Raw genomic sequence first — 1,153,433 nt, forward strand, 5'->3', positions numbered from 1 at the left:
TCAAGGGATTTCCCTTGTCCCCTTGGATCCATCCGTGCACTTTGGGGGATGGAGTGAAAATCTGAGGAAGCCTGGACTGGCTGGAATCATGGCAGCTGCCAGGAAAGCGAGTGCACACATGCAGGAAGCTCTTGTTGTGGTCACAGACCAGTTGGACATGCAAGCCCTTCCTGTTGATGGATCCCACTGGCCAGTCACTGGGTGCCTTGGTGGCCTCATGGGTACCATTGTGATGCCCTGCCCTTGGGGGAATCCAGTAATGGAGGCGAAACCCAATGCCCTCTGTGCCCATACAGACCCATTTGTGTCAAAATGGATGTAGTCCCTGCCCTCCTGGGAATAGCATCCGTGACCTGCCTGATAGGATGACGAGCTACCGACTGCGAGATGTCACCTACATCCAGAGCTGATCCCTGGAACCACCTGGTTGCATGGAAATGCAGGGTGACAGAGACCTTATTGCTTGCAAGTAGAGGACTGCCATGGGGGCCATGAGGCCTCAGGTCATTGTGAATCAAAGCACACAGGACTGAGACCATCTGCCTGGACAGGCAGAGCATCCTACGGAACCAGCACTCTGTCATTTGCAGGTAGCTGATTCTTGGGTGGTAAATCTGATAACTAGGGTAGTGACATATTGCCCTTACAGCCCCTCGCTGTGCACTTTTGGCCTCCTCCTGTCCGGAAGGTTGCATCTGCTGCAGCTCATCCTGGCTGCTCTGTCCGATGTCAGATAAGCCTGTTCCCAGCTGAACTCCCTCAGCTGGGGTTTGTGCATTCCCCAGGCCTTCTTCTGCCACCCCAGCTGTCCCAGTGATGCCAGCAGGCCCACGACCCTCTCCAGATTCCTACCACTCACCACTGAGACAAACAAGACTTACAGCTCCAGCAATGGCTACTCTGTGGCACTTCTGGAGCAGCTGAGCTTCCTTTTGGACCTCTCCATTACATTTATCAGCCCTTCCAATAGCCCTCATTGCCTTCCATATTTTTCATATCTTCTAACCCCTGTTGTGTTCCAGACATGGCGTTTTCCCCATTCCCTTCCTTTGAAAATTGTAAACTGCTGCTGACAAGCCTGTTAATGAGCTCCACAATGAGCTCAACAGGCAATTAATTGGAGATGTGTGGGGTTGTCGTTCCTGCCCTCCCTTGCATCCCTCTAAAAATGGCTGCGTTTGCTGACAACTCAACCACCAGGTGGTGCAGTACTGGCACATGTGCAAATGCAGGCTCTTCCATTGGAACGTCACTGTCTGCGACGGCTCAGGCAGCTGCCAGTAATTAAAATGGTGCTTCTCAATTTGTCACAAAAAACAAATTCAACCTAAAGCCCCTCAATGGCTGCGTTCGCCGCCTCCATCCCACCCTAACATTATACTGCTCCCTCCTGCCATCGCCGCTTCTCTTCGTTGCTCCCACCCGCACCCGTCTGCTCACTGCTCACTCCCCACCTCGCCATTGCCTCCCCTCAGCCACTTGCTCCACGCCACACCGCTTTCACACCTCGGCTGCCTGCTCCCCGCTTCACCCCTGCCCCCACCAACCACTCGCTTCCTGCCTCGCCACTTCCCCCTTCTCGGCCACTTGCTCCCAGCGTCGCCCCATCACCTCTTGGCCGCTCACTCTACCCTCAGCAGTTCATTCCCTGCCCCTTCTCCAGATGTGGTGGGGAGCAATCGGCCGAGGTGGGGGAAGTGGCAAGGGAGCGGCTGAAAAGTGATGAGGCAAGGAACGAGCAGCCAGTGCGGGGTGGGGGGGGGAGGTGGTGGAAGTGGCGAGTCTGGGAGGGAGCAGCCAGGGGTGAAGCAGCAAGGCCGGGTGGGAGCAGCCGAGAGGTGGTGGTGGGGGGAAGCGGCGAGGAGAGCGGGAAGCGAGCAGCCAAAGTGGGGTATTGCTGGGGAGAAATGGAGGCGGAGATTGCAGCCATTGAGGCAATTCTTGGACGTCATTACGTCTGGCATCATTGCGAGTTGACATTGGTGCGCACATGCGCAGATTCATACTGGCAAGCTAGCAAATGTTTGGATGCACTGATAACATCACCATTTGCTCTATGCTGTCAGGAAACACTCCGTTAATAGACAGGCACATCCTGTTCCATTGTGTGGTCACACCAGGGGAGAGGCCATGTATCAACTAACAGAAATACTAATATGATGAATTGTGACCGTAAAAGGTAACCCTTTGGAGAGAGAGGGAGAGGTCACAGCCCCATCACAGAAGGCAGTCCGCCAGGGGCTGTGGAAAGATCCAGCACAAACAAGAAGAAGCCTTGCTGCTAACTCTACATTTCAACTTGGTGCAGCAGAAAACTGAAAGTGAACACCATCTCCAGTCTGAAATCTTAACCAACACAAATCTACAACACCTCAACAAGTTCAAGACAACAAACACCAAGGCCTGCACCTTTAAAGGACACTATCCTACTTAGAAGATTCAACAGGTTTACCGTAAACCACACCTTGAACCCCTACCCTTTACCTTATATCTCTTTTCTCTTGAGAGTGCATCTGAAAGTGAATGCATGTGTGAGTGGCATTGCGAACATTTCGGGGAATGAATATTATTCAGTAAATAGTTAATATTCAGATTTAAACTTACAAGAAAATCTGTCACTGACTGTTTATTTGGCAAGTAAAATGTTCAGGGGCGAACTCATCATTTTAATGAAAACACATTTGCGGTCAGTTGGGAGGTGAACAGTGAGAACTGCCCATACCGCTTACTACCTGTCTGTAACAAGGTGTTCACTCTCAATGTTTGCCTCGAGTTGCCCTCCAGATTTGACAGCCCGCCCACTGCCCTCAATTGGACAGGGAACCTGTCTTCATGCCAATTAATGCAGCGCTCCAGTCAAAATTCCAACCAGTGAATGTTCCACAACACCACCCCCCGCACCACCAACCCCACCCCCCTGCCCAATTGGGGCAGGTTTGAGACCTCAAAACAGCTCTTACTTCCTGTCCTCAAAGTGAAAATTCAGCCCAAGGTTGAGAATTTTATACTTTAAGACATTGGGCATGGGAACCAATGTAGATCAGTGAGCACAGGGGTATGGATGAACAGGAATTGATGCAGGACATCTGAGTTTGGATCAGCTGAAGTTTATGGAGTTGGGCAGAAGGCCAGGAGAGCTTTGCAACTGTCACATTTGCTGGTGATAAAGGCACAGATGAGGATTACAGCAGCAGTTCAGCTGAGGCAGGGTTGGAGACGGGCAATATTCTGAAGTCAGTGGTCTTTGTTCAGAGGAGGATGTGGGTTGGAAGGTCAGCTTGGGATCAAACAGAATATCGAGACTGCGAAACTGGCTTCAACCTGAGACAATGGCCAGAGAGAGAGAAGGAATTGATGGCAAGGGTACAGAGTTGGATGCAAGGGTAGCAGGCAATGGTTTTGGACTTTGTGATGTTAAACTGCAAGAAACGTTTAACAGATGGAAGCGATGTTGAAAATGGATAAGAGGATTTGGGTGGTGAGTGATTCAAGGAAGTAGTCAGATGGCAAGGTAGAGTCTTTCAGAAACATAAATTTCCCATAAACAGAAACAAAAATCACTTCATTAAATGCTGAATATGTACATAATTGTTTCGAGAGAATGGACTTTTTTCGTCAATCTCCAGCTGTGAACAGAATTCCACAATCAGTTGTCATCATTCCCATTGCTGTCTCCCACTGCTAACAACCCAGTGAAAGTTTGTGGCCTCTCAGCACGTGGGGGCTGACAATTGGGCACAGTGTGCCCGATGAGGGTTGCCCCCACTTCCCAACCACGCCCAGGACCCAAGACAACCCCTTCCCCCCCAAATGACCACCCTTGCCTCACCGGGGCACGACTGATTACCCTCCGACGAGGCAATCCAAACTTACCTGCAGTCCTGGCTCATGTCCTTGGCTGGGCTGCAGTCCCAGCAGTGGCCACCGCTCCCAGTGGCACTGCTGGGACTAAGAGCTGCCGGCCCGATGATTGGCCAGCAGCTCAATGAGGCGGGACTTCCTCCCTCAAGTGGGTGGAAGACCCGCCTCGGAACAATTAAAGCCTGGGGACCCGTAAAATATGCGACGGATCCCCAGGCTAGGCGGAAGTGGGTTCGCCACCAAATTTTACGTCAGTAGCCAGCTCCCGTCCACCCGACGTAAAATCCAGCCTTGGGGGCGGGAGGAAAACACAAACTGGGGGAGGGAGAGAGAAAAACACAAACTGGGGGAGGGAGAGAGAAAAATACAAACTGAAAGAGAGAGAAACAAACTGAGGGGGGCGGGGAGGGGAGAGAAACACAAATTTGAGAGGGAGAAAGAGAAACAGACTGGGAAGGAATAGAGAGGAAAATAAACTGGGGGAGGGAGAGAGGAAAAACACAAACTGCAAGAGGGGGAGAGAGAGAAAGAGACAAACTGGAGGAGAGAGAGAGAATCACAAACTGAAAGGAAAAGTGCATAATGGCCTGTGATGTGTACTGTTGTGTTCCCAGAGATAGGTAGCTTTGCTGCTTCCCTGAGGATTGAGCCTCACCTTCTGTGGTGGGGTGTGGGTGTCATAGGAACATAGGAACAGGAGGAGGCCATTCAGCCCATCGAGCTTGCCCTGCCATTCAATATGATCATGGCTGATCATCCACTTCAATGCCTTTTTCCACATGATCCTCATATCCCCTTATGTCATTTCTATCTAGAAATCTGTGAATCTTTGCTTTAAACATATTCAATGACTGAGCTTCCACAGCCCTCTGGGGTAGAGAATTCCAAAGATTCACAACCCTCTGAGTAAAGAAATTTCTCCTCATCTCTGTCCTAAGTGGCTACCCCCTTATTTTGAAATTGTGTGCCCTGGTTCTAGACTCCCCAACCAGGGGAAACACCTCAGCTGCATCTACCCTGTCTATCCCTTTAAGTATTTTATAGGTTTCAAAAAGATCAGTTCTCATTCTTTGAAAGTCTAGAGAATATAGGCCCAGTTTCCTCAATCTCTCTTCATAAGACAGTCCCGCCATCCAGGCAACAAGTCTGGTGAACCTTTGTTGCACTCCCTCTATGGCAATAATATCCTTCCTAAGGTAAGGGGACCAAAACTGCACACAGTACTCCAAATTAAAGGCCTGCTTGGGTCTGCAAAAAAAAATCCAATCTGTGCCCAACAGAACCACATCCTACCCAAGCCCGACCCGGCCCGAGTCCTTCCATTTTTTCCCGCGCCCGACCCGACCCGACCATCAGTTAACTTACCTTCCGTTTTTCACTTTCTTGCTGATCTGCACAAGCTTAAAATAACTGTAACAAAACCACTTTTCTAGTCCAAAAATTAAGTTAACAGTGGAGCCACTTACCTGTGATAGAGCATGTCCAACCAGGCCCGACCCGAGCCGGAAGTGCAACCCGACCTGACCCGAACCCAACACATGTCGTCGGGTCCAGTTGGGTTCAGGTTGGGTAGCAGGCCTTTATTCCAAGTGCGGTCTAACCAAGATTCTATACAATTGAAGCAACACTTCACTACTCCTGTACTCAAATCCTCTTGCGATAAAGGCTAACATGCCATTAGACTTCCTAATTGCTTGCTGCACCTGCATGTTAGCTTCCAGTGTCTTATTGACAAGGACACCCAGGGCCCTTTGCACATCTGCACTTTCTAATCTCTTACCATTTAAGAAATATTCTACACACCTGTTCCTCCTACCAAAGTGGATAACCTCACATTTTTCCATATTATATTCCAACTGCACGTTCTTGCCCACTCACGAAGTCTGTCCAAATCCCCTTGAAGCCACTTTGCATCTTCCTCACAACACACATTCCCACCTAGTTTTGTGTCATCCACGAACCTGGAAATACTGCATTTGGTCCCCACATCCAAATTATTGATATATATTGTAAACAGCTGGGGCCCAAGCACTGATCCTTGCAGTACCCCACTAGTCACAGCCTGCCAATGCGAGAATGACCCGTTTACTCCTACTCTCTGCTTTCTTTTTTTTTGTTTTTTGTTTTTAAGAGATACAGCACTGAAACAGGCCCTTCGGCCCACCGAGTCTGTGCCGACCTATCTATACTAATCCTACACTAATTCCATATCCCTACCACATCCCCATCTCTCCCTATATTTCCCTACCACCTACCTATACTGGGGGCAATTTATAATGGACAATTTACCTAACAACCTGCAAGTCTTTGGCATGTGGGAGGAAACCAGAGCACCCGGAGGAAACCCACGCAGACACAGGGAGAACATGCAAACTCCACACAGGCAGTACCCAGAATTGAACCCGGGTCGCTGGAGCTGTGAGGCTGCGGTGCTAACCACTGCGCCACTGTGCCTGTTAATCAATCCTTAATCCATGCCAATATATTACCTCCTATCCCATGTGCTTTAATTTTGCTAACCAACCTCCTGTGGGGGACTTTATCAAAAGCCTTCTGAAAATTCAAGTATACCACATCCACCAATTCCCCTTTATCAATTCTGTCAGTAACATCCTCAAAAAACTCCAACAGGTTCGTCAAACATGATTTCCCATTCATAAATCCATGTTGACTTTGCCCAATCAGATCATTATTATGCAAGTGTCCATTTATCACATCCTTAGAATAGATTCTAGCATTTTCCCAACGACTGATGTAAGACTAACAGGTCTGTAATTCCCTGCTTTCTCTCTCCCTCCCTTCTTAAATAGTGGGGTGACATTTATGACCTTCCAATCTACAGGAACTGCTCCAGAATATATAGAATTTTGGAAGATAATCATCAATGCATCCATTATCTCCATAGCTACCTCTTTCAGCACTCTGAAATGTAGAATTGCAGGTCCTGGGAACTTATCAACCTTCAGCCCCATTAATTTCTCCAATACAACCTTCTTACTAATACTAATTTCCTTCAATTCCTTATTCCTCCTAATCCCTTGGATCTCTAATTCTGGGAGATTTCTTGTATCTTCCTCAGTGAAGACAGAAGTAATCATTTAGCTTCTCTGCCATTTCTCTATTCCCCATTATAAATTCTCCTGACTCTGCCTATAATGGACCCACATTTGTCTTAGCCAAATGTTTCCTTTTTACGTACCTGTAGAAGCTTTTACAGTCCGTTTTTATATTCTTTGCTAGCTTACATTCATATTCTATTCTCCCTTTCTTTATCAGTTTCTTTGTCCTCCTTTGCTGTATTCTAAAATCCTCCCAATCCTCAGGTTTACTACTATTCTGGCAACTTTATAGGCCTTTTCTTTTAACCTTATACAATCCTTAACTTCCTTTGTTATCCACAGTTGACTGCCTTTACTTTTGGGGTTTTTGTACTATGAAGGAATGTATAGTTGCTTACCTTTTAATGTATTTTTCCAATCCACCTCAGCCAATTTGCCCCTCATACCTTCATAATTTCCTTTGTTCAAATTTAACACCCTGGCTTCAGATTGAACTACCTCACTTTCAAAGATGTCAGTGAATTGATTTAGATTTGGTTTGTTTTTTTAATTTGCCCTGTCTTGCAAAAAGCTACAAAATTGTATGAAAACTTTAGTTAAAATTTACTCTTATATTGATGTTTTTGTGTAATCATCGGTATTTAGTTGGTGTTTCTCTTTAAATTCAACTAAGGTAAATGCCAAATTCAATTGCAGTAAATGCGATAACATTGGTAAACAATGGGCAAATGTTACGTGATTGAATGCCATGTGATCAAATGTCACTTGATCTCCTGGAATAGATCAAACCAAAGCTGGTAACCCTACACCATGTGGTGACCATAAAAGGAATGAAGGAATCATCGGTTCTCATATAAATAGAATTCTATTAAAACATCACAGGACATGTGATACTAGATGTGGACACAATTATTATTTAAAAATCCATAGTCACTGTTGACATAGAATTTTTAAATGGCTCGATGACAGCAGATACCATTTTTAATAATATACGACAGCAGCTTGCGTACATAGAGTGCCTGTAACATAGAAAAATGTCCTAACGTGTTTTGAAGAGGCAAAATAAGGAAAAAAGGATGCCAAGCTGTAAAAGGAGGTGTGAGCAAAAGCTTGGTTAAAGTGCTGGGTTTTAAAGAGTTTCCTAAAGGAGGAGGGGGAGGTGCAGAGGCAGTGAGGTTTAGGGAAGGAATTCCAGAGCCTGGGCCTAGATAGTTGAAGTTACAACCTTTGATGGTGGGGTGAAGGCAGTGAGCCAGCACAAGAGGCCATAGGAACAGGAGTAGACTATTTAGCCCCTCGAGCCTGTCCTGTCATTCAATGAGAACATGGTTGATCTGTGAGCTAGCTCCATATACCTGCCATTGCCCCTTATCCCATAATACCTTTGGTTAACAAAAATTTATCGATCTCAAATTTAAATTTAACAATTGATCTAGCATCAGTTGCTGTTTGTGGAAGAGAGATCCAAACTTTGTGTACAAGTGTTTCCTAAATCCATTCCTAGGTCTGGTCTTAATATTTAGACCATTCCCCTAATCCTAAACTCCCAAACCAGCAGAAATAGTTTCTTTCTACTGACCCTATGTGTTTCCCGTAATAGCAATGAAAACTTCAATCAAATCATAGAATGTGGAACGTTCGCACAATGTTCAGCATCATTCACAAATCCTCAGATACTGAAGCAGACTGTGTAGAAATGCAGCAAGACCTGGACAATATCCAGGCTTGGACTGATAAGTGGCAATAACATTTGTGTCACACAAATGCCAGGCAATGACCATCTCCAACAAGAGAGAATCTAAACATCTCTGCTTGACATTCAATGGCATTACAATCACTGAATCTCCCCCTATCAACATACTGGGGGGTTACCATTGACCAGAAACTGAACTGGAGTAGCCATATAAATACCATGGCTGCAAGAGCAGATCAGAGGCTAGGAATCCTGCGGCGAGTAACTCACCTCCTGACTCCCCAAGGCCTGTTCACCATCTAAAAGGCACAAGTCAGGAGTGTGATGGAATACTCTCCACTTGCCTTGTCACCCAGGATTCAGCCATCTACTTCAGCTGGTTCCTCAAAAACTCCTGGCACCTTCCTCAAAATGTATGAACTATGAAAGCTCCCTGGGAAACTTGCATTACTTTTCTCCTGCGGTTGCAAATGTTCAAAGATTGGAAACCTTTGCGATTCACAAATGCAGCAGGCTGGTCCCAGGGAGCTCTAATGGTCATGAGTACAGTTGATCACCCCTTGCATTATAGGGAACCCAGCGATGGCACCGATCAGTAGCAGACTCCCAGTGAGATTCAGTCACATGGTATATGACATAATTTCTTCTCTGACAAGGTGTACTGAAAATGTAACCACACACACTTAAAGGTGTACTACAACATACCTGACTACAACTCAGTAAAATGTCTGTAATAAAACAAACAGTGGACACTGGGGTCAGGTAGAATATGCCCATCTCACTGCTTAATGTTGACTACAAGATTCTGTCCAAAGTCATAGCCAGTCGAGTCAAGTCTGCTCTGGAGTTGGTGATCCACCCCGATCAGACCTGTACTGTACCCAGCAGGAAGATCTCTGATAGTCTCGCGCTACTCAGGGATACGATCGCCTACGTACGGGACAGGAGGGTGGACACCTGCCTCATTAGCCTGGACCAGGAGAAGGCTTTTGACAGGATATCGCACACCTACATGATGGACGTGCTTTCCAAAATGGGGTTTGGGGAGGGAATCTGCAATTGGATCCAACTGCTCTACACAAACATCAGTAGCGCAGTCTCAATCAATGGGTGGGAATCGGAAAGTTTCCCGATCAAATCTGGAGTCAGACAGGGCTGTCCTCTCTCCCCGGTCTTGTTTGTTTGCTGTATTGAACCCTTTGCTGAGTCTATTAGGAAGGATGCGAGCATAAGAGGGGTGACAATCCCAGGCAGCGGAGGCACTCAGGTGAAAACCTCCCTGTACCTGGATGACGTCGCCGTCTTCTGCTCGGATCCGCTGTCCGTGCGCAGACTGATGAGCATCTGCGACCAGTTCGAACTGGCCTCGGGAGCCAAAGTTAACCACGGCAAGAGTGAGGCCATGTTCTTTGGGAACTGGGCTGACCGATCCTTTGTCCCCTTCACCGTCAGGTCACGTTACCTGAAGGTGCTGGTGATATGGTTCGGAAGGGCCAGGGCGTGCACCAAAACCTGGGAGGAGCGAGTAGCCAAGGTACAACAAAAGTTGAGCATGTGGGGGCAGTGATCTCTCTCCATTGTGGGTAAGAACCTGGTCATCAGGTGCGAGGCGCTCACGTTGTTGCTGTACGTGGCGCAGGTCTGGCCCATACCCCACTCCTGTGCTGTGGTGGTCACCCGAGCCATTTTCCACTTCATCTGGAGATCTAAAATGGACTGGGTCCGGAGGGACACGATGTTCAAATCTCTGGATAAGGGAGGGAAAAAGTACCCAACGTGGCCCTCATCCTGGTGACCACCTTCGTGTGCGGCTGCATCAAGCTGTGTGTAGACCTCCAATACGCAAACTCCAAGTGTCACTACGTGCTGAGGTTCTATCTGTCCCCGGTGTTGCGAAGGATGGGCCTGGTCACATTGCCGCGGAATGCTCCATGCAGTTGGACCGTGCCGTACCACCTATCCTTCATGGAGCAGTTTCTGCGGGAAAACACCTTTGACCACCGATCCATCAGGCAGTGGTCTGCACGGAATATCCTCAAGGCCCTACGGGAAAAGGAGACGGGGGATCCTGTCGGATGGTTCCCCGAGCAGACCGTCAAAGTCATTTGGCGGAATGCCTCATCACCAGAACTTTCAAACAAGCACCAAGATGTAGCTTGGCTGGTGGTGAGAAGGGCCCTCCCCGTCAGATCCTTCCTGCACGCCCGAAGTCTCGCCCCCTCCGCGCAATGCCCCCGCAGTGGTTGTGGTGGGGAAGAGACGGTTGCCCACCTCCTCCTGGAATGTGTCTTTGCAAAGCAGGTGTGGAAAGAGGTTTTTGTCGAGGTTCATCCCAAGCAGCTCTGTAACACAGGATTCTGTGCTCTACGGGCTGTTCCCAGGGACGCACACCGAGACAAACATCAACTGCTGCTGGAGGACTATCAATTCAATGAAAGACGCCCTTTGGTCTGCCCGAAACTTGCTGGTCTTCCAGCGCAAAGAGTTGTCCACCACCGAATGTTGCAGACTGGCGCATTCCAAGGTCCAGGACTACGTGCTGAGGGACACACTAAAGCTTGGGGCAGCCGCAGCAAAGGCTCAATAGGGAAAGACCACTGTGTAAAGTCCCCCCACCAAGCTGAACTGAGGGGCTGGATCCATGGGAAACCCCTTGAACTGTATCGGGAAAATTTTGTTTTGCTGTAAAATGTAAACTGTTTATGGCATGACAAATGAAATGGAAGGGTTGTGAGGCAACTCATGATTGTATTGAAGGAAACTGATCTCCCTTGCAATGTTTGTATTTTTTGGTGCTGTTTGAAACTGTTTGGCAATGTAATTTTTACAGATTTTTATGAATAAAGTATATTTTGGAGAAAAAAAATGTGGAATGTGTATTAGAGAATGAGATTTGGTGGGGTTATAGAAAAAACCATAATAAAGGGCAGATCATGCATGACTAAGTTAACTGGATTTTTTTTGAGGAAATAATAGAGTTCTATATATCAATTTTCAGAAGGCATTTGATTTTTAAAAATTGTGAGGGGTGATCCTCGGGTGCCCCATAGATTTCCCAGACTGGCGTGATATTTGCAGACTCATCTGAAAGTTATTGGGGAGAGTCACACCCTTTTCTTTCTGGCAGTAGGCTGCTTAAATATGTGAATCTGGATCCTATGCCTGGTTGTAGGAAGCGTCTTGCAATTTTCAGGCACAAATGGGTAGAGCTCATTTGGCCAGTCTATTTCAGGTGGTAAGTGAGCTAACCAGTGGGACATGCCTAAAAATTTTTTTCTCAGAAATACTGCCAGCCCATGCTTGACCTTGACCCTCCTCTTCCAACTGGTTCTATTAGTAGACTGCAATGATATGATAATATGGATGCTGATGATTCAGCCCCCAAATGCCTCTGCCCCATTCAGACTGATTTCATCCTTGTGTCGCTCACAAGCGCAAAGACTGTTGACCAAAGGATGAAGAGAATGGGTGATCAAAGGGAGCTGGAGGAGTGAGGATTAGATGAGGATTCGGCTGTTCTCCAAAGGAGGCTGTGTAGATGGTTTCACTCTGGTCTGGGCTGTTGGAGAACAATTCAATGGACCCATTGGATCCAGCAGTATGCTGGCCTGGCAGATGCCCAAGAGTTGCAGGCCACACCAGGTCCTGCTCAGGATTCAGTTATCTTGAGATGTGGGTCACCTCAGTACCAAGGGGTTATTTTTCCAAACTTGCAGGCAAGGCACCTCTGATGCCACAAGCCCTTGGGTGGCGACCAGATGAAGCACCAGGATGGATCATAGGAAAATATATCCAGTCACCCAGCAGAAACCAGGTGATCAGAAGTAGGGTTGAATAGTGTTAATAAAAACAAGAAATGCTGGAACTACTCAGCAGGTCTGGCAGCATCTGTGGAAAGAGAAGCAGAGTTAACGTTTCGGGTCAGTGACCCTTCATTGAATACTGTTAATGTGTTATAAATGTGATTGTTGGTGGGGTGTGGTCACCCTGTACCTTCAAGGTATCTCCATCCATCATAGCTTTATTTATCTTAATAGTACAAGGTCTATGTAAACTGCAGGCAGTACCACATTAGCATGAATTGAGGATTGGTTAACATACAGAAAATAGAGAGTAAGAATAAACAGGTCATTTTCAGAATGACAGGAATTAACATGTAGAGTGCTGCAAGGACTGCTGCTTGTGCCTCAACTTTACAATCTATATCAATGACTGAGATAATAAGAACCAAGTGTAATATCTCCAAGTTTGCTGACGATACAGAACTTGATGAGAAATTAAGTTGTGAGTGTCTACAAAGGGATTAAGTGGGTGAGCAAGAAGGTGGTAGATCGAGTATATTGTGAAGAATTGTGAAATTATCTACTTTGGCAGGAAGAATGGAAAAGCAGAATTAGAAAACACTTCTACAGACAAAGACTAGTGGAAGTTTGAAATTTTCTTCTGCAAATGGCAATCGATGCTAGATCAACTGTAAATTTTAAAGCTGAGATTGATAGGCTTGTTATTAACCAAAGACATTAACAGATATGGGACAAAGGCCTGGGGTATATGGAGTTAGGGCACAAATCAGCCATGAACTCATTGAACAGCAGAACAAGCTCGAGGGGCTAAATGGCCAACTCCTGTTACAATGCTCCTATGTCCTTAGAATAGATTTTAAAAGGTGAGAGCTGACTAGATGTTGGGATTCAGAGGAATTTGGGTGTCTTTGTACACAAATCGCAGAAAAGTTAACGTGCAGATACTAGCTGAATTAATTTTAAATTTGACATGAGTAAAACTTTGCTCGCCCAGGGTATTAAGGAACCAAGGTGATTGGATGGAGTTAGGATACAAATCAGCTATGATCTCACTGAATGGTTGAACATGCTTGGATGGGCTGAATGGCCTACTCCTGTTCTATGTAGCAAATGGGGTGGGTCAGTAACAAAGCAAGATTCAGGTACATTAACTACATCAAATGAGTGTCCATGTGAAGCCAGTAAAACTAATAAATTGCAGGTTAAATGCTGATCATTCCTTGTAAAAAGCTAAAGGCTCAAAAAATAGTCTTGAATGAAGACAAGGATTTAGATTGAAAGCACAGTTGGAGTACTGCTCATAACATACGCTGGTGGACTTTAATGATTTTTATCACTTTTATTGCAATATGATAATGCAGAAGCAGCAGTGGAAATTCTGGTAATTAACTGAATGGGGGTGTGAATGGAAGGCATGAGATTTGTTTTCTAGGGTCTGTGTGTATAACATCCCTAAAAATTTTTATTTTTGATGTTTGATTCAGCTAACGCAAAGGCAAAATAGGTAAAGAAAAATCTGGAAAATTTGTCTATGATCCTTCTAAGAGATCAAACCTATTCCTGGAGACCACACAGATCGTGACCGAAATTAATTGGTATATATCCTTTATATGATTATATGAAGGTTAATTTCTTCAAGACTGGTTGCATCCAGCTTTTTGAGATAAGAGGATGTTTCTGGGTGCTTTGCATTAACAGGCTTTGTTTCAGTATTCCCATCACAGTATTTGTAAAATTGACAGGACTTGGAATTAGTCAGCTCCAAAATACTAGGAAACACATGGAATCAGGTATTGAGCATAGAATTCCAGCCACTAGCCATAGTTCCACTTTGCCCTCGACTCGCCCCGAAAGGCATCTCGCTGTTGGAAGTTCTGGGCCCAGGAGTATATTGTGGACATCCCATACAATGTCAACTACGGGTTTGTGCTAAAAGGGCACTTTGTTAACCCTGAGATGCAATCCATCCCATTCACTACATGCGTAAGGCTGGGGTTTGATTGGTTGGTGGGAGGTAGAGAGACTGGGAGCTGCAACGTATATCAGTCACAAATGTTAAGAGATTGCCCAAACTGCAACACCTTCTTCACTGCAAAAAACCCCACTCTTTTCTGCTATCAAATTACACAAAAAGGGTTCATAGATAAACACTGTTTAATATAAATTAACCATGAACAAGTTGACTGGGTATATTTCCAGAACCAATTAAGTACTCAGTGAGGAGGACTGTGACTGACTGCAGTGCACAAGTTGCTGTCTTCCTCACTTTGGTTGTATGCAAAATGCAATATTGCAAGTCATGGAAAAATGTGGTATTGACCCGCGATGGCCCTTCTCCTTCCCTAGAGTAAAATATTAAGATGCTAAACATTTTTCATGAAGTCAATGCTACTCAACTAACACACCCCTGAACACATTGGGGTGGGATAGCCCCCTCGACCCCAAAAATGGGTACAGGTATTGTGTTGGGCAATTACCCTGCTGTCAATTGATGCTATTCCGGCAGTACACCAGATTTAAGCTGCCTGCTCATTATAATGATTGCTGTGTGCAGCCAATGCCAACTGTGCTGTTGATTAGCTGCACGCATCAGTACAGGGCCCAAATCAGAACTTGCTGGTACTTCTTAAAGCTAACCTGCATCTCTTAAAGGAGGTACATTGTTACTGGAGCAGGTGCAGGGAGTCTTGTGGGAGCTGAATCTGACCTGGGGAAGGCCACAGGAGAGAGCGGGCACCAAGGTTTTCTGACACTGGAAGCCTTGATGGAGGAGATGGAAAGGAGGAGAGGTGTCTTGTAAGTGCAGGGGTAAGAGGCCCTTCAGTCATGTGGTGAGAAGGCAGTAGGAGGAGATAGCCACAGAGGTCAATGCCAGGAGTGTAGCCCTGAGGACCTGCATGCAGTGCCGCAAGAAACTTCACATGAGGTCAAATTCAGTGAATTCATCTTCAAATGCCATATCCCACTAGCCTCACACAGTTCAATTCACCACATCTCATCACTCACCTACCAACAATCTCTATCAATCGTGACTCACACCTAACATCCATATTCTGCTTTACTCTTACACACTTAACACTGCTGCAAACCTAATACCCACATCTGTGGTTGATTTCCATATCCACCAGCAGAGATTGGATCACATCTCCGCCAATTGTGTAATGGGTAAGCCATTGGCAGAGAGGACAGGGCAACTTACTGAACCAGCCTCCAGCTGTGCCATGCTTCCTCTACACCTGTTGCAGAAAATGTGGCTGCAGCCCAGGACTTGAGACTGTCTCCATCCTCGGTTGTAAGGTAGATAGCAAACTGCACACTCTTGCTGGCTGCATATCTCCATTTTAGCAAGTGAAAACAATGTAATCGTTAGTTGCAATCCAGACAGCACACATACTTTGTGGAAGCTACTGCTTTTAATAGGACCCGATGCTGTGTGGGACAGAGTGTTTCCTAATCCTGCTGTATTCTTGGGAACCTCTGATTGGGAGGCAATCAGACTACCAACAGTCTGAGGCTGCATTCTCAACACCTCTTCTGGCTGACTAAATGGGCCAGCCATTCATAGACTGGCCTCCCTCTGTGCTATAACCATTCAGTCTGTCATGCCTATGTTGACTTCTGCATGAGCAACTCAGCTAATCCTATTCCCCCACCCTTTCGCAGTAGTACTGCAATGATTTTCTCTTCAGGTGCTTATTCAATTCTGTTTTGAAAGCCACAATTGAACCTGCCTCCACCACACTCTCAGCCAGTGCATTCCAGATCTTAACCACTTACTGTGTAAAAAAGATTTTTCCTCATGTCGCCGTTGGTTCTTTTGCCAATCACCTTAAATCAGTGTCCTCTGGTGCTTCACTTTTACCCCAATGGGAACCGTTTCTCCCTATCAACTGTGTCTAGACCCCTCATCAAATCTTCTCTCAACATTCTCTAAGGAGAAAACATTTCCGCCCAGTTTTGAACCGTGGATCTTTCACATGTTGGGTGAACGTGTTAACCGACACACTACAGAAACCACCATAATCATAATGTTTCTTCAGCGTCTGCATTTATCTCATTCCTGGTCAGTGTGTAATCCCACTTAGAAATAAAGTTTTGAATTTATATAGCACCTTTCACAACCTCAGGACATCCTGAAGCATTCTGTTCTACAGCCAATGAAGTACTTTTCAAGTGTAGTCACTGTTGTGATGACAGAAACGCAGCAATTTGCACACAGCGTGTCTCTACACCCTGCTGTATCACTGCCCCTCACTGGTCCACCCTGCTGTATATGTATATCTACGTTACAGCTATACAAAGTCCTGATTAGATCACATCTGGAGTACTGTGAGCAGTTCTGGCACCACAACCTTAGGAAGGATATATTGGCCTTGAAGGGAGCATAGATTTACTATAATGACACCTGAACTCCAGGATTAAATTACAAGGAGAGATTTACATAAACTAGGATTGTGTTCACTGGAATTTAGACTGTTGAGAACTTGGATCAAATCATCCTTAAGATATTAAGTGGAACAGAGAGGGTTGTGAGAAACTATTTTCACTGGTTCGGGTGTCTAGGACGAGGGGACATAGTCTAAAAATTAGAGCCAGACCTTTCAGGAGTGAAATTAGGAAACACTTTTATACACACACAGGTTGGTAGAAGTTTGGAACATTGTTCTGCAAACGGGAACTGGTGCAGGATCAAGTGTTCATTTTAAAACTGAGATTGACAGATTTTGGTTATCCAAAGATATTACAGGATATAGAACAAAGGCGGGTATATAGAGTTAGGTCACAAATCAACCCTGATCTCATTGAGTGGAAGTATATGTTTGAGGGGCTGAATGGCCTTTTCCTGTTCCTATTTGTCATTCAAACATCTTGCTGTGTACCTGTCCCTTGCTGTGTCTGACCTGAAATGACCTAGGATTGCTCAGGGCTCTGAACAGAAGGTCAGTATTTTGAACTGTCAGCTCTTTTGGTAAACATATTGAAACCCAATCCTTCATGTAACCAGCACTGGGGCAGACATCACTTCATTTTTGCACAAATGCAGTGAGATGAGCTTCCAAGGGAAATTATATTCTCATTAATGTTTCATAGGCAGTATGGACAGGAGTCAGTCATTCCATTTCACAGAAAACACTAAGCTGCAAATTAATATTCCTTGGAAAGTCAGAAATTAATATGACAGAAAAATAATTAATTATCTGAAGTATTTTGAGATTTTCTTGACGTGAAAATCTTGATGTTTTTAAATTCAGATGCTGAGGTGAAAGGTCAAGGCGATGGTGCAGGACACCACCCAGGAAGCAGTGAATAGGGAAGTATTTAAGGTAAATCAGGAAGTTATGATTAACTGACAACAGGTTTGGGTTCTGAAAGTCTGAAGATTTGAGGAGGAGGTGAGGAGCTCCTTTGAAAGAATGAGTTAGAGCACAAGATATTGAGGATGTAAGAGTGTGATATTGGGAGGTGAGAGTGTAAGCTCCTAACCCTGGTGTGTGTCCAGTTGCATTGGTACACTATGTGAAGTTGTGTTTTGTGTTATGTCTGTCAGTACTCTTTAAACATTTCAGTTACAATATTGGCGTGACTTTGAGTACAATAAAGTGACAAAGCCCTTTACCTGTTTCCATTCACCAATACACAGGGATAGGCAAGCACTAGAACTAGGTAGCTCAGTGGGTTCAAGAGTGCTTTCAATCTGAGGCTTGGTTCCAAATCCCAGCCCTTGCGGCAGCCATAGAGGCGGGGCTAAAGTGTGGCGAGTCGAAGAGACTTAGCAGTTGGCAGGAAAAAAGACAAAAGCGCAAGGGGAGAGCCAGCTGTGTAACAGCCCCGACAAACAAATTTTTCTGCAGCACCTGTGGAAGAGCCGGTCACTCTAGAATTGGCCTTTATAGCCACTCCAGGCGCTGCTTCACAAACCACTGACCACCTCCAGGCACTTACCCATTGTCTCTCGAGGTAAGGAGGCCAAAGAAGAACTAGGTATCTCAGTGGGTTCAACAGAGTGCTTTCAATCTGAGGCTTGGTTCCAAATCCCAGCCCTTGTCGAGAGAACTGTTTTCTCCTCACTCTAGGTGTATCGTTTTCATATCAGTTCCTAAAGAGCATGGATCCGCAGGACAAATCTGCCTAGAACATGGTAGTAAACTAAGCATAAGTTTCAGAAGGAACCATACGTTTGACTTATGTGAAAATTAGAAATGTTACAATCTGTACCTAATCCACATGCCTGATCTGGGAGTGCTTGATGGGACAGTATAGAGGAAGCTTTACTCTGTATCTGTTTTTTTTTAAGGTGGCCTTTATACCCCAGGCCCCTTTTATGTATTCTATGTCAAGGGGGCCTTTATCTTCTAGGCCCCCTTTATAGAATTTTTAGAATAACTTCATTAAACAACAGATAAATAAACCAAAAACTCAAATTAAAATGCCATTCTCGGCGTCAATGATGCACTCCAGGCCCTGCGGTGCCCAGCGGTCACGGAAGGCCTCAAGCGTACTGGCGGATGCCGCATGCGCCTTCTCCAGGGACACCCGGGCGCGAACGTAACTGCGGAAGAGGGGCAGGCAATCAGGGAGGAGATCTTTCCTCCCCCCCAGCCCACGCCCCTCCGCACTGGGTGCCCAGGGGTCAGCTCGGCCAGGAGCGTTCCATGCTCCCGAGCCCCCTCGTCACCCTCAGTGAGGGGCGTCCCGGGGGCTTTGGCTACTCCTCCACCCGTCGGTCCAACCCTGGAGCCGGCTGCCCGGACAGCCGAGGCACTCTCCTCCGCTGGCGGGGGAGCGCCCTGACTGGAGGCAACCATGTTCCAGACTCTGAATAGATCCTGGTAAAAGACAGGCAACTCCCTCAGAGAGGCATGGCCAACGGACTCCGCCGGGAGCTGTGTGTCGTCTTGAAGGTAGTGGTACTGGCGGAAAAAATACGTCACCAGTGCACACCATCTGGGAGGATGCTCGATGTACAGGTATCTCTGCAGGGTCCGAAGGCGGAGTGTCGCAGCCTGGGTGCGGATGCACACCAGCGACTGGCTGCCCTCCTCGATCAGGAGACTCAGGACCGCGGCAGAGACCCAGTGTTTTCACTTACCCCAGAAGAAATCGTCGAGCTTCTTCTGGACCTTGGTGGCAGATGCAGGGCGCGGGGCCAAAGTGAACAACCGGTGCCACAGCATTGAGACCACCAGTTGGTTTATGACCAGTGCTCTGCTCCTGTAGGAAAGCACTCGGAACAGTCCTGTCCAGGGCCCCAGCTGAGTGATGACTTTCGCCTCCAACTCTTGCCAGTTTGCCGGCCAGGCTTCCTCAGCGGGGCGAAGGTGGACTCCCAGAGAGAGGAGGTGCGTGGTGCTCCACGCAACAGGTGTCAACTCCTCCGGCAGGGAGTCCACCCGCCACTGACCCACCAGGAGACTGGAACATTTCTCCCAATTGATCCTCACGGAGGATGCAGCAGAAAAGGTCTGCTGGCAGTCACGCATCCTCCGCAAGTCAACGGGATCTGTGACCGCGAGGAGCACGTCATTGGCGTAAGCCGAGAGGACGACCCGCATGGCCGGCTCGCGCAGAGCCAATCCCGCCAACCTCCTGCGAAGCAGGCACATGAATGGCTCCACGCAGATGGTATACAATTGGCCGGACATGGGGCATCCCTGAAGCACTCCTCTCCCAAAGTGAAGGGGTGCCGTCAAGGACCCGTTAACTTTGACCAGACACTCAGCGGCGGCGTATAAAATTCAGACCCGGGCCACAAAATACAGCCCGAGTCCGGAAGCGCGCAGAGTCCCGAAAAGGTATTCGTGATTCACCCGGTCGAATGCAGTCTCCTGATCGAGGGAGAGAAAGGCGACCGACAACCAGTCCTCTTGGAAAGATGGATCAGGTCCCGGACCAGATGGATGTTGTCCTGGATGGACTGGCCCGGGATCGTGTAGGACTGGTCGGGGTGGATCATGTGGGCCAGCATGGAGCCCAGGTGGGTAGACATAGCCAGGGCAAAGATCTTGTAATCCGTGCTGAGGAGGGAGGCTGGACGCCAGTTTTTAAGCAGGTGGAGATCGCTCCCCTTTGGCCGCAGGACAATGATCGCCCTGCGCCACTAGAGGGGCATCTCCCCGGTCGCCAGGCTTTCCCCCAGGACCCGCGCGTAATCGTCCCCCAGGACGTCCCAGAACGCCATGAGGAACTCCATGGTCAGCCAGTCCAGCCCCAAGGAGTTGCCCCTCGAGAGCTGGTGGAGGGCGCTGGTCAGCTCCGCCGTGAGCAAAGCCTCCAATCCTTCGACGCCCTCCGGGCTGACCTGGGGCAGGTCCTCCCACAAAACTCTGCACGCGTCCTTGCTGGATGGATCCAGAGAGAACAACGCACTATAAGCAGCACGGACCAGGAGGCCCATTCCCATCGTCGGCCAGCAGCTCGCCATTTTTCCAGCGAGTAGAAGAAGGGTGAGGCACGGTCCAAATCTTCCAGGATCTGGATCCGCGACCTCAAATACGCGCCTCAGGACCCTATGAGCTGCAGGTCCCTCAGCGCGCCTTTCTCTTTGTACGCCTGCCACAGGGCCGGGTTCGCGATGGCATGACCGAGGCAGGACTCCAAGTCGAGTACCTCCCTCTCTAGGCGCCCGATCTCAGCTTCCCACCTTTTAGTCGACCCCTTCGCGTACTCCTGACAGAAGACACGATGTGAGTCTTGCCCACATCCTAACATAGCCGAAAGGAGGGGAAGCCCCCCTGCTTCCTTCTCCAATTGACCCAGAATCGACGGAACGAGTCTCGGAATCACTCGTCCTCCAGTAGCCGGTTGTTAAAGTGCCAGTACACGGACCTTGCCTGCATGCGGAGCAGAGTGATCTCCGCCCACACCAGGTGGTAGTCCGAGCACAGCACCAGCCGCATGGAGGCCGCTGAGATGCAGAAAATGGACGCCTGCGAATATTAGAGGCAGTTCATTCGGGACCCTCCTCCTCCAGACCTCCACGTGAAGGCGCTGGAGTCGGGATGGAGATTCTGCCAGACGTCCACCAAGTTGAGGGAGCTGATCAGTCCCCTCAACTTCTCCACCGACGCTTGGCCGCGCTGGGGACAGGAGCAATCCCCCACCTTGAGGGTACAGTTAAAATCCCCCCCGAGGATGATGCACTCACCGCTATCGATTGAGCTCAAGAGAGAGGACACTTCTTCAAAGAAGCGCGCTTGCAACGCGCCAGGCCTGGGCGTGTACACGTTCACAAAGTGGAACGGCATGCTACCCAGGTGAACGGCGAGTTGGAGCAAGCAGCCTGGCATTAGCTCCTTGACCCCCAAGATCACTGGCTGAAAAGTCAGGGCCAACAAGATACCCACTAGAAATAGGGGTGAGGTGACTCATGTAGACCCCACCCTGCCACTCCAGGAGCCAGGTGCCTTCGTCTCCCGGAACGGTGTGGGTTTCCTGCAGAAAGCTCACCGTATATCTCCCTTCCCTGAGGACTGAGAGATTGTGAAATCTGCAGTGAGACCCCTGCTGCCACTGATGTTGAGGCTGGCTATGGCTATCTTCATGTCAAAGGTACTTAAAAACCGTCACCAACACCTCACTGTGAGGAGGGAGCGGAAGTGCACCTGGCCTTCCACTCCCCCAGCAACCCATTGAGGAACGCATTAAGTCGGCGCCTCTCAACCAGTTTTATGCCTGTGCCCTTCCCTGCTTTCTTGAGGGCGGCAAGGATGGACTGGATGATCAGCGTCAGGTTCGACCAACGGCTGAGGGCCAGCTGTACTTTATTGCGGCGACAACCCCTGCATGCCGCGAGTAAATCCCGGAGTTCCGCTGTGGGGATGAGAGGAGACTCGGTGGGAGGCACGAGGGACTCCACCACCTCACTGGCGATGGAATCAAGATCGTCCTCCATGCCCCACACTGAGTCCCCATCGTCCTCCGGGTTGTCACCGCCAGCGGCCGACACACCCCCTACACGCAGTGGGGCGGACGTCCCGGCTGCGCCAGCTGGTCCCGCCTCCATCACGATCCCACCCCCAGGATCGATGGCGGAGAAGTCCTCTCTGGGTTCTAGAAAGGAACTGGAGCCTGTGGGTACCAGCGGTTCAGGATCCCCCTCCACCTCTGTCCCCAGGCCAATGAGTGGTCCAGGGGAGATGGAAGTGCCTGACTCCGGAAATCCAGCCTGAGCCGGGACCGGAGGCGGAGAGAGGAGGCCATCTCCTGCCCCGCCAGCACCAACAGACCCAATTATAACCGGGTCGGGTGTCTCCTGGTTGGTGGTGGATTTTGGCTGGGAGGGCTGACCATTTGGGGCCTCGCCCTCCCCTCCACTCAGGGCACCTGACCTAGTGGCAGAATGGGAGGCGTCCCCATGCTCCCCCAGCACAAGTAGGGCTCCACTTGCTCCCACAGGAGGGGCTGCATGTAGAGCATCCTCCCCCTCCCCCCCATCCTGAGGGCTTGGGAGCTCCCGACCCTACTTTGCAGCCTTGATGTTGGTGGTGGCAGGCAGAACCTGGGGACCTGAACCAGGAGACAGCTCCCCTCCAACAGATGGGCACTGCATCTCAGGGCCCTGAGTTACCTCTGTGGAGGGGTGCCTTCTCCTCTTTTTCCCGCTAGGGCGCAGAGGCTCCTTGTCATCAGGGGCCTCTGCCTCCGCACCCGCCTTTTTTTTTAGTTACCCTGGGCCTGAACCCAGCCCTGGGGGAGGTGGATTCCCCGGGAGCAGGCCTTGGGCTGAGCTCAGTCTCAGGTTGTGCCATGGTGTCCAGGAGACACGCCTCTCGATGTTTATTTTTCCTCTGTACCTTCCTTCCACTTGGACGGGCACCCCCCTCCCCACAGGAGGCCGTGAAAACCACAGCCTCCGGTACCGACTGAACGGTGTCTGGTGGAGATGGAGGGGGAGTGGGTGGAGCTGCAGCGGCACCACCCTGGGCTGCTGAGGTGGAGTTGGTAGCTGAGGGGTTGGGGCAGTTCTTACGAACATGCCCCACCCCCTTGCAGACATGGCACCATGCCCCATCCAAGGTCCAGAAGACACGGTAGGCCGTCCCCTGGAACTCCACATTAAAATGGCCATCCGTGACCTCCTCCTGCGCCAGCTACATAAATAACTGGCGGCGGAAGGAGTACACATGCCGGAGGCAGTTCTCCCGAAGACCGAGCGGAACTGGGGTGAGCCCCGTCTTTACCTCCCCCAGATGGTACAGGTGGGGAATGAGGAGCTCACCAGGAATGAAGGGCGGGACATTTGACAGTATGACCAATTGCGCAGTGGCCTCCAGGGGGTCCACTGGCAGAAAGGTCCCGCCCACGGTAAGCCTCTTGCTCAGAGCCAGGGACACCGCCCTCTCGGTCTTCAGGTAAAACACCGCCTTCTCGTACATTTTTGAGGCAGCAACAATGACCAAAAGGCCGACAACCTCGGCCATTGCCTTCACGCATACCTCTATTGACATATTGGGGTGGACGTAGCTTTTGACCCCATTCTTCGATGCTATCAGCACAAATGGTGATGGGGCAACAGGTGCAGCTGCGGCAGCCACAGCAGCATATGTGCATGAAGGCCCCGCCACCGGCGAAGAGGGGCTTGCCATGGGGTCAAAGAGCCACGCCCAACCCCAAGAAACAAAGCACACAACAGTTTACTTTTAAACACAAGCAATATGATGGGGGGGAGGGGGGGAATGTGAGTAGAGTAGGATAGGGCTGAAAAGGACAAGGAGAGGATAGGTGGCCGAGTGATGGAAGGGGGAGAAGCGCTGCGAGGATGTTACAGTTCAATTGGTGGTTGGAGCACCTTGCTGCAGAGTCTACAGTTCAGTCTTCCAGTCAGGGGAGGGCTCTTCGCCTGGGTCGGCGAGAGTCGCCCGGTTCTCTCCTTTTCCTGCTGCTGTACAAGGACTTCCTTCAGCCGGACAGCTCCAGCCCTCCCAAGCCACACAGTTGGGATGGGGAGGGAGCCCCCTTTTATGCAGGATGGAAGATAAACACAACAGCAAATACAGGGGCTCCCTACAGAATTTGGCAGCCCCACCCCTGGATCTTCCAGTGCCTCCTCCCTCCCCCAACAGTCCAAACAACAAACAGTTCACTGGTGCTCCAACACCCACCTCTCCAAAATGACTTGCAGATCACCTTTGTCCTTGAATAAAGTACAACAATTCCACAGTTAAAGTTGCAAATGCAGCTCTCTCCACTCCAGTTGCAGCAACACAGGTGCAGCTGCTCCCCCCAATTGTAGACAGGAAGTGCTTCACAAATTGCCCAGTCAATCCCGTACTGTACCTGTCCTGGGAGTGTTTGATGGGCCAGTGTAGAGGCAGCTTTACTTTGTAGTTAACATGTGCTGTACCAGACATTTCATACAAGACTTTTGCAACTGACAAAACAAAGCTGACTTTCATCTCATTGGAGTAGGTTGGATTCAAACTTTGATCACAGAGGTGAAAGTGTGAAAGAATGCTAACTCACTGTACTGCAACGTCCTAGTTGCCCAGAGGCACATTTTGTGACTCTCATCTTCTAAACTCTGTTGTCTCACCCTGTTGCGGATTTGGTTAATGCTGTAATAATTTACAATCAGTGCTGCTTTAGCTAAATGTGTTTATTTCAATGTCTGTTTTGACTTGTTGTACATGGCAGGGTTCCAGAGGAGCAACAGTATAAACACTTTTTCAGATTTAGGGATTATAGAAGTTGTTTTTATTGTCAGGAGTGAAACACAAGTTGACTACAATTGTTTTTTTTCACTCACAGAAGTACAGAAGTGACCAATTCCAGGATTCTAGCAGTTAGGTACAGTTCAATTCTTAACAGTTTTCCACACATTGGGAGGAATTTTATGCTCTCCCCCGTGTCGGGTTTGGAGGCTGGGAGAGCATAATTGGGCAGGATGGTGGTGGGGCAGACCCCGCCACCTTCCCCCCTGCACCCAAATTAAGTCCTGGGCGAGAAGGCCTGTGAAAGGCCTTCCCGCCCCACTGCCAATTGAGGCCCTTAAGTGGGCATTAGCCCAGTGGCAGGTGGGCCTGTTGCCACACAGGGAGCACACCAAGCAACCCCGTGTGGGTTGCTTGCTGGCTCCAGTGGTTGAGGATGGGGGGTGGGGGGAGGGTGCAGTCCTTCGTGAAAAAGACACTTAGTGCCTGAACGAACGACCCAGCATTGGGAATGGTGGGCCCGCTGAGAACCACCCCCTGCCCTTAATGCTGCCCCCCACACCCCCTTTCCTCTCAACTCCCATCCCACAAAACCCCTCCCACTGAGACTTACGTATGGCCTGGGTCCAGCGTCCCTGGTGAGCCCAGTCATTGCCTCTGAAGTGGCGCTGCTCAGTGAAAGAGCTGCTGGCAGCTCACAGAGGGTGTGACTTCTGCCACCAGGGTCCTTAATCCTGGGGGAAGCCTGCCGCTATCTACTTAAGTGCCTAATTGTCACATAATCTGCCCGGCTTCCCCCAGAGGAGGTGATGCAGGACTCTTGCTGGTGCTTTAGCCAATGCTCGAGAGCCCCGTCACCAAGATAAAATCCCGGCTATTGAGTTATCCTATATGTGTTACCAGTAGGAGGAGCCAAGTGTACTTCTCTCATCATCCCATGGGTACAGCAGCAAAATCAGTGGTGAAGTCATCACAGGCCACTCTGGTACTTCTCCAAATATCTGGCTTCAGAGCAGTATAGCAAAGGATGGGGACAAATAATTGGACCACTGTCTCGTTTGGAGAGTGATATGATCCATGAGTGCCAAAAAAGACAACATACACAGAACACAGGGTAAACGTAAAGAGGACGTGTACATCCGAGACCAGTGAGGAAGAAAGTCTCCAAGGAGGTTGTGTCACACTAATGTGAACGAACAAATATCCCTGGCATGCATGGGAATTCTCTTCCATATAAGGTTGTGGATGCTGGCTCAACTGAAAATTTTTAAGATGCAAATGGATAAAGGGGCAGTCAAACTTATTTTTTTCAGCATGGATCTCATAGCAGAAATGGGCCAATAGAAGGTGCAGCTTAATGGGGGGGAAATTGCAGAGCTGGGTGATGGGATGTGGGATTGATTGGCAAGTGAGAGAATGTACAGGGATAGGCAGTTGTATAGATAGTCTTAGAGATGGGCTCCTCATATTAACATTGGAGGCAAGGGCAGAAGGGGCAGTGAAAAGGAGTCTGAGGAGACTGTCCTTAATGGAGAGAAGGTGCACTGGGTTGTGTTTTGCTCTCCAGGATGTTCCTGAAGGAGAATGAGAAGGCAATGGCAAGGGAGCATTTGAGCAGATCGACACTAACAGTACTACTGTGACAGGTAAAGGGAAGAAAGGGATTGATCCTGGACAGCTGACAGACCAGACAGCATACCCCGCAAAAAGAGTACATGACTTGAAACAGATGACAGATTAGAGAATACACAACTGATGTCGCAGAACATAAAACTCCAATTAGCCAACAGAACAGAAAGCACACAACCCTAAACACCACCAAAATATCACTGTCCGAGAGAGAACATTAGACCTTAAGTAACCAAACCATCAGGCAATAAAGAACACACAAATCAAATCAGTCAGCACATGAGATCAGTGAGAATGTGACACTTAATCACTCAGTTTTCTGCCTCAGGGTGATAACTACACTGTGCATCCCAGCCACTACTTCAGGCAGATCTACGAATAATGACTGCTGTCTGTCAGTCTCTCTCCTTCAAGTAAACATGTGTACATTGACTGGTATCTCAGTTTTAGGAACCCATTCAGTGTGTTAGCAGCTTAGTGTCATCTTGGCTTGGTGGTAGCATGCTCCACTCTGAGTCAGAAGGTGAGGGTTCAAGTTCCACTGTAGGACCTGAGACCGTAATCTAGGCTGACACTCCAGTACAGGACAGAGGGAGTGCTGCACTGTCAGAAGTCCTGTACCTTGATCAGATATTAACCCATCTGCCTGTTCAGGCTGATGATAAAGATCCCACGGCACTCTTCAAAGAGAGTAACAAAGTCCTCAAGGTGTCTTTTCTAACATTTATCCTTCATCAACTGCACCAAAACAGATTAACTGGTCATTTATCTATTGTGCTGTTTTTGGGGACTTGCTGTGTATAAAATAGTTGCATCATTGATCCATGCAACCAATAGTGACTACAGAAAAGTAACTCATTAGTTGTGAAACACTTTGGGACATCTGGAAGAGTGAAAGCTGCTACGTAACTACAAATGTTTTCTTTCTTTGGAGACTGTCGGCTGTTTTGAAGCTGTTGGTCATCTTTCAAAGCGACTCCAGAATGGTGTGCTGCCTCGCTGGTGCCAGGGTCCAGGATGTCACGGAGCAGCTGTAGGATATCCTTCTGGGGGAGGGTGAACAGCCAGAGGTTGTGGTCCACATTGGTACCAATGACATAGGTCGGAAGAGGGATGAGGTCCTGAAAGCAGATTTTAGGGAGTTAGGAACAAAATTAAAAAGCAGGACCTCAAAAGCAGTAATCTCAGGATTACTCCCAGTGCTCGAGAGCATAGGGATAGGAGGATTGATCGATTGAACATGTGGCTGGAGAATTGGTGTAGGAGGGAGGGCATCAGATTTATGTGGTATTGGGACCAGTTCTGGGGCAGGCAGGACCTGTACAAGATGGAAGGGCTACACCTTAACAGGACAGGAACTAACATCCTCAAAGGGAGATTTGAATGTGCTGTTGGGGAGGGTTTAAACTAGCTTGTCAGGGGGATGGGAACCTGAGGGGTAGCTCAAATTGGAAGGAAGTAAAGCTGGTTACAGGAGGTAGAAAAGTAGCAAGTGACATTAGAAGGCAGGCGAAACAAAGGCGAGCATCAACTAGGCTTAGAATGCAGAATGTCGAGAAGAAAAGGTTAAGGGCATTCTACCTGAATGCACGCAGCATTTGCAACAAGGCAGATGATGTAAAGACCCAAATAGAGGTAAATGGGTATGATCTGATTGCCATAACGGAAACGTGGCTACAGGGTGACCAAGACTGGGAACTGAATATTCAAGGATATTTTACATTTAGGAAGGACAAGCAAAAATGAAAAGGAGCTGGTGTTGCACTGATAACAAGGGATGGGATCAGTACATTAGCAAGGGAGGATCTCAGATTGGAAGAACAAAATGTGGAATCTGTTTGGGTGGAGCTAAGGAACAGCAAAGGGCAGCAAACATTGGTAGGAATTGTTTATAGGCCACCAAACCATAGTGTTAGTGTGGGACATAGCATTAATCAGGAGATTAGAGAAGCATGTAGCATGGGTAATATGGTAATCATGGGTGAATTCAAACTGCATGTCGACTGGATTAACCTAATGAGCACTAATGCTGTGGAGGACGAGTTTCTGGAGTGTGTTAGGGACGGTTTTCTACAGCAGTATGTTGAGAACAGGCTATTTTAGATCTAGTATTATGTCATGAGGAAGGGCTAATTAATAATCTTGTTGCAAAAGAATCTTTCGGGATATGTGACCATAATATGATAGAATTTTACATTATGTTTGAAAGTGAGGTAGTTCAATCTGAAGCCAGGGTGTTCAATTTGAACAAAAGAAATTATGAAGGTATGAGGGCCAAATTGGCTGAGGTAGATTGGGAAAATACAGTAACAGGTATGACAGTACATAGGCAATGGATAGTCTTTAAAGAAACTATACATTCCTTCAAGACACAAAAACCGCAAAAGTAAACGCAGTCAACCGTGGATAACAAAGGAAGTTAAGGATTGTATAAGATTAAAAGAAAAGGCCTATAAAGTTGCTAGAAATAGTAGTAATCCTGAGGATTGGGAGGATTTTAGAATACAGCAAAGGAGGACAAAGAAACTGATAAGGAAAGGGAGAATAGAATACGAATGTAAACTGGCAAAAAATATAAAAACGGACTGTAAAAGCTTCTATAGGTATGTAAAAAGGAAATGTTTGGCTTAGACAAATGTGGGTCCATGACAGGCAGAGTCAAGAGAATTTATAATGGGGAATAGAGAAATGGCAGAGGCTAAATTATTATTTTGTGTCTGTCTTCACTGAGGAAGATACAAGAAATCTCCCAGAATTAGAGATCCAAGGGATTAGGGGGAATGAGGAATTGAAGGAAATTAGTATTAGTAAGGAGGTTGTATTGGAGAAATTAATGGAGCTGAAGGTTGTTAAGTCCCCAGGACCTGATATTCCACACCCCAGAGTGTTGAAAGAAGTAGCTATGGAGATATGGATGCATTGATGATCATCTTCCAAAATTTTATAGATTTTGGAGCGGTTCCTGTAGATTGGAAGGTCGTAAATGTCACCCCACTATTTAAGAAGGGAGAGAGAGAGAAAACAGGGAACTACAGACCTGTTAGCCTTACATCAGTCGTTGGGAAAATGCTAGAATCTATTCTCAGGATGTGATAAATGGATACTTGGATAATAATGATCTGATTGGGCATAGTCAACATGGATTATGGATGGGAAATCATGTTTGATATATCAATAATTTGGATGTGGAGACCAAATGTAATATTTCCAAGTTCGCAGATGACACAAAACTAGGTGGGAATGTGTGTTGTGAGAAGATGCAAAGCGGCTTCAAGGGGATTTGGACAGACCTAGTGAGTGGGCAAGAACGTGGCAGATGGAATATAATGTGGAAAAATGTAAGATTATCCACTTTGGTAGGAGGAATAGACGTGCAGAGTATTTCTTAAATGGTAAGAGATTAGAAAATGTAGATGTACAAAGGGACCTGGGTGTCCATGCCAATAAGTCACTGAAAGCTAACATGGAGGTGCAACAAGCCATTAAGAAGGTTAATGGTATGTTAGCCTTTATTGCAAGAGGATTTGAGTACAGGAGTAGTGAAGTCTTGCTTCAATTGTATAGAAACTTGGTTAGACCGTATCTGGAGTACTGTGTGCCATTTTGGTTCCCTTAAAATAAAAAATAATAAAAGGACAGAAGTAAAGGCTCTGTATCTGAATGCACGTTGCATTCGAAACAAAATGGATGAACTGAGAGCGCAAATAGAAATAAATAAGTACTATCTGATAGCCATTAGAGAGACATGGCTGCAGGACGACATAGATTGGGACCTGAACATCGAAGGGTATATGGCATTTAGGAAGGACGGAAAGCTGGGAAAAGGTGGAGGGGTAGCTCTGTTAATTAACAATGGTATTAGTGCAATAGAGAGGGATGACCTAAGTTCAGGAGACCAGGATGTAGAAGCAGTTTGGGTAGAGATGAGAAATCATATCGGCAAGAAGTCACTCGTGGGAGTGGTGTACAGGCCACCTAACATTAACCACACTGTAGGACGGGGTATAAAGGAAGAAATAATGACAGCTTGTCAGTAAGGTACAACAATAATTATGGGGGATTTTAACCTACATATAGACTGGAAAAATCAGATGGGCAGAGGTAGCCCAGATGAGGAGTACTTATTTAAGTACGATTTACTTGTACTTCTTTCAATGTAGTATACTGTATTCGCTGCTCACAGTGTGGTCTCCTCTACATTGGGGAGACCAAGCGCAGACTGGGTGACCGCTTTGCGGAACATCTCCGCTCAGTCCGCAAGCAGGACCCTGAGCTTCCGGTTGCTTGCCATTTCAACACTCCCCCCTGCTCTCATGCTCACATCTCTGTCCTGGGATTGCTGCAGTGTTCCAGTGAACATCAACGCAAGCTCGAGGAACAGCATCTCATCTACCGATTAGGCACACTACAGCCTGCCGGACTGAACATTGAGTTCAATAATTTCAGAGCATGACAGCCCCCCACTTTACTTTCATTTTTAGTCATTTTTAGTTATTTTTTCTTCCTTTTTCTTTTACATTCCTTTTTACATTTTTTACAATCTTTTTTTGCATTTATTTCATTTCATCTTAGTTTGTTCAGTTTGCTTACCCACTGTTTTTTTCAGGTTGTTTTTCTTCAGGTTTGCACTTGCTGCTGTTCACTATTCAGTATATTCACACCTAATCTGTACTAATGCTTTGTCTTTCAACACACCATTAACATATTGTTTGCCTTTGCTCCGTGACCTTTTGGTCAGCTATGTGGCCTGGTCCAATCTGCACCTTCTCCTTTGTTATCTCTTGCCCAACCCCCACCTCACTTGTTTATAATCTGTGACTTTTCTAATATTTGTCAGTTCCGAAGAAGGGTCACGAACCCGAAACGTTAACTCTGCTTCTCTTTCCACAGATGCTGCCAGACCTGCTGAGTGAATCCAGCATTTCTTGTTTTTGTGTGCGGAGTACATAGAATGTTTTCGGGATAATTTCGTGGAACAATACATTCTGGAGCCAACCAGAGAGCAGGCTATACTTGATCTGGTATTGTGCAACGAGATAGAATTAATTAATGACCTCATAGTTAAGGCGCCCCGAGATAACAGCGATCATAATATGATTGAACTTTACATTCAGTTTGAGGGAGAGAAGAGTGAGTCCAAGACTAGTATTTTAAACTTAAATAAGGGCAATTAGAGATACAGCACTGAAACAGGCCCTTCGGCCCACCGAGTCTGTGCCGAACATCAACCACCCATTTATACTAATCCTACACTAATCCCATATTCCTACCAAACATCCCGACCTGTCCCTATATTTCCCTACCACCTACCTATACTAGTGACAATTTATAATGGCCAATTTACCTATCAACCTGCAAGTCTTTTGGCTTGTGGGAGGAAACCGGAGCACCCGGAGAAAACCCACGCAGACACAGGGAGAACTTGCAAACTCCACGCAGGCAGTACCCAGAATTGAACCCGGGTCGCTGGAGCTGTGAGGCTGCGGTGCTAACCACTGCGCCACTGTGCCGCCTGAGGGCATGAAAGCAGAGCTAGCTAAAGTGAACTGGCAAATCAATTTAAGGGATAGATCAATAGAGATGCAATGGCAGACATTTAAGGGGATATTTCAGAATACATAGATTTCAACAAGAAAAAAAAATTCCAAGGGTGGGACCCACCATCCGTGGTTAACTAAAACAGCTAAAGGTAGCATCAAACTTAAAGAGAAAGCCTGTAATTGTGCAAAGATGGGTGGTAGGTCAGATGATTGGAGAGAATATAAAAAACAGCAAAGAATGACTAAAAGATTGATAAGGAAGGTTAAATTAGAGTACGAGAGAAAGCTAGCTAGAAATATAAAGCCAGATAGTAAGAGTTTCTATAGATATTTAAAAAAGAAATTAACAAAGTGAGCGTTGGTCCTATAGAAAGTGAGTCTGGGGAATTAATAATGGATAATAAGGAGATGGCAGATGAACTGAACAGATATTTGGCATCGGTCTTCACTATTGAGTATACAAGTAACATCCCAGTATTAGCTGTAAGTCAGGAAATGGAAGGGAGGGAGAAACTCAAGAAAATTACAATCACCAGGGAAGTGGCAGTGAACAAATTGTTGGAGCAGTGGGCTGACAAGTCCCCGGGTCCTGATGGACTTCATCCTAGGGTCTTAAAAGAAGTGGCTAGTGAAATAGTTAATGCATTAGTTTTAATTTTCCGAAATTCCCTAGATTCGGGGAAGGTTCCGTTAGCTTGGAAAATAGTGAATGTAACTTATTTATTCAAAAAGGGAAGGAAACAGAAAACAGGCCAGTTAGCTTAACATCTGTCTTAGAGAAAATGTTAGAAGCTATTATTAAAGACGTTATAGCAGGACATTTAGAAAAAATCAAGGTAATCAGGCAGAGTCAACATGGTTTTGTGAAAGGGAAATCATGTTTAACTAATTTATTGGAGTTCTTTGAGGGAGTTACATGTGCTGTGGGTGAAGGGGAACCGGTGGATGTATTTGTACATAGATTTCTAGAAGGCATTTGATAGGGTGCCATATCAAAGGTTATTGCAGAAAATAAAAACTCATGGTGTCGGGGGTAACATATTGGCATGGATAGAAGATTGGCTATCTAACAGGAAACAGAGAGTAGGCATAAATGGGTTATTTTCTGGTTGACAAGCTGTACGAGTGGTGTGCCACAGGGATCTGTGCTGGGGCCTCGACTTTTTACAATTTATATAAATGACTTAAATGAAGGGACTGAAAGTATGGTTGCTAAATTTGCTGATGACACAAAGATAGGTAGGAAAGTAACTTGTGAAGAGGACATAAGGGGGCTACAAAGGCATATAGATAGGTTAATTGAGTGGGCAAAGACCTGGCAAATGCAGTATAATGTGATAAATTGTGAAATTGTCCACTTTGATAGGAAGAATAAAAAAGAATCTAAATGGTGAGAGATGCAGAGGGATCTGGGTGTTCTAGTGCATGAATCACAAAAGGTTAGTAATGTGGTATAGCAGGTAATTAGGAAAGCTAATAGAATGTTCTTGCGAGGGGAATTGAATACAAAGGTAGGGAGGTTATGCTTCCGCTATACAAGGCATTGGTGAGACCACATCTGGAGTACTGTGTTCAGTACTGGTCTCCTTATTTAAGGAAGGAGGTAAATGCACTGGAAGCAGTACAGAGATGGTTGACTAGACAAATACCTGGAATGGGCAGGCTGTCATACGAGGAAAGATTGGACAGGTTAGGCTTGTATCCGCTGGAATTTAGAAGAGTAAGAGGTGACTTGATTGAAACATATAAGATCCTGAGGGGTCTTGACAGGACGGATGTCGAAAGGATGTTTCCCCTTGCGGGAGAATCTAGAACTAGAGATCACTGTTTAAAATTAAAGGATCGCCCATTTAAGAGAGAGATGAGGAGAATTTTTTCTCTCAGAGGGTCGTGAGTCTTTGGAATTCTGTTCCTCAAAAGGTGGTGGAAGCAGAGTCTTTGAATATTTTTAAGGCAGAGGTAGATAGATTCTTGATAAGCAAGGGGGTGAAAGGTTATCAGGGGTAGGTGGAAATGTGGAGTAATCAGTTCAGCCATGAACTTACTGAATGGTGGAGCAGGCTCGAAGGGCCGACTGGCCTACTCCTGCTCCTAATTCGTATGTATCTTAGGAAGGATATTATTGCTATAGTGGGAGTGCAACGAAGGTTCACAAGACTGGTACCTGAAATGGCAGGACGGTCCTATGAAGAAAGAGTGGGGAAACTGGGCCTGTATTCTCTAGAGTTTCGAAGAATGAGAGGTGATCTCATTGAAACCTACAAATGCAGCTAAGATGTTTCCCCTGGTTGGGGAGTCTAAAACCAGGGAACACAATTTCAAAATAAGGGGGAAGCCACTTAGGACAGAGATGAGGAGAAATTTCTTTACTCAGAGAGTTGTGAACCTTTGGCATTCTCTACCCCAGAGGGCTGTGGAAGCTCAGTCATTGCAGATATTTAAAGCAGAGATTGACAGATTTCTAAAGACAAATGACATAAGGGGATATGAGAATAGTGTGGGAAAAGGGCATTGAAGTGGAAGATCAACCCTGATCATATTGAATGGTGGGGCAGGCTCGATGGGCTGAATGGCCTATTCCTGCTCCTATGTTCCTATGTTTTGATTCCAGGTTGCCATTTATGCTTCCTCAGGGAGATGCTTGCACACTGATGGAATCTCTTAGAGTTGCTCCCTGCGGGAGGTATCCATACACTACCTGGTGCCTCTCAGTCCTTCCCATTGTTCTGAGTTTTGATGTAAATATCCTCTATTTGCTGGCTGTAAGGGTCTTGCATAAACTGAGCTTGAGCAGGTTTAATCCAGTTCTTGACGGGCAATGGCCCTCAGCACAAAATACTCTGAATCAGCACTAGTTCAAAACATAATTCAGAGAGGCTACAGGTGACTGGTGCAAGAAGTAGAAAATGTCAGTGCTGTACTTTTCTGAGATTGGGTTCAAGGTACATTGCCATGCTAGTGTAGGGAGAGATTTACTCTATCTAATACATGCTTTACCTGATCAGAACATTTTATAGGACAATTTAGAGAGGGTTTTACTCTGTATATAATCTGCACTGTAATAGACATGCTCAATGAAAGTGTTGAGGAGCTTTACTCTGTGTCTGACCTGACCTGGCCAGGGAATGTTTGATGGGGTAGTGTGGAAGGAACTTTGCTCTGTATTTAACCCCGTGCTGTAGCAGGACTAGGAGTTGTCACGCAAGCCCCCACCTGCCAAGAATGAGGCATATTAATTTTGTCACATGAACATTGATTTTAAACTTGCTGGGAAGAAGAGATGGCCTGTTACAAGGGCTGCCAGATACTTAGTTGAAAAATATTTGCATACTAACAGACAGTGCTTGTGGAGACAAAAGGGCCATTCCCTGACACATTCAACCCACAATGGATTTTGATCACCAGACATTGAACGCGTAAGGAAGAACAGTCCAGAATCTGTTAAGGTGATACAATCCACAAAAGCCAGGACTGGTTAAACCAGCTGGTCTCATGATTAACTGGCTGGTCTAGGGATTTTTTTAACTAGCCACAAAGATTTTGAACTAGAGAAAGACTGTTTGCTCCTGGAATGAGAAGACCTCTCCTGTCTGCTCCCATCTCTTTCTCACAAGCCTCTGGACCCACTGAGGATACAAGAACTTCAAGAGAGAAAAGACCCTTACATCGAACAAGGTTTAAGAAGAATACTGGGCCCTAATGAAAAGCAAGAGCTACCTACAATCAAGGACTTTACAGCGAGCTCGAAGAACTGTAACCAAAACCATCTTCAGATATTGTCTCAAACTTTTCTACTTTATTTCTTCTGTTCTTTTCTGTCTCGATCTGCATGCATGAATCGCGTATGCATGCTAGCGTGGGCACGTCATGTATCCGTGGGCGTTAACTAAATTAGAGTTTAAGTTTAATAAAGTTCAATCTTTTTTCTTTAAACCTAAGAAAACCTGTTTGGTTAGTTTCTTTGCCTTACAATTGGAATTTAGTGAACAAGGATTCACTAAGGGGGAGCTAAAAAAGAAAAGTGTGTTTAAAGTTAAACCCTGTTACGGTAAGACCAGGTGAAGGCTGAGAGGGAACCCTAGACCCCTTTCTCACCTGGTCATAACAGAGTGTTAGATGGGAAAGTGTAGCGGGAGCTTTATTTTGTATCTAATCCATGCTTGATTTTACCACAGGGTACCCAAAATAGCAAGTGTTCCATTCCACAGTGCTAATATCCTTCAACTTGATGAGTATAAATTTCACAGGAAAATGTTATCAGTGAAATCAAACAACATGCACCTGGTTAGATATTCACACAAAGGTTTTATTTTCAATAAAACTAGTCGATACACTGAACTACAATGCGACACTCACATTTAATATAGAACACAGAAAAGACCTTCACAGATTGAAGGAAACGTGCAGCAACAGGGAATAATAATCCTCTCTGTCCACAAACTGACAACAGGCTGAGGAATGAGTGTCAGAACAGATCTCCAAAGGAAAAGGCAAACTTTAACAAGAGTGTGAAATAAGATAGCTTAAAATTGTAAACACAAACTAGTATCAAATCACAAGTAAGAGTAGCAGAGGGCCCAGTGCAGTGCGTCTCCAAACCATGGCCTAAATCACTTGAGCTGCAATGTATTTGGCTATCTAGGAGGACATCAGTGCATGGGGAGAATACAAATAATTGTAAAGAGGAACTACAAGGATTGAGTTTTGGATCCAGGGAATGGATGGGGAACCCAAGAATGATAGGTAAGAGGCTCCCTGTAAGGCTCACCATCCAAGCCCAACCCTGGCTACACACTTTCTACAGTTTTTCCACAGCCTATGACGCAGCAACTAAATTATTCACGTGACTTGCCATTCATGTGCCTGACCATTCACATGCTTCAGGAAGGGGGAAATATTGCCTCATCTAAAATAGGTTTAGATAGATTTTGTAGATGTGGCCATTGCATCCTGTAATTTATATTGAGTAACAGAATAAGCTGGAAGGGGGTAAATCAAATGATGTATTCAATCAGAAAAGATTAGGGTTTAACCTCAAAGATACTCCCCTATATTTCCAGAATGCTCCTCTATTTATTGGAAGGAAGACATGAACAGAGATCTAATTACCTAAATTTTACGATACCAATTCAATTGACACAGGACAGGACAAAGCCTCATATGCATGTCTCATGCATCTTTCAGATCCTGCTCGATCTGGGGAACTTCAGATCTGTCAATGATGATAATATCTGTAATAAAAAGTAGACACGCATGGTCCAAGAATTAGGGTGAGAGAAGGTGAGAACATCAGCTTAATCGCCATCCAGTGTTTCATTTCGGAAAGTGTTCATGTGTAAATGCTTAATGAGGGCAGGATTAGGATGTGCTCCAATGCTCCTGATAGTTGAATAGCTCGACAACATAACATAGATGTACATGAAAGGAATGGCCTTGTAGGCAAGGTGGTAGAGGTAGAACTTTACCCTAGGAAGAGTAATTCACTTCAGCAAAGGAACAGGAAAGCAAACTACAGAATACAAACAAATTCCTACATCAAGCATGGCAGATTATCAGTAAACATGAGATAGACTGGGGTCTCTGAGTAGTTGAGAACAAGATCAGAGAGTAACCAAGTCAACAGTCACCCGGAACTCACCATCATTACCATCAGCATTGGAGTAATAAAGTGCTTGCAAGCAATTTGTGTAGTGTGAGACATGGCTTGTGGTAAGTGTAGCATGCTTGGGAGGAACAGGTGACTTTGAACTTGTGCTTTCCAAAACACCCCATCACTGGGATTTTCTCAGCCTCGTGTCTTGGTCAGTTCTAGTCTAATTGATAGAGACAACAATTCCATTAAGATTATATCGTGTGACTACAGGATGGTAGAAGGTGAATGAGATTGACCCTGGGCAAATTTTATTTCACAATTCCTATGTTCAGTTTACAAATCAAGACAAGCTGTGTGTTTTGCCATTTCTCCATGATGTACCATAGATTGTCAAGGCAAAGGTTCACTGGCAATTCCTCAGAGTGAGTTATCAGAAAAAGACTTTGCCTTCTCTACTTTGGTGTTTTAGGGATGGGGGCTTAACTGGATCACACTCATGCAAAAAGTGGACTGTCACATTGTGTATTTTTCATTCCCAGTCCCATTCCTTATAATGATCACAGATTGTGGATCCTCAATCAGTGTAAGATGGACAAATAAGGGAGAAGAATAAGTCAAAGGATGCCATGTCCTGTACCACATGATCATGTTTATCAAAGTCAAACAAAATAATTTAACCCACAAATGTTGTTATATTTGTGCCAGTGGCTTTTACAAGGTAAAAGATGGGCAGTTAAACCATTAATCTTCAATACTTTGACCTAGAAAATTCCATGCCTTTTTAGGCATATTTTTACTTTGTAATTGGGGCAAGTAACTTTTTGTTTGGTACCAAAATTTGCTCTTCGTGGTGTCAACTGCAGATACCAATGAAGAGAAAGCTTTCCTGATACTACAATTTTTTTTGAGATTCGTTCGTGGGATGTGGGCATCACTGGCTAGACCTGCATTTATTTCCCATCCCTAACTGCCCTTGAGAAGGTGGTGGTGAGCTGCCTTCTTGAACTGCTGCAGTCCTCGGGGTGTAGCTACACCCACAGCGCTGTTAGGGAGTTCCAGGATTTTGATCCAACGACAGTGAAGGAACGGTGATATAGTTCCAAGTCAGGATGACGTGTGGCTTGGAGGGGAATTTGCAAGTGGTGGTGTTCTCATGCATCTGCTGCCCTTGTCCTTCTAGGTGGTCGAGTTCACAGGTTTGGAAGGTGCTGTCGAAGCAGCCTTGGTGAGTTGTTGCAGTGCATCTTGTAGATGGTACACACTGCTGCCACTGTGTAATGGTGGTGCAGGGAGTAAATTTTGAAGGTGGTGGATGGGGTGCCAATCAAGCGGGCTGCTTTGTCCTGGATGGTGTTGAGCTTCTTGAGTGTTGTTGGAGCTGCACCCATCCAGGCAAGTAGAGAATATTCCATCACACTCCTGACATGTGCTTTGTAGATGGTGGATAGGCACTGGGGAGTCAGGAGGTGAGTTGCTCACCACGGCATTCCTGGCCCCTGACCTGCTCTTGTAGCATTTATGTGGTTGGTCCAGTTCAGCTTCTGGTCGACGGTAACCCCCGTGATGTTGACAGTGCGGGATTCATCGATAGTAATGCCATTGAACATTAAAGGGAGATGGTTAGATTCTCTCTAGTTTGAGATGGTCATTGCCTGGCACTTGTGTGGCGCGAATGTTACTTGCCACCTATCAGCCCAAGCCTGGATGTTGTCCAGGTCTTGCTGCATCTGGACACAGGCTGTTTCAGTATGTGAGGAGTCACAAATGGTGCTGAACAAAATAACAAAACAGTGGCTGTAGACTCAAAAGACACACTTGTCAAGAGTACATTGTGAAGGGTTATTAGTACAACTGTTAATCTTTAGAAGGTGAAGAGCATGCTGGTAGCCAAGGAGGGCGAGAGTGACAGGTTACCCTGCCTACCCTGATCGTGTCTCTGAAATTGTGCATTGCTGGTGTCCTGGGTGTGAGGGAATTGCCATTCAGTGTCAATGCCATCTCCCTCCACATGGCAAGAGTGATCTTTTTGATAGGTTTCCTACCATGGACACCCAGCACTGTCTCTCCTCGGCACTATTTGATTCATATTGGATTATATGAGATTGTGGCATCTTCTCTGTGATCTCTGTGCCATCGCTTGATCCCTTTGTTGATTAACATGAGAACATGGCAGAGCAAACATGATTGCAAAGTGGCAGAAAAGAAAATCATGAGACATCTGGTCAAGCCAGCTGACAGTCAACTGAGTGAGTCAAGCATCGTTCCTGCTGCTCCCCCAGCCTCCTGCTGCAGTCTTCAACTGGAATTGGCTTCTTTAAAGTCTGCACTCTAATTTCCCTTACCCCAGCAGATTACTCCCGTTTTATACCAATCACTGCTTCAATGGATATGTAAATAAGATGACCCATAAAATTGCGGTGTAAATACCTCTCCAGAGTACTGGAGGCCCAACTCATTTTCCATTGGTGTAACATCAGTACAGTTCACCATATGGATGTTGTGAGACCACTGTGTGGAAGAAACAGTTAAAAAAACATTTCAGGGAATATTAACAAATGCTCGAACATATCGCTATCATCACTGGTCTCACTGAGAGGTTATGAATAGCATGAACGTGTGAAGTGCGGGGTAAGTGAATATATGCTTCAAGTCATTAGGTACCAGGATAGTGTACTGTGTTGCATGACTACAGCCCAACTTAAGCTAGTCAAATAAGATGATCTCTCCCCAGTACAACATGAATGATATTTGGTCATTAATTTTGACAAATTCTGGCTCACTTTGCACTCAAGTGCTGGATGCAGGTCTTGGACATATTGCCGATAGGGTCTCTGGGGACTAAGGATCCTTAAGATAGTTTCTTAACAAGTAATGGAGCCATATCATCACATTAAGGGATGCCAGACCTTGACTCGGAGGTGAATACATTGTCTTTACATTACGTGCCTTAGTCATAATGGTATGGGATTTCAGAGTTGTAATATGTCACTTCATTGGGGAGGGGGGGGGGGGGGGGCGCGCGGGCAGAGAAATGTACCAGTGTCAAAGGTCACAGTGCCAACACTGTTTATCAATGTCAAAATACAGTAAAATTCAGTCCTTTGAAATCAATGGGAATGAAAATAAGGCAATTTCCAAAAGGGACAGCCAATCAGCATGCCATTTTTATACCCAGAACCACGTTGAAAATCTACGCCCTTGATTCGACAAACTGCACTATATTACAGGCTGTCGGGTGTCAGAGACGTCCAGTTGAATTCTGACAAACATATAACCATAAAATTCCACTGTAATTAAACTCTGAGCTTCCCCTTACATTCTACAATATCCATGGTTCAGGAATCACTGGAGTATACAATCTTCATCCAGGCGCACAATTTCCAACAATCAGTACACTGCACATAGTCAGCCACTCATCTCTGCAACCTAATGACAAGTAATGTAAGAAAACACAGTAACAGAAAGCCTGGTTCTGATTTTGTTGTAATAAAGTGTTGCTATGTCAATAATTGAGCAGACTGGCTGAGGGGCATTTGATGTCATATAAAAGCCCACCTTTGGTAGTGTGGCCCAGGGATGAAGACCTTCCCTCTTTAACAGCAGCCTCGACAGATTAGAGACTGCCATTTCACTGCGTTCAAATCCTCTGATACTGGTAGGATTTGAGACTATTTCACCTGGAGCAGGAAAGACTAAGAGGAGATTTAATTGAGGTTTTTACAATTATGAATGGCTTTGATCGTGAATAGGGGGAAAGATGGCTGGCAATTCAGCGACAAAGAGTCATCAATTTAAAACTGTCACTAAGTGAGTGGGGAGAGGGATTAGGAGGAACTTCTTTATGCAGACAGCTGTTAGGAGAATGGAATATATTGCTGCAGAGACAGATTGTTCTAAATCTTCTAAAGGAAGTGTAGATAAACATTTGAAGCAGAGGAAGATACAGAGTTATGTGGAGAGGTGGACAATGGAATTAGTTTTAGATTGTTCGAGCTAACAGCCGGCACAGGCATGTTGGCCACTTTCTGTGCTGCAAACTTCCATGGTCCAATTGTAAGGTCGCTCGCTAACAGAGACTAAGTAGTTAATTTGGTTAGGTACTGTAAATTCTGGGACCATGATTCAAATTCAGCTCACACTGATGGGATGAAGATATCCTCTCTCTGATGAGGACTGGGTGGTTAGCATCATTCAACTTAGGGTGGGCGACGGAAGATTCTCTTGTGCCCTAACCAGGTTCCATAGATCTTAAATGAAGACAATCAGGGCAATCTCAACCCAGGTCCCCGCAAATAAGTGATGAGTGCATGCCGCAGAACTGTTGTAATATTTTAATTTCTAACTAGCACAAGCTTAACATGAATGGAAATACCACATTGGTACAGCAAGGGAGGTAGGGGTTTTAAGCACGCTGTCAGGCAGTCTAAGGGGCTCTTTTCTATACACAATATATTGGAGCCTCACTTTTACGATTGAAGTCTGCACAATGCTACCACAATGACAACATAATTCAAATTCTCAGCAGTCTTGTCTCTCGGCTTGAAGAATTTACACACAGCAGACTTACAGAAGTGAACGCACAGACACATGCACACTCAAATGCACCCATGTACCACAAGCATTCATTCACACAATCATTTACTCACTCGCCTCTCTCTGCTTGAACACAAAGACAAATAAGAATACATGCACCTGTTCTCCCCTCCCTGCCTTCCTTCCACACACGCATTCTTCTTCAGTTAGTTGGTTATGTGTTGATCAGATTTCAACCGTCCTGGTATTCTGTACTTTGACATCCTCAAATTGAACACAGCAACACTAAGACATTATGGCTGACTCTTGAATGGGTGGCCTCATCTTTACAATGCGTTAACTTGTGGTGGATTTGATTAACTAGCACCCATTCTTCTGATGTCTTCAGATTTGTGATCTCCTTACGTACATCAGCTAGAAGGCCCTAAAACATAAAGAACATCTCAGTGTGAATGAGGGGAGATCCCAGCACTTAAAGAATCTTCCTATCATCTTAAAATTGTTAAAGGGGGTGTGGGTGGGAAGGTGGTGGTGGTGGGAACAATGTTTTGGCTTATTGAGAAACCTAGGCAATAGGCCTGAGGCCCACAGGACAGGTGCCATCAAGATTGAAAAGAGTAGAAAGGAAGTGTAGGATAACAAAGTAATTACTACATAGCATCATGTGTGAGTTTAAAAAAGTCTAAAGGGTTGTCGGAGAAAGGAAAGACTGTGGAAGGCAGGCTTGAGGTACTGTGAATGAATGATGTATAATAGGAAATAATGCAATGAGTCTTGATTTAAACCAATGAAGATACTAACAGGAGGTACAATGTGTATACCACTGTCTGTAGAGAGGAAAAGAGTGAAGTTCAGAGAAGCAATGGTCATAACAGTATCACTGAAATACAAGCAGACAAGAAAAGCTGTGATGAGGAGAAAGAGGGGTTGGAATATAGAGAGAAGAATAGAAACAACTGTCAGATGACAAGAACTTTATTGTGTCTTGTCCAAAAGTGAGAGAAGGGTGTTGGAAGATTCTCCCCACCCTTAGATGGGCTTTATCACATTCAGTAGGAAATAAGAATGCTTTGTCAGAAAATTGTGCTATCACTATGCAGACATGAGGGAGTTCCATTTAAGATCAGAGGCCAAGAGATTTAAAAGACGAAGGAGGACACTAACAAGAGTTAGAGGCCTTTGGCCTGACTTGTTAGGGACATTAGAAACGGTGCCTGTGAAAAAATTGATTTTTTTTTAATCCTGTCAAAACCCAGCAAAAATAGTGAAAACATCCTGGGAGAGCTTTCAGGCAGTATCACAGATAGAAATAAGGTGATGCACAATTCATCTCATACATTACGCTGTCTGAATATTAGAGATATACAGGTCACAGGGGAATATTAGATACATACTTCGTGTGGAATTATATACATAATACACTGATACTACATACAGAATCACACTGATATACATATACATAGTATACTGTCCTACTGCATACATATATTACACTAAGATTTTAAACACATACATACAAAAGTGTGCACACATTAACTGTGATATAAAAGCACAATTGACAGTATGCATATCACACATGCATATTATATGCATGACACTACACATGTACATTTCACATGCACGATACCCTGTGGACACTTTGTGAAAGAAGCGGGGATCCATTCTGTTTCCTATCACAAAAAAACTACATTATTTCACAATACACAATATCACAATTCCAAGTGATGTAACAAATGTGCATTAAAAATGATGTGACACGTATGCTGACGACATATATATAGCGTGACGCACAACTACAAACGCACACAAATGTAATGTTTGCTCCATACATATGTAAATGAAACTGATTTATCCATGAGACAAACTTATCTTAAACACTGAGTAAGACGATTTTATGGTTTCTGAAAAGAGAAGTTGTTTTCTTGAAAAAAAAAGAGCTCTTAGTAGAAGTGGCAGCCTCGACGTTTCAGGCAGCATACTCTGCCTGTCGTCTGGAGAAATAACTAGAATGGGTGGAAACAGTGGGTTTATATGTGGTAGAGAATGGGAATGTGGGCGGGATCTTACTGCTGATAGGTCATTACAAGTTCTTGTTGCTATTGCTCGGCTAATTGTGTTCCGTGATATGTTGGTACATACGATTCTTCTTGTCGGGGTATGTTGGCTGCAGAGCAGGTGATATGTTTCTTGAGTAGCGGTAGCCAGATATTGCGAATGAGCAAGCCACTGTCTTGGGGGACCTTGACATGTTGGTAGATCTCCATAGCCTCCCTGACTTGTCTTGTCTGCCAGCGCATACAATGGATGAGATGAGTTTGGAATTGGACCATTCAATGCAGTGGTTATTGAGTTGAGCATGCTTGATGATGGTTGACTTGTCCCAGTGACGGTGTTTGAAACAGGCTTTGTGTTCCTTGAGACTGGTGTGTAGGCTGTGGCTTGGTTCTCCAACATAGACGTGTCAGCAGTCGCATGGAATGCTGTAAAGTCCCGCTTTGTTGTGAGATGGTTTCTTGTCTTTGTGGTATGAAGGAGCCTCTTCGATGACTTATGTTGCACTTTTATGTCCACTGATTGAGTATGCATTGTAGTCCATGCGACGTGGTGCTGATGTATGGGAGGCTGACTCTTGTCTTGGTTGTGGTAATTGTTGCAGTGCAAGTAACAGGTGGATGTGTGTTGATCTTATGGAAAGGAAATCCACTGAGTTGAAGTGTATATTGATATGGAGCAGTTCTTGTTGTAGATAACACAGTTATCTTTTGTGCTGAAGAAGACTTAACCAAGGAAATTACAACTCCAAGACCTCAACAAAATCAAGGAACCAAATGCAATCTCATTTCAGAAAGCTTCCTACACAGACCACATCAAACAAATCATAGGAAATGGGAGCAGGAGTAGACTATTTGGCCTGTCGAGCCTGCTCCAACATTCAAACAGATCATGGCTGATCATCTACCTCTACGCCATTTTTCCCCACTATCCTCATATCCTTTGTGTGTCGTTAATATTCAGAAAACTATCGATTTCTGTCTTGAACATGCTCAATGATTGAGCTTCCACAGCCCTCTGGGGTAGAGAATTCCAAAGATTCACCACCCTCTGAGCAAAGAAATTCCTGCTCATCTCTTAAATAGCCTGCCCCTTATTCTGAGACTGGTGTCCCCTGGTTCTAGACTCACCTGCCAGAGGAAACATCCTATCCACATCTAACCCGACACGCCCTGTACGAATTTTGTAAGTTTCAATGAGATCACCTCTCATTCTTCAAAACTCTAGAGAATACAGGCCCAGTTTCTGCAATCTCTCCTCATAAGACAATCCCACCATCCCAGGGATTAGTCTGGTGAACCTCTGTTGCACTCCCTCGATGGCACTATATTCTTCCTTAGATAGAGACCAAAACTGTACACAATACTCCAGGTGCGGTCTCGCCAAGGCTTTACACAAGTGAAGCAATACATCTTTACTCCTGTACTGAAATCCCCTTGCAATGAAGGCCAACATACCATTTGCCTTCTTAATTGCTTGCTGCAATAAGTTCAATAAATCAATAATTTCAACAAGTTATAATAGGGGACTTTAATTATCCAAACATAGGCTGGGATAGTAGTAGTGTAAAGGGCAGTGAGGGGCAAGAGTTCCTAGAGAGTGTTCAGGAAAATTTTCTACAGCGGTATGTTACAAGCTCAGCGAGAAAGGAGGCACTGCTAGACCTGGTTCTTGGGAATGAGGTGGGCCAAGTGGATCAAGTATCAGTAGAAGAGTATTTAGGGGATAGTGATCATTGTATCATAAGGTTTAAGCTGACTATGGAAAAGGACAAAGAATAATTAACTGGGGGAAAGCCAACTTCATGGGGGTAAGAATGGAGCTGGAGTGAATACATTGGAGTCAAAATTTGGCAGGAAAACTGGTACTGAACAATGGGCTACCTTCAAAGAAGAGATAGTGCGGGCAGTCAAGGTATGTTCCCTCGAAGGGAAAAGGTAGGGCAAACAAATCCAGAAATCCCTGGATGACAAAAGAGGTAGAGAGTAAGCTAAAGAAAAAGTGAACTTATGACAGGTGCCAGGTAGAAAATACAATTGAGAACCAGGCTGAATATAGAAGGTCCAGAGGGGAAGTGAAAAAGCAAATAAGAGAAGCAAAGAGAGAGAGCATGGAAAGAGACTGGCAGCTAACATTAAAGGAAATCCTAAAGTTTTCTGTGGACATATAAATAGTAAAAGGGTGGTAAAAGGTGGAGTGGGGCCTCTAGGGACCATAAAGGGGATTTACACATGGAGGCAGAGGGCATAGCTGACATATCAAATGAATACTTTGCATCTCTCTTTATCAAGGAAGAAGATGCAATGGTGAAAGAGGAGGTAATTTAGACACTAGAAGGGTTTAAAATTGATAAAGACGATGTATCAGATAGGCTGTCTGTACTTAAAGCGGATAAAGCACCAGGACCAGATGAGATGCATCCAAGGATACTGAGGGAAGTGAGGGTAGAAATCGCAGTGGCACTGGCCATAATTTTACAGTCTTCCTTAGATGTTGGGATGGTGCCTGAAGATTGGAGAATTGCAAACGTCACACCCTTGTTCAAAAAATGGTGTAAAGATAAGCCCAGCAACTACAGGCCAGTTAGTTTAACCTCGGTGGTAGGGAAACTTCTAAAAAAAAATTGGGACAAAATTAATAGTCACACGGACAAATGTGGGTTAATTAAGGAAAGCCAGCATGGTTTTCTTAAGAGAAAATCATGTTAACTAATTTGTTGGAGTTTTTTGAGCAGGTAACAGAGAGGGTTGATGAAGGCAATGCTGTTGATGTGGTGTACATGGACTTTCAAAAGGCGTTTGATACAGCGCCACACAACAGACCTGTAAGCAAACTTATAGCTCATAGAATAAAAGGGATGGTAGCAACATGGATATGGAATTGGCTGAATGACAGGAAACAAAGAGTGGATGTTTTTCGGGCTGGAAGAATGTTTGTAGGAGAATTCCCCAGGGGTTAGTATTGGGACCCATGCTTTTCCTGATACATATTAATGAAATAGAACTTGGTGTACAGGGCACAATTTCAAAGTTTGCAGATGACACAAAACTTGGAGACATTGTGAACTGTGGGGAGGATAGTGTAGAACTCCAAAAGGACATAGACAAGTTGGTGGAATGGGTAGACAGGTGGCAAATGAAGTTCAATGCAGAGAAATGTGAAGTAATTCATTTTGGTAGGAAGAACATGGAAAGACAATATAAACAAAGGGTACAATTCTAAAAGGGGTACAGGAGCAGAGGAACCTGGGTGTATATGTGCATAAATCATTGAAGAAGGCAGGACAGATTGAAAGAGCATTTAATAAAGCATACAGTATCCTGGGCTTTATTGATAGGGGCAGAGAGTACAAGAGCAAGGACATTATGTTGAACTTGTATAAGACACTAGTTTGGCCTCAGCTGGAGTACTGAGTTCAGTTCTGGGCGTCGCACTTTAGGAAAGACGTGAGGGCATTGGAGAGAGCACCGAAAAGATACATGAGACTGGTTCCAGGGATGAAGAACTTCAGTTATGAAGATAGATTGGAGGAGTTAGGACTGTTTTCCTTGGAGAAGAGAAGGCTGAGAGGTGATTTGATAGGGGTATTCAAAATCATGAGGAGTCTGGACAGAGTAGATAGAGAGAAACGGTTCCCACTTGTGAAGGGATCGAGAACGAGAGGGCACAGATTTAAAGTATTTGGTAGGAGAAGCAAAAGTGACATGAGGAAAAACTTTTTCACACAGCGATTGGTTAAGGTCTGAAATGCACTGCCTGAGTCTGGTGGAGGCAGGTTCAATTGAAGCATTCAAAACGGAATTAGACAGTTGTCTGAAAAGGAAAAATGTGCAGGGTTACGGGGAGAAGGCAGGGGAATGGAACTGAGTAAATTGCTCTTTTGGAGAACTGGTGCGGACACGATGGGTCTCCTTCTGCACTATAACAATTCTATAATTCTGTGAAGCTGGCCGAATATGACTCAAGCAAAACACAACCTACAACAACAACCAATCCTTCTACTAGGACTGTCGTCAACCTTAGCCAACAGAAACTCACACCAAGTGAAAAGCAGATTCTAGCTTTGGCTTAAGCTTTAGAGTCATAGAGTCATACAGCACAGAAACAGGCCTTTCGGCCCATCGTATCTGTACCAGACATCAAGCACCTACCTATTCTAATCCCATTTTCCAGCACTTGGCCCGTAGCCTTGTATGCTATGGCGTTTCAAGTGCTCATCTAAATACTTCTACATGTTGTGATGATTCCTGCCTCTACCACCTCTTCAGGCAGTGCGTTCGATTCCAGCCACCCTCTGGGTGAATATCTTTTTCCTCAAATCCCCTCTAAACCTCCTGCCCCTTATTTTAAATCTGGTTATTGACCCCTCCGCGAAGGGAAAAAGTTTCTTCCTATCTAATCTATCAATGCCCCTCATAAATTTGTATACCTCAATCATATCTCCCCTCAGCCTTCTCTGCTCAAAGGAAAACAACCCTTGCCTTTTCAGTCTCTCTTCATACCTGAAACGCTCCAGCTAAGGCAACATCCTGATGAATCTGATCTACACCCTCTCTAGTGCAATCACATCCTTAAATCGTGTGGTGCCCAGAACTGTACACAGTACTCTAGCTGTGGCCTAACTAGTGTTTTATACAGCTCCATCATAACCTCCCTGCTCTTATATTCTATGCCTCGGCTAATAAAGGCAAGTATCCCATATGCCTTCCTAACCACCTTATCTACCTATGCTGCTGCCTTCAGTGATTTATGGACAAGTACACCAAGGTCCCTCTGACCTTCTGTACTTCCTAGTGTCCTACCATGCATTGTATATTCCCTTGCCTTGTTAGTCCTCCCAAAATGCAACACCTCACACTTCTCAGGATTAAATTCCATTTGCCACTGCTCCGTCCATCTTACCAGCCCATCTATATCGTCCTGTAATCTAAGGCTTTCCTCCTTACTATTTACAACACCACCAATTTTCTGTGGCTCCCAAGCAAATTCCTATCAAGGAGATTATTCAACCGATTGAACCAAGTCTCAAGATGCTCAACCAAGCAGCTGCACGTAACATACGACTCCAAGTTACTCAAGCTCTCTCCACAGCGAAACAATCCAAATCCAAAATCATCAAAATAGAGAAAGCAGCACTTCACGAACTTTGGTTAGACACTTCAGTTCATATAGTCACCGCCGACAAGGAAAATACCACCATCGTCATGGACCGAAATGAGCATAGCAACAAGATTCAACAGCTCTGCAGCACAGACACATACAAGAATTTCCCAGGGACACTACACTAGCCATCGAGAGGAAGATTAACAGCAAGTTTCTCTCTCTACACAAGGACAATGTTCTACCCAAGTCTTTATACAACAAACTCCATATTGCTTCTTCTTCCTGTACAGTTTTATTCAGACAACCCAAGATCCATAAACCAAATGCTCCACTACGACCTACTGTTTCCACCAAAGGCTCTCCAACACACAAGACAGCCCAACACCTAGCTAAGATTCTCTAGCCACTAATGGGAAAATCTGCACACACATCACCAACTCTAAACACTTCATTGAGAGGATACAGCAAGCCACAATCAACCTGTCAAATACAATGGTAAGTTTTGATGTTGAGTCACAGTTTACCAGTGTACGTGTCCTGGAAGCCAGTCTTATCATTAAACAATGCTTAGAAGAAGACACTTCCTTATCCAACAGAACTGCAATGTGACCGGACCAGATTTACAATCTTCTACTGATATGCCTCAACTCAACATCATTTCAATGGCGAGGTTCCTATTCTAAACAAACAAATGGAGCTGCTATGGGATCTCCACTGACACCAATTGTTGCCAACATTTTCATGGAAGAATTTGAACAAGTAGCATTTCAATCAGCTACTCTTCAACTTAAACTCTGGCTCCAATATATTCAATTACTGTACAAGGCATTAGTGAGACCGCACCCGGAGTATTGCGTACAGTTTTGGTCCCCTTACTTGAGAAAGGATGTAGTTGCATTGGAGGCAGTTCAGAGGAGGTTCACTCGATTGATTCTAGAGATGGGGGGGGGGGGCTTGCCTTATGAAGAGAGAGAATTGAGCAGTTTAGGCCTTTACTCTCTGGAGTTTAGAAGAATGAGAGGAGATCTAATTGAGGTATATAAGATGATTAAGGGGATTGACAAAGTAGACATAGAGAAGATGTTTCCTCTTGTGGGGCAATCTAGAACGAGAGGTCATAGTTTTAGGATAAGGGGTAGCAGATTTAAAACAGAGATGAGGAGAAATTACTTCTCTCAAAGGTCGTGAATCTGTGGAATTCACTACCCCAGAGTGCGGTGGATGCCGGGACATTGGGTAAATTTAAGGAGGAGATAGATAGATTTTTAATTAGAAATGGGTTGACGGGTTATGGAGAACGGGCAGGAGTGGAGTTGAGGCCGAGATGAGGTCAGCCATGATCGTCTTGAAAGGCGGAGCAGGCTCGAGGGGCTGAATTGCCTACTCTTGCTCCTAGTTCTTATGTTCTTAATTACACTTTCATCAATTAGGAACATGATTGGCGAGATCTTCATAGTTTTCTACAACATCTTAATAACTGACATCCAAAAATCAATTTCACCGTGGAGACAGAACAACAACTTTCCTTACCATTTCTCATTACTAAGTATCAAAACGGCATACCAGTATACAAAGTTTACTGCAAGCCCTCTCATACTGGTAGATGCCTGCAATACTGTTCTTTTCATCATCCCTTCACTCTTCAAACGGTCTCCAATGTCCTCATCAGAAGATCCTATACATTAGCGATAAGAAGCATCTACAAGAAGAACTGCGCCATATCAAGTTTACACTTCAACCCAATGGATTTCCTTCCCATAAGATCAACACACGTCCACCTGTTACTCGCACTGCAGCTTAACCAAGACAAGAGTCAGCCTCCCATACATCAATGCCACCCCGCACAGACTACAACGCATACTCAAGTCAGTGGACAAAGAAGTCAGACATCAATCATTCAAGAAGCTCCACTCAATCCTTCATACCTACAAAGACAAAAAACTATCTCACAACAAACCAGGAATTTACAGCATTGCATGCGACTGCTGACTTGACTACATCAGAGAAACAGGCCGCAGTCTACACACCAGTCTCAAGGAACACAAAGCTACTTCAAACACAGTGAATGGGACAAGTCAACCATCATCAAGCATGCTCAACTCAATAACCACCACATTGAATTCTCCAAATCCAAACTCATCTCATCCATTTTATGCACTGGAAGACAAGAAATATCAGGGAGGCTATGCAGAACTATCAACATGTCAAGGTCCCCCAAGTCAATGGCTTGTTCACTAGCAATATCTGGCTTCCCCTACTCAAGAAACATATCACCACCTGCTCTGCCGCCAACATACCTGACAAGAAGAATAGTATGTATCAACTTACCATGATAAAATAACTGACCAATCAGCAGCAAGAACAACAGCATGTACTGACCTACCAAGGAACACAATAAGCTGACCAATAGCAGCAAGAACAAGAACATGTAATCATTGATCAGCAGTAAGATCCCACCCACATTCCTATTCTCCACCACATATAAACCCACTGTTTCCACCTGTTCCAGTTATTTCTCCAGACGACGGGCAGATTACACTGCCCGAAACGTCGAGGCTGCCACTTCTTATAAGAGCTCTTTTTTTCAGGGAAATGACTGCGCTTTTCAGAGCAAATTCCCATGATGTAAAACTTTAAAATCACCTGACTCAATGTTACTGCTCTCACCATGAGAGCCTGCAAACGCTTTTAACTTACCTTTAGTTAATTAGTTAATGTCTGAACAGCCTTCTGTTTCCTAGAGAAGAGAGAAAAGTTATTTAAATAAAAATTGAAGCGATAATGAACTTCCTTCTACTTTTGGACAGTTCCCAAATCTAGTCAGCATTGAATATTTATGCAGTGTCTCTCAAACTCGAACATGTTGGAACCCTACATACCCAGGACCTGGTTGTGATCATACATCTAATTTCACTGTGACATCGGAACAGCAGTTGAATGAGGTGATGTATGCACTGGGCACCATTGCCTGGCATTGTGACATTGTGTGAGGTGTCAAACATTCCATCTCCACATTACTGAGTTGACAGTCTTGGTGTTGTCGGTGTGAAATTAATAGAGGAGATCAAGAGCTTGCAGCTGGCTCGACACAAGCTGTGGCAGCAGTCATCCTTTTTTTACCATGTGAGCATTGCTGGCAAGGCCGACATTTGTTGCCCATTCCTAATTGCCCTTGAGAAGTTGCTGGTGAACCGCTGCTACACCCACAGTGCTGTTTGGGAGGCAGTTCCAGGTTTTTGATCCATCAACAGTGAAGGAATGGCAATATAGTTCCAAGTCAGGATGGTGTGTGACTTGGAGGAGAACTTGCAGGTGGTGGTGTCCCCACGCGCCAGCGTCCTTGCTCTTCTAGGTGGTAGAAGTCGCAGGTTTGGAAGGTGCTGTCAAAGGAGCCTTAGCGAGTTGCTGCAGTGCATCTTGTAGATGGCACATGCTGCTGCCACTGTGCGTGGGTGGTGAATGGAGTGAATATTTAAGATGGTGGACATGGTGCCGATCAAGCTGGCTGCTTTGTCCTGGATGGTGTCAAGGTTCTTGAGTGTTGCTGGAGCTGCACCCATCCAGGCACATGGAGAGTATTCCATCACACTCCTGACCTGTGCCTTGTAGATGATGGACAGGCTTTGGGGAGCCAAGAGGTGAGTTGAATTCCCGGCCTCTGACCTACTCTCACAGCTGCAGTCTTTATATAGCTGCTCCAGTTAAGTTACTGGTCAATGCTAACCCCTAGGATGTTGATGGTGTGGGAGTCAGCGGTGGTAATACTGTGAAGGGGAGATGGTTAGATTCTCTCTTGTTGGAGATGGTCATTGCCTGGCACTTGTGAGGCATGAACATTACTTTCCATTTATCAACCCAAGCCTGAATGTTTTCCAGGTCTTGCAGTATGCGACACGTACAGCTTTAGAATCTGAGGAGTTGTGAATGGTGCTGAGCACATGTGCAATCATCAGCAAACATCCCCACTTTTGATCTTATGATGGAGGGAAGATCATTGATGAAGCAGCTGAAGATGGTTGGGCCTAGGACATGACCCTAAAGAACTCCTGTAGCAATGTCCTGGGCTGAGATGATTGGCTTCCAACAACCACAACCATCTTCCTTTGTGCTTGTTATGACTCCAACCAGTGAAGAGTTTTCCCCCTCGATTCCCATTGACTGCAGTTTGGCTAGGGCTCCTTGATGCTACCCTTGGTCAAATGCTGCCTTGCTGTCAAGGGCAGTCACTCTCGCCTTGCCTCTGGCAGTCAGCTCTTGTGTCCATGTTTGGACCAAGACTGTAACGATGTCTGGAGCCGAGTGGCTCTGACGGACAAACTGAGCATCAGTGAGCAGGTTACTGCTGTGTAAGTGCTGCTTGATTGCACTTTCCATCACTTTGCTGATGATTGAGAGTAGACTGATGGGGCAATAATTGTGCGGGTTGGATTTTTCCTCCTTTTTGTGGACAGGACATACCTGAGTAATTTTCCACATTGTTGGATAGCTGCCTGCGTTGCAGCTTGGGTAGGGACCACTCCCTGAACCATGGGCAAACATACCCTGAGCAAGTTAGGAGAAAATGTTGGGGAGTAAAATTCGACCTGGGTTGGGACGCAAAACAGGTGGTACTGCCCAATATTCAGTTCTATTCACTTTAATAACCCACCCATCTATAGTTTCAACCCCCAAGAGGTTTGACACATATTGTGGATTATAATGGGCACAATGTCTGGACGCTCAATGGCATGCGCGGTTTGAGGCATACAGCTCATGGATGCTACAAAAGGATGCGTGGGTTTTACAGGGTGTGTATGAATGCTAGAGGAGGGTGCATAAGTTATAATGGGTAGTGTCTGTTAAATAACAACAACTTCAATTTACAGAGCATTTCAATGTCGAAGAAAAATCCCCAAACTCTTCACAAAGGCATTATCAAAAATTGAAGGCTAAGCCAAAGGAGAGTGACCAAAAGCTTGGTCAAAGTGGTACATTTTAAGGAGGATGTTAAATGAAGAGAGCAAGATTTTATTCTGACTTAGAAACAGAAAGTACTTAGCAGGTCCGGCAGAATCTGTGGAGAGAGAAGCAGAGTTATGTTTGAGGTCAGTGACCTTTCATCAGAACTGGCAAGGTTTAGAAATGCAATAGGTTTTAAACAAGTAAAATGGGGGTGGGGGGGGGGGGAAGAGAAGAAAATGGAAGTTGTGAGAAGGGACAGAGGGCAGGAGAGATTAACTGACAAGGTCATGGGACAATGGCAAAGAGAGTGTGCTAATGATGTGATGAAAGACAAAGCATTAGTACAGAGGGAGTGTTAATGACAGAATAATGAGCAGCCCTAGGCAAAAGCACAAACATGAAAAAACAGTAGGCAGGCACATGGTAAAAAAAAAATGGAACAAAATAAAATAAAATAAAAATGTAAGAAGAAGTTCAGCCAGGCTGCTTCTCCCTCCTGGGAGACCCATTGTTTCAGCCTGTTCCTGCCCCACTGAACTTATTTCTTCCTATCTTGACTCTATCTTTTCTCCCCTGGTCCAGTCTCTTCCCACCTATATCCATGACTCTTCTGACACCCTACTTCATTTAGACAGTTTACAGTTTCCTGGCCCCAATCGCCTCCTCTTCACTATGGATGTCCAATCTCTCTACACCTCCATCCCTCACCAGGACGGTCTGAGGGCTCTCCGTTTCTTCCTTGAACAGAGGCCCAACCAGTCCCCATCCACCACCACCCTCCTCTGCCTGGCTGAACTTGTTCTTACATTGAACAACTTCTGCTTCAACTCCACTCACTTCCTTCAAGTAAAGGGTGTTGCTATGGGTACCCTCATGGGGCCTAGTTATGCCTGTCTTTTTGTGGGATATGTCGAACATTCCTTGTTCCAGTCCTACTCAGGCCCCCTCCCCCAACTCTTTTTCCAGTACATTGATGATTGTATTGGTGCCATTTCCTGTTCCTGCCCGAACTTGAAAGCTTTATCAACTTTGCTTCAAATTTCTGCCCTTCTATCACCTTTACATGACCCATCTACGACACTTCCCTTCCTTTCCTCGACTTCTCTGTTTCCATTTCTGGGGATAGACTGTCCACTAATATTCATTATAAGACCACTGACTCCCACAGCTACCTCGAATACACTACCTCACACCGTTCTTCCTGTGAGGACTCCATTGCACTCTCCCAATTTCTCCGTCTCTGAAGTATCTGCTCTGATGATGCAACCTTCCACAACAGCGTTTCTGATATGTCTTCATTTTTCCTCAACTGAGAAATTCCTCCTCCCCCCCTCCCCCGCTGTGGCTGACAGGGTCCTCAACCGTGTCTGACCCATTTCCCACACTTCTGCCCTCACCCCTTCCCCTCCCTCCCAGAACCGCAACAGGGTTCCCCTTGTCCTCACTTTCCACCCCACCAGCCTACACATTCAAATGACCATTTCCTCCATGTCCAGTGTGATGCTACCAGAAAACCCATCTTCCCTTCCCCTCCCTTCCCTGTCAGCATTCCGAAGGGATTGTTCCCTCTGCGAAACCCTGGTCCACTGCTCCATTACCCCCAACACCTCGCCCCCTTCCTATGCAATAGCAGGAGGTGTAATACCTGCCCTTTTAGCTCCATTTTCCTCACTATCCAAGGCCCCAAACACTCCTTTCATGTGAATCAGCGATTTACTTGTACTTCTTTCAAATTAGTATACTGTATTCGCTGCACACAATGTGGTCTCCTCTATATCGGGGAGACCAAACGCAGATTGGGTGACCACTTTGTGGTCAGTCCGAAAACAGGACCTCGAGCTTCCGGTTGCTTGCCAATTCAACACTTCCCCCTGCTCTCCTGCCCACATCTCTGTCCTGGGCCTGCTGCAGTGCTCCAGTGAACATCAACGCAAGCTCAAGGAACAGCACCTTATTTTCCGATTAGGCACACTACAGCCTACCTGACTGAACATTGAGTTGAATAATTTCAGAGCATGACTGGCCCTTTTTTATTTTATTCCTTTTATTTACCATGTGCCTGCCTAATTTATTTTTCATGTTTGTGCTTTTGGCTGGGGCTGATCATTATTTTGTCATCAACACTCCCTCTGGGCTAATGCTTTGTCTTTCATCACACCAATAGTGCACTCTCTTTTCCTTTGTCCCATGACCTTGTCAGTTAATCTCTCTGGCCCTCTATCCTATCACACATCTTCCCTTTTGTTCTCTTCCCCTGACCTCTGCTTCACTTGGTCATATCCTATTACATTTATAACCTTTGCCAGCTCTGATGAAAGGTCACTGGCCTGAAATGTTAACTCTGCTTCTCTCTCCACAGATGCTGCCAGACCTGCTGAATTTTTCTCGCACTTTCTGTTTTTATTTCAGATTTCCAGCATCCACAGTATTTTGTTTTTATTTTATTCTGACTTGTTGCTCTTATTGAATATTGCCACCACATGGGCCTCCCTCCAGTCTTTGGGAACCATACTAAATGCTAGCGAATATGAGAGGAAGGGGCTCAATGAGCACAGTTCCCATTTCATTGAACACACTCATCCACCAGCAGCCCAATCTGATTTGGGACCCACTATTTAATCCAGAGCTATATTTGCATTCTCTTTGACACTTGCTACTTTAGAGACAACTGTCCAATGTATTACTAGTAACTGAGCATCATCTATTGGATTGAACGTTGATGCAAAGTAGCCATTTAAAACCTCTCTGTCATATTGTGGGAGTCCACCTGAATTTGTCTGAGGAAATAGTCAACAGCCCTATGCAGTCCTTAATGGCCCTCTGTCTCCAAACGTGGAGAAAACAATTTTATTATTGTTCCCACAGTTATCTACTATCCTCTCCTCATGTCTTTTTGGCTGCTCTGATATCAGCTTTTGTTGCCTTTAGATGAACTCGATACCTATTCCTGTTCTCCTGAGAACTATCTTCTGTTAGTCTGTAAAAGTGTTTTGGTTTAAATTTAGTTTTTTTTCCCCTTGCACATGACCAATTAGCCACTTTGGCTCTGTTACTTTTAAGTCTAGGGACATTCCTGGGTTTGTTTTGCATTAGGATGATTATTCTATGTGTTTTGTACTATTCCCATCTAATGAATAAATTCAGGTTTTCTTCCCTCTTTGCAAGTCTAGCCTGCCAGAAATCCGGATCTAGCATTAAGTTTTCAGCAAATTTCGTTTGGCTGATTAAGTTGAATCTCTTAATGTTGTGGTCATTTTTACTCAGCTGTTCCACCACAAGGAGTTCTGAGAGTGCATCAAAACTAAATCTAGTGCCTGATCACCTCCAGTTTCCTCACGAATATGTTTTGTAAGGAAACAATCATTTATAATACCTACAATTCTTTCAGCTGTCCTTTCCTCAATACCAGATGGCTCACCACTGGACTGAATGTCTGGGTAATTAAAATTCTCCCATTGCACAGTCATTACCGGGTTTTGAGGGTGAGTTATTCCAGGTGTGAATACTCACTGGGTTTTCTGTGTACAACAGGCTCACAAACTTCTTTGTAGCAGGTATCCTGGTGAACTTTATAAATTCTTTTATACCTTAAAAACAAAAGTGAAACATAAGATTTACACTCCCACTAAGAGGTTACAGAGTGAAACATACAAAATAGGAGTAGGCCATTCGGCCCTTTGAGCCTGCTCCGCCATTCATTATGATCATGGCTGATCATCCAACTCAGTAACCTGTTCTCGCTTTCACCCCATTCCCTTTAGACCCAAGAGCTATATCTAACTCCTTCTTGAAAACATACAATGTTTTGGCCTCAACAGGTTTCTGTGGTAGCGAATTCCACAGGCTCCCCACTCTCTGGGTGAAGAAATTTCTCCTCATCTCAGTCCTGAAAGGTTTACCCCATATCCTTAGACTATGACCCCTGGTTCTGGACTCCCCCCACCATCGGGAACATCCTTCCTGCATCTACCCTGTCAAGTCCTGTTAGAATTTTATCGGTTTCTATGAGATCCCCCTTCACTCTTCTGAACTCCAGCGAATATAATCCTAACTGACTCAATCTCTCCTCATACATCAGTCCCACCATCCTAGGAGTCAGTCTGTTAAACCTTCGCTGCACTCCCTCTATAGCAAGAACATCCTTCCTCAGATAAGGAGACCAAAACTGCACACAATATTCTAGGTGTGGCCTCACCAAGGCCTTGTGTAATTGCAGCAAGACATCCCTGCTCCTGTACTCGAATCCTCTCGCTATGAAGGCCAACATACCATTTGCCTTTTTTACCGCCTATTGCACCTGCATGCTTACCTTCAGCGACTGGTGTACGAGAACACCCAGGTCTCATTGCATATTCCCCTCTCTCAGTTTATAGCCATTCAGATAATAATCTGCCTTCCTCTTTTTGCTACCAAAGTGGATAACCTCACATTTATCCACATTATACTGCATTTGCCCACTCACTCAACTTGTCCAAATCACCCTGAAGCCTCTCTGCATCCTCTGCAAAATTGCCCTCCCACCCAGTTTTGTGTCATCTGCAAATTTGGAGATATTACATTTAGTTCCCTCATCTAAATCATTAATATATATTATAAATAGCTGGGGTCCTAGCACTGATCCCTGCAGTACCCCACTAGTCACTGCCTGCCATTCGGAAAAAGACCCATTTATCCCTACTCTTTGTTTCCTGTCTCCCAACAAATTTTCTATCCATCGCAATACACTACCCCCAATCCCATGCGCTTTAATTTTACACACTAATCTCTTATGTGGTACTTTGTCGAAAGCCTTCTAAAAGTCCAAATAAACCACATCCATTGGCTCCCCCTCATTAACTGTACTCGTTACATCCTTGAAGAATTCTAGTAGATTTGTCAAGCATGATTTCCCTTTCGTAAATCCATGCTGACTCTGTCCGATTCTACCACTGTTCTCTAAGTGCTCTGCTATAAAATCTTTGATAATGGACTCTGGAATTTTCCCCACAACCGACGTCAGGCTGACTGGTCTATAATTCCCTGCTTTCTCTCTACCTCCCTTTTGAAATAGTGGGGTTACATTAGCTACCCTCCAATCTGTAGGAACTGTTCCAGAGTCTATAGAATCTTGGAAGATGCATCCACTATTTCTCGGGCCACTTCCTTAAGTACTTTGGGATGCATACCATCAAGCCCTGGGGATTTATCGGCCTTCAATCCCATCAATTTCCCCAACATCATTTCTCTACTAATACTGATTTCCTTCAGTTCCTCTCTCTCACTAAGCCCTGCGTTCCCCAACATTTCTGGTATGATATTTGTGTCCTCCTTTGTGAAGACAGAACCAAAGTATGCATTTAGTTGGTCAGCCATTTCTTTGTTCCCCAGAATAAATTCCCCTGTTTCTGATTGTAAGGGACCTACATTTGTCTTCACCAATCTTTTTCTCTTCACATACCTATAGAAACTTTTACAGTCACTTTTTATGTTCCCTGCAAGCTTGCTCTCGTACTCTACTTTCCCCTTCTTAATCAATCCCTTGGTCCTCTTTTGCTGAATTCTAAATTGCTCCCAATCCTCAGGTCTGTTGTTTTTCCTGGCAAATTTATACACCTCTTCCTTGGATCTAACGCTACCTCTAATTTCCCTTGTAGGCCATGGTTTGGCTAACTTTCCCATTTTAATTTTGCATCAGACAGGAATAAACAATTATTGCAGTTCATCCATGCACTCTAAGTGTTTGCCATTGCCCATCCACTGTTTTCCCTTTAAGAAATGTTTCCCAATCCATCATAGCCAACTCGCGCCTCATCCCTTCGTAGTTTCCTTTACTAAGATTCAGGACCCTAGTCTCAGAATCAACTAAGTCACTCTCCATCTTGATGAAGAATTCCATCACATTATGTTTGCTCATCCCCAAGGGGTCTTGCACCACTCTAACAGGGCAAGAACATGGCAGATGGAACATAACGTGGAAAAATGTGAAGTTATTCACTTGCGTTGAGAAAAGAAATGCAGAGTATTTGTTGAACGGTGAGAGATTGGGAAGTGTTGACATTCAAAGGGACCTGGGTGTCCTTGTTCATAAGTCACTGAAAGCTAACATGCAGGTGCAGCAAACAATTAGAAGGCAAATGCTATGTTAGCCTTTATTGCAAGAGGATTTAAGTACAGGAGTAAAGAAGTCTTGCTGCAACTGTATAGAGCCTTGGTGAGACTGCACCTGGAGTACTGTGTACAGTTTTTGTCTCCTTACCTGAGGAAGGATATATTTGCCTTGAGCGAGTGCAATGAAGGTTCACCAGACTGACCCCTGGGATGGTGGGATTGTCTAATGAGGAGAGATTGAGGAAACTGGGCATATATTCTCCAGAGTTTAGAAGAATGAGAGGTGATCTCATTGAGGCATACAAAATTCTTATAGGACTCAACAGGGTAGATGCAGGAAAGGTGTTTCCCCGGGGGGGAGGGGGGGGGGGGGGTGGGTAATGGGGAGGTGGTGTTTGGTGGTGATGTCTCGAACCAGGGGACACAGTCTCAGAATAAGAGGTAGGCCATTTAGGACTGAGATGAGGAAGATTTTCTTCATTCAGAGGGTGGTGAATCTGTGGAATTCTCTACCCCAGAGGGCTGTGAAGGTTCAGTCATTGAGTATATTCAAGGCAGAGATTGATAGATTTCTTGATATTAAAGATATTAAGGGATATGAGGATAGTGCAGGAAAATGGCATTGAGATAGAAGATCAGCCATCATCTACTAAATGGCGGAGTGGGCTCGAGGGGCTGAATGGCCTATTCCTGCTCATATTTCCTATGTTCCACTCCTTCAACCTCTGTCTTCCTGCAATCTCCTGCTTCCTTCCTCATATTTCTCTTTCATCAGCAAACGTCAAGATCATGCATTTTGTATCTCTGCCAAAATCGGTTCTCTACATGAAAATGAAGAGGTCCTAATATGTATCTTAAGAACACACAAATCCTTCTCTCCCTGTGGCTGCAGGGGACTCTTTACTATGCAGTTTGAAGAAAGCACTCCATTTTCTCAAACTAACCCTGTGATAATTCTAACGTCCTTTACAGCTTACATGTTTTGATCGTTGAACAAACGGACTCCCTGAATGATTCCTGGCCAAAGTGAGAGCAGGAAACTTACTTAAACTGGAAGACACTGTCCTCCCACACTGGAATGGATTTGGTTTCAGAGTACAGGCGTGTACAGGGATGAGGCAGCTTCTTACAAACTGAAAGCAAGATAGAAGAAACTTTAATAATGTGACCCAGCAACAAACATATCTTTCTATTTCGTTTCCATTAATATCAGACTAAAAGGCTTTTCGTTATACCCCACCCTCACCACATTATAACACTCTGTTACACCCCACCTTCACTGCAAGTTATAACATTCTCTCTGTTACACCACACCCTCACTGCATGTTATAACACTCTCTCTTATACCCCACCCTCACTGTATGTTATAACACTTTCTCTGTTACACCCTACCTTCACTACATGCTATAGCACTCTCTCCATGACACTCCATCCTCATTGCAAGCTATTACATTCAATCCATTACACCCTACCCTCACTGCAAGCTATAACATTCCATCTATTACATGCCATCCTCACCACAATATCACACTCACTGTATTACACACTATCCCCAAGGTAGGTTATAAAACTCACAATGTTATATATACCCTTCCTTCATTGTGTGTTATCATTCCGTATTATACTCACCCTTATGGTAAGTTATTACAGTCTCTGGTTATACATCATCCTCATTGCGAGTTCCAACATTTTCAGTTACACACCTTAAGTGTATGGCTCTCAGTTATTTACTATTTGCTACACATCAGTCTCTTGTAAGTTATAACACTCTGGTATATCTTACTCTCACTTGTAAAGCTCTCAGCTAGGGCACACACTCTAATAGATTATGGCCTAGTAATCATTTCTTACATAATTCACAGTTTTTTCCCTTGAATCCCGTTTCACAGTCACACATGTATGAGTCCATCCCCTTCACGCAGGTACCCCCATTTTTACAAGGGTTTGAGGAACATTCCCACTGATCATCTGTGAATAGAGAAACAGAAAATAGAGATGACAATACAAACAGAGAGCGAGCAAACAAAACAGGCAAACAGCCATTACACAACACACCGGAAATTGCAACCAAGACGTCACATGCATTGCATTTAGTTGATAGCCCATCAAACATGAGCCTGTCCTACTCTCAAATACCAGCTCCTCGCTCACCCATCCACGGTCTGTCCCACTCTGATACCAATTCCTCCCTCAGCCACACACGGCCTGCCCCACTCTCAGATCCCAGCTCCTCCCTCACCCACACACAGTCTGTTCCACTCTCAGATCCCAGCTCCTGCATCATGCAAATGCAGTCTATTTTTCTAATTTCTCTCCTTGCACCTTTCACATACCAGGCCCTCTGCTCGATTATTACATTCCCTTATCTAACGAAACACATCTAGTACCCTTGACATTCCTGAAAACCTTCAAGACTTTTTAAAACTCTAAAACTCTTCTAAAGATTCCCCCAGCATCTTTGAAAGCCCAGCCAAACCATGGTAAAAGTAACACTAACTCACAGACAATCTTGAACACTTTGAATGGAAAACCACAGGTGCAAATCCTCAGAAACCCTGGCTGGCTCTTTCTCGTCCTCACCCAGGGGCATTTATGACCCCTGTCACTGCCAGAGTCAGAAACAAAAAATCATACCTGGGACTCTCCTGGTTTGTGTGGCTCAGTTCTACGCTGGCCAGCACTAACTCATAAGACTACTTTAAAACTAATGTGAAGTTACTCTTTATTAAAATAGGCCTCACTGTTACCTCTCTCTGCACATCAAACCCAAATTAAGAGGGGCACTCACAGGGATCTTACCTGGCTTAGTGTTGGTCTCAGACTCTTGGATCTCCAAGGCCAGGCTGATACGATTAGTTGATTCTTCCAAGTTTTCCAGTTTGATTGGAGGCTCTGGGCCTAGTCAGGAAATCAAAAATGTGCATAAGAATCCCTTAGTTTAAGATGAAGGATAAATCTCTGCGGCATTGTCTTAATAAAGTGGCATCCAGCAATACTGGAATCTGGTTTGCTACGAGTAATTTTCACTTTCCAGGAGCTGACTGAATGAAGGGTAGTTTGATGTATCGAGGAGCCAGTCAGTTCATGTTAAGCTGAGCGAGCAGTTGGCTTTAATTGTTAATAATGCAACATTGGGCCACAAGTTACAAGATGAAGCAATACAGTGTTACCACAGTCAGAGCTGATTGACAACATCCAAAATGACCGATTTCGGAGTCACTCACAGCAGGTGCATTCTCTTTCAGACTTTGATACTGATATGAAACCAACTTCATTCTTCAATAGAACTGCAATACTGAGATAGGCAGTTTTTTTTAGATTTAGAGATACAGCACTGAAACAGGCCCTTTGGCCCACCGAGTCTGTGCCGACCATTAACCACCCATTTATACTAATCCTACACTAATCCCATATTCCTACCACATCCTCTGATTTCTGACGATGAATTGGAATGGATACTTTTTTGCCCTTCAGGTGCCATTAAGAATTTGTCAGATTGACTCATTTACGAGGCACTTTGCATGACTCTGTGGACCAATTAGTGAAAGCTGAAAACGGCATTTGTATGATAGTCGTAATGTCTGGACTGGAATTGAATCAAGGACCCAAAGTTAAAAGCAGAGTCTAAACCAGTTTAGTCTTAACCCCTTCGACCAAGCTTTTGGCCATTGCCTCCTAATATCTGCCCTTGTTTAGCTTGGCATCTATTTTTTTGATTATGCCTCTCCAAAGGATATTAGGATGTTTTTCCATGCTATACAAATGCAAATAGCAACTGTTGTTGTACCTTCTGAAATTTAAAAATGAACCACATAGTGCATGCCGATTGAGTTCTGGTACTTACGTGCTCGGTGAGTTATTGGTTTCGGCTGCAGATTGGCAAATGTGGCACTGATTCTCCCTCTCCCATCCAGCATCTCTGAGTATCTGAAAATTAAATTCAAAATGATTTGCTTTACTTTCACTAATTGTAAATTCTAACAGAACCATCAGAGCCGAAAGCAGCACTGACAGGATTAGGTAACTGTCCCACAAGCAGGCACAGGTCAGGCACAACGCAGGTTTATTTACAGATAAACAGCACAAAACTCTGAGCCCTTTATTGGATGTTACGAGTAGTCTTAGACGTCCAAAATGACCTACGCGGTGCACATGCACACTTCTGGCGCAATTTGCACCGAGCGCCATATTGATAAGGGAGTTAGTGCCAGCGCTATGTAGAGTAGGCAATTATGACATCAATTGTATGTAACACTGACTTGATGCCAGCACTGTCATTTTGGAGTTTAACACACCAGCTAATGCCCTCACTTAATCACACATGGCTGAACATAGGTTCAGCAGCAGGAAAGGAACCCCTACCACCGCTATTTAAAGAGATCATTAACTACTTTCAGGGTAGTTGCTATTGATTTCTACTGGATGTTGCTACAATTGTACAAGTGTTTGGTATGTTCTGTAGTTCTTTAAAATTTCCATAGTTTACAGGGAATGGTGTGGCAGTGCTGAAGGAGTTGTTCCTGATTTCAAGGCTTCTGCACAAACCAATTGCTCCCAGATATGGGCACAACAGTCAGCATTCCACTTGGAATACAGTATGAATTGAAGAATGAACAGAGGCACACAAGCTGCTAGGAGAGGAAGAGGGGGAGAAGGAGTCTCAGCAGGAGGCCATATCTTCCCAGGGTGTTCAGGGAACAATTCTCCTACCTGAACCTCAGTGATGAACCAGTCTAAGAGATGTCTGCACCTCACCAAGGAAGTCCTCACTGAAATCTGCCACCTGCTGCAGCCACAACCGCAACCTCAAAGCAGGGCAAGGACTTCATTGTGCGTCGCTGCGAAGGTGACTGTGGCCATGAGCTTTTGTGCATCCTTCCAGGCTACTGTTACATAAGGAAGGTCACAGACATTCACTATTCAAAGACAGCTAACCACGTCTCATTCTCTTTTGCCAGACAGCTGCACGCTTTGCAGACATTGCATGCTAACTCTGAGGTGTACCGCAAACGATGGGGATTCCACTCCCTCCAGCTGGTGTGTGGCCATACACAGTGAATCTTGCAGGTCAATACACAGTACACTGGCAGCAGTCAAGATGCCTTCATTATGCAGCAGTCTTCTATCTGCATTTGAGCCAGCATGGCAAACCAAAGAGTAGCTACTGGGCAACAAAGGATATCCATTGACCACAAGGTCAATTACTCTGGTGCACAACCCACGCATATGTGCGCAGCATGCATACAATGAATGCCATGCTGCCACATGAATTGTGATAGAGCAGACCATTGGCATACTGAAACAATGCTTCCACTGCTTGGACCCCTCTGAAGGAGCCTACAGTACTGGACAGAGTGGGGTGGTGGGGAGTGTCAAAGTTCATGGTTGTCTGTTGTATGCTGCACAACCTCGCTATCATGTGGGCACAGCCCTTGCTACCAGCGACATGGTGAGCAGCTGAGGAGCAACAGAAAGAGGAGAAGGAGGAAGAGGAAGGGTTTACAATGTGGATAATCCTTTTCTGGATGGCTGTCTGTGAAAAACTCATCCAACTGCGATACCAGTAAATGCAACTCCAATTCCCCTTTCACCAACAGTCCCACACCTTACCTTCCCTGAGTCACTGGTGTTACGGACATGTAAGAGATGATGGGGATGGTTTACCCCCTTTTCACATTTCCACTGCCAAAGACAGTGTTTTTTCTTTTTTTAAAAAAGGTGTTTTTAATCCCTGAGTGCTTTAATTGTCAAGACTAGACAAACTACAGGTTTTCTTAAAGAAAGATAAATGTTTATTATGCAACACCTGAAATATTTGCAACAACACTCACTCTCATACTCATATAGATACATACACAATCAAGAAAAGATGTAGATTACAAAGATCGCATGCATTAGGTCTGATGATTTGTAAAGAGTTCTCTGTTAATATTGCTTTTCCCGGGGTGAAGATTTGAAATAGTGCAGGCCTGTAATCTTTTCCCTTGTTCATTGAAGAAAGACTTGGGAGGTTCAGAAAGTCAGATGTGCTGTTGCAGACTGCTCATTATATTCCCGCCAAAGGTCAATGGTACAATTTCTCAGGTAGGGAGTTCAAGGCCAACGCCAGTCTCTGCCTATAAGGAGTTCAATGCTGGTAATCTTAGGCAGGGTCCTTTCTCTTCGATGGCATAGATAGATCTCTTCTGTCTGCCTACAATATACCTTTATGAAAGTTCCTTATCAGAAACCTAGTTTTTGTCATGTGACCAAAGTTTCTCTTTCCATGGCCCTCATAAATGGTTTCTGATGGTGAGGCCATTGATAGACAATGGAGTCCAGGTGTCATTCATCCTCATCTCACCTTGATAAAACAGAGTTTTTCATACCAATTCTTTTGAATTTGAGTTCGGAGTCAAAAAGTCTGCGACTTTATTGTTAACCCAATCAGTTGCAGAAAAGCAGCCATTGCCACAGAAAGGGTCATTTGTATTTTAATGATTTCCCAGGGATGTGGACAGAAAGATCATTTGTATATTAATGACTTCTCCAAGATTTATCCAAACTTGAAAATTAGCTCAGGGTTCTTGTAGTTTTAAGTTAATTGGCCGGAAGGGAAAGGTCTCCTGACCTCTTAACACAATTTTATTTTACAAGAAAAGTGTTTTGGGTTTATTTCACAAGCTTATTTTATTGTTGATAAGTTCGGATTGTGTGGGCGTGACACTGGTCCTCACAGTGCCCGTTTGGCCACAGCGGAAAAAAGCCAACACAAAATCAACAATCCAAATCAAATTTATAAATCAAAGCATGCCATATCTCATACAAAAGTCAACCAATCACTCTTGTACATTTCCTTTGAGCCCGTCTTGTGGGTGTCTTTGCCTGTCCTAGTGCTCCTACACAGTGCTACCTCAGTGGCTGCAGCATGGCTGTGGAAAGTGACAGACTTTGTAAGGGAGACTGCAGATGGCATTGGAGAATGACCTCGAGCAGCTTTGTGCCTAGAAAGCCCGGCACCATCTCGGCATGGATGGCAGTAATCTTGTCTGGCTGGCTGACAGACAGGCAACTGCAAGGGCAAATGATGGGAGGAAGAATGCTGTCATCCTGAGAGAGAACAGCAGGTTCACGCTCCATGGAGTCACTGCCACTCGCCTGGAGCGGTGCCTCAGCAATCCTAGTAATTTGTTGGCGGACAGATTGTTGGACTGCTGTAACACTCTGCAAGCCCCTTTGAACACTGGCATCCGCAACTGTGATGACAGCAGTCTCAGCCTGCATGGCAACCAGCTGAACTTGGGCGACAGAAGCCTGAGCTTTCACTGCCATACCCATACATTTGACGGCTTCTGCTTGTGCTGCAACGGAAGCAGAGACAGCAGCCATCACATACTGCATCATGGTTGCATCTGCAAGTTTGCTAATGGAGTTGGCCACCATGCTGGAAAGGATGGGCTTCAAGCCCTGCACAAATCCCTGTGCAAAGTTGGTGCCAGGCTCCTCCATGCTCCTTAACAGTGACTGCAGGCTTTCTGCCAGGCCGGCCAATGCGCCAAGTATTTCATTGTTGATAGCTATCAGCCTTCCTCTGTCGCCTGCCCCACTGATGTGCTCATCAGAATCCTCTGCAGCAGAGATGAGGTGTAACTTCACCCTCCTGCAAGCTGGCTCTACCCTTGCTCCCTGCCATGGCTGCAGGCCGTTGATGTCCACTGTCTCACCATGTGCAGATCCTGCCTCTAAGCTATCCTCTAAAGTATGCGCAATGTTGGTATCTGATCTGGTGGCTGCCAGTGTGAGATCGAGTGATGGTGTTTCTTCATCATTACTGTCTTCCAGCTCTTCCACCTGTTGCTCTTCAACCACTGCCCGTCCAGGTTGTAGTTCTTAGGTATCTGAAAGAAGAAAGGCACAAGGGTAGGGTTGTGATGAGGGCTGGGGGAAAAGTAAAAGGTGTACGCTTACACCATTTGTAGCTTCTAAATTAGAGAGAGTATGGGATGAGGGGGAAGTGGGATATGAGAAGGAGGATTAGGTATGAGCATACCGTCATTATCGTTTTAGTCCCACCGCTGGCCATGGCCTCAGCAATGGCTGCTGCAATGATGGCGAGCACCGTCGCTTCCATGGGAGTAAGGCTGTGTAGTTGCACCTGTCTCCCTCTGATTGATTAGCATATCCTGCCTCTGGTAGTGTGCCACTTTGTCCTGCAAGAGAGAGGGAAGTGTGTCAGTGAGTGTGGTGCAATCTGTTTGGGTGATGTGTCTGTCATGGTTGAATAGCTGGCAGTAAGAGCAAGCTGTGAGATGTGGGTGTGAGGATAGCAGAGGCGTTACATGTGTTAGGGTGAGGTGAAGCTATGAATGTTAAGTATGAGTCCTGATTGATAGAGATTGTTGATGGGTGAGTGATGATGTGTGGTGCATTAAGCAATGTGTGAAGCGAGTGGTGCAGTTGGTCGGATATGGCATTTGAAAATACATGCACTAATTTTGACCACTCGGGAGGTCATGGAACTTTTTGCGTCACTGCATCCAGGTCATCAGGCTTGACTCCTGGCATTGACTACCATGGCTATCTGGTCCCACTTCCTTCTGAGAGTTTGTCTGGGGGGCCTACTGGCTCCTTATGGATAGGCACATCTTTCCTCCATCTCCTTGACCAAGGCCTCCAGTGCAGCATTGGAAAATCTTGGTGCCCACTCTCTCCCATCCTTGCGTCGTTCTCAGTCAGAATGGCTTTGAGCACCTGCTTCTGCCACAATGCACCTCTATTTTAAGAGGTAAGGCTGAATTTAAGTTGTGCAGGCTAGCTTTAACTGGTCTTCGCCCCTCTCAATTTTGATCCTGTTGCTGAGGCACGCAGGTTAATGCTGGTTGCACACTGCAATCATGTAAGTTAGCAGGCAGCACGACGTTGGTCTGCTGTTTGCATCAGAAGCAGTGGACACAGGCTAATCCCGCAGTGCGATCCCCGTGCTTATTTTCGGGGGCTGTCATTTATCCCCCAAGAGATCCTTCTACATTGCCCCATCAAACTCTCCCAGGTCATGTTCAATATCATCATATACAGAGTACAGCTCCCTTTACACTGCCTCATTAAACACTCCCATTTCAAGTACAGTACAGTTTAAAGTAGAATAAATATCTCTCCACACGACTCCATCAAGTACTTTCAGGATGAATCAGAATAAAGCTCCATCTACATTGATTGAACAATGCTCCATTAATCCAATCTTGGATGAATCTTCAGCTCCACTCATACAGCAAATCTACTTCCCACTGTAATAGGTCAAAGATCACAAAGAATCTCTATGTATCAGTTACTGTTTATCAACATTTCTAACTAATGAGCATTATAAATTTTAAACTGATTTTCTGAGATTGTTTTCTATGACACATGCTGACATTAAAGTGTGGGTTGGGACTCAGTTTGACTTTTGTTTACACCTGTGAAGTGTCTCATCAGGTCCTGACTGTTTGGCTTGCAATATGATGATGTATGCAAATATGCTCTCCACAGCGGGAAATAGCTGATAATTGTTGTACAGTTCTTCATGCCCTATTGCTAGAACCTTGACTCTACTCTGTTCAGCCTGCAGCCACTTGTCAACAAGTAACTCAAACCTGTCCAGCTGTGGGCAATTATCAACCTTGGTGTCAAAATCTGTGTAACCCCTCACCTCCCTTACTTAGTCTTTATTGCCTCATTATTTCTCCTACTCTTCTTGACCTTGTTGGTGGTCTCCTGCACTTTAGGGGCTATTTTTGAATTCTGCACAGCTGACAGAAAGCCTGGGATTGGGGTGTCATAGCAGACAAGGGACTCAAAGAAGATCCATTTCAAAAAAGTTAAGTGTTCCACCTACTTTATGATTTGGGAATTGTCCTCATAGCTTCCATTGCTGATTTCCACCTCGTCATCAGGCTGTAGTGTGATATGCAGCTGGTTGTTGTATATGCTGGGATCCACAGGCTCTGACTTGCCCTTCGAATTTCCTTGCGTTTCCCCTGGTCTTGTGCTACTTTGAATTTCCACTAACAAAAGGCACAAGGTAATTAGTGTCATCACCTTTCATTGATCCTTACAGCTCTTAGCTGTCCCTCAGGAGCTGTGACATCCTAGCCACTGATGAAACTGACTGAAGTCAAGGTATCTTCAAGATGGAGCATGGAATTGAAAACCTTCCTACATTATAACTTCCAAGACCATAAACACCTTGAGTCACTTGTGAAAAAACCCAGCTGAAAGATCAGTTATCAAACTTAAACATGGCATACTGGTTGTACAAATGTCTGTCATTATAAGTGTGCTTCTTCAACTACTCACAATGATGCTTCTGTTAAGCCAACAACAACTTGCATTTACATAGCACCTTTGACAGAGTAAAATATCCCAAGGCACTTCACTGAAGCGTTATCAGACAAAAACTGACACCAAACCAATGGAGATAATAGGACGGATGACTGGAAGCTTGGTCAGAGGTGGAACTAAAGCAGCATCTAGTAAAGGAGGAGACAGAGGTGGCGAGGGTTAGTGAGGGAATGCCAGAGCCCAGGGACTAGGCAACTGAAAGCAAGGCTGCCAATGGTGGGGTGAATAAAGTGGGCAATGCAAAAGCAGCCAGAATTGGAGGAATGCTGAGTTCTCAGAGGGTTGTAGGGCTGGAGGAGGTTACAGAGATCAGCAGGTGTGAGACCATGGAAGGATTTTAATACAAGGATAAGAATTTTAAAAGATGTCACCTCAATGACAATATCCTAACCAGCAGTTTGGTCTCTTTTGACAGGCATATATGGCAAAGTTAGATCTTCTCCAACATGTCCAAGAAGCTCTAGTAAGGTCTATGGAGATGCATACTTGGTTAATGGGGATATGGGTGGGGTCTACATATCTTCCTTGACCTACATTATAACACTTCAAATTACTTCATTGGCTATAAAGGGCTTTGGGACCTTCTGAGCTTGTGAAAGGCACTAGAGAAATGCAATTCTTTTTTTCCAGTCCCATGACAGCATGAGGAATACCTATCCAACCAGAAGGACTGCTGTAAATTATGGAGACATTATCTGTAGGGAGGCAGTAAGATTGGAAAACAATGGCAGAATTAGCCTAAAGTGCAGAAGAAAAATACAGTTAAACAAATGGAAACCAAAAAGGCAAAAATAAAATTCACCAAACCACTAGAAACACAGCATTAAGAGCAGGAAGTGACTGCTATGTAATACTGCATGATTGTTAACCATGACATCCTCATCTAATGTCCCTCCTCCATTGTCCAGCTCCATGGGACTGGCCTGGCATGGTTCTGTTCAGATCTATCTAAACACAAACAGTGTATTTCCAGCTCTGTCTTCAGCCCCCACCACAAACTCTGCTCCATTGCACTGCTAACATCTCCTTCCCTGGCCACACACTCACACTGAACCAGACTATCGTCTTGTTCTGTTCAAGCTGAGCTGGACTTTGTGAACCCAATGTCCTGTCCAGTACCAAAACCACTGACTTACATCAGTGTCCATCTCTGGTGAAGCGTCATGGTCATTGCTTTATCTTAACGGCGCTGTATAAATGCAAAATGCTGTTGTTGGACCAGTGATTGGAAACAGTTATTAAGTAATAAAATATCGCCAGATAGTTTTTGACAAAACACAGAAAATGTTTAAAAGCAAATAAAGGCATTTTGGTGAAAGATGGATCTTTATGTAGGACCTTGAGTAACATACTGTTCCAATTAGGACCTCTAGGGACAACATCCCCCAATATGATACCAACTCCAGAGTTACTGAAGCAGTCCCTGTACAAATGCAGTAAGACCTGGACAACATTCTGGCTTGGGCAGATAAGTGGCAAATAACATTCACGCCACACAAGTGCCAGATAATGACCATCTCCAACAAGAGGGAATCTAACCGTCTCCCTTTGACTTTCAATAGCATTACCATTGCTGCTGAATCCCCCCTATCAACATCCTGACCGTTACCATTGACCAGAAACTGAACTGGAGCAGCCACATAAATACTGTGGCTACAAGAGCAGGTCAGAGGCCGAGGATTCTGTAACGAGTAACGCATCTCCTGTCTCCCCAAAGCCTGCCCATCATCTACAAGGCACATGTCAGGATGAGTACAGCTCCAACAACACTCAAGAAGTTCAACACATCCAGGGCAAAGCAGCCCGCTTGATCGGCACCCCATTCATAACCTTAAACATTCACTCCCTCCATCACAGTAGAAGCAGTGTGTGCTGTACACAAGGTGCACTGCAGCAACTCAACAAGCCTCTTTCGACAGCATCTTCCAAACCTACAGCCTCTTCCACCTAGAAGGACAAGGGCAGCAAAGAAGTGGGAACACTACCATCTGCAAGTTCCCCTCCAAGCCACACACCAACTAGACTTGGAACTATATCGCCATTCCTTCACTGTTGCTGGATCAAAATCCTGGAACTCCCTCACTAACAGCACTGTGGGTGCACCTGCATTAGATGGACTGCAGCAGTTCAAGAAGGCAGCTCACCACCACCTTCTCAAGGTCAATTAGGGATGGACAACAAATGCTGGCCTGGCCAGCAATGCCCACATTCTATGAAACAAATAAGAAATGTTTCCACCAACTCTCCTCCACTACGTACTCCTTGTAAACTGGCCCCTTTTCCAATCTTCTCTCTTTATCCCCCTCTCAAATCCGTTTTCTCACAGTATTCTCTCTTCAATCTTTCTAATCTGTGCCCTCTTGCTACTCCCCCTCCCACAAGTCTTTATTCTGTCCACTCTCTAGTCTGTATTTTCTCTTCAGCCTCCCTTCCTGATATATATCCTCTTTTTATCCCTCCCCAGTCTGTACTCCTTTGTATCCCCTTCCTTCCCGTCCCTGATTGCATGTGTTCTCCTTTCTATCCTTTTCAGCCTGTATCCTCGCTCTATCATCTCTCCTCCCATGTCTGTACATTGTCTCATTCCCCTCCCCTCCCTGGTTTATATCCACTCAGTTTCTGTTGTTTCCTCCAGCCTATATCCACTCTTCCCCTGCCCTCGTCTCCCAAGTCCAAGTCCTTTCTTTATTAACCTCCCTTCCTGATCCTCCCACTGTCCCCACCTCTCCCTAGTGTATACCGTCATGTACATCCTCAGTTTAATCACTGAAAGCTCCCAAAATTTGGATCCTTGTACTTACACGTGCTGATGGTCAGATGGGTGGGATCACTAACCAGCTTTCCTCTCTCTGTGTCTTGTACAGCCATTAGAGCCAGCTTGTACCTGTGCCCCGCCTCTAGGCCATGGAGCATGTACGCAGTTAACTTTCCATTGGGAATGTAGCGGCTTTTTGAGTTACGGCTGGTTGTGATATTGATGACGTAACCATCACTGGAGCCAGTCAGGGGATTGTTCCAGCGTAGCCTTGCTGTAGTTGTTGTGACATCAGCCAGTACAAGGTTCTGAGGAGGCAGTGGTCCTATGGCAGGAAGTCACAGTGAGCTTTCATTAGTCACATTAGTCCCAGTGTTATCCCTTCTAACTCACAGCAGTCACAACCGGTCATGGAGGGCTGTGATCCTGCCACCGACTGCCCAAAAATCTGACTCCATTGCTAGTTGTAACAGGGCTATCATCAAGCACCTGCGTTTACACCTTTCCTGGGTAGCGAGGGGAATTGATAGGCTCCAGGACATAGACTCTTCTCTGGGTGCGTCGCAGAGAGGATGGAGAGGGCAGAATGAGATTGAGAGAGACAGACGGACAGAGAAAGAGAAAGACAGAGGGAGAAAGACAAAGACTGAGAAACAAAGGAAAAGACAGAATGATAGGTGGAGAAAGAGAATGATAAAGGAAATCAAAGGGTGACAAGGAAGAGAAAGAAGGAATAAAAAGAAATACAAAATGCATGATGTATGAAACAAAGACTTGCATTTATACATTACCTTATTGACTCTAACAAATTTACAAATGTAGAAGATTAATTAATTGCTATGGCATCCATTTTGCACCACGAGAAAAGGATGAATGACCAATTAATGAGGTTTTGGTGTATTTGGTTGAGAAATGCTGGTCAGAATGCCTGGCATTTCTTCAAATCACACCATGGGATCTTCAGCATCTACCTGAACAAGTGGATGGGGGCTTAGTTTAAAGGTTCATCCAAAGACAATGCAGCACTCTCTTGGTATTACACTGATGAGTCAGCCTGAAGTCCTGGAGTGGGGCTTGAACCGTCAGCCTTCTGTGGTCCAATATAACTATTGCATTAAACTCCAGGATGCAAATTACAATTGAACATTGGAGACAGCTTGATCTCATGCAAGACTTGTGTGTGACCATCTGTACAGAAAAATCTTAGTTGATGGGGGTGCGCACTGGAATATTCTAATCTGGAGCACAAGATAATATAGAATCATACAGCACAGGAGGCCATTTGGCCTATCATGCCTGCGCCAGCCATCCAATTATACCCACTCTTTGCTCTTCCCCATAGCCCTCTAAATTTTTCCTTTAAAATGTTCTCAGTGAAACTGCTTCCACCTCTCCTTTAGGCAGTACATTCCAGATCCTAACAACTCACTGAGTAAACAAATTCTCATCTCCTCTTTTTTTTTGCCAATGATCATAAATTTGTATCCTCTGGTTACCGATCCTCCCACCAGTATAAACAGTTTCTTCTTAAATACTCTATCAACACCATTCATAATTTGAACACCCATTAAATCTCCCTTTAACCTTCTCTGCTGTAATAGAGAATATTCCGAATTTCTCCAGTCACTCCACACAACTGAAGTCCCTCATTCCTGCTATCATTCTAGTAAATCTCATCTGCACCCTCTTGAAGGCCTTGACATCCTTCCCAGTTTGTGGTGTGGTATAAGGAAGTCTCACTCATAAAACTCACTCACTGAATCTCTGATCTTAGTCACATGTCAGTGGGGGAGCTGCTAGTAAAGGGATAGAGATTGGAGGCAGTCAAGAGTAGAATCACTACTGGGTGATCTCATGCCTCTCTTAGCCAACAAGCAGTATCTGCAAAGGGGACTGTGCTCATGGCCAAAAGGTTGCCTAATGCAGAAATACAAAGGAAATGTTACCAGTCTGCCCTTACTAGAGGTACGCCATCACAGACAGAACTGATGCCCAAACATGAAAAGCCAGCTCTAAAACCTTTGAAGTTCAGCCAGGATCCCATTGAATAGTGGGGCAAGCTTGAGGGGCCATATGGCCTACCTCTGCTCCTATTTCTTATGTTCTTCAGTGAGGGACCATGAAGGCTTTACAAAAGACATCAAAGAACTGACATCCAATTACAATCAGTCCACATAAACCGAGTGGGATCCAGCTACTTGACCAATGACTTCCCTCTTAACCTGCTCTCAAGCATAACTGCAGTGACCCCTAGATCACTTCAAATGCAATGAGGTGTGAACCCATACAGGACGTTTCAGAAATGATCAGAACCTACGTGTCCACACAAGCAGAGGTGGAGCTGCGAGACCCTCCAAAAGGCCCTCCTTAGCTTCGAGACCAATTTGTGGTATGGCTTCCACTGTATAAAGTTCTCCCGGAGAAAGGTCACTGCAGATGGACAAGATGGAAAAGCAAATAATCCATTACTTTAAAAAGCTTCAGTTTGTCCACCCAATACCACACACATCACATCACAATACCCCTGCACCCTCCCACCACTGCCAGCAACCGCACCCCCCACCCCCACAACTCTTGTGAGTGTGCTGACTAATTCTGGGATACAGTTGCACAGGCACAGCAGTCATTGGTTACCATGTTCAAATGACTGGTTTGCACACTTGGCCCTAGGCAGTGCTGGTCAATTATCGTCCTGTCAACGTTAAAATACAATCATGTCCTCACATGACATCTGCGAGCAGACTTTCCAGTGAAGATTGCCGGATATTAATCAGCAATGTGAACCCTGGCTGGTTCTCCTCTCCATGCCATGCACCCCCCACTATCAGCCCACCCCCAACTGCTCTGAGGCACTGAGATCAATTTCAGAATCCAAATGCTGCCCCAGCTGAGACTGATGAAGAAAGATAAGTCCCCATTGGGCAGTAAGTTTGACTGCCTGTTAATATAGGGTTACAGTTTTGGAAATATATCTTACTGACAATTTGAGGTGGGGGAATATTTTACCACTGAATACTCCCCCCTGCCTGGTTGTTGGGGGGGTGGGGGCAGGGTGGGGAGTTGATGGGACAGGGAGTCATTACTTACTGAAAGGTGTAGTTCGTGAGGTTAGACCCCAGCAAAACGGTTGTCTCTCTAGTTGAGTCAGGAGACTTCAGAGAGAGCTGGATTGCGCTGATAGTTGACTGTTTTGGGCTGTGCAAAGACCAGGTGATGGATATGCTGGAGGCGGTAACATTTGCTACTGACAAGTTTCCAATAGGACCAGGTTCTAGAGGGAAGAGGAGAAACCACCATCACTTGGAGCCTTACAGTATAAGCAGCATTGAACCCCAGCTCATGCGACCTGCGGAGGTTTAACAAATCTGCTACCTGCGGGATGGGACGGCACGGGAGGTAGGAAAGAAACACAATGAAATAATAAGAGAAAACTGGAGATGCACAGCAGGGTCAGTCAGCACCTGAAAGAGAAAGACAGATTAATGCTTAACGTGGATACCAGGCACCAGAATTGGTCGCAGAGGAAGAATCCCAAACCACAAGGAGAGGTGGCGGGGGGCGGGTGGGAGTGGGGTGCTGGTAAACAACAAGCGGAACTTAAAGTTTCAGTTTGGCCTTATCCTCGACAATGGCTCTCCCTTTAATTGTGGCAATAATTAATTGTGGCATCTCTTTAATGGAGACGCCCACCACATTCTCCCATCAATTTTAATGATGTGCAATAGCCAGACAAATGCATACAAGTTAAAACCTTTGGTCAGATTTATTTGTAGGTGAATATAAGAAACAAAAAGGCACAGACTGCTGAGAGACAAGAAAATAGAAAGTCTCTGTAGTTCTCCTCATTAGCTTTTGAGTGAGTCATTTAAAGTAAATTATGTGAGCGGTCAGATCTCTCAGGACCCCTATCAGTATCCTTCTGTTTAAAGGCTTGCAAAAGTAGGGAGTCAAGGACTCCCAAGAAGATCGCAAGACTTCCTCTAAAGTTCTGCACTGCCCTAGCCCTGAACTTGCATTTTTCATTAGTTTCTCTATCTCCCCTCATGCCCTCTCCAAGCTCATCTTGTCCAAGCCCATCTTGTCCATGAGACCCACCTCCTGCTCCCTCCAGCCTATTCCCGCTAAAGAACTGATCACCCAACTTTCCTTCCTGGCTCCCATATTAGCTGATATTATTAACGGTTCTCTTTCCTCTGGTACTGTCCCCATCTTTCAAATCTATCCCTCGTCTGCAGTCTTTGACACTGATGAACACGCCATCCTCCTTCAACCTCTCCACCGTCATCCAGCTGAGTCGGACTGCACACGCCTCTCTCCATTCATATCTATTTAGCAATAGCACAGTATCACTTGCAAGGGCCTCTCTTCCCGCATCCACATCGTTACCTGTTGTATCTCCCAACGATTTATCCTTAGCCTCCTCCTATTCCTCATCTATGTGTCCCCCTTGAAAACACAGCATCAGTTTCCACCTGTACATTGATGACACCCAGCAGTACCTCACAACCAACTCTCCCGACCCCTCCACTTCCTTTAAATTGTCAGACTGCTTGACTGGCGTCCATACTAGATGAACATGAATTTCTCCAACTAAATATGGCGCAGAGCAAAGCCACTGGGGGGAATTCTATGCAGTCCACCACGGCGGATTTGGTGGTGTGCAGGGAAATATAATAAGCGGGAGGTGTTTTTCAGATTCTCAACGGCGGGATATTTTTGAGGAATTAAGTCGTTGGCGGGTTTGCGGTGTTCCAGGGTTCGCCCAGTGCCATGGCAGATTGTAACTTTGCATTCATTTACATGCCATGAATACTCATGACTCTAAGCATAGTGAGGATTTAGTCCTACCTGCCAGTTAACTGAATAGCAAGCAATATTCCCGTGCCACCTGGTTCATGAATGTTTCAACGTGGCGTGCAACAGTCGAATTTGTACGGTTGAGTCTCAGGACTGTGCTCTTCTCTCTTTCATTCATCCGCTAAGCTAACCCCAGCATTGGAATGGATGCTTGCCTCCAGGTTCTGCACCAGCAAGGGTGATGGTGTTGACGGCTTGGGTAGGGGCTACATGGAGGAGCAGAGGTGGGGAGTTGGGGAGGACAGGGTGGTGTCTGGGGTGCATGGCGGAGCAGGGGAAGGTAGTCGGGCAGGATAGGGTGGGGTCTCGGCTCCATGGGGGAGCAGGTGAGGGTAGTCAGGTCTGGGGGAGGGGACCAGGGTGAGGTATCGGAGGAGGGCAGCATCATTTTGATGATGAGGCTGGCTGTGTGCAGTTACAGGGGGTCGTGGGATGAAATGTTCCTGTCAGTCAACTGACGGTCATGAGGGGCCTAAAAGGAGGAAGGATCACTGTCGATGTCGGAGTTCTGTGTGTCCACTTCAGGGAATTGGTTGGCAGAAGGTACGGTCACAGTCACAAGGGCAATTATATATGGTAGGGTTGGGAGGTCAAGACTTAGGGCTGGATATTCGAGGTCATCTTAGGGAGGGGATTGGGAATCTCTAACTTTATCAAGGTGGTTTCTTGGAGGTTCAAGGGTGAGAGATTCAAAGGTGAGAGGATGGTGATGCGAGTAGGGACAGGGGGAAGGATGACGTATAAATTGATGATGGGCCAGTGCACAGTAATGTGGGGAGGTTCTATGGTAACAGGGGAAGGGTGTAGATTAAGTTGGGTGGCTCATGGCAATGCCAGAGAAGCATGAGGATGTGACTTGCAATGGCGACAGAAATGTGTACAATCTGTTAAGAAAACACTATATGCCAAACGAGAAATATTAATTCATCGGTTGGAAACTCACCTTTGCACATTCCAAGGCCCAACTGGAGCCAGAAGTCTGAGAAGCCCTGGACCCAGAACAATGGCTTGCTCTAAGCAATTGAATTGCCTCGGATTGCTTCATTAGCATGACAGTCAAGGCAATCCTGACACATTGACTTTGAAAGAGCAAACCCCTCCGACTGTAAATAATAGCATCCTGGGGCCTGTGGAGCCAATTCTGAACCTTGTATCTCATTAGAAGGTTCCAGAGAAAAGCTGGAGACAGTCATGTCCATCTGTCCATCTCTGAAAAAAACTGGGAGTTTCGTTCCACAGAACGAGACAGGCAGTAACTGAGTGTGCAGCAGCAGAGAAGGCTGTGTGCCTGCCTTTCTCCCTCTCTCTCTCCAGAAAACATCAAGTTTGAAAACCGTCAGCGAATGTGAACCCGGACGGACCACCCGGCATCGACCTAGGCACTGGAAACGACAACGGCAAACCCAGCCCTGCCAAGTCCTCCTTACTAACATCTGGGGGCTTGTGCCAAAGTTCGGAGAGCTGTCCCACAGACTAGTCAAAACAGCCTGACATAGTCATACTCATGGAATCATACCTTACAGACTATGTCCCTGACACTGCCATCACCATCCCCGGGTATATCCTGTCTCACTGGCAGGACAGACCCAGAAGAGGTGGCGGCACAGTGGTATATAGTGGTGAGGGTGTTGCCCTGGGAGTCCTCAATATCGACTCCGGACCCCATGAAGTCTCATGGCATCAGGTCAAACATGGGAAAGGTAACCTCCTACTGATTACCACCTACTGCTCCCCCCTCAGCTGATGAATCAGTACTCCTCCATGTTGAGCAGCACTTGGAGGAAGCACTGAGGGTGGCAAGGGGGCAGAATGTATTCTGGGCGGGGGACTTCATGTCCATCACCCAGAGGAGCTCAGTAGCACCACGACTGACTGAGCTGGCCGAGTCCTAAAGGACACAGCTGCTAGACTGGACATGTGGCAGGTGGTGAGGGAACCAACAAGAGGGAAAAACATACTGGACATTGTCCTCACCAATCTGCCTGCTGCAGATGCATCTGTCCATGACAGTACTGGTAGGAGTGACCACCGCACAGTCCTTGTGGAGACGAAGCCTCGCCCCTTTAAAAGCGGCACAGTGGCGCAGTGGTTAGCACCGCAGTCTCACAGCTCCAGGGACCCGGGTTCGATTCCGGGTACTGCCTGTGTGGAGTTTGCAAGTTCTCCCTGTGTCTGCGTGGGTTTTCTCCGGGTGCTCCGGTTTCCTCCCACAAGCCAAAAGACTTGCAGGTTGATAGGTAAATTGGCCATTATAAATTGTCACTAGTATAGGTAGGTGGTAGGGAAATATAGGGACAGGTGGGGATGTTTGGTAGGAATATGGGATTAGTGCAGGATTAGTATAAATGGGTGGTTGATGTTCGGCACAGACTCGGTGGGCCGAAGGGCCTGTTTCAGTGCTGTATCTCTAATCTAATCTAATCTTCACATTGAGGATACCCTCCATCGTGTTGTGTGGCACTATCACCGTGCTAAATGGGATAGATTTCAAACAGATCTAGCAATGCAAAACTGGGCATCCATGAGGCGCTGTGAAAATTGCACAATGTTCAGCACTATTCGCGACTCCTCAGATACTAAAGCGGTCCGTGTAGAAATGCAACAAGGCCTGGACAATATCCAGGCTTGGGCTGATAAGTGGCAAGTAACATTCGCACCCCGCAAGTGCCAGGCAATGACCATCTCCAACAAGCGAGAATCTAACCATCTCCTCTTGATGTGCATTGGCATTACCATTGCTGAATCCCCCACTATCAACATCCTGGGGGTTACCATTGACCAGAAACTGAACTGGAGTAGCCATATAAATACCGTGGCTACAAGACCAGGTCGGAGGTCTAGGAATCCCGCGGCGAGCAACTCACCTCCTGAATCCCCAAAGCCTGTCCACCATCTACAAGGCACAAGTCAGGAATGTGATGGTATACTCTCCACATGCCTGGATGGGTGCAGCTCCAACAACACTCAAGAAGCTCAACACCATCCAGGACAAAGCAGCCCGCTTGATTGGCACCCCATCCACAAACATTCACTCCCTCCACCACTGATGCACAGTGGCAGCAGTGTGTACCATCGACAAGATGCACTGCAGCAATGCACCAAGGCTCCTTAGACAGCACCTTCCAAACCTGCGACCTCTACCAACTAGAAGGACAAGGGCAGCAAATGCATGGGAACACCATCACCTGCAAGTTCCCCTCCAAGCCACACACCATCCTGACTTGGAACTATATTGCCGTTCCTTCACTGTTGCTGGGTCAAAATCCTGCAACTCCCTTCCTAACAACACTTTTGGTGTACTTACCTCACATGGAATGCAGCGGTTCAAGAAGGCAGCTCACCACCACCTTCTCAAGGGCAATTAGGGATGGGCAATAAATGTTGGCCTAGCCAGCAACACCCACATCCCATGAATGAATAAAAAAAAACTTTCCAAGCCCACAGATTGCTACAAAGACCAGGGACAGAGAACCACCTACAAGACTGCCTCCAAGAAAACCCTGAGCTAAGTGGTCCAGCCACAAAGTGCACTTTGACCAGCCAAGACTTCAAGAATACAGCTCCAGCCGGAAGACCACCGAATCACCCAACCTCAGACTGTGTATTTAACATTTATTTATTCTGGACTTTAATCCAACCAAAAAAACCTACTTTCCACTTCGCAATTTATTTGTGTGTGTGTGTGATCCTCCTGTGAATATGTGCATGAATGTGTAGTGTATTTTTTATTATTTTTAGATTGGGTTTAGCTCGTTGAGTATAATAAACTTACCTCGTTCTTGTTTAAACTCCATCCCATCGGTTCTTTCACGATCTCAGTAAAGGTAAAAGGTAAAACACTCACTGAGGTGGTAAGCACAACCACTGTTTAAAAGGAATAAACCCTGTTGCGGTCAAATAAGAGGAAGGGCAAGAGGGGCGGCTGTGACCTCATTCTCAGCTGGCCGTAACAGATCCTTCAGCATTACCTGCAGAGGCTTATTTTCATTGGGAACCGTATGCTACTTACCGTCAAGGTTACTATTGCACTCAATTTCTTTGCTACCAGTGATCCACAGGAAACATACATCATATCTTGCGGTCTGCGACCCACAGGTGCATCAAAGAGGTGACCAATGCCCTTTTTTGACGTGCCAATGATTTCATCTACTTACATGTCGACAAGGACAACCAGGCACAAGGTCTGTAGTTTTCGGCACCAATGTTGTCATCGATATGAGGGCCATGGAGAGACATGCAAGGGATATCAGGGAGAACCTCATTTATACATGTTTCAGCCAACAATAAGCCATATCATCAAGGAACGTTGGGAGGAGAAACATAACAATTCCCACAGAAATTCTCTTTTGCATGAGGTCTTATTCCTCTCTGCAATCTTAATGAAGCATGCCTCCACTTTCATGTGATTGGCAGTTGAAATCATCCATAGGCTACGATAAATGCGACTGCAAACCACAACAAGCAGCCTTGTTATGACTGTAGAAAGCAAAAGTAAGGCATGACAGTATTGTAAAAATGTTATCAATCATCAATAGGAAAACAGCCCTCATTGAAGAGTGAAGGTTCAAATTTCAATGAGATATGGACACTGGGCATTTCCTGAGATGCTTTGCAAGCATCATTGCATTCCTGCCATAGGCCTCCTAAAAAACTTCTTTATATCCATCTGTAACCAAGCAAAACATTACCGAGAGCGCATCAAATTTTGTGAGAAATAAAAATATTTTAATGCATCTTTGCATTCCTTAATATTTCTACATCACCTGTGCCACCTTCATGCTCAAAACTGTTTCAATTTTCATTTCCTGCCACTACCTCTAGGTGCTACCCCAATATTAGCAGCTGAGGTGGAGACAGTCTGCTCAGTGCGCTGCCCCGTCGCTGTGGATGACCGTGGGGGGCGTCCTCTGGAGGAATGGGGCCTTGATGGCTCCATCCTACTGGGAGTCTGCAGCCATGGTACTTGAGTATCCCCCTTGTGCATGCCTACTGGAGGTAAGAGAGTCAATGTCAGGGGGGAGGACGAGCTGCCACTTTCCCGAGGGGTATCCTGAGAAGACGGCCCCGGGGCAGCTGGCACAAGCTCCTCATCCATTTGTGTGCACAGTGGCACATGCCTGTCTCCCTGAGGGGAAGGAACACCTGGAGGAAGGTCCAGGTTCCTCATCCCCCTCTCGCTTAGACTCTGATGCATGGAGCCCACAGAACAGCGATGGAGTGCAGGTCAGATCGCATATGGCTTGAGTGCTCAACCAGACTCACAACAGAGCTCGCCAAGCTCTCGACTGAGGAAGCCTAGGACATGGAAGACGTCATGGCTTGCATGGACTCCTTCATGGCACATGCAAAGCCACGTATGACCTCAGGCATCTCCAACATATTTTCCACATGGCTTTGCTGCACATCCAGCAGACCTCTCATAGCAACAAACAGAGGATCATCATGAACGTGGGGCTGAGCAGGGGCCCGGTCCCCAGCAGTCCTCCGATTGTCAGGGAACCCAGCTGGCACATGCTCCCTCAGCTGCTGGAATGTGTGTGCGTCATGCACACCAGATTGTGACCCAGATTCTAATATTAAACCACCATCCCCCACCCTGCCCCCACCCCCCGCAGAACGTGTGGATGTATCTGCACTGATGGAGGTGGAAGAGGAGGCAGGTGACACAGCATTCTCTGGGGCATTGGCTTCTTCTTGCTCCCCAGAGGAGGACTCTTAAGCCAGATGGTGTTCTGCTACTCGATTGCAGGCACCTACAATGGAGACACAAACAGAGGCACTTTAAGTTCACATGAGTTCACACAATTTCCTTCAGTTTCCACATTTGGCTACAAGAGCAGAGGTGACATTTCACTCTTCCGCACTGTAGAGCCTGCCTTGCCATCTCTGATCACCCTGCACCCCCACCCCCCACTCTTGATCTCAGAGGCCTCCTCCTCAGCCGTGGTCAGCAGCCTGATGTCAGGGACCATATCTCCCATCTTAGCACGCTCGCGCTGGTTGCGGCTTCGTTTATCCTAATGACATGGCAAATGATGCGTCACAACCACTGCATCGACATCACTCATTCCAGAGTGGCTTTCTCACAACACATCCAATCACATAAACAATGCCAATCTTCATCATTCAGTAGATGGCACCAAGGCTGCTTATGCATTCGACTCATTCCTTGTGTACCCTCCACCATAAAGACACGGAGCCATAGAAGAAATCAATGGAGCAGCCTCGCCAGGACAACTTACCCTTGCTGATCTGAGCAAGTCATTGATTTGCTTGCGGCACTATACCCATGTTCTAAGAGTTATCCCACAGTTCAAGACCTCCTCTGCTACCTCCATCCAGGTCGCCTTGCTGAGGCGACAGGGTCTTCTGACTCCATGTGCAGGGAACAGGACCTCCCGCCTTTCCCTGACGGCCTGGAGGAGAACCTGCAGGGAGGCATCACTGAACCGTGGGGCAGGACGCTGCCTGCTGGCTGCCATTTACTTCACTTTGACTGCAGGGAAAATAAATGATATGAAGTTGGTGGTGACTTTCACGAAATAAGGGAGGCAAAAATATTTTGATTTAAGTGAAAGCTTCAACTAAGTTATTCTGGAGATACATGAAATGAAGGCTGCAGCTCCTTGAGGCTGCAAGCACAGAATGTTTTATATCTGTGGCGATCATGGTGCTCGGGGCAGTGATGGCGGGTTCCACCAATGAAAGACCGCCGCCGCCACGTGATCCCATGTGTTTTCCATGCCCGTCGCCGCATGGCTAATTTACATATAAAATCGCGTAGGACATGGGATTTGCAGTGGGAGCGTAAGTTATGACAACTTCCGGTCCTGCCATCGGAAATGCTGCGGCATTCATAAGATTCCATCCATTGTCTTCGGTTCCTGCTACATACTCCGCTCGCTAACCCTAACCACCAACCCCATCCCTCTCCCTGGCAACTGTCTGAGTCTGTACCAGATGGTTTACAATTTTGGTGTCATATCTGACCATGAGATGAGTTTCTGACCACATATCTGGACCATCACTAATACCACCTATTTCCACCTCCATAACATCCCACCCAGAGACTTGACTAGACTGAATGAGTGCTACACTGTCAGAGGTGTGTCTTTTGGATGAGACATTAAAATAAGGTCTAGTCTGCCCTTTCATGTGGAAGTAAATGATGCAATGGCACTATTTTGTCTCAGCTCATCTGCTGCTGAAACCCTCATCCATGCCTTTGTTACCTCTAGACTTGACGATTCAAATGGACTTCTGGCTGACTTTCAATGTTCTACCCGCCATAAATTTGAGGTCATCCAAAACTCTGCTGCTGGGGTTCTAATTTGCACTAAGTCCCATTTACCTATCACCCCTGTGCTTGCTGACCTATACTGGCTCCCAGTAAAGGAATGCCTCAATTTTAAAATTCTCATCCTTTTTTAAAAAACCCTTCATGGCCTTACCCCACCCCCCCCACAATCTCTGTAATCTCCTCCAGCCTCAGAACCCTCTGAGGTACCTGCACTCCTCCAATTCTGGCCTCTTGAGCATTCCCGATTTTAATCGCTCCTTCATTGGTGGCCACGCCTTCAGCTGCCAAGGCCTTAAGTTCTGGAACTTCCTCCCTAAATCTCTCAGCCTCTTTCCTCTTTTAAGATGCTCCTTAAAATCCAGCTCATTGCCCAAGCTTCTGGTGATCTGCCATAATATCTCCTTATGCAGTTCAGTGTCAAAGTTTGTTTGAAAACACTCCTGTGAAGTCTTCTTTGGCCTCCTTATCTCGAAAGATAATGGATAAGCGCCTGGAGGTGGTCAGTGGTTTGTGAAGCAGCGCCTGGAGTGGCTATAAAGGCCAATTCTAGAGTGACAGGCTCTTCCACAGGTGCTGCAGAGAAATTTGTTTGTCGGGGCTGTTACACAGTTGGCTCTCCCCTTGCGCTTCTGTCTTTTTTCCTGCCAACTGCTAAGTCTCTTCGACTCGCCACACTTTAGCCCCATCTTTATGACTGCCCGCCAGTTCTAGCGATCGCTGGCAACTGACTCCCACGACTTGTGATCAATGTCACAGGATTTCATGTCGCGTTTGCAGACGTCTTTAAAGCGGAGACATGGACGGCCGGTGGGTCTGATACCAGTGGCGAGCTCGCTGTACAATGTGTCTTTGGGGATCCTGCCATCTTCCATGCGGCTCACATGGCCAAGCCATCTCAAGCGCCGCTGACTCAGTAGTGTGTATAAGCTGGGGATGTTGGCCGCCTCGAGGACTTCTGTGTTGGAGATACGGTCCTGCCACCTGATGCCAAGTATTCTCCGGAGGCAGCGAAGTTGAAATGAATTGAGACGTCGCTCTTGGCTGACATACGTTGTCCAGGCCTCGCTGCCATAGAGCAAGGTACTGAGGACACAGGCCTGATACACTCGGACTTTTGTGTTCCGTGTCAGTGCGCCATTTTCCCACACTCTCTTGGCCAGTCTGGACATAGCAGTGGAAGCCTTTCCCATGCGCTTGTTGATTTCTGCATCTAGAGACAGGTTACTGGTGATAGTTGAGCCTAGGTAGGTGAACTCTTGAACCACTTCCAGAGCGTGGTCGCCAATATTGATGGATGGAGCATTTCTGACGTCCTGTCCCACGATGTTCATTTTCTTGAGGCTGATGGTTAGGCCAAATTCATCGCAGGCAGCCGCAAACCTGTCGATGAGACTCTGCAGGCACTCTTCAGTGTGAGATGTTAAAGCAGCATCGTCAGCAAAGAGGAGTTCCCTGATGAGGACTTTCCGTACTTTGGACTTCGCTCTTAGATGGGCAAGGTTGAACAACCTGCCCCCTGATCTTGTGTGGAGGAAAATTCCTTCTTCAGAGGAATTGAACGCATGTGAAAGCAGCAGGGAGAAGAAAATCCCAAAAAGTGTGGGTGCGAGAACACAGCCCTGTTTCACGCCACTAAGGATAGGAAAGGGCTCTGATGAGGAGCCACCATGTTGAATTGTGCCTTTCATATTGTCATGGAATGAGGTGATGATACTTAGTTACTTTGGTGGGCATCCAATCTTTTCTAGTAGTCTGAAGAGACCATGTCTGCTGACCTCACTCCTGTGAAGTGCCTTGGGACAATTTACTACGTTAAAGGTGCTTTATAAATACAAGTTGTTGCTGTGCATATGTTGACTTTTAATATGAGTTTTCCTTTGGGCATAAAAACAGACCCTTTGAAGATTATCCATAGAAAACACACACACCCAGCAAAGCATAAGCTAATGATCCAGGAAACAAGTACCATCCCGGTGATATTCACTAGTTCTTTGTATAATGGTCCTCAATACCCAATAATAGCATTACATTTTGAGAAATTCACATAGAAAAGAAACAGAGGGGGGGTCTCACGGAGCTACGGGCTGCATTTTGTGTATTCCACTATGGTTTAAGACAAAAGAAAGAAAAATTTCAGGCAAATATTTGCCATTAAATATGAGACTCAGATTTGATTTTTTGCAGCCTGAGCAATGTTCCATGTACAGACTTGAATTTCCTTTCCAGCTGACACAGCATTACAATTACACAAATACATTCGTGAATCTCTCATGGCATTGCTTACAGTCAGTTGGATCATAAGTACTTTAATAAAAACAGTTATTATGTAATGAACACTATATTATTCTGTTAGAGTGAAGCTGCATCTATTGAAATCCACAATAATATTATTGTTGTCAAGTAAACAGCGCTTTAGGGTTTAGTTCTTTAGTATAGGTATTGTGCAGATTGGAAAATACTTCTAAGTTTCAGGCTCCGGGTGAGAAGTTTGCAGCATTAAATGACTAGCTTTCTTTCTCTTTTAAGATTGATTTGCAAACTATAATAAAGTGTGACATCTGTAATGTGATGGACCAAACATATAGAAGATGTATTCTTTTTGTAAAAATACTGGGCCCATCGCCCACGCCATTACGTATGCTACGTCAAATAGTACATTGTTTTACAAGGACGGGAGTGCGAGATCACATAATACACAGTGTACCTTTAAGGCCTGAAGGTCGAATTGTTAAGTAAACATTGGTTCAAGTCAAAATCAAAGCTGCTTCGTTAGGGAACTTTACACATTGGAATGTACTTGCTGCAGTTCAGCTGGTAGCAATCTGTCTCCGACTTGGAAGGCTGTGGGTTCAAGTCCCACCCAGAGACTCGACTATACTGAAGGAGTGCTGCACTGACGGAGGCGTGTCTTTTGGATGAGACATTAAAATAAAGTCCAGTCTGCCCCTTCATGTGGAAGTAAATGATGCAATGGCACTATTTTGAAGAAGAGCAATATAGTTCTCCCCAATATTTTCAGCAACATTTATCTCTCAAACAACATCACTAAAACAGATTACCTGGTCATTATCACGTTGTTGTTTGTGCGCCACTTGGCATGGCCCAGATTAATTGTCATCATAGTCGAAACTCCAAGTATAAATCCTGGGACAATGAATGATTGCATTGTGTTCCCAGGTCATTCTAGCCCAGGTTACATTGCGCCTTTACTGATGCTTCATTCCCAAGCAGCAAGACTGCTTGCCTTTGTGAGCCCATTTTTGTATGACATGTGAGAGCTCTAAATTATAGAGGGCCTTGCTGTCTGTGTGACTCTGGGCAATTCACTGACAAACTGAACCACGAGCATGGCCCTGTGATAGCCACTATGGGGCATGCTATCTGGGACTGGCCATTTTAACTTTTAGATCAAACTATGTCAAGCTTGGCCATAATGTCTCTGATAGCTCTGTGTGTTAATGGACAACTCCATGTTGGTCTGAGCTACACAGAGCAGGAATATCCCAGGTCTAATCCTCTACCTGTGCTGAGTTAGTTGGTCTCAGGTAAAGAGGCAGCAGGAAAAATATTGGCGTTTGATTCTGAGCTGCGGGTGGACAGGGTCTGGGGTACGGTTGACATTCTTCATAGTGCTGGGCGGAACACAGACCCTTACATTACAGGAGACCATTGGGCCAGTCATATCTATTGTAAGATGGACTAAAGAGCTGAAATCCAGAGGTGAGGTGAGAGTGACTGCTGTTGACATCAAGGCAGCATTTCAATGAGTGAGGCACCAAGGGGCCCTAGCAAAATTGAAGTCAATAGGAGTCGGGCAAAACAGGGTGCTGTAGCTCCCTACATTAGAACAGTGATTACAATTCGGAAGTACTGCTGTAAAGCGCGTTGAATGTTCCGAGGCCATGAAAGGCACTGCCTAAATGCAAGTTCTTTCTTTAATGGAATATACCAAATCAGCCATCCGATCAGTACCAGAAGCCTGAGAAAAAGGCTGGTGTGTATAAATCTGATGTACAACTATAAAATGCTGTCACACACAGAGCTTGCAAACAGCAAAGCATCCTACTGCACTTTTGTCTGAAGTTTCCAATGGGTGTAAATGGTGGTGTTCCAGTCTGGAAGGGAGAAAGAGGAATATTGTAGGAATGTGTAAGCACAGCATGGAATGAACATACTTACTTGTCCATACAAGGAGCACAGCAGGCTTGCTGATGTCATTCTGATTGACGTTACGCTTGACTGAGAAAACAGAGATGTTGTAAAGTCTTCCTGGGGACAGTGACCTCAGTTGGTGCCGTGATCTGCTTTTGTCGACAAAATCAGTCTTGCGCACTTTCCCATCGAAGGACGTGTACGTTACTGCAAAACCATCGATCAGCTCCTGTGTGCTGTCAGTCCCTGGGGCGTGCCATGAGATTTCGATCTCAGTACCCTCTGATTTTACCACTGTCAGTTTCGCTGGTGGAGTGAGTTCTGGGAAACAAAATAAAACAGGAATGAACAAAACGGCAGTGCTCGCTGAGAACAAGGCAACAGCAAACAGTCATTTATTTTCTCCACATCCCTATTGTCACGTCCACCCTACAGCCACTTCCATTGAGAGGGGAGCAAAGTACTGAATGAGTAAAGGTGATTTGGTGTATTAGACCCATTCATTCTGCAGTCCATTCACACTCTATCCCATTATAGGCTCTACCCATCCATTTAATCCCCTTCCACAGCCCATCTACAATCTGCGTTACCATGGACTCTATCCCACCCACTTAATTTTCTGAGTTAAAGTTGATAGACTCTTACAGCACAGAAGGAGACCATTCAGCACATCATGCCTGTTTGAAAGAACTAGTCAATTTGTCCCACTCCTTCAACCTTTCCCCACAGCTCTGCAAATGTTTTCTTATCAAGTGTATATCCAATTCCTTTTTCAAAGTTACTATTGAATCTGCTTCCACCGCCCTTTCAAGCAGTGCTTTCCAGATTATAACTTGCTGTGTTAAAAAATTCCTCCTCAATTCCCCTCTGATTCTTTTGTTAATTACTTTATCAACCCTTCTGTAGTGGAAACAGTTTTTCCTTCTTTACTCCATCAAAACCCTTCATTATTTTGAACACCTATTAAATCTCCCCTTAACCTTCTCTGCTCTAAGGAGAACAATTCTAGTTTCTCTAGTCTCTCCATATGACTAATGACCCTCATCCCTGGTATCATTCTAGTGACTCTCCTCTTCACCCTCTCCAAGGTCTTGACAGCCTTCCTAAAGTGTGGTGCCCAGAGTTGGACCTGGCTGACACTTAAGTGCAATATTGAGGGAGTGCTACACTGTTAGAGGTGCCAGCTTTTGGATGAGACGTTAAACCAAGGCCCTGTCTGCCCTCTCGGGTAGATGTAAAAGACCCCATGGCACTATTTTGAAGAACAGCAGGGGAGTTAGGTCCTGGCTAATATTTAATCCCTCAACTAACATCACAGAAACAGATTATCTGGTCATTATCATATTGCAGTTTGTGGGCGCTTGCTGTGCACAAATTGACTGGGACATTTTCTACATTACAACAGTGACTACACTTCAAAAGTACCTATTGGCTGTAAAACATTTTGGGATATTCGGTGGTCATCAGAGGCACTTTCTTTTTTTCTGTTCCTGCTCCCCTTTAAAATTGTAGCATTTAGTTTATATTGCCTCTCCTCATTCTTCCTTCCAAAATGCATCACATCCCATATGTCCTTTATAAATACTCAGAGTTCCCAACCTTATTTAAATAAAGCTCTTAATATTCATCCATCCTCATATCTCCACCATTCAACCCTGGCCTGCTGCAGTTCCCTCTCTCCAGTCATAACAGCATATGAATCATTTTGTTCCATAGACAGAATCCCAGTGTTGTCCAATACTTGAGTCACTAGACACATGTGTCTAATTGCGTTTCTGATTAATGAAAAAGAAAAGAGCAATAGAGGGGGTCATGAGTCATGTGATCTCAATGCTCAGATTCACATGGCATATGTATGTGAACTTTAACCCTTTTGTGCATTTGTTGGTAAACAATAAAAAGCAGAGCTTGTGTGATCGCAGTAAATGTTTTACTCCTTTGGCCACTGAATGCTTAGATGTTTGTTAGGTAAAAGTCCACATGTCAAGTACATGGGAACATACGAATTAGGAGCAGGAGTAGGCCACTCAGCCTCTGGAGCCTGCTCCGCCATTCAATAACTTCATGGCTGAACTGATATTCCACATTTCCACCCACCCCCAATAACCTTTAACTCCCTTGCTTATCAAGAATCTATCTACCTCTGCCTTAAAAATATTCAAAGACTCTGTTTCCATTGCCTTTTGAGGAAGAGAATTCCAAAGACTCACGACCCTCTGAGAGAAAAAATTCCTCTTCATCTCTGTCTTAAATGGGAATACATTATTTTTAAACAGTGACCCCTAGTTCTAGATTCTCCCACAAGGGGAAACATCCTTTCCACATCCACCCTGTCAAGACCCCTCAGGATCTTATATGTTTCAATCAAGTCACCTCTTACTCTGCTAAATTCCAGCAGATACAAGCCTACCCTGTCCAATCGTTCCTCATAAGACAGCCCGCCCATTTCAGGTATTAGTCTCGTAAACATTCTCTGTACTACCTCTAACCCATTTATACCCTTCCCTAAATAAGGAGAACAATACTGTATGCAGTACTCCAAATGTGGTCTCACCAATGCCCTGTATAACTGAAGCATAACCTCCCTACTTTTCTATTCAATTCCCCTCGTGATAAACAATAACATTCTATTAGCTTTTCTAATTACTTACTGTCCCTGCATACTAACCTTTTGCGATTCATGCACTAGGACACCCAGGTCCCTCTGCATCTCAGAGCTCTCACCATTTAGATAATATGCTTCTTCTTTATTCTTCCTGCCTAAGTGGACAATTTCACATTTTCCCACATTATACTCCATTTGCCAGGTCTTTGCCCACTCACTTAACCTATCTATATCCTTTGTAGCCCCCTTATGTCCCCTTCACAAGTTACTTTCCTACCTATCTTAGTGTCATCAACAAATTTAGCAACCATACCTTCGGTCCCTTCATCTAAGTCATTTATATAAATTGTAAAAAGTTGAGGCCCAGCACAGATCCCTGTCGCACACCACACGTTACATCTTGACAACCAGAAAATGATCCATTTATACCTATTCTCTGTTTCCTGTTAGCTATCCAATCTTCTATCCATTTCAATATGTTACCCCCTACACCATGAGATTTTATTTTCTGCCATAACCTTTGATGTGGCACCTTATCAAATGCCTGCTGGAAATCCAAGTACAATACATCCACCGGTTCCCCTTTATCCACAGCACATGTAACTCCCTCAAAGAACTTCAATAAATTGATTAAACATGATTTCCCTTTCACAAAACCATGTTGACTCTGCCTGATCATCTTGAATTTTTCTAAATATCTTGCTATACCGTCTTTAATAATAGCTTCTAACGTTTTCTCTAAGACAGATGTTAAGTTAACTGGCCTGTAATTTCCTGCTTTCTGTCTCCCTCCCTTTTTGAATAAAGGAATTACATTAGCTATTTTTCAATCAAACGGAACCTTCCCCAAATCTAGGGAATTTTGGAAAATTAAAACTAATGCATCAACTATCTCACTAGCAACTTCTTTTAGCATCCTAGAATGAAGTCCATCAGGACCCGGGGACTTGTCAGCCCGCAGCTCCAACAATTTGTTCAGTACCACTACTCTGGTGATTGTAATTTTCTTGAGTTCCTCCCTCCCTTCCATTTCTTGACTTACAGCTAATTCTGGGATGTTACTTGTATCGTCTATCGTGAAGACCGATGCAAAACATCTGTTCAATTCATCTGCCATCTCATTATTATCCATTATTAATTTCCCAGATTCACTTTCTATAGGACCAACACTCACTTTGTTAACTCTTTTCTTTTCTAACTATCTATAGAAACTCTTACTATCTGTATCTGTATTTTGTGAGCGTGTGTGATGCATTTTCTCCTAAAATTAGTGCAGGTGACTAAAATGGCATGGCCACAGCCTCAACCAAGGCTAGTTAGCAATTTCTACTGAACAACACTGGTCTATTCCTATAAGCGGTAATCCTGTCCCAAACAGATTTATATCCAGTTGCTTTTTGAAAGAGATAATAGGGAAGATTTTCTTAGGTCTGCAGCCAGGTGTACTGGAACATCCAGAAGCAGCAAGTTTCAGGAAAAAAAAAATCGGGCAAGGTCATGGTTTGACCTAATATAAAAGCAAAATACTGCAGATGCTGGAAATCTGAAATAAAAACAAGAAATTCTGGAAATACTCAGCAGGTCTGGCAGCATTTGTGGAGAGAGAAACAGAGTTAAAGTTTCATCAGATCACTGACCTGAAACGTTAACTCTGCTTCTCTCTTCACAGATGCTGTCAGACAGACCTGCTGAGTATTTCCAGCATTTCTTGTTTTTATTTCATGGTTTGACCTGCTCGATTTTACAATATTTCCTTTCCAAAAGCAATCCAATATACCTGGGTATACACCCAGGCTATATCTCCTAATGCTGTAGATTAAATTGACCTTCCTGCACAGTGAGGAGGAAAAAAATCACTTCAACATGTTTCTGACAATCTTTCTCGAGGCTTCTCCATTCAGTTAATTTCCATCCATAGGGATTAGTGTGTGATGTTGAAGCCTTCATTCATGAGGAGCACAAGTATGTTTACTTTTAGAATATCAGTCTTGCTCGTACATAATTTCGAGCTGCTCTCAAATCATTCCCAGCTCTGCCTTTTCTCCTATATTGTTTCCAATGGTATTAATTATCTATTACTCCCAGCTCCACTCATGCCTGTACTGATTGTCCATCACTCCCAGCTCCCCTCATGCCTGTACTGATTGTCCATCACTCCCAGCTCCACTCATGCCTGTACCATTTGTCCATCACTCCCAGTCTCCCTCAGGCCTGTACTGATTGTCTATCACTCTCATCTCCGCTCAGGTCTGTACTGATTGTCTATCACTCTCATTTCCGCTCAGGTCTGTACTGATTGTCTATCACTCCCAGCTCCACTCAGGCCTGTACTGATTTTCTATCACTCCCAGCTCCCCTCGTGCCTGTACTGATTGTCCATCACTCCCAGCTCCCCTCATGCCTGTACCATTTGTCCATCACTCCCAGTCTCCCTCAGGCCTGTACTGTTTGTCTATCACTCTCATCTCCGCTCAGGTCTGTACTGATTGTCTATCACTGCCAGCTCCACTCAGGCCTGTACTGATTTTCTATCACTCCCAGCTCCCCTCGTGCCTGTACTGATTGTCTATCACTCCCAACTCCCCTCACACCTGTACTGATTGTCTATCACTCCCAGCTCCCCTCATGCCTCCACGTGGATTCCAACTGCAGTTTCACCCATCATGCTTTGAAACCACCCAGGATCACAGGTATCTCCAAGAAATACAACGTTCCTCGGACTGCTACTCTCGCCGCATCTTGAGATCCACACTCAGTGCTATGCGACGCCACATGCACACACTGGACCTCTCTCTCCAGCAGCACCGTCTCACCTTATCTCAAAGCTGTTCTACTCCGCAGTTTCATCTCATCTTACGTCTCATCCGACGCATCAACAAAAAACTTTTTTTCTTCCTTTCAGGTGTTAAGGAACGCAAGCTCCAGCAGCTGATGGGGACTAATGCCCCTCCAGATCCTCCTTCCGCTTCACTTCCCTCTGACCCCACCCCTTCTGATCTGACCCCTTGCCGTGTATTCACTATACCCTCTGACCTCCCCCTCTCTGATGCTGAACGTTCTGTACTCAGCAAAGGTCTCAGTTTTATCCCCTTACGCCCCCACCTCAATGAATTTCGCGCTCGGCATGACGTTGAGCTCTTCTTCCGTCGCCTCCGCCTCCGGGCTGACTTCTTCGACCAGGAGTCCTCCCCCCGACCAGCAGACCCATTCACCCGCCTCCAGCATTCTCCCTCTACCTGGACCCCTCCCCCTGGCCTCTTACCCGCTCTTGATTTCTTTATTGAAAACTGTCGGCGAGACATTGGTCGTCTCAATTTCTCTGCCCCCCTCACTCACTCTAACCTGTCCCCCTCTGAAATTGAGGCACTCCGTTCTCTCAGGTCTAACCCCGACATGGTCATCAAACCTGCAGACAAGGGTGGTGCTGTTGTTGTATGGCGTACCGACCTCTACCTTGCAGAGGCTCAACGCCAACTCACAGATACCTCTTCCTACCTCCCTCTGGACCATGACCCCACCACCGAACATCAAGCCACCGTCCAAAGGACTGTCACTGACCTCATCTCCTCTGGAGATCTTCCCTCTACAGCTTCCAACCTCATAGTCCCACAACCCCAGACAGCCCGCTTCTACCTCCTTCCCAAAATCCACAAACGGGACTGTCCCGGCAGAGCCATTGTATCAGCCTGCTCCTGCCCCACTGAACTTATTTCTTCCTATCTAGACTCTATCTTTTCTCCGCTGGTCCAGTCTCTTCCCACCTACATCCGTGACTCTTCTGACGCCCTAGGTCATTTTGACAATTTCCAGTTTCCTGGTCCCAACCGCCTCCTCTTCACTATGGACGTCCAATCGCTCTACAGCTCCATCCCCCACCAGAATGGTTTGAGGGCTCTCCGCTTCTTCCTGGAACAGAGGCCCAACCAGTCCCCATCCACCACCACCCTCCTCCGCCTGGCTGAACTTGTTCTCACATTGAACAACTTCTCCTTCAACTCCACGCACTTACTTCAAGTAAAAGGTGTCGCTATGGGTACCCGCATGGGTCCTAGTTATGCCTGTCTTTTTGTGGGATATGTCGAGCATTCTTTGTTCCAGTCCTACTCAGGCCCCCTTCCCCAACTCTTTTTCCGGTACATTGATGACTGTATCGGTGCAGTTTCCTGCTCGCGCCCCGAACTAGAAAACTTTATCAACTTTGCTTCCAATTTTCACCCTTCTCTCACCTTTACATGGTCCATCTCTGACACTTCCCTTCCCTTCCTCGACTTCTCTGTCTCCATCTCTGGGGATAGGTTGTCTACCAATATCCATTATAAGCCCACCGACTCCCACAGCTACCTTGACTACACTTCTTCACACCCAACCTCCTGTAAGGACTCCATTCCATTCTCCCAGTTTCTCCGTCTCCGACGCATCTGCTCTGATGATGCTACCTTCCATGACGGTGCTTCTGATATGACCTCCTTTTTCCTCAACCGAGGATTTCCCCCCACTGTGGTTGACAGGGCCCTCAACCGTGTCCGACCCATTCCCCGCACCTCTACCCTCACCCCTTCCCCTCCCTCCCAGAACAGTGACAGGGTTCCCCTTGTCCTCACTTTTCATCCCACCAGCCTCCATATCCAAAGGATCATCCTCCGCCATTTTCGCCACCTCCAGCGTGATGCCACTACCAGTCGCATCTTCCCCTCCCTTCCCCTGTCAGTATTCCGAAGGGATCGTTCCCTCCGCGACACCCTGGTCCACTCCTCCATTACCCCCACCACCTCGTCCCCGTCCCAGGGCACCTTCCCCTGCAATCGCAGGAGGTGTAATACCTGCCCATTTACCTCCTCTCTCCTCACTATCCCAGGCCCCAAACACTCCTTTCAGGTGAAGCAGGAATTTACTTGTACTTCTTTCAATGTAGTATACTGTATTCGCTGCTCACAGTGTGGTCTCCTCTACATTGGGGAGACCAAGCGCAGACTGGGTGACCGCTTTGCGGAACATCTCCGCTCAGTCCGCCAGCAGGACCCTGAGCTTCCGGTTGCTTGCCATTTCAACACTCCCCCCTGCTCTCATGCTCACATCTCTGTCCTGGGATTGCTGCAGTGTTCCAGTGAACATCAACGCAAGCTCGAGGAACAGCATCTCATCTACCGATTAGGCACACTACAGCCTGCCGGACTGAACATTGAGTTCAATAATTTCAGAGCATGACAGCCCCCCATTTTACTTTAATTTTTAGTTATTTTTTCTTCCTTTTTTTTTAAACATTCTTTTTTACATTTTTTACAATCTTTTTTTGCATTTATTTCATTTCATCTTTGTTTGTTCAGTTTGCTTACACACTGTTTTTTTCAGGTTTTTTTTCAGGTTTGCACTTGCTGCTGTTCAATAGTCAGTGTATTTACACCTAATCTGTACTAATGCTTTGTCTTTCAACACACCATTAACATATTGTTTGCCTTTGCTCCGTGACCTTTTGGTCAGCTATGTGGCCTGGTCCAATCTGCACCTTCTCCTTTGTTATCTCTTGCCCCTCCCCCACCTCACTTGCTTATAATCTGTGACTTTTCTAATATTTGTCAGTTCCGAAGAAGGGTCACTGACCCGAAACGTTAACTCTGCTTCTCTTTCCACAGATGCTGCCAGACCTGCTGAGTGATTCCAGCATTTCTTGTTTTTATCCCCTCATGCCTGTACTGATTGTCCATCACTCCCAGCTCCACTCATGCCTGTACCATTTGTCCATCACTCCCAGCTCCCCTCATGCCTGTACCATTTGTCCATCACTCCCAGTCTCCCTCAGGCCTGTACTGATTTTCTATCACTCCCAGCTCCCCTGGTGCCTGTACTGCTTGTCTATCACTCCCAGCTCCCCTCAGGCTTGTACTGATTGTCTATCACTCCCAGCTCTCCTCGTGCTTGTACTGATTGTCTATCACTCCCAACTCCCCTCACGTCTGTACTGATTGTCTATCACTCCCAGCTCCACTCAGGCCTGTACTGATTTTCTATCACTCCCAGCTCCCCTGGTGCCTGTACTGCTTGTCTATCACTCCCAGCTCCCCTCAGGCCTGTACTGATTGTCTATCACTCCCAGCTCCACTCATGCCTGTACTAATGTTCTACCACTGCTGCTTCCCTTGTGCCTGCCTAAATGGTTTTACGGTAAGCATTTACCACTTGTCCCTTACCTGCATCGCAATGTTTTCCCGAGTATCCGACTTTGCAAGTGCAGATGTATGATTCATTCACGCTGCGACAGAAACCTCGAGCACCACAGGGGCTGAGACGGCAGGGATTCACAACTGGCAGAACACAAAGAAACACATTACTGAATGGCCGTGGGCAATGACAGAATGGGGAATTACTTAAAGTGTGAATTCTAACCAATTAGAGTGAGGCAGACTGCAAACTCATGGATATGAAAATGAATTTTTGTTTTATTTGTTCTTGGGATGTGGGTGTCATTGGCAAGTCCAGCATTTGTTTCCCATCCCTAATTGCCTTTGAGGTGGTGGTGGTAAGCCGCTTTCTTGAATTGCTGCAGTCCTTGTGCTGTAGGTACACCCAGAGCTTTGTTAGGGAGGAAGTTCCAGGATTTTGACCAAGCAACAGTGAAGGAATGGTGATAAAGTTCCAAGTCAGGCTGTTGTGTGGCTTGGAGGGGAAGTTGCAGGTGGCGGTGTTCCAATGTGTCTGCTGTTTGTCCTTCTAGATGGTAGAAGTCGTGGGTTTGGAAGGTGCTGTTGAAGGAGGCTTGGTGAGTTGCTGCAGTGCATCTTATAGATGGTACTTACCACAGCCATTGCGTGCCTTTACTGGAGGGAGTGAGTATTTAAGGTGGCAGATGCGGTGGCAATCAAGCAGACTGCTTTGTCTTGGATGGTGTTGAGTTTCTTAAGTGTTGCTGGAGCTGCATACGTACCAGCAAGTGAAGCGTATTTCACCACACTCCTGGACTTGTGCCTTGTAGATGGTGGACAACTTTTGGGGAGTTAGGAGTTAAATTACATGCCGCAGAATTCCCAAACCTGATCTTGTAGTCACAATATTTATACGGAGGGTCGAGTTAAATTTCTGGTCAACGGTAACCCCCCAGGAGGTTGATAGTGGGCAATTCAGTGATAGTCATTGAACGTCAAAGAGAGATGGTTAGGTTCTCTCTTGTTGGAGATGATCACTGCCTGGCACTTGTAGGCACAAATGTTACTTGCCACTTATCAGTCCCAGCCTGGATGTTGTCCAGGTCTTGCTACATCTGGATATGGGCTGCTTCAGTAGCTGAGGAGTTGTGAATGGTGCTGAACATTGTGCAATCATCAGCGAACATCCCCACTTCTGACCTTATGATGGAGGGTAGGTCATTGATGAAGCAGCTGAAGATGGTTGAGCCTGGGAGACTACACTGAGGAATTCCAGCAGTGATGTCCTGGGGCTGAGATGATTGTCCTCCAACAATCACAACCATCTTCCTTTCTACTAGGTATGACTCCACACAGCAGACAGTTTTCCCCCTGATTCCCACTGATGTTAATTTTGCTCGGGCTCTTTGGTGCCGTTGGTCAAATGCTGCCTTGATGCCAAGGGTCGTCACTCCCATTTCATGTTATTGCGCTTATTTGTAATTCTAATGTTAATCAATCGGTTAATATTTTAGAATCTAATTTGGTCATATAAGGTAGATTAATGGGTGTAACTGATTGGGAAAACAAGCACAGACCAGTTGTGTCAGATTTCTATTCAGTCAGTGCTCCATCTGATTTTCCAGTTGAGATTGAACTGGCATCAAAGGCTCCTCCCAATTTGCAGTGTATTGCAATATAATTACACCTCTGCCGCCCCCTTGGCATCCAAACAATTGTCTGATATTTACACCAGCATAAAGCTCAGTCACATACTAACCAAGACTGCTCAGGTATGCTGTTTACAAAGTATGGATGAAGTTTTACTTTGTATCTAACCTGTGCTGTACCGAACCCTTGGAATGTTTTATTTGGCACTGTAGAGGGAGTTCGATTCTGCCTGTAACCTGTGTTCTGAGTCACCCAGGAATGCTTGTTGAAACAACATAGAGGAGGCTTTACTCTGTATTTAATTTACTTCATCATTAGATACTGTCATGAAATGTCACAAATAGACAAAAAATTATAAAGGAGAATTGAAGCATTTTATTACCTACAAGGTGACTGATTACTTCGTTCTGGGAGTGCAGTTACACTTCTTACTTGACTCACAAACTGATCCAGTGTACGGTTTCTGACACTCACACACAAAGGTGTTAACCCCATCCTTACACATCCTGCCATTCAAACGGGCATGAGGAACATTCATTGATATTTGAGGACAGAGTGTTTAACATCTTAACAGCATTTATGCTTTCCAATCTTCTCCTTTGTCTGGAAAACCATGACAATTGCTGGCATTCCACTATGTGCTGCTGGCTCCCCATCAACACCTCTCCCAATCAGCTTAAACAATGAATGATATGATATTTGAATGTTTGGGGCATCACTGCATTTGATTAAGTTGATTAAGTACTTAGACTAATTAATTGAACAATAAAACAAGTTTATACAGCAATGGCAGTGAAGGTGGTATGCCTCAACTTCAGCCCGTGTGAGTTTGGCAGAGCATTGTGATCCCAGACAACCACATCGGCAGTAAGTGTCTGCATCTCGAGGAACTTCAGCTCAGAGTTGTTGAGCTGGAATCTGAGCTGCATACATTGCAGGGTATCAGGGAGTTACCTGGACACTTTGATCCAGGAGGCAGTCATACCCCTTAGGTTAGATCGTGGTACAGGCTTGATTAATGGTCAGGGCCAGGAGGATGTGACTGTGAGTCAGGCAGGCAGAGGAACCCCAGGGCAGTGCTGGAGGAGCCTCAGCCTTTGCCCTTATCCAACTGGTACGAGGTTCTTGCTGCCTGTGTGCATGAGGGCAAAGTCTGCAGGGTGGATAAGCAAACTATACACACACCATAGTACAGTAGGCCATTTAAGTTGGCGGAGTGAAAAGGAACGTGGTAGTATAGCTACGGGGGATAGATACTGTTCTGTGCGGCCACGACTGGCAGTTCCGAAGGTTTTGTTGCTGGAGAACAACTTGGAGTTGGAGGGTCCATGTAGGAACTAACAACATAGATAGAACTAGGAATGAGGTTCTGCTCAGAGAGTTTGCCGAGTTTGGGTTGAAATTAAAATGCAGAACCTCACATGTAATAATCTCTGGATGTTACCTGAGCCACGTGCAAACTGGCATAGGTACAAACACATTAGAAGGTTAAAAGCGTGGCACAAAGAGTGGTGTGAGAGGCAGGAGTTCTGATCCGTGGGCCACTGGCATGAATACTGGGGAAAGATGGAGCTGTTCCATTGGGACAGGCTCCACCTAAACTGGTCTGGGACCAGTGTCCTGGCAAATTGAATAACTGGGGCAGTAGACAGGGGTTTAATCTAATGAAGGAGTGTGAGAGGATTCAGGAAAGGGTAAATTCAGAAGCAGGAAGAGAAACGCCAAGACGTCAAAAATAAGCAGACTAGTTCAGGATGGGACAGAGAGCTTAATAGCATTAAGTGACTAAGGTGACATCAGGGAAGATAGGACAAAGTTAATTCTAAAGGCACTATACCTGAATCAGAAAATCAAGATGTAGGTTCAGTTTGGGTGGAGCTAAGAAACAACAAGGGACAGTAAACACTGGCGGGAACAGTTGAAAGGCCCCCTAAAAGTAGTTACAGCATCGGGTAGAGTACATATCAGGCATTTAGAGATGCATGCAGCAGGTGCAATACATTAAGCAAGGGGGAGTTTAATCTTCATATAGACTGGGCAAACCAAATTTGCAGTAATAGTGTAGAGGAAGAGTTCATGGAATGTATACAAGATAGTTTTTTAGATCAGCATCACCAACTAGCAAACAGGCTATTTTGGATCTAGTATTGTGCCATGAGAAAGGTTAGTGAATAACTTTGTCATAAAGGAGCCTCTAGGCAAGAGTGATCATAAATTTGTATTGAGTTTGAGAGTGATTTAGTTAAGGCAGAAACTATGATCTTAGATCTGAATAAAGTAAACTAGGTAGGTATGAGGGGCTAGTTGGCTAAAGTGAAGTGGGAAACTATGTTGAAAGTTCTGAGATGACAGATAAGAAATGGCATACATTTAAAGAATCTATAATTATAATCCGCAGTTTATGTCTGTCCGAACTTTTTCAATTGGTTGGTTGATTGATTTGGTGTGCAGAACCTGGCGCATGTGGAGGCACATGTAGCGCATGGCGGACTAGACTGCATGATGCATATGCGGCTGCCAGGTTGTGGGAGAAGATTGGTAAAGAAAAGCAACAATGGAAAGTAAAGGGAGCCCAACAACAAAGTTACCCTGGCTGGAGGGTTTGGGGGTGGTGGTGGGGGGAATGGCATGGCAGGGACAGTTGGCAGCAGGTTGGTGGATAAAACTAACAGGGGAAGGTAAGGGGAGCCCAACAGCAAAGTTACCCTGGCTGCTGGGATTGGGGATGGGGGAGGTGGTGTGAGAATGGGGGGGAAGGTGGGGGGAGAACAGTGTAGGGAGTGGGGTGAAAGAACATGGAGAGTTGGGGGGGGTACAGTGTTGGGAGTGGGGAGAACGAAATGGGGAGATGGCGTGTGGGGTGGTGGTGGAAGATTCTGTGGTTGGGAGGGAACAATGTGCTGGGGGAACAACGTGGGGGGGTACATTGTGGGTGTGGCTGGTGTAGTGGGAGGAAGTTGGGGGGGGGAATGGTGTGGGGAGGGGGCATATGGGGGAAATAGCATTGCGGGGGATGGCATTGGGCTAGGGGATGGCATGGGGGATGGGGGGGGGGAATGGGGAAACATGGGGTGGGTGGTCATGGGAGGGAGGGGGAGTGAATAGGAGGGATAGAATGGGGGATGGGGATGGCATAGGAAGAAGGAGTGGGGTGGGGGATGGGATGGGAATGACATGAGAGGTTGAAAGGAATGGGATGGGTATGGCATGAGAGGAATGGCACGGGAAGGATGTAATGGAATTGGATGGGATTTAAAGAAGTACTGTTGCAATAAAGATACTGATTCCACCTCAAATGTTTTGTGGGTGTCTGATAGTTAATTCATAATTTGCAACACATTATTTTATTCCCTTAAGGAATAAAAACCCCACGGGAAAAGCGATCCAATCATGGCTAACAAGAGAAGTATTAGATTAAAGGAAGATGCTTATAATGCTTCCAAAGAAATTACAGCTTGACGACTGGAAGGATTTTAGAATTCAACAGAGGGCCATGAAATGGAAAAGAAAAGAGAAACAAGAATGAGAGTAAACTAGCAAGAGTCATAAAAAACACATGGTAAATGTTTCTATAGGTATGTAAATAAGAAGAGATTAGTGAAAGTAAATGTGGGCCCATTAGAAGGCAGAGACAGGTGAAATTATAATGAGGAAAAATGAAATGGCACAGACATTAAACAAATACTTTGTATCTGTCTTCACGGCAGAAGACCCAAAATGAACATTCAGGAAATAATGGGGAACCAAGGGTCCTGAGAGAATGAGGAACTCAAAAGAAATCAGTATTAGTAAAGAAATAGTACTGGAGAAATTAATGGGACTAAAAGTTGACAAATCCCCTGGACCTGATGGCCGACATCCTAGGGTTTTAAATGAGGTGGCTACAAAAACGATGGATGCATTGGTTCTAATGTTCCAGAATTCCCTAGATTCCAGAAAAGTCCTTGTGGATTGGAAATTAGCAAATGTAACCCTGCTATTCAAGAAAGGACAGAGAAAGAAAACAGGGAACTATAGGCCAGTTAGCCCAGCATCAGTAGTAGGGAAAATGCTGGAATCTATTATTAAGGATATGGTAACAGGGCATTTAGAAAATCATATTAGGCAGAGTCAACATGGATTTATGAAAGGGAAATCATGTTTGATAAATTTATTAGAGTTTTTTGAGGATGTAACTATTAGGGCAGGGAAGGGTGAACCAATGGAAGTAGCGTCTTTGGATTTTCAAAAACATTCGACAAGTTGCCACACAAAAGGTTATTACACAGAAGTAGGGCTAATGCGATTGGAAGTAATATGTCTGCAGAGATTGAGGATTGGTTTAAAGACAGAAAACAGGAAGTAAGAGCAGACCGGTCATTTCCGGGTTGGCAGACTGTAACTAGTGGGGTATCGCAAGGATCACTGCTGGGGCCTCAGCTATTTACAATCGATATCAATGACTTAGCTGAAGGGACCGAGAGTAATGAATCCAAGTTTGCTGACAGTACAAAGTTAGGTGGGAAAGTAAGCTGTGAAGAGGATCCAAAGAGGCTTCATAAGCATTTAGACAGGTTAAATGAGTGGGCAACAACATAGCAGATGGAATACAATATGAAGAAACGTGAAGTTATCCGCTTTGGTAGGAAAAATAGAAAAGTAGAATATTTTTTAAATCTCGAGAGACTAGCACATGTTGGTTTCAGAGAGACCTGGGTGTCCTTGTACACAAACCACAGTAAGGTAGCATGCAGATACAGAAAGCAATTTGGAAGACAAAGGAAATGCAGTATAAGAACAAATAAGGCTTACTACAAATATATAACGCATTAGTGAAACCACACCTTGAAATATTGTGTACAGTTTCGGTCACCTTTCCTGAGGAAGGATATACTTGTCTTAGACAGAGTGCAACTAAAGTTCGCTTGGCTGATTCCTGGGATTATCCTATAAGGCATATGGTGTGTTAGCTTTTATTAGTAGGGGGATCGAGTTTCGGAGCCACGAGGTCATGCTGCAGCTGTACAAAACTCTGGTGAGACCGCACCTGGAATATTGCGTGCAGTTCTGGTCACTGCATTATAGGAAGGATGTGGAAGCTTTGGAAAGGGTGCAGAGGAGATTTACTAGGATGTTGCCTGGTATGGAGGGAAGGTCTTACGAGGAAAGGCTGAGGGACTTGAGGTTGTTTTCGTTGGAGAGAAGGAGGAGGAGAGGTGACTTAATAGAGACATATAAGATAATCAGAGGGTTAGATAGGGTGGATAGTGAGAGTCTTTTTCCTTGGATGGTGATGGCAAGCACGAGGGGACATAGCTTTAAGTTGAGGGGTGATAGATATAGGACAGATGTTAGAGGTAGTTTCTTTACTCAGAGTAGTAGGGGCGTGGAACGCCCTGCCTGCAGCAGTAGTAGACTCGCCAACTTTAAGGGCATTTAAGTGGTCATTGGACAGACATATGGATGAAAATGGAATAGTGTAGGTCGGATGATTTCACAGGTCGGCGCAACATCGAGGGCCGAAGGGCCTGTACTGCGCTGTAATGTTCTAAAAAAAGGGAAAGACTACATAGACTGGGCCTATATTCCCTCAAATTTAGAAGAATGAGAGGTAATCCATTTGAAACATATAAGATTCTGAAGGGGCTTGACAGAGTAGATGCTGAGAAAATGTTTCCACAGGCTGGGGAATCTAGAACTAAGGGTCACAGTCTCAGAATAAGGAGTTGGCCATTTAAGACTGAGATGAAGGGAAATGTCTTTACTCAAAGGGGTGCAAATCTTTGGAATTCTGTATCCCAGAGAGCTGTCGATGCACAGTTGTTGAGTTTATGCAAGACAGAGATCGATAGATTTTGGGGTACTAAAGGAATCAGGTGATATGGGGACAGTACAGGAAGGTGGAGTTGAGGTAGAAGTTCATCTGTGATCCTATTGAATGGTGAAGCAGGCTTGACAGGCCTACTTCTGCTCCAAATGGCCTACTCCTTTTTCTGTTCCTATGTCCAATCTTTTCCTCACACAATGCCCTCCTCACACTATCCAATAAATTCATGGGCACCCACACAACCCAATAATACCATGTGAGCCCTACAAAACCCAAAAAACTAAAGCAAGCACTGGAGAACCCAATTAAACCCATGGGTGGCAGCACAACCCAGTAAAATCCCCATCACTTTGGTAAATATACCAGATATGAAGGAAGGAGAGTCAGTCAGGGCAATTACCATGAATATCAGAAAAACTAATAGGATATCAGAATGGGTCACAGAGCAAGAAAAAGGCGAAATGTAAAGTGTGAAGAGGTCTTGAAAATCAATTCTTCAACAATGTAAAAAAGCAGGCAAAGTCAGATGGCTGCTTCAACATAGAAATAGGCAAAAAAATATAATTGCAGACACGCTGAATGATTTCCTCACATCCGCTTCAGGAATGAAAGCTGCTGACAAATACCAGTCCAGTAAGTTTAGGAACCGATTAGGTACAGGTGGATCGATCAGGCATTGAGAAAATTAATTTCTTTTAATGTGTACATGGTACCTATAGCAGAAAGTCTAAAATTCCCAAGGAATTGGGATGGAGAGATCAAGACCCTTTGGATAGATTCATTCCTCAGTATCCTTATTTTATATATAAACCACCCGAAGGCCTTGACAAGATTCCAGTCTGTAACTCATTCCCAGCTATCCATCATTCTATATATAAATGATCCAAACCCCTTGATTGGATTTCAGTTTGTAACTCACTCCCGGGTATCCATTATTCCATATATAAACTACCCAAGCCCCTCAATTAAATTGCAGCATGTAACTTGCTCCCTGGTATCCATTTTTCTATATTTAAACCTCTCAATTAGATTGCAGCCTGTAACACACTCCCAGGTATCTGACACTCTGTATAATTTTCGGACATCTAAATATACTTTCAGGAGGAATACCCATCATGGCTGTGGTGTGACTGTGTCACTCACCCTTGCAGCTTGGTGCTTCACTCCACCTTCCATCCAATCGACAAGTACTCTCTCCTGTACTTGGCCGCACTGCGTATCCAGCTTCACAAACATATTGAGCGACTGAGCCATACTTGGTTGAAGAGATGAGCACCTCAGCATGTTTCACTTCAGTGGGGATCCCACAGTCCACCTCTGAAGAAACAAGATGCCGACTGGTTTTGAAGCAGAAAGGCTGAGTGAATATGCATGGCCTTCAAACACTGAGCTGGGTTTCAGACAGAAACAACTTCATGCAAATATAAATAATTGTTCAGTTTAGGTGAGGGGGCTTCAAAGATAGAGAGGGCCATGTATGAATTTGAGCACAAGATGAGAATTTAAAATTTGAGGTGTTAGGAGAACGTGGCCAATATAGAATGGTGAATAAAAAGTGGTTGTACCATTGGGATTCTATACAAAAGTAATCAATGGGAAGGGACTTGGTAAGTGGAATTCTATCCAATTGGAGTCAATGGGATGGAGTTTTGTCGACTGAGATTCTGTAGTGGGAAATGGTACATCACAGGATATCTTGTTGCTGTACTTTTGCAGTGACTATGGCCATATACCTGTCTCGCAGTGCCGTCCAGTGAATCCTCTAGGGCATTCACACTTGTATTTACCAATGTAATGGAAGCAGGTGCCACCGTTCTGGCATGGGCTGGATGAACAAGGGTCTGGCTTACCTACACGGAGAGGAACAAGATAAAGCACTATTACAAATGAACAGATGAGAGGGACTCAGAGTCAGACAGGAATAAACAGACACACAACAACCATTATGGAGTAAGACCTTCTTTATACCAGTGTAGTTAACCTAAATGGATGTACATCATTTATAGAGTTTCAAAGCATTACAGATGTAACTATCCCAGAATGATATCCCTTATATCCCAGTGTTATTGGTGTACCAATTTCAGAGTGAAATGTCCAGCCATATCCAATCAGTAATGCTGTAACTATCTTGGTAGAGAGACTTTCTTTAAACTTGTATCATTCGTGTGTCATTCTCATGGTAAGACACTTTATATCCATGTTACTTTTCCACACTCATTTCACAGTGGGGCTCCCTTTATACCCATTTTACTGCATATGTGTCTGACGGTGGGCCTCTTTACATTGTTTTTGGACATACCCGTCTCGCAGTTCTTGCCAGTGAAGCGGTACAGGCAGATGCACTGGTACGTTCCATGAGCCTCCTTGCAGGTTCCACCATTCCGACATGGATTGGATGCACAGGAGCGGAGTCTTTCTGAGGGAATGGAGAAAAAAATTATTTTATTTGAAGAAGACTGCATTCTCATTTCGAATTGTGTCAGTGTGTGGGTGGAGTCAGCCCCAGATTCTCCATAATGTGTAGAGGGAAAGAAAATATTTTCATTTAAGCAGGACTGTTTTCTTTTTTGTTAATGTTTTGAAAGAAGTATTGTGCCGATCAGTTGTGTTATCATTGTGGGTGAAGGAAAACTCTCATACTGCTCCCACTGTCAACGACAAATGCTCCCAGGTCAGGTAAAGCAAGAGTCAGGTACAGAGTAGAACTCTCTCTACATTGACCGGTCAAGCACTCCCAGGTTGGTTACAGTATATGTTAGATACAGAACAAAGTTCCCTTTATACTGTGCAATATGGGTGAGTAAACCTCCCTCTACACTATCCCATCAAACAGCTACAGCATGGGCTAGAAACAGAACAGAACTACTGCTACACTATCATCACAAACTCACAGGTTTGATAGCAGTTAGATAACAGTAGAGGTTAGTTACAGAACAAAGTTCCCTTTATACTGCCTCATCAAGCATTCCCAGGCCAGATTAGCTACAGCGTAAAATCTCTCTGTACTATCCCATCAAACCTCTCCCAGGTCAGGTGCAGATGAATTAGATCAGGTTTGTCCAACATAAGGCCCGCAGGCCAGGATCCGGCCTGCCAAAGGTTTCCATCCAGCTCGCAGATGATTTCAGAGATGAGAAATTTTCCATTGGCCTCTTCTTATAGACCGGCTTTTTAAAAAAAAATCGCAATGTCAGTTTCACAACTAACAGGTGCTGAAGGCGTGAACAGCAGTTTCTGAACTTTGGAAAGATTCGGGGTTTTCCAGCGGGCTTTTCTAAAAAAGTCGGAACCCGCTGAAAAGCTCCAAATCTGTCTGAAGTTGGGAAATCACTTGTCAGCTTGTTTCCGATGGCGGCACCTGTGAAACTGACTTGCAATTTAAAAAATAAACTGACCAACCACAAAGCTGCTCTGCTCAGTGCTCCCGCACCCTGTAACTGTCAGAGTGAGAGGCAGAGAGACAGGAGGGGGGGTGGAAAAGAGCGGGGGGGGAGACAGAGAGAGAAAGGGAGAGACAGAGAGAGGGGCAACAGAGAGAGAAGGATCAGAGAGATAGAGGCAGGGGAACAGAGAGAGCGGGGGAAGAGAAAGGGGAGAGAGAGAGCAGGGGACAGAGAGGAGGCAGAGAGTGGGGGAGCAGAGAAAGAGAGGGGGGGACAGAGAGAGGGGGGGCACAGAGAGCGAGGATGACATGGGGGAGGGGTGAACAACACAGAAAGAGGGAAGAACAGAGAGAGAGGGGGCAGAAAGACAGAGAGAGGGGGGGACACAGGAGACACGGGACAGAGAGAGGGAGAGAGGGGCAGAGAGAGGGAGCGTGGGACTGAAAGAGAGATGGGGAACAGAGAGAGAGAGAGGACAGAAAGAGGGGGAACAGAGAGAGGGGGGGGGACAGAGAGAGAGGGGGCAGAGAGGGAGAGAGGAGGCAGAGAAACAGAGAGGGGGACAAAGAGAGAAAGAGGGGCAACAGAGAGAGAAAGAATGGGGGAAAGAGAGAAAGAGTAGGGGACAGAGAGAGAAAGAATGGGGGAAAGAGAGCGAGGATCAACACAGGTGGGGAATACAGGGTGAGGGGAACAACACAGAGGTGGGGAACAACACAGGGAGAGGGGACACTGGGAGGGAGGACACAGAGGTGGGGAACAACAGAGAGAGGAGGGGGAAGGGGGGACACACATGGGTGGGACGCAGGGTAACAGAGGGGGGGTGATGGGGTGGATGACGGGGGGAAGACACAGGGGGTGGACGTGAGGAGGCACAAGGGGGGACACAGTGGGAGGAAACGGGGGCGACAAACGGGGAGGGCATGGGGGACACAGAGAGGAGGGGCCATAAGGAGAGAAACAGAGAGAGAGAAAGACTAGCAGACAGAGAGAGAGAGAGAGAAAGACTAGCAGACAGAGAGAGAGAGAGAGAGAGAGAGGTGGGGGAAGAGCATGATCAAGATCACACCTGAAAGATGGACATCCATCCGGAATACTCCACATCACTACACGAAATGTGCAGGCAGACATTGACTACTTGTGCAAACAAAAAAATGCCAGGTATCTCACTAAATCAGTGTCCAACATAGTGATGTGAAAGTGAGTCAATAAATTAGTCTTCTGAATTAAAGTTTCTTCACAAAAATGCACATTTGTTGTTGTTTTGATTAATAGTAAGATACATTTTTAATGCCTTTATCTTTCCGAAATTGTCTCACCGGCCCCCCATGTAAGACAAAAATTGTAGTGTGGCCCCCCACCACGAGAAAAGGTTGGTCAACCCTGAATTAGATGCAAGGTAAAGATCTCTCTGCATTGATCTATCAAGAACTGCCTGGACAAACTAAGCACAGTGAAGATGCAGAATAAAGTTCCCTGCATGCTGCTGAATCTACAGACCTCAACTCAATCTCAAAGCAGTGCCCTTACTGTATTAGTGTCAAACAGGTATTCCCATGTCAGTCATCTATATGTTCTGTCATATTATCAATTTAGAGCTGAGTTATTATCCAGTTCTGGGTAATTTTCAACTGTGCCTGCTAGGAATCATCGGAATACTGCCCCAAACTCACTTTATGCAGAGAGAGAGAGGAAACAATCATTGGAATGGTAGAAGTGGATTGAACATTGTGGACTGCAGTCAGTACAGCGCTGAGAGTGTGACAGACTGGATGTTTTATACAGGATGTGACAGTGTGAAAAGGACTGCAGTCGACTCTGTAGTCTCTGGAAGAGATGAAAAGATGAATAAAAATAGACCTTTCTCACAGCGCTGCCCGCTGAATCCCGGTGGGCACTGGCAGGTATATGAGCCATCCTGTTCATTGCAAGTCCCTCCTCTCTGACAAGGGTCCGAGTCACAGGGGGACGGCATCACTGGAAGCAAGAGAGAGACCCTTAGTGACTCCACTGTGAACCAAATGCTAAGATCAAGATTAAGATTTATAGTATGCATGACATGGTGGAAATGGGGTATGACAGTGGTTTCCCCAGTTAGTGTGCTCTACTGGGACAGTCGTAAGCAGTTCCAACATCACACCTTGGTCACACAATATGGGGCCAGTGGGACTCAAATTGATTGAAAATAAACATTACAATACAAAAGAGAAATAGTCATCAGCAGTGGCACAGTAGCACCCTCACCCCTAAGTCAGAAGGTTGTGGATTCGGGTTCCATGACAGAGATTTCAATACATAATCGAGGCTGACACTTCAGTGTAGTACTGAGGGAGTGCTGCACTGTCGGAGGTGCTGCCTTTTGCAGGAGGTGTTAAACTGAGATCCTTGCTGTCCTCGTGGATGGATATAAAATACTGCATGGCACTATTCCAGAGAAAAGCAGGGGAGTTCTCCCTGGTGTCCTGGCCAATATTTATCCCTCAACCAACTTCACAAAACCAGACTATCTGGTCATTATCACATTTCTGTTTGTGGGAGCTTGCTGTGTACAAATTGGATGCTGTGTCTCCTACATTACTACAGTGACTATCTGCAAAAATACTTCAGTGGCTATAATGTGGTTTTGGATGCCCTGAGGTCAAGAAAGGCGCAATACAAATGCAAGTCTTCGGGCTTTATTTTGTGCTGGAGGCAGGCTCCTGTGGTTGGGCTGAAAACGTGGGGTTCCTCTGCCTATTCGTGCACCCAGGAGCGATCCTCGGGTCTTTTTAAATCAGGGTGGCCACTGCCAGTACTGCAGAGGCCTTGGTCCCAGGTCCAGCACTGGAACGCCAGAGAGGGAGGTGAGGCGGGGTCGGCGGAGCCAGTCCGGAAGACCCTGACGAGGGGGTGCTGGGGGATCGTTTTGTAGTCCAGGGGAAGGGGGGGAGGGGGGGTTCCAGGAGGTGAATTGGTTCCTGGTGGGGGTCCTCCGTGGGCCACAAATTATCCACGAAAGAGGGAGCGCCCCCCCCCCTCCCCCAACAAGCCCGCAGGGAGATTGCCTCATGTTACAGCGTGGCGGAGGCCCTCCTTCCCCACCCCTAGTAAGATTCTAGCAGCAGCGGGAAGAGGCCCTTAATTGATTCTAATAGGGCACTTAAGGGCCTCAACTGGCCTCTGGTTGGGAAGGTCATCGTTGGCCTATCCCACCCCTGGGAAGATCGCTTGGCGATGGGCCCTCCTTCCTGCCATCCCTCTCACCAACTGTTGCGATACTCCATGCACCCCCGTCCCCCCCACCCAACCACACCTCCAATCCCACCTCATGGGCCACACAAAATCAAGCCCTTCATTTCTCTCAGATGAAGTAGTTACGAATTGTTTTTATTCAGGATTGCAGTACCATTACTTACCAGGTGGCAGCACTGCTGAGCACAATGAGTCCTGAAGCTCAGCATCACCATCTGGAGGACATTACTGGTATTAGAACGAGACAGAAAGAAACTGGGAGACAGAAAGACACCAGACTCAGAGAGAGAGAAACACAATGAAGGAGTGGATTGAGACACAGACAGCGAGAGACAGTGGGAATGAGCGAGAGCAGCTGCTGAAAATAGTTTTCTAAGAATTGTACAAGAAATATAATAATACAGAATACATGTGGATACACAGACTGCATGATGAATTTTTATTACTGCATAAAATAAATCAGTCTGTTGCTTTCATAATTTAATAACTTTCTTACTATCAGCATATCTGTATCAAAACAGAACACTTTAATTGAAGATGTCTGTGAAATTGAGACGTCCTCATTGTTTGGATTCAACATGTATTTCCAAAAACAAAGTCAACATTAGTATCAATAAAGATATATGTATATTCTGTGTATTGTTACAACCAGGTGAGAAAGAGGTCTAGGGTTCCCTTTCAGCCTTCACCTGGTCTTACCGTAACAGGGTTTAATTTTAAACACACCGTGTTTTTTTTAGCTCCCCCTTGGTGAATCCTTGTTCACCGCTTTCCAATTATAAGGCAAAGAAACCAGCACAAACAGGTTTTCTCAGGTTTAAAGAAGAAAAGTTGAAATTCATTAAAACTTAAACTCTAATTCGGTTAACGCCTATGGATACACGACGTGCCCACGCTAGCAGGCATACGCGATACACACAAGCAAATAGAGCCAGAAAAGAGAAGAAAAATAAAGTAGAAAAGTTTGAGGCAATATCTGAAGAGTTGTTGTTAAGGTTCTTCGAGCTCACTGTAGAGTCCTTGATTGTAGATAGATCTTGTTTTTCGTTGGGGCCCAGTATTCTTCTTAAACCTTGTTCGCATAGGGGACTTTTCTCTCTTGTCTTCAGTGAATTTAGAGACTTGTGAGAAAGAGATGAGAGCAGACAGGAGAGAGATCTTCTCAGTCCAGGAGCAAACAGACACTCTGCCTTCAAACTCTCTGTGGCAAGTTCAGAAGAAAACCTTGCAACAGCCAGGTAGTCATGTGACCAGCTGCTCTGACCAGTCCTGGCCCTTGTGGATTGTATCCTCCTTAGCAGTCCCTGGAATGCGCTTCCTCACCTTTGATGTCTGTTACTATGTGAATGTTTTTTTTTCTAGCCACAGCTGATCTGTTTAACAAGTCATTTCCTCGCTCCAACAACAGTTAAAAATCAATGTTCATGACAAAACTGATGTGCCTCTTTCTTGGCAGGTGGGGGCAGAGGATGACACCTCCACACCCAGCGGAATGAAATGCGATTTGAGATTTCATTAAAAGGGTCGCAAGAAAAATGTAAGATACAGAAAAAAACATTTGTCTCATTCATTCCTATTCATTTATAAATCCAAAAACCTATTATAACTTATCTTCCCTTGGTGTCAGTGCTGCTTTAATTGCCCCCTTTTTGTCATCCCAATAAAAATATGGTTCTTTTTTTTGGGAAGTTTCTCTTCTGTTTGCCCATTTCCATTGCTGCCTAGGGTATTTGTTCCTGCTGAGGTAATTTAAAAAAAAACTGACCGGACAGTAAGGGTTTTCATCCGGGATTCCTCCCGGACTTCCTTTAACCTGCCCCCTTGGTCACTTTTTCCCCCTTCTCTGACTAATCTTTTGCCAGTAGTGGGTGGGTCTATCCTGAACTCTCTTTCAGTGCTTTGCTGAGTTATGCAAACACTTTTGACTTCAGGGGATGGGTGGTTCGCTTTTTTTTTTGACTGTGGGGGAGGATTCTTTGCTAATCTCCCCTTTGTCCCAGAGGACACTCATGCCTGCAGGTATTTGTGCAGACTCTACTGCACTCTCCTGTGGCACTTCCACTAGGTGAGGCATCACCCTCACGGTTTCTCTGCCCCCTAGAGGTCTTTCTTTGTCTCTGCAGGTTCCTGTAAATGCTGTTAGCAACTCTGGTGGGGTGCTTCTAGTGTCTGCATTTACATAGGAGGATGTGGGGTCACACTTTTCACATTTTGCGGGGTTGGCTGACCAGACAGTAGGGGTTTTCATCCGGAATTCCTCCCGGACTTCCTTTAACCAGCCCTCTGGGTCACCTTTTCCCCTTCCCTGTCTAACCTTTTGCCAGCCTTGTGCCTGCCTGTCCACCTTTTATTCTCGGAGGAGGTCCCTTACAGTTCACCAGCCATCTGCTGGAGGGTCCTATTAGCACCGGTACATGACTTACGTGTGCAGGTTTCACTGTAGGTTGAGGTTTCCACAACTCCTGCAGTACTCCACCATATCTTTGTGGAGTTTTGGCCAGTCAAACTGCTATCTTATGTGGCTTTGGTCTTTCGTATAATGGCATGTACAGCCACTGTAGTTTCATGGGTCCTTCTTAATATTTCTCTCTGATACCTCTGCAGCACCAGTAACTGGGTGAACTACGGCCCACTCCTTTCTCTCGGGTCTGTGAGGAGAACTCCATTTCCTCATCAGTATCCCATTCTTTAAATAGTAGCAATCAGGGTCTCCCTCTGCTTCACTTTCAGACTGGGCAGCCTGTGCTAACCCTCACAATACTGGGTCAGCTCGCTGAACCTCACCTAGGGAAAATCTACTTCATTCATTCTCTGGGTCTCCTAACTTTCCAAAGAAAGTCTCTGACAGACAGACCTGGTCATCTGCCTGCAATGCTAATTCAGTCTCCTCTGGGGGAGCTGGTTTGATCATGACCTGATCCACTACACATTCGGGGAAACTGCAGGGGTCCGTCTCCAGCCACTGCCTTGTCTCTCTGACCTCCTGCGGTCTTTCCTTCACTACTGGGAGGGGGGGGGGGGTACCACCTTCACCCCCACCAGATCATTACCTCGGAGCAGGTCAACACTGTCCACAAGCAAACTAGGGACAATTCCCACAGTCACCGGTCCCGAAACTAGGTCACACTCCAGGTGCACCCAGTGTACAGGTACAGGCATACACTGCCCTCCAATACCATTCACCACCATTCTGGTGTTCACTGCACTCTCTGGGGGAAAGGTCAGGCCTTTTCCCAGTAAAAGGGATCTAGTGGCACCTGTGTCCCTGAGAATTACTATGGGCTTGCTTGCCCCACTCGAGGGGTATGGGGTTACTCTTCCTTCAGGCACCAAAACCCTGATAACCCTCAGGAGCCCTATTAAATTTTCCTGTACTTGCAGTGGTAGATTTCCTGGGTCTCACTCTTACTGCAGTTAAAGCCACAGCTTATTATGCTGTGCTTTCCATCAGGTCCCCATCTTCACTGAGCGGATGTGCCCTGATTAACCCTACAGATTTTCCCTTTAGTTTCCAGCAGTCAGCTTTTAAATGCCCTGCTTTATTACAATGGAAGCACACAGGTCTCCCTCTTGCTCACTGCACCTAACTTTTTGATTGGAGGGAGGCCCCCTTTGTCTCCTGCTTTCCTTTCTCTCTCAGGACTGCTTGGGCTTCTATCACCTTCCCAGCCTTTGTCCTTTTCAGATTTGTGGGGGTGACTAGGAAAGGCTCTGCTCTGCATAACCGACTTATAAATTAAAGCAAACGCATCGGCCAGAAAGGTTGCTTGCTGGGCTCTCTGAATCCACTGCTCCAACTGGGAGAGAGTGTTTAAATTCCTCTAACAGAATTACTTCTCTGAGATTCTCATAGCTGAGCTGTACTTTAGGAGCCCTCAGTCACTGGTCAAAAGCCAGCTGCTTACTTCTTTCAAACTCTAGATAAGTTTGATTAGCTTGCTTCTTGAGGGTTCTAAACTTTTGGCGATAGGCTTCGGGTACTAATTCATATGCCCCCAGGATAGCACTCTTTGTCAGTTCATAATTTGATGAACTCTCATCTGGCAACACGGAATAAACCTCATGGGCTTTTCCAGTTAGCTTGCTTTGCTGTAAACGAGGCCCGGTCCCAGCTGGCCATTTTAGCTGCCTTGCCAGTTTCTCAAAGGACCCAAAAATGTTTCTACATCCTCCTCATTGAATCTTGGAATTAGTCAAGCTAGTTTTAGCAAGTCTGTACCCAGCCCTGAATTATGCTCCTCCATATTGGCCATGCTTTCACAGGGATTACTGTGTCGTCCCCTAGTTAACTCAAGCCGCTTCAGCTCTCTTTCTTCACATTCTTTCTGGAATATTCTTTCTCTCTCTCTCCTCTCTCTCTCATTCCTTCTGGAAGGCTCTCTCTTTCCTCAAATTTGTTTCCTCTGTTCCAATTGGATCTTTGCTAACAATACCCTGTCAGAGTCTGCTTCTAACCATGTTTTTGCTTCATCAGATTCAAGGGAAAAATGGTTGGCCACTAGCTTTAGGAGTTCAGACTTCCTAGCCTTGTCATGTACAGTGATCCCACACTGCTCAGCCATTTTCCTCAACTCTTCCATACAGTGCTTTTAACTTATCCCAAGTTACTTCACCCTGGCTTGGAGAGCTACTAGCTTTAGTTGCAGACATGTTAGTATTTAAACACACACGACCACAAGAAAACCTGTATTAATCTTGCTCTTTTTTGATTGGGAACAATTTGGCTGCCAACTTCCAATTTCTCATTTGCATGTGGGTCAATTCCGGACACTAGGACCCAAATTTCTGTTTTGACCTGGTGAGAAAGAGGTCTAGGGTTCCCTTTCAGCCTTCACCTGGTCTTACCGTAATAGGGTTATATTTGAAACACACCGTGTTTTTTTTAGCTCCCCCTTGGTGAATCCTTGTTCACCACTTTCCAATTATAAGCCAAAAAAACCAGGACAAATAGGCTTTCTCAGGTTTAAAGAAAAAAAGTTGAAATTTATTAAACTTAAACTTGAGTTTAGTTAATGCCTATGGATACACAACGCACCCGCACTAGCATGCATACGCGATACAAACATGCAAACAGAGACAGAAAAGAGCAAAAGAAAAATAAAATGGAAAAGTTTGAGGCAATATCTGAAGTGTTGTTGTTATGGTTCTTCGAGCTGGTGGAATAGGTGGATCTTGTTTTTCGTTGGGGCCCAGTATTCTTCTTAAACGTTGTTCGCTGTAGGAGACTTTTCTCTCTGGGGTTCATGTGTCTTCAGTGGATTCAAAGGCTTGTGAAAAAGAGATAGGAGCATACAGGAGAGATCTTCTCAGTCCAGGAGCAAACAGACACTCTGGCTTCAAACTCTCTGTGACAAGTTCTAAAGAAAACCCTGGAACAGCCAGGTAGTCATGTGACTAGCTGCTCTAACCAGTCCTGTCCCTTGTGGATGGTATTCTCCTTAGCAGGCCCTGGAATCCGCTTCCTCACCTTCGATGTCTATTAGTATGTAAATGCTTTTTTCCAGCCACGGCTGATCTGTTTAACAAGTCATTTCCTCGCCCCAACAACAGTTAAAAATCAATGTTCATGACAAAATTGATGTGCCTCATTCTTGGCAGGTGGGGGCCTAGCATGACAGTATAAATCACATGTAAATTCAGATCACAATGAGCTCTGTCATGGAGTCCGAACTCACAACTTTCCAAACCAATAATAAAAACTAATTAGTCCTGATTGAGTGTAAATTTAAGAGTTATTGTTCACACAGAATGCATTCTTTTGACCAGAGCTGAATCAAATACTTTGTTGCAAACTACAATTCTAATTCCAATTTGTGAAATAACCATCCGTCTGGCTGCAGTATTTAATGCAAGCTGATTGAAGTTGTGCAGATCAATATTTGTGTTTCTTAACCTTCTTTAGAAGCTGTCAAACAACAACACATGATTTGTTCTGGTCTATATTTGGAGGCAAATATTGGCACAGAGTAATTGTCATCTTAGATGTCAAACAGCAACTTAATAGCATGAAATAAATTATACTTATAAGAAATTCTTTCACTTTTAATGTCAATGATGCACATTTGGTATTGTTTAATTAACCTAAATATTTCTTAAATGAATCACAAATATAAAGACATAAGCCTAGATTTTGTTTTTGATTGCAAGGCAAAGATGCTAAATACATAAAAGTCATTTTACTGAAATGATTGGATACAATGGAAAGGATCGCTCCTTATCCTCACCACAACATGTTCAGGTATCAGCTGCTAAAATTTATGTAAGTGAACCTCATTGGGTCATTCTATACACAGAAGTTTCTAACTGGTCCACACCTTGAAATACAGGCAGTCACGAGATTTGGTTATAAGTCTGTTGCTTCATCAAGCACAAGATGGTGCTTAATTTGGGGTTTTAAAATCACTCAGGTTTTGAATACATTTAATGAGATTGTAGGGAAATGATACAAATGATTAAATGGCCCAGCATATCCCCCACTCTACCATGTCCATCAAGCCAGTGGACCAATAATAAAAACAAGAAATGCTGGAAATACTCAGCAGGTCTGGCAGCATCTGTGGAGACAGAAGCAGAGTTAATGTGTTTCAGGTCACTGACTTGAAACGTTAACTCTGCTTCTCTCTCCACAGATGCTGCCAGACCTGCTGAGTATTTCCAGCATTTCCTGTTTTTAATTCAGATTTCCAGCATCTGCAGTATTTTGCTGTTAATTAAGCCAGTGAACCAACCCTGGTTCAATGCAGAGTGCAGGAGGGTACGCCAGGAGCAGCATCAGGCACATAAAAAATAAGGTGTCAGCCTGGTGAAGCTATGACACAGGACTACTTGCATGCCAAACAGCAGAAGCAGCATGCAATTGACAGGTCTAAGCTCTGCAGTCTTGCCACATCCAGTCATGAATGGTGGTGGATAATTAAACAACTGACAGGAGAAGAAGGCCCCACAAATATCGCCATCCTCAATGATGGGCAAGCCCAGCACATCAGTGCAAAAGACAAGGCTGAAGCATTTGCATCCATCTTCAGCCAGAAGTGCAGAGTGGATGATCTATCTCAGCCTTGTCCTGAGGTCCCCAGCATCACAGATGCCAGTCTTCAGCCAATCCGATTCACTCCATGTGATATCAGGAAACGGCTGAAGGCACTGAATATTGCAAAGACTATGGGCCCTGACAATATTCTGGCAATAGTAATGAAGACTTGTGCTCCAGGACTAGCCGCGCCCCTAGCCAAGCTGTTCCAGTACAGCTACAACACTGGCATCTACTCAGCAACGTGAAAAAATTGCCAGGTATGTCCTGTGCACAAAAAACAGGACAAATCCAACCCAGCCAATTACCGCCCCATCAGTCTACTCTCGATCATCAGTAAAGTGATGGAAGGTATCGTCAACAGTGCTATCAAGCGGCACTTGCTCAGCAATAACCTGCTCACTGCACTCAGTTTGGGTTCCGCCAGGGCCACTCAGCTCCTGACCTCATTACAGCCTTCGGCCAAACATGGACAAAAGAGCTGAACTCCAGAGGTGAGGTGAGAGTGACTGCGCTTGACATCAAGGCAGCATTTGACAGAGTATGGCATCAAGAAGCCCTAGCAAAACTGGAGTCAATGGGAATCAGAGGGAAAACTCTCCGCTGGTTGGAGTCGTACCTAGCGCAAAGGAAGATGGTTGTGGTTGGAGGTCAATCATTTCAGTCCCAGGACATGACTGCAGGAGTTCCTCAGGGTAGTGTCCTAGGCCCAACCATCTTCAGATGCTTCATCAATGACCTTCCCTCCATCATAAGGTCAGAAATGGAGATGTTCGCTGATGATTACACAACGTTCAGCACCATTCGTGACTCCTCAGATACAGTAGCAGCCCATGTCCATCTGCAACAAGACCTGGACAATATCCAGGCTTGGGCTTGTTGTTTGATTGCCTTTAAGAGTAATGTACCTTTCAGATCTTAGTATGCTAACGAGCTAAGTGCCAGCATGTAATCATGTGACTACATGCTTGTCCCCCTCTGCTACTGTAATACCAAGAGGCAAGTCCTGAAATAGCTCTGTACTGTATATAGTTGTTAGCTGTTTAATAAACCTGTTCGAGATCTTCAAACAACCTGAACTCCACACATCTCATTTATGCTGCATTAGACAACATAAAAGAAGCTTCTCATTGCACGGTGGCAGCTGTGGTGAGAAGAAAAAAAATCCAAGTTTGAAGATCACAGGAAAACAGCTCTTAAAATTGACTTTCCCACAGCCACTGGAGAGAGAAAGTTCAAAAAACAGTGGCCCAAACAGGGAACGAAGAAAACACAACTCCAGCTGCAGGGATAGAGCTCTGAACAACAGGCTGCAGATCAATCACTGTGATCAGTTGAGTCAGTCTGCCACTGGTCCAGGAATCCCCATTTTAATAAAAGAGAGGAGCCTTGAAGTCCTTCAAAGATTGATTTCATTTGTCTCTCAAAGGCTCCCTGGGAGAGTAAAAATTTGGGCAAGACCTTTCTTAGGCTGATTAAGGTCTGCACCATTACTGGAGGCGCAAAACAGCAAATAGCGCGGGAATCCTCCATTCATGTAGCTAGCAGCTACAGCAATAAATAGAAACCATTAAATCATTCAAACCCTGCTGAGCCTTTGTTTTCACTTAACCAGAGTTTAACAAAACTCATAAAACTACTCAACCATGCAGAATTGTCTATTGAATGGCTTTAGAAACAAACTAGCAGGAAAAAAGGCACTTGAAATACCTGTTGCACAGCTGTGTAAACAGAGCAGTGCTGGAAGCTAGACAAACAGACAAGCTGCTGCTGTCAATCAAATCACTTACCTTCCAGGAGAGCAGCGGACCTGCAGGAAGAACACAGAGCAAGGAGCGGATAAATAGAGACCGACGATCACGGCCCAGATCACTTACCTTCCGGGAGAGTAGCAGAGAGGAGTCCAGGCGCGCCGGAGTTTGAAAACAAAATGAGCAGTGACGTCACAGGAAAGCTGTAAGGTGATTGGTTGGTGAGTAACTGCTGTGAGGGAATAACTCTAAATAGATGCTAGTACACAAGTGTTAGGTGTGTGTGTGAATAACTTAATAATAAGGAACAAGTGAGTAACTTTTTTTTTGAGTAAGTTTTATTTTAACTAGTGAACTGTATTGATTTTTAGTAGGATTTATCAGTAGCTTCAAAAGTAAAGGTAAGGACTTTAGATTGTAGTGGGTAGTGTTTGGAGTAGAACAAGGCCCCTCGCGTAATTCGTATTTTTTAATTAAAGGGAGTAACTAAGTAATCTAAAGGTAAGTCATGGCAGGAGAGCTCGCACCCGTGATATGCTCCTTCTGCGCTATGTGGGAAATCGTGGACGCTTCCAGTGTACCTGACGGCCACACGTGCAGCAAGTGTATCCATCTGCAGCTACTGGCTACCCGCATTACAGAGATGGAGCTGCGGGTGGATTCACTGTGGACCATCCGCGATGCTGAGATTGTCATGGATAGCACGTTTAGCGAGGTGGTCACACCGCAGGCAAATGCTGCAAAGGCAGAAAGGGAATGGGTGACCACCAGGCAGAGTAGAGGAAGGCAGGTAGTGCAGGAGTCCCCTGTGGCCATCCCCCTGTCTAACAGATACACCGCTTTGGATACTGTTGGGGGAGATGGCTCAGGGAAAGCAACAAGAGCCAAGTTCATGGCACCATGGATGGTTCTGCTGCACAGGAGGGAAGGAAGAAGAGTGGCAGGGCTATAGTGACAGGGGATTCAATCATAAGGGGAACAAACAGGTGTTTCTGCGGCCACAAAAGAGGATGGTATATTGCCTCCCTGGTGCTAGAGTCAAGGATGTCTCAGAGCAGCTGCAGGGCATTCTGAGGGGGGAGGGCGAGCAGCCAGTTGTCGTGGTACATATCGGTACCAACGACATAAGTAAAAAAAGGGATGAGCTGAATATAGGGAGTTAGGGTGTAAATTAAAAAGTAGGACCTCAAAGGTAATAATCTCAGCATTACTACCAGTGCTACGTGCTAGCGAGAGCAGAAATAGCAGGATATATCAGATTATACGTGGCTGGAGAAATTGTGTAGGGGTGAGGGATTCAGATTCCTGGGACATTGGGTCTGGTTCTGGGGAAGGTGGGACCAGTACAAGCTGGACGGGTTGCATCTGGGCAGGACCGGGACCAATTTTCTCAGGGTGGGGTTGTTTGCTAGTGCTGTCAGGGAGGGTTTAAACTAGAATGGCAGGGGGATGGAAATCTGAGCAGGGAGACAGAGGAGGGGGAAACAAGGATAGAAATGAAAGACAGAAGGTAAGGAGCAAAAATGGAAGGCAGAGAAAACAAGGGCGAGAAACAAATGGGGACATAGTGCAAAATAAACGAAGGTGACTAACAATGTGAAAAAACAAGTTTAAAGGCATTGTATCTCAATGCATGGAGCAATAAGGTAGATAAATTAACTGCGCAAATAGATATAAATCTTATGATACAGTTGCGATTACAGAGACATGGCTGCAGGGTGACCAAGGATGGGAACTGAACATTCAATATTTAGGAAGGACAGGCAAAAAGGGAAAGGATGTGGAGGAACGTTGTTAGTAAAGGAGGAAATCAATGCAATAGTGAGGAAGGATATTGGCTTGGAAAATCATGATGTGGAATCTGTATGGGTGGACCTAAGAAACACCAAGAGGCAGAAAACGTTGGTGGGGGTTGTCTATAGGCCCCCAAACAGTAGTGGAGATGTAAGGGATGGCATTAAACAGGAAATTAGAGACGCATGCAATAAGGGTACAACTGTAATCATGGGTGACCTTAATCTACATATAGATCGGTCAAACCAAATTAGCAATAATACTGTGGAGGAGGATTTACTGGAGTGCGTACGTGACTGTTTTGTAGACCAATACATTGAGGAACCAACTAGAGAACAGGCTATCCTAGACTGGGTATTGTGCAATGAGAAAGGATTAATTAGCAATCTTGTTGTGCGGGGTCCCTTGGGGAGGAGCGACCATAACATGATAGAATTCTTCATTAAGATGGAGAGTGAAGTAATTGAATCCGAAACTAGGGTCCTGAATCTAAATAAAGGAAACTATGAAGGCATGAGGCGCAAGTTGGCTATGGTAGATTCGGGAACTTTATTAAAAAGGTTGACAGTGGATAGGCAATGGATAGTATTGAAAGAACATGGGCATGAATTACAAAAATTATTCATTCCTGTCTGGCACCAAAATAAAATCGGAAAGGTGGCTCAACCGTGGCTTACAAAAGAAATTAGGGATAGTATTGGATCCAAAGAGGAGGCATATAAAATTGCCAGAAAAAGCAGCAAGTCTGAGGATTGGGAGCAGTTTAGAATTCAGCAAAGGAGGACAAAGAGGTTGATTAAGTGGGGGAAAATAGAGTATGAGAGTAAACTTGCGGGGAACATAAAAACTGATTGTAAAAGCTTCTATAAATATGTGAAAAGAAAAAGATTAGTGAAGACAAATGTAGGTCCCTTACAGTCAGAAACGGGGGAAATCATAATGGGGAACAAAGAAATGGCAAAACAGTTAAACACATACTTTGGTTCCGTTTTCACAAAGGAGGACACAAATAACCTCTCAGAAATGTTAGGGAACCAAGGGTCTCATGAGAGGGAGGAACTGAAGGAAATCAGTATTAGTAAAAAAAAATAGTGCGAGGAAAATTAATGGGGTTAAAGGCTGACAAATCCCCAGGGCCTGATAATCTACATTCCAGAGTAATAAAGGAAGTGGCCCTGGAAATAGTGGATGTATTGGTGGTCATCTTCCAAAATTCTATAGACTCTGGAGCAGTTCCTACAGATTGGAGGGTGGCAAATGTAAACCCACTATTTAAAAAAGGAGTGAGAGAAAAAACAGGGAATTACAGACCAGTTAGCCTTGCATCAGTAGTAAGGAAAATGCTAGAGTCTATTATAAAGGATGTGATAGCAGAACACCTGGAAAGCATAAACGGGATTGGACAAAGTCAGCATGGGTTTACGAAAGGGAAATCATGCTTAACAAATCTACTGGAGTTTTTTGAGGATGTAACTAGTAGAATAGATAAGGGAGAACCAGTGGATGTGGTGTATTTGGATTTTCAGAAGGCTTTTGATAAGGTCCCACCATAAGAGGATGGTGTGCAAAATTAAAGCATATGGGATTGGGGGTAATATACTGGCATGGATAGAGAATTGGTTGACAGACAGGAAACTGAGTGTAGGAATAAATGGGTCTTTTCTGGGTGGCAGGCAGTGACTAGTGGGGTACCGCAGGGGTCAGTGCTTGGGACCCAGCTATTCACAATATATATTAATGACTTGGGTGAGGGAACTAAATGTAACATTTCCAAGTTTGCAGACGACACAAAGCAGGGGGGCTATGTTAGCTGTGATTATGGACAAGTTGTGTGAGTGAGCAAATACATGGCAGATGCAGTATAACGTGGATAAATGTGAGGTTACCCACTTTGGTTGTAAAAACAGAAAGGCAGATTATCTGAATGCTGATAGATTGGGAAAGGGGGAGGTACAACGAAACGTGGGTGGTCCTTGTATACCAGTCGCTGAAAGCAAGCATTCAGGTGCAGCAAGCAGTTAGGAAGGCGAATGGTATGTTGGCCTTCATTGCAAGAGGATTTGAGTACAGCAGCAAGGATGTCTTACTGCAGTTATACAGGGCCTTGGTGAGACCACATCTGGAGTATTATGTGCAGTTTTGGTCTCCTTATCTGAGGAAGGATGATCTTGCCATGGAGGGACTGCAAAGAAGATTTACTAGACTGATTCCTGGGATGGCAGGATTGACGTATGAGGAGAGATTGGGTCGACGAGGCCTATATCCACTAGAGTTTACAATAATGAGAGGGGATCTCATAGAAACCTATAAAACTCTAACAGACCTAGACAGGCTAGATGCAGGGAGGATGTTCCCGATGGCTGGGGAGTCCAGAAGAAGGGGTCACAGTCTCAGGATACGAGGTATGCCATTTAGAACCAAGAAGAGGAGAAATTTCTTCACTCAGAGGGTAGCGAACCTATGGAATTCTCTCCCGCAGAAGGCAGTGGAGGCCAAGTCATTAAATATATTCAAGAAGGAGATTTGATATATTTCTTAATGCCAAAGTGATCAAGGGATATGGAGAGAAAGCGGGAACAGGGTGCTGAATTAGACGATCAGCCATGATCTTTTTTTGAAAGTCAGAGCAGGACTGAAGAGCCGAATGGTCTACTCCTGCTCCTTTTTTCTATGTTTCTATGTTTGACATCAAGGCAGCATTTGACCAAGTATGGCATCAAGGAGCACCAGCAAAACTGAAGTCAATGGGAATAGGGAGGAAAACACTCCACTGGCTGGAGTCATACCTTGCACAAAGGAAGATGGTTGTGGTTGTTGGAGGCCAATCATCTCAGTCCAAGGACATCACTGTCAGAGTTCCTCAGGGTTCCAAGGCCAAACATCTTCAGCTGCTTCATCAATGACCACCTCTCCATCATAAGGTCAGAAGTGGGGAAGTTTGCTAATGATTGCACAGTGTTCAGTACCATTCACAAGTCCTTAGATACAGAAACAGTCCGTGCCCACACGCAGTAAGACCTGGACAACATTCAGGCTTGGGCTTATAAGTGGCAAGTAACATTTGTGCCTCACAAGTGCCAGGCAATGACCATCTCCAACATGGGAGAACCTAACCATCTTCCCTTGACATTCAACGGCATTACCATTGCTGAATCCTACACCATCAACGTCCTAGGGGTTAACATTGAGCAAAAACTTAACTGGACTAGCCATGTAAATTCTGTGGCTATAATAGCAGGTTACAGGCTGGAAATTGTGACGAGTAACTCACCTGACTCTTCAAAGCCTACAAGGCCTACATCAACATAGCACATGTGTGGCGGAATACTCTCCACTTGCCTGTATGTGTGCAGCTCCAACAACACTCAAGAAGAACGACATTATCCAGGACAAAGCAGCCGCTTGATTGGCACCCCATCCACTACCTTAAATATTCACTCCCTCCCCTAGTGGTGCAAAGTGTGTACCATCTACAAGATACACTGCAGCAACTCGCCAAGGCTCCTTCGACAGCCCATTCCAATCCCACGACCTCTACCAGACAGAAAGACGACGACATCGGATGCATGGGAACATCACCACCTGAGAATTCCCATCCAAGCCACACACCTTCCTGACTTGGAACTATATCGCCGTTCCTTCACTGTCGGTGGGTCAAAATCCTGGAACTCCCTCCTTCACAACACTGTGGGTGTACCTACCTCACATGGACTGCAGCTGTTCAAGAAGGCAGCTCATCACTACCTTCTCAAGGGCAATTAGGGGTGGGCAGTAAATGCTGGCCTTGTCAGCAACACATACATCCCATGAATGAATAAAAAAAATCCAACTCCGTTAAATAAAATTCAGCTCGGTATCTGTTCTGTTCACAGTAGTCGGCAACATGTCCTGACTGCTATAGAATTAAAACTGTGAAATATCTTTACCTCCCAGTTGACATCTCTAAGTAAGTTAAGGTGCAAACTGAAGCACATTTATTTTAAGCTAGCGGAAAATCATACAGGTAGTGATTCTGATGAAATGCTGCCGCCTGTAAAACTTTCCACTCCCCGGTAATATTTCCTTCTTTTCCGAATATCTTCTTCCATTCCTGGCCGAGTATAGTTCAGTGGGCTTCTGGAGCTCTTCATTGCCCAAACAGTTGCCAATTCTTTGGTGTAGAAGCCTTGATCCTGTATGATTCCACTCCCAGCATGCAGTCTCATTGGTGGGAGTGCAGATCGGAGGAGAATTGTTCACAAGGCCATTTGGGGGTTGGAAGGTGAACTCTATGAATCCGGTTCGAGAGAGAAAAATGGAGCAGCACAGGAGCTGTACTGGAGAAGGAGGTGAATTTATTTTTAAATAGGATTTGCCCTAAAGGGCTTCAGGGTGGTGTCCAAACCAGAAAGGGGATAACTCCAGTAAATATTAACTAGTTACATACACCGTAGTAGCAGGGTAGTTCTCGAGACCATAAGGGATAAGGTTGTGAGAAATTAGATAGGTATCGAGGAGACTCAAAACAAGTATGTATAAAGTGGGGGAATTGTTATAATTTCAGTTTGATAAGTTTACATAGGCAGTTTTCATTACAATGAAAAGAGTTGACAGGAAAATGTCTGCAGATGTAGGTTTCTCATATGATACTATTAGTTCTCTTGTGGCATTGCTCACAATGAGTAAGAAGATTTGTTACCTTATAATAAATAGGGAATTTGATACCCATAAAGGAGATAACACCCAGGCCATTTAGTTACAGTGAGTGAATAAGTCATATTCCACTTTCATTAAATGATATTCCGGAACCTTTCCAGATGCTTTGGGGCTTGAATTCCACAACTATCCATCATTTTGTGAAATATGTAAATAAGCCTTTATTCTATATAAATACATATTAATTCCTGTAATTTTCATCCACACAAGATCAGATGGCAGGTTGTTCAACCTTGCCCGTCTTAGAGCGAAGACCAAAGTACGGAAAGTCCACATCAGGGAACTTCTCTTTGCTGACGATGCTGCATTAACATCCCACACAGAAGAGTGTCTGCAGAGTCTCAGCGACAGGATTGCAGCTACCTGCAATGAATTTGGCCTAACCATCAGCCTCAAGAAAACGAACATCATGGGACAGGACGTCAGAAATGCTCCATCCATCAATATCGGCGACCACGCTCTGGAAGTGGTTCAAGACTTCACCTACCTAGGCTCAACTATCACCAGTAACCTATCTCTCGATGCAGAAATCAACAAGCGCATGGGAAAGGCTTCCACTGCTATCTCCAGACTGGCCAAGAGGGTGTGGGAAAATGGTACACTGCCACGGAACACTAAAGTCCGAGAGATTCAAGCCTGTGCCCTCAGTACCTTGCTCTACGGCAGCGAGGCTTGGACAACGTAAGTCAGCCAAGAGCGACGTCTCAACTCATTCCATCTTCGCTGTCGCCGGAGAATCCTTGGCATCAGGTGGCAGGACCGTATCTCCAACGCAGAAGTCCTCGAGGCGGCCAACATCCCCAGCATATACACCCTACTGAGCCAGCGGCGCTTGAGATGGCTTGGCCATGTGAGCTGCATTGAAGATAGCAGGATCCCCAAGGACACATTGTACAGCGAGCTTGTCACTGGTATCAGACCCACCGGCTGTCCATGTCTCCGCTTTAAAGACGTCTGCAAACGCGACATTGACCACAAGTCGTGGGAGTCAATTGCCAGTGATCACCAGAGCTGGCAAACAGCCATAAAGGCGGGGCTAAAGAGTGGCGAGTCGAAGAGACTTAGCAGTTGGCAGGAAAAAAGACAGAAGCGCAAGGAGAGAGCCAACTGTGTAACAGCCTCGACAACGAATTTTATCTGCAGCGCCTATGGAAGAGTCTGTCACTCTAGAATTGGCCTTTATAGCCACTCCAGGCACGGCTCCACAAACCACTGACCACCTCTCGGCACTTACCCATTGTCTCTCGAGACAAGGAGGCCAAAGAAAGAAAAAAAAAATTCCTTTACTTATGCATTTTGTTTTTATCCCTTATGATTATTAAAGTAGATAATAAACAGAAATTATTTTTATTCGTTCATGGGATATAAGCGTCACTGGCAAGCTCAGCATTTGTTGCCTATCTCTAATTGCCCTTGAGATGATGGTGGTGAGCCACTTCCTTGAACTGATGCAGTCCATGTGATGTAGGTGCACCAACAGTGCTTTTAGGGAGGGAGTTCCAGGATTTTTGACCCAGCGACAGAGAAGGAACGGTGTGCGTCTTGGAGGGAAACCTCCATGTTGTGGTGTTCCCATGCGTTTGCTGCCATTGTCCTTCTGGGTGCTGTAGGTTCACTGTTTGACAGGTGCTGTCGAAGGAGCCTTGGCGAACTGTAAGGTGCTTTATATCTGCTGATTTTAAACCAGCACCCCTACACCGCCACTCGGTAACCTCTTTCCTAACACCCTGTGTTACTGACTGTATCTCTACCGATGTTATTCCACCTCATCCTTGTCCCTGTGGCCTATTACTCAGCGCTGGTGATAGCACAGATCTCTCACTGATATCCACATGTATTGCCTATTCTCTCAAGTGTGTAATAGATCATACATGACTCACAATCTTTCCCACTGGGTCCTTGCGGGCAGATGCAGCGATATGTCCCTCCATATTCAGTGCAGGAGGCCCCGTGCGGGCACTGATGGTGGGCGTTACAGGGCTGGAGCACCTCTGTAGGCAAAGAAAGACAAAATATTTCAGTAACCCTTCAGGATGTTACGTGCAGACCAGAGCCTAATTGACTTGTGGTACAAAGGGTTTTTCTGTACAAGCTTTTCCACAAGGGACAGGTGGCATGGCACAGTCCAGCTGAATGGAGTGTTCCATGGCAACATGACCAGACCTATCCTTCGCAGCACTGGTGACAGATAGAACCTCAGCACAGAGTGACACTTGGAGCTGGATTTTTCCGGCCCCATGATGGTGGACTTGGTGGCGGGGCTGCTGGGAAAATAGTGTGGAGCCGAGTCGGCATGGCTCCCTGATGCATTCCCGCTGCAAGGGAACATTCCCGGGGCAGGCTGAAAGTAGGATCATCGACCCACTCCATGGAGGCAGGCAGCCAATTGAGATGATTCAAGGCCCAATTAGGGGTGACTTAGTGGGCTTGCTGGCTTTTTTCCACTGGTGGAACAGCAGCACCCCCCACCCCCCAACCATGTGCGCAGGCCTCAATGGAGGCGGCCCCATTGCAGCAGGCCGGGCTCCATGCCCAAAGAGGGTGCCGTGGACATGCAAGGTCGCACACACAGCCCCAACAATGCACCCTCATAATTTTAATTTAAATACATGCCTCCGAGGGCACCTCCGTGTTTATTCTATATAAAATACATCTTTTTTCTTTACTAATGCATTTTGTTTTTATCCTTTATGATTATTAAAGCTGATAATAAATAGCAAAACATTTTTTATTCGTTCATGGGATGTGGGCACCACTGGCAAGGCCAACATTTATTGCTCATCCCTAATTGCCTTTGAGAAGGTGGTGGTGAGCCACCTCCTTGAACCGCTGCAGTCCATGTTGTGTAGGTGCACCCACAGTGCTGTTAGGGAGGGAGTTCCAGGATTTTGGGTCCACCTCTCCCATTGGGGCTGCTAATTGGGAGCTGGCCTGCTGTCCTTAATAGGATGGCAAGCACGGAGGCAGCCAATTAGGAGACTGCCTTCGAGAAGATTGCTCTGTCGGTCTCACTGTCGGTAAGTGTGGGATCGGGACCCTCATTTGGTCCCGATGTCGCGGTCCTAAAGCTCACGGCTAAATTCAACCATTGGTATTTGAGTACATACAAGGTCTATGCACAGTTTGATGAACCTCATACAAAGGTGGCCATCAGGATGGGGGTGATGGGTATATTTTCCACCCTTTATCTGGTGATTCGTACATCAAATCCCTATGGACACGGTTCATTTCAACCTCCCTATAAACTGGAAAATGGCTCAGGTGACTGTCATGGCGCAGCAGCAGGATATGGGTCAGACCTGCACCACATATAGCAATATTGAGAGCATCTCGCACCTAATGGCCCGATTCATACCCGCAATGGAGAGGGAGTGCCATTTCCACACTCCCAGTTTCTGTTTTACTTTGGCTATAGGCTCCTCTGAGTTCTTGGTGTTCACCTTGGCCTCTCCGAAGCATATTCCCAGCACCTTCAGGTAATCTGACCTCACAATGAAGAGTACAAAGGATCAGCTGGCCCAGTTCCCAGTTTGCTGTTGCTGTGATTTGCACTGGCTGCCGGGACCAGTTCAAACTGGTTGCAGATGCTCATCAGTCTGCGTACCAACAGCAGATCCAAGCAGAAGACGGAGATGTCGTCTATGTCAGGACACTTTGACCTGAGCACCTTCACTTCCTGGGATCGTTACTCCTCTTATGTCTGCATCCTTCCTGATGGACTTGGCGAAAGGTTCAATACAACATATGAACAAGACCGAAAAGAGAAGACTGCCTTCCCTGATTCCAGATTTGATCAGAAAGCTTTCCGATTCTCACCCGTTGAATAAAATTGTGCTACTGATGTTTGCATAGTGCAGTTACGGATTCAATGGAATACTCAATACAAATACATTGAGAACAGCTGAAATTTCAAGATCTACCCTGTGAATAGTATAAAGAACTGAAAATACAATTTGAATAAAGTCAATCCCAGACTGCTCACATGAGTACAACAAAAGTTTCATACGTACCATTCTCACAGTCATGGCCTGTAAATCCTTCAGGACAGTCGCAAAGGTAACTGTCATCAGTCTCTTTGCAATTTCCCCCATTCTGACATGGACTCGGCTGACAGGGGCTTGGGATTGTGGGCCCACCTTTGAAGAAGGCATAAAGCAAAGTCATGGAACAGGATCTTCCAATTGGAATAATACAGATGGATTTGGTTCTAAGTGGTTTTGATAAGTGGACATGGGAGGAAACTTCAAAACCAGGCCCTATAATCAGGTCATAAACCAGCACAACTCACATCTGTTGTTGTACTAATTGACAGCATTAAAGGCACAGTAACACATGCTACATCTGTCAAGCTTGTAGGGGCTGCTATACTGTATCATACACACAAGAACTGCTATGTCTGCAATATCTACATGGACTGCTGTTTTCTCAAATATACACAGGGCTGTTATACACTCTAATATACACAGGGGCAATTATTCATTACAATATTCACATGGACTGTTAATCCCCACAATATACACTGGGGCTGTTAATCGCTACAATACGCACAAGGACTACTATTCACTCTAATATACACAGGGGCTATTAATCACTACAATATACACGGAGGCTGTTATTCTCTTTAATATACATAAGGGCTGTTAATTGCTAAAATATACACAGGGGCTAATCATCGCTACAATATACACAGAGGCTGCTCATCGCTACAATATACACAGAGGCTGTTCATCGCTACAATCTACACAGAGGCTGTTATTCTCTTTAATATACATAAGGGCTGTTAATTGCTACAATATACACAGGGGGCGTTAATTGCTAAAATATACACAGGGGCTGCTCATCGCTACAATATACACAGAGGCTGTTAATCACTACAATATACACAGGGGCTGTTAATCACTACAATATACACAGAGGCTGTTAATCACTACAATATACACAGAGGCTGTTAATCACTACAATATACACAGAGGCTGTTAATCACTACAATATACACGGAGGCTGTTCATCGCTACAATATACACAGAGGCTGTTCATCGCTACAATATACACAGGGGCTGTTCATCGCTACAATATACACAGGGGCTGTTCATCGCTATAATAAGGAAAAAGGAAGCATTCGTAAGAGCTGGAAGGCTAGGAACAGACGAATCCCTTGAGGAATATAAAGACAGTAGGAAGGAACTTAAGCAAGGAGTCAGGAGGGCTAAAAGGGGTCATGAAAAGTCATTGGCAAACAGGGTTAAGGAAAATCCCAAGGCTTTTTATACATTTATAAAGAGCAAGAGGGTAACCAGGGAAAGGGTTGGCCCACTCAAGGACAGAAAAGGGAATCTATGTGTGGAGCCAGAGGAAAAGGGCGAGGTACTAAATGAGTACTTCACATCAGTATTCACCAAAGAGAAGGACTTGGTGGATGATGAGCCTAGGGAAGGGAGTGTAGATAGTCTCAGTCATCTCATTATCAAAAAGGAGGAGGTGTTGGGTGTCTTGCAAAGCATTAAGGTAGATAAGTCCCCAGGGCCTGATGGGATCTACCCCAGAATACTGAGGGAGGCAAGGGAAGAAATTGCTGGGGCCTTGACAGAAATCTTTGCATCCTCATTGGCTACAGGTGAGGTCCCAGAGGGCTGGAGAATAGCCAATGTTGTTCATTTGTTTAAGAAGGGTAGCAAGGATAATCCAGGAAATTATAGGCCGGTGAGCTTTATGTCAGTGGTAGGGAAATTATTAGAGAGGATTCTTCAGGACAGGATTACTCCCATTTGGAAACAAACAAACTTATTAGCGAGAGGCAGCATGGTTTTGTGAAGGGGAGGTCGTGTCTCACTAATTTGATTGAGTTTTTTGAGGAAGTGACGAAGATGATTGATGAAGGAAGGGCAGTGGATGTTATCTATATGGACTTCAGTAAAGCCTTTGACAAGGTAGACTGGTACAAAAGGTGAAGTCACATGGGATCAGAGGTGAGCTGGTAAGATGGATACAGAATTGGCTCTGTCATAGAAGACAGAGGGTAGCAGTGGAAGGGTGCTTTTCTGAATGGAGGGATATGACTAGTGGTGTTCCGCAGGGATCAGTGCTGGGACATTTGCTGTTTGTAGTATATATAAATGATTTGGAAGAAAATGTAGCTGGTCTGATTCGTAAGTTTGCAGACGACACAAAGGTTGGTGGAGTTGCGGATAGTGATGAGGATTGTCAGAGGATACAGCAGGATATAGATCGGCCACCCACAAATGCATAAGACGATGGATTGTTTGTTAGGTCTGTCAGTTATGTGAACTTTGCGAGTATTGATGCCAGTCAGCATGAGTGGGCACTCAGCTTTGTGGTGCTGACTGGCTTCCCATGGATTCAGGGCACCATGGGCTGCACAAACATGGCAATCCGGGATACCCAGATCAACCGGGAGTAATCGTTAACTGCAAGAGCTTCCACGCCATCAATATGCAGCTGGTGTGCAACCACAAAAAGATATTTATGCAGGTGTGCGCAAGATTCCCAGGCAGCTGCCATGATGTTTTCGTCCTGCGACAGTCAAAGCTCCCTAATCTCTTCGGATCTGCAAGCAGACTTAAGAGGTGGCTGCTAGGAGGCAAGCAATACCCACTACATTCTTGACTCGCAACACCCATGTCCAACACTGTTATAATGAATTGTCATGCCCAGTAAAGACATATCATGTTCCTACTTTTAAGATAAGAACTTTAATCAATCCAGTTCTTTAAAAAAGAAAAGTCAATTTTAATGTGCTGCAAAATGGCCGCCGAAGGTCAAATGAGCTAGCCTGTGCACTCAAAAACTGTCTCACTGTCATGAAAGGACAAAATGATACATTCCAGACTAAAAGGTGTTGACTGCACCCATCCTGAAACCATCAAGAGGCATTCCTGAATCGAATGGATTTCTTCTGAGACAAAGAAGGTGTGAAGTAGGCACATCATAACAGAATGATACTCATTCGAACTTTAATAGATAGCCATGGATTCCACATCCTGATCCATTGTGTGGTCACACCGGGGAGAAGGCCATGTGTCAACTAGTAGAAATGTTAATATAATATTAAAAGGTAACTCTCTGGAGAGAGAGGGGGAGATCACAGCAATCTCTCAGAAGACAGTCCAGCCAGTGGCTATGGAAAGATTGAGCCTAAACAAGAAGAACCCTATTGCTAATTCGACACTTCAAGAACTGAAAGTGATCATAGTCTGAAATCATAACCACCAGAAATCTACAACATCTCAACAAATTCAAGACTACAAATATCCAGGCCTGCACCTTTAAAAGAAAATGTCCTTCAAAGAAGATTCAATTTATTGTAAACCATGAACACCTAGTACACATTGAACTCTTATCCTTTACCTTCGATCTATCTTCTCTTGAGATTGCATGTGCGAGTGAATGTGTGCGTGAGTGGTGTTATGAACATTTTGGGGAATGAATAATGTTTAAAAAAGTTAATCTTCTGTTTTAAACCTACAAGATAAACTGTCACTGTCAGTTTATTTGGCAATTAAAACATGATTGCGGTCAGTTGGGAGCTGAACAATGGGAAGCACCCACACCCATTACCATCTGTCCGTAACAGGAAAAGTCCTGGGGAAAATTGATGTAGAGAGAGATTTGGGTGTTCAGGTCCATTGTTCCCTGAAGGTGGCAACGCAGGTCAATAGAGTGGTCAAGAAGGCATACGGCATGCTTTCCTTCATCGGACGGGGTATTGAGTACAAGAGTTGGCAGGTCATGTTACAGTTGTATAGGACTTTGGTTCGGCCACATTTGGAATACTGCGTGCAGTTCTGGTCGCCACATTACCAGAAGGATGTGGATGCTTTGGAGATGGTGCAGAGGAGGTTCACCAGGATGTTGCCTGGTATGGAGGGCGCTAGCTATGAAGAGAGGTTGAGTAGATTAGGATTATTTTCATTAGAAAGATGGAGGTTGAGGGGGGACCTGATTGAGGTGTACAAAATCATGAGAGGTATAGACAGGTTGGATAGCAAGAAGATTTTTCCCAGAGTGGGGGATTCAATTACAAGGGGACACGAGTTCAAAGTGAAAGGGGAAAGGTTTAGGGGGGATATGCGTGGAAAGTTCTTTACGCAGAGGGTGGTGGGTGCATGGAACGCATTACCAGCGGAGGTGGTAAACGCGGGCACGATAGCGTCTTTTAAGATGTATCTAGACAGATACATGAATGGGCAGGAAGTAAAGAGATACAGACCCTTAGAAAATGGGCGACAGGTTTAGATAGGGGATTTGGATCGGCGTAGGCTTGGAGGGCCGAAGGGCCTGTTCCTGTGCTGTAATTTTCTTTGTTCTTTGATGCTAAATCACCAATAGATGCATGGTTAAGTGGGCCATCGGCATGCTGAAGATGCAGTTTAGGTGCTTCAAGATCTGGAGTTGCCCTTCAGTACACATCTGCCAGGGTCTGTGGAATGGTCATGGTTTGCGGTGCTCTGCGCAATATCAAGGCTTGGGCCTGCAGCTGAAACAAGGAGGAGAGCTCAGAATCTCCTCGGATGATTCGGAGAGGGAAGAGGAAGAAGTGGACGGAGAGGAGGAGGGTGAAGAAGGCAATGCATCCTCAGCTGCTCAAACTGTGTCCGGGATGCCCTGATTAACACAAGGCTCATTTAGACTGCAGCAGTGGACCCGTGGCACAAGGAAATGCAAATGCCACTCTTTCTGCTCCCTTACTCCCACCACCAATGCCACTGACACAAAGTAGTCCTACCACCAACCAACCACCCCTTCAACAATCCCCACTGATGATGAGTGAGGACATTAGTCAAACAACTGAGAAGGCCATCCAACACCAAAGAACAGACAAGATGGGAAAGTGGTGAAATTGAATAACATTTATATGATGTAAACACAAAAATTTATCAAAACAACTACAAAGCTTTACTCTTCCTTTTTCTGCTATTGCTACATGCTGCAACCCCTGTGGCTTCAGCAGAGGTAGAGGCAGGCTACTCAGATCGCTGCACTGACTGCTGAAATGCTCTTGGCCAACATCCTCTGGTTATTGGAGCCCATGAGGGCCTCGCCAAAGACTGCTCCGCCTACCTGTGCAGGGCAGGCTCAGCCACCGTGGACGAGGCAGCCTGTAGGCTACTGACTGAGGTGAACTGTGGGTGACAAGTGGAAGCACTTTAGTGAAGTCCCCAACTTACATGACCCCTTTCACCATCATGGGCCAGCCACATTTCACTGCTACCACTGAGCTGGAGAAAACTTTGGTGCAGATCAGTGCAGCCTTGTAAGGCCGAGGCTCAGGTATCTGTCTACCTATTTAAGCTGACAGACATGTTGGTATCCAGAGTCTGCATAGTGGTGTTTCAGGAATATACGGCCTAATTTAGTTGGAGAGTTTGACGGTTCATGGCGTGGCCACTCTATCCGTGGAAGAAGAGTTCATATTACTGTCCTGCGACATCATTTCCCCTAATGCTCAAGAGAGATTTCTCCAAGCTCTTTGCAAATGTGGTGAGTCTACTTTGAAGGTCTGTCGCTCTAACGCAATGCTCTGCGGCTACTCAATGATTCTCCTCTTTATCGATGGGCTCCAAAGGTACAGCATCTGTGTTGTTCCTGTCTCCACCATCGGCTCTTGCTCACTTATGAAGTGTGAGTCACTAGGTGAAAACACAAGTATCTGTCTACCTGGTCCCACTGAAGTGTGAGTATCTGAGCTGGTGCATGGGCTGCTTGAGTCCTGTGACAGTCCACCCGCAGAAGAACTCAGCTGCGCCACATCCACCAATACATGTTGCATGCATGAAAGCCCTGTGGGAGATAAAAGACATGAATTAGTCCTGACAAGGTAAGAATTTTGCAAGCTATCATGATGAAGATGATCATATTTCACTCACTGTTGTAACCAAGTCAACATGGCTGCCAGCTGTTTGACATGTGGGTGGCTTTTATTTAATTGTGTCACCGGGTAGCAGGGAGCTCCCCATCTCCCCATTTCTGACAGCCAGGGATGCCATAACCCCACTGATCTCCAGTGGCTCCTCATCTGCAGTTGTGAGCTACGCGATCTGTGAAGGTCCACCTCCGGTTCTCTCCCTCTCCTTCGTGTTCTTCACCCGTAAGGAGGGAAAGAAGAGACCTACGAGTGAGAGTAATGGAATGTATTCATCCAATGGATGGAGTGCATTTGGTGAGGGTGACTATGAGGGAGAGGCATGACATTGCATAAGGAGGAGGGTGAGTGGGCATGGTGGCTGGATGTGAGCAAGCTTGTAAAAAAAGAACAGGTGCACCTTCAGGGTAAGTGGATGCGAGGATTGATGTGATGGAGCAGACTTGAGAGGCATAATGAAGAGATGAGGTGATGCACACAGCAGGGTGTAGGTAAATGTGCACCTTTCCTGCCCAGCTTAGGTCATTAAACCAGTTTCTGCAGTGAATTCAGGAGAGTGGCACTGCAGCACATCCAGGGAGGCTTCCATGGAGCGAGGCACAGCTTTTGTCAGTCTCGACTCCATTGCAATATTTCCAGTTCCCTGAGATCCAACTTCAACTGTCATGTTTGGACTGTCCCTTTAAATACTGGAGTTGTGATCTTGTCATGCGGGTCCACATCATGCCTACTACTGCTGATTGGATGAAAAATGTGTTACAATGATGAAAGGAACAGTAATGAACTGTAAAAAATGAACTGGTGAAAATGAACTCCAAAAAATGGCCACATATTGCTGCAAAATGGAGGAAGAGGTTAGGTGACCCCTCCTGTACTGCCAATATACATTGTGGCTTAGAACCTAAACTCATCATTGCATCTGGACTAGTTCGAGGAAGGCACATTAAAATGTTAAACAGGCAATTCAGTGCCGAATGGCTCCTATCTGCAAGAACAGGGCTGACAAAGACCTTCACAGACACAGCGTCTCCGGATACAAAGCCAAGATAATAGGCAAGAAATAACACCACTTTATCAAAGATAAGCCACATTCCAACCTCATTGTGTAACAATGGCCCACGTTCAAAGACATTGAATGGACCACACCAGGAGAGAGCATCTATGGCCACCTGACTGAAACCCAGCCTGATAAGAGTTTTTCTTTAAAAAGAGATGTCTCCGAGAGAGAGAGAGAGAGAGAGAGAGAGAGAGAGACAGAAGGCCATTCTAGCCAGAGAAGCTGTGAGGTCGATCCAGCTAAGCAAGGAGCACTGAAAGCACCATTGTTAAACTACTGAGACAGAGAGATTGCAAGGTGACCTTGAAAACTCTCCATCTGAGAAATTGAACCAGGACTTACACCACCAACTTCGGATTGAGTTTTAATCAAAGGAATCTGTGACACTTCATGAATTCCTGGACGAAGGACAGTCAGATCTGCAACGCTGTTCAAGATTAATCCCGGAAAACCAAGAAGATTTCAAAGTGAATTCTCTTTACAACAATCGGGCTCGAACTGTATGCGACCTTCCACACTCGTACTTTTCTTGTGTGTGTGCATGTGTGTGAATGTGTGAGTGGGTGAGGTTGCAAACGTTTTTGGGTATTATTTAATAAATAATTATCCTTTTTAAACTTACAAGAAAACCTATCATTTGATTATTTGACCATAAACACTCAGGGACAAAAACACTATTTTTAAAAAAAAAACATTATCTGCAGTCAGTTGAGGGGTGAAAGGTAGAAGCTACCCACACCATTTCTCACCTGTCCGTAACAAATGCAGAAGGAAAATAATAATGAGGTGGTTCAGTTTCAAAGGCACTGACTGACCTGCTGAACTTATTTCTGGGTTTCCTACACGCAATCAGCCTCCCACCCTCCGAGTATGATTGCACATTGAAATACAGCCCAATATTTCCATAGTTTGGAATTTACACCCACTTCAAGCATAGCCTATGTCCTGTGGTTCTACTGTCAGGACAAAGTGATATAGCTCATCATGGTCTACATTATCTAGTTCCTGTAAAATCCTAAAAACAGCAATCATATCACTGCTCAACTACCTCTTTTCCAGTGAGAACGCACCAACAAAAAGAAACTGACCTAGATACAATAAAAACAAAATAAAATGCAGCCTTAACGTTGATCACGTTCTGGCACTGTACTGGAATGAAAGCATTTCTTGTTTTTTTTTCTCCCCTATATTATTCTTAATCATCAGATGCTTGTTGAGGCACAGCTCCACAATGTTGCCTGTCCTGTCTTACCTTGTCCATTTGGTCAATCTTCAACCACAAAGACTGTAGTGGTTCAAGAAGTTGGCTGAACATCATCTTCTCAAGGCAACTAGGGATGGGCTCACATCCCATGAATGAATAAAAGACAAAAAAGAATTTGGGCTGTGCTAAGTCAGATGACATCAATGAAAGTGGTCCTAGTGGTATAACTGATCTAAAAGCTGGGCTCACAAGGCGGGTGAAAAGCAATCAGCTTCTGACTGTTAGCTGGTAACAACTACTAGAAAATAAGCATCTATGGATGTTGGGTTAAGGCAGAAACGGACCCCTCTGTAATGCCCCCAATCTCTGACTGGGTTGGCACATCAAGAATGAGGTGATATCCTTGGAAGCGTACCCAGCAAGAGTCACAAGTTCAGGATAGAAAGAAGATAAAACTTAAGTAAAAAGGAACAAATCATAGAATCTTCCAGAATAGAAGGGGGCATTTCGGCCTGTCATGCCTGTGCCAGCTCTTTGAAAGAGTTGTCCAATTTAGTCCCATGCCCCAACTTTTTCCTAATAATCCTCAAAACCTCATCAAGTACACATCCAATTGCCTTTCAAAAGTTCCTGGAATCTGATTCCACCACTGTTTCAGGTAATGTGTTCCAGATCTTATCAACCCTCTGTGTGAAAGAATTCTGTTTCCCCTCTAGTTCTTTAGCCAATTATTTTAAATCTATGACCTCTGGTTACTGACCCATTTGCCAGAGGATATAGTTGCTTCCAACTTGCTTAATCAAAACCCCTCATAATTTTGAATACCTAAGTTTGGTCTCCCCCTCCCACCCCTCTCAAAATAGCATCATTCAGGTTATACTGCCTCTCCATGTTGTTTCACCCAAAGTGCATTACTTCACACTTATCCACATTACATTGCATCTGCCACATGTCTGCCCAATACACCAGACTGTCTAAGTTCTTTTCTCCTGAAGTCTTCTTTTGTCATGCTCACTGTTCACAACATTGTATTGTCTACAAAATTTGAAACTGTACTCCCTATGCTCAGGTCCAGGTCATTTACATAATAACAAGCAAAGCAATGGTCCAAATACTTTGTGCTTTACAGTCAATTCACATCCTCTCTGTACTAACGCTTTGTCTTTCAGCACACCATTAACAAACTGTTTGCCTTTGTTCCATGACCTTCTGGTCAGTTATTCTCTGTGACCTTGTCCTTACAACACCTCTCTTGTTATCTCTTGCCCCACCCCCCGCTTTGCTTGCTTAAAACCTTTTACATTTTGAAAATTTGTCAGTTCTGAAGAAGGGTCACTGACCTGAAACGTTAATTCTGTTTCTCTCTCCACAGATGCTGCCAGATCTGCTGAGTATTTCCAGCATTTCTTGTTTTTAGTCCAAATACTAACCCCTGAGGGATACCACTGCGTATTTTTCTCAGTCAGAAAACCATCTGTTCAGCACTATTCTCTGCCTCCTATCCCTTAGCCAATTTCATACCTAAGTTACCACTGTTGGGCAAATGAAATATGTCACAATACCGTAGAGGAGGAATACATGGAGTGTATATGGGATAGTTTTCTGGACCAATACGTTGAGGAGCCAACTAGAGAACAGGCCAACCTAGACTGGATATTGTGTAATGAGAGAGGAATAATTGACAATCTAGTTGTGCGAGACCCCTTGGGGATGAGCGACCATAATATAATAGAATTCTTCATCAAGATGGAGAGTGACATAGTTGATTCTGAGACTAATGTCCTGAACCTTAATAAAGGAAACTACGAAGGTATGAGGCGCGGGTTGGCAATGATGGATTGGGAAATGTTACTTAAAGGGATAAAGGTGGATAGGCAATGGCAAACATTCAAAGAGCGCATGGATGAACTGCAACAATTGTTTATTCCTGTCTGGCGCAAAAGTAAAACAGGAAAGGTAGCCAAACCATGGCTTACAAGGGAAATTAGAGATAGCATTAGATCCAAGGAAGAGGCATACAAATTTGCCAGGAAAAAATAACAGACCTGAGGATTGGGAGCAGTTTAGAATTCAGCAAAGGAGGACCAAGGGATTGATTAAGAAGGGGAAAACAGAGCACGAGAGTAAGCTTGCGGGGAACATAAAAACTGACTGTAAAAGTCTCTATAGGTATGCGAAGAGAAAATGATTGGTGAAGACAAATGGGAGGCCCCTTACAGTCAGAAACAGGGGTATTTATTATGAGGAACAAAGAAATAGCTGACCAACTAAATGCATACTTTAGTTCTGTCTTCACAAAGGAGGACACAAATATCATACCAGAAATGTTGGGGAATACAGGGCTTAGTGAGAGAGAGGAACTGAAGGAAATCAGTATTAGTAGAGAAATGGTGTTGGGGAAATTGATGGGATTGAAGGCCGATAAATCCCCAGGGCCTGATAATCTACATCCCAGAGTACTTAAGGAAGTGGCCATAGAAATAGTGGATGCATTGATGGTCATCTTTCAAGGTTCTATAGACTCTGGATCAGTTCCTACAGATTGGAGGGTAGCTAATGTAACCCCACTATTTAAAAAGGGAAGTAGAGAGAAAACAGGGAAATATAAGCCAGTCAGCCTGACGTCGGTAGCGGGGAAAATTCTAGCGTCCATTATCAAAGATTTTATAGCAGAGCACTTAGAGAACTGTGGTAGAATCGGACAGAGTCAGCATGGATTTATGAAAGGGAAATCATGCTTGACAAATCTATTAGAATTCTTCGAGGATGTAACTAGTAGAATTGATGAGGGGGAGCCAGTGGATGTGGTTTATTTGGACTTTCAGAAGGCTTTCGACAAAGTCCCACATAAGAGGTTAGCGTGTAAAGTTAAAGTGCATGGGATTGGGGATAGTGTATTGCGATGGATAGGAAATTGGTTGGCAGACCTGAAACAAAGAGTAGGGATAAACGGGTCTTTTCCGAATGGTGGGGTACCGCAGGGATCGGTGCTAGGACCCCAGCTATTCACAATATATATTAATGATTTAGATGAGGGAACTAAATGTAATATCTCTAAATTTGCAGATGAGGCAAAACTGGGTGGCAGGGTGAGTTGTGAGGAGGATGCAGAGAGGCTTCAGGGTGATTTGGACAAGTTGATTGAGTGGGCAAATGCATGGCAGATGCAGTATAGTGTAGATAAATATTAGGTTATCCACTTTGGTAGCAAAAACAGGAAGGCAGATTATCTGAACGGGTATAAACTGAGAGAGGGGAATATGCAACGAGACCTGGGTATTCTCGTACACCAGTCGCTGAAAGTAAGCACGCAGGTGCAACAGGCGGTAATAAGGGCAAATGGTATGTTGGCCTTCATAGCGAGAGGATTCGAGTACAGTAGCAGGGATGTCTTGCTGCAATTATACAGGGGCTTGGTGAGGCCACACCTGGAATATTGTGTGCAGTTTTGGTCTCCTTATCCGAGGAAGGATGTTCTTGCTATAGAGGGAGTGCAGCAAAGGTTTACCAGACTGATTCCTGGGATGGTGGGACTGACGCATGAGGAGAAATTGAGTCGGTTAGAATTATATTCATTGGAGTTCAGAAGAGTGAGGGGGGATCTCATAGAAACCTATAAAATTCCAACAGGACTTGACAGGGTAGATGCAGGAAGTTCCCGATGGTGGGGGCGTCCAGAACCAGGGATCACAGGGATATGGTGTAAACCTTTCAGGACTGAGATGAGGAGAAATTTCTTCACCCAGAGAATGGTGAGCCTGTGGAATTCGCTACCACAGAAAGCAGTTGAGGCCAAAACACTATGTTTTCAAAAGGAATTAGAAATAGCTCTTAGGGTGATAGGGATCAAAGAATATGGGGGAAAGCGGGAACATGTTACTGAGTTTGGATGATCAGCCATGATCATAATGAATGATTTTCCAAAGTATATTATGACATACTTTATCAAATACCTTTTGAAGGCCTATTGCTATGTCTACTGCATTACCTTCATTAACCTTATCTGTTCCTTCATTGAGGAACTCAATCAGGAGGAGCAAACTTTGGTCTCTTCACTCAGTGCCTTTAATGATTTGCTGATGGTTGTGGGCTGATGCTAAGGCTGATACTAACTCTCCTGGCTCAAGTGATAATCTAATCCATCAGAGGGTTGTCTGTGGCAAAGGACCAAGGGGCATCACTGTCTATTACAGGCTGGCACAGCACAATCTATCCTAACTACAATTCAATCAATAAACTGTGGAAATAAAACCATCTTAAAAGAGACAGTGATTAGGGCACTACAATTGGCAATGGCGTACTATGCTTCTGATCACTATGTGTTGGTTTCTAAAGGACCATAGGTTTGTAGATACTGGCTGGGGATTTGATTGCACTCAGCCAGTGATGTCCTTGTTCAGCACTGACTCAGCTCATCGGTTTTGATAGGAGATGAAGCTTTCCTTACCTGCTTCGCAGTGCTGTCCCGTGTATGACTGTGGGCACAGACATGTGTAATTATTGACCATGTCAACACACTCCCCTCCATTCAGGCACGGATTGGAGTCACACTCATCAGTTTCTAGCAGAGAGGAAACAGCATCGTAAGGACCTAGATCTCAACAGTGGGACCCTTTGTACTAAAACCACTCATCAACAATACGTATTTAGTGCAAATGTCTCTGTGCTGTGTGCTAGCAGGATTCACTTTGGCACTGCAGGCGATATTATAATGTCTAGTAGGAAGAGAAACATCTCAGACTGCCCCTCTGGACAATTGGAATTAACTTTGAGACAGAGTCTCACAGGTCTACCACATGGTCAATGAAACTCACTGTTAGTGTTACCAGGGACAAGGGGAGGAATGGTAGTCCCAGAAAAGGAGCAGGTTTCCACAGAGCAGCACTGTCCAATCAAACACTTCCAGGGCAGCAATGTTGTGGATTAGATACAGAGTAAATCTCCCTCTACACTCTCCCATCAAACACTCTTAGGGCAGGAACCCTGTGGGTTAGGCACAGCCTGTCGTAGAACCGAATGGTCTTTATCCCGTTGATTTCAACTGAGGGAAAATTGGGCAGATTCTACTACGAGGGGGAGGTCTGACCTAGGCTGACACTCCTGTGCAGTACTGTTGGAGGTGCCGTTTATCGGATCACATATAAATCAAGGCCCACCAACCACCGGCCCAACCTTCTCAGCTGGATGTAAAAATCCCAATGGTCGATATTCGAAGAAAAGCAGGGAATTTATCCCCAGTAACCTGGCCAATATTCCTCAATCATACAACGTGATCCAGCATAATAACATTGCTATTTGTGGGAGACTGCTGTGCACAAATTGGCTGCTGCATTGCCTACCTATGCGAAACAGTGACTATACTTCAAAAGTACTTCATTGGGTGTAAAATGCTTTGGGACATCCTGAAATTGTGAAAGGCGAAGTGTCATGCAGGCGTCCACCTGCCAAGAATGAGGCACAATGGCTATGTCATATTAACATTGATTTTGAACGTTGCTGGAGCGAGGAAATGACTTGTTGAACAGATCAGCTGTGGTTGGAAAAAGCATTTGCAAACTAACAGATGGTGCTTGTGTAGACAAAGGGCCATTCCCTGACACATTCAACCCACAATAGATGTTGATCACTGGTCAGTGAGGGGATGGGGAAGTGCATTCCAGGGCCTGCTGGGGTGATGCAATCCACAGGTCTGGTTGGACCAGCTGGTCATATGACTAACGTGATGTTCCAGGGTTTTGAACTGGCCACAGTGAATTTGAACTCAGAAGGACTGTTTGCTCCTAGACTGAGAAGATCTCTCCTGTCTGCTCCTATCTCTTTCTCACAAGCCTCAGAATCCACATGAACCACAAGAGAGAAAAGTCTCCTACAGCGAACAAGGTTTAAGAAGAATACTGGGCCCCAACGAAAAGCAAGAACTATCTGCAATCAAGGACTCTACAGTGAGCTCTAAGAACCGTAATAAAAACTCTTCAGATATTGCCTCAAACATTTCCACTTTATTTTTAGTATAGTTTAGTTTAGAGATACAGCACTGAAACAGGCCCTTCGGCCCACCGAGTCTGTGCCGACCATCAACCACCCATTTATACTAATCCTACACTAATTTCATATTCCTACCACATCCCCACCTTCCCTATATTTCCCTACCACCTATCTATACTAGAGGCAATTTATAATGGCCAATTAACCTATCAACCAGCAAGTCTTTGGCATGTGGGAGGAAACCGGAGCACCCGGCGGAAACCCACGCAGACACAGGGAGAACTTGCAAACTCCACACAGGCAGTACCCAGAATTGAACCCGGGTCGCTGGAGCTGTGAGGTTGCGGTGCTAACCATTGCGCCACTGTGCCCTTTGTCTACACAAGCACCATCTGTTAGTTTGCAAATGCTTTTTCCAACCACAGCTGATCTGTTCAACAAGTCTATTTGCATGTGTGTATCACGTATGCATGCTAGCGTGGGCGCGTCGTGTATCCATAGGCATCAACCGAGTTTAAGCTCAAGTTTAATAAATTTCAACTTTTCTTCTTTAAATCTAAGAAAACCTGTTTGTGCTGGCTTATTTGCCTTATAATTGGAAAGTGGTGAACAGGGATTCACCAAGGGGCGGGTGCTAAAAACATGGTGTGTTTAAAATTAAACCCTGTTATGGTAAGACCAGGTGAAGACTGAGAGGGAGCCCTAGACACCTTTCTCACCTGGTCGCAACTCAAGGAGAAATGTAAGCACTTCCGTTCTTTATAAATCCAGAGTGAATGAAAGGGAAACCAAAATTGTAACAGAGGAGAGAAATCTTGACAAAGAAAGGAGAGGGAAGAGAAGCTCACCATTTTCACAGTTCTCCCCAGTGTAGCCCTTCTGACAGATACACATTGCAGTTCCATTGTCTGTGTCACAAACACCACCATTTTGACATGCTCTAGTTTTACATAAGGATTCAGCTGTAATTAGAAGCCATAAGTAGTTAAAGCTATCGCATTTCACATCAGAAAATAGGTTATCTTAGCCAACTCTGAGTGCAACCTCAGTTTTACTGTGCAATACACTTACATACCTCAGCATTATCTATAACACTCTGATTCATTTTAATGTCACTCTGATACTCTGACCCAGCTCTATATTACTCTATGACCAAACTCAGCAGTACTCACTATTGTTTGGATCCATCTAATAGATAATACTCTATGATACTGTAATCTGTCTAAATATTATTCTGATCCCTACTTTATATTATTCTGCAATACTTCAATGCCCTACTTAGCATTGCTCACTAGTATTCTGACCCCTGCACACTTTTACTGTGTAACCCTCTGCTCTGTGTTATTCTGTAACACTGACACCATTCCGCTCCTCCCACTCTGACCAGCTCCTCCATCACAACCAGCCCAGCTTTAGTCTATAATACTCTGCTCATTGTTATTCTATAACACTCTGACCGCCATGCTCAGCTTCAGTCATCTGTAATGTGCTACTCAGTATTACTCTGTAATACACTAGCTAGTGTTACTCTGTGACCCAATTCTCACTGTTACTCTGTGACCCCATCCTCATTGTTACTCTGTAGCAACTCACCAATCTCGCAGTGCTTCCCAAGAAACCCCAGTAAGCACTCGCAGCTGTACACATCAATCCCATCAATGCAAGTGCCTCCATTTTGACATTCATCCGATATACAGTCGTCGATATCTGAACGAGAGAGAGAACAGGTGGAAACAGTGATGTGAGACACACACGAGTCCTTTGAACAATGTTTACCCTGGGGAGCACAAATTTTTCTATTACACATTTAATATAAAACAATTAATGTTCTTGTGGCAAGTGGGACCACAGACGCTGTTAGTTCACTCCACAAGCATCCAAGGGCCAAGATCCTAATGACCATTGTTTCATCACTGCTCATCAGAGAGAGGAGAAAATTGGAGGCAGCATCTCTGTTGACAACCTTTGCAGGCAATCTAGCAGCCTGTCTATTAAAGCATCAAGCATTGCCGTGACAATGGAGGGGTAGCAGGAGAAAAAGACTGGGAAACCCCACAAGAGAATAAGCAACAAATAGCCCAACTTAATCATTTCCTTTACCTTCTCTCTGTTTCCATTTCTGCACAGCCTCAATGAGCTACAGGTCAGACAAACAAGCTTCAGTTTTGTTACCACCATGAACAACTTATATTTATATTGTGCCTTTCAGAAGGAAAAATGTCCCAAGGTCCATCCCAAAGGTACCATTAACTGATGGACACCGAGTCAAAGAAGGAGGTATTAGGAGGGGTGACCAAAGGCTTGGTCAAAGAGATGGAATTTAAGCCAGGTTTTAAAACAGGAGAAGCAGGTGGAGAGGCAGAGAGATTTGGGGAGGTATCTCCAGAGTCTGGGGTCAAGGCAACTGAAGGTACAACTACCAATAGTGGAGTCAAGGTGAGAAGGAGATGCACAAGAAGTCTGGATGAGAGCATCAGAGAATTTGGGGTAGAGGGTGGAGGATGGAGGGCTGAAGGAGGTTACAGGGGTTGGCCGGCCAATGCAGGGCAGTGAACATGGTTGACGGGTGAGTGGAATGGGTGCAGGATAGGATATGGTCAGTACAGTGTCATATAAACTGTAGTTTTTGGAAGATGGGACCAAAGGATTATTGAAATAGTGAAATCTGGAGGTGGCGAAGGAGTGGATGACGGTTTCAGTCACGGATGGGCTGAGGTAGGGGCGGAAATAGGTGATGTTACAGAGATAGAAGTATACAGTGATGGAGATGATAAGGGTTGGAAGCTCAGGGTTGAATAGGATGTTGAGGTTTTGAACAGTCTGATTCAGCCTGAGACAGTGACTTGAGAGAGGGATGAAATCACTAGCAAGGGTACTGAGTTTGTGGAAGGGACAAAGAAGATGGCGTTCATTTTTCCGATATTGGAGAAAACAGCAGCTCATTGAATTCTAGATTAAAGGCCTGCTCGGGTCTGCAAAAATAAACCCCGACCCGAGCCCGACAGAACCACATCCGACCCGAGCCCGACCCGGCCCCAGTCCTTTCACTTTTTCCCACGCCTGACCCAACCCGACCCTGCCATCAGTTAACTTACCTTCCGTTTTTCACTTTGCTGCTGATCTGCACAAGCTTAAAATAATTGTCACAAAACCACCTTTCAAGTCAAAAAATTACATTAACAGTGGAGCCATTTACCTGTGAAGGAGTGTGTCCAACCCGGCCCGACCCCGAGCCCGAATGCCGGACCCGGAAGTGCAGCCCGACCCGACCCGACACATGTCATCAGGTCCCGTCGGGTTCAGGTCAGGTAGCAGGCCTTTATTCTAGATGTTGGTAAACAGTTTTAACAACACAGAGGCAGTAGAGGCTTGAGAGATGTGTCTGGTTCGCTCCCTACAGCTATGCTGTGTTTAGGTGATTGGAGAATAGAGTGATGAACAATATACCATGTAGGGAATTGAGGGCATTGCCTCACATCCTATCACTAGATGGTGTAATGACAATTAGGGCTCAATGTGCTGCAGCCATCCTTCCCATTCCTTTCTTTCAGCTGAATCAATGGATGCTTTTGGGTATTAACTGTGCCTATTCCCGGCATGTGACAGACACTGGCTGAAAAGAAAGCGCTCTCAGAACCATTGGAGAGGGCTTAACTCTGGAATTGTGAACCTCTTCTTAAAAAAAAGACAACTGACCCCACTATAGAGAATATAACAGTAAAACTTGCTTCCTTTAAAGTGGGTGCTAACGAGAGGCAATGATTGATGCAATGGATATTGCAAACATTGTTAAAGCCTGGGAATGTGAGTCAACTGATGTTCAATGAGATGATGGCCCCTTTAAGTGAAACTTAAGCATATGAGTCTCACTGTAACTGGGCACTCTTAAACGAGGTTGTGCTCAACCTTTAATCCAACACCAGGCGCAAAGCGGGTGGCCTTCCACAATCCACAGGAATGCAAAACCAATTTGAACCTGTTTCGCAGAGCACTCCTGTAAATCCAGCAGGGCACTGGCAGGTGAAGGCGTTTTGTCCATCTGTACACGTCCCTCCATTCTGACAAGGATATGAGGCGCACTCATCGACATCTGGAAAACAAGATGAGAAGTCAGAGAACCAATGACCGCTGTCCTGTCCATTCACCTGCGTCTGACAGGTGCTTCTCAGTAAGTGGGCATTGGCTTAATGTATCAACACTGCTGCCATGGGAATCGCAATCCAAGAGTTTGGTGCAGGTTAGACAGATTCCCTGGCTTCAGAAACACTGAAAGCTCAGCTTCCCACGATAACAAGATAGTAAACTGATTCCCTCACCTGCCCCCCTCTCATTCCCTCACCTGCCCCCCTCTCATTCCCTCACCTGCCCCCCTCTCATTCCCTCACCTGCCCCCCTCTCATTCCCTCACCTGCCCCCCTCTCATTCCCTCACCTGCCCCCCTCTCATTCCCTCACCTGCCCCATTTTGCTATATCACCTGTCCCTTCATCTGACCCTATCCATCCCAGCCCCATCTCAGGTTTCCACCCACCGCATCTTGTCTCATTATCCCACCCCCATCTCATTCTCTTGAGTTCCATTTATTTTCTCCCTTCTCCCCCAACCGACAGTCCCGTTTCCCTCCCCACATTACACTCAGCTGTCTCTGTCCACACTCCCACATGCTGTTCCACAAGTCCCTTCCTAAAGAGGGAATCCTATTCGCTCCAAAATGCATTACCTATCTGACATCTCCGGCCCGTGAATCCTGCCCGACATGAACACGTATAGGACGGGTTTCCGGTGATGCAATCATCAATGCACCTTCCATCATTCAGACATGGCCGTAGATTCAAGCACACCGAGGCTGTGGAAAGCCAAAGGTTCAAGGTGAAACATTGTTTCGAGGCCATTGTTAACAATTCATTGTCTCGGATATACTCCTTATAATTCTGATTCATTCCGAACTATACTTTAAATTCCTGTGAAGTTCCATAAGTGGACCTGTGCTTCCTAAGATCCAAAACATACAAACTTATACAGGCTGTGAATGTACCACAGGTCTAATGGTTAGTCTGTAACAAAAATATTTGACGGCGGTAATTGCACATCTGCAATTCTGTCATTTTGTTACACTGTGTTATTCAGGCTAAAACTTCAAGTGAATTTATTGTAGGAATCATTCTTACACAGATGTGAAAGAAAACAGTCATAACCTAATAAATAGGAAACAACAAAGATTTGAATTGGACCACAAGAGTCTGAAATTATCCTTCTGCAATATCCACTAAGCTGCACATGTCCTGACTCAATGCTTGTATGTGGGACCTTCGTTCCTGTCTTCATCAAGGAGCTCAACAGAATTTCAATTGCCCACAAAATCCAAAAAGAGACCTACGAGTGTAGAACTGTCAACTGAGCCAGATCAAAGGCATAATACAGCATCTTACATATCGAACTAGTTGACAAGTAAAAGGTGAATCTTTGCCTTTCTGTGTCTCATAGGATGAGCAACATGTGAATCCAATTAATGTCTTTTAAAGCAGGAGGAAGTTTATTTATGACTTGGCCATTAGACATAAAGACTACAGCCTGGAATTTCATTGGAGTTCACTCTGCTGCCACAAATGCAGTGGAGTGTAAGTCCGTTATACTTAAAATTTAAATTGCAGACATCATTCCAAATCACGGTGAAGGGGTAACGTCAATGCCAGCATTTAGGTGTTTCAAGAAGATCTGAGGAAATGCTGCAAGTTATTTCCCTTTACGATCCTGATGAAGCAATAAACAGGTATTTTAAAGGCAATCTATCCCGTGTGACATTGAAAACATTGCTCTCAGAAGCTTCTGGAGCTTTAAATAGTTTCAGACGAGGCGTTTTAAAAGGTAGAACAGATGTAATTTCCCTAGAATCTGCCCAGACATAGCACCTTGAAATGGGGGTACAGAAAGCTCCCTGCCAGAATTTAAGGGGTCTTCCTGGGTGAAAATCAGTAATTACACATTTTTTGACCGATGCCGGATTGGATATTAAAAATAAAATGAACAGTCACCTTCAAAAATATATAATTTGGTTCGCTCAAGCGCAAAGTTTCCAAGGGTTGATACAGTAACAGAGCACCCATAGAAATAGAATAATACCAGAGAACCCACAATTCTAGAATATTGCCCAAGCACACACAGTACTAGAATATCAGAGTACCCACAGCTCTATAATAATACCAGAGCACCTACAGTACGAGAATAATATGAGAGCACCCACAGCACTAGAACACCAGAGCACCCACAGCACTAGAATATAAGAGTACCCACTGCACTAGAATATCAGAGTACCAACAGTACTAAAATAATACCACAGCACCCACAGTACCAGAATAACACCAGAGCACCCACAGTACTAGAACACCAGAGCACCCACAGTACTAGAACACCAGAGCACCCACAGTACTAGAATAATACCAGTGCACCCACTGCACTAGAACACACACAGTGCTAGAATATCAGAGCACCCACAGCGCTAGAACACCAGAGCACCCACAGCACTAGAACACCAGAGCACCCACAGCACTAGAACACCAGAGCACCCACAGTACTAGAACACCAGAGCACCCACAGTACTAGAACACCAGAGCACCCACAGTACTAGAACACCAGAGCACCCACAGTACTAGAACACCAGAACACCCACAGTGCTAGAATACCAGTGCACCCACTGCACTAGAACACCAGAGCACCCACAGTACTAGAACACCAGAGCACCCACAGTACTAGAACACCAGAGCACCCACAGTACTAGAACACCAGAGCACCCACTGCACTAGAACACCAGAGTACCCACAGTGCTAGAACACCAGAGCTCCCACAGTGCCAGAATACCAGAGCACCCACAGCACTAGAACACCAGAGTACCCACAGTACTAGAACACCAGAGCTCCCACAGTGCTAGAACACCAGAGCACCCACAGTGCTAGAATAATACCACAGCACCCACAGTACTAGAACACCAGAGCACCCACAGTACTAGAACACCAGAGCACCCACAGTACTAGAATAACACCAGATCACCCACAGCACTAGAACACCAGAGCACCCACAGTGCTAGAATACCAGAGCACCCACAGCACTAGAACACCAGAGTACCCACTGTACTAGAACACCAGAGCACCCACAGTGCTAGAATACCAGAGCACCCACAGCGCTAGAACATCAGAACACCCACAGCACTAGAACATCAGAACACCCACAGTGTTAGAATAACACCAGAGCACCCACAGCGCTAGAATACCAGAGCACCCACAGCACTAGAACACCAGAGTACCCACAGTACTAGAACACCAGAGCACCCACTGCACTAGAACACCAGAGCACCCACAGTGCTAGAATAATACCACAGCACCCACAGTACTAGAACAAAAGAGCACCCACAGTACTAGAACACCAAAGCACCCACAGTACCAGAATAACACCAGAGCACCCACAGTACTAGAACAACACCAGAGCACCCACAGTACTAGAATAACAGCAGAGCACCCACAGTACTAGAATAACAGCAGAGCACCCACAGTACTAGAATAACATCAAAGCACCCACAGTACTGGAACACCAGAGCACCCACAGAACTGGAATAATACCAGAGCACCCACAGCACTAGAATAACAACAGAGCACCCACAGTACTAGAATAACACCAGAGCACCCACAGAACTGGAATAATACCAGAGCACCCACAGCACTAGAATAACAACAGAGCACCCACAGTACTAGAATAACACCAAAGCACCCACAGTACTAGAATAACACCAGAGCACCCACAGTACTGGAACACCAGAGCACCCACAGTACTAGAATAACAACAGAGCACCCACAGTACTAGAATAACACCAAAGCACCCACAGTACTAGAATAATACCAGAGCACCCACAGAACTGGAATAATACCAGAGCACCCACAGCACTGGAATAACACCAAAGCACCCACAGTACTGGAACACCAGAGGACCCACAGTAATAGATTAACACCAGAGCACCCACAGTACTGGAACACCAGAGCACCCACAGTACTAGAATAACACCAGAGCACCCACAGTACTAGAATAACACCAGAGCACCCACAGTACTAGAATAACACCAGAGCACCCACAGAACTGGAATAATACCAAAGCGCCCACAGTACTAGAATAACACCAAAGCACCCACAGTACTAGAATAACACCAGAGCACCCACAGTACTGGAACACCAGAGCACCCACAGTACTAGAATAATACCAGAGCACCCACAGTACTAGAATAACACCAAAGCACCCACAGTACTAGAATAACACCAGAGCACCCACAGTACTGGAACACCAGAGCACCCACAGTACTAGAATAATACCAGAGCACCCACAGAACTGGAATAATACCAGAGCACCCACAGCACTGGAATAACACCAAAGCACCCACAGTACTGGAACACCAGAGGACCCACAGTAATAGAACACCAGAGCACCCACAGCACTAGAACACCAGAGCACCCACAGCACTAGAACACCAGAGCACCCACAGCACTAGAACACCAAAGCACCCACAGTACTAGAATGATACCAGAGCACCCACAGCACTAGAACACCAAAGCACCCACAGTACTAGAATGATACCAGAGCACCCACAGCACTAGAACACCAAAGCACCCACAGCACTACAATGATACCAGAGCACCCACAGCACTAGAACACCAAAGCGCCCACAGCACTAAAACACCAAAGCACCCACAGCACTAGAATACCAGAGCACCCACAGTACTAGAACACCAGAGCACCCACAGCACTAGAATGATACCAGAGCACCCACAGCACTAGAATGATACCAGAGCACCCACAGCACTAGAACACCAGAGCACCCACAGTACTAGAATACCAGAGCACACAAAGCACTAGAATACCAAAGCACCCACAGTACTAGAACACCAGAGCACCCACAGCACTAGGACACCAAAGCGCCCACAGCACTAGGACACCAGAGCACCCACTGTACTTTAACACCAAAGCACCCACAGCACTAGAACACCAAAGCACCCACAGCAATAGAACACCAGAGCACCCACAGTACTAGAACACCAGAGCACCCACAGCACTAGAATTATACCAGAGCACCCACAGTACTAGAACACCAGAGCACCCACAGTACTAGAATGATACCAGAGCACCCACAGCACTAGAACACCAAAGCGCCCACAGCACTAGAACACCAGAGCACCCACAGTACTAGAACACCAAAGCGCCCACAGCACTAGAACACCAGAGCACCCACAGCACTAAAACACCAAAGCGCCCACAGCACTAGAACACCAGAGCACCCACAGCACTAGAACACCAGAGCACCCACAGCACTAGAACACCAGAGCACCCACAGCACTAGAACACCAGAGCACCCACAGCACTAGAACACCAGAGCACCCACAGCACTAGAACACCAGAGCACCCACAGCACTAGAACACCAGAGCACCCACAGCACTAGAACACCAGAGCACCCACAGTACTAGAACACCAGAGCACCCACAGTACTAGAACACCAGAGCACCCACAGTACTAGAATACCAGAGCACCCACAGTACTAGAATACCAGAGCACCCAAAGCACTAGAACACCAAAGCGCCCACAGCACTAGAACACCAGAGCACCCACAGCACTAGAACACCAGAGCACCCACAGTACTAGAATGATACCAGAGCACCCACAGCACTAGAACACCAGAGCACCCACAGTACTAGAATGATACCAGAGCACCCACAGCACTAGAACACAAGAGCACCCACAGCACTAGAACACCAAAGCACCCACAGCACTGGAATAATACCAGAGCACCCACAGCACTAGAATACCAGAGCACCCACAGTACTAGAGTAACACCAGAACACACATAGAACTAGAACACCAGAGCACCCACAGTACTAGAATGATACCAGAGCACCCACAGCACTAGAATACCAAAGCACCCACAGCACTAGAATGATACCAGAGCACCCACAGTACTAGAACACCAAAGCACCCACAGCACTAGAACACAAGAGCACCCACAGCACTAGAACACAAGAGCACCCACAGCACTAGAATACCAGAGCACCCACAGTACTAGAATGATACCAGAGCACCCACAGCACTAGAACACAAGAGCACCCACAGCACTAGAACACCAGAGCACCCAAAGCACAAGAATAATACCAGAGCACCCACAGCACTAGAACACCAAAGCACCCACAGCACTGGAATAATACCAGAGCACCCACAGCACTAGAATACCAGAGCACCCACAGTACTAGAATACCAGAGCACCCACAGAACTAGAACACCAGAGCACCCACAGCACTAGAACACCAGAGCACCCACAGCACTAGAACACCAGAGCACCCACAGTACTAGAATGATACCAGAGCACCCACAGCACCAGAACACCCACAGTACTAGAATGATACCAGAGCACCCACAGCACTAGAACACCAAAGCACCCACAGTACTAGAATGATACCAGAGCACCCACAGTGCTAGAATAACACCAGAGCACCCACAGCACTAGAACACCAGAGCACCCACAGTACTAGAATACCAGAGCAACCAAAGCACTAGAACACCAGAGCACCCACAGTACTAGAATAACACCAACGCACCCACAGCACTGGAATAATACCAGAGCACCCACAGCACTGGAATAATACCAGAGCACCCACAGCACTAGAATACCAGAGCACCCACAGTACTAGAATAACACCAGAGCACCCACAGTACTAGAATAACACCAGAGCACCCACAGTACTAGAATGATACCAGAGCACCCACAGTACTAGAATAATACCAGAGCACCCACAGCACTAGAACACCAGAGCACCCACAGTACTAGAATACCAGAGCACCCACAGCACTAGAATAACACCAGAGCACCCACAGTACTAGAATGATACCAGAGCACCCACAGTACTAGAATGATACCAGAGCACCCACAGTACTAGAATACCAGAGCACCCACAGCACTAGAACACCAGAGCACCTACAGTACTAGAATAATACCAGAGCACCCACAGTACTAGAACACCAGAGCACCCACAGTACCAGAATAAAACCAGAGCACCCACAGTACCAGAATAATACCAGAGCATCCACAGTACTAGAACACCAGAGCACCCACAGCACTAGAATAATACCAGAGCACCCACAGTACTAGAATGATACCAGAGCACCCACAGTACTAGAAAATACCAGAGCACCAACAGTACTGGAATAAAACCAGAGCACCCACAGTACTAAAACACCAGAGCACCCACAGTACTAGAATAACACCAAAGCACCCATAGCACTAGAATAATACCAGAGCACCCACAGTACTAGAATGATACCAGAGCACCCACAGCACTAGAACACCAGAGCACCCACAGTACTAGAATAATGCCAGAGCACCCACAATACTAGAATAAAACCAGAGCACCCACAGTACTAGAATAATACCAGAGCACCCACAGTACTAGAATAATACCAGAGCACCCACAGTACTAGAATAAAACCAGAGCACCCACAGTACTAGAATAAAACCAGAGCACCCACAGTACTAGAATAAAACCAGAGCACCCACAGTACTAGAATAATCCCAGAGCACCCACAGTACTAGAATAAAACCAGAGCACCCACAGTACTAGAATAAAACCAGAGCACCCACAGTACTAGAACACCAGAGCACCCAAAGTACTAGAACACCAGAGCACACACAGTACTAGAATAACACCAGAGCACCCACAGTACTAGAATAATACCAGAGCACCCACAGTACTAGAATAAAACCAGAGCACCCACAGTACTAGAATAAAACCAGAGCACCCACAGTACCAGAATAAAACCAGAGCACGCACAGCACTAGAATACCAGAGCACCCAAAGCACTAGAATAACAGAGCACCCACAGTAATAGAATAAAAGCAAAATACTGCAGATGCTGGAAATCTGAAATAAAAACAAGAAATGCTGGAATCACTCAGCAGGTCTGGCAGCATCTGTGAAAAGAGAAGCAGAGTTAACGTTTCGGGTCAGTGACCCTTCATCGGGACTGACAAATATTAGAAAAGTCACAGGTTATAAGCAAGTGAGGTGGGGGTGGGGCAAGAGATAACAAAGGAGGTCTAGATTGGACCAGGCCACAAAGCTGACCAAAAGGTCACGGAGCAAAGGCAAACAATATGTTAATGGTGTGTTGAAAGACAAAGCATTAGTACAGATTAGGTGTAATACACTGAATATTGAACAGCAGCAAGTGCAAACCTGGAAAAAAACAGTGGGTCAGCAAACTGAACAAACTAAGATGAAATGAAATAAATGTAAAAAAATATTGTAAAAAATGTAAAAAAAGAATGTAAAAACAAGGAAGAAAAAATAACTAAAAATTAAAGTAAAATGGGGGGCTGTCATGCTCTGAACTGGCAGACTGTAGTGTGCCTAATCGGTAAATGAGATGCTGTTCCTGAGCTTGTGTTGATGTTCACTGGAACACTGCAGCAATCCCAGGACAGAGATGTGAGCATGAGAGCAGGGGCGTGTTGAAATGGCAAGCAACCGGAAGCTCAGGGTCCTGCTTGTGGACTGAGCAGAGATGTTCCGCAAAGCGGTCACGCAGTCTGCGCTTGGTCTCCCCAATGTAGAGGAGACCACACTGTGAGCAGCGAATACAGTATACTACATTGAAAGAAGTACAAGTAAATCGCTGCTTCACCTGAAAGGAGTGTTTGGGGCCTGGGATAGTGAGGAGAGAGAAGGTAAATGGGCAGGTATTACACCTCCTGCAATTGCAGGGGAAGGTGCCATGGGACGGGGACGAGGTGGTGGGGGTAATGGAGGAGTGGACAAGGGTGTAGCGGAGGGAACGATCCCTTCGGAATGCTGACAGGGGAAGGGACGGGAAGATGCGACGGGTCATCTTCCGCCATTTCTGCCACCTCCAGCGTGATGCCAATACCAGTCGATAATAAATAAACACACTAAAATCCTATTCCTTCAGTTTATCTTTAGCAAACAGGGTTAAGGAAAATCCCAAAGTCTTTTATTCATATATAAGGAACAAGAGGGTAACTAGAGAAAGGATTGGCCCACTCAAGGACAAAGGAGGAAAGTTATGCGTGGAGTCAGAGAAAATGGGTGAGATGCTAAACGAGTACTTTGCATCGGTATTCACCGAGGAGAGGGACATGACGGATGTTGAGGTTAGGGACAGATGTTTGATTACTCTAGGTCAAGTCGGCATAAGGAGGGAGGAAGTGTTGGGTATTCTAAAAGGCATTAAGGTGGACAAGTCCTCAGGTCCGGATGGGATCTATCCCAGGTTACTGAGGGAAGCGAGAGAGGAAATAGTTGGGGCCTTAACAGATATCTTTGCAACATCCTTAAACACGGGTGAGGTCCCGGAGGACTGGAGAATTGCTAATGTTGTCCCCTTGTTTTAGAAGGGTAGCAGGGATAATCCAGGTAATTATAGACCGGTGAGCCTGACGTCAGTGGTAGGGAAGCTGCTGGAGAAGATACTGAGGGATAGGATCTATTCCCATCTGGAAGAAAATGGGCTTATCAGTGATAGGCAACATGGTTTTGTGCAGGGAAGGTCATGTCTTACCAACTTAATAGAATTCTTTGAGGAAGTGACAAAGTTGATTGATGAGGGAAGGGCTGTCGATGTCATATACATGGACTTCAGTAAGGCGTTTGATAAGGTTCCTCATGGTAGGCTGATGGAGAAAGTGAAGGCGCATGGGGTCCAAGGTGTACTAGCTAGATGGATAAAGAACTGGCTGGGCAACAGGAGACAGAGAGTAGCAGTGGAAGGGAGTTTCTCAAAATGGAGACGTGTGACCAGTGGTGTTGCATAGGGATCCGTGCTGGGACCACTGTTGTTTGTGATATACATAAATGATTTGGAGGAAAGTATAGGTGGTCTGATTAGCAAGTTTGCAGACGACACTAAGATTGGTGGAGTAGCAGATAGTGAAGGGGACTGTCAGAGAATACAGCAGAATATAGATAGATTGGAGAGTTGGGCAGAGAAATGGCAGATGGAGTTCAATCAGGGCAAAGGCGAGGTGATGCATTTTGGAAGATCCAATTCAAGAGTGAACTATACAGTAAATGGAAAAGTCCTGGGGAAAATTGATGTACAGAGAGATTTGGGTGTTCAGGTCCATTGTTCCCTGAAGGTGGCAACGCAGGTCAATAGAGTGGTCAAGAAGGCATACGGCATGCTTTCCTTCATCGGACGGGGTATTGTGTACAAGAGTTGGCAGGTCATGTTACAGTTGTATAGGACTTTGGTTCGGCCACATTTGGAATACTGCGTGCAGTTCTGGTCGCCACATTACCAAAAGGATGTGGATGCTTTGGAGAGGGTGCAGAGGAGGTTCACCAGGATGTTGCCTGGTATGGAGGGCGCTAGCTATGAAGAGAGGTTGAGTAGATTAAGATTATTTTCATTAGAAAGATGGAGGTTGAGGGGGGACCTGATTGAGCTGTACAAAATCATGAGAGGTATAGACAGGGTGGATAGCAAGAAGCTTTTTCCCAGAGTGGGGGATTCAATTACAAGGGGACACGAGTTCAAAGTGAAAGGGGAAAAGTTTAGGGGAGATATGCGTGGAAAGTTTTTTACGCAGAGGGTGGTGGGTGCCTGGAACGCATTGCTAGCGGAGGTGGTAGAAGCGGGCACGATAGCGTCTTTTAAGATGTAGCTGGACAGATACATGAATGGGCAGGAAGTAAAGAGATACAGACCCTTAGAAAATAGGCAATAGGTTTAGATAGGGGATTTGGATCGGCGTAGGCTTGGAGGGCCGAAGGGCCTGTTCCTGTGCTGTAATTTTCTTTGTTCTTTGTTCTTTAAATGGTTGAGAGCTCTTTTTGAGGTGTCTGAACACTACAGCTGTCTCTGTCTTGTCTGTTAGAACAAACTGTCTCCAACTCATAAGCCAGTTCAAAACTGAATTGTAACTAATGTATCATATCAGGATCACTCCCAGTGGCTATATCTATGGTAACGAGAATGCACCCATTGAATCGTAGTCTCCAAATGGCTGTTTCCAAGGCAACAAAAATGCATCTTTCTCTAACTCCTAAGGCTTGCACGCTCTTATAGCAACACTGATCCCTTGCAAGCCTTAAAGGGAAACTGCATATTCTGAAAAAAACTACAAGACCATGACACCTGGAATTATGCCAGAGCATCTACAGTACTAGAATAATACCAGAGCACCCACAGCATTTGAATGATACCAGAGCACCCACAGAACTAGAACAATACCAGAGCACCCACAGTAATAGAATACCAGAGCACACGCAGTACTGGAATAATACCAGAGCCTAACCTTTTCCCCAGAGAGTGCAGTAAATACCAGTTTGGTGGTGAATGGTATTGAAGGGCAGTGTTCACCCGTAACTTTACACCGGGTGCACTTGGAATACGACCTAGTTTCAGGACCGGTGACTGTAGGGAGTGTCCCTAGTTTGTCTGTGGATGGGGTTGGCCTGCTCCTAGATAATGATCTGGTTGGGGTGAAGGTGGTAGCTTCCCCAGTAATGAAAGAGAGAATGAAGGAGGTCAGAGAGACAGGGCAGTGGCAGGAGTCAGTACCCTGCAGTTCCCCTGAATGTGTAGTGAATCAGGCCATGACCAAACCAGCTCCCCGAGGAGACTAAATTGGCACTGTAGGCAGATAACCATGAGGTCTGTCTGAAACTTTCTTTGGAAAGTTAGAAGACCGAGGGAATGGATTAGATAGCTCTTCCCTAGCTGAGGTTCAGCGAGCTGACCCAGCCTTGACAGAGTTAGCACAGGCTGCCCAGATTGAAATTGAAGCAGAGGGAGTCCCTGATTGCTGCTATTTAAAGAATGAGGTACTGAAGAGGAAGTGCAGTTCTCCTCACAGACCTGAGGACAAAGAGTGGACAGTGGTTCACCAGTTAGTGGTGCCACAGAGGTACTGGAGAGAAATAAAGAATGACCCATGAATTGACAATGGCTGTACATGTTGGTACACGAAAAACCAAAGCCCGCACAGTACAACAGTTTGACTGGCCAAAACTCCACAAAGATGTGGTGCAGTACTGCAGGAGTTGCCACATGTGCCAGGTTGAGGGGAAACCCCATCAGTGAAACCTACACCCCTAAGTCCTGTATCGGCTTTTGGAGGACCCTCCAGCAGAGGGCTGGTGAATTGTACGGGACCCCTGCCGAGAACAAAAGGGGACAGAAAGGCACAGGTCTGGCAAAGAGTTAGAGACAAAGGGGAAAAAAAGGACAAAGATGACAGGTTAAAGGAGGTCCAGGAGGATTCCCAAATGAAAACTCCTACCGTCCGGTCAGACAACTTCGAAATGTTGGAAAAGTTAGACCTCACATCCTCCTAAGTAAATGCAGACACCAGAAGCACTCCACCAAGATTGCTAACAAACATTTACAGAAACCTGCAGAGACAAATAAAGTCTTCAAGAAGGCAGAGAAACTGTGAGGGTGATGCCTCACCTAGTTGAAGTGTCGCAGGGGAGTGTAGTTGAATTTGGACAAATACCTGCAAGCAGCAATGTCCCAGAGAACCAAGGGAAGATTAGCAAACAATCCTCCCCCACAGTCAGGAGAATAAAAGGAACAACAATACCCGAAAGTCAACAGCACTTGCATGACTCACCAGAGCACTAAAAGTGAGGTCAGAGTGGATCCACCCACTGCCAACTCCCATGATCAGATCTCCAAACCAAGGCTAATTAAATCTAACCATTTCCCTGCAGACCCCAACAGGAACCAAGCCACCCTAGACAATCATGGAAATGTGCAAACGTCAAATCGCTCCAAAAATCGCATGTTTATTGGGATGCCTAGTCTCAACTTAAATCCCTTGGGTAACACATAACTATCTCAGACCCACATCAAGGGAAAAGAGGCAGTTTAAAGCAGCACTGATACAAAGGAAAGACATGCTGAAACAATTTTAAGATTTCTGAATGAATGAGAAAAATGCATGTGTGCTTTCCTGTATTTTCTCTTCCTTCTAATTTATAATGAAATGCTCACCTTTTGTCGCATTTTATTCGGCGAGAGGTGAAGGTGTGACAGAAACCACAGCTGCCAAATGGAAGTATATTCATTTAGTCACTACTTGAACCCTTTTACTGGACATTGCACAGAACTTGTTTAAAAAAGACCACAGAGTTGGACAGCTGAAACATAGCAGTACATTTGTATTCTGAGAGACAGCTGAATAGAGAGTCAATGGAAGTGCTCACTGATTCAATTAACAAGATTGATCTGGGCAATCATATTAATCAACCTTCTTTGTCGGTGTAGGAGCCAGAGCTCCACACCCCACCAAGTGTGACTGGAGAACTTTTGAGAATCAACAACCCTCGCAGACGATACTGTTTCAAACAAAGAGCTGGTCACATGACTTACCTGCTGGCCAGACTGGGAACTGTTTGAATTGGGCCTCATAGAAAGGTTTTGAACAGACTGCAATTTGAAGACCAAAGAGAAGGAAGCTCTCTTTCCCTGTCTCTCTCGCTCGAGCAAAGTCCCAGGGACCCACGGAAGCAGCTTAAGCCTCAAGACAGAGGACCTCTTCAGCATTCTGGTACCAGAGAAGCAAGTTTGAAAGTGTGCATTGGACCGGCGAGAACTACAAGACCACAATTCCAACCAAAGACTTTACAGCAAAACTAAAGACAGTAACTGAATTCCATTTACTACTGCAAATCCCCCCCCCCACTTAATTCTTTCTCCCCCCCGTATCTATTTGTGTGTGTGTTTATCTCGTATGCATGCTAGCGTGGTTGTGTCGCGTATTTTAGTAATTTTGACCAAGATAGAGTGTTAAGGCTAATAAACTCACATCTTTCTTGTTTAAACCTAGGAAAATCTGTCTGGTTGGTTCATTTTGCAATTACAATTAGATAGCAGTGAGCAAGGACTCAGTGAGGTGTTAAGCTAAAAACACTGTGTTTTAAAAGTAAAACCCTGTTATGCCAGGAAAGGGCCAAGAGGGGAGCCTGAGACCCCTTCCTCATCTGGTCGTAACAACACTGCTCTCAGAAAATACTGACACTGCAAAAGGCTGCGAAGACTTGAACCTGTTTTGAAAGTTGAAGCTTGCGAAGCAGGAAAAGACCAGCAGGATCACCAGGAGTCGCCTTATTCACGGATGTCCAGGTTGGAAGTACTCAGAGAAGAGCGAAAAGTACATTAATTTTGAAAAGATGTGGGAGATCTAACCCGTTGCAACTGGAAGGACTTTGAGACTTGTTATCGCAAAGATTTCACCATCAAAAAGGACTGTGTAATGTAGAAGTGTGGTGTGAAGTTTTCAAGTATTTTAATATGTAAAGAAAATACTTTTCTTTGCACATTGGGGTATCAGCTACTTACAAAGTATGATTTAGTTAATGGGGATTTCTTTTAGATTAGTTGTTAAAATAAATATCTAAAACGTGAAAACTGGTGCAATTCTTTGAATTGGTCTGGGGCGTCATATCTCATATTTCTAACGTTAACTGTCTCACTGAGATAGTAACAACAGGAAAACTGAGCACCCCTAGCAGTTACACTATTACAGACCAGGTAACCATTGGTGGCCATGGAACTGCTGCTTACAGTGGCCGATTAAATTTAATAATTAACATAATTAGAGGGATTTGCAATAAATAAATCTACTGCAGTGTGCCACACTAAGACTCCAGGGTTTGTAACTGACTCAAGAAACCATCTACCTCAGGATGCTGAAACAATAGCACCCATTGGAAATATAACTTTGGGTGACAGCCACAGTTGTCCTCAGTTGTCCTTGGTTGCTGATTGTTTGGGGGGAGTGGCATGAAGAAAATCAGCCAGGATTCACTATCTAGTGACGTTTGTTGTGTGTAACATCAGGTTTAAACACTATAAGTCTCAGCTCAAATATCCTCCCAAGTCTCTTAGTTTGGTGACATACAGATCTGGGCTCGCACTTCAAGAATGACCACTCAGGTGAGGACAGTCAGTGCCCAAGGAACTATACAAGGAAAGAAACAGGAGCCTGGAGGGAGAAACAGTAAAAAAATAAGCAGAATTGCATTTCTATAGCACCTTTCACAACCTCAGGACATCCAAAGTGCATCAGAGCCCTTGAAGTAGTTTTGAAGTGTAGGAAATGATGCAGCCAATTTACGTACAGCAAGCTCCCACAAACAACAATGACTGAATAATCAGTTTCCAATGATGTTGGTTGAAGTTGAGACATCAGAGAGATCTCCCTTGCTCTTCTTCGAAATAGCACTATGGCATCTTTTACTTCCACCTGAGAGGGCAGATGGAGCCACAGTTTAACATCTTAACTGAAAGACAGCAACTCCAACAGTGTAGCACTCCCTCAGTACTGCACTGGACTGTCAGTCTTGATTCTCTGCTTAAACAACAGAGGTGTGACTTGAATCAACAACCTTCTGATTCAGAGGCGAGAGTGCTGCCACTGAGCTATGATAGGAGACATTGTCCCATTGCTGCTTTCACAGATACAATGATGCTGGATCTGGTCGTGACCCTACCTGTATCGTTGCAGCTGCCAACCTCAACTTGCGCATCATGGATACGGAATACCCAGCGTCCGGGAATCCCGACATTGGTTGTCATCTCGACATCCACAATGTCGTCTGTGCGTGACCCAGGAATATTGAAGTAACGTTTACCATCTCCAGCATTGAAACCTGCCTGAGGGCATGAGACACACACAAGGAGTATCAGAGGAAGGAACCAAGTGGGACACACAAGTGCGTATTTAGTGGAAGAAATAATTTGGGTCATAGAGATATTCAAAGCAGGGTCAGTAAGCTACATGACCGTTCAAGGCATCATAGTCGAGCTCAACTCTGTTCTCATCCAGTCTTCATTGGCATGCTGGAGTGGATAGGAGCTGTCTTTCATTTCCTAGATGTAGCCCTACACTGAGGTCATTTGTAGCCCTACACTGATGCCTGGATGAGATCAACTAACTCAGTGCAACTAAGGGACTGAACCTGGGCTCATCTTCTCCATGACTCAGTGACACATCATATGGTGCATTTACTCAGTTGGACACTCGGGAATCTACAAGTGTGGTCTTCTTGCTGGTTTAAATAGGACAGCTGTCCATTACTGGACTCAGGCCTTTAACTGGCCTTTAAGAGGTTTGGGCAATTGCCCTCTTCTCACAATCACTTTGACAATTAGCTAATGGCCCACTTGCACAATCAGATTAGCTCTACCTGCGCAGCGATGCCACCCAGGCCAGCAAAATCCCCTCCGCTGCTGGCGTGCATCCCCGTAGTCCAGGTGATATTTTCGTAGTTGAAGATGGTGAAGGATAATTCTCCATCTGTGACCAGGACAATCTGGAAGGTGTTGACCTAGAAAATAGAAGAGACCTTGCTGTCGCCAAAGAACCATATGTGGCATGGTGCTGCTATCCCATAGGTTCTGACACTGATCGCCGATACCCCACAGGGTCCCACATTGAACGTCAATATCCCACTGGGTCTGACACTGAAAGCCGATATCCCACAAGATCCCACGCTGAACGCCGATACTCCACAGGGACCCACACTGAACACTGATATCCCACAGGGTCTCACGCTGAAAGCTGATACCCCAGAGGATCCCACACTGAAGAACGATACCTCATACAGCCCCACACTGAACACCGAAGCCCCACAGGGTCCCACACTGAACACCATTATCCCACATGGACCCACATTGAACGCCGATATCCTAAAGGATCCCACACTGAGTGCCGATACCCCATAAGGTCCTACACTACATACCAATATCCTACAGGATCCCACACTGACCACCGATACCTCACAGGGTCTCACACTGAACACCGATATCTCACAGGGTCCCACATTGAACACCGATATCTCACAGGATCCAACACTGAACACCGATATCCTACAGGATCCCACACTGAACACCGATACCGCTCAGGATCCTACACTGAACGCCGATATCTCACAGGGTTGCACACTGAACACCGATATCCTACAGGATCCCACACTGAACACCGATAGCTCTCGGGGTCCCACACCGAACACCGATACCTCTCAGGGTCCCACACTGAACACCGATATCTTACAGGATCCCACACTGAACGCCGATACTCCACAGGGACCCACAGTGAATGCTGATACTACACACGGACCCACACTGAACTCTGATATCCCACAGGTTCCCACGCTGAAAGCTGATACCCCAGAGGATCCCACATTGAACACCGATATCTCACAGGGTCGCACACTGAACACTGATATCTCACAGGGTGCCACATTGAACACCGATATCTCACAGGATCCCACACTGAACACCGATACCTCACAGGATCCCACACTGAACACCGATATCTCACAGGATCCCACACTAAACACCGATATCTCACAGGATCCCACACTGAATACCGATATCCTACAGGATCCCACACTGAACACCGATATCTCACAGGATCCCACACTGAACACCAATATCTCACAGGATCCCACACTGAACACCGATATCTCACAGGATCCCACACTGAACACCGATATCTCACAGGATCCCACACTGAACACCGATATCTCACAGGATCCCACAATGAACACCGATATCTCACAGGATCCCACACTGAACACCGATATCTCACAGGATCCCACACTGAACACCGATATCTCACAGGATCCCACACTGAACACCGATATCTCACAGGATCCCACACTGAACACCGATATCTCACAGGGTGCCACACTGAACACCGATATCTCGCAGGGTGCCACACTGAACACCGATATCTCACAGGATCCCACACTGAACACCGATATCTCACAGGATCCCACACTGAACACCGATATCCTACTGGATCCCACACTGAACACCGATATCTCACAGGGTGCCACACTGAACACCGATACCTCACAGGGTCGCACACTGAACACCGATATCTCACAGGGTGCCACACTGAACACCGATACCTCACAGCATCCCACACTGAACACAGATATCTCACAGGGTCGCACACTGAACACCGATATCCTACAGGATCTCACACTGAACACCGATACCTCACAGGTTCCCACACTGAACACCGATACCTCACAGGATCCCACACTGAAAACCGATATCCTACAGGATCCCACACTGAACACCGATACCTCACAGGTTCCCACACTGAACACCGATACCGCACAGGATTCCACACTGAACACCGATACCGCACAGGATCCCACACTGAACACCGATACCGCACAGGATCCCACACTGAACACCGATACCGCACAGGATTCCACACTGAACACCGATACCACACAGGATCCCACACTGAACACCGATATCCTACAGGATCCCTCACTGAACACCGACAACCTACAGGATCCCACACTGAACACCGGTATCTCACAGGGTCCCACACTGAATACCGATACCTCCCAGGGTCCCACACTGAACACCGATACCTCACAGGATCCCACACTGAACACCGATATCCTACAGGATCCCACACTGAACACCGATATCTCACAGGGTGCCACACTGAACACCGATATCTCACAGGGTGCCACACTGAACACCGATATCTCACAGGGTGCCACACTGAACACCGATATCTCACAGGGTGCCACACTGAACACCGATATCTCACAGGATCCCACACTGAACACCGATATCTCACAGGATCCCACACTGAACACCGATATCTCACAGGATCCCACACTGAACACCGATATCTCACAGGATCCCACACTGAACACCGATATCTCACAGGATCCCACACTGAACACCGATATCTCACAGGGTGCCACACTGAACACCGATACCTCACAGCATCCCACACTGAACACCGATATCTCACAGGGTCCCACACTGAACACCGATATCCTACAGGATCGCACACTGAACACCGATATCTCACAGGATCCCATACTGAACACCGATATCCTACTGGATCCCACACTGAACACCGATATCTCATAGGATCCCACACTGAACACCGATATCCTACTGGATCCCACACTGAAAACCGATATCTCACAGGGTCGCACACTGAACACCGATATCTCACAGGATCCCACACTGAACACCGATATCCTAGTGGATCCCACACTGAACACCGATATCTCACAGGGTCGCACACTGAACACCGATATCTCACAGGATCCCACACTGAACAGAGAAATCTCACAGGGTGCCACACTGAATACCGATACCTCACAGGGTCGCACACTGAACACCGATATCTCACAGGAGCCCACACTGAACACCGATATCCCACACTACACGCTGATGTAACACAGGGTCCCACACTATATGCCGATATTGCACCGGTTGCACCACTGCATGCCGATATCCCACAGGGTCCCATACTGAACACTGATATCCCACTGTGTCCCACACTGAACATCGATATCCCACAGGTTCCCACGCTACATGCCAATATCCTATAGGGTCCCACACTGAATGCCAATATCCCACAGGCTCCCACAGCGCATGCAGATATCCCACAGCTTCCCACACCACTTGCCAATATCTCAAAGGCTCCCACCTCGCATGCTGATATCCCACAGGCTCCCACATCGCATGCCGATATCCCACAGGCTCCCACATCGCATGCCGATATCCCACAGACTCCCACATCACATACCGATATTCCACAGGTTCCCACATCGCATGCCAATATCCCACAGCTTCCCACACTGCTTGCCAATATCCCACAATCTCCCACACCACAGGGTGATATCCCAAAGGTTCCCACACCACTCGTCAATATCCCGCAGGTTCGCACACTACACGCTGATATCCCACAGGGTCTCACACTGCTGAGAAGTGCTTGTGTGTGAATACCAGATACCCCCAAAAAAGGATAGGCTTTTGGCACTTGGTGAGGCATGACGACTCTGGTAAGGTTAGCTGGGCCCCTGTAGATCTTGTGTCCAAACATGAGTCAGTGTGCTCATGAGAAGGTGGGAGAAGGATATTGAGATCAGTAACCCAATTAAACTGTTGGCCAGAAGCAGACTGTAGGGCCACCCTCAAAATACAAATGGAGAATTCGAAGCGTGTATGCCATCAAAGGATCGATAGATCAACCCCTACCGGTGAAAATGAGCTTCCTCCAAAGAACGTCACTCTGTACCAAGTGGCCACGAGTGCCCACTGGGTGGTGAATTCCTCAAGTTCCGGAAAGTACCTCCTGATATCGTCAGTCGCACTCTGAAGTATGGCAGGGTCTTTAGTCTCCCTGAAGAAGACGTCACCAGCCCGTCGGTTGTCCACATCTGCCCAGAACACTGCCACCACTCGCCGGTCATTAGAGATTGGAAATGCGACTGGAGTAAATTGGGAAACTTCCTTCAGGAATGATATAATACCATTATTATTCACCTAGTGGGAAGAAAAATTATGATGTTTAGCTTCCTGGAAAAAGTGGGGGGACGTGATCAGAAATGCTCAGCTACTTTCACAGCATGTTACATCACCAACTTTATTGGTAACATCCTCCAAGGAGGAGGCCTAATGCTCCTTCAACTCTAAATGCTGCTTCTTCAGATATCTCTTTAAACAAGTAGCCCTCTGATCTGCTCCTTAGTACAACTCATGACTGCAGCAAATTTACCACAAATATCCTCACTAGTTTCCTTCAGCACCCAAGGCAAATGTTGCTTGGCCCAGGGGACTTCTTAATGTTGAGCCCCTCCTCCTTACTGTTACATATTCCTTATACTAAATAACTGAATAATGAACTGAAGAATCAAATTGGTCCCCCTTTTTGTCTTGCAAATTTCTGAAAGGTGGTAATAAAGGCCAGGATTTCATGAGTCCTGCGGCATTCCCGACGACAGAACCATAAGTTAGCGTAACTTCTGCTTCAGCCAGGTTTCCCCTATTCCAATGCAATTTCATGCGTAAATAAAGTGTGTAGCAACAGGCAAGGGGGGCATGTGGGATTTGACGGCAGGGACGGTCTTTCACTGGTGGAACCCAATGTCACTGGGCCAAGCACCAAGATTTCACAGATATAAAGCATTCTGTGCTTGCAGCTTCAAGGATCAGAAACCTTCCTTTCATGTAAGTATCTGAATAAGAGCCTGAAATCAAGCTTGAAAGCAATCCAAAATGTTTTTGCCTCCCTTAATCTTGGTAATGCAGCACCAACTTCACATGATGTACTTTATCTCTGCGGCCACACAAAAGCATATGTCAGCCAGCAGGCAATGCACCATCCCACAGTTCAGTGATATCTCCCTGCAGGTTCTCTTCCAGGCTGTCAGGGAAAGGCAGGAGGTCCTCTTCCCTGTAGATGGAGTGTGAAGACCCTCCCACCTCACCAAGGTGGCCTGGATGGAGGTAGCAGAGGAGGTCTCGAACCGTGGCGGACCTGGGTTCAGTGTCACAAGTTTATCAATGACATGCTCAGAGCGACAAGGGTAAGTGGTCTTGGCGAAGCTGTTTCATTTCTTGTCACCCTGGCTCTATCTCTTTTAGACAGAGGGCAAACAAGGCATGCACTGGATTGCGTGAGCAGCCTTGGTGACATACTCGAAATGATTGTGTGCAAAGTTGATGATTGGCATTGTTGATGTGCTTAGGTGTGTCGTGCGAAAGTCAGACCTGAATGAGTGATGTTGATGCATGTTTACAATGGTTGTGATTCTTAAAAAAAATTCTCATTCCATCTGTACTGTCTCCTGTAGGACAAACGCACCCATAACCAATACAAGCGAGCCAATACAGGAAAAGGTGTCAGTGAAATTTGAGTCCTGACACCGGCTGTAGAGAAGGCTGCACAAATAGAGAGAGAGGAGAGATGCAGGGTAATATTAGATGGTGAGGTAGGATCCTCATGGCGTAAGGATCAAGAGTCATCCTCAGTTTTGCGGACATGCTTGCACACCCACTAAAAGTATCTGAACTCATGCAAAGCTGATGCTTAATGTGCCTCTGTTTGTGTCTCCACTGTAGGTGCCCACACTCCAGTGTCTGGAAGCCATGAGGCCCAAGACTCCTCCTCTGGGGAGGAAGCCCCAGAGGTTGCACCCGTCACCTGCTTCTTTTTCCATCTCCACAAGCGCAGATACATCTAGACAATCCACGGGGGTTTAAGATTTTTTTTTTCTTCATTCATGGGATGTGGGCATCACTGGCTATGCCAGCATTTATTGCCCATCCCTAATTGCCCTTGAGAAGGTAGTGGTGAGCTGCCTTCTTGAACCGCTGCAGTCCATGTGAGGTAGGTACACCCACAGTGCTGTTAGAAAGGGAGTTCCAGGATTTTGACCCAGCGACAGTGAAGGAATGGCGATATAGTTCCAATTCAGGATGGTGTGTGACTTGGAGGGGAACTTGCAGGTGGTGGTGTTCCCATGTATTTGCTGCTCTTGTCCTTCGAGGTGGTAGAGGACGCGGGTTTGGAAGGTGCTAAGGAGCCTTGGTGCGTTGCTGCAGTGCATCTTGTAGATGGTACACACTGCTACCACTGTGCGTCGGTGGTGGAGGGAGTGAATGTTTGTGGATGGTGTGCCAATCAAGTGGGCTGCTTTGTCCTGAATGAGGTCGAGCTGCTCGAGTGCTGTTGGAGCTGCACCCATCCAGGCAAGTGGAGAGTATTCCATGACACTCCTGACTTGTGCCTTGTCGATGGTGGACGGGCTTTGGGGAGTCAGGAGGTGAATTACTCGCTGCAGGATTCCTAGCCTCTGACCTGCTCTTGTAGCCACGGTATTTATATGGCTACTCCAGTTCAGTTTCTGGTCAATGGTATCCCCTCGGATGTTGATAGTGGGGGATTCAGCAATGGTAATGCCATTGAATGTCAAGGGGAGATGGTTAGATTCTCTCTTGTTGGCGATGGTCATTGCCTGGCACTTGTGTGGCGCGAATGTTACTTGCCACATATCAGCCCAAGCCTGGATATTGTCCAGGTCTTGCTGCATTTCTACACGGACTGCTTCAGTATCTGAGGAGTCGCGAATGGTGCTGAACATTGTGCAATCATCAGCGAACATCCCCACTTCTGACCTTATGATTGAAGGAAGGTCATTGATGAAGCAGCTAAAGATGGTTGGGCCTAGGACACTACCCTGAGGAACTCCTGCAGTGATGTCCTGGAGCTCAGATTATAATCTGGGTCACGACACAGACACGTACCAGCAGCTGAGGGAGCATGTGCCAGCTGGGTCCCCTGACAATCAGAGGACTCTTGGGGACCAGGCCCCTACTTGGCCCCACACTCATGATGATCCTCCGTTTGTTGCAATGAGAAGTCTGCTGGATGTGTAGCAAAGGCATGTGGAAAATATGTCGGAGAGGCCTGAGGTCATGCATGACTTTGCACGTGCCAGGGAGGAATCTATGAAGCCATGAGGTCTACCATGTCCCAGGCGTTTAAGCGTTTAGCTCCCTCAATCGAGTTTAGTGGGTTCCGTGACGAGTCTGGTTGAGTATTTGAGCAATATGCAATCTGATCTGCATTCCATCATTGTTGCCATGGGCTCCATACAGCAGAATCTAAGCGAGAGGGCGATGAGGAACCTGGACCTCCCTCCAGGTGTTCCTTCCCCTTAAGGAGACAGGCAGATGTCATCATGCAGGTGAAGGAGCAGCGTGTGCCAGCTGCCCTGGGGCCTTCCTGTCATCCTCCCTCCCCCCCACCCCCGACATTGACCCCCTTATCTCCAGCAGGCAAGTACACGGGTGTTACTCACGCACCAGTACTGCAGACCCCCAGTCGGATGGAGCCATCAAGGCCCCGTTCCTCCAGAGGACGCCGCCACGGTCATCCACAACAACAGGGCCGCGCACTGAGCAGACTGTCTCCACCTCAGCTGCTAATGTCTGGGTTGCACCTAGACGTAATGGACATAAAGCGAAAAATGAAAAAGGTTTGAGCGCGTAGGTGGCATGGGTGTTGTAAATAGTGTGCAACTAGTCACTAATTTGCAATGTATCTTTATTTACTTTAACAGTTCATGCACTCTCGTAAATCTCTTGCTTGGTTTCAGATGAAAACAAAAGATGTTTATTGGACGCCTATGGCAGGAACACAATGATACTTGCAAAGCATCTCAGAAAATGTCCAGTGTCCATTTTTCATTGCTATTTGAGCCTTCAGTCTTCAATGATGGCTATTTTCCAATTGACGATTATAAACTTTTTCCAATACGGTCATGCCTTACATTTGTGTTTCTGCAGTTGTAAGTTAATGGTGCTGGCAATGGTGTATAGTTGCATCATTCGTAGCCCATAGAAGATTTCAACAGCTAATCACATGAAAGTGCAGGAATGCTTTGTTAAGATTGCAGTAATGAATAAGACCTCAGGCGTATGTGAATATCTTTGGGAAATTTCTATGTTTCTCTTCCCACCTCTCCTTGATGATGTGGCTTATTGTTGGCTGAAACATGCATAAATGAGATTCTCCCTGATGTCCCTTGCATGTCTCACCATGGCCCTCATATCGATGATGACATCGTTGTCATTTTTGCCCTCCTCCTCACCCTCTGCATAGTCTTCCTCATCTGAGAAGGACTAGTGTTCCTCCTACTGCAGACTGTTGCTGCATCTAATTGCGAGGTTGTGCAAGGCACAGCAGACAACAATTATTTATGACATCCTTTGTGGTGCATATTGAACAACCCCTCCAGACCAGTCGAGGCAGCGGAATCGCATTTTCAGTATGCCAATGGTGTGTTCAATGATGGCTCTGGTGGATGCGTGAGCAGCATTGTACCTCTCTTCAGCAGCACTTTGGGAATGATGTACGGGTGTCATCAACCATGTACAAAGGGGGTAACCCTTGTTACTCAGGATCCAGCTGTCTACTTCGGCTGGTTCATCAGAAACTACTGGCGGTTGGGAATTCCTCAAAATATATGAGTTGTGACAGCTCCCTGGGAAACATGCACAAACATGCATGATTTTTCTCCTGTAGTTGCAAACCAGTTTAAAGAGTGGAAGCTTTGCGATTGACAAAGACAGCAGGCTGGTCCCAGGGAGCTCTAATGGCCACATGAGTAGAGTCGATCACCCCTTGCATTATAGGGAACCCAGCGATGGTGCCAAAGGCCGCAGACCTTGCTGCCTGGCTGTCCTCGTCTACAGGTACGTAGATGAAATCATTGGCATGTCGAAAAAGGGCACCAGTCAGCTCTTTGATGCACCTGTGGGTCCTAGACCGTGAGATGCCACATATGTCACCCGTGGATCCCTGGAAGGACCTGCTAGCAAATAAACTGAGTGCAGCAGTCACCTTGAGGGCAACTGGCATGGGATTTCCATCCTGCTGCAGGTCATGCCGCAGAATCCTACATATTTCTGTGACCATGTCACATGACATCCTTAGGCGTCTCTGTCATTGCCTTTCTGACATTTGAAGGTAATTTGTCCTTGTCCTGAGGATGCAATGATAATCCAGTGCCCATCTTGATAAGGCCATTCCTGGTTGTTATCATTCAGTCATCCTCACCTTCCTGTTCTGCTTGTTGCTGGCGCTCAGGCATCATAAATTGATGGAAAAGAGCCCTCCTTCGTCTCTTCCTTTGCTCTTCTCCCCATGGTACTAGACAAGTTAGGTGTATGAGACCTATGTCGCTGTGGCATTTCTCAACAATAAATAAGCCGAGCGTGGCGATTCAGCTGTCTGTTGGCAGTAAACGAAAACACAAGGCAATGAGCAATTCCATTATATCTGCCTTCAAATTACTGCCAGTTACAAGACACACCCACTGTCGTTTGTCTTCTCCAACTCTCCTTGCAATCCTTGAGTGACCATGTGGTTCCCATTATTATTGGAGAAAATGATGCATGTGGAATTCAGGGCAAGTCTCCCCACCTTCCAACCTCCTCCTGCAACCTTCCAGCTTGAAACCATCACCCTTGATACAACCACTGTTACCATTACCCTTCCCTCCATCACAATGCACAGTGTAATCGTGAAGGTATTCATGCCATCCCTCCCCCATTCCTACTCCCATTACTATCGACATGCCGATTCTGACCCCTGATCCTCCTCAAATCGACCTGACCATTGTTGACGAGTCCCGTTCCCCTCCCTATGAAGTTGTCGAATACCCAACCATTAGTACTGAACTACCCCACTACAGAAGCCATTTGCCCCCAAAGACTGTGACCATTCCCTCTACTAGCCAGTACCCTCAGTTCGCCCCACAGATCCCCAACATTGACAACACTCATCCCTCTTTGTTAAATACCTCACACAGTAATGCTCTAATCCATCCACCACCCCTGCAACCGACAACATGCAGCTTCAGCATCGACAGCAACCATTTCACACCCTGGGTGCTCCACGCTACCCTCCCCTGCTCCTCCATGCACCTGCTCACCCACTCTTCCCTCCCCAAGTACCCTCCCCTCTCCTCCATGCACCTGATCACCCCACCCTTCCTTCCCTGAGTACCCTCCCCTGCTCCTCCATGTAAATCCCCCCATGCCTTCGCCGCCACCTCCTGAGAAGAATCATCCTTGCTGGTGTCAAGCCTGAAGGCAAAAATCCATTTCAATGCTGCCGTTCGTTTTGCGGATGAGTTATAGAGAAAAGCACAGACCTGAGAATCAACTGCACAAATCCGACTGCCGCACATCACAATGAAACAATTGTGAACTGGGTGGCATGGGAATAGCACTCGCTGTTCATTTAATCTGGCAGGTAGGCCTGAATTGTAACTATGTGTCGGATAATAAGTATTCATTGCATGTAAATAAATGTAAAGCTGCAATCCACCACCGTGCTGGTGGAACTCCAGAATGCCACAAACACGCCACCAATTTTATTTCTCCAAAATATGCTGCTGTCGGGAATCCGAAAAAACACTTCCCGCCTATTGAATCACCCAGCACACCATCCGATCCGCTCTTGCACAGACCATAAAATTCAACCCAAACCATCTAATCAGCAAACTTATTTTAACAATGGCGAGCTGCTATTTGTCTAATGTGACAAAGTCATTTGAGGCTACCTGGAAAGAGCTAGTGACAAAGAAAAGTCAGGGCACTGGTCTCTTTCATTACAATCGATCAATGCTGGTGGAAGTGGGCTACAGGACTTCAGCTGATAGCTAACATAACTTTACATCAGCCACCGGGGCACATGATGAGCAGGAGAATTTAACCAAGACTTTTTAAGTTCGTAAACCTGGTGGACTGAGTACTGATATACAGAAAACAAACATCTTTTCTGATGACTTACTCTAAGAGCTTTCAATCTAGAATCTTCTATATCTTCACCATCCCCCAATTCATAGTACCATCCTCACCACTTATAATTGGCATGTTGGTGTTACTGTGATTTCCCTGGTGGATAGTAAAATCAAAAAGCAAAGTAAATAACATATTAAAAGAAAGGAAATCACTGTTTAGCAACCACCTCTCGTAATTGCTAGGATCTCATCACTGAGGAAAGCACTATGGAATATTGGAATTTTGAGTAGTGGGGAGGTGGTGGCATAGTGGTAATGTCACTGAACTAGTAATCCAGAGGCCTAGGCTAATAACCTTGGGCACCAATTCAATTCCCACCATGGCACCACAGCATTCAATTAATTACTAAAAAAAATCTGGAATTGAAAGCTAGTCTCAGTAATGGCACCATGAAACTATTTTTGGGACCTTGCTATGTGTAAATTGTCTGCCGCATTTCCTGCATCACAACAGTGACTACACTTTAAAATTACTTCTTTGGCTGTAAAGTGCTTTGGACATCCTGTGGTCAAGAAAGGCGCTATATAAATGTAAGTCTTTCTTTCCTTGAAGACATGACTTTGTCTGAAATCAGTAGAGCTTTTTAAATAAGTAAGTACAGGGTAAGTACCTGCTGAAGTCCCGAAACAGCAATATGTTATAAGCATTGCCTTTGTAACTAATTCCACAGTGAAGGAAAACTGCTGGTGCCATTTATCCAATATAGGTGACTGTCCATGCTAAGCGGGTACAATTTAAGTGATAGGTACTATACAGCAATAGAGACATTTCCATTGGGAAATCCATTGCCACAGTTCAGAAATGTACTTTCTTGAAAACTCACAATACCGGTCAGGAAAAGTCTTCGCATAAGTTTCAGAGCAAGAATGACCTCTTACTGTGCAGGCCAAATATTGGGAAGCTTCAGTCAGGAAAGCCAAGGTGTCCTCCTCACAGTAGTATTCGGCTTAAGAATGTTGCTGTGTTGCGCATGCTACCACATATTTGGAGTGGTCTTTAGGGAGGTATTTGCAGTAACTGAAGTGAGGTCAGTAGGCTTGGCCAAGGGCTATGTTAACATGTGGCAGGGAAGGTCCAGTAGGCAGTACAGCAAGTTGGTGGGTTCTCAGCAGGAGAATCTTTGTACAACCTGTTTGGGGCAGTTTTGCAATGGTAAAGCATACTGCACCATTTTAGGGTTTCAGCACCCCAAATCTGAACCAAATCCAGGTAATAAGAAGCAACACTAGTCCACAACAACAACAATAACAACTTGTATTTCTATAGTGCCTTTACCATAGTAAAGGATCCCAAGGCACTTCACAGGAGCATTATGAAAACAAAATTTGATATCCAGCCAGATAAGGAGATATTAAGGCAGATGACCAAAAGCTTGATCAAAGAGGTAGGTTTTAAGGAAGGTCTAGAAAGGGAAAGAGAGGAAGAAAGGTGGAGAGGTTTAGGGAGGGAATTCCAGAGCTTAGGACCCAGGCAGCTGAAGGCACGGGCAACAATTGTGGAGCAGTTAAAATCTGGGATGTTCAATCATTAATATGAGTGTTCAAGGAGACTCTAGGGCTCAGTGTGTGATGCTAAAGGAAACAGCAACTTTAGGCGTCAGTACAAAGCAGAATTAAATTGTTTAATGAATTTAAGTTCAGCACAGTGAACGGGCGGCACAGTGGCGCAGTGGTTAGCACCGCAGCCTCACAGCTCCAGCGACTCGGGTTCAATTCTGGGTACTGCCTGCGCGGAGTTTGCACGTTCTCCCTGTGAACCGCGTGGGTTTTCGCCGGGTGCTCCGGTTTTCTCCCACAGCCAAAGACTTGCAGGTTGATAGGTAAATTGGACATTATAAATTGCCCCTAGTGTAGGTAGGTGGTAGGGGAATATAGGGAAGGTGGGGTTGTGGTAGGAATATGGGATTAGTGTAGGATTAGTATAAATGGGTGGTTGTTGGTCGGCACAGACTCGGTGGGCCGAAGGGCCTGTTTCAGTGCTGTATCTCTAAATAAAATAAAAGTTTTGGGAGAATTACATCTTAATTTAGTTTGTGATCCTTTCATACTGTAGTTCATTTCTCACCAATAACACAAGGCAGTCCGGTCTCATCAACATGACTGAACTAGAACTGCCTAGGCCCCAGAGCTGAGCTGCCATTTTGACTGAACAGCTTCCTCTGTGGGTGGCCTCTGTATTTCTTCAGAGTTCTGCAATAAAGCCAAAGCGAGAGGTACACACAGGTCAGGTTTCTCCTCAACAATGATAGAGGGGGGGGGGGGGGGGGGGAGAAAACAAATTCAGAAAAACATCTGGAATTCCTCTTATCAACAGCCATTTCTTTAGTTACAGCACCTTCATTTCAGCATGGGGAGCTGGCTCAGATGGTGAGCAATGGACAAGTTGAAGTCAATCTCCTGGAGAGAGGTAGTACATGCACCACTGGGTGCATCATTGGCGAGATTAACAAAGTGATGCTGAGAAAAAGACACTACTTTCTAAGATCTGTTTTGCTGCTCTTGGACTGGCTTCCTAATCAGAGTTCAGGCCTGTGTGGTGAGGACTGGAAACTGGAGTGGGGAAGAGTGGCTTTCACTCAAAGTGATACTGTGACCTCTAAATTGTTCTAGTAGAATCCTTCATTACTTTAGTAGATCTATCAGTGTAAGTGCAGCATTGAAACTTACTATAGTTGTCAGCGCACACGTCACCGTGGCAAATATCTAGAGTGGGAAAATAACCTTTCACTGATCAGTATTTCAGTCTATTCCGCATGGGAGGACGGAGTTTGCTGAATTCTTGGTCTCTAGTCTCTCTGAATCAGGTCATCCCAGCATAAGGAATCATTCCGACCATAGGGGGCAGTTAAAAAGAATCTCAGAATTTGCCAAATAACTTTGCAGCCAATGAAGAACTTTTGAAGTGTAGTCACTGTTGTAATATAAGAAATGTGGCAGCCAATTTGCACACAGCAAGGTCCAACAGACAGCAATGTGATCATAACAACGGCAATGTCCTGTCTTTATTACACTGGGAATTGACCTACAACCACCAGATGGCATTGCAACACCAGGGCTGCTTATTGTGCACCGAACCACCAACCCAGAGTCAGCGTGGGGTTAAGCAAACTGGTCAAACTAGCAGCTAGTTCCAAACACAGAGGGAACAGTCAGCCCAGGAACTACAAATGAGTTGGGCTAAGTATATAAGTGAACACGTTCTCTCTGAATGGCGTTGAAAAAGCTAAGGGTGAAATTGAAATAGATTAAGGCGTTTTAGTAGATGCTCTATACTCAACATGACAAATCAATGTAGCGCAATCCACAAAGCAAGGTGAACTTTGTAGCACAAAACAGGATAATACAACTCAGAGATGCCCAGTGTTGTGGGTGAACAGAACCTTGACTGCTGTGGCCAGTAGTGGCCACTGAGACATGAAGGGAGACATTCAAGTGCTAGGGGCAGCACAGAGAAGAGGTACAAGGCTGTTCCAGTGCCCAATATCTGATTTACAGGGAAAAGGCAGGAGAAATTTAGATTTATCAACCTGGAAGAGGGCATTGCAGAAATAGAAAAAGATAAATCCTAAGCGACTTCAAACTAAGCTGTGGCAGTGGGACAAGGGACACAGGGTTCAACTAATACGGGGGGGGAACGCGGGACTCAACTAATACGGGGGGGGAACGCGGGACTCAACTAATACGGGGGGGGAACGCGGGACTCAACTAATACGGGGGGAACGCGGGACTCAACTAATACGGGGGGAACGCGGGACTCAACTAATACGGGGGGAACGCGGGACTCAACTAATACGGGGGGAACGCGGGACTCAACTAATACGGGGGGAACGCGGGACTCAACTAATACGGGGGGGAACGCGGGACTCAACTAATACGGGGGGAACGCGGGACTCAACTAATACGGGGGGGAACGCGGGACTCAACTAATACGGGGGGGAACGCGGGACTCAACTAATACGGGGGGGAACGCGGGACTCAACTAATACGGGGGGGAACGCGGGACTCAACTAATACGGGGGGGAACGCGGGACTCAACTAATACGGGGGGAACGCGGGACTCAACTAATACGGGGGGAACGCGGGACTCAACTAATACGGGGGGAGGCCACAGGGCTCAACTAATATGGGGGGGGGGTGCCCACAGAGCTCAACTAATACAGGGGGGGGGGGACACAGGGCTCAACTAATATGGGCTCAACTAATACAGGGGGACACAGGACTCAACTCATACAGGGGGAACACAGGGCTCAACTAATACAGTGGGGCACAGGATTCAACTCGTCGTCATCGTTGGCTGTCCCTCGATTCGAGGATGACATCTATTCAAGGTCGCAGTTTTCTGCCATGTGCCTTCACGTGACTGAACAAGCCGATTCTCGGCCTGCAGATCTTTGGACACATGAAGCAGTACGTCCCACAAGGTAGTGGGGTCTGGAGTGCAGGATTTGCTTCCTTTTCTTTCCTTCTCTGCTGTAGCTCTGCCTCATCATTAAGGCGTCTGGACTCAAAGCATGATGCAGCTTGATGGACAAGTTGTCGCTATTTTGAACAATTGGTAGCAGGCGCCTCTCAGTCATCATTGTCAATGCTGACACACTTCAAAGAGAGCTTCTGAGTATCTTTGAAGCATTTTCTTTGTCCTCCCCTGGAATGCTGGCCATTTGACATTTGAGTAAACAGGACCTGGTGGGGGAGAAGGTTTTCAGCCATCCAGACACAGTGTCCAGACCACTGAAGTGTGTTTTTCAGGAGTTTTGCCTGAATGCTTGTGGAACCAACTTCAAGAAGGACACTAGCATTTGTTCCCATTGAATCCGGAGGATGTGGTGGAGGCACTGCTGATGGAATTTCTCGAGCGCTCTTATGTGTCGCTGATACACAGTCCAGGTCTCACTGCCGTACAGGAGTGTGGTGACAACAGCTGCTCTGTACACTAGGACTTTTTTTGACTTCTGGAGGTCTTTGTTGTCAAACACCTGCAGCAGTAGTTCGTAGAAGGCTGAGCTGGCGCAGCCGATCCGGTGTTGGATCTCCTCATCAATGGTGGCCTTTTGAGAGAGGTTTCTGCCAAGGTATGGGAAGTGCTCAACATATTCCAAAGTCACTGCTTCAAAATATGTGGGAGGTGGAATATTTGGTTGACCAGGTGTGGGTCGATACACGTGGTTTGCTTTGGCAACATTCAAGGACAGGCCGAGTCTCTTCGATGCAGAATTGAAGAGATCAAGAGTGGCTTGCAAATCTGGTGCAGAGTGGGCAACGACACTGCAGTCATCTGCAAACTGTAGATCATGTATGTCTACGGTGGTCAGTTTAGTTTTGGAACGGAGGTGACTGAGGTTAAAGAGTTTTCCATCTAGGTGGTATTTAATACTCACACCAGAGGGCAGCGGATCTTTGATGAGGTGAATAGCCACTGTCAGGTAGATTGTAAATAGTATGGGGGTGATCACACAGCCTTGCTTGACCCCTGTCTGGATTTTGAAGGTGTCTGTTTCAGATCTCTCACTCAGGACAGTCACAGTCATATCATCATGGAGCAATTGCAGGATTGTGATGAAGTTTCTCGGACATTCAAATCTTTGGAGCACAATCCACAGAGCCTCGTGATTTACTGAGTCAAATGCTTTGGTCAGGTCAATGAATGCAATGAAGAGTTACTGGTGTTGTTCTTGACGTTTTTCTTGGATTTGTCTGGCAACAAAGACCATGTCAGAGGTTCCTCTGGAAGGTCTGAAGCCACACTGTGTCTCTGGGAGGATTTCCTCAGCCACAGGAAGCAGGCAATTCAGGAGAATGCGTGTCGGGATTTTCCCTGCTATGGACAAGAGGGAAATAACTCGATAGTTTCCACAGCATGATTTATCTCCCTTCTTGAAGATAGTTACAATTGTCGTATTTCTGAAGTCGGGGGGGGGGGGGGGGGTGGAGGGGGAGGAGCGAGTGTGGGGGGAGTGCGGGGGGAAGCTCTTTTTCCTCCCAAATCCCTAAGGTGAGTGCATGGAGTCTTGATGTGAGGAAAAGCCCATGAGCTTTGAAGATCTCAGCTGGAATACCATTGGGACCGCAGGCTTTGTTGTTTTGCATCTGTTTTATTGCTTCTTGCAGCTCTTCCATCGATGGTGGCTTACCCATGGACTCTACCACAGGGGGACGGCTTGGAAAGTATCAGCTGCCACTGTAGATTCACGGTTAAAGAGTTCTTGAAAATGTTCTATCCAGCATTGGATGGCATTGTCATCCTTAAGACGAGAGACACCATCCTGTGAGTGAAGGGGATTTTGTCCATTTGACCTTGGTCCATAGATAGCCCTGGTGGCTTCAAGAAAACTACACATGTCATGGTGGTCAGCATATTGCTGGATCTCTCGGGGCCTTCTCTTCCCACCACTTGTCCTTTATCTTCCGGATTTGTCTTTGAGCTGTTGGAATGCTGCCTTCTTGAATTGCGACCTTGGGTTGTTCTGCCAGACAATGAAGGCTGCTCGTTTTTGTTCCAGGAGGTCACATATTTCAGCATTGTTCTCATTGAACCAGTCGTGATGACAATGCTCGAGCCCAATGTTCTGGACACAGGAGTCTAGCTGACTTTATTTGTTCCCACTGTTCTGAAATCGAGTTGGATGCATGAAGATTTTCCAGATTAATTGTGAACTGCATTTGGAATTCTTCTTCGGTCGGGCTGCTTTAGGGCTGAGACATTGATCTTCTTCTTCTTTGACATTTGGGTCTTGCGAGGCCTTGGTGCCATGTGAATGATCATCACCTATCGAACAAGTCGAAGATCTGTTCAGCAGGCATCAGTTCCCCGCATGAATCTAGTGATACACTTAGATCTTTGACTCGAACAATGATATAACCCAGGAGGTGCCAGTGCTTTGAACTGGGATGCCTCCATGTGGTTTTGTATTTGCCCTCCTGACAGAAGAAGATGCTTGTTATAACGAGGCCATGCTGAGTACACTTTGTCGGCAGGAAGACACTATTTGCATTGGCTTTTCCCACCCCGTTTTTCCCATTGGTTCCTCTCCAGACATCGGAGTCATGGCCAACCCTGGCAGTAAAGTCCCCCAGAAGGATGATCTCTTCTTTTGGGATGGCAGTGAAGACTTCATCAAGGTCAGAATAGAACTTTTCCTTAACAGCTTTATCAAAGTCGGGGCATAAGCACTGATGATGGTGGCATAGTGATTACAGCTGAGCTGTGGGTTAAGTGTCATAAGTCTTTCATTTATGTGGTTGGGGAGTTCTGGTAGTGCATCCAAGATCCTATTCTGGTTGGCGAAACCAACTCCGCGAACCTGAGGGTCGTTGATAGCCTTTTCTTTCTAGTAGAAGGTTTTCTTCCTGCTTGCTCCTTCAGCATCTCCCCACAAAAAGGCGAGTCTCTTTGAGGGTGGCGATGTCAATTTGGAGTCTTGATAGCTCACGTGATACGATTGCAGTTTTTCTTTCCGGACGGTCACTCTTGTGATTATCCATCAGTGTTCTGACATTCAAAGCTGCAAAATTTAAAGTTTTGTTTCTTTGACCATGAAGATGGTGATCCCGCAGGGTGTGGTTCCCCAGCCAGGAGAAAGTGGGACAGCCTATTTTTTAGGGTTCCTTTTCTAGCTCCCTCCCCATTTGGGATGAGCAGAGGGTATCCTGAAGAGGACAGCTCAGTCACAGATACTGCTGCACAAAGACACCTCTGTCCCAACACAGGGGTCCAATGACTTTCGATCTGTCCCGTGTGCAGGCTCTTGACTAGGGCCTCCAGGTTCACAGCCCTGTCCCCGTCACCAATTCTCCAACGCCACAGGACTTGGTAAATGGACCCTGTTAGAAACCTGTGCATGACTTTAATATGGGGACCTTGGGGCACCGTCATTGTCCACACTATCTTGATAGGTTGGTGGTTAGATTTCAGTGACATATTGGACCACGATGACTGGGACCACCTTGCCACTGCAGCCTTCTTCCACCTTTGCAGCCAGTGAGAAGCACATCTTCCTTTGCCTTTTCTGCTGTTGAGGACTTTTTGGATCGCACTCTGTCTGGCATCTCCCCCGACCTTGCCACCATGGGTGGTCCTACCAGGAGCAAGCAGCTCCTGATGGCATCACTCGAGTAATGGTCGGGGCACGCAAGCCTCTCCAACACATCAAGATAGCGATGCACTGAGGGAGGGTAGAAATAATACAGGGGGAAGACAGGGTTCAACTAATACAGTGGGGGGGATACAGGGTTTAAATAATACAGGGGGGGACACAGGGGACAACTAAAAGGGTGGGGTACACAGGGCTCAACTAATACAGTGGGGGACACAGGGTTCAACTAATACTGGGGAGATGCAGGGCTCAATTGATACAGGGGTTGCATAGGGTTCAACTAAAACGGGGGGCGGACACAGGATTCAACTAACACTGGGGACACGGTTCAACTAATGCAGGGGTCACATAGGGTTCAACTAATACAGTGGGAGGGGAGACACAGGGCTCAACTAATACAGGGGTCACATTGGGTTCAACTAATACGGGGGGGCAGGGTACAACTGATGCAATGGGACATTTTGATTGCATTTCCTCAAAGAATTGCTATTATTTACACAACAGCTGGATGCTATGATGATTCTGGTGGTGAAGGAAGGGAATGGGGACTGTGGTGGATTTTGGACAGAGGATCTAAAATAGTCTGGATCTATTCTGTGATGTAACAAAATCACCAGAACATCTGTGGTTACCTTTCTTTGGAAGTAAGTTAAGAAAGAATCTAACTTTGAAGATCTTAATGTTAAAGGGACACTACCTGACCAGGATAATAATTAGATTCCTACATTCTGTTCCCCATTGAAGGGATCGTCACTTCTCTCCTGAAGGCACAAACCCTCATTGGAAATTGGCTACAAATTGTCATCAGTCTTCCCATGCATTGTTCATGTGTGAGGCTAAACAAGCTCTCTGATCACCAACTGTGTCTGCACTGGATCTGCACATGCACTCTAACACAGATACACACCAGATAGTGATCAGACATGAGAACCTTGGCTGATTCCGCCTCCCCCCCAAAAAAAATCCAAGGGTACTGAGGCAAACTGCAATGTCATTGCTGCTTGGATCAGGGAACTGCTTTTCAATAAATCAGTGGAATCTCTGGAAGAAAAGAGAAGCATGACAGGGTGCGAAAAGAAGATTTAAAGATGTCACTGTCCAGTCAGTGCTGACAACTGAACTTTGATGAAGGAACAGAAGCAGATGCTGGATTCTCTTGGAAGACATTGCTGAAGAAGATTGGTGGGCATCAGCACAGAGGATATTGCCAGCTACTCTGATATAATGTGAAGCAATGGCACAGTGTATGCCACCTGGCTGGAAATTCAGTCGGGGGAGGAAGAGGAACAATGGAACCCAGCTAGGGAAAAAAAACACTGAAGATCAGCACAGGAGTAGGAATAACAGGGCCTGGCTGGAAAAGGCCACTTTGATACCTGAAGCTGAGATGGTGCAACAGTTAATGGGAAGAATGCCAACAACTACCTCAGCAGGCAATGAGAGGAAAGAGTTTGACAGTGTGGCCTCTGGTTAATCTGCTTGTGACATTGTCTGAAGTGCACAACAGTGTGACTGGGATTGCAACTAGATCACAAATCATGTCCAATCCTAATATTTTGTTACCACAATGCAACTGTGCTCAATAAAGATATTATCCACATCGCCTAGAAGTTAAATATAGCTCAGTTCACCATTAATCTGTGCCAACATCACCAACATTTGCAATACTCTTCTCACAGTGTCAGTATCTCAGCACTCAGCTTACTATGGTCATCCTCCGATAGACTGCCCCCACAGGTAACCAAAAGGAGTAGGAATGCACAGATCACCCTGTAAAGGAATCTGTCCATTACTCAATAAGCAATTTCACTCATTGCTCTGTTGACTAGAAATCACCCCTGCCCCAATGAATAAATATTTTCCCCAAACTAATAACTTCCTGCACCCATCAACCAATATCCCTGGCCGGAATTTTACATTGGGCGGGAGGCCAAGCCTCCGCCGGGTCTGGGGAGCCATGCTGGGATTTTCGCTCCCCAGGCCCTTAATTGGCCTTGGGCGGGACCTGAGACCAGAAGTCCCGCCTAATGGAGCTGCCGGCCAACTAGCAGGCTGGCAGCTCTCAGTCCCATCAACAGCCACTAGGAGCAGTGGCCACTTCTGGGACTACGCACAGCTATTGGAGGCAAGAGGGTCGACGGTCCCAGAACCAAGGTGAGTTTATGGGGTCTCACCAGGGACAATCGGCTGGGCCCCAGTGAAGTAAGTGGGGGGCTGGGGGGTCGCTTAGGAGTGGGGTAGGGAAGAGTGTTGTCCAGTGGGGGCAGTTGGACCATGGGGGGGTGGGCCTCTCTGGGGCACAGGGTGCCCGATCATGAGAGTCCCCTCCCCCCCAGCCCACAAGAAGGCCTCCAGGTTTTACCTAGTGGCACTCTGGGTGCCTTTGCCACCCGTCTGCCGCTGGTAAAATACCAGTGCTGGCAGGAGGAAGCCCTTATGTGGCAGTTAATTGGCCACTTAAGGGCATTGTGTGGCTTGGGGCAGGCAGGCCATTTCTCGCTGCCGCCCCACATAAAATTGTAGTGGGGATGGGAAGGCATTGGGAAATGCACCCCGCTCCACTTCCCACTCAATTTTATGTCCCCAATCCGCCACCAGCCCACTCGTGTGGGGGCCATAAATTCTGGCCCCTGTTTCTCTAAGCTACTATTCCCCTTCATTCATCCACTTTTCTGCCATTGGCCAGATTCCTGCCACCAGTGACCAGATTCCTGGTCTTCCTTGACCATATTTCCTGCCAGCATTAACCAGATATGAACAAAAGTAAACCATTTAGCTCCTGGAGCCTGTTCTACTATTTTCTAAGATCATGCTGAACTGTGACCTACCTCCCGGCCTACTTTGACCAAATCCCCTATTAACCAGAGCCCCTGCAACCACTGGCCAGCACCTCTTCATAAACATCAAAGTGAAAGCACCAAACAGCCAGGAAGACCTGTCATTTTGAGAGTGACTGTCACTGTGGAAACTCTGCAGGAAATTAAAGTGATCAGTAAAGGGTTAACACTGTTGAACCAAGCTCGATATGTAGTAACTCCAATCCCCTGCTGCAGCCAAGAAAAGCTTCCCTTATATATGTTAATTCCTTGCTTGTAAAAACACATCTCAAAAACACTTCAAACATGTGCAGGAAGGAGAAAGAGGGAAGGATTGGACCTGGGCCAAGACACACCGAGCACTGCAGGACACTGAACAAGGAGGGGTAGTGACAGGACACCTTTAGAGTCAAGCTACTGCTCCCTTATCCCAGACCAGAAAACAACCACTTCCTTCCATCAGTGAGTTTTTATTTTCTGACCATTTTTACCTGTTGCTCATCCTGGACCCCTGTCTACCTGGCCTAACCTCTGCTTCAACACGATGTTACAACTCTGCTGGTCAAGCTGAGGGAACAGCTACCATGAGCATCCCAGTGTCTGCTGTGGCTTTAGTGCCAGCTGTGGCTCAATTGGTAGCACTCTCACCTCTGAGTCATAAGTTTGTGGGTTCAAGTTCCACTCCACAGCTTTCAGCATGAAAAACTAGGCTGACACTTCAGCGCTATACTGAGGGAGTGCTGCACTGCTGGAGGTGCTGTCTTTTGGATACGATGTTAACCCGAGGCTCCATCTGGCCTTTCAAGTGGACATAAAAGATTCCATAGCACTGTTTTGAAGAACAGCAGGGGATTCATCCTTGGTGCCCTGCCCAGTATTTATCCCTCAATCAACATCACTAAAAACAGATTATCCAGTCATCATTACATTGCTGTCTGGGGGAGCTTGCTGTGTGCAAATTGGCTGCTGCGATTCCAACATTACAACAGCGACTACACTTCAAAAGTACTTCATTGGCTGTAAAGTGCTTTGGGGCATCTTGAGGTTATGAAAGATACTAGATAAACGTAATCCTTTCTTTTCTCTTTCTGTCAGACAGTGTCACTGCCTTATGGTCTTGACTGTAGGAGTGAGTACACATACCAAATTAAAATGAGAGTTGCAAGGTTCAAGAAGGCTGCTCACCATCACCTTCTCAAGAGCAATTGGGGGTGGGCAACAAATGCTGGCCTAGCCAGTGACGCCCACATTTCATGAGTGAATAAAAGAAATAAGGTGCATTCTAACAGGCAGCAAAGTTACAGGATTCAACAGAACACTGAGGGAGGAGTTACTGAGTGATAGTGTGAGGAAGCTGCATTATCCGTAGAGATACAATCAGTAACACAGTGTGTTTCGGAGACTCGTTACTCAGTGACATTGTATGGGAGCTGGATTAACATCAGTACAGATTATAGTCAGAAATGTAATGTACTTGGGAGGGATTACTGAGAGACAGAGTAAGAGACCTGGATTAACATCAATGGAGACAGTCAGTAACACAGTGTTAGAGGGAGTGGTTACTGAGTGACAGTATATCTGTTACTCAGGAGTTAGATCTATGAACTTTGGTGATCTCCCACTCGTTTACAAACAACCTTACAGAACATTCTCACTGTGGAGTGTACCAGCCAATGCCTTGCCAATTTATTCAGTTGGCAACTGCAAACATGAAGCACTTAAACCCTGTAAAAGCAGGAGGAATGCAACATCCACTTAATGCATTTAAAAGTGAATCTAGAACGAGGAAGAAAGGAATAGAAGGATTTCTTGATGGAGTTGGATGAAGTATGGTGGGAGGAGGCTCATGTGGAGCACAAACTGCGTTGACTAGTTGGGCCAACTGGACAGTTTCTGAGCTATACACTCGAAGTAACACCTGTTTACTGAGCAAAACTTCGATAGGATTTAGCTGCGTGGTCAATTTTCTCGATGTATAACTGGGAAATGTGCATGCACCAGTTTGAGACACTGATGTGTCTCGCTGTTTAACCAGGATAGCTGATAGGCCCCTGTGCGACACATGGATATTTCCTACACTGTATGAAGGCATTAGCTGACAGGAACAGTGTGAAACACTGACACATTGCTGCACTGTATAAACAGGATAACTGAGTGGTACTGGGATGAAATACTGACACGTGTCGCACTGTGTAAATAGGATAGCATGTAAGTATCAGTGTGAAACCCTGTTTTGATAGGATAACAGTCTGCTAGTCTGTTGAACACAGAAGGCGCCACTCATAGTTCCGACTATATGCTCTGTCGGTGAGCACTGCTGAGATTGTAACTGGCCTAGACATTGTTTGTGCCAACCAACCTTAACAAATTTGAGGAAGGTTACATCCCCAGAGTAGAGCCTGTGACTCACTAGCTGACCTCATTGTCATTTAGTCCCTCTCCAGATGATTCAATTTCACCTCCCAGATTCTTCCATTAACACATCTCCTGCGGCTTTGCAGAATGCCTCAGTTTGCTGACCCATCCCACAGAAAGCGGATCCTTTTCTCCACTAATTAGAAACAAATTGTCATCTTTCATTTATCAGCTGGTGGTTGAGATACACAGTGCTGAACATCACAGTTGTAACAATAAAATAACCTGATTTTTTTCCTACAATATGTAATGAACTTAAGAACAGTCAGAGATTTGCTCCGCACAAGCGTACAACTCTGCTGCTGACCTTTTACCCCAATTCACATTATACAAAACTGTCAGGGGCAGGCAGCATGCATATCCTATATGGTGAATAAAAAAGCAGCATTAATAGTAACACTAGCTGACTAAGGGCTTCAGACAATTAGTAAATGAGAGGAGAGCTGGGTGCTGTGTCTAGTTTCAGAACTGCCTGCTCTGTCATAGCCACTGCAGTATTGTCATAGTGATAGTTGTAGTGGAGCTAGCAGAGCCATGTGTGTTAGGGTGCGGCACACACATCTAAGTAGATGGGTCGTTTTTAGCACCAAGATTAGCAATGGCAAATGAATAGGACTGAACTCACAGTGGACACAATCATGTAGACTAGAGAGTGAGGAAGACAGAGAGAAAAAGACAGAAAGAGAGTCAGATAGAGAGAGAGAGAGACAGACTGGGACAGCCAGAGAGAGAGAGAAAAAGACAGAGAGCTAAAGACATTGTGTAAGAGAGTTGGAAAGAGAGTGAAAGAGTGAGAGAGCATGTACATGTATGAGTGAGAGGAACATTCACACAAAATTCTGCTCCTACTGATTTGTAGATTCTCACAGATGCATCGTTCCAATCTTTTAGTATAGGCTCCATCCATCTGTTCATCCATCCATCTAGCACTATAGCTTCCTGATGTCTCAGTTAGTAACTGAACTGAGGCTGCTGGTTGGACATCTGGTCTCTGCGGAGTTATTCAGTCTCAGCTGAGGTGGCACATAGGGATAATACATTCACCCTCAGTGCCTCTGGGCTGGGATAGGAGGAAGAGGAAGGGAGAAATCAATCGAGGTTCCTGCTCATCCCTGTCTAGTACCTCCTACTGAGGTGTGTGATGCCAGCAACCCCTTCTTCTCCCCCCAACCCCATCCCCCATGCCTCACTCCTACCCGCCTACAATCTGTCTGAAAGCAGCCACTTAGCCATGGGCAGTGATGCCCACCTATCTGGAGACAGCACCCTAAGGAAAGGCACAGGAAAAACCTGGAGCAGGAAAAATAATTCTTGCAGGGTGTCACAGTCTCCAGTTAACTACACACATCTTTCACTTAGGAAAACTTCAAGCAGGCTGATTAGTCTTGGTCAGTAGATTATTTAGCAACTGAGACTGTGTTCTGAAGGTGCCCTATTGCACTCAGAAACTACTCGATATCTTCCTGTGCCACATGGCAGCAGAGTAAACCATGGCACTGCACGCCTTGATCTGTTAGTGCGAACAGCACCGGCCAGCACTGGCATGGAGTAAACACAACTCTCCTCCGCTTCCCAACCACAAAACCACACCAAAGGCAAAGCCGGAATGGACAAATCCATTGACAGCTCGATGAGAAAACAACCACACATCTGTTCTGAGCAGATTGGACATGGGCTCTTGGCAGAAGATCTGCTCCCCAAGCTGCAACAGCTGGGAGACTGCACAGCACATGTCAAAGAACTGCTCATTAATGTTTTTTGTGCATTTTTTTTCCATTGGAGAAGAGTTTCTGTTTACATTTCACTGAAACCGTAGGTCAGGAGAAACAAGCAACTTTCAATGTTATTTTTTGAGTGAAAACACAGGCTGCTGGCTCGTGTGGTTACACCATATTTCAGCATCAGAGTGCTGCCTTTCTCCTAAATCGGTCCCTCTTGTCCAGACTAAATCACTGGTCTCCAAACATTGTGCTTTCTCCTTGAGCTGGCAGGATACGGTGGCCAGGCTCTGGTCTTCTTCAAAAAGGACAAACTTGCATTTATATAGCGCCTTTCATGACCTCAGGGCGTCCCAAAGCACTTTACAGTCAATGAAGTGCGTTAAGTGTAGTCAGTGTTGTAATGTAGAAAATGTGGCAGTCAATTTATGCACAACAAATTCTCACAAAGTACAATGAGATCAATGACTAGATAATCTGTTTTAATGAAGTAGGCAGAGGGATAAATGTTGGTTAGGACACTGGGGAGAACTTGTCTGCTCTTCTCTGAAATAGTGCCACTGGATTTTTTTACATCCACTTGAGACAACAGACAGGACCTTAGTTTGATGTTTCATCCAAAAGACAGTACCTCTAACAGTGCAGCACTCCCTCAGTACAGCATTGGAGTGTCAGCCTAGATTAGATGTTTGAGTCTGTGGAGTGGGACTTGAAACCAAGATATTCTGGGTCAGATGCGAGAGTGCTCCCACTGAGCCAGGGCTGACTTATGAGTTACAGAGGTTATGGAAAAGCATTTAAAGCACTGGGCAAACATGTATTCAATTTTAGTCAAATCACTGAAGAGGGTGCAGAGAAGCCAGGAAAACTGATTCTAAAGTAAAGTGAATGAGTTTTAAGAAAAGGTTATTAGAGGAACATAAACTTTACAATGTAGAAGGAATTTGCAGCAGTGGAGACCTCCGTTGGTGTGAAATCCACTCTTTAATTCAAAGTTATTACGTTTCTGATAATTTGAAGTCATTTTTGCACTATAAAATGAATCCTGCAATAATTTGAATTCAGCAGTTTTCTATTTAGAGATGTAGGCTGCGTATATAAAATACAAATAGTATTTGGGATAAACACAGATGATCACTTCAAAGTAAACAAAGATAATAGGACCAAAATAGAAATTAGGGAAAAGTTGATTTAAAACAGACATCAGGAAAACTTGCTTCATTCAAAGAGTGAGAAATAACTGAAACAATGTGCCTTTGCATTGTTCAAAATGCAGTTGGATGCTATGAGGTGTAAGTTAGGGTATGGCAGGGAAGAGCTTTTACAGGCTGAATGGCCTTTTCACATTCCTCATTTGTTTCATGATCTTGGGCTAGCATCCCCTCAACAGTCAATAGGCGCTGAAGCCACCTGGACTCGCATCAAATATTTATTGCTGCACAGCCACCACATCCTGTCCAACCAGCTAAACATTGGCACTGGCTCACCATGTTGCTACAAGGGAAGGTGTGCCAGAAAGTGAAGAAACTTTGGGAACGATTCAATACCCAGTTCCAATGTGAACAAAATTCAATCAATATTCCCAACAACCAGGATTGATCTCAAGACATCCTTATACTTGATGGTCGGTAACTCATTGCTAAAGCCAGATTTGGAATATGGAGTGGCGTTTTGCTCAATGGCATTAATGTGTTGGCAAAGGTTCCGAGAAGGGCAATAAGGATGCCTTCGGCAATGAAAACTCAAAAACTGAGGAAAAGAAAAATTACACGATCTACATCTTTCAAACACTAGAAGATATGGAATACGGGAGAGCTAATAATTATTTAATGTATTCTGTGGCTGGACTAGAAGAGACAAATACCAAAAATTGCACGTTTCTAACCAGACTAGAGTTTAACTCTTTTTACAAAATGGAGCAGATTCTAGCATAATCATACTGCTATTTGGGTGAAATACTTCATGAAGGAACATAAATTTGGTTAAGAATGATAAACGTGGAAGTAGTTGATGTGGTAACAGATAGTTTGCACTGATGCCCATGGGATACAGTGGCTCCTGGGCTGCTGGTATCCTATGGAACACAATGATTCCTGTGCTGCTGGAACCTTACAGATCAGGTATGAAAGGACACACCTCCAATTTTTGACTCGAATAAGGCGGCTTTAACCTTTTCTTTTTAAATAGGTCACCCCATTTACCCCCGTTTAACGTGCTCAAAGAATATTTTTTTTAGCTATTTAGGTGTCAACCTTGGCTCAGTTGGTAGCAATCTTCTCTTGATATCAGAAGGTTGTGGGTTCAAATCCAGTCCAGGAAATCAACACATAATCTGAGATAGGCACCAGGGAAACAGGATTAATATAAAAGCAAAATACTGCAGATGCTGGAAATCTGAAATAAAAACAGAAAGTGCTGGAAATACTCAGCAGGTCTGGAATCATCTGAAGAAATAAGCAGAGCTGATGTTTCAGGTCTGTGACCTTTCATCAGCACTGGCAAAGATTAGAAATGTAATAGGTTTTAAGCAAGGGAAGCAGTGGTGGGGAGAAAAAGAACAAAAGGGAAGGTGTGTGATGGAGCAGAGGGCAGGAGATTAACTGACAAGGTCATAGGACAAAGGCAAAGGGAATGTGCTAATGATGTGATGAAAGACTATTAGTGCAGAGAAAGTGTTAACGATAGAATAATGAGCAGCTATGTCCAAAAGCACAAATGTGAAAAACCAAGTTTAAGGCAGGCACATAGGTACAGGGTGGTACATGCTTGCCATTTCAATTCACCACCCTGCTCCCATGCCCACATTTCTGTCCTTGTTCTGCTGCAATGGTCCAGTGAATGTCAATGCAAGCTCAAGGAACAGCACCTCATTTTCCGGTTAGGCATTCTACAGCCTTCTGGACTGAACATTGAGTTCAATAATTTCAGAGCATGACTGGCCCTTTTTATTATTATTTTATTTTATCAATTTTTAACCATGTGCCTGCCTTAAACTTGATTTTTCATCTTTGTGCTTTTGGACAGAGCTGTTCATTATTCTATCGTTAACACTTTCTCTGCACTAATGCTTTGTCTTTCAGCATACCATTAGCACACTCCCTTTGCCCCATGACCTAGTCAGTTAATCTCCCATGCCCTCTGCCCCATCTCACACGTTTCCTTTTGTTCTTTTTCCCACCCCCACCTCCGCTTCACTTGCTTAAAAACTATTACATTTCTAACCTTTGCCAGTTCTGATGAACGGTCACAGACCTGAAACGTCAACTCTGTTTCTATCTCCACGGATGCTGCCTGACCTGCTGAGTATTTCCAGCACTTTCTGTTTTTATTAGGGAAACAGGATTGGTGGATTTGCAAGGTCAAAGCCAGCACAAAGAGAAAAGTAAAATGTTTCAAATAAATTTAAAGAATAAGGTAAGGAAATATGCAAAAAGTAAACGAAAGGCAGAAAACATCTGAAAACTCCTAATGGGCCTTATGGCGGAATGAAGGGAGATGCCGTAAGGATGTTCAAAGCATCAAGAATAAGTTTATTTCCTCATTCATTCATAGCACGTAGGCATTGCGAGCAAGGACAGCATTCATTGCCCATCCCTAATTGCCATTGAGAAGGTGGTGGTGAGCTGCTTTCTTGAATGCAACTGAGTAACTTGCGACACCATTGCCAAGGGCAGTTAAGAGTCAACTACATTGCTGAAAGGTCAACGACCTGAAACATTTATGTTGTTTCTCTCGCCAAAGATGCTGCCAAACTTGCTGAGTTTCCAGCATTTTCTGTTTTTATATCACATTGCTGTGGCTCTGGAGTTACACATGCCAGACCAGGTAAGGATGGCAGATTTCCTTCCCAAACATACATGAGTGAACCAGGTGGGTTTTTATAACAATCTGATAGTTTCATGGCCACCATTCCTGAGACGGGCTTTTCATTCCAGATTTATTTAATTAATTGAATATAAATTTCCCAGCTGCCATGGTGGGATTTGAACTCATGTCTCCAGATCATTAGTCCAGGCCTCTGGCTCACCAGACCAGTTACATAAGCACCATGCTCCATGCTACAGTACCAAGTGGAAAAGATCAGTATTGGCAATAATAGCAGAAATTTTAAAATGGTGCTTGTTCCAACAATTAGATTTATAGAAGCCAATAAGGTCAATAAAGTGGTGAAAGGCACGCCACCCTAAACACTACCTCCAACATCCCCTTCACACCACCCTCAACACTACCTCCAACCTCCCCTTCACACCGCCCTCAACACTACCTCCAACCTCCCCTTCACACCGCCCTCAACACTACCTCCAACCTCCCCTTCACACCGCCCTCAACACTACCTCCAACCTCCCCTTCACACCGCCCTCAACACTACCTCCAACCTCCCCTTCACACCACCCTCAACACGACCTCCAACCTCCCCTTCACACCACCCTCAACACTACCTCCAACCTCCCCTTCACACCGCCCTCAACACTACTCCAACCTCCCGTTCACACCGCCCTCAACACTACCTCCAACCTCCCCTTCACACCGCCCTCAACACTACCTCCAACCTCCCCTTCACACCGCCCTCAACACTACCTCCAACCTCCCCTTCACAACTCCCTCAACACGACCTCCAATCTCCCCTTCACACCGCCCTCAACACTACCTCCAACCTCCCCTTCACAACTCCCTCAACACTACCTCCAACCTCCCCTTCACACCGCCCTCAACACTACCTCCAACCTCCCCTTCACACTGCCCTCAACACTATCTCCAACCTCCCCTTCACACCGCCCTCAACACTACCTCCAACCTCCCCTTCACAACTCCCTCAACACTACCTCCAACCTCCCCTTCACACCGCCCTCAACACTACCTCCAACCTCCCCTTCACACTGCCCTCAACACTAGCTCCAACCTCCCCTTCACACCGCCCTCAACACTACCTCCAACCTCCCCTTCACAACTCCCTCAACACTACCTCCAACCACCGCTTCACACTTCCCTCAACACTACCTCCAACCTCCCCTTCACACCTCCCTCAACACTACCTCCAACCTCCCCTTCACACCTCCCTCAACACTACCTCCAACCTCCCCTTCACACCGCCCTCAACACTACCTCCAACCTCCCCTTCACAACTCCCTCAACACTACCTCCAACCACCGCTTCACACTTCCCTCAACACTACCTCCAACCGTCCCTTCACACCTCCCTCAACACTACCTCCAACCTCCCCTTCACACCTCCCTCAACACTACCTCCAACCTCCCCTTCACACCTCCCTCAACACTACCTCCAACCTCCCCTTCACACCTCCCTCAACACTACCTCCAACCTCCCCATCACACCTCCCTCAACACTACCTCCAACCTCCCCTTCACACCTCCCTCAACACTACCTCCAACCTCCCCTTCACACCTCCCTCAACACTAACTCCAACCTCCCCTTCACACCTCCCTCAACACTAACTCCAACCTCCCCTTCACACCTCCCTCAACACTACCTCCAACCTCCCCTTCACACCTCCCTTAACACTACCTCCAATCTCCCCTTCACACCTCCCTCAACACTACCTCCAACCTCCCCTTCACACCTCCCTCAACACTACCTCCACCCTCCACTTCACACCTCTCTCAACACCAACTCCTTTCTCCCCTTCACACATCCCTCAACACTACCTCCAACCTCCCCTTCACACCGCCCTCAACACTACCTCCAACCTCCCCTTCACACTGCCCTCAACACTATCTCCAACCTCCCCTTCACACCGCCCTCAACACTACCTCCAACCTCCCCTTCACAACTCCCTCAACACTACCTCCAACCTCCCATTCACACCGCCCTCAACACTACCTCCAACCTCCCCTTCACACTGCCCTCAACACTACCTCCAACCTCCCCTTCACACCGCCCTCAACACTACCTCCAACCTCCCCTTCACAACTCCCTCAACACTACCTCCAACCACCGCTTCACACTTCCCTCAACACTACCTCCAACCTCCCCTTCACACCTCCCTCAACACTACCTCCAACCTCCCCTTCACACCTCCCTCAACACTACCTCCAACCTCCCCTTCACACCGCCCTCAACACTACCTCCAACCTCCCCTTCACAACTCCCTCAACACTACCTCCAACCACCGCTTCACACTTCCCTCAACACTACCTCCAACCGTCCCTTCACACCTCCCTCAACACTACCTCCAACCTCCCCTTCACACCTCCCTCAACACTACCTCCAACCTCCCCTTCACACCTCCCTCAACACTACCTCCAACCTCCCCTTCACACCTCCCTCAACACTACCTCCAACCTCCCCTTCACACCTCCTTCACCTCTATCTCCAACCTCCCCTTCACAACTCCTTCACCTCTATCTCCAACCTCCCCTTCACAACTCCTTCACCTCTATCTCCAACCTCCCCTTCACAACTCCTTCACCACTACATCCAACCTCCCCTTCACACCTCCCTCAACACTACCTTCAACCTCCCCTTCACACCTCCCTCAACACGACCTCCAACCTCCCCTTCACACCTCCCTCAACACGACCTCCAACCTCCCCCACACACCTCCCACAACACTACCTCCAACCTCCCCTTCACACCTCCCTCAACACTACCTCCAACCTCCCCTTCACACCTCCCTCAACACTAACTCCTTTCTCCCCTTCACACCTCTCTCAACACTACCCCCAACCTCCCCTTCACACCTCCTTCGCCACTTTCTCCAACCTCCCCTTCACACCTCCTTCACCACTTTCTCCAACCTCCCCTTCACACCTCCTTCACCATTTTCTCCAAACTCCCCTTCACACCTCCCTCAACACTACCTCCAACCTCCCCTTCACACCTCCCTCAACACTACCTCCAACCGTCCCTTCACACCTCCCTCAACACTACCTCCAACCTCCGCTTAACACCTCCCTCAACACTACCTCCAACCTCCCCTTCACACCTCCCTCAACACTACCTCCAACCTCCCCTTCACACCTCCCTCAAAACTACCTCCAACCTCCCCTTCACATCTCCCTCAACACTACCTCCAACCTCCCCTTCACACCTCCCTCAACACTACCTCCAACCTCCCCTTCACACCTCCCTCAACACTACTTCCAACCTCCCCTTCACACCTTCCTCAACACTAGCTCCAACCTCCCCTTCACACCTCCAACCTCCCCTTCACATCTCCCTCAACACTACCTCCAACCTCCCTTCACACCTCCCTCAACACTACCTCCAACCTCCATTTCACACCTCCCTCAACACTATCTCCAACCTCCCCTTCACACCTTCCTCAACACTACCTCCAACCTCCCCTTCACACCTTCCTCAACACTACCTCCAACCTCCCCTTCACACCTTCCTCAACACTACCTCCAACCTCCCCTTCACATCTCCCTCAACACTACCTCCAACCTCCCTTCACACCTCCCTCAACACTACCTCCAACCTCCCCTTCACACCTCGCTCAACACTACCTCCAACCTCCCCTTCACACCTCTCTCAACACTAACTCCAACCTCCCCTTCACAACTCCCTCAACACTACCTCCTTTCTCCCCTTCACACATCCCTCAACACTATGTCCAACCTCCACACCTCCCTCAACACTACCTCCAACCTCCCCTTCACACCTCCCTCAACACTACCTCCAACCTCCCCTTCACACCTCCTTCACCACTACCTCCAACCTCCCCTTCACACCTCCTTCACCACTACCTCCAACCTCCACTTCACAACTCCAACCTCCCCTTCACATCTCCCTCAACACTACCTCCAACCTCCCTTCACACCTCCCTCAACACTACCTCCAACCTCCCCTTCACACATCCCTCAACACTACCTCCAACCTCCACACCTCCCTCAACACTACCTCCAACCTCCCCTTCAGATCTCCCTCAACACTACCTCCAACCTCCCTTCACACCTCCCTCAACACTACCTCCAACCTCCCCTTCACACATCCCTCAACACTACCTCCAACCTCCACACCTCTCTCAACACTACCTCCAACCTCCCCTTCACACCTCCCTCAACACTAACTCCAACCTCCCCTTCACACCTCCCTCAACACTACCTCCAACCTCCCCTTCACACCTCCCTCAACACTACCTCCAACCTCCCCTTCACACCTCCCTCAACACTACCTCCAACCTTACCTTCACACCTCCCTCAACACGAACCCCAACCTCCCCTTCACACCTCCTTCACCACTACCTCCAACCTCACCTTCACACCTCCCTCAAAAATACCTCCAACCTCCCCTTCACATCTCCCTCAACACGACCTCCAACCTCCCCTTCACACCTCACTCAACACTACCTCCAACCTCCCCTTCACACCTCCTTCAACACTACCTCCAACCTCCCCTTCACACCTCCTTCAACACTACCTCCAACCTCCCCTTCACACCTCCTTCAACACTACCTCCAACCTCCCCTTCACACCTCCTTCAACACTACCTCCAACCTCCCCTTCACACCTCCCTCAACACTACCTCCAACCTCCCCTTCACACCTCCCTCAACACTACCTCCAACCTCCCCTTCACACCTCCCTCAACACTACCTCCAACCTCCCCTTCACACCTCCCTCAACACTACCTCCAACCTCCCCTTCACACCTCCCTCAACACTACCTCCACCCTCCACTTCACACCTCCCTCAACACTACCTCCAACCTCCCCTTCACACCTCCCTCAACATAACTCCAACCTCCCCTTCACACCTCCCTCAACACTACCTCCAACCTCCCCTTCACACCTCCTTCACCTCTATCTCCAACCTCCCCTTTACAACTCCTTCACCACTACCTCCAACCTCCACACCTCCCTCAACACTACCTCCAACCTCCCCTTCACACGTCCCTCAACACTACCTCCAACCTCCCCTTCACACCTCCCTCAACACTACATCCAACCTCCCCTTCACACCTCCCTCAACACTACCTCCAACCTCCCCTTCACACCTCCCACAACACTACCTCCAACCGTCCCTTCACACCTCCCACAACACTACCTCCAACCGTCCCTTCACACCTCCCACAACACTACCTCCAACCTCCCCTTCACACCTCCCTCAACACTACCTGCAACCTCCCCTTCACACCTCCCTCAACACTAACTCCAACCTCCCCTTCACACCTCTCTCAACACTACCTCCAACCTCCCCTTCACACCTCCCTCAACACTACCTCCTTTCTCCCCTTCACACATCCCTCAACACTACCCCCAACCTCCCCTTCACACCTCCTTCACCACTTTCTCCAACCTCCCCTTCACACCTCCTTCACCACTTTCTCCAACCTCCCCTTCACACCTCCTTCACCATTTTCTCCAACCTCCCCTTCACACCTCCCTCAACACTACCTCCAACCTCCCCTTCACACCTCCCTCAACACTACCTCCAACCGTCCCTTCACACCTCCCTCAACACTACCTCCAACCTCCGCTTAACACCTCCCTCAACACTACCTCCAACCTCCCCTTCACACCTCCCTCAACACTACCTCCAACCTCCCCTTCACATCTCCCTCAACACTACCTCCAACCTCCCCTTCACATCTCCCTCAACACTACCTCCAACCTCCCCTTCACACCTCCCTCAACACTACCTCCAACCTCCCCTTCACACCTCCCTCAACACTACTTCCAACCTCCCCTTCACACCTTCCTCAACACTAGCTCCAACCTCCCCTTCACACCTCCAACCTCCCCTTCACATCTCCCTCAACACTACCTCCAACCTCCCTTCACACCTCCCTCAACACTACCTCCAACCTCCCCTTCACACCTCCAACCTCCCCTTCAGATCTCCCTCAACACTACCTCCAACCTCCCTTCACACCTCCCTCAACACTACCTCCAACCTCCCCTTCACACATCCCTCAACACTACCTCCAACCTCCACACCTCTCTCAACACTACCTCCAACCTCCCCTTCACACCTCCCTCAACACTAACTCCAACCTCCCCTTCACACCTCCCTCAACACTACCTCCAACCTCCCCTTCACACCTCCCTCAACACTACCTCCAACCTCCCCTTCACACCTCCCTCAACACTACCTCCAACCTTACCTTCACACCTCCCTCAACACGAACCCCAACCTCCCCTTCACACCTCCTTCACCACTACCTCCAACCTCACCTTCACACCTCCCTCAAAAATACCTCCAACCTCCCCTTCACATCTCCCTCAACACGACCTCCAACCTCCCCTTCACACCTCACTCAACACTACCTCCAACCTCCCCTTCACACCTCCTTCAACACTAGCTCCAACCTCCCCTTCACACCTCCTTCAACACTACCTCCAACCTCCCCTTCACACCTCCCTCAACACTACCTCCAACCTCCCCTTCACACCTCCCTCAACACTACCTCCAACCTCCCCTTCACACCTCCCACAACACTACCTCCAACCGTCCCTTCACACCTCTCTCAACACTACCTCCAACCTCCCCTTCACACCTCCCTCAACACTACCTCCTTTCTCCCCTTCACACATCCCTCAACACTACCCCCAACCTCCCCTTCACACCTCCTTCACCACTTTCTCCAACCTCCCCTTCACACCTCCTTCACCACTTTCTCCAACCTCCCCTTCACACCTCCTTCACCATTTTCTCCAACCTCCCCTTCACACCTCCCTCAACACTACCTCCAACCTCCCCTTCACACCTCCCTCAACACTACCTCCAACCGTCCCTTCACACCTCCCTCAACACTACCTCCAACCTCCGCTTAACACCTCCCTCAACACTACCTCCAACCTCCCCTTCACACCTCCCTCAACACTACCTCCAACCTCCCCTTCACATCTCCCTCAACACTACCTCCAACCTCCCCTTCACATCTCCCTCAACACTACCTCCAACCTCCCCTTCACACCTCACTCAACACTACCTCCAACCTCCCCTTCACACCTCCCTCAACACTACTTCCAACCTCCCCTTCACACCTTCCTCAACACTAGCTCCAACCTCCCCTTCACACCTCCAACCTCCCCTTCACATCTCCCTCAACACTACCTCCAACCTCCCTTCACACCTCCCTCAACACTACCTCCAACCTCCCCTTCACACCTCCAACCTCCCCTTCAGATCTCCCTCAACACTACCTCCAACCTCCCTTCACACCTCCCTCAACACTACCTCCAACCTCCCCTTCACACATCCCTCAACACTACCTCCAACCTCCACACCTCTCTCAACACTACCTCCAACCTCCCCTTCACACCTCCCTCAACACTAACTCCAACCTCCCCTTCACACCTCCCTCAACACTACCTCCAACCTCCCCTTCACACCTCCCTCAACACTACCTCCAACCTCCCCTTCACACCTCCCTCAACACTACCTCCAACCTTACCTTCACACCTCCTTCACCACTTTCTCCAACCTCCCCTTCACACCTCCTTCACCATTTTCTCCAACCTCCCCTTCACACCTCCCTCAACACTACCTCCAACCTCCCCTTCACACCTCCCTCAACACTACCTCCAACCGTCCCTTCACACCTCCCTCAACACTACCTCCAACCTCCGCTTAACACCTCCCTCAACACTACCTCCAACCTCCCCTTCACACCTCCCTCAACACTACCTCCAACCTCCCCTTCACACCTCCCTCAACACTACTTCCAACCTCCCCTTCACACCTTCCTCAACACTAGCTCCAACCTCCCTTTCACACCTCCAACCTCCCCTTCACATCTCCCTCAACACTACCTCCAACCTCCCTTCACACCTCCCTCAACACTACCTCCAACCTCCCCTTCACACCTCCCTCAACACTACCTCCAACCTCCACTTCACACCTTCCTCAACACTACCTCCAACCTCCCTTCACACCTTCCTCAACACTACCTCCAACCTCCCCTTCACATCTCCCTCAACACTACCTCCAACCTCCCTTCACACCTCCCTCAACAGTACCTCCAACCTCCCCTTCACACCTCCCTCAACACTACCTCCAAACTCCCCTTCACACCTCTCTCAACACGAACTCCAACCTCCCCTTCACACCTCCCTGAACACTACCTCCTTTCTCCCCTTCACACATCCCTCAACACCATGTCCAACCTCCACACCTCCCTCAACACTACCTCCAACCTCCCCTTCACACCTCCCTCAACACTACCTCCAACCTCCCCTTCACACCTCTCTCAACACTACCTCCTTTCTCCCCTTCACACATCCCTCAACACTACCTCCAACCTCCCCTTCACACCTCCTTTAGCACTACCTCCAACCTCCACTTCACAACTCCAACCTCCCCTTCACATCTCCCTCAACACTACCTCCAACCTCCCCTTCACACATCCCTCAACACTACCTCCAACCTCCACACCTCCCTCAACACTACCTCCAACCTCCCCTTCACACCTCCCTCAACACTAACTCCAACCTCCCCTTCACACCTCCCTCAACACTACCTCCAACCTCCCATTCACACCTCCCTCAACACTGCCTCCAACCTCCCCTTCACACCTCCTTCACCTCTATCTCCAACCTCCCCTTCACAACTCCTTCATCACTACCTCCAACCTCCCCTTCACACCTCCCTCAACACTAACTCCAACCTCCCCTTCACACCTCTCTCAACACTACCTCCAACCTCCCCTTCACACCTCCCTCAACACTACCTCCTTTCTCCCCTTCACACATCCCTCAACACTACCCCCAACCTCCCCTTCACACCTCCTTCACCACTTTCTCCAACCTCCCCTTCACACCTCCTTCACCACTTTCTCCAACCTCCCCTTCACACCTCCTTCACCATTTTCTCCAACCTCCCCTTCACACCTCCCTCAACACTACCTCCAACTTCCCCTTCACACCTCCCTCAACACTACCTCCAACCGTCCCTTCACACCTCCCTCAACACTACCTCCAACCTCCGCTTAACACCTCCCTCAACACTACCTCCAACCTCCCCTTCACACCTCCCTCAACACTACCTCCAACCTCCCCTTCACATCTCCCTCAACACTACCTCCAACCTCCCCTTCACATCTCCCTCAACACTACCTCCAACCTCCCCTTCACACCTCCCTCAACACTACCTCCAACCTCCCCTTCACACCTCCCTCAACACTACTTCCAACCTCCCCTTCACACCTTCCTCAACACTAGCTCCAACCTCCCCTTCACACCTCCAACCTCCCCTTCACATCTCCCTCAACACTACCTCCAACCTCCCTTCACACCTCTCTCAACACTACCTCCAACCTCCCCTTCACACCTCCAACCTCCCCTTCAGATCTCCCTCAACACTACCTCCAACCTCCCTTCACACCTCCCTCAACACTACCTCCAACCTCCCCTTCACACATCCCTCAACACTACCTCCAACCTCCACACCTCTCTCAACACTACCTCCAACCTCCCCTTCACACCTCCCTCAACACTAACTCCAACCTCCCCTTCACACCTCCCTCAACACTACCTCCAACCTCCCCTTCACACCTCCCTCAACACTACCTCCAACCTCCCCTTCACACCTCCCTCAACACTACCTCCAACCTTACCTTCACACCTCCCTCAACACGAACCCCAACCTCCCCTTCACACCTCCTTCACCACTACCTCCAACCTCACCTTCACACCTCCCTCAAAAATACCTCCAACCTCCCCTTCACATCTCCCTCAACACGACCTCCAACCTCCCCTTCACACCTCACTCAACACTACCTCCAACCTCCCCTTCACACCTCCTTCAACACTACCTCCAACCTCCCCTTCACACCTCCTTCAACACTACCTCCAACCTCCCCTTCACACCTCCCTCAACACTACCTCCAACCTCCCCTTCACACCTCCCTCAACACTACCTCCAACCTCCCCTTCACACCTCCCTCAACACTACCTCCAACCTCCCTCAACACTACCTCCAACCTCCCCTTCACACCTCCCTCAACACTACCTCCAACCTCCCCTTCACACCTCCCTCAACACTACCTCCACCCTCCACTTCACACCTCCCTCAACACTACCTCCAACCTCCCCTTCACACCTCCCTCAACATAACTCCAACCTCCCCTTCACACCTCCCTCAACACTACCTCCAACCTCCCCTTCACACCTCCTTCACCTCTATCTCCAACCTCCCCTTTACAACTCCTTCACCACTACCTCCAACCTCCACACCTCCCTCAACACTACCTCCAACCTCCCCTTCACACGTCCCTCAACACTACCTCCAACCTCCCCTTCACACCTCCCTCAACACTACCTCCAACCTCCCCTTCACACCTCCCACAACACTACCTCCAACCGTCCCTTCACACCTCCCACAACACTACCTCCAACCGTCCCTTCACACCTCCCACAACACTACCTCCAACCTCCCCTTCACACCTCCCTCAACACTACCTCCAACCTCCCCTTCACACCTCCCTCAACACTAACTCCAACCTCCCCTTCACACCTCTCTCAACACTACCTCCAACCTCCCCTTCACACCTCCCTCAACACTACCTCCACCCTCCACTTCACACCTCTCTCAACACTACCTCCAACCTCCCCTTCACACCTCCCTCAACACTAACTCCTTTCTCCCCTTCACACATCCCTCAACACTACCCCCAACCTCCCCTTCACACCTCCTTCACCACTTTCTCCAACCTCCCCTTCACACCTCCTTCACCATTTTCTCAAACCTCCCCTTCACACCTCCCTCAACACTAACTCCAACCTCCCCTTCACACCTCTCTCAACACTACCTCCAACCTCCCCTTCACACCTCCCTCAACACTACCTCCACCCTCCACTTCACACCTCTCTCAACACTACCTCCAACCTCCCCTTCACACCTCCCTCAACACTAACTCCTTTCTCCCCTTCACACATCCCTCAACACTACCCCCAACCTCCCCTTCACACCTCCTTCACCACTTTCTCCAACCTCCCCTTCACACCTCCTTCACCATTTTCTCCAACCTCCCCTTCACACCTCCCTCAACACTACCTCCAACCTCCCCTTCACACCTCCCTCAACACTACCTCCAACCGTCCCTTCACACCTCCCTCAACACTACCTCCAACCTCCGCTTAACACCTCCCTCAACACTACCTCCAACCTCCCCTTCACACCTCCCTCAACACTACCTCCAACCTCCCCTTCACACCTCCCTCAACACTACTTCCAACCTCCCCTTCACACCTTCCTCAACACTAGCTCCAACCTCCCTTTCACACCTCCAACCTCCCCTTCACATCTCCCTCAACACTACCTCCAACCTCCCTTCACACCTCCCTCAACACTACCTCCAACCTCCCCTTCACACCTCCCTCAACACTACCTCCAACCTCCACTTCACACCTTCCTCAACACTACCTCCAACCTCCCTTCACACCTTCCTCAACACTACCTCCAACCTCCCCTTCACATCTCCCTCAACACTACCTCCAACCTCCCTTCACACCTCCCTCAACAGTACCTCCAACCTCCCCTTCACACCTCCCTCAACACTACCTCCAAACTCCCCTTCACACCTCTCTCAACACGAACTCCAACCTCCCCTTCACACCTCCCTGAACACTACCTCCTTTCTCCCCTTCACACATCCCTCAACACCATGTCCAACCTCCACACCTCCCTCAACACTACCTCCAACCTCCCCTTCACACCTCCCTCAACACTACCTCCAACCTCCCCTTCACACCTCTCTCAACACTACCTCCTTTCTCCCCTTCACACATCCCTCAACACTACCTCCAAACTCCCCTTCACACCTCCTTTAGCACTACCTCCAACCTCCACTTCACAACTCCAACCTCCCCTTCACATCTCCCTCAACACTACCTCCAACCTCCCCTTCACACATCCCTCAACACTACCTCCAACCTCCACACCTCCCTCAACACTACCTCCAACCTCCCCTTCACACCTCCCTCAACACTAACTCCAACCTCCCCTTCACACCTCCCTCAACACTACCTCCAACCTCCCATTCACACCTCCCTCAACACTGCCTCCAACCTCCCCTTCACACCTCCTTCACCTCTATCTCCAACCTCCCCTTCACAACTCCTTCATCACTACCTCCAACCTCCCCTTCACAACTCCCTCAACACTACCTCCAACCTCCCCTTCACACCTCCGTCAACACTATCTCCAACCTCCCCTTCACACCTCCCTCAACATTACCTCCAACCTCCCCTTCACACCTCCCTCAACACTAACTCCAACCGTCCCTTCACACCTCCCTCAACACGACCTCCAACCTCCCCTTCACACCTCCCTCAACACTACCTCCAACCTCCCCTTCACACCTCCCTCAACACTACCTCCAACCTTACCTTCACACCTCCCTCAACACTAACCCCAACCTCCCCTTCACACCTCCTTCACCACTACCTCCAACCTCACCTTCACACCTCCCTCAAAAATACCTCCAACCTCCCCTTCACACCTCCTTCACCACTACCTCCAACCTCCACTTCACACCTCCAACCTCCCCTTCACATCTCCCTCAAAAATACCTCCAACCTCCCCTTCACACCTCCCTCAACACTACCTCCAACCTCCCCTTCACACCTCCTTCAACACTACCTCCAACCTCCCCTTCACACCTCCCTCAACACTACCTCCAACCTCCCCATCACACCTCCCTCAACACTAGCTCCAACCTCCCCTTCACACCTCCCTCAACACTACCTCCAACCTCCCCTTCACACCTCCCTCAACACTACCTCCACCCTCCACTTCACACCTCCCTCAACACTAACTCCTTTCTCCCCTTCACACATCCCTCAACACTACCCCCAACCTCCCCTTCACACCTCCTTCACCACTTTCTCCAACCTCCCCTCCACACCTCCTTCACCACTTTCTCCAACCTCCCCTTCACACCTCCCTCAACACTACCTCCAACCGTCCCTTCACACCTCCCTCAACACTACCTCCAACCTCCCCTTCACACCTCCCTCAACACTACCTCCAACCTCCCCTTCACATCTCCCTCAACACTACCTCCAACCTCCCCTTCACAACTCCCTCAACACTACCTCCAACCTCCCCTTCACACCTCCCTCAACACTACCTCCAACCTCCCCTTCACACCTTCCTCAACACTACCTCCAACCTCCCCTTCACACCTCCAACCTCCCCTTCACACCTCCAACCTCCCCTTCACATCTCCCTCAACACTACCTCCAACCTCCCTTCACACCTCCCTCAACACTACCTCCAACCTCCCCTTCACACCTCTCTCAACACTACCTCCAACCTCCCCTTCACACCTCTCTCAACACTAACTCCAACCTCCCCTTCACGCCTCCCTCAACACTACCTCCTTTCTCCCCTTCACACATCCCTCAACACTACCTCCAACCTCCCCTTCACACCTCCTTCACCACTACCTCTAACCTCCACTTCACACCTCCAACCTCCCCTTCACATCTCCCTCAACACTACCTGCAACCTCCCTTCACACCTTCCTCAAAACTACCTCTCACCTCCACTTCACACCTCCAACCGTCCCTTCACACCTCCCTCAACACGACCTCCAACCTCCCTTTCACACCTCCCTCAACACTACCTCCAACCTCCCCTTCACACCTCCCTCAACACTACCTCCAACCTTACCTTCACACCTCCCTCAACACTAACCCCAACCTCCCCTTCACACCTCCTTCACCACTACCTCCAACCTCCACACCTCTCTCAACACTACCTCCAACCTCCCCTTCACACCTCCCTCAACACTAACTCCAACCTCCCCACACCTCCCTCAACACTAACTCCAACCTCCCATTCACACCTCCCTCAACACTGCCTCCAACCTCCCCTTCACACCTCCTTCACCTCTATCTCCAACCTCCCCTTCACACCTCCCTCAACACTACCTCCAACCTCCCCTTCACACCTCCCTCAACACTACCTCCAACCTCCCCTTCACACCTCCCTCAACACTACCTCCAACCTCCCCTTCACACCTCCCTCAACACTACCTCCAACCTCCCCTTCACACCTCCCTCAACACTACCTCCAACCTCCCCTTCACACCTCCCTCAACACTACCTCCAACCTTACCTTCACACCTCCCTCAACACTAACCCCAACCTCCCCTTCACACCTCCTTCACCACTACCTCCAACCTCACCTTCACACCTCCCTCAAAAATACCTCCAACCTCCCCTTCACATCTCCCTCAACACTAACTCCAACCTCCCCTTCACACCTTCCTCAACACTACCTCCAACCTCCCCTTCACATCTCCCTCAACACTACCTCCAACCTCCCTTCACACCTCCCTCAACAGTACCTCCAACCTCCCCTTCACACCTCCCTCAACACTACCTCCAAACTCCCCTTCACACCTCTCTCAACACGAACTCCAACCTCCCCTTCACACCTCCCTGAACACTACCTCCTTTCTCCCCTTCACACATCCCTCAACACCATGTCCAACCTCCACACCTCCCTCAACACTACCTCCAACCTCCCCTTCACACCTCCCTCAACACTACCTCCAACCTCCCCTTCACACCTCTCTCAACACTAACTCCAACCTCCCCTTCACACCTCCCTCAACACTACCTCCTTTCTCCCCTTCACACATCCCTCAACACTACCTCCAACCTCCCCTTCACACCTCCTTTAGCACTACCTCCAACCTCCACTTCACAACTCCAACCTCCCCTTCACATCTCCCTCAACACTACCTCCAACCTCCCCTTCACACATCCCTCAACACTACCTCCAACCTCCACACCTCCCTCAACACTACCTCCAACCTCCCCTTCACACCTCCCTCAACACTAACTCCAACCTCCCCTTCACACCTCCCTCAACACTACCTCCAACCTCCCATTCACACCTCCCTCAACACTGCCTCCAACCTCCCCTTCACACCTCCTTCACCTCTATCTCCAACCTCCCCTTCACAACTCCTTCATCACTACCTCCAACCTCCCCTTCACAACTCCCTCAACACTACCTCCAACCTCCCCTTCACACCTCCGTCAACACTATCTCCAACCTCCCCTTCACACCTCCCTCAACATTACCTCCAACCTCCCCTTCACACCTCCCTCAACACTACCTCCAACCTCCCCTTCACACCTCCCTCAACACTACCTCCAACCTTACCTTCACACCTCCCTCAACACTAACCCCAACCTCCCCTTCACACCTCCTTCACCACTACCTCCAACCTCACCTTCACACCTCCCTCAAAAATACCTCCAACCTCCCCTTCACACCTCCTTCACCACTACCTCCAACCTCCACTTCACACCTCCAACCTCCCCTTCACATCTCCCTCAAAAATACCTCCAACCTCCCCTTCACACCTCCCTCAACACTACCTCCAACCTCCCCTTCACACCTCCCTCAACACTACCTCCAACCTCCCCTTCACACCTCCCTCAACACTACCTCCAACCTTACCTTCACACCTCCCTCAACACTAACCCCAACCTCCCCTTCACACCTCCTTCACCACTACCTCCAACCTCACCTTCACACCTCCCTCAAAAATACCTCCAACCTCCCCTTCACACCTCCTTCACCACTACCTCCAACCTCCACTTCACACCTCCAACCTCCCCTTCACATCTCCCTCAAAAATACCTCCAACCTCCCCTTCACACCTCCCTCAACACTACCTCCAACCTCCCCTTCACACCTCCCTCAACACTACCTCCAACCTCCCCTTCACACCTCCCTCAACACTACCTCCAACCTCCCCATCACACCTCCCTCAACACTAGCTCCAACCTCCCCTTCACACCTCCCTCAACACTACCTCCAACCTCCCCTTCACACCTCCCTCAACACTACCTCCACCCTCCACTTCACACCTCCCTCAACACTAACTCCTTTCTCCCCTTCACACATCCCTCAACACTACCCCCAACCTCCCCTTCACACCTCCTTCACCACTTTCTCCAACCTCCCCTCCACACCTCCTTCACCACTTTCTCCAACCTCCCCTTCACACCTGCTTCACCACTTTCTCCAACCTCCCCATCACACCTCCCTCAACACTACCTCCAACCTTCCTCAACACTACCTCCAACCTCCCCTTCACACCTCCAACCTCCCCTTCACATCTCCCTCAACACTACCTCCAACCTCCCTTCACACCTCCCTCAACACTACCTCCAACCTCCCCTTCACACCTCTCTCAACACTACCTCCAACCTCCCCTTCACACCTCTCTCAACACTAACTCCAACCTCCCCTTCACGCCTCCCTCAACACTACCTCCTTTCTCCCCTTCACACATCCCTCAACACTACCTCCAACCTCCCCTTCACACCTCCTTCACCACTACCTCTAACCTCCACTTCACACCTCCAACCTCCCCTTCACATCTCCCTCAACACTACCTGCAACCTCCCTTCACACCTTCCTCAAAACTACCTCTCACCTCCACTTCACACCTCCAACCGTCCCTTCACACCTCCCTCAACACGACCTCCAACCTCCCCTTCACACCTCCCTCAACACTACCTCCAACCTCCCCTTCACACCTCCCTCAACACTACCTCCAACCTCCCTCAACACTACCTCCAACCTCCCCTTCACACCTCCCTCAACACTACCTCCAACCTCCCCTTCACACCTCCCTCAACACTACCTCCACCCTCCACTTCACACCTCCCTCAACACTACCTCCAACCTCCCCTTCACACCTCCCTCAACATAACTCCAACCTCCCCTTCACACCTCCCTCAACACTACCTCCAACCTCCCCTTCACACCTCCTTCACCTCTATCTCCAACCTCCCCTTTACAACTCCTTCACCACTACCTCCAACCTCCACACCTCCCTCAACACTAACTCCAACCGTCCCTTCACACCTCCCTCAACACGACCTCCAACCTCCCCTTCACACCTCCCTCAACACTACCTCCAACCTCCCCTTCACACCTCCCTCAACACTACCTCCAACCTTACCTTCACACCTCCCTCAACACTAACCCCAACCTCCCCTTCACACCTCCTTCACCACTACCTCCAACCTCACCTTCACACCTCCCTCAAAAATACCTCCAACCTCCCCTTCACACCTCCTTCACCACTACCTCCAACCTCCACTTCACACCTCCAACCTCCCCTTCACATCTCCCTCAAAAATACCTCCAACCTCCCCTTCACACCTCCCTCAACACTACCTCCAACCTCCCCTTCACACCTCCTTCAACACTACCTCCAACCTCCCCTTCACACCTCCCTCAACACTACCTCCAACCTCACCATCACACCTCCCTCAACACTAGCTCCAACCTCCCCTTCACACCTCCCTCAACACTACCTCCAACCTCCCCTTCACACCTCCTTCAACACTACCTCCAACCTCCCCTTCACACCTCCCTCAACACTACCTCCAACCTCCCCATCACACCTCCCTCAACACTAGCTCCAACCTCCCCTTCACACCTCCTTCACCACTTTCTCCAACCTCCCCTTCACACCTCCTTCACCATTTTCTCAAACCTCCCCTTCACACCTCCCTCAACACTACCTCCAACCTCCCCTTCACACCTCCCTCAACACTACCTCCAACCGTCCCTTCACACCTCCCTCAACACTACCTCCAACCTCCGCTTAACACCTCCCTCAACACTACCTCCAACCTCCCCTTCACACCTCCCTCAACACTACCTCCAACCTCCCCTTCACACCTCCCTCAACACTACTTCCAACCTCCCCTTCACACCTTCCTCAACACTAGCTCCAACCTCCCTTTCACACCTCCAACCTCCCCTTCACATCTCCCTCAACACTACCTCCAACCTCCCTTCACACCTCCCTCAACACTACCTCCAACCTCCCCTTCACACCTCCCTCAACACTACCTCCAACCTCCACTTCACACCTTCCTCAACACTACCTCCAACCTCCCTTCACACCTTCCTCAACACTACCTCCAACCTCCCCTTCACATCTCCCTCAACACTACCTCCAACCTCCCTTCACACCTCCCTCAACAGTACCTCCAACCTCCCCTTCACACCTCCCTCAACACTACCTCCAAACTCCCCTTCACACCTCTCTCAACACGAACTCCAACCTCCCCTTCACACCTCCCTGAACACTACCTCCTTTCTCCCCTTCACACATCCCTCAACACCATGTCCAACCTCCACACCTCCCTCAACACTACCTCCAACCTCCCCTTCACACCTCCCTCAACACTACCTCCAACCTCCCCTTCACACCTCTCTCAACACTACCTCCTTTCTCCCCTTCACACATCCCTCAACACTACCTCCAACCTCCCCTTCACACCTCCTTTAGCACTACCTCCAACCTCCACTTCACAACTCCAACCTCCCCTTCACATCTCCCTCAACACTACCTCCAACCTCCCCTTCACACATCCCTCAACACTACCTCCAACCTCCACACCTCCCTCAACACTACCTCCAACCTCCCCTTCACACCTCCCTCAACACTAACTCCAACCTCCCCTTCACACCTCCCTCAACACTACCTCCAACCTCCCATTCACACCTCCCTCAACACTGCCTCCAACCTCCCCTTCACACCTCCTTCACCTCTATCTCCAACCTCCCCTTCACAACTCCTTCATCACTACCTCCAACCTCCCCTTCACAACTCCCTCAACACTACCTCCAACCTCCCCTTCACACCTCCGTCAACACTATCTCCAACCTCCCCTTCACACCTCCCTCAACATTACCTCCAACCTCCCCTTCACACCTCCCTCAACACTAACTCCAACCGTCCCTTCACACCTCCCTCAACACGACCTCCAACCTCCCCTTCACACCTCCCTCAACACTACCTCCAACCTCCCCTTCACACCTCCCTCAACACTACCTCCAACCTTACCTTCACACCTCCCTCAACACTAACCCCAACCTCCCCTTCACACCTCCTTCACCACTACCTCCAACCTCACCTTCACACCTCCCTCAAAAATACCTCCAACCTCCCCTTCACACCTCCTTCACCACTACCTCCAACCTCCACTTCACACCTCCAACCTCCCCTTCACATCTCCCTCAAAAATACCTCCAACCTCCCCTTCACACCTCCCTCAACACTACCTCCAACCTCCCCTTCACACCTCCTTCAACACTACCTCCAACCTCCCCTTCACACCTCCCTCAACACTACCTCCAACCTCCCCATCACACCTCCCTCAACACTAGCTCCAACCTCCCCTTCACACCTCCCTCAACACTACCTCCAACCTCCCCTTCACACCTTCCTCAACACTACCTCCACCCTCCACTTCACACCTCCCTCAACACTAACTCCTTTCTCCCCTTCACACATCCCTCAACACTACCCCCAACCTCCCCTTCACACCTCCTTCACCACTTTCTCCAACCTCCCCTCCACACCTCCTTCACCACTTTCTCCAACCTCCCCTTCACACCTCCCTCAACACTACCTCCAACCGTCCCTTCACACCTCCCTCAACACTACCTCCAACCTCCCCTTCACACCTCCCTCAACACTACCTCCAACCTCCCCTTCACATCTCCCTCAACACTACCTCCAACCTCCCCTTCACAACTCCCTCAACACTACCTCCAACCTCCCCTTCACACCTTCCTCAACACTACCTCCAACCTCCCCTTCACACCTCCAACCTCCCCTTCACATCTCCCTCAACACTACCTCCAACCTCCCTTCACACCTCCCTCAACACTACCTCCAACCTCCCCTTCACACCTCTCTCAACACTACCTCCAACCTCCCCTTCACACCTCTCTCAACACTAACTCCAACCTCCCCTTCACGCCTCCCTCAACACTACCTCCTTTCTCCCCTTCACACATCCCTCAACACTACCTCCAACCTCCCCTTCACACCTCCTTCACCACTACCTCTAACCTCCACTTCACACCTCCAACCTCCCCTTCACATCTCCCTCAACACTACCTGCAACCTCCCTTCACACCTTCCTCAAAACTACCTCTCACCTCCACTTCACACCTCCAACCGTCCCTTCACACCTCCCTCAACACGACCTCCAACCTCCCTTTCACACCTCCCTCAACACTACCTCCAACCTCCCCTTCACACCTCCCTCAACACTACCTCCAACCTTACCTTCACACCTCCCTCAACACTAACCCCAACCTCCCCTTCACACCTCCTTCACCACTACCTCCAACCTCCACACCTCTCTCAACACTACCTCCAACCTCCCCTTCACACCTCCCTCAACACTAACTCCAACCTCCCCACACCTCCCTCAACACTAACTCCAACCTCCCATTCACACCTCCCTCAACACTGCCTCCAACCTCCCCTTCACACCTCCTTCACCTCTATCTCCAACCTCCCCTTCACAACTCCTTCATCACTACCTCCAACCTCCCCTTCACAACTACTCCCTCAACACTACCTCCAACCTCCCCTTCACACCTCCGTCAACACTATCTCCAACCTCCCCTTCACACCTCCCTCAACATTACCTCCAACCTCCCTTCACACCTCCCTCAACACTAACTCCAACCGTCCCTTCACACCTCCCTCAACACGACCTCCAACCTCCCCTTCACACCTCCCTCAACACTACCTCCAACCTCCCCTTCACACCTCCCTCAACACTACCTCCAACCTTACCTTCACACCTCCCTCAACACTAACCCCAACCTCCCCTTCACACCTCCTTCACCACTACCTCCAACCTCACCTTCACACCTCCTCAAAAATACCTCCAACCTCCCTTCACACCTCCTTCACCACTACCTCCAACCTCCACTTCACACTCCAACCTCCCTTCACATCTCCCTCAAAAATACCTCCAACCTCCCCTTCACACCTCCCTCAACACTACCTCCAACCTCCCCTTCACACCTCCCTCAACACTACTCCAACCTCCCCTTCACACCTCCCTCAACACTACCTCCAACCTCCCCATCACACCTCCCTCAACACTACTCCAACCTCCCCTTCACACCTCCCTCAACACTACCTCCAACCTCCCCTTCACACCTCCCTCAACACTACCCTCCACCCTCCACTTCACACCACCCTCAACACTAACTCCTTTCTCCCCTTCACACATCCCTCAACACTACCCCCCAACCTCCCCTTCACACCTCCTTCACCACTTTCTCCAACCTCCCTCCACACCTCCTTCACCACTTTCTCCAACCTCCCCTTTCACACCTGCTTCACCACTTTCTCCAACCTCCCATCACACCTCCCTCAACACTACCTCCAACCTTCCTCAACACTACCTCCAACCTCCCCTTCACGACCTCCAACCTCCCCTTCACATCTCCTCAACACTACCTCCAACCTCCCTTCACACCTCCCTCAACACTACCTCCAACCTCCCCTTCACACCTCTCTCAACACTACCTCCAACCTCCCCTTCACACCTCCCTCAACACTACCTCCTTTCTCCCCTTCACACATCCCTCAACACTACCTCCAACCTCCCCTTCACACCTCCTTCACCACTACCTCTAACCTCCACTTCACACCTCCAACCTCCCCTTCACATCTCCCTCAACACTACCTGCAACCATCCCTTCACACCTTCCTCAAAACTACCTCTCACCTCCACTTCACACCTCCAACCGTCCCTTCACACCTCCCTCAACACGACCTCCAACCTCCCCTTCACACCTCCCTCAACACTACCTTCCAACCTCCCCTTCACACCTCCCTCAACACTACCTCCAACCTCCCTCAACACTACATCCAACCTCCCCTTCACACCCTCCCTCAACACTACCTCCAACCTCCCCTTCACACCTCCCTCAACACTACCTCCACCCTCCACTTCACACCTCCCTCAACACTACTCCAACCTCCCCTTCACACCTCCCTCAACATAACTCCAACCTCCCTTCACACCTCCCTCAACACTACCTCCAACCTCCCCTTCACACCTCCTTCACCTCTATCTCCAACCTCCCCTTTACAACTCCTTCACCACTACCTCCAACCTCCACACCTCCCTCAACACTAACTCCAACCGTCCCCTTCACACCTCCCTCAACACGACCTCCAACCTCCCCTTCACACCTCCCTCAACACTACCTCCAACCTCCCCTTCACACCTCCCTCAACCACTACCTCAACCTTACCTTCACACCTCCCTCACACTAACCCCAACCTCCCCTTCACACCTCCTTCACCACTACCTCCAACCTCACCTTCACACCTCCCTCAAAAATACCTCCAACCTCCCCTTCACACCTCCTTCACCACTACCTCCAACCTCCACAACACACCTCCAACCTCCCCTTCACACTCCCTCAAAATACCTCCAACCTCCCCCTTCACACCACCCACACTACCAACCACCCCCCTTCACACCTCCTCAACACTACACCTCCAACCTCCCCTTCACACCTTCCTCAACACTACCTCCAACCTCACCATCACACCTCCCTCAACACTAGCTCCAACCTCCCCTTCACACCTCCCTCAACACTACCTCCAACCTCCCCTTCACACCTCCTTCAACACTACCTCCAACCTCCCCTTCACACCTCCCTCAACACTACCTCCAACCTCCCCATCACACCTCCCTCAACACTAGCTCCAACCTCCCCTTCACACCTCCTTCACCACTTTCTCCAACCTCCCCTTCACACCTCCTTCACCATTTTCTCAAACCTCCCCTTCACACCTCCCTCAACACTACCTCCAACCTCCCCTTCACACCTCCCTCAACACTACCTCCAACCGTCCCTTCACACCTCCCTCAACACTACCTCCAACCTCCGCTTAACACCTCCCTCAACACTACCTCCAACCTCCCCTTCACACCTCCCTCAACACTACCTCCAACCTCCCCTTCACACCTCCCTCAACACTACTTCCAACCTCCCCTTCACACCTTCCTCAACACTAGCTCCAACCTCCCTTTCACACCTCCAACCTCCCCTTCACATCTCCCTCAACACTACCTCCAACCTCCCTTCACACCTCCCTCAACACTACCTCCAACCTCCCCTTCACACCTCCCTCAACACTACCTCCAACCTCCACTTCACACCTTCCTCAACACTACCTCCAACCTCCCTTCACACCTTCCTCAACACTACCTCCAACCTCCCCTTCACATCTCCCTCAACACTACCTCCAACCTCCCTTCACACCTCCCTCAACAGTACCTCCAACCTCCCCTTCACACCTCCCTCAACACTACCTCCAAACTCCCCTTCACACCTCTCTCAACACGAACTCCAACCTCCCCTTCACACCTCCCTGAACACTACCTCCTTTCTCCCCTTCACACATCCCTCAACACCATGTCCAACCTCCACACCTCCCTCAACACTACCTCCAACCTCCCCTTCACACCTCCCTCAACACTACCTCCAACCTCCCCTTCACACCTCTCTCAACACTACCTCCTTTCTCCCCTTCACACATCCCTCAACACTACCTCCAACCTCCCCTTCACACCTCCTTTAGCACTACCTCCAACCTCCACTTCACAACTCCAACCTCCCCTTCACATCTCCCTCAACACTACCTCCAACCTCCCCTTCACACATCCCTCAACACTACCTCCAACCTCCACACCTCCCTCAACACTACCTCCAACCTCCCCTTCACACCTCCCTCAACACTAACTCCAACCTCCCCTTCACACCTCCCTCAACACTACCTCCAACCTCCCATTCACACCTCCCTCAACACTGCCTCCAACCTCCCCTTCACACCTCCTTCACCTCTATCTCCAACCTCCCCTTCACAACTCCTTCATCACTACCTCCAACCTCCCCTTCACAACTCCCTCAACACTACCTCCAACCTCCCCTTCACACCTCCGTCAACACTATCTCCAACCTCCCCTTCACACCTCCCTCAACATTACCTCCAACCTCCCCTTCACACCTCCCTCAACACTAACTCCAACCGTCCCTTCACACCTCCCTCAACACGACCTCCAACCTCCCCTTCACACCTCCCTCAACACTACCTCCAACCTCCCCTTCACACCTCCCTCAACACTACCTCCAACCTTACCTTCACACCTCCCTCAACACTAACCCCAACCTCCCCTTCACACCTCCTTCACCACTACCTCCAACCTCACCTTCACACCTCCCTCAAAAATACCTCCAACCTCCCCTTCACACCTCCTTCACAACTACCTCCAACCTCCACTTCACACCTCCAACCTCCCCTTCACATCTCCCTCAAAAATACCTCCAACCTCCCCTTCACACCTCCCTCAACACTACCTCCAACCTCCCCTTCACACCTCCTTCAACACTACCTCCAACCTCCCCTTCACACCTCCCTCAACACTACCTCCAACCTCCCCATCACACCTCCCTCAACACTAGCTCCAACCTCCCCTTCACACCTCCCTCAACACTACCTCCAACCTCCCCTTCACACCTTCCTCAACACTACCTCCACCCTCCACTTCACACCTCCCTCAACACTAACTCCTTTCTCCCCTTCACACATCCCTCAACACTACCCCCAACCTCCCCTTCACACCTCCTTCACCACTTTCTCCAACCTCCCCTCCACACCTCCTTCACCACTTTCTCCAACCTCCCCTTCACACCTCCCTCAACACTACCTCCAACCGTCCCTTCACACCTCCCTCAACACTACCTCCAACCTCCCCTTCACACCTCCCTCAACACTACCTCCAACCTCCCCTTCACATCTCCCTCAACACTACCTCCAACCTCCCCTTCACAACTCCCTCAACACTACCTCCAACCTCCCCTTCACACCTCCCTCAACACTACCTCCAACCTCCCCTTCACACCTTCCTCAACACTACCTCCAACCTCCCCTTCACACCTCCAACCTCCCCTTCACATCTCCCTCAACACTACCTCCAACCTCCCTTCACACCTCCCTCAACACTACCTCCAACCTCCCCTTCACACCTCTCTCAACACTACCTCCAACCTCCCCTTCACACCTCTCTCAACACTAACTCCAACCTCCCCTTCACGCCTCCCTCAACACTACCTCCTTTCTCCCCTTCACACATCCCTCAACACTACCTCCAACCTCCCCTTCACACCTCCTTCACCACTACCTCTAACCTCCACTTCACACCTCCAACCTCCCCTTCACATCTCCCTCAACACTACCTGCAACCTCCCTTCACACCTTCCTCAAAACTACCTCTCACCTCCACTTCACACCTCCAACCGTCCCTTCACACCTCCCTCAACACGACCTCCAACCTCCCTTTCACACCTCCCTCAACACTACCTCCAACCTCCCCTTCACACCTCCCTCAACACTACCTCCAACCTTACCTTCACACCTCCCTCAACACTAACCCCAACCTCCCCTTCACACCTCCTTCACCACTACCTCCAACCTCCACACCTCTCTCAACACTACCTCCAACCTCCCCTTCACACCTCCCTCAACACTAACTCCAACCTCCCCACACCTCCCTCAACACTAACTCCAACCTCCCATTCACACCTCCCTCAACACTGCCTCCAACCTCCCCTTCACACCTCCTTCACCTCTATCTCCAACCTCCCCTTCACACCTCCCTCAACACTACCTCCAACCTCCCCTTCACACCTCCCTCAACACTACCTCCAACCTCCCCTTCACACCTCCCTCAACACTACCTCCAACCTCCCCTTCACACCTCCCTCAACACTACCTCCAACCTCCCCTTCACACCTCCCTCAACACTACCTCCAACCTCCCCTTCACACCTCCCTCAACACTACCTCCAACCTTACCTTCACACCTCCCTCAACACTAACCCCAACCTCCCCTTCACACCTCCTTCACCACTACCTCCAACCTCACCTTCACACCTCCCTCAAAAATACCTCCAACCTCCCCTTCACATCTCCCTCAACACTAACTCCAACCTCCCCTTCACACCTTCCTCAACACTACCTCCAACCTCCCCTTCACATCTCCCTCAACACTACCTCCAACCTCCCTTCACACCTCCCTCAACAGTACCTCCAACCTCCCCTTCACACCTCCCTCAACACTACCTCCAAACTCCCCTTCACACCTCTCTCAACACGAACTCCAACCTCCCCTTCACACCTCCCTGAACACTACCTCCTTTCTCCCCTTCACACATCCCTCAACACCATGTCCAACCTCCACACCTCCCTCAACACTACCTCCAACCTCCCCTTCACACCTCCCTCAACACTACCTCCAACCTCCCCTTCACACCTCTCTCAACACTAACTCCAACCTCCCCTTCACACCTCCCTCAACACTACCTCCTTTCTCCCCTTCACACATCCCTCAACACTACCTCCAACCTCCCCTTCACACCTCCTTTAGCACTACCTCCAACCTCCACTTCACAACTCCAACCTCCCCTTCACATCTCCCTCAACACTACCTCCAACCTCCCCTTCACACATCCCTCAACACTACCTCCAACCTCCACACCTCCCTCAACACTACCTCCAACCTCCCCTTCACACCTCCCTCAACACTAACTCCAACCTCCCCTTCACACCTCCCTCAACACTACCTCCAACCTCCCATTCACACCTCCCTCAACACTGCCTCCAACCTCCCCTTCACACCTCCTTCACCTCTACCCCCAACCTCCCCTTCACAACTCCTTCATCACTACCTCCAACCTCCCCTTCACAACTCCCTCAACACTACCTCCAACCTCCCCTTCACACCTCCGTCAACACTATCTCCAACCTCCCCTTCACACCTCCCTCAACATTACCTCCAACCTCCCCTTCACACCTCCCTCAACACTAACTCCAACCGTCCCTTCACACCTCCCTCAACACGACCTCCAACCTCCCCTTCACACCTCCCTCAACACTACCTCCAACCTCCCCTTCACACCTCCCTCAACACTACCTCCAACCTTACCTTCACACCTCCCTCAACACTAACCCCAACCTCCCCTTCACACCTCCTTCACCACTACCTCCAACCTCACCTTCACACCTCCCTCAAAAATACCTCCAACCTCCCCTTCACACCTCCTTCACCACTACCTCCAACCTCCACTTCACACCTCCAACCTCCCCTTCACATCTCCCTCAAAAATACCTCCAACCTCCCCTTCACACCTCCCTCAACACTACCTCCAACCTCCCCTTCACACCTCCCTCAACACTACCTCCAACCTCCCCTTCACACCTCCCTCAACACTACCTCCAACCTCCCCATCACACCTCCCTCAACACTAGCTCCAACCTCCCCTTCACACCTCCCTCAACACTACCTCCAACCTCCCCTTCACACCTCCCTCAACACTAACTCCTTTCTCCCCTTCACACATCCCTCAACACTACCCCCAACCTCCCCTTCACACCTCCTTCACCACTTTCTCCAACCTCCCCTCCACACCTCCTTCACCACTTTCTCCAACCTCCCCTTCACACCTGCTTCACCACTTTCTCCAACCTCCCCATCACACCTCCCTCAACACTACCTCCAACCTTCCTCAACACTACCTCCAACCTCCCCTTCACACCTCCAACCTCCCCTTCACATCTCCCTCAACACTACCTCCAACCTCCCTTCACACCTCCCTCAACACTACCTCCAACCTCCCCTTCACACCTCTCTCAACACTACCTCCAACCTCCCCTTCACACCTCTCTCAACACTAACTCCAACCTCCCCTTCACGCCTCCCTCAACACTACCTCCTTTCTCCCCTTCACACCTCCCTCAAAAATACCTCCAACCTCCCCTTCACACCTCCTTCACCACTACCTCCAACCTCCACTTCACACCTCCAACCTCCCCTTCACATCTCCCTCAAAAATACCTCCAACCTCCCCTTCACACCTCCCTCAACACTACCTCCAACCTCCCCTTCACACCTCCCTCAACACTACCTCCAACCTCCCCTTCACACCTCCCTCAACACTACCTCCAACCTCCCCATCACACCTCCCTCAACACTAGCTCCAACCTCCCCTTCACACCTCCCTCAACACTACCTCCAACCTCCCCTTCACACCTCCCTCAACACTAACTCCTTTCTCCCCTTCACACATCCCTCAACACTACCCCCAACCTCCCCTTCACACCTCCTTCACCACTTTCTCCAACCTCCCCTCCACACCTCCTTCACCACTTTCTCCAACCTCCCCTTCACACCTGCTTCACCACTTTCTCCAACCTCCCCATCACACCTCCCTCAACACTACCTCCAACCTTCCTCAACACTACCTCCAACCTCCCCTTCACACCTCCAACCTCCCCTTCACATCTCCCTCAACACTACCTCCAACCTCCCTTCACACCTCCCTCAACACTACCTCCAACCTCCCCTTCACACCTCTCTCAACACTACCTCCAACCTCCCCTTCACACCTCTCTCAACACTAACTCCAACCTCCCCTTCACGCCTCCCTCAACACTACCTCCTTTCTCCCCTTCACACATCCCTCAACACTACCTCCAACCTCCCCTTCACACCTCCTTCACCACTACCTCTAACCTCCACTTCACACCTCCAACCTCCCCTTCACATCTCCCTCAACACTACCTGCAACCTCCCTTCACACCTTCCTCAAAACTACCTCTCACCTCCACTTCACACCTCCAACCGTCCCTTCACACCTCCCTCAACACGACCTCCAACCTCCCCTTCACACCTCCCTCAACACTACCTCCAACCTCCCCTTCACACCTCCCTCAACACTACCTCCAACCTCCCTCAACACTACCTCCAACCTCCCCTTCACACCTCCCTCAACACTACCTCCAACCTCCCCTTCACACCTCCCTCAACACTACCTCCACCCTCCACTTCACACCTCCCTCAACACTACCTCCAACCTCCCCTTCACACCTCCCTCAACATAACTCCAACCTCCCCTTCACACCTCCCTCAACACTACCTCCAACCTCCCCTTCACACCTCCTTCACCTCTATCTCCAACCTCCCCTTTACAACTCCTTCACCACTACCTCCAACCTCCACACCTCCCTCAACACTAACTCCAACCGTCCCTTCACACCTCCCTCAACACGACCTCCAACCTCCCCTTCACACCTCCCTCAACACTACCTCCAACCTCCCCTTCACACCTCCCTCAACACTACCTCCAACCTTACCTTCACACCTCCCTCAACACTAACCCCAACCTCCCCTTCACACCTCCTTCACCACTACCTCCAACCTCACCTTCACACCTCCCTCAAAAATACCTCCAACCTCCCCTTCACACCTCCTTCACCACTACCTCCAACCTCCACTTCACACCTCCAACCTCCCCTTCACATCTCCCTCAAAAATACCTCCAACCTCCCCTTCACACCTCCCTCAACACTACCTCCAACCTCCCCTTCACACCTCCTTCAACACTACCTCCAACCTCCCCTTCACACCTCCCTCAACACTACCTCCAACCTCCCCATCACACCTCCCTCAACACTAGCTCCAACCTCCCCTTCACACCTCCCTCAACACTACCTCCAACCTCCCCTTCACACCTCCTTCAACACTACCTCCAACCTCCCCTTCACACCTCCCTCAACACTACCTCCAACCTCCCCATCACACCTCCCTCAACACTAGCTCCAACCTCCCCTTCACACCTCCTTCACCACTTTCTCCAACCTCCCCTTCACACCTCCTTCACCATTTTCTCAAACCTCCCCTTCACACCTCCCTCAACACTACCTCCAACCTCCCCTTCACACCTCCCTCAACACTACCTCCAACCGTCCCTTCACACCTCCCTCAACACTACCTCCAACCTCCGCTTAACACCTCCCTCAACACTACCTCCAACCTCCCCTTCACACCTCCCTCAACACTACCTCCAACCTCCCCTTCACACCTCCCTCAACACTACTTCCAACCTCCCCTTCACACCTTCCTCAACACTAGCTCCAACCTCCCTTTCACACCTCCAACCTCCCCTTCACATCTCCCTCAACACTACCTCCAACCTCCCTTCACACCTCCCTCAACACTACCTCCAACCTCCCCTTCACACCTCCCTCAACACTACCTCCAACCTCCACTTCACACCTTCCTCAACACTACCTCCAACCTCCCTTCACACCTTCCTCAACACTACCTCCAACCTCCCCTTCACATCTCCCTCAACACTACCTCCAACCTCCCTTCACACCTCCCTCAACAGTACCTCCAACCTCCCCTTCACACCTCCCTCAACACTACCTCCAAACTCCCCTTCACACCTCTCTCAACACGAACTCCAACCTCCCCTTCACACCTCCCTGAACACTACCTCCTTTCTCCCCTTCACACATCCCTCAACACCATGTCCAACCTCCACACCTCCCTCAACACTACCTCCAACCTCCCCTTCACACCTCCCTCAACACTACCTCCAACCTCCCCTTCACACCTCTCTCAACACTACCTCCTTTCTCCCCTTCACACATCCCTCAACACTACCTCCAACCTCCCCTTCACACCTCCTTTAGCACTACCTCCAACCTCCACTTCACAACTCCAACCTCCCCTTCACATCTCCCTCAACACTACCTCCAACCTCCCCTTCACACATCCCTCAACACTACCTCCAACCTCCACACCTCCCTCAACACTACCTCCAACCTCCCCTTCACACCTCCCTCAACACTAACTCCAACCTCCCCTTCACACCTCCCTCAACACTACCTCCAACCTCCCATTCACACCTCCCTCAACACTGCCTCCAACCTCCCCTTCACACCTCCTTCACCTCTATCTCCAACCTCCCCTTCACAACTCCTTCATCACTACCTCCAACCTCCCCTTCACAACTCCCTCAACACTACCTCCAACCTCCCCTTCACACCTCCGTCAACACTATCTCCAACCTCCCCTTCACACCTCCCTCAACATTACCTCCAACCTCCCCTTCACACCTCCCTCAACACTAACTCCAACCGTCCCTTCACACCTCCCTCAACACGACCTCCAACCTCCCCTTCACACCTCCCTCAACACTACCTCCAACCTCCCCTTCACACCTCCCTCAACACTACCTCCAACCTTACCTTCACACCTCCCTCAACACTAACCCCAACCTCCCCTTCACACCTCCTTCACCACTACCTCCAACCTCACCTTCACACCTCCCTCAAAAATACCTCCAACCTCCCCTTCACACCTCCTTCACCACTACCTCCAACCTCCACTTCACACCTCCAACCTCCCCTTCACATCTCCCTCAAAAATACCTCCAACCTCCCCTTCACACCTCCCTCAACACTACCTCCAACCTCCCCTTCACACCTCCTTCAACACTACCTCCAACCTCCCCTTCACACCTCCCTCAACACTACCTCCAACCTCCCCATCACACCTCCCTCAACACTAGCTCCAACCTCCCCTTCACACCACCTCAACACTACCTCCAACCTCCCCTTCACACCTTCCTCAACACTACCTCCACCCTCCACTTCACACCTCCCTCAACACTAACTCCTTTCTCCCCTTCACACATCCCTCAACACTACCCCCAACCTCCCCTTCACACCTCCTTCACCACTTTCTCCAACCTCCCCTCCACACCTCCTTCACCACTTTCTCCAACCTCCCCTTCACACCTCCCTCAACACTACCTCCAACCGTCCCTTCACACCTCCCTCAACACTACCTCCAACCTCCCCTTCACACCTCCCTCAACACTACCTCCAACCTCCCCTTCACATCTCCCTCAACACTACCTCCAACCTCCCCTTCACAACTCCCTCAACACTACCTCCAACCTCCCCTTCACACCTCCCTCAACACTACCTCCAACCTCCCCTTCACACCTTCCTCAACACTACCTCCAACCTCCCCTTCACACCTCCAACCTCCCCTTCACATCTCCCTCAACACTACCTCCAACCTCCCTTCACACCTCCCTCAACACTACCTCCAACCTCCCCTTCACACCTCTCTCAACACTACCTCCAACCTCCCCTTCACACCTCTCTCAACACTAACTCCAACCTCCCCTTCACGCCTCCCTCAACACTACCTCCTTTCTCCCCTTCACACATCCCTCAACACTACCTCCAACCTCCCCTTCACACCTCCTTCACCACTACCTCTAACCTCCACTTCACACCTCCAACCTCCCCTTCACATCTCCCTCAACACTACCTGCAACCTCCCTTCACACCTTCCTCAAAACTACCTCTCACCTCCACTTCACACCTCCAACCGTCCCTTCACACCTCCCTCAACACGACCTCCAACCTCCCTTTCACACCTCCCTCAACACTACCTCCAACCTCCCCTTCACACCTCCCTCAACACTACCTCCAACCTTACCTTCACACCTCCCTCAACACTAACCCCAACCTCCCCTTCACACCTCCTTCACCACTACCTCCAACCTCCACACCTCTCTCAACACTACCTCCAACCTCCCCTTCACACCTCCCTCAACACTAACTCCAACCTCCCCACACCTCCCTCAACACTAACTCCAACCTCCCATTCACACCTCCCTCAACACTGCCTCCAACCTCCCCTTCACACCTCCTTCACCTCTATCTCCAACCTCCCCTTCACACCTCCCTCAACACTACCTCCAACCTCCCCTTCACACCTCCCTCAACACTACCTCCAACCTCCCCTTCACACCTCCCTCAACACTACCTCCAACCTCCCCTTCACACCTCCCTCAACACTACCTCCAACCTCCCCTTCACACCTCCCTCAACACTACCTCCAACCTCCCCTTCACACCTCCCTCAACACTACCTCCAACCTTACCTTCACACCTCCCTCAACACTAACCCCAACCTCCCCTTCACACCTCCTTCACCACTACCTCCAACCTCACCTTCACACCTCCCTCAAAAATACCTCCAACCTCCCCTTCACATCTCCCTCAACACTAACTCCAACCTCCCCTTCACACCTTCCTCAACACTACCTCCAACCTCCCCTTCACATCTCCCTCAACACTACCTCCAACCTCCCTTCACACCTCCCTCAACAGTACCTCCAACCTCCCCTTCACACCTCCCTCAACACTACCTCCAAACTCCCCTTCACACCTCTCTCAACACGAACTCCAACCTCCCCTTCACACCTCCCTGAACACTACCTCCTTTCTCCCCTTCACACATCCCTCAACACCATGTCCAACCTCCACACCTCCCTCAACACTACCTCCAACCTCCCCTTCACACCTCCCTCAACACTACCTCCAACCTCCCCTTCACACCTCTCTCAACACTAACTCCAACCTCCCCTTCACACCTCCCTCAACACTACCTCCTTTCTCCCCTTCACACATCCCTCAACACTACCTCCAACCTCCCCTTCACACCTCCTTTAGCACTACCTCCAACCTCCACTTCACAACTCCAACCTCCCCTTCACATCTCCCTCAACACTACCTCCAACCTCCCCTTCACACATCCCTCAACACTACCTCCAACCTCCACACCTCCCTCAACACTACCTCCAACCTCCCCTTCACACCTCCCTCAACACTACCTCCAACCTCCCATTCACACCTCCCTCAACACTGCCTCCAACCTCCCCTTCACACCTCCTTCACCTCTATCTCCAACCTCCCCTTCACAACTCCTTCATCACTACCTCCAACCTCCCCTTCACAACTCCCTCAACACTACCTCCAACCTCCCCTTCACACCTCCCTCAACACTATCTCCAACCTCCCCTTCACACCTCCCTCAACATTACCTCCAACCTCCCCTTCACACCTCCCTCAACACTAACTCCAACCGTCCCTTCACACCTCCCTCAACACGACCTCCAACCTCCCCTTCACACCTCCCTCAACACTACCTCCAACCTCCCCTTCACACCTCCCTCAACACTACCTCCAACCTTACCTTCACACCTCCCTCAACACTAACCACAACCTCCCCTTCACACCTCCTTCACCACTACCTCCAACCTCACCTTCACACCTCCCTCAAAAATACCTCCAACCTCCCCTTCACACCTCCTTCACCACTACCTCCAACCTCCACTTCACACCTCCAACCTCCCCTTCACATCTCCCTCAAAAATACCTCCAACCTCCCCTTCACACCTCCCTCAACACTACCTCCAACCTCCCCTTCACACCTCCTTCAACACTACCTCCAACCTCCCCTTCACACCTCCCTCAACACTACCTCCAACCTCCCCATCACACCTCCCTCAACACTAGCTCCAACCTCCCCTTCACACCTCCCTCAACACTACCTCCAACCTCCCCTTCACACCTCCCTCAACACTACCTCCACCCTCCACTTCACACCTCCCTCAACACTAACTCCTTTCTCCCCTTCACACATCCCTCAACACTACCCCCAACCTCCCCTTCACACCTCCTTCACCACTTTCTCCAACCTCCCCTCCACACCTCCTTCACCACTTTCTCCAACCTCCCCTTCACACCTGCTTCACCACTTTCTCCAACCTCCCCATCACACCTCCCTCAACACTACCTCCAACCTTCCTCAACACTACCTCCAACCTCCCCTTCACACCTCCAACCTCCCCTTCACATCTCCCTCAACACTACCTCCAACCTCCCTTCACACCTCCCTCAACACTACCTCCAACCTCCCCTTCACACCTCCCTCAACACTACCTCCAACCTCCCCTTCACACCTCTCTCAACACTAACTCCAACCTCCCCTTCACGCCTCCCTCAACACTACCTCCTTTCTCCCCTTCACACATCCCTCAACACTACCTCCAACCTCCCCTTCACACCTCCTTCACCACTACCTCTAACCTCCACTTCACACCTCCAACCTCCCCTTCACATCTCCCTCAACACTACCTGCAACCTCCCTTCACACCTTCCTCAAAACTACCTCTCACCTCCACTTCACACCTCCAACCGTCCCTTCACACCTCCCTCAACACGACCTCCAACCTCCCCTTCACACCTCCCTCAACACTACCTCCAACCTCCCCTTCACACCTCCCTCAACACTACCTCCAACCTCCCTCAACACTACCTCCAACCTCCCCTTCACACCTCCCTCAACACTACCTCCAACCTCCCCTTCACACCTCCCTCAACACTACCTCCACCCTCCACTTCACACCTCCCTCAACACTACCTCCAACCTCCCCTTCACACCTCCCTCAACATAACTCCAACCTCCCCTTCACACCTCCCTCAACACTACCTCCAACCTCCCCTTCACACCTCCTTCACCTCTATCTCCAACCTCCCCTTTACAACTCCTTCACCACTACCTCCAACCTCCACACCTCCCTCAACACTAACTCCAACCGTCCCTTCACACCTCCCTCAACACGACCTCCAACCTCCCCTTCACACCTCCCTCAACACTACCTCCAACCTCCCCTTCACACCTCCCTCAACACTACCTCCAACCTTACCTTCACACCTCCCTCAACACTAACCCCAACCTCCCCTTCACACCTCCTTCACCACTACCTCCAACCTCACCTTCACACCTCCCTCAAAAATACCTCCAACCTCCCCTTCACACCTCCTTCACCACTACCTCCAACCTCCCCTTCACATCTCCCTCAAAAATACCTCCAACCTCCCCTTCACACCTCCCTCAACACTACCTCCAACCTCCCCTTCACACCTCCTTCAACACTACCTCCAACCTCCCCTTCACACCTCCCTCAACACTACCTCCAACCTCCCCATCACACCTCCCTCAACACTAGCTCCAACCTCCCCTTCACACCTCCCTCAACACTACCTCCAACCTCCCCTTCACACCTCCCTCAACACTACCTCCACCCTCCACTTCACACCTCCCTCAACACTAACTCCTTTCTCCCCTTCACACATCCCTCAACACTACCCCCAACCTCCCCTTCACACCTCCTTCACCACTTTCTCCAACCTCCCCTCCACACCTCCTTCACCACTTTCTCCAACCTCCCCTTCACACCTCCCTCAACACTACCTCCAACCGTCCCTTCACACCTCCCTCAACACTACCTCCAACCTCCCCTTCACACCTCCCTCAACACTACCTCCAACCTCCCCTTCACATCTCCCTCAACACTACCTCCAACCTCCCCTTCACAACTCCCTCAACACTACCTCCAACCTCCCCTTCACACCTCCCTCAACACTACCTCCAACCTCCCCTTCACACCTTCCTCAACACTACCTCCAACCTCCCCTTCACACCTCCAACCTCCCCTTCACATCTCCCTCAACACTACCTCCAACCTCCCTTCACACCTCCCTCAACACTACCTCCAACCTCCCCTTCACACCTCTCTCAACACTACCTCCAACCTCCCCTTCACACCTCTCTCAACACTAACTCCAACCTCCCCTTCACGCCTCCCTCAACACTACCTCCTTTCTCCCCTTCACACATCCCTCAACACTACCTCCAACCTCCCCTTCACACCTCCTTCACCACTACCTCTAACCTCCACTTCACACCTCCAACCTCCCCTTCACATCTCCCTCAACACTACCTGCAACCTCCCTTCACACCTTCCTCAAAACTACCTCTCACCTCCACTTCACACCTCCAACCGTCCCTTCACACCTCCCTCAACACGACCTCCAACCTCCCTTTCACACCTCCCTCAACACTACCTCCAACCTCCCCTTCACACCTCCCTCAACACTACCTCCAACCTTACCTTCACACCTCCCTCAACACTAACCCCAACCTCCCCTTCACACCTCCTTCACCACTACCTCCAACCTCCACACCTCTCTCAACACTACCTCCAACCTCCCCTTCACACCTCCCTCAACACTAACTCCAACCTCCCCACACCTCCCTCAACACTAACTCCAACCTCCCATTCACACCTCCCTCAACACTGCCTCCAACCTCCCCTTCACACCTCCTTCACCTCTATCTCCAACCTCCCCTTCACACCTCCCTCAACACTACCTCCAACCTCCCCTTCACACCTCCCTCAACACTACCTCCAACCTCCCCTTCACACCTCCCTCAACACTACCTCCAACCTCCCCTTCACACCTCCCTCAACACTACCTCCAACCTCCCCTTCACACCTCCCTCAACACTACCTCCAACCTCCCCTTCACACCTCCCTCAACACTACCTCCAACCTTACCTTCACACCTCCCTCAACACTAACCCCAACCTCCCCTTCACACCTCCTTCACCACTACCTCCAACCTCACCTTCACACCTCCCTCAAAAATACCTCCAACCTCCCCTTCACATCTCCCTCAACACTAACTCCAACCTCCCCTTCACACCTTCCTCAACACTACCTCCAACCTCCCCTTCACATCTCCCTCAACACTACCTCCAACCTCCCTTCACACCTCCCTCAACAGTACCTCCAACCTCCCCTTCACACCTCCCTCAACACTACCTCCAAACTCCCCTTCACACCTCTCTCAACACGAACTTCAACCTCCCCTTCACACCTCCCTGAACACTACCTCCTTTCTCCCCTTCACACATCCCTCAACACCATGTCCAACCTCCACACCTCCCTCAACACTACCTCCAACCTCCCCTTCACACCTCCCTCAACACTACCTCCAACCTCCCCTTCACACCTCTCTCAACACTAACTCCAACCTCCCCTTCACACCTCCCTCAACACTACCTCCTTTCTCCCCTTCACACATCCCTCAACACTACCTCCAACCTCCCCTTCACACCTCCTTTAGCACTACCTCCAACCTCCACTTCACAACTCCAACCTCCCCTTCACATCTCCCTCAACACTACCTCCAACCTCCCCTTCACACATCCCTCAACACTACCTCCAACCTCCACACCTCCCTCAACACTACCTCCAACCTCCCCTTCACAACTCCTTCATCACTACCTCCAACCTCCCCTTCACAACTCCCTCAACACTACCTCCAACCTCCCCTTCACACCTCCGTCAACACTATCTCCAACCTCCCCTTCACACCTCCCTCAACATTACCTCCAACCTCCCCTTCACACCTCCCTCAACACTAACTCCAACCGTCCCTTCACACCTCCCTCAACACGACCTCCAACCTCCCCTTCACACCTCCCTCAACACTACCTCCAACCTCCCCTTCACACCTCCCTCAACACTACCTCCAACCTTACCTTCACACCTCCCTCAACACTAACCCCAACCTCCCCTTCACACCTCCTTCACCACTACCTCCAACCTCACCTTCACACCTCCCTCAAAAATACCTCCAACCTCCCCTTCACACCTCCTTCACCACTACCTCCAACCTCCACTTCACACCTCCAACCTCCCCTTCACATCTCCCTCAAAAATACCTCCAACCTCCCCTTCACACCTCCCTCAACACTACCTCCAACCTCCCCTTCACACCTCCTTCAACACTACCTCCAACCTCCCCTTCACACCTCCCTCAACACTACCTCCAACCTCCCCATCACACCTCCCTCAACACTAGCTCCAACCTCCCCTTCACACCTCCCTCAACACTACCTCCAACCTCCCCTTCACACCTCCCTCAACACTACCTCCACCCTCCACTTCACACCTCCCTCAACACTAACTCCTTTCTCCCCTTCACACATCCCTCAACACTACCCCCAACCTCCCCTTCACACCTCCTTCACCACTTTCTCCAACCTCCCCTCCACACCTCCTTCACCACTTTCTCCAACCTCCCCTTCACACCTGCTTCACCACTTTCTCCAACCTCCCCATCACACCTCCCTCAACACTACCTCCAACCTTCCTCAACACTACCTCCAACCTCCCCTTCACACCTCCAACCTCCCCTTCACACCTCCCTCAACACTACCTCCAACCTCCCTTCACACCTCCCTCAACACTACCTCCAACCTCCCCTTCACACCTCTCTCAACACTACCTCCAACCTCCCCTTCACACCTCTCTCAACACTAACTCCAACCTCCCCTTCACGCCTCCCTCAACACTACCTCCTTTCTCCCCTTCACACATCCCTCAACACTACCTCCAACCTCCCCTTCACACCTCCTTCACCACTACCTCTAACCTCCACTTCACACCTCCAACCTCCCCTTCACATCTCCCTCAACACTACCTGCAACCTCCCTTCACACCTTCCTCAAAACTACCTCTCACCTCCACTTCACACCTCCAACCGTCCCTTCACACCTCCCTCAACACGACCTCCAACCTCCCCTTCACACCTCCCTCAACACTACCTCCAACCTCCCCTTCACACCTCCCTCAACACTACCTCCAACCTCCCTCAACACTACCTCCAACCTCCCCTTCACACCTCCCTCAACACTACCTCCAACCTCCCCTTCACACCTCCCTCAACACTACCTCCACCCTCCACTTCACACCTCCCTCAACACTACCTCCAACCTCCCCTTCACACCTCCCTCAACATAACTCCAACCTCCCCTTCACACCTCCCTCAACACTACCTCCAACCTCCCCTTCACACCTCCTTCACCTCTATCTCCAACCTCCCCTTTACAACTCCTTCACCACTACCTCCAACCTCCACACCTCCCTCAACACTACCTCCAACCTCCCCTTCACACGTCCCTCAACACTACCTCCAACCTCCCCTTCACACCTCCCTCAACACTACCTCCAACCTCCCCTTCACACCTCCCACAACACTACCTCCAACCGTCCCTTCACACCTCCCACAACACTACCTCCAACCGTCCCTTCACACCTCCCACAACACTACCTCCAACCTCCCCTTCACACCTCCCTCAACACTACCTCCAACCTCCCCTTCACACCTCCCTCAACACTAACTCCAACCTCCCCTTCACACCTCTCTCAACACTACCTCCAACCTCCCCTTCACACCTCCCTCAACACTACCTCCACCCTCCATTTCACACCTCTCTCAACACTACCTCCAACCTCCCCTTCACACCTCCCTCAACACTAACTCCTTTCTCCCCTTCACACATCCCTCAACACTACCCCCAACCTCCCCTTCACACCTCCTTCACCACTTTCTCCAACCTCCCCTTCACACCTCCTTCACCATTTTCTCCAACCTCCCCTTCACACCTCCCTCAACACTAACTCCAACCTCCCCTTCACACCTCTCTCAACACTACCTCCAACCTCCCCTTCACACCTCCCTCAACACTACCTCCACCCTCCACTTCACACCTCTCTCAACACTACCTCCAACCTCCCCTTCACACCTCCCTCAACACTAACTCCTTTCTCCCCTTCACACATCCCTCAACACTACCCCCAACCTCCCCTTCACACCTCCTTCACCACTTTCTCCAACCTCCCCTTCACACCTCCTTCACCATTTTCTCCAACCTCCCCTTCACACCTCCCTCAACACTACCTCCAACCTCCCCTTCACACCTCCCTCAACACTACCTCCAACCGTCCCTTCACACCTCCCTCAACACTACCTCCAACCTCCGCTTAACACCTCCCTCAACACTACCTCCAACCTCCCCTTCACACCTCCCTCAACACTACCTCCAACCTCCCCTTCACACCTCCCTCAACACTACTTCCAACCTCCCCTTCACACCTTCCTCAACACTAGCTCCAACCTCCCTTTCACACCTCCAACCTCCCCTTCACATCTCCCTCAACACTACCTCCAACCTCCCTTCACACCTCCCTCAACACTACCTCCAACCTCCACTTCACATCTCCCTCAACACTAACTCCAACCTCCCCTTCACACCTTCCTCAACACTACCTCCAACCTCCCCTTCACATCTCCCTCAACACTACCTCCAACCTCCCTTCACACCTCCCTCAACAGTACCTCCAACCTCCCCTTCACACCTCCCTCAACACTACCTCCAAACTCCCCTTCACACCTCTCTCAACACGAACTCCAACCTCCCCTTCACACCTCCCTGAACACTACCTCCTTTCTCCCCTTCACACATCCCTCAACACCATGTCCAACCTCCACACCTCCCTCAACACTACCTCCAACCTCCCCTTCACACCTCCCTCAACACTACCTCCAACCTCCCCTTCACACCTCTCTCAACACTAACTCCAACCTCCCCTTCACACCTCCCTCAACACTACCTCCTTTCTCCCCTTCACACATCCCTCAACACTACCTCCAACCTCCCCTTCACACCTCCTTTAGCACTACCTCCAACCTCCACTTCACAACTCCAACCTCCCCTTCACATCTCCCTCAACACTACCTCCAACCTCCCCTTCACACATCCCTCAACACTACCTCCAACCTCCACACCTCCCTCAACACTACCTCCAACCTCCCCTTCACACCTCCCTCAACACTAACTCCAACCTCCCCTTCACACCTCCCTCAACACTACCTCCAACCTCCCATTCACACCTCCCTCAACACTGCCTCCAACCTCCCCTTCACACCTCCTTCACCTCTATCTCCAACCTCCCCTTCACAACTCCTTCATCACTACCTCCAACCTCCCCTTCACAACTCCCTCAACACTACCTCCAACCTCCCCTTCACACCTCCGTCAACACTATCTCCAACCTCCCCTTCACACCTCCCTCAACATTACCTCCAACCTCCCCTTCACACCTCCCTCAACACTAACTCCAACCGTCCCTTCACACCTCCCTCAACACGACCTCCAACCTCCCCTTCACACCTCCCTCAACACTACCTTCAACCTCCCCTTCACACCTCCCTCAACACTACCTCCAACCTTACCTTCACACCTCCCTCAACACTAACCCCAACCTCCCCTTCACACCTCCTTCACCACTACCTCCAACCTCACCTTCACACCTCCCTCAAAAATACCTCCAACCTCCCCTTCACACCTCCTTCACCACTACCTCCAACCTCCACTTCACACCTCCAACCTCCCCTTCACATCTCCCTCAAAAATACCTCCAACCTCCCCTTCACACCTCCCTCAACACTACCTCCAACCTCCCCTTCACACCTCCTTCAACACTACCTCCAACCTCCCCTTCACACCTCCCTCAACACTACCTCCAACCTCCCCATCACACCTCCCTCAACACTAGCTCCAACCTCCCCTTCACACCTCCCTCAACACTACCTCCAACCTCCCCTTCACACCTCCCTCAACACTACCTCCACCCTCCACTTCACACCTCCCTCAACACTAACTCCTTTCTCCCCTTCACACATCCCTCAACACTACCCCCAACCTCCCCTTCACACCTCCTTCACCACTTTCTCCAACCTCCCCTCCACACCTCCTTCACCACTTTCTCCAACCTCCCCTTCACACCTCCCTCAACACTACTTCCAACCTCCCCTTCACACCTTCCTCAACACTAGCTCCAACCTCCCTTTCACACCTCCAACCTCCCCTTCACATCTCCCTCAACACTACCTCCAACCTCCCTTCACACCTCCCTCAACACTACCTCCAACCTCCACTTCACATCTCCCTCAACACTAACTCCAACCTCCCCTTCACACCTTCCTCAACACTACCTCCAACCTCCCCTTCACATCTCCCTCAACACTACCTCCAACCTCCCTTCACACCTCACTCAACAGTACCTCCAACCTCCCCTTCACACCTCCCTCAACACTACCTCCAAACTCCCCTTCACACCTCTCTCAACACGAACTCCAACCTCCCCTTCACACCTCCCTGAACACTACCTCCTTTCTCCCCTTCACACATCCCTCAACACCATGTCCAACCTCCACACCTCCCTCAACACTACCTCCAACCTCCCCTTCACACCTCCCTCAACACTACCTCCAACCTCCCCTTCACACCTCTCTCAACACTAACTCCAACCTCCCCTTCACACCTCCCTCAACACTACCTCCTTTCTCCCCTTCACACATCCCTCAACACTACCTCCAACCTCCCCTTCACACCTCCTTTAGCACTACCTCCAACCTCCACTTCACAACTCCAACCTCCCCTTCACATCTCCCTCAACACTACCTCCAACCTCCCCTTCACACATCCCTCAACACTACCTCCAACCTCCACACCTCCCTCAACACTACCTCCAACCTCCCCTTCACACCTCCCTCAACACTAACTCCAACCTCCCCTTCACACCTCCCTCAACACTAACTCCAACCTCCCCTTCACACCTCCCTCAACACTGCCTCCAACCTCCCCTTCACACCTCCTTCACCTCTATCTCCAACCTCCCCTTCACAACTCCTTCATCACTACCTCCAACCTCCCCTTCACAACTCCCTCAACACTACCTCCAACCTCCCCTTCACACCTCCGTCAACACTATCTCCAACCTCCCCTTCACACCTCCCTCAACATTACCTCCAACCTCCCCTTCACACCTCCCTCAACACTAACTCCAACCGTCCCTTCACACCTCCCTCAACACGACCTCCAACCTCCCCTTCACACCTCCCTCAACACTACCTCCAACCTCCCCTTCACACCTCCCTCAACACTACCTCCAACCTTACCTTCACACCTCCCTCAACACTAACCCCAACCTCCCCTTCACACCTCCTTCACCACTACCTCCAACCTCACCTTCACACCTCCCTCAAAAATACCTCCAACCTCCCCTTCACACCTCCTTCACCACTACCTCCAACCTCCACTTCACACCTCCAACCTCCCCTTCACATCTCCCTCAAAAATACCTCCAACCTCCCCTTCACACCTCCCTCAACACTACCTCCAACCTCCCCTTCACACCTCCTTCAACACTACCTCCAACCTCCCCTTCACACCTCCCTCAACACTACCTCCAACCTCCCCATCACACCTCCCTCAACACTAGCTCCAACCTCCCCTTCACACCTCCCTCAACACTACCTCCAACCTCCCCTTCACACCTCCCTCAACACTACCTCCACCCTCCACTTCACACCTCCCTCAACACTAACTCCTTTCTCCCCTTCACACATCCCTCAACACTACCCCCAACCTCCCCTTCACACCTCCCTCAACACTACCTCCAACCTCCCCTTCACACCTTCCTCAACACTACCTCCAACCTCCCCTTCACACCTCCAACCTCCCCTTCACATCTCCCTCAACACTACCTCCAACCTCCCTTCACACCTCCCTCAACACTACCTCCAACCTCCCCTTCACACCTCTCTCAACACTACCTCCAACCTCCCCTTCACACCTCTCTCAACACTAACTCCAACCTCCCCTTCACGCCTCCCTCAACACTACCTCCTTTCTCCCCTTCACACATCCCTCAACACTACCTCCAACCTCCCCTTCACACCTCCTTCACCACTACCTCTAACCTCCACTTCACACCTCCAACCTCCCCTTCACATCTCCCTCAACACTACCTGCAACCTCCCTTCACACCTTCCTCAAAACTACCTCTCACCTCCACTTCACACCTCCAACCGTCCCTTCACACCTCCCTCAACACGACCTCCAACCTCCCTTTCACACCTCCCTCAACACTACCTCCAACCTCCCCTTCACACCTCCCTCAACACTACCTCCAACCTTACCTTCACACCTCCCTCAACACTAACCCCAACCTCCCCTTCACACCTCCTTCACCACTACCTCCAACCTTACCTTCACACCTCCCTCAACACTACCTCCAACCTCCCCTTCACACCTCCCTCAACACTAACTCCAACCTCCCATTCACACCTCCCTCAACACTGCCTCCAACCTCCCCTTCACACCTCCTTCACCTCTATCTCCAACCTCCCCTTCACACCTCCCTCAACACTACCTCCAACCTCCCCTTCACACCTCCCTCAACACGACCTCCAACCTCCCTTTCACACCTCCCTCAACACTACCTCCAACCTCCCCTTCACACCTCCCTCAACACTACCTCCAACCTCCCCTTCACACCTCCCTCAACACTACCTCCAACCTCCCTTTCACACCTCCCTCAACACTACCTCCAACCTTACCTTCACACCTCCCTCAACACTAACCCCAACCTCCCCTTCACACCTCCTTCACCACTACCTCCAACCTCACCTTCACACCTCCCTCAAAAATACCTCCAACCTCCCCTTCACATCTCCCTCAACACTAACTCCAACCTCCCCTTCACACCTCCCTCAACACTACCTCCAACCTCCCCTTCACACCTCCCTCAACACTACCTCCAACCTCCCCTTCACACCTCCTTCAACACTACCTCCAACCTCCCCTTCACACCTCCTTCAACACTACCTCCAACCTCCCCTTCACACCTCCCTCAACACTACCTCCAACCTCCCCTTTACACCTCCCTCAACACTACCTCCAACCTCCCCTTCACACCTCCCTCAACACTACCTCCAACCTCCACTTCACACCTCTCTCAACACTACCTCCAACCTCCCCTTCACACCTCTCTCAACACTACCTCCAACCTCCCCTTCACACCTCCCTCAACACTAACTCCTTTCTCCCCTTCACACATCCCTCAACACTACCCCCAACCTCCCCTTCACACCTCCTTCACCACTTTCTCCAACCTCCCCTCCATACCTCCTTCACCACTTTCTCCAACCTCCCCTTCACACCTGCTTCACCACTTTCTCCAACCTCCCCTTCACACCTCCCTCAACACTACCTCCAACCTCCCCTTCACACCTCCCTCAACACTACCTCCAACCGTCCCTTCACACCTCCCTCAACACTACCTCCAACCTCCCCTTCACACCTCCCTCAACACTACCTCCAACCTCCCCTTCACATCTCCCTCAACACTACCTCCAACCTCCCCTTCACAACTCCCTCAACACTACCTCCAACCTCCCCTTCACACCTCCCTCAACACTACCTCCAACCTCCCCTTCACACCTCCCTCAACACTACCTCCAACCTCCCCTACACACCTTCCTCAACACTACCTCCAACCTCCCCTTCACACCTCCAACCTCCCCTTCACACCTCCAACCTCCCCTTCACATCTCCCTCAACACTACCTCCAACCTCCCTTCACACCTCCCTCAACACTACCTCCAACCTCCCCTTCACACCTCTCTCAACACTACCTCCAACCTCCCCTTCACACCTCTCTCAACACTAACTCCAACCTCCCCTTCACGCCTCCCTCAACACTACCTCCTTTCTCCCCTTCACACATCCCTCAACACTACCTCCAACCTCCCCTTCACACCTCCTTCACCACTACCTCTAACCTCCACTTCACACCTCCAACCTCGCCTTCACATCTCCCTCAACACTACCTCCAACCTCCCCTTCACACCTCCAACCTCCCCTTCACATCTCCCTCAACACTACCTCCAACCTCCCTTCACACCTCCCTCAACACTACCTCCAACCTCCCCTTCACACCTCCCTCAACACTACCTCCAACCTCCCCTTCACACCTTCCTCAACACTACCTCCAACCTCCCCTTCACACCTCCCTCAACACTACCTCCAACCTCCCCTTCACACCTCCCTCAACACTACCTGCTTTCTCCCCTTCACACATCCCTCAACACTACGTCCAAGCTCCACACCTCCCTCAACACTACCTCCAACCTCCCCTTCACGCCTCCCTCAACACTACCTCCATCCTCTCCTTCACACCTCCTTCACCACTACCTCCAACCTCCACTTCACACCTCCAACCTCCCCTTCACATCTCCCTCAACACTACCTCCAACCTCCCTTCACACCTCCCTCAACACTACCTCCAACCTCCCCTTCACACCTCCCTCAACACTACCTCCAACCTCCCCTTCACACCTCCTTCACCACTTTCTCCAACCTCCCCTTCACACCTCCCTCAACACTACCTCCAACCTCCCCTTCACACCTCCCTCAACACTACCTCCAACCTCCCCTTCACTCCTCCCTCAACACTACCTCCAACCTCCCCTTCACACCTCCCTCAACACTACCTCCAACCTCCCCTTCACACCTCCTTCACCACTACCTCCAACCTCCCCTTCCCACCTCCCTCAACACTACCTCCAACCTCCCCTTCACACCTCCCTCAACTCTACCTCCAACCTCCCCTTCACAACGAACAAATGGGACTACCACCTGTGGGTGCTTCCAATACAGTGCATAACTTCATCATTCAAAAGGCCAAAATAATCGTGGGACATTCGGTCAGAGAACCAACAAGTTTTAAATCAATTACAGTATAATTCTGTCCATTTTAAATTACAGCTATAATCATTGTTCATAAATACTGGCAATCCAAGGTTAATCTGTCTTTTCACTTCACAATGCATGAAGACTGCTGTGTTTTCCCAGCATTTTGCTTTTGCTGTTAGAATCCGTGCTGCTCTGACCTTTCCCTCTTGTTTCCCTTGTCCTTCAGATGCACCGTCCTATGCACTCATCCTCCTCCCTGCATCTTCATTGTTGCTAGTTGGTACCCCTGGCCCCCATCCCCACCCCCAGTGATCAAGCTTTAGAGGCCCCCAGTTTACTGGATGCAATCATTTCAATAAAGAGCCTATGGGATGATTTTTGTAGTTGCTTTTCAATGCTCTGAGTCTTGGGCAACAAACACAAACCACAATTTCACAATCAGCAAGAAATTAATGGGCAATAGTGGAGGTGTCTGGACTGAACTCGACTGGGGACCAAGGAATACGATGAGAAACAGGGATGGTTTGAGTTAAAACAAAAGCTTAGGAGCAACAAGTAACAAGGACTGAACTGAAACTAAAGCAGGGAATGCAAACTTGGCCGAAACATTCAATAACAAACGCAGGCTGATTCCTGATTCAGTCTGGTGGGGTCATTTGAGAGAGGTGGAAAGTCAATGGTCTGAAGTGGTCGTGTACATATATAGGTTGTGGTGGGACAAGCTGAATGGACGTTTCACATTTCTATGCGGTGCCACCACAACGCAAATCTTGCCGACCTATTTTACGAAACTGTTATGGCTAAGGGTCTTTGCTGCCTTCCTCACGGAGAGCAACACAGACGTTGCTGCAGGAATGAACCTTAGAGGGAAGGTTCCTGAATTTTCAACTCATTAGGCCCACACACCCATGCTCCAAAAAACAAATTAGAACAGACAGTGCCCAATGGGATAATGTTCTGTACCGTTCCATTCTCGGGTTCCTCCACATCATGCACGAGCTACACATGGGCACTAGAGAACCTACTCCAATTCGCTCACCAGCACTACTCTAAATCAGCCACCTGCAGGGTCATAAAGGCAATTTAAGGCCAAATTCCTCTACTGCCCTCTTCACTGCCTGCGACTATCACACAGCACACTGGTGTGGGACAATTCAAACCTGCATCACAAAATGTGCTGCCACCTGTTGGTACTTCAAAATACTGCACAACCGCACCATCCCAAAGGGCCAAAGAACATTGGGACATTCCATCAGGAAACCAACAAGTTTTAAATAAATGCTTTACATTTCACACTGATAAATGAGGCGCATAGATATAAAGGGATCTTTAAAAAACATTAACTCAACTTGTCAGCACTTTATTTCTTCAATGATTGTTTTTGTTGGAAAGCAACTGCTGCCTTTGGCCTCAGTCCAATGATCAGCATCAGGGCTAGTGGAATACAGCACCTGGTTAATCCCATCCTATTTGGCTGAACTGTTTGAAATTTGTCATTCGGTTCCCTGTTTATTGGTCCCTGACCTCTGAAGGTGAAAGGGGGTCCTGGTTACCAGGGCCCCCAATTCTGGGGGGGGGGGGGGGGGGGGGGCACCAGTGTGTTTGCAACACAGATTGGACGCTATGCCCTCAGAGGAACCGGTCAGTGAACATGTGGAACTCCAATTGCTTTGTTTAAATTTCCCATGACAGTTGTCTCGCCTCCTCTGAGGGTGTTGACTCATACTGAGTTATGTTTCCACAGCTCTACTGTAATGACCCTACTGCCAACCTCACTGCAATCAGCCAATGTAGTAAGGGCAGAGTTCAAACCTGGAACAGTCCTTGTTACTCTGGCCGGTCACCAATGGGCCCTCGGAGAGTTGAGAATGAAAAGAGTACCTTGGGTCATGATCGCTTTCTTCCCCCTATGCACACAACACGGTATGTGTGTATCTCTCTCTTTTCCCTTTTCTCTGGTGAAGAAAAGAACACTCTTGTTTGGGAGAGGCAGGAGGTAATCAAGTTCTCTTAGGACTTGAGTTGGCTCCAGGTTAACATCAGCAGTGCAAAATTGGAACCATGCCAACCATATGTGGCAGAATCTGTAATGTGATAGCTGGACCGAGCAAGTCTGTTGTACACTGGGCATTGCTGTTGATCAAATGTTAATTGGACAAGTAGACCTGCCACTGATGGCTGGGATTCATCCTGCTCAATTCCATATAACCCTCCAGGCCAATTGACATAATGGGTAGGGTGAACTAGCAGTGGGAAGCTTACCAGTGCTGTGAGCCAGCATGCAATGTGGTTTTAGCTGGTTAAACTCCAGCAATAATCCTGTACACACTTGGGGTCTCTAAAGGGCTCTGCCGACCTACAGTTTTAAATAACTTTCCGTTTTTAACAATGTCTGGCAATCAAAATCAGGCCTTTGTATTAGCTGCATTTCTTACACAAGGACACCTATTCCTTTACCTGTCCTTCCTCATGTATATAATCCAATTTACAGTGTCCTCCCCAAATGTAAAATCTCACTAATATTATCTGTGCCAAAATGGATGTGTGCTGAATTGTTTAGCTTGCATGTTTGTATTGCTAGAATCAGCATGTAAGTGGTTGCAACAGCATCATGCAGTGTATTTCTGAGAAGGAACTAGTTCCAGACAAACTGGCTCTGGTATTCTTCATGAGTGCAAATTGATAATCCGAGGACAATAGTAATGTCCAGATGTCATGTTGCTGTATTCAGAGAGGCATCTTAGCCCATTGTTAGAGATGCCCTCATTTAATATAGACAGGATTATCAACCTTCCCAAGGGTCTCCCAGAATGGGTGTAAATCTCTTGGGCACTACTGAATGTGGCCCAGGAGAACTTGGCCTTTACATTCCTCATGTCAGCAACAGCAATTCCCTCCCATAGCACCTGCCACCCACCCTCCCCAACCCCCACGCACTCCAGCTCCGTTCTGTGGCGTCACTGGCTGCCGCCACAAAGAAGCCTCTGGCTCGGTGATGCCAACTCCCCTAACTCCACCCCCACTCCACCCCTTTCCCACCCACCACAGAAACCAACACCTGTTTAGGAGTGACCAGAAATGGGAGCAACTGGTGGAGAAACAGCTGGGAGTGGAGGGGTTTGGGGTACAGGATAGAGAGAGCGAGAGCGAGAGCGAGAGAAAAAGAGAGGGACAGAGCAGGACAGATGTGTAGAGTTGGGCTGGAAGCTGGCTAACAGGGATTAGTGGTTAGGGATTTGGGGCTTAGTGGGGGGAGGGGGTTAAGGAATGGGTTATTGAGGACTAGGATGGATGAGATGGACTGGGTGTCAGGGGAAAATGAGACTGGGATTGGGAGATTGAGACTCGGGGAGTTTGGGAGTGGGGTAAAGAGGGGGACTTGGGAAAGGGATCAAAAGGTTGAGCCTCTGGGTGGGGTGGGGTGGGGTGGGGGAACAGACAGAGAGAGGCTGGGGATTGGGATCAGAAAATTGGGCATGGGGTGGGGGCTTGTCAGTGGAGGAGACTTTGGAATGGGTTCAGGAGATTTAGGCTTGGGGGGCGGGAGAGAGGGTGATCGGGGAATGGGATCAGGATTGAGGCATGTGGGTGGGGACAAAGAGAGGGAGACTGGGGAATGGGATCGGGAGATTGCTGCTTGGGGGAGGCGGAGAAAGATAAAATGGGGAACGGAGCTCAAGGTGTTTAAAATGTTAATAGGATTCAACAAGTTAGTTATGGAAAAACTACTTCCTCTTGTTAGGAAATCCAGAATGAGGGGACAGAGTCTTAAAATTAGAACTAGGCCTTTCAGGGGGAAAAATCAGGAAGCCCTTTTTCACACAAAGGGTAGTGGAAATCTAGGACTCCCTCATCAAAGGACAGTGGATGCTGGGTGAATTGGAGCTTTCAAGACTCAGATTTTTGTTAGATAAGGGCGCCAAAGGCTGTGAGAGAAATTAATTTTTGTCTCTTTATCATCCATTCTCTTTTGTAAAGAAATAAGTGAAGTGTAGGTAATGCTTCCTTTGAACAGTTACTAGGCACACCATTGCAACCATTACATAATTAGAATGCACTAAATTTTACTAAATTACTTTCTGTAGCTTCATTGAAACTCCGTACTCTGAATCTAATGAAATAAACTTTACAATATTCATTGAAACTAATGAAAGGAAAAATCTGAAAAAGAGACATTTGTAGTTCTAAAGGCAAGCTTCGGCAGGAATTGAACTGTGGAGCGAGAGACTGGAGGGTTCACTCCCGAGGGTGCTGGAAGCACAATTGCTGCCTGGCAGGCACTGTGAAGTTGGGGCACTCCGGTAATTTTGACTGCATTTTTGTTTTATTCCTTGTGGTTTCTCAAGGGTAAGAAAAGGGTAAGAAAGTGGAAGAGTGGAGTCAAGCATCTATTTCCTGTTTCACCCAACAACTTATATATATATATTATATATATATATAATTTATATATAATGCTTTTAATGTAACAACATGTCCCAAGGTGCTTCACAAGAGCATTACACCCAGCAATTATTGCACAATTGATTGGTCCTTCTGTCACCTTTATGCAATCGGATTGGTCTGCTAGATGGCCAATAGACTGCAAAAAAGTGACAATGGGGTTGGGAATGCCATTTTTTAATAAAATAGTTAAAATCAGGTATCAATGAGAGAGCTTTAGCACCCAGTAAACTCCACATGAAGAGGGCACATTCACTCCTATCATGTACTGTGGGCACTGAGTAAAACAGAAGGGTTCACTCCTGTTTCGTACTTTATGGTTTGTGCTTGTACCTCTACAGAAGCTGTCACTGTGTCAAACCTGAGCTGTACAGTACCACGAGAGTGAATCAATAACTTTGTCCACAAAAAAGTGGTAACTGAAGCAGTTTATAAGGGAGGTTTATAATGGTGGGGGGGGGGGAGGTGGGGGGAGGCTTCCCAACCCGCTCCCGCATCCACCACCATTTTACACGGGGCGACGGCGAAATCTGGCCCACCCACTCCAGGCCAATTAAGGCCTGGGGACCATAAAATGCGGTCTGGATTCCCACAGGGATTCTACAAGGATTGCTTCAGTATCTGAGGAGTTGCAAATGGTACTGAACATTTTGCAATCATCAGTGAACATCCCCACTTCTGACCTTATGATTGAAGGAAGGTCATTGATGAAGCAGCTGAAGATGGTTGGGCCTAGGACACTACCCTGAGGAGCTCCTGCAGTGATGTCCTGGAGTTCAGATGATTGACCTCCAACAACCACAACCATCTTCCTTTGTGTTAGGTGTGACTCCAAATAGCGGAGAGTTTTGCTAGGGCTCCTTGATGCCATACTTGGTCAAATGCTGCCTTGATGTCAAGGGCAGTCACTCTCACCTCACCTCTTGAGTTCAGCTCTTTTGTCCATGTTTGAACCAAGGCTGTAATGAGATCAGGAGCTGAGTGGCCATGGCGGAACCCAATCTGAGTGTCACTGAGCAGGTTATTGCTAAGCAAGTGCTGCTTGATAGTACTGTTGATGACACCTTGCATCACTTTACTGATGATTGACAGTAGAGGTATTGGTATTTTCCACCGCTGTTTTGTAAAGCCGAACCTTACGATCAATGGAAGTATGAAGTTGATCTATGGACACTGGTGACGTCCTTACCAAAAAGGCAGCACGGAATAGCCCTTGCACTTTCACGTCCCACCAGAAGCAAGAACAGGGGCAAAGTGTTCTCAGAGCGAGAGGCTCATCATTTAAACAATGAGGAATGTTTGGACAAGCTCTTAAAATTTATGGATATAATTTATATGAAAGATGACTTATTGAGTGTCTAGGAGGCGTGGTCAGACTCTGATAAATTTAGAAAATTGAATGGTTCTTCCATAGAAGAATATATTATGGAGTTTAACCGACTATATGCAAGGTTGCAGTGATTTTACTTGGAAATTCCTAGATCAGTACTTGCCTCAAAATTGTGCGAGGATATTGAACATGGATAGGCTCTTGGTATTAACCAGAGTTAGACTCAAAGAGAGAGATACACATTTGATCAGATATCTGACAGCCTAAAAAAATCTTTGGGGAAAACATCCCTTTCCGGCTGCTTTCATGGTGCAAACTGGCTCTTCAGCGGTGACACTGAAGATGGAGGATACAATGCGAGCAGCATTTCGAGGCCGTTCAAATATGGGACCCAAATGTCACTATGAAAGGAGAATCACACACAAAACGAATGAGGATAGAGACCCTTTCGGCAGATGTAACAGACGGCAGGAATTGGGCAATTATAGCAGAAGGATGAACCCCAGGACTAACCAAGGGGTGGTCAACAGGAGTTTCTGATGTGACCCAAAGCATCATTATGCATTGCATTGTCCAAAAAGGAATAACAGGGTTTTTGAGATGACTCATGATGTGGAAGGTTCGGAAGGTGAGGATGACGGTACTGATCAATCAGAAGGAATTGTACTGGTCACGAGAAGCTTCAGTCTGTGGACTGGTTAAGGTGTTACATGGATTCTTTAAGTAAGGAAGACCACAGTAAGGTCAAAGAATAGGACAGTTCTACCAGTTTCAGGTTTGGGGATGACAACACATTGAAATCACTAAAAAGAGTGGTAATTCCATGTAAAATAGCAGGGGTAAACCATTTTATTAATATGGATGTAGTATCCAGTGAAATACCTTTGCTGTTAAGTAAACCATCTATGAAAAAGGCTCGGATGAAATTAGATATGGAACACAATAAGACGATTGTCTTTGGGAAATCTGTAGCTTTGCAGTTTACACAGTCAGGACTGTTTTGTATTCCTTTCGCGAGGCTTAACATCTCGAAGCAAGATGTTAATGAGGTATTAATGGTATCTAGGGGTAGGAATTTTAAAGGAGAAAAGGCAACTTATTTCAAAAGTACATCAACAGTTCGCACATCCATCTTGTCATAGGTTGAAGATTCTGTTGAAAGATGCAGGGTAATAGACGACGACTACACTAAAGTTATCAAGGGTATCAGTAAAAAAAAAATACAGGAGGATGCCATCACGGCACGTAGTCAGTCTCCCATTAGCAAGGGACTTAAATGAAACCGTAGCAATGGATTTGAAGGTATGGGAGAAAGAACAAAGAACAGTACAGCACAGGAACAGGCCATTCGGCCCTCCAAGCCTGCGCCGATCATGATGCCTGTCTGAACTAAAACCTTCTGCACTTCCGGGGACCGTATCCCTCTATTCCCATCCTATTCATGTATTTGTCAAGATGCCTCTTAAACGTCTCTATAGTACCTGCTTCCACCGCCTCCCCCGGCAGCACGTTCCAGGCACTCACCACCCTCTGTGTAAAAAAACTTGCCTCGCACATCCCCTCTAATCTTTGCCCCTTGCACCTTAAACCTATGTCCCCAAGTAACTGACTCTTCCACCCTGGGGAAAAGCTTCTGACTATCCACTCTGTCCATGCCACTCATAACTTTGTAAACCGCTATCATGTCGCCCCTCCACCTCCATCGTTCCAGTGAAATCAATCCGAGTTTATCCAAACTCTCCTCATAGCTAATGCCCTCCAGACCAGGAAACATCCTGGTAAACCTCTTCTGTACCCTCTCCAAAGCCTCCACATCCTTCTGGTCGTGTGGCGACCAGAATTGTACGCAATATTCCAAGTGCGGCCTAACTAAGGTTCTGTACAGCTGCAGCATGACTTGCCAATTTTTATACTCAATGCCCCGATCGATGAAGGCAAGCATGCCGTATGCCTTCTTGACTACCTTATCCACCTGCGTTGCCACTTTCAGTGATCTCTGGACCTGTACGCCCAGATCTCTCTGCCTGTCAATACTCCTAAGGGTTCTGCCATTTACTGTATACTTCCCACCTGTATTAGACCTTCCAAAATGCATTACCTCACATTTGTCCGGATTAAACTCCATCTGCCATTTCTCTGCCCAAGTCTCCAACTGATCTATATCCTGCTGTATCCTCTGACAATCCTCATCACTATCTGCAACTCCACCAACCTTTGTGTTGCCCACAAAGTTACGAATCAGACCAGCTACATTTTCCTCCAAATCATTTATATATACTACAAACAGCAAAGGTCCCAGCACTGATCCCTGCGGAACACCACGAGTCACAGCCCTCCATTCAGAAAAGCACCCTTCCACTGCTACCCTCTGTCTTCTAGGACAGACCCAGTTCTGTATCCATCTTGCCAGCTCACCTCTGATCCCATGTGACTTCACCTTTTGTACTCGTCTGCCATGAGGGACCTTGTCAAAGGCTTTACTGAAGTCCACGTAGACAACATCCACTCCCCTTCCTTCATCAATCATCTTCGTCACTTCCTCAAAAAACTCAATCAAGTTAGTGAAGCACGACCTCCCCTTCACAAAACCATGCTGTCTCTTGCTAGTAAGTCCATTTGCTTCCAAATGGGAGTAAATCCTGTCCCGAAGAATCCTCTCCAATAATCTCCCTACCACTGACTTAAGGCTCACCGGCCTGTAATTTCCTGGATTATCGTTGCTACCCTTCTTAAACAAATGAAGAACATTGGCTATTCTCCAGTCCTCTGGGACCTTACCTGTAGCCAATGAGGATACAAAGCTTTCCGTCAAGGCCCCAGCAATTTCTTCCCTTGCCTCCCTCAGTATTCTGGGGTAGATTCCATCAGGCCCTGGGGACTTATCGACCTTCATGTTTTTCAAGACGCCCAACACCTCCTCCTTTTTGATATCGACATGACCGAGACTATCTACACTCCCTTCCCAAGACTCCTCTTCCACCAAGTCCTTCTCTTTGGTGAATACTGATGCAAAGTACTCATTTAGTACGTCGCCCATTTCCTCTGGCTCCACACATAGATTCCCTCCTCTGTCCTTGAGTGGGCCAACCCATTCCCTGGCTACCCTCTTGCTCTTTATATACGTATAAAAAGCCTTGGAATTCGCCTTAATCCTGTTGTCAATGACTTTTCACGACCCCTTTTAGCCCTCCTGACTCCTTGATTAAGCTCCTTCCTACTTTATATTCCTCAAGGGCTTTGTCTGTTCCTAGCCTTCCAGCCCTTATGAATGCTTCCTTTTTCTTTTTGACGAGGCTCACAATATCCCGTGTTATCCAAGGTTCCCGAAACTTGCCAAACTTATCCTTCTTCCTCACAGGAACATGCTGGTCCTGGATTCTAATCAACTGACATTTGAAAGACTCCCACATGTCAGATGTTGATTTACCCTCAAACATCCGCCACCAATCTAAATTCTTCAGTTCCTGCCTAATATTGTTATAATTAGCCTTCCCCCAATTTAGCACCTACACCCGAGGACTACTCTTATCCTATCCACAAGTACCTTAAAACTTACGGAATTATGGTCACTATTCCCGAAATGCTCCCCTACCGAAACTTCAAACACCTGGCCGGGCTCATTCCCCAATACCAGGTCCAGTATGGCCCCTTCCCTAGTTGGACCATCTACATATTGTTTCAAGAAGCCCTCCTCGATGTTCCTTACAAATTCTGCCCCATCCAAGCCCCTAGCACTAAGTGAGTCCCAGTCAATATAGGGGAAGTTAAAATCACCCACTACAACAACCCTGTTGCTTTTACATCCTTCTAAAATCTGTCTACATATCTGCTCCTCTACCTCCCGCTGGCTGTTGGGAGGCCTGTAGTAAACCCCCAACATTGTGACTGCACCCTTCCTATTCCTGAGCTCTACCCATATTGCCTCACTGCATGATCCCTCTGAGGTGTCCTCCCGCAGTACAGCTGTGATATTCTCCTTAACCAGTAATGCAACTCCCCCACCCCTTTTACATCCCCCTCTATCCCGCCTGAAGCATCTAAATACCGCAACATTTAGCTGCCAATCCTGTCCTTCCCTCAACTAAGTCTCTGTAATAGCAACAACATCATCGTTCCAAGTACTAATCCAAGCTCTAAGTTCATCTACCTTACCTGTTATACTTCTCGCATTGAAACAAATGCACTTCAGACCACCAGTCCCACTGCGCTCAGCAACATCTCCCTGCCTGCTCTTTCTCTCAGTCCTACGGGCCTTATTCACCAGTTCCCCCTCAGTTATATCACCTGCTGACCTACTGCTCTGGTTCCCACCCCTTTTTTTTTTTATTATTTCCAAAATATACTTTATTCATAAAAATCTGTAAAAATTACATTACCAGTTTAAAACAGCACCATGTCAAAAGATACAAACAGTGCAAAGGAGGTCCGTTTGCTTCATTACAATCATGAGTTGCCTCACAACCCTTCCATTTCACTATTGTCATGCCAATTACGTTTTTACATTTTACAGCAAATGAAAATTTTCCCGATACAGTTCGAGGGGTTTCCCATGGATCCAGCCCCTCAGTTCAGCTTGGTGGGGGGGGACCTTACACTGTGGTCTTTCCCCATTGAGCCTTTGCTGCGGCTGCCCCAAGCTTTAGTGCGTCCCTCAGCACGTAGTCCTGGACCTTGGAATGTGCCAGTCTGCAACATTCGGCGGTGGACAACTCTTTGCGCTGGAAGACCAGCAAGTTTCGGGCAGACCAAAGGACGTCTTTCACCGAATTGATAGTCCTCCAGCAGCAGTTGATATTTGTCTCGGTGTGCGTCCCTGGGAACAGACCGTAGAGCACAGACTACTGTATTACAGAGCTGCTTGGGATGAACCTCGACAAAAACCACTGCATCTCTTTCCACACCTGCTTTGCAAAAACACTTTCCAGGAGGAGGTGGGTAACCGTCTCTTCCCCACCATAGCCGCCGAGGGGGCGAGACTTCAGGCGTGCAGGAAGGATCTGACGGGGAGGGCCCTTCTCACCACCAGCCAAGCTACATCTTGGTGCTTGTTTGAAAGTTCTGGTTATGAGGCATTCCGCCAAATGACTTTGACGGTCTGCTCTGGGTACCATCCGACAGGATCCACCGTCTCCTTTTCCCGTAGGGCCTTGAGGACATTCCGTGCTGACCACTGCCTGATGGATCGGTGGTCAAAGGTGTTTTCCCGCAGAAACTGCTCCACGAAGGATAGGTGGTACGGCACGGTCCAACTGCATGGAGCGTTCAGCGGCACTGTGACCAGGCCCATCCTTCGCAACACCGGGGACAGATAGAACCTCAGCACGTAGTGACACTTGGAGTTTGCGTATTGGAGGTCTACACACAGCTTGATGCAGCCGCACACGAAGGTGGTCATCAGGATGAGGGCCACGTTGGGTACATTTTTACCGCCCTTGTCCAGAGGTTTGAACATCGTGTCCCTCCGGACCCGGTCCATTTTGGATCCCCAGATGAAGCGGAAAATGGCTCGGGTGACCGCCACGGCGCAGGTGTGGGGTATGGGCCAGACCTGCGCCACGTACAGCAACAACGTGAGCGCCTCGCACCTGATGACCAGGTTCTTATCCACAATGGAGAGAGATCGCTGCCCCCACATGCTCAACTTTTGTTGTACCTTGGCTACTCGCTCCTCCCAGATTTTGGTGCATGCCCCGGACCTTCCGAACCATATCCCCAGCACCTTCAGGTAGTCTGACCTGACGGTGAAGGGGATAAAGGATCGGTCAGCCCAGTTCCCAAAGAACATGGCCTCGCTCTTGCCGTGGTTAACTTTGGCTCCCAAGGCCAGTTCGAACTGGTCGCAGATGCTCATCAGTCTGCGCACGGACAGCGGATCCGAGCAGAAAACAGCGACGTCATCCATGTACAGGGAGGTTTTAACCTGAGTGCCTCCACCCCCCTGCCACACTAGTTTAAACCCTCCCGAGTGACGCTAGCAAACCTCACAGCCAGGACAAAAGACAAAAACATTTTTCTTATACACTTTATTGACGTAATGACTCGATTCAGTCTGTCAACTGATTTATAGTCAAGACAAAAACGTAATAGTGGACAAGATAATGGAAAGGTGGATAGAAACGGGTCTGGGAGCACTGGCTCGATTTCTAACTGACAATGGAGGAGAATTTGCCAATGATGAGTTCAGGAGTATGTGTGAAAATATGAATATTGTAGCGATGCACAGAGCAGCAGAAAGTCCTTTCAGTAATGGGATTTGTGAGAGAAACCATGCTGTGATTGACGAAATGTTCCGAAAAATCTTAACTGACCAGCCAAATTGTAAATTGACTACGGCTCTGGCATGGGCATTACATGCAAAAAACATGCTTCAAATGTGGGGGCTACAGCCCATATCAATTAGTTTATGGCAGAAATCCAAAAATACCTTCAGTAATGTGGAATCATCCCCCAGCTTTAGAAGGGACGCACACAGTGTCCGTAATAAAACAGGGGAATGGAAGGCAATAATATGTTACTGAGCCAGCGGCGCTTGAGATGGCTTGGCCATGGGAGCCACATGGAAGATGGCAGGATCCCCGAGGACACATTGTACAGCGAGCTCGTCACTGGTATCAGACCCACCGGCCGTCCATGTCTCCGCTTTAAAGACATCTGCAAATGCGACATGAAGTCCTGTGACATTGATCACAAGTCGTGGGAGTCAGTTGTCAGTGATTGCCAGAGCTGGCGGGCAGCCATAAAGGTGGGGCTAAAGTGTGGCGAGTCAAAGAGAATTAGCAGTTGGCAGGAAAAAAGACAGAAGCGCAAGGGGAGAGCCAACTGTGTAACAGCCCTGACAACCAATTTTATCTGTAGCACTTGTGGAAGAGTCTGTCATTCTAGAATTGGCCTTTATAGCCACTCCAGGCGTTGCTTCACAAACCACTGACCACCTCCAGGCGCTTACCCATTGTCTCTCGAGACAAGGAGGCCAAAGAAGAAGAATGCGTAGTGGGAATCAGATATCATCGGGATTATTGAGACATGACTTCTGAAAAATATGCTCTGGGATCTAAACATTGCATGGTATAATGTATTTAGGAAAGATAGGGAAGGAAAAAGGGGAGGTGGAGTAGGCGTACAAGGTGGCAGATGGAGTATAACATAGGGAAGTGTGAGGTTATTCACTTTGGGATAGAAAAGCAGAATACTTTTTAAAAGATGTGAAACTTGTAAATGTTTATGTTCAGAGAGACTTGGGTTATTAGTACAACGAACACAGAAAGTTAACATGTAGGCATAGCAAGCAATTAGGAAGGCAAATGGCAAGTTAGTCTTTATTGCAAGGGGCTTGGAGTAGAAGAATAAGGAAGTCTTTGGTGAGACCTGGAGTACTGTGTGCAGTCTTGGTCTCCACATTTAGGTAAGGATATACTTGCATTGGAGGGGGTACAGTGAAGGTTCACTAGATTGGTCCCTGGGATTAAAGGGTTGTCCTATGGTGAGACACTGAGTAAATTGGGCTTATACTCTCTGGAGTTCAGAAGAACGAGAGGTGATCTCATTGAAACATACAAGATACTGAAAGGGGCCTGTCACGGTAGACCACTGAGTGGTTGTTTCCCCGGGCTGGGGAATTTAGAACACGGGGCAGAGTCTCAGGATAAGGGGCCAATCATTTAGCACTGAGATGAGGAGGAATTTCTTCACTCAAAGGGTTGTGAATTTTCGGAATTCTCTACTCCAGAGGGTTGAGGATGCTCCATCGTTGAATATATGCAAGGCTGAGATAAACAACTTTTTGGTCTCTCAGGGAATCAAGAGATATGTGGAATGGGAAGGAAAGTGGAGTTGAGGCCGAAGATCAGCCATGATCATACTGAATGGTGGAGTAGGCTCAAAGGGCCTATGGTCTACTCCTGTTCCTATTTCTTATGTTCTTACGTACTTATTGGAGATAACATCATGGCAGTAGTAAAATTAGCATAGCCATCAGCAACCCAGAAATAGAATCAATTTGGAAAGTGATAAAAGCTAATTAAGGATCAATCACACTAATAGGGGTAATTTACAGCCCAATTAATTGTGGAAGGGAGGTGGAGGAAGAAATATGCAGACAAATTAAGAAAATGAGTAACAACCAGAATAGTTATTATGAGGGATTTCAGCAGCCCCAAAATTAATCGACCAAAGAGGTAAGTAAAGGGGTTAAGGGAATGGAGTTCCTGCAATGTGTACAGGACTCCTTTCTAACGCAGTATGTAAAAAGCCCAACAAGGGAGAATTCACTGTTGGACCTAGTAATGGGGAATGAACCAGAGCAGATAAGAGAAGTAAAGATAGGGGAACATCTAGGCGATAGTGACCACAATATAATGCTGTTCAGGATACTAACTAAGAAGAATATAAGCATAATAAAAAAAAAGGGTACTAGATTGGAGAAAAGTTGATTTGAAGGGACTGAGAATAGAACTTGGGAAAATAAAATGGAGAGCAATATTAGCAAACAATGATGTAGAGCAGCAATGGGAAATATTTAAAATAGTGTTCAACAAAGCCAAGGAAAAATATATTCTGCTAAAAAACAAGAACAAGCTGAGCACTAATGAGACAGCATGGATGAATAAAGACAAGAGGGTAAAAATGACGATAAGGAAAGGGACATACTCTACATACATGGACAGCAGGAAGTATGATAAGGAAGAATATGAAGTGATTAGAAGTGAAGTCAAAAAGCAATTAGATAGGCAAAGAGGAAGTATGAAATTAAATTATCAAGAACATAAAACAAAACAGTAAAATATTCTACAACCACACAAATAAGAAAAGGAAAGTTGGGATGGGAGTAGGGTCACTAAGGGATGGACAGGATAAAATCTCAGGCAGCGATAGCAAAATGGCAAAAATATTAAACAATTATTTTGTTTCAGTATTTACCAGGGAGACAGATCAGGTGGCCATGACATCGAAGATGAGATTAGATATTATATATGTGTATTGAAATTAAAGAGGAGATATAAAATAAATGAATCAAACTCAAAGAAGATAAAACCCCTGGTCTGGACAGTTGTGCCCACACATTTTAAAAGAATCTAGGGAAGAGATAGCAGAGGCACTATTACACATATTTAATAATTCTTTGGGAAAAGGTATAGTGTCAGAGGACTGGCTAATAGCTAACATTATACTTGTATTTGAGTAGGGCGATCGAGTATTTCAAAGGAACTGTAGACCAGTCAGCTTAACGTCGGTAATAGATCTTGTTTGACCAACCTCATTGAATTCTTTGTCTACCTCCTCTGCTGTCACCTCTTCAATGGTAATTTAGTAGATGTAATATATCTAAATTTCCAAAAATGCCTTTGATAAGGTACCGCATAATACAGTAATGAATAAAATAAGAGCATGTGGAGTCGGAGACAATTAACTGGATGTAAGACAAAAAGCAGAGAGTTGGGTAAAGGGTAGCTATTCAAAGTGGCAGAAGTTAAAAAGTAGGATCTCACAAGGATTGGTGCTGGGACCACTGTTGTTCACAATTTATATCAATGATTTTGACTTTGGAGTCAAAAATGCAATTTCTCAATTACTGGATGACACCAAATTAGGAGGGATAGTCAACACTGAGGGGGACTGCAACAAATGGCAAGAAGACATTAATAAACTTGCATACAATTGGTAAATTAATTTCAACATAGCTAAGTGATGTATCATATTTCGTTCAGAAAAGTAAGAATCTAAATGGAAGCAAAGAGATCTGAGAGTACAAATACACAGATCACTAAAAGTAGCAATGCAGGTTAATAAGGCCTTAAGAAATGCAAACCACGCACTAAGGTTTATTTTTAGAAGGATAGTATTGAAAAATAGAGAAGTTATGCTAAACTTGAGAGAAGGTTGGTTAGACCACACGTGGAGTATTGTGTACAATTCTAGTTACCAGGATGTTGCCTGGTCTGGAGGGCATTAGCTATGAGGAGAGGTTGGATAAACTCGGATTATTTTCACTGTAACGACGGAGGTGGAGGGGCGACATGATAGAGGTTTACAAAGTTATGAGCGGCATGGACAGAGTGGATAGTCAGAAGCTTTTTCCCAGGGTGGAAGAGTCAGTTACTAGGGGACATAGGTTTAAGGTGCGAGGGGCAAAGTTTAGAGGGGATGTGCGTGGCAAGTTCTTTACACAGAGGGAGAGTGCCTGGAACTTGCTGCTGGGGGAGGTGGTGGAAGCAGGTACAATAGCGACATTTAAGAGGCATCTTGACAAATACATGAATAGGATGGGAATAGAGGGATATGGTCCTCGGAAGTGCAGAAGGTTTTAGTTTAGACAGGCATCAAGATCGGCGCAGGCTTGGAGGGCCGAATGGCCTGTTCCTGTGCTGTACTGTTCTTTGTTCTTTGCCATAAAGGCACTGGAGAGGGTGCAAAAAAGATTTACAAGGATGATACCAGAAATGCGAGGTTATACCCATCAGAATTGGATGAACAGACTGGTGTTGAAAAGAGAAGCTGAAGGGTGACCTAATAGAAGTCTTTAAAATTATGAAAGGTTTTGATAGAGTAAACACAGTGTATTTCCAATTGTGCGGAAGAGAAAAACTAGAGGCCATCAATGTAAGATAATCACCAAGAAATCAAATAGGGAATTCAGAAGAAACTTCTTTACTCAGTGTGATGAAAATGTGAAATTTGCCAGCACAGGGAGTAGTTGAGATGAATAGTGTGAAGAGGACATAAGGACACAAAGGGATATAGATAGGTTAAGTGACTGGGCGAAGACCTGGCAAATGGAATATAATGTGGGAAAGTGGGAAATTGTCCACTTTGGCAGGAAGAATAAAAACGCATATTATCTAAATGGTGAGAGATTGCCAAGCTCTGCGATGCAGAGGGATCTGGGTGTCCTAGTGCATGAATCGCAAAAGGTTAGTATGCAGGTACAGCACGTAATTAGGAAAGTTAATAGAATGTTATTGTTTATCGCGAGAGGAATTGATTACAAAAGTAGGGGGATTATGCTTCAGCTATATAGGGCACTGGTGAGACCACATTCTGGAATACTGTGTACAGTACTTGTCTCCTTATTTAAGGAAGGATGTAAATGCACTGGAGGCAGGCTAATACCTGGAATGGGCAGGCTGTCTTACGAGGAAAGATTGGACAGGCTAGGCTTGTATCTGCTGGAATTTAGAAGAGTAAGAGGCGACTTGATTGAGACATATAAGATCCTGAAGGGTCTTGACAGGGTGGATGTGGAAAGGATGTTTCCCCTTGTGGGAGAATCTCGAACTAGGGGTCACTGTTTAAAAATAAGGGGTCGCCCGTTTAAGACAGAGATGAGGAGCAATTTTTTCTCTCAGAGGGTCATGAGTCTTTGGAATTCTCTTCCTCAAAAGGTAGTGGAGCAGTCTTTGAATATTTTTAAGCTAGAGTGTCATGATCCTGTTTTTTTCTCAGAATATGCGGTTTGCCTTTAAGGCTTGCAAGGGATCAGTATTGCTTTAAGAACCAGCAAGCCTCAGGAGTTACACAAAGGGAATTTAAATTAAAAGAGATGGAACTATGACAAAGGGGTAGTCTTAAATCCAGGGAAACGTTGGGTCAGGAGGAATCTGAGTTTAGATCAGCGAGAAGTTGTTTAAATTTATACAGGCTCTTCCTAAGTTTGAGGAAAGAGACGTAGAGGCATTTTTCATATCTTTTGAAAAAATAGCCAAACAGATGAAATGGCCAAAAGAAAGCTGGACATTGCTTATTCAGGGCAGGCTGGTAGGCAGAGCTCAAGAATCTTATGCTTTGCTCTCTGAAGAGGCTTCTGCAGATTATGAGATGGTAAAAAAGGCTATTCTCTCTGCGTATGAGTTAGTCCCTGAAGCTTACCGTAAGAGGTTTAGGAACTTACGGAGATTGACTGGGCAGACATATTTAGAATTTGAGAGGGTAAAGCAAATGAATTTTGACTGTTGGATACGGGCATTAAAGATAGAAACCACGTATGAGAACCTCTGAGAATTGATTCTCTTAGAAGAGTTTAAAAACTCCACTCCTTCAGTAGTGAGAACTCATAGATAACCTGAAAGTTTTGAAAGCTAGGCAAGCAGCAGAGATTGCTGATTATTTTGAGTTTGTGAATAAGCCAACATATTTTGTCCGTCACCCCCATAAACCCGAGAAGGATAGAAAGTGGGAGAGTGAAAGGAAGTCAAGTCGCCGGGAACAAGAAGGAACAGCTGGGAATGCTCCAGGATCACCTCCTCAGGTCAGAAAGGAAGATGCTGAGGGTAGAAGTGAGGTTCGCAAGCCAAAGTGTTAGCATTGCAACAAAACAGGTCATCTTCGTTCAGAGTGCTGGAAATTGCAAGGTAAACCCATAGGACTTGTTGGAGTACGCAAAGTTAGTGCAGAGGAAAAGACTGACTGAGAGCATAGCAGACCAAGCTATAGCTTAATGACAGCTGTGAATGTGAAACCAGATACTAAAACTAAGAGGAGTGTAGAGGTTAAGAATAAAACACCTGAGAGTTAGAATGATTTTTTGTCAAAGGGGAGAGTAACTCAGTATACTGTAAGTGAGGCAGGAAAACCTATCATTATACTCAGGGACACAGGAAGAACCCAAACACTCTTGCTGGGGAAAGATATGAGGTTTCCACCAGAGAGTGCCTTGAACGCTAAAGTTTTAGTAAATGGAATTGGCAGGGAGTGTATACCCGTACCTTTATATAAAGTATGCCTAGAGAGTGACTTAATAACTGGGGTAGTAACGGTAGTTGTTGTTCACAGTTTACCAATAAAGGGAATTGATCTGCTCCTAAGAAATGATTTGGCAGGATCAAAAATATCAGTTTCTCCTATGGTTACAGAGGAACCATGTGAAATTAAGGAAATGGAGCAATTACAGGAACAAGTTCCGGGAATATTTCCTGCGTGTGTAGTTACCCGAGCAATGGCGAAACAGGATCCATTGTTGGAGGTAAAAGAGACACCACAAATAGATAATCAGGCATCTGAAACCTTATTTGGGGATTTAGATAATCCAAATGAGATGTTTAACAGATCATCTATCATTGCAGCACAGCAAGCTGATCCAGAGATCTACCAAATGGCACAGACGGCTCTGTCAGAAGCTGAGGTGAAAGCAGTTTAAGGTGAGGGGCAGGAGGTTTAAGGGGGATTTGAGGAAGAACTTTTTTTTTTTACTCAGAGGGTGGTGACAGTCTGGAATGCATGGCCTGGGAGGGTGGTAGAGGCGGGTTGCCTCACATCCTTTAAAAAGTACCTGGATGAGCACTTGGCACGTCATAACATTCAAGGCTATGGGCCAAGTGCTGGCAAATGGGATGAGGTAGACAGGTCAGGTGTCTTTAATGCATCGGTGTAGACTCAATGGACCGAAGGGCCTCTTCTGCACTGTATTATTCTGTGATTCTGTGAGTTCTGGAAGGCTATTATATGGCAAACAGGGTTTTGAGGAGAAAATGGAGACTGCCTCATAGACCTGCTGACGAAGACTGGACAGTTGTTGAACAGATTGTGGTACCACCTAAATATCGACAAGAGTTATTAAGGTTAGCACACGACATTTCTTTTTCAGGACATAGGGGAATTCGGAAGACCAAATCACACATAGGCAAACATTATTACTGACCAGGTCTTACAAACGATGTGAGACAATTTCATAGGGCATGCCACACCTGTCAAATGGTGGGAAAACCACAACCTACCAGAAAAATAGGGGATGAGGTATTAGTGTTGTTACCGTCACAGGGAGAACCAGTGAAAGTATGGTTCAGTGGCCCATTTACAGTGATCAAAAGAGTGGGTAAGGCAGATTACTTGATTGACACCCCTGATCGCCGGAAGAAGAACCGGTTGTGTCACATTAATTTGCTTAAACCATATTACCGCAGGGAGGAGGATAAGCCAGTATGTCAGGTAATCGGGACTGTGGAGAAAGAAAAGGATATTGAGGATGAGGCAGGAGTAGGCCTTTCAGATTGACCCTCCAACTATCCCATTAGTGAATGCAGAATGGCTAGGAATATTAAACAATAGGCTTTTACTCTTCGAGGCAAAACAGCGTGAAGACCTAACCAGGGTTTTCACAATGTTTCAAAAGGTTTGTAGGGATAAGCCAGGGAAATATAGGGACAGGTGGGGATGTTTGGTAGGAATATGGGATTAGTGTAGGATTAGTATAAATGGGTGGTTGATGTTCGGCACAGACTCGGTGGGCCGAAGGGCCTGTTTCAGTGCTGTATCTCTAATCTAATCTAATCTAATCTAATCATGTACAACCTTAGCCACACATGATGTGGGCATAGGGGGCGCCATTCCTTTAAAATGACATCCTTGTTGCTTAGGTCCAGACAGACAGACCCAAGTGGAAGCAGAGATACAATGCATGCTGAAGGACAGTTTAGTTGAAACTAGTCAGAACAGCTGGAATTCACAGATGGTCTTGATGACTAAATCTGGTGGGACGGCTCAAACTTGCATAGACTCTAGAAAAGTCACTGTGGTAAAGAAGGCAGACTCCTACCCAAATTCTCATTTAAAGGACTGTATGGACAGAGTGGGCAACACAATGTGTCTTAAAGAGACTGATATGTTGGAAGGATACTGTCGAATTCCTTTGACACCCCAGGGTAAGAATAAATCAGCTTCTGTTACACCGGAAAGGGTTTTCCAGTGTCAAGTGATTCCACATAGGTCAAGGGGTACTTGAGAATCTTCTCAGAGAACAGTGAACCCAGTAGTGGTCAATGCTCCTGGCTGTGCAGCTCACCTGGCTGAGGTGATGGACAGTAGGGACAGGAAAATATGAAACAATTGGAAGACTATGCTTGGAAATTTAAAATGGGTTAATTGGAACAACCTTTTGAAAATTTAAAGCTGAAAATTTTCCGGTGGAACTTGTAGCTGTAGTCTAAACATTTTTTTTTTAGAAATGTGTACATCTATAAATGCGTGAAAAAAAGTTAGCGTTTTTTCAATTTGTTTTTTTTTACCCATTGTAATGAAAAGCATTTCAGGAATGGCGTTTCATTCCGCTAGGGGCAAGGTGACACAGTCCTGTAGTTTTTTACGGAATATGCCGTTTGCCTTGAAGGCTTGCAAGGATCAGTATTGCTTTAAGAACCAGCAAACCTCAGGAGGTATGGGAAGGTGCATTTTTGTTGCCTTAGAAACAGCCATCTAGAAGTGAGTCTCATGCGATACATTTGTTAGAATTCAGTTTTGAATTGGCTTTTAGCTGAAGCCAGTTTGTTCTAACAGAACACAGACACAGGACACAGCTGTAATGACAGCACCTGGAAAAAGAGCTCTCAACCATTTAAACTGAAGGAAGAGTATTTTAGTCTGTTTCTTATTATCTCTCAAAATTCTAAAAAAAAAGTCAAGCCAAAACAGAGATCTCTGGTCATTTAAATTGAAGAAAGGGAAGTTAGACTGTGACAATCTTTTATCCCTCAAAAACTCTAAAGTCAGCTTGATTCCATTGAAAAGAGTTTACAAGTCGTTAATTGTTGAAATTTGCTGGAGAAGGAAAGCAACATCCTGTGAGGACTTCAAGCAACACTGGATTGTAAATTTGCAAAGACTCTAATTTTTTCTATTTTAAATGTTGTTTATATCTTCATAGTGTTTAAGAATTTAGTTCTTTGAATTAAAGAGTTAATTTGTTGATTTAAAGACACCTGGTTTGGTTAGCCTCATTTGGGGGTTAAAAGATGGTACAATTTGGCTGGGTCTTTCTTTAACTTGAAAAGTTTTAAATGATATGTTAGCCGATCTGTGGAGTGACGGGATTGAATTAACAGTGCGTTGGTCCCACCACAATCAGAATCGTATATTTTGATTGGGGGCTTTGACAGGAGCGGTCGGTCGTAACAAGAGGTAGACAGATTCTTGATAAGCAAGAGGGTGGAAGGTTATCGGGGGTAAGTGGAAATGTGGAGTAACCAATTCAGCCATGAACTTATTGAATGGCAGAGCAGGCTCGAGGGGTCGAGTGGCCTACTCCTGCTCCTAATTTGTATGTTCGTATATGCGTATGTTCATAGTGTCGTTGTATTTAAGTGGAAACAGAATAAGCATATGAGGGAGAAGGGAATAGAAAGTTATGCTGATATAGTTAAATGAAGAAGGACAGGGGGAGGCTAGAGTGGAGCATAAGCACTGGTATTGACTAGTTGGACTGAATAGCCTGCTTCTGTGCTGTATATTCTGTGTAATTCTATATAATTCCTTGTTACGTACTGTATGTGTTCAGGAGTTGTCATTGCGAGACAACAGGAAGGAAGAGCAGATGTGCACTTTCTGGTGTTTTTCACATGCTCAGGATATCCCAAAGCTTTACTGTCAATAAATAAAGTATGCACATAATGGGGTAAGCTTCATTTTCACTGCATAAAGGTAACTGACATTTAACACCAGGGAGAGCTCTGCTAAATGATGAAATAGTCAGGATTGATGGGGTAAAATTCATCTTGATAAGTAGAATAAAAGGGGTGATAAAACATCAACAAGTCATTTAAGATTCAAATGTAAAAGAAAATCAGGCCAAGGCTGAAATGAGAGGCCGATTCCCTATCATCCGTTTTGCTCTGCTCAAAGCCAGTTTCACCCGCAATATGCCCAGCGTTCCAGATGGGTATACAACATCGTCCCTGTGGTTAATTACTGGTCCCAGTACATGATAAATATGATCACACAGAAAACAGTTTAAACTATGCTAATATGCTTCTTCTCAGAAACTCTCCATCCATCACCTCAAACAATCTCAACACTGCCACCACCAGTGACAAACCTGTAACCACCAGTAATGCTGCCTAGTTTTATATAGTTCAAAATACTGTACCAAGACTCAACTAGACTTTGTGCAAAAATTCATGAATTACACATTTACTGAAATATATGCCGCGACAGCCCTTGCAAAGAGCAAGCGCAGACATGATGTGCCGAATGGCCACCTTCTGTGCTGTAACCATTCTATGATTCTATGTGTTTCTCCTGTGTAAATGACATTCACATTCTGTACATAAAGCATGATGGCATTTACATGAAGTCCTCCTTATTGCCGGAAAGTTTGTCTCTGGAAAAACAAATAGAGAGAGTCTCATTGAGCCAGTCATCTGCAACAGCAAGCTGGCAAATTGTACCAGGAAACAGAACCTGTATGAATGCAGATACGTGCAAAAATCCAGGGATTTTTTTTTCCTGCCTGGATTTTCTGTCCATTATACAGACATAACAACTGAAGAGTAGGTTCATGGTTACAAGTCCCCACACAGTGAACTCTCTGTCCAGTTACAGAGTCACAGAGGGCTGGGAGTAATTGCGCTGTTCATATTGGCAAGCAAACACTGGGACAAAAGATGAAACATTTTCCTTTCCCCATTCCTTCCTTTTCTTACCATCATCCCTCCTCTTTCATTCCCCCCCCCCCTTCTCACTTTACCCCTCCCCTTCTCTCCCAAACTCTTCCTTCCCCCAACCCTTCCCTTTCTTATACTTCCCCCTCTCCTTCCCCACACTTTCCCCTTCAAGCAAAGTAATGTCCCACGTCTATGAGTGGTACCATCATAAACATCCACTCAACAGGTGCCCACACACGTTTAACAGGATACACCTCACATATCGCTGAAAAGCACATCACTAGCGATTCACACAGCTCATTAAGTCGTTTCCCTCTCTCAGACCTGCAAAGGAAAGCTTCATTGCAGCAATAACTAATATTATCCCACCCACCCCACACATAATGAGATTTTAAAATGAAAATGAATAACATGACACCATCAGTGAGAATCGGACCAGGATCCACACTGCTGGGGGAATATCATGTGTTTTTGTGATTTCTGGCCTCCCCAACAAGCAACTTGGATAGAAATTCGTTAAGACCTGATACCAGGCAGAGGTTTCACAATTTGCGATTTGCTCGTGCTCATTCCCATTGAGGCAGGCAGCATGCAAACTTGATGCTGCCTCCTCACTTAAATGATTATAGTGTGGCTTGAGTGGGGCTTGCGTTGCTGGTTCCAGAGCGCTCAGCTCAGCTGGGGGCCAAGCAGCATGCGCTGATATCACGTGGTGCAGCCAGCCTGCTCCTCTTAAAGGAAGTCTTTCCTTCTTAAAGAGCTGCACTCAGCGGAAGGGAGCTGCTGCTGACTGACTGTATTGACACTGGACGCAAGTAGGAGCTGTGCAGGTGGAGCACCAGTGAAGAGCGAGAGATCCATGGTTCACAAATGAGGCGCTGGAGGTCTTAGTGGTGGAGGTCGACAGGAGGAGAGAGGCCATGTTCCATGGGGAGGGGGGCCAGGAGGCCCTGAAGGAACACCCAGAGACTGGCCTCGAGAACAGGGCAACAAAGACGTTCAATGACCTCACATAGTTGGTCAAGGTCAGTGAATGCATCTTCACATGACATCTCCGACCCAGTGCATCACCAACCTCTCATGCTGCTCAATGCAGCACACCCCCATCACTCAGCCAAGAGCAGTCCCTCGCACTCAGGAAACAGGCCTAGCAATTATATATTCCATCTCACTCTCGCATACATTCTAATGATGCCTACCAGCTTCACACCCACTTCCCACTTCTTCCACATACCTCCAGCTACTCAACTGTGGCAGGCACATCACCCAAACCCTGTGCGACACTTGCAGGACAAGGTGGCATGCAATAGAAGGGATCAGAGCAGGACTGCTGGGGGCAAGGACAGCTGTATTTCCTGAGCCCTACAGAGGAGATGGTTCTCCACATCATGGGGACAGCTGTGACAGAGCCCGTGGCATCTGGTGTCGCTGAGAACATTGAGAATGAAGGTATATTCCTGCCTTATGCCCCTTCTCAACTCCCACCTTGCCCTCAGTCTGCTACACTAAATGATGTGCAAGCTGCTGATCGTACAACCAAGGACCTCTTGCTTTCCAACCCACCCTGCTTCCCTCAACCCAACCTTCCCCTTCTGATTCTCTGCTTTTAGCCACCTACTCAGCCTCAGGAGGAAGGGCGAGAGCACCACCATAGCACTAATGAAAAAGCACTGTCACTTGATCTGACATTCGGAGCCACCAGCTCAAATACTGGCATTCCGCAACCTTTATAGGGTAGTGTAGAAATAGGATCTGCATATGATGAGTCATGGGGCATGAGTGGGCTGCAGCTGGGATGGGGGGGTGGGGGGGGAAGGATAGCTCATGTGCCAGCTCACTGGAGGGCAAGATGGCAGCTGAGTTCTGCTGCAGCGGGCTCAGATGAGGACTTTGATGGGGCGGTATAGAGGAAAATTCTGATGAACATGTACATCAAGTTGCTTGGGGCATTGGTAGGCCTATCAGATAGCCTGCTGTCACTGTCTAGGAGCATGGAGGAGTCTGACTCCAACGTGGCACAGGACATCACACAGAGCTTGAAGCGCGTCCTTTCCAGTATGGAGGTGGTGGCCAACTCCTTGACAGAGCTTGCAGACCCATCCATAGTGCAGCATCTGGTGGCCAATGTCTCAGCTTCCACAACGCACAGGCAAAAGCCACCCAACATCTCAGTGCTGCAGTGGAAGCTCAGACTGAGGTCATGAGATACATGCTTGCTGCCATCATAGCTTTGAATGCCAGTGCTCAAAGGAGCATGCAGGCTCTCATAGCAGACCAACAATCTGTCCTCCAGCAAATTACTAGGACTGCTGAGGCGCCACCCCAGAGGAGTCACAGTGACACTCTGGAAAGGAACCTACTGTCCTTTCTCAGGATGATAACATTTGTGCTCCCACTATTGCCACTCCACCAGTGCCCTTGCTGTTGCCTGCCAGACAGACAGCCCTGAGTGCTGCTGCCCATGTGGAGGTGGTGCAGTCCTAAGACAAGGCCACAAAGCCCAGAGCTGCTCAAGGTTGTCCAGCAAGGCGATTTGCAGTCTCCCCCACTGAAAGTCAGCAGCCTTCCACCAGCCATGCGGTAGCCACTGGAGTAGCACTGCATAGGAGCACTACGACAGGCAAGGGCAGCCTCAAGACAGGTACAATGGGAATGCACGAGGGTGATTAGTTACATTTTTTGCTTGTATCATTGGATGTGTTGTTTGATAAAGATGTTATGGCCAAGGTTCTATTGGGGCTTTTAATGCAGGATTCTGGCCAAGGGAATGCTGTGATGGGCATTGCAGATGAATAAAGTGCTGGCTCTAGTGGAGCAATGGTGGTGAAGGGATGCTGTCCCGAGGGAACTGGAGGTGAATATGTACTCACAGACTGCCTGTCTGGAGCAAGGCATCCTGATGCCTCCTTCCATACAGAGCTTCCCCTCTCCACATCCTCTGCTCCATCTCCCCGTCGTATTGCAGACCCAAATGCACCTGCCTCATACCTATTGCAGTCTTTGTGTGGGCAAGGCATCAAATTCTCTGCCTTCCCTGTGAAAATGCAGCAACTCTCTGCCAAATTCCAAAACTCATCCCAACACTTCCAAAAACACGCCACAGCACTCCACTAAATTTCCAATAGCAGAAGTTACTCAGGATCACCTCACCTCACAGCTGGATGGCTTGTCCTTTCAATAGCCAATGTTGGGGGGGGGGGGGGGGGAAGGGGTAGGGGAGGGTCTCTTTTGCACTGAACACAAGTTTGGAATCTTGGGCCAAGATTGGAATGCGTGAGTCAAATCAGCCAGAACGGCTGTTTGATGTCACAATCTGGCCAGTTGGGAAGCTTTAGGTACACATACAGTGCACTCACGCAAACGTCTGTCCCAGCATAGGGTGCCATGCCAAAAGCCACAGGTAGCACTGTGCACCCCGCTCAGAGGGTCTCTGGCTTCTGTAGCACTGGCTCCAGCATGATATCACACCAATGGATGCATGTGGTGGGAAATATTTCCTCCAGTCAACATTGTATCTCATTAATACCCAAAGTATGAAAAGCCATTCCCCAGTAATACTCAGGGACCAGTCTAGGCACAGAAGTATAAAGTATTTCTCTGTCACCGGCAAACATTTATAACACCTCCATATTTATACGCTGCAAATACATTCTCAAGTCACTGATACAGAGCTACTACTTGTTTAGTGAATCATGTGTATTGTCAGGGACACATTTGAAAAACACACATGTTGCAATGACCCCTTTTATTTCATATCCACATGCTGCCCCTCTGTGGAATCATCCAAAAGCACATCAGTTTATACATGTTCGCTGACGACACCCAGCTCTACTTCACCACCACCGCCCTTGATCCCTTCAACTTCTCTGATTTATCACACTGCTTGTGCACCATCCAGTACTGGATGAACAGAAATTTTCTCCAACTAACTATTGGAAAGACAGAAGTCATTGTCTTCGGTCTCTGCCACAAGCTCCATTCCCTGACCACCATTTCCATTCCCTTCCATGGCAACTGTCTGAAGCTGAGCCAGACCGTTCGCAACCTTGGCTTTAATGTTAGATCCTGAGAATAGCTTGCAATTACTTATCTGTCCCATCACCAAGACTGCCTAATTCCACCTTAGCAAAATGGTCTGACTCTGCCCCGCCTCAACTCATCTGCTACAGAAACTCTCATCATGTCTTTGTTACCTCTAGACATGACTATTTGAATGCTCTCCTGGCTGGTCTTCCACTTACACTCTACATAAATTGGTGTTCATCCAAAACACTGCTGCCCATATCTTAACTCACAGTCAGTCTTGTTCACCCATCATCCCTGTGCTTGCTGACTTACACTGGCTCACATACCAACAATGCATGATTTTAAAATCCTCGTCCTTGTTTTCAAAATTGACCTAAGGCCTTGCCCCTCCCTGTCTCTGTAATGTCCTCTATCCCTACAAACCTTCGAATCTCTGTGCTCCTCCAATTCTGGTACCTTGCACATCCTGGATTTTAATCGCTCCACTAGTGCTTTCAGATGTCAATGCCCTAAGCTCTGGAATTCCCTCCCTTAACCTCTCCGCCTCTCCATCCCTCGCTCCTCCTTTAAGGTGCTCCCTAAAACCTACCTCTATGACTGAGATCATTTTGGTTATCTTGTTCTGTGGTTCAGTGTCAAAAATAAAACTTTATTGATAATGCACTTATTTAGCGCCTTGAGACTTTTTGCTATGTTAAAGGTGCTATATAAATACAAGTTGTCGTTGCCAAAGCCAGAAGTACTTTACCATTCTACTATCATTTGCTTTGGACCAGGTGGTTATATACTTGCCTCCTGTCTTTAAACCCACATGGTTCATTAATTCGCCCGCCTGTTCCTCGCAGGGACCTTTCCAAACCACGATTAACTCTGGCAGATACAGAAACTGCTGAGTGTCATATGAATTGGATTTTTACAGAACAACAGTAGAGTTTACCATAGTCTAATCTTAACAGTATAACACTGACAAGTAGCTAGTGAAATACTGAGGGAAAGGATCACACATTGAGAAAGAAGTTCTGGAGAGTATAATAACAAACAGCAGAGAACCCAGTGTAAAATCATTGACAGGTGGATGACGCAGTGTATGGGCAAGCAGAGTATCTAGTGCGTTATAACGGTCAGGTAAAGTGCCCAGGGTATAATAATAGGCAGAGTCCAGTGCATAATGAACAGCCGAGAACCCAGTGTTTAATAATGAATAGGCAGAGAACCAAGTTGATAATAATTGGCCAAATGCCCAGTGTATAATAATGCACATCTATAGTACCCAGGGGACAATATGGACAGGTAGCTTGACAGTGTATAATGATGAGCTGGCAATGTGCTCAGTATACAAGAACGAGCAGGTATAACACACAATGTATAATAATTTGCTCAGCGCCTGGTGCAGAATACAGGATAGCAGTGTATAATAATGGGCAAGTAGAATGCTCAGTGTATAATAATGTGAAGACAGAAAGCCCAGTCTGTAATAACAGGCAGGTAAATTGTTCAGTGTACATGCAACACTGGGCAGTTGGAGCATCCAGTTTATGATGGGGAGTATATGCAGTGGCCGACATATAGCAAGGGGCAGGTGACTGCCCAGTTTACAAGGAACAACAAGTGGCATGCCCAGTACACAGCAAGAGGCAAGTGGAGTGCCCAATCAATGGCATAGTTGGACTGGTGTGCAAAGGGGCAGGCAGCGTGCCCAGGGTCCAGGGATAATAGGGCAGGGAGGTGCAGCTTCTGAACTTTGATGGGAAATAGGTGGTGGGGTTGATGGCTATCTCCCTAGATGGTAGGGTTGGGTTGGGTTGACAGTTCAGATGGTGACCAGCGGGGAGCGGGACGGGTGGGGGAAATTTAGGGATTAGCATAATTCGCAAATCTAGGGCTATAATTGAGGGAGAGGGATACAGAGTGCCTATGGTGAGAAAGAGCTAAGAAACTCAGTGAAACATGCACCGAGTGTGACTCACGTAAAGCCCGGAGTGCCTCTCCCCGAAGAACGGAAAGCTGAGCGAGATCTCCAGCAGCCCCGATCCTCCATCATCTACTTTGGCATTGACCGAATCGCCGTGCTCCAGCCCGAAGGGGTAAAAGTCGCTCAGAGGGACCAAGCCAGCTATCTCCTCCAGCAGCCCCAGCACAACCCCGGCCGCCAGCAGCGCCTGGACCCGCAGCTCCATCTGCCACAGTCGCACGGTCCCAGCTTCTCCGGCAGCCCGAGTCACCTGGAGAGTTTGTGTGCGTTGCACCGGGGGGTCCCGGCATCCACAATGCGGCCGGGGGAGAACCTCCACACCCCCCCCCCCCCCAGAGCGATTTCATCCAATGACACCTCCTGAAACCGACACCCAGCCCGACAGGCAGCCCAACGCCCAATTAAAATGGAGAGGTTGGCACTCAGCTGTCCAATCACCGCGAACCTAGCTTGAACTTCACCAACTCTGTCCCCCCAAAAAAACTTTCTTAAAGCTGAACTTTGCAAACTCGGGAAATTTCAACCGGTCATTGTTGAAGCCTTTTTCACTCAGCAACACTACACTTCATGAAGACGCCTTACTGATTAAATCAGTCCAGAGAGAAATATACATCAGTGCATACTCAGCACAACATTCAGCACAATGGAAAGTTAACAGTTTACACATTTCAATCAGATTAATAGTTCCCCAAAATAAATCTTCGATCAACAACTCCCAGGTCAGGTACAGCAGTGCAGGTTATATACAGAGTAACCTCCTACTGTCTCACCAAGCACTGACAGGAGAGATACTGTATGGGTTACACACCAAAACTCCCTTTCCAAATGGCCTGAGATACATTCCCAGATCAGGTGTCAGCGCACTTTAGATACAGAGTAAAGGCCATCTTCATAAATATTAACTGCATTAGAACATCCATTACTGTTCCAGTTTTACATATTCTTTCCCATTGCCTGATAAAGACAACTGAAGGACAGTAAATGAAGGCATAGGCATACTGAAGGATTGGATTGGGAGCGATAGACAGAGTATTGGATTGTGTAGGATAGATAAACTGATGGAGTGAAGAGGAACAGAATTACACACTGCAGTTTGGAGATGGAATGAGATAAATGCACTGTGTCACAAACACTGGAAGTGCGATGATAAAACAATCATGGACTAACTGAAGAGTTATGAAAAATGGACTTTGTCTATAAAAAAAACCTTTATCGGCACAGTGGCGCAGTGGTTAGCACTGCAGCCTCACAGCTCCAGGGACCCGGGTTCGATTCCGGGTACTGCCTGTGTGGAGTTTGCAAGTTCTCCCTGTGTCTGCGTGGGTTTTCTCCGGGTGCTCCGGTTTCCTCCCACAAGCCAAAAGACTTGCAGGTTGATAGGTAAATTGGCCATTATAAATTGTCACTAGTATAGGTAGGTGGTAGGGAAATATAAGAACAGGTGGGGATGTTTGGTAGGAATATGGGATTAGTATAGGATTAGTATAAATGGGTGGTTGATGTTCGGCACAGACTCGGTGGGCCGAAGGGCCTGTTTCAGTGCTGTATCTCTAATCTAATCTTTATTTTAAAAAGTAAACAATGATCCAAAATGGCCACCAAAGAAAAAGGCATTGGCCTTTTGTACATTCAATCTGGCTGACAAAGACAAGGGACAAATCTTCAAAGCTAAGAGCTGTCAATTGAACCCATTCTATACCTATCCTGAAACATTCCAGAATTGAATGTCTTCTTCTGAAACAAAGGAGGTGTGAAGTAGCCATGTCCTGGCCTATTGTGCGATCACCATGGGGACGAAACCAGAGCATCTCCTTATAGGAGGTGAGCAATAACATCTTTACCTTAAAAAAAGACAGCCAGAGAGAGAGAGGGGGGGTGAAGCAACATCCTAACAGCTTGTGTTCCAGCCAAGCCAGAAAGCCTATGCCCTGCTACAGAATCTGACATCTACATTATACAGCAGTGAGAGCTAGAAGTAATCCACCATCTTCAATTGAACCTTCAATCAAGAGAGAAATTTACATTCATCTCAGGCCTGAATCCATCGAGAACTTGATTTCCAAGAAAATTCAACAGGTTTATTGTCACCTTTCCCCCTACTAAAAGCCACCTTCCTTTATCCCTTCTCTATCTGTTCCTTCTTGCGTGTGTGTGTGTGTGTGTGCATGCACGAGTGAATGCGTGAGTGGATGCGGTTTCAGGATAAGGCGTATTGACCAATAAACGATTGATTTTCTGTTATTTAAAACCTACAAGAAAACATATCACTATCTGTTTATTTGAAAAATAAAACATCAAGGGGGTAAACTCAAATACCAATACACTTGCTGTGGTTAGGTGGGGAGTTGAACAGTGGGAACCACACACATCACACCATATGGTCCGAACAACTGGAGACTATCTCAGCCCAGACTAGTCAGGAGATTGTAGCTTGTCCTGCACTAAACCTCTTACAGCAGAAGTGTTCAAGCTTTTTGTCTTTGTGAGCCACATAAGTGTATAAACTGGGCTCAGATAATATTGAAATTCCTATTCACATTGATCTGTGTGTATCTCAAACTGCTATTACTAGTAGATGTTGGTGTTCTGATGTGAAATCTATCTACAAATGAACAGCTTTTCTAAACCTCAAAATTCAAACAGGTACAGGGCAGTGAGCAAGAAAAATAAACACAAGATAGATGAATTTCTTGGACTTCTGAGAGTGAGGCACAATCATGGTTTGGGTAACCTCATCGATAGCAACAAGACCCAGGAAAAGAAGGCAAATGTATAAATTATGGAAAGCTCATTTCTAAGATCTGAAATTGCTCATAACACATACCCTCGGCATTCACAGACTCCAATTTTCACAAGGCAATGCCTGAATCAAAGCATCTTTATCGCCTGCATGTCTTCAAAGAGATATCTTTTAATATCATTTCTGAGATGTGGGCATCACTGGCAAAGCCAGCATTTATCGCGCATCCTGACTTGCCCTTGAGAAGTTAGTGGTGAGCAACATGCGCGAAACGCTGCACTCTATGTGGTGATAGTATTGCTTTCTTCCCATACCTTTTATGTTTTCATCTACAGAGCACCTATCCTGGTTCCATCAACTATTGGCATTCTTGGCCTCACGATTCCCTCTAACTTGGATAAATACTGACATCTCCATTGATTAAATCTCCTCGAAGCTCGACTTTCTCATTCATGCCAATCACATCAATTTTCCGTCGCCTAGATATAACTGTGAAATCTGAATAACAGCAGCTATTTGCACACATTTAGCAGCTTTAACATATTGAAAAATAAATGTCCCAAGGCCATTCTCAATGGAGTTAGATAGAGAAATGGACATCATGCCATGGAGGGATGAGGAAAGGTGGCAGAAGATTTTGGTGGGTATTATTCTTTTGGAGTAGGTTTTTAAAAGTGGATAGGTGAGGAGATTAGGGATGAAGTGCCAGAGAGTAAAGCTAAGGTGGTTGAAGGCTTTGCCACCCATGCCAAGGAAAAGCAATGAGCAAATGCACAATAAGTTAGAATCAGATCATCTGAGGTTGCAGTTGGATATTAGAGGTAGAGCAAAGTAAGACTGTGATGTGATTTGAAGACAAGGATGAAGATTTAAAGATTTAAAATTTAGTGTACTGGGGGTAGGGATTTGTTGGTGAGGTTGGAATGATTGATGAATGGCATTTAGAGCAGGGTATGATCTGGGTAATTATATTATGGACAATTTGGAGGTTCTGTGGAGTGGAGACCAACAAGGACAGCATTGTCAGTCAAGATATCAATGTGAACCTCTAGCTTTCCATATAGATTGGGCATTACTGCAATATTTTAGCTCTCTCCATGTTCTGGTCATTACTATTAATTCTCTATATAACCTGGATGTTACAATGCACTCCTAACTCTTATATATCTTGGAAATTACACTTAATTTTCTCTAAAACTTCGTCATTACTGTCAACACATAGCCCTCTATGTATCTTGGCCATTACTGTAACTTTCTCTATACCCTGGACATTACTGGGTATGTTGTTGTGGTGTAAATGCTGTTAGCCTGTTCATTTTAAATGTGTTTAGTGTTCATATAGTACCATTGCTCACCATCATTTGCAACCTTCTAAATCCATCTTAAGCTTGAATCCCATATCTTCTAAGCCATCCTGGAATTCTGGAAAGGATCAAGATAAAGCAGGTCACCTGTGGATCATTCTTTTTTTTACTTCTCGCCTCCAAATTCTCTTGTTTTCTCTGTGTTCCAGCCTTTTGTCCTCTCTTCGTTTTATCAGTATGAATATGGTCTGGGATCCTCTGACCTTCACTCTACCATTCCTCTCAAGCTGCAGATTTACAACTGAGATATTCTTTCTCATCCCTGCAGCCTCGCTGTATTGCGTCTTCCCTCCCTTCAACATCCCAAACTTGCTGTCATTTAATGCATGCTTTTTGATTTATCTTTCCTCCCACCTTCCTACCCCAACTCTCTTCACAGAAGCTGGCCTGTGTAGGATATTGGTAGTGTCTGATGCAATGTGCCTCAGCCCCTTCACCCAGGCTTCTCAATACATAAAAGTGAATTAGAAAGGGAAGCAGATGGAGCAACAGCCTTGCCAAGGCTATCAGCTTTGCTAAAATTAACTTTGCCCTTCAAAAAGATTCCTTTATATAAGAAAGCTATTAATTTCTGTAACTGTAATCAGCGTTATGTTAAAAGGTGAGTCACTTTATTCCTAATGTCCACGCTATTATGCAAACTGTAAGCATCTACTCACTGGACATCATTCACTGTCTAATGCAAATTCCTGTGTCACACTTCAAAATAAATACAAATGAACAAAAGCAGGCATCATGAACCTATGGAGAAACTTCTCAGAAACAGAAGGTATCTACAGCTGTAATGGCTGCACCCTCAGAATCTACCTTCACACAAACAAAAGCAGGGTTTTGATCTTCGGTATGAAAAGCACTTCACTTTTGAGTCAACTCAGCCAATGTTTACTTCACAACAGTTAGACCCTTTGGCTTTGAAATGACACCACGATTCCAGCAGAACCCCACCACAAGTCCACCAGGAGACCTCTGAAATGGATGCAAACTGAGCCATGTTCAAGGCTTACATTGGGAATGTTTCCTTGCTCTAGCAGGTATGGAGCCTCCAGTTTTCAGGCTTAGTTCAGACAGCAGCTTTAATCTCCATTACATTAGAAGGTCAAGTCTAGGGCCAGTGCAAATTTGCAGCCAGAGGAAATAGTGGGGCAGCACAAGCCAAGGCAAAATGGGCATATTGGACTGCATCTAGTTTTCTTCACAAGTGCACCAAAAAATAGGGGAACATTGAGAATATCGAGGCCATTGTGTTTCATAGAATGATACAGAACAGAAGGAGACCATTTCGTCCATCAGGTCTTGCCGGCTCTTTGAAAGTACTATCCAATTAGTCCCACTCCTCCGCTCTTTTCCCGTTGCCCTGCGCATTTTTCCTTGTCAAGTATTTATCAATTTTCTTTCAAAAGTTCCTATTAAATCTGCTTCCTCCACCCTTTCAGGCAGTGCATTCTAGGTCATAACAACTGACTGTAGAAAAATATTTCTCCTTATCTCCCCTGAGGTTCTTTTGTCAATTATGTTAAACACATGATGTAATATTCCTGGCCTTATGAAATAATGCACCCTCTGACATTAGCAGCACCACAGGTGATTTCCTAGTTTGTATTATCTGCAAAGCACTTTATAATCCTCTGTCTTTTCCCCTTGTTTTCGCCTAGCTTTTCCTGGTAGGTGCTGACTCTTACTATGGTACAGTTCCAAATTTGTCTCCGTGGCACCACTCTTGCCTCTGAGCTGCAAGGCTGTGGGTTCAAAACCCTCTCCAGAGACTTGAGCACAAAATTTAGGCTGGGACTCCCATTGCAGCCCTGAGGTAGTGTGTATTGTCAGAGGTGCTGCCTTTCAGATGAGATATTAAACCAAAGCCCTGTCTGCCCTCACAAGTGGATGCAAAAGATTCCATCCCACTATTCAAAGAAGAACAGGGGAGTTCTCCCTGAATCTCAGTCAATACTTATCACACAATCAACACGAGTAAAACTGGTTATTTATCTCAGTTCTCTTTCAACAGAACTGATGAAAGGTCATTGACCTGAAACATTATCTTTGTTTCTCTCTCCACAGATGCAGCCTGACCGACTGAGTATTTCCAGCATTTTCTGTTTTTATTCCTCTCTGCCATCACCTGACACATTCAATCTCTCCAACAGTGGCAAGTGGAAAGTGATCAGAAGCAGAAATGTTGGCTGTGTATCTCTCCCTTTCTCAGCCAAGGCACAGTAAGGCCAGTTATGGCAACCCAACTCCTGCCATGAAAAGATGGTCTAATTCAGCACAGCTGTGGGCCTGTGCTAGGGACCTCGCTGATCTGCATCACACAGGTTCACACCAGCCGGTGCAATTATGTAAAACAACAACAACAAAAACTTGCATTTATAGAGTTTCTTTAGCATAGTAAAACGTCCCAGGGTAGGTCGCTCACGAGAGTGATTATCAAACAAAATTTGACAGTAAGCCACATAGGGAGATATAAGGAAAAGCAATCAAATGCTTGGTCAAGGAGGAAGGTTTAAGGAGTGTCTTAAAAGTGGAGAGAGTGGTAGAGAGGTGGAGAGGTTTCGGGAGGCAATTTCACAATTTAGGGCCTTGGGAGTTAAAGGCACAGTCATCAGTGGTGCAGTGATTAAAATCTGGGGTGCGCAAGAGGCCAGAATTGGAGGCACTACTGAGCCCTAGGGGCATCAGTGATCTGTATTTTAATATGATTTCACATTCCCTGGCAAAAAAAAACAAACAACATGCTTCAACTAGATACAAAAAGCAGTGGAATGAAAAGTGCGAGCATCGATTGCCAAGCTCTCAAACATCAGAAGCCTCTCTCTTAAAAACTTCAGCCTAACTCTCCTGTCTGCAGCCATATCCCTGGTGGGTTTAACACTATCATTGCCTTCTTCATTCATTACTTTATCTGTTAACCCTGCCTTTCTGCTAAGCCACTGCCACGTTATCCTGCCTTCAAACAAGATTGAGAGAAATATAGCCTTTTCTTTAATAACGTTTGTGAAGCATGACCCTGAACAGAGATCCCATAATGTAAATAAAGCATTTCAACAGCTGAGATAGCTCAGAAACTTTGAACTGTAAGCAGTCTGCAAAATTACTAGCTGGCGATAGGTTAACCCCACAGTTAGTGCTGACTGGAGGGAGATCTTGAGCCCCACATTGTGGGACGGTTTACTGAGTGACATTGTGAGGGATTAACATCAGTAGGGATACAGTCAATAACATAGGCTGCTGGGGGAGGGGTTATTTAGTGACAATGTAAGGGAACTTGATTAACATCAGTAGAGATACAGTCAGTAACACAGGGTGCTGGGGAGGGGTTACTGAGTGACAGTGTGAGGGAGCTGGATTAACATCAATAGAGATACAGTCAGTAACACAGGGTGCTGGGGAGGGGTTACTGAGTGACAGTGTGAGGGAGCTGGATTAACATCAATAGAGATACAGTCAGTAACACAGGGTGCTGGGGGAGGGGTTAATGAGTGACAGTGTGAGGAAGCTGGATTAACATCAGTAGAGATACAGTCAGTAACACAGGGTGCTGGGGAGGGGTTACTGAGTGACAGTGTGAGGGAGCTGGATTAACATCAATAGAGATACAGTCAGTAACACAGGGTGCTGGGGGAGGGGTTACTGAGTGACAGTGTGAGGGAGCCGCATTAACATCAGTAGAGACACAGTCAGTAACACAGGGTGCTGGGGGACGGGTTACTGAGTAACAGTGTGAGGGAGCTGGATTAACATCAGTAGAGATACAGTCAGTAACATAGGGTGCTGGGGGAGGGGTTAGTGAGTGACAGTGTGAGGAAGCTGGATTAACATCGGTAGAGACACAGTCAGTAACACAGGGTGCTGGGGGAGGGGTTAGTGAGTGACAGTGTGAGGAAGCTGGATTAACATCGGTAGAGATACAGTCAATAAAACAGGGTGCTGGGGGAGGGGTTAGTGAGTGACAGTGTGAGGGAGCTGGATTAACATCAGTAGAGATACAGTCAGTAACACAGGGTGCTGGGGGAGGGGTTACTGAGTGACAGAGTGAGGGAGCTGGATTAACATCAGTAGAGATACAGTCAGTAACACAGGGTGCTGGGGGAGGGGTTACTGAGTGACAGTGTGAGGGAGCTGGATTAACATCAGTAGAGATACAGTCAGCAACACAGGGTGCTGGGGGAGGGGTTACTGAGTGACAGTGTGAGGGAGCTGGATTAACATCAGTAGAGATACAGTCAGTAACACAGGGTGCTGGGGGAGGTGTTAATGAGTGACAGTGTGAGGGAGCTGGATTAACATCGGTAGAGATAGTCAGTAACACAGGGTGCTGGGTGAGGGGTTACTGAGTGACAGTGTGAGGGAGCTGGATTAACATCAGTAGAGATACAGTCAGTAACATAGGGTGCTGGGGGAGGGGTTAGTGAGTGACAGTGTGAGGAAGCTGGATTAACATCGGTAGAGACACAGTCAGTAACACAGGGTGCTGGGGGAGGGGTTAGTGAGTGACAGTGTGAGGAAGCTGGATTAACATCGGTAGAGATACAGTCAATAAAACAGGGTGCTGGGGGAGGGGTTAGTGAGTGACAGTGTGAGGGAGCTGGATTAACATCAGTAGAGATACAGTCAGTAACACAGGGTGCTGGGGGAGGGGTTACTGAGTGACAGAGTGAGGGAGCTGGATTAACATCAGTAGAGATACAGTCAGTAACACAGGGTGCTGGGGGAGGGGTTACTGAGTGACAGTGTGAGGGAGCTGGATTAACATCAGTAGAGATACAGTCAGCAACACAGGGTGCTGGGGGAGGGGTTACTGAGTGACAGTGTGAGGGAGCTGGATTAACATCAGTAGAGATACAGTCAGTAACACAGGGTGCTGGGGGAGGTGTTAATGAGTGACAGTGTGAGGGAGCTGGATTAACATCGGTAGAGATAGTCAGTAACACAGGGTGCTGGGTGAGGGGTTACTGAGTGACAGTGTGAGGGAGCTGGATTAACATCAGAAGAGATACAGTCAGTAACACAGGGTGCTGGGGGAGGGGTTACTGATTGACAGTGAGGGAGCTGGATTAACATCGGTAGAGATACAGTCAATAACACAGGGTGCTGGGTGAGGGGTTAGTGAGTGACAGTGTGAGGAAGCTGGATTAACATCAGTAGAGATACAATGAGTAACACAGGGTGCTGGGGAGGGGTTACTGAGTGATAGTGTGAGGGAACTGGATTAACATCAGTGGAGATACTGTCAGTAACACAGGGTGCTGGGGAGGGGTTACTGAGTGATAGTGTGAGGGAACTGGATTAACATCAGTAGAGATACTGTCAGTAACACAGGGTGCTGGGGAGGGGTTACTGAGTGATAGTGTGAGGAAGCTTTTAACATTAGTGGATATAAAGGAGGGCTGAATTTGCCTGGCCGCGTGGTGGCAGTCTTGGAGGCGGGGTGGGATGGTTGGGGGGAGCTGGGTGCCGGGAAAATAGGGATGAGCTGGGTTGGGATGGCTCCCCAATGCATTCTCGCTGCCGGCGGAAGTTTCCCAGGGGTGGCCCCCGAAACTGATCGGCTGCCTGCTGAATGGAGGTGAGCAGCCAATTTGCATATTTAATGTCCAAATTAGGGGTGATTATTTACACTTGCTAGAATTTGTTGGCAGCAGGGAAGCCCCCCCCCCACCACTCCCCCACTCCCACATGCGGAAGCTGCCAGTTCCATGGAAGCAGCCTTCCTTTGGCTGGCTGGAGGGCAATTGGAGCCGGAGGCTTCAACCCCCAAAGGGGGTGCTGCCAGCTGCAAAGGCTGTGTCATTGAAGAGGTTTTCCCTCCACTCTAAGGGCCCTGTCTGCTTGGCCCCTCTGCAGTTCAGTTTAAATTCATGAATGCAAGCGCACCTCCATTTTGAGGCACCCTCGTATTTTCAGACCAGCCTCAGCAGTGCCTGTTGAGGCTGCCTTTGATTAGGCCTGCAGTATCGGTAGCCTGCCTACTGTCCTTAATAGGATGGTGAGTGCGGAGGAAGCCGATTAGAAAGCTGCTTCCAGGAAAATAATTCCGCCGGTCTGACTTCTGGCAAGTGTGGGCTTGGGATAACCATTTGGTCCCGATGTCGGGGTCCCAAAGCCTGTGGGAAAATCCTGTCCATTAACTGAGGACACTGGGAAAGAGATTACTGCGTGACAGTGTGAGGGAGCTGGATTAGCATCAGTAGAGCTGAAGAGGCAATTGTGACAACAACAGCAACAACTTGTGTTCATATAGTGTGTTTAATGCAATAAAATGTATCAAGGCTGTTCACAGAAGAGTTATCAAACAATATTTGACACCGAGCCACAAGTGCTGTGACAGCGCTGTACTCAGTGAATCAGCAATCTATTGTGAATGGAGGTTACAGGTCCTAATATAAGTAGAAAGGGCAATCAAACATTAATTTTTTGGAGACAATCAATGACTTCAAGAGGACGTTGGATGGCCACCTGAGAGAAATAGAGTCATAGAGTCATAGAGAGAGATACAGCACTGAAACAGGCCCTTCAGCTCACCGAGTCTGTGCCGACCATCAACCACAATAGACTTGCAGGACTACAGGGGATTGAGCCAGTGAGTGTGACTGACAGCAAAGCTTCGTGGAGAGCCAGCATGGACTCAATGGGCCAAATGGACCCTTCTGTGCCATAAATGACTCTGTGACACATCTGTTTCTGTATTCATTTTTGCAGGTTTAAAGAAATTAAAGGCTTATTTCTTAAAAGCTTCATTGTGGAGACAGATAGCTGGAGAGAGCCAAGTTTCTGAAGCAGCTTAGGATTCTAGGAACAAGCAGCAGAGAGGCACAAAGAGAAATCTGGATCATTGCAGAAACATTTCCAACAAATTCCATTCTAACCAGTGCTCAAGAGTTCACCCCACAGCCCCCCTTCTCTCTCAATCTGGAGACAGCAGGAGACAAGAGCTGAAGTGCTCAACATCACAAGGCATGGAATGCATCAGCAATGCTGAGCTGTCAGCTTCAAACCAGCCACAACAGAACATCGCTGAATCAGAGAATGCAGGTGTTCTTCGTGGTAGGAGTCTTGGCCCCAGCACTGTCGTAAAGCACCCTACATTGTTCTGTAACCAGTCACCTTTGCCTGCAAGGTTCAGGGACGTTTGACACTCAAACTATCCTTCAAAGGACAAATCATGTGGGATTGCGGATGAAATCTGGAACTATCTCTCTGAAAATATGACCATTTGAAAATTTCAAACTGAGATTGATATATTCTTTTTGTCTAAGGGTATTAAGGAATATGGAACCAATGCAGGTAGATGGAGTTGAAGTACAGACCAGCCATGATCTAATTGCATGGTGGAACAGGCTCAAGGGGCTGAATGGCCTACTCCTGTTTCTATGATAGCCGAGAGCCCCACTTCTAGCTGAAGAATGGAGTTTAACTTCTGCAGTTTTACTGGGCTGGTAGTGAGCTCATAAAATAGCAGCCCATCCGTGCAGGCCTGCTCGCCAAAGAGCCAGTACAATCTTAAGCATGGCAACTCAGTCAAATGGCTGGGGCAGCCCATCTGCCCCCAATCACGTGGAGGGGGTGGGCTGTCCATCCCCGGCAATTATGTCAGCTGCCTGTGTGCAGGCGTGACGCCATTTTTAAAGGGCAGTCAGCCCTGCCGGGATATTTAAATCTTTAAAGAGATATCCCCCCCAGAATTACATAAATAAAGTTCCAACATCCCTTTCCCACCACCCCCCCAAAAACAATTACATTGACTATTTGCACTTTCCCTCCAAAACACCTTTAACATCTGATCTTTCTCCCCAAAACTGCACAAAGTTTAAAGTACAACATTTCCCACCATCCCCTACACCCATGACATTTATTTGACTCCGTTCCCTTCCCCACCGCCCTGATAAACTTACCACCTCTCCCCTCCCAACCAGTGTCGCACCTCATTTCCCCAGACGGAGGATCTGGAGGCGCGGGAGTGCCGGCCGCTGCGCCCTCAAGATCACATGTGAGTATATTTAAATTAATTAATTAAATTAAATGAATAATTAAATTAATTTTATTGATTTAAATATTCAAATTGTGGTCCCGCTGCCCAGCAGCAGTGGAGCCGCCACAAAGCCTCACTGCCACCAAGAGGATCGGGCCGGGCCCTTCAGGCGTCGAGGTCGGTGGCAGGCCTCATCCAGAGCCATCTTCAGGCCCTTCCTGCAATGGATGATGACGTCGAGGGCTGCTTAAAATCTAGCCCAATGTGTCATTTGGCAGCAATGAATAGAATGATGTTAAATCTTGCCTTGCCACGACCAGAAGCAGTGCTGCCTCAGGTATATACCCAGTGTCCTCAGTACACACAGAATGATAAAGGGATCCAACATTGGTGACTATTTAAAAAGCTTTCTGCATCCATAGTTACAGCTCTGATGTGACACAGAGCCCAACAGCCAAGAAGGCTCCAGGTTTGATCAGCAGGCTGTGTTGTGTTCACTGATCTTGGCTGGATCTTTACAGCTCACCTCAGCAGCCCTGGGCTAGGAATGGGATTAACCAACCAATGGTTCCTGCTCCTGATTGCTATCCAGTTACCCCAGCTAGGGTCAGACTTGGCTATAATACCCTGAATCTCCCCTCAACAAGGTTGAATTGCTTCCTATTCTCCAGCTTTGGTCAGCACTTTCAAGAGTGGATTAAAGAAAAGCTTTCTGCTGCCAATTGAAGTTAAGATTTACTTTGAATGCCTCAGTAGGTTTGCACAAATATCACGCATTGAGTAGATTCCCAGTAATTTGGCTGAAGTTGAGCTGGAAGTGACAAGTCCCTCAGGCTAACTAATTTGATGCAGACCCTGTTGGAATTTGTTTCTGAATACAAGAATTACCAAGTGATTTGTTAGGGTACTTTCTCCACCATCTCAGGTTTCTCCTGGTGACTGTGTGTGAAGTGATAGATCTGCACTTTGAACCTTGCACAGTTTATCACTTACCCTGCCTCCCTGCCAAAAATGAGTGGCCGTTTTGGGTCTCTTGTGCTGTGGTAATTTTTAATCAGTGCTGGTGTGAGTGGCCAGAATAAAGGTGAGGATGAAGGTTGGGCTCAAAGACAATCACCACCTGCATTCTTATTGAGGGATGCCCTGACCACAGGGGTGATTTGCTGGGACCACGAGTTTCACAAACCAAAGAATCAGCACCAGTGACTCAGATATCAAGCATGCTAATTTCCAGAAATTGCTACCACCCACTGTATTGTCTTTATAAAGCGATCATTGTTAACTCTGTGACTGCTGAGCCATTTTTGTTTATATTTTCCCACTCCTTTCTTCCCTCCCTTCTGCCCAAATCCACCTCCTGACACCACCCCGCCCTCTCCCCAGCCCCACCAAATCACTCCACTGAAAATGCTGACTTGGGCCAGGTGCATTTCCTCAAGGTCCAGTTATTCATTGGTCTTAGTGAGTGTAAGTAGGTTGTTTGAACTGAGGTGGGGGTGGGGGGCCCGGTGGGTGGGGGGAGGGTAGGACTGGTTGCAGTAGAGCCAAATCCCTTCCTGAACTAACCCCAACATCCATGCACATTCCACCAGGAGCTACTGGACAGTGATGACCAACAAGAACCCGAGCCAATACTTACTCTTTCCAGCTCAGGTTTTTTGCAATGCCCCTAATTACTGTCAATTAACTACCAGCTAAGTCAGCACAGACCCATTTCCTCATTTATCTGACATTCCCACCCCCATGATGTAGATGATGGCATTAAACAGGAAATTAGAGACACATGGGTGAATTTAATCTACGTATAGATTGGGCAAACCAAATTAGCAATAATACTGTAGAGGAGGAATTCCTGGAGTGTGTACGTGATGGTTTTTTGGACCAATCCGTTGAGGAACCAACTAGAGAACAGGCCATCCTAGACTGGGTATTGTGTAATGAGAAAGGATTAGTTAACAATCTTATTGTGTGGGGTCCCTTGGGGAAGAGCGACCATAACATGATAGAATTCTTCATTAAGATGGAGAGTGAGAAGGTTGATTCCGAGACTAGGGTCCTGAATATAAATAAAGGAAACTATGAAGATATGAGGCGCAAGTTGGCTATGATAGATTGGGTTACTTAAAGGGTTGACAGTGGATAGGCAATGGCTAGCATTTAAAGAGCGCATGGATGAATTACAACAATTGTTCATTCCTGTCTGGCACAAAAATAAAACAGGAAGGGTGGCTCAACTGTGGCTTACAAAATAAATTAGGGATGGTATTAGATCCAAGGAGGAGAAATATAAAATGGCCAGAACAAGCAGCAAATCTGAGAATTGGGAGCAGTTTAGAATTCAGCAAAGGAGGACAAAGGGATTGAGTAAGAAGGGGAAAATAAAGTATGAGAGTAAGCTTGCAGAAAACATAAAAACTGACTGTAAAAGTTTCTATAGATATGTGAAGAGAAAAAGATTAGTGAAGACAAACGTGGGTCCCTTACAGTCAGAAACGGGGGAATTTATAATGGGGAACAAAGAAATGGCAGACCAATTAAATATATACTTTGGTTCTGTCTTCACAAAGGAGGACACAAATTACCTCCCAGAAATGTTGGGGAACATAGGGTCTAGTGAGAAGGAGGAACTGTATGAAATCATTATTAGTAGGGAAATGGTGTTAGGGAAATTGACGGGATTGAAAGCCAATAAATCTCCAGGGCCTGATAATCTACATCCCAGGGGACTTAAGGAAGTGGCCCGAGAAATAGTAGATGCATTGCTGGTCATTTTTCAAAATTCTATGGACTCTGGAACAGTTCCAATGGATTGGAGGGTCGCTAATGTAACCCCACTATTTAAAAACAGGAGGTAGAGAGAAAACAGGGAATTATAGACCGGATAGCCTGACATCAGTAGTGGGGAAAATGCTACAGCCCATTATAAAAGATGTAATAGCAGAGCACTTGGAAAACAATGACATGATCAGACAAAGTCAACATGGATTTACGAAAGGGAAATCATGCTTGACAAATCTACTGGAATTTTTTGAGAATGTTACTAGTAGAATAGATAAGGGAGAACCAGTGGATGTGTATTTCGACTTTCAAAAGGCTTTCGATAAGGTCCCACATAAGATATCAGCATGCAAAATTAAAGCACATGGGATTAGGGGTAAGGTACTGACATGGATAGAGAACTGGTTGGCAGACAGGAAACAAAGAGTAGGAATAAATGGGTCTTTTTCCGTGTGGCAGGCAGTGTCTAGTGGGGTACCGCAGGGATCAGTGCTAGGACCCCAGCGATTCACAATATATATTAATGATATAGATGAGGGAATGAAATGTAATATATCCAAGTTTGCAGACGACACAAAGCTGGGTGGGAGTATGGGCTGCGAGGAGGGTGCAGAGAAGCTCCAGTGTGATTTGTGAACGTGGATAAATGTCAGGTTATCCACTTTGGTGGCAAAAACAGAAAGGCAGATCATTCTAACAATTGTTACAGCCTGTCTTTTCTTGATAGCAGTGCTGCTTTAAATGGCCCTTGTTGGCATCCCAAAAAACACATGGTTTTTGGGGAAGTCTTTTCAGTTTTCGCATTTCCATGACTGCAGAGGGTCTCTTTGTTCTTGTTGAGGTCTGCAGGGGGGAGGGTTAGATTAATTAGCCCTTGGTTGGAGTTCTGCTCGAGGGGTGGCAGCAGTGGGCTGTTCCACTCTGAATTCTCCTTTAGTGCTTTGATGAGTCATGCAAGGGCTTTTCACCTGAGGGAATGTGAGGAGAACTCCATTTCCTCATCAGTACCTCATTCTTTAAATAGTAATAATCAGGGACTCCCTCTGCTTCAATTTTAGACTGGGTAGCCTTGTGCTAACTCTCTCAATAGTGGGTCAGCTCTCTGAGCCTCAGCTAGGGAAAATATATTTAACTCATTTCCTGAGTCTTCCAACTTTCCAAAGAAAGTCTCGGATAGACAGACCTCACGGTCATCTGCCTGCAGTGCCAATGCAGTCTCTGCTGGGGGAACTGGTTTGACCATGGCCTCACTCATTACACATTCAGGGAAACCACCGGGGACCGTCTCCTGCCACTGTCCTGTCTCTCTGACCTCCTGCAGTCTCTCTTTCACTACTTGGGAAGCTACTACCTTAATCCCCACCAAATCATTACCTATGATTAGGTCAACCCCTTCCACAGGCAAACAAGGGACAATCCCTACGGTCACTGATCCCGAAATTAGCTTGCACTCCAAGTGCACCTGGTGTACAGGTACAGGCATACACTGCCCGTCAGTACCATTCACCACCATTCTGGTGTTTACTGCACTCTCTCGGGGAAAGGTCAGGCCTTTTCCCAGTAAAAGGGATCTAGTGGCCCCTGTGTCCTGAGAAGTACTATGAGCTTGCTTGCCCCACTCGAGAGGTATGGGGTTACTCTCCCTTCAGGCACAAAACCCTGATAACCTTCAGGAATCCTATTAAATTTTCCTGTACGTGCAGCCGTGAGCTTCCTGGGTCTCACTCTTACTGCAGTTACGCCACAACTTGTTCTGCTGTGCTTTCCATCAGCATCCCGTCTTCATGAGCGGGTGCGCCCTGATTAACCCTACAAGTTTTCCCTTTAGTTTCCATCAGTCAGCTCTTAAATGCCCTGCTTTATTGCAATGGAAGCACACAGGTCTCTGGGTCTCATTCCTACTTATAGCATCTTCCTTTTTGGCTGAAGGAGGGTCCCCTGTGTCTCCTACTTTCTTTCCCTCCCAGTACTGCTTGGGCTTCTGTCACCTTCCCACCCTTTGTCCTTTTCGGATTTGTGGGGGTGATTAGGAAAGGTTTTCCCCTGGGAAACTGACTTATAAATGAGAGCAAACTCATTGGCCAGGACTGCTGCGTGCCTGGCTGTATGAGCGAAATGTTCCTCCACATGTGTCTTTATGGAGAGTGAGAGAGAGTTTTTAAATTCCTCTAACAAAATTACTTCTCTGAGCTTCTCATAGCTGAGCTGTACTTTAAGAGCCCTCAGACACTGGTCAAAAGCCATTTGCTTAGTTCTCTCAAACTCCAGGTAAGTTTGATCAGCTTGTTTCTTGAGGGTTCTAAACTTTTGGTGATAGGCTTCAGGTAGTAATTCATATGCCCTGAAAATAGAATTTTTTGTCAGTTGATAATCTGATGAACTCTCATCTGGCAACATGGAATAAACCTCATGGGCTTTTCCTACTAATGTGCTCTGTAACAGCACAGTCCAAGCCTCAGCTGGCCACTTTAAATGCCAGCTTTTCAAAAGACACAAAAAATGTTTCCACGTCTCCCTCATTGAATTTTGGGATCAGTTGGGGCGAGTTTTAACAATTCTGTACCCAGTCCTGAATTATGCTGCTCCATATTGGCCATACTTTCACTGGGGTTACTCTGTCACCCTCTATTAACTCAAGCCGCCTTAGCTCTCTCTCTCTTCACATTCTTTCTGGAAAGTTCTGTCTCTTTCTTTCTCTTGTCTCTCTTTCTTTCTCCTCTCTAGCTTTCTCTCTCTCCTCGCTCTCTTTTTCTTCATGTTCCTTTTGGAAGGTTTCTTTCTCTCTCTCCTGTCTCTCGCTTTCTTTCTCCTGTATCTCTCCCTCTCTCTCTCTTTCTCTCTTTCCTCAAATTCAAATTTCCTCTGTTCCAATTGTGTCTTTGCTAGCAACACTCTGTCGGAGTCTACTTCTAACCCTGTTTCTGCTTCTTCATATTCAAGGGGAAAATGGTTGGCCACTAGTCTTAGGAGTTCAGACTTCCTAGCCTTTCCATGTACAGTGATCCGACACTGCTCGGCCACTTGCCTCAACTCCTCCATAGACAGTGCATTTAACTTATCCCAAGTTACTTCATCCAGGCTTGGTTTGCTGCTCGCAATCCAGAAGTCCTGGCTAATGCCCTGGGAACATGAGTTCAAATCCGACCTTGACAGCTAGTGGAATTTCAATTCAATTAATTAATAAAACCTGGAATTGAAAGCTAGTCTCAGTAATGGTGCCATGAAACTATCATCGATTGTCGTAAAAATCCATCTGGTTCACTTATGTCCTTTCGGGAAGGAAATCTGCTGTCCTTACCTGGTCTGGCCTACATGTGACCCCAGACCCACAGCAATGTAGTTGACTCTTAATGCCCCCTGAAATGGCCTAGCAAGCCATTCAGTTGTCAAGGGCAATTAAGGATGGGCAACAAATGCTGGCCTTGCCAACGACATCCACATCTCAAGAAAGAATTAAACAAAAATTAGTTTTCTGCTCTTTGCATACTTTAGGTGGGCAAGCTTTCCGTAATGTCTGAGTATATGAAAATGCCCACATCCCATGAAAGAATATTCAATACAGGTTTTCTTGTGGTTGTGTGTACTAGAATGATAACATGTCTGCGACTGAAGCTAGTTTATTTTATCTTTCCTGTTTTGTTTGGGATCTATTTGGCTTCCCACTTACAATTTCCTTGTTTATCCGTGGGTCAAATCCAGGATGCTAGCCCTCAAATTTCTGTTATGACCAGGTGAGAAGAGGTCTAGGGGTTCCTGCTCAGCCTTTGCCTGATTTAACCGTAACAGGGTTTAATTTTAGAAACACCATGTTTTTAGCTCCCCCGCAGAGAATTCTTGTTCACTGCTCCAATTGTAAGACAAAGAAATCAGACAGGTTTCCTTAGATTTAAACAAGACAGGTGGAAGTTTATTAATCTTAAACTCTAATCCAGGTAACAACTATGAATATGCAACGCAACCACACTAGTATGCATATGCAATAAACACACACACAGATAGAGACAGAAAAAGTAGAAAAGAATAAAGCGGAAAAGTTTGAGACAATCCTTTAAGTTCAATGTGGAGTCTTTGGTTGTTGGTAAATTTTGCTGTTTGTTGGGGCCAAGTTCACGCTTCAGCTTGCTTCAATGTCAGAGTTTTTTCTCTCTTGAGGTTTACATGTCTTCTGTGGGTCCAGTGGCTTGGGAGAAGCCAAGAACGTGAAAGCCAGGAAAGAGGCTTCCTTGTTCCAGCTTCAGTTTTAAAACTGCCTTCTGAATTCAAACTGTCCTGTGGCTAGTTCAAAAATCCTGGACCAGCCAGTTAGTCATGTGAGCGGCTGGTTACCCAGTCCTGGCTTCGTGGATTGTATCATTTTAGCAGTCCCTGGAATGCGCTTCCTTGGTGATCAAAATCCATTTGGGCTAATTGGATTAAGGAGTAATTCTTTTGTCGCTCAAACACTGTCTCTTAATATGCAAATGTTCTTCCAGCCAAGTGTCTGGTGATCTTCAAAGAAGTCATTTCTTCACTCCAGCAACAGTTTAAAATCAATGCGCATATGGCAAAATTAATATGCCTCATTCTTGGCAGGTGGGGGTCTGCATGATAATGTTCTGGTAGGATATTTTTCAGTATGGTGAGATGTCCCAGAGGCAAATAGTTGGGTGCTGATTGAAGTCTCTCCAGGCGAGGTTGATGAACAATCTGTGATGGGCAGGTGTTCATGGCAATTTAACGACAGCAAGCATCACATAGTTCTTCCATCAGGGGTGTAGCAACAGGTCTGCTTGAGTTTTGAAGCAGCAGTCTAGTAGTAGAAGAATTCTTCAGATTTCAGGATTTTCTTCGAACACATGAGGCAGCAGGAATCTCACTGGATGCAGAAATTCTTCAAAGACCAGAGACAACAGGAATCTGCCACCTTTCAAATGCAGGATTCCTTTTCAACAGATGTGAGTCTCCTTTACAGGGAGAGGTAGCACTTTTCTAGGTTTTCTTTCTCTTGCTAGAGGCAGATCAGGCAAAGATTTCAAATGCTTGCTCTTTGTCCCATTCACAGGCTTTTAGAGGGTCCAAAGTGAAAAAAAGCACCTTCCTGAACATGGTCACATGTCCAGACACAGTGTCTCCCCCTTGTCACTCAAACTGCTCTGAAGAAAGGTCAAACCCCTGTGATTTCCTTGAAACTGCTGACCTTCCTGTCCTTTTTACAAGTTAAACTTCCTTTCAAAACACCCATAAAGTTTGACTCTTTGTTCTGAACTTCCTTTCAAAATATTGCTGGAATTCCAATTATTTTTGCAGGTGTCCTTCACTGAGCAAAATCCTTCTTTAATTTTGTTTTAAAACATATAGAAGTCCAAGATTTTAGTACAAAAATAAAACACTTTGTGACGAGATCAGGGGCAGAAACCCTGGACAGAGATCAACAGCAAAAAACCCTGGATAGAGATCAGGGGCAGAAACTATGGATCGAGATCAGGAACAGAAACCATGGACTGTGATAAGGAGCCAAAACCATGCGTACAGATCAGGAGCAGAAACCATGGATACAGATAAGGAGAAAAACCATGGATAGAGATCAGGAACAGAAACCGTGGATAGAGATCAGGAGCAGAAACCCTGGATCGAGATTAGGAGCAGAACCTCTGGATAAAGATCAGGAGCAGAAATCATGGATAGAGATAAGGAGCAAAAACCATAGATAGAGAGCAGGGGCAGAAAATATGGATAGAGGTCAGGAGCAGAAACCCTGGATAGAGTTCAGGAGCAGAAACCCTGGATAGAGATCAGGAACAGAACCATGGATAGCGTTCAGGAGCAGAAATCAAGGGGACAGTTCAGGAGAAGAAAACCTGGATAGAGATCAGGTGCAGAAAACATAGATAGAGATCAGGGACAGAAATCATGGGGACAGTTCAGGAGAAGAAAACCTGGATAGAGATCAGGGGCAGAAATCATGGATAGAGATCAGGGACAGAAAACATGGATAGAGTTCAGGAGCAGAAATCAAGGGGACAGCGCAGGAGAAGAAAACCTGGATAGAGATCCGGGGCAGAAAACATGGATGGAGATCAGTAGCAGAAATTATGGGGACAGTTCAGGAGCAGAAACTCTGGATGGAGATCAGGAGCAGGAGCCATGGATAGACTCCAGGAAAAGAAACCATGGATAGAGCTCAGGAGCAGAAACCATGGATAGAGTTCAGGAGAAGAAACCATGGATGGAGATCAGGAGCAGAAACCATGGATGGAGATCAGGAGCAGAAACCATGGGTACAATTCAAGAGAAGTAAACCTGGATAGAGATCAGGGGCACAAAACATGGATAGAGATCAGGAACAGAAACCATGGATAGAGTTCAGGAGCAGAAACCCTGGAAAGAGATCAGGAGCAGGATCTATGGATAGAGATCAGGAGCAGAAACCCTGGATAGAGTTCAGGAGAAGAAACCATGGATGGAGATCAGGAGCAAAAACCCTGGATAGAGATCAGGAGTAGAAACCCTGGATAGAGTTCAGGAGTAGAAACCATGGATGGAGATCAGGAGTAGAAACCATGGGTACAGTTCAGGAGAAGAAACCCTGGATAGAGATCAGGAACAGAAACCATGGATAGAGTTCAGGAGCAGAAACCCTAGATAGAGATCAGGAGCAGAAACCATGGATAGAGATCAGGAGCAGAAACCATGGAGAGAGATCAGGAGCAGAAACCATGGAGAGAGATCAGGAGCAGAAACCCTGCAGGAGCAGAAACCATGGAGAGAGTTCAGGAGCAGAAACCCTGGATAATAAAACACAGAGGCACTCTTATAACACCTCCATCCTTGGAGGAATGAAACACCATTTTTAAATGCATTTCATTACAAAGTCTGGAAGAACTAGAAGATGAAAAAATTTAAAACACACTTTCACACATCATATTAATTCATTATTTTCTTGTAGCTAATACAGTTCTGCTTTGTACCATCTTTGAACTTAGATAACTCAAAGCAAAGTTAGTTTCTAGATAAAGCATCTACAATCACATTATTTTGTTCCGCAATGTGGATAATCTTTAAGTGATAGGGCTGTAATAGTAAACTCCATTGGAATAGTCTGTAATTGTGGCGGGCATAAACTTCAAAATGCTTAAGAGCCAATTATAGATCCAGGGATTCTGTCTTCTCTGTTGAATATAATTTTGGTGCTGATTTAGTTTTTTAGAAAAGTATCCCACTGGCCTTTCTATACCTGATTCTTCATCTTGTAACAGGACTGCACCAACCCCCAGATCATTAGCATCAAACTCTACCTTGAAGGGCTGAGTGAAATTTGGAGCAGCCAACACTGGTTTATTTGTCAAATTGGCTTTCAGCTTCTCAAACGATGCTTGGCACTCCCCTGACCACAGTACCTTGGGTTTCTTTTTCTGTCGCAAAGTGGAGCAGCTATGATACTAAAATTTCATGCAAACTTTCGGTAGAAACCACACATCCCCAAAAACCTCATGATTTCTCATTTAGTTTTAGGAGTAGGGAACTCCAATGCTTGTACTTTCACTGTTCTTGTCAACACTTGTCCTTGCCCTACTATATACCTGAGGTAGGTCACTGTCGCTTATGCAAATTCACTTTTGGCAAGGTTTATTACTAAATCAGCCAATTGTAATTTTCTAAACAGAGCTTCTAATTGTTTCAAGTGGTCCTTCCAAGTGTCACTGTATACCAGCACATTATCAAGGTAAATTACACAGTTAGGAACACTGGCAACCACATGGTTTATTAGTCTCTGAAGGGTTTCTGGGGCATGCTTTAGCCAGAATGGCATCACTCGGCATTGGAAAAGACCATCTGGTATGACAAAGGCTGATATTTCTTGAGCTCGGGGTGTTAAAGGAACTTCTCAGTATCCCTTTAACAAATCTATCTTTGTAAGAAACATGGTACTGCCCACTCTGTCAATATCATCTCCCAAATGAGGAATTGGATGGAGTCTGCCTTTGTTACTGCATTAACGTTTCTGTGGTCTATACAGAGTCTAGTTGAAGCATCAGGTTTAGACACTGATACTACTGGCAAACTCCAGCTTCTTTGACTGGGCTCAGCTAGGTGCTTTTCCAACATGTATTGGATTTCTGAAATAAAAACAAGAAATGCTGGAACCACTCAGCAGGTCTGGCAGCATCTGTGAAAAGAGAAGCAGAGTTAACGTTTCGGGTCAGTGACCCTTCTTCTTCGGCTGTTAGCTGGGCCTGTTTCTCTGGGCCTAAGTGATAAAGGATGCTGTTTTATAGGAAAGGATTCCCCTACATCCACATCATGCGTGGCTAAGGTTGTACATCCTCGCTTATCCTTACAGAATCTTTTAAATTCTGTGAGTAGCCTTGTTAGATCTTCTCGTGGTTCTGCAGCTAAATATGAGAGTATAGTGTCCAATTTCCCCAGCAATTCAGTATTAGCTAGCCAGATAGTAGGAGGTTCAATTTGATAATTGTCTGGGCCTCCTTCTGCCTCATCCTCACTATCCCTTTCATTCTTCATTGTCCCTACTACATGACATACGTGTGCTTGCTTATCCTCCTCCCAGCGATGATAGTGTTTGAACATATTGATTTGACAGAGCCGATTCTTTCTGGCGATATGGGGTGTGAATGAAATAATTTACTTTACCAACTCTTTTGACTACTTTATACGGACCACTGAACCGTGCTTTCAACAGTTCACCCTGTAAAAGTAGTAATGCTAACACTTCATCCCCTGGTTGAAATGTTTGGGTTTTAGCATGCTTGTCTGCCCATTTTTTCATTGGTGCTTGGGAAGCTTTAAGGTGTTCCTGAGCCACTTGGCAAGCTCTTGTGAGCCATTCCCAGAACATGGATGCATAATCTAGCACAGAAGATTTGTAACTCTGTTCTAAAAACCTTTCTTTAATTAGTTTTAGAGCACCTCTATCTCTTGTCTGTAAACCAATTTAAAAGGACTAAAACCGATAGATTCATTAGTTGAATCCTTAGTGGCAAACAAAAGAAATTCTAGTCGTTTATCCCAATCATGGGAATATTCAGGACAGTATGCCCTGATCATTGTTTTAAGGGTCTGATGGTACCTTTCTAAAGCTCCTTGTGTCTGTGGGTGGTAGGCTGAATACTTTTAACTGTGTTATACCCAAATTACCCATAACTTCTTGAAATATTTCAGACATAAAATTGGAACCTTGATCTCACTGAATCTCAATCAGTAATCCATATCTAGTGAAGAATTGGGTTAATTTCTCTCCTACTATAATGGTTCTCAAGGGAATGGCGTCTGGGAACTGAGTAGCCCTATCCATAGTAGTGAGTATATATTGGTGTCCCGCTTATGTTTTCGGTAAAGGTCCTACATGAAGATGTCCCACCTTGTGACAGTGATAACATTTAGGCTTGCATACCTCACTTCCACCCTCAGCCTCTTTGATTTGGCCTGAGGAGGAGATTCCAGGGCATGCCCAGCTGCCCCTTCTTGTCCCCAGCTACGTGTCTTCCTTTCACGTTCACACCTTCTATCCTTCTCAGGTTTTTGGGGGTGATGGACAAAGAGTTAGGGCTTATAACACAAGCTGATAATCATCAGCAATTTTTGCTGCCAGTCTGGCCTGTTACGAAGGTTTCCATTTTTTGTTAAAACTTGAGAATCTATATTTTAAAAAACTGAAAAAGATTTCATAGATGCTGGAATCTTGAAGAAGCTAAACACTGGGTGTTCTTTTTTAAAAGGAAGGTGAACAGAAGGTTGACCAGTAAGCATGATTTTACTGGAAGGCACATGATTTCAAGTAAACACAGCAAGAGGTTGTGTTTTGACCTTAAGAACTATTTTCTTATTGTCAAGTCAGGATTAACGGTGTCATAGGACTGGCCTCTGGAAAGGATTTGCTTCATTTTTGAACTGTTAAAAAAAGCCACCTGGTTTGGCTAAAAACAGGCAGTTGGAGTTTGCTTATTGACCTGCCAGGAGGACAGAAGATCCAGGCGGCTGATATCTCTCTCTCTTTGAAGATTCCCTGCTCTTGAAAAGCAAATTCTGCATCAAGTTGTACTGTTGCCTCCTGTATTAGAAGGAATCCCTGAATGTTTGCAGAAACCTTGTATCTTTAAAATAACTTTGCATGGAATGTGTGAGAACTGCAGCCTTTGTTGCTGCACACCTGATGTGAGACCTATGTGAAGCCTTCTGTAGCTGAATCTCTTTGAACGTCTACCCAAATAGACCACCGCTGATTGGCCGGCAGCTCACTGAGGCGGGACCTCCTCCCTCAAGTGAGTGGAAGTCCCGCCTCGGGACAATTAAAGCCCGGGGACCCGTAAAATACGGGATGGATCCCCGGGCTAGGCGGAAGCTGGTTCGCCACCGACTTTCACGTCAGAGTCTGGCTTCTGTCCATCTACTGTAAAACTCCGGCCATAGAATTGGAAAAACCTAAGCTTCAACAGGAAAAAGAAAAAGAAATAGAATTGAAAAGACTGAAGCTTGAATTTCAAAGAGACAGTGAAAAAGAAGAAAGGGAATTCGAATTAAAAATTGTTTCGCCCTTGGTGAAATGAAGCACCATTCTTAAAATGTGTTTCATTACAATGCAAAAAAAAATAGAAACTGGGAAAAAACACTCTAACATTTTTCACATTCGCGCACCCATTCACTACACTGATAACACTAATAATTGACAATGTTTTCTTTGCAGCATCGCCATCCATATAACTTAACATGGTTAAATTTGTGACAAAGAGTCTGCGATAACATTGTTTTTCCCCGAAATATGTACAATTTTCAAATGATAAGACTGTAACAACAAACTCCATCTAACAATTCTGGCATTTCGGTTTTTATATTTTTCCACAAATGTTAATGGGTTATGGTCAGTGTATATTAGTGTTTCTTTATAGTCTTGGTGGACATATACCTTGAAATGTTTGAGAGCCAACAAAAGTCCTAATGTTTCTTTTTCCACAGTGGAATACTTTTTTTGATGACAATTTAGTTTTTTTGAAACAAACGATACGTCCTCCTGCAATAGGATTGCACCAACCCCCAGGTCGCTAGCACTGATTGCTATTTTAAAGGGTTTAGCAAAATTTGGAGCAGCCAACACTAGTTCATTAGTTAAGATTGCTTTTAGTTTTTCAAAAGCTGCCTGGCATTCATCTGACCATACTTTTTTTGTAGCAAATGCAGCAGCCACAGTACTAAAATTCCATACAAATATCCTGTAAAAACCATACATCCCGAAAAACCTAATTATTTCCTGTTTAGATTTAGGGATAGGGAACTCCATAAAGGCTTGTACCTTTGCTGTTTTTGGCAATACTTGTCCTTCCCCACTATGTGTCTGTGGTAAGTTACTCTTGCTTTTCTGAATTCACTTTTTGCCAGATTTATCACCAAGTCCACTGCTTGTAGTTTTTTAAACAGTATTTTTAACTGGTTTAAGTAGTTTGAGTTCTCACTACTGAAGGAATGGAATTTTTACAGTCTTCCAAGAGAATCAATTCTCAAAGGTTCTCATATGTGGTTTCCATCTTTAAAACCGTATACAGCGTCACTGTATATTAGTACATCATCGAGATATACTACACAGTTGGGAACACTGGCTACCACCTGATTCATTAATCTTTGAAAAGTGGCTGTGGCATTTTTTAGCCCAAATGGCATCACCCGGAACTGATAAAGACTGTCAGGTGTTACAAAGCTGACATCTCTTAGGCTCGAGGAGTCAAAGGAATTTGCCAGTATCCCTTTAACAAGTAGGTCTTTGTAAGAAAGCTAGCACTGCCCACTCTGTCGATACAGTCTTCTAAACGTGGAATTGGGTAAGGGTCTGCCTTCATTACTGCATTGACTATTCTGAGGTCTATACAAAATCAGGTTGACCCGTCAGGATTAGGTACTAGAACGATTGATGAACTCCAGCTGCTTTGACTAGGTTCAATTAAATTGTTTTCCAGCATGTATCGGATTTCTGCTTTTACTTGGGCCTGTTTGTCCAGACTTAAATGGTAAGGATGTTGTTTTAAAGGAACGTTTCCCCTTATATCCACATAATCTGTGGCTACGGTTGTGCACCCGCTTATCCCTACAGACTGTTTGAAATGTTGTGAAAAGCCTGGGTAGGTCTTCACATTGTTTTGCCTCTGAGTTCAAAAGCATGTGGTCCAATTTTCCTAGCCATTCTGTATTCGCTAACCTGATAGTTGGAGGGTCAATCTGAGAATTTTCTAGGCCTCCATCTGCCTCATCCTCACTATCCTTCACCTTCTCAACAGTCCTGATTACCTGATATACCTGTACTGGCTTATCCTCCTCCCTGCAATAATATTGCTTTAACATATTGATTTGACACAACCAGTTCTTCTTCCAGCGATCAGGGGTGTCAATCAAGTAATATACCTCAGCCACTCTTTTGATCACTCTATATGGGCCACTGAACCATGCTTTTGAAAGTCCCCCCTGTAACAGTAATAACACCAATACTTCATCCCCTTGTTGAAAATTACAGGTTTTTGCATTCTTGTCTGCCCATTTTTTCATATTGGCTTAGGATGCTTTAAGGTGTTCCTGAGCCCGACAAAACTGCTTTAAGTTCTTTGTAAGGCCTGGCCAGTAGTAATGTTGGCTTATACGTGATTTGGTCTTTAGAATTCCCCTATGTCATGCAAAAGCATTGTCGTGTGCTAACATTAATAATTCCTGGCGATATTTCGGTGGGACCACTACCTGTTCAACAACTGTCCAGTCTTCATACACAGCTCTATGAGGCCGTCTCCATTTCCTCCTCAAGACCCCGTTTGCCATATAATAGCCTTCTGGAACTCCTTTGGCCTCAGTTTCTGTCAGAGCTGTCTGTGCCATTTGGTATAACTCTGGATCAACTTGCAGTGCTGCAATTAACGGAGATCTATTAAACATCTCATTTGGATTATTTAAATCCCCAAATAAGGGTTCAGATACTTGGCTATCTGTTTGTGGTGCCACTTTTATCTCTGACAACGGATCCTGTTTAGCCATTCTTCAGGTGACTACATACGCAGGAAATATTCCTGGAACTTTTTTCTGTAATTGTTCCATTTCCCTAACTTCACTCGGTTTCTCTGTAATTATAGGAGAAACTGATCCTTTTGATCTGGCCAGATCATTTCTTTGGAGTTGATCAATTCCCTCCACTGGCAAACTGTGGACAACTCCCACAGGTACTACCCCAGTTATTAAGTCACTCTCTAGGCGTACTTGATATAAAGTCTGGGTATATACTCCCTGCCAATTCCATTAAATAAACTTTAGTGTTCAAGGCACTCTCTGGTGGAAAGGTTATATCTTTCCCCAGCAAGAGTGTTTGGGTTGCTCCTGTATCCCTGAGTATAATGATATGTTTTCCTGCCTCACTTAAAGGATATGGAGCTACTTTCCCCTTTGACAAAAAATAATTATAACTTTCGGGTATCTTATTTTTAACCTCTACACTCATTTTAGTTTATGCATCTGGTTTTACAGCTGCTGTTAAAGCTATAGCTTGGTCTGCTATCCTCTCAGTCAGAGACTTTTCCTCTGCATTAGCTTTGCATACCCCAACAAGTCCCATGGGTTTACCTCACAATTCATGGGATGCTGGCTAGGCCAACATTTATTGCCCATCCCTAATTGCCCTTGAGAAGGTGGTGGCGAGCTGCCTTCTTGAACCGCTGCAGTCCATGTTGGGTAGGGACACCCACAGTGCTGTTAGGGAGGGAGTTCTAGGATTTTGACCCAGCTACAGTGAGCGAACAGCAATATAGTTCCAAGTCAGGATGGTGTGTGGCTTGAGGCGAACTTGCAGGTGGTGATGTTTTCATGCATCTGTTGCTCTTGTCCTTCGAGGTGGTAGAGGTCGCGGGTTTGGAAGGTGCTGTCGAAGGAGCCTTGGTGCGTCGCTGCAGTGCATCTTGTAGATGGTACACACTGCTGCCACTGTGCGTCGGTGGTGGAGGGAGTGAATGTTTGTGGATGGGGTGCCAATCAAGTGGGATGCTTTGTCTTGGATGGTGTCAAGCTTCTTGAGCTGCACACATCCAGGCAAGTGGAGAGTATTCCATCACACTCCTGACTTGTGCCTTGTAGATGGTGGACAGGCTTTGGGGAGTTAGGAGGTGAGTTACTCGCTGCAGGATTCCTAGCCTCTGACCTGCTCTTGTAGCCACAGTATTTATATGGCTACTCTAGTTCAGTTTCTGGTCAATGTTAACCCCTAGGATGTTAAAAATGGGGGATTCAGCGATGGTAATGCCATTGAATGTCAAGGGGAGATGGTTAGATTCTCTCTTGTTCGAGATAGTCATTGCTTGGCACTTGTGTGGCGTGAATGGTACTTGCCACTTATCAGCCCAAGCCTGGATATTGTCCAGGTCTTGCTGCATTTCTACATAGACTGCTGCAGTATCCGAGAAGTCACGAACGGTGCTGAATATTGAGCAATCATCAGTGAACATCCCCACTTCTGACCTTATGATTGAAGGAAGGTCATTGATGAAGCAGCTGAAGATGGTTGGGCCCAGGACACTACCCTGAGGAACTCCTGCAGTGATGTCCTGGAGCTGAGATGATTGACTTCCAACAACCGCAACCATCTTCTTTTGCACTAGGTATGACTCAAACCAGTAGAGAGTTTTCCCCCTGATTCCCCTGACGTCAGTTTTGCTAGGGCTCCTTGATGCCATACTCAGTCAAATGCTGCCTTGATATCAAGGGCAATCACTCTCACCTCACCTCTTGAGTTCAGCTCGTTTGTCCATGTTTGAACCAAGGCTGTAATGAGGTCAGGAGCTGAGTGGCCCTGGCGGAACCCAAACTGAGTGTCACTGAGCAGGTTATTGCTAAGCAAGTGCTGCTTGATAGCACTGTCGAAGACATCTTTCATCACTTTACTAATGATTGAGAATAGACTGATGGGCGGTAATTGGCGGGTTGGACCTGTCCTGCTTTTTGTGTGCTGGACATTCCTCGGCAATTTTCCACATTGCCGGGAGATGTCAGTGTTGTAGCTGTACTGGAACAGCTTGGCTAGGAGTGCGGTAAGTTCTGGAGCACAGGTCTTCAGTACTTTTGCCAGAATGTTGTCAGGGCCCATAGCCTTTTCTGTAGCAAATGCCTTCAGTCGTTTCTTGATATCACACGGAGTGAATTGAATTGGCTGAAGACTGGCATCTGTGATGCTGGGGACTCTGGAGGAGTCCGAGATGGATCATCAACTCGGCACTTCTGGCTGTAGATTGTTGCTAATGCTTCAGCCTTGCCTTTTGCACTGATGTTCCAGGCTCCCCCATCATTGAGGATGGGGATATTTGTGGATCCACCTCCTCCAGTTAGTTGTTTAATTGTCCACCACCATTCACGATTGGATGTGGCAGAACTTAGATCTGATCCATTGGTTATGGGATCACTTAGCTCTGTCTAATGCATGCTGCTTAAGCAGTTTAGCACGCAAGTAGCCCTGGCTTGTAGCTTCACCAGGTTGACCCCTCATTTTGAGGTATGCCTGGTGCTGTTCCTGGCGTGGCCTCCTGCACTCTTCATTGAACCAGGGTTGGTCTCCTGCCTTGATGGTAATGGTAGAGTGGGGAATATGCTGGGCCATGAGATTACAGATTATGGTTGAGTATAATTCTGGTGCTGCTGATGGCCCATAGTGCCTCATTGATGCCCAGTTTTGCATTGCTAGATCTGTTCAAAATCTACCCCATTTAGTACGGTGGTAGTGTCACACAACACGATGGAGGGTATCCTCAATGTGAAGGCAGGACTTTGTCTCCACAAGGACTGTGCGGTGGTCACTCCTACCAATGCTGTCATGGACAGATGCATCTGCAGCAGGCAGATTGTTGAGGATGAGGTCAAGTATGTTTTACCCTCTGGTTGGTTCCCTCGCCACCTGCCGCAGACCCAGTCTAGCAGTTATGACCTTTAGAATTCGGCTAGCCTGGTCAGTTGTGGTGCCAACAAATCACTCTTGGTGATGGACATTTAAGTCCCCCACCCAGAGTACATTCTGCACCCTTACCACCCTCAGTGCTGTTCAACTTGGAGGAGTACTGATTTATCAGCTGAAGGAGGGCAGTCGGTGGTAATCGGCAGGAGGTTTAGTTTAGAGATACAGCACTGAAACCGGCCCTTCGGCCCACCGAGTCTGTGCCGACCATCAACCACCCATTTATACTAATGCTACACTAATCCCATATTCCTACCACATCCCCACCTGTCCCTATATTTCCCTACCACCTCACCTACCTATACTAGTGGCAATTTATAATGGCCAATTTACCTATCAACCTGCAAGTCTTTTGGCTTGTGGGAGGAAACCGGAGCACCCGGAGAAAACCCACGCAGACACAGGGAGAACTTGCAAACTCCACACAGGCAGTACCCAGAATTGAACCCGGGTCGCTGGAGCTGTGAGGCTGCAGTGCTAACCACTGCGCCACCGTGCCGCCCCAAAGGGCTACTTGCTCTTCCTTCCACTCTCCCACTTTCTATCCTTCTCAGGTTTATGTGTGTGACGGACAAAAGGTTTTGGCTTATTCACAAGCTCAAAATCATGTGCAATCTCTGCTGCTTGCCTAGCTTTCAAAACTTTCAGGTTATCTCCATGAGTTCTCACTGCTGAAGGAATGGAGTTTTTAAACTCTGTCAAGAGAATCAAATCTCAAAGGTTCTCATATGTGGCTTCCATCTGTAACGCCCATACTTAGGAAGAGCTTGTATAAATGTAAACAGCTTTTTGCTGGGTCCTGATCTGAATTTAGATTCTTCCTGAGCAGAATTTTCCTGGAATCAAGACTACCCCTTTGTCTTAGTTCCATCTCTTTGAACCTAAAGTCCCTCTCTTCTCTTTCACTTTCTCTCTGAAATTCATGTTTTCTTATTGCTATTTCTTTTTCTTTTTCCTGTTGAAGCCTAAGTTTTTTCATTTCTTGTTCCTGCTCATGTTTTTTCATTTCCAATGAATTCTAGCCAATTCACTGCATTACTCTCTGACTTACTATCTTCTTCTTCTTCCTCTTCTTCCATTTTTAAATATTGAACTATTATATCAAATATCTCTGCTTTTTTAGCTCCTGATTTCAACTCTAACCCCAATTTTGCCACCAATTCTTTTAGTTTATTCTCAGTTAAAGTTGTCAAGTCACTGAGGGACACATTCTCCTTTCCCAGAAACTCTGCAATGCTAATGCCATTCCAATGGTATGGAATGTACCTTATTATGCAAGAAACCTGGTTATTTTTCTTTCGTAATTGGCTTTAGGTTTGGATCCCGACAATCGAGCCTCCAATTAATATGATCCCAGACATGAAAGCAATTAATATGATGCCAGACACAAGACTCCGATTTATATGCTATCCCAGAGACGAGCAATTAATATGATTCCAAACACGAGCCTAGAATTAATCTGATCCCGTACGAGACGCCCAATTATCTATGCTACAACCGAGGCACGAGCAACACACTGTCAATTCAGTCCCATCACTCCACAGGTCACAGCACATTATTAAAGTTTTCCCACCCAACCAGAAAACAGCCAAATTAGACACGCTTATAACCCCCAGAATAAAACAGACCAAAGCAGGTATCTTTCGACAAAACAAATTAACTATTTATTTAATCTAAATCTTAAACACTGTTAAAATAAAGCTGTGTCTAAAGACCGTATAACTTATCTTATCTTATTTTAACCTAATTCCCCCATTCACATACATACACTCAAAAATCATGGTTAACCAGTTTCTTTTTTAAAAATTATGTTTTTAAAAATTAGCTGTTTCTTAAGAATAAATAAATAACTGGCATATAAGTCTTTGTGGGTTACATTCCTGATGGGTGAGGTATTCTAATGTGGAAATAATCAAATGCCACTCAAATACGCCACACGAATTTGTTGAAATAGTCCTTTATTAGATAGGCATTCAAAACACTTCGGCTGCAGCAGGTATCAAACTTTCTTTTAACGATGAGCACAGCAATAGGTCTACTTGAATTTTAAAACTGACAGTCTCTCAGTTGAAACTTTACTTAGCAATACAATCGGTCTCTTCAAAGGGTTTTTTCCACCTTAGGCAATTAACTCAGCCTGTAGCTCCTTGTAGAATTTTTGCTGAGGGAAATAGATAGCTCTTTTCTTCAGTAGCATGCTTTGCTGGTGTCTCTCCAAAACTGGTTTCAGCTGGGTTTTACACACAGTTCAATTGTTACAGTACAACATGTAACCGCTCTCTCCTGCTGTAGCCTAGGCAACAGGTGCAGCTGGCACACTCTGCCTCAGAAATCCAAAAGCTTCTCTCTCTGTTTTAAAGGCACACTTTTAATCTGAAGAGAAAATAAATCCGGTTCTGATTTCAAAATATGGAACTAAGACAAAAGGGTGGTCTTGACTCCAGTGAAAGTTCCGGTGGGGAAAGTTCTGTCTCCTGTCCAGGATCTGGTGGAGAGCAGTTTAAATTTATACAAGCTCTCCCTAAGTTTGAGGAGAGGGACAATAGAGGCATTTTTCAGTTCTTTGAAAGGATAGCCAAACAAATGAAATGGCCAAAGGAAAACTGGACACTGCTTATGCAAAGCAGGTTGATGGGCAGACCTCATGAAGTTTATGCCATGCTTTCTGAAGAGGCTTCTGCAGATTATGAGATGGCAAAAAAGGCTATTCTCACTGCTTATGAATTAGTCCCTGAAGATACCCAAAAGAGGTTTTGGAACCTCTGGAGATTATCTGGGCAGACTTATATCGAATTTGAGAGGGTAAAGCAAATTAATTTTGATCGTTGGATATGGGCACGAAAGATGGAAGCCATGTATGAGAACCTTAGGAAACTAATTCTCCTGGAAGAATTTAAAAATTCACTCCCTCCCATAGTGAGAACTCATGTGGAGAACCAGAAGGTTTCAAGGGCCAGACAGGCTGATGATCTGGAGCTTGTGTATAAGTCCAAACACTTTGTCCATCACCCACACAAACCCGAGAAGGATAGAAGGTGGGAGAGTGAAAGGAAGGCATGTGGCCAGGGACAAGAAACAACAGCTGGGAGCGGCCCAGGATCCTCTCCTCAGGCCAGAAAAGAAGGTGCTAAGGGTGGAAGTGAGATACGCAAGCCTAAGTGTTATCATGGTCACAAGGTGGGACATCTTCGTTTAGAATGCTGGAAGTGGCGAGGTAAACCCATGAGACTTATTGGGGTACACAAAACTAATGCAGAGAAAGGGGCTCTGTCTGAGAATACAGGAGATCAGGTTGTAACTTTGATGGCAGCTGTAAAGGCAAATACAAAAACCAATGTGAGTGTAGGGGTTGAGAATAAGATACCTGAGAGTTATAGGAAATTTTTGTCCAAAGGAAAAGTAATTCCTTATCCCTCAAGTGAGTCAGGCAAATCTATAGTTATACTTGGGGATACAACAGCCACCCAAACTCTTTTGCTGGGGAAAGGTATAACTTTTCTGCCAGAGGGTGTACTGAATGCGAAAGTTTTAGTGAATGGTATTGGTGGGGAGTATATACTCGTACTTTTGTATCAAGTGCACCTAGAGTGTGACCTAACGTCTGCGACGTTAACTGTAGGAGTTGTCCATAGTTTGTCGGTAAATGGATTTGATCTACTCTTGGGAAATAATTTAGCTGGACCAAAATATTAACTTCTCCCGTAATCACTGAGAAACCAAGTGAAGTTAAAGAGGCAGAACAGTTACGGGAAAAGAGTCCTGGAAATTTTTCCTTCACTTTTTTTTATTCGTTCAAGGGATGTGGGCATCACTGGCTAGGCCAGCACTTATTGCCCATCCCTAATTTCCCTTGAGAAGGTGGTGGTGAGCTTCGTGAGTAGTAACCCGAGCAATGGCTAAACAAGTTTCATTTTCGGAGGTACAATTGGCACCACAGACAGATAGTCGAATATCTGAAACTTTCCTAGGAGATTTTGATGATCCAAATGAAATGTTTAATAAATCTTCTCTGATCACAGCTCAGCAAGCTGATCCAGAGTTAAATAAAGTGGCACAATCAGCTCTGACAGAAACTGAGGCAAAAGGAGTTCCAGAAGGCTATTATATTAAAGATGGGGTTCTGATGAGGAAGTGGAGACTTCCTCACAGATCTGTGGACAAAGAATAGACGGTTGTTCAACAGATAGTGGTACCGCCTAAGTATCACTGGGAATTATTAAGGTTAGCGCATGAAATTCCTATAGCAGACATGTGGGGATCCAGAAGACCAAATCATCTATAAATCAACATTATTACTGACCAGGTCTTTCCAAGGACACAGTGTAGTTTTGTAAAACATGCCATATGTGCCAGATTATAGGAGTAGGCCATTCAGCCCTTCAAGCCTGCTCCGCCATTCTAGATCATGGCTGATCATTCCCCTCAACGCCATATTCCCACACTATCCCAATATCCCTTGATGTTATTAGCGACGAGAAATCTATTGATCTCTGTCTTGAACTTACTCAGCGACTGAGCTTCCACCACCCTCTGGGGCAGAGAATTCAAAGAAAACCATAACCTGCTATAAAACTGGCACCTCTAATTCCCATGCGGGAACCAATTAGTAGGGTGTTGGTAGACTGCGTAGGACCCTTACTGAAAACAAAAGTGGGACACCAATATATACTCACTATCATGGGTATGGCTACTCGATTCCCAGAGGCCATTCCCTTGAGAATAATCTCTGTTAAGGTAGTGATAGAGAAGTTAACCCAATTCTTCACTCGATATGGATTACTAATTGAAATTCAGTCAGATTCAAGGTTACAATTTTATGTCTAACGTATTTCAAGAAGTTAAGAGTAATTTGGGTATAACACAGTTAAAGTCTACAGCATACCACTCACAGACACAGGGAGCTTTAGAAAGGTACCATCAGACCCTCAAAACAATGATCAGGGCATATTGTCATGAATATCCCCATGATTGGGATAAAGGACTATAATTTCTTTTATTTGCCACTGGAGATTCACCAAATGAGTCTACAGGTTTTAGTCCTTTTGAATTGGTTTATGGACATGAGATAAGAAGGCCTCTAAAACGACTCAAAGAAAGGTTTTTAGAACAGAGGGAAGAATCTTCTGCACTAGATTATGTATCCGTGTTCCGGGAATGGTTCACAAGAGCTTGCAATGTGACTTAGGAACACCTTAAAGTATCCCAAACTACTCTGAAAGAAAGGACAGACAAGTGTGCTAAGACTCGAACATTTCAACCAGGGGATGAAGTGTTAATTTTGCTAGTTTTACAGGGCGACCCATTAAAAGCACAGTTCAGTGGTCCGTATAAAGTAGTCAAAAGAATTGGTGAGGTAAATTATTTGATTCACGCCCAGGATCGCCGGAAAAGAGTCGACTGTGTCATATCAATATGTTAAAACAATACTATTGCTGGGAGGAGGATAAGCAAGCACAGGTATGTCAGGTAGTAGGGACAGTTAAGAATGAAAAGGATAGTGAGGATGAGGCAGAAGGAGGCCTAGACAATTCTCAAATTGAACCTCCTACTATCCGGTTAGCCAATACTGAATTTCTGGAAGATTGGACACTATGCTTTCATATTTAGATGCAGAACAATGAGAAGACCTAATAAGGCTACTCACAGTATTTAAAAGAATTTGTAGGGATAAGCCAGGATGTACAACCTTAGCCACACATGATGTGGATATAGGGGAATCCTTTCCTATAAAACAGCATCCTTACCACTTAAGTCCAGACTAACAGGCCCAGGTAAAAGCAGAAATCCAATACATGCTGGAAAACCACCAAATTGAACCCAGCCAAACCAGCTGGAACTAATGTCTAAACCGAATGGTTCAACTAAACTTTGCATAGATTACAAAAAAGTTAATGCAGTAACAAAGACAGATTCATACCCATTCCTCACTTGCGGCGGCACAGTGGTTATCACCACAGCCTCACAGCTCCAGCGACCCGGGTTCGATTCTGGGTACTGCCTGTGTGGAGTTTGCAAGTTCTCCCTGTGACTGCGTGGGTTTTTGGTGGATGCTCCGGTTTCCTCCCACAGCCAAAGACTTGCAGGTTGATAGGTAAATTGGCCATTATAAATTGCCCCGAGTATAGATAGGTGGTGGGGATGTGGTAGGAATATGGGATTAATGTAGGACTAGATGAAATGGGTTGGCACAGACTAGGTGGGCCGAAGGGCCTGTTTCAGAGCTGTATCTCTAAATAATAAAAAAACTTGGAAGACTGTATTGACAGAGTGGGCAATGCCATGCTTCTTACAAAGATAGATTTGTTAAAGGGATACTGGCAAGTTCCTTTAACACCCCGAGCTAAAGCCTGGCTCAGGTATAAAATTAAAACCCAACCCGACAACAGCCAACCCAAACCCAACCTGGCCTGAGTCCTTTAATTTTTTTAAATGCTCAACCCTACTGGAAAATAACAAACATGTTATTGAAACAAAAAAAAATTGAAGATTAATACAAAAACAATACAAAACGAAACAGTACCGTCCAGCCCGACCTGACCCGAGCCTGCATGCTGGATGCAGAATACAGTCCCGATCCGACCCGAACCCGACACATGCAGTCGGGTTTGATCGGGTTCGGGTGGGGTAGCCAGGATTTACCCCGAGCCGAAGAAACATCACACTGGACTGTTTATTCCAGTGCCAAGTGATACCATACAGATTAGGAGGTACTCCAGAAACGTCTCAGAGACTAGCGAACCCGGTGGTAGCCAATGTTCCTAACTGTGTAGTTTACCTTGGTGATGTGCTGGTCTGCAGTGACACGTGGAAAGAACACTTGGACCAACTGGGAGGCTCTGTTTGGAGGGTTGCAATTGGATGACCTTGTGGAAACATTTAAAACCCAGAATACCAGAATATTCCAATGGAGTTTACTGTTACAGCCCTATCACTTAAAGGTCGTCCACATTTCAGGCAAAAGTAATGTTATTGCAGATGCTTCATCATGAATCTAACTTCGTCTGAGTATATGAGTAAAGATGGTACAAAGCAAAAGAGTTAATGGGGAGGGCAGGGAATTAGTGTAAAAATTGTGTTTTAAAATGTTTTCAATTTCTGATTTGATACATTGTGATGAAACACATTCAAAAATGGCGTTTAATTTCTCCAAGGGCGGAGGTGTTATGAATGTTTCCATTTTTTGTTAAAACTTAAGAATCTGTATTTTAAAAAACTGAAAAGGATTCCATGGATGCTGAAATCTTGAAGAAGCTAACCTTTGGGTGTTTTTCTTTAAAAGGAAGGTGAACAAAAGGTTGATCAGCAAACAAGTTTTTATTGGAAGGCACATGATTTCTAGTAAACACAACAGGAGGTTGTGTTTTGACCTTAAGATCTATTTTCTTTCTTTCTTTATTTATTTATTTAGGGATACAGCACTGAAACAGGCCCTTCGGCCCACCGAGTCTGTGCCGACCATCAACCACCCATTTATACAAATCCTACACTAATCCCATATTCCTATCACATCCCCACCTGTCCCTATATTCTCCTACCACCTACCTATACTAGGGGCAATTTATAATGGCCAATTTACCTATCAACCTGCAAGTCTTTTGGTGGTGGGAGGAAACCAGAGCACCCGGCGAAAACCCACGCAGACACAGGGAGAACTTGCAAACTCCACACAGGCAGTACCCAGAACTGAACCCTGGAGCTGTGAGGCTGCGGTGCTAACCATTGCGCCACTGTGCCGCCCATGTCTTACTGCACTTGTCTTACTGACAAGTCAGGATTTATTGTGTCATAGGACTTGCCTCTGGAAAGGTTTTTGTTTCATTTTTGCACTGTTCAAAAAAGCCAGCTGGTTTGGCTAAAAACAGGCAGTTGGAGTTTGCTTATTGACCTGCCAGGAGGACAGAAGTTCCATCCAGCTGATTTCTCTCTCTCTTTACATACGAACATACGAATTAGGAGCAGGGGTAGGCCGCTCAGCCCCTCGAGCCTGCTCCGTCATTCAATAAATTCATGGCTGAACTGATTACTCCACATTTCCACCTACCTTCGATAACCTTCCACCCCCTCGCTTATCAAGAATCTATCTACCTCTGCCTTAAAAATATTCAAAGACTCCAGTTCCACCGCTTTTTGAGGAAGAGAATGACAATGACTCACAACCCACTGAAAGAAAAAAATTCTCCTCATCTCTCTCTTAAACGTGTTACCCCTTATTTTTAAACTGTGACCCCTAGTTCGAGATTCTTCCTCAAGGGGAAACATCCTTTCCACATCCACCCTGTCAAGACCCCTCAGGAGCTTATATGTTTCAATCAAGTCACCTCTTACTCTTCTAAATTCTAGCGGATACAAGCCTAGCCTGTCCAATCTTTCCTTGTAAGACAGCCCGCCCATTCCAGGTATTAGTCTAGTAAACCTTCTCTGTATTGCCTCCAATGCATTTACAGCCATCCTTAAATAAGGAGACCAGTACTGTACACAGTACTCCAGATGTGGTCTCACCAATGCCCTGTGAAGCCTAACCTCCCTACTTCTGTATTCAATTCCCCTCGCGATAAACGATAACATTCTATTAGCTTTCCTAATTTCATGCTGTACCGCATTCTAACCTTTTGTGATTCATGCTCTAGGACACCCACATCCCTCTGCATCTCAGAGCTCTGCAATCTTTCACCATTAGATAATATGCTTCTTTCTTATCCCTCCTGCCAAAGTGGACAATTTGTCACTTTCCCACATTATACTCCATTTGCCAGGTTTTTGCCCACTCACTTAACCTATCTATATCCCTTTGTAGCCCCCTTATGTCCTCTTCACAAGTTACTTTCCTACCTATCTTTGTGACATCAGCAAATTTAGCAACCATACCTTTGGTCCCTTCATCTAAGTCATTTATATAAGTTGTAAAAATTTGAGGGCCCAGCACAGATCCCTGTGGCACACCATTTGTTACATCTTGACAACCAGAAAATTACCCATTTATGCCTACTCTCTGTTTCCTGTTAGCTATCCAATCTTCTATCCATGTCAATATGTTACCCCCGACACCATGAGCTTTTATCTTCTGCAATAACCTTTGATGTGGCACCTTATCAAATACCTTCTGGAAATCTAAGTACAATACATCCACAGGTTCCCCTTTATCCACAGAACATGTAACTCCCTTAAAGACCTCCAATAAATTAGTTAAACATGATTTCTCTTTCACAAAACCATGTTGACTCTGCCTGATTACCTTGAATTTTTCTAAATGCCCTGCTATAACGTCTTTAATATTACCTTCCAATATTTTCCCTAAGACTGATATTCAGCTAACTGGTCTGTACTTTCCTGCTTTCTGTCTCCCTCCCTTTTTGAATAAAAGAGTTACATTCGCTATTTTCCAATCTAACAGAGCCTTCCCCGAAGCATCAGTTATCTCACTTGCCACTTTTTTTAACACCCTAGGATGAAGTCCATCAGGACCCTGGGACTTGTCAGCCTGCAGCTCCAACAATTTGTTCAGTACCACTTCTTTGGTGATTGTAATTTCTTGAGTTCCTCCCTCCTTTCCATTTCCTGACTTACAGCTAATAATGGGATGTTACTTGTACCCTCAATAGTGAAGACCGATGCAAAATATCTGTTCAATTCATCTGCCATTTCCTTATTATCCATTATTAATTCCCCAGACTCACTTTATATAGGACCAATGCTCACTTTGTTAAATATTTTATTTTTAAATATCTATAGAAACTCTTACTATCTGTCTTTATATTTCTAGCTAGCTTTCTCTCATACTCTAATTTTACCTTCCTTATCAATCTTTTGATCATTCTTTGCTTTTTTTAAATATTCTGTCCAATCTTCTGACCTGCCTACCACCTTTGCACAATTATAGGCTTTTTCGTTAATTTGATACTATCTTTAACTGTTTCAGTTAACCACGGATGGTGGGTCCCAACCTTGGAATTTTTCTTTCTCGTTGAAATTATCTATTCTGTGTATTCCGAAATATCTCCTTAAATGTCTGCCACTGCATCTCTATTGACCAATCCCTTAACCTAATTCGTCAGTTTACTTTAGCTAACTCTGCTTTCATGCCCTCATAATTGTCCTTATTTGAGTTCAAAATACTAGTCTTGGACTCACTCATCTCTCTTTGAAGATTCCCTGCTCTTGAAAAGCAAATTCTGCATCAAGTTGTACTGTTGCCTCCTGTATTTGAAGAAATCGCTGAATGTTTGCAGAAACCTTGTATCTTTAAAATAACTTTGCATTGAATATGTGAGAACTGAAACTTTTGTTGCTGCACACCTGATGTAAGACATATGTGAAGCCTTCTGTAGCTGAATCTCTTTGAATACCTACCCAAACGGACCATCAATGTCGCCTGGAAAGAATTGTTCTGCCAAGATTCCTCGTGGCAGCCACCTATTCGCCTTGGGAACACCTCTCCAGAACAAAGGACTTCCTCCCATACCTTCTTTCAAACATAAGTGTTATTTTTTTAATTCCTTCTATTTCATTGCAACAGCTATAAATAAAAATCCCTTTTTTCCTGGTTAACTGGTTGTGTATGTGAGTGTGTGTGAGGGCTAGGATAAAAATAAGGGGCTTTAATATTTCCATTTACGTGTATATTTACTTTATTATTGGTTAAGACTTGGGGTATAATAAATGGATAATTTTGTTGTTTACTAAAGAAACCTGGCTGGTATGTTTTGTTCTGGGGAAAAATAGAGTATCTAATTGCCTGTTTCAGTAATTGGGAAAATTTAAATATGTGTTGTGACCTGTGGAGAAGTGGGACTGAATTAAAATGCACTCTTCCCACCTCAGTTGTCACAGGCCGTTGAACCCTTCTGGTTCTCTACATGGGTCCTTCCTAACAGAGGGAGTGAATTTTTAATTCTTCCAGGAGAATTAATTCCCTAAGCTTCTCATACATGGCCTCTGCTTCTAGTGCCCAAATCCAGTGATCAAAATTAATTTGCTTTGCCCTCTCAAATTCGATATACGTATGCTTCAGGGACCAACTCATACACAGAGAGAATATCCTGTTTTGCCATCTCATAATCTGCAGAAACCTCCTCAGAAAGCATGGCACTGCCATGAAACTTCATGAGCACTGCCCATCAACCTACTTTGCTTAAACAGTATCCAGCTTTCCTTTGGCCACTTCATCTGTTTGGCTATCTTTTCAAAAGAAATGAAAAATGCCTCTACGTCCCTTTCCTCAAACTTAGGAAGGGCTTGTGCAAATTTAAATAGCTTTCCACTGGGTCCTGGGATGGAGTCAGATCTTTCCTCACCAGAACTTGCCTTGGAGCCAAGATCACTCTTTTGTAGGAACATAGGAAGATAGGAGCAGGAGTAGGCTATTCAGCCCCTCGAGCCTGTCCCGCCATTCAATGAGATCATGGCTGATCCACAGCCTAACTCCCTATACCTGCCTTTGGCCCATATCCCTTAATATCTTTGCTTAACAAAAATCTATCGCAGATTTAAAATTAACAACTGTTCTAGCTTCAACTGCTGTTTGTGGGAGAGAGTTCCAAACCTCTACCACCCTTTGCGTGAAAAAGTGCTTCCTAACATTTCTCCTGAATCGTTTGGTCCTAATGTTTAGACTATGCCCCCTAGTTTTAGAATCTCCAACCAGTGGAAATAGTTTATCTTTATCAAGCCTGTCTTTTCCTGTTAATATCTTGAAGACTTCCATCAGATCACCCCTTAACCTTCTAAATTCTAGCCAAAACAGGCCTAATTTGTGTAATCTCTCCTCGTAACTTAACCCCTGTATCAGGTATCATTCAAGTAAACCTAGTTGCACTCCCTCCATGGAAGGTGTGGTGCCTAGAACTGCTCACAGTACTCCAAGTGGGGTCGACCCAGGGTTTTGTACAGCTGCAGCATAACCTCTGTGTCTTTATACTCCAATCCTCTAGATATAAAGGCTAGCATTCCATTAGCCTTTTAGATTATTTTCTGCACTTGCTCGTAGCACTTTAAAGATCTATGCACCTGAACCCCCAAGTCTCTTTGGACATCCACTGTACTTAACCTCTTCCCATTTAGAAAGTACCCTGCTCTATCCTTTTTTGGTCCAAAATGGATAATCTCACACTTGCCCGCATTGAAATCCATCTGTCACAGTTTTGCCCACTCACCTAGTCTGTCAATATCGCTTTGCAATTTTATGCTATCGTCTAGACTGTCTACAATGCAGCCTAACTTTGTATCATCAGCAAATTTGGATATATGACTTACTATGCCATCATCAAAGTCGTTAATGAATAATGTGAATAATTGAGGCCCCAACACAGATCCCTGCAGGACACCACTAGTCACATCCTGCCAATCAGAGTAGGTTTCCATTATCCCCACTCTCTGTCGCCCACCACTCAACCAACTTCCTAACCATGTCAATAATTTGCCCTCAACTCCATGGGCTTCCACCTTAGTTAACAGTCTCTTATGTGGGACTTTATCAAATGCCTTCTGGAAGTCCATATAAATAACATCCATAGACATTCACCTTAGTCACCTCTTCAAAAAATTCAGTGACATTTGTCAGGCATGACCTTCCTGTCATGAATCCATGCTGGCTGTCCCTGATTAACTGAAATTTTTCTAGGTGTTCAGTCACCCTATCCTTGATTATAGACTCCAGCAACTTGCCCACCACAGATGTCAGGCTAACTGGTCCAGCTAACATCGCCTGGCCCTGCATCTCTATTTTATTTAATTAGATTTTAATTTGTTTTTTTAAATTTCCGATTGGTTCTCCTATTCACCTTTAATCTGAAATCAATTTAGAATAGGTAATTCAAATTAGCAGTTACTTACCAACCAATGAACTTACGGTTTGTCCGTGATGTCACTCTTTGTTTTTTTTTCACTCTGTTTTTACTCCCTTAAATTACCCAAAAATTAGATTATTTACACCAAGAACCTTGATTCCCCCCCAAAAAAACAATACCTACTATATTAAAAAATAACTGTAGACCTTTCTCTTTATTTAAGTTATGAACCCAGCTATTTAGAGTTATCCCCTAACAGCAGTTACTCACCAACCAATCACCTTGCAGCTTTCCTGTGATGTCATTGTTGACTATTTTTCAAACCTCGGGCGCTGTCTGAGTGAACTCTCTCTCTCTCTCCCGGTCTCTTTATACTCCAGCTCCGCTCTCGCTGTTTCCTGCTGTCTGAGTGAACTCTCTCTCTCTCTCCCGGTCTCTTTATACTCCAGCTCCCTTCTCGCTGTTTCCCGCTGTCTGAGTGAACTCTCTCTCTCTCTCCCGGTCTCTTTATACTCCAGCTCCGCTCTCGCTGTTTCCCGCTGTCTGAGTGAACTCTTTCAATCTCTCCCGGTCTCTTTATACTCCAGCTCCGCTCCCGCTGTTTCCTGCTGACTGAGTGAACTCTCTCTCTCTCTCCCGGTCTCTTTATACTCCAGCTCCGCTCTCGCTGTTTCCCGCTGTCTGAGTGAACTCTTTCAATCTCTCCCGGTCTCTTTATACTCCAGCTCCCCTCTCGCTGTTTGCCACTGTCTGAGTGAACTCTTTCTCTCTCTCCCGGTCTCTTTATACTCCAGCTCCGCTCCCGCTGTTTCCTGCTGTCTGAGTGAACTCTCTCTCTCTCTCCCGGTCTCTTTATACTCCAGCTCCGCTCTCGCTGTTTCCCGCTGTCTGAGTGAACTCTTTCTCTCTCTCCCGGTCTCTTTATACTCCAGCTCCCCTCTCGCTGTTTCCCACTGTCTGAGTCAACTCTTTCTCTCTCTCCCGGTCTCTTTATACTCCAGCTCTGCTCTCGCTGTTTCCTGCTGTCTGAGTGAACTCTCTCTTTCTCTCCTGGTCTCTTTATACTCCGGCTCCGCTCTCGCTGTTTCCCGCTGTCTGAGTGAATTCTCACTCTCTCTCCTGGTCTCTTTCTGCTCCAACTCCGCTCTCGCTGTTTCCCGCTGTCTGAGTGAACTCTCTCTTTCTCGCGGTCTCTTTATACTCCGGCTCCGCTCTCGCTGTTTCCCGCTGTCTGAGTGAATTCTCGCTCTCTCTCCCTATCTCTTTATGCTCCGACTCCGCTCTCGCTGTTTCCCACTGTCTGAGTCAACTCTTTCTCTCTCTCCCGGTCTCTTTATACTCTGGTTCCGCTCCCGCTGTTTCCTGCTGTCTGAGTGAACTCTCTCTTTCTCTCCTGGTCTCTTTATACTCCGGCTCCGCTCTCGCTGTTTCCCGCTGTCTGAGTGAACTCTCTCTCTCTCTCGTGGTCTCTTTATACTCTGGCTCCGCTCTCGCTGTTTCCCGCTGTCTGAGTGAATTCTCGCTCTCTCTCCCTATCTCTTTATGCTCCGACTCCGCTCTCGCTGTTTCCCGCTGTCTGAGTGAACATTTTCTCTCTCTCCTGGTCTCTTTATACTCCAGCTCCGCTCCCGCTGTTTCCTGCTGTCTGAGTGAACTCTCTCTCTTTCTCGCGGTCTCTTTATACTCCGGCTCCGCTCTCGCTGTTTCCCGCTGTCTGAGTGAACTCTTTCTCTCTCTCCCGGTCTCTTTATACTCCAGCTCCGCTCCCGCTGTTTCCTGCTGTCTGAGTGAACTCTCTCTCTCTCTCCCGGTCTCTTTATACTCCAGCTCCGCTCTTGCTGTTTCCTGCTGTCTGAGTGAACTCTCTCTCTCTCTCCCGGTCTCTTTATACTCCGGCTCCGCTCTTGCTGTTTCCTGCTGTCTGAGTGAACTCTCTCTTTCTCTCCTGGTCTCTTTATACTCCGGCTCCGCTCTCGCTGTTTCCCGCTGTCTGAGTGAATTCTCGCTCTCTCTCCCTATCTCTTTATGCTCCGACTCCGCTCTCGCTGTTTCCCACTGTCTGAGTGAACATTTTCTCTCTCTCCTGGTCTCTTTATACTCCAGCTCCGCTCCCGCTGTTTCCTGCTGTCTGAGTGAACTCTCTCTCTCTCTCCCGGTCTCTTTATACTCCAGCTCCGCTCTCGCTGTTTCCCGCTGTCTGAGTGAACTCTTTCTCTCTCTCCCGGTCTCTTTATACTCCAGCTCCGCTCCCGCTGTTTCCTGCTGTCTGAGTGAACTCTCTCTCTCTCTCCCGGTCTCTTTATACTCCAGCTCCGCTCTTGCTGTTTCCTGCTGTCTGAGTGAACTCTCTCTTTCTCTCCTGGTCTCTTTATCCTCCAACTCCGCTCTCGCTGTTTCCCGCTGTCTGAGTGAACTCTCTCTCTCTCTCGCGGTCTCTTTATACTCTGGCTCCGCTCTCGCTGTTTCCCGCTGTCTGAGTGAATTCTCGCTCTCTCTCCCTATCTCTTTATGCTCCGACTCCGCTCTCGCTGTTTCCCACTGTCTGCGTGAACTCTCTCTCTCTCTCCCGGTCTCTTGATACTCCAGCTCCGCTCTCGCTGCTTCCCGCTGTCTGAGTGAATTCTCGCTCTCTTTCCCGGTCTCTTTATGTTCCGGCTCCGCTCTCGATGTTTCCCGCTGTCTGAGTTCCATCTTTTGCAATTCAAATTCCTTTCCTTCTCTTTCTTGTTCTCGTTACTTTTCTTCAAGTTGAAGTTTCTTCGTTGTCAATTCTGTTTCAAGTTTTTTCAATTCTTTTTCCTCTTTTTTCTGTTCAAGCTCAAGCTGCTTCATCTGTAACTTAATTTTAGCTAATTCAACTGCACTACCTTTGTTTTCTTTCTCTCTTCTTCCAATTGAAAATGTTGTGCTATTACTTCAATTATGTCTGCTTTCTTAGCTCCTGGTTTTAACCCAAACCCAATTATGCTGCCAATGCTATTAGGTTAACCACGGTTAGGTTGCTCAAATCACTCAGGGATATATCCTATGTCCCCAAAAACTGTTAAAAACATTCCAGTGGCAAAGACTTTACTCTATTACACAAGAAACCTGGTTCTTTTTTAGGTTCTCTTTTTCAATTATTATTAACCCATTTACAATTGTGCACCGTCGGCTTTGGGTTTATCCCACAAAGAGCCCCCGGATATATGTTATGGAAGGAGTGCACTGTTTATTCTAGTTCCACTTCTCCATGCGTCGCAACATATAGAGTCATAGAGAGATACAGCACTGAAACAGGCCCTTCAGCCCACCGAGTCTGTGATGACCAACAACCACCCACTTATACTAATCCTACATTAATCCCATATTCCCTACCACATCCCCACCATTCTCCTACCACCGACCTACACTAGGGGAAATTTACAATGGCCAATTTACCTATCAACGTGCAAGTCTTTGGTTGTGGGAGGAAACTGGAGCACCTGGCGGAAACCCACATGGTCAGAGGGAGAACTTGCAAACTTTGCACAGGCAGTACCCAGAAGCGAACCTGGGTTGCTGGAGCTGTGAGGCTGCAGTGCTAACCACTGCGCCACTGTGTGCCGCCCAAGATGGCACCTCTGGGGGTATCAGTCTGGAATGGGACTTGAACCCACAACCTTCTGACTCAGAGGTGAGAGCACCAACCACTGAGCCACAGCTGATGGCCTCTCATATATTTAAATCTTTGCCCACTTAACGATATGGTCAACTATTTTTATCCCAGAATAAAACACACCATTGAGTTTTCTTTCAAAAGCAACAAAATTATCAGTTGATTATAAAACAGATCTTAACCCATAATGAAGTAAAGCATAAACATACAGATTGAAATATTAAAGTTCCATTTTTACCTTAGCCCCTCACACTCACAGACACACATACACCGGTTAACTGGAAAACTAAAGGGAATTTTGTTTTTAGAGCTCTATTACAGACAAAAAAAACCACTTGTGCTGAATACTTGCTCATTCTTGAAGAAACCGCAGATGATAAGATATGTTGTATTCCAAAACTGGCATACAGTCAGGTCTCTGAGTACACGTAGATGGGCCACTGGATCTTTTAGAACAGTTCTTTTCAGGCAGCATTGAGAATTAATTTAGCAGGCTTTTCTTCAAAGACAGGAGATGAGCTGAGTTGACACAGGTACTCAGGATCTTTCAGAGAGGTGCTGGAAAGCTGAGCTGGATTGCGGTCTTCTCTCATTCCTTGGGAAGTTTTCTCCTTGGAAGTTCTCTTCTCTCCTCGTAAGTTCTTTCACATTTTATACAGTTGAACGCTAAGTCAAAACAGCTCAAAAGGGAAACCAATAACAGGAGGTCAACCTTTTGATGTCCATCAATCTTGACCTGTCACTTCTTTGTAAACAACTTCTCCAGGTGTCCAACGTTCTCTGTTGTTTATTGAGCTGGAAATCAAGTGGTTTCCCGAAATGCATGTTTTCCGCATAAGACAGTGCCCCTTTCAAACAACATTTTCAGGGACCGTTTTCAAAGTCAAGTGGCCTTTACATGATCCTCTTTGAAAATCCCAAAGGTTAACAATTCTTCAGTCTTTCAAAAATGAATCCTCAAAAATATATTTAACGAAACAGATCATAAGAACTAGGAGCAGGAGTAGGCCGTCCGGCTCCTCAAGCCTGCTCCGCCATTCAATAAGATCATGGCTGATCTTTTCGTGGACTCAGATCCACTTACCCGCGCTCTCACCGTATCCCTTAATTCTTTTATTGTTCAAAAAGATATCTACCTTAGCTTTAAAAACGTCTACTGAAGAAGCGTCAACTACTTCACTGGGCAAGGAATTCCATAGATTAACAACCCTCTGGGTGAAGACCTTCCTTCTCAATTCAGTCCTAAATCTGCTCCCTCTAATCTTGAGGCTATGCCCTCTTGTGCCAGTGGAAACATCCTCTCTACTTGTATCTTATCTATTCCCTTCATAATTTTATATGTTTCTATAAGATCCCCCCTCATTCTTCTGAATTCCAATGAATATAATCCCAATCTACTCAGTCTCTCCTCATAAGCCAACCCCCTCAACTCCGGAATCAACCTAGTGAACCTCCTCTGCACCCCCTCCAGTGCCAGTACATCCTTTCTCAAGTCAGGAGACCAAAACTGCACACAGTACTCCAGGTGCGGCCTCACCAGTACCTTATACAGCTGCAACATAACCTCTCTGCTTTTAAACTCAATCCCTTTAGCAATGAAGGACAAAATTCCATTTGCCTTCCTAATTACTTGCTGTACCTGCAGACCAACCTTCTGCGATTCATGCACAAGGACACCCAGGTCCCTCTGCATAGCAGCATGCTGCAACTTTTTACCATTCAAGTAATAATCCTTTTTACTGTTACTCCTACCGAAATGAATGACTTCACATTTATTAACATTGTATTCCATCTGCCAGACCTTTGCCCACTCACTCAATGTATCTATGTTCCTCTGCAAAGTTTCACAGTCATCTGCACACTTTGCTCTGCCACTCATCTTAGTGTCATCTGCAAACTTTGACACCCTACACGTGGTCCCCAACTCCAAATCATCTAGATAAATTGTAAATAATTGCGGTCCCAACACCGATCCCTGAGGCACACCACTAGTGACTGATTGCCAACCAGAATAGCACTCATTTATCCCCACTCTCTGCTTCCTGTTAGTCAATCAATCCTCTATCCATGCTAATACTTTACCCCTAACGCCATGCATCCTTATCTTATGCAGCAGCCTCTTGTGCGGCACCTTGTCGAAGGCCTTTTGGAAATCTAGGTACACCACATCCACTGGGTCCCCATTGTCCACCTTGCTCGTAATGTCATCATAGAATTCCAAAAGATTTGTCAAGCATGACCTGCCCTTCATGAACCCATGCTGCGTCTGCCCAACGGGACAATTTCTATCGAGATGCCCTGCTATTTCTTCCTTGATAATAGACTCAAGCATCTTCCCCACTACAGAGGTTAAGCTAACCGGTCTATAATTCCCCATCTTTTGTCTACCTCCCTTTTTAAACAGTGGCGTCACATCTGCTGTTTTCCAATCTGCTGGGACTACCCCAGAGTCCAGCGAATTTTGGAAAATTACCGCCAGTGCACCTGCTATTTCTCCCGCCATCTCTTTTAGTACCCTGGGATGCATTCCATCAGGGCCAGGAGACTTATCAATCCTTAGCTCCATTAGCTTGCCCAACACTACCTCTTCCGTAACTTTTCTAAGGAGTAGGGAACTCCACCAATGCTTGTACTTTCACTGTTCTTGGCAACACTTGTCCTTGTCCCATTACATGCCCGAGGTAGGTCACTCTCACTTTCGCAAATTCAATTTTATTTATTAATAAATCAGCCAATTGTAATTTTCTAAACAGAGCTTCTAATTGTTTCAAGTGGTCCTTCCAAGTGTCACTGTATACCAGCACATCATCAAGGTAAATTACACAGTTAGGAACACTGGCAACCACTTGGTTCATTAGTCTCTGAAGGGTTTCTGGGGCATGTTTTAACTGGAATGGCATCACTCAGCATTGGAAAAGACCATCTGGTATGACAAAGGCTGTTATTTCTTTAGCTTGGGGTGTTAAAGGAACTTGTTGGTATCCCTTTAACAAATCTATCTTTGTAAGAAAGGTGGCACTGCCCACTCTGTCAATACAGTCTTTCAACTGAGGAATTGGGAATCTGTCTTTGTTACTGCATTAACTTATCTGTGGTCTATACAGTGTCCAGCTGAACAGTCAGGTTTAGGCACTAATACTGCTGGCAAACTCCAGCTGCTTTGACTGGGTTCAGTTAGGTGCTTTTCCAACATGTATCGGATTTCTGCTGTTACCTGGGCCTGTTTCTCTGGACCTAAGCGGTAAGGATGCTGTTTTATAAGAAAGGATTCCCCTACATCCACATCATGCGTGGCTAAGGTTGTACATCCTCGCTTATCCCTACAGAATCTTTTAAATTCTGTGAGTAGCCTTGTTAGGTCTTCTTGTTATTCTGCATCTAAATATGAGAGCGTAGTGTCCAATTTCCCTAGCAATTCAGTATTAGCTAACTGGATAGTAGGTGGTTCAATTTGAAAATTGTCTAGGCCTCCTTCTGCCTCTTCTCACTATTCCTTTCATTCTTCACTGTCCCTACTACCTGACACACCTGTGCTTGCTTATCATCCTCCCGGCAATGATATCGTTTTCACATATTGATATAGCACAGCCGATTCCTTTTCCGGCAATCTGGGGTGTCAATCAAATAATTTATTTTACCAATTCTTTTAACCACTTTATATGGACCACTGAACCATCCTTTCATGGTTTACCCTGTAAAGGTAGTAATATTAACACTTTATCCCTTGGTTGAAATGTTTGGGTTTTATCATGCTTGTCTGCCCATTTCTTCATAGTTGTTTGGGAAGCTTTAAGGTGTTCCTGAGCCACTTTACAAGCTCTCGTGAGCCATTCCCGGAACTCGGATACATAATCTAGCACAGAAGATTTGTAACTCTGTTCTAAAAACCTTTCTTTAATTAGATTTAGAGGACTCTTATCTCATGTCTGTAACCTAAATCAAAAGGACTAAAGCCGGTAGATTCATTAGTTGAATCCCTAGTGGAAAACAAAAGAAATTCTAGACCTTTATCCCAATCATGGGGATCTTCATGACAGTATGCCCTGATCATCGTTATGAGGGTCTGATGGTACCTTTCTAAAGCCCCTTGTGTCTGTGGGTGGTATGCTGAAGACTTTAACTGTGTTATAGCCAAATTACCCAGAACTTCCTGAAAAAGTTTAGACATAAATTTGGAACCTTGATCTGACCGGATCTCAATCAGTAATCCATATCGAGTGAAAAATTAGGTTAACTTCTCTACCACTACCTTAGCAGAAATTGTTCTCAAGGGATTGTCTTCTGGGAACCGAGTAGCCATATCCATGATAGGGAGTATATAATTGGTGTCCCACCTTTGTTTTCGGTGAAGGTCCTACGCAGTCTACCAACACCCTGCTAAACGGTTCCCCAAAAAACTAGTAAGGGGATTAGAGGTGCCTGTTTTATGGCAGGTTGCGGTTTTCCCACAATTTGACATGTATGGTACATTTTACAAAACTGCACCACGTCCTTGGAAAGACCTGGCCAGTAAAAATGTCGACCTATACGTGATTGTGTCTTCTGGATCCCCACATGTCCCACTATAGGAATTTCATGCGCTATCCTTAATAGTTCCCGGCGATACTTTGGTGATACCACTATCTGATGAACTGCCATCAATTCTTCATCCACAGGTCTGTGAAGAGGTCTCCACTTCTTCATCAGAATCCCATTTTTCATACAGTCGCCTTCTGGAACCCCCTCAGCTTCCATTAGAGCCGATTGTGCCACTTTATTTAACTCTGGATCGGCTTGCTGAGCCTTGATCAGAGAAGGTATATTGAACATTTCCTTCGGATTATCCAAATCCCCAAAGAAAGTTTCAGATATTCGACTATCTGACAATGGTGCCAATTTTACCTCCAACAATGGAACTTGTTTAGCCATTGCTCGGGTTACTACCCATGAAGGAAAAATTCCTGGAACCTTTTCCTGCAACTGTTCTGTCTCTTCAACTTCACTTGGTTTTTCCCTGACGACTGGAGAAGCTACTACCTTTGCTTCGGCCAAATCATTCCCCAGGAGTAGATCAACTCCGTCTACTGGCAAGCTATGGACAACTCCTACAGCGACCATGCTAGACATTAGGACACACTCTAGGTGCACCTAATACAAAGGTACGGGTATATACTCCCCGCCAATACCATTCACTAAAACCTTAGCATTCAGTGCACTCTCTGGTGGAAAGGTTATGCCTTTCCCCAGCAAAAGAGTTTGGGTGGCTCCTGTATCCCTAAGTATCTTTATAGGTTTGCCTGCCTCACCTGAGGGAGCCTTGATCAGAGAAGATTTATTGAATATTTCCTTTGGATTATCCAAATCCCCAAAGAAAGTGCCTCCGGTATTTGAAGAAATCCCTGAATATTTGCAGAAATCTTGCACCTATAAAAGAACTTTGCATCAGATGTGTGAGAACTGAAACCTTTGTTGCTGTACACCTGATGTAAGACCTACATGAAACCTTTTGTAGCTGAATCTCTTTGAACGCCTACCCAAACGGACAAATCAACATCGTCTGGAAAGAATTGTTCTGGGAAGATTCCTCGTGGCAGCCAAAAATTCACCTTTGGGACACCTCGCCAACAAAGGACTTCCTTCCATACCTTCTTTTAATCATAAGTGGGTTTTTTTATTCCTTCTATTTCTTTCTAACAGCTGTAAATAAAAATCTGTTTTTTTTCCCCAGTTATCCAGTTGCGTAAGTGATTGTGTGTGTGAAGGCTAGGATAAAAATAAGGGGCTTTAATATTTCCATTTGTGTGTATATTTACTTTATTATTGGTTAAGACTTGAGGTATGACAAACAGATGATGTTGTCATTTATTAAAGAAACCTGGTTGGTGTGCTTTATTCTGGGGAAAAGAGTGCCTGATCAATTGTTTCGGGAAGTGGGAAAGTTTAAATTTATGTTGTGACCTGTGGAGAAGTGGGACTGAATTAACAGTGCACTCCTCTGATCTTGGTTGTAACAGGCCATTGAAACCTTCTGCTTCTCCACATGGGTTCTTACTAACAGAGGGAGTGAATTTTTAAATTCTTCCAGGAGAATTAATTCCCTAAGCTTCCATCTTATTTAATTCAAGTTCCTTTCCTTCTCTTCCTCTTTCCCTTTTCTTTGCCTCAAGTTCAAGTTTCTTCATTGTCAATTCTCTTTCCAATTCGTCTTTCAATTCTTTTCCCCCTTTTTCTGTTCAAGCTCAAGCTGCTTCATCTGTAACTGAATCCTAACTAATTCAAATGCACTACTCTCAGGTTTGCGTTCTTCTTCTTCCAATTGCAAATGTTGTGCTATTACTGCAAATATGTCTGTTTTCTTAGCTCCTGGTTTCAACTCTAACCTAATTTTGCTGCCAATACTATTAGATTAACCTTGGTTAAGTTCCTCAAATCACTTAGGGATATATCCTCCATCCCCAGAAAAGTCGCAGCAACTATTAAAGACATTCCAATGGTGTAGGCTTTACTCTATTACACAAGAAACCTGGTTCTTTCTTTTATTTTCCCTTTTTCAATTATTATTAACCCACTTACAATTGTATGTTGTTGACATTGGGTTTATCCCACAAAGAGCCCCCAATTATATGTTTATCGAGCCAGGAGGAATGCATTGTTTATTCTAGTTCCACTTCTCCATGGGTCACAACATATATTTAAATCTTTTGCCACTTACCGATATGATCAATCATAGGCTTTAATTTATCCCAGAATAAAACACACCAGTGAAGTTTCTTTAATAAGCAACAAAATTATCGGTTGATTTTAAAACAAGCCTCAACCCATAATGAAGTAAAGCATAAACACACATTGAAATATTAAACTTACACTCACAGACATACATACACCAGTTAATCAGAAAAATAAAGGGACTTTTGTTTTTAGAGCTCTATTGCAGAGAAAAAGAAATTGTTTAGTTTTAGTTTAGTGATACAGCACTGAAACAGGCCCTTCGGCCCACCGAGTCAGTGCTGACCATCAACCACCCATTTATACTAATCCTACATTAATTCCATATTCCTACCACATCCCCACCTGTCCCTATATTTCCCTACCACCTACCTATACTAGGGGCAATTGCTACTGGTCAATTTACCTATCAACCTGCAAGTCTTTGGCATGTGGGAGGAAACCGGAGCACCCGGAGGAAACCCACGCAGACACAGGGAGAACTTGCAAACTCCACACAGGCAGTACCCAGAATTGAACCCAGGTCGCTGGAGCTGTGAGCCGGGTGCTCCGGTTTCCTCCCACAGCCTAAGACTTGCAGGTGATAGGTAAATTGGCCGTTGTAAATTGCCCCTAGTGTAGGTAGGTGGTGGGGAATATGGGATTACTGTTCTTTCTTTTGGGCCTCCTTATCTCGAGAGACAATGGATACGCGCCTGGAGGTGGTCAGTGGTTTGTGAAGCAGCGCCTGGAGTGGCTATAAAGGCCAATTCTGGAGTGACAGGCTCTTCCACAGGTGCTGCAGAGAAATTTGTTTGTTGGGGCTGTTGCACAGTTGGCTCTCCCCTTGCGCCTCTGTCTTTTTTCCTGCCAACTACTAAGTCTCTTCGACTCGCCACAATTTAGCCCTGTCTTTATGGCTGCCCGCCAGCTCTGGCGAATGCTGGCAACTGACTCCCACGACTTGTGATCAATGTCACACGATTTCATGTCGCGTTTGCAGACGTCTTTATAACGGAGACATGGACGGCCGGTGGGTCTGATACCAGTGGCGAGCTCGCTGTACAATGTGTCTTTGGGGATCCTGCCATCTTCCATGCGGCTCACATGGCCAAGCCATCTCAAGCGCCGCTGACTCAGTAGTGTGTATAAGCTGGGGATGTTGGCCGCTTCAAGGACTTCTGTGTTGGAGATATAGTCCTGCCACCTGATGCCAAGTATTCTCCGAAGGCAGCGAAGATGGAATGAATTGAGACGTCGCTCTTGGCTGGCATACGTTGTCCAGGCCTCGCTGCCGTAGAGCAAGGTACTGAGGACACAGGCCTGATACACTCGGACTTTTGTGTTCCGTGTCAGTGCGCCATTTTCCCACACTCTCTTGGCCAGTCTGAACATAGCAGTGGAAGCCTTACCCATGCGCTTGTTTATTTCTGCATCTAGAGACAGATTACTGGTGATAGTTGAGCCTAGGTAGGTGAACTCTTGAACCACTTCCAGAGCGTGGTCGCCAATATTGATGGATGGAGCATTTCTGACATCCTGCCCCATGATGTTCGTTTTCTTGAGGCTGATGGTTAGGCCAAATTCATTGCAGGCAGACGCAAACCTGTCGATGAGACTCTGCAGGCATTCTTCAGTGTGAGATGTTAAAGCAGCATCGTCAGCAAAGAGGAGTTCTCTGATGAGGACTTTCCGTACTTTGGACTTCGCTCTTAGACGGGCAAGGTTGAACAACCTGCCCCCTGATCTTGTGTGGAGGAAAATTCCTTCTTCAGAGGATTTGAACGCATGTGAAAGCAGCAGGGAGAAGAAAATCCCAAAAAGTGTGGGTGCGAGAACACAGCCCTGTTTCACACCACTCAGGATAGGAAAGGGCTCTGATGAGGAGCCACCATGTTGAATTGTGCCTTTCATATTGTCATGGAATGAGGTGATGATACTTAGTAGCTTTGGTGGACATCCGATCTTTTCTAGTAGTCTGAAGAGACCACGTCTGCTGACGAGGTCAAAGGCTTTGGTGAGATCAATGAAAGCAATGTAGAGGGGCATCTGTTGTTCACGGCATTTCTCCTGTATCTGACGAAGGGAGAACAGCATGTCAATAGTCGATCTCTCTGCACGAAAGCCACACTGTGCCTCAGGGTAGACGCGCTCGGCCAGCTTCTGGAGCCTGTTCAGAGCGACTCGAGCAAAGACTTTCCCCACTATGCTGAGCAGGGAGATTCCACGGTAGTTGTTGCAGTCACCGCGGTCACCTTTGTTTTTATAGAGGGTGATGATGTTGGCATCGCGCATGTCCTGGGGTACTGCTCCCTCGTCCCAGCACAGGCATAGCAGTTCATGTAGTGCTGAGAGTATAGCAGGCTTGGCACTCTTGATTATTTCAGGGGTAATGCTGTCCTTCCCAGGGGCTTTTCCGCTGGCTAGGGAATCAATGGCATCACTGAGTTCCGATTTGGTTGGCTGTATGTCCAGCTCATCCATGACTGGTAGAGGCTGGGCTGCATTGAGGGCAGTCTCAGTGACAGCATTCTCCCTGGAGTACAGTTCTAGGTAGTGCTCAACCCAGCGGTCCATCTGTTTGCGTTGGTCAGTGATTATGTCCCCCGATTTAGATTTGAGGGGGGTGATCTTCTTGATGGTTGGCCCAAGAGCTCTCTTCATGCCATCATACATTCCTCTGATGTTTCCGGTGTCTGAGGCCAGCTGAATATGACTGCATAGGTGTTGCCGGTAGTCGTTTGCGCAACGCCTAGCTGTTCTTTGTGCAGTACTTCTGGCTGCTTTAAGTGCTGCGGATGTTAAATCGCTGGGGGCTTTCTTGTAGTTCAAAAGTGCAATGCGCTTAGCGGCTATGACAGGTTCCAGCTCTTCATTATGAGATTGAAACCAGTCTGCATTTCTCTTCGCACTTTTGCCGTAGGTGGTCAAAGCTGACTCATAGATGGCGTCTCTGATGTGGGCCCACTTGGTCTCAGCATCCCCTGTGGGAGTGTTTTGAAGGGCTGTTACAAGTGAATTTAGAAATTTTTGTAACAGCTGTGGGTGAGAAATTCTGCTCGTGTTGATGCGCGGGTGGCCCTTCTGCTTGGAATGATGCAACTTCTTTGGTCTGAGTCTAACCTTGCTGCACACCAGGGAGCGGTCGGTGTCGCAGTCCGCACTGTGGAAGCTGCGTGTGATTTGAACACTGTTTAAGGCGGCTCGCCTTGTGACAATGAGGTCTAGCTGGTGCCAACGACGTGATCTTGGGTGCCTCCATGAAACCTGGTGACAGGGTTTAGTGTGAAAGAACGAGTTGGTGATGCAGAGGTTATGATAGGTACACAACTCAAGCAGTCTCTGCCCGTTCTCATTCATCCTTCCAACGCCATAGCGCCCAAGGCAGGAGGGCCATGAGTCATGGTCGGCCCCAACCCTGGCATTAAAGTCCCCCAGCAAGAATAGGTGTTCGGTGTTGGGGATGCTGCTAATGATGTTATGGAGTTGTTCATAGAACTGGTCTTTAGCTTCAGGTGCGGAACAGAGTGTTGGAGCATAGATGCTGAGTAGGTGTACTGGACCAGAGGTGGTGAGCAGTCGGATGGACAGTATGCGTTCCGAGCCATTTGAGGGAGGCTCTATCATGCTGAGCAAGGAGTTTCTGATGGCGAAGCCCACTCCATGCTGTCTTGGTTCTTCAGGATCCCTGCCCTGCCAGAAGAAGGTGTAGTCTTGCTCTGCTAGAGAGCCACTCTCCTGAAGTGCTGCAATGTCCACATTGAATCTACTGAGCTCGTTGTTAATGATGGCGGTCTTCCGAGAATCGTTGATTTGTGTAAGGTCTTCCGACAGGCCAGGACACATAGTTCTGACGTTCCAGCTTGCAAAGCGAAGGGCTGGTACCTTCTTTCCTTTTTTCATGTTGTTTGGTGCGGTGTATCAGTCCACCTTTCGGGCAATGACCCTGAGCTCCAAGCACCCATTGAAGCAGGCAGACTGTGGCGGGACAGAACCTTATTGACCGGGGGCTGCCCGGTTTGAGGCGGGCGGTAGCTGTCCAGTGAGGTGCAATGACCTCTCCCACCGACAAAGGCAACCCGTGGCGCCCAGTTTCTACGCCAATTTATCTGGACTTATAACCCGTAACTGCTGCCTTCCGTGTTGTTTCAGTCGCTGTGAGGCAACTATGGAGTGACCTCTCCATGGCGCATGCCTGGGCAAATTTATGGAGGTTGAGAGTTGCCCAGTCGTCAAAACCCCCCTCTCGGCCTTTCTGGTGGGGTCCAAAGGAGTGCAGGACACGACGTTTGGCACCAGTATGGCTGCAGGAACTGCCGGAAACATGCCAAAGGTGACACATGACCGCCTACGGGGTTCCGCTCCGGATTTTCTGTTAGGGTTTACTCCCTTAGCCTTGGTCTCTCCCGAGACGCCCACAAGGCAGTGGGGCAGTGGGATTACTGTAGGGTTAGTATAAATGGGTGGCTGTTGGTTGGCATAGACACGGTGGGCCGAAAGGTCCTGTTTCAGTGCTGTATCTCTAAATATTAATAAATAAACCATGAATAGAGATCAGGAGCATAAAAAATGGAGAGAGATCATGGACAGAAACCCCAGATAGCGATCAGGAGCAGAAGCCATGGATAGAAATCCAGAGCAGAAATCAAGGATGGAGACAAGGGGCATAAACCCTGGATGAAAATTAGGGGCATAAACCATGGACAGAGATCCAGAGCAGAAGCCATGGATAGAGATCAGGAACAGAAACCCTGTATAGAGATCAGGAACAGAGCCGCTGGACAGAGATCAGGAGCTGAAATCATGGATGGCGATCAGGAGCAGAAAGTGTGGATCGACATTAGTAGCAGAAACCATGGATAGGGATCAGCGGCAAAAACCTGTATAGAGATCAGGAGCAGAAACCATGGATTGAGATTAGGAGCAGCAATCATGGATAGAATCAGCAGCAGAAACCATGGATAGAGATCAGGGTCAAAAATCATGGATAAAGATGAGGAGCAGAAACCATGGATAGAGAACAGGAGTGGAAATGATGATAGACATCAGAAGCAGAAACCATGGATAGGAATGAGGGGCAGAAACCGTGGATAGGGATCAGGAGCAGAAAGTGTGGATAGAGATCAGGAGGAGAAACCATGGATTTAGATCAGGAGCAGCAATTATGGATAGGGATCAGGAGCATACCCCCGGATAGAGATCAGGAGCAGAAACCGTGGACAAAGATCAGGAACAGAAACCGTGGATAGAGATCTGATGACTCGGTACTCCTCCATGTTGAACACCACTTGGAGGAAGCACTGAGGATGGCAAGGGCACAAAATGTACTCTGGGTGGGGGACTTCAATGTCCATCACCAAGAGTGACTCGGTAGCACCACTACTGGCCGAGTCCTAAAGAACATAGCTGCTAGACTGGGTCTGCGGAAGGTGGTGGGGGAACCAACACGAGGGAAAAACATACTTGACCTCGTCCTCACCAATCTGCCTGCCGCTGAAGCTTCTGTCCATGACAGTATTGGTAGGAGTGACCACTGCACAGTCCTTGTGGAGTTGAAGCCCCGCCTTCACATTGAGGATGCCGTCCATCGTGTTGTGTGGCACTATCACCGAGCTAAATGGGATAGATTTCGAACAGATCTAGCAATGCAAAACTGGGCATCCATGAGGCGCTGTGGGCCATCAGCAGCAGCAGAACTGTACTCAACCACAATCTGTAACCTCATGGCCCGGCATATCCCCCACTCTACCATTACCATCAAGCCAAGAGACCAACCCTGGTTCAATGAAGAGTGCAGGAGGGCATGCCAGGAGCAGCACCAGGCATACCTCAAAATGAGGTGTCAACCTGGTGAAGCTACCCAGGACTACTTGATGCCAAACTGCGTAAGCAGCATGCGACAGACAGAGCTAAGCGATCCCATAACCAACGGATCAGATCTAAGCTCTGCAGTCCTGCCACATCCAGCCGTGAATGGTGGTAGACAAATAAACAACTAACTGGAGGAGGTGGCTCCACAAATATCCCCATCCTCAATGATGGGGGAGCCCAGGACATCAGTGCGAAAGTAAGGCTTAAGCATTTGCAACAATCTTCAGCCAGAAGTGCCGAGTTGATGATCCAACTCGGCCTCCTCCTGAAGTCCCCAGCATCACAGATGCCAGACTTTAGCCAATTCGATTCACTCCGCGTGATATCAAGAAACGCCTGAAGGCACTGGATACTGCAAAAGCTATGGGCCCTGACAATATTCCGGCAATAGTACTGAAGACCTGTGCTCCAGAACTTGCTGCACCCCTAGCCAAGCTGTTCCAGTACAGCTACAACACTGGCATCTACCCGGCAATGTGGAAAATTGCCCAGGTATGTCCTGTACACAAAAAGCAGAACAAGTCCAACCCGGCCAACTACCGCCCCATCAGCCTACTCTCAATCATCAGTAAAGTGATGGAAGGTGTCATCAACAGTGCCATCAAGCAGCACTTGCTTAGCAATAACCTGCTCAGTGACGTTCAGTTTGGGTTCTGCCAGGGCCAGTCAGCTCCTGACCTCATTACAGCCTTGGTTCAAACATGGACAAAAGAGCTGAACTCAAGAGGTGAGGTGAGAGTAACTGCCCTTGACATCAAGGCAGCATTTGACCGAGTATGGCATCAAGGAGCCCTAGCAAAACTGAGGTCAATGGGAATCAGGGGGAAAACCCTCCGCTGGCTGGAGTCATACCTAGTGCAAAGGAAGATGGTTGTGGTTGTTGGAGGTCAATCATCTGAGCTCCAGGACATGACTGCAAGAGTTCCTCAGGATAGTGTCCTAGTCCCAACCATCTTCAGCTGCTTCATCAATGACCTTCCTTCAATCATAAGGTCAGAAGTGGGGATGTTCGCTGATGATTGCACAATGTTCAGCACCATTCGTGACTCTTCAGATACTGAAGCAGTCCGTGTAGAAATACAGCAAGACCTGGACAATATCCAGGCTTGGGCTGATAAGTGGCAAGTAACATTCGTGCCACACAAGTGCCAGGCAATGACCATTTCCAACAAGAGAGAATCTAACCATCTCCCCTTGACATTCAAAGGCATTACCATCGCTGAATTCCCCACCATCAACATCCTAGGGCTACCATTGACCAGAAACTGAACTGGAGTAGCCATATAAATACCGTGGCGACAAGAGCAGGTCAGAGGCTAGGAATCCTGAGGCGAGTAACTCAGCTCCTGACTCCCCAAAGCCTGACCATCATCTACAAGGCACAAGTCAGGAGTGTGATGGAATACTCTCCACTTGCCTGGATGGGTGCAGCTCCAACAACACTCAAGAAGCTCGACACCATCTACAAACATTCACTCCCTCCAGCACCGACACACAATGGCAGCAGTGTGTACCATCTGCAAGATGCACTGCAGCAATGCACCAAGGCTCCTTAGACAGCACCTTCCAAACCCACGACCTCTACCAACTAGAAGGACAAGGGCAGCAAATACATGGGAACACCACCACCTGCAAGTTCCCCTCCAAGTCACACACCATCCTGACTTGGAACTATATCGCCGTTCCTTCACTGTCGCTGGGTCAAAATCCTGGAACTCCCTTCCTAACAGCACTGTGGGTATACCCACTCCAAATGGACTGCAGCGGTTTAAGAACGCAGCTCACCACCATCTTCTCAAGGGCAATTAGGAATAGGAAATAAATGCTGGCCTGGCCAGTGATGCCTACATCCCATGAATGAATGAAAAAAAAAGATCACGGTCAAAAATCATGGATAAGGATGAGGAGCAGAAACCATGCATAGAGAACAGCAGAAGAATACCTGAATAGGGATCAGGTGCAGAAACCATGGGTAGGAATGAGGGGCAGAAACGATGGATAGAGACCAGGAGCAGAAACCATGGATGGAGATCCATGAAGAAATCATGGATTGAGATCAGTAGCAGAAATCCCTGCATCTGTAGTCCCTGCAGCGTACAGGCAGAAATTTCGGAAGCGCCAGAGATTGTGTGGCAGACTTATAGAATTTGAGAGGATAAAGCAAATTAATTTTGATCGTTGGAAACGGACACTCAGGATGGAAACCACGTATGACAACATTAGAGAACTAATTCTCCTGGAAGAATTAAAAAATTCTGTCCCTGCGTTAGTAAGAACCCATGTAGAGAACCAGAAGTTTTCAATGGCCAGACAAGCAGCCAAAATTACTGATGATTATGAGCTTGTGTACAAGCCCAAACCCTTTGTCCGCCACTCCGACAAACCCTTGAAGGATAGAGGGTGGAACGGTGAAAGGAAGGCAAGATGCCAGGAACAAGAAGGGACAGCCGGGAATGCTCTGGGATCTCCTCTTGAGGCTTGAAAGGAAGGTGCTCAGGGTGGAAGTGAGGTACACAAGCGTAAATGTCACCACTGCCACAAGGTGGGACATCTTCATCCAGAATGCTGGAACTTCCTACATCCAGGGAGAAGACTCGGAGGGAGGAGTTCCGGACCGTTAAGTATAAAAACCTTACCTCGGGGATTCGCGGACTTCATCCAGGGAGAAGACTCGGAGGGCGGAGTTCCAGACCGGTAAGTATAAAAACCTTACCTCGGGGATTCGCGGACTTCATCCAGGGAGAAGACTCGGAGGGCGGAGTTCCAGACCGGTAAGTATAAAAACCTTACCTTGGGGATTCGCGGCCTTCATCCAGGGAGAAGACTCGGAGGGCGGAGTTCCAGATCGGTAAGTTACCTCTGGTGAAAAAAACTGGAAAAAAACCTAAAAGAAACCTGAAAAAGTGACGTCACAGGAAAGCTGTGACCTGATTGGCTGGTAGGGAATTTGTACTGAATTTGAAAATAAAACATTGATAAAAGTTGATTAAAACCCTAATTAACTAATTAATAAGTCGAGTAACTAAACCAGAGAGAGGAGATTACTGTATCTAGTTAGCTTTTAATATTTATAGTAGAAATCTAGCACATTGGACCATATAGTTAAGTGTAACATAATTTAGTAAGGATTTAATAAGTATTTATTTATTTTCAATTAATGTATTAATTAGTGCTAGAAATGTCAGTTAGAGGGGTAAAGTGCTTCACCTGTGAGATGTGGGAGGTCCGTGACGCTTCCAGCGTTCCGGACGACTACATCTGCAGGAAGTGTAGCCAGTTGCAGCTCCTCACAGACCACATGGATCGGTTGGAGCGGCAACTGGATGCACTTAAGAGCATGCAGGTGGCAGAAAGCGTCATAGACAGGAGTTTTAGAGAAGTGGTTACACCCAAGGTGCAGGCAGATAGATGGGTGACGGCTAGAAGGGGCAGGCAGTCAGTGCAGGAATTCCCTGTGGCTATTCCCCTCTTTAACAAGTATACCATTTTGGATACTGTTGGGAGGAGATGGCCTATCAGGAGAAAACAACAGCAGCAGCCAGAGCAGCGGCACCACGGTTGGCACTGTTGTTCAGCAGGGAGGGACAAAGCGCAGAAGAGCAATAGTGAAAGGGAACTCTATAGTCAGGGGCACAGATAGGCGCTTCTGTGGACGTGAAAGAGGCTCCAGGATGGTATGTTGCCTCCCTGGTGCCAGGGTAAAGGATGTCTCTGAACGGCCAGGGGGCATAAGGGGGCATTCTGAAGGGGGAGGGTAAACAGCCAGAGGTTGTGGGACACATCGGTACCAACGACATAGGCAGGAAGAGTGACGAGGTCCTGCAGGGGGAGTTTAGGGAGTTAGGTAGAAAGTTAAAAGACAGGACCTCTAGGGTTGTAATCTTGGGATTACTCCCTGTGCCACGTGCCAGTGAGGCTAGAAATAGGAAGATAGTGCAGCTAAACATATGGCTGAACAGCTGGTGTAGAAGGGAGGGGTTCAGATATCTGGATCATTGGAATCTCTTCAGGAACAGGTGGGACCTGTACAAGAAGGATAGGTTGCATCTAAACTGGAGGGGCACAAATATGCTCGCTGCGAGGTTCGCTAGCGTCACTCGGGAGGGTTTAAACTAGTGTGGCAGGGGGGTGGGAACCAGAGCAGTAGGACAGCAGGTGAAATAAATGAGGGGGAACTAGTAAATAAGGCCAGTAAGACTAAGAGGAAGAGCAGGCAGGGAGATGTTGCTGAGCACAGCGGGACTGGTGGTCTGGAGTGTATTTGTTTCAATGCGAGAAGTATAACAGGTAGGGCAGATGAACTTAAGAGCTTGGATTAATACTTGGAACTATGATGTTGTTGCTATTACAGAGACTTGGTCGAGGGAAGGACAGGATTGGCAGCTAAATGTTCTGGTATTTAGAAGCTTCAGGAGGGATAGAGGGGGATGTAAAAGGGGTGGCGGAGTTGCATTACTGGTTAAGGAGAATATCACAGCTGTACTGCAGGAGGACACCTTGGAGGGGTCATGCAGCGAGGCAATATGGGTGGAGCTCAGAAATAGTAAGGGTGCAGTCACGATGTTGGGGGTTTACTACAGGCCTCCCAACAGCCAGCGGGAGGTAGAGGAACAGATATGTAGACAAATTTTGGAAAGATGTAAAGGTAACAGGGTTGTAGTGGTGGGTGATTTTAACTTCCCTGATATTGACTGGGACTCACTTCGTGCTCGGGGCTTGGATGGGGCAGAATTTGTAAGGAGCATCGAGGAGGGCTTCTTGAAACAATATGTAGATAGTCCAACTAGGGATGGGGCCATACTGGACCTGGTATTGGGGAATGAGCCCGGCCAGGTGGTCGAAGTTTCGGTAGGGGAGCATTTCGGGAACAGTGACCATAATTCCATAAGTTTTAAGGTACTTGTGGATAGGATAAGAGTAGTCCTCGGGTGAAGGTGCTAAATTGGGGGAAGGCTAATTATAACAATATTAGGCAGGAACTGAAGAATTTAGATTGGGGACGGCTGTTTGAGGGTAAATCAACATCTGACATGTGGGAGTCTTTCAAACGTCAGTTGATTAGAATCCAGGACCAGCATGTTCCTGTGAGGAAGAAGGATACGTTTGGCAAGTTTCGGGAACCTTGGATAACGCGGGATATTGTGAGCCTCGTCAAAATGAAAAAGGAAGCTTTCGTAAGAGCTGGAATGCTGGGAACAGATGAATCCCTTGAGGAATATAAAGACAGTAGGAAGGAACTTAAGCAAGGAGTCTGGAGGGCTAAAAGGGGTCATGAAAAGTCATTGGCAAACAGGATTAAGGAAAATCCCAAGGCTTTTTATCCATATATAAAGAGCAAGAGGGTATCCAGGGAAAGGGTTGGCCCACTCAAGGACAGAGGAGGGAATCTATGTGTGGAGCCAGAGGAAATGGGCGAGGTACTAAATGAGTACTTTGCATCAGTATTCACCAAAGAGAAGGACTTGGTGGATGATGAGTCTAGGGAAGGGAGTGTAGATAGTCTGGGTCATGTCGTTATCAAAAAGGAGGAGGTGTTGGGCATCTTGCAAAGCATTAAGGTAGATAAGTCCCCAGGGCCTGATGGGATCTATCCCAGAATATTGAGGGAGGCAAGGGAAGAAATTACTGGGGCCTTGACAGAAAGCTTTGTATCATCATTGGCTACAGGTGAGGTCCCAGAGGACTGGAGAATTGCCAATGTTGTTCCTCTGTTTAAGAAGGGTAGCAAGGATAATCCAGGAAATTATAGGCCGGTAAGCCTTACGTCAGTGATAGGGAAATTATTAGAGAGGATTCTTCGGGACAGGATCTACTCCCATTTGGAAACAAATGAACTTATTAGCGAGAGGCAGCATGGTTTTATGAAGGGGAGGTCGTGTCTCACTAACTTGATTGAGTTTTTTGAGGAAGTGACGAAGATGATTGATGAAGGAAGGGCAGTGGATGTTGTTTATATGGACTTCAGTAAAGTCTTTGACAAGGTCCCTCATGTCAGACTGGTACAAAAGGTGAAGTCACACAGGATCAGAGGTGAGCTGGCAAGATGGAGACAGAACTGGCTCAGTCATAGAAGACAGAGGGTAGCAGCGGAAGGGTGCTTTTCTGAATGGAGGGCTGTGACTAGTGGTGTTCCGCAGGGATCAGTGCTGGGACCTTTGCTGTTTGTAGTATATATAAATGATTTGGAGGAAAATGTAGCTGGTCTGATTCGTAAGCTTGCGGACGACACAAAGGTTGGTGGAGTTGCGGATAGTGATGAGGATTGTCAGAGGATACAGCAGGAATTAGATCGGTTGGAGACTCGGGCGGAGAAATGGCAGATGGAGTTTAATCTGGACAAATGTGAGGTAATGCATTTTGGAAGATCTAATGCAGGTGGGAAGGATACAGCGAATGGCAGAACCCTTAGGACTATTGACAGGCAGAGAGATCTGGGCGTACAGGTCCACAGGTCACTGAAAGTGGCAATGCAGGTGGATAAGGTAGCTAAGAAGGCATACGGCATGCTTGCCTTCATCGATCGGGGCATAGAGTATAAAAATTGGCAAGTCATGCTGCAGCTGTACAGAACTTTAGTTAGGCCACACTTAGAATATTGCGTGCAATTCTGGTCGCCACACTACCAGAAGGACGTGGAGACTTTGGAGAGGGTACATGTGAGAACAGAGAACAGAATTTTCGAGAACAGAATAACATGGGGACATTTAAGGTGAAATAATTAATCAATCATGTACTACTAATAAACTAACTTTAGAGCTTCAGCAGGCAGCTTATCAGAAATTAATAGTAGCCCTTTCAGTGCTGTCGGGACAGCTTATCAGAATGACTTCATAGCTTCAGGGATGCACAGACAGCTTATCAATAAGAGTAGAAGGAGTAGACTAGCAAGCAAAACTAGCAGGACAGCTGTAAGCTGCTTTATAATAGCCTATTGTACCACGATTCACAAGCAGATCAGGGCCATGAGAAAATGAAGTAAGAAGTTAAAAACAAATTGACAAGGCAGGACCCCAATCAGGCCCTGACACCAAGAAACTGTAGAGTTTGTAAACCAATTGGGAACTTAAAGGTGGTGTCACTGATGTGTATGAAGAACTATAAGAAAGGCTTGATTTCCTTGCACCAACACAGAGGAGAAAGATGGAGGCAAAGGTGTTGTTGTAATTTGCTTTGCTGATGATGTGACCAAGAGGTACTGCAATAAAGTTTCTTAAAGCTACAGTCGGACTTCGTTTCTCTTTGTGCAACTAATGGGATCTGACAGTACAGAAGAGGTTTACCAGGATGTTGCCTGGTCTGGAGGGCATTAGCTATGAGGAGAGGTTGGATAAACTCGGATTGTTTTCACTGGAACGACGGGGGTGGAGGGGCGACATGATAGAGGTTTACAAAGTTATGAGCGGCATGGACAGAGTGGATAGTCAGAAGCTTTTTCCCAGGGTGGAAGAGTCAGTTACTAGGGGACATAGATTTAAGGTGCGAGGGGCAAAGTTTAGAGGGGATGTGCGAGGCAAGTTCTTTACACAGAGGGTGGTGAGTGCCTGGAACTTGCTGCCGGGGGAGGTGGTGGAAGCAGGTACGATAGCGACATTTAAGAGGCATCTTGACAAATACATGAATAGGATGGGAATAGAGGGATACGGTCCCCGGAAGTGCAGTAGGTTTTAGTTTAGGCAGGCATCAAGATCGGCGCAGGCTTGGAGGGCCGAATGGCCTGTTCCTGTGCTGTACTGTTCTTTGTTCTTTGACTTATTGGGGTATGCAAAGCCAATGCAGATAAAGGGGCCCTTACCAAGAGTGTGACAGATCAGGCTGTAGCTCTGACTGCAGCTGTAAGGCTAAATCCAAAAACCAATTCGAATGCAGGGGTTTTGAGTAAGATACCTAAGAGTTATAGGAATTCTTGTTGAAAGGAAAAGTAACTCCTTATCCCTCAAGTGAAGCAGGCAAACCTATAGTGATACTTAGGGATTCAGGATCCACCCAAACTCTTTTGCAGGGGAAAGGCATGACATTTCCACCAGAGAGCGCACTGAATGCCAAGGTTTTAGTAAATGACATTAGCAGGGTGTACATACCCATAGCTGGAGTGTGACCTAATATCTGGAACGGTAGCTGTGGGAGTTGTCCATAGTTTGCCAGTAGACGGAGTTGATCTACTCCTGGGGAATGATTTGGTTGGAGCGAAAGTAGTTGCTTATCCAGTAGTCACAGAAAAACCAAGTGAAGTTAAAGAGACAGAACAGTTACAGGAAAATATTCCAGGAATTTTTCTTCATGTGTCGTAACCCAAGAAATGGCTGAACAAGTTCCATTGTTGGAGGTAAAATTGTCACCACCGTCAGATAGCCGAATATCTGAAACATTCTTTGGAGATTTGGATAATTCAGATGAAATGTTTAATAAGTCTGCTCTGATTGAGGCTCAGCAGGTTGATCCAGAGTTAAATAGTGTGGCACGATCAGCTCTAACAGAAACTGAGGCAAAAGGAGTTCCAGAAGGCTATTATATGAAAAATGGGATTCTGACGATAAAGTGGAGACCTCCTCACAGATCTGTGGATGAAAAATGGATGGCAGTTCATCAAATAGTGCTATCGTCAAAGTATCACTGAGAATTATTAAGGATAGCGCATGAAATTTCTAGAGTGGGACATGTGGGAATCCGGGAGACCCAATCATGTATAGGTCAACATTTTTACTGGCCAGGTCTTTCCAAGGATGTGGTGCAGTTTTGTAAAACGTGTCATATGTGCCAAATTGGGGGAAAACGCAAACCTGCCATAAAACAGGCACCTCTATTTCCCATACCAGTTACTGGGGAACTATTTAGTAGGGTACTGTCAGTCTGTATAGGACCTTCACCGAAAACAAAAGCAGGACATCACTATCATGGATATGGCTACTTGGTTCCCAGAGGCCATTCCCTTGAGAAAAAAATTCTGCTAGGGTAGTGGTAGAAAAGTTAACCCAGTTCTTCACTAGATATGGATTACCAATTGAGATTCAGTTAGAACAAGGTTCCAATTTTACGCTTAACATTTTCAGGAAGTCATGGGTAACTTGGGTATAACACAGTTAAAATCATCAGCATACCATCCACAGACACTAGGAGCTTTAGAATGGTACCATCAGACCCTCAAACAATGATCAGGGCATACTGTCATGAATATCCCCATGATTGGGATAAAAGGCTAGAATTTCTTTTGTTTTCCACCAGAGATTCGCCTTATGAGTCTACAGGTTTTAGTCCCTTTGAATTAGTTTATGGACATGAGATAAAAGGTCCTCTAAAACTAATTAAAGAAAGGTTTTAGAACAGAGGGACAAATCTTCTGTGCTAGATTATGTATTTGTATTCTGGGAACAGCACACGAGAGCCTGCAAAGTGGCTCAGGAATACCTTACAGCTTCCCAAACAACTATGAAGAAATGGGCAGACAAGCATGATAAAACCCAAACATTTCAACCAAGGGATAAAGTGTTAATATTACTACCTTTACAGGGTAAACCATGAAAGTATGGTTCAGTGGTCCATATAAAGTAGTTAAAAGAATTGGTAAAATAAATTATTTGATTGACATCCCAGATTGCCGGAAAAGGAATCAGCTGTGTCATACAAAAATGTGAAAACTATATTATTGCCGGGAGGAGGATAAGCAAGCACAGGTATATCAGGTGGTAGGGAGAGTGAAGGATGAAGGGATAGTGAGGATGAGGCTGAAGGAGGCCTAGATAAGTCTCAAATTGAACCTCCTACTATCCAGTTAGCTAATACTGAATTGCTAGGGAGATTGGACAAATTGCTTTCATATTTAGATGCAGAACCACAAGAAGACCTAACAAGGCTACTCACAGCATTTAAATAAGTCTGTAGTGATAAGTCAGGATGTACAACCTTAGCCACACATGAGGTGGATGCAGGGGAATCCTTTCCTATAAAACAGCATCCTTTTCGCTTAAGTCCAGAGAAACAGGCCCAGGTAAAAGCAGAAACCTAATACATGCTGGAGAACCACCTCATAGAACCCAGTCAAAGTAGCTGGAGTTTGCCAGTGGTATAGAGCCTAAACCTGACAGTTCAACTAGATTTTGCATAGACTACAGAAAAGTTAATGCAGTAACAAAGGCAGACTCCTACCCAATTCCATGCTTGAAAGACTGTATTGACAGAGTGGGCAGTGCCATGTTTCTTACAAAAATAGATTTGTTAAAGGGATATTGGCAAGTTCCTTTAACACCCTGAGTAAAGAAATATTGGCCTTTGTCACACCAGACGATTTTTTTCCAATGCCGATTGATGCCATTCAGGCTAGAGGATGCCCCAGCTACCTTTCAGAGACTAGTGAACCAAGTGATAGCCAGTGTTCCGAACTGTGTGGTTTATCTTGATGATGTGCTGGTCTACAGTGACACTTGGAAAGATCACTGTAGCAAGTAGGGGGCTCTGTTTGGAAGGTTGCAGTCGGCTGATTTGATGATAAACTCTGTGGAAAAATTTAAAAACCAGAATACCAGACTATTCCAATGGAGTTTACTATTACAACCTTATCACTGAAATATTATGCACACTGTGGGCAAAAATAGTGTTATTGCAGATGTTTTATCAAGAATATAACTTTGTTCTGAGTTATTTGAGCGAATAGGGAACAGAGCAGAATTGTATTAACTACAAGAAGAGTGAATGAGTATGAGTGTGCAAATGTGTTTTAAATTTTTATCTTCTATTTTTCCCACACTTTGTAATGAAATGCATTTAAAAATAGCATTTCATTCCTCCAAGGGTGGAGGTGCTATGAAAATGATTCTGCTTTTGTTAAAATATTTTTTGAGGAATTCACAATCAAACTGAAGAAATGTTGGACCAGTTTTTTTTTTCAAGAGGGTCATCAAGAGGACACTAATAGAACTAATTTGGCAACAACGTTTACTGGTTGTCACATGACTAAAGCTAAAAATAGAACAGAAACCCTGGTAATTGGGGAAAATGTGTGCAGAGAAGTGACAGTCGTACGCCCCTTGATAGGACAAGCCCAAGAGCAGCAGCATGCACCTGAGAGAGCAGAAAACCCACAAGCTTTTGTTTTTAGTATCAGTGTCTACCTTCTGGAATGAGGTAAAGTTAGCGCCTGATGCTGAAGAAGTGTCACGGAGGAAGAGACCAGATTCTTGCTGAATGTTTAAAGAGTCTTGCAGAAAAAGAAGAGAATTTCCAAGGAAGGAGAGAAGACCACAACCGAGCTCAGTTTTCCAGCACCTGTCTAAAAGACCCTGATAGGTCCACTGTGTTAACTGATCTCATCTCCCGTCTTTGAAGAAAAGCCTGCTAATTTAGTTTTCAATGCCACCTGAAAAGCACTGTTGTAAAAGATCCCAGTGACCCGTCTATGTGTACTCGGAGGCAAAACTGTATGCCAGTTTTGGAACACAACATATCTCATCGGCTCTTTTCTTCAAGAATGAGCAAGTATTCAGCCCAAGTGTTTTTTTGTCTGTAACAGAGCTCTGAACAAAAATCCCTTTTATTTTTCCGGTTAACCAGGATATGTGTGTGTGTGAGTGTGAGGTAAGAAGGGAACTTTAAAATTTCAATCTGTGTGTTTATGCTTTACTTCATTACTGGTTAATACTTGTTTTATAATAAACTTATAATTTTATTGTTCATTAAAGAAACCTGGTTAGTGTGTTTTATTCCAGGAAAAATTAAGTATATGATTGACCATATCAGTAAGTGAGAAAATTTAAATATATGTTGTAACCTGTGAAGAGGTGGAACCAGAATAAACAGTGCACTCGTCCCGCCTCGGTCATACCAATTGTCTATGCTGCAATGTATGTCTCTGCCTTAGTGATTAACAATCACAGTAATAAATGTAAGGTAATTGCTGTGGTATCATGCCTCCAAGCTCTCCTTCCCCTATTCCTCCTGCAGACCTTTATCCCAAGATGCCTGGTGCCATCTCCTTGAAGCATGACAGCTGCTTTACGGTCACAGGTCCAACTCCAATGTGATTGCTGCTCCAATGGTGTGATCTTCTCCAGAAAACAGATGCAAGACATCCAACTGTTATAGAGAGAATGCCAATACATGGACCCTTGTGGCCAGTGAATCCATTATAATGTTGTATGCATGTAGTTTCTGTTGGCAGTGCTCTTTAAGCGCACATCTTTCAACATTTATAGGGTAATTTTCATCTTAGTACCTTAGTGTGAACAGAGCATTAGTAAGGCAATAAAAACAAGAAATGCTGGAACCACTCAGCAGGTCTGGCAGCATCTGTGAAAAGAGAAGCAGAGTTAACGTTTCGGGCCGAAACATTAACTCTGCTTCTCGTTTCACAGATGCTGCCAGACCTGCTGAGTGGTTCCAGCATTTCTTGTTTTTATTTCAGATTTCCAGCATCTGTAGTATTTTGCTTGCATTAGTAAGGCAAATTCTTTTCACAAAATAATTACTGATTTGTCCCCCAACGCCCATCCAATGTGATTTTGGAGCCAGCCTCAATTAAGGTGGCCAGCCTTATTGTGAAATATTTTGGAGACTTCATGCACATTTGAATGGCTTTGTATTTCAAGATTCTTTTAACATTCTTGATTATTGCTCTGCAGTGGTTGAATATACTAAGCATTGAGGCTACTAACTCTCCTCAGTCTCTTTCATACCTTATCCAGAGCTATTTCAACACCATTCAAGTAGCTCTTTTCCACTAGGACTCTATAATAGCGGTAAATCTCACTCGACCAACAACACAGATTTATTACAACTGCCTAAGTATAAAACAAATATTGTGCCAGTGGTGAAACGACCCTTGGCAACTGCTCAGAGAAATGAAGCTCACAATATTTCTATTACTAATTTTGAGACTCTTAGTATAAATATTCTGTCAACAACAATGAAATTACACTCATGAGAAAGATGTTTACATCTCATTTGTGATTCCACCAGTCATGTATGTTTCATACATTCTTATTCATGGGGTAAAATTGTGTTCTTCAGCTAACAATTTAGCATTCATGAAATTGATATAATTTTATAAATAGCTTTCTGCCTCAATGAAGTGATTAAATTAGTATTCACTATGTTAGCAACATCAGCTATCCATTCTTTAAAATTCACTTAACCTATCAATTTCAGTTAATTAGAGCAGCACCAAATGAACTGATGCCATTTACACAATTTTAATATCCCATTGTTCCTTGCATATTAACAATTCTTAGGCGTTATTCCCAATGAGATTCTATGTGTTCTTGGATTGTGGGTAAGACATATCAAAGGCTGCAACATTAATTGTGTTTGCAGAGGGCATTTTCATTTTGAAGCATATAATTTACTTAACTGTTGAAGTTTCAGTTAATCACTGTAATTCAGGCTAAGAAATTTTCCGCAGTCATATTGAAATATATAATGCTGAGAACTCCAATTCTCATTGTGCTTTCAAATTTTTTTTTCAGTTCTTTAGAATGGCATTTACATCCTAGCATAGTTTATTCCATACGCCGTGCCATGAGCATTATATTTGCATTGTTGATATGCTGTCAATCATAAATCAGCAATGTAAACAAGGGCACTCCTACTGGCACCCCAGGCCACATTCCCCATTAAGTGAAGTGATTCTCACATCTTCCTCCAGTGACAACATTGCCCCCGGCAGCAGCACACAGTTTTACACTTTTCTGTTGAAGGCAGCCATTTTTTTTAGACTGTCAACAAAGCTGAGTGGTTTCATCTACTGTGCAAGGGTTACCAACTGTGGTTGAACATATTCCCGGAGGTTTCATCAAATGATCTCCTACCTCCAACCACCTGCCTCCACGCTCCTGCCATTGGTCAGCTGACATGTCCATCTCTGTCGTGCAACGCTTTCCCACACCAATTGGAAAACAGACTCTCTGTTACTCGATTGGATGATTCAGCCCAACAGTCTTTCTTCCCCCATCTCCAATATTTTTAAAACTAACAAACGAAAGTGTTCAAAGAAAATTTATGTTTTTCATGCTACAATGAATTTTCTCTAGGCTGGCTTGAAGCAGTATCGGGCACATTAATTTTAAAGTCCTGGAGATTCCAGGACAATCCTGGAGGGCAGGTAGCCCTAATACAATGGTAGTTTTGACATCACGACCTTGCAAGGACCTTTCCCAGCCATTGGGAATATATGACTGCCAGCTAGTCTTTGAATTATGACTTTAAAACTGCACATGTAAACTAAACCAGTTACAAAAATGCAGCCTACTTGCTGTGAAATCACACATCAATTTGCCTTGTAACCATGCACACATGCTGACCTAGATTAAGCAATTGCTGACAAGTAAACCAGGTATGCAGCATTTGACTTAGATACCCAGATCTTTGGCTTCCAAACTGGAATATCGGGGTATGTGATTGATTCTTAACTGTCCTCTGAAATGGCCAAGCAAGCTACTCATTTAAGGGCAATTAGGGGCAGGCTTTGCCAACAATGCCCAGATCCTGTGAATGAATAAAAAAGTCATCAATCTCAGGAATAGATGACTAAAACTTATTGGGAGATTTAATTCAGTTGTTTAAAATTATGAGGAGCCTAGATACAGTGGATAGGAAAGATCTATTTCCCTTAGCAGAGAGGTCAATAATCAGGGGGCATAGATTTAAAATAATTGGTGGAAGGAGTTGAGGCATAATTTTTTCATTCAGAAGCTGGTGGTAGTAGAGGCAGAAACCCTTGTTGCATTTCAAAAATACTCGGATATGCACTTGAGGTGCCGTAACTTACAGGGCTATGGACAAAGACCCAAAAGGTGGGATTAGACTGGATAGCTCTTTTGCAGCTGGCACAGACACAATGGGCCAAATGGCCTCCTTCTGTGCCATAAGTCTTTCTATGTTTCCATCTCTGGGGGTTGGCAGAAGAAATTGTGTAATAGTGAATTCCCTTGCACGTCCCTTCTGCGAGCACACCCTCTCGTGCTACCCTTGGCTGGCTCTCTCTCTCACAGACAGTGCACAATTTCTCAGTAAAGGGAAGCCTCTCTTGTGAGAGGGCTCTGAAGTCTTGGGATTTTCCAAAAACGTGGGTACAATTAAAGTGACATAATCTTTCTAACCTCTGCCGTACACTGTTCAAATGCAACTGATCGCTCCTTCTACCCTATTGCCTGAGATCTGAAACAGTGTGACTCCTGGCTGCTTTGTTCAGACCAGGATTTCAGCTGTTCTCGGGTTGTTTTACGAAGTAACCCAGTCACACTAGAGCTTTCAAGAGACTCACTAAGTTTTGGCTGCCTCGTGTGAGCCATGTGCAGACCTCCAGACACTGAGAACAAGCGAGTTATTACAGCCAATGTCTGATGGCAGGCATAGCTGAGGGTCTGTGGGTGCTGTTGGTATTTGTTGGAGGACTGGGGACTTTTTGGTTGTATACGTTGCACTATGTCTGATGTTATGTAACAGCAAAGAATGGACAGATGACTAAAGAGAAGTACCGTTAGGAAGAACACACAGACTATCAGTGATGAGAAGTGAAGTGATGACATTTTTCTTGCCAGGACTAATACATTTGTTGAAATTATTGGTGTGACAACAACTACTGACTAAACATGTGAATCTCAGCCTGCGAAGCAAAACATTGACACCAAGCACAAAAGAGGGTCTACATCAAAGAGACATAATTCTGACAAAAAATACATTGAAATGGGATTTACTTGGACTGGAGCTGGTGAATACCCTGAACTGCAGTTTGTGTTACCTGGTGAAGTCCTGTCAAATAACAGCCGAATACCATCTCTTCTATGCAGACACTTGGAAACAAAACACGAACCCCACAAGGACTAATTTTTCAAGTGGACCTGGGTGCAGCTAATGGTGAACAAGACAATGTTACGCTCTTCTGCTGCTGATAGCCATATTAAGGCCCTTGAAGTCACACCTAGTGAGTTGCAGAGTTGCAAAGTCAGGATAACCTTTACCATAGCATAGGAACTAATACTACCTGCAGATGTAGACATGATAAGCATTATGCTTGGAGAGAAAAATTAATTCAGTTAGTGCCACTAGCAAACAACACAAAAACAAACAACACAACATCACGTCGAATTATTGACATGGCCAATGATGTCCTAACACAATTAGTGGAAAGTGTCATTAGCAGCCAGTACTTTGCTCTGCAGCTGAATGAATCCACAGACGTAGCAGGCTTAGCTCACCTTCTGGTGTACGTGAGGTATATTTGCTAAGGTGCAATGCAGAAGGACATTTTGGTTGCCAGATACTCCCCCTCAAGAAAGCAGCTGAGGATATTTTCCGGCTACTTGACAGTTTCTGAAATTAACATGATATCGTGTGGTCACAATGTGTTGGCATCTGCACCAATGGAGCAAAGTCAGTGACATGTCAGAATAGTGCAGTCATAGCGCGTATTAGAGCAGTCACTCCCAAAGCCCTGTGGGTGCATTGCAGTATATATAGGGAAGCACCTGCTGCCAAAAACATGCCTACCAACTTGAAGGAGGTCCTGAACAATGCTGTGCAGAAGGTAAACTTTATAAAAGCTCGATCCTTAAATTCCAGAATATTTTCTGCTCTATGTAATGAGATGGGAAACAAGCATGTCAATCTATTGCTCCACATGGAAGTTTGATGGCTGTCAAGTGTCAAGGTCTTGGCATGTTTCTTTGAACTTCACTCTGGCATTAAGTTATTCTTTACAGAACAGCCATGCCTACTCTCTGCATGACAGGGCCTGGCTCTCACAGCTGGGCTCCTTGTTAGATATATTCTCTTGTCTGAATGAGCTGCTTGAAGGACTGAGTGCACCATGTTCAATGCCTATTGTTCAATTCGATTAGAAAAAAAGGTAAAAAAAAAAATGGAATTGTGGGCACCTTTATGGAGGAAAACAACACTGAAATTTTCCCAAACATGCATGAATTCTAGACAACAAATTACAGTTGCAGGACAATGTTAAAAGTGACATTGAGCAACGGCTCACTGAACTGGCGAGGCAATTACACGACTACTCTCCCTCAAAGGGAATTAGAAACATAGAAAATAGGAGCAGGAGTAGGCCATTCGGCCCTTCGAGTCTGCTCTGCCATTCATTATGATCATGGCTGATCATCCAACTCTGTAACCTGTTCCCACTTTCGCCCTGTATCCTTTGATTACTTTAGACCCAAGAGCTATATCTAACTCCTTCTTGAGAACATACAATGTTTTGGCCTCAACTGCTTTCTGTGGTAGCGAATTCCACAGGCTCACCACTCTCTGGGTGAAGAAATTTCTCCTCATCTCAGTCCTGAAAGGTTTGCTCCGTATCTTGAGACTATGACCCCTGGTTCTGAAATCCCCCCCACCATCGGGAACATCCTTCCTGCATCTACCCTGTCAAGTCCTGTTAGAATTTTATAGGTTTCTATGAGATCCCCCCCTCACTCTTCTGAACTCCAGCGAATATAATCCTAACCGACTCAATCTCTCCTCATACGTCAGTCCTCCCATTCCAGGAATCAGCCTGGTAAACCTTCGCTGCACTCCCTCTATAGCAACAACATCCTTCCTCAGATAAGGAGACCAAAACTGCACACAATATTCCAGATGTGGCCTCACCAAGGCCTTGTATAATTGCAGCAAGACATCCCTGCTCCTGTACTCGAATCCTCTCGCTATGAAGGCCAACATACCATTTGCCTTTTTTACCGCCTGTTGCACCTGCATGCTTACCTTCAGCGACTGGTGTACAAGAACACCCAAGTCTCGCTGCATATTCCCCTCTCTCAGTTTATAGCTGTTCAGATAATAATCTGCCTTCCTGTTTTTGCTACCAAAGTGGATAACCTCACATTTATCCACAATATACTGCATCTGCCATGCATTTGCCCACTCACTCAACTTGTCCAAACCACCCTGAAGCCTCTCTGCATCCTCCTCACAACTCACCCTCCTACCCAGTTTTGTGTCATCTGCAAAGTTGGAGATGCTACACTTAGTTCCCTCATCTAAATCGTTAATATAAATTGTGAATAGCTGGGGTCCTAGCACCGATCCCTGCGGTACCCCACTAGTCACTGCTTGCCATTTGGAAAAAGACCCATTTATCCCTACTCTTTGTTTCCTGTCTGCCAACCAATTTTCTATCCATCGCAATCCACTACCCCCAACCAAATGTGCTTTAATTTTACACGCTAATCTCTTATGTGGGACTTATGTGGGATTTCCCTTTCATAAATCCATGCTGACTCTGCCCGATTCTAACACTGTTCTCCAAGTGCCCTGCTATAAAATCTTTGATAATGGACTCTCGGACTTTCCCCATTACCGACGTCAGGCTGACTGGTCTATAATTCCCTGCTTTCTCTCTACCTCCCTTTTTAAATAGTGGGGTTACATTTGCTACCCTCCAATCTGCAGGAACTGTTGCAGAGTCTATAGAATCTTGGAAGATGACCACCAATGCATCCACTATTTCTAGGGCCTCTTCCTTAAGTACTCTGGGATGCATACCATCAGGCCCTGGGAATTTATTGGCCTTCAATCCCATCAATTTCCCCAACACCATGTCTCTACTAATACCGATTTCCTCACGAAGCCCTGTGTTCCCCAACATTTCTGGTATGATATTTGTGTCCTCCTTTGTGAAGACAGAACCAAAGTATGCATTTAGTTGGTCAGCCATTTCTTATTCCCCATAATAAATTCCCTTGTTTCTGACTGTAAGGGACCTACATTTGTCTTCACCAATCTTTTTCTCTTCACATATTTATAGAAACATTTACATTCAGTTTTTATGTTCCCTGCAAGCTTGTTCTTGTACTCTATTTTCCCCTTCTTAATCAATCCCTTGGTCCTCCTTTGCTGAATTCTAAACTGCTCCCAATCCTCAGGTCTGTTGCTTGGATCTAATGCTATCTCTAATTTCCCTTATAAGCCATGGTTTGGCTACCTTTCCTGTTTTACTTTTGCTCTAGACAGGGATAAACAATTGTTGCAGTTCATCCATGCGCTCTTTAAATGTTGCTTATCCACCATAATCCCTTTAAGTAACGTTTCTTAATCCGTCATAGCCAACTCGCGCCTCTTATCTTCGTAGTTTCCTTTACTAAGATTCAGGACCCTAGTCTCAGAATCAACTATGTCACTCTCCATCTTGATCAAGAATTCTATCATATTATGGTCGCTCATCCCCAAGGGGTCTCGCACCACTAGATTGTCAATTATCCCTCTCTCATTACACAATACCCAGTCTAGGATGGCCTGTTCTCTAGTTGGTTCCTCAATGTATTGGTCCAGAAAACCATCCCGTATACACTCCAAGAATTCCTCCTCTATGGTATTGTGATTTATTCGATTTGCCCAATCTATATGCAGATTAAGATCACGCATAATTACAGATGTTCCTTTATCGCATGCGTCTCTAATTTCCAGTTTAATGCCATTCCCAACATCAACACTACAGTTTGGGGGTCTATATACAACCCCCAGTAATGTTTTTTGCCCCGTAGTGTTTCTTAGCTCTATCCATACAGATTCCACATTGTCTGAGCTAATATCTTTCCTCACTATTGCATTAATTTCCTCTTTAACCAGCAATGTAACTCCACCACCTTTGCTTTTTGTCTATCCTTCCTAAATACTGAATACCCCTGGATGTTCATTTCCCATCTCTGGTCACCTTGCAGCCATGTCTCCGTAATCCCGACTATATCATACCCGTTTACATCTATTTGTGCGATTAATTCATCCACTTTATTGCGAATGCTCCACACGTTAAGGCACAAAGCCTTAAGGCTTGTCTTTTTAACATTACTTATCCCCTTCCCACTATTTTTCACTGTGGCCCTGATTGATTCTGGCCCTTGATTTCTCTGCCTATCACTTTTCTTATTCCCCTTAATGTCTTTTGTTATTGTCTTTGATCCCCCCCCCCCCTCCTTTGACTCGTTGCAAAGGTTCCCATCCCCCTGCCACTTTAGTTTAAACCCTCCCCAACCACTCTGGCAAATACTCCCCCTCGGACATCAGTCCCAGTCCTGCCCAGGTGTATCCCGTCCAGTTTGTACTGGTCCCACCTTCCCCAGAACCAGTCCCAATATCCCAGGAATCTAAAAACCTCCCCCTCACACCATCTCTTCAGCCATGTATTCATCCGATGTATCCTGCTATTTCTACTCTGACTAGCACGTGGCACTGGTAGTAATCCTGAGATCACTACCTTTGAGGTCCTACTTTTCAACTTACTTCCTAGCTCCTTATATTCTGCTTTTAGGACCTCATCCTTTTTTTAGCCTATGTCGTTTGTACCAATGTGTACCATGACCACTGGTTGTTCACCCACCCCTTCAGAATGTCCTGTAACCGCTCTGAGACATCCTTGATCCTAGCATCAGGGAGGCAACACACCATCCTGGAGTCTCTTTTGCAGCCACAGAAATGCCTATCTATTCCCCTTACAACTGAATCCCCTATAACTATTGCATTCCCACACTTTTTACTCCTCCCCCGTGCAGCAGAGCCAAATGCAAATAGTTGGGTCCAATACCCTTTCACAGATTTTCCAGCAGTACCCTTGCCACAGGATTTGTCAATAAAAGAAGAGAACCTCCTGGACATCTCCACTGATGGTGGACTCAAGATTGAGTTTTAACAGAAGCAGTTGGCTGAGTTTTGAGTCCAAATGTGAAGAGATTTCCTCGAATTGTCAGACAGGGCTGTCAATGTTTTGATACCGTTTTCTCCAACTTACTTGTCTGAAATGGGGAGGCAGAGGTGTAGTGGCAATGTCACTAGAGTAGTAATCCAGAGGCCCAGGCCAAGGCCTCGGGGTCATGGGTTCGAATCCCACCAATGCAGATGGTGAAATTTGAATTCAATTAATTAAGAAAAATCTGGAATTAAAAAGCTAATGTAATGGTGATGATTGTCGATTGGTTCACTTTAGGGAAGGAAATCTGCCGTCCTTACCTGGTCTGGCTTACATGTGACTGCAGACCCACAGCAATGTGGTTGACTTGTAAATGCCCTTTGAAATGTCCTAGCAAGCCATGAAATTTCTCAAGGGCAATTAGGGATGGGCACTAAATGCTGGCCTTGCTAGCGATACCCACATCTTTTGAACGAATAACAAAAAAGTGGATTTTCATCACTCACTGGAATGAAACCAAAGTATCTTCAGCACCTTTGTGCAGAAAACAATATATGACTTGAACTATCATCCATCACTCAAAACACTATGTGCCTATGCTTGAACAATATCATCTGTCACATTAATGGCAAGTAGCGCTATTAAGCCATTAAGTTGTATATGTATTATAATTTGTACATTTTGTACAAGGCTTGAGCATTAAAGGGGTTAAAATATTAAACAAATGTGCTGGTTGAGGGATGCAGGCAGCTGGTAGACCTGGAAGTGGGTACGCAATAAGTAAAGTTTGGGAACCACAGCTCCACAGATGAGGGCTCTCATTCTGTTTGAACAACAGAGCTAAGCAGAGGAAGCCTGTTTTCTAATGTGTGTTTTCTGCAAAGATGCTTTCTGTGCCAATTTCTACTGCCTGCTATGAGAGCGCTTCCATTAGAGAATCTCATAAAAACGATTTGGATCGAGTTTCTTGCTTGTAAGCAAGAAAACAGATGATGGTTCATTACTAATCGGTGAAGAAAATAATGAGTAGTCCACATCTGCTGGAGTCTGACAGTAAGTAAAATGATATAATTGAAGTTGTGAAGACTACAAAGGGGATTGAAGAAGTCAACCCAGGTGAATTGTTCATGATAATGAAGGGTTCCAATCCTAGGCTACACACATTAAAATAGGGAAGTCAGAAGCAATGAATTCACTCAAAGGGTAAATGTGTTGTGGTGTAAGTTAACAGGGAAGGACACTGAAGCAGACAATATAAATGGATTCAAGAAATAAAGAGGCACGTTCCTGGAGTGATTGAAGAGGCAGGTAAACAGGATTGATTGGCCAGAAACAGATTGACTTGTTGGACCTAATGGGCTTTTCCTGCATCTAAAATATCATGTTTTGCTGCTAACAGTCTCAAGACAGGATCTTTGTTCCAAGGTCTTGTGACACATGCTGCCAATCAGCCTGTCATGCTTGTTGCGGAATAATAAAGATTTCAGCTAATCTTTAATGTTACTAGCACAAGGAGTTCATGCTCGATTGCCTGATCAACTTGACATTTATCAGTAATACTAGTTCCAGCTGTTCACACCCAGCTTCTCTGCCGCTTCAAGCCTCTTAAGCATTGAGGAGGACTACCTAGGGTCCAGGAACTCTACTGGATATGGCAACCTAGAAATCGTGAGATACATCAATCAACTATAGCAAGAATCAGACTCAATCTCAGTGTATAATCAAACTATAGTTCCCCTCAATGTTCTTTTCTGCAAAGTGCAAATGATAGGGTCTAAGAAAATAAAAAATGTTTGCAGAATATAGCAACAGGGGCAGGTATTCGTGAATGATATAGACTCTTGTATGTGCTAGAGCTGCAGGCTCCAGTTATAATTGTATGGTTGGATGAAGAGTTAACTGGCTAAACTGAGGTCACTGTAGAAAGTTGATTGGTTATTGCATTTCCCTGGAATAAAGTCCACAACCAGTTGTTGTATTAACAGCAAAGACCTTAGGAGCAGCAAAGTTTTGGCAACAGGAATTCCTGGCTTCAAACACAAGCTTCCCAAAAACAAGGAGCCTTTCATTCTCGGAATTCTCGCAGTGAATCGAGCCAATGTTGTAATCGTGTCTTCCCTTGGGCACATGGGATTGACAGCTGTGGAAGGAGCTTGCTGTGTGCAATTCAAATCTCATTTTATACAACAGTACCCTGTGTTCACCATTCTCACAACAGCAGTGTAACAACCCTGGGATTGGTTGGATCTGGGATTTCACCTTTTTCTTCACTTGTGGAGGTTTTTCCATGTCACAAATCCAATTTGTGATGGTGCCCTCGCTATGTATTTCCCACATCATTTAGAAACACACAATGTAGGTTCCCTCTGTGGCTTAGTGGGTTGCATGTGTACCAAAGAGTTCAGAAGGCCTTGGGTTACAGTCTTAGGCTGTGCTGAGCTAGCTTAGCCTAGGGCATTCACAATTTTCTTTATTCATTCACAGGATGTGGGTGCTGCTCAAGAGGTCAGCATTTATTGCCCATGAGACGGTGGTGGTGAATCACCTTGCTGAATACAATTGAGTGGCTTGCTAGGCCATTTCAGAGGACAGTTAAGAGTCAACCACATTATTGTGGGTCTGTAGTCATTTATAGGCCAGAGCAGATAAGGATGGCAGATTTTATAACAATTTGTTAGTTTCATGGTCACTATTACTGATACTACCTTTTTATTACAGATTTTTTCAATCAATTGAATTTACATACCATGGTAGGAATTGATCATCAGTCCAGATCTAGATTACTATCTTGTAACATTACCATTATGTTACCATGCCCCTATTGTAGACGTAAAATAAGCCATGAAACTGCAGGGGTCACGCTCTTGATTACTATGTAGTGACTCTTGTTAAAAGTGTCAGGTGAGGAGAGGATCGGGATAATTTTTGAAGCCCCCCATGGTTAAATAGACTACTGACATTCACCTGGCTGGCATGTGTCATGTGTGTTTTACATGGCTGTGAATCAGTTGAAAAAAGGCACGTTGATATTTTCTATCTTGCGCAGTTGATAAATGTTTACACAATTTATAGAAATTTAGGGCAACAATGTAAAAAAAAATCTTTACCTTAACTATCTTTCTAAATTGGAGAATTTTAATGAGAACAGAAGTTGCCAATAGTGTTTTTGCAGCCAATGCAGAGGTAACTGCACAGATGTTTCCACTGGCAGGAGGGTCAGTAAACAGAGGACATACATTTAAGATAATTGGCAAAAGAACCAGAAGATAAGGAGAATTTATTTACGCAGGGAGTTATGATGATCTGGAATGCACTGTCTGAAAGGGTGATGGATGTAGATCTAATGTGAGATTTCAAAAGGGAATTGGATGAATATTTGATTTACTTCAAAACCATGACTAATCAACGTGTGGTTAGCTAAGGTCAGCCAATAGTTAAATGCAGGCTAGTAATCTGGTTTAACTGACCATGGCAACCTGATACTGAGAATGTAATACTCTGAATAACTAAGACACATCTGATTAAATTCACATTATAACCAGTTTTATTAATAAAAAACATTCTGAATTATAATCATATTACAAAACTATACAAAGATTTCACATTAACTCCTATTAATTTTGGTTTTTATGTTAGGATTACATGAGGTTATAGGTAGTTACAGGCCCTAAGCCATATTCATTCGAAGCGTCAAACACAATACTGGATCAGGCCATCAAACACACAGCCTGACCTGACTGGTAGCTACTCAGTATATTAAAAAAAATCACAGCAATACAACTAGTTAATGGGTGTTTAAGACAACACTGGTAAAAGACAATGAAAATCCATAAAGCACTACCAGTTAAAATCTTCTCACAGTGGAGGAGTTGATTTTATTACATTGACAGGATTTTGTGTGGGTTATCTCTTAGTCCACTTATGGTATCAATTCTTACTAATAGCATTTTCCAGTCAGTCCCACATTCAAGGTCCCATTTTATTGAATATAGCTGAAGGCTTCTGAGCAGTTAATGCACAAGAGAAAGTTAGAAGCTGACAGACTCTGACTGGATATTCTGGCATAATTGGGCTCTCAGTTCAGTAAGGACTGACTCCAGTTCTTCTGGAGGGCAGCCTGGTAGGGCCATGATGGGGATCCAACATCACCAGCCATGAGCAGCAAACTGTCACTAGGAGTGATTATTGCTACACCTTGTTCAAAAGCATATTGGGAAAGAGTGGGAGAAAAGGCAAAATAAATCGAGAAGTTGTAATTATGCCAGAATTGGCCTTTAAAACCCTGCATATTGTCAGAGAAAAGAAAGATGAAGGGAAGCAGAGCTCCCACAATTGTGGATGTCCTGTAAAAGATGGGGTTAGCGTGGGAGATTAGTCTTAGTTGCAACTCAGTGAGGAAGAAGACCATGTGAGATCAACAATGAATTAGGAGACTAATCGGATAGGTGGAAAAATGGGAACATTATTAGATGACAAACTTGGGTTTGTTTTAAACTCCTTGGAGTGAGTGTTGAACATGGCAACCCTTGCTTAGACTGGATCACCACTCAACATGACTAAGTAGTAAGAATTGGAACTTCCTAAAAAGCACTCTGGAGTCAATGAAGGATACTGTCCTGTAATCCATTCTTGTACTAACATGACGACACCCTCACATCACTATTTATTTGATGCATGGACTGAGGGTTTTTGATGAATCCCCAGTGAGTTTAAAGTAGCCCAGATAACTGATGAAGTTCATTTCTTAACTCATAAGAGAAGGCTTCAGGCCTGGCCTACCTGCCTCTCCAACCTGGCTGCCTGAGCTGACCCAATTTAAGCAGTTTTCTGGCAGAAGCTACTTGTAGGTTCAGGTCCTCTAGGGTTTAGGGAAAAAAAGCACGGAGAGTCCAGTGACTTTTAGCCGAATAACAGCCACTGGTGACAGTATTAGGAATTTCTTTGCTGTGAATGATACAAATTTAAACCAAACAAAGACACTGTGGCACTGTGCACATTTTTATACAATTAATGAAGTGAGGCATGTGAGACCTCCCCAAGATTAAAAACAATGAAAACAGAGCCATCGCTGGCCTGCAGTCGCCCAAGTAGCTGTTTATAAAAGAAAAAACTAATTCTCGGGATGTGGTCTATGCTGGCAAGGCCAGATTTATTGTTCATCCCTAGTTGCCTAGACAGTGACTGTTACCACGTTATTTGACAGTTAGTGGGAGGCTGAGCCTGATCTAGTCATTACCAGAGATCCAAAGGAATATGATATGTGGCACAGAATTTGGGGTTAGTGATCAGTTGTCTGATTTATTTTTTTAGAATCTAAAGCATTGAGAATAAATTATACTGCCATTGCCATCCTGGCTGATATCAGCTACCTCATCACAGACCAAGGACGAAACTTGAGATGGCTCAGCTACACACACACATTTTAGGTTTCCTTCCCTGCTTGGCTGCTCCAGTAAGAAGGAGCAGGAACATCTGCAGTCATTGGTGGGTCATTGCACAAGGTGAGCCTGCTGTACACCTCATGACAGGAGCTGTGATTTCAGACTGGCCTGAGCATTCCCCCGAGCTATAAGCCTCCAGAAGTCACTATGCTACTTACTGAAGATGCAGAAAAGTCAGCCCTCACCATGGGGTTCCAATGGATCCCATACTGTTGGCCTGATCCAAAGTACCAGCTCAAGTAACTTCCAACCTAACTGTGCTGGGACACACAGGGAAGTTTTCAATAATGACACCAAGAGGGCAAACTACCGAAGATCCAAACTGAGGATCTGTGTAAAGTTTAAGAATGGTACATTTAAAAAAAAATATTATGTACTCCCTGAGACATCCCTTTCCCTTAAAATTCCTTTGGATTTCAGTTCACCCATGGTTAGTTAATTGGGTGAAGGGGACAACAGAATGAAGTTGCTGTCTAGAAAATGCTGTGTCAAGAACGTAAAGAGTCTCTAGCCTGACAGAGGCAGAGGTCAGCAGTTTTTGGGGATGTTTCAGACAGTTCCCAAGGTAGGATGTTCAAGATATCAGTCTTTTCACAGTATTAAAGTTATATACAAGAAAGAGCTGGAACGTTTGCAGTTGCTGTTGGGTTTGGAATACCCGCTGTTACTCATATGAGGTGAGCTGGAATAAATGGAGGGGGTCAACAAGACCTTATGATCAACACTTGCATCCCAGTGTGTTTAGTGTTGGTTGGGGAAGTGTTCTGTAGGGTCAATCACTTTGTATAATTTGCAGTAATAACTAAATGTTTCACAGGCCATTGTTTTCTAAAGAATGGTCACACAACTCTCATTCAGTTAGAAGTCCTGTTGTAATCTGAAATTTAGTAAGGCCTCAACTGTCCATTGAATGCAAGCTGGCTCCATCTGTGCAGTTTGAAGCTGTGTAGTCCAGCCCAGGTTGCTACTTGCCTGACCTGAGCATTTGAGCAATGTAGGCCTGTCTTCTCCTCATCTCCTGATCCAATTGTTCCTGCAGGCTGGCCACCTAAACAAGTAAAGCACTTGTGTAACTGGTTGGTTTAATGCAGCATCCCAACAATATCCGTTGAATAGACTCTCCTTGTGATTTCACCTTGACTCTTCGCTGTTGATTAAAGAGTCAGTGATTTACAAAATCAGACCACCTTTTGATAGGTGAAGACTTGTCTTCAATCTGAATTCTCTGGCTGTTGGGAGTCTTGTTGGTACAGCAGCCTCTGGACCTTCCTGCTCTAAACTGAATTTCAGGACTCAAGGAAACTTTCCTAAAACCTTCAGTATTAAATTCTATTTCTTTGCATATTTCCACCACCCTGTCCCCTAGATTTTTTGCTACAAATTATATGCCTTGTTGGGGCTAGGCCCCTTATTGCTTGCTCCCATCTTTCACTTTCCCCAAATGCCTATTCATGTAGGCTTTGAAAGTGAGGTGGGGCTGGTACCACTGTTGAGCCTGATCCTGTCCTCACTTGGAATCTATACAAAGACTGTCCAGCGTAGTGACACTGTACAGTAAACAGGAATGGGAATGCTGGATAATTCCCGCCAATGCCCCTCAGCCCCACTTCCTAGCTTAGGGATGCTGGCACCAATTGTGGTGTCCCTACCACTACAGATGCACCACAAGTCAAGGTTAAATGTTTCCTCAAATAGCTGCAGATTTTGGTGTAATAAACAGTTGATCCCTACCAATGGTAAACTTAAATATTTAAATACATGTTTTTTTGCGAGTGAGCAGGAAATAATGCAGATACCTTAATTTAAAGAATATAGATACATAGAAAATTTAGTTCAGGAGTCCACTTGGTCCATCTCGTTTGCGCTAATTTTTAGGTCCCTTTCAGGGGCTGATGTCAGTGCCCCAAAATTCCCCTAAAATAATCTATTTTGCCTGCTGTTCCCATTTCCCTTTATGCTCTTGTTTCAGTAATTATCCAATACCATTCTGAATAATGGAATTGCCCGCAACTTGTGGCAAAACATTTCACATTCCAATAAGTCTTTGTGTGAATAAACACCCTCTAATCTCACCGCTTTGTCTATCTTGTTCTTATCGTGAGATCTCGACCTCTTGTCTTTAATATACCTGTCAATGGAAATATCTGTCTGTGTTTACCTTGCCTGTTCTTTTGATAACTTTAAATTTCAGCTAAATCCCCCTATTTCTGAGTGCTCAGAACTTGTGCCCATTGAGAAGATGATAAAGTGCCACACTTTCCTATCAGCATTTGGCTTTGATATTCAGAGTAAATCAGACATGCACAGCACATACCTGTTCCTCTAGCCCTTTCACACGCTGCCTATGGGCCCGTTCTCTGGCCTCCAGTGTCTTCTCGGCCTGCTGGTGAGCACTCCGCAGGCGCTCGGTTTCCTTCTCAAGCTCCTGATGGTGACGGGTTGTCAGCTCAATTAGTCTCTGGCCATGGCTCCGCTCCATCTCAGCCGTCAGACCCTATCAGAAAGCAGGCCAACTCCATCAACCATGGGCAAAACATTCTGAGATATTTACTGAAACCCAGACTGAGTGTGATCTAGTGCATTGTGAAAGACTTGCATTTATATAGCAACTTTCATGACTACATGATGCCCCAAAGTGCATTACAACCAATTAAGTCACTTTGAAATATGGTCACTGTTATAATGTAGGAAATCACACCAATTTGTGCACAGCAAGCTTCTACAAACAGCAATGTGATAATAACCAGATAGTCTGTTTTAGTGATATTGATTGAGGGATAAATATTGGCCAGGACACCAGGGAGAACTCCCCTACTCTTCTTTGAAATAGTGTGATGGAATCTTTTAGATCTACCCGAGAGGGCAGACGGGGTCTTGGTTTAACACCTCATCCAATAGACGGCACCTCGGACAGGGCAGCACTCCCTCCATACTGCACTGGAGTGTCAGTCAGGATTTTTGTGCTCAAGTCCTGGAGCGGGACTTGAACCAACAACCTTCTGATTCAGAGGTGACAGTGCTATCAACTGAACTACAGCTGACATGGCTTTTTGGGTACAGGGACAGGCTTCCTGCCCTAGGCTGCTGGGATTACTGCACTGCGAGTCCATAAGACAGAGATATAGGCAGAAAATAAAGTAAGAATTAAAGGCTGGCTACCTGACTCGAACCCAATGGGACCCGACAACATGTGTCGGGTTCGGGTCGGATTGGGTTGTACTTCTGGGTCCGGCATTCGGGCTCAGGTCTGGCCGGGTCGGACACGCTCTGTCTCAGGTAAGTGGCTCCAATTTTAATTGAATTTTTGGACTAGAAAGGTGGTTTTATTAGTTATTTCATGCTTGTGCATATCAGCAACAAAGTGAAAAATGGAAGCTAAGTTAACTGATGGTCGGGTCGGGCGCAGGAAAAAATGGAAGGACTCGGGCCGGGTTGGGCTCGGGTCGGATGTGGTTCTGTCGGGCTTGGATCGGGTTTTTGTTTGCAGACCCGAGCAGGTCTTTAGTAAGAATGAAAGAAAGACTTGCATTTATAAAATACCTTTGACAACCTCAGGATGCCACAGACAGCTTTACAGCCAAGTAAGTACTTTTGAAATGTAGTCTCTGCTGTAACATGGGAAAGAATAAGAAAGGACAAGCCTAAGCCCATTCCTTGCAATGTATGAGTTAAAAGCTGGCTGTCATCTTGTTAAGAACACTTGTTAAAAGACATTTCATGAGGTTCCACTGCTTGATGAGCATGGATTTGAGAATCACAACTAAGCCCTACTTCCAGCGAAGCGCCATAGAATTACAGAAATTTACAGCACAGAAGGAGGCCATTAGTCCGCACTGGCCGACAAGCAGTCATGAACTCTAATCCACTTTCCAGCTCTGGGTGCGTAGCCTTGCAGGTTATGGCACATCAAGTGCATATCAAAGTACTTTTTAAATATTATTAGGGTTTCTGTCTCTACCACCCTTTCAGGCATTGAGTTCCAGATCCCCACCATCCTCTGAGTGAAAAAAATTTCCCGTTGAATCCCCTCTAAGTTTCCCACCTCTTACCCTAAATCTTTGTCGCCTGGTTACGGACCCCTCAACTAAGGAGAATACGGCCTTCCTATCCACTCTATCTAGACCCCTCATAATTTTATACACTTCAGTTAGTTCTCCTCTTGGGGTCTCCTCGGTTTCAAAGAAAACAATGATAACCAATCTGACCTTTCCTCATAACTAAAATTCTCCAAACCAGGGAACGTCATCGTAAATCTCCTCTGTATGTTCTCTAATGTAATCACATCTTTCCAATAGTGCAGGTGACTGCACACAGTACTCCAGTTGTGGCCTAACTAGTGTTTTATACAGTTCCAGCATAACCTCCCAGATCTTAGAGTCATAGAGTTTTACAGCACAAAAACAGGCCCTTCGGCCCAACGCACCTGCACTGACCATCAAGCACCCGTCCAAACAAATCCCATTTCCCCACACTTGGCCCATAGCCTTGTATACTATGGCATTTCAAGTGCTTATCTAAATGCTTCTTAAATGTTGTGAGTGTTCCTGCCTCTACCACCCCTTCAGACAGTGTGTTCCAGATTCCAACCACCCTCTGGGTGAAAAAATTCTTCCTCAACTCCCCTCTAAACCTCCTTACCTTAAATCTATGCCCCTTAGTTATTGGCCTCTCCATTGAAGGAAAAAGTTTCTTCCTATCTATCCTATCAATGCCCCTCATAATTTTGTATACCTCAATCAGGTCCCCCCTCAGGTTTCTCCGCTCCAAGGTAAACAGCCCCAGCCTATCCAGTCTGTCTTCATAACTGAAATGCTCCAGCCCAGGCAACATCCTGGTGAATCTCCTCTGCACCCTCTCCATTGAAATCACATCCTTCCTATAGTGTGGTGCCAGAACTGTACACAGCTGTGGCTTAACCAGTGTTTTATACAGCTCCATCATAACCTCCCTGCTCTTATATTCTATGCCTCAGCCAATAAAGGCAAGTATCCCGTATGCCTTCCTAACCACCTTATCTACCTGTGCTGCTGCCTTCAGTGATCTATGGACAAGCACCCAAGGTCCCTCTGACCCTCTGTGCTCCCTAGGGTCCTGCCATCCATCGTATATTCCATTGCCTTGTTCGACCTCCCAAAGTGCATCACCTCACACTTCTCAGGATTAAAGTCCATTTGCCACTGCTCTGCCCATCTTACCAGCCCATCTATATCATCCAGTAATCTAAGGCTTTCCTCCTCACTATTTACGACACCACCAATTGTCGTGTCATCTGCGAACTTACTGATCATACCGCCTATATTCACGTCTAAATCATTAGTGTACACTACAGACAGTAAGGGTCCCAGCACCGATCCCTGCGGTACACCACTGGTCACAGGCCTCCATTCACAAAAACAACCCTCTACCATCACCCTCTGCCTCCTTCCACTAAGCCAATTTTGAATTCAATTAGCCAATTTACCCTGGATCCCATGGGCTCTTACTTTCTTAACCAATCTCCCACGCTGGAACTTATCAAAAGCCTTACTGAAGTCCATGTGCAGTGCCGCAGTGGTTAGCACCGCAGCCTCACAGCTCCAGGGACCCGGGTTCGATTCTGGGTACTGCCTGTGTGGAGTTTGCAAGTTCTCCCTGTGTCTGCGTGGGTTTTCTCCGGGTGCTCCGGTTTCCTCCCACAAGCCAAAAGACTTGCAGGTTGATAGGTTAATTGGCCATTATAAATTACCCCCAGTATAGGTAGGTGGTAGGGAAATATAGGGACAGGCGGGGATGTGGTAGGAATGTAGGATTAGTATAAATGGGTGGTTGATGGTCGGCACAGACTCGGTGGGCCGAAGGGCCTGTTTCAGTGCTGTATCTCTAAACTAAACTAAACTAAACTGCTTTACCCTCATCTACACCTCTAGTCACCTCGTCGAAAAATTCAGTCAAATTTGTTAGACATGATCTCCCCTTGACTAAGCCATGTTGACTATCCCTGATCAATCCCTGCCTCTCCAAGTGGAGATTAATCCAGTCTCTCAGAAATTTTTCCAATAATTTCCCTACCACTGACGTTAGACTCACTGTCTATAATTAACTGGTTTATCCCTGCTACCCTTCTTGAATAATGGTACCACATTCGCTGTCCTCCAGTCCTCTGCCACCTCTCCTGTGGCCAGAGAGGATTTGAATATTTGTGTCAGAGCTCCCGCTATCTCCTCCCTTGCCTCACATAGCAGCCTGGGATACATCTCATCTGGGCCTGGGGATTTATCCACCTTTAAGCCCACTAATACAGCTTATACTTCCTCCTTTTCAATGCTAATTTCATCAAGTATATCACAATCCCCCTCCCTGATCACTACACCTACATCGTCCCTCTGCATAGTGAACACAGATGAAAAGTAATCATTCAAAACCTCCCCTATGTCCTCCAGCTCCACACACAGATTGCCTCTTTGATCCCTAATGGGCCCCACTTTTTCCCTGGTTATCCTCTTGCCCCTAACATACTTACAAAACGCCTTGGGATTTTCCGTTATCTTGCCCACCAGTGTTTTTTCAGGTTCCTGCTTCGCTCTCCTAGTTACTTTTTTAAGTACTCCCCTACACTTTCTATACTCCTCTAGGGCCTCCGCTGTTTTCAGCACTCTGAATTTGCCATATGCCTCCTTTTTTTTCCTTATCCAATCCTCTATATCCCTTGACATCCAGGGTTCCCTTGACCTGTTGGTCCTACTCTTCACCTTTACAGGAACATGCTGCACCTGAACCCTCACAATTTCCTTTCTAAATGACTCCCACTGGTCTGATGTAGACTTTCCTATAAGAAGCTGCTCCCAGTTCACTTTGGCCAGATCCTGTTTTATCATATTGAAATCTGCCTTCCCCCAATTCAGTACTTTTATTTCCGGTCCCTCTATGTCCTTTTCCATAACAACCTTAAATCTTAGAGTTATGGTCACTATCCCCGAAATGCTCCCCCACTGCCACTTGTACCGCTCCCCCTCTTGTAGGACTCTCTACGTGCTGGCTCAAAAAGTTATTCTGAAATCACTTGAAGAATTCTGCCCTCTTTAAGCTTTTTCAACTAATACTATCCCCTCAAAAAAGGGAAGTTGAAATCTCCTACTATTATTACCCTATTATTTTTGCACCTCTCTGAGATTTGCCTACTTAGCTGCTCCTCTATCACTGCCTGACTGTTTGGAGGCCTGTATAGTACACTCCCAGCCAAGTCATAGCCCCCTTTTTGTTTTTAAGTTCTACCCTTATGGCCTCATTAGAGGAACCTACTAAGATATCATCCCTCCTTACTGCAACAGTGCAATGCCACCTCCTCTTTTACCCCCTCCCCTATCACGTCTGAAGATTCTATACCCTGGGATATTAAGCTGCCAGTCCTGTCCTTCCCTCAACCATGTCTCAGTGATAGCAATAATCATATTCCCATGTGTTAATCAATGCCCTCAATTCATCTGCCTTACTAGTAAGACTCCTTGCATTAAAATAGATACAATCCAGCCTTGCATTATTTGCTTGAGCCTTAACAGGTCTACATTACTCTGCCCTCCAGACTGACTTAGCTTCACATTTATATTTGATTGTACATCACACCCTACTGTGCTTCCACCCTGTATCCCATCCCCCTGCCAAATTAGTTTAAACCCCTCACAACAGCACTAGCAAACCTCCCAGCAAGGATGCTGGTCCTGTTCCAGTTCAGGTGCAATCCTTCCATCTTATACAGATCCCACCTTCGCCGGAAACAGGCCCAGTGATTCAGGAAACTAAAGCCCTCCCTCCTGCACCATCTCCTCAACCATGCATTCATCTGCTCTCACCTCTTATTCATATACTCACTAGCCCGTGGCACCGGAAGAAACCCAGAGATTACAACCCTTATATTCTGTGCCTCAACTAATAAAGGCAAGTATTCCATACGTCTTCTTGACTACCCTAGCTACCTGTCCAGCCACCTTCGGGGATCTGTGGACGTGCACTCCAAGGCCTCTCTGTTCCTCTACACTTCTCAGTATCCCACCATTTATTGTGTATTCCCTTGGCTTGTTAACCTTCCTCAAATGTGTTACCTTACACTTTTCCAAATTCAATGCCATTCAGCACTATTTCATCCACCTGACGAGTCCATTGACATCTTCCTGCAATCGACAGCTTTTTTCTTCACTATCAACTCCACAGACAGTTTTTGTACCGTCTGCAAACTTCTTAATCATACCCCCCACATTCAAGTCCAAATCATTGATATATACCACAAAAAGAAAGGGCCTTGTAGTAGCCCCTCAGGAACCCTGCTGGCCTTCCAGTCACAAAAACACCCTTTGCTTCCTGCCTCTGAGCCAATTTTGGATCCAACTTGCCACTTTGCCTTGGATTCCATGGGCTTTTACTTTCAAGACCAGTGTGCCCTCTACAACCTTATCAAAAACCTTGCTAAAATCCATATAGACTACATCAAATGCGTTACCCTCATTGATCCTCCTTGTTACCTCCTGAAAAGTTTCAATCATGCTGGTCAGACATGACCTTCTCTTAACAAATCCATGCTGAGGGTCCTTGATTCATTTGTGTCTTTCTAAATGAAGATTTATCATGTCCCACAGAACTTTTTCCAATAATTTTCCCACCACCAAGGTGAGACCGACTGGCCTGTAATTACTCAGTCTAACCCTTTCTCCCTTTTTAAACAATGGTACAATGTTAGCGGACCTCCAGTCTTCTGGCACCACAACTGTAGTCAGAGAGGACTGGAAAATGACTGGCAGAGCTTCCGTTATTTCTTCTCTTACTTCCCTTCACAACCTAGGTTACAAATATATCCACACTGTTATGAAAATACTTTCAATTTTTAGTTAAATTTTGTTACATTTTGGGGGAAGGTCGATTTCAATATGATAAAACAGGATCTGGCCAAAGTGGACTGAGAGCAGCTCTTCGTAGGAAAGTCTACATCAGACCAGTGGGAGTCATTCAAAAATGAAACAGTGAGAGTTCAGGGCCAACATTTTCCCATTAAGGTGAAGTGTCGGACCAACAAGTCCAGGGAACCCTGGATGTCAAGGAATATAGAGGATTGGAAAAGGAAAAAAAATGAGGTTTATGGCAAATTCAAAGCGCTGAAAACAGCGGAGGCCCTAGAGGAGTATAGAAAGTGTAGGGGGGTACTTAAAAAAGCAATTAGGAGAGTGAAGAGGGGACATGAAAAAACACTGGTGGGCAAGATAAAGGAAAATCCTAAGGCATTTTATAAGTATATTAAGGGCAAGAGGATAACCAGGGAAAGAGTAGGGCTACTTAGGGACCAGAGTGGCAGTGTGTGGAGCTGGAGGACAAAGGTGAGGTTTTAAATAATTACTTTTTATCTGTGTTCACTGTGGAGAAGGACAATGTAGGTGTAGAGATCAGGGAGGGTGATTGTGATATACTTGAACAAATGAGAATTGAAAGGGAGGAAGTATTAGCTGTTTTTGCGGGCTTAACAGTGGATAAATCCCCAGGCCCAGATGAGATGTATCCCAGACTGTTATGTGAGGCAAGGGAGGAGATAGCAGGGGTTCTGACACAAATTTTCAAATCCTCTTTGGCCACAGGAGAGGTGGCAGAGGACTGGAGGACAGCGAATGTGGTACCATTATTCAGGAAGGGTAGCAGGGATAAACCAGGTAATTACAGGCCAGTGAGTCGAACATCAATGGTAGGGAAGCTACTGGAAAAAATCTGAGGGACAGGATTAATTTCCACTTGGAGAGGCAGGGATTAATCAGAGATAGTCAGCATGGCTTTGTCAGGGGGAGATCGTGTCTAACAAATTTGACTGAATTATTCGAGGAGGTGACTAGATGTTTAAAGCAGTTGATGTAGTCTACATGAACTTCAGTAAGGCTTTTGATGAAGTTCTGCATGGGAGATTGGTTAAGAAGGTAACAGCCCATGTGAGCCAGGGTAATTTGGCAAACTGGATCCAAAATTGGCTTAGTGGCAAGAGGCAGAGGGTGATGGTCGAGGGTTGTTTTTGCGAGTGGAAGCCTGTGACCAGTGGTGTACCGCAGGGATCGGTGCTGGGACCCTTGCTGTTTGTAGTGTAAATTAATGATTTAGACGTGAATATAGGAGGTATGATCAGTAAATTTGCAGACGACACGAAAATTGGTGGTGTCCTAAATTGTGAGGAGGAAAGCCTTAGATTACATGACGATATAAATGGGCTGGTAAGATGGGCGGAGCTGTGGCAAATGGAATTTAATCCTGAGAAGTGTGAGGTGATGCATTTTGGGAGGACTAACAAGGCAAGGGAATGTACGATGGATGGTAGGACCCTAGGAAGCACAGAGGTTCAGAGGTGTACTTGTCCATAGATCACTGAAGATAGCAGCACAGGTAGATAAGGTGGTTAGGAAGGTATATGGGATACTTGCCTTTATTATCTGAGGCATAGAATATAGAAGCAGGGAGGTTATGATGGAGCTGTATAAAACACTGGTTAGGCCACAGCTGGAGTACTGTGTACAGTTTTGGTCACCACACTATAGGAAGGATGTGATTGCAACAGAGAGGGTGCAAAGGAGATTTACCAGGATGTTGCCTGGGCTGGAGCATTTCAGCCATGAAGAGAGACTGGATAGGCTAGGGTTGCTTTCCTTGGAACGGAGAAGGCTGAGGGGGGACCTGATTGAGGTATACAAAATTATGAGGGGCATTGATAGGATAGATAGGAAGAAACTTTTTCCCTTTGCGGAGGGGTCAATAATCAGGGGGCACAGATTTAAGGTAAGGGGCAGGAGTTTTAGAGGTGATTTGAGGAAAAAAACTTTCACCCAGAGGGTGGTTGGAATCTGGAACGCACTACCTGAAGGGGTGGTAGAGGCAGAAACCCTCTTAACATTTAAGAAGTATTTAGATGAGCACTTGAAATGCCATAGTACACAAGGCTACGGGCCAAGTGCTGGAAAATGGGATTAGAATAGATTGGTGCTTGGTAGCCAGCATACACGCGATGGGCCGAAGTCCCTGCTTCTGTGTTGTATAACTCTATGACTTTAAATTTTGTGGACTTGTGTTTCAAAACTGAAAAAAGGATTCCATAGATGCTGGATTTTGTGTTTTTTTTTAAAAAGAGGTCATCATGAGGTCTTTTGGACTTGGTTTGTAAACAGCCCTTACTGGAAGGCACCTGTCTTCGATAATTATCCAGCAAGGGGATTTTTACAAGGGGGAGATGTTTACGGAGAAGTGACAGGTCAAGATTTATCGGGGTCAGGAGGCTTGACTCTTGAGATCGTTTTTGGTTTCACTTTGGACAGTCAGTTGGAGTTTTAAAAACCAGCCTGAAGGACAAAACCCAGCTCAGCCTGTTGCATCTCTTTGAAAAGTCTGCCAGTTTTTACATCTCTTTGAGAAGCTCTTAGAAGCGTGTGTAAGAAGTAGAGAAATTGATAAAGCATTCCTCTTGAAAGGCCTGCCTTAAACCCCAGTTGCCACATTTCTCCTGATACACTGGAAAAACCTGCCAGATAAATCCTCAACACCGCCTGACCCAATTGCTCCAGAGAAAGATCCCAGTGTCAGCCATTCACGCGTATTTGGGAGGCCAAATCAAAAAGGGACAACAGACATCTTTCCATATCTTTGCTTTTTTTTCAAGAATAGTAAGTACTTGGTCAGAGGATTCTTTTCTGTGTTTTTTTGTAACAGAGCTCTAAAAAGAAAATTTCTATTTTTTTTCAGTTAACCGGCGGGGAGGTGGGTGGGGGGGGTGGTGGTGTCTGTGTATGTGTGTGTGTGTGTGAGAGAGAGAGGGGCTAAGGTAAAATGGAACTTTCAGATTTCAATCTGTGTGTTAATGCTTTGCTTCATTACTGGTTATGTCTTGTTTTATAATAAACTGACCATTTTGATGTTTATTAAAGAAACCTGGTTGGTGTATTTTATTCTGGGATGAAAATAGAGTCTATGATTGACTGTATCGGTAACTTGGTAAACATTTAAATATATGTTGTGACCTGTGGAGAAGTGGAACTGGAAAAGACAGTTCACTCCTCCCACCTTGGTCATAACAATACCAATGGAAAATTATTCCATTAATGCACGTGTACTGTTATGACTGAAGCGAGTTTACTGCATGTCTTTTCTAGTGGCATCAGGAGTTTCTGAGAGGCTTTTCAGGAGAAATGCTGCATCAGTTTCTCCATTTCTTATACTTGATTTTCAGGAAGTTCTCAAAGAGGTGGAAGAGGGTGAGCTGATGGTGACTGCTCATTGACTGGTTTTCCCCTACACACTGTCCAAAGCAAAACCAAAACAATATCTTGAAAGCCAAGCCTCCTGACCCCTATAAATTTTGACCTGTCACTTCTTGTAAACATCTTGCCCAGGTCACCGTGGTTTTTGTTATTTATTGCTCAAAGCACATGACATCCAGCAAGGCTGTTTTTAAACATCATTTCGGTGTCCTTACAATGAACTGTCAACAACAAAGCAAAGTCTAGCTTCTATGAAATCTTCAGCCTTCCAATGAATCCATATCCACAATTTAAATATAAGTCCTCAAAAACATATACTTAACAAAAAATATAGAAGCACTTTCATTACATTACCAAATTCTTTCCAACACAAGTTCAATGTAAGCATTAGACTGAAATCAATTTATGCTTCCTCTAAAATAACAACGGAGATTTGGAATGATCATATTAAGCTTTTGTACAAGAAGAGCAACAATGGGCATTTCTACCCTTAGCAACTTATGACCTCCTCCGAGGAAGGCAAGTCGCCAAGGACATTGTGCTGATGGCAACTCAGCAGAGCTCCCAGATATTAATCTAACATTATAATCTACTTTATTCAGCCTTGCATTTAATGAAATAAGAAAGAAGGGACTTCAATTTATATACCGGCTTTCACAACCACAGGATGTCCCAAAGAACTAATCTTCCTGCAATCTCAAGAGCACAAGAATCTTAATATTGCATAGAGTGTTTGACCATTTCTGTTAAGACCAGGTGAGCAATGTCTAAGGGTCTTTTGCAGTCTTTACCTGGTCTTATTGTAACAGGATTTTGTCCTTTAAACACACTGCGTTCTGAGCTCTCCTTTGTGTGAATCCTTGTTCACAGTTTCCAATTATAAGGCAAAGAACTGAACACAAATAGGTTTTCTTTGGTTTAAAGCAAAATTATGAAATTTATTAAAACCTTAAACTTAAACTCTAATACGGTTCATGCCTACGGATATATAACACACTCACGCTAGCATGCACATGCGATATAAACATGCAGGCAGGAATAGAAAAGAGCAGAAGAGATAAGTAGAACAGTTTGAAGCAATATCTTGTTACTGTATCTCGAGCTCACTGTAGTCCTTGATTGAAGTTATAGTCTTGCATTTCGTTGGGGCCCAGTAATCTTCTTAAAACTTTGTTCATGTGGCAAACCTTTCACTCTTTGAGTTTCACATGTTTTCACAAGATTTATTTCCATAGGAAGACATGAAGGCAGGCAGACAGGAGACTGGCAGGCAGAGGAGACCTTCTCAGTCCATGAGCACACGACACTCTCCGTTCAAAATTTAAAAAGCTCTCAGGGTGCTCAGCCAGTTAGTCATGTGACTTGCTCCTTATATGGAACAGTCTCTTCAACATCCTTTGTTGGAAGTTCAAATCCAAAAGCTCCAGCCAGCTAGACATATGACTAGAACTGGTTTGACCACTTCTGCGTATTGGAGAAACAGGGACTGGCTCCCTTCATTTCCACATTGTCTTGTATTATGCAAACGTCCTTCCAGTCCGACATTGCAATTTTTTATGTTTGAATATTCATGTGGCGAAATAATGTGTGCCTCAATCTTGGCAGGTGGGGTTTTGCCTGACACCATCCATTCAGAATTATCCCTGTAGCCTTTAATCATGTGCTAAGCCAGGTTTTTATAAGGAATTTAATAAAGCTTGGCATAAAATTGTTAGATGTCCATCCTGCATATCTACTCCTCGGGTCAAAAAAAATCCATCTGAATCTATGCCAACGTGGTTTCTGCTGCACTTCTGGCAAATTTATGGCAGGGCGGAGGAAATTCAGAACCATAATGTCACCTCCTCAGTGTGTATTCAAATTTGTGAATCTACCCACTAAACTGGCCACGTGTTTCCCTTGCCGCATCTAATCCTGATTGGAGAGTCAAACGGGGCGGCACAGTGGCGCACTGGTTAGCAATGCAGCCTCAAAGCTCCAGGGACCCGGGTTCGATTCTGGGTACTGCCTGTGCGGAGTTTGCAAGTTCTCCCTGTGTCTGCGTGGGTTTCCTCCGGGTGCTCCGGTTTCCTCCCACATGCCAAAGACTTGCAGGTTGATAGGTTAATTGGCCATCATAAATTGCCCCTAGTATAGGTAGGTGGTAGGGAAATATATAGGGACAGGTGGGGATGTGATAGGAATACGGGATTAGTGTAGGATTAGTATAAATGGGTGGTTGATGGTCGGCACAGACTCGGTGGGCCGAAGGGCCTGTTAAAGTGCTGTATCTCTAAACTAAACTAAACTAAGATCTGAATTAACTGATTCTCACCCAATTTCCAATTGGGAATGGTCATTTCCAAATCAGAAAATCTGGGCTATCAAGTTTGAAGGCAGGGCGTGAATACATCAAGCATTGTCGCAATACAGCAGTCAGAAACCAGAGATGGGGACTGGTACAGGAGGTGGCCAGAAGCTGCCTAACATTTTTCAGTCAATTCCTTTAAAAGAGTAAAGAGGGCTCTTTAGATGCATTAATTTAAGAGGCCAACAAATCAACTTCAGGGATAGAGGCTCTCATTAGTTGTAACAGCCTTCTTCTTAACAATGCAAAAGGAGTTTGCCAGTTGAGATAAAAACAAGAAATGCTGGAACCACTCAGCAGGTCTGGCAGCATCTGTGGAAAGAGAAGCAGAGTTAACGTTTCGGGTCAGTGACCCGATTCCGAAGAAGGGTCACTGACCCGAAACATTAACTCTGCTTCTCTTTCCACAGATGCTGCCAGACCTGCTGAGTGGTTCCAGCATTTCTTGCTTTTATTTCAGATTTCCAGCATCCGCAGTATTTTGCTTTTATTGCCAGTTGAGATGTTTAGTTGTATTGATCAGGCGTAGTCTTCAAAAGGTGAAATCTCCGTAGCTGCTGCTATAGCCATCTGGTTATTGTACTCACCTATTAGGAGTAAATCAGCATGATTCTGGGTGGGTTGGGCTGGAAAACTGGGCAGATAGCTATACCATAAGCTTCCTGCGATCACTTCCGATTTCATACCAGAAGTTAAGTTGGGCGGGTGGATTATAGTAGACGGCACGTGATGAATGACATCATCTGATGCACTGTCAGTTGTGCCTTTCCCGTATTGGGTGCCTGAAACATCCAGTGTCAGCTTGACATGCAGTGTCACTCTGGGTTGCAGTACTCTTTTTGAGATTTTAAAGAGTTGTTCCGATTGACGCAGAGTGATTGATCACTTCAGTTACAGTGGCTAAGCATCTTCAGCTTGCTGCTCATTATAATACGATTAATATTTGGGCAAACATACTGGGCCAGATTTTGCTGTAGCAGGTTATATAATAGCATCTGCTTTTAGTTAAATTTACGCTTGCATATTTACTTCTTTAAAAATTTTTGCGTGGATTGTTGCTGAAAGTGCAAGCTGATAATGGTACAATGGGGGAACAGGGCTTCTGGGAACTAAATGTTCAGAACACGCAACTATGTGTCTCCTTAACCAATCCAATTGAAGGACTGTGAAATAAACAATGCAAGGATTGAGAAGGAAGTGCAAACAAAGGGGTTAAATTCAATATCGATCAGGCACAGAAAAAGCAATAAAGAAAGGGAAAGACAAATTGGATAAAGAGAGATAAATAAAAGAGATAGAAAGAAAAAGTAATAAAAAATTACATTTTTAAATCTCAAACAACAATTAATACCAGATGGAACGAGATCTCACACTCATGACTTTCTGTGGTGACTTTATTTCATATCTACCTTTGTAACACAGCAACTTCACACCACTCAATGCATTTCAACAGTATGTCAGATATGCAAAATGCTGTTTTTATGAAGCCAGGCTCACAGCAGTGCAACTCGGGTAGCAGGCTCTGGATGCCCATATTTAACCAAGCATTTGTGTTAGAATTTGCCCGAGTCCCAAAGTTAATCACACCTCGATGTCATTACCAGAATTTGGATTTATATTATCAGTGATTAATCAGAACAATGCAAGAGCAACTAGCAGATATGTTGGCTACATTCCATGTCAAGGTGTCAGTATTGGATCTTGGCCTGAACAGTGGAAGCACCCAAGCAGTATCATTTAACTGTTTGGGATTGTCTAGGTCATCCTGTTCCTTTTGTAATATTAACTGCTTAATAGTCAAACCATCAAGATAGCTATTAAGTCTGGAGATTGAGGGAGAAGGAATTTGCTTCAATATAAATTCTGGGCATCATGTGATATAACTCACAAACAAGGGTATAGAATATCAAGAACAGCCCTTCGAAGATCAGAACTCACAGGACAGTCAGACATCCAACATTTACAAAGGCCAAGTTTGATCCCCTTGGGTCTGCAAGAAACCAGGTTGTATAAATCTATTGTATAAACTTAATAGTTATTATATTATTGGTGTCTAAGTAATAAAAGTACATTTGGACAACACACTTGAGCCTGAATCACAAGGAATCATTTAATTGAGTTTAAGAGATTTCCTAACAATTTTTCTCTCTCCTGAAATTGCTGTACCATTTGCACATTAATAATGTTATTTTGACAGCAAAATCTGGCTCATGATACCCCTGATTTAACATGTGGCATCTGCTGATGAAACCACACAGGAGATTCAGGACTGCTCCCTATATCATGGATGAAACCTTCCAGACTATAGCAAATCTATCAATGTAAACATTGGCAGAGATGAGATGAGATTAATGAAGGAATCCCATTTAGGGAGCAGAACGATGCATAAAAGAAAAATATATGCCAACTAAAAGGATGAAGGCTGAGTTCTAAACCAGCTACTGCAATAGAAAAGGTGATGGGAAAAAGAACGGACATTTGTGACTGCAGGGCCTCCCTATAAGAATTTCCCATTTAAACATTGTTTTTGTAACTCAGAGAGTTACAACGCACTGATATAGTCAAGGCACAATAATTCATATAAAGGAACCAGACCTTTAAAATAATTGCCCTGAGATAACTGAAGAAAAGACAGGATTCTCTCAGAATAGGTTGCTGTCCCTAACCTCTTGGGGCGAGACGACATCCAGCATTAGAGAGGGAAAGTGGCAAGGAGAAGACCAGTGCTGGAGGTGTGGATGGAGCTAGGAGAAACCCAGCAATAGAGAAGTGGAAGGAGCAAGGGAGCATGGAGAAGACCATCACAACTCAAGAAGGATATATTGGCCTGGGAAGGGGTGCAGTGCAGATTCACCAGAATCCATCAACTTGGCTTATATTTCCTTGAGTTTACAAGGTTGAGTTGTTTAAAATAATAAAGGGGTTTGATCAGATAGATACAGAGGAACTATTTCCTCTGGTGGGGGAGTCCACAGCAAGGGGACATAACCTTAAAATTAGAGCTAGCACATTCAAGGATGATAGCAGGAAGCACATCTTCACACCATGGGGAGTGGAAATCCAGAACTCACTCTCTCAAAAGGCTGTGGATGCTGGAAAAATTGAAAATGCCAAGACGACAGTTGGTCGCTTTTGGTTAGGTAAGGTAGTTCAGGGATGTGGAACCAAGGCAGGTTACAGATACAGATCAGCTATGATCTAACTGAATGCTGGAACAGGCTCCAGGGCTGAATGGACTGCTCCTTTTCCTATATAAAAGTGTTAGAGGGGGCAAAGGGTGAGGCAAAGAGCTGTTTTGGTGCTGAGATACCTGTCTCTGACTTCGTGCTACCTCAACCTGATTACAGTCGCTCACAAATTAAATGAGTACAGATGACAAACAATTTGCAAGAGAATTCATGGATTGCTTCCATTCAGGTTATTAAATACCTGTGGTCGGTTTAAACTAGTGCTGACCTGCAGCTGCTGAATCTGTCTTTGTGTTTCTGCGAGATCCGTTTCTGCACCGCTGAGAGACTGGTCCAGCTGTCCCTTCTCAGCTGAGAGCCGCAGGGCGTCTTCTTCAGACTTCAACTTGTCCCGTTCGACCTGGAACAACAAATGTTCATCACATTGAGAAAGTACAGTGAGGGTTCGTCACAGTGAGTGGTGGCACTGAGTGAGGGAGCATATATCACTTATTGTGCCGAACTCTACAAAGAGCTGCAGTCAGAAGGCCAGGCCACATCACTGCATGGTGTAACCTGCAGGGAGTTTTGGCCCTTGAGCAAGATGCTGTCTGGGGCTGTAGCCATCAGCACAGAGTTGCAGATAAATACTGCAATGAAAGACATATTCCTTCACAGATGTGTGGGAAGCTGAAGGATGACACTTCAGCTGCCTGAGCCAGCTGGAACACACACACACACCACCTGATGAGGTAACTGTCCTTGTGCCAAATGAAGTAGGGTGGATCAATCACAGCTTTGGTGAGTCGAGAAACAGCCAAGGATAGGGCAAGTATCCTAAGCAGTAATTTGAGAGGTTGTTGATTTCCTATCCACACATTCTTTCCTTGAATTGTGAAGTAATGGAAGGATTTGCAGGCTGATTAACAGGCTGCAACGTGAACACTCCTTCCATGGTTGACACCATCTTTATATCATCCAATAAGGAGGTTATTCCACACTGTCAGAGGGTTTTATGGGTGCCCACAACCCATACAGTGAGGTGGGAAGACCACCCACACCCACAGAAATGAGTATCTGGCTGGATGTTAGCCCAGAATTCAGATCCAGAGCTCTGGTCTCGTTCACTGGGACTGCCTGGTGCAGGGCTTGAACCTTACACCTTCCGACTCAGAGGCATAAATTCTACCACTGAGACAGAGTCTCGCTCCAGTAACGTGAGATGAGTGCTAACAACAGACATGAACAGCAATTACAGCAGTTTCTGTATCATAAGATTGAAGTTGGGCGGCTCTGAAGGGAGGCCATTTCCATATACTCAGACATTACGGAAAGCTTGCCCACCTAAAGTATGCAAAGAGCAAAAAACTAATTTTTGTTTAATTCTTTCTTGAGATGTGGATGTCGTTGGCAAGGCTAGCATTTGTTGCCCATCCTTAATTGTCCTTGAGAAAGTAGTGGTGAGCTGCCTTCTTGAACCATTGCACTCCATCTAGTGTCAGTACACTAACAGTGTTGTTAAGAAGGGAGTTCCAGGACCCAGCGACAGTGAAGGAACGGTGATATAATTCCAAGTCAGGATGATGTGTGGCTTGAAGGGGAACTTTCAGGTGGTGGTGTTTCCATGCATCTGCTGCCCTTTCCCTTCTCAGTGGTACAGATTGTGGATTTGGAAGGTGCTGTTGAAAGAGGCTTGGCGAGTTGCCAAGTTATATTTCTAACTTTTCCCAATTCTGATGAAAAGTCATCGACCTGAAATGTTAATTCTATTTTTCACTCCATAGATGCTGCCTGAAATGCTCAGTATTTCCAGTATTTTTTGTTTTTACTTCAGATTGCTACAACTGTACAGGGTGCTGGTGAGACCACTCCTAGAGTGCTGCATACAGTTTTGGTCTCCTTATTTAAGGAGGAATATACTTGCATTGGAGGCAGTTCAGAGAAGGTTCACTAGGTTGATTCCTGGGATGCCGGGGTTGCCTTAGGAGGAAAGGTTAAGCAGGTTGGACTTTTACTCATTGGAGTTTAGAAGAAATAGAGGTGACCTTATTGAGGTTTGGTAGGAATATGGGATTAGTGTAGGATTAGTATAAATGGATGGTTGATGGTCGGCACAGACTCGGTGGGCCGAAGGGTCTGTTTCAGTGCTGTATCTCTAATCTAATCGAAACATACAAGATTCTGAGGGGGGCTTGATATTGTAGATGCTGAGAGGATGTTTCCCCTCGTGGGGAATCTAGAACTAAGGGGCACAGTTTCAAAATAAGGGGTCTCCCATTTAAGACAGATATGAGGAAGAATTTCTTCTCTCAGAGAGTCATTAATCTTTGGAATTCTCTACCCCAGAGAGCAGTGGAGGCTGGGGATTGAATATATTCAAGGCTGAGCTAGACAGACTTTTGATCTACAAGGAAGTAAAGGGTTATGGGGGGCAGGCAGGAAAGTGGAGTTAAGGCCTCAATTAAATCAGTCATGACCTTATTGAATGGTGGAGAAGGCTCAAGGGGCCGAATGGCCTTTTCCTGCTCCTATTTCTTATACTCTTAAAAGCTGCCGTGGATGGCTCCCTAGCATTCAAGTTAGAAGCACGGTCCATCCAGACATTTAGACAGAAGACTCAGTAAGGTAATAGTGGATATCAGTCTCCCCTTTATTCAGACATTCTTTAGAAGCTGTAATGCTGCTTTGATTCACCACAGCTCAAGTTCCTGCGATAAAGAATTTCACTGATGGGTGCTTTTAAAGAATCTCCCTACTCAACTCCAAGACACCGAATAAACAAAGCTGTGTGTCACTCTGACAGAGCACTACAAAAACAAAGAATTCAACTCCTCATATTTCTTAATCACCTTAAGAAAACACACAGCGACTTTATTACTGTACAATCCTTTCATCCCTGGGATCTGACGTTCGAACTCAGGAGATTAAGGTCGCCTAACTCTGATGAAGAGTGGGTGGTGGAACGGGTGAGATACTGTCCTTTGGAAATATAGTAGTCTATCTGAAGGGAGGCTGACTGGAGGGCATTTGGTAAGTGGGGCCAAAATCAGTTGTGCAAATGGTTGGGGAGAGAAGAGGAGAGGAGGAAGAAAATCAATCCAAGATGGCCAGTCTCCTTTAGACACATATTTTGAACTGTTTAAAATACTGGTCCCATTCCCGAACAGCTGGGAGTGTGTTAGAATTTTCTCATAGTTGGACAATAGGGGGGACGCAACCCAACAGGTTGTTGAAAATATAAAACAATGGAGATCTGAGGCTGGTGCTGCTTGAATGTTATTTAAATGATGGTCTAATTGAGGTGTTGAACATGATTAAAGAATTAGATGGGGTAGATATCAGGAGACTACTTCCTCTGAGGTGGAGAAGTTCAAAATAACGGGGCAGAATAATGGCAATGCCATTCACAGGTGATGTCAGGAAGCACTTCCTCACACAAAGGGTAGTGGAAATCTGGAACTCTCTGCCCTAAAGAGCTGTTCAGGCTGGGGGGGGGGGGGGGGGGAGGGGGGGGGGGCGGGAGATCAACTGTAAATTTCAAAACTGAGATGGTTAGATTTTTGGTAGGTAATGGTATTAAGGAATATAGAGCAAAGGTTGGTAGATTGAGGTGAGGTACAGATCAGCCATGAATTCAAGGGTTCTCAACCTTTTGTTTCTGAGTTTCCCTCTCCTGAGTCATAAAAATTCCATGGATTCCCTGTAACAGGACATAACTATTTTTAAAGAAAGGTTCCTGGCATGTGGTTAAAAATCAGCAGCTAACTTACACACAGCAAGATCCCACAACAGAAACTCATTTGGATCACCATATATGATCAGCATATAAGCTCCAGGCTCACTTGTCAGTATAAAAATGGCCAGACTTCATGACCGCTTGCACCTTGCATGAGTGATAACTCTGGGACTGGGACCGGGGACTGTGAGCTCCCAGTAGGTTCTGGCAGCAGCAGCAGGCAATTTGATCAGCTAGCTGTGCTGTGCTCGGCTCTATAAACAGCTGCCATGGACAAGCAATGGTCAGCTGCATTAAGAGCATAAGGTGAAGTTAGTCAAACATTCTCCCATACTCTTTTGCTAATTCTTGACCCTTTACCCCACAAAATAAACATCAAACCCTAGGGACATGTTGCTCCACATACCTGATTTGAACATGGTGGAAGGAGAGCGTGCTGTGCAGCCTGACGGGAAAAGAGCCCATTGCCAATTGTCACTAACGGATCTGGGAGAGGAGAGGGGCTGAGGTCTCCTCTCCTCCAACAATCGGCCCAACCTTGCATTGGTGCATTGAATTAAACTCTTTTTTGGAACTGGGTTAAAAGAAATATATAGCCTATTTCAAGGTTTCATATTTGGTAATAAATGGGATACCACTGACATCAGTAGTGATCCTTCTCGCTCTTTCTTTTGTTGACCCTGATCGCTGAATGGGATTTTTAAAAAGATTGTATTCTTGAAAGATGACGATTAGGCGGACCCCTTGAAAGGTTCTCATAGAACCCTAGGAGGCCACAGACCCCGAGTTCAGAACTCCTGATCTAATTAATGGACTATTGTGGCTTGTCGGAGGGATATTTATTCTAATTTTAGTTTTATTGTTGAGGGATGTACTCTCTTCTCAATCTGTGCAGAGTAAATACTCATCTTCTGTGACTTTAACTGACAGTTCAACTGCTCTATTCTGCTCTCCTCCAACTTTACAAACCCGCTGTCCTTCCTCAACAACCCCTCTATATAAACACCCCCATTTCTACGACCTCATTGCCTGCCATGGCATCTCTGTATCCTTGGTGTCCTGAACTGAGTTTTAACCCATTGATCACAAAGATTGTTTCTTTCCAGCTTTACAACATCGTGCAGTAGTCCCTCAACCACTGAAACTCTTATGCACGTTATTATCACCTCCATACTCAATCATTCCAATGCACTTCTTGCTGGCGTTCCAATCTCCAGCTACCATAAACTCCAATTTCCCAAAACTCTAATACAGTATCCCATCCCCCACTATGTCCAGCTTGTCCATTACTCCTGTCCTCTACATTGGCTCCTTGCCCCTCAATGAATGACATTTAAAATTCTTGTCCTCATCTACAAATCCTTCCCTGACCTTGTCCCATCCTGTCTCTGTAATCTCCTTCAGACCTATAGCCCTTCTAGGGTGCTTCCTTCCTCTAACTCCGGAGTTTGTGTATCCCCCTCCCTTCAACCCATCAATAGTGTCTGAAACTTCAGGCGCCACTACCCTCCACCCTTAAATCTCTCTATTTGAATAAACCTTTCATCAACCTTCTTAATCTCTCCCTTTCTCCCCTTCTGTCTTGGGGGACTTATCTTAGATTCATGAAGTACCTTGGGATATTTTTAACATTAAAGACACTGTACAAAAAGGTGTGTTGGTATTATTTACTGTTCATATGCTAAGCTGGGCTAATAGAATGTACAATGGACAAATATCTTGTGTTTATTGGGAGCACGTACAGAAACACGGGGGACCAGGACATTAGATTCTGCATAGCCTATGCCTACAATTGGAGCTAGGTGAACAAATGATGAGTATCTCGATTTAAACAATTGAATACAAGGTGTGGGATAAGAAAAAATAGCTCTGTGTAGGAAAGATGTTCTACAAGCAGGAGAAGCCGTACAAAGCTTCACCAGTGGAATTAAATGAAAGTGTGAAAATAGATAAGTCCCCTGGGCCAGATGGGATTTATCCTAGGATTCTCTGGGAAGCTAGGGAGGAGATTGCAGAGCCTTTGTCCTTGATCTTTATGTCGTCATTGTCGACAGGAATAGTGCCGGAAGACTGGAGGATTGCAAATGTTGTCCCCTTGTTCAAGAAGGGGAGTAGAGACAGCCCTGGTAATTATAGACCTGTGAGCCTTACTTCGGTTGTGGGTAAAATGTTGGAAAAGGTTATAAGAGACAGGATTTATAATCATCTTGAAAAGAATAAGTACATTAGAGATAGTCAGCACGGTTTTGTGACGGGTAGGTCGTGCCTCACAAACCAGCAGAGCTGGGCTGAGAGATGGCAAATGGAGTTTAATGCGGAAAAGTGTGAGGTGATTCACTTTGGAAGGAGTAACAGGAATGCAGAGTACTGGGCTAATGGGAAGATTCTTGGTAGTGTAGATGAACAGAGAGATCTTGGTGTCCAGGTGCATAAATCCCTGAAGGTTGCTAACCAGGTTAATAGGGCTGTTAAGAAGGCATATGGTGTGTTAGCTTTTATTAGTAGGGGGGTCGAGTTTCGGAGCCACGAGGTCATGCTGCAGCTGTATAAAACTCTAGTGAGACCGCACCTGGAGTATTGCGTGCAGTTCTGGTCACCGCATTATAGGAAGGATGTGGAAGCTATGGAAAGGGTGCAGAGGAGATTTACTAGGATGTTGCCTGGTATGGAGGGAAGGTCTTACGAGGAAAGGCTGAGGGACTTGAGGTTGTTTTCGTTGAAGAGGAGGGAGAGGTGACTTAATAGAGACATATAAGATAATCAGAGGGTTAGATAGGGTGGATAGTGAGCGTCTTTTTCCTCGGATGGTGATGGCAAACACGAGGGGACATAGCTTCAAGTTGAGGGGTGATAGATATAGGACAGATGTGAGAGGTAGTTTCTTTACTCAGAGAGTAGTAGGGGCGTGGAACGCCCTGCCTGCAGCAATAGTAGATTCGCCAACTTTCAGGGCATTTAAGTGGACATTGGATAGACACATGGATGAAAATGGAATAGTGTAGGTCAGATGGTTTCACAGGTCGGCGCAACATCGAGGGCCGACGGGCCTGTACTGCGCTGTAATGTTCTAATTCTAAATGCAGACTTTCTGGCTTGGTAAGATCTTCAGTTATTTTGCACGACCACTAATTCCAACATAGCCTAGAAAGCACAAAGGGGTAGGGGGGCAAGACATAGGTGTCCTGCACCTTTTAGAGATTCTTTGGTGTCCATTCACAGTTCATTTTGATATTAACTGTAAGTAATTGGCCCGGAGTGAGATCAACAGTTACGTTGAAGCAATGTCTCCACATTTATCAGATAAAGGCTCAAGCTGAGGGACTGAATGGCGACCGCATGTTTTTTCACTTAGTCCAACAGCTGTTGTTGCAGGCACGAGCAGTTGAATGGTTTTCCAAAATCCACACTTCAGAAACAAAGACTTTCAATGGCTGAACATAATCCATTTGTTGGTACTTTACTACAAACACACTAACTCCAAGTTTTGTGGGGATAGGCAAGTTGGAGAAGTGTGATCAGATTTAAGTCACTCAGACCGATGGCCGAGCAGGGACATAACCCTCCCTCAACCCACAACCACCAGCCCACTGCCCCCAAACTCATGGTCAATCAATGCCATCTTTCACATGGAAATTCTTTCAATGGTCAGCACAAAGAAATGGCGCACAAAGTATTAAAATGTCTTCCATGATGCCACAGATATAATGAACATTCATACGCTGAATGTACTGTCTGGATTCAAGGGAACAAAATGGAAGACTTTTCAATCAGCTTACAGCTGCATCTTGGATGGGAGGTATGCAACTCAGCCATATCTGTTACAGGTGATAGAAACTTTCATTACATAAATAAAGCCCAAATTAAACAAATCCTTCCAATTGGGAAAAAGAGCATTTTCTGTTTCAATCATCGTAAAGCAGGTGGCTGCTTTTGGAGAAGAAAGAGGTATGAAGATGGTCAGATTTGGGAGAAGGAAGGGGGATGAAGTTGGTTAGGTATGGGGAAGAAAGGGACAATAATAGTTAAGTTTGGGAGAGGGAAGGAGGATGAACATGGTGAAGTTTGGGGAAGGAAGGAGAGTTCTATGATCAAAATTGGGTGAAGGAATGGATGGTGGGAGTGAAATTGTTTTAAAAAAAGCCTTTTGGTGGGTTTGTGAGAGAGGCCCTTGAACTTGGAATTGTGCCACTTTGTCAAACATTAGCATGCATTGCTGGTCTAAGATCATACCAGAGAATGGTCAGTTGAGTAAGATAACGGAGGGTGGTCGGGCCTCATGGAGCAACAACCTGACCAAACTATTAATTTAAAATGTTCATCAAAAACTCAGATTGTAAAACAGAAAGGCAGGGGTTGAAATTTCTTTGTGCGGTGGTTTCAACAAACTGGTTAAAATGCTTGTGTCAAATTCCTGCCAGTACTATTATAACAGTCGTTGGCCCATTTTAAAGTAAACAGTTTAATGACTTCTCTAATGTACTGTTCAGGAATTTGACCCAAAGATGTCTACAATAAAAAAAGCACTTGAAGAATTTCAATACCTGACAGGTAAGGAGTTTGAATATCCAAACACACAAGTAAAAGCAAGGAAGAATTTTCTTGCCATGCGCCCAATGTCAAAACTGGATGAAAGGAGAGAAACAGCTGAGGTACTGTTCCAGAAATAAAGGAAAGAAGAAAGTACCTACATTTAAATAGTGCTTTTCAAAGTGTCCTAAAGAGCTCCATGGCTAATGTAGCGCTTTTGGAATATAGTCACTGTTAATGTGTAGGAAAATGCAGCAGCCAAATTGCACGCAGTGAGATCCCATAAACAGTATTGAGATAAATAATGAGATAAATCTGTTCTTTAGTAGTGCTGATTGAGGGATAAATGCTGGCAGGATACTGGCACAACTTTCCTGCTCTACTTCAATAGTGTCATGGGATCATTTATGTCCACCTGAGATGGCAGATGGGGTCTTGGTTGAACATCTCATCTAGGGTTATGGTAGCATGTTATGTTACTGGACTAGTAATTCAGAGATCTAGACTAACAATCTGGTGGACAGGAGTTCAAATTCCATCATGGCAACAGGTGGATTTAAATACAATTAATTAAATAAATCTGGAATAAAATGCCAGTATCAGTAATGGTGACCATAAAATACTGGATTGTTGTTAAAAACCCATCTGGATCTTTTAATGCCCTTCAGGGACAGAAATCTGCTGTTCTAAGCCAGTCTGGCCTATATGTGACTCCAGACCCACACCAATGTGGTTGACTCTGTACTGCCCTCTGAAATGGCCAAAGGTGGCTCACCATCACCTTCTCAACGGCAATTAGGGATGGGCAATTAATGCTGTCTGACAGTGAACCTTTCACTCAAATGAAAGCATTTAAGACCCTTGGATCCAGAATGCTCCATTCTCTTGGGGGCAAGTTAGCAGAAGGTAAAACATTGAGTTCTCTTGCTGAAAAGGAATTTTCTGAGACCTGGGAAAGCAGACATACAGGACCATCGGTTCCTTGATAGCAGCATTTTCTGCCTGCCTGGAGAATTTATCTCAATGAATTGTACAGTGATTTCAGTGAAGCAAACAAATCATTATCCCTCAGTCAGCCACCTGCAAAGGTGGAGTTCCACTTGATCACAAAGTATCAGATCTTGTCTCCACTGGTAATCCTGTCATTGCACACTCTATTGACATCCAGTTGCCAAGTTGCCCCTGTGGAAAGAGCCATAAGAATGTAAGAAATAGGAGTATGTTTCGGTCAAGTGCGGAGCGGTTGAAGGGCTTCCCTCTTTTCCCTCTCCTTGTTTGACCACAACAGGTTTAATTCTTTCTTAAAGTAGATGTACTGGCCAATTCTTGCTATGATCATAACAAGAGCAATTGGAAGGTTTTCTTCAGTTTAACAAAGAAAGAGGTCAACTTTATTGTACCTAAACCGAGCTAATGAAAGTAATAAACACCGTACCAACTTTCACTCACAGAGGGGGGAAAGGTAGATTGGTTGAGTTAGAGTCCATAGGAAAAAAGGGTATACAGTCTGTGGTGTTTGATGACTCGGCTGGCTTCCAGCAGAATTCAGTGGTCCAGAGCCATTTAGTTTGAAGAGGTAGATGACTGGTTCAGTGGGTGTCTTGGAGACAACATTGCGGATTATTTCCTCCAACCGGGTTTCTGATTGAAGCAGGCGTATGCAAAAGGTGATCAGTCAACAGGCAGGATTTGAAAGCTTTCAAGCTGGAAAGGAGAGAGAGAGACCATCACTTGGGTCTGCACATGTCAGAGTCCATTGCTTCTCCTGCTGCAGAAAGACACAAGCTATAAAACCATCGATGGGGGAGGGGCTTGTCACATGACTGTCATCAGTGATTCAAACATAGCAGTTAGCAGCATTTCTCTCTTGCAAAAAAGAAAAAGAACAAGCAGTTCCCTTCAACTTCCAGGGTCTTGGTTCTTTCTAGGAAATACAGCCATTTTGTCTCCTGCCTCACAGTCCTTTTTTATTCGTTCATGGGATGTGAACGTCGCTGGCAAGGCCAGCATTCGTTGCCCATCTCTAATTGCCCTTGAGGTGGTGGTGAGCCGCCTTCTTGAACTGCTGCAGTCCATGTTGGGTAGGTACTCCCACAGTACTATTAGGAAGGGAGTCCCAGGGCTTTGACCCAGCGACAGTGAAGGAATGGCGATATAGTTCCAAGTCAGGATGGTGTGTGGCTTGGAGGAGAACTTGCAGGTGGTGGTGTTCCCATGCATTTGCTGCCCTTGTCCTTCCAGGTGGTGGAGGTCATGGGTTTGGAAGATGCTGTCTAAGGAGCCTTGGTACATTGCTGCAGATGGTAGATGGTACACACTGCTGCCACTGTGCGTTGATGGTGGAGGGCATGAATGTTTGTGGATGGGGTGCCAATCAAGTGGGCTGCTTTGTCCTGGATGGTGTCGAGCTTCTTGAGTGTTGTTGGAGTTGCACCCATCCAGGCAAGTGGAGAGTATTCAATAGCACTCCTGACTTGTGCCTTGTAGCTGGTGGACAGGCTTTGGGGAGTCAGGTGGTGAGTTACTCACCGCAGGATTCCGAGCCTCTGACCTGCTCTTGTAGCCACAGTATTTGTATGGCTACTCCAGTTCAGTTTCTGGTCAATGGTAGCCCCTAGGATGTTGATAGTGGGGGAGTCAACAATCATAATGCCATTGAATGTCAAGGGGAGATGGTTAGATTTTCTTGTTGGAGATGGTCATTGCCTGGCACTTGTGTGGTGCGAATGTTACTTGCCACTTATCAGCCCAAGCCTGGATATTGTCCAGGTCTTGCTGCATATCTACACGGACTGCTTCAGTATCTGAGGAGTCGTAAATGGTGAACATTGTGCAATCATCAGTGAACATCACCACTTCTGACCTTATGATTGAAGGTAGGTCAGTGATGAAGCAGCTGAAGATGGTTGGACCTAGGACACTACCCTGAGGAACTCTTGCAGTCATGTCCTGGAGCTCAGATGATTGACCTCCAACAACCACAACCATCTTCCTTTGCACTAGGTATGACTCCAGCCAGCGGAGGGTTTTCCCCCTGATTCCCATTGACCTCAGTTTTGCTAGGGCTCCTTGATGCCATACTCGGTCAAATGCTGCCTTGATGTCAAGGGCAGTTACTCTCACCTCACCTCTTGAGTTCAGCTCTTTTGTCCATGTTTGAACCAAGGCTGTAATTAGGTCAGGAGCTGAGTAGCACTGGTGGAACCCGAACTGAGTGTCAGTGAGCAGGTTATTGCAAAGCAAGTGCCGCTTGAAAGCACTGTTGATGACGCCTTCCATAACTTTACTGAGGATTGAGTGTAGACTGATGAGGCGGTAATTGGCAGGATTGGACTTGTCCTGCTTTTTGTGTACAGGACATACCTGGGCAATGTTCCACATTGCCGGTTAGATGCCAGTGTTGTAGCTATATAAGAACAACTTGGCTCAGGGCATGGCAAGTTCTGGAGCACAGGTCTTCAGTACTATTGCCAGAATGTTGTCAGGGCCCATAGCCTTTGCAGTATCCAGTGCCTTTAGTTTTCTTGATAACATGTGGAGTGAATCAAATTGGTTGAAAATTGGAATCTGTGATGCTGGTGACTTCAGGAGGAGGCTGAGATGGATCATCCACTCGGCACTTCTGGCTGAAGAGTGTTGCAAATGCTTCAGCCTTATCTTTCGCACTGATGTGCTGGGCTCCCCCATCATTGAGGATGGGGATATTTGTGGAGCCACCTCCTCCAGTTAGTTGTTTAATTGTCCACCACCATTCATGGCTGGATGTGGCAGGACTGCAGAGGTTAGATCTGATCCGTTGGTTATGGAACCGCTTAGCTCTGTCTATCGCATGCTGCTTATGCTGTTTGACATGCAAGTAGTCCCGGGTTGTAGCTTCACCAGGTTGACACCTCATTTTGAGATATGCCTGGTGCTGCTCCTGGCATGCCCTCCTGCACTCTTCATCGAACCAGGGTTGGCCCCCCGGCTTGATGGTAATGGTAGAGTGGGGGATATGCCAGTTACAGATTGTGCGAGAGTACAATTCTGCTGCTGCTGATGACCCACAATGCTTCACGGATGCTCAGTCGTGCATTGCTAGATCTGTACAAAATCTATCCGATTTAGCACGGTGGTAGTGCCACACAACACGATGGAGGGAATCCTCAATGTGAAGACGGGACCTTGTCTCCACAAGGACTGTGCGGTGGTCAGTCCTACCAATACCTACTGTCATGGACAGTACTGCGGCAGGCAGATTGGTGAGGACGAGATCAAGTATATTTTTCCCTCTTGTTGGGTTCCTCGTCACCTGCTGCAGACCTAGTCTAGCAGCTATGACCTATAGGACTCGGCCAGCCTGGTCAGTTGTGGTGCTACCGAGCCACTCTTGGTGATGGACATTGAAGTCCCCCACCCAGAGTACATTCTGTGCCTTTGCCATCTTCATGATGATCGACATGGAGGAGTACTGACTCATCAGCTGAGGGAGGGTGGTAGGTGGTATTCAGCAGGAGGTTTCCCTGCCCATGTTTGACCTGATGCCATGAGATTTCATGGGGTCCGGAGTCGATATTGAGGACACCCAGGGCAACTCCCTCCTGCCTGTATACCACTGTGTCACCATCTCTGCTGGGTCTGTCCTGTTGGTGGGTCAGGACATACCCAGGGAAAGTGATGGCGATGCCTGGGACATTGTCTGTAAGCTATGATTCGGTGAGTATGACTATGTCAGGCTGTTGCTTCACTAGTCTGTGGGACAGCTCTCCCAATTTTGGCAAAAGCCCCCAGCTGTTAGTAAGGAGGACTTTGCAGGGTCGACAGGACTGGGTTTGCCATTGTTGTTTCCAGTGCCTAGGTCGACGCCGGGTTGTCTGTCGAGTTTCATTCCTTATTGACTTCATGGCGGTTAGATACAACTGAGTGTCTTGTTATGCCAGTTAAGAGTCAACCTCATTGCTATGGGTTTGGAGTCACATCTAGGCCAGACCAGGTAAGGACAGCAGATTTCCTTCCCTGAAGGGCATTAGTGAACCAGATGGGTTTTTATAACAATTGACAATGGTTTTTATTAATTGAATTTAAATTCTACCTACTGCCATTGTGGGACTCGAACCCATGGCCCCAGAGCAATACCCTGTACCTCTGGGTTACTAAACCCAGTAACAATACCACTCGCCACCGCCTCCCCCACTGTAGACTACACCATGGCAAATTAGGTGACCATCCTAAGCTGCAGCAAAGTAATCCTTGTAGCTTTTCTCTTTAAATGTTTTGTAAAAAAATATAAATTCATATCTCCAGTCAGTGGATTAAAGAAAATTATCATTCAACAAAGCACATTGGCGTAACAAGTAGCAGTAGACCATGTGGGCCCTCAAGCCTGCTCTGCTGCACAATATGATGGCTGACCTTCGATCTCAACTCCACTTTCTTGCCCGATCCCCCCCGATTCCAAGAATCTATAAATCTCAGTCTTGAATATACTCAATGACTGAGCATCCACTACCCACTGAGGTAGAGAATTCCAAAGACTCACAGCCGTCTGAGTGAAGAGATTTCTCCTCATCTAAGTCTGAATTGGCCAACTCCTTATCCAGAGACTATATGCCCTAATTCTAGGCTCTCCAGCCAGGAGAAATAGCCTCTCAGCATCTACCCTAGTAAGCCCCCTCAGAATCTTCTATGTTTCAATGAGATCGCCTCTCAATTTTCTAAATTCCAGAGGTATAGGCCCATTCGACTCAATCTTTCCTCATAGGGCAGGCCTCTTATCCCAGAATCGATCCAGGGAAACTTCATGGTAGCCACTAAGTCAAGTATATCTTTCTTTAGGTGTGGAGACCAAAACTGTACACAGTACTCCAGATGTGAGCTTACAATGCCATGTACAATTGCAATAAGACTTCCTTAAACTTGTCCTCCAACCCACTTGCAATAAAGGCCAACATACCACTTGCCTTCCCAGTGGGGTTGCTCTTCCTCTGATACTTCGACATCAGACTGAGCCACATGAGGAGGCCTCAAGAACACAAAAACACAAGTAGTAGGAGCAGGAGTAGACCATAGGGCCCATCGCACCTGCTCCACCATTCAATACAATCGTGGCTGATCTTAGGCTTCAACTCCACTTTCCTGCCAGTTCCCCATATTCCTTGATTCCATGAGAGACCAAAAATCTGTCTATCCCAGCCTTAAATGTATTCAACAATGGAGCATCCACAACCCCCTAGGGTAGAGAATTTCAAAGATTCACAACCCTTTGAGTGAAGTAATTGTTCCTCATCTCAGTCCTGAATAAGACCCAATTTTTTAATTCCTCTCTGACCACGGGAGAGGTGCCAGAGGACTGGAGAACGGCTAATGTGGTCCCACTATTTAAGAAAGGTTGTAGAGATAAGCCAGGGAACTACAGACCAGTGAGTCTCACGTCAGTGGTAGGGAAACTATTGGAGAAAATTCTGAAGGAGAGAATCTATCTCCACTTGGAGAGGCAAAATTTGATTAGGAATAGTCAGCATGGCTTTGTCAGAGGGAGGTCATGCCTAACAAATTTGATTGAATTTTTTGAGCATGTGACCAGGTGTGTAGATGAGGGTAGTGCAGTTGATGTAGTTTACATCCTGAGGCTGTGCCCTGTGTTTTAGAGTCCCTGACCAGTGGAAACAATCTCTCAGTGTCTTCCCTATCCAGCCCCTTCAGAATCTTGTATGTCTTGTACGAATTATTCAAGTCATGAACAAAAGAAAAGTATTCCAAAACTGGAGGTCAAAGCCGATGATCATGAAGATTAAAGACTTTTAAAAAGACATTTCAGAAGCGTTATGAACTATTCTATATGGTTTAACTAAGGAACTGATTTAGATGGTAGGGAAGAGCTTTCCTGCAGATCCATAGCAATAAAATGAACCCATGTCAGTGACTAGAGAAATAGAAAAAAGATGTGTCATCAAATTAAGGTCTTGCATGCAGTGCAGTGAAAGATAATTGGTCAAGGAAGGTGGGGGAGGAAGGAGAGGAGAATGTTTTTTCTTTCTACACAGGAAGGCGTTATGATCTAGAAAGCACTGGCTGAAAAGTGGAAGCAAATTCAATAGTAACTGTCAAAAGGGAATTGGATAAATAATTCAAGCAGAAAAATTTGCAGAGCTCTGGGGAAAGAGTGGGGGAGTGGGACTTTCAAAGAGCCAACACAGGCCTCATTTTGTGCTATAAGATTCTATGATTCTAAGGTACACCTGAGATTCCTGCATGGTATGTAACATTTAATGGGACTATGTCCAAACACTTCCCCACATTTGTTTGATAGCCTATGCAGGGAGGTTGAACAAATGAGGAATGATCTATCTTGTTGTATTTTAGAAGTAAACAAATAGAGAGGAACTCGGTGGGTTAAACTTTGGCCTTTCATCTCTGGTATCAAATCCAGCCCAGAACGATAGGATGGAAATCTCCTTTGTCCGCTAGCTGGGAGCCACAGGGGTACTTTTGTGAAATGGGTTTGTACAGTTCAATCCACTTGCTAGTGTAGGCCCATTGTCCCTAATTGGAACTAACTTGGCAATCTCACTCCAAGAGGCTACGGATGAATGAATGGTGGCAAAAATGAAAAATAAATGCCACACTGATGCAGTTATGGATGTTGTTCTGAGCTTGGGGCTCAAGGCCATTCTTGGGAAACAGTGGAAGGCGTTTTACACATGACAACCCCAGAAAAAAAGAATTAGCATCCGGGGATGGAATACAGTAATTACCCTCATCCTCAGTGCCCCTGGGTAAGGGAAGGAAGGGAAAAGAAATCATTATCCCCAACAGAGCTGCCTGTGTAGACTCAAGAATTCAACAGCGATGCCCTATGCAGTCAAATAGTCATTGTTCAGGTTCACACATAAATAGTGGTCATTAGAGCAAGCTGCCAGAAGGCGATAGGGGCCGGTAAGAAGTTAATGCCCTCAGAAGAGGAAAGGAGAAAACAGGAAAGAAAATATTAAAAATAAAATTTACCAGATCCAATACTTGGATCATCACTGGTGAGGAGGATGGGCAGCAATTGGTGCTGGTGGTACAACACATTCAATTCCAGAAACACTGAATGCCAAATGTAAGCATTATTCTCCCCAAGCATGAAATTCCTATGTTATATTCCCATCAGATGGAAATCCTCGCTGTGACACTGCTTCACCAAGCAACTTGTACATTTATCAACAATCAGCTGTAATACGATATGGCCTGTGAAATTCCACCAATTTCACCCACACCTAATTAATTTAAATGGCTGGAGTCAACCCGTGGAAGCTTTCAGATCTGAGTTTCAGGCCCAGTTTGTCACAAGGCCAATTGAACAATTAGGTTAATGCCTACACTACTGATGTCAAACACAAGCGTGACACAAATTATATCCCCCACCCAGGCTTACTATTTAATCCCTTTCAGTAGTTCCTGATTAACTCCTTGTACAAACAGAAAACTGACCCCCTAAACATCTACAAACAGGGAATTGTAAAGAAAGAAAAAGATTAAAATTCAGTCACTCCTTGTTAGCCACTGGTCTTGATGTAATGTGAAGACCAGTATTATTTTGCACCATTGAAGTAAGAGGGGAGAATTTAGGAGCTGATTAGCTGGCTGTCAGTAACTTCTACCTCGCACACTGAATCTGGATTTAATATTTATGTACAGGAACAAACTGTCCCAAACTCAAGAATTTTAAGAGGAAAAATTCAGGTTTGATTTTGAGATTCCTCTCAGCTAATTCTCTCCTCCCATGAGTGTCCCAGGCCTTGTATCTTTGTCTCCATGACAAAAAATTTCTAGTATAAATTAATTTACTCTTGCACTTAATCTGGTCCATCACTGGAGATGGAATGGAGGAAAGCTAAGGCGATTGTTGCACATGATACATGTGAAGTCGGGCTGAAATACGCAATTGTAATCTACTTCTGGAGCTGTAGGAGCCCTGTTCATATGCATGGGTAGTAAGCAGCAGATTTTTGTGGCCTCTGCCAACTTCCACCTTTAGGTCTGAATGACCTTCTATGGATGCTGTGGCTGGGAGCTGTGTTTGGCCAGTTGTGCAATTCTGTGTCCTGCCCCACACAAAGTTCCACTCTTGCATCATATCCTTGCTGACCTGTATTGACGCTCTATCCCCCAGTGCATTTGATTTTAAATGCCTTCCTCATCTTCAAATCTTCATGGCCTCACCAAATGCCATCTCCTCCTTCCCACTCTCATCCATTAATTCTAACATTGTGTGCATTCCCCATTCCCTTTGTACTTCTATTTTTTGGCAGAGCCTTCAGTCACCTTGGCCTTACCCTCTGGAACTCCATCTCTAAATACTTCTCACCTTCTTAAATCCCATCCTTATTACCAAGTCTTTAGGCACATCTCCCTGTGTGCTTAGGATCATTGCCCTGTTCAGGGAAAGCAGTTGCTATTGTTGGAAGCATGACCTTTGCTTCTGTCACTGGTGACAGGTGCATGGTCAAATCGCTTGGCATCAGGGTCCTTGTTCTCATGACAGAGTGCATCTCATTTAGGTGAGGGTGTTAGCAGGTGTGCAGGAAGCATCTGCCAGAAAACACAGAAACATAGAAAGATGTACAGCTCAGAAAGAAGCCATTCAGTCCATCGTGTCTGTGCCAGTCAGAAAACAGCTATCCAGTCTAATCCCACCTTCCAGCTCTTGGCTCATAGGTTTGTAGGTTACCAAGCGTTTTTTAAATGCGATGAGGGTATCAGCCTCTATTACCCTTTCAGGCAGCGAGTTCCAGACCCCCACCACCATCAGTGAAAATATAACGCAAGTCCCCTCTAAGCCCCCTCTAATGCTCCCTAGTTATTGACCTCCCTGCGAACAGATATAGGTCCTTCCTATCCACTTTATCTAGACCCCTCATAATTTTATATATCTCTATTAAATCTCTTCTTAGTCTCTTCTGTTCGAAAGAAAATAATCCCAGCTATCCTCTTCACTATCAACTACACGGCCAATTTTTGTGTCATCAGCAAATTTCCCATACACGCCTCCCACATTTAAGTCCAAATCATTAATATATACCACAAACAGCAAGGGACCCAACACTGAGCCCTATGGAACGCCACTGGAAACTGCTTTCCATTTGCAAAAACATCCGTTGACTACTACCCTTCGTTTCCTGTCACTGAGCCAATTTTGGATCCAACCTGCCACATTCCCCTGTATCCCATGGGCTTTCATTTTACTGACCAATCTGCCATGAGGGACCTTGTCAAATGCCTTACTAAAATCCATGTTGATCACATCGACTGCACTACCCTCATCAATCCTCCTTGTTACTTCCTCAAAAAGCTCAAATCAGGTTAGTAAGACATGACCTTCCCGTAGGAAATCCATGCTGACTGTCCCTGATTAATCCATGCCTTTCTAAGTGGAAGTTTGTCCTGTCCCTCAGAATTAATCCTAATAATTTACCCAGAAGAGGTCAGGCTGACCAGTCTATAATTATTTGGCCTATCCCTTGCACCCTTTTTAAACAATGGTGCAACGTTCGCTGACCTCCAATCGCCTGATACCTCACCTGTATCAAATGAGGATTTGAAGATGATCCTAGCACATCCGCTATTTCCTCCCTGGCTTTCTTTAACAACCTGGGATGCAATCCATCTAGCCCTGGCGATTAATCCACTTTCAAGGATGTCAGACCCTCTAGTACTTCCTCTCTCATTATGCTTATTGTATCTAATATTTCACATCCTTCTCTTTAACTGCAATGTCTGCATCAACCCTCTCCTTTGTGAAGACAGAGACAGAAAACTCATTAAGAACCCTGCCCACATCTACTGCATCCACGCATAAGTTCCTCTGTACATCTCTGATAGGCCCTACCCTTTCCTTAGTTATCCTTTTGCTCTTAAATGTACTGATAAAACATCTTTGGGGTTTCCTTGATTATACCTGCCAATAATTTTTCATGTCCTCTCTTGGCTTTTCTAATTTTGTTTTTTACTTCACCCCTGCACTTTCTGTACTCCTCTAGGCTTTCTAAAGTATTTTTTTTTGTGATCATCATAAGCTTTCTTTTTCTGCTTTAACTGACCCTGTAAGCATTTAGATAACCAGGAGGCTCTAGATTTGGCAGTGCCACCCTTTATCTTTGTGGGGACATGCCTACACTGTGCCTATAGTATCTCACTTTTGAATGCCTCCCACTGGTTTGCCACTGATTTTCCTTCAAGTAGCTGTATCCAGTCCACTTTCGCCAGGTCACCTCTCAGTTTCGTAAAATTTGCCTTTCCCCAATTCAGAACTTTTACACCGGTTTTATCTTTGTCCTTTTGCATGATTATGCTAAAACTCACTATATTATGGTCACTATCTCCAAAATGATCATCCACTGTTACTTCATCCACTTGCCCAATTTCATTACCGAAGACTAAATCTAGAATTTTGCCCCCTCTAGTTAGGCTTGTTACGCACTGGCTAAAAAGGTTCTCTTGAATGCAGTTCAAGAATTTTGTCCCCTCTGTGCCCTTCACACTGTTTGTATCCCAGTTGATATTGGGGTAGTTGAAATCCCCAATTATTATTGCCCTATAGTTTTTGCACCCAGAAATTTGTCCTCTCGCTATTTGGGGATCTATAGTACACTCCTAGTAGTGTGGCTGCCCCTTTTTTATTTCTGAGCTCCACCCATATGGCGCTGTTTGATGATTCATTTAGCATATCATCCCTCCTCAAAGCTGTTATTGATTCCTTAACTAATAATGCTTCCCCACTCCTTTTTTTATCCCCTCTCTATTCCACCTGAAAACTCTATATCCAGGAATGTTGAGCTGCCATTCTTGCCCTTCTTTAAGCCAAGTTTCCATTATAGCAATGATATTGTGTTGCTATGTGTCTGTCTGTGCCCTCAGCTCATCAGCTTTATTTACTATACTCTTCGCATTTAAATAAATACCCTTTAACACTGCCAAATTCCTGTGCTGTACACTTTTTAACCTTTGCTTCTTCTGTCTTTCAGAGTCACTCGCTAATTTTCTGCCTCCCATTCCCTGCCCTGAAATTGTCCTGTCTAAGACTGCACTCAGGTTCCCATCCCCCTGCCAAACTAGATTAAAACACCCTCAACAGCACTATCAAACCTTCCTGCAAAGGTATTTGTCCCAGTCCTGTTCAGGTGTAGACTGTCTGACTTGTACAGGTCCCACCTTCCCCAGAACTGGTCCCAATGCCCAAGAAATCTGAAGCCCTCCCTCCTGCACCATTTCTCCAGCCATGCATTCATCTGGTGCATTTTCCTATTTCTATACTCACTAACACATGGCCTTGGGAGTAATCCAGAGATTACTACCTTTGAGATCCTGCTTGCTAATCTTGTTCCCAAGTCCCTAAACTAGCCTACAGGATCTCATACGAACATACAAATTAGGAGCAGTAGTAGGCCACTCGGCTCCTTGAGCCTGCTCTGCCATTCAATAAGCTCATGGCTGAACTTATTTCTCCACATTACCACCTACCTCCGATAACCTCATCCCTCTTTCTTCCTATATCGTTGGTACCAATGTGGACCACGACCTCTGGCTGTGCACCCTCGCCCTCCATAATTCTCTGTAGCCACTCAGTGATATCCATGACCTTTGCACCAGGGAGGCAACATACCATCCTGGAATCAGGTTTACAACAGAAACGCCTGTCTGTTCCCTTAACTACAGAATCCCCTACCACTATTGCTCTCTTGTCTTTTCTCCTCCCTCCCTGCACTGCTGAGTCACCCATGGTGCTCTGGTCATGACTCTCACTGCACTCTCCAGCGGAACCCTCTCTCCCATCAGTACTCAGAACTGAGTAATGGTTAGAAAGTGGGATGCCCTCTGGGGACTCCTGCACTACCTGCCTTGATCTTCTTGTTAGTCTGGCAGCCACCCAGTCCCTCTCTGACTGTGCTCTCTGAAGCTCCGGGGTGACTACCTCCTGAAACGTGCTGCCATGTAGTTCTCCGCACAATAGTGACTCCAGCCGCCGCTCGAGTTCCGAAACCCAGAGCTCAAGCTTCTGCGGCCAGTGACACTTCCTGCAGATGTTTGTCAAGGAGACATGGTGCATCCACAAACTTCCCACATACTGCAGGAGGCACATTTCACGTGGCCCAAGCTGCCCTGCCATACCTTAGCTTTACAAAAAAGTTATTGCTAATATAATAAGTAGAATAACTTATCAGTTATTTGCCAGCTTCTTCCCCTGTACTGCGGAGGCTGAAAAGGCAGAAAAGAAAAAAGACTGCAGAGAGCACCTCCTTCCGCTAGTCAGTAAAATTCCTCACACACAACTCACAGCCTTACTCTCTGTCCAAACAACACTTTCCAATTTGTAATTACTAATAAATTACCCTGACTAAAACCTTAATAGTACCGACCTTACAACTTACAAGGTAGCTATTTGAGGGTTTTAAAAAAGAACTTTTTTCCTCTGTTTTTTTTAAGCTATTTACAAGCAATAACAGCTGCTACTTACCAACCAATCAGCCTACAGATTTCCCCTTATGTCACTGTTAGTTTTTTCTCACTTTTCAAACCCAGCGCGCGCCGACACAGAGACTGCCGACTGCCGCTGCTCCGGTCTTCCGTTGGTAAAGGCCTCGAGCCCCGTTCTTTATTCATACAGGTCCTGCTCTGGATCTGCCTCCTCCCAAGTCCACTGCTGACTGCTGCTGCTGTGGACTTCAGTCTCTCACATCCTTCCTGTAATGTGGTTACTTGAGCTGTGGCCTAACTAGTATTTTATACAGTTCTGGCATAACTTCCCTGCTCTTATACTGTAGGCCTTACCCAATAATGGAACGTATCCTGTATGCCTTCTTGAACATCTTATCTATCTGTCCTGCTACCTTCAGGGGTCTGTAGACATGCACTCCAAGGTCCCTCTGTTCCTCTACACTTCTCAGAATCTTACTATTTATTGTGTATTCTCTTGCGTTGTTTGTCTTCCCCGAATGTATTACTTCACACTTCTTTGATTGAAATCCATTTGCTACTTTTTTGCCCACCTGATCAGTCCATTGATATCTTCCTGCAGTTACAGCTTTCTTCCTCACTCTCACCCACACAACCGATTTTTACATCACCTGCAAACCTCTCAATCAGGCCCCCTACATTTAAGTGTAAATCATTGATATATATCACGAACAGCATTGGACTCAGTACTGAGTCCTGCAGAACCCCACTGAAAACAGCCTTCCAGTCACATCATCACCTGCCGACCATAACCCTTTGTTTCCTGCCACTGAGCCAATTTTGGATTCAGCTTGCCACTTTCCCTTTGATCCCATTGGCTTTTAATTTTCTGACCAGTCTGCAATGTGGTACTTTGTCAAAAGCCTTGTTAAAATCCATGTAGACGACATCAAACGTGCTATCCTCATTGACTTTACTTGTTGCCTCATCAAAGAAATTCAATCAAGTTAGTCAGACAGGACCTCCTCTTAACAAATCCATGCTGACTGACCTTGATTAATTTGTGCCTCTCTAAATGATGATTCATACTGTCTCAGAATTTTTCCAATAATTTTCCCACCACCGAGGTTAGGCTGACTGGCCTGTAATCACTTAGGCTATCCCTTTCTAAAAAACGGTACAACATTCACAGTCCCCCATCACCATGCCTGTATCCAGAGGGGATTGGAAAATTATTCTCAGAGCTTCACCAATTTCTTGCTTTGCTTCTCTTATCAGCCTTGTTTCATTTCATCCAGGCCTGGTGATTTATTCACTTTCAAGGATGCTAAACGCCTTAATATTTCCTCCCTCACTATGTTTATCCCATCCAATATTCCACACTCCTCCTCAACTATCATGTGCTTCATCCGTTTCTTTCGTGAGAACAGATGTAAAGTATTCATTCAGAACCATGCCCATATCTTCCGCCCCCACACACATTATCTTTTTGGTCTCTAATTGGCTCTATTATTTCCTTGGTTATCCTCTTGCTCTCTATGTATTTAAAAAACAATTTGGGTTTTCCTTAGTTTTACTTGCCAATACGTTTTTGGTGCCCTCTCTTTGCTTTCCTAATTGCCTTTTTAATTTTACTCCGGCACTTTCAATACAGCTCGAGGTTTCTGCAGTATTGAGCTTTTGACATCTGACATAAGTTTCCTTTTTTGCCTTATGCTTTGTTGTTTGCTCTTTGACATTCGGGGGGGGGGGGTCCAGATTTGTGAGTACCACCCTTTTCCTTTGTAGGATCATTTTGTTCTGAACCCTCTTTAGCTCCTCCTTGAATGCCTCCCACTGCTCTGATACCGATTTACCTTCAAGTCGCTGTTTCCAGTCCACTTTTACCATCACATCTCAGCTTTCTAAAATTGGCCTTTCCCCAATTTAAAGCTTTTACTCTTGGTCTATCTTTATCCTTTACCAAATTATTCTAAAGCTAACTGTATTATCACGACTACTAAAATGCTCTCCCATTGATTCCCTTTCCACCTGCCCAGATTCTTTCCCTAAAACAAGGTCCAATACTGCCCTATCTAGTTGTGCTTGTTTGTGCTGGCTAAGAAGTTCTCCTGAATGCATTTTACGAATTCTGTGCCCTCTGTGCCTTTCACACTGAATTCATCCCAGTTAATATTAGGCTAGTTGAAATCCCCTACGATTACAGCCCTATTGTTTCTGCATTTCTCAGCAATTTACCGACATATTTGCTTCGACCTCCCTCTGACTGTTTTCTGGGAGTATACTATAGACCCCCAAGATTACCCCTTTTTTGTTTCTTAGTTCAACCCATATGGCTTCATTTGATGCTCCTTCTCGCATATCATCCCTCCTCACAGCTGTAATTGTTGAGCTGTCATTCCTGCTCTTTTTTAAGCCACATTTTAGTAATAGCTATGATATCATACTTCCACATGTCTATCTCTGCCCTCAGCTCATCTGTCCTATTCAGTAGATTCCTTTCATTGAAGTATACACCACTAATCACTGAACAGAAATATGCAGAGTAGACAGATTGTGACTTCAGTGTGTAAGACTGTTTTTATGCCAAAGCTGCCATATTGGAGCTCAACACTCTAGTTGATGCCCTTTCTTAATCATGCACAGCTGAACACATGCCCAGCAGCAGGAAGGAACCCCCCACTCCCCATCTATCAGCGCTATTTAAAGGGACCATTATCTTTCAGGTTAATGGCTGATTGATTTCTACTGGTTCTTGCTGTGATTGTAGAAGTATTTACTGGTTTCCAGCATTGTTTTAAAGTTATTGAAATCTACAGGGAGTGGTGTGGCATGTACTGCAGGAATTTGTTCTGACTTCAAGGATTCTGCACAAACCACCTTCTTACAGACATGGGGCGACACGGAGGTGGGCAGACTGCTGGAAGAGGGAGAAGGAAGAGGGGAAGAAGGGCTCTCAGCAGAGTATTCAGGGAGCAATTCTCTTACCTCAACCTCAGCAAGGAACAGTGTGTCAGTTCTCTCTGCTTCATTAAGGATGTGCTTACTGAAATCTGTCACCTGTTGCAGACGCAATTGCAGTCTCAGAGCAGGGAAAAGATAGCATTGCCAATGACTGTGAAGGTGATTGTGGCCAAGAACCTTTATGTGTCTGGTTCCCTCCAGGCTGCAGCAGGTGATATTTGCAAAACTTCCCAGTTTGCCGTCCACTGTTGCATAAGAAAGGTCACGGAGGTGCTGTGTTCCAAGACAGCTGAATACATTTCATTCTCTCTTTCCAGAAAGCAGGTGGAGCGAGCATGCAGCTTTGGGAATTGCAGGCTTCCCCGTTGTGCAGCGTGTCATCGACTGCACACAAGTCACATTGGGGCGCCATATGTCAACTCTGAGATGTAGCACAACGGAAAGGGATTCCACTTAGTCAGTGTCCAGCTGGTGTGAGACCATTCACAGTGCATCATACAGGCCAATGCTTGGTATCCTTGCAGTAGTCATGATGTCTTCATTCTGTGGCAGTCCAGCTATCATCTGCATTTGACCCACCACAACAAATCAGAGGGTGGCTATTGGGCGACCTTGGACAACATAGCCCCTGACTCCACAGTGCAACCCACATGTATATAAATGAAAACTATGCTGCCATATAAAATGTGACAGAGCAGCCCATTGAAGTGTTTAAACAATGCTTCCGCTGCCTGGATCACTCTGGAGGAGCCCTGTAGTACTCGGTAGAGCACGTGTCAAGATTCGTTGTGGTCTGCTGCATGGTGGCACAACATCCCCACCATGAGGGCACAGCCCTTACCATCAGCTATACGGTGACTGACTGAGAGGAGCATGAGGAGGAGGAAGAGGAGAAGGAAGAGGAAGCGACTGATGTAGCCCCTTTCTGGCCGGACTGTCCATGATCAACTCAGTCAGCTGCAATACCAGTAAACGTCATCCCAATTCCCCATTCACAAACAGTCCCACACATTACATTCCCTCTGTTACTGACCATCTCAGTGTCCCCCTCAAAATAAACATTCCAAAACAAATTCATAACTCAAACCATGCCATATTCCATACAAATAAATATCAACTAATTGCCCTTGTGCATCCCCTTAGTGCTTGTCTTTCAGATGCCTTTGCCTGATGCAGTGCTCCTAGGCAGTGCTACCCTAGTGGTTACAGCATGGCTGCAGAAAGGTTGCTGACTTTCACTGGGGGAGACTTCAATTGGCCTTACATGACAACCTCAAGCATCTCTGGCCCTAGAAGGCCTGGCTTCAGACTGCACTATCTCAAAGGCAGCAGCAGTCTGGGCTGGCTGGCTGACAGGCAACAGCAAGGGAAATGGTGGGAGGGCAAATGCTGTCATCCTGAGAGAGGACAGCAGTTATATGCTCCACAGCACCACTGCCATTTACCCAGGGTGGTGCCTCAGCAATCCTACCAATGTGTTGGAGGACAGAGTACTGTAGAGGGCTTTGGTGAGACCACAACTAGAGTACTGTGAGCAGTTTTGGTCTCCATATTGAAGGAAGGATATACATGCCTTGCAGGCGGTATAGTGAGGATTCACTAGATTGGTTCCATGGGATGAGAGAGTTGTCCTATGATGAGAGATTGTGTAAATTGAACCTAGACTCCCTAGAGTTTAGAAGGAGATGAAATCTCATTGAATCATACAAGATTCTGAAGGGGCTGGACAGGGTAGACATTGAGAGGTTGTTTCCCCTGCCTAGGAAATCTAGAATGCAGAGGCACAGCATCTGAAAAAAGAGTAGATCATTTAGAACTGAGATGAAGAGAAATTTCTTTATTCTGAGGGTTGTGAATCCTAGGGATTGTCTAACCCAGAGTGCTGTGGATGATCTATCATTGAGTATATTCAAAGCTGCGATAGACAATTTTTGATCCCTCAGGGAATCAACGGATATGGGGAGCAGGCAGGAAAGTGGATTTGAGGTAGAAGACCAGCCATGATCATTCTGAATGGCAGAGCAGGTTTGAGGAGCTGAATGGTCTACTCCTGCTCCTATTATGTTCTTATGGCTGCTATGAAATCCTTTGAACACTGGCATCTGCAGCTATGATGGCAGCAGTCTGAGTCTGCCTAGCGGCCAGCTGAGCTTGCATGAGAGCAGCCTGAGATTGTGCACCAACAAATTGAGCTTGCACAACTTCAATCTGAGATTCTATAGCAGCATCCAGACATTGGATGGCTTTTGCAATGAAAACTGAGACATTGACCATCAGACGTTGCATCGTGGATGGATCCACATGTGTTCTCATGGAGCTGGCCAGCACAGAGAGAATGGGCTCCAAGCTCTGCACAAAGCCCTATGCCAGGTTGGTGCCGAACTTCTCCATGCTCCTTGACATTGACCACAGGCTTTCTGAAAGGTCTGCCAATGCAACAAGCATTTCATTGTGCATATCGTGCAGCCACTTTCTGTATACTGCTCCACTGAAGTACTCGTCTGAGTTTTCTGCAGCATGTGGGACCTTGTCCTCTGGCGAGCTGGCACCTTGCTACCCTGTCCCCTGCCCTGGCTGTAGGCCACTGGTGCCTCAACACATGCAGATCCAGCCTCTTAAGTTATCCTCTAAAGTACACACAGTGTCTGTGTTTGAGCTGGTAGCTGCCAGTGTGAGTGAGTGATGGTGTTTCTTCTTCATCGCTGTCTTCCTGCTCTTCCACCTCTTTCTCCTCCACCCCTGCCTGGCCAGGTTGCAGCTCTTGGGTATTGAAAGGAGAAAGGCAGAAGGGTAGGGGTGACGTGAGGGCAGGTGGGGGGCAGAAAGCAAGATATACATGTTCACACCATCTGTAGCTTGTAAATCAGAAGAGATTGTGGGATGAGGGGGAAGTGGGATGTGAGAAGAAGCCTACCAACCAACATCTTGGATGGTTTCAGCTCCACTTAGTCATGTCCATTCCAATGATGCCGAGAACGGTCATCTCCAATGGATTAAGGATATGAATCCCATTCCCTGCTGGTTAGTTGCTGCTGCCTCTAGTTATGCACCACCTTGTCCTGCAAGAGAGAGGGAAATATGTCAGTGAGTGTGGTGCAATACGCTTGGGTGATGTGACTGTCATGATTGAATAGCTGGCTGTGTGTGCAAGCTGTGTGATGTGGTGTGAGGCTTGCAGCAGTGTTAAATGTGTGAGAGTGAGGTGAAGATATGAATGGTAGGTATGAGTCATGATTGATAGAAATTGTTCATACCTGAGTGATGGAGGTGTGGTGCAGTTGGTAGGATATGGAATTTGAATATGCATTCACTGACCTTGACCACTCAAGTGAGATCACTGAACATCTTGCAGCACTGCTGCAGGTCCTCGGGACTAGACTCCTGGCATTGACCGCCACTGCTATCTGATCCCACTGCCTTCTGAGAGTTCTGAGCATCAGAAAATTTTGGTGCCCATTCTCTGCCGGGTTGTGCCATTCTTATTTTTTACCCAGATCAAACTCACTTTAACAATTACTTCCGGCACTTGCTCCAGCCAAAATACACCACCCCTTTAAGAGGTGCAGGCTGTCTTTAAGTAGTGCAGGCTAATTTGAACCTATGCTAGCCTCCCATGATTTTGCACCCCCTGCTCAGGCATGTAGTCACTGATCAGTGTGTGCAGCACTGGCTGAATGCTATAACCATTTATGTGAGGAGGCAGCATGAAATTTGTGCGCTGCCTGCATTGGAAGCAATGAGCGTGAGTTACACACAGATTGTGATCCCCACATCCATTTTCAGGTCTTATCGAATTTCGCGACCTAAATATTCTCCTATTAATCTCATTTTAATGCTAAATCCTTGTGAATCCATTGCCAGATTTAATTTAGAGCTAGCAATTTATTTTATTAATCTCATTATTCTTGTTCACAATGTGCCTTTTGTTCAATGTTTTCTGTTCACTTTGGGTGGACTGAATTGCTGAACAAATGATTAAAGGTTCTCTTGCCAAAAAAGATTTGCGATCAGACTCAGTTTATAAATTCTCATTACAGCATAACTTTTCCTGGCAAACGGGCAATGTTTATCAGAATCTATCCATACAAGGGAAGGGAGTGGTTCATTATTAATCTCCTTAAATATTTAGTGGTTAATGTTACTGCACATTTTGCTTTGTTGCCAATACTTGCAGCCCTTTAAATTATGTGCCTTTATGAGTGAAGTAGGATTTAATTTCAATCTACAGTGGAAGCCATTTCTAGTTATGATTCCTTATTGACCACTCTCCTCTGAGTAATCCCTCTGGTTCATGCAATTAAAATGAGACTGGCTATTGGGAATTGACTGACATTTTCTCATCTTTGTAGTATGATAATTTAACAGTGAAGCCTGGAAATTACTGAGGCAGGTGCTTTCCTCACTGAGAAGAGTTGTTGGAACCCAACATTTTATTTTGGATCTGAAGAGCAATTTGTCCCTTATAGCGCTGGAAGGAATTTCTGCAAGAAGACTTCCTTTGGACGCTAGAAAGTGTTCACAGGAGGCACTTGCTATTATCAATGAAGTAGGTTACAAGGGTTACAGCTGATAATAATGGCAGGTCAATTAACTTAGCCTGTAAGAATAGAATTGGAAAATAAGGCCAAAATTAGGAAAAGTAAAGCAAATATTCCGAAAAATGAGTTTGGTCACAGATTCGTGCAACAACTTCTAATCAAGAACAGTTAACAGAATGTAGGTTCAAGCCCCACTCCTGGACTTGAGCACATCATCTCAGCTAATGTCGTACTGAGGGAATGCTGCATTGTCAGAGGTGCCATCCTCTGAATGACTTGTCAAATTGAGGCTCCCTCTGTGAGTTCAGGTGGATATAAAAGATCCCATGGTGCTATTAGAAGAACCTCTCTCAACATTGCTCCTCAACCAACATACAGATTAGCTGATCATTTGTATGCTTATTTTTTGTGGGCCTTTGTTGGGTGCAAAATGGCTGTTGTGTTTGCCTACATAACAATAGTAACTCAACTTTATGTGGATGTGAAGTTTTTGAATGCCCTAAGAGACACAATAAGATGCTATATAAATACACACACTGTCATATTCCTCCAACAAGGAGCTGGAAAAATTTCTTGTTAAAAATATTAAAGATTATAAGAATAGATGATCACATTCTCTGTAGAACACTATCATCACAGTCCAGGGCTTTTCAAACTTTCTGTGTAGGGGAGCTCAGCAATCATTGATCTACTCCAGGGAACCCTGCAAATATTAGCACGTTGCTAGGGGACTCCTGCAAATATTAGTGTATTCAAAGGAACCAGTATAAATATTAACACATGCCCAGAGGACCCCCTGCAAATAGAAGCAAACTTTTATAGGAGCATTACAAACATAAGCATGCTGCTGGCAACTTCTGTAGATGCTTATATGCTCCCAATGATACCCTGCAAATATTTACATACAGCACGGGGGAGCCCATATAAAGGGTGACACACTTTTAGAGATTCTTAGAAAGGTTGACACACTCCCACAGATCCTCTATCCTAATTTCCAACAGACTACCCAGTATCAACTACTCAGAGGAAAACGGTGCAATCGCTGAAGGAAGTTTTATTTTTAGCCAACAACTGAAATGTTTTACTGCTATGTGAATAAATGCAGTAAAATTACAGCAAACTGAACTCTGGTGACCTTGACTCCAGGGACTATATTGCAGTTCTGCTTGAGAATGAATATCATCTGTGAAATGCAAACTGTTAGGATTGGACAAGGTCAGTTATAAATCAATATTTATATTGACCTGCCTGTCTTTTTACCTGAATGCTTCCTGGGGTCAGGGAGACATTTCATAGAATTTTCTTTTTGCGCACTTTACATTGGCCGTTTACTGCTGCCAGGAGTCTTAAATAAATGGAGTAGGATCAACAATGAGTAGATTGAACTTTGCCTATTGAAAAAAAAACTGGATTCAATAAAATGAATGACCTTTCTTGGTTCATGTATTTCAGTTTCTTAAGTAGAAGCAGTCCTTCGCTCCAATGGAAAAAGCCTGAAGAGTCATAACTCAAAGGTTAAGACAGCACCAAGTCAAAAAGAGCAACAAAGAAGATGGGAAAGACCAACAGATACCGACCAGGCAAAAGAGTGATATGAAGTCTGTAGGGCGTAAACAAATAATGGAAAAATGGAGAAAAGAAGAAATCCTCTTGCAGCAATTGCCAAACACCAAGAATCCAAGGGTCCAGGTTGGGTGGCATCCATGGGGAGGGTCTCTCTGACTGCCCACTTCTCTTGCACAGTCTTGTGAGCCCGGGTGGCCCTGGAGAGGGATTACATTGTTCCCACCAGTACACTTGACATCTTTCATGATTGGTTGGCACTCTATTAAAGATATTACAAATGAAATAGTAATTTAGGGACAATGTGAGAGAAATTGGCTCATGTAGCTCCGCTTTAAGTTGCACTACACAGACTTATGCTGATTCCTGTGGGACAGGGAGAACTGTGGACCGCTACCTGCACAGCTTACGCAGTGTTCCTCGTTGATATCATTGAAGAAACCCTAGCGGGTCACCTAGGTATCGGTCTGCGGTGCTATCCCCTGGGGAATCGACATAGTTCACCGCATGCGAATACATTTTCTCTCCATATTGTTTAGTGTATTGTTTAACTGGATTGAACCACAAATGATTTATCAGTGGTGCCTGCCTTCTGCAGAGGGAATGCATAGAGCTGTTTCTCGTCTTGGTGACACATCCAGTGCCGATGCTAAGATGTCCTTATAAGGACATAAGAAATAGGAGGAGTAGGCCATATGGTCTATCGAACCTGTTCCGCTATTCAATAAGATCATGGTTAAACTTCTACATTATCTCCAATTTCCGGCCCGATTCTCTTAGTGCCCAAAAGACCATCAATCTCAGTCTTGAATACATTCATAGACTGAGCATCCACAGTCCTTTAGGATAGAGAATTCCAAAGATGCACAACTTTCTGAGTGAAGAAATTTCTACTCATCTCAGTTATCTGGTGTTATACTATCTGTAAAGTGCTAGGAACTAATTAGCTAGGAACGAGTTGTTATGTATAAGTGTTCCAGTGGGACCACAATCATGGCTGCACTAGAGAATCATGGGATGTGTAACACAAAACCAGTTTCACCAGTCCTATAGCAGGCAGCATGGTGGATGAATGAATAAACAAAGACTCAAGCCTTTCCAAGCTTAAAGCGTGATTATTTCCAACATCTGGGAACCAGAAAACGACAAGACGACGTAACATCGTGGCAGCGAGTGTCTGTGAGTAAACCTAGAACATTTTAAAAGAATTAGATTGGGAAAATTGACCCAAATTAGTACCAGAGAGAGAGAGAAAGAAAACTGACTGACTCATGTGAAAACGAAAAACTAAATGTCAGCCAGGACAGGAATGAATGCACAGCTACAGCGCACAATGAATTGGGAAGCTGACGATGTCGTAGAGGCATTTGAGAAGTTTAAACAAAAGTGCAGATTGACATTCAGTAATTTCCTAAAAGGCACTAGTGAAGAGGATAGGGTCAGCTATATCCTGCTGTGGGCTGGAGATAAAGGATTACATTTATTTAACAGCTGAGACCTAAGTGAAGAGGACAGCGGAAACCCAGACAAATTTTTTGAAAGATTCAGCACCCATCTCCAGCCAAAATCAAATCATCAGATATACCAATATGAATTTCAAGGCCTCAGACAGGAACTAGGAGAGCCTATTGATAATTTCATAACAAGATTGAAAAATTCAGCCAGAAAATATAAATTTTAGGACACAGATAAAAGGCTGATAGATCAGCTCATTTGGGATTCTGCACATCCTGAAGTACAGAAAGCTCTAATCGGAAAGGACAAGCTTACAATATCGCAGGCTGTAGACACTGCCCGAGCACATGAAACCATGAGCAGACAGATGAAGACACTGACTACCCAAACAGCTAGCCTTCAGGTAGGCCAAGAGAAAGGCAGCAGGGTTGATGCAGTGGAACAACGACGAACGTACAGCAGACAGAGAAAAAGACGTGCTGGAGCTGTGGACGACAACACAAATTGGCAGACAGAAGGAAATGTCCCACATATGGATCAATCTGCAGAGCTTGCAGAAAGGCCAATCACAGGGAAAAGATGTGCAGAATAAGGCAAGAAGGTGGTAGATGAGTCACCAGAGAAAGAGTAACAAGGTGAATGAGTAGTGAAAGAAACCAAAACATCCATACCCTGGAAGATGACGATGGGTTTGAGAACATTATAGACATAGGAACCATACAATTGCACAAAATGTCTGGATGTGACAGTTCACAGACAAAAGAAATTCACACAACCATTCAGATCAGGAAGAGTGAGAAACAAGCCCACAACGATAAATCTGAAGGTGAAGATCAATACTGGAGCGCAGAGTAACATCATCCCGCTCAGACCATAGCAGAAGATCTTTCCAGAAAATCTAGAGGAAAATGGTTATCCGAGGAAAGGTGCTCTGAAACCAAACAATGTCATGCTAACAGCATACGGGGGAACAGATTCGACAGCTAGGAACAACCCAAATCTGAGGGACACACAAAGGAAAAGATGTTAACTATGTTCTACGTCACAGAAACAGATGGTCCTGCTATCCTGGGGTTTAGCAGCTGTGAAGAGCTGCAGATTATCTCAGTAAACCATGAGATGAAGGAGGCGACACTGAGGGTTGAAGACAGTACACCCATTGAAAAGCACTCTTCGATCAGAAGCAAAGAAGATCTGGCCCAAATGTACCCAGTGTGTTTTGATGAGATGGTTGGACGCTTTGAAAATTTTGAGTATCACATCACTATTGATCCAGCGATGAAACCAGTGGTTCATCCCCCACATAAAGTACAAGTAGAACTAAAAGGAAAGCTTGAAAGAGAGCTCCAAGAAATGGAAGAAAAGGTGATCGCCAGAGTCATAGAGCCTACAGATTGGGTAAATTCCATCACGGTGAGAGAGAAGCCAAATGGACAGCTGATAATTTGCCTAGATCCCAAAGATCTTAACCAAGCAATAAAGAGAGATCACTACCCTATTCCAGTATTGTAAGAAATCACACCAGCACTGGCAGGGACAAATGTTTTCAGCAAGCTTGATGCCAGAAATGGCTACTGGAATGTGAAGCTAGACGAAGAATCTTCACTGTTAACAACATTCAACGCACCCTTTGGACGGTACAAATTCCAGCATCTACTTTTTGGCCTCAAAGTGAGCCAGAATGTGTTCCAACAGAAAGTAGATGAGGCATACAGGGGATGCAAAGGAGCAGTCAGCAAAGCAGATAATATCCAGATATATGGTGTAGATGGAAACAATCATCTACATGAAGCCATGGAGAGAACCAAGAAAGCTGGGATTAAGCTAAACACAGACAAATGCATTGTGAAAGTGACAGAATGCCAGCTCTTTGGAATGGTGTACACACCTGATGGAGTCAAGCCGAGTCCTGAAGGAATCTCAGCCATCTCTGGGATGGAAGCCCCAAGAGATGAGAGATTTGAGAAATTTCCTTGGTTTGATACAATACATGAGCTCCTTTCTTCCGTATATGTCGGAACACACAGCAAACCTGCGGGAGCTGATGAAAGAAGATGGAGAGTAACAGTTGTCAGAGTCACATGACAGGAGCTTCAGCAATCTCACAAAGGTACTGTGCATGAGATAAGTCTGTCATACTATGACAGAAAGAAACCGGTCACTCTGCAAGTAGATGCTGCCACAAAAGAACTGGGAGCAGCCCTGGTACAAGAGGGAAAGCCAATAGCATTTGCAGCTAAAGCTCTAACATCAGCTAAGACAAGATACAGCAAGAGAGCTTTTCGCAGTCGTGTATGGATGTGAGAAGTTCCACACATATCTCTATGGGAGAAAGTTCACAGCAGAGAATTATCATGGTCCACTGGAGCAGATCTACAAGAAAAATCTATGTAAAGCACCAGCAAGACTGCAGAGGTTACTCTTGAGGCTTCAGAGTTATGATTTCATTCTGAAATATAAGCTAGGAAGAGAAATGGTACTGGCAGACACCCTATCTCAGTTGTCACCACAGGAGAAATATGAGATAGAAGATCTAGGTATAAAGATTCATCACCTAGTGAATGTAACACCACCGAAACTTAGTCAAATTAGAGATGAGACCAGCAAAGATGAGGAGTTACAGATGCTGTCTCAGCAAGTGATCCAGGGATGGCCTGATTTGATACGACAAACACAGCCAGAAATACAGCAGTACTGGTCTATCAGAGATGACATCTCACTAGAAGATGGTATTCTGCTAGCCGGATCCAGAATAATCATACTCAAAACAATGCAGGAAGAACTTCTCCAAAAGATACACGAAGTCCATATGGGAATAGAGAAGTGTAAGCTCAGAGCCAGATCAGCTGTGTACTGGATAGGCATGTACAAAGATATTGAAAATATGGTGTTTACATGCAATATATGCCAGAAGTACAGAAACACACAGCAAAAAGAGATGATAGCTACTGAAGTACCACCCAGACCATGGCATACTGTAGGAGTCGATTTATTCACACATAATCAAGAATGGTATCTCATCGTTGAAGACTACTACTCAAAGTTTCCTTTTATCCGGAAGGTGAAAGACTTGAGAGCTACAACAATAGTCTCAGCAGTACGAGTTCTGTTCACTGAGCAAGGGATTCCTGAAAGGTTAATATGGGACAATGGCACCCAAGTTACATCCAGAGAATTTAAGGAATTCGCTGACCAGTATGGGTTCAACGCCATCACCTCATCACCCCACTACCCATGTGGACACGGATTTATAGAAAGACACATCTAGGATGGTCAAAAGAACACTTGTGAAATGCCAAGAGGCAAAGGAAGACCAAAACCTGGCCTTATTGTCACTCCAATCCACACCTCTCAAAGCCGACATGAAATCACCTGCAGAGCTGTTGAATGGAAGAAAATATAAGACTACTCTGCCAAGCAAAAGTGAGACAACAACTCACTGAAGCACAGGTAAGAGGAGAGCAACACTTCAAGTATGCTCAATCCCTACCCGAGCTGCTGAAAGAACAAACTGTACATGTACAGGATCCAATCATGAAAACCTGGAGCCCAGCAAAAGTTGTTAGTGAAGCTGAGACCTCAAGTTCATATATCATTGAGACCGAAACTGGTAACCAAATGAGAAGGAACATAATCAATATTCAACCTACACCTGAGCTGGAACAGAAAAGACCATTAACACCACCGGAAACATCACTATCCAGCGAGACAACATTATCACCAGCAAGTGACACAACATTGCCTGTACAGCATGCCAACTTACCACAGAGCAGCGAATGCCAAATCTACAAGATGGAGGCACCTCTTACCACACAAGCGATATCATGAATAATATTTTTTAGAAAAGAATGCACGCTATAAAAGACTCTAAAAAGGGGTTCAGATTATTTCCAAAAGTCGGTTGATAATTTTCTTTAGTTATATTGACATAGGGGCATTATGTTTTAAAGAGGGATGTTATATAGTGTTATACTATCTGTAAAGTGCTAGGAACTAGTTGTTATGTGTAAGTGTTCCAGTGGGGCCACATTCACAGCTGCACTGGAGAGTCATGGGATGTGTAACACAAAATTAGTTTCACCAGTCCTATAGCAGGCAGCATGGTGGATGCATGATTAAACAAAGACTCAAGCCCTTCCAAGTTTAAAGTGTGATTATTTCCAACATCTGGGAACCAGAAAACACACAAGAAGATGTAACACAACCCTTATCCTAAGACTATGCCCCCTAGTTCTAGACTCTGCAGCAGGGGAAATAGCCTCTCAGCATCTAGCCTGTCAAGTCCTCCAAGAATATATGTTTCAATGAGATTATTTCTTATTCTTCAAAGCTACAGACCTTAAGCCCATTCTATTCAATCTCTCCTCATAGGACAGCTCTCTCATCCCAAGAAACAATTTAGTGAACCTTTTGCACTGACTCTAAGGCACCTATATTCTTCCTTAGGTCATGCGACCAAACCAAAACCATACATCGTACTGCAGGTGCGGTTTCAACAAAGCCCTATGTAATTGCAGCAAGATATTCTTATTCTTATACTGCAACCCCCTTGTGATAAAGGCTAACATGCTATTTACCTTCCTAATTCCTTGCTGCACCTGCAGTTAACTTCTTGTGATTTGTGTACAAAGATACCCAGGTCCCGCTGAATCCCTCATCTCTCGCCTTTTAAAAATATTCTGGTTTTCCATTCCTCTTACCAAAGTGATACTTTTACACTTCCACACATTATTCTTCATCTGCAACCTTCCTGTCCAATCACTTAACTGGTCTATATCTATTCACAGCCTCTTTACATCCTTCTCAAGGCTTAGTGATGTTTAGTACTCTGGCTAGATCACATCTTCAGTACTGCATCTAGTTCTGGTCACTAAGTGAAATATTTAAGTGGCAGAGACAGTTCAGAGAAAAGCCACTAGGTTAATATCTAGCATCAGAGAGCTGACCTATGAGAGTAGACTAGGAAGGTGGGGCACTTCAACCTCATTAGATGTTGACTGAGGGCAGAGTCTCATCAAAGTAAGTTAAATGGTGTACAAAAAATGGTCACTTCAAGATGTCAGTTGGGTTGCACTTTTGTCCCTAATGCAATATGTCATAGGTTCAAGAACCACCAGTGACAAACTGACCAGCAACAAGTGAAATAGCTACAAAGAATTATGACTAACTTTTTTCCCCCAATCTATTTCTGGTGCTCGTTTGAGTATTTTATTGAAGAGGTGCCCTGATTATTTTAAGGTCCAGATGACACTGAAGTGTTAAGTTGCTTTGAGATCCTTTCAATGAACCAGGTATGAATGCTAGCATGTTTATGATCATATATATATATGTTATGACCCAGGTGAGAAAGGTGTCTAGGGTTCCCTCTCAGCCTTCACCCGGTCTTAGCGTAACAGGGTTTAATTTTTAAAACAGTGTTTTTAGCTCCCTCTAAGTGAATCCTTGTTCACTGCTTTCCAATTGTAAGGCAAAGAAACCAGCAAAACAGGTTTTCTTAGGTTTAAAGAAGAAAGGTTGAACTTTATTAAACTTAAACTCTAATTCGGTTAATGCCTACGGATATGCAACGTGCCCACCAGTGCATGCATACGTGATACACCATATGCAGATAGAGACAGAAAAGAGCAGAAGAAATGAAGAGGAAAAGTTTGAGGCAATATCTGAAGATGGTTTTGGTTACTGTTCTTCGAGCTCACTGTGGAGTCCTTGATTGTAGATAGGTCTTGCTTATCGTTGGGGCCCAATATTCTTCTTAAATCTTGTTCCATGTAGGAGACTTTTCTCTCGAGGTTCACGTGTCTTCAGTGGGTTTGGAGTCCCATGAGAAAGAGATGGAAGCGGAGAGGAGAGGTCTTCTCAGTCCAGGAGCAGTCTTTTTCAGTTCAAGCTCTTTGCGGGTCGTTCAAAAAAAAAAACCCTGGACCAGTTAGTCATATAATCAGCTGGTTTAACCAATCCTGGCTTTTGTGGATTGTATCACCTTAGCAGTCTGTTCCTTACACCTTCAATGTCTGGTGCTCAAAGTCCATCGTGGGTTAAGCAGACCAGGGAATAGCCCTTTGTCTCCACAAGCACTGTCTGTTAGTATGCAAATGTCCTTCCAGTCTGGTGATTTTTTAACAAGTGCTTTCTTCAGTCCAGCAACAATTTAAAATCAATGATATGAAAAAATTAATATGCCTAATTCTTGGCAGGTGGAGGGCCTGCATGACAATAAAAAAAAAGCGGTCATGGCACATCACAAGTAATTGCTTGGCGGCAACTTGCACAGGCCACAGTGTGTCAGCTGTGGCCTTATGGTCCCACTTTTGCCTTTGAGTCAGAAGGTTATGGGTTCAAGTTCCACTCCAGAGACAAAATCTAGGCCGACACTGTAGTGCAGCTCTGAGGGAGTGTTGCACTGTTGGAGGTGCCATCTTTCAGATGAGATTTTAAACTGAATCCCTGTCTGCCCTCTCAGCTATACAAAAAAGATCCCATGGCATTATTCGAAGAACAGCAGGGAAGTTCCGACTGGTGTTCAGGTCAATATTTATCCTTCAACCAATGTCACTCCAACAGATTATCTGATCATTTTTCTCACTGCTGTGTGGGGGGTACTTTCTGTGCTCAAATTGACTGCTATGTTTCCTACATTACAGTAGTTACTGCATTTAAAAGTACTTCATTGGCTGCAAAGCACTTTGGAACATTCTGACTATATAAATGCAATCTTTTCTTTCTTTCACTGTATATTCACTGTAGAGAACGGGCTATCCTAGACTGGGTATTGTGCAATAAGAAAGCATTAAATTAACAATCTTGTTGTGCGGGGTCCCTTGGGGAGGAGCGACCATAACATGATAGAATTCTTCATTAAGGTGGACAGTGAAGTAATTGAATCCGAAACTAGGGTCCTGAATCTAAATAAAGGAAACTATGAAGGTATGAGGTGCGAGTTGGCTATGATAGATTGGGGAACTTTATTAAAAAGGTTGACAGTGGATAGGCAATGGATAGTATTTAAATAACATGTGCATGAACTACAACAATTATTCATTCCTGTCTGGTGCAAAAATAAAACCAGAAAGGTGGCTCAACCGTGCCTTACAAAAGAAATTAGGTATAGAATTAAATCCAAAGAGAAGGCATATAAAATTGCCAGAAAAAGCAGCAAGTCTGAGGATTGGGAGCAGTTTAGAATTCAGCAAAGGAGGACAAAAAGGTTGATTAAGTGGGGGAAAATAGAATATGAGAGTAAACTTGCGGGGAACATAAATAAGTGAAGAGAAAAAGATTAGTGAAGACAAACGTAGGTCCCTTAGTCAGAAACGGGAAATTATAATGGGGAACAAAGAAATGGCAGAACAATTAAACATATACTTTGGTTCGGTCTTCACAAAGGAGGACACAAATAACCTCCCAGAAATGTTAGGGAACTAAGGGTCTAATGAGAGTGAGGAACTGAAGGAAATCAGTATTAGTATAAAAAAAAATGCTCGGGAAATCAATGGGGTTAAAGGCTGACAAATCCCCACGGCCGAATAATTGACATTTCAGAGTACTAAAGGAAGTGGCCCTGGAAATAGTGGATGCATTGGTGGTCATCTTCCAAAATTCTATGGACTCTGGAGCAGTTCCTACAGATTGGAGGGTGGCAAATGTAACCCCACTATTTAAAAAAGGAGGGAGAGAAAAAACAGGGAATTACAGACCAGTTAGCCTTACATCAGTAGTGGGGAAAATGCTAGTGTCTACTATAAAGGATGTGATAGCAGAACACCTGGAAAGTAGAAACGGATTGGACAAAGTCAGCATGGGTTTACGAAAGGGAAATCATGCTTAACAAATGTACTGGAGTTTTTTTGAGGATGTAACTAGTAGAATAGATAAGGGAGAACCAGTGGATATGGTGTATTTGGATTTTAAGAAATCTTTCGATAAGGTCCCACATAAGCGGCTAGTGTGCAAAATTAAAGCACATGAGATTTGTGGTAATATACAGGCATGGATTGAGAATTGGTTGACAGACAGGAAGCAGTAGGAATAAACGGTCCTTTTTCTGGGTGGCAGGCAGTGACTAGTGGGGCACTGCAGGGATCAGTGCTTGAGCCCCAGCTATTCACAATACATATTAATGACTTGACTGAGGGAACTAAATGTAACATTTCTAAGTTTGCTGATGACACAAAGCTGGGGGGAACTATGAGCTGTGAAGAGGATGCAAAGAGGCTCCAACATGATTTGGACAAGTTGGGTAAGTGAGCAAATGCATGGCAGATGCAGTATAACATGGATAAATGTGAGGTTATCCACTTTGGTTGTAAAAATAGAAAGGCAGATTATCTGAATGGTGATAGATTGGGAAAAGGGGGAGGTGCAACGAGACCTGGGTTTCCTTGTACACCAGTCGCTGAAAGCAAGCATTCAGGTGCAGCAAGCAGTTAGGAAGGTAAATGGTATGTTGGCCTTCATTGCAAGAGGATTTGAGTACAGGAGCAAGGATGTCTTACTGCAGTTATATAGGGCCTTGGTGAGACCACATCTGGAGTAGTGTGCGCAGTTTTGGTCTCCTTCTCGGAGGAAGGATGTTCTTGCCATGGAGGGAGTACAAAGAAGATTTACTAGACTGATTCCTGGGATGGCAGGATTGACGCACGAGGAGATATTGGTTCGACTAGGCCTATATTCATTAGAGTTTAGAAGAATGAGAGGGGATCTCATGGAAACCTACACATTTCAAGACTAGACAGGATAGATGCAGGGGAGGATGGCTGGGGAGTCCAGAACCAGAGGTCACAGTCTCAGGATACAGGGTATGCCATTTAGGACCGAGATGAGGAAATATTTCTTCACTCAGGGGGGGTGAACCTGTGGAATTCTCTACCGCAGAAGGCAGTGGAGGCCAAGTCTCTAAATATATTCAAGAAGGGGATAGGTATATTTCTTAATGCCAAAGGGATCAAGGGATTTGGGGAGAAAGTGGGAACAGGGTGCTGAATTAGACGATCAGCCATGATCTTTCTGAATGGCGGAGCAGGCCCGAAGTGCTGAGTGGCCCACTCCTGTTCCTATTTTCTATGTTTCTATAAGAGTGTGCCATTAAAATGCATAGTGAACTGACATAATCACAGAGTCATTCTACACAATGGTTGCAGATCTACTGATGCCCGATCCATACTGTCAGAACTAGAGAGAAAAGGTTATGTTAAAGTGGGTTCGTTGTGATTTGTTTTAAAGCTTGTTTTATTTTTATTATGAGGGGTCCTAATGGGCTTCTCATTCTTTAAACAAAGCAGGGTGGGCCCTGAGCAGGCACCAGGCACAGGGCCATCATTTAGATCAGACAAAGAAATAGACCGCAATGGAAAGTGACTGATCAGCCCACACACAAATCAGGTTTAGCTGCTGGTCAAAATGAACATTTGTGATGCACTTCTGCTGATTCAGGCCCTTGGTTTTTGTGGTTTGAATTCTAATAAACAGAACCCACTTGCCAAGAAGCATTCTGTTTGTGTCAGGATTCTGTAAACTGGCAATAAATAACTGCCACTTGGTGAACCTTTGCACTCCAGCCCATTTCATCACTTATTCAGCTATATAATCTCAAAAGAAATACACAGAACACTTCATAAAAATATGCTTGAAGCAAAAGGGATTAGATTCATAAAATCTGTTGCGTCCTCTGTGAAATTCAGCAATCTGAGCTGAGCATTAAAAGTAGGGGACCAACAACATTTTATGCTTGGATCAATGGTTTATATAGGGGGAGTGAATGGAAAGAGGGTTGAGCTATTGGAAATCTATACATGGGGAGCGAATGGAAAGAAGTTTGCTCCATTGGAATTCTGGTGCAATGGGAGTGAATGGGAAGGAGTTTGGCCTATTGGAAAGTGTTTTGGTCCATTGGAATTCTGTACAATGGTAGTGAATGGATAGGGCTCGTCACTTCAATTCTATGTAAGGTGTGCTTACCAAATGGACAAGAAAACTACTGGGAAAAATTAAATACCAATTGATTTTTTGTGCCTTTTGTCAGCATGCAAGAAAGTAGAAAAGTAACATGCATGCTTACAGTGTTCAGAACATCCATTAACTGTTTGAAATAACAGTTCAAGATTTTGCAACTTAACTTTGCTCCTCTTTCAGTCGATGACCATGACCTTCTCCATAAACCAGCATTATTTCCAACTAGGTATTTCCCAATAATAAGGTACAGATCTCCCAAGCTTTACTACAACTGTTCCATCTTGTGTACCTCACCTGTAGCTATCTCTCTTTTGCCTTACATTTCAATTCGTCGGTGGAAACAAGTGGGTATTGCATTATCAATTTGTCTATCTATATGGTTTAGAAATTACTGGTGGCGCTCTTCTGAGATTAACTGAGTTATTAACTCTGGGAAGATTTACTCCTGCTGGTTGACTCCTGCTTTTCTGGCTTTTATGACAGGAATAAATTGTGCACTACGACATTCACAGCTGACCAATGGAACAACAAAAGCAGTGACAAAGCTGAGCATGAGGGAGACAGTTGAATGCTTGAGATTACAGAGAGGAGTGCAGGCTATGCATTCATTCAGCAATATTGCAGTAAAATAGGATTAGATGAAGAGGTGTGGGAGGAAACTGGTATGGACCATAGACCAGTTGAGCAGCATGCCCTATTTCTGTGCTGTACATTCTATGCAATTCAATATAAAATATACAGGGTATCTAGGTTTCGCAAGAGTCATTTTGATGACCAGCTGCTGGAGGTTGAAGTAAGGGGTAGAAGAGCATCCTCCCCAGAAAGGCTTGGTATAGGATGCTTGGGGAACAAAAAAATCACACAAGACAAATGCAGCCTCCAGAGCCCTGCAGACCTGGAGAGATGTAGGAAAAACAAAGATGGATGAACTCGTGATACCAGCAATGTTAAAGCACAGTCTGGAATACCAAGTACCTGCTCTAAGTAGGCATGCCAGAAAGTGTAACCTCATAACTGTTATATGGCGTTACGACCAAGGTAAGAGTAATGCATTGTTAATTCAGTTCCACTACTCCACAGGTCACAGCATCTTAGTAAAGTTTCCTACTTACCAGAAAAATAGCCAAATTAATCACTTTATTTATCCCCAGAATAAAGCACATCAAACTAGGTTTCCTTAAAAAACAAAATTAACTATTTATGAATAAACTAAGTTTTAAATGATGAGGCGAATCTATATGTATGAAAAGGTTTTATAACTCCTTCATCTTCTTAACCCTCATGCAGACACATACATTCAAAAATCGGTTAACTGGAGAAAAGGGGTGTTTTGAGTTGTAACGGTTTCTTAGGAATAAAATAACTGGGTTATAACTTTTGGTAGTATTCTCCAGATTGGTGAGGTGTCCCACAGTCAAATAGTCAGATGCCACTCGAAGTCTCCAGGTGAAATTATTGAACAGTCTGTGGTGGGTAGACGTTCAAAGTAGTTTGTCTGCAGCAGATGTCACACAGATCTTTCAGCAACAGGTTGTAGCAACAGATCTATTTAAATATTAAAGTAGCAGTCTAACAGTAGAACCCTTCTAATTAAAAGGAACGGTAGCGACATGGATACGAAATTGGCTGAGTGACAGGAAACAAAGAGTAGAGGTTAATGGATGTTTTTCGGGCTGGAGAAAGGTTTGTAGTGGAGTTCCCCTGGGATCAGTGTTGGGATCCTTGCTTTTCCTGATATATATTAATGACCTAGTCCTGGGTGTACAGGGCACAATTCCAAAGTTTGTAAATGATACAAAACTTGGAAGCATTGTGAACTGTGAGGAGGATAGTGTAGAAATTTAAAAGGACATAGACAAGTTAGTGGAATGGGTAGACAGGTGGCAGATGAAGTTCAATGCAGAGAAATATGAGGTGCTTCATTTTGGTAGGAAGACATGAAGAGACAATATAGAATAACGGGTACAATTCTAAAGGGGGTGCAGGAGCAGAGGGACCAGGGTGTATATGTGCATAAGTCATTGAAGGTAGCAAGGCAGGTTGCGAGAGCAGTTAATAAAGCATACAGTATCCTGGGCTTTATTAATAGGGGCATAGAGTACAAGAGCAAGGAAGTAATGTTGAACTTGTATAAGGCACTAGTTTGGCCTCAGCTGGATTATTGTGTCCAATTCTGGGCGCCGCACTTGAGGAAAGACGTGAGGGCATTGGAGAGAGTACAGAAGAGATTCACGAGAAGTGTTCCAGGGATGAGGAATTTCAGTTATGAAGATAGATTGGAGAAATTAGACTTGTTTTTCTTGGAGAAGAGAAGGCAGAGAGGTGATTTCATAGAGGTATTCAAAATCATGAGGGGTCTGGACAGAGCAGATAGAAAGAAACTGTTCCCACTCGTGAAAGGATCGAGAACAAGGGGGCACAGATTTAAAGTATTTGGTAAGAGAAGCAAAAGTGACATGAGGAAAAACTTTTCATGCAGAGAATGGTTAAGGTCTGGAATGTGCTGCTTGAGAAAGTGATGGAGGTAGGTTCAATTGAAGCATTCAAAAGGGAACTAGACAGTTCTATGAAAAGGAAGAATGTGCAGAGTAATGGGGAGAAGGCAGGGGAATGGGACTGAAGGAACTTCTCTTTCAGAGAATGGACATGATGGGCCGAAGGGCCTCCTTCTGCGCTATAACAATTCTGTGATTCTGTGATTCTTGAGATTTCAGGAACTTCCAAAAACACAAACGTTAACAGGACTTACTCTTAGCAAAGCAGCCTTCGCCACAGAGCACAGCAAGTACAGAACTCACTTGAGGCGGGATTCTTGACTGGAGGCAACAGCAACCTGCCACACCCAAAACACAGGCTTCCTTTTTCCAAAGCAGTGTTTCTCCACAGAGTGTAGCAATTCCTCTTTTCGCTGGGTCTCTTCCTCTCTTCTGGCAGAAACAACAAGGGTTTTAGCTCCCATTCATTAGATTTGCAACTGCTTCAAAGTTCTTTTGACTTCATGAAGAGATTAGAATTTTACTTGATACAGGAATTATTTATTCAAGAGAGAGTTTTCTCTGGGCTGTGTTCCTGGCCAGTCTCCAGCAGAAGCTCTTTAAGCTGCTCACAGCTCACCTGGTCTCTTCTACACTGTCAAAATGAAACTGAAAGCCTTTTTTGATAGTCACAAAACTATCGTAAAATCTTCCTGTTGCTTGGATATAAATTGTCTTGCAGCCTGCACTCCAAACACAAAATGTGAACATTCAGTCACTGTTCACAGAAAATAACAGGTCTTAAAGGCACATAGACCTCTTAGTTTTTTTTTAAAAAAAGCTCTTATGATAATGGATCCAAGCCAACTGGTGAAGAATGAAGCTAGAAAGAGATCCTTTACTTGATAGTGGGTTTATTCACAGAATGCAGCATTACATATCTTTGCCTCCATGTCCCAGCAGTCTCTCTTTATATCTGCTCTAAGTGCTTAATGAAACAAAGCCCTTCACCTGTGCATCTTTAACATAATTAACTTACCATTAGCACAGATTCTCTTTTCTTTAAACAAAAACTTTATAATATTGTTATGACAGGGCTTCTATATTTTGTTAAGTATTTTTTTGAGGACTCATGTATTTTAGAATTATGGACATTGTTTTATTTGGGAAAACGGAAAAGGATTCCATGGATTTTTTTTCACTAGGGTCATTGAATGGACAGAGGTTTCGTTTGAAAACAACATTTACTGGAAGTCACCTGTCTTCAGATAAATACCTAGCAGGGGCTTTAGGCCAAGATTTATAGTGGGCAGGAGGCTTGACTCTGGAGATATTGGTTTTGGTTTCGCTTTGGACAGTGTTTGGGGTGTGAACTGTTTAATGGAGTTGGAGAAAACCAGCTTAGAGAACAATCACCAGCAGCTCACCCTCTTCCAACACTTTGAAAACTTCCTGAGAATCAAGTGTAAGAAATAGAGAAACTGTAGCTGCATTTCTCCTGAAAAGCCTGCCAGAAATCCCTGATACCACATTTCTCCTGGAAAGTCTGCCAAACTGATCCTGAATGTCACCTGAAAAGAACTGCTCTAGAAAGATCCCAGTGACAGCCATCTATATGTATTTAGGACTCCAAACCAAAAAGGGACAACTGATATCGTTCCATATCTTTTCTTTTTTCTTCAAGAATTAGCAATTATTTGGCCAAAGTATTCTTTTTTGTCTTTGATTTTTGTAACAGATCTCTAAAGAAAAAATCTTTTGCTGTTCACCATTGTGTGTTTGTGAGGCGCTAAGGTAAAAGGGAACTTTTGTATTTCAATCTGTGTGTTAATGCTTTGCTTCGTTACTGGTTAAGTCTTGCTTTATTATAAACTGCTAATTTTGTTGTTTATTAAAGAAACTTGTTTGGTGAATGTTATTCTGGGATTAAAAAGTAGAGTATATGATTGATTGCATCAGTAACTGGGTAAACAGTTAAATATATGTTGTGATCTGTGGTGAAGTGGAACTAGGGGGCTGGGGGCTCTGTACAGGATCAATTAACGCTGACAATGTACAATTGTAAGTGGGGTAATAATATTTGAAAAGAGGGAAAACAACTGGTTCCTTATGCAATAAAGTCGACCCTACCGGAATGTCTTTGTTATTTGCTATGACCTTTCGGGGAAGGAGGATGTATCACTGAATGATTTGAGAAACGTAACGAAAGTTAGACTAAAGGATTTGGCAGAACTGTTGGTGTTAGAGATAAAAACAGGAGCTAAGAAAGCAGGCATAATTGCAGTAATAGCACAACATTTGAAACTGGAAGGAGGAAAAGGTGAACCAGATCGTAGTTTTAGTTGAATTAGCTAAAATTTAGTTACAGATGAAGCAGCTTGAGCTTGAACAGGAAAAAATGGATGAAAAAACTTGAACTAGCATTTTAAAGGGAGCAATCAGAGCAGTAGGAAAGAGGAGAAAAAGAAAGAAGGGAATTCCAATTAAAAAAGATGGAACTAAGACAAAGGGGTGGTCTTGACTCCAATGAAAGCTCGAGTGAGAAAAGATCTGACTCCAGCCCAGGACCCAGTGGAGAGCTGTTTAAATTTGTACAAGCCCTCCCGAAGTTTTAGGAAAGGGACGTAGAGGTATTTTTCATTCCTTTTGAAAAGATAGCCAGACAATGAAGTAGTCGAGGGAAAGTTGGACACTGCTTATGCAAAGCAGGTTGATGGGTAGAGCTCATGAGGTTTATGCCATGCTTTCTAAGGAGGCTTCTGCATATTGTGAGATGGCAAGAAAGGCTATTCTCACTGCATATGAGTTGATCCCTGAAGCATACAGGCAGAAATTTCAGAACTTCCGGAGATAGCCTGGTCACACTTTATATAGAATTTGAGAGGGTAAAGCAAATTAATTTTGATCATTGGATGCAGGCACTAAAGAGAGAGGCCATGTATGAGAACCTTAGGGAACTAATTCCCCTGGAAGAATTGAAAAGTTCCCTCCCTCCAATAGTAAGAACCCATGTAGAGAACAGAAAGTTTCAACAGCCAGACAGGCAGCAGAAATTGTTGAGAATTACAAGCTTGTTTAAAAGCCTTTGTGTATCACCCCCACAAATCCAAAAAGGATAGAAGGTAGGAGGGTGAAAGGAAGGCAAGTAGTTGGGAACAAGGGACAGCTGGGAACACCTTGGGATCTCTTCCTCAGGCCAGAAAGGAAGATGCTGAGGGTGGAAGTGAGGTCTGCAAGCCTATGTGCTACCATTGTCACAAGGTGGTACACCTTCGTGCAGAAAGCTGGAAGTTGCAGGGTAAACCTATGGGATTTATTGGGGTACGCAAAGCCAATGTAGAGAAAGGGGCCCTAACTGAGAGTACGGCAGGTCAGGCTGTAGCTCTGACTGCAGCTGTAAGGCCAAGTACAAAAACTGCTGTGAGTGCGGGGAACATGAACAAGATACCTGAGAGTTATAGGGAATTCTTGTCAAAAGGAAAGGTAACTCCTTATCCCTCAAGTGAGGCAGGCAAACCTATAATGACACTTATGGATACAGGAGCCATCCAAACTCTTTTGCTGGGAAAAGGCATAACTTTTCCACCAGAGAGCACACTGAATGCCATGGTTTTACTGAATGGTATTGGCAGGGAGAATATACCCGTAGATTTGTATCGGGTGCACCTAGAGTGTCACCTAATGTCTGGAACGGTAACTGTAGGAGTTGTCCATAGTTTGCCAGTAGACGGAGTTGACCTACTCCTGGGGAATGATTTGACTGGAGTGAAGGTGGTAGCTTCTCCAGTAGTCATGGAAAAACCAAGTGAAGTTGAAGAGACAGAACAGTTGCAGGAAAAGGTTCCAGGAAATTTTTCTTCATGGGTAGTAACCTGAGCAATGGCTAAACAAGTTCCATTGTTGGAGGTAGAATTGGCATCACAGTCAGATAGTCAAATATCTAAAACTTTCTTTGGGGATTTGGATAATCCAAAGGAAATGTTCAGTAAATCTTCTCTGAGGCTCAGCAAGCCGATCCAGTTAAATAAAATGACACAAATCAGTTCTAACTGAAGCTGAGGAAGTTCCAGAAGGCTACTATATGGAAAATGGGATTCTGATGAGGAAGTGGAGACCTCTTCATAGACCTGTGGACGAAGAATGGACGATTGTTCACCAGATAGTGGTACTGTCCAAGTATCCCTGGGAAATATTAAGGATAGCCTATGAAATTCCTATAGTGGGACATGTGGCAATCTGGAAGACCCAATCACGTATAAGTCGACATTTTTACTGGCCAGGTTTTTCCAAGGACGTGGTTCAGTTTTGTAAAACGTGGCATACGTGCCAGATTGTGGGAAAACCGCAACGTGCCATAAAACCAGCACCTCTAATACCCATACCAGTTTTTGAGGAACCATTTCGTAGGGTGTTGGTAGATTGTGTCTGACCTTTACTGAAAACAAAAGCGGGACACCAACACACTATCATGAATATGGTTACTCGGTTATAAGAGGCCATTCCCTTGAGAACAATTTCTGCTAAGGCAGTGGTAGAGAAGTTAACTAGGGCAGTGCAGTGGCGCAGTGGTTAGCACCACAGCCTCACAGCTCCAGGGACCTGGGTTCGATCCTGGGTACTGCCTGTGCAGAGCTTGCAAGTTCTCCCTGTGACTGCGTGGGTTTTCGCCGGGTGCTCCGGTTTCCTCCTACAGCCAGACTTGCAGGTTGATAGGTAAATTGGCCATTATAAATTGCCCCTAGTGCAGGTAGGTGATAGGGAATACTGCAGGGTTTAGTATAAATGGGTGGTTGTTGGTCGGCACAGACTCGGTGGGCCGAAGGGCCTGTTTCAGTGCTGTATCTCTAAAATAAAAAATTTGGGCGGCACAGTGGTTAGTACCGCAGCCTCACAGCTCCAGCAACCCGGGTTCAATTCTGGGTACTGCCTGTGCAGAGCTTGCAAGTTCTCCCTGTGTCTGCGTGGGTTTCCGCCGGGTGCTCCGGTTTCCTCCCACCACCAAAGACTTGCAGGTTGATAGGTAAATTGGCCATTATAAATTGCCCCTAGTGTAGGTAGGTGGTCGGGGAATATAGGGACAGGTGGGGATATGGTAGGAATATAGGATTAGTGTAGGACTAGTATAAATGGGTGGTTGACGGCCAGCACAGACTCGGTGGGCCGAAGGGCCTGTTTCAGTGCTGTATCTCTAAATAAATAAATAAATAAATAAAATATGGATCAATTGAGATTCAGTTGAATCAAGGTTCCAGCTTTATGTCTAAAATTTTTCAGGAAGTTATGGGTAATTTGGGTATAACATTGTTAAAATCTTCAGCATACCACCCACAGACACAAGGGGCTTTAGAAAGGTACCATCAGACCCTCATAACGATGGTCAGGGTATACTATCATGAATTTCCCTATGATTGGGACAAAGGGCTACAATTTCTTTTGTTTGCCACTAGGAACTCACCTAATGAATCTTCCCATTTTAATCTTTTTGAATTCGTTTATGGACATGAAATAATAGGTCCTCCAAAACTCATTTTTAGAATAGAGCGACAAATCTTCTGTGTTAGATTATTTATCCGTGTTCCAGGAATGGCTGACAAGAACCTGCAAAGTGGCTCAGGAACACCTTAAACCTTCCCAAACAAAAATGAAAAAATGGGCAGACAAGCATGCCAACCAGGGGATGAGGTGTTATTATTACTGCCTTGACAGGGTGAATTGCTGAAAGCACGATTCATTGGTCCTTATAAAGTGGTCAAAAGAATTGGTAATTTATTTGATTGCTGGAAAAAGAATCGGCTGTGTCATATCAATATGTTGAAACAATGTCATCGTCGGGAGGATAAGTAAGAACAGGTATATCAGGTAGTAGGGACAGTGAAGGATGAAAGGGTTAGTGAGGATGAGGCAGAAGGAGGCCTAGAAAATTCTCAAATTGAACCTCCTACTATCCAGTTAGCTAACACTGATTTGTTAGGGATATTAGACACTATGCTTTCATATTTAGATGCAGAACGAGAAGACCAAACAAGGCTATTCACAGCATTTAAAGGAGTCTGTAGGGCAAGCCAGGATGTGCAACCTTAGCCATACATGTGGTTGTAGGGACTCCTTTCCTATAAAACAGCATCCTTATTGCTTAAGTCCAGAGAATCAGGCCCAGGTCTAAGCAGAAGTCTAATACATGCTGGAAAACCACCTATTTGAACCCAATAAAAGCAGATGGAGTTCCCCAGTGGTACAGTGCCTAAACCGGACAGTTTAACTAGATTCTTTAGCGAATATGGAAAGGTTAATGCAGTAATAAAGGCAGACTCCTACCCAATTCCTCACTTGAAAGACTGTATTGACAGAGTGGGCAGTGCCACTTTTCTGACAAAAATAGATGCGTTAGAGGGATACTGGCAGGTTCTTTTAACACCCCTAGCTAAAGAAATATCAGCCTTCGTCACACAAGATGGTCTTTTCCAATGCTGAATGATGCCATTTGGGCTAAAAAAAATGCGGCAGCAGCTTTTTAGAGACTAATGAACCAAGTGGTAGCCAGCGTTCCTAATTGTGTGGTTTGCCTTGATGATGTGCTGGTATACAGTGACACTTGAAAGGAACACCTGGTACAACTAGAAGCTCTGTTTTTGGAAAATTGCCATCAGCTGATTTAGTGATAAACCTTGCCAAAAGTGAATTTGCAAAAGCCAGAGTAACCTACCTCGGGCATATAGTAGGGCAAGGACAAGTGTTGCCAGGAACAGCAAAAGTACAAGCACTGGCGGAGTCCCCTGCCCCTAGGACTAAACAAGAAATCATAAGGTTTTTGGGGATGTGTGGTTTCAATGCAAGTTTGTACCAAATTTTAGTACTATAGCTGCTCCACTGACAGATTTTCTACAAAAAAAAAGAAAAGCAAGCTAATGTTGTCAGGGGAGTGTCAAGCATCTTTTGAAAGGCTGAAAGCCATTTTGATTAATGAACCAGTGTTGGCTGCTCCAAATTTCATTAAGCCCTTCATGGTAGCAATTGGTGGTGACCTGGGGGTTGGTGCAGTCCTGTTGCAAGACGATGAATCAGCAATAGAAAAGCCAGTGGGATACTTTTCCAAAAGCTAAATCAACATCAAAAAAGATATTCAACAGTAGAAAAAGAAATCCTAAGCTTATAACTAGCTCTTAAGCATTTTGAGGTCTATGTCCACCACGACTGCAGACAGACACTGGTATATATTGAATACAACCCCCTAGCCATTGTGGAAAAATTCAAAAACCAGAATGCCAGACTATTCCGATGGAGTTTACTATTGCAACCTTATCACTTAAAGATTATCCACATTCCACAAAACAATAACGTGATTGCGGATGAATTGTCTAGAATTTAACTTTGCTTTGAGTTATGAGTGCAAAGATGGTACAAAGCAGAACTGTATTAGCTACGGGTAAAGAGTGAATGAGTATGAGTGAAAATGTGTTTTAAAATATTTTCCATTTTTTTTTCCACACTCTTTGAAATGAAACACATTTGAAAATGGGATTTCATTCCTCCAAGGATTGAGGTATGATGATGGTGCTTCTATATTTTTTCTTAAGTTTTTTTTTTTGAGGACTCATTTTAGAATTAGACACTTTTATTTGGGAAAACTGAAAGGATTCCATGGATATCTTTTTCACTGGGGTCATTGAAAGGATACTGGGATGCCTTGTTTGAAAACATTTACTGGAAGTCACCTGTCTTTAGATAAATACCCAGCAGGGGCTTTTTGATTTGGGGGAAAATGTTTAAAGAGAAGTGACAGGCCAAGATTTATAGGGATCAGGAGGCTTGACTCTGGAGATATTGGTTTTGGTTTCACTTTGGAGAGTGTTTGGGGTGTGAACTGTTTTGAAGGGAGTTGGAGAAAACTAGCTTGGAGAACAGCCACCATCAGCACCCTCTTCCATCACTTTGAGAACTTCCTGAGAATCAAGTAGAAGAAATAGAGAAACTATAGCTGCATTCCTCCTGAAAAGGCTGCCAGAAACCCCTGATGCCATATTTCTCCTGGAAAGCCTGCCAAACTGATCCTCAATGGCACCTGAAAAGAACTGCTCCAGAAAGATCATGGCAACAGCTGTCTATGTGTATTTGGGACACCAAACCAAAAAGGGACAACTGACATTTTTTCATATCTTCTTTTTTAATCATTTAGCAAGTATGTGGCCAAAGTACTTTGTCACAGATCTCTAAAGAGAAAATCTCTATTTTTCAGTTAACTGGTGTGCGTGAGGGGCTGAGGTAAAAGGGAACTTTCACATTAATCTCCAAGATTAAAGTTGATCTCTGACAGTCTTATGCAATGCTGTAAGGCTCACCAAATTTTCTGAGACTTCTGCCTTGATGAATGGCCTTCTCCCTGTATGTAGGGCATTTAAGTGTGCAGAAAAGGTGGAACTTATTGTAGTCCCTTTAAGGCCAGGGGATGATCGCACAGCACAGAGGGATTTCTCAAAGACCAAGTGATACAGACTATAGCCCCGAACCATTTGAAGCAAGTTCTTTGCATGGATTGCCCACACTAGGGCAGATGTTAACTGACCAGCCAAACTGCAAGGTAAGATCTTATGGAGCATCTCATCAATCACCACATGATTTCTTTCATAGAGTCCATTACTAAAAGGACTTGCAGTTGCAGTGTTCATCACAATGTCTAAACTCCTCATTGGATAATTTCCCCCATTGTCAGTCAGGAATTTAGCCAGTGCCCCCAGTCTAGTCCCTATCCATTTTTCCATGATTTTTATCTACAATCACTTTTGTATTACTGTAAAAAGACTGAACCTTGTTGCCTGGTCTATGAATTGCAAGATTAAAATGTTTGTCCTTGTCCCACACCTTTAAATCCATAGCTTCTACTTCATTAAAGTCTCATCCTAATAGGAGACTTACAGTAGGCCATGGTGTCTGATACTTTTTGCATACATCACATTTTTCACTAATCTTTTCAATTTTCTGCACTCAACCACCCCCACATCCTAAAGTAGGATTTTCAATTTGTGACATGTAAATTGTCAACGTAGCTGGAAGACAATTTGCTTTTTGTTTCGCAAACTCCAATCACTTGATGCCATGAAGATTTCTTTAACATTCTTAGAGAGATGCTAAGTTTTGTTCAAGAGCTGCAAGAATCTCCCGATAGAAAAGTCAGGAGATTTGAAATTTACCCAAAGACAATTGCTTCATATTCCACATCCAATTTATTTGTGCCTTTTTCATGAAAGGCTTCCTCAGTAACAAGGACATCTCACTAGATACCACATCCGTGCTAAGATGACTTACTCTAACTATTCTGCATGGAAGTCACCAACCTTAAATATGTTGTCATCCCCAAATAGAACTTTCATATCCCCTGACCTTACTTCAATCCTCTCTGCTGTATGAATTGAAACAACATTTCAACCAATCTGTTCAAAGTGCTGTGGATGTGCAATCACAGTCCAACAAGGAACAATTAAATTAATCTGTAAGTAGTTCCCTTATTACTGGACTGAAGCTTCTTGTGACCTCAGATTGATCAATATCATCTTCCACTTCCAAACCTTTCATGTGTCACTTCAAAAACCCTGTTTTGTTTTGGACAGTTTACCACAATGATATTTCAAATCACATCTGAAACACCTATTAAGAATTCCCCAGGCATTCCTGGGAGGTTCATTCATCCATTACTACAACTCCATTCCCATTATCTGCCAGATATGCCAAAAGTGTCTCCATCCTCATTTCTTTTGGCTGATTCTTCTGCTGCATTGATATCAACACACTACATCTGAATGATCTCAAAATGCCACAACCATTGAGACCTCCATCTTCTGTGGCCCTTTGTCCCATGAAGGCTGCTGGAAAAGACTGCTTTCCCAGGAATCTGTTTAAAGCATCAGACATCTAATCCAAAAGCACATCAGTTTGAGAATGTAAGTCCAGTTAAGACCAGGAACCTATCCATGTGACACTTTAGCACAATCCAACAATTTGAAAGCAAGCACCAAAGAAAGAATTTCCAAATAGTATTTCTGCCATCTTTTATCATGTATCATTGAATTTGCCACATTCCTCTGTTGAATTCTAAATTCATGAGTCCAACTATGCCTCATGTGTATTTTATAGATCTGAGACTTTATCCATAAAGCTCAATAGAAGCTCTAAACCTTCTTCAGTATCCAACTGACAGGTCTCTAGCTCACAAAATACTTTGCACCTGACCTTGCTTTCATTAAGAAGCAGTGTCAAAGCCATACCTTGTTTTTGCTTCAGTAAGGATGTAACCCATGTCAACACATCTACTTCATTTTTCCATTGGTCATAAGGTTCAGATTCAGAGAACATTGGTGGGAAATGATAGACACTTTACACTTTGTTTCAGCCATTCTTCTCAAAGGTAACCCAGATTACAACCTTCTGTCTGAAAAAACAAATCTTAGTTTCCAATCTTCACCTTTAGGCAACTATTCTCTGCTACTATGTTACACAGATCAGAGCCAAATCATTTCATAATAGCTCATCTATTCCCATAATACAATATTATATATTTCTGCCTCCTATCTTCACCCCATAGCCCACCAGACTCTCTTTATATCTGCTCTAAGTCCTTGATTAAACAATGCCCTTCACCTGTGTATCTTTAGCAACATAATTAGCCTACCATTAACAATAACCTGCAAATCATTGCATTGCTGAGCCACCAATAGAAGTGCATTCTGGTTCGAGAATCATAGAGTTATTTCCAGCACAGAAGGAGCCTATTCAGTCCATTGAGTCCAAGCCGGGCATTGAATACTAGGCATGCAGAGCTATGGTGCAGCTTGAGAGAAATACAAACACCACAAGGATTTTGTATAAGAGATGCCCATAAGAAAAAAAGCAAATCATATGTTTATTTAATTATTCAGACAGACAGGCTTGAAGATGAGCAGCTGTATGTCACTGTTTGCAAAACCTCTATCTATCTGTTTGCAGTTCAAGATGCACAGAATAGAAGGGTATAGACCACAATGCAAGGAAGTTCCAGGTAGAACTAGCCCTTGATTCATTCTATGTGAGGAGGCCATTCTGACATGATTTGTAACAACAGCATTGAAGTAGTCGTGGAATGGTGATGCCAGAGGCCTCTCCCAAGATCAAGGCAAGTACCATTTTGTTTGATTTACCTTTTTTTTTTAAGGTGTACTGCAATGCAAGCACTGCTTGGTGATGCTTTTTTGAGACAGCATTTTGAAGCACACTGTCTTCTGTATCTGTAGGCCTGGAAGAACAGACTGACACCATAGCTTGTGTCCCCAAGCAAGCATCATGCATTATCCACTTCAGTCACAGCATTTTTGCCAAACACCAACATAACAACACACATCCTGGAAGACGTAAATGATGAGCTTGAGAAGATAATGCCAGTGAGGAACAATTGCTGGTGGCAGCTGAAAAGCAAGCTCTTGATGCCTGAAGAGCCAGCACAATTCCTGCCCCTGCTGCTTCAATACCTAAGAATTCCAGGGAGGCAATTTTCATGATTCAACATCCCCCTTTGCATTTAAATATGAGGCAGTAACAGGACAAAATTGTACAGGGCTGACTGATCACTGGTTGCTCACCCACTCTGAATTTCAGGAAGATCTCAACTTCACTGTCCAGAAACATGCCTCATGAATAAATGCAAAATAGGGATTAGATAACCTAGTCACAACCCCTGATGCCATTTTCATCTTTGCCTGCTTTGCTACCACCAGTTTCCTGCTCCCGCCCACCAAACCTGGAAGGTGCCCATTTTAAGTACACTTTTTAAAGGTATCTTCAGCTGTAGTCTGGAATGGCTGGTAGCAGGATATTTTTTATTGCAGTCAATTGTATGTTTGAGCCCTAAAGGCTTCTGATATGAGACCTCCTTGCTCCTTTGGTTATTGCACAAATTTTTCCCTTTCACTCCTGTTGTTTCTACCCTTCTCCTTTAAGGCACAGGTCCATCAAAGTTGGATTTTGTACCACTACATTATAAAGAGTGAATTTCACGCTGCCAGCTTTTAAATGAAAGGAAGCTGCAAAAATAGCTCTGGCCTCACACTGGCTCGACTTGGTAGGTGGAATGCATCCAACCTAATTGACACTACATACGAAAAGTGACTCTCACAGTGATTCTGAACTTGTATGGCTTTCTTATATGAGTGCTAGCTTGGCTCAGTTGGTAATTCGGGCTTCGAAGTCAGAAGATTGGACAGAATTGAAGCTCCACTCCAGAACTTCAGCGCATCATCCAAGCTGAAACTTCAATGCAGTGCTGAGGGAGTGCTGTGCTGTCAGGAGTCTCATCTTTCAAATATAATGTTAAACTACTTACCTCGAAAAGTGGACATAAAACATTGCTTATGCTTTGTGAAGAAGAGCATTGGAGTTCTCCAGTTCTCTTCGCCAACATTTCTCCCTCAATCAAGACCACCAAAAACAGACATACTGGTCCTTACTTTTATTTGCCGTTTGTCCAATCTTGCTGTGTGCAAATTGCCTACCATGTTTGCCTATATATCAACAAAGGGAAGACGGTAGATTGGTCTTTCATATCTGAGTTATTCCTTTGTTGTTCCTCATTGCAATCAAGTTCTCCCTGAGGTTGTGGGAAAATGGAATTGTGGGCAACATCTACAGTCCTTGTACAGCATTTGCCATTAACTGTATGCTGGCAAGAACTGGAGGTGGGGGGAGGGGCATACCAGCAACTTTTCAGTCCCGCCTCCAAATATAGGGGTAAAGTTTCATTTTCAACACATGGGTAGGAATCTGGCAGAGTATTGTCACCTGCTGTAAGACATTCCATTGGAATGGAAAGCAAATAGGTTCTACAAAGGGTGGGCAGATTGTTCAGCCCAGGCAGTGAAGATGAAAATTCTCCCTATAGTGTTGCAACCGAGGGAAGGCAGAAGCAAGCAGCTCCCACTCCACTCCCATAAGGCCCGAAAGGAGCGGAAACCCAGCGGAAAGATGTTTACGTTCCTCCCCACTGCCAAAAATGGTTCACAATATTTATGTTCTGGTTTCTTTCTTACTGGTCACAACTCATGGAAGGGTTTAACTTACTAGTAATGGGCAGATACCTGATGTCATTTGGCCTCTATCCACTGTGGCTCTGACTATTTCAAGTGCAGGTCAATGACTGTTGTCCAGAGCGTATTTTACAGAATGATCAACCCATGTTAACATTGGTGATCCCCTTACCTTATCCAGGGTTTTCTTTAGGGCAGATCGGTCTTTCTCAAGGCGGACCTTTGAACGTTGAAGCTCTCGTTTCTCATTCTCCAGTTGGGCGACAGCTCTCTGTAAGTTGGTCACTCGCTCCTGGTACATACGTTTCTCTTGTTGAAGTTTCTCGATCTGTTTCAGGATCCCCTCCTCACTCTCCTGCCGCTGGTGCAATACCTGAAAGTGGAGGTAAGAGAGTTACAGCAATTGTTGTTACGGCTCTGTCTCTGATCCACATTCACAAATCCGTAACGAGAATTTAACCAGGACTGGAAGCAATAACTATCTCGCTCCAACACAGTATTGTGGTTAGAAGACCTTGACCTATGAGAGGCTGTAGGTCAGCATGGAACATCCCATTCTTATCATTGACACCAAAATATATTTTCTGTTCTGATTTGAATTAGTGGATATTCCTCATTATAGATTTGGCTAACCACCTATTAAATATGCCGCTGTGGGACAATGATGATGATATCATTAGTAATGAGAATACATAGGAATGAATATTATGGGAAAATACAGTATGAGTACTGCAGGAACACTGTGGGAATATTGCAGGATGAATAAGACTAGAATACAACAGGAATACATTTCTGTGGTGATGTATGTATGTACAAATGCAGGCATCATCCAGATTGGTATGACTAATCTGCTACATCCAAGAACTATATTCATACTGCAGGCGGAGTTGGCCGTGGGGTACAGTAGATATCAGGGTTATAACCATTTACATAAGAACATAAGAAATAGGAACAGGAGTAGACCATAAGGCCCATTGAGCCTGCTCTGCCATTCAATATGAACTTGGCTGATCTTGGGCTTGAACTCAACTTTCCCACCTGCTTTCCATATCCCTTGATTCCCTGAGAAATCAAAAATCTGTCTATCCCAACTTTAAAGCTATTTAACAATGCACCATCCGCTATCTCTGGGTTGGAGACTTTCCAAAGATTCACAACCCTTTGAGTGAAGAAATGTCTCCTTATCTCAGTCCTAAATGATTGGCCCCTTATCCTGAGACTGTGCTCCCGTATCATAGATTCCTCAGTCAGCAGAAACAACCTCTCAGCATCTACCCTGTCAGGCCCCTTCAGAATCTTGTAAGTTTCAATGAGATCACCTCTGATTCTTCCAAACTCCAGAGAATATAGGCCCAATTTACTCAGCCCTTCATCATAGAACAACCCTCTTGTGCCAGGGACGAATCTAGCTAACCTTTGCTGTACCGCCTCCAATGCAAGTAAATCCTTCCTTAAATATACAGACCAAATCGCAAACAGTATTCCAGGTGTGGTCTCACCAAAGCCCTGTACAATTGTAGCAAGAAATCTTTATTCCTGTACTCCAATTCCCTTGCAATAAAGACCAACATGCCATTGGCCTTCCTAATTGCTTGCTGTACCAGCATGCTAACTTTCTGCGTTCCTTGTACGAGCACACCCAAGTCTCTCTGAAGATCAACATTTACAAGTTTCATGCCTTTTAAAAATTATTCTGCTCTTCTACTCTTATGACCACATTGGTGGATAATCTCACACTTTCCCACATTATATTCCATCCTCCACCTTGTTGCCCACTCACTTAACCTGTCTCCATCTCTTTGAAGCCTCTCTGTGTCTTCCTGACAGCTTGCATTTCCACTTACCTTTGTATCATCAGCAAACTTAGATACATAACTCTCTATCTCTTTGTCATAGGTCATTAATATAGATTGTAAATAGCTGAGGCCCTAGTATTGATCCTTGCGGCACTCCACTTGTCACAGCTTGCCAACTTGAAAATGCCCCATTTATCCCTACTCTTTGCTTCCTGTCTGTTAACCAGTCCTCTATCCATACTAACATATTACCCCAAACTCTATGAGTCCTGATCTTGTGAATTAATCTTTTGTGTGGCACCTTATCAAATGCCTTTTGGAAATCCAGGTATACTACATTTACTGGTTCCCCTTTATCTACACTACTAGTTACACCCTCCACAATCACTAATGAATTTGTCTAACATGATTTTCCTTTCGTAAAACCACATTGACTTTATCTGACTATACTATGATTTTCTAAGTGCGTTGTTGAGACTTCCTTAATAATAGATTCCAGCATTTTCCCGATGACTGATGTCAGGCTAACTGGCCTGTAGTTCTGTTTTCTCTTTCCCTCCTTTCTTGAATAGTGGTGTTACATTTGCTAACTTCCAATCTGCTGGGACCGTTCCAGAATCTAAGGAATTTTGGAAAATCATAGCCAGTGCATCCACTATCTTAGCAGTTATCTCTTTTAGAACTCTAGGATATATGCCATCAGGTCCTGGGTATTTGTCTGATTTTAGTCCCCTAAGTTTCTCCAATTCTTTTTCTCTATTGACATTAATTACTTTAATTTCCTCACTCTTTTTGCCCCTAGGTTAATCTTTATTTCTGGTATGTAACTTGTGATCTTCTATTGTGAAGACAGACACAAAATATTTGTTCAATGTCTCTGCCATTTCCTCATTTCCCATGACAATTTCTCCTGTCTCTACTTCTAAGGGCCCAACATTTACTTTAGGTACTCTCTTCCTTTTTATATACTTGCAAAAACTCTTACAATCTGTTTTATTCCTGGCTTGTTTATTTTCGTATTCTATTTTTTCCTTTTTAAAATCAACTTTTTGGTGCTCCTTTTCTGGTTTCTAAAACACTCCCAATCTTCAGACTTGCTACTATTCTTTGCAACATTATAAGCCTCTTCTTTTAATCTTATACTATCTTTAACTTCCTGAGTAAGCCATCGATGGATCTTTCCTGTTGAGTTTTTATTTTTCAATGGAATGTATTTTTGTTGAACATTTTGAATTTTTCTTTAAATGCTTCCCACTGTTTATTTACTGCCATACCGTTTAGTCTACTTACCCAATCAGCCTCAGCCAGCTCTCTCCTCATACCTATGTAATTGGCATTGTTTAAGTTTAAGATTCTTGTTTGTGATTGGAGTATGTTGCTTTCAAACTTAACATGGAATTCCGATTGTATTATCGCTATTTCGCTGTGGATCTTTTACTATGAGATTACTAAATTAACACGGCCTCATTACAAAATACTAGATCTAAAATAGCTTTATCCCTAGTTGGTTCCACAACATATTGCTCCAGGAAACTGTCACGAACGCATTCCACAAATGTATCTTCCTGACCAACCTTGCCACTCGATATAAAGATTCAAGTCCCCCACAATATGTCCTACTTTCCATTTGGCAGTGCTTAAGTAGGTAGCCCCACATTACTCCTGTCTGCCCAGCTAAGGAGAACCTTCCATCGTCAAGGGGTAATGATGGGGATGAGAGTAAGGCACATGTGGACATCTCTAGAACCCAGCACACAGTTTCAGACTTCAGCCTCACAAGCTGTAGTTTATTAAATGGTGGAAGGACTCTCAATTCCTTCATACTGTCGGCTTTGATTGGTAGTAGCACTCTTGCATCAAACGGTTATGCATTCAAGGCCCACTCTAGAGACTTGAAAATGAGAACTGGGAAGACATAACAGTGCAATACAGAGGGAGTGGAATAATGGTGCAAATGGCTGCTTATGTCCTTGCTCTAGGATTTCTGCTGATCTTCTGTTGAAGTTACCATAGATAACCGAGCCAAACTTTTTTGAAATGCTACCCTCCCACCTCCAAATAGCACTATTCAAAGAAGAGCAATGGAGTTTCTCCCAGTGTCCCAATCAACATTTATTCCTCAAGCAATACAATCAAAACAGATTAGCATCATTCATTGTATTGTTGCTTGTGGGACCTGGCTCTGCACAAATTGGCTGTCGTGTTAGCCTACACAACAATGACTTCAAATGTAATTCCTTGGCTGTGAAGTGCATTGGGACATCCTGAAGATGTACAAGATGCATTGATGCATCAGGTTTCAGACCTGGGGGAATATTTATTTCCTTCAACAAATTGGTGTTTCTTACTCATACTGCTTACTTTACATTTTACAAATACTTGTGCACTTTGTACCAAACTATCATCTATTGTCATCCAGTGCAGATTCAGACAACCCTGGAACACAAGCACGCTCTGAATCATTCTTAATGGAGCAGGTTGTCCAACATTCACTATATTTTATTATAGGCTAATATTATCTATTTAGCTCTATCAATGAATTTTGCCCACTCAAAGAGACAATAGTTAACATGCCTGGAGCACCACTTGGTATGAGCGTGGTTTTTGAATGGTAACTGGAAAGGATGACTGTCATCAGCTTTGTCTGTCTGATTGGACCAACTGCAAGTTTCAAGTAGGATGTTGCCATCTTCCATTGTATCCTATCCACTAGATTTTGGCTCATATTCGGTGTTGTGTTGTATTGTATCACACTTTATTTAAGCAGATAATCTCTCAGCCTTGGTTTACTATAACGTGTGCTGCAGTACATCAAGAAGTAGAACTGTTTTAGTGAATGGGAACAAGGGGAATCAAGAGGACATATAGAAGACCCAGTCGTCAGTTTATGAGAGAAACAAATCTCAGGAGGTCGGCCCCATGCTGCGTGATTCTCAGGCACGGGGACAAGCAGAAGAGAGTCAAATTAGTTCCTAAATTGGCCCTGATCCAATTTTTCTCCTAGGGGAAGGAGGAACCATGTGTTGTGCTTGCATGGGCGAGATGGAATTGTTAGAAAACATCCAAAAATCCATGGTCAGGTATGAAAGATGACAACAATTGTGGTTTAAAGAATTTTAGTGAAAAGATGAATTCTAGTTGATGAACACTGAACAGTATTTACTGAAACTTTCCAACAGAATCCAGTCAAAACAGAACAATGAAGACAACCCTGAGGCTGTATTTCCAGAGCACAGCCCAGGCAAGAACAGTCAGAAGTTTTCCTTCAGCTTCCCATTCCTGTTCATTCCCAAAGTGCTACATCAGGTGGATTTTACACGTAGAGAGCAGGGATAAAACTAATTAGTTTAGACTCATAGTGACAAGGCATTGGCAGAAAACCCAAAATTGCAATCCTAAGTGCTTTAAAGTAGTCTCATCATTCCTGAAATCAAAGCATTATGAAGTGATGGCCTGAACTTTCATACATTGCAATATTCTGATTATTCCTTTTCAACACTGGTGACATTATGATGGTGTCCATGATGTTAACAGAAGCTAATGGGAATCCAGCTGCCTAGCATCAGCAATTGCTTCTTCCTCGATTACCTTTCATATAATTTAGAAATGGGTATAATTTAGGAATAGATGTAAAGCTCGCCTGATATTTCAGCGGGTGAATGCACTGTCTGGTGTAGTAGTCAGCTACAACAAACTAGTGAGTTTCCAGGTTTAATCTCCAGACTGTGTTAACTGATCTCAGAGGTTTATGTGCTATGGTTGGCATCAGTTTCCTTGAGCTGGGGGGGCGGGGGGGGAAGAAAAGGAAAACAAAGGTCAGCCAGAATTCCTGCTCCCAAACACTATCCAGTGCTTCTAGCTGGGAAGAGCAGAGGTAGATGCCAGTCGAGCAGAGGATTGGGCTTAACTGTGCTGCTCGTAACTGCCTGCAAGGAAGAGGTACCCAAACAATGCAAGACAGCTGGTGTCTATGAAATCAGACACCACCCAGTCTGGGTGAGCATCTTCAGGGAAGGAGAGGACAAAAACCGGAATAAATCCAAAGTTTGATCACAAAAGTGATCATTTTGTAGCTGTTTGATTTATCAGCATGGGGTCCTACTGATGGTGCCACCTGCACTACAAATGATGATGAGGGTCTGACCCTTGAAATACACAAATCAAACTTTGGTGCCGGTAATGCCCCCCAGTTTCTGTCGCCTACCTCATGGAGTTGCCGGTTCTGTCCTTCCAGCTCCAAGCGCCTCAGCTCCAGATCTGCCTGTGCGTTCTGCATCAACTGCACACGTTCCACCAAGGCACGGTTCTTCTTTTTAGTGCCTGAGAGCTCCTGACGGATGGTGTCCAGCCGCTCCTGCAGCAAATACACAAACAAATAAACTACACTCTCAAAAGGCAGGTGATGCGTGCGCACTTGAACATTACATAGAATTACACAGTATTTACAGCAGACGGACAGGCCATTCAGCCCAACTGGTCTATGCTGGTGTTAATGCACCACACTAGCCTCCAACCATCTTACTTCATCTCACCCTATCAGCATATCTTTCTATTCCTTTTTCTCTCATGTGTTTATCTAGTTTCCCCTTAAATTCATCTGTGCTATTCACTTCAATTACTCCTTGTGGTAGTGAGTTCCACTTTCTAACCACTCTCTGGGTAAAAGCGTTTCTCCTGAATTATCTATTTGCTTTTCAGTGGCTACCTTATATTTATAGCCTTAGTTTTGAACCATTACACAAGTGCAAACATTTTTTCGATGTCTACCTGATCGAAACACTTCATAATTTTAAAGACCTCCACCAAGTCACCTCTCAGTCTTCTCTTTTCTATGGAAAAGAGCCCAGTCAGTTCAATCTTTCAGAACATAGCAGGTAAATATCAGCAGCCTTGTCCATTATTGAGTCAGATTCGGGGGTAGAAACATTTACAGTTTGTTTCAAAAGAACTTTAGCAGAAAATTCTAGTGTAACTAACCTGGCTTTATCAGCCATGATGATGGCTCCGCCTAGTCTGCCTCATGCCCACCTTCCTCTGGCGTTACTCTGTTGATGACACTAAAATCTGCTACTCTGTCACTGGGCTAGGGAGAGGAAATGTCATCCGTGGCTTCCATTCCTGAATAAAGAATGCTGCCACCTCAGAAGAAAGCTGATCAGGCTGGCTATTTCCTGGGAAAGAGGGTTTGGGAATAGCGGCAGGCTTTAGTTTTATGCTCCGTTATCTCTTCCACATATGGCCAGAGAAAAAAGTGAAAAAGGACTTGATATATTTGGAGGTAGCTGCCCAATAAAATGTACTGGTGTACCAAGAATCTTGTGAACTAGACCAAGATCAAATACTCTGTATCTAGAATCTCTTGCACTGCATCGACACCAACTTTTTTTTTTATTAAAGGTCTTCGGGTTGAGGAAATTTCTGCCTCGCCTCATCTGATGTTGCTCACTTAGTTTTTAGCTGTTCTGTTGCACTTTGCTCGACCATGGTAAAAATGTGCCAGGAAGGCTATGGATTTTTGATCCCAATATTTCCACAATGTTTAATGATTAGGTCTAATTTGAAGCTGATGGTGATTGGCAACTCAGGAGGCCAACCCCCTCCCTGACCTCAAGGTCTTAAAGGTACTTTGCTTTCCCTCTCTCTCAATCCCTTAATTAGAGACATCAGAATATTGTTAATATTGGCAGCTCGTACCAGAAACTAGGACCAGTTAACCTGGCAATAGCTAGCTTGAAAGTAAGCTTTCATCTAGACTGTCAGTAGAATCACATCCTTTTCATGGAATGAGGAATTGATGGAAGTGATGGAAATCTTACTGTGAAAACTGCATTTTGTTCAATTATGACTTTCATACAAAATAAACCAGTTTGTTGGCTTGCATTTGTGCCTCATCCCACTATAATGCAGTTTAGTCTGCCTTCAATGAAGGCAGGAGAATTCACAAAGTGGCACATGCGAGATTACAGTTGCCAGTATATTCAGAAAGGATTTTATGTTGCACCTCAGGTCCCACTATCACTTAACTAGATATAGGGCAGATAAAGGTGTGCATCAGATCTTAGGGGATATGAATTCCGCTAGTAGGAGGGACCATTGCTGCTGAATCTGAAACAATATTTACCAGAAAACCTGCAGATTTATAACAAGCGCTAATGGTGAACTCTAGTCTCTTAACAATTTGCACGCATCAAGAGTCTCCTGTACTGATGGTGGATCATCCTGCACCACTTCAGAAACAACCGATGCTGGAAAAGAGGCCTTCCTGAGCTGTCCTGCATTGAGCTTCCATTGCTGTGCTGTGATCTGCCTCGCTACTGTGCTGAGGCCTCCTTCGCCATATCAAGACTTTCTTGCAATGCACTTCTTGCTAAATACAACACCGGGATGGAAAATTTGGTGACTGGTTTCCTGAACACAATTCAGCAATAGTGGAGTTAAGACTGCATTATTTGACTGAAAGGTGGCAAATTCTTTCCAAACCAAGGCTCTCCCCATGTTCCCACTCAAGTCTCTGATGCTGCTCTCTATTAAGCAAACCCTGTTAGGATTATTACAATGCTTGGTATACCGGCTGTCTGCCAAAACAAACACACAAAAAGCTCTCTCCTTGTCTGAGCAGAGATAACAGCACCAGAGGAGTCATCCTCAGCTTTGCACAATGTCACAGACACCACACAGTCAGATTACACCTGATGCTGCTGTCTATCCACACTTCAGGAGGCTTTCAGTATTGTTATTGTTACACTCCCTCCTCAATCTCTTTTCCCTATCCACTTTGGAATAATTTCCCCTTGCAGACTAAGGCTTGTTTCCAATTAAAACTGAGTCTCTTTTTGACAGTCCCTATCTGACATCATCTGTGCATGTATGAGTTGGGCATGAGCATGTGCAGGAATCTCAATAATTATTTCACTACGTGACTGTGCCTGATTGAGTCTCAAATTTATGCACAGTGGCACAGTGGTTAGCACCGCAGCCTCACAGCTCCAGTGACCCGGGTTCAATTCTGGGTACTGCCTGTGTGGAGTTTGCAAGTTCTCCCTGTGTTTGCGTGGGTTTTCTCCGGGTCCTCCGGTTTCCTCCCACATGCCAAAGACTTGCAGGTTGATAGGTAAATTGGCCATTAGCAATTGCCCCTAGTGTAGGTAGGTGGTAGGGAAATCTAGGGACAGGTGGGGATGTGGTAGGAATATGGGATTAGTGTAGCATTAGTATAAATGGGTGGTTGATGGTCGGCACAGACTCGGTGGGCTGAAGGGCCTGTTTCAGTGCTGTATCTCTAAATAGACTGATATGGAGGGGCAGACACACTGAAAAGTCAGATGGAGAGAATGACACAATGAAGGAGCAGAGATAAAGGGAATGACACACTGAAAGAGCAGAGATGGAGGGACAGATGCACTGAAGAATCAGAGAAGGATGAATGGCTAACTGAAGATTGGGAGGTGGAGGGATAAATGAAATGAATTTATGTTCCATTTGGCTTTTTGTAGAGAAGGATCTTAAGTCTAGATTTAAGAGTTATCATTACAGAGATTGGACATTACATAAGCCATTGGAACATCCACAAGTGTTTATTACCTCAGCCATGAGCAAATTGGTATAGGGTAAATAATTAGGGAGTTAAATGTATGGTTCAAAGGTTGGTTTGAGAGAAATGGATTTTGATCCATAGGACACTGGCATCAGTACTGGGGAAAGTAGTCTTCACTTGAACCGTGCTGGGACCAGTGTTCTGGCGAGTCATATAGCTAGGGTGGTAGAGAGGGCTTTAAATTAAATAGTGGGGGGAAGGGATCATGTGAGAGAAGATGTGGTAAATCAAAGGGAAACAATGAGGTAATACAGCAGGGTAGAGATTTGGGTAATGATAACCAGAGTGTGGCAGGAAGGGACAGAGCAGGAAGAGTGTACCAGCAGATAAGGCCAAAGATTGCAGAAATGGTAAAAAGACAGAGTTAAAGGCTCTGTATCTGACTGCGCACGGCATTCGTAACAAAATGGATGAATTGTCAGCACAGATAGAAATAAGCATGTATGACCTGATAGCCATTACAGAGACATGGTTGCAAGGTGGCCAAGGCTGGGACCTGAATATTGAAGGGTATTTGTCATTTCAAAAAGACAAGGTAGCTTTGTTAATTGAGGATGTCATTAGTACAGTAGCAAGAGATGACCTTAGCTCAGAAAAGCAAGATGCAGAATCAGTTTGGGTCGAGATAAGAAATAGGAAAAGTAAGAGGGCACATTTGCGAGTAGTTTATAGGCCCCCTAATGGCTGCTACACTGTAGGACAGAGTACACAGGAAGAAATAAATGGGGCTTGTAAGAAAGGTACCACAATGGTCATAGGTGACAATCTACATATAGATTGGACAAATCAGATTGGTAAAGGTAGCCTGGAAAATGAGTTCATAGAGTGCATTCGGGACAATTTCTTAGAGCAGTACGTTCCAAAGCCAACCAGGTAGCAGGCTATTTTAGACCTGGTAATGTCTCATGAGAAAGGATTAATCAATAACCTCATGATAAAGGAGCATCGAAGCGATGGCAATCGTAACATGATAGAATTTCACTTCAGTTTGAAGGGGAGAAGTGTGGGTCTAAGACTAGTGTTTTAAATCTAAATAAAGGTAATTACATGGGTATGAAGGCAGAGCTAGCTAAAGTGAACTGGAAAACTAGATTAAAAGATAGGACAGTAGAGATGCAGTGGCAGACGTTTAAGGAGATATTTACTAACTCTCAGCAAAGATTTATCCCAGTGAGAAGGAAATATTCTTTGAGAAGGATGCATCATCTGTGGCTAAACAAGGAAGTTAAGGATAGTATCAAATTGAAAAACACTGTAGAAATCTGCAAAGATTAGTGGTAGGTTAGAAGATTGGACAGATTTTAAGAACTAGTAAAGAATGATGAAAATAAGAATAAAGGGAGAAAGTAGAGTCTGACAGAAAACTAGCTAGTAATAGAAAAACAGATTGTAAGAGTTTCTACAAGTATTTAAATAGGAAAGGAGTAACTAAAGCTAGTGTTGATCCTCTAGGGAGTGGGTCTGGGGAATAGATGATGGAAAACAAGGAAATGGTAGACGCATTGAACAGGTATTTTGTGTTTGTTTTCACTGTAGAAGACTTGGAAAACATCTTAAAGATCAAGAGGTAAAAGGGAGGGAGGAACTTAAAACAATCACCATCATCATGAAATGGTGCTGGGAAAACTAATAGACCTAAAGGCTGACAAGTCCCCAGGATCAGATGGCCTGCATCCTAGTGGCTTAACAGAAGTGGCTGCAGAAGTAGTATAGACTTTGGTTATAATCTTTCAAAATTCCTGAGATTCTGGAAGGGTCGCATGGATTACAGCATCATAGAGAGATACAGCACCTAAACAGGCCCTTTGGCCCACTGAGTCCATGCCAACCATCAACCACCCATTTATACTAATCCTACATTAATCCCATTTTCCCTCTCACATCCCCACCTTCCCTCAATTCTTCTATTACCTACCTACACTAGGGGCAATTTTTTACAATGACCAATTTACCTATCAACCCACAAGTCTTTGGCATGTGGGAGGAAACCAGAGCACCTGGAGGAAACCCACACAGTCACACGGAGAACTTGCAAACTCCGCACAGGCAGTACCCAGAACTGAACCCAGGTTACTGGAGCTGTGAGGCTGCAGTGCCAACCACTACGCTGCTAACCACTGTGCCACCCTTAGAAAACATCAAATGTATTCAAGAAAGGAGGGAGACCGAAAGCAGGAAACTATAGGCCAGTTAGCCTAACAACTATCATAGGGAAATTACTAGAATCCATTATTAAGGAGGTTATAGCAGGATACTTAGAAAATCATAATGGGACCAGAGTCAACATGGTTTTAAGAGTTTAAGCTAATTTATCAGAGTTCTTTGAGGAAGTAACAAGGAAGATGGATAAAGGGGAACCTGTAGATGTGCTGTACTTGGACTTCCAAAAGGCATTTGATAAGGTGTCACATCAAAGGTTACAACACAAGATAAGAGCACAGTGTGTAGGGGTAACATATTAGCATGGATACAGGATTGGTTAGCTGACAGGAAGCACAGAGTAGGGATAAATGGGTCTTTTTCGGGTTGGCAAGCTGTAACTAGTGGAGTGCCACAGGGATCAGTGCTGGGGCCTCAACTATTTACAAATTATATCAATAACTTGGATGAAGGGACTGAATGTATGGTAGCTAAATTTGCTGATAACACCAAGATAGGAAGGAAAGTAAGTTGTCAAAAGGAGGTAAAGAGTCTTCAAAGGGATAGAGAAGGTTAAATGAGTAGGCAAAAATTTGGCAGGTGGAGTATAATGTGGGAAAATGTGAACTTGTCCACTTTGACGAAGAATAGAAAAGCTATATACTATTTAAGTGGAGAGGGATTGCAGAACTCAATGGTACAGAGGGATCTGGGTGTCCTGGTACATAAATCACAAAGTTAGTATGTAGTATTAGGAAGGCAAATGGAATGTTGGTGTTTATTGCAAGGGGAATCGAGTATAAAAGTAGGGAAATTTTACTGCAGCCGTGCAGGACCTTGGTGAGACCACAACTGGAGTACTGTGTAGAGCTGTGGTCTCCTTAGTTGAAAAAGGATATAATTGCATTAGAAGCAGTTCAGAGAAGGTTCACTCTACTAATTCCGGGGATGAAGGGCTTATCTTCTGAAGAAAGGTTGAACAGGTTGAGCCTATAGCCATTGGCGTTTAGAAGAATGAGAGGTGATCTTATTGAAACATACAAGAGGGTACATGATAGAGTGGGTACCAGGAGGATGTTTCCTCTTGTGGGGGAGACTAGAACTGGGGGACACAGTTTAAGAATAAGAGGATTCTGTTAAGATAGAGATCTGGAGATTTTTGTTTCTCAAAGGGTCGTTAGTCTGTGGAATTCTCATCCCCAGAATGCAGTGAAGGCTGGGTCATTGAATTTATTCAAGGCTGAAGTTCAATAGATTTTTGATAGACAAGTGAGTCAAGGATTATGGGGGCAGGGGGGGCAGACATGAAAGTGGAATTGAGACCACAACCAGAACAGCATGATCTTATTGAATGGCACAGCAGGCTTGAAGGGCCGAATGGTCTACCCCTGCTCCTAAGTGCTGTGTTCCTGTGTGTATATATATGTTGTGCTTATAATGCTCAAGCTCAGGACTTATGTTATTTTGCTCAAAGTTAGTTATCGTCACACCATGTTCAGTGAAGGTTGTACAGGGTCACAAGGGTAATTGAATGCAGCTGGTGCTATTGTGCTGCTTTTCCCATTCCTCGCCTTTTGGGTCTTCCCTAAACTTGGAGCTCTGAATCTGGCCAGAAGCCACTTCAAAATACCCAAAAAGAATTGGATTTGCTTTGTTGCTGGCACAGAGACACAATTAGTACCAGCAGCCTAGAAACAAAGATGTTTCTAGAAAGAGTTTTTGTCTGTCTGTTTCAGCATTACTGACAGGATCCACATGGGTAGCTGCCAAACAAGGTTAAGCTTGATAATTGAGGAAGAAGAATGGTTTTTACTGGAAGGTTCTAAAACATTACTTAACCTTCTGTGCTGTAACCATTCTTTGATTCTACTGCACTGAGTTATTTTTGATGTGAAAATTAACCACTCTTCTCGTCTTGAGGCCTCTGTGTCATCTTGCAGCTCAAAAGGCAGGGAGTTGCTCCATTAATTTGCATGCTTTAATGGAAGCAGTTGGAGTCAAAGATAACACATCCCAATTTTCTCTACATATCTGTGGTAAAAGAACTGACCCATGGCTTGGTGTTCCTCAGTAATATGGGCAAGACCCAGAGGTCATAGCATGGAGATTGGCAGGTAACAACCTGTGTCTAACTCAAACTCAGGGACAGCATAATGATCCATCAACTCCTGCTGATGGTTTCGGTTCAACTCTTGTTTTATTTTTAAGGATGTAGAATGGGAATAATCCACTGGGACGGAACAATTGTGAGGTCACTGCCCTGGAAATGGCTGGGTGCATGTTAGTTTTCAGGAATCAGCAGGGGTAATTCTGATATTGGGTGACAATATAAAATGGGTGATAACGTTTCTGATTTTTATTTCCACTGAAGTCAGTAGAAATAAAAATTGGGAGAAATGTAAACCATGCTGCCGATTTACTTCCGCCATTTTACACTATAGCACAAAGCCAAAATCTGTCCTCTATATGAGATTGTTGCTGTCTAGAATTCATTCAGGTTTATCCGTTCTGCCCACACTAACCCTGCAATGAATTCAAATAATGTTTTATTCAAATCCTGGCTGCCAGTTGAAACAACAAAGATGAAAACATAGGGACTTTGCCTTTGGAGAGCTTAAACTTCAGCTCCACAACAGAATTTACGTGGCAGCAGTTGTTTGAGTGAAATCAGCCATGTTTGGTCTGCTGGGATGAACATAAATGGGTTCAGAAAATCTGACTTAACATGGACCCCTCCCCACCCCCCCCCACCCCCATGTGACGTGAAGCATATTCTACAGTCATTATTGGGCTAGGATTTCTATTGGTGCAGAACATTAACACTTTGAGTGCTGCTCTCTTGTGTGCCAAAATGCATCTGGTATACAGCACAGCACCCAAGAGGAAGGCACAATCAAGACATTACCCATCCCTAGTTGCCTTGATAACTGAGTGACTCAAGTTATACAGTGTGGAGCTGGAACTACATGTGTGCAAATTTACTGAGTAGGAGGTGGCTGATCCCCTTCCTTGAAGGACATCAGTGAACCCATTGAGTTTTTGCAACAATCTAGAGACTTTATGGTCATTTTGTTCCTGCTGCTATCCCACAAGTGACAAGAAGAAGAACTTGTATTTAAATAGCATCTTTCATGACCTCAAGACATCCCAAAGTGTTTTCTTTTATTCGTTCATGGGATGTCAGCATTGCTGGCAAGACTGGTATTTGTTACCCATCCCTAATTGCCTTGAGAAGATGGTAGTGAGCCACCTTCTTGAACTGCTGCAGTCTATGTGGTGTAGGTACACCCAGTGACAATGAGGAACAGCGATATAGTTCCAAGTCGGAATGTGTGTGGCTTGGAGGGGAAATTGCAGGTGATGGTGTTCCCATGCTACTGCTGCCCTTGTTCTTCTGGTGGTAGAAGTTGAGGATCTGGAAGGTGCTGTCGAAGGATGCTTGGCGAGTTGCTGCAGTGCATCTTATATATAGTACATACTGCTGCCACTGTGCACTGGTGGCAGACGGAATGAATGTTGAAGGTAGTGGATGGGGTGCCGGTCAAGCAGGCTGCCTTGCCCTGGATGGTGTCGAGCTTATTCCATGTTGTTGCAGCTGCACTCATCTAAGGAAGTGAAAAGTATTCCATCATACTCCTGACTTGTGTCTTGTAGATGGTTGATAGGCTTTGGGAAGTCAGGTGAGTTACTCGTGGCAGAATTCCCAGCCTCTGACCTTTTTTTTTAGATTAGAGATACAGCACTGAAACAGGCCCTTCGGCCCACCGAGTCTGTGCCGAACATCAACCACCCATTTATACTAATCCTACACTAATCCCATATTCCTACCAAACGTCCCCACCTGTCCCTATATTTCCCTACCACCTACCTATACTAGTGACAATTTATAATGGCCAATTTACCTATCAACCTGCAAGTCTTTTGGCTTGTGGGAGGAAACCGGAGCACCCGGAGAAAACCCACGCAGACACAGGGAGAACTTGCAAACTCCACACAGGCAGTACCCGGAATCGAACCCGGGTCCCTGGAGCTGTGAGGCTGCGGTGCTAACCACTGCGCCACTGTGCCGCCCTCAACTGTTGCCACATTATTTATCTGGCTTGTCCAGTTAAGTTTTTGGTCAATGGTGACCCCTAGGATGTTGATGGTGAAGGATTCAGCAATGGTAATGCTGTTGAATGTCAAGTGAGATTGTTAGATTCTCTCTTATTGGAGCTGGCCATTGCTTGGCAGTTGCGCGATGCAAATGATACTTGCCACGAAAGCTCAGTGTTGTCCAGGTCTTGCTCCATGCGGGCATGGACAACTTTAGTATTTGAGGATTTGCAAATGGTACTGAGCACTGCGATCATCAGTGAACGTCCCCACTTCTGACCTTATGATGGAGGGAAGGTCATTGATGAAGCAGCTGAAGATGGTTGGGCCTAGAACACTACCCTGCAAAACTCCTTCAGCGATGTCCTGGGGCTGACACGATTGGCCTCCAATAACCATAGCCATCTTCCTTTGTGTTAGGTTTTACTCCAATTAGTGGAGTATCCCCCCGATTCTTTTTCATTTCATTGTTTTACAGCTAATTAAGTACTTTTGAAATGTCATCACCATGGTAATGTAGGGGAATGTGGCAGTAAATTTGCACCTAGCAAGGGCCCACGAACAGCACAGAGATAATGATCAGATAATTTGTTCTAGTTATGTTGGTTGTGGGATAAATATTGGCTGGAGAAATTGTCCCATGTGATCTTTTACATCCACCTGAGACATCAGATGGGGCCTCAATTTATCATCTCATCTGAAAGACACCATCTCCAACAGTGAATCATGGAATGGTTACAGCACAGATGGAGGCCATTCAGCCCATCTAATCCACGCCAGCTCTCTGCAAGAGCAATTCAGCTAGTTCCAGTCCCTGCCCTTTCCCCGTAACTCTTGTCATCATACTGTTTTTTTTTGGGGGGGGGGGGAAATATGCAATAAGTCTTTAAGTTAGCAAAGGAGCAGTACTGCTTTAAGAATAAACAAGCCTCAGGAGTTACCGAGAAGGTGCATTTTGGTTGCTGTTGGATACAGCCACTCAGAGACTGAGGATTAATATACAATGTTGTGATTAATTTTTAAACTGGCTTTTTGTTGCGACAGACTTTTCTAACAGACATGGACAGCTGAGCCAGCATGAACTGAACAGAGATCTGACATTTTTTTTATTATCCCTCAAAATTCTAAAGCCAGATTGATTCTATTGAAAGTGGTTGCAAGTTGTTGATTTGCTGTCGTCATCGCTGGAAGAAAGAGAAGATTGAAGTTTTGGAAGCCGGACTGTTTTCCTTTCCTCATCGGACCCTGGAAGACTGCGAGTGGACTTTAATCAGAGAATTGTTCATTGGGTAGCGTAAATCTGCAAGGACAGTCATTTTTCCCATTTTTTAAAATGTTGTTTTTATCTTAGTAGTGTTTTAAAATTTAGCTTTTTCTAATAAACAGTTAATTGGTTGATCTAAAGACACCTGGTTTGGTTCGCCTCAGTTGGGGGTTAATAGAAGGTTCAATTCGGCTGTGGTTTTCTTTAATTTGGAAAGTTTAAAGTGATATGTTAGGCGATCTGTGGAGTGACAGGGCTGAATTGACAGTGCGTTGCTCCCCCCGCAATCAGAATCATATATTTTGATTTGGGGCTTTGTTTTGAGCCGTTGTGTCCTAACACCCTGCACATTTTTAATCTTCAGGCGCCTATCCAATTTCCTTTTGAAAGCTACAGTGCAGCATTCCCTAGGTAGTGCAGTGGAGTGTCAGCCTAGATTCTGTGCTCAAGTCTCTGAATGGGGCTTGAACTCAAAACCTTCTGACTCAGAGGCGAGAGAGCGCTGCCAACTGAGTTACAGCTAACAAAATCAAAGCCTAAAGGTGAAGAGAAATACAATTTCAAAGAAATCCAGTGCGGAATGGAATTACTGAACAGGAACGAGAAGACCCTGTTGCTAGCAATGTAGTCTCCATGTGCAGCCAGATGGGAGAGGAGCTTGGAATCTGGTTGCAATTTTGTAGATCTCTCTGCGACCTGCACATGGCACCTTGCAAGACTTTACACTAGTGGTGGAGCTTGTAATATTTGCCCTCGTACCTTTATATAAATACTAGCAGATCTCCTGAAGCATTGCATTGAAGTCAGAAGATACAGTAAAGACTGACTGCTAAAGTGTAACAGGAAGATTAGACGGATAGGTTGATAGAAAGAAGGCTGCATTATACAATGGTAATACAATGCAAATTGGTTTTGGGCGCACATCAACCAAATATGGCAGTCATGCTCAGGAGTTGGATACTGTCTGGACTCCCAAACACTCGAAACTCTAAGAGCCCATCTCTCACAAAGCCCCACTCCAGAGACTTGAGCACAAAATCTAGGCTGAAACTCCACTGCACTACCTAGGGAATGCTGCACTGTAGCTTTCAAAAGGGAATTGGATAGGCACCTGAAGATTAAAAATATGCAGGGTGCTGTGACAGGACAGCTCAAAACAAAGCCCCCAGTCAAAATATATGATTCCGATTGTGGGGGGAGCAACGCACTGTCAATTCAGTCCTGTCACTCCACAGATCACCGAACATATCACTTTAAGCATTCCAAATTAAAGAAAACCACAGCCGAATTGAACCATCTATTAACCCCTGACTGAGGCGAACCAAACCAGGTGTCTTTAGATCAACAAATTAACTGTTTATTAGAAAAAACTAAATTTTAAAAACTACTAAGATAAAAACAACATTTAAGAAATGGGAAAAATGAGTGTCCTTGCAGATTTACGCTACCCAATGAACAATTCTCTGATTAAAGTTCACTTGCAGTCTTCCAGGGTCTGATGAGGAAAGGAAAACAGTCCGACATCCAAAGCTTCAAACTTCTCTTTCTTCTAGTGATCACACAAATTGGACTTTGTACTGAATGAGGCTTAACTTCAGTTTTAAGTGAAGCTGAGTTTGAAGCTCTAGCTTGGATCTCTTGGGTCCATAAAACTTTTAAATCAAGTCTTTTTATTTTTCTGAGGAAGTGTTCATTACCAGCAGGGAAAGTGGGGCAGGTTCAGCATACCTCCAGTCTTGCCAGTTTCACTCAGTCTGAGACGAATGGCAATAAAGTACAATCAATACACCCTAAAACAAAGCTAACTAATTGGACAACTGTCAACCCATCAGAACACTGCTCATATAAACTGTTATCACCTTGATTTCTGAATTGTGCTTCTCAACAGGATATGTATGGAGTGTGAAAAGACCATGTATAATGTAAGCTTTTGTGGACTCTACCTCAACTATTTGATCAAAGGAAAAGCTCTGTACAAATACCCACTGACTCCCAAAGATAAACAAGCACCTCAACCATTTACCTCTGGCTTGATGTTGTCCACAGGTGACAATGACCTCAGCCCACACACCGTCATTGATTTTGAATGATTGTCCTGAGGTAAGGTCTAGTACCCAAAATGTGAACTGACTGAATTCTGTTCCTTCACAGATGCTGCCTGACCTGCTGAAGAGTTTAGATTTCTTTCTGTTTTTATTTTTCAATTTCCAGTGCCTGCAGTTTTTTTTTTTGTTCCCATTGTCAGTCAGGCACTTTTCCAGCATCAACTGTTGTTGCTAGGAGCCTATTCCACGAGGCACTAGTCTGTGAAGAAATACTTTCTGATCTCCAGAACTGCTGAAGCATTAATCATTCTGAATCTGTGTTTTCTGGTTCAGCACTCAATGCTTGGCCTATAACTACAACAACTTGCATTTGTGTCGTGCCTTACTTAGTAAAATCTTCCAAGGAGCTTCACAGGAGCATTATCAGCATACATTTGTCACTGAGCCACATAAAGAGAAATCAGAACGGGTGAACAAAAACTTGGTCAAAAGAGATGGGTTTTAAAAGTGTCCTAAAGGAGCAGAGAGGTGGAAAGGTTGAGGAAGTGAATTCCACAGTTTAGGGCTGAGGTAGCTGAAGGTGCAGCCATCAATAGTGGAGCGATTAAAGTTGGAGATTCCTAAGAGGCCAGAATTGGAAGAACACAGAGTCCTCGGACAGGTGTACAGCTGGAAGAGGTTACAGAGGTAGGGAGGGGCAAAGCATGGATGGATTGAACACAAGGATAATAATTTTAAAATTGAGGCAATGCTGGACTGGGAACCAATGCAGGTCAGCGTGCAAGGGGGTGATGACTGAACAAAATTTGATGCAAGTCAGGATCGGGGCAGTGGAGTTTTGGATGAGCTGAAGTTTACACGGTGTGGGAGAGACAGATGGTAGCTAGCCAGAAGAGTATTCGAATAATAGTCTAGAGGTAACAAAAGCATGGAATTTCTGTATATTGAGAGGGGATATGAAAGTATTACAAGTTTACGTTTTACTGTGGAATGGACTGATCTTTACCTGAAGTACCCGTCGGTCCTGTTCACTCGACGTTAGTGCTTTCTGAAGCTGAGAAATCCTATCCTGTAGCACTGCTGCACCAGCGGTTGTATCAGAGAGAGTCAGTGACAGACTCTGCACCTTGTCCTTCAGGTGGCTCTCGCCTTCTTCTGTCTTGGCCAGGGTCATCGACAGCCGGTCAAGGGTAAGCTGGAGAGAGGTGGCCTTCGTCTCGCTGTCAGCCACCTGCTGCTGAAGCATCTCAATTCGGTCCTGAAGAACTTGGACCTCTGTTTCGCGGTCGTTCAGCGTCAACTGCACTCGCTGCAGCTCCCCTTCATAGGAGCGCCGTAATAGCTCCAGCTTGGTGATACGATTCTCAGATGCTTCCAGCATGTCTTTCAGCTTGCGCTTGTCAACCTCCAGCTTTGTCTCATTTGCCTTCATCTTATTAATCTTCTCCTGCAACGGACAAATTCTAGAAATGAACCTCACACTTATAATCTCCTGGAGGTTGCATATATACCCCAGTTGTGCAGACTTCATGTCAATCCCCAGCATCAGAGTCATCGAGTCATAATTGCGGCCCATTGGGTCCATGCCGGCTCTCTGTAGAGCAATCCAATCAGTCCCATCCCACGGCTCTATCTCTACAGCCCTGTAAGTTTATTTCCCTCAAGTGCCTGTCCAAATTCCTTTTAAAATTATTCATTGTCTCCTCTTCCACCCACTCTCGTAGGCAGTGAGTTCTAGGTCATTACCACTCGCTGTGTAATAAAGTTCTTCTTCCAATCCACCCTGCATCTCTTAAGAAAATCTCATCTGTTCTTTAGAGTGATGGTAAGAAGAGGCCAAGAGAATCTCTTCACAATTGTATCCAAAATTCACAGTATTACTTGGTGGTGTTAAGGTTTGAAACACAGGATCTCATTATATACAAAGCCTGCACTCCACCACTGAGCTACAACCGCATTAGCATCACCAGCATTGTGTACTTAAAAGGCATCTTCCCTCCCCTGCATCATTTGCCCTTTTCCGTCTTTCTTAAATGCAGTGTTTTGGTCCCTCCAGTATCTTGCTTCTTTTTTGGTTTCCTTGTGCCAATCATCCTTCTTGAGCCAAGAGAAGTCAGGAGCTAACCTGGTTTTTAACCTCTCCCAACGCTTCTACTTGACTAAGAGTGGCCCAGAGTCAATCTCCGATTGGAAAATATCAGGTTCTTATTTGGGACTCCTCTCAATGCTATGGGCAATATTGAGATGTGTGAAACCATGGCAATGAGCCAGTGCCCTGTCACGCTGTCATATATGGGAGAGCTGCAGCAACTGGAATAACAGTTCGATTCTAACTTTGATTCATACAAACTGATCAAGGAAACGAACAAAAGCTGATCATCAGATTTTTTAAAAAATAACTTAAGCTGGGTGAGGACAATAAGTTCATCGGCACAGTGGCGCAGTGGTTAGCACCGCAGCCTCACAGCTCCAGGGACCCGGGTTCGATTCTGGGTACTGCCTGTGCGGAGTTTGCAAGTTCTCCCTGTGTCTGCGTGGGTTTTCGCCGGGTGCTCCGGTTTCCTCCCACATCCAAAAGACTTGCAGGTGATAGGTAAATTGGCCGTTGTAAAATTGCCCCTAGTGTAGGGAGGTGATAGGGAATATGGGATTACTGTAGGGTTAGTATAAATGGGTGGTTGTTGGTCGGCACAGACTCGGTGGGCCGAAGGGCCTGTTTCAGTGCTGTATCTCTAAATAAATAAATTAATCACTCTTACTGCAGTACACAAAAACAAAGATATAGCCAATGATCGATTCCAAAATGACTGGAGGAGGATGTGAGTACTGAATGCAGGAGATGTATTTCCTGGGGCCAGAGGGTCTTGGACATATCCCGCACTAACAGGAAATTTGGATACTTGATTTTGTTCACTTTCCTGGATTTTGGCAATTACCATAATTTTAAGTGTAAAGTTTGGTTTTTTTTGTGAAACTAAACTCATAACCACTCCAACCCTACTCTCCATTTAGTTTGCAAACCATGCATTTGCACCAAGCTAACACACTCCTTTCCTCAGAAAAGTGCCTGAAAGCAGTCCTGAAGAAAATAAACCTTCACACAAGGCAACATGGCTTGGAAAACTCCTGTTTTGAAAATGAGAAAAATTTAAAAGCTGCACTTTAGTAGCTTATTTATTATATAACCTATTTTAAGGACAAATACTGAAATAAAAAAAACAGTTACTGCAATGCTTAGAAATCATCAGTGCATTTAAAATTTTCCTGTGTCAAATTTGTGTGCGGCCAAAAATGGGAGAAAGCAAAGATTGGACTGGTTCCGACAGCCTTCAGTCCTGTCCTCTAACCAGTTGGATTGGTTCTGATAGCTTCCAGTGCCATCTTCCAAATGATTTTATTGGTCAGTACTGACAATCTTCAATGGTAGTGAAAAAAAACATTGACTTTTCTTGTGAAACATTGAAGGACTGACATGGGTATGAGTTCTGATCGTCAGTCTTAATACACTGAAGGTTACCATCTGTATTGGTTAAAGTGCACTGACCACCAATTCTGGCCAACTTTCCCTTCAAGAGCCATTACCTGATGTGCTCTCTTCTCTCCCTCAGACGACTGCAAACTCCGTTCCAACGTGGTCACCTGTTCAGCCAAGGCCTTCCTTTCTCTTTCTCCACGTCTGATAGTCTCATCTTGCAGCATGAGTGCAGTTTGAGCATTGTTCAGCCGCCCATCCAATCCACGCTTCCCTTTAAAATACAATATAGAGATTAAAAATCTGTATGTTATGGTCCAATGTGTCAGAATGCAAGTCTCATTTTATCTGACAGTGCTTTCACAGAGGCCTATGAGGCTTGATATTGTATTCTGTAATCTGACAGTGAAGGAGGTTAGGTGCTGGGGTGGGGGAAATTTACACGCTTTGCACTCAGGGTCAGCATTAAGCGCTTCCAGGTCAGGTGCTGCTTGGAATAGATGAAGGGCACTCCTCTCTGCCCTGGTCCTTTTACATTGTTCCAGCAACTGTCCTCAGGTCAGATGCAGGAAGGATTAGATACAGAATAAAAATCTGACTACTTCAATTGCATAAATAAATCTGAACCTCACAAGAATATCTCTGAGTGCATCTGTACAGCATTTTCATTCTCCACACTAGCCATTCTATTACCTCTGTGCTAATATAGTGCTGGTGAGTTACTGAGGACATTTTTATCATTTAGATTCCAATAATCACTGGGCACTGACTTCAGACTTCTGCAAACTCAGCCTACATTAGGACAGCACAGTCACTGGAGAATTTTATCCCTATACTCTGAATCTTCTTTGAACCCAGGACCCAGATGTTAAAGGAGAATATTATAACCAAGTACATCACCCCGGAAGGATCACTTCCAGTTCCATTAATGTTTTGAAGCTTTGTTCTTCTCAGCCTGGCAGGGCTCGGTTTACAATTATGCTCAGGTGCAAAACTAAAGCAAGTAGATGCTCAGTTCTTCAAGAGAACTCTTTGGAACTTTGAGAACTTTAAAGGGTACACTTAAAAAACAGACCAATCAATATGACAGAGTAAAATATGAGAGAATCTTATTTGCGGCTGAGCCTGCGCAATGAATGTATACTGGCTGTACACTTGTGGATGGTATCACAGCTCAGACACATGTACACACATCAGAATTGAGTTTCCCTTCCCTAGGCCAAAGATGCGGAGGCAATTGTTATGTTCTCTACTGACACTCTAGCCGAGTGTCCAAGAAAACAACTCCAACCGACCCTGAAGTATTTACTCTTCATTATAATAAGCGCTGGTGACAAATTTCAATGGTCCATTACTTTCCAAGATGCAGTACACATTGCCCTCCAAACAGAGCTCACCCATGAAAATCAGCCTTGTACCTTCTCAGGGGTCCTTCACTTCAGCATAGCCATCTCAAAATGTACCAGCAAATCAATGATTCGGTGGCATGGAGAAGGTATTGTATGCAGTTTTGGCCTCCTTATCTGAGGAAGGATGTTCTTGCCATGGAGGGAGTGCAAAGAAGATTTACTAGACTGATTCCTGGGATGGCAGTATTGACGTATGAGGAGAGATTGGGTCAACTAGGCCTATATTCACTGGAGTTTAGAAGAATGAGAAGGGATCTCAAAGAAACCTATAAAATTCAACAGGTTAGATGCAGGGAGGATGTTCTTGATGGCTGGGGAGTCCAGAACCAGGGGTCACAGTCTCAGGATATGGGATATGCCATTTAAAGACGAGATAAGAAATTTCTTCACTCAGAGGGTAATGAACCTGTGGAATTCTCGACCGCAGAAGTTAGTGGAGGCCAAGTCATTAAATATATTCAAGAAGGAGATAGATATATTAATGTGAAAGGGATCAAAGGATTTGGGGAGAAAGCGGTAACAGGGTACTGAATTAGACGATCAGCCATGATCTTTTTTGAATGGCAGAGCAGGCCTACTCCTGCTCCTATTTTCTATGTTTCTATGTAAAATACACAGGGTAAAAGAGCACCTGCCTGGTACTAGCCAGTTTATCTATGTCTCACTACGCATTTAAATACTCAGCAGGTTGATTCACTCTGGTACTGTACAATTCATGTGTGTCTCAATATCTGTTACTGTACATGCTCTGTGTACAGCAGATAATAGGGGTCAGGTTGTACATATCTCAGTTAACCTCTTCTATATGCAATATTCTGTATTGTGCATCCTGTATGATGGAGAAATGGAAGTTTCAGTGTAGGTAAGCTGTGCTGCTGACGGCCTGCAATTATCTGTACCAGATGAGCACAGGAACCCTAAAACCAGCACTCAGTTTCCATGCACATAGCACACAACATCGTTATTACACAGACATATGTAATCTATTCTGTGCATCAGTCCAACAAGGAAGGAGGCATTACTGGATCTGGTCCTGGGGAATGAGGTGGGTCAAGTGAATCAAGTGTCAGTGGGGATATATTTAGGGGACCGTGATCATGGCATCATAAGGATTAGGTTAGCAATAGAAAAAGACAAGGAGCAATCTAGAGTGGAAATAATTAATTGGGAGTGGGTCAACTTCAATGGGGTGAGGACAAATCTGGCCGAGGTAAGTTGGAATCAAAGATTGGCCGGCAAAATTGCAACTGAACAATGGACTGTCTTTAAAGAGATAATTTGGGTACAGTCAAGGTACCTTCCCATGAGGGGGAAAAGTAGGGTAAACAAATTCTGAACTCTCTGGATGACGGAAGAGGGCGAGTAAATGAAAAACGATGCATATTACAGATGTCAGGTGGATAATAGAATTGAGATCCAGGCTGAATATGGAAGGTTCAGACGGGAAGTGAAAAACAAATAAGAGAAGCAGAGAGTATGAGAAGAGACTGGCAACTAATATAAAAGGGAAAAGGCATATAAATAGTAAAAGATAGGTAAAAGGAGGAGTGGGGCCGATTAGGGACCTAAATGGGGATTTACGCATGGAGGCAAGGGCATGGCTAAGGTACTAAATGAAATCTTTGCATCTGTCTTTACCAAGGAAGAAGATGCTGCCCAAGTCGAGGAGGTAGTTGAGTCACAAAATGAGCTAAAAATTAATAAACAGGAAGTATTAGACAGGCTGGCTATACTTAAGATTGAACGGTCACCAGGACTAGTTGAGATGCATTCAAGGACACTGAAGGATGTAAGGGAGGAAATGATGGCGGCACTGGCCATAATCGTCCAATCCTTCTGAAATAAAGGGGTGGTGCCAGAAGACTGGATAATTGCAAATGTTCCACCCTTGTTCAAAAAAGGGTGTAAGGATAAGCCCAGCAACTACAGGCCAGTCAGTTTAACCTTGGTGCTCGGAAAGCTTTTAGAAATGACAATCTGGGTCTAAATTGACAGTGACTTGAACAAGTGTGGATTAACCAAGGAAAGCCAGCACAGATTTGTAAAAGGCAAATTGTGCTGAACTAAGTTGTTTGAGTTTTTTGATGAGGTAACAGAGAAGGTTGATGAGGGTGTGTTGGTTGATGTAGTGTACATGGACTTCTAAAAGACATTTGATAAAGTGATACATAACAGGATTGTTAGCAAAATTTTAGCCCATGGAATAAAAGGGACAGGAGCTGTATGGATACGAAATTGGCTAAGTGACAGGAAATAGAGTGTAATTGTGAACAGTTCTTTTTCGGATTGGAGGAAGGTATATAATGGGGCTCCCCAGGGGTTGCTGTTGGGGCCACTGCTTTTCTTGATATATACTAATGTTTATTAAGGAAGAGGAATCTGTCAACATTTTGGTAAAAGTTGGGAGAGTAGAGGCAATGGATAGGGTAAAAATTGAGAGGTTGGAGGTCCTGGAAAGGATGGCTATGCTGTGGGTAGATAAGTCACCTGGTCCAGATGGCTTCCATCCCAGGTTGCTAAAGGAAGTGGGGATGGAGATAGCAGAAGGGCTTGCCATAATCTTCCAATCTTCCCTAGATATGGGGGAGGTGCCAGAAGATTGCAGTGTGGTAAATGTGACACCTTTATTCAAGTAAGGACTGTCCTAGCAACTACAGGTCAGTTAGTTTAACATTAGTGGTGGGTAAGATTTTAGAAACTATAATCAGGGGAAAAAAATCAACAGGCACTTGGAGAGGTTTGAGTTAATTAAGGATAACCAGCACAGATTTGTAAAAGTTTGATTTATCTAATTGCATTTTTTGATGAAGTAACAAATGCATTTGGGAAGGGAAAATAAAGCATGGGAATACATAATAAATGGGATGATATTGAGAGGAGTAGAAGCAGTGAGAGGCCTTGGAGTGTATGTCCACAGGTCCCTGAAGGTGGCACGACAGGTAGATAGAGTGGTGAAGAAGGCATATGGAATGTTTCCTTTATTGACCAAGGTATAGAATACAAAAACAGGGATGTAATTCTGGAACTGTATAAAACGCCAGTTAGGCCATAGTTGGAATATTGTGTCCAGTTCTGGTCACCACATTACAGGAAGGACATAATTGCTCTGGAGAGAGTACAGAGGAGATTTACCAGAATGTTGCCAGGGCTTAAAAATTGCAGCTATGAGGAAAGATTGGATAGGCTAGGGTTGTTTTCCTTTGAACAGAGGAGGCTAAGGGGTGATTTAATTGAGGTGTACAAAATTATGAGGGGCCTAGGTAGAGCAGACAGGAAGGACCTGTTTCCCCTAGCGGAGATGTCATTTACCAGGGGGCACAGATTTAAGGTGATTGGTAGAAGGATTAGAGGGGTCATGAGGAAAATCTTTTTCATCCAGAGGGTGGGTGTCTGGAATTCACTGTCCGGATTGGTTGTGGAGGCAGAAGCCTTCAACTCATTTAAAAGGTACCTGGACCTGCGCCTGGAGGGCTGTAATCTGCAAGGCTGCAGACAAGGTGCTGGTAGGTGGGATTACATTGGGTGGCTAGTTTTTTCAGCCATGCAGACTTGATGGGCTGAATGGTCTCTCTGTGTGCCATAACTTTTATATGGTTCTATGATTCAGACTGGAGAATGGTAGACAGTGGTGTTCCTCAAGAGTCAGTGCTAGGACCACCTTTTTTTTTTTGCCATGTATAAATGACTTGGATCTTGAAAAAGAGTAGAATTTCAAAATTTTCTGTTAATACCAAACTTGGAGGAGTGGCAAACAGTGAAAATGATACGAACCACCAGCAGCAGGACATAGATAGGCTAGCAGAATGGGCAGGCTAGTGGCAGATGGATTTTAATACAGACAAGTGTGAAGTGATGCATTTTGGCAGAAAGGATAAGATGAGGCAATATAGACTTCATGGCACTGTTCTAAAGAGTGTGCAGGAACAGAGGGACACAGAAGGTGGCAGAACAAATTGCGAGAGTGGTTAGTAAAGCATATGGGATCTTGGGCTTCATAAATAGAGGCAAAGAGAACAAAATAAAGGAGGTTATGCTGAATCTTTATAAAGCTCTTTGGGAAGGATGTGAGGGCCCTTGAGAGGGTGTAGAGGAGATTTACCAGAATGGTTCCAGGGATGCGGGGATTTCGGTTACAAGGTTAGGTTGAAAAGCTGGGGTTGTTCTTCCTGGAGCAAAGGAGACAGAGGGGAGATTTGATCGAGATGCACAAGATTACGTCAGGCGTAGATAAGTTAGTCAAGGAAAAATTGTTCCCATTATCATGCACACCAGAAGTGCAATGATACAACAAAACTGGACTAACTCTGAAGAGTTATGAAAAAAGGACTTTGTCTTTAAAAAATGAACCTATATTTTTAAAAGTGTACAATGGTCTAAAATGACCACCAAAGAAAAGGAGATTGGCCTTTTGTGTATTCAAACAGTCTGACAAAGACAAAACACAAATCTTCAAAGCCGAAAGATGTTAATGGAACCCATCTTGTACCTATCCTAAAAAACATTCCGTAATTGAATGTCTTCTTCTGAAACAAAGGAAGTATGAAGTTGTCACATCCTGGGCCATTGTGCAATCACCATGGGGAAGAGATGAGAATGTCGCCTACCAGGAGGTGAGAGGTGACACAGTTTTACCTTACAAAAAGACAGCCAGAGAGAGAGAGAGAGAGAGACAGACCCAGAAAGTGAAGCTACTGGTAACAGCTTGTGTTCTAGCCAGGCCATGAAGCACAGTGCCCTGCTGAAAAAAAATCCTACATCTATAGTATACAACAATGAGAGCTAGAAGTAACCCACCATTTTCAACAGAATCCAAGAGAGAAATCTACAATCATTTCAGGTCTGCATCCATCTAGAACTTGATTCTGAAGGGAATTCAACAGGTTTATCGTAACTTTCCCCCCCCTATTAAAAACCCACCTTCCTCTTTCCCTTCTCAATCTGTTTGTGTGTGCGTGCGTGTGCGTGCGTGCGTGTGCGTGCGTGCGTGTGCGTGCGTGCGTGCGCGTGCGTGCGTGTGCGTGCGTGTGTGTGCGTGTGCGCGCGCGCGTGTGTGTGTATAAGTGGATGCGGTTGCAACAATTTCAGGATCAGGCGTATTGATCAATAAACAATTGACCTTCTTGTTTTTTAAAAACCTACAAGAAAACCTGTCACTGTCTGTTTATTTGAAAGATAAAATATCAAGGGGCTAAACTCTAATACAAATACACTTACTGTGGTCAGGTGGGGAGTTGAACAGTGGGAACCACCCATGTCACACCACGTGGCCGTAACACCATTAACTGATGGTACAAGGACTAAGGGGTACAGCTTGAAGGTTTTGGGCAAGAGATGCAGGGGAATGTGAGGAAGAACCTTTTTACGCAGCGAGTGGTAATGTCCTGGAACTGGCTGCCCACGAGGGTGGTGGAAGTGGAGACAATCAATGATTTCAAAAGGAAATTGGATGGGTAGTTGAATGAAATAAACTTGCAGAGCTATGGGGATCGAGTGGGGGAGTGGGACTGACTCAACAGCTTCATGGAGAGCTGGCATGGATTCGCTGGACTGAATGACCTCCTCCTATGCTGTAAATAACTCTAGATATGTGTTTACAGGGCACAATTTCAAGATTTAGGGATGACACCAAATTTGCAAGTATTGTGAATTGTGAGGAGGATAGTGATGAACTTCAAGAGGACATAGGCAGGATGGTGGATTGGACAGACAGGTTGCAGATGAAATTTAATGCAGAGATGTGTGAAGTGATTCATTTTGGTAGGAAGAATGAGGAGAGTCAATCTAAATTAAAGGTAGAATTCTTAAAGGGAGTGCAGGAGCAGAGGGACCTGGGGGTATATGTGCACAAATCATTGAACGTTTCAGGGCAGGTTGAGAAAGTGATTAATAAAGCATATGGGATCCTGGGCTTTATAATTAGGGGCATAGAGTACCAGAGCAAGGAAGTTATGATAAACCTGTATATAACACTGGTGTGGCCTTAACTGTAGTATATTGTGTCCAGTTCTGGGCACTGCACTTCAGGAAGGATGTGAAGGCATTAGAGAGGGTGCAGAAAAGATTCACAAGAATGGTTACAGGGATAAGGAACTTTAGTTATGACGATAGGTTGGAGAAGCTGGGGCTATTCTCCATGGAGAAGATTAGGAGGAGTTTTGATAGAGGTGTTTAAAATCATGAGGGGTCTGGACAGAGTAGATAGGGAGACACTGTTCCCATTGGCAGAAGGGTCAAGAACCAGAGAACACTGAGTTAAGGTGATTGGAAAAAGAAGCAATGATGACTTGAGGAAAACATTTTTGAGTATTGCTGAAAAAAGAGACATGCCGTCGAAGCTTTTCATCTTGCACTCATCAGGACAGACACAAAAATGCCAAATTTCAAAGGGAGCAACAATTTATACTGCATGAAAAAAGGGTGCTGATTGGTTGACAAGTGGACTCTGATTGGTCAAGGCATTGCCATGGAGAATGCATCAGGGAACTATTGTGCCCGATGCTTTTTTTAAAATTCAAAACAGAAGCAATGCCTGAACATGTTCCTTTTGCCTGCAGAGGACAGGTCCCAGCGTATGAATATATATAGTTCTAGCAACTATAAGTGAGCCACATTGCAAGCCCGACTGATGATCTTAAATTGGTTGTTAGTATAATTCTTAGAACACTTGGGATTATTCAGTAAGTGCTGTCCAATCGTGGAATCACATTGTGTTCTGGGTTTTGCAAGTACGGGCTGGTTGAGTACGGTTGGCTTTCAGCCTATTGCGAACAGCCAAAGGCACATGCTCTTTGATACGATTCGCCAGTCGTTGGGACGTAAGGCCTACGTACCTGGCATCGCAGTGATGCTGGAATTCAGATACCATATTACTCATTTCTGTGGTAAGCAGAAGGTCTTTTTGGCTTGACAGCAGCATCCTGTTAGTGGAAAATACCACTTGTGTTGCTAATGCATAGTAGCAGTGTGAATTGGCTAGCTTCGCCGATTGCTCACATTTTTGAAATACCTTACCCTTCCAGGGTAATTTGAGGTAGGCTGGCATTTTTCAGATCTGTAAGTGGTGGTCTTAGGCCCATTCCTGAGTATGCGCGATACACAATGAGCAATGATCTGATCAGGGATGCCATTATCCTGCAGGATAGCATTGATGTGTCCTATTTCAGCATCAAGCTTGCCCGGTGAGCAAATGGCTTGGGCTCTAATTATCAGATTGCCGATAAGGCCAATCCCAATTCCGAACACCTGTTCCTGCTGGGGGACTTTAATGCCAGGGTTGGGGCCGACCATGACTCATGGCCCTCCTGCCTTGGGCGCTATGGCGTTGGAAGGATGAATGAGAACGGGCAGAGACTGCTTGAGTTGTGTACCTATCATAACCTCTGCATCACCAACTCGTTCTTTCATACTAAACCCTGTCACCAGGTTTCATGGAGGCACCCAAGATCGCGTCGTTGGCACCAGCTAGACCTCATCGTCACAAGGCGAGCCTCCTTAAACAGTGTTCAAATCACACGCAGCTTCCACAGTGCGGACTGCGAAACCGACCACTCCCTGGTGTGCAGCAAGGTCAGACTCAGACCAAAGAAGTTGCATCATTCCAAGCAGAAGGGCCACCCGTGCATCAACACAAGCAGAATTTCTCATCCACAGCTGTTACAAAAATTTCTAAATTCACTTGTAACAGCCCTTCAAAACACTCCCACAGGGGATGCTGAGACCAAGTGGGCCCACATCAGAGACGCCATCTATGAGTCAGCTTTGACCACCTACGGCAAACGTGCGAAGAGAAATGCAGACTGGTTTCAATCTCACTTTGAAGAGCTAGAACCTGTCATAGCCGCTAAGCGCATTGCACTGTTGAACTACAAGAAAGCCCCCAGCGAGCTAACATCCGTAGCACTTAAAGCAGCCAGAAGCACTGCTAAAGAACAGCCAGGTGCTGCGCAAATGACTGCTGGCAACACCTATGCAGTCATATTCAGCTGGCCTCAGACACCGGTAACATCAGAGGAATGTATGATGGCATTAAGAGAGCTTTTGGGCCAACCATCAAGAAGATCGCCCCCCTCAAATCTAAATCAGGGGACATAATCACTGACCAACGCAAACATATGGACCGCTGGGTTGAGCACTACCTAGAACTGTACTCCAGGGAGAATGCTGTCACTGAGACTGCCCTCAATGCAGCCCAGCCTCTACCAGTCATGGATGAGCTGGACATACAGTCAACCAAATCGGAACTCAGTGATGCCATTGATTCTCTCGCCAGCGGAAAAGCCCCTGGGAAGGACAGCATTACCCCTGAAATAATCAAGAGTGCCAAGCCTGTTATACTCTTAGCACAGGCATAGCAGTTCATGTAGTGCTGGGTCGAGGGAGCAGTACCTCAGGACATGCGCGATGCCAATATCATCACTCTCTATAAAAACAAAGGTGACCGTGGTGACTGCAACAACTGCCGTGGAATCTCCCTGCTCAGCATAATGGGGCGAGTCTTTGCTCGAGTCGCTCTAAACAGGCTCCAGAAGCTGGCCGAGTGCGTCTACCCTGAGGCACAGTGTGGCTTCCGTGCAGAGAGATCGACCGTTGACATGCTGTTCTCCCTTCGTCGGATACAGGAGAAATGCCGCGAACAACAAATGCCCCTCTACATTGCTTTCATTGACCTCACCAAAGCCTTTGACTTCGTCAGCAGACGTGGTCTCTTCAAACTACTGGCAAAGATCGGATGTCCACCAAAGCTACTGAATATCATCACCTCATTCCATGACAATATGAAAGGCACAATTCAACATGGTGGCTCCTCATCAGAGCCCTTTCCTATCCTGAGTGGCGTGAAACAGGGCTGTGTTCTCGCACCCACACCTTTTGGGATTTTCTTCTCCCTGCTGCTTTCACATGCGTTCAAGTCCTCTGAAGAAGAAAATTTCCTCCACACAGGATCAGGGGGCAGGTTGTTCAACCTTGCCCATCTAAGAGCGAAGTCCAAAGTACGGAAAGTCCTCATCAGGGAACTCCTCTTTGCTGACGATGCTGCTTTAACATCTCACACTGAAGAGTGCCTGCAGAGTCTCATTGACAGGTTTGCGGCTGCCTGCAAAGAATTTGGCCTAACCATCAGCCTCAACTAAACGAACATCATGGGGCAGGACGTCAGAAATGCTCCAACCATCAATATTGGCGACCACGCTCTGGAAGTGATTCAAGAGTTCACCTACCTAGGCTCAACTATCACCAGTAACCTGTCTCTAGATACAGAAATCAACAAGCGCATGGGAAAGGCTTCCACTGCTATGTCCAGACTGGCCAAGAGAGTGTGGGAAAATGGCGCACTGACACGGAACACAAAAGTCCGAGTGTATCAAGCCTGTGTCCTCAGTACCTTGCTCTATGGCAGCGAGGCCTGGACAACATATGTCAGCCAAGAGCGACGTCTCAATTCATTCCATCTTCGCTGCCTCCGGAGAATACTTGGCATCAGGTGGCAGGACCGTATCTCCAACACAGAAGTGTCGAGGCGGCCAACACCCCCAGCTTATACACACTACTGAGTCAGCGGCGCTTGAGATGGCTTGGCCATGTGAGCCGCATGGAAGATGGCAGGATCCCCAAAGATACATTGTACAGCGAGCTCGCCACTGGTATCAGACCCACCAGCCGTCCATGTCTCCGCTTCAAAGACGTCTGCAAACGCGACATGAAGTTCTGTGACATTGATCACAAGTCGTGGGAGTCAGTTGCCAGCATCCGCCAGAGCTGGCGGGCAGTCATTAAGGCGGGGCTAAAGTGTGGCGAGTCGAAGAGACTTAGCAGTTGGCAGGAAAAAAGACAGAGGCGCAAGGGGCGAGCCAACTGTGTAACCGCCACGACAATCAAATTTTTCTGCAACACCCGTGGAAGAGCCTGTCACTCTAGAATTGGCCTTTATAGCCACTCCAGGCGCTGCTCCACAAACCAGGGCGGCACAGTGGCGCAGTGGTTAGCACTGCAGCCTCACAGCTCCAGCGACCCGGGTTGAATTCTGGGTACTGCCTGTGTGGAGTTTGCAAGTTCTCCCTGTGTCTGCGTGGGTTTCCTCCAGGCGCTCCGGTTTCCTCCCACATGCCAAAGACTTGCAGGTTGATAGGTAAATTGGCCATTATAAATTGCCCCTAGTATAGGTAGGTGGTAGGGAAATATAGGGACAGGTGGGGATGTGGTAGGAATATGGAATTAGTGTAGGATTAGTATAAATGGGTGGTTGATGGTCGGCACAGACTCGGTGGGCCGGAGGGCCTGTTTCAGTGCTGTATCTCTCTAAACCTCCAGGCGCTTACCCATTGTCTCTCGAGACAAGGAGGCCAAAGAAGAAGATAGCATGTGGAGCTGTAGGAATCTCAACACGTCTATTGAGCAATGAAAGTAGGCTTGCGGTAGCTAGTGGTAGAGACCCCATTAGTGGATTTCTCAACTAGCCAAGGAAAGGGAACTCATTAGACTGCTCCATTTCAAAGGTGAATTTGAGCATGGAATGGAGCGCATTAAGGTGTGTAAGGAAATTCTTGCATGCAGCTGCAGATCCAAATATAACAAACATATCTACACATAGGAAATATGCAAGGGATATGAGGTTAGGGATCATTCCATAGAAAACGCATTTCTCATGGAAACTGACAAAAATGTTGGCGAGAGTTGGTCCTGGAGGAGATTCCATGGCAACATCATCTATTTCGGCATACATGGTGTCATTAAAGTTGAACTCAACTGTGCGAGTTGCTAAGTTCATAAGTTCAATGAATACAGATTCAGAAAACGGCGAGATGTCTAGATTGCCATGATATGGTGAGGTGGCGCAAATTTCTATGCTTCCTTGAGTAGTAGGTTAGTGATTCGGCTCGCAATGTCGAATAAGCACATAGATACGACACTGCCATCGATATGCACATCGCATATTGTCTTTGCAAAGGTGAAGGAATCCTTCACTGTGTATGTGGAAAACTCACTCAGAACTGGCTGTAGCAATTCACTCAACCATTTGGTCAACTGATGTTGTGCAGAACCAGTCCTAAATGAGATAGGGCATAATGGGACATCACTTTTGTGTGCCTTGAGCAGCCCGTACATACTTGGACACAGTGAACCATGAGGATGAATCCTATCATATACGCCACAAGGCAACTCAACAAACATTTTTACGCAGTGAGTGCTTAGGATCTGGAATTCACTGTCTAAGACTGTGGTGGAGGCAGATTCTATCGAGGCTTTCAAAAGAGAATTGGATAATTATCTGAGGAGAAAATATTTGCAGGGCTTTGGGGAAAAGGCGGTGGAGCGAGACAATGTGATTTGATCTTGCAGCGAGCCGGTATGGACACGACGGGCCGAATGACCACCTCCTCTGCTGTAACCATTCTATAATTCTATGATATCACCACCTGTTAATGGTACCCTGGGACTAAATACACCAATAGATTTGAGGAACAGGAGTAAGGCTGCTCTCTCTGCACACCTCCCAGTGATGGGATTCCACACTCATTGACGATGAGGATCTTTATAAACAGATTATACCCTGCTTCCCATTTTCTTGGTCATCTCACATACCCTCCAGAATGGAAAACTGGCAGGGAAACTATGTAAATACCATTGCAAGACCAACTGTTTGAACATGCCAGGCAGTGGTCTCTGTGACTCTCCCTTTGAATTTCTCTGCATCCTTTTGAGTAACACCTTCCCTTTGTGTGGCACCCTTCACTCAAAGGCATAGTTGAGAGTAGGAACTGAATATGTGAGAGGGATCATGAGTACTGCCTGGCACAGCATCACTCTGTGATAAAATGTATCTGAATCCCAACACTCACACTGGCACCCTTCTGCCAATTAGCATTACCATCTACAGTTCACACTTCGCATGACTGACCTTCCTCTGCCTCAGTGAAGGATTTCTGGAGCTGCTGAACACGTGCATTTGTCCGGTCCCGCTCTGTTTCCATCTCTGCCAGCTTCCGTGCCAGATTTGCCAGCTGAATGTGAGCCTCATCCTAAAGTGAAAAGAAAATGACCAACTCTTAAAACCCCCTCTTAACTTGATGCGTGTTCTGGAGTGGGACATGCAGAACCTGACTGCATGCACTGGCAGAAGCTGGGCAGAACATTATCAAACCCACAATTTTCATCACTCAACAGGCACTGTGTCAAGTTAGTGGGCAAGCTTCAAAGAAGAACAGGGCGTTCTCCCTGATGTTCTGGGAAAAATTCCTCCCTCAACCAACTTCACCGAAAAACAAATTTACTGATTATTCAAGTAATTTGTTATTCTGGGATCTTGCTGTGTTCAAAATTGGATGATGCATTTGCCTGCCTAACAACAGTGTCGCCACTTCAAAAAGTAATTTTCTGGATAATAAAACACTTTGGGATGTGCTGAGGTGCCATATAAGTTATTTCCTTCATTGCCTTTTCTAAAGGTATTTTTTTTTATCCTGAGAACATTCCAAAGGTATTTTCCCTCTCCCAATAAGGATGTGTCTCTCAGGGTTTCCATCCCAAGGTTTCTTCTCCCTAGACAGACAAATAATAGTCCGACGACATCTGTTACTTTGCAAGCTACCATTTGCCTAGAAACAGGGTAAATGACGGAGGCTTGCTGAAGGCTCCTATGATGATTTTCCCAAACATCTGCATGAAGACACTATATTCCTGCTCTGCCCTTCCCAAGACACTGTAGCTCAGATTGGAGCAAGGAATAGAAGCAATATAATCCTATTCTGTGGTACTCCAGGTGGAAGGAAAGTGGTGTAGTGAATCTTGGTTGCTTCCATTCCTAACTCTAATCTGAGCTACACTGTCTTGGGAAGTGCAGAGCAGATGTCTCCTTGCAGATATTTGGGAAAATCCTCCAACAATAAGTGTAAGGAGCTCATGGACTTCTTTGTCACGAAGGTTGAGACCATCTGACCAGCTATCTCTGCCGCACCCCTCCCTTCCACTGGCCAAACTTCCTCTAAAATGCTGCCTTGCCCTAGCCCTGGACACACATCTTTCTCTAGCTTCTCTCCTCTCTTCCCTCATGCCCTCTCCAAGCTCATCTTACCCATGAGACCCACCTTCTGCTCCCTCGATCCTATTCCCACTAAACTGCTGATCACCCAACTTCCCCTCCTGGTGCCCATGTTAGCCGATATTGTTAACAGTTCTCTCTCTTCAGGTGTTGTCCCACTCTCCTTTAAATCTGCCATCATCTCAATTCTCCTCAAGGAACAACCTTTGACCTCAGTTTCCTTGCCAACTACTATCCTATTATCCCAGCTCCAACCTCCCTTTCCTCTCCAAAGTCCTTGAATGTGTTGTTGCTTCCCAAATCTATGTCAATCTTTCCCAGAAATCCATGTTTGAATCTCTCCAATCGGGTTTTTGTCCATCTCGCAATATCAAGTAAAAGTCTCAGATGCCATCCTATGTGACTTTGAGAAAGGTAAACAATCCCCCCTCATCCCTCTCGACCTGTCTGCAGCCTTTGACATGGTTGACCACATCATCCTCCTCCACGCCTCTCCATTGTCTTCCAGCTGGGTGGGACTGCTCTTGCCTGGTTCCATTCTTAACTATCTAATCATAGCCATAGCATCACTTGCAATGGCTTTACTTCCTGCTCCTGCACTGTTACCTCTGGTGTCCCTCAAAGATCTATTCTTGGTCCTTTCCTATGTCTCATCTACATGTTGCCCTTGTCAACATGATCTGAAAAAAATGTCAGTTTCTACATGTACACTGAAAACACCCAGCTGTACCTCACCATCACCCCTCTTGACTCCTCCACTGTTGCTAAATTATCAGATTGTTTGTCTGACATCCAGTACTGGAGGAGCAGAAATGTCCTCCAATCAGCTACTGGGAAGACGAAAGCCATTGTTTTCGGTCCCTGCTCCAAACTCTGTTTCCTAGTTACCGATTTCATTTCTCACCCTGGCAACTTTCTGAGACTAAACCAGACTGTTCGCAACCTTGGTGTCATATTTGACCCTGAGATGAGCTACCGACCACATAGTCACAGCATTACTAAGACCGCCTATCTCCACCTGCGTAACATTGCTAAATTTCATCTCTGTCTCAGCTCAACTACTGCTGAAATCCTCATTCATGCCTTTGTTACCTCTAGACTTGACTATTCCAATGCACTCCTGGCTGGTCTCCCACATTCTATGGTCCATAAACCTGAAGTCATCCAAAACTCTGCTGCCTGTGTCCTTACTTGCACCAAGTAACAGTCACCTATCATCGCAGTGCTCGCTGACCTACATTGCCTTCCGGTCAAGCAACATCAAGATTTTAAAATTCTCTTCCTTGTTTTCAAATCCCTCCATGGCCTCCCACCACCCTATCTCAAAAATCCTCTCCAGTCCCACAACCCTCTGAGATTTCAGAGCTCATCTAAGTCTGATCCTCTTGAGCATCCCCGATTTTAATCGCTCCACCACTGCTGGCTGAGCCTTCAGTTGCCAAGGCCCTAAGCTTTTGAATTCCCTCCCTACACCTCCCCGCCTCTCTACCTCACTTTCCTCCTTTAAGACACTCCTTAAAACCTCTCTGACCAAACTTTTGGTCATCTGGCCTAATATCTCCTTATGTGGCTCTGTGTCATATTTTGTTTTATATGTTCCTGTCAAGCACCTTGGAGTGGTTTATTATGTTAAAGGTGGTATATAACTATAAGTTGCTGTTGCTTTCACACATTTTGCTTATCCACTGCTGAGACTGTGACCTCTACCCAATCCTCTGCTGATGTTGCTCTGAGGTTGGCCATCAGGAGGCATGTGAGTCCTGCAGGGGAGGGGGGAGGTGCGGGTAGGCAGTGAGACTAGTAAAAATTCTCTTCTCAATTGACTCCTACTTGAATGGAAACTGAGTGGCATTCAGTACCTGTCCAGAAATGTCCAGCTGAGATTGGGAAATATGGTACAGCAGATTTTGAGCGTGGGAGTCACCAGTAGTATATCTGTAGTGCTACCTGAGAAAGAAAACCACTGGAACTGGGTGTAAGCCTTCAGATGTCCCTTCTGCAATCAGCAAGCTTTTAAAATCCAATCTTTCATCATCCAATATGAACTCTTGATTTACCTCAGTTTCTTTCCTACTCCTTTGAACCTTAGTGGTATCCTGCACCATGGACCTTTTCCCTTCCCAATAAAAGAAGCACTCAGGTCTGATTATGTTGAGGTAGAAGATGAAAACATTTTCCCTTCCCCTTCTTTCACACCACTAAAAGAAGATTGAGTTTTATTTTAGAGATACAGCACTGAAACAGGCCCTTCGGCCCACTGAGTCCATGCCAACCAACAACCACCCATTTATACTAACCCTACAGTAATCCCATATTCCCTACCTACACTAGGGGCAATTTATAATGGCCAATTTACCTATCACCTGCAAGTCTTTGGCAGTGGGAGGAAACCGGAGCACCCGACGAAAACCCACGTGGTCACAGGGAGAACTTGCAAACTCCGCACAGGCAGTACCCAGAATTGAACCCGGGTCCCTGGAGCTGTGAGGCTGCGGTGCTAACCACTGCGCCACTGCTTGTGCTCTGGAACCCCTCGACCACAAACTGACCTCACATCAGTACCACAGGAGGACAAGTGTTTTATTCATAAAACCTCAAGAGGAATCTAGACTGACACATGAGGCTCAAAGATGGAGGAATCAAAAGGGCATCCCATGTAGAGTGTGATGCTTCAATGTGGCCCCTGACTATTCTTGACACCCAAAAACAATCCTTTACCTTTGGCCTCTAGAAGCCATCTTGACTTAGCACTGTGTTATCAAACAGCCAACTCTGACTTGGCTGTAAATAACTTGTTGAACAATATTCCCAAAAATACATTAAACACTGCTTATCTACAAATGAGCTACGCAATACTAGGTGGGCATGTAAAGGGAAAAATTGTGATCAGCTTTGTTCTCTTTACAAACTATTAATACACCCACATCAAATTTGTCTTCATTTTAACTTATGTGAGTAACAACGGCACTAATTAATACCTAGAGGAATTCCTACCCTATTGTTAGTGCAGGCTCTCCAGTAAGGAGGTAGGAATGGGAGATGTTATTCTGCTCCATCCAAAGACTCATACTGGAGAGTTTTGGTTCAGATTTCATTTACTTATGGACAGTGTGATCTGGTGTGATATGCAGAAGCAATGTCCATGGAGGATGGGAAGACCAAAGCTATCGATTTAATGCACCCTCAACTTCACTCTCTTGCCATTGACTCCCTCACACTTGTTCTAGCTGAGCCAGGTTATGCAGAAACTTTGGGGTCCTGTTCAACCCTGAGGTGAGCTTCAAGATCCTCCCCAATCCATCACTAAGACTGCTTATTTGTACTTCTCCAATATTGCCTGTCTCACCCTTCTCACAGCTCTTTCTCTCCCCCTCTTTTATCTGCACCTCTATAATTCATTATCTCATCGCCCTCCTGCACTAAGTGCATTTACTCATCAGCTCCACCCCTGCTGACCTTTATGTATTTCCCATCCCCAAAGGCATCAAATTTAATATTCTCATTTTCAAATCGCTCCACAGCCTCATCCCACTCTATCTCTGCCATGTCCTCCAGCCTTAAATCTTTCCTGTATACTTCAATCCCAGTTTTGTCCTTACATATGTTCTACCAATGCCTGTACCCCTCCCCCACCACCTCACTTTATCCCACCATGGGTAGCAGTCTTCAGCTTCTCATTCTCACTTTTTAGACACTCTCTCTAAACCTCTATCCAGTATTCTTGCTCTTGTTTTCAAAATCTCTCAAAACCCATTCATACTTGGTAACTTTTCTTCTATCTATTTCTAATTGTGAATACTCTTGGATTGTTTTTTATGTTAAAGACATCACAAGTTGCTGCTATTGGATCACCTGTAACAATTACATATAAGTACAGATTAATTTATAGGAAATAAGTAGTAGAATGAAAACAGTTGAACACAGCACAGAGCTTTAAGATACTTGACCCTGTGCCTCTGTGTGTCACGAAGCTCCTGCAGGAAATCTTGCAGGGCACCTTTAACTACTTCAGGATCGATGTCAACCATGTATGGTTCACTATGGACAGGTGACACGGAGCGGTAAGGAGAGCTGGAGTGGCTGCGATCGGGAGATCCAGTTCGTGGAATTGGACTGCCCCGTCCATTTGTGGTGGTGGTGAAAGTGTTATCAAAACCTGGGGATTACAGAACAGAAACACTCTAATTAATGTGGGTAAAGTTAGTCTTCTGCAGTAGAATAAAGCAGGCTACAGTGATTCAGCAGCTCATTTTACATTCCAACCCATTTACAATGGCACAATAATTTTTCTATGCCAATTCATTGCTCTAATCTGACTGCAGATTTCCTCTTCAACTTCCTTCCAACATTCTAGAGGGAATACATGCTCCAGAGAAATTGATGTAGACAATGAAAGGGTACAGACAGACTCAACATTGTTGGAGCTCAAAGGTAAAAAAAGGACTGGTTACAATATTTAAGGTTGCAATAGACATATAAATCGTAACAGCAAAATTGTTATTCTGGGTGATTTTAGTTATCCACTTATGGATTCAGACAAAGATGGAGTAAATGGTATAAAGGGAATTGAATTCCTAAAATATGTACAGGACTTCTTCCTCAAGAAGAGTGTTAGTCAGGCTACAAGGTTGGAGGCATTGCTAGAACTGGCTATCAGTAATGAAATAGATCAGGTAGATCAGCTAAATGTGGGTGACCACAATATAAGGTTTAAGATCCAACTAGAAAGGGAAAAAATCAGTATGAAAACTAGAACGCCAGATTTTAGAAAGGTAAGGGCGCGAGATTGGATAATGCCAAATTGCCAGTGTAAACTGAGTGCAGGGAACAATCCCTGTGCCAGAACAGGTACATTCGAGGCCATTTGATAGTAACCACATAGTAACCTCATGGACCAATCAGTAAACATGTTCAGAATTACTGAATATGTTGAAATACGCCTTGCTCCCCATTTCATACCTTTAGTGGGAGAGAGTGGTCTCCGTGGAGATGGGCTACGACTGGAAAAGCCCGGGCTCTGTGTGCGTCCAGAACGACCAATTCCAAGAGTTCTGCGTAGTGTGGAGTGCAAGCTACCCAACTTGCACTCCATGTCTCTCTTGGCGGTCTCCACTTTGGCCAGCTCTGTTTCTAGACCAGTTACACGGCCTTCCATGGCACTGATCTTCAGAATTAACTCATCTGCTTCCCCCTTGGCAAGTTGGCACTTCATTTCCAGATTGCGGCTGTTGTCTTGGAACTTCTTCTCATTCGCATGACAATCCTCCAGCTGTTCAAGGAGCTCTTTCTCACGCCCTTTGAACATGCTTTCCACATCCATTATCTTCTTCTGGAGGTTGGCAACCTGCAAACAGCATACAACATGCCAAACTTATGTGTGTCAATGGTCTGAGTTTGAACCAGATTGTTCACAAACTTGGTATTATATTTGATGCCAAGATGAGCTTCCTACCACACTTCCACACCATCACTAAGACCACCTAATGTCACCTCCATAACATCGCCTGACTTTGACCCTGTCTCAGCTTATCTGCTGCTGGAACCCTCATTCAGGAACATAGGAGCAGGAGTAGGCCATTCAGCCCATTGAGCCTGCTCTGCCATTCGATAAGATCAGAGCTGATCATCCACTTCAATGACTTTTCCCACACTATCTTTTTATCCCTTTATGTCATTGGTATTTAGAAATCTGTCAATCTCTGCTTTAAATATACTCAATGACTGAGCTTCCACAGCCCTCTGGGGTAAAGAATTCCAAATATTCACAACTCTCTGAGTAAAGAAATGTCTCCTCATCTCGGTCTTACGTGCCTTCCCCCTGATTTTGAAATTGTGTCCCCTGGTTCTAGACTCCCCAACCAGGGGAAATATCTTACCTGCATCTACCCTGTCTATCTCTTTAAGTATTTTGTAGGTTTCAATGAGATTGCCTCTCATTCTTCAAAACTATAGAGAATACAGTTGGGACTGCCTAATGACGTAGGAGTCGTGGCAGCTCAGACCTGCATGAACCACTTAATGTCACAGATGACTTGAACACTGAGGGAGTGGAACCCCTTCCCGTTTACAAAGGCATGTGGCTGCGCTGAGGGAGCCTTGATGGCCACGAGTACAGTCAATAAGCCCATGCATCTGGGGAAATCCAGCAACGGTCCTGAAGCCAACTGCCCTGTCAGCCCGGCTGGCCTGCATGGTTGTGAACATGGAGCTGCGGGCTGACAAGTCCCTGGGCCCTGATGGACTTCATCCTAGGGTGTTAAAAGAAGTGGCTAGTGAGATAGTTGATGCACTAGTTTTAATTTTCCAAAATTCCCTAGATTCGGGGAAGGTTCCTCTAGATTAGAAAATAGCGAATGTAACTCCTTTATTCAAAAAGGGAGGGAGACAGAAAGCAGGAAACTACAGGCCAGTTAGTTTAACATCTGTCATAGGGAAAATGTTCAAAGATATTATTAAAGATGTTATGGCAGGGCATTTAGAAAAATTAAAGGTAATCAGACAGAGTCAACATGGTTTTGTGAAAGGGAAATCATGTTTAACCATTTTATTGGAGTTCTTTGAGGGAGTTACATGTTTTTTTTAAAAATAAAAACATGTGTTGTGGATAAAGGGGAACCTGTGGATGTATTGTACTTAGATTTCCAGAAGGCATTTGATAAGGTGCAACATCAAAGGTTATTGCAGAAAATAAAAGATCATGTTGGCATGGATAGAAGATTAGTTAGCTAACAGGAAACAGAGAGTAGGCATAAATAGTTCATTTTCTGGTTGGCAAGATGTAATGAGTGGTGTGCCACAGGGATCTGTGCTGGGGCCTCAACTTTTTACAATTTATATAAATGACTTAGATGAAGGGACCAAAGGTGTGGTTGCTAAATTTGCTGAAGACACAAAGATAGGTAGGAAAGTAACTTGTGAAGAAGACATAAAGAGGCTACAAAGGGATCTAGATAGGTTAAGTGAGTGGGCAAAGACCTGGCAAATGGAGTATAATGTGGGAAAGTGTGAAATTGTCCACTTTGGCAGGAAGAATAAAAAAAAAGCATATTATCTAAATGGTGAGAGATTGCAGAGTTCTGAGATGCAGAGGGATCTGGGCGTCCTAGTGCATGAATTGCAAAAGGTTAGTACGCAGGTTCAGCACGTAATTAGGAAAGCTAATAGAATGTTATTGTTGTTGCGAGGGGAATTGAATAGAAAAGTAGGGAGGTTATGCTTCAGCTATGCAGGGTATTGGTGAGACCACATCTGGAGTACTGTGTACAGTACTGGTCTCCTTATTTAAGGAAGGATGTAAATGCGTTGGAGGCAGTGCAGAGAAAGTTTCTAGACTAATACCTGGAATGGGTGGGCTGTCTTACGAGGAAAGATTGGACAGGCTAGGCTTGTATCAGCTGGAATTTAGAAGAGTAAGAGGCGACTTGATTGAAACATATAAGATCCTGAGGGGTCTTGACAGGGTGGATGTTTCCCCTTGTGGGAGAATCTAGAACTAGGGGTCACTGTTTCAAAATAAAGAGTCGCCCATTTAAGACAGAGATAAGGAGAAATTTTTTCTCTCAGACGGTCGTGAGTCTTTGGAACTCTCTTCCTCAAAAGGCGTTGGAAGCAGAGTCTTTGAATATTTTTAAGGCAGAGGTAGATAGATTCTTGATAAGCAAGGGGGTGGAAGGTTATCGGTGGTAGATGGAAATGTGGAGTAATCAGTTCAGTCACGAACTTACTGAATGGCAGAGCGGGCTTGAAGGGCCGAGTGGCCTACTTCTGCTCCTAATTCGTATGTTTGTATGCTGCTGACGATGACCCACAACACCTCATGGATGCCCAGTTTTGAGTTACTAGATCTGTTCCGAATCTATTCCAATTAGCACGATGGTCGTGCTACGCAACACAATGGAGGCTATCCTCAGTATGAAGACTGGACAGCTCCCGCTCCTAATTCGTATGGTCATAAATACTGGCCAGCCCAACCATACATTGCATCTGTGACCTCCTTTATGCAGTGATGAGCCACTGACTGAGAGATGCCCCATAGATCTCCAGACGATCCCTGGAAAAAACTACACACAAAAAAGTTGAGTGCCAATGTCATCTTTAAGGCTTACAGGCATTGGGTGTCCACCACTTCCCACTGGCATCAACTCCTGCTTCCCCATATGCCATAGCTCCAGCACCACCTACCTGGAGAGATGCAGTCTTCAGAGACATTGGTGCTCAATATCGCTATGGAGCTGAGCCTCTGAGCTGGGTGGTGCTTTTTGCATACATGAGGCTGCCCTCTCGCCCACTGTGCCCTCCTCATTCATGTCCAATGGCTTCCTCAGGCCGCTGGAGCTCCCCTGGTCACTGCACAGCTGCTCCATATGGCTGCATCCCCATCTCTTTGCCACCCTCCTCACTGGAGGAGTCAGAGTCTGAAAGCATTGACCCCATAACCAGCTGAAGCCTCCACAGCGATCAGCCTCTCAAGAACCTTGTCCTGCCTCCAGTGGCTGCTGTGGATCTGGGAGATAACTTTCTACTGACAGCACTTCACTTTGGTCCCACCCTCTGCAGTGCCTCCAAACTTGATCATGTTCCTTCTTCAACGCAGAGCCTGCAGACAGCTTCACAGTATGGCTGCCCATTCCCTGCACAACTCAGCTGCTGCTGAGATCTCACCTCTTTTGAGTACACAAACCACTGATCCTCCGTGCATCCCATGTGCTGTTGATAAAATTAGAAAAAGGCCAGAAAATACCTGACAATCGGCTGTTTAATGAGCTTAATTACCTGCTTGCCACCAATATGTTAGCCATTGATCCGTGCTGCCACTTGCATCTATTAAAACTGGGAGACGGTGGGAAGGTGTCGTGTTGCCTGCCCGACGCAGCCCCATACCATTTTACCGGCCCCCTGCCTCCATTTCCACCTCCATGGGACTGAGAAAATTCTGCCCTAAGACACACATCAGACATTCGGTACGCAGATGGGCATGAATTAACCCTTTTACCTGAAATAAAAACATAAAATGCTGCAAGTACTCAGTTCTGATGAAAGGTTATTGACCTGAAATGTTAACTTGGTTTCTCTCTTCACAGATACTACTTGACCTGCTGAGTATTTCCAGCATTTTCTGTTTTTATTTCAGATTTCCAGCATCTGCAGTATTTTGCTTTTGTATTTGTGTTTATTTCACTGCCACTTCAAGGAATGATCACCTTGAAGAAGTTCTACTCTTCTCTCTGACAGTATTTCAATTTGTCTACTTTTAAATTCTTTCATGGGATTTGAGCATCGCTTGCAAGGCCAGCATTTGTTGTTCATCCCTAATTGCCTTTGAGAAGGCAGTAATGAGCCACCTTCTTGAACTGCTGCAGTCTATGTGTTTGTTGTAGGTGCACCCACAGTGCTGTTAGGAAGGGACTTCCAGGTTTTTGACAGTGAAGGAACGGCGATATAGATTCCAAGTCAGGATAGTGTTTGGCTTGAAGGGGAAATTGCATGCATCAGCTGCCCTTGTCCTTATAGGTGGTAGAGGCTGTTGTATGTTTGGTTAGTCTGCCACCGTTTGTATATTTGGTTAGTCTAGCTAGGAGAGATTACTGAGCTAATTTTAACATTAACTCCTTTTATTGCATTTTAACTTTACATAAGTCTGCATGACTCCTCTGAAGCCATGCTGCTTCTCCCTCCAATCTCTCTCACATGTGTTCTCTTACATCATCATGGTGGGAGTTATTCCTCACACTATCTCAAACATTCACCCTTCAAACCCTTATACTACAGAGGTCATGGGTTTGGAAGGTTCTGTCGAAGGAAGCTTGGCGAGTTGCTGCAGTGTATCTTGTAGGTAGTACACTCTGCTGCCATTGTGCACTAGCGGTGGAGGAAGTGAATGTTTAAGGTGGTGGATGGGGTGCCAATCAAGAAGGCTGCTTTGTTTTGGATGATGTCAAGCTTCTTGAGTGTTGTTGCAGCTGTGCTCATTCAGGCAAGTGCAGGGTATTCCATCACACTCCTGACTTGTAGATGGTGGACAGGTTCTGGGTAGTCAGGAGGTCAGTTACCAGAGTCACCAGCCACAGAGTCACCAGCCTCTAACCTGCTCTTGCAGCCACAGTACTTATATGGCTGGTCCAGTTAAGTTTCTGGTCAATGGTAACCCCCAGGATGTTGATCCCTTTTACCTTGTTCCCCTTCATTTGTTTCTTTCTCCCTTGTGTTTGATCAGATATCCACTAAAACTCACTTTCACAGCCCCATCTTCTTCATCAGCAATTGTCTCCTGCTCTGACTTATTCCACGTGGATTCCAACTAAAATTCCACCCTTCATGTTTCAAATCCACCTATGATTACAGTATCTCAGAGAAGCGTTCCTTGAACCGCTGTTCTCTTTGCATCCCGACATCCACACTCAGTGCCATTTGCCGGTACATGCACACTCTTGACCTCTCTCTTCAGCAGCAGCGACTCCCTCTATCTTGTAGCTTCTCCAAATCCGCAGTTTCATTTTATGTTTAGTTTAGTTTAGTTTAGAGATACAGCACTGAAACCGGCCCTTCGGCCCACCGAGTCTGTGCCGACCATCAACCACCCATTTATACTAATCCTACACTAATCCCGTATTCCTACCACATCCCCACCTGTTCCTATATTTCCCTACCACCTACCTATACTAGTGGCAATTTATAATGGCCAATTTACCTACCAACCTGCAAGTCTTTTGGCTTGTGGGAGGAAACCGGAGCACCCGGAGAAAACCCACGCAGACACAGGGAGAACTTGCAAACTCCACACTCGCAGTACCCAGAATTGAACTCGGGTTGCTGGAGCTGTGAGGCTGCAGTGCTAACCACTGCGCCACTGTGCCGCCCTATCCTTTGTCTCAGTCAACACCTTAACAAAAAAATGTTTCCTTCCTTTTGTGTGTGAAGGATCGCAAGCTCAAATAACTCATGGGTACCAACGCACCTCCAGATCTTTCTTTCCCTTCACTTACTTCTGACCCCATCCATTCTTCTAATATCACCCCTTACCCTCCGACCTTCCTCTCTCTGAACTTGAATGATCTGGCTTTAGCAAAGGTCTCAGCTTCCTATCCTTACACCTGCAGCTCAATGAATTTCAAGCTCCGCATGACGCTGAGCTCTTCTTCTGTCACCTTTGCCTCCACACCTATTTCTTTCGTCAGATGTGATGCGCCCATAGAGTGGACCCTTTTACCCATCTCCAGTATTCTCCCTCCACCTGGACCCCTCCCTCTGGCCTCTTACCATCTCGTGATCTTTTCATTGAGAATTGCCGGCCTAACATTGGCCAACTTAATTTCTCTGCTCCCCTCACTCACTCTAACCTGTCTCCTGAGAGTGAGGAAGAACAGAGCGATCTGAGGTTAGAGTGCTTCATGAACCAACTGCTAAGTGGGGAATTTGGTGCAGGTCAGAAATTGGTGCAGAGGGGGAAGGAGGTGCTGCTTTTATACATTTTTTCAACCTCCAGTAGTTGGTGAGTGTTCTTCTTTTGTCTCCAAGCTAAGAGACTGTAACTTACTATTACTTTAGATGACTACATTAATAATTAATTGACTATTTAAATAAATAAGCTTAAATAAATAAGGTTAGGCAGACATGGCAGGGATGGTGATGTGCCATGACTGAGACATGTGGGAATCTGTGGAATGCATTACAGTCCTGGACAACATATCTGCAGAAGTGCCTGCAGCTTGAGCAACTTCAGCTCTGCGTTGCTGAGCTGGAGTCTGAGGTGTAGACATTGCGGCCCATCAGGGAGGGGGAGAGTTACCTGGACATTCTGTTCTGGGAAGCAGTCACACCCCTTAGATTAGGTAGAACTTTCCAGTTGGTCAATGGTCAGGGACAGGAGGCTGTGACTGTGACTCAGCAGGTATGGGGATCCAGCATGTAGTGATGGAAAAGCCTCAGCCCTTGACTTTGACCAACAGGTACAAGGTGTTTGCTACCTATGTGGATGAGAAGCAAGGATTGCAGGGTGAATGAGCAAACTGACCATGGCACCATGGTGCAGGAAGTCATTCAAGTGGGGTTGCGGGGGGGGAGCAAAAAGGAATCTGGTAGTGATAGATGACAGTATAGTCAGGGGAATAGATACTGTTCTCTGCAGCCGCGAACGGGAGCTCCAAAGGATGTGCTGCTTGACCGGTGCCAGGGTTAAGGACATCTCCTTGTGGCTGGAGATGAATTTGGATTGTTTTTTATTCTTTCGTGGGATGTGGGCATCGCTGGCAAGGCCAACATTTGTTGTCCATCCCTAATTGCCCTTGACAACTAAGTGGCTTGCTAGGCCATTTCAGAGGGCAGTTAAGAATTAACCACGTTTCTGTGGGTCTAGTGTCATATGTAGGCCAGGCCAGGTAAGGACGGCAGATTTCCTTCCCTAAAGGACATTAGTGGGTTTTTACAATAAATGGTCATATTTTCATGGCACCATTAGTGAGACTAACATTCACTTCGAGATTTTTGTTAATTAATTGGATTAAATTCCACCTGCTGCCATGGTGGGATTTGAACACATGCCCCCAGGGTATTAAATTGGCCCTTTAGATTATAAGTTCAGTGACATTACCACTATGCTACCATCTCACCATAGATTGGAGGTGGATCCAGTTGTTGTGGTCCACGTAGGAACTGACAGGTAGAACTAGGAATGATGTTCTGCTAAGAGGATTTGAGGAGTTAGAGTCCAAATTAAAATGCAGAACCTCAAAGATGATAATCTCTGGATCGTTACCTGAGCCACATGCCAATTGGCATAGGGTCAAGCAGATTAGAATTAAACCCATGGCTCAAAGAGTAGCATGGGAAGAAGGGATTTTGATTCAAGGGGTACTGGTACCAGTACTCAGGAAAAGAGGGAGCTGTTCTTTTAGGATGCGCTCCATTTAAAGAGGGATGGGACCAGTGTCCTGGCGAATCATGTAACTTGGGCTCTGCATACAGCTTTAAACTAACTGGGGAGGTGGTGGGGAAGGTTCGGGTGATGGGAGAAAAGTTGAGGCAATAGAACAGTATAGTAATGTGGGTGAAGACAATCAGAGCGGGACAGGAAGGGACAGAGAGTAATGGTAACAGTGCATCCGTGAGCAAGGTCCATGCAGGTAACAGAAGTAAAAAAAAAATTCATGGCTCTTTATCTGAATGTATGAAGTATCCACATTAAGATAGATGAACAAGTGGCACAAATAGAGATACATGGCTTAGATCTAATTGCCATTACAGAGACATGGTTATAAGGTGACCAAGGTTGGGAAATAAATATTCCAGGGATAACAACATTTCAAAAAGACAGGCAGAATAGAAAGGGAGGAGGGGTAGACCTGATAGTAAAGGATGATGCAAGGACATTAGTGAGAAAGGATCTTGGCACAGAAGTTCAGGAAATAGAATCGGTATGGGTGGAGATCAGGATTCACAAGAGCCAGAAAATGCTGGTGGGAGTATTTTATAGGCCCACCAAAAGTAGTTATACCATTGGACAGAGTATTAAACAAGAAATTACTGGAGCTTGTAACAAAGGCAATATAAAAATTGTGGGTGATTTTAATCTTCATATAGGCTGGACCAATCAAATTGACAAAGGTGGTCTGGAAGATGAGTTTGTAGAATGCTTTTGTGGCAGTTTCCTGGAGCAATACATTGTGGAACCAACTAGGGATAAGGCTATTTTAGATCTAGTATTGTGTAATGAGGCAGGGTTAATTAGTAAATTCATAGTAAAAGATCCACTGGCAAATAGTGATCATAATACAATTGAATTCCATATTAGGTTTGAAAAAGACAAACTCAAATCACAAACAAGAATCTTAAACTTAAAGCCAATTACATAGGTATGAGGGGAGGCTCAGGATGATTGGATAAATAGACTAAAAAGAATGGTGGTGAATAAACAGTTGGAAACATTTAAAGGAACAATTGAAAATGTTCAACAGAAATATATTTCACTGAAAAACAAAAACTCAGTGAGAAAGATCCATCTGTGGCTTACTCAGGAAATTGAGGATAGTATTAGATTAAAAGAAAAGGCTTATAATGTTGCAAAAAATAGTAGTAAGTCTGAGGGTTGGGAGCATTTTAGAAACCAGAAAAGGGCCACCAAAAAGTTGATTAAAAGGGAAAAGATAGCGTGAGAGTAAACTAGTCAGGAATGTAAAAACAGACTGTAAGAACTGATACAAGTATACAAAAAAGGAACAGAGTAGCTAAAGTAAATGTTGGTCCCTTAGAAGCAGAGACAGGAGAAATTATCATGGGGAATGAGAAAATGGCAGAGACATTGAACAAATACTTTGTGTCTGTCTTCACAGTAGAAGATAGAGGTAACCTGGGGACTGAGAGAGTAACCTGGGGACTAAAAAGAGTGAGGAAATTAAGGTAATTAATATCAGCAAGGAAAAAGTATTGGAGAAGCTTGAGGGACTAAAATCTGATAAATACCCAGGACCTGATGGCCTACATCCTAGGGTTCTAAAAGAGATAACTGCAAAGATAGTGGATGTGCTGGTTATGATTGTCCAAAGTTCCCTGAATTCTGGAATGGTCCCAGCAGATTGGAAGTTAGTAAATGTAAGACCACTATTCAAGAAAGGAGGGAGAGATAGAACAGGGAACTACAGGCCCAGTTAGCCTCATCAGGAGAGTGCTGGAATCTATTATTAAGGAAGTTTTAACAATGCACATAGAAAATCAAGTGTAATCAGACAAAGTCAACAAGTTATTACAAAAGGAAAATCATGTTTGACAAATTTCTTAGAGTTTTTTGAAGAAATATCCAGTAAGGTAGATAAAGGAGAACCAGTAGATGTAGTATCCCTGGATTTCCAAAAGGCATTCGATAAGGTGCCACACAAAAGGTTAATACATAAGATCAGGGCTCATGGAGTTGGGGGTAATACATAGAGGATTGGTTAATGGCAGGAAGCAAAGAGTAGGGGCGCTTTCAAGTTGGCGGGCTGTGACAAGTGGAGTGCTGCAAGGATCAATGCTGGGGCCTCAGCTATTTACAATCTATGTTAATGACTTAGACAAAGAGACAGAGCGTATTGTATCTAAGTTTGCTGATGATACAAAAGTAGGTGGGAATGTAAGCTGTGAGGAGGATACAGAGATGTTGTATAGAGATAGAGACAGGTTAAGTGAGTAGGCAACAAGGTGGCAGATGGAGTATAATGTGGGGAAGTGTGAAGTTATTCCCTTTGGTCATAAGAATAGAAAAGTAGAATACTTTCAAAGGTACAAAACTTGTAAATGTTGATGCTCAGAACGACTTTGGTGTAGTTGTACAAGAAACACAGAAAGTTAGCATGCAGGTACGGCAAGCAATTAGGAAGGCAAATGTCATGATGGCCTTTATTGCAAGGAGATTGGAGTAAAAGAATGAAGAAGTCTTGCTACAATTATACAAGGCTTTGTTGAGACCACACCTACTGTGTACAAGTTTTGGTCTCCATACCTAAGGAAGGATATATTTGCCCTGGAGGCAGGACCCTGGAGGTTCACTAGATTCGTCCCTGGGATGAGAGGGCTGTCCTATGGTGATGGGATGAATAAATTAGGTCAATATTCTCTGGAGTTTAGAAGAATGAGAGGTGATCTCACTGAAATATATAAGATTCTTAAGGGGCTTGACAGGGTTAGGGTTAGGTTGTTTTCTCTGGCTGGGGAATCTAGAACATGGACACACAGTCTCAGGATAAGGGACTGATCATTTAGAACTGAGATGAGGAGGAATTTCTTCACTCAAAGGATTGTGAATCTTTAGAATTCTCTACCCCAGAAGGGTGTGGATGATCCATTACTTAAGGTGAGATAAACAGATTTTTCATCTCTCAGGGAATCAAGGGATAAGGGCAGGAAGGTGGAGGTGAAGCCAAAGATCAGCCATGATTGTATTGAATACTGAAGCAGGCTCGATGGGCCTGTATGGTCTACTCCAGATCCTTTTTCTTATGTTCTTATGTCCCTCTGAACTTGCTGCACTCCGTTCCCTCAGGTCCAAACTTGCTGACAAGGGTGGTGCTGTTGTTGTCTGAAGAACTAACATCTACCTAACAGAAGCTGAATGCAACCCCACCACCAGGCATCAAGCCACTGTTTCCAGGACTTTCACTGACCTCAGCTCCTCTGGAGATCTTCCCTTCACGGCTTCCTATGGCTTCATAGTTCTCCAACCCAGTACAGCCACTTCTACTTCCTTCCCAAGATCCATAAACAAGATTGCCCTGGTAGACCTATAATTTCAGCCTGTTCCTGTCCACTGCACTGATTTCTTCCTATCTTGACTCCATTTTTACTTCCCTTGTCTAGCCTCTTCCCAGCTATATCCTTGACTCTTCTGATGCCCTCCATAACTTTAACAGTTTCCAAATTCTTGGTCCTAGCTGTTTCCTCTTCATTATGGATATCCAATCTCTCTACGCCTCCATCCCCCTCCAGGACAGTCTTACGGCTCTCTGCTTCATCCTTGACTAGAAGCCCAATCAGTCTCCATCCACCACCACCCTCCTCCACCTGGCTGAACATGTTCTCACGACCTCTCCTTTAACTCAACTCACTTCCTCTAAAAGGTGGTGCTATGGGTATCCATATGAGTCCTAGCTATGTCTGCCTTTTTTGTGGGATATGTGGAATATTCCTTGTTCCAGTCCTACTCGGATTCCCTCCCTCACCTCTTTTTCCAGTACATTGATGACTGTATCAGTGCCGTTTCTTGCTCCTGCCCTGAATTGATAAACGTCGTCAACTTTGCTTCCAATTTCCACCCTCCTCTCACCTTCACATGGTCCTTCTCTGACACTTCCCTTCACTTCCTTGACTTCTCTGTCACCATTTCTGGGGATAGGTTATCAACAGTGACTCCCACAGCTACATCAGTACACTTTCGCACACCATGCTTCCTGTAAAGACTTCATTCCACGCTCCCAGTTCATCTGTCTCTGTTGCATCTGTTTGGACACTGCAACCTTCCATACCAGCGCTTCTGATATATCTTCCTTGTTCCTCAACCGAGGAATCCCCTACTGTGGTTGACAGGGTCCTCAACCTTGTCCATCCCATTTCCCAGACTTCTGCTCTCAGCCCTTCCCCTCCCTCCCAGAGCCACGATAGGGTTCTCCTTGTCTTCACCTTCCAATCCACCAGCCTTCATATTAAACAGAGCGTCCTCTTCCATTTCCGTCGCCGCCATCATGATGTCACCACCAAACACATCTTCCCCTCCCCTCTCCTTTCAGCATTCTGATGGGGCCATTCCCTCTGAGACGGCCTGGTTCATTCCTCAATCACCCACAACACCCTGTTCCCTTCCCGCGACACCTTTCCATGCAACTGCAGGAGATGCAACATGCCCTTTAACTTCCTCTTTCCTCACCGTCCAAGGCCCCAGTACTCCTTCCATGTGAAATAGTGATTTATGTGAACTTCTTTCAATTTGGTATATTGTATTCGTTGCTCACAATGCGGCCTACTCTACATTGGGGAGACCAAATGCAGATTAGATGACCCTTTTTCTTTGGAACAAGTGTGACCCTGAGCTTCCTGTCATTTTAATTCTCCACCTTGCTCTCACGCTGACCTCTCTGTCCTCAGCCTACTGCAGTGTTCCAATGAAGCTCAACACAAGCTCGAGGAACAGCACCTCATCTTTTGATTAAGTACTTTACAGCCTTCCAGACTTAACATTGAGTTCAACAATTTCAGACCATAATTTCTGCCCCCATTTTGTTTCCATTTCTTTGTGTGTTTTGGTCTTACTCTTGTTTTTCCCTTGATTTTACTTTCGGACAGCAGTTGTTCGTTATTCTGCCATTCACACCTCCTCTAGACACATCTTTTGTTTCTTTACTTGTTCCATTACCACTCCCTTTGGGCCTGAACCACAAACTCTTTTGTCATTTAATGTCTCCCATCTTCCGCCCAATCACAGACCTTCCCTTTTGCTCTTTTTCCACTCTCCCCCAATTCACCTGCTTAAAACCCATTACATTTCTAACGTTTCCCAGTTCTGATGGAAAGTCATCGACCGGAAATGTTAACTGTTAGAAGAGAGGCGCGGGTGGCAAATAACAAACTCAGAACTGATCTGCGGAAACGGTATTTCAGTGAGCAAGTAGTCAATCTATGGAACAGGTATCCGAGGGAGATGGTGGAAGTTGTTAGTATTGATGGAAATGCAAATTAGATAGATTTTTTTCAAAAAATATCATTTCAGGATACAGTACGAGGGTAATTTGAGATATGACATATGATAAATATAGCATGCTTGGAAGGAAATTGTTGACTTTGGACCTATGGTTCCTAAAGCTCTCCATCACTGGGGATTTCCCTGCCTATTGTAGACTAATTGATAAAGATTCAGTGCTTTTATCTGTTAACAACTTCATTGTCATTGTATCATGCGACTACCAGGATGGTAGAAGGTAAGTAGATGGACCTTGGTCCAGTTTCATCCAGTATATTCCACCTTCCAATGACAATATGGACACTGACCCATTAAAAAAGAGAAGATTTTCTTTAACTATCTTCAGCTCGGCACCCTTACACCACACCCATAATGATGTTCTTGAGGCGATGCCTCAGATGTGCCATTAATGCTGCAGGTCCAATTTCCTGTGACCCTGGAATTTGGGAGAGGTTCATGGGAAGAACTAGTTGGTGGCTGGAGTTTTTGTCAGCCTCCAGATCTGCACCTAGGTGGCCTTCTTCAAAAATTAATCCTAAGGTGTGAACCCACCATGTGACATCACTGTCTGACTCAACACATTGGTTTTTCAAGCTTCTGAGACACCAGGTAACCTAATGTTAAAGTTTCTGTTAGTTGGGGTCGCTGATAGCACCCTTGCCATTGAATCAAAAGGTATGAATTCAAGTCCCATTCTATGGCTTGAGAACATAATCCTGCTGATATTCCAATGTAGTGCTGAGGGAGCACGGCACTGATGGAGGTTCGCATTTTTGGATGAGGTGTTTAACCAAGTCTTTATCTGTCTATTCAGGTGGGTGCAAAGATACCATGGAACTATTTGAAAAGGGGCAAAATTTGAAATTGCCCAACAAAAGCTGTAAAAGTTTTGAATTATTTCCCTCTAAGCGTGTTGCTGCTGTATCAGTAATGAACGATCTTACACTGCTCAGCTCTCACCTCTTTGCGAGCTGATTCACGGCCAGCTTCTGCCTCCACAATCTTCTGCTTCAGGCCAAAGGATTCCCGCCTGCTCTCCTCCCCATGCTGTTCATTCAACGCCACTTGGGATTGCAGTTCCGCTACTTCCTTGTTCTTCTTTGCGTTCTCACTGTCCAACATCTTCACCTGAATGGACAGCACAATGGGCAACAATGAGCCGGTGTGGAAGCCAGTTTCTGGACTTGTCTTGCAGTTTCATCAATGTCCTTAACGTCAAGTCTTAGACTGGCCATTCATGTAAAGAAATTTACTTTAAAGACTCGTATCGAGGCACTTCCTGAGTTAGTATCGAGTTAACAACAGATTGTTGAAATGTTAAGCAGGTGTGGACAGAGAAAAGATAATTTGGCCCATCACACTCTTAGATCAAAAACAATGTACCCTATCACAGATTTTACCAGTCCACCTAATCTCCTGAGGGAAAGTTGCACATAAATTTTCCCTGATCCCCAAAAGTGATCAAACAAAACTGCAAATTATTCCGCCGTCCCATGTCTACTTCTCAAACAAGTCCTCCTGCCCTCCACAGATACTGTCCCTTCCCATAATCAGACACTATAAAACCCAGTCCTACCTCTCTCCACAGATACTGTCCCTGCCTCTGATCAGACACGAGAAAACCGAGTCCTACCTCTCTCCACAAATACTATCCCTGCCTCTGATCAGACACTATAAAACCCAGTCCTACCTCTCTCCACAAATACTGTCCCTTCCTCTGATCAAACACGAGAAAACCCAGTCTACCTTTCTCCAGCGGTACTGTCCCTTCCTCTGATCAGACACTATAAAACTGAGTCCTACCACCTCTCTCCACAGATACTGTCCCTTCCTCTGATCAGACACTATTAAAACCAGTGGACTGCCCTCCACAGATACTGTCCCTTCCTCTGGTCAGACACTATGAAACCCAGTCCTACTACCCTGCACAGATGCTGCCCTCTTCCTTTGTCCAGACACTATTAAACCCAGAAATAAAAGCAAAATAATGCAGATGCTGGAAATCTGAAATAAAAACAGAAAGTGCTGGAATTATTCAGCATGTCAGGCAGCATCTGTGGAGAGAGAAACAGAGTTAACATTTCAGATCTGCGTCCTTTCAGTTCTGATGAAAGGTCACAGACTGGAAACGTTAATTCTGTTTCTCTCTCCACAGATGCTGCCTATTACACCCAGTCCTACTACACTCCAAAGATAATGCATTCTTCCTCTTTTCTGATGCTATTAAACCCAGTCCTGCACCGATACTCTGTAGATACTGACCCCTTCCTCTGCCCAGCAACTATCATGTCCAAGTGGAGCATATTATGCTCTCAGTGTGTACTTAACCCTATAACCTCCAATCCTAGTGCCAGATATTTATTCAGCTAATTTTGGAAGCACGTGCTGAGAAGTAGGAAAGGAAAGGAACACACTGCCTAATGCATGCTGTAAGCTACCTTTGCTTGAAGAGGGGCAAATAAACTCTAATCTGCATTCCTTTACAAAACTGAATCGATTTATCAGTTCAAAGCAAAATCTCCTGACTGCTAATTATTGTACAGGCATTAGATTATGGCAGGTTTTTTTCTGACCCTTTGCGTTGTACTGCCAATGTATAATCTAGGTTCTGAAAGCAGAAATTTAAAGATTACCAGGGAATGAGCTTAACATTGACTGTTCTCTCCGAGTCTCCTTTCCTCACCTGACGTCGAAGTTCCTGCAACTCTCTTCGGGCCTCCAGTCTTGATTTTTCAACTTCCCTGAGGTTTGAGCGCAGTTCTCCTGCCTCATTCTGAACAGCTGTTTTGGCCTCATCCAAGATGTTGATCTTCTGCTCCTTCTCCTCGTTTGCCCTCTTTAAACTGGTGACATATATACTTAGCCAGTTCTTATCAATCAGAAACATAATAAATGCATAGAGTCAAATACAGTAACAATTAGAGGGAATGGGCTGGTAGTCTGGGTGGTAGGCCTGGGAGTGTGCAGTATTGGCAGGGTATTCAGGATATAGTTTTGGGAAGGGTTGGATGCCGATGAATATTTGCTGCAGGTTTTAGCAGTATGCATTTAGGATACAGTTTTGGCAGTGGGTTTAGGGTACAGTTTTGGATGCTTTGAGTGTGTGGATTATGAATTTTTTGGGGGGAAGTTTGGGTTTGTGGACTTGCAGGGGGTTGGGTGAGTATTGTGTATTAAAAGACCATTCCTGACTGTGATTCCTGGATGTGTAATACCTGATTCTTTCACTTTCAATCTTTTTGATATTATTCCTGAGCTCCTCATTTGAGTTCTGGATGGCTTCCTTCTCTCGGACTTCATCATTAAGAATGCGCTTGAGCTCTAGGTTCTCTTTCCGCTGCACCTCCTGAGCTTCCTCATTCTCTCGGATCTTCCTGTGAGCTTCGATGAGGTCTCGACGAATTCCATCTCGTGAATCCTCAACCATGCGAAGTTGTGTCTTTAACTCCTCCACCTGTTTATGAACAAAAGGGGGAAGACAATATTCGGCAAATCCACAGTCAAAGAGATAGGTTCTAGGAAGCTTCAGAGGCAAGGAGAGAAACAAAGAAGGATGACTTGGAACAGTTCCAGAGAGCAGGACATAATGGCTGGAAGGTTGAGCTCTAAGGGCTGAGCTGAGGAAGTAGGGCACAACCAGTAATCAGATGTCAGAGAAACAATGGTGTGGACTAGTGTGTACAGCTCAAACAAAGATGGAGGGATTTCAAAAATGAGGACAATAATATTTTTCAAAAAATAGCACCTTTCATTTATATAGTGCCTTCAAGATTGGAGACAAGTTGAACTGTAGCAACTACAGGGGCATAGCATTGCTTTCAACAGTTGACAAAGTCCTAGCTAGGATACTTCATAATTGCCTCTCGCCAACTGTATGGAGGTCCTTCCAGAGTCCCAGTGTGGCTTCCGAACTACCAGAGGACCAATCGACATGATCTTCACAGCACGCCAACTTCAGGAAAAGCGCAAAGAGCAGAACATCCTTTTATACATGGCTTTCTTCGCTCTCAAAAAAGTCTTCAACTTGGTGAATTGAACTGCCCTTTGGAAGTTGCTACAGTGATATGGATGCCCAGTTAAGTTAACAGACATCATCCGTCTCTTACATGACAATATGCAAATAACAGTAACATGCAATGGCTCCATCACAGATCCCTTACCTGCCAAAACATGCATCAAACAGCGGTATGTCATTGTACCAACACTATTTCCAATCTTTCTTGCAGCAACGCTGCAACTTACTACTGATAGCCCCCCCCCCCCCCCCCACCAGGTGTGGAATAACTGATGGTAAACTCTTCAACCTCAACCAGCTGAAGGCCAAAACCAAGACAACAACCACTTCTATAATAGAACTACAGTATGCTGACAATGCACAAGTTAGTGTTCACTCCGAAGATGAAATACAATCGATAGTTGATGTATTCACTGAAGCCTAAGACAGCATGGGACTTGCCCTAAAAAGCAGGAAAACCACAGTCCTCTATCAACCCATGCCAAATGAACTAAATCCAATGCCTTCAATCAAGATTCATGAAGTGTTGGAAAATGTCCCGCTTTCCCATATCTTGGAATCTATTTATCATAAAAAGCTGAAGAGGTACACCACTGAATCTAATGTGCTAGGTCAGCCTATGGTAAATTACATACTCGAGTTTGGGGAATCGTGATATCAGACCCGACACTAAACTCGAAGTCTATCAGGCAGTGGTTCTCCCCATGCTTCTCTACAGTGCTGAAGCTTGGATACCTTATAGACATCATAGCAAGACGCTAGAACAACATCATCAATGATGTGTTAGAAGGATCCTGCGAATCAAGTGAGAGGACAAAAGAGCAAACATGAACATCCTCCAAGACACAGACATGCCAAATATAGAGGCCATGATAGTTTCACATCAGTGGGGATGATTGCGGACATGTCGACAGAATACTTGACTCAAGACTGCCCAAACAGGTGCACTACTCAGAGCTACTCCAAGGAGCCTGTTCACACGGGGGCCAAAGGAAATGTTTCAAAGACAATCTCAAAGCCTCCATGAAGGTCTGCTCTATTAACATCAACACATGGGAAGCAGATGCCCAATTGCAACAAAATGGCAATCCATCATCAAAAATGATATCAAGACCTTCCAAACAACAAGAGCAGCCACACAGAGAGAATGGCGAGACACGGAAGGCGAGGGCAGCTGCTCGAGCCAACAATCTGTCACCACTTGTAACAGCCGACAACCATTGTCCTCACTGTGGAAGAATCTGCAAGGCTGCGATAGGGCTCATCTGCCATTTGTGAAACCACAACCAGCACTAGCATCTCTCTTCCACCTAGCCATCTGCAAAGAAGTATCATCATCAATATGAGGGACTGACGATGATGATGAGCACCTTCAACATAGTAAAACATCTCAAGGTGCTTCACAGTAGCGTTATCAAACAAAATTTGACAGCAAGCCACATTAAGAGATATTACAACAGGTGACCGAAAGCTTGGCCAAATAGGTAGGTTTAAAGGAGGGGAGAGAGGTGGAAAGGTGGAGAGGTTCAGGGAGGGAATTCCAGAGCCTAGAGCCTAGGCAGCTGAAGGCATAGCCACCAATGATGGAGTGATGAAAATGTAGGACCCAATGGAACTTCACAATTGTGCAGGGTCATGATGTGGAGCATCAGGGGTTTGTACTGTATGTGATGGATGATGGTCTACTAGACTTTCTGCAGGATTTGATTTAAGCCAAAAGAGACCTGGATTAGCTGGAATGTATGAAGGATGGGAATATATAGGCAAAAAAGGAGAGCATCAGGGGAATTGATCCACCAAGTGATGAAAGCCTGAGTGAGGTGGGCTGGGGAGAGGTAAAGACAGAAGTGGGCAATGTCTATAAGATGAAAGAAGGCAATTTTGGTGATAGACCAGATGTGAGGATGAACTATGAACTTAGGATTTAATAGAACATTGAGGTCACACACTTATTATTCGTACATGGGATGCGAGCGTCACTGGCAAGGCCAATATTTGTTACCCATCTCTAATTACCCTTGAGAAGGTGATGACGAGCTGGCTTCTGGAACCGATGCAGTCCACGTGGAGTAGGTACACCCACAGTGCTGTTGGGGAGGAAGTTTCAGGATTTTGACCCAGTGACAGTGAAGGAATGGCAATATAGTTCCAAGTCAGGACGGTGTGTGATTTGGAGGGAAACATGCAGGTGGTGGTGTTCCCATGTGTCTGCTGGCCTTGCCCTTCCAGGAGGTAGAGCTTATGGGTTTGGAAGATGCCATCAAAGAAGCCTTGGTGAATTGCTGCAGTGCACCTTGTATATGGTAAACTCTGCTGCCACTGTGCACTGGTGGTGGAGGAAGTGAATGTTTAAGGTGGTGGATGGGGTATCGATCATGCAGGCTGGTTTGTCCTGGATGGTGTCGAACTTATTGAGTGTTGTTGGAGCTGCACTCATCCAGGCAAGTGGAGATATTCCATCACACTCCTGACGTGTACCTTGTAGATGGTGGACAGGTGTTTGGGAGTCAGAAGGTGAGTTACTTGTCACAGAATTCCCAGCCTCTGACCCTGCTCTCGTAGCCACAGTATATACATGGCTACTCCAGTTCCGTTTCTGGTCAATGGTAAACCCCAGGATGTTAATGGCAGGGGATTCAGTGATGGTAATGCTGTTGAACCTCAAGGGGAGATGGTTAGATTCTCTCTTGTTGGAGATGGTCATTTCCCGCCACTTGCATGAATGTTACTTGCCACTTATCAGGCCAAGCCTGAATGTTGTCCAGGTCTTGCTGATGAAGGCACAGACTGCTCCAGTATCTGAGGAGCTGTGAATGGTACTGAACACGGTGTAATCATTAGCAAATATCCCCACTTCTGACCATATGACGGAGGGAGGGCCATTGATGAAGCAGCTGAAGATGGTTGGGTCAAGGACACTGCCCTGTGGAAATCCTGCAGCGATGTCCTGGGGCTGAGATGATTGGCCTCCAACAACCAGAACCATCTTCCTTTGTGCTATATATTACTCCAACCAATGGAGAGTTTTCCCTGATTCTCATGTACATGAATTTTGTTAGGGCTCCTTGATGCCACATTTGGTCAAATACTGCCTTGATGTCAAGGGCAGTCATTCTCACTTCACCTCTGGAATTCAGCTCTTTTGTCCATGTTTGGACCGAGGCTGTAATAAGGTCTGGAGCTGAGTGATCCTGGCAGAATCCAAACTGAGCACCGGTGAGCAGGTCATTGCTGAGTAAGCGCCCTTGATAGCACTATCAATGACTCCTTCCATCACTTTGTTGATGAGTGAGAGTAGACAGATGGGACGTAATTGGCTGGATTGGATTTTTCCTGCTTTTTATGGACAGGTCATACCTGGGCAAATTTCCACATTGTTGGGTAGATGCCAGTGTTGTAGCTATACTGGAACAGCTTGGTTAGGGGCGTGGCTTGTTCTGGAGCACAGGTCTTCAGTACTACAGCCAGAATGTTGTCAGGGCTCATAGCCTTTGCTGTATCCAGTGTCTTCATCTGTTTCTTGATATTACGTGGAGTGAATCAAATTGTCTGATTTGTGTTGCTGGGACCTCAGAAGGACGCTGAGATGGGTCATCCACTCAGGGCTTCTCTCTGAAGATGGCTGCAAATGTTTCAGCCTTGTCTTTTGCACTGACATGCTGGGCTCTGCCATAATTGAGGATGGGGATGTTTGTGGAGCCTCCTCCTCCTGTTCGTTATTTAATTGCCCACTACCATTCATGACTGGATGACTGCAGTACTGCAGAGCTTTGATCTGATCCATTGGTTGTGGGATCACTTTGCTCTGTCTGTAGCCTGCTGCTTCTGCTGTTTAGCATGCTATATTGTAACTTCAATAGGTTGACACCTTATTTTTTGATTTGCCTGGTGCTGCTCCTGGTATGTTCTCCTGCATTCTTCGTTGAACCAGGGTTGATCCCCTGGCTTGATGGTAATGGTAGAGAGATGGATATGCTGGGTCATGTGATTACAAATTGTGATTGAATACAATTCATTCTAGGGTGATAAAAGAAGTGGCTTGTGAGATAGTTGAAGTGTTAGTTTTAATTTTCCAAAATTCCCTAGATTCGGGGAAGGTTCCGTTAGATTGGAAAATAGTGAATGTAACTCCTTTATTCAAAAAGGGAGGGACGCAGAAAGCAGGAATTTACAGGCCAGTTAGCTTAACATCTGTCTTAGGGAAAATGTTAGAAGCTATTATTAAAGATGTTATAGCAGGGCATTCAGAAAAAATCAAGGTAAACAGGCAGAGTCAACATGGTTTTGTGAAAGGTAAATTATGTTTAACCAATTTATTGGAGTTCTTTGAGGGAGTTACATGTGCTGTGGGTAAAGGGGAAGCAGTGCATGTATTGTAGTTAAATTTCCAGAAACATACATAGAAACATAGAAAATAGGAGGGGGAATAGGCCATTCGGAGAAGGCATTTGATACGGTGCCACATCAAAGGTTATTGCAGAAAATAAAATCTCATGGTGTAGGGGGTAACATATTGGCATGAATAGAAGATTGGCCAGCTAACAGGAAACAGAGAGTAGGCATAAATGGGTCATTTTCTGGTTGGAAAGATTTAATGAGTGGTGTACCACAGGGATCGATGCTGGGGCCTCAATTTTTTACAATGTATATAAATGACTTAGATGAAGAGACCGAAGTTATGATTGCTAAATTTGTTGATGAGACAAAGATAGGTAGGAAAGTAACTTGTGAAGAGGACCTAAGGGGGCTACAAAGGGATATAGATAGTTAAGTGAGTGGGCAAACACCTGGCAAATGGAGTATAATGTGTGAAAGTGTGAATTTGTTCAGAAAGAATAAAAAAGCATATTATCTAAATGGTGAGAGCTTGCAGAGCTCTGAGATGCAGAGGGATCTGGGTGTCCTAGTGCATGAATTGCAAAAGGTTGGTATGCAGGTACAGCACGTAATTAGGAAAGCTAATAGAATGTTATTGTTTATAGCGAGGGAAATTGAATACAAAAGTAGGGAGGTTATGCTTCAGCTATACAGGGCATTGGTGAGACCACATCTGGAGTACTGTGTACAGTACTGGTCTCCTTATTTAAGTAAGGATGTATATGTGTTGGAGGCAGAGAAGGTTTACTAGACTAACACCTGGAATTGGCGGGCTGTCTTACTGAGGAAAGATTGGACAGGCTAGGCTTGTATCCGCTGAAATTTAGAAGAATAAGAGGCGACTTGATTGAAACATATAAGATCCTGGGAGGTCTTGACAGGGTCTATGTGGAAAGGATGTTTCCCCTTGTGGAAGAATCTAGAATGAGGGGTCACTGTTTAAAAACAAGGTGCCCCCCCATTTAAGACAAAGATGAGGAGAAATTGTTTCTCTCTGACGGTCGTGAGTCTTTGGAATTCTCTTCTTCAAAAGGCGGTGGAAGCAGAGTCTTTGAATAATTTTAAGGCAGAGGTAGATAAATTCTTGATGAGCAAGGGGGTGGAAGGTTAGTGGGGGTAGATGGAAATGTGGAGTAATCACTTCAGCCATGAACTTATTGAATGGTGGAGCAGGCTCGAAGTGCCGAGTGGCCTACTCCTGCTCCTAATTCATATGTTCGTATATTCATATGCTGCGGATGATGACCCACAGCACCTAATGGATGCCCAGTTTTGAGTTGCTAGATCTGTTCTGAATCTATTCCATTTAGCACGGTGGTCGTGCTACGCAACACAATGGAGGCTATCCTCAGTGTGAAGACCGGACGTTGTCTCCACAAGGAGTTTGTGGTGGTCACTCCTACCAGTACTTTTATGGACAGATGCATCTACAACAAGTAGATTGGCAAGGGCGAGGTCAATTAGATTTTATCCTCTTGTTGGTTCCCTCACCATTTGCCGCAGACTCAGTCTGTCAGGTATGTCCTTCAGGACTCAGCCAGCTCAGTCAGTAATGGCACTACTGAGCCACTCTTGATAATGGACATTGAAGTCCCTAACCCAGAGTACATACTGTGCCCTTGATATCCTCAATGCTTCCTCCAAGTGGTGTTCAACATGGAAGTGCACTGTTTCATTACCTGAGGGAGGGCTGTAGGTGGTCATCAGCAGCAGGTTTCCCTGCCCATTTTTGACCTCATGCCATGAGACTTCATGGGATCCAGAACCAATGTTGAGGACTCCCAGGGCCACTCCCTCCCGACTGTATATCACTGTGCTGTCACCTCTGGTGGGGTCTGTCTTGTTGGTGGGATAAGACATACCCAGGAATGGTGATGGAGAAGTCTGGGACATTGGCTGTAAGGTATGATTTGGTGAGTAGCAGTTAAGTCTGAGCAAACATTATGGAAGGTTGTTGGAGCTGGTGTCACAGGCATGTAGATGCTACTGAAAACTGACCAGGATAGATTCAGCTTTGTTTTAACCCTAATAGGATTTGATATTGGATCAGCAGCCAAATAGAATAGCAGAAACCTTCGGGTCAATGGGAGAGATGGAGAGGGAGAGCGGGGTAATAAGTCTTATCTATGAAAGCTGATATACTGCTTATAGATGATACTACCGAGGGCTAGCATGTAGATGTTGAATAGGAACGACCAAGTCTTGACCTCGCCCTTGGAGTCTTGGGCACCGTGGAGATGGCCATGGGGGCACAGGAGAAGAATTTATTTGTGGCGATGTAATGGTTGCTCTGAGATAGGTAGGCTGGAACAATTGATAATGATGCCACAGTGGTGGACCAAGGCAGAGAGTCAATTAAAGAAAATGGGGTGTCCAACAACATTAAAGGAGGCAGAGACAGTGGTTTGAGTTGGTGATCTCAAGCAGAGCAGACACCAGATTGGAAGACTCAAATGGGCAGTAGTTATTGAACATGTGCCAACGACCTGGCCTGGAACTTGAAGGAAGCACAATTTAAAGACAGTTTGTGCAGACAAGATATCAAGGGAGCATTTTTTAACGATGGGGTGATGATGCTGAACTTGAGAGGTTCCCCAGAATGAGGAGTCATTGACAATAATGGCAAGCAAAGGGGTCAAGAAAGGAAAGGCGAATAGTCAGGAGCTGAAGTAAAAGTAAATCAAGGAAGCAGATGGCAGACTCCATGGAAGAAATGAACTTGATGAGGGCTGTGTGGAAGGAAATGGTGTTCAGGGGAAGGATTTGGTTGGGTTTGGAGATTAATAAGACTAGCTGTAGGATTGGGTGAGGGACAAATGAGAGGTCTCTCCAGTCAGTGTCTGTGATTGTGGATATAAAGAAGTCCATAAGGCTCTCATGTTTATTCTCATAGATGAAGCTGGAAGGTATGCAGGAAATAGATCAAAAGAGACAGCTTGTAAAGCAGGGGAGGAGTTTCAAACTCTCCTGGAGCAATAGGAAGATTTTCACACAGAAAATCTACTTGAGGGGCTTAGACTAGATCCAATGGTGGACAGCCTAGTCAGTTACATACCACATATGCTCTAGTCTGCAGCATATGGACTCAATTCAACCTAGGTTCCTAATATACTGAGGGAGCAGTGGGGGTGCAAATTGGACACAGTTCAGGATCCAGTATGGATGACATCAGCAGAAATTAAGGAAAGGTAGCTGTTGAGTAGATCAATGGCAATGTGGACAGTGAATTGGAGTAAGGAGTTAGAAAGGGTCATGGTGAGCGAGTTAACACCAAGGCAGAAAGAGAGGGTAAAAGAAGATTGAGTTTGTCAGGTGAATGTGAACTGAGATAGAGATCAAGAAATGATGAGAGATGGCTCTGCTGGTAATTGTGATCTTGTAGTGGCGTGGGTAAGAGAGTCTATATAGTGGAAGAGGTTAAAGAACAGATAAATACAACAAGACATGACTGGGTCAGTTAAGGTTCAGTTTAAAGTCACCGAGAAGAAGGAATTATAGTGCAAAAGCTGAGTAAGGACAAGGGGGAGGAGATTTAAGCAAGGAATACACTGGGGACATAGAAATGAGGTAGATGAAGGAGAGGTAAAAATTTTCAGTACAGCTGTCAACATTGGTAGTGCCAATGAAATGTTACCCAATATCTTCAGTAAGGCCAATTGTAAATGTATTTTATTGTCCTCTTTTCAATTTTCCTTCCTTACCCCCTTGAAGTTATTTACTTTTGCTGAAGAAGGGTCCATGGACACTAGCTGCTCTCCAGCACCTCATTCAAAGAGTCACTCTTCATACGGGAGCTTTGACAGGGGCTTTGACAGATTATTCAGTCATGACAAAACGTAATTGAGCTGATATGTTAACTCTGTTTCTCTCTCTACAGATGCAGCCTGACCTGCTTAGTATTTCCAGCACTTTTCATTTTTAATCAGTGGTAGGGTTGGGCAACACAGACTGTCCCTATCCAACAATTACAGCCTTGTAATTTTCAGCAGAGGCCATGGATTTACAATTAGCATTGGATTCTTGCTTCATTTACTCTGTCTGCAGGGCTGAGGCCATACATTGCGTATTTAGCACCCTGCAAATGAAAATACCCTGCATCCTGAACAAGGGTGGCAAGCCAGAATAACTCAAATCTCCAGCAAGTTTGAATGTAGATTTTGGTCTGACACCTTTTCATTTCATTCTACTGTTAGGCACATAGGAACATAGGAAATAGGAGCGGGAGTAGGCCATTTGGCCCATCAAGCCTGGTCTGCCATTCAAACAGATCATGGCTGATCATCTACTTCTACACCATTTTCCCCCACTACCCCCCTATCCCTTGATGTCATTGTTTTTCCAGAAATCTATCGATTTCTGTCTTGAACATGCTCAATGATTGAGCTTCCACAGCCCTCTGGGGTAGAGACTTGCGCAGATTCCCCACTCTCTGAGTAAAGAAATTCCTCCTCATCTCAGTCTTAAATGGCCTGCCCCTTATTCTGAGACTCTGTCCCCTGGTTCTAGACTTACCAGCCAGGAGAAACATCCTATCCACATCTACCCTGTCATGCCCTGTAAGAATTTTGTGAATTTCAATGAGGTCACCTCTCATTCTTCAAAACTCTTGAGAATGCAGACCCAATTTCTGCAATCTCTCCTCATAAAACAATCCCACCATCCCAGGGATTAGTCTGGTGAACCTCCGGATTAGTCTGGTGAACCAATAGCGTTGAACAGCACAGGGCCATGAGGTGCTCTCAGATTTGCCTTGGAAATACCAGATCAATGATTGGAATAATAAGAACCCACCATTTGTCCTCAGGACCTGAGAACAAAATCAAACATATACCTTTAAGTTTCATTTGAACAAGCTTCCCATTTCTGCACAAGCCTCAAATTCCCAAGTCAATAAATATACATTCCCCTCCATTGTTACAATAGCTTGACACTCAAAAAGACATTTCTGTAGCAGCTGCAAGCACTTTTCCACAGTTATAAAATAAATACTATGTTCTCAGATTATTCCCAGTGTGAAACGGGCTATAAAAACTTTATTGTTCCCTCTGAGATAAGCAGGATCTTGGCTGGCGCCAAGCTGATTTGGTTTTGTGGGTGGAAATAGGGATATTTTACTCGACCAAGTTCTCATATAATAAACTAATAAAGAGTAAACAAAGGGATTAACTTGAGCACTTAGTCTATGAGGGGACGTACACAAACAAATGTAATCACCAATGAGAAATCAGTTATCTGTGTGGTCCATACATCAGTCATGGAGGCTGGTGTAACTGCCAACAAAAATAATCGGTCATGGTTTAACGGATTTGTTTTTCTTTTAATTCAGTGCCAACCATTTTAACCCTTTGACAGACAATGGCATCTGTGAAGTCACTTTGAGTGCTCCTGGAAGTGCTGCCTGATCTGGAGTTCTGTCTTTCTATGATGTTCTGTTGATTGTTCCGCCAGACCACAAGTGCATCTATGAGAGGTTGGTGTGAAAGAGCCAAGATGGGATGGGGTATGCTGTCCTTTCAATCCCTGAAGAGGGTACAGCTTGGATTGGGGTTTGGATCTTTGATTCAGATCTATTTGCAGTGGAAGTCAGGTATGCTTGAGCATCTTTCAGCAAGGGCGCTCTTCAAGGGGTTTTAATCCTTGCCTTGAGGGATTCATGAACGTACCTCAGAAGGTGGACCCTCAAGACTGTAAGTAGGTTTCAGGGCATGGATGACCATACAGAACAGTATCCTGGCTAGCTGGGCTATGTCAAGCCTGGAGCTTCAGAGGTGGTGCAAATTCCTCTCACAAAATTACTCTCTGCTTCCTTTTGTAAGATTATTAGGTTACTAAAAAGTTACTAACCAGAATTCTAATTGCTACAATTTAGTTATTATAAACTAACAACTAACTTATTATCATAAATTAACATTTAGCTTTATTAGAACCCTTCTTTGTAGTATGGTAAAGTGGGAGAACTTGGAAATAGGGCACATTATAGACAAGATAACAAGGGAGAGGGATTCTGGGAGATTACATCAAGTTTTAAAATGCTTACTTGCAGTAAAAGGGCGAGATCTTGAGAGCAGACAATGAAAACAGCTTCTGTCAGAACTAAATGTAGATTTGTCTCGTAATGAGATCAGGAACCTCAGAATGTAAAAGCAAGGAATGCAATAGTCAACACGAAGGGTTGTGTTACACCCATGTAAAGCTGAAAGGTTAGCAACAGCCAAATAATTATTCTTGATTGGTTAAGAAAGGCATCCTTTAAATACAAAGCTAAAGATAGTTGGGGAAGGGAGAGTTAATTGGAAAGTAGACAGGATAAAAGAAGCCTTGACTTTGTCACTGGACAGCAGATCATTTTCCAACAATGAGAGACAAGAAAGAGAGAGACTGACCAAAAATACTTGAAAACCAGAAGCTGCAACTGAAAGAATCGTGCGCTCTGCTATCATGTCTCTAATACGGGTAGAATAATCTGTGTTAGACTGTTAATCACTGGCTGAGTTTGTGACTCTGGGTTTATTAGAAAACTTAATAAACTTGTTCTTATCTTTAGCTCAATAAAGTCAATTCACAATAAAGCTTTTGCTGCCAAGTGTGTTCCTAACTTAGCAGGGGGCATTAAACCCCTCCCCCAACCCCCCACTATTATATAATCTTACATCTGGCGATCGCAGCAGGACGTGGCACACTGTCAATGCTTTTTGAGAGAAAGGAAGGATCTCGAGTTTGTGAGTCTGGCCAACACGTGGCTTGGGAGGGAAAACCTTTTGGGGAATGTGAAGATCTTAACAGACCCACCAATGATCAAAGGCACTTATACGAGAATATAAAGAGAATAAATGAAGTTATGGGTCTAACAATGTTAAACGGGTCTTCGAGCAGAAATACAAGCAAGTTATAGAGTTCATGCAAGATAAGATAGGCCAGAAGAAGTTAAAGATAAAGAAGGCAAAAAACCTTCTGGCGTACAGCACTCAGCAGATCCAAGAGGCCGCTACTCACAAAGATAAACAGGTTGAGCGACTGAACCAGCGGGTTCAAGATTTGGAGCTGTGTCACAAGCGTACGACTGCTCTGTTCTCCTCTTCTTAGGCAGTCCCTTGGGAACAAGGATGACTTTCTTCCGCTCCAGGGTTGTGGGTCCTTAGGTGATTGAATAGTCCAATTCTGGATCCACACACTCTACCACAGGTGGCGCAGGTGCTGTTTGGTGAGGCGAGTGAATGGGATGCTCGAATTTCCGAACACTCCTTCCGCTGTTTGCACTTGGTCGCTGCCTGGGCATGTCGACATTGTTCGAACTGGATGGCATCCTCATGGATGCTGCTTTTCCATTTTGGGCAGTCTCGGGCAAGAGATTCCCATGAATCGGTGGAGATGTCACATTTTGTCAGGGAGGTTTTAAGAACATCCTTGTAGCATTTCCTCTGCCCTCTTGGTAGCGTTTTGCCGTGATGGAGCTCGGAGTAGAAGGCTTGTTTTGGGTGTCTTGTGTCAGGCATGCAGACAATGTGGCCCGCCCAGCGTAACTGACTAGCCATGTTACAACAGCAGCATGCCTCTAACCTGAACACTAGTGCAGCCATGATTGACACTTAGGAAGTTAAAAGTCAGTTGAAACATCAGGAGGAAGGGAATGAGTGTTAAAAAAAAAACTGCAACTGCAGGAACGTTTGGGGAGACAACAGGCAATTGTGTCTGCAGTGACCATGGGAGGCACTCTCCTGGCCTGCGGACAGTGGTGGATCGTAGATTGGGGAAAGCCGCAGTGGGAAAGTGAGAGGTATCAGGTTGAGGAAAGAGGGACAATTTAAACAAGATGCCTTTAGTAAAAATTAAAGTGAGTAAAAGCAAGTTACTGTGTCTTTTATTCGAGTCTGTATTAATGTTGGAAACTTCCATGAATGAATGTTCTTCGCTCTGTAGCTTGTGTTCTGTAGAGTTAACAATCATTAACCCTCTGTAGTCTGGCTTTAATGTTGAAAGCATGAGTCTGTTACTTGTTCTGTTATTTCTCTGGGCTGAATTTTATCAGCGTACCACGCTCCGCGGCAGCGCGCTGTGAAAGCGGTGGCCCTCCGACACGGAAGTGCCGCCACCGAGCCCCTGAGATATTATGTGCGGGGGCTCATTTAAATAGAGGGGGCAGAGCAGTCATCCCTGATGACGTAGAGGGGGCAGCCGTCGCGTCCCCAGCAATGGTGTCTGGCGCCACTGCGCAGGCACCGGTTTCATTTTTAAAGGTCTTTGATGCCCTTAGATGAAATTTTAATATTTAAAGGGGAAATTGGTTAAAACCTCTTTTAAAATTTTATTGGAACCTGGAGGCCCTTTCAACCCATCCCCCAATGTTTATTTTAGGGCCAGCGACCCTGAATTAACTTTACTGACATTGTGAACTTTCCCACCAACCTCGTCACTTTTGCCCTTCAACCCATTCCCACCATCCCACAGCCAATAAAAAACATTTTCCCCGCTCCCCCCCGCCCGAATAGTTTTAGTGCCCCACCCCCACCAGTTGCTCGCCTCGGAACTCAGGCGCGTGGGTTGCGATCGGCGGCCATTAAATCGGCGTGGGACAACCGCTGCCAGCAGGTAAGGTCATTTGCATCTTATTAATGTTCATTTGAATATTTAGATGAAGGCACGGGGGGCCTCAGTGCGGCCCCCCCCCCCCCCCCCCCCCGCCACTGATAATATTCAGCGGGCCCTTCTCGACATCGGGGGTTGAGACGGGCCTCTCCAGGCAGAGTTTTACGGCCCCCCCCCGCCCCCCCGTTGCGACCCATGGCGTTGAGGGGCTGGTAAAATTCAGCCCTATATTTCTGAGTCATGTTTGGCTGTGAAGTACTTGAACCTGTGTGTTTCTTGGGCTCGGGACAAGGAATATAGCGCAGCTTTTTGGTACTTTGAATTCATAACCCATTAGAGGAATCAATATTTCTAAGTTGTTTGGAATAAAGAAAGTATGAATGTGATTGTTGAGTGTGTTCATTTCAATTCAAGATTGTGCACCCAGAAATGGGACATAAAACTGAATTATAATTTAAATTAAAGATGTTGGTGTAATGTTTTATTGTTATTTAAAAGGTTGGTTACGCAACAGTGAAAAGGCAATGAACAATTTTGTAAGAGATAAGCTTCAGCCTTGAAGATGTCTGGCAGAAATCCAATTATAAGTTTTAAAATACTTTGCTTTAATTGGACAAGAGTTTAAAATCTGCTATTGCTTTTTTGCAGTTTAAGTTAAAGACATATGTTACTGACTGTTTTAGAGTAGCATGGATTGGAAATTGGTTTAAGGAAGAGAAAGGATAAATAAAGGAGATATGGGAAAGATTCTGTCTGTTTAAAGTTTGTTTATGAGGCTGGTGTTAAGTCTTTTGCTGCAACAATGTTAAGTAACTTTTTCTTTAGTTTGTTCTTTGTCTATAGTTTTGCCTGAAGCAAGAACAAGAAAAATGATGTAATTTACCTTTCCTTTAAAAAAACACATGCTATTTTGTTCTGTGTGCATATCTGGAAGTGGTTCAAGAGTTCACCTACCTAGGCTCAACTATCACCAGTAACCTGTCTCTAGATGCAGAAATCAACAAGCGCATGGGAAAGGCTTCCACTGCTATGTCCAGACTGGCCAAGAGAGTGTGGGAAAATGGCGCACTGACACGGAACACAAAAGTCCGAGTGTATCAAGCCTGTGTCCTCAGTACCTTGCTCTATGGCAGCAAGGCCTGGACAACATATGTCAGCCAAGAACGACGTCTCAATTCATTCCATCTTCGCTGCCTCCGGAGAATACTTGGCATCAGGTGGCAGGACTATATCTCCAACACAGAAGTCCTCGAGGCGGCCAACATCCCCAGCTTATACACACTACTGAGTCAGCGGCGCTTGAGATGGCTTGGCCATGTGAGCTGCATGGAAGATGGCAGGATCCCCAACGACACATTGTACAGCGAGCTCGCCACTGGTATCAGACCCACCGGCCGTCCATGTCTCCGCTTTAAAGACGTCTGCAAACACAACATGAAGTTCTGTGACATTGATCACAAGTCGTGGGAGTTAGTTGCCAGCGTTCGCCAGAGCTGGCGGGCAACCATAAAGGCGGGGCTAAAGTGTGGCGAGTCGAAGAGGCTTAGCAGTATCAGGAAAAAAGACAGAAGCGCAAGGGGAGAGCCAACTGTGTAACAGCCCCAACAACCAATTTTATCTGCAGCACCTGTGGAAGAGTCTGTCACTCTAGAATTGGCCTTTATAGCCACTCCAGACGCTGCTTCACAAACCACTGACCACCTCCAGGCGCTTATCCATTGTCTCTCGAGACAAGGAGGCCAAAGAAAGAAAGAAGAAAAAGAAAGTAGACGAATTAACTCACTGGGCTCTGGCGCAGAGCCACAATGGATTCTTTGTGTTTTTTTTAACAAAGTGATTCCTGACAACGCAGCCGGCCACTGACATCATCAGGCTGCGCCACAGTGCGCACAGGTGCAGACGGGCTCCTGCTCTCTGTGCATGCGCTGCGTTCTGACTTGTCAGGACTGGTTAGTGCATGCGCCGATGACGTTTCCATGGAGTGCCTTCTGTATTTCTTATCTCATCTCATGTTTCCCATGTGGTCCCTTAATAGCCTTCCTGAACTCCAAATGTTGATGATGGCTACTTCAGTAGATTCCACAGAGCAGTTCCTTGCCACCTTCACAACCCAGGAGTTCGAGAGTTATGACGACTTCAGCAGTAGACTGGAGATGTTTCAACAGGTAGCATGGTATGCAGGCACATCCTGTGATGTGCCTTGTTATGTTTTACTGTGTTAACAATGCTGTTTAAATGCGATTTGCTGTTGTGCTTACAGGCAACGGGGAGTCTATTTAAAAAAGTGAGCACCCATACACTTGAGAGGGAGAACAAGAGACGGCGAATCGAAATTCCCATCCACTTTAAGTATGCCTCGGTGAGGCTGTGCTGTGTACACTATGGGCAGCCACGCATCCGTTCTACTGGGGTGAGACCGAATCAGAGGTAGGTGCTGCGGTCATTACATTTCCACTTGTGTAGCGTGTCAGTCCTGTAACGCTGTTGAATCAAGATTAGATTTGCAGTATCAATACATCTCGTCAGTGAGATCCTGCGCCCACAAAGCCACGTGTATGCCCCACCCACAGGGTCAGTTTAAGTGTCTACGGACTGCCTTCGTTGTGATTTCCTGGATGCAGCAATGGCTGGTTGACCACCTCTGCACAATCTCCTCTGCACTGTGAAACAGGTGCGCACCAGAATGGCAAGATAAAGCACCTGCTCCACTCCTCCTCATCCATGAAGGAATGTATGATGAGCGCTGATCTTCCACAATAGTATCCTGGATCGGGAGCGCTCCTATTCCACCTGCAGGGAGCCTCTTTCAAGTACATCGCAGAGGCACCAGCAGATCTACAATCATTTTACACAGGATTCACCCAGTCACACTGTGAAGCTGATGCATCAGGATCATAGCCTCATTCATCGAGTAAATGTCAAGCAGCAGGACAAAGGCACAGTGACTGTGATTTCTGGTGCCAAATAGTACACACTGCAGATACATGATGGCCTGGCTACCTGCAGCTGCATCTTCTCCATTCAGACTTTGTTGCCCTGCAAACATCCTGTTGTTGTGCAGAGGCATCTCAGTCTGTCTTTGCAGAGGCTGGCCCTCAACTGTCGCTGGCGTGCATCTCAGACACCCACGAGGACAGGCATGGCTGCTGCCATTGTGATTGCAGAGGAACAGCCAAGGCCCCTCAGCTACAATGGAAAATACCGCTTGCTTTCAGATCAATTGTATCAGCTACAACAGGACGTTCTGCAGAGTGGAACGGCATCATTCATGTGGAAACTGGACTGGCTGCGGCAACAGACTCTCCGCTGGCAGCAAGGACTGGCCGATGAGAAGCAGCCAATTAATTTGCACAACAGTTGCCCGGAGGCACCTTCGGATGGAGGTGGCCACGAGCTGGACATCAGTCGTGTGCCACAATCCATGGACCCTGAGCGTTTCACCCCCTGGTCTAAAGAGCTGATGGACCAGACGCACGCCTGCCTGTTCACAGCTCCACTTCCCCCACCTGCGGGACCCTCTCCTTGCTGTTCAGTCACACTGCAGAGCCAATCACCGTACCGATGAACACTGATATTCAGCCACCTGTTCCTGCACCCATCAGAGCAGTGCACATGGACACACAGCCCCCTGTTTCCCCATCCACCCTTAAAACAACCATGCAAAGCCTTGTGAAACTTCGCAATTGCCAGCTGCTGCCTGTCAAGCAGAGAGGGCGTCCAAAGGGGTCAAGCACTTCGGGAACATTCAGCAAGAGGAGACTGAGCACTAAAAGAAACAAGTGTGCCGTGTCCAGTGGTAGCACAAATGTGAATGCTCTTGCTGAGTACACAACTGGTGAGGTGTGAGTGCAGCCACACCGTTCTCCATCCCCAATGTTGCTTTCAGGCAAAGGTAGATAAGAGCGAAAGAAATGGAAGGTGATGCTGATAGTAGTAGGCAGGATTAAATGGGAGCGGATGGGAAGGCGCAGGAGTAGCATAACCACTAGCAGGGAACAGCTGGGCTAAATGGCCTGCTTTATGTTCATAGTCCAAAAGAAATGTGCTTCTTTTTCCAGCACCCTCACATCATTCATGTTGTCCCTGAGAGCAGCATTGAACCATCACGAGATAGGGGCAGTAACTTCATCCTGACTCCTACAGCTGAGGTGGGTACTAAGTGATTCATTGGCGGTGTTATCAGTACATGCCTTTACTGCAGAACATAAAGCATGCTCAACAGTAATTTCACTGGAGGAGGGAAGCTCTGACACTGATGTTCTTTTCATGTAAAACATGCCCTTGAGAAAACAATCCTTGAGACTTAAGGACGGCATTCAAGCAACGGAGGCAGTGCAGGAGAGGATGCAAGGATGTGCTGATTCCTGCATCTGAGGTGGGTAATAAGTGCTTCATTGGCGACGTTATCAATTGGGGCCTTCATGCAGAACCTAAAAAGGTGTGCGCAACAGTAATTTCAGTGGATGGAGGGAGGGAAGCTCTAACACTGATTTTCTTTCTTTATTTCTTTTCATGTAAAACATGCTGTCAAGAAAACAATCCTTGAGACTTAAGGTCAGCATTCAAGCAACGAAGGCAACTGGATCATGCTGCGGAGCTTGTCACGATGTGGAAAGGAACCTTGCATTTATGGATGAAGTGGGAGCGCACATTGGGATGCATTTGGGGAACATTCACCAAGAATAGACTGAGCTCAGACTCTTGTGACTTTGCCTTCTTCACATGGACAATACAGTAGTGGAATAGAGAGCCACGCATTCATTCACCACAAGTTTCTCCAGGAACAATCTCTTTAGTTCTGCAGAGCAGAGACTCGGCCTGTCTGTTTCACTGGAATGCTGGTGACACAACACCTATGTCCATGCACAGCAGTGCCTCGAATGCTTCATGCAGGTACTTAATAAAATTTCTCAATAATTAAACACGGAATTGTTGAGGTTTTTGATGATATTTTTCCGACTTTGCAACTGTACCAGATATTCAACTGTGGTGTGGTCCTTGGAGGGGGGGGCGTTGGGGGTAGAGGGGAGAGAGGGGGTGGTAGGGGGGGAGAGGGGGGGGTGGGGTGGAGAGGAGGGGTGGGGGTGTAGTGGGAGGAGTTAAATTCAGAACTGCCTGAAGAGGGGGATGCAAAAGGCAGGGACCAGAGAGCTGCAATGCCTGAAGTACAGTTGAGAAGTAGGGGAGAGAGCGGCTGGATGGGGGAATCTTGGGTTGGAGGGATTGGCTGGATGGGGGATCTGCAGCTAGAGGGAACGGCTGGATGGCGGGGGCTGGAAGCGAGAAGCCGCAGAGAGCCACGGGGAGCGAACGGCCGAAGACCTTGGTGTCTTGCTGTTGCAAGTTTATGGCGCATGCGCAGAAAAATGCACTTCTCCTCCCTAACCCCCTCTCTCCGGCCGCTCCGCACCCCCCCTCGCCGCTCTCTCCGGCCGCACCGCTCTCTCTGGCCGCTCCATTCTTTCCGGCAGCTCCGCTCCCCCTTCCCCCCCACTGCTCCCCAACCCCGTCCCCGGCCCACTCACTCACCCCCTCCTCGGCCGCTCCGCTCACCCCCATCCCACTCCGCTCCCCGGCCCGCTCTGCTCCCCACCCCCACCCCCGGCCCGCTCGCTCGCCCTCTCCCTCAGGCCATTGTGTGCTGCCATGTGTTTAGGTTAGGTTGCCTCCGTGTGATTATTTGAGCAGCGCCATCTTTAGTCCTGGCAGCTGCCTGAAGTCGCAGACTGTGACGTTTTAGTGGCACATGCTGCATTGTCAGCAAATGCAGCCTTTTTTTAAATAAGTGACAATGGTTTCCAGGGCCACATGAGAACTGATGACACAGCAAGAGATCCAGCCACTTTGAGAATTTAAGAACTTATCTACAGACATAAAATGTCATAGCATAGTCAATATTTGGACTAAAGGCTTTGCCTTTTCAAAAACTTTCATTATTTGTTATCTTCCAGAACAAAATGATTGAGAAGGCGAGATACAGAACTGGATTAGTAAAGACATTTCTGTCTTTAATATAAAACACATGCAATACCACTAAGCCTGAGCATAAGAAATTGGATTCGAGAAACACAATAAAATTGATATGCGTGGTTATTTCAAGCACTCAAAGGGGAGTTTATTTGAAATTTAAGGGGATAATCAAATTTAGAAAAAAACTACAAAAAAAAACAGTCTAGGTGGTTTTCGTGAATATGAATATCGAGAAATAAGATCATTTTGGGAAGAAATCTGTCACCCCAGCAACACCACTGTCTGAGTTTGGGATAATTTTCAGATGCAAAAAATCCAGTGTAATTTAGAAAGTTACTTTTAAGAAACTAAAACGTCATCTAAGACAGAGAACCAACAAACAAAATCTGGTAATGCCTGGAATCAAATGGGATTGTTTGATTTCTTTTTTTAAAGTATTATGAGTATTGGACAGTTAAGTTTCTGCAGGGCTCAAAAATGAAATAGAATTACAATTAATGGGAATTGCAAGTTAGATCTGGCTGATGCAAGAGCTAATAAATTAATTTTGGGGACAAACAATGGTGAAATTCAAACTGTTAAATTAATATATTGGACAATTTCCAAGAAGTCTAGAACTTTCCAGTGAAAGTCAGGAAAGTGTAGATAAGACTGGTAATTTCTCTTGGAGATATTTGTATTCTTGTTTATGAGTTTTTGTTTAAAAAAGAACTGCATTAGATAGTCTGACCACTACTCCAGACATTGGAACCATGAAGGGGGAGATAAGTAAAGATCTCAGACAGATACCACCCCCCCCCCCCACCACCTTTTTTATGATCTTTAGATAAGATCACCTGAGAGTCAAGAATGTGTGGCATGATATCAGGTTACTGGTGTAAGTGTGCAGATGTGAGTTGTTACATGAAAAGCAACTAACATGCAAAATGCATGGTGAAATACACTGAAGAACAGGTCTCAGACATGCGCAACTACTTGACAAACAGCTTGGCATAAAATGGTTACTGTTTCCAGTAGAGTCAGACAATATTTTATATTATCAAGGCATTGACACATACTCCATTGTGAAACTGACTTTACAATAATCAGGCTAAATTAATCACACTGGTAATGGTCAGAGGGACTAAAATTAAAATTCAGAAGGACAGTTAAAGTGCTAGGAAAATAATACTTGGCAAGAACTATCCATAAGATGGATACAGGCAAAGAGAGAGCTGGAGAATCTTTTAAGTCTATGCATTATGGAAGGATTTTGACCACACAACTTGGGCAGGATGTAGAGAACCTTACTGTAATGAATATAATCAGATGCTTTTTGTGACCAGTGTGACTGGGCCATGGATGTTGCCACCATGATTGGACGGGTCAGAATCAAGGAAGGGGAATGGGGTATTGGTGCAGCAGTCAGCACTGCAGCTTGGAATAGGAAGGTCCACTACCTTATAGAAACAGTTCATAAAAATGATGCTGAACCATGATCATAGAATGCAGGAAATACAACAGTTGGCGAAAACCAGTGGTGGGAGACTGTATATAATATAGCCCAACACCCATGGCTCCAGACACTGTTCATGTTTATGATACTAACACAGACCATAGTATTAGTCCGCTCAGTCCGCAAGCAGGACCCTGAGCTTCCGGTTGCTTGCCATTTCAACACTCCCCCCTGCTCTCATGCTCACATCTCTGTCCTGGGATTGCTGCAGTGTTCCAGTGAACATCAACGCAAGCTCGAGGAACAGCATCTCATCTACCGACTAGGCACACTACAACCTGCCGGACTGAACATTGAGTTCAATAATTTCAGAGCATGACAGCCCCCCACTTTACTTTCATTTTTAGTCATTTTTAGTTATTTTGTCTTCCTTTTTTTTACATTCCTTTTTACATTTTTTACAATCTTTTTTTGCATTTATTTCATTTCATCTTAGTTTGTTCAGTTTGCTTACCCACTGTTTTTTTCAGGTTGTTTTTCTTCAGGTTTGCACTTGCTGCTGTTCAATATTCAGTATATTCACACCTAATCTGTACTAATGCTTTGTCTTTCAACACACCATTAACATATTGTTTGCCTTTGCTCCGTGACCTTTTGGTCAGCTATGTGGCCTGGTCCAATCTGCACCTTCTCCTTTGTTATCTCTTGCCCAACCCCCACCTCACTTGTTTATAATCTGTGACTTTTCTAATATTTGTCAGTTCCAAAGAAGGGTCGCTGACCCGAAACGTTAACTCTGCTTGTCTTTCCACAGATGCTGCCAGACCTGCTGAGTGATTCCAGCATTTCTTGTTTTTGTTTCAGATTTCCAGCATCCGCAGTATTTTGCTTTTATATTACCATAGTATTAGGACTCTGCATGCTTTGCTATTTGAGGCGCCTTGTGTGACAAGTGTGTTATAAGGCATAAAGCTTAGAGCTCATGGCTTTTCTTGAAAATAGTGAAATAGTTAATGAGGGGTCGATAAGGGTATCTTCTCCTCAACCGGGAAAATTAGGTTACTAAAAAGTTACTAACCAGAATTCTAGTTGTTACAATTTAGCTACTATAAACTAACAACTAACTTATTATCATAAACTAACATTTAGCTTTATTAGAACCCTTCTTTGTAGTATGGTAAAGTGAGAGAACTTAGGAAATAGGGCACATTATAGACAAGATGTCAAGGTTGAGGGATTCTGGGAGATTATGACAAGTTTTAAAATGCTTACTTGTATTAAAAGGGTGAGACCTTGAGAGAAGACAGTGAAAGCAGCTTCTGTGTGAACTAAATGTAGATTTGTCTCATAATGAGATAAGGAACCTCAGAATGTAAAAGCATGGAATACAATAGTCAACACAAAGGGGTATTTACCTATGTAAATCTGAAAGTAGCAACAGCCAAAGAATTTTCCTTGATTGATTGATTAAGAAAGGCATCATTTAAACACAAGGCTAAACATGATTGGGGAAGGGAGGGTTAATTGGAAAGCAGCCAGGATAAAAGAAGCTTTGACTTTGTCACTGTACGGCAGATAATTTTCGAACAAGAGACAAGTGAGAGACCAACCAAAAATACTTGAGGACCAGAAGCTGCAACTGAAAGGGTCGTGCGCTGTGCCATCCAGTCTCTAATATGGGTAGTATAATCTGTGTTAGACTGTTAATCACTGGCTGAGTTTGTGACTATGGTTTATCTGAAAACTTAAAAAACTGTAATCTCAATAAAGTCAATTCACAATAAAGCTTTTTTTGCCAAGTCTGTTCCTGCCTTAGTAGGGGGCATTAAACCTCTACTATCTTATCTAATCTTACACTTCTTAGCTTCACTGATTATTTCATAGAATCACAGAAATTTGTAGCACAAAAGAGGCCATTTGGCCCTTTGTGTCCATGCCAACTAACAAAGGGCTCTCCAGCCTAATCTCACTTTCCAGCTCTTGGTCCATCGTCCTGTCGGTTACAGCACTTAAAGTGCATATCCAAGTACTTTTTAAATGTGATGAGGGTTTTTGCCTTGACTACCCTTTCAGGGAATGAGTTCCAGACCCCTCTCACACTCTTGGTAAAAAAAATTCTCCTCAAATCCCCTCTAATCCTTTTACCAATTACCTTAAATCTATGCCTCTGGTTATTGACCTCTCTATGAAGGGAAATAATCCTTCCTATTCACTCTTTCTAGGCCCCTCATAATTTTATACACCACAATTAAATCTCCACTCAGCTTCTTTTGTTCCAAACAAAACAACCCCAGCCTATCCAATCTTTCCTCATAGCTAAAAATCTCCATTCCTGGCAACGTCCTCGTAAATCTCCTTTGAACCCTCTTTAGTGCGATTGCATCCTTTATATGATGCAGCGACCAGAGTGCACGCAGTTTTCTAGCTGTGGCCTAACTAGTGTTTTATACAGTGCTAGCATAATCTCTCTGCTCTTATATTCTATGCCTCAGTTAATAAACTTTCCTTTATGCCTTCTTGACTACCTTATCTACCTGTCCTGCTACCTTCAGTATTTGATAGTCTGAACACCACCCCAGACATCGGGACCATGAAGGGGGAAATAAGCAAAGATCTCAGACAGACACGACCTACACTTCTTAGAATCCTGTTATTTATTGTGTATTCCCTTGCCTTGGTTGTCCTCCCCAAATGCATTACCTCACACTTCTCTGGACTGAATTCCATTCGCCACTATTTTGCACACTTGACCAGTCCATTGATATCTTCCTGTAGTCCATAGCTTTATTCCTCACTAGCAACCATATTGCCAATTGTGTATCATTTGCAAACTTCTTAATCATACTCCTTCCACTTAATTCTATATCATTAATGCACAGAATGAAAACTAAGGGACTCAGTACTGAGCCCTGTGAAACACCACTGGAAACAGCCATCTTGTTACAAAAGCACCCACTGATCATTACCCTTTGCTTCCTGTCACTTAACCAATTTTGGATCCAAATTGTCACATTCGCTTGAATGCCATGGGTTTTTACTTTTTTGACTAGTCTGCCTTCTGGTACCTTGCCAAAAGCCTTGCTAAAATCCATGTAGACTACATCAAACACACTACCCACATTGACTCTCCTTGTTACCACCTCAAAAAATTCAATCAAGTTAGTCACACATGATCTTCCCTTAACAAGTCTTTGCTGTCTGTCCTTTACTAATCTGTGCCTGTCTAAATGATGATGAATACTGTCACTCAGAATTTCTTCCAATAATTTGTTCACCATCAAGGTTAAGCTGACTGGGCTATAATTACTCGGTTTATCTCTTTCTCCCTTTTTCAACAACGGTACAACGTTAGCAGTCCTCTGGCAACATGCCTGCAGCAAGACAGGATTGGAAAATGATGATCAGAGCCTCCACTGTTTCCCTCTTGCTTCTTTTAACAGCCTGGGATACGTTTCATCCAGGCTAGATGATTTAACTACTTTCAAAGATGCTAAGCCCCTTGATATTTCCTCTCTCACTATATTTATCACATCCAATATTTCACACTCCTCTTCCTTAACTACAATGTCTTTGTTGTTTCCCTCATTTGTGAAGACAGATGCAAAATATTCATTAAGATTGGAGAAATTAGGACTGTTTTCCTTGGAGAATAGAAGGCTGAGAGGTGATTTCATAGAGGTATTCAAAATCATGAGGGGTCTGGACAGAGTAGATAGGGAGAAACTGCTCCCACTCGTGCAAGGATCGAGAACGAGAGGGCACAGACTTAAATTAATGAGTAAGAGAAGTAAAAGCAACATGAGGAAAAACTTTTTTATACAGCGAGTGGTTAAGGTCTGGAATGCGCTGCCTGAGAGTGTGGTGGAGGCAATTTCAATTGAAGGATTTAAAAGGAAATTAGATGGTTATATGAAAAGGAAGAATGTGCAGGGTTACAGGAAGAAGGCGGGGGAATGGCACTAAATAAATTGCCCTTTCGGAGAGCCAGTGCGGACATTATGGGCCGAATGGCCTCCTCCTGTGCTGCAACAATTCTGTGATTCTGTGACAAACCATGCCCACATATTTTGCCTCCACACACAGGCTACCTTTTTGGGTTCCAATAGGCCCTGATCTTTCCTTCATTATGCCCTTGCTCTTTATATATTTATAAAACAGATTTGGGTTTTCTTTGATTTTACTTGCCAATATTTTTTCTCATGTTGCTTTGCTTTCTTACTTTCCTTTCTAATTTCACCCATGCACTTTCCATACTTATCTAGGTTTTCTGCGAGATTGAGCTCGCAGTATTTGACATAAGCTTCTTATTTTTACCTTATTCGACTCTGTGTGCTCTTTGACATCCAGAGAGGTTTAGAGCTGTGAATCCCATCCTTTTTCTTTGTGGGAATTTATTTGTTTTGAACTGTCTTTCGCTCCTCCTTGAATGTCTCCCACTGCTCTGCACTGATTTACCTTCAAGTCACTGTTTCCAGCCCACTTTTGCAAAAAAAACACATCTCAGCTTAGTAAAACAGGCCTTTCCCCAATTAAGAACTTCTACTCCTGGTCTACTTTTGTCCTTTTCCATAATGATGTTAAAATCTAATTGAATTGTGATCATTAGCACCACTAGCACCTACTGCTCCACCGATTCCCCTTCCAACTATTCAGCTTCATTCCTTAAAACAGAGGCCAGAACTTTCCCTTCTCTTATTGGGCTTGCTATGCATTGGCTTAAAAAGTTCTCCTGAAAGCATTTTAAGAATTCTATGCTCTCTATAACTTTTACAGTGAATTTATCCCAGTTAATGTTAGGGTAGTTGAAATCCCCTACTAATACTGCTCTATTGTTTTTGCACTATTCAGAGATTTGCCTTCAAATTTGCTCTTCTATCTCCCTCTGATTATTTGGGGGATCTATAGTACACTCCCAGTAGTGTGATTGCCCCTTTTTGTCCTTCAGTTCAATCCACATGGCCTCATTTGATGATCCTTCTAGCGTATCAATCCTCCTTACAGCTGTGATTGTTTTTTTAATCAATATTTCGATGCCCTTCCTTTTTTATCCCCTTTATCTCATCTGAAAACTCTGTAACCACCAATGTTGAGTTATTTCTGCCTTTCTTTCAGCTATGTTTCAGTAATTGCAATGACATCCTACTTCTAAGTGTCTATCTGTAGCCTCACTTGATCTGCTTTATTCATTAGACTCCCTGCATTGATGTACATATCATCAAGCACTGCCAAACCTCTTTGTTGTCTAGTTTCTATCCTTTTTTTTCTCTGCCTTCCTTAGTGGCTACTAACTTTCTGTCTTCCATTTCCAGCTTTGCTTCACTCTCTACCGAATCTACGCTCATGTTCCCATTCCCCTGCCAAGTTAGTATAAACCCTCCCCAACAACATTATCAAACCTCCCCACGAAGATACTGGTCGTGGCCCATTGAGGTGCAACCCGTCCAGATTCCACAGGCCCCACCTCCAGCAGAACTGCTCCCAATACCTCAGGAATCTAAAGCCCTCCGTCCTGCACCATCTCTCCAGCCACGCATTCATCTGCACTATCCTCCTATATCTATACTCATTAGCGTGTGGCACCGGGAGTAATCCGGAGATTACTACCTTTGAGGTCCTGCTTATTAATTTCTTTCCGAGCTCCCTGAAATCTGCCTGCAGGACCTCATCCCTGTTTCTAACTATGTCATTGATATCGATATGGATCACGACCTCTGGCTGTTCACTCTCCCTCTCAGAATGTTCTGAAGCTACTCAGTGACATTCTTGACCCTGGCACTAGGGAGGCAACATACCATCCTGTAATGACGTCTGCAGCCACAGAAATGCCTGTCTGTTCCCGTAACTACTGAATCCCCTATCACAATTGCTTTTCTGACCTTCCTCTTCCCCATCCCTGTACATTTGAGCCACCCACGGCACCATGGACTTGGCTCTGACTGTTCTCCCAAGAAGGACCATCACCATCATCAGTATTCAGAACTGAATACCTGTTAGAGAGCAAGATGCACTCAGGGGTCTCCTTCACTACCTGCCTGGCCCTCCTTGTCTGTCTAGCAATTGCCCAATCCCTCTCTGCCTGCACAATCTTAAGCTGCAGGATAAGTACCAAGTATCAGCCTCGCAGATGCACTCCAGTGATGCCAGCTACTGCTCAAGCTCCAAAAACTGGAGCTCGAGCTCCTCCAGCTAAAGACACTACCTGCACTTGTTGTTGTCCAGAGGACATGAGAAGCGTCCTGGAGTTCCCAGATACCATTGAATGTGAACCCGACGGGGCCCTGCCATGCCTCTATTTATTTCACTACTATCTAAACTTACCAGAAATAAACTTAAGATTCGTTCCTGATCTGGACCAAAAAAACGTACTAGCTACTCTCCAATCAGCTCCTTCCCTTGTGCTAACATCACTTTAGGTGCTTTTTACCTCTCTCCCTGATTCTTACGCTCCCTGACCTCCTGGCTTTCTGATTGAGGCCTACTCTCAGGGACTTGCTACATATAATTCTCCTGCTGCCTTGCTGCTCTACCCACAAACTCTCTCAATTCCGTGCTCCCTCACCTCTGGCCTCTAATAGGCACTGTGAGGTTCAGAGAGGCTATCAATCACAAAGTTGTGATCCTTTGCTTTCCAGCTGTATTGTTTAATGCCACTGGGAAACTTGCTCCATTGGCATTCTTTGTTAATAAAGCAGCTCTTAGCTGTCCTGGACAAGATGCTGGTCTTACCATAAGGAATTATTGAGAGGTTGTAGTTATTAATGACCTTTGTGCTCTGAGTGATTAGACCAAAGCATGCAGCCACGAGGATACTACTAACTTCACAGCCTGTGATTAGCTCTGAAGCCAAACTCATATATAAACTAAAGCTGGAGTCTTCTAGCTGCTTATCCACTATGTGGGGTTATGTTAAGGAGACTCTGAAGGGTAGGAGAGCAGTTAGGTGTAAGCAGAAGATTTTTAAAATAATCTGAAGTCTCAAGACAACTGAGAGCTGCTGTGAAGTTAGATTTTGATGCAGCATGTCCTGTATTGACGAGGGCCAATAGGAAAATTACATGTGATCTTTGAATTGTGGTCACAACTACACAAAAATCATTTCGAATCTTTTTCTCCATTGGTTAATTTCTACCATAAATCAAAGTTGAAAGCGTTTCTATGGACCATAGTGAATGACTGCCAAATGTGCCTTGTGAGGACCTAGAGTACTGTAGACCACTGTACTGAGTTGGCATCAGATCCAACAGTAGGAACAAGGGGGTTCCATACTGTGTCAGTCACCAGATGGTAAAGGGGGCAGATGTAAGTGACATTCTTGCTAAAATGTTTCTCTAGGCTACAGGTGAGGGTTTGTAATCTTGGAGATCAGGAACTATTAACTTGCCTTGGAGCTTCTCTTCTAATACTGGGGAAGAGGATTCTGTTAGAAGTAGTACATAGTACATACATAGTCATAATATGGGAAAGGACAGGAAAAGAGCAGCTAGTTTATCAAAGCATTCCACATGGTGCCACCTGTTTATATCATTAAGCCCACCATAACCCACCTCTTTATCTTCCCTCCCCTTCCCCTAGCCATGCCTCTCCTGAGAGAGGTAAAAGATGGGCAAATTTAGAAAAAGTCTCTGGGAAATTATCCTCCAACCTCATTGGTGATCAAGCAAGTGCAGGAAACCATAGTGAGTAGTGCCACTACCCCTGTCAAACTCCGTAGTCTCTATAACTTAAGATCTCTTCCACTCACACAAACTTGTCAGCTTCCCTTTGAATACTTGTAACAAATGTACACTCATCACATATACTGGCAACTTATTATCAATGTTAATGACTCTGCAAAAGGACAAATTTCCTGATGTTGAACAACTCTCTGGCTTTTGTAGTGTACTGATGCTGCCGAGTTAAATAACTAGCCATGTAAATGGAACCTAGTCCCTTTATTAATTTAAAGATATCAATTATATCTCCTGAGGGTCTGCACTTTTAGATGAAAAGAGTCACAGTTCTCTAAGCCTGTCCTGAAAATTGTGGGTCCCGAAGATACATACCAATGAATTGGCTGCATAATTGTCCATTTTAACTTCCAATACTTTCGAGATTCATACTTCAGCTCTGCAAACCTATACTGCTGCTCCTGGGAACACCCATCATCACGTTCCATTGATTATCCCATTCATCAAAATGACAAGTGCACGAAGTCCCAAAAAGAGTCCACCAACAATAAAATATCATGTGTGAATAGCACATTGCAATTCTTTCAGAATGGTCCAGAGCAGACACTCTGAGACACGAAGAAAGTCTTCCTGCTTTGTCCAAAATGTAGTTCTCAGCACTGATCCAGCTCCTGTCTTGCCATCCTAGTGTATCTAAAAGCATTGTTTTGAATTTGTTTTTTTTATCCCGTTAAGTATTGTGCATATTTCTGTAAGGTCTATTCTGAGATGTCTCTTTCTGAAGCTGATCATATCACTCAGACCTCTTCCCACTAGACATTGCGATCAGCCTTGTAGCTATTGTAGCTGAGGAGCAAGAGTTCCTCGAGTGTGTTCAGGAAAATTTTCTACAACAGTATGTTGCTAGTCCAATGAGAAAGGAGGCACTGGTTCTTGGGAATGAGGTGGGCTAAGTGGTTCAAGTATCAGCAGAGAGCATTTAGGGGATAGTGATCATTGTATCATATGTTTTAGGCTGACTATGGAAAAGGACAAAGAGCAATCCAGGGTAAGAATAATTAACTGGGTGAAGGCCAACTTCAATGGGGTAAGAATGGAGCTGGGGTGAATAAATTGGAGTCAAAAGCTGGCAGGAAAACTGAACAATGGGCTACCTTCAAAGAAGAGATCCTTCGGGCAAAGTCAATGTATGTTCCCTCTAAGGGGAAAAGCAGGGCAAACAAATCCAGAGCTCCATGGATGACAAAAGAGGTAGAGATTAAAATAAAGAAGAAAAATTGTGCTTATGACAGATGCCAGGTAGAAAATACTATTGAGAACCAGGTTGAATATAGACGGTCCAGAGGGGAAGTGAAAAAGCAAATAAGAGAAGCAAAGAGAGCATGAAAAGAGACTGGCAGCTAGCATTAAAAGAAATCTCAAAGTTTTCAAAAGGCATATAAATAGTAAAAGGGTGGTCAAAGGAGGAGTGGGGCCTATTAGGGACCAGAAAGGGGAATTACACATGGAGACAGAGGGCATAGCTGAGGTATTAAATGAATACTTTGCATCTGCCTTTACCAAGGAAGAGATGCAACCCAGGCAATGTAGAAAGAGGAGGTAAGTCAGACACTCGAGGGGTTTAAAATTGATAAAGAGGAAGTATTAGATAGGCTGTCTGTACTTAAAGTGGATAAAGAACCAGGAACAGATGAGATGCATCCAAGGATACTGAGGGAAGTGAGAGTGGAAATCGCAGAGGCACTGGCCATAATTTTTCAATCTTACTTAGACTTGGGGTGGTGCCAGAGGACTGGAGAATTGCAAACGTTACATTCTTGTTTAAAAAAGGGTGTAAAGATAAGCCCAGCAACTACAAGCCAGTCAGTTTAACATCAGTGGTGGGAAAACTTCTAGAAAGAATAATTTGGGACAAAATCAATAGTCACATGGACAAGTGCGAGTTAATTAAGGAAAGCATGGATTTCTTAAGGGAAAATCATGTTTAACTAACATGCTGGAGTTTTTTGAGGAGGTAACAGAGAGGGTTGATGAGGGCAATGCTGTTGATGTGGTGTACATGGACTTTCAAAAGGCATTTGGTACAGTGCTGCACAACAGATTTGTGAGCAAACTTGTAGCTCATGGAATAAAAGGATGGTAGAAACATGGATACGAAATTGGCTGAGTGACAGGAAACAAAGAATAGTGGTTAAAGGATGTTTTTCGGGCTGGAAGAAGGTTTATAGTGGAGTTCCCCAGGGATCAGTGTTGGAACCCTTGCTTTTCCAGATATACATTCATGACCTAGACCTTGGTGTACAGGGAACAATTTCAAAGTTTGCAGATGATATGAAACTTGGAAGCATTGTGAACTGTGAGGAGGATAGTGGAGAACTTCAAAAGGACATAGACAAGTTGGTGGAATGGGCAGACAGGTGGCAGATGAAGTTCAATGCAGAGAAATGTGAAGTGATTCATTTTGGTAGGAAGAACATGGAGAGACAATATAGAATAAAGGGTACAATTCTATAGGGGGTGTAGAAGCAGAGGGACCTAGTTGTGTATGTGCATTAGTCATTGAGGGTGTCAGGACAGGTTGAGAGAATGGTTAATAAAGCAAAAAGTGTCCTTGGCTTTATTAATAGGGGCAATAGTGTCTAAGAACAAGGAGGTTGTGTTGTACTTGTATAAGACGCTAGTTCGGCCTCAACTGGAGTATTGCGTCCATTTCTGGGTGCCGCACTTCAGGAAAGACGTAAGGGCATTGGAGAGAGTACAGAAAAGATTCACGAGAATGGTTCCAAGAATGAGGAACTTCAGTTATGAAGATAGATTGGAGAAGTTAAGACTGTTTTCCTTGGAGAAGAGAGCAGAGAGGTTATTTGATAGAGGTATTCAAAATCATGAGAGGTTTGGACAGAGTTGATAGAGAGAAACTGTTGCCACTCGTGAAAGGATTGAGAATGAGAGGGCGCAGATTTAAAGTATTTGGTAAGAGAAGCAAAAGTGACATGAAGAAAAACTTTTTCACGAAGCGACTGGTTAAGGTCTGGAATGCGCTGCCTGAGAAAGTGGTGGAGTCTGGTTCAATTGAAGCATTCAAAAGGGAATTAGACAGCCATACGAAAAGGAAGAATGTGCAGGGCTATGGTGAGAAGGCAGGGGAATGGAACTGAAGGAATTGCTCATTTGGAGAACCAGTGCAGACACGATGAGATGTTGCTTGAAAACCACCTGTGCTGGAGGCCACCTGTGATTTGGGCTCAGAAAACAGCAGAACCCTTGGTGACTTGGGAAAAAATGGTTACAGGGAAGCCACATGGCAAGGTTTATGGAGGTCAGGAGGTCGGCTCCCTGTTTGAGGTTTGGACATTGTTTTCAGTTAGATGTGGTGTGAATTGCTTGAAAACAGTTGGTGTTTTCCTGTCAAGGAAAAAGAAATCATCCAGCTTACCTCCTATTCTACCTTTCTGAAGAAATGTGCCAAGATTCAGTATGGAAGACCAAAAACCCCTGGTGCCATATAGCTCCTGTGATACTGAAGAAAATCCTGTGATTCAAATGTGTGCTGGTGGAAAAACCTTGATGCCATGTTTCTCCTGGAAAGTCCACTGGAAAAATTCTCGACATCTCCAGAATGGACTGCTTCGGAAACGATCCTAGTGACCCATCTTCATATGCTCGGATGCCAGACCAAAAAAGGGGCAACTGACTTCCTTCCATGTCTTATTTATTTTTTTCGTCAAGAATTAGCAAGTATTTGGCCAAAGTAGGTTTTTTTTGTCTCTTTTTTGTAACAGACCTATGCAGAATGAATTTCAGTATTTTTCCCAGTGTGTGTGTGAGTGTAATTGGGGAATTTTTAAAAAGGGAACTTTCATATTTTAATTGGTGTGTTAATGCTTCGTTTCATGACTGGTTAAGTCTTGTTTTATAATTATCTGATAATTTTATTGTTTATTAAAGAAACCCAGTTGGTGTATTTTATTCTGGGATAAAAAATTGAGTATATGATTGGCTGTATCAGTAATCGGGTAAACATTTAAATAGATGTTATGACCTGTGGAGTAGAGGAACTAGAAAAGACAGTGCACTCCTCCTGCATTGGCCATAACAACAGAGAGAGGGGGGAGGGGGGGTGGGTGGACAGAGAGGGAGAGGAAGGGAGAGTGATCAAGATCACTCCTGACAGATGGACATCTATCCAGAATGCTCCGCATCGCTACGGCAAAGTGTGCAGGCAAATATTGACTACTTGTGCAAGCAAAAAAACAATGCCAGCTATCTCGCTAAATCAGTGTCCAATATAGTGATAAGAAGATAAGCCAATAAATTAATCTTCTCATTTAAAGCTTCTTCACAAAAATGCACATTTGTTGTTGTTTTGATGAATAGTAAGATAATTTTTTTATGCCTTTATCTTTTCGAAATTGTCTCACCGGCCTCTGATGTAAGACAAAAATTGTAATGTGGCCCCCCCTCACGAAAAGGTAGGACATCCCTGCTCTACACTGTCTCTAGGGTTTGGATTGTTAATTGTGTATCAGTTGTATATCAAGTGTGTTTAATTATATGCAGGTGGAGGATGCTAATTGGGGTGGATGGTTTGAATAGGAAGCTATATGTTTGTAATCTTTACTCTGGAAATAAGTGTAAGACTAAGTAAAGATTGGCTCCAGTTTCATCATTCAACAATTGGCTTTTTGGAGTATAACATGGATTTCACTTTTATGTAATGGTGTATTTAGAACTTTTGATGAAGCCTGATTATAGAGTATCATAACAATAACAACTTGCATTTATGTAGTGCCTTTGACATATAAAACATCCCAAGGCATTACAGGAGTGTTATCAAACAAAATTTGACACCAAAACACAAAAGGAGATAGCAGAACAGGTCAAAGCTTGGTTCAAGAGGTAGGTTTTAAGAAGCGTATTAAGGGAGGAGGGAGAGGTAGAAAAACAGTGAGGTTTAGGGACGACTTAGGGCTGAGGCAGCTGTAGGCATGGTCGTTAATGGTGGAGCGATGAAAATCGGGGATGCACAAGGAGAATCGGAAGAGGCTAGCATGAACTCTGGCATTTGAACTCAACAGATTTGTTGATATAATACAACATCCTATTTATCTTGTATATTCTGGCCTCAAAATGTATAGAATGACAAGTCAAGTAATGCTGCAAGTCTCTTTCAACTATCTTCTTGGAAAATTCTTTCTCACCTGTGGAGAGCGGGAATCTTCTCTTTTTAACTTCCCTGATATTGTACCTTGAGTTTGTTCATGTTGAATTTAATTTGCTGCTGATCTGTTTAGATGCAAAACCTGCTGAGATCTTTGTATGATCTTGGCAACTTCCTCAGAATCCATGGTTCCCTCTGGTTTGGTGACATTTACAAATTAAACTACTTTGCATTTGAAACTACTCCAGATCACTTCTGTACATCAGTAACAATAGAGGTCCCATCACCTGCACAGCTAGCAAGGCTCAATTCTACATTTATCAAACATCTAATAACCAAAAAAAGAAAACCTTTTTTAAGGATCTCCCAAAGTTAAATTTTCCATATCCTTAACAATGTTAACACGAGATTGCCTCCCAGATGCCCCTATTCTAGGCTGAAAAACGAAGTTTCTCCAGTCTTTTCTCATAACTTGGGCCTCTGACACAAAGGATCTGCCTCATGGCTTTTCTCTATGCTACCTTCAGCCAATTTGATGTCAGTTATTGCTTTGTGACCAGAACTGGATGCATGATTCAAGGGTGATCTGCAGAGTTTAATCACTAACTCCTCTGACTTGTATAGACTACTGCTTTGAGTATGTAGTTCAACATCCTATTGACTTTACAGATTGTTGCTCTGTATTAGTTAAGCATTTTTAACATCAAATCTACTAAGAGTCCTCGGTCTCATTCAGTTTCATGATTAATTGTTTTGACATTGTCATGGAGAAGGTATATTGTTATATTTTCCTTCCTATATGTAGCACTTTACATTTGTCTGCATTAGATTTCATCTGACATTGTTCAGCCCACTCACATATCTTGTTCAACTCAATCTGTAATTTCTCAGATGTCTCTTCAATCCCACTTCCCCCAATTTCTTTTGAAAATAATTTATGAGCTCTGCTTCAACGACCATTTGTGATAAAGAGTTTCACATTCTGACTACCGTCTGTGGAAAGAAATTGCTTCTAATTTCGTTAATTCATTGTGACTATTTTAAATTTGTGCCGTCTTGTTTCTGCCTCACTGACTAGTGGAAGCAACCTTTTGCTATTTATCTTATTTATCATTACATTTCCTACACTAGAACAGTGAGAACACTCCTAAAGTACTTCATTGGCTGTAAAGCACCTTGGGACATCCGAAGATCATGAAAGGTGCTATAAAAAGTCAAGTCTTTCTTTCTTCCTTTCTTTCTTATCTTCTTTGACCTCCTTATCTCGAGAGACAATGGATAAGCGCCTGGAGGTGGTCAGTGCTTTGTGAAGCAGCGCCTGGAGTGGCTGTAAAGGCCAATTCTAGAGTGACAGGCTCTTCCACAGGTGCTGCAGAGAAATTTGTTTGTTGGGGCTGTTACATAGTTGGCTCTCCCCTTGCGCCTCTGTCTTTTTTCCTGCCAACTACTAAGTCTCTTCGACTCGCCACACTTTAGCCCCGCCTTTATGGCTGCCCGCCAGCTCTGGCGAACGCTGGCAACTGACTCCCATGACTTGTGATCAATGTCACAGGATTTCATGTCGCGTTTGCAGACGTCTTTAAAGCGGAGACATGGACGGCCGGTGGATCTGATACCAGTGGCGAGCTCGCTGTACAATGTCTCTTTAGGGATCCTGCCATCTTCCATGCGGCTCACATGGCCAAGCCATCTCAAGCGCCGCTGACTCAGTAGTGTGTATAAGCTGGGGATGTTGGCCACCTGGAGGACTTCTGTGTTGGAGATACGGTCCTGCCACCTGATGCCAAGTATTCTCCGGAGGCAGCAAAGATGGAATGAATTGAGACGACACTCTTGGCTGACATACGTTGTCCAGGCCTCGCTGCCATAGAGCAAGGTACTGAGGACACAGGCCTGATACACTCGGACTTTTGTGTTCCGTGTCAGTGCGCCATTTTCCCACACTCTCTTGGCCAGTCTGGACATAGCAGTGGAAGCCTTTCCCATGCGCTTGTTGATTTCTGCATCTAGAGACAGGTTACTGGTGATAGTTGAGCCTAGGTAGGTGAACTCTTGAACCACTTCCAGAGCGTGGTCGCCAATATTGATGGATGGAGCATTTCTGACGTCCTGCCCCATGATGTTCGTTTTCTTGAGGCTGATGGTTAGGCCAAATTCATTGCAGGCAGCCGCAAACCTGTCGATGAGACTCTGCAGGCACTCTTCAGTGTGAGATGTTAAAGCAGCATCGTCAGCAAAGAGGAGTTCCCTGATGAGGACTTTCCGTACTTTGGACTTCACTCTTAGACGGGCAAGGTTGAACAACCTGCCCCCTGATCTTGTGTGGAGGAAAGTTCTTCAGAGGACTTGAACGCATGTGAAAGCAGCAGGGAGAAGAAAATCCCAAAAAGTGTGGGTGCGAGAACACAGCCCTGTTTCACGCCACTCAGGATAGGAAAGGGCTCTGATGAGGAGCCACCATGTTGAATTGTGCCTTTCATATTGTCATGGAATGAGGTGATGATACTTAGTAGCTTTGGTGGGCATCCGATCATTTCTAGTAGTCTGAAGAGACCACGTCTGCTGACGAGGTCAAAGGCTTTGGTGAGATCAATGAAAGCAATGTAGAGGGGCATCTGTTGTTCACGGCATTTCTCCTGTATCTGACGAAGGGAGAACAGCATGTCAACAGTCGATCTCTCTGCACGAAAGCCACACTGTGCCTCAGGGTAGATGCGCTCGGCCAGCTTCTGGAGCCTGTTTAGAGCGACTCGAGCAAAGACTTTCCCCACTATGCTGAGCAGGGAGATTCCACGGTAGTTGATGCAGTCACCGCGGTCACCTTTGTTTTTATAGAGGGTGATGATATTGGCATCGCGCATGTCCTGGGGTACTGCTCCCTCGTCCCAGCACAGGCATAGCAGTTCATGTAGTGCCGAGAGTATAGCAGGCTTGGCACTCTTGATTATTTCAGGGGTAATGCTGTCCTTCCCAGGGGCTTTTCCGCTGGCTAGAGAATCAATGGCATCACTGAGTTCCGATTTGGTTGGCTGTATGTCCAGCTCATCCATGACTGGTAGAGGCTGGGCTGCATTGAGGGCAGTCTCAGTGACAACATTCTCCCTGGAGTACAGTTCTAGGTCGTGCTCAACCCAGCGGTCCATTTGTTTGCGTTGGTCAGTGATTATGTCCCCTGATTTAGATTTGAGGGGGGCGATCTTCTTGATGGTTGGCCCAAGAGCTCTCTTAATGCCATCATACATTCCTCTGATGTTTCCGGTGTCTGAGGCCAGCTGAATATGACTGCATAGGTGTTGCCAGTAGTCGTTTGCGCAGCGCCTGGCTGTTCTTTGTGCAATGCTTCTGGCTGCTTTAAGTGCTGCAGATGTTAAATCGCTGGGGGCTTTCTTGTCGTTCAACAGTGCAATGCGCTTAGCGGCTATGACAGGTTCCAGCTCTTCATTATGAGATTGAAACCAGTCTGCATTTCTCTTCGCACTTTTGCCATAGGTGCTCAAATCTGACTCATAGATGGCGTCTCTGATGTGGGCCCACTTGGTCTCAGCATCCCCTGTGGGGGTGTTTTGAAGGGCTGTTGCAAGTGAATTTAGAAATTTTTGTAACAGCTGTGGGTGAGAAATTCTGCTCGTATTGATGCGCGGGTGGCCCTTCTGCTTGGAATGATGCAACTTCTTTGGTCTGACCCTTCATAATCACAAAGACCTCAGCCTGAATAATAACTGGCAATATGTTTCTGTCTTTTGTCCTGGCTTGGCCTCGCAGTTGAAACCTGACATGCATATGTCAATAAGGACCCTGCTGGCTTTGTGCAGGTGACGTTGCTGCCTGCTCAGTAGAGCAGGTTAAAATCACAGACAGTGAGATCTTGGTGGCTTCAGGGTGAGTAAGAATCCTGAGATTTTAACTGTTGAGATGCCCAGTTTCTGCCGACTGGGTAAGGTTAAAATCATCCCTCTTATCAGGTTACGCCTTAAACTGCTCAACTTTATTGAGAAAAGCATAACCTTGAAAATCTCTCCTTGTATTTGTAACCCTTCATTCATGATATTATCCTAATAGATCTCAACTGCACCTTTTCTGTTATTTTTATATCCTTCCTGCAATGAAGTGCTCACTAAGGATTCTCGTTACCTTCTCTATGGCCTTTATCTCCTTGTACTATCACCTTGTACTATCACTCCAGGCGCTGCTTCACAAACCACTGACCACCTCCAGGCGCATATCCATTGTCTCTCGAGATAAGGAGGCCAAAGAAGAAGAAGACTATCACCTTTAGTGATCTATGTAAGCACACATCAAAATCCCTCTGCTCCTTGACTCGATTTAACATCTTTTCATTAGTCGAGTACTTCCTCAACTTACGCTTACTGCTAAAATACATTTTTTATGGCGTAGACCTCCTTTAGCTTCAAAACTAATACAAGAGCAAAATACTGCAGATGCTGGAAGTCTGAAATAAAAACAGAAAGTGCTGGAAATACTCAGCAGATCTGTCAGCATCTGTGGAGAGAGAAACAGAGCTATCAGGCTGGATTTTACCAAATGACGCAAAGTCCTGATGCTTGGGTTATTTGCAGGTCGCCTGGCTGCACAGGGGAGTGGCAGGACCTCCGCGGCGATCTTTTGCTATGTGGTGAATTAGCATCTGGCTGGCAGGGGATCCAGCCAGTTTATGGGTGGCAGATGTGAACTAGTGCAGGCAGGGAGGTTAAAGGTGACATTTTTAAAGGTCAGTATGCAGCCTTCATCCAGGCTGCACGCTGAAGGCTGAGGAAGGGGTGCACCAGAAGGGAACTTGTGGAGGAATGGCTGCAGTGAGAGGAAGGATTCTCCAGTGATGCCTTTCTAGAGATGCTTCTAGAAGCAGCAAGGGAATGGAAAAGGTTCTGTTCCTAGTGGACTGGAGAAGGAGGCCAGCAAGCCTCATGAGGAAAGCCTGGCTGGAGGTGGCCGAGGAAGTGAGCAGCAGCGGGGTAGTTGCGCGAACATGGGTGCAGTGTCAGAAGCGCTTCAATAACCTTGTGAGGTCTGGCAAGGTGAGTAGCATGCATGATGGCAAGATGGCAGCCATGCATGTCTTATTTAGCGGCCATGAGATGTGAAGTGATGCGACTGACCCATGCACAGGGACTCACCAAGGATCACTGTGTGCAGTGAGCTGCAGAGTGGCCTCACATCAGAGGACCACGGTCAGTCAGAGGTGCTTACTGCAGTGCCAAGCATGAATGACCATTTGCAGAAGGCCTCTCAGTGGAGTAATGATGGCCATTTAAAGTGCTACAGTCTGACAAGCATAGCTGGGCCATGAGATTTGTGTGACATTCTATTTCTGTCGTTGCAGAAGAAGTGAGCTCATAATGCTGGAGAGCGGCGATGCACATGAGGAGGTGTGCCTTTCATTACAGTAATAACATAGATGGAGGAGGTAACGATGGGAATTGGATGGGTGGCAGCAGGCCAGACTGCTGCAGAGGGCGAAGCGAGTGTGGAGCCCAGAGAGAGAAAAGCAATGGTTGTAGGTGCCAAATCATCTCACCAGTGTTTGCAGTGGCACCTCTGTGGCCCTTGATAACCACATGAAGCTCCTGTTCATGAACATGCAGGAGGAAGTGGGTGGACACGGATGTTGTTAACACCACTCTCCTGCTGGGCCAGTAGTGGCTGAGGTACCTCTGCAGGCAAGGAGCCACCTGAGAATGCAGAGAAGGATCTGCCATGTCAGGATGCACTGTCACATCGATCCAGCACACCCTCTACCAGTGCAGCTACTCTCATGTTGGTGGGCATTGACATGCATTTAGAAGGAGTGGCACCAGCTGGTGAGCACGGCACAGACTTGCTGGAGCAGGTAACGGAGGCAGTGACAACTGCATCCAGTTTCCATCACAGCATTGAAGATCGGCCCATTGATGCCTTGGGGGTCATCAGCAAAGCGGCTGATAATGGAGCAGCCGCATTAAACGTTGTTTGCTCCCATGCAAGGAGGATGGACGAGTCCATCAATGTCATGAGTGGTGTCATGTCTCTGGGATATGAGACCATGGCCTCCTCCATTGAGAGAATGTCAACTCTTATGGACAGCTAAAAGGGGCAGACCACCGAGTGGGTGCAGGAGGTGTGCACCAGTTTTATCCTTGAGAAGTGTACAGGGGTGGTTAGCAATATGGCTCAGAGACGCATGGACCAGTTGGCAGATGTCATCACATTCCTGGTAAGCAAGGGAATACAGGTGGGCCGTGAAAAGGTTAAAGAGCAGATGGATGAAGGCTATGGGGACTCTGCTCAAGGCGCTCCTGGTGTTGACGGCAGCCCCTCAGCCCCTTTGATGGCGACATGAATGCTGCAGCCAGCCCTGATGACAGAGGTGGCCTCTGCACGGATACAGGTTGCTACAACAGTGCAGGGCGTTGGTGAGACTACCCCTAGAATACTGAGTACAGTTTTGGTATCCTTATGTAAGGAGGGAGAGACTTGCATTAGAGGCAGTTCAGGGAAGTTCACTAGGTTGATTCCTGAGATGAAGGGGTTGTCTTACGAGGAAAGGTTGAGCAGGTTGAGCCAATACTGATTGGTGTTTAGAAGAATGAGAGGTGATCTTATTGAGACATATAAGTTCTGAGGGGGTTTGACAGGGTAGATGCTGAGAAGATGCTTCCCCTCATGGGGGCAGTTGCAGAATTAGGGGTCTCCCATTTAAGACGGAAATGAGGAGAAATTTCTTCTCTCAGAGGGTCATTAATCTTTGGAATTCTCTGCCCCAGAGAGCAGTGGAGCTAGATCATTGAATATTTTCAAGGCTGTTAGACAGATTTTTGATCTACAAGGAAGTCAAGGTTATGGGGACAGGTAGGAGAGTGGAGTTGAGGCCATGATCAGATCAGTTATGATCTTAATGAAGATGAACAGTGGAGCAGGCTGGAGGGGCCAAATGGCCTGTTTCTGATTCTATTTTTTATGTTCTTATGCTCTTAAACTGGTACAGCATGTGGCGGGCCCCACTAGGGCTGCATAAACCAGAGGTCGTCTGCCACAGGCATCTCATGCACTGGAGCAGCAAGACCAGTAGCCTGCCTCCACATCAGCTCCAGCCACTGGGAAAGCACAGTGTAGGAGCATACAGAAGCTGTTTTATAAAAGCACCTAGTTACACATGGGGTCTCAATGGGTGATTGGTATTTCCCATATTCCATTGCATGTTTGCTTGTGTACCTGAACATTTGTTGAAATCAATGCTTAAACAGCTCCTATGTTTCTTACTACCCCAGTAGCCCATTACCAGATGTTAAGGCTTTGAGATGGTGCCCATGGAATTGTGACCAGTGAATACAGGGCTATGGTGAATGCAGAAATTGTGATGGGTTCATCACGGGGCCCCTGACATAGTGATGGAGTTTCATCACAGGCCACCATTGTATCCACAGGGAGACGCCTGTCTCATGCCCAGTGGGATGACAGCGATTCTCAGTTGAATCGTGTGCAGTTGAGGGAGTCATGCGTTTCCCTTGCATGCATGCCACGTCTGTGGCCATTGTCCCAATATGCGCATGGCTATTGTTTGCCAGGTCTAGATGCGCTTCCTTCCCACCCTCCTCCTCAGAGGAGGCGGTGCACTCACAATTGTTGTCCATCGCCAGTTCAATTCCTCTCTGCTGCACCAGATTGTGCAGAGTGCAGCACACCACCAATATATAGGAGACCCTTAAGGGGTTGTATTGGAGGGCTCCCCAGAATGGTCTAGGCATCTGAACTGCATTTTCAGATGGCCAATTGCCTGCTCGTGATCGCCATGGCAAGGTTATATACTTCCATTGCCTCAGCGTTGGGGTTACACACCGATGTGAGCAGCCATGTCTTTAATGGATAACTCTTTACACCCAGGATCCATCCACAAAGGCGTTCTGGTGGAGTGAACAGTTGAGGCACATGGGATTGTTTCAGGATGTACGAGTCATGGCAGCTTCCTGGGAACCTTGCACAGAGGATCCCTTGGCGGTGGTTGCAGGCAATTTAAACATTTAGAGAGTGGAACTCCATCCTGTTCATGAATACTCTGCCTGCTCTGAGGGAGACTTGATGGTCACATGTGTGCAGTCTGTAACCCCTTGGACCTGAGGAAATCCTACCATTGGGCTGAATCCAATCGCCTGACTGGCCTGATCGGTGTGAAACCTAATGTATTCCCCTGTCCTCTTGAAGAAGACATCCATCACCTGCTTAATGCAGTGATACACTGCTGACTGAGAGATCCTACGAATGTTTCCAGACGGTCCCTGTAAGGACCTTGTAGTGAAAAAGTTGAGCGCCACTGTCACCTTCACTGCCACATGCAATGGGTGTCCAGCACATCACATTGACCTCAACTCCTCCTCCAGCATTTGCACGGGTCCACTGCCACCTGCCTGGACAGACACAGTCTTCAGGGACATTGGTGCTTTGACATCTCCATGAAGCTAAGCCTCTGTTTGTACATCCTTTGCACTGGTACCACCTTCTTTGAACATCCAACTGGCTTACTGCCCTATGTGCCCTCCACGTCCACATCCCATCACAGCGTCATGCCGCTGGTGCTCCTCTGCCCCTTCCCATGTGGCTGATGCAATCTCTCTCTCTCACCCTCTTCCTGACTGTAGAAATCAAACTCGGATTGCAGAGCACCGATCTCCCGTTGGAGCCTGCACGGCGCAATGACTCTCATCCCCCTTGCGTTGCCTGTTGCCTGTACTCACTCCTGGAAGACCAGCGCCCACTAACAGGCTTTCGCACTGGCCTTCCACTCAGCAATCCCTCTAAAGTTCCCAGCCTTCAATTCTCTGACCTGAGCCTGTCTGCTTGTAAATGCAGCAGAACTCAATGTTTGCTAGTTACAGCCCACATTCACCTGCTGCTCAGCTTTCACCTCCTTTGAGCAGGCGAGCAGCTGATGCTCCATGGGATCTGTGCACCTCATGGAAAATACAAAAAGTTGTGGAACAGCTAACTGGCTGTTTAAGAGGCTCAATTGGATGCCTGCCACTGGCCTGCATGGTCCCAATCCCGCTGCCCATCTGCCCCTGGGAAATTTGGCAGGAAGCAGGAAGACATCAGTGATCCGCTCCGATGCATTCTTCCACAATTTTACTGCCCACCGCACCCCTCCCCACCCCGCCCCCCCCCCCCCCACATCCTGCCTCCAAGCCAATCACCATGGTAGAATTCCACCCAAGGTCGATGACCTTTCATCAGAACTGGAGGGTCATGTAGTACCTTCAATTCAACTCTTTGCTTGTAATGAATATTTAAGTCTACCTCTCTCCTCTTGAATTAAACTATGGAGTTCTGAATGAACTTTCCGTGAAAAGTGTTTCACCACAGACTATGTGGCATTTCGTGTGTCACTGTGGTGCAGTAGGAGAGAGAAAAACAAAATCACCAGGAACCCATTCAATTATACACAACTCTGAGGAAGTGAAACCTTTGAACCCACCTCCCTGAGGGTCACTTCTCTCTGACGTGTCAAGTCTTTAAGCTGCTCGTTGAGACCTTTGATCTCTCTCTCATGGGTGGCCACTGCTTCCTCAAACTGACCTCGGAAGGTCTTCAGGTCAGCATTAATGTTGTTAATTGTGTTCTGGAAAAAGGAAAAGATTAGTTCTTGTCTTATTCTTTATAAAATATCTCTAAGTATGGGATCTGCATCGCATATCAGAAATTGGTTTCTGCAAATTGTACAACTTGTGTAATATGCCATTTGCAGGTCACTGTACAATGTAGCCTTGAGTGATTACACAGCCTGCCTTGGCATCAATACTAACTCATTTTAAAAAATATAACAATACATCTGAAAGCTATGAGAAGTTGATTGTCACCTTGTCCTGCTCTTGTCGACTGTGTAACTCTCGTTTCACCCGGTCGATCTCCATGTTCGCATTGCCAAGTTCACGTTGGGCATGGCTGAGTTTCTCAGAGAGGATATTTTTCTCTGACTCTTTGAGACACAAGGCCTTGAAAAGAAAGACATTTGCTCAGATGATAATAAGGAGCTGGATTGATAGGACAGGCTGATGGTTGACAAAGAAAGAGAATGAAGAATTCAACAGAAAGAAAAAGGACCATCTGGTACAACTGATGACTGAACTTTTTTAACTGACCAGACAGGTTGCATTTTCCACATGGCATCACCTGCAGCACTGATGGATGGACAGCAACTCAGTGGCTCCTGCCAAACAAACGTAACTTCATCAATGCAACAATGTTATCAGATGGTAATTCTACCCTCAGTCATGTTAGACTTGCTTTTAATTTATTTGTCCTTCTAACTTAAAGTGCAGATTGTGTTACAGTGGGCAGCTAAGACCAAATTGGGATAGACATCTCAAGTCTAAGAACTGACCATACTTTCCATTTTCCCAGAGCTATAACACACGATGTACGAATCATTTCATCTGTACATTCATCCATTCTGGAAGAGAATGAGTTCTTTCAGAGCCAACGACTTCCAAAAGTAACTTAGGGGATGTCAGATGGAGGCTGTCTGTTACTCTGCCTTACAAGGGTGAACATGACAGGCACAGTTGATGAGTCCTTGCAGGCATTGATGGCGCACCCCAGCAATACAAATGACCCCATTGCAGGGATTTGGGGCAAGGTCTCTAGCCTGACGCTAGGATTCCGTTTCACCAAATCGCCACCAGTGGAGCAAACATTCGTCAAATTCAAGTTTTTTGAGCAGCCATGTTGATTCCGTACGCACTCAACTATATACACCTAATATTTTGATTTATAACGTGCTAAATGTATAGCATACTAAAATAAATTAAATTTTTCTCAAAACAAAGCCACTAATCTTATCTGTCCCATGTTACAAATTTCTCCAGCAACTTTCCCCCAAGTGTGTTTAGTTTAGTTTAGAGATACAGCACTGAAACAGGCCCTTCGGCCCACCGAGTCTGTGCCGACCATCAACCACCCATTTTATACTAATCCTACACTAATCCCATATTCCTACCACATCCCCACCTGACCCTATGTTTTCCCTACCACCTACCTATACTAGGGACAATTTCTAATGGCCAATTTACCTATCAACCTGCAAGTCTTTGGCATGTGGGAGGAAACCGGAGCACCCAGAGGAAACCCACGCAGACACAGGGAGAACTTGCAAACTCCACACAGGCAGTACCCGGAATTGAACCCGGGTCGCTGGAGCTGTGAGGCTGCGGTGCTAACCACTGTGCCACTGTGCCGCCCTCTCTCTTTGGAATTTAGGCTTGGCTTCAGCTCTGTACCTGGAACTTCTGACCATTGATCTGGGTCTTGCATGAAACTACTGCTCAGGAACTGTGTACATGTATGAGATGAATGTCTCTCAATTCCTCTTTTTGGGCTGTTAGACATGTGCAAGCATCAGTGCTCCTCAGTGCCATCTCATATATGTGGAACTTCAAAGCACGTTGTAAGTTCAGGCTTCAGACTTTCCCACTTTTGCTCCCCCTTAGTCTTCAGCCTCAGCTACACCTCTCTGTTCTACATCTGGACTCTGTCCTGGACCTGGACTTTCATCTGGTACCCAGATTCTTTCATTTCCAGTCCCCAATCTGTTTCTCTCAGTGCTGCTAGTCCCCTCTGTTGCTGATAGATGCCAGTTTTCCACCCTCAGTGCTGCTAGAACTCAGAGTTCAGCCCCCTATCTAAGTGCTGACAAGTACCTGGTGGTATTTCCACAGACCTATCAGACACCCACCACATAAGTGCTACAAGAGCACAGATTCCTATCCTGAGTGCTCAACCTCTCCATCTTGAAGTAATGGACAGCAGGAACTCTGATTAATGTACTCTGTCCTTGATCAAAGTACACTGACACAACCAGTAAATCCCCATAACCTCTACAGCTGAGATTAGCTAGCTCAGCAGTGGCCGAAGATGGAACGTGGAACATTCTGGTCTGTTTGGAGCCACACCAGGTGGTGCCATTTCACGGAACAAGTTGCTTTCTAAAGAATAAGTGAAGAAACACCTTTACAAAGTATATTTCTGAGTGGTTCTCCGGTTCATATTAAGTGTTTAATTTACTGGGGAATAGTTCTTTAAGGGACACTGCCCAGAGCACAAAAAATCAACAATTTACACAAGAGCTGGAAGAATGATCAGCTGACAGGTGATTAAATGAAACTGGAATTTACAATGGAAACTACAGACTTGGTTCAAAATCATCTTGTCGGGGGTCAATTAAAGTACAGCAGTGGGGCTCAAATAAACAATAACCACCAGCACACATATGGAGTTGCTTTGTTACAGAGATAAAGTACCCAACTACAAGCAATCAAGCAGGTGTAGTTCAGAAGCCGAGTGTCAGTAGCATGTTTTACCTATCGCAGGGCACTTCCCCTGGAACGCTTATGTACATCCAGTTCTTGGAAGGTCCCAGTTCAACCCACTACTTTCCATTCAGTGAGGTGGCAGCAGGAAGCTATCAGGAATCTTACAAAGCCGATTTGCAGCCAACTGTGATTAAATGAGCAACAGCAACCAGAGTGACTCCTTCCTAATTCCCCTCTTTTACTGTGTGGAAAAATGTGGCCTTTTCTCCTTTAACCCTCCATCATGTGTGTGCTATCCTCTATGTAATGTGTGTAACATCACTTCAATCCTTAGAACATCTTGTTTGTAGAGTAATATAGTCCTCTCACTTCAATCCCATTGGCTATCCCCATGTACTATGTGTTATATAACCCCATAGTATAATCCCATGGAGTATCTTGTCGTTTGCCTTACGATTCTTAAAGAATCTTTACCTGCTGTTTCATGCTCTCTGCCTGGATCAGACTCTCATCCCTCTCTTTTTGTAAATTGAGGATTTCTTCATTTAGCTCCTCTTTCTCTTCCTCAAAACTGGTGACTAGATCTTCACGTTCTTGCTGAAAGCGTTGGACTGCCTCATCCTTCTCTGTAGTCAGCTCAAGGCGTAGGCTGTCCTGTGGACACAGAGTGCAGCTTATGCCTGTCAAAAGCTATCAATTTTCTCTGTGTATTATCACCATCATTATAAACTTAACCAAAGTCAGCCCTTTGATTCAATAAATTTACCTGGAGATAAATATTCAACTTTTTTTTGCAGATTTCATCTTTTTCTAGTATGCTGGAAATATTAATTTCAGGCCCTATTTCAGACTGATTGGTGTGAGGGTACATTTTATGTTAATTAGGTATTGATCATATTCAGTTGCCATAAAGCCCCTAACGCACAATTCTGTGGATTTACTCATTTACCTTTGGGGAGGGGGGAATCATGACTACAAAATCTTCACTCAGGAAATTAAATGTGTTGTAGGATTTATGAAAAGGTTGATTGTACATGGGCTGTGGAAGAAGATTAAACAAGTGATAGAATCTGTGATGGGTTACATAGCACAGGCTTTGTTTAACGTGAATGAAGAGCCTGACATTCCAGCTGATAATTCACCATCAAGTCATTCTGGCCCAATTGCTACATACCTTTTCTTTCCGTAGGCGTTCAATGTCCTCCTCATGGACCAGTTTTTCATTTTTCACTGAGATCTGAGCCTCTTGCTCCACTTGATCCAGTTTCTGTTGCAGCAGCTCTTTGTCTCGTTCAATGTTGATTAGCTGCAGTTCCATCTCCTTACGTGCAAGGTCAAGCTCCGCTGAAATATACAAAAGGATGGCAGTCATTTCACCGAAACAGCAAACTTCAGACGTGCCCAAGTACAACAAAACTGCATTCTGACACAAGTGTAGTGTATCTGAGGGTGCCGTTGGATAGGTATCACTCACCTGAAGGTGCAGTGTATCTGGGTGCATTAGGTTAGGTGTCAATCGCCTGATGGTGCAGTGCATCTGGGTGCAGCAAGTTAGGTGTCACTCGCCTGAGGGTGCAGTGTATCTGGGTGCATTAGGTTAGGTTTTTTTATTCATGCATGGGATGTGGGCATCACTGTTCGGCCAGCATTTATTACCCATCCCTAATTGCCCTTGAGAAGGTGGTGGCGAGCTACCTTCTTAAACCGCTGAAGTCCATGTGGGGTAACTACACCCACAGTGCTGTTAGGAAGGGAGTTCCAGGATTTTGACCCAGCGACAGTGAAGGAACGGTGATATAGTTCTAATTCAGGATGGTGTGTGACTTGGAGGGGAACTTGCAGGTGGTGGGTGTTCCCATGCATTTGCTGCCCTTGTCCTTCTAGTTGGTAGAGGTTTGGAAGGTGCTGTCTAAGGAGCCATGGTGCGTTGCTGCAGTGCATCTTGTAGATGGTACACACTGCTGCCACTGTGCGTCGGTGGTGGAAGGGGTGAATGTTTGTAGATGAGGTGCCAATCAAGGGCTGCTTTGTCCTGGATGGTATCAAGCTTCTTGAGTGTTGTTGGAGCTGCACCCATCCAGGCAAGTGGAGAGTATTCCATCACACTCCTGACTTGTGCCTTGTAGATAGTGGACAGGCTTTGGGGAGTCAGGAGGTGAGTTACTCGCCTCACGATTCCGAGCCTCTGACCTGCTCTTGTAGCCACGGTATTTATATGGCTACTCCAGTTCAGTTTCTGGTCAATGGTAGCCCCGAGGATGTTGATAGTGGGGGATTCAGCGATGGTAATGCCATTGAATATCAAGGGGAGACGGTTAGATTCTCTCTTGTTGGAGATGGTCATTGCCTGCCACTTGTGTGGCACGAATGTTACTTGCCACTTATCAGCCCAAGCCTGGATATTGTCCAAGTGTTGCTACACAGACTGTTTCAGTATCTGAGGAGTCACGAATGGTGCTGAACATTGTACAATCATCAGCGAACATCCCCACTTCTGACCTTATGATTGAAGGAAGGTTATGATTGATGACCTTATGATTGATGAAGCAGCTGAAGATGGTTGGGCCGAGGACGCTATCCTGAGGAACTCCCGCAGTGATGTCCTGGAGCTCAGATGAATGACCTCCAACAACCACAACCATCTTCCTTTGTGTTAGGTATGACTCCAGCCAGTGGACGGTTTTCCCCCGATTCCCATTGACCTCAGTTTTGCTAGGGCTCCTTGATGCCATACTCGGTCAAATGCTGCCTTGATGTCAAGGGCAGTCACTCTCACCTCACCTCTTGAGTTCAGCTCTTTTGTCCATGTTTGAACCAAGGGTGTAATGATGTCAGGAGCTGAGTGGCCCTGGCGGAATCCAAACTGAGCATCACTGAGCAGGTTATTGCTAAGCAAGTGCCGCTTGATGGCACTGTTGATGCCACCTTCCATCACTTTACTGATGATTGAGAGTAGGCTGATGGGTGATAATTGGCCGGGTTGGACCTGTCCTGCTTTTTGTGCACAGGACATACCTGGCAATTTTTTCACGTTGCTGAGTAGATGCCAGTGTTGTAGCTGTACTGGAACAGCCTTGCTATCAGCGCGGCAAGTTCTGGAGCACAGGTCTTCAGTACTATTGCCGGAATATTGTCAGGGCCCATAGCCTTTGCAGTATCCAGTGCCTTCAGTCGTTTCTTGATATCACGCGGAGTGAATCGAATTGGCTGAATTCTGGCATCTGTGATGCTGGGGACTTCAGGAGGAGGCCAGTTGGATCATCATCTATGGCACTTCTGGCTGAAGATTGTTGCAAATGCTTCAGCCTTATCTTTCACACTGATGTGCTGGGCTCCCCATCATTGAGGATGGGGATATTTGTGGATCCACCTCCTCCAGTTAGTTGTTTAATTGTCCACCACCATTCACGGCTGGATGTGGCAGGACTGCAGAGCTTAGATCTGATCTGATCTGGATGCAGTAGGTTAGGTATCATTTGCCTGAGGGTGCAGTGCATCTCGGTGCATTAGGTTAGGTGTCACTTGCTTGAGGGTGTAGTGTCTCTGGATGCAGTAGAATAGGTGTCACACGCCTGAGGGTGCAGTGTATCTGGGTGCATTAGGGTAGGTATCACTTGGCTGAGGGTGCAGTGTATCTGGGTGCATTAGAGTAGGTGTCACTCGCCTGAGGGTGCAGTGTATCTGGGTGCATTAGGGTAGGTGCCACTCGGCTGAGGGTGCTGTGTATCTGGATGCATTAGGGTAGCTGTCACTCGCCTGAGGGTGCAGTGTATCTGGGTGCATTAGGGTAGGTGTCACTTGGCTGAGGGTGCAGTGTGTCTGGGGATGGTAGGGTAGGTGTCACTTGGCTGAGGGTGCAGTGTGTCTGGGGATGGTAGGGTAGGTGTCACGAGGAGGAAAATAAATAATTTGTATTTATACAATTGCTTTCACCACTTGGACAACAACAACTTGTACTTATATAGTGCCTTTAATGTAGAAAGACTTTAGTCATTTGCCCTAATATCTGCTTATTTGGCTCAATATCAATTTTGTGCGATAACACTCCTGTGAAGTGCCTTCGGACATTTTACAATGTTAGAGATACCAAATAAGTTCAAGTTGTTATTGTCGAGGTCATCAAAGCCACTAGATAAATGCAAATGCTTTCTTTTCTTCCAGTGACACCTACCCTAATGCACCAAGATACTACGTGTGCTAAGTCCAGTGACACCAAGCTTACTGCAATCAGCTGCACTGCACTTGTGGCTAGAATTTTTATGTTTTCAGAAAGAAAGGAAGTTACAGGGGCAGAGAGATTTAGGAAGGGAATTCCAGAGCTTCGGGCCTTCACAGTTGAAGGCATGGTGTTTAAATTGGGGATAATCAAGAGGGCAGAATTAGAGGAGTGCAGAGATCTCAGAGGGTCGTGGGGTAGGAGGAGATTACAGACATAAGGAGCAGTAAGGCTATGGAGGGATTTGAAAAATAGGATGAGAATTTTAAATTTAAGACATTGTTTAACTTGGAGCCAATGTATGTCAATGAGCACAGGTGTGAAGGGTGAACTGAACTTGGTGCAAGTTCGGACATGGGCAGCAGAGTTTTGGATGACCTCAAGTTCCTCAAATCCTCATTAGGAACCAAAGTGGCAATATGTGTGTGGAGCTGGAGGATGTAGGTGAGGTTTTAAATGGTTACTTTTCATCTGTGTTCACTATGGAGAAGGATAGGTAGGTGTAGAGATCAGGGAGGGGGATTGTGATATACTTGAACAAATTAGCATTGAAAGGGAGGAGGTAGTAGCGGGTTTAGCAAGCTTAAAAATGGATAAATCCCCAGGCCCAGATGAGATGTATCCCAGGCTGTTATGTGAGGCAAGGGAGGAGATAGCAGGGACTCTGACACAAATTTTCAAATCCTCTCTGGCCACAGGAGAGGTACCAGAGGACTGGAGGACAGCGAATGTGGTACCATTATTCAAGAAGGGTAGCGGGGATAACCAGGTAATTACAGGCTGGTGGGTCTAACATCAGTGGTAGGGAAACTATTGGAAAAAATTCTGAGGGACAGGATTAATCTCCACTTGGAGAGGCAGAGATTAATCAAGGATAGTCAGTATGGCTTTGTCAGGGGGAGATCATGTCTAACAAACTTGATTGAATTTTTTGAGGAGGTGACTAGATGTGTCGATGAGGGTAAGGCAGCTGATGTAGTCTACATGGACTTCAGTAAGGCTTTTGATAAGGTCCTGCATGGGAGATTGGTTAAGAAAGTAAGAGCCCATGGGATGCAGGGCAACTTGGCAAACTGAATCCAAAGTTGGCTTAGTGGCAGGAGGCACAGGGTGATGGTCGAGGGCTGTTTTTGCAAGTGGAAGCCTGTGAGCAATGGTGTACCGCAGGGATCGGTGCTGGGACCCTTACTGTCTGTAGTGTACATTAATGATTTAGACGTGACTATAGGAGGTAAGATCAGTAAGTTCGCAGATGACACGAAAATTGGTGGTATCGTAAATAGCGACGAGGAAAGCCTTAGATTACAGGACGATATAGATGGGCTGGTAAGATGGGCAGAGCAGTGGCAAATGGAATTTATTCCTGAGAAGTGTGAGGTGATGCATTTTGGGAGGACTAACAAGGTGAGGGAATATAAAATGGGAGGTAGGACCCTAGGAAGTACAGAGGGTCAGAGGGACCTTGGTTTACTTGTCCATAGATAACTGAAGGCAGCAGCACAGGTAGATAAGGTGATTAGGAAGGCATATGGGATACTTGCCTTTATTAGTCGAAGCATAGAATATAAGAGCAGGGAGGTTATGATGGAGTACTATGTACAGTTCTGTCCGCCACGTTATAGGAAGGATGTGATTGCAATGGAGAAGGTGCAGAGGAGATTCACTAGGATGTTGCCTGGGCTGGAGCATTTCAGCTATGAAGAGAGACTGGATAGGCTAGGGTTGTTTTCCTTAGAGCAGAGAAGGCTGAGGGGGGACCTGATTGAGGTATACAAAATTATGAAGGGCATAGATACGATAGATAGGAAGAAAGTTTTTCCCTTAGCAGAGGTGTCAATAACCAGGGGGCATAGACTTAAGAGTTAACGTTTCGGGTCAGTGACCCTTCATCAGAACTGTTCCGTTGAAGGGTCACTGACCCGAAACGTTAACTCTGCTTCTCTTTCCACAGATGCTGCCAGACCTGCTGAGTGGTTCTAGCATTTCTTGTTTTTATTTCAGATTTCCAGCATCTGCAGTATTTTGCTTTTATTATATTGGCATAGATTTAAGGTAAGGGGCAGGAGATTTAGAGGGGATTTGAGGAAAAATCTTTTTACCCAGAGGGCGGTTGGCATCTGGACCAAATGGCCTGAAGGGTGGTAGAGGTAGGAACCCTCACAACATTTAAGAAGTATTTAGATGAGCACTTGAAACGCCATAGCATACAAGGCTCTGGGCCAAGTGCTGGAAAATGGGATTAGAATAGATAGGTGCTTGATGGCTGGCACGGACATGAGGGGCCAAAGGGCCTGTTTCTGTGCTGTATAACTCTATGACTCTGTGACTCAATAATGGCTAGGAGTGCATTGGAATAATCAAGTCTAGAGGTAACAAAGGCATAGATGAGGTTTTCAGCAGCAGATGAGCTGAGCAGGGGCGAAGTCAGGTGATGTTACGGAGGTGGAAATAGGTGGTTTTAATGTTGGCATGAATATGTGGTTGGAAGCTCATCTCAGGGTCAAATATGACACCAAGGTTGCAAACATTCTGGTTCAGCCTCAAACAGTTGCCTGGGAGAGGAATGGAGTTGGTAGCTAGGGAACGGAGCTTGAAGTGGAGACCAAAGACAATGGCTTCAGTCTTCCCAATATTCACTTGGAGGAAACTTCTGCTCATCCAGTACTAGATGTTAGACAAGCAGTCTGACAATTTACAGACAGTGGAGGAGTCAACAGAGGTTGTGGTGAGGTAGAGCTGTCAGTGTATAGGTGGAAACTGATGCTGTGTTTCTAAATGATATTACTGAGGACAGCATGTAGATGAGAAATAGGAGGCAGCCAAGTATAGATCCATGGGGAACACCAGAGCTGACTGAGGAAATAGGAAGAGAAGCTATTGATGGAGATTCTCTTGCTGTGATTAGATAGATAAGAATGGAACCAGACAAGTGCAAACTCACCCAGCTGGATGACAGAGGAGAGGCATTGGAGGAGGATGGTGTGGTCATCATATAAAAGGTTGCAGACAGGACAAGTAAGATGAGGAGAGATAGTTTACCTTTGTCACAGTTACATAAGATGTCATTGGTGACTTTGATAAGAACCATATCGGTACTGCAGAAGAGGGATTCAAACATAAAGTTTTGGGAAAGATGGGCACAGATCTGGGAGGCGTCAACAAATTCAAAGACTTTGAAGAGAAAAGGGAGGTTGGAGATGGGGTGGTAGTTTGCAAGGATGGAGGGATCAAGGCTTGTTTTTCTTGAGGAGAGGAGTGACGATGGCAGATTTGACGGATAGGGGACAGTACCTTAGGAGACAGAACTGTTGACAATATCAACTCGCAAGGGGACAGGAGGGGAAGGTGAGTGATTTAGTGAGACCAGGGTCAAGTGAGTAGGAGCTGGGTCTCATGGACAAGATGAGTTCAGAGAGGGCATGAGGGGAAGATAGGAGAGAAACTAGAGAAAGATGCGAGTTCAGGACGAGGGTGAGGGAGGGAGGACTTTAGAGGAGGTTTGGCCTGGTGGGCTAGTGGAAGGGAGGGAAGTGGCAGAGGCAGCTGATCGGATGGTCTCAATCTTAATGATAAGGAAGTCCATGATCTCCCCATACTGGTTGTTGGAAATGAGGTTAGAGGAGATGGGAATAGGGGTTTAAGAAGATGGTTTTCTGTCGTGAAAAAGTAGCTGGGGGTTATCTTTATATTCCAGGATGAATCTGGACCAGTGAGCAGATTTAGCAGATGAGAACAGGATCTGATAGTGCTTTACATGATCCAGCCAGATCTGACGATGAATGGCTCAACCAGCTGTCCATCATATCAGTTTACATCTGTGTCCCTTGGAGTTAAGGGAATGGAGATGAGGGCTAGACCTGCGGAATGACCAGGATAAGAGCGAGTAATGATTTTAATGGGGAATGGGGAAATCAAAGGTGGAGATGAAGGTGTGGTTGAGCAGATCAGTAGCTGCAGAAATATCGTGGTAAATGGAGGGCCAAAGGTTAAACATCTGGGATTTTGAAAGTGCAGCTGTAAGTGAATTGAGTAAGAGAGTTTTTCCAGGGGCAAATACAGAAGTAGGGTTGGGAGAGGGAAGCGGCATGTGGGTGCAATGTGATACAAGTGACCAGAGGTGGCCATATCTGTAATAAACATGACAAGAATAGCGAGGCCATGTGAGATGACATGGTCAATAATGTAGTTGTAAATATAGGTTCAGGAGTTTACGTGAAGGGAGCAATTAAGGGAGGCTAGGAGGGCAGTGAACTCAGAGGAGAGAGAGCATGATGAATTGAGTAGAGGTTGAAATCACCAAAGATATGAAGTTTTTTTATTCATTCATGGGATGTGGGCATTGCAGGCTAGAACAGCATTTATTACCTGATTTATTATCTTATTACCTGAATCCACACACACTGACATTAGTCACGAATCTACTATGTTACCTCATCAAAAAACTTTTGAAAAGCCAAATATATTACATTTACTACATTATCCTTGTTACTTTTTCAAAGAATTTAGTAAGGTTGGTCAAGCATGACCTTCCCTTTAGTAAAACGAACTGACTGCCCTTCATTATATTTTCAATTAGTCGAGGTTTTTCTACTACATCTTTGAGTCAAGGTTTCATTATCTTTCCTACCACCGACTTTAAGCGAACTGGTCTATAGTTCCCTGTTCTTGTTCTATCCCCCTTTTTAAATATAGGAATTACATTAGCTGTCTGCCAGTCCTCTGGCACTATTCTCTTTCCCAATTAATTTTTACGTACATGTAATGGTGGCTCTGCCACCTCTTCTCTAACTTCTTTTAATATGTGCAAGTGCAATCCATTTGGACCAGGGGTTTTATCTTCAAGTATGGCTTGTTAATCCATTATCTCTCCTTTCTATCTTAAATGGCTTTATATCATTTATGATCACTTCTTCTAATGTCATGTCCATCTTGTTTGTCTTCCTGATAAATACTGAGGCAAACTATTCAATACTTCTGCCATTTCCCTATTGTTACTGATGAGTTTATCTTGCACATCCCTTTGTGGCCTTATCCCTATCCTGATTTTCCTTTCATAATTTATGTGCCTGTAGAATACTTTATTATTCCTTTCTCTGCTCCTTGATAATCTAATTTAGTAGTTCCTCTTTACCTCCCGAATTGTTTTTTGACTTCTTCCTAAAAACATCAACCTTCAACAAGGTAGATAAGTCCCCAGGGCCTGATGGGATCTACCCCAGAATACTGAGGGAGGCAAGGGAAGAAATTGCTGGGGCCTTGACAGAAATCTTTGCATCCTCATTGGCTACAGGTGAGGTCCCAGAGGACTGGAGAATAGCCAATGTTGTGCCTTTGTTTAAGAAGGATGGCAAGGATAATCCAGGAAATTATAGGCCGGTGAGCTTTACGTCAGTGGTACGGAAACTATTAGAGAGGATTATTCGGGATGGGATTTACTCCCATTTGGAAACAAATGAACTTATTAGCGAGAGACAGCATGGTTTTGTGAAGGGAAGGTTGTGTCTTACTAATTTGATTGAGTTTTTTGAGGAAGTGACGAAGATGATTGATGAAGGAAGGGCAGTGGATGTTATCTATATGGACTTTAGTAAAGCCTTTGTCAAGGTCCCGCATGGCAGACTGGTACAAAAGGTGAAGTCACACGGGATCAGAGGTGAACTGGCAAGATGGATACAGAACTGGCTCGGTCATAGAAGACAGAGGGTAGCAGTAGATGGGTGTTCTTCTGAATGGAGGGATGTGACTAGTGGTGTTCTGCAGGGATCAGTGCTGGGACCTTTGCTGTTTGTAGTATATATAAATGATTTGGAGGAAAATGTTGCTGGTCTGATTCGTAAGTTTGCGGACGACACAAAGGTTCGTGGAGTTGCGGATAATGATGAGGATTGTCAGAGGATACAGCAGGATATAGATCGGTTGGAGACTTGGACGGAGAAATGGCAGATGGAGTTTAATCTGGACAAATGTGAGGTAATGCATTTTGGAAGGTCTAATGCAGGTGGGAGGTATACAGTAAATAGCAAAACCCTGAGGAGTATTGACAGGCAGAGAGATCTGGGCGTACAGGTCCACAGGTCACTGAAAGTGGCAACGCAGGTGGATAAGGTAGTCAAGAAGGCATACGGCATGCTTGCCTTCATCGGTCGGGACATAGAATATAAAAATTGGCAAGTCATGTTGCAGCTGTACAGAACCTTAGTTAGGCTACACATAGAATATTGCATGCAATTCTGGTCGCCACACTACCAGAAGGACGTGGAGGCTTTGGGGAGGGGACAGAAGAGGTTTACCAGGATGTTGCCTGGTCTGGAGGGCATTAGCTATGAGGAGAGGTTGGATAAACTCGGATTGTTTTCACTGGAATGACGGAGGTGGAGGGGCGACATGATAGAGGTTTACAAAGTAATGAGCGGCGTGGACAGAGTGGATAGTCAGAAGCTTTTTCCCAGGGTGGAAGAGTCAGTTACTAGGGGACATAGGTTTAAGGTGCGAGGGGCAAAGTTTAGAGGGGATGTGAGAGGCACGTTTTTTACACAGAGGGTGGTGAGTGCCTGGAACTTGCTGCCATGGGAGGTGGTGGAAGCAGATACGATAGCGACGTTTAAGAGACATCTTGACAAATATATGAATAGGAAGGGAATAGAGGGATATGGGCCCCAGAAGTGCAGAAGGTGTTAGTTTAGGCAGGCATCAAGGTCGGTGCAGGCTTGGAGGGCCGAATGGCCTGTTCCTGTGCTGTACTGTTCTTTGTTCTTTGTTCTTTGTTCCAAAGAGCAGGGTAAATGTTTCTCAGCTGAGGGTGTAGTGCTGCTTGGTGTAGTAAATCGGTGCCACTACGTTGAGTGCAATTGGTTACAGTAGATGGGTGTTATTAGATAGGGCGTAAATTTGTCGAGTGCAATGGGGTAAGTTGCCCTGAGTTAGTATGATACCCTATGTGCTGAATCTGACCTGGTCAAAGACTGTGGAATGCAAAGAGTAAAACTATCCTGGTACCTATTGTTCATACATGGGCAAGCTTATGTATGTGATAATCTGCATGTACATACACAGAGATATATAAAAACAGATACATACAAAAACATATAAACACACAAATAAAATACACACACACATATATAAAATCAGAGTCACATATATAACAACACACACAACCTAGAAGTGATTCCTTAGCAAGAAGAATGGTCTGGTTCTCTCCTTCCAGCTGCTCCTTACGGGTCTCCAGTTGCGAAACGAGCTGCTGAGATACAAACAAGTTGGTCTCCAAAGCTTCCTTATCTGCCCTGAAAAGTAAAACAAAATAAAAATGAAAACTGAGATCAGGGTAATGGATTGGCAAGCAATATCACAGGGTCACCATGAATAGTCAAAAAACACTTTATTTTATTTGTTCGTAGGATGTGGCCGTCGCAGGCTAGGCCAGCATTTGTTGATCATCCCTAATTGCCCTTGAAAAGGTGGTGGTGAGCTGCCTTCTTGAACTGCTGCAGTCCTTGGGGTGTCGGTACACCAACAGTGCTGTTAGGAAGAGAGTTCCAGAATTTTGACCCAGTGACAGTGAAGGAACGGCATTATAGTTCCAAGTCAGCATGGTGTGTGGCTTGAAGGGGAACCTGCAGGTGCTGGGGTTCCCATTCATCTGCTGTCCATGTCCTTCCAGGTGATAGAGGTCGCGGGTTTGGACGGTGCTGTCGAAGGAGCCTTGGTGAGTTCCTGCAATGCATCTTGTACATGGCACACACTGCTGCCACTGTACGTCGGTGGTGGAGGGAGTGAATGTTGAAGTGGTGGATGGGGTGCCGATCAAGCAGGCTGCTTTGTCTTGGATGGTGTTGAGTTCTTGAGTGTTGTTGGAGCTGCACCCATCCAGGCAAGTGCAGAGAATTCCATCAGACTCCTGACGTGTCTTGCAGATGGTGGACAGGCACTGGGGAGACAGGAGATGAGTTCCTCACTGGAGAATTCCCAGCCTCTGACTTGCTCTTGCAGCCACAGTATTTATGTGACTGGCCCAGTTCAGTTTCTGGTCAATGGTAACCCCCCAGGATGTTGATAGTGGGGGTTTAGCGATGGTAATGCCATTGAATGTCAGGGGAGATGGTTAGATTCTCTCTTGTTTGAGATGGTCAATGCCTTTCGTTTGTGTGGCACGAATGTTACTTTCCACTTATCAGTCCAAGCCTGTATGTTGTCCAGGTCTTGCTGCATATGGACATGGGCTGCTTCAGTATCTGAGGAGTCACAAATGGTGCTGAACATTATGCAATCATAAGCGAACATCTCTACTTCTGACCTTATGATGGAGGGAAGGTTACTGATGAAGCAGCTGAAGATGGTTGGGCCCAGGACACTACCCTGAGGAACTCCTGCACTGATGTCCTGGGACTGAGATAATTGACCTCCAACATCCACAACCATTTTCCTTTGTGCTCGGTATGATTTCAACCAGCAGAGAACTTTCCCCCTGATTCCCATTGACTCCAGTTTTGCTAGAGCTCCCTGATGCCCTGCTCGGTCAAATGCTGCATTGATGTCAAGGGCAGTCACTCTCACCTCACCTCTGGAGCTCAGCTCTTTTGCCCATGTTTGGACCAAGGCTGTTATGAAGTCAGGAGCTGAGCAGTCCCGGCGGAACCCAAATTGAGCATCAGTGAGCAGGTTATTTCTGAACAAGTGCTGCTTGATAGCACTATCGGTGAACTCTTCCATCACATGTCAGAACGAGAAATGAAACAGCACTCTAAACTGATCCATGGAGATGGGCTTTCAATTTGATCACCATGATTTGCAACCGCATATCCATGCCTTCACTAAAACCGCCTATTTTCACCTCCATTACATTGCCTGACTTCGCCCCTGCTTCAGCTCGTCTTTTCATCCATGCCTTTGTCACCTCTAGAATTTTCCAGTGCACTCCTGGCCGGTCTCCCACATTCTACTCTCTTGAGGTCATTCAAAATTCTGCTGCCCATGTCTGCGTTATCTAGGCAGCAATGACCTGAAATACAACACATGGCATCACTTCTTCATTGCCACCTCATTTAAATGCCTCTAATAATGGGGTCCACCCGAACAGGCTTGTACTCAATCTGAATTCACCCACTGGAATACTGTTGGAAAATTGAATGGCATTGACAAAAGAATCTTCCCTCATATGCCTCACAGTTCAATCAGCCAGAGACAAATGTTATATTGAACATCTGATGTCAATGCAACAGACAGCAATTTTATTGGACATTCACCACAAATGAAAAGTTAAATACAGCATACAGAATCGCCTACTTGCTGCTGTTCAATATTCAGTGTATTCACACCTAATCTGTACTAATGCTTTGTCTTTCAACACACCATTAACATATTGTTTGCCTTTGCTCCGTGACCTTTTGGTCAGCTATGTGGCCTGGTCCAATCTGCACCTTCTCCTTTGTTATCTCTTGCCCCACCCCCACCTCACTTGTTTATAATCTGTGACTTTTCTAATATTTGTCAGTTCCGAAGAAGGGTCACTGACCCGAAACGTTAACTCTGCTTCTCTTTCCACAGATGCTGCCAGACCTGCTGAGTGACTCCAGCATTTCTTGTTTTTGTTACAGAATCGCCTACCTGAGAGCAGCTACCTCCTCAGACAGGGCCCTGCTCTCCTTCTCAGCAGACGTTAGCTGCACCACCAGGCTGGCCTTCTCCTTCATCAGTTCCTCCTTCTCCTTGCTGGCTCGGAGTAGTCCCTCGCTCTGAAGCTCCGCGTCCCGCTGTGCCTGGACCAACCGCTCATTCAGAGATTGCTTCTGCCGGTTCACCTGCTCAGGACAGAGTATTTAAGATAAATAGCAGGGACAGCCAGAAAGAGGCAAAAGGGCAGTTAGCCTCCAAAGGGGAAAAGACAGGTTAGCAGTTAGAATCGGAGCTAGCAGTGGAACTGATGAGAGTTCATCACTGATAGACCAACATGTCTTCAGAAGCTTCAGAAGCTGTGAATTTACAGTATTTTCCATTTTTGGTCAGATGTCCAAAGTTTCATTTTTACCTCAATAAAGGTGATTGGTTAATAAATTAAAAGGAGAGGCCATCTGAATTTATAGTTGCCTTTGAGTTCAACCCTCACCCCCTGAATCTCCTATGCCCTTAACAAAATGTCCATTTCGATAGCGCCTTTAACATAGTGAAATGTCTCGAGGCACTTCACACGAGCATTATCAAACCAAATTTGACACCAAGCCACATAAGGGGATATTAGGGGAGTGTTTACTTACCTGAACCGCAGGAAGAAGGTTGGCCAGAAAATTGTGAGGAACCCACAACTCAGGATTCCCCGACTACCTATAGAATTTCAACTCAGGGTGGGGGAGGCGGGGGAGCGCAATTCAGAGGCTGATACAGGGGCATCGGAGGCCTGGGGAAGGGGACTGGAGGCCAGGGGGAGATCGGAGGCCTTGAGGTGAGGGGGGTTCGGGGCTCTAATCATCTGTGGGGAGATCGGAGGCCTCAGGGGCAAATTTGTTGTGCGGGGTGTTGTGGGGAGGGGAGCGGTGCCCAATTGTGGAGGCTACTCAGGCAGGCACCTGGATCCAGGAGGTGGGTGTGAAGGCATTTACCTCCTGAGTCCACCATGTCCTTGCCTGGAGGACGCTGCTGAGTTTTACGAAACTCGGGAAACCCAGCCGACAGCAGTTAAAGTCAAAAACCTGAACAATGCAGCCTCATTATCATATTTAAAGTTCTAACCTGCCTCCTTGGAGTGGGTTCATTGCTCGCCCACTTTCTGGCCTCAGTTAAAGTCAGAAATAGGCAGGTTGGAGGCGGACCTGTGTCAGGAAACCAATTTCTCCGATTTTAGAAATCTAGCACTAGGGACCATATAGTTAATTGTAACTTAATTTAGTAAGGATTTAATAAGTATTTAATTATTTATTTTAAATTAATTTATTAATTAGTGCTAGCAATCTCAGTTAGAGGGGTAAAGTGCTTCACCTGTGAGATGTGGGAGGTCCGTGACACTTCCAGCGTTCCGGACGACTACATCTGCAGGAAGTGTACCCAGTTGCAGCTCCTCACAGACCGCATGGATCGGTTGGAGCAGCAACTGGATGCACTTAGGAGCATGCAGGTGGCAGAAAGCGTCATAGACAGGAGTTTTAGAGAAGTGGTTACACCCAAGGTGCAGGCAGATAGATGGGTGACCGCTAGAAGGGGCAGGCAGTCAGTGCAGGAATCCCCTGTGGCTATTCCCCTCTCTAACAAGTGTACCGTTTTGGATACTGTTGGGAGGAGATGGCCTATCAGGGAAAAACAACAGCAGCAGCCAGAGCAGTGGCACCACGGCTGGCACTGTTGTTCAGCAGGGAGGGACAAAGCTCAGAAGAGCAATAGTTAAAGGGGACTCTATAGTCAGGGGCACAGATAGGCGCTTCTGTGGATGTGAAAGAGACTCCAGGATGGTATGTTGCCTCCCTGGTGCCAGGTTCAAGGATATCTCTGAACAGACAGGGGGCATTCTGAAGGGGGAGGGTGAGCAGCCAGAGGTTGTGGTAGACATTGGTACTAACGACATAGGCAGGAAGAGTGACGAGGTCCTGCAGGGGCGGTTCAGGGAGTTAGGTAGAAAGTTAAAAAACAGGACCTCTCGGGTTGTAATCTTGGGATTACTCCCTGTGCCACGTGACAGTGAGGCTAGAAATAGGAAGATAGTGCAGCTAAACACGTGGCTGAACAGCTGGTGTAGGAGGAAGGCTTTCAGATATCTGGATCATTAGGATCTCTTCCGGGACAGGTGGGACCTGTACAAGAAGGACGGGTTGCATCTAAACTGGAGGGGCACAAATATCCTGGCTGCGAGGTTTGCTAGCATTACTCGGGAGGGTTTAAACTAGTGTGGCGGGGGGGTGGAACCAGAGCAGTAGGTCAGCAGGTGAAATAACTGAGGGGGATCTAGTAAATAAGGCCAGTAAGACTAAAAGGAAGAGCAGGCAGGGAGATGTTGCTGAGCACAGCGGGACTGGTGGTCTGAAGTGCATTTGTTTCAATGCGAGAAGTATAACAGGAAAGGCAGATGAACTTAGAGCTTGGATTAGTACTTGGAACTATGTGTTATTGCTATGACAGAGATTTGGTTGAGGGAAGGACAGGATTGGCAGCTAAATGTTCCAGGATTTAGAAGCTTCAGGCGGGACAGAGGAGGATGTAAAAGGGGTGGGGAAGTTGCATTACTGGTTAAGGAGAATATCACAGCTGTACTGCGGGAGGACACCTCAGAGGGATCATGCAGCGAGGCAATATGGGTAGAGCTCAGGAATAGGAAGGGTGCAGTCACGATGTTGGGAGTTTACTACAGGCCTCCCAACAGCCAGCGGGAGGAAGAGGAGCAGATATGTAGACAGATTTTGGAAAGATGTAAAAGCAAAAGGGTTGTAGTGGTGGGTGATTTTAACTTCCCTGATATTGACTGGGACTCACTTAGTGCTAGGGGCTTGGATGGGGCAGAATTTGTAAGGAGCATCCAGGAAGGCTTCCTGAAACAATATGTAGATAGTCCAACTAGGGATGGGGCCATCCTGGACCTGGTATTGGGGAACGAGCCCGGCCAGGTGGTCGAAGTTTCAGTAGGGGAGCATTTCTGGAACAGTGACCATAATTTCATAAGTTTTAAAGTACTTGTGGATAAGGATAAGAGTAGTCCTCGGGTGAAGGTGCTAAATTGGGGGAAGGCTAATTATAACAATATTAGGCAGGAACTGAAGAATTTAGATTGGGGGCGGCTGTTTGAGGGTAAATCAACATCTGACATGTGGGAGTCTTTCAAACGTCAGTTGATTAGAATCCAGGACCAGCATGTTCCTGTGAGGAAGAAGGATACGTTAGGCAAGTTTCGGGAACCTTGGATAACGAGGGATATTGTGAGACTAGTCGAAAAGAAAAAGGAAGCATTTGTAAGGGCTAGAAGGCTGGGAACAGATGAAGCTCATGAGGAATGTAAAGAAAGTAGGAAGGAACTTAAGCAAGGAGTCAGGAGGGCTAAAAGGGATCATGAAAAGTCATTGGCAAACAGGATTAAGGAGAATCCCAAGGCTTTTCATACGTATATAAAGAGCAAGAGGGTAGCCAGGGAAAGGGTTGGCCCACCCAAGGACAGAGGAGGGAATCTATGTGTGGAGCCAGAGGAAATGGGCGAGGTACTAAATGAGTACTTTGCATCAGTATTCACCAAAGAGAAGGACTTGGTGGATGATGAGCCTAGGGAAGGGAGTGTAGATAGTCCGGGTCATGTCATTATCAAAAAGGAGGAGGTGTTCGGAGTCTTGAAAAACATTAAGGTAGATAAGTCCCCAGGGCCTGATGGGATCTACCCCAGAATACTGAGGGAGGCAAGGGAGGAAATTGCTGGGACCTTGACAGAAATCTTTGTATCCTCATTGGCTGCAGGTGAGGTCCCAGAGGACTGGAGAATAGCCAATGTTATTCCTTTGTTTAAGAAGGGTAGCAAGGATAATCCAGGAAATTACAGGCTTACATCAGTGGTAGGGAAATTATTGGAGAGGATTCTTCGGGACAGGATTTACTCCCATTTGGAAACAAATGAACTTATTAGTGAGAGGCAGCATGGTTTTGTGAAGGGGAGGTCATGTCCCACTAACTTGATTGAGTTTTTTGAGGAAGTGATGAAGATGATTGATGAAGGAAGGGCAGTGGATGTTGTCTACATGGATGTCAGTAAAGCCTTTGACAAGGTCCCTCATGGCAGATTGGTACAAAAGGTGAAGTCACACGGGATCAGAGGTGAGCTGGCAAGATGGATACAGAACTGGCTCGGTCATAGAAGACAGAGGGTAGCAGTGGAAGGGTGCTTTTCTGAATGGAGGGATGTGACTAGTGGTGTTCCGCAGGGATCAGTGCTGGGACCTTTGCTGTTTGTAGGAAAATGTAGCTGGTCTGATTCGTAAGTTTGCGGACGACACATAGGTTGGTGGAGTTGTGGATAGTGATGAGGATTGTCAGAGGATACAGCAGGATATAGATCGGTTGCAGACTTGGGCAGAGAAACGGCAGATGGAGTTTAATCCGGACAAATGTGAGGTAATGCATTTTGGAAGATCTAATACAGGTGGGAAGTATACAGTAAATGGCAGAACTCTTAGGAGTATTGACAGGCAGAGAGATCTGGACGTACAGGTCCACAGGTCGCTGAAAGTGGCAACGCAGGTGGATAAGGTAGTCAAGAAGGCATACGGCATGCTTGCTTTCATCGGTCAGGGCATAGAGTATAAAAATTGGCAAGGCATGCTGCAGCTGTACAGAACCTTAGTTAGGTCACACTTGGAATATTGCGTGCAATTCTGGTCACCACACTACCAGAAGGATGTGGAGCCTTTGGAGAGGATACAGAAGAGGTTTACCAGGATGTTGCCTGGTCTGGAGGGCATTAGCTATGAGGAGAGGTTGGATAAACTCGGATTGTTTTCACTGGAATGACAGAGGTTGAGGGGCGACATGATCGAGGTTTACAAAGTAATGAGCGGTATTGACAGAGTGGATAGTCAGCAGCTTTTTCCTCGGGTGGAAGAGTCAGTTACTGGGGAACATAGGTATATGGTGCGAGGGGCAAAGTTCAGAGGGGATGTGCGAGGCAAGTTTTATACACAGAAGGTGGTGAGTGCCTGGAACTTGCTGCCGGGGGAGGTGGTGGAAGCAGATACGAAAGCGACGTTTAAGAGGCATCTTGACAAATACATGAATAGGACGGGAATAGAGGGATACGGACCCCGGAAGTGCAGAAGATTCTATTTTCGACAGGCATCATGATCGGCACAGGCTTGGAGGGCCGAATGGCCTGTTCCTGTGCTGTACTGTTCTTTGTTCTTTAACCACATGCCCCCAACCTGACACAAACCTACTGTTTTTTTAGGTTAAAATCTCTCCCATTAGGACAGGTGACCAAAAGCTTGGTCAAAGGTTTTAAGGAGTGTCTTAAAGAAGGAGAGAATGTCAGAGAGGCCGAGAGGTTTAAGGGGGGAATTCCAGAGCTTCTCGTTTAGATAGTTGAAGGCATGGTTGCCAATGGTAGAGCGATTAAAATCTGGGTTGGCAACAGGCCAAAATTGAAGGAGCAGAGAGATCTCGAAGATTTGTAGGGCTGCAGAATGTTACAGAGGTAGGAAGGAGCAAGGCGGTGGAGGGATTTGAAAACATGGATTTCAATTTTAAAATTGAGTCATTGCCGGACTGAAGGCCAATGTTGGTCAGTGAGCACAGGGATGATGCGCGAATGGAACTTGCTGTGAGCGACGATATGGACAGCAGGATTTTGGATGACCTCAAGTACATGTAGGGTGAAAGATGGGAGGCTGGCCAGGACCACATTGGAAGAGTCAAGTCTAGAGATAACAAAGACATGGATGAAGGTTTCAACATCAGGTCTCCAGCTGTAGGATTATCATTCTTTCTTTGTCATTGGTCAATCTGGCTTTTCAATGGGAAGACCATAAACTTCAATGATGTATACTTGACTCCATAACCCCCTGGTTTTTGAACTGGATATCAAGTTCACATGCACCCCTGACATCAGGCACATGAATCCTCATAGATTGCCTCATCTATTTCAGCGTTGGTGAATTTCTTTTTACAGGTAAATTACCACTTTTTTTAGCACTGTTCCCATTGAGCATTTCCACCATCACCAGCAACCACAACATAAAAGATACGAAACAGATTAACAATGAGAGGTGCCGCTTCTGCACTTTATCATCCAGTTCATGCCCCCATACCTGCCCGAGCTGCTCCTGAAGCTGACTTTTCTCTCGTTGGAGCCTCAGCATTTCATGTTCCAGCTGTTCCCGGCTCTCCTCCACAATCTGCAGAGACTGATCCAGCCCATGTTTCTCCGTGTCCAGCTCCATTTTCTCCTGCTTTACACGGACTAACACATCCTGGATGTTAGCCTTCGCCTTTTCAATCTCTTTCTTCTGTCCTTGCAGGGCTGATCTATCATCTTCCATCTAACAGAGAATGGAAGAATCAAACTGGTATTACTGCCAAGTTTTAAGCCTTATTTGCTCCACTCAACTCCGAACTGGCAGTTTAAATGAAACAAGAACGAGTTTGAAGCCAGAGACATATCTTACCGATTCCAAAAGGATGTGGATAAAGCCACTTTGTCCAAATTTTTTGGGTCAACCCACCCTGTCCTGATTCCCAAACTGAGATCAGAACCATTTGAAATTGAAACAGTTTCTATCAAATATGGCCCTTTGGCCAATATGGTTCAACCTATTTCAGGCAAAGAAACTACTCAAGTCAAGTTGGGATTGATTTTTCCATGTGATACATATCTCATTTTGCAACAATAGATGTAAAGTAACAATTTGACTCTCCCTCCCCTGGCTCTTGGGCTTCTCCTCACCCTGAGCTGGGGTTTTATTGAAGGAGTTAATATTGAGGTGTGGATTTACTGAGGGGGTTTAATGTTGAGACGGGGAGGGATCTATAGAGGGGGTTTAATATTGAGGTTGACCATTCAGAATAACAACAATTGGTGCCCTAAAGCCAGTTGCTTCAGGTAGATGGATCTTGTTTGCTGTGGTTGACAATTCATCTAGGAGAGGGAAAACTCTGATTTTAAACTTACCCATGACTCTGGGTGGGGCTCTTTCAGCAGAGGTTAGGAGAAGGAAACTCCGATGTAAAGCCTACAGCTTTGTGGTTGCCATGGTTGTCTCAGCCCGCTGAGCCACTGCGGAGGAATCCTTAACTTAAAGAGTGAGATCAGTCAGCGCAAACTCACTTTAAACCAACCAAGCGCAGGCAGGATGACTAAGGCCTACAGCGATGGGGGAGAAGCAATAACTGCAGGAGCACGACGGCACTGGCAGCCGCAGCCTCAATCCTGCATGTAGACAGCTCAGAAGTATAGGTCATCTGACTGTTGACCTGGAGACATCATCATCATTCGGCAGCACTCTGAGCGACCAAGCAGCCTTTTTTAGGAATAGCACTGCTCGCTCCAAATGGAGACAGGTGTAGAAAAGGCGATCCAAACATTGCTTGTCTCAAATAAAAGCAAAATACTGCGGATGCTGGAAATCTGAAATAAAAACAGAAAGTGCTGGAAAAACTCAGCAGGTCTGCCGGGACAGTCCTGTTTATGGATTTCTCAATTTCTCTGTCCCCCTCACTCACTGTAACCTGTCCCCCTCTGAACTTGCCGCATTCCGTATTCTCATGTCTAACCCCGACATTGTCATCAAACCTGCAGACAAGAGTGGTGCTGTTGTTATATGGCGTACCGACCTCTACCTTGCAGAGGCTCAGCGCCAACTCTCAGACACTTCTTCCGACTTCCCCCGGACCCCACCACCAAACATCAAGCGACTGTCCACAGGACTGTCACTGACCTCATCTCCTCTCGAGATCTTCCCTCTGCAGCTTCCAACCTCATAGTCCTGCAACCCCAGACAGCCCGCTTCTACCTCCTTCCAAAAATCCCACAAACGGGACTGTCCCGGCAGACCCATTGTTTCAGCCTGTTCCTGCCCCACTGAACTTATTTCTTCCTATCTTGTCTCTATCTTTTCTCCGCTGGTCCAGTCTCTTCCCACCTACATCTGTGACTCTTCTGATGCCCTACGTCATTTTGACAATTTCCAGTTACCTGGCACCAACTGCCTCCTCTTCACTATGGACATCCAATCTCTCTACACCTCCATCCCCCACCAGGACTGTCTGAGGGCTCACTGCTTCTTCCTTGAACAGAGGCCCAACCAGTCCCCATTCACCGCCACCCTCCTCTGACTGGCTGAATTTGTTCTCACATTGAACAACTTCTCCTTCAACTCCACTCACTTCCTTCAAGTAAAAGGTGTTGCTATGGGTACCCCCACAAGGGCCCTAGTTATGTCTGTCTTTTTTGGGATATGTTGAACATTCCTTGTTCCAGTCCTACTCAGGCCCCCTCCCCCAACTCTTTTCCCAGTACATTGATGACTGTATCGGTGCCGTTTCCTGCTCCCACCCCGAAGAGGAAAACTTTATCAACTTTGCTTCTAATTTCCACCCTTCTCTCACCTTTACATGGTCCATCTCCGACACTTTCCTTCCCTTCCTCGACTTCTCTGTCTCCATCTCTGGGGATAGACTGTCTACTAATATTCGTTATAAGCCCACCGACTCCATCAGCTACCTCGACTACATTTCTTCACACCCTAACTCATGTAAGGACTCCATTCCATTCTCCCAGTTTCTCCGTCTCCGACGCATCTGCTCTGATGATGCTACCTTCCATGACAGCGCTTCTGATATGTCTTCCTTTTTCCTTAACCGACGATTCCCCCCTACTGTGGTTGACAGGGCCCTCAACCGTGTCCTGCCCATTTCCTGCACCTCTACCCTCACCCCTTCACCTCCCACCCAGAACCATGACAGGGTTCCCCTTGTCCTCATTTTCCACCCCATCAGCCTCCATATTCAAAGGATCATCCTCCACCATTTCCGCCACCTCCAGTGTGATGCCACTACCAAAGGCATCTTTCCCTCCCTTCCCTTGTCAGCATTCCGAAAGGATCATTCCCTCCGTAACACCCTGGTCCACTCCTCCATTACACCCACCACCTCATCCCCTTCCCACGGCACCTTCCCCTGCAAGTGCAGGAGGTGTAATACCTGCCCATTTACCTGCTCTCTCCTCACTATCCCAGGCCCTAAACACTCCTTTCAGGTGAAGCAGCAATTTACTTGTACTTCTTTCAATGTAGTATACTGTATTCGCTGCTCAAAATGAGGTCTTCTCTACATTGGGGAGACCAAATGTAGATTGGGTGACCGCTTTGCGGAACACCTCCGCTCAGTCCGAAAGCATGACCCCGAGCTTCCGGTTGCTGTCATGCTCACATCTCTGTCCTGGGATTGCTGCAGTGTTCCAGTGAACATCAACACAAGCTTGAGGAACAGCATCTCATTTACTGATTAGGCACGCTACAGCCTGCCGGACTGAACATTGAGTTCAATCATTTCAGAGCATGATGGGCCCCTCATTTTACTTTTATCTTTAGTTATTTTTTCTTTTGTCTTTTCTTTTTTGTGTTTTTTTATTTTAGGTTGTTCAGTTTGTTTCTACTGTGCCTACCCACTGATTTTTTCATGTTTGTGCTTGTGGCTGTTCAGTTTTCAGTCCATTAACACCCTATCTGTACTAATGCTTTGTCTTTCAGCACACCATTAACATATTTTTTGCCTTTGCTCCATGACCTTCTGGTCAGCTATTCAGTGACCTTGTCCTATCTACATCTTCTGTTTTGTTATCTCTTGCCCCACCCCCACTTTACTTGCTTAAAATCTTTTACATTTCTTATATCTGCCAGTTCTGAAGAAGGGTCACTGACCTGAAACATTAACTCTGCTTCTGTCTCCACAGATGCTGCCAGACCTGCTGGGTTTTCCAGCATTTTCTGTTTTTATTGCTCGTCTCAACCTTACCTGGTTGGATTACCTTGGTCAACGGGCATCTGTCAAGCGGCACAAAGGAATGAAGTAACAAAATAGGCCAGAACATTTTGAAATTTGCCTATTGGGATGTTCGTACAATGACTGATGCAGATGACAACAAGCTGATCTGCGCTAGTTGCCAGAGAACTAGCTCAGCTTGACCTTGATATCATGGTACTCAGCAAAGTTTGCTTTGCAAAACAAGGTTCATTGACAGAATACAGCGCAGGCTACATAGTTTATTGGTTAGGGAAAGCCAAGGAGGAATGACGCCTATTCGGTGTCGGCTTTATGATAAAGAATACGATTGCAAGCGAGCTCCACGGCCTTCCCATCGGTCATGCTGATTGTCTCATGTCCCTTCAACTGCCAATTCAACACAACCAGTTTTCCACCATCATCAGCATATATGCCCCCACGCTACAGGCTGATCTTGTTGTAAAAGAAGGATTTTACCACGATCTGCACAACCTTCTTCATAAGACCAATGCCAATGATAGGTTCATCATACTGGGGGATTTTAATGCAAGAGTTGGTCGAATCTAAGAATCCTGGAAAGGCGTGCGGGGTGGGCATGGCATCAGCAATTGCAATGACAATGGTCATTTGCTTCTGAAATTCTGCACTGAGCATAAACTCAGCATCATCAATACTCTGTTCCAGCAGAAGGCCAGATTCGAAACCACCTGGAGACGTCCATGTTCAAAACACTGGCACCTCTTGGATTACATTCAGGTGGCACAGTGGCGTAGTGGTTAGCACTGCAGCTTCACAGCTCCAGCGACCCGAGTTCGATTCTGGGTACTGCCTGTGCAGAGTTTGCAAGTTCTCCTTGTGACCACATGGGTTTTTGCCGGGTGCTCCGGTTTCCTCCCACAGCCAAAGACTTGCAGGTTGATAGGTAAATTGGCCATTATAAATTGCCCTTAGTATAGGTAGGGGAAGGTGGGGATGTGATAGGAATATGGGATTAATGTAGGATTAGTATAAATGGGTGGTTGATGGTCGGCACAGACTCGGTGGGCCGAAGGGCCCTGTTTCAGTGCTGTATCAATAAATAAATAAACATTCTAAACTGGAACAAGAAATCAGAGATGTATTCAGACTAGAGTTATGCCCAGTACCGATCACAGACTGGTCTGAGCAAAGGTCACCCTCAAAATTAAGCTACGTACCAAGAGAAAGGGCCCAGAATTGAAGAAACTCCAAGTTCACTGCATAGGTCTGCCAGAGGTTAAAGCAGAACTCGAGAGTAAATTGGAAATTAAGTTCAACTATAGCATGTTCCCAGATGCTGAAACAGACCGGGTGTACAGTGGAAGTTGCTCCAATTGGTTCTTCAGGAAACAACTGTGGAAGTGGTCGATTACTCAGTAAGAAAACGGTCAGATGAAAACGACTCAGGAATCCAAGATTCGCTCCTGTTATATGAAACTTTTTGTGAGACCAGGTGACCAATCTGCAAAAACCGCTTATAGGGAAGCCTGCAGTACCCTACAAACCAAACTTCGCGTCGTTCAAAATGACTGGTGGCAAGCACTGGCGGAGAAGTCACAGAGTTACACACACAGAGGTGACATGAGATCTTTTTGCAAGTCCTTGAAGACCGTTTACAGACCGTTCCATCTGACAAAGGCACCACTGCGATCGTCTGACGGCACAACCCTGCTTACTGACAAAGGGGCCATTGTAATTTGATGGTCAAAGCACTTTTAAAGCCTCTTGGGGATGAAAGGACGAGGCAGGAAGCTTCAATAGCGAGGATATCACAAAGGGAAACAAAGTTTGAGTTAGATGAAAGCCTGGCATGCGAAGAGATCGCAAGTGCTATAACACTATTGATATCCCACAAGGCCTCAGGAATCAACGGTATTCCAGCAGAGGTGTACAAACAGGGAGGAAGCGCATTTCTCAACAAGGTCACAGAGCTGTTTATGGCTTGCTGGGAGAAAGGGACAGTGCCACAGGACCTTCGCAATGCAGTGATTGTCGCCTCTACAGAAACAAGGGGGAAAAGTCAGACTGCTCAAATTACAAAGGGATTACCTTGCTCTCCATTGCAGGAACAATCGTTGAGGAAACCCTAGGTCATGCAGGAGAACTACGGATATGGTCTTTGTACTGCGACAGATCCAAGAAAACTGCAGGGAACAGAACATGGGCCTATATGTTTCCTTCATGGACCTCACAAAGGCCTTCAAAACGGTCAGCTGGGATGGACTGTGGGAAGTACTGTCTAGACTGGGTTGCCCACCTAAGTTCCGGGAGGTACTCTGACAGCTGCATGTAGGACAGAAAGGTCAGGTGAAACTGAATGGAGCACTTTCTGACAGCTTCCCTATTTCCAATGGTGTAAAACAAGGGTGTGTTCTTGCACTGACCCTCTTTTCCATCTTCTTCAGCATTATGCTTCAGGAGGCCAAGAAAGATTTAACAGAAGGTATTTATATCCGCTTCCAAACATATGGCAGTCTTTTCAATCTACCACGACTCTTTGCCCTTACTAAGACCACACAAGGGCACATCTTGGAACTTCTTTTTGCTGATGATTGTGCCCTTGTGGCCCACACACAGGAAGCACGACAGCTCATCGTGAACTGTTTCTCAGAAGCAGCAAAGGCATTCGGCCTTACCATCAGCCTGAAGAAAATAGAAGAGTTGTTCCAGCACCCACCCCATGATAATTACAATCCACCACAGATCAATATCGATGACAAAAATCTCAAAACTTGATCAATTCACATATCTGGGCAGTGTTATTTCAAATGATGCCTCCATCAGCAAAGACATTGATAATCGCTTGTCCAAAGCCTTTTGGTCACCTCTCTAAGTGAGTCTGGAAAAATCACTCCTTGTGCACTTTCATGAAAATCCAGGTGTACAGAGCTGTTGTTGTCACTACCATCTTGTATGGCTCAGAATCATGGGTCCTGTACAGTAAACAAATTAAGCTATTTGAAAGCTTCTATCAATGCTGCTTTTCCTCCATCATGAGTATCAAATAGTGGGAGTACATTCCAAATATTGAAGTCCTTAGAAGAGAAAATTTACCCAGCATTGAGAGCATTTTCTGACAAGGACAGCTGTGCTGGACAGGGCATGTGTCACACATGGAGTTGGGGGGGGACACCAGAATGCCAAAAGCAGTGCTGTCTGGAGAACTGTGCCTCAGGAAGGGAAATCGAGGTGCTCTGCAAAAACATTTCAAGGACCAGCGGAACAAACAGCTCTCCTTGGCTGACATCAAACGATAGGCGAGGGATCAGGAAGCTGCTGACAGGAACAATTGGCGCTCAAAAACCAGAAATGTTATGCACAGGTTTGAGTCCTTAAGATGCATAGCTGTTTGCGAGAAACGTTGAACATGGAAGAAAGCTGCTGCTGCCTGGGCTCCTCCAGTTCAAGAATTCCTGTGCTCCAAATGCTCAAGAGTCTGCAGATCTAGAATTGAACTGTTTAGCCACCAATGAGCCTGCCTGCGCCCATAGAGCTGAATCTTCCCTTGATTTTGTTACGACTGAGGCGGGAGGAGTGCACTGTTTATTCCAGTCCCAGTTCTCCACAGGTCACAGCATATATTTAAATATTCTCACTTCCCGATATGGTCAATCATATACTCTATTTTTCCCAGAATAAAACACACCAACCAGGTTTCTTTAATAAACAACAAAATTATCAGTTTATTATAAAACAAGTCTTAACCAGTAATGAAACAAAGCATAAACACACAGATTGAAGTATAAAAGTTCCTATTTTACCTTACACACACACCAGTTAGCTCTGTTACAAAAAAAAGTCAAAAAAAGCACTTATCCTGAATACTTGCTCATTCTTAAAGAAAAATGAGAAGATATGGAAAGATGTCCTCTGATCTGGTTTGGCGTCCCAAATGTGTATAGACAGCTATCACTGGGATCTTCCTTGGCAATGTTGAAGATAGGTTTGGGTAGGCTTTCCAAGAAATGCAGCAACAGAGGCTTCCAATATGCCTTACAGCAGAAATGCAGTAACAGGGGTTTCAGACAGGTCTTACAGTAGAAATGCAGCAACAGGGGTTTCAGACAGGCCTTACAGCAGAGATGCAGCAACAGGGGTTTTAGTTCCCACACATTCAATATGCAGAGTTTCTTCAGATATAGGAGGAAAGAGGAGACTGACACATGGGACCCGCAGGGTTTATTTCAAAGGGACAGAAAAAGATGAGCTGGGTTTCCTTGGCAGGCAAAAACCCAACTGTCATTTTTAATAATTCAAAGTGAAACCAAAAACATTCCAGAAGTCAAGCCTTCTGACCTCTATAAATCTTGACCTGTCACTTCTCTGTAAACATCATCTCCAAGTCAATACAACAAGCTCCCTGCTGGAATTTTATCTGAAAACAGGTGCCTTCCAGTAAGGGCTCGTTTACAAGCCAACTCCAAGAAGCCTTCTGGTGACCTCTTTTTAAAAAAAACACGAAGTTCAGCATCTCTTCAAGCTTCCAGATGAATCAATGTCTATAATTCAACTATAAGTCCTCAAAAACGCACTTTATAAAAAATAGAAGTGCTCTCGTAACAATCATCATCTGTGAAGAACTAGCCATCACCAACAGATGTTAAGGTTTATATTTTCCATTTTTCAGCTGTCGATTTTTTGACAGAACCGGAACGAGCAAGGGCATGAAATAGGTCAGAACTGTGCTCTGCCCATTTTCACATCTCAGCAATTTCCTGCTGCAAGTCCAAGGCTACGGGTGGACATTTTGTAATGACGGACTAATGGTAAAAACACATCATCTGACATATTTTACATCATTTGCACCAAAGCAACACCGAGTCCAAGAAATCCATGCCTGTCCCTGGAGTTCAGCACTGCCATGAAATTGGAGGTGTGGGGATGGGGACATTTCAGTGGTAAACACTGGAATGTCTACGTAAACAATCACGAAGCAATCTTTTATTTAGGCTTAGATGCTTTTAAAAAAAAAATTGCCAGATGGCTTTTCGGCCATGTTATGCCGCAGTAGCCCTTCAAGGCTAGCTGTCTCTAAATATGATCAAAGTGAAAACTAGCAACCCCACCAAAATTATTCAAATCTCTCTGACCCCAGAAAATTGGCTAAGTCACTTCACTGGGGGTGGAAGTGCTTTTGTCATACTTCCAATGACATTATGAGATCTAGGCTAAGATTTCAAGGTGGACAAATTATTATTCAAATAATGTTGAACTGCCTATGATATTCTTTAGCATGCTTTCTTAATACAATGTAGTATTCATCAAAACTTATTGGTGACATCTGGTTGAGAGTGCAAAGGATCACAGAATGTTACAGAGCAGAAACAAGCCCGAAGGCCCATCAAGTTTAAGCTCGTGTTTCTCTCCACATTAGCTACCTAGTTGAATCCCACTCTCTTCTCCATACTCTTCAATATGGTTCTTTTTCATGCAACACTATTATTAGAACCACAGAACCATAGAAAAATTACAGCACAGAAGGAGGCCATTCAGCCCACCGTGTCTGTGCCGGCCAAAAAAACTAGCTGCCCAATCTAATCCCACCTGCCAGCACCTGGTCCATACCCTTGGGTGACAGCGCTGTAGGTGCATGTCCAGATATCTTTTAAAAGAGTTCAGGGTTTCTGCCTCCACCACTGTTCCTGGCAGTGAATTCCAGACGCCCACCACCTTCTGGGTGAAAAGGTTTTCCTCATGTCCCCTCTAATCCTTCTACCAATCTTAACTCTGTGGCCCCTGGTAATTGACCTCCGCTAGGGGAAACAGGTCCTTCCTGTCTGCTCTATCTAGGCCCCTCATAATTTTGCACACCTCAATTAAGTCACCCCTCAGCCTCCTCTGTTCTAAAGAAAATAGCTCTAGCTGATCCAATCTTTCCTCATAGCTGCAACTTTCAAGCCCTGGCAACATAATATGATTGAATTTTACATTCAATTTGAGAGAGAAGAGTGAGTCCAAGACCAGTATTTTCAACTTAAATAAGGGCAATTATGAGGGAATGAAAGCAGAGCTAGCTAAAGTAAACTGGCAAATTAGGTTAAGGGATAGGTCAATAGAGATACATTTAAGGGGATATCTCAGAATACGCAGAATAGATACATTTCAATGAGAAAGAAAAATTCCAACCTGCCATCCATGGTTAACTAAAACAGTTAAAGATAGTATCAAACTTAAAGAAAAAGCATATAATTGCGCAAAGATGGATGGCAGGTCAGAAGATTGGACAGAATATAAAACACAGCAAAGATTGACGAAGAGATTGATAAGGAAGGTAAGATTAGAGTACAAGAGAAAGCTAGCTAGAAATATAAAGACAGATAGTTAGAGTTTCTATAGCTATTTAATAAAGAAAAGAATTAACAAAGTGAACGTTTAGTTTAGTTTGTTTAGAGATACAGCACTGAAACAGGCCCTTCGGCCCACCGAGTCTGTGCCGACCATCAACCACCCATTTATACTAATCCTACACTAATCCCATATTCCTATCACATCCCCACCTGTCCCTATATATTTCCCTACCACCTACCTATACTAGGGGCAATTTATAATGGCCAATTAACCTATCAACCTGCAAGTCTTTGGCATGTGGGAGGAAACTGGAGCACCCGGAGGAAACCCACGCAGACACAGGGAGAACTTGCAAACTCCACACAGGCAGTACCCAGAATCGAACCCAGGTCCCTGGAGCTGTGAGGCTGCGGTGCTAACCACTGCGCCACTGTGCCGCCCCGATAGAAAGTGAGTCTGGGGAATTAATAATGGATAATAAGGAGATGACAGATGAATTGAACAGGGGCGGCACAGTGGCGCAGTGGTTAGCACCGCAGCCTCACAGCTCCAGCAATCCGGGTTCAATTCTGGGTACTGCCTGTGTGGAGTTTGCAAGTTCTCCCTGTGTCTGCGTGGGTTTTCTCCGGGTGCTCCGGTTTCCTCCCACAAGACAAAAGACTTGCAGGTTGGTAGGTAAATTGGCCATTATAAATTGCCCCTAGTATAGGTAGGTGGTAGGGAAATTTAGGGACAGGTGGGGATGTGGTAGGAATGTGGGGTTAGTGTAGGATTAGTATAAATGGGTGGTTGATGGTCGGCACAGACTCGGTGGGCCGAAGGGCCTGTTTCAGTGCTGTATCTCTAAATCTAAAAGGTATTTTGCATAGGTCTTCACTACAGAGGATACAAGTAATGTCCCACAATTAGCTGTAAGTCAGGAAATGGAAGGGAGGGAGGAACTCAAGAAAATTACGATCACCAGTGAAGTGGTATTAAACAAATTGTTGGAGCTACGGGTTGACAAGTCCCCACATCCTGATGGACTTCAACCTAGGGTCTTAAAAGAAGTGGCTAGTGAGATAGTTGATGCGTTAGTTTTAATTTTCCAAAATTCCCTAGATTCAGGGACGGTTCCGCTAGACTGGAAAATAGCAAATGTAACTCTTTTATTCAAAAAGGGAGAGAGACAGAAAGTAGGAAACTACAGGCCAGTTAGCTTAACATCTGTCTGAGGGAAAATGTTAGAAGCTATTATTAAAGATGTTATAGCAGGGCACTTAAAAAAATTGAAGGTGATCTGGCAGAGTCAACATGGTTTGGTTAAAGGGAAATCAAGTTTAAACAATTTGTTGGAGTTCTTTGAGGGAATTACATGTTCTGTGGATAAAGGGGAACTGGTGGATGTATTGTACTTAGATTTCCAGAAGGCATTTGATAAGATGCCACATCAAAGGTTATTGCAAAAAATAAAAGCTCATGGTGCAGGGGATAACATATTGGCATGGATAGAAGATTGACTAGCTAACAGGAAACAGAGAGAAGATATAAATAGGTCATGGTCTGGTTGGCAAGATGTAACAAGTGGTGTGTCACAAGGATCTGTGCTGGGGCTCAACTTTTTACAATTTATATAAATGACTTAGATGAAGGGACCGAAGGTATGGTTGCCAAATTTGCTGATGACACAAAGATAGGTAGGAAAGTAGGTTGGGAAGAGGACATAAGGAGGCTACAAAGGGATATAGATAGGTTAAGTGAGTAGGCAAAAATCTGGCAGATGGAGTATGATGTGGGAAAATGCAAAGTTGTCCATTTTGGCTGGAAGAATAACAAAGAAGCATATTATCTAAATGGTGAGAGATTGCGGAGCTCTGAGATGCAGAGGGATCTGTGTGTCCTCGTGCATGAATCGCAAAAGGTTAGTATGCAGGTACAGTACATAATGAGGAAAGCAAATAGAATATTATCGTTTATCACGAGGGGAATTGAATACAAAAGTAGGGAGATTATGCTTCAGCTATATAGGGCATTGGTGAGACCACATCTGGAGTACTGTGTATAGTATTGGTGTCCCTATTTAAGGAAGGATGTAAATGTGTTGGAAGCAGTTCAAAGATAGTTTACTAGATCGATACCTGGAATGGGCAGGCTATCTTATGAGGAACGATTGGACAGGCTAGGCTTGTATCCGCTGGAATTTAGAAGAGTAAGAGGTGACTTGATTAAAACATACAAGATCCTGAGGGGTCTTGACAAGGTGGATGTGGAAAGGATGTTTCCCCTTGTGGGAGAATCTAGAAATAGGGGTCACTGTTTAAAAATAAGGGGTTGCCCATTTAAGACAGAGATGAGGAGAAATTTTTTCGCTCAGAGGGTCGTGAGTCTTTAGAACTCTCTTCTTCAAAAGGCAGTGGAAGCAGTGTATTTGAATATGTTTAAGGCAGAGGTAGATAGATTCTTGATAAGCAAGGGGTGAAAGGTTATCGAGGGTAGGTGGTAATGTGGAGAAATCAGTTCAGCCATGAACTTATTGAATGGCGGAGCAGGCTCGAGGGATTGAGTGGAATACTCCTGCTCCTTGTTCGTATGTTGGTAACATTCTTGTACATCTCTTCTGTACTCTCTCCAGAGCAATTATGTCCTTCCTGGAATGTGGTGACCAGAACTGTACGCAATACTCCAGCTGTGGCCTAACCAGCATTTTATATAATTCCAGCAATACATCCTTGCTTTTGTATTCTATACCTCGGCCTATAAAGGAAAGCATTCCATATGTCGTCTTCACCACTCTATCTACCTGTCCTGCCACCTTCAGGGACCTGTGGACATGCACTCCAAGGTCTCCCACTTCTTCTACCCCTCTCAGTATCCTCCCATTTATTGTGTATTCCCTTGATTTGTTTGCCTTCCCTAAATGCGTTACCTCACACTTATATGGATTGAATTCCATCTGCCATTTTTCCGCCCACCCAACCAAACCATTGATATCATTCTGGAGTCTACAGCTATCCTCTTCACTATCAACGACACAGCCAATTTTTGTATCATCTGCAAGTTTCCCAATCATGCCTCCCACGTTTACACACGAACATAAGAATTAGGAACAGAAGTAGGCCATTCGGCCCCTCTAGCCTGCTCCGCCATTCAATAAGGTCATGGCTGATCTCTTTGTGTCTTGAATTCCACACTCCCAACTACCCCCGATAACCATTGATTTCCTTGCCTAACAAGAATCTATCTACCCCCGCCTTAAAAATATTCAATGACCCCGCCTCCACCAACTTCTGAGGCAGAGAGTTCCAAAGTCGCACAACCCTCTGAGAGAAAAAAATTCTCCTCATCTCTGTCCTAAAAGGGCAGCCCCTAATTTTAAAACAGTGTCCCCTCGTCGTGGACTCCCCCACAAGAGGAAACATCCTCTCCACATCCATCTTGTCAAGACCTTCTTATATACTTCAATCGAGTCTCCCCTCACTCTTCTAAACTCCAGTGAAAACAAGCCCAGGTGGCACAGTAGCACAGTGGTTAGCACTGCAGCCTCACAGCTCCAGCGACCTGGGTTCGGTTCTGGATACTGCCTGTGTGGAGTATGTAAGTTCTCCCTGTGACTGCGTGGGTTTCTGCTGGGTACTCCAGTTTCCTCCTACTGCCAAAAGACTTGCAGGTTGATAGGTAATTGGCCATTGTAAATTGCCCCTAGTAATGGTAGGGAATATGGGATTAATGCAGGATTAGTATAAATGGATGGTTGATGGTTGGCACAGACTTGGTGGGCTGAAGGGCCTGTTTCAGTGCTGTATCTCTCCATGACTCTAATCAAGAAGGAGCCATAAAAGAAAGCAGAACATAGAAAATGAATGGTGAATTTCATACAGGGTGTTATATTCCAGAGAGCCAGTTGGTGAAGGTTAGAACTGGAGCCAATTTTATAAGCATTTATTTACAGTATTACACATTACAACTATACACCTCCTAACCCAACAACCACAGGACCTGATTTTCCTTCTGGGGGCCGGAAGCTGACATTGGGACTGTTTCCAGACCCCAATCACACACGCGGGGGGAAGCAGTCACATCCCCCCAGTTTTCATGGGGGTGGACTGTTAATTGGGTGGAGGGCGGGTTGGACAGCCAATTAGTGACCTTGGGGTGTCTGAAATGAGGCAGGATAGAAAGAGAGCAGGCCCAATTTAAACCCATCATAGCAGCCATTACTGTGGTTGCTGTTTTACTCAATAAATTACTGTGGTACCATCACTGATGGAGCAGGAGAGGCAGAGTGCTGGAACCAGATGCCAACCTGGAGGTCCTCCTCAAGGCACTGAGGGAGAGGAGGGAAATCCTCTTTCTAGTGTATGGCAGGAGAAGGCCACCCTCCCAGACCAAGTAGGCATGGATGAAGGAGGCATAGACAGTGAGCAGACAGTGTGGTTCAGAAGAGCTAGGTCCAGTGCCGGAACAGGTTCAATGGCCTTATTTGCTCTGACAAGGTGAGTGCAATGCCAGACCCTTAGGACAGGACTCCAGCAGCCACATCAGTTGAAGAGTCTGGGTGCATGCTGCTCCTGAACATAGAAGGAATGTGTGCCCAGGGCACTAGTGACTCCTCAATAAGACTCAGAGCCCTAGTGCTGTTGAGGTCCTGCCAACACTGTCTCATGCAGCTTCTTATGAAAATGAGTCACTGCCATTGGCCATGGAGGCCTTATCTCTCCTTTTTCCTTGCAGTAGGAATGGGCTCACAATGCCCGCAAAAGGTCACAGACAGCACCCTTCCTGCACATCATCACCAGCATGGAAGAGGGAGCCATGGAGATCGCCAGGGTCGTTGACCATCAGCAAATCAGGGAAGGCGAGATGGGCATCCCTGGTGGAAAGGGTGAATAGGAACTGGGGGCACATTGCACTCCAGCCTGTCTGACATTGGGCCAAAGACTTAGCTGCATTGAGAAACCTCAGCACTGATTTCCAAGGCTAATTCACATCATCTCTTTTTGAGTGGGATTTTTATTTGAATGAGAGGGTGGGATCAGGGGCAGGCATTTACTTAAACCTGCCCCATGAGTTGGCATGCCAGTTTTCTGATACGAAACCGGCTCCAAGTTTAAAAGCCTCCGACGGGAGCCAGAAGAGGCAAACCACCCGAACTACATAAATGGCCTGTTAAGCCTTTTAACAAGCTGGTTGTCAGCTCATTAAGGACCAATTTCCAAGGCGCAGGATCCACACAGAGTCTCAATAATGACAGGGAGGAGGAGGCAGTGACACAGTGGGGAGCAATTTAGAATGGCAGGACAACAGCAAGAGGCACTAATAAAGAGGGAAGGCTCAGAGAAGACCCTCATTCACAGGCAACTAGCTATGCTGAGTGAGAAGAATTATCTCTCATATCTTTTCATTCTTGACAAGGGAATTTGGAGGGCTGGCTCTGGCAGAGGGTTGGGGAAGGGTGGATGGGTCCTTCTGCTTATGAGTCTCATGGGTTCATGACAGATGGGGTTTCAGAAAGACTCCACATTCCAATGGAAAAGAAGGAAGGGCATAAGAGGAAATGGGATTAAGCTGCTCTGAAATGGGGAGGAAGAAGGAGGAGCAGAAGGCAACAAAGGTCATTCCCTCAGCGTAGGGTCTACCGCCAAAGGAGAAGCTGCCTGGACATGGCGGAGCCTCAGCGCCACAGAATGCTGCGACTGTCCAGACAGATGGTTGCTGACCTCTGTGCCCTCGTTGAGGGTCATCCGAGGGTTTGGAGGAACTGTCGCCATGACCTACCCGTGGCTCTAAACGTCACGGTGACCTTGCAGTTTTTTTGCAACTGGCTCCTTCCAAGGAGTAGCAGCAGACATTGGTGGCATCCTGCAGGCAGCACTACATCATTGCATCACTGAGGTGACAGATGCTCTGTTCGAGTGACAGGAGGTTTTGTCGAATTCAAGGCAGATATCAGCACTCAAGCTCAAAGGGCAGTGGAATTTGTCTCCCTCGCTGGATACCCCCAGGTGCAGGAGCTCATTGATTGCACCCATATGCCATCGAGGCACTGACTAACAGCGGGGTGATTCCTGAATAAATGTTAAGCTGGTATGTGACTACAGCAAGCGCTTATGCAGATGTGTGCACGCTATCCTGGAAGCTGCCATGATGCCTTTATCCTTCAGCAATCGCAGGTGCCACAGCTCTTTTAGGAGCCATCGGAAATGTGAAGATGGATGTTAGTGGATGAAGTTCATCCCTTATAGAGATGGCTGATGATTCTAGTGCATCACTCTCTACAGAGGCTAAGAGACACTAAGGGTCAGGCAGCACCCTCCAGTACATTCCCTCAAGGGTCTTGCACTTTGTGGTGGTCTGCTGAGCCCTCCATTACATGGCCCTCCAGACAGGTGCGGACTTTGAGGAGGAAGAAGCACTGGAACAGCACATCTGGTAGGAGGAAGAAGAGGAGGAGGAAGACGAGGAGGAGGAAATGGCTGAAGGAAAACTGAAGAGCGGTCCCCATGCTTTGCAGGGATGTGGCAGGCTCAGGAGATGGAGTGTTCATCAGGTTGGCAGGGATGTCAGGGCCACTCTGATGCAGAGACTTTTGACCTGAGCGACTCTCAGACTGCAGGACATTTGGAGAGCAGAGTCTGCTCCATTTGAGTGAGAGCAATCATCACATAGCAGCAAAAGTCAGCAACCTTCCAATGGCACAAACACTGCAAGACTCCAGAGTCCTCACCTGAAACACTCTTCCCCACAACACTCCATTGCTTTGCCGCTCTGTCAACCCTTATTTCCCATTCTCCCGCGTCTTGCTATGATGAATCAGAAACATACAGGTATGCCTAGTGCAACAACATGCCCAGTGCTTTATTGCTTGACAGTATGCTGTCATATATAACAGACACACCCAAGTGACCCACAAAGTGACATTACCGACATGGTGGCCTGCACTCAAGGCCACTCCTACAAGTTGCTCCACCTCTGGCTGAGGATGAGGTAGAGGCAGTCCCTTGCATGCCTGGCAGGGACTGAGATGCCAGCGGTGGTTGGTCTTGGTGTGGAGGTGCTGGTGGGGAGCACCTCCGACTTTCCAGCACTTTCTATTTTTATTTCAGATTTCCAGCATCCACAGTATTTTGCTTTTAATTTACCTCCAATGTCTGCTGCACCAGCAATGTTGGGGGGTGGCGGGGGGCAGCCTCTGTCACAGAGTATAACTCTACAGATGCTTCCTCCATTGGAGGGGTCATGGAGGTGGCTGATGATGATGCAGCCCCGTGAGGGGTGACCTTCTCATCACCATCAGTTGCCTCCTCAGCTTTTTCATGGCGCCCTTGATCGCTAAAGGTGAGCATCAGCTGGGGTGTAGCTGGCATCCGCTCCATGCTTCTTTTTCACTATTTATGCCACTGACCGGTCACTGCTACAGACTGTGCATCCTGTGCAAGTCAGTGGGCTGTTCCTGCATCCACTCTGAGTGAGGAAGACTATGGCTGTCCAAGAGGTTGGCCTCTCTCTCAATGGAGCAACACATGCACTTAAATCACCGAGGCACTGTGGACTATACGAGATGAATGTATTCCTCCATTCTCATCCCCTAACTCCACAGAATCTCAAGTAACTCTGCTCACCTTGTCAGACCTAAGCAGGTCATTGAAACGTTTTCTGCACTAGACCCAGTTCCTCCTCATCATTCCTCTGCTGCTGGTCTTGTGAGACACCTCCAGCCATCCCTTCTTGGTGAGTCTTGTAGGCTTTCTTGTGCTGCTGACAGGAAACAGAGTGCTTCTCCATGCTGTCACCACCTCGAGTAGCATCTCAAGTGAGGTATTAGCAAAATGAGGGGCTGCCCTAGCACAGGGGGCCTCCTAGCCCACTGCCCTCTGCTCAGCTCCTCCTTGCATCCTGGAGATGAAGGGCCCTTTAAATTGGGCCCACTGCTACCTCTCACCCGCCTCCTTCATACATCTGCCACCGCTAATTGGACATTGAATGCAACTCTAGGCCGATTAACTCTTACCATTTTAAAATTGCAACCCGTGCGTGTTGCCGCAGCAGTGCAAGGTCAGGACCCAGAAATGACTGTGACATCGGGGAAATGACTGTGACGTTGAGGGAACAACTGTGACATCGGGGTTCCAAACCCAGAATTGAAATCCAGCTCCTTGTGTCTCCTGTGGGTTCTGACATTGAGGTGCAAAGACTGATTCCTGCACCCTCACCGGGCCAAGTGCTGCAAGACCACACCACAGAACAAGTACTGTCACACCTTACAGGTGCACTCTCCACCACACAGATACAGTCACCTCAGTGAGTCCTCGTGTGCACATAGATACGGTGGCACTGGGTGATGAACACATTACAAGTGAGCAGGAGGAGGTGACAGAAGCAGAGGCAGCTGTGGGAAGTACCCTTCGGAGGATGGAGGTTAGTCATAGCCCTGCTCAGCCAGGCAGGGCCTCAGAAGTCACAGGAAAGGAGGTTCTACTTAGATCAGGAGCAACGGATGTGCTCTCACATGTCAGAGCCCCTGAGGCAGTGCGGGGTCATAATATGAGAATGGAGGATCCATTCAGCTCATGTGCACCAATATGGTTCAGGGCTTTGGATGCATAAGCTCCTGCATTGAGAGAGTGGCCAGCCTCATGGACAGCCTTATGTGGCAGCACATGGAGTACATGCAGGAACTGCATGCTGACATTCATAATACATGCCACACTATGTATCCTTAACCAGTCAGTGGCGCTGATGGCACAGAGATGTTTGGAAGGGATGCTAGTTGCACCCCAACTGAGGGTCCTCTCTAGCCATCTGGAGCGGATGCCAAGGACTGAGGCAGACACTGAGGACAAAGAAGGTACCACCCCTCACAGGGTGCCATCACCATCATCGGTCTCCATGACCCCTCTGAGGGAGCATCTGTGCAGTAGGGCCCAATGTCGGAGGCTGCCCTAGCAATGACACAAATGCAGCAGCCTCTGGAGGTGCTCCCACTGACACCTCCATGATGAGGATGCCTGCCAGGTGCATCTCAGCCGCAGGCAGAGACAGGTAAGCAGGCTGTCTCCACCTCCTCCGAGGCCACAAGGGGAGCACCATGTAGAAGTGGCCGTGAGGGGAGGCCTCCACATTGTGCAGCTGTAACAGTGCACTTTTGTCTTTTGGAGCACCATATAAATATTGACACATGTGAGCTTCCTTTTAACAATGGCGGGACAAGAAAAGAGAGATGAAGTGGTGAAGGGGAATAAGGGTCTGTGACTGGTCACAGTGGAACCTCTGGGCAGATGTGCATCCTTCATTGGCGGTAAGAGTTGAGCTGTTTCAAGCTGTGTCTTCAATAGAAGTGTTCTCACAGGCAGCTCAAAGTGAGTTTCAGACCATGCTGTCCCTCCTGGGTCAGAAGAGCTTAGCTGCAACGAGCCTGAATCAGATGACCCATGACATTAATGGCACAGTGACAAGACCCTTGAGGCAAGCACTGGGTCCGGCCACCACCTTGGCAGCTGGGGCACCTTTGTGTTCTGCATCTTCCTCCTCCTCTGCCTCTTCCATGTCCTGCTCCTCCTCTTCCTCCGATGAGCTGTGTCTTTCCAGGACCTCACTCTTTTTAAGGTCTGCACCTCTCTGGAGGGCCATGTTATGGAGTGTGTACCACAATGCACAAGACCCTTAAAGGACTGTATTGCACGGTGCCACCCAATTAGTCTAGGCACCGGAAATGCAACTCCAGAAGCCCGATGGCCTGCTCAATGGTTGTCCTACTGAGCAGATGGCTCTGGTTGTCTCGGCTTCTCATTGGGGTAAGTAGCCATTTCATCAAGGGATATCCCTTATCTCCTACAATCCATCCATGGAGTTTGGGGGGAGGGGGGTGGTGGAATGAAGAGCTGTGGTAGCCTGGACTGCCAGAGGATGAAGGGGTCAAGGCAGTTGCCAGGAAAGTAAGTGCACACATGCAGGAAGCTTTTGTTGTGGTCGCACACCAGCTGAATGTTGAAGGAGTGGAAGCCCTTCCTGTTGTTGAATCTCACTGGGCCTCAGTCAGTGCCTTGATGGCCGCATGGGTGCAATCAATGATGCTCTGTAACTGGAGGAATCCAGCAATGGAGGGAAAACCCACTGCCCTCTGTGCCTGCGAGGTCCCATCTGTCTCAAATTGTATGTACTAATTAGATTTTGCAAAAAGGGCATCAGTGACCTGTGAGATGTAGCGGTCTGCAGCCGCTTGTGAAATGCCACCAAAGTCCACAGCTGATCCTTAGAAGGAGCCAGAGGTGAACACACTGAGTGATGTGCTTAATATAAAATACTTAAGCTTACAATAACCTGCTTATTTATACAGATATGATAGACATTTACTCAGTGCAAGATTCCATTGTTATTAATTACCAATAAGGAAAGATTGAGTAGGGAAGGCCTGTATTCTCTAGAATTTAGAAGAATGAAAGATGATCTCATTAAAACATACAAGATTCTGAAAGGGCATGACAGGGTAGATGCTAGGAGGATGTTTCCCCTGGCTGGGGAGACAAAAACTAGGGGTCACAGTCTCAGAATAACAGGTTGGCCATTTAGGACTGAGATGAGGAGAAACATCTTCACTCAAAGGGTTGTGAATCTTTGGAATTCTCGATTCCAGACAGCTGTGGATGCTCAGTCATTGAGTACATTCAAGACAGAGATCGATAGATTTTTGGATACTAAGGGAAGAAAGGGATATGGGGATAGTGCGGAAAGCTGGAGTTGAAGTAGAGATGAGCCATGATTTTATTGAATGGTGGAGCAGGTACCTAGGACCAAATCATTGAATCCCGCTCCTATTTCTTATGTTCTTAAAAGACAGGAAATGTGTTGTGAATAAATGTACAGGTTCTTATTGTTGGTGATAGCCTGCATGTGAACGTTGAGCCAGCTGATAATCAGACCAAGAAACTGTAACACTTGTAACTCAGAGCAGCTGAGATATCATATCCTAATAGGTTATGATCACAATTCTGACACCACTATATAAATCTCACTAATATTCTAGGCTTTAGGCCGCAAATCTTCCAAGATAGAAATGAAGGGCCTACCAATTTTTGGTTAGGTTTAGTCTGCAATGAGCACCTTTGGCTCTTCGTCATGTTTTCTTTTTAGCATCTGGCAGGGGTGAACAATGTGCAGAGTGAAAAGGTCCAATAGTCAGATAATTGTTGGCCATTAAAGGGGTTATTAGAAAATCTGTGGTCTCTGTTTGATCATGCAGGTGATTCTGGATATTGAGTCATCTCGTGATGCAGAAGCCACTTGCGGCATTAAATCATCTCACAATGGCACCTTAACCAAGATCAGAAATCAAACCCAATACAGTTCTGGCCTTCATAATGTGATCTATTTGCTGCAATTTTCAGTTAGACTTCCTGGAATGTGTAAACTCATCTGACCCTCATACAGCCAGAACGAGTTAGGATCACAGTGATGCCATTCTGTGAGCATCCTCTGAGGTTGGTTCAGTTAACTCACCTGGAGGAGGATGCGGTTTAATTCAACCTTATCCTGAGCTAAGCCTTCATTGAGCGCGCTCATCTTGGCAAGAGAGTCCCTCAGGGCATCTTCTTCGGTCTTCAGCTTGCTCAAGGACAACTCTAGGTCTGCACTTGTCATCTCAGCCTGCAAGATCAAAAAGGGGAGAACATCCAAGAGAAGAGATGCATTAACAGGAAAAAGAACAGCAAACCACACAGAAATTTATACAGATAACAAATACAATCATGTACAGCCACAAAGGCACAAGGAGGAACCAATATATTTTAAAAATCCATTACAAGCACACAAAGAACAACAATTAATTTTACCCCAACAGAGTGATGGAGCAAAAATACAGCTACACATTGTGAAATGGACAAGAAGTTGTTATAATCTATTGAAGCTGAAACTGTTGAAAATTCAATAAAATGACTTCATACGTTCTTCGTGTCTTGATTGGGAGGCATCACGAGCTTTGGTGGCTCCTAATGTGGGGAGGAGGGGAATGAGAAATCTTTTGGGAAACATTATCCTGATCAATCATTTGTTTCTCTCTGACAGTGGACTAGAAGAAAATTGTGTGGCCGTTCTCTCGGCTGCACGCCAAGGCAGGGAGCGGAAGTAAGAAAGGAACAAAAGACCAAATATAAGAACGGACATGTTTCCTAAATAGTTTCATAAAAATAGACTGAAACTTTTCCAAATGCCCCCATAAAATAAAAGGACCAAACTTAACCAGACCCCACCCCCACCCCCCCCCAACACATAAAAAGAAATGTACCCACAAGTCCTATAAAATGTGGCAGGCCCAGGTTTATTGAAATAACCCACAAAACTAGGAGAAAAACTAACCAAATGCAATGCCCCCATAAAATAGCAGGAATAATCTAAAGGAATAATCTTCCTTAATAATAAAGTTGTTATTGGACTATATGCATATGGATTCCAATATTTAAACTATCCAACATTTTACTACATCAACAAGGGAGTATGACCATATTAAAGGGAGCTCATATCAGTGGCCAACATCCCAGTAAAATAAACAAAATGACTCACTAAATTGAACAATAATCTAAAGAGGAGCTAATCCAGGGGTTCAGAAACTGAATCCATGACAAGAATGCCCTGATGAAGTGGAAATAAATTAAGATGCAGCACTCATAATTCAGGTGGATCAGAGATGGTGAGCATCAGGTCAACCACCAATAGCACTGTGCAGTCAATCTACCCAGAATGTCCCCTTAAGGTCTCAGATGCTACCGCTTATAATTAATTGTTTTCATCATTCTTATCCTTGACTCCCAGGATCATTCTAACTTGCTGTCAAGATGGTGTAAAGCTAGGAGATAGATTCTGTGACTTTCACTGTATTGCAATCCTCAAGTGGCCATGCAACTGCGCAAGCATTCTATTCTAATGTCTGAAAGGTATCCTTCTCACCTTATGCCCTTTATTTGTTGGGTTCTCACACTCCTTGCCGCATACCTTGCAGAGAGTCTCAATCAACCCTCCCTTCTCATTCCATGCCCTGAATTTCTTGGGTTCTCACACTCTACCACATACCTTGCTGAGAGCCTCAGCCAGGTCTGCCTTCTCATTCTGTAGCACCTCCTTCTCCAGCGTAGCTTTGTTCAGGGCTTCCTTAACAATGACCAACTCTTTTCTCAAATTTGAGTTCTTGACTTCCATTATCTCCAATGCCTTCTGCCTGTAAGAACACAAATGCTGACATCCACACGACAATAAAGAAAGTCATAAGAGGAGAAACGTCTTAATATCCCACTAAATAACAACGTACCGATGCCTTGTCATCCTGGTTTGTGTTTGGTAAACTAAATCATGACCCATTTTTACTGAAGAAATGTTTTGAACTTAATCACAGATTGACAAGACACCTTATTTTTAACCCCTCTACCTCTAAATTAATAGCTTAAAATAAAACTTGCAGTTATGTAGGCCTCCCAAAGCACTTTACAGCCGATTAAATAACTTTGAAGTATAATAACTGTTGCCATGTAGGAAATGTGGCAACTAATTTGTATACAGCAAGGTCCAAAAAACAGCAATGTGATAATGACCAGATAATCTGTTTTAGTGTTGTTTGTTAAGGGATAAATACTGGCCAGGATATCAGGAGAACTCCCCTGCTAAAAGGCATTAAGGTGGACTAAAAGGCATTAAGGTGGACAAGTCCCCAGGTCCAGATGGGATCTATCCCAGGTTACTGAGGGAAGCGAGAGAGGAAATAGCTGGGGCCTTAACAGATATCTTTGCAGCATCCTTAAACACGGGTGAGGTCCCGGAGGACTGGAGAATTGCTAATGTTGTCCCCTTGTTTAAGAAGGGTAGCAGGGAAAATCCAGGTAATTATAGACCGGTGAGCCTGACGTCAGTGGTAGGGAAGCTGCTGGAGAAGATACTGAGGGATAGGATCTATTCCCATTTGGAAGAAAATGGGCTTATCAGTGATAGGCAACATGGTTTTGTGCAGGGAAGGTCATGTCTTACCAACTTAATAGAATTCTTTGAGGAAGTGACAAAGTTGATTGATGAGGGAAGGGCTGTAGATGTCATATATATGGACTTCAGTAAGGTGTTTGATAAGGTTCCCCATGGTAGGCTGATGGAGAAAGTGAAGTCGCATAGGATCCAGGGTGTACTAGCTAGATGGATAAAGAACTGGCTGGGCAACAGGAGACAGAGAGTAGCAGTGGAAGGGAGTTTCTCAAAATGGAGACGTGTGACCAGTGGTGTTCCATAGGGATCCGTGCTGGGACCACTGTTGTTTGTGATATACATAAATGATTTGGAGGAAAGATAGGTGGTCTGATTAGCAAGTTTGCAGACGACACTGAGATTGGCAGAGTAGCAGATAGTGAAAGGGGCTGTCAGAGAATACAGCAGAATATAGATAGATTGGCGAGTTGGGCAGAGAAATGGCAGATGGAGTTCAATCAGGGCAAATGCGAGGTGATGCATTTTGGAAGATCCAATTCAAGAGTGAACTATACAGTAAATGGAAAAGTCCTGGGGAAAATTGATGTACAGAGAGATTTGGGTGTTCAGGTCCATTGTTCCCTGAAGGTGGCAACACAGGTCAATAGAATGGTCAAGAAGGCATATGGCTAGCTTTCCTTCATCGGACGGGGTATTGAGTACAAGAGTTGGCAGGATATGCGTGGAAAGTTCTTTACGCAGAGGGTGGTGGGTGCCTGGAACGCGTTGCCAGCGGAGGTGGTAGATGCGAGCACGATAGCGTCTTTTAAGATGTATCTAGACAGATACATGAATGGGCAGGAAGCAAAGAGATACAGACCCTTAGAAAATAGGCGACATGTTTAGATAGAGGATCTGGATCGGCGCAGGCTTGGAGGGCCGGGGGGATGTTCCTGTGCTGTAATTTTCTTTGTTCTTTTCTTCAAAATAGTATCACGGGATCTTTTACGGCCAGCTCTGTGGATGAACGGGCTTCGGCTTCACGCTTTGTCCAGAAGATGACACCTCCAACAGTGCTGCACTCCCTCAGTACTGCACTGAAGTGTCAGCCTAGTTTATGTAGTTTATTCCCCTGGTGGACTGGCAAATGCCCAATACAGGACTGAGCCATCCAGGTTAGGCAGGTCCCAGCTCTGGTTTCTGCTGAGTTAGTTAATGAGAGGAAGACAGTAAAAGTGAGACAACAGGGCTCGGTCCCCAGGGCTAGTGAGCAGGGAACAAAAATCAGCCAAAACCCAGCTCCTGGTTACTAATTAGGGAGCACTCTGAGAAATGCAAGCACGTGGGATGTCAGACAAGGACAAGATTAGATTAGATTAGAGATACAGCACTGAAACAGGCCCTTCGGCCCACCGAGTCTGTGCCGAACATCAACCACCCATTTATACTAATCCTACACTAATCCCATATTCCCACCAAACATCCCCACCTGTTCCTATATTTCCCTACCACCTACCTATACTAGTGACAATTTATAATGGCCAATTTACCTATCAACCTCAGACAAGTTCAGGCTTAGATGTGACAAGCCTATTCACACTTAAGTTGATTATTCCTGCAGCATTGCTGACATGCCAGAGTTGCAGTGGGGCAGAACAATGTTCTAGGGGGTGACCCCATCCCAAATCCTGGGGGCTGTGCCATGGAATCACAGAGCACAGAAGGAGACCATTGTGATGTGCCAGTTCTTTGTAAGAGCTTTCCAATTACTCTCACTCCTCTACTCTTTCCCCATAACCCTGCATTTTTTTTATTTTCATGGATTTATCCAATTCCTTTTTGAAAGTTACTATTGAATCTGCTTCCACCACCCTTTCAGACAGTGCATTCCACATCATTATAACTCACTGTGCAATTTTTTCCCCTCATTTCCCCTTTGGTTCATCTGCCAATTATCTTAAATCTGTGCCCTCTGGCTACTGACCATCCCACCAGTGGAAATAGTTTTTCCTTAATTACTCTATCAAAACCTTTCATAATTTTGAACACATCTATTAAATCTCCCCTTAACTTTCTTTGCTCTACAGAGAATAAAACCAACTTCTCGAGTCTCCCCAGATAACATGAAGTCCTTCATGCCTGGTACCATTCTAATAAACCTCCTCTGTCACCTCCCAATGGCCTTGACATCCGTTCTAAAGGGTGGTACCCAAAATTGAGACCTAACCAGTGGTTTATAAACGTTAGCATAACTTCCTTGTTTTTGTTCTCTATTCCTGCATGAAAAAACAAAGTTTTCACATACTTTTTTAACAGTCTTCAGAACTTGTCCTGCCATCTTAAAAGATTTGTGTACATACACACCTAAGTCTCTCTGTTCCTCCACCCCCTTTAAAATTGTGCCATTTAGTTCATATTGCCTCTCCTCATTTTCTTGCCAAAATGTATCACGATAAACTTCTCTGCATTAAGTTTCATCTTTCATGTGTCTGCCCATTTCACCATTCTTGATATCCTCCTGCAGTCTGCTACTATCCTGCTCATTGTTTACTACATTTCCAAGCTTCATATCATCTGCAAACTTTGAAATTACGCCCTGTATAACCAAGTCCAGGTCATTAATATATATCAAAAAGAGCAGTGGTCCAAATATCAACCGCTGGGGAATATCATTGTACACTTACTTTCAACCAGAAAAACAACAATTCGCCAGTGTTCTTTGCTTTCTGTTCTTTAATCAAATTTGTATCCATCTGCCCCTTTATTTCCATGGGCTTTAATTTTGCCATCCAGTCTATTATGTGGTATTTTATCAAGTGCCTTTTGAAAGTCCTTCTACACTACATCAACTGCAGTGCCCTCATCAACCCTCTGCAGTATTTCATCAAAGAACTTGATCAAGTTAGTCAAACACAATTTGCCTTTACCAAATCTGCGTAACTTTCATTCTGGATGATTGTTTTTAAAAGTTTCCCCACCACTGACATTAAGCAGATGGGCCTGTAGTTGCACAGTTTATTTCTCTCCCCTTTTTAAATCAGGGATGTAATATTTGCAATCCGTCCTTGTTCTGGAACCACCCCCATATCCGAGGAGGATTCGAAGATTGTGGCCAGAGCCTCACAATTTTCACTCTTTCTTCCTGAGTAACCTAGGATGCATCCCATCTGAACTGGGTGACTTTTCTACTTTGATGACTGCCAAACCTTTACATACTTCCTCTCTATCTATTTTTATCCTATTATATCATTAATGCCTCTTCCTTTTTTGCTAAATTGGCAGCATCCTCTTCTCTAGTGAAGACAAAAGCAAAGTACTTATTCAGCTAGCCTTTTCAACACTTCCCCCTGCTCTCATGCTCACATCTCTGTCCGGGGATTGCTGCAGTGTTCCAGTGAACATCAATACAAGCTCGAGGAACAGCATCTCATTTACCGATTAGGTACGCTACAGCCTGCCGGACTGAACATTGAGTTCAATAATTTCAGAGCGTGACGGGCCCCGCACTACTTTTATTTTTAGTTCTTTTTTCTTTTTTATATTTTTTTGGGTGTTTATATTATTTCATTTCATCTTAGTTTGTTCAGTTTGCTTACCCACTTTTTTTTTCATGTTTGTTCTTGCTGCTGTTCAATTTTCAACCCGTTAACACCCGATCTGTACTAATGCTTTGTCTTTCAACACACCATTAACATATTGTTTACCTTTGCTCCATGACCTTCTGGTCAGCTATTCTGTGACCTTGTCCTATCTACGCCTTCTCCTTTGTTATCTCTTGCCCCACCCCTACTTTACTTGCTTATAACCTTTCACATTTCTAATATTTGCCATTTCTGAAGAAGGGTCACTGACCTGAAACGTTAACTCTGCTTCTCTCTCCACAGATGCTGCCAGACCTGCTGAGTATTTCCAGCATTTTTTGTTTTTATTTCAGATTTCCAGCATCTGCAGTATTTTGCTTTTATTTTAGTGTTTAATTCACTGCCACTTCTCTTCCAGGAATGCCTACCTTGAAGAAGTTATGCTCTTCTCTCCGACGGGATTTTCGTTTGTCTCTTTTACCTTGTTTACCTTCATTGCTTTCTATTTCCCTCCTGGTGTTTGATAAAGTATCTACCAAAACTCGTTTTCACAGCCACATCTCCTTCCTCAGTGACTGTCTCCGGCTCTGACTTATTCCACGTGGATTCCAACTTTAGTTTCACCCATTATGTTTTGAATCCACCCAGGATTACAGATATCTCCGAGAAATACAACATTCCTCGGACTGCTATTCTTGCCGCATTGAGATCCACACTCAGTGCCATGCACCGCCACATCTACACACTGGACCTATCTCTCTAGCAGCACCGCCTCACCTTATCTCAAAGCTGTTCTACTCCGCAGTTTCATTTCATCCTTCGTCTCATCTGATGCATTAACAATAAACTTTTTTTCTTCTTTTCAGATGTCAAGGAACGCAAGCTCCAGCAGCTGATGAGGACTAATGCCCCTCTAGATCCCTCTTCCCCTTCACTTCCCTCTGACCCCACGCCTTCTGATCTGACCCCTTGCTGTGTATTCACTATACCCTCTGATCTCCCCGTCTGACACTGAACGTTCTGTACTCATCAAAGGTCTCAGTTTTATCCCCTTACGTCTCCACCTCAATGAATTTCACGCTCGGCACAACGTTGAGCTCTTCTTCCATCGCCTCCACCTCTGGGCTCACTTCTTTGACCAGGAGTCCTCCCCCCGACCAGCAGATTCAGCTCTCCTCCAGCATTCTCCTTCTACCTGGAGCCCTTCCCCTGGCCTCTTACCCGCTCTTGATCTTTTCATTAAAAACTGTCGGCGAGACATTGGTCGTCTCAATTTCTCTGCCCCCCTCACTAACTCTAACCTGTCCCCCTCTGAACTTGAGGCACTCCGTTCTCTCAGGTCTAACCCCGAGCTGGTCATCAAACCTGCAGACAAGGGTGGTGCTGTTGTTGTATGGTGCACCGATCTCTACCTTGCAGAGGCTTAGCGCCAACTCTCAGACACTTCTTCCTACCTCCCCCTGGACCATGACCCCACCACCGACAATCAAGCTACTGTCCACAGGACTGTGACTGCTTCCAACCTCATAGTCCCACAACCCCAGACAGCCCGCTTCTACCTCCTTCCCAAAATCCCACAAACAGGACTGTCCCAGCAGACCCATTGTGTCAGCTTGCTCCTGCCCCACTGAACTTATTTCTTCCTATCTTGACTCTACCTTTTCTCCGCTCATCCAGTCTCTTCCCACCTACATCCGTGACTCTTCTGATGCCCTACGATATTTTGACAATTTCCAGTTTCCTGGTGCTAGCCGCCTCCTCTTCACTATGGACATCCAATCTCTCTACACCTCCATCCCCCACCAGGACGGTCTGAGGGCTCACTGCTTCTTCCTTGAACAGAGGCCCAACCAGTCCCCATCCACCACCACCCTCCTCCGCCTGACTGAACTTGTTCTCACATTGAATAACTTCTCCTTCAACTTCACTCACTTCCTTCAGGTAAAAGGTGTTGCTATGGGTACCCTCATGGGTCCGAGTTATGCCTGTCTTTTTGTGGGATATGTCGAACATTCCTTGTTCCAGTCCTACTCAGGCCCCCTCCCCCAACTCTTTTTCCAGTACATTGATGACTGTATCGGTGCCGTTTCCTGCTCCCGCCCCGAACTGGAAAACTTTATTAACTTTGCTTCTAATTACCACCCTTCTCTCACCTTTACATGGTCCATCCCCAACACTTCCCTTCCCTTCCTCGACTTCTCTGTCTCCATGTCTGGGGATAGGTTGTCTACTAATATCGTGGGAGTCAGTGGCCAGTGATCGCTAGAGCTGGCGGGCAGCCATAAAGGCGGGGTTAAATTGTGGCGAGTCGAACAGACTTAGCAGTTGGCAGGAAAAAAGACAGAGGCACAAGGGGAGAGCCAACTGTCTAACAGCCCCGACAACCAATTCTATCTGCAGCACCTGTGGAAGAGTCTGTCACTCTAGAATTAGCCTTTATAGCTCTCCAGACGCTGCTTCACAAACACTGACCACCTCCAGGCGCTTACCCATTGTCTCTTGAGACAAGGAGGACAAAGAAGAAAAAGAATATCCATTATAAGCCCACTGACTCCCACAGCTACCTCGACTACACTTCTTCACACCCTGCCTCCTGTAAGGACTCCATTCCATTCTCCCAGTTTCTCCGTCTCCGTCGCATCTGCTCTGATGATGCTACCTTCTATGACAGCGCTTCTGATAAGTCTTCCTTTTTCCTCAACCGAGGATTCCCCTTCACTGTGGTTGACACGGCCTTCAACCATGTCCGGCCCATTTCCTGCACCTCTACCCTCACCCCTTCCCCTCCCTCCCAGAACCATGACAGGGTTCCCCTTGTCCTCACTTTCCACCCCATCAGCCTCCATCTCCAAAGGATCAACCTCTGCCATGTCCTCTGCCTCCACAAGAAAATCTTCTTTTTGTTCCATAATCTGTCCCACCCTTCCTTTGACTACTCTTTAACTATGTGTTTATAAATTACTTTTGGGTTCCCTTTTCTGTTGGTCCTGTTACGGCCAAGTCAAGTGAGGAGGGGAGTCACAGTTGCTCCTCTTGCCCTTCCTCATATTTGACTGCAACAGGATTTATTCCTTTGTAAACAGTGCTTGTGCTTACCACCTCTGTGAGTGTTTTACCTTTTACCTTCATTGTGATCATGAAAGAACCAATCGGACAGGTTTTCTTGAGTGTAAACAAGTAAGAGGTAAGTTTATTATACTTAACAATCTAACCCAAATTTAAAAATAATTTTTAAAAATGCTATACATTCACACAAGAATCACACGCACACAAATAGATTACAGAGGGAAAAACAGATTTGGTGGTTGGATTACAGTCCAGAATACACGGAACTTAAATACTCAGTCTGTGGAGTGGATGATTCGGTAGTCCTTGGATGAAGCTGCATTCCTGAGGTCCTTGGTTGCTCAAAGTGCACTTTGTGTTTGGCATACTTTGCTCAGGAATTTCTAGGAGGCAGAATTATGGTTGGCTCTCTTCTCCTGGTAACAGTCTCTGGGCTTGGAGGGTCCACAGATACAGACGGTATTCAAAGAACAAAGAACAGTACAGGAACAGGCCATTCGGCCCTCCAAGCCTGCGCCGATCTTCATGCCTGCCTAAACTAAAACCTTCTGCACTTCCGGGGTCTGTATCCCTCTATTCCCATCCTATTCCTGTTTTTGTCAAGATGCCTCTTAAACATCTCTATGGAACCTGCTTCCACCACCTCCCCTGGCAGCAAGTTCCAGGCACTCACCACCCTCTGTGTAAAGAACTTACCTGGCACATCCCCTCTAAACTTTGCCCCTCTCACCTTAAACCTATGTCCCCTAGTAACTGACTCTTCCACCCTGGGTAAAAGCTTCTGACTATCCACTCTGTCCATGCCGCTCATAACTTTGTAAACCTCTATCATGTCGCCCCTCCACCTTCGTCATTCCAGTGAAAACAATCTGAGTTTATCCAACCTCTCCTCATAGATAATGCCCTCCAGACCTGGCAACATCTTGGTAAACCTCTTCTGTACCCTCCCCAAAGCCTCCACGTCCTTCTGGTCATGTGGCGACCAGAATTGCACGCAATATTCTAAGTGTGGCCGAACTAAAGTCCTGTACAGCAGCAGCATGACTTGCCTATTTTTATACTCTATGCCCCGACCGATGAAGGCAAGCATGCCGTATGCCTTCTTGACTACCTTATCCACCTGCGTTGCCACTTTCAGTGACCTGTGGACCTGTACGCCCAGATCTCTCTGCCTGTCAATACTCCTAACGGTTCTGACATTTACTGTATACATCCCACCTGCATTAGACCTTCCAAAAATGCATTATCTCACACTTGTCCGGATTAAACTCCATCTGCCATTTCTCTGCCCAAGTCTCCAACCGATCTATATCCTGCTGTATCCTCTGACAATCCTCATCACTGTCTGCAACTCCACCAACCTTTGTGTCGTCCGCAAACTTACTAATCAGACCAGCTACATTTTCCTCCAAATCATTTATATATACTACAAACAGCGAAGGTCCCAGCACTGATCCCTGCAGAACACCACTAGTCACATCCCTCCATTCAGAAAAGCACCCTTCCATTGCTACCCTCTGTCTTCTATGACAGAGCCAGTTCTGTATCCATCTTGCCAGCTCCCCTCTGATCCCATGTGACTTCACCTTTTGTATCAGTCTGCCATGAGGGACCTTGTCAAAGGCTTTACTGAAGTTCATATAGACAACATCCACTGCCCTTCCTTCATCAATCATCTTCGTCACTTCCTCAAAAAACTCAATCAAATTAGTGAGACGCGACCTCCCCTTCACAAAACCATGCTGCCTCTCGCTAATAAGTCCATTTGTTTCCAAATGGGAGTAAATCCTGTCCCGAAGAATCCTCTCTAATAATTTCCCTACCACTGACGTAAGGCTCACCGGCCTATAATTTCCTTGCTACCCTTCTTAAACAAAGGAACAACATTGGCTATTCATCAGTCCTCTGGGACCTCACCTGTAGCCAATGAAGATGCAAAGATTTCTGTCAAGGCCCCAGCAATTTCTTCCCTTGCCTCCCTCAGTATTCTGGGGTCGATCCCATCAGGCCCTGGGGACTTATCTACCTTAATGCTTTGCAAGACACCCAACACCTCCTCCTTTTTGATAATGAGATGACTGAGACTATCTACACTCCCTTCCCTAGGCTCATCATCCACCAAGTCCTTCTTCTTGGTGAATACTGATGCAAAGTACTCAATTTAGTACCTCGCCCATTTCCTCTGGCTTCACACATCGATTCCCTTCTCTGTCCTTGAGTGGGCCAACCCTTTCCCTGGTTACCCTCTTGCTCTTTATATACGTATAAAAAGCCTTGGGATTTTTCTTAATCCTGTTTGCCAATGACTTCTCGTAACCACATTTAACCTTCCTGACTCCTTGATTAAGTTCCTTCCTACTGTCTTTATATTCCTCAAGGGATTCATCTGTTCCTAGCCTTCCAGCCCTTATGAATGCTTCCATTTTCTTTTTGACGAGGCACACAATATCCCGCGTTATCCAAGGTTCCCGAAACTTGCCAAACTTATCCTTCTTCCTCACAGGAACATGCTGGTCCTGGATTCTAATCAACTGACGTTTGAAAGACTCCCACATGTCAGATGTTGATTTACCCTCAAACAGCCGCCCCCAATCTAAATTCTTCAGTTCCTGCCTAATATTGTTATAATTAGCCTTCCCCCAATTTAGCACCTTCACCCGAGGACTACTCTTCTTCTTATCCGCAAGTACCTTAAAACTCATGGAATTATGGTCACTGTTCCCGAAATGCTCCCCTACTGAAACTTCGACCACCTTGCCGGGCTCATTCCCCAATACCAGGTCCAGTACGTCCCCATGCCTAGTTGGACTATCTATGTATTGTTTCAAGAAGCCCTCCTGGATACTCCTTGCAAATTCTGCCCCCTCCAAGCCCCTAGCACAAAGTGAGTCCCAGTCAATATAGGGGAAGTTAAAATCACCCACCACTACAACCCTGTTACCTTTAGATCTTTCCAAAATCTGTCTACATATCTGCTCCTCTACCTCCCGCTGGCTGTTGGGAGGCCTGTAGTAAACCCCCAACATCGTGACTGCACCCTTCCTATTCCTGAGCTCCACCCATATTGCCTTGCTGCATGACCCCTCCGAGGTGTCCTCCCGCAGTACAGCTGTGATATTCTCCTTAACCAGTAATGCAACTCCCCCACCCCTTTTACATCCCCCTCTATCCCGCCTGAAGCTTCTAAATCCTGGAACGTTTAGCTGCCAATCCTGTCCTTCCCTCAACCAAATCTCTGGAATCGCAACAGCATCATGTTTTCTGGAGAGAGAGAGAAAGAAAAGCACGCAGCCTTCTGCTGCTGCACACACTGAGTTACTGCTTGTCTCTTTGTCCAAGGGAAACAAAACCAGCTTCCACCAAGATGGACAGGCGATCACATGGCTACTTCAGGTTTTCTGGAACCTTCCAACGAAATTCAAGGTTAGGAATTGGCTCCACAGGCCCCAGGCTGCCTATTTACACTTGGAGGGGCTCTCTCTCAAAGTCAGTGTGTTAGGATTGCCTTGACTGTCATGTTAATGAAGCCATTTTAGGTAATTCAATCACAGAGCAAGCCATTGTCCTGGGTCCATGCTGCTCAAATCTCTGGCTCCGGATGGCTCTTTTGAATATGAAAAGTTGTTTCAGTTGCAAATTGTGATGGCCATCTTGGCTGCTCGCTTTTTTCAAAGTCAACTACAAGATTTTATCCATTAAAAGTCTAATGTAAGTTTCCAACCGATGAAACTAATATTTCTACTTTGGTATATAGTATTTTCTTGACACATCTGCACCACACGGAATGAAATGTGACTATAGGAAGATTTCATTAAAGGGGGTAGAAAAGAAAAAGAAGAAAACACATTCATTCTCACTCACTTCTCAAATTCACTCATTAACCATAGAACTTCTGCAAGTGGTTTCATCTGCAACAGCAATGCTGAATTAATTTTCCTTTTTTTGGAGTTTGTATGGAATGATTATGTGTTGTCAAATGCGGTTAAGTTTTTCTAGTATTAATTTGTGATCCCCAGGAGACGTGCATCTCTGTAAACATGTGGTTGTTGGTGAAGCTTGGGGTCTGCAAGTTTCCATTATTGCTTAAGGCACATTCGCCTGTATGTACAAGCTGTAACCCCTCAACTGCTGTTTTTGCAACACGTGGCTTTAACCATTCAGGTTTTTCTCCCTATAGTGGTAGTGGGTAATAAACTGGTATTAAGCCCTTGCGAGGTCTCTGAGATTTCTCTGGGTCCTTGCTCTTGCTGAATTGGGCCCTGATCATTGGGTTCTTCAGTGGGTAGATTCACCCTGATCTCAATTTCTGGCGAGTTACAAAAGTGCTATTTACTTCAGGGCATTTTTCTTTCTGTTTTCCCTTTGCTGTGGGGCTTTGCTAATCTGACCCATGTCCTCTAGGACACTGGGGCTCACAGGTTTCTGTACAGCTTTCACTGCACTCCCTTGCAGCACTTCAACGAGGTGAGGCATCATCCTCACTGTTGGTTTGCCTTTTTGGGAACTTTCGTTGTCCCTGCAGGCTTCTGTAAATGCTGTTAGCCACCTTGGTAGAGATCCTCTTTGGCCTACATTTATGTAGGGAGAGTGTGGGGTCTAATTTTCCCAACATTTCACTAGGAGGTTCCAACTGGGGATCCTCCTGGCCCTCCCCTAACCTGCCCTCCCTGTCCTTTTCGTCCCCTTTGACCCTAACTGTCTGTCAAACCCGAGTCTGTCTGTCCCCTTTAGTTTTTTTTTCATTTATAGATACAGCACTGAAACAGGCCCTTTGGCCTACCAAGTCTGTGCCAACCATCAACCACACATTTATACTGATCCTACACTAATCCCATATTCCTACCACATCCCCACCTTCCCTCTGCTTCAGTTTCATTTTGGGCAGTCTGTGCCAGCTTCTTCAATATTGGGTCAGCTTGCTGAGCCTCAGCTAGGGAAGATCTGTCTCATGTATCCTTTGGGTCCTCTAACTTCCCAAAGAAGCTTTCAGATAACCAGACAATAGGGTCATCTGTCTGTAGTGCCAGTTCAGCTTCCTCTGAGGGAACTTATCTGGCCATGGACTGAGTCATCACACCGTCATGGAAAATGCTGGGGACCTTCTCCTGCAACCGTCCTGTCTCTCTGACTTCTTTCAGTCTCTTGAAAACCACTAGGGAGGCTACCACCTTTGCCTCCATCAGATCAGATCAGGGCGGCACAGTGGCGCAGTGGTTAGCACCGCAGCCTCACAGCTCCAGCGATCTGGGTTCAGTTCTGGGTACTGCCTGAGTGGAGTTTGCAAGTTCTCCCTGTGTCTGCGTGGGTTTCCGCCGGGTGCTCTGGTTTCCTCCCACCTCCAAAAGACTTGCAGGTTGATAAGTAAATTGCCCATTGTAAATTGCCCCTAGTGTAGGTAGGTGGTAGGAGAATGGTGGGGATGTGGTAGAAAATATGGGATTAATGTAGGATTAGTATAAATGGGTGATTGTTGGTCGGCACAGACCCGGTGGGCCGAAGGGCCTTTTTCAGTGCTGTATCTCTAAATAAATAAAAATAAATAAAAAATCGTTACCCAGGAGTAGGTCGACCCCACCTACAGGTAAACTAGGGAAAATCCCCACAGTTACCAGTCCTGAAACTAGGTCACACTCCAAGTGCACCTGATATAAAGGTATGGGCATACACTGCCCTCTGATACCATTCACAAATACTCTAGCATTCACTGCACTCTCTGGGGGAAAGATCATGCCTTTTCCCAGCAGACGGGATTTGGTGGCCCCTGTAAATCCTGGTAACCTTCAGTGATTTTGCCATATTTTCCCACACTCACAGTGCTAGGTTTACTGGGTCTTACTGCCGCAGTTATAGCACAGCCTACTCAGCTGTGTTTTGCCATCAGGGCCCCTTTTCCTGCACTGCTCTGATGTGCTCTGATTAATCCGACAGGTTTTCCCCGTAATTTGCATCAGTCAGCATGGAAGTGACCTGGCTTGTTACAGTGGAAACACACAGGTCTTTGGGTGTCACTCCTGCTCTCAGTACTGTCCTTTTTGGCTTGAGGAGGGCCCCCTGTGTGTGCAGCTTTCCGTTCTCACCCGGGGCTGTTAAGGCTCCAATCATCCTCCCACCTTTTATCCTTTTCTGGTTTGTGGGGGTGACTGGGGAAGGGTTTCCTGGGGCTAAGGACTTGTGTACAAGGGTAAATTCATCAGCCAGAATTGAGGCCTACCTGGCTCTATGAACCTTTTGTTCCTCTATGTGGGTTTTAATAGAAAGGGGAAGTGAGTTTTTAAATTCCTTGAGAAGGATCACCGCTCTGAGGTTTTCATACGTGGGCTGTACCTTAAGTGCCCTTATCCACTGGTCAAAAGCAAGCTGCTTAACTCTTTCAAATTCAAGGTAAGTTTGGTCAGGTTGTTTCCAGAGGATTTGGAATTTCTGGTGGTATGCTTCCAGTACTAGTTCATATGTCCCAAGGATAGCATTTTTAGTCATCTCATAATCTGATGAACTTTCATCTGGCAACAATGAATAAACTTCATGCGCTTTTCCCGTTAGCTTGCTTTGTAACAACAGAGTCTAGCTCTCAGCCGGCCATTTCGGCTGTCTCACAAGCTTTTCAAAAGTGACGAAAAATGCTTCCACATCCCCTTCATTGAACTTTGGAATCAACTGGGAGAGGTCGCTCACTAGCCATGCCTTTACTGGGTGTACTGGGTCACCCCCTAGTTAATTCAAGCTGTCTGAGCTCTCTTTCCTCCTTCTCCTTCTGGAAAGCTCTCTCTTTTTCCCTTTCTTCCCTTTCTGAGGTCCTCGGCTGGTCAAAGTGCATTTTGTGATTGACCTGCTTTGCTCAGAGATTTCTTAGAGGCAGAATTGTGGTTGACTCTCCTCCCCTGGTCTCTGGCTGTAGCAGTCTGTAGGCTTGGAGGGTCCACAGTCACAGATGGTTTTCAATTTGATGTATTCTGGAGAGAGAGAGAGAAAGAAAAGCACGCAGCCTTCTGCTGCTGCACACACCGAGTTACTGCTTGTCTCTTTGTCCAAGGGAAACAAAATCAGCTTCCACCAAGATGGACAGATGGTCACATGGCTGCTTCAGGTTTTCTGGAACCTTCTAATGAAATTCAAAGTTAGGAATTGGCTCCACAGGTCCCAGGATGCCAATTTCCACTTGGAGGGGGCTCTCTTTCAAACTCAATGTGTTAGGATTGCCTTGACTGCCATGCTAATGAAGCCATTTTAGTTAATTCAATCACTAGAGCAAGCCATTGCCCTGGGTCCATGCTGCTCAAATCTCTGGCTCTGGGTGGATCTTTTGAATATGAAAAGGTGTTGCAGATGCAAATTGCGATGGCCATCTTGGCTGCTAGTCTTTTTTTAAAGTTAACTGCAAGATTTTATCCATTAAAAGTCTAATGAAAGTTTCCATCTGATGAAATTAATATTTCTAATTTGGCATATAGTATTTTCTTGACAGTCACTCAACTATTCCCATACTTTCTCTATTTGTCCCTGATTCCTCTTTTCAGTTCTCCTCTGAACTTTCTATGTTCTGCTTGGTTCTCTGTTATGAACCTTACAATTGTTATAAGTCTCCTTTTTCAGTTTCATTTTAATCTCTATATCTTTAGTCATCCAGGAAGCTTTAGCTTTGGAAGCCCTTCCTTTCCCCCTCATAGCAATGTGTCTACTCTGTCGATGGACCATCTCCTCTTTGAAGGCCTCCTATAATAAACTGTAATATTATTGTCCATTTCTACTGGACACTCTATTCCCTATGGCACCCACTGGTCACAGAACACTCCAAGAGTACCAATGGACGCTGTAGGCTCCCTTTCCAGGGCCACTCGGGCACAGACAAGACTGTGGAAGAGAAACAGGCAGCCAGAGCGACCCTCCACACGGGCCGTGCTCATGCTGGACCTCTGAATAAAGTTCTATGCCGGGTCCAGAAGCAGACCCAGGTGGAAATTTCCCCGTTCCCTAAATTCTTACTTTGTGCTCCCTTTAACTTGAACACTACACACAATCAGTCAAAATTTATCATCTCCATCAATATTAACTTGTTAATGGATCAACAATCCTCAGTGCTGTTTGCTCACCCTCTCTCGACTTCTTTCTTGGTTTGTTCCTTGTCTTTGTGTAACTCCTCCTTCTCATCTTCGAGGTGGTCCCGCTGGCGTTGCAGATCACCATTCACAGCTTTCAGGTGCTCCACATCCAGCTGCAAGTTATCGATTTGTTGGTTTAGAGAATGCACCAGCTTCTCCAAGTTACCTTTTTCACTGAAAGGAAAAGAACCTTTAAAATGGATCATATCAACATACCTATTGGACTGCTTGTGACTTACAACTGTTAACAGCAGAGAAGTGTTAGAAATAATATTTATGATCAACTGGAATGGCGCAGATTTTAACTGAATCAGTTATCGGCTTGTGGGGGGGGGGGTTGATTTGATTGGGTACTGTTTGCATTCTCAAAAAGGAAGAGTCAGAAAATATTGATTTCTTAACTGCCAATGATTTTTTAGCCTTTAGTTTAATAGATGGAAAATAATGGACTGCATGTGCACAGTGGCGCAGTGGTTAGCACTCACAGCTCCAGCGACCCGGGTTCAATTCTGGGTACTGCCTGAGTGGAGTTTGCAAGTTCTCCCTGTGTCTGCGTGGGTTTCCTCCGGGTGCTCCGGTTTCATCCCACATGCCAAAGACTTGCAGGTTGATAGGTAAATTGGCCATTAGCAATTGCCCCTAGTATAGGTAGGTGGTAGGGAAATATAGGGACAGGTGGGGATGTGGTAGGAATATGGAATTAGTGTAGGATTAGTATAAATGGGTGGTTGATGGTCGGCACAGACTCGGTGGGCCGAAGGGCCTGTTTCAGTGCTGTATCTCTAAACTAAACTAAACTAAAATCTCTGGGAGTGCTTAGACTGTACATTGGCTCTTTTGACAGTGCCTTAACCTCTTGAGAAAGAAGTTTGTAGATTCAAATTCTACCCCAAGGCCTAAGCTCATAAGCTAGGCTGTTAGTTCAGTGTGAAGGTTTTTCTGGGTATAAGGACCAGTCACATTTGATCTGCCAGTTAGGTACGGCTTTGACCTATACACAACAGATGTGGAGATAGGACTGGTAGGTATTGCAATGACAGTCACTCCCTTTCTGAGCAGCATGTGTCAATCTTTTCATTGAAAGGTATTCAAAGAAGACAATTCAAAGAAATTCAACTGATAGGTTTATCTTTTTAAAACCTTTTATAAATTGATTCAAAAGCCGATGTATTAGTTGGGCTAACTTTAACTGATAGTGCTTGCTGCTGCAAAAGCTTCTACCTGTTGATAAACTTGCTTGGTAGGTTAGTCTGTTACAAAAGTGTGGTACAAATGAAATCGATCATCTTCTGAAGTGTCATCGACCTGAAACTCTGTTTCTCTCTTTCCACAAATGCTGAGCATTTCCAGCATTTTCTGTTTACATCTTCTGTAGTGATGTGCCATAAAGACAGGGCTAAAATGTGGCGAGTCGAAGAGACTTAGTAGTTGGCAGGAATAAAGACAGAGGCGCAAGGGGAGAGCCAACTGTGCAACAGCCCCGACAAACAAATTTCTCTGCAGCACCTGTGGAAGAGCCTGTCACTCTAGAATTGGCCTTTATAGCCACTCCAGGCGCTGCTTCACAAACCACTGACCACCTCCAGGCGCGTATCCATTGTCTCTCGAGATAAGGAGGCCCGAAAGAAAGAAAAGAAGTGATGTGAGTATGTATCAGAAGTCAAATGTGTAATCTAAAGGCAATTAATGGAGCTGCTCATCCAGGGCATGCAAATAACTTTGAGCACAAGGTTTCTTTTCACTTCATAGGAAGCACAAGTTTGCCGATGAGAGGTTGTATATGTGTTTTCTTAAGGAAACCCGTCTTAAGGTAAGAAATGAAACACATGATAGGGACCCATAAACTATGGACAGTTTTGTCACATTTACTTATTAATGGGAGTGGTCCTTGGATCTTTACAGAACTGCTTTAAAAATAAAAAAAAATCTGACGGAATGTGAGCCAAAACATAACAATCTTTCGAGGTGTTCTCCTACCCATTAGGCTGCATTGCCATCTCTACAAAGAGGCTTTGAGTTTCCAATTGGCAGACATCCACTAAGCATTTTTTTTTCCTGACCAATGCATAAGCATTCACATGAATGCACTCTACAGTCTCAAAACTATTAGGAAATGTGTTCCTTAATTTTATTTGGTTGTAAAAAGTGGTATTCTCTGTTTAAGCACACTTCCAATTAACTTTCTGGGCAGCAGGAAGAAATGGACTCAAATTCAGAGACCATCTTTGGCTGTCAGCCATGACTCAGTGGGTAGCACACTGAGTCAGAAGGTTGCAGGTCCAAGTTCTACTCCAGAGACTTGAGCACAGAATCGAGGCTGACACTGCACTGTAGTACTGAGAGAATTCTGCATTGTCGGAGGTGTTTTCTTTTGAATGAGATCTTAAACCAAGGCTCCATCTGCTCTCTCAGGTGGATGCAAAAGACTCCATGGCACTATTTTTAAGAAGATCAGGGCAATTATGTCTCAATCAACATCACTATATTTATTGCTCAATTACCATCACTAAAACAGATTATCTAGTCATTGTCACGCTGCTGTTTGTGTGACCTTGCTGTCTGCAAACTGGTTGCCACATTTCCTACATTACAGCAGTGACTACACTTCAAAAGTACTTCAATGCTGTAAGGTGTTTTAGGGTGTCCTGAGGTCATAAAAGGTGCTATAGAAATTCAAGGCCTTCCTTTTCTATATCATTTTATTTGCCCCATCAGAACAAGAGGTAGGTTTGTTTGGGATTTAATTAATGTTCTCTGATATCCTGCACCTTCCTTGCAGGGTGACATAGCACAGTTAAGGCAGCAGGCAGCCATTTTGGAAACCAATAACATGTCATTGACAGATTTAGATGAAGTAATACATGAAGAAAAATATATAACATTAAGAACAGTCTGCGTGAGAAAGAGAGAAAGAATGAGCACAGGTAAGACAGATATCATTTCACTGAAGATAATGGGGGAATGTTGTTAACATCAAAGCCCTGGACATTTCACCTTCTGTTTAGTAGTATAGTTGAGGTTTATTAGTGACACACATTTTGGCTGAAGTCAGATTCTAGATTCAGTTATACTTGTCCCAGAACTTCCATTTGATAGGGGTTCTGTATGTCTCCAATCTCATTTTACAAAACACACTAAATGACCAGCATTTTACCACCCCAGCCATTTCCCCCCTGCACCACCCCTCCAACCTCCCCAAGGTGAGCTGGCAGGCAGAGGGTGGGAAAGTGCCAGTAAAATCACAGGGAGCCACGTTGGATTGGCTCCCTTACATGGCCTCGCTGCCTGGAAACTGGAAGTGGAGAGGCTGCCCGCTCCAAGGAGGTGGGTAGCAGTTTACCATAATTAAAGGCCCAATTAGGGGACATTTTGCTGATGGTGGGATGATCCCTGCCATAAGGGGAGGCTGCCAGCTAAACGGAGGCAGCCTCCCTATGGCAACCCTGGGGGCCAAGCTCGATGGCCCAAAGAGGGGGCCGCAGGCAGCTATGACAGCTCCCGTGACCCCAACGATCTCCCCAAAGAGGTTTGCCCTCTGACACTTGGCCCAGTGATTTTTAATTTTTTTTTTGCCTGGCCCAGCTCCTAAGGTCTTCTGCAGACCTCAGCAGCGACCACTTCTCCTGGTGGCACTGCTGAGGCTTCAGGACTGCCGGCCCTCTGATTGAGCTAGCACTATGGAGAGCCCACCCACCATCCTGAATTGGGCAGTGGGCCCGCAGGCAGCCAATTAGGAGATCACCTGCAGTAAAATCGCCGGCAAGTGCAGACTTGGGACCCACTTTTCACCCTGACATCGAGGTACTCACGACCTTGTAAAATTCAGGCCAAAGTCTTCATTTCACAAATGGATGGTGACACAGGTAAAACATAAAATCTGGATTCAGTTATCTCATTTTGATCATATCTTGAAAAAAATAGAAACATCTCTTTAACACTCAATGGCACAGCCCTGAATTCATCTCTAACAAAGTTTGGTTCATCCTCCCTTCTCCAAACAAAATGTCAATGCCCACCTTCCAATGATTTCCAGAGAGGATCGGTAGCGGGCAGCATCCCTCTTGGCATCGTCCTTGGCTCGGCTTGAATCCTCAGCGTCATCTTTCAGTTTTACCATCTTCTGCTCCAGTAGCCTCCGTTCACTCTCACTCTCTCCCAGCTGTTTCTTCAAAGAGCTGATTACATCCTGAACGGCTTCCAGTTTTCCACGAAACTCCTGAAAAAATGGCCACACTTCACTCATTACAAACTGACTTTTATCTTTCATAACCATTTACACCACATTAAAAGACGGAAGTAAGCTTCTAAAATTTCTCACCATCAGGAATCCTTTTTAAAAGTCATGCAGTTGCAAGGAAGCATGATCAACATTCACAAATTTCTACCTCCATTAATTTTATTCACTATTGCTACTGAGGGAGTTATTGAGCTTAGCTACCAAAAGGAATTGAACTGACACCACAAGACCAGTATGTGTAAAAGGCAGGTGAGCAGTGACTAGGCACTAAGCCCAGTACAATGGGACAGTGTACAAGAAACTTTACTCTGTATCTAACCCATGCTGTACCAAATCTAAGAGTTTCTTATTAGGCAACGCAGAGGAACCTTTATTCCAGGCTTGGTTTTAACCACACATGCCCAGTGGAAACCAGGCGAGTGGACGTTAAAATGAACCCTTCCCACAAGGGTGGTGGAAGTGGAGACAATCAATGATTTCAAAAGGAAATTGGATGGGCACTTGAAGGAAATAAACTTGCAGGGCTATGGGGATCGAGGAGGGAGTGGGACTGACTGGATTGCTTCGTGGAGAGCCGTCATGCACTCAAAGGGATGAATGGCCTCCTTCTATGCCGTAAATGACTATGACCTGCTTAGATCCTGGCCATTCCTCATATCAATTTGCAGGGTTTTGCAAGCAGGTGAGGCGACTACCTATATTCATGCAAATTGGGGTCTTATTCTGTGATTGGGACCACAATGCAGTTTTAACTGGGGCCTGAATGGGGACATTGCATGGCTTTCCTGTTAGGATAAAGCAGTCTGCAGTTGATCTGTGGGCAGAACTGGACTTTCAACTAAGTCTGGAACTTTCCTTTACAGGATTGGGAGGGGAGGGAGTGTTCATTTGGGCCCCACAGGGTAAGTTGTGGTATACCCTGCCTTAGACATTTCCTCTGTACGACCCTCAAGAAACCCCCTTCACGTTACTTATCTGGAATCCCTCAGCTGCCCAATCTTCACTTGCCAGCAGCTGCTCTCAAGCTTCCTTGTGCCCTCGGGCAGAAAGTGGCCTGGGAGCAGTTAGTAAGTCAGGCTTTACAATTAAAGTCCACATGGTTTCCTACTGCCTTTGTCTGGCAGGAAATCAACTTGTTGGAGCAGTTTCCCAATGGAAACACATTGTGAATTAAAATTTGTCCCTCTGTAACTAACCAATGCTGTACTTATGCTGGGAGTGTTTGATGGGTCTGTTTGAGGGAACTTTACTCTGTATCTAACCCTTGCTATACCTGGCCTGGGAGTGTTTGATGGAACAAGTGTAGAAGCAGTTTTGCCTTGTATCTAAAATGTGCTAAAACTGTCTGTGCAATTTTCATTATTATTATCACTGACACTGGGTTCAAAAGGTGAATAAGAAGCCTGCCTGCCAGAACTGAGACCTGCACAGTGATTGAGCACTCTGAGTGTGTCCTACCCTGGCAACAGTCTGGCAGGGACACACGTCAGTAAATCCCTCTGTAATAATTCAACACAGCGCTGTAAAGTGATAACTCACAAATAATAACTGTGAGGTGACCCTTCAAATTTTTTGATTTTTGTTTTGTTCCAAGAAATGCAGCTTACAGTCTCAGTGAGCTGTTGTCTATTAAATATATAAAGAGTGCAGCTGTGATCAAAGCAGCCACTCCAATAACTCGTTCTCCTGTGTGACAAGGGCTGACAGGTAAAGGCTAAGTTGCAATGGCCCGAGACACAATACTGCTGGGCCAGATTTCAAGGCAATTGGAGAAACCATTCAACTTTTTTTTTAACCCTTCAGCCACTCTAGCCCCAAAGATCAGCACCTGACAGTTTGCATTTGCAATTTTGATCTGTTATGTGTAGCTGTTGTGCTGGATTTGAGAAGCAACATAATCATTAATGCTTGAATTATGCATAAGTTCTCCGATTGGAAGTGAGTTACGGATTCAGGACTCCACTAAAAAGCATTGCTGTGGATTTTGATCTCCCAACGAGGATGAGAGCACTGTTTGCCCAGCGAAGTCTACAGCGAACCCATCCCCAGTTTCCAGGTTTGCATGGTTCAGGTGAGCTGCCATTGTGAAATACACTCCCATAGGCAGCTTACTCAAGAGGTCAGTGATTAAAAGCCTACTGCACCTTAAAAGTGAGGTGCTTTTCTTGTGGCCAAGACATAAAAATAAAATGGTGGAAACAAAACTGGGAACAATGAGAAGAAGTCTGGGGGCAAAAAGAGATCCAAAAGGACCCCACAGTTTTCAGATACTTCTCTGGTGCAGCATGTTTGGAATAGAAAAAAAAGCCCTGTACCCTCCAGATAGTCAGTAAATTGATGAACATGGCAGATGTGGCACAATCTGTGAATGTGATCAGTAACATCTCCAGAAGCTGGTTTCCGTGCAGAGAGATGCAATGATCTCACCAGCACTGCCAAATTAAGACTCTCCTTAACATATTTCATACATTCTGCATGGCCCTGCAGGATCCTACCTTCAAAACTATGAATCCATCTCTCTCAATAAGTCAACAGGTAACAGACTTCACTGCACTTCCTTTCTCATTGCACTCGCACCCTCAAAAACTGTTACTGCACTTACTTGCTGTTTCTTCCTGAAATGGTCAGTAGGCTCCTATAGAGTAAGGGCTGAAAGACTTTGCCCAGGGAACATATTAACCCATCTGCACTCTTCTTGCAGAAGCTAGATTTTGTGTGAAGCAGCTTCAGCGTGACACGGGTGCGGTCAATAACACAATGGACGTGTGGGAAACCTGTAATTTGTGTAGCTTTTTGTGTACAGCTCTATCCTGATGTTTCCAGATATCAGATGAAGGGATAAAGCATTTGGTTTAGCCTCATCATTAATCTAGCACTATTATTAGAGACCTATCTCTAACCTAAGTTGTAGCCTTATCTTTGATCTAGTGTTATATTCCTATCTACCACCAACTGCAAAAGTCTTACTTCTGACCTAATGTTAAAATCCTATGTCTGACTGTGTCTTCCCATCTACTGTGTTTCCAATCCAGGTGTTTTGCCTGACAAAATTATCCCAGGAATGTTACAAAGGTATTCTCCATGGAATGTAGCATAGTGAAGCTCAAACTGTCCTTGCACAACAGTCACATATTGAGTAGTAATAAAAAGCAGAAACCCTGGCTGATTGCTTTCCTCCTCTAGACAAGCAGCGCTGAAGTCAATGTTAGCGTCCCTACTTCGACCCTGGCTAAAACTCTGCCAGCTCAGCCAAGGGCAGGGATTAAACTGGGACATGCCATTTTATCAATCGGTCTGATATGCAAACCTACTTGTTTTCTCCTGCTTTGAACTTGCTTCCCTCCATCTCATTCCATGGCCAAAGGGGAAATCTGCTGCATGACTTCTGCCAATGGTTCTCCAGTTGTCTATCTAAGTTGATGACCCAGGGTGTCTCTCCCAACTGTACGCCCTCAGTAATCTGTGCCCTGCACCTTCTTTGATGGCCTCGTAGGCACAAACCTCCTTGTCTCCTGCTCAGTGCTGAGGGGATTCTTGCTTGACAATGCGGCTAAAGATTAACATCAAATACTGCAGAAATATACACTCCCATTGGACCGAGTCTGTGTCACACTAAATTAATGCATGATGTGCCACTAATTGCCAGCAAAGTACTATTCTCAAGCTACATAATTCTTCTTGGCTAATTCTAAATTCAAAATACTCAACAGACTGAGCATCAAATCAGTTAAATCATTTTCACCTCATTAAATGCAATTGAAGAGTAGACAACTTCAAACACTTTCCCTCCACCCCAGTTGGACAGAGTTCACAGAATTATTGTGCAATCGTTTTTTTTTCTCCCTCAATAAGAATTATAAACAATGTCGCACTAGTTAAAAAGTTTCAATGTTTTCCTGGCCTTCACATCTTTGCAACCACAGGTATGTATGGCTGCCTTTGAACTACTGTGAACAACATAAAAGGTGGAGGTGGGAAGGAACTACAATCCGAGCAGTTTATGGATCACACAATCCCACTGCAAAGCTACAATTCCTTTCCAGCAGGTATGAGCAAGCTAGACCGAGATAAGCTGCATTAACTATTTAACCTGTTCCTGCCCTCATCTCTTAGAGTTCAAATAGTTATTGGCAAAATGCAGCTCATTCTCCTCTCAAATGTCACGTTACCGTTTCATCGCTTTTTTTGCTGTGAAATTTGTGCTCATCAGGGAGCGCATTGAACATTTTCTAATTTCAGGCATCCAGTGCTGGCATCGAGCACTCTCAAGCCAGTTACAGCATGTTTTAGATAAAAAGGACACTATTGCAATACCACTGAACTGAGCCTGTGGACAATCAACGGAATGGGCATATGTAGCCGGCAGTGGCTTGGAATGATCCAATGGTGCAATGGTTACTCATCTTCCCAATTGGAAGGGTTATCCTGGTGGGAGATGTGTGGTTTGGAGGAGCTGGTAAATCTGAATAGTAGCCTGACTTGTGAGGCAGAGCTGGTGAAGATGTTTCTTATTCAAAATGCCCAGGGTGGACTATCTCCAAATGCAAGTCCTGGGGCAAGGAGTGTACAAAATACTAAGCGTGTAATTGCTTCGATGTTTCTTCTCCTCTCCCAAACCTTGGAGTGCCATGAGAATGTCCAAAGGAATTTTCATCCTGCGCACTTTCTTTGCTGCAAGTGAAATTGCAGCTGAAATTGATACAGTTGTGCAGGACAATAAAGGAGCGGCAAATAAAAGTTTTGCAACACAAAAAAAATCAGACTTCTACAGCAACGAGAAGTTAAGAATCAGTTAAACTGCAGATGAAACTAACTATTAACTGGAAAAGAAATTCAGCAATAAATACTCCAAAAAAAATCCTTCTGTGGTCCACCCAGTCAAAGGGCTGAATTTTGGCAGCAGGCAAAAAAAATCGGGCCGCACACCAAAGAGCTGCCGTGATTCCAAACGCGGTGGCTCATTTAAATATTTAAATAGCTGGGGCGGCCAACCCCCCCCCCCCACCCCCACCCCGATCAAGGGGAGGGCGTGGGCTGTCCATCCCGGCAATGGCGTCAGCTGCCTAAGCGCAGACTCTGACATCATTTTTAAAGGGCTGTTAGCCCTACCGGCATATTTAAATATTTAAAGAAAGATTAAATGAAAATAAATAAATACACATCTTTTTCCCCTCTCCCACCCCCCCCCCCATAACAATTAAATTAATTATTTGCCCTTTCCCCCCACAAAACACTTACCTTTACCATCCAACCTTCCCCCCCGCCACAAACTGCACAAACTTTAAACTTCAACCCTTCCCACCAACCCCTACACCCATGATGTTAATTTGACCCTGTCCCCCACCCCTTCTCCTGCACTAAGAAACTTACCTCCCCTCTCCCCACCAGTCTTCTGCCTCGTTTCCCTGGACGGGGATCTGAAGGCACGGGAGTGCCTGCCGCCGGGCCGAAGATCACAGCGGGACATCGATTAATGGTCAATACATGCAAATCTATTAATTTACTTTATTTGCATATGGTGATTGTGCTCCTGTTGCCTAGCAGCGGGGTGGGCGACCACCACGGTGCCCCACCACCTCTGGGAGGATCAGGCCAGGCTCTGCCAGCCTCTAGGTCCGTGGTGGGCCTCATTCAGGGCCATCTTGAGGCCCTACGCCCTCCTCTGCCACAGATCCCGATGTCAAGGGCTCCTTCAAATCCAGCCCAAAGAGTGAGATGCCCACTTTATATGGATAAGCTGCACTATGGGAGAACCAGCAGTAAACATAGGCCTGAATGTTTCATGGGGAATGGTGGGGGAGAGGGTAATCTCTCGATTTCCTGGTGTAACTAGGTGTGGAGATCCCTGTCTCTGCAACCTTCTCCAGCTCTGCCACAATACTCTGAGATTCACCAATTCTGGCCTCTTTTGTATCCCCAATTCCCTTTGCCCAATGGCCGTCATGCCTTCAGCCATCGAGGCAGTTAGTTCCCTCCCTAAACCTTTCCGCACCTCTCTCTCTATATTTAAAATGCGCCTTAAAAGGTATCTCTTTGACAAAGCATTTGGTCACATGTGCTAATGTTCTGACGAGAGGTCACAGACCTGAAACATTAACTCTGTTTCTCTCTCCACAGATGCTGCCAGACCTGCTGTGTATTTCCAGCACTTTCTGTTTTATTTATTATGTTCTAATGTTTCCTTTGGATTGGTGTCAGATTTTGCCTGATTACAGTCCTGTGAAGCACCAAGGGGTGTTTTTACTGTAAAGGCACTTTTTTTTGGAATACGAGTTGTTGTTGAGATCAGTGGTGTCCTCAAAGGAATGGTATAAATAGTTTCTCAGGGGACTTCTCTAGTTACTCACTTAAGTTATACTCAATACAATTGTGTAGTGGTTATGTTACTGGACTAATAATCCAGAGACCGTGTATTCGAATTTGATTGTCAAAATAACCCAATTGGTTCATTAGTGTCCACTAGGGAAGCAAACCTGCTGTTCTTACCCATCTGGACTATATGTGACTCAAGTCCAACAGCAATATGGTTGGCTCCTTAACTGCACTCTGAAGTGGTCCAGCAAGCAAATCAATTGTATCAACTGCTATCAGCAGTTTACTAAGAAAGCTTACCTTCTCAAGGCAACTAGGGACGGACAACAATTGCTGGCCTTGCCATTGATACCCACATCATAAGAATTAATAACAAGAGATTGGGTGAAACCCCCAACCCAGGGAAATTCAGGGGCCATGATATCTGCTAAGACCTATTTGGATAAAATTGAGAGCAGTAATGAGCGTTGCAATGTGTGTGATGTGTCTACCTTCTACAGGCTGGCTAATTTCATGTGGTCTGACTGTGCTAGTGGATTAAAGACTTTATTCTCTCTCTGCTTACCTGCACTTGGAGCTGTCGTCTTTGGAGAGCTGACTGGACCGTGGACAACGTAGAATCACTGAAAGACGGTGACATGCTGCGCAGCGGTGATTGAGAACGGGTAGGTGACCTGCGCCTGCGAGGGGAAGGCGTGCGCAGCACTGGGGACCCCGACAGGAGGGGTGACCCGAGCCTTCCAGTACCACCCTCAGTCCCTTCAGCAGCCCCTTCTCTGAAGAGGGAGCTTGCAGTCTCTGCATCAGCAACAGCAACCTGAGAATGAAAGGGCAGAATGATCAGCACAAATACTTACACACGTTTTAAATATGATCAGAAAAAGAGGTCATAGGTCTAAATTTTCTGAAAATGCTTGTCTGGATTTAGCTCCTCTACTCAGAGGAGGGTTGGGTTGGGACTGTCACTCTAACCACCTGCCTCCTTCCCACTATCACCTCGCCTCCCCGCACTTGCCCCACCATCCCCACAAAGACCCTGACCAATTTTCCTGGGGCAGGGGTTATGAGTAATGCATGATGGCCTTTGATATGATCCCCACCACCAACAGGAAGCCTGTCACTGCTGAAGAGGAAGATCCAGTGATACAACACCATGATGAGCAGGCACCTCAAATTTCTGGAAACTTTCAATGAGGCCCTTGGGCTGGACTCTTTTTGCAGTCCATATGCAATCTGCCTTATCATGAATATTAACGCACCCATTTAATCTCCTTCCACAGTCCATTTACCATCTGCCCTAACCTGGACTCTGCACAACCCATTTAATCTCCTGTGGGGAAGTTCTATATAAATACTCCCAGTTTCACAAGGAAAGTGCTAGAATATTCCTCCAGCCTTGCCTCTCCAATATTCAACTCTGAATTGATGTGCTGTCCATAAACGACCCTCTTCCCCCCCCCCCCCTCCACCACATTCCATTGAGTGTTTGTAACCAGTCCAATCTCAGCCACATACTACTGCATCTTTGAAAAGCCAATCAAAAGATCTCTTTCACACATTGGCCCCTTTTTTTTGTACCTGAGCAATGTTGTGTAACGTTTGATGTAAGGATTCTATCTCAGTTCTTAGAGCTTCGTTTTCCAAGGTTTCACTTGTAATTTCAGTTTTACTGGATTCCTGTGATCAGCCAAGATTCAGAATTAGGAACTGACATGTAAAGCAGAAAATCTGTGATAGGTTGGAGCAGTTACAAATGCTTCCACCCCCAACTGTTAATTAAAAATTCCTTGAAGAGGACTGACAAACAGTTACATCAGATCAAAAAAAAAATAGTGAATTTCAACAACATACATATCGTAGTAAGAACAAGGAAAAACCATCTGTGCCGCAGTAACAGAAGGTTCTAAGCCCAGAGATTTTGTTCGTCTCATGAAAGGAAATTTAAAAATACCTTGGAAATATTTGGAAAAGCAGGGATTATTTTGTAGTGGGAATACAAAGGAGAATTGAGCCACTCACATCTCAAAATTTCCTGTTCATTCTCTCCTCCACTGCCAAAACATGCCATCTCTTGCTGGGGGCAAGTGGGTGAGCTTAGCAGCAAATGCCTGCATGTCATTTTGCCATGGAGGGCGACAATGCCAAGCCCAATTCAGGTCTCAATTAACAACCACACTTACAACTTTCCAGCACAGTAATTGAAGTGATCAGAAGTGGAGAACCCCAGCTAATTTATTTTCCCTCCATAGTTCACAGACATGGAGACTAATTCTAGTGACCCAATTTCCATTGCTGACTGAGATTAGTCAACTAAGTATGAACTGGTAATCAAGCCTGGGACCATTCAATTTGCATGGTATATACCCACTGGGTGACTAGAACCTGCAGCAGAAGAAATCAAAAAGAAAAGGGAAGGAATCTTAGAAATATTGCTGGTAGGTATGGGTCAAGAAGTGTCCAACACCGCAACAAAACTGGTTATGATACGGCCACACGGATCTTACTGAGATACCCTCAGTAAGTTTTCCTGTCAACAGGAGCCTTCTGCTGGCAATGTTTCACGTAGAATAATGTTCCTTTTGAACTGGAACTCAAAAATATTAGCAACGTTCTGGACACATTGTTGCCCAAACTGATTCATGTGAGCAAATGATTTTATTCATGTGACTTGTTTATTGTGCACTGGTGTCTGATATCTGCTGAACATCATTCACATAGTGTAGCAGTGCAGTGGAGCCTCTTTGATACATTATCTAGAAAACAAAAAGGCATGTTGATGTCCCTCAAGGATGTTGGAGAAGAGGTGGCTTGGTATTTCTTCCATCAGATTGGTTTCTTTGACTCCAGTCCAGATTAACCATGGTCACAAATTGTCAGACTTCTCCAAGAAGACAGACCAGGATGCCTACCACCCAAACCCCTTATCAGTGAGTGTCTTGTCAGTCAAATATGCATAGCTTCATGGAATCAAAGGGTATGATTTTAACACTCTCATCCCAAATTAGAAACTTGCCATTTTATATATGGATTATAGATATTACCATACATCTATAACATCCCATATTCAATGATCTATAGTCATTCCTCCCGTGGTAGTGGGACATTTGTTGTCTTTGATGCCTTGCCCAACTAACTGATAGCCTACTGTTCACTCTGAAAAGGCTTTACTTTGGCACCTTCCACATGCATCACGTTTTCCTACTAGTGGACGTCCTGTTAAAATCCATGTGACAACGGACCTTGTTGGAGGACATTCTTTCTTTATTTCTGGAATATTATTGTGCCAGCCATACAAATTCCCATGGATCAAGCTTTTGGTCACTGACCTAATAGCTCCTTCTGTGGCTCAGGGTCACATTTTGTTTTATAATGTTCCTGTCAGTGCGTTGGGATGTTTTATTACACCAAAGGTGCTATATAAATATAAGTTGTTGTTGTTGGAGCCATTGAGGATCAATCATGACAGTGAGGGTTAGAAGGGCACATATTGGGATAGACATTTTTGATGAGAAATGGCAGACTCTTTGCTCAGTGACCAGGAGACTGAGACAAGATCAGCATCTCGCACATCATCCTCCATAGCGCCTAAACTGCTGGAGTTCCCCAGTATCCAGTGCACATTGCAAAGGCTGGGAACGAGTCCACCACAGCTTCTGTATCTACATCATGGCCTACCTGCCTGAATAACTATGGGGGTAATTGTAGCACTGGGTGAAGGTGTACAATGTGCAATACTTAATCGGCTGTCCAATATACACCATGTCAAATTTTCTCTTTGCTTGACTTTAAACGTGAAGGAAATGAGAAATGGTGTATAATGGGTGGTTAATTCAATAGTGCCCATTTTACCCCATCATCCAAGGTTAAAATTATACCCTATGATTAAAAGAGACAAGGCAGCAAGTTGAATCACTCCACTGCTAATTCCTCCTGGCCTTGCAGGTTTCACCTTGATTCTCCAATGTACCATCTATTTCATCTCCCGCTATATCCTGCCGGACATGGAATCACCACAACACAGTGCCATCTGGATCAACCATTGCAGTCAACATGCTGCAGAAAATATCCCTGCCAGGAAAGACTGTTGGTTGAAGGAAAACATTTTTCTACCAACTGTTTCTGTTGTGCTGGTATTTTGGATTTGCAGCACCATTGAGTCTCTCCAATTACTAGGAATTCCCTTTCAGTGAGTTGCACATTACCTTTTCCCTTTATGATGGAATGTTATTCCTATATTAAAAGTGATGCCCTGGAATTATCTGGAATGGTTTGGTACAAGAGCATTTTGGGGAACACATTCAAGGGGCTGACTGACCTACTCCTGTTCCTATTTTCCTTGGCTACATCCAACCGCAAAAGGTCATAGACTAGCCACAGTACTCACGTACCAACTTCTCCATGGTACGGTTGAGAAATGTGATGGTTCTCTCCTTCTCAGCATTCTGTATCTTCAGCCTTTCCATGGCAACAGATAACTCATTAAGCCTAGAATAAGAACACAGAATATAACAATAGGTTTCATGAATGTCAGATAAAACCTTGCTTAACAAGTTGGATGTACTTCACCTAAATTTGGAACAGTGAAGAAACCTCTGGGTGCTGCATTAAGGATTGGACATTCCACTAAGCTAAGTTTTTTTTCCCCCTTACACCTTTGTTAGAATCATGAATGCAGAAGGCCATTCCACCTGTTGTGCCTGTGCCAGCTCTTTGAAAGAGGTATCCAATTTGTCTCACTTCCCTGCTCTTTTCCAATATCCCTGCAAAACTTTTCATTTCAAATATTTATCCCATTGCCTTTTGAAAGTTCCTTTTGAATCTGCTTCCACCATCCTTTCAGGTGTTATGCCAATGTGCTTTGTTGAATGATAATTTTCTTTAATCCACTGACTGGAGATCTGAATTTATATTTTTGAAAAGAAATTTAAAAAAACACAGATAAAAGATGACTTTGCTAGCAGCTTAAGATGGCCACCTAATTTGCAACACTGCATCCTACATTGCCTGTGAGGTGGAGTCGAAAGAACCAAGACCCAGGAAGTTTAAGGGAACTGCCTGTTCTCTTATTTTAGCAAGAAGAAATACACTGCTAACTACTATGCTTGAATGACTGAATGACTGTCATGTGACAAGCAGCAAGGAGAAGCATCTGGACTCTGATACATGCAGACCCAAGTGGAGATCCCACATCTCTCTCTCTATTCCAGCTTGCAAGTTTCAAATCCTGCTTGTTGACTGGCCACCTTTACATACTCTGGCTACAATCAGAAACCTCTTTGGAGGAAATCATCCACATCGCTGTCTCCAAGAAACCCATCAAATCAGTCATCTATCTCTTCAAACTAAAAGCCTTAGGACCACCAAATTCAGCTAGAAGCCAACCGAATCACCAAACACAACAGACTGTATACCTTTTCATATGGACTCTAACTCAACCAATCTATCCTTCTCCACTCTGTTACCTATTTGTGTGTGTGCACCTCTAGTGTGTGCGTGTGAATGAAAGTTGGCACCTGGTTTATTATTTTAGTTAGTTCGGTTTGAGTACAATAAAGTTAACCTCTTTCTTTGCTAACTCAAGAAAACCTGTCTGATTGGTTCTTGTTATGATCATAGCAAGTAAGTAATCAAGAACCTACTGAATTCACTAGTACACCCACTTTAAAAAATAAATAAACCTGTTTGTGGTCAAACAAGGGGAGGAAAAAGAGGGAAGCCCTTCGACCTCTCCTCACTTGACCGTAATAGCACAGAAGGCCATTCCGCCCATTGTGCCTGTGCCAGCTCTTTGAAAAAGTTATCCAATGCGTCTCACTCCCCTGTTCTTTTCCAATATCTCTGCAAAACTTTCCTTTTCAAATATTTATCCAATTGCCTTTTGAAAGTTCTTACTAAACCTGCTTCCACCACCCTTGCAGGCAGTGCATTCCAGATCGTAAAAATTTGCTGTGTAAAATAATTCTCCACATCCCTCCTCAGGTTCTTTTATCAATTATCCTAAAACTGTGTCCTCTGGTTACTCATCTTCCTGCCAGTGGACACCATTTCTCCTTAATTACTTTGTCAAAACCATTCATAATTTTGAACACCTCTATTAAATCTTTCCTTCACCTTCTCTGCTTTAAGCAGAATAATATCAGCTTTGCTAATCTCTCCATGTAACTGAAGTCCCTCATCCTGGCACCATTCTAGTAAATCTCCACCCTCTCTAAGGCCATGAAAACCTTGTTAATTGGCTTGGACCATTTTTTTCTATTTTAAAGTTGAGACCTAAATGTAAATTGTTGTGTTGTGGGTTGAGTTCTACTTTTTTGGATCGGGACCTGGAGAGATCTACAATATAAAGATTCTTAGACCTGTGGAGTAAATTGAGATGCCGGCTTGCCAGCCTCTTCCATAAAAGGGGTTTTTAATATTCAACTGGCTCTGTGAGGCCCTCTTGTGGTGTAAAAGCACACTACTACGGCAATACAACTTGGATGGTGGCAAAATTCCTGAGCTGAGCAGAATGATTAAGGGCTAAAATTTAGACTTCCGCCGCTGATTAGGGTTGTCCGCCCATGCGGGCCACACGTTGTAGAGCTGCCAAACTTAATATCAGGGCGGCTCATTTATACTGCTGGGCCGAACTGCCCTCCCAGCTAATGTGGAGGGGGTGGGCTGTCCGTCCCTGGCAATGGAGTCAGCAGCCTTTGCACAGGTGCTGACACCATTTTTAAAGGGCTTCAAGCCCTACATTTCCATTTAAATATTTGAAGAAGCATTGATGTAAAATTGATTTGAAAAAATTAAATAAATGTATCTTGCTCCTCTCCCACTCCCCAATAACCATTGAATTAATTACCTGCCTTCTTTCCCACTGCCCCCCCTCCCACCAAATACTTAGCTTGTGCACATGGCCTTCCCCACTAATGTTACATACACTTTACACTCTAATCGTTCCCACCATCCCCTACACCAATGAGATGACTCTGACGTCGGTTGCTCACCTCCCACACTGAAGCACCAGTGTTCTGCCTCGGATACCTGGATGGGGACCCGTAGGTGCGGGAGTGCCAGCCACTAGCATACATATCGCACCAGGACAATGGCAGGAGTGTGAAAGTACTTAATTAATTTATTTGCATTAATATACATATTTAAATTTGGCTTCTGCCGGACCTTCGCGGCGTCGAGGCCCATAGCGGACCTCTGCCGGAGGCATTTTCCGGCCCCCACCCCCACAGGGGGGTGTGTAAAATTCAGCCCTAAGTGTTGTCAGGTCTTGGAGTAGAATGCCTACAAAAGTATTCAACATCTCTCCTTTTTGGGGTTATCTGAATTCAGTGATAAAGGCACGGGTGAGCATCAGCACACAGTGCCACAATATGAAGCCCACCTCAGGATGGTTGGCTGGAGCGAGGGATTTGGTTAAATGTGCCATCCTGGAGTAACTTTTATGGTCACTGTAGAGCATCTTATAGTGTGCAAGTGGTCTTTTGTGAATGCATGGAATCTATTAAAAATTACTCCCTGCGGTTACTGGAAAATGTCATTAAAACTCTGTCACACTGGGATTGAACAATGGAATTGTGAAATTTTACAGCACAGAAGGTGGCCATTGCACCCATTCTGCCTGCACCAGCTCTCTGAAAGAAATATCCAGTTCATTCTCTGGCCTTTTCCCTATATCTGGTTAACGTTTTTCAAATATTATGGTTTCTGGTAGGATATTCCATATCCTAACAACCTTCTGTGTAAAATCTGAAATTTTCCTATCCTTTCATTTTGTCAATGATCTTAAATTCATGAAGTATAGTTACTGATTAATGGATTAGTAGAAGGAGAATTTGCATTTTCAACTTGTCAAATCCCATTGCAATTTTGAACACCCCCATCAGACCTCCTTGTAACCTACTCTCCTCAGAATTAAAGCCTCCCCATGTTTGCTATCATGTGAATCTCTGCTGGAACCTCTCCAGCATCTTGCCATCTTTCCTAAATTAAGGTGCTCAAAACGAGACTAGCTGTAGTATAATCTTTTACATTTTACACAAACTGCTGGCAAATGAATGTTTCCCTTCAATGAAATTAAAATAAAATTTCTGAGATAGGCATATAGAGATTGCAAGATGATAAAAGACCAATCTCCATCTAGTTTGCCTTTGATCACCCTGGTAGTTGCATGATACAATAATAGTGGAGATGCTGTCTAATCATGGCAATTGATCTCTATCAATTAGTCTGCAACATGACTTGAGAACGGCATTGTCACAGGGAGTAGCTGAGACAAAGACAATCTTTTAAGGGAAAATTGGGTTATATTGGAAGCAGAGCAAGTCATAGGGCTATGGAAAAAAGTGAGGCAGCAGGTTAGTTTTAGATTGCTCTAGCAAAGAGAAAACACAGGTAGAAGGGACCAAATGGCCTCCTCCCGTGCTGTAAATTTTCTAAAAGGATGGAAATTGCTTAGATCATTTTCTACCTGCAGCTAAGCTGTTTTTAACAAAAGAGCAATGTTGTCTGCAACCGGGATAGTGTATGTCCCATTATACTAATTGAAAATCAAAACACCATTCTTTTCAACAGACGCTGACTTAGTGTGATGATAACGAATCAGCAGCCCATTCTACACATCTCCCCATTTTTGTTTCCATGAAGTCAATGGGAATAAAAATCATGAGAGATGTAAAGCTGGCTGATTCGCTATTACCTGTCTTACACTATTGCACAAAGTAAAACTCTACCGCAGTAAGTTCACTCGGTTTTTACTCAGGAAAATTTGTTGTTTTCTTGTAAGTTCTATTTTGTGCAGATAACTAATTTTCCAGCTCTCTCCGCAGGTGGGCTTATTTTGCACTATACATTTTGTTGCTTCTGTGGTTAACTAAATTACAGAGGGTTAGATAAGATCGCATTTTGGGATACTTTAATGTTGCTCACCTGTGGATCAATGAAATGCCTGCAGTGGTGCAGAGCATAAATCAACATCAGCGTCCCCAGGTTTGATTCCTGGTCTGCACTGAATTAACTGATCTCGGGTAATGAACTCATGGAGTGGTAAGATTGGCCTCAGGAGTCCTTGGCCAGCGTGGAGTGGAAGATGATCTGCCAGGTTCCTGCTTTGAATCACTATCCAAGGAGCCCCACTAAAGAAAATACATTTGAGCAGGTGCCGGATCATTTTAGTCAGTCTGCCATCACAAGAGGTGTACAACTTGCCTTTGTGAGATAGCGTTAAACAAGTGATAGCAAATCAGCAGCTCTTTTGAAGTCGACAGAAATAAAAATTGGGAGAGATGTAAAACAGGCTGCTGACTCACCATCACTCATTTAACACAACTGCACAATGTCAGTATCTATCCCAACAAGTGGGGAATAACACAGAACAATTTTCCGTGCTGAATACACTAAAGCTGAGAGACAGAAGGATCGGGTCATGGTGGCGTAGTGGTATTATCACTGGACTAGTAACCCAGAGACCCAGGGTATTTCTCCGGGGACATGGGTTAGAATCCCACCACAGCAGAAGGTGGAATTTGAATTTAATTAATAAATCTGGAATTAAAAGCTAGTCTGATGATGGCCATGAAACCATTGTCGATTGTTGTAAAAACCCATCTGGTTCACTAATGTCCTTTAGGGAAGGAAATCTGCTGTCCTTACCTGGTCTGGCCTACATGTGACTCCAGACCCACAGCAATGTGGTTAACTCTTACATGCCCTGTGAAATGGCCTAGCAAGCCACTCAGTTGTACCTAACTGCTACGAAGTCAATAAAAAGGAATGAAACCAGACGGACCACCCGGCATCGAACTAGGCACCGGAAACGGCAAACCCAGCCCTGTCGACCCTGCAAAGTCCTCCTTACTAACATCTGGGGGCTTGTGCCAAAGTTGGGAGAGCTGTCCCACAGACTAGTCAAGCAACAGCCTGACATAGTCATACTCACGGAATCATACCTTACAGACAATGTCCCAGACACTGCCATCACCATCCCTGGGTATGTCCTGTCCCACCGGCAGGACAGACCCACCAGAGATGGGAGCACAGTGGTATACAGTAGGGAGGGAGTTGCCCTGGGAGTCCTCAACATCGACTCCGGACCCCATGAAGTCTCATGGCATCAGGTCAAACATGGGCAAGGTAACCTCCTACTGATTACCATCTACCACCTTCCCTCAGCTGATGACTCAGTACTCCTCCATGTTGAAAACCACTTGGAGGAAGCAAGGGCACAAAATGTACTCTGGGTGGGGGACTTCAATGTCCATCACCATGACTGGCTTGGTAGCACCACTACTGATCGAGCTGGCCGAGTCCTAAAGGACATAGCTGCTAGACTGGGTCTGCGGCAGGTGGTGGGGGAACCAACACGAGGGAAAAACATACTTGACCTCGTCCTCATCAGTCTGCCTGCCGCAGATGTATCTGTCCATGACAATATTGGTAGCAGTGACCACCGCACAGTCCTTGTGGAGACGAAGTCTCGCCTTCACATTGAGGATACCGTCCATCATGTTGTGTGGCACTATCACCGTGCTAAATGGGATAGATTTTGAACAGATCTAGCAATGCAAAACTGGGCATCCATGAGGAGCTGTGGGCCATCAGCAGCAGCAGAACTGTACTCAACCACAATCTGTAACCTCATGGCCCGGCATATCCCCCACTCTACCATTACCATCAAGCCAGGAGACCAACCCTGGTTCAATGAAGAGTGCAGGAGGGCATGCCAGGAGCAGCACCAGGCATACCTCAAAATGAGGTGTCAACCTGGTGAAGCGACAACCCAGGACTACTGCGTAAGCAGCATGCGATAGACAGAGCTAAGCGATCCCATAACCAACGGATCAGATCTAAGCTCTGCAGTCCTGCCACATCCAGCCGTGAATGGTGGTGGACAATTAAACAACTAACTGGAGGGGGTGGATCCACAAATATCCCCATCCTCAATGATGGGGGAGCCCAGCACATCAGTGCGAAAGATAAGGCTGAAGCATTTGCAACAATCTTCAGCCAGAAATGCCGAGTTGATGATCCATCTCGGCCTCCTCCTGAAGTCCCCAGCATCACAGATGCCAGACTTCAGCGAATTCGATTCACTCCATGTGATATCAAGAAACGACTGAAGGCACTGGATACTGCAAAGGCTATGGGCCCTGACAATATTCCGGCAATAGTGTTGAAGACCTGTGCTCCAGAACTTGCCGCGCCCCTAGCCAAGCTGTTCCAGTACAGCTACAACACTGGCATCTACCCTGCAATGTGGAAAATTGCCTAGGTATGTCCTGTACACAAAAAGCAGGACAAGTCCAACCCGGCCAATTACTGCCCCATCAGCCTACTCTCAATCATCAGTAAAGTGATGGAAGGTGTCATCAACAGTGCCATCAAGCGGCACTTGCTTAGCAATAACCTGCTCAGTGACGCTCAGTTTGGGTTCCGCCAGGGCCACTCAGCTCCTGACCTCATTACAGCCTTGGTTCAAACATGGACAAAAGAGCTGAACTCAAGAGGTGAGATGAGAGTGACTGCCCTTGACATCAAGGCAGGATTTGACCGAGTATGGCATCAAGGAGGCCTAGCAAAACTGAGGTCAATGGGAATCAGGGGGAAAACCCTCCACTGGCTGGAGTCATACCTAGTGCAAAGGAAGATGGTTGTGGTTGTTGGAGGTCAATCATCTGAGCTCCAGGACATCACTGCAGGGGTTCCTCAGCGTAGTGTCCTAGGCCCAACCATCTTCAGCTGCTTCATCAATGACCTTCCTTCAATCATAAGGTCAGAAGTGGGGATGTTCGCTGATGATTGCACAATGTTCAGCACCATTCGTGATTCCTCAGATACTGAAGCAGTCCGTGTAGAAATGCAGCAAGACCTGGACAATATCCAGGCTTGGGCTGATATGTGGCAAGTAACATTCGCGCCACACAAGTGCCAGGCAATTACCATCTCCAACAAGAGAGAATCTAACCATCTCCCCTTGACATTCAACAGCATTACCATTGCTGAATCCCCCACTATCAACATCCTAGGGGCTACCATTGACCAGAAACTGAACTGGAGTAGCCATATAAATATCGTGGCTACAAGAGCAGGTCAGAAGCTAGGAATCCTGCAGCGAGTAACTCACCTCCTCACTCCCCAAAGCCTGTCCACCATCTACAAGGCACAAGTCAGGAGTGTGATGGAATACTTGCCTGGATGGGTGCAGCTCCAACAACACTCAAGAAGCTCGACACCATCCAGGACAAAGCAGCCCGCTTGATTGGCACCCCATCTACAAACATTCATTCCCTCCACCACCGACGCACAGTGGCAGCAGTGTGTACCATCGACAAGATGCACTGCAGCAATGCACCAAGGCTCCTTAGACAGCACCTTCCAAACCTGCGACCTCTACCAACTAGAAGGACAAGGGCAGCAAATACATGGGAACACCACAACTTGCAAGTTGCCCTCCAAGTCACACACCATCCTGACTTGGAACTATATCACCGTTCCTTCACTGTGGCTGTGTCAAATTCCTGGAACTCCCTTCCTAACAGCACTGTGGGTATACCTACCCCACATGGACTGCAGCGGTTCAAGAAGGCAGCTCACCACCACCTTCTCAAGGGCAATTAGGGATGGGCAATAAATGCTGGCCTGGCCAGTGATGCCTACATCCCATGAATGAATAAAAAAAAAATTGTACAGCACAGCCAGTCTCCACTCAGTCCCATTCCCCTGCCCTATCCCCATACCCTTTTAAAACTTGCTTGTCAAAAAAGTTTATCATTTCCCTTTTAAAAGCTATTGTGGATTTTGCCTCCACTACTGTTTCCATGCCTTAATAACCTTCCATATAAAACAAAAACTCTCCTTAACCTCTCCTTACATTCTTTTGGTCATAATCTTAAATTTGTGCCCCGTTTTTACCAACAAAAGAATATACAAAAATGTCGGCCGAAAAGACTGATTGATCACACCTATTCCTTAATTTTAAAAGTCCAACCTTTTGTTCAAATTCTTCCATGAACTCACTATCTCTGTAAGCTCGTCAGGCCCTTGCATCCCTTTGAGAAAACTGCTTTCCTCCAACTCTGGCCTCTTGTGCATCTCCCATTCCCTTTGCCTCACCACTGATGGCCATACCTTCAGGTGTCTAGGTACTCAGCTCTGGAATTTCCTCCCCAAACCCCTACTCCTCTCACTCTTCTTTAAGAACCTCCTTATAATCTACCTCTTTGAACCTAATACCCTTCCGAATATCTCCTTCTTTTGCTCAGTGTCAATCTGCGGCTGATTATGCTCCTGTAAAACACATTTAAGCATTTCCTTACGATAAAGGCTCTATATAAATGCAAATTGTTGTTGTTGCTTCTGTTCCTCATGCTATCCCTCAGAAATATCATCCAAAAACACATCAGGTTCCACATGTATGCTGATGACACTCAGCTCTTTCTCACCCACACCGCTCTATACCCTCCACTGTCTCTGATTTGTCACACTGCTTGGCTGACATCCAATATTCGATGAGCAGAATTTTCTTCCAACTAAATATTGGGAAAACAGAAGCCATTATCATTGGTCCCCACTAAAAACTTGGTTCCCTTCCACCGTGACCTTCCTTGGCAAATGTCTTAAGCTGAACAAGACAGTTAGCAACCTTGCTGTTGTGTTGACCCTGAGATAAGAATCTGACCATATCTCTGCACAATTGCCAAGATTTCCTACTTCCATTTCTGTAGCATTGCTTGACTCTGACCATGCTTCAGCTCATCTGCTGCTGAAACTCTCATCCAAACCTTTGTTACCTCTAGACTTGACTATTCCAATGCTCTCCTGCTCTCCTGGCCAGCCTCCCACCTTTCGCCCTACATAAACTTGTGCTTATCCAAAAGCCTGCTGACTGTATGTTAACTTGCTCCAAATCTCATTCACCCGTTACCTCTGTGTTTGCCAACCATCACTGGCTCACTGTCTGATAATGCCTTGATTTCAAATCCCTCCATGGCCTTGCTCCTTCCTATCTCTGCAACCTTTTCCAGCCCCTACCTCAGGGTAATGTCCTAGGCCCAACCATCTTAAACAATGATCTTCCCTCCATCATAAGGTCAGACGTGATCGCCGCTGATGATTGCACAGTATTCAGCTCCATTCGCAACTCTTCAGAGACTGAAGCAGTCCGTGTCCATATGCAGCAAGACCTGGATAAGATTCAGGCTTGGACTGATAAGTGGTAAGTTATATTCGCACCAAAAAAGTGCCAGGCAAAGACCATCTCCAACAAGAGAGAATCCAACCATTTCCCCTTGCCATTCAATGGCATTACCATTGCTGAATCTCCCAATATCAACATCGTGGAGTTTACCAGTGATCAGAAACTGAACTGGACCAGCCATATAAATGCTGTGGCTACAAGAGCAGGTCAGAGGCTTGGAATTCTGCAGGGAATAACTCACCTACTGACTCCGCAAAGCCTAGCCAACTGCTAAGTCTCTTCAACTCGCCACACTTTAGCCCCGCCTTTATGGTTGCCCGCCAGCTCTGGCGATTGCTGGCAACTGACTCCCATGACTTGTGATCAATGTCACAGGACTTCATGTCGCGTTTGCAGACATCTTTAAAGCGGAGACATGCTTAGCAGTTGGCAGGAAAAAAGACAAAAGCGCAAGGGGAGAGCCAACTGTGTAACAGCCCCAACAAACAAATTGTTCTGCAGCACCTGTGGAAGAGTCTGTCACTCTAGAATTGGCCTTTATAGCCACTCCAGGTGCTGCTGCACAAACCACTGACCACCTCCAGGCGCTTAACCATTGTCTCTCGAGATAAGGAGGCCAAAGTAGAAGAAGAAGAATATGGAATTTATTTTGAAATGTTCTTTGAGCGTATTAATCTACGTATTATAAAAGAAAGAAGGGAATCTGTTAACCTGTTTTTATGTACAAACTATTAACATGCTCAAAGAACATTTCAAAACAAAACAAATAAATTCCATATTGGGTACAATGTGAGATGCCTCTCCTCTAGCACCCCTAACAGTTTCTTTGTACTAGCATTTATTTTTGTAAAACAATCGGATATTTGATGACTTGCATCTACCCATTTAAGTTAGGAGATTTCCTTTCTCTCCAGCATTTGTTTCAATCCACGAAGGTCAATACATAGCTTTTTCTCACTCACAATTTTTGTAGAGTGTACATTGTCCCACAAAGAATGATTATCCACATATCATTCAATTATCCACATATCCTATCTTCAGTATGTCCCATGTTCAGAATTTCTCCCAAAATATTTGACAAATAGAACCCCACATCCACTGCCTCCACAAGACCCAGTGTTTCTGCAACTAAAGTGCCTTTAACAACCCATGTTATTTTCTTAGCCTCCCAAGCTAAAGGACAACATTTCCCATTTTCACTTGTCAGAAATATTATGAAACTAGCTCCACTCGAATACCCATCAGCGAGTTTAGCATGTGAAGCATCACTAAAAATTATTAGTTTCATGTTCTTTGGGTCACCTAAGGATGGGAACTTCAGAACACACTTCTCCAGATTGAGTTTTTTTTTATGTTTTATTTGCCCTTAAAACATTCTCAACGTTTGGATCTTTCATCATCATGCTTAACTCCAGCACATCAAAACTAGTCCGAGGGGCACAACCAGTTTAATTGACCAACCAAGCTTCGCAATTGCTCATTCTCTGCTTTAGATATATTTTCTGTGATGACCTAACATGATTAACCGGCATGGGAGTAGCACTCTCTAAATCGGGTTGATGATTTAAAGTTATTCCAAACTTTGCTTAATATCTAAACCAATATATTTAAAGGCCCTCCAAGCTTGACTCCTAATCTTAAATTCTTCCCTAATCTTATTAATCACATATTTCTCAAAAGCCGCAGTACCACCCCATAAGAAATCATCAACGTGCATCATGAAGATGTTTGAAAGTTTCCCTTTATGATACCAATAAAACATTGCAGGATCTGCTTTCAATTTTCAAAACAGATCTCACTGAGAAATACCAGACACTGCAAGCATCATTAAGGCCATCGATGCATTTGTTCAGTTTCCATAGTTTTCCATCTGCACCTACTGTCTCTTTGGGTGGTTTCAGAAACACTTATCTCTGAAAAGAATCACCCTGCAGAAATGCTGCTTTTATGTCAATGGATCTACACTGCCGTGAATATGTGGCCAAAAGACAGAAAAAGATTTTCAAGATCACTTTTCCCGTTTTAGGAGAGTCCACTCTAACATCGGTATCACCCAGTCGCTCTTCAAAATCCCTTGCAACGAGCCTAGCTTTAGCCTTTTTCAGTACAAGTCCATATTTGTGACAAGGCTGGCTGTCCCCTATCTGGTAGCTCAGAATAAACTCCAAACTCTCTCCAACTCTCTAATTCCTTGTGTTTTGCTTCTCTCATTAGTTTATCCTCAAGCATATTGGCAGCCACTAAAACTTCTGGGTCATGAGGACTTCTGCTTCTAGTTCTATTCCGAGACTGCTCTCTAGCCTTCGTTTCATTGTGGAATCTGCTCAAACAACAGCCTCTATTAGCACTTTAGGGCGGCACAGTGGCGCAGTGGTTAGCACTGCAGCCTCACAGCTCCAGCAACCCGGGTTCAATTCTGGGTACTGCCTGTGTGGAGTTTGCAAGTTCTCCCTGTGTCTGCGTGGGTTTCCTCCGGGTGCTCCGGTTTCCTCCCACATGCCAAAGACTTGCAGGTTGATAGGTTAATCGGCCATTATAAATTGCCCCTAGTATAGGTAGGTGGTAGGGAAATATAGGGACAGGTGGGGATGTGGTAGGAATATGGGATTAGTGTAGGATTAGTATAAAGGGGTGGTTGATGGTCGGCACAGACTCGGTGGGCCGAAGGGCCTGTTTCAGTGCTGTATCTCTAAACTAAACTAAAACATAAACTAAACTAAACACTTTGATGTCTGTTGGGAATAATGCTAGAAGATCTCCCTCGCACATTATCGGAGGCTATTTCTCCAGTACGTGATCGCTTCCTTACGCAAGAGTCACTTCCAGACCCACTATTAGAACTTGCACTGCGCTTTCTTACCCTCCACTCTTTCACATCATTCTGCCAGTACATGGACCTTGCTTCTTGGCCATCATCTTGAACATTTAACTAATATTTAAACTTTCCAGTAGATTTTCTAGCACAGCCCACAATTGTTGCATCCCTCCATCTATTAGACCCCACTGGAATATATGTTACCCAAGTACCTATTCGGGGCAATTGTCTTTTGGATGCGATTGCTCTTTCTTTAGTGTCATGATCCCTCACATTACTATCCAACCCTTGATCTACCTCACTGTGTTCCTCAGGACCTTCATTGCAAAACACATGAGTATTTGAGGTACAAGGTGCATTGTTTCCCTCTATCAACAGTTCAGATTCTGGGATTTTGTCATCAACGCCAATCCATCATGAGGAATGAACCTTAACAGTTTGATTTCCATGCTTGATAACTACTGTCTTAACATCACGACCGATTACCTTACCAGGGCCCTTCCATTCTCTATGACCCTCTCTTTTATAATATACCAAATCTCCTGAACTAAATTCCACATCAGATGACCTTATACGATGCCTCAGAGCTCTCCAACTTTTCTCAGAGACCTCAGCCTCAATGAAAGCCTGTCTCCCTGCATGTAAAGCATTCAAATGTGCAGAAAAAAGTGGAACTAATTGTAGTACCTTCTGGAGCAGGAGGACTGTTGCACAGTACAAAAGGCAGTTTAGGATTTTGCCCACAGACCAATTGATAGGGATTATATCCTCCGATCATCTGAAGCGAATTCTTCGCATAAACCACCCATGCCAGGGCAGTTGACAACTTGCAGTTTGGCTGATCAGCTCAGATTTTATGTAACATTTCATCGACCACTGCGAAATTCCTTTCACAAAGCCCATTGCTGAATGGACTTTCAGCTGAAGTATTCATAACCATAATGTTCATGTTTTCACACATGTATCTGAACTCGTCAGTGGCAAATTCCCCTCCATTATCAGTCAGAAACTTTACTGGTGCCCCAAGTCCAGTCCCTATCCATTTCTCCATAATTTTGTCTATAATCACCCTTTTGCCCTTGCTACTTATTATTGTGGAAAGACTAAATCTAGTTGCTTAGTTTATAAAATGTAGAATGAAAATATTCCTGTCTTTGTCACACACCTTTAAATCCTTGGCAGCCACCTCTTTAAAGTCACATGCCAATGGAAGGCTGACAATAGGGCGTGATGATGTCCTCCAATACTTTTTTACAGATTGCACACTTTTCACTAATCTCTACTATTATCCTCGTATACTCTCCCTCAATCACACCTGCATTCTTTAACAGGGTTTTTAATCTCTGACAAGAAGGGTGAGAAAACTTTCTGTGTAACTTTAAGACAATTTTCTTTTTATCTCTCTGATTCTTAACACCCATGCCATTAATACTGTTCTAACACTCTGGCTAGAAACTTCAGGTTTTGTTAAGGGGATACAATAATGCCCTGACTGGGTAAACTGCAAATTCACTGACTTTCCAAAAACAATTGCCTTATCATGGTCCATATCAAGTTTCATTTGTGCCTTTATCATTGAAGGCTTATTCAACAGTAAAGGTATCTCACTAGAGACTACATCAGTACTGATAAAGTGGCTTACTCCAGCTATTTTTACTACTCTCTTCAATGATTGCAATGTGTTGTCATCACCAAACCTAAAGCTGGTAGTACTTTTATACCTCACAATCCAAGAGTTTGTAGCCGCACTCGCACAATTCCTGACTCCAGATCCTGTGGACATTTGGAAACACTTTAGTGAAGTCCACAGCAAGGAAGATGGGTGATTTGAGATATTTCTCCACTTTTCTACTGGTCTCTCCTCCCACAGTCAACTCAGCCCTTGGAGGAGTTGCGTCAATCCTCACTACTAAGTGAATCTAGATAACATTGTAACCACTATCGAAAACAGCACAGTCGAAGGAATCTGCAACCAACACATTCACCACAGGACTAAAAATCCTTGTGACTAGCACAATTCATTCAGATTCATCAGTATCTTCCTATTCTGCCTTAGAATTCTCTGTGTCGTGTGTTATTTCGAGGACTCTGCCCTTCCACTTAGGGCAGTTGATTGCAAAATGATACTTTGAGTCACATCTGAAGCACCTATTAACTGTTCCTTGGGCATTCCTGGGATTCATTCACCTCTGATTGCTGTTCCAATTCTGTCTTCATTCCTCCTGTCTTTAACTCTTCCATTGTACTTATGCTTGCTTCCAGTATCTGGACCATTTCAAAATCTGGTAAACATTGATTCCTCCATTCTTTGTGTCATCGCCGAGTGTCCTGTTTGTTCTACCAGGGCTGCAAGAAATGACTGTTTCCCCAGGAATTTCTTTAAGGCAGCAGACATTTGATCCAACAGAGAGTCTTTGTCCAAGAACTGAACCCCAGTTGGAACCAGGAGCCTGTCAATATTTGACACCCTAGCATAATCTAGCAATTTAAAAGCTAGCACTGAACCAGGGATCTCCAAATTGAATTTCCTCAATCTTCTGTACAGTCTGTTAAAGTCCATGATATATTCCTCCATTGAATAACCATCTGTTTTCCGAAATCTATCAAAGTCTGACCATGCCTCATACGCATTCAATTTTGTAAATTTCATCCAAAAATTCAAACAAACGATCCAACCTTTCATCAGTATCCAACTGACGGGTATCCAGTTCACAAAACACTTTACTTCTGATTTTACTTTTGGTAAGAAGTGACAATGCCAGGGCCATATCTTATTTCCCCTTTGGTAGTGATGTAACCCGTGTCCACTTCATTCTTCCACTGGTCATATCGTTCAGATTCAGAGAACATCGGAGGGTAATCACACCCTGAGAATTTACACTTGCTTTCTGCCTTATTTTCCACAATAGCCCATGAGATTTTCATTTTCTATGTAAATACAACATTTCCTAGTATCCAACCTTCAGCTTTAGGCAACCATCCTCTGCTACCATGCTAAACTCCAGAAAGCTTGTTATGGAATGATAATTCTGGAGCCTTTCTTTACTTCAGTTTCACATTTATTGTACAGTGTAAAAGGATTACAAACATATAGCTCCTCATTTAAACCCTCCCCCAGTCTCAGTAAGTGTCTGCTTATAAGTGCTCAAGTAAGACCCCAATTAACACCCTCCACCTGCATATCATAAAACAATTGATACACAATTAACAAATTAACACAAGTCAAGAGTGTGATGGAATAATCTCCACTTGCCTGCATGACAGAAGCTCGACACCATCTAGGACAAAGCAGCCCGCTTGATTGGCAACCCATCTACCACCTTCAAAATTCACTCCCTCCACCATTGATGCACAGTGGCAGCAGTGTGTATCATTTACCAGATGCACTACAGCAACTGACCAAGAATCCTTTGACAGCACCTTCCAAATCCGTGACCTCAACCACCTAGAAGGACAAGGGCAGCAGAGGCATGGGAACACCACCACCTGAAAGTTCCCCTATGAGCCACACACCATGCTGACTTGGAACCATATCACTGTTCCTTCATTGTCACTGTCCCTTCCTAACAGCACTGTGGGTGTACCTACATCGCATGGGCTAGCGGTTCAAGAAGGCAGCTCACCACCACCTTCTCAAAGGCAATTAGGGATGGGCAATTAATGCTGGTCGAATCAGCGACGCCCACATCCCAAGAAAAAATTTTGAAAAAGCCTTTAACATCTCTACGCTCCTCCAATTTCGGCCTCGTGCATCCCAGATTTTAATCACTCCACCATTGACGGTCATGCTTTCTGTTGCCTTGGCCCTAAGCTCTGGAAATTCCTCCCTAAACCTCTCCACCTCTCTACCTCTCTCTCCTGTTTTAAGGTGCTCCTTAAAACCATTGATCAAGCTTTTGATCATCTGTCCTGATAGATCCTTCAGTGTCAAAAATGTTTTTATTGATATCACTCATTACGCACTTTTGGACATTTTACTAAATGCATTATATAAATATAACTAGTTTTTGTTTTTATTGTTGCTGTGATGGAAACCACACCTTCCAAAATGAGACATATTAACATTATTATTTGAACGTTTACTGGACATTGAAATAACTTGTTTAAAAAGACCACAGAACAGTGGCTGAAAACATGGCTGCACCTTTGCATTCTAAAGGACTGTTGCATGGAGAGACAATGGGAGCACTCCCTGATCCAATTAGCCAGGTGGGTTTTCTCAATAGTGATGATCAAGAGGCATTGAGGGTCACTGAATATCTAAGAGCCAGCATTCCACTCCCAACTGAGAGTGTCTGTTGAGCTGCGAGGCATTCATAAACCTCACAGGCGAGACTGTCTCAGCAAAAAAGCTAGTCACATGACTAACCTGCTGGCCAACCTGGAGTTAGTTGAATTGTGCTCACAGAACAGTTTTTGGAAGAGACTGCAATCGAACTTCAAGAAAAGAGCACTCCCTCTCTGTGAGTGTCTGTCTCTCTCAAAGTTCCATGGACCCACAGAAGTAACTCAAGCCTTAATACAGAAGACTCCTGCAGCCCTCTGGCACCAGCTAAACAAGTTTGAAAGTGTGCACTGGGCCCCAACGAAAACTGCAAGACTTAACTTGAATCATAGACTTTACATCCAAACCAGAACCAGTAACTGAATTTCATCCATTACTTAAAACCTTTCCCCCTTAATTCTTTCTCTTCCTCTGTCTCTATTTGTGCGTGTGTTTATCACGTATGAATGCTAGCGTGGTCGCATCGTGTATTCTTACTAGTTTTAACTGAGTTAGAGTTTTAAGGTTAATAAACTTACACCTTTCGTGTTTAAATCTGAGAAAACCTGTCTGGTTGATTTCTTTGCAATTACAATTAGAGAGCAGTGAGCAAGGACTCACTGAGGGGAAGCTAAAAACACAGTGTTTTAAAACTTAGACCCTGTTATGGCCAAACCAGGAAAAGGCTGAAAGGGGAGCACTAGACCCCTTTCTCACCTGGTTGTAACATTGTTGTTGTCCTGTATCGTAGTGATGTGTATCAAGTCAAGAGACTCCCTACCCTGATAGGTGTCATCTAGTCTCCTGGGAGAGACGAAAATCCAGATCAAAAACCCAATGCCAATTGGGGAAAAAAAAACAAATCTGGAAAATTCCTCCCTGATTCCTTCAGGTGGTCAACGCTAGACCAGGAGTCCACATTAATTGGTACCTACCTCTTATATTATGTGATCTCCACTCCAGCCAGGAACAAGTCCAGCTCTCTCTTGAAGGCATACATCAGCAGGTATATCAGAATGCTGCCCACCAGACCTGGATTCTACTACAGCACAGATTAATATAATAGATTGGGGTCCCACCCCTCCCCCACTGTTTTGGTTCTTAAATATGAAATTCTAACAGCACAAAATAGCCAGCATCTATAAAGTATTAATCAGTGAGTAGTCTTGGACACTTAATTAACAGTCCTGCCTAGTTAATAAGGATGGAGCAGGGTGGTTGACATGAGACCTGGAGAGATCATGCTGCTGCTCAAGGGAAACTTTTCAAAAGCTGGAATTAAGGTAGACTGTGCAGGAAACACATCCAAGGTCCTTACTTACATTACCATCACGTGTTCTGTCACCTACCTTGTGTGGAGCTCCGCTTTTTCCGCGTCACACTTGCTCTGCAGTTGAATCATCTCTTTGACCTTGTCACGGAGCTGCTGCTCGAGCCGTCCACTTTGTACTGTGTGTTTCTCCAGAGTAGAAGTGGTACTCGCCTGGGACAGGCGTAAGTTGGAGTCCAGATTCAAGCAGGCAGTCTGCAGGCGTCGTGTCATCCGGGCAACATCTGCCTTCACCTCCACAAGGCTCCTGAGGAATGGGGTGGGTGTGCGACAAACAAACAAACCCTCAATCATCTCATGCCCATCACAGCACAAAAGGCAATCATTGTTAGTGTTTGTCAAAATCATGGAACCGCAAACCATGTTCGCTGCTCCTCCCCTTCCCCCACATGGCTCAGCAAGTTTAGCCAGTGAGCAGCAGAGACATACAGAATAATTGAGGGGATGGAGGGATTAGATTATGAGAACAGATTATGTCAATGTGCCATATTCTCACACATAGAGAAATGATTTAGAGGAGATATGACTGCTGTTTTCAGGATACTAAAGGGATTGGATAATGTACATCATAACAATCTGTTTCACCTTGTCCAATGCAGCAGAACCAGCGAACAAAGTGTGTTGTTATGGTCAAGTGAGGAGGGGTCGAAGGGCTTGTCTCTTTTCCCTCTCCTTGTTTGACTACAACAGGCTTAATTCTTTCTTGAAGTGGATGTACTGGCCAATTCAGTCAGTGATGATTACTTACCTGCTATGATCATAACAAGAACCAATTGGACAGGTTTTCCGCACAGAAAGAGGTTAACTTTATTGTACCGAAACTGAACAAATAAAGATAATAAACATCGTGCCAACTTTCACTCGCACACACACTCTGGAGGTTTATACACATACAAATAGGTTACAGAGTGGGGAAGGATAGATTGGTTGAGTTAGAGTCCATAAAACAGGTATACAGTCTGTGGAGTCTGGTGATTTGGCTGGCTTCTAGCTGAATTTGGTGGTCCTGAGGCTTTTAGTTTGAAGAGGTAGATGACTGGTTCAGTGAGTCACTTGGAGACAGCGATGCAGATGATTTCCTTCAATGGGGTTTCTGTTTGAGGCTGGAGTATGCAAAGGTGGTCAGTCAACAAGCAGGATTTGAAAACTTTCAAGCTGGAATGTAGAGAGAGAGAGAGCGAGAGAGAGGGACCCCCAGTTAGGGTCTCTGCTCATGCCACAGTCCAGTTGCTTCTCCTCTGTTGCAGAGAAAACATCAGCTTAAAACCACAGATGTAAGGGGCTTGTCACATTACAGTCAATCAGTGATTCAAAACATAGCAGTTAGCAGTATTTCTCTCTTGCAAAACAGAACAAGCAGTTCCTTTAAACTTCCTGGGTCTTGGTTCTTGCTGGGAAATGCATAGACATTTTGTCTCCCTCCTCACAAACATTGCAGTGTAGGATACAGTGTTGCAAATTAGGTAGCCAACTTAAGCTGCCAGCAAAATCATCCTTTTAGTTGGCCTTTTAAAAATGTATTTTTTTAAAAATATATAAATTCAGATCTCCAGTCAGTGGATTAAAGAAAATTACCATTCAACAAAGCACACTGTCGTAATACCTCCCCACTAGAGGCCTGCTTTAGGTCGGGAAAAGGAACCTGACCCGAACCACAGTGGGCCCGAACCCGACCCGGCCCGAGTCCCTCCGATTTTGCCCTGAGTCCGATCCGACCCGAACCCGCCACTACTCAGCCCGACCCGACCATCCGTTCACTTACTTTCCTGACATCGAACCTGCGGAAGCTGCAGCGCATGCGCGAGATGTCATAGTGACGTCACTTGCTCACTGCACAGACTCAGTTTTGTCCCGGACTCCCAGCTCAGGTAAGTTTTTTTATTTTTAATACTTACCAGCAGAGCACTTACCGTGTGTGTCCGGGCCGACCCGACTCGATCTGGACTCGGCCCAACCCGACCCGAGCCCGAAAGCCGGCCCCAGAAGATGGGCCCAATCCAACCCGAACCCGACACATGTCGTCGGGTCCCGTTGGGTTTGGGTCGGGTAGCAAGCCTCTTCTCCCCACCACACAAAATGAAATGTGACAACAGGAACATTTCATTATGAGGTCACAAATTAGAAAGAAACTGTACACACACACTTATCAGTCTCATGGCCATACTCTGGTTTATTTATTTTTTATCCCGGATTGTGCACGAGCACAACTGGGGAACTCCAACTGCTTTGATTGGGCACAATCAGCTTTTGTGCCAACATACACTGAATTTCCTCGTGTATTTCTACAATATCTTCCTTTTCCAGTTTCTCTATATTAGTGAACGCAACCCTGGATTCAAAGTTGTTCATAACCTGTGAAGATCATCCAGTGCTTTTTGTACATGTTTTTTTCCTGTGCTCCGCCAGACCAACAGATTGCTTAGCAGAGCACTTTGCAAAGCAACTGTCAGCTAATAAAACAGTGTCTTCATTTGTTTTTGGTCAGCTGTCCTGGCATAAATGCAAGTGGGCCAAATGGTACCATAACATCATAAGACACTTTGTCAGGCAAAGTTTTAAGCTTGCCTTGAAGTTTTTCATAGTCATTTTGTACTTTAACCCAGTGCTGGATATTTATCCTTGCAGCTCGAGCCCACCTATCAATTTAATCTTGTATCTTTTCCTGTTGTTCCAGCTCATCCAGCATGGCCCATAATTCCTCCTCAGTTAGGATACTTGATTTGCAGTCACCACCACCATCACCACCCTCCAAATCGACCACAAAAACATTTTTGGGCTTCGGGTCTTCCTTTGGCTGATGAACTTTTCTGTGTCTCCCTTCAGAACTTAAATCTTTAATTTCTAGGTCTTCAGTTTGAACTTTCTCCCGAACCTGGGTCAGTTTCCTGGGACCTAGGCGATTTTGTTTTATGGGAGGGGTCTCTCCTACATCCACATCATGTAGGGTTCGGGTTGTGTACCCTGGTTTGTCCCTGCAGATCCTTTTAAACGCTGTGAGCAGTCTTGTTAGGTCTCCTGTCTCTTCTGTTTAAATAGGAGAATATGGTATCTAATTTCCCTAATATTTCACTGTGAGCTAACTGGATGGTAGGGGGTTTGATGTGGGAATCCTCCGGGCCTCCCTCTAATTCATCCTCACTGTCCCTTTCACCCTCTTCTTTCCTGACTGCCTGACAGACCTGTGCTTGTTTGTCCCCTTCCCGGCTGTGATACCGTTTTTACATATTGATGTGGCACAACCTTTGTTTTTTCCTATGAGGTGTCAATTATATAATTCACCTCGTTAATTCTCTTTACTACTCTGTACAGGCCACTAAACCGGGCTTTCAGTGGTTCTCCCTGTATTGGTAATAGCACTAGCACATGGTCTCCGGGCTGAAATGTTCTGGCCTTGGCATGTTTATTTGCCTGCCTTTTCATAGCTGTCTGGGAGGTTTTTAAGTGTTCCTGAGCCACTGCACAGGTTCTCGTGAGCCGTTCTCAAAACATGGAGATGTAGTCTAACAGTGAGGATTCGACCCTGTGTCCCAAAAACCTCTCCTTGATTAGTTTTAGAGGACCTCTCACCTCGTGTCCATAAACTAATTCAAAGGGACTAAAGCCAGTGGACTCATTGGGTGAGTGTCTGGTAGCGAACATGAGAAATCCCAGCCCTTTGTCCCAGTCATGGGGGTACTCATAGCAGTATGCCCTGATCATTGTCTTTAGGGTCTGGTGGTACCGCTCCAAAGCCCCTTGAGACTGTGGGTGATAGGCTGAGGTCTTTAGCTGGCTTATGCCCAGATTTCCCATGAACTTTTGAAAAATACTGGACATAAAATTTTTGCCCTGATACGACTGAATCTCAGCTGTCAGCCCATATCGGGTGAAAAATTGGGTTAGCCCCTCCACCACTACCTTGGCAGAGATAGTTCTTAGAGGGATAGCCTCTGGAAGTCGGGTAGTCACATCCATAATGGTGAGAAAATGCTGGTAGCTCCCTTTTGTTTTCGGCAGGGACCCCACACAATCTACCAGCGCTCTGCTGAACAGTTCCCCAAAAGTTGGTATGGTAATTAGGGGTGCAGGTTTTATTTCAGATTGAGGCTTCCCCACAACCTGGCAGGCGTGGCAAGTCTTACAGAACTCCACCACATCCTTGTGGAGTTGTGGCAGTGAAAATGCTGTCTGATGTGGGCTTGGATTTTTCTGATACCATCATGTTCAGCCATTGGAATCTCATGGGCTATTCTCAATATTTCTCTATGGTACCTCGGTGGCACCACTACCTGGTGAACCACTATTCACTCTTCATCCACAGGTCTGTCTCCACTTCCTCATCAGCACCTCATCCTTTAAATAGTAGCACTCTGGAACTCCTTCTGCTTCAACTTCAGTTTGGGCAGACTGTGCTAACTTTTTTAACCCTGGGTTGCTTGCTGAGCCTCAACCAAGGAAGACCTGTTTAACCCCTCCTTTGGATCCTCTAACTTCCCAAAGGAAGTTTCAGATAACCAGACAGTAGGGTGATCTGTCTGCAGTGCCAGTTCAGCCTCCTCTGACAATGCATGTTTGGCCTGGTCACCACACAGACAGGAAAAGTGCCAGGGACCTTTTCCTGTAACTGCTCTGTCTCCTTGACCTCTTTCGGTCTTTCTAAAACCACTGGGAAAGCTACCACCTTCGCTCCCGCCAGATCATTACCCAGGAGCAGGTCGACCCTGTCCACTGGTAAACTAGGGACAATCATAAGGTCAGAAGTGGGGATGTTTGCTGATGATTGCACAATGTTCAGCACCATTTGTGACTCCTCAGATACTGAAGCAGTCCGTGTCGAAATGCAGCAAGACCTGGACAATATCCAGGCTTGGGCTGATAAGTGGCAAGTAACATTCGTGCCCCACAAGTGCCAGGCAACAACTATCTCCAACAAGAGAAAATATAACCATCTCCCCTGACATTCCATGGCATTACCATTGCTGAATCCCCCACTATCAACATCCTAGGGGTTAACATTGACCAGAAACTGAACTGGAGTAGCCATATAAATACTGTTGGTACAAGAGCAGGTCAGAGGCTAGGAATCCTGCAGCGAGTAACTCACCTCCTGACTCCTCAAAGCCTGTCCACCATCTACAAGGCACAAGTCAGGAGTGTGATGGAATACTCTCCACTTGCCTGGATGGGTGCAGCTCCAACAACACTCAAGAAGCTCGACACCATCCAGGACAAAGCATCCCGCTTGATTGGCACCCCATCTAGAAACATTCACTCCCTCCACCACCGACGCACAGTGGCAGCAGTGTGTGCCATCTACAAGATGCACTGCAGCAACTCGCCAAGCCTCCTTTGACAACACCTTCCAAACCCGCGATCTCTACCAACTAGAAGGACAAGGGCAGCAAATGCATGGGAACAACACCACCTGCAAGTTCCCCTCCAAGTCACACACCATCCTGACTTGGAACTATATCACTGTTCCTTCACTGTCGCTGGGTCAAAATCCTGGAACTCCCTTCCTAACAGTACTGTGGGTGTACCGACCTCCCATGGACAGCAGCGGTTCAAGAAGGCAGCTCACCACCACCTTCTCAAGGGCAATTAGGGATGGGCAATAAAAGCTGGCCTGGCCAGCGACGCCCACATCACATGAATGAATTTTTAAAAAATCCCCACATCTACCAGTCTTGAAACAAGGTTGCACTCCAGGTGCACCTGGTATAAAGGTATGGGCATATACTTTCCTCCAATACTGTTTACCAGCACTCTAGCATTCAATACACTCTTTGGGGTGGCCCCTGTATCCCTAAGTATGACTATGGGCTTACTCGCCTCACTTGAAGGGTATGGGTCACTTTTCCTTCACACAAAATCCTGGTAACTCTCATGCATTTTGTTAAGTTTTCCCACACTCTTAGCAGTAAGTTTACTGGGTTTTACTGCTGCAGTTAAAGCCACAGCCTGGTCTGCTGTGCTCTCCATCAGGGCCCCTTTTCCTGAACTGGTCTTGTGTACCCTGAGTAAACCCTTGGGTTTTCCCTGTAATATACAGCAGTCACTCAAAGGTGAGCTGCCTTGTTACAATGGAAACATACAGGCTTTCAGGCATCACTCCTGTTCTCAGCACCATCCTTTTTGGCCTGAGGAGGGCCACCTGTGTTTCCAGCTGTCCCTTCTTGCTCATGGATGTTCATCCTGCTATCACCCTCCCACCTTCTATCCCTTTCAGGTTTTTGGAGGTGATTGGGAAAGAGCTTCCCTTGGGGCAAGGGCTTATGAATAAGTGTATAATCATCAGCCAGGATTGCTGCCTGCCTGTCTCTTGGAACCTTTTGTTTCTCTATGTGGTTCTTATGGACTGGGGAAGTCAGTTTTGAACTACTTGAGGAGGATCACCTCTCTGAGGTTTTCATAGGTGAATCTACCTTAAGTGCCCGTATCCATCGGTCAAAATTGAATTGCTTAATCCTTTTGAACTCAATGTAAGTTTGTTCTGGCTGCTTTAGGAGAGTTTGGAACTTTTGGCGGTATGCCTCCGGTACTAGTGCGCATTTTTAGCCATCTCATAATCTGATGAACTCTTATCAGACAATAGTGAATAAAACTCATGGGCTTTTCCTGTTAGTTTGCTTTACAATAACTATGTTCAGCTGTCTACTAGCCACTTCAACCGTTTTGCAAGCTTTACAAAAGGGATGAAAAATGCTTCCACACCCCTTCATTGAACTTTGGTATCAACTGGGAGAACTTTAAAAGCTCAGCACCCAGTCCTGAGCTAGGGGTAGCTCCCTCACTAGCGGTGCCTTCACTGGGTACATTGGGGTCATCCCCTATTCAGTTTGAGCTGCCTTAACTTCTTCTGGAAAGCTCTTTCTATTCCCCTTTCCTCCCTTTCTTTTTCCCTTTCCTGGAAAGCTCTTTCTTTCTCTTTCCTGAAATTCTAATTCTAGTCTCCTCTGTTCTAGTTGTACCTTACTAATGTTACTTTGTCTGTTTCAGATTCTATGCCAATCTCTGGTTCTTCAGTGCCAATTTAAAAATGGTTGGCCACAGGTTTTAGGATTTCAGGCTTCCTAGCTTTTCGATGGATAGTAATCTCTAACTGCCCAGCTAGATTAACCTGGTCCAAGTGACTTCACTCTGTTCTAGGAAGGTACTGGCCTCGAATGTGGACATTTTAGTACTATAGCACTGAAAACCACAAGAAAACCTATGTTGAAGTTTTTAAATTATTGATAGGGATCAATTTTTTTTCCCACTTCCAATTTCCATTTGTCTTTGGGTTTGATCTCAGATGAGCCCCCAAATTTCTGTTACGGTCAAGTGAGGAGGGGTCGAAGGGCTTGCCTCTTTTCCCTCTCCTTGTTTGACCACAATAGGTTTAATTCTTTCTTAAACTGGAGGTACTGGCCAATTCAGTCAGTGTTTGATTACTTATTTGCTATGATCATAACAAGAACTAATCTGACAGGTTTTCTTGAGTTAGCAAAGAAAAAGGTTAACTTTATTGTACCTAAAGCAAACAAATAAAAATAATAAACAACACACCAACTTTCACTCGCACACACACTCTGCAGGTTTACACACACACAAATAGGTTACAGAGTGGGGAAAGGTAGATTGGTTGAGTTCGAGTCCATAAATAAGATATACAGTCTGTGGAGTTTGGAGATTCGGCTGGCTTCTAGCTGAATTCAGTGGTTTGAAGAAGTAGATGATTGGTTCAGTGAGTCTCTTGGAGAAAGCGAGGCAGATGATTTCCTTCGACGGGGTTTCTGATTGTAGCCGGAATATGCAAAGTGGTCAGTCAACAAGCAGGAATTTTTTGTTATTTGTTTGTGGGATGTGGGCATCGCTGACTAGGACAGCATTTGGTGCCCATCCCTAATTGCTGTTGAACTGAGTGGCTTGCTAGTCCATTTCAGACATTTCAGAGGGCATTTAAGAGTCAACCACATTGCTGTGGGTCTGGAGTGACATGTAGGCCAGACCAGTTAAGAATGGCAGATTTCCTTCCCTAAAGGACATTAGTTATCCAGATGGGTTTTTACAACAATCGACAATGATTTCATGGTCATCATTAGACTAGCTTTTCTCATTCCAGATTTATTAATTGAATTCAAATTTCACGATCTGCTGCGGTAGGATTCAAACTCATGTCCCCAGAGCATTAGTCTGGGCTCTGGATTACTAGTCCAGTGACATTGCCACTACACCACTGCCTCCCCTTGAAAGTTTTTAAGCTGCAAAGTAGAGAGAGAGAGGAACTCGCAGTTAGGGTCTGTTCATGTCAGAGTCCAGTTGCTTCTCCTCTGCTGCAGAGAAAACACCAATTTAAAACCACAGATGGGAAGGGGCTTGTCACATGACAGTCATTCAGTGATTCAAAACATAGCAGTTAGCAGTATTTCTCTTTTGCAAAAAAGAACAGTAGTTCCTTTAAACTTCCTGGGTCTTGGTTCATGCTGGGAAATGCACAGATATCTTGTCTCCCCCCTCACAAGCATTGCAGTGTAGGATACCATGTTGTAAATTAGGTAGCCAACTTAAGCTGCCAGCAAAATCATCCTTTTAGCTGGTCTTTTAAAAGTGTCTTTGAAAAAATATATAAATGCAGATCTCCAGTCAGTGGATTAAAGAAAATTATCATTCAACAAAGCACATTGGTATAACAGTGTGCTTGAACTGGAAACAATATTTCAGTGAGCGAGTGGTAAATCTATGGAACAAGCTTGCTAGGGAAGAAGTGAAAGTATTTATTACTAATTCATTCATATGAAAATTGGATAGATTTCTTTCAGAAAATAACATTTTGGGATACAGCATATGAATAATTTGAGACATGACATAAACTAAATGTCACATGCTTGGGAGGAACTGATGACTTTGGACCTATGTTTCCCAAAATGCTCCATCTCAGGGGGTTTTCTTGCCTCATGTCTGGGTCAATTCTTGACCAACTGATCGAGATTGATTGCTATGATTGGTCAACAACTCCATTATCACTGTATCATGCGAATACCAAAATGGGAAGAATATATCACCTTTCACGACCACAGGATGTCTCAAAGGGCTTCACAGCCAGATAATGACCAGATAATCTGTTTTTTGTGATATGGGTTGAGGGATAAATATTGGCCAGACGCTGAGGATAACTCTCCTGCTCTTCTTTGAAATAGTGCCATGGAACCTTTTATGTACACCTGAAAGAGCAGAGAGGGCTTCAGTTTAACACCTCATATGAAAGATGGCACTTCAGCACTCCCTTAGTACTGCATTGGAGTGTCAGCCTGGATTTATTTTGCTCAAGTCCTGGAGTGGGACTTGAACCTGAACCTTCTGACTCAGAAGTGAGAGTGCTATCAATTCAGTTAGGCTGCCACAACAGAAGGTGAACTAGATGGATCTTGTTTTTTATCTAGCAATTCCTACATTCCTATCAAGAAGGTCTCACGTGTTGTGCTGTGTTAACTGATGCTAGTCAGGAGTTACAGCAATTGATCCCTGGGCCCTAAATTAGGGAGGATTTCTTGTTCCTTGCTACAAATTTGCTCGGGTCCCATCCGTCAGCTAACAGGACTTACCGCTCAGTCCCGCTCCTCAGATCAGTGAGGTCACTGCGGACCGTAGCCACCTTCCGCCATAACGCCATCAACCTGCCATGCTCGCCAGAGGGGCGCGAGCCGAAGGTCTGAAAAGAGGCAAAATGGAAAGTTTTTTTTCTGGTACCTTCTGCTTCTTTCAACATTGCTGTTCAAAGGACAATGAACATATGTCTTTGTTGAAGTTTCTTTAATGGATTTGTATTGAAAGCGCTTAATGTGATTTCAAGACAGAAAAACTCTTGGGCAGGTAAAGGTGCGGAATATTCCAATTTCATACTAACAATGGGGAGCCTTGCACTTTCCTGGCCCATATCGGAAATTTGGCAGGAGTACGATTTTCCGATCCCTACGTGCCACATATTGAGTCTCCGATGGGCATTGGTCTGCAGTACAAAAGTGCTGTGAAGTGACAATAAGGGCCAATTTTACAAAGGCATGCTTCCAGCAAGGAGCCTTGATCATTATGAGCATATGTCAGGATGTCACAGACAATGTCCTCACAAATTAAATGCACTTCGGCCAGGAACCTTCCAGTTGAGAAGTTCTTAAATTGCAGGCTCATTAAAAAGGTCCAGAGGATTATTCACGGGGTGAGGGAGTGGGAAGGGGAAGAACTGCAGCAGGAAGTGTTCTGAGGTCAGGGGCTTGAGGAATACTGTTGTGGCAGAATGAAGATAAAGATTTTCTTGCATCATCCAACTGTGACACTGGCACTGGGAACAGGAAAGTATTCCATTCTCCAGCACTAACATCCATCAGCACAATGAGCACGATATAAAAAAGACAGATAAAAGCAATAAGGAAAAAGCTAACTTGGGCCTGCACTGGGGTCCTCCTGTTACAAGCCAAGCACATTGTTTCATAGGTGTGGTTGCCGTGGCAGTATTTTTGCTTTGTGACTTATAAGATTGTCCATTAAGATTATGCAGAAATGGAAAAGTGTGATACCCCTGACTAATTCCATAACAGATAGCTACCTCCTGTTCCCACTGCTGCTTCATTTCTCTGTGCTCTAGTTCACTTCTAGCTTTGCCGAAATCAACTGTGATCTTGCGGATATCCTCACTTAGCCTCTGATTGGCTGCGTTGGCCTGTTCCAGTTGCTCCCGCAACATGGCATTGACCTGGGTCAGGCTGCTGCTTCTGTGTCAGAGAAATGAAACCAAATCACATTCTAAACTGAACTGAAACCAAATCACATTCTGAACTGAATCACGATCCAAACTCAGAATCAGAAATGGCACTCCGATTCTGATTTGTGGAGGTTATTTATCCTCTTAATTTCACTTTTAATTTGTTAATCTAGGGTCTCACTTGTTTAATCTGTGCTTGCTGATATTAACTTTGTTTTTGTCCTGCATGGCCAGGATTATTCTTTTCAAGGTGTTTCATTTGTCTTCTACTGAAATAGGAGCAAATCATCATCCTGCAATCCATCGGTCTTAATTCTTTGTTCTTTTCTTGGAATTGAGCTCTTATCGAGCAATAAACATGGCTCCCAGTCTTTGGCAGAATTGTTTCCCAGTTCATATCAAATTTGATCATGCAGTGCTGCAATTTCCATTGCCTGTTCATTGTCTGGGTCGTTGACAAATGCTGGGTAAAGCCTCTTGTGGCTTCCCTTATGCATTCACTCAATGTTTCAACTGTCAACAGTGGCTTCTGGATGACATGTTCATGTTTTACAAGCAATAAAAAACAACCAATTATGAAGTTCCATTCATAACTCTGTCATTTGCACTGAGTCCTTCAATTATTTTCTGCTACTTTATCACAGACTATTTCCTGGCTCAAAGGAAGACATATACCTCATCTTCAGCCTCTGTTGATGTGGCCCTGAAGGCCAAATCCAGGAGACACCAGACGGTGGCTGTTGTGACTCACCCTCTGACTGTTCCCGTGGTATCTTCTCACTTGCATGGCTGAGGTTGAGTTCTCCCCTGTGCTTGGAGTTGGTGAAGAGAGAGATTGTGTTGACTCTTGGGGAATGTTAGTGATTGTGCTGAGTAATGGAGGGATGAGGTAGGTGACGATAAAACTCATACAGACAGGAGGATGTAGATTTTGCTGAGCCATGAAAGTGTGACACTGTTAACTATGCAGAGTTATGGTGGTGGGGGGGGGGGGGGGGGGTGGGGGGGGGATGTTAGTCATTCTGCTGAGTCGTGGAGGGAGGTTGGTGGTTATGCTGGGTCATAGAAGGAGGTTAGTGGTTCTGCTGGGTCATGGAAGGACGTTGGAGGTTGTGCTGTGTCATGGAGGGAGGTTGGTGGTTGTGCTAGGTCGTGGAAGGAGGTTGGTGGTTGTGTTGGTCATGGAGGGAGGTTGTTGGTGGTTGTGCTGGGTCATTGAGGGAGGTTGGTGGTTCTGCTGGGTCATGGAAGGAGGAGGCTGGTGGTTGTGCTGGGTCATGGAGGGAAGTTGGTGGTTGTGGAGGGTCATGGAAAGAGGTTGTAGGTTGTGCTGGGTCATGAAGGGAGGTTGGTGGTTGTGCTGGGTCATGGAAGGAGGTTGGAGGTTGTGCTGGGTCATGGAGGGTGGTTGGTGGTTCTGCTGGGTCTGGAGGGAGGTTGGTGTTTGTGCCGGGTCATGGAAGGGAGTTGGTGATTGTGCTGTGTCATGGAGGGAGGTTGCTGGTTGTGCTGGGTCATGGAAGGAGTTTGGAGGTTGTGCTGGGTCATGGAGGGACGTTGTTGGTTGTGCTGGGGCATGGAGGGAGGTTGGCGGTAGTGCTGGGTCATGGAGGGAGGTTGGTGGTTGCGCTGGGTCATGGAAGGAGGAGGTTGGTGGTTGTGCTGGGTCATGGGGGGAGGTTGGTGGTTCTGCTGGGTCATGGAGGGAGGTTGGTGGTTGTGCAGTGTCATGGAGGGAGGTTGCTGGTTGTGCTGGGTCATGGAAGGAGGTTAGTGGTTCTGCTGGGTCATGGAAGGAGGTTGGAGGTTGTGCTGTGTCATGGAGGGAGGTTGGTGGTTGTGCTGGGTCATGGAAGGAGGAGGTTGGTGGTTGTGCTGTGTCATTGAAGGAGGAGGCTGGTGGTTGTGCTGGGTCATGGAGGGAAGTTGATGGTGATGCTGGGTCATGGAAGGAGGAGGTTGGTGGTTGTGCTGTGTCATGGAGGGAGGTTGGTGGTTGTGCTGGGTCATGGAAGGAGGAGGTTGGTGGTTGTGCAGGGTCATTGAGGGAGGTTGGTAGTTGGGCTGGGTCATGGAGGGAGGTTGATGTTTGTGCTGGGTCATGGAAGGAGGTTGGAGGTTCTGCTGTGTCATGAAGGGAGGTTGATGGTTGTGCTGGGTCATGGAAAGAGGTTGGTGGTTGTGCTGGGTCATGGAGGGAGGTTGGCGGTTGTGCTGGGTCATGGAGGGTGGCTGGTGGTTTTGCTGGGTCATGGAAGGAGGTTGGTGGTTGTGCTGGGTCATGGATGGAGGTTGGTGGTTGTGCTGGGTCATGGATGGAGGTTGGTGGTTGCGCTGGGTCATGGCGGGAGGTTGGTGGTTGTGCTGGGTCATGGAGGGAGGTTGGTGGTTGTGCAGGGTCATGGAGGGAGGTTGGTGGTTGTGCTGGGTTGTGGAGGGAGGTTGCTGGTTGTGCTGGGTCAAAGAGGGAGGTTGGTGGTTGTGCTGGGTCATGGAGGGAGGTTGGTGGTTTTGCTGGGTCATGGAGGGAGGTTGGTGGTTGTGCTGGGTCATGGAGGAAGGTTGGTGGTTTTGCTGGGTCATGGAGGGAGGTTGGTGGTTGTGCTGGGTCACGGAAGGAGAAGGTTGGTGGTTGTGCAGGGTCATGGAACGAGATTGGTGTTTGTGCTGGGTCATGGAGGGAGGTTGGTGGTTGTGCTGGGTCATGGAGGGAGGTTGGTGCTTGTGCTGGGTCATGGAGGGTGGCTGGTGGTTGTGCTGGGTCATGGATGGAGGTTGGTGGTTCTGCTGGGTCATGGAAGGAGGTTGCTGGTTCTGCTGGGTCATGGAAGGAGGTTGGAGGTTGTGCTGTATCATGGATGGAGGTTGGTGGTTGTGCTGGGTCGTGGAAGGAGGTTGGAGGTTGTGCTGGGTCATGGAGGGAGGTTGACGGTTGTGCTGGGTCTGGAGGCAGGTTGGTGGGTCTGCTGGATCATGGAAGGGGTTTGGAGGTCATGCTGGGTCATGGAGGGACGTTGTTGGTTGTGCTGGGGCATGGAGGGAGGTTGGCGGTTGTGCTGGGTCATGGAGGGAGGTTGGTGGTTCTGCTGGGTCATGGAGGGAGGTTGGTGGTTGTGCAGTGTCATGGAGGGAGGTTGCTGGTTGTGCTGGGTCATGGAAGGAGGTTAGTGGTTCTGCTGGGTCATGGAAGGAGGTTGGAGGTTGTGCTGTGTCATGGAGGGAGGTTGGTGGTTGTGCTGGGTCATGGAAGGAGGAGGTTGGTGGTTGTGCTGTGTCATTGAAGGAGGAGGCTGGTGGTTGTGCTGGGTCATGGAGGGAAGTTGATGGTGATGCTGGGTCATGGAAGGAGGAGGTTGGTGGTTGTGCTGTGTCATGGAGGGAGGTTGGTGGTTGTGCTGGGTCATGGAAGGAGGAGGTTGGTGGTTGTGCAGGGTCATTGAGGGAGGTTGGTAGTTCGGCTGGGTCATGGAGGGAGGTTGATGTTTGTGCTGGGTCATGGAAGGAGGTTGGAGGTTCTGCTGTGTCATGGAGGGAGGTTGATGGTTGTGCTGGGTCATGGAAAGAGGTTGGTGGTTGTGCTGGGTCATGGAGGGAGGTTGGCGGTTGTGCTGGGTCATGGAGGGTGGCTGGTGGTTTTGCTGGGTCATGGAAGGAGGTTGGTGGTTGTGCTGGGTCATGGATGGAGGTTGGTGGTTGTGCTGGGTCATGGCGGGAGGTTGGTGGTTGTGCTGGGTCATGGAGGGAGGTTGGTGGTTGTGCAGGGTCATGGAGGGAGGTTGGTGGTTGTGCTGGGTTGTGGAGGGAGGTTGCTGGTTGTGCTGGGTCAAAGAGGGAGGTTGGTGGTTGTGCTGGGTCATGGAGGGAGGTTGGTGGTTTTGCTGGGTCATGGAGGGAGGTTGGTGGTTGTGCTGGGTCATGGAGGAAGGTTGGTGGTTTTGCTGGGTCATGGAGGGAGGTTGGTGGTTGTGCTGGGTCACGGAAGGAGAAGGTTGGTGGTTGTGCAGGGTCATGGAACGAGATTGGTGTTTGTGCTGGGTCATGGAGGGAGGTTGGTGGTTGTGCTGGGTCATGGAGGGAGGTTGGTGCTTGTGCTGGGTCATGGAGGGTGGCTGGTGGTTGTGCTGGGTCAAGGAAGGAGGTTGGTGGTTGTGCTGTGTCATGGAGGGAGGTTGGTGGTTCTGCTGGGTCATGGATGGAGGTTGGTGGTTGTGCTGGGTCATGGAGGGAGGTTGGTGGTTCTGCTGGGTCATGGAAGGAGGTTGCTGGTTCTGCTGGGTCATGGAAGGAGGTTGGAGGTTGTGCTGTATCATGGATGGAGGTTGGTGGTTGTGCTGGGTCGTGGAAGGAGGTTGGAGGTTGTGCTGGGTCATGGAGGGAGGTTGACGGTTGTGCTGGGTCTGGAGGGAGGTTGGTGGGTCTGCTGGATCATGGAAGGGGTTTGGAGGTCATGCTGGGTCATGGAGGGACGTTGTTGGTTGTGCTGGGGCATGGAGGGAGGTTGGCGGTTGTGCTGGGTCATGGAGGGAGGTTGGTGGTTGTGCTGGGTCATGGAAGGAGGAGGTTGGTGGTTGTGCTGGGTCATGGGGGGAGGTTGGTGGTTCTGCTGGGTCATGGAAGGAGGTTGGAGGTTGTGCTGGGTCATGGAGGGAGGTTGCTGGTTGTGCTGGGTCATGGACGGAGGTTGGCGGTTGTGCTGGGTCATGGAAGGAGGTTTGAGGTTGTGTTGGGTCAGGGAGGGAGGTTGGTGGTTGTGCTGGGTCATGGATGGAGGTTGGTGGTTGTGCTGTCATGGAGGGAGGTTGGTGTTTGTGCTGTGTCATGGTGGGAGGTTGGTGGTTGTGCTGGGTCATGGAGGGTATTGGTGGTTGTGCTGGGTCATGGCGGGAGGTTGATGGTTGAGCTGGGTCATGGAGGGAGGTTGGTGATTGTGCTGGGTCATGGAGGGACGTTGCTGGTTAAGCTGGGTCATGGAGGGAGGTTGGTGGTTGTGCTGGGTCACGGAAGGAGAAGTTTGGTGGTTGTGCTGCGTCATGGAAGGTGGTTGGTGGTTGTGCTGGGTTGTGGAGGGAGGTTGGTGGTTGTGCTGGGTGGTAGAGGGAGGTTGGTGGTTTTGCTGGGTCATGGAGGGAGGTTGGTGGTTGTGCTGGGTGACGGAAGGAGAAGGTTGGTGGTTGTGCTGGGTCATGGAGTGAGGTTGGTGGTTGTGCTGGGTCATGGAAGGAGGAGGTTGGTGGTTGTGCTGTGTCATGGAGGGAGGTTGGTGGTTGTGCTGGGTCATGGAAGGAGGAGGTTGGTAGTTGTGCTGGATCATGGGGGGAGGTTCGTGGTTCTGCTGGGTCATGGAGGGAGGTTGGTGGTTGTGCTGGGTCATGGATGGAGGTTGGTGTTGTGCTGGGTCATGGAGGAAAGTTGGTGCGTGTGCTGGGTCATGGAGGGAAGTTGGTTCTGCTGGATCAGGGAAGGGGGCTGGTGGTTGTGCTGGGTCATGGAAGGAGGTTGGTGGTTGTGCTGGGTCATGGAGGGAGGTTGATGGTTGTGCTGGGTCATGGAAGGAGGTTGGTGGTTGTGCTGGGTCATGGAGGGAGGTTGGTGGTTGTGCTGGGTCATGGAGGGTGGCTGGTGGTTGTGCTGTGTCATGGATGGAGGTTGGTGGTTGTGCTGTGTCATGGATGGAGGTTGGTGGTTGTGCTGGGTCATGGATGGAGGTTGGTGGTTGTGCTGGGTCATGGAAGGAGGTTGCTGGTTGTGCTGTGTCATGGAGGGAGGTTGGTGGTTCTGCTGTGACATGGAGGGAGGTTGGTGGTTGTGCTGGGTCATGGAAGCAGGTTGGTGGTTGTGCTGGGTCATGGAGGGTGGTTGGTGGTTTTGCTGGGTCATGGAAGGAGGTTGGAGGTTGTGCTGGGTCATGGAGGGAAGTTGGTGCTTGTGCTGGGTCATGGAGGGAAGTTGGTGGTTGTGCTGGATCAGGGAAGGGGGTTGGTGGTTGTGCTGGGTCATGGAAGGAGGTTGGTGCTTGTGCTGGGTCATGGAGGGAAGTTGGTGGTTGTGCTGGATCAGGGAAGGGTGTTGGTGGTTGTGCTGGGTCATGGAAGGAGGTTGGTGGTTGTGCTGGGTCATGAAGGGAGGTTGGAGGTTGTGCTGGGTCATGGAAGGAGGTTGGTGGTTGTGCTGGGTCATGGAGGGAGGTTGGTGGTTGTGCTGGGTCATGGAGGGTGGCTGGTGGTTGTGCTTGTTCATGGAAGGAGGTTGGTGGTTGTGCTGTGTCATGGAGGGAGGTTGGTGGTTGTGCTGGGTCATGGAAGGAGGTTGATGGTTGTGCTGTGTCATGGAGGGAGGTTGGTGGTTGTGCTGGCTCATGGAAGGAGGTTGCTGGTTCTGCTGGGTGATGGAAGGAGGTTGGAGGTTGTGCTGTATCACGGAGGGAGGTTGGTGGTTGTGCTGGGTCGTGGAAGGAGGTTGACGGTTGTGCTGGGTCTGGAGGGAGGTTGGTGGGTGTGCTGGATCATGGAAGGAGTTTGGAGGTCGTGCTGGGTCATGGAGGGACGTTGTTGGTTGTGCTTGGGCATGGAGGGAGGTTGGCGGTTGTGCTGGGTCATGGAGGGAGGTTGATGGCTGTGCTGGGTCATGGAAGGAGGAGGTTGGTGGTTGTGCTGGGTCATGGGGGGAGTTTGGTGGTTCTGCTGGGTCATGGAACGAGATTGGTGTTTGTGCTGGGTGATGGAGGGAGGTTGGCGGTTGTGCTGGGTCATGGAGGGAGGTTGGTGGTTGTGTTGGTCATGGAAGGAGGATGTTGGTGGTTGTGCTGGGTCATTGAGGGAGGTTGGTGGTTCTGCTGGGTCATGGAAGGAGGAGGCTGGTGGTTGTGCTAGTTCATGGAGGGAAGTTGGTGGTTGTGGAGGGTCATGGAAAGAGGTTGTAGGTTGTGCTGGGTCATGAAGGGAGGTTGGTGGTTGTGCTGGGTCATGGAAGGAGGTTGGAGGTTGTGCTGGGTCATGGAGGGTGGTTGGTGGTTCTGCTGGGTCTGGAGGGAGGTTGGTGTTTGTGCCGGGTCATGGAAGGGAGTTGGTGATTGTGCTGTGTCATAGAGGGAGGTTGCTGGTTGTGCTGGGTCATGGAAGGAGTTTGGAGGTTGTGCTGGGTCATGGAGAGACGTTGTTGGTTGTGCTGGGGCATGGAGGGAGGTTAGTGGTTCTGCTGGGTCATGGAAGGAGGTTGGAGGTTGTGCTGTGTCATGGAGGGAGGTTAGTGGTTGTGCTTGGTCATGGAAGGAGGAGGTTGGTGGTTGTGCTGGGTCATTGAAGGAGGAGGCTGGTGGTTGTGCTGGGTCATGGAGGGAAGTTGATGGTTATGCTGGGTCATGGAAGGAGGAGGTTGGTGGTTGTGCTGCGTCATGGAGGGAGGTTGGTGGTTGTGCTGGGTCATGGAAGGAGGAGGTAGGTGGTTGTGCAGGGTCATTGAGGGAGGTTGGTAGTTCGGCTGGGTCATGGAGGGAGGTTGATGTTTGTGCTGGGTCATGGAAGGAGGTTGGAGGTTCTGCTGTGTCATGGAGGGAGGTTGGTGGTTGTGCTGGGTCATGGAAGGAGGTTGGTGGTTGTGCTGGGTCATGGAGGGAGGTTGGCGGTTGAGCTGGGTCATGGAGGGTGGCTGGTGGGTTTGCTGGGTCATGGAAGGAGGTTGGTGGTTGTGCTGGGTCATGGATGGAGGTTGGTGGTTGTGCTGGGTCATGGATGGAGGTTGGTGGTTGCGCTGGGTCATGGCGAGAGGTTGGTGGTTGTGCTGGGTCATGGAGGGAGGTTGGTGGTTGTGCTGGGTCATGGAGGGAGGTTGGTGGTTGTGCTGGGTTGTGGAGGGAGGTTGCTGGTTCTGCTGGGTTATAGAGGGAGGTTGGTAGTTGTGCTGGGTCATGGAGGGAGGTTGGTGGTTTTGCTGGGTCATGGAGGGAGGTTGGTGGTTGTGCTGGGTCATGGAGGAAGGTTGGTGGTTTTGCTGGGTCATGGAGGGAGGTTGGTGGTTGTGCTGGGTCACGGAAGGAGAAGGTTGGTGGTTGTGCTGGGTCATGGAACGAGATTGGTGTTTGTGCTGGGTCATGGAGGGAGGTTGGCGGTTGTGCTGGGTCATGGAGGGATGTTGGTGCTTGTGCTGGGTCATGGAGGGTGGCTGGTGGTTGTGCTGGGTCATGGAAGGAGGTTGGTGGTTGTGCTGTGTCATGGAGGGAGGTTCGTGGTTCTGCTGGGTCATGGATGGAGGTTGGTGGATGTGCTGGGTCATGGATGGAGGTTGATATTTGTGCTGGGTCATGGAAGGAGGTTGATGGTTGTGCTGTGTCATGGAGGGAGGTTGGTGGTTCTGCTGGGTCATGGAAGGAGGTTGCTGGTTCTGCTGGGTCATGGAAGGAGGTTGGAGGTTGTGCTGTATCATGGATGGAGGTTGGTGGTTGTGCTGGGTCGTGGAAGGAGGTTGGAGGTTGTGCTGGGTCATGGAGGGAGGTTGACGGTTGTGCTGGGTCTGGAGGGATGTTGGTGGGTGTGCTGGATCATGGAAGGAGTTTGGAGGTCGTGCTGGGTCATGGAGGGACGTTGTTGGTTGTGCTGGGGCATGGAGGGAGGTTGGCGGTTGTGCTGGGTCATGGAGGGAGGTTGGTGGTTGTGCTGGGTCATGGAGCGAAGTTGCTGGTTATGCTGGGTCATGGAGGGAGGTTGGTGGTTGTGCTGGGTCACGGAAGGAGAAGGTTGGTGGTTGTGCTGCGTCATGGAAGGTGGTTGGTGGTTGTGCTGGGTTGTGGAGGGAGGTTGGTGGTTGTGCTGGGTCATGGAGGGAGGTTGACGGTTGTGCTGGGTCTGGAGGGAGGTTGGTGGGTGTGCTGGATCATGGAAGGAGTTTGGAGGTCGTGCTGGGTCATGGAGGGAAATTGGTGGTTGTGCTGGGTCATGGCGGGAGGTTGGTGGTTGTGCTGGGTCATGGAGGGAGGTTGGTGGTTGTGCTGGGTCACGGAAGGAGAAGGTTGGTGGTTGTGCTGCGTCATGGAAGGTGGTTGGTGGTTGTGCTGGGTTGTGGAGGGAGGTTGGTGGTTGTGCTGGGTCGTAGAGGGAGGTTGGTGGTTTTGCTGGGTCATGGAGGGAGGTTGGTGGTTGTGCTGGGTCATGGAGGGAGGTTGGTGGTTGTGCTGGGTGACGGAAGGAGAAGGTTGGTGGTTGTGCTGGGTCATGGAGTGAGGTTGCTGGTTGTGCTGGGTCATGGAAGGAGGAGGTTGGTGGTTGTGCTGTGTCATGGAGGGAGGTTGGTGGTTGTGCTGGGTCATGGAAGGAGGAGGTTGGTAGTTGTGCTGGGTCATGGGGGGAGGTTCGTGGTTCTGCTGGGTCATGGAGGGAGGTTGGTGCTTGTGCTGGGTCATGGATGGAAGTTGTTTGTGCTGGATCAGGGAAGGGGGCTGGTGGTTGTGCTGGGTCATGGAGGGAGGTTGATGGTTGTGCTGGGTCATGGAAGGAGGTTGGCGGTTGTGCTGGGTCATGGAGGGAAGTTGGTGGTTGTGCTGGATCAGGGAAGGGGGTTGGTGGTTGTGCTGTGTCATGGAAGGAGGTTGGTGCTTGTGCTGGGTCATGGAGGGAAGTTGGTGGTTGTGCCGGATCAGGGAAGGGTGTTGGTGGTTGTGCTGGGTCATGGAAGGAAGTTGGTGGTTGTGCTGGGTCATGAAGGGAGGTTGGAGGTTGTGCTGGGTCATTGAAGGAGGTTGGTGGTTGTGCTGGGTCATGGAGGGAGGTTGGTGGTTGTGCTGGGTCATGGAGGGTGGCTGGTGGTTGTGCTTGTTCATGGAAGGAGGTTGGTGGTTGTGCTGTGTCATGGAGGGAGGTTGGTGGTTGTGTTGGGTCATGGATGGAGGTTGATGGTTGTGCTGGGTCATGGAAGGAGGTTGATGGTTGTGCTGTGACATGGAGGGAGGTTGGTGGTTGTGCTGGGTCATGGAAGGAGGTTGCTGGTTATGCTGGGTGATGGAAGGAGGTTGGAGGTTGTGCTGTATCACGGAGGGATGTTGGTGGTTGTGCTGGGTCGTGGAAGGAGGTTGACGGTTGTGCTGGGTCTGGAGGGAGGTTGGTGGGTGTGCTGGATCATGGAAGGAGTTTGGAGGTCGTGCTGGGTCATGGAGGGACGTTGTTGGTTGTGCTTGGGCATGGAGGGAGGTTGGCGGTTGTGCTGGGTCATGGAGGGAGGTTGATGGTTGTGCTGGGTCATGGAAGGAGGAGGTCGGTGGTTGTGCTGGGTCATGGGGGGAGGTTGGTGGTTGTGCTGGGTCATGGAACGAGATTGGTGTTTGTGATGGGTCACGGAGGGAGGTTGGAGGTTGTGCTGGGTCATGGAGGGAGGTTGGTGGTTGTGCTGGGTCATGGAAGGAGATTGGTGTTTGTGCTGGGTCATGGAGGGAGGTTGGCGGTTGTGCTGGGTCACGGAAGGATAAGGTTGGTGGTTGTGCTGGGTCATGGAACAAGATTGGTGTTTGTGCTGGGTCATGGAGGGAGGTTGGCAGTTGTGCTGGGTCATGGAGGGAGGTTGGTGGTTGTGCTGGGTCATGGAAGGAGGAGGTTGGTGGTTGTGCTGTGTTATGGAGGGAGGTTGGTGGTTGTGCTGGGTCATGGAAGGAGGAGGTTGGTAGTTGTGCTGGGTCATGAGGGGAGGTTCGTGGTTCTGCTGTGTCATGGAGTGAGGTTGGTGGTTGTGCTGTATCATGGAGGGACGTTGGTGGTTGTGCTGGGTCATGGAAGGAGGTTGCTGGTTGTGCTGGGTCATGGAGGGAGGTTGGTGATTGTGCTGGGTCATGGAGGGAGGTTGGTGGTTGTGCTGGGTCATGGAGGGAGGTTGGTGGTTGTGCTGGGTCATGGAGGGAGGTTGGTGGTTGTGCTGGGTCATGGAGCGAGGTTGGTGGTTGTGCTGCATCATGGAAGGTGGTCGGTGGTTGTGCTGGGTTGTGGAGGGAGGTTGCTGGTTGTGCTGGGTCATAGAGGGAGGTTGGTGGTTGTGCTGGGTCATGGAGGGAGGTTGGTGGTTTTGCTGGGTCATGGAGGGAGGTTGGTGGTTGTGCTGGGTCATGCAGGAAGGTTGGTGGTTTTGCTGGGTCATGGAGGGAGGTTGGTGGTTGTGCTGGGTCACGGAAGGAGAAGGTTGGTGGTTGTGCTGGGTCATGGAACGAGATTGGTGTTTGTGCTGGGTCATGGAGGGAGGTTGGTGCTTGTGCTGGGTCATGGAGGGTGGCTGGTGGTTGTGCTGGGTCATGGAAGGAGGTTGGTGGTTGTGCTGTGTCATGGAGGGAGGTTGGTGGTTCTGCTGGGTCATGGATGGAGGTTGGTGGTTGTGCTGGGTCATGCATGGAGGTTGATGGTTGTGCTGGGTCATGGAAGGAGGTTGATGGTTGTGCTGTGTCATGGAGGGAGGTTGGTGGTTCTGCTGGGTCATGGAAGGAGGTTGCTGGTTCTGCTGGGTCATGGAAGGAGGTTGGAGGTTGTGCTGTATCATGGATGGAGGTTGGTGGTTGTGCTGGGTCGTGGAAGGAGGTTGGAGGTTGTGCTGGGTCATGGAGGGAGGTTGACGGTTGTGCTGGGTCTGGAGGGAGGTTGGTGGGTGTGCTGGATCATGGAAGGAGTTTGGAGGTCGTGCTGGGTCATGGAGGGACGTTGTTGGTTGTGCTGGGGCATGGAGGGAGGTTGGCGGTTGTGCTGGGTCATGGAGGGAGGTTGGTGGTTGTGCTGGGTCATGGAAGGGGGAGGTTGGTGGTTGTGCTGGGTCATGGGGGGAGGTTGGTGGTTCTGCTGGGTCATGGAAGGAGGTTGGAGGTTGTTCTGGGTCATGGAGGGAGGTTGCTGGTTGTGCTGTGTCATGGACGGAGGTTGGCGGTTGTGCTGGGTGACGGAAGGAGAAGGTTGGTGGTTGTGCTGGGTCATGGAGTGAGGTTGGTGGTTGTGCTGGGTCATGGAAGGAGGAGGTTGGTGGTTGTGCTGTGTCATGGAGGGAGGTTGGTGGTTGTGCTGGGTCATGGAAGGAGGAGGTTGGTAGTTGTGCTGGGTCATGGGGGGAGGTTCGTGGTTCTGCTGGGTCATGGAGGGAGGTTGGTGCTTGTGCTGGGTCATGGATGGAAGTTGGTTGTGCTGGATCAGGGAAGGGGGCTGGTGGTTGTGCTGGGTCATGGAAGGAGGTTGGTGGTTGTGCTGGGTCATGGAGGGAGGTTGATGGTTGTGCTGGGTCATGGAAGGAGGTTGGCGGTTGTGCTGGGTCATGGAGGGAAGTTGGTGGTTGTGCTGGATCAGGGAAGGGGGTTGGTGGTTGTGCTGTGTCATGGAAGGAGGTTGGTGCTTGTGCTGGGTCATGGAGGGAAGTTGGTGGTTGTGCCGGATCAGGGAAGGGTGTTGGTGGTTGTGCTGGGTCATGGAAGGAAGTTGGTGGTTGTGCTGGGTCATGAAGGGAGGTTGGAGGTTGTGCTGGGTCATGGAAGGAGGTTGGTGGTTGTGCTGGGTCATGGAGGGAGGTTGGTGGTTGTGCTGGGTCATGGAGGGTGGCTGGTGGTTGTGCTTGTTCGTGGAAGGAGGTTGGTGGTTGTGCTGTGTCATGGAGGGAGGTTGGTGGTTGTGTTGGGTCATGGATGGAGGTTGATGGTTGTGCTGGGTCATGGAAGGAGGTTGATGGTTGTGCTGTGACATGGAGGGAGGTTGGTGGTTGTGCTGGGTCATGGAAGGAGGTTGCTGGTTATGCTGGGTGATGGAAGGAGGTTGGAGGTTGTGCTGTATCACGGAGGGATGTTGGTGGTTGTGCTGGGTCGTGGAAGGAGGATGACGGTTGTGCTGGGTCTGGAGGGAGGTTGGTGGGTGTGCTGGATCATGGAAGGAGTTTGGAGGTCGTGCTGGGTCATGGAGGGACGTTGTTGGTTGTGCTTGGGCATGGAGGGAGGTTGGCGGTTGTGCTGGGTCATGGAGGGAGGTTGATGGTTGTGCTGGGTCATGGAAGGAGGAGGTCGGTGGTTGTGCTGGGTCATGGGGGGAGGTTGGTGGTTGTGCTGGGTCATGGAACGAGATTGGTGTTTGTGATGGGTCACGGAGGGAGGTTGGCGGTTGTGCTGGGTCATGGAGGGAGGTTGGTGGTTGTGCTGGGTCATGGAAGGAGATTGGTGTTTGTGCTGGGTCATGGAGGGAGGTTGGCGGTTGTGCTGGGTCACGGAAGGATAAGGTTGGTGGTTGTGCTGGGTCATGGAACAAGATTGGTGTTTGTGCTGGGTCATGGAGGGAGGTTGGCAGTTGTGCTGGGTCATGGAGGGAGGTTGGTGGTTGTGCTGGGTCATGGAAGGAGGAGGTTGGTGGTTGTGCTGTGTTATGGAGGGAGGTTGGTGGTTGTGCTGGGTCATGGAAGGAGGAGGTTGGTAGTTGTGCTGGGTCATGGGGGGAGGTTCGTGGTTCTGCTGTGTCATGGAGTGAGGTTGGTGGTTGTGCTGTATCATGGAGGGACGTTGGTGGTTGTGCTGGGTCATGGAAGGAGGTTGCTGGTTGTGCTGGGTCATGGAGGGAGGTTGGTGATTGTGCTGGGTCATGGAGGGAGGTTGGTGGTTGTGCTGGGTCATGGAGGGAGGTTGGTGGTTGTGCTGGGTCATGGAGGGAGGTTGGTGGTTGTGCTGGGTCATGGAGCGAGGTTGCTGGTTGTGCTGCATCATGGAAGGTGGTCGGTGGTTGTGCTGGGTTGTGGAGGGAGGTTGCTGGTTGTGCTGGGTCATAGAGGGAGGTTGGTGGTTGTGCTGGGTCATGGAGGGAGGTTGGTGGTTTTGCTGGGTCATGGAGGGAGGTTGGTGGTTGTGCTGGGTCATGGAGGAAGGTTGGTGGTTTTGCTGGGTCATGGAGGGAGGTTGGTGGTTGTGCTGGGTCACGGAAGGAGAAGGTTGGTGGTTGTGCTGGGTCATGGAACGAGATTGGTGTTTGTGCTGGGTCATGGAGGGAGGTTGGTGCTTGTGCTGGGTCATGGAGGGTGGCTGGTGGTTGTGCTGGGTCATGGAAGGAGGTTGGTGGTTGTGCTGTGTCATGGAGGGAGGTTGGTGGTTCTGCTGGGTCATGGATGGAGGTTGGTGGTTGTGCTGGGTCATGCATGGAGGTTGATGGTTGTGCTGGGTCATGGAAGGAGGTTGATGGTTGTGCTGTGTCATGGAGGGAGGTTGGTGGTTCTGCTGGGTCATGGAAGGAGGTTGCTGGTTCTGCTGGGTCATGGAAGGAGGTTGGAGGTTGTGCTGTATCATGGATGGAGGTTGGTGGTTGTGCTGGGTCGTGGAAGGAGGTTGGAGGTTGTGCTGGGTCATGGAGGGAGGTTGACGGTTGTGCTGGGTCTGGAGGGAGGTTGGTGGGTGTGCTGGATCATGGAAGGAGTTTGGAGGTCGTGCTGGGTCATGGAGGGACGTTGTTGGTTGTGCTGGGGCATGGAGGGAGGTTGGTGGTTGTGCTGGGTCATGGAAGGGGGAGGTTGGTGGTTGTGCTGGGTCATGGGGGGAGGTTGGTGGTTCTGCTGGGTCATGGAAGGAGGTTGGAGGTTGTTCTGGGTCATGGAGGGAGGTTGCTGGTTGTGCTGTGTCATGGACGGAGGTTGGCGGTTGTGCTGGGTCATGGAAGGAGATTTGAGGTTGTGTTGGGTCAGGGAGGGAGGTTGGTGGTTGTGCTGGGTCATGGAGGGAGGTTGGTGGTTGTGCTGTCATGGAGGGAGGTTGGTGTTTGTGCTGTGTCAGGGAAGGAGGTTGGTGGTTGTGCTGGGTCATGGAGGGAAATTGGTGGTTGTGCTGGGTCATGGCGGGAGGTTGGTGGTTGTGATGGGTCATGGAGGGAGGTTGGCGGTTGTGCTGGGTCATGAAGGGTGGCTGGTGGTTGTGCTGTGTCATGGATGGAGGTTGGTGGTTGTGCTGTGTCATGGATGGAGGTTGGTGGTTCTGCTGGGTCATGGATGGAGGTTGTTGGTTGTGCTGGGTCATGGAACGAGGTTGCTGGTTGTGCTTTGTCATGGAGGGAGGTTGGTGGTTCTGCTGTGACATGGAGGGAGGTTGGTGGTTGTGCTGGGTCATGGAGGCAGGTTGGTGGTTGTGCTGGGTCATGGAGGGTGGTTGGTGGTTCTGCTGGGTCATGGAAGGAGGTTGGAGGTTGTGCTGGGTCATGGAGGGAGGTTGGTGCTTGTGCTGGGTCATGGAGGGAAGTTGGTGGTTGTGCTGGATCAGGGAAGGGGGTTGGTGGTTGTGCTGGGTCATGGAAGGAGGTTGGTGCTTGTGCTGGGTCATGGAGGGAAGTTGGTGGTTGTGCTGGATCAGGGAAGGGGGTTGGTGGTTGTGCTGGGTCATGGAAGGAGGTTGGTGGTTGTGCTGGGTCATGAAGGGAGGTTGGAGGTTGTGATGGGTCATGGAAGGAGGTTGGTGGTTGTGCTGGGTCATGGAGGGAGGTTGGTGGTTGTGCTGGTCATGGAGGGTGGCTGGTGGTTGTGCTTGTTCATGGAAGGAGGTTGGTGGTTGTGTTGGGTCATGGATGGAGGTTGCTGGTTGTGCTGGGTCATGGAAGGAGGAGGTTGGTGGTTGTGCTGTGTCATGGAGGGAGGTTGGTGGTTGTGCTGGGTCATGGAAGGAGGAGGTTGGTAGTTGTGCTGGATCATGGGGTGAGGTTCGTGGTTGTGCTGGGTCATGGAAGGAGGTTGCTGGTTGTGCTGGGTCATGGAGGGAGGTTGGTGGTTGTGCTGGGTCATGGAGGGAGGTTGGTGGTTGTGCTGGGTCATGGAGGGAGGTTGGTGGTTGTGCTGGGTCATGGAGGGAGGTTGGTGGTTGTGCTGGGTCATGGATGGAGGTTGGTGGTTGTGCTGCATCATGGAAGGTGGTCGGTGGTTGTGCTGCGTTGTGGAGGGAGGTTGCTGGTTGTGCTGGGTCATAGAGGGAGGTTGGTGGTTGTGCTGGGCCATGGAGGGAGGTTGGTGGTTTTGCTGGGTCATGGAGGGAGGTTGGTGGTTGTGCTGGGTCATGGAGGAAGGTTGGTGGTTTTGCTGGGTCATGGAGGGAGGTTGGTGGTTGTGCTGGGTCACGGAAGGAGAAAGTTGGTGGTTGTGCTGGGTCATGGAACAAGATTGGTGTTTGTGCTGGGTCATGGAGGGAGGTTGGCGGTTGTGCTGGGTCATGGAGGGAGGTTGGTGCTTGTGCTGGGTCATGGAGGGTGGCTGGTGGTTGTGCTGGGTCATGGAAGGAGGTTGGTGGTTGTGCTGTGTCATGGAGGGAGGTTGGTGGTTCTGCTGGGTCATGGATGGAGGTTGGTGGTTGTGCTGGGTCACGGATGGAGGTTGATGGTTGTGCTGGGTCATGGAATGAGGTTGATAGTTGTGCTGTGTCATGGAGGGAGATTGGTGGTTCTGCTGGGTCATGGAAGGAGGTTGCTGGTTCTGCTGGGTCATGGAAGGAGGTTGGAGGTTGTGCTGTATCATGGATGGAGGTTGGTGGTAGTGCTGGGTCGTGGAAGGAGGTTGGAGTTTGTGTTGGGTCATGGAGGGAGGTTGACGGTTGTGCTGGGTCTGGAGGGAGGTTGGTGGGTGTGCTGGATCATGGAAGGAGTTTGGAGGTCGTGCTGGGTCATGGAGGGACGTTGTTGGTTATGCTGTGACATGGAGGGAGGTTGGCGGTTGTGCTGGGTCAGGGAGGGAGGTTGGTGGTTGTGCTGGGTCATGGAGGGAGGTTGGTGGTTGTGCTGTCATGGAGGGAGGTTGGTGTTTGTGCTGTGTCATGGAGGGAGGTTGGTGGTTGTGCTGGGTCATGGAGGGAAATTGGTGGTTGTGCTGGGTCATGGCGGGAGGTTGGTGGTTGTACTGTGTCATGGAGGGAGGTTGGCGTTTGTGCTGGGTCATGGAGGGTGGCTGGTGGTTGTGCTGTGTCATGGATGGAGGTTGGTGGTTGTGCTGTGTCATGGATGGAGGTTGGTGGTTGTGCTGGGTCATGGATGGAGGTTGGTGGTTGTGATGGGTCATGGAAGGAGGTTGCTGGTTGTGCTGTGTCATGGAGGGAGGTTGGTGGTTCTGCTGTGACATGGAGGGAGGTTGGTGGTTGTGCTGGGTCATGGAGGCAGGTTGGTGGTTGTGCTGGGTCATGGAGGGTGGTTGGTGGTTCTGCTGGGTCATGGAAGGAGGTTGGAGGTTGTGCTGGGTCATGGAGGGAAGTTGGTGCTTGTGCTGGGTCATGGAGGGAAGTTGGTGGTTGTGCTGCATCAGGGAAGAGGGTTGGTGGTTGTGCTGGGTCATGGAAGGAGGTTGGTGGTTGTGCTGGGTCATGAAGGGAGGTTGGAGGTTGTGCTGGGTCATGGAAGGAGGTTGGTGGTTGTGCTGGGTCATGGAGGGAGGTTGGTGGTTGTGCTGGGTCATGGAGGGTGGCTGGTGGTTGTGCTTGTTCATGGAAGGAGGTTGGTGGTTGTGCTGTGTCATGGAGGGAGGTTGGTGGTTGTGTTGGGTCATGGATGGAGGTTGATGGTTGTGCTGGGTCATGGAAGGAGGTTGATGGTTGTGCTGTGTCATGGAGGGAGGTTGGTGGTTGTGCTGGGTCATGGAAGGAGGTTGCTGGTTCTGCTGGGTGATGGAAGGAGGTTGGAGGTTGTGCTGTATCACGGAGGGAGGTTGGTGGTTGAGCTGGGTCGTGGAAGGAGGTTGACGGTTGTGCTGGGTCTGGAGGGAGGTTGGTGGGTGTGCTGGATCATGGAAGGAGTTTGGACGTCGTGCTGGGTCATGGAGGGTCGTTGTTGGTTGTGCTTGGGCATGGAGGGAGGTTGGCGGTTGTGCTGGGTCATGGAGTGAGGTTGGTGGTTGTGCTGGGTCATGGAAGGAGGAGGTTGGTGGTTGTGCTGGGTCATGGGGGGAGGTTGGTGGTTCTGCTGGGTCATGGAACGAGATTGGTGTTTGTGCTGGGTCATGGAGGGAGGTTGGCGGTTGTGCTGGGTCATGGAGGGAGGTTGGTGGTTGTGCTGGGTCATGGAAGGAGAAGGTTGGTGGTTGTGCTGGGTCATGGAACAAGATTGGTGTTTGTGCTGGGTCATGGAGGGAGGTTGGCAGTTGTGCTGGGTCATGGAGGGAGGTTGGTGGTTGTGCTGGGTCATGGAAGGAGGAGGTTGGTGGTTGTGCTGTGTCATGGAGGGAGGTTGGTGGTTGTGCTGGGTCATGGAAGGAGGAGGTTGGTAGTTGTGCTGGGTCATGGGGGGAGGTTCGTGGTTCTGCTGTGTCATGGAGTGAGGTTGGTGGTTGTGCTGTATCATGGAGGGACGTTGGTGGTTGTGCTGGGTCATGGAAGGAGGTTGCTGGTTGTGCTGGGTCATGGAGGGAGGTTGGTGGTTGTGCTGGGTCATGGAGGGAGGTTGGTGGTTGTGCTGGGTCATGGAGGGAAATTGGTGGTTGTGCTGGGTCATGGCGGGAGGTTGGTGGTTGTTCTGGGTCATGGAGGGAGGTTGGCGTTTGTGCTGGGTCATGGAGGGTGGCTGGTGGTTGTGCTGTGTCATGGATGGAGGTTGGTGGTTGTGCTGTGTCATGGATGGAGGTTGGTGGTTGTGCTGGGTCATGGATGGAGGTTGGTGGTTGTGCTGGGTCATGGAAGGAGGTTGCTGGTTGTGCTGTGTCATGGAGGGAGGTTGGTGGTTCTGCTGTGACATGGAGGGAGGTTGGTGGTTGTGCTGGGTCATGGAGGCAGGTTGGTGGTTGTGCTGGGTCATGGAGGGTGGTTGGTGGTTCTGCTGGGTAATGGAAGGAGGTTGGAGGTTGTGCTGGGTCATGGAGGGAAGTTGGTGCTTGTGCTGGGTCATGGAGGGAAGTTGGTGGTTGTGCTGGATCAGGGAAGAGGGTTGGTGGTTGTGCTGGGTCATGGAAGGAGGTTGGTGGTTGTGCTGGGTCATGAAGGGAGGTTGGAGGTTGTGCTGGGTCATGGAAGGACGTTGGTGGTTGTGCTGGGTCATGGAGGGAGGTTGGTGGTTGTGCTGGGTCATGGAGGGTGGCTGGTGGTTGTGCTTGTTCATGGAAGGAGGTTGGTGGTTGTGCTGTGTCATGGAGGGAGGTTGGTGGTTGTGTTGGGTCATGGATGGAGGTTGATGGTTGTGCTGGGTCATGGAAGGAGGTTGATGGTTGTGCTGTGTCATGGAGGGAGGTTGGTGGTTGTGCTGGGTCATGGAGGCAGGTTGGTGGTTGTGCTGGGTCATGGAGGGTGGTTGGTGGTTCTGCTGGGTCATGGAAGGAGGTTGGAGGTTGTGCTGGGTCATGGAGGGAAGTTGGTGCTTGTGCTGTGTCATGGAGGGAAGTTGGTGGTTGTGCTGGATCAGGGAAGAGGGTTGGTGGATGTGCTGGGTCATGGAAGGAGGTTGGTGGTTGTGCTGGGTCATGAAGGGAGGTTGGAGGTTGTGCTGGGTCATGGAAGGAGGTTGGTGGTTGTGCTGGGTCATGGAGGGAGGTTGGTGGTTGTGCTGGGTCATGGAGGGTGGCTGGTGGTTGTGCTTGTTCATGGAAGGAGGTTGGTGGTTGTGCTGTGTCATGGAGGGAGGTTGGTGGTTGTGTTGGGTCATGGATGGAGGTTGATGGTTGTGCTGGGTCATGGAAGGAGGTTGATGGTTGTGCTGTGTCATGGAGGGAGGTTGGTGGTTGTGCTGGTTCATGGAAGGAGGTTGCTGGTTCTGCTGGGTGATGGAAGGAGGTTGGAGGTTGTGCTGTATCACGGAGGGAGGTTGGTGGTTGTGCTGGGTCGTGGAAGGAGGTTGACGGTTGTGCTGGGTCTGGAGGGAGGTTGGTGGGTGTGCTGGATCATGGAAGGAGTTTGGACGTCGTGCTGGGTCATGGAGGGTCGTTGTTGGTTGTGCTTGGGCATGGAGGGAGGTTGGCGGTTGTCCTGGGTCATGGAGGGAGGTTGGTGGTTGTGCTGGGTCATGGAAGGAGGAGGTTGGTGGTTGTGCTGGGTCATGGGGGGAGGTTGGTGGTTCTGCTGGGTCATGGAACGAGATTGGTGTTTGTGCTGGGTCATGGAGGGAGGTTGGCGGTTGTGCTGTATCATGGAGGGACGTTGGTGGTTGTGCTGGGTCATGGAAGGAGAAGGTTGGTGGTTGTGCTGGGTCATGGAAGGAGGAGGTTGGTAGTTGTGCTGGGTCATGGAGGGAGGTTGGTGGTTGTGCTGGGTCATGGAGGGAAATTGGTGGTTGTGCTGGGTCATGGCGGGAGGTTGGTGGTTGTGCTGGGTCATGGAGGGAGGTTGGCGTTTGTGCTGGGTCATGGAGGGTGGCTGGTGGTTGTGCTGTGTCATGGATGGAGGTTGGTGGTTGTGCTGTGTCATGGATGGAGGTTGGTGGTTGTGCTGGCTCATGGATGGAGGTTGGTGGTTGTGCTGGGTCATGGAAGGAGGTTGCTGGTTGTGCTGTGTCATGGAGGGAGGTTGGTGGTTCTGCTGTGACATGGAGGGAGGTTGGTGGTTGTGCTGGGTCATGGAGGCAGGTTGGTGGTTGTGCTGGGTCATGGAGGGTGGTTGGTGGTTCTGCTGGGTCATGGAAGGAGGTTGGAGGTTGTGCTGGGTCATGGAAGGAGAAGGTTGGTGGTTGTGCTGGGTCATGGAACGAGATTGGTGTTTGTGCTGGGTCATGGAGGGAGGTTGGCAGTTGTGCTGGGTCATGGAGGGAGGTTGGTGGTTGTGCTGGGTCATGGAAGGAGGAGGTTGGTGGTTGTGCTGTGTCATGGAGGGAGGTTGGTGGTTGTGCTGGGTCATGGAAGGAGGAGGTTGGTAGTTGTGCTGGGTCATGGGGGGAGGTTCGTGGTTCTGCTGTGTCATGGAGTGAGGTTGGTGGTTGTGCTGTATCATGGAGGGACGTTGGTGGTTGTGCTGGGTCATGGAAGGAGGTTGCTGGTTGTGCTGGGTCATGGAGGGAGGTTGGTGGTTGTGCTGGGTCATGGAGGGAGGTTGGTGGTTGTGCTGGGTCATGGAGGGAAATTGGTGGTTGTGCTGGGTCATGGCGGGAGGTTGGTGGTTGTGCTGGGTCATGGAGGGAGGTTGGCGTTTGTGCTGGGTCATGGAGGGTGGCTGGTGGTTGTGCTGTGTCATGGATGGAGGTTGGTGGTTGTGCTGTGTCATGGATGGAAGTTGGTGGTTGTGCTGGGTCATGGATGGAGGTTGGTGGTTGTGCTGGGTCATGGAAGGAGGTTGCTGGTTGTGCTGTGTCATGGAGGGAGGTTGGTGGTTCTGCTGTGACATGGAGGGAGGTTGGTGGTTGTGCTGGGTCATGGAGGCAGGTTGGTGGTTGTGCTGGGTCATGGAGGGTGGTTGGTGGTTGTGCTGGGTCATGGAAGGAGGTTGGAGGTTTTGCTGGGTCATGGAGGGAAGTTGGTGCTTGTGCTGGGTCATGGAGGGAAGTTGGTGGTTGTGCTGGATCAGGGAAGAGGGTTGGTGGTTGTGCTGGGTCATGGAAGGAGGTTGGTGGTTGTGCTGGGTCATGAAGGGAGGTTGGAGGTTGTGCTGGGTCATGGAATGAGGTTGGTGGTTGTGCTGGGTCATGGAGGGAGGTTGGTGGTTGTGCTGGGTCATGGAGGGTGGCTGGTGGTTGTGCTTGTTCATGGAAGGAGGTTGGTGGTTGTGCTGTGTCATGGAGGGAGGTTGGTGGTTGTGTTGGGTCATGGATGGAGGTTGATGGTTGTGCTGGGTCATGGAAGGAGGTCGATGGTTGTGCTGGGTCATGGAGGGAGGTTGGTGGTTGTGCTGGGTCATGGAGGCAGGTTGGTGGTTGTGCTGGGTCATGGAGGGTGGTTGGTGGTTCTGCTGGGTCATGGAAGGAGGTTGGAGGTTGTGCTGGGTCATGGAGGGAAGTTGGTGCTTGTGCTGGGTCATGGAGGGAAGTTGGTGGTTGTGCTGGATCAGGGAAGAGGGTTGGTGGTTGTGCTGGGTCATGGAAGGAGGTTGGTGGTTGTGCTGGGTCATGAAGGGAGGTTGGAGGTTGTGCTGGGTCATGGAAGGAGGTTGGTGGTTGTGCTGGGTCATGGAGGGAGGTTGGTGGTTGTGCTGGGTCATGGAGGGTGGCTGGTGGTTGTGCTTGTTCATGGAAGGAGGTTGGTGGTTGTGCTGTGTCATGGAGGGAGGTTGGTGGTTGTGTTGGGTCATGGATGGAGGTTGATGGTTGTGCTAGGTCATGGAAGGAGGTTGATGGTTGTGCTGTGTCATGGAGGGAGGTTGGTGGTTGTGCTGGGTCATGGAAGGAGGTTGCTGGTTCTGCTGGGTGATGGAAGGAGGTTGGAGGTTGTGCTGTATCACGGAGGGAGGTTGGTGGTTGTGCTGGGTCGTGGAAGGAGGTTGACGGTTGTGCTGGGTCTGGAGGGAGGTTGGTGGGTGTGCTGGATCATGGAAGGAGTTTGGACATCGTGCTGGGTCATGGAGGGTCGTTGTTGGTTGTGCTTGGGCATGCAGGGAGGTTGGCGGTTGTGCTGGGTCATGGAGGGAGGTTGGTGGTTGTGCTGGGTCATGGAAGGAGGAGGTTGGTGGTTGTGCTGGGTCATGGGGGGAGGTTGGTGGTTCTGCTGGGTCATGGAACGAGATTGGTGTTTGTGCTGGGTCATGGAGGGAGGTTGGCGGTTGTGCTGGGTCATGGAGGGAGGTTGGTGGTTGTGCTGGGTCATGGAAGGAGAAGGTTGGTGGTTGTGCTGGGTCATGGAACGAGATTGGTGTTTGTGCTGGGTCATGGAGGGAGGTTGGCAGTTGTGCTGGGTCATGGAGGGAGGTTGGTGGTTGTGCTGGGTCATGGAAGGAGGAGGTTGGTGGTTGTGCTGTGTCATGGAGGGAGGTTGGTGGTTGTGCTGGGTCATGGAAGGAGGAGGTTGGTAGTTGTGCTGGGTCATGGGGGGAGGTTCGTGGTTCTGCTGTGTCATGGAGTGAGGTTGGTGGTTGTGCTGTATCATGGAGGGACGTTGGTGGTTGTGCTGGGTCATGGAAGGAGGTTGCTGGTTGTGCTGGGTCATGGAGGGAGGTTGGTGGTTGTGCTGGGTCATGGAGGGAGGTTGGTGGTTGTGCTGGGTCATGGAGGGAAATTGGTGGTTGTGCTGGGTCATGGCGGGAGGTTGGTGGTTGTGCTGGGTCATGGAGGGAGGTTGGCGTTTGTGCTGGGTCATGGAGGGTGGCTGGTGGTTGTGCTGTGTCATGGATGGAGGTTGGTGGTTGTGCTGTGTCATGGATGGAGGTTGGTGGTTGTGCTGGGTCATGGATGGAGGTTGGTGGTTGTGCTGGGTCATGGAAGGAGGTTGCTGGTTGTGCTGTGTCATGGAGGGAGGTTGGTGGTTCTGCTGTGACATGGAGGGAGGTTGGTGGTTGTGCTGGGTCATGGAGGCAGGTTGGTGGTTGTGCTGGGTCATGGAGGGTGGTTGGTGGTTCTGCTGGGTCATGGAAGGAGGTTGGAGGTTGTGCTGGGTCATGGAAGGAGAAGGTTGGTGGTTGTGCTGGGTCATGGAACGAGATTAGTGTTTGTGCTGGGTCATGGAGGGAGGTTGGCAGTTGTGCTGGGTCATGGAGGGAGGTTGGTGGTTGTGCTGGGTCATGGAAGGAGGAGGTTGGTGGTTGTGCTGTGTCATGGAGGGAGGTTGGTGGTTGTGCTGGGTCATGGAAGGAGGAGGTTGGTAGTTGTGCTGGGTCATGGGGGGAGGTTCGTGGTTCTGCTGTGTCATGGAGTGAGGTTGGTGGTTGTGCTGTATCATGGAGGGACGTTGGTGGTTGTGCTGGGTCATGGAAGGAGGTTGCTGGTTGTGCTGGGTCATGGAGGGAGGTTGGTGGTTGTGCTGGGTCATGGAGGGAGGTTGGTGGTTGTGCTGGGTCATGGAGGGAAATTGGTGGTTGTGCTGGGTCATGGCGGGAGGTTGGTGGTTGTGCTGGGTCATGGAGGGAGGTTGGCGTTTGTGCTGGGTCATGGAGGGTGGCTGGTGGTTGTGCTGTGTCATGGATGGAGGTTGGTGGTTGTGCTGTGTCATGGATGGAGGTTGGTGGTTGTGCTGGGTCATGGATGGAGGTTGTTGGTTGTGCTGGGTCATGGAAGGAGGTTGCTGGTTGTGCTGTGTCATGGAGGGAGGTTGGTGGTTCTGCTGTGACATGGAGGGAGGTTGGTGGTTGTGCTGGGTCATGGAGGCAGGTTGGTGGTTGTGCTGGGTCATGGAGGGTGGTTGGTGGTTCTGCTGGGTCATGGAAGGAGGTTGGAGGTTGTGCTGGGTCATGGAGGGAAGTTGGTGCTTGTGCTGGGTCATGGAGGGAAGTTGGTGGTTGTGCTGGATCAGGGAAGAGGGTTGGTGGTTGTGCTGGGTCATGGAAGGAGGTTGGTGGTTGTGCTGGGTCATGAAGGGAGGTTGGAGGTTGTGCTGGGTCATGGAAGGAGGTTGGTGGTTGTGCTGGGTCATGGAGGGAGGTTGGTGGTTGTGCTGGGTCATGGAGGGTGGCTGGTGGTTGTGCTTGTTCATGGAAGGAGGTTGGTGGTTGTGCTGTGTCATGGAGGGAGGTTGGTGGTTGTGTTGGGTCATGGATGGAGGTTGATGGTTGTGCTGGGTCATGGAAGGAGGTTGATGGTTGTGCTGTGTCATGGAGGGAGGTTGGTGGTTGTGCTGGGTCATGGAAGGAGGTTGCTGGTTCTGCTGGGTGATGGAAGGAGGTTGGAGGTTGTGCTGTATCACGGAGGGAGATTGGTGGTTGTGCTGGGTCGTGGAAGGAGGTTGACGGTTGTGCTGGGTCTGGAGGGAGGTTGGTGGGTGTGCTGGATCATGGAAGGAGTTTGGACGTCGTGCTGGGTCATGGAGGGTCGTTGTTGGTTGTGCTTGGGCATGGAGGGAGGTTGGCGGTTGTGCTGGGTCATGGAGGGAGGTTGGTGGTTGTGCTGGGTCATGGAAGGAGGAGGTTGGTGGTTGTGCTGGGTCATGGGGGGAGGTTGGTGGTTCTGCTGGGTCATGGAACGAGATTGGTGTTTGTGCTGGGTCATGGAGGGAGGTTGGCGGTTGTGCTGGGTCATGGAGGGAGGTTGGTGGTTGTGCTGGGTCATGGAAGGAGAAGGTTGGTGGTTGTGCTGGGTCATGGAACGAAATTGGTGTTTGTGCTGGGTCATGGAGGGAGGTTGGCAGTTGTGCTGGGTCATGGAGGGAGGTTGGTGGTTGTGCTGGGTCATGGAAGGAGGAGGTTGGTGGTTGTGCTGTGTCATGGAGGGAGGTTGGTGGTTGTGCTGGGTCATGGAAGGAGGAGGTTGGTAGTTGTGCTGGGTCATGGGGGGAGGTTCGTGGTTCTGCTGTGTCATGGAGTGAGGTTGGTGGTTGTGCTGTATCATGGAGGGACGCTGGTGGTTGTGCTGGGTCATGGAAGGAGGTTGCTGGTTGTGCTGGGTCATGGAGGGAGGTTGGTGGTTGTGCTGGGTCATGGAGGGAGGTTGGTGGTTGTGCTGGGTCATGGAGGGAAATTGGTGGTTGTGCTGGGTCATGGCGGGAGGTTGGTGGTTGTGCAGGGTCATGGAGGGAGGTTGGCGTTTGTGCTGGGTCATGGAGGGTGGCTGGTGGTTGTGCTGTCTCATGGATGGAGGTTGGTGGTTGTGCTGTGTCATGGATGGAGGTTGGTGGTTGTGCTGGGTCATGGAAGGATGTTGGTGGTTGTGCTGGGTCATGGAAGGAGGTTGCTGGTTGTGCTGTGTCATGGAGGGAGGTTGGTGGTTCTGCTGTGACATGGAGGGAGGTTGGTGGTTGTGCTGGGTCATGGAGGCAGGTTGGTGGTTGTGCTGGGTCATGGAGGGTGGTTGGTGGTTCTGCTGGGTCATGGAAGGAGGTTGGAGGTTGTGCTGGGTCATGGAGGGAAGTTGGTGCTTGTGTTGGGTCATGGAGGGAAGTTGGTGGTTGTGCTGGATCAAGGAAGAGGGTTGGTGGTTGTGCTGGGTCATGGAAGGAGGTTGGTGGTTGTGCTGGGCCATGAAGGGAGGTTGGAGGTTGTGCTGGGTCATGGAAGGAGGTTGGTGGTTGTGCTGGGTCATGGAGGGAGGTTGGTGGTTGTGCTGGGTCATGGAGGGTGGCTGGTGGTTGTGCTTGTTCATGGAAGGAGGTTGGTGGTTGTGCTGTGTCATGGAGGGAGGTTGGTGGTTGTGTTGGGTCATGGATGGAGGTTGATGGTTGTGCTGGGTCATGGAAGGAGGTTGATGGTTGTGCTGTGTCATGGAGGGAGGTTGGTGGTTGTGCTGGGTCATGGAAGGAGGTTGCTGGTTCTGCTGGGTGATGGAAGGAGGTTGGAGGTTGTGCTGTATCACGGAGGGAGATTGGTGGTTGTGCTGGGTCGTGGAAGGAGGTTGACGGTTGTGCTGGGTCTGGAGGGAGGTTGGTGGGTGTGCTGGATCATGGAAGGAGTTTGGACGTCGTGCTGGGTCATGGAGGGTCGTTGTTGGTTGTGCTTGGGCATGGAGGGAGGTTGGCGGTTGTGCTGGGTCATGGAGGGAGGTTGGTGGTTGTGCTGGGTCATGGAAGGAGGAGGTTGGTGGTTGTGCTGGGTCATGGGGGGAGGTTGGTGGTTCTGCTGGGTCATGGAACGAGATTGGTGTTTGTGCTGGGTCATGGAGGGAGGTTGGCGGTTGTGCTGGGTCATGGAGGGAGGTTGGTGGTTGTGCTGGGTCATGGAAGGAGAAGGTTGGTGGTTGTGCTGGGTCATGGAACGAAATTGGTGTTTGTGCTGGGTCATGGAGGGAGGTTGGCAGTTGTGCTGGGTCATGGAGGGAGGTTGGTGGTTGTGCTGGGTCATGGAAGGAGGAGGTTGGTGGTTGTGCTGTGTCATGGAGGGAGGTTGGTGGTTGTGCTGGGTCATGGAAGGAGGAGGTTGGTAGTTGTGCTGGGTCATGGGGGGAGGTTCGTGGTTCTGCTGTGTCATGGAGTGAGGTTGGTGGTTGTGCTGTATCATGGAGGGACGCTGGTGGTTGTGCTGGGTCATGGAAGGAGGTTGCTGGTTGTGCTGGGTCATGGAGGGAGGTTGGTGGTTGTGCTGGGTCATGGAGGGAGGTTGGTGGTTGTGCTGGGTCATGGAGGGAAATTGGTGGTTGTGCTGGGTCATGGCGGGAGGTTGGTGGTTGTGCTGGGTCATGGAGGGAGGTTGGCGTTTGTGCTGGGTCATGGAGGGTGGCTGGTGGTTGTGCTGTGTCATGGATGGAGGTTGGTGGTTGTGCTGTGTCATGGATGGAGGTTGGTGGTTGTGCTGGGTCATGGAAGGATGTTGGTGGTTGTGCTGGGTCATGGAAGGAGGTTGCTGGTTGTGCTGTGTCATGGAGGGAGGTTGGTGGTTCTGCTGTGACATGGAGGGAGGTTGGTGGTTGTGCTGGGTCATGGAGGCAGGTTGGTGGTTGTGCTGGGTCATGGAGGGTGGTTGGTGGTTCTGCTGGGTCATGGAAGGAGGTTGGAGGTTGTGCTGGGTCATGGAGGGAAGTTGGTGCTTGTGCTGGGTCATGGAGGGAAGTTGGTGGTTGTGCTGGATCAAGGAAGAGGGTTGGTGGTTGTGCTGGGTCATGGAAGGAGGTTGGTGGTTGTGCTGGGCCATGAAGGGAGGTTGGAGGTTGTGCTGGGTCATGGAAGGAGGTTGGTGGTTGTGCTGGGTCATGGAGGGAGGTTGGTGGTTGTGCTGGGTCATGGAGGGTGGCTGGTGGTTGTGCTTGTTCATGGAAGGAGGTTGGTGGTTGTGCTGTGTCATGGAGGGAGGTTGGTGGTTGTGTTGGGTCATGGATGGAGGTTGATGGTTGTGCTGGGTCATGGAAGGAGGTTGATGGTTGTGCTGTGTCATTGAGGGAGGTTGGTGGTTGTGCTGGGTCATGGAAGGAGGTTGCTGGTTCTGCTGGGTGATGGAAGGAGGTTGGAGGTTGTGCTGTATCACGGAGGGAGATTGGTGGTTGTGCTGGGTCGTGGAAGGAGGTTGACGGTTGTGCTGGGTCTGGAGGGAGGTTGGTGGGTGTGCTGGATCATGGAAGGAGTTTGGACGTCGTGCTGGGTCATGGAGGGTCGTTGTTGGTTGTGCTTGGGCATGGAGGGAGGTTGGCGGTTGTGCTGGGTCATGGAACGAGATTGGTGTTTGTGCTGGGTCATGGAGGGAGGTTGGCAGTTGTGCTGGGTCATGGAGGGAGGTTGGTGGTTGTGCTGGGTCATGGAAGGAGGAGGTTGGTGGTTGTGCTGTGTCATGGAGGGAGGTTGGTGGTTGTGCTGGGTCATGGGGGGAGGTTCGTGGTTCTGCTGTGTCATGGAGTGAGGTTGGTGGTTGTGCTGTATCATGGAGGGACGTTGGTGGTTGTGCTGGGTCATGGAAGGAGGTTGCTGGTTGTGCTGGGTCATGGAGGGAGGTTGGTGGTTGTGCTGGGTCATGGAGGGAGGTTGGTGGTTGTGCTGGGTCATGGAGGGAAATTGGTGGTTGTGCTGGGTCATGGCGGGAGGTTGGTGGTTGTGCTGGGTCATGGAGGGAGGTTGGCGTTTGTGCTGGGTCATGGAGGGTGGCTGGTGGTTGTGCTGTGTCATGGATGGAGGTTGGTGGTTGTGCTGTGTCATGGATGGAGGTTGGTGGTTGTGCTGGGTCATGGATGGAGGTTGGTGGTTGTGCTGGGTCATGGAAGGAGGTTGCTGGTTGTGCTGTGTCATGGAGGGAGGTTGGTGGTTCTGCTGTGACATGGAGGGAGGTTGGTGGTTGTGCTGGGTCATGGAGGCAGGTTGGTGGTTGTGCTGGGTCATGGAGGGTGGTTGGTGGTTCTGCTGGGTCATGGAAGGAGGTTGGAGGTTGTGCTGGGTCATGGAAGGAGAAGGTTGGTGGTTGTGCTGGGTCATGGAACGAGATTAGTGTTTGTGCTGGGTCATGGAGGGAGGTTGGCAGTTGTGCTGGGTCATGGAGGGAGGTTGGTGGTTGTGCTGGGTCATGGAAGGAGGAGGTTGGTGGTTGTGCTGTGTCATGGAGGGAGGTTGGTGGTTGTGCTGGGTCATGGAAGGAGGAGGTTGGTAGTTGTGCTGGGTCATGGGGGGAGGTTCGTGGTTCTGCTGTGTCATGGAGTGAGGTTGGTGGTTGTGCTGTATCATGGAGGGACGTTGGTGGTTGTGCTGGGTCATGGAAGGAGGTTGCTGGTTGTGCTGGGTCATGGAGGGAGGTTGGTGGTTGTGCTGGGTCATGGAGGGAGGTTGGTGGTTGTGCTGGGTCATGGAGGGAAATTGGTGGTTGTGCTGGGTCATGGCGGGAGGTTGGTGGTTGTGCTGGGTCATGGAGGGAGGTTGGCGTTTGTGCTGGGTCATGGAGGGTGGCTGGTGGTTGTGCTGTGTCATGGATGGAGGTTGGTGGTTGTGCTGTGTCATGGATGGAGGTTGGTGGTTGTGCTGGGTCATGGATGGAGGTTGTTGGTTGTGCTGGGTCATGGAAGGAGGTTGCTGGTTGTGCTGTGTCATGGAGGGAGGTTGGTGGTTCTGCTGTGACATGGAGGGAGGTTGGTGGTTGTGCTGGGTCATAGAGGCAGGTTGGTGGTTGTGCTGGGTCATGGAGGGTGGTTGGTGGTTCTGCTGGGTCATGGAAGGAGGTTGGAGGTTGTGCTGGGTCATGGAGGGAAGTTGGTGCTTGTGCTGGGTCATGGAGGGAAGTTGGTGGTTGTGCTGGATCAGGGAAGAGGGTTGGTGGTTGTGCTGGGTCATGGAAGGAGGTTGGTGGTTGTGCTGGGTCATGAAGGGAGGTTGGAGGTTGTGCTGGGTCATGGAAGGAGGTTGGTGGTTGTGCTGGGTCATGGAGGGAGGTTGGTGGTTGTGCTGGGTCATGGAGGGTGGCTGGTGGTTGTGCTTGTTCATGGAAGGAGGTTGGTGGTTGTGCTGTGTCATGGAGGGAGGTTGGTGGTTGTGTTGGGTCATGGATGGAGGTTGATGGTTGTGCTGGGTCATGGAAGGAGGTTGATGGTTGTGCTGTGTCATGGAGGGAGGTTGGTGGTTGTGCTGGGTCATGGAAGGAGGTTGCTGGTTCTGCTGGGTGATGGAAGGAGGTTGGAGGTTGTGCTGTATCACGGAGGGAGATTGGTGGTTGTGCTGGGTCGTGGAAGGAGGTTGACGGTTGTGCTGGGTCTGGAGGGAGGTTGGTGGGTGTGCTGGATCATGGAAGGAGTTTGGACGTCGTGCTGGGTCATGGAGGGTCGTTGTTGGTTGTGCTTGGGCATGGAGGGAGGTTGGCGGTTGTGCTGGGTCATGGAGGGAGGTTGGTGGTTGTGCTGGGTCATGGAAGGAGGAGGTTGGTGGTTGTGCTGGGTCATGGGGGGAGGTTGGTGGTTCTGCTGGGTCATGGAACGAGATTGGTGTTTGTGCTGGGTCATGGAGGGAGGTTGGCGGTTGTGCTGGGTCATGGAGGGAGGTTGGTGGTTGTGCTGGGTCATGGAAGGAGAAGGTTGGTGGTTGTGCTGGGTCATGGAACGAAATTGGTGTTTGTGCTGGGTCATGGAGGGAGGTTGGCAGTTGTGCTGGGTCATGGAGGGAGGTTGGTGGTTGTGCTGGGTCATGGAAGGAGGAGGTTGGTGGTTGTGCTGTATCATGGAGGGAGGATGGTGGTTGTGCTGGGTCATGGAAGGAGGTTGCTGGTTGTGCTGGGTCATGGAGGGAGGTTGGTGGTTGTGCTGGGTCATGGAGGGAGGTTGGTGGTTGTGCTGGGTCATGGAGGGAAATTGGTGGTTGTGCTGGGTCATGGCGGGAGGTTGGTGGTTGTGCTGGGTCATGGAGGGAGGTTGGCGTTTGTGCTGGGTCATGGAGGGTGGCTGGTGGTTGTGCTGTCTCATGGATGGAGGTTGGTGGTTGTGCTGTGTCATGGATGGAGGTTGGTGGTTGTGCTGGGTCATGGAAGGATGTTGGTGGTTGTGCTGGGTCATGGAAGGAGGTTGCTGGTTGTGCTGTGTCATGGAGGGAGGTTGGTGGTTCTGCTGTGACATGGAGGGAGGTTGGTGGTTGTGCTGGGTCATGGAGGCAGGTTGGTGGTTGTGCTGGGTCATGGAGGGTGGTTGGTGGTTCTGCTGGGTCATGGAAGGAGGTTGGAGGTTGTGCTGGGTCATGGAGGGAAGTTGGTGCTTGTGCTGGGTCATGGAGGGAAGTTGGTGGTTGTGCTGGATCAAGGAAGAGGGTTGGTGGTTGTGCTGGGTCATGGAAGGAGGTTGGTGGTTGTGCTGGGCCATGAAGGGAGGTTGGAGGTTGTGCTGGGTCATGGAAGGAGGTTGGTGGTTGTGCTGGGTCATGGAGGGAGGTTGGTGGTTGTGCTGGGTCATGGAGGGTGGCTGGTGGTTGTGCTTGTTCATGGAAGGAGGTTGGTGGTTGTGCTGTGTCATGGAGGGAGGTTGGTGGTTGTGTTGGGTCATGGATGGAGGTTGATGGTTGTGCTGGGTCATGGAAGGAGGTTGATGGTTGTGCTGTGTCATGGAGGGAGGTTGGTGGTTGTGCTGGGTCATGGAAGGAGGTTGCTGGTTCTGCTGGGTGATGGAAGGAGGTTGGAGGTTGTGCTGTATCACGGAGGGAGATTGGTGGTTGTGCTGGGTCGTGGAAGGAGGTTGACGGTTGTGCTGGGTCTGGAGGGAGGTTGGTGGGTGTGCTGGATCATGGAAGGAGTTTGGACGTCGTGCTGGGTCATGGAGGGTCGTTGTTGGTTGTGCTTGGGCATGGAGGGAGGTTGGCGGTTGTGCTGGGTCATGGAGGGAGGTTGGTGGTTGTGCTGGGTCATGGAAGGAGGAGGTTGGTGGTTGTGCTGGGTCATGGGGGGAGGTTGGTGGTTCTGCTGGGTCATGGAACGAGATTGGTGTTTGTGCTGGGTCATGGAGGGAGGTTGGCGGTTGTGCTGGGTCATGGAGGGAGGTTGGTGGTTGTGCTGGGTCATGGAAGGAGAAGGTTGGTGGTTGTGCTGGGTCATGGAACGAAATTGGTGTTTGTGCTGGGTCATGGAGGGAGGTTGGCAGTTGTGCTGGGTCATGGAGGGAGGTTGGTGGTTGTGCTGGGTCATGGAAGGAGGAGGTTGGTGGTTGTGCTGTGTCATGGAGGGAGGTTGGTGGTTGTGCTGGGTCATGGAAGGAGGAGGTTGGTAGTTGTGCTGGGTCATGGGGGGAGGTTCGTGGTTCTGCTGTGTCATGGAGTGAGGTTGGTGGTTGTGCTGTATCATGGAGGGACGCTGGTGGTTGTGCTGGGTCATGGAAGGAGGTTGCTGGTTGTGCTGGGTCATGGAGGGAGGTTGGTGGTTGTGCTGGGTCATGGAGGGAGGTTGGTGGTTGTGCTGGGTCATGGAGGGAGGTTGGTGGTTGTGCTGGGTCATGGAGGGAAATTGGTGGTTGTGCTGGGTCATGGCGGGAGGTTGGTGGTTGTGCTGGGTCATGGAGGGAGGTTGGCGTTTGTGCTGGGTCATGGAGGGTGGCTGGTGGTTGTGCTGTCTCATGGATGGAGGTTGGTGGTTGTGCTGTGTCATGGATGGAGGTTGGTGGTTGTGCTGGGTCATGGAAGGATGTTGGTGGTTGTGCTGGGTCATGGAAGGAGGTTGCTGGTTGTGCTGTGTCATGGAGGGAGGTTGGTGGTTCTGCTGTGACATGGAGGGAGGTTGGTGGTTGTGCTGGGTCATGGAGGCAGGTTGGTGGTTGTGCTGGGTCATGGAGGGTGGTTGGTGGTTCTGCTGGGTCATGGAAGGAGGTTGGAGGTTGTGCTGGGTCATGGAGGGAAGTTGGTGCTTGTGCTGGGTCATGGAGGGAAGTTGGTGGTTGTGCTGGATCAAGGAAGAGGGTTGGTGGTTGTGCTGGGTCATGGAAGGAGGTTGGTGGTTGTGCTGGGCCATGAAGGGAGGTTGGAGGTTGTGCTGGGTCATGGAAGGAGGTTGGTGGTTGTGCTGGGTCATGGAGGGAGGTTGGTGGTTGTGCTGTGTCATGGAGGGAGGTTGGTGGTTGTGTTGGGTCATGGATGGAGGTTGATGGTTGTGCTGGGTCATGGAAGGAGGTTGATGGTTGTGCTGTGTCATTGAGGGAGGTTGGTGGTTGTGCTGGGTCATGGAAGGAGGTTGCTGGTTCTGCTGGGTGATGGAAGGAGGTTGGAGGTTGTGCTGTATCACGGAGGGAGATTGGTGGTTGTGCTGGGTCGTGGAAGGAGGTTGACGGTTGTGCTGGGTCTGGAGGGAGGTTGGTGGGTGTGCTGGATCATGGAAGGAGTTTGGACGTCGTGCTGGGTCATGGAGGGTCGTTGTTGGTTGTGCTTGGGCATGGAGGGAGGTTGGCGGTTGTGCTGGGTCATGGAACGAGATTGGTGTTTGTGCTGGGTCATGGAGGGAGGTTGGCAGTTGTGCTGGGTCATGGAGGGAGGTTGGTGGTTGTGCTGGGTCATGGAAGGAGGAGGTTGGTGGTTGTGCTGTGTCATGGAGGGAGGTTGGTGGTTGTGCTGGGTCATGGAAGGAGGAGGTTGGTAGTTGTGCTGGGTCATGGGGGGAGGTTCGTGGTTCTGCTGTGTCATGGAGTGAGGTTGGTGGTTGTGCTGTATCATGGAGGGACGTTGGTGGTTGTGCTGGGTCATGGAAGGAGGTTGCTGGTTGTGCTGGGTCATGGAGGGAGGTTGGTGGTTGTGCTGGGTCATGGAGGGAGGTTGGTGGTTGTGCTGGGTCATGGAGGGAGGTTGGTGGTTGTGCTGGGTCATGGAAGGAGGAGGTTGGTGGTTGTGCTGTGTCATGGAGGGAGGTTGGTGGTTGTGCTGGGTCATGGAAGGAGGAGGTTGGTAGTTGTGCTGGGTCATGGGGGGAGGTTCGTGGTTCTGCTGTGTCATGGAGTGAGGTTGGTGGTTGTGCTGTATCATGGAGGGACGTTGGTGGTTGTGCTGGGTCATGGAAGGAGGTTGCTGGTTGTGCTGGGTCATGGAGGGAGGTTGGTGGTTGTGCTGGGTCATGGAGGGAGGTTGGTGGTTGTGCTGGGTCATGGAGGGAAATTGGTGGTTGTGCTGGGTCATGGCGGGAGGTTGGTGGTTGTGCTGGGTCATGGAGGGAGGTTGGCGTTTGTGCTGGGTCATGGAGGGTGGCTGGTGGTTGTGCTGTGTCATGGATGGAGGTTGGTGGTTGTGCTGTGTCATGGATGGAGGTTGGTGGTTGTGCTGGGTCATGGATGGAGGTTGGTGGTTGTGCTGGGTCATGGAAGGAGGTTGCTGGTTGTGCTGTGTCATGGAGGGAGGTTGGTGGTTCTGCTGTGACATGGAGGGAGGTTGGTGGTTGTGCTGGGTCATGGAGGCAGGTTGGTGGTTGTGCTGGGTCATGGAGGGTGGTTGGTGGTTGTGCTGGGTCATGGAAGGAGGTTGGAGGTTGTGCTGGGTCATGGAGGGAAGTTGGTGCTTGTGCTGGGTCATGGAGGGAAGTTGGTGGTTGTGCTGGATCAGGGAAGAGGGTTGGTGGTTGTGCTGGGTCATGGAAGGAGGTTGGTGGTTGTGCTGGGTCATGAAGGGAGGTTGGAGGTTGTGCTGGGTCATGGAAGGAGGTTGGTGGTTGTGCTGGGTCATGGAGGGAGGTTGGTGGTTGTGCTGGGTCATGGAGGGTGGCTGGTGGTTGTGCTTGTTCATGGAAGGAGGTTGGTGGTTGTGCTGGGTCATGGAAGGAGGTTGCTGGTTGTGCTGTGTCATGGAGGGAGGTTGGTGGTTCTGCTGTGACATGGAGGGAGGTTGGTGGTTGTGCTGGGTCATGGAGGCAGGTTGGTGGTTGTACTGGGTCATGGAGGGTGGTTGGTGGTTCTGCTGGGTCATGGAAGGAGGTTGGAGGTTGTGCTGGGTCATGGAGGGAAGTTGGTGCTTGTGCTGGGTCATGGAGGGAAGTTGGTGGTTGTGCTGGATCAGGGAAGAGGGTTGGTGGTTGTGCTGGGTCATGGAAGGAGGTTGGTGGTTGTGCTGGGTCATGAAGGGAGGTTGGAGGTTGTGCTGGGTCATGGAAGGAGGTTGGTGGTTGTGCTGGGTCATGGAGGGAGGTTGGTGGTTGTGCTGGGTCATGGAGGGTGGCTGGTGGTTGTGCTTGTTCATGGAAGGAGGTTGGTGGTTGTGCTGTGTCATGGAGGGAGGTTGGTGGTTGTGTTGGGTCATGGATGGAGGTTGATGGTTGTGCTGGGTCATGGAAGGAGGTTGATGGTTGTGCTGTGTCATGGAGGGAGGTTGGTGGTTGTGCTGGGTCATGGAAGGAGGTTGCTGGTTCTGCTGGGTGATGGAAGGAGGTTGGAGGTTGTGCTGTATCACGGAGGGAGGTTGGTGGTTGTGCTGGGTCGTGGAAGGAGGTTGACGGTTGTGCTGGGTCTGGAGGGAGGTTGGTGGGTGTGCTGGATCATGGAAGGAGTTTGGACGTCGTGCTGGGTCATGGAGGGTCGTTGTTGGTTGTGCTTGGGCATGGAGGGAGGTTGGCGGTTGTGCTGGGTCATGGAGGGAGGTTGGTGGTTGTGCTGGGTCATGGAAGGAGGAGGTTGGTGGTTGTGCTGGGTCATGGGGGGAGGTTGGTGGTTCTGCTGGGTCATGGAACGAGATTGGTGTTTGTGCTGGGTCATGGAGGGAGGTTGGCGGTTGTGCTGGGTCATGGAGGGAGGTTGGTGGTTGTGCTGGGTCATGGAAGGAGAAGGTTGGTGGTTGTGCTGGGTCATGGAACGAAATTGGTGTTTGTGCTGGGTCATGGAGGGAGGTTGGCAGTTGTGCTGGGTCATGGAGGGAGGTTGGTGGTTGTGCTGGGTCATGGAAGGAGGAGGTTGGTGGTTGTGCTGTGTCATGGAGGGAGGTTGGTGGTTGTGCTGGGTCATGGAAGGAGGAGGTTGGTAGTTGTGCTGGGTCATGGGGGGAGGTTCGTGGTTCTGCTGTGTCATGGAGTGAGGTTGGTGGTTGTGCTGTATCATGGAGGGACGCTGGTGGTTGTGCTGGGTCATGGAAGGAGGTTGCTGGTTGTGCTGGGTCATGGAGGGAGGTTGGTGGTTGTGCTGGGTCATGGAGGGAGGTTGGTGGTTGTGCTGGGTCATGGAGGGAAATTGGTGGTTGTGCTGGGTCATGGCGGGAGGTTGGTGGTTGTGCTGGGTCATGGAGGGAGGTTGGCGTTTGTGCTGGGTCATGGAGGGTGGCTGGTGGTTGTGCTGTGTCATGGATGGAGGTTGGTGGTTGTGCTGTGTCATGGATGGAGGTTGGTGGTTGTGCTGGGTCATGGAAGGATGTTGGTGGTTGTGCTGGGTCATGGAAGGAGGTTGCTGGTTGTGCTGTGTCATGGAGGGAGGTTGGTGGTTCTGCTGTGACATGGAGGGAGGTTGGTGGTTGTGCTGGGTCATGGAGGCAGGTTGGTGGTTGTGCTGGGTCATGGAGGGTGGTTGGTGGTTCTGCTGGGTCATGGAAGGAGGTTGGAGGTTGTGCTGGGTCATGGAGGGAAGTTGGTGCTTGTGCTGGGTCATGGAGGGAAGTTGGTGGTTGTGCTGGATCAGGGAAGAGGGTTGGTGGTTGTGCTGGGTCATGGAAGGAGGTTGGTGGTTGTGCTGGGCCATGAAGGGAGGTTGGAGGTTGTGCTGGGTCATGGAAGGAGGTTGGTGGTTGTGCTGGGTCATGGAGGGAGGTTGGTGGTTGTGCTGGGTCATGGAGGGTGGCTGGTGGTTGTGCTTGTTCATGGAAGGAGGTTGGTGGTTGTGCTGTGTCATGGAGGGAGGTTGGTGGTTGTGTTGGGTCATGGATGGAGGTTGATGGTTGTGCTGGGTCATGGAAGGAGGTTGATGGTTGTGCTGTGTCATTGAGGGAGGTTGGTGGTTGTGCTGGGTCATGGAAGGAGGTTGCTGGTTCTGCTGGGTGATGGAAGGAGGTTGGAGGTTGTGCTGTATCACGGAGGGAGATTGGTGGCTGTGCTGGGTCGTGGAAGGAGGTTGACGGTTGTGCTGGGTCTGGAGGGAGGTTGGTGGGTGTGCTGGATCATGGAAGGAGTTTGGACGTCGTGCTGGGTCATGGAGGGTCGTTGTTGGTTGTGCTTGGGCATGGAGGGAGGTTGGCGGTTGTGCTGGGTCATGGAACGAGATTGGTGTTTGTGCTGGGTCATGGAGGGAGGTTGGCAGTTGTGCTGGGTCATGGAGGGAGGTTGGTGGTTGTGCTGGGTCATGGAAGGAGGAGGTTGGTGGTTGTGCTGTGTCATGGAGGGAGGTTGGTGGTTGTGCTGGGTCATGGAAGGAGGAGGTTGGTAGTTGTGCTGGGTCATGCGGGGAGGTTCGTGGTTCTGCTGTGTCATGGAGTGAGGTTGGTGGTTGTGCTGTATCATGGAGGGACGTTGGTGGTTGTGCTGGGTCATGGAAGGAGGTTGCTGGTTGTGCTGGGTCATGGAGGGAGGTTGGTGGTTGTGCTGGGTCATGGAGGGAGGTTGGTGGTTGTGCTGGGTCATGGAGGGAAATTGGTGGTTGTGCTGGGTCATGGCGGGAGGTTGGTGGTTGTGCTGGGTCATGGAGGGAGGTTGGCGTTTGTGCTGGGTCATGGAGGGTGGCTGGTGGTTGTGCTGTGTCATGGATGGAGGTTGGTGGTTGTGCTGTGTCATGGATGGAGGTTGGTGGTTGTGCTGGCTCATGGATGGAGGTTGGTGGTTGTGCTGGGTCATGGAAGGAGGTTGCTGGTTGTGCTGTGTCATGGAGGGAGGTTGGTGGTTCTGCTGTGACATGGAGGGAGGTTGGTGGTTGTGCTGGGTCAGGGAAGAGGGTTGGTGGTTGTGCTGGGTCATGGAAGGAGGTTGGTGGTTGTGCTGGGTCATGAAGGGAGGTTGGAGGTTGTGCTGGGTCATGGAAGGAGGTTGGTGGTTGTGCTGGGTCATGGAGGGAGGTTGGTGGTTGTGCTGGGTCATGGAGGGTGGCTGGTGGTTGTGCTTGTTCATGGAAGGAGGTTGGTGGTTGTGCTGTGTCATGGAGGGAGGTTGGTGGTTGTGTTGGGTCATGGATGGAGGTTGATGGTTGTGCTGGGTCATGGAAGGAGGTTGATGGTTGTGCTGGGTCACGGAGGGAGGTTGGTGGTTGTGCTGGGTCATGGAGGCAGGTTGGTGGTTGTGCTGGGTCATGGAGGGTGGTTGGTGGTTCTGCTGGGTCATGGAAGGAGGTTGGAGGTTGTGCTGGGTCATGGAGGGAAGTTGGTGCTTGTGCTGGGTCATGGAGGGAAGTTGGTGGTTGTGCTGGATCAGGGAAGAGGGTTGGTGGTTGTGCTGGGTCATGGAAGGAGGTTGGTGGTTGTGCTGGGTTATGAAGGGAGGTTGGAGGTTGTGCTGGGTCATGGAAGGAGGTTGGTGGTTGTGCTGGGTCATGGAGGGAGGTTGGTGGTTGTGCTGGGTCATGGAGGGTGGCTGGTGGTTGTGCTTGTTCATGGAAGGAGGTTGGTGGTTGTGCTGTGTCATGGAGGGAGGTTGGTGGTTGTGTTGGGTCATGGATGGAGGTTGATGGTTGTGCTGGGTCATGGAAGGAGGTTGATGGTTGTGCTGTGTCATGGAGGGAGGTTGGTGGTTGTGCTGGGTCATGGAAGGAGGTTGCTGGTTCTGCTGGGTGATGGAAGGTGGTTGTAGGTTGTGCTGTATTACGGAGGGAGGTTGGTGGTTGTGCTGGGTCGTGGAAGGAGGTTGACGGTTGTGCTGGGTCTGGAGGGAGGTTGGTGGGTGTGCTGGATCATGGAAGAAGTTTGGACGTCGTGCTGGGTCATGGAGGGTCGTTGTTGGTTGTGCTTGGGCATGGAGGGAGGTTGGCGGTTGTGCTGGGTCATGGAGGGAGGTTGGTGGTTGTGCTGGGTCATGGAAGGAGGAGGTTGGTGGTTGTGCTGGGTCATGGGGGGAGGTTGGTGGTTCTGCTGGGTCATGGAACGGGATTGGTGTTTGTGCTGGGTCATGGAGGGAGGTTGGCGGTTGTGCTGAGTCATGGAGGGAGGTTGGTGGTTGTGCTGGGTCATGGAAGGAGAAGGTTGGTGGTTGTGCTGGGTCATGGAACGAGATTGGTGTTTGTGCTGGGTCATGGAGGGAGGTTGGCAGTTGTGCTGGGTCATGGAGGGAGGTTGGTGGTTGTGCTGGGTCATGGAAGGAGGAGGTTGGTGGTTGTGCTGTGTCATGGAGGGAGGTTGGTGGTTGTGCTGGGTCATGGAAGGAGGAGGTTGGTAGTTGTGCTGGGTCATGGGGGGAGGTTCGTGGTTCTGCTGTGTCATGGAGTGAGGTTGGTGGTTGTGCTGTATCATGGAGGGACATTGGTGGTTGTGCTGGGTCATGGAAGGAGGTTGCTGGTTGTGCTGGGTCATGGAGGGAGGTTGGTGGTTGTGCTGGGTCATGGAGGGAGGTTGGTGGTTGTGCTGGGTCATGGAGGGAAATTGGTGGTTGTGCTGGGTCATGGCGGGAGGTTGGTGGTTGTGCTGGGTCATGGAGGGAGGTTGGCGTTTGTGCTGGGTCATGGAGGGTGGCTGGTGGTTGTGCTGTGTCATGGATGGAGGTTGGTGGTTGTGCTGTGTCATGGATGGAGGTTGGTGGTTGTGCTGGGTCATGGATGGAGGTTGGTGGTTGTGCTGGGTCATGGAAGGAGGTTGCTGGTTGTGCTGTGTCATGGAGGGAGGTTGGTGGTTCTGCTGTGACATGGAGGGAGGTTGGTGGTTGTGCTGGGTCATGGAGGCAGGTTGGTGGTTGTGCTGGGTCATGGAGGGTGGTTGGTGGTTCTGCTGGGTCATGGAAGGAGGTTGGAGGTTGTGCTGGTTCATGGAAGGAGAAGGTTGGTGGTTGTGCTGGGTCATGGAACGAGATTAGTGTTTGTGCTGGGTCATGGAGGGAGGTTGGCAGTTGTGCTGGGTCATGAAGGGAGGTTGGAGGTTGTGCTGGGTCATGGAAGGAGGTTGGTGGTTGTGCTGGGTCATGGAAGGAGGTTGGTGGTTGTGCTGGGTCATGAAGGGAGGTTGGAGGTTGTGCTGGGTCATGGAAGGAGGTTGGTGGTTGTGCTGGGTCATGGAGGGAGGTTGGTGGTTGTACTGGGTCATGGAGGGTGGCTGGTGGTTGTGCTTGTTCATGGAAGGAGGTTGGTGGTTGTGCTGGGTCATGGAAGGAGGTTGCTGGTTGTGCTGTGTCATGGAGGGAGGTTGGTGGTTCTGCTGTGACATGGAGGGAGGTTGGTGGTTGTGCTGGGTCATGGAGGCAGGTTGGTGGTTGTACTGGGTCATGGAGGGTGGTTGGTGGTTCTGCTGGGTCATGGAAGGAGGTTGGAGGTTGTGCTGGGTCATGGAGGGAAGTTGGTGCTTGTGCTGGGTCATGGAGGGAAGTTGGTGGTTGTGCTGGATCAGGGAAGAGGGTTGGTGGTTGTGCTGGGTCATGGAAGGAGGTTGGTGGTTGTGCTGGGTCATGAAGGGAGGTTGGAGGTTGTGCTGGGTCATGGAAGGAGGTTGGTGGTTGTGCTGGGTCATGGAGGGAGGTTGGTGGTTGTGCTGGGTCATGGAGGGTGGCTGGTGGTTGTGCTTGTTCATGGAAGGAGGTTGGTGGTTGTGCTGTGTCATGGAGGGAGGTTGGTGGTTGTGTTGGGTCATGGATGGAGGTTGATGGTTGTGCTGGGTCATGGAAGGAGGTTGATGGTTGTGCTGTGTCATGGAGGGAGGTTGGTGGTTGTGCTGGGTCATGGAAGGAGGTTGCTGGTTCTGCTGGGTGATGGAAGGAGGTTGGAGGTTGTGCTGTATCACGGAGGGAGGTTGGTGGTTGTGCTGGGTCGTGGAAGGAGGTTGACGGTTGTGCTGGGTCTGGAGGGAGGTTGGTGGGTGTGCTGGATCATGGAAGGAGTTTGGACGTCGTGCTGGGTCATGGAGGGTCGTTGTTGGTTGTGCTTGGGCATGGAGGGAGGTTGGCGGTTGTGCTGGGTCATGGAGGGAGGTTGGTGGTTGTGCTGGGTCATGGAAGGAGGAGGTTGGTGGTTGTGCTGGGTCATGGGGGGAGGTTGGTGGTTCTGCTGGGTCATGGAACGAGATTGGTGTTTGTGCTGGGTCATGGAGGGAGGTTGGCGGTTGTGCTGGGTCATGGAGGGAGGTTGGTGGTTGTGCTGGGTCATGGAAGGAGAAGGTTGGTGGTTGTGCTGGGTCATGGAACGAAATTGGTGTTTGTGCTGGGTCATGGAGGGAGGTTGGCAGTTGTGCTGGGTCATGGAGGGAGGTTGGTGGTTGTGCTGGGTCATGGAAGGAGGAGGTTGGTGGTTGTGCTGTGTCATGGAGGGAGGTTGGTGGTTGTGCTGGGTCATGGAAGGAGGAGGTTGGTAGTTGTGCTGGGTCATGGGGGGAGGTTCGTGGTTCTGCTGTGTCATGGAGTGAGGTTGGTGGTTGTGCTGTATCATGGAGGGACGCTGGTGGTTGTGCTGGGTCATGGAAGGAGGTTGCTGGTTGTGCTGGGTCATGGAGGGAGGTTGGTGGTTGTGCTGGGTCATGGAGGGAGGTTGGTGGTTGTGCTGGGTCATGGAGGGAAATTGGTGGTTGTGCTGGGTCATGGCGGGAGGTTGGTGGTTGTGCTGGGTCATGGAGGGAGGTTGGCGTTTGTGCTGGGTCATGGAGGGTGGCTGGTGGTTGTGCTGTGTCATGGATGGAGGTTGGTGGTTGTGCTGTGTCATGGATGGAGGTTGGTGGTTGTGCTGGGTCATGGAAGGATGTTGGTGGTTGTGCTGGGTCATGGAAGGAGGTTGCTGGTTGTGCTGTGTCATGGAGGGAGGTTGGTGGTTCTGCTGTGACATGGAGGGAGGTTGGTGGTTGTGCTGGGTCATGGAGGCAGGTTGGTGGTTGTGCTGGGTCATGGAGGGTGGTTGGTGGTTCTGCTGGGTCATGGAAGGAGGTTGGAGGTTGTGCTGTGTCATGGAGGGAAGTTGGTGCTTGTGCTGGGTCATGGAGGGAAGTTGGTGGTTGTGCTGGATCAGGGAAGAGGGTTGGTGGTTGTGCTGGGTCATGGAAGGAGGTTGGTGGTTGTGCTGGGCCATGAAGGGAGGTTGGAGGTTGTGCTGGGTCATGGAAGGAGGTTGGTGGTTGTGCTGGGTCATGGAGGGAGGTTGGTGGTTGTGCTGGGTCATGGAGGGTGGCTGGTGGTTGTGCTTGTTCATGGAAGGAGGTTGGTGGTTGTGCTGTGTCATGGAGGGAGGATGGTGGTTGTGTTGGGTCATGGATGGAGGTTGATGGTTGTGCTGGGTCATGGAAGGAGGTTGATGGTTGTGCTGTGTCATTGAGGGAGGTTGGTGGTTGTGCTGGGTCATGGAAGGAGGTTGCTGGTTCTGCTGGGTGATGGAAGGAGGTTGGAGGTTGTGCTGTATCACGGAGGGAGATTGGTGGTTGTGCTGGGTCGTGGAAGGAGGTTGACGGTTGTGCTGGGTCTGGAGGGAGGTTGGTGGGTGTGCTGGATCATGGAAGGAGTTTGGACGTCGTGCTGGGTCATGGAGGGTCGTTGTTGGTTGTGCTTGGGCATGGAGGGAGGTTGGCGGTTGTGCTGGGTCATGGAACGAGATTGGTGTTTGTGCTGGGTCATGGAGGGAGGTTGGCAGTTGTGCTGGGTCATGGAGGGAGGTTGGTGGTTGTGCTGGGTCATGGAAGGAGGAGGTTGGTGGTTGTGCTGTGTCATGGAGGGAGGTTGGTGGTTGTGCTGGGTCATGGAAGGAGGAGGTTGGTAGTTGTGCTGGGTCATGCGGGGAGGTTCGTGGTTCTGCTGTGTCATGGAGTGAGGTTGGTGGTTGTGCTGTATCATGGAGGGACGTTGGTGGTTGTGCTGGGTCATGGAAGGAGGTTGCTGGTTGTGCTGGGTCATGGAGGGAGGTTGGTGGTTGTGCTGGGTCATGGAGGGAGGTTGGTGGTTGTGCTGGGTCATGGAGGGAAATTGGTGGTTGTGCTGGGTCATGGCGGGAGGTTGGTGGTTGTGCTGGGTCATGGAGGGAGGTTGGCGTTTGTGCTGGGTCATGGAGGGTGGCTGGTGGTTGTGCTGTGTCATGGATGGAGGTTGGTGGTTGTGCTGGATCATGGAAGGAGTTTGGACGTCGTGCTGGGTCATGGAGGGTCGTTGTTGGTTGTGCTTGGGCATGGAGGGAGGTTGGCGGTTGTGCTGGGTCATGGAGGGAGGTTGGTGGTTGTGCTGGGTCATGGAAGGAGGAGGTTGGTGGTTGTGCTGGGTCATGGGGGGAGGTTGGTGGTTCTGCTGGGTCATGGAACGAGATTGGTGTTTGTGCTGGGTCATGGAGGGAGGTTGGCGGTTGTGCTGGGTCATGGAGGGAGGTTGGTGGTTGTGCTGGGTCATGGAAGGAGAAGGTTGGTGGTTGTGCTGGGTCATGGAACGAATTTGGTGTTTGTGCTGGGTCATGGAGGGAGGTTGGCAGTTGTGCTGGGTCATGGAGGGAGGTTGGTGGTTGTGCTGGGTCATGGAAGGAGGAGGTTGGTGGTTGTGCTGTGTCATGGAGGGAGGTTGGTGGTTGTGCTGGGTCATGGAAGGAGGAGGTTGGTAGTTGTGCTGGGTCATGGGGGGAGGTTCGTGGTTCTGCTGTGTCATGGAGTGAGGTTGGTGGTTGTGCTGTATCATGGAGGGACGCTGGTGGTTGTGCTGGGTCATGGAAGGAGGTTGCTGGTTGTGCTGGGTCATGGAGGGAGGTTGGTGGTTGTGCTGGGTCATGGAGGGAGGTTGGTGGTTGTGCTGGGTCATGGAGGGAAATTGGTGGTTGTGCTGGGTCATGGCGGGAGGTTGGTGGTTGTGCTGGGTCATGGAGGGAGGTTGGCGTTTGTGCTGGGTCATGGAGGGTGGCTGGTGGTTGTGCTGTGTCATGGATGGAGGTTGGTGGTTGTGCTGTGTCATGGATGGAGGTTGGTGGTTGTGCTGGGTCATGGAAGGATGTTGGTGGTTGTGCTGGGTCATGGAAGGAGGTTGCTGGTTGTGCTGTGTCATGGAGGGAGGTTGGTGGTTCTGCTGTGACATGGAGGGAGGTTGGTGGTTGTGCTGGGTCATGGAGGCAGGTTGGTGGTTGTGCTGGGTCATGGAGGGTGGTTGGTGGTTCTGCTGGGTCATGGAAGGAGGTTGGAGGTTGTGCTGTGTCATGGAGGGAAGTTGGTGCTTGTGCTGGGTCATGGAGGGAAGTTGGTGGTTGTGCTGGATCAGGGAAGAGGGTTGGTGGTTGTGCTGGGTCATGGAAGGAGGTTGGTGGTTGTGCTGGGCCATGAAGGGAGGTTGGAGGTTGTGCTGGGTCATGGAAGGAGGTTGGTGGTTGTGCTGGGTCATGGAGGGAGGTTGGTGGTTGTGCTGGGTCATGGAGGGTGGCTGGTGGTTGTGCTTGTTCATGGAAGGAGGTTGGTGGTTGTGCTGTGTCATGGAGGGAGGATGGTGGTTGTGTTGGGTCATGGATGGAGGTTGATGGTTGTGCTGGGTCATGGAAGGAGGTTGATGGTTGTGCTGTGTCATTGAGGGAGGTTGGTGGTTGTGCTGGGTCATGGAAGGAGGTTGCTGGTTCTGCTGGGTGATGGAAGGAGGTTGGAGGTTGTGCTGTATCACGGAGGGAGATTGGTGGTTGTGCTGGGTCGTGGAAGGAGGTTGACGGTTGTGCTGGGTCTGGAGGGAGGTTGGTGGGTGTGCTGGATCATGGAAGGAGTTTGGACGTCGTGCTGGGTCATGGAGGGTCGTTGTTGGTTGTGCTTGGGCATGGAGGGAGGTTGGCGGTTGTGCTGGGTCATGGAACGAGATTGGTGTTTGTGCTGGGTCATGGAGGGAGGTTGGCAGTTGTGCTGGGTCATGGAGGGAGGTTGGTGGTTGTGCTGGGTCATGGAAGGAGGAGGTTGGTGGTTGTGCTGTGTCATGGAGGGAGGTTGGTGGTTGTGCTGGGTCATGGAAGGAGGAGGTTGGTAGTTGTGCTGGGTCATGCGGGGAGGTTCGTGGTTCTGCTGTGTCATGGAGTGAGGTTGGTGGTTGTGCTGTATCATGGAGGGACGTTGGTGGTTGTGCTGGGTCATGGAAGGAGGTTGCTGGTTGTGCTGGGTCATGGAGGGAGGTTGGTGGTTGTGCTGGGTCATGGAGGGAGGTTGGTGGTTGTGCTGGGTCATGGAGGGAAATTGGTGGTTGTGCTGGGTCATGGCGGGAGGTTGGTGGTTGTGCTGGGTCATGGAGGGAGGTTGGCGTTTGTGCTGGGTCATGGAGGGTGGCTGGTGGTTGTGCTGTGTCATGGATGGAGGTTGGTGGTTGTGCTGTGTCATGGATGGAGGTTGGTGGTTGTGCTGGGTCATGGATGGAGGTTGGTGGTTGTGCTGGGTCATGGAAGGAGGTTGCTGGTTGTGCTGTGTCATGGAGGGAGGTTGGTGGTTCTGCTGTGACATGGAGGGAGGTTGGTGGTTGTGCTGGGTCATGGAGGCAGGTTGGTGGTTGTGCTGGGTCATGGAGGGTGGTTGGTGGTTGTGCTGGGTCATGGAAGGAGGTTGGAGGTTGTGCTGGGTCATGGAGGGAAGTTGGTGCTTGTGCTGGGTCATGGAGGGAAGTTGGTGGTTGTGCTGGATCAGGGAAGAGGGTTGGTGGTTGTGCTGGGTCATGGAAGGAGGTTGGTGGTTGTGCTGGGTCATGAAGGGAGGTTGGAGGTTGTGCTGGGTCATGGAAGGAGGTTGGTGGTTGTGCTGGGTCATGGAGGGAGGTTGGTGGTTGTGCTGGGTCATGGAGGGTGGCTGGTGGTTGTGCTTGTTCATGGAAGGAGGTTGGTGGTTGTGCTGTGTCATGGAGGGAGGTTGGTGGTTGTGTTGGGTCATGGATGGAGGTTGATGGTTGTGCTGGGTCATGGAAGGAGGTTGATGGTTGTGCTGGGTCATGGAGGGAGGTTGGTGGTTGTGCTGGGTCATGGAGGCAGGTTGGTGGTTGTGCTGGGTCATGGAGGGTGGTTGGTGGTTCTGCTGGGTCATGGAAGGAGGTTGGAGGTTGTGCTGGGTCATGGAGGGAAGTTGGTGCTTGTGCTGGGTCATGGAGGGAAGTTGGTGGTTGTGCTGGATCAGGGAAGAGGGTTGGTGGTTGTGCTGGGTCATGGAAGGAGGTTGGTGGTTGTGCTGGGTCATGAAGGGAGGTTGGAGGTTGTGCTGGGTCATGGAAGGAGGTTGGTGGTTGTGCTGGGTCATGGAGGGAGGTTGGTGGTTGTGCTGGGTCATGGAGGGTGGCTGGTGGTTGTGCTTGTTCATGGAAGGAGGTTGGTGGTTGTGCTGTGTCATGGAGGGAGGTTGGTGGTTGTGTTGGGTCATGGATGGAGGTTGATGGTTGTGCTGGGTCATGGAAGGAGGTTGATGGTTGTGCTGTGTCATGGAGGGAGGTTGGTGGTTGTGCTGGGTCATGGAAGGAGGTTGCTGGTTCTGCTGGGTGATGGAAGGTGGTTGTAGGTTGTGCTGTATTACGGAGGGAGGTTGGTGGTTGTGCTGGGTCGTGGAAGGAGGTTGACGGTTGTGCTGGGTCTGGAGGGAGGTTGGTGGGTGTGCTGGATCATGGAAGAAGTTTGGACGTCGTGCTGGGTCATGGAGGGTCGTTGTTGGTTGTGCTTGGGCATGGAGGGAGGTTGGCGGTTGTGCTGGGTCATGGAGGGAGGTTGGTGGTTGTGCTGGGTCATGGGGGGAGGTTGGTGGTTCTGCTGGGTCATGGAACGGGATTGGTGTTTGTGCAGGGTCATGGAGGGAGGTTGGCGGTTGTGCTGGGTCATGGAGGGAGGTTGGTGGTTGTGCTGGGTCATGGAAGGAGAAGGTTGGTGGTTGTGCTGGGTCATGGAACGAGATTGGTGTTTGTGCTGGGTCATGGAGGGAGGTTGGTGGTTGTGCTGGGTCATGGAAGGAGGAGGTTGGTGGTTGTGCTGTGTCATGGAGGGAGGTTGGTGGTTGTGCTGGGTCATGGAAGGAGGAGGTTGGTAGTTGTGCTGGGTCATGGGGGGAGGTTCGTGGTTCTGCTGTGTCATGGAGTGAGGTTGGTGGTTGTGCTGTATCATGGAGGGACATTGGTGGTTGTGCTGGGTCATGGAAGGAGGTTGCTGGTTGTGCTGGGTCATGGAGGGAGGTTGGTGGTTGTGCTGGGTCATGGAGGGAGGTTGGTGGTTGTGCTGGGTCATGGAGGGAAATTGGTGGTTGTGCTGGGTCATGGCGGGAGGTTGGTGGTTGTGCTGGGTCATGGAGGGAGGTTGGCGTTTGTGCTGGGTCATGGAGGGTGGCTGGTGGTTGTGCTGTGTCATGGATGGAGGTTGGTGGTTGTGCTGTGTCATGGATGGAGGTTGGTGGTTGTGCTGGGTCATGGATGGAGGTTGGTGGTTGTGCTGGGTCATGGAAGGAGGTTGCTGGTTGTGCTGTGTCATGGAGGGAGGTTGGTGGTTCTGCTGTGACATGGAGGGAGGTTGGTGGTTGTGCTGGGTCATGGAGGCAGGTTGGTGGTTGTGCTGGGTCATGGAGGGTGGTTGGTGGTTCTGCTGGGTCATGGAAGGAGGTTGGAGGTTGTGCTGGTTCATGGAAGGAGAAGGTTGGTGGTTGTGCTGGGTCATGGAACGAGATTAGTGTTTGTGCTGGGTCATGGAGGGAGGTTGGCAGTTGTGCTGGGTCATGGAGGGAGGTTGGTGGTTGTGCTGGGTCATGGAAGGAGGAGGTTGGTGGTTGTGCTGGGTCGTGGAAGGAGGTTGACGGTTGTGCTGGGTCTGGAGGGAGGTTGGTGGGTGTGCTGGATCATGGAAGGAGTTTGGACGTCGTGCTGGGTCATGGAGGGTCGTTGTTGGTTGTGCTTGGGCATGGAGGGAGGTTGGCGGTTGTGCTGGGTCATGGAGGGAGGTTGGTGGTTGTGCTGGGTCATGGAACGAGATTGGTGTTTGTGCTTGGTCATGGAGGGAGGTTGGTGGTTGTGCTGGGTCATGGAGGGAGGTTGGTGGTTGTGCTGGGTCATGGAAGGAGGAGGTTGGTGGTTGTGCTGTGTCATGGAGGGAGGTTGGTGGTTGTGCTGGGTCATGGAAGGAGGAGGTTGGTAGTTGTGCTGGGTCATGGGGGGAGGTTCGTGGTTCTGCTGTGTCATGGAGTGAGGTTGGTGGTTGTGCTGTATCATGGAGGGACGTTGGTGGTTGTGCTGGGTCATGGAAGGAGGTTGCTGGTTGTGCTGGGTCATGGAGGGAGGTTGGTGGTTGTGCTGGGTCATGGAGGGAGGTTGGTGGTTGTGCTGGGTCATGGAGGGAAATTGGTGGTTGTGCTGGGTCATGGCGGGAGGTTGGTGGTTGTGCTGGGTCATGGAGGGAGGTTGGCGTTTGTGCTGGGTCATGGAGGGTGGCTGGTGGTTGTGCTGTGTCATGGATGGAGGTTGGTGGTTGTGCTGTGTCATGGATGGAGGTTGGTGGTTGTGCTGGGTCATGGATGGAGGTTGGTGGTTGTGCTGGGTCATGGAAGGAGGTTGCTGGTTGTGCTGTGTCATGGAGGGAGGTTGGTGGTTCTGCTGTGACATGGAGGGAGGTTGGTGGTTGTGCTGGGTCATGGAGGCAGGTTGGTGGTTGTGCTGGGTCATGGAGGGTGGTTGGTGGTTCTGCTGGGTCATGGAAGGAGGTTGGAGGTTGTGCTGGGTCATGGAGGGAAGTTGGTGCTTGTGCTGGGTCATGGAGGGAAGTTGGTGGTTGTGCTGGATCAGGGAAGAGGGTTGGTGGTTGTGCTGGGTCATGGAAGGAGGTTGGTGGTTGTGCTGGGTCATGAAGGGAGGTTGGAGGTTGTGCTGGGTCATGGAAGGAGGTTGGTGGTTGTGCTGGGTCATGGAGGGAGGTTGGTGGTTGTGCTGGGTCATGGAGGGTGGCTGGTGGTTGTGCTTGTTCATGGAAGGAGGTTGGTGGTTGTGCTGTGTCATGGAGGGAGGTTGGTGGTTGTGTTGGGTCATGGATGGAGGTTGATGGTTGTGCTGGGTCATGGAAGGAGGTTGATGGTTGTGCTGTGTCATGGAGGGAGGTTGGTGGTTGTGCTGGGTCATGGAAGGAGGTTGCTGGTTCTGCTGGGTGATGGAAGGAGGTTGGAGGTTTTGCTGTATCACGGAGGGAGGTTGGTGGTTGTGCTGGGTCGTGGAAGGAGGTTGACGGTTGTGCTGGGTCTGGAGGGAGGTTGGTGGGTGTGCTGGATTATGGAAGGAGTTTGGACGTCGTGCTGGGTCATGGACGGTCGTTGTTGGTTGTGCTTGGGCATGGAGGGAGGTTGGCGGTTGTGCTGGGTCATGGAGGGAGGTTGGTGGTTGTGCTGGGTCATGGAAGGAGGAGGTTGGTGGTTGTGCTGGGTCATGGGGGGAGGTTGGTGGTTCTGCTGGGTCATGGAACGAGATTGGTGTTTGTGCTGGGTCATGGAGGGAGGTTGGCGGTTGTGCTGGGTCATGGAGGGAGGTTGGTGGTTGTGCTGGGTCATGGAAGGAGAAGGTTGGTGGTTGTGCTGGGTCATGGAATGAGATTGGTGTTTGTGCTGGGTCATGGAGGGAGGTTGGCAGTTGTGCTGGGTCATGGAGGGAGGTTGGTGGTTGTGCTGGGTCATGGAAGGAGGAGGTTGGTGGTTGTGCTGTGTCATGGAGGGAGGTTGGTGGTTGTGCTGGGTCATGGAAGGAGGAGGTTGGTAGTTGTGCTGGGTCATGGGGGGAGGTTCGTGGTTCTGCTGTGTCATGGAGTGAGGTTGGTGGTTGTGCTGTATCATGGAGGGACGTTGGTGGTTGTGCTGGGTCATGGAAGGAGGTTGCTGGTTGTGCTGGGTCATGGAGGGAGGTTGGTGGTTGTGCTGGGTCATGGAGGGAGGTTGGTGGTTGTGCTGGGTCATGGAGGGAAATTGGTGGTTGTGTTGGGTCATGGCGGGAGGTTGGTGGTTGTGCTGGGTCATGGAGGGAGGTTGGCGTTTGTGCTGGGTCATGGAGGGTGGCTGGTGGTTGTGCTGTGTCATGGATGGAGGTTGGTGGTTGTGCTGTGTCATGGATGGAGGTTGGTGGTTGTGCTGGGTCATGGAAGGAGGTTGGTGGTTGTGCTGGGTCATGGAAGGAGGTTGCTGGTTGTGCTGTGTCATGGAGGGAGGTTGGTGGTTCTGCTGTGACATGGAGGGAGGTTGGTGGTTGTGCTGGGTCATGGAGGCAGGTTGGTGGTTGTGCTCGGTCATGGAGGGTGGTTGGTGGTTCTGCTGGGTCATGGAAGGAGGTTGGAGGTTGTGCTGGGTCATGGAGGGAAGTTGGTGCTTGTGCTGGGTCATGGAGGGAAGTTGGTGGTTGTGCTGGATCAGGGAAGAGGGTTGGTGGTTGTGCTGGGTCATGGAAGGAGGTTGGTGGTTGTGCTGGGTCATGAAGGGAGGTTGGAGGTTGTGCTGGGTCATGGAAGGAGGTTGGTGGTTGTGCTGGGTCATGGAGGGAGGTTGGTGGTTGTGCTGGGTCATGGAGGGTGGCTGGTGGTTGTGCTTGTTCATGGAAGGAGGTTGGTGGTTGTGCTGTGTCATGGAGGGAGGTTGGTGGTTGTGTTGGGTCATGGATGGAGGTTGATGGTTGTGCTGGGTCATGGAAGGAGGTTGATGGTTGTGCTGTGTCATGGAGGGAGGTTGGTGGTTGTGCTGGGTCATGGAAGGAGGTTGCTGGTTCTGCTGGGTGATGGAAGGAGGTTGGAGGTTGTGCTGTATCACGGAGGGAGATTGGTGGTTGTGCTGGGTCGTGGAAGGAGGTTGACGGTTGTGCTGGGTCTGGAGGGAGGTTGGTGGGTGTGCTGGATCATGGAAGGAGTTTGGACGTCGTGCTGGGTCATGGAGGGTCGTTGTTGGTTGTGCTTGGGCATGGAGGGAGGTTGGCGGTTGTGCTGGGTCATGGAGGGAGGTTGGTGGTTGTGCTGGGTCATGGAACGAGATTGGTGTTTGTGCTGGGTCATGGAGGGAGGTTGGTGGTTGTGCTGGGTCATGGAGGGAGGTTGGTGGTTGTGCTGGGTCATGGAAGGAGGAGGTTGGTGGTTGTGCTGTGTCATGGAGGGAGGTTGGTGGTTGTGCTGGGTCATGGAAGGAGGAGGTTGGTAGTTGTGCTGGGTCATGGGGGGAGGTTCGTGGTTCTGCTGTGTCATGGAGTGAGGTTGGTGGTTGTGCTGTATCATGGAGGGACGTTGGTGGTTGTGCTGGGTCATGGAAGGAGGTTGCTGGTTGTGCTGGGTCATGGAGGGAGGTTGGTGGTTGTGCTGGGTCATGGAGGGAGGTTGGTGGTTGTGCTGGGTCATGGAGGGAAATTGGTGGTTGTGCTGGGTCATGGCGGGAGGTTGGTGGTTGTGCTGGGTCATGGAGGGAGGTTGGCGTTTGTGCTGGGTCATGGAGGGTGGCTGGTGGTTGTGCTGTGTCATGGATGGAGGTTGGTGGTTGTGCTGTGTCATGGATGGAGGTTGGTGGTTGTGCTGGGTCATGGATGGAGGTTGGTGGTTGTGCTGGGTCATGGAAGGAGGTTGCTGGTTGTGCTGTGTCATGGAGGGAGGTTGGTGGTTCTGCTGTGACATGGAGGGAGGTTGGTGGTTGTGCTGGGTCATGGAGGCAGGTTGGTGGTTGTGCTGGGTCATGGAGGGTGGTTGGTGGTTCTGCTGGGTCATGGAAGGAGGTTGGAGGTTGTGCTGGGTCATGGAGGGAAGTTGGTGCTTGTGCTGGGTCATGGAGGGAAGTTGGTGGTTGTGCTGGATCAGGGAAGAGGGTTGGTGGTTGTGCTGGGTCATGGAAGGAGGTTGGTGGTTGTGCTGGGTCATGAAGGGAGGTTGGAGGTTGTGCTGGGTCATGGAAGGAGGTTGGTGGTTGTGCTGGGTCATGGAGGGAGGTTGGTGGTTGTGCTGGGTCATGGAGGGTGGCTGGTGGTTGTGCTTGTTCATGGAAGGAGGTTGGTGGTTGTGCTGTGTCATGGAGGGAGGTTGGTGGTTGTGTTGGGTCATGGATGGAGGTTGATGGTTGTGCTGTGTCATGGAAGGAGGTTGATGGTTGTGCTGTGTCATGGAGGGAGGTTGGTGGTTGTGCTGGGTCATGGAAGGAGGTTGCTGGTTCTGCTGGGTGATGGAAGGAGGTTGGAGGTTGTGCTGTATCACGGAGGGAGGTTGGTGGTTGTGCTGGGTCGTGGAAGGAGGTTGACGGTTGTGCTGGGTCTGGAGGGAGGTTGGTGGGTGTGCTGGATCATGGAAGGAGTTTGGACGTCGTGCTGGGTCATGGAGGGTCGTTGTTGGTTGTGCTTGGGCATGGAGGGAGGTTGGCGGTTGTGCTGGGTCATGGAGGGAGGTTGGTGGTTGTGCTGGGTCATGGAAGGAGGAGGTTGGTGGTTGTGCTGGGTCATGGGGGGAGGTTGGTGGTTGTGCTGGGTCATGGAGGGAGGTTGGTGGTTGTGCTGGGTCATGGAAGGAGATTGGTGTTTGTGCTGGGTCATGGAGGGAGGTTGGCTGTTGTGCTGGGTCACGGAAGGAGAAGGTTGGTGGTTGTGTTGGGTCATGGAACGAGATTGGTGTTTGTGCTGGGTCATGGAGGGAGGTTGGCAGTTGTGCTGTGTCATGGAGGGAGGTTGGTGGTTGTGCTGGGTCATGGAAGGAGGAGGTTGGTGGTTGTGCTGTGTCATGGAGGGAGGTTGGTGGTTGTGCTGGGTCATGGAAGGAGGAGGTTGGTAGTTGTGCTGGGTCATGGGGGGAGGTTCGTGGTTCTGCTGTGTCATGGAGTGAGGTTGGTGGTTGTGCTGTATCATGGAGGGACGTTGGTGGTTGTGCTGGGTCATGGAAGGAGGTTGCTGGTTGTGCTGGGTCATGGAGGGAGGTTGGTGGTTGTGCTGGGTCATGGAGGGAGGTTGGTGGTTGTGCTGGGTCACGGAAGGAGGTTGATGGTTGTGCTGGGTCTTGGAGGGAGTTTGGTGGTTGTGCTAGGTAATGGAAGGAGAATGTTGGAGGTGATGCTGGGTCATGGAGGGAGGTTGGTGGTTATGCTGGGTCATGGAGGGAGGTTGCTGGTTGTGCTGGGTTATGGAGGGAGGTTGCTGGTTGTGCTGGGTCATGGAACAGAAGGTTGGATGTGGTGCTGGGTCATGGAATGGGATGTTTCTCACCATGTTTTCGAGGTTGAGTAAAGCAGGATTGATGAATCATTGTCCCTGCTCACGGTGTTACCACTTCAGATATTCTGGTGCTGTAAGATTTTTTTCATTTACACAAATATTATTGTGTTAATGGGTTGCTAAAGGAAACACAAACTTTAAGTCCTGTATAACTGTATTTTTTTTTGAGGTGAACTTAATCCTGTAGACAATAGCAATAACATGCATTCACCTCCTAAAATGTTTAATATCTCACAAATTACTTTGAAGTGCAGTTACCGCTCTTATGTAACCGAATAGTTTTCCAAATTTTGGACAGCAATTTTCTAGAATAAAGCAAATGAAGTGAATGACCAGTTAATGTTTTGTTGCTAGTTCCAGTTTCGAGAGGAATGTCATCCAAGAGACCAGGAGAAACTCCCCCGCTCTTCTTCGAATGATGCTGTGTGATCTTTAACATCCACCTGAACAAACTTTGACAATTTGTTTGAAAGATGGCACCTCTTACAATGCGGCACTCCATTGGTGCTGGCTTAGATTATGTGCTCAGATCCTTGGAGTAACAACTTTCTAGCCCAGATGTGAGACTCCTACCATGTAGCCCAAGCTGACACATGTTAAACTATAATATACTTTGCAAATAATTATGTGTTGAAAGCTATGGATGAAAGGGAACAGAATGAAATTCAATGACTCTGCACGTATGTTTTGAAAATACTTCTACAAGCATGCGGCAGGGGCTGTAACTCAAACCCAAGCTGTGTCTTGGCTAGTAGGTAAAAATTAGGACACCAGAAGCAGGCAGGCAGGCAGGTACACACTGGTACAGTCAATTCCAGATAAACACAAATTTCAATCCAACAGCTGTGCATCAAACCACTTCCCACTCACTGCCATCAGACAGGCCTTCTGAGCCAAGCACAACATTTGAGCAGAAACTCTGAGTCAAGCAGAAAATGTTCCCCAGGGATCAGATTCAAACACCACCTGCAGCCAGGTGTCACCCGCACAGAGTAGCACTGGTTTTAGAAGGTTAGTTAGTGACTCTGAATAAAACCCACACTACCGGGCTGTGCCTGGGGCTCGTTTAGTTCAGGTGGAGTTGCTGAAATTTCTGACCACCATTTTATTGCGGGTTTCGTAAAATTCTGATTCAGATGTCAAATCTGTTGGTGGCTGGTTTCTGTAATTATATGGATTCAGTGGCTAATTGGTTCTTGTCTATTTTGTACAGTTCAAAAGCTGCATGTTTGGGCATGCCTTGGTCTCCGAAAAAGCTTACCATTCAAACCAAACCCAAGTTCCATTTTGAAAATTCTTATTCAATTAACACTATTGGAGGGGTGGCCGGTGGGTACAGTGGGTCAGACACTGTCCTTTCACACTCTGGGACTAGGTGGTACAGTGGGTCAGACACTGTCCTTTCACACTCTGGGACTGGGTGGGACAGTGGGTCAGACACTGTCCTTTCACACTCTGGGACTCGGTGGTACAGTGGGTCAGACATTGTCCTTTCACACTCTGGGACTGGGTGGTACAGCGGGTCAGACATTGTCTTTTCACACTCTGGGACTGGGTGGTTCAGTGGGTCAGTCACTGTCCTTTCACACTCTGGGACTGGGCGGTACAGTGGGTCAGACACCGTCCTTTCACACTCTGGGACTGGGTGGTACAGTGGGTCAGACACTGTCCTTTCACACTCTGGGACTGGGTGGGACAGTGGGTCAGACACTGTCCTTTCACACTCTGGGACTCGGTGGTACAGTGGGTCAGACACTGTCCTTTCACACCCTGGGACTGGGTGGGACAGTGGGTCAGACACTGTCCTTTCACACTCTGGGACTGGGTGGGACAGTGGGTCAGACACTGTCCTTTCACACTCTGGGACTGGGTGGGACAGTGGGTCAGACACTGTCCTTTCACACTCTGGGACTGGGCGGGACAGTGGGTCAGACACTGTCCTTTCACACTCTGGGACTGGGTGGTACAGTGGGTCAGACACTGCCCTTTCACACTCTGGGACTGGGTGGGACAGTGGGTCAGACACCGTCCTTTCACACTCTGGGACTGGGTGGTACAGTGGGTCAGACAGCGTCCTTTCACACTCTGGGACTGGGTGGGACAGTGGGTCAGACACTGTCCTTTCACACTCTGGGACTGGGTGGGACAGTGGGTCAGACACTGTCCTTTCACACTCTGGGACTGGGTGGTACAGTGGGTCAGACACTGTTCTTTCACACCCTGGGATTGGGTGGGACAGTGGGTCAGACACTGTCCTTTCACACTCTGGGACTGGGTGGGACAGTGGGTCAGACACCGTCCTTTCACACTCTGGGACTGGGTGGTACAGTGGGTCAGACAGCGTCCTTTCACACTCTGGGACTGGGTGGGACAGTGGGTCAGACACTGCCCTTTCACACTCTGGGACTGGGTGGGACAGTGGGTCAGACACTGTCCTTTCACACTCTGGGCCTGGGTGGAGCAGTGGGTCAGACACTGTCCTTTCACACTCTGGGCCTGGGTGGTGCAGTGGGTCACATATTGCCCTTTGACTTGATTGCAATCCAGATTTGGGGATGGTTTAATCTTTTTTGTAAAGGGATTCAAAGTTTCCTGTGTGAATGAGATTTGACTGTATTAATCCAGCTTCTCAGAGGCATGGCCACATAGTGCCATACTGCCTCTAAAATCAGTTCTAAGCTGTCAATAAATTGATAATCCTACTCAGAGAGGACACAGGGAACGCTGGTGTAAGAAATGCAAATATGTCATATAAATGCAAGAGAGCCACTCATTGGACATCGGAGATGAGGCAAGGGTTTGAGGTAGTGCAGGGGGAGCTTTACTCAGCATGTAATCACTCTATGCTGTGAGCTGTACAAGTTCAATATTGAAATGGAAATGTTCCAGCCTCCTGTGCTAACATCCCTCCGTTTGAGGAGTACAAACCTCATTAAGCAAAGCTTTCCTTCTCCTTTCTGATCTCTTGCTTCCTCAATTTCTCGGGTAGTGTAGTTGATCAACCACAGCACAGAATGGAATCTCAGCAAGCTAAGGGTCATGGCATGTTTCACCACTCTGTAGAATGATGCACAACAGCTCCAGGTACTGATGAGGAGAACAGAAGAAATATCACTCACCTCTGCTGCTCCTCCTCCAGGCGAATGAGGGTGGTCTCCAGTTCAGTGCTGTGTTCATACTCTGTTCTCCTCAAGCGGGATTCTGTTGTTTCTAAGCGGGTCTGTAACTGAAATTAATGACAGTGCCCAACTCAGTGACAACTAAAGCATGGATTTCCGAATGATTGTGTGAGCCAGAAGCAAGAGGAGCTCTGTGATTGAATGGCATCTCACTAGAAAACCGCTGGCCTACTCATTCACAACACCCATGTGGTGTAAGTGTTGTTCCTTGCCTTGCTCTATTGCTGCTAACACCCTTATCCATGTTTTTATCTCCAAGCTTGACTGCTCCTCGCTGACTATGCAAGTTGTCCATCTGTCCATCCATTGAGTTCTGTCCTGAGGCAGGTACTAACTCAAGTTGCATACATTGAGATTCTTGAGCCATTTACTAGGGAAGACTAGCTGAGATGGTTTCCCATTGCCTTCCTCACTGTCTTTGGAGTGCTTATTCCTTGGTGGGCTGCAACCAAGGCTCAAGAGCTCTACTTATCCTTGCAATAGAGGGAAGAGGAGTTGGTGGGAGGGGTGTGGGCGGAGGGGTTTCTACCAGCACCAATGAATTCAAAACCTTTTCATTAAAATTTCCCCTCACCCTTTTCTGCAACCTTTTCCAGCCTTACATCCTCTGGCCTCCTACCCATCCCCTCGCCCTCAACTGCACCATTAGTCTTTAGCTTTCTAACATTGATTATACAGAATTCCCTCTCTAATCTACTCCCCCTTGCTATCTATCTTACCTGCCTTTAAAAACTACCTGAAAGCCTATTTTTCATCTGTGCTTTCAGTTACCTCCCTTCATTGTTTGCCATCCACTTACCCTCTGTGAAGCAGCTGGAGAGGTTCACTATGCGAAAGATGCCAAAAAAAGATATTTGCTGTTGTTGTTTCCATTATCAGGTCAGGTTTCTATACAGAAGAAAGGTCCTTTTATATTTTCACGTGCAGCAGCACAGATGAGTAGAGGACAGCAGAACCAGGTAGAGAGGACAAATGGAGCAAAATGGATCAAACAGTTGTTGAAGAGATGGGCTCCACTGGGAGGCACAGCAACATCAGTTTAGCTCTACGGCACAATATTGCATCACTGCAAACTTGCAAAGTGCCCTACAAACAATGCAAAGATGGAGAGTAGCTAATGGGAGCAGTGTACAAATGAAGCTGCTCCACATGGTGCAGGACAAGAGGTTTTCACACGGTCTAGGCTTGACAAGTGAGACAAGCAGTTACCATGGGCTGCCATCTGGAACTGAAAGGCAATGGATCAGCTGATCCACCTGCTCTCTCTCACCCCAGTGATGCACTGGCCAAGCAGTTCTGGCAGAACAGGAAAGGGAGTCAGTATGAAACAATAAACATGCAGTCAAAACTAAGAAAAGGGATTGAACGCAGTTTATGGTCATAATGATTTGTAACCCTGCAGTGAACGTAACGCTTAGACTCATCACTGCACACAGTCAACAGAATGACAAGCTTAGGCACAGGGCTGTGTGATCAGTCAAAACAATGAGCATTTTATCAATAATAGGGCTGTATCTAAGAATAAACAGACCTCCTTTAAAGCACTCTCTGTTAGTGAAGAACTACCTTTCTCTTTCATCCTCCCTCCTCATATGTATTCATTCTTTTTTATGCTTTTGCTCTCTCTCTCTGGCCGGAATTTTATGCCACCCCAGCGAGCCGGATGGTGGTGGGGGGTGGAGGGGGGGTACGGGGGGTGGTGGTGTAAAATGGCACGGGAGGCTCAGGGAGGCCTTCCTGACCCGCTTCCGCCTTTGCCCCACTATACGAAGGATTGGTGGGGGGGGGGGGGCGAGAAACAGACTGCCTGCCCGAGGCCAGTCAAGGCTCTTAAATTGGCAATTAACGGCCACTTAAAGGCCTTCGCCCACCTCCACGGGGATTTTACCCGAGGCAAGCAGGCGTCCTGGAGCCGGGAAAGGCCACCCGGTGAAAGCTAACGACCTCTCAGCACCCCGGGGTTGGGCCCTGACAAACGGGCACACGGTGCCCCATTGAGGGCGGCACCTGCTTCCCCAACCACCCAGTGGCGCTGCTGGAACTAAGAGCTGCCGACCCAATGATTGGCCGGCAGCTCAATGAGGCGGGACTTCCTCCCTCAAGCGAGTAGAAGTCCCGCCTCGGAACAAGTAAAGCATGGGGAGCCGTAAAATGCGGGACAGATCCCCAGGCTAGGTGGAAGCGGGTTCGCCACCGATTTATATATAAGTGTAAATGCCCGATGTAAAATCCAGTCCTCAATCTCACTTTTTCTGCCTTTCCCTCTTTTGTACTCTTTTTAGATTACTCTTTCTCATTTTCCCTCTCTCCACCACCCCACCCCAACCCTGTTTCTCAACTGTTCACTCTCTCAGTCTCTCTAACACAGCTATACTGTCACATAAAAAGGCAAAACTATTGATCCAATCCAGCTGTTAAAGGTTGATGGCTCCACAGGTGAAAAGGACTGTAAATGCAGGAGTAGGCATAGGCCTGCAGGTCAGCAACTATCAGACATGCTCTAGCACTTTCTTGCTGCCGGGCTTGAATAATGAGACTTCAGCTGAGGCTGAGCTATGTGCGTGAAATATTAGTGATTTTTACTTACTGACACTTTCTGCTGCTCTGACTCAGAGGTCTTCTCGAGGATCTGCTGTTCTAGCTCACCACATCGCTTCTTGTACTGCAGGACCTGAAAGGGGCAAGACAAGCATTTCACCTCTGACCTCTGCACCTTTGGTGATGAAATTTTATATAAAACATAGCAGCATTGAAGCAGCAAATATTAAAATCGAATTATTTTGTCGAGTAGAAAGACTAGCAATGCCCATAGAACTGTTTTTTAGCATGAGAGAGATGTCAATAAGGTAGAGAAAAATGGGAGGAAATTGTAGAACAAAAAGATTAGTAAGGTATAACCCTTATTGGAATATGAGAGACTTGCTTCTATCTTGCAACCTTACCAGCCTAGCTGGACAGGCACCCCAGTACAAGGGATCCTACTGGTAACATCCCAATTTTTCACTCTTTTTGAGCAGTCTCACCCACTGTGAGCACATAGATCCATAGAACCATAGAAAAAGTACAGCACAGAAGGAGGCCATTCAGCCTATTGTGTACATGGCTGACCGAATAAACTAGCCACCCAAACTCATTCCACTTTCCAGCATCTGGTCCATAGACCCGAGGGTTACAGCACTTCAGGTGCATGTCCAGGTACCTCTTATAAGAAGTGAGGGTTTCTGCTTCCACCACCGTTCTTGGCAGCGAATTCCAGACACCCACCATCCTCTGGGTGAAAATGTTTCCCCTCATGTCCCCTCTAATCCTTCCATCAATCACCTTAAATCTGTGTCCCCTGGTAACTGACCTCCCCACCAGGGAAAACAAGTCCTTCCTGTCCACTCTATCTAGGCCCCTCATAATTTTGTACACCTCAATAAAGTCACTCCTCAGCCTCCGCAGTTCCAGGGAAAACAACCCTAGCCTATCCAATCTTTCCGCATAGCTGCAACCTTCAAGCCCTGGCAACACTCTTGCAATCTCTCTACTCTCTCCAGAGCAATTATGTCCTTTCTGTAATGTGGTGACCAGAACTGCACGCAATAGTCCAGCTGTAGCCTAACCAGCGTTCTATACAGTTACAGCATCACATCCCTGCTTTTGTATTTTATACCTCGGCCAATAAAGGAAAGCAATCCATGTGCCTTCTTCACCACTCTATCTACCTGTCCTGCCACCTTCAGGGACCTTTGGACATGCAATCCAAGGTCTCTCACTTCTTCTACTCCTCTCAATATCCTCCCGTTTATTATGCATTCCCTCGCTTTATTTGCCCTCCCCAAATACAATAACTCACATTTCTCTGGATTGAATTCCATTTGCCACTTTTCCGCCCACTCAACCAACCCATTGATATCATTTTGGAGTCCACGGCTTTCCTCCTCACTATTAAGTACACGGACAATTTTTGTGTGCTCAGCAAATTTACCAATCATGCCTCCCACATTTAAGTCCAAATCATTAATATATACCACAAACAGCAAGGGATCCAACACTGAGCCCTGTGGAATTCCACTGGAAACCGCTTTCCATTCGCAAAAACATCTGTCGACTACTACCCTTTGTTTCCTGTCCCTGAGCCAACTTGCCACCTTCCCCTCTATCCCATGGGCTTTCATTTTACTGACCAGTCTGTCATGTGGGACCTTGTCAAATGCCTTACTAAAATCCATGTAAATCACATCCACTGTACTACCCTCATCAATCCTCCTTGTTACTTCCTCAAAAAACTCAATTAAGTTAATAAGACATGACCTGCCCCTAACAAATCCATGCTCTCTAGCCCTGATAAATCCGTGCCTTTCTAAGTGACAGTTTATCCTATCCCTCAGAATAGATATAAAAATTTACCCACCACTGAGGTCAAACTGACTGGCCTATAATTATCTGGCCTATCCCTCGTACTCTGTTAAACAATGGTACAACGCTCACAGAACTCTAATCATCTGGTACCTCGCCTGTATCTAGTGAGGATTTGAAGATGATCCTCAGTGCATCTGCTATTTCCTCCCTGGCTTCCTTTAACAACCTGGGAATGCAATCCATCCTGACCTGGTGAGTTATCCACTTTCCTGGATGTCAGACCCTTAAGCACTTCCTTTCTCATTATGCTTATCATATCTAATATTTCACACTTATCCTCTTTAACTACAATGTCTGCAACAACCCTCTCCTTTGTGAAGACAGAGACAGAAAACTCATTAAGAACCCTGCCCACAACTACTGCATCCACGCATAAGTTCCTCTGTACATCTCTGATAGGCTCTACCCTTTCCTTAGTTATCCTCTTGCTCTTAATGTACTGATAAAACATCTTTGGGTTTTCCTTGATTTTACCTGCCAATAATTTTTCATGTCCTCTCTTGGCTTTTCTAATTTCCCTTTTTTACTTCACCCCTGCACTTTCTATACTCCTCTAGGCTTTCTAAAGTATTAAGATATTTGTGATCATCATAAGCTTTCTTTTTTTGCTTTAACGTACCCTGTAAGCTTTTAGATAACCAGGGGGTTCTAGATTTGGCAGTACCACCCTTAATCTTTGTGGGAACATGCCTACACTGTGCCCATAGTATCTCACTCTTGAATGCCTCCCACTGGTTTGCCACTGATTTTCCTTCAAGTAGCTGTAGCAAGTCTACTTTCGCCAGGTCACCTCTCAGTTTTGTAAAATTTGCCTTTCCCCAATTTAGAACCTCTGCTCCTGTTTTATCTTTGTCCTTTTCCATGATTATGCTCAAACTAACTGTATTATGGTCACTATCTCCAAAATGGTCTCCCACTGCTACTACATCCACTTGCCCAGCTTCATTACCGAAGATTAAATCTAGAATTTCGCCCCCTCTCGTTGGGCTTGGTACGTGCTGGCTAAAAAATTTCTATTGAACGCAGTTCAAGAATTTCATCCCCTCTGTGCCCTTTGCACTATTTGTATCCCAGCTGATATTGGGGTAGTTTAACTCCCCAACTATTATTGTCCTAAAGTTCTTGCATTCAGAAATCTGCCTACATATTTGTTCTTCTATCTCCCTCTCACTATTTGGGGGTCTATAGTACACTCCCAGTAATGTGGCTGCCCTTTTTTTATTTCTGAGCTCCACCCATATGGCCTTGTTTGATGATTCATTTAGCATATCATCCCTCCTCAAAGCTGTTACTGATTCCTTAACTAATAATGCTACACCCGTTTCTTTTTTAATCTCCTTCTCGATCACGCCTGAAAACTCTATATCCAGGGATGTTGAGCTGCAAATATGCAAATATGAAAATATGCAACATGTTTTGGAAATTCTAGGGAGTGCCATGCAAGATCAGCCAACTGTTTAAACTAACAAACAATTGTGTAAGGCACACTTATAGGTTTCTAATACGTGCGCCAAGTGGGGCAAGTTCCTTGCTAGAAGTGTAAATTGCTCCAAGTTTTCAATCACCAGTAAGTGATTGACAACTTCTTTGATCTTGTTTTGTCCCTCCCAAAGCCAATCACCCAACCTCCATCAGGAACATGGGACACAAAAGATTCCATGGCACTATTTTGAAGAAGAGCAGGAGAGTTCTGTTTCGTGTCCTGACCAATATTTATCCCTCAACCAACATCACGGATTATCTGGTCATTATCACCTTGCTGTTTGTGGGACCTTGCTGTGCGCACATTGGCTGCTGCACTTCCTACATCTAAACAGTGATGACACTTCAAAAAGTGCTTCATTGGTTGTGAAGTGCTTTGGGACATCTGAGGTCATGAAAGGAACTATATAAATGCAACTCTTTTTTCAGTATATTGTAAAATGGTGGAAGTTGGAAGTTTGAATTGAGCAAATGGTTGATTTTTATATAAAAATCTTTGATTACTAAACTCTCACAAACACACAATTTGATTGCCAAGAAACACTGGACTAAGTTTTCTATAAATTGAAGATAAAAATAGCCAATTAGCCAACCCATGTGTTCAGGCCCCTTAATCATTCATTCATTCGACTAGCACAAGTAACAGGAAAACCGAAATGCACTCAATTATTAGATATGAGCGTGATTAGGCTTGTAACTGTGCTGCTGTGTCTCAATGACATGTGCCTGGGGAATTTCTGTGTTCGACATTCTGGCCATTCAACGCTGGATAATCCGGAACATTCTTTGCTTGGATCAGTAGTTTGTGTGTTTTAACTGTTATTCTTGGAATGGGAATTCTATGCAATGGGAAGTGGTTTGCCCTGTCAGTATTCTGTGTTTAGATCAGGATCTTGCTTGGAGCAGGTCTGAGTTTATCTGGAGTCATCTGTCCAAACACAGCTTGGATCCAAGCATTACATTATTTTGGCCAAGTACTGTAGCAGTTTTAACCCTTCAAAGGACTTCAGCAACATCTATCCTGAAAACTCCTGCTATGGTAGTGGATTAAATTCTGGCCTTTTACTGCTGAGACCTAGGTTGAAATCCAGCCCGGACTGATGGTCTTATCCATCTGCTGCCTGTAAGTGTCCTAGGTAAACTAAATTTTGGGCACTTTCGAGTGGGTATGGTTCTGCAGCAGAAAACTGTATTCAATTGAATACTAATTAGCAATGTCAATCAGGTCAGGCCTAAGGAAGATAGATGTAGGAAGTTGAAAAACGTGCCATATTTGAGGTTGGTGTTGCAGCACATTATTTTGTACCTAACTTGGGGTGCTTGATCTAATAATGGGTACCTGAAACAATAACTGTTACATTCCACAACATTAATGCTTCTCATCTGGATGAGCACAGATTTTTGGGAAACTCCCATGCTCTTCCACAATAAAGGGATCAATGTGAGCCTTAAAGATTTTGGCTCTAAGCATCCTCCCAATCCCCTGATTTTTTGGTTGGGTCCATCTTTTGCTTGTATTTTTCTTCTGATCCTTTATCATATATAGCAAACACCTGGGCACAAAGTGGTCCCAGAGACAATGAAGGATCCTCCAATCCCACCTATCTCACACTGAGCACTTTCCCATCCAAAGTATCTTCTGGCAACTCAGTCCTGCACTCAGCTGCACTTCACCATGATACGAATATACCAGTCCTGGAATCGGGATGAGCCAGTCTCACTTGTTTGCAAAATAAGCCCCAACCCTTCATTTTAATGGGTACCACCATATGCATGAAAAATGTGTGCAAGGAGTCAGGCCAGGGAGTGTCATTGGTTGGGAATCACAAAATTCAGCCAGGAAGCAACTCTTAAAGGGCTGCTGCTGGACCTTAAAGGGGAGACCATTCTTGTGACCCTGAGAGCTTACTCTGCAGAAACAATTGATTGCAAGGTGAATTGTGAGGGGAGAATCAGCCCCATTCACTAATGATGCCGTGGAGGTCTTGGTGCAAGGTAAGATCCAAAGGAGGATGGCTCTATTTGGGCAGCAGACCATTCTCCTGTGAATGCCTATGATGCATGCAGCTTGGAAGGAGGTGGCCAACTGAGTCTCTAAAGATGCTCAGATCTGTTTACCAGGGAGAAAATTAGGGCAATGTATGCTGATTTCTAGTTATGTGCTAAGATAAGGGGTCTGAAAAATGGCAATTCAGCTTAAGCTGAGGGATTTCAGGAAATGTTCTTAGAGGCTGCACTAAGTGGGATTGTATTGGCAAAAAAACTATTCAATTTCAGGATGCGTCCATTTCTGGAATTGGTTCTCAAATACTTGCCAATTTCCCATCCTATTCATTGGTTCCCTCCAATTCACCATTCTCCCAATTCTAACCATGTGGTCTTCCTCTTCAGATTGCAGCATTCTTACTCCTCTTTGAATAACAAAATTGTGCAGAATGAAGCGAATGGGAAAGTGGACTGTCCTTACTTGATTGCAATTCTACCCATCTGAATGTATAAAGCATCTCCAGAAATGGCTTCCCCACACCATCAGTGCCAGACTCCCCCAAAGATCTATCCTTGGCCCCACCTCTTCCTCATCTACATGTTGACTCTTAGTAACATCAACTGCAGTCGCAGAGTCAATTTTCACATGCATTTTAATGATACCCAGCTCTAATCCTAACCCTAATGTCAGGGAAATCCCCCACCTGCCAAAACTGAGGCACACATTATTTCGCCACATGAGCATCAAAACTTAAAAATTGCAAGCCCCTGACTGGAAAGACATTTACATGGGGATCCAGTCCCTGCCCTCTATACACAGAAGAGACCTAGTCAAACCAGTCAGTCATGTGACCACCTGCTGGCCAACTAGGGGAGTTTTAAACTGGAAAAGCAGATTTTGAAATGAGGAAAGCTGTTTGCTCATGGACTGAAAAGAGCTCTCTCCTGAGCTCCCATCTCTTTCTCACAGAACTGAAGACCCATTGAAGACACATGAATCCCAAGAGAGAAACGTTTCCTTCAGTAAACAAGGTTTAAGAAGAATACTGACCCCCAACGAAAAGCAAAACTACCTACAATCAAGGACTACAGTGAGCTTCAAGCACAGTAAAAACCCCTCTTCAGAGATTGCCTCAAACTCTTTTGCTTTATTTTTCTTCTGCTCTTTCTGTCTCCATTTGCATGTACGTATCACGTATGCATGTTCGCGTGAGGCATGGCGTGTATCTATAAGCGTTAACTGAATTAGAGTTTAAGTTTCAGGTTTAATAAATTTCACTTTTCCTCTTTGAACCTCGGAAAACCTAGTGTGCTCATTTCTTTGTCTTATAATTGGAAAGTGGTGAACAAGGATTCACCCAAGGGGGAGCACAAAACACGGTGCGTTTAAAAATCAAACCCTATTACAATAAGACCAGGTGAAGACAGTAAAAGACCCACATACACCTTTCTCACCTGGTCCTAACACTAACCACTTCTCTTCCTCCCTCCACTACTTCTGTGCTGTTAGTCTGCATGTCCAAACTCCAATCTTGGATGAGTCAATTTATTCTAGATCAACATTGGGAAAGCCTGAGCCATCATCTTTAACCTCCAATGCAAAGCGCTCCTTTGCTACTAATTCCATCCTCCTCCCTGGACACTGTCTCCAATTAGCCATTAGCTTGAGTTCCTGTTCAACTATGAGCTGAGCTACAGATGCTATTCCTTCGCCTATATCTCAGCATCCTTTCCTGTACTAAGTCCCAACCACCCATCACCCCTCTGCTTTGAGTTTTGCATTGGTCCCAATCCTGCAATACCTCAAATTGAAAATCCTTATCCTTGTCTCCAAGTCACTTCATAGCTTCGCTACTTCTTGTTTTCACAATCTCTTCCAGCTCTAGATCCCTCCCGAACATTATTTCTCTGATCTCCCATCTCTTTCCTTTCATCAAAAATTTGGTGGCAGAAATACCCCTATAGTGCACCCATTAAATGTACCTCTATACTTCCATTGTAGTATATTCTGTAAATATACCTCTCCTTCTGTGTATCCTTTAGACTGTTTTGGCCAAACTTAGCTCATAAGACTCAGAGCTCGTAACCACATTGACTCTTGTTTTCCCACAATTCCCTATTCAGCACAGATTTATTTTGTTAAGCAGTGAGGAGGTTATTCCCACAGAGCCTCAACCTGGATCTCACTCATGGAAATAGCACAAAAGCTCATTGTTCAGCAGCAAACTGTAATCCCTGCAGAATTGTGCCACAACATCAGCTGGTGATTTAATGAAGGTTACATTTGGATTAGACTGGATTAAACTAGATGAAACCCGGATCAACTCAGTTCCTTTTGGAAATATGCAAACTTAAACATAGTGATTGTTTATTCAACACTGGGATTTTTTGAAATGTTTTAGCACTTTCAAGTGTTTAAACTATTTTAACTTGGCCCCACAATGGATTATCAGCTGAGTAACGGGGCAAAAAGCAGCCTCTTGTCATATCCAGGGACATTTCTTTGATGACAACGGGAGTTCAACTGCTGGCACTCATACCTGGCAGCTTCATTTTATAGTAATGAATACTTGGAATAATTTGAACCTTGGATCTCAATGAAGACCAATTGATTTTTGGATGGTTCCCATCAGAATTCTGTAAAAACTGGCTTGAGAACTTAGGTAAAACCTCTTTGGAGAAATGTGGAAGGAGGCCCTTAGATGAGACTGGACAAGCTGGGATTGTTCTCCTTATAGAAGAGAATCTTGAGGGGAGATTTGATTAAAATGTTCAAAATTATAAAGGGTTCTGATAGAGTAAATAGGAAGAAATTGTTTCCACTGACAGCAGAGTCAGTAACCAGAGGGAAGAGATTTAAGATAATTTACAAAAGAACCAGAGGGGAGGGTGTGGAGAACTGTTTTTACACAGCAAGTTGTTATGACCTGGAGTGTATTGCTTGAAAGTGTGGCAGAAGCAGATTCAATAATAACTTTGAAACTGGAATTGGATAAATACTTGAAAGGAACATTTTGCAGTGCTGTGGGGAAAGAGCAGGGGAATGGGACTAAGTGGATAGTTCGTTCTAAGAGCTCACATAGGCAGGATAGGCTGAACGGTCTCCTTTTGTGCTGCATCATTCTATGAGATCATTGATTGTATAGCCCTCCACTAAACAACTTATATGTCAATGGTCAAGTCCAACTATTACTACCATAATAATAAAAGCAAAATACTGCAGAAGCTGGAAATCTGAAATAAAAAGAAGAAATGCTGGAAATACTCAGCAGGTCTGGCAGCATCTGTGCAGAGAGAAGCAGAGTTAATGTTTCGGGTCAGTGACCCTTCTTCAGAACAAATACCATAGATCCCATGCAGCCACAAACATAGCACCTTCTTGCTCTTGCTGCTGCCAAGCCTTGTCATTGCAAACTGCTCAAATGTTTGTGTGACTGTTAAACAGGGTTCACGTGAGCTGAACTGACCAATCAATCCTCTGAGAACAAATTTCTACTTCAGAAAGGAGTGGGCCATTCCAAACTTAAATCAGAAGGTGGCCACATTTGTCTGTGATTCCAAGTCCAAGAAATTCAATCGTATCTGAAAACAGGCGTTCAGGTCGGCACAGTGACCACTTGAATTGGTGCTGGGGTCTCATTATCAATGTCAGGCATGCAGCCAATACTACCTGTACTGTTTATTGATCTGCCTGCCTGTTGGGGGGAGAGCGGGTGGAGGGAAGGGAGGAGAATCTGGCACTTCTGAATCCACTTAAAGACAGCCAGCATCTCTAAGAGAGGAGGTGTAGTATGCACAAAGGAGGGAACCCTATGTGTGTACCCCATGTGCACAGAGAAATTGCTGCTAGACTTGTAGATCATGTCCCTGGGTTCACTAATGTCACTTTGGAGGCCCTGGACCAGGCAGCGGACAGGAGGATAGAGATCCTGCTCCCTCAAGTGTTGGGGAGGGGGGCTCGTAATGACACGGCAGAAAGTCCTCTATGCAACAACTCCATCATCAGTGGGAAGTGCTCACTGAGGTGGTCAATGCAAGAAATCTAGCTCTCAGGACTCGGTTTCATTGCCAAAATATGTTCAATAATCTCACCAGTGTTGTCAAAGTAAGAATCCTACCCCTCACCGCAATTACTCTCTCCACACACCTGCACCACCTGCAACTACACAACTCACAACCCTCCCCTCCCCTGCTTCCCTTCACCCTCCTACAATCACTGCAACACAGTGGCGCAGTGGTTAGCACCGCAGCCTCACAGCTCCAGGGACCCGGGTTCGATTCCGGGTACTGCCTGAGTGGAGTTTGCAAGTTCTCCCTGTGTCTGCGTGGGTTTCCTCCGGGTGCTCCGGTTTCCTCCCACATGCCAAAGACTTGCAGGTTGATAGGTAAATTGGCCATTAGCAATTGCCCCTAGTATAGGTAGGTGTTCGGGAAATATAGGGACAGGTGGGGATGTGGTAGGAATATGGGATTAGTGTAGGGTTAGTATAAATGGGTGGTTGATGGTCGGCACAGACTCGGTGGGCCGAAGGGCCTGTTTCAGTGCTGTATCTCTAAAACTAAACTAAAAACCTCATTCCTTTCTCCTTCTCCTACTACTCAGACATTATGCACCTCCTGCTCTCACCAACAATCACTTCCCTGCCTCTCACACCTTGCCCACAACAAGTCAATTGGTCAACTCTATTGATGGGGACACAATTCATGAATATAAATGGCATGGTTTTAAGAGCAAATTAAAAATTGTAAAGATAAGCCCAGCAGCTATAAACCAGTCAGTGTTTAACTTTGGCGGTGGGGAAACGTCTAGAAACAATAATTCGGGACAAAATTAATAGTCACATGGGCAAATGCGAGTTAATTAAGGAAAGCCAGCATAGATTTCTTAAGGGAAAATCATGTTTAACTAACTTGCTGGAGTTTTTTGAGGAGGTAACAGAGAGGGTTGATGAGGGAAATGCTGTTGATGTGGTGTACGTGGACTTTCAAAAGGCATTTGATGCAATGCCGCACAACAGACTTGTGAGCAAAGTTATAGCTCATGGAATAAAAGGGATAGTGGCAACATGGATACGAAATTGGTTGAGTGACAGGAAACAGAGAGTAGTGGTTAATGGATGTTTTTCAGGCTGGAGGAAGGTTCGTAGTGAAGTTCCACGGGGTCAGCATTGCGACCCTTGCTCTTCCTGATATTTTCTTTTCTTTTGGGCCTCCTTATCTCGAGAGACAATGGATACGCGCCTGGAGGTGTTCAGTGGTTTGTGAAGCAGCGCCTGGAGTGGCTATAAAGGCCAATTCTGGAGTGACAGGCTCTTCCACAGGTGCTGCAGAGAAATTTGTTTGTCGGGGCTGTTGCACAGTTGGCTCTCCCCTTGCGCCTCTGTCTTTTTTCCTGACAACTACTAAGTCTCTTCGACTCGCCACAATTTAGCCCTGTCTTTATGGCTGCCCGCCAGCTCTGGCGAATGCTGGCAACTGACTCCCACGACTTGTGATCAATGTCACACGATTTCATGTCGCGTTTGCAGACGTCTTTATAGCAGAGACATGGACGGCCGGTGGGTCTGATACCAGTGGCGAGCTCGCTGTACAATGTGTCTTTGGGGATCCTGCCATCTTCCATGCGGCTCACATGGCCAAGACATCTCAAGCGCCGCTGACTCAGTAGTGTGTATAAGCTGGGGGTGTTGGCCGCTTCAAGGACTTCTGTGTTGGAGATATAGTCCTGCCACCTGATGCCAAGTATTCTCCGAAGGCAGCGAAGATGGAATGAATTGAGACGTCGCTCTTGGCTGGCATAAGTTGTCCAGGCCTCGCTGCCGTAGAGCAAGGTACTGAGGACACAGGCCTGATACACTCGGACCTTTGTGTTCCGTGTCAGTGCACCATTTTCCCACACTCTCTTGGCCAGTCTGGACATAGCAGTGGAAGCCTTTCCCATGCGCTTGTTGATTTCTGCATCTAGAGACAGGTTACTGGTGATAGTTGAGCCTAGGTAGGTGAACTCTTGAACCACTTCCAGAGCGTGGTCGCCAATATTGATGGATGGAGCATTTCTGACGTCCTGCCCCATGATGTTCATTTTCTTGAGGCTGATGGTTAGGCCAAATTCATTGCAGGCAGACGCAAACCTGTCGATGAGACTCTGCAGGCACTCTTCAGTGTGAGATGTTAAAGCAGCATCGTCAGCAAAGAGGAGTTCTCTGATGAGGACTTTCCGTACTTTGGACTTCGCTCTTAGACGGGCAAGGTTGAACAACCTGCCCCCTGATCTTGTGTGGAGGAAAATTCCTTCTTCAGAGGATTTGAACGCATGTGAAAGCAGCAGGGAGAAGAAAATCCCAAAAAGTGTGGGTGCGAGAACACAGCCCTGTTTCACACCACTCAGGATAGGAAAGGGCTCTGATGAGGAGCCACCATGTTGAATTGTGCCTTTCATATTGTCATGGAATGAGGTGATGATACTTAGTAGCTTTGGTGGACATCCGATCTTTTCTAGTAGTCTGAAGAGACCACGTCTGCTGACGAGGTCAAAGGCTTTGGTGAGATCAATGAAAGCAATGTAGAGGGGTATCTGTTGTTCACGGCATTTCTCCTGTATCTGACGAAGGGAGAACAGCATGTCAATGGTCGATCTCTCTGCACGAAAGCCACACTGTGCCTCAGGATAGACGCGCTCGGCCAGCTTCTGGAGCCTGTTCAGAGCGACTCGAGCAAAGACTTTCCCCACTATGCTGAGCAGGGAGATTCCACGGTAGTTGTTGCAGTCACCGCGGTCACCTTTGTTTTTACAGAGGGTGATGATGTTGGCATCGCGCATGTCCTGGGGTACTGCTCCCTCGTCCCAGCACAGGCATAGCAGTTCATGTAGTGCTGAGAGTATAGCAGGCTTGGCACTCTTGATTATTTCAGGGGTAATGCTGTCCTTCCCAGGGGCTTTTCCGCTGGCTAGGGAATCAATGGCATCACTGAGTTCCGATTTGGTTGGCTGTATGTCCAGCTCATCCATGACTGGTAGAGGCTGGGCTGCATTGAGGGCAGTCTCAGTGACAACATTCTCCCTGGAGTACAGTTCTAGGTAGTGCTCAACCCAGCGGTCCATCTGTTTGCGTTGGTCAGTGATTATGTCCCCCGATTTAGATTTGAGGGGGGCGATCTTCTTGATGGTTGGCCCAAGAGCTCTCTTCATGCCATCATACATTCCTCTGATGTTTCCGGTGTCTGAGGCCAGCTGAATATGACTGCATAGGTGTTGCCAGTAGTCGTTTGCGCAACGCCTAGCTGTTCTTTGTGCAGTACTTCTGGCTGCTTTAAGTGCTGCGGATGTTAAATCGCTGGGGGCTTTCTTGTAGTTCAACAGTGCAATGCGCTTAGCGGCTATGACAGGTTCCAGCTCTTCATTATGAGATTGAAACCAGTCTGCATTTCTCTTCGCACGTTTGCCGTAGGTGGTCAAAGCTGACTCATAGATGGCGTGTCTGATGTGGGCCCACTTGGTCTCAGCATCCCCTGTGGGAGTGTTTTGAAGGGCTGTTACAAGTGAATTTAGAAATTTTTGTAACAGCTGTGGGTGAGAAATTCTGCTCGTGTTGATGCGCGGGTGGCCCTTCTGCTTGGAATGATGCAACTTCTTTGGTCTGAGTCTAACCTTGCTGCACACCAGGGAGTGGTCGGTGTCGCAGTCCGCACTGTGGAAGCTGCGTGTGATTTGAACACTGTTTAAGGCGGCTCGCCTTGTGACAATGAGGTCTAGCTGGTGCCAACGACGTGATCTTGGGTGCCTCCATGAAACCTGGTGACAGGGTTTAGTGTGAAAGAACGAGTTGGTGATGCAGAGGTTATGATAGGTACACAACTCAAGCAGTCTCTGCCCGTTCTCATTCATCCTTCCAACGCCATAGCGCCCAAGGCAGGAGGGCCATGAGTCATGGTCGGCCCCAACCCTGGCATTAAAGTCCCCCAGCAGGAATAGGTGTTCGGTGTTGGGGATGCTGCTAATGATGTTATGGAGTTGTTCATAGAACTGGTCTTTAGCTTCATGTGGGGAGCAGAGTGTTGGAGCATAGATGCTGAGTAGGTGTACTGGACCAGAGGTGGTGAGCAGTCGGATGGACAGTATGCGTTCCGAGCCATTTGAGGGAGGCTCTATCATGCTGAGCAAGGAGTTTCTGATGGCGAAGCCCACTCCATGCTGTCTTGGTTCTTCAGGATCCCTGCCCTGCCAGAAGAAGGTGTAGTCTTGCTCTGCTAGAGAGCCACTCGTGGGGAGGCGAGTCTCCTGAAGTGCTGCAATGTCCACATTGAATCTACTGAGCTCGTTGTTAATGATGGCGGTCTTCCGAGAATCGTTGATTTGTGTAAGGTCTTCCGACAGGCCAGGACACATAGTTCTGACGTTCCAGCTTGCAAAGCGAAGGGCTGGTACCTTCTTTCCTTTTTTCATGTTGTTTGGTGCGGTGTATCAGTCCACCTTTCGGGCAATGACCCTGAGCTCCAAGCACCCATTGAAGCAGGCAGACTGTGGCGGGACAGAACCTTATTGACCGGGGGCTGCCCGGTTTGAGGCGGGCGGTAGCTGTCCAGTGAGGTGCAATGACCTCTCCCACCGACAAAGGCAACCCGTGGCGCCCAGTTTCTACGCCAATTTATCTGGACTTATAACCCGTAACTGCTGCCTTCCGTGTTGTTTTAGTCGCTGTGAGGCAACTATGGAGTGACCTCTCCATGGCGCATGCCTGGGCAAATTTATGGAGGTTGAGAGTTGCCCAGTCGTCAAAACCCCCCTCTCGGCCTTTCTGGTGGGGTCCAAAGGAGTGCAGGACACGACGTTTGGCACCAGTATGGCTGCAGGAACTGCCGGAAACATGCCAAAGGTGACACATGACCGCCGACAGGGTTCCGCTCCGGGTTTTCTGTCAGGGTTTACTCCCTTAGCCTTGGTCTCTCCCGAGACGCCCACAAGGCAGTGGGGTTGTTGGGGCCCCTACACAGGTGTAGGATGGTGCCGGTGGGAGGAGGGGATGCAAGGGGGAGGGATAGAGGGAGGGGGTGGGGGGGGTGCAGGGGAAGGGGGTGCGGGGTGAAGATGGTGCGAGGGGGGGGCGGGCTGGGACGGGGTTGTGAGGGGGTGAGCTGAGAGGGTGGAGCAGGGAAGGGGACGGGGGTGGGGGGGGGTGGAAGGGGGGTAAAGGGGGGGGAGGGGGGGGGGGGGAAGCTGGTGCAGGTAATAAGCCATTTCCTCAGTGCCCACCATCGACGTCCGGAAAGCTCATCCACGTCCTTCGGGAGGTGAAGCATCATTTGGCAGACTTAGAGGTGATTACATTTGCTAAGGGTTTTTTTTTTGCAGTGGTTTAAATAAAGGCATGCAGCATTGCCGACAGTGCGCTGCAGATGCTCTCCGAGCCATCTCCCGCGGGCGCTTTGAAGTTGCGGCTGGGGGGGGCCGTTCGTGGATTTTTTGGGTGTTCGGGGCACCTTTTCTCTGGACTTCTCTCGGGTCCCGCAGCTCCTTCTTCACCTCAATGGACTTACCGCATGCCGTGGCTGCAGACACTCTGGACTGTGAAGACAGCAGGATCGGAGATTGAAGTATCGGCAGCTGTGCTCGTCAGTTTCATCCGGATCAATTTCATTGAGAAATATATTAATGACTTAGACCTTGGTGTACAGGGCACAATTTCAAAATTTGCAGATGATATGAAACTTGGAAGCATTGTGAACTGTGAGGAGGATAGTGTAGAACTTCAAAAGGCCATAGACAAGTTGGTGGATTGGGCGGACAAGTGGCAGATGAATTTCAATGTGGAGAAATGTATTTTGGTAGGAAGAACATAGAGAGACAATATAAAATAAAGAGTACAACTCTAAAATAAAGAGTACAACTCTAAAAGGAACAGAGGGACCAGGGTGTATATTGCATAAGTCATTGAAGGTGGCAGGACAGGTTAAGAGAGCAGTTAATAAAGCATACAGTAACCTAGGCTTTATTGTTAGGGGCATAGAGTACAAGAGCAAAGAAGGCAATGTTGAACTCGTATAAGACACTAATTCAGCCTCAGCTGGAGTACTGCGTCCAGTTCTGGGTGCTGCACTTTAGGAAAGATGTGAAGACATTGGAGAGAGTACAGAAAAAATTCACAAGAATGGTTCCAGGAATGAGGAACTTCAGTTATGAAGATAGATTGCAGAAGTTGGGATTGTTTTCTTTGGAGAAGAGAAGGCTGAGTGGAGATTTGATAGTGGTATTCAAAATCATGAGGGGTCTGGACAGAGTAGATAGGGAGAAACTGTTGCCACTCGTGAAAGGATTGAGAATGAGAAAGCACAGATTTAAGGTAATTGGCAAAAGAAGCAATGGTGACATGAGGAAAAACTTTTTCATGCAGCGAGTGGTTAGGATCTGGAATTCACTGCCAGAGAGTGCGGTGGAGGCAAGTTCAGTTGAGGCACTCAAAAGGGAATTAGATAGTTGTTAGAAAAGGAGGAACGTACAGGGTTATGGGAGAAGGCATTAAGTGAACTGCTCACTCGGAGAGCCGGTGCAGACACAATAAGCCGAATGGCTTCCTTCTGTGCTGTAACCATTCTGTGATTCTGTGAAAAAGCGCTTAAAAGCCAATGTCAAAAAGGGAGTGTCGTAAAAAGAAGCAGAGGTGGCTGATTGATCCTGTACAAAGAAAAATAAGACACAATCAAAGATGTTTATATAAACTAAAAGTGCACATACCCAGGCAAACAAAGAAATGAACAGTTAAAGAAAGCTAAGTTTATTATTCCATCAGTTATAAAGTTAAAGGACAAGAGGATAGCGGAAAATTGTGGTAGTAATGGGAAAAGCCGACGTGAAGAGTCAGTGAACCATCACAGACTGTATCGGGCCACTGAAAGATGCTGAAGGACAGTTTAGAAAGGACTCTAAGGATATGGCAGAAATATTAAATGAATACTTTGCACAGTCATATTCTTGAAGATGATGCTCAACTGATAGCAGTAACTTATCCCTGATGGCTGTTAGTGCCAATTGTTTAGGGTGAGTTTATCACAAGGCAAGTCAGGAGTCGGGACAGACCAATTTCACAAAAGGCTTCTAGAGCCAACGTGGGACACGTATTTAAATATTGTAATGAGCTTTCTGAATCATTTTGCTATATGGTCCAGATGCCTATTGAGCAAACCTGGCCAACATGGCAGGTGGTACACCTCCACTGTGCGCCTACTATATTTTTTGTGGATCTTTAGTGCCTATTTTATGCCTGAAACATGGTCATGGCTTGGTCAAATTACTAGATCCAAATATTCAGCTGATTCAGAGCTCAGTTTCTCAGTTCATTTCACTCCCTTGGGATTCCCAGGATACTCCAATTAGTTTCTGGACAAAACAAAGCAAAGCCCTGTCAATGTTGAAGATAGCCCGCTCTTTAAATGGACTATACTTAGTTCCAATCTCAAACTATGTAGTCAATTCTTAATGCTCTCTGAAATGGCCTAGCAAGGCACTCAGTTGTAAACAATCACTTAACCTGGGTAACTATGGCACGGCCTTAAATGCTTCCACTTCCTAAGACCAAATAAACAAAAAAATCTAGGGGAAACCCCTGGACACATGCCCCAAGAGCTGAAGCAATGCACTGGGCAGAGGTCCCCACCCCTGCCCTGTGGGAGAGGTTGTGTTGGCACAGAAGCTCAGTGATCTGGGTTCTGCCACAGATTTCCCCTATTCCACCCCATCAGAATTAAGACAGCATTGCAGTCCACTGATTGCACAATTGCCAAACTTGACTTCGTTAAGCCTCTGTCCCTTTCCTATAGTTCTAAGTACTGCTTTAGTTGTTGATGATTGCTATGCACAAGAGACCCCACAATAGCATAGACTCGTGCCAGTGTCTGGTTTCTTGGCACTGATTCCAGTTGTTTCACTGCACACTCATGCCTTCCTCACTCAGCCCACGGGCCAATGTATCCGCAGTTTGACAAGATTAATTTCCCGCTTTCCATTCCAACATTCATTTTCTGATTTGTGAGCCAACTTTGATCTCAGTGCAAATTGGAGTCTGTTTTGAAAGGTTGTTCACTTCCTACCTTGACCTGAAGCTTTTGTACAAGTTGAGCCTGACGCTGCTGTCCGTCTTGATATGCCTGAAGCTTTCTCCTATATACCCTCTCTTCATCCTCAAATTGGCGGCGGAGATCTGAAACGACCTTTGACTCAGCCCCCTTTTGCTCCCTCTCAGAAACTTCAACCTTGAGGAATTTCTCCAACTAATGGGAAGGAGCACAGAAAAACAATTAGGTCTAAGGGCTACAAAAGAAACCTCTTAACAGCCAACTGAAATTGTGTATCACTGTATACCATGTAGTATGACACTATGTGGTACAATTTATCTTTGTTAAAGTAATTGCCTGCATGTTGGCCCAGAGTTACAGGCTGGAGAGCAACTGCCTCCTTACTCAATAGCCAAGCGCTTAGTCTCAGAACTGCATATCACTTCAGTTTGCCTGCTACTGTTGAAGACCACTTTTGTTTGAGCGATCCACATTTCTACCGAGCCTTTTACTACCTCAGGATGTTGCAACATACTTTTCAGCCAAGGGTTGTCATTGTTGTAATGCAGGAGATGCAGCAGCCTATTTGTGCACAGCAAGCTCCCATAAACAACAATGAAATAAATGGTCAAATCATCTGTTTCATGTATTGGTTGAGGAATAAACATTGGCCAGGATACCGGGAGAACCCCCCTGCTCTTCTTCAAACAGTGTCATAGGATCTTTTACATCCATTTGAAAATGCAGACCATTTAACTGCTCACCGCCGACTGTGCAGCACTTCTTCAGAACTGCACTGAAGTGTCAGCCTGAATTATGTGCTAGGCTGTAGAGTCGGGCTTGAACCTGTAGCCACCTGACTTAGAAGCTACCAACTGAGTTACAGCTGATACCTTGAAGAAAAAAAAACTCAGCTTATCTGTAGCCAACTCTTTCTGCTGTTAATTCATTTTCTACCAATGACTGGTGTAGCACCATTAAAAGACAGAATGTGCCAAGTGTAAACTAACACTTGCCATGCTTTATCAGAGGTGCACACTCCCTCTGTGAGTGCATCATTCCCTTTAACACATGCCCAGGAACTGACACCGAAGGAGCATTTATAACCCTACTTGCCCAGTGGAAAATGGGAATTTAAATTCGACGGGGGAATTAACCCAACAACATTGAATTCCCTTTCAAAGTCTTCAATTGTAATCAGTTTTTCTGAGAGGTGGGAAAAATAACCACTGGAAACCAGCAAAGTCCTTCTTTAAATATAGAGATTGGACTCCGATGACAACTTGAGGACTGACTGCAATTTTAACCAAGGCCTGAGCAGGCGGGGCAGTTGTGGCTTTACCACCAGGCCAACTTAGCAGGAAGGGGAGCTCAGACCAGAAGAGGACTAAAGGGGAAAGGTTTATCAACATCTTATTTTCCTTGTGGGGCCAGGAAATGTAGAAAATACTCCTCAAGAGGCCCTTTCCCCCTGAGCGTCGGGGATCGTTCCTTCAGATAGTTGGTGCAGAAAATGGAAATGCCACACTGGTACCACTGGTGATCTTCTGAGGCATGGACACCGATCAGGGCAGAGCTTTACTTTACATCGAACTGCAATGTTTCTCCTCTAGAAGTCGTTTATTGATTACAGGAACTGGAGTAGGCCATTCTGCCCCTCAAGCCTGTTCTACCATTCAGCTAGCTGATCTATGCCTCAACTCCATTTACCCTTCGTTCCATATCCCTTGGTCCTCATTTAACAAAACTCTAGCAGCTAAAACTCCAATAAGGCCTGTTGGGGGTGCAGGGATCTTGATGTTCAATTACCCTGTGCCCAATGGAAGTGGTGTATGCAGCACACAACCGTCATGCTTCCTGCTCATCCCCATGACTGGGGCATGCAGCCCAGTGCTAAACATGCTGCTGAGTGGCTGCACACTCAGCAGGGGGCCCAGGTTTGTGCGAAGCTAGCATCATTTAAAGCTAGCCTGCACCTCTTAAATCAGAGGTGCATTCTGGCTGAAGCAGGTGCTAGAAGTGGCTGGGAAAGATTTTCTGAGTGGGAAGAAACCAGAGCAATGGAGCAGCAGGCCAGAGTGAGGGCTTCTATGTTCTTAGATGCAATGCTGGAGGCCTTAGTGTAGTTAGTGGAAAGGAAGAGAGTGGCCATCTTTCCAAAGGGGGCCACTGCGAAAGCAGTGGGATCAGATAGCCATGGAGGTCAATGCCAGGAGTCTGGCCCTGAGGACCTGGATACAATGCCAGAAAAAGTTCAATTACTTCACACGAGTAGTCAAGATCAGTGAATGCATCGTCAAATGCCATCTCCAACCAACCACACCTCCAACCTCACAAACTGCTTAATGCACCCCACATCCATCAATCACCCATCAGCAATCTCTAGCAATCAGGGCTCATTCTCAACATTCAAATGCTCCATCCCACCCTCACATACTTAGCACTGTTGCAAGCATCATACCCACTTCTTGCAGCTTCTACATATTTCTAGCTATTCAGTTATGACAGCAACGCACTCACTGGCGCTCTTCCCTCTGTCTTGCAGGACAAAGAGGTACACAACAGGGTAGAACAGCAAAGAACCAGAGGGGGACAGGCACGGCTGCATGTCCTCACCTCCTTGGAGGAGACGGTTCTTTGCATTATGGCAGGCCATCAGTGAGGCCATGGCAACCTGGGTCGCTGAAGACATACAGACTGACAGTATGTTCCTGTCTTGTGCTTTTTCTGAAATCCTACTTCACCCTCATTTTACAATCTGGAATGATGTAAAGGTGCAGATGGTCTAACCATGTATCTCTAGCTTTCCATCTGCCCTCTCTTCCCTGACCCCAACCCTCCCCTTGTTCACTTATGCTTTAAGATAGACAAGACCTGCCGCCTGACCAGCCAGTGCTGCTTGAGGATGAAGGCCCAGAGGAACAGTAGACACCTGAGGAAGAAACACCGTCACTTGATCTGACACGCAGCCACTAGCTCAGATACTGTCACTGTGTGTTCCTTGGAAGGTAGCATAGAGGTGGGATGTGTATGCGATGAGACACCAGGTATGAGTAGGCTGCAGCAAGGCCAGGGGCAAAGGCTAGCACATAGGCCAGCTCCCCGGAGGGTGAGGGTTCATGTTGCCGAGGACTCAAGTGAGAACTTCGATGGGGTGGTGTACAGGAAAAGATGGACATGCACACAGAAATGCTTGGTGCATTGGCAGACCTGCCAGACAGCTTGTTGTCACTATCAAGGAGTATGGAGGAGTCCAGCTCCAAATTAGCACAGGTTTCCATGGAGAACTTGGAGCTTATCCTTTCCAATGTGGAAATGGCAATCAACTCCATGACAGCACTTGTGCAGTGTCTGATGACCGATGTTTCAGCTTCTGTTACAGCAGAGGCAAAAACTATTCAATGGTGCAGTGCTGCAGTGGAAGCTCAGATGGAGGTCTTGAGATCTCTGCTTGTTGACAACAAACCCAGCAGCCTTCCACCATCCATACTGCAGCCACTGGGGTAGCACTAGGACAGGTAATGGCACCCACAAGACAGACACTAAGGGAAAGCACAAGGGTGAATAGTTGAGTATTGTGTGTGTTATTCCAAGTGTTGTTGGATAAAGTTGGTATGTAATGGTTGTTTTGTGGAGTCTTTTATTTCAGGCCTGTGATGTTCCATAACAGAGGGTTCGAAAGGTGAGGAAATATGGAGCAATGGTGACCTGGGGATTTTTTTCAGGAGAACCAGAGTCTGATGAAATATTCACGGACAGCTCATCAGGAGGGATGATGCCTCCTCCCTTCCTCCTCCTCTTGCTCCCTCTGCCAACAACTTATCTTCTCTGTTGCCCCTGCTCCATCTCCATATGATGCTGCAACCCAAGAGGAATTGCAACTGTCACCTGCATGACTCAGAGGATGGAATCTTATCAGCCTCTTGGAGTAGGGACCAAGACCAAACTCGGAAACGTGTGCGTCGGGTCGGCTCCCCATCGCATTTCCGTCTCTGAGAGATCTCATCAGAGGTGAGGTTAACGCAGCAGTGGCCACCTGCTCAGTAGCAGTGGGTAGCCAACTAAGTCAATTAACAGCCCAATTGGGGGCAAATTTCTGACGCAGTCGGGATATTCCTGATGGCAGCTGGGCCACCCTGATGAGGCTGGAGTATGTCAGGTAGATGGAGACAGCCTCCTGGTGGCAGGCCAGGAGGCCAGCAGCACCTCCTCTCAAGCACCTCAGCATGGGCCCACTGGGATGCGAAGGCCACAATCGTGGCCGCAACCATCCTGCAGAAGGTTACCCTCTCCACCATGATGGCCTGCCAGCTGTGGGCAGTTGTTATTTTACACTGTTCTATAGACTTCTGAGGGCGTCTCCATTTGCAGGTGCCCTTGCAGCCCCCTACCGGCCTCAGTAGAGCCCACCACTCCTGGTGGGGCTGACGGCCAACCAGAGCAGCAGGCCTGCAGCCTCAGGAGCTTGCCCGCCATCCTTAATTGGACGTTAGACACAGAGGTGGCCTATTAGGAGGCTGCCTCCTGGAAGATCATGCCGGAGGGCAGACTTCAGACCTACGCGGGGTCGGGACCAGAAATGGTCCCACGCCTGCATACGTCTGAGATCAGAAGATCCCACCCAGCATGTTTGGTGGGGAGAATGTAAAGGAAGTTTTACTGCTTTCAAAAATATGCTGTACCTGACCTCAAAGTGCTTAATGGAACAGTGTAGAGGGAGCTTTGCTCTGTATCTAACCCATTCAGTACTTGTCCTGGGATTGTTTGATATGGACAGTGCAGAGGGAGCTTCTCTCTGTCTCGAACCTCTGTTGTTACTGAACTAATGAAATGTTTGATGGATCAGTGAGGGAGCCATATTTTGGATCTAACCCATGCTGTACCTGACCTGGAACCTTTATGATGCGACACTGTAAACGGAGCTTTCCCTCAGCTGGGCTTTGCGCGTTCACCAGGCCTTCCCCTGCCAACCCCAGCTGCCCCAGTGATGCCAGTGGTCTCACATCCCTCTCGGGATTCCTGCCACTCACCACTGAGAAAAGTAAGTCTTATAACTGCAGCAGTGGCCGCTCTGTGGCACTTTCGAAGCAGCTGCGCTTTAATTTGTGGCCTCTGCAGTATTTTAACCAGCCTTTTCCATAGCCCTCATGGCACCCTGCAGTGCTCACAACTTGAATACCCTACTGTGTTCCCTACATGGCGTCCTCCATGTTCCCAGCCTTTGAAAATTAAAAACTGCTGCTGACAAGCCTGTTAATGAGCTCTTCAATGATCACAACAGGCAATTAATTGGAGGCGTGCACCCAACACATTCTCTCACTGCCGGCATCCCTTTAAAAATGGCTTCATGTTCCGGAGGTTCCACCAATCACCAAGGAGCAAAAATGATGCCCTGTACCCCATTATAAAATGGTTACAGTGGGTCGCCAGGGCTCTGAAAATTTGACATTTCTCTCAAGCACAAAGGTCACCATAGCAAGAAATTCCTATCTGTCCTCTCCAAAAACAGGCACGGTATAAAAAACCTCCCTCCTCTCAAATGTCTGACAAGAGTCAACAGACTTACATTGGACTGAGGGGAGGAGAAGTAGGCTAAAGCTATATGTCCAGCAGAGTTACGTCAGATTGGAATCTATGCCTTTGTTAACTCCAGACTTGGCTAATGCATTACATTTCTGGCCGGCCTCCCACATTCTACCCTCCATAAAATTGAAATTGTCCAAAATTCTGCTGCCTGTGTCCTAACTCGCACCAAGTCCTGTTCGCCCATCACCCCTGTGTTGGCTAGAGGTAACGATGGCATGGATGTGGGTTTCAGCAACAGATGAGATGAGGCAGGGACGGAGTCGGGCAATGTTACATGGGCGGAAATAGGCAGATTTAGTGGTGTGGATACGTGATCAGAAGCTTATCTCGGGGTCAAACATGACGCCAAGGTTGCAAACAGTCTGCTTCAGACTCAGACGGTTGCCAGGAAAAGGGATGGAGTCAGTGGCTAAGGAACGGAGTTTGTCTCAGGGACTGATGACAGTGGCTTCAGTCTTCCCAATATTTAGTTGAAGGAGATTTCTGCCCATTCAGTACTGAATGTTGGACAAACAGTCTGATAATTTAGAGACAGTGGAGAGGTCGAGAGGCAGTGGTAAGGTAGAACTGGGTGTCATTAGCTTACACGTGGAAACTGATGCTGCGTTTTCAGATGATGTCATGGAGGCTCCCAGTTAAGCAATGCAACAATTTAAAAATTCTCATCCTTGTTTTGAAATCCCTCTGTGGCCTCACTTCTCTGTATCTCTGTAATTTCCCCAGCCCTACAATCCACTGAGATATCTGCACACATCTATTTCTGGCCTCTTGGCTCCACTATCGACAGCCATACCTTCAGCTGCCAAGGCGCTAAGCTCTGGAAATCCCTCTTTAACCTCTCAGCCTCTCTTTCCTCCTTTAAGACACTCCTTAAAACCTATCTCTCTAACCGAGTTCTGATCATCAGCCCTAATATCTCCTTATGTTAGCTCAGTATCATTCTTTGTTTGGTAACACTCCTATGAAGCACTTTGGAACATATTACTATGTTAAAGGCGCTATAAAAATACTTATTATTGTTATTGTTGTTGAAACATTTAAATTGAAAGAGAAAGGCAAGCATCTCACAACACTGAATTATAATCATTGTGTCAGTCACACACTAACCAACTAATAGCATTGCCAATACTTAACCTCATCCAGCAGGCATGAATTTTATAGAGCATGTAAATACAAATCATTTAGCGAGCTCTCCTGTTTGGGCTGTGCATATAGCTGAAATTGTGTGGGTAGTTAGCTTGTTCAATTTACCTTTTTATGGCTACTCTCTGTGTGGTCCGCCATGGGACTATGTTGCATTGGTGTGAAGAGAATGCTGGGATTGTGAAACTGATATCTAGGTGAGGGGTGGCATGCAATCCTGACACATTTCCAAAGTGCACTGTCCTCATTAAAATGGCCACAGAGTCCCATTTGCACTGCCAGCTTTGGTATGCTCAAGATAGGCATTTCTGGCCTGTTTGTTTCAAACAGGGAATACTTCTTTCCAGTCAGGGAGAATTCCTAACAACAAAAAACTGTACAGCCTTTAGTACGGGGCAAAGTAGGGGGGAGTGAGCTGCTGAGTCAAATCCAAACAGTTGGCTCATCCTCTCGAGGCAGGTTGTTCTTGTTAACAGGAAACAGCTGGTGCTGGGCTGCAGCAATCCAGGTCTGAGTACTGTCAGGGGGGGTGGGCGGGGGAGGTGCAGAGAGGCAGAGGGCACGATTAACTCTGGTTCCTCAAAACAAACATTCTTTGTGTTTAATCTTCACTCGTTGGGTAGATAATGTTCTACAACACTGCCTTCACTGTTTTAATTGTTAAAAATGTCCCTGTACTGGTGTAATTACTCTACTATGTCAGCTGCTTTATATCATTACAATAATCTTTATTTGGTTCCAGTGGCGATTAAAACCAGACCCCATCAATTCAATGCTACTGAATTGCCTCCTCGCCTCTGGGAGTTCATGGGTTTAAAACTCATTACTTCTTCCATCAATCCTGCCAAGGCCAAGCGAGGTCTACAACTATAAATACACCCATAAAGAGTTCACTTTCTGGTTCTGCCCCTTTAAATGCAGGAACTGTGCCCTGGAGCCTTGTTTACTCGATTCTCCAACCTCCTTTCTCCAGGGTAACTCTTCACGTCTAAATGGGACCTACACTCTGGTGGCAGTTGCAAGACTGTAAACTTGGCACAAGGAGGGGCCGGAGGGCCAAACCCACATTGTACCATGTGGATGCACAGTCATATTTTGTCTCTGTTGTATAATTTATTTATTTTTATTTATTTAGAGATACAGCACTGAAACAGGCCCTTCGGCCCACCGAGTCTGTGCCGACCATCAACCACCCATTTATACTAACCCTACACTAATCCCATATTCCTACCACATCCCCACCTGTCCCTATATTCCCCGAACACCTATCTATACTAGGGGCAATTTATAATGGTCAATTTACCTATCAACCTGCAAGTCTTTGGCGGTGGGAGGAAACCGGAGCACCCGACGGAAACCCACACGGTCACAGGGAGAACTTGCAAACACCGCACAGGCAGTAACCTGTGTATTACAAGGACTGGGTGAAGAATTGAAAAAAGATTATATAATTGAGCATTTCTGTAATTGTTATGACAATTGTTTTATTATGACATTTACTCATGTGATTTTTGTTTCGACCAGACAGGTTTTTCTTTAACCCACTCTGTTCAATTTGCTACAGTTTTCTCCTTCCTTCCGGTTTCCTCCCCTCCTCCTACTGAAGTTGATGACTCAGGGGTTCCATACCTGCCAGTTGTCCTCTGCTGTCTTATCCAGGTGTATGCATGAGGCGAGGTAATTAGTGTCAGTGGCCTATTCAACTTTAGATGGCATCACAGCAAAGCTTGATCCAGTCCACACTTCACATGCACCCACCCAGAAACAAAAGCACATTCTTACATATTTAGTGATCACTGATAAGTGACCAAAACTGAATATTTTACTCTCTCTAGCTTTGGGGTGCTCTGAACAGTTGTAGCACTCATGTGGCTACCAGGCTGAGATAAGCTAATGCAGCACACACTGTTGATTGAAACTGGAACCTTCCTCTATGGTTTTGCATGGCAAATGGTAAATTGTACCAAAAATGCTAGGGAAACCCCTGCTGCTGTTTCCAAACATAAAAAGAAAGACTTGCATTTCTAAAGCGTCTTTCATGACCTCAGGATGTCCCAAAGCACTCTATAGGCAATGAAGTGCTTTTGAAGTGTAGTCACTGTTGTAATATAAGAAACACAGCAGCGAATTTGTACACAGAACGATCCCACAAATAGCAATGTGATAATTGACCAGCTAGTCTGTTTTAGTGATGTTGGTTGGGGCATAACTATTGGCCAGGAAGCAGGGGAGAATTCCCCTGCTCTTATTCAAATAATGCCATAGTATCTTTCTTGTCCCACAGTAAGGTCAGATGGGGCCTCAGTTTGTCTCATTTGAAAGACGGCACCACCAACGGTTCAGCTGATGAATGCACATTATCAACAACACCCTTGTCCACCAACCTCACCGATTGGAAACTTGTGCGTGCACCGCCCAAGATTTTCCATCTGTTGATAGGCATCTTGCTGGTGATTTCCTGATGGGTGGGGCTAATGATACCACTAACCTCAGGTTAGAGCAAATCATAAACTAACCAACAGCCATGCAGGGATGCTCATTTGACAACTGGGTCAGGGTTATTCTCACCAAATCACTGACTGAACACCAGAGGAAGAAGAGAAATGTCAAATTTGGCGAGAATTGGTGGAGGAGAAAAAGCTCTCGATTCCAGACCAGTAAGACCCTGGTTGAAGTGTGCATGCAAAAGCTGAGAATCGGTTCAGGCATAGTGTGGTGCCTCTCTGATCAAATAGCTTCCTGACACTCATGGTCAAGGCTCACACATGAGTTATGTCCACTGGGCTTACGTACTCGAGGGTGTCAAGTGTTTGTGGGGCCATAGATTATGTAAGGAATCAACACTGTCAGGAGAAGAAATGAAAGGAGAATATTGTTGAGGGGGACAAAAATGGCCACTGTTAAGGCTCAGATCCAAAATGGCCACTGCATGGCACAGTGGCTGGGTGCAAAAACCAATTTCAAAGGCAATCTGAGCATCAAGATGGTGACATCCCCTCCATTGTGAAAGCTTCCTCCAAGTTTCTCACTTTTATCTCTGAACTGAAGAACTCCTTTGCTCCCTTGTTTCACATCTGGTCCTACCCAAACTTGGTGTCAGCCAATCATAAATCTTCTTGATGTATCTTTACTCTTTTCACATGTAGCAGTATCAGTCATTGTAGGCCTTTGGGTAGAGGTTTATGCACATGGATGATTGGCTGCTACCTGGTGTTAAACCCACATAGTTTATATCATTAAATAGTTTTCCATTAAGCAGAGGAGATTGTAGTCTTTTTTTTAGCAAGGTTGTGAATGGTTTCTGATCTTTCAACGTTATTAAAATGCCAGGTTATTGAAGAATCTGCATATGGGATATGAACTAGTCTTTTCTCTTTACTGAGAGGACAGAAATATGGGCAACGCATCTACTTCATGAATGGTGCCAAAATAGTTGAAGGTAATGTTGAAAGAGACCTGTGAACCTTAGTAATCTTGATGCTCAGCACATGGCGGAGCAGCCAATAGATTGCTCCAACTATATAGCCACCATTGGATCAATTTTCAACTTGCTATCCAGGTGTAAAATTGGTGATGTAGATTGGCTGTCTGTTACAGGAACTGCCCGATTTCATTACCCCTGCAAGTCAGAGAAAGTCATGCACAAACAGTACTGTGCTCAAGGCAGACCACACCTTGAGTACTGTGGCCAGTTATAATTACTGAGACACAAGTGAGGCACTTAAGCATTGGAGGAAATACAGAGAAATGCCACAGAGATGTACCCTAGTGTAAGAGGTCTGAGTTAGCAGGACAGGCTGGATAAATGTAGCCATTTCAGCACTGAAAGGAGGCGTCTAAGAGATGATCTTATAGAGATACATAGGAAAACAGGAACAAGAATAGACCATTCAGCCTCTTATTCTGCCATTCAATTAAATAATGGCTGAAATGTGTCTCAGCACCATTTACCTGCCTTTGCTCCTGAATTAAGGTATTATAGATAAAGGTAAATCCAAAAAAAAATTCAATTTAGATCATGAGAGTAGGACAAACATGCTGCAGGTTAAAACCAGGACAAGGCAAATTTAGGACTGATGTCAGGAAGCTCTTCGTACAGAGTCATCAACATATGGAATGGTCTCTGGGTAGGATAGTGGAGCAAAAAGTCTGAAATTATTTGAGAAACGATTGATGTTGTGATGGAGAGGCTGCAAGGTCATTCTGACCAGGTAAGAAGGGCCAAACAATCTTCATCATCTGAAAATAGGAAGTCTTCATCCAGAATGTTGTGAATGGTGGGACAATTGGAGCTTTCAAGACTGAGATCGATAGATTTTTGATGGGTAAGTTTATCAAGAGATATGGAACAAAGACAGGTAAAGGGATTTGAGGTACACATCAGTCATGATCTAATTGAATGCTAGAATAGACTCAAAGGGGCTGAATGGCCGACTCCTGTTCCTAAGTAATGATTAGTAGTCTGATGACTTTGAGTCCTAATGTGTATTTCCAGCATTTTCTGTTTTTGTTTCACATTTCCATCATTCACAGATTTTTTTTCTCTTTAACCTTGCTAAAAAAAATGACTACATTATCCTCTGTTTATTAACACATTTCCACTTATATGATGCAGTACAAAAATATCCCTGTCAAAATCAATTCCTGAGCCTTGGCTCCATCTCGCATGTCCCCTTATCTTGTTTTCCTTGGCTCCAACCCCTGCTTCCCACGCTCCAAGCCTGAGTGCCTCATTCCTAAATAGCTGTATTCAAATTCAATGTGTAGTTAATCATAGTTATTTTTCTAAACTGTAAAATCAGATGAAATACAGGACATGCCTTCTGATTGTGTACTGATGAGTAATTGGGTTTTCTTCCCCCTTTCTATCATGTATTTTTCTCAAATGGTGAACAACTGTGGGGGTGGGGGGAAATGCGGTGGGGGGGGGGGGGGTTGGGGAAACAGCAAGTGCCATTGGGCAGGAACCTGAGAGGGGAGCTTCAGAGAAAGTGAAGAGAATTTCATTCTGTACAGTTATTTCAGTGTTTGAAAGGGAATATCCGTTTATTATCTGATTTGGCTTCTTTTCAAATATGTATTATGAGAAAGTATATCTTATGCAGTCTGGTTGGTGATAGTCTCAGGGTGTAGTTTAGAGTATAATACATTGGGTACTGAGAGTCCTCTGCAGTACCAAAAAGCGAGCATTAGTATTCAAAGATAACTAATGAGTAATCTGGGAACTCTTGAAAACTAGCAGAACGGAGACTGCATATTGCAGGTGGTGTGAAAATATAGTGTAATGAGACTGCCTCCCTGAGAGCTCACTGCATCAATGAAAATATTAGGTCAGAAATTAAATTTCATGTTTCTGTACTCTGTGTGCATGTGTGATCCATGTGTGTTCTGTATGCTTGTATGCGTGATGGGAAATTAAAGAGAAACTTTTGGATTCAAAAGAAATACAACTTCCACTTACACAGCACCAATTCTGCATTAAAAGAGAATACTGTGCAGAGTATTTTCAGCACCAACCCTGCACCCACTCCTTCCCTTTCCCCCATCTATGATTTCAGGAAGAAGCATTCACCATCATCAGTCTTGTTGCTATTAACTGTGTATACTTATGTTTACATGTGCTTACGTGTATGTGTTTACATGCATGTTCCGTGTGTGTGCATGAGTGTGGAAAAATAGGCATTCTGCCATCTGCAACAATAGCTGAGGCATTGCTTGCTTGAGAGAATATGAAAAATGCCCATGTGAAAGCTCTTCAATGACACCAATCACTCAAGTAAAGGAGAGCCCCATGGTCAGACTGGTGAAGAGCAGAACTCTTGTGCCATTAGTCGAATACCGAAAAAGACACAAAGGATTTTCTTCTGGCCGCGTGTGTGTTGGTGAATCATCTGGAGTGTATACCAGATGCATCTAGCTGGCAACTTCAATTTAAAGTCATGTGCCCATTTAAGAAGCAAAGTGGTCACATACAGGCTGGAATCTGGAATTTGAGTTTTTACAAAGACTCAAAATGTTTATTAACCTTTGCTAGAAGTGTGGGGTGAAGGAAACAAGTAGTAGGCACCAATGAAGTAGGAGAAAATCCAATGTGAAGGTGTGAATTAGAGTTTGTGAGTGAGTGATGGAGTGGCATAACTCCCAGTCTCCTGCTCCATTTTACAGCTACCAAAGTGGTCATTCTGCCACAAGAGGTGGGCATGAAAAGGGTTACTCTGTTTGGCACGTCAGAGAGCAGGAGGTGGCAGCCGAGCTTGGTGACTTTTACAGTGTATGGACTGCACTCTCAGGAACTCTGCCACCCGGGAAAAGCTCAGTGCCCTGTCCAGCCCCTGCCTCTTTGCCACAGGGAAACTGATGAATGCTTTGCCTCTTTACGAACATGCCCACTTATTAATCCGTCTGTGGACCGCAGGCTGCCTCATTTGGAAAGTCTTGGGAGGCCCACAGCATTATAATTTAATGCAGATTGGGAAGAGTCAACCTTGGGGTACAAATTGTCTGTGTATCAGCCTCCAGGAGATGGCAATGCTATGTGACAGCCTCCTTTTGAAGGAGAGAAGCTACAGATAATCTCATGCTGAGAAGCCACCTTTTCTTCAATATGAAATGCTGTGTATTTAGTTCTGCAAACTTTCCCATTGGAAAGTGATCAACTTCAAGTGAAGGCATTGACATACTGTATTAATATGATCGTTTTTAGCAGTTTGTCTACTCATTAACTTAGATTGTTTAACATCATGGAGCTGGTTGGTACTGTTACTCATGATAGCACTGGCCCCTTTAAAAACCTAAGCTCAAAATAGGCCAATATAAAAGAATTGTATCAAGGGCTGAGCAGGCTGTTCTGCTGCGAGACCTTTCCGATCTGACCTAAAACAAAACTGAAAGGTAAAGGAAACAAAACATGGTGAAGCTGGCAAAAAGCCATCAAGGCGATCCAACAAAGCCCAAAAAGTACTAATGAGTTTGGGTTGCTGAAACACACACAGCCTAGAGGGACACTGCATCCACACTCCCTCAAGTTACGGCCTGACACAATAGCCCCTTGCTGTTCCACAAGGACTGCAAACTGCTCTTAATGACCTTGGCAGTTGTGCTTGGCTCCACTGTTGGAACAGGGAACATTTTGGCTATACACAGTCCCTTGGCACCCGCTGATCTCTAATTAAAATTCCCAGGTCATTAATTCACTTCCTTTATTATCCTGTTGGAATGCTTGAGCATGGCAGGCACAGTAAATATAACTCCATTTGCATTGTTTAATTGAGTGGTTTTCAAAATGGGCAGTGCCATTAACCCTTCTATCTTCAGCTACATTTATGGCCTCCTCGTCAATGTTATGTGGCAAGGTGGCGAGTAAAGTAATTTAAGTTGCAAACAAACCACACACACTTTAGTTTGATTCTCTCCCTTTACTTTCATTCTTGATGATGCTCTTTTCTCAAGCTGTGACACTTCAGAAGCACCAACAATCTGACTTTACTGAGCTGGAGTTACACACTGCTAATACCATTGATTTAATGAGTGCTACCTTTCTCAATGTTAACTCCCACCCATCAAAATTTTCCATAATCATCCTGTCACTGTATTCCATTGTGAGGAACTGAGCCACACAGATCATGAAGGTGCCATGGTTCATCCCCAGACTGTGTTGAGTTCAGCTTTTTGGTGATAGGGGAACTATAGTTACCGCTTGTAATTTGTAAATTGTAAAGGTCATGGGTTCAATGCCCACTCCCAAGACTTCAGCACAAAATCCAGCCAGTACTGCAGTACTGAGAGAGTGCTGCACTACCCAAGGTGCCATGTTGCAGATGTCAAATTAAACTGAGGCACTGTCTGCCCTCTCAAGTGGATTCAAAAGATCTCATGGCAATATTTAAAGATGAACGGGGAGTGTGTGAATCAAAAGCAGGAAGCCTGACCTCCCAAGCTTTATTGTACAGGATGAAAGGAAGAAAGAAAAACTTCCATATGCTGTCTTATACGACACCAGGATGTCCCAAAGCATTTTACAGCAAATTATTTCATTGGAAGCGTAGTCACCGTTTTAAAGTCGAAAAAGCGGCATCCCATTTGTGCATAGCAAAACCCCACAAACAGCAATAGGACAAAATAATTTATTTTATCAATTTTGGTTGAGGGATAAATATTGACCAGGCCACCAGGGAGAACATGAGTGGGACATGCACCCACAACTTTCTGACTTAGAGGCAAGATTGCTACCACTGAGCCACGGCTGTTACATCTCCGATAAGTGGGCTACAGGCCTCAAGTGACCATTTGGGGTGAACAACAGAAAGCTGTTTTAATAGCTTCACGTCACCATCTTTCAGGCTCTGCAGGATCTTACTTGTGTCATCAGGTCTCCCCTCAAGTTAATCAATAAGCGTTCAGCTCCAGGACACAATACAAGTGGCACACCTGGAATCCAACTTCATGACTTAATTTGTTCCTTTCTCCTGATGACAGCACATGTGACCTTTTTGCCAGATTGCTTCACATACCAGCTCATATAAGTATTAGGATTCAGGACCAGGTTTCCCATGTACCTCAGTGATGACACAGTCTCCAGAAGAGTCCTCCGGGACTCAGATGCCCTGAGATATGGGCCACCTCAGTCCCAAGAGGTTCATGACACCATCCTGTTGCTAAGCACCACTGGTATCCGTGGCTATCAGGCATGACATTGAAGCAGCACTGGTATCAATCCAAGAATAGCACAGAGAGGCACCAATGGTAGGCAGGGTGGTAATAAGAAACACTCACTGTAAATATATATCTGTACATATGAAGTCTGGCATTCTTCATTTTCTATGTCTGGGAAGATTTTTGGAGGTCAGTTTGCAACAGGAAGCAGAATTCCTTCTATGTCTTCTTATTGATCTGTTACTCCTTAAGCAGATCTCCTCTGAGATATCATTGAGAGAGCACTGTGGTCTGAAGGATCTAGTGGAAGGGTATCTCCTCGTTGGTATTGTCTGTTGGTGTAGCTTTATGCTGTGTGTGTCTCTCATTTCCTCTTCCTCCTGCTCTTGTTCTGCTTCCATAATATTGATAACTTCTTCACACTGACCATATACTCTCAGGAGTGTGATGGTGAGATATTCTCAAATCTTTTTCAACTAGTAGGGGCGTCCTCTCCGAGCAAAACCTGCCTGCGTCCGCATTTATATGGGCAAAAGGACTTCAGTCATTTAGTACTGAAGGCCTGTGCTCCAGAACTTGCCGCACCCCTAGCCAAGCTGTTCCAGTACAGCTACAACACTGGCATCGACCCGGCAATGTGGAAAATTGCCCAGGTATGTCCTGTACACAAAAAGTAGGACAAGTCCAACCCGGCCAATTACTGCCCCATCAGTCTACTCTTAATCCTCAGTAAAGTGATGGAAGGTGTCATCTACAGTGCCATCAAGCAGCACTTGATTAGCAATAACCTGCTCACTGACGCTCAGTTTGCACTCCGCCAGGGCCACTCAGCTCCTGACCTCATTACAGCTTTGGTTCAAACATGGGCAAAAGAGCTGAACTCAAGAGGTGAGGTGAGAGTAACTGCCCTTGACATCAAGGCAATATTTGACCGAATATGGCATCACGGAGCCCTAGCAAAACTGGAGTCACTGGAATCAGGGGGAAAACTCTCTGCTGGTTGGAGCCATACCTAGCACAAAGGAAGATGTTTGTGGTTGTTGGAGGTCAATCTTCTGAGCTCCAGGACATCACTGCAGGAGTTTCTCAAGGTAGTGTCCTAAGCCCAACCATCTTCAGCTGTTTCATCAATGACCTTCCTTCAGTCATTAGGTCAGAAGTGGAGATGTTCGCTGATGATTGCACAATGTTCAGCACCCCTCAGATACAGAAGCAGTCCATGTAGAAATGTAGCAAGACCTGGACAATATCCAGGCTTGGGCTGATAGGTGGCAAGTAACACTTGTGCCACACAAGTGCCAGGCAATGACTATCTCCAACAAGAGAGAATCTAACCATCTCCACTTGTCATTCAATGGCATTACCATCATTGAATCCCCCACTATCAACATCCTAGGGGTTACCATTGACCAGAAACTGAACTGGAATAGCCATATAAATACCGTGGCTACAAGAGCAGGTCAGAGGCTCGGAATCCTGAGGCGAGTAACCCATCTCCTGACTCCCCAAAGCCTATCCACCATCTACAAGGCACAAGTCAGGAGTGTGATGGAACACTCTCCACTTGCCTGGATGGGTGCAGCTCCAACAACACTCAAGAAGCTCGACACCATCTAGGACAAAGCAGCCTGCTTGATTGGCACTCCATCCGCAAACATTCACTCCCTCAACCACAGATGCACAATGGCAGCAGTGTGCACCATCTACAAGATGCACTGCGGCAACGCACCAAGGCTCCTTCGACAGCACCTTCCAAACCCACTACCTCTACCAACTAGAAGGACAAGGGCAGAAAATGTATGGGAACACCACCACCTGCAAGTGCCCCTCCAAGTCACACACCAACCTGACTTGGAACTATATCGCCATTCCTTCACTGTCTCTGGGTCAAAATCTTGGAACTCCCTTCCTAACAGCACCGTGGGTGTACCTACCTCATATGGACTGCAGCAGTTCAAGAAGGCAGCTCACCACCACCTCAAGGGCAATTAGGGATGGGCAATAAATGCTGGCCTAGCCACTGACACCCACATCCCATGAATGAATTAAAAAAAGGCACATAGAGCATTAAAATGTCATGAACAGGTACAGAAAATAATCAAAAAGGACAATGCTGGCCTTTACATCCAGAGGAATAGAATACAAGGGGGTAGAAGTTATGCTTCAGCTACACAAAGTCCTGGTTGGACCACACTGGGAGTGCTACAAGAAAGGATATATTGGCCTTGGCAGCAATGCAGCATAGATTTACTAGAATGATATCTGGACTCCAAGGGTTAAGCTACGAGGACAGATTAAACAAACTAAGGTGTGGTCCCTGAATTTTAGAAGTTTAAGGGATGGTTTGATCGAAGTATTCAAGATATTAAAGGGAACAGATAAGGTCGACTGGGAGAAACTATTTTTGTTAATTGGCGAGTCCAGGACGGAGGGGGCATAAGTATAAAAATTAGAGCCAGTTCTTTCAGGAGTGAAATTAAGAAACACTTCCTCAGCCAAAGGGTGGTAGAAGTATAAAACTCTCTTCCTCAAATGGCAATTGATGCCAGGTCAATTGTTAATTTGGAAACTGAGATTGCCAGATTTTTGTTAGCCAAACATATTAAGGGATATGGGGCAAAGGTGGGTATATGGAGTTCGGTCACATATCATCCAAGATCTCATTGAATGGTAGAATAGGTTGGAATGGCTAAATGGTCTACTCCTATTCCTGTATTCCTAAAATTGGACTCACTCAATTTATCCCTGGAATTTTCATGGTCTTTTCCCCCTTAAGGCAAAATACTTTTATGAATGCCAGCGGGATTAAACTTGTTGAGCCCCACAATTCCACTGACACATTTTCAGATTGGACCCCTTCACATTATACACATGTTTAATGTTACGTGTTTCGGCATAAACTGGTTTACATTAAAATCCTACCTGCCACAACTAATTTACATAAGCTGGTCCAAGTTCCTCTGAAGAAAATCAAACTCCTTTGTACTCATTATGTATCCACAGAGCTTTGTGTCTTCAGCAAATGTAATAATACTACTACAGTCACCCTGTTTCATATCATTCATAAATATTCTGATAGGCTGGGGTTTCAGAACAGACCCTTGCTGAACACCGCAAGCTGCCTGCTTCAAGTCAGAGGACTTTCCATTTATCACTATTCCCTGTCTTCTGTTGTTGAGCCAATTCTAAATTCATCTGGACAATTTGTTATCTATTCCTTAAGCTTCTTTACTAATCTGACATGAGGAACTTTTGACAAATGCCTTTTGAAAATGCAAGTAAACTGCATCTACTGGATTACTGTTATCCACCAGCCTAGCTCCTTATTCAACAAACTCCAGTGAAAGATGAAAGCAAATCAATCAAAACAGATATTTTCATGCCTGTATTTGTCATCAGGTGTCTGTATGTTTTCTGTATTTATTGACTTCCTAACATTTTTATTTCTGTTGCTGTACAAGAAGCTAAACAATGAAAATTGTTTTATCCAGGTAACCAATGCTATTGGAGTATGTCACTATTTTCAGGTGGTTCCTCAAGTGTGTCAGTGTTTACAGGGGTTTCGGAGGAGTGCGCCAATATTTGCAGGATGCCACCAGAGTGTGTCAGTATTTGCAGGGGTTTCCCAGGAGTGCGTCAATATTTTACTGGGGATCAGCAGAGTGTGTCAGTATTTACAGGCGGTGACCAGGAGTGTGTTACTATTTGCAGAGATAGTAGTGTGCAGTAGTTACAGGGGATCAGCAAGAGTGGCCGGAATTTTATGCTGGGCGGTCGGGAACCAGACTCCGACGTAAATGTCGGTGCCGATCCCGCTCCCGCCCAGCCTGGGGATCCGTCCCGTATTTTACGGATTCCCAGGCTTCAATTGGCCCGAGGCGGGACTTCCACCCACTTGAGGGAGTCTCAGTGAGCTGCCGGCAAATCAGCGGGCCGGCAGCTCTTAGTCTCAGCAGCGCCACCGGGAGCAGTGGCCACTGCTGAGACTGTAGCCCAGCCGACGGAGGAGGACGCAATGGAACCAGGACAGAAGGTAAGTTCGGGCAGCCTCACCAGGGGAATCGGTCGTACCCTGGTGAGGCTAGGGTGGTTGTGTGGGGGGCATCTTGGATCCTGGGGTTGGGTTGGGAGGCAGGGGCGGCCCTCAATTGGGCACCCTGTGCCCAATTGCCAGGCCCCCCACCGGGGTGCGGAAAGGCCGACAGCTATGGCTGGGTGGCCTTTCACGTCTCCGGCACACTGCTGGGCGGGCGAGGGCCCTTAAGTGGCCGTTAAGTGACCACTTAAGGGTCTTGATTGGCCTTGGGCAGGTGGGCCACTTCTTGCCCCCTCGCCCCCCGCCGGACCTCCGTAAACTTGGTCGGAGGCGGAATCGGAGCGGTTAGGCCTCCCGGAGCCTACTGCTTAATTTTACGCCGCCCCCATGCCACCATCCGACCCGCTGGGGTGGTGTAACATTCCGGCCAGTGTGTCAGTATTTACAGGGGGCGACCAGCAGTGTGTTACTATCTGCAGAGGTTCCCCAGTAGTGTGCAGCAATTACCGGGAATCAGCAAGAGTGTGTCAGTATTTACAAGGAGTGACCAGGAGCCTATCAGTATTCACAGAGGGTCCCAGAAATGTGTCAATATCAGGGGAAACAGCCGAGGTTTCTGCTCGTGATTGCTATTCATTGATTTCTGCTGGAAAATGCTCCTGTGGCTGACAAATGAGGACGAGTGAAGGTCTGGCAGTGACACCCCACTTGGTTGAATATCTTGCAAACTGCCAAGTTTGGATTTTTCACTGGAGCACAATCCCCGCCGTTAATGTGTTGGAATGGGTTTTTCGCCCATCCATTTTCATGAGTACTGGCCCTACTATATTATTTGGGGTGAATGAAAAATAGGAAATGCCAGTCATTAGGAGCCTGCCCATTTTGGGAAGCCAGGAAAGTATATGTGGCTGCAGGGTTTAAATGCCAAGCATCATCACAAGACTTTTGTTTCCTGCAAACCAGGGGCTTGTTGGTGAAAAATATCATACAGGTCTACTATAGGGGGCAACCTCCTCCCTCCCAACCCCCTCCACCCTCCCACCTAATTCACTGATGCAGCGGTCCAAGTTCTCCCACAGGACATTTGGCACTGACAGTGAAAACTACCAAGGAGAGGCCCTCAGGGAGAGTGGAAGGAGCAGACGAGGGCAGTAAGTGTTAATGCCAGTAACAACCTGATGCACTGCCACTCAATGTAGGAAGATGTTTAATCATCTCATCAAGCCAGACAGGGTGCAGCTTGTAAGAACACACCATACCAAGCAGGCTTGGCATTCACACTCCTATCAAGCACTTGAATGCTTTACTTTCAGTGCCCAGGAAGTCGAAGGTTTTAGTTTAGACAGGCGCAGGCTTTGAGGGCCGAATGGCCTGTTCCTGTGCTGTACTGTTCTTTGTTCTGTTCTTTGTTTGAACTGTGCCCTATACCCCAGCCTCCACCTGGATGTGTTTTCTCACTCAAAATTTTGCATGCAGTGATCATAAACAGTCTTATGTGGGACATAATGTTTGTCATTTACACAGCCATTATAGACTGCGTGCAAATACCCATAGTTGCTGAAGGTAATTTGGCCTTTTGGCCTTTTTCCAGGACATGGAAGCCCATAAAAGCAGAGAGGGGTCAGCTACAGGAGACAGACCTCCAATCCGAAACCTTTGCCTCCACAAGAATAGGAAGCAATGCACATCCAGGATTTGTTGGTAGTCAATGGTGTTGGAGCGAGGCAAATGGGAGGGAATGCGCCTGTTGAGGCTTCCTCACAACATTCTGCTTCTGTTCCTAATATACGTCACATTAACTATCAGTGAACCATGTCATGAAACCCTCATGCCATTCTTTGAGGAACCATTCAAACCTCTCTTTCTTTTTCCTCCTCCACATGTGGCCAAGAAACAGACCCCTCAGCATCTGGGGATGCCAACAGTTCACTGCATGCATCATTATGTTGAGCACCAGCCCAGAGAGATCTACCCTGGGAGAATGAGAGTTTGATGAAAGAAAGAAAGACATTTTAATACCATACCTTTTACAATTCCAGGATGGCCCAAAGCTAAAGAAGTAGTTTTTGAAGTAGTCACTGTTGCAACATAGGAAACATTCGCAGCTAAGAGAAGCACTACATTAGGGTTACAAATATTTCCTGTACACACTGTTATGAAAGTGCCTCTGTGTTTTGTTAAATATATTTTTTTGAGGATTCATTTCTGAAAGATTAAAGAAATGTTGAACTTTGGGGTTTTCAAATGGGTCATGTAAAGGCCACTTGACTTTGAAAAACAGTCCCTGGAAATGTTTTTCAAAAGGGGCACTGAGAGGTCTTGAGAGGAAAACAAGCCTTTCTGGGAAACCACCTGACTTCCAGCTCAATAAACAACAGAGAACTTTGGACAACTGGAGACGTTGTTTACAAAGAAGTGGCAGGTCAAGATTGATGGAGGTCAAAAGGTTGACCTCCTGTTGTTAGTTTCATTTTTGAATTGTTTTGACTTAGAGTTGCACTGTATAAAAAGGGAGAGAACTTCCAAGGAGGGAAGAGAATTCCCAACAAAGGAGAGAAGACCGCAACCCACTTCAGCTTTTTAGCACCTCTCTAAAAGACCCTGAGAAGTCCACTGTGTCAACTCCTCTCATCTTCTGCCTTTGAAGGCAAGCCTGCCAAGTTAATTCTCAATGCCTCCTGAAAAGAACTGGTCTAAAAGATCCAAGTGACCCATCTACGTGTACTTGGAGGCCAGACTGTATGCCAGTTTTGGAACACAACGTATCTCATCTGCTGTTTCTTCAAGAATGAGCAAATATTCAGCCAAGTGTTTTTTTTGTCTGTAATAGAGCTCTAAAAACAAAAATCCCTTTATTTTTCCAGTTAACCGGTGTATGTGTGTGTGAGTGTGAGGGGGCTGAGGTCAAAAGGGAACTTTAATATTTCAATCTGTGCGTTTATGCTTTACTTCATTACTGGTTAAGACTTGTTTTATAATAAACTGATAATTTTGTTGTTTATTAAAGAAACCTGGTTGGTGTGTTTTATTCTGGGATAAAAATAGAGTCTAAAAATTTAAATATATGTTGTGACCCTTGGAGAAGCAGAACTAGAATAAATGGTGCATTCCTCTCGCCTTGTTCATAACAACACTTCCTCACAGGGAAGTATTAAGTAGGGTTGATATAAGATGATTGCGTCATGAGAGGTGCTGCCCATGCAGACCTCGGACTGGATTTTACCAGCCATCTAGGGATGGGCTGGGAGACAGGGAGGGGGTAGTATGTAAAACTGCAAGGGAAGATGGGGGATGAAGTGCCTTCTCAATGCCATGTCATTTTACCCGCGGCTGGTGGGCACCTCAGCCACATGGGGAGACTGTCTAGTAAAACCTGGTGGCCCGTGGGCTCAGGGTGGGTGACCCACCTGATCAGGCACTGTGTGGCCCACGGAGGGCTTCCCCCTCCCCCCCAACTACAAGGGCTGCCCCCTGAGAAACACCACCCTCATCCTCACCAAACCACCCCCCTCCCACTCCCCGACCCCTCGCCATGACCTGCTTGATTGGTGCTGGTCAGCCTTGAGCCCACTTACCTTCTTGGCAAACTGGTGTCCATGTTGACAACTGCAGTCCCAGCAATAGCCACTACTCCAGTGATGCTGCAAATACTGAAGAGCTGCTGGCTCTCGGATTAGCTGGCAGCTCTTGGAGGCTCACACCTTTGAAAGGGACAGGAGTCCCAGCAGCAAGCAGTTAATTGCATGAGCGCCGAAAAATGCAGCTGGGGTACCCCCAAACAGCCGAGGTGGGTTTGCTCCCGGCTTTCTGCCCCAGCATCGGAACTCCCACTGTCCCAACAAAATTCAGCTCTTTGTTTTATGCAAAAGTGTAGTAGTTGCTTTCAATAGGTAACATGAATAGGAGATTGTGACAGTCATTGAACATGGAGGAAGGGGCTGCAGATGAGAGTACCTTTCTGGTGATGAGGGTGAAGATGTTGGCAGGACTGTTAAAACAGTGGTCAGGTGAGCAATTGAAGTCACAGTGGAAAAAATAATTCCTGCAGCCAGTAACAGGTGGTTCTCCACATCTTTTTCAGACTGCTTCTTTGACTGATCTCCCAGCTGCCCTTGGGTGTCTTTCTCCACCATGATGGGACCTCTTTCAAGACAAAGCTGTGCAGCACACAACCATGATCCTTGAGACCCTAGTTAGACTATATTGCAAGTTTCCCAGGTCAATCCAGTCACCTGAAGCATCCTTTTCAACATGGCAATGGTGTGCTCAATTATAACTCTAGTGGTTACATGTACCTCTGCTCACTGCCGAGAAACCCATATATGTGTCAGAAACTACTGCTCTGAGGACAATGGGAAGTGTCTATATTGTGATGCACAAGGTTTCACAATTGTGTGGGACATGCTAGATGGAACAAAGTATCTTCCATGTCCGTCACTGTTCATATGTATATATTATTTTATATCCCGACCTTGTTCCCCTCTGATGTGTACTGCACATGTACAAAAACTGAGACCAAGACATGCACTAGTTGCACAGTACCTTACTGGAGAATTAGTCCTTTTTACCTGATATGTACTGTGCATGTACAGGAGCTGACAGTGGGAAACATGTACAAGATCCATTCCGTACAAAATAGAAATTAACTGCTAAATATTCAGGAGTTGAATGGAGTCCGGACTGATGGGATAGAGGTTATTCTCAATCTTGGGAGAGCTGCAAGGGTCCTTTATGAGGTGCATTTGGCAGCTTCAACCCAGATTCCAGTGAGAATGCATAGACCTCCCCCTTCTAGATTGCCTCGCTCTAAGATGTGACAGGGTAGCTGCTATATAAAATGGAAACAATGCTGCAGAAGTTACCCTGCTCGGGCTGGGAATGAAGGGCGCTTCACTGCAGTAGACCACTACAGAGTGTTTGATGCTGTGACAGAGTGTATGAAATCTCAGTGTTCCATTTCCTCAGCCCTAGCAGCACTCATCTTGAAGAGGACCATAATTGGAAACAAGAAAAAGTACAGGAGCTGACTGATACAGGCACGAAAAAGAAACATACACCAGCCAATCTTCTCATAGTCTGTAGTGTGTACTATAAATATTGGGATGGGTTCTTTGCAGATTCAATGAGCAGGTTGTAATTTTATAATGTTTTCATTATACTATGGTCCTGTATTAATCTCTGACATATATCTGTTCCCCCACCCCTGCTCTACCTCTCACCCAGTTCGAAAGAGTTGCATTGCAGAAACCTCTGAGCTCTCAGTCACTGAACACATAGATCTTGTGCTTTTTCTTTGAGAGAGTAAGAAGTCTTTGCTCCACTCCTATCCCTTGAACGCTGGTTGCTCAGGGGTTTTCTGATTGGGACAAGTGGGGGATGTCTGGCATTCCACCTTAGCCAACAGCTCACATTCACAGATGCACAATGGCTCATTTGTCCCTGAGACCCTGGTGCATGCTGGGAACGTCGCATTCAGCACAGGTAATTTACTGCATTAGTTACTGCCTCACAATCCCCTCTTTTATACAGCACATCTGTGAAAACAGCAGTGCCTCCTCCTTCCAACCCCACCCCCACCCATACGACCACTGCCACACAAAATCAATTCCATGCATTTTTTCTTTCTGCTCCAGCTTCGCTTTCTCCCCACCTCCAACCTTTCCCATCAAACATGCCGTGTGAGAACTCCATGGGCTCTCTTGCTGACGATACGTGAAAGAATGCGGACACAGAGGAAGCAGCAGTTCGCTGAAGGCAATACTGGGAGGCAAAGGTGGTCAGTACTGCAGGCAAGATCGGGGTTGTGGGACTGAATGACAGAGCCATGTACTCAGCTAGTGTTTATACTTAGTGCAGTAAAAGTAGATTCTTGGAATCGAGTGTCTTTTTATATCATCTTATACTCAAGCAGGACTATTGCCAGTGTGTCAGTATGAGTGACAAGTTTGTGTGAGTAAACAGCGCACATCAGTGTGGCGATGTGAGTGGCAAGTGTATGTTTGCATGCCAATATGAGTGATGGGTGCCAATTTGTGTATCATTGTGAGTGCCACATATGTGTCAGTTTGAATAATGTGTGTGTGTCAATGTGAGTGATGAGTATGCATTGGTGTGTCACTGAGAGTGATAAGAGAATGTATGCCTCAATTCATCCTTCCTAAGGGATACATCAAGAAGTGGCCAGCAAGATCCATGGGTCTGTCTTCAGGAAAGCATTAGAAATGAGGATGGAAAGTAGCTGATGAAACATCAATCTTTCGAAGAAAGCCTACAGGATGGCAAGTCTAACATTCGTTGTGCGTAAAGTATTAAAAGATATCCTGAAAGGAGGAATAATGAAATGTAAAAGTAAGTCAGGACTGATTTATGGGAGGAAGGTCTTGCCAAAAAAATTTCTTAGAGTTCTTCAAGGGATCCTAGAAAGTCCAGGACCATAAAAGATTCCATAGTCCATTTGACGGTCCCAAAGGTTAATATCCCTCAATCACTTATCGCAGTGGGTGGTGTTGACAACTTGTTGATGTGATGTGTTGAGATTTCAGCAAGGTTTTCAATACTCTTCACACCACAAGCAATTAGTCCACATGTAGCAAGACATGGAACAGTCTAGAAAAAGGGAACATGACCTTAAAATTAGAATTAAAATTAGAGCCAGGCCTTTCAGGAGTGATGTCAGGAAGCATTTCTTCACACAAGTAGTAGTGGAAATCTGGAGCTCTCTCCCTCAAAAGGCCATTGAGGTAGTCTTGAAAATTTCAGGACTGAGATCGATAGTTTTTTTTAGGTAAGGGTATTAAGGCTTATGGACCAAGGCAGGTAAATGGAGTTAAAATACAGATCTGCTGTGATCTAACTGAATGTTGGAACAGGCTTGGGGAGCTGAATGACCTTCTCCTGGTTCCATGCATGCTCTGAATAGGATGAAGGCTTTTGTGGCAGACAGAAAATTGGCTGGAGTGGAGAAAGCAATGGGTGGTTTTGAAATGGAGCAAGATCAACATGGCAAGGGTGTCACTAGCAGGATGTCACAGACAGGAGTGCTGAAGCCATTGCTGTTTACTGTGTCTAAAAGTGATTTTGAGCTAAGGGCAGAAACAAAGCTGTCGAGCTTGCAAATGACACCAATTTGGGGTGATGGTGGGGAGTTAAATAATCGGAAGCAGGCAAACCAAATGCAAAGGTTGAGAAGATGGGCTGTAGAGTGGAAAATTGCATTTAATGTGATTTAGTGCAAATTAAACAGTGAAAATAGAGAGTCATTGTATAATGCTCCAATCCTGGCGCTGGACCTCATTAGTGGTGAGCACACATTGTAGAATTAGGGCTAGAACATTGGCGATCTCTCTCTGCCACTATATTCACTATAAGTGAGCTTCTATGCCTCATAAATTACTAGCATATACAAAATGGCCGTAGCATATGGAAGAGAACACAGAAAATGGTTCTGAGGGCATTAAAACCCACCAGTGCAGTAAAGCAAGTAGACTTGGGATCTTGGAACGTCTAACCAGAGGGGCAGAATGAGAGCCAAGGAGGTGATAGCGAGCATGCACAAAACATTGGCATGTACACATCCAGAATACTGTGCACAATTCTGGTCACTATTCTACATACAGTAAGATATCCAGACGTGAGAGGCGATGCACAAAAATGCAACAACATGATGCTGAGCTTCAGGCATCTCATGCCTGAGGAGAGGCTGAAGAGCCAGGGATGTGTTCACCTTGCAGAAGAAAAGTCTTTGGGGAGATAGAAGTACTGACGATTATTAGAGAATTCAATAAATTGAACCCTAACAACGTTTTTGAGATTGTGACGAACTCTAGAGCGAGAGGACACGGGTTCAAATGTAGAAAACACTGAAGGCATGGCGAACATTTATTGCCCATTCCTAATTGTCCTTGAGACAGTGGTGGTGAGCTGCCTTCGTCAATGCAACTGAGTGACTTGCTGGGCCATTTCAGAGGGCAGTTAAAAGGTAAACGCATTGCTCTGGAGTGACATATCAGCCAGATTTCCTTCCCTAAAGGGTAATTACAAATCAAATGGGGTTTTACAATAATCCAGTAGATCTATATTCACCATTAGTGATACTAGCTTTTAAATTCCCCAGCTGCCAGGATTTGAACTCATGCCTCCAGAGCATTTTGAATTACTAGTCCAGTAATATACCTTCTTCTTAGGCAGTCCCTCGGGAACGAGGATTATTTTCTTCCACTCCAGGGTTGTGGGTCCTTAGGTGACTGAATAGTTCAATTCTGGATCCGCACACTCTGCCACAGATGGGGCAGGTGGTGTTTGGTGAGGTGAGTGAATGGGATGCTCGAATTTCATGTCGACATTGTTTGAACTGGCTAGCGGATGCTTCATCGCCATTTTGGGTGGTTTCAGGCAAGAGATTCCCATGAATTAGTGGAGATGTCACATTTGTTCAGGGAGGCTTTAAGGACATCCTTGTAGCATTTCCTCTGCCCTCCTGGTAGCCTCTTACCGTGACAGAACTCGGAGCAGAAAGCTTGTTTTGGGAGTCTTGTCAGGTATGCAGACGATGTGCCCGCCCAACATAACTGACTAACCATGACCAGTATCTCGATATTGGGGATGTTGGCCTGGGAGAGGACACTGATATTGGAGTGCGTGTCCTGCACTGAATTTGCAGGATCTTGCGGAGGCACTGCTGGTGATATCTCTCCAGGGCTTTGAGATGTCTGCTGTACAGTGTCCATGTTTCCAATGCATACAGGAGGGAAGGTAACACTGCGGTCCTGCAGACCATGGGCTTGGTGCCAGGTTTGAGGTCTTTGTCATCAAATACACTTTTCCTCAGATGACTGAAGGCTGCGCTGGCACACTGGAGGTGTTGCTGAGTTTTATCGTCGATGTCTGCCTTTGCTGAGAGGAGGTTCCCAAGGTATGGGAAGTGATCCACATTGTCCAGTGGTTTGTCATGGATCTTGATAGTCAGGGCGTAGAGTTGCACTGCAGGAGTAGGCTGGTAGAGGACCTTTGTCTTCCGGATGTTTAGCTTAATGCCCATTCTTTCATAAGCCTCCGTGAACGCATTGACAAGGGTTTGAAGTTCGGGCTCTGAGTGTGTGCATACGAAAGTGCGTCAGCATACTGCAGCTCGATGACAGAGGCTGGGGTGGCCTTGGTTCTGGACTGGAGGCGATGTAGATTAAGTAGTTTCCTGCTCGTCTTGTAGAGTAGATCTACACTGGCAGGGAGCTTCAAGGAGATGAGGTGGAGTGCTGTGGCGAGGAAGGTGGAAATGAGCGTTGGTGCGATGACACAGACTTGCTTGACCCCAGTTTGCACTCAGATTGGGTCAGTGACAGATCCATTGGTAAGGATTATAGCTTGCATATCAAATTTCTCTGGGCAGCCAAATTTGAGGAGGATATTCCATAATCCCTCCCGGTTGGCAGAGTCGAAGGCCTTTGTGACGTCAGAGAAGGCCATGTATATAAGTTGCTGCTGCTCCCTACCTTTTTCTTGGAGTTGTCTTGCTGTGGAGATCATGTCCACTGCCTCCTGATGGACAGAATCCACATTGTGATTCTAGTAGGAACTCTTTAACCATGGGAGGAGGCAGTTGAGAAGGACTCTTGCGATGACCTTCCCTGTGGCAGACAGCAGGGATACCCCTCTGTAGTTACCACAGTCGGTCTTGTTGCCTTTTTTGAAGATGGTCACAATTACGACATCTCGGAGGTCCGCTGGCATGCTGTCCTCCTTCCAGATGAGGGAGATGAGACCATGCATTTGTGTCAAGAGTGCCTCTCCGCCTTATTTTAGAATTTCTGTGGGAATTCTGTCTACGCCGGCGGCCTTATGGATTTTTAGCTGCCGGGTGGCCTTTTTGATATCATGTCCGGCTGGGGTTGTGCTAAGGTTGTGGCGGGTAGCATGCTGTGGAATTTGGTCGAGGGCACTCGCATCAAGGACTGAGTCGTTATTTTGAGTCAAGATCTTCGAAGTGCTTCTTCCAACGAGCGCTGACTGCCTCGCTCTCTGTGGATCAGCCAGTAACATAACCACTACACTAGCATACTGTGTGGGGATTTACTAGTCTAGGCCTAAATAAGTGTAAGTTGTGTGTTAACATGAGACACACAAATGAGGGAGTGCATTTTGTGAGAGCCTAGATGCATGTTAGTGATACAGATGTTTGTGGCAGCAAGTGAACTTGGAAACACTCGGTAGAGCAGGCAGTGCTGGGGGAAATAGTGGAAGTGAGATTTATAATCAAAAAGCACATGACAAATCCGCTTTGAAAACAGGGAGTGGAGTTCAGGGTGCAATAGATAAAAACAGGCCTCAGCCTAGATTCTCTGCTGGAGTTACATTCGGGGTCCAGCATAGCTCTCGCTAACTCTGGGGCGGGGAATTTCACAGGAGCTGCTCTGCAGGTTTACTGTTTGTTCCTCGCATTCTTGAAATTCCCCACCAGAAGTTAAAATGCAGCGTAGGACAGGTGAAGATAAATATAGATGGTCGTATTCAAATTTTACACAAGTAACGGAACCATGTCATAAAATGCAATTTCTGGCATTTGCATTCCAGAAACAGCACGTAGCAAGGAAACAGAGTGACCAACTGTATTGGCTTTTCTGAAAGTGATGATTTGTTCTTAACAGTGTACAATACAGCACAGAGGCCGAAGCCAATCAACCCCCACACGGGCAGGCTTGGTTGAATTTAGTAAAGAACTAAGAAGTGAATAATTCAATTGATATAATATATAAAATGGGGACATTTACAGCAGAATCGCTTTTATCTAACTCCTTAAGTTGACAAAATAATAAAAGATTCCAACTCCAAGACCTGAAATAATCTGTTGCAAATTATTTTTAAATACATTCATTGTTTCTTGTGTCTGTCAGAAGTATCAAGCAATTTCTTCTCAGATAATCCAAGTGTTTTGTTTTGGTTTTAAGAAAGAACTTACAGCACCTTTCACAACTTCTGGATGTTCCAAAGTGCTTCACAGCCAATTAACTGCTTTGAAAGTGATATATACTGGGGCAAGGTTTCGGAGCGAGGGCAAGGAGTTAAAAGCAGAGTAAATCCCCGATCGCCATGGAGCTTTAACTCCAGGGTATGTTTTTTTTTGAAGCAGATTCCCTGCCCAGATGACAGCCACATTGAAAGGCTTGGTTGCCTGTTGGGTAAGGTAAAGGCCACATCCCAGGACCAGGTAAGTTTAGTGATTGTCAGGGGTAAAGATTGCAGGTGGTGTGGGCGTTGGGGGTGTAGAGCATGGTTGGCAGAGTTGGATGTGAGTGCAGAGGTCATGGAAGATCACAGGGAGTCAGGGAAAGATTAGAGGGAGTTTGGGGAGAAATCAGCATGGATTTTGAGAATTGGGGGGAGAGGTGGGAGTTCTGGAGGAAATTAGAGGGGGTTGGAGATTGGGAAGAGATGGGGGGGCGCGGTGGGTCAGAGATCACCAGGAACACAAGAACACAAGAAATAGGAGCAGAAGTAGACAATATGGCCCATCGAGTTTGCTCCGCCATTCAATATGATCATTGCTGATCTTGGGCTTCAGTTCCACTTTCCTGCCCACTCCCCATATCCCTTGATTCCCTGTGAGACCAAAAATGTATCTATCCCAGCCTTAAATGTATTCAATGTTGGAGCATCCACAACCCTCTGGGGTAGAGAATTCCAAAGATCCACAACCCTTTGAGTGAAGTAATTTCTCCTCATTTTACTCCTGAATAATTGATCCCTCATCCTGAGACTGTGTCCCTGTGTTCTAGATTCCCTGACCAGTGGGAACAATCTCTCAGCTTCTACCCTATCGAGCCCTTTCAGAATCTTGTATGTCTCAATTAGATTGCCACTCATTCTTCTAAACTCCAGAGAATATAGGCCCAATTTACTCAGCCTCTCTTCATAGGTCAACCCCCTCATCCCAGGGACCAATTTAGTAAATCTTCGCTGCCCTGCCTCCAGTGCAAGTATATCCTTTCTGAAATGTGTAGACCAAATCTGCACAGAGTATTCCAGGTGCGGTCTCACCAAAGCCATGTACAACTTTAGTAAGACTTCTTTATTCCTGTACTCTAATCCCCTTGTACTAAAAGACAACATGCCATTTGTCTTCCTAATAGCCTGCTGCACCTGCATGTTAACTTTGTGTGTTCCTTGTACGAGTACCCCCAAGTCTCTCTGAACATCAACACTTACCAGTTTCACACCTTTTAAAAAATATTTTGTTTTTCTATTTTTACGACCAAAGTGAATAACTTCACACTTCCGTACATTATACTCCATTTTCCATTTTGTTACCCACTCACTTAACCTGTCTATATCTCTTTGCAGCCTCTCTACACCCTCCCCGCAGCTTACCTTTCCATGGAGTTTCGTATCATCAGCAAACTTAGATACATTACTCTCTGTCTCTTCATCCAAGTAATTAATATAGAGTGTAAATAGCTGAGGCCCCAGCACTGATCCTTGCGGCACCCCACTATTCACCGCCTGCCAACTTGAAAATGCCCCATTTATGCTCACTCTCTGTTTCTTGTCTGTTAGCCAATCTCTATCCACGTCAATACACTACTCCTAACAGCATGAGCCCTTATCTTGTCTATTAATCTTTTATGTGGCACCTTATTGAATGCCTCTTGAAAATCCAGGTATATGACATCTACTGGTTCCCCTTTATCTACCCTACTAGTTACATCCTCAAAAAACTCTAGTAAATTTGTCAAACAGGATCTCCCTTTTGTAAAACCATGCTGACTTGTTCTCATCATACTATGCTTTTCCAAGTGCAATGTTAAGACTTCCTGAATAATAGTTTCCAGCATCTTCCCAATGACTGATGTTAGACTAACTGGCATGTAGTTCCCTGTTTTCTCTCTACCTCCTTTCTTGAAAAGCAGTGTACCATTAGCCAACTTCCAATCTGACAGGACCATTCCTGAATCTAAGGAATTCTGGAAAATCATAGCTAACGCATCCACTATCTCTGCAGCTATCTCTTTTAGAACCCTAGGATGTAGGCCATCTGGTCCCGGGGACTTGTCAGATTTTAGTCCCTCAATTTTCTCCAAAACTTTTTCTCGACTGATACCAATATCCTTAATTTCTTCACTCTTTTTAGCCCCTAGGTTCCTGCCTATTTCTGGTATGGAACTTGTGTCTTCTACTGTGAAGACAGACACAAAATATTTGTTCAATGTCGCTGCCATTTCCTCATTCCCCATGATGATTTCTCCTGGCTCTGCCTCAAAAGGACCAACGTCTACTTTAGCTACTCTTACTTTTTATGTACTTATAAAAGCTCTTACAATCTGTTTTTATATTGCTGGCTAGTTTACACTCATAGATCGGGGGTCAGTGATCATGGAGGGAGTGTTGGTGGTGGGGTCTATATGGGAGAGATTGTGGAGATGGGGGTGTTTACTGGGTAGCTTATTGGGACTGGAAGAAACATTCCCACTCCTCCTGGTCCACAAGCACTTCTCATCTCCTTTTACCTGCCGCATTTCCCAAGGCCTGGGAAATCCAGTGACATGTTAAAAATAGAAACACTGTTCAAATGAAGGTCCGCAGCCTCCCTAAAAGGTTTCAACGATCGACCCTCCTCCTGAGAATGGAGTGATCACCCGCCCTTGTCTTGCCTCTGTTAAAATTGGAAGTGGGCAGTTTCGAGGCAGTTTGGGTTCCTGTTTTAGATTTTTAACCTATTAACCACCCACCCGACCCAAACCCGATTCTTTTTTGTGAGTTAAAATTACCCCATAGACACTGTTTCTAATGTAAGGAAGAACAGCAACCAATTTGTGCACAGCAAGGTCCCACAAACAGCAATGAGATAAACGACAAAATGACCTGTTTTAGTATAGGAATGTAAGTACATAAGAAGTAGGAGCAGGAGTAGGCCATATGCCTTCTTCCGCTCTGCCATTCAGTAAGATCATGGCTGATCTTTGACCTCAATTCCACTTTCCCATTTGATCTCCATATCCCTTGAATCCCTTCGAGCCCAACAATCTATCAATCGCAGCCTTGAGATCAATGACTGAGCATCTGGCAAGAGAATTCCAAAGATTCACAACCCTCTGAGTGAAGGACTTTATCCTCATCTCAGTCCTAAATGGCTGACCCCAGTCTGGATGGATTGCATCCCAGGTTGCTAAACATAGTGGAAGTGGAAATAGTGGAGGGACTTGCCACAATCTTCCAATCTTCCCGAGATACTGGAGAACTGCCAGATGATTGAAGAGTGGCAAATGTGAAACCTTGTTTAATGAAAGATTGTAAGGACAGTCCTAGCAATCACAGGCCAGTCAGTTTATCAGTGGAGGGTAAGGTTTTAGAAACAATAATTAGGGAGAAAATCAACAGGCACTGAGAGAGGTTTAAGTTAATTAAGGAGAGCCAGCATGGATTTGTCACAGGCAGATCATGTTTGACTAATCTAATTGAACTTTTTGATGAAGTTACAGAGAAGGTTGATGAAGGGAAAGCAATGGACATTGTTTATATGGATGTTAAAAAAGCATTTGATAAAGTACCACAAAAAAGGCTGGTTAACAAAATTGAGGCTCATGAAATATCAGAGTCAGTGTCTGATTAGATTTTTTAAAAATTGCTTAAGGACAGAAAACAGCAAGTCAAATGGTTATTTCTCAGACTGGAGGATGGTAGACAGTGGTATTCCCCAAGGCTCAGTGTTAGGACCACTGCTTTTTTTGATATATATAAATGATTTGGTTATTGGAATACAGAGTATAGTTTCAAAATTTTCCAATGACAACAAACTTGGAGGAGTGGCAAACAATGAGGTTGATACCAATCGACTTCAACAGGATATAGATAGGGGAGCAGAATGGGCACATAAGCGGCAGAGTGAGGTGATGCATTTTGGCAGAAGGGATAGGGAGAGGCAATATAAACTTAATGACACAGTTCTAAAGAATGTGCAGGGGCAGAGAGACCTGGGTGGGGTGGGGGGGTGGGTTCATGTCCATAGATCCTTGAATATGGCAGGACATATTCAGAGAGTAGTTAGCAAAGTATAAGGGATCTTGGGCTTCTTAAATGGAGGTGTTGAGGACAAAAGCGGGGAGGTTATGCTGAACAATTATAAAGCTCTCGTTCAGCCACAACTAGAGTATTGCATCCATGTTCTGGCCACCACACTTTACGCAGGATGTGACGGTGCAGAGGAGAGTTACCAGAATGGTTCCAGGGATGGGGGATTTTAGCTACAAAGTTAGGTTGGAGAAGCTGGGGTTGTTCTCCTTGGAGCAAAGGAGATTGAGGGAAGATTTTATAGAGGTGCACAAGATTATGATAGGTTTAGAAAAGGTAGACAAAGAAAAGCTGTTCCCATTAGCTGATAGTACAATGACTAGGGGACACAGATTTAAGGTTTTGTGCCAGAGATGCAGGGTGATGTGAGGAAGAACTTTATTATGCAGTGGGTGGTAATGACCTGGAACCCGCTGCCTATGACGGTGGTGGAAATAGAGAAAATGAATGGTTTCAAAGGGAAATTGGATGGGCACTTGAGGGAAATAAACTTACAGGGCTACAGGGAGGAGGTGTAATAGGATTGATTGCTCGACAAAGAACTGGCATGGACTTGATGGGCTGAATGACCTCCTTCTTTGATGTAATGACTCTATGACTCTATGACCCTTATCTGAAGATTATACCCACTAGTTCTACACTCTCGAGCCAGGGGAAACTGCCTCTCAGAATCTTATGTTTCAATGAGATCACCTCTAATTCTTCTATATTCTAGAGAGTATACTTTTTTTTTATTTCCAAAATATACTTTATTCATAAAAATCTTTAAAAATTACATTGCCAAACAGTTTCCAAACAGCACCAAAAAATACAAACATTGCAAGGGAGATCAGTTTCCTTCAATACTGTCATGAGTTTCTTCCCAACCCTTCTGTTTCACAATTGTCATGTCAATTACAGTTTTACATTTACAGCAATTGAGAATATTAACAATACAGTTCGAGGGGTTTCCCATGGATCCAGCCCCTCAGTCCAGCTTGGTGGGGGAACCTTACACTGTGGTCTTTCCCCATTGAGCCTTTGCTGCGACTGCCCCAAGCTTTAGTGCGTCCCTCAGCACGTAATCCTGGACCTTGGAATGTGCCAGTCTGCAACATTCGGTGGTGGACAACTCTTTGCGCTGGAAGACCAGCAAGTTTCGGGCAGACCAAAGGGCGTCTTTCACCGAATTGATAGTCCTCCAGCAGCAGTTGATGTTTGTCTCAGTGTGCGTCCCTGGGAACAGCCCGTAGAGCAGAGACTCCTGTGTTACAGAGCTGCTTGGGATGAACCTTGACAAAAACCACTGCATCTCTTTCCACACCTGCTTTGCAAAGGCACATTCCAGGAGGAGGTGTGCGACCGTCTCTTCCCCACCACAGCCAACGCGGGGGCACTGTGCGGAGGGGGCGAGACTTCGGGTGTGCATGAAGGATCTGACGGGGAGGGCCCTTCTCACCACCAGCCAAGCTACGTCTTGGTGCTTGTTTGAAAGTTCTGGTGATGAGGCATTCCGCCAAATGACTTCGACGGTCTGCTCGGGGAACCATCCGACAGGATCCACCGTTCCCTTTTCCCGTAGGGCCTTGAGGCCATTCCGTGCAGACCACTGCCTGATGGACCGGTGGTCAAAGGTGTTTTCCCGCAGAAACTGTTCCACGAAGGATAGGTGGTACGGCACGTCCCAACTGCACGGAGCGTTTCGCGGCAATGTGACCAGGCCCATCCTTCGCAACACCGGGGACAGATAGAACCTCAGCACGTAGTGACACTTGGATTTTGCGTACTGGGGATCTACACACAGCTTGATGCAGCCGCACACGAAGGTGGTCATCGAAATATTCTAGAGAGTATACACCCATTCTAATTAATCTCTCCTCAGAGGACAATTCCCTCATCCCGGGAATCAATCTAGTGAACTTCCATTGCACCGCCTCTAAGTCAAGTATACCCTTCCTTAGGCATGGAAACCAAAACTGTACAAAGTACTACAGACATGATCTCACCAAATCCTTGTATAATTTCAGCAAGTTGCAATAAAGGCCAACACACCATTTGTCTTCATAATTGCTTACTGTACCTGCATGTTAACTTCCTGTTTTTGTGTACAAGGACACCCAAATCCCTCTGAACATTTAATAGTTTCCCATCATTGAAAAAAAAATTCAGTCTTTCTCCTCTTCGAACTAAAGTGACTGACCTCACATTTCTCCACATTATACTCCATATGCCACTTTCTTGTCCACCTAGAAGCCCATCTATAATCCCTTTGCAGACTGTTAAGACCCTGATTTTATCGGCCCCTGGGAGGCAGACTGGGAGGCAGGGGGACCGGTAAAATCATGGGGAGCCGCGTCAGATTGGCATTCCGCCATGGCCCCGCCATTGGGCATTTTACCAGCAATGAGACCAGAAACGGAGAGGATGCCTGCTCCAAGTATGCGGGCAGCCAATTACCATCACTAAAGACCCAATTAGGGTTCATTTTATGGTGCCATTGGCATTGTGCCAACAGTGGGCAACCTCCGCAACAGGCAGAGGCCACCAGCTAAATGGAGACAGCCTCCCAGTGGCAGCCCGGGGGGTAGGCTCGATGAAACAAAGAGGGGACAACAGGCAGGGAAGGAAGCCCCCACAGCCCCAACGATTTCCATGAAGGGAGTTTCCCCTCCCACACTAGACCCCATGATGATTAAAAAAATTTTTTTGCCTACCTGCAGTAGGCCCCAGGTCTCCCAGTGGTGCTGCTGAGGCTTCAGAGCTGCTGTCCTTTGACAGAGCCAGCAGCATCAGGAGCTCACCCGCTGTCCTTAGGAGGCCACCTGTGATATAATTGCTGAGCAGGTCCTCCTGCCAGCAAGAGCAGACTCAGGACTTGCTTTTTACCCGATGTTGAGGTCCTGACAACCCTCGTAAAATTCACCGCTTTGTGTCCTCCTCACAGCTTACTATCCCACCTCGCTTTATATTGTCAGAAAACTTGTATAAATTACACTCAGCCCCTTCATCAAAGGCATTAGTATAGATTGTTTCCATTGGCTGTCAAGTGCTCTGCACACAATGATTGAGTTTTAATTAGGTAGCCACTTAGACCTCATACCCCTTCGACTCCCTCTGTGACATCAGACTTGGATGAATCATAATTTCCTTCAGCTCAACATGGGGAATCATATAATTAGAGAATGATACAGCACAGAAGGAGGCCATTCATCCCAATGTGCCTGTGCCAGCTCTTTCAAAGTGCTATCTATCCAATTTGTCTTACTCTCTTGCTCTTCCCCCACAGGCCTGCAATTTTTCCCCTTCAAGTATTTATCTGATTCCTCTTTGAAAGTTACTACTGAATAATCTGCTTCCATCACTTTTTCAGGCCTTGCGTTCCAGATCATAACAACTGTGGCGTATTATTTCTGACTTTCATGTCATCTGCAAACTTTGAAATTATGCCCTGTATACCCAGGTTCAGGCCATTACTATACATCAGAAAGAGCAGTGGTCCCTATTACTGACCTGTGGGGAACACTACTGTATACCTTCATACAAGGCTACGGGCCAAGTGCTGGAAAATGGGATTAGAATAGTTAGGTGCTTGATGGCCAGCACAGACATGATGGGCCGAAGGGCCTGTTTCTGTGCTGCATGACTCGATGACTCTACGACCTCCCTCCAGATTAAAAAACAACCGTTCACCACTACTCTCTGATTTCTGTCTCTTAACCACTTTTGTATCCATGATGTCATTGCCCCTGTAATCTCACGGGCTTCAATTTAACTAATAAGTTTATTATCCAGTTCTTTATCAAATGCCTTTTGAAAGTCCATATAGACAACATCAACCACACTACCCTCATCAAACCTCTCCGTCACGTAGTTAAAGAACTCAATCATGTTAGTTAGACATGTTTTGCCTTTAACAAATCCATGCTGGCTTTCATTTGTTTCCAAGTGCCAATTTTGTCCCAGATTGTTGTTTCTAAAAGTACACCCAGCATTGCTGTCAGATTAATGGACATGTTTTTGTCAGGTATATCCCTCTTTCCCTTTTTGCACAGGCATGTAACATTGGCAATTATTTCCTCCACTCCTCGGGCGTTACTCCCATATCTAAGGAGGATTGAAAGAGTGTGGCCAAAGCCTTCCCAATTTGCACTTACTTCCCTCAGCAACCGAAGATGCAATCCATCTTAGCTGTTCCAGTACAGCAACAGCACTGGCATCTACAGAAAAGTGGAAAATGGCTTCAGATAATGAAATGGATTATATTCGCTGGAGTTCAGAAGAGTGAGGGGGGATCTCATAGAAACCTATAAAATTCTAACAGGACTTGACATGGTAGATGCAGGAAGGATGTTCCTGATGGTAGGGGAGTCCAGAACCAGGGGTCATAGTTAAGGATACGGAGTAAACCTTTCAGGAATGGGATGAGGAGAAATTACTTCAACCAGAGAGTGATGTGCCTGTGGAATTCGCTACCACGGAAAGCAATTGAGGCCAAAACATTGTATGTTTTCAAGAAGGAGTTAGATATAGCTCTTGAGGCAAAAAGGATCAAAGGATAAGCGGGAACATGTTACTGAGTTGGATGATCAGCTATGATCATAATGAATGGCGCAGCAAACTCGAAGGGCTGAATGGCCTACTCCTGCTCCTATTTTCTATGTTTCTATGACAGCATGCAGAAAGACTGGACAACATTTAAGCTTGGGCTGATAATTGGAAGTTGCACTCATACCACACAAGTGACAGGTAATGACCATCTCCAACAATACAGTGTCTAACCACTTTTCATTCTCATTCAATGGTATTACTATCACTGAATCTTCCCACCATCAACATCCAGGGGGTTGTACTTGACCAGAAACATAACTGGACTAGCCACATAAAATACAGTGGCTACAAGAGCAGGTTTTCTGCAGCAAATGACTAACCTCCTAACTCCCCAAAGCCATTGCATCATCTACAAAGCCTGAGTCAGGAGTGTGATGGAACACTCTCCACTTGTCTGGATGGGTGCAGCTTCAACAACACTCGAGAAGCTCAACATCATCCAGGACAAAGCAGCCTGCTTGATTGGCACCCCACTCACAAACATTCACTCCCTCCACCACCGACGCACAGTGGCAGTAGTGTGTACCATCTACAAAATGCACTGCAGTAACTTGTCAAGGCTTCTTTGACAGCACCTCTGAAATCCACAACTTCTACCATGTAGAACAACAAAGGCAGCAGCCACATTAGAATACCACCACCTGTAAGTGCCCTGCCAATCATACACCATCCTGACTTGGAAATATGTTGTCAGTAATTCATTCATCACTGTGTCAAAATCCTGAAACTCCCTACCTAACAGAACTGTGGGAGCACCTTCACCACACAGACTGCACCTATACAAGAAGGCAGCTCATCAGCACCTCCTCAAGGGCAATTAAGACAGGGCAATAAATGCCAGTGGCACCAATATCCCATGAATGGATAAAATAAATACTTCAAAAACTACAACTTGTCCAATACTCTGCTCTGAGGATGCTGTCCTGCACTACATTTTATTTGCCCATTACCCCTTTTCTCATTAACTTACATTGGTTCCATGCCCCCAATGTCTTGAATTTAAAATTCTGGTTGCCAACATTCAATACCCCCAATTGACTCAACCCATTCTATCTCTTCAATCTCCACCAGCCCTCTATCCTTCCCCCAAGTAACCCATTCCACTCACTTTGGCCTCAGGTGCACTGCTTCCTGCACATCTTCTTCCTCTGTCCTCTCACTATCCCCACCCCCAGGCAGCAGAACCTACAGTCCTCCAGATCCAACTCTCTGGAAGTACCGACCTGCACTGCATTCATCTCTTCATCTTCCTTTGAAAATCTCAAGGCTCATCTCTTTGACCAAGCTTTCACTTGCCCCTCCTGATCTCTCCCTTTGTGGTTCAATGTTCATTTTCCCAGCACCCATCAGTGAAGCACTTTGTGATTGTATTTATACTAAAGGCGCGATAGAAATGCAAAGATGCCACTGCAATAATTCACACCAATGCCTTGCCTCAGTTACCATGCTCAGTATGATTAAATACAAGGTTGAAGCATGAAACAGCTTTCAGGAGCAATAAAGGATAGACTCATAACTGGTGCTTGTACATTAGGGTTAAACCATTAGAAAATGTCAGGTTTAACCGAACACACTAACACTGGGGAATAAGGGTTTACTTTATCACAGGCTGAATGAATGCTGCCCCCTGCTGACAATCTATGAGTACTACATTGAATTAACATTGCATTCAAGTAGTGACAACTTGCATTTATTTAACACCTTTAACACAATAAAATGACTCAAAGTGCACACAGAGGAGAAAACCAGACACTGAGTAGTGGTGTACAGTCAAAAAGGCAGGGTTTGAGAGGGCGTTTGATAGAGGGAAGAGAAAGAGCAAGGCAGTATGGTTGACAGGAAGAGTTCCAATGTGAGACTTATTGTGGAATGGAGACAGGAGAGGATGCAAAGGAAGCTGAGAGTTGGATGAACAGAAGTCGCATGTTGCTATGTAAAGTTGGAGGAGGTTGAAGAGGTGATACCATGGAAAGATTTGTAAATGTAGGCTAAAGCTTTGAGTTTGGCACTTTGTGGAAAGAATGGGAAACCAATGGTCGCTGATAAGGGCAATACTGATCAGGACGAGGGATCGAGCATGATAGAAGTGTGGAAAGTGGATTTTGGTTGGGTTACAGACACTGTGCGTTGGAAGATGGAAGAACAATAAGAGATTCAGAGTAATTCAACCAGGTATGAATGATTTAATCAGTAATGGAAGTAAGATAGGGAAAGATGCAGGCAGTGTTCCACATCTAAATTCAGCTGTCTTCGCAGTGGATAGAATTTGGGGTTGAGTCAGCAAGCAGGATGCCGACATTGAGTACAATCACGTTCTAACAGAATTAGCATCCAGTGGGTGAGATAGTGCAGGATAACAGTAGGTATGACACCCAACACATCAGCAGCTACAGCATCCTCTACAGCAGGCATAGCACCCACTCCAACAGATACAATGCCCACTGCAACAGGTACAACACCCACTACAGCAGATAAAGCACTCATTAGAGCAGGTGCAACACCACAGTGTAGTGATAATGGAGGTCTTTAATTATCCTAATAGAGACTGGTATAGTCATAGTTTAAAGAACAGAGAGGGGAAAGAGTTTCTGAAGCATTTTCAGGAGAATTTTCTAGATCCGGCCCAACGAGGAAGGAGAAATTGCTGGAGCTGGTTATGGGGAATGAGGTGGGTCAAGTGGATCAAGTATCAGTGGGGGAACACTTCAGGAACAGTGATCATTGTATCATAAGTTTAGGTTGGTTATGGACAAGGACAAGGAGTGAGCTAGAGCAAAAATAATTAATTGAAGGAGTCGGCTGTCTGACAGGAAACAGAGAGTAGTGGTGAACGGTTATTTTTCTGACTGGAGGAACTATATATTGGGACTCCCCAAGAGTCAGGACTGGGACCACCGCTTTTCTTGATATATATTAATGGCCTAGACCTAGGTGTACAGGGCACAATTTCAAAATCTGCAGATGTCACAAAACTTGGAAGTATTGTGAACTGTGAATTGGATAGTAATAGATTTCAAGAGAACATAAGTTGGTGGAATGGGCAGACATGTGGCAGATGAAATTTAATGCAGGGAAATGTGAAGTAATACATTTTGGTAAGATGAACAAGAAGAGGCAACATAAAATAAAGAATACATTTCTAAAGGAGATGCAGGAGCAGAGGGACCTGGAGGTATACGTGCACAAATCATTGAAGGTGGCAGGGCAGGTTGAGAAAGTGGGTTTTATACATAGAGGCATACAGTACAAAAACAAGGAAGGAATGATGAACCTTTATAAAACACTGGTTCAACCTCAACTGGAGTATTGTGTCCAATTCTGGGCACTGTATTTTAAGAGGGATGTGAAGGCTTTTCTCTCCTAATTGCTTTCTCAAACTCCATCCTACACTTTTTGTACTCCATTAATGGTTCCATTGATTTGCTCTCCTTGTATTTGCTAAAAGACTCTTTTCCTTCTCATTGTACCCTGAATGTTTCTGGTCATCCATGGTTCTCTGGGCTTGTTGCTTCTACCTATTACCCTGGAGGGAACATGTTGGGCCTGAACCCTCCGCATTTCCTTTATGAATGCCTCCCAATGCTCTTCTGTAGATTTCCCAACAAGTAACTCTTTCCAGTCTACCTTGGCCAGATCCTGCCTTATTTTACTAGTCTTAGGAGTTCAGACTTTCTAGCCTTGCCACGTACAGTGATCCCACGCTGTTCAGCCATTTTCCTCAACTCCTCCATAGACAGTGCTTTTAACTTATCCCAAGTTACTTCACCCTGGCTTGGAGAGGCACCAGCTTCAGTTGCAGACATGAGTATTCAATCACACACAACCACAAGACAACCTGTATTGAAAGCTTGCTCTTTTTTTGCTTGGGAATAATTTGGCTTCCCACTTCCAATTTCTCTCATTTGTCTGTGGGTCAATTCTGGAAGCTAGCACCCAAATTTCTGTTACGACCTGGTGAGAAAGAGATCTAGGGTTCCCTCTCAGCCTTCACCTGGTCTTGCTGCAACAGGGTTTAATTTTAAACACACCGTGTTTTAGCTCCCCCTTGGTGAATCCTTGTTCACCATTTTCCAATTACCAGGTAAAGACTCCAGCACAAAACAGGCTTTCTTAGGTTTAAATACAGGGTTAAAGAAGCAAGGTTGAAATTTTTCGAATGTAAACTGTAATTCAGTTAATGCCTATGGATACACAACATGCCCAATCTAGCATGCATATGCGATACACACATGCTGGTCCAGGGGACTGCAAATATTCCCAGATTCCCACATGCACCAAGAGGAGCAAACCACGGCTTTAAGCTCTCCTGCCATGACTAAACACTTTAAATTTAAAACTTTAGAAGACTATTATAATTTTTAAAAAACAACTAAGTCTTGCTAAAACAATGACTTACAATTCAATCCAGTTTGAAAAATACCCACCAGGACTTACTCAGCAGTCAGCTGTACTCTTTGGAAATTCTCGGATCCCCTCACTGAGGACAGGGAGGAAATGAAAGGAGCTCCTCGCTCCCTCCTCACCGAACTTCCTCAGTCACCAAACTTCCACTTTAGCACTCTAATGCAACACAAGTGAGCACTCCAGGGCAAACAAGCATTCACTACAGCAGGTACAAAATTCACTACAACAGGTACAGCACCCACTACAACAGCGAAGGCACTCACTCAAACAGGTACGGCACTCACTACAACAGGTAAAGAACTCTCTACAGAGAGTTCAGCACTCAAAACAGTGAGAACAGCATCCACTACAACAGGTACAGCACCCACAACAACATGTACAGCCATCACTACAATAGGTACAGCACTGACTACAACAGGTACAGCACTCATGGAACAGGTACAGCGCTCACTGCAACAGGTACAGCATTCACTACAGCGTGTACATCACCCACGACAAGAGGTATAGCACTCACTATAACAGATACAGCACCCACTACAACAGGTACAGCACTCACTACAGCGGGTACAGCACTCATGCAACAGGTACAGCGCTCACTGCAACAGGTACAACACTCACTTACAGAGAGTACAGCACTCACTACAAAAGCTACACCACCCACTACAACAGGTACAGCACCCGCTATAACAGGTAAAGCACTCACTACAGCGAGTACAGCACCCACTACAACAGGTACACCACCCGCTACAACAGGTACAGCAATCACTACAACCGGTGCACCACCCACTACAACAGGTACAGCACACACTACAGCAGGTACAGCAATCACTACAGCGAGTACAGCACTCACTACCACAGGTACAGTACTCACCACAACAGGTATAGCACTCACTACAGCGAGTACAGCACTCACTACCACAGGTACAGTACTCACCACAACAGGTATAGCACTCACTGCAGCGAGTACAGCACTCACTACATTGAGTACAGCACTCACTACAACAGGTACAGCACTCACTAAAACAGGTACAGCACTCCCTACAGCGAGTACAGCACTCACGACAACAAGAACAGCACCCACTACAAGTTCAGATATCACAACAACTGGAACGGCACCTACTCCAACAGGTGCAACACCCATACGACAGGTACAGCACTCACAACAATAGGTACAGCACGCACTCCAGCGAATGCAGAACTCACTACAACAGGCACAACACCCACTACAACAGCGAAGGCACTCACTCTAACCGGTTCAGCACTCACTGCAACAGGTAAAGAACTCTCTACAGCAAGTACAGCATCCAGAACAACAGGTACAGCACCCACTACAACAGGTACAGCACTCACTACAACAGTTGGAGCACACACTACAGCGAGTACAGCACTCACTACAACAGGTTTAGCACTCACTATAACAGGTACAGCACTCAATACAGCGAGTACAGCACTCACTACAACAGGTAACAGCACTCACTCCAACAGGTACAGCACCCACTACAACAGGTACAGCCCTCACAACAACAGGTACAGCACTCAATACAGCGAGTGCAGAACTCACTACAACAGGTACAGCACCCACTACAACATGAACAGTAATGACTACAACTGGTACAGCACCCACTACAACAGGTAGAGCACTCACTACAGCGAGTACAGCACTCACTACAACAGGGACAGCACCCACTACAACACGAACAGTAATAACTAGAACTAGTGCAGCACCCACTACAATAGGTAGAGCATTCACTACAGTGAGTACAGCACTCACTACAACAGGTTCAGCATCCACTACAACAGGTACAGCACTCACTGCAGCAAGTACAGCACCCACAACAACAGGTAGAGCACTCACTACAGTGAGTACAGCACTCACTACAACAGCATCAGCACTCACTACAACAGGTACAACATTCACTACGGCGAGTACAACACTCACTACAACAAGTACACCACCCACTACAACAGGTACAGCACCCACTACAGCAGGTACAGCACCTACTACAACAGGTACAGCACTCACTACAACAGGTACAGCATCCACTACAACAGGTACAGCACACACTACAGCGAGTGCAGCACCCAACACAACAGGTACAGTACTTCCAACATTGAGTACAGCACTGGCTACAGCAGATACAGCACTCACTACAACAGTTACAGCGCTCACTACAACAAGTACAGCACTCACTACAACGGGTACAGCACCTACTACAACAGGTACAGCACTCACTACAACAGGTACAGCATCCACTACAACAGGTACAGCACACACTACAGCGAGTATAGCACCCAATACAACAGGTACAGTACTTCCAACATTGAGTACAGCACTGGCTACAATGGGTACAGCACCTACTACAACAGGTACAGCACTCACTACAACAGGTACAGCACCCACTACAACAGGTACAGCACTCAATACAGCGAGTACAGCACTCACTACAACAGGTACAGCACTCACTACAACAGGTACAGCACTCCCTAGAACCAGTACAGCACCCCCTAGAACCGGTACAGCACTCACTACAGCGAGTACGGGCACATCACCCACTACAACAGGGAGATCACTCACGGCAACAGGTAAAACGATCATTTCAACAGCTATAGCACCCAATACAACTGGAACAGCACCCAATAAAAGTGGTAAAGCACTCTCTACAACAGGTACAGCACTCGCTGCAACATACAGCACTCACTGCAACAGGTAGAGCATCCACTACAACAGGTACAGCACTCACTACAACAGGTAACGCACTCACTACAACAGATACAGCACTCACAACAACAGGTACAGCACTCAGTACAGTGAGTACAGCACTCACTACAACAGGTACAGCACTCACTACAACAGGTACAGCACCCAGGACAACAGGTACAGCACTCCCTAGAACCAGTACAGCACTCCCTAGAGCCAGTACAGCAGTCACTACAACAGGGAGAGCATTCACTGCAACAGGTAAAACGCTCATTTCAACAGGTATAGCACCCAATACAACCGGAACAGCACCGACTGAAAGTGGTACAGCACTCACTGCAACATACAGCACTCACTGCAACAGGTAGAGCATCCACTACAGCAGATCGAGCACTCACTACAACAGGTACTGCACCCACTACAACAGGTACAGCACTCACAACAACAGGTACAACATTCACTACAGCGAGTACAACACTCACTACAACAAGTACACCACCCACTACAACAGGTACAGCACCCGCTACAACAGGTACACCACCCACTAAAAAAGGTACACAACTCACTACAACAGGCACAACACTCATTGCAACAGGTACAGCACTCACTGCAGCGAGTACAGTACTCACTACAATGGGTACAGCACCCACTACAGCAGGTACAGCACCTACTACAACAGGGACAGCACTCACAACAACAGGTACAACATTCACTACAGCGAGTACAACACTCACTACAACAAGTACACCACCCACTACAACAGGTACAGCACTCGCTACAACAGGTACAGCATCCACTACAACAGGTAAAGCACTCACTACAGCGAGTGCAGCACCCAACACAACAGGTACAGTACTTCCAACATTGAGTACAACACTGGCTACAGCAGATACAGCACTCACTACAACAGGTACAACATTCACTACGGCGAGTACAACACTCACTACAACAAGTACACCACCCACTACAACAGGTACAGCACCCACTACAGCAGGTACAGCACCTACTACAACAGGTACAGCACTCACTACAACAGGTACAGCATCCACTACAACAGGTACAGCACACACTACAGCGAGTGCAGCACCCAACACAACAGGTACAGTACTTCCAACATTGAGTACAGCACTGGCTACAGCAGATACAGCACTCACTACAACAGTTACAGCGCTCACTACAACAAGTACAGCACTCACTACAACGGGTACAGCACCTACTACAACAGGTACAGCACTCACTACAACAGGTACAGCATCCACTACAACAGGTACAGCACACACTACAGCGAGTATAGCACCCAATACAACAGGTACAGTACTTCCAACATTGAGTACAGCACTGGCTACAATGGGTACAGCACCTACTACAACAGGTACAGCACTCACTACAACAGGTACAGCACCCACTACAACAGGTACAGCACTCAATACAGCGAGTACAGCACTCACTACAACAGGTACAGCACTCACTACAACAGGTACAGCACTCCCTAGAACCAGTACAGCACCCCCTAGAACCGGTACAGCACTCACTACAGCGAGTACGGGCACATCACCCACTACAACAGGGAGATCACTCACGGCAACAGGTAAAACGATCATTTCAACAGCTATAGCACCCAATACAACTGGAACAGCACCCAATAAAAGTGGTAAAGCACTCTCTACAACAGGTACAGCACTCACTACAACAGGTAACGCACTCACTACAACAGGTACAGCACTCAGTACAGTGAGTACAGCACTCACTACAACAGGTACAGCACTCACTACAACAGGTACAGCACTCACTACAACAGGTACAGCACCCAGGACAACAGGTACAGCACTCCCTAGAACCAGTACAGCACTCCCTAGAGCCAGTACAGCAGTCACTACAACAGGGAGAGCATTCACTGCAACAGGTAAAACGCTCATTTCAACAGGTATAGCACCCAATACAACCGGAACAGCACCGACTAAAAGTGGTACAGCACTCACTGCAACATACAGCACTCACTGCAACAGGTAGAGCATCCACTACAGCAGATCGAGCACTCACTACAACAGGTACTGCACCCACTACAACAGGTACAGCACTCACAACAACAGGTACAACATTCACTACAGCGAGTACAACACTCACTACAACAAGTACACCACCCACTACAACAGGTACAGCACCCGCTACAACAGGTACACCACCCACTAAAAAAGGTACACAACTCACTACAACAGGCACAACATTCATTGCAACAGGTACAGCACTCACTGCAGCGAGTACAGTACTCACTACAATGGGTACAGCACCCACTACAGCAGGTACAGCACCTACTACAACAGGTACAACATTCACTACAGCGAGTACAACACTCACTACAACAAGTACACCACCCACTACAACAGGTACAGCACTCACTACAACAGGTACAGCATCCACTACAACAGGTAAAGCACTCACTACAGCGAGTGCAGCACCCAACACAACAGGTACAGTACTTCCAACATTGAGTACAACACTGGCTACAGCAGATACAGCACTCACTACAACAAGTACAGCACTCACAACAGCAGGTACTGCACTCACTCCAACATGTACTGCGCTCACTACAGCAAGCACAGCACTCACTACAACAGGAACTGTACTCACCACAACAGGTACAACACTCACTATAACGAGTGCAGAACTCACTACAACAGGTTCAGTACTCACCACAACAGGTCCTGCACTCACTACAGCAGTACAGCACTCACTACAACAGGTACAGCATTCACTCCAACAGATACAGCACTCACTCTAACAGGTACAGCACTCACTGCAACAGGTAAGAAACTCTCTACAGCGAGTACAGCACCCACTACAGCGAGAAGAGCATCCACCAGAACAGGAACAGCACCCACAACAACAATTACTGCATTCACCACAACAGGTACAACATTCACTATAACGAGTGCAGAACTCACTACAACAGGTTCAGTACTCACCACAACAGGTACAGCACTCATTACAACAGGAACAGCACCCACAACAACAATTACTGCATTCACTACAACAGCTACAGCACCCACTGCAACAGGCACAGCTCTCACTAGAACAGGTACAGCACTCACTACAACAGGTACAGCACCTACTACAACAGGTACAGCACTCACTACAGCAGGTACAGCACCTACTACAACAGGTACATCACTCACTACAACGGGTACAGCACTCACTACAATGGGTACAGCGCTCACGACAGCGAGAACAGCACCAATACAACAGGTAAAGTACTTACAACATTGAGTACAGCACTCACTACAACATGTACAGCACCCACTACAACAGTTATACCACTCACTGGAACAGGTACAGCAATCACTACAACAGGTACAGCACTCACTACAACAGGTACTGCACTCCCCAGAACCAGTACAGCACTCACTACAGCGAGTACGGGCACAGCACCCACTACAACAGGGAGAGCACTCACTGCAACAGGTAAGACGCTCTTTTCAACAGGTATAACACCCAATACAACCAGAACAGCATCCACTACAACAGGTACAGCACCCACTACAACAGGTACAGCACTCACAACAACAGGTACAACATTCACTACAGCGAGTACAACACTCACTACAACAAGTACACCACCCACTACAACAGGTACAGCACCCGCTACAACAGGTACACCACCCACAGAAAAGGTACACAACTCACTACAACAGGTACAACACTCACTGCAACAGGTACAGCACTCATTGCAACAGGTACAGCACTCACTGCAGCGAGTACAGCACTCACTACAATGGGTACAGCACTCACTATAGCAGGTACAGCACCTACTACAACAGGTACAGCACTCACTACAACAGGTACAGCATCCACTACAACAGGTACAGCACTCACTACAGCGAGTACAGCACTGGTTACAGCAGATACAGCATTCACTACAACAGTTACAGCGCTCACTACAACAGGTACAGCACTCACAACAACAGGTACTGCACTCACTCCAACATGTGCTGCGCTCACTACAGCAAGCAGAGCACTCACTACAACAGGAACAGTACTCACCACAACAGGTACAACACTCACTGTAACGAGTGCAGAACTCACTACAACAGGTACAGCACCCACTACAACAGGTACAGCACCCAGGACAACAGGTACAGCATTTCAAATATTTATATTTAAGAAGGCATCAAAACTGTTGGCAGCTAGTTCATTGTATATTATAGCTCTCATGTGCTAAACGCTGGCTCCAAACAGTGAAATTAGTTCTTAAAATATGCAATGTTTCTAATTCAAACCCATGGGCTTCATCTGAGGGATGTGTCTTTGCCTGTCCTTACCCGCTCACTGACAGCATGGAACTTGATAGCTAACTCATCGCGCTCGGCATGGCTTTGTGCCAACAGGTCCTCCATGCGGGACACTTTCTCCTGTAGCATGCAGTTCTCTTCCTGAAGACTAGCCATGGAGCTCCTATCTTGTGGGGCTGCATGAAAGAAAAAAAAAGGAAAATGGATTAATGCCTCTTTTGCCAAACTGGGTGGAAGTTTCCGACCCGATACTGGTTGACAGGTACGTTAGCTTGATCAGGTACGGTAGCACAGTCATTAGATTACTGGGCTAGTTGTCCTGGGAACATAAGCTCAAATCCCACTGTGGTGGTTTATGAATGTTAATTCAGTTTAAGACCGAACTATTTCATTAATGTCTTTGAGAGAAGAAAAATCTCCCGTTCCTCCCAGTCTGACCTATTTTTTGCGTTTATGGGATGTGGGTGTTGCTGCTAGGCCAGGATTTGTTGCCCATCTCTAATATCCCATGAGAAGGTGGTGGTCAGGTGCCTTCTTGAACCACTGCAGTCAATGTGGTGTCGGTACACCCGCAGTGATGTTTGGCTCGGAGTTCCAAAATTTTGACCCAGTCCGACACCAACGTGTTTGACTCTTAATTACCGTCTGAAGTGGCCAAGCTAGACCCTAAGTTATATCGTATCACTACAAAAATTAATTACTGAAAGTCCCTACCTAACACCACAGTGGGACAACCTTCACTACACAGACTGCAGCGGTTTAAGACGGCAGCTCGCCACCGCCTTCTCAAATGCACTAGGGATGAACAATAAATGCCGGCTTTGCCAGGGACACCCAAATCTTGAGAATTAATTAAAAAAAAAAAAATCTTGTCCACAAAATCCCATGGCCGGAATTTTACTTTGGGCAGGAGGCCCCGCCCACTGGCCAAAAAGGCAGGGGCGAGCCCGCCTCCGCCAGTCGTGGGGAACCACACCAGGATTTTCCTCTCCCCAGGCCCTTAATTGGCCTTGGGCCGGACTTCCACCTCCTTGAGGCAGGAAGTGCCGCCTAATGGAGCTACTGGCCAATCAGTGGGCCGGCAGCTCTTAGTCCCAGCAGCACCACCGGAAGCGGTGGCCACTGCAGGGACTACACCCAGCCAACGGCAGCAAGAAGGGACGGCGGCCCCTGAAAGATGGTAACTTTTTGGGCCCTTGTCGGGAACAATCGGCCGGACCCCAGCAAGGTAAATGGGTCGGTTGGCGGAGGTGGGGGGTGGGGTGCGGTGGGGGGGAGTGTTGTGTGGTGGGGGTGGTTGGGACTTCAGGGGTAGCCCTGTGTGGGGCACAGGGTGCCCGATCAGGAGGGCCCCATGGCCACATGCCCACAAGAAAGCTACCAGGTTTTACCAGGCGGGGTTGTTGGTGCTTTTGCCATCCAGCTGCCGCAGGTAAAATACCCATAGTGGCGGTAGAAGGCCCTTAAGTGGCAGTTAATTGGCCACCTAAGGGCCTTGATTGGCCTAGGGCGGGCAGGCCATTTCTCACCGCCGCCACCGCCCTGTGTAAAATTGCAGTGGGGGTGGGAAGGCGTCGAGAACGGACCCCACCCTTCCAAGCTCCCACTCAATTTTTCAGCCGCACCCCCTCCCCGGCCACCAACTTGCTCATTGGGGGGGTGGTAAAATTCCAGCCCACATATTTTTCAGATTTTTCTGCTGTAAAATCAGGGCAAGTATTTTCCTGATCAGCAAATTAGGATGGAAGACATTCCTGATGATTTTCCATCCCAAAATCGTTCCAACTGAATTTCCTAATGGAATTTGACCTTCCCATGATCCAGCCGTCAAATCCCCATCCACCTAATTAACATATATTAAAATATGGAGCAGTGACACTGTAATTCTGAATTTAATTGGTTTACTCTCACAAAGCACAAGATGTAAATCAGAATGAAAAAGATAAGGTGCTGCTGTCCCCAGGATTAGCTGAAACTATCAGATAATCTGATGCTCATTGAACTCCCCTGCTATTCTTCATACGATCATAAGAAATAGGAGCAGGAGTAGGCTATTCCGTCCCTCAAGCCTGCTCTGCCAGTCAATACGATCATGGTTGATCTGATTGTGGCCTTCACTCCACTTTCCTGCTGCCCCCCCTACCACCCCCCCTACCCCCCAATAACCCTCAATTCCCTTGTCGATCAAAAATCTGTCTCACTCAGCCTTGAATATATTCAATGAGCCAGCCTCCACTGCTCTCTGGGGAAGAGAATTCCAAAGAGTAATGACACTCTGAGAGAAGAGATTCCTCCTCATTTCGGTCTTAAATGGGAGCCTCCTTATTTTAAACTGTGCCCCCAACTTCTAGATTTCCTACAAGGGGAAACATCAAATATGTTATGGGACTTTTTACATCTCCTTGAGAGAGAAAATTGGGCTTCTGTTTAACGGCTCATTTGAAAGACAACACCTCCGTCACTGCAGCACTCTCACAGTGCTGCACTGACATCTCAGCCTAGATTATGTTCTCAGGTCTCTGGAGTGTTTCTTAAACCCATGACTTTCTGACTCCGAAGCAAAAGCACAAGAAATGAGCCAAAGCTAGTATCCACAGATTACATGTGACATGAAAAGGATCCAGCACATCAACGCTGGATAAGATGCAAATTATCACACTGAATTCATTCTTCAGAATTCAGTTCTCCTTGACATCTTCAATAAAGAAAATCATGTTGATGAGTAGCTCATTGGGAGCAAGGCCAGGGATCTGGTCATGTAGATAGTGACCCCACTAAGACCACGCTTTAGGAAAGATGTTAAGGCAATAGAGAGGGTGCAAAAAAAGATTCACAAGAATGGTTTCAGGAATGAGGAACTTCAGGTACATGGATAAGTTGGAGAAGTTGGGACTGTTCTCTTTGGAGAAGAGAAGATCAAGAGGAGATTTGACGGACGTATTCAAAATCATGAGGGGTCTGGACAGAGTAGACAGGGAGAAACTGTTCCCATTGGCGGAAGAATCCAGAATCATAGGACACCAATTTAGGTCAATTGCAAAGGAAGCAACTGCAGAAAAACATTATTACACAATGAGTGGTTAGGATCTGGAAAGCACTGCCTGAGAGTGTGGTGGAGGCAGATTTAGTCAAGGCCTTTGAAAGAGAACTGGATAATTATCTGAAGAGAAAAAAATTGCAGAGCTATTGGGAAAAGGCAGGGGAGTGGGACTCATTGAGTTGCTCTTGCAGAGAGCCAGCACAGACATGACAGGCCGAATGGCCTTCTTCTGTGCTTTAACGATTAGTTTTAGATTCTATGATAAGAGTTGCAAGAACAGCAGCAGTGAGAAACATTCCTCTACAAGAATGGCCATTGAGAGGACCATCTCGGAATTATAAAGATACTTTAATTGCCTTGACAGGCTGCGAAGGACTCTGAATCATGCTCCAGCTTATGCAAACTGCATTAATTCTATGTGCTGTGCCCTGTACAGCTTTGCTATATAAAATGGCCTGAACTTGTTAGGAAGATGTTCCAGCTGCTAAGGAGGCAGAAGTAGATGGAAAACAGCATCATGATAATTATCACTCAGGTGACTGCTGCAAGGGGCATTAGAGTACAACTAATCTCTGAAATCTCCTGTTCTGTTTAACTCAGTCCATTGTTATTCCCACTGTCTTCACTCTTTCATTCTCACCTTCAAGCAAAAGATTAATCCTTCAATCCAGTACCCAGCTCAAATATTATAATACATCAACCCTCTTTGCTTGTACATGACCATGCCAATAATCATTTGGATTTGGTACTGGGTAATGAACCCGGCCAATGTTAGATTTAGATGTAGGTGAGCACTTTGATGATAGTGATCACAATTCGGTTAGGTTTACCTTAGCGATGGGCAGAGACAGGTATATACCGCAGGGCAAGAATTATAGCTGGGGGAAAGGAAATTATGATGCGATTAGGCAAGATTTAGGATGCGTAGGATGGGGAAGGAAACTGCAGGGGATGGGCACAATCGAAATGTGGAGCTTATTCAAGGAGCAGCTGCTGCGTGTCCTTGATAAATATGTACCTGTCAGGCAGGGAGGAAGTTGTTGAGCGAGGGAGCCGTGGTTTACTAAAGAAGTTGAAGCGCTTGTCAAGAGGAAGAAGAAGGCTTATGTTAGGATGAGACGTGAAGGCTCAGTTAGGGCGCTTGAGAGTTACAAGCTAGCCAGGAAGGATCTAAAGGGAGAGCTAAGAAGAGCAAGGAGAGGACACGAGAAGTCATTGGTGGATAGGATCAAGGAAAACCCGAAGGCTTTCTATAGGTATATCAGGAATAAAAGAATGACTAAAGTTAGATTAGGGCCAATCAAGGATAGTAGTGGGAAGTTGTGTGTGGAATCAGAGGAGATAGGGGAAGCGTTAAATGAATATTTTTCGTCAGTATTTACAGTAGAGAAAGAAAATGTTGTCAAGGAGAATACTGAGATTCAGACTACTAGGCCAGATGGGATTGAGGTTCACAAGGAGCAGGTGTTAGCAATTTTGGAAAGTGTGAAAATAGATAAGTCGCCTGGGCCAGATGGGATTTATCCTAGGATTCTCTGGGAAGCCAGGGAGGAGATTGCAGAGCCTTTGTCCTTGATCTTTATGTCGTCATTGTCGACAGGAATAGTGCCGGAAGACTGGAGGATAGCAAATGTTGTCCCCTTGTTCAAGAAGGGGAGTAGAGACAGCCCTGGTTATTATAGACCTGTGAGCCTTACTTCGGTTGTGTGTAAAATGTTGGAAAAGGTTATAAGAGACAGGATTTATAATCATCTTGAAAAGAATAAGTTCATTAGCGATAGTCAGCACGGTTTTGTGAAGGGTAGGTCGTGCCTCACAAACCTTATTGAGTTTTTCGAGAAGGTGACCAAACAGGTGGATGAGGGTAAAGCAGTGGATGTGGTGTATATAGATTTCAGTAAGGCATTTGATAAGGTTCCCCATGGTAGGCTATTGCAGAAAATACGCAAGTATGGGGTTGAAGGTGATTTAGAACTTTGGATCAGAAATTGGCTAGCTGAAAGAAGACAGAGGGTGGTGGTTGATGGCAAATGTTCATCCTGGAGTTCAGTTACTAGTGGTGTACCGCAAGGATCTGTTTTGGGGCCACTGCTGTTTGTCATTTTTATAAATGACCTGGAAGAGGGTGTAGAAGGGTGGGTTAGTAAATTTGCGGATGACACGAAGGTCGGTGGAGTAGTGGATAGTGCCGAAGGATGTTGTAGGGTACAGAGGAACATAGATAGGCTGCAGAGCTGGGCTGAGAGATGGCAAATGGAGTTTAATGCGGAAAAGTGTGAGGTGATTCACTTTGGAAGGAGTAACAGGAATGCAGAGTACTGGGCTAATGGGAAGATTCTTGGTAGTGTAGATGAACAGAGAGATCTTGGTGTCCAGGTACATAAATCACTGAAAGTTGCTACCCAGGTTAATAGGGCTGTTAAGAAGGCATATGGTGTGTTAGCTTTTATTAGTAGGGGGATCGAGTTTCGGAGCCACGAGGTCATGCTGCAGCTGTACAAAACTCTGGTGAGACCGCACCTGGAGTATTGCGTGCAGTTCTGGTCACTGCATTCTAGGAAGGATGTGGAAGCTTTGGAAAGGGTGCAGAGGAGATTTACTAGGATGTTGCCTGGTATGGAGGGAAGGTCTTACGAGGAAAGGCTGAGGGACTTGAGGTTGTTTTCGTTGGAGAGGAGGAGAGGTGACTTAATAGAGACATATAAGATAATCAGAGGGTTAGATAGGGTGGATAGTGAGAGTCTTTTTCCTCGGATGGTGATGGCAAACACGAGGGGACATAGCTTTAAGTTGAGGGGTGATAGATATAGGACAGATGTTAGAGGTAGCTTCTTTACTCAAAGAGTAGTAGGGGCGTGGAACGCCCTGCCTGCAACAGTAGTAGACTCGCCAACTTTAAGGGCATTTAAGTGGTCATTGGATAGACATATGGATGAAAATGGAATAGTGTAGGTCAGATGGTTTCACAGGTCGGCGCAACATCGAGGGCCGAAGGGCCTGTACTGTGCTGTAATGTTCTAAAATCATCACCTGATTGAATAAACTCAACAAAAGTGCACTCTTTCCTCTATGACTCTAACATCTATGTTATCTAAAGCACAATTTAAATGAAAATTCGCATTTAATATCACAAACCTCAAAGTGAGCAGAAGCCAACCTACTCTCTCCTAATATTGTGCTTCCCCTGTGTGTCTAAATGAATCTTTCTTTCTGTTATTCTAGTTCTCAATATCAAGTGAGGTGATTCACTACTCCTGAGCTACAAACAGCACATGGGACCGAGGTGCCACTCCTCTTGTGGCGGCTTGCTCTTGGATTGGAAACTGGAGAGAAATAATGACATTCAAGCTGCTGTACTCAGATTTAGGATATTCTCTTCACTTTTTAATTGGCACTATGTGTTGGTAGCGGATTTTAATCGCCATTCTCACTGATGATGTGTTTGCGGCATTTATGGAGATAATGCCTGGGCAGCCTGGTATGACCTGCTATGTGTTACTGGATGGTGCTCTGAAGGAAAGATCAGAGACCTGTTATGTGCTGCTGTGCTGAGCGAGGGCAGTGTCAGGCAAGTCGATTGTGGCCTCCATCGTTCCACTAAGCCCTGATATCTATGACCCCATTGATCAACAGTCTGACTGACCAAATGACAGTTATCAGATCTGAAAGCCCTGAAAGACAGCAACTTACACCCTGGTCACTGGGCTCCAGGAGCTGGTCTGTCAGATCCTGTCAAATTGTTGCCTATTGCCAGCAGAGTTGCCGTCTGTGCTTCCGTGAGGAGGAGGAGGAGGAGCCAACTTGTCTGTAGCTGCTTTGCCAGTGGAGGTCTGATCCAAATTACAGTGAAGCTGCCACATGCTGTGTTGCTGTCAGCAATAAAGTAAAACCTTCTCTGATGTTGCCACATATGATGGCTGTAGACTCTATAGAGTTACACCTGTCAAGCGCCACACATCCTTGGAGACTGACCTGAGCCTATATGTAGGTATGATGTTCCCCAAACAACCTTCCTTTCAAGTATGCATGAGATTTGGGTCCCACAACTCCTAAAATATGGGCAATCTTCTTCTCAGCTTCCACTGAGAAGGTGGCCCACTGTTACCCACTCCCCACCTTTCTGTTCCCTCATGCTCTGTACACTATTTAATTCCTCCCAGTGGAAGTATTCACTGGTAAGTAAGTGAGGATGCATGTGACCCAGAAGGTGGTATTGAGGGGGTTGTGGCAGAGGAACATGTGGTAGGATGCTGATCAGGGAACTCATGGATAAGTTGAATTTGACTTCATTTCCCTCTTCATCACCATCCTTGTCTTTATTGTCTTCATAGTTAACAAGGAAGAAGGTCTACTTCGTCTCTTCCTCCTCATAATCATCTTCCTCCTCTTCCTCATCCTATTCTCCCTTGTTATCGTGAATCTGCATGAAAGAAAGGAGGGTACTAGCTAAGAATGGGCAAGCATAACTTCCTTGGGATTAAAGAGACTGAGAAGGCTGTGAAAAGTTGTAGCTGTGTGCCAGTTAAGAGATACTTCAGAGGGACTGTGGACCCATCCGAGTGCTAGCCAGGCTCTGGACCCTGATCTTTCCATTGACCATGACAAGAGCAAAATACTTCTCTGTCTGCCTTACAGCCTGCTTCTTACAGGGGATGAGCTTCTTCATGTTTGGGATGTCTCCTATCATGCCCTGTTTCTCACAAACAATTTACACAAGTTTCTCATAGAATCATAGAACGTTTATGACACAGAAAGAGGCCCATCATATCTGTGCTGGCCGAAGAACAAGCCACCCACCCTAATCACACCTTCCAGCAGGTTACAGCACAAGGTGCATAACCAGACATCTTTTAAATGAGTTGAGGGTTTCTGCCTCTACTACCCTTTCAGGCGGCAACAAGATTGAGTGAATTAGGTGAAGGATAACAATTGAGAACTGTATCCCATATGACATTGGACAGCTGATGCAGTATGCAGGAGATGTGGTGGTATTACCCTGTTAAAGTGGAGAAAGGAGTTTTAAGAATATGCATGCAAGTAAAAACATACAATGTGATCCCTAATTATTGACCTCTTTAACAAGAGTGCAGCATGAAGGGTTAGTTTTGCAGCTCTAAATTTTTGAGGTTAATGTGTATATCTAGGATTACCAAACAAAAAATGGGAGAGTAGCCAGTGTCTTACTTTGCCTGCTCTGGCCCGATCACTGAACTGCTTGCAGCACCAGTCTACAGTCCTCGAGGTGACAGAGTTGGCACTCAGTGCCAGTGCTATCTTCCTCTACATGGCACAAGACATTTCCAAAGGTCTCTCTCCCCTCTCCTCAATCCCCTCTAGGAGAGTTTGTAAATGCTCTCACTGATATTATCTACTCTTCTTCTGTTCCTCCTTGCAATGCCATTGTCCCTTCAGAAACCTGAGCCAGATGCTCCATTGGAAGGCATTCTTGAAAGGTGGCACAAAATCACACATGAGCCATCCAGTGCAGTTACCTGATAGGGACCCTGAGCTGGAGATGTTCGAATGGATATGCAAATTGCACTGACTCATAAAGTTCTGACCTTCAAAGATCGCAACTCCTGACACATTGATACAATACAGCGCAGTTCACCCTTGTGGAATATCAGCACCTTAATGTTGTTGACCAGCTTTAGTCAACAATCTTAGATGCATCATTAGTCAACTGATTTACAATGGAGGTGACATTTTTGCAAAAGATTTTGTGTCAAACATGGGTCTGATAATTTCTCTGCCAGTTTCTCAATGTGCCAGAGAATCAGTGCACTGTCCAAGATGGAGCAAAGCCAAAAAGACAGGGAGCTCCCCAGGTCCAATTGATCCACAATGAGTGAGATAATCCAAGCCAGGTTTTGGTGTTGAGGGCACTGCTATTGTTCTGGGTGATAGAAGATGGGGGCATATAGAGTTTTAAAAATCCACAGTTCCAGCTCTCGGGCTGAGCTAGGCTGGCTGAAGGGGCTGAGCTGTACTGGCAGTATGTGAAGTGAGCTGTACTGGCAATACATGAAGTGAGCTGCACTGGCAGTACGCGAAGTGAGCTGTACTGGCTTTTACGTTAAGTGAGCTGTACTGGTAATACGTGGAGTGAGCTGTACTGGCATTACGTGAAGTGAGCTGCACTGGCTTTTACGTGAAGTGAGCTGTGCTGGCAATACGTGGAATGAGCTGTACTGGCAGTATGTGAAGTGAGCTGTACTGGCAATACGTGGAGTGAGCTGTACTGGCAGGACGTGGAGTGAGCTGTACTGGCAGTACGTGGAGTGAGCTGCACTGGCATTACGTGAAGTGAGCTGTACTGGCAATACGTGGAGTGAGCTGCACTGGCATTACGTGGAGTGAGCTGTACTGGCAGTACGTGAAGTGAGCTGTACTGGCATTACGTGAAGTGAGCTGTACTGGCAATACGTGGAGTGAGCTGCACTGGCATTACGTGGAGTGAGCTGTGCTGGCAGTACGTGGAGTGAGCTGTACTGCAATACGTGAAGTGAGCTGTACTGGCAATACGTGAAGTGAGCTGTACTGGCAGGACGTGGAGTGAGCTGTACTGGCAGTACGTGGAGTGAGCTGTACTGGCAGGACGTGGAGTGAGCTGTACTGGCAGTACGTGGAGTGAGCTGTACTGGCAGTACGTGAAGTGAGCTGTACTGGCAGTACGTGAAGTGAGCTGTACTGGCAATACGTGAAGTGAGCTGTACTGGCAGTACGTGAAGTGAGCTGTACTGGCAGTACGTGGAGTGAGCTGTACTGGCATTACGTGGAGTGAGCTGTACTGGCAATACGTGGAGTGAGCTGTACTGGCAATACGTGAAGTGAGCTGTACTGGCAATACGTGGAGCGAGCTGTATTGGCATTACGTGGAGTGAGCTGTACTGGCAATACGTGGAGCGAGCTGTACTGGCAATACGTGGAGCGAGCTGTACTGGCATTACGTGGAGTGAGCTGCACTGGCAATACGTGGAGTGAGCTGTACTGGCAATACGTGGAGTGAGCTGTACTGACAATACGTGAAGTGAGCTGTACTGGCAATACGTGGAGTGAGCTGTACTGGCAATACGTGAAGTGAGCTGTACTGGCATTACTTGGAGTGAGCTGTACTGGCAATACGTGGAGTGAGCTGTACTGGCAATACGTGAAGTGAGCTGTACTGGCAATACTTGAAGTGAGCTGTACTGGCAATACGTGAAGTGAGCTGTTCTGGCAATACGTGAAGTGAGCTGTACTGGCAATACGTGGAGTGAGCTGTCCTGGCAATACGTGAAGTGAGCTGTACTGGCAATACGTGAAGTGAGCTGTACTGGCAGTACGTGGAGTGAGCTGTCCTGGCAATACGTGAAGTGAGCTGTACTTGCAATACTTGAAGTGAGCTGTACTGGCAATACGTGAAGTGAGCTGTACTGGCAATACGTGGAGTGAGCTGTACTGGCAGTACGTGAAGTGAGATGTACTGGCAGTACGTGAAGTGAGCTGTACTGGCAATACGTGGAGTGAGCTGTACTGGCAGTACGTGAAGTGAGATGTACTGGCAGTACGTGAAGTGAGCTGTACTGGCAATACATGAAGTGAGCTCTACTGGCATTACGTGGAGTGAGCTGCACTGGCAATACGTGGAGTGAGCTGTACTGGCAATACGTGGAGTGAGCTGTACTGGCAATACGTGAAGTGAGCTGTACTGGCAATACGTGGAGTGAGCTGTACTGGCAATACGTGAAGTGAGCTGTACTGGCATTACTTGGAGTGAGCTGTACTGGCAATACGTGGAGTGAGCTGTACTGGCAATACGTGAAGTGAGCTGTACTGGCAGTACGTGGAGTGAGCTGTACTGGCAATACGTGGAGTGAGCTGTACTGGCATTACTTGAAGTGAGCTGTACTGGCAATACGTGGAGTGAGCTGTACTGGCAATACTTGAAGTGAGCTGTACTGGCAATACGTGAAGTGAGCTGTACTGGCAATACTTGAAGTGAGCTGTACTGGCAATACGTGAAGTGAGCTGTTCTGGCAATACGTGAAGTGAGCTGTACTGGCAATACGTGGAGTGAGCTGTACTGGCAATACGTGAAGTGAGCTGTACTGGCAGTACGTGGAGTGAGCTGTCCTGGCAATACGTGAAGTGAGCTGTACTGGCAATACGTGAAGTGAGCTGTACTGGCAATACGTGGAGTGAGCTGTACTGGCAATACGTGAAGTGAGCTGTACTTGCAATACTTGAAGTGAGCTGTACTGGCAATACGTGAAGTGAGCTGTACTGGCAATACGTGGAGTGAGCTGTACTGGCAGTACGTGAAGTGAGATGTACTGGCAGTACGTGAAGTGAGCTGTACTGGCAATACGTGGAGTGAGCTGTACTGGCAGTACGTGAAGTGAGATGTACTGGCAGTACGTGAAGTGAGCTGTACTGGTAGCACGTGGAGTGAGCTGTACTGGCAATACATGAAGTGAGCTCTACTGGCAGTACGTGAAGTGAGCTGTACTGGCAGCACGTGGAGTGAGCTGTACTGGCAATACGTGAAGTGAGCTGTACTGGCAGCACGTGGAGTGAGCTGTACTGGCAATACGTGAAGTGAGCTGTACTGGCAGTATGTGGAGTGAGCTGTACTGGCAGTACGTGGAGTGAGCTGTACTGGCAATACGTGAAGTGAGCTGTACTGACAGTACGTGAAGTGAGCTGTACTGGCAATACATGAAGTGAGCTGTACTGGCAATACATGAAGTGAGCTGTACTGGCAGTACGTGGAGTGAGCTGTACTGGCAGTACGTGAAGTGAGCTGTACTGGCAATACATGAAGTGAGCTGTACTGGCAATACGTGAAGTGAGCTGTACTGGCAATACATGAAGTGAGCTGTACTGGCAGTACGTGGAGTGAGCTGTACTGGCAGTACGTGGAGTGAGCTGTACTGGCAATACGTGAAGTGAGCTGTACTGACAGTACGTGAAGTGAGCTGTACTGGCAATACATGAAGTGAGCTGTACTGGCAGTACGTGGAGTGAGCTGTACTGGCAGTACGTGAAGTGAGCTGTACTGACAGTACGTGAAGTGAGCTGTACTGGCAATACATGAAGTGAGCTGTACTGGCAGTACGTGGAGTGAGCTGTATTTGCCGTACATGGGATGAGTTGTACATTCAGTATACCTCAATATATCACTAAGGGAGTGCTTCCACTGTTAAATAATTCAGCTTTCCAATTGCAGTGTTAAATCAAGGCCCTATCTCCCCTCAAGGGTGAATGAAAGGAACCCATAGCACTGATAAAAAAAGAGCAGGGGAGTGCAGCGGCTGTCCATGGCAACATTTATCTCTCAACCAACACCATTATAACATATTACCTGGTCATTTGTTTAATTGATATTTGTGGGACATTTTGTGTCCAAATTTCCTCCATGTTTGATTACATTACAACAGTAGCTCCACTTCAAAAGTACTTCATTGGCTGTAAAACACTGTTAGACGTCCTGGGAACTTGAACAGTGCTATACAAATGCACATTCTTTGTTTCTTTCTTTATCTGGGGTGAACTGAAATGCAGTCATTAAGAGGTACTATAGATGTGATGCAACAGATGCAGGTCATGCTGTATCCTTTGCACTTTTTTTCTCTAAAATAAACTTCATTCATAAAAATCTGTAAAAAGAAATTACAAAACAGTTCAAAACAGCACCAAGTTGACATTCCAGAAAGTGCAAAGGAAATCAGTTTTCTTCAATACAGGAGTGAGTTGCCTCACAACCCTTCCATTTCATTTTACCTGCCATGTACATTTTACAGCAAACCCATATTTGGTGTATGCATCCTGAGGGGTTTTCCATGTGTCTAACCCCTCAATTCACTCTGGCGGGAGGACCTAACACAGTGGTCTTTTCCCACTGAGCCTTTGCGGTGGCTGACCCAAGCTTTAGTGCATCCCTCAGCAGGTAGTCCTGGACCTTGGACTGTGCCAGTCTGCAACACTCAGTCGTGGACAAATCTTTGCGCTGGAAGACCAGCAAGTTTCGGGCAGACCAAAGAGCATCTTTCACCAAATTGACGGTCCTCCAGCAGCAGTTGATGCTTATCTTGGTGTGCGTCCCTTGGAACAGCCCAGAGAGCACTGACTCCTGTGTTACAGAGCTGCTTGGGATGAACCTCGACAAAAACCACTCCATCTCTTTCCACACCTGCTTTGCAAAGGCGCATTCCAGAAGGAGGTGGGCAGCATGCGGAGGCGGTGAGATTCCGGGCGCAGGAAGGATCTGACGGGGAGGGCCCTTCTCACCACCAGCCAAGCTACGTCTTGGTGCTTGTTTGGAAGTTCTGGTGATGAGGCATTCCGTCAAGTGACTTTGGCAGTCTGCTCGGGAAACCATCCAATATGATCCACCGTCTCCTTTTCCTGTAGGGCCTTGAGGACATTCTGTGCAGATCACTGCCTGATGGATTGGTGGTCAAAGGTGTTTTTCCGCACAAACTTTTCCACGAAGGATAGGTGGTACGGCACGGTCCAACTGGATGGAGCATTCCGCAGCAATGTGGCCAGACCCATCCTTCGCAACACCGGGGACAGATAGAAGATCAGCACGTAGTGACACTTGGTGTTTGCATACTGGAACTCTATGCACAGCTTGATACGGCCGCATACGAAGGTGGGCATCAGGATGAGGGCAATGTTGGGTATGTTTTTCTGTCTTTATCCAGAGGTTTGAACATCGTGTCCCTCTAGAACCGGTCCATTTTGCGTCTCCAGATAAAGCGGAAAATGGCTCGGGTGACCGCCACAGCACAGGAGTGGGGTATGGGCCAGACCTGCACCACGTACAGCAACGACGTGATCACCTCACACCTGATGACCAGGTTCTTACCCACAATGGAGAATGAATGCTGCTCCCACATGCTCAGTTCCTTTGCACTTTATATCAGCAGTGCTTTGGGTTAGCAATACCTGAATCACTTTGTGGGGACTTGCTGCACACAAATTTGGCCTTGGTTTCACACATTCTAGTTACACTGACTTCAGAAATTGCCATTAATCATTTCACCATAGTGGGCACAAGGGCAGATAAAGGTTATTCAGTTATTAATTAAAAACACTAGTGCCACAACCCGTCTTCTGGTGCGACACAGCCATTTGACATGAAACATTCTAAATTGAATTGTCATGCCATTCATGAGCAGCCCCTGAGCAGCACTAACAACTTGTTTTCCTTTCCACTGCCAATGCAACTGTTTGCTCGAGTAGTCATGGAAGCAAAAATGCTTCAGCGGCTATCTGAAGAGGTCAATTGTTGGTGCAGTTAATACATCACATGACAGAACCGATTTGGATTAGAAAAATCAACCATGCAAGCAGTCTATTTTGCATATACATTTCAGGAGATAATTCATAAAATGTGTGATGGAACATGCGTACAGAGGGCTTGGGACCCCTCCATCTATAACTTGGACATGGGGCAGATGGGAAACATCTAAGACACCGCATGGAATGCCCTGCCCAAGGTTGAACCCAGGACCAATTGTACTAAGAAAGTCTGGCCATTACTACAGGGAATCTGCTGAAGGAATCTAGAAAGTCAAAGTCATTTTCTAACCTATCTCCTTCTTCGTCATCCATAGTCAGAAGTACAGAAGTCAAGGAAGAGTGCAAGACATCCAAAACAAATTCTGTTATTCCAGCCACAGGGAATACAGCACTCTGTCGGGCTGAGACACCTTCCAAAGCAGTATCACAATGCAGCCCTCTGGGAGGGACTCCAGGAGTCTCTGCGGACGTGAGGAAAGGAAAGATGTCGCTGTAAAGAACCTTCACTGGTAAATCGGGAAGTCAATGCCCATAAGCCAAGTGCATATAAAAAAAACCCCTATGATCTGTTCAATCCTTTAGATTGCTGCTTCCCCTTGAATGTAGACCACATTTCTACAGAGTATAGAGGATGGTGTCAATCACCCCAAATTCACACTTCCACAGATTCACCCATTTACTCCGATGGGTTTAAAGAAGCAGAATAGAATCTTGATTTCCTCTTCACAAAAATAAATAACATGACTGATTTTATACAAAGGCTCTCATTCCTCTTTTCAGAGTTTTTGAACAACAGTTTCCTGTCCAGATTTATTGATAAAAGATTGAAACAAAAAGGAGGGATTAATTGATTCTGTTATGAATGGACTTTATAGTATGGTTAGGTTTTAAAAACTGTGATCTTTAATGCAGTGTAAAATGGACATTCAGAGGAAATATGATCTCATGCAAAATCTGCCCAGAGACAAGCCAGGGGTCTTATTTACCAAAGAACAATGAACACAGATCGAAGACCCTTTTGAAAGCAGGGTGCAAGGTTGAAGCATCTAAAGGACAATGGGTTTCACTCTCCCAGACTCCCAGACTCACAGATTTCAGTTGCAACTTTTAACACAAGGGAACAAAGGAAGACCCAGTTGGTTTGCTATGGTCAGACCTATGGGGGGGAGTTTTATGGAGGTGACAGGGGTCTTGGTCGCCAGCTGAAGAGCCAGCGAGAAACATGTGTTGCCTCCTTTGGGAAGGCCCGCGGTATTACATGCCAATCAGGCAATTGAGAGGTCACTGGTGAGCTTTCCCCGAGATTTGGACCCCGGAGGCAGGAGGTCCCGCCCATTGAGAGCTGCCGGCCTCTGATTAGCCAACAGCTCTCTTGCTCAGCAGCACCACTGGGGAGGCGGTGGCTGCTGCCAGAACGCCACCCACTGGAGGCACAGGATCGCAGAGCGACCCAGGCCAGAGGTGAATTCCACAGACGCACGACCCTTTGAGAGAAGTAATTTCTCCTCATCTCTGTTTTAAATCTGCTACCCCTTATCCTAAAACTATGACCTCTCGTTCTACATTGTCCCACCAGAGGAAACATCCTAGAAACATAGAAAATAGGAGCAGGAGTAGGCCATTCGACCCTTCGAGCCTACTTCACCATTCATTATGATCATGGCTAATCATCCAACTCAGTAGCCTGTTCCTGCTTTCGCCCCATACCCTTTGATCCCTTTTGACCCAAGAGCTATATCTAACTCCTTCTTGAAAACATACAATGTTTTGGCCTCAACTGCTTTCTGTGCTAGTGAATTCCACAGGCTGACCACTCTCTGAGTGAAGAAATTTCTCTTCATCTCAGTCCTGAAAGGTTTACCCCATATCCTTGGACTATGACCCCTGGTTCTGGTCTACCCCACCATCGGGAACATCCTTCCTGCATCTACCCTGTCAAGTCCTGTTAAAATTTTATAGGTTTCTATGAGATCCCCCCTCACTCTTCTGAATTCCAGCAAATATAATCCTAACCGACTCAATCTCTCCTCATACGTCAGTCCCACCATCCCAGGAATCTGGTAAACCTTCGCTGCACTCCCTCTATAGCAAGAACATCCTTCCTCAGATAAGGAGACCAAAACTGCACACAATATTCCAGGTGTGGCCTCACCAAGGCCCTGTATAATTGCAGCATTACATCCCTGCTCTTGTACTCGAATCCTCTCGCTATGAAGGCCAACATACCATTTGCCTTTTTCACCGCCTGTTGCACCTGCATGCTTACCTTCAGCGACTGGTGTACGAAAACACCCAGGTCTCGCTGCATATTCTCCTCTCTCAGTTTATAGCCATTCAAATAATAATCTGCCTTCCTGTTTTTGCTACAGAAGTGGATAACTTCACATTTATCCACATTATACTGCATCTGCCATGCATTTGCCCACTCACTCAACCTGTCCAAATCACGCTGAAGCCTCTCTGCATCCTCATCACAACTCACCCTCCCACCCAGTTTTGTGTCATTTGCAAATTTGGAGATATTACATTTAGTTCCCTCATCTAAATCATTAATATATATTGTGAATAGCTGGGGTCCTAGCAAAGATCCCTGTGGTACCCCACTAGTCACTGCCTGCCATTCGGAAAACGACCCGTTTATCCCTACTCTTTGTTTCCTGTCCGCCAACCAATTTTCTATCCATTGCAATACACTACCCCCAATCTCATGCGCTTTAATTTTACATGATAATCTCTTTTGTGGGACTTTGTCGAAAGCCTTCTGAAAGTCCAAATAAACCACATCCACTGGCTCCCCCTCATCAACTGTACTCATTACATCCTCGAAGAATTCTGGTAGATTTGTCAAGCATAATTTCCCTTTTGTAAATCCATGCTGATTCTGCCCGATTCTACCACTGTTCTCTAAGTGCTCTGCTATAAAATCTTTGATAATGGACTCTAGAATTTTCCCCACTACCGTCGTCAGGCTGATTGGTCTATAATTCCCTGCTTTCTCTCTACCTCCCTTTTTAAATAGTGGGGTTACATTAGCTACCCTCCAATCTGTACGAACTGTTCCAGAGTCTATAGAATCTTGGAAGATGACCACCAATGCATCCACTATTTCTAGGGCCACTTCCTTAACTACTTTGGGATGCATACCATCAGGCCCTGGGGATTTATCGGCCTTCAATCCCATCAATTTCCCCAACACCATTTCTCTACTAATACTGATTTCTTTCAGTTCCTCCCTCTCACTAAGCCCTGTGTTCCCCAACATTTCTTGTATGATATTTGTGTCCTCCTTTGTGAAGACAGAACCAAAGTATGCATTTAGTTGGTCAGCCATTTCTTTATTCCTCATAATAAATTCCCCTGTTTCTGACTGTAAGGAACCGACATTTGTCTTCACCAATCTTTTTCTCTTCAAATACCTATAGAAACTTTTAAAGTCAGTTTTTATGTTCCCCGCAAGCTTGCTCTCGTACTCTATTTTCCCCTTCTTAATCAGTCCCTTGGTCCTCCTTTGCTGAATTCTAAACTGGTCCCAATCCTCAGGTCTGTTGTTTTTCCTGGCAAATTTATATGCCTCTTCCTTGGATCTAATACGATCTCTAATTTCCCTTGTAAGCCATGGTTTGGCTACCTTTCCCGTTTTACTTTTGCGCCAGACAGGGATAAACAATTGTTGCAGTTCATCCATGCGCTCTTTAAATGTTTGCCATTGCCTATCCATCGTCATCCCTTTAAGTAACGTTTCCCAATCCATCATAGCCAACTCGCGCCTCATACCTTCGTAGTTTCCTTTACTAAGATTCAGGGCCCTTGTCTTAGAATCAACTACGTCACTCTCCATCTTGATGAAGAATTCTGTCATATTATGGTCGCTTGTCCCCAAGGGGTCTCGCACCACTAGATTGTCAATTATTCCTCTCTCATTACACAATACCCAGTCTAGGATGGCCTGTTCTCCAGTTGGTTCCTCAATGTATTGGTGCAGAAAACTACCCCATATACACTCCAAGAATTCCTCCTCTACGGTATTGTGACTTATTTGATTTGCCCAATCTATATGCAGATTAAAATCACCATAATTACAGTTGTTCCTTTATGGCATGCATCTCTAAATTCCTGTTTAATGCCATTCCCAACATCACCACTACAGTATACAACCCCCACTAATGTTTTTTGCCCCTTAGTGTTTCTCAGCTCTACCCATACAGATTCCACATCGTCAGAGCTAATATTTTTCCTCACTATTACGTTAATTTCCTCTTTAACCAGCAATGCAACTCCACCGCCTTGTGCTTTTTGTCTGTCCTTCCTAAATACTGAATATCCCTGGATGTTCATTTCCCATCCCTGGTCACCTTGCAGCCAAGACTCCGTAATCCCGACTACATCATACCCGTTTACATCTATTTGTGCGATTAATTCATCCACTTTATTGCGCATGCTCTGCGCATTAAGGCACAAAGCCTTAAGGCTTGTCTTTTTAACATTACTTGTCCCCTTCCCACTATTTGTCACTGTGGCCCTGTTTGATTCTGACCCTTGATTTCTCTGCCTATCACTTTTCTTATTCCCCTTAATGTCTTTTGTTCTTGTCTTTGATCCCCCCTCCTCTGACTCCTTGCAAAGGTTCCCATCCCCCTGCCATTTTAGTTTAAACCCTTCCCAACCACTCTGGCAAATATTCCCCCTAGGACATCAGTCCCGATCCTGCCCAGGTGTAACCTGTCCAGTTTGTACTGGTCCCACCTCCCCAGAACCAGTCCCAATGCCCCAGGAATCTAAAACTCTCCCCCTCACACAATCTCTTCAGCCACGTATTCATCCGACATATCCTGCTATTTCTACTCTGACTAGCATGTGCCACTGGTAGTAATCCTGACATCACTACCGTTGAGGTCCTCCTTTTCAACTTACTTCCTAGCTCCCTATATTCTGCTTTTAGGACCTCAAACTTTTTTTTACCTACGTCGTCTGTACCAATGTGTACCACGGCCACTGGCTGTTCACCCTCCCCCTTCAGAATGTCCTGTAACCGCTCTGAGACATCCTTGACCCTAGCACCAGGGAGGCAACATACCATCCTGAAGTCTCTTTTGCGGCCATAGAAACGCGTATCTGTTCCCCTGACAATTGAATCCCCTATAACTATTGCATTCCCACACTTTTTATTCCTCCCTGTGCAGCAGAGCCAAACGTGGTACAATGAATTGGGCTGTTGCTGCTTTCCCCTGAGAGGCCATTCCCCCCAACAGTATCCAAAGCAGTATACCTGTTTTGCAGGGGAATAGCCACAGCAGCTTCCTGAACTGCCTGCCTAGTCCTCTTGCTCTGCCTGGTGGTCACCCATTCCCCTTCTGCCTGTGGGGTCAGAGCCTGCGGTGTGACCACCTCTCTATACGTGCTATCCACGATACACTCCGCCTCGTGGATGCTCCACAGTGTCCCCAGCTGCCGCTCCAGCTCCGAAACCCGGGCTTCCAGGAGCTGCAGCTGGATACATTTCCTGCACACACGCTGGTCCCGGGCACTGGAAATGTTCTCAGCTTCCGACATGGAGCACAAGGAGCACACCACGGCTTTGAGCTCTCCTGCCATGACTTAACTCTTTAAATTAAATTAAACCTTCTGGAAGATCTTCATGCCAATAATATCAGTTACTCTAGGGCCCTTCTTCCCTGGTCCTCGTTACTACAGAACTCCCTCAAAAAAAACACAACTTACTATATTTGAAATAAACGTTAAACTTTTAAACTTTTCTTACCTGAGATACTTACCCAGTTATTTACAGCTATTCCCTAACAGCAGTGACTCACCAACCAATCACCTTGCAGCTCTCCTGTGATGTTACTGTTGGCTTTTTTTTTAAACTCAGGCACACTGCCGCTGCACTTTTAAACTCTGCCAGTCTCGCTCAGTCTCGCTCCTTCCCGCTGCCGCTACACTTTTAAACTCTGCCGGTCTCACTCAGTCTCGCTCCTTCCCGCTGCTGCTGCACTTTTAAACTCTGCCGGTCTCACTCAGTCTCGCCATTTCCCGCTGCCGCTGCACTTTTAAACTCTGCCAGTCTTGCTCAGTCTTGCTCCTTCCCGCTGCCGCTGCACTTTTAAACTCTGCCAGTCTTCTTCAGTCTCTCTACGTCTCCTTGTCAATCCCCTTAATCATCTTATATACCTCAATTAGATCTCCTCTCATTCTTCTAAACTCTACGGAGTAAAGGCCTAAACTGCTCAATCTCTCTTCATAAAACAAACCCCTCATCTCTGGAATCAATCTAATGAACCTCCTCTGAACTGCCTCCAATGCAACTACATCTCTCCTCATGTAAGGGGACCAAAACCGTGCGCAATACTCCGGTGCGGTCTCACTAATGCTTTGTATAGTTGCAGCAACACTTCCTGACTTTTATATTCTATTCCTTCAGCAATAAATGCCAAAATTCCATTTGCCTTCCTTATTACCTGCTGCACCTGCATACTTGCTCTCTGAGATTCATGCACGAGAACACCCAGATCCCTCTGCACTGAAGCACACTGAAGTTTCTCTCCATTTAAATAATAATTTGTCTTTCTATTCTTCTGACCAAAATGAATAACCTCACAACTATCCACGTTAAACTCCATCTGCCACATTTTGGCCCATTCACCTAACCTATCCATATCTATTTGTCAATTTCTTATTTCTTTTTTGCAACTTACTATCCCACCTACTATAGTGTCATCTGCAAATCATGGCCCGGCATATCCCCCACTCTACCATTACCATCAAGCCAAGGGATCAACCGTGGTTCAACGAAGAGTGCAGGAGAGCCTGCCAGGAGCAGCACCAGGCATAGCTAAAATGAGGTGTCAATCTGGTGAATCTACAACACAGGACTACTTGCATGCCAAACAGTGGAAGCAGCATGCAATAGACAGAGCTAAGTGATCCCATAACCAATGGATCAGATCTAAGTTCTGCAGTTCCGCCACATCTAGTTGCGAATGGTGGTGGACAACTAAACAACTAACAGGAGGAGGAGCCTCCACATATGTCCTCATCTTCAATTATGGGGGAGCCCAGCAAACCAGTGCAAAAGACTAAGCTGAAGCCTTTGCAACCATCTTCAGCCAGAAGTGCCGAGTGGATGATCCATTTTGGCCTCCTCCTGAAGTCCCCAGCATCACAGATGCCCAGCTTCAATCAATTCGATTCGTTCCATATGATATCAAGAAATGGCTGAAGGCACTGGATACTGCAAAAGCCCTGACAATATCCCAGCATTAAAGATTCACTCCCTTCACCCCAACGCACAGTGGCAGCAGTGTGTACCATATACAAGATGCACAGGAGGCTGATCGGGTGGTATTATGGATAGGACATACCTGGGCAATTTTCCGCATTGCCGGGTAAATGCTAGCTTTGTAGTTGCACTGGAACAGCTTGGATAAGGGTGCAGCTAGTTCTGGAGCACAAGTCTTTGATCATCAGTAAAGTGATGGAAGGTGTCATTTACAGTGCTATCAAGCGGCACTTACACAGCAATAACCTGCTCACTGATGCTCAGTTTGGGTCCCACCAGGGCCACTCAGCTCCTCACCTCATTACAGCCATCGGCAAAAGAGTTGAACTCAAAAGGGGAGGTCAGAATGACTGCCATTGCATTCGAGCAGCATTTGACTGAGTATGGCATTAAGGAGCCCTAGCAAAAACTGGAGTCAATGGGAATCAGGGGGAAAACTCTCCACTGGTTGGAGTCATACCTAGCACAAAGGAAAATGGTTGATTGTTGGAGACCAATCATCTCAGACCCAGGACATCCTCATCTCAGCTCTAGGACATCATTGCAGGAGTTTCTTGGGGTAGTGTCCTAGGCCCAAACATCTTCAGCTGTTTCATCAATGATCTTCCCTCCATCATAAGGTGAGAAGTGGGGATGCTTGCTGATGATTGCACAATGTTCCATACCATTCGCAACTCCTCAGATACAGAAGTCCGTGCCCATATGCAGTGAGACTTCGACAACATTCAGGCTTGGGCTGATAAGTGGCAAGCAACATTTGCACCACACAGTTCCAGGCAATGACCATCTCCACCCCTTGACATTCAATGACATTATCATCACTGAATCACCCACTATCAACATTCAGGGGGTTACCGTTGACCAGAAACTGAACTGGACCAGCCATATAAATACTGTGGCTACAAGAGGAAGCCAGAGACTGGGAATTCTGTGGTGAATAACTCATCTCCTGACTCGTCAAAGCCTGTCCACCATCTACAAGGCATAAGTCAGGAGTGTGACGGAATACTCTCTCCTTGCCTGGATGAGTGTGGCTCCAACAACACTCGAGAAGCTCAACACCATCCAGGACAAAGCAGTCCGCTTGATTGGCACCCCATCTACCATCACCAACATTCACTCCCTCCACCCCAATGCACAGTGGCAGCAGTGTGTACCATCTACAAGATGCACTGCAGCAACTCAACAAGGCTCCTTCGGCAGCACCTTACAAACCTGCGACTTCTACCACCTAGACGGACAAGGGCAGCAGATACATAGCAGCACCACCATCTGCAGGTTTCCCTCCAAGCCACACATCATCCTGACTTAGAACTAGACCTTTCCTTCACTGAAACTGGATCAAAATCTTGGAACTTCCTTCCTAACAGCACTGTGGGAGTACCTACACCAGATGAACTGCAGCAGTTCACAAAGGCGGCTCACCATCACCTTCTCAAGGGTAATTAGGGATGGGCAACAAATGCTGGCCTAGCTAGCGACGCCCACCATTCCCTGAAATAAAAAAGAAATTGCCTTATTGAGGGAAGACAGGTTGAATGTGCTCAAAAGAAGTGAACAATGAGAACATTGACTTTGAGAAGGACTGGGAGATCCAACCCACTGCAACTGGAGGAGTTTGGGACTTTTAACCGCAAGGATACTGTTTCAATGAGAACATTGTGTAACGTAAACATGTGGTGTGGGGTTTTCGAGTCTATTAATAAGTTAATGGGAAATACTTTTCTCTGTAATTTACTGTTTTAGCTACCTATTAAGTACTGTTTCGTTAATGTTGATTTTTAGTTCAGTTGTTAGAGTAAAAGCCTTAAAATGTGGAATCTTGTCATGTGATTCTTTAATCGGTCACTGAGAAGTTCATATCTCCTGTTTGTAAGTTTGCGGTCTCTGCTGAGGTCATAGCAATTCATTCAAGGAATGGGAAGGAAATGAAGAGGTTAGGATGGGCAAAGGGGAGGAAAGTGAAGATGTTAGGTTAGGAAAGGGGAGGAAAATGCAAAATGAGGATGGACAAAGAGAAGGAAAATGTGAGGTTAGAATGGGGAAATGGTAGAGGATTGTAAGCTTGGCATGGGTAGTCAGGATAGAGTGGAAGTCCTGAACCTTGTCTCTGGACCCCGTGAAGTCCCATGCCTTCAGGTTAAACAAGGGCAAGGAAACCTCCTGCTGATTACCACCTACTATTCTCCCTGTACTGAATCAACACCTCCTCCATGTTGAACTTGAAAGAAGCACTGAGAATATCAAGGACACAGAAGGTACTCTGGGTCGGGGACTTCAATGTCCATAATCAAGAGTGGCTCGACTATACCACGACTGGCTGAACTGTCCAAGTCCTGAAAGAGATCACTGCCAGACTGGGCTTCCAGCATATGGTGCGAGAACCAACACAAGGGAATAACGTACTTGACCTCATCCATCTATCTGTCGCAGATGCATCGGCCCAGGACAGCATTAGTAAGAATGACCATCAGCTCCATTTGCAATTCCTCAGAGAATAAAGCAGTCCAAGCCAGCATGCAGCAAGACCCAGGCATGAGCTAATAAGTGGGGGCAAGTAACATTTGAACCACACAATTGTCAGCTAGTGATTATCTTCAACAAAGGAGAACAGAATCACGTACCCCTGACATTAAATAGCATTGCCATACCAAGTCCCTCACCATTAACATCCTGGGGGTCATCATTGACCAGAAATTAAAACAGATTAGCCACATAAATGCTGAACAGGGACAGACAGCGGGTATTCTGTAGTGGTTTCTCTTTGAGTGGTTCACCTCTTGACTTCCCAAAGCCTCTCTATCACCTACAGGGCACAGATCAGGGCTATGATGGAATTCTGTCCACTTGCCCGGCAAAGCTCAACTCTATCCGGGACAAAGCAATCCACTTAATCAGCACCTCAACCGCTGACTTAAACATCCATTCTCTCCACCATTGGCGCACCATAGCTGCAGTCTGTGCTATCTATAGGATACATTGCAGCAACTCGGCAATAGTTGCTCAGCAAAACCTCTGAAACCCATAACCCCAGAACCTTTACCACTGAAAAGGATAAGGGCAGCGGGAGCACAGCAACACCATCAACTCCAAGTTTCCTTCCAGGTCACACACTATGATAACTGGGACATATATTTTCATTCCTTCATTGTCACAGGATCAATGATGTCAGGAAGTACTTCTTCACACAAAGAGTGATTAATACATGGAATGGTCACTTGCAGGGTAGTGGTGGGAAAGCTAAGGAGTTTTTCGTAGAGTTAATTGTGTGCTGTGATGGGGTTGATAGATTTCTATGAAAAAATGAGCTGTTAGGTTAAGTGGCCTCCTTCAATTGTACTTACCATTGTCCGAAAAAAAAATACTTGCACTTATACAGCACTTTACCAGGTCACCAAAAGGTCTCAGAGTAGTTCATACAATTAATACAATTACTATTATGTTAGAAAAGTGCCAAACTTTAATACATAAGCTGGCATTCAACCTGCAAACAGCACCGTGTGAATGAATTTTACTTACCATGTAATAAAGGCACTCAAATTCTGGAGCACAGAGGTATTTAAAGGTTCTGATTTGCCAAAATGAACTGAGTGATGAAGCTGTGCCTTACTGCAGATTCAGGAATACCTGTGCACTTTCTCACTTATCTGTTATGTACAATAAATAACAATTTTTACAAATATCATTACGTATATGAGCTTATAAAACACCCCCAGTATAACAGGTGCTATCACATCACATGCCCTGGGAACAACGCAGTAATGTTTTACACTCCTGCTCCGTGCTACCTGTTGATCCCTGCTATGTGATTTCACCTTGGAAGTTTCAAAGATGGCCAAGCTGTTCCATGAATTGGGGATACATATTGTGGAGCTGGCAATATGCTATATGAAAAGAATAGCTAGGAATAATAAAGTAAATCTTTTTTACTTCTGGCTAATACTTATTCATAAGGAAGAAGTGGGGTACTTGATACTGTACTATTTCAGAAAACCAGTTGATGAAGGATAGAACTGGAGCCAATATTTATAAGTTTATATTTATTTAGAGTTGCACATTACAACATGCACCTCCTTACCCAACAACTGCAGTTTTAGTCTGTTTCTATTTATAGGGTGCACAAGTGAATCCCCAGTTAATGCCCACCAGCTGCATACAATTAAACACAATTAATATACTGTTGTAGGGTATTCCCAAGCGCAGAGATACCTGCAGTAAATATCATACTGTTTAAATATTATTTGAGTAACCAGTAACATATAATATTAGTGAACAGTGAGGAGGTTGCAAAGCACCATGGGGCTCAGTTAACTTGACCACATTCCACAGGAGCTGAGTAATCCAATCTCAAACAAAAGGCTAATTAAAATGAAAAGCAGACACCCTTGTGGAATGCTGACAAAGGTGCTAGCCTGTAACGAGGTGAAAACGTCATGAGTAATCCCCTATCTGTGTATGGGCCGGTAACGAGGTGAAGATATGGGGGTATGGAAAACATCATGAGTAATCCCCTATCTGTGTATGGGCCGGCCATGCAGCCCCTCTATGCCCAGTAACCGCTTCTATTGGCTCTAATAATCAATGTATATAATCGATAATCATTGTGATTGGACCATGTCCGGCCAGGATGGGCTGAGTAACTGTTTGAAAATGTATAAGTATGGATGATTTTCCTTTGTTCAGTGGAGAGGCATCTGGACAGCCCAGTGACCTGCTCCCCGCTGGCGTAACTAAATAAACTGTTTGACATTGGAGCAGACCTGAGCGTCGAGTGATTCTTCTAGATTCATTCCCGCTAACAATTGGCGCAATCGGCAGGATCAGGTGTAAGTCAACTCTTCTGCGACCCTGATATCCCAATCACCCAGCCTGAGCCGGAATTAAGAGGACTGAGTCCCACGTGAAGGCCAGGAATTAAGTGGGCGAAGGGAATGAAAGGGGGCAAGGGGGAGTTGGCTGACACCTGATTCCGAACTTGAGAACAGGATTTGGCGGTCGTTAATACCATCATAATACCAAACATAAAAAGTTAATAAAAAGGATGATTGACTCAGGATGGAAACCCCACGACCCGCCGGCTGACCAGCGGGAGTGGTGGAAGAAGGAAAAGAAAGAGAAGGATGACAAAGCTCTGGTTCTGGTTATCCGCGCCCATGTAAAACTAACAGAGCGAGTCAATCAATATATAAAGGATAAGAAGCAGCAGATAACCGTTATGTCCGGACAGACGGTCCTGCCGGCATTAACGGGCCATCCTAGCACGCCACCTAGTGAGGATGATATTGACTGGGGATCCCTAGAAGAAGAAGCGTATAATTATAACCAGGAAGAAAAGGATACCCCGCACCCTTACACTCCAACAAGTATCGCAAAAACAGCTCCCGTAAAGGTAGAATATGTCCCCGGGGCCCCGGCACAACGAGGGGCAGCCGGGCGGGGCGGGCACGCGGGACTGCCAGCCCGACCAGCACAGTTAAGAATGACATATATATCCCTGTCCCCCGGAGACACCATGAAGTTGTTGGACAAATTGCCACTCCTAAAACCTCGTAGTAGTAATGCAATTTTTTGGCAGAAAATTAAAGAAATGCAGATTTGTCACAACCTCCACAATCGGGATATTTCAGGGTTAGTCCAGACTAAAATGCCTGAGAACTATTGGGAACGGTTACAGGCGGCCCACCGGGACGGTACCTGGTGCGCGGACCTGGCTGCCGACCAACAACAACAGGAGCAAAATCTAACCGCCTTTAAGGCTGACATAACGACCACCTTAGGCCAGGTCCCCGTAAACTGGAATTCAATAGTAGGAGTGACCCAGAACAAAGGGGAGGGAGCGCAGGAATATGGAACGAGGAAATTCGAAGCTTTCCTAGTGCACAGTGGCATGGCAAATGCAGATCGACAAAATCCTTCTTTTCTCCAGTTATATAAAGATGGGTTAAGCCCCGCGCATCAGGCGATATTGAAAACGGGCTTAGTAAATTATAATAATTATGATGATTTGGAAAATTGGGCCACCGCCGTAGATAATCAGCAGAAATCTAAAATAGCTACCCTCCTGACAGAAGCGTGTAAAGCAGCCCCCGTAAAAACAACTGAAAACTGCTTCTACTGTAACAAACCGGGACACCGTCGCGCCAAGTGTAGAGCCCCGAAGCGCGACGGCCATAAAAGGTGCGCAAACTGTAATAAAATGGGACATGAGATAAAGGACTGTTGGGCAAAGGGGGGTGGACAGGAAGGAAAGGGACCCCGGCAGGAGCACGGGAAGGAAAACGTAACCAACGAGACAGTCACAGATACCAGCAAAATGAGTAACAAACAGTTGCTGGACATCATCCAGCAGTTGACCCGACAACAAGCCTTGCCCCAATGAGTGGCATCGGCCCCCGGCCAGGGATCTGATCCCCGTATGTGGATTGATGCATCGTTAGGGGGCCGGCGATGCGATATGCTAATAGATACGGGGGCATCGGTATCCCTAACTAACCTCGACTTGCCCACTACCCGACATTCTATTACGATACAGGGAGTAGGGGGCAGTAAAGTCATAGCTCGCAAAAGTGAAATGCAGATATTAGAGATTGAGGGCATAATGTTACCCGTCCAGTTTTGGGTGTGTCCAAACCCAGAGGGTACGATACTGGGTATGGATCTACTCAGAGAACTGGGCACGATAATAGACGCACAGAAAAGACAAATAACCTGGACAACCAGAAAGGGACACAAAGACAAGATTGCCGGGAAATGGGTCCCATTGAAGAATGTAGCAGTGGTAGGCAGTATTAATACCTTGGCTAGAGACTGGACAGAAGATGGGGTATTGGGAGTGATATGTCAAGCCATACCTGGGCTCTGGGCTAAGAATAAACAAAACTGTGGCCTCATCAAAACCACGCCCGAACGGATTGTCGGGCCGACACACCCAGCCCGACACACCCAGCCCACAAACAATATCCCATCAAAACGGAAGCCATGCAGGCAACCGGGGAAATAATCAAGTCTCTCGTGGAACAGGGCATTTTATGACCCACAGTATCAATTACGAATTCCCCAATGTGGCCAGTTAAAAAACCTGACGGGCGCTACCGGTTAACTATAGATTATACAGCCCTAAATAAAATAACCCCTAAAGAGCACCCTATCGTGGCTAGCCCAGCCACTATCTTCAATGGTTTAAATCCGGAACATCGAATTTTTACAGTCCTCGATATTGCAAATGGATTCTGGTCAATCCCATTGGACCCCGAGTCCCAGGAAAAATTTGCCTTCACATCAAAGGGCAAACAGTATACCTGGACCAGGCTTCCGCAGGGATTCCACAATAGCCCAAACATTTTTCATCGAGTCATGAGTAGGACTCTGGAAAAATGCGACCTCACCCCATATAACAGTACGATCTTACAGTACGTAGATGATATCCTGATAGCATCAACGACTAGCCAGGGACACTTGGGGGCCCTGACGATCGTATTAAGGACGCTGGAAAAGTCAGGATTTAAAATCAATCCAAGAAAGGCACAGATCGGCCAGACCCAAATACGGTACTTGGGGCACGACATAAGTCAGGGAACTAAAACTCTCCCCGCTGATCGTAAGACAGCAATTGCTAACATGCCCCGACCTGTGACCATGCGGGGGGTACGGCGAGTGATGGGCTTGTTTAATTACTGCAGGAATTTTATCTCCCAATTCGCCACCCTGGCAGAACCTATCCAACGCCTAGTGAAAGGGGGAAAGCCAGGGATGGAACAAGTGGAATGGGGAAAGGAGCAGGAGGAAGCATACGGTAAATTAAAGACAGAGCTGCTGGCAGCCCCAGCCCTCAGGCTGCCAGATATGACAAAGCCATTTCACATCTATTATGATCTCGATGGGGGATTCTATAGTGCTGTAGTAACTCAGGAAAGGGGAGGAAAGACGAGACCAGTGGCATATTATTCCACACAAGAGTCTCCGGTAGTTAGGGGGCTCCACCAATGTGTAGCCGCCCTTGACTGCGCAGCTTGGGCAGCAAAGGTAAGTGAGCCCGTCACCATGTCCGGACAATTGGTCATACACACCAAATATACCATAGTAGAGTTATTAAACACCGGGAAGTTGAAAACAGTGTCTGACACACGACGGACCATGTGGGAGGCAGTACTACTACCTAAAGACCAGTCAATAAAGATCATCAGAGATACAGGACTTAACCCAGCTGAGGGGATGGTAGCTGAGGGGGTGCCACACCAGTGCCAGATAGAAATAGATCAGGAAGTAGAGGGAGAAATAGCAGACGAACCCCTCACCGATCCCGATATGACCCTTTACATTGACGGATCCCGACGATATATAAATGGACAGTTCTGTACAGGGTGGGCCGTGGTAGATCAGAATGGTACAGTCCGCCTACAAGGAGGACTGGAAAGAACAATATCTGCCCAGGTCGCTGAATTAGTGGCCTTAACGGAGGCCTTGAAATTAGCAGAAGGAAAACGCGTAAATGTATTTACCGACAGTAGGTATGCATTTGGGGTAGTACACGATTACATGATCGCATGGAATAGACGGGGGTATATAACATCCGGAGGGGGACACATTAAACACGAGAACGTGGTTGGAGAATTAGTGGAAGCAGCTAAGCGCCCAGCTGCTGCAGCCGTGATAAAAATCAAAGCGCACCAGAAGGTCGAAAGTAAAGAACAACAGGGGAATATGCTAGCAGACCAGGCAGCTCGGAATGCCGCAGAAGTGGCTGTGCCACAGGTTATTCCAGTAGCCGAACTACTCAAATTATATCATGAACCCGAGCATACCGGACGTGACGGAATGCTGAATCGCCTGACTAGAGATTGGTGGTGGGCCGGCATAGGGAGGGACGTAGCGAAGCATTGCCAACATTGTATAATATGCGCACAACATAACCCAGGAAGACTCATAAAGGTAAAGATGGCGCATCAAACTCGACCCAAGGGTCCATGGGAGAACCTGCAGATTGACTTTACAGGACCTTTACCTAACAGTAGGGGGAAAAGGTATTGTCTGGTAATCATTGATCAGTTTACTCGGTGGGTCGAAGCATTCCCCACCTGGGATTGTGGGGCATCCACCGTAGCACGAATCCTTGCATTTGACATAATACCACGCTGGGGGGTGCCACTCCAGATTGACTCAGACCAGGGCACCCACTTTACAGGACAGGTCATGAAACAAGCCTGTGGGTTACCGGGAATCCGACAACACTTTCATATCCCCTATCATCCACAAAGTTCAGGAATGGTAGAACGAATGAATCGCACTTTAAAAACGGCTATAGCGAAGGCCATCTCTGAGACTGGGAAGGGGTGGGTAGACGTCTTACCCTGTATACTGATGAGGCTCAGAGCCACGCCAAATTGAACAACAGGACTGACCCCCTTCGAACTTATGACAGGGAGGGCTATGAAACTTCCTGAAAATATTATAGTAGGCGGGGAGGATATGGGACCCATACGGGATCGAATCAGGCAATACAGAAGACAATTGGATTCGCAGCTGAAAGAATTACGACAGGAAGTAAGAGATCAGCAGGTTATACGGGACCTAGAGATACAGAACAAGGATAAAGTTGACAAGCCCACACCCCAAGTAGGGGATAGGGTTTTGGCACGGGTCACCCCCGAGCAGGCGGGATTCGCCCCAAAGTGGACCGGACCGTACGATATTATCATGACGAGTGATACCTGTGCCTGTGTCGATATGAAAGGGAAGGGCCGGTGGAAACACTGGTCCCAACTGAAAAGATATAATCATGGGGACGATGGCTGAGCTTGAGATAGCGCCCATCATGGAGACCACCTGGTATGCTGAGCGATACCAGATGTGGTGGGATACATTAGAGAATGGAATGTTCGGGGGACTGGGGGTGATAGTAATATTAATCGGAATCTGGATGATATTCGAATGGACCACCGCATGGGCCCGGGCACAGCGCGCTGTAATACAAATCCACCGACAGTACCGACCCGCACTTGACGAAATAGAGATGGTGCAGTTATAGAATTTAACCCTTAACCATAGATATTTTCGGCCCGTACAGGCAAGGAAACGAGTAGACCTAGAACTAACACCTGGTGACGACCAGGTCAGTCTGTTTGAACCCCCAGATTAAGAATCCAAAACAATGAAACAACGGTGGATATTCCAGCTCTGGGGGCTCGTGATACTGGGGATCCCGAGATCAACACGAGCACAAAGGAATGCTGACGCATTATTGGAGCTACAACAAACACAGGAGGAACGTAACTACATGAACTATGGGGCTTTGTATAATTTCACTGACGGTATATGTATCCCAGCCTCCAAAGACTGGAGTAAAGATAGAACTTATTTTAATGCATGGTTACAAGTTCGCTCAGGAAAGGATAAAGTATGCATACAATGTTCTACTGATGCAACAAGAGTCAGCTGCATTCAGCGAAGAACAGTAAAGAAACCTGATGGGTGCACGTTCGGAATATTATGCGCCCCACCCGCCCGACCTCAGCCCCTGACTACCTATCGGGAGGGGGTGGGTGCATGTGGCTACTACGAGGAGGTGGGTGCCGCAGCATTATCTTTGTATGTATGTTTCCCCCCCACTCTGATGCCACGCCCCGTAATAACCACCACGCCATCCTAGGACTTGTCATGCCCCACAATTACCAAAGGGCCAGAGAATGGAATTGTGCTTTTTAACGAAGGTGAAATATTATATGATAATCTTAAACATGAAATTGTGCCTGTTCTGATCAATATCTCTGGAATACAAATGCCGGGATATTGTACAGAACAGGCAAGAAATATGAATAGTGTATTAAGTAAGGTTGTAATGCAGCAGGCTGCCGATGCCATGGGTGCCACTAGATTTCGAGGTCAGGCTCAGCTTTACAGAACAAAAAGGGGGATAGTTAACGATGTTGCTACCGGATTCAATACTGGTACTTCCGTCATAAACTCACTGGACATACAAGGTCTAAATGAAAAGGTAGAACGACTTAAAGGATTAATGAAGGAATTCTTAGAGAGAGCCGAAGGAAATCAGGCGGATGAGGCTACTCTGGGAGAAGAGGGCATGGGAATACAGTTAGATGGAATTACGATATTAGAAGCCCACGCCAAGACCATCAATCACCTCATAGATAGAGAAAAGGAAGATGCCGGGAAACTAAGGCAGGGACAACTCTACCAGGCTTATGGCTTATGGATGGTGGAACTGATACGACACAATCTCGATCAGATCCAAAGGGGGGAGGTGCCCGACTGGATAGACAGCTCACATTTAGCTCGACTAGCAGAGAGTAAAGGGAAACTGGACAACTGTACGCTGAAAGGACTTACCAGAGTATATCCAGTGATCCCAGACTGCGGATTGGGCAAAGCTACCAGAGTGGGGGTAGTCCTGTTGATCCCTGTAATCACACGGGATTCTGGGCCATTTCCCTACTCCCAATTGGAAAATATTGGAGTTGTACGGGGCAACACCTCCCTTCGATACTATCTAACTGAAGCCTCTGCCATACTTAGGAATAACACGCAATATGGAATTTCCCATACAGGATGCCAGCAGAGGGGAGATTTTACAGTATGTCCCCACCCAGTGGGACATGGAGAATTGGATGAATGTGGGTTTAATTGAACTGATGGTTGTGTCGTAGAGTTTATACCTGCCCCAAAGCATTTTGCAAGAACAGGCTACGGAGGTAAAGGGAAATACTGCGTTTCCACCACAGAAAGTTCCTACCGCTACAATAATCTACAATGCCCTATCCCGTTTCTTAATTTTTGCTTTACGCCCTTACGACCAGTCGCTATAGGGCAAGCCCGAATTATCCAGGTTCGGCGTAGAGGTACCAAGATCATTAACGTCACTGATTATCTCCATGACCACCTACAGGATTACAAGGAACCGGAGCCAGTCCCCATCCCACACCTGGCCGAAGTACTAAGGGAATTAAGGCTCAGGGTGGGCCAATCCGTAAAACTCTACCACCAACTGCAGACAAAAATCAAAAAGCTAGAGAAAGATACCGACACAGAATTGCAGGACAGGAGTTGGTGGGAGAAGATCTGGGATTGGGGGATGAACGTCAATATCCACCCTTGGATTAGGATAATTTCTCATGTGCTAGTCGGAGTACAGTTGATACTGGCCATAACATGGGGCATACTGACCTGCCAATCATGCAGGCGAGATGTGCAGCGAAGGAGGGTGAAAACTAGAGCAAAAGTAAGACAGACAATTTGTCTATCCAGCGGAATAAGTCATTTGGATCACATTAATGTGATATAGTACGACCGGAATTCCTGAAATCACGTGACTGGCCAGCACGTCCAAGGCAGGGAATACCGGGCGAGTTTAAAGGGTTAAAAAAAAACCAACAATAAATAGTGTCACAACAAAAACAAGAAATGCTGGATTCACTCAGCAGGTCTGGCAGCATCTGTGGAAAGAGAAGCAGAGTTAACGTTTCGGGTCAGTGACCCTTCTTCGGAATAAATAGTGTCGTTTGGGAAGACTAGGGTTAGTCTCCTACCGAAAGGGGGGATTGTTGTAGGGTATTCCCAAGCGCAGAGCTACCTGCAGTAAATATCATACTGTTTAAATATTATTTGAGTAACCAGTAACATATAATATTAGTGAACAGTGAGGAGGTTGCAAAGCACCATGGGCCTCAGTTAACTTGACCACATTCCACAGGAGCTGAGTAATCCAATCTCAAACAAAAGGCTAATTAAAATGAAAAGCAGACACCCTTGTGGAATTCTGACAAAGGTGCTAGCCTGTAACGAGGTGAAAACGTCATGAGTAATCCCCTATCTGTGTATGGGCCGGTAACGAGGTGAAGATATGGGGGTATGGAAAACATCATGAGTAATCCCCTATCTGTGTATGGGCCGGCCATGCAGCCCCTCTATGCCCAGTAACCGCTTCTATTGGCTCTAATAATCAATGTATATAATCGATAATCATTGTGATTGGACCATGTCTGGCCGGGATGGGCTGAGTAACTGTTTGAAAATGTATAAGTATGGATGATTTTCCTTTGTTTAGTGGAGAGGCATCTGGACAGCCCAGTGACCTGCTCCCCGCTGGCGTAACTAAATAAACTGTTTGACATTGGAGCAGACCTGAGTGTCGAGTGATTCTTCTAGATTCATTCCCGCTAACAATACAATCAACAGATCTTCTTCTACTTTAAAGAAAAATTAAACACACAACTTAAACTTCAAAACCAATTAAATCAAACCTTCATATTCTGCACAAAGCACTAGATTGCAAGATGCCTCTCATATAGGATCACTAACAATTTCTTCACGTGCATTTCTTTTTATAAAATAATCAGACAATTGATCATTGCATCCACCCATTTAATTTTATACATTTCCTTTCCCTTCAGCATTTGCTTCAAGTCAGCAAGGTCAATCCATAACCTTTTCTCACTCACACTCTTTGCAGAGTGTACATTATCCCACAATGAATGATTATCTACATAACATTCAATGGGTATACTATCTTCGGTATGGCCATTATACAGAATCCCACTTGACAAATAACATCCCATATGCACTACTCCACAAAGAGCCAGTGTTTCAGCAACCAAAGCACTTTTAACAAACCTTTTTATTTCCTTAGCTTCCCAAGCTATTGGACAATATTTCCCATTTTCACTCATCAAAAACATTATGAAACCAGCTGCAGTCAAATACCCATTAGGAAGATCAGCATATGAAGCATCGCAAGAAATGACTAGTTTCATGTTCTTTGGGTCACTTAAGGATGGGAACTTAAGTATGCATTTCTCCAGATTTGATTTTTTTAATATTTGATTTGCCCTTTAAACATTCTCGACTTTAGGATGTTACATCATAGTACTTAACTCCAGTACATCAAAACTGGCATCTGGTCTAGTCTGAGTGCCCAACCAGTTCAACTGACCAATAAGCTTCACAGTTGCTCCATCTCTTCTTTAGATATACCATCACTTTTCTACGATGACCTAGCGCAATTAACCAGAATGGGAGAAACACTCTAAATAGGATTGTTGATTTCAAATTATTCCAGACCTACTATGCTCAATATCTGGACCAATATATTTACAACCCCTACAAGTCTGACTCCCAATTTTAAATTCTATCCCAATCTTATTAATAACATATTTCTCAAATTCCACATACAACCCCATAAGAAATCATCAACATACATCATGAAAATTCCTGAAAGTTTTCCTTTATGATGCCAATAAAACATTGCAGGATCTGCTTTCAGTTGAACACAATCTATTTTCAGCAAAACAAATATCATTTAAAAATACCACACCCAGGAAGCATCATTTAGGCCATCGGCTCATTTGTTTATTTTCTATAGTTTTCCTTCTGCACCTGCTGCCTCTTTGGGGGCTTTCAGAAACACTGCTCTCCTAAATGTAGAAATGCCCTGTAGAAATGCAGCTTTTATCTTGATTGATCTACACTCCCATGTATATGTGGCCTAAAGAACTAAAAGGATTTTCAAGATTACTTTTCTAGTTGTGGGAGACTCCACTATACATCTGTATAATACAATTGTTCCTCAAAACCATTAGCAACTAGCCTCACATTAGTCTTAGAGGACATTTTCGGTACAAATCGACCAATATGACAAAACTAGTTGCCCCTTATCTGGGACCTCTGAATAAACTCCAAACTCTCTCCAACTATCTAATTCCCTTTGTCTTGTCTCTCGAGTTTATCCTCAAATCTAATGGCAGCTACCAAAAGTTCATGATCACGAGGACTTCTGCTTCTAGTTCTGTTCCGAGACTGTTCTGAGGCCTTTATTGCATTCTGTAGTCTATTCAGGCTTTGGCCTTTATTTGAATTTTTATGAATGTGGGGACGACTATTGTGTGTTTGCGCTCTTGCACTATTGGAAGGTCTTTCTCCAGTACAGGATTATTTTCTGAGGCAAGAGTAACTTTCGGACTCACTCTTAGTACTTGCACTGCGTTTTCTTACTCTCCACTGTTTCACCCCATTCTGCCAGTCCATGCACCTCACTTCTTCTCCCATCATCCTGAATTTTCAACCAATATTTAAACTTTCCAATTCCTGTCCCAAAATTGTTGCATCCCTCCATTCTCATGACACCTTTGCAATATATGTCAGCTGAGTACCCATTCTGGGCAATTGGCCTTTGGATCCAATAGCTCTGTCCTGTGTGTCACAATCACTCACGTTACCACTATCCAGCCCTTGATCCACAGTATTCTGCTCCTCAGGATCTTAATCAAAAACACTTTCATTTCAAGGTGCCTGGTTTGCTTCTGTCAGCTGCTCAGACTCCAAGATTGTGAAATTATTCCTGATTAATCATGAGGAATGAATGTTAACATACGAACGTAAGAATTAGGAGCAGCAGTCAGCCACTCAGCCCCTCGAGCCTGCTCCGCCTTACAGTAAGATCACGGCTGATCTGATTGTAACCTCGACTCCACATTCCCACCTACCCCCAATAACCTTTCACCACCTTGCTTATCAAGAACCTACCTCAGCCTTAAAAATATTTAAAGACTCTACTTCCACTACCTTTTGAGGAAGAGAGTTCCAAAGACTCATAACCCGCAGGAAAAAATCCTCATCTCTGTCTTAATGGGCGACCCCTTATTTTTAAATCATGACCCCCTAGTTCTAGATTCTCCCACAAGGGGAAACATCCTTTCCATATCCACCCTGTCAAGACCCCTCAGGATCTTATATGTTTTAATCAAGTCACATCTCACTCTTCTAAACTCCAGTGGATACAAGGCTAGCCGGTCCAACCTTTCCTCATAAGACAACCCGTCCATTCCAGGTATTAGTCTAGTAAACCTTCTTGGAACTGCTTCCAATGCATTTACATCCTTCCTTAAGTAAGGAGACCAGTACTGTACATAGTACTCCAGATACAGTCTCACCAATGCCCTGTATAACTGAAGCATCACCTCCCTACTTTTGTATTCAATTCTTCTCGCAATAAACGACAACATTCTATTAGCTTTCCTAATTACTTGTTGATCCAGCATACTAACCTTTTGCAATTCATGCAATAGGACACCCAGATCTCTCTGCATCTCAGAGCGCTACAATCTGCCATTTAGATAACATGCTTCCTTTTTATTCCTGCTACCAAAATGGACAATTTCCCACATTATACTCCATTTGCCAGATCTTTGCCACTCACTTAACCAATCTATATCCCTTTATAGCCTCCTTATGTCCTCTTCACAACTTACTTTTCGACCTATCTTTGTGTCATCAGCAAATTTAGCAACCATACCTTCGGTCCCTTCATCCAAGTCATTTGTATAAGTTGTAAAAAGTTGAGGCCCCATCACTGATCCCTGCAGCACACCACTCATTACATCTTGCCAACCAGAAAATGACCCATTTATGCCTACTCTCTGTTTCCTGTTAGATAGCCAATCTTCTGTCCATGCCAATATGTTACCCCTACGCCATGAGCTTTTATTTTCTGCAATAACCTTTGGTATGGCACCTTATCAAATATCTTCTGGAAATCTAAGTACAGTACATCCACCGGTTCCCCTTTATCCACGGCACGTTACTTCTTCAAAGAACTCCAATAAAATAGTTAAACGTGATTTCTCTTTCACAAAGCCATGTCTGATTGTTAACAGTTTGATTGCTGTTTGAAAATTACTATCTTACCAGCACGACTGATTATCTCACCAGGACCTTTCCATTCCCTATGACCTTCTCTTTTATAACAGAACAAATCTCCTGAATTAAATTCTATCCTGGATGGTCTTATATATCTCTGAGCTCTCTGAATTTTCTCCAAGGCATCAGCATTGATGAAAGCCTGTCTCCTTGCATGTAAGGCATTCAAATGTGCAGAAAAAATAGAACTAATTGTAGTACCTTCTAGAGCAGGAGGATTATCACGCAGCACAGAAGGCCATATGAGATTTTACCCATAGACTAATTGATAGGGACTATGCTTCCATCCAACAAGAGTGAATTCTTTGCATGAACTTCCCATGCCAGGGCAGCTGTCTACTTACAGTGTGGTTAATCAGCTAAAATTTTATGCAGCATTTCATCAATTGCAGTATGATTCCTTTCACAGAGTTCATTGCTGAAAGGACTTTCAGCTGTGTATTCATGACTATAATGTTCACGTTTTTACACATGTTTCTGAACCCATCATTTGTAAATTTCCCTCCATTATCAGGCAGAGACTACGCTTGTGTCCCCAGTTCAGTCCCTATCCATACCGCCATGATTTTGTCTACAATAACCCTTCAGTCCTTACTAAGTATTATTGTAAAAAGATTAAGTCTGGACACCAGGTCTACAAAATGTATAATGAAAATATTTCTGTCCTAATCTCATACCTTTCGACTCATGGCAATTACCATGTTAAAGTCATGTGCCAATGGAAGGCTTACAATAGGACATGGCAGCATCCTCCAATACTTTGAGTCACACCTGAAACACCTATTAACTGTTCCTTGACATCCCTGGGATTCATTTGTCTATTATTGCTGTTTCAATTCTGTCTTCTGCTGTAATAGCCAGATCTGCTAAAACTGCTTTCATCTTCATTCTGCCTGTCTTTAACCTTTCCATTATATTGATGCCTGCATCCAGTATCTGGACCATTTCAAAATCTGGCAATCATTGAGTCCTCTATTCTTTGTGTCACTGCAGAATGTCCCATACGTTCCACAGAGTCTGAAGAAAATTAATGTTTCCTCAGCATTTTTTTTCAAGGCAGCAGACATCTGATCCGGCAGGGTCTCTCTTTTCCGAGAACATAACACCAGTTAGAACCAGAAGCCTGTCCATATGAGGAACCTTTTCACATTCCAGCAATTTAATTGCTAGTACTGATCCAGGAATCCCCAAATTAAACGTTGTCATATTTCTATACAATCTGTTAAAGTCCATCATATATTCCTATGTGGAATGACCATCTGTTTTTTGAAAACTATCAAAGTCTGACCATACCTCACAGGCAATAACAGATCATCTTTTTTGTAAATTTCATCCACGAAATCTACTATAAGGTCCAAAGCTTCATCATTACTCAACTGACAGTGCTCCAACTCACAAAATACTTCTGATTTTGGTAGGAACATAACTCGTGTCCACATATCCACTTCACTCTTCCACTAGTCATATGGTTTGGACTCTGAGAACATCAAAGGGTCATCATACCGCAACAATTTACAATTGCCTTTTGCCATTTGTCAGAATGGCTATTAGAATCATAGTTTTCTGTGTGATTTTTCTTTTTCTTAGCTTCCAACCTTCATCTTTAGACAACCATCCTCTGCTACCATGTCCTATTACTGAAAGTCAGCTGGTGAAGGAGAGAACTGTCACCAATCTTGACACACTTTTATATTTATTTACAGAATTACATATTGCAAGCATATACCTCCTCAAACAACAACCACAGTTTTAGTCTGTGTCTATTTATAAGTGGCTCAAGTGAATGCACAATCAATGTCCATCACCTGCAAACAAGTAAACACAATTAATGTACAACTAATGTAAGTATTTCAGAGCTAATGCAGGGCAGATGCGGACATGTGCTGATTGGCTCTGGGCATTAATTAGAATCTGCCCAATTTGAAAATGTACATGGAAATTGTATTGACAAAAATGAGAGTAAAACATGAACTTCCATTCAATGCAACCTTCTGGCTCTGAATGCAAGGTCACTCCCACAGATATAACAAAATGCAATACACTACAGCAAGCATTAGAGAACAAGAGCACAGGGATTCTCAATTGGAGGTCCATGGTTCCTAGAGGCCAGCAAGATGACTCCAGGAGCACCAACAGCTGCTTTGTCCCATCAGTCATTTGCCCTAAATATTGACATCAGTGGAATCATCTCAGCGATACAAAGACTGTACATGTTGTTATGGTCAAGTGGGGTGGGGTCAAAGGGCTTCCCTTTTTTCCCTCTCCCTGTTTGATCACAACAGGTTTATTTATTTCTTAAAGTGGATGTACTGGCCAATGCAGTAGGTGTGTGATTACTTACTTGCTATGATCATAACAAGAACCAATCGGGCAGGTTTTCTTGCATTTAACAAAGAAAGAGGTGAACATTATTGTACCTAAACTGAACTAATGAAAATAATAAACAACCCGACAACTTTCACTCACACATACATGGAGGTTTACACACACATAAATAGGTTACAAAGTGGATAAAGGTAGATTGGTTGAGTTGTAGTCCAGAAAATAAGCTATAGAGTCTGTGGCGTTTGGTGATTTGGCTGGCTTCTAGCTGAATTTGGTGATCCTGAGGCTTTTAGTTTGAAGATGTAGATGACTGGTTCAGTGGGTGTCTTGGAGACAGCGATGCAGATGATTTCCTCCAATGGGGTTGCTGATTGTAGTGGGAGTATGCAAAGGTGAACAGTCAACAGGCAGAGTTCGAAATTTGGAAGCTGAAATGGAGAGAGAGAGAGAGAGAGAGAGAGAGGGACTCCCACTTAAGGTCTGCACATGTCAGAGTCCAGAAACTTTTCCTTTCTCTATTGAAGAAAGACACAAGTTTAAAACCACAAATGGGGAGAGGCTTGTCACATGACAGTCACTCAGTGATTCAAAACATAGCAGTTAGCAGCATTTCTTCTTCTTGATAAAAAGAACAAGTAGTTCCCTCAAACTTCCTGAGTCTTGGCTCTTGCTGGGGACTGAGCAGACATTTTGTCTCCCTCCTCACTAGCCTTGCAATTTATAATACACTATAGCAAACTAAGTGGCCATCCTAAGCTGCCAGCAAAGTCATCCTTTCAGCTGGTCTTTTTTAAATGTCTTTTTAAAAGAATATAAATTCAGATCTCCAGTCAGTGGATTAAAGAAAATTATCATTCAACAAAGCAAGTTGGCGTGACAACATGCAGGCAATTTAGGTTCTAACTGTTGGTCACCATTTTCATGTGATTAGACAAATTCTTTTGTGTGTCACTGACATCTACATCAGTATTTAAGTTTTTTTTGTGTTTGCTTCCACATTCATAACCCACTCACTGCTTTTAACTATTAAGTAAAATAGTGGGAGTTATAACTTCTCTTCCTGAGGTTTCAAATCTGAGTTGGGGATGGGAATTTTTTTATAGATTCTTTTGTGGGATTTAGGCATCGCTGGCAAGGCCAGCATTTAATATCCATACCTAATTGCCCTTGAGAAGGTAATGGTGAGCTGCCTCTTGAATCACTTCAGTCCATGTGGTGTAAGTGCACCCACAGTATTGTTAAGAAGGGAGTTCCAGGATTTTGAGCCAGTGACAGTGAAGGAAAAGCGATATAGTTCCATGTCAGGAGGGTGCGTGACTTGGAGTTGAACTTGCAGGTGGTGGTATTCCAATGTGTCTGCAGCCCTTATACTTCTAGATGGTAGAGGTCACTGGTCTGGAAGGTGCTGTCAAAGGAACATTGGTGAGTTAGTCCAGCACTACGTGGGCCTATGTAATGCGCGTCTTACATCGAAACATAGAAAATAGGAGCAGAAGTAGGCCATTCGGCCCTTGGAGTCTGCTCTGCCATTCATTATGATCATGGCTGATCATTCAACTCAGTAACCTGTTCCCGCTTTCGTCCCATACCCTTTGATCCCTTTCGACCCAAGAACTATATCTAACTCCTTGTTGAAAACATACAATGCTTTGGCCTCAACTGCTTTCTGTGGTAGCGAATTCCACAGGCTCACCACTCTCTGGGTGAAGAAATTTCTCCTCATCTCAGTCGTGAAAGGTTTACCCCATATCCTTAGACTATGAACCCTGGTTCTGGACTCCCCTACCATCGGGAACATCCTTCCTGCATCTACGCTGTCAAGTTCTGTTAGAATTTCATAGGTTTCTATGAGATCCCCCCTCAGTCTTCTGAACTCCAGTGAATATAATCCTAACTGACTCAATCTCTCTTCATACGTCAGAGCTGCCATCCCAGGAATCAGTCTGATAAACCTTCGCTGCACTCCCACTATATCAAGAACATCTTTCCTCAGATATGGAAACCAAAACTGCACACAATATTCCAGGTGTGGCCTCACCAAGGCCCTGTATAATTTCAGCAAGACATCCCTGCTCCTGTACTCGAATCCTCTCGCTATGAAGGCCAACATACCATTTGCCTTTTTACCACCTGTTGCACCTGCATGCTTACCTTCAGCGACTGGTATACGAGAACACCCAAGTCTCGCTGCATATTCCCCTGTCTCACTTTATAGCTGTTCAGATAACAATCTTCCTTCCTGTTTTTGCTACCAAAGTGGATAACCTCACATTTATCCACATTACACTGTATTTGCCATGCATTTGCCCACTCACTCAACCTGTCCAAATCACCCTGAAGCCTCTCTGCAACCTCCTCATAACTCACCCTCCCACCCAGTTTTGTGTCATCTGCAAATTTGGAAATATTACATTTAGTTCCCTCATCTAAATCATTAATATAAATTGTGAATAGCTGGGGTCCTAGCACCGATCCCTGTGGTACTCCACTAGTCACTGCCTGCCATTCGGAAAAAGATCCGTTTATCCCTACTCTGTTTCCTGTCTGCCAACCAATTTTCTATCCATCGCAATACACTACCCCCAATCCCATGCGATTTAATTTTACATGCTAATCTCTTATGTGGGACTTTGTCGAAAGCCTTCTGAAAGTCCAAATAAACCACATCCACTGGCTCCCCCTCATCAACTCTACTAGTTATATCCTCAAAGAATTCTAGTAGATTTGTCAAACATGATTTCCCTTTCGTAAATCTTCCAATGCTGTCCTTTCTCCTTGTGCGGAGCCAGTTGAAAGCTACTCATGTCTTTCAATTGTGGACATATTCTTCTCTGATTAAACGGGTGTTTACTACAGGGAGGGGTGCCAACAATGGAGAGAGTGCTCATGCTACATGGTCTTGGAGCGGGCCAAAGAAGTGGATAGAAAGGGACTTTCCATTCTCTTGCCCTGTGGCAAGTCCTTAACCTGTACTGGGGTTTGGCATTGAAATAAGAGGTAACAGGGACTTCAAGACCAATTGTAGCATTGCTACTGCAACCCTAGCTCAGATCTGCGAACTCAGCATAGAACAGGGATCGAGCCCAGGCACTTTCTTGATCTGTATTTTTCAGAACCACATTGGAACGTACATCTGTGCCATTGGACTCAAAATAATGTTATAAAAATAATTGTTCAGTAGCTTACTTACTCTACTTTCAACTTCAATGATATTCCCATTGTCTGCACAGTATATTCAGTAGTGCTTTAAAAGTTCAGTGTTGAAATGCAAAACAAAACTTTACTATAACTGCATTTCTAACTTTCTCAAACCATGCCTCCGCGCCCTCATCACACTGCTTCATACACGAATTAGTATTTACACAGGACCTGAAAATTGTGCAACTTCTTAACTCCCTGAGCCTGACAATCCTGTCATTACCTAATCATGTGCGATGGCGAGGAAGCGCCATCAATGGAGAGAGTGCACACGTCGTATGGCCTTGGAGTTGGAGAAAGCAGGGGTGGAAAGAAAGAGACTTTTCAATTTCTGGGCCCGCGACAAGGCTGCAATATCAGGATCCAGTGTGATTCTCTTTTTCGATGTCTTGAGCCTGAGTTAATAAAATAACTGAAAGCTGTTTTCCTCGCACCTCAGAGCTTTATATTCCTGGCCATGTGCTTTTCTGATGGATGGATCGGTCTAATCCGGTCACTCGTGTCTTTTGAGTTGAGACTGCTGGCAATTGGTGAAAAGGTGGGGAGGAGCAAAGAGGGGGTGCTGCCTTTGGCACTAAAGGATTTATGGTGATGAGGTTGGGTGAGTACAGTCTGAAGACACGGGACTTCCGGCAACCGCACAGAATAATGGCGTGGGATGGCTGTCGCGACGAGGTGAGAAATTATTCCTTTATTAGCCTTTATTTACATGTGTAAATTAAGGTTTTTTTGCTGAGCGGCGGGGAAGCCACCCCGAGGCCTCTGTGTCGTCAGTAAAATGGGGCAGGACCTTCCTGGTGTTGAGGCACACGGTGGGCCTCTCCTGCATGGGCCTCTCCCAGAAAGATTTTCCAGGCCCCCCACCACAACCCCTGATGCCCGGAGGGCTGGTAAAATTCAGCCCATTGAGTGAAATAAGCTGAATAAAACTTTGCAAGTTGGAAGAACTCATGACATTATTTTGCCCAAAGTGAAATAATTGACACATTCAAAAGGAAACTGCAAGTCTGAAAAGTTATTCTTTTGTGGGGGGACAGGGGGGGAGGGGGGTCCACGGATATGTATAAACTCCTGCATTCTTTCATTCAAGAAAAAAATGTTGACTTTGACAAAATCAAACCACAGCTGCTAGCGCATTTTTCTGGTTCATCAGGGAACTCCTCTTTGCTGACGATGCTGCTTTAACATCTCACACTGAAGAGTGCCTGCAGAGTCTCATCGACAGGTTTGCGGCTGCCTGCAATGAATTTGGCCTAACCATCAGCCTCAAGAAAACGAACATCATGGGGCAGGACGTCAGAAATGCTCCATCCATCAATATTGGCGACCACGCTCTGGAAGTGGTTCAAGAGTTCACCTACCTAGGCTCAACTATCACCAGTAACCTGTCTCTAGATACAGAAATCAACAAGCGCATGGGAAAGGCTTCCACTGCTATGTCCAGACTGGCCAAGAGAGTGTGGGAAAATGGCGCACTGACACGGAACACAAAGGTCCGAGTGTATCAAGCCTGTGTCCTCAGTACCTTGCTCTATGGCAGCGAGGCCTGGACAACGTATGTCAGCCAAGAGCGACGTCTCAATTCATTCCATCTTCGCTGCCTCCGGAGAATACTTGGCATCAGGTGGCAGGACCGTATCTCCAACACAGAAGTCCTCGAGGTGGCCAACATCCCCAGCTTACACACACTACTGAGTCAGCGGCGCTTGAGATGGCTTGGCCATGTGAGCCGCATGGAAGATGGCAGGATCTCCAAAGATACATTGTACAGCGAGCTCGCCACTGGTATCAGACCCACCGGCCGTCCATGTCTCCGCTTCAAAGACGTCTGCAAATGTGACATGAAGTTCTGTGACATTGATCTCAAGTTGTGGGAGTCAGTTGCCAGTGTTCGCCAGAGCTGGCGGGCAGTCATTAAGGCGGGGCTAAAGTGTGGCGAGTCGAAGAGACTTAGCAGTTGGCAGGAAAAAAGACAAAAGCGCAAGGGGAGAGCCAACTGTGTAACAGCCCCGACAATCAAATTTTTCTGCAGTGCCTGTGGAAGAGCCTGTCACTCTAGAATTGGCCTTTATAGCCACTCCAGGTGCTGCTCCACAAACCACTGACCACCTCCAGGTGCTTACCCATTGTCTCCCAAGACAAGGAGGCCAAAGAAGAAGATACAACAAATGTAATAATTCTTTAAAAATAATTTAAAAATATATATTTTTTAAGTTAATACTTATTTTCCCAGAACACACAATAGACCTGTGGGCTACAAACCCCTTTAATGTGAATATTAAAGGTAAACTACCATTCTCTATCCCATCAAAGCTATTAGGAGAGCTCAATGACATTTCATCAAACAGCTCGCTCAGCACCAAATTCAGCAAAATGCTGCTGAGGACATGTTGGTGTGAATACTCTGGTGAATACAGCACCACTTCTTCTGTAGCACTGTGAATGTTGTTAGAACAAAGAAGAACAAAGAACAGTACAGCACAGGAACAGGCCATTCGGCCCTCCAAGCCTGCGCCGAACTTGATTCCTGCCTAAACTAAAACCTTCTGCACTTCCAGGGTCCGTATCCCTCTATTACCATCCTATTCATGTATTTGTCAAGATGCCTCTTGAATGTCTCTATGGTTCCTGCTTCCACCACCTCCCCCGGCAACACGTTCCAGGCACTCACCACCTTCTGTGTAAAGAACTTGACCCGCACATCCCCTCTAAACTTTTCCCCTCTCACCTTAAACCTATTTCCCCTAGTAACTGACTCTTCCACCCTGGGAAAAAAGCTTCTGACTATCCACGCTGTCCATGCTGCTTATAACTTTGTAAACCTCTATTGTTGTTAATACTCTGGTGAATACAACACCACTTTTTCTGCAGCACTGTAAATGTTGTTGTTAATACTCTGGTGAATACAGCACCACTTCATCTGCAGCACTGAAAATGTTGTTGTTAATACTCTGGTGAATACAGCACCACTTCATCTGCAGCACTGTAAATGTTGTTGTTAATACTCTGGTGAATACAGCACCACTTCATCTGTAGCACTGTGAATGTTGTTGTTAATACTCTGGTGAATACAGCACCACTTCATCTGTAGCACTGAAAATGTTGTTGTTAATACTCTGGTGAATAGAGCACCACTTCATCTGCAGCACTGTGAATGTTGTTGTTAATACTCTGGTGAATACAGCACCACTTCATCTGCAGCACTGTAAATGTTGTTGTTAATACTCTGGTGAATACATCACCACTTCATCTGCAGCACTGTAAATGTTGTTGTTAATACTCTGGTGAATACAGCACCACTTCATCTGTAGCACTGTGAATTTTGTTGTTAATACTCTGGTGAATACAGCACCACATCTTCTGCAGCACTGAAAATGTTGTTGTTAATACTCTGGTGAATACAACACCACATCTTCTGCAGCACTGAAAATGTTGTTGTTAATACTTTGGTGAATACAACACCACTTTTTCTGCAGCACTGAAAATGTTGTTGTTAATACTCTGGTGAATACAGCACCACATCTTCTGCAGCACTGAAAATGTTGTTGTTAATACTCTGGTGAATACAACACCACATGTTCTGCAGCACTGAAAATGTTGTTGTTAATACTCTGGTGAATACAACACCACATCTTCTGCTGGACTGAAAATGTTGTTGTTAATACTCTGGTGAATACAGCACCACATCTTCTGCAGCACTGAAAATGTTGTTGTTAATACTCTGGTGAATACAGCACCACATCTTTGCAGCACTGAAAATGTTGTTGTTAATACTCTGGTGAATACAACACCACATCTTCTGCAGCACTGAAAATGTTGTTGTTAATACTCTGGTGAATACAACACCACATCTTCTGCAGCACTGAAAATGTTGTTGTTAATACTCTGGTGAATACAACACCACATCTTCTGCTGGACTGAAAATGTTGTTGTTAATACTCTGGTGAATACAGCACCACTTCATCTGCAGCACTGAAAATGTTGTTGTTAATACCCTGGTGAATACAGCACCACTTCATCTGCAGCACTGTAAATGTTGTTGTTAATACTCTGGTGAATACAGCACCACTTCATCTGTAGCACTGTGAATGTTGTTGTTAATACTCTGGTGAATACAGCACCACTTCATCTGTAGCACTGAAAATGTTGTTGTTAATACTCTGGTGAATAGAGCACCACTTCATCTGCAGCACTGTGAATGTTGTTGTTAATACTCTGGTGAATACAGCACCACTTCATCTGCAGCACTGTAAATGTTGTTGTTAATACTCTGGTGAATACAACACCACATCTTCTGCAGCACTGAAAATGTTGTTGTTAATACTTTGGTGAATACAACACCACTTTTTCTGCAGCACTGAAAATGTTGTTGTTAATACTCTGGTGAATACAGCACCACTTCATCTGCAGCACTGTAAATGTTGTTGTTAATACTCTGGTGAATACAGCACCACTTCATCTGTAGCACTGTGAATGTTGTTGTTAATACTCTGGTGAATACAGCACCACTTCATCTGTAGCACTGAAAATGTTGTTGTTAATACTCTGGTGAATAGAGCACCACTTCATCTGCAGCACTGTGAATGTTGTTGTTAATACTCTGGTGAATACAGCACCACTTCATCTGCAGCACTGTAAATGTTGTTGTTAATACTCTGGTGAATACATCACCACTTCATCTGCAGCACTGTAAATGTTGTTGTTAATACTCTGGTGAATACAGCACCACTTCATCTGTAGCACTGTGAATTTTGTTGTTAATACTCTGGTGAATACAGCACCACATCTTCTGCAGCACTGAAAATGTTGTTGTTAATACTCTGGTGAATACAACACCACATCTTCTGCAGCACTGAAAATGTTGTTGTTAATACTTTGGTGAATACAACACCACTTTTTCTGCAGCACTGAAAATGTTGTTGTTAATACTCTGGTGAATACAGCACCACATCTTCTGCAGCACTGAAAATGTTGTTGTTAATACTCTGGTGAATACAACACCACATGTTCTGCAGCACTGAAAATGTTGTTGTTAATACTCTGGTGAATACAACACCACATCTTCTGCTGGACTGAAAATGTTGTTGTTAATACTCTGGTGAATACAGCACCACATCTTCTGCAGCACTGAAAATGTTGTTGTTAATACTCTGGTGAATACAGCACCACATCTTTGCAGCACTGAAAATGTTGTTGTTAATACTCTGGTGAATACAACACCACATCTTCTGCAGCACTGAAAATGTTGTTGTTAATACTCTGGTGAATACAACACCACATCTTCTGCAGCACTGAAAATGTTGTTGTTAATACTCTGGTGAATACAACACCACATCTTCTGCTGGACTGAAAATGTTGTTGTTAATACTCTGGTGAATACAGCACCACTTCATCTGCAGCACTGAAAATGTTGTTGTTAATACCCTGGTGAATACAGCACCACTTCATCTGCAGCACTGTAAATGTTGTTGTTAATACTCTGGTGAATACAGCACCACTTCATCTGTAGCACTGTGAAAGTTGTTGTTAATACTCTGGTGAATACAGCACCACTTCATCTGTAGCACTGAAAATGTTGTTGTTAATACTCTGGTGAATACAGCACCACTTCATCTGCAGCACTGTAAATGTTGTTGTTAATACTCTGGTGAATACAGCACCACTTCATCTGTAGCACTGTGAATGTTGTTGTTAATACTCTGGTGAAAACAGCACCACTTCATCTGCAGCACTGTAAATGTTGTTAATACTCTGGTGAATACAGCACCACTTCATCTGCAGCACTGTAAATGTTGTTGTTAATACTCTGGTGAATACAGCACCACTTCATCTGTAGCACTGTGAATTTTGTTGTTAATACTCTGGTGAATACAGCACCACATCTTCTGCAGCACTGAAAATGTTGTTGTTAATACTCTGGTGAATACAACACCACATCTTCTGCAGCACTGAAAATGTTGTTGTTAATACTTTGGTGAATACAACACCACTTTTTCTGCAGCACTGAAAATGTTGTTGTTAATACTCTGGTGAATACAGCACCACATCTTCTGCAGCACTGAAAATGTTGTTGTTAATACTCTGGTGAATACAACACCACATCTTCTGCAGCACTGAAAATGTTGTTGTTAATACTCTGGTGAATACAACACCACATCTTCTGCTGGACTGAAAATGTTGTTGTTAATACTCTGGTGAATACAGCACCACATCTTCTGCAGCACTAAAAATGTTGTTGTTCATACTCTGGTGAATACAGCACCACATCTTTGCAGCACTGAAAATGTTGTTGTTAATACTCTGGTGAATACAACACCACATCTTCTGCAGCACTGAAAATGTTGTTGTTAATACTCTGGTGAATACAACACCACATCTTCTGCAGCACTGAAAATGTTGTTGTTAATACTCTGGTGAATACAACACCACATCTTCTGCTGGACTGAAAATGTTGTTGTTAATACTCTGGTGAATACAGCACCACATCTTCTGCAGCACTGAAAATGTTGTTGTTAATACTCTGGTGAATACAGCACCACATCTTTGCAGCACTGAAAATGTTGTTGTTAATACTCTGGTGAATACAACACCACTTCATCTGCAGCACTGAAAATGTTGTTGTTAATACTCTGGTGAATACAACACCACTTCTTCTGCGGCACTGAAAATGTTGTTGTTAATACTTTGGTGAATACAACACCACTTCTTCTGCGGCACTGTAAATGTTGTTGTTAATACTCTGGTGAATACAGCACCACATCTTCTGCAGCACTGTAAATGTTGTTGTTAATACTCTGGGGAATACAGCACCACTTCATCTGTAGCACTGTGAATTTTGTTGTTAATACTCTGGTGAATACAGCACAACATCTTTGCAGCACTGAAAATGTTGTTAATACTCTGGTGAATACAGCACCACATCTTCTGCAGCACTGAAAATGTTGTTGTTAATACTCTGGTGAATACAGCACCACATCTTCTGCAGCACTGTAAATGTTGTTGTTAATACTCTGGTGAATACAGCACCACTTCATCTGTAGCACTGTGAATTTTGTTGTTAATACTCTGGTGAATACAGCACCACATCTTTGCAGCACTGAAAATGTTGTTGTTAATACTCTGGTGAATACAGCACCACATCTTTGCAGCACTGAAAATGTTGCTGTTAATACTCTGGTGAATACAACACCACATCTTCTGCAGCACTGAAAATGTTGTTGTTAATACTCTGGTGAATACAACACCACATCTTCTGCAGCACTGAAAATGTTGTTGTTAATACTCTGGTGAATACAGCACCACATCTTCTGCAGTACTGAAAATGTTGTTGTTAATACTCTGGTGAATACAACACCACATCTTCTGCAGCACTGAAAATGTTGTTGTTAATACTCTGGTGAATACAGCACCACATCTTTGCAGCACTGAAAATGTTGTTGTTAATACTCTGGTGAATACAGCACCACATCTTCTGCAGCACTGAAAATGTTGTTGTTAATACTCTGGTGAATACAGCACCACATCTTCTGCAGCACTGAAAATGTTCTTGTTAATACTCTGGTGAATACAGCACCACATCTTTGCAGCACTGAAAATGTTGTTGTTAATACTCTGGTGAATACAACACCACTTCTTCTGCAGCACTGAAAATGTTGTTGTTAATACTTTGGTGAATACAACACCACTTCTTCTGCGGCACTGTAAATGTTGTTGTTAATACTCTGGTGAATACAGCACCACGTCTTCTGCAGCACTGTAAATGTTGTTGTTAATACTCTGGTGAATACAGCACCACTTCATCTGTAGCACTGTAAATGTTGTTGTTAATACTCTGGTGAATACAGCACCACATCTTCTGCAGCACTGAAAATGTTGTTGTTAATACTCTGGTGAAGACAGCACCACATCTTTGCAGCACTGAAAATGTTGTTGTTAATACTCTGGTGAATACAGCACCACATCTTTGCAGCACTGAAAATGTTGTTGTTAATACTCTGGTGAATACAACACCACATCTTCTGCAGCACTGAAAATGTTGCTGTTAATACTCTGGTGAATACAGCACCACATCTTTGCAGCACTGAAAATGTTGTTGTTAATACTCTGGTGAATACAGCACCACATCTTCTGCAGCACTGAAAATGTTGTTGTTAATACTCTGGTGAATACAGCACCACATCTTCTGCAGCACTGAAAATGTTGTTGTTAATACTCTGGTGAATACAGCACCACATCTTCTGCAGCACTGAAAATGTTCTTGTTAATACTCTGGTGAATACAGCACCACTTCATCTGCAGCACTGAAAATGTTGTTGTTAATACTCTGGTGAATACAACACCACTTCTTCTGCAGCACTGAAAATGTTGTTGTTAATACTTTGGTGAATACAACACCACTTCTTCTGCGGCACTGTAAATGTTGTTGTTAATACTCTGGTGAATACAGCACCACATCTTCTGCAGCACTGTAAATGTTGTTGTTAATACTCTGGTGAATACAGCACCACTTCATCTGTAGCACTGTGAATTTTGTTGTTAATACTCTGGTGAATACAACACCACTTCTTCTGCGGCACTGTAAATGTTGTTGTTAATACTCTGGTGAATACAGCACCACATCTTCTGCAGCACTGAACATGTTGTTGTTAATACTCTGGTGAATACAGCACCACATCTTTGCAGCACTGAAAATGTTGTTGTTAATACTCTGGTGAATACAACACCACATCTTCTGCAGCACTGAAAATGTTGCTGTTAATACTCTGGTGAATACAGCACCACATCTTTGCAGCACTGAAAATGTTGTTGTTAATACTCTGGTGAATACAGCACCACATCTTCTGCAGCACTGAAAATGTTGTTGTTAATACTCTGGTGAATACAACACCACATCTTCTGCAGCACTGAAAATGTTGTTGTTAATACTCTGGTGAATACAACACCACATCTTCTGCAGCACTGAAAATGTTGTTGTTAATACTCTGGTGAATACAGCACCACATCTTCTGCAGCACTGAAAATGTTGTTGTTAATACTCTGGTGAATACAACACCACATCTTCTGCAGCACTGAAAATGTTGTTGTTAATACTCTGGTGAATACAGCACCACATCTTTGCAGCACTGAAAATGTTGTTGTTAATACTCTGGTGAATACAGCACCACATCTTCTGCAGCACTGAAAATGTTGTTGTTAATACTCTGGTGAATACAGCACCACATCTTCTGCAGCACTGAAAATGTTCTTGTTAATACTCTGGTGAATACAGCACCACTTCATCTGCAGCACTGAAAATGTTGTTGTTAATACTCTGGTGAATACAACACCACTTCTTCAGCAGCACTGAAAATGTTGTTGTTAATACTTTGGTGAATACAACACCACTTCTTCTGCGGCACTGTAAATGTTGTTGTTAATACTCTGGTGAATACAGCACCACATCTTCTGCAGCACTGTAAATGTTGTTGTTAATACTCTGGTGAATACAGCACCACTTCATCTGTAGCAGTGTGAATTTTGTTGTTAATACTCTGGTGAATACAACACCACTTCTTCTGCGGCACTGTAAATGTTGTTGTTAATACTCTGGTGAATACAGCACCACATCTTCTGCAGCACTGAACATGTTGTTGTTAATACTCTGGTGAATACAGCACCACATCTTTGCAGCACTGAAAATGTTGTTGTTAATACTCTGGTGAATACAACACCACTTCTTCTGCAGCACTGAAAATGTTGTTGTTAATACTCTGGTGAATACAACACCATTTCTTCTGCAGCACTGAAAATGTTGTTGTTAATACTCTGGTGAATACAGCACCACATCTTCTGCAGCACTGAAAATGTTGTTGTTAATACTCTGGTGAATACAACACCATTTCTTCTGCAGCACTGAAAATGTTGTTGTTAATACTCTGGTGAATACAACACCACTTCTTCTGCAGCACTGAAAATGTTGTTGTTAATACTCTGGTGAATACAACACCATTTCTTCTGCAGCACTGTAAATGTTGTTGTTAATACTCTGGTGAATACAACACCACTTCTTCTGCAGCACTGAAAATGTTGTTGTTAATACTCTGGTGAATACAACACCACATCTTCTGCAGCACTGTAAATGTTGTTGTTAATACTCTGGTGAATACAGCACCACTTCATCTGTAGCACTGTGAATGTTGTTGTTAATACTCTGGTGAATACAGCACCACTTCATCTGTAGCACTGAAAATGTTCTTGTTAATACTCTGGTGAATACAGCACCACTTCATCTGCAGCACTGAAAATGTTGTTGTTAATACTCTGGTGAATACAGCACCACTTCATCTGCAGCACTGTAAATGTTGTTGTTAATACTCTGGTGAATACAGCACCACTTCATCTGTAGCACTGTGAATGTTGTTGTTAATACTCTGGTGAATACAGCACCACTTCATCTGTAGCACTGAAAATGTTGTTGTTAATACTCTGGTGAATAGAGCACCACTTCATCTGCAGCACTGTGAATGTTGTTGTTAATACTCTGGTGAATACAGCACCACTTCATCTGCAGCACTGTAAATGTTGTTGTTAATACTCTGGTGAATACAGCACCACTTCATCTGCAGCACTGTAAATGTTGTTGTTAATACTCTGGTGAATACAGCACCACTTCATCTGTAGCACTGTGAATTTTGTTGTTAATACTCTGGTGAATACAGCACCACATCTTCTGCAGCACTGAAAATGTTGTTGTTAATACTCTGGTGAATACAACACCACATCTTCTGCAGCACTGAAAATGTTGTTGTTAATACTTTGGTGAATACAACACCACTTTTTCTGCAGCACTGAAAATGTTGTTGTTAATACTCTGGTGAATACAGCACCACATCTTCTGCAGCACTGAAAATGTTGTTGTTAATACTCTGGTGAATACAACACCACATGTTCTGCAGCACTGAAAATGTTGTTGTTAATACTCTGGTGAATACAACACCACATCTTCTGCTGGACTGAAAATGTTGTTGTTAATACTCTGGTGAATACAGCACCACATCTTTGCAGCACTGAAAATGTTGTTGTTAATACTCTGGTGAATACAACACCACATCTTTTGCAGCACTGAAAATGTTGTTGTTAATACTCTGGTGAATACAACACCACATCTTCTGCAGCACTGAAAATGTTGTTGTTAATACTCTGGTGAATACAACACCACATCTTCTGCAGCACTGAAAATGTTGTTGTTAATACTCTGGTGAATACAGCACCACTTCATCTGCAGCACTGTAAATGTTGTTGTTAATACTCTGGTGAATACAGCACCACTTCATCTGTAGCACTGTGAATGTTGTTGTTAATACTCTGGTGAATACAGCACCACTTCATCTGTAGCACTGAAAATGTTGTTGTTAATACTCTGGTGAATACAGCACCACTTCATCTGCAGCACTGTAAATGTTGTTGTTAATACTCTGGTGAATACAACACCACTTCTTCTGCAGCACTGAAAATGTTGTTGTTAATACTCTGGTGAATACAACACCATTTCTTCTGCAGCACTGAAAATGTTGTTGTTAATACTCTGGTGAATACAACACCATTTCTTCTGCAGCACTGAAAATGTTGTTGTTAATACTCTGGTGAATACAACACCACTTCTTCTGCAGCACTGAAAATGTTGTTGTTAATACTCTGGTGAATACAACACCATTTCTTCTGCAGCACTGTAAATGTTGTTGTTAATACTCTGGTGAATACAACACCACTTCTTCTGCAGCACTGAAAATGTTGTTGTTAATACTCTGGTGAATACAACACCACATCTTCTGCAGCACTGAAAATGTTGTTGTTAATACTCTGGTGAATACAACACCATTTCTTCTGCAGCACTGAAAATGTTGTTGTTAATACTCTGGTGAATACAACACCATTTTTCTGCAGCACTGAAAATGTTGTTGTTAATACTCTGGTGAATACAACACCACTTCTTCTGCAGCACTGAAAATGTTGTTGTTAATACTCTGGTGAATACAACACCATTTCTTCTGCAGCACTGAAAATGTTGTTGTTAATACTCTGGTGAATACAACACCATTTCTTCTGCAGCACTGAAAATGTTGTTGTTAATACTCTGGTGAATACAGCACCACATCTTTGCAGCACTGAAAATGTTGTTGTTAATACTCTGGTGAATACAACACCACTTCTTCTGCAGCACTGAAAATGTTGTTGTTAATACTCTGGTGAATACAACACCATTTCTTCTGCAGCACTGTAAATGTTGTTGTTAATACTCTGGTGAATACAACACCACTTCTTCTGCAGCACTGAAAATGTTGTTGTTAATACTCTGGTGAATACAACACCACATCTTCTGCAGCACTGAAAATGTTGTTGTTAATACTCTGGTGAATACAGCACCACTTCTTCTGTAGCACTGTGAATGTTGTTAGAACAAAGAAGAACAAAGAACAGTACAGCACAGGAACAGGCCATTCGGCCCTCCAAGCGTGCGCCGATCTTGATGCCTGCCTAAACTAAAACCTTCTGCACTTCCGGGGTCCGTATCCCTCTATTACCATCCTATTCATGTATTTGTCAAGATGCCTCTTAAACGTCTCTATGGTTCCTGCCTCCACCACCTCCCCCGGCAACAAGTTCCAGGCACTCACCACCCTCTGTGTAAAGAACTTGCCTCTCACATCCCCTCTAAACTTTTCCCCTCTCACCTTAAACCTATTTCCCCTAGTAACTGACTCTTCCACCCTGGGAAAAAAGCTTCTGACTATCCACTCTGTCCATGCTGCTTATAACTTTGTAAACCTCTATTGTTGTTAATACTCTGGTGAATACAACACCACTTTTTCTGCAGCACTGTAAATGTTGTTGTTAATACTCTGGTGAATACAGCACAACATCTTCTGTAGCACTGAAAATGTTGTTGTTAATACTTTGGTGAATACAACACCACTTCTTCTGCGGCACTGTAAATGTTGTTGTTAATACTCTGGTGAATACAGCACCACATCTTCTGCAGCACTGTAAATGTTGTTGTTAATACTCTGGTGAATACAGCACCACTTCATCTGTAGCACTGTGAATTTTGTTGTTAATACTCTGGTGAATACAACACCACTTCTTCTGCGGCACTGTAAATGTTGTTGTTAATACTCTGGTGAATACAGCGCCACATCTTCTGCAGCACTGAACATGTTGTTGTTAATACTCTGGTGAATACAGCACCACATCTTTGCAGCACTGAAAATGTTGTTGTTAATACTCTGGTGAATACAACACCACTTCTTCTGCAGCACTGAAAATGTTGTTGTTAATACTCTGGTGAATACAACACCATTTCTTCTGCAGCACTGAAAATGTTGTTGTTAATACTCTGGTGAATACAGCACCACATCTTCTGCAGCACTGAAAATGTTGTTGTTAATACTCTGGTGAATACAACACCATTTCTTCTGCAGCACTGAAAATGTTGTTGTTAATACTCTGGTGAATACAACACCACTTCTTCTGCAGCACTGAAAATGTTGTTGTTAATACTCTGGTGAATACAACACCATTTCTTCTGCAGCACTGTAAATGTTGTTGTTAATACTCTGGTGAATACAACACCACTTCTTCTGCAGCACTGAAAATGTTGTTGTTAATACTCTGGTGAATACAACACCACATCTTCTGCAGCACTGAAAATGTTGTTGTTAATACTCTGGTGAATACAACACCATTTCTTCTGCAGCACTGAAAATGTTGTTGTTAATACTCTGGTGAATACAACACCATTTTTCTGCAGCACTGAAAATGTTGTTGTTAATACTCTGGTGAATACAACACCACTTCTTCTGCAGCACTGAAAATGTTGTTGTTAATACTCTGGTGAATACAACACCATTTCTTCTGCAGCACTGAAAATGTTGTTGTTAATACTCTGGTGAATACAACACCATTTCTTCTGCAGCACTGAAAATGTTGTTGTTAATACTCTGGTGAATACAGCACCACATCTTTGCAGCACTGAAAATGTTGTTGTTAATACTCTGGTGAATACAACACCACTTCTTCTGCAGCACTGAAAATGTTGTTGTTAATACTCTGGTGAATACAACACCACATCTTCTGCAGCACTGAAAATGTTGTTGTTAATACTCTGGTGAATACAGCACCACTTCTTCTGTAGCACTGTGAATGTTGTTAGAACAAAGAAGAACAAAGAACAGTACAGCACAGGAACAGGCCATTCGGCCCTCCAAGCGTGCGCCGATCTTGATGCCTGCCTAAACTAAAACCTTCTGCACTTCCGGGGTCCGTATCCCTCTATTACCATCCTATTCATGTATTTGTCAAGATGCCTCTTAAACGTCTCTATGGTTCCTGCCTCCACCACCTCCCCCGGCAACAAGTTCCAGGCACTCACCACCCTCTGTGTAAAGAACTTGCCTCTCACATCCCCTCTAAACTTTGCCCCTCTCACCTTAAACCTATTTTCCCTAGTAACTGACTCTTCCACCCTGGGAAAAAAGCTTCTGACTATCCACTCTGTCCATGCTGCTTATAACTTTGTAAACCTCTATTGTTGTTAATACTCTGGTGAATACAACACCACTTTTTCTGCAGCACTGTAAATGTTGTTGTTAATACTCTGGTGAATACAACACCACTTCTTCTGCAGCACTGAAAATGTTGTTGTTAATACTCTGGTGAATACAGTACCACTTCTTCTGCAGCACTGAAAATGTTGTTGTTAATACTCTGGTGAATACAACACCACTTCTTCTGCAGCACTGAAAATGTTGTTGTTAATACTCTGGTGAATACAACACCATTTCTTCTGCAGCACTGAAAATGTTGTTGTTAATACTCTGGTGAATACAACACCACTTCTTCTGCAGCACTGAAAATGTTGTTGTTAATACTCTGGTGAATACAACACCATTTCTTCTGCAGCACTGTAAATGTTGTTGTTAATACTCTGGTGAATACAACACTATTTCTTCTGCAGCACTGTAAATGTTGTTGTTAATACTCTGGTGAATACAGCACCACTTCTTCTGCAGCACTGAAAATGTTGTTGTTAATACTCTGGTGAATACAACACCATTTCTTCTGCAGCACTGAAAATGTTGTTGTTAATACTCTGGTGAATACAGCACCACTTCTTCTGTAGCACTGTGAATGTTGTTAGAACAAAGAAGAACAAAGAACAGTACAGCAGAGGAACAGGCCATTCGGCCCTCCAAGCGTGCGCCGATCTTGATGCCTGCCTAAACTAAAACCTTCTGCACTTCCGGGGTCCGTATCCCTCTATTACCATCCTATTCATGTATTTGTCAAGATGCCTCTTAAACGTCTCTATGGTTCCTGCCTCCACCACCTCCCCCGGCAACAAGTTCCAGGCACTCACCACCCTCTGTGTAAAGAACTTGCCTCTCACATCCCCTCTAAACTTTGCCCCTCTCACCTTAAACCTATTTCCCCTAGTAACTGACTCTTCCACCCTGGGAAAAAAGCTTCTGACTATCCACTCTGTCCATGCTGCTTATAACTTTGTAAACCTCTATTGTTGTTAATACTCTGGTGAATACAACACCACTTCTTCTGCAGCACTGTAAATGTTGTTGTTAATACTCTGGTGAATACAGCACCACATCTTCTGTAGCACTGAAAATGTTGTTGTTAATACTTTGGTGAATACAACACCACTTCTTCTGCAGCACTGAAAATGTTGTTGTTAATACTCTGGTGAATACAACACCACTTCTTCTGCAGCACTGAAAATGTTGTTGTTAATACTTTGGTGAATACAACACCACTTCTTCTGCAGCACTGAAAATGTTGTTGTTAATACTTTGGTGAATACAGCACCACATCTTCTGCAGCACTGTAAATGTTGTTGTTAATACTCTGGTGAATACAGCACCACATCTTCTGCAGCACTGTAAATGTTGTTGTTAATACTCTGGTGAATACAGCATCACATCTTCTGCAGCACTGTAAATGTTGTTGTTAATACTCTGGTGAATACAGCATCACATCTTCTGCAGCACTGAAAATGTTGTTGTTAATACTCTGGTGAATACAACACCACTTCTTCTGCAGCACTGAAAATGTTGTTGTTAATACTCTGGTGAATACAGCACCACTTCTTCTGCAGCACTGAAAATGTTGGTCCCATTTAGCACAACCTACTTATGCGAAGCTGGATTTTCATCAATGGCATCAATGAAAGCAAAGTCCCATGCAAGGATGATTATTGATCATAACGTGCATGTGTGTTTGTCAAAGATACCTCCAAATCTTGGCAGAAATGTTTCTCAGCAACAGCAACAAATTTCACAGGAAGTGTGAAACAAAAATATTAATAAACACATGTGTTAAATTGTATAACGAATTTTTATACAAAAAAAATTACTGATTGTGTTAGCAGGGAATTCACACAATTTTTCTAATGTGAGAGGGAAACCTCAGAAGCAAAAAGGTTGAGAACCCCTGCAATAGGGCAGTGCAAAAGCTACAGGATGCAGAAGCAGTGGTCCTTGTCGAACTAAAGTCTTACTCTCCATTTACATGATGACACAGACATTGTATTCATCATTCCATTCCTTTGTGTTATGTTTTCCACTTTGAGCCTTTCACTAACCTTCCATCCTTTCCTCACTTAGATTTTTGGTAACTATCTCTCGGATTCGAGCTGGGACTGGAGTTAGTGTAGCACCCTCCCCTTCTCCACGCACCGTCAGACTTTTATCCTCTCCACTCGCCTCTGGGTTCAATACAGTGTCTTCTAGTTTCTGAAACAGCAGGAAAACAATGAGTTGAGACATACACACACATTCTCAGACTGAGAAATTCAGAACATGCTGCAATACCTACCGTAGTTTCCCCCAACACTTAAAATAAATAGACCTAGAGAACTAAATCCCAATGGTGATATTTGATGTTATTTGTAAAGTTTTCACAGTTTTCCATAAGCTTTATCATCATTAAAATAACAGAATTGTTAGGAGAAAGCAAGGGAACAGTGAACCATAGAGGGAAGAATATCCATGAGAAACTAAACTGTTGGACTGATTACTGGGAAAACATCTACCTTTAGAAGAATGCAATGATTTTAGACCTTATTATACGCAGGATCTGGAAAAGAATTTACATGAAGTGAAACCACATAGTGTCCCAGAATCACTAGAGGAAGATAATGAGTCTAAACTTAGTGCCCATTACTCCCAGAAACTGGAAAAAGATGAGATGTTACAGACCAGGAAATCCTCTGAAATCAGTTACAACTGACTTCCATCTAGTTTCAGGCCTTACTGCCCATTCTTTTCTGGGACCGAGATTAGAGTAACAAATGGACAGAAATAAAATATCTTGTGGTGAAGCAAAGGTTTATGGATCTCAAATTTTTGAGGGACTGAATTTTACGAGGGGAGTCAGACCCTGACATTGGTGTTAAAGAAAGGGTCCTGAGCTCGCACTTGCTGGCAATGGGATCTGCTGGACAAATTTACTGGAGGCAGCCTCTTAATTGGCTGCCTGTGGGCCTGCGTCCAATTAAGGATAGCGGGTAGGCACCTGGTGTTGCCGGGCAGCTCTGAAGCCTCTGCAATGCAACCAGGAGAGGTGGTCACTCCTGAGGAATGCAGAAGACCTGAAGCCTATCAGAAGTAGCTAAAAAAAAAATTCCTGGGGACCAATGTCAGAGGGGAAACCCGTCCAGGGAAGGTGTTGGGGCTGCCTTTCCTGCCTTTCCCATTAAACGTTCCACCCCCGGGCTGCCACTAGGAGGCCGCCTTCATTGTCCTGGAGGCTGACCCACGCAGCGGACGAGGGGGATACCCCCGCTGTTGGCAAAATGCTGACAGCACTGTAAAATGGCCCCTAACTGGCCTTTAATTATCGAACTTGGCTGCCTGCCTCCTTGAAGTGGGCAGTCTGTCTGCTTCTGTTAAAGTGCCTCAATGACGGGACTGCATCAGGGAGCCTGTCTCCCTGCAGTCGGTAAAATCCTGGTGATTTTTGGGTTTTGTTTATGGCAGTCACACATTCCCCACTAGATGGGGATAGATATATGCAAACCAGCAAGCAATAAGCCGGTTTGAACGGGGCTGAACTTTGGCAAAAGAAACACCTCTTTCGGTGGATCATCGAGCTTCCTGAGATAGAAGGGCAGCCTCGTTTATATTGCTGCATAGTTCCCAGCAGTACGGCACTGAATGTTCTGTTCAGATCATGTGCTAAGTTCTCAGAGTGAGCTCGAGCTCACAACCTTCAACTTAGGGCTGCCGTCAGCAGCAGCCCAGTAAAGTACATGGGTCACTCAATGACTTGTGATGCATTGACTTACCACAGCCAAGTACAGTCAGCTGACAACAGGCAGTGTGCTTGCTGTAGTATAATGTGTTATACTGGACATTGGGTTGTTACTGAGTGAAAATGCTGCTCACGCTGTTTACCTCATCATAGGAAGTGATGTACATTGCATGTGTGAATCCTTTGTGTACAGCCTTGGAAGATGTAAACCATAGCAGGAAGACATGTTTCATAAAGCTCCTGTTTCTTTTAACCTATCGGACTCTTTAGATATTCAGTATTAGACGAACATTAGAGAATATTACATGGTGGCAATGTGGTGAACAGTAATGATCAAAAAGTCCCTACCTTTACCGGAAGGCATCAAGAAAGCCACAGGCCTAAATCAAGCTGAGGCATGGCCGAAGTGATATTGAAGATTTGCCAGGTATTGCACACTGGGCCTCGCTGTGAAGCCGAGCAGTGAGCAGGTCAGTACGCTGTTATAAGTGATGGGTGACAGTGCGGATGATATTCTCGGCACTCAGGGTATCGACAAGGAGAAAGCCACGTACGATGAAGTATTCAAAGCACTCGAGACACATTTAAATTTGAGAAAGAATATCATTGTCGAGCGACCTAAATTTAACAAACGTACCCAATGTCAAATGGAAAGGTTGATGCATTTATAAATAACCTACATAAGCTTGCAGAAGACGGAGTATGGTGGTTTGAAGGACAAATTGATCAGAGACAGAATTGTTGTTGGAGTGTTTGATAACACTTTGTCTGACCATTTGCAGTCAAGAGATGTGCTAACCTTAGCAAAGGCAATCCAACTTAGCAGACAAGAGGAGGTCAAGAAACAGAATCGATCTGTGGTCCGAACTGACAGGGAGAGTCCCATCTGGAAAGCAACCGACTCAATTGAGTTTGTTAGGCATAAGAAAGGGAAAGATGGCGATAAAAAGCAAGGAAGACAGGAGGAGCGTCTATCGGCAGCCAGAGCTAACTGCAATAGGTATGGCTGAGACAGGCACAGGCGGGAAAACTGTCCCATCAAAGAGGCTGAATGCATTGTGTGGGAAGATGTGCCACTTCAAGGCAGTGTGCCGTAGCAAAGAGCCAGTACAGAACATACATAAAGGGAAACTTTCGAAAGGGAGCAAGATCAGCAAAGTAGAGGATATTCACGATGTTGAGATACCTTTCCTGGGAGAGATCCAGGAACCAAGCAGTAGTTGCTGGAGTGCAGAGATCCTTGTAGAGGGAAACAAGACGCACTTTCAGTTAGACACTGGAGCAGCAGTTTGGGTTCTTTCTGATGCCGAACCGTGGTTAGATAGGAACAATCCTCAGCCATCAGACAGAAAATTATACAGGCCAAGAGGGATAGAAATCAAAGTCATAAGAAAACTAAAGGCAACCCTCCAATACCGAGAAAAATAAATCACAGAAACATTGTATGTGATTCAAAATCAGAATTGTTCACTTTTAATCAGGAAAGCATGCTCTGACTTGCACCTGATTTCCGAAGTAGAGGAACTGGAAAGCAGAGATCAGCCCAGAAACTTTAGGGCTGAATTCCCACAGCTGTTCACAGGACTAGGGAAGCTCAAGACAGCATACCATATAACCCTACTGCTTGAAGCAAAGCCAGTGTGCCTGTTTACACCCAGAAAAGTTCCTCACCCATTCTTGCCAAAAGTAAAGAAGGAAATAGACTCTTATGATGAAGCAAGGAGTTACTTCACCTGTGACAGAGCCTACAAGCTGATGCTCAGGGATGGTTCAGGTGCCAAAACAACATGGATCTATTAGAATTCGTGTTGATCTTACACAGCTCAACAAAACAGTTGAACACGAAGATCATCCTATGTTGTCCGTAGATGAGAGCTTAGCTAAATTGGGGAAGAGTTCAATTTTCATGAAGCTAGATCCAAATAGTGTTTTTTGGCAACTACCCCTTGATGAAGAGTCTACGTTGCTCACAACCTTCATTACCCCATTTGGAAGGTTTTGTTTCACCAGATTACCCTTTGGTATCACATTAGCTCCTGAAATCTTCCAGAGGACAATGCCAAGCATTCTAGAAGGACAGAATGGCGTCGTATGTCATATGGATGATATCCTGATCCATGGATTCACTCATACAGAATATGACACTGGAGTGAGAGCAATGCTGCAATGCGTAGAGAAAGCAGGACTTACCTTCAGTAACAAATGTGAATTCTCGCAGTTGACTGATCTGGTGTCAGAGTTGATTCACAGAAGACAAGAACAGTCAATGAGTTTCCAGCTCCTAGGAACACAACTGAGCTACACAGATTCACGGGCACAAGTTGGAAAGTTTCTGCCCAACCTAGCTGTAGTCAATGAGCCACGACATCAACTGTTGCAAAAGGACAATACATGGTGCTGCGAGGAAGCACAACAGAGATCTTTGGAGAAAATCCCAAAAGATCCTAATATCACCTGATGTGTTAGCTCACGATGATCCAGATCTTCCCATCATCATTGCTGCAGATGCATCTTCTACAGGACTGGGAGCTGTACTCTTTCAGATACAGATGGATGGAAAGCGCAGACCAGTTTACTGCGCATCCTGTTCACTGACAGAGACTGAAAAAGATATGCAGTGATAGAAAAAGAAGCATGAGTAGTTACATGGGCTTGCAGATTGTGTTCTTGGTCTTCACTTCAAGATAGAGACAGACTACAAATTTTTGGTGACTCTCTTAAATTCGAAGGTGTTAGCAAAAATGCCTCCATGAGTACAACAATTCAGACTGAGGATGATGAGGTTTGATACAAAGACAGAATATGTTCCAGGAAAGCAGCAGATCACAGTAGATGTCCCATAACCCAGTGACAAGACTTAAAAAAGGTAATGCATCCCTTATTGAACAGGTAGAAACTTTGACATCGACAACAACCATAAACCTACCAGCAACAACTCAGCGACTGAACAAAATCAAAGATGCACAGAAATCTGCTGAAGAATGCGCTCAGGTCAGGGAATACTGTGTCAAAGGATGGCCAGCATACATGCCCCATAATCCCATTCTCAGATAGTAGCATGAACTGAGAGGATATCTCAATGTAGTTGATAATTTACTCAGCTAAGACAAGAGATTGGTCATTCCGAGAGTCCTGAGACTAGACATACTACAAAGATTGCACCAAGGATATTTGGGCAATACAAAATATCAAGTGTTATGAAGATGCTTCCATATTTTTTGTTAAGCATTTTTTGAGGAGTCATTTAAATTGTGGAGGTGGATTCATTGGAAGGCTGAAGATTTCATAAATGCTTTGTTTGGTTCTTGACTGAAAGGACACTAAGATGTTGTTTGAAAACAACATTTGCTGGAAATCTTTGCTTTTAGCTTAATAAACAACAGAAAACTTGGTGACTTGGGGAAGATGCTTACAGAGAAGCAACATGTCAAGGTTTATGGAGGTCAGGATGTTGACTTTCTGTTTGGGGTTTGGATTTTTTTTCAGTTCAATTGGGGTGTGAACTGTTTTGAAGACAGTTGGAGATTAACTTGCCAAGGAAAAAACATCCAGTTCACCTCTTTCTCTACCTCTTTGAAGAAACCCTGCAAAGATTCAGTGTGGGAGAGCTAAACTCCCTGGTGCTGCAGCACTCCTGAGAAGCTGGAAAAACTTGCCAGATTAATTCTCAACGCCGCCTGAAAAGAACTGATTTAGAAAAGATCCCAGTGACCCGTCTCAGTATACCCGGATGCCAGATCAAATGGGACAACTGACTTCCTTCAATATCTTCTCTTTTTCCTTCATGAATGAGCAAGTATTTGGCCAAAGTATTCCTTTTTTGTCTTTTTTTGTAACAACCTCTGCAGTGAGAATTTCTGTATTTTTGTCTGTGAGTGTGTGTGTGGGGAGCTGCATGTGGATTCACTGTGGAGCATCCGTGATGCTGAGGACATCGTGGATAGCGTATTTAGCGAGGTGGTCACACCGCAGGTAATGGCTACACAGGCAGAAAAGGGATGGGTGACCACCAGGCGGAGTAGTCGGCGCAGGGAGGTAGTGTAGGAGTCCCTTGTGGCCATTACCCTGTCAAACAGATATATCACTTTGAATACTGTTGGGGGGATGACCTCCCAGGGGAAAGCAGCAACAACCAAGCTCATGGCACCACGGATGGCTCTGCTGCATAGCAGGGGAGGAAAAGACTGGGAGAGCCATAGTGATAGGAGATTCAATTGTAAAAGGAACAGACAGGTGTTGCTGTGACCACAAACAAGACTCCAGAATGGTATGTTGCCTCCCTGGTGCTCGGGTCAAGGATGTCTTGGAGCGGCTACAGGACATTCTGAAGGGGGAGGGTGAACAGCCAGGGGTCGTGGTACAGGTCGGTACCAACGACATAGGTAGAAAAAGGGATGAGGTCCTGCAAGATGAATTTAAGGAGTTAGGAGCTAAATTAAAAAGCAGGGCCTCAAAGGTAGTAATCTCAGGATTACTTCCTGTGCCACATGTTAGTGAATATAGGAACAGGTAAATAGACCAGATGAATGCGTGGCTGGAGAAATAGTGCAGGAGGGAGGGATTTAGATTCCTGGGACATTGGGACCGGTTCTGGGGAAGGTGGGACCTGTACAAGTGGGACGGGTTACACCCAGGCAGGACTGGAACTGACATCCTAGCAGGGTCAGTTGCTAGTGCTGTTGGGGAGGATTTTTAAACTAGAATGGCAGGGCGATGGGAACCTGAGCGGGGAGACTGAGGAGGACGAAACAAGTATAGAAACGAAAGACAGGAAACAAAAAGGTAAACGTGGAAGGCATAGAAATCAAGGGCAAGAAACAAATAGGGCCATAGTGCAAAATAATGCTAAGATGACTAAGAATGTTAAAAAGACATTGCTAAAGGCATTGTGTCTCAATGCACGGTAGGCGAATTAACCGCGCAAATAGATGTAAATGGATACGAAAGAGTTGCAATTACGGAGACATGGCTGCAGGTTGACCCAGGATGGGAACTGAACATCGAGGGGTATTCAGTATTTAGGAAGGACAGGCAAAAAGGGAAAGGGGGTGGAGTAGCGTTGTTAGTAAAATAGGAAATCAATACAATAGTGAGGAAGGATATTAGCTCAGAGAATCCTGATGTGGAATCTGTATGGGTGGAGCTAAGAAACACCAAGGGGAAGAAATCATTGGTAGGAGTTGTATATAGACCCCCAAGCAGCAGTGGTGATGTAGAGGATGGCATTAAACAGGAAATTAGAGACGCATGCAATAAGGGTGCAACTGTAATTATGGGTGAATTTAATCTACATATAGAGTGGGCAAACCAAATTAGCAATAATACTGTAGAAGAGGAATTCCTGGAGTGCGTACATGATGGTTTTTTGGACCTATACGTTGAGGAACCAACGAGGGAACAGGCCATCCTAGACTGGGTATTGTGTAATGAGAAAGGATTAGTTAACAATCTTGTTGTGCAGGGTCCCTTGGGGAAGAGCGAACATAACATGATAGAGTTCTTCATTAATGTGGAGAGTGAGAGAGTTGATTCCGAGACTAGGGTCCTGAATCTAAATAAAGGAAACTATGAAGGTATGAGCCGCAAGTTGGCTATGATAGATTGGGGAATGTTACTTAAAGGGTTGACAGTAGATAGGCAATGGCTAGCATTTAAAGAGTGCATGGATGAATTACAACAATTGTTCATTCCTATCTGGCGCAAAAATAAAACAGGAAGGGTGGCTCAACCATGGCTTACAAAAGAAATTAGGGATAGTATTAGATTCAAGAAGGAGAAATATAAAATGGCCAGAACAAGCAGCAAACCTGAGGATTGGGAGCAGTTTAGAATTCAGCAAAGGAGGACAAAGGGACTGATTAAGAAGGGGAAAACAGAGTATGAGAGTAAGCTTGCAGAGAACATAAAAACTGACTGTAAAAGCTTCTATAGATATGTGAAGAGAAAAAGATTAGTGAAGACAAATGTGAGTCCCGTACAGTCAGAAACGGGGGAATTTATAATGGAGAACAAAGAAATGGCAGACCAATTAAATATATATTTTGGTTCTGTCTTCACAAAGGAGGACACAAATTACCTCCCTAAATGTTGGGAAACATAGGGTCTAGTGAGAAGGAGGAACTGTATGAAATCAGTATTAGTAGAGAAATGGTGTTAGGGAAATTGATGGGATTGAAGGCCGATAAATCCCCAGGGCCTGATAATCTACATCCCAGAGTACTTAAGGAAGTGGCCCTAGAAATATAAGATGCATTGCTGGTCATTTTTCAAAATTCTATAGACTTTGGAACAGTTCCAATGGATTGGAGGGTCGCTAATGAAACCCCACCATTTAAAAACAGGAGGTAGAGAGAAAACAGGAAATTATAGACCAGTTACCCTGATAATCAGTAGTGGGGAAAATGCTAGAGTCCATTTTAAAAGATGTAATAGCAGAGCACTTGGAAAACAATGACAGGATCGGACAAAGTCAGCATGGAGTTACAAAAGGGAAATCATGCTTGACAAATCCACTGGAATTTTTTGAGGATGTAACTAGTAGAATAGATAAGGGAGAAGCAGTGGATGTGGTGCATTTGGACTTTCAGAAGGCTTTTGATAAGGTCCCATATAAGAGATCAGCATGCAAAATCAAAGCACATGGGATTGGGGGTAAGGTACTGACATGGATAGAGAACTGGTTGGCGGACAGGAAACAAAGAGTAGGAATAAATGGGTCTATTCTATGGGATCTCATAGAAACCTACAAAATTCTCACAGGACTGAACAGAATAGATGCAGGAAGGATGTTCCCGATGGCGGAGGAGTCCAGGACCAGGGGGCACAGTCTAAGGATAAGGGGTAAGCCATTTAGGACTGAGATGAGGAGAGATTTCTTCACCCAGAGAGTGGTGAACCTATGGAATTCGCTACCATGGAAAGCAATTGAGGCCAAATCATTAAATATATTCAAGAAAGAGTTAGATATAGTTCTTAGGGCTAAAGGGATCAAGGGATACAGGGAGAAAGCGGGAACAGAGTACTGACTTTGGATGTTCAGCCATGATCATATTGAATGGTGGTGTAGGCTCGAAGGGCCGAATGGCCTACTCTTGCTCCTATTTTTCTATGTTTCTTCTATTGAGCGTATCAGTAACTTGGTAAACATTTAAATATATGTTGTCACCTGTGCAGAATTGGAACTAGAAAAGACAGTGCACTGCTCCCACCTCGGTCGTAATACAAGCCAGAGCAAGATATTCTGTTTGGTCGCCAGCTCTCTCAAAATCACTAGAACAGATGATATCAAGCTGTATTAATTGTGTTATTCATCATCAAGAGACAAGAAAACCGTCATCTTCCTTTCCATCAAGACCATGGGATGGAACTTTTCAAACACAGAGGTAAAATGTTCTTGATCATAGTAGACTATTACTCAAGATGGAAAGAAGTCAGGCAACTGCAGGGTCACACGTCTGAAGCAGTAATTACATCGTTGAAAGGGATAGCTGCAACACATGGAAGCCCAGATCTTGTAATCTCAGACAATGGACCACAGTTTGCCAATGAATACTTTAAAGAATTCATGGTATTGTATGGATTCATTCATACCACCAGCTCATCAAGATACTCTCAGCCAACTGTGAAGCTGAAAGAGGAGTGCATACAGTGAAAGCATTGCTGAAGAAGAACGAGGATGTTCAAATTGCACTTCTGAGCTATCGTTCAACTCCACTCCAAACTGGGTTAGTGCCATGTGAACTCCTAATGGGAAAAAGACTGAAAACCCAACGACCTACTCTCACAAACACTTATGCCACAAGAAACGAGTTGAAGACTTGGACACATTGAGGGAGAAAGAGGATAGAGATCATTCCAATCAGATGTAGAACCATGACAAATGTCACAAGGCAAGAAACCGACCAGACATCCAACCAGGAGAGCCAGTTTGGATCCAAAACCAAAATCGTTATGGTGAAGTGGTTGAACAGACACCACATCCAAGGTCCAACCTTATCCAAACCAGAGCATGGTACAGTGAGATGAAACAGATGTGTATTGGTGGCCATACAGAAGTAGCCTCCGATCCTGGGGAATCAGTCATCTCCAAAATCTAACGGACCAGAGATGCTGCATCATCCACCAATCCAGAACACAACCTGAATGATGAACCTGATTCCTTTACCAATTACACTCTTGCACAGAAGAGTCAGAGAGACCACTCAGAGGACCTAAATCCACAATCAAAGAAGAGGACTCGATATGATAGACTTGTTTTTTTTTATTCATTCATGGGATTTGGGCGTCGCTGGCCAGGCCAGCATTTATTGCCCATCCCTAATTGCCCTTCAGAAGGTGGTGGTGAGCTGCCTTCTTGAACCGCTGCAGTTCATTTGGGGTAGGTACACCCACAGTGCTGTTAGGAAGGGAGTTCCAGGATTTTGACCCAGCGACAGTGAAGGAACGGCGACATAGTTCCAAGTCAAGATGGTGCGTGCATTGGAGGGGAACTTGCAGGTGGTGGTGTTCCCATACATTTGCTGCCCTTGTCCTTCTAGTTGGTAGAGGTCGCAGGTTTGGAAGGTGCTGTCTAAGGAGCCTTGGTGCATTGCTGCAGTGCATCTTGCAGATGGTACACACTGCTGCCACTGTGTGTCGGTGGTGGAGGGAGTGAATGTTTGTAGATGGGGTGCCAACCAAGCGGGCTGCTTTGTCCTGGATGGTGTCGAGCTTCTTGAGTGTTGTTGGAGCTGCAACCATCCAGGCAAGTGGAGAGTATTCCATCACACTCCTGATTTGTGCCTTGTAGATGATGGACAGGCTTTGGGGAGTGAGGAGGTGAGTTACTCGCTGCAGGATTCCTAGCTTCTGACCTGCTCTTGTAGCCACGATATTTATATGGCTACTCCAGTTCAGTTTCTGGTCAATGATAGCCCCTAGGATGTTGATAGTGGGGCATTCAGCGATGGTAATGCCGTTGAATGTCAAGGGGAGATGGTTAGATTCTCCCTTGTTGGAGATGGTCATTGCCTGACACTTGTGTGATGCGAATGTTACTTGAAACTTATCACATTTCTACACGGACTGCTTCAGTATCCGAGGAGTCACGAATGGTGCTGAACCTTGAGCAATCATCAGCTAACATCCCCACTTCTGACCTTATGATTGAAGGAAGGTCATTGATGAAGCAGCTGAAGATGGTTGGGCCTAGGACACTGCCCTGAGGAACTCCTGCTGTGATGACCTGAAGCTCAGATGATTGACCTCCAACAACCACAACCATCTTTCTTTGCGCTAGGTATGACTGCAGTCAGTGGAGGGTTTTCCCCCTAATTCCCATTGACCTCAGTTTCGCTAGGGCTCCTTGATGCCATACTCGGTCAAATCCTGCCTTGATGTCAAGGGCAGTCACTCTCAACTCACCTCTTGAGTTCAGCTCTTTTGTCCATGTTTGAACCAAGGTGTAATGAGGTCAGGAGCTGAGTGGCCCTGGCGGAACCCAAACTGAGCATCACTGAGCAAGTTATTGCTAAGTAAGTGCCGCTTGATAGCACTGTTAATGACACCTTCCATCACTTTACTGATGATTGAGAGTAGGGCTGATGGGGCGGTAATTGGCCGGGTTGGACTTGTCCTGCTTTTTGTGTACAGGACATACCTGGGCAATTTTACACATTGCAGGGGAGATGCCAGTGTTGTAGCTGTACTGAAACAGCTTGGGTAGGGGCACAGCCCCTTCAGTCATTTCTTGATATCACGCGGAGTGAATCGAATTGGCTGAAGTCTGGCATCTGTGATGCTGGGGACTTCATGAGGAGGCTGAGATGGATCATCAACTCAGCACTTCTGGCTGAAGATTGTTGCAAATGCTTCAGCCTCATCTTTCGCACTGATGGGCTGGGCTCCCCCATCATTGAGGATGGGGATATTTGTGGAGCCACCTCCTCCAGTTAGTTGTTTAATTGTCCACTACCATTCATGGCTGGATGTGGCAGGACTGCAGAGCTTAGATCTGATTCATTGATTATGGGATCGCTTAGCTCTGTCTATCGCATGTTGCTTACGCAGTTTGGCACGCAGATAGTCCTGTGTTGTAGCTTCACCAGGTTGACACCTCATTTTGAGGTATGCCTCCTGGCATGCCCTCCTGCACTCTTCATTGAACCAGGGTTGGTCTCCTGGCTTGATGGTAATGGTAGAGTGGGGGATATGCCAGGCCATGAGGTTACAGATTGTGGTTGAGTACAATTCTGCTGCTGCTGATGGCCCACAGTGCCTCATGGATGCCCAGTTTTGCATTGCTAGATCTGTTCGCAATCTATCCCATTTCGCACGGTGGTAGTGCCACACAACATGATGGAGGGTATCCTCAATGCGAAGGCGGGACTTCGTCTCCACAAGGACTGTGCGGTGGTCACTCCTACCAATACTCTCATGGACAGATGCATCTGCGCAAGGCAGATTGGTGAGGACAAGGTCAAGTATGTTTTCCCCTCTTGTTAGTTCCCTCACCACCTGCCGCATTCCCAGTCTAGCAGATATGTCCTTTCGGACTCGGCCAGCTCAGTCAGTAGAGGTGTTACATACATGAACATGTGTCTTCATACATGAATCACAAAATGTAAGCATACAGGTACAACAAGTAATTAGGAAGGCAAATGGAATGTTGGTCTTTATTGCAAGGTGGATGGAGTATAAAAATAGGGAGTCCTTGCGACAACTATACAGGGCATTGCTGAGACCACACCTACAGTACTGCATACAGTTTTGGTCTCCTCATTTGAGGAGGGATATACTTGCATATGAAACAATTCAGAGAAGTTTCACTAGGTTGGTTCCTGGGATGAAGGGTTGTCTTATGAGGAAAGGTTGAGCAGATTAGGCCTATACTCATTGGAGTTTGGAGGAATGAAAGGTGATCTTCATGAAACATATAAAATTCTGAGGGTGCTTGACAGGTTGATGCTGATGTTTGCCCTCATGGGGGAATCTAGAACTACTGGGCACAGTTTCAGAATTAGGGGTCTCCCATTTAAGATGAAGTTGAGGAGGAATTTCTTCTCTCGGAGGGTTATTAATCTGGGTAATTCTCCACCCCAGACAGCATCGGATGCTGGGTCATTGAATACATTCAAGGCTGACTTAGACAGATTTTTGATCTACAAGGGAGTCAAGAGTTATAGGGGACAGGCAGGAAAGTGGAGTTGAGGCTACATCAGATCAGCCACAATCTTACTGAATGGCGGAGCAGGCTCGAGGGACTGAATGGCCTACTCCTGCTCCTATTTCGTATGTTCTTATGTATTTGCTCTTCTATCTCCCTCTGACAGTTTAGGGGTCTATTGAATACTCCTAGCAACATCATTAAACTTTTTTGTTCTTCGGTTCAATCATATTCCTCCTTTTAAGTTCCTTCTACCATATCATCTATCCTCACAGCTGTAATTGTTTCTTTAACTAATATCGCAATAATCCTACCTTTTTTATCCCTTCATTATCTCATCTGAAAAACTCTTGACCAGGAATGTTGAGCTGCCATTCCTGCCTTTCTTTCAGCCATGTTTCAGTAATAGCTATGACATCATACTTCCAAGTGCCTACAGTAATGCCAACCCAACCGTCTCAGGAAACAGACTCTTAAAATCAAGAAATTTGGTGTAAACATCATTCATTGCGATTTCTTCAAACATAAATTAATTCAGATTGACAGTTGATTTATAAACCTCATTAGTCTCTTATTTAATCTCTAACAGGTCAGAGCTCTTTACAAAAGTTATATTACTGCCCCCTTTGGGGATATCAAGGTCTAATTTCAGGAACCGACGTGTTACTTCCCGAGGGCTGTCCAACTCAAGATCAAGGGTTGGGAGGATTTTAGATTTCAGCAAAGGAGGACAAGAAATTGATAAGGAAAAAGAAAAGAGAATACGAGAGTAGACTAGCAAGAGACATAAAAACAGATTGTAAATGTTTCCATAGTGTGAGCAAATCCACATCTAGCAAGAATGAGGCATATTAGTTTTGTCATATGGAACATTAATTTTAAACTCTTACTGGACTGAAAACATGGTGGCACCTGCATTCCAAAAGGACAGTGGCGGGAAACATTTGCAATCTAAGAGACAATTGCCTGGAGAAGACAATGGAACTGCTCCCTGATTCAATTAACCAAATGGATTTTGATCAAAAGACATTGAATGTGTGAAAGCTAGCATTATGGAGAACACCTTACTGAGGAGGTCAAATGAGATTGAAAGAATCCCCAAAAAATCCAGGTGGGGAGCTAGTCACATGACTGGCCTCCTGGCCCAGGTTTGATTTGAATTGCATTCACAGAACAGTTTGGGTCAGACTGCAATTTGAAGATGAAAAAGAAGGAAGGTCTCTCTCCCTCCCTCTCACGCAAAGACAGGGACCCACAGAAGAAACCAAGCCAAGACAGAAAACCATCAGAACAAGTTTGAAAGAGTGCACTGGGCCCCAACAAGATGGCAAGATTTAACTGCAATCAAAGATGTTACATCGAACTCAAAAGACAGTAAATAAACTCCAGCTATTGCTTCAAACATTTCCCCTTGATTCTTTCTCCTTTTCTGTCTCTATCTGCATGTGTATTTATCGGGTATGCGTGCTAGCGTGGTCAAGTCCTCATTGCAGCCTTGGTTCAAACATGGATAAAAGAGCTGAACTCAAGAGGCGAGGTGAGAATGACAGCCCTTGACATCAAGGCAGCATTTGACCAAGTATGGTATCAAAGAGCCCTAGTAAAACTGAGGTCAATGAGAATCAGGGGGAAAACCCTCCACTGGCTGGAGTCATACCTAGCGCAAAGGAAGATGGTTGTGGTTGTTGGAGGTCAATCATCTGAGCTCCAGGACATCACTGCAGGAGTACCTCAGGATAGTGTCCTAGGCCCAACCATCTTCAGCTGCTTCATCAATGACCTTCCTTCAATCATAAGGTCAGAAGTCGGGATGTTCGCTGATGATTGCACAATGTTCAGCACCATTCGCAACTCCTCAGATACTGAAGCAGTCTTTGTAGAAATGCAGCAAGACCTGGACAATATCCAGGCTTGGGCTGATAAGTGGCATGTAACATTCGCGCCACACAAATGCCAGGCAATGACCATCTCCAACAAGAGAGAATCTAACCATCTCCCCTTGACATTCAATGGCATTACCATCGTTGAATCCCCCACTATCAACATCCGAGGGGCTGCCATTGACTGAAAGCTGAACTGGAGTAGCCATATAAATACCGTGGCTACAAGAGCAGGTCAGAGGCTAGGAATCCTGAGGCGAGTAACTCACCTCCTGACTCCCCAAAGCCTGTCCACAATCTACAAGGCACAAGTCAGGAGTATGATGGAATACTCTCCACTTGCCTGGATGGGTGCAGCTCCAACAACATTCAAGAAGCTCGACACCATCCAGGACAAAGCAACCCGCTTGATTGGCACCCCATCTACAAACATTCTCTCCCTCCACCACCGACGTACAGTGGCAGCAGTGTGTACCATCTACAAGATGCACTGCAGCAATGCACCAAGGCTCCTTAGACAGCACCTTCCAAACCCACGACCCCTACCAACAAGAAGGACAAGGGCAGCAAATACATGGGAACACCACCACCTGCAAGTTCCCCTCCAAGTCACACACCATCCTGACTTGGAACTATATCGCCGTTCCTTCACTGTCGCTGGGTCAAAATCCTGGAACTCCCTTCCTAACAGCACTGTGGGTGTACCTACCCCACATGGACTCCAGCGGTTCAAGAAGGCAGCTCACCACCACCTTCTGAAGGGCAATTAGGGATGGGCAATAAATGCTGGCCTGGCCAGCAATGCCCACATCCCATGAATGAATAAAAAAAAAAGTTGCGTATTTTTAGTAGTTTTAACTGAATTAGAGTTTTAAGGTTAATAAACTTACACCTTTCTTGTTTAAACCTAAGAAAACTTGTCTGGTTGATTTCTTGCCATTGCAATTGGAGAGCAGTGAACAACGGTTCACTGAGGGGAAGCTAAAAGCATGGTGCTTTAAAAATTAAACCCTGTTTCAGTCACACCTGGAAAAGGTTGAAAGGGAACCCCTGGATCCCTTTCTCACCTGATCGTAACAATAGGTATGTAAATAGGAAGAGATTACTGAAAGTAAATGTGGGCCCATTTGAGGCAAAGATGGACAAAATTATAATGGGTGAATAAGAAAATGGCAGAGACGTGAAAAAAATACTTTGTATCTGCCGTCCCGAAAGAAAACACAAAAAACCTTTCCAAAATAATGGGGAACCAAGGATTCAGCAAGAATGAGAAACTTGAAGAAACCAGTCTAAGTTGGGTAGCACACTCATTTGAGTCATCCCTGCCCTTTTACAATTCGCCCCAGGCCCAAGTAAGGGTCCCATGCTCACGGTTACAAACCATGGCCAACGCCAGCACCAGTAAATTTTCGGCGGTGATGGTGGAAGAGCCAGAACCTCGAGGAACAAAAGCTGTTTAAGAGGTGAAAGATCCTTCAGGAAGAGCACTTGTGTTTCCTTTAAAGCACGAGGAAGGCAATGGGAAAACATCTCATGCATTCTTTCCCTAGTCTTATTGCTCATTTCTCATGGAAATTTAAAAAATGGAAGCTCTTGTGAGCAACTGACGAGGAAAGGGCAGAACCATGAGGTGTGCTAAAATGAGCAGAGAACCTGCCCTTGGACAGATCACCACTACTACTATAAGTAAAGAAATATTACTGGTGAAATTATTGGGTGTAAGTGGCGACAAATCCCTTGGGCCTGATGGACCACATCCTCAAGTTTTAAAAGAGGTAGCTGCAGAGATAGTGGATGCATTGGTTTTGATCTTTCACAATTCCAAGGATTGGAAGGCAGCAAACATAATCCCACTATTTAAGAAAGGAGGAAGAGAGAAAACAGGGAACTATAGACCAGTTAGCCGAACAGCAGTAGGAGGCAAAATGCTAGAATTAGGGATGGGATAACAGGACACTTGGAAAATCATAATATGATTAAGCAGTCAGCATGGATTTATGAAAGGGAAATCATGTTTTACAAATCTGTTGAATTTTTTTGAGGATGTAACTAGTAAGATGGATAAGGGGGAAACAGTGGATGTAAAGTATTTGGATTTGCAAAAAGAATTCGATAAGGTGCCACAAAAGAGGTTGTTACACAAAATTAGGGCTCATGGGATTGGAGATAATATATTGGTAGGGATTTAGGATTGGTTAGTGGACAGAAAACAGAGAGTAGGAATAACAGTACATTTTTGGGTTGACAGACTGTAGCTAGCGGGGTACCGCAATGATCAGTACTTGGGCTTCAACTATTTGCAATCTATATTGATGACTTAATTTAGGGTACTGAGCGCAACATATCCCAGTTTGCTGACAGTACAAAGTTAGGTAGAAAAGTAAGCAATGAGGGGATGCAAAGAGGCTGCAGAGGGACATACATAGACTGGGTGAGTGGGAAAGAAAGTGGCAGATGGAATACAATGTGGCAAAACATGAAGCTATCCACTTTGGTAGGAAAAAGAAAAAGGCAGAACATTTTTGAAAAGTGACTGACCGGGAAAAGTTTGCTTTCAGAGGGACCTGGGTGTCCTTGTACATGAATCACAGAAAGTTCACATCCATGTACACTAACACTGAGGAAGGCAATGGTATGTTAGCTGTTGTTACAGAGGGATTGGAGTATAAGAGTGAAGAAGTCTTACTACAATTATGCAAGGCATTGATGAGGCCGCACCTAAATTACTGTGTACAGTTTTGGTCTCCTTACCTAAGGAGGGCATACTTGCCATAGAGGAATACAGTGAAGGTTTATTAGATTGATTCCTGGGATGAGGGGATTGTCCTATGAGGAAGCATTGAGTAGACTAGGCTGATATTCCCTGGAGTTTAGAAGAATGAGAGGTGATCGAATTGAAACATATAAAATTATTAAGGGCTTTACAGGGTAAATGTTGAGAAAATGTTTCCCCGGGTTGGGCAACTTAGAACATGGGGTCACAGTCTCAGAATAAGGAGTTAGCCATTTAGGATTGAGATGAGGAAACATTTCTTCATTCAAATGGCTGTGAATCTTTGGAATTCTCTACCTCAGAGAGTTGTGGATGCTCAGTTGTCGAGTATAGTCAAGTCAGAGGTTGATAGATTTTTGGGTAAGAAGGGAATTAAAGGATATGGGGATAGTGTGGGAAGGCAAAGCTGAGGTAGAAGATCAGCCATGATCTTGTTGAATGGCGGAGCAGGCTCGAAGGGCTGAATGGCCTACCCCTGCTCCGATATCTTTATGTCCTTATGTTTGTATGTTCATATGAGTCAGGCCATTTTTTGGTGTCCAGAGTAGCACCTAAGACAGGTATTCGGCAATGGACTTATGACATGCCTGGTGCCTGATTTAGGACCGCTCAGTATGCCAAGACATGAGACCTGCGCCCACCAATGGGGGTCACTCTTGGAAAGTTCAGTCGCTCCTCTTCATGGGGTGGAGGGGGGGGGGGAGGGGCCGTCTCCTTCCACTGAGGTCTACAGGAGGTTGTCTCCTTTCCCTTCCAATGGGGTCTATGAGTAGGAGTCTCCCTTTCTTACCCTCAGTCTCTCTTTCCTCCCTGCCTCCCAATCCCAGGCAGTGGATGTGGAGCCTCACCATGCCAACATTACAGGAAGGGCAGCAATATATTGGAGGGGAGAAACACAATTAAGCCAAGTGGATTAGAACCCTGTTAAATCAAATAGTTAAAACACTAATCAACTTTGGAAATGACAGTATTTAGCTGCAGGTACATTGTAGCCACACAGTTCGTGCTGAATCCACACTTGGTAAATTGTAACCCATACACAGTTAGTGCTGAATCTATTGCCATGAGTCCAGTTTAAGCGTAAATTTTCCTGAAAGCCTAGGTAAAACTGGGCCTGACTCTCAAAGTGATTCATGGTGGCATCATCAACCTTCAGCTCCGAACTCGTCAAGCGGTGGATCCAGGCTTTCATCTGATGTCAGGGGCTGGGGCCCCACTCTACCACAGGTCTGCTCAAGTTGCTTAGTGACTGAGACAGCAAGTATGGAAGCTAGTCCCTGCTTCTCAATGAAGTCTCTGAATGTTGCGCCGGCACCACGAACACCTCTGCTCGTACCTGTAATGACCCTATAGCGAAGGAGTGGCATTCCAACCCCAGTCAATGGTCCATGGGATCCAGAGGAGGAGCAGAATATTGAGAAAGACGCATTTCAAACCTGTCTGTCAAATCCTGAGTTTTAAGAGCCCTCTTGCGAGATCATGATTAAGACTGAATTTTACACTGAAATCGCATCTTTTGCAACACATTTGCAAGATTTGCCATGTGTGTCTATTTGTTCCCTCAGCTCCTCTACTTTATTCACTAGACTCCAAGCATTGAAATATATACCATTAAGCACTGCCAAACTTCTTTGTTGCCTATTTTCTTGCCTTTTGTTCCTCTGCCTTCCACATTCACTTATTTGCCTGCCATTTCCAGCTTTGTTTCTTTGCTTTCCATATCTGGGAAGAGGCTCAATTCACACATGGCTTTCCAGCGCTGTGTAATCTCTCCGAGTCATGCTGCCACTTTTAGTATAAAGTGATCAGGAGAGTCACTTCGCGAGGACACGCCAATTTTGTGACAGAGCCTGGCTGCTCTTCTTCGGAAAGGGGAGGTGCAACGTCCAGGGCGCTCTGTCCCTTAGGACTGCACCAGCCTCCCAAGGCCATACTTTCCTCAGGGCTGCCCGGCACTTCAGCACCAAGCTCCCACATTGCAGGCGCCCGGGCAGTTTCCAAACCCATCCTTCCCCCGGCCGCCGCTGGAGGGAACGCCTCACCCTGTTTGTAACAGGTTAACTGCCAAGTTAAAGAGAAAGGGAAGCAGCCGCGTCTACCTGGATCACAGTCTCCAGCTTCTCCTCAGCGCGCTCGCTTGGTGAACTCATGGAGATCCTGGCGTCCCTGGAGCTGCCGTGCAGGCAAGTTGTAGCTCGGTACCAGCTCCAGAATGGGATTGAGGAGAGGGGGGGTGGGGGGTTGTTGAGGGGAGGAGGTGCCTGGGTGTATGGGTTTTGGGAAGGGGGGTATTGCTGCTGGCTGGGCCAGTGGTGATGAAGGTATCGGGAGGGGACCTCGCTGCTGCTGGGGGGCGGCGGGCGGGGAGTGGGGGAGGATGACCGCTGGTTGGGAATGGTGGGGGGGGGGGGCGGTTGCCTCTGATTGGGATTGCGGCGGGGGGGCAGTTGCCGCTAGTTGGGGTTGGGGGGGGGGGGGGGGCGGTTGCCGCTGGTTGGGATTGGGGGGGGGGGCGGTTGCCGCTGGTTGGGGTTGGGGGGTGGGGGTGCGGTTGCCGCTGGTTGGGGTTGGGGTGGGGGCGGTTGCCGCTAGTTGGGGTTGGGGGGTGGGGGTGGGGGCGGTTGCCGCTGGTTGGGATTGGGGGGGGGGGGGGGGGGGCGGTTGCCGCTAGTTGGGGTTGGGGGTGGGGGTGGGGGCGGTTGCCGCTGGTTGGGGGGGGGGGGGGGGTGGGGGTGCGGTTGCCGCTGGTTGGGATTGGGGGGGGGGGGGGGGGGGCGGTTGCCGCTGGTTGGGGTTGGGGTGGGGGCGGTTGCCGCTAGTTGGGGTTGGGGGGTGGGGGCGGTTGCCGCTGGTTGGGGGGGGGGGGGGGGGTGCGGTTGCCGCTGGTTGTTCCCGGCCACTCTGCGCTGCACTCGGTCAGCTTTAAGTCCCGGCTCTGACAGTCAATGGAAGCAGGTTTCCCCCTGTTCCTCTGAACTCTTCCGGCGCTGGTTGCTGTGGAAATGGAACACCGAGCTTGCATTGCCCTGGAAACGGGACGCTGAGAAAAGGTAGTTGCCTGGAGACGGGGACGCTTTGGAAAGCTGCGGCTGGAGGGAGAGTGCAGGAGAGAGGGCATCAAGACTGGCGGGATCCGGGCAGCTCGGAGCGGGATCAGCAGCAGCAAGACACAGGACAACAACATTAGAGGCAGAATAAAGGGGGAAGAAACAAGAGAAACATTGTATGGGTTAAAATATCAATAATCTGCATTGAAGTGGCTGCAGAATGAGGTTAAAGAATCACCTCAGGTTTAACTGCCATTGGCACCCCTGACAATGCAGCACCCTCCCAGAACTGCACTGAAGTGTCAACCTCGGTTATATACTAAATAGCTGGAGTATGTAGGGCTCGAGCTCACATCCTTCTAAGAGGTTGCCTGAGGATGTAACATTTAATTTGTAAGTGAGTGGTGATCCACATTTGCTTGTAAGGACACGTGCACACAATTGTTGGTTTCGTCCGGCAGTGTAATCGGGGCTGGCTGTCTAAAACCTGAGCTACAAGCAGTCTGAAATTTAAGGGGTTAAAATTCCAAAAATAAAAGTTCTGACGAAGTTATCAACCTGAAATATGAATCTGTTTCTCTCTCCAGAGATGTTGCCTAACGTGCTGAGTATTTCCAGCATTTCAGTTTTCCAGCAATCATGATATTTTACTTTTGTATGAAAAATTCCACCTGCCCTCCTCCCCCCTTCTCACAATCAATGTTCATTCAGGGCTGTGTGGCTGCCGAAGGTTTCCGTACAGGCCCTGCACAAGTTGACCCTTTGAAGTTATCAAAACCATTAAACGGGGTGCACACTTATCTGCCCTGCACTCTTTAAAAAAAATGAAGGTATATTGTTCACAATGTGCTAGGAGCTGATTTCCGGTTCATTAAATTTAATTTGGAACGCATTTGTTGACAACGCGAACGGTAGGTGGCGCTGTCTTGGCACATGCGCAAATACAGCAAGTGGCACGTAAACGTCACAGATTGCGACTGAAGCAGTTGCCAGGACAGCGCATGCGCAGAGGGCCGGAGCCTGTGTGCGCATGTGCTCACTGAGGCGCAGCCTGATGACGTCAGCGCTGGGGAGCGTTGTCATCAATCACAATGTTCATTGTATGTGAAATGATTTGATATGCACCTAAGTGAAGTGACAAGATGCTCCCCTAAAGTGAGGAAGTTATGCCAAACCTTGACAAATCACTGGTTAGGCCTCAGCTTGACTATTGTGTCAATATTTGGGCACTGCCACTTTAGGAGAGATGTCAAGACCTTGGATAGGGTGCAGAGGAGATTTACCAGAATGGTATCAGGGATGAGAAACTTCAGTGAGGTGGGGAGACTTGAGAAGATGGGGTTGTTCTCCTAAGAACAGACAAAGTTAAGGGGAGATATACTCGAGGTCATCTAAATTATGGTGGGTTGTGTAGAGTAGAAAGGGAGAAATTGTTTCCACCAGCAGGAGGCTCGGTAACCAGAGTACACAGATTTAAGATAATTTGCAAAAGAACCAAGGAGAAAATGAGAATGTTTTAAAGCAGCAAGTTGCAATGATCTGGAATGCACTGCTTGAAATAATGATGGAAGTAGCACCAAGAATAACTTTCAAAAGGAATTGGATATATACTGAAAAAGGAAAAATAATTATGGCTGTGCGAGAAAAGCAGGGGAATGGGACAAATTGCAGAGCTCTGTCAAAGAGGTGGCACTGGCATAATAGATCGAATTACCTTTTTTTGTGCTGTAAGATTCTATGCTTATTTCTTCATTACAGATATGCTTAAACATGTCCAAGAATGTCAGGAATCCCTCCCTCCCGCTCCAAGTATTTTTACACCAGGTTTGACACTTTACTGGTTTTAAAATCCACCAGTGTCAAACAGAAGTGGTGACAAACCTGACCCTTTGCTTGTGGATGTTGCAGGCAAGGCCAGCATTTATTGTTGTTCCTAATTGCCTATGAGAAGGTGGTGGTGAGCTGTCTTCTTGAATCGCTGCAGACCATGTAGTGTTGGTACACCCACAGTGTTCCAGGATTTTGGCCCAGTGACAGGGAAGGGACAACAATATAGTTCCAAGTCAGGATGGTGAGTGGCTTGGAGGGGAACTTGCACTTCATGGTGTTCCCATGCGTCTGCTGCTCTTGTTCTTCGAGGTGGTAGAAGTCATGGCTTGCAAGGTTCTGTCAAAGGAGCCTTGAAGAGTTGCACCGTGTACATGGTGCGCACTGCTGCCATTGTGCACCAGTGGTGGAAGGAGTGAATGTTTAATGTGGTGGATGGGATGCCAATCAAGCAGGCTAATAATTGTGAACAACTGCATGTGGCAGGTCGGCAGAGCTTTGATCTGTTCCATTGGTTGCTAAATATGCTGGCTGGCCACAGTGCCAACACTAAAATTGTTAAAGTGAATTTTATGAGCTGTGCAGCAACACACACCCCACCCATCAGGAGTGTCCACCAGGAAATTGTGGGCAAGTTGTCAAGGTTTTCTCGGGACCTTGGGGAGCTGCCTAGCAGCTGGTGAAGCTCTACCCGAGCAGTGCATCATTAAATTCGGTGGTTGTGCAAACACGTCCAGCTCCTGCTTCACCATGTCACAGAGTCATAGAGTTATACAGCACAGAAACAGACGTTTCGGCCCATTTTAAAATGTTGTGAGTGTTTATGTGTTTCAGCTGTACTTTGCACCAGAACAGCCCCAGTCACATCTTGCCTTGCAAACCTATTATTTGTACATCGTAATTAGATGCGGAAATCAAAGTAGGAAATAGAAAGGTATTGGGTGACAAATCTTGTACTCCTGCTGCCTCATGTCTTAGCCTCCTAGCCCAAATAAGATCACTGCAAGGTGAAGTTTGGTGATCAGACTCTTGTTACGACCGTCCGCTCCTGTCAAAGTCCTCAATCAAGATATACGATTCTGATTGTGGTGGGACCAACGCACTGTTAATTCAATCCCATCGCTCCTCTGATCAGCTAACATATCATTTAAAACTTTCCAAATTAAAGAAAGACCCAGCCAAATTGTACCATCTATTCAGTCCCGAATGAGGCAAACCAAACCAGGTGTCTGAAAATCAACAAATTAACTCTTTCATTAGAAGAACTAAATTCTTAAACACTATGAAGATATAAACAGCATTTAAAATAGAAACATTCGACCCTTGCAAATTTACAGTCCAATGTTGCTTGAAGTCCTCAGGGAATGTTGCTTGAAGTCCTCCTGGAATGTTCCTTCCCTTATCCAGCGAATTTCAACAATTAACGATGTGCAAACTCTTGCAATGGAATCAAGCTGGCTTTCGAGCTTTTGAGGGATAAAAGATTGTCCCAGTCTAACTTCACTTCTTCAATTTAAATTACCAGAGATCTCTGTTTTGGCTTGACTTTTTCTTAGAATTTTGAGAGATAATAATAAACGGACTAAAATCCTATTCCTTCAGTTCAGGTGTGCTAAACACAGCTGTGTCCTCTGTGTCTGTGTTCTATTAGAACAAACTGTATTCAACCAAAAGCCAGTTCAAAACTGAATTGTAACAAATGTGTCGCAGGAGACTCACTCCCAGTGGTTGTATCTGTGGTAACAAGATTGCACTCTTTGAATTGCAGTCTCCAAATGGCTGTTTCTAAGGCAACAAAAATGCACCTTCCTATAACTTCTAAGGCTTGCTGGCTCTTAAAGCAATACTGATCCCTTGCAAGCCTTGAAGACAAACCGCATATTCCGAATAAAACTACAGGACCATGACACTCTTATTAGCTATTCAGGAACAACTCTAACCAAAACATCTGATTCAACAATAGTGGATATCTGGAAATAGAATTACTGTCAGGATCACATTCATTCCCTCATTGGATACCTACAGCCTTAAAAGTACCATAATGTGTTTAAACCAGGGAAACATCCTACAAGATAAAGAGAATGCAGTGCTTTTAAATTAGAAGCCAAATACATCAGGTGCTGGAAATCTGTAACAAAAACTAGTTCTAGTGAACTGTTATGGACCTGAAATGTTAACTACGGCTGGAATTTCACGAGGAGCTGGTGGCCCCACCTCTGCCGGCCCTGGACAACTCGACTGTATTTAAAGGTCCTCAGGCAATTAACTGCCTGAAGTTGTGGCTTCTGCCCCTCTGAGGCAGAATGTCCCGATTGGCTGGCAGCTCTTCAGGGAGCAGTGGCCACTGCTGGGACTGTAACAGTCCCCAGACCCAGCCAATGACAGGGGCTCGAGAAGAAGGTAAGTGAGGTCAGAGCTCACCAGGACAAATCAGCCAGGCCGTGCCAAGGGATGGGGTGGGGATCAATAGTGGAGAGGGTGAGGAGTGTTCCAGTGGGGCAGCCCCTGCCCGATCAGGAGGGCCTCGCCAGCCCACAAGGTGACTGCCAGGTTTAACTGGGTGGCCACCCTCAGTGGTGAAGTGACCATCCGCCGCTGGTAAAACACCAGCAGTAGTGAGAAGAGACCCCTAAGTGGCTGCTAATTGGCCACTTAAGGGCCTCAGCTGGCCTAAGGACATGCAGGCTGCCTGCCACCTCGCCCACCATTGGAAAAATACCAGCAAGGAGCATGTAGTCAACGAGCATGGCATCCCTCCCACCTCGCCATCACACCCGATTTTACACTCCACCCTCCGCCTCTGAGCCCACTCCCAGAGAGGGCATAAAATCCTGGCCTCTCTTTCTCTCTCCATAGATGTCACCTGACCTGCTGTAAATTTCCATCATTTTCTGGTTTTACATCAATATTTTAACTTAGTCAATTTTTAGTCAGGTATTTTCAAATCAATATTTCAAAATTTTAGTGACTCGTCAATTTCTCCCCTCTCAATTTTTAACTTGTGAAAAGTAACCTGTATGAGTGTTGCTTATCTGTGTTCATTTTGAGAAGCTAAGAAAATATTCTTTGCCACAAGAGGGAACGCTCCCCCTGTATTGACAAACCCATCTCAAGCGAGACAGACCCTCAGACGTTTCACCATCCAGTCCGTGTTCCTGGTCTCATCTGTTGCTACCAATGTCCATTGCACATTACCTAGTATTCATTGCGTTAACCTGGGAAAGATCAATCACCTGAATACCATTCATATTTTTAAATAAATGTATGATTCATTTTTACATGAATTTTAAAGTACATTTTTATTCATTTATACATTTAGCCCGCAAGAAGGCTGTGTTCTGGGGCCCTTTGCCATCTGGCCACCACAGGTAAAATACCAGCAGTTGTGGGAGGAGGCCCTTAAGTGGCAGTTAGTGGGCCACTTAAGGGCCTTGATTGACCTGGGGCAGGCGGGCCGTTTCTTGCCACTGCCGCCCCACATAAAATTTCAGGAAACAGCCCCTCCCCCACCTCCCACTCAATTGTACGACCCCCTGCCACCAGCCCCACTCATCGGGATGGGCCGTAAAATCCCGACCTATATCATTACTCCAGCTGTGGCCTGACTAGTGTTTGATACAGTTCCAGCATAACCTCCCAGCTCTTACATTCAATATCTCAGCTAATAAAGACAAGTATCACATTTGCCTTCTTGACTACCTTATCTACCTGTTCAACCACCTTCTGGGATCTGTGGACATGCACTCCAAGGTCCCTCTGTTCCTCTGCACTTCTCAGTATCCTACTATTTATTGTGTATTCCTATGCTTTGTTAGCCTTCTTCAAATGCATGAGCTCACACTCTGTGGATTGAACTCCTGTTGCCTCTGTTCCACCCATCTAACTGGTCCATTGATATCTTCCTGCAGTCTACAGCTATCTTCTTCATTATTGGCCACACAGCCAATTTTTGTTTCACCTGCAAACTTCTTCTTCATGCCCTATACATTTAAGTCCAAATCATTGATATATACCACAAAGGACAAGGGACCTAGTACAGAGCCCTGTGGAACTCCACTGGAAACAGCCTTCCAGTCACAAAAACACTCATCAACAATTACCCTTTGTTTCCCACTTCTGAGCTAATTTTGGATCATTTTTCCTTGGATCCAATGGGCTTTTCTTGTATTTTTGCCATGTGGGACCTTATCAAACCCTTTGCTAAAATCCATATAGACTACATCAAATGCAATACCCTCATCGATCCTTCTTGTTACCGCCTCAAAAACAAAATTGATATCACTGAGAAACTAGACTACCCTTTGGAATGAGCTTACACTATGTTACACTATGAGCTTACACTTATTGAAAGAAAAAAGAGAGCAATTGTTGTAACTCGGAAAATGAAAACAGGAAGTGGCAGAAGCACAGTGCTGCTGGGCTATTTAAATGCTCCAGATGATCTCCCACCTCCTTGCTGCAATGCCAGCAGAAACCCTCAAGAACGAGCGGGCATCCAGCATACTGCTTTCCCATAGGAAACTGGGGAGAATATCCACAGGATTTCAGGGTGCTGCTTTTTTAAATCATCAGCCATGTTTTCTTTGTAAATAGCCCCTGTTACGTTTCTTTTTTAAAATAGCCTCAGTTGTTCTTTTTGAAGAGAAAATTTGAACTGAAATTGCAATGGAATCAAGAACAACCCACTCTGTGTAAAAGAAACTATGAGCAGGGGGACTGGATAGGGAGGGGCACTAGGCAGGGAGGGCAAGGAGGGCAGGGTAAGCATGCAGAGCAGTTCTGTTTTGGATAGGTGGTACTGGTCACCTAATGAAGAATTATGCACTCTTCATTATAGACTTTCAAATGTGTTTTAAAGAAGAGTGAAATAATAAACTGAACCCCTTGATTTCTTGGTTTAAAAAAACTGAATTGTCAGCTTTACCAATAACAGAATGCATGATGGTCTTTGCTTATTGCACAAGCAGTTTGGAGAGAGAAACGCGTTTGTCAGGAAGACAGAAGGGAATCTTCTTAAAATATAAAACCTGAATAACAGATAAGGAAACAATGGTGACATTTGCAGAGATATGGCAGTACGCCCTGCAAATTCAAAATAGATAAAAACAAGAAATGCTGGAAATACTCAGCAGGTCTGGCAGCATCTGTGGAGAGAGAAGCAGAGTTAACGTTTCAGGTCAGTGACCCTTCTTCAGAATTGGCAAATATTAGAAATGTAAAAGGTTATAAGCAAATAAAGCTGGGGTGGGTTAAGAGATAACAAAGGAGAAGGTGTAGATAGGACAAGGTCACAGAATAGGTGACCAGAAGGTCGTGGAGGAAAGGCAAACAATATGTTAATGGTGTGTTGAAAGACAAAGCATTAGTACAAATAGGATGTGAACAGACTGAAAATTGCACAGCCGCAGTACAAACATGAAGAAAAACAGTGGGTAAGCAAACTGAACAAACTAAGATGAAATAAAATAAAATAAACACAAAAAAAGTTTTTTAAAAGGAAAAAGAAAAAAATAACTAAAAATAAAAATAAAATGTGGGGCCTGTCATGCTCTGAAATTATTGAATGCAATGTTCAGTCCGGCAGGCTGTAGTGTGCCTAATCGGTAAATGAGATGCTGTTCCTCGAGCTTGCGTTGATGTTCACTGGAACACTGCAGCAATCCCAGGACAGAGAAGTGAGCATGAGAGCAGGGGGGAGTGTTGAAATGGCAAGCATCTGAAAGCTCGGGGTCCTGCTTGTGGACTGAGCGGACGTGTTCCACAATGCGGTCACTCAGTCTGCGTTTGGTCTCCCCAATGTAGAGGAGACCACATTGTGAGCAGCAAATACAGTATACTACATTGAAAGAAATACAAGTAAATCACTGCTTCACCTGAAAGGAGTATTTGGGGCCTGGGGTAGTGAGGAGAAAGAAGGTAAATGGGCAGGTATTACACCTTCTGCGATTGCATGGTAAGGTGCCATGGTAAGGGGACGAGATGGTGGGGGTAATGGAGGAGTGGACCAGGGTGTCACGGAGGGAACATTCCCTTCAGAATGCTGACAGGGGAAGGGAGGGAAAGATGCATTTTGTTGTGGCATCACGCTGGAAGTGGCAGAAATAGTGGAGGATGATCCTTTGGATATGGAGGCTGATGGAGTGGAAAGTGAGGACAAGGGGAACCCTGTCGCAGTTCTAGGAGGGAGGGAAAGGGGTGAGGGTAGAGGTGCGGGAAATGGGCCGGACACAGTTGAGGGCCTTGTCAACCACAGTAGGGGGGAATCCTCGATTGAGGAAAAAGGAAGACACTTTTATTTTTAGTTATTTATTTTGTTTTTCCTTTTTTAAAAAATGTTTTTTGTGTTTATTTTATTTTATTTCATCTTAGTTTGTTCAGTTTGCTTACCCGCTGCTTTTTTCATGTTTGTACTTACGGATGTTCAATTTTTAGTCTGTTAACACCCTATCTGTACTAATGCTTTGTCTTTCAACACACCATTAACATATTGTTTGCCTTTGCTCCACGACCTTCTGTGACTTGTCCGAACTACACCTTCTCCTTTCTTATCTCTTGCCCACCCACGCTTTACTTGCTTTTAACCTTTTACGTTTCTGATATTTGCCAGTTCTGAAGAAGGGTCACTGACCTGAAACGTTAACTCTGCTTCTCTCTCCACAGATGCTGCCAGACCTGCTGAGTATTTCCAGCATTTCTTGTTTTTATTTCAGATTTCCAGCATCCGCAGTATTTTTCTTTTATTATCACTAAAAAGAGATGTTTTGTTAGTTAAACCACCCCATGTAAGGTATGATAATTAAACAGAATATTTTGGAAAGAAACAATATAAAACAGCCTATTCTGCAAGGGATTTCGCGATAACAATACAAGGTCCCAGACAGGGGGGCACAGGAGAGGAACCTGCATTTGTACCAAGACACAGAATTTGATCCATTCTTTGTCTTGAGTTGTTCTCACTAGAATAAAGTTTGTATGGCAAGTGAATCCTTTCTTTCAGATGAAAACCTGTTATTTTAATGTAATTAAATGCTCTAAACTTAAAAAAACAAACTGCAGTGTCTCACTTGATTCTTTGCCTTTTACATTGTCAGCAAGAAAGAAAAGTAATCCTACAAATTTGGTGCTGTGCATTCAGTACAAAAGTGTTCAATTCAACTGAGAGTTAATTCAGATTTATTTTGCATCAGCTCAGTGCTAGGAAAATCTAGACCATGCCTCAAATCAGCTGAACATTCGCAAAGACTTGATAGCTAGCCAAGTTGAGGGATCACAATGAGATTACCACACCCTAGTACACCTGGTTTAGAATGTTAACTAATACTCTGGGAGTTTATTCCAGATGGTAGCATACCATGTGCATTCTAGTTCACTATCCAGAATCCCAAGAGTGTTGGCATTAATTGGTGATCTTAATTCTTTATGTAGGTGTAAAATTTGACTTGGCAAGAAAGAAACTCCAGTACACCAGATAAAGGGGGTCTGGCTATTAGCAGTTTTGTTTAGAGTTAAGGAAAAACAAAGGGCTGGAAATGCACTTTTACCTGACAGATTTGATGTTGTGATTTGGATCCTGAATTAGTGGTACCACTCATTATGGGAGAGTTTGATGGAATGTATGGTACAGTTGTTAGTCTGTGGAATTCTCTTCCCCAGAGAGCAGTGGAGGCAGGGTCATTGAATATTTTTAAGGCTGAGTCAGATAGATTCTTGATTGACAAGGGAATCAAAGGTTATAGTGGGTAGACAGAAAAGTAGAGTTGAGGCCACAATCAGAGCAACCATGATCTTATCAAATGGCGGAGCAGACTTGAGGGGCCGAATGGCCTATTCATGCTCCTAATTGGTATGTTCATATGGAATAAGTATCTCGGGGTTCTCTGGCTAGTGAAAAAATGGAAGACTTAGCTAGGTGACAAATTAAAATACTCTTGTGTCTCTCTTAATCAGTGGTTCGTACAGGTCAAACTAATGATAAAGAACTGACTAAATAACTAGAGCAGATTTAGACTGTTATTTTACTTAAAACCTAAAGTGGACTGAGCACCTAGCTAAATTTATAAAGAAAGTGTTGTAGTATCCACAATATTGCATATTAGTTGGTATCAGATGGAAGAGGAAATCCAGAAATATATGGAGAAGAAGTTGCCAAAGTAAAAGGAGAAATGTGCAAAAGTATGCATGAGTGAAGTCACAATTCTCACTTGTACAATAGTGATGTCATAGTTAAAAGATAAATGAGTCTATAAAGAGAAGCAGCAGATAGCTCAGGAAACTGCACTAAATTGAGGCCCACTCCAGAATCAAATTGTCTGGGCCTTGGGTGGCACGTTAATGATGGATTCTTTTTTGTATTTAATATATTTCTCCCACTACCACCCTGTTAACACTGAGAAACTGGGCAATAGTGAGATGAAAATCACCTCCACCTGCCCCTCTCCCCACTGAAACATGCTCTTGAGTAGGATTAGCTTTACCTGCAACCCTCTCTGACACTCTTTGAATAAGTTTTTCCCTGATTCTATATTTTAGCTTTTGTTTCTTGTAAAGTGAACTGGATCCAATAAAGTCTGGGGGAAGGGGAACATGAAAGATCAACAAAATTTAACAAGTTGCACATTATTGTGAACTGATCTATCCTGAGTTCCAGTATTGTTTAAATATGAATAATCATCTGTGCCTTCCTGAAAACAACCAAGTTATAATATTTTCAGAAACTTGGAGCAGCTGAATATTGCTTATCAATTGGACTGGTAAAATGGACCCGAGCATACAGAAAGAAATTGCAGTAGCAATAGTGGCAGCAGTAAGTATAATTTTTCATTTCTGACGGAGGGTACAAAGGTGGCATCTAAACACAGGAAAGCAATTGTCATGAAAACTCTGTATGTCAGAAGGGAAATATTAATTTCATCGGCTGGAACCTTGCAATTTTACTGGAAAACATTACAAGTATTTTTTTTTAAAGTGGCTGCCAAGATGGCCACTGCAATTTGCATTTGAAACACCAAAAGATCAAACTGGAGACGACAGGTCTCATTCAATGTAGCCAGAATGATGGGGTGTTCGCAGTGATTAAATTCCCTCGAATGGCCTTATCAACACGGTCATCAGGGCCAGCTACACCCATTGACTTTGAAAGAGCCAACACCTTCCAAGTGTGACTGGCCATCTTGAGGTGTAGCACCTTGAATCTCAGAGAATATTCCAGAAAAACGTCATTAAAAGAACATCGGGCTTGATATTGTCATGTGACTGCCTGCACAGCTCTGGAGAAACTGTAAGCTTTGTCACAGAGACAGAAGAGATGGAGGAACTGAAAAGCCACCAATCATAGAAATCATAGACTATTTAAGGCACAGAAAGAGGCCACATGGCCCATCATGTCTATGCCAGCTGAAAAATGATCCATCTATTCTAATTCCCCCTTCCAGCATTTGGTCCATAGCCCTGTAGATTACAGCACTTCAGGTGGATAACCAGACTCCTTTTGAATGAGTTGAGGGTTTCTGCCTCTACTATCCTTTCAGGCAGTGAGTTCCAGACCCCCACTACCCTCTGGGTGAAAATGTTTTTCCTCATCTGCCCTCTAACTTTTCTACCAAGCACTTTAAATCTATGCCCCCTAGTCACTGACCTCTCTGCCAAGGTGAATAGGCCCTTCACCTCCACTCTATCCAGGCCCCTCACAATTTTGTACATTTCAATCAGATCCCCTCAGCCTTCTGTGTTCCAAGGAGAACAACACCAGCCTATCCAATCTTTCCTCATAGCTGCAATTTTCCAGTTCTGGCATCATCCTCGTAAATCTCCTCTGTACTCTCACTCGTGCAATTACATTCTTTATGTAATGAGGTGATCAGAACTGCACACAGTACTCAAGTTGTGGCCTAACCAATGATTTTTACAGTTCCAGCATAACCTCCCTGCTCTTATCTTCTGTACCTTGGCTAATAAAGGAAAATATTCCATATGCCTTCTCAACCACCTTACCGACCAGTCCTGCTACCTTCATGGATCTGTGGACATTTAGTCCAAGGTCTTACTCCCTCTACACGTCTCAATATTTTCCCTGCAGACAAGGGTGGTGCTGTTGTTGTCTGGAGTACCGACTTCTCCCTTGCAGAGGCTGAGCACCAACTCTCAGACACTTCTTCCTACTTCCCCGTGGACCATGACCCCACCACCGAACATCAAGCCACTGTCCGCAGGACTGTCACTGACCTCATCTCCTCTGGAGATCTTCCTTCTACAGCATCCAACCTCATAGTCCCGCAACCCCAGACAGCCCTCTTCTACCTCCTTCCCAAAATCCACAAACAGGACTGTCCTAGCAGACTCATTGTTTCAGCCTGTTCTTGCCCCACTAAACTTATCTCTTCCTATCTTGACTCTATCTTTTCTCCCCCGGTCCAGTCTCTTCCCACCTTCATCCATGACACTTCTGATGCCCTACATCATTTTGACAATTTCCAGTTTTCCGGCCCGAACCACCTCCTCTTCACTATGGACATCCAAACTCTCTATACCTCCATCCCCCACCAAGACAGTCAGAGGGCTCTCCACTTCTTCCTTGAACCGAGGTCCAACCAGTCCCCATCTACCACCACCCTCCTCCACCTGGCTGAACTTGTTGTCACATTGAACAACTTCTCCTTCAACTCCATTCACTTCCTTCAAGTAAAGGGTGTTGCTATGGGTACCCACATGGGGCCTAGTTATGCCTGTCTTTTTGTGAGATATGTCGAACATTCCTTGTTCCAGTCCTATTCAAGCCTCGTCCCACGCCTCTTTTTCCGGTACAGTGATGACTGTATCGGTGCCATTTCCTGCTCCTGCTCTGAACTGGAAAACTTCATCAACTTTGCTTCCAATTTCCACCCTTGTCACCTTTACATGGTCCATCTTCGACACTTTCCTTCCCTTCCTCGACTTCTCTGTCTCCTTCTCTGGGGTTAGGCTGTCCACGAATATTCATCATAAGCCCACCGACTCCCACAGCGTCTTCGACGACACTTCTTCACACCCTGCCTCCTGTAAGGACTCCATTCCATTCTCCCAAATTCATCGTCTCCGATGCATCTGTTCTGATGATGCAATCTTCCATGACGGCACTTCTGATATGTCTTCCTTTTTCCACAACCGAGAATTCCCCCCCACCCCAACTGTGGTTGACAGGGCCCTCAACCGTGTCCTGCCCATTTCCCGCGCCTCTGCCCTCACCCCTTCCCCTCCTTTCCAGAACCGCGACAGGATCCCCCTTGTCCTCACTTTTCACCCCATCAGCCTCCACATCCAAAGGATCATCCTCCGCCATTTCTGCTACATCCAGCATGATGCCACTACCAAATGCATCTTCCCCTCCCTTCCACTGTCAGCGTTCTGAAGGTATCATTCCATCCGCGACACCCTGGTCCACTCCTCCATTATCCCCAACACCTCGTCCCCTTCCCATGGCACTTTCCATGCAATCGCAGGAGGTGGAAAAACCATTTACCTCCTCTCTCCTCACTATCCAAGGCCCCAAACACTCCTTTCAGGTGAAGCAGCGATTTACTTGTATTTCCTTCAATTTAATACACCATATTCTCTACTCACAATGTGGTGTCCTCTACATTAGGGAGACCAAACGCAGAATAGGTGGCTGCTTTGCGGAACACCTCCACTCAGAACAAAAGCATGAACCCTAGCTTCCGGTTGCTAGCCATTTCAACACAACCACTCGCTCTCATGCCCCCATATCTGTCTTGGGCATGCTGCAGTGTTCCAGTGAACATCAAAGCAAGCTCAAGGAACAGCATCTCATTTACCGATTAGGCATGCTACAGCCTGCCGGACTGAACATTGAGTTCAGTAATTTCAGAGCATGATGGGCCTCCCATCTATTTTTAGTCAGTTTTTCTTTGTTTGTTTTTATTTGTTTATTTTAATTTAGTTTGTTTCATCATTCATTTTTTTACCATGTGCCTGCCCACTGTTTTGTTCATGTTTGTGCTTTGGGCTAGGGCTGTTCATTTTTCTATCAGTTCACACCCTTTCTGTCCTAATGCTTTCAGCACACCATTAGCATACTGTTTGCCTTTGCTCCATGACTTTCTGGTCACTTATTCTCTGTGACACTCTGTTCTGTCAACACCTTCCCTTTTGTTACTTCTTGCCCCACCCCCGCTTTATTTGCTTAAAATCTATTACATTTCTAACACTTGCCAGTTCTGATGAAGGGTCACTGACCTGAAATGTTAATTCTGCTTCTCTCTCCACAGATGCTGCCAGACCTGCTGAGTATTTCCAGCATTTCTTGTTTTTATTTCAGATTCCCAGCATCTGTAGTATTTTGCTTTTATTTAACAATGTAAGTACTCCCCATAGCATCACACAAAGTGATGTCATTCATCATGTGATCAGTTGGTTGGAGTTGAGCAAAACACCTAATCACATGTGTTGGTCAGCTCTATTGTAAATGTGTTTCTACAAAAATAAAGAACCCACGGTTTATGACCACTCAACATAAGATTGTTTGGTACCTTATTGCCACATAAAAGCAATAATGCAACATCACTCAGCCAATTTCATATCCAGGCTGCTACTTCCATGTGCTCTAACTATGCTGACAAGCCTGCTATGTCACACTTTATCAAATGCCTTTTGGAAGTCCATGTACACCACATCAACCACATTACCCTCATCAACCCTCTCTGTTACCTCATTAAAAAAATGAAAGCAATTTAGTTAAACATCATTTGTCCTCAACAAATCCTTGCTGGCTTTCCTTAATTAATCCACATTTGTCCAAGAGAGTTAATTTTTTCCCACATTTTTGTTTCTTGAAGCTTTCCCACCACCGAGGTTAAACTGACTGGCTTGTAGTTGCTGGGCTTATCCTTACATTCTTTTTGAACAGGAGTGTAACATTTGCAATTCTTCAGTCCTCTGGCCTCACCCCTGTATCTAAGGAGCTTTGGAAGATTATGGCCAGTGCCTCCATAATTTCCACCCTTACATCCTTCAATATAGTTGGATGCATCTCATCCGGTCCTGGTGACCTATGAACTTTAAGTACAGCCAGCCGATCTCCTCTTCCTCCTCTTTATCCACTTTTAGCCCATCCAGTGTCTCAAATACCTCTTCGTTCACCATGACTTAGGCAGCATCTTCTTCCTTGGCAAAGACAGATGTAAAATACTCATTTAGTACCTCATCCATGCCCCCTGCTTCCATACGTAAATTCCCATTAAGTCCCTAATTGGTCCCACTCATTTTAACACTCTTTTACTATTTATATGCGGATGGACGATTTTTGGATTCCCTTTTCTGTCAGCTACCAGTCTCTTCTCATACTCTCTCGATGCTTCTGTTATTTGTTTTTCACTTTCCCTCTGAACCTTCTATATTTAGGCTGGGTACCAATTGTATAATCCACCTGACATCTGTCAAATGCACCCTTTTGTTGCTTCATCTTAATCTCTATCCCTTTCAACATCCAGGGAGCTCTGGGTTTGTTTTCCCTACCTTTCCTTCAAATGGGAATGTACTGTAACTGTACCAGAACTACCTCCTCTTTAAAGGCAGCCCATTTTTCTGTTACAGTTTTGCTACCAATCTTTGGTTCCAATTCAGCTAAGCCATATTCGTACCCACCCCATTGAAGCTGGCCATCTCCCAATTAACTATATTTACTCTGGATTGTTCCTTTTCTTTTTCCATAGCCAACTTAAACCGTATGATACTATGATCACTGTCCCCTAAATGTTCCCCCAATGACACTTGATTCTCCTGATCAACCTCATTCTCCAGAACCAGATCTGGCAATGCCTCCTTTGTCATTGGACTGCTAACATACTTCTGTACAAAATTCACCTGAACGTACTCTAAAAACACTTTCCCCTCTGCCCTTACACTATTACTAACCCTGTCTATATTAGGATAATTAAAGTTCCCCATTATTAATTACTCTGTAATTCTTGCACCTCTTTGTAATTTCCTGGCAAATTTGTTCTTTTATATCTTCCCAACCAGTGGCAGCAGGTGTGTACCATCTACAAGATGCACTGCAGTGACTCACCAAGACTCCTTCAACAGCACCTTCCAAATCCGCAACCTCGACTACCTAGAAGGACAAGGACAGCAGATGCATGGGAACACCATCACGTGCAAGTTCCCCTCCAAGCCACACACCATCCTGACTTGGAACTACATCGTGATTCTTTCACTGTCACTGGGTCAAAATCCTGGAACTCTCTTTTTAACAGCACTGTTGGTGTACTCCCACCCCAAGGAATGCAGTGGTTCAAGAAGGCAGCACAACACCATCTTCTCAAGGGTAATTAGGGATGGGCAATAAATGCTGGCATTGCCAGCAATTCCCACATCCCCCAACCAAATTTTAAAAAGTTTGGGGCCTATAGAATACACCCAGCAAATGTTGTGGTACCTTTATTGTTTCTTAGCTCTAACCAAATAGATTTTGTCCTTGACCACTCAAGGACATCCTCTCTCTCCAGCACTACAATGTTCTCTTTAATCAATACAACCAACCATCCTCCTTTCTTTACTTCCCTATCATTCCTGAACACCTTGTATCCAGGAATATTTAATACCCAGCATTGTCCTTTTTTGAGTCAGGTCTCTGTTATCGCGACATCAAATTTCCATGTGGCTATCTGTGCCTGCAGCCCACCAACAACACTTCACACATTCACATACGTGCACCGTAAATCTAGTTTAAACCTTATTGCATTCCCTCTTACTCTGACCCTCACCTAATACCTTACTATTTCCTGCTCTAGCACCTTCTATCTTTCCCAATTATCTGTGCACCTTGGTTTTCCACTCTAATATTATTCTCTGGTTCCCACACATCTGCCAAATTAATTTAAATCCTCCCCAATAGCACAAGCAAATCATCCGACAAGGACGTTTGTCCGAGCTTTGTTCAGGTGCAATCTTCCAGGCCTGTACAGGCCTTATCTCCCCCAGAACCAGTCCCCTCCCTCCTGCACTATCTCCCCACCCACGCATTCATCTGCTCTATCCTATTTCTATATTCACTAGCATGTCGTATTGAAATAAATCCTGAGATTACTACCTTTGAGGCCATGCTTTCTAGTTTCTTCCCGAGCTCCCTAGCTCCCTAAAGTCATCCCCATTTCTACCCATGTCCTTGGTACCGATATAGACCACCAGCACTGGCTGTTCACCCTTGCCCCTCAGAGCAGCCACTCAGTGACATCCTTGACTCTGGCACCAGCGAGGCAACAAACCATCCCAGATTCATGGCTACACCGCAGAAATGCCTGTCTGTTCCCTGTCTGAACTATTGATTCCCCGATCACTATTGCTATTTTAATCTTCCTCCTGCATCCCCACCCCACCACCCCCCTGATTGCTGAGCCAGCCGTGGTGCCATGGACTTGGCTCTGGCTGCACACCCTAGAGGATCCATCATTCTCACTATTATTCAGTATTGAATACTGTTTGGAGAATGAGATACACTCAGGGGACTCCTACACCACCTGTCTGGTCCTCCTTGACTGTCTGATGGTCACCCATTCCCTCTCTGCCAGTAGACTCTTAAGCTGTGAGATAACCTTATCTATAAACATGCTATCCACAAAACTCTTATTCTCATGGATGCACCGGAGTGATGCCAACAGCTGCTCAAGCTCCAAAACCCAGAGCTGGAGCTCTTCCAGCTGACAACATTTCTTGCAATTATGGTTATCCAGCACAGGAGAAGAGTCCTGGAGTTCCCACATGGAACAGGATGTCCACTCCATGGGTCTAAGCTGCCTTTCCATGCCTCTAATTATTAGACTATTTTACCTACCACTTAAATAAATACTCAGTATCTACTCACCAATCAGCTGCTTATCCTGTGCTGACGTCATTTTATTTTATAGGGAGGTTAACGGAAATGTTATTACTTAATTCTTGTTATCTAAAAACCTTAGATTTTAATTTACTTAAGGCTCAGACATCTTTACTATTACTATCCCCTATTATTTAATTCTATCCTGAACTGATTGATTAATTGAACTGATTTTAATTATATAAATCATCAAATGGTTTTAGTTTTTATACCAATTAATCAATCAAGTCTTACTTTATATTTGATTAAATTAAAAGCTTATCAGTGACAACAATCACAACAATGACTCCTTGTCCTCTGATATCACTTCACAACTTTTTTTCTCCTCCCCTGTTCAGTTTAGTCTCACGCTATACAGCCCCATCCACTCTGATCCTGGTCTCTGAAGGACATCAGTGAACTGGATATGAGTTTTTTTGCTGTAATCTTGTTTCTTATATGTTTTATTCTAGCTTAATTGAATTTAAACTCCTCATTTGTTGTGGTGGGATTTGAGCTCCTAACTCTTCAGTATTATTCCAAGCCCCTAAATTGCACGTCTTGTAACATAACTGTGATGCTACCATTCCTGTCAACATGGGAGGAATAGCAAGTTTTTTTTAGTTGTTTGAAGTCTCAGTTTCACAAAATGGGCTGAATGTAATAATTCAAAAGTGAAACAGGAAATGTCGAGAACCCTCCGCAGGTCAGGCAGCTTTTACAGTCATTGTTTCAGGTCGTTCCATTCTTATCTATCTAATCCGAACCAGAGAATCATCTGGAATGACTTCTCTTCCTGCTCCTGCACTGTTACCTCTGGTGTCCCCCAAGGATCTTTCCTTGGTCCCCTCCAGTTCTTGTCTACATGCTGGCCCTTGGTGACATCATCTGAAAGCATAGCGTTGTTTTAACATATACGCTGATGACACCCAGCTCTACCTCACCACCACCTCTATCGACCACTCCACTGTTGATAAACTATTCGACTGTTTATCTGCCATCAAGTACTGGAAGAGAAGACATTTCCTCCATTTGAATATTGGGAAGACTGAAGCCATTGCTTTAGGTTTCTGCTCCAAACTCCGAACCCTATCTGTGGACTACATCCCTCTCCCTGGCAACAGTCTGAGATTAAGCCAGACTGTTCACAACTTTTGTGTCACATTTGACCCCGAGATGAGCTTCCGATCTCATATTCACACCATCACTAAGACCACCCATTTCCACCTCCCTATCACTGCCCAACTTCATTCCTGTGTCAGCTCATCTGCTGCTGAAACCCTCACCAATGCCATTGCTACCTCCAGACTTAACGAGACCAATGCACTGCAGGATGATCTCCCACATTCGACCTTCCATAAACTTGAGGTAATCCAAAACTCTGCTGCCCATGCCTTAACTCGCACCAAGTCCGATTCACCTTTCACCTGTTTGTTTGCTGACGTACATTGGCCCCGGTCAAGCAACATTTTGATTTTAAAATTCTCATCCTTTTTCAAATCCCTCCATGGCCTTGCCGCTCCCTATCTCTGTAATCTGCTCGAGCCCCACAACCCTCCAAGATATCGGTCCTACTCTAATTCTAATTCTGACCTCTTGAACATCCCTGATTTTTATCGCTCTACCATTGGTGGCTGTGACTTCAGTTTCTTAGGCCCTAAGCTCTGGAATATCTTCCCTACACCTCTCCGCCCCTCTACCTTGTTTTCCTCCTTTAAGACACTCCTTAAAATCTCATTGGACCAAGTTTTTGGTCATCTGACCTAATATCTCTTTATGTAATTCGGTGTCATATATTGTTTTTTATTGCTTCTGTTAAGCTCCTTGTGACGTTTTATGATGTGAAAGGTGCCAGACAAATATAAGTTGTTGTTGTTGTATGGTGCTTCTGGAAGCTGGAAGACGTTACAGATAAACAGCTGATAAGAAGAAACAGCAAACGAAAGGGTGTATGTGATGGACCACATGCAGAAAAATGGAAAAGGATGACTCAACAGAATTCTCAGCAGCCAAGAGCTGAGCTGAGGTTTGTTGTAAATGCTCAAGACAACACTGACTGCTTTAGGAGCATTTCAAAATCTCTACAGCATGTTATTGGGCTACTAACGTGGTAGAATTGCTTTAAATGATATTTTCTGTGGTTGGGTTTTTAAGGCCTTTTGTTGGGGTTCTGTTGTGGTTATGTTACCTTATATGGTATCAATCTTACCAGGAAATGTTTGATAACCTTATACTCAGGGATAACAGTGGAAACATGTCATAGTCTCAAGCACAGATTCCCTTTATGAGCACAAAGCTCATGAAATAATTTTCTTCATTTTTTTTACTCATTATAAACAATGTAAAATAGGAAATGAACACAATCTTATTTGAGTATAAGCCCATTAAGCTTCCCCAGCGAAGGCGGTGGCATAGTGGTATTGTCACCGGACTAGTAACCCAGAGACCCAGGGGTATTGCTCTGGGAACATGGGTTCAAATCCCACCACAGCAGAAGGTGGAATTTGAAATCAATTAATAAATCTGAAATTAAAGCCAGTTCTAATGATGGCCATGAAGCCATTGTCGATTGTTGTAAAAAACCCATTTGGCTCACTAATGTCCTTTAGGGAAGGAAATCTGCTGTCCTTTGCTGGTCTGGCCGACATGTGACTCCAGACCCCACAACAATGTGGTTGACTCTTACATGCCCTTTGACAAGCCACTCAGTTGTATCTAACTGCTACGAAGTCAACCCCAAATGGACTGCTGTTCAAGAAGGCAGCTCGCCACCACCTTCTCAAGGGCAATTAGGGATGGGCAATAAATGCTGGCTGAGCCAGCGACGCCCAAATTCCATGAATGAATGAAATAAAGCACAATATTCTGCAATCAATTCACTGACAGCTGATTTTTTGCCCTTACAATCAGGATACACTCTGCTTTACTTGCTGACATTTTACTATAGCATCAATACCAAGTAGTGCTGCTGGGTGGAGTGCATCTTGACAATAAGAGCAGTTAGTTAATGTAGCTGCTGGCAGCTGCTCCACAGTCAACTTAGTGGGGAGAAGGAAAGCACTAGCCCTTTATATGTGGTCTTGATTCAAGTGAAGTTGTAGTGATGGGAAAATTGTTACAGCTCTGAGGTTCAGAAGTGTTATGTTAGTATATTTTATGAAGGTTAAAGATGATTTATATTGTATTTGAAAGAACAACAATATACAACCTGTTCAGGATTGATGTGATACACAGTGAGGAATTACCAATCACACTGTCAGGAAGGTGTGCATGACAGAGATTCAGTAACCAAGGCGATGTAATTCAAGCCAGGATTTATTTAAGAAACAATAAAAAAGTCCTCTTCTTCCCCTTGCAGCTCCTCGATTTGTCCAGCAGCTCGTAGAAGCGGTCTAGAGGCTGCCACTAGTAAACATACAAACATATGAAATAGGAGCAGGAGTAGGCCACTGGGGCCTTGGAGCTGCTCCGCCATTCAACAAGATCATGGCTGATCTGATTGTAACCTCAACTTCACATTCTCACCTACCCCAATAACCTTTCATCCCCTTGCTTATCAAGCATCTATCTACCTCTGCCTTAAAAATATTCAAAGACTCTTGCCTTTTGAGGAAGAGAGTTCCAAAGACTCACAACCCTCTGAGAGAAAATAATTCTCCTTACCTCTGTCCTATTATTTTTAAACAGTGGCCTCTAGTTCTAGATTCTAGCACAAGAGGAAACATCCTTTCCACATCCACCCTGTCAAAGCCCCTCAGGATCTTAAATGTTTCAATCAAGTCACCTCTTACTTTTCTAAACTCCAGCAGACACAAGCCTAGCCTGTCTAACTTTTCCTCATAAGACAACCCGCCCATTCCAGGTATTAGTCAGTAAACCTTCTCTGAACTGCTTCCAACACATTTACATCCTTCCTTAAATAAAGAAACCAATATTGTACACAGTGCTCCAGATGTGGTCTCACCAATGCCCTGTATAACTGTAGCATAAGCTCGCTATTTTTGTATTCAATTCCCCTCGCAATAAACAAGAGCATTCTATTAGCTTTCCTGATTATTTGCTGTACCTGCACACCATCATGCAGGCTCCCACCTGCCAAGAATGAGGCATATTAATTTTGCCACATGAACATTAAATTTCGAATTGTTGCCGGGAAGAAGAGAAGGCCTGTTACAAGGACTGCCAGACCTTGTCTGGAAAAAACACATTTACATACCAACAGACAGTGAAGGCAGGGAAGCGGATTCCATTACCTGCTCAGATGATACAATGCACAGAGCCAAGACATGGTCTGACCAATTAGTCACATTAATAACCTGCTTGGCAACTTGGTGGTTTCTGAATTGTACAGTTTGAAACGAGAGCCTGTGGAAAGCAGAATGCTGCTGGACTGAAGAAGACCGCCTGTTTCATACCTGCTCCCATCTCTTTCTCACAAACCTCGAATTCCACTGAAGACACATGAACCCCAAGAGGAAAAAGATCTCCTACAGCGAACAAGGTTTAAGAAGAATATTGGGCCTCAACGAAAAGCAAGATCTACCTACAATCAATCTACCTACAGTGAGCTCGAAGAACCGGAACAATAACTCTTCAGATGTTGCCTCAAACCTTTCCACTTTATTTTTCTTCTGTTTTCTGTCTCTATCTGCATGTGTGTATCGCATATGCATGCTAGATTGGGCATGTCGTGTATCCATAGGCATTAACTGAATTACAGTTTACATTAGAAAAATTTCAACCTTGCTTCTTTAACCCTGTATTTAAACCTAAGAAAGCCTGTTTGTGCTGGATTCTTTACTTGGTAATTGGAAAATGGTGAACAAGGATTCACCAAGGGGGAGTTAAAACACGGTGTGTTTAAAGTTAAACCTTGTTACAGCAAGACCAGGTGAAGGCGGCACAGTGGCACAGTGGTTCAATTCTGGGTACTGCCTGTGTGGAGTTTGCAAGTTCTCCCTGTGTCTGCGTGGGTTTCCTCCTGGTGCCCCGGTTTCCTTCCACATGCCAAAGACTTGCAGGTTGATAGGTAAATTGGCCATTAGCAATTGCCCCTAGTATAAGTAGGTGGTAGGGAAATATAGGGACAGGTGGGGTTGTGGTAGGAATATGGAATTAGTGTAGGATTAGTATAAATGGGTGGTTGATGATCGGCACAGACTCGGTGGGCCGAAGGGCCTGTTTCAGTGCTGTATCACGAAATAAAAAATAAAAACTAAAAGGGAACCCTCGACCTCTTTCTCACCAGGTCGTAACAGAAATTTGGGTGTGAGCTCCCAGAATTGGCCCACAGACAAATGAGAGAAATTGGAAATGGGAAGCCAAATTGTTCCCAAGCAAAAAAAGAGCAAGCTTTCAATACAGGTTGTCTTGTGGTTGTGTGTGATTGAATACTAGCATGTCTGCAACTGAAGTTGGTACCTCTCCAAGCCAGGGTGAAGTAACTTGGGATAAGTTAAAAGCACTGTCTATAGAGGAGTTGAGGAAAATGGCTGAACAGTGTGGGATCACTGTACATGGCAAGGCTCGGTAGTCTGAACTCCTAAGACTAGTGGCCAACCATTTTTCCGTGAATCTGAAGGATCTGAAACAGGGTTCGAAGCAGACCCTGACAGGGAAATGCGAGTAAAGATACAATTGGAACAGAGGAAGCTGGAATCAGAAGAAAGAGAAAGAGAGAGACCGATGAGGGAGAAAGAGCCTTCCAGAAGGACTGTGAAGAAAATGAAAGGCAGGAGAGGGAGAGAGAAAGAATATTCCAGAAGGAATGCAAAGAAAGAGAGCTGAAGCGGCTTGAGTTAACTAGGGGGTGACAGAGTAACCCCAGTGAAAGCATGGCCAAAAATGGAGGAGCGTAATTCAGGGCTGGGTACAGAATTGTTAAAACTAGCTCATCTAATCCCAAAATTCAATGAGGAATTTCTTTTATCTTTTGAAAAACTGGCAAGGCAGCTGAGACATAGTCTCTTTTACTGCAAAGCAAGCTAATTGGAAAAGCCCATGACGTTTATTCCCTGTTGCAAGATGAGAGTTCATCAAATTATGAACTGACCAAAAATGCTATCCTCGGGGCATATGAATTAGTACCCAAAGCCTATCGTCAAAAGTTTAGAACCCTCAAGAAGCAAGCTAATCAAACCTATCTGGAATTTGAAAGAAGTAACCAGCTGGCTTTTAACCAGTGGCTGAGGACTCTAGAAGTACAGCTCAGCAATGAGAATCTCAGGGAAGTAATTCAGTTAGAGGAATTTAAACACTCTCTCCCACTCTCCATAAAGACACATGTAGAGGAGCAGCTGTTTCAGAGAGCCCTGGCTGTCCTAGCTGATGAGTTTGTGTTAATTTATAAGTCGGTTTCCCAGGGGAGAAACTTTCCTAATCACCCTCACAAATCCGTAAAGGACAAACAGTGGGAAGGTGATTGCAGCCCAAGCAGTCCTGGGAGAGAAAGGAAAGCAGGAGACACAAGGGGCCATCACCTAGCCAAGAAGGAAGGTGCTGTGAGCGGGAGTGAGACCCGGAGACCTGTGTGCTTCCATTGTAATAAAGCAGGGCATTTAAAAGCTGCCTGCTGAAAACTAAAGGGAAAACTGGTCGGGTTGATCAGGGCACACACACTTAGTGAAGAAGCGACCCTGATGGAAAGCACAGCAGAACAAGCTGTGGCTTTAACTGCAGTAAGAGTGAGACCCAGGAAGCTTATGGCTGCAAGTGCAAGAAAATTTAATAGGATTCCTGAAGGTTATCGGGTTTTGTGTCTGAAGGGAAAGTAACCCCATAGCCCTCAAGTGGGACAAGCAAGCCCATCGTGATTCTCAGGGGCCACTAGATCCCTTTTAACTGGGAAAAGGCCTGACCTTTCCCCCAGAAAGTGCAGTGAACAAAGTGGTGGTGAATGGTATTGGAAGGCAATGTATCCCTGTCCACATACACCGGGTGCACCTGGAGTGCAACCTAGTTTCGGGACCGGTGAACATTGAACATAGAACAGTACAGCACAGTACAGGCCCTTCGGCCCACGATGTTGTGCCGACCCTTTAACCTACTCTAAGATCAAACTACCTACATACCCTTCATTCTATTATCATCCATGTACCTATCCAAGAGTCGCTTAAATGTCCCTAATGTATCTGCTTCTACGACCACCGCTGGCAGTGCATTCCACGCACCCACCACTCTCTGCGTAAAGAACCTACCTCTGACATCTCCCCTAAACCTTCCTCCAATCAGCTTAAAATTATGCCCCCTGGTGATAACCCTTTCTGCCCTGGGAAAAAGTCTCTGGCTATCCACTCTATCTATGCCTCTCATCATCTTGTACACCTCTATCAAGTCACCTCTCATCCTTCTTCGCTCCAATGAGAAAAGCCCTAGCTCCCTCAACCTTTCTTCATAAGACATGCCCTCCAGTCCAGGCAGCATCCTGGTAAATCTCCTCTGCACCCTCTCTAAAGCTTCCACATCCTTCCTATAATGAGGCGACCAGAACTGAACACAATATTCCAAGTGTGGTGTAACCAGGGCTTTATAGAGCTGCAGCATAACCTTGCGGCTCTTAAACTTAATCCCCCTGTTAATGAAAGCCAACACCCCATACGTCTTCTTAACAACCCTATCAACTTGGGTGGCAACTTTGAGGGATCTATGGACGTGGACCCCAAGATCCCTCTGTTCCTCCACACTGCCAAGAATCCTGTCTTTAAGCCTGTATTCTGCAATCAAATTCGACCTTCCAAAATGAATCACTTCACGCTTTTCCAGGTTGAACTCCATCTGCCACTTCTCAGCCCAGCTCTGCATCCTGTCAATGTCCCGTTGCAACCTACAACAGCCCTCCACACTATCCAAAATCCAGCAACCTTTGTGTCATCAGCAAACTTACTAACCCAGCCTTCCACTTCCTCATCCAAGTCATTTATAAAAATCACAAAGAGCAGAGGTCCCAGCGGAACACCACTGGTCACTGAGCTCCAGGCTGAATACTTTCCATCTACTACCACCTTCTGTCTTCTATGGGCCAGCCAATTCTGTATCCAGACAGCCAAAGTTCCCTGTATCCCATGCCTCCTTACTTTCTGAATGAGCCTACCATGGGGAACCTTATCAAACGCCTTGCTAAAATCCATATACACCACATCCACTGCTCTTCCTTCATCAATGTGTTTTGTCACATCCTCAAAGAATTCAATAAGGCTTGTGAGGCATGACCTGCCCCTCACAAAACCATGCTGACTATCTATAATCAAACTATGCTTTTCCAAATAATCATAAATCCTGTCTCTCAGAATCCTCTCCAATAATTTGCCCACCACTGACGTAAGACTGACTGGTCTGTAATTCCCAGGGTTATCCCTATTCCCTTTCTTGAACAAGGGAATAACATTTGCCACCCTCCAATCATCTGGTACTACTCCAGTGGACAGTGAGGACGCAAAGATCATCGCCAAAGGCGCGGCAATCTCTTCCCTCGCTTCCCGTAATAACCTTGGGTATATCCCGTCTGGCCCCGGGGACTTATCTATCCTCATGTCTTTCAAAATTTCCAGCACATCCTCCTTCTTCACATCAACCTGTTCGAGCATATCAGCCTGTTTCACGTTGTCCTCACAAACGACAAGGTCCCTCTCACTAGTGAATACTGAAGCAAAGTATTCATTAAGGACCTCCCCTACCTCCTCCAACTCCAGCCACAAGTTCCCTCCACTTTCCCTGATCAGCCCTACCCTCACTCTGGCCATCCTCTTGTTCCTCACATAGGTGTAGAACGCCTTGGGATTTTCCTTAATCCTACCCGCCAAGACTTTTTCATGTCCCCTTCTAGCTCTCCTAAGTCCATTCTTCAGTTCCTTCCTGGCTACCTTGTAGCCCTCTAGAGCCCTGTCTGACCCTTGCTTCCTCAACCTTAAGTAAGCTTCCTTCTTCCTCTTGACTAGCTGTTCCACATCTCGTCATCCAAGGTTCCTTCACCCTACCATCCCTTCTTTGCCACATCGGGACAAACCTATCCAGCTGTCGCAGCAAGTGCTCCCTAAACAACCTCCACATTTCTGTCGTGCATTTCCCTGAGAACATCTGTTCCCAATTTAAGCTCCCCAGTTCCTGCCTAATAGCATTGTAATTTCCCCTCCCCCAATTAAATATTTTCCCATCCCGTCTGCTCCTATCCCTCTCCATGACTATAGTAAAGGTCAGGGAGTTGTGATCACTATCACCGAAATGCTCTCCCACCGAGAGATCTGCCACCTGGCCTGGTTCGTTGCCAAGCACCAAATCCAACATAGCCGTAGGGATTGTCCCTAGTTTTCCTGTGGAAAGGACTGACCTGTTCCAAGGTAGTGATCCGGTGGGGGTGAAGGTGGTCACCTCCCCAGTCATGAAAGAAAGACTGCAGCAGGTCAGAGAGACAGACCCTTGCAGTTTCCCTGAATGTGCAGTGGATCAGGCCATGATCAAACCAGCTCCCCCAGAGGAGACTTCCGGCTGATGACCATGAGGTCTGCCTGTCTGAGACATTCTTTGGAAAGTTAGGAGACCCAGGGAATGAATTAAATGGATTTTCCCTCGCTGAGGCTCAGCGAACGAACCCAATATCGCAAGAGATAGATAGCACAGGCTGCCCAGTCTGAAAGTGAAGCAGAGGGAGTTCCTGATTACTACAAGAATGAGTTACTGATGAGGAAATGGAGTTCTCCTCACAGATCTGAGAGCAAGGGGTGGACAGTAGTTCACCACTTAGTGGTTTCACAGAGGTACCGGAGAGAAATATTAAGAAGGGCCCACGAGACTACAGTGGCTGTACATGCTGGTATACGAAAGACCAAAGCCCGCAAAAGACAGCAGTTTGACTGACCAAAACTCCACAAAGATGTGATGGAATACTGCAGGTGTTTAGGAGGACCCTCCAGTGAACGGTAAGGGACCCCTGCTGAGAACAAAAAGGTACAGGCAGGCACAAGGCTGGCAAAAGGTTAGACAGAGAAGGGGAAAGGGTGTCCAAATTGGCAGGATAAAGGAATTCCGGGAGGAATCCCAGATGAAAACCCCTACTGTCTGTCAGTCAACCCCGAAAAACGTGAAAGGTTAGACCCCACATCATCCCACATAACTGCACACACTAGAAGCATCCCACCAGAGTTGCCAACAGCATTTACAGAAAGCTGCAGAGACAAAGAAAGACCTCTAGGGGGCAGAGAAACCATGAGGGTGATGCCTCATCTGGTCGAAGTACCACAGGGGAGTGCAGTAGAGTCTGCACAAATACCTGCATGCAGGAGTGTCCCAGAGAACAAAGGGGAAATTAGCAAAGAATCCTCTCCCACAGTCTGAAAAAAAGTGAACGACCCATCCCCAAAGTCAAAAGCCTTTGCATGACTCAGCAAAGTACTGAGAGTGAGTTCAGGATAGCCCTTCCCACGATTTACTCTTTTAATAAACAATTACGTCAGCAGGGAAAAGATGCTAGGCAGCCATGGAAATGGGCAAACAAAAGCGAAACTTCCCAAAAAGAAGGACCACATTTATTGGGATGCCAAAAAGGGGGCAATTAAAGCAGCACTGGTACCAAGAGAAGACAGGCAATTTTAATAAGCTTTAGGATTTATGAATGAATAAAAATGAATGAGAGAAATGCATGGTTTTTGTTTCTTTATCTTATATATTTTCTCTCAACCCTTTTAATGAAATGTGCTTTTCTCAAATCGCATTTCATGCCACTGATTGTGGAGGTGTCATACGGGTCCTTACCTGTCAAGAATGAGACATATTAATTTCGTCACATGAACATTAAATATCAAATTGTTGCTCGGAAGAAGAGGAGGCCTGTTACAAGGACTGCCAGACCTTGGCTAGAAAAAAAACATTTACATACTAACAGACATTGAAGGCAGGGAAGCACGTTCCATTTCCTGCTAAGATGGTACAATACACAGAGCCAAGATGTGGTCAGACCAGTTAGTCACATGACTAACCTGCTTGGCAACCCGGGGGTTTCTGAATTGTAAAGTTTGAACTGAGAGCCTGCAAAAAGCAGAATGCTCCTGGACTGAGGAAGACCTCCTGTTTCATGTCTGCTCCCATCTCTTTCTCACAAGCCTCTGAATCCATTGAAGACACATGAACCCCAAGAGAGAAGTCTCCTATAATGAACAAGGTTGAAGAAGAATACTGGGCCCCAACAAAAGGGAAGATCTACCTATAATCAAGGACTCTACAGTGAGCTCAAAGAAGTGCAACAAAAACTCTTCAGATATTGCCCCAAACTCTTCCACTTTATTTTTCTTCTGCTCTTTTCTGTCTCTATTTGCAAGTGTGTATCGCATATGCATGCTACTGTGAGTGTGTCATGTATCCATAGGTGCTCGCCAAATTACAGTTCAAGTTGAATAAATTTCAACCTTCTTTAAACCTAAGAAATCCTGTTTGTGCTGAATTCTTTGTCTTATAATTGGAAAGCGGTGAACAAGGATTCACCAAGGGGGAGCTAAAACATGGTGTGTTTAAAATTAAACCCCGTTACAGCAAGACTAGGTGAAGGCTGAAAGGGAACCCTCGACTTTTTTCTCATTTTTTCATAAAAATGCTAACCTTTTGCGATTCATACACAAGACTACTCAGATCCCGCTGCATCTCAGAGCTCTGCATTCTATCACCATTTGGATAATATGCTTCTTTTTTATTTTTCCTGCCAAAATGTACAATTTCACATTTTCCCACATTATGCTCCATTTGCCTGATTTTTGCCCACTCATTTTTCATTTAATTTCATTTAGAGATACAGCACTGAAACAGGCCCTTCAGCCCACGAAGTCTGTGCCGACCAACAACCACCCATTATACTAATTGTACATTAATCCCATATTCCTACCCCATCCCCACAATTCCCGCACCACTAACCTATACTAGGGGCAATTTTTAGAATGGCCAATTTACCTATCAACCTGCCAGTCTTTGGCTGTGGGAGGAAACCAGAGCAGCTGGCGAAAACCCACACGGTCACAGGGAGAACTTGCAAACTCCGCACAGGCAGTACCCAGAATTGAACCCGGGTCGGTGAGGCTGCGGTGCTAACCACTGCGCCACTGTGCCGCCATATCTCACCTAACCTATCGATAATTCCTTTGCAGCCCCCGTATGTCCACATCACAACTGACCTTCCTACCTATCTTTGTATCATCAGCATATTTAGCAACCATACCTTCGGGCCCGTTATCCAAGTCATTTATATAAATTGTGATATAACATTTTCCCAATAGGTATCAAAACTAAACCATTCACAGAATCACAGAATAATACAGTGCAGAAGAGACCCTTCGTCCCATCGAATCTGCACCGATGCACTAAAGACACCTGACCTGTCTACCTAATCCCATTTGCCAGCACTTGGCCCATAGCCTTGAATATTATGAAGTGCCAAGTGCCCATCCAGGTACTTTTTGAAGGAAGTGAGGCAACCCACCTCTACCACCCTCCCAGGCAGTGCATTCCAGACCGTCACCACCCTCTGGGTAAAAAAGCTCTTCCTCAAATCCCCCTTAAATCTCCTGCCCCCCACCTTAAACTTGTCTCCCCTCGTAACTGACCCTTCAACTAAGGGGAACAGCTGCTCCCTATCCACGCCCCTCATAATCTTGTACACCTCGATCAGGTCACCCCTCAGTCTTCTCTGCTCCAGCGAAAACAACCCAAGCCCATCCAACCTCTCTTCATAGCTTAAATGTTCCATCCCAGGCAACATCCTGGTGAATCGCCTCTGCACCCCCTCCAGTATAATCACATCCTTCCTCTAATGTGGCAACCAGAATTGCACACAGTACTCCGGCTGTGGCCTTACCAAAGTTCAGCACAACTCCAAAATGACCTCCCTGCTTTTGTAATCTATGCCTCGATTGATAAAGGCAAGTGTCCCATATGCCTTTTTCAGCACCCTATTAACCTACCCTTCTGCCTTCAGAGATCTATGGACAAACACGCCAAGTTCCCTTCGATCCTCGGAACTTCCCAGTGTCAGGCCATTCATTGAATACTTCTGTGTCACATTACTCCTTCCAAAGTGTATCACCTCACATTTTTCAAGGTTAAATTCCATCTGCCACTTCTCTGCCCATTTGACCATCCCGTCTATATCTTCCTGTAACCCAAGACACACAACCTCACTGTTAACCACTCAGCCAATCTTTGTATCATCCGCGAACTTACTGATCCTACCCCCCACATAGTCATCTATGTCGTTTATACAAATGACAAACAATAGGGGGCCCAGCACCGATCCCTGTGGTACGCCACTGGACACTGGCGTCCAGTCACTAAAACAACCGTCTGTCATCACTCTCTGTCTCCTACAGCTAAGCCAATTTTGAATCCACCTTCGCAAGTTACCTTGTATCCCATGTATATTTGCTTTCTTGATAAGCCTCCCATGTGGGACCTTGTCAAAGGCTTTGCTGAAATCCATGTAAACTGAATCAACTGCACTACCCTCATCTACACACCTGGTCACATGCTCAAAAAATTCAATCAAATTTGTTAGGCATGACCTCCCTCTGACAAAGCCATGCTGACTATTCCGAATCAAATTTTGCCTCTCCAAGTGGAGATAGATTCTCTCTTTCAGAATTTTCTGGAATAGTTTCCCTACCACTGACGTGAGACTCACTGGTCTGTCGTACCCTGGCTTATCTTTACAACCTTTCTTAAATAGTGTGACCACATTAGCTGTTCTCCAGTCCTCTGGCACCTCCCCCGTGGCCAGAGAGGAATTAAAAATTAGGGTCAGAGCCCCTGCCATCTCCACCCTCGCCTCCCACAGCATCCTGGGACACAAATCGTCTGTACCTGGATATTTGTCCACTTTTAAGCCTGCCAAAACCTCCAATACCTTGTCACTCCCTGTGACAATTTGCTCAAGAACCTCACAGTCTCTCTCTCTGAGTTCCATATCTACATCCTCATTCTCTTGGGTGAAGACAGATGTGAAGTATTCGTTCAACACCCTACCAATGTCCTCTGGCTCCACCCACAAATTTCCCCCTTGGTCCCTAATGGGTCCTACTCTTTCCCTGGTTATCCTCTTCCCATTGATATACTTATAGAATATCTTGGGATTTTCCCTACTTTTAGCAGCCAGAGCTTTCTCATATCCCCTCTTTTCTCTCCTAATTGCTTTCTTAAGCTCCACTAATGCTTCCATTGATTTGCTCTCCTTGTATTTGCTAAAAGCCTCTCTTTTCCTTTTCATCGTACCCTGAATGTTTCTGGTCATCCATGGTTCTCTGGGCTTGTTGTTCCTACTTATTACCCTGGAGGGAACATGTTGGGCCTGAACCCTCCCCATTTCCTTTATGAATGCCCCCCATAGCTCTTCTGTAGATTTCCTGACAATTAACTTTTTCCAGTCTACCTTGGCCAGATCCTGCCTTATTTTATTAAAATTCGCTCTCCCCCAATCCAAAACCTTTTTTTGCAATTTGTCTATTTCTTTCTCCATAACAAGCTTAAATAGTACCATGTTGTGGTCGCTATCACCAAAATGCACCCCCACCAACCCATCAACCACCTGTCCGGCTTCATTCCCCAGAATTAGGTCCAGCACTGCACCCTCCCTTGTTGGATCCTTTACATATTGAGCTTAAAAGTTCTCCTGTATACATTTTAAGAACTCCACTCCATCTGAGCCCTTAACACGATGACTATCCCAATTAATGTTGGGAAAGTTGAAATCACCTAATATAATTACCCCACTATTATTTTTACACACCTCTGCGAATTGTGCACATATTTGCTCCTCAATTTCCCGCTGACTATCTGGGGGTCTATAATAAACACCGAGCAATGTGGCTGTCCCTTTTTTATTCCTAAACTCTACCCATAAAGCTTCATTTGATGCCCCCTCCAAGATATCATCTCTCCTTACTGCAGTAACTGACTCCTTAACAAATATTGTGATGCCCCCTCCTCTTTTACCCCCTCCTCTGTCTCGCCTGAAGATTCTATATCCAGGGATACTGAGCTGCCAATCCTGCCCCTCCCTCAACCATGTCTCCATGATGGCTACTATATCACAATTCCATGTGTCAATCCTTGCCTTTAACTCATCTGTTTTACCTGTAATACTCCTGGCATTAAAGTAGAGGCCATCCATCCTCGTCTTATTCCCTTGAAACTTACTTCCGCTGTATTCCCTCTGACTTGTTTGGTTTCCTGTGTTTGGTTTTGTCCCTATTCTGCTAGGAGTCTGCGTCCCCTCCCCCTGCCAAATTACTTTAAACTCCTCCCAACAGCACTAGCAAACCTGCCAGCAGGGATGTTAGTCCCCCTCTGGTTCAGATGTAGACTGTTCCACTTGTAAAGGTCCCACCTTCCCCAGAAACGGTCCCAGTGGTCCAGGAATCTAAAACCCTCCCTCCTGCACCAACTCAAAAGCCACGCATTCATCTGTGCTCTTCTATTTCTATATTCGCTAGCACGTGGCACTGGGAGTAATCCAGAGATTACAACCCGAGAGGTCCTGCTTTTTAGTCTACTGCCTAACTCCCTGAATTCTTGATGCAAGACCTCATCCCTCTTTCTACCTATGTCATTGGTACCAACATGTACCATGACCTCTGCCTTATCACCCTGCCCCTTCAGGATGCCCTGCAGCCGTTCAGTGACATCCTGGACCCTGGCACCAGGGAGGCAACACACCATCCTGGAGTCACGTTGATGGCCACAGTAGCGCCTATCTGTTCCCCTGACTATAGAATCCCCTATTACTATTGCTCTTCCTCTTTTTCCCCCTTCCTGTGCAGACAGGCTGCTTGTGGTGCCAGATGCTTGGCTCTGTCCGCACTCCCTGGAGGAACCAGCCTCGTCAGCCTCCAAAATGGAATACCAATTTGCAAGCGGGACCCCAGGGGACTCCTGAATTACCTGCCTGTTTCTCTTGGACTGCCTGGTGGTCACCCATTCCCTTCCTTCCTCAAGTCCCTGCAGCTGCGGTGTGACCACCTCTCTAAATGTGCTCTCCATGATGCACTCAGACTCGCGGATGCTCCACAGTGTTTCCAGCTGCTTTTCCAGCTCTGAAAACCGAGCTTGCAGGAGCTGCAGCTGGACACACTTCCTGCACACATGCTGGTCCCAGGGACAGGAAATGATCCCGGATTCCCACATGCAGCAAGAGGAGCGAGCAAACCACGGCTTTAAGCTCTCCTGCCTAGACTAAACCCTTTAAATTTAAAACTTTAGAAGGCTTTTATAATAAAGAAATAAATCAACTCAGTATTGCTAAAACAATGACTTACAATTCAATCCAGTTTGAAAAATACCCATCAGGACTTACTCACCAGTCAGTTGTGCTATTTGGAAACTCTTGTCTCCCCTCATGCTCTTTGAGGACAGGTAGGAAATGAAAGGAGCTCCTCGCTCCCTCCTCACCGAACTCCCTCAGTCACAAAACTCCCACTTTAGCACTCTAATGCAGCCCCAAGTCAGCACTCCAGGGCAAATGAAGTCAGCACTGTTAGATGGCCCACTTTTATACTGACTGACTCTAGCCCCTGAAAACTGGTTTAAGCCAGTTATCTAATTAACAAGGTGCAGCTGCAAGCAGAGCCTGAGTGAACTCTGTTTAAAGCTGGTTTAAAAGTCACCTTCTCCAACCAAACAGCAACTGTTAAGTTAATTTGCTAAATAAAAGAAAGACTAGACTTTAGATAAAACTAACCCTTAATTACCCTCAGTCAGAAAACTCCCACTTTAGCACTCTAATGCAGCTGTAAGTCAGCACTCCAGTGCATTCTTTTGGTCTGGGGTCTGTTAGAGATACCTCGCAGTACTATCTATGCGATTAAAGGCCATGCCTTCCTCGCAACGTCACCCAGATGCCTGGCACTCTGCTCTTCCTGCTACTTGAGCAGCGTAGTTCCTGATCTTTATTGTTGCACACATGGGTGCCTACCCCTTGAGCTGGAAATTACTTGCAACAAAACATTTTGTTGCCTCTCCTAGTGTCACCAACCATACCTGCCCTTTCATAGTCCAGCGGTCTCCATATCGCTGACTCTATTACTCGCAGCTTTGGGAACATTTTCCCTCTTTTTGTTTTCCGTTTCTGTAATTTGCATTACTTAGATTGATATTCCTTTCAGTTCGACAGTGGCTCCTCTACCTGCTCATCACTTAACATTAAGATCAATTTATTTCATTCTTTTCAAATAAAACTTTAAAATTTTTATTTATCCATAAAACCACTAAAATTATGTATGTCCTTTTGTTGTTTCCTTTAAATGTTTAAAATACCAACACATATGATGATAATTTTCTTGTTCCCAGACTCCCAATTGCCACAATGCTGTGACACATGTCCTTAAATTCTTGAAGCTTTGGAAACCCTGTTGCACTTTCAACTGCCTGTACCCTGAAAATAAACCCCAAAGGATCCATTCTTCTCAAGGCCGAATGGGTTAATATCTGACAAACTCAAAGACTTAAAAGATTTATAATGCCCAATATCTATAAAGGTGTGTCGTTAGCTTAAGCTAGCTCTCTGCTGCTTTGAAATAGGCAGAAGTCCAAAGGCAGAACAAAATGCCGAAGATTGACTAATTAACAGAACAATGCATCATTATAATATTTAAATTCAAGTCCAAAGACACGTTTACCCCAATGCAATTTTGGTCTTGCACTGAGTATCGAGTGGCTAAATCAGTGGTACCTCCCTTCCTATTCACCTATCTATCCGTCCCTGCATTCAATTAGTGCAATAAAAGGACTGAAGGGTAGACAGGTGCATCTTCTTATCCTGTGAATATCTGTGAGTCTCATTGCTATATTTCCCAAAAAGGCTTTGAAAGAAATTAAAGATCAAATTGTCAAAGCTTAGATTTTGAATAAGATTGGAATATGTTTACTTTTATTTATAATCAACAATGTTTGCAAAGAGGAGCACATGAATTGAAGCATGTGTGATTGTGGTTTCTTATTTGACTATTTGAAAATCAAGCAGAAGTTTTTTTTTAGGTACAGCATGTGTTGAAATTCAGTTAAAAATTTCACTTCTGAGCGATCTGAGACAAAGAATCAAACTCTAGTGGATTTGTTCATGAATTTTTTTTAAGAACAGGGAATCAGAACAAAGTCCATTAAAAAAAATAATTAGCAGATCCAAGTCTTGTGGAACAAACAATTGGGAAAATGGTGACATGATAGGTGGAAAAAGTGGACCATATGGGAAAGAAGGGAACACAACTGGAGATATTTACAAAGGGAGAATGGCTGGTAATTTATAAAACCAACACGACAAAATTCTCTGGAGGTTCTCCCCAGTCTCCTACTGGAGACATATGTGCCGGGGTTTTGGTATAATCCGCCTCCGCCATTTTTCCAGTATGCCACACAATGCTGTATGTAAATGAACAGTGCGGGGATGGGCACAGCAGACACAAGCAATCATGCGGTGGGGCGGCCTTTCATTGGTGGAACCGACTGTCACTTGGTCACGCACCATAGCTATAAAACATTGTGTTTCAAGTATCAAGGGGCAGCAGCCTTTGTGTTATCTGTGTTCAGAGTTAGAGTCATAGAGTCATACAGCACAGAAACAGGCCCTTCAGCCCATCGTGTCCATGCTGGCCATCAAACAACTAACTATTCTAATCCCATTTTCCAGGACTTGGCCCGTAGTCTTGTATGCTATGGCGCTTCAAGTGCTCACCTAAATACTTATTAAATGTTGTGAGTGTTCCTGCCTCTATCAGCCCTGCAGGGAGTGCGCTCCAGTTTCCAACCACCTTCTGGGTGAAAACATTTTTCTTCAAATCCCCTCTAAATCTCCTGCCCCTTATCTTAAATCTATGCCCCCTGGTTATTGACCCCTCTGCTAAGGGAAAAAGTTTCTTCCTATCTAACCTATCGATGCCCCTCATAATTTTGTATACCTCAGTCATGTCCCCCCTCAGCCTTCTCTGCTCTAAGGAAAACAATCCTAGCCTTTTCAGTCTGTCTTCACAGCTGAAATGCTCCAGCCCAGGCAACATCCTGGTGAATCTCCTCTCCAGTGCAGACACATCCTTCCTATCGTGCGGTGCCCAGCACTGTACACAGTACCCAGCTGTGGCCTAACAGCTCCATCATAACCTCCCTGATCTTATATTCTATGCCTCGGCTGATGAAGGCAAGTATCCCATATGCCTTCCTCACCACCTTATCTACCTGTGCTGCTGTCTTCAGTGATCTATGGACAAGTATACCAAGGTCCCTCTGACCTTCTATACTTCCTAGGGTCCTACGATCTATTGTATATTCCCTTGCCTTGTTAGTCCTCCCAAAATACATCACCTCACACACCTCAGGATTAAATTCCATTTGCCACTGCTCCGCCCATCTTACCAGCCCATCTATATCATCCTGTAATCTAAGGCTTTCCTCCTCACTATGTACGACACCACCAACTTTCATGTCGTCTGCAAGCTTACTTATCATGCCTCCTATATTCACATCTCAATCATTAATGTACACTACAAACAGCAAGGGTCCCAGCACCGATCCATGCGGTACACCACTGGTCACATGCTTCCACTCGTAAACACAACCCTCGACCATCACGCTCCGCCTCCTGCCACTAAGCCAATTTTGGATCCACTTTGCCAGACTGCCCTGGATCCCACGGGCTGTTATCTTCTTAACCAATCTCTCATGTGGTACCTTATCAAAAGCCTTACTGAAGTCCAAGTAGACAACATTAGAGGCCTGCTACCCGACCCGAACCCGACAGGACCCAACGACATGTGTCTGGTTGGGTCGGGTCGGGCCCATCTTCCGGGGCCGGCTTTCGGGCTTGGGTCAGGTTGGGCCGAGTCCAGATCGCGTCGGGTCAGGTCGGGCCAGACGCACACGGTAAGTGCTCTGCTGGTAAGTAATAAAAATTTTAAAACTTACCTGAGCTGGGAGTCCGGGACGAAACTGAGTCTGCGCAGTGAGCGAGTGATGTCACTATGAGGTCTCACGCATGCTCTGCAGCTTCGTGCAGGTTCGATGTCAGGGAGGTAAGTAAACAGATGGTCGGGTTGGTCTCTGGTCAGGTCGAGTAGTGGTGGGTTCGGGTTGGGTCGGCTTCGGGGCAAAATGGGAGGAACTCGGGCCAGGTCATGCTTGGGCCCGCTGTGGTTCGATTGGGTTTGGGTCGGGTTTTATTACGCGACCTAAAGCAGGCCTCTAGACTACATCAACTGCTTTAACCTCATCCCCACATCTAGCCACCGCCTCGAAAAATTCAATCAAGTTAGTGAGACACTATCTCCCCCTGACAAAGCCATGCTGACTATCCCTGATTAATCCCTGCCTCTCCAAGTGGAGATTAATCCTGTCAGAATTTTTTCCAATATTTTCCCAACCACTGATGTTAGACTCACAGGCCTGTAATTACCAGGTTTATCCTTGCTACCCTTCTTGAATAATGGTATCATATTCGCTGTCCTCCAGTCCTCTGGTACCTCTCCTGTGGCCAGAGAGGATTTGAAAATCTGTGTCAGAGCCCCTGCTATCTCCTCCCTTGCCTCACATAACAGCCTGGGATACATCTCATCTGGGCCTGGGGATTTATCCACTTTTAAGCCCGCTAAAACAGCTAATACTTTCTCCCTTTCAATGCTAATATGTTCAAGTATATCACAATCCCCCTCCCTGATCTCTACACCTGCATCGTCCTTCTCCATAGTGAACACAGATGCAAAGTAATCATTTAAAACCTCACTTATGTCCTCCGGCTCCACACACAGATTGCCACTTTGGTCCCTAATGGGCCCTACTCTTTCCCTGGTTATCCTCTTGCCCTTAATATACTTATAAAATGCCTTAGGATTTTCCTTTATCTTACCCGCCAGTGTTTTTTCAAGTCCCCTCTTCGCACTCCTAATTAATTTTTTTAGTACCCCATATACTTTCTGTACTCCTCTAGTGCCTCTGCTGTTTTCTGCGCTCCGAATCTGCAATTAACCTCCTTTTTTTTCCTGATCCAATCCGCTATATCCCTTGACATCCACGGTTCCCTGGACTTGTTGGTCCTAACCTTCACCTTAACGGGTACGTGTTGGCTCTGAACCCTCACTATTTCCTCTTTGAATGACTCCCACTGGCCTGATGTAGACTTCCCCACAAGTAGCTGCTCCCGGTCCACTTTGGCCAGATCCTGTTTTATCACACTGAAATCGGCCTTCCCCCAATTCTGTACCTTTATTTCCGGCCCGTCCTTGTCCATTTCCATCACTACCTTAAATCTTACAGAGTTATGTTCACTGTCCCCGAAATGCTCCCCCACTGACACTTCTACCACTTGTCCAGTTTCATTCTCTAGGATTACGTCCAGTACTGCCCCTTCTCTTGTAGGACTTTCTATGTACTGACTCAAAAAGCTCTCCTGGATGCATTTTAAGAATTCCGCTCCCTTTCAGCCTTTTACACTAAGACTATCCCAGTTGATATTTGGTAAGTTGAAATCCCCTACTATTACTACCCTATTATTTTTACACCTCTCTGAGATTTGCCTACATATCTGCTCCTCTATCTCTCACCGACTGTTTGGAGGCCTGTAGTACACTCGCAGCCAAGTGATTGCCTCCTTTTTGTTTTTAAGTTCTATCCATATAGCCGAATTTGAATAACCTTCTAAAATATCATCCCTCCTTACTGCAGTAATTGACTCCTTGATCAACAGTGCAATGCCACCTCCTCTTTTATCCCCTCCACTGTCACGCCTGAAGAATCTGTACCCTGGAATATTGAGCTGCCAGTCTTGCCCCTCCCTCAACCATGTCTCTGTGATAATCACAATGTCATAATCCCATGTGCTAATCAATGCCCTCAATTCATCTGTCTTACTAATAAGACTCCTTGCTGAAATTAAGTTACTGAAATTAAATCCTTTACTTATTTGTAACTGCTTTTTCCTTCCTTAATTTGTCATACATAGCACCAACTCCCCATTAATTGTTTTTCCTCTGCAGCATAAGCAAATAAAATGCCAGCCAGCAGGCAGCATCCTGCCCCACGATCCAGTAATGCTTTCCTGCAGATTCTCCTGCAAGCTGTCAGGGAAAGGCAGGAAGTCTTCATCCCTGCAAATGGAGTCAGAAGACCCTCCCGCCTGACTAAGACGACTTAGATGGAGGTAGCAGACGAGGTTTAGAACTGTAGGGTGATGCGCAGAAACTGGTATCAGTGTCGGAAACGCCTCAATGACTTGCTCAGATTGGCGAGGGTAAGTGGTCTTGGCAAAGCTGTTCCATTGTTTATCGCCCTGGCTTCGTGTCTTTCAGACAGAGGGTAGTCAAGGCACGCAGTGGAATGCGTGAGCCTTGGTGACATACACTAAATGATTGGCAACAGGCAAGGTACAGGCCATAGCCAACCAGCCCGTGCTTGCAAAACTCAAAACAGTGTCACACATTAGATTTGATTCTGCAACTGAATGACATTTGCTAAATAATCCTCAGTGTGCTAAGAATTACACTGACAGCCAATTAATACTGTCATGCAGGCCCCCACCTGCCAAGAATGAGGCATATTAATTTCACCACATGGACATTAAATTTCAAATTGTTGCTGGGAAGAAGAGAAGGTTCTGTTACAAGGACTGCCAGACCTTGTCTGGAAAAAAAGATATTTGCATATTACCAGACAGTGACTGAAAGGACAAAGGGGTTATTTCCTGCTCCAATGTAACCCACAATGGACCTTTGATCATTAGGTATTGTGTGTAGAGGAGATATTCCAGGGTTTGCGAGGACAAGACAATCCACAAAGCCAGAAGTGGTTATGCCAGCTGGTCACATGACTAACTGGCTGTTGCAGGGTTTTTTTTTTTAACTTGCCACAACAGTTTGAACTGAGACACTGCAGAAAGCAGTTTGCTTCTGGACTGAAGACGACCGCCTGCCTGTCTGCCTGCTCCCATCTCTTTCTCACCGAATTCCAAAACCATTGAAGGCACATGTACCCCAAGAGAGAAAAGTCTTCTGCAGCGAACAAGGTTTAAGAAGAATACTGGGCCCCAATGAAAAGCAGGATCTACGTACAATCAAGGACTTTACAGCGAGCTCGAAGCACAGTAACAAAAACCCTCTTCAGAGATTGCTTCAAACTTTTCCACTTTATTTTATTTCTGCTCTTTTCTGTCCCTATCTGCATGTGTGCATCACGTATGCATGCTAGTGTGGGCGCATCATGTGTCCATAGGCATTAACTGAATTAGAGTTTAAGTTGAATAAATTTCAATCTTTCTTCTTTAAACCCAAGAAAGCCTATTTGTTCTGGTTTCTTTGCCTTATAATTGGAAAGCGATGGACAAGGATTTACCAAGGGGGAACTAAAAACACAGTGTGTTTAAAACTAAAACCCTGTTACAGTAAGACTAGGTGAAGGCTGAAAGAGAACCCGAGACCTCTTTCTCACCTGGTCATAACAGTACACAGGGTCCTGTTCTTTGTAGACAGATGAACACGCACACAGACATTGAGCCTGTTTCAGCTAAACAAAATAAGTGACAGCCAATCGCTTGTTCATTCCTCAGGGTGGTGACGGTCTGGAATGCATTGCCTGGGAGGGTGGTAGAGGTGGGTTGCCTCACATCCTTTAAAAAGTACCTGGATGAGCACTTGGAACTTCATAATATTCAAGGCTATGGGCCAAGTGCTGGCAAATGGGATTAGGTAGACAGGTCAGGTGTATTTCGTGCATCGGTGCAGATTCGATGGGACGAAGGGTCTCTTCTGCACCGTATTATTCTGTGATTCTGTGAATGGTTTAGTTTTGATACCTATTGGGAAAATGTTATATCACAATTTATATAAATGACTTGGATGACGGGCCCGAAGGTATGGTTGCTAAATATGCTGATGATACAAAGATAGGTAGGAAGGTCAGTTGTGATGTAGACATACGGGGGCTGCAAAGGAATTATCGATAGGTTAGATGAGATATGGCGTCACAGTGGTGCAGTGGTTAGCACCGCAGCCTCACCGACCCGGGTTCAATTCTGGGTACTGCCTGTGCGGAGTTTTCAGGTTCTCCCTGTGACCGTGTGGGTTTTCGCCAGCTGCTCTGGTTTCCTCCCACAGCCAAAGACTGGCAGGTTGATAGGTAAATTGGCCATTATAAAAATTGCCCCTAGTAAAGGTTAGTATTGAGGGAATTGAGGGAATGTGGGGATGGGGTAGGAATATGGGATTAATGTACGATTAGTATAATGGGTGGTTGTTGGTCGGCACAGACTCGGTGGGCCGAAGGGCCTGTTTCAGTGCTGTATCTCTAAATGAAATTAAATGAAAAATGAGTGGGCAAAGATCAGGCAAATGGAGTATAATGTGGGAAAATGTGAAATTGTCCATTTTGGCAGGAAGAATAAAAAAGAAGCATATTATCCAAATGGTGATCGAATGCAGAGCTCTGAGATGCAGCGGGATCTGAGTAGTCTTGTGTATGAATCGCAAAAGGTTAGCATTTTTATGAAAAAATGAGAAAAAAGTCGAGGGTTCCCTTTCAGCCTTCACCTAGTCTTGCTGTAACGGGGTTTAATTTTAAACACACCATGTTTTAGCTCCCCCTTGGTGAATCCTTGTTCACCGCTTTCCAATTATAAGGCAAAGAGTTCAGCACAAACAGGATTTCTTAGGTTTAAAGAAGGTTGAAATTTATTCAACTTAAACTGTAATTTGGCGAGCACCTATGGATACATGACACACTCACAGTAGCATGCATATGCGATACAAACTTGCAAATAGAGACAGAGATTAAGATGAAGCAGCAAAAGGGTGCATATGACAGATGTCAGGTGGATAATACAATTGGGAACCAGCCTAAATATAGAAGGTTCAGAGAGAAAGCGAAAAACAAACAACAGACGCATAGAGAGAGTATGAGAAGAGACTGGCAGCTAACAAAAAAGGGAATCCAAAAATCTTCTGTTGGCATATAAATAGTAAAAGAGTGTTAAAAGGAATGGGAGCAATTCGGTACCAAATGGGAATTTACACATGGAAGCAGGGTGCATGAATGAGGTACTACATGAGTATTTTACATCTGTCTTTGCCAAGGAAGAAGATGCTGCCCAAGTCATGGTGAATGAAGAGGTAGTTGAGACACTGGATGGGCTAAAAGTTGATAAAGAGGAGGAAGAGGAGATAAGCTGCCTGTACTGAAAGTTCATAGGTCACCAGGACCGGATGAGATGCATCCAACTATATTGAAGGAAGTAAGGGTGGAAATTATGGAGGCACTGGCCATAATCTTCCTAAGCTCCTTAGATACAGGGGTGTGGCCAGATGACTGGAGAATTGCAAATGTTACACTCTTGTTCAAAAAAGAATGTAAGGATAAGCCCAGCAACTACAAGCCAGTCAGTTTAACCTCGGTGGTGGGAAAGCTTCAAGAAACAAAAATGCGGGAAAAAATTAACAGTCACTTGGACAAATGTGGATTAATTAAGGAAAGCCAGCAAGGATTGTTAAGGACAAATGATGTTTAACTAAATTGCTTTCATTTTTTTGATGAGGTAACAGAGAGGGTTGATGAGGGTAATGTGGTTGATGTGGTGGACATGGACTTCCAAAAGGCATTTGATAAAGTGTGACATAGCAGGCTTGTCAGCATAGTTAGAGCACATGGAAGTAGCAGCCTGGATATGAAATTGGCTGAGTGATGTTGCATTATTGCTTTTATGTGGCAATAAGGTACCAAACAATCTTATGTTGAGTGGTCATAAACCGTGGGTTCTTTATTTTTGTAGAAACACATTTACAATAGAGCTGACCAACACATGTGATTAGGTGTTTTGTTCAATTCCAACCAACTGATCACATGATGAATGACATCACTTTGTGTGATGCTATGGGGAGTACTTACATTGTTAAATAAAAGCAAAATACTGCAGATGCTGGGAATCTGAAATAAAAACAAGAAATGCTGGAAATACTCAGCAGGTCTGGCAGCATCTGTGGAGAGAGAAGCAGAATTAACATTTCAGGTCAGTGACCCTTCATCATAACTGGCAAGTATTAGAAATGTAATAGGTTTTAAGCAAATAAAGCGGGGGTGGGGCAAGAAGTAACAAAAGGGAAGGTGTTGACAGAACAGAGTGTCACAAAGAATAAGTGACCAGAAAGTCATAGAGCAAAGGCAAACAGTATGCTAATGGTGTGCTGAAAGACAAAGCGTTAACACAGAAAGGGTGTGAACTGATAGAAAAATGAACAGCCCTAGCCCAAAGCACAAACATGAAAAAAACAGTGGGTAGGGACATGGTAAAAAGATGAATGATGAAACAAACAAAATTAAAATAAACAAATAAAAACGAAAAAAGAAAAAAATGACTAAAAATAGATGGGAGGCCCATCATGCTCTGAAATTACTGAACTCAATAGGGGAAGTGTTAAATGAATATTTTGCGTCAGTATTTACAGTAGAGAAAGAAAATGTTGTCGAGGAGAATACTGAGATTCAGGCTACTAGGCTAGACGGGATTGAGGTTCACAAGGAGGAGGTGTTATCAATTTTGGAAAGTGTGAAAATAGATAAGTCCCCTGGGCCAGATGGGATTTATCCTAGGATTCTCTGGGAAGCTAGGGAGGAGATTGCAGAGCCTTTGTCCTTGATCTTTATGTCGTCATTGTCGACAGGAATAGTGCCGGAAGACTGGAGGATAGCAAATGTTGTCCCCTTGTTCAAGAAAGGGAGTAGAGACAGCCCTGGTAATTATAGACCTGTGAGCCTTACTTCGGTTGTGGGTAAAATGTTGGAAAAGGTTATAAGAGACAGGATTTATAATCATCTTGAAAAGAATAAGTTCATTAGCGATAGTCAGCACGGTTTTGTGACGGGTAGGTCGTGCCTCACAAACCTTATTGAGTTTTTCGAGAAGGTGACCAAACAGGTGGATGAGGGTAAAGCAGTGGATGTGGTGTATATAGATTTCAGTAAGGCGTTTGATAAGGTTCCCCATGGTAGGCTATTGCAGAAAATACGGAAGTATGGGGTTGAAGGTGATTTAGAGCTTTGGATCAGAAATTGGCTAGCTGAAAGAAGACAGAGGGTGGTGGTTGATGGCAAATGTTCATCCTGGAGTTCAGTTACTAGTGGTGTACCGCAAGGATCTGATTTGGGGCCACTGCTGTTTGTCATTTTTATAAATGACCTGAAAGAGGGTGTAGAAGGGTGGGTTAGTAAATTTGCGGATGACACTAAGGTCGGTGGAGTTGTGGATAGTGCCGAAGGATGATGTAGGGTTCAGAGGGACATAGATAGGCTGCAGAGCTGGGCTGAGAGATGGCAAATGGAGTTTAATGCGGAAAAGTGCGAGGTGATTCACTTTGGAAGGAGTAACAGGAATGCAGAGTACTGGGCTAATGGGAAGATTCTTGGTAGTGTAGATGAACAGAGAGATCTTGGTGTCCAGGTGCATAAATCCCTGAAGGTTGCTACCCAGGTTAATAGGGCTGTTAAGAAGGCAGATGGTGTGTTAGCTTTTATTAGTAGGGGGATTGAGTTTCGGAGCCACGATGTCATGCTGCAGCTGCACAAAACTCTGGTGAGACCGCACCTGGAGTATTGCGTGCAGTTCTGGTCACCGCATTATAGGAAGGATGTGGAAGCTATGGAAAGGGTGCAGAGGAGGTTTACTAGGATGTTGCCTGGTATGGAGGGAAGGTCTTACGAGGAAAGGCTGAGGGACTTGAGGTTGTTTTCGTTAGAGAGAAGGAGGAGGAGAGGTGACTTAATAGAGACATATAAGATAATCAGAGGGTTAGATAGGGTGGATAGTGAGAGTCTTTTTCCTCGGATGGTGATGGCAAACACGAGGGGACATAGCTTTAAGTTGAGGGGTGATAGATATAGGACAGATGTGAGAGGTAGTTTCTTTACTCAGAGAGTAGTAGGGGCGTGGAACGCCCTACCTGCAACAGTAGTAGACTCACCAACTTTAAGGGCATTTAAGTGGTCATTGGATAGACATATGGACGAAAATGGAATAGTGTAGGTCAGATGGTTTCACAGGTCGGCGCAACATCGAGGGCCGAAGGGCCTGTACTGCGCTGTAATATTCCAATTCTAATTCTAATTCTAATTCTAATTCTAATTCAATGTTCAGTCCGGCAGGCTGTAGCATGCCTAATCGGTAAATGAGATGCTGTTACTTGAGCTTGCTTTGATGTTCACTGGAACACTGCAGCATGCCCAGGACAGATATGGGGTCATGAGAGCGAGTGGTTGTGTTGAAATGGCTAGCAACCGGAAGCGAGGGTTCATGGTTTTGTTCTGAGTGGAGGTGTTCCGCAAAGCGGTCACCCATTCTGCGTTTGGTCTCCCTAATGTAGAGGACACCACATTGTGAGCAGAGAATACAGTTTACTAAATTGAAGGAAATACAAGTAAATCGCTTCACCTGAAAGGAGTGTTTGGGGCCTTGGATAGTGAGGAGAGAGGAGGTAAAAGGTTTTACACCTCCTGCGATTGCATGGAAAATGCCATGGGAGTGGGACGAGGTGTTGGGGATAATGGAGGAGTGGACCAGGGTGTCGCAGATGGAATGATCCCTTCAGAACGCTGACAGTGGAAGGGAGGGGAAGATGCATTTGGTAGTGGCATCATGCTGGACGTGGCAGAAATGGCGGAGGATGATCCTTTGGATGTGGAGGCTGATGGGGTGAAAAGTGAGGACAAGGGGAACCCTGTTGCTGTTCTAGGAAGGAGGGGAAGGGGTGAGGGAAGAGGCGCGGGAAATGGGCAGGACACGGTTGAGGGCCCCGAGAACCACAGCTGGGGTGGAGGGGAATCCTCGGTTGAGGACAAAGGAAGACATATCAGAGGTGCTGTCATGGAAGATTGCATCATCAGAACAGATACATCGGAGACAAAGAAATTGGGAGAATGGAATGGAGTCCTTACAGGAGGCAGGGTGTGAAGAAGTGTAGTCGAAAACGCTGTTGGAGTCTGTGGGCTTATAATGAATATTAGTGGACAGCCTATCCCTAGAGATGGAGACAGAGAAGTCGAGGAAGGGAAGGGAAGTGTCGAAGATGGGCCAGGTAAATGTGAAAGAAGAGTGGAAATTGGAAGCAAAGTTGATAAAGTTTTCCAGTTTGGAGCAGGAGCAGGAAATGGCACCGATACAGTCATCAATGTACCGGAAAAAGAGGTACCAGAAAAAGAGATGTGGGACGAGGCCTGAATAGGACTGGAACAAGGAATGTTCGACATATCCCACAAAAAGACAGGCATAACTAGGCCTCATGTGGGTACCCATAGCAACACCCGTTACTTGAAGGAAGTGAATGGAGTTAAAAGAGAAGTTGTTCAATGTGAGAACAGGTTCAGCCGGGTGGAGGAGGGTGGTGGTAGATGGGGACTGGTTGGACCTCTGCTCAAGGAAGAAGTGGAGAGCCCTCTGACTGTTCTGATAGGGGATGGAGGTATAGAGAGTTTGGATGTCCATAGTGAAGAGGAGGTGGTTCGCGCCAGAAAACTGGAAACTGTCAAATGATGTAGGGCATCAGAAGAGTCATGGATGTGGTGGGAAGAGACTGGACCAGGGGAGAAAAGATAGAGTCAAGATAGGAAGAAATAAGTTCAGTGGGGCAAGAACAGGTTGAAACAATGAGTCTGCTGGGACAGTCCTTTTTGTGGATTTTGGGAAGGAGGTAGAAGTGGGCTGTCTGGGGTTGCGGGACAATGAGGTTGGAAGCTATAGAAGGAAGATCTCCAGAGGAGATGAGGTCAGTGACAGTCCTGCGGACAGTGGCTTGATGTTCGGTGGTGGGGTCATGGTCCACGGGGAAGTAGGAAGAAGTGTCTGAGGGTTGGCGCTGAGCCTCTGCAAGGTAGAGGTCCGTACTCCAGACAACAACAGCACCACCCTTGTCTGCAGGGAAAATACTGAGATGTGCAGAGGGAGTAAGACCTTGGAGTAAATGTCCACAGATCCATGAAGGTAGCAGGACTGGTCGGTAAGGTGGTTGAGAAGGCATATGGAATCTTTTCCTTTATTAGCCAAGGTACAGAAGATAAGAGCAGGGAGGTTATGCTGGAACTGTAAAAATCATTGGTTTGGCCACAATTTGAGTACGGTGTGCAGTTCTGATCACCTCATTACATAAAGAATGTAATTGCACGAGTGAGAGTACAGAGGAGATTTACGAAGATGTTGCCAGAACTGGAAAAATGCAGCTATGAGGAAAGATTGGATAGGCTGGGCTTGTTGTCCTTGGAACACAGAAGGCTGAGGGGATCTGATTGAAATGTACAAAATTGTGAGGGGCCTGGATAGAGTGGAGGTGAAGGGCCTATTCACCTTGGCAGAGAGGTCAGTGACTTGGGGGCATAGATTTAAAATGCTTGGTAGAAAAATTAGAGGGCAGATGAGGAAAAACTTTTTCACCCAGAGGGTAGTGGGGGTCTGGAACTCACTGCCTGAAAGGATAGTAGAGGCAGAAACCCTCAACTCATTCAAAAGGAGTCTGGTTATCCACCTGAAGTGCTGTAATCTCCAGGGCTATGGACCAAATGCTGGAAGGTGGAATTAGAATAGATGGATCATTTTTCAGCTGGCATAGACATGATGGGCCATGTGGCCTCTTTCTGTTCCTTAAATGGTCTATGATTTCTATGATTGGTGGCTTTTCAGTTTCTCCATCTCTTCTGTCTCTGTGACCAAGCTTACAGTTTCTCCAGAGCTGCGCAGGCAAGCATATGACACTATCAAGCCCCTTAGTTCTTTTTATGAGGTTTTTCTGGAATATTCTCTGAGATTCAAGGTGCTGCACCTCAAAATGGCCAGTCACACTTGGAAGGGGTTGTCTCTTTCAAAGTCAATGGGTGTAGCTGGCCCTGATGACCGTGTTGATAAGGCCATTCAAGGGAATTTAATCACTGCGAACACCCCATCATTCTGGCTACATTGAATGAGACCTGTCATCTCCAGTTTGATCTTTTGGTGTTTCAAATGCAAATTGCAGTGGCCATCTTGGCAGCCACTTTAAAAAAAAATTACTTGTACGATTTCCCAGTAAAAGTACAAGGTTCCAGCCGATGAAATTAATATTTCCCTTCTGACATACAGGGTTTTCATGATAATTGCTTTCCAGTGTTTAGATGCCACCTTTGTCCCCTCCATCAGAAATGAAAAATTATACTTACTGCTGCCACTATTGCTACTGCAATTTCTTTCTATATGCTCGGGTCCATTTTACCAGTCCAATTGATAAGCAATATTCAGCTGCTCCAGGTTTCTGAAAATATTATAACTTGGTTGTTTTCAGGAAGACACAGATGATTATTCATATTTAAACAATACTGGAACTCAGGATAGATCAGTTCACAATAATGTGCAACTTGTTAAATTTTGTTGATCTTTCATGAATAGGCCATTCGGCTCCTCAAACCTGCTCCGCCATTTGATAAGATCATTGCTGCTCTGATTGTGGCCTCAACTCTACTTTCCTGTCTTAAGATCACCATTTAATGCTTACACTCTTGGGATTCTGCATCATGAACTACAATGCACACGGTATGCTCTCATCTGGAATAAACTCCCAGAGTATTAGTTAACATTCTAAACCAGGTGTACTCGGGTGTGATAATCTCATTATGATCCCTCAACTTGGCTAGCTATCAAATCTTTGTGAATGTTCCAGCTAGTTTGGGCGTTGGTCTCGATTTTCCTAGGACTGAGCTGATGCAAAGTAAATCCAACTTAAATCTCAGTTGAATGAACACTTTTGTACTCAATGCACAGCACCAAATCTGCAGGATTACTTTTCTTTCTTGCTGACAACGTAAAAGGCAAAGAATCAAGTGAGGCACTGCAGTTTTTTTACGTTTAGAGAATTTAATTACATTAAAATAACAGGTTTTCACCAGAAAGAAAGGATTCACTTCTCATACAATCTTTGTTCTGGCGAGAACAACTCAAGACAAAGAATTGATCAAATTCTGTGTCTTGGTACATTTGCAGATTCCTCTCCTATGCCCCCCTGTCTGGGATCATGTATTGTTATCGTGAAAACCCTTGCAGAATAGGCTGTTTTATATTGTTTCTTCCCGAAATCTTCTGTTCAATTATCATACCTTGCATAGCGTGGTTCAATATCAAAACATCTCTTTTCAATTTGCATCTGCAAATGTCACCATTGTTTCCTTATCTGTTATTCAGGTTTTATATTTTAAGAAGATTCCCTTCTGTCTTCCTGACAAACGCGTTTCTCTCTCCAAACTGCTTGTGCAATAAGCAAAGACCATCATGCATTCTGTTATTGGTAAAGCTGACAATTCAGTTTTTTTAAACCAAGAAATCAAGGGGTTCAGTTTATTATTTCACTCTTCTTTAAAACACATTTGAAAGTCTATAATGAAGAGTGCATAATTCTTCATTAGGTGACCAGTACCACCTATCCAAAACAGAACTGCTCTGCATGCTTACCCTGCCCTCCTTGCCCTCCTTGCCTAGTGCCCCTCCCTATCCAGTCCCCCTGCTCATAGTTTCTTTTACACAGAATGGGTTGTTCTTGATTCCATTGCAATTTCAGTTCAAATTTTCTCTTCAAAAAGAACAACTGAGGCTATTTTAAAAAAGAAACGTAACAGGGGCTATTTACAAAGAAAACATGGCTGATGATTTAAAAAAGCAGCACCCTGTAATCCTGTGGATATTCTCCCCAGTCTGCTATGGGAAAGCAGTATGCTGGATGCCCACTCGTTCTTGGGGGGTTCTGCTGGCATTGCAGCAAGGAAGTGGGAGATCATCTGGAGCATTTAAATAGCCCAGCAGCACTGTGCTTCTGCCACTTCCTGTTTTCATTTTTCGAGTTACAACAATTGTCCTCTTTTTCTCTTTTAATAAGTTTTTGCGAAAATAGTGTAAAGTTCATTCCAAAGGGTAGTCTAGTTTCTCAGTGATATCAATTTTGTTTCTGAGGAGGTAACAAGGAGGATCGATGAGGGTATTGCATTTGATGTAGTCTATATGGATTTTAGCAAAGGGTTTGATAAGGTCCCACATGGCAAAAATACAATAAAAGCCCATTGTATCCAAGGCAAAATGATCCAAAATTGGCTCAGAAGTAGGAAACAAAGGGTAATTGTTGATGAGTGTTTTTGTGACTGGAAGGCTGTTTCCAGTGGAGTTCCACAGGGCTCTGTACTTGGTTCCATGTCCTTTGTGGTATATATCAATGATTTGGACTTAAATGTATAGGGTATGAAGAAGAAGTTTGCAGGCAAAACAACAATTGGCTGTGTGGCCAATAATGAAGAAGATAGCTGTAGACTGCAGGAAGATATCAATGGACCAGTTAGGTGGGTGGAACCGTGGCAAAAGGAGTTCAATCCACAGAGTGTGAGCTCGTGCATTTGAAGAAGGCAAACAAGGCAAAGGAATACAAATAAATAGTAGGATACTGAGAAGTGTAGAGGAACAGAGGGAACTTGGAGTGCATGTCCACAGATCCCAAAAGGTGATTGAACAGGTAGATAAGGTGGTCAGGAAAGCAAATGGGATCCTTGTCTTTATTAGCTGAGATATAGAATGTAAGAGCTGGGAGGTTATGCTGGAACTGTATCAAACACTAGTCAGGCCACAGCTGGAGTACTGTAGAAAGATGACCAGAACGGCATAGAGTAAAGATATGGGTCGGGATTTTAGGACACCCCCAATGAGTGGGCTGGTGGTGGTGGGGGGGGGGGGGTGGGGCTGTAAAATTGAGTGGGAGGTGGGGGAGGGGCTGTTTCCGACACCTTCCTGTGCCCACTGAAATGTTACGCGGGGTGCGGTGGCGAGAAACAGCCCCCCTGCCCCAGGTCAATCAAGGCCCTTAAGTGGCCAATTAACTGCCACTTAAGGGCCTCCTCCCACCACGACTGGAATTTTACCCGCGGTGGCCGGATGGCAAAGGCTCCCAGAACACAGCCTTCTTGCAGGCTAAATGTATAAATGAATAAAAATGTACTTTAAAATTAATGTAAAAATGAATAATACATTTATTTAAAAATCTGAAATAAAAACAAGAAATGCTGGAAATACTCAGCAGGTCTGGCAGCCTCTGTGGAGAGAGAAGCAGAGTTAACGTTTCAGGTCAGTGACCCTTCTTCAGAACTGGCAAATATTAGAAATGTAAAAGGTTATAAGCAAGTAAAGCAGGGGTGGGGCAAGAGATAACAAAGGAGAAGGTGTAGATAGGACAAGGTCACAGAATAGCTGACCAGATGGTCATGGAGCAAAAGGAAACAATATGTTAATGGTGTGTTGAAAAACAAAGCATTAGTACAGATAGGGTGTCAACGGACTGGAAATGAACAGCCGCAAGTACACACATGAAAAAAGCAGTGGGTGAGCAAACTAAGATGAAGTAAAATAAAATAAACACAAAAGAAAGGAAAAAGAAATAAAGAGCTAAAAATAAAAGTAAACTGGGGGGCCTGTCATGCGCTGAAATTATTGAACTCCGTGTTCGGTCCGGCAGGCTGTAGTGTGCCTAATCGGTAAATGAGATGCTGCAGCACCTCAACACTGCAGCAATCCCAGGACAGAGATGTGAGCATGAGAGCAGGTGGGGGAGTGTTGAAATGGCCAGCAACCAGAAGCTTGAGGTCCTGCTTGCGGACTGAGCAGAGGTGTTCCGCAAAGCGGTCATCCAGTCTGCGTTTGGTCTCCCCAGTGTAGAGGAGACCACATAGTGAGCAGCGAATACAGTATACTACATTGAAAGAAGTACAAGTAAATCGCTGCTTCACCTGAAAGGAGTGTTTGGGGCCTGGGATAGTGATGAGACAAAAGGTAAATGAGCAGGTATTACACCTCCTGCGATTGCAGGGGAAGCTGCCATGCGAAGGGGACGAGGTGGTGGCGGTAATGGAGGAGTGGACCAGGGTGTTACGTAGGGAACGATCCCTTTGGAATGCTGATAGGGGAAGATGCTTTTGGTAGTGGCATCACACTGGAGGTGGCGAAAATGACGGAGGATGATCCTTTGGATATGGAGGCTGATGGGGTGGAAAGTGAGGACAAGGGGTACCCTGTCGCGGTTCTGGGAAGAAGGGGAAGGGGTGAGGGTAGAGGTGCGGGAAATGAGCTGGAAACGGTTGAGGGCCCTGTCAACCACAGTGGCGGGGCATCCTCGGTTGAGGAAAAAGGAAGACATATCAGAAGCGCTGTCTTGGAAGGTAGCATCATCAGAGCAGATGCGTCAGTGAAGGAGAAACTGGGAGAATGGAATGGAGTGCTTACAGGAGGCAGGGTGTGAAGAAGTGTCGTCGAAGACACTGTGGGAGTTGGTGGGCTTATAATGGATATTAGGAGACAGCCTATCCCCAGAGATGGAGACCGAGAAGTCGAGGAAGGGAAGGGAAGTGTCGGAGATGGACCATGTAAAGGTGAGAGAAGGGTAGAAATTGGAAGCAAAGTTGATAAAGTTTTCCAGTTCGGGGCAGGAGGAAATAACGGTCATCAATGTACCTGAAAATCAATGTATCTGAAAAAGAGTTGGGGGAGGGGGCCTGAGGAGGACTGGAACAAGAAATGTTCGACATATCCCACAAAAAGACAGGCATAACTAGGACCCATGCGGGTACCCATAGCAACACTTTTTACTTGAAGGAAGTGAGTGGAGTTGGAGGAGAAGTTATTCAATGTGAGAACAAGTTCAGCCAGGCGAAGGAGGGTGGTGGTGGATGGGGACTGGTTGGGCCTCTGTTCAAGGAAGAAGCGGAGATCCCTCAAACCGTCCTGGTGGGGGATGGCGGTGCAGAGAGACTGAACATCCATAGTGAAGAGGAGGCGGTTGGGGCCAGAAAACTGGAAATTGTCAAAATGACGCAGTGTGTCAGAAGAGTCACGGATGTAGGTGGGAAGAGACTGGAGCAGCGGAGAAAAGGGAGTCAAGATAGGAAGAAATAAGTTCAGTGGGGCAGGAGCAGGCTGACATAATGGGTCTGCCGGGGCAGTCCTGTTTGTGGATTTTGGGAAGGAGGTAGAAGCGGGTTGTCTGGGATTGTGGGACTATGAGGTTGGAAGCTGTAGAAGGAAGATCTCCAGAGGAGATGAGGTCAGTGACAGTCCTGTGGACAGTAGTTTGATGTTCAGTGGTGGGATCATGGTCCAGAGGGAGGTAGGAAGAAGTGTCTGAGAGTTGGCGCTGAGCCTCTGCAAGGTAGATGTCGGTACGCCGTACTACAACAGCACCACCCTGGTCTGCAGGCTTGATGACCATGTCGGGGTTAGACCTGCGAGAACGGAGTGCCTCAAGTTCATGGGGGACAGGTTAAAGTGAGTGAGGTGGGCAGAGAGATTGAGATGACCAATGTCTTGCCAACAGTTTTCAATGAAAAGATCCAAGGGCGGGTAAGAGGCCAGGGAGAGAGGTCCAGGTAGAGGGAGAACGCTGGAGGCGGTTTAATGGGTCTGCTGATCGGGGGAAGGACTCCTGGTCAAAGAAGTGAGCCCGGAGGTGGCGGCGACGGAACAAGAGCTCAACTTCATGCCGAGCGCAAAATTCATTGAGTTGGAGACGTCAGGGGATAAAACTGAGAGCTTTGCTGAGTACAGAACGTTCAGCATCAGAGAGGGGGAGGTCAGAGGGTATAGTGAATACACAGCAAGGGGTCAGATCAGAAGGGGTGGGGTCAGAGGGAAGTGAAGGGGAAGAAAGGTTCTGGAGGGGCATTAGTCCCCATCAGCTGCTGGAGCTTGCGTTCCTTGACGCCTGAAAGGAAGAAAAAACGATTTTTTGTTAATGCGTCGGATGAGATGAAGGATGAAATTAAACTGCGGAGTAGAACAGCTTTGAGATAAGGTGAGGCAGTGCTGCTGGAGAGAGAGGTTCAGAGGTTCAGGCACACTACAGCCTGCCGGACTGAGCATTGAGTTCAATAATTTCAGAGCATGACGGGCTCCCCATTTTACTTTTATTTTTAGTTATTTTTTCATTTCCTTGTTAAAAAAATTTTTTGTATATATTTTATTTTACTTCATCTTAGTTTGTTCAGTTTGCTTACCCACTGTCTTTTTCACGTTTATACTTGCAGCTGTTCAATTTTCAGTCCATTCACACCCTATCTGTACTAATGCTTTGTTTTTGAACACACCATTAACATATTGTTTCCCTTTGCTCCACGACCTTCTGTTCAGCAATTCTGTGACATTGTCCTATCTACACCTTCTCCTTTGTTATCTCTTGCCCCACCCCCGCTTTACTTGCTTATAACCTTTTACATTTCTAATATTTGCCAGTTCTGAAGAAGGGTCACTGACCTGAAATATTATCTCTGCTTCTCTCCCCACAGATGCTGCCTGTTGAGTATTTCCAGCATTTCTTGTCTTTATTTCAGATTTCCAGCATCCGCAGTATTTTGCTTTTATTTAAAAATATGAATGGTATTCAGGTGATTGATCTTTTCCCAAGTTAATGCAATGGATACTAGATAATGTACAATGGACACTGGTAGCAACAGATGAGACCAGGAGCGCAGACTGGATGGTGAAACGTCTGAGGGTCTGACTCTCTTGAGATGGGTTTGTCAATACAGAGGGAGCGTTCCCTCTTGTGGCAAAGAATATTTTCTTAGCTTCTCAAAATGAACACAGATAAGCAGCACTCATACAGGTTACTTTTCACAAGTTAAAAATTGAGAGGGGAGAAATTGATGAGTCACTGAAATTTTGAAATATTGATTTGAAAATACCTGACTAAAAACTGACTAAGTTAAAATATTGATGTAAAACCAGAAAATAATGGAAATATACAGCAGGTCAGGTGACATCTATGGAGAGAGAAAGAGAGGCCAGGATTTAATGCCCTCTCTGGGAGTGGGCTCAGAGGCGGAGGGTGGGGTGTAAAATCGGGTGTGATGGCGAATTGGGAGGGATGCCGTGCTCGTTGCCTACCTGCCCCTTGCTGGTATTTTTCCAGTGGTGGGCGAGGTGGCAGGCAGCCTGCCTGTCCTGAGGCAAACTGAGGCCCTTAAGTGGATAATTAGCAGCCACTTAGGGGTATCTTCCCACTCCTGCTGGTGTTTTCCCAGCGGCGGATAGTCATTTCACCACTGAGGGAGGCCACCCAGTTAAACCTGGCAGCCACATTGTGGGCTCGCGAGGCCCTCCTGATCAGGCAGGGGCTGCCCCCACTGGAACACCTCCCCACGATTGAACCCCCCCCCCCCCCCCCCACCATCCCTTGGCACGGCCTGGCTGATTTGTCCCGGTGAGCTCTGACCCCACTTATCTTCTTCTCAAGCCCCTGTCATTGGCTGGGTCTGGGGACTGTTACAGTCCCAGCAGTGGCCACTGCTCCCAGTGGAGCTGCAGGGCCTTAAGAGCTGCCAGCCAATCAGGACATTCTGCCTCAGAGGGGCAGAAGCCACAACTTCAGGCAGTTAATTGCCTGAGGACCTTTAAATACAGTTGAGTTGTCCAGGGCCGGCAAAGGCGGGGCCACTGGCTCCTCGTGAAATTCAGGCTGTAGTTAAAATTTCAGTTCCAGAACAGTTCACTAGAACTCGGTTTTGTTACAGATTTCCAGCACCTGATGTATTTTGCTTCTCATTTAAAAGCACTGCATTCTCTTTAAACCAGGGAAACATCCTACAAGATAAACACTTTATGGTAATTTTAAGGCTGCAGGTATCTAATGAGGGAATGAATGTGATCCTGACAGTAATCTATTTCCAGATATCCACTATTTTTGAATCAGATGTTTTGGTTAGAGCAGTTCCTGAACAGCTGATAAGAGTGTCAGTATCCTGTAGTTTTGTTCGGAATATGCAGTTTGTCTTCAAGGCTTGCAAGGGATCAGTATTCCTTTCAGAGCCGGCAAGCCTTAGGAGTTACAGGAAGGTGCATTTTCGTTGCCTTAGAAACAGCCATTTGGAGACTGCAATTCAAAGGGTGCAATCTTGTTATTATAGATACAACCACTGGGAGTGAGTCTCCCACGATACATTTGTTGCAGTTCAGTTTTGAACTGGCTTTTAGTTGAAGACAGTTTGTTCTAATCGAACCCAGGCACAGAGAACACAGCTGTGTTTAGCACACCTGAACTGAAGGAATAGGGTTTTAGTTTGTTTATTATTATCTTTTAAAATTCTAAGAAAAAGTCAAGCCAAAACAGAGATCTCTGGTAATTTAAATTGAATAAAGGGAAGTGAGACTGTGACAATCTTTTACCCCTCAAAAACTCTAAAGTCAGCTTGATCCCATTGAAAGAGTTTGCAAGTTGTTAATTTTTGAAATTCGCTGGAGAAGGAAAGCAATATTCCGGGAGGACTTCAAACAACATTCCCTGAGGACTTCAAGGAACATTGGACTGTAAATTTGCAAGGGCTCTAATTTTTCTATTTTAAATGTTGTTTATCATGTTTAAGAATTTAGTTCTTCTAATTAATGAGTTAATTTGTTAATTTAAAGACACCTGGTTTGGTTTGCCTCATTCAGGGGTGAATAGGTGGTCCAATTTGGCTGGGACTTTCTTTAATTTGGAAAGTATTAAATGATATGTTAGCCGATCTGAGGAGCGACGGGATTGAATTAACAGTGCGTTGGTCCCACCACAATCAGAATCGTATATCTTGATTGGGGGCTTTGACAGGAGCGGTCGGTTGTAACAAGAATCTGATCACCAAACTTCACCTTCCAGTGATCTTACTTGGGCTAGAAGGCTAAGACATGAGGCAGCAGCAGTACTGGATTTGTCACCCAATACCTTTCTATTTCCTACTTTGATTTCCGCATCTAATTACAATGTACAAATAATAGGTTTGCAAGGCAAGATGTGACTGGGGCTGTTCTGGTGCAAAGTACAGCTGAAACACATAAACACTCACAACATTTTAAAATGGGCCAAAGGGTCTGTTTCTGTGCTGTATAACTCTATGACATGGTGAAGCAGGAGCTGGACGTGTTTGCACAACCACCTAATTTAATGATGCACTGCTCGGGTAGAGCTTCACCAGCTTCTAGGCAGCTCCCCAAAGTCCCGAGAAAACCTTGACAACTTGCCCACAATTTCCTGATGGATACTCCTGATGGGTGGGGTGTGTGTTGCTGCACAGCTCATAAAATTCACTTGAACAATTTTAGTGTTGGCAGTGTGGCCAACCAGCATACTTAGCAACCAATAGAACAGATCAAAGCTCTGCCGACCTGCCACATGCAGTTGTTAACAATTATTAGCCTGCTTGATTAGCATCCCATCCACCACATTAAATATTCACTCCTTCCACCTCTGGTGCACAATGGCAGCAGTGCGCACCATGTACATGGTGCAACTTCTCAAGGCTCCTTTGACAGAACCTTGCAAGCCATGACTTCTACCACCTAGAAGAACAAGAGCAGTAGGCACATAGTAACACCACCACTTGCAAGTTCCCCTCCAGCTCGCACACCATCTGACATAACTATATCACCGTTCCTTCACTGTTACTGGGTCAAAATCCTGAAACTCCCTTCCTAACAGCACTGTCGGTGTACCTACACTACATGGACTGAAGTGGCTCATGATGGTGGCAATTAGTAATGGGCAATAAATGTTGGCCCTGCCAGCAATGCTCACATCCCATGAATGAAAAAATAAATAAAAAAGGTCAGAGGTGGGGAGGTTTGCTGATGATTGTACAGTGTTCAGTACCACTCACAATTCCTCAGATAATAAAGCCATCTGTGCCTGCATGCAGCAAGACCTGGACAAATTTCTGCATCACACAAGTACTAGGTGTGAGAAACATAGCCCACTTGATAATAATTTACACCAAGTCAAACTCTGAAGAAGTAAGTTTATTTAACGTTCTTGCAAGATCGGGTGTCCTACAAGCAGGCACACCCATCAACATATTCAGTTCATGTTTATACAATACAAATCATTTGTCCATGCCTTTATTTTACATTATTGGTTATAACGTATTATGACACTAACCTATCCTATGGTTGCTACAGTCTCCTCCTCTGTTTACTTCTCCCCCTACTCTAACTTTCTAGCCCCTAACTCTTGTTTTTGTTTTACCTTATTTGGCTCTCCATTGTGTGTTTTAACTTGCAGCTGTCAGCCTTTATCTTAGTGGGGCAGTTTCTTATTCACTACATCCTTTGTTCTAACTCTTGCTGTTTCCCTTTTATCTCCCTAAGCACAATTTTTAACTGCTGTACTGTCTCAAGGTCTTTACTTACATACCCTTATCAGTTCTCTTTTTCAGTGATGTACTGTCTCAAGGTCTTTACTTACATACCCTTATCAGTTCTCTTTTTCAGTGATTTCATTATGTTGTGTAAAAATGACTTCTTGGTAACTTTCCACAAGCTGTAGAAACAACATTTCAGCATTTCTTATTCTCACATAGGGAATGACCATCTCCAACGAGAGAGAATCTAACCATCTCCCTGCGACGTTCAACGGCATTACCATCGCTGAATTCCCCCACCATCAAGATCCTGAGGGATACCATTGAACAGACACTTAACTGGAATAGCCATATAAATACTGTGGCTACAAAAGGAGGTCAGAGGCTGGGAATTTTGCGGCAAGTAACTCACCTTCTAACTCCCCAAAGCTTGTCTATCATCTAAAAGGCACAATCAGGATGCTAATTGAATACTGTCCACTTACTCTCCACTGTGCAGCTCCAACAAGACTTAAGAAGAACTACACTATCCAGAACAAAGTGGCTCACTTGATCGGCACCCCCATCTACCACCTTAAACATTCTCTCCCTCCACCACCGACACACAGTGGTAACAGTGTGTACCATAAACAAGATGCACTGCAGCAACGCACCAAGCCTCCTTTGACAGCACCTTCCTAACCTGCAACCTCTACCACCATGAAGGATAAGGGCAGCAGACGCATGGGAACACCACGACCTGCAAGTTCCCCTCCAACCCACACACCACCCTGACTTGGAACTATATTGTTGTTCCTTCACTGTCGCTGGGCCAAAATCCTGGAACACTGTGGGTGTACCAACACTACATGGTCTGCAGCGATTCAAGAAGGCAGCTCACCATCACCTTCTAATGGGCAATTAGGAACAGCAATAAATGCTGGTCTTGCCTGCAACATCCACAAGCAAAGGGTTAGGCTTGTCACCATTCTGTTTGACACCGGTGGATTTAAAAACCAGTAAAATGTCAAACCTGGTGTAAAAATACCTGGAGCGAGAGGGAGGGATTCCTGACATTCTTGGACATTTTTTTTTTAATTCATTCATGGGATGTGGGTGTCGCTGGCCAGGCCAGCATTTATTGCCCATCCCTAATTGCCCTAACTGAGTGGCTTGCTAGGCCATTTCAGAGGGCAAGTAAGAGTCAACCACATTGCTGTGGGTCTGGAGTCACATGTAGGCCAGACCAGGTAAGGACAGCAGATTTCCTTCCCTAAAGGACAGTGGTGAACCAGATGGGTTTTTTACAACAATCGACAATGGTTTCATGGCCATCATTAGACCAGCTTTAATTCCAGATTTATTAATTGAATTCAAATTCCACCTTCTGCTGTGGTCCCAGAGCAATACCCTGGGTCTCTGGGTTACTCGTCCAAGTGACAATACCACTACGCCACTGCCTCATAGAACTTTGCAGCACAAAAATACAAGTTCATTCAGCCTATTGTGTCAACCTCTTTGACAGAGTCATGCAATTAGTCCCATTCCCCTGCTTCTTTCGCACATCCCTAACTTAGCTATGGAGAAAGACGACAGCAGAAATGTTATGGGAACGCCAGCATCTCAAAGTTACACAGCATTATGATTTCAATATATATGACCATTCCTTTACTGTCAATGGGTCGATACCTTGGAATTCCCAACATGACACCAATGTAGGTGCCTCATCACCAGAAGGACTGCAATATTTATAGGAGAAGATCCAGCACTGCCTCTTCTGGGCACCTTGAGATGGGAAAAAAATGTGACCTTGCCCATATAACTCAGAGCACAATAATAAATAAAAGAAATTGGCCTTGAAATTACATAGGTTTTGATCCCAACCACTGCATCAGACCGTACCCACTGACAGCCCCTGGTGCTGATACTGCTGAATCCCACAGGTTTGTTGATGGTGGGGGGTTGAGGAGCAGCTTACATGCACTTCGGGTATACCTCGAGTGCCTGACAGCCCCATTCTTCAGCTATACAAAACCCTGGTTGTTCGCTTTACGCATATCCATTGTAACTATTAATATTAACAGAATTGCAGAACAATCAACTGATCTCAGCCTTTCAACCAGAATGATGAATTAGGAGTACTGTCCCTTTCACCCATTTTCTATTTGATCTGGAGAGCTTGTAGTTCAGCTGGAGCACTGTGTTCCGTTCTGGGCACTGCACCTTTGAAGGATATATTGGCCTTGGAGGGTGTGCAGAATTTGTTCTCCAGAATGGTACCTGGACTCCAAGGGTTAAATTATGAGGTAGGATTATACAAACTAGGATTGGTATTCCCTGAAATTTAGACGGTTAAGGGGTGATTTGATTGAAGTTCTTAAGATATTAAGGTGGGCAGATAGAGTGGATGCAGAGAAAATATAGCTGCTGGTTGGAGAGTCTGGTACTTGGGGCATGGTCTAAAAATTCGAGCCAGACCTATCGGGAGTGAAATTAAGAGCATTAGAATGTAAGACGTAGGAGCAGGAGTAGACCATATGGCCCCTCGAGCCTGCTCCATTGTTCAATACGATCATTAGGAAACAATTTGATGCAAAAAAGGGTGGTAGATGTTTGGAACCCTCTTCTGCAATCAGTAATTGATGCTAGGTCAATTGTAAATTTTAAATCTGAGATTGATAGATATTTGTTATTCAAAGGTATGAAGGGAGATGGGGTATAGGTGGGTATGTGGAGTTAGGTTGCAGATCAGCTCTGAACTCATTGAACGGTGGCAGATGCTTAGGGGCGAGATGGCATAATCCTGTTCCTATATTCCTATGACTCCTGAGCAGTCGAACTCACTGTATAAACCGGAACCTGGCATATTCGAGCCCCATCTGGCCCTCGTATCCACATTCCACTGGAGTTGTGGTGGGAATGAGCCAGAAAGGCTGAGTAATTTTGGCTCCGTTGCCTGTTACAAAGTAGTCGGAAGAAGTTGTAAGAAGCATACTCCTGACCAACCTGTAGTGATGGCATGGGTAACAAATCTGTTGTAGTTATTTTTAAAGATTTACCATGATTGGAGGATGATGTAAGTGATGTTTTAATTTTTCAAACACATTTGATGAAATACTTATCATAAGATTTGCAGCTGAACTGCAAGCTGTCCAGGTCAAATAGAAAATGAGTTAAAAATTTAGATAAATAATGGGAGAGTACTTCTCACTTATCATTCCTCTTGAAAAGCTGAAGTCAATTGATGATTCTGGGATTCTGTTAATATTAATAGTTACAATGGATATGAGTAAAGGGAGTTAAAAAAAAGCATTTAAACTTGCAAATTATGTGAGATTTCATCAACGTGCAGAATAATCAGAATGAAAGGAGTAACATTGAAAAAGATTGATAAGGATCCAACAAATGACAGTTAAATCAGAAATATTATTTAATAGACAGTAAAAAATATTGTCTCTGAAATCCCACAATAAAACTGCTATTTTGCAGGATGTATACATCAGGATTTATTTATGTCTAGGGTTTATTAGCAGATGCACTAATTATCTTCATTCAAATTGACCAATATAAAGCAATTCAGTCCATGTTAATTAAGACGCCATTCTTCATGAATAAAGTGCAGCATTCGTTTAACACTATTCTCCTCTTGGTTATTGAAAGATGTACACAAATGATGACAACTGACAAAAGGTTATCAATAAAGACTATTTTATTTGCTACTTCTCCAAAGTTCAAGAAGACATGGGGTCGATTTCAAACTTTTTGACTTCAATGGAGTGGAAAATCAGGCATGGTGTATAATGGGTGGATGATCCACTCCAGACAGTTTACCACAGGGTGATCAAGGTTAAAATCTACCAATCATCTTAAACTTTCTGTATTTTCAAAATTTATGTAAATGCTCTGAACCAATGGTTGATCCAATTGAAAAATGTCTTCAAAATTATAATTTTCTTGTTTGCAATACCATCATTGATTTCATTTACTTTAGGCTTTGCATATTTTCTGAATATTCTTTTATAGTTTCTTTGATAAGTACCTTCTTCATCAGGGATTCTAATTTCTGCAGAATTAATCAAAGTGTTGTTAATCATGTCCTTTAAACATTTGCATCAACGCTTTATTCTGGTTTCACAGCCAGGCCTGTGAAGCTTCTAAATGGCTAAATGGCTTTCAAGGGTATTATAAATCTTTACAAACCTTAGAATTGCATCAGTTTGATTTGTTTTTCAGTGTTAATCATCAGTCATTAACAGTTATACAGGTTAAGAGTGCTCTTGTATGATACATGGGCCATGCTATGAATTATCTATATATTGAGCCAAAAGGTATACTCCAGATATATAGGATGCAAGGTCCAATGACTGGTGACATGGGTCCTGAAAAAATATCTTGTGTAAAAACGCAAAAGCTATGTTAACCTGGAAGGCAGTGCAAGAATAAAAGTAGAGAGTGGAAGTGACTTTGGCTGCCACTTGTATTTAAGTCTCAATAGTGGATGTTGACTGAAGGTCACCTTGCAGCATGTAGCAGAGCTCTATGACCATTGTAAGACATGTTCTCTCTCACAGACAAGAGGTTGATGTGCCTGGGCCTGTAAATTATGGGTTGAACAGACCAATTCTGGCGCCATTGATCTTCCAGCCATGCCTGCTTTGTCTTTTACCTCTTACATGAAATCCTGTGATGAGATGCAATGCCTAATTGTTACTGCACCTTCAAGAGATTCCTCCCCAGCAGGTGATAACATTGCAGACTTTACCACCCATTTTTGATTGTTCTGCAATGGGCAGGAGAACACTGACATCATGGGGTGCTTCATTATGTTTGTCTTAATTAACTTTTGGTACCTCATGACCTCACAGTGACCTTCTGTGTGACAATTATCAGTGGAAACTAGGTCAGGGGTTTTGCAAGACTTGTGAAGCAGGCTGCAAACCAGTGAGAACTCTAATTCTTAATTTTCCAACTCCTTACCAACCAATTTTCCTCACTTTCACCAACAGTAATTTCTACCCCAGAACACTATCCACAGGCACAGGCTATCCAAAAGTAAATGGATCAAACTCATTAATGTGATATCCATTAACTGTCAGGTATCTTTCCCAGATAACAGAATTATTCCAATTCCTCTATTTCCTGAAATATTCTAACTTAGCAAAATTATGAATTAGGGCCAAAAGACTTTCTGACTTAGCTGTTTGTATTTGGGTTCTCTTAGTCTATGGGGAATCAAGCACAGGATTGTAACCCAACTGCACTCAATTGCTGTTGTATTGATACTTTGAAATTGTTTCAATGAAACAGTAAGACTCTGATTTGTTCTTATTTTTGTCGAATCACTATTTCTGTTGGGATTGATATTTTCTTGTGCTTCCTCGGAAACATAATTTCATTTCATTGGGAATCTTTTATGATTGTACAAATAAATTCTGGCTTGAATGACATAGCCTCGGTTGCTGAATCTCAATCATGGACACTTTCCTGACTGTGCGATTGGTAATTTCTTGCGGTGTTCTCGCAACAAGGCCAGAAGATGTTGCATTTTGTCGTTCTTTCAGATGCATAACAAATAACCTTCATATTTTGACTCAAAACACTACAATAATACCCCAGCCTACTGAACCTCAAAGCAGTAAAACTCCACATTTACTAAATGCCCCCAAAACCCACTCCTTGATAATCCCAAAGGTTCCTCTGTCACCACATCTTGACTGGTGCTTACCTTCTCTCTACTTTGTATTAGATGCTGAAGTAAAAAACCCACTAGTGAAGCAGAGGGCAGCTTGATCGTCAGCACTAAAAATCAGGTATTATAGTGAATGGCATATAGATTGCTGATGTGAGAACAAAAAGGTTAACTTAATATGCTAAGCTTTGCAAAAATACTGAATGACGCATCTGTGACTGAATGTCATGTAGGAAGCTTAAGCCAGCCACAATTACAACATTTATTAGATAAAGAAGTTACGTTACTAGCAAAAACAGGTCAGGACTCGATTAGGCAAGAAGCAGGTGTGTGCTCGAAGAAAGCCGAGAGCATTTTTGGTCAATTACTAGGGGGCATAGATGTAAGGTAAGGGGCAGGAGGTTTAGAGGGGAGTTGAGGAAAACTTCTTTCACCCAGAGGGTGATTGGAATCTGGAACACACTGCCTCAAGGGGTGGTAGAGGCAGGAACACTCACAACATTTAAGAAGTATTTAGATGAGCAATTGAAACGCCATAACATACAAGGCTACAGGCCAACTGCAAGGAAGTGGGATTAGTTTTGGACGGGTGTTTGATGGTCGGCGCAGGTACGTTGGGCCAAAGGGCCTGTTTCTATGCTGAAAAACACGATGACTCTATTTTGTTGCCAGTACAAGTGCAATCAGTCACAACTACTGATCTTGTTTGCCTCAAAAGAAATCAGATAGTGTGACGCAACCAAAGCCCATAAAAGCAAATGTATCTGTTTCTCGGGAGGACTCAGTAATGGAGTTTGCTTTGTTGCTGTGACCTCCCTCGTGCATACCTGACTTCCGAGTCTCCAGGTGGTAATTCGTGAAATACACCACAACAATTGGCGTAGTTGGAAGGACACAACACGACAGGCAGCATTCCTATTAACTGAGCAGACAGGTAATTATTTTACCGTAGTCCGTAACATGATTTAGGGAGGATGATACCGACCTGGTTGGATTTGAACAAGATACCAGGGCAAGTAGGTAGCGACTGGCGGGTGCTCACTTAGGGTGACATGAACGAGCCTCTGGGAGAAAGAGGCGGGCGCGAGCGGGGCATTAACCAGGAGGGTAATCCGTAGATGAGAAAAAGACAATAGGAAAGTCTTGATAAAATCAAACAGATTAAGTATGCCAAGGAAAGGAAGTGAGATGTCAGGAGGTGGTGGTGAAGACGAAAGGGAAAGTTTAAATTTTGTCGATTATTTGAAAGAGAAATACAAGAAACTGGAAGGGATGATGAAGATGGAAGGTTGGAGTGAAGAGTGGGGAGAAAACGGACAATGTGGACAACACATAAAAAGGCCAAAGAAGACAAAGGAGTATTCATTTTGTGCACATTGTACGAATGACGATGCAAAGACTGTGGCGTAAGAATAAGACATATTAGTATTAATAGACAGATGAAACGAAATGCAGACGATGAACCCAACTGGAATAACCTGGTAAAAGAGGCGGCTGAGTACGGGTGGTGTGAAGACTGGGACACTGACCCATCCCCTGACGGGACCAATAAATGTGTAAAGAAATCACCAGGACCGTCCGCATCCCCGTCATATCCATCGTTGCCAATGGCTCCAATTCACAGTGAATATACTAATTACCTATGAAGGGGAAACTTATGAAAGGACAATACGTGATAAAAAGGGACAGAGATACAACAATGAAATGGAGGGAATATCGATACAGGAAGGGATCTCGGGCTTCAAGACCATAATGAGACAGGTTTACAGACCCTTTACACCAGTGGAAAAACAGATGATCTTGAAAGATTTAGGTTCCTAAAATAAAAGCAAAATAACTTAGAATTTTGGAAAAATCTAGAAGAAGCAAGCGAGATACACGATACACATAAGAATGATCATCACGCTCTAATACAAGCTAAGATGCCAAAGGGGGCATGACAGAAACTCCCAACCGAATACAGGACTGGGAGTTGGACAGACAATGATTTACGACAGTACAAAGATTTTTTAAAAAGTTAGAGAGACGTTGGGAGAAAGCCAGAGTAACTGGGGTGCAGTTGCAGGAATAATGCAGAAGCTGGGAGGGGGAGGGAGGGGGATGTGCAGTGGAATGTATTGAATATGCAGAGAGGAAGTATAATGCTTATGTTGAATACGGAGGGGTAGAGGACCCGGACAGAGATGATAGTGTCTTTCTTAAGATGCTTAAGGAATGTCTCAGTGCTAAGATTACCAGTCGGGGATGCATTCATTCAAATCATCTCTTGGACAAGTGAGGTAGATCAATGTGCGAGTAATACCAAAGCATCTCCACCTTCTGTGACAACAATGACACCAAGAGGACAGAGTTGCTCTGAATGTGGCAAACCAGATCACATGACAATAGATTGCCGCAAGAGAAAATCAGGAGGTCGCATTGAATGTGATCAATGCGGTAAAAGAAGACACAAAAAGCCCGATTGCTGGCAGAGAGAGGGAGGACAGAGTCCGGGAGGAAATAGGGAAGCAGGACCCCACGTTACCGGGTGTAGGGGATAAGGTGACGGTCAACGTACTCCCTGAGAAACCAGGGTGGCAACCCAGGTGGAATGGACTGGATGAAGTAGTATTGATCAGTGACACATGCGTTGCGGTTGATGAGCGAGTTAAGCGCAAATGGAAGCACTGGTCACAAGTTAAACCATTTAACCGCTCATGTGATTTATCCACAGGATGAGGGGACAGACACTTCCGTATTAATTATCTCGTTGCAGGTAAATATAGATGGGCCCCAGCACGATCGTGATGCTCTGGTGTCCCACCTGGTGGTCAAGAACAGTCAAGACAAAGAAGATAACATACGACTCAGCGGGGACTATACCCAAGGGTTAACTAGCCTGGGGAGATTCTTTGACTCAATATGCCAGCACCAAGAAACTGTGAGTGAAATAACATTACATGAGAATCAAATTCTGCTACTGTGGCAGTGACGGCCACAAAAGCTATTGAGGCAGAGCCGGAATGCCCTACCCAATAAACAGGATCAGCAAATGGAGTGGTATTAATTGATGAGGGGAAGAAAGTTCCTGAGAATGTACCACACAAACTTCTGAGTATAATCCTGAATGTATCTGCTCTGGGGCTACCTGAATAGTGGTCAGGTGCAATAAGGGGATTGCATCGTATACTGATAAAGCAGGTGCTCCATCAAACACGCCGTCTGGAAGGGTTGAAAAACAACCCCAGAGAGGCTGGTGGTTCTGAAGACATCTTCTCAATGATGTATCCACAGTATTTTATACAGTAACTGGCATAGTTAATACCCTAGATTTGGCCTTCCTGGATGACAAGGTCAGGACTGTAACCCACCAGGGAAAGAACATTCTCAGGGAACAACAGCATGCAATGGAATGATCAGTTGGTTAACGATCAGGAGTTAGTGCAAGGAGACCTAGATATAGTGGGCATCCTAGAAACACATGGCAAAACCATTAACGAGATAATTCAGGACCTGCAACTCTCTGAAGGCAGAACAGGCTGGGCCAGGTATGCACCATATGGGAAGGGTGGCTTATAGAACAAATGAGGGAGAACTTTCGGCAGATACATGAGGGAGAAGTACCATCTTAGATTACAAATGTCAATTTAACTGTGAATGCCCAACAGGAGGGGATGAATGCGATGCCAGATCTGGGCCCTGACGCAAGTCACCCCTGCAGTAGTGGGATGTGATGTGAAAAACAATGTAATACTTGAGCTCGTTCTAGCCATCCCCGTGATTACTAAATATACTGTATGAAGTAAGGTATGTAGAGTCGAGAATATTGGGTTGCATTACTAGCAGAAGCAGGTCAGGACTCAATAAGGCAGGATGCAGGTATGCACTGGAATGAAACCTGGAACATTTTGTGGTTGGAACATGTGCAATCAGTCTCAAAAGAAACTAAATAGTGTGACGCAACCAAAACCTATAAAAGCGAATGTATCTATTTCTCGGGAGGACTCAGTCATGGTGTTTGCTCTGTAGCTGTGACCTCCCTCATGCATGTTGTATAATAGAGATGTGTGAAAACCTGACTTCCGAGTCTCCGGCTGGTAATTCGTGAAATACACAACAATTGCCATTCTGCTTAATGGGCTTCTACTCAAATCAGTTTGTGTCTATAATTTAATGTTTGTTCAAACTTTTTTCATGAGTTCCATACTCATAAATAGAAGGGAATCTGTGTTTGGGATTAAAACATGTTTTCATTTATAGCCCTCAGTATTAGATGAGCATTAAGCCATCCCAGATAATATTGAATAACATACAAAATAACATTATCAAAACAGAATCACAATATTATACCTTAAAAACCCAAATTCAGCAGAAATAGTTCAAAGTAACTCTGCCATAATAGAAACCCAACACCATGCTGTAGAGATTTTCAAATGTTCCTCATGGAGCAAATGGGCATTGTAGTGCTGTCTTGGAGCATTTACAACAGAACTCAATTCAGTTCACAACTGGTGAGATTTCTGTTGAGCAAAATGAAGTTGTAATGTTGGAATTTCCAGGTTCTGTCCCAAAGTGTGCCCCCATTTTGGACAATCTATACATTTATTGTCCTCACTAGTTTCAGAAATTTCAGGCCCTAAGTGACTCTGAACTATTTCTAGATTGAATTAAATTTCTGTATGTAGTTGGACAATACATCTGAAAAAGATATTCTATTAATGAACCACTTCCAGAAACAACTTTTCTCTTTTTGGAATTCATATAGTTCCAGATATGGACTCCATATGTACCTGAGAAGAAGCTCTCGATGTCCTCCCTTTTCCATGGAACATAGTACTTTTCCCAGCTTTGATATGGGATTGGATAGAACCGCCTCGAGATCCATAAAGAGATTCCATTGCATTCCTTTCCAGTGACTTTGTCCAGATCATTGGACTTGCACCATTGCTTCAAAACACGGGTTATCAGATTTGGGCCTTGTTGACCCCAGACGTGTCCAATATAATGGGCCACAAAATCTTCCATGCAGTCTAATATAAAAGGATGGTGGTTTACACGAAATCCTATTGCTGCATTATTGAAAAATTTTCCGCCTTGTGAACAGGTAAAATTGGCAAATGGCAAAGTCTTCATTGATATAATATCAGTATCCAGGTAGATGCCACCGTATTTCCATAGCAGAGCTAACCTGCAGCCATCAGCAAGTACATGGGTCCAATATCTTTCCAAATTTGGATTTACCTATGGATTAATGTACAGAGTCAAGTGCAATCCATAATGTTCAGTTTCAGCATATTTAAACCTATTTCTTCTCGAGTCTTTGTGGCTCCTCCTTAAACTAAAACTATTTGCAGCTACAAAACCCATTTGGCTGGGGCTTCAGGTATCACCCGAAGCTACTCTCTGACCAAGATTGTAAAGAGTGTGTGATTGCTTTGATCCCCAATGGTCTCTCCCTGCAGAATTATGGGCATAAACCAGCACCTTTCCACGACATGGCACAATATATAGTACAAAAAGTGTTTGTGAGGAAGGCTAGAAATAAAGAACTTTGCTACTGAGAGGATGCTGGAAATGGGGAAAAAGAAGGACACGTGCTGGCTGAAGTCATTCTGCTTCTCCTGATATTGACAATGAACCATCTTATGAAACCCTAGCACCATATCTTTAAAGGAAATTGACCCATCAGTTCCGCTCCTCGGGAAACAATTCTAACCTTTCTTCCTCATTTCTCGTCAAGCTGTTTTCACCCGGGCTACTCGGAACCAGACTTCATTACAGCCTTGATCCAAACATGAACTAAAGAGCTAAAGAACCATGATTAAAGCATGTTGTGCTTTACAAGGCACTGCATGAAAGAAGCATGGCGGGTGATGGAGAATCAGTGTTACCTATTTCTCTGCACTTGTCAAGATGCCAACAACTGTTTAGTGAGGCCTGGCAACTGCACCTGGAAATGATATGGGGACCAATCTTCTCAGGATCCATGTTAGCAGAGAGGTAAAGGCCGTTCTGTATGTCTGTTGTAAGGATGCCTGCAGAATTGCTGCAGAGCACTTGCAAATCTGCAGGGCCATAAACAGTCAGCTGTTGCCTGAAACTTGGCTGCATGTCCGTGCAGTCATGTGCTGCAAGATGCTGTGTAGTGGCATTGGGGAAAACTTCCTTAGGGGCGGCACAGTGGCGCAGTGGTTAGCACTGCAGCCTCACAGCTCCAGCGACCCGGGATCAATTCTGGGTACTGCCTGTGTGGAGTTTGCAAGTTCTCCCTGTGTCTGCGTGGGTTTCCTCCGGGTGCTCCGGTTTCCTCCCACATACCAAAGACTTGCAGGTTGATAGGTAAATTGGCCATTATGAATTGCCCCTAGTGTAGGTAGGTGGTAGGGAAATATAGGGACAGGTGGGGATGTGGTAGGAATATGGAATTAGTGTAGGATTAGTATAAAATGGGTGGTTGATGTTCGGCACAGACTCGGTGGGCCGAAGGGCCTGTTTCAGTGCTGTATCTCTAAACTAAGCAACAGTTGAAAAATAATCAGACAGAACGCTTCCGACCACTTCCTGCACGGCCTAAATAGTCGTCCAGATTGACAGGGAGCTAGTGTGCATGTGCTGTGCCTGCACCAGAAGCATGCAGAGTGTGAAGATCGTGGTGTCAAACAGAGTCTAAAGCTGATTTGGCACACAATCTGCCATTTTAGGTTGCACAGGACTGTTTAACACCTTCTTCTAGTCACTCCAAGCTGAACAAGTGTTCAAATGCGCAAAGAATTTCAAATATTGCTATTTCAAGGGCAGTTAATCATGCCCACCATGGGCTGGATGTTACCGGAGGCGGATGGGACTTCGCCACTGACGTAAATGTTGGTGGCGAACCTGCTTCTGCCTCGCCTGGGGATCTGACTCCCCCCGGGCTTTAAGTGTCCCGAGGCAGGACTTCCACCCACTTGAGGGAGGAGGTCCCACCCCAGTGAGCTACCAGCTAATCAGCGGGCCAGCAGCTCCTAGTCCCAGCAGTGCCACCAGGAACGGTGGCCACTGCTGGGTCTGCAGCCCAGCCAATGACATGGAGCCAGGACTTCAGGTAAGTTGGGCTTGCCTGACCAGGGATGGGGAGATCGGTCGTGGCGGTGGGGCAACGGTAGTTATTTGGGGGGAGGGGAGAGCGTCTTCGGACCCAGGGTTGGGTTGGGAGGCGGGGGCGGCCCTTAATCGGGCACCCTGTGCCTGACGGCCATGGCACCGACCCCCCTCCCCCCCCCACCGCAGCGCACAGAAAGGCCGGCTGGTATCGCTGGGCGTCCTTTCACGTCCCCAGCACGCCCGCTTGCCACTGGTAAAATACCCGTGGAGGCAGGAGAGAGCCACTTAAGGGCCTTGACTGGCCTTGGGCGGGCGGGCCGTTTTCCTCCACCTACCCGCCACCCCCCCCCCCCCCGCCGCCTGACCGCTGTAAAGTTGGCCGGAGGCGGGAGTGGGGAGTGGAGACCTCCCGGAGCCTCCCGCTCAATTCTACGCTGCCCCCACGCCACCATGCGACCCACTGGGGCAGCGTAAAATTCAGCCTCATATTTGGGCCAACATTTTGAACCAGAAGCAGGCTGCTGGTTGAGAAGGGATAGCCACTATACACTCAGCTAATGATCCCCTCAGTCACACCGATCACGTGAGGGCAGCGCACCTATAATGAGAGCCAGGCAGCAACAAGGAACGTCGTGGAGCAAACCCCTGCCTGGACCACTCGGTGGGCACCCTCTTGTACACTCAAACCCCTCCACCAGTTTCAGGAAGTGTCTGCTTCTCATTGCACAAGTAAGAACCCAATTAACACCCTCCACCTGCAGATAATCACACAATTGAAACACAATTAAAAGATTAACACTGGAGTTTGTTGGTGGGTGAGTAATAGGCGTGTGGTGCATTGTGAGTGTGTAGTGGGTCATTTGAAGATGTATTCACTGACCTTGACAACCCATGTGAGGTCATTGAACTTCTTCCGGCACTGCCACCAGGTCCACGGTGCCAGCTGCTCCTATTCCTTTCTTTAGGAACTTTGAGGGCCCCCGACCCCTGCAGAAACATGGCATCCCTCTCCTTTACACTTCCTGAACAAATGCCTCCTGCACAGCATCAGAAAACCTGGGAGACCTGTCTTTCGCCTGATTCCCCATTTCCTCTACTTTTCTTTCTCTTCAATTCTTCCACAGTCTGCAGCAGCTTCTATGCAATGTGCTGCGCCCCATAAGAGGGACAGGCTAGTCCTGCATTGCCAGGCGCCTGTTGAATGTACAGTCAGTCAGCAGGGCTTCAGACCATGCTGGGCTACACACTAATTATTTAGGTGAGGAGGCAGCACAAAGTTGGTATGTGGTCTGCTACAATGGAACCAGGTGCAGGGCGATCATGCATTGTGATTCCAGTAGGAAAAAATGGGCCTTAATGAGCTTTTCCCCTATTTATGATATAGTTATAATTAAAATCAGTATGTCTTGCCACTTGTAATAGGGCTTTACCCATTTAGAACACTTACTATTTCATCACATTTACCCACCACACAAGCTCTGTAACTTTGTACAAACACTAATATGATGGAATAGTCTGAGCAAATGTGTGTGTGCGTGTGTATGTGTGTGAAGGACATGCAGTGTGTGTTCTGCCCATTGGTACTTGAAAATTGCATTGGGATCCTATTAATACATAGGACCAGAATTTGCATTGTATTGTGAGGATCTCACCTGTTTTCAGTGGGAGCCATGGCTGGGTATCAAACTGACAGTAAGTGTGATGACAGCAGGGGGATAAGTTCTATTCTCCGATTTTGTGTGTGTTTCCAACATGTTCCCAGTTGTAAATGAGTTGAGATGGGAATGAGAATGTGGTAAAAATAGTTCTTCCTGATTTCTTTCCAAAATGGGCTGGTTATAATTTTGTCCAGGCCTGGACGAAATATATCCTAGGCTATTAAGAGAAACAAGAGAATTAATAGCAGAGGAATGGAAAAAACGTAAGCTTCAACAGGAAAAAGAAAGAGCAATAGAATTGAAAGAACTTGAATTTCAAAGAGAATTGACAATGAAGAAACTTGAACTTGAGGAAAAGGAAAGAGAATGAGAAGGAAAGGAATTCGAATTTAAAAAGATGGAACTAAGACAAAGGGGTGGTCTTGACTCCAGTGAAGGTTTTGGTGGGGGAAGATCTGACCCCAGCGAGGAACCAATGGAGAGTCGTTTAAATTTATACAAGCTCTCCCTAACTTTGAGGAAAGGGACGTAGAGGCATTTTTCATTTCCTTTGAAAAGATAATCAACAGATGAAGTGGCCAAATGAAAATTGGACATTGCTTATGTAAAACAGGTTGATGGGCAGAGCTCATGGTGTTTATTCCATGCTTTTTGAGGAGGCTTCTGTAGATTGTGAGATGGCAAAAAAAATTTATTCTCGCTTACTGGCAGAAATTTTGGAACCTCCAGCGATTGTCTGTAAAGACTTATATAGAATTTGAGAGGGTAAAGCAAATTAATTTTGATCATTACATATGGGAACGAAAGGTAGAGGCCACATATGAGAACCTTAGGGAACTAATTTTCTTGGAAAATTCACTCCCTCCATTCGTAAGAACCCATATAGAGAACCAGAAGGTTTCAACAGTCAGACAGGCAGCGGAAATTGCTGAGAATTACAAGCTTGTTTATAAGCCTAAACCCTTTGTTCGTCACCCCCACAATCCCAAAAACAATAGAAGATGGGAGGGTAAAAGGAAGGCAGGTAGCTGGGGACAGGAAGGGAATGCCCCAGGATCTTCTCCTCAGGCTAGAAAGGAAGATGCTGAGGCTGGAAGTGCAAGCCTAAGTGTTACCATTGTCACAAGGTGTGACACCTTCATGCAGAATGCTGGAAATTGTGGGGTAAACCCATGGAACGTATAGGGTACACAAAGCCAATGCAGAGAAAGGGGTCCTGAATGAGAGTACAACAGATCAGGCTGTAGCACTGACTGCAGGTGTAAGGCTAAATACAAATACCACTGTGAGTGCGGCTGTCATGAACAAGATACCTGAGAGTTATAAGGAATTATTGTCTAAAAGAAAAGTACCTCCATATCCATCAAGTGAGGCAGGTAAACCTATAGTTATACTTAGGGATACAAGAGCCACCCACCCAAACTCTTTTGCTCCCGCACTATCCCCATATCGGTTGATATATTTAATACCTAGAAATCTATCGATCTCTGTCCTGAATATACTCAATGACTGAGTTTCCACAGTCACGGGTAGAGAATTCCAAAGGTTTGCCACCCTCTGAGTGAAGCAATTCATCTTAGGGTGGCACTGTGGCTCAGTGGTTAGCACCACAGCCTCACAGCTCCAGTGACCCATGTTCAGTTCTGGGTACTGCCTGTGCAGAGTTTGCAGGTTCTCCCTGTGACCGTGTGGGTTTCTGACTGGTGCTCCGGTTTCCTCCCACAGCCAAAGACTTGCAGGTTGATAGCTAAATTGGCCATTGTAAATTGCCCCAAGTGCAGATAGGAGAATGGTCGGGATGTGGTAGGGAATATAGGATTAGTATAAATGGGTGGTTGTTGGTCAGCACATACTCGGTGGGCCAAAGGGCCTGTTTCAGTGCTTTATCTCTCTATGACTCTATCTCAATCCTCAATAGCCTACCCCTTATTTTGAGACTGTGCCCACTGGTTCTAGATTCCCCAGCCAGGGGAAACATCCTTCCTGCATCTACCCTGTCGAGCCCTAGAAGAGTTTTGTATGCTTCAATAACATCATCTCTCATTCTTCTATCTCTATAGAATATAGGCCCAGTCTCCTTAATCTGTCCTCATAGGACAATCCTGCCATTCTAGGGATCAGTCTGGTGAACCTTGTTGCACTCCCTGTATGGCAAGTATATCCTTCCTTAGGTAAGGAGACCAAAACTGTGCACAATACTTCAGCTGCGGTCTCACCAAGGCAGCAAGACTTCTTTACTCCTGTAATGAAATCCTCTTGCAATAAAGGCCAACATACCATTTACCTTCCTAATTGCTTGCTGCACTTGCATGTTAGCTTTCAGTGACTTATGAACAAGGACACCCAGGTCCCTTTGGACGTCAACACTTCCCAATCTCTCACCATTTAAGACATATTCTGCATTTCTGTTTTTCCTACCAAAATGGACAACTTCACATTTTTCCACATTGCATTTCACCTGCCATGTTCTTGCCCACTCTCAGCCTGTCTAAATCCCCTTGAAGCCTCTTTGCATTCTCTTCACAACTCACATTCCCACTTAGTTTTGTGCCATCAGCAAACTTGGAAATATTACATTTGGTCCCCACATCCAAATCATTGATATAGATTTTAATAGCTAGGGGGCCCAAGCACTGACCCTTGCAGTACCCCATTAGTCAAAACCTGTCAACCTGAGAATAACTCGTTTATTCCTACTCTCTGTTTTCTGTCCGTTAACCAATTCTCAATCCATGCCAGTGTATTACCCCCAATCCTTGCGATCCCATGTGCTCTAATATTACTTACTAACCTGTCTGGGACCTTCGCGAAAGCCTTCTGAAAATCCAAATCCACTACTGGTTCCCCATTATCTATTCTGCTGGTTACATCCTCAGTCAAACACAATTTCCCTTTCATAAATCCAGTTTGACTCTGCCCAATCCTACCAATATTTTATAAATGTCCAGTTACCACATACTTTATAATCGATTCTAGCATTTTCCCTGCTACTGATGTCAGGCTTACAGGTCTGTAGTTCCCCATTTTCTCTCTCCCTCCTTCCTTAAATAGTGGGGTTACATTTGCTATCTTCCAATCAGCAGGAACCATTCCAGAATCGACAGAATTTTGGAAGATGACCACCAATGCATTTATTATCTCTACAACCACCTCGTTCAATACTCTGGATGGACATCATCAGATCCAGGGGATTTATTAACTTTCAGTCCCATTAATGTCTCCAATACTACTTTTTTTACAAATACTGATTTCTTTCAGTTCCTCTTTCTTGCTAATCCCTTGGTTCTATAGTATTCCTAGGCGGTTTTTTGTATCTTCATCTGTTTAGACAGACACAAAGTATTTGTTTAGCTTCTCTGCCATTGCCTTATTCCCCATTATAAATTCCGCTGTCTCTTCCTGTCGTGAGCCCACATTTGTCCTTGATAATCTTTCCCTTTTCACATATCTATAGAAGCTTTCACAGTCTGTTTTTGTGTTTCTCGCTACTTTACTTTCATATTCTATTTTCTCTTACTTTATCAGTTTCTTGGTCCTCCTTTGCTGCATTCTAAAATGCTCCCAATCCGCAGGCTTATTACTTTTTTGACAACTTTATAAGCCTCTTCCTTTGATCTAATATAATCTTTAAATTCTTTTGTTAGACATGGTTTGATCACCTTTCCTGCTGGGTTTTTGTGCTTCAAAGTAATGTAAATTTGTTGTAAACCTTGTATTAATTCTTTAAATGCTTGCCATTGACTATCTACCATCATACCTTTTCATGTAGTTTCCCAATCTATTACAGCCAATTTGCCTTCATACCTTCGTAGTTTCCTTTGTTTCAATTTAAGACCCTAGTTTCGGATTGAGCTACATCACTTTCAAACTTGATGTAAAATTCTATCATATTCTGGTCACATAATGAACAGGGTGAGAACAATTGGCATATTTGCTCTTCAACTTTACATTTTAATTTTCAAATAATGTAAATTGCGACTCAAAAACCAACTATAAACAGCATTGTTCAAGCAAATCCAATAGTCAGCACTACTCATTCAGTTAGAAACAGATACATCCACCATACAGTTTAGAAAAAGTAAGCAACAAAACCACTTTCCCTTCTCAGAGAATATTCCAGAGAGATAGATCGAATAAGACTGGAAATGTTGAACAACAGAATGCTGGTGCATCACGGGATACTAGGCTATGTTTTACTGAACCATGTTGCACAAGAGATATTCTTTGAGATCCAAGAGTAACTTTGTCTTCCAGCTATTCTGTGGGGATTTAAGGCAAGACAGAAATACAAAGGATATTGGGATGTGACGTGTTAGTGACAATGCATGTAGTAAAGGTGTGCAGCTCACCACCACATTCTCAGCTGCAATTGGGGATGGGCAATAAATGCTGACCTTGTCAGCAATGCTCACATCCCATAAACAAAGAAAAAGAACACAAAGTGTGATGGACCTACATATCCTTAAGGGGCAGATGCCTGATTAAAGGCACCTCTGGCACAGAATATGCTGCTTTGTTGTGTAAAGAAGTGCTGAACCAACAGGATAAACTGATAAAGAAAAATATGATGAAACAAGAAACAGACTTAACAATGAAAAGTGGAGAAAGAAAAGACTGATATTAAAGGACCCCTGAAGCACCACTGGCTGAGGCTGTGTCACCAATGAGAAGAGAAGGCATACCTGGAGACAGAGTGGAATTAGCAGACTTGAACAACAATGCAGGAAAACCAAGAAACATGCGGCATCAAAGTGGATATAAGGAGGCCCTTGGGCTCGCCTGTGTTGCTAGCCAATAGTGGAGTCAAAGAAACTGTCTATGAGGAAGAAGATGGCATGTGCAGAGGAATCTGTATGTATTTGGCTACTGAATCTTATAGTAAATTTAGTTACTAGGACTTGAGAAATCATTTTTGTTTTAATAAAGTGAACAGAAAGGAAATTACTCTTTGTGTCTGTGGTTAATTTTATCACTCGTCTCAGTATCTTGTTTAAGTCGAGTCTCACAGGGTTAACAGGAAATATCTACAATTCTCATCATTTCCAAATTTATATTGCATGGTAGCTGCTATATTTAAAAATTGAGGTAATCTTTAAAATTATTTCTATTCATTGGTTACCTTTTGATACCAGCCATTCAGAGGAGTGCCTTCAAATAGTTCAGTGGGTTTCAAAGGTAGAAGGACAACATTACTTATCGAGGAAAGCAAAGGGATACCAGCATAGTCAGGCTGTGGATACTGTGTTAAGTTGCCACTGAATCCCTTCATGAAGTAATAGATAGGGTTATCTGGGTTTAAACGAGCTGCAGCCTCCACTGAACACACCACCAATGGTGCCGGCTCCACTTTGTCAGTTGTCTCCAAAAACAGAATCCCAGTTTTAATGGTTATGTTTGAACGTTTTGGGTCAGCTTTCGTTCTCATCTGGGCTGCTTCCAAGATGTTGTTTTTAACATACTGATAGGTGTCCATGTTACACAATCTGTACAGCACACCACAAATTGTAAATGTGAGGATGAGCAGACCCGATTTATATGCAGAAACCATGGTGTCGAGCTGGGATGTTTCTTCAAAAGCTCCTGTAAAATATGAAGATGAAGAATGTTTTAGTAGTGAATGACTTCACCATTAATGCTTGTACAGATGTGAATTAGGGTTGATCTAGTTTTGTCAAATACATATAGCTATCATGTTATTGACTGCTACAAAAATGCTGGAAAATCATGTTCTTCCAGCACATAAGAGAGAGAAACCAGTAAATTATAGACCTGTTAGCTTAACATCTGCTTTGCAGATCCTTGAGGGACAATTCCAGTCACTTCCACTTTGAGCACATATCCATTTCTCCTACTCTTTTTCACCGACTGCGTAAATAATTTCCTAACCAGATGAATAATTTGCCTTCAATTCCATGAGCTTTAATTTTAGCTGACAGTCTCTTGTGTGGAACTATATCAAAATATATTTTTAAGTCCATATCTCGTCCATAGTTGTTTGCCTGTTTACTACTCCGGTTACTTCCTCAAAAATTTCAATAAGGTTTGTTCAACATGACCAATTCTTTACAAATCCATCTTGTTTCTCTCTAATCAGCTCAAATTTCTCTAAGTGCTCAGTGACTCGGTCCTTAATTATAGGTTCCAGTAATATCCCCACAACAGCTGATAGACTAACTGGTCTTCCTTTGTGCTAGGTATGAATCCAACCAGCGGTGAGTTTTGCCCGATTCCCATTGACTTCAATGTTGCTCAGGCTCCTTGGTGCCATACTCAGTCAAATGCTGCCTTGATGTCAAGGGCAGTCAATTTTTAGTCCTATTAGCTTGCCTGGTATTTTTTCTCTGAAGATAATGATTGCTTTCAATTCCTCCCTCCCTTTTACCCCCTGATTTTCTACTATTATTGTGATGCTTTTTGTGTTTTCTACTGCAAAGACAGAAAGAAAATATTTGTTCAAAGTCTCTGCCATTTATGTGTTTCCATTATTAATTCCCCAGTCTCATCCACTAAGGGACTTATGTTTACTTCAGCTACTGTCATCCTTATATACTACTTTCTCCCTTTGCTGGTTTCTAAAATTTCCCAATCTTTTGGCCTACTACTAATTTTGCCACATTGTATATCTCTTCTTTCAATTTGATATCACCCTTAACTTCCTTAGTTAACCGTGGATGGTTCATCCTTCTTGTAGAGTTTTTCTTTCTCAATGGAATATATCTTTGTTGAGAATAATGAAATATCTCCTTAAATGTCTGCCATTGGTTATCATCCCTCGTCCCTTTTAATCTATTTCCCAGTCCACTTAGCCAGCTCTGTCTTCATATTTTTTGAATTGCTTTTATTTAAGACACTAGTTTCAGAACCAAGTTTCTCACCCTCAAACCAAATGTGGAACTCTATCATGTTATGATTGCTGTTCCCTAGGGAACATTTGTTTTTATTCGTTCATGGATGTGGAAGTCGCTGGCAAGGACAACATTTATTACCCATCCCTAATTGCCCTTGAGAATGTGTTGGTGAGCTGCCTTCTTGAATTGCTGCAGTCCATGTGGGGTAGGTAAACCCACAGTGCTGTTAGGAAAGGATTTTGACCCACCGACAGTGAAGGAATGGTGAAATAGTTCCAGTTCAGGATGGTGTGTGATTTGGAGGGGGACATGCAGGTGGTGGTGTTCCCATGCAACTGCTGCCCTTGTACTTCTAGGTGGCAGAGGTTTTGGGTCTGGATGATGCTATCTAAGGAGCCTTGGTGCATTGCTGCAGTGCATCTTGTAGATGGTGTCACGATCCTGGAGTGTTGTTGGAGCTGCACCCATCCAGGCAAGTGGAGAGTATTCCATCACACTCCTGACTTGTGCCTTGTAAATGGTGGACTGGCCTTGGGGAGTTGGAGGTGACTTACTTGCCGCAGGATTCCTAGCCTGTGATCTGCTGTTGTAGCCACGGTATTTATATGGTTACTCCAGCTCAGTTTCTGGTCAATGGTAACCCCCAGGATGTAGATAGTGGGGGATTCCTTGATGGTAATGCCGTTGAATGTCAAGGGGTGATCATTAGAGTCTCTCTTGTTGGAGACGGTCATTGCCTGGCACTTGTATGGTGCGAATGTTACTTTCCACTTATCAGCCCAAGCCTGGATATTGTCCAGGTTTTGTTACGTTTCTACACGGACTGTTTCGGTTTCTGAGGAGTCGCAAATAGTGCTGAACATTCTGCAATCATCTGCGAACATCCCCACCTCTGACCTTATGATTGAAGGAAGCTCATTGACGAAGCAGCTGAAGATGGTTAGGCCTTGAACCTACCCTGAGCAAATCCTGCAGTGATGTCCTGGAGCTGAGATGATTGACCTCCATCAACTGCAACCGTCTTCCTTTGCATGAGGTACGACTCCAACCAGTGGCGACTTTTCCTCCTGATTCCCATTGACTCCAGTTTTGCTAGGGCTCCTTGATGCCATACTCGGTCAAATGCTGCCTCGATGTCAAGGGCAGTCACCTCATCTCTTGAGTTCAGCTCTTTTGTCCATGTTTGAACCAAGGCTGTAACGAGGTCAGGAGCTGAGTGGCCCTGGTGGAACCCAAACTGAGTGTCACTGAGCAGGTTATTGCTAAGCAAGTGCTGCTTGATAGTACTGTCGATGACACCTTCCATTACTTTACTGATGATTGAAAGTAGACTGATGGAGCAGTAATATGCCGGGTTGAACCTGTCCTGCTTTTTGTGTACAGGACATACCTGGGCAATTTTTCACATTGCTGGGTAGATGCCAGTGTTGTAGCTGTACTGGAACAGCTTGGCTAGGGGTGCAGCTAGTTCTGGAGCACAGGTCTGCAGTACTATTGTCGGAATGTTGTCAGGGCCATAGTCTTTGCAGTATCGAATGCCTTTAGTCGTTTCATGATTTCACGCGAGTGAATCGAATTGGCTGAAGACTGGCATCTGTGAAGCTGGGGACTTCAGGAGGATTCCAAGATGGATCACTAACTCTGCACCTCTGGCTGAAGATTGATTCTGTGGCAAGTAACACACATCCTGACTCTCCAAAGCTGTCCACAAGGCACAAACCTGGAGTATGATGTAATACTTTGCCTGGATGAGTGTAGCTCCAACAACGCTGAAGAAGCTCGACACCATTCAAGACAAAGCAGCCCACTTGATTGGCACCCCATGCACCACCTTAAACATTCATTCCACTGTCCAAACCCGCTACCACCCCCACCCAGAAGGACAAGGGCAGCAGCTGCAGGGGATCGACACCACCTACAAATTCCCCTCCAAGCCACACACCATCCTGACTTGGAACTATATCACTGTTCCTTCACTGTCACTGGGTCAAAATCCTGGAACTACCTTCCTAACAGCACTGTGGGTGTACCTACCCCACATGGACTGCAGCAGTTCAAGAAGGCTGCTCACCATCACTTTCTCAAGGGCAATTAGGAATGGGTAATAAATGCTGACCGAGACAGTGACGCCCACATCCCTGGAACGAATAGAAAAAAAGAATTCCTAGCCTTTGAGCTGCTCTTGTAGCCAGAGTATTTATACGGCTGGTGCAGTTAAGTTTCTGGTCAACTGTAACCCCCAGGATGTTGACGGTAGAGGATTCAGAGATGCCATTAAATGCCAAGTGGAGATGGTTAGGTTCTCTCTTGTTGGAGATGGTCATTGCCTGGCACTTGTGTGGTGCGACTGTTACTTTCCACTTATCAGCACAAGCCTGAATGTTATCCAGGTCTTGCTGCTTATGGACGCAGACTGCTTCAGTATCTGAGGAGTCACGAATAGCTCTGAACACTGTCCAATCATCAGCGAACATCCTCACTTCTGACCTTAAGATGGAGGAAGGTTATTGATGAAACAGCTGAAGATGGTTGGATCTAGGACATTACCCTGAGGAACTCATGCAGCAATGCTCTGGGGCTTAGATATTTGGACTCCAACAACCACAACCATCTTCCTTTGTGCTAGGTATGACTCCAACCAGTGGAGAGTTTTGCCCGATTCCCATTGACTTCAATGTTGCTCAGGCTCCTTGGTGCCATACTCAGTCAAATGCTGCCTTGATGTCAAGGGCAGTCAATTTTTAGTCCTATTAGCTTGCCTGGTATTTTTTCTCTGAAGATAATGATTGCTTTCAATTCCTCCCTCCCTTTTACCCCCTGATTTTCTACTATTATTGTGATGCTTTTTGTGTCTTCTACTGCAAAGACAGAAAGAAAATATTTGTTCAAAGTCTCTGCCATTTCCGTGTTTCCATTATTAATTCCCCAGTCTCATCCACTAAGGGACCTATGTTTACTTCAGCTACTGTCATCCTTATATACTACTTTCTCCCTTTGCTGGTTTCTAAAATTTCCCAATCTTTTGGCCTACTACTAATTTTGCCACATTGTATATCTCTTCTTTCAATTTGATATCACCCTTAACTTCCTTAGTTAACCGTGGATGGTTCATCCTTCTTGTAGAGTTTTTCTTTCTCAATTGAATATATCTTTGTTGAGAATAATGAAATATCTCCTTAAATGTCTGCCATTGGTTATCATCCCTCTTACCTTTTAATCTATTTCCCAGTCCACTTAGCCAGCTCTGTCTTCATATCTTTTGAATTGCTTATATTTAAGACACTAGTTTCGGAACCAAGTTTCTCACCCTCAAACCAAATGTGGAATTCTATCATGTTATGATTGATGTTCTCTGGGGAACATTTGTTTTTATTCGTTCATGGATGTGGAAGTCGCTGGCTAGGACAACATTTATTACCCATCCCTAATTGCCCTTGAGAATGTGTTGGTGAGCTGCCTTCTTGAATTGCTGCAGTCCATGTGGGGTAGGTAAACCCACAGTGCTGTTAGGAAAGGAGTTTGACCCACTGACAGTGAAGGAATGGCGAAATAGTTCCAGTTCAGGATGGTGTGTGATTTGGAGGGGGACATGCAGGCGGTGGTGTTCCCATGCAACTGCTGCCCTTGTACTTCTAGGTGGCAGAGGTCGTGGGTTTGGAAGATGCTATCTAAGGAGCCTTGGTGCATTGCTGCATTGCGTCTTGTAGATGGTGTCAAGATCCTTGAGTTTTGTTGGATCTGCACCCATCCAGGCAAGTGGAGAGTATTCCATCACACTCCTGACTTGTGCCTTGTAAATGGTGGACTGGCCTTGGGGAGTTGGAGGTGACTTACTTGCCGCAGGATTCCTAGCCTGTGACCTGCTGTTGTAGCCACGGTATTTATATGGTTACTCCAGCTCAGTTTCTGGTCAATGGTAACCCCCAGGATGTAGATAGTGGGGGATTCAGAGATTGTAATGCCAATGAATGTCAAGGGGAGATGGTTAGAAACTCTCTTACTTGAGATAGTCCTTGCCTGGCACATGTGTGTGGCGCAAATGTTGCTTGCCACTTATCAGTCCAAGCTTAGATATTGCCCAGGTCTTGCTGCATTTCTCTGCAGACTGCTTCAGTATGTGAGGAATCACGAATGGTGCTGAACATTGTGCAATCATCAGTGAACTTACCCAATTCTGACCTCATGACTGAAGGAAGCTCATTGATGAAGAAGCTGAAAATGGTTGGGCCTGGGACATTACCCTGAGAGAATCCTGCAGAGATGTCCTGGAGTTGAGATGATTGACCTCCGACAACAACAGCCATCTTCCTTTGTGCCAGGTATGACTCCAACTGGCAGAGAGGTTTCCCTCGATTCCCATTGACTCCAGTTTTGCCAGGGCTCCTTGATGCCATACTCGGTCAAAATGTTGCCTTGATGTCAAGGGCAGTCACCTCACCTCTTGTGTCTCTTTTGTCCATGTTTGAACCAAGGCTGTAACGAGGTCAGGAGCTGAGTGGCCCTGGCGGAACCAAACTGAGCATCACTAAGCAGGTTAATGCTAACCAAGTGCCGCTTGATAGCACTGTCGACGACACCTTCAATCACTTTTCTGATGATCAAGAGTAGACTGATGGGGCGGTAATTGGCTGGGTTGGATTTGTCCTGCTTTTTGTGTACAGGACATACCTGGGCAATTTTCTACATTGTCAGGTAGATGCCAGTGTTGTCGCTGTACTGGAACAGCTTGGCTAGGGGCGCGGCAAGTTCTGGAGCAAAGGTCTTAAGTACTGTTTTACTGAGATTATTTATGAATCCTGTCTCATTACACAGTACTAGATCTAAAATAGCCTGTTCCCTGGTTGGTTCCACAATGTATTGTTAGAAGAAACTGCCCTGAATACCCTCTATGAACACCTCCTCAAGTCTTCCTTTGCTAATTTGATTTCTCTACTTACGTATGAACATATGAATTAGGAGCAGGAGTAGGCCACTCGACCCCTCGAGCCTGCTCCATCATTCAATAAGTTCATGGCTGAACTGATTACTCCACATTTCCACCTACCCCCGATAACCTTCCACCCCCTCGCTTATCAAGAATCTATTTACCTCTGCCTTAAAAATATTCAGAGACTCTGCTTCCACTGCCTTTCTATGAAGAGAATTCCAAAGACTCACGACCCTCTGAGAGAAAAATTTTTCCTCATCTCTGTCTTAAATGGGCAACCCCTTATTTTTAAACAGTGACCCCTAGTTTTAGATTGTCTCACAAGGGGAAACATCCTTTCCACCTACACCCTGTCAAGACCCCTCAGGATCTTATATGTTTCAATCAAGTTACCTTACTCTTCTAAATTCTAGCGGATACAAGCCTAGCCTGTCCAATCTTTCCTCGTAAGACAGCCCACCCATTCCAGGTATTAGTCTAGTAAACCTTCTCTGTACTGCCTCCAACACATTTACATCCTTCCTTAAATAAGGAGGCCAGTACTGTACACAACATTCACCAATGCCCTGTATAACGAAAGCATAACCTCCCTACTTTTGTATAAAATTCCCCTCATGATTAACTATTCATAAAATAACATTCTATTAGCTTTCCTAATTACGTGCTGTACCTGCATACTAACCTTTTGTGATTCATGCACTAGGACACCCAGATTCCTCTGCATCTCAGAGCTCTGCAATCTCTCACCATTTAGAAAATATGCTTCTTTTTATTCTTCCTACCAAAGTGGACAGTTTCACACTTTCCCACATTATACTCCATTGGCCAGGTCTTTTCCCACTCACTTAACCAATCTATATCCCTTTGTAGCCCCCTTATGTCATCTTCACAACTTACTTTCCTATCTATCTTTGTGTCATCAGCAAATTTAGCAACCATACCTTCGGTCCCTTCATCTAAGTCATTTATATAAATTGTAAAAAGTTGAGGCCCCAGCACAGACCCCTGTTGCACACCACTTGTTACATCTTGCCAACCAGAAAATGACCCATTTCTGCCTACTCTCTGTTTCCTGTTAGCTATCCAATCTTCTATCCATGCCAATATGTTACGCCCTACACTCTGAGCTTTTATCTTCTGCAATAACCTTTGATGTGGTACCTTATCAAATGCCTTCTGGAAATCTAAGTACAATACATCCACTGGTTCTCCTTTATCCACAGCACATGTAACTCCCTCAAAGAACTTCAATAAATTGATTAAAAGTGATTTCCCTTTCACAAAACCGTGTTGACTCTGCCTGATTCTCTTGAATTTTTCTAAATGCCCTGCTATAACGTCTTTAATAATAACTTCTAACATTTTCCCTGAGACAAATGTTAAGCTAAATGGCCTATAGTTTCTTGCTTTCTGTCTCCCTTCCTTTTTGAATAAAGGAGTTACATACACTGTTTTCCAATCTCATAGAACCTTTCCCGAATCTAGGGAATTTTGGAAAATTAAAACTAACGCATCAATTATCTCACTAGCCACTTCTTTTAACACCCTAGGATGAAGTCCATCAGGATCTGGGGACGAGTTTGCCCAGAGCTCCAACAGTTTGTCAGGACCACTTCCCTGATGATCGTAATTTTCTTGAGTTCCTCCCTCCCCTCCATTTCCTGACTTACAGCTAATACTGGGATGTTACTTGTATCCTCATTAGTGAAGACCAATGCAAAATACCTGTTCAATTTATCTGCCATGTCCTTATTATCCATTCTTAATTCCCCAGACTCACTTTCTATAGGACCAAAACTCACTTTCTTAACTCTTTTCTTTTTAAAATATCCATCGAAACTCTTCCTATCTGTCTTTATATTTCGAGCTAGCTTTCTCTCGTACTCTAATTTAACCTTCCTTATCAATCTTTTAGTCATTCTTTGCTGTTTTTATTATTCTGTCCAATCTTCTGACCTGCCTCCCATCTATGTGCAATTATAGGCTTTTTCTTTCAGTTTGATACTATCTTTAACTCTTTTTGTTAACCACGGATGGCGGGTCCCACCCTTGGAATCTTTCTTTCTCATTGAAATGTAGCTATTCTGTGTATTCTGAAATAGCCCTTTAAATGTCTGCCACAGCATCTCTATTGACCTATCCCTTAATCTAATTTGTCAGTTCACTTTAGCTAGATCTGCTTTCATGCCCTCATAATTGCCCTTATTTAAGTTTAAAATACTAGTCTTGGACCCACTCCACTCTCCCCAAAGTGAATGTAGAATTCATCCATATTATGATCGCTGCTACCTAGGGGTGCCTTAACTATGAGGTCATTAATTAATCCTAACTTGTTGCACACTACCAGGTCTAGTATAGCCTGCTCTCTGGTTGGCTCCAGAATGTATTGTTCAAAGAAATTATCCTGCAAACATTCTAAGCACTCCTAATCTAGGCTACCTCTGCTCATCTGATTTTTCCAGTCTGTATGTAGGTTAAAATCCCCCATAATTATCACTGTACCTATCTGACAAGCTGCCATTATTTCTTCCTTTATACCCCATCCGACAGTGTGGTTGCTGGGTGGCCTGTACACCACTCCCACAAGTGATTTCTTGCCTTTATGATTTCTCATCTCTACCCAAACTGCTTCTACATCCTGGTTTCCTGAACTTAGGTCATCCCTCTCTATTGCGCTAATACCATCATTAATTAACAGAGCAACCCCTGCACATTTTCCTTGCTTCCTGTCCTTCCTAAATGCCATGTACCCTTCAATATTCAGGTGCCAATCTATGTCATCCTTCAGCCATGTCTCTGTAATGGCTATCAGATCGTACTTATTTATTTCTATTTGAGCTCTCAGTTCATCTGTTTTGTTTTGAATGCTATGTTCAGTCAGATACAGAGCCTTTAGTTTTGTCCTTTTATTATTTTTGTAACCTCTAGCCTTATCTGTTCATTTACTCTTAGATGTGTACGTTCTGTCCCTTCCTGACACAGTCTGTTTATCATTTCCCATATTAATACCTTTCTCTCTTGCCTTGTCTCTACTCCTTGATTTACCTTATCTTACCAAACTTGATCCCTTGCCCCCACTATTCAGTTTAAACCCTCCTGACTTCCCTAGTTATGCAGCTCGCTGGAACACCGGCACCAGCATGGTTCAGGTGTAGACCATCCCAACGGTACAGCCACCATTTTCCCCAATACTGGTGCCAGTGCCCCACAAACTGGAACCCACTTCTACCTCACCAGCCTTTGAGCCATATGAGGATTGAAGTCACGCACCATTTTTGTAGTGCCTTTCTTACAAGCCCCATTATTTCTTAATTTGTACTCTGTTCTACAGTGTAGCTACTGTCAGGATGTCTATAGACGACTCCCACCAGTGATTTCTTTCAGTTGCTTATTCTCAGTGTTCTATGTTTGATAAGTATTCCCTTACTCTTAGATTATTAACTATGTCTGGACCATTACTCATTCTTAAATCTATTATGGCCTGCCCACATCTTGGTTACATAAGATTTTGCAATAGGCACCCCTAATCTCTGAGCTAATATTTTTTGCCACATCTTTACTGCTATCGGGAAGGTTTGTTTCCATCATTCTTGGGATGTAAGCATCGCTGGCATGGTCAGCGTTTATTGTCCATCCCTAATTGCTCTTGAGCAGGTATTGTGAGCCACCTCCAACTTAATGGCTTGCTCGGCCATTTCAGAGGGTAGTTAAAACTGAACCACATTGGTGTAGGTCTGGAGTCACATGTCGGCCAGACTGGGTAAGGATGGCAGATGTACTCCCCTGAAGGACATTGGTGAACCCAGATGGATTTTTACAACAATCCGGTAGTTTCATGATCATTATTAATGAGACTAGCATTTCATTCAAGGTTTATTCATTAAATGAATTGAAGTTCTCCCAGCTGCTGTGGTGCAATTTGAACTCTCGTCTCCGAGGCATTAGTCCAGGCCTCTGGATTACTAGTCCAGTAACATCACTGCTACGCAAGTCTCTCAGAAACTTACATTACAGTGTTCAGTCCTCACTTATTCCTCATAAAAAGAGAAAAATGGTTACTAGGTGGTCAGTTCCTGAAAGAACTCCTCACTTTGCATGCCTATTATGGGGCATCTGCTGTCATCCTTTGTCCTTTCTCACCCAATCTCCTGTCTTCCACTCTTCAAGTTCTCTGACTGTAATAGTGGATGCATTTTTGCCCAAACTTCAAGTTAACTACCAGTTTAAGTGGTCTCTGTCTGCTAGTTTAAACCCCATCCCCTGACCATGCCTGCTCTTTGTTTGTGAGCTCTGGAAAAGATCTGGATCTTCAGGACCGCACTTCTGCATTGGACTGCATCGGACGACACTGTAAGATTCAGTTTTTGTCTCTGATCTGCTGCTCTGTTGCTAACATTTTAAATTAACTTTGATCAGTTTACAGTCCTTTTCCCATCACTGCTATAACTGAAAGAATTCAATTCTCTGCTGAGCCTGTGACTGGCCATTGGCTGTGCTAGGTTTTTCATGATCAGCTACAGTCTCTTCCTGGACAGAAACTCACTTGCCTCAGCCAAAGTACAAACCTGCACTGCTTCTGGATTTTATGATGATCTCCAACTTCACCAATGTCTTTGTGTCCTGCAACTGATTCTGTACATCTCCTGGATCTTCATTCCTACAGAATTACCTCCATCAGTTCGCCCTCTGATACTCTATCGTCAAGCAATTTCTGTACCTCACTTACTATGCCTGTTTCTGAACTTGAACAACAGTTCATCGATGCCTTATGCTGACTCCACCCTATCTACATCAATGTTATCCCGCCATAGGATTTCTGCCTTTCACTCCGGACACCATCCTATTGTGTCCTATCTATGTCCCATTTACTATCAGAATTTTATAACTACTAATAATTGCTATGTAACCAAACCGATGTAACTCCAATTTTCCTTGTGTCCATTCTTGTGCGCATTTTAGCTGTCACTCTGGACTCTCAGCTTCCCAAATCCCTACCCCAAACCTCTTCAATACTCAGCAGCCTTCCTGATCTCTTACTACCGTCCCAGGTTTCATTCCTTCTTGGACAAGCTTACAGATTCCCTCTTTGCCTTTCTTGGCATCCTCTGAAGGGCCATTGAGGCAATCTGCTCTGCTTTATTAAAAGCAACAGCCCCAAGTGCCCCATCCTACTCTCTCACCAATCTTCCCACCCAGTGCATCCGAGGTCTGAGGTGATCATACCTTTTGCTAGTTTCCTCGAAATTGCCTGCTTTCCTCTCCTTATATACAAAGTCAACTTCCTTTCAAAACATGCAAAAATTTCATTTATTTGCAGGTGTCTATGTCCCCTGAAAAATCCTATTTCAGTTTTTTAAAAACATACAGCATTCTAAGTTTTTAATACAAAAACAAAAGCCTTGTCACATCCCATCTTGAATACTGTGTTCTGCTTTGGGCAACGCCCTTCAGGAGATATATATTGCATTTGGAGGGGTTCATCAGAATGATAACTGGGCTTAGAGAGTTAAATTATGGCTACAAGTTGCATAAAGTTGCCTTGTATTCTTTTGAATAGAGAAAATTAAGGGGTGATCTGATCGTGGAGAATTTGATGGGGAAAGCAAGAACGAGGAGATATAATCTTAAAATCAGGGCGAGGCCATTTAGGAAGGAAATCAGTAAGAACTTTTTGATGGTGGAAATCTGGAACTCTGTCCACCAAAAGACTGTGTATGTTGCATCATGATAGCTTTCAAGACTCAGATTGACAGACTTCTGTTCGGTAAGGGTGTCAAGGGATATGGAGCTAAAGCAGCTCAGCTGGGTTGAGATATATATCAGTCACGATCTAGTTAAATGGCGGAGCAGGTTTGAGGGGCTGAATAACCTCATCTTTTACTGTGTTCCTCTGAAATAGAGGTTGGGTGAGAATAATTAATATGGCAGTTTGGAACTAAAAATAGGAGCATGTGTGAAAGGAAACAGTGACAAATTGAACTCATAGAAAGAGTCATGGAGAGTCGTTTACAGCATAGAAGGAGGCCATTCAACCCATCGAGTCTATACCAGCTTTTCATGGAGCTATTCAGTCAGTCCCACTCCCACACTCGATTCCCATAGCCCTGCAAATCTATTTCCTTTCGAACTCAATGGTTGTCTCCGCTTCCATCACCCTTGTGGGCAGTGACTTCCAGATCATTACCACCCACTGCGGGAAAAAGCTCTTCCTCACATTCAGTCTACATCTCTTGCCTGAAACCTTCAATCTCTGTCCCCTAGTCCTTGTACCATTAGTTAATGAGAACAGCTTTTCCTTGTCTAACTTAACTAAGCCTGTCATAATCTTGTACATTTCCATGAAATCTCCCCTCAATCTCCTTGTTTTTCCATACTAACCCTGCAACTAAAATTCCCCATCCCTGGAATCACTCCTTTGCACCCTCTCAAGGACCCTCACATCCTTCCTGAAACGTGGTAACCAGAACTAGATGCAATACTCCAGTTGGAGCCTAACCAGAGCTTGATAACTTCCCTGTTTTGTACTCAATGCCTCTGTTTATGAAGCCCAAGATCCCAAAAGCTTTATTAAGCAATCTCTCGATATGTCTTGCCACCTTCAAAGAACGATGTGCATGCACCCCCAGGTCCCTCTGTTCCTGCACATTCTTAAGAACAGTGCCATTAAGTATATATTGCCTCTCCTTATTCCTTCTGCCAAAATACATCACCTCACACTTGTCAGTATTACATTCCATCTGCCGCCTGTCTGCCCATTCTGCTAGCCTATTTATGTCCTGTTGCAGGTGGGTCATATCATCCTCACTGTTTGCCACACCTCCAAGTTTGCTGTCATCGGCAACATTTGAGATTCTAGTCTGCATTCCAACATCCAAGTCATTTATATGTAGCAAAAGAAGCAGTGGTCCCAGCACTGACCCTTGGGGAACACTGATGTCTACCATCCTCCAGTCTGAAAAGCAACCATTTACTACGACTCACTGTTTTCTGTGGTTAAGTCAATTTTTTTTTATCAATTTGGACTCTGACCCTCCTATTCCATGAGCCTCAGTTTTGTTAACCAGGCTTTCATGTGGTACCTTATCAAATGCTTACCTAAAATCCATAGAAACAACATCCACCACATTCCCTTCATCAACATTCTCTCTTACTTCATCAAAAAATTCAATTAGATTAGTCAAGCATGATCTGCCTTTTACAAATCCATGCTGGCGATTGTTGTATGATTGCCTTTAAGAGTGATGTCCCTTTAAGATCGTAGTATGCTAATGAGCTAAGTACCAGGATACAGTTATGTGACTCAGATCCAGAGTCACTATGCAACTGTAGCACCTCGAGGCAAGTTCTGTAAATAGTCAGCTCTACTGTATAATCGTTTAGCTTTAATAAACCTGATTGAGATCTTCAACATAGCTGGACTCCACACATCTCGTTTTTGTTGCATCAGACAACATAAAAAGAACCTGTAAAAAGGACTGAGGGATGACTTAATTGAGGTGTGCAAAATTATGAGGGGCCTAGACAGAGTAGACCGGAAGGACGTGTTTCCCCTCGTGGAAAGGTTAATTACCAGGGGGCACGGATTTAAGGTGATTGGTAGCAGGATTAGAGGGTAAATGAGGAAAACCTTTTCACCCAGAGGGTGGGGGGGTGTCTGGAATTCACTGCCCGGTGAAGGCAGAAACCTTCAACTCATTGATAAGGTACCTGGACATGCACCTGAAGTGCTTTAACCTGCAAGGTTACAGACCAGGTGCTGGAAGATGGGATTAGATTGCGCGGCTAGTTTTTTCAGCTGGCGCAGACACAATGGGCTGAATGGCCTCATTCTGTGCCGTAACTGTTCTATGGTTTTACGGTCAATTATATGGTGGCAGCTGTGGTGAGAAGACAAAGTCTGAAGTTGAAGACCATGGATAAAACAGCTCTGAAAATGACCATTCCTACAGCCACTGCAGAGAAAGTTCAGAACAATATATTGTCTCAAACAGTAAAAAAAAGAACCTAACTCAAGCTGTAGGAGACAGAGCACAGAATGACAGGATGCAAGGAAATCGGGTGAGTCATTGTCCCGACGGCCCAGGAATCCGTGTTGAAGAAAAAGCTTTGAGGTGCTTGCAAAGTTGATATTTTTTTAAAGGCTCAGTAAAAGAAAAAAACAGGGAAAATCCAATCAATAGCTCAGGCTTATCGATTGTTTTCAAAGCCTCCCCCTGGCTGATAAAAGTCGGCACCATTACAGGAGGTGTCCACCAGCAAAAAGCATGAGAATCCTCCATTCACGCAGCTCGCAGTTAAAGCTTTTAAAAAATCATCAAACCACTCAGCATGAAGACCTTTCATTCACTCAGCCAGAGTTTTTTAAAAATTCATAAGCCCACTCAAGCGTGAAGAATTGCCTATTGAACGGCTGTATAAACAACAGTCTCGTGGTCCATATTGGTACTAACGACATAGGCAGGAAGAGTGATGAGGTCCTGCAAAGTGAATATAGGGAGTTAGGCAGAAGATTAAAAGGCAGGACCTCTCGGGTTGTAATCTCAGGATTACTCCCTGTGCCACGTGCTAGTGAGGGTAGGAATAGGAGAATAAGGCAAATGAATGTCTGAAGAACTGGTGTAGGCGAAAGGGCTTCAGCTAATTGGATCATTGGGATCTCTTCTGGTACAGAGGTGACCTGTACAAGAGGGACGGGTTGCATCTGAACTGGAAGGGGACCAATATCCTTGCAGGGAGGTTTGCTAGTAATACTCAGGAGGGTTTAAACTAGTCTTGCAGTGGGGATGGGACCCAAAGTAGTAGTCTCTCTGATGAGATAGTTGAGGCAAATGTAAAGGTTAAAGCAAGCAAGTCCAGTAGGCAGGCCAGGCAGGGGCAGGACAGGGAGCGTGGAAGGTCTGGTAGGCTAGACTGCATTTACTTTAATGCAAGAAGCCTTACAGGTAAGGCAGATGAAATCAGAGCATGGATCGGTACATGGGATTGTGATATTATAGCTATTACACAAACGTGTTTGAGGGATGGGCAGGACTGGCAGCTCAATGTTCCGGGGTGCCAATCATTCCGGCGTGACAGAGGTGGAGGTAAGAGAGGAGGGGGAGTTGCACTATTGATTAGGGAGGACATCACGGCAGTACTTAGAGAGGATATCCTGGGGGGAACATCCAGCGAGGCCATATGGGTAGAACCTAGAAATAAGAAAGGGGTGATCACTTTGGTGGGATTATACTCTCGGGCCCCCCAATAGTCAGAGGGAATTGGAGGAGCATATATGTAGGAAAATCACAGATAGGTGTAGGAATTATAGGGTTGTAATAGTAGGTGATTTTAACTTCCCTAATATTGACTGGGACTGCTTTAGTGTTAAGAGATCAGAGGGGGAAGAATTTGTTAAGTGTGTCCAGGATAGTTTTCTGAAGCAGTATGTGGATGGCCCGACTAGGGAAGGGGCTACACTCGACCTCCATTTTGGAAATGAGGCTGGGCAGGTGGTTGATGTGTCAGCAGGGGTGCCCTTTGGGACAAGTGACCATCACTCTATTACCTTCAAGATAGTTATGGAAAAGGAAAAGACTGGTCCTCAGGTTGAATTCCGAAATTGGGGGATGGCTAATTTCAAAGGCATCAGACAGGAACTCTCAAAAGTTGAGGAAATCATTTCGGACAATGGGCCACAGTAAACGGGCAAGCCTTGCAGGGATATGTGGACCAAATGGGGCGTAAACCATGTGACGTCCTCACTACATTACCCTAGATTTAACGGTCTTGCTGAGCGAATGGTTCACACAGTCAAGTCACTTATCCTGAAATGTAGGACAACGAAACAATTTTTTTGTGTTGCTATGCTCCACCTCAGAGCTACACCTATGGATATGGGTTCACCGTCACCAGCAGATATCATATTTGGCAGACAAGTGTGGACGACTCTGCCAAGACATCATCTTTCCAAATTCTCCGAAATGAAGGAGAAACTGCTTGAAAAACAAGGGAGAATGAAGATGGTGCATGGCCAACACACAGGGGCAGAATGACTTCAGCTACATGTAGGACAAAAGGGCAGGATCATACACCCCACAATGAGAACATGGTTACCTGCAGAGGTATCCAAAATTTGCAGTGAGCCTAGGTCCTACGAGATCACAACACCTAGCAGAGCAGTTTTGCGAAGGAACTGTAGCCAACTAAGAGAAGTGTGCAATACTCCAATTGCTCACAGCGGCCTCGAAAGAATGCACTCTGTCGATGAGGGTGTGCTGGAACAATAGGACAACAACCAACACAGTAACAACATGCCTGCAAACCCAAAACAGCCAAGGATGACATCCTCAGAAGGTTATACCAAAACCAGATCTGGCAGAATTGTCAAACCACTGAAATGATATGCGGACTATTAAGCTTCTGCATATGTAAAGTTTACAATCTCTGTAGCTATGCAGATAATTTTGATGTTAGCTAATTTATATGTGTTTTTACTTTAAGCGTACGAGACTTATCTTTGGAAAGAAGGGGGATGTTGTATGATTGCCTTTAAGAGTGATGTCCCTTAAGATTTTAGTATGCTAACAGTCTAAGTACCAGGATGCAGTCATGTGACTCAGATCCAGAGTCACTATGTAATTGTAGCACCTCGAGGCATGTTCTGTAAATAGTTAGCTCTGTACTGTATAATAGTTTAGTTTTAATAAACCTGCTTGAGATCTTCAACATATCTGGACTGCACGCATCTCATTTATGTTGCATCAGACAGCATAAAAAAAGATCATGACATTTTCCCTGATTGTTGTTTCTCAAATCATACCCACTACTGATGTTAAACAAACTGTCATGTAGTTGCCAGGACTGTCCTTACACCCTTTCTTGAATAAGGGTGTCACATTTGCCACTCTCCAAACTTCTGGCACCTGCCCTGTACCCAGGGAAGATTGGAAGATTATAGCAAGCCCTGCCACTATCTCCACCCCCACTTCCTTTAGCAACCTGGGATCTAAGCCATCCGGACCAGGTGACTTATCTACCCTAAGCATAGCCAGCATTTTTAGTAATTTTCCTTCTCAATGTTCACCCTATCTATTGCTTCTAACCTCTCTGCTACTACTGACATTTTGTCAGATTCTTTTTCCTCAGTGAACACTGATACAAAGTACTCATTAAGTATATTAGCTTTTCCCTGCACATTTATGCATATATCACCCTCTTTGCCCCTACTAGGCCCCACACCACCTCTAACTACCTGCTAACTATTTACATGCTGGAAGAAGATTTTTCGGTTCCCTTTTATGTTGACTGCCATTCTATTCTCATGTTCTCTCTTTGCCAATCTTATTTTCCTCCACCTCCCATCTCAACTTATTGCATATGGCCTGGTTCCCACTTGAAGAATTCACCTGACATGCATCATACACCCTTTTTCTTGTTTCATCATAATCTAATTTCCCTTGTTCATCCAAGGAGCCCTGTTATTTATTCTCTTACCTTTCACTGTCACTAGAATGTACCTAGCCTGTACCTGAAGCATCCCTTCCTTAAAAACCACCCTTTTTTCTGATACAGCTTTTCCTGTCAGTCGTTGATTTCTTTCTACCCTAGCTAGATCCCTTCTTATCGCATTGAAATTAGCCTCCTTCCAATCTAGACGTTCTACCTTATTTTGTTCCTTGCTTTTCTGCATTACGATCCTAAACCTTATGATATGATGATCACTCTTATCCAAGTTCTCTCCAACAGACACTTGCTCTACTTGGCCCATCTCATTTCCCAACACCAGATCCAGCAATGCCTCCTCTCTACTTGGGCGGGGAACATAACTTAATCAGGAAGCTCATCTTAACACATTTCAGAAATTACTCCCCCTCCTTCCCCTTTACTCTAGAATTATCCCAATCAATATTTGGGTAATTAAAGTCCCCCATATCACCATTCTAGAGTACTTGCACATTTCTTTCATTTCCCTGCAGATTTGCTCCTCTATCTCTCTCTCTGATGATTTGGAGGCCTATAGAATATCCCTAGTACCCTGATATACCCGTTTTGCTTCTCAGCTCTAACCAAATGGATTCTGTCCTTACCCCTTCAAAGACATCTTCGCTTTCCAACACTGCAATGTCTTCCCAAATCAATATTGCCACCTCACCACCTTTTTTCCCATCTCTATCTTTTCTGAATACTTTGTATCCTTGTATATTAAGTGCCCAGTCCTCGTCATTTTTAAGTCTCTTTCCTGTATTGCCAGTACATCATATTCCCACACGTTTTATGTGCCAGTAACTCACCAACCTTATTCACCACACTTTGTTCATTTACATGCATTGTAATCCTGTATTTGCATTCCTTGTAGACCTTCTCAGTCCACTCCCATCTAATATGGAACTATTCCCTCTCTCGGACTATCAAACACTCTCACCTTATGCAACTTATTCCTCTTTTCTACTTCTATATTCTGTTGCCCAGGCCCTTGCCAATTTAGTTGAAATCCTCCCCAACCACACTAGTAAATCTCCCCATGAGGATATTGGTCCCAGTCCTGTTGAGGTGCAACCTACCCCTTTTGTAGAGGTGCCTCTTTCCCCAGAACTGGTCTCAATGCCACAAGAATGGACATAATGGACTAAAGGACATAGCTGCTAGACTGGGTCTGCGGCAGGTGGTGGGGGAACCAACATGAGGGAAAAACATACTTGACCTCATCCTCACCAATCTGCCTGCTGCAGATGCTTCTGTCCAGGACTGTATTGGTAGGAGTGACCACCGCACAGTTCTTGTGGAGACGAAGTCCCGCCTTCACATTGAGGATACCGTCCATCGTGTTGTGTGGCACTATCACCGTGCTAAATGGGATAGATTTCGAACAGATCTAGCAATGCAAAACTGGGCATCCATGAGGCGCTGTGGGCCATCAGCAGCAGCAGAATTGTACTCAACCACAATCTGTAACCTCATGGCCCGGCATATCCCCCACTCTACCATTACCATCAAGCCAGGAGACCAACCCTGGTTCAATGAAGAGTGTAGGAGGGCATGCCAGGAGCAGCACCAGGCATACCCCAAAATGAGGTGTCAACCTGGTGAAGCTACAACACAGGACTATCTGCGTGCCAGACTGCATAAGCAGCATGCGATAGACAGAGCTAAGTGATCCCATAATCAACGGATCAGATCTAAGCTCTGCAGTCCTGCCACATCCAGCCGTGAATGGTGGTGGACAATTAAACAACTAACTGGAGGAGGTGGCTCCACAAATATCCCCATCCTCAATGATGGTGGAGCCCAGCACATCAGTGCGAAAGATAAGGCTGAAGCATTTGCAACAATCTTCAGCCAGAAGTGCCGACTTGATAATCCATCTTGGCCTCCTCCTGAAGTCCCCATCATCACAGATGCCAGACTTCAGCCAATTCGATTCACTCCGCGTAATATCAAGAAACGACTGAAGGCACTGGATACTGCAAAGGCTATGGGCCCTGACAATATTCCGGCAATAGTACTGAAGACCTGTGCTCTAGAACTTGCTGCGCCCCTAGCCAAGCTGTTCCAGTACAGCTACAACACTGGCATCTACCCTGCAATGTGGAAAATTGCCCAGGTATGTCCTGTGCACAAAAAGAAGGACAAATCCAACCCGGCCAGTTACCGCCCCATCAGCCTACTCTCTATCATCAGTAAAGTGATGGAAGGTGTCATCAACAGTGCCGTTAAGCAGCACCTGCTTAGCAACAACCTGCTCAGTGATGCTCAGTTTGTGTTCCGCCAGGGCCACTCAGCTCCTGACCTCGTACAAGCCTTGGTTCAAACATGGACAAAAGGGCTGAACTCAAGAGGTGAGGTGAGAGTGACTGCCCTTCAAATCAAGGCAACATTTGACCGAGTATGGCAACAAGGAACCCGAGCAAAACTGAGGTCAATGAGAATCAGGGGGAAAACCCTCCGCTGGCTGGAGTCATACCTAGCGCAAAGGAAGATGGTTGTGGTTGTTGGAGGTCAATCATCTGAGCTCCAGGACATCACTGCAGGAGTTCCTCAGGGTAGTGTCCTAGGCCCAACCATCTGCAGCTGCTTCATCAATGACCTTCCTTCAATCATAAGATCAGAAGTTGGGATGTTCGTGGATGATTGCACAATGTTCAGCACCATTCGTGGCTCCTCAGATACTGAAGCAGTCCGTGCAGAAATGCAGCAAGACCTGGCCAATATCCAGGCTTGGGCTGATAAGTGGCAAGTAACATTCGCGCCACACAAGTGCCAGGCAATGACCATATCCAACAAGAGAGAATCTAACATCTCCCCTTGACATTCAACGGTATTACCATCGCTGAATCCCCCACTATCAACATCCTAGGGGTTACCATTGACCAGAAACTGAACTGGAGTAGCCATATAAATACCGTGGCTACAAGAGCAGGTCAGAGGCTAGGAATCCTGAGGCGAGTAACTCATTTCCTGACTCCCCAAAGCCTGTCCACCATCTACAAGGCACAAGTCAGGAGTGTGATGGAATACTCTCCACTTGCCTGGATGGGTGCAGCTCCAACAACACTCAAGAAGCTCGACACCATCCAGGACAAAGCAGCCCGCTTGATTGGCACCCCATCTACAAACATTCACTCCCTCGACCACCGACGCACAGTGGCAGCAGTGTGTACCATCTACAAAATGCACTGCAGCAATGCACCAAGGCTCCTTAGACAGCACCTTTCAAACCTGCGACCTCTACCAACTAGAAGGACAAGGGCAGCAAATACATGGGAACACCACCACCTGCAAGCTCCCCTCCAAGCCACACACGATCCTAACTTGGAACTATATCGCCGTTCCTTCACTGTCGCTGGGTGAAAATCCTGGAACTCCCTTCCTAACAGCACTGTGGGTTTACCTACCCGAAATGGACTGCAGCGGTTCAAGAAGGTAGCTCACCACCACCTTCTGAAGGGCAATTAGGGATGGGCAATAAATGCTGGCCTGGTCAGCATCGCCCACATCCCATGAATGAATAAAAAAAAAAGAATCTGAAGCCCTCCCTCCTGCATCATGCTTCAATCCTCCCTATAAAGAACAAAGAACAAAGAAAATTACAGCACAGGAACAGGCCCTTCGGCCCTCCAAGCCTACGCCGATCCAAATCCTCTATCTAAACCTGTCGCCTATTGTCTAAGGGTCTGTATCTCTTTAGTTCCTGCCCATTCATGTATCTGTCTAGATACATCTTAAAAGACGCTATCGTGCCCGCGTCTACCACCTCCACTGGCAATGCGTTCCAGGCACCCACCACCCTCTGCGTAAAGAACTTTCCACACATATCCCCCTATCTCCCTATGTCTACTCTCGCTAGCACATGGCACTGGGAGTAATCTAGGGATTTCTATCCTCAAGGTCCTGCTTTTTAATTTCTTCCCTAGCTCCTGAAAATTTGACCTTAGGACCTCAATACCTGCCCTTGCTATGTCGTTGGTACCAGTGTGCACCACAGCTTCTGACTCTCTCCCTTTCGCCTGCAGAATATCCTGCATATTGATGTCCTTTACCCTGGCACCAGGGGGGGCAATACACCATGCAGGACTCACAACAACCATTACAAAAATGCCTGTCTGCCCCCTGACTATGGAATTTTGTATAGCAACTGCATTTCTGCACTTTGCTGCTCCCTCCTGTATAGTCCCATGCCCATTGGTCCCATGGTTTAGACTGCACTCCTTCAAGGGGTTGTCACTCTCACAGTCTCCAAAGCTGAGTACCGGTTCGAGAGTGGTGCACACCCAAGGCTCCTGCACTTCCTGCCTCTTCCTACTCTTCCAGATAGTCACTACCTACTTGAACTATCTTGAAGTTTCAATGGCTGTGGGGTGACCAGCTCCTGGAATGTGTGATCCAGGAAACCCTCTTGCTCCCTGATGCTCCATAATGATTCCATCTGCCACTCAAGCTCGGAAATCCTGAGGCTCGAGCTGTAGCAGCTGGAGACACTTCCAACACACGTGGTCACCCAGGGCACATGAAGTGTCCTGAAGTTCCCTTATGATGCAGCAATTGCAAGGTCGCAGCTGCCCATCCATAATTTAAGCAAAAACCCTCTATTCCTTTTTTATGCAATGTATTTAGTATCCTATTTAAACTATCAATTTTAATTACTATCTCTAATCCTGCTCTATGCTTATACTGTTATTACAACACGAACTGTTACACTCCACCAATTGAAAATCTTTAACTTCCCAGCTCCTAATTTGAACCAATACCCTTCCTGCTGGTCTCTATATATATTATATATATATGATAAGTTATGAAATCTGCCTTAGTTTTTAGTTTTTATACGAATGAACTGATCAAGTCTTATTTCATATTTGATTAACTGTGATTAAATTAAAAGTTTACCGGTATACTCACCCTGGCTGGCTCTCTGTTTCCCCGCGGTCTCTGTTGATTATGATGTCACTCTGATGACACTTTTCAATGTTTTTTTATTTGGCTTCGAGTCTCCCATTGCTTCTCTCCGAATCTTCGAGTTTTTGGCATGCTTTTGAAATCCTATCCTTTCCCACTATTTATCTCCTCATCATGACTAATTCCTCAGGACCTGGTGTCAGTAATGCTGATAATAAATGAGGCAATTTTCAATGCCTGTTGGTGCTACAGATGAATGCAGTCCTGGTTTCATCTTTCCAAATGTTTTTTGTTGACTGTCCATCTAAACAGTCAGTTATACTTTGTATGGCTGCTTACACGAGGTATAAGTGTATAAACATGGACACATCACTCAAGAATGCAAGAACAGTTTGTATCTCAAGCAGGGTACTTCGGGTCACTTGATCTCCCTTCTTCAGGAATATTGTCTCTACTGTTGCAATGTTGTTGTAGAAGAATGGGCCCCTTCCTGATGAATGGGCCATTTCCTCTGGAAGGGAATAGACTGCTTTCGGCACAAGGAGCCTCCACTTAGAAGGAAGCAGGAGCGATGGAGGGGGACAAAAGAAGACAATGGCTCATTTAAAATAGAGGAGGTGAATACAATAATGAGGTGGCATTGCAAGAGGAGAGGATTGAGCTGTGAATTAGAAGGGGATATAAACCATATAAAAGCAGAAACTCTCATCCACAGCTGTCACGCAAGTTTCTAAATTCACTTGAAAAAGCCCTCCAAGGCACTCCCACAGGGGATGCAGAGACCAAGTGGGCCCACATACCTCCACAACAGGTATACCGTTTTGGATAATGTTGAGGGAGATGGCTCACCAGGGGAAGGCAGCAGTAGCCAGGTTCATGGCACCGTGGCTGGCTCTGCTGTTCAGAAGGGCGGGAAAAAGAGTGGAAGGGCTATAGTCATCGGGGATTCGATTGTAAGGGGAGTAGATAGGCGGTTCTGTGGTCACAAAAGAGACTCCCGAATGGTATGTTGCCTCCCAGGTGCACGGGTCAGGGATGTCTCAGATCGACTGCAGAACATTCTGAAAGGGGAGGGTGAACAGCCAGTTGTCGTTGTGCACATAGGCACCAATGATATAGGTAAAAAACGGGATGAGGTCCTACAAGCAGAATTTAGGGAGTTAGGAGCCAAGTTAAAAAGTAGGACCTCAGAGGTAGTAATCTCAGGATTGCTACCAGTGCCACGTGATAGTCAGAGTAGAAATGAAACAATAGTCAGGATGAATGCGTGGCTTGAGGGAGGGGTTCAGACTTTTGGGACATTGGGACCGGTTCTGGGGGTGGTGGGACTATTACAAATTGGACGGTCTACACCTGGGCCGGACTGGAACCAATGTCCTTGGGGGTGCTTTTGCTAACTCTGTTGGGGAGGGTTTAAACTAATGTGGCAGGGGGATGGGAACCAAATGAGGTCAGTGGAGAGTAAGGATGTAGTAACTAAAGCCTGTAAGGAACTAGATAATGAAGTCAGCGTGACTAAGGGAAAGAGTAGGCAAGGAGCAGATGATGAAAGCAAAGGGACTGGTGGTCTGAGGTGTATTTGTTTTAATGCAAGAAGTGTAGTAGGTAAGGCAGATGAACTTAGGGCTTGGATTAGTACCTGGGAGTATGATGTTATTGCTATTACTGAGACTTGGTTAAGGGAAGGGCATGATTGGCAACTAAATATCCCAGGATACCGATGCTTCAGGCGAGATAGAGAGGGAGGTAAAAGGGGTGGAGAAGTTGCATTACTGGTCAAAGAGGATATCACAGCTGTGCTGAAGGAAGGCACTATGGAGGACTCGAGCTGTGAGGCAATATGGGCAGAACTCAGAAATAGGAAGGGTGCGGTAACAATGTTGGGGCTGTACAACAGGCCTCCTAACAGCGAGCGTGAGATAGAGGTACAAATATGTAAACAGATTCTGGAAAGCTGTAGGAGCAACAGGGTGGTGGTGATAGGAGATTTTAATTTTCCCAACATTGACTGGGATTCACTTAATGTTAGAGGTCTAGATGGAGCAGAATTTGTAAGGAGCATCCAGGAGGGTTTTCTAGAGCAGTATGTAAATAGTCCAACTAGGGAAGGGGCCATACTGGACCTGGTGTTGGGAAATGAGCCCTGCCAGGTGGTTGACGTTTCAGTAGGGGACTACTTTGGGAATAGTGATCCCAATTCCGTAAGTTTTAGAATACTCATGGACAAAGACGAGAGTGGTCCTAAAGGAAGAGTGCTAAATTGGGGGAAGGCCAACTATACCAAAATTCGGCAGGAGCTGGGGAATGTAGATTGGGAGCAGCTGTTTGAAGGTAAATCCACTTTTGATATGTGGGAGGCTTTTAAAGAGAGGTTGATTAGCGTGCAGGAGAGACATGTTCCTGTGAAAATGAGGGGTAGAAATGGCAAGATTAGGGAACCATGGATGACAGGTGAAATTGTGAGACTAGCTAAGAGGAAAAAGGAAGCACACATAAGGTCTAGGCGGCTGAAGAAAGACGAAGCTTTGAAAGAATATCGGGATTGTAGGCGCAATTTGAAACGAGGAATTAAGAGGGCTAAAAGGGGTCATGAAATATCTTTAGCAAACAGGGTTAAGGAAAATCCCAAAGCCTTTTATTCATATATAAGGAGCAAGAGGGTAACTAGAGAAAGGATTGGCCCACTCAAGGACAAAGGAGGAAAGTTATGCGTGGAGTCAGAGAAAATGGGTGAGATTCTAAATGAGTACTTTGCATCGGTATTCACCGAGGAGAGGGACATGACGGATGTTGAGGTTAGGGACAGATGTTTGATTACTCTAGGTCAAGTCGGCATAAGGAGGGAGGAAGTGTTGGGTATTCTAAAAGGCATTAAGGTGGACAAGTCCCCAGGTCCGGATGGGATCTATCCCAGGTTACTGAGGGAAGCGAGAGAGGAAATAGTTGGGGCCTTAACAGATATCTTTGAAACATCCTTAAACACGGGTGAGGTCCCGGAGGACTGGAGAATTGCTAATGTTGTCCCCTTGCTTAAGAAAGGTAGCAGGGAAAATCCAGGTAATTATAGACCGGTGAGCCTGACGTCAGTGGTAGGGAAGCTGCTGGAGAAGATACTGAGGGATAGGATCTATTCCCATCTGGAAGAAAATGGGCTTATCAGTGATAGGCAACATGGTTTTGTGCAGGGAAGGTCATGTCTTACCAACTTAATAGAATTCTTTGAGGAAGTGACAAAGTTGATTGATGAGGGAAGGGCTGTAGATGTCATATACATGGACTTCAGTAAGGCGTTTGATAAGGTTCCCCATGGTAGGCTGATGGAGAAAGTGAAGGCGCATGGGGTCCAAGGTGTACTAGCTAGATGGATAAAGAACTGGCTGGGCAACAGGAGACAGAGAGTAGCAGTGGAAGGGAGTTTCTCAAAATGGAGATGTGTGACCAGTGGTGTTCCACAGGGATCCGTGCTGGGACCACTGTTGTTTGTGATATACATAAATGATTTGGAGGAAAGTATAGGTGGTCTGATTAGCAAGTTTGCAGACGACACTAAGATTGGTGGAGTAGCAGATACTGAAGGGGACTGTCAGAGAATACAGCAGAATATAGATAGACTGGAGAGTTGGGCAGAGAAATGGCAGATGGAGTTCAATCAGGGCAAATGCGAGGTGATGCATTTTGGAAGATCCAATTCAAGAGTGAACTATACAGTAAATGGAAAAGTCCTGGGGAAAATTGATGTACAGAGAGATTTGGGTGTTCAGGTCCATTGTTCCCTGAAGGTGGCAACGCAGGTCAATAGAGTGGTCAAGAAGGCATACGGCATGCTTTCCTTCATCGGACGGGGTATTGAGTACATGAGTTGGCAGGTCATGTTACAGTTGTATAGGACTTTGGTTCGGCCACATTTGGAATACTGCGTGCAGTTCTGGTCGCCACATTACCAAAAGGATGTGGATGCTTTGGAGAGGGTGCAGAGGAGGTTCACCAGGATGTTGCCTGGTATGGAGGGCGCTAGCTATGAAGAGAGGTTGAGTAGATTAGGATTATTTTCATTAGAAAGACGGAGGTTGAGGGGGGACCTGATTGAGGTGTACAAAATCATGAGAGGTATAGACAAGGTGGATAGCAAGAAGCTTTTTCCCAGAGTGGGGGATTCAATTACAAGGGGACACGAGTTCAAAGTGAAAGGGGAAAAGTTTAGGGGGGATATGCGTGGAAAGTTCTTTACGCAGAGGGTGGTGGGTGCATGGAACGCATTACCAGCGGAGGTGGTAGACGCGGGCACGATAGCGTCTTTTAAGATGTATCTAGACAGATACATGAATGGGCAGGAAGTAAAGAGATACAGACCCTTAGAAAATAGGCGACAGGTTAAGATAGAGGATTTGGATCGGCGTAGGCTTGGAGGGCCGAAGGGCCTGTTTCTGTGCTGTAATTTTCTTTGTTCTTTGTTCTTTGTTCTTCACATTAGAGACGCCATCTATGACTCAGCAATGACCACCTATGGCAATTGTGTGAAGCGGAATGCAGGCTGGTTTCAATCTCACATTTAAGAGCTGGAACCTGTCATAGCCACTAAGCGCATTGCACTGCTGAACTACAAGAAAGCCCCCAGCGAGTTAACATCCGTAGCACTTAAAGCAGCCAGAAGCGCTGCACAAAGAAAAGCCAGGCGCTGCGCAAATGACTACTGGCAACACCTATGCAGTCATATTCAGCTGGCCTCTGACACAGGTGATATCAGAGGGATGTATGATGGCATTAAGAGAGCTTTTGGGCCAACCGTCAAGAAGATTGCCCCCCTCAAATCTAAATCAGGGGACACAATCACTGACCAACGCAAGCAAATGGACCGCTGGGTGGAGCACTACCTAGAACTGTACTCCAGGGAAAATGTTGTCACTGAGACCGCCCTCAATGCAATCCAGCCTCTGCTAGTCATGGATGAGCTGGATGTACAGCCAACAAAATCGGAACTCAGTGATGCCATTGATTCTCTAGTCAGCGGAAAAGCCCCTGGGAAGGACGGCATTACCCCTGAAATCATCAAGAGTGCCAAGCCTGCTATACGTTCAGCTCTGCACGAACTGCTTTGTCTGTGCTGGGATGAGGGAGCAGTACCACAGGACATGCACAATGCCAATATCATCACCATCACCCTCTATAAGAACAAGGGTGACCGCGGTGACTGCAACAACTAGCGTGGAATCTCACTGCTCAGCATAGTGGGGAAAGTCTTCGCTCGTGTCACTTTAAAAAGGCTCCAGAAGCTGGCTGAGTGTGTCTATCCTGAGGCACAGTGTGGCTTTCGAGCAGAGAGATCCACCATTGACATGCTGTTCTCCCTTCGCCAGCTACAGGAGAAATGCCGTGAACAACAGATGCCCCTCTGTGTTGCTTTCATTGATCTCACCAAAGCCTTTGACCTCGTCAGCAGAAGTCGTCTCTTCAGACGACGAGAAAAGATTGGATGCCCACCAAAGCTACTAAGTATCATCACATCATTCCATAACAATATGAAAGGCACAATTCAGCATAGCGGCGCCTCATCAGACCCCTTTCCAATCCTGAGCGGTGTGAAACAGGGCTGTGTTCTCGCTCCTACACTGTTTGGGATCTTCTTCTCATGGCTGCTCTCACATGCATTTAAGTCTTCAGAAGAAGGAATTTTCCTCCACACAAGATCAGGTGGCAGGTTGTTCAACCTTGCCCGTCTAAAAGCGAAGACCAAAGTACGGAAAGTCCTCATCAGGGAACTCCTCTTTGCTGACGATGCTGCTTTAACATCTCACACTGAAGAGTGCCTGCAGAGTCTCATCGACAGGTTTGCAGCTGCCTGCAATGAATTTGACCTGACCATCAGCCTCAAGAAAACGAACATCATGGGACAGGACGTCAGAAATGCCCCATCTATCAATATTGGCGACCACACTCTGGAAGTGGTTCAAGAATTCACCTACCTAGGCTCAACTATCACCATTAACCTGTCTCTAGATGCAGAATTAAACAAGAGCATGGGAAAGGCTTCCTCTGCTATGTCCAGACTGGCCAAGAGAGTGTGGGAAAATGGCGCACTGACACAGAACACAAAAGTCCAAGTGTATCAAGCCTGTGTCCTCAGTACCTTGCTCTACGGCAGCGAGGCCTGGACAACGTACGTCAGCCAAGAGCGACGTCTCAATTCATTCCATCTTCGCTGCCTCCGGAGAATCCTTGGCTTCAGGTGGCAGGACCGTATCTCCAACACAGAAGTCCTCGAGGCGGCCAACATCCCCAGCATATACACCCTACTGAGCCAGCGGCGCCTGAGATGGCTTGGCCATGTGAGCCACATGGAAGATGGCAGGATCCCCAAGGACACATTGAACTGCGAGCTCATCACTGGTACCAGACCCACCGGCCGTCCATGGCTCCACTTTAAAGACGTCTGCAAACGCGACATGAAGTCCTGTGACATTGATCACAAGTCGTGGGAGTCAGTTGCCAGTGATCGCCAGAGCTGGCGGGCAACCATAAAGGCGGGGCTAAAGAGTGGCGAGTCGAAGAGACTTAGCAGTTGGCAGGAAAAAAGACAGAAGCGCAAGGAGAGAACCAACTGTGAACAGCCCCAACAACCAATTTTTTCTGCAGCACCTGTGGAAGAGTCTGTCAATCTAGAATTGGCCTTTATAGCCACTCCAGGCGCTGCTTCACAAACCACTGACCACCTCCAGGTGCTTACCCATTGTATCTCGAGACAAGGAGGCCAAAGAACTAAACCAAACCTCTGGGGAGACGAACCCTTTGAAGCAGATGAAACCTTAGAAGGAGATGATCAGTAACTGCTTGCTTAGCAGACAATGGACTGGCTGTAGATGAGCTTATATATTGTTTGGCTGTATTGTTGTACATAAACTGTTCTGTTACAATCCTGCCTTTTGTTGACATAAGACACCTGAAGTGATATTTATGTATGAGGAGAAATCTGATGGTAAATAAACAATTAGCTACTAAAATTAATCTATTCATTGGTGTAATTATCTGTACTCAAGCCTAAGGCACAAATCCCCTCTCCCTGGTTAGTGAACTGCGGTCTGCTTCACCAAAGATGGCGGTCAGTCTGTGCTTTCCTTCAAATTGTTGGATTGTACTAGGATATTGAACATGGATAGGCTCTTGATATTAACCGGAGTTAGATTCAAAGCAAGATATACTATTTGATCATATGTCTGACATCCTGAAAACATTCCTTTCTGGCTGCTTTCATGGTGCAAATGGGCTCTTCAGCAGTGTCACCACTGAAGGATACAATGTTCGCAACATTCTGAGGCCATTCAAATATGGGGCACATACATCAGTATGAAAGGAAAATCTCTCTCAAAATGAATGAGGATAGAAACCCTTTTAGCAGCTATAACAGATGGCAGGAATTGGGCAATTATGACAGAAGGATGAACCCCAGAAATAACCAAGAGGTGGTCAACAGGTGTTTCTGATGTGACTCAGTATCATTATATGTTGCATTGTCCAAAAGGGAATAACAGGGTTTTTGAGACGACACATGACATGGAAGGTTCGGAAGGCGAGGATGATGTTACTGATCAATCAGAAGGAATTGTACTGGTCATGAGAAGCTTCAGTCCAGTACTGAGTGTTCTGGTTGCAGATTTGTTTAATTGTGGAAAACTGGACAGTGGGTGTACATTCACAGTATCTGGAGTGGACTGATTAAGGTGTTACATGGATTCTTTGAAGTAAGGAAGACCCAATTAAGGTCAAGGAATATGACAGTTCTATCTGTTTCAGGTTTGGGGATGATAACACATTGAAATACTAAAAAGAGTGGTAATTCCATGTAAAATAGCAGGGGTAAACCATTTTATTAGTATGGATGTGGTATCCAGTGAAATACCTTAGCTGTTAAGTCAACCAACTATGAAACAGGCTCAGCTGAAATTTGATATGGAACATGATAAGGTGATTGTCTTTGGGAAATCTGTAGCTTTGTCAGGACATTATTGTATTCCTTTTAATGAGACCTAATATCTCTAAGCAGGATGTTAAAGAGGGATAAATGGCATCCAGGGGCAGGGATTTAAAGAAAATGCAAATGATTCCAAAAGTACATCGACAGTTTGCACATCCATCTTGTCATAGGTTGAAGATTCTGTTCAAAGATGCAGGGGTAATAGATGATGACTGCACTAAAGTTATCAAGGATATCAGTAAAAAATGAGATCGTAAAAATACAGGAGGACTCCATGACATGTAATCAATATCCCATTAGCAAGGGACTTTAATGAAACCTTGGCAATGGACTTGAAGGTATGGGATAAAGACAAACATTTTTCTTCTACACTTTATAGTGTAGACATAGTGACTCGATTCAGTCTGTCAATGGTAATTTATAGTAAAGACAAAAGTAATAGTTGATGAGATAATGGAAAGGTGGATAGAAATGGGTCTGGGAGCACTGGCTAGATTTCTAACTGACAATGGAAGAGAATTTGCCAATGATGAGTTCAGTAATATATGTGAAAATATGAATATTGTAGTGATGCACACAGCAGTAGAAAGTCCTTTCAGTAATGGGATTTGTGAGAAATCATGCTGTGATTGACCAAGTGCTCCGAAAAAGTTTTAGCCGACCAACCAAATTGTAAGTAGACAACTGCTCTGGCTTGGGCAGTACATATGAAAAACATGCTTTAAATGGTTAGGGGCTACAGCCCCTATCAATTATTTTACAGCATGAATCCGAAAGTACCTTCGGTAATGTGGAATCACCCTCTGGCTTTAGATTAGTTCAATTTATGCAGAACATTTGAATGCCGTGCTTACAGGGAGAAGAGCATTTATTAAGGCAGAGGTTCCAGAAAAAAATCAGGACAGCTTAGAGGTATCTGATCAGACCATCAGAAAAGAATTTTAATACCGGGCACAGGGTGTATTACAAAAGAGAAGGGCAGAAAGAATGGAGAGGCCCAGGAAAAGTTATAGGCACCGATGGCGAAACAGTAATTTTGCAACATGGTAACCAAACAGAGTACATTCCTCACGGCTTATTGGAACTGATTATACATTGCCAGAATCTGAACAAATGACAGACACTGATGATGCACCATGAACTTCACATGCGGATATGTCTGACGTTTATGAGCAACAGATTGTGGCAGATAATGGGCTGACTGAGAGTGGACCAAGTGATAGTGAAGATCCAGACAAGGCCATTTATCCCAAAGGTCAACTGTGGAAAATTGTGACTCGAGTAACTTGTATGCCAGAAGGGACAAATGAATGGAGGGAAGCCGCCATTATAGGAAGGGCAGGAAAGGCCACGGGGAAATACAAACATTGGTTGAATGTGCAAGACAAGGGTGGTGCAGTGGTTAGCACTGCAGACTCACAGCTCCAGCGACCCACATTCAATTCTGAGTACTGCCTATGCAGAGTTTGCAATTTCTCTGTGACCGTGTGGGTTTTTGCTGGGTGCTCCGGTTTCCTCCCACAGCCAAAGACTTGCAGGTTGATAAGTAAATTGGCAATTATAAATTGCCCCTAGTATAGGTAGGGGAAGGTGGGGATGTGGTAGGAATATGGGATTAGTATAACTGGGTGGTTGATGGTCGGCACAGACTCTGGGCCGAAGGGCCTGTTTCAGTGCTGTATCGCTAAATAAATAAAAAATAAAATAAAAGACCAAGATATCAGACCTATAGATTGGCAGAAGGAAGTGAAACTGTGGAAGGCCATAAAAAGTAGTGTCAGTTCAGACAGTGGGCCTGAAGATGATCAAAGGCCAAGGAAAGGGTCATGAACTTGTGAAAGGAAGTCTGGTCCTAGGAGGGACAGGTTGAGTGGTAGCAGTCCAGAAAAGGATAGGAAATGAAATAGGGAATGTGGGTTCACAACAGCAAGGACCAGAGACCAGACGAGGAGCACCACAGGAAGTAGAAGCCCTTGCAATAGAGAAGCTCTATTGGCTACCAACAAGTTAGATGGTAAGTTGGTAAAGGAGGCAAAACAAAAAGAGCTTGACAGTTGGAGAGAGTTTGGTGTACACAGGGAGGTGCCAGATAGAGGATAACAAGCATGTCTCGCAGATGGATCTGTACAGAGAAACTACTTTCCGATGCTACATATAAAACTCAGGCCAGACTTGTAGCTCAGGGATTTGAGGAATGATTAGGTGACCAGGAAGTTAGAATAGACTCCCCAACAGCAGGAAAAGTAAGTTTGAGGATTTTCCTACCCCTTTTAGTGACACTCATGGGAATGTAAGTCCATTGACATCAAAACAGCATTTTTGCAATGAGAGAAATTTCAAAGGGAAGTATTTTTAAAGCCACCAAAGGAAGCTGGAGATATAGAAGGGAAATTATGGAAGCTAAACAAGTGAGTGTATGGGCTAAATGATGCATCCAGGGTGTGGTATTTATCAGTTTGGTCTGTCCGACGAAAAGCTGGTCGTATTCAGCTAAAAGCAGATCCAGCAATGTTTCATTGGTACTATGAAGAAAAACTAGCAGGCATTTTCATGATACACAGAGGTAATTTTCTGTGGAGGATCTGCGGCATGAGAAATATGTTAGATCAAGTTCTACAGGAATTTAAAATTGGAAGTCTGGTTTCTGGAGCTTTTTAAATATATAGGGTTGAATATTAGACAAAGTTGGGAGATAACACGAAATCAACAGTCTTACTTAGAGAATGTTTATAGGGTCCCAATAAATCTGGCCAGATCCTCACAAAAGGAAGACTCCAACGAAGGAGGAAGCAGACCAATTAAGGAGCTTAATTGGGCACAGGTTGTGCACACAAACTAGGCTAGATGTTTGTTGTGATGTATTGCAATTGAGCACCATGCTGAAACATTACTGTTAGGGAAGTGCTGAAAGCAAATAAGACATTGAAGAAATTGAGTTTAGACAAATGTACAGCACTGGGTGACCCAGAAGAAATGAAATTACTCATATTTAGTGACGCCTCACATGCAAATCTTCCTGAATGGTTATTTGAGCAGAGCAGAGTTCATTATATTTTTGATGGGAAGAAATGATAAATGTCCATTAGCTTGGGAATCGAAGAAAATACATAGTTAAAAGTACTTTAGCTGCTTGCATTGATAGAAGCAATAGATATGGGTATGTATTTAGCGAGTATTTTAAAGGAACTCATATAAGGGGCAATCAGAGAAAAACTTTCCTATAGAATGCTACATAGATAACCATTCTCTCTGGGACAATGTCTGTTCAACAGTGTCACAGAAAAGAGGTTGAGGATTAATCTCACAAGTATAAAAAATGTTGGAAAGAAAAGAAATTTCCAAAATAAAATGGGTCGACGCAAGTCATCAGATGTCCGATTGTTTTACAAAGAGGTGCTTGTTAAAGGAAATTGTTGGATTTCCTCGAAGAGGGCTGTCTTTTAATGATGAGTTAGGAAAATGTGGAATTTTTTAAATTTTAGATCGCTTTGTAATTCTTTAAACAAGTTTTTTTTTTAAAGGGAATATACTGTATGTTAATGACTGCTGTTGAACATTGATGGTATAATGTAAGCTAAAAAAATGTATCATTATTTTATCTTTTTTTTTGTTTTTTTTAATATGTAAACATATATAAAAATGTATTTAATGTAAAGAAAAGAAGGGGATCTTGGTGTCTAATCAGTTCTGTTAATGGATGTTAAATACTTGGTAGTTGAAGGTATTAGGGTGAACAGGTGTTGAATGTTGATCAGTTAACTGTACTCAGATGTATATATAAAGAGCCAGCCAGCTCTGGCTGGGTGTTCGGAGTGGAGAAGTAAACTCCGACAAGCAATAAATAGTCTCTACCAAAGCATCTTCGTCTCTGTCTTCATGATAAACAAGCTTGGAAGTTTCTCTAACAGGATGGAGACAGGCAACACTCCCTTACAGCTCTCTGCTTTCTGCACCTGTACATTTAATACAAGCACTGCCAATACTAGTGCATGTATAAACTGTTTATCATGAGCTATATGCCAATCTTTTACAACCCAATTCAAAATAAGGGAACAGCATTCGAAAAGAACCATAGAAATATTACAGCACAGAAGGAGGCCATTCAGCCTGTTGTGTCCACACTGGCTGAAAAAACTAGCCGCCCAATCTAATCCCACTTTCCAGCACCTGGCCCATAGCCTTGCCGGATACAGCACTTCAGGTACATGTCCAGGTGCCGTTTAAAAGAATTGAGGGTTTCTGCCTCTGCCACCATTCCTGGCAGTGAAGCCAGACACCCACCACTCTCTCGGTGAAGGTTTCTCCCCATGTCCCCTCTAATCCTTCTACCAATCACCTTAAATCTGTGCCCCCGGTAATTGACCTCTCCACTAGGGGAAACAGGTCCTACCCGTCTAGTCTATCTCGGCCCCTCATAATTTTCTACAACTATGTTGATTGATGACCTTCGGCGGAATGCAGCAGAGGGAGTGACTTTGGAACCAGTCATTCAACAACCACACTTTAATAGGCCAGAACTGTTTCAAACCATAAAAAAATTCAAAGCAAGGATTTCAAATTCAGTTTCGAGTCAACGAAGGAATCACATTGCTACTTGTATAACAATTGTTGGTTTGTCTCAAGTTGCTGATATGTCAGCCTTTGCTCAGTGCTTAGATCTCTCACATCTGAGTTAGAAGGTTGTGCCTTCAAGCCCCACTTCAAGATACTATAAGCACATAATGCAGGCTGTCACTTCACTGCAGAACTGAGGGACTGCTGCACTGTTGGAGATGTCATCTTTCAGATGTGATGTGAAATTGAGGAACCCTTCTGAACTGCCAGGTGGTTGTAATGTAAATGATCTCATGACACCAATGGTTACATCCTTCCCAAAATCTTCATCCGCGAAGAAATGCCAAGCCGATCCCATGAAGAACACTGCCAGTGTAGCAGCCGATATTATCCCTCAACAAACATCATGAGAACACATTAACTGATCATTATCTCATTGTTCTTTGTAGAACCTTGTCTGCAAACGATGCATTTTCTTACATTATAACAGTGACTATACTTCAAAAGTACTTCATTGGCTGTGATTGGGGACATCTTGAAATTGTGAAATTTGCTATTTAAATGCAATTTCCTTCTTTCTTTACCCCACAAGCAAGGAGAAAGTACAGATCACTAGCTGGCAGCCTGTAGTTTCCCAACAGGTGCTCCTAGTAAGGGCCATTCCTTCCTGTTCTGTCTGACTCAACTGTTCACTGTTTGAACTTCAGAGCAGCCTCAATGATGAACTAGTTATTTAGTTTTAAACAGAATCATATTGAACCCTCCCTGTTACTCTACGTTGCAACACACCAAATCAAACATTTACTGGCTTCAGCATAAAATATTATTTTATGACTTCTTCTTCTTTCTTCTTTTGGGCCTCCTTGTCTCGAGAGACAATGGATACGCGCCTGTGTTGACATATCTGATAGTTTCACTATTTTATATCTGAGAAACACTTAACGAACGAGTTTGAGGAACAGGAGTGAGGCTGCAGATCCGTTTTCCCCTGTGCTGAAAATGTCTATTTTATATTAATCTAAATACTGCTCATCGGGTAAGCGTGTAAAAGGAAACAATGGGATGTGACAGAGCAAAGACCATTTCCAATATGACAAGAAAATCTTAATATTACAAAGGAAAGATTTTAAAAGTCACCATTACCCACCTGCTGAGATATACCAGTGATCCAGCTGTGTGTAAGGACAGCTGGTGTAAGAGTTGTTTGTTTTACATAGAGCACTAAACGAAAGATCAATATCAGATATGACAACACCAGGAAGCTCTGCCTTAAAAATGATGTCAGCTCAAGGGCCAAACAGGTATAACTAAAAGGAAGTTATTTTCCACTTTTGAGACCATAGTGACATTTCAGACAGGCAATTCCAGAAGCTAAAACGTCCGCATATTATTAGCAGAATAAGGCAGAATGTAAAAGCAAAATGAGGCAGACATTTGACAGACAATCCCATCTGATACATTTACTTTACAGCACCTTAATCAAGAATTTGTACACAATAAAATGTGTTTCCCATCTTTAGAACACCCAGTCATTCACACACTGCTGTAACTATCTCCTACTGGTGAAAAAATGGCAAAAAAAAGCTGCTGAATACAGCATAGGTATAATTTCAATAACTGATATGGGGAATTGACCTCAGCCACCATCGCCACAATTATGACAGTAGTGCAGCCCACAATGTTGTCTGACTGGGTCCTGGACCCCCCCACGCTAAAGCCTGGCTCAGGTATAAAATTAAAACACGACCCAGGCACAACCCGACAACAGCCAACCGGAACCTGACCCGAGTCCGAGTCCTTTAATTTTTTTAAATGCCCGACCCGACCCGAACCTGACAGGTATTTGGGTTTGGTCAGGTAGCCAGGCTTTAGACCAGGTGCCAGTTGTTGATGTACCTGTGTTCAATTAATATCATAAAGTTTAAAAAAAAATAACAAACACTGATTTCAAACAGGCGAAGGCGCCGCGACCCTGAGCACTCACAGGGAAAAAAATCCACTTCAGCAAATCATGCAATGTAACAAACAAGCTTCTGAACTGTATCAAGTTCCGATGTCATTAACAAAGAAAAATCTCCCCGGAGATCTCAGGTTGGGAAGTTTAATGTCCCTATTTCCAGATAATTTTAAATCCTTGGGCCAAGTATAGATTAAAGCAAGAGCTCAGTTAATGATTCTGTACTTACTGCAGTTATTGGTATCTTCCCCGGGCTTGCCAGTTTCTCCCAGACTTGATAGATTTCAGAATGTAAAGGGTTGGGTTAATTTCACTCGGGTGCTTTATGTCAGAACTTGTAGCTGCTTCTTTCCCTCCCATTCTTCTCACCTCTGATTTCTGTTTTTCCTGATCTCAGTCTTTCTTTCTCTCTCTTTCCTTGCTGTAAAACCAGAAGTAGGCTCCAGACTTTGCCTTCTCGCTGTCTCTCAGGCACTGAGTCATTTTTCCACGATTTTGCACTCTCTCGCTGGCTTTAAAAGGACAGAGAACTGCTCTATTTAAAAAAAAACACATGAACTAAAACTGGATAAATGAAACATCTAGTGAAAGACTTGTGAGGCCGGTGTGCTCTGAGCTGCTGGGGTAAGTGCGGTGGAGCATTTCACACCTCGATATTCGTGTGAGGGCGTCAGTAATAAGACCACAGCTGCCATCTGCAGGCTACCGAGATATGTTTTCAAACAGGAAGAATAGGGAAGATTTCAGAGCACTGCACATTTCCCATCCAGACCCCCTGAATGTTCATCTGAAGGTTACTTCCCGGAGCAAGGCAGCACTCTCCATGTCCAGCCCGGGCTGATCCGAGCCCCAATGCTGAACCCGGAAGCGACTGACCCGACCTGAACCGAACCTGATGCATGTCGTCAGGTCTGGTTGGGTTCGGGTCGGGGCAGAAGACGATGTCCGAGCAAAGACATAGGCCGGAATTTTCCCTTCGGCGGACGGGAGTTCACCACCAACGCAGTGGGGGCGGCACAGTGGTTAGCACCTCAGCCTCATAGATCCAGTGACCTGGGTTCAGTTCTGGGTACTGCCTGTGCAGAGCTACAAGTTCTCTCTGTGTCTGCGTGGGTTTCCGCCGGGTGCTCCGGTTTCCTCCCACATCCAAAAGTCTTGCAGGTTGATAGGTAAATTGGCCATTGTAAATTGCCCCTAGTGTAGGTAAGTGGTAGGAGAATGGTGGGGATGTGGTAGAGAATATGGGATTAATGTAGGATTTGTATAAATGGGTGGTTGTTGGTCGGCACAGACTCGGTGGGCCGAAGGGCCTGTTTCAGTGCTGTATCTCTAAATAAATAAATAAAAATGAATAAATAAAAAGTCGGTGGCCAACCCACTTCCGCCTAGCCCAGGGATCCATCCCGCATCTTAAGGGCCCCCCGGTTTTCATTGTCCTGAGGGGGGACTTCCACCCGCTGGAAGGAGGAAGTCTCGCCTCATTGAGCTGCTGGCCATTCATCGGTCTGGCAGCTCTTAGTCCCAGCAGCGCCACCTGGAGCGGTGGCCACTACTGCGACTGCAACCCAACCGACCAAGTAAGTTAGCCTGGAGCCGGGATCCAAGGTAGGTTTTGGATGCCTTACCAGGGTGATCGGTCGAGCCCAGGTGAGGCAAGGGTATTCATTTGGCTGGGGGGGGGTGCGTCTTGGGTCCCGGAGTGGGTTGGGAGGCGGGGGCGGCCCTCAACCCTGTGCCCAATTGTCAGGGCAACCACCGGGGCGCAGAAAGGCCGGCAGGTCTCACTGGGTGGCCTTTCACCTCCCCAGCATGCCCTCTTTCCATGGGTGAAATATCTATGGAGGTGGGCAAGGGCCCTTAAGTGGCCATTAAGTGGGGGAGGTGGGAGCAGCTCGGGAAGGCCTCCCAGAGCCTCCCACTCAATTTTACGCCACCCCCATGCCACCATTTGGCTCACAGGGATGGTGTAAAATTCCAGCCACAGGGTGGCCCACAGTTCAGTGTTGCCTGCCTGCAGATTCTCCAGGCTGCAAGAGAAAGATGGGAGGTTCTTCTTCCCCACTGATGGCAAAAACAGGTCCTCCCACCTGACCAAGCAAGCCTGGGTGAAGATCGCAGCCATGGGGTCACCCAGTGCAACTGGGTCCAGTGCAGGAAGAGGATCAATGACTTCCTGCCATCTGCCAACATGCGTGCTCCATACCAATCGCCTTGCTGAGAATTGCATGTGTCTACGTGAGAGGCAGCACAACATGAGGAGGGTAGCATTGGATGAGTGGCTAGGGTTCTGTCTCTTCTGGACAGCTGCATAGCTGTCTCTCAGACTCAGGCCACCTTCCTTCATAGTTCACCAATCTTTAACTCCTCTGATAGCAAGTGTCGGTGTGAGAGACATCAGATTCTCCAATAGGGGATGAGAGGCTGAAATGATCAGAACTGTCATGTTGATCTGTGCCGTTCTCTACCACTTCCATCCGTCCTCTAGCAGGACAAAGAGGGCCCAGAAAAGGCGGAGGACTCTCAGATGTATGTCCACTCACCTCCGCCGATGAAGAGGCCTTGGAGCTGGCGGGCAAACAGGAGTGGCCGCACAATATCAGATGGGGAGATTAGAGTCCCTGCTCAAGAGAGCGAGAATTGTTTTCCGTCGGCGTGCGCATTAATGTTGGAGACCCACATTATGCTTGGTTGGCTTTAGGAGATCTGCACAGCCTAACCCGCACATGTTTGTGTTCGCTCATGTCGGTAGTCATTCACAGGGATCTGCAACCACAGAGGGACAGCCGTCCACCTCTGAGGAGGAGGACCACTATCCCGTGCACCCTCCACCAGTGCAGATACTTTCACCTCGGTGGGTATCCGCTCAGCTTTAGAATCAGGGCCACAAGCTGGCGAGAGCACCAAAAGCATGCCTGAGCAGTTGGCTGAGGCTGTGACAGCTGAGGCCTCTGCCAGTCGGAGGAGGTGGGTGGCCAAGCCCAGGCCGAGCCCCAGGATGATGATGAGCCTCTGGTGTCAACAGCACAGGGCATGCTGGAGTTGCAGAAAGAGGTAAAGCAACATCTGGTGGAGATGCCAGAGGTCATGCGCAGCCATGAGTGGATGATGGAGAGGTCCATCCATGCCATGAGTGCTGCCGTGTCTCAGGCCTAATTTTAAGCCACATTTCCGTTATTGCCACTATGTAATATTTCCACACGGTTATATGTGCTTGTAGCTCACCGACCTTATTCACCACACTTTGTGTGTTTTCACATATGCACTGTAATCCTGTCTTTGCATTCCTCGTAGTCTTTCTCAGTCCACTCCAGTATAATATAGAATTAGTCCCTTCTCCAGTACTGTCTAATATTCTCACATTAGTCACCTTATTCCTCTTTTCTACTTGTATATGCTGGTGCCCATCCCCCTGCCAATTTAGTTTAAACCCTCCCCAAACACACTAGTGAACCTCCCCGCGAGGACATTGGTCCCAGTCCTGTTGAGGTGCAACCGTCCCATTTGAATCAGTGCTTTCAGCCCCAGAACTGGTCCCAAAGCCCCAAGTATCAGAAACCCTCCCTCCTGCACCATGCTTCAAGCCACACATTGATCCTTCCTATATTCCTATTTCTACTCTTCCTAGCGCGTGGCACTGAGAATAATCCAGAGATTACTACCTTCGAAGTGCTTCTCTTTAACTTCCTCCCGAGCTCCTCAATATCTGAATGTCGGACCTCAATACCTGCCCTTGCTATGTCGTTGGTACCATCGTGTACCCACCTTCTGGCTCACTCCCTTCCCCCTGCAGAATATCCTGCACCCTCTCCGTAATCAAGTTTGTCAAACATGTTTTGCCTTTAATGAATCCATGCGAACTTTCATTTGATAAGTCTACACTTTTCCAGATGTCAATTAATTTTGTCCCTATTTACTGTCTCTAAAATTTTCCACAACACTGACGGTAGGTTGAATGGCCTGCAGTTGCCAGGATTATCTCTTTCCCCATTTTTAAAAAGGGTATAACATTTGAAATCCTCCAATCTTCTGGTACAATCCCCACATCAAAGGAAGACTGATGTTCCAGTGTACAATACCATCATTGATATCATTCACTTCAGGCTTCACATTTTGTTGAGTCTTTCCCTGCACTGATGAAATCTCTATAGTTTCTTCTACCAGTAGTACTCTCCAGGGATTCTAATTTATCCAGAATGAATCAAAGTGTTTTAGTCACATCCTTTCAACATTTGCATTAATGCTTTATTCTAGTTTCACAACTCTAGTTTATTCTTTCACGGGTTGTGGGAGTTGCTGGCTAGGCCAGCATTTATTGCCTATCTCTAATTGCCGGTGGTGAGCTGTCTTCTTGAACCGCTGCAGTCCATCTGATGTATGTACACCCACATTGCTGTTAGGAAGGGAGTTCCAGGATTTTGACTCAATGACAGTCGAGGAATGGCGATATAGTTCAAAGTCAAGGTGTGTGGCTTGGAGGGGAACTTGCAGGTAATGGTGTTCCTATGCATCTGCTGCCTGTTCAAGGATTTGGAAGGTGCTGTCGTAGGAGCCTTGGTGAGTTGCTGCATTCCAATTTATAGATGGTACGCACTGCTGCCACTGTGTGTCGGTGGTGGAGGGAGTGAATGTTGAAGGTGGTAGATGGGGTGCCAATCAAGCAGGCTGCTTTGTCTTGGATGGTGTGGAGCTTCCTGAGTGTTGTTGGAGCTGCACTCATCCAGGCAAGTACAGAGTATTCCATCACACTCTTAACTTGTGCCTTATGGTTGGTGGACTGCCTTTGGGGACTCAGGAGGTGAGTAATTCACTGCAGAATTCCCAGCCTTTGGCCTACTCTTGTAGCCACAGTATTTATATAGAATCATAGAAAATTTATGGCACAGAAAGAGGCCACTTGGGTCAGCCGAAAAATAATCCACCCATTCTAATCCGACCTTCCAGCATTTGGTCCGTAGCCCTGCAGATTACGGCACTTGAGGTGCATATCCAGACTCCTTTTGAATGAGTTGAGGGTTTCTGCCTCAACTACCCTTTCAGACAGTGAGTTCCAGACCCCCACCACCCTCTGGGTGAAAAGGTTTTTCCTCATCTCCCCTCTAATTTTTCTGCCAATCACTTTAAATCCATGCCCACTAGTCACTGACCTCTCTGCTAAGGTGAATAGGCCCTTCACCTCCACTCTATCCAGCCCCCTCAAAATTTTGTACATTTCAATCAGATCTCCCCTCAGCCTTCTCTGTTTCAAGGATAACAACCCCAACCTATCCAATCTTTTCTCATAGCTGCATTTTTCCAATACTGGCAACATCCGCGTAAATCTCCTCTGTACTTTCTCTCGTGAAATTACATCCTTTCTGTAATGAGGTGATCAGAACTGCATACAGCACTCAAGTTGTGGCCTAACCAATGAGTTATAAAGTTCCAGCATAACCTCCCTGCCCTTATATTCTATACCTCGGCTAATAAAGGTTCGTATTCCATATGCATTCTTAACCACCTTATCAACCTGTCCTGTTACCTTCAGGGATATGTGGACATTCACTCCAAAGTCCCTCACTTCCTCTACATCTCTAAGCATTTTGCCATCAATCATATATTGCCTTGTTTGACTTCCCCAAATGTATCACCTGACACTTCTCTGTGTTGAATTCCGGATGGACACGAACTGCCTCAGTATCTGAAGAGTCATAAATGCTGCTGAACATTGTGCAATCGTCAGAAAATATCCCTACCTCTGTCCTTATGATGGCGGGAAGGTCATTGATAAAGCAGCGGAAATGGTTGGGCCTAGGATACTACCCGAAGGAACTTCTGCACTGATGTCCTGGGACTGAGATGATTGACCTCCAACAATCAAACCCATCTGCCTTTGTGCTGGGTATGACTTCAACCAGTGGAAAGTTTTCCCCGATTCCCATTGAATCCAGTTTTGCTAGGGCTCCTTGATGCCATACTCGGACAAATGCTGCCTTGATGTCAAGGGCATTCACTCTCACCTCACCTCTGGAGTTCAGCTCTTTTGTCTATGTTTCGACCAAAGCTGTAATGAGGTCAGGAGCTGAGTGACCCTGGCAGAACCCAAACTGAGCGTCACTGAGCAAGTTCTTGTTGAGCAAGTGCCAATTGATAGCACTGTCCATGACACCTTCCATCACTTAGCTGATGATCGAGAGTAGACTGATGGAGCGGTAATTGGCCGGGTTGGATTTGTCCTGCTTTTTGTGTACAGGACGTACCTGGGCAATTTTTCACATTGTTAGGTAGATGCCAATGTTGTAGCTGTACTGGAACAGCTTGGCTAAGGGAGCAGCAAGTTCTGGAGCACAGGTTTTCAGTACTGTTGCCAGAATGTTGTCTGGGCTCATAGACTTTGCAGTATCTAGTGCCTTCAGCCATTTCTTGATATCATTTGGAGCAAACTGAATTGACTGAAGACTGGCATCTGCGATGCTGGGGACTTCAGGAGGAGGAGGAGGCCGAGATGGATCATCCACTCGGCACTTCTGGCTGAAGATGATTGCAAATGCTTCAGCCTTTTCTTTTGCACTGATGTTCTGAGCTGCCCCAACATTGAGGAAGGGGATATTTGTGGAGCGTTTTCCTCCTGTTAGTTGTTTATTTGTCCACCACCATTCACAAGTGGATGTGGCTTGACTGCAGAGCTTTGATCTGTATGCTATCAACTTCAATAAAAGCAACCTGTGTCTCCATTGGAACCATTTGCCGGATCAAGGCATTAACCCGCACACATACGAAGCTACAACATTGCAACATTTTGATGTGACCGGCAGATCAAAGAATTCTCTGGGCTACGATGGAACTGAGAACACAGCAATGCAAGAACGGTAAGGGGGTGACTGCAGAACTACAAACGTAAGGCATGTTAGTGGTGAAAAAACTGAAATTTGCAACTGACAAATAGCCATCATTGAGGACTGAAGGCTAAAATCAATATGAAAAATGGACACTGGACACTTCATGAAATGCATTGCAGTGCGTATCAATGCTTTGGTGCCATACTCCTCCAATAAACATTTTCCTTTTCAAAAGAAACAAAATAAATAATTTACAAGTGTGCATAAAATATTAAACAGAATAAAAATGTCTTTTGGTAGTACAGAACTTGAGTATTTCTGAAAATAGAAGCATTTGGTCGATGCTTTTCATCTTGCACTGATCAGGACAATTCGCAAGAATACCAATATAAGGGAAACAACAAATATATACTGTATGAGAAGAGAGTGCTGATTGATTGGCAAGAGGACTCTGACTGGTAGATGCGTTGCCATGGAGAATGCACCAGTTTATGGTGACTGACAATTAACTGCCAAGCTTTGTTTGAAATTTAAAGCAGGCCGCTTGACTCTGATTGGTCAAGACATTGCCCTGAGGAATGAACAAGCGAATGGCTGTCACTTATTTTGTTTCACTGAAACAGGCTCAATGTGTGTACGTGTTCATCTGTCTACAAAGAACAGGACCCTGTGTACTCTTACGACCAGGTGAGAAAGAGGTCTCTGGTTCTATTTCAGCCTTCACCTAGTCTTACTGCAACAGGGTTTTAGTTTTAAACACACTGTGTTTTTAGCTCCCTCTTGGTAAATCCTTGTCCATCACTTTCCAATTATAAGGCAAAGAGACCAGAACAAATAGGCTTTCTTAGGTTTAAAGAAGAAAGATTGAAATTTATTCAACTTAAACTCTAATTCAGTTAATGCCTACGGACACATGATGTGCCCACACTAGCATGCATACGTGATACACACATGCAGATCGGGACAGAAAAGAGCAGAAGAAAAATAAAGTGGAAAAGTTTGAAGCAATCTCTGAAGAGGTTTTTTGTTACTGTGCTTCGAGCTCACTGTAAAGTCCTTGATTGTAGGTAGATCTTGCTTTTCATTGGGGCCCAGTATTCTTCTTAAACCTTGTTCGCTGTAGAAGACTTTTCTCTCTTGGGGTTCATGTGCCTTCAATGGTTTTGGAGTTCCTTGAGAAAGAGATGGGAGCAGGCAGGCGGTCTTCTTCAGTCCAGGAGCAAACTGCTTTCTGCAGGGTCTCAGTTCAAACTGTTGTGGCAGGTTAAAAAAAAACCCTGCAACAGCCAGTTAGTCATGTGACCAGCTGGCATAACCACTTCTGGCTTTGTGGATTGTCTTGTCCTCGCAAACCCTGGAATATCTCCTCTACACACAATACCTAATGATCAAAGGTCCATTGTGGGTTACATTGGAGCAGCAAATAACCCCTTTGACCTTTCAGTCACTGTCTGGTAATATGCAAACATCCTTTTTTCCAGACAAGGTCTGGCAGTCCTTGTAACAGGCCCTCTCTTTTCCCAGCAACAATTTGAAATTTAATGTCCATGTGGTGAAATTAATATGCCTCATTCTTCGCAGGTGGGGGCCTGCATGACAGTACTAATTGGTTGTCAGTGTAATTCTTAGCACACTGAGGATTATTTAGCAAATGTCACTCAATTGCAGAATCAAATCTAATGTGTGACGCTGTGTTTTGAGTTTTTCAAGCACGGGCTGGTTGGCTATGGCCTGTACCTTGCCTGTTGCCAACCATTTAGTGTATGTCACCAAGGCTCACGCATTCCACTGCGTGCCTTGTCTACCCTCTGTCTGAAAGACACGAAGCCAGGGCGATAAACAATAGAACAGCTTTGCCAAGCCCACTTACCCTCGCCAATCTGAGCAAGTCATTGAGGCGTTTCCGACACTGATACCAGTTTCTGCGCATCACCCTACAGTTCGAAACCTCTTCTGCTACCTCCATCTAAGTCGCCTTAGTCAGGCGGGAGGGTCTTCTGACTCCATTTGCAGGGATGAAGACTTCCTGCCTTTCCCTGACAACTTGCAGGAGAATCTGCAGGAAAGCATTACTGGATAGTGGGGCAGGATGCTGCCTGCTGGCTGGCATTTTATTTGCTTATGCTGCAGAGGAAAAACAATTAATGGGATGTTGGTGCTATGTATAACAAATTAAGGAAGGAAAAAGCAGTTACGAATAAGTAAAGGATATAATTTCAGTAACTTAATTTCAGCAAGGAGTCTTATTAGTAAGACAGATGAATTGAGGGCATTGATTAGCACATGGGATTATGACATTGTGATTATCACAGAGACATGGTTGAGGGAGGGGCAAGACTGGCAGCTCAATATTCCAGGGTACAGATTCTTCAGGCGTGACAGGGGAGGGGATAAAAGAAGAGGTGGCATTGCACTTTTGATCAAGGAGTCAATTACTGCAGTAAGGAGGGATGATATTTAGTTTAGTTTAGAGATACAGCACTGAAACAGGCCCTTCGGCCCACCGAGTCTGTGCCGACCATCAACCACCCATTTATACTAATGCTACACTAATCCCATATTCCCACCACATCCCCACCTGTCCCTATATTTTCCTACTACCTACCTACACTAGGGGCAATTGCTAATGGCCAATTTACCTATCAACCTGCAAGTCTTTGGCATGTGGGAAGAAACCGGAGCACTGGGAGGAAACCCACGCAAACACAGGGAGAACTTGCAAACTCCACACAGGCAGTACCCAGAATTGAACCCGGGTCGCTGGAGCTGTGAGGCTGCGGTGCTGGGTAGAACTTAAAAACAAAAAGGAGGCAATCACTTGGCTGCGAGCGTAATATATGCCTCTAAACAGTCAGTGAGAGATAGAGAAGCAGATATGTAGGCAAATCTCAGAGAGGTGTAAAAATAATAGGGTAGTAATAGTAGGGGATTTCAACTTACCTAATACCAACTGGGATAGTCTTAGTGTAAAATGCTTAAAGGGGGCGGAATTCTTAAAATGCATACAGGAGAGCTTTTTGAGTCAGTACATAGAAAGTCCAACAAGAGAAGGGGCAGTACTGGACGTAATCCTTGGGAATGAAGCTGGACAAGTGGTAGAAGTGTCAGTTGGGGGAGCATTTCGGGACAGTGACCATAACTCTTTAAGATTTAATGTGTTTATGGAAAAGGACAAGGACGGGCCGGAAATAAAGGTACAGAATTGGGGGAAGGCCGATTTCAGTATGATAAAACAGGATCTGGCCAAAGTAGACCGGGAGCAGCTACTTGTGGGGAAGTTTACATCAGGCCAGTGGGAGTCATTCAAAGAGGAAATAGTGAGGGTTCAGAGCCAACACGTACCCGTTAAGGTGAAGGTTAGGACCAACAAGTCCAGGGAACCGTGGATGTCAAGGGATATAGCGGATTGGATCAGGAAAAAAAAGGAGGTTAATTGCAGATTCGGAGTGCTGAAAACAGCAGAGGCACAAGAGGAGTACAGAAAGTATATGGGGTACTAAAAAAAGTAATTAGGAGAACGAAGAGAGGACATGAAAAACACTGGCGGGTAAGATAAAGAAAAATCCTAAGGCATTTTATAAGTATATTAAGGGCAAGAGGATAACCAGGGAAAGAGTAGGGCCCATTAGGGACCAAAGTGGCAATCTGTGTGTGGAGCCGGAGGACATAAGTGAGGTTGTAAATGATTACTTTGCATCTGTGTTCACTATGGAGAAGGACGATGCAGGTGTAGAGATCAGGGAGGGGGATTGTGATATACTTGAACATATTAGCATTGAAAGGGAGGAAGTATTAGCTGTTTTTGCGGGCTTAAAAGTGGATAAATCCCGAGGCCCAGATGAGATGTATGTTATGTGAGGCAAGGGAGGAGATAGCAGGGGCTCTGACACAGATTTTCAAATCCTCTCTGTGTTGGAGAAAATCCAGATTATGCCCAATTGTTGAACAAATTCTCCAGACTCAGATGTTGAGAATAAACACTTTATTGCATGATATCATGGGATGCACACCTTACCTAAAGGCAGTCCAGTGCTACTCCAAAAAGCTACAGATCGCCGTGGACTTATATGGTATAAAAGAGGCAGAGCTAACAGTTTCACAATTAGATAAGCACCCACAAGACAACCACAAGACCGCCTACAGCTCTGTGCCCTTTGCAAAGTCCGAGGTCAGTAAAGCGTTAGTTCGAGCATAACAAGCTATTGTTCCCTATTCAACGTACACACTCCAGATACTATATCTGGCCGTTACTTCTGGCTAGGTTGCACAAACATGAAAAAAGCGGAAGAGTCAGCAACGAACAGTCTGCGTTCACTTCCCCAAAATCCATCATGAGCTCTGTCTCTTCCTAAGACAGTTGATTGTGGTCAGTTGCTCTGTCTACATTTCATGACCGTTGGTTAGGTTAGCTACAAGCTGCGTCCTGTTTTTCTGTTTCTACAAAGTTAAGCAATAATTAGCAAGCACGGCAAAACTTCTTCCGCACTCTGGCTACATTGTTCTGTTAATTAGTCAATCTTCGGCATTTTGTTCTGCCTTTGGACTTCTGCCTATTTCAAAGCAGCAGAGAGCTAGCTTAAGCTAACGACACACCTTTATAGATATTGGGCATTATAAATCTTTTAAGTCTTTGAGTTTGTCAGATATTAACCCATTCGGCCTTGAGAAGAATGGATCCTTTGGGGTTTATTTTCAGGGTACAGGCAGTTGAACGTGCAACAGGGTTTCCAAAGCTTCAAGAATTTAAGGACATGTGTCACAGCATTGTGGCAATTGGGAGTCTGAGAACAAGAAAATTATCATCATATGTGTTGGTATTTTAAACATTTAAAGGAAACAACAAAAGGACATACATAATTTTAGTGGTTTTATGGATAAATAAAAATTTTAAAGTTTTATTTGAAAAGAATGAAATAAATTGATCTTAATGTTAAGTGATGAGCAGGTAGAGGAGCCACTGTCGAACTGAAAGGAATATCAATCTAAGTAATGCAAATTACAGAAACGGAAAACAAAAAGAGGGAAAATGTTCCCAAAGCTGCGAGTAATAGAGTCAGCGATATGGAGACCGCTGGACTATGAAAGGGCAGGTATGGTTGGTGACACTAGGAGAGACAACAAGATGATTTGTTTCAAGTAATTTCCAGCTCAAGGGGTAGGCAGCCATGTGTGCAGCAATAAAGATCAGGAACTATGCTTCACAAGTAGCAGGATGAGCAGAGTGCCAGGCATCCGGGTGACATTGCTAGGAAGGCATAGCCTTTAATCGCATAGATAGTACTGCGAGGTATCTCTAACAGACCCCAGACCAAAAGAATGCACTGGAGTGCTGACTTGGAGCTGCAATAGAGTGCTAAAGTGGGAGTTTTGTGACTAAGGGTAATTAATGGTTAGTTTTATCTGAAGTCTAGTCTTTCTTTTATTTAGCAAATTTACTTAACAGTTGCTGTTTGGGTTGGAGAAGGTGACTTTTAAACCAGCTTTAAACAGAGTTCACTCAGGCTCTGCTTGCAGCTGCACCTTGTTAATTAGATAACTGGCTTAAACCAGTTTTCAGGGGCTAGAGTCAGACAGTATAAAAGTGGGACATCTTACAGTGCTGACTTCGTTTGCCCTGGAGTGCTGACTTGGGGCTGCATTAGAGTGCTAAAGTGGGAGTTTTGTGACTGAGGAAGTTCAGTGAGGAGGGAGTGAGGAGCTCCTTTCATTTCCTATCTGTCCTCAAAGAGCGTGAGGGGAGCCGAGAGCACAGCTGACTGGTGAGTAAGTCCTGGTGGGTATTTTTCAAACTGGATTGAATTGTAAGTCATTGTTTTAGCAAGACTTAGTTGATTTATTTCTTTATTATAATAGTCTTCTAAAGTTTTAAATTTAAAGGGTTTCGTCATGGCAGGAGAGCTTAAAGCCCTGGTTTGCTCCTCTTGCTGCATGTGGAAATCCGGGATCATTTCCAGTCCCTGGGACCAGCATGTGTGCAGGAAGTTTGTCCAGCTGCAGCTCCTGGAAGCTAGGTTTTCAGAGCTGGAACACCAGCTGGAAACATTGTGGAGCATCCGCAGGTCTGAGAGCATCGTGGGTTTAGAGAGGAATGGGCAAAAAGAGGAGGAGCAATAGTAATGGGGGATTCTGTAGTCAGGGGAACAGATAGGCGCTACTGTGGCCATCAACGTGACTCCAGGATGGTGTGTTGCCTCCCTGGTGCCAGGGTCTAGGATGTCAATGAACAGCTGCAGGGCATCCTGAAGGGGGAGGGTGATAAGGCAGAGCTCATGGTACATGTTGGTACCAATGACGTAGGTAGAAAGAGGGATGAGGTCTTGCATCAAGAATTCAGGGAGTTAGGCAGTAGACTAAAAAGCAGGACCTCTCGGGTTGTGATCTCTGGATTACTCCCAGTGCCACGTGCTAGCAAATATAGAAATAGGAGAATAGCACAGATGAATGCGTGGCTTAAGAGTTGGTGCAGGAGGGAGGGTTTTAGATTCCTGGACCACTAGGACCGTTTCTGGGGAAGGTGGGACCTGTACAAGTGGAACGGTCTACATCTGAACCAGAGGGGGACTAACATCCCTGCTGGCAGGTTTGCTAGTGCTGTTGGGAGGAGTTTAAACTAATTTGGCAGGGGGAGGGGATGCAGACTCCTAGCAGAATAGGGACACAGCTAGACACAGGAAAGCAAACAAGTCAGAGGGAATACAACGGAAGTAAGTTTCAAGGGAATAAGACCAGGATGGATGGCCTCTACTTTAATGCCAGGAGTATTACAGGTAAAACAAATGAGTTAAGGACAAGGATTGACACATGGAATTGTGATATAGTAGCCATCACGGAGACATGGTTGAGGGAGGGGCAGGATTGGCAGCTCAATATCCTGGGATATAGAATCTTCAGGCGAGACAGAGGAGGGGGTAAAAGAGGAGGGGGCATTGCAATATTTGTTAGGGAGTCAGTTACTGCAGTAAGGAGAGATGATATCTTGGAGGGGGCATCAAATGAAGCTTTATGGGTAGAGTTTAGGAATGAAAAAGGGACAGCCACATTGCTCGGTGTTTATTATAGACCCCCAGATAGTCAGCGGGAAATTGAGGAGCAAATATGTGCACAATTCGCAGAGGTGTGTAAAAATAATAGTGGGGTAATTAGATTGGATGATTTCAACTTTCCCAACATTAATTGGGATAGTCATCGTGTTAAGGGCTTGGATGGAGTGGAGTTCTTAAAATGTATACAGGTGAACTTTTTAGCTCAATATGTTAAGGATCCAACAAGGGAGGGTGCAGTGCTGGACCTAATTCTGGGGAATGAAGCCGGACAGGTGGTTGATGGGTTGGTGGGGGTGCATTTTGGTGATAGCGACCACAACATGGTACAATTTAAGCTTGTTATGGAGAAAGAAATAGACAAGTTGCAAAAAAAGGTTTTGGATTGTGGGAGAGCGAATTTTAGTAAAATAAGGCAGGATCTGGCCAAGGTAGCCTGGAAAGAGTTAATTGTCGGGAAATCTACAGAAGAGTATTGGCGGGCATTCATGAAGGAAATGGGGAAGGTACAGGCCCAACATGTTTCCTCGAGGGTAATAGGTAGGAGCAACAATCCCAGAGAACCATGGATGACCAGAAACATTCAGGGTACGATGAAAAGGAAAAGAGAGGCTTTTAGCAAATACGAGGAGAGCAAATCAATGGAAGCATAAGTGGAGTACAGAAAGTGTAGGATGGAGCTTAAGAAAGCAATTAGGAGAGCAAAGAGGGGATATGAGAAGGCTCTGGCTGGTAAAAGTAGGGAAAATCCCAAGATATTCTATAAATATATCAATGGGAGGAGGATAACCAGGGACAGAGTAGGACCCATTAGGGACCAAGGGGGAAATCTGTGGGTGGAGCCAGAGGACATTGGTAGGGTGTTGAACGAATACTTCACATCTGTCTTCACCCAAGAGAATGAGGATGTAGATATGGAACTCAGAGAGAGAGACTGTGAGGTTCTTGAGCAAATTGTCACAGGGAGTGACAAGGGTATTGGAGGTTGTGACAGGCTTAAAGGAGGACTAATCTCCAGGTCCGGACAGTTTGTGTCCGAGGATGGAGATTGCAGGGGCTCTGACTCTGATTTTTATTTCCTCTCTGGCCACGGGGGAGGTGCCAGAGGACTGGAGAACAGCTAATGTGGTCCCACTATTGAAGAAAGGTTGTATAGATAAGCCAGGGAAGTACAGACCAGTGAGTCTCACGTCAGTGGTAGGGAAACTATTGTAGAACATTCTGAAGGAAAGAATCTATCTCCACTTGAAGAGGCAAAATTTGATTAGGAATAGTCAGCATGGTTTTGTCAGAGGGAGGTCATACCTAACAAATTTGATTGAATTTTTTGAGCATGTGACCAGGTGTGTAGATGAGGGTAGTGCAGTTGATGTAGTTTACATGGATTTCAGCAAAACCTTTGACAAGGTCCCACATGGGAGACTTATCAAGAAAGCAAATGTACATGGGATACAAGGTAACTTGCTAAGGTGGATTAAAAATTGGCTTCGCTGTAGGAGACAGAGAGTGATGACAGACGGCTGTTTTAGTGACTGGAAGCCAGTATCCAGTGGCGTACCACAGGGATCTGTGCTGGGTCCCCTATTGTTTGTCATTCATGTAAATGACATAGATGACTATGTGGGGGGTAGGATCAGTAAGTTCGCGAATGACACAAAGATTGGCTGAGTGGTTAACAATGAGGTTGAGTGTCTTGGGTTACAGGAAGATATAGACGGGAAGATCAAATGGGCAGAAAAGTGGCAGATGGAATTTAACCCTGAAAAGTGTGAGGTGATACCCTTTGGAAGGAGTAATGTGACACAGAAATATTTAATGAATGGCCTGACACTGGGAAGTTCCGAAGAACAAAGGGAACTTGGCATGTTTGTCCATAGATCTCTGAAGGCAGAAAGGCAGGTTAATAGGGTGGTGTAAAAGGCATATGGGACACTTGCCTTTATCAAGTGAGGCAAAGATTACAAAAGCAGGGCGGTCATGTTGGAGTTGTACAGAAGTTTGGTAAGGCCACTGCTGGTGCACTGTGTGCAATTCTGGTCACCACATTATGGGAAGGATGTGATTGCACTGGAGAGGGTGCAGAGGCGATTCACCAGGATGTTGCCTGGGATTTAAGCTATGAAGAGAGGTTGGATAGGCTTGGGTTGTTTTCGCTGGAGCAGAGAAGACTGAGGGGTGACCTGATCGAGGTGTACAAGATTATGAGGGGCGTGGAGAGGGAGCAGCTGTTCCCCTTAGTTGAGGGGTCAGTTACGAGGGGACACAACTTTAACATGGGGGGCAGGAGGTTTAAGGGGGATTTGAGGAAGAACTTTTTTACCCAGAGGGTGGTGACGGTCTGGAATGCACTGCCTGGGAGGGTGGTAGAGGTGGGTTGCCTCACATCCTTTAAAAAGTACCTGGATGAGCACTTGGCACTTCATAACATTCAAGGCTATGGGCCAAGTGCTGGCAAATGGAATTAGGTAGACAGGTCAGGTGTCTTCAGTGCATCGGTGCAGACTCGACGGGCTGAAGGGCCTCTTCTGCACTGTACTATTCTGTGATTCTGTGAATGGTTTAGTTTTGATACCTATTGGGAAAATGTTATATCACAATTTATATAAATGACTTGGATGATGAGACCGAAGGTATGATTGCTAAATATGCTGATGATACAAAGATAGGTAGGAAAGTAAGTTGTGATGTGGACAGAAGGGGGCTGCAAAGGAATTATCGATAGGTTAAGTGAATGGGCAAAGTTCAGGCAAATGGAGAATAATGTGGAAAAATGTGAAATTGTCCATTTTGGCAGGAAGAATAAAAAAAGAAGCATATTATGATGCAGCTGTACAAAACTCTGGTGAGGCCGCACCTTGAGTATTGCGTGCAGTTCTGGTCACCGCATTATAGGAAGGATGTGGAAGCTTTGGAAAGGGTGCAGAGGAGATTTACTAGGATGTTGCCTGGTATGGAAGGAAGGTCTTACGAGGAAAGGCTGAGGGACTTGGGGTTGTTTTCGTTAGAGAGAAGGAGGAGGAGAGGTGACTTAATAGAGACATACAAGATAATCAGAGGGTTAGATAGGGTGGCTAGTGAGAGTCTTTTTCCTCGGATGAGGATGGCAAACACGAGGGGACATAGCTTTAAGTTGAGGGGTGAAAGATATAGGACAGATGTCCGAGGTAGTTTCTTTACGCAGAGAGTAGTAGGGGCGTGGAACGCCCTGCCTGCAACAGTAGTAGACTCGCCAACTTTAAGGGCATTTAAGTGGTCATTGGATAGACATATGGATGTAAATGGAATAGTGTAGGTCAGATGATCGGCGCAACATCGAGGGCCGAAGGGCCTGTACTGCGCTGTAATATTCTAATTCTAATTCTAATTCTAATTATCTAAATGGTGATAGATTGCAGAGCTCTGAGATGCAGCGGGATCTGAGTGTCCTTGTGTATGAATCGCAAAAAGTTAGCATTGTTATGACAAAGTGAGAAAAAAGTCTAGGGTTCCCTTTCAGCCTTCACCTAGTCTTGCTGTAACAGGGTTTAATTTTAAACACACCATGTTTTAGCTCCCCCTTGGTGAATCCTTGTTCACCGCTTTCCAATTATAAGGCAAAGAATTCAGCAGAAACAGGATTTCTTAGGTTTGAAGGTTGAAATTTTTTCAACTTGAACTGTAATTTGGCTAGCACCTATGGATACATGACACACTCACAGTAGCATGCATATGCGATACACACTTGCAAATAGAGATAGAAAAGAGCAGAAGAAAAATAAAGTGGAAGAGTTTGGGGCAATATCTGAAGAGTTTTTGCTGCGGTTCTTTGAGCTCACTGTAGAGTCCTTGATTATAGGTAGATCTTGCTTTTTGTTGGGGCCCAGTATTCTTCTTAAACCTTGTTCGCTGTAGGAGACTTCTCTTTTGGGGTTCATGTGTCTTCAATGGATTCAGAGGCTTGTGAGAAAGTGATGGGAGCAGACATGAAACAGGAGGTCTTCTTCAGTCCAGGAGCATTCTGCTTTTTGCAGGCTCTCAGTTCAAACTGTACAATTCAGAAACCCCCGGGTTGCCAAGCAGGTTAGTCATGTGACTAACTGGTCTGACCACATCTTGGTTCTGTGTATTGTGTCATCTTAGCAGGAAATGGAACATGCTTCCCTGCCTTCAATGTCTGTTAGTATGTAAATGTTTTTTTTCTAGCCAAGGTCTGGCAGTCCTTGTAACAGGCCTTCTCTTCTTCCGAGCAACAATTTGATATTTAATGTTCATGTGACGAAATTAGTATGTCTCATTCTTGACAGGTGAGGACCCGTATGACACCTCCACAATCAGTTGCATGAAATGCGATTTGAGTAAAGCACATTTCACTAAAAGGGTTGAGAGAAAATATATAAGATAAAGAAACAAAAACCATGCATTTCTCTCATTCATTTTCATTCATTCATCAATCCTAAAGCTTATTAAAATTGCCTGTCTTCTCTTGGTACCAGTGCTGCTTTAATTGCCCCCCTTTTGGCATCCCAATAAATGTGGTCCTTCTTTTTGGGAAGTTTCGCTTTCGTTTGCCCATTTCCATGGCTGCCTAGCATCTCTTCCCTGCTGATGTAATTGTTTATTAAAAGAGTAACTCGTGGGATGGGCTATCCTGAACTCACTCTCAGTACTTTGCTGAGTCATGCAAAGGCTTTTGACTTTGGGGATGGGTCGTTCGCTTTTTTTCAGACTGTGGGAGAGGATTCTTTGCTAATCTCCCCTTTGTTCTCTGGGACACTCCTGCATGCAGGTATTTGTGCAGACTCTACTGCACTCCCCTGTGGTACTTCGCCCAGGTGAGGCATCACCCTCATGGTTTCTCTGTCCCCTAGAGGTCTTTCTTTGTCTCTGCAGCTTTCTGTAAATGCTGTTGGCAACTCGGGTGGGATGCTTCTAGTGTGTGCAGTTATGTGGGATGATGTGGGGTCTAACTTTTCACGTTTTTCGGGGTTGACTGACTGACAGTAGGGGTTTTCATCTGGGATTCCTCCCGGTCTTCCTTTATCCTGCCTTCTTGGACAACTTTTCCCCTTCTCTGTCTAGCCTTGTGCCAGCCTAGTGCCTACCTGTACCTTTTTGTTCTCAGCAGGGGTTCCTTGCAGTTTACTTGGGTCCTCCTAAACACTGGTACCTCCTGCAGTACTCCATCACATCTTTGTGGAGTTTTGGTCAGTCAAACTGCTGTCTTTTGCGGGCTTTGGTCTTTCGTATACCAGCATGTACAGCCACTGTAGTCTCGTGGGCCCTTCTTAATACTTCTCTCCAGTACCTCTGTGGCACCACTAAGTGGTGAACTACTGTCCACCCCTTGCTCTCAGATCTGTGAGGAGAACTCCATTTCCTCGTCAGTACCTCATTCTTGTAGTAATCAGGAACTCCTTCTGCTTCACTTTCAGACTGGGCAGCCTGTGCTATCTCTTGCAATACTGGGTTGGTTTGCTGAGCCTCAGCGAGGGAAAATCCATTTAATTCGTTCCCTGGGTCTCCTAACTTTCCAAAGAATGTCTCAGACAGGCAGACCTCATGGTCATCAGCCGGAAGTCTCCTCTGGGGGAGCTGGTTTGATCATGGCCTGATCCACTGCACATTCAGGGAAACTGCAAGGGTCTGTCTCTCTGACCTGCTGCAGTCTTTCTTTCATGACTGGGGAGGTGACCACCTTCACCCCCACCGGATCACTACCTTGGAACAGGTCAGTCCTTTCCACAGGAAAGCTAGGGAGAATCCCTACGGTCACCGGTCCCGAAGCTAGGTCGCACTCTAGGTGCACCTGGTGTACGTGGACAGGCATACAATGCCCTCCAATACCATTCACCACCACTTTGGTGTTCACTGCACTTTCTGGGGGAAAGGTCAGGCCTTTTCCCAGTAAAAGGGATCTAGTGGCCCCTGAGAATCACGATGGGCTTGCTTGTCCCACTTGAGGGCTATGGGGTTACTTTCCCTTCAGACGCAAAACCCGATAACCTTCAGGAATCCTATTAAATTTTCTTGCACTTGCAGCCATAAGCTTCCTGGGTCTTACTCTTACTGCAGTTAAAGCCACAGCTTGTTCTGCTGTGCTTTCCATCAGGGTCACTTCTTCACTAAGTGTGTGTGCCCTGATTAACCCGACCAGTTTTCCCTTTAGTTTCCAGCAGGCAGCTTTTAAATGCCCTGTTACAATGGAAGCACACAGCTCTCCGGGTCTCACTCCCGCTCATAGCACCTTCCTTCTTGGCTGGAGGATGGCCCCTTGTGTCTCCTGCTTTCCTTTCTCTCCCAGGACTGCTTGGGCTGCTATCACCTTCCCACTATTTGTCCTTTACTGATTTGTGGGGGTGATTAGGAAAGGTTCTCCCCTGGGAAACCACTTATAAATTAAAGCAAACTCATTGGCCAGGACAGCTGCTTGCAGGGCTCTCTGAAGCCGCTGCTCCTCTACATGCGTCTTTATGGAGAGTGGGAGAGAGTGTTTAAATTCCTCTAACTGAATTACTTCTCTGAGATTCTCATAGCTGAGCTGTACTTCTAGAGTCCTCAGCCACTGGTTAAAAGCCAGCTGGTTACTTCTTTCAAAGTCCAGATAAGTTTGATTAGCTTTCTTTTCTGTCCTCATATCATTCAAAATTTCCAGCACATCCTCCTTCTTAACCTCAACCTGTTCGAGCATATCAGCCTGTTCCACGCTGTCCTCACAAACGACCAGGTCCCTCTCACTAGTGAATACTGAAGCAAAGTATTCATTTAGGACCTCCCCTACCTCCTCCGACTCCAGGCACAAGTTCCCTCCACTATCCCTGATCGGCCCTACCCTCACTCTGGCCATCCTCTTGTTCCTCACATAAGTGTAGAACGCCTTGGGATTTTCCTTAATCCTACCCGCCAAGACTTTTTCATGTCCCCTTCTATCTCTCCTAAGTCCATTCTTCAGTTCCTTCCTGGCTACCTTGTAACCCTCTAGAGCCCTGTCTGATCATTGCTTCCTCAACCTTAGGTTGAGGAACTTTCCTTAAGTAAGTTTCCTTCTTTCTCTTGACTAGCTGTTCCACATCTCTTGTCATCCAAGGTTCCTTCACCCTACCATCCCTTCCCTGCCTCATCGGGACAAACCTATCCAGCAGTTACCAGCAGTACCCTGTCAGGGTCTGCTTTGAACCCTGTTTCAGATCCTTCAGATTCAAGGGAAAAATGGTTGGCCACTAGTCTTAGGAGTTCAGACTTCCTAGCCTTGCCACGTACAGTGATCCCACGCTGTTCAGCCATTTTCCTCAACTCCTCCATAGACAGTGCTTTTAACTTATCCCAAGTTACTTCACCCTGGCTTGGAGAGGGACCAGCTTCAGTTGCAGACATGAGTATTCAATCACACACAACCACAAGACAACCTGTATTGAAAGCTTGCTCTTTTTTTGCTTGGGAATAATTTGGCTTCCCACTTCCAATTTCTCTCATTTGTCTGTGGGTCAATTCTGGGAGCTTGCACCCAAATTTCTGTTACGACCTGGTGAGAAAGAGATTCCCTTTCAGCCTTCACCTGGTCTTGCTGTAACAAGGTTTAACTTTAAACACACCGTGTTTTAACTCCCCCTTGGTGAATCCTTGTTCACCATTTTCCAATTGCCAGGTAAGACTCCAGCACAAAACAGGCTTTCTTAGGTTTAAATACAGGGTTAAAGAAGCAAGGTTGAAATTTTTCGAATGTAAACTGTAATTCAGTTAATGCCTATGGATACACGACATGCCCAATCTAGCATGCATATGCGATACACACATGCAGATAGAGACAGAAAACAGAAGAAAAATAAAGTGGAAAGGTTTGAGGCAACATCTGAAGAATTGTTGTTACGGTTCTTGGAGCTCACTGTAGAGTCCTTGATTGTGGGTAGATCTTGCTTTTCGTTGAGGCCCAATATTCTTCTTAAACCTTGTTCGCTGTAGGAGATCTTTTTCCTCTTGGGGTTCATGTGTCTTCAGTGGAATTAGAGGTTTGTGAGAAAGAGATGGGAGCAGGTATGAAACAGGCGGTCTTCTTCAGTCCAGCAGCATTCTGCTTTCCACAGGCTCTCGTTTCAAACTGTACAATTCAGAAACCCCCAAGTTGCCAAGCAGGTTATTAATGTGACTAACTGGTCAGACCATGTCTTGGCTCTGTGCATTGTATCATCTGAGCAGGTAATGGAATCCGCTTCCCTGCCTTCACTGTCTGTTGGTATGTAAATGTGTTTTTCCAGACAAGGTCTGGCAGGCCTTGTAACAGGCCTTCTCTTCTTCCCAGCAACAATTCGAAATTTAATGTCCAAGGGGCAAAATTAATATGCCTCATTCTTGGCAGGTGGGAGCCTGCATGATGGTGTGCAGGTACAGCAAATAATCAGGAAAGCTAATAGAATGTTCTTGTTTATTGCGAGGCGAATTGAATACAAAATTAGCGAGCTTATGCTACAGTTATACAGGGCATTGGTGAGACCACATCTGGAGCACTGTGTACAATATTGGTTTCTTTATTTAAGGAAGGATGGAAATATGTTGGAAGCAGTTCAGAGAAGGTTTACTGACTAATACCTGGAATGGGCAGGTAGTCTTATGAGGAAAAGTTAGACAGGCTAGGCTTATGTCAGCTGGAGTTTAGAAAAGTAAGAGGTGACTTGATTGAAACATTTAAGATCCTGAGGAGTTTTGACAGGGTGGATGTGGAAAAGATGTTTCCTCTTATGCTAGAATCTAGAACTAGAGGCCACTGTTTAAAAATAATAGGACAGAGGTAAGGAGAATTATTTTCTCTCAGAGGGTTGTGAGTCTTTGGAACTCTCTTCCTCAAAAGGCAAGAGTCTTTGAATATTTTTAAGGCAGAGGTAGATAGATGCTTGATAAGCAAGGGGATGAAAGGTTATTGGGGTAGGTGAGAATGTGAAGTTGAGGTTACAATCAGATCAGCCATGATCTTGTTGAATGGCGGAGCAGCTCCAAGGCCCCAATGGCCTACTGCTGCTCCTATTTCATATGTTTGTATGTTTACTAGTGGCAGCCTCTGGACCGCCTCTACGAGCTGCTGGCCAAATCGAGGAGCTGCAAGGGGAAGAAGAGGACTTTTTTATTGTTTCTTAAATAAATCCTGGCTTGAATTACATCGCCTTGGTTACTGAATCTCTGTCATGCACACCTTCCTGACAGTGTGATTGGTAATTCCTCACTGTGTATCACATCAATCCTGAACAGGTTGTATATTGTTGTTCTTTCAAATACAATATAAATCATCTTTAACCTTCATAAAATATACTAACATAACACTTCTGAACCTCAGAGCTGTAACAATTTTCCCATCACTACAACTTCACTTGAATCAAGACCACATATAAAGGGCTAGTGCTTTCCTTCTCCCCACTAAGTTGACTGTGGAGCAGCTGCCAGCAGCTACATTAACTAACTGCTCTTATTGTCAAGATGCACTCCACCCAGCAGCACTACTTGGTATTGATGCTATAGTAAAATGTCAGCAAGTGAAGCAGAGTGTATCCTGATTGTAAGGGCAAAAAATCAGCGATGTTAGCGAATTGATTGCAGAATATTGTGCTTTATTTTTATTCATTCATGGGATTTGGGCATCACTGGCTCAGCCAGCATTTATTGTCCATCCCTTGAGAAGGTGGTGGCGAGCTGCCTTCTTGAACCACAGCAGATACAACTGAGTGACTTGCTAGGCCATTTCAGAGGACATGTAAGAGTCAACCACATTGCTGTGGGTCTATAGTCACATGTAGGCCAGACCATGTAAGGACAGCAGATTTCCTTCCCTAAAGGACATTAGTGAACCAGATGGGTTTTTACAACAATCGACAATGGTTTCATGGCCATCATTACACTGGCTTTAATTCCAAATTTATTAATTGATTTCAAATTCCACCTTCTGCTGTGGTGGGATTTGAACCCATGTTCCCAGAGCAATACCCCTGGGTCTCTGGGTTACTAGTCCAGTGACAATACCACTACGCCACCGCCTTCCCTGGGGAAGCTTAATGGGCTTATACTCAAATAAGATTGTGTTCATTTCCTATTTTACATTGTTTATAATGAGTAAAAAAAATGAAGAAAATTATTTCATGAGCTTTGTGCTCATAAAGGGAATCTGTGCTTGAGACTATGACATGTTTCCACTGTTATCCCTGAGTATAAGGTTATCAAACATTTCCTGGTAAGATTGATACCATATAAGGTAACATAACCACAACAGAACCCCAACAAAAGGCCTTAAAAACCCAACCACAGAAAATATCATTTAAAGCAATTCTACCACGTTAGTAGCCCAATAACATGCTGTAGAGATTTTGAAATGCTCCTAAAGCAGTCAGTGCTGTCTTGAGCATTTACAACAAACCTCAGCTCAGCTCTTGGCTGCTGAGAATTCTGTTGAGTCATCCTTTTCCATTTTTCTGCATGTGGTCCATCACATACACCCTTTCGTTTGCTGTTTCTTCTTATCAGCTGTTTATCTGTAACGTCTTCCAGCTTCCAGAAGCACCATACAACAACAACAACTTATATTTGTCTGGCACCTTTCACATCATAAAATGTCACAAGGAGCTTAACAGAAGCAATAAAAAACAATATATGACACCGAATTACAAATAGAGATATTAGGTCAGATGACCAAAAACTTGATCCAATGAGATTGTAAGGAGTGTCTTAAAGGAGGAAAACAAGGTAGAGGGGCGGAGAGGTATAGGGAAGATATTCCAGAGCTTAGGACCCAAGAAACTGAAGTCACAGCCACCAATGGTAGAGCGATAAAAATCAGGGATGCTCAAGAGGTCAGAATTAGAATTAGAATAGGACCGATATCTTAGACGGTTGTGGGGCTCGAGCAGATTACAGAGATAGGGAGCGGCAAGGCCATGGAGGGATTTGAAAAAGGATGAGAATTTGTAAATCAAAATGTTGCATTTTTTTTTATTCATTCTTGGGATGTGGGCATCACTGGCGATGCCAGGATTTATTGCCCATCCCTAATTGCCCTTGAGAAGGTGGTGGTGAGCTACCTTCTTGAACCGCTGCAGTCCATTTGGGGTAGGTAGACCCACAGTGCTGTTAGGAAGGGAGTTCCAGGATTTTGACCCAGCGACAGTGAAGGAATGGCGATATAGTTCCAAGTCAGGATGGTGTGTGACTTGGAGGGGAACTTGCAGGTGGTGGTGTTCCCATGTATTTGCTGCCCTTGTCCTTCTAGTTGGTAGAGGTCGCGGGTTTGGAAGGTGCTGTCTAAGGAGCCTTGGTGCATTGCTGCAGTGCATCTTGTAGATGGTACACACTGCTGCCACTGTGCATCGGTAGTGGAGGGAGTGAATGTTTGTAGATGGTATGCCAATCAAGTGGGCTGCTCAATCCTGGATGGTGTCGAGCTTCTTGAGTGTTGTTGGAGCTGCACCCATCTAGGCAAGTGGAGAGTATTCCATCACACTCCTGACTTGTGCCTTGTCGATGGTGGACAGGCTTTGGGGGGTCAGGAGGTGAATTACTCGCCTCAGGATTCCTAGCCTCTGACCTGCTCTTGTAGCCACGGTATTTATATGGCTACTCCAGTTCAGTTTCTGGTCAATGGTAGCCCCTAGGATGTTGATAGTGGTGGATTCAGCGATGGTAATGCCATTGAATGTCAAGGGGAGGTGGTTAGATTCTCTCTCATTGGAGATGGCCATTGCCTGGCACTTGTGTGGCGTGAATGTTACTTGCCACTTATCAGCCCAAACCTGGATATTGTCCAGGTCTTGCTGCATTTCTACACGGACTGCTTCATTATCTGAAAAGTCACAAATGGTGCTGAACATTGTGCAATCATCAGCGAACTTCCCCACTTCTGATCTTATGATTGAAGGAAGGTCATTGATGAAGCAACTGAAGATGGTTGGGCCGAGGACACGACCCTGAGGAACTCCTGCAGTGATGTCCTGGAGCTCAGATGATTGACCTCCAACAACCACAATCATCTTCCTTTGCGCTAGGTATGACTCCAGCCAGTGGAGGGTTTTACCCCTGATTCCCATTGACCTCAGTTTTGCTGGGGCTCCTTGATGCCATACTCGGTCAAATGCTGCCTTGATGTCAAGGGCAGTCACTCTCACCTCACGTCTTGAGTTCAGCCGTTTTGTCCATGTTTGAACCAAGGCTGTAATGAGGTCAGGAGCTGCGTGGCCCTTGCGGAACCCAAACTGAGCGTCACTGAGCAGGTTATTGCTAAGCAAGTGTCGCTTGATGGCACTGTTGATGACACCTTCCATCACTTTACTGATCATTGAGAGTCGGCTGATGGGGCGGTAATTGGCCGGGTTGGTCTTATCCTGCTTTTTGTGTACAGGACATACCTCGGCAATTTTCCATATTGCAGGGTAGGTGCCAGTGTTGTCGCTGTACTGGAACAGCTTGGCTCGGGGCGTGGCAAGTTCTGGAGCACAGGCCTTCAGTACTATTGCCGGAATATTGTCAGGGCCCATAGCCTTTGCAGTATCCAGTGCCTTCAGTCATTTCTTGATATCACATGGAGTGAATCGAGTTGGCTGAAGTCTGGCATCTGTGATGCTGGGGACTTCGGGAGGAGGCCGAGATGGATCATCAACTCGGCACTTCTGCCTGAAGATTGTTGCAAATGCTTCAGCCTTATCTTTCGCACTGATGTGCTGGGCTCCCCCATCATTGAGGATGGGGATATTTGTGGAGCCACCCCCTCCAGTTAGTTGTTTAATTGCCCACCACCATTCACGGCTGGATTTGGCAGGATTGCAGAGCTTAGATCTGATCCGTTGGTTATGGGATCGCTTAGCTCTGTCTATCGCATGCTGCTTACGCAGTTTGACATGCAGATAGTCCTGTGTTGTAGCTTCACCAGATTGACACCTCATTTTGAGGTATGCCTGGTGCTGCTCCAGGCATGCCCTCCTGCACTCTTCATTGAACCAGGGTTGGTCTCCTTGCTTGATGATAATGGTAGAGTGGGGGATATGCCGGGCCATGAGGTTACAGATTGTGGATGAGTACAATTCTGCTGCTGCTGATGGCCCACAGCGGCTCATGGATGCCCAGTTTTGCTTTGCTAGATCTGTTCGAAATCTATCCCATTTAGCTCGGTGATAGTGCCACACAACACGATGGATGGTATCCTCAATGTGAAGGCGGGACCTCATCTCCACAAGTACTGTGCGGTGGTCGCTCCTACCAATACTATCATGGGCAGAAGCATCTGCGGCAGGCAGATTGGTGAGGACGAGGTCAAGTATGTTTTTCCCTCGTGTTGGTTCCCCACCACTTGCCGCCAACCCAGTCTAGCAGCTATGTCCTTTAGGACTCGGCCAGCTCGGTCAGTAGTGGTGCTCCAAAGCCACTCTTGGTGAGGGGCATTGAAGTCCCCCACCCAGAGTACATTTTGTGCCCTTGCCACCCTCAGTGCTTCCTCCAAGTGGTGTTCCACATGGAGGAGTACTGAGTCATCAGCTGAGGGAGGGCGGGAGGTGGTAATCAGTAGGAGGTTACCTTGCCCATGTTTGACCTGATGCCATGAGACTTCATGGGTCTGGAGTCGATGTTGAGGACTCCCAGGGCAACTCACTCCCTACTGTATACCACTGTGCCACCACCTCTGGTGGGTCTGTCCTGCCGGTGGGACAACACATACCCGGGGATGGTGATGGCAGTATCTGGGACATTGTCTGTAAGGTATGATTCCATGAGCTTGACTATGTCAGGCTGTTGCTTGACTAGTCTGTGGGACAGCTCTCTCAACTTTGGCACAAGCCCCCAGATGTTAGTAAGGAGGACTTTGCAGGGTCGACAGGGCTGGGTTTGCCGTTGTCGTTTCCGGTGCCTAGGTCGATGCCGGGTGGTCCGTCCGGTTTCATTCCTTTTTATAGACTTTGTGGCGGTCAGATACAACTGAGTGGCTTGCTAGGCCATTTCAGAGGGCATGTAAGAGTTAACCACATTGTTGTGGCTCTGGAGTCACATGTAGGCCAGACCAGGTAAGGACAGCAGATTTCCTTCCCTAAAGGACATTAGTGAACTAGATGGGTTTTTACAACAATCGGCAATGGTTTCATGGCCATCATTAGACTAGCTGTTTTTAATTCCAGATTTATTAATTAAATTCAAATTCCAACTTCTGTTGTTGTGGGATTCGAACCCATGTCCCCAGAGAAATACCCTGGGTCTCTGAGTTACTAGTCCAGTGATAATACCACTACGCCACCGCCTACCCTGCTTGACCGGGAGCCAATGTAGGTCAGCAAACAAACAGGTGAAAGGTGAATCGGACTTGGTGCGAGTTAGGGCATGTGCAGCAGAGGTTTGGATTACCTCAAGTTTATGGAAGGTCGAATGTGGGAGATCATCCTGCAGTGCATTGGTATAGTTAAGTCTAGAGGCAGCAAAGGCATTGGTGAGGGTTTCAGCAGCAGATGAGCTGACACAGAAATGAAGTTGGGCAGTGATAGGGAGTTGGAAATGGGTGGTCTTAGTGATGGTGTGAATATGAGATCAGAAGCTCATCTCGGGGTCAAATGTGACACGAAAGTTATGAACAGTCTGGCTTAATCTCAGACTGTTGCCAGGGAGAGGGATGTAGTCCGCACACAGGGTTCGGAGTTTGGAGCAGAAACCTAAAGCAATGGCTTCAGTCTTCCCAATATTCAAATGGAGGAAATTTCTTCTCTTCCAGTACTTGATGGCAGATAAACAGTCGAATAGTTTATCAACAGTGGAGTGGTCGATAGAGGTGGTGGTGAGGTAGAGCTGGGTGTCATCAGCGTATATGTTAAAACAACGCTATGCTTTCAGATGATGTCACCAAGAGCCAGCATGTAGACAAGAACTGGAGGAGACCAAGGAAAGATCCTTGGGGGACACCAGAGGTAACAGTGCAGGAGCAGGAAGAGAAATCATTCCAAATGATTCTCTGGTTCGGATTAGATAGATAAGAATGGAACGACCTGAAACAATGACTGTAAAAGCTGCCTGACCTGTGGAGGGTTCTCGGCATTTCCTGTTTCACTTTTGAATTATTACATTCAGCCTATTTTGTGAAACTGAGACTTCAAACAACTAAAAAAAACTTGCTATTTTTCCCATGTTGTCAGGAATGGTAGCATCACAGTTATGTTACAAGACTTGCAATTTAGGGGCTTGGATTAATACTGAAGAGTTAGGAGCTCAAATCCCACCACAACAAATGAGGAGTTTAAATTCAATTAAGCTAGAATAAAACATATAAGAAACAAGATTACAGCAAAAAAACTCATATCCAGTTCACTGATGTCCTTCAGAGACCAGGATCAGAGTGGATGGGGCTGTATAGTGTGAGACTAAACTGAACAGGGGAGGAGTAAACAATTGTGAAGTGATATCACAGGACAAGGAGTCATTGTTGTGAGCACACTGGTAATCAAATATAAAGTAAGACTTGATTGATTAATTGGTATAAAAACTAAAACCATTTGATGATTTATATAATTAAAATCAGTTCAATTAATCAATCAGTTTAGGATAAAATTAAATAATAGGGAATGGTAAAAGTAAAGATGTCTGAACTTTAAGTAAATTAAAATCTAAGGTTTTTAGATAACAAGAATTAAGTAATAACATTTCCGCTAACCTCCCTATAAAATAAAGTGACGTCAGCACAGGTGAAGCAGCTGATTGGTGAGTAGGTGCTGAGTATTTATTTAAGTGGTAGGTTTAATAGTCTAATAATTAGAGGCATGGAAAGGCAGCTTGGACCCATGGAGAGCACATCCTGTTCCATGTGGGAACTCCAGGACTCTTCTCCTGTCCTGGATAACCATAATTGCAAGAAATGTTGTCAGCTGGAAGAGCTCCAGCTCTGGGTTTTGGAGCTTGAGCAGTAGTTGGCATCACTCCGGTGCATCCATGAGAATAAGAGTTTTGTGGATAGCATGTTTATAGATATGGTTACCTCACAGTTTAAGAGTATGCTGGCAGAGAGGGAATGGGTGACCATCAGACAGTCAAGGAGGACCAGACAGGTGGTGTAGGAGTCCCCTGAGTGTATCTCATTCTCCAAACAGTATTCAGTACTGAATAATAGTGAGAATGATGGATACTCTAGGGTGTGCAGCCAGAGCCTAGTCCATGGCACCACGGCTGGCTCAGCAATCAGGGGGGTGGTGGGGTGGTGCAGAAGGAAGATTAAAATAGCAATAGTGATCGGGGAATCAATAGTTCAGACAGGGAACAGACAGGCATTTCTGCGGTGTAGCCATGAATCTGGGATGGTTTGTTGCCTTGCTGGTGCCAGAGTCAAGGATGTCACTGAGTGGCTGCTCTGAGGGGCAAGGGTGAACAGCCAGTGCTGGTGGTCTATATCGGTACCAAGACATGGGTAGAAATGGGGATGACTTTAGGGAGCTAGGCAAGAGACTAGAAAGCATGGCCTCAAAGGTAGTAATCTCAGGATTTATTTCAGTGCTACATGCTAGTGAATATAGAAATAGGATAGAGCAGATGAATGCGTGGGTGGAGAGATAGTGCAGGAGGGAGGGGACTGGTTCTGGGGGAGATAAGGCCTGTACAGGCCTGGATGGTTGCACCTGAACAAAGCCAGGACAAACGTCCTTGTCGGACGATTTGCTCGTGCTATTGGGGAGGATTTAAATTAATTTGGCAGATGTGTGGGAATCAGAGAATAATATTAGAGTGGAAAACCAAGGTGCACAGATAATTGGGAAAGATAGAAGGTGCTAGAGCAGGAAATACTGAGGTATTAGGTGAGGGTCAGAGTAAGAGGGAATGCAATAAGGTTGAAACTAGATTTATTGTGCATGTATGTGAATGTGTGAAGTGTTGTTGGTGGGCTGCAGGCACAGATAGTCACATGGAAATTTGATGTTGTCGTGATAACGGAGACCTGACTCAAAAAAGGACAATAGTGGGTATTAAATATTCCTGGATACAAGGTGTTCAGGAATGATAGGGAAGTAAAGAAAGGAGGATGGTTGGTTGTATTGATTAAAGAGAACATTATAGTGCTGGAGAGAGAGGATGTCCTTGAGGGGTCAAGGACAAAATCTATTTGGTTAGAGCTAAGAAACAATAAAGGTACCACAACATTTGCTGGGTGTATTCTATAGGCCCCAAACTTTTTAAAATTTGTTTGGGGGATGTGCGAATTGCTGGCAATACCAACATTTATTGCCCATCCCTAATTACCCTTGAGAAGATGGTGTTGTGCTGCCTTCTTGAACCACTGCATTCCTTGGGGTGGGAGTACACCAACAGTGCTGTGAAAAAGAGAGTTCCAGGATTTTGACCCAGTGACAGTGAAAGAATCACGATGTAGTTCCAAGTCAGGATGGTGTGTGGCTTGGAGGGGAACTTGCACGTGATGGTGTTCCCATGCATCTGCTGTCCTTGTCCTTCCAGGTAGTCGAGGTTGCGGATTTGGAAGGTGCTGTTGAAGGAGTCTTGGTGAGTCACTGCAGTGCATCTTGTAGATGGTACACACCTGCTGCCACTGGTTGGGAAGATATAAAAGAACAAATTTGCCAGCAAATTACAAAGAGGTGCAAGGATTACAGAGTAATTAATAATGGGGAACTTTAATTATCCTAATATAGACAGGGTTAGTAATAGTGTAAGGGCAGAGGGGAAAGTGTTTTTAAAGTGCGTTCAGGTGAACTTTGTACAGAAGTATGTTAGCAGTCCAATGACAAAGGAGGCATTGCCAGATCTGGTTCTGGAGAATGAGGTTAATTGGGAGATGGCCAGCTTCAATGGGGTGGGTACGAATATGGCTTAGCTAAATTGGAATCAAAGATTGGTAGCAAAACTGTAACAGAAAAATGGGCTGCCTTTAAAGAGGAGGTAGTTCTGGTACAGTTATAGTACATTCCCATTTGAGGGAAAGGTAGGGAAAACAAACCCAGAAATCCCTGGATGTTGAAAGGGATAGAGATTAAGATGAAGCAGCAAAAGGGTGCATTTGACAGATATCAGGTGGATAATACAATTGGGAACCAGCCTAAATATAGAAGGTTCAGAGGGAAAGTAAAAACAAATAACAGAAGCATAGAGAGAGTATGAGAAGAGACTGACAGCTAACATAAAAGGGAATCCAAAAATCTTCTATCGGCATATAAATAGTAAAAGAGTGTTCAAAGAAGGAGTGGGACCAATTAGGGACTTAATGGGAATTTACACATGGAAGCAGGGGGCATGGATGAGGTACTAAATGAGTATTTTACATCTGTCTTTGCCAAGGAAGAAGATGCTGCCCAGGTCATGGTGAACAAAGAGATAGTTGAGACACTGGATGGGCTAAAAGTGGATAAAGAGGAGGAAGAGGAGATAGGCTGCCTGTACTTAAAGTTCATAGGTCATCAGGACCGGATGAGATGCATCCAAGTACATTGAGGGAAGTAAGGGTGGAAATTATGGAGGCACTAGCCATAAATTCCTAAGCTCCTTAGATACAGGGGTGTGGCCAGAGGACTGGAGAATTGCAAATGTTACACTCTTGTTCAAAAAAGAATGTAAGGATAAGCTCAACAACTACAAGCCAGTCAGTTTAACCTCAGTGGTGGGAAAGCTTCGAGAAACAAAAATGCGGGAAAAAATTAACAGTCACTTGGACAAATGTGGATTAATTAAGGAAAGCCAGCAAGGATTGTTCAGGACAAATGATGTTTAACTAAATTGCTTTCATTTTTTTGATGAGGTAACAGAGAGGGTTGATGAGGGTAATGTGGTGGATGTGGTGTACATGGACTTCCAAAAGGCATTTGATAAAGTGTGACACAGCAGGCTTGTCAGCATAGTTAGAGCACATGGAAGTGGCAGCCTGGATATGAAATTGGCTGAGTGATGTTGCATTATTGCTTTTATGTGGCAATAAGGTACCAAACAATCTTATGTTGAGTGGTCATAAACAGTGGGTTCTTTACTTTTGTACAAACACATTTACAATAGACCTGACCTACACATATGATTAGTGTTTTGCTCAACTCGAACCAACTGATCACATGATGAATGATATCACTTTGTGTGATGCTATGGGGAGTACTTACATTGCTAAATAAAAGCAAAATACTGAAGATGCTGGGAATCTGAAATAAAAACAAGAAATGCTGGAAATACTCAGCAGGTCTGGCAGCATCTGTGGAGAGAGAAGCAGAGTTAACATTTCAGGTCAGTGACCCTTCATCAGAACTGGCAAGTGTTAGAAATGTAATAGATTTTAAGCAAATAAAGCGGGGGTGGGGCAAGAAGTAACAAAAGGGAAGGTGTTGACAGAACAGAGTGTCACAGAGAATAAGTGACCAGAAAGTCATGGAGCAAAGGCAAACAGTATGCTAATGGTGTGCTGAAAGCATTAGGACAGAAAGGGTGTGAACTGATAGAAAAATGAACAGCCCTAGCCCAAAGCACAAACATGAAAAAACAGTGGGTAGGCACATGGTAAAAAAATGAATGATGAAACAAACTAAATTAAAATAAACAAATAAAAACGAAAAAAGAAAAAAAATGACAAAAATAGATGGGGGGCCCATCATGCTCTGAAATTACTGAACTCAATGTTCAGTCCGGCAGGCTGCAGCATGCCTAATCGGTAAATGAGATGCTGTTCCTTGAGCTTGCTTTGATGTTCACTGGAACACTGCAGCATGCCCAGGGCAGATATGTGGGCATGAGAGCGACGGGCTGTGTTTAAATGGCTAGCAACCGGAGGCTAGGGTTCATGCTTTTGTTCTGAGTGGAGGTGTTCCGCAAAGCGGTCACCCATTCTGCGTTTGGTCTCCCTAATGTAGAGGACACCACATTGTGAGTAGAGAATACAGTATATTAAATTGAAGGAAGTACAAGTAAATCGCTGCTTCACCTGAAAGGAGTGTTTGGGGCCTTGGATAGTGAGGAGAGAGGAGGTAAAAGTGCCATGGGAAGGGGACGAGGTGTTGGGGATAATGGAGGAGTGGACCAGGGTGTCGCGGATGGAACGATCCCTTCAGAACGTTGACAGTGGAAGGGAGGGGAAGATGCATTTGGTAGTGGCATCACGCTGGACGTGGCAGAAATGGCGGAGGATGATCCTTTGGATGTGGAGGCTGATGGGGTGAAAAGTGGGGACAAGGGGGACCCTGTCGCGGTTCTGGGAAGGAGGGGAAGGGGTGAGGGCAGAGGCGCGGGAAATGGGCAGGACACGGTTGAGGGCCCTGAGAACCACAGTTGGGGTGGGGGGGAATCCTCGGTTGTGGAAAAAGGAAGACATATCAGAAGTGCTGTCATGGAAGATTGCATCATCAGAACAGATGCATCGGAGACGAAGAAATTGGGAGAATGGAATGCAGTCCTTACAGGAGGCAGGGTGGGAAGAAGTGTAGTCGAAGACGCTGTGGGAGTCGGTGGGCTTATAATGAATATTAGTGGACAGCCTATCCCCAGAGATGGAGACAGAGAAGTCGAGGAAGGGAAGGAAAGTGTCGAAGATGGACCATGTAAAGGTGAGAGAAGGGTGGAAATTGGAAGCAAAGTTGATAAAGTTTTCCAGTTCGGAGCGGGAGCAGGAAATGGCAACGATACAGTCATCACTGTACTGGAAAAAGAGGTGTGGGACAAGGCTTGAATAGGACTGGAACAAGGAATGTTCGAAATATCCCACAACAAAACAGGCATAACTAGGCTCCATGTGAGTACCCATAGCAACACCCTTTACTTGAAGGAAGTGAATGGAGCGGAAAGGGAAGTTGTTCAATGTGAGAACAAGTTCAGCCAGGTGGAGGAGGGTGGTGGTAGATGGGGACTGGTTGGACCTCCGTTCAAGGAAGAAGTGGAGAGCCCTCTGACTGTCCTGGTGGGGAATGGAGGTATAGAGAGTTTGGATGTCCATAGTGAAGAGGTGGTGGTTCGGGCCGGAAAACTGGAAATTGTCAAAATGATGTAGGGCATCAGGAGAGTCATGGATGTAGGTGGGAAGAGACTGGACCGGGGGAGAAAAGATAGAGTCAAGATAGGAAGAAATAAGTTCAGTGAGGCAAGAACAGGCTGAAACAATGAGTCTGCTAGGACAGTCCTGTTTGAGGATTTTGGGAAGGAGGTAGGAGCGGGCTGAGTGGGGTTGCGGGACTATGAAGTTGGAAGCTATAGAGGGAAGATCTCCAGAGGAGATGAGGTCAGTGACAGTCCTGTGGACAGTGGCTTGATGTTCGATGTGGGGTCATGGTCCACGGGGAAGTAGGAAGAAGTGTCTGAGAGTTGGCGCTGAGCCTCTGCAAGGTGGAAGACGGTACTCCAGATAACAACAGTATCACCCTTGTCTGCAGGGAAAATACTGAGACGTGTAGAGGGAGTAAGACCTTGAAGTAAATGTAGACAGATCCATGAAGGTAGCAGGACTGGTCGATAAGGTGGTTGAGAAGGCATATGGAATCTTTTCCTTTATTAGCCAAGGTACAGAAGATAAGAGCAGGGAGGTTATGCTGGAACTGTAAAAAACATTGGTTAGGCCACAACTTGAGTACTGTGTGCAGTTCTGATCACCTCATTACATAAAGAATGTAATTGCACGAGTGAGAGTACAGAGGAGATTTACGAAGATGATGCCAGGACTGGAAAAATGCAGCGATGAGGAAAGATTGGATAGGCTGGGCTTGTTCTCCTTGGAACACAGAAGGCTGAGGGGATCTGATTGAAATGTACAAAATTGTGAGGGGCCTGGATAGAGTGGAGGTGAAGGGCCTATTCACCTTGGCAGAGAGGTCAGTGACTTGGGGGCATAGATTTAAAGTGCTTGGTAGAAAAATTAGAGGGCAGATGAGGAAAAACTTTTTCACCCAGAGGGTAGTGGGGGTCTGGAACTCACTGCCTGAAAGGATAGTAGAGGCAGAAACCCTCAACTCATTCAAAAGGAGTCTGGTTATCCACCTGAAGTGCTGTAATCTACAGGGCTATGAACCAAATGCTGGAAGGGGGAATTAGAATAGATGGATCATTTTTCAGCTGGCATAGACATGATGGGCCATGTGGCCTCTTTCTGTTCCTTAAATGGTCTATGATTTCTATGATTGGTGGCTTTTCAGTTTCTCCATCTCTTCTGTCTCTGTGACAAAGCTTACAGTTTCTCCAGAGCTGTGCAGGCAGTCATATGACACTATCAAGCCCCTTTGTTCTTTTAATGAGGTTTTTCTGGAATATTCTCTGAGATTCAAGGTGCTACACCTCAAGATGGCCAGTCACACTTGGAAGGGGTTGGCTCTTTCAAAGTCAATGGGTGTAGCTGGCCCTGATGACCGTGTTGATAAGGCCATTCGAGGGAATTTAATCTTTGCAAACACCCCATCATTCTGGCTACGTTGAATGAGACCTGTCGTCTCCAGTTTGATCTTTTGGTGTTTCAAATGCAAGTTGCAGTGGCCATCTTGGCAGCCACTTTAAAAAAAAAAAAATTACTTGTCAGATTTTCCAGTAAAATTGCAAGGTTCCAGCCGATGAAATTAATATTTCCCTTCTGACATACAGGGTTTTCATGACAATTGCTTTCCTGTGTTTAGATGCCACCTTTGTCCCCTCCGTCAGAAATGAAAAATTATACTTACTGCTGCCACTATTGCTACTGCAATTTCTTTCTGTATGCTCGGGTCCATTTTACCAGTCCAATTGATAAGCAATATTCAGCTGCTCCAGGTTTCTGAAAATATTATAACTTGGTTGTTTTCAGGAAGACACAGATGATTATTCATATTTAAACAGTACTGGAACTCAGGATAGATCAGTTCACAGTAATGTGCAACATGTTAAATTTTGTTGACCTTTCATGTTCACCTTCCTCAAAATTTTATTGGATCCAGTTCACTTTACAAGAAACAAAAAGCAAAAATATAGAATCAGTGAAAAACTTATTCAAAGAGTGTCAGAGAGGGTTGCAGGTAAAGCTAATCCTACTCAAGAGCATGTTTCAGTGGGGAGAGGGGCAGGTGGAGGTGATTTTCATCTCACTATTGCCTAGTTTCTCAGTGTTAACAGGGTGGTAGTGGGAGAAATATATTAAATACAAAAAATAATCCATCGTTAACGTGCCACCCAAGGCCCAGACAATTTGATTCTGGAGTGGGCCTCAATTTAGTGCAGTTTCCTGAGCTATCTGCTGCTTCTCTTTATAGACTCATTTATCTTTTAACTATGACATCACTATTGTACAAGTGAGAATTGTGACTTCACTCATGCATACTTTTGCACATTTCTCCTTTCACTTTGGCAAATTCGTCTCCATATATTTCTGGATTTCCTCTTCCATCTGATACCAACTAATATGCAATATTGTGGCTACTGCAACACTTTCTTTATAAATTTAGCTAGGTGCTCGGTCGACTTTAGATTTTATGTAAAATAACAGTCTAAATCTGCTCTAGTTATTTAGTCAGTTCTTTATCATTAGTTTGACCTGTATGAACCACTGATTCGAGAAAGAGAGACACAAGAGTATTTTAATTTGTCACCTAGCTAAGTCTTCCATTTTTTCACCAGCCAGAGAACCCCGAGATACTTATTCCATATGAACATACGAATTAGTAGCATGAATAGGCCATTCGGCCCCTCAAACCTGCTCCGCCATTTGATAAGATCATTGCTGCTCTGATTGTGGCCTCAACTCTACTTTCCTGTCTACCCACTATAACCTTTGATTCCCTTGTCAATCAAGAATCTATCTGCCTCAGCCTTAAAAATATTCAATGACTGCCACCACTGCTCTCCGGGGAAGAGAATTCCATCGACAAACAGCTGTACCATACATTCCATCAAACTCTCCCATAATGAGTGGTACCACTAATTCAGGATCCATATCACAACATCAAATCTGTCAGGTAAAAGTGCATTTCCAGCCCTTTGTTTTTCCTCAACTCTAAACAAAACTGCTAATAGCCAGACCCCCTTTATCTGGTGTAATGGAGTTTCTTTCTTGCCAAGCCGAATTTTACACCTACATAAAGACTTAAGATCACCATTTAATGCTTACACTCTTGGGATTCTGCATCATGAACTACAATGCACACGGTATGCTATCATCTGGAATAAACTCCCAGAGTATTAGTTAACATTCTAAACCAGGTGTACTAGGGTGTGATAATCCCATTCTGATCCCTCAACTTGGCTAGCTATCAAATCTTTGTGAATGTTCCAGCTAGTTTGGGCGTTGGTCTCGATTTTCCTAGGACTGAGCTGATGCAAAGTAAATCCGACTTAAATCTCAGTTGAATGAACACTTTTGTACTCAATGCACAGCACCAAATCTGCAGGATTACTTTTCTTTCTTGCTGACAACGTAAAAGGCAAAGAATCAAGTGGGGCACTGCAGTTTTTTTACGTTTAGAGAATTTAATTACATTAAAATAACAGGTTTTCACCAGAAAGAAAGGATTCACTTCTCATACAATCTTTGTTCTGGCGAGAACAACTCAAGACAAAGAATTGATCAAATTCTGTGTCTTGGTACATTTGCAGGTTCCTCTCCCATGCCCCCCTGTCTGGGATCATGTATTGTTATCGTGAAAACCCTTGCAGAATAGGCTGTTTTATATTGTTTCTTCCCGAAATCTTCTGTTCAATTATCATACCTTGCATAGCGTGGTTCAATATCAAAACATCTCTTTTCAATTTGCAGGGCGTACTGCCATATCTCTGCAAATGTCACCATTGTTTCCTTATCTGTTATTCAGGTTTTATATTTTAAGAAGATTCCCTTCTGTCTTCCTGACAAACACGTTTCTCTCTCCAAACTGCTTGTGCAATAAGCAAAGACCATCATGCATTCTGTTATTGGTCAAACTGACAATTTGTTTTTTTTTCAACCAAGAAATCAAGGGGTTCAGTTTATTATTTCACTCTTCTTTAAAATACATTTGAAAGTCTATAATGAAGAGTGCATAATTCTTCATTAGGTGACCAGTACCACCTATCCAAAACAGAACTGCTCTGCATGCTTACCCTGCCCTCCTTGCCCTCCCTGCCTAGTGCCCCTCCCTATCCAGTCCCCCTGCTCATAGTTTCTTTTACACAGAGTGGGTTGTTCTTGATTCCATTGCAATTTCAGTTCAAATTTTCTCTTCAAAAAGAACAACTGAGGCTATTTTAAAAAAGAAACGTAACAGGGGCTATTTACAAAGAAAACATGGCTGATGATTTTAAAAAGCAGCCCCCTGTAATCCTGTGGATATTCTCCCCGGTTTCCTATGGGAAACTAGTTTGTTGGATGCCCGCTCATTCTTGGGGGGTTCTGCTGGCATTGCAGCAAGGAAGTGGGAGATCATCTGGAGCATTTAAATAGCCCAGCAGCACTGTGCTTCTGCCACTTCCTGTTTTCATTTTTCGAGTTACAACAATTGTCCTCTTTTTCTCTTTTAATAAGTTTTTGCGAAAATAGTGTAAAGTTCATTCCAAAGGGTAGTCTAGTTTCTCAGTGATATCAATTTTGTTTCTGAGGAGTTCAATCCACAGAGTGTGAGCTCGTGCATTTGAAGAAGGCAAACAAGGCAAAGGAATACAAATAAATAGTAGGATACTGAGAAGTGTAGAGGAACAGAGGGAACTTGGAGTGCATGTCCACAGATCCCAAAAGGTGATTGAACAGGTAGATAAGGTGGTCAGGAAAGCAAATGGGATCCTTGTCTTTATTAGCTGAGATATAGAATGTAAGAGCTGGGAGGTTATGCTGGAACTGTATCAAACACTAGTCAGGCCATAGCTGGAGTACTGTAGAAAGATGACCAGAACGGCATAGAGCAAAGATATGGGTCGGGATTTTAGGACACCCCCAATGAGTGGGCTGGTGGTGGTGGGGGGGGGGGGGGGGTTGTAAAATTGAGTGGGAGGTGGGGGAGGGGCTGTTTCCAACACCTTCCTGTGCCCACTGAAATGTTACGCGGGGTGCGGTGGCGAGAAACGGCCCCCCTGCCCCAGGTCAATCAAGGCCCTTAAGTGGCCAATTAACTGCCACTTAAGGGCCTCCTCCCACCACGACTGGAATTTTACCCGCGGTGGCCGGATGGCAAAGGCTCCCAGAACACAGCCTTCTTGCAGGCTAAATGTATAAATGAATAAAAATGTACTTTAAAATTAATGTAAAAATGAATAATACATTTATTTAAAAATCTGAAATAAAAACAAGAAATGCTGGAAATACTCAGCAGGTCTGGCAGCCTCTGTGGAGAGAGAAGCAGAGTTAACGTTTCAGGTCAGTGACCCTTCTTCAGAACTGGCAAATATTAGAAATGTAAAAGGTTATAAGCAAGTAAAGCAGGGGTGGGGCAAGAGATAACAAAGGAGAAGGTGTAGATAGGACAAGGTCACAGAATAGCTGACCAGATGGTCATGGAGCAAAAGGAAACAATATGTTAATGGTGTGTAGAAAAACAAAGCATTAGTACAGATAGGGTGTCAACGGACTGGAAATGAACAGCCGCAAGTACACACATGAAAAAAGCAGTGGGTGAGCAAACTAAGATGAAGTAAAATAAAATAAACACAAAAGAAAGGAAAAAGAAATAAAGAGCTAAAAATAAAAGTAAACTGGGGGGCCTGTCATGCGCTGAAATTATTGAACTCCGTGTTCGGTCCGGCAGGCTGTAGTGTGCCTAATCGGTAAATGAGATGCTGCAGCACCTCAACACTGCAGCAATCCCAGGACAGAGATGTGAGCATGAGAGCAGGGGGGGGAGTGTTGAAATGGCCAGCAACCGGAAGCTTGAGGTCCTGCTTGCGGACTGAGCAGAGGTGTTCCGCAAAGCGGTCATCCAGTCTGCGTTTGGTCTCCCCAATGTAGAGGAGACCACATAGTGAGCAGCGAATACAGTATACTACATTGAAAGAAGTACAGGTAAATCGCTGCTTCACCTGAAAGGAGTGTTTGGGGCCTGGGATAGTGATGAGACAAAAGGTAAATGAGCAGGTATTACACCTCCTGCGATTGCAGGGGAAGCTGCCATGGGAAGGGGACGAGGTGGTGGCGGTAATGGAGGAGTGGACCAGGGTGTTACGAAGGGAACGATCCCTTCGGAATGCTGATAGGGGAAGATGCTTTTGGTAGTGGCATCACACTGGAGGTGGCGAAAATGACGGAGGATGATCCTTTGGATATGGAGGCTGATGGGGTGGAAAGTGAGGACAAGGGGTACCCTGTCACGGTTCTGGGAAGAAGGGGAAGGGGTGAAGGTAGAGGTGTGGGAAATGAGCTGGAAACGGTTGAGGGCCCTGTCAACCACAGTGGCGGGGCATCCTCGGTTGAGGAAAAAGGAAGACATATCAGAAGCGCTGTCTTGGAAGGTAGCATCATCAGAGCAGATGCGTCAGTGAAGGAGAAACTGGGAGAATGGAATGGAGTGCTTACAGGAGGCAGGGTGTGAAGAAGTGTCGTCGAAGACACTGTGGGAGTTGGTGGGCTTATAATGGATATTAGGAGACAGCCTATCCCCAGAGATGGAGACCGAGAAGTCGAGGAAGGGAAGGGAAGTGTCGGAGATGGACCATGTAAAGGTGAGAGAAGGGTAGAAATTGGAAGCAAAGTTGATAAAGTTTTCCAGTTCGGGGCAGGAGGAAATAACGGTCATCAATGTACCTGAAAATCAATGCATCTGAAAAAGAGTTGGGGGAGGGGGCCTGAGGAGGACTGGAACAAGAAATGTTCGACATATCCCACAAAAAGACAGGCATAACTAGGACCCATGCGGGTACCCATAGCAACACTTTTTACTTGAAGGAAGTGAGTGGAGTTGGAGGAGAAGTTGTTCAATGTGAGAACAAGTTCAGCCAGGCGAAGGAGGGTGGTGGTGGATGGGGACTGGTTGGGCCTCTGTTCAAGGAAGAAGCGGAGATCCCTCAAACCATCCTGGTGGGGGATGGCGGTGCAGAGAGACTGAACATCCATAGTGAAGAGGAGGCGGTTGGGGCCAGAAAACTGGAAATTGTCAAAATGATGCAGTGTGTCAGAAGAGTCACGGATGTAGGTGGGAAGAGACTGGAGCAGCGGAGAAAAGGGAGTCAAGATAGGAAGAAATAAGTTCAGTGGGGCAGGAGCAGGCTGACATAATGGGTCTGCCGGGACAGTCCTGTTTGTGGATTTTGGGAAGGAGGTAGAAGCGGGTTGTCTGGGATTGTGGGACTATGAGGTTGGAAGCTGTAGAAGGAAGATCTCCAGAGGAGATGAGGTCAGTGACAGTCCTGTGGACAGTAGTTTGATGTTCAGTGGTGGGATCATGGTCCAGAGGGAGGTAGGGTCTGAGAGTTGGCGCTGAGCCTCTGCAAGGTAGATGTCGGTACGCCGTACTACAACAGCACCACCCTGGTCTGCAGGCTTGATGACCATGTCGGGGTTAGACCTGCGAGAACGGAGTGCCTCAAGTTCATGGGGGACAGGTTAGAGTGAGTGAGGTGGGCAGAGAGATTGAGATGACCAATGTCTTGCCAACAGTTTTCAATGAAAAGATCCAAGGGCGGGTAAGAGGCCAGGGAGAGAGGTCCAGGTAGAGGGAGAACGCTGGAGGCGGTTTAATGGGTCTGCTGATCGGGGGAAGGGCTCCTGGTCAAAGAAGTGAGCCCGGAGGTAGCGGCGACGGAACAAGAGCTCAACTTCATGCCGAGCGTGAAATTCATTGAGTTGGAGGCGTCAGGGGATAAAACTAAGACCTTTGCTGAGTACAGAACGTTCAGCATCAGAGAGGGGGAGGTCAGAGGGTATAGTGAATACACAGCAAGGGGTCAGATCAGAAGGGGTGGGGTCAGAGGGAAGTGAAGGGGAAGAAAGGTTCTGGAGGGGCATTAGTCCCCATCAGCTGCTGGAGCTTGCGTTCCTTGATGCCTGAAAGGAAGAAAAAAAGATTTTTTGTTAATGCGTCGGATGAGATGAAGGATGAAATTAAACTGCGGAGTAGAACAGCTTTGAGATAAGGTGAGGAAGCGCTGCTGGAGAGAGAGGTTCAGAGGTTCAGGCACACTACAGCCTGCCGGACTGAGCATTGAGTTCAATAATTTCAGAGCATGACGGGCTCCCCATTTTACTTTTATTTTTAGTTATTTTTTCATTTCCTTGTTAAAAATTTTTTTTGTATATATTTTATTTTACTTCATCTAAGTTTGTTCAGTTTGCTTACCCACTGTCTTTTTCACGTTTATACTTGCAGCTGTTCAATTTTCAGTCCATTCACACCCTATCTGTACTAATACTTTGTTTTTGAACACACCATTAACATATTGTTTCCCTTTGCTCCACGACCTTCTGTTCAGCAATTCTGTGACCTTGTCCTATCTACACCTTCTCCTTTGTTATCTCTTGCCCCACCCCCGCTTTACTTGCTTATAACCTTTTACATTTCTAATATTTGCCAGTTCTGAAGAAGGGTCACTGACCTGAAATGTTATCTCTGCTTCTCTCCCCACAGATGCTGCCAGTTGAGTATTTCCAGCATTTCTTGTCTTTATTTCAGATTTCCAGCATCCGCAGTATTTTGCTTTTATTTAAAAATATGAATGGTATTCAGGTGATTGACCTTTTCCCAAGTTAATGCAATGAATACTAGATAATGTACAATGGACACTGGTAGCAACAGATGAGACCAGGAGCGCAGACTGGATGGTGAAACGTCTGAGGGTCTGGCTCGCTTGAGATGGGTTTGTCAATACAGAGGGAGCGTTCCCTCTTGTGGCAAAGAATATTTTCTTAGCTTCTCAAAATGAACACAGATAAGCAGCACTCATACAGGTTACTTTTCACAAGTTAAAAATTGAGGGGAGAAATTGATGAGTCACTGAAATTTTGAAATATTGATTTGAAAATACCTGACTAAAAACTGACTAAGTTAAAATATTGATGTAAAACCAGAAAATAATGGAAATATACAGCAGGTCAGGTGACATCTATGGAGAGAGAAAGAGAGGCCAGGATTTAATGCCCTCTCTGGGAGTGGGCTTGGAGGCGGGGGGTGGGGTGTAAAATCGGGGGTGATGGCGAGGTGGGAGGGATGCCGTGCTCGTTGCTACCTGCCCCTTGCTGGTATTTTTCCAGTGGTGGGCAAGGTGGCAGGCAGCCTGCCTGTCCTTAGGCAAACTGAGGCCCTTAAGTGGATAATTAGCAGCCACTTAGGGGTCTCTTCCCACTACTGCTGGTGTTTTACCAGTGGCGGATGGTCTCTTCACCACTGAGGGAGGCCACCCAGTTAAACCTGGCAGCCACATTGTGGGCTGGCGAGGCCCTCCTGATCAGGCAGGGGCTGCCCCCACTGGAACACCTCCCCACGATTGAACCCCCACCCCCCCACCATCCCTTGGCACGGCCTGGCTGATTTGTCCCGGTGAGCTCTGACCCCACTTACCTTCTTCTCGAGTCTCTGTCATTGGCTGGGTCTGGGGACTGTTACAGTCCCAGCAGTGGCCACTGCTCCCAGTGGAGCTGCAGGGCCTGAAGAGCTGCCAGCCAATTAGGACATTCTGCCTCAGAGGGGCAGAAGCCACAACTTCAGGCAGTTAATTGCCTGAGGATCTTTAAATACAGTTGAGTTGTCCAGGGCTGGCAAAGGCGGGGCCACCGGCTCCTCGTGAAATTCAGGCCGTAGTTAAAATTTCAGTTCCAGAACAGTTCACTGGAACTGGGTTTTGTTACAGATTTCCAGCACCTGATGTATTTTGCTTCTCATTTAAAAGCACTGCATTCTCTTTAAACCAGGGAAACATCCTACAAGATAAACACTTTATGTTAATTTTAAGGCTGCAGGTATCCAATGAGGGAATGAATGTGATCCTGACAGTAATCTATTTCCAGATATCCACTATTGTTGAATCAGATGTTTTGTTTAGAGCAGTTCCTGAACAGCTAATAAGAGTGTCATCATCCTGTAGTTTTATTCGGAATATGCGGTTTGTCTTTAAGGCTTGCAAGGGATCAGTATTGCTTTCCGAGCCGGCAAGCCTTAGGAATTGCAGGAAGGTGCATTTTCGTTGCCTTAGAAACAGCCATTTGGAGACAGCAATTCAAAGGGTGCAATCTTGTTATCATAGTGGGAGTGAGTCTCCAGCGATACATTTGTTCCAATTCAGTTTTGAACTGGCTTTTAGTTGAAGACAGTTTGTTCCAATCGAACCCAGGCACAGAGAACACAGCTGTGATTAGCACACCTGAACTGAAGGAATAGGGTTTTAGTTTGTTTATTGTTATCTTTTAAAATTCTAAGAAAAGGTCAAGCCAAAACAGAGATCTCTGGTAATTTAAATTGAATAAAGGGAAGTTAGACTGTGACAATCTTTTATCCCTCAAAAACTCTAAAGTCAGCTTGATTCCATTGAAAGAGTTTGCAAGTTGTTAATTTTTGAAATTCGCTGGAGAAGGAAAGCAACATTCTGGGAGGACTTCAAGCAACATTCCCTGAGGACTTCAAGGAACATTGGACTGTAAATTTGCAAGACTCTAATTTTTCTATTTTAAATGTTGTTTATCATAAGAATTTAGTTCTTCTAATTAAAGAGTTAATTTGTTGATTTAAAGACACCTGGTTTGGTTTGCCTCATTCAGGGGTGAATTGATGGTACAATTTGGCTGGGTCTTTCTCTAATTTGGAAAGTATTAAATGATATGTTAGCCGATCTGAGGAGCGACGGGATTGAATTAACAGTGCGTTGGTCCCACCACAATCAGAATCGTATATCTTGATTGGGGGCTTTGACAGGAGCGGTCGGTCGTAACAAGAGTCTGATCACCAAACTTCACCTTGCAGTGATCTTACTTGGGCTACAAGGCTAAGACATGAGGCAGCAGCAGTACTGGATTTGTCACCCAATACCTTTCTATTTCCTACTTTGATTTCCGCCTCGAATGCAAAGTACAGCTGTAACACATAAACATGGTGAAGCAGGAGCTGGATGTGTTTGCACAACCACCTAATTTAATGATGCACTGCTCGGGTAGAGCTTCACCAGCTGCTAGGCAGCTCCTAGGCAGCTCCCCAAAGTCCCGAGAAAACCTTGACAACTTGCCCACAATTTCCTGATAGACACTCCTGATGGGTGGGGTGTGTGTTGCTGCACAGCTCATAAAATTCACTTGAACAATTTTAGTGTTGGCACTGTGGCCAACCAGCATCTTTAGCAACCAAAAGAACAGATCAAAGCTCTGCCAACCTACCACATGCAGTTGTTAACAATTATTAGCCTGCTTGATTGGCATCCCATCCACCACATTAAACATTCAGTTCTTCCACCACTGGTGCACAATGGCAGCAGTGCGCACCATGTACATGGTGCAACTTCTCAAGGCTCCTTTGACAGAACCTTGCAAGCCATGACTTCTACCACCTAGAAGAACAAGAGCAGTAGGCACATAGGAACACCACCACTTGCAAGTTCCCCTCCAGCTCGCACACCATCTGACATAACTATATCACCGTTCCTTCACTGTTACTGGGTCAAAATCCTGAAACTCCCTTCCTGACAGCACTGTAGGTGTACCTACACTACATGGACTGAAGTGGCTCATGATGGTGGCAATTAGTAATGGGCAATAAATGTTGGCCCTGCCAGCAATGCTCACATCCAATGAATGAAAAAATAAATAAAAAAGGTCAGAGGTGGGGAGGTTTGCTGATGATTGTACAGTGTTCAGTACCACTCACAATTCCTCAGATAATAAAGCCACCTGTGCCTGCATGCAGCAAGACCTGGACAACTTTCTGGCTTGGGCTGATAAGAGGAAAATAACTTCTGCATCACACAAGTGCTAGGGAATGACCATCTCCAACGAGAGAGAATCTAACCATCTCCCTGCGACGTTCAACGGCATTACCATCACTGAATTCCCCCACCATCAAGATCCTGAGGGATACCATTGAACAGACACTTAACTGGAATAGCCATATAAATACTGTGGCTACAAAAGGAGGTCAGAGGCTGGGAATTTTGCGGCAAGTAACTCACCTTCTAACTCCCCAAAGCTTGTCTATTATCTAAAAGGCACAATCAGGATGCTAATTGAATACTGTCCACTTACTCTCCACTGTGCAGCTCCAACAAGACTTAAGAAGAACTACACCATCCAGAACAAAGTGGCTCACTTGATCGGCACCCCCATCTACCACCTTCAACATTCTCTCCCTCCACCACCGACACAGAGTGGTAACAGTGTGTACCATAAACAAGATGCACTGCAGCAACGCACCAAGCCTTCTTTGACAGCACCTTCCTAACCTGCAACCTCTACCACCATGAAGGATAAGGGCAAGTTCCCCTCCAACCCACACACCACCCTGACTTGGAACTATATTGTTGTTCCTTCACTGTCGCTGGGCCAAAATCCTGGAACTCTATGGGTGTACCAACACTACATGGTCTGCAGCGATTCAAGAAGGCAGCTCACCATCACCTTCTAATGGGCAATTAGGAACAGCAATAAATGCTGGCCTTGCCTGCAACATCCACAAGCAAAGGGTTCGGCTTGTCACCACGTCTGTTTGACACCGGTGGATTTTAAAACCAGTAAAATGTCAAACCTGGTGTAAAAATACCTGGAGCGAGAGGGAGGGATTCCTGACATTCTTGGACATTTTTTTTAAAATTCATTCATGGGATGTGGGTGTCGCTGGCCAGGCCAGCATTTATTGCCCATCCCTAATTGCCCTAACTGAGTGGCCTGCTAGGCCATTTCAGAGGGCAAGTAAGAGTCAACCACATTGCTGTGGGTCTGGAGTCACATGTAGGCCAGACCAGGTAAGGACAGCAGATTTCCTTCCCTCAAGGACATTAGTGAACCAGATGGGTTTTTTACAACAATCGACAATGGTTTCATGGCCATCATTAGACCAGCTTTAATTCCAGATTTATTAATTGAATTCAAATTCCACCTTCTGCTGTGGTTGGATTTGAACCCATGTCCCCAGAGCAATACCCTGGGTCTCTGGGTTACTCGTCCAAGTGACAATACCGCTATGCCACTGCCTCATAGAACTTTACAGCACAAAAATACAAGTTCATTCAGCCTATTGTGTCAGCCTCTTTGACAGAGCCATGCAATTAGTCCCATTCCCCTGCTTTTTTCGCACATCCCTAACTATTTTTCCTTTTTAAGTATATATCTCATTCCTTTCTAAAGTTATTCTTGATGCTACTTCCATCATTATTTCAAGCAGTGCATTCCAGATCACAGCAACTTGCTGCTTAAAAAAAGTTCTCATTTTCTCCTTGGTTCTTTTGCCAATTATCTTAAATCTGTGTACTCTGATTACTGAGCCTCCTGCTAGTGGAAACAATTTCTCCCTTTCTACCTTATCACAACCCACCATAATTTAGATGACCTCTAGTATATCTCCCCTAAACGTTGTCTGTTCTTAAGAGAACAACCCCACCTTCTCAAGTCTCCCCACCTCACTGAAGTTTCTCATCCCTGATACCATTCTGGTAAATCTCCTCTGCACCCGATCCAAGGTCTCCTAAAGCGGCAGTGCCCAAATATTGACACAATGGTCAAGCTGAGGCCTAACCAGTGATTTGTCAAGGTTTGGCATAACTTCCTCACTTTAGGGGAGCATTTTATCACTTCACTTAGGTACATATCAAATCATTTCACATACAATGAATTACTCTGAAGGGCAGTCACTGTTCTGATGTGGTAGCCACAAAAGCTGCACTTCGTGGTCAGAACTTCCGTGTGCTGATCCTCGTCAAGCCTCAAGATATCACATTGCAAAATTGCTCACTTCTACCTCATAAATTAAATTTAATGAACCGGAAATCAACTCCTACATATTGTGAACAATATACCTTCATTTTGTTTAAAGAGTGCAGGGCAGATAAGTGTGCACCCCGTTTAATGGTTTTGCATGGCCGTACACACGCGATAACTTCAAAGGGTCAACTTGTGCAGGGCCTGGACGGAAACCTTCGGCAGCCACACAGCCCTGAATGAACATTGATTGTGAGAAGGGGGGAGGAGGGCAGGTGGAATTTTTCATACAAAAGTAAAATATCATGATTGCTGGAAAACTGAAATGCTGGAAATACTCAGCACGTTAGGCAACATCTCTGGAGAGAGAAACAGATTCATATTTCAGGTTGATAACTTCGTCAGAACTTTTATTTTTGGAATTTGAACCCCTTAAATTTCAGACTGGTTGTTGTTGCTCAGGTTTTAGACAGCCAGCCCTGTTTACACTGAAATAAAAACAAGAAATGCTGGAAATACTCAGCAAGTCTGGCAGCATCTGTGGACAGAGAAGCAGAATTAACGTTTCAGGTCAGTGACCCTTCTTCAGAACTGGCAAATATAAGAAATGTAAAAAGTTATAAGCAAGTAAAGCGGGGGTGGGGCAAGAGATAACAAAGGAGAAGGTGTCGATAGGACAAGGTCACAGAATTGCTGAACGGAAGGTCCTGGAGCAAAGGGAAACAATATGTTAATGGTGTGTTGAAAGACAGCATTAGTACAGATAGGGTGTTAACCGACTGGAAAATTGAACAGCCCCAAGTAAAAACATGAAAAACAAAGTGGGAAAGCAAACTGAACAAACTGCCTGACTAAACCAACAATTGTGTGCACGTGTCCTTACAAGCAAATGTGGATCACCACTTACTTACAAATTAAATGTTACATCCTCAGGCAACCTCTTAGAAGGATGTGAGCTCGAGCCCTACATACTCCAGCTATTTAGTATATAACCGAGGTTGACACTTCAGTGCAGTTCTGAGAGGGTGCTGCATTGTCAGGGGTGCCAATGGCAGTTAAACCTGAGGTGATTCTTTAACCTCATTCTGCAGCCACTTCAATGCAGATTATTGATATTTTAACCCATACAATGTTTCTCTTGTTTCTTCCCCCTTTATTCTGCCTCTAATGTTGTTGTCCTGTGTCTTGCTGCTGCTGATCCCGCTCCGAGCTTCCCGGATCCCGCCAGTCTTGATGCCCTCTCTCCTGCACTCTCCCTCCAGCCGCAGCTTTCCAAAGCATCCCCGTCTCTAGGCAACGACCTTTTCTCAGCGTCCCGTTTCCAGGGCAATGCAAGCTCGGTGTTCCATTTCCACAGCAACCAGCGCCGGAAGAGTTCAGAGGAACAGGGGGAAACCTGCTTCCATTGACTGTCAGAGCCGGGACTTAAAGCTGACCGAGTGCAGCGCAGAGTGGCCGGGAACAACCAGCGGCAACCGCACCCCCCCCCCCCAACCAGCGGCAACTGCCCCCCCACAATCCCAACCAGCGGCAACCGCCCCCCCCCCCCCACTCCAATCCCAACCAGCGGCAACCGCCCCCCCCCCCCCAATCCCAACCAGCGGCAACTGCCCCCCCACAATCCCAACCAGCGGCAACCGCCCCCCCCCCCCACTCCAATCCCAACCAGCGGCAACTGCCCCCCCACAATCCCAACCAGCGGCAACCGCACCCCCCATTCCCAACCAACAGTAACCGCACCACCCCCCCAATCCCAACCAGCAGCATCCGCGCCCCCCCAATCCAAACCAACAGTAACCGCTCCCCCCCCACTCCAATCCCAACCAGCGGCAACTGCCCCCCCACAATCCCAACCAGCGGCAACCGCCCCCCCACAATCCCAACCAGCGGCAACCGCCCCCCCACAATCCCAACCAGCGGCAACCGCCCCCCCCCCATTCCCAACCAGCAGTAACCGCACCACCCCCCCCAATCCCAACCAGCAGCATCCGCGCCCCCCCAATCCAAACCAGCAGCAACCGCCCCCCTCCCCACACCACAATCCCAACCAGCGGCAACTCCCCCCCCCCCAAACCCCAACCAGCGGCAACTGCCCCCCCCCACAATCCCAACCAGCGGCAACCGCCCCACACCCCCAACCCCGACCAGCCGCAACCGCCTACCCCCCAACCCCGACCAGCCGCAACTGCCCCCTCCCACAATCCCAAACAGCGGCAACCCACCCCCCACAATCCCAACCAGCGGCAACCGCCCCCCCCCGCAACAATCCCAACCAGCGGCAACCGCCCTCCCCACAAACCCAACCAGCGGCACCTGCACCGCTCCCAACCCCGACCAGCGACAACCGCACCCCCCCACAATCCCAACCAGCGGCAACCGTGCCCCCCCCAATCCCAACCAGTGGCAACCGCAATACCCCCGCATTCCCAACCAGCGGCAACCGCCCCCCCCATTCCCAACCAGCGGCATCCGTGCCCCCCCCCAACCCCAACCAGTGGCAACCAACCCCCCAACTCCAACCAGCGGTAACCGCCGCCCCCCCCCCCCAATCCCAAACAGTGGCAACCACCATCCCCCTTCAACCCAACCAGCGGCAATCCCCCACATTCCCAACCAGCGGCAATCCCCCCGCCCATCCCATCTAGCGGCAACCGACTCCCCCCAATCCCAACCAGTGGCAACCGCCTCCCCCCAAATCTCACTCCCCCGCACCTCCCCCACCCAGCAGCAGTGACACTCTCTGACTCCCTCTGAGACTCTCTGACACTCTCTAACACTCTCTGACTCCCTCTGACACCCTCAGACACTCTCTGACACCCTCTGACACCCTTTGACACCCTCTGACTCCCTCTGAGACTCTCTGACTCCCTCTGACACCCTCTGACACCCTCTGACACCCTCAGACACCCTCAGACACCCTCTGACACCCTCTGACACCCTCTGACTCCCTCTGACTCCCTCTGAGACTCTCTGTCACTATCTGACACTCTGTCACTCTCTGACACTCTCTGACACCCTCTGACACCCTCTGACACTCTCAGACACTCTCAGACACTCTCTGACACTCTCTGTCACTCTCTGACACCCTCTGACACCCTCTGATACTCTCAGACACTCTCTGTCACTCTCTGTCACTCTCTGTCACTCTCTGACACTCTCTGACACCCTCTGACACCCTGTGACACCCTTTGACACTCTCAGACACTCTCTGACACTCTCTGTCACTCTCTTACACACTCTGACACACTCTGACACCCTCTGACACCCTCTGACCATCTCAGACACTCAGATACTCTGACACGCTCTGTCACTCTCTGACACTCTGTGACACCCTCTGACACTCTGTCACTCTCTGACACTCTCAGACGCTCTCAGACGCTCTCAGACACTCTCTGACACTCTCTGACACTCTCAGATACTCTCTGACACTCTCTGACACTCTCTGACACCCTCTGACACTCTCAGACACTCTCTGTCAATTTATGACCCTCTCTGACACTGAAAGTCACTCTCAGACACTCTCAGACGCTTTCAGACACTCTCTGACACTCTCTGACACTCTCAGACACTCTCTGACACTCTCTGACACTCTCTGACACTCTCTGTCACTCTCTGACACTCCCTGTCACTCTCTGACACCCTCTGACACTCTCTGTCACTCTCAGATGCTCTCAGACACTCTCTGACACTCTCAGACACTCTCTGACACTCTCTGACACCCTCTGACACCCTCTGACACCCTCTGACACCCTCTGACACTCTCTGACACTCTCTGACAACCTCTGACACCCTCAGACACTCTCTGACACCCTCTGACCCTCTGACACTCTCTGTCACTCTCTGACACCCTCTGACACTCTCTGTCACTCTCAGATGCTCTCAGACACTCTCTGACACTCTCAGACACTCTCTGACACCCTCTGACACCCTCTGACACCCTCTGACACTCTCTGACACTCTCTGACAACCTCTGACACCCTCAGACACTCTCTGACACCCTCTGACCCTCTGACACTCTCTGTCATTCTCTGACTCTCTCTGACACCCTCTGACACTCTCAGACACAATCTGACACTCTCTGCCACTCTCTGACACCCTCAGACACTCTCTGACACCCTCAGACACTCTCTGACACTCTCTGTCACTCTCTGACACCCTCTGACACCCTCTGATACTCTCAGACACTCTTTGTCACTCTCTGACACTCTCTGACACCCTCTGACACCCTGTGACACCCTCTGACACTCTCAGACACTCTCTGACACTCTCTGTCACTCTCTGACACACTCTGACACCCTCTGACCATCTCAGACACTCTCAGACACTCTCTGACACGCTCTGACACTCTCTGACACTCTCTGACACTCTCTGTCACTCTCTGACACTCAATGCAACTCTCAGACACTCTCAGACACTCTCTGTCACTCTCAGACACTGTCACTCTCTGTCACTCTCTGACACTCAATGCAACTCTCAGACACTCTCTGACAATCTCTAACACTCTCTGTCACTCTCTGACTCCCTCTGACACCCTCTGACAATCTCTGTCACTCTTTGACACTCTCAGACACTCTCAGAGACTCTGTGACACTCTCTGACACCCTCAGACTCTCTCTGACACTTTCTGTCACTCTCTGACACTCAATGTCACACTCAGACACTCTCAGACTCTCTCAGACAATCTCTGGCACTCTCTGACACTCTCAGACACTCTCTGACACTCCCTGTCACTCTCCTACCTCCACCATCACCGGCCCAGCCAGCAGCAATACCCCCCTTCCCAAAACCCATTCCCCCAGGCATCTCCTCCCCTAAACAACCACCCCCCACCCCCCGCACCACCAAAGCCATTCCCGGAGGTGCTGGAGTTGGCACCGAGATACTAACTGCCTGCACGGCAGCTCCAGGGACATCAGGATCTCCATGAGTTCACCAAGCGAGCGCACTGAGGAGAAGCTGGAGACTGTGATCCATTTCTCCTGTTAACTCTGCATTTCTCTCTACAAATATTGCCTGACCTGCTGAGTATATCCAGATTTCTTGTTTTTATTTCAGATTTCCAACATCTGCACCATTTTACTTTTATATACAAATTCCAACTGCTCTCCTTCTTTCAACATGCTAGGAGCTGATTTCCCATCCATTAAAGTTAATTTATGAGGTGGATGTGAGCAATTTTGCAATGTAATATCTTGAGTCATGGGAGTTCTGATCACTAAGTGCAGCCTTTCTGGCTGCCACATCACAACATTGACTGCACTTCAAGATAATTCATTATATATGAAGCAATTTGATATGATAAGATGCTCTCTAAAAGTCAGGAATTTATGCTAAACTTTATAAATCACTGGTTATGCCTCAGCTTGACGATTGTGTCAAAGTTTGGGCAGCATACTTTCGGAGAGATGTCAAGGCCTTGGAGAGGGTGCAGAGGAGATTTACCAGAATGGCACCAGGGATGAGGGACTTCAATGATGTGGGGAGACTTGACAAGATGAGGTTGTTCTCCGAAGAGCAGAGAAGGTTAAGGGGAGCTGTAATAGAGATCTTCAAAATTACAACAGGTTGTGATAGAGTAGAAAGGGAGAAACTGTTTCCACTAGTGGTAACCAATGTAGACAGATTTTAGATATTTGACAAAAGAACCAAGGGGAAATTGAATTTTTCTTTTAAGCATCAGATTGTAATGATCTGGAATACACTGCCTGAAATGTTGGTGGAAGTAGATTCAATAGCAACTTTCAAAAGGGATTGAAAAGGAAAAATAATTAGGGCTGTGCAGAAAGAGCAGGGAAATGGGACTAATTGCAGAGCTCGCTCAAAGAGGTGGCACAGGCACAATAGGCCAAATTAACTTGTTTTCTGTGCTGTAAAATTCTATGATTCTTTCTTCATTACATGTTGTTTCAAAACATATCCAAGATGTTGATACAGTTCAAAGTCAGGATGCTGTGTGACTTGGAGGGGAACTGGAGGTGGTGGTGTTCCTATGCTCCTGCTGCCCTTGTCCTTCTAGGTAATAGATGTTGTGGGTTGAAGAGGTGTAGTCAAAGAAGCCTTTGTGGGTTTCTGCACTGAATCTTGTAGATAGTATACACTGCTGCCACATTGTGCCAGTGGCATGGGGAGTGAATGTTTCAGGTGATGTTTGGGATGCCGATCAAGTGGGCTGTTTCTCATGGATGGTGTTGAGCTTCTTGAGTGTTGTTGGAGCTGCAGCATTCTGCATCACACTCCTAATTTGTGCCTTGCAGATGGTGGACGCTTTGGGGAGTCAGCAGCTGAGTCACTTGGCACAAAATACCCTGCTTCTAATCTGCTCTTATAGCCACAATATTGGACTACCCAGGCCTGTGGAATGAGCTTTAGACTACTTTAACAATGAATTACTAAAAGAAAAAAAGAGAGCAATTATTGTAACTCTGAAATGAAAACAGGAACTGCATTGTGCTGCTAGGCCAGATGATCTCCCACTTCCTTGCTGTAAAGCCAGTAGAAACCCCCAAGAATCAGTGAGCATCCAGCATACTGGTTTCCAATAGGAGACTGGGGAGAATATCCACAGGATTTCAGGGTGCTGCTTTTTTAAACTATCAGCCATGATTTCTTTGTAAATAGCCCCTGTTATGTTTCCTTTTTTTAAATAACCTCAGTTGTTCTTTTTTGAAGAGAAAATTTTAACTGAAATTGCAATGAAAATGGAATTACATTCAATATAAAAGAAATTCGATGCGTGGGCAGGGGGACTAGACAGGGAGGACAAGGAGGGCAGGGTAAGCACGCAAGGCTGGCACACAAGACAGCCCTGTTTTGGGTGTGTTGTTCTGGTCACCTAGTGATAATTATGCACTCTTCATTACGGACTTTTGAAGCGTGTTTTAAAGAAGTGTGAAATAATAAACTGAACCCCTTGATTTATTGGTTAAAAAAAACTAAATTGTCAGCTTGACCAATAACAGAATGCATGATGGTCTTTGCTTATTGCACAAGAAGTTTGGAGAGAGAAACGTGTTTGTCAGGAAGATAGAAGGGAAGCTTCTAAATATAAAACCTGAATAACAGATAAGGAAACAATGCTGTAATTTGCAGAGATATGGCAGTAAGACACGCAAGCTGAAAAGAGATGTTGTGATATTTAAAACACCCTGTGCAAGGTATGATAATGAAACAGCAGATTTAGGAAAGAAACAATATAAAACAGCCCATTCTGCAAGGCATTTTCAGGATAACAACAATGCAAAGTCCAGATATGGAGGCGTAGGAGAGGAACCTGCATTTGTACCATGACACAGAATTTGATCAATTCCTTGTCTTGAGTTGTTCTCGCTAGAATAAAGATTGTATGAGAAGTGAATCCTTTCCTTCTGGAAAAAAACTGTTATTTTAATGTAATTAAATTCTCTAAACTTAAAAAAACTGCAGTGTTTCGTTTGATTCTTCGCCTTTTGTATTCCGAGCAAAAGAAAAAAGTAATCTGCAGATTTCGTGCTATGAACGTCTACACCAGGCCCCAAACTAGCAGGAGACATGAAGGACAATTCATTCACAAAGGTGCTTGCAGCCACTGAAGTACTTCTGAAGTGTTGCAATGTAGGAAATGCGGTGACCAATTTGCACACAGCAAGGTCCGATAAACAGCAATGTGATATGACCAGAAAATCTATTTCTGTGATGTTGACTGAAGGATAAGTATTGTCCAGAACAGTAGTCTTCAAAATAGTACTATGAGATCTTTTACACCCACTCGAGGAGAACGCTGCATCTGAAAGACGGCAGCTCCGGCATTGCAGCATTCCCTCAGTATGGCACTGGAGTGTCAGCCTTGATATTTGTGCTCAAGTCCTGGAGTGGAAAATGAACCTACAGCCTTCAGACTCAGTTGGAGAAGCAATTCCAACTCAGCTATGGAGAAAGACGACAGCAGAAATGTTATGGGAACGCCAGCATCTCCAAGTTACACAGCATTATGATTTCAATATATATGACCATTCCTTTACTGTCAATGGGTCGATACCTTGGAATTCCCAACATGACACCAATGTAGGTGCCTCATCACCAGAAGGACTGCAATATTTATAGGAGAAAATCCAGCACTGCCTCTTCTGGGCACCTTGAGATGGGAAAAAAATGTGACCTTGCCCATATAACTCAGAGCACAATAATAAATAGACGAAATTGGCCTTGAAATTACATAGGTTTTGATCCCAACCACTGCATCAGACCGTACCCACTGACAGCCCCTGGTGCTGATACTGCTGAATCCCACAGGTTTGTTGGTGGTGGGGGGGTTGAGGAGCAGCTTACATGCACTTTGGGTATATCTCGAGTGCCTGACAGCCCCATGCTTCAGCTATACAAAACCCTTGTTGTTCTCTTTACGCATATCCATTGTAACTATTAATATTAACAGAATTGCAGAACCATCAACTGATCTCAGCCTTTCAACCACAATGATGAATTAGGAGTACTGTCCCTTTCACCCATTTTCTATTTGATCTGGAGAGCTTGTAGTTCAGCTGGAGCACTGTGTTCCGTTCTGGGCACTGCACCTTTGAAGGATATATTGGCCTTGGAGGGTGTGCAGAATTGGTTTACTAGAATGGTACCTGGACTCCAAGGGTTAAATTATGAGGTAGGATTATACAAACTAGGATTGGTATTCCCTGAAAACTAGACAGTTAAGGGGTGATTTGATTGAAGTTCTTCAGATATTAAGGTGGGCAGATAGAGTAGATGCAGAGAAACAATAGCTGCTGGTTGGAGAGTCTAGTACTTGGGGCATGGTCTAAAAATTCGAGCCAGACCTATCGGGAATGAAATTAAGAGCATAAGAATGTAAGACGTAGGAGCAGGAGTAGACCATATGGCCCCTCGAGCCTGCTCCATTGTTCAATACGATCATTAGGAAACACTTTGATGCAAAAAAGGGTGGTAGATGTTTGGAACTCTCTTCTGCAATCAGTAATTGATGCTAGTTCAATTGTAAATTTTAAATCTGAGATTGATAGATATTTGTTATTCAAAGGTATGAGGGGAGATGGGGTATAGGTGGGTATGTGGAGTTAGGTTGCAGATCAGCTCTGAACTCATTGAACAGTGGCAGATGCTTAGGGGCGAGATGGTATAATCCTGTTCATATATTCCTATGACTCCTGAGCAGTCGAACTCACTGTATAAACCGGAACCTGGCATATTCGAGCCCCATCTGGCCCTCGTATCCACATTCCACTGGAGTTGTGGTGGGAATGAGCCAGAAAGGCTGAGTAATTTTGGCTCCGTTGCCTGTTACAAAGAAGTCGTAAGAAGTTGTAAGAAGCATACTCCTGACCAACCTGTAGTGATGGCATGGGTAACAAATCTGTTGTAGTTATTTTTAAAGATTTACCATGATTGGAGGATGATGTAAGTGATGTTTTAATTTTTCAAACACATTTGATGAAATACTTATCATAAGATTTGCAGCTGAACTGCAAGCTGTCCAGGTCAAATAGAAAATGAGTTAAAAATTTAGATAAATAATGGGAGAGTACTTCTCACTTATCATTCCTCTTGAAAAGCTGAGGTCAATTGATGATTCTGGGATTCTGTTAATATTAATAGTTACAATGGATATGAGTAAAGGGAGTTAAAAAAAAGCATTTAAACTTGCAAATTATGTGAGATTTCATCAACGTGCAGAATAATCAGAATGAAAGGAGTAACACTGAAAAAGATTGATAAGGATCCAACAAATGACAGTTAAATCAGAAATATTATTTAATAGACAGTAAAAAATATTGTCTCTGAAATCCCACAATAAAACTGCTATTTTGCAGGATGTATACATCAGGATTTATTTATGTCTAGGGTTTATTAGCAGATGCACTAATTATCTTCATTCAAATTTCCCAATATAAAGCAATTCAGTCCATGTTAATTAAGACGCCATTCTTCATGAATAAAGTGCAGCATTCGTTTAACACCATTCTCCTCTTGGTTAATGAAAGATGTACACAAATGATGACAACTGACAAAAGGTTATCAATAAAGACTATTTTATTTGCTACTTCTCCAAAGTTCAAGAAGACAGGGGGTCGATTTCAAACTTTTTGACTTCAATGGAGTGGAAAATCAGGCATGGTGTATAATGGGTGGATGATCCACTCCAGACAGTTTACCACAGGGTGATAAAGGTTAAAATCTACCAATCATCTTAAACTTTCTGTATTTTCAAAATTTATGTAAATGCTCTGAACCAATGGTTCCAATTGAAAAATGTCTTCAAGATTATAATTTTCTCGTTTACAATACCATCATTGATTTCATTTACTTTAGGCTTTGCATATTTTCTGAATATTCTTTTATAGTTTCTTTGATAAGTACCTTCTTCATCAGGGATTCTAATTTCTGCAGAATTAATCAAAATGTTGTTAATCATGTCCTTTAAACATTTGCATCAACGCTTTATTCTGGTTTCACAGCCAGGCCTGTGAAGCTTCTAAATGGCTAAATGGCTTTCAAGGGTATTATAAATCTTTACAAACCTTAGAATTGCATCAGTTTGATTTGTTTTTCAGTGTTAATCATCAGTCATTAACAGTTATACAGGTTAAGAGTGCTCTTGTATGATACATGGGCCATGCTATGAATTATCTATATATTGAGCCAAAAGGTATACTCCAGATATATAGGATGTAAGGTCCAATGACTGGTGACATGGGTCCTGAAAAAATATCTTGTGTAAAAACGCAAAAGCTATGTTAACCTGGAAGTCAGTGCAAGAATAAAAGTAGAGAGTGGAAGTGACTTTGGCTGCCACTTGTATTTAAGTCTCAATAGTGGATGTTGACTGAAGGTCACCTTGCAGCATGTAGCAGAGCTCTATGACCATTGTAAGACATGTTCTCTCTCACAGACAAGAGGTTGATGTGCCTGGGCCTGTAAATTATGGGTTGAACAGACCAATTCTGGCGCCATTGATCTTCCAGGCATGCCTGCTTTGTCTTTTACCTCTTACATGAAATCCTGTGATGAGAAGCAATGCATGCAATGCCTAATTGTTACTGCACCTTCAAGAGATTCCTCCCCAGCAGGTGATAACATTGCAGACTTTACCTCCCATTTCTGATTGTTCTGCAATGGGCAGGAGAACACTGACATCATGGGGTGCTTCATTATGTTTGTCTTAATTAACTTTTGGTGCCTCATGACCTCACAGTGACCTTCTGTGTGACAATTATCAGTGGAAACTAGGTCAGGGGTTTTGCAAGACTTGTGAAGCAGGCTGCAAACCAGTGAGAACTCTAATTCTTCATTTTCCAACTCCTTTCCAACCAATTTTCCTCACTTTCACCAACAGTAATTTCTACCCCAGAACACTATCCACAGGCACAGGCTATCCAAAAGTAAATGGGTCAAACTCATGAACGTGATACCCATTAACTGTCAGGTATCTTTCCCAGATAACAGAATTATTCCAATTCCTCTATTTCCTGAAATATTCTAACTGAGCAAAATTATGAATTAGGGCCAAAAGACTTTCTGACTTAGCTGTTTGTATTTGGGTTCTCTTAGTCTATGGGGAATCAAGCACAGGATTGTAACCCAACTGCACTCAACTGCTGTTGTATTGATACTTTGAAATTGTTTCAATGAAACAGTAAGACTCTGATTTGTTCTTATTTTTGTCGAATCACTATTTCTGTTGGGATTGATACTTTCTTGTGTTTGCTTGGAAACATAATTTCATTTCATTGGGAATCTTTTATGATTGTACAAATAAATTCTGGCTTGAATGACATAGCCTCGGTTGCTGAATCTCAATCATGGACACTTTCCTGACTGTGCGATTGGTAATTTCTTGCGGTGTTCTCGCAACAAGGCCAGAAGATGTTGCATTTTGTTGTTCTTTCAGATGCATAACAAATAACCTTCATATTTTGACTCAAAACACTACAATAATACCCCAGCCTACTGAACCTCAAAGCAGTAAAACTCCACATTTACTAAATGCCCCCAAAACCCACTCCTTGATAATCCCAAAGGTTCCCCTGTCACCATATCTTGACTGGTGCTTACCTTCTCTCTACTTTGTATTAGATGCTGAAGTAAAAAACCCACTAGTGAAGCAGAGGGCAGCTTGATCGTCAGCACTAAAAATCAGGTATTATAGTGAATGGCATATAGATTGCTGATGTGAGAACAAAAAGGTTAACTTAATATGCTAAGCTTTGCAAAAATACTGAATAATGCATCTGTGACTAAATGTCATGTCGGAAGCTTAAGCCAGCCACAATTACAACATTTATTAGATAAAGAAGTTACGTTACTAGCAAAAACAGGTCAGGACTCGATTAGGCAAGAAGCAGGTGTGTGCTAGAAGAAAGCCGAGAGCATTTTTGGTCAATAACTTGGGGGCATAGATGTAAGGTAAGGGGCAGGAGGTTTAGAGGGGAGTTGAGGAAAAATTCTTTCACCCAGAGGGTGATTGGAATGTGGAACACACTGCCTCAAGGGGTGGTAGAGGCAGGAACACTCACAACATTTAAGAAGTATTTAGATGAGCAATTGAAACGCCATAACATACAAGGCTACGGGCCAACTGCAAGGAAGTGGGATTAGTTTTGGACGGGTGCTTGATGGTCGGCGCAGGTGCGTTGGGCCGAAGGGCCTGTTTCTATGCTGTAAAACTCTATGACTCTATTTTGTTGCCGGAACATGTGCAATCAGTCACAACTACTGATCTTGTTTGCCTCAAAAGAAATCAGATAGTGTGACGCAACCAAAGCCTATAAAAAAGAGAATGTATCTGTTTCTCGGGAGGACTCAGTAATGGAGTTTGCTTTGTAGCTGTGACCTCTCTCATGCATGTTGCATAATAAAGATGTGTGAAAACCTGACTTCCGAGTCTCCGGGTGGTAATTCGTGAAATACACCACAACAATTGGCGTAGTTGGAAGGACACAACACGACAGGCAGCATTCCTATTATCTGGGCAGACAGGTAATTATTTTACCGTAGTCCGTAACATGATTTAGGGAGGATGATACCGACCTGGTTGGATTTGAACAAGATACCAGGGCAAGTAGGTAGCGACTGGCGGGTGCTCACTTAGGGTGACATGAACGAGCCTCTGGGAGAAAGAGGCGGGCGCGAGCGGGGCATTAACCAGGAGGGTAATCCGTAGGTGAGTAAAAGACAATAGGAAAGTCTTGATGAAATCAAACAGATTAAGTATGCCAAGGAAAGGAAGTGAGATGTCAGGAGGTGGTGGTGAAGACGAAAGGGAAAGTTTAAATTTTGTCGATTATTTGAAAGAGAAATACAAGAAACTGGAAGGGATGATGAAGATGGAAGGTTGGAGTGAAGAGTGGGGAGAAAACGGACAATGTGGACAACACATAAAAAGGACAAAGAAGACAAAGGAGTATTCATTTTGTGCACATTGTACGAATGACGATGCAAAGACTGTGGCGTAAGAATAAGACATATTAGTATTAATAGACAGATGAAACGAAATGCAGACGATGAACCCAACTGGAATAACCTGGTAAAAGAGGCGGCTGAGTACGGGTGGGGTGAAGACTGGGAGACTGACCCATCCCCTCACGGGACCAATATATGTGTAAAGAAATCACCAGGACCGTCCGCATCCCCGTCATATCCATCGTTGCCAATGGCTCCAATTCACAGTGAATATACTAATTACCTATGAAGGGGAAACTTATGAAAGGACAATACGTGATAAAAAGGGACAGAGATACAACAATGAAATGGAGGGAATATCGATACAGGAAGGGATCTCGGGCTTCAAGACCATAATGAGACAGGTTTACAGACCCTTTACACCAGTGGAAAAACAGATGATCTTGAAAGATTTAGGTTCCTAAAATAAAAGCAAAATAACTTAGAATTTTGGAAAAATCTAGAAGAAGCAAGCGAGATACACGATGCACATAAGAATGATCATCACGCTCTAATACAAGCTAAGATGCCAAAGGGGGCATGACAGAAACTCCCAACCGAATACAGGACTGGGAGTTGGACAGGCAATGATTTACGACAGTACAAAGATTGAAAAAAAGAGTTAGAGAGGCGTTGGGAGAAAGCCAGAGTAACTGGGGTGCAGTTGCAGGAATAATGCAGAAGCTGGGAGAACCATGTATTGAATATGCAGAGAGGAAGTATAATGCTTATGTTGAATACGGAGGGGTAGAGGACCCGGACAGAGATGATAGTGTCTTTCTTAAGATGCTTAAGGAATGTCTCAGTGCTAAGATTATCAGTCGGGGATGCATTCAGTCAAATCATCTCTTGGACAAGTGAGGTAGATCAATGTGCGAGTAATACCAAAGCATCTCCACCTTCTGTGACAACAATGATACCATGAGGACAGAGTTGCTCTGAATGTGGCAAACCAGATCACATGACAATAGATTGCCGCAAGAGAAAATCAGGAGGTCGCATTGAATGTGATCAATGTGGTAAAAGAAGACACAAAAAGCCCGATTGCTGGCAGAGAGAGGGAGGACAGAGTCCGGGAGGAAATAGGGAAGCAGGACCCCACGTTACCGGGTGTAGGGGATAAGATGACGGTCAACGTACTCCCTGAGAAACCAGGGTGGCAACCCAGGTGGAATGGACTGTATGAAGTAGTATTGATCAGTGACACATGCGTTGCGGTTGATGAGCGAGTTAAGCGCAAATGGAAGCACTGGTCACAAGTTAAACCATTTAACCGCTCATGTGATTTATCCACAGGATGAGGGGACAGACACTTCCGTATTAATTATCTCGTTGCAGGTAAATATAGATGGGCCCCAGCACGATCGTGATGCTCTGGTGTCCCACCTGGTGGTCAAGAACAGTCAAGACAAAGAAGATAACATACGACTCAGCGGGGACTATACCCAAGGGTTAACTAGCCTGGGGAGATTCTTTGACTCAATATGCCAGCACCAAGAAACTGTGAGTGAAATAACATTACATGAGAATCAAATTCTGCTACTGTGGCAGTGACGGCCACAAAAGCTATTGAGGCAGAGCCGGAATGCCCTACCCAATAAACAGGATCAGCAAATGGAGTGGTATTAATTGATGAGGGGAAGAAAGTTCCTGAGAATGTACCACACAAACTTCTGAGTATAATCCTGAATGTATCTGCTCTGGGGCTACCTGAATAGTGGTCAGGTGCAATAAGGGGATTGCATCGTATACTGATAAAGCAGGTGCTCCATCAAACACGCCGTCTGGAAGGGTTGAAAAACAACCCCAGAGAGGCTGGTGATTCTGAAGACATCTTCTCAATGATGTATCCACAGTATTTTATACAGTAACTGGCATAGTTAATACCCTAGATTTGGCCTTCCTGGATGACAAGGTCAGGACGAGAACCCACCAGGGAAAGAACATTCTCAGGGAACAACAGCATGCAATGGAATGATCAGTTGGTTAACGATCAGGAGTTAGTGCAAGGAGACCTAGATATAGTGGGCATCCTAGAAACACATGGCAAAACCATTAATGAGGTAATTAAGGACCTCCAACTCTCTGATGACAGAACGGGTCGGGCCAAGTATGCACCATATGGGAAGGGTGGCTTAGAGAACAAATGAGGGAGAACTTTCGGCAGATACATGAGGGAGAAGTACCATCTTAGATTACAAATGTCAATTTAACTGTGAATGCCCAACAGGAGGGGATGAATGCGATGCCAGATCTGGGCCCTGAGGCAAGTCACCCCTGCAGTAGTGGGATGTGATGTGAAAAACAATGTAATACTTGAGCTCGTTCTAGCCATCCCCGTGATTACTAAATAGACTGTATGAAGTAAGGTATGTAGAGTCGAGAATATTGGGTTGCATTACTAGCAGAAGCAGGTCAGGACTCAATAAGGCAGGATGCAGGTATGCACTGGAATGAAAGCTGGAACATTTTGTGGTTGGAACATGAGCAATCAGTCACAAACTACAGATGTTGTTTGCTCAAAAGAAACTAAATAGTGTGACGCAAACAAAACCAATAAAAGCGAATATATCTATTTCTCGGGAGGACTTAGTCATGGTGTTTGCTCTGTCGCTGTGACCTCCCTCATGCATGTTGTATAATAAAGATGTGTGAAAACCTGACTTCCGAGTCTCCGGCTGGTAATTCGTGAAATACACAACAATTGCCATTCTGCTTAATGGGTTTATACTCAAATCAGTTTGTGTCTATAATTTAATGTGTTTACAAACTTTTTTCATGAGTTCCATACTCATAAATAGAAGGGAATCTGTGTTTGGGATTAAAACATGTTTTCATTTTTAGCCCTCAGTATTAGATGAGCATTAAACCATCCCAGATAATATTGAATAACATACAAAATAACATTATCAAAACAGAATCACAATATTATACCTTAAAAACCCAAATTCAGCAGAAATAGTTCAAAGTAACTCTGCCATAATAGAAACCCAACACCATGCTGTAGAGATTTTCAAATGTTCCTCATGGAGCAAATGGGCATTGTAGTGCTCTCTTGGAGCATTTACAACAGAACTCAATTCAGTTCACAACTGGTGAGATTTCTGTTGAGCAAAATGAAGTTGTAATGTTGGAATTTCCAGGTTCTGTCCCAAAGTGTGCCCCCATTTTGGACAATCTATACATTTATTGTCCTCACTAGTTTCAGAAATTTCAGGCGCTAAGTGACTCTGAACTATTTCTAGATTGAATTAAATTTCTGTATGTAGTTGGACAATACATCTGAAAAAGATATTCTATTAATGAACCACTTCCAGAAACAACTTTTCTCTTTTTGGAATTCATATAGTTCCAGATATGGACTCCATATGTACCTGAGAAGAAGCTCTCGATGTCCTCCCTTTTCCATGGAACATAGTACTTTTCCCAGCTTTGATATGGGATTGGATAGAACCGCCTCGAGATCCATAAAGAGATTCCATTGCATTCCTTTCCAGTGACTTTCTCCAGATCATTGGACTTGCACCATCGCTTCAACACACGGGTTATCAGTTTAGGGCCTTGTTGACCCCAGGCGTGTCCAATATAATGGGCCACAAAATCTTCCATGCAGTCTAACATAAAAGGATGGTGGTTTACATGAAATCCTATTGCTGCATTATTGAAAGATTTTCCGCCTTGTGAACAGGTAAAATTGGCAAATGGCAAAGTCTTCATTGATATAATATCAGTATCCAGGTAGATGCCACCGTATTTCCATAGCAGAGCTAACCTGCAGCCATCAGCAAGTACATGATTCCAATATCTTTCCAAATTTGGATTTACCTATGGATTAATGTACAGAGTCAAGTGCAATCCATAATGTTCAGTTTCAGCATATTTAAACCTATTTCATCTCCAGTCTTTGTGGCTCCTCCTTAAACTAAAACTATTTGCAGCTACAAAACCCATTTTGCTGGGGATTCAGGTATCACCCAAAGCTACTCTCTAACCAAGATTGTAAAGAGTGTGCGATTGCTTTGATCCCCAATAGTCTCTCCCTGCAGAATTATGGGCATAAACCAGCACCTTTCCACGACATGGCACAATATATAGTACAAAAAGTGTTTGTGAGGAAGGCTAGAAATAAAGAACTTTGCTACTGAGAGGATGCTGGAAATGGGGAAAAAGAAGGACACGTGCTGGCTGAAGTCATTCTGCTTCTCCTGATATTGACAATGAACCATCTTATGAAACCCTAGCACCATATCTTTAAAGGAAATTGACCATCAGTTCCGCTCCTCGGGAAACAATTCTAAACTTTCTTCCTCATTTCTCGTCCAGATGTTTTCACCAGGGCTACTCGGACCAGACTTCATTACAGCCTTGATCCAAACATGAACTAAAGAGCTAAAGAACAATGATTAAAGCATGTTGTACTTTACAAGGCACTGCATGAAAGAAGCATGGCGGGTGATGGAGAGTCAGTGTTACCTATTTCTCTGCACTTGTCAAGATGCCAACAACTGTTTAGTGAGGCCTGGCAACTGCATCTGGAAATGATATGGGGTCCAATCTTCTCAGGATCCATGTTAGCAGAGAGGTAAAGGCCATTCTCTATGTCTGTTGTAAGGATACCTGCAGAATTGCTGCAGAGCACTTGCAAATCTGCAGGGACATAAACAGTCAGCTGTTGCCTGAAACTTGGCTGCATGTCCGTGCAGTCATGTGCTGTAAGATGCTGTGTAGTGGCATTGGGCAAACTTCCTTAACAGCAACAGTTGAAAAATAATCAGCCAGAACGCTTCTGACCACTTCCTGCAGGGCCAACATTGTCGTCCAGATCAGCAGGGAGCTCGTGTGCATGTGCTGTGCCTGCACTGGAAGCATGCAGAGTGTGAGGATCGTGGTGTCAAACAGAGTCTAAAGCTGATTTGGCACACAATCTGCCATTTTAGACTGCACAGGACTGTTTGACATCCTCTCCTAGTCACTCCAAGCTGAACAAGTGTTCAGCTGCGCAAAGAATTTCACCTATTGCTATTTAAAGGGCAGTTAATCATGCCCACCATGGGCTGCATTTTACCGAAGACGGATGGGGCTTCGCCACCGACGTAAATGTTGGTGGCAAACCTGCTTCCGCCTAGCCCGGGGATCTGACTCGCATTTTACAGGCCCCCGGGCATTAAGTGTCCCGAGGCAGGACTTCCACCCACTTGAGGGAGGAGGTCCCACCTCAGTGAGCTACCAGCTAATCAGTGGGCCGGCAGCTCCAAGTCCCAGCAGTGCCACCAGGAACGGTGGCCACTGCTGGGTCTGCAGCCCAGCCAATGACATGGAGCCAGGACTTCAGGTAAGTTGTGCTTGCCTCACCAGGGATGGGGTGATCGGTCGTGGCGGTGAGGCAATGGTAGTTATTTGGGGGGAGGGGAGAGCGTCTTCGGACGCTGGGGTGGGTTGGGAGGCGAGTGCGGCCCTTAATCGGGCACCCTGTGCCTGACGGCCATGGCACCCACCCCCGCCCCGTAGCACACAGAAAGGCCGGCTGGTATCGCTGGGCGGCTTTTCACATCCCCAGCACACCCGCTTGCCACTGGTAAAATACCCGTGGAGGCAGGAGAGAGCCACTTAAGAGCCTTGACTGGCCTTGGGTGGGCGGGCCCTTTTACCCACCCCCCCCCCCCACCCCCACGCCACCGCCTGACCGCTGTAAAGTTGACCGGAGGCGGGAGTGGGGTATGAAGTCATCCCGGAGCCTCCCGCTCAATTCTACGCTGCCCCCACACCACCATGTGACCTGCTCGGGCAGCATAAAATTCAGCCTCATATTTGGGCCAACACTTTGAACGAGAAGCAGGCTGCTGGTTGAGAAGGGATAGCCACTATACACTTGGCTAATGATCCCCTCAGTCACCCGATCACGTGAGGGCAGCGCACCTATAATGAGAGCCAGGCAGCAACAAGGAACGTCGTGGAGCAAACCCCTGCCTGGACCACTCGGTGGGCACCCTCTTGTACACTCAAAACCCTCCACCAGTTTCAGGATGTGTCTGCTTATAATTGCACAAGTTAGAACCCAATTAACACCCTCCACCTGCATATAATCACACAATGAACAGCTTAACACTGGAGTTTGTTGGTGGGTGAGTGATAGGCGTGTGGTGCATTGAGTGTGTGTAGTGGGTCATTTGAAGATGCATTCACTGACCTTGACAACCCATGTGACGTCATTGAACTTCTTCCGGCACTGCCACCAGGTCCACGGTGCCAGCTGCTCCTATTCCTTTCTTAAGGAACTTTGAGGGCCCCCGACCCCTGCAGAAACATGGCATCTCTCTCCTTTACACTTCCTGAACAAATGCCTCCTGCACAGCATCAGAAAACCTGGGAGACCTGTCTTTTGCCTGATTCCCCATTTCCTCTACTTTTCTTTCTCTTCAATTCTTCCACAGTCTGCAGAAGCTTCCATGCAATGTGCTGCGCTCCATAAGAGGGGCAGGCTAGTCCTGCATTGCCAGGTGCCTGTTGATTGTACAGTCAGTCAGCAGGGCTTCAGACCATGCTGGGCTTCACACTAATTAGTTAGGTGAGGAGGCAGCACAAAGTTGGTATGTGGTCTGCCACAATGGAACCAGGTGCAGGGCGATCATGCATTGTGATTCCAGCAGGAAAAAATGGGCCTTAATGAGCTTTTCCCCTATTTATTATATAGTTATAATTAAAATCAGTACGTCTTGCCACTTGTAAACCCATTCTTATTGCATTTTCAGTGTTAATTGCACTCATACCTGTTACCTTTGTAATTACCTGTGACATCAGTAGGTGTTGTGGCAATAGGGCTTTACCCATTTAGAACACTTACTACTTCATCACATTTACCCAGTCACACAAGCTCTGTAACACGAATATGGTGGTATAGTCTGAGCAAATGTGTGTGCGTGTGTATGTATGTGAAGCACATGCAGTGTGTGTTCTGCACATTGGTACTTGAAAATTGCATTGGGATCCTATTAATACATAGGACCAGAATTTGCATTGTATTGTGAGGATCCCACCTGTTTTCAGTGGGAGCCATGGCTGGGTATCAAACTGACAGTAAGTGTGATGACAGCAGGGGGATAAGTTCTATTCTCCGATTTTGTGTGTGTTTCCAATATGTTCCCAGTTGTAAATGAGTTGAGATGGGAGTGAGAATGTGGTAAAAATAGTTCTTCCTGATTTCTTTCCAAAATGGGCTGGTTATAATTTTGTTCAGGTCTGGACGAAATATATCCCAGGCTATTAAGAGAAATAAGAGAATTAATAGCAGAGGAATGGAAAAAACGTAAGCTTCAACAGGAAAAAGAAAGAGCAATAGAATTGAAAGAACTTGAACGAGAATTGACAATGAAGAAACTTGAACTTGAGGAAAAGGAAAGAGAACGAGAAGGAAAGGAATTCGAATTAAAAAAGATGGAACTAAGACAAAGGGGTGGTCTTGACTCCAGTGAAGGTTTTGGTGGGGAAAGATCTGACCCCAGTGAGGAACCAATGGAGAGTCGTTTAAATTTATACAAGCTCTCCCTAACTTTGAGGAAAGGGACGTAGAGGCATTTTTCATTTCCTTTGAAAAGATAATCAACAGATGAAGTGGCCAAATGAAAATTGGACACTGCTTATGTAAAAAAGGTTGCTGGGCAGAGCACATGGTGTTTATTCCATGCTTTTTGAGGAGGCTTCTGTAAATTATGAGATGGCAAAAAAATGTTATTCTCACTTCCTGGCAGACATTTTGGAACCTCCAGAGATTGTCTGTAAAGACTTATATAGAATTTGAGAGGGTAAAGCAAATTAATTTTGATCATTACATATGGGAACTAAAGGTAGAGGCCACATATGAGAACCTTAGGGAACTAATTTTCTTGGAAAATTCACTCCCTCCATTCGTAAGAACCCATATAGAGAACCAGAAGGTTTCAACAGTCAGACAGGCAGCGGAAATTGCTGAGAATTACAAGCTTGTTTATAAGCCTAAACCCTTTGTTCGTCACCCCCACAAACCCAAAAACAATAGAAGATGGGAGGGTATAGGAAGGCAAGTAGCTGGGGACAGGAAGGGAATGCCCCAGGATCTTCTCCTCAGGCTAGAAAGGAAGATGCTGAGGCTGGAAGTGCAAGCCTAAGTGTTACCATTGTCACAAGGTGTGACACCTTCATGCAGAATGCTGGAAATTGTGGTGTAAACCCATGGAACGTATAGGGTACACAAAGCCAATGCAGAGAAAGGGGTCCTGAATGAGAGTACAACAGATCAGGCTGTAGCACTGACTGCAGGTGTAAGGCTAAATACAAATACCACTGTGAGTGCAGGTGTCATGAACAAGATACCTGAGAGTTATAAGGAATTCTTGTCTAAAAGAAAAGTAACTTCATATCCATCAAGTGAGGCAGGTAAACCTATAGTTATACTTAGGGATACAGGAGCCACCCAAACTCCCGCACTATCCCCATATCGGTTTATATATTTAATACCGAGAAATCTATCAATCTCTGTCCTGAATATACTCAATGACTGAGTTCCACGGCCACGGGTAGAGAATTCCAAAGGTTTGCCACCCTCTGAGTGAAGCAATTCATCTTCGGGTGGCACTGTGGCTCAGTGGTTAGCACCACAGCCTCACAGCTCCAGTGACCCATGTTCAGTTCTGGGTACTGCCTGTGCAGAGTTTGCAAGTTCTCCCTGTGACCGTGTGGGTTTCTGCCTGGGACTCCGGTTTCCTCCCACAGCCAAAGACTTGCAGGTTGATAGCTAAATTGGCCATTGTAAATTGCCCCAAGTGCAGATAGGAGAATGGTGGGGATGTGGTAGGGAATATAGGATTAGTATAAATGGGTGGTTGTTGGTCAGCACAGACTCAGTGGGCCAAAGGGCCTGTTTCAGTGCTTTATCTATCTATGACTCTATCTCAGTCCTCAATCGCCTACCCCTTATTTTGAGACTGTGCCCACTGGTTCTAGATTCCCCAGCCAGGGGAAACATCCTTCCTGCATCTACCCTGACGAGCCCTAGAAGAGCTTTGTATGCTTCAATAAGATCACCTCTCATTCTTCTAACTCTATAGAATACAGGCCCAGTCTCCTTAATCTCTCCTCATAGGACAATCCTGCCATCCCAGGGATCAGTCTGGTGAACCTCGTTGCACTCCCTGTATGGCAAGTATATCCTTCCTCAGGTAAGGAGACCAAAACTGTACACAATACTTCAGCTGCGGTCTCACCAAGGCAGCAAGACTTCTTTACTCCTGTACTGAAATCCTCTTGCAATAAAGGCCAACATACCATTTGCCTTCCTAATTGCTTGCTGCACTTGCATGTTAGCTTTTAGTGACTTATGAACAAGGACACCCAGGTCCCTTTGGACATCAACACTTCCCAATCTCTCACCATTTAATACATATTCTGCATTTCTGTTTTTCCGATCAAAATGGACAACTTCACATTTTTCCACATTACATTTCACCTGCCATGTTCTTGCCCATTCTCAGCCTGTCTAAATCCCCTTGAAGCCTCTTTGCATTCTCTTCACAACTCACATTCCCACTTAGTTTTGTGTCATCAGCAAACTTGGAAATATTACATTTGGTCCCCACATCCAAATCATTGATATAGATTTTAATCGCGAGGGGGTCCAAGCACTGATCCTTGCAGTACCCCATTAGTCAAAACCTGCCAACCTGAGAATGCCTCGTTTATTCCTACTCTCTGTTTTCTGTCTGTTAACGAACTCTCAATCCATGCCAGTATATTACCCCCAATCCCTGTGATCCCAAGTGCTCTAATATTGCTTACTAACCTGTCTGGGGCCTTAGCGAAAGCCTTCTGAAAATCCAAATACACTACTAGTTCCCCATTATCTATTCTGATGGTTACATCCTCAGTCAAACACAATTTCCCTTTCATAAATCCAGTTTGACTCTGCCCAATCCTACCAATATTTTCTAAATGTCCAGTTACCACATACTTTATAATAGATTCTAGCATTTTCCCTGCTACTGATGTCAGGCTTACAGGTCTGTAGTTCCCCATTTTCTCTCTCCCTCCTTCCTTAAATAGTGGGGTTACATTTACAATCTTCCAATCTGCAGGAACCATTCCAGAATCGACAGAATTTTGGAAGATGACCACCAATGCATTTATTATCTCTACAACCACCTCTTTCAACACTCTGGATGGACATCATCAGATCCAGGGGATTTATTAACTTTCAGTCCCATTAATGTCTCCAGTACTACTTTTTTTTTTACAAATACTGATTTCTTTCAGTTCCTCATTCTTGCTAATCCCTTGGTTCTATAGTATTCCTGGGAGATTTTTTGTATCTTCATCTGTTTAGACAGACACAAAGTATTTGTTTAGCTTCTCTGCCATTGCCTTATTCCCCATTATGAATTCCGCTGTCTCTGCCTGTAGTGAGCCCACATTTGTCCTTGATAATCTTTCCCTTTTCACATATCTATAGAAGCTTTCACAGTCTGTTTTTGTGTTTCTTGCTGCTTTAGTTTCATATTCTATTTTCTCTTACTTTATCAGTTTCTTGGTCCTCCTTTGCTGCATTCTAAAATGCTCCCAATCCTCAGGCTTATTACTTTTTTGACAACTTTATAAGCCTCTTCCTTTGATCTAATATAGTCTTTAACTTCTTTTGTTAGACATGGTTTGATCACCTTTCCTGCTGGGTTTTTGTGCTTCAAAGTAATGTAAATTTGTTGTAAACCATGTATTAATTCTTTAAATGCTCGCCATTGACTATCTACCATCATACCTTTTCATGTAGTTTCCCAATCTATTACAGCCAATTTGCCTTCATACCTTCGTAGTTTCCTTTGTTTCAATTGAAGACCCTAGTTTCAGATTGAGCTACATCACTTTCAAACTTGATGTAAAATTCTGTTATATTCTGGTCACATAATGAACAGCGTGAGAACAATTGGCATCTTTGATCTTCAACTTTACATTTTAATTTTCAAATAATGTAAATTGCGACTCAAAAACCAACTATAAACAGCATTGTTCAAGCAAATCCAATAGTCAGCACTACTCATTCAGTTAGAAACAGATATATCCACCATACAGTTTAGAAAAAGTAAGCAACAAAACCACTTTCACTTCTCAGAGAATATTCCAGAGAGATAGATCGAATAAGACTGGAAATGTTGAACAACAGAATGCTGGTGCATCACGGGATACTAGGCTATGTTTTACTGAACCATGTTGCACAAGAGATATTCTTTGAGATCCAAGAGTAACTTTGTCTTCCAGCTATTCTGTGGGGATTTAAGGCAAGACAGAAATACAAAGGATATTGGGATGTGACGTGTTAGTGACAATGCATGTCGTAAAGGTGTGCAGCTCACCACCACATTCTCAGCTGCAATTGGGGATGGGCAATAAATGCTGACCTTGTCAGCAATGCTCACATCCCATAAACAAAGAAAAAGAACACAAAGTGTGATGGACCTACATATCCTTAAGGGGCAGATGCCTGATTAAAGGCACCTCTGGCACAGAATATGCTGCTTTGTTGTGTAAAGAAGTGCTGAACCAACAGGATAAACTGATAAAGAAAAATATGATGAAACAAGAAACAGACTTAACAATGAAAAGTGGAGAAAGAAAAGACTGATATTAAAGGACCCCTGAAGCACCACTGGCTGAGGCTGTGTCACCAATGAGAAGAGAAGGCACACCTGGAGACAGAGTGGAATTAGCAGACTTGAACAACAATGCAGGAAAACCAAGAAACATGCGGCATCAAAGTGGATATAAGGAGGCCCTTGGGCTCGCCTGTGTTGCTAGCCAATAGTGGAGTCAAAGAAACTGTCTATGAGGAAGAAGATGGCATGTGCAGAGGAATCTGTATGTATTTGGCTACTGAATCTTATAGTAAATTTAGTTACGAGGACTTGTGAAATCATTTTTCTTTCAATAAAGTGAACAGAAAGGAAATTACTCTGTGTCTGTGGTTAATTTTATCACTCGTCTCAGTATCTTGTTTAAGTCGAGTCTCACAGGGTTAACAGGAAATATCTACAATTCTCATCATTTCCATATTTATATTGTATGGTAGCTGCTATATTTAAAAATTAAGGTACAAATGATTTACTCATTAAAATTATTTCTACTCATTGGTTACCTTTTGATACCAGCCATTCAGAGGAGTGCCTTCAAACAGTTCAGTGGGTTTCAAAGGTAGAAGGACAACATTACTTATCGAGGAAAGCAAAGGGATACCAGCATAGTCAGGCTGTGGATACTGTGTTAAGTTGCCACTGAATCCCTTCATGAGGTAATAGATAGGTTTATCTGGGTTTAAACGAGCTGCAGCCTCCACTGAACACACCACCAATGGTGCCGGCTCCACTTTGTCAGTTGTCTCCAAAAACAGAATCCCAGTTTTAATGGTTATGTTTGAAAGATTTGGGTCAGCTTTATTTCTCATCTGGGGTGCTTCCAAGATGTTGTTTTTAACATACTGATAGGTGTCCATGTTACACAATCTGTACAGCACACCACAAATTGTAAATGTGAGGATGAGCAGACCCGATTTATATGCAGAAACCATGGTGTCGAGCTGGGATGTTTCTTCAAAAGCTCCTGTGAAACATAAAGATGAAGAATGTTTTAGTAGTGAATGACTTCACCATTAATGCTTGTACAGATGTGAATTAGGGTTGATCTAGTTTTGTCAAATACATATAGCTATCATGTTATTGATCGCTGCAAAAATGCTGAAAAATCATGTTCTTCCAGCACATAAGAGAGAGAAACCAGTAAATTATAGACCTGTTAGCTTAACATCTGCTTTGCAGATCCTTGAGGGACAATTCCAGTCACTTGCACTTTGAGCACATATCCATTTCTCCTACTCTTTTTCACCTACTGCATAAATAATTTCCTAACCAGATGAATAGTTTGCCTTCAATTCCATGAGCTTTAATTTTAGCTGACAGTTCCACACAAGAGACTATATCAAAATATATTTTTAAGTCCATATCTCGTCCATAGTTGTTTGCCTGTCCACTACTTTGGTTACTTCCTCAAAAATTTCAATGAGGTTTGTTCAACATGACCAATTCTTTACAAATCCATCTTGTTTCTCTCTAATCATCTCAAATTTCTCTAAGTGCTCAGTGACTCTGTCCTTAATTATAGGTTCCAGTAATATCCCCACAACAGCTGTTAGACTAACAGGTCTGTAATTTGTTTGTTTTTCTCTCACACCTTTCTTAAATCATCGAGTTACATCTGCAATTTTCAAATTTAAAGATGCAATTCCTGAATTGAAAGAGCTTTGGAAGATTATGGTTAAAATATATGCAATTTTCTGTCCTACTTCCTTGAAAATCCCGAAGATTTATCAGACATGCCATTATTTTTTTCTAATACTAACTGTTTTTCAATATCTTTCCTTTCTTATGTTAACTTTAGTGTGTTCCAGTCCTCGATTCATTGAGCTTGATTTTCAATCCGGGGTCGGGAACTCAATGCCCAGATAATTTGCGGGTCCTGACTCACATCGTGTCTGCATCATTCATGTGACGCGATCATCATTTCCAGATGCACTAATTGAGCCCAATTAGTGGCGCCGAGCTCTGCCAGGAGGCAGGAGCTGCCTGCTGAGCATGATCGTCAAAGGCAGATGGCAGCCATACTGCAGTCTGCTGCTGCCTTGCAGAATAGAGGAGGCAGAATTTCGAAGGGTCCAGTAGAGAAGTAGCCCATTGGGAAACTAAAAGGTATTGAACTGAATCTGAGACAAAAACCCTTCGTGCCAAAACATTTTCATTCTTGCTTGATGGCTTCCCGCATTGCACCTGAAAACTGTGCACTAATGTGCACCAGACTGTTCGGGCCGGATTTTTAAAGCCTGCTGCGTGCAGGAACGGGTGCAATTGCAATTTAAAGATTGCATTCTTGGAGGCCAACACTGGGTCCCACCACCACCAGAAAGCAAAGATATTTTGAAAGGGACGATGGGTGGGAGGGAACAGCAACCCTGCATACCTCCAATTAAGAGCCTGTGGAGCTTATTGTTGAGCTCATTAACAGGATTGTTCGCAGCAGTTTTCAATTTTTAAAGGAGGGAAATGGAGAGAACACCATGTCTGGAACACGACAGGGTGTACAAGTCATGAACACTGCGGGGGCCGTGAAGGCTAAGATTAAAATAATGCAAAGGCATAAATAAAGCTCAGCTGCTCCAAATGCACCACAGCCTGGACATTGCTGGATCTGAAAGACTTGCTTTTCTCAGTGGCTGGTGACAAGAATCTGGAGAGGGACAAGAGGCTGCTGGCATCCCCGAGGCACCTGGAGGTGGCAGGGGAAGAGCTGGTGAATGCACAAAGACGAGTTGAGAGAGTTGGTATGGGAACAGGCTACACTGACATTGGACTGATCAACCAGATTGAGCTAAAGTAGTTGCAACCTTGTGGACAGCTGGAGGTCAGAGAAGCATAGTGAGGGACTGCAAGGGGAGGAAGGTATGACCAAGAGATTAGGTGCAGAGCCCAAGAGTCAGCTTTAAATGACAAAGCACCAGTGCCGTAGGAGTCTACACCCGTCCAGGCCGATGATCTCGATGCTGCATGCTCTGACCCCCAATGACCTGAGGCCTCACTGCCCCCATGGCAGTCCCCTTCCTGCAGCCGTCAAGTTCTCAGGTGCCCTGAATTTAACACAACAGAGAGGTACCACTGCTGCACGACAAGGTGTCATCCTCCTGCCACCCTTCAGTTAGAAGACCTCGCTCCTCTCCCTCACTGCCTCCAGCATTAGATCCAGATCGGCATCGATCAAGTGAGGGTCTGCCCTGCCCCGAGTGCCAGGCCTCCAGCTCCCCTGTAACATCTCACTTCCCTCTGGTGCTGTGGAAGGCAGATCTCTCCCTCAGGACAACCAGTAGCCTCAATGATAGCTGCCGTGGAAATCTACATGAGCCCTGCACTTGATCAGACCCACTGCCCTTTTCAATCGCCCGGTTCTAAGAGGACAGAAAACCCGTCTCCACACCAATTCAGGCTTTCCCACTAGAAAATTACAATCTGAATCAGCTTCCCAGAGGTGGCAGGTTTCAGACCAAAAACCAGACCAGGGTCCTGTTTCCACCACCACTTTGAAACTCCGGCCCCTAGTTCTTGCTTCCTGTCTCCGTCACGAAAATCCAGCCTTCGGATTCAGCTAACTGCAACTTGAACATTGCCTTCTGGCCGTCCCCAGACCAATAACAAACTCCTCTAGGAGCTTAACAGTCAGTTAATTGGAGGCATGTGGGTTGCCACCTCACCCACCCCCATCATTGCTTTGAAAACAGCAGTGCATCCCGGAAAAGTCAGAACACTGACACACCATCTGGGAACGCTATTTTCAAAGCGTGCCTGCTCCCATTATCTCCCCCAGAGCTGATTGAAAATCCCGGCCATTAATAATTTCCCTGGAATGTCAGGAATATTATTCTCTTCCTTCACTTGAAGACTGACACAAATCATTCACTATGTCTGCCATTTTCTAATTTCCATTTGCAATATAAACCCCATCTGTTTTCAAAGAGCTCACTTTCCACTTGACTATCATTTTCCTCTAATATAATTTCCTTTTGTGTTAATCATGATACCCTCACACGTTTCTTGTTGTAGTTCCTTTCACATCTCGTACCATATTTTTGTCTTCCTTTTACTGTTGTTTATATCTCTCCCAGTGCTGGGTGTGTGTCGAGCTGCTTGACTGTTGTTGGAGCTGTACCCATTCAGGCAAGTGGAGAGTATTCCATCACATTCCTGACTTGTGCCTTGGAGATGGTGGACAGGCTTTGGGGAGTCAGGTGGTGAGTTACTCGCCGCAGGATTCTTAGCCTCTGACCTGCTCTTGTAGCCACAGTATTTATATGGCTACTTCAGTTCAGTTTCTGGTCAATGGTAACCCCCAGGATGTTGGTGATGGTAATGCCGTTGAATGTCAAGGGGAGATGGTTAGAGTCTCTCTTGTTGGAGATGGTCATTGCCTGGCACTTGTATGGTGCGAATGTTACTTTCCACTTATCAGCCCAAGCCTGGATATTGTGTAGGTCTTGCTACGTTTCTACACGGACTGTTTCGGTATCGGAGGAGTCGCAAATAGTGCTGAACATTCTGCAATCATCCACGAACATCCCCAGCTCTGACCTTATGATTGAAGGAAGCTCATTGATGAAGCAGCTGAAGATGGTTAGACCTTGAACCTACCCTGAGGAAATCCTGTAGTGATGTCCTGGAGCTGAGATGATTGACCTCCAACAACCGCAACCATCTTCCTTTGCATGAGGTACGACTCCATCAGTGGAGACTTTTCCTCCTGATTCCCATTGACTCCAGTTTTGCGAGGGCTCCTTGATGCCATACTCGGTCAAATGCTGCCTTGATGTCAAGGGCAGTCACTCGCACCTCATCTCTTGAGTTCAGCTCTTTTGTCCATGTTTGAACCAAGGCTGTAACGAGGTCAGGAGCTGAGTGGCCCTGGTGGAACTCAAACTGAGCGTCACTGAGCAGGTTATTGCTAAGCAAGTGCTGCTTGATAGTACTGTCGATGACACCTTCCATTACTTTACTGATGATTGAAAGTAGACTGATGGAGCAGTAATATGCCGGGTTGAACCTGTTCTGCTTTTTGTGTACAGGACATACCTGGGCAATTTTCCACATTGCTGGGTAGATGCCAGTGTTGTAGCTTTACTGGAACAGCTTGGCCAAGGGTGCAGCTAGTTCTGGAGCACAGGTCTTCAGTACTATTGTCGGAATTTTGTCAGGGCCATAGTCTTTGCAGTATCGAATGCCTTCAGTCGTTTCTTGATATCACGCGAGTGAATCGAATTGGCTGAAGACTGGCATCTGTGAAGCTGGGGACTTCAGGAGGATTCCAAGATGGATCACTAACTCTGCACTTCTGGCTGAAGATTGATTCTGTGGCGAGTAACACACATCCTGACTCTCCAAAGCTGTCCACAAGGCACAAACCTGGAGTATGATGTAATACTTTGCCTGGATGAGTGCAGCTCCAACAACGCTGAAGAAGCTCGACACCATTCAAGACAAAGCAGCCCACTTGATTGGCACCCCATCCGCCACCTTAAATATTCATTCCACTGTCCAAACCTGCTACCTCTACCACCCAGAAGGACAAGGGCAGCAGCTGCAGGGGATCGACACCAACTACAAATTCCCCTCCAAGCCACACACCATCCTGACTTGGAACTATATCACTGTTCCTTCACTGTCACTGGGTCAAAATCCTGGAACTCCCTTCCTAACAGCACTGTGGGTGTACCTACCCCACATGGACTGCAGCAGTTCAAGAAGGCTGCTCACCATCACCTTCTGAAGGGCAATTAGGAATGGGTAATAAATGCTGGCCGAGACAGTGACGCCCACATCCCTGGAACGAGTAGAAAAAAAGAATTCCTAGCCTTTGAGCTGCTCTTGTAGCCAGAGTATTTATACGGCTGGTGCAGTTTAGTTTCTGGTCAAGGTAACCCCCAGGATGTTGACGGTAGAGGATTCAGAGATGCCATTAAATGCCAAGTGGAGATGGTTCGGTTCTCTCTTGTTGGAGATGGTCATTGCCTGGCACTTGTGTGGTGCGACTGTTACTTTCCACTTATCAGCACAAGTCTGAATGTTATCCAGGTCTTGCTGCTTATGGACGCAGACTGCTTCAGTATCTGAGGAGTCACGAATAGCTCTGAACACTGTCCAATCATCAGCGAACATCCTCACTTCTGACCTGAAGATGGAGAAAGGTTATTGATGAAACAGCTGAAGATGGTTGGATCTAGGACATTACCCTGAGGAACTCATGCAGCATTGCTCTGGGGCTTAGATATTTGGACTCCAACAACCACAACCATCTTCCTTTGTGCAAGGTATGAATCCAACCAGTGGAGAGTTTTGCCCGATTCCCATTGACTTCAGTGTTGCTCAGGCTCCTTGGTGCCATACTCAGTCAAATGCTGCCTTGATGTCAAGGGCAGTCAATTTTTAGTCCTATTTGCTTGCCTGGTATTTTTTCTCTGAAGATAATGATTGCTTTCAATTCCTCCCTCCCTTTTACCCCCTGATTTTCTACTGTTATTGTGATGCTTTTTGTGTCTTCTACTGCGAAGACAGATTATTGTGACTGCGAAGACAGATAGAAAATATTTGTTCAAAGTCTCTGCCATTTCCGTGTTTCCATTATTAATTCCCCAGTCTCATCCACTGAGGGAATTATGTTTACTTCAGCTACTGTCATCCTTATATACTACTTTCTCCCTTTGCTGGTTTCTAAAATTTCCCAATCTTTTGGCCTACTACTAATTTTGCCACATATCTCTTCTTTCAATTTGATATCATCCTTAACTTCCTTAGTTAACCGTGGATGGTTCTTCCTTCTTGTCGAGTTTTTCTTTCTCAATGGAATATATCTTTGTTGAGAATAATAAAATATCTCCTTAAATGTCTGCCATTGGTTATCATCCCTCTTACCTTTTAATCTATTTCCCAGTCCACTTAGCCAGCTCTGTCTTCATATCTTTTGAATTGCTTTTATTTAAGACACTAGTTTCAGACCCAAGTTTCTCACACTCAAACCAAATGTGGAACTCTATCATGTTATGATTGCTGTTCCCTGGGGAACATTTGTTTTTATTCGTTCATGGATGTGGAAGTCGCTGGCTAGGACAACATTTATTACCCATCCCTAATTGCCCTTGAGAAGGTGGTGGTGAGCCACCTTCTTGAATTGCTGCAGTCCATGTGGGGTAGGTAAACCCACAGTGTTGTTAGGAAAGGATTTTGACCCACTGACAGTGAAGGAATGGCGAAATAGTTCCAGTTCAGGATGGTGTGTAATTTGGAGGGGGACACGCAGGTGGTGGTGTTCCCATGTAACTGCTGCCCTTGTACTTCTAGGTGGCAGAGTTCGTGGGTTTGGAAGGTGCTATCTAAGGAGCATTGGTGCATTGCTGCAGTGCATCTTGTAGATGGTGTCAAGCTCCTTGAGTGTTATTGGAGCTGCACCCATCCAGGCAAGTGGAGAGTATTCCATCACACTCTTGACTTGTGCCTTGTAAATGGTGGACTGGGTTTGCGGAGTTGGAGGTGACTTACTTGCCGCAGGATTCCTAGCCTGTGACCTGCTGTTGTAGCCACCGTATTTATATGATTACTCCAGCTCAGTTTCTGGTCAATGGTAACCCCCAGGATGTAGATAGTGGGGGATTCAGAGATTGTAATGCCGATGAATGTCAAGGGAAGATGGTTAGAAACTCTCCTACTTGAATGTTACTTGCCACTTATCAGCCCAAGCTTAGCTATTGCCCAGGTCTTGCTGCATTTCTACGCAGACTGCTTCAGTATCTGAGGAGTCACGAATGATGCTGACATTGTGCAATCATCAGTGAACATATCCAATTCTGACCTCATGATTGAAGGAAGGTCATTGATGAAGAAGCTGAAGATGGTTGGGCCTAGGACACTACCCTGAGGAACTCCTGCAGTGATGACCTGGAGCTGAGATGACTGACCTCCGACAACAACAGCCATCTTCCTTTGTGCCAGGTATGACTCCAACTAGCAGAGAGGTTTCCCTCGATTCCCATTGACTCCAGTTTAGCTAGGGATCCTTGATGCCATACTCGGTCAAAGTGTTGCCTTGATGTCAAGGGCAGTCACCTCACCTCTTGTGTCTCTTTTGTCCATGTTTGAACCAAGGCTGTAACGAGGTCAGGAGCTGAGTGGCCCTGGCGGAACCAAACTGAGCATCACTAAGCAGGTTAATGCTAACCAAGTGCCGCTTGATAGCACTGTCGACGACACCTTCAATCACTTTTCTGATGATCAAGAGTAGACTGATGGGGCGGTAATTGGCTGGGTTGGATTTGTCCTGCTTTTTGTGTACAGGACATACCTGGGCAATTTTCTACATTGTCAGGTAGATGCCAGTGATGTAGCTCTACTGGAACAGCTTGGCTAGGGGCGCGGCAAGTTCTGGAGCAAAGGTCTTAAGTATTGTTCTACTGAGATTATTTATTAATCCTGTCTCATTACACAGTACTGGATCTAAAATAGCCTGTTCCCTGGTTGGTTCCACAATGTATTGTTAGAAGAAACTGCCCTGAATACCCTCTATGAACACCTCCTCAAGTCTTCCTTTGCCAATTTGATTTCTCTACTTACGTATGAACATATGAATTAGGAGCAGGAGTAGGCCACTCGACCCCTCGAGCCTGCTCCATCATTCAATAAGTTCATGGCTGAACTGATTACTCCACATTTCCACCTACCCCCGATAACCTTCCACCCCTTGCTTATCAAGAATCTATTTACCTCTGCCTTAAAAATATTCAGAGACTCTGCTTCCACCGCCATTTTAGGAAGAGAATTCCAAAGACTCACGACCCTCTGAGAGAAAAATTTTTTCCTCATCTCTGTCTTAAATGGGTGACCCCTTATTTTTAAACAGTGACCCCTAGTTTTAGATTGTCTCACAAGGGGAAACATCCTTTCCACCTGCACCCTGTCAAGACCCCTCAGGATCTTATACGTTTTAGTCAAGTTACTTCTAAATTCCAGCAGGTACAAGCCTAGCCTGTCCAATCTTTCCACGTAAGACAGCCCACCCATTCCAGGTATTAGTCTAGTAAACCTTCTCTGTACTGCCTCCAACACATTTACATCCTTCCTTAAATAAGGAGGCCAATACTGTATACTGTACTCCAGATGTGGTCTCACCAATGCCCTGTATAACTAAAGCATAACCTCCCTACTTTTGTATAAAATTCCCGTCATGATTAACTATTCATAAAATAACATTCTATTAGCTTTCCTAATTACGTGCTCTACCTGCATACTAACCTTTTGTGATTCATGCACTAGGACACCCAGATTCCTCTGCATCTCAGAGCTCTGCAATCTCTCACCATTTGGATAATATGTTTCTTTTTATTCTTCCTGCCCAAAGTGGACAATTTCCCACTTTCCCACATTATACTCCATTTGCCAGGTCTTTTCCCACTCACTTAACCAATCTATATCCCTTTGTAGCCCCCTTATGTCATCTTCACAACTTACTTTCCTATCTATCTTTGTGTCATCAGCAAATTTAGCAACCATACCTTCGGTCCCTTCATCTAAGTTATTTATATAAATTGTAAAAAGTTGAGGCCCCAGCACAGATCCCTGTCGCACACCATTTGTTACGTCTTGCCAAACAGAAAATGACCCATTTATGCCTACTCTGTATCCTGTTAGCTATCCAATCTTCTGTCCATGCCAATATGTTACCCCCTACACCATGAGCTTTTATCTTCTGCAATAACCTTTGATGTGGTACCTTATCAAATGCCTTCTGGAAATCTAAGTACAATACATCCACTGGTTCTCCTTTATCCACAGCACATGTAACTCCCTCAAAGAACTTCAATAAATTGGTGAAAAGTGATTTCCCTTTCACAAAACCGTGTTGACTCTGCCTGATTCCCTTGAATTTTTCTAAATGCCCTGCTATAACGTCTTTCATAATAACTTCTAACATTTTCCCTGAGACAAATGTTAAGCTAAATGGCCTATAGTTTCTTGCTTTCTGTCTCCCTTCCTTTTTGAATAAAGGAGTTACATTCACTGTTTTCCAATCTCATAGAACCTTTCCCGAATCTAAGGAATTTTGGAAAATTAAAACTAACGCATCAATTATCTCACTAGCCACTTCTTTTAACACCCTGGGATGAAATCCATCAGGACCTGGGCACGAGTTTGCCCAGAGCTCCAACAGTTTGTCAGGACCACTTCCCTGATGATCGTAATTTCCTTGAGTTCCTCCCTCCCTTCCATTTCCTGACTTACAGCTAAAACTGGGATGTTACTTGTATCCTCATTAGTGAAGACCAATGCAAAATACCTGTTCAATTTATCTGCCATGTCCTTATTATCCATTATTAATTCCCCAGACTCACTTTCTATAGGACCAAAACTCACTTTCTTAACTCTTTTCTTTTTAAAATATCTACAGAAACTCTTCCTATCTGTCTTTATATTTCTAGCTAGCTTTCTCTCGTACTCTAATTTAACCTTCCTTATCAATCTTTTAGTCATTCTTTGCTGTTTTTATTATTCTGTCCAATCTACTGACCTGCCACCCATCTATGTGCAGTTATAGGCTTTTTCTTTAAGTTTGATACTATCTTTAACTCTTTTTGTTAACCACGGATGGCGGGTCCCACCCTTGGAATTTTTCTTTCTCTATGAAATGTAGCTATTCTGTGTATTCTGAAATAGCCCCTTAAATGTCTGCCCCTGCATCTTTATTGACCTATCCCGTAATCTAATTTGCCAGTTCACTTTAGCTAGATCTGCTTTCATGCCCTCATCATTGCCCTTATTTAAGTTTAAAATGCTAATCTTGGACCCACTCCACTCTCCCCAAAGTGAATGTAGAATTCATCCATATTATGATCGCTGCTACCTCGGGGCACCTTAACTATGAGGTCATTAATTAATCCTATCTTGTTGCACACTATCAGGTCTAGTATAGCCTGCTCTCTGGTTGGCTCCAGAACGTATTGTTCCAAGAAATTATCCCGCAAACATTCTAAGCACTCCTCATCTAGGCGACCTCTGTTCATCTGATTTTTCCAGTCTATATGTAGGTTAAAATCCCCCATAATTATCACTGTACCTATCTGACAAGCTGCCATTATTTCTTCCTTTATACCCCGTCCGACAGTGTGGTTGTTAGGTGGCCTGTACACCATTCCCACAAGTGACTTCTTGCCTTTATGATTTCTCATCTCTACCCAAACTGCTTCTACATCCTGGTTTCCTGAACTTAGGTCATCCCTCTCTATTGCGCTAATACCATCATTAATTAACAGAGCAACCCCTGCACATTTTCCTAGCTTCCTGTCCTTCCTAAATGCCATGTACCCTTCAATATTCAGGTCCCAATCTATGTCATCCTGCAGCCATGTCTCTGTAATGGCTATCAGATCGTACTTATTTATTTCTATTTGAGCTCTCAGTTCATCTGTTTTGTTTTGAATGCTATGTTCATTCAGATACAGAGCCTTTAGTTTTGTCCTTTTATTATTTTTGTAACCTCTAGCCTTATCTGTTCATTTACTCTTAGATTTGTACGCTCTGTCGCTTCCTGTCACAGTCTATCATTTCCCATATTAATACTTTTCTCTCTTGCCTTGTCTCTAATCCTTGATTTACCTTATCTTACCAAACTTGAACCCTTGCCCCCACTATTCAGTTTAAATCCTCGTTACTTCCTTAGTTATGCAGCTCGCTAGAACACCGGCACCAGCATCGTTCAGGTGTGGGCCATCCCAACGGTACAGCCACCATTTTCCCCAATACTGGTGCCAGTGCCCCACAAACTGGAGCCCACTTCTACCTCACCAGTCTTTGAGCCATATGAAGGTTGAAGTCACTCACAATTTTTGTAGTCCCTTTCTTACAAGCCCCATTATTTCTTAATTTGTACTCTGTTCTGCAGTGTAGCTACTGTCAGGGGGTCTATAGACGACTCCCACCAGTGATTTCTTTCAGTTGCTTATTCTCAGTGTTCTATGTTTGATAAGTATTCCCTTACTCTTAGATTATTAACTATGTCTGGACCATTACTCATTCTTAAATCTATTATGGCCTGCCCACATCTTGGTTACATAAGATTTTGCAATAGGCACCCCTAATCTCTGAGCTAATATTTTCTGCCACATCTTTACTGCTGTCAGGAAGTTTTTTTCCTTCATTCTTGGGATGTAAGCATCGCTGGCATGGTCAGCGTTTATTGTCCATCCCTAATTGCTCTTGAGCAGGTATTGTGAGCCACCTCCAACTTAATGGCTTGCTCGGCCATTTCAGAGGGTAGTTAAAACTGAACCACATTGGTGTAGGTCTGGAGTCACATGTCGGCCAGACTGGGTAAGGATGGCAGATGTACTCCCCTGAAGGACATTGGTGAACCCAGATGGATTTTTACAACAATCCGGTAGTTTCGTGATCATTATTAATGAGACTAGCATTTCATTCAAGGTTTATTCATTAAATGAATTGAAATTCTCCCAGCTGCTGTGGTGCAATTTGAACTCTCGTCTCCAAGGCGTTAGTCCAGGCCTCTGGATTATTAGTCCAGTAACATCACTGCTACGCAAGTCTCTCAGAAACTTACATTACAGTGTTCAGTCCTCACTTATTCCTCATAAAAAGAGAAAAATGGTTACTAGGTGGTCAATTCCTGAGAGAACTCTTCACTTTGCATGCCGATTATGGGGCCTTTGCTGTCATCCTTTGTCCTTTCTCACCCAATCTCCTGTCTTCCACTCTTCAAGTTCTCTGACTGTAATAGTGGATGCATTTTTGCCCAAACTTCAAGTTAACTACTAGTTTAAGTGGTCTCTGTCTGCTAGTTTAAACCCCATCCCCTGACCATGCCTGCTCTTTGTTTGTGAGCTCTGGAAAAGATCTGGATCTTCAAGACCGCACTTCTGCATTGGACTGCATCGGACGACACTGTAAGATTCAGTTTTTGTCTCTGATCTGCTGCTCTGTTGCTAACATTTTAAATTAACTTTGATCAGTTTACAGTCCTTTTCCCATCACTGCTATAACTGAAAGAATTCAATTCTCTGCTGACTCTGTGACTGGCCATTGGCTGTGCTAGGTTTTTCATGATCAGCTACAGTCTCTTCCTGGACAGAAACTCACTTGCCTCAGCCAAAGTACAAACCTGCACTGCTTCTGGATTTTATGATGATCTCCAACTTCACCAATGTCTTTGTGTCCTGCAACTGATTCTGTACATCTCCTGGATCTTCATTCCTACAGAATTACCTCCATCAGTTCGCCCTCTGATACTCTATCGTCAAGCAGTTTCTGTACCTCACTTACTATGCCTGTTTCTGAACTTGAACAACAGTTCGTCGATGCCTTATGCTGACTCCACCCTATCTACATCAATGTTATCCCGCCATAGGATTTCTGCCTTTCACTCCGGACACCATCCTATTGTGTCCTATCTATGTCCCATTTACTATCAGAATTTTATATATACTAATAATTGCTATGTAACCAAACCGATGTAACTCCAATTTTCCTTGTGTCCATTCTTGTGCGCATTTTAGCTGTCACTCTGGACTCTCAGCTTCCCAAATCCCTACCCCAAACCTCTTCAATACTCAGCAACCTTCCTGATCTCTTACTACCGTCCCAGGTTTGATTCCTTCTTGGACAAGCTTACAGATTCCCTCTTTGCCTCTCTTGGCATCCTCCGAAGGGCCATTGAGGCACTCTGCTCTGCTTCATTAAAAGCAACAACCCCAAGTGCCCCATCCTACTCTCTTGCCAATCTTCCCACCCAGTGCATCCGCTGGGAGCTAATTTTGCCAATCTCCTTCCCGCTCAATTCACCCCTTCCACTGCACTCTTTGTGGACTTTACCAGTGGATTAGATCTCAACGCCTCTGTCTGTAACTCCTTCCAGAATGTCATTTCACTGGTGAACAAGACATTTGCCTTCCATAAATTTATTGTGGATGATTGTATCAACATAATGACCTTGACAGAAAGCTGGCTGAGGGTTGATGCTAGCTTCCCCCTAAATAAGGCCTCGCTGTTCATTATATGCTCAAAGTGATCAGTGATTTCCACTGCTTGTCTGGCTTTTGAAACTTTTTGGTTCTCTACATGAGTTCACACGACTGGAAGGATTGAATTTTAAAACTCTTCCAAGAGAATCAGTTCTCTCAGGTTCTCATATGTGGCTTCCAACTTTACTGCCCGTATCTAATGATCAAAATTAATTTGCTTTACCCTCTCAAATTCTGCCTAAGTCTGCTCAGCCACTCTCTGGAGTTTCTGAAACTTTGGTCAGTAAACTTCAGAGGCTAACTCATATTCATCGAAAATAGCCATTTTGCCATCTCATAATCTGCAGAAGACTCTTCAGAAAGCATGGCATAAACCTCATGAACTCTGCCCATCAACCTGCTTTGCATAAGCAGTGTCAAGCTTTCCTTTGGCCATTTCATTTTTTGGCTTTTTTTTAAAGAAAATGAAAAATGCCTCTCCGTGCCTTTCCTCAAACTTCGGGAAAGCTTGTATAAATTTAAACAGCTTTTTGCTGGGTCCTGGGCTGAATTCAGATTCTTCCTGACCATAATTTTCCTTGGGGTCAAGACTACACTTTTGTCTTAGTTCCATCTCTCTTGACTTCCCTATCTTCTTTTTCACTTTCTCTCTGAAATGCTCTCTCTTTCTCCCTTTCCTCTTCTTCAAATTCAAGTTTTTTCATTGTCAATTCATTTTCTGCCTCAAGCTTTTTCAATTTTATTGCTATTTATTTTTCCTGTTGAAGCCTAAGTTTTCCCATTTCTTGATCCTGCTCAAGTTTTTTCAGTTGTAACTGAATTTTAGCTAACTCAACTGCATCACCCTCTGACCTGCTATTTCCTTCTTCTTCTTTCAGTTTCAAATGTTGGGCTATTACTTCAATTATCTCTGTTTTTTTAGCATCTATTTCAATTCTAGCCCCAATTGTGCTGCAAAATCTTTTAGTTTAACCTTATTTAAAGTTTTCAAGTAACTGTGGGATATATTCTCCTTTCCCAGAAAAGCTGCAGCAACTGCTAATGCCATTCCAGTGGTGTAGACTTTACCCTAATACACAAGAAGCCTGTTTCTTTTATTTTTCTCTTTTTTTCTCTTTCAATTTTTGATACTCCCCTGACAATTAACATTATCTGCATGGATTTGATCCCAGCAAGAATCCCCAATTAATATGTTACGACTGAGGCAGGAGAAGTGCACTGTTAATTCAGTCCCACTTCTCCACAGGTCACAGCATATCAATATATTTTCCCACCTACCGAAAAAACAGCCAATTACATACTGTATCTGTCCCCCAGAATAAAGCACGCCAACCAGGTTTCTTTAATCAACAACAAAATTAACTATTTATGATAAAAACAAGTCTTAACCAATAGTGAGATAAATCTCTATACAAAAAGCTCCTTATTTGATTGGCCCTCATGCACACATAATTATGCATAAAAAAACTGGTTAATCAGAGAAAAAGGATTTTCAGTTTGCAGTTGTTTCATTGGAATAGAAGGAATAATAAAATAATTCAGTTTGTCATGTTCTGTTGGGAAGTTCTTTGGTTTGGTGAGGTGTCCCAGAGTCGAAAGGTCGGATGCCACTCAAAGTCTCTCCAGGTGAGGTTGATGAACAGTCTGTGATGGGTCGGCATTCAAAGCAATTCACCTGCAGCAGGCTTCACATAGGTCTTTCATCATGGGTGCAGCAACAGATCTTCTGAGGTTTTACAGCAGCAGGATAGCAGTAAAAGATTTCTTCAGATTTCAGGACTTTTTAAAACACAGCAAGCAACAGGAACCACACAAGATGCAGGGATCTTTCCGAGATAGGAGACAATAGGAATCTGCCACCATTGAAATACAGGATTTTTACTCAACAGATGCAGGATTCCTTTACAGAGAGAGGTAACACTTTTTCTGGGTCTTCCTCTTTGATCTCCATGCAGACCAAAGCCAAATTTCAAATGCCTGCTCATTGTCCAACTCACTGGCTTTTTAAAGGGTCCAAAGTGAAAGCAAAATCTTCCTAAACTGGTCACAGGTCCAGACATAGAGTCACCCTTGTTATTCAAAGAGTTGGTCTGAGGTGGTCATACCTTTTGCTAGTTTCCTTGAAATTGCCTGCTTTCCTGTCCTTATATACAAAGTCAACTTCCTTTCAAAACATGCCAAAATGTCTTTTATTTTCAGGTGTCTATGACCCCTGGAAAATCCTATTTCAGTTTTTTAAAAACACACAGCATTCTAAGTTTTTAATACAAAAACAAAAGCCTTGTCACATCCCATCTTGAATACTGTGTTCTGCTTTGGGCAACGCACTTCAGGAGATATATATTGCCCTTGGAGGGGTTCATCAGAATGATAACAGGGCTTAGAGAGTTAAATTATGGCTACAAGTTGCATAAAGTTGCCTTGTATTCTTTTGAATATAGAAAATTAAGGGGTGATCTGATCGTGGAGAATTTGATGGGGAAAGCAAGAACGAGGAGATATAATCTTAAAATTAGGGCGAGGCCATTTAGGAAGGAAATCAGTAAGAACTTTTTGATGGTGGAAATCTGGAACTCTGTCCACCAAAAGACTGTGCATGTTGCATCATGATAGCTTTCAAGACTGAGATTGACAGACTTCTGTTCGGTAAGGGTGTCATGGGATATGGAGCTAAAGCAGCTCAGCTGGGTTGAGATATATATCAGTCACGATCTAGTTAAATGGCGGAGCAGGTTTGAGGGGCTGAATAACCTCATCTTTTCCTGTGTTCTTATGAAATAGAGGTTGGGTGAGAATAATTAATATGGCAGTTGGGAACTAAAAATGGCAGCATGTGTGAAAGGAAACAGTGATAAATTGAACTCATAGAAAGAGTCATGGAGAGTCATTTACAGCATAGAAGGAGGCCATTCAACCCATCGAGTCTATACCAGCTTTTCATGGAGCTATTCAGTCACTCCCACACTCGATTCCCGTAGCCCTGCAAATCTATTTCCTTTCAAACTCATTGGTTGTCTCTGCTTCCACCACCCTTGTGGGCAGTTACTTCCAGATCATTACCACCCGCTGGGGGAGAAAGTTCTTCCTCACATTCACCCTGCATCTCTTGCCTGAAACCTTCCATCTGTGTCCCCTAGTCCTTGTACCATTAGTTAATAAGAACAGCTTTTCTTTGTCTAACTTATCTAAGCCTGTCATAATCTTGTACATTTCTATGAAATCTCCCCTCAATCTCCTTGTTTTTCCATACTAACCCTGCAACTAAAATTCCCCATCCCTGGGACTGAGACTGGGACTGCCTTAGTGTTAAGAGATCAGAGGGGGAAGAATTTGTTAAGTGTGTCCAGGATAGTTTTCTGAAGCAGTATGTGGATGGCCCGACTAGGGAAGGGGCTACACTCGACCTCCTCTTCGGAAATGAGGCTGGGCAGGTGGTTGATGTGTCAGCGGGGGAACCCTTTGGGACAAGTGACCAACACTCTATTAGCTTCAAGATAGTTATGGAAAAGGAAAGATATGGGTATGTATTTAGCGAGTATTTTAAAGGAACTCATATAAGGGGCAATCAGAGAAAAACTTTCCTATAGAATGCTACATAGATAACCATTCTCTCTGGGACAATGTCTGTTCAACAAAGTGTCACAGAAAAGAGGTTGAGGATTAATCTCACAAGTATAAAAAATGTTGGAAAGAAAAGAAATTTCCAAAATAAAATGGGTCGACGCAAGTCATCAGATGTCCGATTGTTTTACAAAGAGGTGCTTGTTCAAAGAAATTGTTGGATGTCCTCGAAGAGGGCTGTCTTTTAATGATGAGTTAGGAAAATGTGGAATTTTTTAAATTTTAGAACGCTTTGTAATTCTTTAAACAAGTTTTTTTTTAAAAGGGAATATACTGTATTTTAATGACTGCTGTTGAACATTGATGGTAAAATGTAAGATAAAGAAAAATGTATCATTATTTTATCTCTTGTTTTTATATATAAACATATATAAAAATGTATTTAATGAAAAGAAAAGAAGGGGATCTTCGTGTCTAATCAGTTCTGTTAATGGATGTTAAATACTTAGTAGTTGAAGGTAATAGGGTGAACAGGTGTTGAGTGTTGATTAGTTAACTGTACTCCGATTGAGATATAAAGAGCCAGCCAGCTCCAGCTGGGTGTTTGGAGTGGAGAAGTAAACTCTGTGACAAGCAATAAACAGTCTTCATGACAAACAAGCTTGGCAGTTTCTCTAACAGGATGTATACAGGCAGCACTCCCTTACAGCTCTCTGCTTTCTGCACCTGTACATTTAATACAAGCACTGCCAGGGATAGTTAACGTATAAACTGTTAATCATTATCTACATGCCAATCTTTTACAACCCAAATCAAAGTAAGTGCACAGGGTTAGAAAAGCACCATCGAAAAATTACAGCACAGAAGGAGGCCATTCAGCCTGTTGTGTCCACACTGGCTGAAAAAACTAGCCGCCCAATCTAATCCCACTTTCCAGCACCTGGTCCATAGCCTTGCCGGATACAGCACTTCAGGTACATGTCCAGGTACCTTTTAAAAGAATTGAGCGTTTCTGGCTCCATCACCATTCCTGGCAGTGAATCCAGACACTCACCACTCTCTGGGTGAAGGTTTCTCCCCATGTCCCCTCTAATACTTCTACCAATCACCTTAAATCTGTGCCCCCGGTAATTGACCCCTCCACTAGGGGAAACAGGTCCTACCCGTCTAGTCTATCTCGGCCCCTCATAATTTTCTACAACTATGTTGATTGATGACCTTCAGTGGAATGCAGCAGAGGGAGTGACTTTGGAACCAGTCATTCAACAACCACACTTTAATTGGCCAGAACTGTTTCAAACCATAAAAAAATTCAAAGCAAGGATTTCAAATTCAGTTTCGAGTCAACAAAGGAATCACATTGCTACTTGTATAACAATTGTTGGTTTGTCTCAAGTTGCTGATATGTCAGCCTTTGCTCAGTGCTTTAGATCTCTCACATCTGAGTTAGAAGGTTGTGCCTTCAAGCCCCACTTCAAGATACTATAAGCACATAATGCAGGCTGTCACTTCACTGCAGAACTGAGGGACTGCTGCACTGTTGGAGATGTCATCTTTCAGATGTGATGTGAAATTGAGGAACCCTTCTGAACTGCCAGGTGGTTGAAATGTAAATGATCTCATGACACCAATGGTTACAGCCTTACCAAAATCTTCATCCGCCAAGAAATGCCAAGCCGATCCCATGAAGAACACTGCCAGTGTAGCAGCCAATATTATCCCTCAACAAACATCATGAGAACACATTAACTGATCATTATCTCATTGTACTTTGTGGAACCTTGTTGTCTGCAAACTGATGCATTTTCTTACATTATGACAGTGACTATACTTCAAAAGTACTTCATTGGCTGTAATTGGGGACATCTTGAAATTGTGAAATTTGCTATTTAAATGCAATTTCCTTCTTTCTTTCTTTACCCCACAAAGGCAAGGAGAAAGTACATATCACGATCTGGCAGCCTGTAGTTTCCCAACAGGTGCTCCTAGTAAGGGCCATTCCTTCCTGTTCTGTCTGACTCAACTGTCCACTGTTTGAACCTGCAGAGCAGCCTCAATGATGAACCAGTTGTTTTAGTTTTAAACAGAATCATATTGAACCCTCCCTGTTACTCTTCTTTGCAACACACCAAATCAAACATTTACTGGCTTCAGCATAAAATATTATTTTATGACTAGTGTTGACATATCTGATAGCTTCACTATTTATATCTGAGAAACACTGAATGAACGAGTTTGAGGAACAGGAGTGAGGCTGCAGATCCGTTTTCCCCTGTGCTGAAAATGTCTATTTTATATTAATCTAAATACTGCTCATTGGGTAAGCGTGTAAAAGGAAACAATGGGATGTGACAGAGCAAAGACCATTTCCAATATGACAAGAAAATCTTAATGTTACAAAGGAAAGGTTTTAAAAGTCACCATTACCCACCTGCTGAGATATACCAGTGATCCAGCTGTGTGTAAGGACAGCTGGTGTAGGAATTGTTTCTTTTACATATAGCACTAAACGAAAGATATGACAACATCAGGAAGTTCTGCCTTAAAAATGATGTCAGCTCAAGGGCCAAACAGGTATAACTAAAAGGAAGTTATTTTCCACTTTTGAGACCATAGTGACATTTCAGACAGGCAATTCCAGAAGCTAAAACGTCCGCATATTATTGGCAGAATAAGGCAAAATGTAAAAGCAAAATGAGGCAGACATTTGACAGACAATCCCATCTGATACATTTACTTTACAGCACCTTAATCAAGAATTTGCACACAATAAAATGTGTTTCCCATCTTTAGAACACCCAGCCATTCATACACTGCTGTAACTATCTCCTACTGGTGAAAAAATGGCAAAAAAAAGCTGCTGAATACAGCATGGGTATAATTTCAATAACTGATATGGGGAATTGACCTCAGCCACCATCGCCACAATTATGACAGTAGTGCAGCCCACAATGTTGTCTGACTGGGTCCTGGACCCCCCCACGCTAAAGCCTGGCTCAGGTATAAAATTAAAACACGACCCAGGCACAACCCGACAACAGCCAACCTGAACCTGACCCGAGTCCGAGTCCTTTTTTTTTAAATGCCCGACCCGACCCGAACCTGACAGGTATTTGGGTTTGGTCAGGTAGCCAGGCTTTAGACCAGGTGCCAGTTGTTGATGTACCTGTGTTCAATTAATATCATAAAGTTTAAAAAAAAATAACAAACACTGATCTCAAACAGGTGAAGGCACCGCGACCCTGAGCACTCACAGGGAAAAAAATCCACTTCAGGAAATCATGCAATGTAACAAACAAGCTTCTGAACTGTATCAAGTTCCGATGTCATTAACAAAGAAAAATCTCCCCGGAGATCTCAGGTTGGGAAGTTTAATGTCCCTATTTCCAGATAATTTTAAATCCTTGGGCCAAGTATAGATTAAAGCAAGAGCTCAGTTAATGATTCTGTACTTACTGCAGTTACTGGTATCTTCCCCGGGCTTGCCAGTTTCTCCCGGACTGGATAGATTTCAGAATGTAAAGGGTTGGGTTAATTTCACTCGGGTGCTTTATGTCAGAACTTGTAGCTGCTTCTTTCCCTCCCATTCTTCTCACCTCTGATTTCTGTTTTTCCTGATCTCAGTCTTTCTCTCTCTCTCTTTCCTTGCTGTCAAACCAGAAGTAGGCTCCAGACTTTGCCTTCTCGCTGTCTCTCAGGCACTGAGTCATTTTTCCACGATTTTGCACTCTCGCTGGCTTTAAAAGGACAGAGAACCACTCTATTTTTAAAAAAACACACACACACATGAACTAAAACTGGATAAATGAAACATCTAGTGAAAGACTTGTGAGGCCGGTGTGCTCTGAGCTGCTGGGGTAAGTGCGGTGGAGCATTTCACACCTCGATATTCGTGTGAGGGCCTCAGTAATAAGACCACAGCTGCCATCTGCAGGCTACCGAGATATGTTTTCAAACAGGAAGAATAGGGAAGATTTCAGAGCACTGCACATTTCCCATCCAGACCCCCTGAATGTTCATCTGAAGGTTACTTTCCGGAGCAAGGCAGCACTCTCCATGTCCAGCTGAGCTAATCCGAACCCCAATGCTGAACCCAGAAGACAGACCCGACCCGACCCGAACCTGACGCATGTCGTCGGGTCTGTTTAGGTTTGGGTCGGGGCAGAAGACGATGTCCGAGCAAAGACACAGGCCGGAATTTTACGTTAGCCAGACAGGAGTTCGTCACCAATGTAAAAGTTGGTGGCAAACTCACTTTCGCCTAGCCCAGGGATCCGTCCCGCATCTTACGGGTCTCAGGGCTTTAATTGTCTTGAGGCGGGAATTCAACCCGCTTGAGGGAGGAAGTCCTGCCTCATTGAGCTGCTGGCCAATCATCGGGCCAGCCGCTCCTAGTCCCAGCAGCGCCACCAGGAGCGATGGCCAATACTGGGACCGCAGCCAAAGCGACCAAGGAGGATATCATGGAGCCAGGATCCACCGTAGGTTTTGGATGCCTTACCAGGGTGATCGGTCGAGCCCAGGTGGGGCAAAAGTATTCATTTGGGGGAGGGGGGTGTGTCATGGGTCCTGGGGGTGGGTTGGGAGGCGGGGGGCGTCCCTCAACTCTGTGCCCAATTGTCAGGGCAACCATCGGGGCGCGGAAAGGCGGGCAGGTCTCACTGGGTGGCCTTTCACATCCCCAGCATGCCCGCTTTCCATGGGGCAGGCAGATCGTTTCTCGCCACTCGCCGCCCCCCTCCCCCTACGACCGAGCTCCTGAAAAGGAGGCGGGAGCAGCTCGGGAAGGCCTCCCAGAGCCTCCCACTGAATTTTACGCCACCCCCATGCCACAATCTGGCTCGCTGGGATGCTGTAAAATTCCAGCCACAGGGTGGCCCACAGTTCAGTGTTGCCTCCCTGCTGATTCTCCAGGCTGCAAGAGAAAGATAGGAGGTTCTTCTTCCCCACTGATGGCAAAAACAGGTCCTCCCACCTGACCAAGCAAACCTGGGTGAAGATCGCAGCCATGGGGTCACCCAGTGCAACTGGGTCCAGTGCAGGAAGAGGATCAATGACTTCCTGCCATCTGCCAACATGCGTGCTCCATACCAATCACCTTGCTGAGAATTACATGTGTCTACGTGAGAGGCAGCACAACATGAGGAGGGTAGCATTGGATGAGTGGCTAGGGTTCTGTCTCTTCTGGACAGCTGCATAGCTGTCTCTCAGACTCAGGCCACCTTCCTTCATAGTTCACCAACCTTTAACTCCTCTGACAGCAAGTGTCGGTGTGAGAGACATCAGATTCTCCAATAGGGGATGAGAGGCTGAAATGATCAGAACTGTCATGTTGATCTGTGCCATTCTCTACCATTTCCATCCGTCCTCTAGCAGGACAAAGAAGGCCCAGAAAAGGCGGAGGACTCTCAGATGTATGTCCACTCACCTCCGCCAACGAAGATGCCTTGGAGCTGGCGGGCACCCAGGAGTGGCCACACAATATCAGATGGGGAGATTAGAGTCCCTGCTCAAGAGAGCGAGAATTGTTTTCCATCGGCGTGCGCATTAATGTTGGAGACCCACATTATGCTTGGTTGGCTTTAGGAGATCTGCACAGCCTAACCCACACATGTTTGTGTTCGCTCATGTCGGTAGCCATTCGCAGGGATCTGCAGCTGTGGAAGTGAGCAGAAAGGCATGGCCCTATGCTTAATGGGAAATATAGCCAAGTTAGGAATAGTAGCTTTGCTAAGCTTTGATTTTAAGTGACAGAAACCACAATGAAATAGTTAAAAGTAAAGGCAGAGAGTGTGAGATTGTAAAGACTAGCCGACACTGGTAATTGCAAGGACATCGGTTCTTTTATGGCCTGATTGTGTGACTCCCTGTGGTTTGAAACAAATGGACTCCTGTGAAACATGCTGTCCATCCCTGTGTGAGTGATGATAAGGAATATAGGGCCCCTCGTATATGATACGACTACTGCTTGGTGTTACTGCAGGCTGCAACTTGATAAAGATAACAGGATCACAGGACTCATGACAATTGTGGGAAGCGAAACCAGAATGTTGTTTCTCATACCTCTGCTTTTGCTAATTATCTTGCTTGTCTGTTTTCTTTTATCTTGCTGATGCAAAACAATATTATGTTAGTAACAAGTATGTATTGAGAATAGAGGGTATTGTTAACCTCAGTAACAAATGTACTCCACGTTATCACCTGGTTGAAATTTAAATTGTACTGCACTGATTGGTTAAACAAGGGGGTGTAGCATGAATCTTAATGTATAAACAGTAGTATCTGTATCACGAACAACACTTACTCTGGTGGACCAGACAGACTCTGGGTGGAGTCAGTGTCGTTGTATTGGAGTAAGTCAGCCGGCTAAATGCGCAAATAAAGTAATTGATTTTACCTACACATCTGACTCGATATATTTACTGAAACAGACTGAAGGAAAAAAAGAACTCAGATTTACATTTTGGTGTCAGAAGTGGGATCTCAACAGACGACCGCCGATCATCAGCGAAATCAGAATCAGACTAGTAGAGGACGGAGAGAGAGGAAATGGGCCCCCGACGTGAGTAGTTGATGTGTGACCACGCCGGTTTTCCCCTGTCTCGTAGTCCGATAAAAGTTTGATCACTCGCTGATGGTCAGGTAAGATCGTCTGGACGAGATCAATGATCAGTCTGGCGGATTAGAAAAGATAAGGGTAAGTCGAAATAGGTACAACTGAGGTTAAGGTTAAAGTAGGTCGTATTAAGCTACGGCTGAAGGTTGGAGTCGGTCGTTTTAGAACGGCTGACACTCAGGTTCAGTCTGTTTCTTTAGAGGACGGCTGATGGGGGACTGAGGTAGAATTAAAGTAGGTCGTATTGACTACGACTGAAGGTTAAAGTAGGTCGCGACTGAAGGTTATGTGAGGTTGTTTTAGAATGACTGAGATTAAGGTTTTATTTTTTATTGTGAGTAACTGTTTAGATAATTTGTAAGTAATAATAGTTTGTAATAATAGTTTGTAATTATAGTTTGTGATAATAGTTGTGAATATGGGAAACTGTTTAAATAATACAAGTGATCCATCCTATCCATTACAAGTACTGTGTGATAAATATCCGGATAAAGGGAAAGACTTCAGACAATTATCAGCAGCCTTAAATAAGAAATTAGGAGACCAATGGCCCTGAGGGGGGACAAAAGATTTGGAAGTGACTAAAAAAAAAACCCAAGAAAAAAAAAATCTGGAAACAAAATAAAGGCAATAGGGCCAAAGAATTAATTGGATTATGGATACAATATTGTCAGGGGAAAAAAAATAGGATCCTCCTATCAAGTTGGCAAGAAAACGCCCTCAAATTAAGAATACCGATTAGTGAAGGGGGAAACCAAAAGACTCTAAAAATTCTGTTGATCCCAACATTGACTGCGCCTGTTCGTCTCCTTGTGTGTGGTTCGTCCTTTGTTTGTGTTACTGTGTCTATTCGTTTTCTTGTGTCTTGTTTGTTTTCTTTCGTTTTAATGCTGCTTGATTCATAGAAAAGAACTAGGGTTTGACAAAGTAGAAGGAAGAATGGACTTGACGGCTTGTAGAGGAAGGGTCGCCCCCGGGGACAAGTAAATCATGTCCTCTGGAGAAAGGCGACCCACGTCCATTTGCCCACTCGAGGAAGACGCAGAAGCGCCACGGTAAAAATGTGTTTTAAAGATAGGTATGTTTTCGAGTAAAAACAAGTTACTGTGTCTTTGATTTGAATGTGAGAATGTTGGAAGCTTCCGCGAATGAATTGAATGTCTGGGATGTACAACTTGTGTTCTGTAAAACTGACTGTCGTTAACTCTTTGTTGTCTGGCCTTAATTTTGAAAGAATGAGTCTGTTACTTTTTCTATTTTTACAAGTGTATATTTTGTGGAAACCTTGAGTCATGTTTTGGTTGTGAATTAGTTGAACCTGTGTGTGTTCCTTGACATTGGGACAGGGAATTTTGAAAGAGATTTGGTATTTTGAAATCGTAACCCATTACAGAAATCAATTTTCGAAGTTGTTTGGAATTGAATGAGTGTGAAAAGTGATTGTTGAGTGTGTTCATTTCGATTTAGTGTTGTGCACCCAGGAATGGGATATAAAATTGAATTATATTTTAAGTTAAAATTTTATTTTGATTTTAAAAGCTGGTTTTGCAACTGTGAAAAGGCAAGGAACAATTTTGTAAGAGATAAGCTTCAGCCTTGAAGGTCTGAAGATGTTTGGCAGAAATCCAATTTGAAGTTTACAACTCCTGCTTTAGTTGGAGTTCCAGTTTAAAATCTGTTCTAATTTTTTTTGGAGTTTAAATTAAAGACATGTTTTACTGACTGTTTTAAGTAGCAAATGTCAGGAATTGGATATTGGTTTAAGGGAGAGAAGGATAAACAAAGGAGATATAGGAAAGATTCTGTCTGTTTAAAGTTTGTTTAAGAAGCTGGTGTTAAATCTTTTGTTTTAAGAATGTTAAATAACTTTTTCTTTAGTCTTTGGTTTTATTACAGTCATTTGAAAAGGCGCCTGAAGAAAGAACAAGAAAAATGACGTAATTTACCTATCTTTAAAAATAAGCACGTGCTATTCTGTTCTGTGTGTAGTTAATAAGTATTATAAATTAATAAGTCTGAATTAAATTAATACTGTTAAGGTTAATTGACATGTTGAATTATAAAAAAAACTGGAAATGTCATTTGCAACCACAATGAACTTTCAAGTTTAGCATGTCAAGTTTTGGAGGAGTCTTCAGTTCCGGACAGAGGACTCACTCATATAACTTTGGCAGTTTTGATTTTTAAATATTATTGCAGTGAATTGGAATTTGGAGTCATCTTTGTTAAAAAAAAAATTAAGAATCCTTGGATTAGAAACCTCTTATAAAAGATGAAAAAATAAGTTTGGAAACAATTAGAGTTTAATCTAAAATGCTGTCTTTCCTGATGGAGTTGATAATCCTTTCTTGAAGTTGATAATGTTATTAAAGATTTTGTTGTTTGAAAATCCTAAGGATACCAAAAAAAGTTTAAAATGGAGTAGTTCGTTTCGATCAGAAAAAAAGGTTACGTAAAGCGATGCAGCGGAGAATGCTTTGCTCCGCCCCCTTGGAGACAAGCAAGAAATTAACCCTGCTGCAACCATCCTTATCAATGAGACAAAGTGCTTGAGAAGGAGAGATAGTTGCAAGCACTTCTGTTTTTAACGTACAAAAAGTACAACCAAGTCTGGGCATAAGAAATTGGAATCAATAAACAAAATTTAATTGATATGAGTGGTTATTTAAAGCATTCAAAGGGAAATCTACTGTTATTTGAATTTGGAATATGAGATGCCAAAAATCCAGTTTAATTTGGCAAGTTATTTAAGGAATTAAAATGTCACTTAAGGTAAAAAAAAAGCAAACAATATACACTAATGTCTGGAATCAAATGGAAATGTTTGATTTCTGTTTTAAGGAATTATGAATATTAATTGTAAAGGTTCCCCAGGGCTCAAAATGAAATAGAATTATAATTAATGGGAATTGGCAATCAGATCTGGCTGATGCAAGCGCTAATAAAGGAATTCTGGGGATAAACAAATAGTGAAATAAACAGCTAATTTCCAAGAAGCCTCGAATTTTCCAGTGAAAGTCAGGAAAGTGTAGATAAGACTAGCAATTGATAGTTTTCTCTTGGAACCATAACCTGAAACATCAGGACCCTGCAGGGGGAGGTAAGCAAAGATCTCAGATAGACACCACCAGCACCCCCCCTTTTCCTCACCGCTGATATTTGATCTTTTGATAACATCACCTGAGAGTTCAGAATATGTGGCATGACAGTGGGATACCAGTGTAAGTGTGCAGATGGGATTTGTTATTTGGAAAGTAACAGAAGCATTCGTGGCATTTTCAACTTCAAAGGCGAGCAACCCTAAGGATACCAAAAGGATTTTTAAAAAATAGATTAAAATGGAGTGTGGGTTTTTTTTTCCCGATCAGAGAAGAAAAAGGTTTTGTAAAGTGACGCAGCTGAGATGATTTTGCTCCGCCCCTTAAAAAAACCCCCGCTGCAGCTGCTGTTTTTCCATTTAACCCACCACACAATTTTGCATTGCTGAGAGTAAAATTTATATATAATAGACATTATTAAACCTTAAATTTCTAAATTGACAGATAGAAGTGAAAAAATTAACTGCTTAGGGGCAGAGCCACAGTGGATTCTTTGTGGGGTTTTTTTTTAAGCAGGTGACGGCAGGCCATGTGAGAATTAATCCAACAGCGAGAGATCCAGCAGCTTTGAGAATTTAAGACCTTAATTGCAGACATCAAATATCACAGCATCTTTATCAATGAAACAATTTTCAGCATCTGCAGTATTTTGCTTTTATTTTAGTGGACAATTTAATCTACCAGGTGTGTCAGATTTTGACAGCAAAGGCCCTCAAGGGGCCTTTTGTGTCAAAATCATTGGGGGGGTGTACAAGGGAAAGAGCCAACAATCAATCCAGCATTCAAAATTTATCAAACGGACAACAAGCTCCAATCACCACGATTACCCCCACATTTTAATTACTAACAAGTAAGCTTACGACCCAACAGCCACAAGTGACTGGTCTCCCTTGCCCGGCCTTGACTACAGGACCAGAAAATGGACTTGCGATAATAAAAACTAATAAAATTGTATATGATAACATAAAGCTTGAGTTGGTACCGGTAATATTGAATATCTCAGATATCCAGCTACCTGGCTGGTGCCCTAAGACCCGAGAGTTGTACAAGGTATTACTGTAACAATTGCTGAGACAGGAATTTGGTAATGAGGGAATAATAAAGGGAAAAAGACATAAACATAGTTTAGTGAATGACGCAGCCACAGTCCTTAATACGGGAACTTCAATTGTCAATACTATAGATTTGGAAAATGTGGACCAGAATGTGAGAACTCTTAGTCAGCTAGTAAAGGATATTTTGAAAAAGGAACAAAAAGGACAGAGTGGTGCAGCTAAAGTAGGAAAGGACTTGATGAATACGGTGACAGGAAGGGTGATGCGACTGCCAAGGTATGTCGTAGCAGGTAGTGAGGAAATAGGACCCGCAAGAGAAAGGGTTAAAGATTTGTGAAGGAGCTGTGCAGACAACTGCACAAGGTGAGGCAGGAGGTTCTATAGAAACATGACAGAGGAACAGACAAAGGTGCCTGTTGTGGGAGACAAAGTAATGGTAAAGGGAAGGGCCGATAGAAATACATGGTCCCAACTGAAAAAATATAATCAAGGGAATAATGGTAGTATTGATAGGCATTTGGATTATTATTAGATGGGTTACTAACTGGGCAAGGATTGTGGGGAACGAAACCCGAGCACAACGGGACCATATAGATAATTTCAAAAGAGTAGAGATGATAAGAATATAAATTAACTCCTGGATTCCCCAGGACATGTTCGGTCCCCACAGGTAGACATGTATCCCTCATCAGGGGATACTCACAACATGGACAAGTACTAACACCTGGTGACCACCAGGGCAGTGTGTTTAAATTACAGATATAACCACTAGTGGCGAATGGGAAAGAACCGGACTGCAGTGGCTGTGGGGCCTGATGCTAATATCCGGAGAGGAAGAACAAAGACCTGGTAATGGATGCACAACGGATTAATGAAAGGAGTATTAATATGGACTATATGAACTATGGGGCATTGTACAACATGTTGGATGGGAAGTGTGTACGGTGTTCCACAGATGACCGTGCTAACTGCGTGACCAGACAGAAAGGGGAAGGGGTAACTGAGAGCTGTGTCTTTGGAATTATTTGTGCCCCTCCCATTGGGCAACAGATGATAAGGAAAGTTGAAAGGAACATGGATGTGTGTGGGTACATCGAGCCCAAGGGAAGCGTTGTATGATAATGTTAAACATGAAATTGTGACTGTCCTGGTCAATATCTCAGGGGTGCAAATGCCGGGATATTGTACGGAACAGGCAAGAAATATGTATAGTGTATTAAGTAAGATTGTAATGCAGCAGGCTGCCGATGCCATGGGTGCCGTCAGATTTCGAGGTCAGAATCAACTTTATAGGACAAGGAGGGGGATAGTTAATGATGTTGCTACCGGATTCAATACCGGTGCCTCCATAGTAAAATACAGTTAATACTGGCCATAATATGGGGCATACTAGCTTGCCGTTCATACAGGCGCTATGTGCAGCGAAGGAGGATGAAAACCAGAGCAAAGGCAAGGGAGACAATTTGTCTATCTAGAAATATTCTTTTAATAACCAGTAACATATAATATTAGTGAACAGTAACATCTGGTGGAGATGCCAGAGGCCATGCGCAGACATGAGTGGATGATGGAGGAGTCCAACCATGTCATGAGTGCTGCCGTGTCTCAGGCCTAATTTTAAGCCACGTTTACGCTATTGCCACTACGTCATATTTCCACACGGTTATATGTGCTTGTAGCTCACCGACCTTATTCACCACATTGTGTGTTTACACATATGCACTGTAATCCTGTCTTTGCATTCCTCGTGGTCCTTCTCAGTCCACTCCTATATAATATAGAATTAGTCCCTTCTCTAGTACTGTCTAATATTCTCACATTGTTCACCTTATTCCTCTTTTCTACTTGTATATGCTGGTGCCCATCCCCCTGCCAATTTAGTTTAAACCGTCCGCAACCACACTAGTGAACCTCCCCGCGAGGACATTGGTCCCAGTCCTGTTGAGGTGCAACCTTCCCATTTGAATCAGTGCTTTCAGCCCCAGAACTGGTCCCAAAGCCCCAAGTATCAGAAACCCTCCCTCCTGCACCATGCTTCAAGCCACACATTGATCCTTCCTATATTCCTATTTCTGCTCTTCCTAGCGCGTGGCACTGAGAATAATCCAGAGATTACTACCTTCGAAGTCCTTCTCTTTAACTTCCTCCCGAGCTCCTCAATATCTGAATGTCGGACCTCAATACCTGCCCTTGCTATGTCGTTGGTACCATCGTGTACCCACCTTCTGGCTCACTCCCTTCCCCCTGCAGAATATCCTGCACCCTCTCCGTAATCAAGTTTGTCAAACATGTTTTGCCTTTAATGAATCCATGCGAACTTTCATTTGATGAGCCTTCACTTTTCCAGATGTCAATTAATTTTGTCCCTATTTACTGTCTCTAAAATTTTCCACAACACTGACGGTAGGTTGAATGGCCTGCAGTTGCCAGGATTATCTCTTTCCCCATTTTTAAAAAGGGTATAACATTTGAAATCCTCCAATCTTTTGGTACAATCCCCACATAAAAGGAGGATTAAAAAAAGTTTTTGCACAGAGCCTCCACAATTTCCAAAACTCAATAACATAGGAAGCATCCCATCTGGACTGGGTGCCTTTTCTACTTTGAGGACTACATGTATGTTTTGAATGTGCTTCTTGCATGTGTTTATTAAACAAATTTATTTGTAGAAGTCATCTCTTCATGCTTTTTTGAAAAAAGAAACCCTGTTTCGTTCCTTTATCGATAACCTGATTGTGCAATTTTTATTTCAACTTCCGGATACTACTGGACGATTTAAATTCTACTGGGGAATCTCCTGATTTCTTGATGTAACTCCAGCAGAAACAGCCTAAAACCAGTCCTGGTCCAATCTAGACCTCCTTTGTTATCACTTGCCCCACCCCCACCTCACTTGCTTATAACCTGTGACTTTTCTAATATTTGTCAGTTCCGATGAAGGGTCACTGACCCGAAACGTTAACTCTGCTTCTCTTTCCACAGATGCTGCCAGACCTGCTGAGTGGTTCCAGCATTTCTTGTTTTTATCCCTTTGTTGTGGAGTTGTGTTCCCTTTGTCAGTAACCCCAGTCGTGTTCTTTTTTATGAAGTCCCACTTCTACTTTTTCTGCCTCAGTTGTTTTTTTTTCACTAACCTCAGTTTTCTGCTCGAGGGAGAGTTTTCTTCTTTAACTCTGACAAACAACATTGCAACTCAGGATGGACCAATCGGCAGCAACATGTAACTTGTTAAATTTTGCTGCTCCTTTCGTGTCTCCCTTTCACTGAAATTCTATTGGATCTACTTCGATTTGGTTAATGAGAGATATTAAGAAATGATGACGACTGCCAAAGATATTGATAAAGGCTATTTTATTTGTTATTTCCGCAAAGTTCAAGACCAATTGAAGTAAATTGTCAACTTTTGGCTTTAATGGAGTGGAAAATCAGACAGGGTGTATACTGGGTGGTTAATCCGCTATAAGAGCGAAGTCCAAAGTACGGAAAGTCCTCATCAGGGAACTCCTCTTTGCTGACGATGCTGCTTTAACATCTCACACTGAAGAGTGCCTGCAGAGTCTCATCGACAGGTTTGCGGCTGCCTGCAATGAATTTGGCCTAACCATCAGCCTCAAGAAAACGAACATCATGGGACAGGATGTCAGAAATGCTCCACCCATCAATATTGGCGACCACGCTCTGGAAGTGCTTCAAGAGTTCACCTACCTAGGCTCAACTATCACCAGTAACCTGTCTCTAGATGCAGAAATCAACAAGCGCATGGGAAAGGCTTCCACTGCTATGTCCAGACTGGCCAAGAGAATGTGGGAAAATGACGCACTGACACGGAACACAAAAGTCCGAGTGTATCAAGCCTGTGTCCTCAGTACCTTGCTCTACGGCAGCGAGGCCTGGACAACGTATGTCAGCCAAGAGCGACGTCTCAATTCATTCCATCTTCGCTGCCTCCGGAGAATACTTGGCATCAGGTGGCAGGACCGTATCTCCAACACAGAAGTCCTCGAGGCGGCCAACATCCCCAGCTTATACACACTACTGAGTCAGCGGCGCTTGAGATGGCTTGGCCATGTGAGCCGCATGGAAGATGGCAGGATCCCCAAGGACACATTGTCCAGTGAGCCCGTCACTGGTATCAGACCCACCGGCCGTCCATGTCTCCGCTTTAAAGACGTCTGCAAATGCGACATGAAGTCCTGTGACATTGGTCACAAGTCGTGGGAGTCAGTTGCCCATGATCGCCAGAGCTGGCGGACAGCCATAAAGGCGGGGCTAAAGTGTGGCGAGTCGAAGAGACTGAGCAGTATCAGGAAAAAAGACAGAGGCGCAAGGGGAGAGCCAACTATGTAAAAGCCCAGACACATAAATTTTTCTGCAGCTCCTGTGGAAGAGCCTGTCACTCTAGAATTGGCCTTTATAACCACTCCAGGCGCTGCTCCACATACCACTGACCACCTCCAGATGCTTACCCATTGTCTCTAGAGATAAGTAGGCCAAAGAAGAAGAATCCGCTATAAGCATCTTACTGTCTGACGATTAAGGTTAAAATCTACCCCAATGGTTTTTAAAGTAATCATCATACACTTCTTGTTCCTTCTAAATTCTGAAAATGCTGCTAATCAATGGCTGAGACCATGACAAAATTCCTTGAAAATTATAAAGTAGCACTGATTTTCCAGTGTCCAATACCATCATTGATATCATTCACTTCAGGCTTCACATTTTGTTGAGTCTCTCCCTGCACTGATGAAATCTCTATAGTTTCTTCTACCAGTAGTACTCTCCAGGGATTCTAATTTATCCAGAATGAATCAAAGTGTTTTAGTCACATCCTTTCAACATTTGCATTAATGCTTTATTCTAGTTTCACAACTCTAGTTTATTCTTTCACGGGTTGTGGGAGTTGCTGGCTAGGCCAGCATTTATTGCCTATCTCTAATTGCCGGTGGTGAGCTGTCTTCTTGAACCGCTGCAGTCCATCTGATGTATGTACACCCACATTGCTGTTAGGAAGGGAGTTCCAGGATTTTGACCCAATGACAGTAGAGGAATGGCGATATAGTTCAAAGTCAAGGTGTGTGGCTTGGAGGGGAACCTACAGGTAATGGTGTTCCTATGCATCTGCTGCCTGTTCAAGGGTTTGGAAGGTGCTGTCGTAGGAGCCTTGGTGAGCTGCTGCATTCCAATTTATAGATGGTACACACTGCTGCCACTGTGTGTCGGTGGTGGAGGGAGTGAATGTTGAAGGTGGTAGATGGGGTGCCAATCAAGCAGGCTGCTTTGTCTTGGATGGTGTGGAGCTTCCTGAGTGTTGTTGGAGCTGCACTCATCCAGGCAAGTACAGAGTATTCCATCACACTCTTAACTTGTGCCTTGTGGTTGGTGGACTGCCTTTGGGGAGTCAGGAGGTGAGTAACTCGCTGCAGAATTCCCAGCCTTTGGCCTACTCTTGTAGCCACAGTATTTATATAGAATCATAGAAAATTTATGACACAGAAAGAGGCCGCTTGGCCCATCATGTCTGTGCCAGCCAAAGGTCAGATTAGAATGAGTGGATTATTTTTCGGCTGGCACAGACATGATGGGCCAGAGGGTGGTGGGGGTCTGGAACTCAGTGCCTGAAAGAGTAGTTGAAGCAGAAACCCTCCACTCATTCAAAAGGAGTCTGGATATGCACCTCTCTGCTAAGGTGAATAGGCCCTTCACATCCACTCTATCCAGCTCCCTCAAAATTTTGTACATTTCAATCAGATCTCTCCTCAGCCTTCTCTGTTTCAAGCCCAGCCTATCCAATCGTTCATCATAGCTGCATTTTCCAATCCTGGCAACATCCTCGTAAATCTCCTCTGTACTCTCTCTCGTGAAATTACATCCTTTCTGTAATGAGGTGATCAGAACTGCATACAGCACTTAAGTTGTGGCCTAACCAATGAGTTATACAGTTCCAGCATAACCTCCCTGCTCTTATATTCTATAACAAAAACAAGAAATGCTGGAATCACTCGGCAGGTCTGGCAGCATCTGTGGAAAGAGAAGCAGAGTTAACATTTCGGGTCAGTGACCCTTCTTCGGAACTGACAAATATTAGAAAAGTCACAGATTACAAGCAAGTGAGGTGGGGGAGGGGCAAGAGATAACAAAGGAGAAGGTGCAGATTGGACCAGGCCACATAGCTGACCAAAAGGTCACGGAGCAAAGGCAAACAATATGTTAATGGTGTGTTGAAAGACAAAGCATTAGTACAGATTAGGTGTAAATACACTGAATATTGAACAGCAGCAAGTGCAAATCTGAAAAAAACCCTGAAAAAAACAGTGGGTAAGCAAACTGAACAAACTAAGATGAAATGAAATAAATGCAAAAAAAGATTGTAAAAAATGTAAAAAAGAATGTAAAAAAAAGGAAGAAAAAATAACTAAAAATGAAAGTAAAATGGGGGGCTGTCATGTTCTGAAATTATTGAACGCAATGTTCAGTCCGGCAGGCTGTAGTGTGCCTAATCAGTAGATGAGATGCTGTTCCTCGAGCTTGCGTTGATGTTCACTGGAACACTGCAGCAATCCCAGGACAGAGATGTGAGCATGAGAGCAAGGGGGAGTGTTGAAAGGGCAAGCAACCGGAAGCTCAGGGTCCTGCTTGCGGACTGAGCGGAGATGTTCCGCAAAGCGGTCACCCAGTCTACGCTTGGTCTCCCCAATGTAGAGGAGACCACACTGTGAGCAGCCAATACAGTATACTACATTGAAAGAAGTACAAGTAAATCGCTGCTTCACCTGAAAGGGGTGTTTGGGGCCTGGGATAGTGAGGAGAGAGGAGGTAAATGGGCAGGTATTACACCTCCTGCGATTGCAGGGGAAGGTGCCCTGGGACGGGGACGAGGTGGTGGGGGTAATGGAGGAGTGGACCAGGGTGTCGCGGAGGGAACGATCCCTTCGGAATGCTGACAGGGGAGGGGATGGGAAGATGCGACTGGTAGTGGCATCACGCTGGAGGTGGCGAAAATGGTGGAGGATGATCCTTTGGATGTGGAGGCTGGTGGGATGAAAAGTGAGGACAAGGGGAACCCTGTCACGGTTCTGGGAGGGAGGGGAAGGGGTGAGGGTAGAGGTGCGGGGAATGGGTCGGACACGGTTGAGGGCCCTGTCAACCACAGTGGGGGGAAATCTATTCTCTACCTTATATTCTATACCTTGGCTAATAAAGGTTCGGATTCCATATGCATTCTTAACCACCTTATCAACCTGTCCTGCTACCTTCAGGGATATGTGGACTTTCACTCCAAAGTCCCTCACTTCCTCTACATCTCTAAGCACTTTGCTATTAATCATGTAAACATTTGCCTTGTTTGACTTCCCCAAACACATCACCTGACACTTCTCTGTGTTGAATTCCGTTTGCCATTTTTCTGCCCATCCGACCAGACCATCAATATCTTCCTGCAGCCTACAGAAATCCTCCTCACTATCTACCACTTGGCCAATCTTTGTGTTGTCGGCAAACTTCTTGATCATGGCCCCTACCTTTACGTCCAAATCATGAATATATATCACAAAAAGCAGGAACCCAGTACTGAGCCATGTGGAATGCCACTTAAACAGCCCTCCAGTCACAAAAGTAATTGTCAACAATTACACTTTGTTTCCTGCCACTGAGCCAATTTTGCATCCACCTTGCTGGCTGGTCCAGTTCAGTGTCTGATCAATGGTAACCCCCAGGATGTTGATAGTGGGGGATTCAATGATGGTAATGCCATTGACGAGCAAGGGGAGATGGTTAGATTCTCTCATGTTTGAGATGCTCATTGCCTGGCACTTGTGTGGCGCGGATGTAGCTTTCCATTTATCATCCCAAACCAGACTGTTGTCCTGATCTTGCTGCATATGGACACGGACTGCCTCAGTATCTGAAGAGTCGTAAATGGTGCTGAACATTGTGCAATCATCAGAAAACATCCTTATGATGGCGGGAAGGTCATTGATGAAGCAGCGGAAATGGTTGGGCCTAGGATACTACCCTAAGGAACTTCTGCACTGATGTCCTGGGACTGAGATGATTGACCTCCAACAATCAAACCCATCTGCCTTTGTGCTCGGTATGACGTCAACCAGTGGAAAGTTTTCCCCGATTCCCATTGAATCCAGTTTTGCTAGGGCTCCTTGATGCCATACTTGGACAAATGCTGCCTTGATGTCAAGGGCACTCACTCTCACCTCACCTCTGGAGTTCAGCTCTTTTGTCTATGTTTAGACCAAGGCTGTAATGAGGTCAGGAGCTGAGTGACCCTGGCAGAACCCAAACTGAGCGTCACTGAGCAAGTTCTTGCTGAGCAAGTGCCACTTGATAGCACTGTCCATGACACCTTCCATCACTTAGCTGATGATTGAGAGTAGACTGATGGAGCGGTAATTGGCTGGGTTGGATTTGTCCTGCTTTTTGTGTACAGGATGTACCTGGGCAATTTTTCACATTGTTAAGTAGATGCCAATGTTGTAGCTGTACTGGAACAGCTTGGCTAAGGGAGCAGCAAGTTCTGGAGTACAGGTTTTCAGTACTATTGCCAGAATGTTGTCAGGGCCCATAGACTTTGCAGTATCTAGTGCCTTCAGCCATTTCTTGATATCATTTGGAGCAAACTGAACTGGCTGAAGACTGGCATCTACGATGCTGGGGACTTCAGGAGGAGGAGGAGGCCGAGATGGATCATCCACTCGGCACTTCTGGCTGAATATGATCGCAAATGCTTCAGCCTTTTCTTTTGCGCTGATGTTCTGGGCTGCCCCAACATTGAGGAAGGGGATATTTGTGGAGCGTTTTCCTCCTGTTAGTTGTTTATTTGTCCACCACCATTCACAAGTGGATGTGGCTTGACTGCAGAGCTTTGATCTGTATGCTATCAACTTCAATAAAAGCAACTTGTGTCTCCATTGGAACCATTTGCCAGATCAAGGCTTTAACCCGCACACATAGGAAGCTACAACATTGCAACATTTTGACGTGACTGGCAGGTCAAAGAATTCTCTGGGTTACGATGGAACTGAGAACACAGCAATGCAAGAACGGTAAGGGGGTGACTGCAGAACTACAAACGTAAGGCGTGTTGGTGGTGAAAAAACTGAAAAATTTGCAACTGACAAATAGCCATCATTGAGGACTGAAGGCTAAAATCAATATGAAAAATGGACACTGGACACTTCATGAAATGCATTGCAGTGCGTATCAATGCGTTCGTGCCATACCCCTCCAATAAAGATTTTCCTTTTCAAATGAAACAAAATAAATGATTTACAAGTGTGCATAAAATATTAAACTAAATAAAAATGTCTTTGGCAGTAGAGAACTTGAGTATTGCTAAAAATAGAGACATTTTGTCGACCTTTTCATCTTGCACTGATCAGGACAATTCGCAAGAATACCAATATAAGGGAAACAACAAATATATACTGTATGAGAAGAGAGTGCTGATTGATTGGCAAGAGGACTCTGATTGGTAGATGCGTTGCCATGGAGAATGCACCAGTTTATGGTGACTGGCAATTAACTGCCAAGCTTTGTTTGAAATTTAAAGCAGGCTGCTTGACTCTGGTCAAGACATTGATCTGAGGAATGAACAAGTGATTGGCTGTCACTTATTTTGTTTAGCTGAAACAGACTCAATGTGTGTGTACGTGTTCATCTGTCGACAAAGAACAGGACCCTGTGTACTGTTATGACCAGGTGAGAAAGAGGTCTAGGGTTCTCTTCCAGCCTTCACCATTCTTACTGTAACAGGGTTTTATTTTTAAACACACAGTGTTTTTAGTTCCACCTTGGTAAATCCTTGTCCATCGCTTTCCAATTATAAGGCAAAGAAACCAGAACAAATAGGCTTTCTTGGGTTTAAAGCCTGCCAAAATCTCCAATACCTTGTCACACCCTGTGACAATTTGCTCAAGAACTTCACAGTCTCTCTCTGAGTTTCATATCTACATCCTCAATCTCTTGGGTGAAGACAGATGTGAAGTATTCATTCAACACCCTACCAATGTCCTCTGGCTCCACCCACAGATTTCCCCCTTGGTCCCTAATGGGTCCTACTCTTCCCCTGGTTATCCTCTTCCCATTGATATACTTATAGAATATCTTGGGATTTTCCCTACATTTAGCAGCCAGAGTTTTCTCATATCCCCTCTTTTCTCTCCTAATTGCTTTCTTAAGCTCCATCCTACACTTTCTGTACTCCACTTATGCTTCCATTGATTTGCTCTCCTCGTATTTGCTAAAAGACTCTCTTTTCCTTTTCATCGTACCCTGAATGTTTCTGGTCATCCAAGGTTCTCTGGGCTTGTTGCTCCTACCTATTACCCTGGAGGGAACATGTTGGGCCTGAACCCTCCCCATTTCCTTTATGAATGCCCCCCATAGCTCTTCTGTAGATTTCCCAACAATTAACTCTTTCCAGGCTTCCTTGGCCAGATCCTGCCTTATTTTACTAAAATTCGCTCTCCCCCAATCCAAAACCTTTTTTTGCAACTTGTCTATTTCTTTCTCCATAACAAGCTTAAATTGTACCATGTTGTATCGCTATCACCAAAATGCACCCCCACCAACCCATCAACCACCTGTCCGGCTTCATTCCCCAGAATTAGGTCCAGCACTGCATCCTCCCTTGTTGGATCCTTTACATATTGAGCTAAAAAGTTCTCCTGTATACATTTTAAGAACTCCACTCCATCTGAGCCCTTAACACGATGACTATCCCAATTAATGTTGGGAAAGTTGAAATCACCTGATATAATTACCCTATTATTATTTTTACACACCTCTGCAAATTGTGCACATATTTGCTCCTCAATTTCCCGCTGACTATCTGGGGGTCTATAATAAACACCGAGCAATGTGGCTGTCCCTTTTTTATTCCTAAACTCTACCCAGAAAGCTTCATTTGATGCCCCCTCCAAGATATCATCTCTCCTTACTGCAGTAACTGACTCCTTAACAAATATTGCTATGCCCCCTCCTCTTTTACTCCCTCCTCTGTCTCGCCTGAAGATTCTGTATCCCGGGATATTGAGCTGCCAATCCTGCCCCTCCCTCAACCATGTCTCCGCGATGGCTACTATATCACAATTCCATGTGTCAATCCTTGCCTTTAACTCGTCTGTTTTACCTGTAGTACTCCTGGCATTAAAGTAGAGGCCATCCATTCTGGTCTTATTCCCTTGAAACTTACTTCCGCTGTATTCCCTCTGACTTGTTTGATTTCCTGTGTTTGGTTTTGTCGCTATTCTGCTAGGAGTCTGCGTCCCCTCCCCCTGCCAAATTAGTTTAAACTCCTCCCAACAGCACTAGCAAACCTGCCAGCAGGGATGTTAGTCCCCCTCTGGTTCAGATGTAGACTGTTCCACTTGTAAAGGTCCCACCTTCCCCAGAAACGGTCCCAGTGGTCCAGGAATCTAAAACCCTCCCTCCTGCACCAACTCTTAAGCCACGCATTCATCTGTGCTCTTCTCTTATTACTATACTCGCTAGCACGTGGCACTGGGAGTAATCCAGAGATTACAACCCGAGAGGTCCTGCTTTTTAGTCTACTGCCTCACTCCCTGAATTCTTGATGCAAGACCTCATCCCTCTTTCTACCTATGTCATTGGTACCAACATGTACCATGACCTCTGCCTTATCACCCTGCCCCTTCAGGATGCCCTGCAGCCGTTCAGTGACATCCTGGACCCTGGCACCAGGGAGGCAACACACCATCCTGGAGTCACGTTGATGGCCACAGTAGTGCCTATCTGTTCCCCTGACTATAGAATCCCCTATTACTATTGCTCTTCCTCTTTTTCCCCCTCCCTGTGCAGACAGGCTGCTTGTGGTGCCAGAAGCTTGGCTCTGTCCGCACTCCCTGGAGGAACCAGCCTCGTCAGCCTCCAAAATGGAATACCAATTTGCAAGCGGGACCCCAGGGGACTCCTGAATTACCTGCCTGTTTCTCTTGGACTGCCTGGTGGTCACCCATTCCCTTCCTTCCTCAAGTCCCTGCAGCTGCGGTGTGACCACCTCTCTAAATGTGCTCTCCACGATGCACTCAGACTCGCGGATGCTCCACAGTGTTTCCAGCTGCTTTTCCAGCTCTGAAAACCGAGCTTGCAGGAGCTGCAGCTGGACACACTTCCTGCACACATGCTGGTCCCAGGGACAGGAAATGATCCCGGATTCCCACATGCAGCAAGAGGAGCGAGCAAACCACGGCTTTAAGCTCTCCTGCCTAGACTAAACCCTTTAAATTTAAAACTTTAGAAGGCTATTATAATAAAGAAATAAATCAACTCAGTATTGCTAAAACAATGACTTACAATTCAATCCAGTTTGAAAAATACCCATCAGGACTTACTCACCAGTCAGTTGTGCTATTTGGAAACTCTTGTCTCCCCTCATGCTCTTTGAGGACAGGTAGGAAATGAAAGGAGCTCCTCGCTCCCTCCTCACCGAACTCCCTCAGTCACAAAACTCCCACTTTAGCACTCTAATGCAGCCCCAAGTCAGCACTCCAGGGCAAATGAAGTCAGCACTGTTAGATGGCCCACTTTTATACTGACTGACTCTAGCCCCTGAAAACTGGTTTAAGCCAGTTATCTAATTAACAAGGTGCAGCTGCAAGCAGAGCCTGAGTGAACTCTGTTTAAAGCTGGTTTAAAACTCACCTTCTCCAACCAAACATCAACTGTTAAGTTAATTTGCTAAATAAAAGAAAGACTAGACTTTAGATAAAACTAACCCTTAATTACCCTCAGTCAGAAAACTCCCACTTTAGCACTCTAATGCAGCTGTACGTCAGCACTCCAGTGCATTCTTTTGGTCTGGGGTCTGTTAGAGATACCTCGCAGTACTATCTATGCGATTAAAGGCCATGCCTTCCTCGCAACGTCACCCAGATGCCTGGCATTCTGCTCTTCCTGCTACTTGAGCAGCGTAGTTCCTGATCTTTATTGTTGCACACATGGCTGCCTACCCCTTGAGCTGGAAATTACTTGCAACAAAACATCTTGTTGCCTCTCCTAGTGTCACCAACCATACCTGCCCTTTCATAGTCCAGCGGTCTCCATATCGCTGACTCTATTACTCGCAGCTTTGGGAACATTTTCCCTCTTTTTGTTTTCCGTTTCTGTAATTTGCATTACTTAGATTGATATTCCTTTCAGTTCGACAGTGGCTCCTCTACCTGCTCATCACTTAACATTAAGATCAATTTATTTCATTCTTTTCAAATAAAACTTTAAAATTTTTATTTATCCATAAAACCACTAAAATTATGTATGTCCTTTTGTTGTTTCCTTTAAGTGTTTAAAATACCAACACATATGATGATAATTTTCTTGTTCCCAGACTCCCAATTGCCACAATGCTGTGACACATGTCCTTAAATTCTTGAAGCTTTGGAAACCCTGTTGCACTTTCAACTGCCTGTACCCTGAAAATAAACCCCAAAGGATCCATTCTTCTCAAGGCCGAATGGGTTAATATCTGACAAACTCAAAGACTTAAAAGATTTATAATGCCCAATATCTATAAAGGTGTGTCGTTAGCTGAAGCTAGCTCTCTGCCGCTTTGAAATAGGCAGAAGTCCAAAGGCAGAACAAAATGCCGAAGATTGACTAATTAACAGAACAATGCATCATTATAATATTTAAATTCAAGTCCAAAGACACGTTTACCCCAATGCAATTTTGGTCTTGCACTGAGTATCGAGTGGCTACATCAGTGGTACCTCCCTTCCTATTCACCTGTCTATCCGTCCCTGCATTCAATTAGTGCAATAAAAGGACTGAAGGGTAGACAGGTGCATCTTCTTATCCTGTGAATATCTGTGAGTCTCATTGCTATATTTCCCAAAAAGGCTTTGAAAGAAATTAAAGATCAAATTGTCAAAGCTTAGATTTTGAATAAGATTGGAATATGTTTACTTTTATTTATAATCAACAATGTTTGCAAAGAGGAGCACATGAATTGAAGCATGTGTGATTGGGTTTCTTATTTGACTATTTGAAAATCAAGCAGAAGTTTTTTTTTTAGGTACAGCATGTGTTGAAATTCAGTTAAAAATTTCACTTCTGAGCGATCTGAGACAAAGAATCAAACTCTAGTGGTATTGTTCATGAATTTTTTTTAAGAACAGGGAATCAGAACAAAGTCCATTTAAAAAAATAATTAGCAGATCCAAGTCTTGTGGAACAAACAATTGGGAAAATGGTGACATGATAGGTGGAAAAAGTGGACCATATGGGAAAGAAGGGAACACAACTGGAGATATTTACAAAGGGAGAATGGCTGGTAATTTATAAAACCAACACGACAAAATTCTCTGGAGGTTCTCCCCAGTCTCCTACTGGAGACATATGTGCCGGGGTTTTGGTATAATCCGCCTCCGCCATTTTTCCAGTATGCCACACAATGCTGTATGTAAATGAACAGTGCGGGGATGGGCACAGCAGACACAAGCAATCATGCGGTGGGGCGGCCTTTCATTGGTGGAACCGACTGTCACTTGGTCACGCACCATAGCTATAAAACATTGTGTTTCAAGCATCAAGGGGCAGCAGCCTTTGTGTTATCTGTGTTCAGAGTTAGAGTCATAGAGTCATACAGCACAGAAACAGGCCCTTCAGCCCATCGTGTCCATGCTGGCCATCAAACAACTAACTATTCTAATCCCATTTTCCAGGACTTGGCCCGTAGTCTTGTATGCTATGGCGCTTCAAGTGCTCACCTAAATACTTATTAAATGTTGTGAGTGTTCCTGCCTCTATCAGCCCTGCAGGGAGTGCGCTCCAGTTTCCAACCACCTTCTGGGTGAAAACATTTTTCTTCAAATCCCCTCTAAATCTCCTGCCCCTTATCTTAAATCTATGCCCCCTGGTTATTGACCCCTCCGCTAAGGGAAAAAGTTTCTTCCTATCTAACCTATCGATGCCCCTCATAATTTTGTATACCTCAGTCATGTCCCCCCTCAGCCTTCTCTGCTCTAAGGAAAACAATCCTAGCCTTTTCAGTCTGTCTTCACAGCTGAAATGCTCCAGCCCAGGCAACATCCTGGTGAATCTCCTCTCCAGTGCAGACACATCCTTCCTATCGTGCGGTGCCCAGAACTGTACACAGTACCCAGCTGTGGCCTAACAGCTCCATCATAACCTCCCTGCTCTTATATTCTATGCCTCGGCTGATAAAGGCAAGTATCCCATATGCCTTCCTCACCACCTTATCTACCTGTGCTGCTGTCTTCAGTGATCTATGGACAAGTATACCAAGGTCCCTCTGACCTTCTATACTTCCTAGGGTCCTACGATCTATTGTATATTCCCTTGCCTTGTTAGTCCTCCCAAAATACATCACCTCACACACCTCAGGATTAAATTCCATTTGCCACTGCTCCGCCCATCTTACCAGCCCATCTATATCATCCTGTAATCTAAGGCTTTCCTCCTCACTATGTACGACACCACCAACTTTCATGTCGTCTGCAAGCTTACTTATCATGCCTCCTATATTCACATCTCAATCATTAATGTACACTACAAACAGCAAGGGTCCCAGCACCGATCCATGCGGTACACCACTGGTCACATGCTTCCACTCGTAAACACAACCCTCGACCATCACCCTCCTGCCACTAAGCCAATTTTGGATCCACTTTGCCAGACTGCCCTGGATCCCACGGGCTGTTATCTTCTTAACCAATCTCTCATGTGGTACCTTATCAAAAGCCTTACTGAAGTCCAAGTAGACAACATTAGAGGCCTGCTACCCGACTCGAACCCGACAGGACCCAACGACATGTGTCAGGTTGGGTCGGGTCGGGCCCATCATCCGGGGCCGGCTTTCGGGTTTGGATCAGGTTGGGCCGAGTCCAGATCGCGTCGGGTCAGGTCGGGCCAGACGCACACGGTAAATGCTCTGCTGGTAAGTAATAAAAATTTTAAAACTTACCTGAGCTGGGAGTCCGGGACGAAACTGAGTCTGCGCAGTGAGCGAGTGATGTCACTATGAGGTCTCACGCATGCTCTGCAGCTTCGTGCAGGTTCGATGTCAGGAAGGTAAGTAAACAGATGGTTGGGTTGGTCTCTGGTCAGGTCGAGTAGTGGTGGGTTCGGGTTGGGTCGGCTTCGGGGCAAAATGGGAGGAACTCGGGCCAGGTCATGCTTGGGCCCGCTGTGGTTCGATTGGGTTTGGGTCGAGTTTTATTACGCGACCTAAAGCAGGCCTCTAGACTACATCAACTGCTTTACCCTCATCCCCACATCTAGCCACCGCCTCGAAAAATTCAATCAAGTTAGTTAGACACTATCTCCCCCTGACAAAGCCATACTGACTATCCCTGATTAATCCCTGCCTCTCCAAGTGGAGATTAATCCTGTCAGAATTATTTCCAATATTTTCCCAACCACTGATGTTAGACTCACTGGCCGGTAATTACCTGGTTCATCCTTCTTGAATAATGGTATCACATTCGCTGTCCTCCAGTCCTCTGGTACCTCTCCTGTGGCCAGAGAGGATTTGAAAATCTGTGTCAGAGCCCCTGCTATCTCCTCCCTTGCCTCACATAACAGCCTGGGATACATCTCATCTGGGCCTCGGGACTTATCCACTTTTAAGCCCGCTAAAACAGCTAATACTTTCTCCCTTTCAATGCTAATATGTTCAAGTATGTCACAATCCCCCTTCCTGATCTCTACACCTGCATCGTCCTTCTCCATAGTGAACACAGATGCAAAGTAATCATTTAAAACCTCACTTATGTCCTCCGGCTCCACACACAGATTGCAACTTTGGTCCCTAATGGGACCTACTCTTTCCCTGGTTATCCTCTTGCTCTTAATATACTTATAAAATCCCTTAGGATTTTCCTTTATCTTACCCGCCAGTGTTTTTTCAAGTCCCCTCTTCGCACTCCTAATTGCTTTTTTTCGTACCCCAAACACATTCTATACTCCTCTAGTGCCTCTGCTGTTTTCTGCGCTCCGAATCTGCAATTAACCTCCTTGTTTTTCCTGATCCAATCCGCTATATCCCTTGAGATCCATGGTTCCCTGGACTTGTTGGTCCTATCCTTCACCTTAACGGGTACGTGTTGGCTCTGAACCCTCACTATTTCCTCTTTGAATGACTCCCACTGGCCTGATGTAGACTTTCCTACAAGTAGCTGCTCCCGGTCCACTTTGGCCAGATCCTGTTTTATCAGACTGAAATCGGCCTTCCCCCAATTCTGTACCTTTATTTCCGGCCCGTCCTTGTCCATTTCCATAACTACCTTAAATCTTACAGAGTTATGTTCACTGTCCCCGAAATGCTCCCCCACTGACACTTCTACCACTTGTCCAGTTTCATTCTCTAGGATTACGTCCAGTACTGCCCCTTCTCTTGTAGGACTTTCTATGTACTGACTCAAAAAGCTCTCCTGGATGCATTTTAAGAATTCCGCTCCCTTTCAGCCTTTTACACTAAGACTATCCCAGTTGATATTTGGTAAGTTGAAATCCCCTACTATTACTACACTATTATTTTTACACCTCTCTGAGATTTGCCTACATATCTGCTCCTCTATCTCTCACCGACTGTTTGGAGGCCTATAGTACACTCGCAGCCAAGTGATTGCCTCCTTTTTGTTTTTAAGTTCTATCCATATAGCCGAATTCGAATAACCTTCTAAAATATCATCCCTCCTTACTGCAGTAATTGACTCCTTGATCAACAGTGCAATGCCACCTCCTCTTTTATCCCCTCCACTGTCACGCCTGAAGAATCTGTACCCTGGAATATTGAGCTGCCAGTCTTGCCCCTCCCTCAACCATGTCTCTGTGATAATCACAATGTCATAATCCCATGTGCTAATCAATGCCCTCAATTCATCTGTCTTACTAATAAGACTCCTTGCTGAAATTAAGTTACTGAAATTAAATCCTTTACTTATTTGTAACTGCTTTTTCCTTCCTTAATTTGTCATACATAGCACCAACTCCCCATTAATTGTTTTTCCTCTGCAGCATAAGCAAATAAAATGCCAGCCAGCAGGCAGCATCCTGCCCCACGATCCAGTAATGCTTTCCTGCAGATTCTCCTGCAAGCTGTCAGGGAAAGGCAGGAAGTCTTCATCCCTGCAAATGGAGTCAGAAGACCCTCCCACCTGACTAAGGCGACTTAGATGGAGGTAGCAGAAGAGGTTTAGAACTGTAGGGTAATGCGCAGAAACTGGTATCAGTGTCGGAAACGCCTCAATGACTTGCTCAGATTGGCGAGGGTAAGTGGTCTTGGCAAAGCTGTTCCATTGTTTATCGCCCTGGCTTCGTGTCTTTCAGACAGAGGGTAGTCAAGGCACGCAGTGGAATGCGTGAGCCTTGGTGACATACACTAAATGGTTGGCAACAGGCAAGGTACAGGCCATAGCCAACCAGCCCGTGCTTGCAAAACTCAAAACAGTGTCACACATTAGATGTGATTCTGCAACTGAATGACATTTGCTAAATAATCCTCAGTGTGCTAAGAATTACACTGACAACCAATTAATACTGTCATGCAGGCCCCCACCTGCCAAGAATGAGGCATATTAATTTCACCACATGGACATTAAATTTCAAATTGTTGCTGGGAGAAGAGAAGGTCTGTTACAAGGACTGCCAGACCTTGTCTGGAAAAAAGGATGTTTGCATATTACCAGACAGTGATTGAAAGGTCAAAGGGGTTATTTGCTGCTCCAATGTAACCCACAATGGACCTTTGATCATTAGGTATTGTGTGTAGAGGAGATATTCCAGGGTTTGCGAGGACAAGACAATCCACAAAGCCAGAAGTGGTTATGCCAGCTGGTCACATGACTAACTGGCTGTTGCAGGGTTTTTTTTTTTAACTTGCCACAACAGTTTGAACTGAGACACTGCAGAAAGCAGTTTGCTTCTGGACTGAAGACGACCGCCTGCCTGTCTGCCTGCTCCCATCTCTTTCTCACCGAATTCCAAAACCATTGAAGGCACATGAACCCCAAGAGAGAAAAGTCTTCTGCAGCGAACAAGGTTTAAGAAGAATACTGGGCCCCAATGAAAAGCAGGATCTACCTGCAATCAAGGACTTTACAGTGAGCTCGAAGCACAGTAACAAAAACCCTCTTCAGAGATTGCTTCAAACTTTTCCACTTTATTTTATTTCTGCTCTTTTCTGTCCCTATCTGCATGTGTACATCACGTATGCATGCTCGTGTGGGCGCATCATGTGTCCATAGGCATTAACTGAATTAGAGTTTAAGTTGAATAAATTTCAATCTTTCTTCTTTAAACCCAAGAAAGCCTATTTGTTCTGGTTTCTTTGCCTTATAATTGGAAAGCGATGGACAAGGATTTACCAAGGGGGAACTAAAAACACAGTGTGTTTAAAACTAAAACCCTGTTCCAGTAAGACTAGGTGAAGGCTGAAAGAGAACCCGAGACCTCTTTCTCACCTGGTCATAACAGTACACAGGGTCCTGTTCTTTGTAGACAGATGAACACGCACACAGACATTGAGCCTGTTTCAGCTAAACAAAATAAGTGACAGCCAATCGCTTGTTCATTCCTCAGGGTGGTCACGGTCTGGAATGCATTGCCTGGGAGGGTGGTAGAGGTGGGTTGCCTCACATCCTTTAAAAAGTAGCTGGATGAGCACTTGGAACTTCATAATATTCAAGGCTATGGGCCAAGTGCTGGCAAATGGGATTAGGTAGACAGGTCAGGTGTATTTCGTGCATCGGTGCAGATTCGATGGGACGAAGGGTCTCTTCTGCACTGTATTATTCTGTGATTCTGTGAATGGTTTAGTTTTGATACCTATTGGGAAAATGTTATATCACAATTTATATAAATGACTTGGATGACGGACCCGAAGGTATGGTTGCTAAAATATGCTGATGATACAAAGATAGGTAGGAAGGTAAGTTGTGATATGGACATACGGGGGCTGCAAAGGAATTATCGATAGGTTAGATGAGATATGGCGTCACAGTGGCGCAGTGGTTAACACCGCAGCCTCACCGACCCGGGTTCAATTCTGGGTACTGCCTGTGCGGAGTTTTCAAGTTCTCCCTGTGACCGTGTGGGTTTTCGCCAGCTGCTCTGGTTTCCTCCCACAGCCAAAGACTTGCAGGTTGATAGGTAAATTGGCCATTATAAAAATTGCCCCTAGTATAGGTTAGTATTGAGGGAATTGAGGGAATGTGGGGATGGGGTAGGAATATGGGATTAATGTACGATTAGTATAATGGGTGGTTGTTGGTCGGCACAGACTCGATGGGCCGAAGGGCCTGTTTCAGTGCTGTATCTCTAAATGAAATTAAATGAAAAATGAGTGGGCAAAGATCAGGCAAATGGAGCATAATGTGGGAAAATGTGAAATTGTCCATTTTGGCAGGAAGAATAAAAAAGAAGCATATTATCCAAATGGTGATAGAATGCAGAGCTCTGAGATGCAGCGGGATCTGAGTAGTCTTGTGTATGAATCGCAAAAGGTTAGCATTTTTATGAAAAAATGAGAAAAAAGTCGAGGGTTCCCTTTCAGCCTTCACCTAGTCTTGCTGTAACGGGGTTTAATTTTAAACACACCATGTTTTAGCTCCCCCTTGGTGAATCCTTGTTCACCGCTTTCCAATTATAAGGCAAAGAGTTCAGCACAAACAGGATTTCTTATGTTTAAAGAAGGTTGAAATTTATTCAACTTAAACTGTAATTTGGCGAGCACCTATGGATACATGACACACTCACAGTAGCATGCATATGCGATACACACTTGCAAATAGAGACAGAGATTAAGATGAAGCAGCAAAAGGGTGCAGATGACAGATGTCAGGTGGATAATACAATTGGGAACCAGCCTAAATATAGAAGGTTCAGTGAGAAAGCGAAAAACAAACAACAGACGCATAGAGAGAGTATGAGAAGAGACTGGCAGCTAACAAAAAAGGGAATCCAAAAATCTTCTGTTGGCATATAAATAGTAAAAGAGTGTTAAAAGGAATGGGAGCAATTCGGTACCAAATGGGAATTTACACATGGAAGCAGGGTGCATGAATGAGGTACTACATGAGTATTTTACATCTGTCTTTGCCAAGGAAGAAGATGCTGCCCAAGTCATGGTGAATGAAGAGGTAGTTGAGACACTGGATGGGCTAAAAGTTGATAAAGAGGAGGAAGAGGAGATAAGCTGCCTGTACTGAAAGTTCATAGGTCACCAGGACCGGATGAGATGCATCCAACTATATTGAAGGAAGTAAGGGTGGAAATTATGGAGGCACTGGCCATAATCTTCCTAAGCTCCTTAGATACAGGGGTGTGGCCAGATGACTGGAGAATTGCAAATGTTACACTCTTGTTCAAAAAAGAATGTAAGGATAAGCCCTGCAACTACAAGCCAGTCAGTTTAACCTCGGTGGTGGGAAAGCTTCAAGAAACAAAAATGCGGGAAAAAATTAACAGTCACTTGGACAAATGTGGATTAATTAAGGAAAGCCAGCAAGGATTGTTAAGGACAAATGATGTTTAACTAAATTGCTTTCATTTTTTTGATGAGGTAACAGAGAGGGTTGATGAGGGCAATGTGGTTGATGTGGTGGACATGGACTTCCAAAAGGCATTTGATAAAGTGTGACATAGCAGGCTTGTCAGCATAGTTAGAGCACATGGAAGTAGCAGCCTGGATATGAAATTGGCTGAGTGATGTTGCATTATTGCTTTTATGTGGCAATAAGGTACCAAACAATCTTATGTTGAGTGGTCATAAACCGTGGGTTCTTTATTTTTGTAGAAACACATTTACAATAGAGCTGACCAACACATGTGATTAGGTGTTTTGTTCAATTCCAACCAACTGATCACATGATGAATGACATCACTTTGTGTGATGCTATGGGGAGTACTTACATTGTTAAATAAAAGCAAAATACTGCAGATGCTGGGAAGCTGAAATAAAAACAAGAAATGCTGGAAATACTCAGCAGGTCTGGCAGCATCTGTGGAGAGAGAAGCAGAATTAACATTTCAGGTCAGTGACCCTTCATCATAACTGGCAAGTATTAGAAATGTAATAGGTTTTAAGCAAATAAAGCGGGGGTGGGGCAAGAAGTAACAAAAGGGAAGGTGTTGACAGAACAGAGTGTCACAAAGAATAAGTGACCAGAAAGTCATGGAGCAAAGGCAAACAGTATGCTAATGGTGTGCTGAAAGACAAAGCGTTAACACAGAAAGGGTGTGAACTGATAGAAAAATGAACAGCCCTAGCCCAAAGCACAAACATGAAAAAAACAGTGGGTAGGCACATGGTAAAAAGATGAATGATGAAACAAACAAAATTAAAATAAACAAATAAAAACGAAAAAAGAAAAAAATGACTAAAAATAGATGGGAGGCCCATCATGCTCTGAAATTACTGAACTCAATAGGGGAAGTGTTAAATGAATATTTTGCGTCAGTATTTACAGTAGAGAAAGAAAATGTTGTCGAGGAGAATACTGAGATTCAGGCTACTAGGCTAGACGGGATTGAGGTTCACAAGGAGGAGGTGTTATCAATTTTGGAAAGTGTGAAAATAGATAAGTCCCCTGGGCCAGATGGGATTTATCCTAGGATTCTCTGGGAAGCTAGGGAGGAGATTGCAGAGCCTTTGTCCTTGATCTTTATGTCGTCATTGTCGACAGGAATAGTGCCGGAAGACTGGAGGATAGCAAATGTTGTCCCCTTGTTCAAGAAAGGGAGTAGAGACAGCCCTGGTAATTATAGACCTGTGAGCCTTACTTCGGTTGTGGGTAAAATGTTGGAAAAGGTTATAAGAGACAGGATTTATAATCATCTTGAAAAGAATAAGTTCATTAGCGATAGTCAGCACGGTTTTGTGACGGGTAGGTCGTGCCTCACAAACCTTATTGAGTTTTTCGAGAAGGTGACCAAACAGGTGGATGAGGGTAAAGCAGTGGATGTGGTGTATATAGATTTCAGTAAGGCGTTTGATAAGGTTCCCCATGGTAGGCTATTGCAGAAAATACGGAAGTATGGGGTTGAAGGTGATTTAGAGCTTTGGATCAGAAATTGGCTAGCTGAAAGAAGACAGAGGGTGGTGGTTGATGGCAAATGTTCATCCTGGAGTTCAGTTACTAGTGGTGTACCGCAAGGATCTGTTTTGGGGCCACTGCTGTTTGTCATTTTTATAAATGACCTGAAAGAGGGTGTAGAAGGGTGGGTTAGTAAATTTGCGGATGACACTAAGGTCGGTGGAGTTGTGGATAGTGCCGAAGGATGATGTAGGGTTCAGAGGGACATAGATAGGCTGCAGAGCTGGGCTGAGAGATGGCAAATGGAGTTTAATGCGGAAAAGTGCGAGGTGATTCACTTTGGAAGGAGTAACAGGAATGCAGAGTACTGGGCTAATGGGAAGATTCTTGGTAGTGTAGATGAACAGAGAGATCTTGGTGTCCAGGTGCATAAATCCCTGAAGGTTGCTACCCAGGTTAATAGGGCTGTTAAGAAGGCAGATGGTGTGTTAGCTTTTATTAGTAGGGGGATTGAGTTTCGGAGCCACGATGTCATGCTGCAGCTGCACAAAACTCTGGTGAGACCGCACCTGGAGTATTGCGTGCAGTTCTGGTCACCGCATTATAGGAAGGATGTGGAAGCTATGGAAAGGGTGCAGAGGAGGTTTACTAGGATGTTGCCTGGTATGGAGGGAAGGTCTTACGAGGAAAGGCTGAGGGACTTGAGGTTGTTTTCGTTAGAGAGAAGGAGGAGGAGAGGTGACTTAATAGAGACATATAAGATAATCAGAGGGTTAGACAGGGTGGATAGTGAGAGTCTTTTTCCTCGGATGGTGATGGCAAACACGAGGGGACATAGCTTTAAGTTGAGGGGTGATAGATATAGGACAGATGTGAGAGGTAGTTTCTTTACTCAGAGAGTAGTAGGGGCGTGGAACGCCCTACCTGCAACAGTAGTAGACTCACCAACTTTAAGGGCATTTAAGTGGTCATTGGATAGACATATGGACGAAAATGGAATAGTGTAGGTCAGATGGTTTCACAGGTCGGCGCAACATCGAGGGCCGAAGGGCCTGTACTGCGCTGTAATATTCCAATTCTAATTCTAATTCTAATTCTAATTCTAATTCAATGTTCAGTCCGGCAGGCTGTAGCATGCCTAATCGGTAAATGAGATGCTGTTACTTGAGCTTGCTTTGATGTTCACTGGAACACTGCAGCATGCCCAGGACAGATATGGGGGCATGAGAGCGAGTGGTTGTGTTGAAATGGCTAGCAACCGGAAGCGAGGGTTCATGGTTTTGTTCTGAGTGGAGGTGTTCCGCAAAGCGGTCACCCATTCTGCGTTTGGTCTCCCTAATGTAGAGGACACCACATTGTGAGCAGAGAATACAGTTTACTAAATTGAAGGAAATACAAGTAAATCGCTTCACCTGAAAGGAGTGTTTGGGGCCTTGGATAGTGAGGAGAGAGGAGGTAAAAGGTTTTACACCTCCTGCGATTGCATGGAAAGTGCCATGGGAGTGGGACGAGGTGTTGGGGATAATGGAGGAGTGGACCAGGGTGTCGCAGATGGAATGATCCCTTCAGAACGCTGACAGTGGAAGGGAGGGGAAGATGCATTTGGTAGTGGCATCATGCTGGACGTGGCAGAAATGGCGGAGGATGATCCTTTGGATGTGGAGGCTGATGGGGTGAAAAGTGAGGACAAGGGGAACCCTGTTGCTGTTCTAGGAAGGAGGGGAAGGGGTGAGGGAAGAGGCGCGGGAAATGGGCAGGACACGGTTGAGGGCCCCGAGAACCACAGCTGGGGTGGAGGGGAATCCTCGGTTGAGGACAAAGGAAGACATATCAGAGGTGCTGTCATGGAAGATTGCATCATCAGAACAGATACATCGGAGACAAAGAAATTGGGAGAATGGAATGGAGTCCTTACAGGAGGCAGGGTGTGAAGAAGTGTAGTCGAAGACGCTGTTGGAGTCTGTGGGCTTATAATGAATATTAGTGGACAGCCTATCCCGAGAGATGGAGACAGAGAAGTCGAGGAAGGGAAGGGAAGTGTCGAAGATGGGCCAGGTAAATGTGAAAGAAGAGTGGAAATTGGAAGCAAAGTTGATAAAGTTTTCCAGTTCGGAGCAGGAGCAGGAAATGGCACCGATACAGTCATCAATGTACCGGAAAAAGAGGTACCAGAAAAAGAGATGTGGGACGAGGCCTGAATAGGACTGGAACAAGGAATGTTCGACATATCCCACAAAAAGACAGGCATAACTAGGCCTCATGTGGGTACCCATAGCAACACCCGTTACTTGAAGGAAGTGAATGGAGTTAAAAGAGAAGTTGTTCAATGTGAGAACAGGTTCAGCCGGGTGGAGGAGGGTGGTGGTAGATGGGGACTGGTTGGACCTCTGCTCAAGGAAGAAGTGGAGAGCCCTCTGACTGTTCTGATAGGGGATGGAGGTATAGAGAGTTTGGATGTCCATAGTGAAGAGGAGGTGGTTCGCGCCAGAAAACTGGAAACTGTCAAATGATGTAGGGCATCAGAAGAGTCATGGATGTGGTGGGAAGAGACTGGACCAGGGGAGAAAAGATAGAGTCAAGATAGGAAGAAATAAGTTCAGTGGGGCAAGAACAGGTTGAAACAATGAGTCTGCTGGGACAGTCCTTTTTGTGGATTTTGGGAAGGAGGTAGAAGTGGGCTGTCTGGGGTTGCGGGACAATGAGGTTGGAAGCTATAGAAGGAAGATCTCCAGAGGAGATGAGGTCAGTGACAGTCCTGCGGACAGTGGCTTGATGTTCGGTGGTGGGGTCATGGTCCACGGGGAAGTAGGAAGAAGTGTCTGAGAGTTGGCGCTGAGCCTCTGCAAGGTAGAGGTCCGTACTCCAGACAACAACAGCACCACCCTTGTCTGCAGGGAAAATACTGAGATGTGCAGAGGGAGTAAGACCTTGGAGTAAATGTCCACAGATCCAGGAAGGTAGCAAGACTGGTCGATAAGGTGGTTGAGAAGGCATATGGAATCTTTTCCTTTATTAGCCAAGGTACAGAAGATAAGAGCAGGGAGGTTATGCTGGAACTGTAAAAATCATTGGTTTGGCCACAATTTGAGTACGGTGTGCAGTTCTGATCACCTCATTACATAAAGAATGTAATTGCACGAGTGAGAGTACAGAGGAGATTTACGAAGATGTTGCCAGAACTGGAAAAATGCAGCTATGAGGAAAGATTGGATAGGCTGGGCTTGTTGTCCTTGGAACACAGAAGGCTGAGGGGATCTGATTGAAATGTACAAAATTGTGAGGGGCCTGGATAGAGTGGAGGTGAAGGGCCTATTCACCTTGGCAGAGAGGTCAGTGACTTGGGGGCATAGATTTAAAATGCTTGGTAGAAAAATTAGAGGGCAGATGAGGAAAAACTTTTTCACCCAGATGGTAGTGGGGGTCTGGAACTCACTGCCTGAAAGGATAGTAGAGGCAGAAACCCTCAACTCATTCAAAAGGAGTCTGGTTATCCACCTGAAGTGCTGTAATCTCCAGGGCTATGGACCAAATGCTGGAAGGTGGAATTAGAATAGATGGATCATTTTTCAGCTGGCATAGACATGATGGGCCATGTGGCCTCTTTCTGTTCCTTAAATGGTCTATGATTTCTATGATTGGTGGCTTTTCAGTTTCTCCATCTCTTCTGTCTCTGTGACCAAGCTTACAGTTTCTCCAGAGCTGCGCAGGCAAGCATATGACACTATCAAGCCCCTTAGTTCTTTTTATGAGGTTTTTCTGGAATATTCTCTGAGATTCAAGGTGCTGCACCTCAAAATGGCCAGTCACACTTGGAAGGGGTTGTCTCTTTCAAAGTCAATGGGTGTAGCTGGCCCTGATGACCGTGTTGATAAGGCCATTCAAGGGAATTTAATCACTGCGAACACCCCATCATTCTGGCTACATTGAATGAGACCTGTCATCTCCAGTTTGATCTTTTGGTGTTTCAAATGCAAATTGCAGTGGCCATCTTGGCAGCCACTTTAAAAAAAAATTACTTGTACGATTTCCCAGTAAAAGTACAAGGTTCCAGCCGATGAAATTAATATTTCCCTTCTGACATACAGGGTTTTCATGATAATTGCTTTCCAGTGTTTAGATGCCACCTTTGTCCCCTCCATCAGAAATGAAAAATTATACTTACTGCTGCCACTATTGCTACTGCAATTTCTTTCTATATGCTCGGGTCCATTTTACCAGTCCAATTGATAAGCAATATTCAGCTGCTCCAGGTTTCTGAAAATATTATAACTTGGTTGTTTTCAGGAAGACACAGATGATTATTCATATTTAAACAATACTGGAACTCAGGATAGATCAGTTCACAATAATGTGCAACTTGTTAAATTTTGTTGATCTTTCATGTTCCCTTTCCCCAAAATTTTATTGGATCCAGTTCAGTCCATCGTTAACGTGCCACCCAAGGCCCAGACAATTTGATTCTGGAGTGGGCCTCAATTTAGTGCAGTTTCCTGAGCTATCTGCTGCTTCTCTTTATAGAGTCATTTATCTTTTAACTATGACATCACTATTGTACAAGTGAAAATTGTGACTTCACTCATGCATACTTTTGCACATTTCTCCTTTCACTTTGGCAAATTCGTCTCCATATATTTCTGGATTTCCTCTTCCATCTGATACCAACTAATATGCAACATTGTGGCTACTGCAACACTTTCTTTATAAATTTAGCTAGGTGCTCGGTCGACTTTAGATTTTAAGTAAAATAAGTCTAAATCTGCTCTAGTTATTTAGTCAGTTCTTTATCATTCGTTTGACCTGTACGAACCACTGATTAGAGAAAGAGAGACACAAGAGTATTTTAATTTGTCACCTTGCTAAGTCTTCCATTTTTTCACCAGCCAGAGAACCCCGAGATACTTATTCCATATGAACATACGAATTAGTAGCATGAATAGGCCATTCGGCCCCTCAAACCTGCTCCGCCATTTGATAAGATCATTGCTGCTCTGATTGTGGCCTCAACTCTACTTTTCTGTCTACCCACTATAACCTTTGATTCCCTTGTCAATCAAGAATCTATCTGCCTCAGCCTTAAAAATATTCAATGACTGCCACCACTGCTCTCCGGGGAAGAGAATTCCATAGACAAACAGCTGTACCATACATTCCATCAAACTCTCCCATAATGAGTGGTACCACTAATTCAGGATCCATATCACAACATCAAATCTGTCAGGTAAAAGTGCATTTCCAGCCCTTTGTTTTTCCTCAACTCTAAACAAAACTGCTAATAGCCAGACCCCCTTTATCTGGTGTAATGGAGTTTCTTTCTTGCCAAGCCGAATTTTACACCTACATAAAGACTTAAGATCACCATTTAATGCTTACACTCTTGGGATTCTGCATCATGAACTACAATGCACACGGTATGCTATCATCTGGAATAAACTCCCAGAGTATTAGTTAACATTCTAAACCAGGTGTACTAGGGTGTGATAATCCCATTCTGATCCCTCAACTTGGCTAGCGATCAAATCTTTGTGAATGTTCCAGCTAGTTTGGGCGTTGGTCTCGATTTTCCTAGCACTGAGCTGATGCAAAGTAAATCCGACTTAAATCTCAGTTGAATGAACACTTTTGTACTCAATGCACAGCACCAAATCTGCAGGATTACTTTTCTTTCTTGCTGACAACGTAAAAGGCAAAGAATCAAGTGGGGCACTGCAGTTTATTTACGTTTAGAGAATTTAATTACATTAAAATAACAGGTTTTCACCAGAAAGAAAGGATTCACTTCTCATACAATCTTTGTTCTGGCGAGAACAACTCAAGACAAAGAATTGATCAAATTCTGTGTCTTGGTACATTTGCAGGTTCCTCTCCTATGCCCCCCTGTCTGGGATCATGTATTGTTATCGTGAAAACCCTTGCAGAATAGGCTGTTTTATATTGTTTCTTCCGGAAATCTTCTGTTCAATTATCATACCTTGCATAGCGTGGTTCAATATCAAAACATCTCTTTTCAATTTGCAGGGCGTACTGCCATATCTCTGCAAATGTCACCATTGTTTCCTTATCTGTTATTCAGGTTTTATATTTTAAGAAGATTCCCTTCTGTCTTCCTGACAAACACATTTCTCTCTCCAAACTGCTTGTGCAATAAGCAAAGACCATCATGCATTCTGTTATTGGTCAAACTGACAATTTGTTTTTTTTTAAAACCAAGAAATCAAGGGGTTCAGTTTATTATTTCACTCTTCTTTAAAACACATTTGAAAGTCTATAATGAAGAGTGCATAATTCTTCATTAGGTGACCAGTACCACCTATCCAAAACAGAACTGCTCTGCATGCTTACCCTGCCCTCCTTGCCCTCCCTGCCTAGTGCCCCTCCCTATCCAGTCCCCCTGCTCATAGTTTCTTTTACACAGAATGGGTTGTTCTTGATTCCATTGCAATTTCAGTTCAAATTTTCTCTTCAAAAAGAACAACTGAGGCTATTTTAAAAAAGAAACGTAACAGGGGCTATTTACAAAGAAAACATGGCTGATGATTTAAAAAAGCAGCACCCTGAAATCCTGTGGATATTCTCCCCAGTCTCCTATGGGAAACTAGTTTGTTGGATGCCCGCTCATTCTTGGGGGGTTCTGCTGGCATTGCAGCAAGGAAGTGGGAGATCATCTGGAGCATTTAAATAGCCTAGCAGCACTGTGCTTCTGCCACTTCCTGTTTTCATTTTTCGAGTTACAACAATTGTCCTCTTTTTCTCTTTTAATAAGTTTTTGCGAAAATAGTGTAAAGTTCATTCCAAAGGGTAGTCTAGTTTCTCAATGATAACAATTTTGTTTCTGAGGAGGTAACAAGGAGGATCGATGAGGGGTGTGCATTTGATGTAGTCTATATGGATTTTAGCAAAGGGTTTGATAAGGTCCCACATGGCAAAAATACAATAAAAGCCCATTGTATCCAAGGCAAAATGATCCAAAATTGGCTCAGAAGTAGGAAACAAAGGGTAATTGTTGATGAGTGTTTTTGTGACTGGAAGGCTGTTTCCAGTGGAGTTCCACAGGGCTCTGTACTTGGTTCCATGTCCTTTGTGGTATATATCAATGATTTGGACTTAAATGTATAGGGTATGAAGAAGAAGTTTGCAGGCAAAACAACAATTGGCTGTGTGGCCAATAATGAAGAAGATAGCTGTAGACTGCAGGAAGATATCAATGGACCAGTTAGGTGGGTGGAACCGTGGCAAAAGGAGTTCAATCCACAGAGTGTGAGCTCGTGCATTTGAAGAAGGCAAACAAGGCAAAGGAATACAAATAAATAGTAGGATACTGAGAAGTGTAGAGGAACAGAGGGAACTTGGAGTGCATGTCCACAGATCCCAAAAGGTGATTGAACAGGTAGATAAGGTGGTCAGGAAAGCAAATGGGATCCTTGTCTTTATTAGCTGAGATATAGAATGTAAGAGCTGGGAGGTTATGCTGGAACTGTATCAAACACTAGTCAGGCCACAGCTGGAGTACTGTAGAAAGATGACCAGAACGGCATAGAGTAAAGATATGGGTCGGGATTTTAGGACACCCCCAATGAGTGGACTGGTGGTGGTGGTGGGGGGGGGGGGGGGGGGGGGGTGGGGCTGTAAAATTGAGTGGGAGGTGGGGGAGGGGCTGTTTCCGACACCTTCCTGTGCCCACTGAAATGTTACGCGGGGTGCGGTGGCGAGAAACGGCCCCCCTGCCCCAGGTCAATCAAGGCCCTTAAGTGGCCAATTAACTGCCACTTAAGGGCCTCCTCCCACCACGACTGGAATTTTACCCGCGGTGGCCGGATGGCAAAGGCTCCCAGAACACAGCCTTCTTGCAGGCTAAATGTATAAATGAATAAAAATGTACTTTAAAATTAATGTAAAAATGAATAATACATTTATTTAAAAATCTGAAATAAAAACAAGAAATGCTGGAAATACTCAGCAGGTCTGGCAGCCTCTGTGGAGAGAGAAGCAGAGTTAACGTTTCAGGTCAGTGACCCTTCTTCAGAACTGGCAAATATTAGAAATGTAAAAGGTTATAAGCAAGTAAAGCAGGGGTGGGGCAAGAGATAACAAAGGAGAAGGTGTAGATAGGACAAGGTCACAGAATAGCTGACCAGATGGTCATGGAGCAAAAGGAAACAATATGTTAATGGTGTGTTGAAAAACAAAGCATTAGTACAGATAGGGTGTCAACGGACTGGAAATGAACAGCCGCAAGTACACACATGAAAAAAGCAGTGGGTGAGCAAACTAAGATGAAGTAAAATAAAATAAACACAAAAGAAAGGAAAAAGAAATAAAGAGCTAAAAATAAAAGTAAACTGGGGGGCCTGTCATGCGCTGAAATTATTGAACTCCGTGTTCGGTCCGGCAGGCTGTAGTGTGCCTAATCGGTAAATGAGATGCTGCAGCACCTCAACACTGCAGCAATCCCAGGACAGAGATGTGAGCATGAGAGCAGGTGGGGGAGTGTTGAAATGGCCAGCAACCAGAAGCTTGAGGTCCTGCTTGCGGACTGAGCAGAGGTGTTCCGCAAAGCGGTCATCCAGTCTGCGTTTGGTCTCCCCAGTGTAGAGGAGACCACATAGTGAGCAGCGAATACAGTATACTACATTGAAAGAAGTACAAGTAAATCGCTGCTTCACCTGAAAGGAGTGTTTGGGGCCTGGGATAGTGATGAGACAAAAGGTAAATGAGCAGGTATTACACCTCCTGCGATTGCAGGGGAAGCTGCCATGGGAAGGGGACGAGGTGGTGGCGGTAATGGAGGAGTGGACCAGGGTGTTACGAAGGGAACGATCCCTTCGGAATGCTGATAGGGGAAGATGCTTTTGGTAGTGGCATCACACTGGAGGTGGCGAAAATGACGGAGGATGATCCTTTGGATATGGAGGCTGATGGGGTGGAAAGTGAGGACAAGGGGTACCCTGTCGCGGTTCTGGAAAGAAGGGGAAGGAGTGAGGGTAGAGGTGCGGGAAATGAGCTGGAAACGGTTGAGGGCCCTGTCAACCACAGTGGCGGGGCATCCTCGGTTGAGGAAAAAGGAAGACATATCAGAAGCGCTGTCTTGGAAGGTAGCATCATCAGAGCAGATGCGTCAGTGAAGGAGAAACTGGGAGAATGGAATGGAGTGCTTACAGGAGGCAGGGTGTGAAGAAGTGTCGTCGAAGACACTGTGGGAGTTGGTGGGCTTATAATGGATATTAGGAGACAGCCTATCCCCAGAGATGGAGACCGAGAAGTCGAGGAAGGGAAGGGAAGTGTCGGAGATGGACCATGTAAAGGTGAGAGAAGGGTAGAAATTGGAAGCAAAGTTGATAAAGTTTTCCAGTTCGGGGCAGGAGGAAATAACGGTCATCAATGTACCTGAAAATCAATGTATCTGAAAAAGAGTTGGGGGAGGGGACCTGAGGAGGACTGGAACAAGAAATGTTCGACATATCCCACAAAAAGACAGGCATAACTAGGACCCATGCGGGTACCCATAGCAACACTTTTTACTTGAAGGAAGTGAGTGGAGTTGGAGGAGAAGTTGTTCAATGTGAGAACAAGTTCAGCCAGGCGAAGGAGGGTGGTGGTGGATGGGGACTGGTTGGGCCTCTGTTCAAGGAAGAAGCGGAGATCCCTCAAACCGTCCTGGTGGGGGATGGCGGTGCAGAGAGACTGAACATCCATAGTGAAGAGGAGGCGGTTGGGGCCAGAAAACTGGAAATTGTCAAAATGACGCAGTGTGTCAGAAGAGTCACGGATGTAGGTGGGAAGAGACTGGAGCAGCGGAGAAAAGGGAGTCAAGATAGGAAGAAATAAGTTCAGTGGGGCAGGAGCAGGCTGACATAATGGGTCTGCCGGGACAGTCCTGTTTGTGGATTTTGGGAAGGAGGTAGAAGCGGGTTGTCTGGGATTGTGGGACTATGAGGTTGGAAGCTGTAGAAGGAAGATCTCCAGAGGAGATGAGGTCAGTGACAGTCCTGTGGACAGTAGTTTGATGTTCAGTGGTGGGATCATGGTCCAGAGGGAGGTAGGAAGAAGTGTCTGAGAGTTGGCGCTGAGCCTCTGCAAGGTAGATGTCGGTACGCCGTACTACAACAGCACCACCCTGGTCTGCAGGCTTGATGACCATGTCGGGGTTAGACCTGCGAGAACGGAGTGCCTCAAGTTCATGGGGGACAGGTTAGAGAGATTGAGATGACCAATGTCTTGCCAACAGTTTTCAATGAAAAGATCCAAGGGCGGGTAAGAGGCCAGGGAGAGAGTTCCAGGTAGAGGGAGAACGCTGGAGGCGGTTTAATGGGTCTGCTGATCGGGGGAAGGACTCCTGGTCAAAGAAGTGAGCCCGGAGGTGGCGGCGACGGAACAAGAGCTCAACTTCATGCCGAGCGCAAAATTCATTGAGTTGGAGGCGTCAGGGGATAAAACTGAGACCTTTGCTGAGTACAGAACGTTCAGCATCAGAGAGGGGGAGGTCAGAGGGTATAGTGAATACACAGCAAGGGGTCAGATCAGAAGGGGTGGGGTCAGAGGGAAGTGAAGGGGAAGAAAGGTTCTGGAGGGGCATTAGTCCCCATCAGCTGCTGGAGCTTGCGTTCCTTGACGCCTGAAAGGAAGAAAAAACGATTTTTTGTTAATGCGTCGGATGAGATGAAGGATGAAATTAAACTGCGGAGTAGAACAGCTTTGAGATAAGGTGAGGCAGTGCTGCTGGAGAGAGAGGTTCAGAGGTTCAGGCACACTACAGCCTGCCGGACTGAGCATTGAGTTCAATAATTTCAGAGCATGACGGGCTCCCCATTTTACTTTTATTTTTAGTTATTTTTTCATTTCCTTGTTAAAAATTTTTTTTGTATATATTTTATTTTACTTCATCTTAGTTTGTTCAGTTTGCTTACCCACTGTCTTTTTCACGTTTATACTTGCAGCTGTTCAATTTTCAGTCCATTCACACCCTATCTGTACTAATGCTTTGTTTTTGAACACACCATTAACATATTGTTTCCCTTTGTTCCACGACCTTCTGTTCAGCAATTCTGTGACATTGTCCTATCTACACCTTCTCCTTTGTTATCTCTTGCCCCACCCCCGCTTTACTTGCTTATAACCTTTTACATTTCTAATATTTGCCAGTTCTGAAGAAGGGTCACTGACCTGAAATGTTATCTCTGCTTCTCTCCCCACAGATGCTGCCTGTTGAGTATTTCCAGCATTTCTTGTCTTTATTTCAGATTTCCAGCATCCGCAGTATTTTGCTTTTATTTAAAAATATGAATGGTATTCAGGTGATTGATCTTTTCCCAAGTTAATGCAATGGATACTAGATAATGTACAATGGACACTGGTAGCAACAGATGAGACCAGGAGCGCAGACTGGATGGTGAAACGTCTGAGGGTCTGACTCTCTTGAGATGGGTTTGTCAATACAGAGGGAGCGTTCCCTCTTGTGGCAAAGAATATTTTCTTAGCTTCTCAAAATGAACACAGATAAGCAGCACTCATGCAGGTTACTTTTCACAAGTTAAAAATTGAGAGGGGAGAAATTGATGAGTCACTGAAATTTTGAAATATTGATTTGAAAATACCTGACTAAAAACTGACTAAGTTAAAATATTGATGTAAAACCAGAAAATAATGGAAATATACAGCAGGTCAGGTGACATCTATGGAGAGAGAAAGAGAGGCCAGGATTTAATGCCCTCTCTGGGAGTGGGCTCAGAGGCGGAGGGTGGGGTGTAAAATCGGGTGTGATGGCGAATTGGGAGGGATGCCGTGCTCGTTGCCTACCTGCCCCTTGCTGGTATTTTTCCAGTGGTGGGCGAGGTGGCAGGCAGCCTGCCTGTCCTGAGGCAAACTGAGGCCCTTAAGTGGATAATTAGCAGCCACTTAGGGGTATCGTCCCACTCCTGCTGGTGTTTTCCCAGCGGCGGATAGTCATTTCACCACTGAGGGAGGCCACCCAGTTAAACCTGGCAGCCACATTGTGGGCTCGCGAGGCCCTCCTGATCAGGCAGGGGCTGCCCCCACTGGAACACCTCCCCACGATTGAACCCCCCCCCCCCCCACCATCCCTTGGCACGGCCTGGCTGATTTGTCCCGGTGAGCTCTGACCCCACTTATCTTCTTCTCAAGCCCCTGTCATTGGCTGGGTCTGGGGACTGTTACAGTCCCAGCAGTGGCCACTGCTCCCAGTGGAGCTGCAGGGCCTTAAGAGCTGCCAGCCAATCAGGACATTCTGCCTCAGAGGGGCAGAAGCCACAACTTCAGGCAGTTAATTGCCTGAGGACCTTTAAATACAGTTGAGTTGTCCAGGGCCGGCAAAGGCGGGCCCACTGGCTCCTCGTGAAATTCAGGCTGTAGTTAAAATTTCAGTTCCAGAACAGTTCACTAGAACTCGGTTTTGTTACAGATTTCCAGCACCTGATGTATTTTGCTTCTCATTTAAAAGCACTGCATTCTCTTTAAACCAGGGAAACATCCTACAAGATAAACACTTTATGGTAATTTTAAGGCTGCAGGTATCTAATGAGGGAATGAATGTGATCCTGACAGTAATCTATTTCCAGATATCCACTATTTTTGAATCAGATGTTTTGGTTAGAGCAGTTCCTGAACAGCTGATAAGAGTGTCAGTATCCTGTAGTTTTGTTCGGAATATGCAGTTTGTCTTCAAGGCTTGCAAGGGATCAGTATTCCTTTCAGAGCCGGCAAGCCTTAGGAGTTACAGGAAGGTGCATTTTCGTTGCCTTAGAAACAGCCATTTGGAGACTGCAATTCAAAGGGTGCAATCTTGTTATTATAGATACAACCACTGGGAGTGAGTCTCCCACGATACATTTGTTGCAGTTCAGTTTTGAACTGGCTTTTAGTTGAAGACAGTTTGTTCTAATCGAACCCAGGCACAGAGAACACAGCTGTGTTTAGCACACCTGAACTGAAGGAATAGGGTTTTAGTTTGTTTATTATTATCTTTTAAAATTCTAAGAAAAAGTCAAGCCAAAACAGAGATCTCTGGTAATTTAAATTGAATAAAGGGAAGTGAGACTGTGACAATCTTTTACCCCTCAAAAACTCTAAAGTCAGCTTGATCCCATTGAAAGAGTTTGCAAGTTGTTAATTTTTGAAATTCGCTGGAGAAGGAAAGCAATAAGGACTTCAAACAACATTCCCTGAGGACTTCAAGGAACATTGGACTGTAAATTTGCAAGGGCTCTAATTTTTCTATTTTAAATGTTGTTTATCATGTTTAAGAATTTAGTTCTTCTAATTAATGAGTTAATTTGTTAATTTAAAGACACCTGGTTTGGTTTGCCTCATTCAGGGGTGAATAGGTGGTCCAATTTGGCTGGGACTTTCTTTAATTTGGAAAGTATTAAATGATATGTTAGCCGATCTGAGGAGCGACGGGATTGAATTAACAGTGCGTTGGTCCCACCACAATCAGAATCGTATATCTTGATTGGGGGCTTTGACAGGAGCGGTCGGTCGTAACAAGAATCTGATCACCAAACTTCACCTTCCAGTGATCTTACTTGGGCTAGAAGGCTAAGACATGAGGCAGCAGCAGTACTGGATTTGTCACCCAATACCTTTCTATTTCCTACTTTGATTTCCGCATCTAATTACAATGTACAAATAATAGGTTTGCAAGGCAAGATGTGACTGGGGCTGTTCTGGTGCAAAGTACAGCTGAAACACATAAACACTCACAACATTTTAAAATGGGCCAAAGGGTCTGTTTCTGTGCTGTATAACTCTATGACATGGTGAAGCAGGAGCTGGACGTGTTTGCACAACCACCTAATTTAATGATGCACTGCTCGGGTAGAGCTTCACCAGCTTCTAGGCAGCTCCCCAAAGTCCCGAGAAAACCTTGACAACTTGCCCACAATTTCCTGATGGATACTCCTGATGGGTGGGGTGTGTGTTGCTGCACAGCTCATAAAATTCACTTGAACAATTTTAGTGTTGGCAGTGTGGCCAACCAGCATCTTTAGCAACCAATAGAACAGATCAAAGCTCTGCCGACCTGCCATATGCAGTTGTTAACAATTATTAGCCTGCTTGATTAGCATCCCATCCACCACATTAAATATTCACTCCTTCCACCTCTGGTGCACAATGGCAGCAGTGCGCACCATGTACATGGTGCAACTTCTCAAGGCTCCTTTGACAGAACCTTGCAAGCCATGACTTCTACCACCTAGAAGAACAAGAGCAGTAGGCACATAGTAACACCACCACTTGCAAGTTCCCCTCCAGCTCGCACACCATCTGACATAACTATATCACCGTTCCTTCACTGTTACTGGGTCAAAATCCTGAAACTCCCTTCCTAACAGCACTGTCGGTGTACCTACACTACATGGACTGAAGTGGCTCATGATGGTGGCAATTAGTAATGGGCAATAAATGTTGGCCCTGCCAGCAATGCTCACATCCCATGAATGAAAAAATAAATAAAAAAGGTCAGAGGTGGGGAGGTTTGCTGATGATTGTACAGTGTTCAGTACCACTCACAATTCCTCAGATAATAAAGCCATCTGTGCCTGCATGCAGCAAGACCTGGACAAATTTCTGCATCACACAAGTACTAGGTGTGAGAAACATAGCCCACTTGATAATAATTTACACCAAGTCAAACTCTGAAGAAGTAAGTTTATTTAACGTTCTTGCAAGATCGGGTGTCCTACAAGCAGGCACACCCATCAACATATTCAGTTCATGTTTATACAATACAAATCATTTGTCCACGCCTTTATTTTACATTATTGGTTATAACGTATTATGACACTAACCTATCCTATGGTTGCTACAGTCTCCTCCTCTGTTTACTTCTCCCCCTACTCTAACTTTCTAGCCCCTAACTCTTGTTTTTGTTTTACCTTATTTGGCTCTCCATTGTGTGTTTTAACTTGCAGCTGTCAGCCTTTATCTTAGTGGGGCAGTTTCTTATTCACTACATCCTTTGTTCTAACTCTTGCTGTTTCCCTTTTATCTCCCTAAGCACAATTGTTAACTGCTGTACTGTCTCAAGGTCTTTACTTACATACCCTTATCAGTTCTCTTTTTCAGTGATGTACTGTCTCAAGGTCTTTACTTACATACCCTTATCAGTTCTCTTTTTCAGTGATTTCATTATGTTGTGTAAAAATGACTTCTTGGTAACTTTCCACAAGCTGTAGAAACAACATTTCAGCATTTCTTATTCTCACATAGGGAATGACCATCTCCAACGAGAGAGAATCTAACCATCTCCCTGCGACGTTCAACGGCATTACCATCGCTGAATTCCCCCACCATCAAGATCCTGAGGGATACCATTGAACAGACACTTAACTGGAATAGCCATATAAATACTGTGGCTACAAAAGGAGGTCAGAGGCTGGGAATTTTGCGGCAAGTAACTCACCTTCTAACTCCCCAAAGCTTGTCTATCATCTAAAAGGCACAATCAGGATGCTAATTGAATACTGTCCACTTACTCTCCACTGTGCAGCTCCAACAAGACTTAAGAAGAACTACACTATCCAGAACAAAGTGGCTCACTTGATCGGCACCCCCATCTACCACCTTAAACATTCTCTCCCTCCACCACCGACACACAGTGGTAACAGTGTGTACCATAAACAAGATGCACTGCAGCAACGCACCAAGCCTCCTTTGACAGCACCTTCCTAACCTGCAACCTCTACCACCATGAAGGATAAGGGCAGCAGACGCATGGGAACACCACGACCTGCAAGTTCCCCTCCAACCCACACACCACCCTGACTTGGAACTATATTGTTGTTCCTTCACTGTCGCTGGGCCAAAATCCTGGAACACTGTGGGTGTACCAACACTACATGGTCTGCAGCGATTCAAGAAGGCAGCTCACCATCACCTTCTAATGGGCAATTAGGAACAGCAATAAATGCTGGTCTTGCCTGCAACATCCACAAGCAAAGGGTTAGGCTTGTCACCATTCTGTTTGACACCGGTGGATTTAAAAACCAGTAAAATGTCAAACCTGGTGTAAAAATACCTGGAGCGAGAGGGAGGGATTCCTGACATTCTTGGACATTTTTTTTTTAATTCATTCATGGGATGTGGGTGTCGCTGGCCAGGCCAGCATTTATTGCCCATCCCTAATTGCCCTAACTGAGTGGCTTGCTAGGCCATTTCAGAGGGCAAGTAAGAGTCAACCACATTGCTGTGGGTCTGGAGTCACATGTAGGCCAGACCAGGTAAGGACAGCAGATTTCCTTCCCTAAAGGACAGTGGTGAACCAGATGGGTTTTTTACAACAATCGACAATGGTTTCATGGCCATCATTAGACCAGCTTTAATTCCAGATTTATTAATTGAATTCAAATTCCACCTTCTGCTGTGGTCCCAGAGCAATACCCTGGGTCTCTGGGTTACTCGTCCAAGTGACAATACCACTACGCCACTGCCTCATAGAACTTTGCAGCACAAAAATACAAGTTCATTCAGCCTATTGTGTCAACCTCTTTGACAGAGTCATGCAATTAGTCCCATTCCCCTGCTTCTTTCGCACATCCCTAACTTAGCTATGGAGAAAGACGACAGCAGAAATGTTATGGGAACGCCAGCATCTCAAAGTTACACAGCATTATGATTTCAATATATATGACCATTCCTTTACTGTCAATGGGTCGATACCTTGGAATTCCCAACATGACACCAATGTAGGTGCCTCATCACCAGAAGGACTGCAATATTTATAGGAGAAGATCCAGCACTGCCTCTTCTGGGCACCTTGAGATGGGAAAAAAATGTGACCTTGCCCATATAACTCAGAGCACAATAATAAATAAAAGAAATTGGCCTTGAAATTACATAGGTTTTGATCCCAACCACTGCATCAGACCGTACCCACTGACAGCCCCTGGTGCTGATACTGCTGAAAGCCACAGGTTTGTTGATGGTGGGGGGTTGAGGAGCAGCTTACATGCACTTCGGGTATACCTCGAGTGCCTGACAGCCCCATTCTTCAGCTATACAAAACCCTGGTTGTTCGCTTTACGCATATCCATTGTAACTATTAATATTAACAGAATTGCAGAACAATCAACTGATCTCAGCCTTTCAACCAGAATGATGAATTAGGAGTACTGTCCCTTTCACCCATTTTCTATTTGATCTGGAGAGCTTGTAGTTCAGCTGGAGCACTGTGTTCCGTTCTGGGCACTGCACCTTTGAAGGATATATTGGCCTTGGAGGGTGTGCAGAATTTGTTCTCCAGAATGGTACCTGGACTCCAAGGGTTAAATTATGAGGTAGGATTATACAAACTAGGATTGGTATTCCCTGAAATTTAGACGGTTAAGGGGTGATTTGATTGAAGTTCTTAAGATATTAAGGTGGGCAGATAGAGTAGATGCAGAGAAAATATAGCTGCTGGTTGGAGAGTCTAGTACTTGGGGCATGGTCTAAAAATTCGAGCCAGACCTATCGGGAGTGAAATTAAGAGCATTAGAATGTAATTAGGAGCAGGAGTAGACCATATGGCCCCTCGAGCCTGCTCCATTGTTCAATACGATCATTAGGAAACAATTTGATGCAAAAAAGGGTGGTAGATGTTTGGAACCCTCTTCTGCAATCAGTAATTGATGCTAGGTCAATTGTAAATTTTAAATCTGAGATTGATAGATATTTGTTATTCAAAGGTATGAAGGGAGATGGGGTATAGGTGGGTATGTGGAGTTAGGTTGCAGATCAGCTCTGAACTCATTGAACGGTGGCAGATGCTTCGGGGTGAGATGGCATAATCCTGTTCCTATATTCCTATGACTCCTGAGCAGTCGAACTCACTGTATAAACCGGAACCTGGCATATTCGAGCCCCATCTGGCCCTCGTATCCACATTCCACTGGAGTTGTGGTGGGAATGAGCCAGAAAGGCTGAGTAATTTTGGCTCCGTTGCCTGTTACAAAGTAGTCGGAAGAAGTTGTAAGAAGCATACTCCTGACCAACCTGTAGTGATGGCATGGGTAACAAATCTGTTGTAGTTATTTTTAAAGATTTACCATGATTGGAGGATGATGTAAGTGATGTTTTAATTTTTCAAACACATTTGATGAAATACTTATCATAAGATTTGCAGCTGAACTGCAAGCTGTCCAGGTCAAATAGAAAATGAGTTAAAAATTTAGATAAATAATGGGAGAGTACTTCTCACTTATCATTCCTCTTGAAAAGCTGAGGTCAATTGATGATTCTGGGATTCTGTTAATATTAATAGTTACAATGGATATGAGTAAAGGGAGTTAAAAAAAAGCATTTAAACTTGCAAATTATGTGAGATTTCATCAACGTGCAGAATAATCAGAATGAAAGGAGTAACATTGAAAAAGATTGATAAGGATCCAACAAATGACAGTTAAATCAGAAATATTATTTAATAGACAGTAAAAAATATTGTCTCTGAAATCCCACAATAAAACTGGTATTTTGCAGGATGTATACATCAGGATTTATTTATGTCTAGGGTTTATTAGCAGATGCACTAATTATCTTCATTCAAATTGCCCAATATAAAGCAATTCAGTCCATGTTAATTAAGACGCCATTCTTCATGAATAAAGTGCAGCATTCGTTTAACACCATTCTCCTCTTGGTTAATGAAAGATGTACACAAATGATGACAACTGACAAAAGGTTATCAATAAAGACTATTTTATTTGCTACTTCTCCAAAGTTCAAGAAGACATGGGGTCGATTTCAAACTTTTTGACTTCAATGGAGTGGAAAATCAGGCATGGTGTATAATGGGTGGATGATCCACTCCAGACAGTTTACCACAGGGTGATCAAGGTTAAAATCTACCAATCATCTTAAACTTTCTGTATTTTCAAAATTTATGTAAATGCTCTGAACCAATGGTTGATCCAATTGAAAAATGTCTTCAAGATTATAATTTTCTCGTTTACAATACCATCATTGATTTCATTTACTTTAGGCTTTGCATATTTTCTGAATATTCTTTTATAGTTTCTTTGATAAGTACCTTCTTCATCAGGGATTCTAATTTCTGCAGAATTAATCAAAATGTTGTTAATCATGTCCTTTAAACATTTGCATCAACGCTTTATTCTGGTTTCACAGCCAGGCCTGTGAAGCTTCTAAATGGCTAAATGGCTTTCAAGGGTATTATAAATCTTTACAAACCTTAGAATTGCATCAGTTTGATTTGTTTTTCAGTGTTAATCATCAGTCATTAACAGTTATACAGGTTAAGAGTGCTCTTGTATGATACATGGGCCATGCTATGAATTATCTATATATTGAGCCAAAAGGTATACTACAGATATATAGGATGTAAGGTCCAATGACTGGTGACATGGGTCCTGAAAAAATATCTTGTGTAAAAACGCAAAAGCTATGTTAACCTGGAAGGCAGTGCAAGAATAAAAGTAGAGAGTGGAAGTGACTTTGGCTGCCACTTGTATTTAAGTCTCAATAGTGGATGTTGACTGAAGGTCACCTTGCAGCATGTAGCAGAGCTCTGTGACCATTGTAAGACATGTTCTCTCTCACAGACAAGAGGTTGATGTGCCTGGGCCTGTAAATTATGGGTTGAACAGACCAATTCTGGCGCCATTGATCTTCCAGCCATGCCTGCTTTGTCTTTTACCTCTTACATGAAATCCTGTGATGAGAAGCAATGCATGCAATGCCTAATTGTTACTGCACCTTCAAGAGATTCCTCCCCAGCAGGTGATAACATTGCAGACTTTACCTCCCATTTCTGATTGTTCTGCAATGGGCAGGAGAACACTGACATCATGGGGTGCTTCATTATGTTTGTCTTAATTAACTTTTGGTGCCTCATGACCTCACAGTGACCTTCTGTGTGACAATTATCAGTGGAAACTAGGTCAGGGGTTTTGCAAGACTTGTGAAGCAGGCTGCAAACCAGTGAGAACTCTAATTCTTCATTTTCCAACTCCTTTCCAACCAATTTTCCTCACTTTCACCAACAGTAATTTCTACCCCAGAACACTATCCACAGGCACAGGCTATCCAAAAGTAAATGGGTCAAACTCATGAACGTGATACCCATTAACTGTCAGGTATCTTTCCCAGATAACAGAATTATTCCAATTCCTCTATTTCCTGAAATATTCTAACTGAGCAAAATTATGAATTAGGGCCAAAAGACTTTCTGACTTAGCTGTTTGTATTTGGGTTCTCTTAGTCTATGGGGAATCAAGCACAGGATTGTAACCCAACTGCACTCAACTGCTGTTGTATTGATACTTTGAAATTGTTTCAATGAAACAGTAAGACTCTGATTTGTTCTTATTTTTGTCGAATCACTATTTCTGTTGGGATTGATATTTTCTTGTGTTTGCTTGGAAACATAATTTCATTTCATTGGGAATCTTTTATGATTGTACAAATAAATTCTGGCTTGAATGACATAGCCTCGGTTGCTGAATCTCAATCATGGACACTTTCCTGACTGTGCGATTGGTAATTTCTTGCGGTGTTCTCGCAACAAGGCCAGAAGATGTTGCATTTTGTTGTTCTTTCAGATGCATAACAAATAACCTTCATATTTTGACTCAAAACACTACAATAATACCCCAGCCTACTGAACCTCAAAGCAGTAAAACTCCACATTTACTAAATGCCCCCAAAACCCACTCCTTGATAATCCCAAAGGTTCCTCTGTCACCACATCTTGACTGGTGCTTACCTTCTCTCTACTTTGTATTAGATGCTGAAGTAAAAAACCCACTAGTGAAGCAGAGGGCAGCTTGATCGTCAGCACTAAAAATCAGGTATTATAGTGAATGGCATATAGATTGCTGATGTGAGAACAAAAAGGTTAACTTAATATGCTAAGCTTTGCAAAAATACTGAATGACGCATCTGTGACTGAATGTCATGTAGGAAGCTTAAGCCAGCCACAATTACAACATTTATTAGATAAAGAAGTTACGTTACTAGCAAAAACAGGTCAGGACTCGATTAGGCAAGAAGCAGGTGTGTGCTCGAAGAAAGCCGAGAGCATTTTTGGTCAATTACTAGGGGGCATAGATGTAAGGTAAGGGGCAGGAGGTTTAGAGGGGAGTTGAGGAAAACTTCTTTCACCCAGAGGGTGATTGGAATCTGGAACACACTGCCTCAAGGGGTGGTAGAGGCAGGAACACTCACAACATTTAAGAAGTATTTAGATGAGCAATTGAAACGCCATAACATACAAGGCTACAGGCCAACTGCAAGGAAGTGGGATTAGTTTTGGACGGGTGTTTGATGGTCGGCGCAGGTGCGTTGGGCCAAAGGGCCTGTTTCTATGCTGAAAAACACGATGACTCTATTTTGTTGCCAGTACAAGTGCAATCAGTCACAACTACTGATCTTGTTTGCCTCAAAAGAAATCAGATAGTGTGACGCAACCAAAGCCCATAAAAGCAAATGTATCTGTTTCTCGGGAGGACTCAGTAATGGAGTTTGCTTTGTTGCTGTGACCTCCCTCGTGCATACCTGACTTCCGAGTCTCCAGGTGGTAATTCGTGAAATACACCACAACAATTGGCGTAGTTGGAAGGACACAACACGACAGGCAGCATTCCTATTAACTGAGCAGACAGGTAATTATTTTACCGTAGTCCGTAACATGATTTAGGGAGGATGATACCGACCTGGTTGGATTTGAACAAGATACCAGGGCAAGTAGGTAGCGACTGGCGGGTGCTCACTTAGGGTGACATGAACGAGCCTCTGGGAGAAAGAGGCGGGCGCGAGCGGGGCATTAACCAGGAGGGTAATCCGTAGATGAGTAAAAGACAATAGGAAAGTCTTGATAAAATCAAACAGATTAAGTATGCCAAGGAAAGGAAGTGAGATGTCAGGAGGTGGTGGTGAAGACGAAAGGGAAAGTTTAAATTTTGTCGATTATTTGAAAGAGAAATACAAGAAACTGGAAGGGATGATGAAGATGGAAGGTTGGAGTGAAGAGTGGGGAGAAAACGGACAATGTGGACAACACATAAAAAGGCCAAAGAAGACAAAGGAGTATTCATTTTGTGCACATTGTACGAATGACGATGCAAAGACTGTGGCGTAAGAATAAGACATATTAGTATTAATAGACAGATGAAACGAAATGCAGACGATGAACCCAACTGGAATAACCTGGTAAAAGAGGCGGCTGAGTACGGGTGGTGTGAAGACTGGGACACTGACCCATCCCCTGACGGGACCAATAAATGTGTAAAGAAATCACCAGGACCGTCCGCATCCCCGTCATATCCATCGTTGCCAATGGCTCCAATTCACAGTGAATATACTAATTACCTATGAAGGGGAAACTTATGAAAGGACAATACGTGATAAAAAGGGACAGAGATACAACAATGAAATGGAGGGAATATCGATACAGGAAGGGATCTCGGGCTTCAAGACCATAATGAGACAGGTTTACAGACCCTTTACACCAGTGGAAAAACAGATGATCTTGAAAGATTTAGGTTCCTAAAATAAAAGCAAAATAACTTAGAATTTTGGAAAAATCTAGAAGAAGCAAGCGAGATACACGATGCACATAAGAATGATCATCACGCTCTAATACAAGCTAAGATGCCAAAGGGGGCATGACAGAAACTCCCAACCGAATACAGGACTGGGAGTTGGACAGGCAATGATTTACGACAGTACAAAGATTGAAAAAAAGAGTTAGAGAGGCGTTGGGAGAAAGCCAGAGTAACTGGGGTGCAGTTGCAGGAATAATGCAGAAGCTGGGAGAACCATGTATTGAATATGCAGAGAGGAAGTATAATGCTTATGTTGAATACGGAGGGGTAGAGGACCCGGACAGAGATGATAGTGTCTTTCTTAAGATGCTTAAGGAATGTCTCAGTGCTAAGATTATCAGTCGGGGATGCATTCAGTCAAATCATCTCTTGGACAAGTGAGGTAGATCAATGTGCGAGTAATACCAAAGCATCTCCACCTTCTGTGACAACAATGATACCATGAGGACAGAGTTGCTCTGAATGTGGCAAACCAGATCACATGACAATAGATTGCCGCAAGAGAAAATCAGGAGGTCGCATTGAATGTGATCAATGTGGTAAAAGAAGACACAAAAAGCCCGATTGCTGGCAGAGAGAGGGAGGACAGAGTCCGGGAGGAAATAGGGAAGCAGGACCCCACGTTACCGGGTGTAGGGGATAAGATGACGGTCAACGTACTCCCTGAGAAACCAGGGTGGCAACCCAGGTGGAATGGACTGTATGAAGTAGTATTGATCAGTGACACATGCGTTGCGGTTGATGAGCGAGTTAAGCGCAAATGGAAGCACTGGTCACAAGTTAAACCATTTAACCGCTCATGTGATTTATCCACAGGATGAGGGGACAGACACTTCCGTATTAATTATCTCGTTGCAGGTAAATATAGATGGGCCCCAGCACGATCGTGATGCTCTGGTGTCCCACCTGGTGGTCAAGAACAGTCAAGACAAAGAAGATAACATACGACTCAGCGGGGACTATACCCAAGGGTTAACTAGCCTGGGGAGATTCTTTGACTCAATATGCCAGCACCAAGAAACTGTGAGTGAAATAACATTACATGAGAATCAAATTCTGCTACTGTGGCAGTGACGGCCACAAAAGCTATTGAGGCAGAGCCGGAATGCCCTACCCAATAAACAGGATCAGCAAATGGAGTGGTATTAATTGATGAGGGGAAGAAAGTTCCTGAGAATGTACCACACAAACTTCTGAGTATAATCCTGAATGTATCTGCTCTGGGGCTACCTGAATAGTGGTCAGGTGCAATAAGGGGATTGCATCGTATACTGATAAAGCAGGTGCTCCATCAAACACGCCGTCTGGAAGGGTTGAAAAACAACCCCAGAGAGGCTGGTGATTCTGAAGACATCTTCTCAATGATGTATCCACAGTATTTTATACAGTAACTGGCATAGTTAATACCCTAGATTTGGCCTTCCTGGATGACAAGGTCAGGACGAGAACCCACCAGGGAAAGAACATTCTCAGGGAACAACAGCATGCAATGGAATGATCAGTTGGTTAACGATCAGGAGTTAGTGCAAGGAGACCTAGATATAGTGGGCATCCTAGAAACACATGGCAAAACCATTAATGAGGTAATTAAGGACCTCCAACTCTCTGATGACAGAACGGGTCGGGCCAAGTATGCACCATATGGGAAGGGTGGCTTAGAGAACAAATGAGGGAGAACTTTCGGCAGATACATGAGGGAGAAGTACCATCTTAGATTACAAATGTCAATTTAACTGTGAATGCCCAACAGGAGGGGATGAATGCGATGCCAGATCTGGGCCCTGAGGCAAGTCACCCCTGCAGTAGTGGGATGTGATGTGAAAAACAATGTAATACTTGAGCTCGTTCTAGCCATCCCCGTGATTACTAAATAGACTGTATGAAGTAAGGTATGTAGAGTCGAGAATATTGGGTTGCATTACTAGCAGAAGCAGGTCAGGACTCAATAAGGCAGGATGCAGGTATGCACTGGAATGAAAGCTGGAACATTTTGTGGTTGGAACATGAGCAATCAGTCACAAACTACAGATGTTGTTTGCTCAAAAGAAACTAAATAGTGTGACGCAAACAAAACCAATAAAAGCGAATATATCTATTTCTCGGGAGGACTTAGTCATGGTGTTTGCTCTGTCGCTGTGACCTCCCTCATGCATGTTGTATAATAAAGATGTGTGAAAACCTGACTTCCGAGTCTCCGGCTGGTAATTCGTGAAATACACAACAATTGCCATTCTGCTTAATGGGTTTATACTCAAATCAGTTTGTGTCTATAATTTAATGTGTTTACAAACTTTTTTCATGAGTTCCATACTCATAAATAGAAGGGAATCTGTGTTTGGGATTAAAACATGTTTTCATTTTTATCTCAGTATTAGATGAGCATTAAACCATCCCAGATAATATTGAATAACATACAAAATAACATTATCAAAACAGAATCACAATATTATACCTTAAAAACCCAAATTCAGCAGAAATAGTTCAAAGTAACTCTGCCATAATAGAAACCCAACACCATGCTGTAGAGATTTTCAAATGTTCCTCATGGAGCAAATGGGCATTGTAGTGCTCTCTTGGAGCATTTACAACAGAACTCAATTCAGTTCACAACTGGTGAGATTTCTGTTGAGCAAAATGAAGTTGTAATGTTGGAATTTCCAGGTTCTGTCCCAAAGTGTGCCCCCATTTTGGACAATCTATACATTTATTGTCCTCACTAGTTTCAGAAATTTCAGGCGCTAAGTGACTCTGAACTATTTCTAGATTGAATTAAATTTCTGTATGTAGTTGGACAATACATCTGAAAAAGATATTCTATTAATGAACCACTTCCAGAAACAACTTTTCTCTTCTTTTTGGAATTCATATAGTTCCAGATATGGACTCCATATGTACCTGAGAAGAAGCTCTCGATGTCCTCCCTTTTCCATGGAACATAGTACTTTTCCCAGCTTTGATATGGGATTGGATAGAACCGCCTCGAGATCCATAAAGAGATTCCATTGCATTCCTTTCCAGTGACTTTCTCCAGATCATTGGACTTGCACCATCGCTTCAACACACGGGTTATCAGTTTAGGGCCTTGTTGACCCCAGGCGTGTCCAATATAATGGGCCACAAAATCTTCCATGCAGTCTAACATAAAAGGATGGTGGTTTACATGAAATCCTATTGCTGCATTATTGAAAGATTTTCCGCCTTCTGAACAGGTAAAATTGGCAAATGGCAAAGTCTTCATTGATATAATATCAGTATCCAGGTAGATGCCACCGTATTTCCATAGCAGAGCTAACCTGCAGCCATCAGCAAGTACATGATTCCAATATCTTTCCAAATTTGGATTTACCTATGGATTAATGTACAGAGTCAAGTGCAATCCATAATGTTCAGTTTCAGCATATTTAAACCTATTTCATCTCCAGTCTTTGTGGCTCCTCCTTAAACTAAAACTATTTGCAGCTACAAAACCCATTTTGCTGGGGATTCAGGTATCACCCAAAGCTACTCTCTAACCAAGATTGTAAAGAGTGTGCGATTGCTTTGATCCCCAATAGTCTCTCCCTGCAGAATTATGGGCATAAACCAGCACCTTTCCACGACATGGCACAATATATAGTACAAAAAGTGTTTGTGAGGAAGGCTAGAAATAAAGAACTTGGCTACTGAGAGGATGCTGGAAATGGGGAAAAAGAAGGACACGTGCTGGCTGAAGTCATTCTGCTTCTCCTGATATTGACAATGAACCATCTTATGAAACCCTAGCACCATATCTTTAAAGGAAATTGACCATCAGTTCCGCTCCTCGGGAAACAATTCTAAACTTTCTTCCTCATTTCTCGTCCAGATGTTTTCACCAGGGCTACTCGGACCAGACTTCATTACAGCCTTGATCCAAACATGAACTAAAGAGCTAAAGAACAATGATTAAAGCATGTTGTACTTTACAAGGCACTGCATGAAAGAAGCATGGCGGGTGATGGAGAGTCAGTGTTACCTATTTCTCTGCACTTGTCAAGATGCCAACAACTGTTTAGTGAGGCCTGGCAACTGCATCTGGAAATGATATGGGGTCCAATCTTCTCAGGATCCATGTTAGCAGAGAGGTAAAGGCCATTCTCTATGTCTGTTGTAAGGATGCCTGCAGAATTGCTGCAGAGCACTTGCAAATCTGCAGGGACATAAACAGTCAGCTGTTGCCTGAAACTTGGCTGCATGTCCGTGCAGTCATGTGCTGTAAGATGCTGTGTAGTGGCATTGGGCAAACTTCCTTAACAGCAACAGTTGAAAAATAATCAGCCAGAACGCTTCTGACCACTTCCTGCAGGGCCGACATTGTCGTCCAGATCAGCAGGGAGCTCGTGTGCATGTGCTGTGCCTGCACTGGAAGCATGCAGAGTGTGAGGATCGTGGTGTCAAACAGAGTCTAAAGCTGATTTGGCACACAATCTGCCATTTTAGGCTGCACAGGACTGTTTGACATCCTCTCCTAGGCACTCCAAGCTGAACAAGTGTTCAGCTGCGCAAAGAATTTCACCTATTGCTATTTAAAGGGCAGTTAATCATGCCCACCATGGGCTGCATTTTACCGAAGACGGATGGGGCTTCGCCACCGACGTAAATGTTGGTGGCAAACCTGCTTCCGCCTAGCCCGGGGATCTGACTCGCATTTTACAGGCCCCCGGGCATTAAGTGTCCCGAGGCAGGACTTCCACCCACTTGAGGGAGGAGGTCCCACCTCAGTGAGCTACCAGCTAATCAGTGGGCCGGCAGCTCCAAGTCCCAGCAGTGCCACCAGGAACGGTGGCCACTGCTGGGTCTGCAGCCCAGCCAATGACATGGAGCCAGGACTTCAGGTAAGTTGTGCTTGCCTCACCAGGGATGGGGTGATCGGTCGTGGCGGTGAGGCAATGGTAGTTATTTGGGGGGAGGGGAGAGCGTCTTCGGACGCTGGGGTGGGTTGGGAGGAGAGTGCGGCCCTTAATCGGGCACCCTGTGCCTGACGGCCATGGCACCCACCCCCGCCCCGTAGCACACAGAAAGGCCGGCTGGTATCGCTGGGCGGCTTTTCACATCCCCAGCACACCCGCTTGCCACTGGTAAAATACCCGTGGAGGCAGGAGAGAGCCACTTAAGAGCCTTGACTGGCCTTGGGTGGGCGGGCCCTTTTACCCACCCCCCCCCCCCACACCACCGCCTGACCGCTGTAAAGTTGACCGGAGGCGGGAGTGGGGTATGAAGTCATCCCGGAGCCTCCCGCTCAATTCTACGCTGCCCCCACACCACCATGTGACCTGCTCGGGCAGCATAAAATTCAGCCTCATATTTGGGCCAACACTTTGAACGAGAAGCAGGCTGCTGGTTGAGAAGGGATAGCCACTATACACTTGGCTAATGATCCCCTCAGTCACCCGATCACGTGAGGGCAGCGCACCTATAATGAGAGCCAGGCAGCAACAAGGAACGTCGTGGAACAAACCCCTGCCTGGACCACTCGGTGGGCACCCTCTTGTACACTCAAAACCCTCCACCAGTTTCAGGATGTGTCTGCTTATAATTGCACAAGTTAGAACCCAATTAACACCCTCCACCTGCATATAATCACACAATGAACAGCTTAACACTGGAGTTTGTTGGTGGGTGAGTGATAGGCGTGTGGTGCATTGAGAGTGTGTAGTGGGTCATTTGAAGATGCATTCACTGACCTTGACAACCCATGTGACGTCATTGAACTTCTTCCGGCACTGCCACCAGGTCCACGGTGCCAGCTGCTCCTATTCCTTTCTTAAGGAACTTTGAGGGCCCCCGACCCCTGCAGAAACATGGCATCTCTCTCCTTTACACTTCCTGAACAAATGCCTCCTGCACAGCATCAGAAAACCTGGGAGACCTGTCTTTTGCCTGATTCCCCATTTCCTCTACTTTTCTTTCTCTTCAATTCTTCCACAGTCTGCAGAAGCTTCCATGCAATGTGCTGCGCTCCATAAGAGGGGCAGGCTAGTCCTGCATTGCCAGGTGCCTGTTGATTGTACAGTCAGTCAGCAGGGCTTCAGACCATGCTGGGCTTCACACTAATTATTTAGGTGAGGAGGCAGCACAAAGTTGGTATGTGGTCTGCCACAATGGAACCAGGTGCAGGGCGATCATGCATTGTGATTCCAGCAGGAAAAAATGGGCCTTAATGAGCTTTTCCCCTATTTATTATATAGTTATAATTAAAATCAGTACGTCTTGCCACTTGTAAACCCATTCTTATTGCATTTTCAGTGTTAATTGCACTCATACCTGTTACCTTTGTAATTACCTGTGACATCAGTAGGTGTTGTGGCAATAGGGCTTTACCCATTTAGAACACTTACTACTTCATCACATTTACCCAGTCACACAAGCTCTGTAACACGAATATGGTGGTATAGTCTGAGCAAATGTGTGTGCGTGTGTATGTATGTGAAGCACATGCAGTGTGTGTTCTGCACATTGGTACTTGAAAATTGCATTGGGATCCTATTAATACATAGGACCAGAATTTGCATTGTATTGTGAGGATCCCACCTGTTTTCAGTGGGAGCCATGGCTGGGTATCAAACTGACAGTAAGTGTGATGACAGCAGGGGGATAAGTTCTATTCTCCGATTTTGTGTGTGTTTCCAATATGTTCCCAGTTGTAAATGAGTTGAGATGGGAGTGAGAATGTGGTAAAAATAGTTCTTCCTGATTTCTTTCCAAAATGGGCTGGTTATAATTTTGTTCAGGTCTGGACGAAATATATCCCAGGCTATTAAGAGAAATAAGAGAATTAATAGCAGAGGAATGGAAAAAACGTATGCTTCAACAGGAAAAAGAAAGAGCAATAGAATTGAAAGAACTTGAACGAGAATTGACAATGAAGAAACTTGAACTTGAGGAAAAGGAAAGAGAACGAGAAGGAAAGGAATTTGAATTAAAAAAGATGGAACTAAGACAAAGGGGTGGTCTTGACTCCAGTGAAGGTTTTGGTGGGGAAAGATCTGACCCCAGTGAGGAACCAATGGAGAGTCGTTTAAATTTATACAAGCTCTCCCTAACTTTGAGGAAAGGGACGTAGAGGCATTTTTCATTTCCTTTGAAAAGATAATCAACAGATGAAGTGGCCAAATGAAAATTGGACACTGCTTATGTAAAAAAGGTTGCTGGGCAGAGCACATGGTGTTTATTCCATGCTTTTTGAGGAGGCTTCTGTAAATTATGAGATGGCAAAAAAATGTTATTCTCACTTCCTGGCAGACATTTTGGAACCTCCAGAGATTGTCTGTAAAGACTTATATAGAATTTGAGAGGGTAAAGCAAATTAATTTTGATCATTACATATGGGAACTAAAGGTAGAGGCCACATATGAGAACCTTAGGGAACTAATTTTCTTGGAAAATTCACTCCCTCCATTCGTAAGAACCCATATAGAGAACCAGAAGGTTGCAACAGTCAGACAGGCAGCGGAAATTGCTGAGAATTACAAGCTTGTTTATAAGCCTAAACCCTTTGTTCGTCACCCCCACAATCCCAAAAACAATAGAAGATGGGAGGGTATAGGAAGGCAAGTAGCTGGGGACAGGAAGGGAATGCCCCAGGATCTTCCCCTCAGGCTAGAAAGGAAGATGCTGAGGCTGAAAGTGCAAGCCTAAGTGTTACCATTGTCACAAGGTGTGACACCTTCATGCAGAATGCTGGAAATTGTGGTGTAAACCCATGGAACGTATAGGGTACACAAAGCCAATGCAGAGAAAGGGGTCCTGAATGAGAGTACAACAGATCAGGCTGTAGCACTGACTGCAGGTGTAAGGCTAAATAGGAATACCACTGTGAGTGCAGGTGTCATGAACTAGATACCTGAGAGTTATAAGGAATTCTTGTCTAAAAGAAAAGTAACTTCATATCCATCAAGTGAGGCAGGTAAACCTATAGTTATACTTAGGGATACAAGAGCCACCCAAACTCCCGCACTATCCCCATATCGGTTTATATATTTAATACCGAGAAATCTATCAATCTCTGTCCTGAATATACTCAATGACTGAGTTCCACGGCCACGGGTAGAGAATTCCAAAGGTTTGCCTCTGAGTGAAGCAATTCATCTTAGGGTGGCATTGTGGCACAGTGGTTAGCACCACAGCCTCACAGCTCCAGTGACCCATGTTCAGTTCTGGGTACTGCCTGTGCAGAGTTTGCAAGTTCTCCCTGTGACCGTGTGGGTTTCTGCCTGGTACTCCGGTTTCCTCCCACAGCCAAAGACTTGCAGGTTGATAGCTAAATTGGCCATTGTAAATTGCCCCAAGTGCAGATAGGAGAATGGTGGGGATGTGGTAGGGAATATAGGATTAGTATAAATGGGTGGTTGTTGGTCAGCACAGACTCAGTGGGCCAAAGGGCCTGTTTCAGTGCTTTATCTATCTATGACTCTATCTCAGTCCTCAATCGCCTACCCCTTATTTTGAGACTGTGCCCACTGGTTCTAGATTCCCCAGCCAGGGGAAACATCCTTCCTGCATCTACCCTGACGAGCCCTAGAAGAGCTTTGTATGCTTCAATAAAATCACCTCTCATTCTTCTAACTCTATAGAATACAGGCCCAGTCTCCTTAATCTCTCCTCAGAGGACAATCCTGCCATCCCAGGGATCAGTCTGGTGAACCTCGTTGCACTCCCTGTATGGCAAGTATATCCTTCCTCAGGTAAGGAGACCAAAACTGTACACAATACTTCAGCTGCGGTCTCACCAAGGCAGCAAGACTTCTTTACTCCTGTACTGAAATCCTCTTGCAATAAAGGCCAACATACCATTTGCCTTCCTAATTGCTTGCTGCACTTGCATGTTAGCTTTCAGTGACTTATGAACAAGGACACCCAGGTCCCTTTGGACGTCAACACTTCCCAATCTCTCACCATTTAATACATATTCTGCATTTCTGTTTTTCCGACCAAAATGGACAACTTCACATTTTTCCACATTACATTTCACCTGCCATGTTCTTGCCCATTCTCAGCCTGTCTAAATCCCCTTGAAGCCTCTTTGCATTCTCTTCACAACTCACATTCCCACTTAGTTTTGTGTCATCAGCAAACTTGGAAATATTACATTTGGTCCCCACATCCAAATCATTGATATAGATTTTAATCGCGAGGGGGTCCAAGCACTGATCCTTGCAGTACCCCATTAGTCAAAACCTGCCAACCCGAGAATGCCTCGTTTATTCCTACTCTCTGTTTTCTGTCTGTTAACGAACTCTCAATCCATGCCAGTATATTACCCCCAATCCCTGTGATCCCAAGTGCTCTAATATTGCTTACGAACCTGTCTGGGGCCTTAGCGAAAGCCTTCTGAAAATCCAAATACACTACTAGTTCCCCATTATCTATTCTGCTGGTTACATCCTCAGTCAAACACAATTTCCCTTTCATAAATCCAGTTTGACTCTGCCCAATCCTACCAATATTTTCTAAATGTCCAGTTACCACATACTTTATAATAGATTCTAGCATTTTCCCTGCTACTGATGTCAGGCTTACAGGTCTGTAGTTCCCCATTTTCTCTCTCCCTCCTTCCTTAAATAGTGGGGTTACATTTACAATCTTCCAATCTGCAGGAACCATTCCAGAATCGACAGAATTTTGGAAGATGACCACCAATGCATTTATTATCTCTACAACCACCTCTTTCAACACTCTGGATGGACATCATCAGATCCAGGGGATTTATTAACTTTCAGTCCCATTAATGTCTCCAGTACTACTTTTTTTTTTACAAATACTGATTTCTTTCAGTTCCTCATTCTTGCTAATCCCTTGGTTCTATAGTATTCCTGGGAGATTTTTTGTATCTTCATCTGTTTAGACAGACACAAAGTATTTGTTTAGCTTCTCTGCCATTGCCTTATTCCCCATTATGAATTCCGCTGTCTCTGCCTGTAGTGAGCCCACATTTGTCCTTGATAATCTTTCCCTTTTCACATATCTATAGAAGCTTTCACAGTCTGTTTTTGTGTTTCTTGCTGCTTTAGTTTCATATTCTATTTTCTCTTACTTCATCAGTTTCTTGGTCCTCCTTTGCTGCATTCTAAAATGCTCCCAATCCTCAGGCTTATTACTTTTTTGACAACTTTATAAGCCTCTTCCTTTGATCTAATATAGTCTTTAACTTCTTTTGTTAGACATGGTTTGATCACCTTTCCTGCTGGGTTTTTGTGCTTCAAAGTAATGTAAATTTGTTGTAAACCATGTATTAATTCTTTAAATGCTCGCCATTGACTATCTACCATCATACCTTTTCATGTAGTTTCCCAATCTATTACAGCCAATTTGCCTTCATACCTTCGTAGTTTCCTTTGTTTCAATTGAAGACCCTAGTTTCAGATTGAGCTACATCACTTTCAAACTTGATGTAAAATTCTGTTATATTCTGGTCACATAATGAACAGCGTGAGAACAATTGGCATCTTTGCTCTTCAACTTTACATTTTAATTTTCAAATAATGTAAATTGCGACTCAAAAACCAACTATAAACAGCATTGTTCAAGCAAATCCAATAGTCAGCACTACTCATTCAGTTAGAAACAGATATATCCACCATACAGTTTAGAAAAAGTAAGCAACAAAACCACTTTCACTTCTCAGAGAATATTCCGGAGAGATAGATCGAATAAGACTGGAAATGTTGAACAGAATGCTGGTGCATCACGGGATACTAGGCTATGTTTTACTGAACCATGTTGAACAAGAGATATTCTTTGAGATCCAAGAGTAACTTTGTCTTCCAGCTATTCTGTGGGGATTTAAGGCAAGACAGAAATACAAAGGATATTGGGATGTGACGTGTTAGTGACAATGCATGTCGTAAAGGTGTGCAGCTCACCACCACATTCTCAGCTGCAATTGGGGATGGACAATAAATGCTGACCTTGTCAGCAATGCTCACATCCCATAAACAAAGAAAAAGAACACAAAGTGTGATGGACCTACATATCCTTAAGGGGCAGATGCCTGATTAAAGGCACCTCTGGCACAGAATATGCTGCTTTGTTGTGTAAAGAAGTGCTGAACCAACAGGATAAACTGATAAAGAAAAATATGATGAAACAAGAAACAGACTTAACAATGAAAAGTGGAGAAAGAAAAGACTGATATTAAAGGACCCCTGAAGCACCACTGGCTGAGGCTGTGTCACCAATGAGAAGAGAAGGCACACCTGGAGACAGAGTGGAATTAGCAGACTTGAACAACAATGCAGGAAAACCAAGAAACATGCGGCATCAAAGTGGATATAAGGAGGCCCTTGGGCTCGCCTGTGTTGCAAGCCAATAGTGGAGTCAAAGAAACTGTCTATGAGGAAGAAGATGGCATGTGCAGAGGAATCTGTATGTATTTGGCTACTGAATCTTATAGTAAATTTAGTTACGAGGACTTGTGAAATCATTATTGTTTCAATAAAGTGAACAGAAAGGAAATTACTCTTTGTGTCTGTGGTTAATTTTATCACTCGCCTCAGTATCTTGTTTAAGTCGAGTCTCACAGGGTTAACAGGAAATATCTACAATTCTCATTTCCATATTTATATTGTATGGTAGCTGCTATATTTAAAAATTAAGGTACAAATGATTTACTCATTAAAATTTCTATTCATTGGTTACCTTTTGATACCAGCCATTCAGAGGAGTGCCTTCAAACAGTTTAGTGGGTTTCAAAGGTAGAAGGACAACATTACTTATCGAGGAAAGCAAAGGGATACCAGCATAGTCAGGCTGTGGATACTGTGTTAAGTTGCCACTGAATCCCTTCATGAAGTAATAGATAGGTTTATCTGGGTTTAAACGAGCTGCAGCCTCCACTGAACACACCACCAATGGTGCCGGCTCCACTTTGTCAGTTGTCTCCAAAAACAGAATCCCAGTTTTAATGGTTATGTTTGAACGTTTTGGGTCAGCTTTAGTTCTCATCTGGGGTGCTTCCAAGATGTTGTTTTTAACATACTGATAGGTGTCCATGTTACACAATCTGTACAGCACACCACAAATTGTAAATGTGAGGATGAGCAGACCCGATTTATATGCAGAAACCATGGTGTCGAGCTGGGATGTTTCTTCAAAAGCTCCTGTAAAATATGAAGATGAAGAATGTTTTAGTAGTGAATGACTTCACCATTAATGCTTGTACAGATGTGAATTAGGGTTGATCTAGTTTTGTCAAATACATATAGCTATCATGTTATTGACCGCTGCAAAAATGCTGGAAAATCATGTTCTTCCAGCACATAAGAGAGAGAAACCAGGAAATTATAGACCTGTTAGCTTAACATCTGTTTTGCAGATCCTTGAGGGACAATTCCAGTCACTTCCACTTTGAGCACATATCCTACTCTTTTTCACCTACTGCATAAATAATTTCCTAACCAGATGAATAATTTGCCTTCAATTCCATGAGCTTTAATTTTAGCTGACAGTCTCTTGTGTGGAATTATATCAAAATATATTTTTAAGTCCATATCTCGTCCATAGTTGTTTGCCTGTTTACTACTTTGGTTACTTCCTCAAAAATTTCAATGAGGTTTGTTCAACATGACCAATTCTTTACAAATCCATCTTGTTTCTCTCTAATCAGCTCAAATTTCTCTAAGTGCTCAGTGACTCGGTCCTTAATTATAGGTTCCAGTAATATCCCCACAACAGCTGTTAGACTAACAGGTCTGTAATTTGTTTGTTTTTCTCTCACACCTTTCTTAAATCATCGAGTTACATCTGCAATTTTCAAATTTAAAGATGCAATTCCTGAATTGAAAGAGCTTTGGAAGATTATGGTTAAAATATATGCAATTTTCTGTCCTACTTCCTTGAAAATCCTGAAGATTTATCAGACATGCCATTATTTTTTTCTAATACTAACTGTTTTTCAATATCTTTCCTTTCTTATGTTAACTTTAGTGTGTTCCAGTCCTCGATTCATTGAGCTTGATTTTCAATCCGGGGTCGGGAACTCAATGCCCAGATAATTTGCGGGTCCTGACTCACATCGTGTCTGCATCATTCATGTGACGCGATCATCATTTCCAGATGCACTAATTGAGCCCAATTAGTGGCGCCGAGCTCTGCCAGGAGGCAGGAGCTGCCTGCTGAGCATGATCGTCAAAGGCAGATGGCAGCCATACTGCAGTCTGCTGCTGCCTTGCAGAATAGAGGAGGCAGAATTTCGAAGGGTCCAGTAGAGAAGTAGCCCATTGGGAAACTAAAAGGTATTGAACTGAATCTGAGACAAAAACCCTTCGTGCCAAAACATTTTCATTCTTGCTTGATGGCTTCCCGCATTGCACCTGAAAACTGTGCACTAATGTGCACCAGACTGTTCGGGCCGGATTTTTAAAGCCTGCTGCGTGCAGTAACGGGTGCAATTGCAATTTAAAGATCGCATTCTTGGAGGCCAACACTGGGTCCCACCACCACCAGAAAGCAAAGATATTTTGAAAGGGACGATGGGTGGGAGGGAACAGCAACCCTGCATACCTCCAATTAAGAGCCTGTGGAGCTTATTGTTGAGCTCATTAACAGGATTGTTCGCAGCAGTTTTCAATTTTTAAAGGAGGGAAATGGAGAGAACACCATGTCTGGAACACGACAGGGTGTACAAGTCATGAACACTGCGGGGGCCGTGAAGGCTAAGATTAAAATAATGCAAAGGCATAAATAAAGCTCAGCTGCTCCAAATGCACCACAGCCTGGACATTGCTGGATCTGAAAGACTTGCTTTTCTCAGTGGCTGGTGACAAGAATCTGGAGAGGGACAAGAGGCTGCTGGCATCCCCGAGGCACCTGGAGGTGGCAGGGGAAGACCTGGTGAATGCACAAAGACGAGTTGAGAGAGTTGGTATGGGAACAGGCTACACTGACATTGGACTGATCAACCAGATTGAGCTAAAGTAGTTGCAACCTTGTGGACAGCTGGAGGTCAGAGAAGCATAGTGAGGGACTGCAAGGGGAGGAAGGTATGACCAAGAGATTAGGTGCAGAGCCCAAGAGTCAGCTTTAAATGACAAAGCACCAGTGCCGTAGGAGTCTGCACCTGTCCAGGCCGATGATCTCGATGGGGGTCAGAGCATGCAGCAATGACCTGAGGCCTCACTGCCCCTTGGCAGTCCCCTTCCTGCAGCCGTCAAGTTCTCAGGTGCCCTGAATTTAACACTTAACAGAGAGGTACCACTGCTGCACGACAAGGTGTCATCCTCCTGCCACCCTTCAGTTAGAAGACCTCGCTCCTCTCCCTCACTGCCTCCAGCATTAGATCCAGATCGGCATCGATCAAGTGAGGGTCTGCCCTGCCCCGAGTGCCAGGCCTCCAGCTCCCCTGTAACATCTCACTTCCCTCTGGTGCTGTGGAAGGCAGATCTCTCCCTCAGGACAACCAGTAGCCTCAATGATAGCTGCCGTGGAAATCTATATGAGCCCTGCACTTGATCAGACCCACTGCCCTTTTCAATCGCCCGGTTCTAAGAGGACAGAAAACCCGTCTCCACACCAATTCAGGCTTTCCCACTAGAAAATTACAATCTGAATCAGCTTCCCAGAGGTGGCAGGTTTCAGACCAAAAACCAGACCAGGGTCCTGTTTCCACCACCACTTTGAAACTCCGGCCCCTAGTTCTTGTTTCCTGTCTCTGTCACGAAAATCCAGCCTTCGGATTCAGCTAACTGCAACTTGAACATTGCCTTCTGGCCGTCCCCAGACCAATAACAAACTCCTCTGGGAGCTTAACAGTCAGTTAATTGGAGGCATGTGGGTTGCCACCTCACCCACCCCTATCATTGCTTTGAAAACAGCAGTGCATCCCGGAAAAGTCAGAACACTGACACACCACCTGGGAACGCTATTTTCAAAGCGTGCCTGCTCCCATTATCTCCCCCAGAGCTGATTGAAAATCCCGGCCATTAATAATTTCCCTGGAATGTCAGGAATATTATTCTCTTCCTTCACTTGAAGACTGACACAAATCATTCACTATGTCTGCCATTTTCTAATTTCCATTTGCAATATAAACCCCATCTGTTTTCAAAGAGCTCACTTTCCACTTGACTATCATTTTCCTCTAATATAATTTCCTTTTGTGTTAATCATGATACCCTCACATGTTTCTTGTTGTAGTTCCTTTCACATCTCGTACCATATTTTTGTCTTCCTTTTACTGTTGTTTATATCTCTCCCAGTGCTGGGTGTGTGTCGAGCTGCTTGACTGTTGTTGGAGCTGTACCCATTCAGGCAAGTGGAGAGTATTCCATCACACTCCTGACTTGTGCCTTGTAGATGGTGGACAGGCTTTGGTGAGTCAGGTGGTGAGTTACTCGCCGCAGGATTCTTAGCCTCTGACCTGCTCTTGTAGCCACAGTATTTATATGGCTACTTCAGTTCAGTTTCTGGTCAATGGTAACCCCCAGGATGTTGGTGATGGTAATGCCGTTGAATGTCAAGGGGAGATGGTTAGAGTCTCTCTTGTTGGAGATGGTCATTGCCTGGCACTTGTATGGTGCGAATGTTACTTTCCACTTATCAGCCCAAGCCTGGATATTGTGTAGGTCTTGCTACGTTTCTACATGGACTGTTTCGGTATCGGAGGAGTCGCAAATAGTGCTGAACATTCTGCAATCATCCACGAACATCCCCAGCTCTGACCTTATGATTGAAGGAAGCTCATTGATGAAGCAGCTGAAGATGGTTAGACCTTGAACCTACCCTGAGGAAATCCTGTAGTGATGTCCTGGAGCTGAGATGATTGACCTCCAACAACCGCAACCATCTTCCTTTGCATGAGGTACGACTCCATCAGTGGAGACTTTTCCTCCTAATTCCCATTGACTCCAGTTTTGCGAGGGCTCCTTGATGCCATACTCGGTCAAATGCTGCCTTGATGTCAAGGGCAGTCACTCGCACCTCATCTCTTGAGTTCAGCTCTTTTGTCCATGTTTGAACCAAGGCTGTAACGAGGTCAGGAGCTGAGTGGCCCTGGTGGAACCCAAACTGAGCGTCACTGAGCAGGTTATTGCTAAGCAAGTGCTGCTTGATAGTACTGTCGATGACACCTTCCATTACTTTACTGATGATTGAAAGTAGACTGATGGAGCAGTAATTGTCCGGGTTGAACCTGTCCTGCTTTTTGTGTACAGGACATACCTGGGCAATTTTTCACATTGCTGGGTAGATGCCAGTGTTGTAGCTTTACTGGAACAGCTTGGCCAAGGGTGCAGCTAGTTCTGGAGCACAGGTCTTCAGTACTATTGTCGGAATTTTGTCAGGGCCATAGTCTTTGCAGTATCGAGTGCCTTCAGTCGTTTCTTGATATCACGCGAGTGAATCGAATTGGCTGAAGACTGGCATCTGTGAAGCTGGGGACTTCAGGAGGATTCCAAGATGGATCACTAACTCTGCACTTCTGGCTGAAGATTGATTCTGTGGCGAGTAACACACATCCTGACTCTCCAAAGCTGTCCACAAGGCACAAACCTGGAGTATGATGTAATACTTTGCCTGGATGAGTGCAGCTCCAACAACGCTGAAGAAGCTCGACACCATTCAAGACAAAGCAGCCCACTTGATTGGCACCCCATCCGCCACCTTAAATATTCATTCCACTGTCCAAACCTGCTACCTCTACCACCCAGAAGGACAAGGGCAGCAGCTGCAGGGGATCGACACCAACTACAAATTCCCCTCCAAGCCACACACCATCCTGACTTGGAACTATATCACTGTTCCTTCACTGTCACTGGGTCAAAATCCTGGAACTCCCTTCCTAACAGCACTGTGGGTGTACCTACCCCACATGGACTGCAGCAGTTCAAGAAGGCTGCTCACCATCACCTTCTGAAGGGCAATTAGGAATGGATAATAAATGCTGGCCGAGACAGTGACGCCCACATCCCTGGAACGAGTAGAAAAAAAGAATTCCTAGCCTTTGAGCTGCTCTTGTAGCCAGAGTATTTATACGGCTGGTGCAGTTTAGTTTCTGGTCAAGGTAACCCCCAGGATGTTGACGGTAGAGGATTCAGAGATGCCATTAAATGCCAAGTGGAGATGGTTAGGTTCTCTCTTGTTGGAGATGGTCATTGCCTGGCACTTGTGTGGTGCGACTGTTACTTTCCACTTATCAGCACAAGTCTGAATGTTATCCAGGTCTTGCTGCTTATGGACGCAGACTGCTTCAGTATCTGAGGAGTCGCGAATAGCTCTGAACACTGTCCAATCATCAGCGAACATCCTCACTTCTGACCTGAAGATGGAGAAAGGTTATTGATGAAACAGCTGAAGATGGTTGGATCTAGGACATTACCCTGAGGAACTCATGCAGCATTGCTCTGGGGCTTAGATATTTGGACTCCAACAACCACAACCATCTTCCTTTGTGCAAGGTATGAATCCAACCAGTGGAGAGTTTTGCCCGATTCCCATTGACTTCAGTGTTGCTCAGGCTCCTTGGTGCCATACTCAGTCAAATGCTGCCTTGATGTCAAGGGCAGTCAATTTTTAGTCCTATTTGCTTGCCTGGTATTTTTTCTCTGAAGATAATGATTGCTTTCAATTCCTCCCTCCCTTTTACCCCCTGATTTTCTACTGTTATTGTGATGCTTTTTGTGTCTTCTACTGCGAAGACAGATTATTGTGACTGCGAAGACAGATAGAAAATATTTGTTCAAAGTCTCTGCCATTTCCGTGTTTCCATTATTAATTCCCCAGTCTCATCCACTGAGGGAATTATGTTTACTTCAGCTACTGTCATCCTTATATACTACTTTCTCCCTTTGCTGGTTTCTAAAATTTCCCAATCTTTTGGCCTACTACTAATTTTGCCACATTGTATATCTCTTCTTTCAATTTGATATCATCCTTAACTTCCTTAGTTAACCGTGGATGGTTCTTCCTTCTTGTCGAGTTTTTCTTTCTCAATAGAATATATCTTTGTTGAGAATAATGAAATATCTCCTTAAATGTCTGCCATTGGTTATCATCCCTCTTACCTTTTAATCTATTTCCCAGTCCACTTAGCCAGCTCTGTCTTCATATCTTTTGAATTGCTTTTATTTAAGACACTAGTTTCAGACCCAAGTTTCTCACACTCAAACCAAATGTGGAACTCTATCATGTTATGATTGCTGTTCCCTGGGGAACATTTGTTTTTATTCGTTCATGGATGTGGAAGTCGCTGGCTAGGACAACATTTATTACCCATCCCTAATTGCCCTTGAGAAGGTGGTGGTGAGCTGCCTTCTTGAATTGCTGCAGTCCATGTGGGGTAGGTAAACCCACAGTGTTGTTAGGAAAGGATTTTGACCCACTGACAGTGAAGGAATGGCGAAATAGTTCCAGTTCAGGATGGTGTGTAATTTGGAGGGGGACACGCAGGTGGTGGTGTTCCCATGTAACTGCTGTCCTTGTACTTCTAGGTGGCAGAGTTCGTGGGTTTGGAAGGTGCTATCTAAGGAGCATTGGTGCATTGCTGCAGTGCATCTTGTAGATGGTGTCAAGCTCCTTGAGTGTTATTGGAGCTGCACCCATCCAGGCAAGTGGAGAGTATTCCATCACACTCTTGACTTGTGCCTTGTAAATGGTGGACTGGGTTTGCGGAGTTGGAGGTGACTTACTTGCCGCAGGATTCCTAGCCTGTGACCTGCTGTTGTAGCCACGGTATTTATCTGATTACTCCAGCTCAGTTTCTGGTCAATGGTAACCCCCAGGATGTAGATAGTGGGGGATTCAGAGATTGTAATGCTGATGAATGTCAAGGGGAGATGGTTAGAAACTCTCCTACTTGAATGTTACTTGCCACTTATCAGCCCAAGCTTAGCTATTGCCCAGGTCTTGCTGCATTTCTACGCAGACTGCTTCAGTATCTGAGGAGTCACGAATGATGCTGACATTGTGCAATCATCAGTGAACATATCCAATTCTGACCTCATGATTGAAGGAAGGTCATTGATGAAGAAGCTGAAGATGGTTGGGCCTAGGACACTACCCTGAGGAACTCCTGCAGTGATGTCCTGGAGCTGAGATGACTGACCTCCGACAACAACAGCCATCTTCCTTTGTGCCAGGTATGACTCCAACTAGCAGAGAGGTTTCCCTCGATTCCCATTGACTCCAGTTTAGCTAGGGATCCTTGATGCCATACTCGGTCAAAGTGTTGCCTTGATGTCAAGGGCAGTCACCTCACCTCTTGTGTCTCTTTTGTCCATGTTTGAACCAAGGCTGTAACGAGGTCAGGAGCTGAGTGGCCCTGGCGGAACCAAACTGAGCATCACTAAGCAGGTTAATGCTAACCAAGTGCCGCTTGATAGCACTGTCGACGACACCTTCAATCACTTTTCTGATGATCAAGAGTAGACTGATGGGGCAGTAATTGGCTGGGTTGGATTTGTCCTGCTTTTTGTGTACAGGACATACCTGGGCAATTTTCTACATTGTCAGGTAGATGCCAGTGATGTAGCTCTACTGGAACAGCTTGGCTAGGGGCGCGGCAAGTTCTGGAGCAAAGGTCTTAAGTATTGTTCTACTGAGATTATTTATTAATCCTGTCTCATTACACAGTACTAGATCTAAAATAGCCTGTTCCCTGGTTGGTTCCACAATGTATTGTTAGAAGAAACTGCCCTGAATACCCTCTATGAACACCTCCTCAAGTCTTCCTTTGCCAATTTGATTTCTCTACTTACGTATGAACATATGAATTAGGAGCAGGAGTAGGCCACTCGACCCCTCGAGCCTGCTCCATCATTCAATAAGTTCATGGCTGAACTGATTACTCCACATTTCCACCTACCCCCGATAACCTTCCACCCCTTGCTTATCAAGAATCTATTTACCTCTGCCTTAAAAATATTCAGAGACTCTGCTTCCACCGCCATTTTAGGAAGAGAATTCCAAAGACTCACGACCCTCTGAGAGAAAATTTTTTTCCTCATCTCTGTCTTAAATGGGTGACCCCTTATTTTTAAACAGTGACCCCTAGTTTTAGATTGTCTCACAAGGGGAAACATCCTTTCCACCTGCACCCTGTCAAGACCCCTCAGGATCTTATACATTTCAATCAAGTTACTCTTCTAAATTCCAGCAGGTACAAGCCTAGCCTGTCCAATCTTTCCACGTAAGACAGCCCACCCATTCCAGGTATTAGTCTAGTAAACCTTCTCTGTACTGCCTCCAACACATTTACATCCTTCCTTAAATAAGGAGGCCAATACTGTATACTGTACTCACCAATGCCCTGTATAACTAAAGCATAACCTCCCTACTTTTGTATAAAATTCCCGTCATGATTAACTATTCATAAAATAACATTCTATTAGCTTTCCTAATTACGTGCTGTACCTGCATACTAACCTTTTGTGATTCATGCACTAGGACACCCAGATTCCTCTGCATCTCAGAGCTCTGCAATCTCTCACCATTTGGATAATATGTTTCTTTTTATTCTTCCTGCCCAAAGTGGACAGTTTCACACTTTCCCACATTATACTCCATTTGCCAGGTCTTTTCCCACTCACTTAACCAATCTATATCCCTTTGTAGCCCCCTTATGTCATCTTCACAACTTACTTTCCTATCTATCTTTGTGTCATCAGCAAATTTAGCAACCATACCTTCGGTCCCTTCATCTAAGTTATTTATATAAATTGTAAAAAGTTGAGGCCCCAGCACAGATCCCTGTTGCACACCATTTGTTACGTCTTGCCAAACAGAAAATGACCCATTTATGCCTACTCTGTATCCTGTTAGCTATCCAATCTTCTGTCCATGCCAATATGTTACCCCCTACACCATGAGCTTTTATCTTCTGCAATAACCTTTGATGTGGTACCTTATCAAATGCCTTCTGGAAATCTAAGTACAATACATCCACTGGTTCTCCTTTATCCACAGCACATGTAACTCCCTCAAAGAACTTCAATAAATTGGTTAAAAGTGATTTCCCTTTCACAAAACCGTGTTGACTCTGCCTGATTCCCTTGAATTTTTCTAAATGCCCTGCTATAACGTCTTTCATAATAACTTCTAACATTTTCCCTGAGACAAATGTTAAGCTAAATGGCCTATAGTTTCTTGCTTTCTGTCTCCCTTCCTTTTTGAATAAAGGAGTTACATTCACTGTTTTCCAATCTCATAGAACCTTTCCCGAATCTAAGGAATTTTGGAAAATTAAAACTAACGCATCAATTATCTCACTAGCCACTTCTTTTAACACCCTAGGATGAAATCCATCAGGACCTGGGCACGAGTTTGCCCAGAGCTCCAACAGTTTGTCAGGACCACTTCCCTGATGATCGTAATTTCCTTGAGTTCCTCCCTCCCTTCCATTTCCTGACTTACAGCTAATACTGGGATGTTACTTGTATCCTCATTAGTGAAGACCAATGCAAAATACCTGTTCAATTTATCTGCCATGTCCTTATTATCCATTATTAATTCCCCAGACTCACTTTCTATAGGACCAAAACTCACTTTCTTAACTCTTTTCTTTTTAAAATATCTACAGAAACTCTTCCTATCTGTCTTTATATTTCTAGCTAGCTTTCTCTCGTACTCTAATTTAACCTTCCTTATCAATCTTTTAGTCATTCTTTGCTGTTTTTATTATTCTGTCCAATCTACTGACCTGCCTCCCATCTATGTGCAGTTATAGGCTTTTTCTTTCAGTTTGATACTATCTTTAACTCTTTTTGTTAACCACGGATGGCGGGTCCCACCCTTGGAATTTTTCTTTCTCGTTGAAATGTAGCTATTCTGTGTATTCTGAAATAGCCCCTTAAATGTCTGCCCCTGCATCTTTATTGACCTATCCCTTAATCTAATTTGCCAGTTCACTTTAGCTAGCTCTGCTTTCATGCCCTCATCATTGCCCTTATTTAAGTTTAAAATGCTAATCTTGGACCCACTCCACTCTCCCCAAAGTGAATGTAGAATTCATCCATATTATGATCGCTGCTACCTCGGGGCACCTTAACTATGAGGTCATTAATTAATCCTATCTTGTTGCACACTATCAGGTCTAGTATAGCCTGCTCTCTGGTTGGCTCCAGAATGTATTGTTCCAAGAAATTATCCCGCAAACATTCTAAGCACTCCTCATCTAGGCGACCTCTGTTCATCTGATTTTTCCAGTCTATATGTAGGTTAAAATCCCCCATAATTATCACTGTACCTATCTGACAAGCTGCCATTATTTCTTCCTTTATACCCCATCCGACAGTGTGGTTGTTCGGTGGCCTGTACACCACTCCCACAAGTGACTTCTTGCCTTTATGATTTCTCATCTCTACCCAAACTGCTTCTACATCCTGGTTTCCTGAACTTAGGTCATCCCTCTCTATTGCGCTAATGCCATCATTAATTAACAGAGCAACCCCTGCACATTTTCCTAGCTTCCTGTCCTTCCTAAATGCCATGTACCCTTCAATATTCAGGTCCCAATCTATGTCATCCTGCAGCCATGTCTCTGTAATGGCTATCAGATCGTACTTATTTATTTCTATTTGAGCTCTCAGTTCATCTGTTTTGTTTTGAATGCTATGTTCATTCAGATACAGAGCCTTTAGTTTTGTCCTTTTATTATTTTTGTAACCTCTAGCCTTATCTGTTCATTTACTCTTAGATTTGTACGCTCTGTCGCTTCCTGTCACAGTCTATCATTTCCCATATTAATACCTTTCTCTCTTGCCTTGTCTCTACTCCTTCATTTACCTTATCTTACCAAACTTGAACCCTTGCCCCCACTATTCAGTTTAAACCCTCGTTACTTCCTTAGTTATGCAGCTCGCTAGAACACTGGCACCAGCATCGTTCAGGTGTAGGCCATCCCAACGGTACAGCCACCATTTTCCCCAATACTGGTGCCAGTGCCCCACAAACTGGAGCCCACTTCTACCTCACCAGTCTTTGAGCCATATGAAGATTGAAGTCACTCACAATTTTTGTAGTCCCTTTCTTACAAGCCCCATTATTTCTTAATTTGTACTCTGTTCTGCAGTGTAGCTACTGTCAGGGGGTCTATAGACGACTCCCGCCAGTGATTTCTTTCAGTTGCTTATTCTCAGTGTTCTATGTTTGATAAGTATTCCCTTACTCTTAGATTATTAACTATGTCTGGACCATTACTCATTCTTAAATCTATTATGGCCTGCCCACATCTTGGTTACATAAGATTTTGCAATAGGCACCCCTAATCTCTGAGCTAATATTTTCTGCCACATCTTTACTGCTATCAGGAAGTTTTTTTCCTTCATTCTTGGGATGTAAGCATCGCTGGCATGGTCAGCGTTTATTGTCCATCCCTAATTGCTCTTGAGCAGGTATTGTGAGCCACCTCCAACTTAATGGCTTGCTCGGCCATTTCAGAGGGTAGTTAAAACTCAACCACATTGGTGTAGGTCTGGAGTCACATGTTGGCCAGACTGGGTAAGGATGGCAGATCTACTCCCCTGAAGGACATTCGTGAACCAGATGGGTTTTTAGAACAATCCGGTAGTTTCGTGATCATTATTAATGAGACTAGCATTTCATTCAAGGTTTATTCATTAAATGAATTGAAATTCTCCCAGCTGCTGTGGTGCAATTTGAACTCTCGTCTCCAAGGCGTTAGTCCAGGCCTCTGGATTATTAGTCCAGTAACATCACTGCTACGCAAGTCTCTCAGAAACTTACATTACAGTGTTCAGTCCTCACTTATTCCTCATAAAAAGAGAAAAATGGTTACTAGGTGGTCAATTCCTGAGAGAACTCCTCACTTTGCATGCCGATTATGGGGCCTCTGCTGTCATCCTTTGTCCTTTCTCACCCAATCTCCTGTCTTCCACTCTTCAAGTTCTCTGACTGTAATAGTGGATGCATTTTTGCCCAAACTTCAAGTTAACTACTAGTTTAAGTGGTCTCTGTCTGCTAGTTTAAACCCCATCCCCTGACCATGCCTGCTCTTTGTTTGTGAGCTCTGGAAAAGATCTGGATCTTCAAGACCGCACTTCTGCATTGGACTGCATCGGACGACACTGTAAGATTCAGTTTTTGTCTCTGATCTGCTGCTCTGTTGCTAACATTTTAAATTAACTTTGATCAGTTTACAGTCCTTTTCCCATCACTGCTATAACTGAAAGAATTCAATTCTCTGCTGAGCCTGTGACTGGCCATTGGCTGTGCTAGGTTTTTCATGATCAGCTACAGTCTCTTCCTGGACAGAAACTCACTTGCCTCAGCCAAAGTACAAACCTGCACTGCTTCTGGATTTTATGATGATCTCCAACTTCACCAATGTCTTTGTGTCCTGCAACTGATTCTGTACATCTCCTGGATCTTCATTCCTACAGAATTACCTCCATCAGTTCGCCCTCTGATACTCTATCATCAAGCAATTTCTGTACCTCACTTACTATGCCTGTTTCTGAACTTGAACAACAGTTCATCGATGCCTTATGCTGACTCCACCCTATCTACATCAATGTTATCCCGCCATAGGATTTCTGCCTTTCACTCCGGACACCATCCTATTGTGTCCTATCTATGTCCCATTTACTATCAGAATTTTATAACTACTAATAATTGCTATGTAACCAAACCGATGTAACTCCAATTTTCCTTGTGTCCATTCTTGTGCGCATTTTAGCTGTCACTCTGGACTCTCAGCTTCCCAAATCCCTACCCCAAACCTCTTCAATACTCAGCAACCTTCCTGATCTCTTACTACCGTCCCAGGTTTCATTCCTTCTTGGACAAGCTTACAGATTCCCTCTTTGCCTCTCTTGGCATCCTCCGAAGGGCCATTGAGGCACTCTGCTCTGCTTCATTAAAAGCAACAACCCCAAGTGCCCCATCCTACTCTCTTGCCAATCTTCCCACCCAGTGCATCCGCTGGGAGCTAATTTTGCCAATCTCCTTCCCGCTCAATTCACCCCTTCCACTGCACTCTTTGTGGACTTTACCAGTGGATTAGATCTCAACGCCTCTGTCTGTAACTCCTTCCAGAATGTCATTTCACTGGTGAACAAGACATTTGCCTTCCATAAATTTATTGTGGATGATTGTATCAACATAATGACCTTGACAGAAAGCTGGCTGAGGGTTGATGCTAGCTTCCCCCTAAATAAGGCCTCGCTGTTCATTATATGCTCAAAGTGATCAGTGATTTCCACTGCTTGTCTGGCTTTTGAAACTTTTTGGTTCTCTACATGAGTTCACACGACTGGAAGGATTGAATTTTAAAACTCTTCCAAGAGAATCAGTTCTCTCAGGTTCTCATATGTGGCTTCCAACTTTACTGCCCGTATCTAATGATCAAAATTAATTTGCTTTACCCTCTCAAATTCTGCCTAAGTCTGCTCAGCCACTCTCTGGAGTTTCTGAAACTTTGGTCAGTAAACTTCAGAGGCTAACTCATATTCATCGAAAATAGCCATTTTGCCATCTCATAATCTGCAGAAGACTCTTCAGAAAGCATGGCATAAACCTCATGAACTCTGCCCATCAACCTGCTTTGCATAAGCAGTGTCAAGCTTTCCTTTGGCCATTTCATTTTTTGGCTTTTTTTTAAAGAAAATGAAAAATGCCTCTCCGTGCCTTTCCTCAAACTTCGGGAAAGCTTGTATAAATTTAAACAGCTTTTTGCTGGGTCCTGGGCTGAATTCAGATTCTTCCTGACCATAATTTTCCTTGGGGTCAAGACTACACTTTTGTCTTAGTTCCATCTCTCTTGACTTCCCTATCTTCTTTTTCACTTTCTCTCTGAAATGCTCTCTCTTTCTCCCTTTCCTCTTCTTCAAATTCAAGTTTTTTCATTGTCAATTCATTTTCTGCCTCAAGCTTTTTCAATTTTATTGCTATTTCTTTTTCCTGTTGAAGCCTAAGTTTTCCCATTTCTTGATCCTGCTCAAGTTTTTTCAGTTGTAACTGAATTTTAGCTAACTCAACTGCATCACCCTCTGACCTGCTATTTCCTTCTTCTTCTTTCAGTTTCAAATGTTGGGCTATTACTTCAATTATCTCTGTTTTTTTAGCATCTATTTCAATTCTAGCCCCAATTGTGCTGCAAAATCTTTTAGTTTAACCTTATTTAAAGTTTTCAAGTAACTGTGGGATATATTCTCCTTTCCCAGAAAAGCTGCAGCAACTGCTAATGCCATTCCAGTGGTGTAGACTTTACCCTAATACACAAGAAGCCTGTTTCTTTTATTTTTCTCTTTTTTTCTCTTTCAATTTTTGATACTCCCCTGACAATTAACATTATCTGCATGGATTTGATCCCAGCAAGAATCCCCAATTAATATGTTACGACTGAGGCAGGAGAAGTGCACTGTTAATTCAGTCCCACTTCTCCACAGGTCACAGCATATCAATATATTTTCCCACCTACCGAAAAAACAGCCAATTACATACTGTATCTGTCCCCCAGAATAAAGCACGCCAACCAGGTTTCTTTAATCAACAACAAAATTAACTATTTATGATAAAAACAAGTCTTAACCAATAGTGAGATAAATCTCTATACAAAAAGCTCCTTATTTGATTGGCCCTCATGCACACATAATTATGCATAAAAAAACTGGTTAATCAGAGAAAAAGGATTTTCAGTTTACAGTTGTTTCATTGGAATAGAAGGAATAATAAAATAATTCAGTTTTTCACGTTCTGTTGGGAAGTTCTTTGGTTTGGTGAGGTGTCCCAGAGTCGAAAGGTCGGATGCCACTCAAAGTCTCTCCAGGTGAGGTTGATGAACAGTCTGTGATGGGTCGGCATTCAAAGCAATTCACCTGCAGCAGGCTTCACATAGGTCTTTCATCATGGGTGCAGCAACAGATCTTCTGAGGTTTTACAGCAGCAGGATAGCAGTAAAAGATTTCTTCAGATTTCAGGACTTTTTAAAACACAGCAAGCAACAGGAACCACACAAGATGCAGGGATCTTTCCGAGATAGGAGACAATAGGAATCTGCCACCATTGAAATACAGGATTTTTACTCAACAGATGCAGGATTCCTTTACAGAGAGAGGTAACACTTTTTCTGGGTCTTCCTCTTTGATCTCCATGCAGACCAAAGCCAAATTTCAAATGCCTGCTCATTGTCCAACTCACTGGCTTTTTAAAGGGTCCAAAGTGAAAGCAAAATCTTCCTAAACTGGTCACAGGTCCAGACATAGAGTCACCCTTGTTATTCAAAGAGTTGGTCTGAGGTGGTCATACCTTTTGCTAGTTTCCTTGAAATTGCCTGCTTTCCTGTCCTTATATACAAAGTCAACTTCCTTTCAAAACATGCCAAAATGTCTTTTATTTTCAGGTGTCTATGACCCCTGGAAAATCCTATTTCAGTTTTTTAAAAACACACAGCATTCTAAGTTTTTAATACAAAAACAAAAGCCTTGTCACATCCCATCTTGAATACTGTGTTCTGCTTTGGGCAACGCACTTCAGGAGATATATATTGCCCTTGGAGGGGTTCATCAGAATGATAACAGGGCTTAGAGAGTTAAATTATGGCTACAAGTTGCATAAAGTTGCCTTGTATTCTTTTGAATATAGAAAATTAAGGGGTGATCTGATCGTGGAGAATTTGATGGGGAAAGCAAGAACGAGGAGATATAATCTTAAAATTAGGGCGAGGCCATTTAGGAAGGAAATCAGTAAGAACTTTTTGATGGTGGAAATCTGGAACTCTGTCCACCAAAAGACTGTGCATGTTGCATCATGATAGCTTTCTAGACTGAGATTGACAGACTTCTGTTCGGTAAGGGTGTCATGGGATATGGAGCTAAAGCAGCTCAGCTGGGTTGAGATATATATCAGTCACGATCTAGTTAAATGGCGGAGCAGGTTTGAGGGGCTGAATAACCTCATCTTTTCCTGTGTTCTTATGAAATAGAGGTTGGGTGAGAATAATTAATATGGCAGTTGGGAACTAAAAATGGCAGCATGTGTGAAAGGAAACAGTGATAAATTGAACTCATAGAAAGAGTCATGGAGAGTCATTTACAGCATAGAAGGAGGCCATTCAACCCATCGAGTCTATACCAGCTTTTCATGGAGCTATTCAGTCACTCCCACACTCGATTCCCGTAGCCCTGCAAATCTATTTCCTTTCAAACTCATTGGTTGTCTCTGCTTCCACCACCCTTGTGGGCAGTTACTTCCAGATCATTACCACCCGCTGGGGGAGAAAGTTCTTCCTCACATTCACCCTGCATCTCTTGCCTGAAACCTTCCATCTGTGTCCCCTAGTCCTTGTACCATTAGTTAATGAGAACAGCTTTTCTTTGTCTAACTTATCTAAGCCTGTCATAATCTTGTACATTTCTATGAAATCTCCCCTCAATCTCCTTGTTTTTCCATACTAACCCTGCAACTAAAATTCCCCATCCCTGGGACTGAGACTGGGACTGCCTTAGTGTTAAGAGATCAGAGGGGGAAGAATTTGTTAAGTGTGTCCAGGATAGTTTTCTGAAGCAGTATGTGGATGGCCCGACTAGGGAAGGGGCTACACTCGACCTCCTCTTCGGAAATGAGGCTGGGCAGGTGGTTGATGTGTCAGCGGGGGAACCCTTTGGGACAAGTGACCAACACTCTATTAGCTTCAAGATAGTTATGGAAAAGGAAAGATATGGGTATGTATTTAGCGAGTATTTTAAAGGAACTCATATAAGGGGCAATCAGAGAAAAACTTTCCTATAGAATGCTACATAGATAACCATTCTCTCTGGGACAATGTCTGTTCAACAAAGTGTCACAGAAAAGAGGTTGAGGATTAATCTCACAAGTATAAAAAATGTTGGAAAGAAAAGAAATTTCCAAAATAAAATGGGTCGACGCAAGTCATCAGATGTCCGATTGTTTTACAAAGAGGTGCTTGTTCAAAGAAATTGTTGGATGTCCTCGAAGAGGGCTGTCTTTTAATGATGAGTTAGGAAAATGTGGAATTTTTTAAATTTTAGAACGCTTTGTAATTCTTTAAACAAGTTTTTTTTTAAAAGGGAATATACTGTATGTTAATGACTGCTGTTGAACATTGATGGTAAAATGTAAGATAAAGAAAAATGTATCATTATTTTATCTCTTGTTTTTATATATAAACATATATAAAAATGTATTTAATGAAAAGAAAAGAAGGGGATCTTCGTGTCTAATCAGTTCTGTTAATGGATGTTAAATACTTAGTAGTTGAAGGTAATAGGGTGAACAGGTGTTGAGTGTTGATTAGTTAACTGTACTCCGATTGAGATATAAAGAGCCAGCCAGCTCCAGCTGGGTGTTTGGAGTGGAGAAGTAAACTCTGTGACAAGCAATAAACAGTCTTCATGACAAACAAGCTTGGCAGTTTCTCTAACAGGATGTATACAGGCAGCACTCCCTTACAGCTCTCTGCTTTCTGCACCTGTACATTTAATACAAGCACTGCCAGGGATAGTTAACGTATAAACTGTTAATCATTATCTACATGCCAATCTTTTACAACCCAAATCAAAGTAAGTGCACAGGGTTAGAAAAGCACCATCGAAAAATTACAGCACAGAAGGAGGCCATTCAGCCTGTTGTGTCCACACTGGCTGAAAAAACTAGCCGCCCAATCTAATCCCACTTTCCAGCACCTGGTCCATAGCCTTGCCGGATACAGCACTTCAGGTACATGTCCAGGTACCTTTTAAAAGAATTGAGCGTTTCTGGCTCCATCACCATTCCTGGCAGTGAATCCAGACACTCACCACTCTCTGGGTGAAGGTTTCTCCCCATGTCCCCTCTAATACTTCTACCAATCACCTTAAATCTGTGCCCCCGGTAATTGACCCCTCCACTGGGGGAAACAGGTTCTACCCGTCTAGTCTATCTCGGCCCCTCATAATTTTCTACAACTATGTTGATTGATGACCTTCAGTGGAATGCAGCAGAGGGAGTGACTTTGGAACCAGTCATTCAACAACCACACTTTAATTGGCCAGAACTGTTTCAAACCATAAAAAAATTCAAAGCAAGGATTTCAAATTCAGTTTCGAGTCAACAAAGGAATCACATTGCTACTTGTATAACAATTGTTGGTTTGTCTCAAGTTGCTGATATGTCAGCCTTTGCTCAGTGCTTTAGATCTCTCACATCTGAGTTAGAAGGTTGTGCCTTCAAGCCCCACTTCAAGATACTATAAGCACATAATGCAGGCTGTCACTTCACTGCAGAACTGAGGGACTGCTGCACTGTTGGAGATGTCATCTTTCAGATGTGATGTGAAATTGAGGAACCCTTCTGAACTGCCAGGTGGTTGAAATGTAAATGATCTCATGACACCAATGGTTACAGCCTTACCAAAATCTTCATCCGCCAAGAAATGCCAAGCCGATCCCATGAAGAACACTGCCAGTGTAGCAGCCAATATTATCCCTCAACAAACATCATGAGAACACATTAACTGATCATTATCTCATTGTACTTTGTGGAACCTTGTTGTCTGCAAACTGATGCATTTTCTTACATTATGACAGTGACTATACTTCAAAAGTACTTCATTGGCTGTAATTGGGGACATCTTGAAATTGTGAAATTTGCTATTTAAATGCAATTTCCTTCTTTCTTTCTTTACCCCACAAAGGCAAGGAGAAAGTACATATCACGATCTGGCAGCCTGTAGTTTCCCAACAGGTGCTCCTAGTAAGGGCCATTCCTTCCTGTTCTGTCTGACTCAACTGTCCACTGTTTGAACCTGCAGAGCAGCCTCAATGATGAACTAGTTGTTTTAGTTTTAAACAGAATCATATTGAACCCTCCCTGTTACTCTTCTTTGCAACACACCAAATCAAACATTTACTGGCTTCAGCATAAAATATTATTTTATGACTAGTGTTGACATATCTGATAGCTTCACTATTTATATCTGAGAAACACTGAATGAACGAGTTTGAGGAACAGGAGTGAGGCTGCAGATCCGTTTTCCCCTGTGCTGAAAATGTCTATTTTATATTAATCTAAATACTGCTCATTGGGTAAGCGTGTAAAAGGAAACAATGGGATGTGACAGAGCAAAGACCATTTCCAATATGACAAGAAAATCTTAATGTTACAAAGGAAAGGTTTTAAAAGTCACCATTACCCACCTGCTGAGATATACCAGTGATCCAGCTGTGTGTAAGGACAGCTGGTGTAGGAATTGTTTCTTTTACATATAGCACTAAACGAAAGATATGACAACATCAGGAAGTTCTGCCTTAAAAATGATGTCAGCTCAAGGGCCAAACAGGTATAACTAAAAGGAAGTTATTTTCCACTTTTGAGACCATAGTGACATTTCAGACAGGCAATTCCAGAAGCTAAAACGTCCGCATATTATTGGCAGAATAAGGCAAAATGTAAAAGCAAAATGAGGCAGACATTTGACAGACAATCCCATCTGATACATTTACTTTACAGCACCTTAATCAAGAATTTGCACACAATAAAATGTGTTTCCCATCTTTAGAACACCCAGCCATTCATACACTGCTGTAACTATCTCCTACTGGTGAAAAAATGGCAAAAAAAAGCTGCTGAATACAGCATGGGTATAATTTCAATAACTGATATGGGGAATTGACCTCAGCCACCATCGCCACAATTATGACAGTAGTGCAGCCCACAATGTTGTCTGACTGGGTCCTGGACCCCCCCACGCTAAAGCCTGGCTCAGGTATAAAATTAAAACACGACCCAGGCACAACCCGACAACAGCCAACCTGAACCTGACCCGAGTCCGAGTCCTTTTTTTTTAAATGCCCGACCCGACCCGAACCTGACAGGTATTTGGGTTTGGTCAGGTAGCCAGGCTTTAGACCAGGTGCCAGTTGTTGATGTACCTGTGTTCAATTAATATCATAAAGTTTAAAAAAAAATAACAAACACTGATTTCAAACAGGTGAAGGCACCGCGACCCTGAGCACTCACAGGGAAAAAAATCCACTTCAGGAAATCATGCAATGTAACAAACAAGCTTCTGAACTGTATCAAGTTCCGATGTCATTAACAAAGAAAAATCTCCCCGGAGATCCCAGGTTGGGAAGTTTAATGTCCCTATTTCCAGATAATTTTAAATCCTTGGGCCAAGTATAGATTAAAGCAAGAGCTCAGTTAATGATTCTGTACTTACTGCAGTTACTGGTATCTTCCCCGGGCTTGCCAGTTTCTCCCGGACTGGATAGATTTCAGAATGTAAAGGGTTGGGTTAATTTCACTCGGGTGCTTTATGTCAGAACTTGTAGCTGCTTCTTTCCCTCCCATTCTTCTCACCTCTGATTTCTGTTTTTCCTGATCTCAGTCTTTCTCTCTCTCTCTTTCCTTGCTGTCAAACCAGAAGTAGGCTCCAGACTTTGCCTTCTCGCTGTCTCTCAGGCACTGAGTCATTTTTCCACGATTTTGCACTCTCGCTGGCTTTAAAAGGACAGAGAACCACTCTATTTTTAAAAAAACACACACACACATGAACTAAAACTGGATAAATGAAACATCTAGTGAAAGACTTGTGAGGCCGGTGTGCTCTGAGCTGCTGGGGTAAGTGCGGTGGAGCATTTCACACCTCGATATTCGTGTGAGGGCCTCAGTAATAAGACCACAGCTGCCATCTGCAGGCTACCGAGATATGTTTTCAAACAGGAAGAATAGGGAAGATTTCAGAGCACTGCACATTTCCCATCCAGACCCCCTGAATGTTCATCTGAAGGTTACTTTCCGGAGCAAGGCAGCACTCTCCATGTCCAGCTGAGCTAATCCGAACCCCAATGCTGAACCCAGAAGACAGACCCGACCCGACCCGAACCTGACGCATGTCGTCGGGTCTGTTTAGGTTTGGGTCGGGGCAGAAGACGATGTCCGAGCAAAGACACAGGCCGGAATTTTACGTTAGCCAGACAGGAGTTCGTCACCAATGTAAAAGTTGGTGGCAAACTCACTTTCGCCTAGCCCAGGGATCCGTCCCGCATCTTACGGGTCTCAGGGCTTTAATTGTCTTGAGGCGGGAATTCAACCCGCTTGAGGGAGGAAGTCCTGCCTCATTGAGCTGCTGGCCAATCATCGGGCCAGCCGCTCCTAGTCCCAGCAGCGCCACCAGGAGCGATGGCCAATACTGGGACCGCAGCCAAAGCGACCAAGGAGGATATCATGGAGCCAGGATCCACCGTAGGTTTTGGATGCCTTACCAGGGTGATCGGTCGAGCCCAGGTGGGGCAAAAGTATTCATTTGGGGGAGGGGGGTGTGTCATGGGTCCTGGGGGTGGGTTGGGAGGCGGGGGGCGTCCCTCAACTCTGTGCCCAATTGTCAGGGCAACCATCGGGGCGCGGAAAGGCGGGCAGGTCTCACTGGGTGGCCTTTCACATCCCCAGCATGCCCGCTTTCCATGGGGCAGGCAGATCGTTTCTCGCCACTCGCCGCCCCCCTCCCCCTACGACCGAGCTCCTGAAAAGGAGGCGGGAGCAGCTCGGGAAGGCCTCCCAGAGCCTCCCACTGAATTTTACGCCACCCCCATGCCACAATCTGGCTCGCTGGGATGCTGTAAAATTCCAGCCACAGGGTGGCCCACAGTTCAGTGTTGCCTCCCTGCTGATTCTCCAGGCTGCAAGAGAAAGATAGGAGGTTCTTCTTCCCCACTGATGGCAAAAACAGGTCCTCCCACCTGACCAAGCAAACCTGGGTGAAGATCGCAGCCATGGGGTCACCCAGTGCAACTGGGTCCAGTGCAGGAAGAGGATCAATGACTTCCTGCCTTCTGCCAACATGCGTGCTCCATACCAATCACCTTGCTGAGAATTACATGTGTCTACGTGAGAGGCAGCACAACATGAGGAGGGTAGCATTGGATGAGTGGCTAGGGTTCTGTCTCTTCTGGACAGCTGCATAGCTGTCTCTCAGACTCAGGCCACCTTCCTTCATAGTTCACCAACCTTTAACTCCTCTGACAGCAAGTGTCGGTGTGAGAGACATCAGATTCTCCAATAGGGGATGAGAGGCTGAAATGATCAGAACTGTCATGTTGATCTGTGCCATTCTCTACCATTTCCATCCGTCCTCTAGCAGGACAAAGAAGGCCCAGAAAAGGCGGAGGACTCTCAGATGTATGTCCACTCACCTCCGCCAACGAAGATGCCTTGGAGCTGGCGGGCACCCAGGAGTGGCCACACAATATCAGATGGGGAGATTAGAGTCCCTGCTCAAGAGAGCGAGAATTGTTTTCCATCGGCGTGCGCATTAATGTTGGAGACCCACATTATGCTTGGTTGGCTTTAGGAGATCTGCACAGCCTAACCCACACATGTTTGTGTTCGCTCATGTCGGTAGCCATTCGCAGGGATCTGCAGCTGTGGAAGTGAGCAGAAAGGCATGGCCCTATGCTTAATGGGAAATATAGCCAAGTTAGGAATAGTAGCTTTGCTAAGCTTTGATTTTAAGTGACAGAAACCACAATGAAATAGTTAAAAGTAAAGGCAGAGAGTCTGAGATTGTAAAGACTAGCCGACACTGGTAATTGCAAGGACATCGGTTCTTTTATGGCCTGATTGTGTGACTCCCTGTGGTTTGAAACAAATGGACTCCTGTGAAACATGCTGTCCATCCCTGTGTGAGTGATGATAAGGAATATAGGGCCCCTCGTATATGATACGACTACTGCTTGGTGTTACTGCAGGCTGCAACTTGATAAAGATAACAGGATCACAGGACTCATGACAATTGTGGGAAGCGAAACCAGAATGTTGTTTCTCATACCTCTGCTTTTGCTAATTATCTTGCTTGTCTGTTTTCTTTTATCTTGCTGATGCAAAACAATATTATGTTAGTAACAAGTATGTATTGAGAATAGAGGGTATTGTTAACCTCAGTAACAAATGTACTCCACGTTATCACCTGGTTGAAATTTAAATTGTACTGCACTGATTGGTTAAACAAGGGGGTGTAGCATGAATCTTAATGTATAAACAGTAGTATCTGTATCACGAACAACACTTACTCTGGTGGACCAGACAGACTCTGGGTGGAGTCAGTGTCGTTGTATTGGAGTAAGTCAGCCGGCTAAATGCGCAAATAAAGTAATTGATTTTACCTACACATCTGACTCGATATATTTACTGAAACAGACTGAAGGAAAAAAAGAACTCAGATTTACATTTTGGTGTCAGAAGTGGGATCTCAACAGACGACCGCCGATCATCAGCGAAATCAGAATCAGACTAGTAGAGGACGGAGAGAGAGGAAATGGGCCCCCGACGTGAGTAGTTGAACTGTGACCACGCCGGTTTTCCCCTGTCTCGTAGTCCGATAAAAGTTTGATCACTCGCTGATGGTCAGGTAAGATCGTCTGGACGAGATCAATGATCAGTCTGGCGGATTAGAAAAGATAAGGGTAAGTCGAAATAGGTACAACTGAGGTTAAGGTTAAAGTAGGTCGTATTAAGCTACGGCTGAAGGTTGGAGTCGGTCGTTTTAGAACGGCTGACACTCAGGTTCAGTCTGTTTCTTTAGAGGACGGCTGATGGGGGACTGAGGTAGAATTAAAGTAGGTCGTATTGACTACGACTGAAGGTTAAAGTAGGTCGCGACTGAAGGTTATGTGAGGTTGTTTTAGAATGACTGAGATTAAGGTTTTATTTTTTATTGTGAGTAACTGTTTAGATAATTTGTAAGTAATAATAGTTTGTAATAATAGTTTGTAATTATAGTTTGTGATAATAGTTGTGAATATGGGAAACTGTTTAAATAATACAAGTGATCCATCCTATCCATTACAAGTACTGTGTGATAAATATCCGGATACTTCAGACAATTATCAGCAGCCTTAAATAAGAAATTAGGAGACCAATGGCCCTGAGGGGGGACAAAAGATTTGGAAGTGACTAAAAAAAAAACCCAAGAAAAAAAAAATCTGGAAACAAAATAAAGGCAATAGGGCCAAAGAATTAATTGGATTATGGATACAATATTGTCAGGGGAAAAAAAATAGGATCCTCCTATCAAGTTGGCAAGAAAACGCCGTCAAATTAAGAATACCGATTAGTGAAGGGGGAAACCAAAAGACTCTAAAAATTCTGTTGATCCCAACATTGACTGCGCCTGTTCGTCTCCTTGTGTGTGGTTCGTCCTTTGTTTGTGTTACTGTGTCTATTCGTTTTCTTGTGTCTTGTTTGTTTTCTTTCGTTTTAATGCTGCTTGATTCATAGAAAAGAACTAGGGTTTGACAAAGTAGAAGGAAGAATGGACTTGACGGCTTGTAGAGGAAGGGTCGCCCCCGGGGACAAGTAAATCATGTCCTCTGGAGAAAGGCGACCCACGTCCATTTGCCCACTCGAGGAAGACGCAGAAGCGCCACGGTAAAAATGTGTTTTAAAGATAGGTATGTTTTCGAGTAAAAACAAGTTACTGTGTCTTTGATTTGAATGTGAGAATGTTGGAAGCTTCCGCGAATGAATTGAATGTCTGGGATGTACAACTTGTGTTCTGTAAAACTGACTGTCGTTAACTCTTTGTTGTCTGGCCTTAATTTTGAAAGAATGAGTCTGTTACTTTTTCTATTTTTACAAGTGTATATTTTGTGGAAACCTTGAGTCATGTTTTGGTTGTGAATTAGTTGAACCTGTGTGTGTTCCTTGACATTGGGACAGGGAATTTTGAAAGAGATTTGGTATTTTGAAATCGTAACCCATTACAGAAATCAATTTTCGAAGTTGTTTGGAATTGAATGAGTGTGAAAAGTGATTGTTGAGTGTGTTCATTTCGATTTAGTGTTGTGCACCCAGGAATGGGATATAAAATTGAATTATATTTTAAGTTAAAATTTTATTTTGATTTTAAAAGCTGGTTTTGCAACTGTGAAAAGGCAAGGAACAATTTTGTAAGAGATAAGCTTCAGCCTTGAAGGTCTGAAGATGTTTGGCAGAAATCCAATTTGAAGTTTACAACTCCTGCTTTAGTTGGAGTTCCAGTTTAAAATCTGTTCTAATTTTTTTTGGAGTTTAAATTAAAGACATGTTTTACTGACTGTTTTAAGTAGCAAATGTCAGGAATTGGATATTGGTTTAAGGGAGAGAAGGATAAACAAAGGAGATATAGGAAAGATTCTGTCTGTTTAAAGTTTGTTTAAGAAGCTGGTGTTAAATCTTTTGTTTTAAGAATGTTAAATAACTTTTTCTTTAGTCTTTGGTTTTATTACAGTCATTTGAAAAGGCGCCTGAAGAAAGAACAAGAAAAATGACGTAATTTACCTATCTTTAAAAATAAGCACGTGCTATTCTGTTCTGTGTGTAGTTAATAAGTATTATAAATTAATAAGTCTGAATTAAATTAATACTGTTAAGGTTAATTGACATGTTGAATTATAAAAAAAACTGGAAATGTCATTTGCAACCACAATGAACTTTCAAGTTTAGCATGTCAAGTTTTGGAGGAGTCTTCAGTTCCGGACAGAGGACTCACTCATATAACTTTGGCAGTTTTGATTTTTAAATATTATTGCAGTGAATTGGAATTTGGAGTCATCTTTGTTAAAAAAAAAATTAAGAATCCTTGGATTAGAAACCTCTTATAAAAGATGAAAAAATAAGTTTGGAAACAATTAGAGTTTAATCTAAAATGCTGTCTTTCCTGATGGAGTTGATAATCCTTTCTTGAAGTTGATAATGTTATTAAAGATTTTGTTGTTTGAAAATCCTAAGGATACCAAAAAAAGTTTAAAATGGAGTAGTTCGTTTCGATCAGAAAAAAAGGTTACGTAAAGCGATGCAGCGGAGAATGCTTTGCTCCGCCCCCTTGGAGACAAGCAAGAAATTAACCCTGCTGCAACCATCCTTATCAATGAGACAAAGTGCTTGAGAAGGAGAGATAGTTGCAAGCACTTCTGTTTTTAACGTACAAAAAGTACAACCAAGTCTGGGCATAAGAAATTGGAATCAATAAACAAAATTTAATTGATATGAGTGGTTATTTAAAGCATTCAAAGGGAAATCTACTGTTATTTGAATTTGGAATATGAGATGCCAAAAATCCAGTTTAATTTGGCAAGTTATTTAAGGAATTAAAATGTCACTTAAGGTAAAAAAAAAGCAAACAATATACACTAATGTCTGGAATCAAATGGAAATGTTTGATTTCTGTTTTAAGGAATTATGAATATTAATTGTAAAGGTTCCCCAGGGCTCAAAATGAAATAGAATTATAATTAATGGGAATTGGCAATCAGATCTGGCTGATGCAAGCGCTAATAAAGGAATTCTGGGGATAAACAAATAGTGAAATAAACAGCTAATTTCCAAGAAGCCTCGAATTTTCCAGTGAAAGTCAGGAAAGTGTAGATAAGACTAGCAATTGATAGTTTTCTCTTGGAACCATAACCTGAAACATCAGGACCCTGCAGGGGGAGGTAAGCAAAGATCTCAGATAGACACCACCAGCACCCCCCCTTTTCCTCACCGCTGATATTTGATCTTTTGATAACATCACCTGAGAGTTCAGAATATGTGGCATGACAGTGGGATACCAGTGTAAGTGTGCAGATGGGATTTGTTATTTGGAAAGTAACAGAAGCATTCGTGGCATTTTCAACTTCAAAGGCGAGCAACCCTAAGGATACCAAAAGGATTTTTAAAAAATAGATTAAAATGGAGTGTGGGTTTTTTTTTCCCGATCAGAGAAGAAAAAGGTTTTGTAAAGTGACGCAGCTGAGATGATTTTGCTCCGCCCCTTAAAAAAACCCCCGCTGCAGCTGCTGTTTTTCCATTTAACCCACCACACAATTTTGCATTGCTGAGAGTAAAATTTATATATAATAGACATTATTAAACCTTAAATTTCTAAATTGACAGATAGAAGTGAAAAAATTAACTGCTTAGGGGCAGAGCCACAGTGGATTCTTTGTGGGGTTTTTTTTTAAGCAGGTGACGGCAGGCCATGTGAGAATTAATCCAACAGCGAGAGATCCAGCAGCTTTGAGAATTTAAGACCTTAATTGCAGACATCAAATATCACAGCATCTTTATCAATGAAACAATTTTCAGCATCTGCAGTATTTTGCTTTTATTTTAGTGGACAATTTAATCTACCAGGTGTGTCAGATTTTGACAGCAAAGGCCCTCAAGGGGCCTTTTGTGTCAAAATCATTGGGGGGGTGTACAAGGGAAAGAGCCAACAATCAATCCAGCATTCAAAATTTATCAAACGGACAACAAGCTCCAATCACCACGATTACCCCCACATTTTAATTACTAACAAGTAAGCTTACGACCCAACAGCCACAAGTGACTGGTCTCCCTTGCCCGGCCTTGACTACAGGACCAGAAAATGGACTTGCGATAATAAAAACTAATAAAATTGTATATGATAACATAAAGCTTGAGTTGGTACCGGTAATATTGAATATCTCAGATATCCAGCTACCTGGCTGGTGCCCTAAGACCCGAGAGTTGTACAAGGTATTACTGTAACAATTGCTGAGACAGGAATTTGGTAATGAGGGAATAATAAAGGGAAAAAGACATAAACATAGTTTAGTGAATGACGCAGCCACAGTCCTTAATACGGGAACTTCAATTGTCAATACTATAGATTTGGAAAATGTGGACCAGAATGTGAGAACTCTTAGTCAGCTAGTAAAGGATATTTTGAAAAAGGAACAAAAAGGACAGAGTGGTGCAGCTAAAGTAGGAAAGGACTTGATGAATACGGTGACAGGAAGGGTGATGCGACTGCCAAGGTATGTCGTAGCAGGTAGTGAGGAAATAGGACCCGCAAGAGAAAGGGTTAAAGATTTGTGAAGGAGCTGTGCAGACAACTGCACAAGGTGAGGCAGGAGGTTCTATAGAAACATGACAGAGGAACAGACAAAGGTGCCTGTTGTGGGAGACAAAGTAATGGTAAAGGGAAGGGCCGATAGAAATACATGGTCCCAACTGAAAAAATATAATCAAGGGAATAATGGTAGTATTGATAGGCATTTGGATTATTATTAGATGGGTTACTAACTGGGCAAGGATTGTGGGGAACGAAACCCGAGCACAACGGGACCATATAGATAATTTCAAAAGAGTAGAGATGATAAGAATATAAATTAACTCCTGGATTCCCCAGGACATGTTCGGTCCCCACAGGTAGACATGTATCCCTCATCAGGGGATACTCACAACATGGACAAGTACTAACACCTGGTGACCACCAGGGCAGTGTGTTTAAATTACAGATATAACCACTAGTGGCGAATGGGAAAGAACCGGACTGCAGTGGCTGTGGGGCCTGATGCTAATATCCGGAGAGGAAGAACAAAGACCTGGTAATGGATGCACAACGGATTAATGAAAGGAGTATTAATATGGACTATATGAACTATGGGGCATTGTACAACATGTTGGATGGGAAGTGTGTACGGTGTTCCACAGATGACCGTGCTAACTGCGTGACCAGACAGAAAGGGGAAGGGGTAACTGAGAGCTGTGTCTTTGGAATTATTTGTGCCCCTCCCATTGGGCAACAGATGATAAGGAAAGTTGAAAGGAACATGGATGTGTGTGGGTACATCGAGCCCAAGGGAAGCGTTGTATGATAATGTTAAACATGAAATTGTGACTGTCCTGGTCAATATCTCAGGGGTGCAAATGCCGGGATATTGTACGGAACAGGCAAGAAATATGTATAGTGTATTAAGTAAGATTGTAATGCAGCAGGCTGCCGATGCCATGGGTGCCGTCAGATTTCGAGGTCAGAATCAACTTTATAGGACAAGGAGGGGGATAGTTAATGATGTTGCTACCGGATTCAATACCGGTGCCTCCATAGTAAAATACAGTTAATACTGGCCATAATATGGGGCATACTAGCTTGCCGTTCATACAGGCGCTATGTGCAGCGAAGGAGGATGAAAACCAGAGCAAAGGCAAGGGAGACAATTTGTCTATCTAGAAATATTCTTTTAATAACCAGTAACATATAATATTAGTGAACAGTAACATCTGGTGGAGATGCCAGAGGCCATGCGCAGACATGAGTGGATGATGGAGGAGTCCAACCATGTCATGAGTGCTGCCGTGTCTCAGGCCTAATTTTAAGCCACGTTTACGCTATTGCCACTACGTCATATTTCCACACGGTTATATGTGCTTGTAGCTCACCGACCTTATTCACCACATTGTGTGTTTACACATATGCACTGTAATCCTGTCTTTGCATTCCTCGTGGTCCTTCTCAGTCCACTCCTATATAATATAGAATTAGTCCCTTCTCTAGTACTGTCTAATATTCTCACATTGTTCACCTTATTCCTCTTTTCTACTTGTATATGCTGGTGCCCATCCCCCTGCCAATTTAGTTTAAACCGTCCGCAACCACACTAGTGAACCTCCCCGCGAGGACATTGGTCCCAGTCCTGTTGAGGTGCAACCTTCCCATTTGAATCAGTGCTTTCAGCCCCAGAACTGGTCCCAAAGCCCCAAGTATCAGAAACCCTCCCTCCTGCACCATGCTTCAAGCCACACATTGATCCTTCCTATATTCCTATTTCTGCTCTTCCTAGCGCGTGGCACTGAGAATAATCCAGAGATTACTACCTTCGAAGTCCTTCTCTTTAACTTCCTCCCGAGCTCCTCAATATCTGAATGTCGGACCTCAATACCTGCCCTTGCTATGTCGTTGGTACCATCGTGTACCCACCTTCTGGCTCACTCCCTTCCCCCTGCAGAATATCCTGCACCCTCTCCGTAATCAAGTTTGTCAAACATGTTTTGCCTTTAATGAATCCATGCGAACTTTCATTTGATGAGCCTTCACTTTTCCAGATGTCAATTAATTTTGTCCCTATTTACTGTCTCTAAAATTTTCCACAACACTGACGGTAGGTTGAATGGCCTGCAGTTGCCAGGATTATCTCTTTCCCCATTTTTAAAAAGGGTATAACATTTGAAATCCTCCAATCTTTTGGTACAATCCCCACATAAAAGGAGGATTAAAAAAAGTTTTTGCACAGAGCCTCCACAATTTCCAAAACTCAATAACATAGGAAGCATCCCATCTGGACTGGGTGCCTTTTCTACTTTGAGGACTACATGTATGTTTTGAATGTGCTTCTTGCATGTGTTTATTAAACAAATTTATTTGTAGAAGTCATCTCTT

The 1,153,433-nt window shown here is 45.4% G+C and overlaps 5 protein-coding genes across 19 annotated transcripts; all 5 read right to left on the reverse strand.

Annotated features, from left to right (window-relative positions):
* Window positions 1-36,536: 36,536 nt before the first annotated feature.
* sned1 (sushi, nidogen and EGF-like domains 1) lies at window positions 36,537-272,598 on the reverse strand. Of its 6 annotated transcripts, none has more exons than XM_068041841.1 (28): window positions 272,276-272,598; window positions 170,254-170,541; window positions 166,407-166,547; window positions 165,711-165,873; window positions 150,892-151,017; window positions 150,149-150,262; window positions 147,766-147,879; window positions 147,021-147,134; window positions 144,635-144,748; window positions 132,057-132,182; window positions 129,927-130,037; window positions 111,406-111,522; window positions 108,462-108,578; window positions 107,896-108,012; window positions 107,306-107,479; window positions 98,755-98,868; window positions 89,992-90,285; window positions 76,743-76,926; window positions 75,973-76,085; window positions 73,702-73,980; window positions 70,395-70,563; window positions 64,389-64,471; window positions 63,344-63,442; window positions 62,396-62,512; window positions 61,590-61,677; window positions 57,968-58,044; window positions 52,214-52,253; window positions 36,537-42,785 (listed from the first exon to the last, which is right to left on the reverse strand). In XM_068041841.1, the coding sequence occupies exons 1-27, from the start codon at window positions 272,483-272,485 to the stop codon at window positions 52,228-52,230; spliced, it is 3,789 nt and encodes a 1,262-aa protein (XP_067897942.1). In that variant the 5' UTR covers window positions 272,486-272,598; the 3' UTR covers window positions 36,537-42,785; window positions 52,214-52,227. The 6 variants fall into 6 exon arrangements, with proteins under 6 accessions (XP_067897942.1, XP_067897946.1, XP_067897947.1 ...); XM_068041842.1 differs by lacking the exon at window positions 36,537-42,785 and adding an exon at window positions 42,792-44,031; XM_068041845.1 differs by lacking the exon at window positions 132,057-132,182.
* An 83,686-nt stretch (window positions 272,599-356,284) lies between these two features.
* crocc2 (ciliary rootlet coiled-coil, rootletin family member 2) lies at window positions 356,285-847,207 on the reverse strand. 2 transcript variants are annotated; one of them, XM_068041847.1, is made up of 36 exons: window positions 847,082-847,207; window positions 827,517-827,667; window positions 767,082-767,227; window positions 716,639-716,818; window positions 699,273-699,356; window positions 696,626-696,732; window positions 640,409-640,574; window positions 639,411-639,517; window positions 629,867-630,094; window positions 611,639-611,735; window positions 608,829-608,927; window positions 607,816-608,067; window positions 600,718-600,917; window positions 596,693-596,875; window positions 581,086-581,230; window positions 579,520-579,666; window positions 558,051-558,281; window positions 551,899-552,092; window positions 549,451-549,578; window positions 539,254-539,423; window positions 538,554-538,733; window positions 535,629-535,763; window positions 535,247-535,390; window positions 491,791-492,029; window positions 491,259-491,418; window positions 489,536-489,703; window positions 475,339-475,723; window positions 474,327-474,535; window positions 469,240-469,360; window positions 456,045-456,208; window positions 453,469-453,909; window positions 439,530-439,679; window positions 433,702-433,902; window positions 376,158-376,289; window positions 360,427-360,606; window positions 356,285-359,160 (listed from the first exon to the last, which is right to left on the reverse strand). In XM_068041847.1, exons 1-36 carry the CDS (start codon window positions 847,130-847,132, stop codon window positions 359,077-359,079), a joined length of 6,159 nt encoding a protein of 2,052 aa, XP_067897948.1. In that variant the 5' UTR covers window positions 847,133-847,207; the 3' UTR covers window positions 356,285-359,076. The 2 variants fall into 2 exon arrangements, with proteins under 2 accessions (XP_067897948.1, XP_067897949.1); XM_068041848.1 differs by lacking the exon at window positions 847,082-847,207 and having other exon boundaries at window positions 376,131-376,289; window positions 827,517-827,561.
* Window positions 847,208-910,491: 63,284 nt separating this feature from the next.
* LOC137375154 (alpha-1,4-N-acetylglucosaminyltransferase-like) lies at window positions 910,492-964,500 on the reverse strand. Of its 3 annotated transcripts, none has more exons than XM_068041851.1 (3): window positions 964,199-964,500; window positions 926,329-926,789; window positions 910,492-917,709 (listed from the first exon to the last, which is right to left on the reverse strand). In XM_068041851.1, the coding sequence occupies exons 2-3, from the start codon at window positions 926,755-926,757 to the stop codon at window positions 917,098-917,100; spliced, it is 1,041 nt and encodes a 346-aa protein (XP_067897952.1). In that variant the 5' UTR covers window positions 926,758-926,789; window positions 964,199-964,500; the 3' UTR covers window positions 910,492-917,097. The 3 variants fall into 3 exon arrangements, with proteins under 3 accessions (XP_067897952.1, XP_067897950.1, XP_067897953.1); XM_068041849.1 differs by having other exon boundaries at window positions 964,059-964,499; XM_068041852.1 differs by lacking the exon at window positions 964,199-964,500 and adding an exon at window positions 963,020-963,058.
* A 57,701-nt stretch (window positions 964,501-1,022,201) lies between these two features.
* On the reverse strand, window positions 1,022,202-1,059,145 carry LOC137375155 (alpha-1,4-N-acetylglucosaminyltransferase-like). Of its 4 annotated transcripts, none has more exons than XM_068041856.1 (3): window positions 1,058,572-1,059,145; window positions 1,037,948-1,038,408; window positions 1,022,202-1,029,621 (listed from the first exon to the last, which is right to left on the reverse strand). In XM_068041856.1, the coding sequence occupies exons 2-3, from the start codon at window positions 1,038,374-1,038,376 to the stop codon at window positions 1,029,010-1,029,012; spliced, it is 1,041 nt and encodes a 346-aa protein (XP_067897957.1). In that variant the 5' UTR covers window positions 1,038,377-1,038,408; window positions 1,058,572-1,059,145; the 3' UTR covers window positions 1,022,202-1,029,009. The 4 variants fall into 4 exon arrangements, with proteins under 4 accessions (XP_067897957.1, XP_067897955.1, XP_067897958.1 ...); XM_068041854.1 differs by having other exon boundaries at window positions 1,058,432-1,059,143; XM_068041857.1 differs by lacking the exon at window positions 1,058,572-1,059,145 and adding an exon at window positions 1,057,407-1,057,459.
* A 48,296-nt stretch (window positions 1,059,146-1,107,441) lies between these two features.
* LOC137375156 (alpha-1,4-N-acetylglucosaminyltransferase-like) lies at window positions 1,107,442-1,144,168 on the reverse strand. Of its 4 annotated transcripts, none has more exons than XM_068041860.1 (3): window positions 1,143,590-1,144,168; window positions 1,122,980-1,123,440; window positions 1,107,442-1,114,670 (listed from the first exon to the last, which is right to left on the reverse strand). In XM_068041860.1, the coding sequence occupies exons 2-3, from the start codon at window positions 1,123,406-1,123,408 to the stop codon at window positions 1,114,056-1,114,058; spliced, it is 1,044 nt and encodes a 347-aa protein (XP_067897961.1). In that variant the 5' UTR covers window positions 1,123,409-1,123,440; window positions 1,143,590-1,144,168; the 3' UTR covers window positions 1,107,442-1,114,055. The 4 variants fall into 4 exon arrangements, with proteins under 4 accessions (XP_067897961.1, XP_067897960.1, XP_067897962.1 ...); XM_068041859.1 differs by having other exon boundaries at window positions 1,143,450-1,144,167; XM_068041861.1 differs by lacking the exon at window positions 1,143,590-1,144,168 and adding an exon at window positions 1,142,425-1,142,477.
* Between the last annotated feature and the right edge of the window lie 9,265 nt (window positions 1,144,169-1,153,433).

Source organism: Heterodontus francisci, chromosome 11, assembly GCF_036365525.1.
Source record: "Heterodontus francisci isolate sHetFra1 chromosome 11, sHetFra1.hap1, whole genome shotgun sequence".
Taxonomy (NCBI): domain Eukaryota; kingdom Metazoa; phylum Chordata; class Chondrichthyes; order Heterodontiformes; family Heterodontidae; genus Heterodontus; species Heterodontus francisci.

Coding starts and splice junctions, on each gene's coding strand:
- sned1 (XM_068041841.1), bottom strand. CDS start 272,485: ATGGAGCTGCGGGTCCAGGCGCTGCTGGCGGCCGGGGTTGTGCTGGGG. Junction 166,548..170,253: donor GAGGAAGCTCATTTTCACCG/GTAGGGGTTGAT, acceptor TCTATTTTCTAG/GTCAACACCTTCCAGATTGT. Junction 108,579..111,405: donor CGGGCAGCGCTGTGAGAAAG/GTCTATTTTTAT, acceptor CCATTCCCTCAG/AAAGACTCCGCTCCTGTGCA.
- crocc2 (XM_068041847.1), bottom strand. CDS start 847,132: ATGAGTTCACCAAGCGAGCGCGCTGAGGAGAAGCTGGAGACTGTGATC. Junction 552,093..558,050: donor TTCAGGAGCAGCTCGGGCAG/GTATGGGGGCAT, acceptor TGTCCTGAGCAG/GTGAACCGGCAGAAGCAATC. Junction 538,734..539,253: donor AACGCCTACGGAAAGAAAAG/GTATGTAGCAAT, acceptor CTGTGTCCACAG/GACAGCCTACGCCTTGAGCT.
- LOC137375154 (XM_068041851.1), bottom strand. CDS start 926,757: ATGGTTTCTGCATATAAATCGGGTCTGCTCATCCTCACATTTACAATT. Junction 917,710..926,328: donor TGAATGGCTGGTATCAAAAG/GTAACCAATGAA, acceptor ATTAATCCATAG/GTAAATCCAAATTTGGAAAG.
- LOC137375155 (XM_068041853.1), bottom strand. CDS start 1,056,661: ATGGGATCGGCTTGGCATTTCTTGGCGGATGAAGATTTTG. Junction 1,038,409..1,056,621: donor CTTGGCGGATGAAGATTTTG/GTAAGGCTGTAA, acceptor TATGTTTCACAG/GAGCTTTTGAAGAAACATCC. Junction 1,029,622..1,037,947: donor TGAATGGCTGGTATCAAAAG/GTAACCAATGAG, acceptor ATTAATCCATAG/GTAAATCCAAATTTGGAAAG.
- LOC137375156 (XM_068041858.1), bottom strand. CDS start 1,141,679: ATGGGATCGGCTTGGCATTTCTTGGCGGATGAAGATTTTG. Junction 1,123,441..1,141,639: donor CTTGGCGGATGAAGATTTTG/GTAAGGCTGTAA, acceptor CATATTTTACAG/GAGCTTTTGAAGAAACATCC. Junction 1,114,671..1,122,979: donor TGAATGGCTGGTATCAAAAG/GTAACCAATGAA, acceptor ATTAATCCATAG/GTAAATCCAAATTTGGAAAG.